Below are 1,153,433 nucleotides of genomic sequence, written 5' to 3'. Positions count from 1 at the left end.
GGAAATTCATTTTTGACCTGGTAAACTATACTCACTTATTAAAAGTAAAATAGTAAATGTTCTGAAATTATTGAGAGAGTAATTAGTTTGATTTACAGACTGGACTGATTTGGCAATCATGATTTTTATGTTTTGTTTTTTAGCAGCTCAAGCTAGTTTGGAGAAAATAGGGCATAATTTTGAAATTGTCACTGAGTAAAGCATAAAATATATTAAATAACTTGTTTTATTCCTTTTCTTAATTTAATGCTTGTGTACTGTATGGAAAAATTGAGTATTATGCATAATATAGATATACTTTTTTGCAGAATTATAATTATAAACATTTCTATCTGGAATATATTTGCAGGATAGCAAAATAGATAATATTTTTACCCAATTAATACACAGATAGTAAATCTGTGCTCTGCATTTCAGAAGAAATGCTTCCATTTGACAAGTATAATTATGTTTTTGACTTGCTGACTTTAAAAAGGTCTAGTGACAGGTGAGTGCCTGGCTATCTCAGTCGGTAGAACATGCAACTTTTGATCTCAGGCTTGTGAGTTCAAGTTCCACATTGGGCGTAAAGCTTACTTAAAAAAAAAAAGAAAAGAAAAAGAAAAAAAAGGTTAACATGGTCTAGTGAATCTTAGTAAACTACTTTCCCAATTCTAAATAGAAGCCATATTCCATACATTTATCTGGGTTATGTAAGTATTTGCAAAATTGCTTCTTTGTGTGTTCAAGGCCATAGTTAAATATTATCAACATTATTTCTAAATGCCATTATTCTAAATTAACTTTATCATTAATATTTGAGAAAATTGTTGGTAAGACATGAGTAATTTTTAACCGTATGATGTCATACTGTTAAGATTAGTTCTAACAAATATATCTCTAAAAACAAAGAAAATGTGAGCAATGAAGACATAAAAAATGAAAGTCTGAAAAAATATGTGGTAGTATATTATTTTCATTTAAAAAGTATATTTATTTTGAGAGAGAGAGAGCAAGCAGGGGGGAGCAGAGACACACACACACAGAGAGAGAGAGAGAGAGAGAGAGAGAGAGAGAGAGAGAATATCCCAAGCAGCTTTTGCAGTCCCAGCGTAGAGCCCAGCACAGGGCTTGAACTCACGAACTGTGACATCATTACCTGAGCCGAAATCAAGAATCAGACACTTAACCTACTGAGCCACCCAGGTGCCCCAGTAGCATATTATTTCCTACACATTAGTGAGTAAACTTTTGATACCTACCTACTGAATAGTCCAATATTCTAATATTCATTGATGTCTCCATAATTTCCAACTACAAAAATGTGTTAGTTTTTTGAAATGTGAAATTGACTCACACATTCTGGAAGATAGAGTGGATGTGTAAATTAGCCAGTAAACTGGCCTAGTGAGGGCCACCATCATCTTGATTTGAATATAAGGGAAAGTATAGAGCTCTGAGGAATATATATCCATTATGCAGATAAATACACAAAAATGATTCTCTGAGTGTGCCTGAGAACAGATCATGAAACTTACACAGTTTTAGAACAAGCCAGCTCATCTATTCAAACCCCATAATTATGCTAATGAAGAAACTAAAGTCCAAAAAGGGTTCACTTTTTAGTCTCTTCAGAAGAATCACATAGGTCTTTTAAGAAGCGGATGATTCACCTAAACTCTTTCATGTATCCTCACATTAAACCATAGATTCCTTTTTAATGTTTGCTTGTATATGCTGAGGATTCTCTGTAAAACTAGCTTTGGAGTCATCTTAGCAAAGTAAGTTTTGGTTTTAAAAGCAGGATATGGGATAATTACAAAAGAAATATGTTAACTTGGAAACCATGCTAATGAACTCTGCGTGACAAAAGTAAAGGTGAAACATCAGTCATATGGCATTTCAAGGAGAGATTGGAGGAGGGATATAAGAATGCCCTGAATACTAGATAGACAGTGTACAAAAAGAAGTTGAGAGATGCTCTGAAAGCAAAGCTTAAGACAGACATGTTTAAAGTGGTTTAGTTGTTGATTTACATGAGGGCATATGAGGACTTTTAGTATTACTATCTAGAATCCCTTTGATCAATGTGATTTTGGAGAAAGAACATGTATTAGCAAGCAATAAGAAAAGTCTTGTCATGATGCATGATTTTATATCAATCAAATGCTGAATAGGAGAAAAGCCTTATGAATGCTGTTATACATTTATAACCAAAATGACTGAATGCTGACTTAATATTTAAGTGACGGTAAATTTGAACAAAAATATTACTAGCAACATGCTAAGTGTTGCAGGAAATACATGTGGAGGAGTGAAACACAAGAAAGAGTTTTGTCATGGAGTCTGGGGGCGAGAAGAGTAACAGATGCAGAAATGAGCATGAACTAATACAGTACTAGATGGACGCTGGTCTGAAGTAATTATGTACTTTTAAGTGGGTCACTATTTCCGTAGGGATTTTCTTTTTAGAGCTAAGAAGAAATATGATAAAATCCAGGCTTTCATTTTTCCAAACACCCACTCGTAGAGACATTCTAGGAGGTACTAGTCTACCTACTTAGGCAAGGACTGTGCTGCCCCCTTCTGGAGAAAAGAAAATTCCACCGAGAAACTTAAGTCCTCCCTCCTCTGATACCCGATGTTATCATGATACTCAGTAGAATATATATATATATATATATATATATATATATATATATATATATATATATATTATTATATATAATATGTTTATATTGGAAGTATTAAATGATAAACAAACCAAATCAGGAATCAAGTTAAAATACTAGATCCCATGACCTGTTAACTGGCCATTAGAGTATAACTTCAATACTGTATTGCCATTACCAAGAATAGTATCTGCAATTAAGTGGAAACTCTAATCACATTTCAAAAATTTACATCACATTTTAGAATTTTTTGTGGCTTCATATTGTGACATAATTCCACCCCCTTGGTATGGCATTGAAATTCCTCATTAATTTGATCCTAACCTCTTTCAAGCCATAACATCTGATTATGCACATCATCTGTCTAGCGGCTAGTATGTTTCCAACCACATGCTTTTTGTTCTTACATCTTCTCCTGACTAGTTCTTATTCCCTAGAATGCATTCTCTCTCTTCTCTATGTCCACTAGTCAAAATCCTTCTCATCTTATAAAATCAAAACCACAACTAATTATTCTCTCAAATCTTTAAAAAAATTTTTTAATGTTTATTATTTTTGAGAGAGACAGAGACAGAGAGTGAGTGGGGGAGGGGCAGAGAACAAGAGGGAGACACAGAATCTGAAAAAGGTTCCAGGCCCTGAGCTGTCAGCACAGAGCCTGACACGGGGCTCGACCCATGAACTGCGAGATCATGACCTGAGCCAAAGGTGGACACATAACTGATTGAGCCACCCAGGCACCCCTATTCGGTCAGATCTTTACTAGTGTTCCATATCAAAATTTTTCTGTTCATACTGTTTTGATTCTTTTACATTATAGCAATTTACGTTACCACCCTTGTATTATATTTACATTATATTCCCCAAAGTTTCTTCTTGTTCACCTTTGACAGATTTTTCTTATTTATCTTTATATCTATATCTTCCACAAAATGCCTAATCCAAAATATGTCATTAAATGGAATAATGTTCAGTATATTATTTCACAAAATCATAATAGTACTATTTCGTATTCAAAGTGGGTTTTCTGAGTTGGGATTATTTAGAATGCAGGTGGATTATAGTATCAGATTGAATAAGGTCTAAAACACAGGGGGAAGCATTAACGATTTTCACTAATTACAATCCAGGCAGCTAATGATAGTCATTAATCATAAAATCATAAAATCAGTCTATAAAAATGTTAAGTTCTGAAGCATATGCTCTGGTGTGTGTGTGTGTGTGTGCGTGTGTTACACTGAATAATGACTCCCCAAATGTTCATGCCCTAATCTTTGGAACCTGTATATCTATTACCTTACATGTTAAAAAAAAGAAGATTTTGTAGGTGTGATTAAGAATTTTGAGAAAGGGGGAGATTATCCTGGATTATCCAAGTAAATCCCATGTAATTGTAAGGACTCTTGTATAAGAGAAGCAAGAAGATGAGTCGGAAAAAGGAAATGTGGCATTGGAAGCTGAAATTGGAAGCATTAATATATAGAGAAGTGGGGGAGGCGGCGCCTGGGTGGTTCAGTCTGGTGAGCATCAAACTCTTGATTTTGGTGCTTGCCTTGATCTCATAGTTTTGGGTTCAAGCCCCATGTTGGACTCTGCACTGACAGCATAGAGCCTGCTTGCGATTCTCTCTCCCAGTCTCTCTGCCCCTCCCCTGCTTGCGTGCTCTCTGTCTCAACATAAATAAATAAAGTTAAAAAAATAAAAATAGGGGCGTCTGGGTGGCTTAGTCAGTTTTGTCGGACTTCAGCTCAGGTCATGGTCTCACAGTCCGTGGGTTCTAGTCCCGCATCAGGCTCTGTGCTGACAGCTCAGAGCCTGGAGCCTGCTTCAGATTCTGTGTCTCCCTCTCTCTCTCTGACCCTCCCCTGCTCATGTTCTGTCTCTGTCTCTCTCAAAAATAAATAAACATTAAAAAACTTTAAAAAAATAAAATAAAAGGTGGAGAAAAGGGCCATGATCCAAGGAATACAAGCTGGCCTCTGAAAGCTGGAAAAAGCAAAGATGAATTCTTTCCTGGAACATTAGGAAGTTACATAGCCCTTTAAGGACACTAATTTTAGCTAAGTAAGACCTGTTTTAAGACTTTCAAACTCCAGAACTATAAAATAATAAATTCATGTTGTTTCAAGGCACAAAATTTGTGTTGATAGGCAATTGGAAACTATTATAGGGTGTTTCTCAAATGTGTTATGCATATCAAGCTTATTAATATAACTACAGTTGGATAAACATGTAGATTGTGACGCATACCTTAGGTTTTTCAGATTGAATGTTACCATGGAACTATTATATAAATGTTAGGTCAATAAAAATAATTAAAACTGATATGGAGTATTTCGCCCCTGGAGTTGTGATATTGACTTTTTTGGTAAAATATTGATTTTTAAAAAAGCTTGTAGAACAATTAAATTGTGTCTCTGTATTTACTCATAGCAAATAGCTGGTCTTCACTTATTTTATACATTATTAGGCAAATTATTAGAAATTTGCCTATAAATGCATAAAAAGATAGCCATTAACTTGACTTTAAAGTATTTGTTCATTTTCAGTCAGGTTACAACTTTTCCTACAGATCTCAGATATCTAATAGCCAGGTGGAATACTCACCTTCTGTTGCAAAAAGTAATAACTCAAATGATATTTTTGCAAGCTTACAGTTTTACTAGAGTACAGGATACATCTTAATGGGCCACCATATTTTATAGTTCTCTCTATATTTTTACTACTTACACTTCAGTTTGTGTGTGTGTGTGTGTGTGTGTGTGACATTTCATATGGTATCAGAAATTTGTAAAGATATTATTTTCTCTAAGTCTGTACTTTAAAATTTGAAATGCATTTTATGCTTTTATTGCTATGGGAGCAAAAGTTTTAACAAATAAAATATCTTTAAGTATATAATAAGAGTCAAGCAAAAATGGCATTGTATGTATAGACTTTAGATAGAAAAACACTTTGGGGAACTTCTCTTTAGATATTTTAGAACCATAACCTGGAACACTAAGTCATATGTGATATACCACTGGCAATACTGTACATATTTAATATGATCAAATTATCTACTCTTCACATTAGAGGTAGAGAATGAACCACTTCTAGCTACTGTCAAAGTACCTTTCTGTTAATAGACTGCCCCCTTCTTTCAAAGAGATGGGGCACCCTCTCTAGAGAGGAGTGAGGGCTGCTATACAGAAAATTTTGAGAAGAATGAAGGAAGGGAACCCAATAGAAAGTAAGTCAGGATCGTTTCTTAGAGGAAGAGTGGATCAAAGGATGACAGTGTAGAGGATGCAACCTTTACATAAATAACACTCAACTCTGCCCTTGTTAGAGTGCTTGATTTGTTTGAAATAAATTTAACACACTAGTTATATTTGATACTTCCAAAATAACGTTTACATATCTAACTATTTCACTAACAATTTTCTACCATTCTAATTTACCTATTCAAAAATCCTCATAGGAATTTTTTTTTTTTCACTTCACTGAAACTTTTGGTCAGTTTATTTCACCACCTTTTTGCTAATCAGCATATCTATTTTATGATTACTTCGCTTTTCATCTTAGGTTCCATAATTTCTATTCTTTGTCCATTTCACTCATTACTTGCCTGAAAAATATCCTGTGTGTGTGTATATGTACACACACATATCACCTTTGCTATTTCTGCATGTATAGAGCTAAGCACTGATTAGGAAAATTATGCAAGCAGGCAGACTAACATTTTTGTGTAATTATAATCCTGAAACTCAGTAATGCCCTACAGTCCTGTCATCTTTCTTGCACATGTCATTGGGAAAATTAAGATAATCATATGAGAAATCCCTCAATCTTTCTATGGCTAATTCCAAAAATGAACCTGTATCTGCACCCATCTACTCCTTTCTTCATGTGTCCATGGAGAAGATATGCCTTCTCTTACCTAAGTCCAATACTTGTACATTTATTTGTAGTTTTTCCCCTTATATTTTCAGGAGTTTTGTTCCTTTGCAATTATTTCTTCTCTATATTGCATTATAAGTTCTCCCTATCTTCTACTTCATCATTCATTTTAAAAAAATTCCCTAGTTCACCTGTTTTAAATGAACAAAATTGGATCCTGTGTAGGGAAACAAACAAAACTAAATCAATAATCAAAACCTTCTTATTGGCTCTCACTGTAGTTTGACTACAATCCCGATATTTTATCTTGACCTACAGGCACTAAATGTTCTTGGACTCTGTATCTCTAATCTTGACTAATGTTGTTCTGTTCCTTACTCACTACATGTTTGCCACACAGCTTTTATGTTCTTCAAATACTGACACACTTCTACTGATGAACATTTCTTAGAGTTCCACTTGCTACAGGCATCATGGTCCTTCTGGAGTAAACTGGACAACCAAGAATTCCTGCTTTAGAGTCTTTCCTCTTCTCCTTCTTTATTACTTCCCAAGGTGGGGTTCCTCTGGGTCAGGAGTTACTAGCAGTAGCTCTGTCATTCCAGATTTTGTCTTCAGGCAATAGTTTGGCAGGATGTTCCTCACATGATGCCTCACTAACTCAGGTCTGGTGGAAAAAAACAAAACAAAACAGGAAGATCAGATTATTTATCAGTGTTGTAATCCATGAGGCACTGGGTCTTCAGTGATGTCAATCAGACATTTGGTTATGGAAGCCAGGATTATTTATAATCTAATTGCTGATCTAATTAGTCATAAACAGAACATGGAATTTGGAGAGGGTAGCTGGGACTGTCCTGTGGTAAAAGAGGTGCAGAAAGGAAGGGATATAAGTGAAGTTAAGGTAAAGAAAGAGAAGTCCTGAACTTCCAGGGCGTAGAAAGATAGCTAGGGAATGCAGAAGTAGTAGCTTCAGGAGGTCAATCTGCACCATCTCTTCCACTCGAGCTGCTCTCTGTTGTGTTGTGAACATAATGAATACCAAGAGGGAGGAGCTTATCACTTCCAGATCCAGATGGATTTTAACATCAGTGCAACCAAAAGACAAAGTAGGTTGTGGATGAGGAAAAGACATTTAGTGGGTTTCTAAATTTTTTAATGTTTATTTTTGAGAGGTGGGGGGGGGGGCAGAGAGAGAGAGAGGGAGACACAGAATCCGAAGCAGGCTCCAGGCTCTGAGCTGTCATCACAGAGCCCTACCTGGGGCTTGAACTCACAAACCATGAGATCATGACCTTAGCTGAGGTCAGATGCTCAACTGACTGAGTCACTCAGGTTCCCCTTTAGTGGGTTTCAAAGTAGGACATCAGATGGCTCTCCAAAGTGACTTCTGTCTTTTTTGGAACCATTTCTCTACGAGTGCACAATTTAGGAAGTATCAAGCAATCAAAGGCCAATTACCAAGTACATGAGAAAGAGTGCTAGAGTAGTAATGTTTATTAGGAGAAACTCACTGAGAAAAAATAACATTAATAACATTAATTATGCTCACTACATTTTAGGAGAGCACACAGAGAACTAACAGGACTGGACATCAGACTTGGGGAAATAAGTTCAAGGAAATAAGATCCTTGAACTGTGGGCTACATGATTAGGTGAAGCACCAGCCACTCCCTTGTGAGGATCAGTTACTGGACTCCAACAGCAGTGATCATAGCAAACCCTTGGTGCCAGCCCGGCTGTACCTGTCAGCTTTAATGAATGGAGGAACACCAGTCTATGCCCTCATGTTATCACGAGGCTGGTGCAAAAGACTTAGCTATACCCAGTTTCTGTGGAGCTTTTCAGGAGACCAGTATTTTAGGGAGAGTCCAGCCCGCAGGGAAATTATTCCTGGACAGGTTAACCTTTACCTTTCCAGAGATTGTCTCATTCCATACACATAAAACCTAAAGGGACATGTAAAACCTAAAGGTCTAGCAGGAAGATACCAGATATCTTCAGATGGAAATACTGCAAAGGAGTAAAGATGTATGGTGAGAACATGGACCTCCTAAGAAATGGCAGAGGTGAGGCAGTGAGTTGCAGAGGGACTGATCCAGTGAAAGCTCTAACACTGAAAGGCTGAGTTAACAGTATCAACCTGTTATGTGAAGTGGCCAGTGAAAATGGAAATCATACCAGCAATATATAAGCGTATTTCTGAGCTGTTAAAATACACACAGCAGAGTAATTGCTGACCTAGAATACCTATAGGTCAATTATAAAGGGAATTCATTTATGAGAAGTTATAGCAAAACTTCAAGGAAATTATCAGTACTTTAAACTTGCAAGGTTAAATGTATATACACCAAAATAAGAACATCCAGTTAGCCTTCTGGACTTCTCAGGCAGACTTCCTTGCCAGTAAGTTGAGGTAGCTTCATGGCTTCAAATAACTATGAATATTTGAATTCATATATTCAAATATTGAATATTTGAATATATGATATGGAGGGCGGGACATCATGCTACCCTAGACATGATTCTAATATTGAAATACGGAATCTCCAACTAAAAAATGCTTAACAGGGGCTCCTGGGTGGCTCCCTTGGTTAAGCATCCAACTCTTGATTTCAGCACAAGTCATGATCTCAAGGTTCATGAGATAGAGCCCCACATCGGGCTGTGTTGACCGTGTGGAGCCTACTTAGGATTCTCTCTCTCTCCTCACTCTATGCCATTCCTCCTCCTCCTCCTCCTCCTCCTCCTCCTCCTCCTCCTCCTTCTCTCTCTCTCTCTCTCAAAATAAATAAACATTTAAACAATTTAAAAAGTGCTGAACAAATGAGGGATTATTGTTACTATTATTATTATCATCGCACAACATGAGCTCTGGAGATGGTGTTGCAATTAATTTAGTGGTTCAATGAGTTTTGGCAAAGTTCCAGTTTTTTCATCTTTCAGCTATTCTCAGGATGTTGGTTTTAAGCTTAAGCTTGTAGTCTCCTGTTACATAAATGCCTATAAAGTTTGCAGGCATCTTAGCGTCACACATTTTGCTATGCAGGTGTCTTTCCTGACTGTCAAATACTTTAATAGAATAGAGATTTTTTTAAAAAAAACAAGGGCAGGGACACGTGGGTGGCTCAGTTGGTTATGCCTCGGACTTTTGATTTCGGCTCAGGTCTCTCCCCCACCACCGCCTGCCCCCAAATAAATAAGTAAACTTTAAAAAAAATAGAAGAAGTCAGAGGAGTAAGACAAAGGGGAGATAGAAGGACTGGATTAAGGGATCACACGTTTCCACAGACTATTTCCATGGTAAATCAATAGTACTTTCTGCATTTTAAAAAGCATTTGTTTTGTTTTATTTTGTTTTAATATTTTGACTTTATAATATGATTATTTAATTTTTGTTCCTTTCCTAAAAAGTAATCATCTTTGCAGTGAGGCTGTCTTACCTACTTTGAAATGACCACAATATCTGACGTAACTATGCAGAGGGCAATTCCTCAAAAAGCTTGTACTTGGTATTTTTTTAAAGTGATATACAGGTGTGCCTCATTTTGTACAAAATAGAGTTCTTCAAAGTTGTGAGCAAATTAGTGCTTGTCAGTCAAATCTTTATTTCTCCCATATGTTTTATTTTAATTAATAAAGTTTGTTCCACAATACTATTCAGTTGGTAGTGTCTAATATTTTAAATGTAATCCCAATTTTCTTCAAGTATCTCTGAATTAATTAACGATGTGAAAATACTTGGATATATAAAGAAAATTCAGAAATTAATGGAACTTTGAACTTTTTGTAAAATAAAAATCATTTTGTATCATGAATTGTACTGAAAGCAGAGCTTTTTTTTTTAAGTTTCAAATTTGTTTTTATTTAAGTCAACGCACTTATATTAAAATATCAGATTATGTTTCCAAATACTCATATAACATTATTTTAATGTCAGGAATTATAAATAGAGACTTCAAATCAGGGAGATGGAATTACTATAATGTTTAAAATCCACAATGAAGGCAGGAAAATATAAAAAACAGTTTTTTTGTCTTCTTCTTGAATGTTGCTATACTCACACCATGTCAGTATTCTGTTAGGAGACTCAAATAATTTCAGAACTGAAATAGAGTTTAGCAAGCCTTTAGTCAAACCCAGTATGTCATTACAAACTTTAATGTCACATAAATAATAATATCATATAGGCATTATTATCACACATAATAGTATCACAGAGATGCTATATAATAGGAAAAAAATCAAAGTTAACATAGTAAAAAAAGTATAAAATCACAAATTGTACTGCTTTTATATTTTCTGTTATAATTGTTTTTGATTTATTTTTATTTTTTTTAAATATTGAAATATAGTTGACACACAATGTTACATTAGTTTCAGGGGTACAGCACTGTGGTTGGACACCTCTATACGTTATGCTATGCTCCCTGCAACTGTAGCTACTCTCTGTCACCACACAATGCTATTAGAGAACCACTGACTGGATTCCCTTTGCTGTACCTTTCATCCCCATGACATATTCATTCCATAAGTGGAAGCCTGTACCTCCCACTCATCTTCATCCATTTTGCTCATCCTCCACCCCCATGCACCCCTGGCAACCACCAGTTTGTTCTCTGAATTTATGGGTCTGTTTCTCACTTTTTTGTTTGTTTTTTAGATTCCACATGAAATCATATGGTATTTGTCTTTCTCTGATGTATTCCACTTAGCATTATACTCTGTAGGTCCATACCTGTTGTCACAAATGGCAAGATCTCATTCTTTTTATGGCTGAGTAATATTCCTCTGTATATGTATATATACCACATCCTTATCTATACATCTGTTTTTTTCCCATCTGCAAATCTTATTTATGTGACAATATTTTTACCATTTTTAAAATTCAAATATAATTAATAAGCAGTGTTGTATTAGTTTCAGGTGTACAATATAATGATTCAACAATTCCATGCATTACATAATACTCACCCCAGTAAATGTACCCTTAATCCCCTTTATCTGTTTCATCCATCCTCCCAACCACCTCCCTTTTTGTCCTCTATATTTGAGTCTGATTTCATTTTGTTGTGTTTTTTCTCTTTTTTCTGTTTTTGTTTCGTAAATTCCACATGAGTAAAATCATATTGTATCTGTCTTTCTCTGACTGACTTAATTTACTTAGCATTATATCCTCTCGTCTATCCACATGGTTGAAAATGTCAAGAGTTCATTCTTTTTTATGGCTGAGTAGTATTTCAGTGTGTGTGTGTGTGTGTGTGTGTGTGTGTGTGTGTGTGTACACAACATCTTCCTTAATCACTTATCTGCTGACAGGCTGCTTCCATAATTTGGCTATTGCAAATAATGCTGCAATAAACATGGAAGTCCATATATCTTTTCAAATTCGTGTTTTTGTTTTCTTTGCATAAATAGTAGTAGAATTACTGGATCATATGATATTTCTGTTTTTAATATTTTGAGGAATCTCCATACTGTTTTCAATACTGGCTGTACCAATTCACATTCTCACCAACAGTGCATGAATATTTCTTCTCCTCATCCTCACCAACGCTTGTTATGTCTTGTCTTTTTGATATTAGCCATTTTGACAAGTGTGAGGTGATATCTCATTGTGGTATTGATTTTCATTTCTCTGATGATTAGTGATGTTGAGCATCTTTTCATGTGTCTGTTGCCCATCAGTATGCGTTCTTTGGAAAAATGTCTATTCAGGTCATTTTCCCATTTTAAAAGTCAGTTTATTTATTTTTTTTGGTGCTGAGTTCTTTATAGATTTCGATATTAACCTTTTATCTGATATATCAACTGCAGACATCTTTTCCCATTCAGTAGGTTACCTCATCATTTTGTTGATAGTTTCTTTCATTGTGCAAAAGCATTTTTTTTTCTGCTGTAGTTCCAATAGTTTATTTTCTGCTTTTGTTTCCCTTGCCTCAGGAGACATATCTAGAAAAATGTTGCAAAGGCTGAGGTGAAATAGTTTACTCCCTATGTTTTCTTCTAGGATTTTTATGGTTTTAGGTGTCACATTCAAGTATTTAACCCATTTTGAGGGTTTTTTTTCTGTGTGTATATGGTGTAAGAAAGTGGTCCAGTTTCATTCTTTTGAATGTAGCTGTCCGATTTTTCCCATACCATTTATTGAAGAGACTGTCTTTTCCTACTTGCATATTCTTGCCCTCTTTGTTATAAACTGATTGACTATATAAGCATGGGTTTATTTCTGGGCTCTCTGTCCTATGCTATTGATCTATGTGTCTGTTTTTGTACCATTATCATATGATTTTGATCATTATAGCTTTGTAATATATGTTGAAATCTAGGATTGTGAAACCCCCACCTCTTTTTCTTCTGTCCCAAGGTTGCTTTTTGCAAACAGGGTCTTTTGTGGTTCCATACAAATTTGGGGATTATTCTAGTTCTGTGAAAAGTACTATTGGTATTTTGATAGTGTCACTATTTGTGGGTGATATGATAGTATATATAGAAAACCCTACAGACTCCACCAAAAAACTATTAGAAGTAATAAATTAATTCTGTAAAGTTGTAGGATACAAAATTAACACACAGATATTTGTCTCATTTCTATACAGAAATAATAAAGTAGCAGAAAGAGAAATAAAATAATTTCATTTTTAATTGTACCAAAAATGATAAGATACCTAGGAATAAACTTAAACAAGGAAATTCAAGACATGCACATTGAAAACTATAAAACATTGATTAAAGAAATTGAAGATGACAAATGGAAAGATATACCATGCTCATGGATTGAAAGAATTAATGTTGTTAAAATACTTATATTACCCAATGCAATTTACAGATTCAATGCTATCCTTAACAAGATATACTGACTTTATGTAAAAATAGCTTTTTTTCTCATAAATTACACAATTATAAATGTAGTGTTACCATTCTTGCAAGTTAAAGTTTCTCAACAGCAGCATGTTATATTTATGGGTATTAAATACTAATAAGAAAGTTTCTTAAAAACTATTCCCAGGATAGAAATATGTTATTTGTGCTTATGACTCAGGATGGAAAATTAAAAAAAAAAAAAGGAATGTAAATATTATGAAAACCATGTGTAAAAGTTAAGAAGAAAAAATGCATCGTTCTGAAAACCTTGGAACTGAGTTATCATGTTGAGACAGTTTTGGCTTTGTTCACTAAAATCCCTTACTGTCTTTTTCCTGTTTGCAAAAATAATTTTTAAAAATCACCTAAAAATGGCTGGTAGTGGCCAGTCAAGCTGTTCTATTTAAGGAGATTATTTAAGAATTTGCCGAGGGGGGGGGGACTTTTTATTTTTAATTTGTAGTCAATAGTTAAATAAAATACACATTACTTCCAAATCATATTTTATTACCCAGAGCTGACAAAATTTCTGTCCAAACAGATGTATCATTTTAAAATCCAGCCAAATGAGCATGTTACATTCCACCCTTCTATGGGGCTGAGGATTGGTGGGGGTGGAATTGGAAAGGTTTGCCAGTGGGAGAGCATGTAAGGACATGTTACATTTGAAAAAACAAATTTCCCACTTTGGGTGATGGGCATTGAGGAGGGCACTTGTTGCGATGAGCACTGGGTGTTGTATGGAAAACAATTTGTCAATAAATTATATTTAAAAAATTAAAAAAAGAAGAAAAGAAAAGAAAAAACAAATTTCCTACAATACCAAACTTCACCTTCCATGGAGAAAAGTCATACTGGCATTTTCAAAAAGTGTAGGAAGAATGCAAAGAGGTATCACCTTATTTCCTAGAGATAAGAAATAATTAGAGTCACCTAGGGAGTCGTTTGCATTAGAGTCACCTAGGGAGACCTAAAAGTGCCAATATCCATGACTTATCCTCAATATTCTGATCAGTTTTTCTGTGATGGGGTCTAGCCATGCATAATTTTAAAAAGCTGTGCCAATATTTATAATCTGCATTCAGGATTGTACAAAACAATCCATTTTATCCTCAACGTGATCGTTAATATTATCTATTAACTTGACTGAGCTGGTAAAACATTATGTCTGTGAGGATGTTTCTGGAAGAGAGTCACATTCAAATCCATAGACTGAGTGAAGAAGAACATCCTCACTAATGAAAGTAGGCACCATTCAATTCATTCAAAGCCTGAATAGACCAAAAATGTGGAAGAAGGGAATATCTGCTGTCTGTGCTTGAAACAGGACATCCACTATCTTCTGCCCTCTGGACATTGGCTCTCCTGGTTCTCAGGCTTCCAGACTCAAAGCAGGACTTACACCATAGTCACCTTAATTCTTAGGTCTTTAAAGTGGAACTGAATTACACCACTGGCTTCCTTCGTTCTCCAACTTGCATGTATATATGCTAATTTAAGTTTAATTTATCACTTCTGTTTCTCTAGAGAACCCAGACTATTATGCTTTCCCTAGAAAAAGAACTACTTTAGAGTTTCTTTGGTTTTATCTATATCTATATTATGTATTTGACATATCACATTTACTCCTACCATCTCCAGGTTTTCCAAACCACTCCTCAATGGCCACAGCAACTCAAATTAACAAAGTCAACTCTTAGCACACACATTCTTCACTTGGTTGTGCAGAATACAGAACATAAGTCGAAAGACACTAAAGTACTGGAGCAACAACCTTATCATGATGAAATGGTACAGGACTAGAAACATTACATGGGAATTCAGTAACACACAATGATTCCTCCATCCTGTTCCACTCTCTTAATTAATTAATTGGGTAATTAATTAATTGTGTCTACTCAAGTTCCAAAGTATCACCTGTATACATCACCATTTTGGTATTTCATGCTACCCACCTGAAACAGGCATCATCTCTCGTTACCTGAGGAGACAGCATCACTAGAGAGTGGCCTCCAATTTCAGATTGTCTTTCTTCAAATCTCACCTACAGGATTATGTATATTTCTAATCTTCTCCAAGAGATGTTACCCCAAGAAGAGGGAAAGCTGGAACTTGAGCATTTTACCTCCATGCTTTATCTCTGTCTTTTATTCCAATTCCACAGATTCTTGAAGCCACAAAGGATTTCCAACTTTCTCTCATACCATGTTTTGAGTTCTCTCTAATGTATGGGTTAAAGGTTAAATCTATTATGATTGGCTATTGATATTAAGAGGAGCTTAAGAAATTGCTTTCAAAAATTTCTTTTGCAACAATATCTTTCAAAATACTCCCTCACCACAGACTCACATGTATGTTTCTAGATGTCAGACATTAAATATTGACTCTGATTCTTTGTATGTGTGCTGTATCAAAGCAGTAATAATTTCATTCAAGCTCTAAAGTTACTAGGAGTGGATTAATCTCAAGGATTCAACTGCTAAAATTTTGTCATTGTGAGAGCCTCAATGTTTAATAAAAAGCCATTATTGGAACTTACTTCATCCTATATGGCCAAGACACAAGAGTGAAAAAAAGTGGGGAAGAGAAGGCTTATTTTTAACCTGAGAGAGAGAGAGAAAAAAAAAAAGAATCAAAGTTCTATTTCTAGCACAGCTGCTAATCATCTGGGCAATTTCCTAAGATCACTTTCTGTATGAAAATGATGACAATAATACCTCATAATTGAGACTTTTTTAGAGTGAAATTAGATACTGCATTCAATGTACTTGTGATGGTGGTTAGTACATTGTGAGTGTCCACTAACTGGTGAACAATAAGAACAATAACTATTATAATAATAATCAATATTAATGAATTCATTATTTTTAGGAGGGGAATGTAATCACCTACATGAAGGGAAAATGGGCTGTAATTTATATTTCCCACCTAATTTAGCATTTCCCACCTAATTTAGTGAACTGATGTTTCACTAAATCATTAGTTGCTCTTATGTTTAGAATATAGTACCTTCCATGTATTTATTTTTCTCTGTTAACTGTCAAAGCACGTTAAGAAACTTTTAAGTATACTTGATATTTTAATATGTTATAAATCTGGAAAATTGTTTACATCAGACATTATTTTTTCTTAGATCATCAAAGTCTTTGACAATCCAATGGAATCTATGGATATTATCTCCAGGACTAATCAAATATATATGAAAATATTATAAAAAATTTGCAGAATTTCTGAGATTTGTGTGTACACTAGCAGTATACAGTCCAGAAACCAAGGAATCCCACTTCATAAGTAGAGATATTTCACAAAAATTAAAAAAAATCATGTTTCAATTCTCAGTATTATATAATTATGCAACTAAGTTATGAACTTAATTGAGAAAAAGTCTGAAAGTCAGCCTAAGAGTCACAAAACTGTACCAGAGGTGTGTGTGTGTGTGTGTGTGTGTGTGTGTGTGTGTGTGTGTGAGAGAGAGAGAGAGAGAGAAACAGAGACAGAGACAGAGACACAGATAGAGAGATAGATGGGGAGATTTCATATAAAGTTGTTTTCTCCAAAGTGATATATGATTTTTAAATTATTGCATTTATTACAGTGATTTTTAATCTTATTTATTTATTTATTTACTTACTTATTGAGATAGCATGAGCATGGGAGGAACAGAGAGAGGGAGAGAGAGCATCCCAAGCAGGCTCCACACCCTGCAGGGAGCCCAAGGTGGCTGGATCCCATGACTGACCATGAAATCATGATCTGAGCTGAAATCAAGAGTAGGATGGTCAGTCGGCCAGGCCACCCAAGTGCCCTTTAGTCTACTTTAAAGAATAGTTATGCACTAATCATAAAGTTGTTAAAAATGGTAGAAAATGAGTTGACTCTCCAAACTGAACATTGTACTATAAAACTACAGAGGGGTACTCATTCAAGAATATACACATACATTCAACGAGGAAAAGATATTTTCATACAAACAGTTCTACCAATTTGGGAATTAAAAAAATGAGCCATTATAAGGCACTAGGAAAAATGGAGCTAATGAACAGCTTTATAGGAAAAATAAGTTGGATACCCACTACACATCAGGTGCTTAAATAAATAAGAAATGAGCTAAACACTATTAGTGTTCAGATTAAAGCAGAACTAAACATAGGCAAATATATAATCATCAATCAGGGGTTACTTTCAGAACAAAATCTTAAAGATATACACCAACAGTGCCACAAATCAGTGGCAGTCAAGACAGCATCAGTCTACAGGTCATTTTTGTTCACCATACCAAGATATTTTTAAGTATACAATATTTAAAAATGACAACATCTTGAATACAAATAAGTTAACTAGTTCTCTTGTAAAAAAAAAAAAAAACAGACTATCTGGCAAAACTGGACTAATATTTCCATAGAGCACCCATAAAGCAGAGCTGGTTCAAGTGTCCCTTCTAGAGAGAGGTAGATGTTATCCTGTAAGTTTTATCAGTCACCTGCTCTGCTTAACTCCTTTTCCTTCCAGCCTGAACTCTGTATGCTTTTAAAACTGAGGTCTTAGAAGAGATCATAGCTAAATAAAATATTATAAGTCAAACTAAAATGAAAGCAACAAAACAAAAAAAATGTGAAGATGTATGATAGTTTAACATTTTTAATATTAAAGACATATCTCAAATGAGTTAAAAATAAATATTTCGTTACAAGAGTAATTGAAGGCAGAGTTCTGCTCTAGTGCAATTTTAATTATGTTAAATTTAAGTTTTAGTTAAGTTATACATTCAAAAGAAAATTGATACAGTTTTTGAAAATGTGATTTTGCAGTGTAGCAGATGTTATGGGCTGATGACTTATAAAAGCATTATGATTAGCCTTCTAATGCTGTGTTAAAAAATGAAAGAAAAACATTTCTTACAGGTATGTTTACAGGATTGTACATGTTAGTGAAGAAATTGAGCATTTGACCTAACACTGACACTTCCCATATTTCTGCTGTAATTAAGAAAACTTTTACATTAATGTAAACTCTATAATTCGGTAAACTCTATAAATAATTTGTAGAGTAATAGTAAATAAACAGTATATAAATAGTAAATGAATAGTAAATACATAGTAATAAATAGTATTATTTACTACTATATAAATAGTAGTATTACTATTATATAAATAGTATATAAATAGTAAATAAATTCAGTAAACTCTATAAATTCAGTAAACTCTATAATTAGTTCCTTATGAATTAAAGTCATTCCTAAGTTTTTACTGTATATGTGCCATGAGCTGCCCCATTTCTGTATTTTTTGAGCCCAGTTCCTGAGTGTTCTCTTTCTTTATGTGAACTTTCCTATGTCCTTCCAATTGACTTCACTTTTGTTACTCAAAAAAAAGAGGTCCTATTGTGAATTATATCTTCCTTTGTATTAAATAATTTCACAAACAGTCTGACAGAAAGGAAACTGTTGTGTATGCTTTCCATTTTTTTAGCTTAACATGCATTTTTATCTTAAACTGTTTCACAGTGGATTTTATTTGCAAAGATTCTTTGGATCAGATTCTGCCTTGTGTAGCTAATGGTACCTTCCTTCCCTTTTTTTCTCAGATATGTAAAATATTTTTAACTGCTTGTTGGGAAGAACCATAAAAACAAGGAGAAATGCAGAAATTAATACCTTCATTTGATTCTTTCAGAGTTATAATGTAACAAAGTCAGTAATTTATAATTACAATGAATTAAGTGTAAATCAATATATACTATATTTATTTATGTTACAATTTCTTAAACTTAATAAAAAGTTAAAAGTACACTCAAATATAATTTTCTTTTATTTTTCATTTCTAGGACTTGGCTATAAACAGCAGCAAGTGTTTTCCCTAAATTTTAATCAATAGTTTTTCAAATTTTCAATAAAGACTCAGAAATATATGAACATTAAAATTCAAGAAAGTAATTTCAAGAAAATAATGTTTTAAAATTTTAGGTAAAATATTAAATATGTATATTTAATCATATATATTATATATTATATAAAATAATATATATTATATGTAATTATATATATTATATATAATTAGATATTTTGTGTGGTGTGTGTGTGTGTGTGTGTGTGTTTGTGTGTATGTGTATATAGTGTAACAAACTTTGCTTTCAAGTTTGGAATGCTGAACATGTATTAGCATGACAGCAAAGTTGAAATATATGCATACTATACTGATACACACATATTTAACTGAAGTCTAAGACTATGACTTTTCTGTAATATTTATTCTAACCCATAGCAATTAGCCATATTCAATTATTCTGATGTTAACTAAGTAAATAGATTCAAAATTTATCTGGCTTTATTCAAATAAACATTTAAAATGAACTTAGAATAAGATCTTTAAAAAGGAATATTGTGAAAGCTATTTGTGTTTTTACCTTTCTCTTTCCTGACAAGTGATTTTTTGGTAATACTATAGATCTCTATTGCAGTTCAACCCTTTCTGATCTTTTCAGCCTCAGAGAAAGATGGTTATTCACTAAATCAACATACATCTACTCATCATCTACTACATTCCAGGAACTGTTATGGGCGCCAGGTATACAACTATGGACAACATAGTCTTTCCCCTTACAATTATATTGAAGCTGTGGGAGGCACACAACAAACTAATCAGTGCGTATGTAGTTATTCAGATCACACTAAGAGTTATGGTGAAAACTGAAACTGTATGTATCTTAAATGAGGGGTGGCGAAAGGGGAGTGGGAGAGTAATACTGTGTACGGAATGGTCAGAGAAGATCTAAGTGATGGCATTTGAAGAAAGACCTACAGGAAATAAAAGAGAGAGGTTTGTGAATTTGGGGGGAAAGAGGGTTCTGTGTTGCCACCACTTTGGTCACAAGCATCATCATTAAGACTTGTCATTTTGACTATCCATAAAATCAGTGAGCAAAATTCCTGACTGGCTCTTACACTTCATACTACCCCTCTGATACCTCCCTCACATGAAAGGTCATCTATAGCTCAAAAGAAAATAATTTGAAGTATATAAAAGATAGAACATTGAAGAGGAAGTGAAGAAATAAGAGAATGAATTACTGCATTATATATGTATTCTCAGAAATAAAAGTAGAGAAATAATGGAAAATGCATTTTGGGGTTTTGTTTGTGTGTGTGTGTGTGTGTGTGTGTGTGTGTGTGTGTGTGTGTGTGTGTTTGCTTTGCCGTAAACCTCTTCTTGTATCCTACTAGGCTCAGTATATTCCAATAGTTTTAATCTTTACCAATCTGAAAAAAAGAGAGGATATTTAGCTAATAATAAGAAGAGGAAATATTGGAAAGTTCACCAACACCAAATTTGCTCCCATGTTGTGCCTGTAACTCTCTATCAAGAAAACAATCAAATGTGGAAATTAGTTATGTATTCATGTTTCATAATGCTGGGACATGGTAGAAAAAAAAGATGAATTGACAACATCTATCTGGGTAGATGAAAATATTATGTAACTTTGCTCTTAATGAAGTGCTTCTTGTTTTTCTTCAAAATAAACCCTGTTACTATCTTTGAACTACAGTTGATGTTTAAGATGAAGGAAACCAATATCTCTTCATAAGCTAACCACTTGTAAATCTGAGGCTCCAAGTTTTGATGATATTTGAATGCTTATTGATCTTAAAATAGCACAAACACTTCCAAATGTTTGCCAAAGATTACAGACTTTAATTAATACCCTAAAGAAAATATGCATTTTTCATAACCTTACTCCTCCTAGTTTATCTCTCATATAATCACATCATTTTACCTTTTATTTTGGGAGGGAGGTCACAGATTTGTTACATATCTTCATGTCTTTTTTATTTGAGTAGTCTCCAGTCTCTCTTCTTTCTTTTTGTTCTTATTTATTTGGTTATCTAATAAATAATTTCTCTGTGTTTACCATGTATCCACCTCCAAGACTGTGGTTGTGAATAGGGTGGACATGGTTCATGCTCTTACAGAGCTTACAGATTCATGAAGAAACTCCTCAAGTTAATAACATGATTGCTGTGGTGGAGCTAATGTAACTTATCATGGGAGCATCTATGTAAACATTTATCCATAGCTTACCCACGAGCAAGGAAGATTTGTTGGAAAAAGGAACATCCAGGCTATGACCTAAAGTATAGGTAGATGGTTGCCAAGAGAAGCAGCAGACACAGCATGTTCAAAAGAGATAAAGAGAGATAAAAGATAGCATAGTGCATTCAACAAAATGTAAATTGTAGAGAGGGGCTGGATAATACAGTGACTGAGAGGTGTGATGAGAAACAGAGCCAACTTCTGTGGAAGATCAGGAACCAAGTTAAAGATCTTAGGCTAAATCCTGACAGGGAAATCATTGAAATTGTTGGGGTAAGAGAGGAAAGTGGTAATTTTTAACTGCATTAAATAGATTGAAGGAAGACTAGATAATATATTCTTGTAATAATCCAGGGACAGATGCTGAATGACAGCTAAAAAGACTATTGGTGATGTTTAAAAGGTAAGACTGACATGTTATAAGTGATAGATTGAAATTTCAAGGGGCGCCTGGGTGGCTCAGTCAGTTAAGCGTCCGACTTCAGCTCAGGTCACGATCTCGGGGTCAGTGAGTTCGAGCCCCGCGTAGGGCTCTAGGCTGATGGCTCAGAGCCTGGAGCCTGCTTCCGATTCTGTGTCTCCCTCTCTCTCTGCCCCTCCCCCGTTCATGCTCTGTCTCTCTCTGTCTCAAAAATAAATAAACGTTAAAAAAAAAAAAAAAGAAATTTCAAGTAAAGAATAAATAGATTACAAGAATAGGCCCTAGGTTCCTAAATTAAGCAAATAGGTAAATTATGACATTTCTCTCCAAAGTAAGAAACACATTCATCTTGGGATATGTTGAATTTGAGGAGTATGTGAGATGAATTTGCCAACTTAAATTTTAGATAAGTAAGACCGATTCAGGAGAGATGCAGGCTAAAATATATTGATTTATGATAATTGAAAGAGTGAGATTGTCTCATGCAAGGTAGTATCTTGAGAAATTAAAGTTTTCTGTGCAAGAAGGAAAGATGGAGAGAACGAGAAAGAAAGAAGGGAAGAAAGACACTAAAGATAGAACAGAAAAGATAAACTCAGGAATTAAGTTCCTTGAGAAGGCTGAACAGGATGAAATACAGATAACAAGTGGAAGATGTAGCAGCCTTGGTGTTAGAATACTTCTTCCATTGTAATAGGTAGGAAGGGAAAAGGGATGATTATGGAGATGTTTGTGAGGTGATGTCAGGAAGTGTAGAAAACCTGTTTTCTCTGTTCTCTAGAAATATTTGAACATTTTAAGGAAAGGGAGGTAAATATTTGAAGAGAGTGGAGAAACTTTGATATGTTCAGTGAGGAAAATGGGGAAAAAAACTCACCGAGAAAACAGAAAAGAATTGCAAAAGAGTTGAAGGATATATTAAATTTGGGGAGATTATTTTATATATATATTTTTAATGTTTTTATTTATTTTTGAGACATAGAGAGACAGAGCACAAGCAGGGCAGGGTCAGAGAGAGAGAGACACAGAATCTGAAGCAGGGTCCAGGCCCTGAGCTGTCAGCACAGAGCCTGATGTGGGGCTCAAACTTACAGACTGTGAGATCATGACCTGAGCCGAACTCAGGTGCTTAACCGACTGAGCCACCCAGGCACCCCTGTATTTCTAAAAATGTACACATTCACTCAATTTTTCCCCAACATACATCATTTTGGGTGTGTGCATTCATACACACACACACACACACACACACACACACACACACACACACCACAGTTGCCAGATGGATGTAATCAAAAAAGAAATTGAGAGATTGAAAAAAAAAAATTGTCAGTGGAATCTGACAAATAAAGAAAGAAGAAATGAAGAGAGAAGCAGGCTGTGGAAAGTAAAGGGAATATGAGACTGGGGGGTTGATGAAGTAGAAGGACACACATCCTGGGAAAAAACCAGTGGTTGACAAGATAAGTAGTTATAGACAACATTCTCTGGGCTTAAATTATCAGCTGTGGTGGAGATCTGTCAAGGAATAAGAATTTCAGGTGTGTGACTGTGAGAACGAGTTTCTGGGGAGGCATGGAGTTGTAGGTTACTGGTGATGAACACATCCAAGTACTGACAACAATGGCATTGAAGGATTCATCCATGTGTTTTTATTATTTTTTTATTTTTTATTAAAAAAAATTTTTAAGTGTTTATTTATTTTTGAGAGAGACTGAGACAGAATGCGAGTGGGTTAGGGACAGAGAGAGAGGGAGACACAGAATCCGAAGCTGGCTCCAGGCTCTGAGCTGTCAGCACAGAGCCAGATGCGGGGCTCGAACTCACGAGTTGTGAGATCATGACCTGAGCCAAAGTCGGACGCTCAACCGACTGAGCCACCCAGGCGCCCCCATCCATGTGTTTTTAAATCCTCCATAAATGTGGTGGAATGAAGAGAATAAAAAGAGTACAAGTTAGGCATTTAGTTTGGAGGGAATAAAAAAGAATGTGATCAGAGGGCATTATAAAAATCAACAAAATGAAGAGAGAGAATGAGGCAGGTGTCAGTAAACCCTCAGAAATGAAGCTTTTAAAAGTATTTTTATACATTTTTTAAAATTTCTCACACTAGTGCTTTCTCAAAACATGTTTGCTTTTATTAGCCTAAGATGAAAAAAAAAACCCAATGACTCTACTTTAGCTTAAATGATTATCTTCCTCCCTCCCTCCCTCCCTCCCTCCCTCCTTCCTTCCTTCCTTCCTTCCTTCCTTCCTTCCTTCTCTCTCTGTCTTTCTGTCTCTCTGTCTCTCCCTCGTTATTCCTGCTCTGGAAGTAAGATGGGGTTCTTGATAAGGGTTTATTTCATACTGGACACTATTTTTTCCTAAGGTACAGCTGTGTCTGACATTGTTGCAGGTTGGGAATTCCTGTAGAGAAGACTCTGAGACAGTGTTTAGAGGACAAATATGATCATTTGGGAAGACCCGTGGGATAAACACCTGTGACAGAAAGGCAAAGGAACCTAGATATATAGCGAGAGAAACTTCAGTTGAAATAGAAGGAAAGGTGCCTGGGTGGCTCAGTAGATTAAGTGGCCGATTCTTGATACTGGCTCAGGTCATGATCTCATGGTTAGTGGGATTGAGCCCCATGTCAGACTATGCACTGACAGCATGGAGCCTGCTGGAGGTTCTCTCTCTCCACCTCACTCTCTGCTCCTCCCCCACATGTGCACACATTCTCTCTCTCTCTCCCTCTCCCTCTCTCTCAAAATAAATAAACATCGAAGGAAGGAAGGAAGGAAGGAAGGAAGGAAGGAAGGAAGGAAGGAAAGAAAAGAAAGAAAAGAAAAGAAAAGAAAAGAAAAGAAAAGAAAAGAAAAAAAAGAAAAGAAATGGGAAGTAGATGACAGCCTTGGCAGACTCCTTGGCGGAGCTCTGAAGATAAAATGGCCCATGAGAGTTGCTCTGGTTTGGGCCTGTTTGTTGCCTTTTTGGGCCTTTTTGTTGCTCACTTGATGTGAGCCATCCTTAAAGGGATGCAGCCTTGGGCCAAGCAGAGCTCTGCCTCTGAGGCAATCCTTGAAGAGGTTGGTAACTAACAGCTGTCTCCCCATAGACTTCCAGAAGATCAGGCGAAATGTTCCTCCTTGAACAGGGATCATTCAGTGCGGAAGAACCTATCATGTGTCATCACACCCATGTTTCACTGAATAGGAATCATCAAAATGAATGATCTAATGTTCTTTGTACATAAGCTGCTGACAGTTTAGTTATTGATATGCTCTACCATAAGTGGATAGAATCATTCATTTGCTAAGAAATGAATGCATTATGTTAATGGTTTGAAGTAAATGTTATGGTTTGAAGTAAAAATTTAAAAGGCTTATTTTTCATGCCTTACACCTGATGCGTTGAAACTGACTTGAGATTTATGATTTGTAGCAAACATACCTTGAAATATGAGTAAAGATGCAACATAGACTAAATAAGTACTATGAACTGAATGGACATGAGAGATTGATCTACACAGTCCTGTGGGGGTGATGATAAACTCCAAACAAGAGTCATAATTATGTTGGTTTTCATTTGTGTAACCAGAATTCCTGTGTTTAACTTTTTATATTCCCTACTTTTTCTAAATATAAGCCTTTTAATCTTCCAATTAAGGTATTCTAAGTGACTAAGCAAAGAATTAATTATTGGCAAGCAAAAAAATAATTAAGAAGCGGAGTATGTCTTTTAAATCGTCTTGAAGGTTTATTTTCAATATGTATTATTTCTTTTGTGAACATGTAACCAGATACTGAAGATGAAAAGTAATACTGATAATATTTATAATAATTTTGTTAGTAAAAATGCCAAAAAATACTTAACTTCCTTAAAAGCTTGAGTATTTAAAACATTTTATAGTAGATTATGCAAGAGAAGTTACTTTCTCACAGGAGTGAATGAATCATACTGTACATATACCAAATGTATTGAAAGTCTTTTTACTATGGAAAAGAAATTTTGAAATTATGATCTGAAGTTCTAATGCAATTTATTTATACAAACAGGCAAGACTGAACACTGATGCTGGCAAATGTAGAGAGACATACTTGTTCTTTGTTCCTGACCTGAAATCACCCTTAGAGTCATAATCTTGGATTGGTGCTTCTGAGCGCATTGTTAGTTTAACTTCATGTTTGTTTTCATCATTACTTCCACCTTAAGACTGATGTTTATGAGTAAGTGGAGGCGGTGCAGATGGATAGAAAGCCTGAAGATACTTTCTGACATATCTCCCTCCCTCTAGTTTTCCCGGTCTCCATTCTTTACTCAGATAGCTTACAGCCATTTCAGTTTATTAATTTATCCCCTGACTCATTCACTCATTTGTGTAACACTCTTTGTGTACCTGCACAGAGCACAGTGTCAGCTGTGCTCTAGAGCTACATTGCACAATTACAGTAGCCCTATATAGCTATTTAAATTTATATCAATCAGTCAATAAAAATAATTAAAAATTCAGTTCTGTGGCCACACTAGCCACATTTAAAGTGCTCAGTAAGTACATGTATCTAGGGGCTATTGTACTGGCAAGCACAGAAATGGAATATTTCTATTATCATATAAAGTTTTATTGGACAGCCCTACTCTGGTGCCTAGGAACGCAGAGATAAAAGTTGAAATCTTTGCCACAAATGAGTTCACAGACTATTAGAAGAAAATCCAATACAGAAAACTTAAAGAAATTCAGAAAACTTCCGAGTGATCTTGGATAACAAAGAACAAGCACCTAAATGGAACTGGATATGGCTATGGAATCAATAAAATGATACCTGAATTGAAGCCGAGGGTTCGAGGAAAGGCATTTCAGGCACAGGGAGTATATTTTGCAGTGCCCATGGGTGAGACCAAAAAAGTGTGATACTTCGGGGTCATGCAAATTATTTAAAATAGAGTGTAAAGTGATCTTGGATGAGGTTCCCCAAACAGATGTGTGTGTGTGTGTGTGTGTGTGTGTGTGTGTGTGTGTGTGTGTGTGTGTATTTCCTCTATAAGAGTGAATAGAAATACCTAACGCTAAAGGTTGACGTTAAAATTTATTTATTTTTAATGTGAAGCACTTAGCTTCTGGCACTAACAAGAATTTATCAATACTAACAATTAGTAGTAGTGGCATTATTATATTTTCATTAATATTTTAGAAAATTGGAAGTATGACTGAAGCTTATTACAGAATTAGAAGCAGAGGTATACGTCTGATTAGAACATCACACTTAGAGATATTTAGAAAAAAATATTAAAGTGAAATGTTCTGACCCTTCTTTTCCCTTTCTCAGGTGCAAGTGGTAGGAAAGTAGGGCACTAGAAATGCTGGTGGAGGGTGGAAAATCACAAGCGATAAAGGAGAAATGAAACAGTTTTAGAGTACATAAAGCCAAAGTATTTTGATTTTTGCATGTGTGTCTGTGATTTTATTTTTTACTTTTTATTTTCTAAGTAATTTCTATGTTCAACTTGAAGTTTGAATTTATAACCTCGAAATCAAGAGTGACTGAACCAGCCAGGCACTCCTATGCTTTCAACCTAAAATTCTTTTTTTTTTTAACTTGGTAAGAAAAAAGCATATCAGAATTATGAATTTAAAAGAAAACTGTGCTTATACTTGTACTTATTTTTTTTTACTGGCCTTACAGAATTGAGGTTAAAAAAACCGCCAAGAATATCCTAAGACAGACTGTTCTTAAAAGAATTCCAGTCGACTCTCTCAGACTTGAAAGGTTTGGGTGGTTTGGCTAAGAGTCAACCAAGAATCAAACATCTTAAATGTTTATGCAGGCTGAACTTTTGAACCATTTCATGTTGTTCTTTTAGTAAAACACACTAATGAGAGAAACCAATACTTTCTTTCTTTTTTTTAGCTAAGGTAAATATCAAGATATAGTTTAATTTTTAAAATGAATTTCCTTCTCCTACATTAATGATGAGAGTATTGTGATAATAAAATCATTCTGTACTAGTTTTAAAGTGACCAACTTAGTTCATTAAGCTATTTTTCCTGGTGATATAACTTTAACAACATGTAAGGTATTCTTTTCTCAGGAAGCATATATTATAAACATTTGTGAATTTTTTTAATTAATTGCAATGAAGTTTTTGTTTCTATTTGTTATTCATTGAAAATATGAAGGTTCTGATTTTATATACAAACTAATTTTAGGGAGTAAAAAAATAACTTTGAATTTTCCATTTGCCTAAGTTGTTGGTAATAATTTTATATATCATACTATAATTGAGGCTACCTAATCAATTATTTCAATCACAATCCCCCAGGCCACAGCCCAGAACTTATAAATCATAATCTGCAGGAGGTGGAAACTGGTCCTGGGAATTTTTTTTAAGTATCACAAATACTGTCATATAGAGCAATAGTTTTTAACCCCAAGAGACTAATATCACTCTGGATTGTAGAGGGAGCACTAAAAACTATTTTTATAAATATATAAGATAAAATGGAAAACAAAATATTTACATGTGTCCCAATCTTAATGCAATTTATATAATAAAAAGATATGTGTTTCAGAATACAAATCTTAGGTAGTAGCTCATGAGATGACCTATTACATTAGTAAAATGTCTTACACTTAACATAAATATATTTGGATTTGAGAAAAACAAGACAATATTCAACTGAAGAGTGTTGGCTTTTTAAAATTCTTAACATTTAAAATAAACAATAAATAAATATAAACAAAAGCAATTGTGAATTTAAAATTTTAAAGTACAGACTGACATAGGTTCATTGTTATATTGATTCTAATCATGCAGAGCAGCATTGATTTAATTTTCCAAAACAATGAAATTTAGTAGTTTTTGATACAATAAATAACAAACTCCTCTCAATTTCTAGAGGAATTGTATTTCTGGACGATTGAAAAATGTTAAAAACACTTTTTGTTTTCATCTAAAATTGAGTTACAGAATTATGTTCTCTGACTACTATGAACATATTTCATCCACATGAATGGGAGCATGTTGACATTTGAAAGTCCTGTAGAAACTGAGATGATAATTTTGTGGGAATATTTTGAGCATTGAAACTAACATCCTGGTACCACATCACTAAATGACAGGGTTGTTCCTTATATCATTTGCGTTACCTGAAAAGACACCACAAATTCTCAAAATGCCCCATGGAGCCAGTACCATCCACTTTGAGAACTCTACTTCTTTGAAGGTGATCTGGATTGCCATGTACGTTTTTTCCCCTCTAATCAGCACTAAAGAGTATTTTTTTAAATGGGATTCTTAAGAAGCTTCTGCTACTTTGGGAAGAATCAAACCAGATGGCTGACCTCTAGAGTACAAATTGCCCAGACCTGATGCAACTATTATAGTAGATACTGTGGGAGCCCCACTCATATGCATTTGGCACTCATGGTTTGTCAGTGATTTCCTTCTTTCTGCCTGAGAGCTTTCTCTAGACCCATACACGTTACAGGCTGAAAATGACCTAAATTAGGCCTTTAGTGATCTTTACTCATTCATTGACCAAAGTGAATTGAAAGATAAATGTCTTAGCTTTTTTCAATCTTGGATCAGATAACCAGCATAGAGCAGGGTTTTCTCTCAAAATTGAATCCTAGTTACTTTCAGTAGCAACCTAATTAAAGCACCTTTTATTATTTTATTTCCTTCCCTGTTTTACTTCCCACTCCTCTAATAATCCTTCCTGCAGTTAATTTTCAATCAAATATTTTTTCTTAGAGTAGATGCCTCTAGGGAACTCCTAAAACAGGTGGTGAAGGATGAGATTCTGGAGATGGATCACTTGCTATCTAGATGTCAGCAAGGATCTCCTCGCTGATGGTAACAGGGATGATAATAATCCACAGCATCCTGTACAATGCAGTTGTCAGTATGGATTAGCAGAGAACACAGATGGAATGTTAGCAGTGGTTTATGTAATAGCCCTAGTGCTTAAAAGAATGAGTGTAACACTTATTATACAGATTGTGTTGTTGGTGATTATTAATATTATAGGTGTCCCAAGAAAGTAACATATATAGATTAGCAGATAAAATAATTTAGAGTACAGAGTAAAATGCAGAAAGTGTCCTTGGCAGCACTTGAGAAAACCCTTTATCTTCTGTAGCTAGAGGTAAGAGAGTGTTGAAAACTAGGGTCTTACTTGTAAGAGGTGCTCACCACAAAAGACGCTTGATTTACAGCCGTGACACATCTCTCATGTTGAAGCTTGAGCCCTGATAAGGAAGGAGTGAGACGCTGAGGCTAGGATATTTGGGTAGAGATGTCAGAGATCTTTATACTCCTAGATGTTTCTGGACACTCTAAGCAGGATGGGAAGATGCCATCTTCCTTGCTAGAGAAGGATATCCCCATGCCACTTGTAGATTATTAAAAGGCCTGACTGAAGTTAATGTCTTAAAAAATTATTCTTTGCCTCTTTTGGTGTGTCTCTATTTTTACTCACTGCTCTCTAGATCAATAAATAGGGTCCAGTGTCACCAGAACTCAGGTGGAAAAGTATAGTTCTTGCTATGGAAAGAAGTTTCTGTGCCAAAGGACCTAACGTCCTGGTTCACATGTACCAGCAGGAATCTGAAGAACATGCTAGGGAATGGATTCAGAGGGTGCTAAACCAGGGAAGGTGATAACGGCTGATAGGAAATGTGTTTGTTCCTATAGGGACATCATTTTGAATTTAGTAATGCATTAACAATACTGGAGAGAGGCTTAGTGTGTTTCAAGAAATTTTTCTTTGAAGCATAGAAGCACCAAGTAAATGAGGCATAGATGTCAGAGTTGCTTAAACAGAATTGAGACAGCTGGCAGAGGCCCAGAAAAGTGAGTATGTTAAAATATATGTATTAAAGGGGCTCTTGGGTGGCTCAGTCAGTTGAGCGTCCGACTTCGGCTGAAGTCATGATCTCATGGTCCGTGAGTTTGAGCCCCGCGTCAGGCTCTAGGCTGACAGCTCGGAGCCTGGAGCCTGTTTCAGATTCTGTGTCTCCCCCTCTCTTTTCTCTGTCTCTCTCTCAAAAATAAACAAACAGTAAAAAAATAAAGTAAAACAGATGTATTAAAGAAAACCAGAAAAACCACCAGCTGACAGTGTACTGGGAAGGCACAGGAAACAGTCTCTTCCTGGGAGAAATTAGAATTAATAAAATGGTATCACCTTTATTGAGAAAGTCAATAGCAGCTACCTTCTGTACCCTCTTTATTTTAAAAAAAGTGTATTTATGGAAATAAAATCAGGAATTAATCTATTTGTTGAGGTTACAATGGAAATTAATGAACAGGATAGTTATTATTTAAGAACAAAGCATTAAAATGTCAGAAATGTTCTTGAAACATTTTAAAATCTGTATCAGTGAACAGTTATTTATTGATTCTAAATAATAAAACAGTGTTAGGGTGAACATTCAGATAGGTCAGACTTAATATTTTACATGATGTAAGTAATTATCTAAAAATATATGATGACTTAGGACATATTTTCAGAAAAAGTAAAAGCAGTGTAAGAAAAAAAAATAGGAGTTATAACTAAAAGACATTAGAGAGTGTTTTCTAAAATGTATGAACTGAAGATCATTTTTGCCAAATGGATCTCATAAATGTCCACATATCTATGGAACATTACACATTCAAAATATATATTTTTAAGGTTTCTAGATGAAATATAGCTATCAATAATATTTTATACAATATTTTACACAAGAAGATTTGGGGTTTTTTTCATTAATTTAATAAGAATCTATTAATTATCTATTGATTTGTTTTTTATTCAGTAATACCCAACTACATTTACTGAATATTTACTATGTGCCAAGCCCTTTGCCGAATTTTATATTGATTTCCTTATTTAATCCTGACTCTAGACCAATGATGTAAGCATTATTATTATGTTAAAAAGTTTAGAAACAGCAAATGAGGCTAAGAAAGATGAAGTAATCTGTCCAAGATCATATAAACTGGCTAGTGACTAAACTGAGAGTTTAGTTTATATAATCTGACTTCAGCATCAGCACATTTAACTATTATTATGATTATAAAAGGACATATTCGATATGATAATGCCCGTGTATATATTATAGTTCACAAGTCACTGGAGTGTAAAAAAATATTCAAACAATGATATCATATGGTTTATATGCTAGATTTTCCAACTTATGTTTCAAATCACATAAGTTTGACTTCCAGATTTTAACAAACAAATCAAACAACTCAACAGGGGCCCAGGGGATTGTTGGCACCACCACTTTGTCTTCTCTTTCCTAAAGGCTTATAACGGAAATGACGTAGACCCTTTCACTTCTCTTTTTGCTTTCCCACTTCTCAGTCCTCATCAAAATAACTACATTTTGGACATTATTATCTCCTCTATGGTTAGTTCAACAAACTCTTACCATGTTTCTTGCATCAACCGATCATAACCGTTAGGGCTGAAGTTGGAAAAGTACTACTATCCCATGACAATCCTATGCATGAAAACCCCTTGCACTTCTACAGCAAATGCCCACTTCTCAGGCTGCCACGTGGCCCTGAAGATCTCCCTCACCCCAATTCCCACCATGTCGAGGCTTTCTGCCAGAACACTGGATTTCTAATTCTGGCTTCTACCATGGGTTCACTTAAAGCATTTTTCCCACCTAGAATGTGCTGCCCTTCTCTAGATGTATTCAAATTTTACCTTTTCAAATCAGACCTTGACGTAATCTCTCCCCCAAAAGATTCATCATTTCATGTTAAGATACAGATTTTTCTTCTGTTAATTATGCTTAGAATAACATTTTATTTAGATTATTTTTTCAGTCAGTGATTACACATTCTTAAAAAGGGAAGAAACAAATTCTTAATTTCTACATATGTTCAAGATGAGAGAACTAAGGCGCTCAGTGTAGCAATACTTAGGTTTATATTTTAAAACATCGCTCTCATTTCCAGATACATGCCTTCTGTTTTTTTTTTTTTTTTTTCTTTTTACTTTTCTGGGCAAATAATAGTTACCAAATAGTTATTGATTGATCAGTGTTTGTACAACATAAACTTATATTCTTTCTTAGGCTAGTGTATATCAGAATCATATTAGAGAGCTTGTTAAATTTCTTTGCTATGTGCCATTCCTAGAATTTCTGTATGTTTGGGGTGGAGCTAGAGAATTTGTCTTTCAAATAAGTTCTCCGGTTTGGTTTGAAGCTGTTGATCCAGGGACCGTGCTTTGAGAACAACTGTTCTAGGCTATTAACTGATGAATATATCAACCTATCATAAAAAGCATAACACCTCTATCTAGGTATTTCTTTCACTTTTTATTTATCTTTAAATTTAATGTAATTGGTATACTATCAGGAGGAAAAACTACAACACATTTGCTCTTTGTTATTTTTTTTCTTTTCTTTATGTTTTTTCCACCATAAAAAGTGGAAAGCATAGTTTAGTTGACATACAATGTTGCATTGGTTTCAGGTGTACAACATAGAGATTCAACTTCTCTATCATGCTTTGCTCACCACAATTAATTGTAGCTACCATCTGTTACTATGCACTGATTATTACAGTATCATTCACTACATTCCCTCTACTGTGCCTGTTACTGCATGACTAACTCATTCCATAACTGAAATCCTGTATCTCCTGCTTCCCCCTTCCCTTATTTTGTCCATCCCTAACCCCCTTCACTCTGGCAACCATCAGTTTGTTCCCTGTATTTATATGTCTGATTTTGCTTTTCGCTTGCTTGTTTATCCATTTGGTTTTTTGTTTGTTTGTTTTTGTTTTTTAGATTTCACATATAAGTGATATCATATGGTATTTGGCTTTCTCAGTATGACTTATTCCACTTAGCTTAATATCCTTTAGGTCTATCCATGTTGTTGCAAATGGCACGAACTCATCCTTTTTTATGGCTGCATAATATTCCCGTGTGTGTGTGTGTGTGTGTGTGTGTGTGTGTGTGTACATTTTCCTAATCCATTCATCCGTCAGTAGACACTTAGGTTGATTCTATACATTTGCTGTTGTAAATAGTGCTGCAGTAAACATAGGGGTACATATATCTTTCTGAATTAGTGTTTTCATTTACTTTGGGTAAATATTCACTAGTGAAAATACTGGATCATGTAGTATTTCCATCTTTAATGTTTCGAGGAACTTCCAGACTATTTTCCACAGTGGCTGTACCAGTCTACATTCCCACCAACAGTGCAAAAGGGTCCTTTTTTTCTCCACATCCTCACCGAAACTTGCTATTTCTTATCTTTTTGACTTCAGCCATTCTAACAGGTGTAAGGTGATGTCTCATTGTGGCTTCAGTTTGCATTTCCTTGATGATTGGTGATGTTGAGCACCTTTTCATATGTCTGTTGGACATCAGTATCTTCTTTGAAGAAAATGTCTGTTCAGGTCCTCTGCCTATTTTTTAATTTGATTGTTAGTTTTTCTAGTGGTGAGTTGTATAAGTTCTTTATATTTTTTTAATATTAACCCGATGTCAGGGAAATTACTGCCCATATTCTCTTCTAGGATTTTTTTGGTTTCAGGTCATATATTTAGGTCTTTAATCCATTTTGAGTTTGTTTTTTTTTTTGTGTGTGTGTAAGGTGTTAGAAAGTGGTTCAGTTTGTCTTTCTTTCTTTCTTTCTTTCTTTCTTTCTTTTTCTTTCTTTTCTTCCTTCCTTCATGTGGCTGTGTTTTCCCAGCACCATTTATTGAAGAGACTATCTTTTCCCCATTGTATATTATTTGCTCTATGTTATTTTTATGTTAGATTACCTGACTCATTATATATAATATGTTGTATTCTTTTCTTTTTGTGAACTACTAGGTCAATGGATTTACATGAATTATTTTGACAGTTATGATCACTGAGGTGTTCTTTTCCTTACATTAGCAATGAAAAAAATGCTTTCTTCAATTTTAGTAAAATATTGCCCTTCCTATGTTAAAAAAATGATGTCGAGGTGAGTCATTTATCAGAACTGTTTACCAATTGGTTCTTTATTCCTCACCAGTGAGAGAAATCCGCCGGTAGAAAAGAATGGCACATATCTCTTAGGACTTTCTCAGAGTTACAAGTCCAGGTACAGCAATGCATAAATGAACCACCTTGCAGAAGTGACCTTAGATCATATGAAGAGAATGATCTGCCTCTGGAATTTTCCATGGCTAATGTACGAAACTCATAACAGTCTTTGTCATCTATTCTTATTAAAATTGATAAATAGAAATTGCCCCTGTAAATCTCTAAAGAAAATCACACATCTACAAACAGCAAAGCTATTAGGCAGGTGACAAATACATGTTTTCTAACACTATTTCTAGAAAAGTTGTATCTGACATCTGTTATTTATGTTTATTTTTATTTCATACATATGTTCAAGTTGCTTTAGATATGCCCCCATAAATATAACCAAAGGTTTTTATCTCAGTAGCAGCTCCTGGAGCAGAGTTTGCCAAGGAAGCTGGCAGAGGAAGAGCCTGCATCTATCAAACACTTGAGATCTGAGATTCACTTAGGTGTACATTTTGTGCCTGACCCGTGCTTCATCATAGAATAGGGAAAACATTTTCACAAAAATGTAATAGCTTTCTATATAGTGCATTCCTCAATTTAGTTATGAAGCATATTCAGAGCTTCTGTACAAAGATCTGAATGCCAGCTCCCCAAATATCAACAAAACAGCCTATTGAAGAGATAAAGCTGAGATTTTTGCTTATTGTGGTAAAGGAGAATACTATCTTAACATAATCTTAATATCATTTCAGAGAAAAGAATACAAATATTTGATATTGAGATTTTGAGGTGTCTTCTAAGGCAGGTCTTTCAATGTGGAGACTTGGTTAAGACTGAGTAAAGGTCATGATATACATGACCTGGAGTAATGTGAACATTAGGGCGCCTACCCTCTCACAGTTGAAAATTCATGGATGGAGGCCTGGGTGACTAAGTTGGTTGAGCATCCGACACTTGATTTTGGCTCAGGTCATGATCCCAGGGTCATGGGATCAAGCCCTGCATCAGGCTGCTCTGTAACATGTGTGGGGCCTGCTTAAAATTCTCTCTCTCTCCCTCTTTTCCTCTCACATGCTCTCTCTCTCTCTAAAATAAATAAAAATTAAAAAGTAATAATAACAAAAAAGAGAATCCATGTATAACTTATAATTCCCCAAAAACATGGCTACTGTTGACCAGAAGCCTCACCAATAACATAAATAGTTGATTAACATATATTTTTGATTTTGTGTATTATATACTATATATTTACAATAAAATATATGTATTTTATTGTATATATATAAATAATATATATATATTATATAATAATATAATTATATATATAAATATATATATTATATATTATTATATATTATATATTTATATATAATATAATATAATATATATTATATATAAATATTATATAATATTTATATATAATATAATATAAATATATATAAATAAATAAATGTAAATATATATATATATAATATATATATACTATATATTTACAATAAAATAAGTTGGAAGAAAGCATGTAAGAAAATCATAAGGAAAATACATTTACAGTACTGTGTTTATGGATATGATAAGTTTATGTCATCTGTTTACACGATGGATTATCAGTCAGTACTAACAGCAATATTATCTTTCATGAATCAAAACACTGTAGATGGTATCACTAACACTAGACCTCAAAAATGAAAAGGTAATGTAAAAAAAAGTTCATTAACATTTATGGGTGTACATCTCATACACTGATAATGAAGAAACATAAATACAGTTGCTTTATGGTATAGTGTAATCAATATGATTGCATCATAGTAGCCCAATGTATACACTAATGAAGAAGTTGCTATAACATTTTTATAGCATATAGTATTACAGTCATATTCATAATGCAGTATTAGATACATTGCTACTCTGTGATAATAAGCTGATATGCAGTTTCTCCATTTATTAGAGAGAGAGGCATACAGTATAGTAGTGTATTTCTTTGAAAGCAAAGTTATAAAATCATAAGAAAATGAACACATTATTAATTTTATATTAAATATCATTCACATTATGCCTATTTAGGGATACGCTGTTCACTTATTGCACAGGTGTTCTAAACGATGACAACTTAAGTGGTGATGATGACATAAAAAGGTTTTATGCAGTTCTTGCTCACAGTTATTAGAGTTTCCTTCAAAGACACATACATATACAGCATAAGTTTATGAACTGCATAATTATTCACTATTCATTAAGTGGAAGTGGATCATTATAAAGGTCTTCATGCTCATCATTTTCACATTGAGTAGGCTGAGGAGGAAGAGGAAGAGGAAGGGCTGGTCTCCCGGGACTAGCAGAGGCAGAAAAGATGGAGATGGAAGGGGAGGCAAGAGAGGTCGGCATACTTGGTGTAACTTTACAGAAATAGACTGTAATTTCTCTTTGAAATTTTTGCTTTTTCTTTTCTTTAAAAAATGTTTCTATATGTTGCTAATTCTTCTTCCACCATCTGCTTTAGTTTCAGTGCCCATATCATAGAAGGATCCATGTCATAGAAGTCAAACACAATTTTGAATAGTTGGAACCTTCTGCCAGATTGTCTAATGTCAATTTGTTTTATGACACTGGTGTGGAAGCACTCATCTCCATCAAACCATCTGTTAATTAGCTCTTGAATTTATCCAAGACCCATATCTTGAAACCCTTCACCGCCCCCCTCCTTTTAATGCCCTATCCACAGTCTCTTTTGTGATTTCTTTGATTGACTCTGTTGTAAATCCTGTGAGGTCATGCATAACATCTGGACGTGGTTTTCTCCAGTAAGAGTTTATTATTTCAAACTTGATGGCTTTTGTGGCTTCTTTCTATTATAATGATGACATCTTCAGTGGTGTAATCCTTCCAGACTCTCATCATGTTCCCTCTGTTGGGGTTTTCTTCCATACCATTGACAATCCTTTCTGTAGAGCACCATATATGATGAGCCTTAAAGGTCCCTATGACCCCCTAACCTAGAGACTGAAGTGGACACATTATGTTTGGGGGCAAGTAGACCACTCTGTTGCCTTCAGTATTGAACTCATGGGGTTCTGGGTGGCCAGGGGCATTGTCCAATATCAAAAGAACTTTAAAAGACAGCCCCTTACTGGCAGGGTACTTCTTGACTTCAGGGCCAAAGCATCAATAGAATCAATGCAGAATAAGAGTTCTTGTCCAGGCCTTCTTGTTGTACAACAAAAAGACTGATGTTTCTCTTCTCCCTTCAAAGCTCAGGAAGTAGCAGCTTTATAGATAAAGGCAGTCCTGATCATACACCCAACTGCATTTGCACAAAACAGTAGAGTTAGCCTATACTCCCTGTCTTAAATCCTGGTACTTGCTTTTCTTCCTTACTAGTAAATGTCCTTTGTGGCATTTTTTTCCCCAGAATAGTGCACTTTGTCTGTATTAAAAACCTGTTCAGACAGATATTCTTTCTCCTCCATGGTTTTCATAATAGCATCTGGGAACTTGTCTGCTGTCTCTTGGCAGAATGTGCTTCTCCTGTTATGTGGACATTTTTAAAGCCAAACCTCTTTCTAAATTTATCAAACTATCCTTTGCTGGCATCAAATTCTTCAGCTTTAGATCTTTCACCTTCCTTTTGCTTCAAGTTGTCATGTAATGACTTTGCTTTTCTTTGGATGATATTAAAGTCTATAGGTATGCCTTTCTTATAGCAGTCCTGCACCCACATAAAAGCTGCATTTTCAAAAGCTTGTATTTCACAAAAAGTGCAAGGATTTTTTGCCTGCTGGCATAGCTGCGGTGATGGCTTCATGAATTTTCTTTTCCTTTTTTGTAGTGTTCCTTTTTTTTTAACGTTTTTTTTTTTTTTTCTTTTTTTTTTTATTTTTATTTTTGGGACAGAGAGAGACAGAGCATGAACGGGGGAGGGGCAGAGAGAGAGGGAGACACAGAATCGGAAACAGGCTCCAGGCTCCGAGCCATCAGCCCAGAGCCTGACGCGGGGCTCAAACTCACGGACCGCGAGATCGTGACCTGGCTGAAGTCGGACGCTTAACCGACTGCGCCACCCAGGCGCCCCTGTAGTGTTCCTTATGCTAGATTCATTTATCTTGAAATGGTCGGCAACTACAGTATATATCAATCAATTCACCTTTTTCTTGTAATGTCATGACTTTCTTTGCTTCTTGGGAGTACTTCTAGTATCACTAGTGGCACTTCATATGGGTCCCATAGTGTTATTCAGGTTTTACAGTGTTGCACTAAAATGATGAAAAAATATGCAAAAATGGTGAAGGATCACTTTTTCTGCAATATGCAATTTACTAGGGAAATGAGAGATGGTTAGTGTCACAGGACATTTTAAGTGGATACTTAACAACATTTGAGCTCACTACAATAGCAATGGGAGATGGCTACAAAATTATTATGGTAGTGCAGTGTGTACTATAGTTAATTTTATGCAGTTATGACTCAATACTACATTTTTACATTTGTTTACATTTGTCTCAACTGAAAATGGCACCATGTACCCTCTGTGTTTGTGTGTGTAAGTTTCAATGAATTAAAAATTTTTATAACAGATTTGTATATATTTTATAGTAGTAAATGACAAAATAGACTAGCATCTACATATATTTTATGGATTCATGACATTCCTAATTTTTTCTTAATTTTTTTTCAATATTTCTAGGATACATGATTTGTCTGCAAGTTTTTTCATATGGCAAGTCTCCATAAAGTTTTCCAATATATTTATTAAAAAATCTGCATACAAATGGACCCACATTGTTCAAACCAGTGTTGATCAAAGGTCAACCTTAATAGTTCAACATCAGTGGACATAGCAGTGAAGATATTGAGGTAAGGAATCTAAAGAATCTTGGAGTATAAATTGTTGTTTGATGCTTTTCTATTGAAGGTTTGATGGATCTTCTAGGAAATTACTTGAATAAACAATAAAGTAATTCTCCATATGTATCTTCCTGGGCAAATGTTTTCTGGAATTGTAAAGTTAAATTGATGAACATAGAGGAATGCAGAAGTCATATTAATGTAGATTAAGCTGCATAGTTGCTTTGATTCTCAGATCACTGCTATATGAGGGATGACACTCCTTCCCCTGCAGAATATTGTCTCTGAGCTGACACTTTGGCTGTACTGAAATTCTGTGGGTCTGTCTGCCTCTGGTATAGAAGACAAGATGAATAGTGGATCCCATGGTCATGGACCCATTCATATAATTCATTTTTTGTGTGTGAAATAGGTCCTGTGGTAAAATGATATTTTGTGTGAACTTCCAATTTTATGGATCATGCATTTTGTAATCTATAGATAATCGTGCTAGCTGACATTTTTTTGGACAGGAGAGGCAAATCCATATTGGGGAGATTAACTGTTCATGTTAGGACAAACCACTGGCACTTCCCAGATGGAAGGAGACTAATGTAGTTGACTTGTGCTCAAGTGACCGAGCTGTAGTTAACTTGTATCCATGTGACCTCCTCAAGGAATGGTGCCATATTTGGGACTTAACGTTGGTTTCTGTTGCTGAAAGATTGGACCTTCAGAGGCCTCAGTAGCTAGATCATCTTTTGTATGTAAGATTCCATGCTGTTAGGCCCATGTGTAGCATCAGTCTTTGTCAATGTGATCAGTCTGTTCATGTGCCCATTGTCGCACTTCCATGGTGACCGATGGATGAGGCTGGCTAACATCAGCTGTCCAAACTATTTTGTTTATTTGGTTGTTCAATACCTCTGTCATGGTGAATATATTCTGGTAAGTGTTAATGTATGATGCGGATATCTTCATGTTCTCTGTCCACAACCAGACATCCATTCACATGTCTCTACCCCACATTTCCTTATTTCTAATTTTTCATTCCCTTTCCTTCCAGACCACTCACACAGTACCCAGGCCATTGATGACTGCCCAGAAATCTATATATATTCTCACCTCATGTCACTTCTCCTTGTATAATAAATGGATGACCAGATACACTGCAACTCTTTTCACTTCCCATCATGTCTCTCACGTGACTATAGTGCAGCTGTCATCCAATTTTTAGCTTGCATCCTTATATCCTGCTAACATATATGTAAAACCAGGTTTGGGCCTTTTTCCCTCCTGTAGCTGGTTGTACAGAACCCTCTTCTTACCACAGGTACTAGAAAAGGAAAGGATTCTGTGCAACTATTGTGAGTGATATGGGAATTCGGACACCTGTTCATGTAGTTTATTTGTGCCTTCTGGGCCTACGAGATTAGATCTTAGATGGACCATTTCCATCTTATAATACACTGCTGTTGGGCCTATCCAGTTTTTTGATTTGGAGGATAAAACAAAACACAGCTCACAAAAGGGCGTTCTGTGCACATGATGAAGTGTTTATCTCTACTACGGCCTAGTAACAGGCCGGGATCTGTTTCTCAGAAAGCATATAATTCCTGTTCTAAATCTGCAGGGCACTGCATTGTAATTCTTCCACTTAGGCTTTCCATCAAAAATACACAGCATCTTTTCCCACCACTGACATACCCAGTACCTCAGGTCTAGTATCTAATGGCCCTAGTAACAGGAATGCTTTCATGGAAGCCTTGACCTGCTACGGAGCCTTTTTCTACTCCAGGCTTAGTTAAAGGCTGGCAGCTTTGTATTTTATCCAGTAGTTTTAGGTGTGGAATGTGTTGCCTTCACAACAAAAAGAGACCTACCAAGTACTATGCTTTTCTTTTCTTTTGTTTCTTTTTTCTTTTCTTTTTTCTTTCTTTTCTTTTTTTCTTTTACTTTTTTTTGTAGTAGATGATACAACACAATTCTGAAAATTTGAACATTGCAAATGGCTAAACAACATCATCCATGGAATGAATAATTGTGAGTTTTTCAACTTTTGTAAAAACAGAGATCAGCAAGAAATGGAGGGAGTCCATCCTGTACATGAGTTCAGGACCAACAGTTCCAGAATTTCTGAAATCTTTCATTTGTAAGCACATTTGGTGCCACTTACCATGTCAAGTGTGTTGGGGGGTGGGGTCTGATATTAGATCCAGTTCCTTGGGTATAATATCAAGAGTGTGTGTGAGAGAGAGAAGCATACACAGAGACATGACAGAGACTTTTAGAGGAAAGTAGTGTGTATTTTATGAAGAAGATGATGGTTCTTTGGACATTAGAGACTAAATACAAAATCCCACTCAGAAAGAAAACGTGGTTTAGTCTTGTCTTTCGTTGCTCATGATTTTCTTTTTTAATCCCCTACTTCTCCCTAGCCACATTTTCCCCTAACATCTGGCCACTAAAATTCTCGAATAGAGCAAAAGCTCATACTATCACCTTTGACTTCCTAATCCTCTTGAGCATTGGAGCAGTAAATATGACATGGGAATAAGCCACTGCAGGAGAAGAAAAAAGCTTAACTCAGCTTCTCCCACAAGTAGCATGGAGAGGGGCACCTGGGTGGCTCAGTCGGTTAAGCTGCCGACTTCGGCTCGGGTCATGATCTTGCGGTCCATGAGTTCGAGCCCCGCGTCAGGCTCTGTGCTGACAGCTCAGAGCCTGGAGCCTGTTTCAGATTCTGTGTCTCCCTCTCTCTGACCCTCCCCCGTTCATGCTCTGTCTCTCTCTGCCTCAAAAATAAATAAACGTGGGGCGCCTGGGTGGCTCAGTCGGTTAAGCGGCCGACTTCGGTTCAGGTCATGATCTCGCGGTCCATGAGTTCAAGCCCCGCGTCGGGCTCTGTGCTGACAGCTCAGAGCCTGGAGCCTGTTTCAGATTTTGTGTCTCCCTCTCTCTGACCCTCCCCCATTCACGCTCTGTCTCTCTCTGTCTCAAAAATAAATAAACGTTAAAAAATTTTTTTTTTAAAATAAAAAATAAATAAATAAACGTTAAAAAAAAAAGTAGCATGGAGAGATATGGTTATATACCAGTGCATTAATTTCCTATTGCCACTTAACAAATTGCTACAAACTTAGTGGCTAAAAACAATACATATTTAATCTATTACTCTGGAAGCCAGAATCCAAAGTCCATCTCCTTGCTCTAAAGTCCAGGTATCAGCAGGGTGATTTGTCTTTGAGGCTCTAGAAGACAATTTCCTTGCCTTTTCCAGGCTGCCTATTTTCCTTGGGTTATGGCTCCTTCTTCTATCCTCAAAGGTGACCGCATAGCATCTTCAAACCTCCCTCCTTCTCTTCTAATGCTTCCATAATCACATTACCTTGTACTTTTCTGAAGCCACATCTTCTTTTGCCTTCTTTTTATAAGAGCACTGTGGTTATATTTAGGGCCAACCCAGAGAATCCAGGAAAATTTCTCATCTCAAATGTTCAATTTAATTACATCTATAAATTACATCTACATTCATATAAGGTAGCATTCACAGATTGCAAGAATCAATGTATGGATGTATTTGGTGCACATGATTCAGCCAACCCTAACCAGTTATGAGCAGAGCTGTCCAGTGGGCTCCTTCGCTTATCTCTACTCCAGTTCTGCTTATAAGATTTATTTGATTCTTCTGCAACCATCTCTTCAGATTGGAAGAAATACCCTCTATACAATCGCAGTGAACCAAAGAAAAGAAAACATATGCAAACTGTTGGATATGTATCTAATGTTAAATATGTATGGATGGAAGAATATTTCAAAGGTTTCATCCTTAGTATTCTTTGTAATTCATTGACTTTGAGAAGTTTGTATAAAGAAAGGAAATACAGTGAATAGTTAGAGGAGTTATTTTCCTTAAGCCATGAAATAAGTTCCATTTATTGCGAGCATCTAAATTAGTAACAAAGCTAAAATGCTAGATATTCTTTTCTGTTATTAGTAATCAGCTCTCCTGACTATAATTATAAGTTTATTTATCCTTCATAATGTTCCCTAATAGTATGTAGAAGCATTGTGTATTGTGCTAAGTACAGAAAGACTTTATACTAGTATAAAATACAGGTAAGACTGACAATCTAAGAAGATAACATTAGCATACTAAATTCTTTTAGGATTTGAAACAGCATTAAATTTATATTCAAAATATTACTGAAGTGATCTCTAATGAGAAGACATCTTTAAAAAGTTTCTGTAAATTATATACCAATAGAACATATGCTCATAAAGAGTTTCAAACTAAAGGCACCATCCATAAGTTATTAGTGGCTATTAACATTGACTACCTCTGTGTATTCTAAAGATAAAACTGAAATGAGTGGGAAAGTAAATATACAGAAAGAAAAATGTTTTCTTGCATAAAGAAATTTATTTTGTATTTTAAGCCTGCGGAACTATAATACTTTTTCATATATATCTTTAATGATTTCAAGATTGATAAGGCATGGTTTATTATTAGACACAATGGTGAAAATGAACATAAAAATGACAAAATATGAAAGCTGGTTATTATGGTATACTGAATGAATAAGTGAATGGATGGATATCAGTGCAAAAGAGTTTATTTTCTACTTTCATGTGAACAAAAGGCAAGGTAATATTTATTTACTTAGAAATGTAGCCTGCATAATTAAGAAGCATTGTTTCAAAATACTGGCAGACATTAATATTTTAAACTTCACAGAAGGCATCATTTGATTTCACAGTGGCCTAACACTAATCTGTAATATACTATGGTAGAGATTGCTAGCTGGGCACCAGATCTATTGCCTTTTGAATTTATAAACAAAGTTGAGCTGTTTTTCCTAACTTTTCCTTTTGTTCAATGTAGTCATATGACTCAGTTCTAGCCAATGAAATATGAGCAGAGGTATACCTCTTCTAAGATTTCTACATGGGGTTTTGGCTCTTTCATCTTTAGTTGGCTTACTGTAGGTGGGCAAAATGATCTTGCTTGGAAGCTATATGCTGATGATGGTAGGGCAGAAGAATGGGAGGTATATGCATCCTGTCTTAGAGGAGAGCCATCCACTGATCAGGAATTTATGAGAGTGGAAAATAAGTTACCATCTTGTTTGCTAAGCCATCATACACTTATTTGTCACTGCAGCTAGTATTATACTAAGCAGAATGATTTGCAGTTGTTTGATTGAAAAATACTATACAAATAAACATGTTTGCTATCTAAAGTAAATTAGGCTGAATCAGTTACTTATAAATTATGCATCTGTCTTGAAAGAAATATAAAAGAGTAGTAACTTTGTTTTTATAAACTTGGTTGAGGTAACAGAGGTTAATCACTTTCTGAGATCAAGAACGTTTAAAGTGATTTTGGGCAAAACAGAACAAAGAAAAAGAACAGGCTGAAGAGAAACAGAATATGAAAACTAAAGAGCTTACAAGCTGCCAGATGTTTCTAATTCTTTATTAAAACTATAAACCTGCCTCAGAACTCTTGCAGACTCTGTGCATACTAAGCCCTGATAGTGCTAACCTAGGGTTATTAATTTATAAAAGCCACCACTCTGAACTCTTGTCCTATCTCAGGTTAATATTCTCAGGGTACACTGGGCAGAGAAATATTCTTCTAATGTATAAGTAGAGGTGAACTGTTAGCAGCCTTAATTTTTATCAACCTGACGTTCTAACCAGTGAGATACAGGCTTTTTGGCTTAATCTCAAGTGTGTTTGAAAGGCTACAAAGTATTTATAAAAATATATTTTCAGGAAAACACCACAAGAAGTATGTTTTCTACATACTTGTATATTTGTATGCTACAAATAACTTTCAAAAATCACAACTGTGGTGGTGCCTGGGTGGCTCAGTCAGTTAGGCGTCTGACTCTTGATTTAGGCTCAGGTCATGATCTCACGGTTTGTGTGATTGAGCCCCATTTCGGGCTCTGCACTGACGTCATGAAACCTGCTTGGGATTTTCTCTCTCTCTCTCTGTCTCTTTGCTCCTCCCCTACTCGTGCTCTCTCTCTCAGAATAAATAAATAAACATTGAAAACAAACAACCAAAAATCACAGCTCTGAATCAATGGATATTGGTGAAAGTACCAGGTAATGCAAACACACAAGCCCAGAAAAGGCACATACAATGCATCCCTATTCTTCAAAATGCTTCAGTTCGTGTAAAGCTGTTGGTATTGCTGACCTACAGCAATTTGGGCTTTTTCTAAGAGGGCTTGGGCCCTCTTGGGCTATTTCTAAGAGGAAGAAACATAGTATGACCATTGCCTTCAGTTGCTCAAGTGGAAAAAAAAAAGTGTTAAGAGTGTAGTGGTGCCGCCATTTATCATCTCATACATGGTAAAACAAATGAATATAAATAAATAAGCAACAAGGAAAAAAGCTAACATAATATATACCTAAAGGAAGAAGTTAATACAGTCTTCACACATGATTTCCTAAAGATTTTACAAAGTACTGATTTAGTCTTGAAAGTTGCCATAACATCTTCACTAGGGATATGCTAATCCCACTGCCTAGCAGATGGAATGCTAATGCTTTGGCAACTGGCAGGGTAGGATCCTCAACAAATTGCTTGTTACTTCATTGTGATTTTGAAACATCCTCTGGAGAATAACTGTCATTATACTCCTTAATGTTACATTATAACTCATAGATTCTGACACTGTTATTTAGCTGAAGCAGGGTGTTATTAGCCAAACTGCTGTGAGTGTTTTATCTCTTGGAGAATTCCAAACAGCAAATTGATTAAGTAAGCTACAACAAGAGGACAGATACAATTCCTCTAGTGATGACTGACTCTTAGACAAACTATGTTTTGCTTGTGTGTTTTTGATCAAGATCAAGTCTTTGTGTTTACCTGTGTGTACATAATGAATTGTATATTTACCCAAATGGTGGCTTCAAGACATACCTTTTTAAACTATCTATTGGCAAACTATCAATGTCCAATGAGCTGGTTATTAAGGAGAAGCAGCTGTTTCAATCATCTAGCAGCTCTAATGGGTTGATATGTGTGACTGTGCTGTCTTCATACAATATTAGCACATCCTGGTTGCTCAATAATTATTAAAATCAATTATGAATAGTGGAAATGGCAAGATGAAGAGGGAATTATTGGAGCAGCTGACGATTTGAGGAGATATTTTAGGCAAATTCCAAACTAATGATAATGTGCATGTAGAAGGGAAGAAAGGAAGGAAAGGACAAGGGAACTTTTAATGGAGATAGTCAGTGGTATACTGGAGTCAGTTCCTACCAGCTTGTTAAATTGTTACATTTCTAGGACTTTTGTGAGTCAGTTTTTAAACACAATCATTATTTAAAAATACATTATATAAATTTACAATGAAATAAATTACACTAAAATTGTAATAATAGTTAAAAGCCATCATTTCCTAATTGTTTTGCTACATTTAACGATTTTTTATCCTCTTGGACTTATTTATACCTATCACATCTATAAAGTAGAAATACTGTACAATGATGTTCAACTGCATGTACAGCTCTTCCCAATTCTGCATTGAGTGATTCATGAATAGCTTGAAATTGGCCATAGTGAGTGGGCTTATGGCACCATGGAAATAAGCAAATGCTGCATTTTTGTATTTAGATATTTGAAGATATTTATCATTCTGTTGCAAATCTTCAAGTTGATTCCAGAGCTCTATAAGCAAACATGGAATCTCAATACTAAATTTTGAGTTGGCAAAAACATGGAAATTCTTAAATGTCACAAGAGTTAGAACAATCACCAGTTATATCACTGAATTTACTTCATAAATTATTTTGAAATACATTCAGGTAAGTACATTTGAATGCACATCTTAGATAATATTTTGTAATAAATAAATAAATAAATAAATAAATAAATAAATAAATAAATAAAATAGGTATATTGTAATAAATGAAAGCAAGTCTAATACAAGGTAAAAGTTGTACTTGGAAGACAGATAAAACCAAACTGAAATTCTCAAATCATAGTAACACCAACCTTGTTTTGTAATGACAAATGTTCATTAAAATGTAGCAGGCTAACTGAAATAGCTAAAACTGATAATATGGATGTATCATTTGTAGCAATACTTCTCTAATAAATAAAAATTATTCAAACTTTACTACTAAGTTCTTATTATTGGTATTTAAGGTTTTTTTTTTCCTTTTTCCAGTTTTAATTTAAATTCCAGTTAGCTAACATACAGTGTAATGTCAGCTTCAGGTGCAGGATCCAGTGATTCACCACCTACGTACAACACCCAGTGCTCATCACAAGTGCCTTCCTTAATGCCCATCACCCACATAACCCATCCCCTTAATCCACCCCCTCTCCAGCAACCCTACTTTGTTCTCTATAGCTAAGAGTCTGTTTCTTGGTTTGCCTCTTTTTTTTCCTCTTTGCCTGTTTGTTTTGTTTCTGAAATTCCACATATGAGTGAAACCATATGGTATTTGTCTTTGACTTTTTTCGCTCCGTGTAATACTCTCTAACTCCATCCACATCATTGCAAATGGCAAGATTTAATTATTTTTTATAGCTGAGTAATATTCCATTGTGTGTATGTATGTGTGTATATGTATATATATGTGTGTGTGTGTATATCTACATATCTATATCTCTATATTTCTATCTATATAGATGTATACATAGCTATGTATACATCTATATAGATATATATATAGATAGATATATAGATAGATATATACATACCTATGTATACATGAAAGAGGGTTCCCCTTTCTCTACACCCTCGCCAACACCTGTTGTTTCTTGTAGTGTTGATTTTAGCCATTCTGACAGGTGTGAGGTGATCTCTCATTGTAGTTTTGACTTGCATTTCCCTGATGATGAGTGGTGTTGAGCATCTTTTCATTTGTTGGTTGGACAACTGTATGCAATTATTGTTTGTCTTTTTAAGTAATCATAATAATGTTGGATATTAATAATAAATTAATTTATTCTAATTCAATCCATTGAGCATGGAATCCTACTATTTAATTCCCCTCCCCTCTTTTTGTTCCAAATTTACAAGTACAACAAAGTCTACCCTTTGCTGAAGACTACATTGTTTCAGTGCACTATTTTTGTTTTGTTTTGTTTTATTTTTTTTAAACCAAAGATAGGAATGCAAAACAAGTCTATTTAGGATGGATTGTCAAAACAACATCTGGTTTTGACAGATTTTACTTAAATTGCTGATTGTTCAGCATTTGAAAATACTTTCCTCTTAGTCTCTTTTTTTTAAACAAACATGAACTTTGCTGCTAAGACATCATAAATAAATAAAATGCATTCTGTTCTTTCCTTTTCAAATGTGAATTAAGCCAAAGACCCTTAAACAGAAAAAAAGAACTCTAAACCCTACATTTACTGCATAAGGAACTAAACTGTCTGGGTTGTGAATTTGGAAATCTGCTCTTTTTTCCAATGGATAAATCTAGTTAAGAAATCTGTGCATACATATGTATGTGTGTGTTCATTATGTGTAGATTAATTTTAATTGAAATAGAGATATTATCATGTTTGCATACTATACTTTTATCTTCAACATGCTAATAAAATATAGGTTGCTCACTGAAAATGTAGGTTGCTCATTTAGAGAGTGTAAATTGTATGTATTTAATTCTTTGAGCCCATTAATACATAGAGTAAATCAGTACTGTTTTAAAGTTTGTTCATCATAGACAGTAAAATGAATATAAATACAACAGTGATCTAATTTTTTTCTATATGGAATTAACTCATTCATGTAAGATTGAAAGTTAATAGAAGCTTCCCACACAGAAATGCAAAAAGAAAAAATAATTTTAGAAAATAACAGAGTATCTGAAAACTGTGAGACAATTTTAGAAAGTGTAATATATGTGTAATGTAATAAGAGGAGAAATGAGAGAGAATAGGAAAGAAATATTTGAAATAGTAATGGTCCAGAATGTTTTTAAATTAATGGTGGACACCAAACTACAGATGTAGAAAGCAGTATAAAGACCAAAACACTACACAGGTGAGCATCTCATATTTGAACTGCAGCAAATAAAAGAAAAAAATTCTTGCAAGAAGCCAAAGAAAAAGTATATCTTACCTAGAGAAGAATAAGGATAAGAATTACAATGTACTTCTATGGTATAATGAAAACATATATTTGATCTTTATCCTTAGTTTCTGGCACACAGCTCCTAAAACCTTTGAAATGTTCCCAGTGATAGAAGTGTCTTATTCATGCTAATACGGTGACATATATGTTATATACATGTAAATACATCTATGTGTATATGTTTTTACATGTATACATATGTGTGTGTGTGTGTGTGTGTGCGTGTGTGTGTATATATATATTAACAAACAAAAAGTTTGGGGTGTGTGTGTGTATATATATGCATATATATGTGTGTATATATATATATATATATATATACATACATATACATATTTGTTAATTAAGCACTATTTATTCACATTTACTGCTCGTGACCTTGAAGTTCATGCATATAATAAATGACAAATATTAGTGAGAGTGAAATATTAAGTTTGCTAAATAGGAATCCCTATATCTGAATAAATCAGATCCCTAAATCCCTTATATCATGGGAATTTTATCTGGTTCATAGAATTGTCCTTTTATTTATTTTTTAGGTTTATTTTATTTAGTTTGAGAGAGACAGAGACAGCACAAGTTGAGGAGGAGCAGAGAGAGAGAGAGAGAGAGAGAGAGAGGAAAGAGAATCCTAAGCAGGCTCCGTGCTGCCAGCGTAGGGTTAGAACCCACGAGGCCATGAGATCATGACCTGAGCTGAAACCAAGATTCCAACGCTTAATCAGCTGAGCCACCCAGGCGCCCCTAAACATTGTCCTTTTAAACCATGCACTTGGGAGTTTATACATTTCTTCATCACTCAAATGTTTTGAGACTCTTCTTTAGTAAATTTTGAGTAATTTGTAACAAACAGAAAATCAGACTGATTACATTTTAGTACAAACCATATAATAAATTATATAATAATTTTTTCAACTAAAGGCTACAAACCTAGTCAGATAGCCCAATGGATTCAAATGCAAGTTCAAATAAGATTAAATATGCTAAAAAGTGAATTTTACCCTGCATGATCTACCTGCATTGGACACTTTTAAAGTAATGGACCACGAGTGTTTTCTTTTTTAAGTTTATTTATTTTTGAGAGAGAGAGAGAGTAAGCAGGAGAGAGGTAGAGAGAGAGGGAAAAGGAGAATCCCAAGTAGTCTCTGCAGTGGTAGTGCAGAGCCCGACATGAGGCTTGATCTCACGAACCCTGAGATCATGACCTGAGCCAAAATCAAGAGTTGGTAGCTTAACCAACGGAGCCACCCAGGTGCCCCTGGACCACAAGTTCTTAAGACAAATTTCAAAAGTAATTTTTTTAATGTTTATTTATTTTTAAGAGAGAAAAAGAGAGTGTGTGTGCGAGTGGGGGAGGGGCAGAGAGAGAGGGAAACAGAAGCTCTGAAGCAGGCTCTGCGCTGACAGCAGAGAGCCTAATGCAGGGCTCAAACCCACGAACAGTGAGACCTGAGCCACAGTCAGACACTTAACCGACTGAGCCACCCACATGCTTCCCAAAAGTAATTTTTAAGAGGAATCATATTAAAATTTAAATAGGATACGCTTTGGTAGTGTCTGCCCACCTGTCTTCTCTGCTGCATGCCTCTTTTATCATCACTGGGGAGCCACCAACATGTTGGAGACACCAAACATGTTTGCAGTATATGATAGAGTTCATGTATAGGAAGTGGACATCATTGGGACAAATAGACACATATTCATGCTGGAAATCTTCAGGTGGTTACGTTGTACCATGTGAAAAAGAAGCTGGGAAAGTTAATCAGGAAAACAACAACAAAAGATAAGAGAGAGAGAAAAGAAATGTATTTCTGGTTTATAACATTTTCCAGCTCATTATTCCAGACCCTACCTGAGACCTGGCCATATCTCTATCCTTAGGTTCCATGACTGCTATAGACTATTTGTGACCTCCCCAAACTCATGTTAAACCCTAATGCCCAAAGTGATTTTATTTGGAGGTGGGCCTTTGGCAAGTGATTAGGTCATGAAGGTGGAAACTTCACAAATGAAATTAGTGGCCTTATAAAAGAGACCCCAGAGAACTCCCTTACCTTTTCTATCATATGAGGTTATGGTGAAAAGATGACCTTTTTGAACCAGGAAATGGATCTTCACCAGACAGTGAATCTGTCAACATGTTGACCTTGGACTTTCCAACTTCCAGAACTGTGACAAATAATTTTCTGTTGTTTATAAGCCTATTAGTCTGTGATATAGCAGCCCAAATGGACTATGACAATGATACATCCCAGCAAAACATAATAAATCCTTCCTTTATTGTTTTAAGTAGCTCACATTATCAAGTTGCTTCCAAAGTGTCTATATTAATCCTGTCTTCATACTGTAGATCATTGCTACTCAAAATGTGATCCAAGGACAGTTACCCATACATGAAATATTTGTTATTATCAATAATGACTTAAGAAACATGCACCAGATCGTAAACCAATTACTTCATTAAGTATACTGTTTAGTTTAGCCAACTTTGAAAAAAAATTTAAAGAAGGAAGCAATTAATTGATTTGTCTTCTGGCACAAGCTTCTGATCACTTTACAAGTCTGTAAATAAAGAAATCACATGAGAAATTGAATTAGTAATTTAAAACAGACCCACAAAGAAAAGAAAAGCCTGTGCCCAGATATTTCTCTGATGAAATCTGTCAAAAAATTTAAGAGGAAATAACACGGATACATCACAAATTCTTACAGAAAAGTGAGGAAGAGGGAATACTTCCCAGCTTATTCTAAGAGGCCAGCATTCCTCCAATACAAAAGGCAAACTAAGATGTTATGAAAAAATAAAACTAGAGATCATCCTTATTAGTATAGATCTAAAAAAATTCTCAATAAAATACTAGCAAACAAAATCCAGCAACACATAAAAAGAATTATACCATGACCAAGTTGGGTTTCTTCCAGGTATGCAAAGTTAGTTTAAAATTTGAAAATATCAATTTATATAATATTAATATTGACAGAATAAAGGATAAAAAACACAATTATTTCAACAGACACAGAAGTATTTCACATAAGCTAATATCCATATATGATAAACTCTCACAGAAAACTAGAAATAGAAAAGAACTTCCTCAACTTGATAAAGGGCATCTGTAAAAAAATGTAAGGTAATGTAATATTTAATGACAAAAGACTGCTTTTTCTGTAATACCAGGAACACAGGATATCCACTCACCACTTTAATCAACATTGCATGGGAGCTTTTAGTCATTACAATCAGGTGAGAAAAATTCATCTAGATTGGAAAGGAAGAAGTAAAACTACCTTTTTTTTTTTTTACTTTAAAAAAAATTTTTAATGTTTTCATTTATTTTTGAAGGAGAGAGAGAGAGAGACATGAGCGGGGGAGGAGCAGAGAGAGAGGGAGACACAGAATCAGAAGCAGGCTCCAGGCTCTAAGCTGTCAGCACAGAGCCCGATGCGGGGCTCAAACCCACAAACTGTGAGATCATGACCTGAGCTGAAGCCAGACGCTCAACCGACTGAGCCACCCAGGTGCCCAGAAGTAAAACTGTCTTTATTCACAAATGACATGATTTAAAAAAATAAATTAATTCCGGTATCATCAACATACAGTGTTTAATTAGTTTCAGATGTACAATATAGTGATTCAACAGTTCTGTACATTACTTAGTGCTCATTTTGCTGAGTGTACTCTTAATCCCCTTCACCTATTTCACCCATGTCTCCCATCTCCCCTCTGGTAGCCACAGTTTGTTCTCTATAGTTAAGAGTTGATTTCTTGGTTTATCTCTTTTTTAATTTGTTCATTTGTTTTCTTTCTTAAATTGCACATGAGTGAAATCATATGGTATTTGGCTTTCTCTGACTGATTTATGTCACTTTGCATTATACTCTCTAGATCATTCTATGTTGTTGCAAATGGCAAGATTTGATTGTTTTTATGGCTGAGTAATATTCTATTGTACCTATATACCACTTCTTTAACCATTCATCTATTGGTGGACACTTCGGCTGTTTCCATAATTTAGGTATTGTAAATAATGCTGAAGTAAACGTAGGGGTGATATAGCTTTTTGAATTAGTGTTTTTGTGTTCTTTGGGTAAATATGCAATAGTAAAATTTCTGGGTTATATGGGAGTTAAATTTTCAATTTTTTGAGGAACCTCCATATTGTTTTCCACAGTGGCTGCACCAGATTGCATTCCCACCAACAGTGCATGAGGGTTCCCATTTCTTCACATCCTCACCAACACTTGTTTCTTGTGTTTTTTGTTTTAGGAATTCTGACAGGTAAAAGATGATATCTCATGGTTTTGATTTGCATTTCCCTGATGAGTAGTGATAATGAGCATCTTATGCTGTTGACCATCTGTATGTCTTCTTTGGAAAAATGTCTGTTTAGGTCCTCTGCCCATTTTTTTTTCTTTGCCCATTTTTAATTGGATTGTGTATGTGTGTGTGTGTGTGTGTGTGTGTGTGTGCACGCGTGTGTGTGTGTTGTGTAAGTTTTTTTATATATTTTGAAGACTAACTCTTTATTTGACATGTCCTTTGCAAATACCTCCTTCAATTCAGTATGTTGTCTTTTAGTTTTGTTGATTGCTTCCTTTGCTGCACAGAACCTTTTTATTTTGATGTAGTCCCAATAATGTATTTTCTCTTTTGTTTTTCTTGCCTCAAGAGACATATCTAGAAATATGTTGTTGCTGTTCACATCAGAGAAATTACTGCCTGTGCTCTCTTCTAGGATTTTTATGGTTTCACGTCTCACATTTAGGTCTTTAATCCATTTTGAATTTATTTTTGTGTATGGCATAAGAAAGTGGTCCAGTTTCATTCTTCTGCTTGTAGCTGTTCAGTTTTTCCAACACCCTTTGTTGAAGAGACTGTCTTTTTTCCCATTGTGTATTCTTCCCTCATTTGTCTAAGATTAATAAAGCACATAATTATGGGTTTATTTCTGGGCTCTCTCTTATGTTCCATTGATCTATGTCTGTTTTTGTGCCCATACCATACTGTTTTAATTACTATGGATTTGTAGTATATCTTGAAATCTGGGATTGTGATACCTCCAGTTTTGTCCTTGCTTTCCAAGATTGCTTTTGCTATTCAATCTTTTGTGGTTCCATACAAATTTATTTTAATAAGGATTGCAATAATTTGTAGATTCCTTTGTGTAGTATGGACACATTAACAATATTTGTGCTTCCAATCCATCAGCATGGGGTAGCTTTCCATGTGTTTGTGTTATCTTCAATTCATTGCATCAGTGTTTTATGGTTTTCAGAGCACAGGTCTTTAACTTCCTTGGTTACATTTATTCTTAGGCATTTTATTATTTTTGGTACAATTGTAAATGAGAGTGTTTTCCAAACTTCTCTTTCTGCTACTTCATTATTAATGTATAGAAATGCAGTAGATTTCTGTATATTGATTTTGTTTCCTGTGACCTTACTGAATTTGTTTATCAATTCTAAAGGTTTTTTTGTGGAGTCATTAAGGTTTTTTTATATATAGTATCATGTCATCTGCAAACAGTGAGAGTTTTACTTCTTCCTCACCAATTTGGATGCCTTTTGTTTCTTTTTCTTGTCTGATTACTGTGGCTACTACTTCCAGTACTGTGTTGAATAAAAGTGGTGAGAGTAGACATCCCTCTGTTATTCCTGACCTTAAGGGAAAAGATCAGTTTTACCCTATTCAGTATGATGTTACCTGCAGGTTTTTCATGTATGGCCTTTCTTATGTTGTGGTATGTTCCCTATAAACATATTTTGTTGAGGGCTTTTGTCATGAGTGAATTTGTACTTTGTCAAATGCTTTTTCTAAATCTATTGAAATTATCGTATGATTTTTATTCCTCTCTGGCTGATGTGTTGTAGCATGTTGATTGATTTATGAATTTTGAACCACCATAACATCCCAGGGTTAAATCCTACTTGATTGTGGTAAATGATTTTTTTAATGTATTGTTGTATATGAAACAAAAAAACATTTTCATAGTCATCATAGTGGACCTTCCTCATGTTTTTCAAGTGGTTCCTACTCTGATACTCTTTTTTTACTTATTTGTGAACTCTTCATCCCATCTTTCCCCCGGCCAAAGTATTTAAATTATTATTAATTTTTTTACCATTTTCTGAGTCCTATTGGCTAAGAAAGTTGACTCCTCAGGCCCCAAACCCAGTATTTTTTTGGAACCCAGCAAAGCTTATATCAATACTCTGTGAGAAAAGTGATGGTAGAAGAAATAGGTGGGGGAGGGTGAGAGAACATTCAGGGAATTACAATCAAGGCAGTATATATTTGACTGGAAAAATGACCAAATGAAAGGATATACCAAGAGATGAAGCTGGTAAGGTAGTCTGAAACAAGACATCAAAAGTCATTTGGTTTATTAGTTGAGTTTGAAGTTAATTCTGAATGAAACATGGTTGGGTTAGAGAGAAAGAAAATACAGATGTCATGCTGAGGAATACGATATTTGGATGTGTGTTTCTGGAAGATCACAGTTGTATAATCATGAGAAATATTAAGGGAAGAAGAGTATATTGCTATAGATTAAGAACGATGACATAAAGAAGTAGACTAAAGAAATAGCACTGGGGTTTAGAAAAAGAAACTGAAATTTAATGTTGGTCTTATTTTCTGGAGAATTAGAATTGGAATTTATTTATTTTTTCTAATTTAGTATCATGTTTCCCATTTTTCTACCTTTTACTGTGCTTTGGTTCAAGGATGGCCTAACACTGGCCACATGGAAATATGAATTCCCGGCTAAAAAGTCTGCCTCTGGTTCTTACTTCATATATCATTCTGGTTGGATCTTGAGCTGGGCAATGAAGAATGCTTTTCACATTTCTCCCCTTAGGCTGGAGTAATCATTCTTATTATTGTCCACTAGTGTCTCATCCATAGCTCTGATCTACTCACATCCCTAGAATTTACTTTCCTGTACATCTCCCTTGGTTCCAGATTTCTAGGAATGGTAAACACTACTGATAATTTATTTTTTTGCTTTATTTTGTTTCTCTATTTGTCTCACTAAAACTTTGAGTTTTTCTTTGAGTAATTCTTTCAGGAAGAATATTTTGGAAACTAATTCCCTAGCTCCTTTTGTATAAAGAGATCTACATATTTTTTTACAGTGACTGAGAGCTTAACAGAATTTGGATTTTTAGCTTCAAAATTTTTTTCCTCAGAAATTAGAAGACATCTATTAATCTACATTTAACATATTCTAGTGTGTGGCTGTGACTGATGGCTATCTAAATTGTACTTTTTATAGAAATAATTTTCTTTCCTTTATGGATAATTTTAGGATTGTAAATTTTATTAGGTGGAAATCTTTAAAAGGATTAATCTTGACATTCTGTGTGGATTTTTAGCTCAAAGGTTCATGTATTTTATCAGCTTAAGACATTTCTGTTTTATATATTTTGTTTCTAACCTTTTTTTTCTGTTAATTTTGTCCCTTTGTGGTGTCCATTAAATGAATTTTAAAATCCATAGAATTATCCATGTTACCTTTTTCCCATACCTTTCATCTTGTACTTTTGTATATTTTTTAAAAGAATCCCTCTTCTTCTTAGGGATTCTTAGGTATCATTAAATAATTTTCATAATGATTAAGATTAACAATCTACGTTTAGAAATCATCAGTAAATATGAGGCCATCATCTTTAAAACAATCATTTTCATTGTAGTATTCTTTTTTTAACATTTACTTATTTATTATGAGAGAGAGAGAGAGTGCACATGCTTATGTGCAAGTGAGAGGGGTAGAGAAACAGAAAGAAAGAATCCCAAGCAGGCTCCATGCTGTCAGTTCAGAGCACAGTGCAGGGCCCGATCCCATGAACCCTTAAATCACGATGTGAGTGGAAATCAAGAGTTGGATGCTTAACTGACTGAGTCACCCAGGCACCCCCATTGTAGTTTTCTTGGTCACAGTCAACAAAATATACTTCCAGTGCCAAAAGGGATAGAGTATAGTGATATATCAATGAAGATGCACATACTTTATAAGAAAGTATGAATTTCTCACTAAATGTATAGATTTCCCTTTTCTCCTCCTCTAAACTAAGACCCAATTATTTTTAAAATCATCTTTATTTTTTAGAGTTATAAAATTCATCCTTGGATATTCTTTCAAAGCAAGAAAAATATCCAATGGAAAAAAGACAGTCTCTTTAACAAATGGTGCTGGGAGAACTGGACAGCAACATGCAGAAGAATGAAACTAGACCACTTTCTTACACCATTCACAAAAATAAACTCAAAATGGATAAAGGGCCTGAATGTGAGACAGGAAACCATCAAAACCCTAGAGGAGAAAGCAGGAAAAAACCTCTTTGACCTCAGCCACAGCAATTTCTTACTTGACACATCCCCAAAGGCAAGGGAATTAAAAGCAAAAATGAACTATTGGGACCTCATGATGATAAAAGGTTCTGCACTGCAAAGGAAACAATCAGCAAAACTAAAAGGCAACCAACAGAATGGGAAAAGATATTTGCAAATGACATATCAGACAAAGGGCTAGTATCCAAAATCTATAAAGAGGTCACCAAACTCCACACCCGAAAAACAAATAATCCAGTGAAGAAATGGGCAGAAAACATGAATAGACACTTCTCTAAAGAAGACCTCCAGATGGCCAACAGGCACATGAAAAGATGTTCAATGTCGCTCCTCATCAGGGAAATACGAATCAAAACCACACTCAGATACCACCTCACGCCAGTCAGAGTGGCTAAAATGAACAAATCAGGAGATTATAGATGCTGGCGAGGATGTGGAGAAACGGGAACCCTCTTGCACTGTTTGTGGGAATGCAAACTGGTGCAGCCGCTCTGGAAAACAGTGTGGAGGTTCTTCAAAAAATTAAAAATAGACCTATCCTATGACCCAGCAATAGCACTGCTAGGAATTTACCCAAGGGATACAGGAGTGCTGCTGCATAGGGGCACTTGTACCCCAATGTTTATAGCAGCACTTTCAACAATAGCCAAATTATGGAAAGAGCCTAAATGTCGATCAACTGATGAATGGATAAAGAAATTGTGGTTTATATACACAATGGAATACTACTTGGCAATGAGAAAGAATGAAATCTGGCCTTTTATGGCAATGTGGATGGAACTGGAGAGTGTGATGCTAAGTGAAATAAGCCATACAGAGAAAGACAGATACCATATGGTTTCACTCTTATGTGGATCCTGAGAAACTTAACAGAAGACCATGGGGGAGGGGAAGGAAAAAAAAAGATTAGAGAGGGAGGGAGCCAAAACATAAGAGACTCTTAAGAGGCGCCTGGGAGGCTCAGTCGGTTAAGCGGCCGACTTCGACTCAGGTCGTGATCTCACGGTTCGTGGGTTCAGGCCCTGCGTTGGGCTCTGTGCTGACAGCTCAGAGCCTGGAGCCTGCTTCGGATTCTGTGTCTCCCTCTCTCTCTGCCCTCCCCCATTCACACTCTGTGTCTGTCTCTCTCTCTCAAAAATAAATGAACATAAAAAAATTAAAAAAAAAAACAAAAACTGAGAACACACTGAGGGTTGATGGGGGGTGAGAGGGAGGGGAGGGTGGGGGATGGGTACTGAGGAGGGCACCTGTTGGGATGAGCACTGGGTGTTGTATGGAAACCAATTTGACAATAAATTTCATATTTTAAAAAAATCATTAGGAATATCACACATCTTTTTTCATGCTAAGGAATTTGATATGGGTTTTTATTTAACATTTCAAAAAATGTAGATATTTTCCTTTAAAATATTAAATATCTCTGTGGTAAAATATAGTGCTTTGGAAAACTTATGTTACCTAAAGCTAAGAAACCTCAAAGACCATGCAAAATCAATTAAATGTCTACATCCTATGAAATAAATACTTTATAAGAGCAAATGAGAAGTAACTTCCATTAGTGATAAGCACAATAAATACAACAATGAAAGTCATTAAACAATAATTATAAGACATTCCAGAATGGAACTTGTTTTAATGAAGTAGAAAGTCAGAGGGAAATTAAATCTTTACTTGAGAAATAAATTGTTTATTCCAGACCCAACATTTTTATGGTTCTAGGAAGTTCCAAGTGTCTGAATTAAGAGTGGAACCAATTAAAACATTTTCAGAACAGCGTGGCATTGTTGTGTGGGCTATGATACCTGCATGTTTTTCATAAATAGTCAGAAGGTATGTGTGTAAGCTTTTAACAGGTGAATCTTTGGAACCTTTAACAAAGCGTATTAAGTACTTCACCTCCCCGAAGCAGGATAGAATTATTTTAAAACACTATCAAGTAAAATTGCACTAAATAAGGAGAGTCCTATTCAGGTTCCAAGTACAAAGCCAATTTATTTGTTGTAGTCTACATCATATCTCACAAAGGTCTTCAATACTAGCATCCATTAAAGACACATGGTAGGAGTAACTATCAACATCCCAAAGTCTTTAACTCTATAAGGATATAAGATTAATCGATGCATTAGATATAGAGTATAAGAAAAAGACTTATAAAAATAAGTCTCCAAGATTTTTCTTTTTACCTGAGGATCTAGAAATATGGGTTTTCCATTTACTGAGATTAGATATTCTACAGAGGAGAAGGTTTCCTGGCAAGTTGGCCAGAGTTAGATTCAGGAATTATGCATATTAAGTAGCTGTATTATTCTTTACTGTAAACTCCTTGACATCAACTTCTGCCCAGCTGCTAGTTATGTAGCCTTAAAGGAGTCGTCTCTCTTGTAGGAGAGGTTTAATAGATTTTCCTAACAGAACTGGAAATGAAAGTAATCCAAAATGTCTGCCTGGGCAACTCTTCCCTATGAGTGGTTAGTTACCACTAACCTAAATGACAATTTCCTGTTTTCCATGATTAAGAGTTCTTAATTCATTTTTATACCAATTGCAATAATAGAGGTGCTAAGTTGTAATAAATTAGGTCTTCTCAATTTCTGTTAGGTATTTACTGCATAAGCATTTCACATTAATGTCATCATAATGGTGGGGAAAAGTTACTCTTCTGCAGCTTTCCCAAGCACATTTTACTTTCTCAGAGAAAAATTACTGTTTTACGTGTTAATAGAAGAAAAAACTGAATTTTCAATATATTTAATAAAAAGTCTATTATTTTATTGCTTTCTTTTATCATTTGAAGACCTTACCTATTTAATGCCACTCAATATACTATAGGTATTTAGACTAGAAAATAAGAAAAAAATCAACCTTTATTCATTTTATTCATTTATACTGATTCCACTCTGGGTTTTTTTTGTTTTTTGTTTGTTTGTTCGTTTGTTTATGAACATAACCATATAAATGAAAAGTGACCAGAAAATCCAATTAAAATGAATAAACCATTTGTTTAATAGTAGTGGAGGACTGCTGATGTAGTGAAAATTAAGGCTAAGGTTCCAAGGAATGAAAGATCTGAGAGGAAGATTTTGGATGTCAGGGTATAATATAATAGAAGGTCCACTTCCAAGTGCCCAAAGAAAAGAGAAGCCCCCTGAAAACTCTATACACAGTAAAATATCACTCCAAAGTGAAGGTAAATGAAAATGACTTCAGAAAAACAAAAAACTGAGGAAATTCCTCTCCAGAAAAACTCTTCTTAAAAAATGTCTGGGGCACCAGGGTGGCTCAGTTTGATTAAGCGACTGGCTTTGGCTCAGGTCATGATCTCGTGGTTTGTTAAATTTGGAGCCCCGCATTGGGGTCTGCTCTGTCATGATTCAGATCCTGTCCACCTCTCTCTGTCCCTCCTACCCCTCAAAAATAAATTTAAAAAGAGTTCTAAAGAGTTTTCAAGAAGAAGGAAAATGATCTCAACAGGAAACACTAAATGTAAGAAAAAGAAAGTTAAATGTGCGGGTAAATATAAAAGACTAATGACTGTACAAAATATGAAAATGATATGTTATCTGGTTTGAAATATATAAAAATTAACATATGACAAAAATGTAAAAGGTGAGGGAATAAATGGAGTTAAAGTTTTCTAAAGTATTCTAATATTAACAGTATATTGGCAAAACAATTTGTATTTTACTAAATTAAGAATGTTCTATGCTTTTAGCAATAATGGGAAGTTGGTTATAAAAATTAATTTTAAGAGGTTATAATAGGCAGAATAAATAAAAAGGAGCTGTATCAGTCAGAGACTAGTTAGGAAACAGAACCCACACCACTTATTTTAATGTATATGATTTAATTAAAAATTTAATAAAAGAACAGCTATATCTCAGTTTGTATTAATCAGAATTCCACAAACAGAACTAGTATTCATATATGTATCTTCTTCATATATATGTTCCTCATATATATGTTCTTATATATCTTCATATATATACATATGTATACATATAAGCGTATATGTATATATATAATTATAAATATGTGTGCACATATGTGTGTCTGAGAGAGAGAGAGAGAGATATCAGAGGAATTGCCTCACATGATTACGGAATGCTCAGAAGTCCCCTAAGATCTGCCTTCTGCAAGCCGAACACCCAGGATAGCTATTGTATTGTTCCAGTGCAAGTGTAAAGGCCTGAGATCCAGGAGAATTTTCTTTCACTAATTTAAGTTTCAGACAAGTACAGGGAAAGACCAATGTCCCAGCTTGAAAAAAGTCAGGCAGAAAGATTCTCCCCTTACCCTACCTTTTGTTTTATTTAGGGTGGTAATAGATTGCATGAAGCCTGCCCATACTGGGGCAGGTAGTCTTTACTTAGTCTACCAACTAAAGTTAATCTCATTCAGAAACACTCTGACGGACATACCCAGAATAATATCCAATGAAATATTATCTGAGTACCCATAGTCTGGTCAAGTAGGCACTAAAATTAACCATCACACAATGACTATTCTCATTCCTCTTTTGTAACTTCCATGAAAGATCAACTAATTGTAAATGCCAGACAGAATTCGATAGTCTCCATAAATTGATCTGCACATATGCTTATCAAACTAGTTTGATAAGTATTTTCAAATAACTTAATGACTAATATTTTGCTCTCAGATTTTATATGGAGAAGTTTTAACACAAAGACTTCTAAACCACTGAAAATAAATGACCTATAAAGCCTCTGTCATGTCTCCCAGAATTTGTGATCCTGTGGGAACCTTATCAATAGATGTTAACCTTGAATATTTGATCAATGACTTTTGGGGGCAGATTTTATAGAAAATAAAGAATTTAAATTTCATCAAAAGTTTAATTTCAACAAACCTATTTTTCAGTAAGACTATTTTTTCAACATTCTAAAACTTTCAGTTACAGTTGTATCTTTCTTATAACAGACATATTTTGTTTCTGTTTTATAACATCATTATCATCTTCACTACAAAATAAGTGGCTTCAACAAAGTATAAACTTAGAGAATTCTACAAGAATTTTTGAGGAAGATGCAGTAGCAAAGTATTAGAAGAAAGTGAATTGTAATGACCTTAGGCCTGTCACAGCTTACAGTGACTCACTTTTTCTGCCAGCTAAATAGGAGCTATTCACAATTGTTACCTGTAAATGGAATATTAAAATAAATCACATGGTATGAAAAGTGTCCACAAAATCATTTGAGTAGGATTGTTGTATGTGTTTTATTTAAAGTAATTTATTATAATTGAAAGAGTAAAATTATTCTGTTGTCCTTGAACACCTACAATAAATTATGCATGTTTTCGTAAACACTAACATCTCATTAGCTATTATTAAATGCACCAGATATCACACCAGTAAGCAAGTGTCAAGTATAATGGAATAGTTGGGTTTCCGCCAAAAAAATTATTTTGCCATTATTGTTAATAATACATATTTTGTTTAATAAATGGCCATTACTTTTGTGGGACAGTAAGCGTTTCAGATACATTTGTCAAGGAAGATGGAAAAAGAAGGCATGAAATAATAATTTCTATTACACTATTCAGGTGTGTTGAATAGCTGAGATGAGCAGAAACCGTTAGCAGAGGCTTTTTCCAACTCAGATAACAGTATTACCTTATTTGTTTCTTTGCCTTAATCATTCAGGGTTGGCATATTTCTCTTTCTTTTATATATTACTGTGTTGGGCTACATAGTATTTTCCATGACTTTAAGATTGAATAGACAGCATGCAAAGAATAAGCTTACCTTTTGCAGACATCTGAAAAAAGAGGTAGAGATTTAATTTGGAATCTAAAAAACTGATTTCTAGACAATGTCTACTAGACTGAGGAAAACCTATCATGGTCTGCAGCTAGAAATAACTTCCCAGTCACCTTACACGTGTTTAGTGTTCTAACTAAAATTCAATAACAAAGACTTCTGTGACATCCCATAGGTAAGAATGGTATATATTTACATGTCAAACTCTAAATTAACCATTTTATTGTAAAACAGAGTAGATCTGGAATGCAGGAAAGGATTTAGCTACTCTTTCTGGGGCTGAGCTAGCATGGAACATGCATAAGATGACCATATGCCCTATATTTCTTGGGGCATTTTAGGTTAATTCTGATACCACAATGTAAATATTAGTAGTGTCTTCTCTTACAAAAGTATACCAGCATGGGGGCACCCAGGTGGCTCAGTCTGTTGAGTGCATGAGCTCATGGTTTGTGAGTTCAAGCCTGGCTGCCTGCTCCAGTGCGGAGCCAGCTTCAGATCCTCTGTCCCCGTCTCTCTCCCTCTCCCCCCGCACCCTCCCCCCCCCGCCCCCCCCCCTTGCTAACACGCTCTCTCGCTCACTTGCTTTCTCTCTCTCAAAAGTAAATAAACATTTAAAAAAAAAGTATCCACAAGCATGGTAAAATACATTTCTGGATTGTGCTAAGGACACAGACCTATATATACCCCATTTCTCCTTTCTGTATGTCTCATGGCATTTTCAATAAGCAACACCCCTAGGAAATGTTCTTTTCAGATACATTAAAATAAATTCCTCTATAAAGATTTGAGACATCATGTGTGCTTGATGTCCCTCCTATATGCACCCATAGCAACCAGCATCCCCCCACCAATTACAGAAGATTGTAATTAACTATAATTGTATTACAGAAGATTGTAATAACCTGTTCACTTATTGCTGTCCTACAAAAAAAAAAAAAGAAAGAAAGAAAAGAAGAGAAAAAAAACTGAATCCCTTGATGGCATCAAGGATATTATTAAACATTATATCAAAAGCATGTGGCACAATGACTGGTGTAGAATAAGATCTCAGTGAATGAAGTAGATTGTATTTGGGGTTAAACATATAATTGTTTTTTACCTCATTGTTATACTCGTCACCAAGCCATTATCTTGTTGGCTAAATATTGATTCTCATAAGGTGAATCTTTGCCTCATGTTCAAAAAAGAGTCAACTGACTTTGAAGTATTTGTGCTGTTTGTTTATTTAGTATTTTTAGATAAAGCTGTTGAGGTCTCTCCCAAGTTTTGACTTTCAAAGCAGGTTTCTAAATAAGCACAAATATTTAACCAGGCATTCTCCATTTCTTCATTATATTCACCTAGCTTTTTAAATAACTTTTACCTTAGAATGAGGGAAATAAACTGCTTAGAAATATTCACTTGTTATGTCCAGTTGCCAAGGTGATTATTGTAATGTACATATGAAATTAGATTTATCTTATTTGCATTTAAAAGAAAGCTACACTTACTACTACTTGTCACACAATTACGAACTCTGTATATATCAGAGGAAAGAGTGACAAAGGCAGAATTTCACTCAGAAACTAATGATATTACTATGTAAATAACCAAAACTTTTATATGAAAAATAAGTCTTCAAAACAAATTGAAGGATAGGAGACTTTCCAGATTGAGAAAGCTGAAAACCATTTGTTACTCATATGTGAAATATTAAAAAATAAATGAATAAAAAACATACAACAAGCAGAATTAGAAATATAAAAACATAGAACAAACAGAGGTTGCCAGAGAGGAGGGGAGTGGGAGATACAGGCTTCCAATTTTGGAATGATTAAGTCACAGAATAAAAGGCGCAACGTAGGGAATATAGTCAGTGGTATTGTAATAGCAGCGTATGGTGACAGATGGTGGCTGCATTTGTGGTGGGCATAGCATAGTGTATAGAGATTTTGAATCACTATGTTGTACACTTGAAACTAATGTAACATTGTGTGTCAGTTATACTCAAAAAAAAATGTGAGACGTTAGTTTAATGCTATCATAAGACAAAATTGGGAACAGAAAATAGCATCTTATTGAATTAAAAAAAATCACGTGTGTATGATTTAGAAGGTAAGGTAAACTATTTTCATTTTTAGCTTTGTTTCATTAGCTTGAAAACCCTTCCAAATATTCTGGGACATTATGTGAACATCACAGTGCTATTGATTTCCTCTCGGTCTATAAAACAAGTACTAACCAATTTTGAAATAAAGCTTTGATGCTACATGATTCACTTTCAACTTCTCAAGTCAGTGAATCTTTTACATGCTATTTCATCATTCTAGTACACAGAGGCACTTGAGCTGTATTATGTTTTGCTTTTGTTTTGTTTTGTTATTCATGTTTTGTTTCATAATAGGGCTTTCTGAGCTCTCAACTCAGGTGAGGTTTCTGTTGCAGAACTGAAATCTGAAGCAGGTTAGAGAAAATCTTGAGTGTGTAATTCTATAATGAAGGTTAAAAACTTTGGACTGAGGGTCACTTGCTGGTTATTTATTTTCATTTTAGAAATTATTTTGATTTGCTGCTAGTATTTAAATATAAGGAGACTGCCCATAAAAAAAGTCTGGGTTTGCATTTTAGAGCAACACTAGGCCAGCATCACGGGCTATACCTGGCTAGAGCTTAATTTCAGCTGCCTCTGTTAAATGATTAATAATAGTTTCCCCTCTGGGCCTACTTTAGCCCTGTATGTTACAGTATGCAATCTGCAGGCATTTGAGATTGCCAAGCTTGGCCTTGGTTGAAAGTGTCAGTTCAGTACTACCGAAGGGAGTGTTTACCTTGAAGGAATAGGCAGACATAGAGAGAGGCAGAGTTTTCCCCCAAGCCCAGGAAGAAGTGTTCTTGATTTCTTGAGGGCCTTATACTACTCACTGATTATGTCTCAGGGGGTTGCTAGGCTTAGCAAATAAAAATACAGGACATTCAATTACATTTGAATTTCTGATAAATAATATATGTTTAATATAAGTGTATACTGGACAATATTTTCAACATAAGCCAAAAAAATGTGCTCTTTATCTGAAATTCACATTGAACTTGGCATCCTGTATTTTTCTCAGTAGCCTAGGCCCTAGGGGATTGCCAGGGTCTTAGAGGAAAACGGCTAAGTTATGGGCCAAATGGGCTTGATTTCAGTTACTAAAATTTTGTCCACAGTGACAAAAGTTCTTATCCCAGAGAGGACTGAACCACGTGTCTTCAAAGGATGACATAAACTTGGGAAATAACGTTCTTATTGGTGACTGTGATGGTTTGAATATAGAAGAAAGGAAACAATCCACATTTTCTAGGTGCTTCACTAGAAAAAGATCCTCTCTGCTGCCCTATTCAAGATAACAAGATTGAATTTCCTGCCCAGGAGGATGTGTCTTAATCAAATGTAATTTGATGGAAAAAATAAAGACATGTCTTGTATACTTCATTGTGTTTATCAGGAGATACATCTGAAACATGGAAATTGTACCTTTTCTGTGAAATTATCACAGCATTGCTACACTATCAATTTGCTCTTCTCCATAGAAACAGGTATTATTCAACATACTATTTCAAATTTGATTGTGACACTACCTAAGGCAAATACTCAAACCAGTGACTACTTTACATCATCTCCTATCAATGAGTCCCACAGGAACACTAACTCTGCCACTTAAATCTTACTGACAATAAGCCTGTATGCTTATTCAAAATCAGACTTACCAGGTTGGACAAATGAAATATAAAGCAAATGAAATATATAGCAAATATATAAAAAATAAAATGTAAATCAAATGGAAACATATAAAAAATACACAAATATATTGAAGTATAGAAAGACTTGTTATCAAGTCACACTGCATTGAAGCTTAAAGTAATGCCAAACTGACGATCTTTACTCTTTTGTCAGTGATAGAAAAAGAACATCTATACCACTGTCAGATGAGATGATAGTTACACGCACACTGTTCCTCCTCAGTATCTACACATATCCTCAGTGCAGGTAGTGTGTACCTATAAGGAATTATGCACACTCAAAACACATTTAAATATCCATATCTCTGGGAAAGGTTTTGCAAAATGGATAATGCATCTGAATTTAATCCCCTAGGACATAAATAGCTGGCAAATTTCAGCCTTGCTTTGTAGAGTAAGTACGTTCTTGGGGGCAAATAATGTAAGTGAATTTTATGTATCTAAAAATGGAGTGTTTTAAATTGAAATTAAAATATATATATATATATATATGTTATACATATATATATGAATACATATATATATGTATTACATATATATATACATATATACATATATATGTGTATATATATATACACACAAAAGGAACACGATATTTAAAGGGATCTATAAAGCATTTGATCAATCTTTTGAAAATAATTAGCCCTGATTTGTTGTATAATATTTTCTCAATTCTAAGTTGTACTTTTTCTTCACATTTAACATTTCTGTAATCAGGACAGTCTTATTTTTTTAGTGTGTATATTAAATTTAGTTTTTATTTTCACTTTAAGAAGCAATTAAATTGATGATAAATCTTTAGCAATAAATGATTATTATATTTAGAGGGTAGGAGATTTATGTTTACATAAACTACGTTGGCTTAAAAAAATCACAAAACTATTAAGCATTTGGTGAGGCTTATTGATCTTCAACGTCCTGAAAAACTTAAAGTCTTTTAAAAGTTTTCAATTTCAAAACAGGCCACATTTAATACATTTCTGTATCTGATCAGATTTTACTGTTATCTCCTAAAGAAATAGATCATTCACTGAGTCTCTGCCTCAGACTGATTTGACAGCCAAAATGCCAACATGGTCTCTGGCTCTCATGTAGAGAACACAAAATGTGAAGCCTAAAGTCTTGAGGGAAGTAGGAAAAAGTCTACACTCTGATTCAATTTTTGACATGTGCTCTTTTTTTCCTGTTCAAGGTTGCCACCTTTACATCGACTCACATATACCCTACCAAGAAATGACTAGCAAATTCAGCCCAATATGACCTATAAAATCCCTAAAATTAACTGGAGCTAGCATTTTTAAAAATTTGTTAATCTTATGAACTATGAGCTTCCATTATTCCATTACCAGCTGTAAATGTAGAATTTAAATAATCTTGAAATTATCCATGATAAATATTACCAGCGATAATATTTGTCCTGGTAATATTTCAGGAGCACAATGAGGTGCTGAAGCACTTCCACATGTTATAGGCAACACTGTCACAAGTTGTCACAAGTGATGTTGAAATTGTAATGAAAAAGAAGTCCTTATCTTCAATGCTCAGATGCCACCTCAATAACTTAAATAGAAAAAGCAAACTGGTAGTCAACAATAGTGTTAAGCACACTTACAAATTTTTGATTGATTAAAATAAAAGGGTAAGGAAATGGCATTTGAAGATAGTGCTGTTAATAAATGCTAAGAGAACTAGGCAGTTTTGAGAGATATTGTTACAGGTTTAATTAGGAGGCTTGAACCATAAGCAAACACTATCAGTGTGGTATTATGTATATGCTTTTTCTGAAAACAGAAGAGGAATTGAAGCTAGGCTGGAATCAGCATGAAGTAAAGAATTCTCCTTGCAGCTTGCACAGAGAGAGTTCACTTGTGTCCCTGTTTAATGTAATCAGTAGCCCCTTCTTTATAAATTAAAAATAAATCCCTTTTGCATACTAATGTTAAAAAGAAGAGAAAGAACACTCTATCTTTCTAAAATGTAATTAGTCTTTCAGTATGTTTCTTTCAACCTCTTGTCCCTAGAAACATGGAAATGAAGGGGGAAAGCTGTCATACTCCATTGGTCCAATTGGTAACAATTTGAAAGTAAGTTCTTAGCTAATTGAGTTGGCCCCCAGCACCATGTAAATTTACAACTGCAAAATTCCTCTACTAACTTCAAGTCATTTTAAATTTTACAGCTCCAGGGAAGTTTTAAAAAGTTAAAAAAAGGATGACAATTTTTGATGGATCATTCTTTCACATTGGGTTATATTTTAAAATTCAAATATTAATATAGAAGAGGTACTGAAATAGAAATTGGAAGAGTAGTTTCATAGACCCCAGATTTATGTTGTCAGAGACCTTAAGAAATGTGACTCTCAATGGGAATTTTCTTAAGACTATTTCTGGGAACAGTATTTCATCATAATACTCCTCAGTGGGGAAAATCACATGGTCAAAATAGTTTGTGTATATACTTTATCCACCTGACAGTAAGGAAACCTGTTAATAACCTGTTCAACATGAATTCTCCAAATATGTATAATCGATATGTTGATGATTTTATATATAATAATTCTAAGCATTAGTAGATTCAATCAGTCCCTTGGGGAAAAAATACTTTTTCTTGGTGTCCAGGACACAACTCTCTCGGTTTTCCTTCTCCCTCAGCATCAGACCCTTTTCAGTCTCATTAGCTGGATCATCCTCCATTTCATGAACTATAAAAAAGGGTCACGCCTCCTCACTTCCTCAGGTGATCTCAAAGAGTTCTACACATTAAATAGTATCTATTAAAGATACGACACCTGTATTTATACAGCCAGGGTGAAAAATCTCCCTGTGCTCCAGACTGGAATGTTTAGTAGACATCTCAGTTGTATTATAACTAAACTGAAATACCATCATTTCCAAAATCTGCTTTCCTTCCAAATTCCACAGTATTCTTAATCAGAGTTTCTTCCGTCAATTTCCATGAAAATATTAAGGTTAAAACAAAACATCTGAGTTCAGAAAAGCAATTTCAGCTCTACACTCAAAACACCTACTATATCTGTTGAGTTCTAAAGTTCTTTGCTATTACCTCATCCAATCACTACTTGCCTGATCTATTGCAGTTGACTCCCAGTTGGTCCTTTTGCTTTCACTTTTGCCCCTAGTGCAATTTAGGTAGAGACGGCATACATCTTTTAATATATAAAGTGCAGGTTACTGTCCTAACTCAACTATTTGAAGGCACTGTAGAGTGATCAAAGTAGACAGAACATCAGAAGTCAGTTCTTCATTGAAAGAAGGGAACTACATTATGTCAGTCACATGTATGTGGCTTTTTGCCTGAAGGCACTCCCTTTAGCAGAAGGTAGTTATAAATAAAAGCTATAGTGCCAAAAAGGAGATTTATACCTTTAATTACTTATATTAGAAAAAAAAGTTTTAAGTATAGGATCTAAGTTGCACACTAAGAAGTTTGAAAAAGATGACCAAATGAACCCAAAATAAGTAAAAGGAAGAAAATAATTTCACAAATCAGTTAAATAGGAAATGGAAAACAATAGGAAAAAAATAATAAAATTATTAGCTTAACCTCTAAAAAGATGAATAAAACTAACAAAACAGTAGCAAAACATGTTAAGAAAGGGAAATTAAAAAAAATTATCAATATCAGGAATGAAGAGGAAATAACACTATGGTTCCTGAAAACATCAAAAGAATCAAAATATTTTAAACAACTCTGATAACATATTCAGTGACTTAAATAAAATAGTTCATTTTTTTAAGTGTAGATTATCAAAAAATGTTCCCACAGTGGGGATCCTGGGTAAATCAGTCATTTGAGCATCTGACTCTTGATTTTGGCTGAGGTCACAATCCCAGGGTGGTGGGATTGAGCTTGGCATCGGGCTCTGCATTGAGCATGGAGCCAGCTTAAGATTCATTCTCTCTCTCCCTCTGCCCCTTTCCCCGACTTGTGCCAACTCTCTCTCTCTCAAAAAAAAAAATCCCCATACTAAATTCCAATATCAAAATATTTTACAGGTGAAATGTGTCAAGCATTTATTGAAGAAAAAGTGCCATTCTTACATAATCTTAATCTAGTTTCTGAAAATAAAGGGGTAAACACTTCCCTTATCATTTAATGAGAGCAGTATCTCTCAGACTCAAACCAGAGAAAAACATTCCCCAAAAAGAAAAATTATAGAAAAATATTCTTTATGACCATAGATATAAAAATCTTTAACACAACGTTGGCAAATTGAATCCAATAATATGGTAAAGGGAAATTCATTATGGCCATGTGTTTTTATTCCAAGATTACAAGGTTGGTTTAACATTTGAAAAATCTATGACTATAATTAACAGTATTAACAAATTAAAAGAGAAAAAAAATATGGTCATCTCTGTAAATGCAGAAAAAATATTTGACAAACTTTGATGCCTATTCAGGATAAAACATTTCAGAAAACTAGAAATAAAATGAAACTTCCCAGCCTAATTAAAAAGTAATGTGGTTGATACGTGTGAATGACAGAACACTTTCCCTCTCAGAATGAGAACAGGTCAGGGAATTCCATTTTCACCATTTCTATTCAGTATTTTTCTTGAGGTGCTAAACAGTGCAATAAGAAAATAAGATAAAATAATGAAGATTGTGAAGGAAAAAGTAAAATGTTATTTGAAAACACCATAATTATTTATGCAGAAAATCCTAAGGAATCTACAAAACAGTACAACAATAAAGGAAATTTACCAAGTTTGCAAGATATAAAGTCAATATGCAAAACTCAACTGTTTCTTTATTTTAGCAGCGTATATATGAAAAATAAAAATATTCATTTAAATAGGGTAGATACAAACATTTTTAAAAATATGATAGAAAATCATAAAGTACTCAGAAAAAGTTTAACAAAGTTGCTGACTTTCAGCCATAGCTAAATGAGATATAGGCCATATTCAAGAATTAGAGATTCAATATTGCCAAGAAAGTAATTTTCAAAAAACACAGAAATATAATGAAATTCTAGTTATGATCCCAGTGGACTTTTTCTTTTTCTTTCTTTTTTTTTTAATGTTTATTTAGAGAGAGAGACAGACACAGAGCGCGAGCAGGGGAGGGGCAGAGAGAGAGGGAGACACATAATCTGAAATAGGTTCCAGGCTCTGTGCTGTCAGCACAGAGCCCGACACAGGGCTGGAACTCACAAACTGTGAGATCATGACCTGAGCTAAAGTCGACGCTTAAACGAATGAGCATCCAGGTGCCCCACTTTTTTTTTTTAAAGGAAATTGGAATGATGTTTCAAAAATATATAAGGAAATGAAAAAACAAAAAAGGCTGAAATAGCCAAAACAATTATGGAAAGAAGAAATTGGACAAGTTATATAAGTAAATTTCAAAAATTACCATCAAGTTTCAGTAATCAAGACAGTGTGGTTTTGACATAAAGATAGAAAAATGGATCAATGAAATGGAAAATAGAAACAGGCTAGAAGCAAAGACAAATCACTGGCAAAGAACACAACCTAGAACAAAAATGAGTAATCAAAAGCCCCATAGGCCACGTTGAGGTCGCTGCCTGTTTTTATGCAGCATATGAACCATGTAAGGGTTTTACGTTTTAAAATGGTTGAAATATATGAAAAGGAGAATATTTTGTGACACAAGAAAATTATATGGAATTCAAATCTCATTATCCATTTTTTTTTTTTTTTTTTTTTTTTTTTTTTTTTTTGCTATATAGCCATTACTTACTCATTTACATATTGTCTTTCACTGTAGTGGTTAAGTTGAGAAATGTGTCAGAGACCATATGGCTGACAGAGCCTTAAGTATCTACTCTCTGATCCTTTACAGAAAAAGTTTGCCTACCCCTGACCAAGAGGCTGGATCATATCTTTTTTGTTCTAAGTAGTTATTTGTTTATTAATTTGTTAATTAATTAATTTATTTATTTTCAGAGGTTGAGAGAGTCAGGGGAGTAATGAGGGGCAGAGAGAGGGAGAGAGAGAGAATTCCAAGCAGGCTCTGCACTGTCAGCTTGGAGATGACACAGGACTCAAACTCACGAAATGTGAGATCACGACCTGAGAGGAAACCAAGAGTCAGACGCTTAACCAAATGAGCCACCCAGGCACCCCTAGATTGCACTTTTTAATAGTGTCCTTCACTAAGAGCAACTAATGAATCTTAGAGACAAGATTTATTCTAGGTCTGAGGCAGAAAAAAAGATGAGCTTGGGACATCTTGCTCTAGAAAGAAAGGAAGTTGCTTAAAGAAAAATGGAGATAGTATAAAAAAGATGTATGAGCCAGCTTGAAGTGGCTTGCAGTGGTCAAATGTGAGACATTTTGAATGTCAAATTAAATTATGATAGTCATTTATCATAAATTATTGAACAAAATAGGAATACACAATTTGATACTGATGCAAATGAATGAAGAAGCAAAATATCTTCCTTACATAGTAGAATTTGAATTAATGTAGAAAGTATGAGGGAGTTAGAAAATAATATATTGTTAAACTTAGTAGTAAAATTTTGAATAGGGATGGAGTATTTACATGGTCTCAAAGAATCTTTCCACAAGTGATTGGTTTTTAAGTGGAAAAATAGAAACTTTGCAGTCAGGAAAAGTGACAAACACCATCTAATGAATTAATCAAAGTTAACATAAAAAGTATTGGGACCAAACAAGATCATGTGTTTTTTGATAGGATGTACTGAGGAGGACATATCACATGTGTAAAGTATCCCTGTAAAGAATTTATAATTTGAATCTAATCATGAACTAATAACATCAGATAAATCCAAACTGAAGATGTTTTATAAAATGACTAACCTGTGCTCTTTAAAAAATGACAAGGTTGAGAAGAACAATAGAAAGCTGTAGAAATTTTCTAGATTAAAAGAGAATAAAGAGGCATAATAACTAAATGCAATACATTATCATGGATTGGATCTTAAATTGGGCAAAAATAGTTGCAAAGATTACTGTTGGACAATTGACTAAGTTAAAATATGTACCATGGATTGTTCAATGAACCTTCACAAAGCATTGCTCCTCAGACAAATACATTCTTTCTGCCTAGCTTGCTTTAGCTCATACAATGACCTCTGCTGTTAATGCCTTTCTTTTAATACTGTAGACCCAACTGAAGTGCCACTTTCTCTTTGAAGGCTTCCCTGACTCTTCTACGCAGTTAGATGATCTCTCCTCACATCTTTCCTGTTAACCAATGTCCATCTTTCTAATAGCACTAAGCATTTTATATGGTGAGTTTTGTTTACATTAATATTTCTAATTGGTATAAACTTCCAAGGGTTGGAACCATACCTGACCCAGCTTCATGGATGTCAATTTTAGCCCATTGATTGTCACAAACTGAGTACACGCTTAGGTTGTTGTTGTGTTTTTCTTTTTTTCTTTTTGAGAATACAGAATCAGTAAAAATGATATGTCAGATACTGCTTTACTTTTTTAGACATTTGAAAAATTTACATTCTCGTATTAGGAAAATCAACATTCTCAACAGAAGAGTCAGACAACTGGGACACCTGAGTGGCTCAGTCAGTTAAGTGCCCAACTTTGGTTCAGGTCAGGATCTCACAGCTTGTGACTTCCAGCCCCATGTCAGGCTCTGTGCTGACAGCTCAGAGCCTGGAGCCTGCCTTGGATTCTGTGTATACCTCTCTCACTGTCCTTCCTCTGCTCATGCTCTGACTCTCTCTCTTTTTCCAAAAATAAATAAACAAACATTTAAAAACAATAATAATAAAGAAGAGTCAGATAACTAATAGACAAAATCTACTTATGCAAAAATGTCCAGGACAGTCAATAAGATAAGCAAAACGACCTCTGAGCTGCTTTGCAATAGTTCCTCATTTTTTTTGATAAATATATATTCAATATATTAGTAGCAAAACCTCCTGGTATCCCCTATTTATCACTATTTTGGCTAAAAACCTGTCACATTTTTTTTTACCTATAATTCAAAAGAAGAAAAGTATTTAGAAAGTGTAGAGTAGTTCTATACCTAGAAGTAGGTATACTAGTTCAGATAGCTAGCATCCAGATGAAGAGGGGAAGGAAAGGAAACCAGGAAAATGCAAAAATGTATTATAAAGCACAGTGTAATTATTTAAAAGTTAATAATATAATTTGAACATATTTCTAGCAGAACCATAAAATAAAGCTTTTTTTGTGCTTAGAAATAAATGTAAACTTTTTTTTTTTAATTTAACCCATGCAGAATGGTTTGTCTACAGCATAAGTCTTTATGGTTAATATGATAAAATTAATTGGAACTATTGTTCCTGAAAAAAGAGATACACTGGTTAAATATGAGAAGATAACTATTTCCAGCAATGCAGACTGGCTTTTATTTTCATAAGGCAGGACATTTATTTTGAAAGCCTTTCAAAGAAAAACAGCACAGCAGAACTAATGATTTCTGGGAATACCACCTTATTTTAAAAGTATTCATATGAATCTCTAGACATTTCTTGGTTTTAGAGGCGACCATTTCAGGATAATGAGCTATGAAATGGCAAGCATTAATCTCTACCTAATCTTTCAGATAGAAAATTATTGCCCTTAAGCATTTGATACAGCTAGATTGCAATCGACTAGCCCTGAAGTAGGTAATGTTTTGGATTTTTTTTTTCAGGTAAAGCTTATAACTTAGTGATTTCAATGTAAAAATATGGCATAGAGCCATAAGACCAAAGAGGAAAGATCAAGTTCTTTTAAACTGCACAGTTTTCATGCTTGCATTTTATTTTTATCTCATTTATTTCTTAAGTTTGTTTATTTTTGAGAAAGAGAAACACAGTGTAAGCAGGGGAGGGGCAGCGAGGGGGAGATACAGAATCTGAAGCAGGTTCCAGGCTCTGAGCTATCAGCACAGAGCCTGATGAGGAGCTCGAACCCACCAACTGTGAGATCATGACCTCAGCTGAAATTGGATGCTCAACCAACTGAGCCACCCAAGGGCACCCACATTTGCATTCTGAATCCATAGAAAGCACACAAAACCTGGCAAAGCAAAAAAAAATCAACATCACCACCTTTATTTTTTAATTTAAATTTTTTATTTTGAGAGAGAGAGAGAGAGAGAGAACACAAGCAGGGGAGAGGGGCAGAAGTGGAGAAAGAGAATCTTACACAGCACAAAGCCCAACGAGGGCCTCAATCTCAAGACTCATGACCTGAGCTGAAATCAAGAGTTGGACACTCAACCCACTGAGCTACCCAGGCGTCCCAACGTCACGATCTTAAGCATCATACTTGATAAATGTTCTTACTAGGCTAAAATATTTTAATTAAACATTTATTCTTATGTATTTTTACTCATTTCTTATGAATGCAGTATTTAAATCTTTCTCAAAAGTAGCAAATAGAGACTACATTTACTGCCATTCCTTAGCTTCCATTTGCTGTTTAGGTGACCAAATTCACTAGCTTCAGATTACTTGATGTCATAGATGTCTACTGATATCAATAGATATTGGTGAGATCATTGTTTTGAGAAATGAGTACATGGGTCCACATTATAAATAGTAATAGTAATTCTTTAAACATATGTTAGACATGATGAAGAAATCTATTCTGTTGATCCCCAATTAGTTTGCAGTGGCTTGTTTGTCTATACTGATTCTCCTTCATCTCTACTGCACAGTTTTGTGTGCTTCCCTCCCAAGCCTGTAAATTTTGTTGTAAAAATAATAAAAATAATAAATTTAATTTTTTTAAAAAATATTTTTCTTTTCTCCTCCTTCTGTTTCTCCTCCTCTTTCTCTTCTTTAGGTTCACAGGGTTGAGTTAATTTCCTCACAATATTCTCATCAGTTGATTCAGGACTCTGATTGGCTTTCTGTTGTTTTGCCATCATTGTGGGTTCCCCTCTCTATCTCCATCCTCCCTTAAGTACACACTAACATATTTGGTAATAGCAAATAAGGATACATTGTGAACTCTGGAGCCAGATAGTCAAGGTTTGAACCTTGGCTTCAACATAAAGTAGCTATGTTAATGACCACTCACAAACATTTGATCTTTCATGTTACTTATAATCCATACCAGTTTCTTCTTCTGCAGCATGGATATATTAGTACCTTTTTCCTAGGTTGTTCTGAGGCTTCAGCTGTTTACATTTTGATACATTTTGATACATTTGGTACATTTTGATACAATACATACATGTATATATTATGTATATGTGTGTATATATGTAATATATACACACATATGGGCCCATATATATTTATATTTGTGACATATACTTTAGTGAAAACTGTGTTTTGAGCACTTTAATTATGATTCTTTTTTAAATTTATATTTAGATTTTAATTAGTTAATGTACAGTGCAATATTGGTTTAGAGAATAGAATGTAAATGTAATGATTCATCACTTACATACGACACCCAGTGTTCATCACCCATCTAGCCCGTGCCCCATGCACTTCCCTACATCAACCCTCAGTTTGTTTTGTTATTAAGAGTCTCTTGTGGTTTGTTTCCCTCTCTCCTCTCTTTTTCTTTTACCTTGCCATATATTCATCTATTTTGTTCCTTATATTCCACATAAGAGTGAAATCATATGGTATTTGTCTTTCTCTGATTGACTTATTTCGCTTAGCATAGTACACTCTAGTTCCATCTATATCATTGCAAATGACAAGATTTCATTCTTTTTTTGGCTGACTAATATTCCTTTGTGTATATATACCATATCTTCTTTAGCCATTCATCTATCCGTGGACATTTGTACTCTTTCCATAGTTCGGCTATTATTGATAATACTGCTATAAACATCAGGGTATACATACTCCTTTGAATCTGCATTTTGTATCCTTTGGATAAATACCTAATAGTGCAATAGCTGGATTATATGGTAATTCTATTTTTAATTTTTTGAGAAAACTCCATACTGTTCTCCAAAGTGGCTGTACCAGTTTGCATTCCCACCAACAGTACACAAGGGTTCTCCTTTCTCCACATCTTCACCAACACCTGTTGGTGCAATAGCTGGATTGTATGGTAATTCTATTTTTAATTTTTTGAGAAAACTCCATACTGTTCTCCAGAGTGGCTGTACCAGTTTGCATTCCCACCAACGGTACACAAGGGTTCCCCTTTCTCCACATCTTCACCAACACCTGTTGTTTCTTCCTGTTAATTTTAGCCACTCTGACAGGTGTGAGGTAGTATGTCATCATGATTTCAATTCCTATTTCCCTGATGATGAGTGATGTTGGGCATCTTTTCATGTGTCTGTTGGTCATTGGATATCTTCTTTGGAAAAATGTCTATTGATGTCTTCTGTCCATTTCTTAACTGGATTATTTATTTTTTGGTGTTGAATTGATAAGTTCTTCATTGATTTTGGATACTAATGCTTTATCAGATATGTCGCTTGCAAACATCTCCCATTCTGTAGGTTGACTTTTAGTTTTGTTGATTGTTTCCTTCGCTGTGCAGAAGTTATCTTGATGAGGTCCCAATGGTTCATGTTTGCTTTTGTTTTCCTTGCCTCAAGCAATGTGTCTTGTTAAAAGTTGCTATGGCCAAGGTCAAAGAGGTTGCTGCCATTGGGGTGCCTGGGTGGCTCAGTTGGTTAAGCCTCCAACTTCTGTTCAAGTCATGATCACACAGTTCGTGAATTTGAGCCCTGCATCAAGCTCTGTGCTGACAGCTCAGAGCCTGGAATCTGGTTCAGATTCTGTGACTCCCTCTCTGTGTGCCCCTCCCCCACTCATGCTTTGTCTCTCAAAAATAAATAAAAATGTTTTTAAAATTTTTTAAAAAAAGAGGTTGCTGCCTGTGTTCTCCTCTAGGATTTTGATGGTTTCCTGTCTCTCATTTAGGTCTTTCCTCCATTTTGAATTTATTTTTGTGAATGGTATATGAAAGTGGTCCAGTTTCATTCTTTTACATGTTGCTGTCCAGTTTTCCCAACACCATTTGTTGAAGAGATTGTCTTTTTTCCATTGGATATTCTTTCCTGCTTTGTCAAAGATGAGTTGACCATATACTTGTGGGTCCATTTCTGAGGTTTCTATTCTGTTCCATTGATCAATGTGTCTGTGTTTGTGCCAGTACCATACTGTCTTGATGACTACAGCTTTGTAATAAAGCTTGAAATCTGGAATCACGATGCCTCCAGTTTTGTTTTCCTTTTTCAGAACTTCTTTGGCTATTCAGGGTCTTTTCTGGTTCCATATAAATCCTCTGCTTCCATAGGATTGTTTGTTCTAGCTCTATGAAAAATGCTGGCGGTGTTTTTATAGGGATTGTATTAAATGTGTAGATTGTTTTGGATGTATAGACATTTTAACAATGTTTGTTCTTCTAATCCATTAGCATGGAATGTTTTTCCTTGTGTTCTCCTTGGTTTCTTTCATATGTTCTATAGTTTTCAGAGTACAGATCTTTTACCCCATTGGTAGGTTTATTCGTAGGTATCTTATTGTTTTTGGTGCAATTACAAATGGGATCGATTCCTTGATATTCTGCTTTGTAACTGTATAGAATTGTTATTGTAGGTATATAGAAATGTTATAGATTTCTACATCTTGATTTTATATTCTGGGACTTGCTGAATTCATGTATTAGTTCTAGCAGTTTTTTGGTGGAGTCTTTCAGGTTTTCTATATAGAGTATCATGTCATCTGAAAATTGTGAAAGTTTGACTTTTTCCTTGCCAATTTAGATTCCTTTTATTTCTATTTATCATCTGATTGCTGAGTCTAAGGCTACCAGTGCTATATTAAATAGTAATGGTGAGAGTGGTCATCCTTGTCTTGTTCCTGGTCATAGGTGAAAGGCTCTCAGTTTTTCCCCATTGAGGATATTATTAGTTTTGAGCCTTTTGCATATGGCTTTTAAGATACTGAGATATGTTAAACTCTATGTTCATACATGTGTATGTAGTTCCCTAAAATTATTTCCATGAACCAGTATTTTATGCAGTTTCTTACAATTTTCCCTCAACACTGTATTTTTGAGATACATCAGTGTTATTCTGTATAACAGTAGTCCATTGACTGCTTCTAAGTGCTGAATTCCAGTGTATGAGTCCCCTATATATTACATTTTTATTAAGATGGAGAGAGACAGAAACTGCTAAATTAGGCATGTATTCACCTGTGTTTCCATATTGACCTATATGAGAATACAGTATATACCCAAAAGTGTTTTTGATAAGTCATAAAGTACATTAACACTTTGTTTCATAGTGCAACTAGATTAGATTTTGGAATGAAGGTAGCAATTTACTCCTCCCAGAAGAATGAGGGGGTTGTTGCCCCCACAGCTTTGCCAAAACTGTATTATTAGATATTTTGCTACTCAGAGATGTGGTTACTAAAGCTGTCATTTAGAATGTGTTTATATAAGTGATTTCATGAAAGCCTTCAAGTTCTATTTCTCCATTAGATATACTCTTTCCCCTAACAATTTCCCCAATGATTTGTCCTTAACAGCTTTGTTAGATATTAAATTGCCATAGTGTTATGATTAGATTTTGGTGGGGTCTGGGTGGGGGAATGCAATGATTTTATAGATATATTGGAGAGAAACTGTGTAGCTTAAAAAGTTACATTATTCAGAAATATACTCTTTCCACTTATTCAGAGCTTTACTATATCTCAGTATAAATATAAAATTTCTATATAAATATCTCTTGCATCCTTTGCTAAGTAAAATCAAGATGCTTTATGGATTTTGTTGCCAAGCAAGGGATATCTTATTTTATTTTTTTAAATGACATATTTAAAACATACAGATAGAGAATATAGAATTAATACTCAGCTACCTACAACTTAGTTTTGCTAATTAAACATTTTATTATATTTACTTAACATATTATTTTAAGCAATAAAATTTTAGTTGGAATACTTCTGGGGTTCCTCTCAATCCTTCATTATTTTTCTTTCTTTCTCTAGAGTGAACAATCTGAATGAAGTGGTGGTCATTGCTATATATGCTTTTATAGTTTTACTATACATGTAGGTGATTGTTTTCAAAGTTTTTAAAACACAAAGTAAATAATTACTTCATCAAAACTTTATTGTTAAAACAAAAAGAAAAAGGAAAAGGGAAAAATAAACTAATGTGTTCACTCAGCATTTATTTACATCACAAGTGATTAATATCAGGCAAAGTTTATGACTCATTATTTACTCCTAAACTGGGCATATGTTTTGACTTCATGTAAATATTAAAAATATATTTCATAAACCTAAAGTCTACCTAGATACAGTGTTTGATATTTCTAATATTTAAAAGTGATGTAGACAACTTTTAGACAGGTGTGAGGAGGCTCTTATTTTCTTAGGTCATAGATATTCAGGAAACTTAGAAGAGGCGCAATCCATGGGGGAAAAAAGCATAGAAAAATGCCACCCAACCCATATTTGTACTTTCATCTACACTTAATATATTAGATGAGTATTATATATTATAAGCCGTTATAAATATTCTGGGGCAACAATTTAATGTACTGCACTGAGACTGAAAAAAAAAGTTTAAATAGGTTGCTTCTTAATTTTTATTTCATTGTAGCTGATAACTTTATAAAGAGAGACAGAATTTCTGATTTTTCATTTATTTTTTCAATATATGGCTTATAGTTTTCTGTTTGCCTACAATTTCCCTGGCTTTACTGGATTTTTTCCCCCACACCCTGAAAGTCATCAGGTATATTATCTTGCATTTGGTAGAGGTCCAAATGATGTTTTTGCATTTTTACTAAGTTAATTGTGAGATTTGATCCCCTTTAGAGAGCCAGAAAGCAAGGAAAGTTTGGTTTTCTTTCTTTTCTTTTCTTTTCTTTTCTTTTCTTTTCTTTTCTTTTTCTTTTATTCTTTTTTTTTAGTGTTTATTTATTTTTGAGAGAAAGAACACAAGCAGAGGAGGGGCAGAGAGAGAAAGGGACAGAAGATCCAAAATGGGCTGCGCTGACAGCAGTAAGCCTGATGTGGGGCTCAAACTCACGAACTGTGAGATCATGACCTGAGCTGAAGTTGGATGCTCAACCAACTGAGCCACCCAGGTGCCCTGAAAGTTTGGTTTTCTCAGTATATCTCAGTATTTCCTTTTTTTCCCTTTCTCTATAAAGATTTTGTCTTTCTGGGTTTTTTTTGTGTACTTCTCCCTACTCCCACCCCATGCTTTTAAGAAACTATTTTTTCTTTACTACATTTGCAAAGAAAATATAAACTCGTAGTTAAAGGTCTATATGTTGCATTTAGGCCACTGTCATTTTCAAATTAGTATTTGCAATTCCTATATCCTTATGAATGAGAAACATGACTTCGAATGAAAATATCTTGCTAGAAATGTGTGTGTGTGTGTGTGTGTGTGTGTGTGTGTGTGTTATTGCAACAAAAAAGGAGGATATTAACATGTGAAGAAGCCCTCGAAGAAGCTCCCTTTGGATCAGAAGTTATTCTTGCTTGCACTTGAATATTTCTATTAGAGATAGATTTGTTCCTCTCAGTAAGTAAGAAGGTGAGGATGATTATAATTAGAAATGACTATGTAATTGGACTCGAATGTTCTATCATTTGGTATAGGGAAATTCAGTCTCACTGGTATTAAAATAGTCATACTATAAAGTCTAGCCTGGAGAAATGAGCTGTCTCCTATTTGTTTTTACTAAAGCCTTTGTGAAGAAGAAAAAAAAGATATTTCCTTATATATTGAAAGTTTAATCCTAGGTTGCAAGAGATTTCGAGGTTACATGATCTGGTTCTCAGCGAAATCCAAGAAAGGACCTATGTCCAGTTGTGAATTTTTGATTACTGGAACTTTCTGTGATATAGCAGAATGTGAAGTAATTATTTTAACTATTTTTTCTTGTTAATTACTAAATTAATTTTAGTCTTGGGGACACATAATGTGGCTTTAAAGATTTCTAGCTGGAAAAATTTGGGACTTCCTTTACACTTCAAATGGAATCAATATTTAAAATATTTCACGACTATTTGAACAACAACAAGAACTTAAATTTTTGCTTCTGGGTAAGAATTTACATATATGATTATATGTATATGTACGTACACATTCACACACATGTAAAACACACACACAACATATGCGTCTATGTATGTGTGTACCCAGATAGAAAAATTATTCTCACACACCTCCCAAATCTTTGGATCCTTTTTTCCACTAATTTGATCTGCTTATTTTTAAGACAGGGATATTGAAGTCTCCACAGATGGTGATAGATTTGCCAGATTCTCTTTGGATATCTTACAGAATTCTCTCTCTGCTTCACAATGGTCCTGTTGGGTACCTAATGAATACTTTCTATTATGTCGTTTTGGATGATTAATTTTTATCAGTTGTTAATAGTCCTCTGTCCATTAATTTATAATTTGTCCTCTTTTTGATAGTAATATTGACTCATTTGCTTTCATTTTAATGGCATCTGCCAAGCGTATGTGTCTCTCCTTTTATTTGCAAACTTTTCTATAATTGTGTATCTTGCACTCCTTCCATAAATGTTTGGACTAGAGTCTGAAAGTCGTTTTAAATGGGATATTAATGTATGCAAAGTCTGTAATAATTACTAATTTCTACTATTCTGATTTCCTTTATTGTGTTCTTTTATTTTTTTATTCTTTTCCTTACTTTCATTGAATTGATCCAGTTTTTAAATTCAGTTAATTAGCAGCACTTTTCTCTTTCCCTACCCTCTACATTTCAAAATAAAAAGTCTAATTACTATTACCTTATTTATAAAATTGATTTAGAATTATGCCTAATTTTAATTGCTATTATCATAGACCAGTGATTCTTTTATCTCTTAGATTTGGTTTATATTATATTAATTTTGTTGCAATAAGCCACTTTTTAAAATTTTATTAAGCTTTTAATTTTGATTCCAGTATAGTTAATATACAGTGTTATACTAGTTTCAGGTGTACAATATAGTGATTCAACAAATCTATACATTACTTAGTGCTCATCATGACAAGTGTACTCTTAATCCCTATCACCTATTTCATCCATCCCCCACCCACCTCCTCTCTGGTTATCACTAGTTTTTTCTCTATAGTTGAGTATATTTCTTGGTTTGTCTCTCTCTCACTTTTTCCTTTTTTTCCTTTGTTCAGTAAGCATTCTCTTTTTCAAAAAAAGATCTGTCTCCAACAGACTTTGAGCTCTTGAATATCTAAAATTAAGTTTATTTTGCTTTCATATGTGAATGCACATTTAATTAGCTACAGAGGTCTAGATTTAACATTGCTTTTCTGTCATAACTTCGGAGCCTTTGCTTGATTGTATTTAAATATTTCTCTGATGAAGGTTTTTTTTTTTTTTTTTTTGAAGATTGTGGGTTTTTGTTTGTTTGTTTGTTTTTTCTTTCTGAAGACAGAGAGAGAGAGCAGAGGAGAGGGGAGTAGAAGGAGAGGGAGAGACTCTCAAGCAGGCTTCATATTTAGTGTGGAGCCTGACATGGGGCTAAATCCTATGACCCCAGAATCATGACCTGAGCCCAAATCAAGAGTTGGAAGCTCAACTGACCGAACCACCCAGGCATCCTAAAGCTGAAGTTTGACGTTCATTTGATTCTTTCCTATACATGTAACATTTCACTGTCTGAAAATATTAACAATTCTACCTTAACTTTGCAGTCCTTAAATATCACTAAGATATAACTGCTTTTTAGTCTATTTTTATTCATCTACTTTAGGTCTCAGCTGTTCATTTCAGACTTCGGACTTTTTCATTTGATTGGTTGATTATTATTTGACTTACCTCTCTCTGTTGTTTTGTTGGTTGGAACCCAGTGCCCCTACTAGATGTCTATTAGCATTTCTGGGTATAATATGTATTTGTATTATATTATATAAAATATATACACATTATCTGTATGTACATATATGTGTATTAGTAACTCTTTATATTCTCTCACTTTTGTTCATTATTTTCTCTGATTTCTGGGAAGTTTTTCTTTCTGAGTCTTCTAGCTTGCTACTCTCAACTGTGTCCATTCTGTTTGCAGCATAGATACACATATCTGTGTTTTCATACGTATCAAGAATTTTGAATGTTTATTTTTTTAATTCCTATATTTTCCAAAATGCACTACCTTTTCTTATTCTGTAAGTATAACAACTGTAATTATATTAAATTATATTGTTTCCCCCATTAACTCTATTTCTTCACCATTTCATTCTGTTTATTAACATCATTGCCTTCATTCCATGGTCTGGATTTAACACAAATACCTGGTAATTCATAGTTGTCTATTTTTCTTGTACAGGTCTTATATGAAGAGTATATTTTCTCAGGCCAAAAATTCTTCTTTGACTTGTGAAAACAAGTGTTAATTATGGAAGACTTGCTTCAGGCTTTTCAGAGAAAGGTTGACGTAGGTGGCCATATGGGTGTGATAAGCTTATGTTATGCGGGTTGCCATCTCCGTTCCTGTCTGGAACAATTCCTGTACCCACTTCAGGTATCTCTTTGATGCAGTCTTCCTCTGGACAAAGCTGTAAGTACAGCTTTATCCTTGATGCAGTTACAAAAACTGGTATTTTATTCCCCCCACCTCTTCATTTTCCTCTTTACTCTTTTTTTTTTTGTTGAGATATGGAGCTTCCATAATGTCTAATCTGCTTCTCATTCTTTTCCAATATCCAGGCTAAGCACTGTCTCTGGGCACATCAGTCACATTTTTTACAAAGTAGTGTTTGAGGATTAGTCAAGGACAAAATTCTTCTGATGCCATTCATTTAGTATAGGTAGATAGTGGGACAGGTCTCCTGATGTAATTATTCTAAAGACCACACTTAGATTATTCTGATGACTACCCTGCTCTTCACTTTGTTGACATTCTTTCCACCTGAAACTACTCCTTCCTTTGCTGGCCATTCTCTTTATTTGTTTTGAGCTGAGACTTTCCTCGTTTTCTAGTCTATTCCACAAGTCCAATTCTGTCTGCTTTCTGTCTTAAAGATTTCATAATTCCAATCTGGTGGGTGGCAGATATGCATTCCAGCCACCAACATGATTCAGATTCCCCCAGGGCAGAAGTCCTAGCATAACACTTATGTCTGTCATCTCTAGACTGTACTTTAAAAGATAGGCTCTTTCATTTTTGAAGAGCACCAATCATTAGAAATTACCATGAAAAAAATAATGATTCTAAGATACTGAAACACTGGGACAGGAGTCTACCGATAACTTTCATTTTATCCCTATACCTTTTCATTTAGAAGCATTGTCTTTGATCCTTAACAAGTATAGAAGCTTTGAAGACTCTTGCCTTTTCTTTTAGATCAGAGGAAAGCACTTCAACTTGAGAGAAGTTGCAATGAAAGGTTAACCCTTTTTTCCCTTATTTTTTTAATGTTATATTTAGAAGAGGCCACCTTGTATGAGAAAGTGTGCAATAAAAATTAAGTACCAACACAGAATGAAGAATAAAACTACTCTTTCAAGAGCTCATGCACATTTGAAACCAGATGGCTTCCCAAATTCATAATTTCTAGCAATCCACTTACATAGAAATCTATATGACTGGGAGGTCAATCCCAGAGTTTGCCTTCAAAGAACAAATAGCTTTCAGACATTTGCAAGTACAATACAATGACGGTTCCTTCTTAAAAGAGTAGATGTATATCATTCTTTGCAAATTTATACAGTGCCATAACTTGCTAAATAAGCAAGGACATGCAACACAGAACTCTCACAACCAGGTAAAGGTTGACTTAAAAAAAAAAAAGCTAGAAAGCACAGAAATCCTGTTTCCTAGTCTCTATCAGTCTTTCAGGGCATGTCAGTAGGCCTGGTAAGATACATAGTGATCATCTATCAAATAATCATAAGGAGGGGAGGCATAGGCATCTGTAGTTTTTGCAAAACTTTCTTGGTGATTCGCACTGTTTCTCCTACCTCCTGACCTAACCTGTAGACATGTGAACTGTGTCTGTTGTTCTCAATTCTAACTATTTTTTCCTATGTCTTTATTTCTGCAGAAAAAAATTCAGTGAATATTTCATTGAGGCTTTTTCTCACTCTAAATCTGGGCATGTTTACAGGACAGCCTTCTGCTATTATCTACGTTAAAGTAATAAATCCACGACTCATACATGTGTGCAATTACCGATTCACATTCACCCACTGACTTTTGGACAGTTTCATTTTTCAGCAATGCAGCTTGAGCATACTCATTTCAAAGCTTGTGAGTATGAAATAACTAAACCTTAACGTCTTTGAATAATTGCTGCTGGGGTTGGGCATGAAGCATTACAATGAAATGTCATAACTTCAGCACTTCCTTCCATCAGAGGGAGAAGAAAAGATGACTTTCAAGAGAACTACAAAGCTGGAAAAACAGCAAAGACACCTGCCAACAATTTATAGCTCATTCTTAGGCTAAAGAAATGTAGTAGAATGACAGTTCATTTTTTTAAGGATTTTTCTTATTGAACGTTAATTTTACATATTTCATTTAAGGAAACTGCAAGCCCAAAGTCTAAATAATTTGTTGTTTGACAATATTAACTAAATAATACTAGAACAAAGTTTAAGGATCATAATACAGAATTTTCCTTACAAAATAGCTACCAAACTAAAATTTAATGTAATAATCTTTTAGTATTTTTGTTTGTATTTTTAAATCTACTCTCTAAAAGACATAGGCTAATGATTATAAGCTAGTGAGATAGTATTGCTGTATTTTCTTGGATTCAGTTAAATAATACTTAACCATCTTTGACAGATGAGCATGCCACCCTGCTTTACAAAAGCAATTTAAAGAAAATTCATGAAAGGCTTTTATTATTCATTGTAATAGCTATTCAGCTTCTACCCCCACCCCTACAACCAATTGAAGACATAAAATTTTGAGTTATGCTGTGCTGATCAAAAGTCTGAAGTGGAGCATATTAGGAAAATCACCTATTACTATAGACTGTAGAAAGGGGGAAAACTACATGTTTAGCCAAAATAAATTTCATTGCATAAAGTATTTAAAAAGTATTTAAAAACATAAAGTATTTAACTGACCACATGTTCTGTAATTTCACTACAAGTATTCTGATCACTGTTTACATATAATTATATTCTACCTCAGTCATGTTTTTCAGTAAAACAACTCACTATGTTTAGAGATCATGTTTTCATAATAATCATTAATACATATGCATTAGGTCCCTGCTTTTTATGTAGTTCTACATATAACATAAAAAGCATACCGATCGTCTTTTATTTTTTATCAGATTGATTTTATATCATATTCTCAGCATTTAACATAACCCAGAGCATTAACTTCATAATAATTTTAAATATAATTATTGGGATTAATGAATATATTCTATATTTAAAGTCTCTTACTTGATATCTAGATATCCAGTTATAAGATTAATTAAACAGCAAAATAAAAGCAAACTAACAACAGAGGGTTGTGTGTACAAGCAGCACAATACATTGAATACTTCTAAATTTAAAAAAATTAATGTTTTTTATTTTTTTTTAATTTTTTAATGTTTATTTATTTTTGAGAGAGGGAGAAAGACAGAGCATCAGCTGGGGAAGGGCAGAGAGAGAGGGAGACACAGAATATGAAGCAGACTCCTGGCTCCAAGCTGTCAGCACAGAGCCCAATGCGGGGCTTGAACCTGCAAACCGTGAGACCATGACCTAAGCTGAAGTCCAACGCTTAACCGACAAGGTGCCCTGAATACTTTTAATAATATGTGCTTCCCAATTTGTTATTATAAATATAAGATATATATATATGTTTGTATACTTCAGAACTAAATTAAGCTTCTATAATTTATAGTCTTTGGAAACATAAAATAATTTAAACTGAAAAATAAAGTCACTTTAAGTCAAACAAATGTGAAATGAGAAATAAGTCAAAGTTTCATCAGTTATTTTTAAATACTTGTAGTATGCTGTCAAATGGCCAAAGGTGCTTTAGACAATTAATATAACTCTTAATTTAAATTTAAAACTAGCCTGTTAGTACAACACATTTCTAAAAAACAAACAAACAAAAAAAAAAACAAACAAAAACAAAACAAAACAAAATAAAACTTAATTAAATTTTAAATAAGTGCCATGTTCTTTGAGTGAACCAAAATTTGCTTTTGGAGTATTTGTCAAGTCATAGCTGAAATGAGAAACTGCTAGGCAACAACTGCTTCTCAACAAGGCCAAATACATCTCTTTAAAATGTTAATTGAGGTTGAAGTGTTTGGATTCCCCGTTAGGTACAGCAGTATTTTTAAAACGGTGAGCATGCTGGATGACCGTAGAAACATGATTTGGGGAACTGATTCTAAAAGAGTAGGAAATCTCCAATGGTCACAAATAAAGGGTATAGTATCTTACAATTCCTTTCAGAAACGGCAGCCCTAACCACTTTAGAAGCATATTTGCAATTTCTTAAATTCCTTACAAATATCAAATATTTGAATTGAATATATGAACTATCAAATGCAAATATAAATTCTTTATTAGCTGGTATCTGAATTAGTTAGCTGCCAACATGCAACAATAAAAGTAATTGGTATTAATATATCACTCGAGAAGAATTTGCTGAGCCTGTTATGTGCTCAGTGCTGAGGAAGAAAAACAAATACTGTCCATAACGTATATCATGGTTTCTGCCCTTAAGCAACTTGAAGTCAAGTAAGAAAATTAAAAAAAAAAAAATGAAAGAAAGAGAAGAAACTAACCATGAAACAGAGAATGAAATTCTTATTATCAGAAGATAGAAATACAACAATTACCAAAACAAAAAGGGAGGAAGGAAGGAAGGAAGGAAGGAAGGAAGGAAGGAAGGGAGGGAGGGAGGGAGACATTGATTCAAAGCTGGTGATTGTCCTGTAAAAGACACAAACTTATGTAAATTGTTTTAAACAAAATAGCAATATATTAAAAAAATTTTTTGTCCAGCAATTCCATTTCTGAGAATTTATTTCCAGGAAATTATCAGATGTGCAGTAAGTGACTTATGCCATAAGAGGTTTGCTACAGTTTTATGTCTAATAATGTAAACCTAAATGTCAAATAATAGCAGACTAGTTAAAAATAGGGCAATCTTAAGATGGAATATTATGCAAATATTAACACTGTTTGAAAATGAATCGTTATCCTTCCTAGAGCTCCCTTCTCTCTTCCCTTCACAGCCTCTTCACCAAAGATTGCTGCTAATTATACGATTCCCTTAGAAAATAACTATAGCTTCCAGAGCACACACTCCCACTAATCAATTCTTTACATTTGGCCTCAAAATAGATTTCCTCATATTTTCTACTTTTGGCTTCTTCTACCAAAATTGATACTAGTAACTCAGCAAAAGTCAGGCGAGGTCTCCCTAGTTTCTTCACACAGGCCATGGTAGTTATGGTATTTGGTTTGTTTGGGGTGAGATCTTTCCAGGTTGCAGCAGGCCTTTATGTTCCAAAACTTTAATTGCCTTCATATTTCTCAAACTGCCTTTCAGAGCCCATATCTTCTGAATCTACTTGTCTGTTCTGAGTACAATCTTTTGCTCTAAATTTCACAGCTTATGCAATATAATTGCAACTATGCAGTGTCCATTAATCGATATATGCTATTGGTTGTCTCTGGCTCAAGGCCTTAGATAGGACTGAGCACAGCAGGTCTGGCCCTGGTCTGCCACAGAAGAAAGATTAAAGGAGTGGATAATGAAGTTTATGAGTGTAGTCAACAGGTAGAAGGGGCATGTATCAGTCACCCGAATGAAGATCAAGACTTCTTGATTCTGGATCTTAGAAGATACAGAGTTTATGTCTACCCCGTGATTCTATTAGTAGAAAATACAGCATTAATGTGTTTAAAAAATTAAAATAAACATTTTCTTATGAATTCTGTACATATATGGAGGTGTGTGTGTGTGTGTGTGTGTGTGTGTGTGTGTGAGAGAGAGAGGGGGGGGGAAGAGAGATAGAAATAAAAAAAGGAGAGAGAGAGAGAAAGAGGGATTGAATTAAATGAACTGTAACATTTGGAGATACTGGATCATTTTACTCTTAAATGCTAGAGGAAAAAAAAAGATTTCCAAGAAGCCATCATGGTGTGGAAAAATTAATAGAGAGTTATACTGGAGAAATTGTAGCAGTGGTTAGGATTTGAAGAATCACATGGTCTATAGAATAAGTGTTTCAACACAGCTAATTGTGACATCTGACAAGGTAAGTCTTTTGTAACTTGCACCTCCCTGTGTGATGTAGCCCTCAGATCAGCAGCAGCCAATCCCACAGGCTACCGGCTCTGCATTGCCATCAGAAGAAGCAGGTGGGGACACCTGGGTGGCTCAGTAGGTTAAGCATCTGACTTCTGCTCAGGTCATGATCTCATGGTTCATGAGTCCGAGCCCCATGTCGGGCTCTGTGCTGACAGCTCAGAGCCTGGAGCCTCTCCCTCTGCTCCTCTCCTGCTTGTGCTGTCTCTCAAAAATAAATAAACATTAAAAAAACTGTTTAGAAGAAGCAGGCAGTTTCCTGCTTCTTAATTTCCTTAGAACTTTCCAAGGCTTTGGGCCTTGTTAGCCATAGTAATGAAGGAGAATGCTGCTTTTTAACACAACTGGGCACCTGAATAAGTTTCCTTTGAAGTTTTCCTCCATTTCACAACCCAGGACAGCACAGAAACAGCCACACCTCTTATTTAGGAATGATTGCTGCACTGGGCACAATAGCAATAGTTCAATCACTGACTTAGAGAGTGCTAACCTCAAGCTTTACTAAAAATAGCTGTGGCTGCAAAGTGCTCTTACTAGTGCTCATGGCAATGGGGATGGAATCCAGGACCAAAGGACTTCCCTATCATCCAGCAAAAGCCGAAAACTCCAAGAAGGTTTTGGAATACACATATGTGCACTTTGGAATTCTTGTGGATATGAATAATAGAGAACCATAGGAGAAGACCAAATAGCCTGCTGAAATCACAGATGGGGATCTGAAATTTGTAATCAGAGGTGACTGACTTTGTACCCTTAGGCATCTGATGCCTGCCCCGTGCTAATTGCATCCATAATTAATTATCTGTCCCACTAGTGATTCCTTGAAGAGGGTTAATAAGACTTATTCATATTTGTACTCTCAGTGTCTCATTGTATTTATAAACACATAATAGATATTCAGTGCTTCTTTCTTTAAAGAGTAGATTTTCAGTGAGTTAGAAGACAGGCCTAGAAATGAAATATGTTCAGGAGGCAGGTAGATAACACAATGTGTGAATCTGTGTTGTGTAATAAAAATGGCGAGACTAGTGTCAGCTTATAGTGGGCATGCCATATTATAACTCTATAATAGACCATCCCAAAACTTAGTGGGCTAAACAACTACTTTAATAGATCATGGTTCTGTAGTTTGTCAGTTTAGTCTGAGCTCATCTGGTTAGTTCTTCTGTTGCCGTGTCCTGTGTTCACACACATACTACTCCTGAAGGTACTTGGGAGCTGATTGTCCTCACTCGGCCTCAGACATGTATTGTGTTCACTGTCACAAACATGGGTTATACTTTTTTCCTAAATATTAAGCAGATCACTGCTTGTTCATGTGGGCTCCAAAAGCAGCCTCATGTTTGCTACTGTCCCATTGCCTAAAACAAGTAAATTATAAATCTTGATGGAAAGAACTTAAAATTTTGTGACCATTGTTTTCACCGTACCATGAAAGACATTCAGATTCTGAAATGTCACCCTTCTGCACATTGTGACCGTACTCAGCCTCTGGCCTCTGCTAGAAGAGCTTCACACCTCTGCTCTAAATTGTCATGATTTTTTAAAGAACCACTCAACTGAGAAATTTTTGTCTCAGTATAATTTGAATTTCTCTTGCTATGCACTGAATTGTCAATGCACCCTTTTTCATGGCCTTTTAATATTTCAGTCTCTAAGCCTCTTCTTTTTTTTTAATTTATTTTATTTTATGTTTTAATTTAATTTATTTTATTTTTTAAATATAATTTACTATCAAATCGGCTTACATACAACCTAAGCCTCTTCAAATGGCACCATGAGAAGTTGCTCATGACTTACTGTGAATTTCACTTCACAAGGGATGTCATTAGAGAAGTGTTCCCTTCACAGTGTCTTGTGCCAAAATATGTGACTTCTGTACTTCTACGTACAATTATTCTCCAATGCCATCTCTCTGCTTTATAAAAATGCACAAGTGAAATTTTTGTCAATCATTGTAATTACTGTTAATAACTTACTTTTTTGCCAACCAGGAAAAACACTTGTTCGGTCATGAAGAGCTGTACACCTGGTAAAATGAATGACAAATCAAATAATTGAGTATCATTCTATACTTACATATTTAAAAAACTACTGCGTTTAGGATACATTCCAAGTTTCGCTTGTTTTTAAAAATCTGTTTGCAATTCCAAGGAACTGTACCAAATATTCTAACATGATTTAACAGATCCTATGCACTTTCATTTTCATTGACTAGTCATCTCATTTCATACCTTCTTTATGAAACTATTATGGCATTTCAAAACCCTCATCAGGAGATAGGCCTACAAAATAAAACAATACATTCAATAATATATATATATATATATATATATATATATATATATATATAAAAGATAATCTGTTATTTTTCACTATTGAATACATTCCTGTGTAGCATACTGTTTCAATTCAAGACTTAATTAAAATTGACACAAGGCTATGTAATAGATTGTCAAATGTAAGTATGATCAAATTTTCAAATCTGTGGCATATATATTACAACCTATGTTTTTTAACATTCAAGACATGTAGACTCTAGAGAAAACACCTGTGAATTTCTTGCAGTCCATAAATTGCAGTTTTTGGAACACTGTAGTATATCGCTATCATAAATAACAAAGTACATGCAATAAATGAAAAATCCCACTGCACAATGAAGCATTAAATGAGGGTTCTCATTTTGAGAAAAAAAAAAAAAAAAAAAAAAAAAAAAAAAAAAAAAACAAAAGAATAATCTAAGGATTAAGAAAAAGCAGCATTAATATATTTAATTTAAGCCTCAGGGTAACTGAGTTAAGAGGGGCTACAAATTTTAAGGATGTTGTCTATTGTGTTAAATGGAGTTAAAGGCTAACTCAACTGAATAGAAGCAGTCCCTGAATGTGCCTGGCTCTCTAAGGAGCGCTGCCTTTGACACTGAAAATGCTGGGAACCAACATGGTGATTATAAAGTAAGCTATATCCTCCTATAGGTATTAACTTTTATAACTGTATAAAATTACTTCTCCTTAGCAAAACTCAAGGTGGGATTTCTAACTCAGAATTTTTTGTAAAATTATTGATAGGTGGAGAAAATTGTAAACTCGTTCTAAAGAATGATCTGTATACTTAATTGTAAAGAAATAAAGAAAGAAAATAAGTTATTAAAAAGACCAGTGTAGGGGCGCCTGGGTGGCTCAGTCAGTTAAGCGTCCGACCTCAGCTCAGGTCATGATCTCGCGGTTCGTGAGATCGAGCCCCGCATCAGGCTGTGCGCTGACTGCTCAGATCCTGGAGCCTGCTTTGGATACTGTCTCCCTCTCTCTCTGCCCCTCCCCTGCTCATGCGCTGTATCTCTCTGTCTCAAAAATAAATGAACATTAAAAAAAAGTTAAAAAAAAAAAAAAAGACCAGTGTAAATGTGGTATAATGCAAACTGGCTTTCATAAATCTCTGTCCTTGCACTAATTTTCATTTTCTTTTCTCCTCATGGTTCTGTTATTCCTCTGTATTATACGCATGCTCATCCACCTGTCCTTGTCTCTTTGTATTCGCCTTGATACCAGAAAGCACAGAATTCTCAGAATCATTGTCTTCAGTAATTCACAAATCAGCCTTAAAAAGTCAGAAACTTTCTAACTCAGATACAAAGAATTAACCGATGAGTGTTTAACTATGTGTGTGTTTTTCCATTTGTGCACACGGAGCACTGTGTACCCTATGCAGTGACAGAATTATTAGACATCCCATTTGGTTTACTCTTTGGCAAAACCAATGCACATGTCTGAAATGCTTACTACAAAATGTTGCTTATTGCTTCAGTTTGGGGAAAAGGGAATTTACAGACCTTTCTGGCTTTGATGGAGAAAAATAATACCTGTATCTGTCTGTTGCCCAGAAGGTTTTCCACATTACTCATTTGTCTTTGCTATCACCTTCCATTTTCAACTACCATCCATCTGAGCTATCATTCTCCAGCTAGGAAGGGTTTTCTGAGGTTTTGCTATATAATGGCTTTAGGTCCATTACATATTAATTACAGACACATCAAACACATAAACCCAAATTCTCAGAAGACTTCTAAAATATCTTTTCTTCTTATTTATTTATTTATTTATTTATTTATTTATTTATTTATCTCCTTTATTTTATCTCTTTTATTCTCCTTTATTTTCTGCTTTGAAAGAGATTTTGAGGTAGGGTTGCATGTACACTTGTAATGATTCTTTAAAAGATACACCGCTGGGTAGATAATAGCTAGAGGTTGAAAATGGCTTTTGAGCAAAGCAGATTTCCTGTCATAATGTGAGTGAATCTCACCCAATTAGCTGAAGGCCTAAATAGGAAGAGTAGAGTGACTGCCCTTGAAAGTAAGGGGAAACTTCTCTAAATGTCCATCGACTGATGAATGGATAAAGAAGATATGGTATGTGCATACAATGGAATATTACTTGGCAATCAAAAAGAATGAAATCTTGCCATTTGCAACAATGTGGATGGAACTAGAGTGTATCGTACTGAGCAAAATAAGTCGGAGAAAGACAAAAACATATGATTTCACTCATATGTGGAATTTAAGAAACAAAGCAGATGAACATAGGGGAAGGGAAGTGAAAGTAAGATGAAAACAGAAGAAGACAAACCATAAGAGACTCTTAAATACAAGGGAGGGGTTTTGGGTGGGGAATGGGGTAAATGGACGGTGGGCATTAAGGAGGTCATGTATTGGGATGAGCACTGGGTATTTTATGTAAATGATAAATCACTAAATTTTATTTTTGAAATCATTATTATACTACATGTTAACTAACTTGGAATTAAATTTTTAAAAAAAGTTTAACAACAACAACAAGAAAAAAATGGAAACTTCTCCTGCCTGACTTGCCTTGAGCTGGAACATCATCCTTTTCTTGCCTTCAGACTTGAACTGAAATGTCAGCTCTTCCTGGTTCTCAAGTCTGCTGGTTTTTGGACTAGAACTACACCATCAGCTCTCCTGGTTTCCAGTTGGCCTACTGCAGATTTGGGGACTTATTAGCCTCCAAAATTGCATGAGCCAATTCCTTATAATAAATCTCTTTCATGCTATTATGGAGGCTGACACATCCCAATCTGTATATCTTAATGTATATATTTATATATCTCAACCTATATACAGATACCCATCCTGTTGCTTCTATTTCTCTGGAGAACCCTAATACATGCTCCAATAAATTATTCACATAAAAATAATAGCTTGCCTTCTGATTGGTGGAGGCAAAATTTACTCCGTTTTACATTTACATTTTGCCCTGGTCACACCTCACTTTTCTTACACTAATATTTTAGTATCCTAGAGATTTTACTCTCAATAAAATTAATTATATGTGGAGAGTATTTGTTGGTAGTGAGTATTACAACTGAGAATAGTGGTTTTTGGGTCCAAATAGCAATAATATATGTGTACATATTATTATAGAGAGAGGGAGGGAGAGAGGAGAGAGAAGAGAGGAGAGAGGACTGAGGAGAGAGGAGAAAAGAGAGGAGAGAGAGAGAAGAGAAGAGAGTGGAAAGAGAGAATATACTTGAGTAGATACACATGCTGATCTGTGTATAAGCAGTATTTTCTTTAAATCATTAATGTTAATGTGTTCTAATGCTTTTTTGGTCGTTTAAAAAAAACATGCTAATGTGGTCTAAAACTTTTTTTGGTACCTAAACCTAACATGGTGTAACACTGTTTCTTTTTCATAAATACCTACCTCTTGACTCCTCTTAGATTGCTTCCTCTCTCTCTCTCTCTCCCTCTCTCTCTCTCTCTTTTCCCCCTGAATCAGTTACTTAATAGCCTTCCAGATTTCATCCAGTTAATTAATGATGAGTATCAGTTTCCCAAGTGATGTGATTCAAATAACCCTTATGTAAAGTTCCAAATGTGTCTCCTTTTACAATATGTATACTCCAGGGTGTCACAAACTTTGCCATGCAATCATCAATTTTTCCAGTGCCTCTTGAGAAATTCTGTTTGATGAGCAGCATGTTTGCATCATTATCATATTCTACCCAAGAGGAATTTATTTCATCAACTCTTTTGTGTGGAAAATGGGGCTAATATAAAAGTAATGGTACCATAACAGTAAGGAAAAAAATTATCAAGAACAAAATTAATTTTGAGTAGTAAATTAATTAGGTGCAAATCTCTTCTTTTTTTTTTTTTTTAACTCATCACCAGTCTGCAAATTAATCATTCTAATGGTCTAAGTTGAAATAAAAATGAGATTACTGATTTGCTGAACAAAAGGAGGACATGGAAAATCTGACAGCATGCTAACAGAAAAAAAAAAAAGCAGAATTATTACCTCTTAATATTGAGTTAAAGTAATTTTTAAATTGCATTTTATTTACTGTTTAGTATACTGACAGAGTGCTTTCCATAAAGCATCATATATTTTCTCTCATTTGATAGTAAAAATTACCATGAGGTAACTTTTGTTGTCTTCATTTTAAAATGAGGAAGCCGGCATTCTAAGAAGTTAAGTGATTTGAGGTCACGGATTAATGATCAGAGATACTTCATTTTTAAAGTCCTTTTAAGAATCTTCAGCTACTCAGATGCAAGACAAGCCACAGCCACAAAAGGAGAATGTCTGCTTAGATTAAATAGGAAGTAAGGTGGTACTTGGAAAAGGAATGGAGTGTAAATTTTGAACACCCTGTATGAGGCAGTGGGTTGAATATTTCATATTTGTATTTAATGATTGAAGAGGGAGTAAATAATATAACTTTGGTAAGAGTATTACCACTACTTTGGTAAGAGTATTACCACTTTTACTTCCTTTTTCCTTTCAGAAACATTAATTTTGAAAATAAAAGAAATGAAAATTAGCTATAATATCACTATTTCAAAGAAATAGAGCTATTGAATATTTTTTACCTTTTCCTAAATTCATTCTATCCAAATGCAGTGAGCCTACATAGAAATAAATATGTATGTGCATGTAACAAACTGGTGTTTTTTTCTTTTATTTTTCAAATGTCTCTAATTTCTTGGTATTTTAACATAAAGAAGGATTATTAAAAAGTCAGATTAAAAATGGATATCACCACGAAAATAAAGTTTTTACAGTGTTAGGCAATTTAATGAGTTAAGAGGAGAAAATACAAGATGGAGTTAAAACATTTTTATTCAGACAGTATGGTTGTTTGACTGCAAACTCATATGTACATTAAATGAAAACCTTAAAATATATGCAAAAAATAAGAAAATTGCCAGAGGGGAAGAGAGAAGGAGAAGGAGTGAATTAGGTGAAGGAGATAAGAGGGAAAACTTCCAGTAAATAAGTCATGAAGATATAAAGGACAGCATAGGGAATATAATCAATAATACCGTAATAATTATTTATGGTGACACGTGGTACTTAGACTTCTCATGGTGATCATTTCATAATGTATATAAATGTTCAAATCACTATATTGTATACCTGAAACTAATATAATATTGTATGTCAACCATACTTAAATGAAAAATTAAAAGACTAAAAAATAACAGGTGTTAGGGATTGAATTCTGTCTCCTTAAAATATGTTAAATTCCTAATCCTTAGTACCTATGGATATGACCTTTGGAAATAAGGTCTTTACAGACATAATTAGTATAAATGAGTTCATACGGGAGTAACATGGGCCTTTAATCAAATATGTCTGTGTCTTAATAAAAACAGGAGACATGATGCCCTGTGAAGACAGATACACAATGGGAGAAAGTCACGTGACAATGGAGACAGAGACGAAAGTGCTGTAGCTGCAGGGCAAGGAACACCAAGGGTGTCCGCAACCACCAGAAACTAGGAAGACACAAGGAGGGATTCTGTGTATATATTTACATTTACACATACACAAGTTGTGATAAGAAGTCAATATCCTTAACTTGATAATTATCTATAAAAACTTAAGGTGTAGGGTGCCTGGGTGGCTCAGTCAGTTAAGCCTCTGACTTTGGCTCAGGTCATGATCTCACCGTTTGTGAGTTCAAGCTCTATGTCAGGTTCTGTGCTAACAGCTCAGAGCCTGGACCCTGCTTTGGATTCTGACTCCCTCTCTCTCTGCCCCTCCCGCACTCGTGCTCTGTCTCTGTCTCTCACTCTCAAAAATAAACACTAAAAAATTTTTTGGAAAAAACACAATGAGGTATTACCTCACAGCTATGTGAATGGCTAAAATAAAAAAAGATGAGAGGCATGCCTGGGTGGCTGAGTTGGTTGAGCATCCAACTTTGGCTCAGGTCATGATCTCACCATTTGTGAGTTCGAGCCCCGTGTCAGGCTCTGTGCTGACTCCTCAGAGCCTGGAGCCTGCTTTGGATTCTGTGTGTCATTCTCTCTCTGTCCCTCTCCCACTGTGTTCTGTCTCTATCTGTCTCTCAAAAATAAATAAATGGAAAAAAAATCAACAAGAAACAAGTGTTGTGTATTTGTGGAGAAAAAGGAACTCTTATGCACTATTGGTAGGAATGCAAATAGTGCATCCACTGTAGAAATCAGTATAGAAGTTCCTCAAAAAATTGAAAATAGAACTACCATGTGATCCAGTAATTCCACTACTCAGTATTTACCCAAAAAATACAAAAACACTACTTTGAAGAGATATACACCCTTATGTTTATTGCAGCATTATTTACAATAGCCAAATTATGGAAGTTTGGCTATCCTGTGTTTGGAAACATTCTTTAGTCAGCTAGCTTAATGCTGACTTCATCTTATGCTTTTAATTACCAGTTGACATTGTCACAGTAAAATTTGTAGTGAAACTTGAAATAAATTTATTATTGAAATGTTTTTATAGTCTATGTAATTTGTTAACACAAATTTCTAAATATTCACTATCTAGTCTTAATACAAACAATGGATCCATTGAGAATTACATGGTATTTAAATGTTAAGAATTTTATTTATATCATGAGACTGAAGAGAGAACTTATTTGTACTGATTTAAAATTATCTTCCAAAATGTTTATTTAGGAATGAAATATTTTGGTCTCATGCCAGTTACCTCCAAGTACCAAGTACAAATTCCATGTAGCTTCAATCAACCTGAAGTCACTTTAAGGAATACCAGTCAGAAAGCGAACATATTTGAAAAGCAGTTAAATCTTTATAGAGAATTCTCAAAGAATGCCAAAAGGGGATATGAATGTCATAATTACTATAAATTTCTGTTCTAGCTAGCTATCTTTTTCTTACAAATTATCCTTAATTTTCTTATCCTTATATCATTCTCTTCTTTTTCTAAAAATTTGAAAAATCTTCTCCAGTCCAGTCTTTGTGGAGCTCCTGCGGTTTCAGCCCACCATTACTTTTATTTCATTGCTACTCTTTTTTTTTTAATGTTTATTTATTTTTGAGAGAGAGACAGAAAAAGCACAAGCAGGTGAGGGGCAGAGAGAGAGGAAGACAAAGAATCAGAAGTAAGCTCCAGGCTCGGAGCTGTCAGACAGAGCCCAATACAGGGCTCAGACTCACAAGCTGTGAGATCATGACGTGAGCTGAAGTTAGGTGCTCAACCAACTGAGCCACCCAGGCACCCCATTGCTACTCTTCCTTCCTTCCTTCCTTCCTTCCTTCCTTCCTTCCTTCCTTCCTTCCTTCCTTTCTTCTTCTCTTTATTTCTTGTTCTTTCTTTCTTTCTTTTTTAATTTACATCCAAATTAGCATATAGTGCAACAATGATTTCAGGAGTAGATTCCTTAGTGCCCCTTACCCATTTAGCCCATCCCCCCTCCCACACCTCCTCCAGTAACCCTCTGTTTGTTCCCCATATTTATGAGTCTCTTATGTTTTGTCCGCCTCCCTGTTTTTATATTATTTTTGTTTCCTTTCCCTTATGTTCATCTGTTTTGTCTCTTAAAGTCCTCATGTGAGTCAAGTCATATGATATTTGTCTTTCTCTGACTGACTAATTTCACCTAGCATAATACCCTCCAGTTCCATCCACGTAGTTGCAAACGGCGAGATTTCATTCTTTTTGATTGCCGAGGCTACTCTTTTATAAGTGAAGTAATTCTCCTTTGTTTTGCTTCTTACCCAGCAGCTAGGGTGAATGTCTAAACACAGAAATCAGATTATACCACTCCTCTCATACAAACCCACTATATAGTTTTGGCCCCCTGCCTTCTGAAATTCTTCTCTTCACTCAATCAGCTACTATATAAGAAATGTGTTGGGGCGCCTGGGGGGCCCAGTCAGTTAAATACCCAACTTCAGCTCAGGTCATTATCTTGTGCTTTGTGGGTTCGAGCCCCATGTTGGGCTCTGTGCTGACATCTCAGAACCTGGAGCCTGCTTCAGATTGTGTGTCTGCCTTTCTCTCTGCCCCTCCCCTGCTTACAGTCTGTCTCTCTCAAAAATAAATAAACATTTAATAAAAAGTGAGAACGGAAAAATCCATAGATACAACAAAAATGGGGTTAGTCTGATGATCAACAGCTCAAGTTTGATACATTACATAAAATGCCTTTACCAAAAAGTTATTGGTCAAAAATCCAAAATTTTTAGCTTATGCTACGATAATATTCTATTTTACTTTCAGTCTGATAAGAGTATTGTTTGGCCAAAATAAGAATTGCTATAAATATTGTATAAAACAAGTTTCCAGTAAATAAATAAAATAAGCCAATTGTACTGATCATATTGAAAATTCTAGTATGTTTCTTAATATATATTTACTCTATTTTTCTGTTTTATGTGTGTGTTTATATGAGTCAGTCATATAACTATATAATTTTTATTTGAATTAAGATGGATTTAATTAGGTTTGTAACCAATGTTTAATCTTTTAATAAAAATCAGATTTCTTAGTCTTTTTTTTTAGATTTTCGTATTTATTTTGAGAGAGAGAGAGCAAGTGGGAGAGGGGGGAGAGGGGGAGAGAGAGAGAGAGAGAGAGAGAGAGAGAGAGAGAATCCCAAGCAGGCTCCCTGCTGTCAGCATGGAGCCTGACTGGGGGTGGGGGGTGGGGGTGTCAATCTCACCAACCATGACATCATGTCCTGAGTGGAAATCCAGAGTTGAACACTTAATGAACTGAGTCACTCAGACACCCCAGATTTCCTAGTCTTGCTTACTAACTGTAGAAGTTTAGTAAGATACATAGGAAACAAAATACAAGTATCAGTGAGTACTATGCACCAAGTATCTGACACAAATTTTAATGCAAGTATTTTCACACTTTACATGAGCCATTAAACCTTTTCAACTTTGAAAGAAGTCTTGAAAAGAATAAGGCTGTCAAAGTAACTAATCCAAGCAAAGAATAACATGTTATGCCAAGACTATATAGATTCTTACTCATCTGTATGATTTATCACTGAATTTGTCCAGATAAAACTGTATCTATCTAAACTTTACTGGTGAACAAAGTTTAAACCTAAATGTAACAGATTTCTGTACGTTGATTTTATATCCTACAACTTTGCTGAATTCATATATTAATTCTAGCAATTTTTTGGTGGAGGTTTTTTTTTTTTGGTTTTCTACGTAGAGCATCCTGCTGTTTGCAAATAATGAAAGTATGACTTCTTCCTTGCCAAATTGTATGCCTTTTATTTCTTTTTGTTGTCAGATTGCTGAGGCTAAGACTTCTAGTACTATGTTAAATAGTAATGGTGAGAGTGGACACACCTGTCTTATTCCTGATCATAGAGGAAAAGCTCTCAGTTTTTCCCCATTGAGGATGTTATTAGCTGTGGGTCTTTCATATATGGATTTTATGATATTGAGGTATGTCCCATCCAGTCCTACTTTGTTCAGGGTTTTTAATCAAGAATGGGTGCTATATTTTGTCAAATGCTTTTTCTGCATCTATTGAAAGGATCATATGGTTCTTTTCTTTTTTCTTTTCTTTTCCTTTCTTTTCTTTTCCTTTCCTTTCCTTTCTTTTCTTTTCTTTTCTTTTCTTTCTTTATTTGATTTAATTTAATTTAATTTAATTTATTCTCAAGTTAGTTAACATACAGTGTAGTTTTGGCTTCAGTAGAATCCAGTGATTCATCACTTACATATAACACCCAGGGCTCATCCCAACAAGTGCCCTCCTTAATGCCCATCACCCATTTCTCCACCACCCCCCCCCCATCAACCCTCAATTTGTCTCTGTATTTAAGAGTCTCTTATGGTTTGCCTCCTTCTCTGTTTTTATTTATTCTTCCTTCCCTTCCTCTATGATCATCTGTTAAATTTCTCAAATTCCACATCTGAGTGAAATCTTGTGGTATCCGTCTTTCTCTGACTATTTCGCTTTGCATCATACCGTCCAATGCCATCCACGTTGCTGCAAATGGCAAGATTTCATTCTTTTCATCACTGAGTCGTATTCCATTATATGCATGTGTGTGTGTGTGTGTGTGTGTATATCTCACATTTTGTTTTTTTTAAATATGAAATTTATTGTCCAATTGGTTTCCATACAACACCCAGTGCTTGTCCCAAATAAGTCATACAGAGAAAGACAGATACCATATGTTTTCACTCTTATGTGGATCCTGAGAAACATCAGAATATTATCCAAAACTTATTTTATAAATAAAATTCTTAGTACTTTTTAAGACTTAAAAATAAGTATAAACAATAACAAAAAAAAAGCCAAAGAAAATAAGCCATTGTTTTATAAACACAATTCAGGCAATTACATAGAAATTTGAGATCATTAGAATGTCTGTATAATACAGTGCAAGACAAAGCAAGTGAGCCCAATATTCTCATCAGTTATAGTGAGGAGTTTTATTACTTAATGACTTCTGTAGTTTTGGCTCCACCTTTTTTATGTTCTTCAATAATAGAAGAAAAGAGAAAAAGATTAGTCCTCCTTTTTCTATTTGTTGGTTGATGTCAGTAGCTATTATGATAATTTTATACTTTATTATTATTTTTTAGAGAGAGCACATGCAGGGGAGAGGGGGCAGACAGAGAGGGGCAGAGGGAGAGAGAGAATCCTAAGCAGGCTCCACGCTCAGTGTGGAGCCCGATGCAGGGCTTGATTCCACGACCCTGGGATCATGACCCGAACCAAAATCAAGAGTCAGACCCTCAACTGACTGAGCCATACAGGTGCCTCAATAACTTTATACTTTAATCTAAAATCGTTACAGACTATTTTTGCATGTTCTTAGTCCAAACCATTAAAGTCTCTGTCAATTTAACATTTCTCTTACATATTGATAGCAAAAAGTGTTAGCTAACACCTTCAAGTAACAATCAAATTCCATTAAAAATTTTAAGCTATTTATTTGTTTTGATTCTCCCTCATACTTCCACAAACACTAGCCAAAGGGCATGTATTTTCCCTAATTTGACAATTTTGTTCTTACAATGCTATTTGTACTACTCTGTACTAAGGTATGTATTGGAGTTTTTGAAGCTCAAATGGATATTTGGGGAACATTCTAATTTTTTACTTTCTAGATAACCTAGAATCTTGTTGACCACCTTAATTTATTGAAATAGCTTTTTCATGACACCTCTAATGTTTTTTAGGACTTTAAAAATACCTCTAGGTATTTACAGTAAAGTCTTGACACTCCCTTCCATATCTCTTCTAATAGTGAGGCACTAGACCAGGAGTTTTTCTGTTTGCTATCCCACATACCTATAGTTCAAATTATCTCAAACAATATGTGGAAGGATGGTAATGTGCCTCAAGTGTGCCTCTTTTCACTGTTTTGCATCTGGAGAAGCAGTTCTTATAAAGACTCTTGGCTCCTTAATAACGAATATGATCATTATTTGGGTAGCCTTAGTTACCTTTTGTTACCCTTAGTACCCTTTTGTTACCTAAAGCATTAGGGAGATTCAACCTCCTCCCCGGGTTCTTCAAGAGCTATTCTTCCCCCAATTTTTACTGATTTCTCATTAGGAGATGGGGAACACATAAACCAATTAGATTTAACAACAATGACACAAAAAGGGTCACCACACTCATCCTAATTACATAGGGATACATACCAAGCTCGGTCCAAGTAAAACAAGCCCTGAAACTCACTGATCTAAGGCATTCCAGGGGTTGACATTTAAGAAAGTTACTTTCTCTGAACTAATCCACTGACCCAGTGATAAAGGTTTTTAATCAGCTTTAAGGGCTTTTGAACAGGGTAAAAAAAAAAATTAATTTCTGGTTAAAAGGAAAGGAAAGCATTTAAGAAATATCCAAACCTAGTCATTATGTCAACTTGGAAAAAAATTTTAATTTACAAAAAGTATCCCTAATAAGTTATGATATGTATCTAAATCAAAACAATATCTGTGAAGTTTAAATATACTTCATCAGATTTCTTTATTATCCTGTTTTGATTTTACTTAGGTATCTGCTTTTTACTAAAAAATAAGGCCTTTTAAGAAGTATCTGTCAAAATATTTACCAGCAAATGCTTTTTTATATATTGCCATTGTTTTAAGAGATAAAGAGCGTTAGAATTATCTATTGATAACATGGTTGCCAGAAATGAATAGAAACAATTTTTTAAGTTTATTTATTTATTTTTGAGAGAGAGGGGGGAGGGGCAGAGAGAAAGAGAGGAAGAGAAAGAATCCCAAGCAGTCTCCACACTCAGCGTGGAGCCGGTTCTGGGGCTCAATCCCATGGCCCTGGGATTACAACCTGAGCTGAAAGCAAGAGTCGAATGCTCAACAAACTGAGCCACTCAGGTGCCCCATCAATTTTGTTTTAAAACATAGATTTTGGGGGTGCCTGGGTGGCTCAGTTGGTTAAGCGTCCAACTTCGGCTCAGGTCATGATCTCGCGGTTCATGCGTTTGAGCCCTGCATTGGGTTCTGTGCTGACAGCTTAGAGCCTAGAGCCTGCTTAGGATTCTGTGTCTCCGTCTCTCTCTACCCCTTGCCCACTCACAGTGTGTCTCTCTCTGTCTCAAAATTAAATAAACATAAAAAAATTAAAACATAGATTTTGGTTCATTGCTTTGTTCATTTGGCTCTTAAGAGCCAAATTGGTATCTATTGGGGTTTTATGAAATGCAGTGCTTTCTTTTGAACCTTATTTTGATCATTAAATATAAAATCAGGGATTTCTGTTCTTCCTGAATGACTTTAGAAATAGCACCTTAAATATTGTGGGCAGACAATAGATACAAAGTAAAATTTATGATTTATACAAGAAAGTTTTTCAGAGTAATACCATTCCACATTGGTATGCTATTTTGTTGATAATTTTATTTAGGTAAAAAGGGGGGAAATCACTTTAAGTATGAGTATTAATCATAACATGCCTCTAACCCATCTTGAATTTATGTAATTGAGGATAGTTTGAAAAAATTTCAAATATCTGCAAAGTTTATGTATAAAGAAGCTGTGCCAAAGTTTCGAAAAGGATACATAATCCAATACAATGATTTCCAAATTCCTGATGTATCGTCCTGTTAGTCTACTGGCCTGGATCCCACAGAGTTCTATTATGTCTTCAAATACGACCTACTTCAAGTTTGTATGTCTGTCCACTTTAAAAACATTATTGAGTGTATTATAGGCTTCAAAAACTTCTCATGATATCTACAGTAAAACTCAAGGGTTCATATCAAAAGTTATTTCTAACTTGAAGGCAAATCTCCATTTCTAAGAAGATTTATTTCCTTCTAAAAGATAACTGGATCTGCCATTTAGCATTTCAGCAAGATTTTTCAGAGGCACTGCTATACCGTACTTCACTGAAATTTTATTTGAGCCTAAATAACTCACTCTATTTAATATTTAGTCCATACTGTTACATTATTTCACAGATAATTAAACAAAATGTTTCTGAATTATTCTTGCTCAGTTTAAGAATGAAACAAGATTTCTATTTTAGAAATGTTTGAATGGAGAGGTATAGAATACATTGCTAAATAAATTTATTATGGCTAATAAAATGTAGAATACATTTTATTTGATTAGAAGCTATAGCTCTTACATATTATATTTTGGAGAGAAGTGTGTGCTATTTCCATCCTTAGAAATCATGGAGAAGACAAGGAAGGGAAAAGAAAGTAAGAGTTTTCTACTAAAAATGATTTCAAAGATAGCAATTGTATTCAATTCCATATTCCAACTAAAACTTCCCAAAATATTACGTTGAAAAAAAATAAGGCCATAACTGGAGTCAATGGGAAAGAGAACACCATGACTTATTAGCAGTGTCTTTTCTGAAAAGAAGAGGGTGAAATGAAGCATAGAACTCTATTCCTTCAGACATTTAGTTGCTGAATGTTAAACAATTAGTCTCTTAATGCTCTGTTATACCTGATTCTGAGTTTTATGTGAATATTCCAACTAATCTGACTGAGACAATTATTAACGCAAATGCAAACAAAAACAGAAAAATTAAAAGGGAAAGGAAAGGAAAGGAAAGGAAAGGAAAGGAAAGGAAAACTAACACACAAACGATGTCTCAAATTTGACAAAGAGGGAATTTACAACCATGGTTAAAACATGTGAAAGAGCAGCAAAGAATGTGTGGAATTGTTTAAAACTTTGAAGTTACACTAATTTCCTCACAAGAATCATCATGTGTTTCTGGGCAAGTCAAACATCATGTACTTGCGTTATTAGCTCAGCTTAATAAAATACATACATTTACATATGTATTGTTTTATAATAGCACTTCTTAAGCATGTATGAAAAACATTGATTCTATAGAAGTTTAAAAATATGTGGAAAAATATGCTTCTTTTTCAAATATGTCTCAGGCACTGCTGCGTGTTCTCTTAGGTCCACTTTTTATCCCAGTCTTTGCGGTCTGACTACCTATGAACAGGCTTCAGCCAGTTTAATTCAGGTTTACTCAATGCTTTACTCAAATGGTACCTTGACCTGACCCCATATAGTGGACTGCTCGCTTCCCTGCATAAGACTTCACCAGTGCTGCAAGTACAGAAGAGTTAATGTCCACAGAACCATCATTGAACAACTGCAGATGGGAACCTCCAGGCAAATAGATATAAGATACATTTCATAAGGCTCCTCAGAATGTCCTGTTGTGATTGAGCACTACTCTCCTCTGATACCTTCGCATTTCTTTTTCCTTTTCCCCTGTTCCACTCCCTGTGTCTTCCAGTCTTCTTTTGTGTCAGGCTCTATCTTCTGAGGAATCTAAGTTAAACTAGTGAGATGGAGTGGGTTAAAAACTGAATCCCCAGGATGGGATTTTGGAGGTAGACCACTGATAGGTCATTAAGCCATAAGGATCCCATTTCTGATGTCGACCCAAAGTTTTAACCCCTGATGAGCAGTAGCATGACAATTACTAAGATTCTCACTGAAAGTGAGATGAAATGTCCATGCAACGTGAAGCTGTAGTGTATATACTACCTTTGAAATATAAATAATATAGAGACAATTGTAATTAAAACTTTTTAATTGCTTTAGAATTTTGAAAAAAGAAAGTGGCAGGGACAGATCAATCACTATCAACACAAGGAATATTGTGAATTAGAAAGTTTCGATAGTGATATTTAGGTAGACCCTTATGTCGTAGGTCAGACTTTGCTGAAAATCAGGCTTGGTTCTAAATCTAAGGGAGGAGGAGCTGCAAAGGATATGACATTTATTTCTTCAGTAGGTTGCCAATTTTCAAGTCAATGTCTTCATAGGAAAAGAGGAAGACCTTGAAATCTGGGGGGGAGACTTCAGGTGGGCAATCCTGAGAAACTTAGAACTGTATATTTCAGGGAACCCCAGACTTTTTGGGCTGTCAGAGCATTTTCTTACTCTACAATCAGAGAATAGTCTTCCTTGTTTGGAAGCACTGTGGATACTTCACCTGAAGCAGATTCCTCACAAATTGCCTCCTATGCTCCCCAATATCTGTCTCTTCACAACACATAATGTCTATAGAGCATTAAACAATCTGAGCAGAAAGATGTGTGTCCAAGTCTAGATGTAAATAGCAAACTCCCCAAAGGAACTGTAGGACCTAGCCAACGTGTACAGGTAAAAGCTAGAAAACATACATTTGTCTGGAAGAGGAAGAATATAAGACTGAAAAAGAACTATTTAATAAAAGAACCCTCATTCTTGATGCAAGGTTCAGTAAACTGGCAGGGACACCTGGAACCAATTATAATACTATGCTGGGATAATCCTCTTGATGTTTGTAAAAGATGATAGCCTACAGTGAATAAGGTAAAGATTCAAGAACTGCCTTGATAGCATATTGAGGAAGAAGACAGAAGGCTCAAAGAGGTGAAAAAGTTAAAATGGATTTATTATGAAAACCAGAAAACCCATCACCTCACTATCACTGTCACTACTTTTCTTCAGGATCATCCGTAGCATGTTCCCTTTTAAGTCAATACAGAGTGTTTTGGTGGTGTTGGGGAGGGTAGAGGAAATGCACAGACATCTTTGTGAAGCTTAGTAGTGAATTCCTGTGCAGGTTGGTGGGAGCAGAATGCCAATTCTGGGCATCCCTTTCACAGAATTCTGGAATGTCAGAGGCCAGGTGGCAGTACTTAACCATCAAAGGCAAGTTAGATGTAATTAGTATAATGGGCAGCAAGATCAGAGTAGCAGTGGGGGTGCCTTGGCCCTCAGGGATCTGTGGGATGATTGAGAGATCATGCTGTTCCAAGCACAGCTGGTAGAGTGTTATGTAACTTGCATAACAAGAAAAAAGTATGTTGGCAAGCAGAAGGCTGATGTCACCCACCAAAATGGAAAGTTACAGTTTTTGATCCAAGTTCCAGACATAAGTCACTGTCCAGATCCAATATCCATTGATTGAAGAGAATGCTGCGTCCCCTTGGGGAAGGACACAGCAATTCCACTATTAGAATATAAAATAAGCATCCCCCTAGTCTTTTCCCAAAGAGATACATGATCATTTTCCATTTACTGAAGAAAGGAGAATATCCTGGGGCACCTGGGTGGCTCAGTCAGTTGAGCTTCTGACTTCAGCTCGGGTCATGATCTCACGGTTCGTGGGTTCAAGCCCCACATGGGGCTCTGTGCTGACAGCTCAGAGCCTGGAGCCTGCTTCTGATTCTGTGTCTCACACTCTCTCTCTCTGCCCCTCCCCTGCTCACGCTGTCTCTCTCTGTCTCTCAAAAATAAATATTAAAAAAAATTTAAAAAAAAGAAAGGAGAATATCCATACTTTTTGATGACATGTTGGATAAAGAATCCAAGATGACACTAGTAACAGGGAATCCATATGCCACCTTGGAACCCTGTTTGAATGGGAGTGATAGAAGTCAGTTGATAAATGGTCTCCTGACCCAAGATCATCTCACACTAAAGTACAATAAGTCTTCAGCTTTACCTTGTTATCTCCATTATTATTATTATTATTATTATTATTATTATTATTTATCATTATTATTATTTATTTCCCTGGTCTCTTAATTCGTACATCATAGCAGCTAGTGCAGAAGCTTTCTCCACATTGTCACATTCTCTGAGTTGTGGAGTAAAAGCTGTTCAGGTAGAAAAGGCTAAGCAAAAGTATTTAAAACTACTCCACCTGCCCTATATACCAGTATCATTAAAATGAAACAATATTGTATACCAATGGAATGGGAGAAGTTTGTGCCACCCTCAAAGTTATAGTGAATGTGAGGGTCGATAGGTGTACCAATCATACCCCCGTTTGATTCCTGTTGACCTTTGGAACATCCAAATGGATTATGGTGGATAATTGTGGGTTTCTATAATTTAGTTTTGTGGTAACCTCAAACTTAGCTGCCAAGCCAGTTTTATACAATAAAAGTGATCAATCCAATCCTGGAAATTAGTATTCAGCTATTAATGTGAAGAGAACATTCATCAAAAACAGCTCAATTTCTATAGGAAGGACAGAAGTATACATTAAATGTCCCAAAGACAAGTTAAATCTGGTGCTCTGTCACAATATAGTGCACAGAAGACACAACCATTTTGATATTCTGCAGAATATCACACTATTCCTCCACTGGACACAGTGACTATTTTAGTATCAGATACAATAAATTTTATTTTTGTTTTTATTTTTATTTTGCATGTTTATTTATATTTGAGAGAGACAGAGCATGAGTGGGGGAGGGGCAGAGAGAGAAGGAGGTACAGAATCTGAAGCAGGCTCCAGGCTCTGAGCCATCAGTACAGAGCCCAATGTGGGGCTTGAATCCACAAATTGCAAGATCACAACCTAAGCCAAAGTTGGACATTCAACTGACTGAGCAACCTAGGTGCCCCATCACATACAATAAATTTTAAACACAGCCCATATAAAAGATAAGGAGGGGTATTTCATAATCATAATGGAATTAATACATTAAAAGACATAAGAATAAATACATGTATTCCTAAAAACAGTATTTAAAATACATACAGAAGCAGAATTAAAAGGTTAAAAAGACAGCCTCATAATCATAGCTGGAGATTTTATATAACTGTTTCAGCAATTGATAGAACAGTTATACTAAAAATAAGGGAATAGATAATATGAACAACACCATCAATAACCTTGATTTTACAGATATTTATAGACCACTATGTACCAAAATAGAAGAATATACATTCTTTCCCTGTGAACACCATATGTTCAACACCATGTTGAGCTATAAAATAAGTTTCAAAAAACTTCAGTTGATTGAAATCATACATTCTAAAACCACATTCATATTAAAGTAGAAAAATAACAATAAGACACTGGTAGATTCTCCAATATTTGGAAAATTAAACTGTCCATTTCTAAGTTCTAAATGAACTTGTCAAGAACTTATCATTATTTCTAAACAATCCATATATCAGAGAAGAAATCTCAGTGAAAATGACAAAATATTTCTAACAAATGATGATAAAAGACAACATAGCAAAAGTTGTTGGATCTGGGTTAAACAGTATTAGAGGGCAATGTACAGAGGGAAAAGTACACATAGAAAAATTCAAAAAAAAATTATAAAAATACATGTGTCCAAAATCAATGACCACCAAAAAAGCTGGAAAAAGTAGTAGTAGGAAGGAAAAATGAAGGTCGGATCAGATACAAATGAAATATGCAACAGATAAAAAATAAAGATAAAAAAGCAAATATTTGGTTCCTTAAAAATCAATAAAATTGATAAGACATCTGTTAGGCTAATGAAGAAATAAAATGGGAGAAACTCTAGAGTATCAAAATGAATGGAGAGATATATCTTGTTTATGTGTTGGAAGAATAATTTTTTCAAGCTTTATTTGTTTATTTACTGAGTGAGAGGGAGAGACAGCATGCACGAGCAGGGAAAAGTCAGAGAGAGAGAGGGAGAATCCCAAGCAGGCTCTGCACTGTCAGCACAGAACCCCACACAGAGAACCCTGAGATCATGTCCTGAGCCAATGGAAAAATGAAATTCTATTCAGCAAACTATGCTAGATATCATCAGCACAGAAAAAAAGTGAATCTTGACCCATATTTTACACAATACACAAAAAATAAATTAGGATGGATCACAGATTAAAATATCATTATTTAAAACATAAAGCTATTAGAAAAAAAACAACATAATAAACTTTTCACAATTTGGATCCCAGAAAGTAATAACCATTAAAGGAAAAAAGTGCATAGGGTTTTACCAAGATTAAAATAATCTGCTTCTCAAAAGACATCATTAAGAAAATGAATAGGTAAAACATAGATGGGAGAAAATATATGTAATGCATATATTTAAGAAAAAGCTGGTATTCGTGATACATAAAGAACTCCCACAATCAAAGATAAAAAGTCAAACACTTCACTAAAAATGGGTAAATGACATGAACTAACACTTCACAAAGAATATAAACATACTCACTATGTACATAACAAGTACTTCATTATTAGGCTTTGGGAACATGGATTTTTAGTCCAAAATGTGATACTATTACACAGCCACAAGATTTAATCAAGTGGTCAGTAGACTTCAGTAATGAGGAAAGGAGACAGGAATGAGGATGATCTTAGCCTGAAAGAACAAGGGGCTTTTTCCTCAAAAACGGGAAAAATAATGGTCTAGAAAGAACTGTGGGCAGCTGGAAGACATCAAGCACATTTCCAGATCCTGAGTTAGATGGGAAGTGAGTGATGAAATAGGTACAAGGTGAACATATGAAGGAATTTGCTGATCGCTGAACAGTGGTCTTAGGAAGAATTGGTAGATTTCAGAGTAAGAGATTGTTTCAGAATACAGAGCCCCATGGGTATAACATTACTGTGGTGAATAGATGACCAAAAGGGTCTTGGGTGAAAGACTTGGAAAAGTTAGGGTTAGCCCCAAGACCCTGTGCATGGTCTACTGATGTCATCACCCTGCAAGCTGGTAGGGTTGTGTAGAGGCCCATTCAAGGCAATGAACTTGTCAAGAATGAACAAAAATTACTTTTACATATACACTGTTGGGTCACAACATGATATACACTTGGTGCTAAATTAGGCTAATCATTGAACATTTAAAAAACAAAATTTAAAGAAAGGAAAAAATTTGGAAAATCAATGAATAAACATGGACCAAATTGGCAGTCATAAAATGCACCTAAGTTTGAAGATTAATTTTAGAAGTAATCATATTTTACTCTATATTTCAAGTACAGATTGCAGTGTTTGCACTATATGTATTATTAAACATTTTTCTACTTTTCCTTTAGTTGAATAAAATATTCTGGTCTCAACATAAATACATCAAGTAAAATGTGGTGGTATGTCAAAACATGGACTTTGTACTATAATTGAAAGAACTAACAAAATTGCTATAGTAGCTCACAGATTTTGACTTTAAAATAGTGACCCATAAAAATTACATTTAGCTTAATTTTACTTAAATCAAAATCAAGGAATACATCATAATTTTTTTCCTTAGTGCTTCAACATTATTTACTATTTCCCTAGGACACTAAATTTACTCAGATGCCTTTTGTATTATTATTAATAATGAGATGTATTGCTTTCTTGTAGGAAATTAAATAACTAAGATGATTTATTTTCTAGGAAGGCAAACTGATGTTATCACAAAATTCCTTTACCATTAATTATAATAGTCCCTTTGAGTTTGAGGGTTATTCCTTTATATGTTTTAATTGAATAATTTTGAAAAGCAAATGTAAAGTTAAAATTAGGGTGAACATATGTCATAGTTTGTTTAGACAGCCCTGGTTAATGCCTGTTGTCCCAGTGTTCCTTGTGGTTAGTACCTCCTTTCACCCTAAAAGTGTCCAAGTTGGTGTGATAAAGTGTTATCTTACGTAAAATACTAAGGAAATCTAAGCTTCTTAAGACATACCAAGAGATGTATATGAACTTTTGAAATAATAAGTGGGAAGCCTTTTCTAAGGATGCATCTGCTTTCTTTCCTCCCATGTTTTTGCCTCCAACATACACACATGTCCAAACTGCTTCATGGTCACGATCACAAAAGGCTCAGCTCACTGGGAGAAGAGACAGAAAAGCTCTTGGGAAAATGATATGAGGATAGGAAGTGAAGGCGTCTGAGTGGGATCCTAGGGAAGAGGGGCAAAGGTACTCAGCAGAAGAGAAATGGAAGCAAAAATGCTACATGCATCAGAGACGTGTGCAAAGTTAAGTGCCACCAAGTAGTGGGGTAGTAAACGCACCATATAACCCATTCTTTCCTCATCTAGAAAAGAACAGTAATCATTTTAACTCCTTGCAGTTGGAGTCCAATTTCTTATTAAAGTATTTGATTATTGCACTATAGAAAAGAAAAAGTTAGTTGCCTGCATAACAATCATTGTGTTCTGTTCAAATGATATTTTTACCTCAAGATTTCAGGCAAAGCCTCATTTCTAAAATTTAATTAATATACGTAATATCCTTAAATTGTATGTTTTAAGGACTATATTATATACATAATAACAGCATACAGATTATTAATTTACCTCAGACATAAAAATATTTTTATGCCACATGACTCTTTGAGTAGATTTCATAATCATTCTAGAGAAAAAAGAAATTATCTTTGAAAAGATTTTTGAGTTGTTCACATCTATAACCATAGTATTTTTTAATGTTTTACTTATTTTTGAGAGAGCGAGAGACAGAGTGCGAGTGGGGGAGGACAGAGAAAGAAGGAGACACAAAATTCAAAACAGCCTCCAGGCTCTGAGCTGTCCGCACGGAGTCCAACACAGGGCTCAAACTCCCAAACTGCGAAATTATGACCTAAGCCAAAGTCAGACACTTAACTGACTCATCCACCCAGGCATTCCATATAACCATATTTTTCAGTATGGATATATTACCATGAGTCTAAGAAGATCTCAAGCATTTTATTTATCATTATTTGAGGTAAAATAAGAATTTTATATAGATTATAAAATAAGACTTATACCCCCCCAATTACAAAGGTATCTCTATTTTCAAAATGAGCGAAATAGGCTTTATAAATAACATTCTGATGATTATATGTGTTTCTGTGAGGTGTCTCCAATCTATATCAGCTGAGAGCTGACACTATGCAGAGTGTATTGTTTTTTTTTTACTTTGTCCCACTATTAAGCTTAATTTTGGAAATTGCTTTTGCCCTTTTTTCTTCAAACTTGTCTCTTCATACATTTTGAAAAGACATCAGTATAATCAGAGCATTCTCTCAGAAATACATGAATATTAGCCATCCACCTTGCTCAGATATATTAGTATTAAGATCAAGAAATCTCATTTGTAAAATGACTGGTCAAAAATTGTCAATTCATATTATGATTTGTGTTCATAATTCTCCGCTAAAATCTATGGTATTGTATTACCTTTTGTTCTCCATAAAATGCGTGTCTGTGTGTTTTCTCATTTTTATAAAGTCAAATATATATATATATATATATATATATATATATATATATATATATGTAAACACACACACACATATGGCAGGATTCACACTAATGTCAAGCTGGTGTCATGTTAGCATCATCTCATTTAGTTCCTACCACAGTACTGGTTAGTGGGATGTTCTCCATGTTTTACAAATAAGAAAACGGAGGTTTGAAAAGACTAAATATCTAGGGGATGGCAAAACTGACATTCAAACTGGTACTTTTTTTTCTATCAGTATGTTTTTGTGTGTGTGTGGCATTTTAGGGGGTATGGGGTAATGGTGGGAAACTAGAAACAACGTCAATGACTATAAGGGACTTGTTAGGTAAATTACCATATGGTCTTAATAGAATGAAAGGCTATAGAGATGTTAAAATGAAAGATTGACAAAAAAGTATGACAGGAATGCAGTACCATAAGCTGATCACATCAGTTATTTCTAGGAAGAATTTTGGATCAATGTGGAAATGATAGGAAAAGAGGAACGTGTGTGTATATGTGTGTGTGCGTGTTTATATATCCATTATTCTTTAAATGTGCCATTATTTTTATTATGATACATATATTACTTTATAATACATGTCATTTTTATGTTGTAGTGTTAAAAAGGGGAAAGAAAAATCCTACACATTCAAAATTGCTGGCTCCACAACCTTTAAACCTTTAACCTCTTCCCATTAAAGTACAATGCATCTCAATGCTGTTCTTCTTGGGGAGCTATAAACAGTTCATCGAAGGGAAAGAAAAATGGTTCTGTTAATTTAGCCTGACAACTGGCTCTAAGTATGACGGCACTCAGGCTGGCCAACAGACTTTCCTGACATCACGTTAGCAAATGGAAATTGGTTCTTTTGCTGCACAGGTGACTCATTCTTTTAACTTAGTCCTATTGTCACTTGTGTTTGAACCACCCTAATAAAAGGAACTTAGGTTTTCTTCTCACTTGTTGTTAGTGACTCCAAATAATTAAAAGCTGTGAAATTAAAAATTCATCATTATGATTTCTATGATACTGTTGTCTATTTCTTGTTAATTGATATAGTTATGATAAATAGCCCGTTATCTCCAGTGAGAAAGATTTAAGCTGCATAGGCAATTCGTCTCACTTTAGACTCTGCACACAGTTGGATTACTGAAAGCCAACTGCATCGCATCCTGTTTTCAATTCCAAGTAAATGCTCAATGCTGTGACATAGTAATTGTGTCAGCAGTTCAACATGCTTTGAAGTTGATATGGTTATTTGGTTCAGGGAAAGTCAATTCAGGCACAAACTGAAGAAATCTTTCTAGGCACATAAGAGACTAACTTAAATTACATCAGAGAAGAAATTTAAGTCTAACGTGAATGGAAAAAATATGTATATATCATTCATATATATATACATACATATATACATATATGTATGTATGTATATATGTATGTATATATATATATATATACATACATATATATACATACATATATGTATGTATGTATTTCTTAGGTAATTGCATAGTATTACTGGTGATTTTCCAAAATGACCTTGTCCTAATTACAGAAAGGCAAAGGAATACATACAGGTATGATTTAGATCTACGGCATTAGTATTCAAAATAATATCTTGCAAACTGCATTGTGCTAGTTGTGATCACACTAGGGATTAGGCATCCTGCTGGTTTTCTACCCACATTAAATCCATAAGGCAACTTGCTTAAAAGTCCCTAGGAAGAGGGCAGGCACAGTGCCACAGAAACGCGCTTTTCCCTTATCTGCTCTGCCACTTCAAAATACTCTGTGCTGTATAGAAACATAAAGAGCTCCTTTGTTCACTAGATCTTTTGAGTGAAGTAGCTGCTACTACAAGAAGGTTTTCTCTTTCTTTCTCCTTACCCCCGTGCACACATATATACGTTGGGTGTATATCGCACCACCATAACCACTAGAGACGGAAAAAGAGAGTATGAGACAGAAAAACAGCTTTAACATGTTATTATTTCTCTAACAACTCCAGTTAGGAATATCAATCCATTTTGAGAGAAATATGCACATTTTGTTTTTATAGTAATTGCTACCAAATGTGTTCTGTTTAACCAGATACCTGGTTCTTTTGACAATTATGTCCAATTTTGAAATGTTATGGCCACTTTCTGTAGAAAACCAGTCTCTTTTCAGTTAAATATCCGTTCCCTCCATTTTAAAGTGAAATCTCATTTAATTGAAGTGTCTGCTACTACTCAGAGAAAGCTAGACTGGTGACTGGTCTTCGAAGGATAGGCAAGAGAGCTGGGGTGTGCTCTCTTATTTCCTACTTCTCTATACTTATCCTCTGGTGTTGGAGAAAGGAGGGGAGAGGGAAGATAGGTTTTGATGATAGTCATGGCCTGTGGCAGGTCGCAGTCCCTTTTCTTTTGGTTACCACTGCCATGATTTATTTTGTTTTCTGTAGGCTTAGTGTAGGCAGAAGCCCATAGGGACAGGCAAAGAAAAGAACTATGATCCTTACCTAGCCAGACTGAACTCCAGTGAGACTTATTTGTCTGGTGACTCTCAACTTGGAACCCAAGCCTTATTACTTGGATAGGTAGGGTTTTTTCCCCCAAAACTGTAAACACCTCTGGCTGGGTTTACATCCCTCAATATTATCTGCTATTTGGGTTCCCAGATCTGGGGACCGTAGGCACAAGAGAAGGATTCCTATTTTAGGTGGTTGTTGTTCCAGTGGAACCACACTGTCTTCTCCAAGGCTCTTTGGTCTTCTGGTAGAACTGGATCAAGTTAACAATTCCGTGTAAGCTGGCATTCCTGTCAATGATAAAGAACAGTATCTCCCTTCTTACCAACACATCCAAATTTTTTGAGTAATTCTTTTGTTATCAGCTTCTCTTGGCTTTGGGAGGGGAAACTAATAGAAATAATGCCTATTTTTATAAATAATGCATTCTCCAATAAAGCCAACCATCTTATCTCTCCAATTTCCCCCCATCTTTTTATGGGAAAGGCCATCAAAGGAGTCCTGCATATTTTTCTTGACTTTTATAAGTTTTGACAAAATCATTAGACACTGGCTTCTTTTGTTTAATTTTAAAATTAAACATCTGTTAGGAATTAATTTCTTTATGAGAAGATTTGGGAGTAGGAAAATAAAATGTAAAGCTTTTTGAGTCTAGAATTCTATGTCATATGTAAACCACAGAAATAACTTTTTGATAGTCAAGGGTTTGCTGCAAATTAAAGTTGGATTGTAAATGATTTATGTCCTTTCTCAACGAGCATGCAAGATGATAGATTCCCAAAACACTGTGGAACCCTGGTGGCCACTCGTTCGCTTAACATTTCATAAGCACAGGTTTACCTTGAGCATAATCAATATTTGGAGGATATAACAAAACCATTTTTAGACCTTGATATGTTTTAGGTGTTCAGTTTTAGACACCACCATAGTCAAATTTGTTCTATTTCATGGAAGTTGAAATATGGAAGTTGCTATTAATATTTAAGTCATGGTTGTAAAAGAAACTAAATAATATAAGAAATATAAACAATATAAGTACATCACAATCCCTTAATAAATCAATTCATTTTAGTCGATGCCTCAATTTCTCACTGCCTAAATGAGTGAATTTTAAGACTGCATTTATATTGTAAATTACTACAGTACTGTGAGGTCTGTATGAGGTCTAGATCTAGAATGATAGTCCCTCAAATGAGTACAATTCTTGGTACAAAACAGCCATGCAGTAAATAATCACTGCGTTTAAAATTTTGAATTGTAAACCCAGACACAATCAATGGTAATAAGTGCCTTGAGTGCAAGAAGAGGTGAATGATGCAAGAAAATATTCCCTCCTGGTATCAGATTTACACATTTTTGTGATTGTTAAATTTAAGTTAATTATAACTTAGGAAAATAGCAAAATCAACAATTTTATTTATTTATTTATTTATTTATTTATTTATTTATTATTGAGGTATAACTGACATATACTATTCTGTATTTAAAACAAATTTAAAAAAAATTTTTTTTAACGTTTATTTATTTTTGAGATAGAGAGAGACAGCATGAACGGGGGAGGGTCAGAAAAAGGAAGTAGTTCCTTTCTAACATTTGAAAAGAGTAACGAGCACAAGACTTCAAAGCTAAGACTGAGTGCTAGAGTTAGAAATTAAATCCAAGCATCTCTATCTATAAAATATCTATCTGCTTTTGACCGCTATAGTTCATGACCTGGATAAAGCTTAAACTATGATTAAATTATCTAAAAGAATCTCACAAGATGAAATATATAATTTGAAGATGCAATTATAAATCAGTTGCTTATTAGATCAATATTAGAATATTTAAGAAATAAAAATAATTGTTACTCCAGGATCACAGAGGTGTTAAAGAATAGGATAAGGAGACAATATTAGAATAATATTGTCATATTTTGTCTAGTGTGGATCATATTGTTAAAAATAAACATTTTAGTAGTATTGTTTGAAATGAACAAACATTTTCTTTTCATCTCACACAATACTCAGAACCTATATTCATTAGTTTCATAATAATTTTTAAAATTAACTTCAGAGATCAAAGTTGTCCATAATATATAACTATAAAAAGAATGTTTACCCTGTTAGGTCTTTTTCTTCTCATTAGCTACATAAACATTTCAATAATATATATTATAAATATGCATAGATACACATACACATGTTTCTTCTTTTAAAATGGGTGTAGGTTCAACAGAAGATACTTTAGTAGAGTAGACAAAGTGGTAAGAGGAAAGGCGTGACAGACAAAAGGCAAAGAGATATTAAATGGAAATATCAAACTAAAGAGTTCCAAAAATGTAACTAGGACATGAAACAACGTGTTCATTGCATTTAGTGACAAAAGTACTTAAATAATTCTATTTTAGCATAGTAGTCAAAGCAAAAACAAGGTGGTAATAGCATATTAAAAGAGTTGGACAAAAAATAAATATAGTTAAGATCCATAAGTCTTTCAAGAAGTCAACAACTTGATCTTAAAAGGAAGAATACAGACAGGTCCATATCTGGATAAAACTGGAAAGACCCAGAAGAAAAGTTAAGAATGAAGGGAAGGGAAGAGATGATTGAGAAACTGAAGCTCCTAAAGACAGAAGGGAAAGTGATCCAAAGAACAGATTATGGTTTCAAGTCCCTATGGTAACAAGAAAGAAAAATGGGTGAGTGCCTATGCAACCCTGTAAGTAGGGATGGTAAAAAGAAACTATCTTTTTGTTTTTCCCCCAATAAAAGTAAGAGTCAAGATTTTCTGCTGCCTGATGGGAAATGCAAGATCAAAGATTTGAAGATTATTGAAAATGCTTGAAATAGCCTTCATTGAAGACTAGGAAAGTCTTAAGGGGATGTTGTAAAATTCTGTTAGCATTGAGAACTCAGACCAGATTACTGACCATAAATCTTTGGTGGTGGCAATATCCGAGGTCATATTATGTGCTACATCTTTGCTTCATTTCTTGGAGGTGGGTCCTAGAGAGATGGAGAGTTGGATTCCTTAGAATGTGGTTGAATGATAACTCCCAGTTCTAACCTAGAATGAAAAGGGCAAAAACAGTGGGTGATTTAAAGCTAATGAAGTTTAAGCTGCAGGTCCCCTCCCTTGTACAGGTCGCTTCCAATGCCCTGCAAATAACCCTGGCAATTTTGTATTTGTGATTTATATTTTTATACTATTTTTAAAAAGGATCCAGCAAATAGTTCACAAGCATGAAACCCCCCAGATCAGAATGCAGCCCCAGAAAATGAAAACAATCTGAATGCCAATAGGTAGTAAAAAAAAAAAAGTAAGGGAGTCTATGAATTCGATTTTCTGATGAGAATAAAATGAAAATACAAAAGAGCTAGGGGAATAGAATTTTGTGTTGAGAAGTAGAATGAATGAAATCATGATTTCATGACAATACTTATGACAAACTGTAAATATGTGTTGTCTCTTCTATTGCCCTGGGATTTTTTAAAAGTTTAGTACAATAAATATATGGAATCTGCTTTTATGATTTCTTAAATAAATAAATGCTTAATGGAGAACACTCAGTGACCTGTATAAGAAAACTCAATTGAGAAATCCTTTTATAGATTTTTAACCTTTTTTTTTTTTTTTTTTTTTTTTTTTTAAAGAAAGCTCTATGCCCAGGGTGGAGCTTGAACTCATGACCTCGAGATAAAGAGTCACATGCTCCACCAACTGAGCCAGTCAGGCACCCCCGAAAAATCCCTTTATAGATTTACTTACAAGAAGGTATTTATATCTATTGAAGAACCAGGATGCTCACTCTTTTATAGTAATAAGAGGGATATAACTACTGTTTCCCTTTCTAGACCTAAGTTTAAAGCTAAACATAAAATCCAATCAAAGCAATAATCTTAAAACAACCACGCATTGTTCATACTTCCCCAATTCTTTATTTTCTAGTATTGCGAGAGGACTTACATCATTATTAGATCAAAAGAATAAGTTATAAATGAACATGTAAAGGAATGATTGCCAAGAAGAAATTATTACAGCCTTGTCTTTCATATAAATGAATTACGTTGTTTCTAAAATGTAAGTTGAATTTTACAAAGCTGAATAATTACTTCAGTAAGTGTCAATATTTTTGACAGCTAAAATGCTTTTACAGCATTTGAGGGAAAGGTACCCTAGTTAGGAACACTGCGTACTTGATACTAGTGCATATATAACATGTATTATCAGTGCTCCTACTGTTGTGATTTCTTGGCTGACAAAAGTAAGCTATTACTCTGAGCAAGCATATTTTAGTTAAGCCATTGTTGCAAAGATTAACTTTAACAAGAACGCCTTGCAGGATAAAGGAGACTGAAACATCATTAATTGAACCCATTGTTCACTTTCTATTTAACTTTCTTCTGAGAATCAATTTAAGTAACCAAGTTATCAATTAGTGACATATGTTTAATTTTTTACTAAAAACTTTAGTTCAGTCTTTCTTTCTTTCTCTCTCAACTTTGGAAATATAAAGAGAATGTTCAGTGATAATATTTTATGTCTATTTTATATGCCACATACTACAAAAATTTCGGAAGACTTGGATAAAATTCTGTCATATATCATTGAATTTGAATGTTGATTATGTAAAGTTTTATCTTGAAAACTGATTGGATTCAGTGTTTAAGAGTGAAAATTCATTCTTAATTTTTTCAGGATTATTTATATTAGACGTATCTTTTCCTATGAATCAATACTATGCAAACACAATATTTTCTACATTAAGTTTTGGCAGACTTACAGTAATTTTTGCCTACCAAGTGTTTGAGGAATGTCCTTTAATAGTCTGCCTATTGAATTCAAAGAAGTCTTTCTTAGAGTTTACTTAAAATTAGCAACTGTAAATATACAATCTGTTCTCATTATTCACAGATTCCATATTTGCGAATTCTTGCTAAAATTTATTCTTGCTGAAATTTATTTATAATCTCAAAATCGATTTTTGCAGTGCTTTTGCAGCCATTCTGGTACATGTGCAGAGCAGCAGTATACACATTTCCAACTAAGGTCAAACAAGGCAGAGCTCTGCATTCTTTTTTCAGCTCTCATATAATAAACAAGTGCAGTCTAAGTCATGCCATGCATTTTTTTTAATTTTTGTGCTTTTGTTAGTGGTTTTGCTGCTTAAATTTCCTTCAAGCATAGTACTGAAGTGCTGTCTAGTGTTCCTAAACACAAGAAAGCTCTGATGTGCCTTACAGAGACAATGTGTGTGTCAGATAAGCTTTGTTCAGACATGAGTTATAGTCAGTTGGCTGTGAGTTCAGTATTAATGAACCAACAATATATATTAAATAAGGTGTCTTCAAACAGAAACACATATACAACAAGGTAATGAATTGATTGGTTGATGTGACCAGAGGCTTCAGGAACGTAACGCTGTACTTTGCCTAGGAGCAGTGGTTCAGTGTCCACGGATTCCCTGTGCACAGCAACTTTTTAGAGCACAGTTACTGCAACTGATGAGAATCAACTGTATAACTAAATCCACCGAATCTTTCGAAATATGTAGATTTTCCACCTCATAATGTTCATATCATGTTTTGTCACTAAGGTATCTACAACTTGATTTTTATTCCTTGTAGGAAAGGTTTAAGGAATGTTCCAGGCATTGTGAAGGATTTAACTGGCATATACTTGCATGCTTATTTGGGAACTGCAAAGCAACTCATGTTTTCTTTCATCTAAAATGTCTCGGTAATGTTCCATGCCTTAAAAGGTGATGTGCAGATTCCTTGACATGGCAAAAAAAAAAAAAAAAAAAAAAAAAAGCCCAATCACAGCCTGATCCCTTTCTAACTCTCAAGCTCTTTACCTGTACATTTTCCCTTTTACAGCTTCCACACACTTTGAATTTCCTTTTTGAAGCTCACCAAGTAATGTCAAATTCCTCAGCCTCAGCACAAGCTGTTCTCACTGCCTGTAAATGACCTACCTGATGTTTGTCTATCTGTTGAACTGCTACAATTCATTAAAATTCTAACCCCAATGTCACTTCCTGTGGACAGCTTCTCTAATTTGCCAAAGCAGAGGTCATCACTTCTTTTGTGCTCCCATAGCATTTGTAGTTTTCTTTTCCATGTTTGTCTTCATTTGCATTTGGAGCTTCTGCCCTATGGTAGAGTCATGTGTCAGACATACGTAATTCTGGGATACTAAATGTGAATTCAAACCTACTTTCAAATTTAATCCTCACAAAACAACAGGAATCTATACATTAATATTAAGATTACAGAGATTTGACATTCAACAGAATGGAGTAAACTCTTGAGACGATATTAATCTGGTATTGGACACTAGGTATTTGACCCCATTTCCATGAACTCTATGGTATACTTATGAGGAATTATTCTCCCACTATATTTTGTGGGGCTTAGCAAGAGGGGCATTGCCACAGATATTAATTGGATATTAAATTTGAATTTCACGAAGTCTTAGAGTTAAGATGGCAGAGGAGCATTGAGACCCTGAGTTGTCTCATCCCTGAAATGCAGCTAGATCACACTAAACCATTTTGAACACCTAGAAAATTGATCCGAGGATTAACACAATCTGCATAACTTGAGCCACAGAACTAGGCAGGTACACAGTGCAGAGACGTGAAATGGGGGAGAGAAAAGCTGCAGAGGATAAGGAACCATTTTGCAGAGAGAAGACAGAGAAAGAGAAAGGGGAGAGTGTGGCTCATCTGGAGTGCAGGAAAAGCACTCTCCTGAAAGTGCTGGAGAGAAAGAGAAAGAGTGATAACACTCCCAGGGGACTGAACAAGAAATCTGTTCCCCAAAACCATTGATGGGAAGAAAGGAGAGGGTTTCAATACCACCAGGATTCTATAAACAGTGGAGCACAGAGTCTGAAGTTTCAGAGTTCAGTGCCTGGCAGTGCTCTGGTGAGGGAGTAGAACCAATACCCAAGAGCAGGCAGCAGGGTCTGAGGGGTCCGTGTGCCAAACAGGGAGAAGCAGTTATCCTGCTTGTGAAAAAATTATAGCAGACAATTCTCCTAACCTGGGGAAAGAGACATATATCAATATCCAAGAAGCACAGAGAACTCCCATTAGATTCAACAAAAACCGACCATCACCAAGGCATATCATAGTCAAATTCACAAAATACAGAGACAAGGAAAGAATTGTGAAAGCAGCAAGGGGAAAAAAGTCCTTAATCTATAAGGGAAGACAGGTCAGGTTCACAGCAGACTATCCACAGAAAGTGGGTAGACCAGAAAGGAGTGGCAGGATATATTCAACATGCTGAATCAGAAAAATATACAGCCAAGAATTCTTTAAACAGCAAGGATAAAATAAAAGAGATAAAGAGTTTCCCAGACAAACAAAAACTAAAGGAGTTCATAACCACTAAACCAGCCCTGCAAGAAATTTTAAGGGGGACTCTTTGAGTAGAGAAAAGACAAAACAAAACAAAACAAAAACAAAAGTAACAAAGACTAGAAAGGACCAGAAAACATCACCAAAAACGCCAACTCTACAGACAATGCAATTACACTAAATTAATATCTTTCAGTACTCACTCTAAATGTCAGTGGACTAAATGTTCCAATCAAAAGACCTAGGGTATCAAAATGGATAAGAAAACAAGACACATCTATATGCTGCTTACAAGAGACTCATTTTAGACCTAAAGGCACCTGCAGATTGAAAGTAAGGGGATGGAGAACCATATCTTGCTAATGGTCATCAAAGAAAGCTTGAGTAGCCATACTTAGATAAGATAAACTAGGCTTTAAAATAAAGAATGTAATAAGAGATGAAGAAGGACATTATATCAGAATTAAGGAGTCTATCCATAAAGATCTCACAATTGTAAATATTTGTGCCTCCAGCGTGAAAGAACCCAAATCTATAAATCAGTTAATCACAAACATAAACACGTTGATAACAATACCATAATAGTAGGGGACTTCAGCACCCCCCTTACAGCAATGGACAGATATTCTAAACAGAAAATCAACAAGGAAACAATGGCTTTGAATGACACACTGGACCAGATAGACTTAACAGATATATTCAGAACATTTCATCCTAGAGCAGCAGAATACATATTCTTCTTGAATTCACATAGAATGTTCTCCTGAATAGACCACATACTCGGTCATAAATCAGCTCTCAATGAGTACAAAAAGATCAAGATCATACTTTGGATATTTTCAGAACACAACACTATGAAACTTGAAATCATCCACAAGAACAATTTGGAAAGACCATGAATACTTGGAGATTAAAGAACATCCTACTAAAGAATTAATGGGTTAACCAAGAAATTAAAGAGGAAATTAAAAAGTACATGGAAGTCAAAATGAAAACACGACAGCCCCAAACCTCTGGGATGCAGTAAATAAAGGTCATCGGAGGGAAGTATATAGCAATCCAGGCCTTCCTAAAAAAGGAAGAAAGGTCTCAAATATACAACCTAACCTTTTACCCAAGAGATCTAGAAAAAGAACAGCAAATAAAGCCCCAAATCAGCAGAAGAAGGGAAATAATAAAGAGTAGAGCAGAAATCAATGCTATCAAACAAAACAAATAAAAAAACAGTAGAACAGGTGAATGAAACCAGGAACTTGTTCTTTGAAAGAATTAACAAAATTGATAAACCCTTAGCTATATTGATCAAAAATAAAAAGGAAAGGAACCAAATAAAATCATGAATGAAAGAAGAGAGATCACAACCAACACTGCAAAAATACGAACAATAATAAGAGAATATTATTTGCAATTATATGCCAACAAATTACACAATTTGGAAGAAATGGACAAATTCCTAGAAACATAAACTATCAAAACTGAAACAGGAAGAAATAGAAAATTTGAACAGACCCATATCCAGTAAAGAAATTGAATCAGTACTCAAAAATCTCCCAACAAACAAGAGTCCAGAACCGATGGATTTCCAGAATTCTACTAAACATTTAAAGAAGAGTTAACACGTATTCTTTTGAAGCTGTTCCGAAAAATAGAAATGGAAGGAAAACTTCCAAACTCATTTTACGAGGCCAACATTACTTTAGTTCCAAACCAAAGACCCCACTAAACAGGAGAGCTGTAGACCGATTTATCTGATGAATATGGTTGCAAAAATTCTTAACAAGATGCTAGCAAACTGTATCAAATAATACATTAAAAAAGTTATTCACGACAATCAAGTAGGGTTTATTCCTGGGATCCAGGGATGGTTCAGTATTCACAAATCAATCAATGTGATACATTAATAAAAGAAAGGGTAAGAACCACATGATACTCTCAACAAACACTGGAAAAGCATTTGACAAAATACATCATCCTTTCTTGATAAAAACCCTCAAGAAAGTAGAGATAGAAGTATCATACCTCAAGATCATAAAGGCCATATATGAAAAACCCACAGCTAATATCATGCTCAATGGGGAAAACTGAGAGCTTTACCCCTAAGATTAGGAACACAACAAGGATGTCTATTCTCACCACTGTTATCAAACATAGTGTTGGAAGTCCTAGCCTCAGCAATCAGACAACACAAAGAAATAAAACACATCCAAATTGTCAAGGAGGAAGTCAAACGTTCACTGTTTGCAGACGACATGATACTCTATGTGGAAAATCCAAAAGACTCCACCAAAAACATGCTAGAACTGATACATGAATCCAGCAAAGTCACTGGATATAAAATCAATGTACAGGAATCGGTTGCATTTCTATACACCAATAATGAAGCAGCAGAAGGAGAAATCAAAGAATTGATTCCATTTACAGTTGCACCAAAACTATAAAATACCTAGGAATAAACCTAAACAAAGAGATGAAAAGTCTGTACGCTAAAAACATAGAAAGCTTATTAAAGAAATTGAAGAACACACAAAAAAATGGAAAAACATTCCATGCTCATGGATTTGAAGAACAAATACTGTTAAAATGTCTACCCTACCCAAAGCAATCTACATATTCAATGCAATCCCTATAAAAATAACACCAGCATTCTTCACAGAGCTAGAACAAATGATCCTAAAATTTGTATGGGACAACAAAAGACCCTGAATAGCCAAAGCAATCCTGAAAAGAGAAAACCGAACCTGGAGGCATCACAATTCCAAACTTCAAGATGTACTACAAAGTTGTAATCATCAAGGCAGTTTGGTACTGGCACAAAAACAGAAACAGATCAATAGAACAAAATAGAGAACCCAGAAATGGGCCCACAAACATGTGGCCAACTAATCTTTGACAAAGCGGGAAAGAGTATCCAATGGAAAAAAGACAGTCTCTTCAGAAAATGGTGTTGGGAAAACTGGACAGTGACATGCAGAAGAATGAACCTAGACCACTCTCTTACACCATACACAAAAAATAAACTCAAAATGGACAAAAGACCTAAATATAAGACAGGCGGCCATCAAAATACTAAAGAAGAAAGAAGGCAACAATCTCTTTGACCTAGGCTGCAGCAACTTCTTACTTGACATGTCTCTGAAGGCAAGGGAAACAAAAGTAAAACTGAACTATTGGGACCTCATCAAGATGAAAATCTTCTGCACAGTGAGGAAAAAATCAACAATGGGAGAAGATATTTGCAAATGACATATCAGGTAAAGGTTTAGTATCCAAATATAAAGAATTTATCAAACTCAAGACCCAAAAAAACAAAAAATCCACTGAAGAAATGAATGACAAAATGAATGACAGCAAAAGACATGAATAGACACTTTTCCAAAGATGACATCCAGACGACTAACAGACACATGAAAAAATGCTCTATATCGGTCATCATCAGGAAAATACAAATAAAAACCACAATGAGATACCATCTCACACCTGTCAGAGTGGCTAAAATTAACAAGTGAGGCAACAACAGATGTTGGCAGGGATGCGGAGAAAAGAGAACCCTTTTGCACTGGTGGTGGGAATGCAAACTGGTGCAGCCACTCTGAAAAACAGTATGGAGGTTCTTCAATTAAAAATAGAACTATGCTATGACCCAGCAATTGCACTACTAAGTTTTTATCCAAAGGATACAAGGATATACATATATATACATAATATATATACACACATACATATAAAATATATATATGTATATATGTTATATATATGTATATGTATCTAAAACTCGGTGATCAAAAAGAATGAAATCTTGCAATTTGCAACAACGTAGATGGAACTGGAGGGTATTATGCTAAGCAAAATAAGTCAGTTAAAGACAAATATATGAATCATTGGTATGTGGAATTTAAGAAACAAAACAGATGAACATAAGGGAAGAGAAGCAAAAATAATATAAAAAGAGAGTGGGAGACAAGCCATAAGAGGCTCTTAAAATACAGAGAACAAACTGAGGGTTGCTGGTGGTGTGTTGGGTGGAGAGATGGGCTAAATGGGTGAGGGGCATTAAGGAGGACACTTGTTGGGATGAGCACTGGGTGTTTTATGTAAGTTGGGAATCACTAAATTCTATTCTTGAAATCATTATTACACTATATATTTACTAGTATTTAAACAAAACAAAACAAAACAAAACAAAACAAAAAGAGTCAAGAACATTAGGGTAGAATTGGATAACTGCAGAAACAACAGTATCAGTGTTGGGGTCGCATTAGCAGGAATAGTAGGAGTAGCCTCTATTGTGATGCTAGGCTTGGATGGTCAGGGTAATTCGACAACATTTGATATGAAATAATTGAGAAATTGGTACATATAAAGTGATTGTAATCTTGAGGATAGTTTAATGATAGAAATCTTTGTGGAATATATAATCTCAGCTATCTATAAATGATAAAAGATAAGGCTTAATAAAAAGAAAGCTGAAAGAGATAATAGGTATATGGTCCAATCCATTTTTGGGAATGATGTGAAACATGAATTCTAGGGAAATAATATAATTTGCCCAATATCTCATGGCCACTGGAAAAGCTAGGCTAAAAGCCAGGTTTTTGATATGTAATTTAGTACCATATTTTATGATGCCATGATGCTTTCCAAGTAATTTTTTACACATTTTTATTTTCAGCATGATTTGAAGGTCTTCAGTTATTTATTTTCCTACTTAAAAAGAATGTTTTATTATGTATCACCATTTTTTTGAATAAAGATTTAAGAGTTTCATAGATGTAATATATGAATATCATAGTTAAATATAATCAAACTCCAGTTTTAACATTTAAATGAAAAGCAAAGAATGTATAGGATAATATACACCCATATTGAAATTGGACTTCAATTATAACTCCAGTTTGAAAACTTTAATAATATATTGCCCTACATACTACTTCTGTTAATATTCATTCATTCTATGGACTATTCTTTTTTCAAATATCTCTATTCATTTCATGTACATTTGGTGTTTTTAAGAGAAACATTTGGTCAGTTTATAACAGTGGCATCAGATCAACTTGATAAAAAACAGCTCCAAGTAAAATTTAATTCATGACATTTATTTGGGGCCAAATTTTCAGGCAAGTTCTGAAAGTTCAAAATTCATGAGGCAGTGTAATTTACAGATCTTATTTTTTTAAAGCCCAGTCTGGATTTAGTGCCAACACTTTCCCTATCTCTATATATTATTTTATACTTTGGATCCATTAAGAGAATTTTGACAGAAATTTTTTTCAACCAAAACCATGGTCACAAAGGGAAATTAAAATTCCCTGACAGTGGAGTTATTGCAAACCTCCCTGCTTCCAAGTATGCACAGGCCCAATCCACCAGCTGCTTGGTTCTAACAGGCAGACATTGCATAACTTACCAAATTACCTTTTTATAAAATGTTTGTTTCTAAAGTTTGAGTAGATGGTTTGTTTTTTTAAAATAGTTGTTAGTTTGTTCTTGCTTACCATAAAGTTTGAAATATTTTACATCATAAGTAACAAATGTGTAAGTTGCAGTGTTAGCAAAATTATTGTTTAATATTTAAAAATATTATTTGAGTTGGTTTGATTGACTAAAGGCTAAAATCAAAACAGGACAGTTTGATTTTAGAGGTCATAAGTGTATGAATATGTAGTTCCTCAGCCAAATTCTTATTTAAATGTATAGATGCCCCTTTGTAGACCTCTGCTGAACACAAAGAACAGCTTAACCTATTATTTAATAATCAATTTCTATAGGAAAAATTAAACTTGACTAGGCAGTTATGAAATTAGTAAATGTGAAACCAAATGCAAACTGTTTTCAAAATAGAAGTATGAGAAAGGGGAATAGGTAGAGATAAAAATTTAAGATCACTGGAATCAAAGGATGTTCTTCCACAAAACCTACTTAGGGAAAACCAAACAATGTATGATACTAATGCATTTTACATGTGGTAGGATTGTTTCTGAAGTACATCTACCTCCCTCTAAAAAAAAATGATTTTTCTCGGGGCACCTGGGTGGCTCTGTCAGTTAAAAGTCCCAGTCTTGATTTCAGCTCAGGTCATGATCTCACGAACCGTGAGATCAAGCTCTGCATTAGACTCTGTACTGACAGTGCAGAACCTGCTTGGGTTTCTCTCTCTCTCCCCCCCTCCCCCGCTCTCTCTCTCTCACACACACACTCTCTTTCAAATAAATAAATATTTTTTAAAAAGACTTGTCTCCTAGGTAAGAGTACCAAAGAGGTATTGGGTTATACTGGAGTCAATGGTTGCCTAACTAGAGCTTTTCTCTTGGTTGATACTATGCCCATTTTTTCATTCACCCATGTTTCCCTCAGATCACTGCAGCTAAAGGAGTGTTCTCCTGTAGAAGCTAGGATACTCTGAGCTGTCAAAATAGAAGCTCCTTATCAACCTGTTTAAATAGTAAAATACATGGAGATAGAGATAGAGAGAGAGAGAGAGAGAGAGAGAGAGAGAGATCTCTTTTAACCAGAGATGGTTGTTTAGCATCTTAGGGATGTCATCACACAATCAGATGTCTGTCTACCTAAGGTAGACATTCCAGCAAACCTGGAATTGGCCTCAGTTGCTTTACTTACATAAGAATTGTACCTCCATGGGAGTGAATTCTAGTCAAGACATGAAACATACTGATTAAGAGTGTAGCTTTGTAATCATGATTTCAGATTATTTGTACAAGCTTGTCAGCATTGTTTATAGATAAAAGTGAGATTGATGATATGCACCTGGTCTTAAGACTTAAGACATTTCCGGGGCGCCTGGGTGGCTCAGTCGGTTGAGCTTCTGACTTCGGCTCAGGTCATGATCAGGTCTGTGAGTTTGAGCCCCGCATCCGGCTCTGTGCTGACGGCTCAGAGCCTGGAGCCTGCTTCAGATTCTGTGTCTCCCTCTCTCTGACCCTCCCCCGTTCATGCTCTGTCTCTCTCTGTCTCAAAAATAAAAATAAACATTTAAAAAAAAAGACTTAAGACATTTCCTGAGACTTCCGGAAGGTTTTCCCACTGAGTCAGTTATAGAGCAAGGCTATGCTTAGGTGATCAGCAGAGTATAAGAAACCCCAGCTGGAAGTACTTTGGGGATCCTTTTTCCGTCCATGTACATGTCAGGTGGTTCTCAATCCAAGAGAGAAAGCCTATCAGTAAGGCCCTTGGAGAGCAGAGAGTTTGAGTTTGAACTTGGTATCTCTTGACTCCTGGCCTTGAGGAAGCCTTTGGTTGTGATAAAGATTTGTAATAGTGTTTCTGTATTGTGTCTTTTTTCTGCAATTAAATGTAGATTTGCAAACATTGTCATTTGGGGTCCCAAGAGTCAAGGCCTGAACTAGGGTCGTGCAAGTATGAAGTATCTCCTTAAATTTTGTGCATGCGGAGCTTCACTTGCTTTACTCTTGTCCCATCCTTGTGAATCTTCTTGTCAGTCAACGCTTTCTGTCACCATCAGTGAACTCAACTTCATGCTCAGGCTAGTTAATTATTGTCACAAGTGCCTACCAGTGGTAGTGGTAGTGGAGGCTCCATGCTTTCTTGTTTGTATACAGCAGCAGAGAAAATTTCATTTCCAATAATGAACTAACATTCCTTCCCTTACTTCTTAATTTGAGGCTTAACACCCTGATCACAAGGAGAATGCAAGGCCTGAGGTGGTTTACTAATTAGGATGACTCTATAGCACTGATGGGAAGGCAGATATCTGGAAAGAAAACATAAAACAACAACAGAATTTTGTGAAGAGGAGGAAGTCCATTGTATCTTGGGCAACCAGAAGTATCCACTATAGCTTCTTACTGGCAGAAACATAAACTTAAAAGGAGATGGATAAGTGCAGCTTATGAGTCAAATACCAATTACTTATAACTGAAGTTAATATTCTCCCACTATTCATTTTCATCATTCAACTTACAGGCTTAATTAAATTAAGTTTTCCTAAGAAAACCTTCCTACAGTAATGCTTAATATATACTATTCACATAATAAAAGATTAATAGCAAGGTGTAGTAACTAATAACATAGTCTAAGGCAAAGAATTTTGGCTAATAATACCAGTGCTCACTAAAATGGCAAATGGAATTATTAGTTTTTCTACTGATTTACATAAAACAGTAAATCAGATAATTGAAGTTTACTAATTATTTCTTGTTTTAGATATGTTATTTTACATGACACAAAAATGTACTTAAAAATTAATCTAAAGGCTTATTAAAGATGAAATTGCCCCACATTCAGATCTTACTCATTTGAGTTCAAACCATTTAAAATCCAAATAAGGTATGATAAGGATACTGTTCAAATTGTTCATGATATACTTCACCAGAAACTACTCAGTTAATTATTATTCATTTTATATTGCACTGTATACCTGGAGGATTATGAAAAATAACATTTTTAGCCTATAGCAAATATCCAAAATAAATAAAATGACCATATTTTTGCTAACAGTTAATAGTATGGGGCAGAACGTTAATTGTATATAATACAGTAAGAAAGGTAAAAAGATATAGGAACAAACTGGATAGAGAATGACTACCAAAAATAATGGCTCCAGCAAAGAAATTATTTGTATATCTTAGAAATTCTTGTTAAAATCTTCAAATTCATACATACTTTTTTGCATTACATTCCCATGATTTATTTTATAATTGGAAGTTTGTACCTCTTGCCTAACCCTTTCATCTATTTTCCCTTCCCCCCCCCCGCCCCCAAACACCCTCCCCTCAAACAACAACTGTTCTGTTCTCTGTATCTATGAGGTTTGTTTTGTTTTGCTTGTTTATTTGTTTTGTTTCTGGAGTCCACATATAAGTAAAATGACATTGTATTTGTCTTCTGTCTGACTTATTTCCCTTAGCATAATACCTTTAAAGTCCATCTGTGTAGTTACAAATGGCAAGATTTTTTCCTTATTCACAGCTGAATTGTATTCCACTTCATATACGTACCACTTCTTTATCCATTCATTCATTGATAGTTATTTAGGTTGTTTCCTTACTTGGCTATTGTAAATAATGCTGCAGTGAACATAGGAGTACACATATCTCTCTGAATTGGTATTTTTGTTTCCTCAGATAAATACCCAAGAGTGAAATTGCTGGATCATATGGTAGTTCTATTTTTAATTTTTTGAGGAATCTCCATACTGTTTTCCACAGTGGCTGCACCAATTTAAATTCCCACCAACATTGTACAAGAGTCCCCTCTTCTCCATATCTTCACTAACACTTATTTCTTGTCTTTTTTATAATAACCATTCTAATAGATGTGAGGTGGTATCTCATTGTGATTTTGATTTGTGTTACCCTGATGATTAGTGATGTTGAGCATCTTTTCATGTGCCTGTTGGCCATCTGCATGTTTTCTTTGGAAAAGTGTTCAAATTCCGTGCCAATTTTTTTTAATTGGATTATTTGGGGGGATTTTGTTGTTGTTGTTTTGAGTTGTATTGAGTTCTTTATATACTTTCGATACCAGTTCCTTACCCAATAAATGATTTGCAAATATTTTCTCCCATTTCTCCCATTCCTTTGCTGTGCAGAATTTTTTTAGTTTGATGTAGTCCCAGTTGTTTGTTTTTGCTTTTATATTTATTTTTGGAGTCATATCCTAAAAATCTTTGTCAAGATTGATGTCAAGTTGTTTACCACCTATACTTTTTCTAGGAGTTTTATAGTTTCAGGTCTTACATTCCATTTTGAGTTAATTTGTATGTCTTTAACCCATTTTGAGTTAATTTGTATGTATGTGTAGGATAGTAGTCTAGTTTTTTTTTTTTTCTTTTGCATGTGATTGTCCAGTTTTCCCAACACCATTTATTGAAGAGATTGTCCTTTATTAATTGTATATTTTTCCTCCTTTGTCATAACTTAACTGACTATTAATTAACATTTTAATAATATTAATTATTCCAATCCATGACCATGGAATATCTTTTTGGTGTCTTCTTTAATTTTTTTCACCAATGTCTTATAGTTTTCAGTGTACAAATCTTTCACCTCCTTGGTTAAATTTGTTCGTAGGTATTTGATTTTTTTTGATGCAATTCTAAATGAGATAGTTTTCTTAATTTATCTCTCTGTTATTTCATGATTAGTTTATTATAAACAAAACAGATTTTTGGATATTGGTTTTGTATCCTCCACCTTTACTGAATTCACTTATTAGTACTAATAGTTTTTCAGTGGAGTTTTGAGATTTTCTATATACAAAATCATGTATTCCTTTGCGGCCATCTTGGACCACCCCAAATTAATACTTTTTGAATTTTTATTCTTAGAATAAAGTAACGAACACAATAACCAATCAAATAATCCACAAAGGGTCAGGATATAGAAAAATAAATCACCTCATTCCTTATCAGTCCTATTCCCACTTTGTAAAGACTTTTAGTCCTTTGTTAATATTTTTGGTGGTTATACCTAAAACTCTAAGTTATATACATAATTAGTCTACTTTGTTGGTTTCAGAAGACATGACTTTTGTCTTTTTATGAAGAACACTTGGGGTGCCTGGGTGGCTCAGTCGGTTGAGCGTCCAACTTCAGCTCAGGTCATGATCTCACAGTTCGTGAGTTCGAGCCCTGCGTCAGGCCCTGTGCTGACAGCTCGGAGCCTGGAGCCTGCTTCTGATTCTGTGTCTCCCTCTCTCTCTGCCCCTCCCCAGTTTATGCTGTGTCTCTCTCACTCTCAAAAATGAATAAATGTTTAAAAAAATTAAAAAAAAAAGAACACTTAACTCCCTTACATTAGACATCTACTATCACATATTCACAATTCGGTAGAGATTTGATAATTATTTTATATTTTATATTTATATTTATATTTATTATTTAAAAATTTTTATATTCTCCTCTCAAACCTCTAGTATTCCACTCATACTCAACCTCTCATATAATATCAGAATAGAATAATGTCTTCTTCTTTGCCCCTTCTGTCTGTATCCTATTACTCCTACATTCTGTTCCATTGTACCTATGCCTTCACAACAATTTATAAGTTGAAAACCAGTAGTTAATATACGTAATACATTATTATTTAATTATGTAAATATTCACCACCTGGCCAAATTTTACTCTAGGATTACATTTTTTCTCTGTCACACACAACTTGATGTCACCTAAACAATATTTCTTTTTTTTTTTAAGTTTATTTTTGAGAGAGAGAGAGAGAGAGAGAGCGCATAAGCACAAGTGGGGGAGGGTTGGGAGAGAGAGGGAGACAGAGGATCTGAAGTGGGCTCTGTGCTGACAGCAGAGAGCCCAATGCAGGGCTTGTTTGAATTGTGAGATAGTGAGATTGTGAGATAGAGCTGAAGTCAGATGCCTAACCGACTGAGCCACCTAGGCACCCCAACACCAAAGTTGAGTAGTCTTTTCTCTTTTAATAAGTCAGTTACTTGAAATCATGCCATACCTCACTGCTTTATATATGAACTAGAACTGTCTTATAAAGAGCTTTGTTTGATTTTTTTTTTTTTTTTGCTTTTTGTGGACGTTATGAAACCCCTTACTTTTCAGCTGTTTTTACTACATTATTTATTTTATAGATTTGCCCTTTTTTTTTTTCTCAGTGGCCTGCTGATCTGATCTAGATCTGGTCACTCCTGAGTTCTCAGCATAGCCTTTCCATTCCTTCCCTCTTTGAGCTACTGTTTCCTGGAGCCTATTAGCGTCATTATTCAAGAAAATCATAGCAACAGCATGTGGAAAGTTTATTTGCCAAATCTTAAATGTCTGAAATCATTTTCATATTGCTCTCACGCTTTATTGAGTGTTCTAAGTTTTAATTTAATTTTTCTGAGAAATATGAATTACATTTTGTTACTAAGAAAAAGACTTGGGGGGCCACCTGGGTGGCTCAGTCGGTTAAGCGTCCGACTTCAGCTCAGGTCACGATCTCATGGTCCGTGAGTTCGAGCCCCACGTCGGGCTCTGGGCCGATGGCTCAGAGCCTGGAGCCTGCTTCCGATTCTGTGTCTCCCTCTCTCTCTGTCCCTCCCCCGTTCATGCTCTGTCTCTCTCTGTCTCAAAAATAAATAAATGTTAAAAAAAATTTAAAAAAAAGAAAAAAGAAAAAGACTTGGGGCGCCTGGGTGGCTCAGTCGGTTGAGCGGCCGACTTCAGCTCAGGTCATGATCTCGCGGCTGTGAGTTCGAGCCCCGCGTCGGGCTCTGTGCTGACAGCTCAGAGCCTGGAGCTTGTTTCGGATTCTGTGTCTCCCTCTCTTTGACCCTTCCCTGTTCATGCTCTGTCTCTCTCTGTCTCAAAAATAAATTAAAAAAACATTTAAAAAAATTTAAAAGAATAAGACTTATAGTAAATAGTGAAGAGATTCTGTGGTCAAGGTGAGGCAGAAGGAAAATGGAGATAAACTTTAAATAATAATTGCTGATATTGTATAGCAAACAAATATTTAAATTATAATTCCCCAAAATGCCTTTGAGATGTTAAAGAAAAAAATTATTATGACACTTGTTAAAGACAGGAAGGCAGACTTTTGTCAAGAAGATTATTACAATGGGTTTTTGTAATATGGGAGAGGGATCGGGCTTAACTACAAATACAAGGACAGTGGAGATTTGTAACCAAGGAGAAGCGTGGGGGTCAGTGGCTAGAAAATTACTAAGAGGAAACATCAAGGCTAGGGGCATTCTTTGTAAACCAGCTCAATAAGATTCTTGTTGAAGATAGGATAGGGTGATAAGAACGTGAGGGTGGAGATAAGGAATATGATCAGATAGATATTAAAGATGGGTGCTTATCAATAAAGTGATCCAACAGGATTCCTACTAAAAATGGAGTAAAAGGGACAACAACAAAGCTCAAGGTCAGGGACTAGTCAGAAAGAGGACTTAGAGGAGCCTGACTCATATTTGGTTAAAAGAGGGTCTTTGTTAAATGGCAAAACAAACAAGTCATACTAGAGACCCTTGCAGTTAATTGTATTGATAGATCTTGATATTTATTGGATTTTCAGAAAACTTTAAATAAATCAATAGAAAATAATTAGGGAAACCCCATAAGATTAATTTTAAAAAGAGGTAAGTCTCAATAAGTAAAATGTGACATAGTTCCTGTTAAAAATCCAAATACTTACTAAAGTCTTTATAGAAAGAAGGCAGTTAATTTTATTGCCAAAAATACAGTAGGAAGGAGTTTGCAAGCTGCCTTAGAAACAATGTTCACATTGAAATTATCTTATGACTGACAGCCCAGAAATGATGCATGCATCTCAGCCAATTTGTTTTTCAAAAAAAAAGAATTAGTGTGAAATGATATAAATGTCAATAAAATGGTAAAAACTTGATATGATTCAGTATCTTAAAATAACTTGAAAAATGTTACCATTCCTGGATAAGACAAGTAGCAATTAGTAAATAATAGATCAAAGCAGTCATTAGTTTTCAGTTCTTTCCATCTTGTAAAATATAAAAGGTAAGAAATAATTATAAATTGAAAGACACCAAAAAAGAAAAAAAGTTCAAAATATTAAATAATGAGAACTTTACTAAAATAATTTGAAGATTCCTTATGTCCTAAAGGAGTGATTAAAATTATCTTCTTCCTTTAATCACAGTTTAAGGTATCTCTCTGAGGTCTTGGCACAAATTTTAGACACTATTAAACAGGAAGCCAGGATGAAATAGAGGCAGTCTGAAACTGAGCCCTGAGAAGTATATAGATCTTCGTAGACTTCTTTGTTTGATTAATTTCCAGTATCTTTCCACAACACCTGGCTCAAACAATTATCATTATTCATTTATTATCATAAATACTAAATACATTCCTTAAGAAGAAAGCCCATTTTCTGAAACTGGGGTGAACCTCAGAATAAAAAAATAAAATGTAAAATGTAAAACATTAAACAATGTAATCTGTAATTACTTGGAATTTTTATATACTGTCAGCATACCTATGTACTCATAATAATATTGAAAAATATTGAGGGGAGAATAGAATAATATTTTGGCATATGTAACTACCAAATGGGTCAGATAAGAGAATAAGCATTTAAATATATATATATATATATATATATATTTATACATATTTATAAACATATATATTTATTTATTTTTATTTATTTTATATATTATTTATTTATATTTATTTATATTTATTTATTTATATTTATTTATTTATTTATTTATATTTATACATATTTATAAACATATATATATATATATATATGTTTCTACTGTGTTTGGATAACCTACTCTCCATTGCTAGAGGATATCTACCAGGTGACATCTTTTAACTCAGTCTAATGTTCCCATTAGTAGACATATTTTTTACATTACCATAAAATAATTTTTATTTTTCCCACTCTGGGAAAATATTTCTAAATATTGTCGTGTTCTCACTGCCATTACTCAATATTGTGTTGTGTTACCATTTCTGAATTTTAAAGTCCTTTTCCCATGGCTGCTGGGAGATAATAAGCCATCTCTTTGTTTCCATTGTCCTTAAGTATACTCAAGCTAAGAATAGAGCTCTAAAAAGACACTTAAACCTGCTGTTTAAACACTTGTAAGTTATCACTCCAGTGTTTAAAACTTTACACTCTTATTGTAATGGATATCAAGAAACCATGTAGTTTTTCAAATTTCCCATTTGAAATGTACTTTTTTCTAGGAATCGCTCTATTTATCATTAGTTATGGGGCATGCTACCCTAAATGAGCATTCAGTATAATGTACTAGACTAAGAAGTTTCCTTGGTTTATTTTCATCTTTGTATATGTGCTCACTTCTGAGTCACCTGGACTGTTGCTCAAGGTATCAAAGTCCTTATAGTAATGGTCAAAGTAAAAAAAAAAAAAGTACTATAATCCCAATTACACATCCATAAAAATTATAGTCAAGTTTCCATCTTGCCTAATCTTTATACTATTCTTCACTTGTTGGTCTTGGAAAATCTAGGATGTCATCTTTATGACATAAAGAAGTTAACATGGTTAACTTCAGTTGCTCATTTGATCTACCAATAAAGAACTTGTGGCACTACAGTGTTCTTTCTGTACTGTTTACCACCAGTTCTTTCTTTTATTATCACTTTCTTTATCATAAGCGGTCTCAGTTTCCTCCATTAGAGAACAGCCCCACATTTTCCCTGTTAGACTCTGTCATTATCAAAGATCAGAGCAATGTTGAGGTTATCCCAAGTGACAGAGATTAACGCAAAGATGCAAGAGGAAGTAATAGACGAGAAACACTTGTGACAAATCTCAAAACTAGCACACACACAAACACACACATACATTCAGAAGAGGGATATAAGAAAGTTGAAGTCTGAGATCTGTGCAGTGAAATAAGCAATCATTTTTTCAACCATAATCAGAGTTATCACTTACTTTCAAGAACTCTCTTCCCTCAAATCCAGTACCTCAAAGGTATTGTGATCATTTTTGTCATTGTTAAATGTTCATGCCTTTTCTCTTTCTACTTTCAAGCCACTTAATTCCTATATTCTTTTCTTTGATCATTTCTCTATCTTTCCTCTTGTGATCTAAGGATGTTTGACCCATTCTAATGTAATTTTTTATACTTCTTTGATATATCCCCCGAGTAACTATTGAACACTTATCTTCTTCCTTATACAATATTTCTAATTCATTTGAAGCTTCTCTAAGTTTTTGACCTGCTAGCAGAGAATATTTACCTGCATCATTTGTTGTGCTGTGACTGTCTTCTTACTGTGACATTTTTCATTCTTTTTTACCACACTCCCTTTAGAAATATAGAACAACAGATAGATATGGAGATAGATCCCTGCAAATAATTCATCATAGGCAAAACAAAATTTTCTATTCCAGAATGACTGCTTCTGTTGTTTCATACTAGGTTTGTATTCTACCAATTGTGACACAATATCATATAAATTATCTATTGTTTAAAACATCTTAATTCAGTAGTGCCAATTCTTACTAAGAATATTTAAAAAAAATTTTTTTTAAGTTTATTTATTTTTGAGACGGAGAGAGACAGAGCATGAACGGGGGAGGGTCAGAGAGAGAGGGAGACACAGAATCGGAAGCAGGCTCCAGGCTCTGAGCCATCAGCCAAGAGCCCGACTCGAACTCACGGACCGTGAGATCATGACCTGAGCCGAAGTCGGACGCTTAACCAACTGAGCCACCCAGGCGCCCCAAGAATATTTTTTAATAACAAGTACTATCTCAGATTTTTCTTCATATATTTAAGCTGTAGAACTTAATGAAGCCCACAATTCTACAGTATCTACAACAGGATTTCTTGATAGCTCCTTTGTTGTTGTAAGACAGTATTTTTTTAGTTAGATATATTGGATTTTGGATTTTTTATTAGGATTATATCAGTAGAAATGACAACATGGATGCAATCTGACTTAAGCAAAATGAAATTTGTTGTTCATAATAGCATGTTATTTGAGACCTTCCTAAGTACTGGATACTGCCATAAGTGCTTTCTGTGCAGTAATAATCATTAATTTACTTATTCACTCAACAAATATCTATTGAAGTGATAACATTTATAGGGAGTGTTAATATTATGTGTTTGGAGTATAGCAGTGAACAAAACAGATAAATGTTTGCACATCCACTTTTGTCGAGTTTACATTCTATTCATTGAAACTGAGCAAAAGATAAAAACGATGGAACAAATATGTTAAAATGCTACAGAGAAAACTAGTGCTGTCAAAGAGAATAGGAAATTCTGAAGTGGGATGGACAGTGTAATTTTACATAAGACAGCAAGAAGTTGATATTTGAGCAAAGACCTGCAGGAGATGAGAGAGTGTGAGACATTGGATAATGAGGAATACCAGGCAAAGGTACCACATCTGGCATATTCAAGGAAGATTGCGTAACTGGAGCTGAGCAGAGGAAGTGAAGGAGGGAGAAGCAGAAATTGATGCTAAGGAGATACAAGGAATGAAGTTGGACAAGTTAAGATCATATAAGGCAGCTGTCCTCGACCCTGTTGTATTCAACACTCCTTTCTTTATAATAGCTATAGATGCAAACACATTTTTTTAGCAACTGAGATACTACAGTGATACAAGCTTCTAAAGTTGTGAACATTATTTCTTAAATTATCTAACAGAACTAAGTATAATCTTAGTCAATATCTTAAGTTATCTAACAGAACTAAGTATAATCTTAGTCCAATCATGGTGTTCTTGGAAAATTCAATGTAGGAAAACTATTAGAAAATACTTTGGCTATATGTAAAATAAAACCAACTTCTAAACTCAAAAACATAAACAAGTTTTTCATTTTCATGAAATTGTTATTCCATTTGAAAGCTATTGAGGGGGACAGGATTGTCCAGTTACACCCTACATATTGTAGAATTTCTAGGATCCTTAGATTTGGCTAAATAAATGTCACTGGAAGTACCCTACCCCTATTTCTTGTGATAATAAAAATTTCCCATACTTTTCCAGAACACCTCTTCAAGATCAGTGCCAAAGGTGTAGAGCCTTGAAGGACATTCATACTTTAGTCTGACCTGACATATCTTAAATGCACTGCTGTGGCTACTATGTTGAGAATAGTAAGACAAGACAGGAGACAGGAAGACCAGTTCTGAGTCTACTGCAGTGATCCAAGCAAAACACAATGATGGCTTGGATCAGGCTTGTAAAAGTAGAGGAGCTTGAAAGTAACCAGAGTTTAAATGTATAATAAACAGAGTTGGACAGATTTACTGTTGAATTGCATGTGAAGAATGAAAAAGTCAAATGTCAAATGTAAGTTTAAGTATTCCAATTCTTTGTGTTGCCCTATAACAACTAAAAGGATAGAATAATAATTTACTTAAATATATTTTTCAATTGGACAGCTTACAGGGAGTAAATCAGAATTTGATTTGTGCTAGGTTCTGTGATTGTCTCCAGATCCCAAAGAGGTAACTATTATTATTCCTATTTTACAGATGCTGAACTGAGACATAGTATTTTGTGAATGTTCTATAACCACTAAATGGTAGAGTCCAGGACACAAATGTAGGTTTTGGCACATAATCTTAAGCCCTAACTGAAAAAATGTTCAGTGTACAAAATGTCTTTAGACATGGTTGAATTGAATGGTTCAAATGATATCATAAATTATGGTCTCATTCTTTCGTTTTCTCAGCTCAGCTTTCTTTTATAGCGACTCCATTTACAGGTATGCCTCCTTTTATGGCACAAGATGGCTGCCAGAACTCTAGGCTTACATTTATTCCTTATGTCAACTCAACCCTCTTGACTGTGAGTCTAGGTTTGAGTGAAGTGCTCAACCTGTAGCCAAAGGAGATGTGATAGTTTAATGGTCAATATCTATCACCACCAAAACATACATCAGCTGATCATGTATAGTAAGAAATTCTCCGGAGAAAATAGGATGCTCTTTTCCAAAGGTAGAATGATGATGATAGATGATAGATAGATAGATAGATAGACAGACAGATAGATACAACAGATATCCACTGAGGACATGAATAAATAAGTGCATAGATATAAGTGTACATGATGTGTTGTCAAAATCCCTATTTAGTCGCATTCAGCCCTCTATCTCTCTAATAATAATTATATTTGTAATATAAACTACCAAGAATTAATATACTCAATATCAACACTTGTATTCGCATAAAATATAACCATCATTAAAAGTTATGAAATACACACACACACACATAGAAGTTTGTATCCCAGCAACTGACATAGCAGGGGTTCAAAAAAATGTTTATTGTATTAATAAATGGGTAAATAAACACTAAGTCTAAATTAAAGCTCTCCTTTTTTTTTTCTGAACACTTTAGGGAACTTGATTTCACAATATTCTTCTCAAAGAATCCAAGGTTTTAGACATTTGAGGCCCATATAGCACAATGAAGTTAATGCTGTATACCATTGATTTTGGGCAGAAGGTGCTCCTAAGAGACACTGAGAACCCAAATAGATTATATAGTCACAATCATGTAACTCCATAGAAAGGCAACAATAAAATTGGTGAAGCATGGAATTTCAGGGTCTGTGCATTTTTAACTTCTAAAAATGGGCATGGTTTTATTTTTTACTGTTTTTATTGATAATGTAATGTTTAATAATAATATTCTCATACAAGGACAGTTGCTTCTGGTAATTGTTTTAGGATTACATAAACTTAAACATGGTCTAAGTCTTTCATAGATTTGCATGTAAAACAGTTTACTTTTGTTTCAGTGATGAGGATAAAATAGAAGTTTTTTTTTTTTTTTAACTGCAGTGTAGGTATCTTATTTCTGATGCCCATAAGCAAAATTTAGCAGTTGTTTCCAAAAGATTTTGTTGGAGATATATTAGACCATCTGTTCTGTTTGCTCCCTGATACTTGGAGATAAGTAACCCCTGGCATCAGAGGCAGCTACAACAGCTGCGATTTTGCTTGAAGTAGGCTAGTTGTACTATCAAGATTCCAAAATCCTAGGGTATCATAAAGTCTTCCAAGGCCAAATCCATTTAAGCCAAGGTCAGTAGATTATTCTCTGAGGAGAGGGAAAAATAATAGTTTAGGTCCTGATCATCCGATTATGATGATCATCACAGATATTGAAATTTATTTTACAATTAAAGAAGGAAGTCCCAAACTAGTAATATAGGCACAAGTCAATTTAATAAAATAAAATGAAAATAAATCAGATGCTTTAAAAAAAAATCTCTCTATACCTTTGTGAGGGGTTATGTAGCACACATGAAAGTCATCTATTAACCTATTTATTTCTCTTGGGGCAGCTGGCTGATTTAGTTGGAGGAGCATGTGGCTATTGATCTTGGGGTTGGAAGATCAAGCCCCACGTTGGGTGTAGAGATTACTGAAAAAATAAACTTAAAAAAAACTTTTTATTTCTCTAAATCTCAACACCTACTCAATGCCACTGCCTATTTGACTGTTAGTAAACGCAGTCAAAATCATATTTCATAGGGTTGTGTCTTCTACCGGGTTTTCGGTAAGCTAGAATATGTGGTGTTGGGGTCACACTGAAGGGCACTCGTCATAGCCACATGACTTTTTCAAATCAGGTGTTTCTGTTGCTCTAATGCCAAGCTTGAAAACAGAGATGCTTTGCTGGGCTCTTAATGTTTTCAGTGTTCTGGCCTCCATACTCCCCTATTTTTTCCACTGCAGTCCCCATTCTCATGTCATCCATTCAGAGGGTGTGTTGTCTAAGACTTCACAGTGCAGGTACTTCTGCCACAAGTAGACAGTACATCCTTTACCTTCCACACTGTTTTCAAGCCAGTATGAACAGCCTTTGTCCCCTAACAACATGGATCTATTCTTTCCCGAAACAAAAGTCTGGTGAAAGTTCTTTTCTGGAAGTAGTACAACAGTTTTATTTCATAGTTTTCAAATTTCTAAATCAAAATAACTGTCTTCTGGGGATAGGAAAGTTTGTCACTTTTTTTTTCATTCCCCTGCAGCAAAGCAAGTATAAAATATAAACTACCTTTTCACTTGTAGACTCACAACACAGGGGAAAAATACAAAATACTTTATCAAACCTTTCATTTAAAAATATTTCTCGGGGCGCCTGAGTGGCTCAGTAGGTTAAAGCATCCAACTTTGGCTCAGGTCATGATCTTGTGGTTTGTGAGTTCAAGCCGCACATTGGGCTCTCTGCTGTCAGCATGGAGCCCTCTTCGGATCCTCTGTCCCACTCTCTCTCTCTCTACCCCTCCCCTGCTCGTTCTCTTTCTCTTTCTCAAAAATAAACATTAAAAATTTTTTTAAAGACATATGATATCAGAATACATATGCTCTCTCTCTCTAAAAAAATTAAAATTTTTTTAAAAATTAAAAGTTAAAAAATTAAAACAATAAAAATATTTCTCTTCTACTAAGAGGGATTTATATCCTAAATTCTCTTGAATGGGTTACTTATGAGTAGGGTTGGGTGATAAATTATATGGTCATCTTATCTCTGAGTCATTTAAATTCCCCTTTGTGCTGTGAATTCTTCAATTATAAGACCATTAACATTAAGAATAAAACCTATTTTTTATTCAAGTAAGAAATAGAGTTTGGGTATTGTTGGCCTTCCTTCATAGTTTACGTGACAGTGTGAATGGAGTCTTCTAGATCTTTATATTTCAGTACTGATGAACAAACTCAAAGAATCTCACTAAACACGGTTCATCATATTATAGGAATCTCTCACATCATAGATAAAAATATGACTAACACATTATAACTATTTTGCTTTACATACAAGCAAAAAAACTTACATATTTTCAGAATTTATTTCTACCCAGGGATTGGGCAGACTTTAAAATACAGTACTACTAGATAAGACATTCCTATAATTGCGGACAATCAAAACTTTGCCTGAAGAATAAGCTGTTGGCATGTTTTAATCCTACAAGGAGGGCTGAGTAGTAAAGCTTACCTCTTGTTCATTGTCTCTTTTGGGAAAGAGGACAAACAAGGAGTTTTGGCAAATAACTGATGAATATTACATTAGAAAGATAAGTATTAATTCAGTCTAATTATTTCAACATATGACCAATGGAGATAACAGTATACATACTAAAATATCTACTGATGATAGAAGCTTGATTTAGAGAGGGAGAAGTTTATTTAAAACGAATCTTCATGTGGACAAAGTGCATTTCAGAAAGCATTCTGGAAATTCACAGGCCTCAGTACCCTGTTGAAGATTATTTTTTTCATCAGCTTGTCACATAGATGTAACAGTTTTGAAGATTATATATAGATTTATAAATGAAGTACCATCCCATATTTAATTCTCCTATACCAAAATTCTATAAACTAAAATACCATTGAATACTTCACTAAGATTATTTTATTTAATTCTTCCTTTTTCATTACCCCATTTAATAAATAACATGTAATTTCTTTATATTATTTGTATTTTCACGGTATTTTTAACATGTAAATCCGCTAGAGCAGAAAAAAATAAGTTCCATTTCATTCTCATACCAGCAGACAGAGAAAATGGCTAAAGGCTACTTGTACAAAAATGTTCCTTATTTTTTTAGTCTCCCCAACAGCATCTTGCAGTTCTCTCTGGTGTCACTTGGATTTATTTTAGTTCACACCGTTCAAGGATAATAGTTGAAGCCTAACAGTGAATTCTGTTACAGTTACTTCTGTTGAAGTAAGAAGATGGTGTGACTTTCAAAAATACAGAAGCTTTTGTTTCTTCAACTAACAGGTCCTCCTTAGTTGCAGGGATTTTGGCATGTCTATATTTCTATGCTTTCATTCATTTGTCACACAAATTAGAATATATTTTTTTAATTTTTTTAATGTTTATTTATTTTTGGGACAGAGAGAGACAGAGCATGAACAGGGGAGGGTCAGAGAGAGAGGGAGACACAGAATCTGAAGCACGTTCCAAGCTCCGAGCTGTCAGTACAGAGCTTGACACGGGGCTCGAACTCACAGACGGTGAGAACATGACCTGAGCCGCAGTCGGACGCTTAACCAACTGAGCCACCCAGGTGCCCCAGAATATATTATTTAAGCAACAAGCAGAGTATGGGATGAAATACCAGCATGATATATGGCTCCAGGTTATAAGTGTCCTTATAAGCTAATTGGGGATATCAGACATTTATACAAATACTTAATTCAAGTTACTCTGTGTATGTGTGAGTGTGTGTACTGTAGAAACACATATAGGAGGAATTACAAAATTCTGCCTAGGAGATCAGACAAAGCATCTCAGTGAAAAAACATATTAGCGAGACCCTGAGATGTTGAACTTTGATTCTGAAAAATTGGTAGTCAAGTGCAAGGGCAACTAACTGTCCCAGTTTGCCTCAGGACTGAGGGATTTTTCAGGATGTGGGACTTTCGACACTAAAACCAGAGCAAACTGGGATGATTGTTTATCCTGGATTAAAATATAAGTTTCTTTCTAGCTTTCATCTTCTCTCCAATATGATTCTCATTTTTATGTCATGACTCTCTAAATTCAATCTGTTTGAAATATTAATCTAATAGTCCATTAAACTCAGTCCAAATCAATTGAACACTTTTTCCCAAACCTTCTGTGTAGTCTAGAAAGGCTTAATCTTCACTCTCTTCAAGGGGCGGGGTGGAAAGATACTACATTCAATCTGCCTAGTAAGGCAAGGAAAACACAAAAAGGTAATGACAACAATAATAGCAAACACAAATTGGGTATAATGAGGAAGCCAAGGCATTGAAATATTAAGTAACTAGCCCAAGTGCTGAAGCTGGAAGTAAAAACTAAAACAACATGGCTCCAGACTCAATATTCATCATTATGCTATTGGATTTCCATATTAAATACTAAAACTTCATATCCTTCTTTACTTGGAAGAAGATTCAAAGAGAGTTGTTTTGTTTTTTAACTTTGTATTCTTTCTTTTCCTTTTTTTCATTCCTTTCCTTTCCTTTTTTTTTTTTTTTTTTTTAAGATGGGAGAATTAAGGGCATTTAAGACTGTGAAAACAGTAGAAGTCCAGAAAAAAGGAGATGCTGAGAGAATTTATAAGACAGAATTAGCAAGGGGGAACATTGGCCTTGAAGATTCTTCTCTCAGTGGAGGGAGGGAGGTTTAATACAGTTATTTACCAGACTTCATAGGATAAAGAAATGGTTAATCACTAAACAGAGAATATATCAATAAGAATGACCTCAGTGTAAGTGAAATGCTATGATTTTCTGTATCTGTTTTCTTCAAAATTTCTTTTGTTATTTGTGAAAGACAGAATGAAAAGGATTGAATAAGTTAATACATAAGACTTTCTAGGGTAAAATGCTTTCAGCCAAGCAACTTGCTCCCTCTGGAACATTTTCAATTATCTTTTCAATTTCAATTGACAATATCTTTAATCCTCAATGAAACTCTTCCCTTAACATCCAGGACACAGCCTGTTTTTCCTTTTACTTCTGTGAACTTACTTCCCGAGTCTCTTTCTCAGATCCTTTTCTATCAAATTTCGGTGTGTCTTAAAGATGCGTCCTTGTAATTTTACCATTCATTCATGCACAGACTCCCCTCATCACTGTGGTAATGTCAACTCATAGTTTTGCTTCTCATGAAATATTTGTTTAGTTACATGAATAATCACAAAACTATAAGTCTCTGATTTTTCAAAATTTGATAAGACAGTTTTATAGCAGATTCTATTACCATAGTTTTTACATAGCAAAACAATTGGTGGTTTCTAAAAATTACTATTTTTCTCCTTCTTGGCAAAGTAAACAATCCATTGTTAGCTGGTTCTACAGCCATTATCTATATGATAATTAAGCATTTAAACATCTGAAATATCCTTTCTTAAAATGTATAGTGTTAGTAATCTTTTTTGTTGATTTAAAAATTTCAGTATTCTTACATTTGTAGTGGCAAGCACAGCTCAAATATTTTTCACTAGATTCAAAGCTACATTACCCACTTGAAAATGAATTTGAGTTGCCTGCACAAATACTAGAAAATAATTAATATTATGCTATTGAAGGAAAAAGAAATTTGTTTGAAAGGAATACATACTCAAGTGACTACAGAAGCGTTCTCTAATGATTTGCAAAAACAAGGTATAGATAACAGAGCTTGGCGCAGACTCTGGGGCCAAATAACCTGGGTTCCCATATCTTATTTTAAAAATAACTTTTAGAAGTTACTTAGCCTCTGTTCCTCATCTAAAACAGGGATAATATAAACATTTTATTATAAGCATTAAGATAAGAAGTATTAATATACTGACATATAAGCACCCAGCTAACTATCACTCCTACCTGAGCAGTCAACCAGCGATAACTCCTTTATAAATACATTTTTTATACTTTTCATAAATGAGTAAAAATAAAGCAAAATTTCAGTTTCCATGTGAACCTTCTAAAATGTAGTGTTTCTATACTCATGTATCTTTAGTTAAGAGGTGAATAAAATGTTGTACCTAATGTAATTCAGTTTATATTACAATATAAGGATATAGATATTTAATCAAATAGCAAAAATTGTTGTGAAAATGCTGTTTGACATACACACATTTAGTTCTATGAAACAGCTAATATCAGGAGCAGCAGTTATGGTACACTGCAAAGAACTGTATCTTTCCTAACTCCAAGGATTAAGCCTTTTTTTTTTTTCTGCCACTTACTCTTTGATCTTAGGTAGTTGAATTTCACAAAATCTCAACTGTCTAATCTTTAAAGTGGAGAAAGTAAGATCTGTATTGCAGTATTGTTAGAAATAAAATAACATGAAGTTTATTAGTTTGCTAGGGTTACCATAACAGACAACCTGGACGATGTGGCTAAAACAGAAAAGTATTTCCTCACAGCTGTGAAAGGCTGAAGTCCAATATAAGGTGTCAGCAGGATTGGTTTCACTCCAAAGCCTCTCTCTGACTCTTAGGTGGCTGTCTTCTCCTTTGTCTTCATGTGGTTGTCTGTCTAGGTGTGTGCACACATGTCTGGCGTCTCTCTTTCTCTGTGTCCAAATTTCCTTTCCTACAAGGATATCAATCGTTGGACTAGAGCCTGCCCTAAAGACCTCATATGAACTCAATCACATTTTTAAAGACCTTGTCTCCGAAAATACATTTGCATTTTGAGGTACTAGGGATTAAGGCTTCAACATATAAATTTGGAGGGAAACATTCAGCCCCTAGCACTCTACCCTCTGGATCCCCCAAATTCACGACCTTCTTACATGAAAAAAAAAAAACAAAACACTAATTACCACTTCAGCAGTCCAAGAGTCTTAACCCATTCCAGTTTTAGCTCTGAGTCCAACATCTCTGAATAATGTCTAAATCAAGTGTGGATGAGATGGAAATAAGATTCATCTGAAGGCACATTTTTCCTCTAGCTGTGAACCTATGAAACCAGATCATTTATCTGCTTCCAAAATATAATGGTGGTATAGATACGGAATAGATATTCTTATTCCAAAAGGGAGAAATAAGAAAGAAAAAAAGGGTTGCTAATCACAAGCAAGACTGAAAACTAGCAAGGCAGATTTTGTTACATATTAGGGCTCATTAAGACTAGTCTTCTTTTGCTTGATATGCTGTTCTCAAGGCCAACCAGGGCAGCACCCCCTGTCTCTGCAGCCCTGGTCTACAGCTCCATCTCAGAGGCCCTGGGCAGCAGCTCAGGTCAATGGACCAAGAAAACACTTCCAGCCCATAACATGCACTATTTCCTATGTAAAGTGCTATACAATTAATACAATTTAACACGTGAGCATCTTTACTATTTTAAACAGACAAAAAAATGAGACGAAGCAGTTAAATTAATAGTAGAGGATACACTGATTGTTAGAAGCACAGCCAGGCCTAGATTTCTTTTTTCCCTAGTTTTCTGGCCACCTTTCATAATGTACTTTTGCACATTTCTTTTCTCATGTGATTACCTTAATCCACACATCATACTTACCTTTCTAGTTCTCATATTCTCCTGGAATAATTCCCTTCACTCCCATGGCCTCAAATACGATAATTCTTGTACTCAAGATTCTGGTCTCCATGTCCATCCCGACTCTGTCACTGAGTTCCAAACCCACATACCCAACTGACCACTGGACATCTGCACTCGGATGGCCCCAGACTCCTCAAATCCAGTAACTTTAACTATCTTAACCATATCATCTTTTCGATTCCTATGTCCCCAAACTCCTTTGTTCAAACAAATCTCAGTAAACAGACTATATGTTACTTGCCTAAGCTAGAAGTCCTGATAGGATTCTTAACTCCATCCTGTCCTTTGCTCCTCAGATTTATCATGATGACTTATTTCTTCCAGCTTCTTAGAAATCTTAATTATATCCACTTCTTTTCATCAGCTCTTCTTTAGTTTTCAAAATTCTTGTGGTTTGCTTTCTGACTTTTGGCCATGATATTCTCCTGAATAGGAAAATATACAACCAAGTTTATATGTAACTAATTTAATATCACTGTGCTTTGATATACACTTAGAAATACCTCCTGGGAAAACTTTGATAATTATACTGGGTTAGTTTCCTCACCACACGCCCTATTCCCACCACACCTCCATCAATCATGGCACTTATTGCCCTGAATTGTCCAAGCTTGTTTCCTCATTGGATCTCCACCCATCCCATCAGATTTCATATTTCTGACTTGTTAACCAGTGTTTCTTAGCACTACTTTTGTGAGAGGCAATAATCACTTAAAGGCTACACATGTGAAGAATAAATCCTGGCCTACAAGATTTTAATGCAATTTTCATTATATTTTATTAGGTTGTCACATCTTGGGCTAAAATTATTGATGCCACAAGGAAGAAAAAATATATAAAAACAGATTTTATTTTTAGTAGTACACAAGCAGAGGGATAACAGGTAGGAAACAATGTTATTTTCAAACTAAGAAGTAGTATATAGTCTAGAGGTGTAACATTACTAATCTTGTGTCCTGTTTTTTTTTTTTTTCCTTTTGCCTGGAAAGCAAATTGAAAGGTATAACCTGTAAAAGTGTCTCAGTTCATTTTGTCTGCTTTGCCACTTTTACATTTATTTACGGTTTTGAAAAATTGATGCTTGAAACACATGTAGATATTTGACAACATTATTGTTCAGTTATTATATATATATGTAAATATATGTAAATATATATATATATATGAACAATAGGAATAGTAGCTCAAAGTAAATGTGAGAACCATAAAATATTTAAAAAATTTATATACAAAATAATGATGGAATGAAAATGACGTAACCAGACTGAAAAGTGATTTCCAGTGGGCAATATCTAAACATATTAGCACTTCTGTCAGGGCAAATGGGCAAAGAAGTTATGGATAAAGTTGTCTATTCCAGAGTAATTTAATTGCTGTTAGGCAGAGCTATAAGGAGACCTCAGAGAAAGCTCAGGTCCAACTGTTTCTGAGTTATCTTAGCAATGACAGTATTCAACTCTAAAAAGTATGCCTGGAATAAAATATATTATGTGTACATATATGTGTATATACACACCATCATCCTAGGGCTTATATTAAGGGCTTTATATTTTGATGTGAAATAATGGGATGCTCATTCTACTAGCTGAAGGCATCTTCAAAGAGCTGGGTGCAGATGTGAAGATGTCCGAATCTTAAAAAACGGTAGAAAATCAGTTGGGAATAAGCATCAATATTTAATTTTGTTCTTTATTTTATATTCTTCCCTGACCTTGTAAGGCAGCACTAAATGATGCTCAGATAGAGGTGATAGAGGCAGTGTCCAGACAGGAGTTTGTCATTGATTTTCATACCAAAGAAAAGACATGTTACTAGTATTAAAATGTATCTCAAATGCTTGAGGTAGGGGTGGTGCACTTTCTAGAAGTTAAAAAAAATTAACAATACATAAAAATCATAATAATAAGGGGCGCCTGGGTGGCTCAGTCGGTTAAGCGTCCGACTTCAGCTCAGGTCACGATCTCGCGGTCCGTGAGTTCGAGCCCCGCGTCAGGCTCTGGGCTGATGGCTGGGAGCCTGGAGCCTGCTTCCGATTCTGTGTCTCCCTCTCTCTCTGACCCTCCCCCGTTCATGCTCTGTCTCTCTCTGTCTCAAAAATAAATAAACGTTAAAAAAAATCATAATAATAATAAATCCTTAACTCAGTTTTTGCAACTTGCTTTTTAAATCTTTTAAATATGTCATTGTTTCATTGGTTCTGATTCCTACCAGAAATCTACCTGTTTCATTGGATGATTCTCATTACCAAGATGCTGTCTGGAGTGTAATAAAGGATGTCTTTTTTTTTCATTCATGTATAATTGACGTATAACATTATACTAGTTTCAGGTATGCAACAGAAGAACTCAATATTTGTATATATTATCACATTACCACCACAATAAGTCTAGTTAACATCTATCGCCCTGCATAATTACAATTTCTTTCTTGTGATGAGTACTTTTAAGATCTATTCTCTTAGCACCTTTCAAATATACAATATAGTATTATTAACTATAATCATCATACTATATATTACATCCCCATAACTTAATTAGTTTATAACTGGAAGTTTATATCTTTTAAAAGAAGTCTTACTGAATGAGAAAGTACATGTGCCATCTGTGACTTACTTCCTTTCTGAAGTATTAAATGTCTCCAATGCCACTTTTGGCTTCAAGTTGATCAGGATAATTCAGGAGACCACTAAATAATCTTCAGTATTAAACAACTTTACCTGCCAGTCCATCCTCATCTTGACAAAAGTTCTTTGGATGCTCATACCATGGATCCCTGTTTGTCCCATCCCAGTAACTTTGAAGCTGAACTCCTGATTGGGTGAGGTTTCTGGAGTGATGAAGAGGCGACCATTCTTACTAATTCCTCAATCACATATACTAAAAATAACTACCCTATGTGACAGTAATGAGACATCATGATTTGTGTGTTTGTTGGACTAGGGGGTGGGAGGTGAGATTCTGTATGAATTCTAGGAAAGTCATTACTCATAATCACAAGCTGAATTTGTATTTTCTTCACATCAGCAATTGAAAAGTCTATTACAAATTGATCAGCCTGAAGAATGTTATGTATAGGCTATATATAATTCATTTACAGATACTCAAACTTATATTATAAATAACATGTTGTTGCCCTTCTTATTTCCTAGGAGACTAATCTCTAGAAAGATATTTTTGTATTATTGTTTAACTTCTTTGTTTTTATTTTTTTTAATTTTTTTTAATGTTTTTTATTTATTTTTGAGACAGAGAGAGACAGAGCATGAACGGGGGAGGGGCAGAGAGAGAGGGAGACACAGAATCGGAAGCAGGCTCCAGGCTCTGAGCCATCAGCCCAGAGCCCGACGCGGGGCTCGAACTCACGGACCGCGAGATCGTGACCTGAGCTGAAGTTGGACGCTTAACCGACTGAGCCACCCAGGCGCCCCTATTTTTAAATGTTATTTATTTTTGAGAGAGGGAGAAAGTGTGAGAGCAGGTGAAGGGCAGAGAGAGGGAGACACAGAATCCAACAGGCTCCAGGCTCTGAGCTGTCAGCACAGAGCCTGACGCGGGGCTTGAATTCACCAACTGCGAGATCATGACCTGAGCCAAAGTCAGACACTTAACCAACTGAGCCACACAGGCGCCCCTTAAATTATTTTTTAGATTGCCATTCCTATCAGTGATCTTGTGTGTATGTGTTTATGTGTGTGTATATAGGTGTATATATATACCTACATATTTATGTAGTATAAACAGATATTCTATTAACAGATATATATATATGAAATGCAATACATCATATTAGAGGCCATATAAATAGTTTAAAATTTAGTGAAAATCCGTGAAGGTATTCATTAGGCCTTCTCTGGACCTTATGGTTTCTACATTCACTGCCATCAAGTGAATTGATACCTTTTCTGAAATTTCCAGGACCAGCATATTAACTTTTGCTTAGGTCGCTAAAAGCTGATTCAATCCCTAGGAATATTCTAAGAGCATAGTAAAATGATACAAGTCATTATTAATTTACTTTATTCATCAAGAATAGGCTAAAAAACAAGAAAGAAATCTAAATTCTGAACAAAGGCAAATTAAGAGGATAAAAATCATAAAAACAGTGCCCAGGACTCCAGTATTTTATTTACAAATAGCCTGTACAATAAGCCCATTCCCACCAGATTCCAGATTCCAGACAATATCCATGCTCACTCTCCCTGCTTACGTTCTCTGAGCCTCTGAGGAGGATGTGGGTAATTGAAGGAATATATATCCTTAGTTTGAGGAGAAAATAGCCTTCCTCTAATACAAAGGACTTTGAAATAAATATATCTAGGTTGTTGTTTGAAAGATAAATTATAAATCAATACATAGCTTCTAGATGTTCAAAGTATCAAGATTGCAAGTATTAATATAACTAAGGGGAAAAATATCAATCACAAGATAATAATGGAATCCGTGATAAAGGGGAGTTATCAAAGCCTTGCAAAGTCCGTCAACATTAATTAAATATCCTGTCTATGGCAGGTTTATCCCCATTATGGGAATAGATGCATTAGGATACTGGAACATAAAGCTATTACACATTAACATCCTGTAATTCGTTGTTCTTGCTCTCAATCCAAACCTACCAAGCACTTGTCTGATAACTTAGGTAGTTTCCTTAGATCAGGCTGATTAAGCTTCATAGACATTGAGTCTGTTGACAGTCACATTTCTCATTTTAATTCAGTCCATGAGTCCTGGTTGATATAGTTCACCATATTAGGGTTGGATCTCCCTGAGTCGTTCAATTTCAGTACACTGGCAAAATAACTTTTCTGGACTTGCCTAATTAAGGTCAGGTAACGGATCAGGTAGATACCATTACTCAGCCTCCTGAGTAAATTTTTTCAATTCAAACCCCTGAACTCACTGTCCACCTATCTTTAAAATGTCAAAAATGCCTACTTTGTCAGTTTGTAATGGGTATTAAATGAGATTATGTACAAAACAAGTTTGGCCACAAGCATTTTACATATGGCTTATATACCTTTACTTCTCTTTCTGTACTTGAGAACTCATTTTCAACAGCTACTTTACTATTGTATGTGTATGGTGCTATCACTTTCACAATTGGAACAAATTCAAAGCACTAAACTGAAGCTACATGGTATGCCAGTCTGTTGTAGTTCCAACAGAATATGGTTTTTATTATAAAAGTAAAATGCGTGTTTAATCTCGACACATAAAAAGGGAAATTAAAATCACTCATATCCAGTAGTGCACTGATAAATATTTAACAACCGACTCTGGGGGGGAAAAAATGTGTGTGTTGACACTCTTACATAAGTTTATATTAGGGATTTTGTTCTTTTGTCAGGAGCTGTTTTTCGTTGGAAAAATTTAAGATTTTTTGTGAACTTCTGATTTACAAAAATTTTATTATGAGAATGTGTTGTTAGTATGTTTCATTTTTATCTGAATGCATAAGCTCTGCTTTATTATTTTCTCTTGGCATTTCTCTTGGTTTTTTAATTTTGGAAAAATTATCTTCAAATATGTTTTTCATTGTTTTCCTATATCTATTCTTTCCTTCTGATATTCCTATTAAACACATTTTAGAGCTATTCAACCCACCCCCTCAGATGAACTATGAGTTGTACTTCTCCACTTTTAGTATTTCTGTTATTTGAGGATATAGGCTTTTTTTTTTTTTTTTTTTTTTTACACTTTCGAAGGAGTTTGGGATGAATTCTCCATAGTAGTTGAAAAAACAGATATGACAGAGAGGCCTTGGTCTCTGATATTCTCAAAGACTATGATTCTAGGTGTTCCTTGTTACCTAAATTCTCTGTTTTCCCTGGATCAGTTTTTAGACAGGCAATATCGTTGTTTCCTGTACTCAATTTGTGTTCTTAGATTGCTCCTTTATTGTAACATCATTATTGCAGTATTACTGATTCTACTATTGCACATAGCACCCTATTATTATTTCTCAGTGCAATATTTTCTCAATTATATATCTGAGAATATCAATTAAATGGTTTTAAAGTGATACTCAAATAAAAACTATTTACTTCTAGGCCAACTATTTCATTTTTCATCTTATTTTTGTCATTCTTACTTTATTCTTATTTTATTATTATTATCATTCTTATTCTTATTTTTGTATGTCCTTGATTTAGTAGCACTAGGCTATTTGTTCATATTTATAAATGAGGAGTCACGTTGATTAACACAGGTATGGAAACCTCTGCAGATATATATCTAGATATATCTAGATAGATAGGTAGATAGATAGATAGATAGATAGATAGGTATAGGTTTTGTTCATGCATGGCTTTGCTCTGCTGTCTCTGTGGATGTGATGACACATGCTCTTTGGTCAGCAAACTTTGTGTTAGATCGTATAGAAAACAAAAAGGCATGGGGCACCTGGGTGGATCCGTAGGTTAAGTGTTCAACTGTTAATGTCAGCTCAGGTCATGATCTCATGGTTTGTGGGTTTGAGCCCCTCATCAGGCTCTGTGCTGACAGCATGGAGCTTGCTTGGGATTCTCCCTCTTCCCTGTCTCTTTCCCCCTCCCACTCTCTCTCTCTCTCTCTCTCTCACTCCCTGTCTCTCTCTCAAAAATACGTAAATAAACATTAAAAAGGAAAGAAAGAAAAGAAAAGAAGCAACTACAAAAAAATATATAACTCCTTACTCTGAAAATGGAGCATTTAGTTTATTTCACTACAGCGTGGAACCAGTTTTCCTTTTTCTTGTTGTGAGAATCTGGACTTGTGCAGGATCTGCTGACGATATTTATATCTTCCATGTGGTAAAATTCTTCAGTCTTATGTCTATTAATTTGGGGCATTTATTCTACCTTTGACAGGCATTTCCTACCTCCAGAGTACTTCTAGTTCTTTTAGAGATATAGTTTTACATTTCCCCCATGTGCTCTATATGCATTTTTTTGGAGTAACAAACAAAGCATAGCTATATATTTTTTTCTCCAAGTGATTAGCCAGTTACTTTCATACCATATATTAAATGGGTCACTTTTTTCACTAATTTGAAATGCCGCTTTTATCATTTGCTTTGCCAGATGCTACTATTGAGGGAAACTGAGTAAAGGACATAAGGGTCTCCTCATATTATTTCTTACAATTGCATATAAATCTACAGTTATCTCAAAATAAAAGTTTAACTTAAAAAAAATGTTGACCTGAACGTTAAGTATTTAACTGCATGTTTACATTTGGGGAAAATTTTACTTCTTAATTTTTGTATTGCTTTAATTTTATGTCTAATTATATATTAGCTATAGACTCAGTATAATTTTTTTTTTTTTTTTTTTTTTTTTTTTTTTGCTTTTAGAAGAAAAGCAGTCATGGGGCGCCTGGGTGGCTCAGTTGGTTAAGTGTCTGACTTCAGCTCAGGTCATGATCTCATGGTCCGTGAGTTCGAGCCCTGCATCGGGTCTGTGCTGACAGCTCAGAGCCTGGAGCCTGCTTTGAATTCTGTGTCCCCCTCTCTCTCTGACCCTCCCCCGTTCATGCTCTGTCTCTCTCTGTCTCAAAAATAAATAAACAAAAATTTTTAATTAAAAAAAAGAAAAGCAGACAGCAATATGGAAAAATATATAGAGAACACATAAATTACCAAAAAGTTTTTGTGAATAAACTATAAATTTCAGATGGTAGTAGATAGGATAGTTTAATACAGATGTTTAAAAAGATACAGATATAAGGCAAGTATTGTAAACATGCTATGTATTATATACCTTTCAATGCCTTCCAGATTGTGGAGTATAATTAAATACCAAACACAGAAACCAATGTCCTAAGATTGGTCAGAGTTTTGAAGTCTTTTGGAAGCTTTCAAATGTCTCAAAAGTGTTTTATTTGGAAAACTCTTTTTTTTTTTTCTTGACTGGAAAAATAACTTTATCTTCTTTGGGGCATGTGGGCAGCTGTCTAGTCTCAGAACTTCTGGAATCACTTCTTAGTGTCAGCATCCTTCGTGACTTTGAGCACATTGAAGCACACAGTCTTACTCAAAGGCTGGCACTCGCCCACTGTGACAGTGTTGCCGATCTGGTCATCCCTGAAGCAGGGGGATAGGTGCACGGACATGTTTTTATAGTATTTTTCAAAGCAGTTGTACTTTCAGATGTAATGGAGGTAAGCTCAACGGATAACAGTGGTCCTCCACCACACCACAAAGTATCCACCCTCAGATGGAGACATTACCAGTAAAAGGGCATTTCTTGTCAGTGTAGTTCCCCTCAATGGCTTTCTTGGGCATCTTGAAGCCCAGACGAATATTTTTGTAGTATTGTGGGAACTTCTCCTTGCCAGTTTCTCCAAGCAAGACTGTCTTATTTCAAAGATGGTTGTCTGTTTTCGGTAGACACGCTCAGTCTAAATGTTTGTCATCTTCCCAGTGGCCGGCGAAGAGGCAGAAAAAACCACCATAAAGAGTTTCCTTTTTTAAGAATCACTATATTATTTATTCATTGTATGTCTTTAATTTAAAGAATTAACTTTGGTAAACTTTCAAATTTTGTCAGTGTCAATACACTTCAAGAAGAAATCTTTATATCCCTTGCTGTGGGCTACTGTGATTTTGGAATTAGTATCTGGAAACCTATTTTCACTTTTTTTAAAGGTGTTAAAAATAAATCTTCTAGTCAGAAAAAAAAAAAGCCTCATGGTTAAATGAATTAAACTGTCCTCTGTACCTAGCAGGCACCATAAATAATCCATTAAGAGTTTGGGGAACTTCATTTCCACATACCTTATATTATCTACCACATAGCAGATTTACTACATCACCCTGGGTCCTAAAAGACATGAAAGCTTCAAGGTCTGAGTCAATACAAATAGATACAGCAAAAGTTAGTTAATTCAGGCATGTATTAACTAGGAGTTAACAAGTGTTCTTCATCACATTCAATATGCTAATTTTTTGAGATTAAAAATATGTTTTCTGTTTGGAAAACTCAGAACTCATTTAAACTTAGTTTAAAATGTAAGAAGTCCATAGATAAAAATATTACTTAAAATAACAAGAGCAGAGAAAAACAAAACAAAAACAAACCAAACCTTGTAGCAAAATGAAATACCTACTGAAATCTTTTCTTCATGATTACATGAAAATCATGTAAGAAAGCTGAATTACAGTAAGTATTATTTTTAAAAAAATGATTCATCGAGGGTGTTATCAGTCTTTACTTTTAGAACAACAGTGCGATAACATTCTGAAGAGCAGGTAAAGATAAATTTTGGAAAGCCAAAACCAAAGTTCATCTAAGGAAAATGTAAGGAAATTCATAAACAGAAATGTTTTCAGCATTCCAAATACCCATGTCCTTTAGTACCCTGGAACGTTGTATTGTTTTTTAAGTACTTTTAAAATTTCCCTGACCTACATGTACCTTCCTCTTAATAGCCTTATGAGGTGATTAGATAGAATAGTCATTATCACACCCATTTTTTAATTTAATTTTGATATTGTTATTTTTTTTAATTAAGGTATAATTGACATAACATTGTATTAGTTTCAGGTGTACAATGTAATGATTCAATTTTGTATACGCTGCAAATTGACCACTACAATAAGTCCAGTTAACATCCATCACCATATATTTTTACACATTTTTCTCTCACGATGAGAACTTAAAAGATTTCTCCTAGCTACTTTCAAATATTCAGTATGGTATTATTAACTAAAGTCACCAAGCTGTACATTACATCCCCATGATTTATTCATTTCATAACTGGAAATTTGTGCCTTTGACTCCTTTACCCTTGTTGCCCACTCCCACCCCTACCTCAGGCAACCACCAATCTTTTTCTGTTCTCTGTATCTGTGAGCTCAGTTTTGTTTTATTGTTTGTTTGTTTAAGACTCCACATTTAAGTGAGATCTTGTGGTATTTATCTTCTTCTGTCTGCCTTATTTCAGTTAGCACAATGCCTTCTGGGTTTATCCATGTTGTCACAAATGGCAAGATTTCATTCTTTTTTATGGATGAGTAGTATCTGTGTGCGTGCACATGCCACATTCCACGTCTTTATCCATTCATCCATTGATGCACATTTAGATTGTTTCCATGGTTTTGGCTATTGTAAATAATGCTGCAATGAACATGTAATCTGTCTTGCTGAGTTAGTGTTTTTGTTTTCTTTGGTACATTTTATTTTCTTGGGGAATTGCTGGATCATATATGGTAGCTCTATTTTTAATTTTTTTGAGGAACCTCCATACTGGTTTCCACAGTGGATGCATCAGCTTACATTTTTACCACCAGTGCTCAAGAATTCCCTCTTCTTCACATCCTCACCAACACTTGTTGATTTTGCCTTTTTGACAGTAGCCATTCTGTCAGATGTGAGGTGATATTTCATTGTGGTTTTGACTTGCATTTCCCTGATGATTAGTGATGTTGAATATCTTTTCATGTACTTGTTGGCCATCTGGATGTCTTGTTTGGAAAAAACATCTGTTCAGATTCTCTGCTCATTTTTTAAATCAGATTATTTGGGTTTTGGCTGTTGAGTTGTGTGAATTATTTATATATTTTGGATATTAACTTCTTGTCAGATATATGATTTGAAAGTGTTTTCTCCCACTTAATAAGTTCCTTTTCATTTAGTTGATGGTTTCCTTTTGTGTGCAGAAGGTTTTCAGTTTAATGTAGTCCCACTTGCTTATTTTTGCTTTTATTGACTTTATGTTTGGTATCAACACACCCATCTTAAATGAGAGAAAACTAAGAAGTTTGTCACTGAAAGACTGAGCCTGGAACCCAAATATTTTTATTCTAAACCTAATATCCCTTACATCTCAAGGTGCTCTCAAAATTTTAGATACAGATAAAACAGTATGAGACAGCCTCAGGAACATGGAGGAAGCTTCAATTTCCTCAATATGTATTATGTGTTCCTCACAAAATTTTATCTGGCTCTTCTGAATAAACCCCAGAAGCATCCTCATTTATGAAACCTTTACTTGATAATAGGTGGCACATAAGTTTGTAAAACATAAAATATCATTAAAATGTTTTGAAATAATAGTTACTTCCTGGTTGATTTACTTCATGAATTTTTCTTTTGGGTATTAAGTACCATGTTGCTAAACGTCACGATCTTACTACTTAACCCCAAATTAAATCACACACAATTAAATTGACCCAGATCTTCAAAACATCGGGCACACCCAGATTCAGAAATGATATGCATTCATCAAATTTTAGAATTTCTTTAAAATATTGATTTCATACAAAGATAACAATCTTATCTAAGTAAAGAACAATAAATGGGGTTTTGTGTATTAGTGATTCTGAGATAGGACTTTCAGTTACATTCACACGTAGCACATATGTGTTAAAATAAGCGTAGGTCATACAAGGTGTGAGATTGTACTCCTAACAATGATATTTGCTCGATTCCATGTAATTTAATAGGGATTGAAAAGATGTGTATCAGTTCTTGCTTTAAGAATGCTTATTTAAAAAAAATGATTTAATACTAGCCTGTTGAGCCTTTTTGTTTGTTTTTTTATTCCCCTAGAACCCAAACATTGTATTTCATTTGCAAGAGAGACAGGGATAGTAGCATTTGTTGCTTACCTAAGTGCCCAACCACTTTATAAATTTTCTGCATTTTTTATTATATTTAAACATTCCAGTGATACCTGTCCCTTTTCCTTAAGAATGTTTCTTAACATATTATGGATCAATTTACCGAAAGAGTCAAGAGTCTATCTACTGGGAAAGCATTTCATTCTTTAGGTAGCTACAAAACATCACCACATTAACTAAACCTGTGGGTGGCCTCAAATCCTGAACAAAATTGCCACAGTGCTGTTTCTAAAAAGAGATAGATAGATCACCTTTCAGTATATGAGCAATGAGTATTGATGTGTATTATTCACTTTAATTGTTTGCCATCTAAGTGCCAGTTTCCACAGGTGGAGAGTTGGTGGGTAGGTACACAGGTACACAGGAAGGCTTGTGAAATGACAGCTGGCTGCTGCCAACTGCTCTGTGCCAGTTAACAGTTTCTGGAATTGATTGGAACGAATACACGGTGAATTTATCTTCTTAAGAAAATATGACATTCTGTTCTAGATAGATTTTAAAAACAAACAGGTGCTATCAGAAATATTTCCCAGGTGGAAACTATTTTGCCTAAAGGATAAAAAAATCTAAAATGAAATGTGGTAATTTTCGATGCACTAAAATGACTTCTGTTAGTCACAAATAGTTATTTTTTTATCCTGAATAATCCATATTAAATAAAAATTAAACAAGCAGTGCCTCATGTAGGAAGCATCCAAAAATGATACCCACTCATTTTATGACTTCTTTGAATGTACTCTTTTTTAAAAGAGGAGGCAGGGGTGCCTGGGTGGCTCAGTCAATTGAGCGTGCGGCTCTTGGTTTCAGCTCAGGTCCTGATCTCACCACAGTTTGTGGGTCTGAGCCCAGCATCAGGGTCTGCACTGACAGTGTGGAGCCTGCTTGAGATTCTCTTTCCTCCTCTCTCTCTGCCCCTCCCCCACTCACACGCACACACGCGTTCGCGCTCTCTCTCTCTTTTCTCTCTGTCAAGATAAATAAATAAAGTTAAAAATAAATAAATAAATAAATAAATAAGGGGGCCAAGACTGTTGTCCTTTTGGACAACAAAATTGAAAAATTGAAAGAGAAACTGAAATTTTTACAACCTAGACCTGGACAAGAATAAAGGAATATTTAAAAAGAAGAAGAGAAACTCTCATGTTTATTTCTTTATTCAATCAACTAATGTTTGCTGAGCACTACTAGAGTACTACTAGATATTAGACATGGCTTAAATACCAATATAAGCAAAATGATACGTCAAAACCCAACCCACAAGAATGTCACAATAAATGAACAAACAGCTCTAATACAATATGAACACATAAAGAATGTGCTCAGGAAGAATAAAGAATGATCAGTTAACTCTGTTAGTGTGGGTGTTGATGAATGTTTTACATTAGAAGTGACACAGAGCTGAGTCCTTTAGGACATTTGCCAGGATAAACAAGGAAGGAAGAGAATTGTGGGCAATGGTCATTGCATTTATAACATCGTGAAATAGAGCAAATGTCACTGAGAGAACTATTAGAAAAACTTAATTTCAGAATTGTGCATATGATGCACTGAGTCTGACATCCTCATCCTCTCTGATATTAAGGTCCATCTTTTTAAACAGTTTTATAGCAGCAGGGATGAAAAGGATACTCTCTGGGTGAGATTTCCTATAAAAGAATTGATGCTCCACTATAAGGGTCCAAACAATACTTCTGAGAGGCCTGCCCACTCAGTTGACATTAGACATCCATATCCATGCACTAAAATCCGGTATTAATTTCTTACAACTCTCAGGTTGCCCTTGACATACACTTCCTCTTTTGTATGCCAAACACATCCTTGTATACATACACCCAAATACACAGAATGAGGAAAAGAGAGATCCATATCTAGAACACTGCTTTCTTTAAAATGTCATCAGATCTGAGATGGTTTAGTGTGAAATCTTTTTCCATGGGACACCTAAATGGGTTTTCATAGGTCAAGCCCACAGAAACATCCAAATCAAAAGAAGTTTAGACTATCATTCTAATGAAGTTAGTTTCCTTCTTCTCACTTTACATTACTAATCACTCAAGATGTCAGGTCTCATTAACACATGGAATAACCAGTTTCACCTCTTTGTATCATCAGTATTTATTAACCCTTCGTGTGTGAAAAAGATACTTGTAGTTGAATATGTTTAGGGAACACTGGGTTAAACACCATTAAATAGGTTTCCTTATCACAGAAATCACAGGACTTTTACTATGCTAATATGTTAGTACAGATTATAAATCTTTATGAGGGGTGATATATAGTAGATGGTGGTTCCCCCTTTGGCAGAGAAAGTGAGTGGGCTAACGTTCCTTAGAAACAGACACTGGGAATGAGTTCACTGTTGACCTCTTAGCTTTCTTCCCATTAGCACATCCATTGACCACATAAATTAGCGCCAAATCTCATTGTGATTAATCATCTCCACACTGTACCTATTTGTCTTCAACTATGGATGGTAATAGTATATAAAATGGAAAACATTTGATAAGTTGTTTTCAAGTATACTGAATAACAGTAGAACAAAATTCATGTTCTTAGATTTTATAATAAATGGGTCCCTCCTAGTAAATGATCTCTGTCCTTACACTGTTAAAGTCACATTAGTTCAGCTGAGTGAAATTCCCTGAGGCAAAAAACAGTAAGTGGCCATTTTCTCATTCAATCTCATGAAGCCGACCTTCAATAAATATGATACCTGAGATTGATAGCTATTGCTGATAAAGGTAAAAAGTAGTGGTGACTTATTTTTTCCGAGGGGGCATGCATGTAAAATATTTTTGATTTATTAAAAATATACAGTTGAATAGAATAAAATGTTAGTATACATAATTCCTAGGAAAATATGCTTTGCAGAAAAATTGGCAGATATTCACTTTGTGCTCTAAAACTTATATTCTTCATAGATTAAAATTGTATCTAATTAAGAATTAAATTCTCATGAAATTCAAGTGCTTATTTATTCCATAAATTTATAACCTTATTCTTTATTTTTTTAATGGTTATTTATTTTTGAGAGAGAGGCAGAGAGAGTGTGTGCGGGGGATGTGCAGAGAGAGAGGTGGACAGAGGATCCAAAGCCGGCTCTGCCCTGACAGCAGAGAGCCCAATGTGGGGGTCGAACTCACAAACCATGATATCATGGCCTGAGCCGAAGTCGGATGCTCAACCAACTGAGCCACCTAGGCGCCCTAGAGCAACCTTATAACCATGGCGTTGTATATGTGTCATATCAATTTATCTCTAAATAAGTAATTTATATGTGTTTTAGCTTTGTCTGAAGTTTCTTAACCTCCTATAAAACTGCTTTGTCTTGACCAATATTCATATCTTACATCATTTTCTCTGGAAATTCGTGCAGAATAATTAATATCATTCTATTCTGCAATCTTCTTTGTGTATCAGCTAATAATAAACAAGAGAATTGGCATTTGGAAAAAAAGGAGCAGCATTGAATGAGGTCCCCTTTTGTGTATCTCTTCACCTGGACACAAACAGCAGTCGTTGACAACTGGGGTGGCTAAAATTCAGAGAGGGAATCCACAGTGCTTCTAGCAGGAAAAAACAGAGGACAGAGTTTTTAGGGTGACCACAGAAGTTGGAAAGAAAAGGAAGAAATAAAAGGAGAGAAACAGAGAAAGTCCCATGTTGTGGATATAAACTCTGCCCAAATCTCTGGCTGACCCCCTAAACTATGCATGTGTGGGCCAGTTTACCAGGATCCCAGCCAAGCCAAAAAAGCTGAACAGATTTCAGTGCTATTCATCAAAAGGAAGCAGGGTTGGGGATAAGGTTCAGCCAAGTTAACTGCTTGTTAGAAACAAAAGCAAGCAAATTAAAAAAAATCAATATCTTCTGAGAAATAGAATCTATTGTTTGTATCACATCCAATACCTAGGGGTTCAGGATACAATTGAAAATTATTGAACTTGCAAAGAAACAGGAAAATGTGGCCAATACTCAAGAGAAAAGGCAATGAAAAGATATCAGTCCTTAAGGGTTTCAGATGTAATAACAGGCAGAAATTTTAAAGCCATTAGTGTATGCTCAGGAAATATACTTGTGGTGAAGGAATAAATAACAATCTCAGCAGAGAGTTGAAAGCTATAAAAAAAGAACAAAATGGAAATTCTGTAATTAAAAATTACAATTACTGAAATATAAAAATTAATCAGAGGGCTTATAAGTAGATCAGAGATGACAAACTATGGGTCGCTAAGTCTGACAATAGAGCAATAATATCGATTCAATCTAAAAAACAGAGAGAAAAAAAATAGAAAACAATTACAAACATATCAGGGACATGTGTAAGAATATCAAGAGTTCTATCTGCATGTCCCAGGAGAGAAAAGAAAGAAACTGGAACAGAAAAAGTTATGGCCAAAATATTTCCAAATTTATTTTTTAAATTACAAATTGAAGAAGCTTAGCAAACCAAAGAAAGGTATAACTGAAGAGCCTTTCCAGTTCCATAGGTAAGGAGCTTGGAAGTCACCACTTCCTCCTAACAATAAGTAATAAGTTGGAAAGACTGAAAATCAACAATCCTTCTTGGATCTTTAAGCAAGGAAAGGACACAGTCCTTCCACTGCCCTAAGATTAGAAAGAAAGACAGGAAAATATAGGGAGTCATAGCTTACCAAAACAGACACTCATGACCTGAAACTACCCAAGAAATAGTGCCAGGGTAGGAAAATCTGAACTCTGATGAATTGCTGGAGGCCCAATGTTGACCACTCTGATAACTAAAAACGTCAAGAGGACCCAGTCAAAGGGAGGACCCCACAGTCCTATGAGACTCACCCTCAAGAGCTCAACCAATTCCCATAGTAAATATCAGAGAATAATCCTCTCTTGCTTTCAGCTGGGGCAGAGAAGAAGAATCATTCTGAAACACATCAGAACATTCTTGTTCTTAAGAATGCTTGCCCTCAAGGGAAACTGGTTAACTAGAGCTAACTTTTGGTGTATTATCAGAGCTTAACTGACCCAGGGAAAGAAAATGTGTTAATAAAAAGTGGCATGCTCTTCTATCATTAAAGTTAGTTAGCAGGTTAATAAAAATTCACATGGAAAAAATGATTTAAAAAAATAAGTTGAAAAGCAAGTTAAAATATGATTTCATTCTTATGAAAAAAGTACCAAATGAGTGTATATGTGAAATGTTTAGAAAATTATACAGTGCTTTCAATTGATTATCTCTAAACAGTAAGATTATGGGCTCATTTTGCTTTTATTTTTTTTTAAGATTTTATTTTTAAGTAATCTCTACACCCGATATGGGCTTAAACACAACCCCAAGATCAAGAGTCTCACACTCTACTAACTGAGCTAGCCAGGTGCCCTTCTTTTTGCGTTTAAAAAAAACATTTTTTTATTTCCTATTTTTATTTTTATTTTTTTTGAAAACATAGTGAGTTTTTATTTTGCTTTGTTTTTTTTAATATGAAATTTGTTGTCAAATTGGTTTCCATAGAACACCCAGTGCTCATCCCAACAGGTGCCCTCCTCAATACCCATTACTCACCCTCTCCCCCTCCCACCCGCCATCAACCCTCAGTTTGTTCTCAGTCTTCAAGAGTCTCTTATGTTTTGGCTCCCTCCCTCTCTAACCTTTATTTTTTCCCTTCCCCTCCCCCATGATCTTCTGTTAAGTTTCTCGGGATCCACACAAGAGTGAAAACATATGGTATCTGTCTTTCTCTGTATGACTTGATGCATAGGGGCACTTGTAACCCAATGTTTATAGCAGCACTCTCAACAATAGCCAAATTACGGAAAGAGCCTAAATATCCATCAACTAATGAATGGATAAAGAAATTGTGGCTTATATACACAATGGAATACTACGTGGCAATGAGAAAGAATGAAATATGGCCTTTTGTAGCAACATGGATGGAACTGGAGAGTGTTATGCTAAATGAAATAAGTCATACAGAGAAAGACAGATACCATATGTTTTCACTTTTATTTCCTATTTTTAATGAATAGTTATCAATGTGCTTATTTTATAAGAGAAATAAATGAAACAAAATCATTGTTCTTAAATCTTTTTTTAAAAAACAAACTCAGGGGCGCCTGGGTGGCTCAGTCGGTTGGGCGTCCGACTTCGGCTCAGGTCACGATCTCACGGTCCGTGAGTTCGAGCCCCACGTCGGGCTCTGGGCTGATGGCTCAGAGCCTGGAGCCTGCTTCTGGTTCTGTGTCTCCCTCTCTCTCTGCCCCTCCCCCGTTCATGCTCTGTCTCTCTCTGTCTCAAAAATAAATAAACGTTAAAAAAAAAAAATTAAAAAAAAAAAAAAAAACAAACTCATGTCCACAGAACCAGTTGTAAGACTGAGAAGATTTATTAGAGGTTACAGAATAATCTTGGGAAAAACTCTTAAAAAACTCACTTCAAACAATTAACATCTGATGGGCCCTGGCCCACATAATTAAAAGTATTTTTCCAATAATTAAGCTTAATTCCACCTAGGCTTTTAGATTATCCATTTGGAATCATGTATAATTGGGAATTGATTATATATATTATATGTCGCATATTACACATAAAATGACATATGACACATGATAAATGTATACTGTGAGTTATAAATTGTTTATATATACATCATAACGTATGAATGTACATACATATTTGTGTATATGCGTATATTTACCAAAAATTTCAATAAACAATGACATTTACATCTGCTTATGAAAATAAAACTGTAGGTCAGAAATTAGATTATTTCCTTATTTATAATTTCCTAACACTTCTGCCAGTCTTATGTAGAAGTAAGTAAACTTACTCTTGGTTCATTGATTTCCCTCGAAGTGAAACAACTACTATTGTTTCATGGCTCATAAGAGCAAGGTAACTCATGGGAAATTCCATGTAATCAGCTAGTAAGTAGCACTTACTCTGAATTGGATTCTAGGGAATTAATTAGTGACCAATCAAGTAAGTTTTACTGTACTCAAATTGCCAAGATTGATTTGTTCTGCTTTAGCACATGAGGTAAACATTAATACCTTCTCAGACAGAGCTCTAGTGCCAGCAGTTCATTATTAGGTATTATGTAGAATCATCACCAGCCCTCAAAAACAGTAAGCAATGGCCTCCTGAGAATGCTAACAGGATTCCCATAGTGTCTGCAAGACAGACTTGAGGGTTGCTCATTTCCATTCTGGTATCTCTATGAAAACAAAAACAACAGTGTACAAAAGAGTATCCTTTCTCCATTAGCAGGTTTAATATATAGTTATGAACAGTGTTGGTAGAATAAGAACTTTAAAGGGGCTTCTATTAAGGGTTCTGAAAGAAATTAGGAAAAATGTCATTTGAAACTGGAGGAAAGGTGCTTTGTTTTATAGTCACAGACAACCTGGCTGAATCGTGTCTTACAGTTGTGTAGAAAGCAGAACTTATAAGTGATGAACCTGGATAAAAACAGAATGACCCTACAACCCACAATTGCACTACTGGGTACATATCCAAGGGATACAGGTGTGCTATTTTGAAAGGCACATGCACCCCAATGTTTATAGCAGCACTGTCGACACTAACCAAAGTGTGGAAAGAGCCCAAATTTCCATCGACAGATACATATATAGATAGATAGATATAGATATAGATATAGATATGGATATGGATATGGATATGGATATGGATATAGATATAGATATAGATATAGATATAGATATAGATATAGATATAGATACACACACAATGGAGTATTACTTGCCAATCAAAAAGGATGAATCTGTCATTTGCAACTACATGAATGGAACTAGAGGGTATTATGCTAAGCAAAATAAGTCAGAGAAAGACAATTATCATATGACTTCACTCATGTGAGGAATTTAAGATGCAAAACAGATGGACATAAGGGAAGGGAAGCAAAAAGAATATAAAAACAGGGAGGGGACAAAACATAAGAGACTCTTAAATACAGAGAACAAACTGAGGGTTGCTGGAGGGGCTGTGGGTGAGAGGATAGGCTAAATGGGTAGGGGGCATTAAGGAAGACATTTGTTGGGATGAGCACTGGGTGTTATACATAGGGAATGAATCACTGAAATCTGCTCCTTAAATCACTATTACACTATAATGCTAACAAACTTGGATGTAAATTAGGAAGAAAGAAAAAACGAAAGAACGAAAGAACAAAAGGAAGGAAGGAAAGAAGGAAGGAAGGAAGGAAGGAAGGAAGGAAGGAAGGAAGAAAAAATAAGTGATGAACCTGGATATTTAGCTGAGGAGAATCTCAAGGAATGTGTTGCAGGTATGGCCTGGATTCTTCTTATTGCAATAGTAAAATATAAGAAGAACAAGATAAATTGAGGATGAAATGTTAAGCAAAAGGGAACCAGCTTTTGATAATTTGAAAAATTCTCAGCCCATCCAAATTATGGAAGACACTAATGTTAAATTCTCTGCTAGGAAAGTGTGCTCTGGATAGAATGCCAAGTGTGTGGCTGAAAAAGTATTTATTGAAGAAATTAGATGTGTGACTCATTCATCCACTCAACCATCTCAAAGAAGCTAGGAATAATGATGGGATAAGCCAAGAGGGATCTATGGAGAGTAGACATGGGATAATTTCAGAACGACCTGTGAAAGACTTTTTTTTTCTAATGCTATGAATCCCCATGACATATACAGAAGGCCCACAAGGTTTTAAAAACCGTTGTATCAGTAGAAATACTTCCAGCTTATACTGAAAGGGAAAGGAACAGGACAAAATGAAAGGAGACAATGTTGCCAGACTTCCAAAATTCTATAGTAGGAAATAGTCTGATATTGCTACTCAGATATAAACATGTACTATCCTTTAAGAAAAATGGAGAATGACAGGGGCATCTGGGTGACTCAGTCGATTGAGCATTCGACTTCGGCGTAGGTCATGACCTCACGGCTTGTGAGTTCAAGCCCCACATTGGGGTCTGCTGATAGCTCAGAGCCTGGAGCCTGCTTTGGATTCTGTGTCTCCCTCTCTCTCTTCCCCTCCCCTGCTTGCACTCTATCTCTGTCTCTCTCTCAAAAATAAATAAACATTAAAAATTTTCGAAAAGAAAAATGAAGAATGACATAGAGGAAAGAGCCATAGGCATAGATGCCCACAGAGGCATGAGCATGAACGCCTATAGAGCTACGATTCCAAAGCAAAGGACAGAAGCACGTGTGTAGATGCAGAAGTTGGAGGCACAGATACATAAGAAGTAGAGACCTACTGAAGGCTTATGGAGCAACTTCAGCGGACAGAGACTATGGAGATGTCTGAGTGTAAAGGCCTATGGAGCTGCAGTAGATCTAGACAACAGAGGGGTGGGTCCAGAGGACAGAACCACAGGACATTATTCCCAGGCCTTGAAATCTAATAGAATTTGGCTGCTGGGATTTGGATTTGCTTGGGACCAGCGTCTCCTTTATTCCTTCTGTTTTCCTCATTTTTGAATAAGAGTGTTTTTAACTGTTATCACATCCCTAACCCATCATTGTATCTTAGAAGTAGATAGCTTGTTTTCTAGTTTCACAGGTCCACAGATGGAGAGGAATTTTGCTCCAGGATGAATCATATTCAGTATATCACTCGTACCTGATCTGGATGATTTAGATGATGACATTTAGGACTTTTGAACTGATGCTCTTTAAATGAGATTTTGGACTTAGATCTAATGCTGTACTGTGTTGAAATTTTGGGGAATTTTGTGATAGAATTAATTTGTGGGGAGGAAGGTGTAAATTTGGGCAGGCTAGAGAGTGGACTATAGTAGGCTGAGTGGTGGCCCCACAAGATATTTTCACACCCTTATCCCAAGTCCCTATGAATGTTACTTCATTTGGAAAAGGGATCTTTGCAGATGTAATTAAATTAGGATCTTTTTTTAATGTTTATTTATTTATTTAGAGAGACAACATGAGCATGCGTGGGGGAGGGGCGGTGAGAGAGGGAGAGAGAGAATCTGAAGCAGGCTCCATGCTGCCAGCACAGAGCCAGACATGGGGCTCAATATCACAAACTGTGAGATCATGATCTAAGCTGAAATCAAGAGTCAGATGCTTAACTAACTGAGCCACCCAGGCACACCTAAATTAGGGATATTGATGTAAAAAGATCATGTAGATTATCTGAGTGAGGCTTAAATCCAATGACAGAAATCCACGTAATTGATGCACAGGAGACAAAACATTGTGACCACTGAAACTGAGATTGGAGAGATGTAGCCACAAGTCCAGGAGCACCTGCAGCCACCAGAAGGAAGAAGCAATGAATGGATTCCCCTCTTAGAGCATCTGAAGTTAGCGTAGCTTTGTTGACATCTTGATTTTGACTCCAGATTGATAGAATAAATTTCGGTTACTTTAAGCCACCAAGTTTGTGGTGATTTATTGCAGCAGCCCTAGGAAACGAATACAATACTGTAGTCCTTAACTGGGAACTAGGGGAAAGGAAGTCTCATTTCTTGGGTCACACACTCCTTGAGTGGAGCTTCTGTCATGCTGAGTGCAGGAGTTGATGGGGGTGCGGATCATACTCATGTCTGTAGTGGACACGAGTGCCACATACTCTTACTGTTCTTACTGGGTTTTGCAGATTCTCTTGAATAAATGCTTCTTTTTTGTTGTTGTTGTATGTCCTTAGGACAATTTCCAGATACTTTAAATGGTTGGTGCTTTTTTAAAATTTTTTTTGTAATTTTCACCAATTATGGTTGTTTTGCTGAGGAAGAGCTGCTCTGCAGAGCTCCTCACACTGTCGTTCCAGAAGTGGGTCTCCCCAAGCTTATTTATTTTTCCCTAACTCCAACTAAAACAACACAAGTAAGTGAAATAGGTTCAGTTAAAATAATCATATACTTTGTCAGTAAATGGTCTTATTTACTCGCATATTTTTGAAAAAAATTAAATGCCATGCTAGTCTGTTTAGTTGGAAATATGTAATTTTCTTTTACAGGCTCATCTGGCAAGAACATTAAAATGCAATTTGCTTAAAATGAAGTAATCTTCAGCAGTCTTATCAAGTATTTTTTTTATCCTCAATAGTGTATTCAAATAGTGTGATCTTGCTCTCACAGTCTTCCAAGCTAAAGCCCTCATGTTCTTTAAGTATAGGCAAAAAAAATTTTTTTTCAGAAAGAAAATAATCTTAGTTCTGCCTTTTTGTAGTTTTTATAAGCTTAGAATCTGAGTAATATTTCATCAGGGCTAAAATATGTCAGGCTTTAAAATTTTTATTATCCCAAACAAAAAGATTTTTAAAAATCTGCATTGCCATCGGCTTGGTTTTATCTAAATAATGCACATATTATTTCAATAGCCACCTAGAATTCTTGCATTTTAGAAACTCTTAGGAATGTTAATATTTTATTGTCTTGTTTCCAAGTCCTGCACAGAGTACTATAGAAATGATTGATATTCCAGGTAACTCTGCTAAGAGACATGCTGTTTATCTAGTTTCTCAAAAATCAGATCTCTGCTCTCAAATCAACTGAGATCCTGAAAAAATCACAAGCATAAAATATATATTACTTACAAGAATGTTAGATATATTCTCTCTATATTTACTAATGTCAATGACAAGAAACAAACACCTAATGAATGTCTTTACATTTTTGGAAATATGCATTCAAAGAAATTATATCATGCAATATCTCTTTTTCATTGGTCTAACACCTTTATCGTCATGTGATAGTAAATTTTTGTACATTCCCAGAAAGTAGATAGTTTATGAGCCTTCTTAATCACACTCCTTAATATTTAGTTACATCATAGACCTGTTAAGATTTATTAATAGGTGAAAATCATTTTGATTTTGAAGAGTGTCACAACAGTCTGATCCTTATTAATTTAAATGGAAAAATGTTAGATACCATACATGAAAATTGAACTCTTTCCAAGACCAGGTGCATTTAAAAAAATGTAAATACTTATGTGCAGATAAAGGCTATGTTATTCTAACCCATTAAAATTATATTTTTATAAAATTATGATTTACTAATAAAAGTAAATTAGAATAATTAGCAGGTATATATCTGTTCAATACAAGACTTAACGTATAAAGTTTGAGCATTCTTATATTTTGGTGATTTGCATACTTCGATGGTGGTTTGATACTTCTTGTGTAATAAATTCTAACAGTATTCTATATGGCAAACATAGGAGAGAAATATGTAAATGAGTAGTCATGTCATGCTATTCATTTTGATATTTCTTTTAGAAAATTGAGTTATTTTGTTTTTTGAAAGAAAACAACAACAAAAATAATATGTTAACACTGAATCAAAAATTTGAGATATAATTCATTCTGGCCTCTTAGAGTCCAATTTTGAATTAAATCTTCAGTTGAATGATGAAGGGCTTTGAGCTCATGACCAATAACTGAGAATTTTATAGAAATGTCAATATATAAAAAATCCAAGTTTATGCATAAAGTGTATCATACACAATCAGTGTTATATGTTTTCACCCATATATATGTGTGTGTACGTGTGTGTATTTTCTCTCCCTATTAATAAATAACCAAGTTCAAGATTATTTTTTCCTTCACTAGTCAAAAATTCTCAAATATATGCTGCTTAAAAGCTTGTATCGTAATCAAACAGTAATAAACTAATAGTAAAAAACATCTGGAGATTAACAAAAATTTGGTCAAAATTTCAATTAGTATTACAGTTATTAATACAAAAGTGAAGGTTTCATTTATGGAAAGAAAAGATAGTTATTAGGCATGTAATGCATAATATCAGATGTAAACTATTAGAAAATGCTATTGTACTATATCCTTATTTACAGAGATTTCATTTTATTAAACTCAACTGAAGGCTTAGCTAATTGTTCACTTCTAGCATATGCTTTTATATTTGTTTTGGAATTAATTCCAATGTACACTCTGATCAATATAAATGGATCTGAAATAATATTTTGATAATGTTTAGTCAGAGTACCAGCATAGTCACAAGAGCAGAATGGATGTTAAATAGAGGTAATTGGCATAATATCAACTATGAATTCTCTATACATGTAGAGTTGGTTCTAACAAAATTTGTCTCTGAACAATAGAAATTAGGAAGAGATATAAAAGTCATATTACTTAGGGGCAACTTTGATATCCAAGAGTGAGATGATAATTAATTCAACTTCTCGATCATTCCTGAGTAGCAATGTTCCATGAGTAAGTAGTAGATAACAAAATATACATGGTGAACTTCCAAATCCACACTATCTAGTAGGATGGTACATCTCTGGAGAACCATGAAAGGGGTTATTGACAATCCCCGATCATTCAGCAACTACTGCAGTTTACTAAATGTGAAGATATTGTAGAGATTCATAATGCCGCCACATCTCTCATTTAGGTGTATGTCACCGAAGGGTTCTCAGACTAGGCACATTGTGTTCCTGTCAAAAATCAATGTCTAGATTAAAGCAAAGCAAACAATGGCCAGAAAAAATTAAAGTATTTTCTATTTTACGTGTCCCTTTCTTCTCAGTCGCAATACTTCTATGGATCCATAGATGGAAATGTGTGAAATCCATACCTCCACTAGTTATCTAAAAGAAAAAAAACAACACAGAATTATTTTACTGGTCTAAGTTACTGTATCCATCTGTATACACACCACTGTGTAACCAACTGTTTTCCTATGGTCATGCACTAGACCATAAGCTCTTGGAAGTTAGAGATGCTCTTAGTATCCAGTGCAGTGGGTCATGTACACATGGTAGGTTCTCAGTAAATTATCTACTGGAAGAAATATCCACTGTGCTGGGGGTGAAGGGGTGCACACGGTTCATCACTGAAAACTAAAATTTAGATATAGGGCTCAGTAAAGTGGGACAGACTTCTTGACTACATTTCACACTGCAAAGTAACCATTCTAAGAAATACCAGTGACAGTGTCTGTGCCTCCTGATCAATACAAACTGTCCTTGTAGTCAAATTTGAATTGCCTGCAGAGACAGAAAAAGTAGTGTATCATTCCATTACATAGTATTACCAGGCTATTGTATTTTTGGTTATAGTAGCATTCAACAAAAGGGAAAATTACATGTGATCATCACGTTTGAAATTGGTGTAAACTGTTGTAAACAGTTGTAAAACCAACTAACCAATTATCACTTTTGCCTTTCCTTTTTTTGAACATTTAACTGTTACTTAATAAAGACATGACATTAAAGTCATGTTTATATTATTGGCATGCAAATAATTATAAGGATATGCCTTGCTTACCTAATTTGAATATGTATTTTAAAGTTTTCATAAGCAACAAATTTCTACACTATCTCAGAGTATATGGGTTCCTTTTCAATGAAATATAATTGTGTTGCAACTTATTTAGGAATAATATTCTAAAGACAGAATACATTCCAATAATTGCTTATTGCAAAAGTTATTTTGGGGAGTTGGGGGTATATTCACACAATGTCTTTCTAACTTAATTTTGTGTGCACAATTGTGTATAGTAATGCATATGCACATGAAAATTCGAGAATCACCAAACTACTAAAGCAAGAGAAAAAACAAAGTGAAAGTCTCTATGCAGGTACCAGAACCTCCAGATTGTCCTACCTTTAAGATAACTAATCCTAATGGATAGTAGAAAGAGGCTACTAGCTTGACTTTAACATCCAACCTCTATATCATGCAGCTGCCAGAGCTTAAATAGCTCTCATGTTTCTAGAGTAAGTATGGAATGGGTACTGGATTCTAAGAGTTTGAGCTTTCTCAAAGGCTTTACTCTGTTAAGATGTCTTAATAATTATTCCTCTTTCATCTTTGTAAATGTTAGTGCATTTTTTAGAGCCACCCACTCACATGTTCCTTGAACACACACAGCTTTTTCCATCTCATGGACTTGCCATTTCCTCCTCCTCCTGAAATCTACATGGTTCAGTAGATGGTAGAACCATCTACATGGTTCCTCCTCCTCCATTAATCTACATGGTTCAGTTTTTCTTCTTTAGCTCAAACATTACCATCAAAAGACCTCCCAATACCAGTCTATGTATAATAGCCCTCCCCTAGCACTACCTATTTATATTCTTCTTCTTATTTTCTCATAGCACTTGTTACTATCTGATGTTTACTTTTTTTTGTTTATAGTTTACATTGCATTCTATAATTTAAGCTCCATGTGTTCATGGATTGTCTGTTTGTTTGCTGCACATTTCCAGACAATAGTAGGTGCCCTGGTCATAGTAAGTTTTCCGTAAATAATTGCAGAATGAAAGAATAAATGAATGAATTAAAAATTGAATGTGAGTAAATGAGTGGTATAGTCTGCATGCATTAGCAACTCTACTCGCATGCATTCTCATGTATGTGTGCACACATATGATCTTTGCTGCATACTTCATTTGACAGCCTGAAAACATTTGACTCACACCCTGAAATTTTTGTGTATCAGTCTTTTTAGTGTCAAAAAACCATTACATTCCACTATATAAAGAAAGAAAGAATATGGGCCACCTGGGTGGCTCAGTTGGTTAAGCGTTCGACTCATGATTTCAGCTCAGGTCATTATCTCATGGTTCATGAGATTAGCCCTGTGTCGAGCTCTGTGCTGACAGCATGGAGCCTGCTTGGGATTCTCACTCCCTCTCTGCTCTTTCTCTCTCTCAAAATAAATAAGTAAACATAAAAAAAGAACAAAAGAATAGACGAAATCAGTGAATCTAAAAACTGTGTCTTTGAAAAGATAAAACTGATAAATTCTAGCCAGGCCAATTAAAAAAAAAGTTAAGAAAGTACAAATTACAATATCAAATAAGAAAGGGAGGTCATGACTTCCAAGTACACAGACATTAAAAACATGGAAAAGAAGTATTACAAGTAACTCTATGACTACAAATTTAGTAACTTAGATGAAAGGGGCCAAATCTTTAGACGATACAAGCCATTAAATATACATAAGTTCAACTAAAGATCATAACATTTTATTAAATCTGTATGTAATATGGACCTTCTAAGTTTCACAAATGATCATTAAAGTCTCACTCTGCAAGGGTGTGATGAATAAATCTTGGTACAAATTGGATCCAACCTTCAAGTATATGTTATATTTTCAAGCATGAAACTGACAGAAATAGGAAGCAAAAATTATTTCCTAATGCTTAAAACAATTTCTCATACAGACCTATGTAAGTGACTAAAATTTCACCCTTGGATGTATATTTTTGTGAATGTGCTAAAACATTGTCATTTCCAGAGGATAATACTATGCAGTAATTGGTACTTGGAGAGATAACACATTAACCATTTCCAGTCAATAATACTACAGTACAGATTTTGTTATCTAATTGTGGAAGAGGAATGAGACAGAGGATACAAATTTTAGTAAAGATGAATTAGGTAAAATAAAGACAAAAGCAAAAATATGTATAGTAATTCTTCAAGTAAATTCTTTCAATGGACATTATTGCCTTCAGTCCTCCATACTTAGGTCCTATAAACATCTCACTTTGGTATTTCCTCACACTTTTCAAATGTACTTTTCCCTTTAGCTCACTGAATGATTTACAGCCCTTAAAAGAAGCATGGCCTATCACACTGCCATGTGTTTGCACATGATGTCCTTAAATGATGTTTCCCTACTTGACCAACTAAATGGACTCCATTCAAGTATCTCCTGAAGCTTTCCAGGTTAATTTCTTCTTCTAAACATAGCAACCTGTGATTGCTTCTAGTACACTATCGTGTAGAATACAAATTAATTGGATTGAGAAAACTTTGTGATTAGGGACTATATTGTGTTTTGTTTTGTTTTCATCTTAAGACCTGATCACCAAACCCAGGATCTGAATAAAGGAGTTTAAAAATGTTTGTTGAAGAAAGAGTGAATGGTTTGAGAGGGCATGAGCTTTAGAAACATAAATGTAGATATTTTCTATTTCAGTGGAAAATGGTTTGTAATAGAAAAGACAGGTAGGTCTGTCATCAGAGCATGCTGACAACTAGTAAGACTAGTTTATGCTAATATGAAAAGGCATACAGCTTCATGGATAGCACAGCCCTAACCTTGAGGTTAACATTGATTAGAAATGGAAAATGTACACAAGAGTAAAATAAGTGAGAAGAAAGGGTAAATTTCCCAGAACTAAAGCCATGAATTCTTTCAGGAGGGCAAAGTAGATGATTTATAGGTCAGGGGAAATTTGAAGAGCTGAAACAGAGACTTAATTCTTCATCTGGAGACTGGCAAAGGCAGGATCTAACAGTTTAGAGGAATCCACAAGGTAGAAATTCATCAATTCCAGAGCCAAAAAAATAATGAATGAGGGGATACAAATGGTTGGGAAGGGATAAAGAATAATATCACAATGAAATCTAAGAAGCACATTCTGAAGAAGACTGAGGATCCCATAAATCTTGGCCTTTTATGACGAACCTTTTTTAGACTGAAGAACGATCAGTTTTACTCATCAGTCAAATCAGTTATTGATTGTGCTAAATTGATTGACAACATGAAAATAACTAGAGCATTCTTAAATATCATTTAGGAAAGGAGTGTAGAAAGAATCCTAAGCGAATTCACAATCGAGGAAAGTCCAGAAATATCAATGGTTGTCATTAGTTTCCTATATCTGATAATAATTTATATGTGTTTCAGAGAAATTAAAAATTAGAGTATTTTAGAAAATACTCCTCTTTCTATAGAACATCCAGAAGGAGTGAAATAACTACATGCAAGCCAAATACTTATTATGCTGGAGAAAAGAAGGGATGAAAAAAAAGAAAAAAGAAAAAAGCCAACCTGGGACTGACTTGGCTCTAGGGACTAAAACAACAGAAATGTGTCCTGAATAATGAATGACTAACTGAAAGAATGAAAAATGAACATGCATTAAATGTGACTTAGTCACCAGACTTCACATTAGACATTTTCACAATGTTACTCTTCTCAAAAATTGTATGGATTAAGAGTTATCATCTCCATTTTGTGGATAACATCGTTCAAGCTCAGAGAATCATCTAGTCAGGATCATCTACTTGCAAAAATCATCTAGTCAGGAAGTGGTACATCTGTGTCTGAAAGCCAGATCTTCTGATTACAAGGGTCATTCTGTTCCCTGCATTCCATTCTACCTCTTCTCTTCTGTTGTGCTCTACTGAAGGGCAAATGGGTATTTGAAATCTCTGAAATCTTAGACGGCTAAGAGAAAAGTAACAAAGATAATTTCACCTGCATCTTAATTTAGCTAGGAGCAAAATCTCAATCAAAAATTTCATCAGGGGGTGCCTGGGTGGCTCAGTCAGTTGGGCTTCCAACTCTTAATTTCCACTCAGGTTACAATCCCAGGGTCATGGGATCAAGCCCCATGTTGGGACAGCAGCACAGAGCTTGCTTGGGATTCTCTTTCTCCCCCTCTCTCTCTGCACGCCCCCTGTTCATGCTCTCTCACTCTCTCTCTTTCAAAATAAATAAATTAAAGTTAGAAAAAATCAGAACTTTTCTTGGAATTATTTCACTTCTGTATTTTTTAGAATAACTTGGTGATTGTTTCTCATTTGAAACCATTAATATTCAATTGTCAAATGATGACATCATTAACATTTGATGAAGCATTTAATTCAGTTTCCTTTCAAGTAATTGTTCTGAATACAGCTTTTCAAGAAACTCAATATAAATGCTTAAGAGAAATTAAATGAATTATATAATATTGAAATATAACTTTTATTTCTAATTTGTTAATTTGGGTACTCAGAAACCGATTAAATATTTACAATGTGAAAATGTAGTCATTTTGCATGTGAAGGGACATTCAGCAATGCTCTCTTACAGCTTTTTCTCTTTAGTACTTGGAAATAGACCTAGAAGCGAGTATATCACAGATAATCATAAAATAGATGACACAAATGAGTAAATCAAAAGCCACACACAGAATATAGATTACTAGCCTTAGAACATTAACTGCAAAAAAAATCGTTATCTTAAACCAAAACATTGAGATATTAAAACACTGAGTGAAAATAATGATCTCTGTAATATGAAAATAAAAACTGTAAGTTCAAAAGTTAGAAAATTAATAGACAAAATATTTCATATATGTTCTAAGGAAAAAAAATTATTTTCATATATACTGAAGTCTTTTATGTAATTTTAATGAGGCTATATTTACTGTGATCTTTGTACTTACAGATAATACTAATCAGAATCATGTATTCAGAAGCATAGAAATTCAGTATCTAAATATAATCTGCTCATTTTTCCAAGTGTTATTATCAATGATTTTTAATAGACTTCCATGAATTTTCAAAGTTCTAGAAGAATTTTGTATGAATCAAAACAAAATAATAGATTTTTACTTATTATTTACTGTTCCATTATATAAATACTATAACTTAAAACAGCAATAGAGCTAGTTAAAAATTGTAATTGGAAGTAAATAAAAAATTAATAAAGTCATTAAGAATAAATAAATATTTAAATAATTAAATATGTATGATGAAAATATAACAATATGTTTATAGTTTATAATTTTCTTCCTCTACTCTTATGTAGCAATTTATTTTACTCTTCTTTAAAGCTTTTATCAGATACTTAAGCTTTGAGGCTATATTTTTATGTGTTCTTTACAGACTGAAATGTAAGACATTTTACAAGAAGAAATAAATGCAGACTAAACAAGCATTACCTACATTTAATTTAAAAATAACTTTAGCATGTGTCTTTCTGTCCTGTTCCCTTTTCAAATAATACTTCTCTGAACTGCCTTCAGGATTTAGGATTTATACCTGTTCTTTTTTGTAATAGTAAACCTGAATACATAAACCTGAAACATAAAATTCTCTTTGACAACCAGCTTTGCTCTTTTCAAGCCCACATTACACTGATTCCTGATGTCGGTCAGATGTGATGACATTAAGGTAAATATCCTCTCCATGAAAGTTTTGAACATGGATTATTTAGGATTTTACTTACTAGCAACAGTAGGTTTTTGGACTTGCCGGATTAGTTTCCATCTCTCCTAAAATGTACCTCCTTGAATCTACAGGCTTGTTTTGATAGGCCAGCTGTGTGTCAGCCAAGTTCTTTACATCTATAAATTTATCTTATAGACTTTCCCTGTCTAAAATGTCATCATTTTAAACATTTCAAAGTACATTGGATATTATTATAAAGTAACTCTATCACTGTGTTTTAAAGCACAGAGATAATTTCAATTTATTAAATCAAAGTTGAATTCCAGCTAAGTTGCATTCTCAGTAAAGAAATAAGAAAAGTCATATTTAACTTCACCGACTTTTTTGTGGTAACATTTCACATCCTGAAGCAGTCTTATTTCTAAAAACAAGTCATTTTTTTTGTATGAGTTTTTGTAACAACCTACACATAACCTTGAGAAACTCAAGTGTAGTTAGTTCATCCTTTTCTAGGCACCTTAGGGACTCTTCAAATATTATCAAACATTTTAAGGAAATAGTTGTGAGATTCAATCTCTATGTGTGTTTTACCATCCCCCTCTCCACCAAGCCCAATCTCAGATTATTTTCTGCATATTGTGCAAATAATTTGTTTTGATTATTTATCTTCCTAATGCAGTTATATGTGTCCTGCCATAAAAATAACAAAGTTATTAAGCTTTTCATTCTTGGTGATATCTGGGTAATTCCAGTGTTAATATTATAGTTGTTCTTATTTTCATTAATTTGATTTCTCAGAAATTCTTGGAAAATATAGCCAGAAGATTCACAATATTAAAATCAAACTAGCATGAAAGTCTGACTATACGAATAGACAAGGGCCATCTGTACTCAACAATAGAACTATGACCCACAACTTTGGAGACAATCAGACCACAAGGCCAATCCCTAACCTCTGTAGCAGTCAGCCCAGAACAGCCAGGATTTGGTCAATAGTTATCAGTTCCTCTAATTTTTGCCCTTGCTTCCACCTAGGATGAACTAGAGAAAGCCATATATGCTTCCCAAGCCAATTCAATGAGGATGTTGTGTTGATACTTAACCCACTTTCAGCTTCCTCACACCAATCTAATTAGGGCAGATCTTTGTTTTTTTTCCACTATAAAACTTTTCAGTACATCTGCCTGCCTTTGAGTTTCTGCCAAATACAGGTGATGGTGGCTGATTCTCATGCTATAACAAGCTCTGAATAAATAGCCTCTGTTTGTTCTCATTGGGGTGATCTTCATTTATTTCCACAAGCAGTATCTCAACACAAAGCACAACAGTTAATCCACGGGCAAAGTCAAAGAAAGATTGTTAATGCTCATGATTACAATGCACTAAAGTTTCACCCTGAAATTATATCACTTGGAGTGATCCAACAAAGGATGATACATTTTTGTGAAATGCAGATCATAGTTTCAATGCCTTTTCAGTTTGACATTTTCTCCTAACTTCCTCACCTGAAAAATGAGATTTTTACATCCCAGGGAGGTATCTCTAGGATGAGGGGCTTTTATGCTAAATGAGATTTTTACTCTCAGGGAGGTATTTCCAGGATGAGGGACCATCAAGTTTGGAAAATTGGTTACCCTATTTTTTTCTTTGTTTATCATATCCACCTAGTATTATAAGCCAGAAAAATCTTTCAACCTTCCATGACTCCTATTTCTCACATCCTTCATATCCAACCAGTTTCCAGAGGTGGGTTCTATCCTCCAGAGGCAGGTTCTTCACAAATGTAAACTTTGAGGCCTCTTGCACACATGGACCCCTCCCCATACCCTGAGATGGGCTCTATCAATGTGCTCATACATTCATGTGTGTTAAGTTTTCCAAAGTAATCATCACCATCTGTTAAGATGGCTGTCTCCACAGTGATCTTCCCTCATCACACTTCCCTTTCTGTTGAGGAGTGTTAAGGTGACCACAAAGCATGCGTGGAATCCATCGAAGAGGCAATTCAGTTGGCAATATTTCGGTTTCATTTTATTGTAATACATCAGTGTGGTTTATAGTCACTTCTGTGAATGGTTACATAATTGCTAGAATTCCTGCTGTAGGAATGGCTTCCAGAAGGATTTCCACCCACTATGCTGACACACCCAACATCACAGCAGGAAGGTGAAAAGCCAGAAATTTATCACTGTGTGAAGATGTTCCCTGGCGTGTGGCACTACAACTATGTGAATTGAGGAGCAAAGTGGTTTAACGTGGATGGAACCAGAAGCTAATATATGGGAAATTCTAATCTTCAGACATAATTTTAAAAGAATATTCAGTTCCCACAAATGCCTTAATCAAAAGTTATTTGCATTTAAAAATAGGATTTATAAGGCAGCATGTACATTCATAAACCTGCCATACTTTTTTTCTTCCCTTTTTTTGATTAAAAAAAATGCTTGAAATAACATTTATCAAAATTACTGTGTTTTGGGGCATCTTGGTGGCTCAGTCGGTTAAGTGTCTGACTTCAGCTCAGGTCATGATCTCATGGTTCATGAGTTCGAGCCCCACATCGGGCTCTGTGCTGACAGCTCAGAGCCTGGAGCCTCCTTAGAATTCTGTGTCTCCCTCGCTCTCTGCACCTCCCCTGCTCATGCTTTGTCTCTCAAAAATAAATAAACATTGAAAAAAATTACTGTGTTTGTAGGGCACAGTCTGCAGCAGTACTGTCAACAGCAGATACAACTGTGTGTAAAGCCACATTTTTTTTGCATTTGAACTATCAATTTTAATTGATCAACTGTAACAGAAAAATTTCTTAATTTCTTCCAAATCTTTCCATAGAAACTACTGTTATAAAATTACTGTCATGGGGCTTTTGCTCTATCAGTTAAGCATCAGATTCTTGATTTGGGCCCAGGTGATGATGTCACAGTGGTGAGATAGAGCTTTGCATCAAGCCCCACCTTGGGCTCCGTGCCGAGTGTGGAGCCTGCTTGAGATCCTCTCCCTTCCTCTCCCTCTGCCCTCCCTGCTTGCACTCTCTCTATTTCTCTCTCTCTCAAAAAAAAAATTACTGAAATAGGAAGATATTAAAGAGTATGCATCCAAAAGTTTATATACTTATAGGTATATATAGAACTGTGTCAGGAAAGTAACTCATAGGAATATTATGTTAATTTTATGGATTTTATGAAATTTGTAATATTTGTCAGCCTTTGAAAGTTGCTAATATATTGTGATTCTTTTTCTCATTATAAACTAATGTGTGCTTTCATATCTAACTTTGTATTTGTAATTTTGAGCACTTTTTCTTAGAGCTCTCAAATTCGAACCCTCAAGCCTCACAAAACTAGGTCTAGCCCTCTCTAGAATTTGTCTCCTCCCCTTCACCCTCTGTGCCCTGGTTCAGGAATTCATTCTTTCACGTACAAGCCAGACAACAAACAAAGTGTCTAACTGGCAGCTCTCCTTACTTAAGTCAGTCCTCCCTGCTACTACCAGGGTTAATGTTCTAAAATACAAATTTATTTATCACCATGGAATGCAAACCCATGTCCTTTACAGGGTGCCAAGAACATTCCACAGTCACCACTTTCTAAACCAGGCTCCCCTGACCCATGTACTTGAACTACCTCCTCACATTGAGCTATTCGCATTCTCTCACATTCACTTTTTTTTATTTTTTATTTTTTAAAATTTACATCCATTCACATTCACTTTTGAGCATGAAGCTCCCTCTCTCTGAGAGGGAAGATCCAATTAGTCCTCAGGGTCAACCCCAAATACCACCTGCTCAGTGAAGTTTTGCTAAACTTATCCACTACTTAGATGCTTTCAAAACATCTTGTATATTTTTTATTTCACATCTTTCACTTCATATAGCATTTTCTTACTGATAAGTATGTATCTCCTACTAATTAGTAAACTTTTTGAAAGCAGGGTCTTTAACAATATCACCATATCATGAGCAGAGCATGATGCTTGCTTGACTTAGCACTCATTCATTCATATGTTCATTCATTAATCATATACATATCTCTTTTCTTACCTGTTATATGTGTCAGATGTGCTGGGTACTAGAGATAAAGCATGGAGTAGAATCATAATAGAATTAATAAATGAATGATTATCTTCAGATTTTGTCATAACGACAAATATATTGCATCTTTACTTCAAGTCTCTTTATGTCATTGGTATAGAACTAACAGAATATACAGAATATATCCTCTTGTGTTCAAAGGAGCAGCTGTGTCATAAAAGTAGGACTGAACTAGGGTAAAAAAGACCTGGATTTGAGTTTCTGGGCTATCCTTAATGACTAGAGATCATGAACAAGTCCTGTGAATATCTCTGGTGACAGTTTTCTTATTTTTAAAATGAAGAAAATATTTTATACCTCACTGGCACTGTAAGAATTAAATGATACAATAGAGGTGGAACTGCTTTGTTAACAATTGTCTTACGCAAATGTTAAGGTGCTCTTCTTTCAGATAATAGGTGTTACTGATCTTCTGCATCTGTTGATACCTTTCATTTGCACTTTCAACATCAAATCACTCTATTTATTATTTACTGCCTACCGAGGATGAAAACCACCAAATATCACTTACTCCATCAAACTGCAATATCACTCTGTTCTCAGAGATAATGAAGCTGAACTGAATCTAAATGGGAATATGTTTTGCTAAATCATAGTCAGAATCCTAAATGTGAATGTCAAAATGGAACTATAACTCTGGGTCGAGTGTGGTAACAAATATAGGATATTCTAACAGGCATATTCAAGTTCAGTATTTATCAGACAAAAGGTAGTATTTTACCTCACAATTGTAGTAAGTGTAAAATATGTTTAATATTTTTCTCTTTTTCCCTTTAGAACTGTTGGGGTCTCCTTTAGAGGAACAGGACCTGAGAAAATACAAATTCATTCTGCTTGATACCTCTGTTCACGCCAGGTAAGATTAAATGTGTTCCTATAATCGTTTTTAACACAGCTGTACTCTTTGTAGTTAACAACCTACAATCTGATTTAAGAGAGGAGAGGATTTCTCTAAGTCAGTCAGAGAAAGACAAATACCACATGATTTCACTTATATGTGGAATTTACAACAAAACACAAATTATCATGGGGGGGGGGGAAGAGAGGCAAACCAAGAAACAGATTCTTAACTATAGAGAACAAACTAATGGTTATCAGAGGTGAGGTTGTTGGTGGGGAGATGATTGAGTGGAGGATAGAGATTAAGGAGCACACTTGTGGTGATGAGCATCGGGTGTTGTATGTAAGTGTTGAATCACTTAGTTGTACCCCCGAAATTAACATTACATTATGTTACACTGGAATTTAAATTAAAAAAAAAAACTTTTAAAACAAGAGAGGAGAGGATTATCTCTTGAAATTTAAAATAATTTACGAACTGCTTAATTGACTTGCTGTTAACTGAGAGCTAATCCAAAACTTCAGAAAAGAATTTCAAGCCATACCACAAAAAGTTATGGTGTCACGTTTTTAAGCCTAGAATGGTAAATAAATAGAACCTTATATGGTAGAATAATATTTTTCATACTATCAGTACTTTTTTCCCTCTGCTGCTAAGAAATCCCCTACTTTTTTTTAGCAAAATGGTTGAACATTCACTCACATACATTTCACAGTGGAATTAATCTCACTGCTCATGTTTTCTGCAACTTAATTAACAAAGCCACAAAGAGAGGTTTAAGGCAACAAACACACAGAGACAAAATACTACAAAAGCTAGGAGATACAAGAAATCAAACTATCTTAACTAGACAGAGAACAAATTTCAGAATGAACCATAATCGGATACTAAAACTACAAGAAGAGAAGATCTGAGTAATAAGTCAATAGAAATAAGAGACTGAAGAGGCAAAGAGATTCATTTAAATAGTTGTTGGACCAGAAGATAGGCCCAAGGAAATAAAACATATTGTAGAAGATGTGGCAATTTAGTATATTCTTGTGATGCAAACTGCATTGAATATTCAAAGATACACTATATTTAACTCAGCTGTTCTTTTTTTTTTTTCCTTTTTTGTACTACGTGTATTTTTATATCTCAGTTTGGATTAGTCACATTTTTAAAATTTTTATTTACTTATTTTTTAATTTAAATTTTAGTTAGTTATTATACAGTGAAATATTAGTTTCAGATGTAGAATTTAGTGATTCTTCACTTACATACAACACCCAGTGCTCATCACAAGTGCCCTCCTTAATCCCCATCACCCATCTAGCCCATCTCCTACCCACCTCTCTCCATCAACCCTCACTTTATTCTCTATCACTAATTCTCTTGTGGTTTGTTTCCCTCTTTTCTCTCCCCCACCCTCCATATGTTCATCTGTTTTGTGTCTTAAATTCCATATATAACTCAGCTGTTCTTAAGATCAGTTCACACTGAATCAACCACGTGACAATATCATCTCCATCTCCAGTTGCATTCTATGCTTTGGTTCTATTCAAAAACAAGCAATTCGTAGTCTCTTCTCTCTGACAATGGATGCGGTGATTAAGGACACAACAGTCATTTTCAGACCGGAGGATAGCAAGAACATGCTAAATATGGTAGAGCAGGAAGATAGGAAATGGAGCCTTTGTTTCTCTCCTTGAGCAGTCATACCATCGCTAGATGATCCAGCTGTAGACATTTTGTTATGTAAGGTGAATAATCTCCTAAGCATTTAAGCCCCTACAAGTCTGGAGTCTGGTTGGCTATTGCTCACAGCCAAATGCAACTCCATTTATAACGAGGGTTTATTTCCCTGCCAGATTCATTGGGTCATATAGATCTCCCTCCTTTTTTCCACCCATAGCAGCTACAACAGTAGCAGATGCTCTATAAAAGCCCAGGACAAGTGCTCTGTTGTCCAAGGCCTACTGTCTTTCTCCTAACATTTTAGGTGGCTAGTGGAGGTAAGACAATTATGTCCGACTATAGTCAATCTTCCCTGCTTTGGAGTGGCAAGCTTGGCCTTTCTGAACAATGCGAATGTTCCTAATATGCCATCAGTTGGTGAGATATTAAGAAACCACTATATGATTTCAACGGACTTATTTGATTGCTGTTACATACTGAAGAGATTGTAAGCCATTTCATCACAGTATGGAGAAATTTAATTTTCCACATCTTTAATCTTAATACCTTGGCTTATTTAAAATCAGATAACTCACCTATTTCAAAATTTAATTTTATTATATAGGTCAGTGTAGTAAGAAAGTAATTCTTAAAAGTTGATTTTTGCCTTCTTTCTATTATAATGGATCTAGTATCAAATATGATTAGAGTCTAAAAATGGCATGTCATTTTCAAAAATAAATTATAATTTCTTTTTAAAGGGAAAGAGTTGCTAAGTCACTTAGAAGTTAAGGATTGTTTTGTTTTTAATTGTAATGTAATAAGAATTTTAATTATTATAAAGAATTATTACTATTACTATATTTCCTCTCTCTGGTCTTCAAAAAAAAATGGTCATATCACCTCAGAATCATTCTGTCAGAATGATTTTACCATTAATTAAGTGCCTTGGCTTTCTTTAACTTTGATTTCTCTTATTCATGTATACTAGTGAGCATTGCATTATATAGGTATTATACTGATGTTTAATTTTAGCAGCTCTTTTATATTGCAACAGACTAAATATTGTGTCCCTCCAAAATGTATATATTGAAATCCTAACTCTCTGTGTGATGGTATTAGGAAAGGAGAGTGGAGGGCTTTGGGAGATTAAATCATGAGGGTGGAACCCTTATGAATGGGATTAGTGCCCTTATAAAAAAGACCTCAGAGAGCACATTAATCCTTTTTCAAACTATGTGAGTATACAGTGAGAAGCCCACAGACTGCAACTCAGCAGGGGATGCTTCCCAGAGCTAATAACCATGCTGGCACTCATATCTCAATGGACTTTCAGACCCCAGAAATGTGAGAAATAAATTTCTGTTGTTTATAAGCTACTCAGTCTATGGCACCTTATTCTAGCAGTCTAAACTAAGACACCTATAAAATTAAAATGACTGATAATAAGGGATGCCTGGGTGGCTCAGTCGGTTAAAGCTTCCGTCTCTTGGTTTTGGCTCATGGCATGATCTCATGGCTCATGGGTTCAAGCCCTACATAGGACTCTGTGCTGGCAGTATGGAGCCTGTTTGGGATTCTCTCTGTCTCTCTCTCTCTGCCCCCCCCCCCCCCCGCTTTCACTGTGTCCGTCACTCTCAAAAACAAAGTAAATAAATTTTAGTTAATTTAATTAAGTGACTGATAATGAGCTCCTTAGGATCATTCCCGAAATAGAAACACATGACTATCACATAGTAAGAAATCATGTGGCTTTTCCCCACATTTCTGTCATGGCATGAATTCATATAGTTCATTTTCCTCTGTGTCTGATGTTCACAGCTAAAATACAGCTCCACAAAACCAAACCACAGTAAATTCTCCCCCACTTCTCTTGTTCCTTATCCTTTTCCTTTTCCTTTTCCCACATCTAATAGTTGTATCTCTATATAGGCTTTATATGACCATGACTATGTGAATTTGGAGATTCCTTATACGAAAATGTGTATTTTTAGTCTGTCTCATTTCCCCAAGAGTCTATCAAATTCCTGCCTAACTCCCAAAAACCATCTCAGTTGTCACAAGGTAGCATTAATGTACATATATAAAAAGAGAAATATTCATTTCTTCAGTAAGCTTTAAAACACTTCATAATATATTATTCACCTGTTTGTAATGGGATTATGTGTTTGAATGTCTGTTCCCCAACTAGGCTATGATATTTATCCCTAGCTCAGAAATGTCTTTGGCAAACATAAGGTTCTCATATATTTTGACTGAATTTGATTGCAATAGACTTGAGATCTGGGACTAAGTCTTCTACTTTCTTTATAATTCTCTAGGAGATTGAATAGCACTCAGAATATATTTAGCAAATGCTGAAAAAAAGAAAATGAGGTTAGACTGAATATCTGGCCTTAAAAGTACTAAGCATTGGTCCTTCCATTCTAGAAAAAGAGTTAGTACATTCTCCTTTATTCTTCCTAGTAATTACAACTAAAAATCCTGGACAAAATAAGGAAATATCAGAAAAACCTAAAAGCAGAGAAAAGGAGGCAAACTAACTAGGAATTTTATGACTTGAGGAATGACCTAGAAGTGAATTCTCTATTTTTTGTTTGTTTTACCTCTTGTATATCCTAGGTTGGTTAACAGAGAAACCCATAAACTAGAAATGCCAATGTAAAAATATTTTTTTAAAGCTGCAAGAAAGCATAGCTTCTTTATACAAAGACTGGGAAAAGGATGACTCTGTAGGACATAACTCTTTTGACTCTCCTCCAGATCTGGAATAATAAGATAAAAGTTGTGCCTCACTGTTTCCCCCACAGGGTACCATAGAGACTGTGGACAGAACTCTGTCTTCCCTCCCTGCCTTACACTAAGTAGGCAGAATCCCTACCCCTTCCCACCGTGCATTGTAGAGACCATATGTCAGAGCCCTAGCAACCATCCCCACACTGCACTACCATGAGCAAAGGTGCATTCCCCTCCCTCCACACTGAGCATTGTGGCTATGGAAACTGGAATTGAGCTATGTGGATAATCCCAATCCTGAATTAAGTGAACATCAGCTAAGAAGTAGCACGCCTTCATCTCTCTTTCATGTACTGTGGAGATTTTGAAATGGGAGTCCTGTTGACTCTCCCAAGCTTGCTCAAAATGAATGACAGCAGAGAGGAAGCACCAGCTTCTACCCAGTTAGAAATTGGAAGTCATGCACAGGGATGGACGGGAGCTGCAGAAAGGGATTCTGTGTATGAAATTCTAGGCAGATTTCAGAGTGACCTATGCATGAAACCAGTTAGAATCACAAAGCAAAATATTTGAAAACCAATCTGTGGTGCAGAATATTACCAAGGTTTCAAATTGGTCATTCATTGAAAAGCACATAAACAGAGCACACCAGATTAACACTGCAAGGTTTTGAAATCTCAATTAGCATTTAAACTACAGCTCACAAAAGTGGGCCGGGACATGCATTCTGAACGTTAGCAGGTGAATTACTTACTAACACAGAAGATAGAAATAGTCTTATAATATGACTTAAAATTTCCAGAATATATTCCAAAATTATCCATCATATTGAGAATCAGAAATACCAATTTGAATGAGAAAAGAATCAACAGACAACAAAACCAAAGTGTTGTAATTATCTGACAATGATTTTAAGTAGGTATCATAAAATACAAAATACTATGACAAGAAGTTAGGAATGCTGTGGAATCAAATAAAAATAGAAATCTTGGCAAAGAAATACAAGATATGAAGGGAAAAAAATAAAATTTTAGATTGAAAAATATTCTTTGGAGTGCCAGAACAGTTTTCAGTCTCAATTTTAGGTGGAGGTTATACAAATCTATATATGTGATAAAATTTTATAGAATTATTAAATAACAAAATTGCAAAAAAAAGAAGTGCCTGTAAAAACTAGTAAAATGATAATAAAGTCTGTAGCTTAGTAATTTTGCATGAATGTCAATTTCCTGATTTTGAAAATTGCACTATGGTTTTGTAAGATGCTATCATTAGGGAAACCTAGTTGAAAGGTACACAGGAACTCTCTGTACTATTCGCAACTTTTATTTGAATCTAAAGTTATTTCAAAATAGAAGTTTAAAACATTGACTCAATATAGAATTTGGAACCATATTTGGTGTGAATTCTTAACTCTAAAATCTTTTTTCCTGCTCCTGTCCTATGTCATCTGTTGCCTAACAACCTCCTTTCTCATTGAGAGGAATTATAAATGGAAAAATGCCACTGAATTCCTATCCACTGACTATAAAACAATCATATTATTGCTTGGCAACTAGCCCAGGGTGATGGGCAAGCAGTTACTGGGGAAAAAAAGCTCAAGTGGAGTCTTTATTTGAAATTTCCTCTGAAACAGAAGGATGTTCATTGATGCAGAATGCGAAGGTGCATAGTTTGATAGAATATAAGCATGGGTATAATTTTGCTGAACTCATATGGGAGATTTCTTGGCAAGCTTCCAAGAAAAGTGTTAAAACAATAATACTCTGAAATATTTGATTCATATGTAATCAATATCATGTAAACAGGTCAAATTTAAACAGGTACTATAAAATCATTCCCTAAGCAAGCTACTGTTCCATTTCAACAAGGAACTGATTTTGTGGCAGTATATTCTAATCATGTTTAGTAAAAATCTATGTTTTTGCAATATAAATAAAGCAAATGAAAGACATAAAATGACAAATTTACCAAAGTAAACATAAACATAAAGCAGATGGCCTCATATTCCTGCAAATTTGAGATAAAACTAAATGTATTCCCATGAAATTAACCTCTTTATTAACTTCTCTTTACTCAAAAATGTCCAAAATTCAAGTAGTGACCCAGTGTTGGGAAGCAGCACCTGGGAAGAAGTGATGAAATAAATTTATAGCAAGGATCTAGAATTCACATGTAAAAAATAACAATGCTAAACTTTACCTGAGCCCTATTTTCCCAGAAAGCAGTTACTTGTAAGAAATCCCTCTATACTTCTGTTTTTTGAAATCTTCCCTTACCAGCATTTTGTGTTCCAGGAAACAATTTCCCATAAAGAACCACACTTCTCCGTAAGACTTAGATAAGACTCACTGTTTACTCTTTTATTGACTCCCCTAAGACCTGGAGATAATTTCCTGGAATATAAATAATAAGACTAAATGTGGACCCTCTGAATTCTTATTCTTTGTCTCAGGAATGACTAGCTGAGATTAGAACTGTTTGTCACTCTGAAAAGAGCTAGACACAGAGATAAGCATTTCCCATTCAGCTAACTGACAGAGGCTTCCCTTGATCACACCTCTAAATCACCCACCTGTAAATTGTCTACTCCTTATTCAAATCTAAGCCAAAAACACCCTAACTCAACACTCTACTCTTCAGATCTGGCATACAGATCTATTGCAGTTAGACTGAAAAATGTCTCTTTAATTTTGTCTCTGACAACATAAAATGCAATAAGACGTTTTGATTTTTGTCTTGCGACATATTGTTTTGTAGCAAATGATTCTTGTGATAGTAAATTTTAATGTGTCAACCTAGCTGGGCCACAGGCTGTATAAATTAAATATTATTTCTTCATGTGTCTGTGAAGGTGTGTCTGATGATATTAGTATTTGAATCAGTGGACTCAACAAGTAAATTACCCTTCCCAATGTGAGTGGGCAATATCCAATCTATCAAGGGCCTGAATAAAACAAAAAACAAAGGAAGGGGATATTTGTTCCCTTATTGCTGGTCCACATGAGCTAGGATATCAGTCTTCTTCTGCCCTTGGCCTGGGATTTACTCCATCAGCTTCTCTGTTCTCAGGCCCTTGGACTCAGACTGGATTACACCACCAGCTTTCATAGGTCTCCAGCTTATAGACAGCATATTGTGGGTCTTCTCTGTCTCCCATAATTATGGGAGTCAATTCCTCAAAATAAATATAGAAGGTTTTATTCCCCCTTTGGAGAACGCTAATGCAATTCCAATGCAAGATTTAAATCTTAATAAATTCTAAGCTAAATCAGTTCTAAAGCCAGTGTAGACCTTAAGAAGCCATCCGCAGGCCATCAGAATATGTCATCAGAGAATATAGCATCGTAGGTCAGGCAAATGAGAAGGACATTTTCCTGCCAATTTAAGCCTATACCATTAATAAATAAGAGAGAGCTTTCTTATATAGAATTTATAGTTCTACAATAATTATTCCAACTATATTTGAAGGTAAAGAAAGTCCATCATTTCAAGAAAACAGAACTGGGAAAAGACAAACTCTTTTAGTCTCCCTCCTCTATGTGCCATGAAGATATGAAAGATTCTGATTCTGAAATCTATTTGTTTGAATTTTCCAAAGACAAAAACAAACAAAATGGAGTGGACATTGGGGTTACTGAAAAGAACCAAGTGCTGTTTTGTGCCTAATACAGAGAGGATGGGGTAGGGGTAGATTTCATTCATTTTTGAGAGGAAAATGTGCAAGTGGCAAAAGATACTTGTCATTAAAAAAGGGAGTCTATTGGATATATAAACCACATCTTCTTTATCCATTCATCAGTTGATGGACATTTGGTCACTTTCCATAATTTAGCTATTGTTGAAAGCACTGTTATAAACATTGGGGTACATGTGCCCCTATGAATCATATACAATAGAATACTACTCAGCAATGAGAAAAAATGAAATCTTGTCATTTGCAACAACATGGATGGAACTGGAGGGTATTATGCTAAGTGAAATAAGTCAGTCAGAGAAAGACAGATATCATTTGTTTTCACTCATATGTAGAATTTGAGAAACTTAACAGAGGAAAAGGGGGAAGGGAAGGAGAAAAATAGTTGCAAACAGAGAGGGAGGCAAACCATAAGAGACTCTTACATACAGAGAACAAACTGAGGGTTGATAGGAGGGGGAGAGGGAAAAATGGGCGGTGGGTACTGAGGAGGGCACTTGTTGGGATAAGCATTGGGTGTTGTATATAAGCAATGAATCATGAGAATCAACTCCCAAAGCCAAGAGCACACTATATACACTGTATGTTAGCTAACTAGACAATAACTTATATTATAAAAAAGGGGGGGAGTCTATTGAAAATGGGAAAAGGGAGGTGTTGATTGAATACAGTGGTTTTTCTTCATTCATCAAGGCTGAAAGATAATATTTTCATCAAAAACTGATGCTAATTTTGTGGACTCTTCCACTTCATTACTATGTAACAGTGGCTAAAACCTGTAGGTTACACGCTTCAATATCATTTAAATCTACCTCCTAGTCTTCATTTCAATTGTAATTCTCACAGTCCAACCCACCATTATTTCTCATTTCAATCACTGCCAGAACTCCAAATTGATCTCCTCAGATCCACTCTAGCTTCTACTCTCAGCCAACTCTCTCTCTCTCTCTCTCTCTCTCTCTCTCTCCATTATGGTTACAATTTTTTTTTAATTTCAAATGGGATTCTCCTTTTTTACATATTAAATATTTTATATATCTCATACTGTTCTTAGATTTAAAGTCTTACTTCATTAACATATTCTATCTGATGTTAAAATTCTTCCCACTTCTCCCAAGGTCATTTCTAACTTTTCCATCACAATACAAATTAGTCAATCTGTGCTTTCGTTTTTATAACTGCCATTCCATTGTTCCTCCTCAAGGTCATGATATATATTATTCGCTCTTCCCAGAATGTTTCTTTTTTCGCTTCCTTTTTTTCCACCCTAAATTATTCTTATCTTCACTTCTCCATAGAAGCTTTCTGTAGTTGAGTTCCCTCGGTGGCTCATTTGGTTAAGCATCTGACTCTTCTTTTTGGCTCTGGTCATGATCTCACAGTCTGTGGATTCAAGCCCCTTGTTGGGCTCTGCAATGATAACATGGAGCCTGCTTGAGATTCTTTCTCTCTCCCTCTCTCTGCATCTCCCCTGCTCGCTGGCACTCTCTCTCAAAATAAAGAAATAAACATTAAAGAAAGAAGAAGATTAAGAAACTTTCTTTGGTCATTCCTCATTTGAAAAGTTAGATACAGTTTATACTCATGTAGCAATATTTACACTCATGGTACTCATCAAATTATAAATAAATAACCATATTTTTGTTAAAGTATGATATCAAAGCAAACTGGCCAAAGTCTTGTTTGCATGACAGATTGTTTAGAACCCACCCATTAAATAGTGAAGACCTTGAGTGCTAAGATACTAAGATTAAGACCTTTCATTAAATTCATAGGAGATTGTCTAAAGACAGCTACTTCATGGAGGAATACTAAGACTGAAGGAAGTGTCTGAATGACCAGTCAAAAGTGCTTTGACTCAGCCCAGGAGAAATTGTTCCACATTATTAAGTGGATAAAAGAGGGTTATAGAAAAATAAAAGGACGAGTTACCCTTTGCAGAACAAAATGAAATAGTTGTAAATGTTGGCTGAATGAGACACATTCTTTGGCAGCATTAGAGACAAGATCAGCATTTCAGAAGAAAAAAAAACTGCAATTCAGAAAAACAGTAAATTTTAGAGCAAAACCAGCAACAGAAGTTAGAAAGATTTTACAACTATTTCTGGGAGCCATTTTATACCATTCCTGAGTGTTTTAGGAGATTTGAAAACAGTTCTGTGAGCCATTAAATTCTTTTGTTTTTCTCAAAAATTTAATTAGCTTGTGTTGCAATTCTGTGAAATGTAATATAAAATGTTACTAAATTAAAAAAATTACTCAGATAATTAAAGAAAATTGATTTTTGCTTCCAGTGCAGCATATATACCTAGGTTTTTATCAGTGTTGAAAAGTGGATAGACCTTGGATAACATGAATTTTATTGGAAAACTTAGTTGGGGGTATGGAAGTAAAGGAAACTCCTGGGATGGGAGGGGAAAAACCCTGACCTGAGCTTGAATTAATAAGTGTAGGAGAAGGTGTAAGAGAGGGATGCCTGGTTGACTCAGTTGGTTGAGCATCATACTCTTCATGATCCCAGGTTCATGGGATCTAGCCCCATGTGAGGCTTTGTGTGGACAGCATAGAGCCTGCTTAAGATTCTCTCTATCGCTTCCTCTGCCCCTCTCCCCCAGTCATGCTCTCTAAATAAATAAATAAATAAATAAATAAATAAAGTAGTCTTTCCCTAAGGAACGTTACAAATGTTATGATTGCCTAAAGAAAGAGGAAGGAGTGAACCAGAGAGTCTACTGTATTGAACCAAGGAATCTGAAAGAAGAAATAAGATTAGTATCTCAAATTGTTAATATTCTCTGGCCAAAAAAAAAAAAATCTTCTCTGGATGAAAGCATCTTCAATTCAGACCCCAGTGTTTATACGTGTTAAGGTCAACCAAATAAGTGGTTTTGTAAAAATAGTCAAATTTATAAGAAAATAATCTTTTTGAGAAAAAGTAATATTGCCAGTAATTTTATATATATAAAATATTTAAAGAAATAAAACAGAAGAAAGTGTCTTTGAAGTACTGAGAATAATTGACAACTTAAATTGAATACTAGCTAAAAATATCTTTCAAGAACAATGAAATAAATTCATTTTCAAAAAATTATAAGAATTTACTACCAACAGATGAATGCTAAATTTCTTTCTAAATGGCATACCTCAGAAAGATTGAAAAGTATCCATCTTGGGATGAAAGTCAGTGGTTACTGGCTGAGAGGGTCACTAAATAACCTATAACAGTGGCCCTCAGGAAAGATCTTGGGCAACCTGGTAGGCAATACCTGGAACTTTACAGAACATCGGCTTTTCTTTTCGGTTTTATTTAAGGCATTCCAACTCTGCATTTAAGAGTAGCATAATAAAGACCATCCATGAAAAATCCACAACTAATATCATCTTCAATGGTGAAAAACTGAGAGCTTTCCCTCTAAGGCCAGGAACAACACAAGGATGTCTCTTCTTGCCACTTTTATTCAACATGGTCGGAAGTCCTAGCCAGAGCAGTCAGACAAGAAAAAGAAATGAGGCATCCATATTGATAAAGAAGAATTTAAACTGTTACTTTTTGCAGATAATATGATAGTATACATAGAAAATCCTTAAGATTCCAACAAAAAACTACTAGTAGTAATAAAAAAATTCAGTAAAGTGTCAGGATACAAAATTAATACCCATAAATTGATAGCATGTCTATACACTAACAATGAAATCACAGAAAGAGAAATTAAAACAAACAAACAAAAAACAACAATAAACAAAAAACACCATTTACAATTGCACCAACAAGAATAAAATACCTGGAATAAACTTAACCAAAGAGGTGAAAGGCCTATACTCTGGAAAATATAGAACACTGATGAAAGAAATTGAAGATGACACAAACAAATGGTAAGATATCCCATGTTTATGAACTGAAAGAATGAATATTGTCAAAATGTCCATATTACCCAAAGCAATTTATAGATTCAATGTAATTTCTATCAAAATACAAACAGCATTTTTTTCAAAACTAGAATAAATAATACTAAAATTGTATGAAACCACAGAAGATGCTGAATAGCCAAAGAAATCCTGAGATAGAACAAAGCTGGAGGTATCACAATCCCAAATTTCAAGATATACTACAAAACTGTGGCAATCAAAACAGTATGGCACCGACACTAAAATAGGCAGATAGGTCAATAGAACAGGATAGAAACCCCAGAAGTATCAATCAATCTATGATAAAGGAGACAAGAATATAGATTCGGGAAAAGACAATCTTTTCAATAAGTGCTACTGGGAAAACTACAACTACATGTAAAAGCATGAAACTAAACTACTTTCTGACACCATGCACAAAAACTCAAAATGGATTAAAGGCGAAAACATGAGACCTGAAACCATAAAAATCCTAAAAGAGAACACAGGCAGTAATTTCTCTGATATCAGCCATAGCAACATTTTTCTAGATATGTCTCCTAAGGCAAAGGAAATAAAAGTACAAATAAACTCTTGAGAGTACATCAAAATAAAAAGCTTTAGCACAACAAAGAAAATAATCAAGAAAACAAAAACAGTCTACTGAATGGGAGAACATATTTGCAAATGATATTTCCAATAAGGGGTTAATATCCAAAATATATAAAGAATTCGTACAACTCAACACCAAAAACCAAACAATCCAATTTAGAAATGGGCAGAATACCAGGGAAAACATGTAGATTGCCAACAGACATATCAGGTGATGCTCAACATCACTAATCATCAGCGAAATGGAAATCAAAACTACAATGAGATGTTACCTCACATCTGTTAGAATGGCTAAAATCAAGAAGACAAGAAACAAGTATTGATTGGTGAAGATGAAAAAAGAAAGGAATCCTTGTGCACTGTTGGTAGGAATGTAAATTTGTATAGCCACTGTGAATAACTGTATGGAAGTTCCTCAAAAAATTAAAAATAAAAATACCATATGATCCAAAAATTCTGCTACTGGGTATTTACCCAGAGAAAACAAAAACACTAATTTGAGAAGATATATGTCCCTTTACATTGATTGCAGCATTATTTACAATAGCCAGCCTAAGTGTCCATCAATAGACCAATAGATAAGAAAAATGTGTGTGTACACACACACACACACACACACAGGAATATTGCACAGTCATAAAAAGGATGAGATCCTGCCATTTGAGACAACATAGATGGACCTAGAGGATATTATGATAAGCGAAATAAGTCAGACTGAGAAAGACAGATACAATATGATTCCACTCATAAATGGAATCTTAAAAAAATGAATAAACAAAAAGAATCAGAGCTATAAATACAGAAAACTGATGGATGCCAGGGGGGAAGGGGATGAGGGCTTAGGCAAAATAGATGAAAGAGAGAGGGAAATACAGGCTTCCAGTTATGGAATAAGTCACAAAAATAAAAAGCAAAGCATAAGGAATACAGTTAATGGTATTGTAATAGGAATGCAATCGAACAGACGGTAGCTATACTTGTGAACACAGCATAATGTATAAACTTGTCAAATCACTAAGTTGTACACCTGAAGCTAATGTAACATTATGTGTCAACTGTACTCAAATTTTTAGGTAGATACGTAGATAGATAGATGATAGCTAGATAGCTAGATAACAGATAAAAAGAAAAAAAAAGACTGGGCTCACGATGGGAAGCCTCATAGATATCCCACTGAGAATGGTAGAGAGTGAATTTGGAAGTGTTAAGAAAGACTTTAGAAATTAGGATTCCTCCAAATTCTTCAGTACCACCCAAAGAACTTATTTCAATTAAGCCAAATTCTATTTTTTGCCAGTTTTGTTTGATTGACTTAAACATGGCCCCAGAGTTTCTCCAGAAAAAAAGACATTCAGCTATTTTTTTCAAAATCTGGAGACCATTGAACTCCAAGTATAGGAATTAAACATGCATGGGGAAATTTCAATAATTGCATTATCTATACAAATAGTAGGTTGAAAAGAGTATCAAAATGAAGGATTAATATATTGTTGCATTACATGTTTAAAATTTCTTCACAATATATTAAATGTGGAATGCCACACTACAACATAAGAAAAACAATTGCATTTTATATTAGTTCCATGAAACAGGAGATGTGCTTGTTGAACCCTAGTGGTGCCCAATGTTCTGCTGGAAGAGAGGTAAAGGATCACTTCTAGAAATATGGCTTGCAAGATGTAGTAATCTTCTGAAGGTTGACAATAGAATATACTAAGATTAATTTCTTTAAACTAAACGATACACACACACATACACACACATAATGGTTATTTTCCTCCTGATTAGACATTTTCCTTTAGGAATGATGAAAACATTTATTTTTTTCCTTATTATCTTGCTTCTAAAACTGAGCACAACTTGATTTGGTCAAATGTGTTCAATACTGATTAGGGATTATTTTAGTTTTCCACCAAGTAAAACCAAGAGATACTGATGGATGGTTTCCTATAAGAAGTAAGGAAGTGACTGAGGCTGCTCAGATATTATAGACTCATAAACCACTTTCAAAGTGAATATCTCATTTTCTCTAAAACATAGTTGAAGCATCTGTGAAGACAGTGAGGTAAGGGAATTTTAAAAAAATCTTAAAATTATCTTCAGAGCAATCACCAATTTTCTTTAAATCAAATCACTTGAATGTTACTCAAGAAATGATTTTTGTTCAAAAAAATAAATTACACTGATAAGTTAGATTGCTTTAAAGTAGCTTGGTTCACTAAAATATGGTAACTAAAGTAAAAATAACCTACTTGCAATAGTTTAGATTTATTATTTCATAATGAACATGTGCTTAACTATGTGAAAAGCAGTGCAAGTTTGCAAACTATAAAGGTCGAGTAAAATTATTAAGATTTGTGGGAAAAAATATTTTTGAAGACCATGTTCAAAAAAGCACAGTTTTATTCAGCAAACATAATAATTGTCTGATATTTGAAGGGATAGAAAAAGATGAAGTATCAAGTCCTGGACTTTAGCAAGCAAGAAAAGACATGTTGACAGCATTCAAAAATAATAATAAAGCAAGTGGCATAAAGGAAGTACAAATGAGTCTGGATGAGTTTTGGGGATGTTGTGTTAGGACAGGCCTTTATCATAACTATCTCTTGAAAATAAAATTGAATAATTTGTGATAGCATATGACAAAAAACTTGAGTGAAGTCAAAGAGTAAGAAAAGAAAATGTATGAAGCTAGAAAAGCATATACTCTGTTCTACAATCATGCAATAGTCTACTTTGGTAGAAGTTTGTGTGATGAGACTTTGTAAATAATTGGGCTAGAAATGCAGGTTACAACCAGAGCATCCAATACAAAAGAGAAAACAAGAAGTACAATAGAGAAATAAGAAAAAAATGAATAAATATATAATATGAAGTTGGGTAGCAATAACTACTACAAAGGAAAATATAAGGAAGACTCTGAGGATAAAGAGAGAAGAGGGATGCTATTTTAGGTTGAACAATGAAGACCTATTTGAGCAGAGATCTAAATGAACTGAGGCAATGAACTATCTAGATCTAGGCTTAACAGATTTTCAGGCATAAAGAAGAGTAAGCAAAGAGGCAGGAAGAGACTTGATGAACTCAAATGATAGCAAGAATTCTAGAGTGGGGGAACAACAGGGAACAAAGGCCAAAGAGTCAAACACGAATTTGCAGAAATAGGCAGACAAGATTATGTATGCCATAGGAGGGACATTGGGTGAAGTGTGAAGGAAAACCACCTGAAGGTTTATAGCAGAATGACTTAATATGGTTGATGATTTAAAAGGATCTCCAACTACCATGAATACATTATAGCGTGTTAGGGACTGGAAGCAGAGTGACCCAGAGAAGGCTCCTGTGGCAGTCGAGGCACAAATGGTGAGAGGAGTGGGTGTGATGAGAAGTGATTGGTTCCAGGACACATTTTAAAGGTGAAGCCCTCAAAATTTGTTGTTGTAGAGTCTATGGATAAGAAGAGAAAAGATGATTCCAGGATTCTTTTCAAGGATTTTGACTTCTGCACTCAAGCGGATAGTAGTGCTACTCACTGAAATCTGAGAACATCATGGTAGGAACAAGTTTAGTAAGCGGGGTATGAGAGGTAGGAATCAAGAATCCAAATCTGAATGTGCTAAATTTGAGATGTTTGCTAGACATCTGGTGGAGAGGTTGAATACTCATATGAATATGTGTCTAGAGTTAAGGAGAAAATTTAGGGCTAGAAATAAAACCTGATGGTTATCAGCACATAGATGCAATTAGAAGTCATGGAACTAAATGTGTCATATAGGGCATGAAAGTAGAAGGAGAAAAGAAAAAGAAATCTGAGTCTAAGCTCTGGAGTACTCTGATATGTAAGATAAAAAAGAGAAGGATACAGAAAGTGAGACAGATAAGTGGTGGCCAGTGAAAAGTGCATATTTTTTTTTTTTTTAGTTTGAGGCCAAAGATAAAACAATAAAATAAATAAGCAAATCACATGAGAGGGACTGGTGTTAATGAATATCACCAGAATCAAAATAGATATTTTATTTAAAGTGACTTCAATTTTTAGCTTGACTTACCTTCACAGATACCAATTCAATTGTTAAATTCAGAGAGATACAGATGCTTTTACAAAACTCAAAATGAAGAATGACCCAAGTAATTTTATGAAAGAAAAAAAATGAAAATCTGTATTGCTGGGTAATATCGTTGTTCTTAAACAGGGAGATAAATTAATAGGAGCACTAATTTTTATAAAAGTACTTTTGGGGTGTCTGAGTGGCTCAATTGATTAAGTGTATGACTCTTGGTTTTGGCTCAGGTCACAATCTCACTGTTCATGAGATTGAGCCCCCATCTGGCTTTGTGCTGACAGTGTAGAGCCTACTTGGGATTCTCTTTCTCTCTCTCTCTGTGTCTCTCTCTGCCTCTCTCTCTCTCTCTTTCTCTCTCTCTCTCTGTCAAAATGAATAAATAAACTTAAAAAAAAATAATAATTTTGTATAAAAGTGCTTTTAAAACCAAGTCAAATCCCAAAATCTTAGAGATTCCCATTTTATATAACCACACATTGCAAACATTCATCAATTTAATTGCATTCCTGGAAAAAAGTGTTCAAAGTCCAGACTTAATCAGAACAGGTAAATGAAACTCAAACAATTTTCTTATAAGTTAATATACAGAGTTGGACTTACAGTGGGGGAAAAAAGAGTAAAGTAAAAAGATATATATTATGTGTTCCAAGTCAGAGCTTAAGTGACTAAGAACAAAAACAATGAAAGTATTTATATAAAAGAAATGTTTCTCTTATTGAAATAAATCAATTGTAGCTTCCTAAGCAAATCAAGGAGATAATCAGTAGTTCCTGAAAAGAAGTGCTCAGTATACTTAGCTGCTTTTAGTGTCCATTCACATGAGAATAAAAGAACAATTTAGGAAACATCTCCTTTTGGGCACTTAGGTGGCTCAGTCGGTTAAGCATCCAACCCTTGATTTCCGTTCAGGTCATGATGGCAGGGTTCATGGGATACAGCCCCAGGTCGGGCTCTGTGCTGACAGCACAGAGCCTGCTTGAGATGCTCTGTCTCCCTCTCTTTCTACCAGACCCCTGGTTTACGTGCTGTTTCGCTCTCTCTTAAAATAAATAAATAAACTTACAAAAAAGAAAGAAAGTATCTCCTTTTTGCCACTTCTATTGATCTACAGAAGAATTGCACAAATACTTCTACTTATTTATATTTCCCAACTAGACCCTAACAGTTCAGGCAAATGGATGTGGGGACCTCCTCAGCAGTTTCTAACAACACTCTTTCTCTAACCCAAACCAGGAAGTCTGGAAAATGTATTAGAGGTCCCTACCCTTCTATGACAGTCTATTACACGTGCCCATATGTCTTTATAAGCAATTATGGTTATCTAACACAGGCTAGGCACCAGCCTAACTTTTCAGAGCCTTACTACTTGGGCTACTCCCTGTGAAATGTGCAGCTCAAGAGAGGTAGGTTACCAAATGGCAGAGACCTGCAGATTCGAAGAATTTCCTACAACTGAAATAACATAGAATATGGCTTGCATTCTAGTACGTTAAAAACTAATCCCTAGGGGCGCCTGGTTATGAGGCAAGTCCCATGTTTGGTTAAATATTTTAAAACCAAAACCAAGGTTTTGATAGATGGTTGATTGAGTACAATTACACCTGGTTCCTAACAGCTAGAGGGATTCTTTAACTTGAACCCATACAGTGCAGTAGTGGTTAAGAGTGCTCAGCCTCTGGAGACAAACTACTTGGTTAAAATCAAGTTCTACTGCTTATAGGCTATGTGAGGAATGCCTAGATTATAGGGAACTTTCGATGGCTGAATAGATTGCTGTAGAGCTAAGAAAGCGTTGCTTATAAAATAACAATGATGTGACAAATATTGAGAACAAAACAAAATGGTAGTATAAGTTTCCTAAAAAAATAACTTTAGCACAGGCATAACACTTTTAATTTATACAAAGCCCATTTCATTTCCTCTTAAATCTCAACTCTTGATAACTCTGAGCTTGTTGTTGTTTAAGTCAGCCTCTCTGTTGATCCCATCCTTGCCTTCACATAGTAATTATCTATTTCTATATGTAGCTATTTCCCTACAGATATGGTGGCAACAGGGCATTCATACCTTCCCTGAATTCACTTGTCATGATTGAAAGAAAGGTTTAAGATTTTCTGTTTTATCCTCTGTATTTGATAAATTTCTGTTTCTGACAAGTTTTGTTTTGTTTTGCTTGTATCTGTATCTCCCTCTCTCCTTTTTTAAAATATATTTTAATATTCTACTTTTATATATCTGCCTATGAACTCTTGGGTTTTAAATTATGAAGAAAAGCTAGATGTTTTCATATGTGGCGATTGAGATGCCACTTTCATTGAGGACACGTTGTTCCTGGGTTTTATATATTTTTATTTTTAAAATTTTATTACCATTTTTTATATTTTCTGGAAAATATACTGGCCAACTGTCATACTGATCAGTTAAGAGTTATTGACAGTATTGCATATATTGTGTCTTTGAGTATTTTTTAAACCTTGAAACACAGAGTTTTCTGTTTTCTCTTAGCTTTCACAGCTATATTTTCTACCCAAATCTAATCATTTCCTTGTCTTGTCATTTTCTTTTTTTCACTCAGAAATATTATTATTTTCAAACTACTGCTCTCTCAGAAGTAAAACCAGTTTCAATACTTAAAATATTTTTTATTTTTTTCTGACCCACTACTTTAATGGGCGATAATATAGGCAACATAGGTTGTTTATAAAACAAAAAAAACTCATTACTGCCATTTTCCAAATGATCAATTCCATAAAGAAACAAATTATCCTTACCTTATTTTTTTTTAAAGTAGTGAAAATATGCCTGTGACAACAAACCCTGCCAGCATTTCCTAGTTTGATAATTAGAAATGAGATTGGACATTATATTTAATACTTTTTGAACTCTCAATCATTCAGTCATAAGTGTGAACCCATATATTAATAGAAAGGGTCCATGGATGATTTATACTTTCTTAAGGAATTTATATTTTCAGCAAATGGTTAGGCAAAAAATGAGAAGAAATGCAGTGCCTTTTTATTGCAATGAAGCCAACTGAAGTAAAGTTTCAGTGTAATCAACATTTTAATACTTTAAAAAAATTTAAGTTTATTTATTTATTTTGAGAAAGAAAGAGAATGTGACTGGGGTTGGGGCACAGAGAGGGAGAGAGAGAGAGTCCCAAGCAGGCTCTGTGCTGACATTTTCAAATTCTTAAAGTGTCTTCATTTTTGTGTTGGCTTTGGCTTTGGGGTTTACCTTTGTGTTGTTCCTCAGAGAAAGTCTACATCTTTCAGCTCTTTCCACTGTTCTACTGAAGGCATTTTAGAATGGTGATGACACGAGGGGGTGTTCTATAATCTTCTTTTTAAATCTCAATGTTTTAACAAACCTGTATCTCAAAGTAAGGTCTTTCTGAGAATTTTTGTTCCTACTCTAAGGATATAGCTGCCCTCTACCCACTTCTCCATACTTCTTTTCCTGTTGCAACATTGTCAATCTATTTCCTTGAAACCCTCTTCCCTAATGATTATTATTATTATTATTATTATTATTATTAATTTTCCCCTAGGTGGGACAGAAGGCTAGGGCAGGCTGGAATGCGTGGAATTTTGTTCAGCTAGCTGGGATGAGCTTTGGTAAAAACTTGTGGTAAGCCTCCTGGTAACAACCTTCCCTCCAGAAAGTAGGCCTTTGTTAAAGAGAAACACCTGGGTGGTTTTCACAATGGCTGTTCATACCGTCCCCTTTCCAGGGCCAGGAGATTTGTCCCAGTTCTTCACCATGAGAACCCATGGCACTTCCTGGACAGAAACATGAAAGTGTGGGGGATCTCTTAGAACTACAGCCTTTAAGATTTTCTCTTTCTCACAGTTTCCAGCAATTTGTTAAAATTACTAGTTAAGTAAGTGGTTCTACCAATGTATGATGTTGAGGATCTTCTGTCACGTGTAATAAAATCTTGGATAGTATATCTCTCTGAATTCATCTCTGTCTCTAGATTTCATAGTGATGGTTTTCTCTGCAACCTCTATTGTCTGATGGATGAGTCCAAGAAATGTTGATTTTTTTTTTCCCCAGCATATTCTTATAAGGTAGGGAGTGACAACTTTCAAGCTCTTTACCTATCAGAGCTAAAAATGGACATGGTATGACTGCTTTAGAAAACAGTTCAACAGCTTTTTAAAAAGTTAAATATAAATTTACCATATGATCCAGTCATCCCACTCTTAGGTATTTCTCCAAGAGAAATTATAACATATGTCCATACCAAGACTTACATACATAAATGTTCAGAGTACAATTATTGATAACATCCAAAAATATGGACTCAATACAAATGTTCATCAGTTGGTGAATGGATATACAAATGGTGGTATATCCAACCAATGGAATACTACTCAGCAATAAAAATGATCAACTATTGATACATGTATCGGCACAGATCAATCTCAAAATAGTTATGCTGAGTGAAACAAGTCAGACAAAACAAAACAAAACAAAAGCCACCTATTGCATAATTTCATTCTTATGAAGTTCTAGAAAATGCAAACTAATCCATATGACAGGAAGCAAATTAGTGTCTGCCTATAGATAGACAGGGTGAGGAAAGTTAGGTGGAAGGAATTACAAAGAACACAAGGAAACGTTCAGGGGTTATAGCTATGTTTTCATGCTGACTGTAGTGATGGTTTCATAGGTATACACTTGTGTTAAAACCTGTCAAATTATACTTTACCAAATTTATGAATAAAATTTTATTTATTTTATTCTTATAAGGAAGGAAGTGACAACTTTCAAGCTCTTTACCTATCAGAGCTAAAAATGGAAGTGGTATGGTAGTAAAAGTTCATAAATTCTTTGATACTTCTCCCATCAAAGAGTGGAATCTAAGTTTCCACCCATAGATTATCAGCTGACTTAAATTTGTTGCTTTCAACCAAAGGTATGTGGGAGATTTGTAACCACTGTGTCTTTCAAGGCTAGCTTAGAAAGGTGATACAGTTTATGCCTGTCCCACCCTTTTCATGATGCTCTTCCTTGGACCCCAGTCACCATTTTGTAAGCATGGAAAGCCACATCTATTTGCAGTTGTTTGAGGAAATAATACCCCCTATGACTCTGGTCCCCAGCCTTCAAGGTGCCTCAAGTGACACAGAATGGAGAAGCAATGGGCTCTTTCTACAGAATCCTGCTCAAATTGAAGATTCATGAATAAAATTTTTTTTTGTTTTATCCACTAGGTTTTGGGCAGATTTGTTACCCAGCAGTTGGTCAATGGAACAGTTATTTGTTGACTTTATTTGTCCTTTCTTTATTCCTTGTTAATATTACAGGTGATCAGTGACTTCTGTTAAGTTTAAGTGTGAGTATGTATGTGTGAGAAAGGATGTTGACTAAAATATAGTAAAAAGAAGATTACAAAATCTATCACCATATGCCCTTTTAATATGACAAATCCATGCAAGTAATCTTTCAGGCTTTTGTTTCAAACACCCAGGTCTTCTTTGGAGGAAATCCTATTGACTCCACTGAACTTAATGCAAATCAGGCCTTTCCTCTAAATCTTCTAGGGTTAAAATAAATTTAAGACACTCTTTTGGAATTCCATATATTATATACTTGTTTGTGAAGGATAAAAGATACTTATGTATACATACAAAATCCTGAAGGAAATTAATATATTTCCTACTTTCATTTTTGAGAAGCAGTATTTGTAATTCTTATGACAAAGTAATTATACTATTTGAGGTTGGTTTGCATTTTCAGGTCTTTATTTATTACAGATTTGTCAATCTAATCCATTTATCTAATAACTTAAGTTTAATCTGAAGTTACATCTCTCCATATCATCTAGAACATCTGAACAAAACTGTAATCACATGTTGTGGCACCCAATAGCATCACCTAAGCTCAGTCTGTCTGAACTCTTAGACTCTAAATTCCTGGGAAGCTTGGTACTTCCCACTGTTAAACAATGTTGTGTTTATATCAGGGTAATCAGAAGACATTTCATATACATTATGACATTGTGGATTTGAAGTGGGGATAAACTTTTAATAGGTACTTTATTGAATCATATAAAGCCATATAGCAATTTGTATATCAAAATGAATACATAATGTTAATTTTATACAATTCTACCTTATTACATAGAATGATAAAAGCCTCCCTAGGGACAGTGAAGTCTTAAGAAAAAGTGAGTAAAGAGTGAGGAAACACTTGTGTTTTAGAAATAAAAGAAACATATTATACTGTGCACTGTCATAGAAATGCTTTTGATTTAGTAAATAGAATTTTGAAAGATTATGTCAGAGTTGTTCCAAAAAAATCAAAGGGCACCCAGACAATTGAAACTATGAAAGTTACTACCATTTCCCAAATAATTAAATCCCATCATAAACAAATTCCAGAACCTGAACTTGAGTATAAACAACTAAACCATGACTCTTCAGAGATAAAACTCTGTATTGATACAATTAATACAGAAATGTAGATGTCCAGGGGAGCCTGGGTGGCTCAGTCCGTTGAGCATCTGACTCTTGATTTTGGCTTATGTCATGATCCCGGGTTCTGGGGTCAAGCCCTGCATAGGGCTCCATGCCAAGTGTGGAGCCTGCTTGGTATTTCTCTCCCTCTTTCTCTCTGCCCCTCTCCCATGCTCTGTCTCCCTAAATTTAATAAAAATAATAATAATAATAATAATAACAATAACAATAACAATAACAATAAAAAGAAAGTAGATGTCCATGTAATTATTTATGGAGCACTGATATGTATAAAGTTTAGCTACCCTATTTTTGCTTACACTTAAAACATTTGGTAACATTGGCGATGACTGCCTTTCAGTAGATAATTCAGGCTCTCCCAGGTACTTGAGACAGGTATACAAGATGATAGATATAGATAGATTCATAAGCAGTCATACAAATAGATAGAGGTAGGTAGGTAAGTAGGTAGGTAAATACATAAAATGTATTTTACACCCATACACAAACATAAGATATAACAGTTCTGAGTCACTACTATTCAAATATATGCAAATGTGAAGCTCACCTTATTCTGGTTGGCTCTAAATATATATCTATTCCTCTTTGGCAAAGAGGAAACTAAATTTAGTTCTATTAAACAGACATAGTCCAATGCAAACATTTTGTAGTCTAGAGAGTAGATTCGAATTTCAGTGATGATCCAGGTTCAGTCTTCAATTCAGATTTTACTTCTCTTATCATCCCTTAATCTTCCTCCTGGTCCTACATTTAATTTCACAGAATTTACCTGTGTTATTTTGGGAACAGTGTTATAAGGAAGAAGAGTTAATTAACATTGGTTCAAGACCTGTTTATGAAAATGCATAGTTTTGTGGCTGACTCAGGATGACAGCTCAGCCAGCTAAAGTGTGTTTCCAATGGTCTTATCACTGACTACTCCAAGGTATTGCCTCTATCATACAGTATATTCGAGATTTTTCAGGCAGGCTACTGAGCCTTGTTTGCACAACTTCAGATGTCAGAAACTTTCACTTGGGAATGGGCTAGGGGGTTCTTGGACTTCCTGAGCATGCTATTCAGTGGAGGGAAGGTTTCCTGTCAAAGATAACCCAGTGTCCACTGGGTGGCTCAGTCCGTTAAGCGTCCAACTTCAGTTCAGGACATGATTTCCCAGTTCATGGGTTCAAGTCCTGCATTGGGCTCTGTGCTGACAGCTCAGAGCCTGGGGCCTGCTTCAGATTCCGAGTCTCCCTCTCTTTCTGCCGCTCCACTGCTCCACTCTCTCTCAAAAATGAAGAAACATTAAAAAAATTTAAAAAGATAACCCAGGCTTCAGCCACAATCCAGGGTCTTATCTAAATTCACAAGAAACGTACCGATCCCTATAGGAATAAGAATCTAAAGCCACCACTTACTACTTGTCTGGCCACAGGCAGGTGACTTGTCCTTTCTGTGCCCCAGTTCTGGCTCTAAGTACAATTTAGAACTAAAGAGTGTTTCACTAGTATTTTCAACTTTGACCTTTCCTCAGAATAATCTAACACTTCCCTGCTAACCCTTAGCAGTGAGCACATCAGAAAGAAGGTATGAGTGTTTTACCTACACCCCTCCGACGTTAAAAATGGAATGCATTAGGAATAGCTTGGCAAAGTCAGCATAACAGGATTTTGAGTGTTTCTGAGAGAAATAAAGTATGTCAATCTCATCTGCACTAGTTTAAGATTAAGATCATTCTAGTCTGCACTACCAGAGTTTAGAGGTGAAAAGCATGGGTTCTGAGCATGCCTGGAATTGAATCCTGTTCCACTAGTTGCTATGTGTCCTTAGGCAAATAAGTTAACTTCTCCATGATTTAATTTCCCCATCTATGTGATGAGGTTATTAATGGTGCTTCCTCATAAGGTTGTTGTATTTATTTAATTTTAATTTATATAACATGCTTACAAGAATACCTGACACATAGGAAATATTAAAGGACTGCTTTTTTGACATTAAAAAAAACAAAAAGAACTTAGGCAGTTAAATATTTTCACTGATTACACTCAACATCCCAACAGCAATCTGATGGACAAATTGTAATCAAACAAAAAAAGTTCTATTTCTTAAGCCTAACTACTCATTTTTCCCAGTTAAATGTCCAAAAAGACTGTTAATATTGTAGGTTGAAAATATATTATAAAATATGAAGAGCTAAGCATATTACTAATTACATATTATTTCATAATATGTAACAATCATCACCCATTACTAATATTACTAATACTCAGTTTACTCTAAGCAGTTATTCCTTGGATTGCATATCAAATGTAACATATGATCTAAATATGCATTTGAATTTGAGAAAAATCAAACTCATATAAGATAAAAAGTTTAGCTTCTAACTAAGCGGATTTTGTTTTTTAAGAGTAGTGCATAAAATACTGCCTTAAGTGAACTATGAGAATTTTTAATTATAGAGAAACCTGATTTTCTATAAACGTTTTTTAAAAGAAAAAAAAGAATACTGAGAAACAGAACATTTTTCCTTAAACTCTATTTTTTAAATCTATAAGGCAGCGGTCGGATTACTTATTGACTCCAAGATATGACTATATTCAGTTACCTTATTTGTACCTATTAAACACTTATTAATCATTTCTGTGGAACTGGTATTTGGTTACCAATCTATTATTAGATTTAGCCCAGGTTGAACTCTCACTATTATTTGTTGTGCAGATTTAAAGGGACAAGCAAAAAATTCCACCAGAGTCTATTCATGAGACAAAGCTGATCAAATATAGACCAGTCCCTCCTCACAGTTTATTATCCTGGAAAGGATTGTGTCAAAATTTCTTACTGATCTCCTGATGCTAAAACATGAGAGAAATGGCAGTGTAATTTTTGTTGTTGTTTTTGGAGTGGGGAGCCAAAAGATTTAGGAATACATTAAACTCCTAATTATTTTTTTATTTTATATTTTTTTAAATTTTTTAATGTTTATTTTTGAGAGAGAGAGACAGAGCATGAGCCAGGGAGGGGCAGAGAGAGGGAGACACAGAATCCTAAGCAGGCTCCAGGCTCTGAGCTGTCAGCACAGAGCACAATGCAGGGCTCGAACCCAATGTGGGGCTCATGACCTGAGCAGAAGTTAAACGCTTAACCCGCTGAGCCACCCAGGTCTCCTCCCCTCCGACCCCCCCCCCCCAGGTTATCATTTTACATGATCCAAATTTGGGATTGTGAAAGCATAGCTTACCCATTATTTTCATATTAAACACATATTCAGTTAATCGATTGATAACATGCACTGTGCCCAGTTAAATATTATCTCCAATCTGAAGATAAAATCTTCAAATCTGGAATTGTTGACATCCGGAAAATATTTCTTGAATAGTGATATTGATACTGGTAGAGATAGCCCAACATAAACTAAAGTACAAATTTGATCACATCTGAATAAAATATCATTTTTAATCTCCCTACCAAAAAGATTGCAAGATACTTCTCTTTATGGGACAGATGTTCTTTTCAATAAATTTTACAAGTTTTAACACATTCTGATACAGAGACATCAAACAACTCCACACAACATTAACCTTATAATACTGGCTAGGGGAAACTAGCTCAAATACAGGAACAAAGCAAGGAACCTAAATAAATGATGAAGCCAGTTGTTTGGGAAAAGGAAGTTGATTCCTTCCCTTTGAGTAAAGCAGCAGCTTCTCAGCTCCCAATAATTGCTGTATGGGTCTGTTGGAATATTGGAATGTGGAATGTAGATCAATCTTCATTTTTTTTTTTTTTTTCACAAGAAACTGGAAGCCCATAATCTCCCTGCTTTTTAATGTTGGCAACAATTCTAAAGAATTTTAATTATGATACAGGACAAACAGAACATCTCTGCAGGCCAAATTAGGCCAGCTGCCCACCAGTTGGTGGGTCCATACCAGCACTCATATTTTCCCGTGTCTGCAGGCTTGCTTACAATGCTCCCTCAGCTGAGAATGCACTTTCCACTGCATGTAAACCTCCCAGCTAAATGTCTATGGTCCACATGAGCTCTATCTCCTATCTGTTTAAAGTTGGAGATAATGTCTTCTCCCTCAGTGTTTGTCAAACACTTACTCAGTACTTACCCAGCATTCATATCACATGTCTTGAAAATAATTGTCATGTACCTGTGCCAAATTCTAAAACCATAAAAGCATGAACGATTTCTTATGAAATTTAATATCTACATTCATTTAGTACAATACCTTTTACATAATAGAGTATAGGTACACAATGACTGAATAAATTCTAGCATTAGTATCTTTGAAATAGGCTAATCTAGAGCAGTGGTGGTTAAACGGAAACTTAAAAATTTTTAACATTTTAAAATAATAACTGCATGCTATGAAAGATTTATACTTTAACTGCATCTGAATTCATTGAGATGAGCGTTGAGGCAATGGGGAGTATGTGAGCATACACAAATGGACATTTAGGTTTAAACTATTTTAACAACTTATGGTAAGAATTCTTGAAATACAATCTTTTAAAGTAATACAATAAAATATGCTTAATTCCCAGAAGGATCAAAAAGCAATATTTTTCTAAAATTAATATTTGAAATAATAAAATTATCTTATGATTGAATACAAGTGATACAGCTTTATCAAACTAATTTGTATTTGAATAGCAGTCTAAAATGACTCATTACCTTCTCTTGGTAATTCTCTTGAATTATACCATATTGACCTTCAGTTAGACAATGACATTGATTCTATTCTTGACCTCTGAGTTGTGGGAAAACCTTTCCTGAACATACCTCCCACCTCTATCATTTCCTATCGTGCTATATTTCAAACCTAACAGAAAGAACAAAGCAATCAAGGTGCAAGAATAGGTACTAAAATCTCTCAGAAAAGAGGAGATATAGAGCATAGTTTTCAAGAGTACTTTAATAATTACAAATTTATGAAATAAGACTAATGGCAACATAATAAATTTAGTCACCTACATGTGAAGTTCATTTATGGAAGCAAATATCTCCAAGAACTTATGAGCAATAAAACTTTGACAAGCTCTAAATATTAATGCTACAAGCTCTTAAAAATATTAATTTCAGGCTAATTCTTAGACCAGAAATCTAATGTCTAGAACAATATTTCTTTGTTTTACATAACATTACCTACTTCACGAAATATTTCTCATGTATCATTTCTTTTGGTAAATACATCTCTGCTAAGGAGCAAAAGGTACAATCTGATATCCGTTTTAGAATAAGTAACCAATGATTAGAAAAATTAAGTGACTTGCAGAATTTTAACTGTTAACAAGCAATGGAGGCAAAGCTGGATTCCAGTTCTCCTGATAACATCTGTAGGGTTCGTTCCACTCCATGATTTAGCCTGTCACAGATTTGGAGTACAATCATGGAGCATATTAATATACTTTTGTGGCAAGGCGGAGGGATTCGTTTTTCTTTTTTAAATTTAATTTAGATGGATTTTGCTAAAATTACCAAAGATAAATTAAGGTTTATTTCTGCATAAAAAAGACCTGGATGGAGCATTTGTGAGTACTTTCCTGGCCTCTACTCAACACTTCCCCCATAGCTCCAGATTTTTATTTGACGCAGGTGTGCTTCTAGGGAAACTAAATCTTCTCAGCTCCATTTTTTAGAGCAAGTGCCCTGAGTTAAAGCAATCAGCACTTCTTTTCCAACGATTGGTTGAGTTGAGGCATCTGACCTAAGCTGTTTGAATCAGAGTGAAACCAAGAGATTTTCTGCGAAGGGTGGACAAATTCACTCTGTCTTCTATCCTGAATATACTGAAGAAAAATGTAGCCCTGGAAGTCTGGGTTCACCAGAGGAACACAATTTAAGGTAAGTCACAGAGGGAGAAACTGAGCCCTTAGTGATATTGAATCTTGCATGACCTACTTCAGTTATGTGAGCCAGTAAATTATTTAGGCAAATTCAAGTCAGATTTTTAGTTGTTGGCAACTGAAAACATTCTAATTATTCGTGAATTAATTAGTTCTGAACTGAAAAGTAGTTCCAGTCATTCTCAGTCATCTGTTCTTATGTTTAAAAGGAACCAGTCTCAGACATATGATCAAATTTCCCATACAACTGTCAGTGAGTATATTATGCTTTTTACTGACTTTTGTTGTATACAGATTCCTATACAAGACTTGACTTCTTGTTGAATCCTCAGTGAAATAACCTGATTATCAGCTCTGTAGGAGGAATCTTTGTTTAGTTCTTAGTACATACTCTAGTCTCCGTTCCTCCAACTAAATAATCTGAATTCCTTGCCTTTTTGAATAGGACTTCTTTTTAAGACTTTACTTATGGGTCTACTCTAGTATCTCCTTAATGTACCCACATAATTTTTAGTGAGCCCTAAAAATGGATGAACTCTATGAAATATTATGAGAGAAAATCTGTACATTTTTAAGAATATACACTTCTAGCTGTGAAATTTGCTTTTCTAAAATATATCTGAAATAAAACTTCTCTGTATTTATTTGACAGAATAATTCTAACAGGTTTTGTTTTCGATAATGATTGGTTCTTAAATTACGAGATATAATAAATTCCTTGAGTATTATTTCTTTTTCATTTTTTAAATATTCCCTCCCATATTTGGCACAATGCAATGCTTAATATAGATTGAGTAACCATTCTTAATTGGATGACCGAATGTTCTTAACGGACATCAATCTCATTATTATAGAATAAGCAAAGCAAATATTTTGAGAAATAATATGTGCTTGGAACATATTTTGTGATATTAATTCATGATACATCAATGAGTACCTATCATCTTCCCTGACATGTAAGGGTATTGGCATCAGTAATAAACATGATAGCCACAACTTATTAGGGACTTATGATGAGCCAGGCACCGTTCTAAGTGCTTTACCTATATTAACAGTCCTTTTAACACTGAAAATTGTGTTATGAAAGGCATTATTATTTGGCCCATTTCACAGTTGAGGAAACTAAGTATCTTGGGTTTCTGTGTAGAACTATTTAAAATTCTTCACAGGGGGTTACTAACCAGCGAGTGACCATGCCAGGATTCAAACCCTGGGCAGTCTAACAAATGGCATAAAATCCAGGAGCCTATACCATTGGTATCCTATGGAAAGTACAGAGTGTTCCCAAAAAAAGGGATGTGAAATTGAGGCTTAAATAAATGCCTGTAAAATTCATTCTATACTGTTCTGTCTGCCTCTGCATGTCTATTCTCCACTAATTCCCTTAATCCAACAACACTTGCCTCCATTGCTTCTGCTTCCCCCCCACCAAATGTGTCATTATCTGTAGTTTTGCATGTTTTTGGTTTATACTCTACCTTTTTGTGTCCTCACTTGTGGACTTTTTCCTCTTCCTGGGTCAGCATGGATTATTTTGTAACCTACTATACTTGCAGGACCTGGTAGTTGTGCTTTGTTACTCTGGCTCTTTCACAAGGAATTTTGTCAAAGTGACACCATCAGTCACCTAAGAGGCCTCCACTTTCCCAACTACAGGAATCTGGGGTAGCTCCAGTTTTCAGGGCTCTTGGTTGATAGAGTTTGAAATTTACCGTCTGGGTATTAACTATCTAGAAAAGTCCCAGAGGGTGATAATTTAAGATGGCTCTTCTTTCCCTTTCCAGGGCTAATCAGAGTCCTTTAAATAAAGAAAGTGGAGATAGAGATGGAAGCAATGCTGTGAAAAGCTTATTGCCTGAAATGAATTAGGTATTTTTCTCTTTGAAGTGCAGACTAGTAGACCATCTTGGGGTGATCTGGGACATCAGCAGGAGGAAGAGAGTTCATAGCTTTACCAAGTTTATCACAGGACTTTCTAGAGTTACCCCATGTGCTAATTGAGGACGTGGAATGCAGGGAGTTTGCAACCAAAGTATATCTCAAGTCTGGTCTCAACTAACTTCCAGATCCCGGCTATAAACCATGAGTACCAACCCCCTCCCAAGAAGATTGGTACTACAATGTGTTTGTCATGGAGGCAATTTGAAAGTGAATAGAAACCTTAAGTGTATAGTCTACCTATTTTAAAATTCAATATATTTATGCTTTGTTACAATTTCAACAAAAAAGAGATTTTTACTGACTTGTTATAGGAATGTCCTTACTATAATTGTATGGCTGTGTTGCCATATTATTCAGCTACTTGGCTTCGAATTCTGGAATGACTGAACAAGAAAACAAATGACCTAACTGAGTGCAGAATTTAGTTTGTTTGGGTGATAATCAGGGCCCTACATTTTTATGGCTGTTGGAATTCCCTTGTTAATATATTTATCTGATAGCTGTGCTTTTAGCATCTAGAAAGTATATGATCATGAGTTTGTCTTTAAAAGGACAAACTCTATTAAGATTCCCTTTAACATGACTATCAACTTTTAAAATGATTGATGTTTAGTTGATGCCTCAATGCTTTATCTCAGAACTTCTAAAAATATAAAATGACTAGACCCTTAATACTAGACTATAGTTTCACTGCTGTTGCCATGTGGAATGATAATCAGAATCAGTCAAAAAATGATCTATTATTGTACTACCTAAAATACATCCATGGAGCCAACTTGGCAAACTAACAAGCAAAAATAAATAAATGAATAAATAAATAACCAGGACAAACTTTGGGTTTAAAAACATCAGATAAGAAGTTCTATTTGCTCAAATGTTTCTCTTGAATTTATAATTGCTATTCTTAACACAATATTTTAAGTCAAGAAATTTTTTTTCTTCCTACATAATTTCACCCACACTTCTTTGATTATATGCTCTAAGATAATAATCATAGTTGCCAGTAGAGGCTTAGGAATTTTATAAACATCAATCAATGTCACAGCTAGAAGTACATGAACCAAAGAATACAGCCATAAATTCTGAAAATGCCTTCCCTATGACATTAGTCACATTGCATTAAGAATCATTTTACATTAAAAGTAAAATGTACTGCATCTTTATCAGGGCAGACAAGGGTTATATTATTACCTGGGGTAAAAGAAGAAGATGAGGAAAGGAAAGGAAAAGATCCTCTAATATCTCATTTGAAAAGAGATTTAGTCTTGACTGTTATTTTATTTCTTTACCTTCAGGCCAAACCAGTATAGCTCTTGGGCTCCAGAAATTCTAGTGAAGTGAGATAGACAACACAGGAAGAGCGAGGAGTCTTTGCACCTATAGATTAGAAGCAAGTGGAGTGATTTGCCATGTAATCTGCTAGTCTTAGGTTTCACCTTAATAGTCTAATGTGTGGGGTGAAGAGGAGGATAGGGGTTTCTGGGTTCTTCCTCTCTTGAAGAAGGATTATTTAGTGCAGGAGCCACAGGACATGGAAGAGTCGGCAAGCAAGTTGGAAGTAGCGTTTCAAAAGAGACAGGCCACAAGTTACGACGGCAGACCTTTAAATTAGTTGCCCCTCCCACTCCAAGTCAGAAACCCTAGAGACAATGCTAAGTTGTACCCTTGACTCACAACAGAAATGGAGTAAGAAATTGAGCTCTCCGTAGTGGTTAAAGTATGTCATTAAAGTTTCCTACATCTAGTGCTGAGGCACTGAGCCTAGAGAACATAGATGTCTCTTCTTCAAAATTACAAACGTACTGTGGTTTCTGGCAGTAAAATAGTATTTCTTGTGGAGTCTAGATTACCTTAAATGTCCCACACCAACTCTTATGTTTCTTGGAATCTATGCAGCTCAGGGTTACTCCTACTAACTTCCTTGAAAGGAAAACTCCTGAGGAAAACTGAGGTTATCTCTAAAATGCTCTATCAAAAGTATATTACTAGTTTTAAACCTTCAATAGTTGATTCAAGAAAGCAAGCCAGTGTGTCACTATAGGGCGTTGTGTACCTAGCTCACACAAATGACCGGTTTATAAACACATAGATCAGTGTAGGCTTTCATAATCAACCAGATCTCATATGAAATATTTTTAATATCACCTTTGCCTAAAACAGAGCTTGTGAAGACACCATCATTTTCTACTGACTGTAGTTGAAATATGTGAAGTCCTTGATAAAACTAACAGCTTCTTCTCATACATCCTATCTATCTAACAAGGTAAATTTACATCACACAGTTTCAGTCATCTAAGAGGAATCAACTCAGAGATTTGGAAAGTATACAGTCTATTTCTGTTACCTGAGTACTGATTCCTCTTTTACTCTGGAGGAGATAGCATCCTTTAGCAAGTGACCCGAAGAACCCGGATTTACCTTGGGTAGTGTTGTATTAGATACTACCATGTGACAAGATTAATTTGCAGATGTATCCATGTGTCGCTGTTCCATCCTGCTTAAACCTCTAGGAAATAAAGTTTAAATATCAGGAAGAAAAGGAATTTTATGACACTGAATATAGTGATTTAAAATTAATTGTTAGGGGCACCTGGGTGGCTCAATCGGTTAAGCATCCGACTCCAGCCCAGGTCATGCTCTCACAGTGTGTGAGTTCGAGCCCCACGTCAGGCTCTGTGTTGACAGCTCAGAGCCTGGAGCCTGCTTCAGATTCTGTGTCTCCCTCTCTCTGACCCTCCCCCATTCATGCTCTGTCTCTGTCTCAAAAATAAATAAACATTAAAAATTTAAAAAAAATAATAAAAATAAAATTAATTGTTAGAATTTTTGTAAGCAATTCAAAATAATTAAATTCTATCATAACAGATGTCAAAGAGAATCTTTGGCAGTCTCCAGCGCCAGTGTTCCATTTGGAAAGCCTCTAGCTCACAATGAAAACTGCTGTATTGGTGATTAGGTGAATTCATTCAAATTGATAGTCTCTGGAATATCTCTCTGAAATTGTTATATTTCTGGGATTCCTATCATTGCATCTACTATGAAATGCATAATCTCATTAAACTGAAAAATCCAAATCAGGCAACTCTTGCCATTATAATTTTTTTTATATTTTCCTGAAAGACAAATTCAGTTGTCCTAAACTATTGATTCTAGAAACTTTTAAGATAGTCTCAAAATGTAGTCTGATTTATTTTCATGAAAATATGACCTTCTCCCCTAGGTTATAAATACTTTTACATGTTGAATATCACCTTAATATTATAGTAAGCTTCTGTCTCAAAAAATGAATCACTCCATTAAATATTTTTCATAGGAAGCATGCAGAATTTAGACACAATTATGCCACTACTGTGTCTAACCTCTCTCTCATCAAGAAAATGGCTCAAAATAGAATAAGCTCTTCACTATGCTCATTGATCTTGCCTTGATTCCACAAATAGATTGTGTTCTAGCATGTACAGTCTTAGAATAGGTCCTGTGGTAGTGCATCAACAAAGCCTGTATCATAATTCTACTTTAAGACCCAAACTCAGAATCTTCTGGCAGATAAAATTCCCTATTATATGCAATAGTGCATGAATATAGCCCCACCCTTGTTTTTGTAATCTCTAAGTAATTTACAAACTATTTTAGACTAATACCCCTTATCAAGTAGACCTAAAGCAAGTGTCCACTTGTAAGTTGTTGGTTTGATGTATTATTAAAAAAAAAAAAAAGACTCAGTATAAAAAAAATTAAACTACCAGAAAGAATATTTTAGTATGAAATGAAAATTAAATCATGAGTTTTGAAAGATTTTATCAGGGGCACCTGGGTGGCTGGGTCAATTGAGCATCAGGCTTCAGCTCAGGTCATGATCTCATGGTCTGTGAGTTGGAGCCCTGCATCAGGTTCTGTGCTGACAGCTCAGAGCCTGGAGCCTGTTTTGGATTCTGTGTCTCCCTCTCTCCCTGCTCCTCCCCCATTCACACTCCATCTCTCTCTGTTTCTCAAAAATGAATAAATGTTAAAAAAAATGTTTTTAAAAAATAATTTTGTTCAAAAAATTAAAAAAAGAATTTATCAAAGTTTAAATTAATAGTAAATTAATTACTTCTTCCAACAGATTAATTCTACCATTTTGGGATATTTTGCTGGAATTCATCCTAAAATGTTCACTGAGATACACACCTACCAAAACACGCACGCGCGCGCGCGCACACACACACACACACACACACACACACACACACACAAAGGAAAAAAAAGGAGAGAGAGAGAGAAAGAGAGAAGCCGGAGGAGGGAGGAGTTCAAGTATTTGTGGATGTTTGTGAACAACAAGATGATAAAATAGTAATGGCATATCTTTAAACAAAGTATGTCAAAACCAGATCTTCCTTGTTTTATGTTGCAATACATTATAAATTTGCCCAAGGAAGTTGGCAGTGAAAATGCTCTCTTTTAAAAATAAAAATGGCCTTTCCCACAGATTCCACTATAACTCAATTCTCTTTGGAAATGAGATGGTCCCTTACCACTTACCTTTAATTCTTTATAATCACTTTTAGCTATTCTGTATTATCAATATATCCTTTTTTTTTGAAGAAATTCATTTTGCTTCTTTTAAATATTAGTAACCCTCCAGTTCTTGTGGTGCTGGATTATCAGTTTTTAATTTTTATTTTATTTTTTATGTATTTATAAGCACGTAAGTATGTATCTATTTATTCAGTCTCATGTTATTCACTGAAAGATTATAACTTGCCCGGGACTATGTTGTGGAGAGAAAAGAGCATACTGACAAAGCTTTCCCCAACCTATTTGTGAATTGCCTGACACCACGCTTCTTTCTGCCTGAGCTTCCAGACCAGACACCTTCTACATGCCAAGGGGTTTCCAGCAGTTTCGTGTTCCTCAGATGCAGATTATTTTTCCTCAGTGATGGGGCGGTCCAGGTTCGGTCTGATGAAAAAACCAACAGACCTGTTAGTTTGCCGTTTTTTCAGGCCCTGTCATTTATATAATTTAATATTGTGAGTCACTTTAAATCCATTTAATCATGGTCTAAATGTGTTTTCTCACAAATGACAAAAATTACATTTAATGTCTTTTTCCAGTTCCTTCATATTACACCATTTTTGGATCCCTATGGGTAAAATCAGCCACCATTTCCATTCTCCTGCCATCCATCCATACCTAAATAAGAGCAGCATCTCTTACTCTTTATCACATAAGCTGACTGTGTACTAAAAACAACTGCATTCCCCTTTATAATACCTGTCCCTTTTGCTTACAGTAAAATTCCTACTTAAGCTTCAGGTCAACTATAAGTCAAAGGTCCATGATGATAAAATTAAATTATGAATAAAAAAGATTCCTTTCCAGGCTAATACAAGGGGAAGGAGAAAAATTTTATTATCTATAAATCACAGCAATAATTAGAATTTCTCTTATTTAGATGTTTCCCTGGGTACTATCATAATATGAAAATGCCCCAATTATAGTAAAATTTTGAAATTTTAAAATCGTTTATATTGCATAATTAATAAGATTTAAGTTATCATGTTGGTTGAATTATGTTCTCAAAACTTGTCTCTTGGATTTGTATTTATAAACAGCAGCTGTTTAAACTGTGTGAATTCCTAATAAGCTCACTTATTAAGTGGAATTAAACTATTCCTCATTTGTTTATAGCTTGTAGTAAAAGATACACAGATTGTTGATATAACTTACAAAAAACGTATGTGATGAGATTGCTCTACAAATTATCTTTTAAAATTAATTATATTTATAGTAATCATCTTAAATTCCACCTAAAATAGTTTGTTGCACTTTTAAAATATGTGTACATTTCCAAGGACATTTAGAATACATTATATCTAAGAAAAGCACTAAAAAAGTAGAATCTTGTCATGCATAATGTTTTATCGGTGCATCCCAAGTTTCTGTATTTGTGTTTCTTTTTACCCACTGCAGTCTTCTGGTGGTAAATTATACACTCTGTACACGGAGAAATTTTCAATTTTAGTTATTGTTTTACTCTACAATTATATACTGAATTCGAACCATATGCTATGAACTATGCTAATCAAAAAGAACTGAGACAATTGGGAGAGAGGAAACACATTTTTTTTAAGTTTATTTACTTATTTTGAAAGGGAGAAGAGCGCATGCCTGCATGCACATGTGTTCAGAGGAGGGGCAGAGAGAGAGAGAGAGAGAGAGGGAGAGAGAGAATCCCAAGGGGCTTGATCTCACCAACCATGAGATCATGAACTGAGCCAAAATCAAGAGTTGGATGCTTAACTGACTGAGCCACCTAAGTGCCAAAGGAAACACATTTGAATATACATATAAAGTAGTGTTATGAAATTATTATAAATTATATTATAAACCTCTTTATTTATATAATCTAATATATAATCTAATACAATTTTTGTAATATCTAATTGTTAGATTAATTATATATTAGAAAGTACTGTTTTTATACCATATTTGTACACTATAGTACTAATTAGGGTGTTGTAAAATACTCCAAATGGGCAATATAATATGCAGAATGATGTAACAAATATCTATATAGCCACTGCTCATAATTTAATGCTTTCATTAAACATAATTTGATGTTTAATGAAACATGTTTCATTGTTCATGTTTCATTTAACGTAATTTAATGTTTTCATGTCTTTGCTTCATATTTTTTTGAAAAAATAAAGTATTACAGATAAAACTGAAGCTCTCTGCACAACTCTCTTGGGTTGTCTTTCCTCCTTCTTTCCCTAGAAGTATTCACTAACGTGAATTTCTGTTTTATTTATTGCAATTCATGATTTTATGCTTTTAATACATGGGAATTCTAAAACAATGCATAGCATTAATTTGCATATTTTTATACTTTTGTATATGGCATTCAACTTTATGTATCTTTACTTAATTATTTTCCCATATCAATAATATGCATTTTAGATTTATCCACATCAAATTAATTCTAATAATTTCCAAATAAAAGCATTGATTTTGTGACTACTTTTATGTTTCCCTATTAGTGTGTGGGAAGCATTTCTCTAGGATATATTGGAAATGGGATTTCTTGGTAGGGTATAAGATAAATTTAGTCTGCAACCTTTCCAGAGAGGTGTACCAATTTACTCTTCCAACAACCCTGTATAAAAGTTTATGTTTCTTTCCATGCTTGCCAATCGTTGTATTTGCAGACTTTATATTTCTTGCCAAACTGATGAGCATGAAGCAGTAAGTTGTTTTGATTAGTAGAGAAATGGGTTCCTTTCATAGTTTTATCAGTTTCTTGATTTTTCCTCTTGTGCATATATATTCTGTTTGTATTCATAGACCAGTTTTCTACAAGCTGTCAAGTTTTCTTTTCACATTTTAAATACTAAAGATCTAAAAACAAAGGTGCCCATGGATAGCCAGCTGAAGGACCATAATAATTTATAGTAGCTTTTAAAGTCTTTATGGTTGTCATGAGAAGCAGATCAACTAAAGTTGATAAAGCATTTATCAAGCCTGGCACATGATATGTACACAATAACATTCATCACCACATCATCATCAATCATTATCATCATCATCATTATACTTATTATTATTATTATTATGTATCAAATTTCTGTATATATGTGTATCTGTTTCCAAACTCTGTATTTAATCACCAATTTTCTTTGGGTTATTAGATAAGTGGTATTTATTTTCCATTCCTCTAATTTTATATTTTTGTACAATTTTGTTTACATGTGTGCTTTGTAAGAAGCATATAATAGGACTTTAGTTTGTTCAAATCCACTTATTTCTAACTTTATAGGTAAATGAAATACAGTTATAAGTTAAGTGATTACTAATATATGTAGGCTTAATTATCTTACCTTATTTTATAATTTGATTATCTGTCATCCTCTTCTTTTAATTATTTTTTTCTACTTTCTTGTCTACTATCGCACTGATGAAAGTTTTCTACATTTTCCTTTCCCTTGTGGTATTTGGAAGCCATTCTTACAGCAGTTGCTTTTATGTTTTTGACATACAGTCTTAACTATAGACTTTTCTGTCAAGGCTTAAAGTTTATGATTATTTTTATTCTCCTGAACACTACAAGTTCAGCATGCTTTAATTACTTTTGTGTCACTCTTCAGTCTCGATATGTCTATAATTTCATGTATATTTTGATTACCATATGAAAATGTAATTTGATTTTTCAGTGGAAATAAATCACATTTTTTTCTTTCCCACTTTCACTCTACATTTCTTTTTGCACAGTGGGTACTTTTTTCCTAACTGTCTCTAATGATCCCTGAGGCACTTTAGGTTACAACTAGGTCTAATGATTATACATTATGGGCTCCTCACCATGTGATACTGGAGATATTGTGGATTCAGCCTTCAGGGTGGCACTCAGCTCAGTTTATGGACCCAAGGCTGAATGTTGCCTTCCCAACCCTGTCCCACTAGCCAGCAGTATCCCAGGCAAAAGAGAAAATGACTAGCATGTTGGAGTTCTGTCCGGCTGGGTCAGTGGAGCATGTGACACTTGCTCTTGGGGTTGTGGGTTCGAGCCACATGTTGGGTGTAGAGATTAGTTAAAAATAAAATCTTTAAAAAGATGACTAGCATATATTTGCAGCCCTATTTCATAAGTGGAATACTGGAGGGTGTCTGGGTGGCTCAGTAGGTTAAGCATCTGGCTCTTGGTTTTGGCTCAGGTCATGATCTCACAGTCAGTTGTGAGAGGGAGCCCTGTGTTGGACTCCACACTGAGCATGGAGCCTGCTTAAGATTCTCCCTCCTAGAGAGCCAAAGTATATGAGACTCTTATTAAAAACTGAGAACAAACTGAGGGCTGATGGGGGGTGGGAGGGTGGGGAGGGTGGGTGATGGGTATTGAGGAGGGCACCTGTTGGGATGAGCACTGGGTGTTGTATGGAAACCAATTTGACAATAAATTTCATATATTGAAAAAAGAAAGATTCTCCCTCCTCTCTTCCCCTGCCCCCACTCATGCTCACTTGCTCTCTCTCTCCCTCAAAATAAATAAACATATTTATTTACTCCACTAATGAGTAGAATACTGCCAGCCACCTTGCCCCTAAACACTATGCCTGGTTATGAGGCAAGTCCCATGTTTGGTTAAATATTTTAAAACCCAGTATCCCAAAGGGGCCAAACCATGGATACTTCTGTTGGTTTCCAAACCCAGACCCTTCAGCCCTGTGACTTTAGCCTGACTAACTCCTCTGCATTTCTGGTTCTATTACTGGTTCACAGACATACCTATCTTATTTTTGAGGCTGGTATGTCTTTTGGATGTGTTCATGTTTTATTTATCTATCTTTGCTTTTGGGTGTACAACAGAGAATAAGCATCAAACCAAGAATGTACGGTGCCATTGTTAGCATAAGTTTTGAATTAATTCTTCTAAATCTAGGTATGCTTAAAATCCAAATTTCATATTGAGGAAAAGAACTATGACTTATACTTTATTTTACACAGTCATTCATGAAACTATGGGGTTACACAGTTAGTGATAAGGCTTATTTAAAATAAATTAACAACTATTGATTAGTTAACTGTATGGATATTATCAAGGTTGTTACTTTTTATGGGAAAGCAAGCTCTATCATATTACCTGAAATATATTAGTGAAATTTTATGATGGCTATGAGTATGCATTTATACAAAGGCAAAATAATTCATCTTTTTTTCTGTATCAAAATTTTTTAAATATCACACAGTTTGGAGAATAGAACACTTGCCTTGTATTAATTTATCACAAATATATAGTTGCTCAAGAATCCCAGTATTTTATAAGGCATAGCGATGGTTAGATGAAAAAGGGAAACAAGTCTCTGCTTTTCTACTTAAAATTATAATTGCTACTTTGATTATGTAACAAGTTTTAATTTTAGATAATATCACATATTTATGTTTATTTTTTCTTATTTCCAAAATCAGATACAAATGGTTATTCTTTTCTAAACTCCTCCCACAATATGCTGACCAATTTACATTTATCCAACATCCTTTAAAAGTATACTTACTTTCATTACTTGTTTGAGGCAACAAATCTGCTACTTGTTAATAATGAGCTGAATTCTAATACTTTTTGTATTTTTATGAAATTTCTATTATATTAACTATGCCTATTTCCCACTATTACATTACATACTTGGCAGCAATTATCTTGGCTGATATCATTATACACAGGTACTGCTGCTGAATTCAGAAGTTACTAAAATAATACTTTACGTAGTTCATACTTTGTTTAGAACACTTTAACATATATTAACTTACTGAATTCTCAAAACAACAATATGAGAAAAGCAGTATAAGCACTCTCCCTGCAATTTATAAATCAAATACAGTAACCTCAGGTAATTATCAGTCTACTCACCCACAACAGCAATGGAAAATAACATCCAGATCATTTGGTTCAAAACAGTTTTCCTTCAGACATTGCAAAAATATTGAAGTAGAAGACAAATGACAATAGTAGGATATGACTCTAAATTACAATGAAGACCACGAAATACTTAATTTTGTGAGTTTTTTTTTTTTTTTTTTACCAGACTTTAATTTTAATGAAACTTTTAGTACATAACCATTCTTTCCTTCCCCCTGTAATGGTTTCTGGCCCAGTCAGTTCTAGGCCAGAGGTGGTCCAAGAAATGTGTGCTTACCCAATGATACCTCTTGGTGGGAGTCTTCCAAGGATTCAGGCCTGAACCCTCTCAGCAAAGGTTCAGTAATTTAAAAAAAGTTCAGTTATGAAAAATTGTACATCTTAGAAAATTAGAAAAATAATTGTAGACAAAGAGTGGATTTATGTAGTTTTCTCTACTGAGAACACTGGAAATTACTTTAAGGTAAGAAAATAGGTTTTCCAAATGTTTGATAGGGAGAAGTTATATAGACAGAAACAGATTTATTTACTTGAGTTAGTTTAGCAGTAGTAAAGACGTTGGTCAAATTATATATTACATACGATCAGACACATACAGATATGTTTGTAGATATTATAGTATTAGACTTTGGATAAAGTAAAAATGGATACCTTTGAAATCTAGGATGAATGCATATGTGTATAAATATAGGTATTCTTCATCATAATGAAAAAAAAGGTATCACATATATGTCATACATACATTTTCAGAGTGGATAACACCTAAAAAACAAAAAATGGGAGACCAAACCAACTAGCCCTTGCCCAAGTTAGATGATTGTGTAAGAATGGCAAGGGGCAGGAAAAATTTGAAAATTTATCATACGATGAAACGGTTATCAGTTTGGGGGGTGGAAGGGAGGGGAGGGTGGGTGATGGGTATTGAGGAGGGCACCTTTTGGGATGAGCACTGGGTGTTGTATGGAAACCAATTTGACAATAAATTTCATATATTGAAAAAAAAAGGTTGTCAGTTTGTCTTTCATAATATTATTAATCAGTTCATATTAATTACATATATGTAATATAGATTTAAAAAAGTATTAGCTTTTCATGTAACTTGAGGCAACATGAGTTAAGTAAGTAACAGCCTGTGAATAATTTCTAGCTAAAATTATCCAAGATCGACCATATTTTCACACCCTCTCTTTCCTAATTTTCTTTATGGACTCACACTTAATGTTGAAGGTCATATATTTATCTTTTAGTCATTATTGTTTTCTATTTGCATTATTATGGCAATTAAATGAAAAAAAAGTGTCAGGCAATAAGATGTATTAAGTACAGTATGCCTGAGGACATAATATTAAACACAGATTCTGCTATTACTATCAAAATGAATATTAAAATAACAGTGCCACTTTGAGGATAACGCTACTTTAGAGAATATTTTCCAATAAGCTTACATATAATAGCAGATAATTATACTGACCTAATAAGGTTTCTGTGGAAGATAGCTAATAAACTATTGAAAGCTCTATTCAGATACAAAGTTCTTCAAGACTACATTATAATCAGGATTATTGACAAAAACCATCAAAAATGAATATGATTTCTTGATAAAATTAAATCTAGCAATGAGAAAAATAAACAATCTAACTACACATTATTTGGTTTTTCAAATAATAACTTCAGACCACATTCTGAGAATGCTCAGACCCCATTCCCTCTAAGAGGTTGGGCATACATAGATTTAATGTCAGAGGCTGGGTCAACAAAAACAACTGCAGTAATTATCATGATTTTACCATCATCAGAGTTGAAACACTTTGAAAACATAAGCATTAAAAATAGTAGACATTTAGAATACCAGAAAGTTCTGTGACTGAAAATGTTCCATTGGTCTTAAAACAGTGTAATCAGTATGTCTCATGCCTACCTCAAGAGCCTTGTCAACATCCTATTTTGTCCATTAAGCTGCAGAGTAAGAATGGGAAGATCATTAATCAAATTGGTGTCATGTATATGTATATGTAAATTGCAAATGGATGTGCAGGGGAATTCTGAATGGATATGCAGGCAAGATTTAGATGACAAATGTGTAGAAAGCCTTAAGGCAATACTAAAACTTTTAGACCTTTAAAAATTCAAAGGATGACCTTTAAAAAGATAACTCCCCATATGGTTTTTAGAGGCTATAAGTAAACATTAAAATTTAATCAGCTTAGTATTCATAAAACAAAACTATAGGTGTCAGACATGATATCTTAAATCAAAATACAGATAGAAAACTCAGCAATCTGTTAAATAAACAACACCGTAATGCCCTAAACTTGTGACATTTTCATTTTCATTTCATTTCAAAAATTTTATCTTGGATAATCAGGATTCTGAAATTAAAATATTTTTATTTCAATTCTTCAGAATATCTGCATCTTGTGAAATCTTTTATCCATGCCTTTTTACCACCCTTTTGACAGCCTGGGATAGCAACTGTGTCCCTTTGTCAACTATAGCCAAGCACACTATCAACGAAACAGAAGCAGCCGGTCATTAGCCGGCTCTAGAATTTTACCTGGTCTTCCTCTTGCTGAAATCTACCAGCAGTGATGTGTTATTTTTATTTGTTTTCACATTAGCCATTTGAATGTGCTTTTGGTTTGTGGAGCTTACTTTTTTGGGAAACCTTCACAGCTACAGTAAAATATATACTCACTACATTTTCATCATCATTCTCTGTATTGCTTCCAAAATGTGTGCTTCTCTGCTATCAACCACTTCCAAAAACTAGATTCTACATTTATTATTCAAAATAATGACTATACCTATACCTCAGACTAAATTTATCTTTAATCTTTTTTTGAAATTATAATGTATGCTTAAACGAATATACAAATATATAGTAGTGAGTGCATGTACGTGTGTGTATGTATGGAATGTGGTGATTAGGGAAGGTGGCAATGCGGGATGACTACTAAATTTAAAAGAATTAATCTATATTTAAATATAGTGAATAAACGAAATTATCATTGTCCCTATGAAAGTCATGAGTGAAGCAGTCAAACTCCAATATCACTGCTTTACAGGTTATCTTGGCTCTGAGAACAGTGGGGACCTCTTTCAAATTCTGAAAACTAAGTTTATTTTTGACCATATGGAGTAGCTACCTATGTGGTATAATTTGGGAAATACCACATGACTGCCAGTGACTATATCATGGTGGCACTGTAAGAAATGTCCATCACAGGGGTGCCTGGGTGGCTCAGTCGGTTGAGCTTCTGACTTCCGCACAGGTCATGATCTTGTAGTTCATGAGTTTGAGCCCTGTGTCAGGCTCTGTGCTAACAACTCAGAACCTGGAGCCTGCTTCAGATTCTGTGTCTCCCTCTCTGTCTCTCTCTGCCCCTCCCCTGCTCATGCTGTCTCTCTCACTCTCAAAAATAATTAAGCATTAAAAAAAAAAAAAAAGAAATGTCCATCACAGAGAAAATAATATTTATTCAGCCCAGATTTATTGAGCATGAAATACATATTTGGGAAAGTACATAATCCTTAGAAGATTCAGGATATCTTTAGAAACAATATATGTTTCTCTAGAATAGGGAAATGTCCTGGCAAATGTCTATAGTCTCTTCCATTACTGCAGTATTTTCCAAAGTCTTTTCTGCAATGTTAATGGGTTATATAAATAAGATTCATTATCAAATAATTTGGGGGAAATAAATTATTAAGTTTCTTTCCTCTGGGACTTTGTAGTGTTTTTCTGTGTTAATGTGCATAGAAAGGGGATATTGCAAAGTTATGTTAACATTTTCCAAACTCATTTAAAAATGATTACTTTTGAGATGCACACCATTCTTTGATACTAGAAAGGTAAGGCACTTTTGAGAGGTAAGAACTGTCATAGGGAAATAGGTAATGTTATTTTCTGCTGAGACAAGGTTCAGTCTTTATTAATCGTGGTTTCCATTTAACCAGTCTTTCCTCAAGGAATCAAAAACATCACATTATACTTTTCTTTGGTCCCCACTTTAATCCCTTTGGGCTCTCTTCCAACTTAAATGGTGAGATCAGATAGCCAGGGCTGTGGTCCTGCTTTGGAGGCTCCCTAGACTGAGAAGGGTTGGCACAAGAGGTTCTTGGTGTTGGAGAAAGTTATCTGACTTCTTGCTCCAGTCCTCACACTCATTTGCTTTTCTGCCAACTGAATTAGCTTTTTCTCACTAGGGGATAAGATTAATAGATATGAGGCCAAAATGGTCATTTACGTGCTTGAACTTAAGCTTACCTTTAGCAATGACATAGAGCCCTTCATCTGATCCTGTGTAGCTCATGTAGGTCTTCCAAAGGTGTTTTGATCTCAGCCTGATAATGTTTATTAACTAGGCCTCCAAATCTATGCATACATTTTCCTTGGGTGTCTCATAGGGCAATAGAAGACAAATTAAAGATAGATTATTAGTGGTCCAGGTCATTTGTTTCCCTCATCTCAACCAATTTCCCCATAGATTCTTAGAAAGCAGTTCTTGATGAATCAGTCTCCTATCTCCATATTTCTTGCTATCAGCACCACACTCACAGCCACCAAATTTCAACATCTTAGACCTTTCCTTCCGATTCCTTAACCTCTAATTCAATGTCATTTCTTTTAAAACGTTTCCCAGATTTTCTTAGTTTAGGTATGTTGGTCCTATGAATAATCTGTTATACACATCTTCACTAGATGATGAGTTTATTGAGGGAAAGGACTGAGTTCATCTTCGTGTTCCTAGAAACCAATATAGTAGTAAATATGTGTTGACAAAGAAATACAGAAACAAATGTATAAATGATTTAATAAATAAATTAACATATGAAAGAATTCAGGTTTTTCTTCTATAATTTTCTGATCCATTCTTAATAACATTATACTTTTACCTCAACCATAGCCATAGGCTTTTATAATGAATATCTTGTTCTTAGTCTCTCCCATTTCAATCTATTATATCCTCTACTGTCTTACTTATTGTATTGTATCATCCCCCTGATAATTTCACTCTTCTCCTGGAGAATTCTCAATGACTCCCAAATGATATAATCCATGATAAAACAGAAACAGAAACAGGCACACTCTCAACTTCTCTCTTGTATAATAATGGTACAGGTTAGCTGGAATAGGATAAACTCTTCTCTCTCTCCCTCTTTCATGATGTCACTGGCTCTCCCTTGGGTCTACTGTCTTCTCTTAACTTTCTCTGTCCATCAGATTCCTGAGCCCATTTTTATTTTCCAGCCATGGCCATCATGGCCCCTTCAGATTCTTCTCCAGATTATGACAGTTGAGCTTTAATCTCTACCACTTAACCAGCCTATTCTTAGTGCATTTCTTAACTTAAGCTCACTGCCTCAGCTTGATCATTTGCACAAAATATTTCAATATGTGCACAAAATATTTGCTCTCTAGAGAAGTGAGGCAGCATCTTATGATTAAGGAACATGTCTTTGTAAGACCCACCTTAGCAGGGCTGTGGGCAGGGCGGGTGATCTGAGGATAAAATGTGGAATGAAAAGTACTGGTGCTGGATCCCGTCTGTATGGCTAACTGTTCCAAGCTATCTGTCCTTGGGAACGTTTCTTAATCTTTTGTTACCTTAATTTCTTCATTTGCACACTGGTGATTCAAATAGGATCAACCTGGGATGTGAGGATGATGTGGCTGCAACATCTGCCACCCCATTGATTGCCAGGGTTGATTCCTCTGATCTGGCTGGCTAGGCAGATGTCCCCTTCCTCCCTTAGTGCTCCATGTGCATCCTTCTAGAAAATGTGTGCTCAGTAGGAGAGGATGACTTTCCCAGATAGAAGAGGATGGTTCTTGGGTCAAGGGTATATGAGAAGCTTCGCCCCTCTGCTAGAACCTCCAAACAAGTCCTTTACTAAGACAAACCTCATAGGACTGGTGTAAGTATTAAATGACTATACATGTAGCACATAGAATAATACTGACCCATGATATGTACTATAAAGTGCTAAAGGGTCAATTATTTTCTAATTCCATCAAGGCTTAGGTTAAATAAAACCTTTAAAACAAATTTATCTGTAGACCGCACTCACTACCATTCTTGGGACAACTAAAGTACAACTGTTATTTCTTCTCCCCTGGGATTGTCCTCCCTGTATTACATTACACAGTTCAGGCTTTCTCCCTCATCTGTGTTCTTATTTGACCCTCATGCCTGGAAATAACACATATCAAATAATTGCTTAATTTAACTCCAAATGGAAATCTTAGCTTTGAATTATGAATGTTTGACAAGTATAGTACTTTCTTTCACTATTTGCAGGATATATGTTTAATATTAAATAGGATTAGATCATTGCAATACCTTTTCCCCCCCCCACTTATAAATTGCTGATCTGAAAATGGAAACTCAGCACCTCATCTGGTCCTCAAGCTCTCTCTGCTAAGAGTCTTAAGTGTTGTCCCTTATTTATTAGACAAGAATAGAGTTAATGTGCACAACTAACACTGGCAAATTCTGAGATGCCAGCTGATCAGGCTCCTATTATGAATAATTACCTTAAGAAAGACTCGTGGTTGTTTAAATTAGATGAATAATTGAAATAAAATGCCCAACTTACTAGTTAAAAAGATCAATTACTTGAGCATAGTTAACAAGAGTCCTAACTCTAATGTAGTTGTTAAAGTTGTATAAATGCTCCTTAAACTTTGTACATAATAGTATTCAAGTGTCTTGTCTCAGGAAATATTTGTTTATAACAAATGCTTGGTTTCCAATGCCATTTATCTTTTTTTAGGTTTTTATTTAAATTTCAGTTAGTTAACATACGGTGTGATATAACTTCCAGGTGTAACCATCTATCTTTTAAAAGAAGGAAATAAAATGGTCAAAATATACTAAAAACAAAAATTGAAGGCTGCCCTAATGGTTAGAAAAACTCTTTATTGCATGACTAACCCTGTTTATGCCTAGTAGTAGTCAACATACAAATTCTGACCACCCTTTCTTTTATAATATAATATAATATAATATAATATAATATAATATAATATAATATATAAAATAATATAATATAAATAATTATTTTTGGTACTTCTTTAAAAACAATTAATCTCTTCTTTAAATAACCAAATATTTTGAAGGTATTTTATTGCCCATAGACCCACTAGAATTTTATCTCTCACAGATAGAGAATCCAAACTCATCTTCACATCTAATTAAAGACCCCATTGGTTGATTTTAAAAAGTGAATTCTTGCATGACAAAAATAAGAATGAATAAAATCTTGAATGACTGAATAATCATGGCCAACAGGAAAGAAAACTCCCATCTGATACAGGATATCAGTTATTTAAAAATCAAAATGCCATTATCAATTAATCTAAAACAAACCAACAACAAGCTCTGATTCCAGTTAGCCTAAACAGAAAAGTGAGAATGGCATAGGGAAACTCAGGCAATCAACAGTAAACCTGGAATATAGGGCCAATGAGGGGAGCCAATATACAGATTACACAGGATTTGACCATTCTCAGAGAGATGCCCACTGCTGCCACCAAGAACATCTGAACTTTACCAACACACAGCTAGGTAGACACTCGCTGTCTCCCCCACCATACTCTCCACCCAGCCAACTTTTCTCTGACTGGTCCCACTTCAAACAATTCTCAATTGAAATATATTCACCACAGATTTCTACATATTACAGATTGTGTTTCACTTGTTTCTAGACTCTTATGAATTTTTCAGTAATTGTTACAGTTACAAATACCATTCAGTGTGTGTATGTTTGTGTGTTTGCATTTGTAGTTTTGGTATGTATGTGGGGTTTTTTGTTGTTGTTGTTGTTGCTGTTGTTGTTGTTGTTTTTAAGATTTTCCCAACTTGGAGTGCCTGAGTGGCTCAGTTAGTTAAGCATTGGACTCTTGATCTCATCTCAGGTCTTGAGCTCAAGGTCATGAGTTCAAGGCCTGCATTGGGCAAACACAGTAATGATAATTCAGTAAAGAAGATAGTCAACAATCATATAAATAAAACATAACTCAGTAACAGTCAACAGAACTGGGAAAGAGATAACTTTTTAAATACGTAAATCATCTTTACATAAGTATATATATCTCCTGTGTGTTCAAGCGGAGACATGTTAGCCAACAGCTGAAGCTAGGAGGTCATCCCGTAACAGCAAAACAGACTGGACCACATAAATGTGGAACTGGCAGTCTTGCTCTCTATCACAGTGTCCAGGCCACTGAATTCAACTCTTAAATATGCAAGCAGTAGTTTGCTGCTAAAATATTTAACAACTGAGCTTTCTAAGTGCAGTTCCAATGTGAATGTTGGTTGATATTTTAATTTACATTACAAAGGAAGATATACATATAACAAAGGTGTATACCAAAATTTCAGCTGTTTGTCCATGATGTGAATGACTACTTTGCTTAATTAGGCAATAATGCTTGAATACTGAAGAATATTTCCTCCATTTTTTATTATTTTTGCATTGTGAAATCTGCAGAACCCACACTCTGTTGAGACTTCATTAGTAGCATTTTAATCCATTAAATGTAACTTGAGAATTTATTCAGATTTATAGCTTATCAAGATATTTCTAGTGGATTATATATCTAGTTTATACATGTGTTAAGATGGTGGTTCCATTTTTACTTCATCTTTTACCATCTAAATTTAAAGATGATTAATGAATACAGTGCTAGAGATAGTACTTCATATGTTTATATACAAAGATAAAATATTTTTCAATAACTCGTTGATACTTCATTAAAATTTCTTTTATTAAGTAGTAAGAAAGAAATATAAAGTAGTCACTAAAGTGTGCTTCCGGATCTCATTCTGGCCAGGGTCCCTTTGAGAATGTAATGGACATATAAATATGCACACAACATTAAATATCTGAGGATTCAGTAATCCAAATATTTTTAAAATGCACATACACATATATATGCACTCATTTTCTATCTGATGCAAGCATTCATTTATTTTGCTGAAGACAAAGACATGATAAGTTCCTTTTTCATAGCCCAAATTGATTTATACTTACAAATGAATAAAAAGCATAATGTAAATAACTAATACAATTTAAAACTTCCTATCTTTTCTCAGAAAATTAAGCCAAAGTATCTAATCAGTCCAATGTGTTTAAATAGACTAAACCTGATTTAATTATGTGGTTTCTTTCTTTTAAAGTGTGCCTTTGGTACTAGATGTGACTCATTAAAAGTTGTGATATGCCTTGCCAATAAAATCTAACAGATTGCACATTAAAACCAGGTAATTAAGTTAATATACAAGACACATAAACTCACACATTCCATTTTGAGCTTCTAATCAATCAGACACCAAAGGTAAGACAAACATTTGAAGCCAAATGCTTCAAATCAGCATATATACATGATATGTTTAAAAAGGCAAACTTACTTCATTATTTTAGCACATGTAACAGTGTTAAATGCTAAATCACAGAGGAAATTTTCCTCTTACCTTGTAAAAGGAGGCATTCATACTGAAACAAGAATCATGTTACTAGCATTGTTCAAAAACAAAAAAAATCTTACCTAGGAACCAGGATGATAGCAGATAAAAATAGTACAAATGTGTTTCCATTTCCCTAGGCTAAAATCTAAAATAGTGACAAAAATATAGAAAGCTACTGTAATGTATATATGTCTGGTTTTTAACCATCAATATTTGAACATTCTTCCAATTTGGGAGGAATCCTCTGTATCACTTGAATGTTCATAGAAGGCAATGTTCTGAATTCAAAAACAGAAAGCCTCTATTTACCCCCATGCAGCTGAAGTTATACTTAATTATGCATAACAGTATGCTCAAGTCATTGCTGCTTATACTAAGAGTCCTGGTGTTAGCATTAAGATTTGAGCAGAGTTTAGAAGCAGTTCAGTGGAGTCCGGGAGACTCCACTTGCCAGATCCTCCTGTACTATCCAGTTATTCTGACCAAGCTTATATTGGGTTATAAGGGTAGCTATGTCTTCTGCTGTCCTATCCCTTGGTATCTGACAGTACCCCAGGTCTGATTTTCCAGATGCATTGTTGTTTCCAAGTATGTCTCCATATCCATTAGAAATTTCAGGGGCGCCTGGGTGGCTTAGTCAGTTAAACGTCCAACTTCAGCTCGGGTCATGATCTCGCAGTCCGTGAGTTCGAGCCCCGCGTCGGGCTTTGTGCTGACAGCTCAGAACCTGGAGCCTGTTTCCGATTCTGTGTCTCCCTCTCTCTCTGACCCTCCCCCATTCATGCTCTGTCTCTCTTTGTCTCAAAAATAAATAAACCTTGAAAAAATATGTATATAAAAAAAGAAATTTCATTTGGGGCTTAATTTGGAAGTGTTTTCTGTTGCTTAAAACCAAACAGTCTTACTGATACATATTTATAGGGTAAGGAGAGTAAAAATATGTGGCCATCATATGAAAGAGAACAATAAAAGTACACTATATCAAAATAAAGTATAACACATTTCAGGAATAGATGATACATACAAATAAAAGGGAAAAGATGGAAGAAATAGCCTTATAAAATGTCTGGCCACAATAAACTAAGAAATATTATTATATATTCCTTTATAATCAATTCAGAAAGATTTTTTGAAATAAATGAAATAATGTTAGACACTATTTAAGGGGAAAGAGAAAAGGAGAAAGAAAGTCAGAGATTTTGGTAGTCTTTAAAGGAAAATTATTCTCTGAGAATAATAACTGCTTTGAGAGGAGGAAAAAAAAATAAATGATAGGAATAAAGAAAAATTGACATTAGGCTTCCTGGAAAGAAGTTCAGAAAATTGTTTGGATTTTTTAAAAAGAAAGAGGAGAGGAATGCTTATTTAGTAAAAGGATTTGATGTATAGAATAAGGACCTGGGATTGATCTATAGTGGAATAGGAATACAGAAATAAGCTTCCAGGAGGTTGGAGTGGGTGTGGTATGTTCAAAATAACCTCTACTGGAACAGCTTTGGCAGTGGAAAAAACCGTAGATTGCTAGGGCAGAGGCTCAGTGGATGAGAAAAAGAATACTGTAAGAATGTCTTGTGAAATGACAATTTCAGAAGTAGGTCTAGAAGAAATGACATCTAGGATAGTGCTGAGGATGACAGAGGAAGTAGGTCTGAGAGAACCATATGAAGAAGCAGCAGGGTTTTATAATCACATGTATATGACAATCAAAAGAGAGATGCAGTGAAAATCCTTTATGTCCTTACCTGAGCTGTCAGCAAAATGATACCTTTCTATCCAGTTAGTCAAATGTTACACAAGAAAAAGTCAGGAAAAAATATGAGGGGAATTTATCTTCGTCATGTGTAGTTGAGGTTGACAATAGATCACCCAATCAAATTTGAAGTGCAAACAGATGCTATAGAAAACTGGGCACAAAACATGGGTGTGAGGTAGAAAGAGTGGGATAAAGTTATCACCAAATCAGAAGACTTGAATTTTATGGATATGATAAGCTCTGGTTATACCCCATCCTCTGGCTGCTGCATTGGGTATAGTCTTTCTTCTCAGATAGAAGTAAGGGAGAAAACTATGATTTTAAAACTGAAATCAGAGGAATAAGACTCATTAGGCTGACACTGGAAGAATAAAGTTATTATTATTATTATTATTATTATTATTATTATTATTATTATTAAAATCTGTTAACTGTAGATCAGTCTGAAAGCTGAAGAAAGTAATGACTTCCTTTTGTTTTCAATGATGTAATTGTCAAGTCAAACAATAGGGTTTTTTTGTTTTTAATTTTTTTTTAATGTTTATTTTTAAAAGAGAGAGACAAAGCATGAGTGGGGAGGGGCAGAGAGAGAGGGAGACACAGAATCCGAAGCAGGCTCAGAGCCCAACGCAGGGCTTGAACTCACAAACTGTGAGATCATGACCTGAGCCAAAGTCGACGCTTAACCGACTGAGCCACCCAGCAGCCCTAAACAATACTCTGTTTTTAAGCTCTAAACTTAGTATACAAAACCCCTGACCAAAGTTCACTGTGTCTTCTGATTGAATATTTTATCTTAATATTTTAGAATACAAAGGCTGCCTTGGATAATACTCCTAGAACCATCTGCTATTTTCAGTGATCAAAATTTTAACCAAGCTATAACAAAAAAGGGAAAGAATTTCATTCTGTACTACTAAGAAGCTGTCACTCTTAGTTAAAATAGATAAGCTGATATAAGGTGAGAGCACCTTCTTCAAAATTTAAGTTGACAGTCTTTAAAAGAAAATGTACACCTTTTCATCTGCATTTTTGTGTGTGTGTGAAATGGAATGTGAAAATCCACATATGGAAGCGTAAGAAGAAAAGAACCAGGAAAATGCCAGAGTAATATGAATGGACCTAAAAGAGAGATGTTTGACATAGCTATATCAGGGAAGTTTTTTTCCAAAATATTGCAACAAGCTGTGTCCTGAAGAATAGTTAGAATCTGGCCAAGTAAACAACGGCCAAAAAAATATTCAAGATAAACCAAACTATATGCATAAAAGCTTCAGAGAAAAAAAAGAGCTGGAGGCCCACTGAAAATTTAGAGGGGACTAGAGTGTATGAGTAAAGAGAAAAATTGGCTTCAGACGAGTAGTTATGGGTAAAGCCTGAGAAACCATGTTAAGGATTTGAATTATATGCTGACTAAAATAAGAAGTCACTGAGAGGTATAAAGTTGAGGTTACATATGAAAAATAGTAGAGGAGAGTAACAATGGAAGCAAGGGAAGCAGTAAACATATTGCTATAGTCCAAGAGAGATGGTGGCAACTTGGATTGGGTAGTGGAAGTGAAGAATAAGAGAAGATGGTTCAAACCAAAAGGATTTACCGGGGGATTTCAAGTCAGAGTTCAGGAGAGGGACAAGTAATGGAGGACAATACCAAGACTTCTGGCCTGAGCAACTAAGTGGGGCAGAGGTGGCGGTAGTAAATGGATACAAAAAAATTCAGTAGTGAATATGGAAAATTTGAGATGTTTGTAGCTTATATGTGTGATAATGTAATTAAACAACTGCATACACAAGACTTAAAATAAAGAAATATCTTCACTAGAGAAATAAAGTTGGAAGCAGGCAAACAAAAGGCCTTGAGTGCTTGTCAGAATGGATAAAGGTGAAAAGTAAAATACAAAAAGAAAAGTATGCCCAGGATTGAGCCCCAGCATCATAGGAGATGATTAAGAAAGTTCATATAGGGATGAGGAAAACCAGGAGAATGTGCTACCTCTTTTCATAAATAAATAGAATGTTTCTAGAATAGATTCTTAGGCCACAAGGAAAATCTCAATATGTAATAAATTAAGAACATGGCTTTAGTAAACTGATGTAAAAATACAAATTTATATCAAAGCCTCAAAAACATCCAAACAGAAAAAATTGATAAGTTGGACTTTTATTCAAATTAAAAACTTCTGTATGTAAAAGACATTATTAAGAGAAGAAAAAAAAAACAGATTGGGGTTAGATATTCACAAAACATGTGTTAGGATGCAAAGCAACAGAAAGTCATTCATTCATCGCTGCTTGGAGTGCAAAATGGTACAGCCCCCTCCAGAGACCGTTTGGGTGTTTCTTACAAAACTAGATACAATTTTATCATACTATTCAGTAAGTGTGCTCCTAGGTATTTACTAAACTGATTTGAAACTTTATGTCTCCACAGAAATCTCCACATGAATGTTTATAGCAGCTTTATTCCTAATTGCCAAAAACAGGAAGCAAGCAAGATGTCCTCTGAAAGGTGAGTGGATAAATAAATTGTGGTACATTTATACAATAGAATGTTATTCAGTAGTAAAAAGAAATGAGCCATCAAGTTACAAAAAGGGTATGGATAAATTTTAAATGAATATTGCTAAGTAAAGAAGCCAGATTATAGACTAGCTTGATGGCCAAGTATGTGATGTTCTGGAAAAGGCAAAACATAGAGACAGTAAAGAGATCTACGGTTGTCAGGAGATCAGATGGCAAGAAGAAGGAACATGAATAGATGAAGTACAGGAGATATTTTAGGGCAGTAAAACTATTCTGTATGATACTTTCATTGTGGATACATATACTATACATTTTCAAAATCCATATAACTTTATAGCACAGAGTGAATCTTCGTGCAAATTTTTAAAAGTCTATGAGAGGTTAGGGGATCCTAGGATGGAATATAGAACATAACCATACAATTTAACCATATGAAAACTATATGAAACAGTCTCACTAAAGGGAATAGAGATAAAAAAGTACTAAATAATGAGTGGAATCTGTAAGACTAAAGGCAAAAGAAACAGTACATAAGAATTATAGTCTAGTTAAGGTTGATCCCCATGGGGGTATGGGTTAACAATCCTGATTCTACTATACATGTATACTAGATTTGAAAAATTAAGTAAATGGAGGGTAAATGTTGTGGACCAGCTTCCTTACTTTTAGAATGGGAGATGACAGATAAACAAGGGGAACAGGATAAAACGATCCATGTGGTAATGGATTAGAGTTGGAGACATTAGCACAAACTCATGTTTAGCTTAATATAGATAAAGATAATTACGTATAGAAATATGTACAGATATGTATATATACCGAAATAAATATAATATGCACATGTATTTCCTTGCTCTGTCATCGTCTTCTTTGCCTAGAAGCGATGAATGATACTCCAATAGCAATGAGCACACCTTAGTGCCTAGATCTTGGTTTCTAATACCATCCTTCAGCACAGGGAACCAGGATCTTCGGAGAAATGGCTCATTCTAGGAATGGGGCAGGAAATATAAAGATGAGCCTGTAATGTCTTGTAGTGTCAGAAAATAAGTGCTAAAAAAGAAAAAAAAATAAACCACAATTATGGAGTTTTGCCAAAGGGATTCAGGAGCCAGTTGAAAGAGCTACCAGTAGCCAACGCTGAAACAATTTGAGCAAGAAAATAAGTGAAGTGGTATTAGATTATAAGCCACTGCATCAAATAAATATCCTTGAGTCCCTATTAATATAAATACATGATTGAATACATTTTTAAGTTGAGAAAGAATAGAAATCTCCATTACAGAATAATTCCAAACAATTTCTATATATAATCTGCCCTCAAAGAAATGGAGTATAACTGTCACTTTTTAACAGTGGGTCATGTACAGTGACTTCTTTCCAAAGTGTACAGTATGCAAAAAGGGAAACAATGAATAACTTTACAGTAGAGAAACTTGGCAAACACTGTCTCACCAGGTGATCAAGGTAAATCACATTGATAGTATGTGCCTTTGCTATGATGTAATGAAAAATGGCATTTTGCCTCTGTGGTCTTCCTCCCCAAAACCCATAATCTCAGTCTAACCACAAGAAAAACACAGGATAAAACCAGTTGAGGACCATTCTATAAAATACCCATCACTACTCTTCGAAACTGTCACAGCCTTCAAAAACAAGGAAAGTATGAGAAATTGTCGCAGGCAAGTGATAGTTAAGGAGACATGACAATTAAATGTAATGTGGTATCCTGAATGGGGGTCTGGAACAGAAAAAGGGCATTACATTAAAAACTAAGGAAATATTAATAAAGTATGAACTTTAGTTAATAATGTATTGATATCATAAATTACAACAAACGTAGCATACTAATATGAAATGTTAATAAGCAGATAAATAGTATAGAGCATACCGGAAATCTCTGTACTAACATCACAGCTTTTCTGTAAATCAAATACTGTTCTACAATATAAAGTTTATTTGAAAAACAATACTTAAAAGAAGAAATTATATACTCTGAAGGCAAAATATTTTATCCTCAAAAATTTGGAAGAAAAATAATATATATATATTGGAAAGGATACTGTAATTGTGTACATGGTATTAAGGCTGGTGTGTGAAATTTAAGCACAGCCTAAAGCTAACTCCCCTGTTGAAAATTCTTTCCTGGGGCGCCTGGGTGGCTCAGTCGGTTAAGCGGCCGACTTCGGCTCAGGTTATGATCTCACAGTCCGTGGGTTCGAGCCCCGCGTCAGGCTCTGTGCTGACAGCTCAGAGCCTGGAGCCTGTTTCAGATTCTGTGTCTCCTTCTCTCTGACCCTCCCCCGTTCATGCTCTGTCTCTCTCTGTCTCAAAAATAAATAAATGTTAAAAAAAAAAAAAAAAAGAAAATTATTTCCTTCACCAAATATGTTAGGTATACATCCTTTTGAAGAGATGTGTCAGCAACTTCTGCTTCTTATGGATTATACCTAAATGCAATGAATATCTTTACACGTTTCCTCTACTGCTAGTTCTTTTTGCCTTTTTTAATGAAGATCTTGTGTGTTATTGCTTTTACCTATGCCCATTATTTTTGTTGAAACAATGTGCTTCTCTGTTACAGTTTCCAAGTAAGTAATCAGGAAAATATTCCCATTTCAGTAAGAAAATGCCACCACACAATGAATTCGCCTTATTTAATTTTTTCCCAAAGTATTTTTTTACCTGAAACCAAAATAATGTATTGCTTGCTTTAAAAAAAAATGTACAAATTTCACCTACTGCTGTATTTTCTTAAATATATATGAATGATAGATTATCTTATTCGTGAAAGCATAAGAAAACATATATGTTCTGAGGCTATAGTTTTAAGATGATGCCAATCATGAAAGCCAAAAGATTCCACCAAGAAAACAAAACAAAACAAAACACAAAAACAAACAAAACCAAACCAAAGAAACAAAAAAACTGTCTTCATGATTAAGTATCACTCTGTGTTTTGGATATACATAATTAAAAATCAAATAAGCTATAATATTTAAAACTGGATATCTGGGTAAGGGTAAGAATGTCTCACTAGTTGCTGATTATTTGAATTGCATTGGTCACATTTTTTCTCTTGTTCACCCTGTGAAGTTCTTTAACCAAAGAAACCAATATGGTGATTAAGTGAAGCCTAGTGAATATCAAGTCTCCAATATTTTATTAAGATAGTGCAAATTAAAGCATTTGGTAAGCTATGAAGTGGTGTGCAAATGGTACTGTTTAGTTATATTTTCATCCCTCTGAGAACATGAGTTACAGAGGTGGGAAACCAACAGATTGTTAAAACTGTGAAGGACGTTTCAGGTCAACTTTCACAAGACCAGAATTGAAATGAAAATAAAGTCCTCAAAAAAAGTGTCAGGACACTTGCCACCTTGTAGCTTCTACTTGTAGACTTTAGGGGATGTTCTAACGTCTTTTTCTTTCACAAAGTGACCTAGAAAGTCTCAAGAGAGCTTTTGTAAGTAACTTCTGCCTTAAACTTTTCACTCTACTACCTAAATCCTGGTGCACTCACCTCTAAAACTTTCCTCCCTCTTGATAAGGTGTAATCAAATTAGATTATCATATCTTCCATTTTACCATTGTGGATGTTTTCATGGAGGTTGTGATTATGGAAGTTTTCACAGTCAAGCATCATTTGCCCAGTAAAGCACATATAAACAGTTCCAATTTTCTTTAAAGACAGACATATAAAATTGCATGGAATGCAGAAGCAGGGCAAAAATAGAGCTAAAAGTAAAATCACACTTATTAGCATTTATGAATGCTTTAACTTTCTGTTTTAAAGTAAACCCTATTGAGGATTTCTGTTTCATTTTCAATTTGTTGTCCTCCCTTTAACTTTTTTCAAGGAACAATAATAATATTTATAGTAATAATAAAAATAACAGTAATATCTTGCAATATGTTATTTTATAACTCAGTTTAAAAATCATATGATGTTATCAGAAGTCCAAATTTCTTAACATGACTCGTATTTATTACTCTAGACCCATCACTTTTAGGGACCTCGTTGCACTCTGTACTTGAGCCTTTCCTGACTATTCATAATTCTGGGAGTGTACAATGTTGTTTTTAGCCTCTGGCCGTTTGTGTGTGTTTTTCTCTGTATCTTACCTTCCTATTAACTCATTCATTCTGCAAATTGTGGCTAGAAAACAGCTTTTTTTGACCTTCAAATTGGGATCAGATGACCTTCTTTAAACCCAGCACTTTGTTATCAGGGTACATATAGTGTTGCAAAATTGCCTTAGTATTTATCTGTATTTATTACTACATACAAAAAACCTTGAGTGATCCTTGAATCTACTCTGTCCATATTACCTGGTGCCAAGCCTGACACATAGGTGATGATCAGTAAATACCTATGAATCAATGAATGGATAGATAGATGGAGGGATGAAATAGGCATGGTGTTATTTTTCAGGACTAATTGACTTGCTTAGCCTTCATCATTTAATTATACAAGTGTTCTTGTGTATCTGTTATTGCCAGGAATGGTGCTGAGCAAATCATCCGTGAACATAGTGCTCAACTCCAAGGCTACATCAAGCCTTCTGAACCTTGTCACTACTGACATTTTGGGCTAGAAAGTTCTTTGTTGGTCGGGAAGGCTCTGTCCCCTGCATTAAAGGTTATTTTGCAGCATTCCTGGTCTCTACCTACTGCATGCCAATAGTTCTCAGTTACGACAAACAAGAATATCTCTAGACTTCACCAAATGTCCTCCAGGGGTCAATATTACTCTTGGCTGAGAACCATTGGGTTACACTGTATTGGTTTATACAGTTATTAACCTCGTATTTAAGATAAAGCATTGTGATAGAAAATGTATAAGATGATAAAGGCAGAGCAAAGAATACATGAACCAACCTAGGGAACTAAGGAGAAGAGCAACTCTTCAAAATTCTAGTGAGCAAATAAGACGTGGCTCCTGCCTACAAGAAGGACACAATACAGTAATTACAGGAAGTAGGCAAATAGGCCATTAAAATGTAATGTGGTAGAAGCAGCCACAGAAGCAGAGAATGATACAAACCCAGGAGGATTACTAATTACAATTTTATGCCGCTACCCCTGAAAAGTGACATGAATAAGGGAAGTGAGTTACAAGGGACAAAGATTATATTTATTAAGTATTTGCCACAGAGCAATCACTGTGAGTTTTGGAGTCCAGAGATGCTGTACATGACATAACAAAAAATATACACCTTGGTTTCTGCTGTCAAAAAAAATATTAAATAGGGTGCCTGGGTGGCTCAGTCAGTTAAGCATCTGACTCTTGATTTCAGCTCAGGTCATGATCCCAGGATCGTGGGATCAAGCCTCACATCAGGCTCTCTATTGAGCATGGAGCCTGCTTAAGATTCTCTCTCCCTGTCCCTCAGTCCCTCCCCTGCTGCTCACACATTTTCTCTCTCTCTCTCACAAATAATAAAATAAATAGTTTTTAAAAAATTAAATAATTGTTAAAAAAAGGGGGGGGGGGGCACCTGGGTGGCTCAGTCGGTTAAGCGGCCGACTTCGGCTCAGGTCATGATCTCGCGGTCCGTGAGTTCGAGCCCTGCGTCGGGCTCTGTGCTGACAGCCCGGAGCCTGGAGCCTGCTTCGGATTCTGTGTTTCCCTCTCTCTCTGCCCCTCCACCGCTCACACTCTCTCTCTCTCAAAAATGAACATTAAAAAATTAAAAAAAAATAATTGTTGAAGGATGTAATACTTAGAAAACTGTTAGAAAATAATGGAACTCTAATCTTCATAACACAGTATATAAAAAGAATTCAGAAAAGGGGACCATCAGTGTGAACTGCAGTAGTGCAGCTTAATGGACAATATGAGGTTTAGGAGAGGTCTTAGGCAAAGAAAAGCAAATGGGGACGATAGACCTGCCCAGGTAACCGGGAGATGAAAACACAAAAGAAAATCCTCTATGATGAGAATAAGCAGGTTGCCAGAGCTAAGAATATGATACTGGGGCAATAGTGGAATGGTTTTAGATAGGTAGATGATAGATAGATAGATAGATAGATAGATAGATAGACAGACAGATAGATACATAGATAGATACGTATATATAGCAGGGAAGCTGTTGCGGTAGACAGATTAGAATCAATGCTGGTGCTTCCTTAGTACCATGGTAGAATTAAAGGTGTACTTGAATATAGTCAAATAAGAATATGAAATACTGATTTATAACAGAAAGAAGTAGACAAAAGGATAGTTACAATAATCCAGGGTGAAGTGGCTATGGCCTGGGCAAGGCTAGTGACAGCAAGTCAGAATACCAGAGGTGCAATCAGGAATTGCAAATAATAAAGCTCAGTACTGTTCACTCCTTTGTTTTCTTGTCTAAAACTTCTGCAAAGTTTGTCTCTGAAGAAAATAATGTGACTACAGAACATGAAGCAATTGGAAAAGAGAGGTGATGGAGGTGAAGAAAAATTCAACTAAAATAAAGGATCCCTTACCTGGACCAGTGATTCTCAAATCCGACTGCCTGTGAATCTGAAGCCTAGGGAGATTTAAAAGATACCTATGCTCAAGGGCCAACCCAGAGAAGCTGATTTACTGGCCAACAACAGGCTGTCTACTGGATGGTTTTAATACATCTACATGTGATTCTTATGTGCATTTGGGGCTAAGAACAAATGGTCTGGACTTACCTGTAGCCGTTTTCACCTGCAGACCACTGAAAGTCAGCTTTCTGTTAGGTACACATTTCCACTTTCTACAGAAAGTGAATATATCCTTAAACCGCATAATGAATTAATTCAGCAGATTGGCAATATCCCACTATTAAGAATTCCTAGTTATTGGTTACATACAAAATGTTTAGCACTCACAAAATGTTTCAGAATAAGATTATGTTTTTTCAAAGGAACTGTGTTTTCCCTTTTCCTTCTCATTACAGAGGAAATAGACCATGAAGAGAAAATAAAAGAAAGAGCTATTCTTTTTTCATCTCACTCCATCGATACATTTTCAATGTTAAACAAGGACTTCTTTAAAGAAGAATAAGTTAGTGATTGTGTCATGGCATATTCATGTCCATCCTTGCCTCTCAGCCCCTCCAACATTACAACATATTTTCCTGATGAGGTAAAAGTTTCAGTGTTGGCATCACATGACTAGAAAAACACATGAGCACAAGATCCCAAACCAAGGCTCTGAAATTCATTATGGGGAGTGTGCAAAAGCATCCCACTCAGAAGTTTATTCACATCCACATTTATTCACATTCACATTGTTCTGGAATGTTAAAAATTAAGATTCACTTTGAACCCAGTAATGACAGAAATGATCAGTTTTAACCAATACCTCTTTTTTTCTTTAATATGACTGGGTTGTTTGAATCAAATCATTTTGGTCAAATTCTGTTTTCAGCTACCTGGTAGAAAAACACATTTTCAAGGATAAATAAATGATGGTTTTTAAAAAATGCAAATATTATCATATTGTTCCCCTTACTTAAAACCATGCTGTGTATACACATTGCATTTTGGTCTAACTAGCCTGTAAGGCTTCCTATTTCTCTCATTTTATTGTAGGCCATTTTTCCTTTTGTCTTCTAGATTTTAGCTATGATCCTCTTTCACTTCTTCAAGTATCAGTATCCCCACCAGCCTCAAAACATGAGCCTGCCATTTCTACCCTACACTGTCCCACAGTCTCAGTGAACTTATTCTAAATACTTTCTTTGTTTTAGGGAAGAGTTCACTGTCCTGACAGACTAGGGTGGGTATCAACTGTTTATTGTTCTTTCCTTTATAGTATGTGATAGTATGTAATTGTATATTGTGTGTTCTTATTTGATTGGAGAATTAGTATCCTGACAGCAGGGGTCTGATGTGCTTATTATATTCTGGGTATTAGCCCTGGGCCTGGCACATTGCAAGCACAGAAATATTTGCTGAGTAAACAAATGATTTAAGGGTTAAGCAGCCCAGGGGCAGCTAGATGGGAGGTCCTGGCCCATTTGCTCCAAATTTAGAACACAAAAAGCAACACTGATTACTGTTAACATTCGTCATAGTTTGTTGCCATCCAGACATTTATCGACATTCCGAGGGCCATGAAAGTAATGGGGACTCTCAAGCTCCATTATTTCAAAATCTTAAGGAGAATCATACTCTTATCCTGAAAAAGACTGCACAAAATTATTAAAATACCAAATCTTTTGAATTGTACCATATGACATCATATTAGTGCTCTAACTCATGCTTATCAGGGTCTCTGACCAGCTCTTGTATATGTCTCATTAATGCCAAATTGGAAGAGCATTATTTAAGGAAAGCCGTTTAGAAGATAAAATCCTTTACAACAAGATCCTGTAAGGAGAAAAAAATAGAGGTATCTCTGGAGATAATCTGGAGGTTTGGACAATAAGACTAGAGAGGTGAGGACATCAGCTCCCATATCTCAGCTGTGCCAATTCCAGTTATGTAAATTTGGACACGTTTCTAAAACCAACTGAGCCTCAGTTCCTAATCTGTAAAATGGAATAATAATCTTCACTGTATATGTGTAAAGTGCCTCACACAGTGCCATGCCAGAGAAAAGTTACTGTCCATAATGAGTGCTAATGTGGAAAATGACAACAGAATTAATAACTCCAGTGGACACAGTTAACCAAGAATCTAGAAACAGTACTTTTGCATTAGGATCTCTTTTCATAAGTTTAAAATAAGTAGATAGCAAATGTAGTTCAAGAAGGGAATTTTTTTTTATTAAATATAATTTATTGTCAAATTGGTTTCCATACTCAAGGAGGGAATTTTTACTATCTTAACTGACTAAATCTCATTTTAGTAAAAATTATATGAAACTATCTAAAATCTAATTCTTACCACTTTTTAACATTTAAATTACTTTTATCCTGTTAATTTCTGGCCATTCTAAAATAGATCTAATCCAGTTTATGCATTTCACATGCATTTGTATTGAACTATTTTAATTTGATAAGTTTGTAACTGCCAGTTTTCTACTTGTTGTCTGAATGATACATGGCAAAAATTTTAATCACTGCTAAAAATTACAAAACATTTCTCAGTTTGTATCATACTTAAACAATAATGTTTTCAAGTAGCTATATCTATAACATTTTGTAAATTCAGTTATATTTATTAGGCAAAAGGAAGGACAGAGATAAATTCTAATTTATTAGAAGAAAGTTTTATTGAGCCACCATAATAAAAAAAAAGGCTAATCCATTGGTTTTTGCATTCACATAAGGCAAAAATGATTCTCTTATCTCTATGTTATTGAAAAAAAGGATTTCCATGTCTCACAAATGCATTAATATTTATTTTTTACCCTGTATTTAGTTATAAGCCATTATAAAGATTTTATTCTCAGGTTTTCAAATGTGATGCCAGACCCTTAAGATATAGCAAAAGATATTCACTGAAATAGGAACCATATGTTTTTCTCTGTATACCAGTATGAACACTGAAGGGGTTTCAGAATATATATACATTCTCTGAAAGCTATATCCCAGTGGTTGTGCATGTTTGTATTTTTCTTAAAAGTACATCAGAAATTTAACGGAGTCTCTGTCCCTGATTCTTTGAAGTGAAGACCACTTTATAATAAGAGGCAGTGTTCTAGCTGAGAAGACATATTTTCTGTACTCACTACTCTGCCATCCTAGAGGAGACTAACCAAAAAAACTCAAAAAACTATAAATAAATACATGTATTAGTATGCCTCATTTATAGTGTAAAAAGCAGCATCTATTTTACATTCATTCATTCATTAAACATCTATTGAGAATACAAGATACCAGGTTCTTTTCCAGGCCCTGGAGATAAAGTTATGGGGTATAAAAAAAAAAGAACAAAAACTCTATTCTTGGGATGCCTGGATGGCTCAGTCGGTTGAGCATCCGACTTCAGCTCAGGTCATGATCTCATGGCTTATGAGTTCAAGCCCAAGTTGTGAGTTGGGCTCTGTTTTGACAGCTCAGAGCCTGGAGCCTGATTCGGATTCTATGTCCCTCTCTCGCTCTGCTCTTCCCCGCTCATTCTCTCTCTCTCTCTCTCTCAAGAATAAATAAAACATTTTTTTTTAAATTAAAACTCTACTCTCATTGGACTTATATTATAGAAGTGGAAACCGACAATAAACAAGATCAATAAAATATTTTCACATATTCAAAAGCAATTAGTTTTAAAGACACAAAGCAGAAAATCAATCTAGAAACTGTGGTGGCCCTGGAAGAGGTTGCAACTTCAGACACAATGGCCAGGGAAGGACTCAATGAAGGGACGATATTGGAAAATGAACTGAAGAAAGTATTTTGAAGCAAATTATTGCCTATTGGAAAGAAGAGCATTTAAGGCAGATGGAATAGCAAATATAAACTGAAATAAGAAATGCAAGGGTGGAAGCATACCTGGCTTATTAAAGAAGCAGCAGGAAGACCTATATACATGGAGTGAAGTAAGAAAGGGGCAAACTTGTAAAAGATCAGATCAAAGAGGTAAGTAGGCATTACTGGTCTTTATAAGAACCGTGTTTCTTATCTGACAGATTGGATGACTTTGGACGGTTTTGAAGAAAGGAGCAACATGAATTGACATTGTTAAAGTCTCACTCTGACTTCTGAGTTGAAAATATACTCTAGGAAGACAGGCATAAAATCTGAATGACAGGTTAGTTAATAGGATATTGCCATCATCAAGGTGAGATATGATCATTACTTGGACAAAGTAATAACAATGGAAATGGTAAGAAGTAGTAAACTTGGGATGGATTTTGAAGGCAGAGTTGACAAGATATAATAATACGTCAGATGTGGCATATCAAAGAAAGGAGTAAAATGACTACAGGATCTTTATCGCAAGCAAATTGAAGATAGAGCTGTCATTTACTACTATAAGGAAGCCTGGCTTACAGCAGGTTTGGGGAGTGTGTCATTCTAGAACCTTGGCCTTTTTACATATAGTGTTGGAGGTGCCTACTGAACATTTAAGTTCAGCTGTCTAATACACAGTTTGACATATAATTCTGGAGTCTGGGGGATAAGTCTTGGCTAGAGCTGTAAATTTGGGAGTCGTGGCAGTCATCAGTATATACCTTGTATTTAAAGCCATGGATTTACAAAAGTAGTGGATAAAAATTAGAGAAGAGTTTTAAGGACTAAGCTCTGAAGTAATCCAAAATTTTGAGATTAGGGAAACAAGAAGCAGCAGCAAATTTGACCAGTGAGCAAGAGAAGAAAGAAACAAAGTGCAACCCTGAAAGTCAAGTGCAAAATACATATTAACTCTGTTACATGCAGCAGAAAGTTCAAGTTATATGGGACTAAGAATCGACTGCGAGATTTAACAACCTGGGAGTCATTGGTAACCCTCCCTACAAGGGCTGTTTTATAGGAAGGCCCTCCTCCATATAGTTGGATATATTTATTTTGTTCTTCCTGCCCCCTAGAAATGAAACAAGTAGGTTTTTTTTTTTAATTTTTTTTTAAACATTTATTTATTTTTGAGACAGAGAGAGACAGAGACAGAGACAGAGACAGAGACAGAGTTTATTTATTTTTGAGACAGAGAGACAGAGATGGGGGAGGGTCAGAGAGAGGTAGACACAGAATCTGAAACAGGCTCCAGGCTCTGAGCTGTCAGCACAGAGCCCGACGCGGGGCTCGAACCCACAGACCGCGAGATCATGACCTGAGCCGAAGTCGGCCGCTCAACCGACTGAGCCACCCAGGCACCCCGAAACAAGTAGGTTTTAATTGAGCTTGAGTCAAAGCATGAGTGGCAAAAACCATTGGTAAAGATTTTTCTAAATATCAAGTGACCAATTGAAGGATTTTTGATTCTAGAAATAACATTCTGGTAAGCATTCTCTTAAAAACATAAAGCCAAAATACTAATATATTATTTTTCTTCTGTCCCCCTCAATTGTACTTTACATCCCATAATGACATTAATAAAGAAGTAAACACATTTTCTTTCAAGAAACCAGTGCCTATTCATGCATCATGTCATCTGTTCCTTTTTGCACAAGATAAACATCAAACACTGGTGATCTCATTCAATCTTAGCAATTGAACTATCTAGAGGGCAGAATTAGTACTAGGAATTTTATATAGTTCACTAATTCACTCCCAATTAGGATAAAGTAGGCCAATAAAAGTTTAGTGGAATTGTACAGTTTTTAATTTATGTGGAAGTCTGTTCTAAGTCACACTAAGTCAAATCTCCAAATGTTCTGTATACAGTTTACTATAATGAAGCCAAAGAGATAATTTGAACAAAAGCTAAGTAAATAATTTTTTTCCCTCTCATCTGACTTCACACTTATCTGTGATTATGACTGGATTTATTTTCATTTTAAAAAGGATTTGGGGAGCGCCTGGGAATCTCCGTAGGTTAAGCATCTGACTTTGGCTCAGGCCACGATCTCGTGGTGCCTGAGTTCAGGCCCCATGTCAGGCTCTGTGCTGACAGCTCAGAGCCTGGAGCCTGCTTTGGGTTCTGTGTTTCCCTCTCTCTCTGCACCTCCCCTGCTCTTGCTCTCTTTGTCTCTGTCTCTCTCTTAAAAAGAATAAAAAATTAAAAATGAAAAAAAAAAAAAAAGATTTGAAGATTCTGCTTCCAACAGTAGGAGTCTCTACTGAGCTATTTGTTCTGATTCAATTTTTAAAACAAATAGCTATCAATTCAATACCTATTGTCAATACTTAATAGTATATTAATTCATTTTTGTAATTTAGATAAAATATTTAGATTTCTTTTCTAATGTGGTATCAAGAGATAACAATAATGACCACATTTTGAATTTTCAATAAATATACACACAAGCTTCTCAAGGTTAAGAACTTACTGAATTTTCTAACACTAAGGCTTCGAACAGTATGTGGTTTTTCTGAAATGATTACTGAATATGCAGAAGAAAGGTGAAAGCTAAGAGAATTCTTGACATATGGGGACTAGGTTCAACCTTTCTTACATTTCCATCACTATTGGGGCTGTAGTGATAGAAATCTCTACCCACGAAATTATCCCAAAGACTCAAAACACTGACAAAAAGTCTTTTATTTTTACCTTCCTTATATCTATATTCAGACTGATCTTTGTGTCGTCCCCATTCCCCATGCCTTTAATGAAGTTTAGAGTTGTCCAGCTGTTATTTCTCTAAGTAATCTACTGATGCTTCTGCCCAGTATCTTATTATTTGCCCCATAGCATCAGGATACGATTTGTCATAGAATTTAGAATATATTTTTGCTACTGAAAGTTAGCTTTGAGACAATCTAGGCTCTTCTATTTTGTAGGTAAAAATACCAAAATCTAGAGAACTGTGGGGATTTGTTCAAGTTTAGACATTGCATAGAGGCAGAAACAAGAATTGGCCTAATGTCCACTTTAAAGCAATTTGGAAGTTATTATGTCACTCAAATAACACTTATTCTAATGGCTATTTTTTTAGTTGGCATGTAAGTTTTAAATTGTGCCAAAGAATAGCAGGAAAACACAAAATGTACTCTGACTCCAGCAGGGTCCACTGTGGCAGATATGCATGTGCAGACCACATGCATAGAATAAATATAAATAAAATGAGAACAATGTCAACATAACACATATGACTGTCATAAAACCTATGCACAGAATATAAGGCATTTCTAGATCTTTGATAACTTGAACACTGAAATCAAGAATAGCTACCAAATGTAATGAGCCATTGTGGAAATGATCCTCCCTAAAGTGCAGAGAGAAAAGAGGTAAAGAAAAAGCTTTCATCAGAGTGACTATGGCAGCCCCAGTTATCACCACTCTTTAGCCTAATCATAATAATAAATGATTCTGCAGCTTAATCAATTCTAGAAATGGATGGAATTTATCATAAATATAATCAGTTGTACTCAACCAGTCTGAAAAAAATGTGTGTGTGTATATATATATATATATATATATATACACACACACACACACACACACACACACACGTCAATGTAAGAAGATTTATCAGAATGGCAGTATTTATTTGTTTCTATATAACTCATTTATTTGGCTTTACTCTTTTCCAGGCAGACTTCTTTATTAACATACCTGTCAACTTCTTTGACTTTATCCCCTGGTGGATAAAGATATGGAGTCAGAGATTGTAGAATCTGTCAGTTTTTAACTGTGTACAAAAAAGCTCTAAATCTGAACCTCATAATCATTCTGGAATTAAAGGAAATTTTTCTATTCTGAGGCAGAAGCGATATATAAGATTTATTCGTTGCCTGGATAAAATATACCTTATGACTAGTCACCTTTCTGCTCTCTTTTCATATTTATTGTACTAATTCACATCATGGCCAATTTGGTCTCTAGATGCTCTATTATTGGAAGAACAGTGATTTGGAGGTGAGGGAGCACCTAGTTATCTGATGGCTGCAAAAAAAATCTTCCCATGGTGAGTTAACAGGCACTGTGTCTTAAATATTTTGAGCCTTTCAAGTGTTAGTAGCTCCCTCTCTCAGCCTTCTCAATATTCTCGACTTAACAATGCTGAGATACAGTTCACAAAATGTATTTATTCCGCTCTACATATCCCCACATGTGAAGCACTAGCTTCCTGTGTCCTTTCAACTCTTCATAAATGCTACCATAAAGCTAATGCAGATTGTTTTTCAAATCGGAGAGTTGTGAAATAAACATGAAATTTTAAAACATGAAAAGAAAACAGCATTAAAAAAAAGCTGGCTCTATTTATTTGTTTCTCCTAAATGCTCACAAAACAAGCTCTCTCCTTTGGGTTCATTCTCACTCATACAGACTTCTTTAACATACTCGCCACCTTCTTTGAGGGGGTAAACTCCCAGGAAATAAGGGTTCATTATTATTCTCTCATTTCCCTAGAATCTGGCACAATGCCTGCCATCCAATAGTCAGTAAATAAATGTATAATAATGAGAAAATGAATGAATGAATTTAATATCTGACAGAAATATATAATCCATTCTTGCTTACATAGCTCAGTATGCTGACAGGATCTCTGAGTAATCATTATCAATAGCAAAGAGCATGGACTGAGTGCCTATTTAGATAATATAATCTTATTTAAGTAATTAGCAAGCATGCTCTCTGTTTCTGAACTAGAAGACTCCTTCAGTAGAATGTACTGAAGATTGAAATAGTAGTCAAGGTAATTTCTTATGAATACATTAAAGGAGGAAGATAATTACACATAAATGAAGACTATATGGGAAAAAATAAAGAAAGAGAAAATCCAGATCAATTTCATATATTGGATTCCTCCAGAATTCTGACTCAAAACATGAAAGTCATAAGTTGAATGTTTGCCTTCTGTGCTAATCAGAGAAATCTTGAAGTTTTAAACAGCTTACTTTGTAATTCAACATTAGGAAATATTGACAGTCTTTGCTTCCATTACTCTTGGACATTAGACAGTATAAGTCAATGTTGATCATTTATTCCAACATCTGTGTAACTGTTTAAGAGAAAAGGCATCATTGTTTGACATGATGGTACTGCATTATGGTACCATTAAAATCAAAGACAATTGAAGGATAGCAGGTGTTTTCCCAGTGAATGTTTGTGATTAGCAAAAAATCACTTCTCTCATATTCAAGTAGGCCATTGCAATGATTAGGAAGATAGTAGCTCAGAAAATTATAAAACTTCCATTTAGCCAAAGTGTGTCCTTCATTATGAACTCTGTAAGCACTTTTTAATGGGCTCTGTTGAATGGCTGAGGGTATGTTATTTCTGGTTCTCATAGTGCTCATTGTCTGACTTTATTAGGACATTTCCATGCTACAGGCTGCTGCCTATCTTTCTTTTTCTTTTCTTTATATATATATTTAAAGGTATCATCATCACCAAACTATTAAATGTCACATCTCCAGACTCTTTTTATTTTTTAAAAAATTTTTTTAATGTTTATTCATTTCTGAGAGAAGAGAGAGACAGAGCATGAGCGAGGAAGGGGCAGAGAGAGGGAGACACAGAATCAGAAACAGGCTCTAGGCTCTGAGCTGTCAGCACAGAGCCTGACGCAGGGCTCGAACTCACAAACTGCGAGATCCTGACCTGAGCCAAAGTTGGATGCTCAGCTGACTGAGCCACCCAGGCGCCCCTCTCCAGACTCTTTTTAAATACTACAGGAAGTCTAAATGTTTTAAAAAGTAAAAATTAAAAATTCTGAAGAAAGCAATCACTTCACTTACATTTAAATGTTTTACTACTTTTAGGGCAAAATAGCCATTTGGAGGTATGACATATCAATCTTTGTAGTCACCTCAATATTCTTTTTAAGAATTTCAGCTCCAGATTTTAGGATCATTGAAGGAAATTAAACATAAGCTACAATTATTATTTCCTGCTGCTTCTAGTCCAGGAGCAATATTTTGACCATCACATTCCTGATACCACCTTCCAGGTTATTTTTAAAATGTAGAAAAACGTTTCAGTGACTTTTTGTTTTTGTTGTTGTTGTTGTTGTTGTTGTTGTTGTTAATGTAATGTCTGCAAAGCAGACATTCAAGATAGCTCACATTGATAAGAATGAAACCTGTCTGAATTTTTAAGGCAAGTTTCCATGTGGTCTAAATCTCTACAGTATCAGAAGGTTGATAATTATTTCCCCTACTTGTTTGGCTCAGTTGAAAAATCCAACATCAAACCCTCAGCTGAAACAGCAGGTAGAAAAGTGCAGTGTGGCATCTTCAGGGTTTGCCAACTACAAATGCCAAGGTGAACCCAAGACCACATTGCTGTGTTCAGGGACATACTACCTACCAAATTTTGAAAGTCACAATATATCTTGAACTCAGTAAACTAATAAAATAAGAAAATAGTAGCTTTAATTTCAAATCAAATGGGAATAGATCAATTTTAAATGTTTTTGGCAATTCTGTTTAACTCAGCAAACTTTTACTATACATACATTTTGTGCAAAATAGTATGGTAATTATAGGGGAGTTAGGGTGGTGTACAAGCAGGGATCAACACAAAGTAAAACACAGATTTTGGGTTCAAAGTGCTGACAGTACAGTGGTTAGAGGTAGCAATAAAATAAATTTTATAATTTGTATAATTTTATCATTTGGGTGTTTGTTGTTGCTGCCTTTTGCGTGCTGGAAAAACTCTGTTTCTCCTTTATTCACACAACACTTCTGAAACAGATGTGTGGGTTTTCCACACATCAAGCAATTGTGCAGTACCTGCTGGGTATCCTACAATTCAGTTCAGTTTTGACATGATCTACCTGAACTTCATATCAGAGCCCTCACGTTAAGGCCTCAGTTTCACAAGACCACCCCCTCGCCCCACTTCAGATACCAATCGCAAGATGAAAGAAATGCATAAGGCAAGGTATGGAGTTTCCCTAAATCTCTTTAGTCTCACTTTCCTAATGTTCACTAATCCAGATGCTCCCCAACCCATACTATGGGGATTTTTATGGAAGCTTTATCACTTAGGCCTAATCAATTAAGTCTATTTCCAGCCCCTCTCCCCTCTCCAGATAATGGAGGTTGGGACTAAAACTTCCAAGCTTCTAATCATGGCTTAGTCTTCTGATGACCAGCAGCCTCCCATCCAGAAGCACACCAAGAGTAACCCCATTAGAACAAAACACATTTCTATCATCCAGGAAACTCCAATGGATTGAGGAGCTCATTGTTAAACACTCTTATCACTCAGGAAATTAACAAAGATCTCAGGAGCTTTGTGTCAGGAGCCAGAAACAAAAAAATATATGTATTAAGTATATTATATATATTACATGTATAGATTAATATACATGTAATATTTAATATATAAAATATTTATTGTTATTTCCATTTGTTAAAAGCAGAATAGGCTAAATAAACTACAGTGGTGATTCAAGAAAGCAATGAGATCATAACTAATGTTTTGGCACATGGAAAGTCTGGTGAGGTGACATTTTAAAGAATGGTGGGGGCACCTGGGTGACTCAGTCAGTTCAGCATCTGACTCTTGGTTTTGACTCAGGTCACGATCTCACGGGTTTGTGGAATCAAGCCCCACACTGGAGCCTGCTTGAGATTCTCTCTCTACCCCTCCCCCATTCACAGTCTGTCTGTCTGTCTGTCTCTCTCTCAAAATAAATAACTAAAATAACATTTTTTTAAATACATAAAAATAAAAAGATTTAAAGAATGGTGGAAGTCAAGATATCATGAAAAAGTAAAACAAAAGTGTAAGGAAAGGTATAGAGGCAAGAACACATATAGTGTGTAAGGAAACACAGGTGTCCAGATGGACTATAGCTAGCACAGCATCCGTGAAGAATAACAAAAGCTGAATCTGGAGAAGCTGGGGGGAAGTCAGATCACTCAGTGCCTTAAAATGCAACCTGACAAGTTTGAACCGTAGGCAATGAGGAGTTATTGGCAGTTATTTCTGTTTTGTTCATTTTTAGCACGTGGGTGAGATTATTAGAGTTCTATTTTAGAAAGGCTAACCTTGCAGTCCTGTGCCGGAAAGAATAAATAGGAATGGAAGGAAAACAGGTGACCGTTACTCTATCTTGTGCAGAAACAAGCCCTGGAAAAAAATGATTATAGTAAAAACAGAAAGAAGGGAACTAATGTGGGTGAAATTATTTCCCTTTCTGTGATCTTGAAAGAAATCTTTCCACATTATATGTGCGGCTACTCTCTTGCCACATTTTACCAATGAAAGTGTGTCATTAACATTTTGTGCAATAATTTATCTTTCTAAATACTAAAATTGTTATCTTGCAATGTGAAATTTTATTTTCTATGCAGTCTTTGTGTATCTGAAATGTTCTGAAGGTTGGAAAAATATGGGAAATCAAAAAGACTTTTGCCGGTCAAACATACTCATATTCAGAGTTTTGCATTTGTAGTCTTTCAAGAGTATTTTTAAGGATCAGCTTTGGGTTCCAAACTAGTGGCTAAAAGAATATAATAGCCCCTGAAGTCTATATGTGTATAGTAGACAGTCTGTAAAGAAAAGAAACTCAATACATAGTGACAAGGCTAATTTAAATAATGAACCAGAATGCTGCAATAAACTTGTTGGGAAATTAAAGCATAAAAACAAAGGTTAGCCCTCTGAAAGTATAGAACTCAGTGAGATAAAAAGGAGTGCCTTTACTCATTTTATGTCTTATGACTTAGCCATGGCCTAGACAATGTATTTAGCAGGAAAGTGACTTTAATGAATTTCTAATCAGAGTTGTCAATTGTTTTGTATGAAAAACAATTTTGAAATGTTTTCTTAATATTAAAGTATTTGCAAAGCATAAAAAAAACACCAAGATTCAAAACAATTTTCCAAATTATTATTTAATAAATTCTGTACCATAAATAAAATGTATCAGCAATGGTGTTCCTTAGAGCACTCCTTAAAGTGGTGAAATTTTGTATACCATGTAAATTCTAATTATTTTGGTTATATACATGTTGCTATTTACATATTAATTGTACCTTTGAAAATAATTTTATAGTAGTCTATCAACATGAGAAAAATATTTAATAATATGAAACTTTTAAAGTAGGCTAATATTTGCATAATACAATTTTTCTCTCTAGAGAAAGAGAAAATATATATACACATATATATTATAAAATATAATAAAATTATATTATTAAACTTATTAAGATAACTTTTGAAATCTTAGTTATTTCTGAATGAGGGTATTAAGAGTGATTTTTATTTACTTATATTTTCATAACATAATTTTGTAATTGGAAAGGAAAATAAGTATTTTAATTTTGTCAATTAAAATTAAGTCAGTTTCTATATTAAGGGGTATTTGAAGATGTACAGATTTCAAATAAATAATATGGGGATTCTTTTTTTTTTTTTTTCAACTTTTTTTTATTTATTTTTGGGACAGAGAGAGACAGAGCATGAACGGGGGAGGGGCAGAGAGAGAGGGAGATACAGAATCCGAAGCAGGCTCCAGGCTCCGAGCCATCAGCCCAGAGCCTGACGCGGGGCTCGAACTCACGGACCGCGAGATCGTGACCTGGCTGAAGTCGGACGCTTAACCGACTGCGCCACCCAGGCGCCCCAATATGGGCATTCTTTTAAACCAATTTAAGTTGTGATAAAGAATAAAAGTAATCACACAAAACTTATTCTAACTCAGGCTTGGTCCACAGTGGTAGAAATATACATCGCATGAATAGAATATAAATGAAACGAGACCATCAATACATATAACTGTCACGAAACCCATTGCTGTCAAAGCATGTGGAGGAAAGTGAGGCACTCCCAGAACTTAAAACAATATGAAAAATGAAATCCAGTATGACAGCAATCAAATATAGTAAACTACCTATGGAGGTTACCTGCTTTAAGAAGCAGAAAATGAATGGATGAATAAAACACCTGGGTTTGGCCACATTTATCAGAGAGACTTGAGCAGACTAAAAAACAAAAACAAAAACAAAAACAAAAAAATAAGTCATGTCCAGCTATAGTCCAATCCTAATAATGGATAAGGATGTATCATAGCCTATTCTAGAAACAGATGAAGATTCCCATTCAGTAACAGAATTTGTCTTATACAAAATATTTTCCTAACATAATCTTCTCTTAAAGGACCCTTTAACTAAAATAATAAAGACAAAAAATAAACCCATACTTGACCTCATCTTTTACAAATGTATTCTGTTAACCATACCTTTATTACTTTTTTTAACTTTTTATTTTAAGATATTTGTAGACTTAATATTTAATTGTAAGAAATAACTCAGAGGATACCCACTGCTATTTACTCAGTTCCTGCCCCCCATTCCCATCCCCAACCTCATGGTAACTTCTTGCACAACTGCAGTTACTGTATCACAACCAGGCAATTAACATTGATGCAATCCATTGAACTTACTCAGATTTCAGTAGTTTATGTGCTATAATTTGTGTTTATGTGTATATTAATTCTATCTAATTTTGTCACCTGTGTAGACTTGTGTTATTACCACCGTCAGTCAAGACAGAATAGTTCCACCATAAGAATTCATTCAGCTATGCTTTTAATGCCACAGCCACCTTCTTCTTCCCCTTATCCTGACCCTTGCCAACCACTAATCTGTTCTCCATTTCTATAATTGACATTTCAAGATTACTGTATCAGTGAAATAACAGATAACGTTATCTTTTGAGATTGGCCTTTATCACTCAGCATAATTCTCTTGAAATCCATCTGAAGTGTTAACAAGGATCAATACTTCCTTTCTTTTTTGCTGAGTAGTATCCAGTGATAATGAGATAAAGTGATTTCTCACATTTTATTATCTTTTTTCAAAATTGTTTTTATCTGTTCTAGGTTGTTTGCCTTTCCATATCACATTTCAAATAATTTTATCTATACCTATGTTTAAAAAAAAGAAAACACTTTTTCTTCTCTTAGTAGCAGCTAATTTCTTAGAAACAAATCAGAATAAACAGATTTATACCTAGTAGTTGAATCTATTATGGTTTATAATCTTAGTTAAGAGGTTTTCATTTAATCAGTTCAAATAGAAATGAGTAATCTTATTACCACAAATTAATTAGAATCAAGTGTTTGAATCTCACATGAAATTAAAACTCTACAAATTCTTGTCTGTAAAGGTCCAAATGAGAGAAATAAAGTATTATTATAAACAATTTCATTTTCTCTTACAGAAATACTTCCAAAACTAAAATTTTATACAACCTTAGCTTTGCCTTTATACCAAGAACTCTTGCTTTGCCAAATAATGGGAATCAGAACATCATATGGTGCATTTATTATTAATAGGTGGAGGAGAGCATGTCCCAAAGTATGGTACATAAAATATTGGCTAAGAGAGATACTATAGAACAAAGGTTTTCATTGATTAGTTTGGAATAAAATATAAATCCCCTTTTGAGATTATTACCTATTAGTTTATTAAATTATCTATGAAGCCCTACAGTACTGAAACCTATTTGCCTTTGTTTACTTCATTGTTTTTCTAATTTATTCGACCATTAAAGACTACTCTGGGATAATAAACATAGTTTATTAGAACTCATGCTGGGAAATGCTAACTAACATAAATGCTGGCCTCACTCATTCAGTAAGTGCTTAGTTCTCAGGGGCTTGGAGGGAATTACTGCAGTTATCTTTGGGATTTCCTTCCTCTCCTCTCCCATCACTGCTCCTTCGGATAGAATCTCACCACCTTGTACCATATCATAGTCACTTAGATCCTGACTGGAAGACTACAAAACTATCTGAAAGCCATGTGTGTTAGTAAACTGCTGGACAAATTGTACTGTGTAAATGCTTCATGGCTAACATAGTCAACAACCATGAGCTCTGACATGCATAGAACAGTGTTCAACAAATGTTTGTTTTCCTCCACACTCACTTCCTCTGTCTCTAGTACTTAGGCTCAACCAAATTATAGCTGCAAACACCTCAGGAATTGTGACCGCTTTCAAAAGCTTTGGGACCCTGCAATCTTTCAACTTCCCAAATACCATACTGCTTGAATTCTTCACTCTATGAAGACTAAAGAATGTCTATTCAAACAAATGGCATTAAATTCTAACTGCTTTAGTCAGTTTCAAAATAATACTCAGAACAGGTTAGTTTGAAAATATCTCTTAATTTTGTTATACATATAGCAGCAATATAGCATCTTATAAACTTGCAAACTACAGCAGGCTGATACAATGAATTAATGTCATAATTTCATATCACTGAGAACTGTTGATTATATTTCTCTCAACTTATTTACCGAATATAGTATTTTAAAGTAAACCAAACATGAAGGAATTACTTTGAAATTACTTTATCAGCATCCTGTAATCATTCTAATCATTATTCTGCTGTGTGTCAGTCTTTCAAAAATCAAATTCCTCTTAGTGGGACCTTTACTGCATTTTGTTTTTCTCTGTTTATATCAATAAAAAATTAGTGAGTATATCTTTCTTCTAAACACTGTCACACCAAAACCCAAAATTTTGGGGTTTTGTTTTTTGTTTTTTTCATTTTTTGTTTGTTTTTGGAATAGTGTTGTATTTATATAGACATTTCTAGATTTCCTAACGCTAGATGACAGTTTTTCTGGTTCACCCTTTATAACTAGCCAAGCCAACATTTAACATTTTAAAATGTAACAAATAATAAAAGCAAAATGAATTTTTCTTCAATACATGTTTGACTCTTTGATTGTTTTTCCTAAAGTTAATAAAACTTCACCTTCTGCTTACATTACTCTCAAAAAAGGATTAATAGTTTCAAGCATTGAAGAGACATCTTGATCAGATAATGAAGTATGAAATACCACTAACATTATTATGAAGCAAAAATACATTTTGCCTAATCTTATGTTCTTCAGATACATAAAGAAAACTCCTTTAATCATGCTGGTACATTTCATGTTTTATTTTCAAATCACAGAAAATATTTTCCCTATTAGCTAAGGAAGTGTTTATGTTTGCATCTCAGAAAATATCTAGGCTTCCTTAGTGCATACAGACCTGGAACAGATCATTCCAATAAATATTTAAGAGCAAACTTGGTAGGATTTTCAAGAATGCAAGTATCGGGGCCTACTAATTAGAATGGGGATTTTGTGAGAATTTGCTAGGGAATTAAGGGTTATGAAATAGAAGATGATTAGAGCCATAAGGAAACTTGTAGATAATGCATTCTGTCATTCTGAAAAAAGAAGGTTGTGATATCTGCCTAATTGTACACTCTAACAAATGCCAAGTAACTCTTCCCATCCAAGTACTAACCAGACCCAACCCTGCTTAGCTTCTGAGATCAACAAGATCAGATGCATTCAGGGTGGTATGGCCATAGACTATGAAAGTAACTAACTATTTTCTTTTTTAGAGAGAGAGAAAGAGCACCAGCAGGGAAGAGAGGCAGAGGGAGAGTGAGAGACAAAGCTCAAGTCAATAGATAAATAGAGTAGAAAATGAGGAGCATGGTCTAGTTCTGGCCGTATTTCTTATGTAAAAGTATCTAGTTTCAAAAAAAAATTATTTGGTTACTTTTCAGCTGCACTGAAGATCCTCTAAGCTGAAGATGAACAAATCAAAGTCAAAACCCACATAAACGTCTCTTGTAATCCATACAAATAGAGAAACTTCTCAGCAGTCATATATTTATTGTTGGATGTTTGTTTTATTTTACTTGAGAAACACACTTAAAATGGAGAAATATCAAAGGGTATCATAAAACAAACAATAAACTAATCCGATTGTGAATTAATTAAATGTACACATTTTGTACAGATCACTTAATCCATTATTGCAGAAAGCAGAACTCCATCTACACACTTCTCGTAATGAATGTACCATTGGCCAAAATATGGAACTACTCCTTTTAAATTGTCTTATAGTGCAAATGAGTAACTCAGATGTCAGCAGCCTTGTCATGTTCCCTTACTTAGATCCCATTGTACAAACATACTAGTAAGCAGTGTGCAATTTAGTGATAATTTTGTATTGTAAATAAAATCTATCAAAAGTCCATAGCCAGATTCTTGAAATTCTTTGTAGAAATCCTTGTCCTCTGAATTTCTCTCTGTAACCTTACTACCAAAAAGAAGTCTATCTCTAGCTTACTTCACTTTTACTCATATAGGGTATAGCCTTGCTTTTTCCTGTTTTCTTCATTCTTGATTTTTTTTGAGAGTCCTTTATTATTAAAAGTTCTCTCCCATTTGTTACAAATAGTTGTTCTCTAACTCCTACCTGTTTCTTATATCCCCACACCCATCATGCTGCTGTGGAAAGTCTCTGTCATTCATAGCATCCATTCTTCTTAGAAAGCAAGAAGTTATGAATAGAATTTTCATTTGCTACACTAGAACATTTATTTTATAATTTCCCTGTAACAATTTTTCCTTTCTCTAACTCCTTATTTTCTCTTGTTATATCTTGGCTGTGTCACTTTCTATTTTGTCTTTCTTCATGAACACAAGTTAGGAGAACATGTAGACTGAAAATCATTACCAAATTTTCAGTGAGATAATGAAGAGATAAGAGAATACGAGCCAATATTATCAGGTAAATGCAAAAATAAAATGCATTTATCTTTGCAGAGAATATATTTAGAAATAGACTCAGTGATATCAGCTAATGTGTGTCCTAGAAATATTTTTGTACTAAATGAATATACAACTTATTAAAAGTTGTAGGATGCAGCAAAAGCAGGGCAATTTATAGCACTGAATGCATATATTAGAAAAGAAGAAATATCTGAAAATCAATAATCTGAGTTTCCACCTAGAAAACGTGAAAGAGAAGAACAAAGTAGTCCAAAAATAAGCAGAAGAAATAATAAAAATTAGAGCAGAAATCAGTGACATTGGAAACAGGAAGTTAATAGATAAATTAAACCAAAATCTGATTATTTGAAAAGATCAATAAAATTGATAAATCTCTAGCCAGAAAAGAAAAAAAGACAGATGGCACAATTACTAATATCAGAAACCCAAGAAGAACCATCACAACTGATCCCATGGACATTAAAGAATAATAATGAAATACTATTAACAACTCTGTGTCCACTTGGATGAAATGGACCAATTCCTTGAAAGACACAATCTATAAAACTCACACAAGGAGAAATAGACAACCTAAGTTGGCCTAAACTATTAAAGAAATCAAATTAATAATTAATAAACTTCTAAAACAGAAAGCACCAATACCAGATGGCTTCACTGGATAAATTCTAGCAAACATTTATGGAAGAAATTATGTCAGTTTTTACAATCTTATTCACTTTTTACATTTATTTAAATATATTCTATTACCAAAAAAAATGTTTTCAAAGAAAATGAGAATTGTGTTTTGTTCTTTATGTTATTTTTCTTCAATTTTGTTAATTTTCTACAGCTATTTGAAAATATATATAGTTTCCTTATTATATGTGAACTAAAGAAATACATCAATAAAAACTTGGATATATGGAAAAGAAAAAGTGAATTATATACATATATCTTAGAAATAAAATACATTTCCTCAAAATACCACTCTTTTCAAATTTGGGGACAGTAATACATATAATGCGTAAAAACAATGAGAGAAATTATGAGTAAATCAAACATTACTGACTTTTAAAACAAATTTTGAAAGATGTTTTGTAGGAGTTACAAAGAAAACTGAATACACTAATATCTTGCTAAGTCATAATAGAGGCTGAGAAACTTCTCTATGGCCAGATTTTCTTTTGAATTCTGTTATAATAAATACGGATTTTTATAACACTTTATATTCTATTTTTCCCAAAGCTAATAATTATGGTGGAAATAAATCAATGTACAACATTTCTTAACAGTAACAACGTGATGAAATTGCTTATATACAACTATACTCCCTGAAAGTTCTACAAAGTTCAAAGTAATTAACATTACTTTGATTTATTTTTTTTTAAATTTTTTTTTTCAACGTTTTTTTTTTTATTTATTTTTGGGACAGAGAGAGACAGAGCGTGAACGGGGGAGGGGCAGAGAGAGAGGGAGACACAGAATCGGAAGCAGGCTCCAGGCTCTGAGCCATCAGCCCAGAGCCTGACGCGGGGCTCGAACTCACGGACCGCGAGATCGTGACCTGGCTGAAGTCGGACGCCCAACCGACTGCGCCACCCAGGCGCCCCAACTTTGATTTATTTAAAATACTATATTTTGGGGCGCCTGGGTGGCGCAGTCGGTTGAGCGCCGACTTTAGGCTCAGGTCACGATCTCGCAGTCCATGAGTTCGAGCCCCGCATCGGGCTGTGTGCTGACAGCTCAGAGCCCGGAGCCTGTTTCAGATTCTGTGTCTCCCTCTCTCTGACCCTCCCCCATTCATGCTCTGTCTCTCTCTGTCTCAAAAATAAATAAACATTAAAAAAAAATTTTTTAATACTATATTTATTTAAAAAATATAATGAGAAGCTGAAACTCTTTCTAATTATTATTTTCTAGTAGAAGTTACTAAAACCCTGGGGTATGGTGCTTAGCCTTTTATATTATGCATCATTTTTCAAAGAGAAAATGACAAGAATTCTTAGAATGCCTTTGGTTCTTCCAAGAAGTGTTAAAAATAAACCAAAAATGTTTTCTCTTTCCTTATTACCTTATAATTTTCATTATAACATAGTGGAGAATGTTATAATTATTTCTGTAAGCGTTTAATTGCCATCAGAACATTTGTTTTTTATGCCTAATGTGGCTAGGAACTATAATTTATCGTGATTTGTTTAGTGAAATTCTGAAAACTGACTCTTAAAGTTTAGGACTTCAACATGCAATGCTTTCTTTGGGACTAGAAAAAAGTATAGTAGAGGGGTTAATTAAAAGTTAATTTCCTGGGGCACTAGGGTGGCTCAGTTGGTTAAGTGTATGACTTTCAGCTCGGGTCATGATCTCATAGTTCATGGGTTCATGCCTCAAGTCAGGCTGTGTGCTGTCAGCACAGAGCCTGCTTGGGATTCTCTCCCTCTCCCTCTCTCTCTGCCACTTGCATGTGGGCTCACTCTCTATCTCTCTCTCAAAATAAATTAATTAATTAAAACAAAAACTTAATTTCCTGGAGCGCCTGTGTGGCTCAGTTGGTTAAGCTTCCAATTCTTGATTTCCACTCAGGTCATGATCTCAGGATTTGTGGATTCAAGCCCTCCGTGGGGCTTCACACTGACAGTGCAGAGAGCCTCCTTGAGATTCTCTCTCTCTCCCTTTCTCTCTGCTCCTCCCTGCTTGTGCTCTCTCCCTTTCTCTGTATCTCTAAATAAATGGATAAGCTGTAAAAAAAATTAACTTCCTGATCAACCATGATCAGTAGTGAAACAAACTTCAAATCTTACAATAACAAAGATATTATTTCTTTGAATTACTTAACTGTGGTCAGGGTTTAATACCTGTGTCCTCATTCAACTATATTTTTATATTTGTTATAACTACATATAATGGTAGCTTTCGAAGTATTTTTCCCTACTATGTGAGACACAAGTTCCAAGTTCAAAGTAAAGATCCCTTCTATCCAAATTTTAGTTTTACTAACTATAACAACCTTTTTTTCCCTACTCATAAAGCATATCTTAGTATCCCTGAAAGTGACATTATTGAAGGAATAATTTCAGTCCACTTACATATTTGAGGTATAAATTATCTAGAATCTTTAATACTTTTTCTTTAGAGAATCACTGTCAACATGTTTCACAATTGATTGGACTACAACTTTAAGTAAGTAATTTGTAACAATATGGCATTATTTAAAGTGTTGCATCATGGGGACTCCTGGATGGCTCAGTCTGTTAAGCCTCTGACTCTTGGTTTCGGCTCAGGTCATGATCTCATATTTCATGAGATAGAGCCTCATGGCAGGCTTTAAGCTGACAGCATGGAAACTGCTTGGGAGTCTCTCTCTCTCTCTCTCTCTCTCTCTCTCTCTCTCTCTCTCCCTCTCTCTCCTCTCTCTCTGCCCCTCTCCCAATCTCTCTCTTTCTCAAAACAAATAAACTTAAAAAATAATAATGAATAAATAAGGTGTTGTATCATGAAAGAAAAGTGAATCCAAATAAAGCATACCATTTCTTAAGACCTGTATCAATTGTTCAGATAGGATAAATAAAAAACTACATGGACACCAACTCATACATTTTATCACTTACTTTTCATTATAATGACTCAAATTCCTATTTGATGTCCTCCCCAGATTTATTTCTACCATTCTCCTTATAAATTTCAAATCCGTATCAACTGTGGGACTTTGATATTTGATTACTGCTTCCTTAGAGACAAAGATAATGAAGGCATGCTTTAGTTAGAGATGAAGGGGGAGAAAAGGAGTATGTGGTTAACTCTATGTAAAATTCAATGGAGAAAGGTAGAAACACAAACATGTGAGTAACTGAAGATACCAGAGTACCAAAAAGCATTCTGTATTCTGTAACCAAATTTCTTTAAAAAAAAAAAATCAACATTATATCAGTTTCCTAGGGCTGCCGTGAAAAAAGTACCACAAAGTGGGTGGCTTCAAACAACAGATATTTATAGTCTAACTGTTCTGAAATTTCGAAATCCAAAATCGAGGTGTTGGTAAGGCCGTGCCTCACTCCCATATTTCTAAGGGAGGACCTTCCCTTGCCTCTTCCAGCCTCAGGCAGGCCCCAGCATTCCTTGGCTTGTGGCAGCTTAACTGCAGTCTCTGCTTCCATCTCTAAGCAGCTGTCGTTCCCTACCTGAGAACATAGAACACATCTTGGGTTGCCCACGGGAGAGAAAAAAATGCAAGGAGGGCTAGAAGAGCTTTCCCCGCCAGGCCTTCAACTACAGGAACTGTATGGACATTAATAACTAGCCTGCCATCTGTGGCTGAAGGGAAGGCAGAGTCCTGAATGAGGCAGATAAACATTAAAGAGAATTCAAGCCAGGGTGTGGCCTTGAAACTATTCAAATATACAAAAGGCGGGAGGGGAGCTGAAGACAGAGACAGAGAGCTGCATATGGCTTAAAAAAGACAGAAGAAAACAATTTATGAAACAGGGAAAAGTAGATGATAAAAAGGTAGATGATAGAGAAGTAAGTAAGCCAATGTCAGGAAGACATTGTCAAGCATGAATGAATATAGGAACTATAACAGCCACAAGCATTTCTTAAATAAAATAGCTAAAAGTCCAAGCAATTAACAAATCAAAATAGATTTTTTGAATTAGAGAATTTGTGGCATTTGTGGTAAATAGACTGACAATGAGACTGACTCTATTTAAATGTAAAATGAAAACTAAAATCTAAAATGACAATGAGCCATGATTATGAGCAATGGATGGTAGTTAAGAAAGAAAACTACCTTTGACCTTGATACTAGAAATATGCTATTTTATATACCAGCTGAATCATTGGGATGTAGAGAAGGAAGTGTAATCAACACAAAACTGGTGTTTGTGAGATCCATATATATGTAGATTTATGTTATTAATGTAGTTAATAGATTTCTCAACTTTTAGAAAACACCTATTTACAATATATTGGAAGGTTAATTCTCTTAGGGGATACAGTATAAATGTTGCAGCTTTGTGTATTGTCCATGCTGGCAAGAAGAATGAATGGGAAGGGAAGTGGAAGGACCAGAAGGGCTCCCAAACCACAAAAACAAGAAATACAAAAACACAAAAACAAGACGTACAGGCAAAAGTTGGTGGAAAAGAAATCATAGAATAAGCATTTTTAATTTCAAGTGTAGCCAATTGTTAAAAAGACTGATAACAGCTATCATATATGGGAGGGGAAAGAGGAGGTGAAAATGTAAATAGCTCAATCTTCATGTATTTTATTAGGAAATTACTAGATTGTAAATTATTAATGAATTGTAGAAAAGAGACTTAAGAATTGTACTGAGAGGGGCACCTGGGTGGCTCAGTCGGTTAAGCATCTGACTCTTGATTTCAACTCAGGTCATGATCTCACAGTTTGTGAGATTGAGCCCTGCATCAGGCTCTGCACTGATAGCATGGATCCTGCTTGGGATTCTCTCTCCCTCTTTCCCTCTCTCTCTCTCTCTCTCTCTCAAAATAAGTAAATAAACATTAAAAAAAAAAAAAAGAATTGTACTGAAATATATAGGCAACTAGGAAAGAACTAAAATAAAAAGAGTTTAGAAGTGTTTTCCTCTACAGCACAGTGGTGAAGTGGAGAAAGATGAAAGAGAAAGTCATTGATTTTTTTTTTTAATTTTTTGACCTCTTTTTAATGTTTATTTATTTTTGAGAGAGAGAAAGACACAGAGTGCGAGTTGGGAGAGGGCAGAGGGAGAGGGAAACACAGAACCTGAAACAGTCTCCAGGCTCTGAGGATGACACAGAGCTTGATGCAGCTCTAACCCACCAATCATGAGATCATGACCTGAGCCAAAGTCAGGCACTTAACTGAGTCACCCCGGCACCACTCTATTATAACCATTTAATCAGTGTTAATCATTTACACATATTACCTTGATAATTTTAAAAGAGAGTTTATCCACTTATGCCTCAGTAATCAATTACATGCCAAGAAATTTAAGAAGGGGCAAAAAATTTAAGCTAGCTCCTCTCTAAGCCCATGGACATATTTTGGCTTTACAGTAATATAACCCATTTCGACTGGGGCACAGGATTCTGAATTTCTGAAAATGTTCCCAAATGGTACTAATACTGTTGGCCCAGGAACCAAACTTTAAGGAACACTATGCTACAAAATGTAGGAGGCTGTGGGTCTAAGTGAACAGGAATAAATGTGTTCACCCTATGGAAAAGACATTCCAGTTTACACAGCTAGATGGATGAAGACAGAGAAACTTAAGGCAAAAAGGGGCACTAAACTATTCTTACTGGGCATTCCCAATTCTCTGATAAATAGGTGAAACATTAAATATTTTTTTTTAAAAAAAAGTAGAGACCAAAACTTGCACAAAGAGGAAATGCTTTGGACCAGGTGTCATGGAGGAGAGGGGGGAGAGGAAGGGAGGAGGGACCATAGGGCAGTGGTTTGCAACTTAGATTTCCCAGTAAAATCCCTTGGAATTTTTTTTTTTTTTAATTCCAGTGCTCAAACCACACAGATTTTGATACCCTGTCAGTGGGTACTTGTGCATTATTTTTGAGCAATCACATATCTTATACAATACTAATTTTACCAATGAAAATTTCTTTTTACCACTCCTTCTGTTAACTAACAAATTCTCTAGTGCAGATTTAGATAACACTAATTGGATGGCTTGCTAGACCTGTGGCTGAAGTGTGGGCCTTTGATTAAAATCTTTCAAATGCTAATTAACCACAGTTGAACTGAAAACCACTGATTCTGGTAATTAAAATTTAAACAGTACTTTCTAAAATACTAACACTTGTAAATGTTATCGTCCTGTTTCTACCTATGTGGAGGTGGGGACTATTTGGGATATTTTGGTTGTCATTACCACATAACTGACGGGTACTTAGTGATGGGTACTTACTGCTTTATATAAAAACGTAACATATTTCTATAACTCTTTAGGGAACACTTAATTTTCCAGAAATGCAAGCAACATGTGAGTCAGGGCAATACTTGCTTTGTTCAAATCTCTATCTAGAATTTCCTTTAATTACAAAAAATAATGTCACCAATGGCAACGTTACTTGTACTGAGTCATCAATCCGACACGCATGTATCAGTCTGCATTCATAGCTGTTGCAATCACAGTAATATTAAACATTGGTTCAACCATCTATTTCATTATGCCTTTTAGTATTAGTTGTCATGATCTTTTATAAAGCAAAATGCATTTAATTGTATAATAACTTTCCTTTTAATTTTCTTTTATGTTAGTCTTTTGATTTTTAAAACTTCTGAGTATAATAGGTCATATTATTTATGAATTTCATTTCATAAATCTAAAAGGACAGTTAAGCAGTCATTGTGCTACACTATAGATAATGTAAGTTTTTAAACAAAGCTATAGAATAAAGTTGTACACATAGTAGAGACTTGACAGAAAATAGAAATCATGCTTTCAAAGTGGATTTAATCACATTGTCTTGTGATTTTTTTTTTCCATCAATGCTCATTAGTTGTTCTATAAGCATAATAGTTCCTGACGATTATGGCAGGAAAAAGGAGATGAGAATCATTTTGTCTAAGCACTTAAACTCATCTTCTTCAAGATAAAAAGTGTGATAGATGTAATGGATGTATGGATAATCATAGAGAAAGAGCAGTTTTGTTCTCTGTCAAAGCAAAAATTGCACCAAACAGGTAAGGAAGAATTTATTCAAGGCTGTTGCAATAAAAGAGAGAATGGAATGCAGTATGAACTCAACTCCATTTAAACAGGAGACCAGGAGAGTTTTTGAAAAGCTGGGGTAGGGTATCTTCATGGGTCTTACCCAGAGGAAAAGCATACCTTCCCATATCTTCCTGACAGGAAGTAGTTTTATAACTTACAGCAAGATATCCACCTAAGTTAGCTCCTACTCTCCCACAGAAATTAAGAAATAGTTTGATGTTTACATTTCAAAGGGATAGCAACCATGTCCTTGAGAAAAATATCCCTGGGTTGTGAAACTTCTGGGGGAGAGAAACAATTTACTATTACAGGCCTTCTAAATAAAATACTCTAGGAAAGGAGAGGTCTGGGCCTAGAGTCAAGAAGCCCATCTAAAGTTTACTCAAGCTGAGGGAAACATTAAGACCATCTTGTCACCTCCAGATTAACCACCCAAGAACCATAAACCTATTCCAATGATACTGCAGTTAGCTACAAGGTATTTAGAATTCTTCTTTTGGATGAGGCCGTGGCTACATTTTGAATCATTGATACAGGTTTCTTGGTCTGATTCCTCTACTTACTAAAAGTGTGAGGGTAAGACAAAGACTGATTTCCACATAGGTTCTGCCAACCGTGAAGAAAATACTATGGCTGATAATAATGTACACATGGATAATAACTTCAGCTATGTCTATCTAAAATTGTTTTTGTGCTATATTTATAGCTTAATTCACAGGGTGAATATTACATTTTTTGGTATGTAAATGTTGCTCGAAATGCTCTAGTTTTATCATGATTTGCCCTGTTAACAATATAAATAATTATTTAGGTGACTGAACAATAACATCAATTTCCCTTTATAACATTAAGATTCAAGAGGCAGCATGAACATTTTATATACTCCTTAAAGCTGCTATATTTCTGCTATACTTTCATTTAAAATAGATTTTATAATATAATAGTCTATTGGTAGAGTACTGAGGATTTACTTCAGAAATGTGCACTGCATTTTTAAAGTACAAAAAGCAAACAAAACAAAAAAAACCTCTCTTTATTATCTCTGCTTGAAAATATCTGTTTATGAGAGGTTTGAAGTTGAACAAAATGTTTTCTTATGAAATCATTAGGCAAAGATTCATTTATCCCTAAGGATAGAAATAATTGTGTCTGTGAAGACCTGGCTTTATAATAGATCTAATATTTCTAAATTTGCTGATAAGTTCTACTTCTATTAGAGTTTTCCCCAGGTATATCCCCAGACACCAATAATAAGCATTTGAAAAGGGGACTGTTACGTTTTTCTTTCTCCCTCTTTCTTATTACCTATGCGCATCATCTTTGCTTCATATTTATTCCTACACAATTGGTGTAAGCACAGTTCTTATAATATGGCATTTGGGAGCCAGGGTATGTTTTCTGAGTAAAGGAACAAAAAAACTGTGCATTTTTCCCTTCGAAGTTCTTGTTGCTAATCTTATTTAGCCTCTTGAGTAGACGTAATTTTAGAGGTTGCAGTGCATTCTAAATCCCATTATACAAACTAAAAAATTATAAAGCACATAAATAAATGCTTATACTATAAAAGAATGTTAAGAAAAGCAGATCACTTGGTGCATTTGCAGTTGCATTTGATCATTCTTTAAAATTCAATTTATTTACCTTCAATTTCTCAGGAATAATAAAACAAAAATTGTTTAAAGTGAGGCTGATCACCTGTGTTGGAAATGGAGGTCTGAATAGCTGTGAGGGAATGAATGTGGCCTGTCAGTCTGAGGCAGCTTGTGGGTATGGCCAACAGGCAGACATGGATCTGAACTTCAGACGTATCATCCCTTGACATGTGTCTACTTCTTTGTTTCATATTGGAAACAAAGAATGACTTGTTAGTCTCTCGTCTATAGTCAAATATGTGGGTGTGATTATTTTTAAACTGCTCTTCACCTTAATGTTGTTTGCCTCAGGAATTTGCATTGCTTAACCACCTTCATCCTTTTACACTTATTTGATAAACTTTATCTCTCTATTTTTTTAAAGTGTTTTTTTTTTTTTAATTTATTTTGAGAGAGAGACAGAGAGAGCTCATGCATGTGCACACCTGGGGCGTTCGACTTCCACTCAGGTCATGATCTCATAGTTTGTGAGTTTGAGCCCCACATCAGGTTGGCTGCTGTCAGCACAGAGCCTGCCTCAGATCCTCTGTACCCCCCTCTGTGCCCCTCCCCCACTTGCACTCTGCCAAAAATAAATAAAGTATTAAAAAACAAATAAATAAACAAATGGTTTAGTAGCAACTACATGGTTCTGATGTCTCCCTTGATCTGAATCTATTTCTCCATAAAACTATCCAAAGATTCTACCTGCAGGAAAATAGGTGGCTTTTTCCTTCCCTCTATTTTTTGTCTATTTTCCAAACTTTCATATGTAATTATATCAAGTCAGCAGCTTTGTTGTGTTTAGATGACACCAACCTGGGCATAATAATATCATATTAACATTTAAAAATCTGTTTTTTCTTTGCTTCTCTGCAAGAATTCCAACTCCCCTCAAAATCCTCCCTGAGAGTTTTCATTATCTTTAGGATAATGTCTTTTATGTGTTTACCAAATATTCATCTTGGTTATCCCCTGCTGTATCTGGTGGTTTTGACGCTCCTGCTCCATTTCCACCTGCTGTCTACCGCCAAAGCCATAAAGACCTGCACCCAAAGCGGCACCATTCATGTTGAAGGCACCAACACCTGATGCCTAATCTCATCCTAAATGTAAGCCTGTTTGAGTAGACATTAGGCACCACACCTACAGTTCAAATGTTGCTCTTTGGCTTTAAAAGACACCAGTAGGGTTTGTGTGTCTCATGTAAAATATAAAGCCACTTCCACTAGAGCTTTTCTTTTTCTTTTCTTGCAGCTTTCTCTCCTTGGAGTGTAGACCTAAGTCCATGGATGTGGTACACACACTAATCTAATGAGAGCCTACAGCTTTACCTCAAATCAGTCTTCTGATACTGATGCAGTATCTTTAAACCAAACTCATACTTCTTTACTCTTTTATTTCAGGCTGTGTTTATTTTTCCTCAGGTAATTTCTTTGTCCTTGAGTAGACAGACCCCCCGGGAGATTAATTTTTCCCATGCCACTTACCCTGACACAGACCATTCCACATCATGTTGAATAAAGAGACAGGTCCAATATCTGTTCTGAGCTGCTTTGGGGCTATGTATAGCACCTTTCAGTTAAAGGACTTCTTAAGCTCCATATAGTACAGTTGTTTATTGTTGGTTGGCTGGTTTCATTTCGTTTTGTTTTCCCCCCAGGTAGACATAATAGCAGTTAACAGAAAAATAAGGAAATAAGTTAAATAGTACCTATTTCCTGATCACTGGGAGTTCTCAGTCTCAGGTAGACTAAAGGGGATTTCAGATCCCCTATGGTGCACTAGAAACAGAAAAGACTAAAAAACCCCACTCTCAGGGAAGCAAGGGACCCCTCTCCCACGGTGTCACAAACAAATAAACAATTTAACTTCAAAACTGCAAAGACCATTTGCGTTTGCACTGTAGTACTTTATTTCATATTTCAATTACACTTACAAGTGTGATAAATTCTATACTTAATTGCCATCTTTATCATCTTCCTATATTTTTAGACATGAACATAATGTACAAAGTAAGTATAAATAATGAAAATCAATAGATTTAGTTGGTTACCTAAGCTATTTTAATTTAGCAATATGAAGAAAGCTTTGCTTCATGGATAAATACATCATGGATCCAGTCAGATTACTTATGTGATATTGATATATTACTCTATTAAGTAGCAGATGAAGGCTATTCTGTGTACCAAAATTATGAAAATGGTCCTACCAATGATGAAAGGAAAAGTTAGCCTAATGGGTGATTTTGTAGAAGGAAAATTTACTTTTGGGTGAGGATATTCTATTTTGGCTTTCTCCAGTTACTCCATTTTAAAAGTAATCATTCATTAAAGGAAAAATTATTATTATATTATTATAATATGTAACATTATATATATTATTATATAATAATTACTATTATAAAATTCAATGTTATTAAATTATTACACCAAACTCATGGAAACAGATGGAAAGATAGTTACCAGGGACTGAAGGGTGAGGGAAATGGGGAGGTATTGGTCAAAGGGTATAAAATTCCAAGTATAAGATGAATAAGTTCTGAGGGTCTAATGTACAGTATGGTGACTATAGTCTTTATTGTATGCTTGAAAGTTGCCATGAGATTAGGGCTTCAATATTCTCATCAAAACAACAACAGCAATAAATGCTAATTATATGAGATGAAGAATGTGCTAACCAACCTTACTGTGGTAAACATTTTTCAACATATACATGTATCAAATCATAATATTGTACGCTTTAAACTTACACAGTGTTATAGGTCAATTGTATGTCAATGAAGCTGGAAAAAAAATATTTCCAAGTAAGGTAACATTCTGCTTTGCTAGGGGTTAGGACTTCAACATGTCTTTTTGATGTGGGGACACAATTCAACCCATAACATGTACATTGGGCAAAATAATGGTAACAAATGAAGTAAAATCTAACTCTGCAGACTTGCAATAAAAAATTAAATGCTACTTATAACTCATAATTTCTTATAAGGAACTTAATTCTGCCATTCCATAAGCTGGAACTTTTAATGCAATTGTTATTGGAATTCTATCATCTTATGGGATTAATTTGAAAGAACTGACATCTTTATGCTATTAAATATGCCATTCATGGGGACACAGTATTGTTTTTATACATGCAGGAATTAGGTTTATATTTTCAATTAAAATTATCTTTCACAATGGTCTTGGTCATTCTTGTTTGATTAATTTCTAAAAAATTTGTAGTTCTGTTATAATTGGTAATGAGGCCTATACATTTATACAAATGAATAACACATACCCCTAAACATCTCTTTCTCTCCCTCCACCCTCTCTCTCTCTCTCCACGTATATTTACACACATACACACACACACACACACACACACACACACCCATACACATCTACATATTTTGAAAACATTACAGAGTATATTATGACAGGGGTGGAAATTGGAGTAAGGATGGACATTAAGGAACAAATAGTAAAAGAAGAAAATGACTTGCATGTCTTTTAATGTTGGTTTGCTAGTAAATGGAGAGAGTCATTAATTGAGCCTTGTGCAATAAAGGGAAAATAATTTAATTGCTCAATCAGTTGTCTTTTTATGATTTTGGCAACTTTTAGATGTGAAGGAAAATTTTTACATCCAATACGGTAACAAATCTAGTGAAAGAATAAGTTTCCTCAGACTAATTAGACACATTGAGATCGTCCTTTAAGATGATACCATCAAAGAATAATAGCAGCTTTAAAACTGAAAAGAAAAATGTTCTTTGTTGAAGGAACAGGAGGAGAAAACAGAAAAAAAATATTTTCCCACGTTGGCTTTGCATTGCTCACCAGGGGGCTTCTTAGTCTCAGCTCACATTCAGACACCTCTGGTCACATTTAAAACGGTCTAGTCAGAATAGTTTACGTCAGAGACCATACCTTTCAGAAAGGCAGCATCAGCCATCTGTTTTCCATAGGAGTTGACATCACATCTGTGTCTGCAGCAGTCCATCCACAAGCTATCTCTTTTTGTCCCCAAGTGATAGGTCAGGTGGGAGGGAATGCGATTCACATGAATCAAGCTTTGGCTTGAATTCCTGAGGAGGCCATACCTCTTGTAATATCTCCAATGGCATAGCTTCCAAATTATTCCCAAACAATTTGCCCAGCTTCAGAAGTCATTGGAACTGGATCAATGTCCAATGACATAATCTTTCAGCAGATTGCCAAGGGAAGCAAAAATAGAGAATAAATTCTAACACAGGTAGAAGGAGGAAATAATTGACAAGCCTTCAATAGACAGTACAGAGTAAAAAATGAGCATAAAATGTTACATTTGGCCTGATGATAATATTTCTAATTTTCTCTGCTCTGCTTCTTCCTTCTTGGAACTTCTTTGTCTTATCAAGCCTTCACCTTTAAGTCTTAGGTCATATTTACCCAAATCAGGGTAGTCATCATGCTTCACTCAGTTTGGCAGCAATCACCTTAATGATAACTATGGGAAGTGATGCAATTAAGTCTCACTACATAAAGCAATCTAATAATTAACTCAAGGCATAAGAGGAATCTACTGGAAGTTCATTTGAATAACTATGCTGAAAAAGAAATACTAGGCAGTTTAGCTAAGCCCTGCTTTGTTCTTTCTTGAATCAAAACATTGCTCTTTCAATATTTTCCTATTTCCCTAAAGCCAGCTTTCTTCTCAGTTTCTACATTACTGTCACCCTTCTCTCACAGTCCCCTACTTCTGGTATTACCATTGATCGCTATCTTCCCTGGATTCTCTGCTTTTAATCAGTCACCAAATTTTTCATTCATACCTCATATTTTCTTCCATTTTCTCCCTTTGTTTTCCATTCTCTCATTTTTCATTAGCAAAGGCTAATGCACATATTGTTTTTGCAGTTCCAAGAAGAAATGTGATGTGAAGAAAACTTCTGGACAGTGGTGTGGGAATTTTAAAAGGGGAAGGAGAGAATCACTCCAGTTTTATCCTGTGGAAAAAAACCAAAATGGCAATTGCTGTCTTTCAATGAGGTGCTGAAGTTTTAGTCACTAAATCCTCTCTGTGCTGTCCTTCACCCTCAGGGTCAGCAAAACATGCACTCTGGGATTCACTGCAGAATCAAAAGGGTAAATTAACAATAAGTCATTGATACTGTTTCATATCTTACATTGTGACCCCTTTAGGAGGATATTGGTGTAGCTTAGGGATGTGACTCACTGGTTGAGACTCTGGCACTCAGAGTCATGACCACAATGGTATCAATAAGGCCTTTAAAAGAATGTAGTCTTCCTTCATAGGTCAGGAAAAATAATTAACTAAAGTTAGAGCAGTATCTTCCATCTTATGAGTCAGCTACATGCTATAATATTTCATCTGGGGGCTTGGATTATTCAGTGATGAATTAGGTACAAATTACAGTTGAAAATAAGAAAGAAAAAGCCCTTCTTGAAACTTAACACTGAAAACCCAGCCCGGATTACACAGAAACTCATGTGTGACCATGATTTTTAAACTTCTGAATTCTAGATCATAAAATATAGAATATGTTTATTCTTAGAAGATAAGTAAAATAAAATTGCAGAAATCAAATAGTTATTTATGATTTTTTTCTATTAAAAAAGTAAGATTTTGCCCCCAGAGATTATGTGCCATATTTTTTTTTAATTTTTATTTATTTTTTCACCATTTTATTTATTTTTGAGACAGAGAGAGACAGAGCATGAACAGGGGAGGGGCAGAGAGAGAGGGAGACACGAATCGGAAGCAGGCTCCAGGCTCCGAGCCATCAGCCCAGAGCCCGACGCGGGGCTCGAACTCACGGACTGCAAGATCGTGACCTGAGCTGAAGTCGGACGCTTAACCGACTGAGCCACCCAGGCGCCCCATATGTGCCATATTTTTAACTCTTCAGTGAGTTCTTCGGGTTATTTTGCTTAATTATTTTCTGTTACAGTTAAGCACTTAAGTTATTTCACTTCATTTACATTTTCTGTTAATATATTTGATTGACATCCTTTAAACTATAGAAATACAGTCCCGTTTGTTCAGTTATTTTCCTAATTTGCCATCTCCATTTCTCTGCGTTGGGTTATTTTTTTTCAGGAGCTGATAATTTTTCTTTTCTTATAAAATAACACTTTTATTTGATGATTTTTCTGTTTCTAGAGCAAGTAATTTTCTATTCATGAGGTCCCTCACTATGTTTTTTAGTAAACGTTTATGATTTCCATAAGTCTTAGAATCTGTTGCTTTGCTTTCTAAAAATCTTCTAAAAATAGTATAATGAAAATTGACAATCTCTATCTACAAACACTAAAAAATAAGCAGTTAAGAGATTTCACTTGGTTAGGAACTCAGACCATAAGCCCTTCCTTTTCATACTGAAGAGTGGCATATAGTAAATTCATTTTGTAAAATCATGACTTCATAGAAAATGCAATATATTTCCACATTTTCCAGTAACCATGGAAGCCTTTGACCCAGCAGAGATAGTAACAAGTTCTGCTTAGGCTCATTCTGGAAAACGATGAGGCAGAGACCACAACTCCACAGCAATCTTCTCTCTATATTTTTGAATGGCAGCAATTCATGCTGCTGCGCCAGATGTTAATGAACAGTGGTTGAGCATTTAAGTGCAGAGATCCCCAAGAATGCCTCTGGACTCGCCATTCTCTGTTTTCAACCCTGTGGCATTCAGAACACAGGCTGTAAGATTAGCCAGGGGAAAAGCCCCCTCTCAGCAACCAGGGAATGAATAGAGAAAACTGTTATTTTATGAAAATTGCCGTGATTATTTTAAAAAAATAAATGTAAACACAAACCTGATATTCTGGGCCCTCAAAAAACAATAAAGCTCCGTTTGCAGCATCAGGTTGGATTTGCTTGCCATTTATCCTTGAATTGAATTTTTAAAGCTTAGATATCATCTAGCAAACATCCCTTCATTTTAAAGGAAAACAAAAGAGAAACCCAGAGAGTTTAATTTATCAGTTCCAGGTTACCCAGCTAGTTGGAGCCAGAATAGAAATAGAAATAGAACAGACTTCCTGACTCTAAGCTCCTTTTGTACTCTCTAAAAATGGGAAAATTGGGTTAATTTTGCTCTAGACTGAATTACTATCTCTGTGAAGGGCAAATCCCTGACTACAACTTAAACTCAAGTTTGGATCTTCATTATGTTGACCAAGAGATGATAACTGACCTCATACTGGTCATAGTTATCCTCTTTCTCCTGTTCTGAACAGTCCATGGTGCCATTACCCCAATTATAATATCTGATTCTCTGTTTCTCTGTAACTTCATTTTAAAAAATCCTCCTCTCTGGGGTGCCTAGGTGGCTCAGTTGGTTGAGTGTCTGACTTTGGGTCAGGTCACGATCTCCTGATACTTGAGTTCAAGCCCTACATCAAGCTTGCTGCTGTCAGCTGAGAGCCCACTTCGGATCCTCTGTCCCTCTCTCTCTACCCCCCCTCCCCCCACCTCTCTCTCTCAAAAATGAACAAACATTAAAAAAAATTCTCCTCTCTGCCACTGCCACAAAACCTTACAGTTCCTTGAACACATCAGGCATGTTCACACCTCAGGTATCTTATTCCTCCAGATACTTGCATTGCTCATTTCCTTACCACTTTCAAGTTTTTGCACAAATGTCACTTTATCAATCAGGACTTTTTTCTTTGTAATGTTTATTTTATTTTGTAAGAGAGAGAGAGAGAGAGAGAGCGAGCAGCGGAGGGCAGAGAGAGGGAGACAGAGGATCTGAAGTAGGCTCTGTGTTGACAGCAGAGAGCACGATGAATGGCTCAGACTTACCAACCATGAGATCATGACCTGAGCTGAAGTTGGACCACTTAACCAACTGAGCCACCCAGGTGCTGCTCAATCAGGACTTTCTTAATCGTCCTAGGTAAAGGAGGCCTACCCTAGCCCTAAGACTTCTTGTCTCTCTTCTGTGCTTTATTTTTCTCCATAGCCCCTATCTTATTTGATATGCTATGTTTTATGTATTTGTTAATTGTCCAATTAACTAAAAATATAACTTCTTTGAAGGTAGATTTTTGCTCATTGTGTATATTGCTATATGCCCAGAACCTAGAATAGTGCCTGATATAGTATGTGCTCAATAAATATTTCTTGAATGAATGAATTAATACATAATGCTTGATTGGCTAAATCACTAAGGAGAAATTACATCAGCAAAAAGACAACAAAGCATTAGGTCTTTGTCGGATATGTATACATTATAGGAAATGAAACATCAATGTCAAATGTAGTTTCTCTCTACCTTGCTGTCAATGGTATAAAGTTAGATCTCTTCTCAGAACCCCCATAAATTAAATAAACATCCATCTTACCAGTTATTATACCATGCTTTATATGTTTTTAAATGTTGGTCTCTGCAACCTAAATATAAGTTTCCTAAGGTCAGTGATGGTGCTACATATTTGCTTCCCTCAGGATAGGGACTTATACATAGGAAATAATAGCAACTGTTTGCTTAGTTGATTGAGTTGAACATTACAGCAAATGTAGGACAGGAAGAACTCCATGAAGTCTTGTATCTCTAGAGTTTCAGTGCTTAGAAGAATGTCGGCAAATAGGAGGAAGCCAATAAATTTGGAATGAATGAATAAAATAATTAATAAGAAGACACTTTTGAAAAGGGGACAATATGGAGTAAAGGGAAGATTGTGATTCATGCCAAAAAATGAGGAATAAAAATTAAACCCTAAGATAAAGAAACAGAGAGGCTCATCCAGAAAGAGACTAAAAACAGTGATACATTACTATCTCTTCTTGTAATTCTTTTATAGACTTATTACATCATAACAATCAACTGCTCATCATTAATGGTCTTCCACTTGTCATTATTGGCCACTCAATTTTGCCCAAAAAGGTTTCACTCTTCATTCATAGAAAAAATATACCATGAACCAAAACATACTCCAAACCTTATTTCAACTATTTAATTTCCCTAAACGCTATCACTGAGATTTTACTTCACAAATACAATAAAACTTTGGTTTGCAAGCATAAGTAGTTCTGGAAACATTCTTGTAACCCAAAGCCCTTGTATATCAAGGCAAATTTCCCCATAAGAAATAATGGAAACTCAGATGATTCATTCCACAACCCAAAAATATTCATATAAAAATGATTTCAATATTGTAATATAATACAGAATAATAAAGAAAATATAAAATATAGAGAAAAATAAATTAACCTGTACTTTTTTTTTGAAAACCTTCATGGCTGATGTGAGAGACGAGAGAGGAGGGTTATTGTGTAGGATGACTTTCACTATCACTAACGGAATCACTGCTATTATTTAATCACGCACAATGGAATCTTTTTCTTTCCATGCAACTTTAACATGGAACCTATCCAATGACACTTGATTTTGCCTCCTTTTGAGGATTTCACGGAAATGTGACATTGCATTGTTGTTAAACAGATTCATCACTCCCACTGCTATAGCCTTATTTGGGTGGTGCTTTTCTACAACATTTTGCACTGTTTCCCACATTTTACACATCTCCTTAATCTCATTTGAAGTGAGAAAATGCCTTTTTCTCCCCATCTTCTGCAGACAAGATGCAGATGTAGACTTCTTATAAAATCTTGCAATTTTGGCCACTTGCATACCTTGTTCACACTTCTTGATGGTTTCCTTCTTAACCTCTACTATAATCATCTCCTTCTTCTTACTGCCTTTCTTCTCAACCTTTTTCTGCATGGGGGCCATTGTGTACACTTACACAGATGTTGACTACAGTACAGTATTAATAAACTCAGCATATACTGTACTTAATGTAACTGGCAATAAGGCAGCAGAGGAAAGGGTCTATATCTGCAGGCGGCCTGACCTAGAGTGAAGCAAAACATTCCTAAGTTTACTCTTGTATGGAAAAGCAAAGGACCTTGAAGTGATAAAAATACACTAGTGTCTGTTGCGGGCACCTTCCAATGTTCTGAAAAATCACTGATTCTGCCAAACACCGCAGCCTGAAACCAAGCATCTGAGCATGGGAAACAATCACCCACAATTCTGCAGAGAGAGAGAGAGAGAGAGAGAGAAGAATCATTGGCTCAGTTGTGATCATGTGATGTTCGGCATCATGTACGATTTGTATTGCAAGACATCACTCACTTGTCAAGTTAAAATGTATTAGAAATGTTTGCTCGTCTTGTGGAACACTCGCAGAGCAAGTTACTCGCAATCCAAGGTTTTACTATAGTTCCAAAGGGACCTAATTCCCTACATTATTATTAATATTTCAAGCAACAATATTCAATACTCTTGCTTCAAATAATATTCACCTAAAGGAATTTTCCATTAGATTTTTAAACTAAACACTTTTAATTGATTGAACATGTCATAATAATTAATTTTTATCAAATTTCCTATGAACAGAAGCTTCAAGTCCCAAAGATCTGTCGTTTAGAGACACAACAAATGTTTATAGAGTGACCCTTAGAAATCCATTATTCTATTAGGTGCTTACTAACCACTGCAAAAGAAGTGTGTATGGCACTGAAATAACTACTTATCCTGAGAATCCAAATCCTATAAACCCAGCTAAATTAACTTTACTCAAACTAATTTGATCAGAGAATCACCTGAAATCAGAGGCATTTGCTACTACTAGCAAAAATAGTGTCCTAGGCTGTTTTCAAGTTTAATCAAAGATACCAGTAGGATATAAGGCAAACTATTAACAATGAATGATTCTGGATCATTCCCTATGGTGCCTCTGAAGGGAAATATGCTGACTTTATTTGAGCCATTGTATATATAATTGTAAAAGAGCACTGACCAGTAAGAAAATCAATGGCAAACTCAAAATCTTTAATGAGTACAAATACAACTTGGGTGTTAGTTCTCTTGTTTTTTGTTTGTTTGCTTTGTTTTGTTTTGTTTTGTTTTGTTTTTGTATATACTATGTGTATCAATAGCAAATTACTATTATCTCCTAATAGAGCTAAAGATGGAAGCACAGCGTAGCTAAGGTAAAACTTATGCACATAAAACATTTACACTTAAAAAAAGGATTAATACGTTGATGCACTTAAGTTAGAAAAAATTTAAGCTTTGAGAAATTCATACATGTTTGATAGAGTCACAAAGGAAAAAAAAATATTTGAGGCAATGAGAACAACATAATCATAATTTAAAACTACTAGAATATATAGAGGGAAGTAGAAAACTTTCCAGAAATACCTTCATTATGTAAAACTTTTTTCTTCACTCTGTCACTTATTTCTTTATTTGTAAAAACGGTTGTGTAAAATATATGTCAGGTATTTTAAATCCCCAAGTCTTGTGTCTACATTCAAAGTACTTAATTACCCAGTTCTCCTTATGTGCATCTTTTGATTATAGTAACTTATACTCTTCTTTAGTCATGAGTTTATAATAAAATATATTTTTTCACTCAGTAAGCTAATTATATTTTTTAATGTTTATTAATTTGAGAGAGAGTGTGTGCATGCAAGCAGGGGAGAGGAGCAGAGAGAGAGGGAGAAAGAATCTTAAGCAGGCTCAATGCTCAGCACAGAGCCCAATATGAGGCTGAATCCCACAACCATGAGATCATGACCTGAGTTGAAATCAAGAGTCAGAAGCTTAACCAACTGAGCCACCCAGGCACCCCAACTCAGTAAACTAATTTTAAACTATGAGTCTTTGTTTGTTCTATAGTCTTTTCAGTATCACGAGTGTTGTAAAGAAATAAGCAAGTTTTAAAAACAGTTTTAAAACACATTTTTACACAGGGAAGAATATGTATAAACTTCTTTAAAGGAAAACATTTTCAGATGCTAAAAGATTCTCTCCACTGGACATATAGGTAAGATAACCAAAAAATGAAAATGAACTTTTGTTCAAGGATTGATAGTTGTTTGAAAAGCTTATTTTACCTCTTTGGTTATCTTAACTATTTCAAAAGAACATAATCTGCCCTTAAAAAAAAATGCTGTATGTTCCACACAGAGTCCAAAGCCTCAAATCCTGTGGGGTGGCTGATGCTTCTCCTTGAGAACTAAGTCTATTCTCCTGTACAATAAAATTACCGTCCCCTTAGGGAGCTTAATTATCCTGAGTTTGCCCATCTATTGAGGCTCCTGCTGTTTCTGCACTAAGAAGGGGTTCTAGAAACTAATTCAGTCCACTGCACAATTGACAAAGGATTTCTTTGGATTTTTCATAACAACCTCTTCATTAATTTCTCTTTGAAAACCTATTTGCTAGTCTTCTCATGCTCAAGACCAACAAAAGCTCTGCTTACACTGAAATGGCAGTGTCACGTAATATTTCAAAGTCAGCTGTTTATTCCATGGCTCACATCCCTTCAATCCTTGTTAGTGTCCCCCACTGATACTATTTCCTTCACTACATATATTTAGGAGTTTTCTGCCTTCTTTTCTCTGACTCATCCAAGTCCTATCTTTTCTGAAAACACTTTCCATTCTGCTTTCCGGAAACCACACTCACTGTTTACTCACAGTGGAATCCTTTCCAGGAGAAGCTATTCTTATGTCCCACATTCCATAAGCCATTTGGCAGTATGAATCACTACATCATTCCCCTGTGCTACCCTTAACCTACATCCTTATGAGGCTTGTAAGGTCACTAGAAACTTCTCTGTCTGAGAAAAAAAATTTCTGTAACCCTAAATTCCAGCATTATGTTGACTCTTTAAGAACTTAATTCCATTGAACTGAACTTTCATTCCCTTAGTCTATCTACATTTGCAGCCATCCCTTCTTTCTCATCAGTGCCCAGAACGACTTGAGTTCATCTTTATTCTTTTGTAACTTCCTGATAACATCCTTACTCTTCTCTGAACATGCCAAGTTTATTATCACCACTGTGTTTTTTGTACAAGCTACTTCCTTCCTTTATCTGGAATATATATGTCAAGATTATTTCAGCTGCAAGTGGCAGGAAAAAAGAAAGTGTATTAAACAATATAATGGTTTACATAGATGGAAGTCAGAGGGAGGACGGGTTTTAGGGCTGGTTAATCCAGAGGTAAACATTGTAATCAAGTTCATGAATTCTTTCCTCCTTTTTGTTCAATCATGCATCATGCTAGCTCTATTCTAAATCTAGTCCTTATATTCCAAGGATATTTGCCAGTTGGAATCATTATAAGTTGCTTTCTCATTAACATCTAGATTGAATTCTCATCACTTTCCAGGAGAGCTAAAAACTTCCTTTCTAGAGACTTTTATTAAGCTCTCTTTTTATTCATTCCATTGAAAAGAATTGTATACCCATTCCTAAATCAATAACTGTAGTGGAGCAGATGAGATTTCTTTGATCAGCAATAGTTGGGACCCAACCCTGAAACCAGAAACAAGCATTTGAAAAGACATTATCTATCTATCTATCTATCTATCTATCTATCTATCATCTATCTGTGCTAAAGTAATGTTCCTATGATATTCATCCACTGTGATTCAGTAATAGAATTTAACAAATCTGTAGAAAAAGATGACCCCTATGGTCCTCAAAACAGTGATTTACAAACCTCCTTTTTGCGAGGGAGAAACATGTCCTCCAAATCAATGCTTCTGCAGGAGCTAACTACTTGTAAGATATCAAAGCATACTTTCTTTTTTGCAGAAGGTAGGAATTAGTAGTCATTCCTCATCCACCTAGGAAGCCTCTTAAGGTTAACTTGAAAAGTCTGGAGAAACCCTGGTGCCCCATGGAGTACAATTTGAAAACCACTGTCTTAGAGTGTTTCTTGAATGATGTTTAATTATATCAGCCAGATTACTAAGAGTAGCTGATTATTAACTAATATGAGAATAATGTCTGAAGTTGAGCTAGTCACTGTTATTGATTGAAGAAAAGTCTATATATTCCAAATGCCAAGCATGTTATTATCGTAGTTGATATTTAATTATGAAAATTAAGAAATTCACTGTGAATCTACTGCAAATGCAGAACTTTCCTATCTCTGCATAAAGGTAAATATTAGGACTGCTCATAGATAGAGCCAGTACTTTCTCATGACTCATAAGATTTACTCTATCTGCATCAAAATCTAACTGGAGTTAATTTATCTGTCCTGACCAAAGGAATTCTCCACTGGGCCACATTTGGAACCATTGTCTGGCTCTCACTGGACCACATTTAGGACCAGCTCCCCCCCCTTTTTTTAATCGCTAGATACTTCACCATATTGAGCCTAAAAGACTCATTTACATTTGGAGGTATTTACATTTTGAGTCCTTGACATTTTGATTCAAAGTTTAAAGACCAAACCTGTAGCCACCTACATTTATCTGTCCCATACACTTCCACCATTCACTTATTGTTGAGATAGGAGTAAAGGAGATAATAGATGTGACATATCTTTAGTAATCAGTCCAGACTTCCTACAAGGACATTGTGTTTCTAGAATAGTCAGAGATCAGTCACATGGAGGAAGTATTAATGTATTAAACTCAGATATCTAAATTGTTTTTTTTAAGAGCTAGCAAATCTTGATACTGCCCTTCAACCTCTTATCAGAGACAACCACTGTGATATAAGAATAAAGTGAACAGTAGAATTAGCCACTTGAAAATTCCTGATTTCTACTTTTTAGACTCTAAAAGCTGTATTGAATTTCTGTCTGCTCAAGTCACCCCGGTGTCTATGGGTGGAAATGAAACCAGGATTACATTCTAGAGGACTGAGCCCTCACTTTAGTTGTTATTATACTTGCTCATTTGTTCAATTACAAGAAACAAAGTCAGGAAGGAAGATAATGAAATGCAGGGCATGTGTTCCACATGCCTCAAATTTTGGTTCAAAGCAGGCATAACTAATCAGAGGTGGTGCCTCCTAGCACTACCTATTTGCCATTTCTGATTTAATACATTAAACATAAACTAAAAAGTGAGATGTTTTACAAGATATAATACCTAAGACCAAGAAAAAAAAAAACCCAACTATAAGTCAAACGGAATGAAGGACGGTGACTTTCTATAAAGAAATGATCACTTAAAACTGCAGAAAGCTGACATAAGGAAAGAGCATGAGAAAAGTACAAAAGTTCACAAGTGTATCAAAATGTCATTTAAAAAAAACCTAAGACTTAAACAGTAAATATATAAAATAAAACAAAAAAAGGTGGCGAAAATGGAAAAACTTAAGAATGAGTATTAAAAGAAAAAGTAGAATAATCTGATTGGCATGTGTCATAGACATTGAAAATTTAAATCCAAAATTTAATTTTTTATATGCTTCTTTTATTTTTTTAATGTTTATGTATTTATTTTTTATTAAAGAAATTATTTTAAATGTTTATTTTTGAGAACGAGAGAGACAGAGCACGAATTGGGGAGGGGCAGAGAGAGAGGGAGACACAGAATCTAAAGCAAGCAAGCTCCAGGCTCTGAGCTGTCAGCACAGAGCCTGATGTGGGGCTTGAACCCACAAACCATGAGATCATGACCTGAACCCAAGTTGGATGCTTAACCAACTGAGCCACCCAAGCGCCCCTTTATTTATTTATTTTTGAGAGAGAGAGAGAGAGAGAGAGAGGCAGAGAGATAAAGAGACAGAGAATATCAAGCAGGCCTCATGCTATCAGCTCAGAGCCTGACTTGGGGCTCAAATTCATGAACCGTGAGACCACGACCTGAGCCGAAATCAAGAGTTGGAGGCTTAACCGACTGAGGCACCCAGGTGCCCCCAAGACTTAATTTTTGATCTTCATCTACAAACTTGACCTTTCTCTTGTTTCTAGTCACTGATACACCATCATCCACTAAGCTTGGGGTCATGTTGGACCCCTCTCAATTCCTTACATTCTTACTTTCTAGTCTGCATCCAGTCCCTTCCTGTTGATTGTGCCTTACAAATATATCAGCAGTCTATATCTCTCTGTTCTTACTGTGGCTAGCATAGTTTATCCTCTCTCACCTGTACTGTTCCAGCATCCTGAGCATCATCTACAAGGTCCTGAATAGTCAATGCTTTGTGCTTCTCAGTCTTCTAGCAAGGCCACTCTGTCCCTGTTTTCTCCATGCCGACTTTCCTGCCCTTCTCTCATTTTCTCACATCTGTTGGGTTGTTTGTCCTCTCAAAGCCTTTGCCTGCACTTCTTCCTGTTTATGACATTCTTCTTTGTCTAGACAAGTGCTGCTTTCTTTCATAACTTAGCATTACTTCCTAAGGGAAACACTTCCTGAACTCCCAGGCTAGGTGGACTTACCCTGCTATATGCTCCTGTGGTCAACTGAAAATCTAGTTTTAAATAATACAGTTATAATCACCAAATTTTTTGTTTACTTGAAGTAATTCCTTAGTCATTTTCCTACCTAGCATGGCAGGAACATGTCTGTTCTGTTCTTTCTAAACCAGTGCTTGGGATCAGGTATAGTTCCTTATAAAAACTTAGGTACTCAGTGAAAACTTTTGACTTCTGATTTTGAAAACAATGAACAATAGATGGTGAAGTTGAAAAATTTTTTTTTTCAATTTAGGTGTGTTTAACTGGGACTTAAGAGGCATGGTTAAACTGATATTCTGAACCTTACTCACTCCCCATTTTATTTAGTAAACTGAACCATCTGGGTTTATTCATTTGAGAATATGATACAACAAATTATTTTTAAATTTCTCTTCTTATAAAATAGCTAATGAGAACTTTGTTATCAGAAAGACAGCCCACGAGTAATGAATAAGGAGAAATAAAAAATACTAGAGGAGAAAGAATGCAATAAAGAGAAATCTAAGACCAGCAGTTGCTCTTTCAGTGAACTGATATTTTTCCTATAATCACTTAATTAGGCAAGACAAGTAAGCACAGCATGGTTTTTTTCTCATAGATTTCTCCAGAAATTTGTTTGCCTTTGCAAATAAGACAAATAGTTGTTTGGTGGTGGTGGTGGTGGTGGTGGTGATTGTTGTTTATCTCATCTACTTTAAACAACTAGATATCCAGGATTAATGCCAAACTCAGAATTATAAAATGACTGTTAGGTAGCTTAAATATTCAGCATTCTCTACCACACAACTTTTAGTATATTTATGTCATCTAATCAATACAAAAAAAAAAAAAAAACAACCACATTATATTCTTGTTGACCTCCTGCATCTCCTTATCTAATTGCTTTGTGATGAATAGTTCAGACTTGTTCTCATTTGACAATAATCCTTTTTGCCATTTTGTGTTAAGGGAATATCTGCTTAAATATTTGATAAGAATCCGTCAAACAGAGCATCACCACCATGGTCTCCAACAATTAAGATTATATGTGTGTGTATTGGAATATATTTAACTTAATTAATTTACCTTAAATAAGCAACGATTTCAAAAGTTACTAAAAATCACATTAAAACCTAAAATGTCATAGGAAAATTTCCTTTTAAATGAAGAAAGATGACTCTGAAGGGTAGCCAAGGTGATTTAATGTATTTATCTTCTCAGAAGCGAGCCTTGGCAGATCCCGCAACACAAGTTATATTTATTACATCTGATCAACATCTAAACATCATAGTTTATTCTGTAACTGAAAAGAAAGCCCAATGCTTCAGAGAAAGCAACACAAAACAAGTAGATACAACAAATCTGGAGGTGCCTGGGTGGCTCAGTGGGTTAAACATCCAACTCTTGGTTTTGGCTCAGGACACGATGCTGTGGTTCATGAGTTCGAGCTCCACATCCGGCTATGGGCTGACAGTGTGAAGCCTGCTTGGGATTTATCTTTCCCTCTCTCTCTCTGCTCCTCCCTGGCTTTCTCTCCCTCTCTCTCCCTTAAAAAAAATGAACAAATTTGTGACAGCTCATCCTTTGGGAATCACATAAATGATGGGCAGAGAATCGACAAGAGGGCTTGTCGAGAAACTATACACACTCATATGTATACACACACACACACACACACACACACACACTCAGAGATAGGATTATCCATAATTACCCAACAGCGCTATTACATAGATTGAAAGTTGAAGTGGGGGTAGTGCAGCAAAGAATTCTAAAACAATGTGCATGTTAATTGAGTTTGAAGAATAAATGTTCTTTCTCATTCTCTAATCCAGGTTTAGTCTTGAGAGGTGTAGAGAAAAGGAAACAAAGACAATTCAGTCATTTGACCTTCAGAACAATGTCTTCACTTTAAAAATTTACTACTTCTATGCACTGACTTTTCTATTTTAAACTATTTAGATTTGATTGATTTTTTTCAAATATTAAACGGTGTATTAGACAAACTCACAGGGAAGCAAAGCTTCTAAAATGTCTATTAGCAAAAAAATAACCATGCTCGTGTCAAAGTAACTGCAGGAAAGGTAACTGAGTGAAAGGTGATCAAATTTGCATTGCTGTCCCTTGAGGTTCACTCAGGAGCCTACTAGACCTGAGAAGACTGTATCTTCCAGCCAATCCAACCCTACCAATTAAAAAAATTCCTTATATACAGCTAATGATCCAAGATCATAAATGTCAGAGTCAGCTTAAATATATGAAACCCAAACTCATTTAGGAAAATAGCTTCATTTTTCTTCCTATCCATACATCTTCTTAACTGAGATGTCAACAAATATAAATTAACTTACATAAACTTCATGGCCTACAGCTTTCTCTAAGGACTATGGATTGAGTGATGTAAAGAAAATTTTCAGATTAAACTTCTGTCTGAACTCACCCAAATGTAAATGTATAAAAGAAAAATTAATTGACTTTAATAAGGCAAAAAGAAGAATTTGTGGGCTTCTTCTCTCCATCTAGGAAGTGGAACTGTTTACAACTGTTCCCTATGTAAGAAAATGAAGCTTGAAGGGCATCTGGCTGGCTGAGTCAGTAGAGCATGTGACTCTTGATTTCAGGGTTGTAAATTCAAGTCCCACATTGGGTGTAGAGATTTCTTAAAAGTAAAATCTTTTATTTTTTTAAATTTTTAATGTTTATTTATTCTTGAGAGAGACAGACAGAGCACAAGCTGGGGAGGGGCAGAGAGAAAGGGAGACAGAATTCGAAGCAGGCCCCAGGCTCTGAGCTGTCAGCACAGAGCCAGATGCGGGGCTCGAACTCACAAACCATGAGATCGTGACCTGAGCTGAAGTTGGATGCTTAACTGACTGAGTCACCCAGGTACCCCCAAAATTAAATCTTATAAAAAAATAATATAATGCAGCTCTATATATCAGAAGAAAAAAGATGAGTGCAGAAATCTTACAAGCATAAAGGGTAATACAAATGCTAAGTGATAGTATTGTTCTTCTGTTTCTTGACATCATCCAACTCTAAACAACATGCAAAATAGTAGGATAGAAAATTTGCTGTAATTTTTACCCATATGAACATTTCACCCAGCACAACCTCCTTTATCAAATTTCCTCACAGAAGTGATGGTTTTAATCATTTCAGTAAGAGTTCAATTTAATAGCTACAGCATTCATGATATTACCATACCTAATACATAATACAATTAACCCTTGCATAGCACAAGTTTGAAATGTGTGAGTCTGTCTATAAGATGGCTTTTTATGATAAATCCATTACAGTACAGTACTGTAAATGTATTTTCTCTTATGATTTTCTTAATAACCTTTTCTTCTCTCTAGCTTACTTTACTGTAAGAATATAATATATGAGGGGCATCTGGGTGGTTCAGTTGGTTAAGCACCTGACTTCAGCTCAGGTCATGATATCATGGTTCATGGGTTCAAGCCCCTCATCAGGTTCCAAAGCTGGCCACGCAGAGCCTGCTTGGGTCTCTTTCTCCCCTCCTCCCCAGAGCAGTTCGGCTGATCTGATGCATGGAAAACAAAAACTAAGAGATTCAAACATAACATGAAGAGATTTCTTTCAAGAGGAATGCCACCAAAATACAATTCTCATGGGTATGTGGCAACAATGGCAAATGTGATGTCACTATTCTGGATCAACAGCACCAAAGATAAAAGCTATTAAAACAAGTGTTCAATAGTGGTATCCTCAGAGTCCTCCTTGCCCTGTTCTGTCATGTTTTTTTTTAACTTTTTTAAATGTTTATTTATATATGAGAGAGAGAGATAGTGCACAAGCAGGGGAGGGGCAGAGACAGAGCCAGAGACAGAATATTAAGCAGACTCCAGGCTCTGAGCTGTCAGCACAGAGCCCGATGCGGGGCTCAAACTCACAAAGTGGAAGTTGGATGCTCAGCCTACTGAGCCACCCAGGTGCCCCTGTTCTGTCATGATTTTAACTGTGACCCTGGTTGTATAATTCCTATATCACTCTTCCTTTTTTTTTTTTTTTTTTTTGTTTTTAGGAAGCTCTACAGTCATTCTTCATTCTGTTAGCAACCTAATATTATTTTTAAAAATTTCTAAGTCAGCCAAAGTTAATTGGTATTGATGATATATTATTGATACACGGACAAAGAGAACCATATAATATATATTTATATATAATATATGTAACTAAACTATATATAATGTAATTCAATATGTAACTAACTTACATTTACATAAGTCAACATATTTTACCTAAATTTCAGAAAAATAAGATAAAGACCTATTTAGTAGAGTATATGGGGAAGAAAAGAAATAATTTAAAGAAAATGTGTAATGGTATAAAAATAACAAATCAGCAGTAACTAGCTAGCTAGAGAATAACATTGAGATAATAGTATTTATTTATACAAAATTATGGGTCAGATGTTATGCCAACACTGTACTAACGTCTAATCCTCAAAACAAACTATGAAGAAGTTATTAATATTGTAAATGTGGATGAGAACTGAGGCTCATGAAGCTCAGATAATTGTTTCATTCACACTGTGAATATAAAGAATATATGTGAGCCTGATTCCAAAAACAAGCCCTTAATCATCATAACATTCCCATTATGCTGTACTTACAGTTAATTTGTTCATCACTAAGATTGTATACTGAAACATCATTTTCACACTTATCAACAGTAATTATAAAGGCAAAGCAAATATTGGAAATGACAGATTTAATGCAAATTCTGCTTAGGATCCTGAATTTAAATTATGCCGTAGCAAGAAATCTTTTCCAATTCTCCAGTCAGTCATTTTGATTTGCCCGTCAGTAGCTCTTTGTAAAAGCAATACAGTATAGTATATTAAAAAAAACAGTAAGTTGTAAGTGTTCATTGAATAGATTTATGATGCAATAAAAAGCAATTGAGTAAATTATTTTTATCCTCTGGCTTAATACATATGTTTATTTGTTTTATGAAAATACATAAATTCTTAGTCAATCAAAAGAAAGTTTAAAAGTGGTCTATTTTCCCCCTGTCCATATGGCATTTTTCCTATATTGATATATATCCAGGCCCTGGCTCAGCAAAATGAAATACATAGAGCTACTTCCCCTGTCGTTTCTGGCACCACTCAGCCTGATTCCTGGAAGTGGTCAGAAATATCATATGTAAGACAAGCCCAGAGTTAGAATTGAATTTGCCTCTGCTCTCCCAGTGTCCATAACCGTTTCGTCAACCTTTGACATATGTAAATCATATATAGGCAGAATCATTCTTACCAACACTTAATAAGTTTTGTTAACAATGACCACAGGACAGAGTCATGCCTGCTTGGAAAATCACAGCCGTTAGGTAAGGAAGGCCCCTCACTCATAAGAGAACACATGTGCAAATATTCAAGGAACTCCTTCCAGTTAATCTTTATTACTATAAGCATTTTAAACTCTTTATGTTGGAGAGAGGCCAAGGGGAATGCAGCAGTGCATGACCCCCATGGGGCCACAACAGTGACTGAGGGTCAAGGATCAGGTTCCCTGGAGAGACCAGGATGGAAGGGGTTCAGAGCCAGCTAACCCCAGGTGACAAATGGACAGTAATCAGTGATCCTTGAAAGTCATATTTGGCTGCATACAAACATGGTAATACACTGCATACAAATCAGTATAGAAGTCAAAAAATTATTCTACAAGAGAAAGATGAATGAATGCTACCATACCAAATTGTGGAAGTTTCTCAAAATGTAGTTTTTTTAAATGTTTTTTTCTGAAGAAAATTTGTCACAGTTTCTCAGAATATTATTTTTTTAAATTCATATACCTAGTAGGACTTAATCAGTATTTGGATGTGGAAAGTAATTACCTTAATACTGACTCTTACCCTGAATGGCAAAAGTTCAGATTAGCCACATGAATGACCAAAAAAGTGTGTTTTTTTCTTCATTGTAATCAGATCTGTTTAATATTGCAATTTAATCATTAGACTTATTCAAACAGACATGAGTTTAATGACATAGGTTGTTTGAAAAATCAAATTTATTTATTTTTTTAAAGTTTATTTATTTTGAGAGAGACAGAGGCAGCATGGGTGGTGGAGGGGCAGAGAAAGAGGGAGAGAGGGAATCCCACGCCAGTGCCTGTGCAGAGCCTGACTTGGGGCTCAAACCCACAACACCATGAGATCATAACCTGAGCCAAAACCAAGTCAGGCACTTAACCAACTGAGCCACCCAGATGCCCCTCAAATTTATCTTTAAAGGACAAAGTTTTGCCACCACTAAGGCTATCTAATAAAAATTTTTCAGGGCACCTGAGTGGCTCAGTGAAGTGTCTGACTTCATTCAGCTCACGTCATGATCTCACAGTTCGTGAGTTCAAGCCCCACCTTGGGCTCTCTGCTAATAGCTCAGAGCCCAGAGCTTGCTTCCGATTCTGTGTCCCCCCCTCTCTCTCTCTCTGCCCCTCTGTGCTCATGCTCTGTCTGCCTTTCTGTCTTAACAGCAGAAAACAATCTTTGATCCACAGTTTTTGTTGAGCTGTATTTGAAAACTATTTCCTGTGCTGGAGTGGTGGGAGCTGAAAACACATGGATCTAGAAATTATGTTAAATAGTATTCATAAGAAATGTACCATGGAGATGAAAATAGAATGATCATTAATATTCGTGACTCCAAAGGAAAATCAGTGCCATCTATCATATTGTAATGAGTTTACCTAACCCAGGAGTCTTTCAAATAAGCCTTGGAATGAGAAGAATCTTCTAGGAGAGGACTTTGTTTTCCATATTCTCAGAAATCTGTTATCTCCACTTGGTAAACTTCACATTCATTGCTTAGTTGTTACAAATTAATTTGGCTTCTTGTCATTTCAGATTTTTTTTTCCTCACCTGCATTTGAAGTATCTAGTGTTGAATTTTCAGGTCAAATGGTAACTCATACAAACCTTGTTATTCTAAGTCTCAAATCCTTGTATTCTGTATTTAATATAAGTGTATATAAATGTGTGCATATGTATGTAATAGAGACACAGAGAAAGTGATTCACATTTTATGTGACAAGCTTCTAAAGGAAAAGTACTCTAATGCATGAAACTGATCCTAATACATAAAAAATATTCTAATGCATAAAATTTATCAGTACCCACATTTTATTTATTTTTATTATGCCTTTCTGAATCTATAAAACTATTCCTAAAACCTATTGAGTACTTTTTCAAAAGAATGTTACTTTTCTTTGTTGCAGAAATAACTTACCACTCCAAGCATGGTTTTCCTGTGATTCTGTTTCTTTAGGCCTGGGGCTTGGGTGGTGGTTCCTTGTATTGTGTATAATTTTCTAAGAGCAGAAGATAATTTTTTTTGTATAATTCTGTTAAACTGAAATCAAGAAATCTAAGGTGTGACTAGGCTTTGAAGGTGGTTCTAATACAATTCTTTATATGGTCAAATTCCAGGCTCAGGGGTCACATTACATTTGAATCGTCCATTTACTAGACAGTTTAAATTTCATATTGAGTTGAATCAATGTTGCATTGGTGATACAGAATTTTGACTTTCCTTTTTCCAAGATAAAAAAAAACACTCCTCAGTTTTTCTGCCATTCTTCATGTAAAATGACTATACGTACCTCTTCTTCACTCTGGTAATTTCTCTAGACACCTTCTTACTGAGGCCTCATTTAAGGAGTAATGCCCAGAAAGAAATCTAGCCTTCTAAGTGGAGTGAAATAATATCACTCTTTATTTGGAAGAATAAAATATAACAAAACAGAAACCCTGAAATACTATGTCCTTTTCATTCATGAGCAGGAATGGGTAGAGGTTAGGATGTTTGAAGACTACTGCTATCCCATCACTGCCTCCATTCAATTGGTCAGTAATGATCAACTAATTTTGATGGAGAAACATTTCTTACTCACTTCATTTCCCTCCCCACTTGTGCCACTGCTATTGATCAAGCCTCCAACACCTCAGATCTCCCTAACACTCAAATCTGATAACACCACGCACTACCGTGAATCAAACACTTGGCATGTGCTTTATCCTTGTTTCCCAAACTCTCCAAATCAAGGTGGCAGTTGTTATCTTATTCTACAGCTGATGATGGCAAGGTTTGGGGAGGATGGCGAAATGTCCCAGTATGTGGAGGAGCTGGAACTTGAACACAGGTCTGCCAGCATCCGGATGCCATATTCATCACACCACCAGGAAGTGTGAAGACGTTCCACTTTCCAGCCTCATAAGCTGCCACTTACCTCCACATAGAGTAAAATTCAGCAATTTGTGGTTTTCTTGGCTTAAATGATTCTTTCTCACACTTCTTTTCTTGCTGACTGCAGTGTCCTTTCCTCATTCTTGTCTAAAGTAATGATATTGAGGACAATAATGATAAAAATGGTCTGCTGGTTTCCTAGGGCTTCCGTCATATGCTATCACAAACTGGGTAGTTTAGAACAACAGATATTATTCTCCCTGAGTTCTAGAGGCAAGAAGTAAAAAATAATAGTGTCAGGAGGACCATGCTCTCTCTCTGCCGGCTGCTGGTAGTTGCCAGGAATCCTTGGCATCTCCTTGGTTCGCATCTGTATAATCTTAACCATTGCCTTTGTCTTCTTTTTGTGTGTCTGTGTCTTTACATGTTCTCCTCTGCGTGTGTGTATCTGTCTTTGTCTGTCTTGAGGATACCAGTCATATTGGGTCAAGGGCCAACCCTACTCTAACATAATCCCACCTTAAATTGCATCTTAATTATATCTGCAGGGACCCTATTTCTAAGTAAGTTCACACTTACAGGTACTAGGGGTTAGGATTTCAACATAAACTGTTGGGGGAAACAACTCAATTTACCAGAGATGGTAAAAGTGAATAATAATGAAATAATATAAATTATTGTTGCCATTGTAACTGACAACTCCACACCCACTGTCAGCTGTTAAAATTCAGTTGAAGTATTACCCTGAGCAACTTCCCTGCTGTCTCCTCTCCATCTCACATTTTAGATCAAGACAAAAGCTTCCCCCTGTATGCAGCTCTCAATCCCTATTCATATTTCCATCATAGTATTTAAGGATTTTATGATGATCTATTGCAGATGTCTTCCTTTCCAGACTGTGAAATCAGAGAACCTGTCTTATTCAGCATTTGCATCTTGCATCATGACTATCATGTAGCAGATATGCATTAAATAGTTGCTTGATTAAATTGATTATCAGCCACGTTGCCACATTGATAAATACCATAGGGCTGACAGGGAAGGATTTGTTGGGTACTCGGTATATGGCCAGGCACTGTCTAAGTATCAAGAACTACAAAACGTCTGAGATTGTTTTTCTACTTGGAAATTAACAAGTTAGCTCACCACAGTTTCAAAGATGATGGCAGAAAAGAATAGACCTCAGGGTCACAGACAAGGGACTTTATTACTCATGGCACAGTAGGCAACATAAGCTTTAGGTTTGCGTCTATTCTCCTTACGTCCCAAGACCCAGGGCAGCTATATGTAGGTGGACCATGAGGATACTGCCCACACAATGGGTATAAGTCATAACTGAGGAACCCCAAGTTTAAGAAACCCCTGTCTTTGAATGAGTGTTGCTAGCAAACCTGCCCAACCTTTGTCCTAGGGGGAGATATTATCTTTAGAAGATAATAATCCTGGACCTTGCCCTGATGGGAAACATCTCCATCTCTCAAGACTGTTACCTCTACAAACATCCTTGAAAAGATAGTCCAGAACAAAAGTTAATCCAAGATATGCAGAAGAGTTATGGAGAATTATTTCTTCACAAGGAGGGTTTTATATCCATTAACTCACTTATTCTTTACTTCAGCCTTATTTTATCCCCCTTTATAGATAACCACACTAACCCAATTGCTATGCCACAAGAAGGGAGAGCACTGACAGTGATTGGATGGGTTTCCTTTGCCTGCTGTTTGTTTTAGGGTTTCAGAAAACCTTTATACCTCATTTTGATTTAATGAGTGTTTATTATATGCCAGAAACTGTTTCACATGATTTTATTATCCTTAAAACAACTCAGGCGTATAGGTATTATAGGACTAAATTCTGTGCCTTCTACCTCACTAATATGGTATAAATAGCCCCTGAGTCAATATCTGAAAGCACTTTTCTTAGTACCTGGCACCTAAGTGCTCAGTATACCATACATACCATTTTGTAGGTTGTAAAATGAGGAATGGAAAGACCAAATGCTCTTGAAAAATTTTAAAATTGTAAGTAGCAAAGCTGACACTGGAAGAAAATGTCTGACTCAGGTCAGTTGTCCTGAACAGCACAATATAATGGTGTCACTCACACCTGCTTCTCTGCCTTTATATCTCACACCATCTCTTCTGTATGGCATTTTACTTTTCTTTTCTTTTTTTTAACATTGTTTTTAATGTTTATCTTTGAGATAGAGAGAGACAGACAGACAGACAGACAGTGTGAGTGGAGGAGGGGCAGAGAGAGAGGAGACACAGAATCCGAAGCAGGCTCCAGGCTCTGAGCTGTAAGCACAGAGCCGAGCCCAACGTGGGGCTCGAACTCACAGACAGAGATCATGACCTGAGCTGAAGTAGGACGCTTAATTGACTGAGTTACCCAGGTGCCCCAATTCTAATTCTAATATCCCTCCAATTCTACTTCTTATATATCTTTAAATTCTTGACACTTCACTACTGCCATGTGAATCCTAGCATAATGAATGATGCTTCCCCAGAAGTTAGATTCTCAGTACCCCTGACTCTCTGACGTCCTTTGGGCATCTCTCCAGATACAGCACACCATATACTGGGCATTAAAACACCTTTCCCAGTCCTCAAGTCCCTTAGAGAAGGCTCTCTAGTGCAATGATTCTCAAATTGCCGGATGCAGCCTCAGCCTGGTATGAAATAAATCTAATGTGTCTGGAACAGCATCTTCATGAAATAGAAACAGAACAGAAAAAAATAGAAATTGTTAGAGTACATCACACCTGAGAAAAGTAAAGAATGTGTGTGTGGCGCGTGCGCTCACGCATGTGCACGCACATGCACACACTGGGTCCTAGTGTAAACTGTCAAAGATTTGAAAGCCACTTTTTCACTAGAATTACATATGTAGAAATCCACCTACTGGTAAAACCTCTTCACTCTGGAATCTAAGAGTCTGGTCTTAATCCTGTTTTAAAAATTCTACTCCCTTTCAAAATTCAAAATTCAAACTCTTTTTAGGCAAAGATACCATACCCGGTTTTTTGTTTTTGTTGTTTTTTTCAGTATCATTTCCCAGTGGCAAATTTTCCAGTAAACAGAAGGCCTGTTTTATAGCATTTTGAAAGTCACTCACGTTTCCTTATCTCACTACAACATCAAAAAGCTTCTGTTCAGGCTCTAACACAACTAATCTGGCTTTGGCATTCTGACAAGGTCTTATTTAGACTGAGAAAGACCTTTGTATTAATAATAAGAAGAAACCTATTCTTTTCCTTTTACTAGATATAAAAACATAAAAATTTCATGCTAATAAAAAATTCTTCTCCTAGGGTACCATTATTCTTTATATTTTGCTCACACACAATATGCTTCTTAACTAATTACCTTGTATTTTCTTCACATATTGAGATCCATCCTTCAAGGAAATTATCTTAATTTTCATCAGCAATCAATTAGGAATCATTAGTCATTCTATCATTTACCTGATTCTTTCAATGCCAACGTTCCCTTTGATGGAATATCCATATCCTCCAAATGTATTGGAGAAATGGATGTTATTAATTTAAATATGAAGAAAAAGAAACTTAGGGACGTAAAATGATGCACAAAGCTTTCTTGGTTGAAAGTGTTGGTAGTCTTCTCTACTTCTTTGAAGTCCCATGTGTATTCGTTTCCTATGGCTGCTGTAACAATTACTACAAATGTAGTAATTTTTTAAAACAACACAAAATTATTATTTTACAGTTCTGGAGGTCGGAACTCTGAAATGGATCTCACTGGGCTAGTGAGAGATCAGTAGGGCTGTATTATTTCTGGAGGCCTACATTAGACTCTGTATCCTTGCATTTTTCAGCTTCCAGAGGCCACCACAATCTTTAACTCTTAACTCCACAACTCTGTTTTCAGAGCTAGCAATGCTGGCCCAAATCACTCCTGTGCTGCCATCAGTCTGTTTCTCTCTCTTCTGTACCTACTTCCATTTATAAAGATTATTGTGATTATATTGCGCCCATTAAGATAATCCAGAATAATCTCTCATGTCAAAGTCAATTGATTAGCAAACACAATCCTATTTTCAACCTTATTTCCTCATTGCCATGTAACCTACCATATTCATAGGTACTGGGTATTAATACATGGACATCTTTACATGGCCATTATTCTAACACGCCAGGCATAATAGAGTAACTGTTTTCTTTCTTTCTTTTTTTTTTTAATTTGAGAGAGAGAGAGTGTGAAAGCAGGGGAGAGGGACAGAGGAGAGAGAGGGAGAGACAATCTTAAGCTCAGCATGGAGCCTGATCCCAATCCTGGGATTGTGACCTGCAGTTGAAATCAAGAGTCAGCTACTCAACCAAGCCACCCAGGCACCCCTAAATAGAGCAACTATACTATATATACCATTATGTGTAGGATACTATGAAGAATGTAGATAGATAAAAAGAGCCATAAAGATAGAAAGAAAAAGATAATGAATAATGAGATAGAAATAAGGATAAGTATAGATGTAACACATGATTCCATTCACTCACCTTGGGTGCAAATAAAATCATTTTCCTTACTGAAAAATTCAGTCTCCTAAATACCAAAACTAATAAGAAGTTTCAAAACTCTTTTTTATTTTGCCTCTCTGCCTGCCCAGAATTATTCAAGAACTTTAAGGGTTTACTCAATTTGAAAGGAATATTCTTTCTTCCAAAATCCTAGTGGTAAAGGATTGGAAATAAAATCAGGGCAGGAGAAGCCCTCATTTTAGTCATCCTTGTTTTAATGATTGCCAACACAGTGGAAAGAAGGCACAAACTAAATAAGAAATATGAAAGCTAAATAGAAAGTTATCCACTGATGAAACTTAAGAAGTAATTAACACTCTACCTAGCACCAAAAATAAACAAAAATATCAGGTCTAGTGAGTGTTTCAGGCAAATCATATCCCAATCTGCACCTAAATGTTAAATAGTACAAAAAAAAAAAAGAAGGAATGGCCCACAATTCATTTTATGAGATGACAATGACCTTACTACCATAATTTGACTAAGAAAACATAAAAGGTGATTTATGTACAATCATAGCTTACATTTTTAATAAAAAATAAAATATTAGCAATCAAAATCAACCAACAGAAAAAAAATTAACTGATAAAGTTTTTTTATGATCAAGTTTTGTTTAATCTCCAGGATGCAAGAGGATAAGAATTTCAGAAAATATATTAATATACTTTGTTTTACTTAGAAATTAAAGGAGAAAAATCATGTTATGTGCCAGAATACATGAGTTAGATTAAAATTTTAATAAACTCAGGAAACATGTTTCTTTTCTAAAAGAACAAGTAAAAAATTTCCTAGCAGAAAGGGACTAGAACTTCTGTAACACTATAAAGGGACTTTACAAAAAGCTACAGCAAATGGCAAATTTCATGGAGTTTTTTTTTTTTTTTTTTAATTCTCTGTAACTCAAGAAAATGCATCCACTAGAACAATCACTTTTTGAAATTACACAAGGGACAAGGGGGGGAAAGGTACTAGGATTAGGTACAGAGAAAGTAAATTAATTCTCTTACAGAGATTTTTCTTTTAGTATGACTTTTTGTTTAAGGAAAGTTTAAGGTTCTCAGCAAAATTGAAGGGAACTTCAAGAGAAGGAACTTAAAGAGATTTGCTATCTATCCCCTTCCTCCACATTTGTTAAAATTGATGCATCTACATTGACACATCATAATCACCCAAAGTCCACAGTTTATGATATGATTCTTGTTCTGTACATTCTAGAGGTTTGGACAAATATATAATAACATGTATCCATTATTATGGTATCATACAGAGCATTTTCACTACTCTAAAAATGTTCTTCCTCCTCCTATTCATTCTTCCTCTGACTTTAATCCTTGGCAACCTCTGATCTTTTTATTTTTTTCTGTAGTTTTGCCTTTTCCAGAATGTCACACAGTTGGAATTATACAGTAGGTAGTGCTTTTAACCCTTTTCACTTAGTAATATGCATTTAGGGTTCCTCCATGTCTTTTCTTGCCTTGATGGCTCAATTAATTTTTAACACTAAAATATATTCTGGATGCACAACAGTCTATTTGTCCATTCACCTCTTAGAGGACATCTTAGTTGCCAGTTTGGGGAATTATGAATGAAGCTGCTATAAACATCCATGTGTGAGCACAAGCTTTAAACTCCTTTAGGTAAATGTCAAGAAACACTATTGCTGGATTGCTTTAGTAAGATATGTTTAGTTTTGTGAGAAACCACCAAATCGTCTTTGCATCCCAACAACAATGTATGAGAGGTGATGTTGCTACACATCGTCACCAGCATTTGATATTGGAAGTGTTCCAGATTTGGTCCATTCCAGATTTTGGTCCATTTTAATAGGTATGTAGTGGTATCTCATTATTGTTTTAATTTGCATTTCCCAATGACATTTGATGTGGAGCATCTTTTAATATGCTTATTTGCCATCTTTGTATCTTCTTTGGTGATGTGTCTGTTAGGATCTTTGGCCCATACTTTAATTGGGTTGTTTATCTTCTTATAATAAAGTTTTAAAAGTTCTTTGTATATTTTGGATAACAATCCTTTATCAGATGTGTCTTTGGCAAATATGTTTTCTCACTCTGTGGCATCTCATTTTCTTGACATTGTCTTTCACAAAGCAGAAGATTTAACTTTGATGAAGTCTAGCTTATCAATTAATTTTTTCATAGCTCATGCCTTCTAAAAATTCATCACCATACTTAAGACCATCTAAGGTTTTCTCTATATTACCTTCTAGTTTTGCGTTTTACACTAAGGTCTATAGTCAATTTGGGGTTAATGTTTGTGAAAACTCTAAGGTTTGTTTGTTTGTTTGTTTTGCAGACTGGATATCTGTCTGCAGATATCCACACACATTTGCTGCACACACACATTTGCTGAAGACACTGTCTTTGTTCCACTGTATTATCTTTGCCCCTTTGTCAAAGAACAGATAACTATATTTATGGGGGTCTATTTCTGGCCTCTCTATTTTGTACCATTGCTCTATTTTCCAATACCACACACTCTTGATTATTGTGACTTTACAGCGAGTCCTGAGATTGGATAGTGTTAGTCTTCTATCTTTGGTCTTCTCCTTCAATATTGTGTTGACTACGAATGTTAAGTATAAAGTTGGCTGTGCGTTATGAATAATGTTAGCTGTAGGTTTTTTGTAAATATGACTTATTAAGTTGAGGACATTCCTACCTTTTTCTAATTTACTGAGCTTTTATCTTGAATGCATGTTGGGTTTTGTCAAATACATTTTCTGCATGATTCTATGATTATATGATTCTTCATTTTTAGCCTACTGATGTGATGGATTACATTAATTGACCTTTGAATATTAAACCAGTCTTGCATAAATGGGATAAATCTCACTTAGTCATGGTGTATAATTCTTTTAAAAAGTGTTGGATTTTATTTGTTAATATTTTGTTGAGAGTTTTTGCATCAATATTCACGAGAAACATGCTCTATAGTTTTCTTTTCTTGTGCCTTCTGTATGGATTTGGTATTAGGGTAATGCCAGCCTCATAGAATGAGTTAAGAATGAGTCTTTGCTTCTAATTTCCAGTAAAAATTATAGAGAACTGGTATTATTTCCTGCTTAATGTTTTAAATTTCAGTCTGATAATTCCAAATCCTTCCCATGTCTGGGCCTGATGCTTGCTCTGTCTCTTCAGATTGAGTTTTTTGGCCTTTTGGTATACCTTGTAATTTTTTCTTGACAGCAGATAAAGGGAATTGCTGTAAACAAGTCTTTAGCAATATGGTAAGGTGTGGGAGGAGGAGCATCCCATAGTGCTGTGCTTAGGTCTTGGTTTTTAATAAGCCCATACTTCTGGACTGTGAACTTCACAAGAGTCTCTGTTTCCCCTCACCTCCACCTCCTTAGGTGGGACAAGGTGGCTAGATTGGGTTAGAGCTAGGCATTTCCCTTCCTCCAGGTCACTTAGATTCTGATAATAGCCCAGCAGTTTAAGCTCTGGTTAAGTAGTTTTCCTTGAGAACAGACTGTTAAGAAGGACAGAATGTTCCAGTTTATTTCAAAATGTTTCCCTTCCCCTTCCTCTGCTGTAACCAGGAGGGGATTTTTGTCTGGTGTTTACTGTGGAAACCTGGCTGAAATCCTGGTGGTAAATCTCACAATATTGTGATACCCCTCCTCGATGACTAGGTCTTCCTGGAGCTTTTCTGTCCCAAAGTTGTCCACACTGAGCCTCCAGAAATTTATCAGTTACTATTCAGGTTTTCCTCCCCCATCATTGGTAGTTTCTGCTGGTGGTCTGGTAAACTGGGATGGCCTGTCTGCCTCTCCAGTCCTGGGGTTTGTTCTGGATCCTCGCCTCTAATACAGATCTGAGAAGAACTATTGATTTTTCAATCTGTTCAGCTTTTTACTTGTTGTTGGGACAGAGTGGTACCTTCCAACCTCCTTATGTGCAGAACCAGAACAGAGACTTACTACAAAGAAAATTCAAGAAAAAATACAAAGCATTAAAATGACTATGGTAATAGAGTCTTAATAATAAAGCCTTCCTTGACCAATCCTGGACACACACACACACACACACACACACACTTCACGTCTTTTTTTTATCTTGCTCTATTTTGTTTCTCTTTAGCACTTATCACTACCTAATGTTCTATATGTTTTATTCATTTATTTTGTTTATTACAACCACTAGAATATTAAGTTCCATAAAGGGAATGGTTTTTCTCTGATTATTCCCCAGCTGTATTCCCAGTATCTGTAACATTGCCTGGCACAGAGTAGGTGTTCCATACGGATTTGTTGAGTGAACGAATAAATAAATATGAGAACTCATAGGACAGTTCAACATGGTTACTATAAAAATGAATTGTGTTTTATAGTTACTAACAAACATTTAGGAAGTGCAATTTTAAAAAATATAATATTTACATTAGTAACAAACATTGTAAGATACTTGGGAATATGTTGAACAAATAATAAGACCTAAATAAATGTCTTTTTATTTATACATTAATTAGAGACTGTTAAAAAGAAAACCACAGGCAAAAAAAACAAAACAAAACAAAACAAAACAAAACAAAAAACCATCATGTAGGATAAGGCCCCAAGTCAGTAAACAAAGACTGAATACCTAACCTAAGTGCAGTTTCAAGCGTCCAGGAATGTAATCTTTAATCCATCAACATGGAATTTCTGGTCAATACATGGGAATTTCCTAAAGGATCCCTTTTGCTCCCCTTAGGAGGGCAACCTTGCCTAAACAATGCATTTCTTGCTAATAAATTTCTCTCTCTTTTTTTTATCCCTTTTCTCTGCCTTTAAAAACCTTTCTTTTGTTTAGAAGAGAAACTCAGTGGAGCTTCCCAATTTATGAATCATTTAATAAAGCCAGTTAGTTCTTCGAATTTACTTGGTTGAATTTTGTTTTTTAACAAGACTAATCAATGTCCTATAGGTGTCCATTCAACTCAGATTAATCGATAAATTTAGTTTATTTCTTTTTTTAATGTTTATTTATTTATGAGAGAGAGAGAGTGGTAGAGGAGCAGAGAGAGAGAGGGAGACAGAGGATCTGAAGCGAGGTCAGCACTGACAGCAGAGAGCCCAATGTAGTGCTCAAACTCATGAACTACAAGATCATGACCTGAACCGAAGTGGCACGTTTAACTGACCGAGCCACTCAGGTGTCCCTGGTGTATCACTAATGAAAATCTCAACAGGGATTGAGATGTCTGGGTGGCTCAGTCGGTTGAGCGGCCAACTTCAGCTCAGGTCATGATCTCACAGTTCCTAAGTTCCTGCATCAGGCTCTATACTGATGCCTGGAGCCTGTTTTGGATTCTGTCTCCCTCTCTCTGCCCCTCCCCTGCTTGCTCTCTGTCTCTCTCTCTCTCTCAAAAATAAATGTGAATTTTTTTTAAATCTCAGTAGGGCTTTCAATAGAGACTGATATATGTTGAAGAGCAAAAAGCCATGAAAAGAAAAGAAAAAATTTGAGAACAAAAAATAGAAGAATTAACCGAACCAGAAAATAAGCTTATTTTAAACTTTAGTACTTGAGATTATATGTTTATTATTGCAGAATTAGACAAATAATGACACAAAATACAGATATTTGATAAATGGCATTTCAATAAAAGTAAAATGATGGATAACTTTATAAATAGCTCTAGAAAAATTGGTAATCTGTATGGACAAAACAATGCTATATTTCTATATCATCTCATATACTAAAACTCACTTAAATTTCAGGTGAGTAAATACCTTAAGATAAAGAACAACTTGTATCATGTCTAGAAGTGAGGGTAATAGCCTATATTTATGACCCCAGGTAAAATGAATTTATTAAACAATTTATTAAACAGGAAATATATAACTTCCCCAAAAGTGATACCTTTAACTACACTGAAATTTAAAATGTTAGTACTATAAATAATTGCATAAAATGTGGAAAGTCTAGCTATTATTAATATTCAGAAATATTAAGGTTACTTACAAATCAATAAGATAAAGAAAAGCACTCTAAATTAAAACTAAAGCAACAACAATAATGGCAAGAAACAGGCAAACCGCAAAAGGAGAAACCCAAATAGTCAATAAACAGATGAAAAGCTGTAGTAATTAGGGAAATGAAAAATAAGACCACAATAAAATGCCATTTCACATGCATCAATTGGGAGACATTTTTCAAATACCTAGTATTGGAGAGGTAGTGGAGATAAAGGAATGAGAATTGCTGAGGAAAGTATAAATTTGTAAAATTTCTTTTGGAAAGCAATTTTGCAGGAACGATCTTGTAAAGTTTGCAGTATATTCTAAAATGGGAGATGTATGTGATCTGAGACTCAGCATTTTCACTCCCAGGGATACATTCTAGAGAAACTTACACATTTATGTATAAGACACATGTATAGGAATGATTTTTAAGATCATTTTATAATAACAATAGGTAACAGTATTATGCAGTATTGTATTATACTAAATGTTTTATCTATATTAACCCTTTTTAGGTTTCACAAAAACCCCCTGAGGTAGATGATAATTGTATCCCCTTTTATATAGTTTATGAATTTGAGACACAGAAAGAATAAGGAATTTACCAAGTTCAGATACCTGATAAGTGACAGAACAAGGATTTTCAAAGAGTTAGTCTAGCCCCAGAGTCCATCATCCTGACTTACATGCTATACTCTCTCAAAAGCGTAAAGGGAAATATTTAGAAAAAACCTAATGTCCATCAACAAGAGAATAAAAAAGTATAGTCATAAAATAGAAAACTTTGCAGTAGCTTCGTCTATTAATATGGATTAAGTTAAATCATAATTATGAACAGAAAAGTTACAAATGAATGTGTTAATTTGATATAATTTATATGCCATTTTATAATATATAAAACATATTTTTATGAGTATGTATATATAATAAAGGTAATACATACAAGAATAATAAACATAAAGTTCTGGATAATAGTTTAAGAAGGAAATGGGATCAGGGGTGCCTGGGTGGCTCAATCGGTTAAGCATCTGACTCTTGGTTTCAGCTCAGGGCATGATCTCATGGTTTGTGAGTTCAAGCCCCACATCAGGTTTCACACTGACAGTGTGGAGCCTGCTTGGGATTCTCTCTGCCCATGTCTCTATGCCCCTCTCCTGCTGACTCTGTCTCTCTAAAATAAATAAATAAACTTAAAAATTTTTTTTTTAATTTTAAAAAATTTTTAAAAAAGGAAGGAAATCAGGTCGGGGGAAAACACAGATTTCAAATATATCTTAAGGTTGAAAAGAAAAACCTGAAGCAAGTCTGGCATAACATTAATATTTGTCAAAATTATGAGGTAGGTAATCAAATGTTTCATGTATTATTTTCTATATGTGAATATTTCATAATGATACTACTACTAATAAAAATAACAAAAGAAACCCATCTTGCCACAGTCTGTGCAACTCTTGTTTTTGTGGTTTTCTTGATATGTGAAGCATGTTGAAATGGTATTTTCAGGAAAGTAAAGCCATCTACCCCCAATCTATTATCTTATTCAAGGTTCAGGATACTTTACATGTGGTACTCCTAAAGTTTAATTTATCACATTGTGAGCTCCACTGTCCTTATCAGGGTTGCTAGATCAGAAGTGGAACCAATCTTGGTCACATGCAGTGTTGAACCAGCTCTCCCCACCCTCCATCACTCTTGGCCCCCATTCCTACTGCAGCCATCTTGGTGAGTTTCCCCAGGGAGCATTTAGTATCCATTGCCTTCAAAATACCTAGGTAAGGAATAGCTTCAACCATAAGACTGTTTATAGTAAAACTCTTCTGTAAAAAGAGAATGATTCTTATACTCTTTGTCCTAAAAACTTCCGCAGGTGTTATGCAAATTTTTCCTTATCCTTTTCAGAAGGCTTTGAACTTTTCCTACCAAAAATATGAAGGAAAAAAATCTTTAAAAAGAAGCAATGGCAACAGTAGCAACAACAAAGATTTCAATAACCCTAAATTCATATCATTAAGATGAGCCACTTAAATGCTTTGAGACAAATGCAATCTACTCCAAGATGACCCACTGTCTACCCCACCAATGAGAAGCTGTTGACAGCTTCTAAATAGCAGCATTGGTTGCTCAGTTTCTGGCTAATCAGGTTCCCACCAATATGTTCATCCATATTTAAATTTTCCCTTTAAGAAAATCTGAGTGTGGATATGATGATATTCTGTCTCTACCTTTCAAGTCATCTGCAATTTAAAAGAGGTGATTTTATTGTGGTAAAAAAAAAAGCATTTTAACAGGAATTTAAACTTTAAGTGGAATGAATTCTGCTTCTGCAGCTCAATTTCAGGCATCAGTGAACAGGTGGGAGATTTGCCCCCTTACTCTCCTCAAGGCTTTGACTTTGTGTATGTCTAAATCTAAAGACATTCTTTTACTAATGTATTTCATTTCACATAATTAATTCAAATTTCTTCACCTCAACTTCTATCATTTCTATCTAAATAATATTCATTTTTATATAGGAAATAAGTATCCAATATTTTTCTGTTGTAATAATTTTTAAAAATCTATTCATCTTGGAGGCTTAAGTGACTCAGTTACGCTGCTGGCTTCGGCTCAGGTCATGATCTCATGGTTCACTAGTTCTAGCTCCATATAGGGCTCTGTGCTGACAGCTCAGAGCCTGGAACCTGCTTCAGATTCTGTGTCTCCCTCTCTCTCTACCCCTCCCCCACTCACACTCTGTCTCTCAAAGATAAATAAACATTAAATTTTTTTTTTAATCTAGTCATCTCTTTTTACAATACTATTTAAAATGCAAAACAGTAATGATTTAATATGCACTTACACAATTTCATAGAAAACTATTCCTTTCTCCCTGTCTTTTTGTATTTAGATAGGATTTCAAGATATAAAATAATACTGTTTATTATTATGACCATATTTTCATGCAATATGTTTTAACCTAACAGCTAAAAAATATTTTTAATGTTTATATTTTATTTTTGACAGAGAGACAGAACAAGAGAGACAGAGTGCGATCAGGGGAGGGGCAGAGAGAGAGGGAGACACAGAATCTGAAGCAGGCTCCAGGCTCCGAGCTGTCAGCACAGGGCCCGACTCCCGGTGCTGGAACCCATGAACCTTGAGATCATGACCTTAGCCAAGTCTAACGCTTAACCGACCGAGCCACCCAGGTGTCCCTAACCTAACATTTTTAAAGCAAATATCATTTTGGGTATGCGCATCTTTATATCTATCTCTCATAAATGATACAGGCTTCCTCATAAGTCTATATAATTAGGTCTACAGTAATTAATCCTACAAGAAGCTAAAGTATACACATTTATTTCTGAGAAGGCAGAAGGGATCCTCATCGTCTTTTTTTAAAACATTTTTTAAAATTTATTTTTGAGACATAGAGACAGAGCACAAGTGGGGGAGGAGCAGACGGAGAGGGAGACACAGAATCCGAAGCAGGCTCCAGGCTCCGAGCTGTCAGCACAGAGCCTGGTGCGGGGCTCAAACCCTCAGACCATGAGATCATACCTGAGCCGAAGTCAGATGTCCGACCCCCTGAGCCACCCAGGCGCCCGGGATCTTCATCTTCTGAGGATGAATATAAATGATATGCCCTACACAGTGCAGTATCTTTCCACAAATACTTCACATTTCATTGACTATAACACACTTTATTTTACTGATGAAAGAGGGAAAGCAGACAAACTCCCTCCATCCATTTCTTTTAGATCTTAAGAATCATACACAGACATTTTGGCAGAAGTCAAAACTCTCTTATTCTCCAGACAAACTCTTTGGGAGCTTCTTTAATGATTCTGATTTGGTTCTGCCACATGCTTGACATGATAAAATGTGTCTGGCAGATACCAGAATATAATCCAAGGGCACAGCTATTCATGTTAGAAGTGTTGATACCTAAGAATCTTATGTTTTTATTATAGGAACATCAGTGTTTGGCAAGCTCTAGATATAACTATGATTTAATAATATTTATTTTTAATTCATTCAGCAAACAGTTGTGAAACGCCTACTATATGTGAGGCCCTAATTAGGTGTTGAGGAAACATTCTGATAAAATTAGTTTGACTGAAGGAATCTTGGTTTCGTGAAGGAGCAAATGTAAATAAACGAATATAAAAAATAAAAATGGGTGGAACGCCTGGGTGGCTCAGTCGGTTAAGCATTCGACTTTAGCTCAGGTCATGATCTCACCACTCATGAGTTCAAGCCTCTGTGCTGACAGCTCAGAGCCTGGAGCCTGCTTCCGATTCTGTGTCTCCCTCTCTCTCTGCCCCTCCCCCGTTCATGCTCTGTCTCTCTGTCTCAAAAATAAATAAAACGTAAAAAAAAAAAAATTAAAAAAACATAAAAATAAAAAAAATACACATTAAAAAAATAAAATAATGAAGTGGATAAAATTTTATTTGCCATAATACCTCTATGGTAGGGTTGTTATTATGCATACTCACTTTATGATCTAATCAGGGAATAGAAACTATAACTTCACTAACCAATTGATGTCATGTGTGGCCATATGACTTAATTGGCTAGTGGAATGTGAAGTTAAGTGATACGTATCACACAGAGGCAGAAAGTTTAAAAACAGTGTGTAGTTTATCATGTTCTTTTTCTCTGTCACTCTGCTGTTGATGTTTCTGCCAGAGGGTCAATATCATGGATCCTGAAGTAAAACTACTTAAGGAGAGTGATAGCTGACCTGGAATGGCCATGGAATGTGATGACGACTAAGCCTTTGTCAGTAAGCCACTGGGTCTTGGGAGACTGTTACTGCAGTATTAATTATCCTATCCAGATCAACACAGTCCTATGGAGTTGCACATTTATGTTAAGGAAAAGAGAGAAAGAGGAGCAGGGAATCAAAGATGAGCAGTACTACAGATAATTTTTATGTACACACAACTCTTCAAGATGGCTTAGAGGTTTAAGTGCTTTCAGATATTCTGAAAGAGCCGGGTAGAGAGTGGGAAGGTGTTAGGGAATCAAGCAGGTGATATATCTCAGTTTGAAGTTGGTAATTTGGAGTTTAAGCTTCAACTTTTCTTTTCCTACCCCTTGTAAGGTTTGCTAATCAAGGATAATTAGCAGAATATAGCTCTTTACTGGGAAGATGAATGAACAGAAGGGGGGCACAGCTGCAAAACCAGAGCGAGGAACACTTCCCAGAATTTGTGTGCACAAATCACCTGGGGATTTTGGTAAAATGCACTTTCTGAATCAGCAGGTCTGGGGCTAGCCTGAGATTCTGCATTTCTAACAACCCCTACCTGAAACGGTGCATCCAGTCCTTGCCTCACACTTCTGTGTAGCAAGACTGGAATTGGAATTGATATAGTTCTATTCAAGTGATGTTTTGCCTGTGACTTGCTTATTATCTTAGGTAATTGGCTATTCCCTATACTTTTTCCTGCACTAGCAGAATTTCTTTATAGGTGATAAAACAATGAAAATAATATAAATCCCCTTATTTATGTTACTTAATCTACCATTTCAGTTAAATGGAGTGAAAGCTAGAAAATGAAATGGAGTGGAAAAAGATATTTTCTCAAATAACCACTTGAGAAAAATTAGGCAAGCAGAAAGAAAAAGAACACCCCTTTATCCACATGGTAGTTTGTACTTTATTAGGCCACAAAATATTTTCATTTAAAATGTCTGTAATAATTTATGTAATAATAAATTAGTGTGTTCCTCACTAGCTAGTTGGTTTGGAATAATAGACTTAATTTTCATACCTCCAACTGTAAAATGAATACATTGGATAAAGTTAGTTGTATTGCCTCAAAATTCTGAAATTGTATAAGAATTTTCATACCCTTACCATTAACATGAAACAAATATTGGTCAATTGATTTAATAGAAGTTTAATTTCAAATACTAAATTATCAAAAACAAAGTAATATAGAAATCTGATATCTTAATGAGAGACAGTAATGGGATAGCAGGTTTGAATACTCACTCTGCTACTTCCTGGTTGAGGGATTCTGTTTGGCTTTAGTTTCTCATTTAATAAAAAGGGGAAAGTAAAAATTTACCTCTGAGGATTGTTTTTGAAGACTAGATATTTCAGTATAGGTAAGACATTTAAAACAATACCTACAATTTGACAAGCTACTATAAATCATCAAAATTAAAAAGTAGATGAAATCTTAGAGGGGTCTGAATAGAAACACTAACAAAAATAAGAATAGCAGTTTCCAGGGCACCTGGCTGGCTCAGTCAATGGAGCATGTGACTTTTGATCTCTGAGTTATGAGTTTGAACCCCACGTTGGGTGTAGAAATTACTTAGAAATAAAATCCAAAAGAAAGAAAGGAAGGAAGGAAGAAAGAAAGAAAGAAAGATGAATAGTGGTTTCCAACTCTAAACATTAAAATATCCTGCAAGTTTCATTCATTGTAAATGTGACTTTCGACTGATTAAATACTTTAAATTATTGATAATCTTACAAGGCTGAAAGTGAGAAGCATCACAGCACAGAAATTTTCTGCCTTTTTTTTTTTTAAATCTCTAACAGGAGAGTCAAAGTAAAAGCAAAAACTACAAAATCCAATGCCATTTGTAAATTAAGAACTGTTAGGATTTATATCACCAAAGGCAGCTAAAATGATCCCCTAAAAGAAAGGAGATGTTCTCAACAGAAGCATGAATTTTGAACTTTTTATGGGAATGTATGCTTTGTTTTGTGTTTTCTTTTTTTTTTTTAACGTTTATTTATTTTTGAGACAGAGAGAGACAGAGCATGAACGGAGGAGAGTCAGAGAGAGAGGGAGACACAGAATCTGAAACAGGCTCCAGGCTCTGAGCAGTCAGCACAGAGCCCGACGCGGGGCTCGAACTCACGGACCGCGAGATCGTGACCTGAGCCGAAGTCTGACGCTTAACCGACTGAGCCACCCAGGCGCCCCTGTTTTGTGTTTTCTTGAACAATTTAGTATGTTTGAAATTTACCTTTGGAATTAGAAGCATTCAATACAAATCAGATGCAGTAACTACACTTTAGCTTTTAGCTAAAATAAAGTGACATGAACAAAATGTACCCTCTTTGCTGAAAAGAAAGATTTAAAAATAATTTAAAAATGATAACGAGTTTTAAAACTTTGGAAATCCAGCAACTAATGACAATGATCCCTGACAGGACACAAATAAGATGAAGCTTACGATTGCCCCAGCTTACTACCTGGAAAGACGTACTGGGCCTCAGTGCTGGGAGTGGAAATTCTGGAAGGACTTAATGATCTCCTAATGTGAGCAGAACTGAGTTGGAAGTCCAAGGAGGAGAAGGTGGCTAAAGATCTTAGGGCTGGGAATGGGAGGTCCAATCTTCCCAGAGTGACAGGCTTCGGAGCTTTACAGAAGTAATTACCTGCTTCAGTGTCAGCTGATTGGCATTGCATGTGAGAAAACTATCTAAGGCCAATGAAACAATAGTCTAAAAAGATTAGAAGGAATAATCCCTGGGAGCCCACACAAAGCATGGAATAGTTCCTTTTTCCAAGAGCCACAATGGAAAAACCTCATAATCCATGGTCAAGCGGCTACAGCACTCAAAAGTGTCCTATCTCATTGGCAGAGCAAAATTAATCAGACTAAATGTTGCTTTGGTAAAGGCTAGCAATGCTTAAAAGCAAGACCCAAGTGATCAAATGGTTTCTAAATAATGTAATCGTTTCCCAGAACAAGGTTCAAGAATACTTATAAGGAACAAATAAATATCTACCACCCAAAAAGAGAACTTGTGTGTTGGACATCCAATCCTACACATGGAGAGACATGAAAGTCTAACCTATATGGATGCATGGGTGACTCACTCAGTTGAGTGTCTGGCTTTTGGTGTCAGCTCAGGCCATTATCCCAGAATTGTGAGATCAAGCCCTGCATAGGGCTCTGCACTGAGCGTGGAGCCTACTTGGGATTCTCTCTCTCTTCCTCTGCCCCTCTCCCCTGTTCTTGCTCTTTTCTCTCCCTCAAATAAAAGGAAGGAAGGAAAGAAGGTCGGAAGGAAGGAAGGGAGGGAGGGAGGGAGGAAGGAAGGAAGGAAGGAAGGAAGGAAGGAAGGGGAGAAAGAAGGAGAGAAAATCTAACCTATAATAAACAAAAATAAACCAATGGAAACTGATCCAGAAATGATAGATAATGAAAGTAGCAGTCAAGTACTTAAAAATAATTACTGTACCTACATTCCATATGTACAAGAAGCTAAGGTAAATAGTGAATATATTAAGTAGAGCTAGGAATATCAAAAAGACAAAAACCAGAACATGTAAAGGGTATTCAAAATTTAATAGTGAGAAAACAAACCACCTAATAAAATAATGAGCAAAATATTTGAACACTTTGCCAAAGAAGATATATGGATCAAAATTATGACCATGGAAAGGCACAATATATTTAGTCATTAGGAAGGTGCAAATTTAAACCTCAGTGATATGTAACTACAAACCAATTAGAAGCTGAAATTAGAGACTGAGCATACCAAGTGTTGACAAGAAAGTGGAACAACCAGAATGCTCATATGCTGCTGACAAGAATATAAAATGCCACAACCACTTTAGAAAACATTTGGCAGATTCTTAAAAAGTTAAATATTCACAAACCATATGGCCAAGCCATCCCATCCCTAGGTATTTACCCATGAAAAATGAAGGCATGTATACATACAAAAACTAGTGCATAGATGTTCATAACAGCTTTATTTGGTAGCCAAAGGCTGAAAAATAAATATTCCAATAGTTGAACAAATAATCAAATTGTGGTATATCTACATAATGGAATGCTAGGCTATTAAAAGAAATGGCCCATTGACATACATAACAACACAAACAGATCTCAAAATAAGTGAGCTGAGGGTCTCCTAAGTGGCTCAGTCGGTTAAGTGTTTGACTTAGTCTCAGGTCATGATCTCATGGTTTGTGAGTTCAAGCCCACATTGGGCTCTCTGCCATCGGTGCAGAGTTCAGTTCGGATCCTTCCCCCCCCCCCACTCCCCCTCCCCCCACTTTCTCTCAAAAATAAATAAACATTAAAAAAATAAGTTGGCTGATTGAAAGAACCCAGAAGAAAAAGGTAACATATGATTTCATTTATATTACATTCTAAAAAATGAAACTAATCTAGAGTGACAGAAAACAGCTCAGTGGTTCCTGAAAATGAGGGAAAAGTGAGAAATAGAAGGAAAGATTAAAAAGGCTTACAGACTTCTGCAGATGACAGATATGTTTATTATATTGATGATGATGATATGACAATTGTATACATGTGTCATAAGCTTATCAATTTGTATGCTTTATGCAGTTTATTTTATGTCAATTATGCCTCAATAAAACTTTTTTTTAAAGTACTAAAACAAAATCACATATAATTCCTGTAATATAAAAAATAACAAATATATAACAAAACGTAATTTATGGTGAAAAAGTTCTCTTTTGAAGGAATTGAAGACAATTTTTTTAAATTAAAGACAATGTTTTCACAAGTAACAAATGTTAACACATTTTGTTAATTGGTAAGTTGGCTGTACTTTCAGGCTGCTAGTGAAGTCTTTTATGAGACATATTAGTATTATTAATGATAAATTTTGCAAAAGCATCAGGATTCTGTTCTATACTGATTCTAGTGACTATGTAAAGAGAATGATGGAGAGAGACTCTCAAAGGGCAAAGGACTCAGAAGATTTCTTCCAATAATTCTTCTGCACACACATTTTTAAAGGGCAAGATAATGAATGTTTCCCAGCTGAGGAGGAGGGACAGGAATTAAAGACCTTAAAATATTATAAATAAAAGGAAAGTCCCTGTCTTCCTTACTCCAATTGTGGAATTAATCTTCAATAGGACAGGAACTCAACTGCTCACAGGAGAAACTATCTTTCTTAGAACTGTCCTGCCCAGGTTCAATATTTTCCAGACAGTGATTTTCCACTTAGAAGGGATGTTTATGGGAAAATAAAAATTAACAAACAAACAACATATAAGTTTGGAACCAGACAGACTTGGATTTGAATCTTGGATGTTCTACCCATTAGATGAGCCTTAGTTTTTTAATCTGTTTGTACCAGGATCATTGTGAAGAATAGAAAAAATTTACACAAAGTTTGAAAGATCAAAGACTCTATGAAGATAGCCTGAAAATATCTAAGCTTCTCTATATTCATTTATTGATTCATGCATTTATTCATAGGGGCCACTATTTATTTTAGCTAAACTATGAATCAGAAGTCAGACAATGCATGAGTGGCATTAGTGAAAAAATAAATCTTCCAACCATGTTAAATTATAGCATGCAAGGCTCACAATTAAAGTAATTATGGTAAAATAATAAAACAAGTTAAGGGAGATCAGTGGTCCAAGGGTGAGGCATTGCATCAGCTGGAGAAATTTGCCGAACAGAAAGTCATGCCTTTACTTGGGAGTAGCTTTCACCCAATTACTAATTAATGTAAAAGAACAAGAGATCCAGCTCCCTTACCCCCACTCAGAATGGGCTGTCTCAACTCCAGAGAGTCTGTCCTGAAACAGACGTCTTTGTTGGGACTGTAATTGTGGCTCAACTTTTCCTCCACCCAATTCTGCTTCCTTTCTCTTTTTTTGTTAAGTGTTGATTCAAAGAGCACTCCGTTCTGAGGGTCCTACACACAAATTTTCATTCCAGGGAAGCCCAACCTGTGACAGTACTCTGGCAACTGCAGCTGAAATAGAAGACCCAAGGCAACCACTGACCTATGGGATGCAGTACAAAGAAGGGCAGCCCAACATGTCATATACTTCTTTATTGAAATACACTCTCAGAAGAAGAAACTTAAAGGATGCATGTATATAAAAAGGATTTCTAGGGGCACCTGAGTGGCTTAGTTGGTTAAGCGTCTGACTTCAGCTGAGGTCATAATCTCACAGTTGGTGGGTTCGAGCTCTGTGTGGGACTCTGCTGACAGCTCAGAGCCTGGAGCCCGCTTCAAATTCTGTGTTTCCATCTCTCTCTGTCCCTCTTCCCCACTTGTGTTCTCCCTCTCTCTGTCTCTCTCTCAAAAATAAATAAACATTTAAAAAATTTTTAAAAATAAAAAAGATTTTTGGAAATAATGGATAACCTTACACTGAAAATATCTGCATATAAATTGGAATGTGGACACTGTTGAAACCTCAAATAGAAGATCTAGGGGAAGAGAGAGCTCACAAGGCACCACAAAAGCACTAACAAATGGAAATGTGAGTGAAGATAAGAGACTTTAAAGACAGATGGAGGCAACTTATATAACATTTGAAAAATAAGAGTTGCAGAAGGGAAAAAATACGTAGAGAAAAGGCAATGATTAAACAAATAGTAAAAGAAATTTTCTCCTCACAAAATCAACAGTTAAGCTTGTTGACTAAAATTCCTCATCAAATTCCAAGTAGTATTGAAAACAAAAGATTTATATCAAGGTACACCCTAGTAAAAATTGTTGAACTCAAAAAATTATGAGCTACAAGCTTCTAGATGAAAGGAACAAGTCACTTGCAAAGAACCATATGTATGCCACTTCTTATCTGCTAGAAAGCATTGGGTTAATACTCGGACTAAAAAGAAAAAAGGATGAATGCCTGAGAAGAGCAAGTATTATTCTCCTGGCGGAGAGAAAGATATGTGTGGATATCCAAGGATTCAGAGAGTTTATCATCTACATTCATCTTTTGAGAAAAATAATTAAGAAAAATGTTATAATTAAGGTATTGAATTCAAGATAAAATAAAAAGGAAGCAAGGGCTAGTAACAACCTTATATATGGATAAAGATAACTATCTAGAAATATGGAATATATGTTTTTAATTAAAAAAATCTTAGAAAGAATATGTTCCAAGAGAAATTGTACAACTTGTGAAGACTAAAATCTGTAACTGCCTTAATAAAATCTAGAAGTACAATTAGAAGTAGAGAAGGAAAAGGCAAAGTAATTCTGAATGTCACAACGGAATAGGGCAATGCGGTGGAAGAGAAGAGCGCAGACATTATATTATTAGACTGGAGAGTATAGGGGGAGGTGGGCAAAATAGGCTGTAGAAGAAATAGAAGAAATAAGGTTGTATCTAGTTGTTTGTTTGTTTTTCATATTATGTAGATTGCTACTTATCTATGAGAACCAGTTAAGGAATTTTAACCACTAAGATAATGGAAATCCAAAATAATGAGGTAGCAGGGAAAAATAAATAATAAATGAAATTACATTAGAAGGAATGAAATTTTAAAAATCAAACAACAAACCAAAACTTTATGTGTGCAAATGCATATCTAAGAAAGGAGAAAGATGTACAAAGACATATATGGTAGGAAAATGAAGTGTCTCACCCAAAAACCATTCAAATTATTGGTAGAAATCATAGTAGTAGTTGTAGTGAAATAAATGACAAATGGAGTGTTTTGTGACAGGATACAGAGATCTCTGATATATTAACTATAATATATAGCATAAAATATAGTAATATATAGTAAAATAGCTTTATGATTTATCAGCTTGGCTGGGCTACAATCCCCTATTATTCTATCTAACTGTAATCTGAATGTTGCTGTGAAGGGATTTTACAGACACAATTAAAGTTTTCAATCAATCCGTATAGGTAAGGGAGATTATCCTAGGTAGGCCTGGCTTAATCAGTTGGAAGGCCATGAAAGGCAGGCTGAGACTTACCCCAGGGAGAAGATATTCCTACCTGTGAACAAGAGCGTCAACTTGTGTCTGTGGGGTTCCAGCCTGCTCATGACCTTCTTTCCTGAAGGCCTGCCCTGCAGACTTTGTACTTGTTTCATTAGCCCCTGTAAATACATAAGCAATTTCTTATAATGAATCCATGTATATCCTACTGATTCTGATTTTCTGGTTGAATTCTAACATACAAAATAATATGTTATATACAATACAATATATTAACTCACAGGTATATAGAGAGATGATTGTGTATTTTGCTAAGTGATAGACATCTGTTACAATTTTATAAGTGGAAATATATGGTAATTCATTTTAAAGTCAGTCTATTTAAACTTCACAGATATGCATAGTCTAATATTTTCTAGAAGGGACCTATCATGACTTAGTAATGTGTTCCTAAAGTGATAAATATTACCACTAAGAAAGATAAACATTTCTTTTTGTCAAACTGCAAAAAAAAAAGAATCTTAATTATTAAACTTTATATTATTTATTTCTTGTTAAAGCCAAGTTCTCAAAAGTTTGAGTATAAATACACAACTCTGTTTTTTCAAAGATAGATTTTATATCTGAGTCAATTAACATCACAAAGATTATTAACATTTCTGCTTATATTATCATCAATTCAGTAAATAGGTATATTTATTATTACAATAAAGTACCAACTCTGAGTTTCTAAAATATTATATATCTGGTATTAGATTAAAATCATATGTCCATCAGTATGAAGTGGTAGTAACTAGCTTATTTGAGACCAGAGCCATGGTGTTCTCCCAAACTTTAATAGACCATATTATTTGGGGAAGTAATTTAACTGTCTGGCATTAGTTGCTCTAATTATGCAGCAAATATTCATTCAATAAATATAAACAGGATACAGTTTACAAGTCACATACTGTTCTGTGCCTTGGGAACACCGAACAAAATACACAAAGTTTCTTTCTCATGTACCTTAGATTTTAATTAAGGAACAAGATAATAAACAAGTAAATATGTATGAGTGAATGAATGAGTGAATGAATTAGTGAGTGAGAAGTCATCTTGGAATGACAAACCATTTGAAGAAAATGAATACAGAATGATGTGAAGGAAAATTATATGGATATAAATATAATCCAGGCACATGAGCCTTCACTAGGTGATTTCTTGAAATCTATCCTTAGAAATCTATATAAGAAGTATGATTAGTGGGGTACCAGAGTGGCTCAGTCGGTTAAGCATCCAACTCTTGATTTTGGCTCAGGTCATGATCTCACAGTGGTGAGATGGAGCCCCACATCGGGCTCCATGCTGGGCATGGAGCCTGCTTAAGAGTCTGTCTCTCCCTCTCCCTCAGCTTCCTGACACTCCCCCACTCACTCACGCACAGGCGTGCTCTCTCTCTCTCTCACCGTCTCTCAAAAAAAAAAAAAAAAAGCTATGATTAATGTCACAGTTTGCCAGAATATAAATGGCAGTTTTGATATGACCTTTGTCAATATTTAATATGATAATCACCAAATTCCATAAGAAAGAGAATAGAACTGACTCTAGAATCAAGGGGGAAAAAAATCCAACTACCTCCAAAAGAAAATGGGTGCAAACAGCTACAAAGTTACAAGTTGTTCTTTTCCATTCAGCTATAAAACATATTCCTCTCCACTTAAATCAAAATAAGTTTTCACCTTGAATCTCAACTCTCATTGATAAATTTTACTAAGTAATTAAGCAAATAAAAAGATTGAATGAATGAGCAGATGAATAATAAAATGCACATACTTAACTCCTAACTATAAATACCACAGAGAAGAAACAACGGCTTTTTTTAAAGAACTGATTTACTCTCGGAATCTTCATTTTAAGGTACTTCTTTTTCAGAATTTCTTTTGTCCTTTTCTCTTTACAAATGTTCGCTACATAAAATGAGTTCAGCTTTTTTTGTAGTCATTAATCAAGTACTAAAAAAGAAAATGTGAAATATATGCAAATTAAAGCATTTTTCCAGGGTTTTTCATTGTGCCATGTCTATGAATGGGAAAATGTATACATGCAAAATCACTGATTTAGCTTATAAAAAAAGTTTTACAAGCATTATCTACTATTCTAGAGTTTTTCTCTCTTCCTAAATATAGATAAAATAATATGTAAAAAGAAGGTTGTTTTTCTTTTTCCATTAAAACTTTTTAGCCAAAACCATAATGCAGGCTGGAGGGAGGAGATATTTGCAGAATGACCAACCAAAGATTAGAATCTAGATATATAAACTTCTATAAAGCAATACCAAAGCATATTACACACAATTTAAATGAAAAAATGAACAAGTTTTAAACATATCAAGATGGATGTATATCTAAATATATTAAGGAAAAAATGCAGGTACTAAAGGCTTACACTTGGTATAATTTGTGTAAATTTAAAATCAGAATAAACAATAGTGTAAATCCATGTGATGGAGTATGTGCTCCAGAAAGGGATGTACCGGGGGTAGGTGGGAAAATGGACCCTTAGTTGTATCTCTTTTTCTTTCTTTTTTTTAAAGGACAAATCTGAAACAAATGTGACAAAAAATGAATGTCTTTAAAATCTAGAAGATAGGTACTTCAGGTTAAAATATTCTCACTATATTTAAATATTAAATCATATGACTTTTGTGCCATGAAATACTGTCTTTGTTGCTTTGAGTTAGTCTAAACAGCAAGAAAAATAGATTATAATTGTTAAAAATGTAGTACCTGACACTGTTTTTTGTCTATCAAACACTTGGCTTATAATATCATCTTCAATAAAAAATATATCAGATCCAAAGAATTTGTTTTTTACATTTTATGAACATACTTAAATGAAATCAGAGAAAATATAACATCGGATTCTGTCTTTAAATGGAATATGTCAATATAAAGAATTAAATATGAGCACTATTCTCTTTAAAATCACAGTACATGACATTTGCATGTTCTCAGTTCCATTTTTTCTTTCCTCCTTCTGTTCTGTGTCAGAGGAAACTACATTTCCCAGAACCCCTTGCCCACTTGACTTCAGCTAGTGTGCTAGTATGTACAGCAAGAGGGTTGGAGAGGGGATGAAGTGAGAATTCAGGGACTTTTACCCCATGATCTCTTTCCATAAGTGTCTACCTGTACTGGCATGTCCAGCAGAGGCTGAGGTTTCACTGTGGCCATTACCCACCAAAAATCCCATCCAGCATGGATTGAGGTCTTACTGTACTTCCAACTTGTACTAGGTGGCACTGGCTTCTGGAATCCAGTAATGTAGCTTTCTTGCTTTGTCATTCCAGTCCACTGATGGTGACAGTTTCTTGTGTTCCAAATTTCTGGATTGTCTTATTTATTTATTTTTTTTAATTTTTTTTTTTTTTTTGGCTTCACACCTCTACTTTCACCTGTATAAATATAAATAAAAATTCTGTGTTAAGTTCTCTCTGTTTGAAATCCAAAAGTGGTTTCTGTTTTCTTGACTTGATTCTGTCTTCTCCATCAGAAAAACCCCACTTGCATTGCTATACAAACAGCCAGTATAAAATATATGTACAATGTGAGATAGAACTCTTTCTTTGGGAGTTCTTACTCAATTCAAGGGAAGGATGAACTTTCCCAGTTCATTATCTGCACTTACACATCATTGTGAAGTTCATTAATTTTTTCCTTCACTCATCCATTCACTCAGCAAGATATTTAATGGGCATTTACCTTGTCCATACATCATTATAGGTGCTGAGGATATAGCAGTGAACAAAACTAAGTTGCCACTTTCAGGGTAAATCTTCCTGAAGTGCTATGAAAAAAAAAGAAGTAATATAATTCCTGTTTGGTTGTAAAATTAATAAAATAAATTATCAATAGCTTTCTGTTATAGACTAAATGGTCATGTGCCTTCAAAATTCATATGTTGTAGCCCTATCCCCCAATGGGATTGTATTTGGAGACTTGGCCTTTGCAAGATAGTTAGGGTTAGATTAGATCACAAAGATGGTAATCTCATGATGGGATTAGTAGCCTTATAAAAAGATCTCTCTCTCTCTTTCTCTCCCTCTCTCTCTCTCTCTCCCTCTCCCTCACACTCTTTCTCTCTCTTTCTTTCTCCTATGTCTTTATATGCATGCAAGCACCAGAGGAGGGCTGTGAGTAAATAGCAAGAAGGTGGTCTACAAACCAGGAAAAGAGCTCTCACCAGAAACCAAGTGAGATGGCATCTTGATCTTGAACTTCCCAGCCATCAGAATTAGAAGAAATAAATTTCTGCTGTTTAAGCTATCCAATTCACAGTATTTTTTTAGAGCAGCCCAAACAGACTAATAATGCTATCCCATTGGAGGTTAGCAAAAAATATTTTTATTTTATGAGTATTTCAGTTCAATATACCCTTTCCTGTTTGGAGTAAAATAGCTAGAATTTTTCATTTTCCATTAAGAAATTCTCCTTTAATATAGCATATTACAGTAGATGACCAAAAAGTTGTTTCACAAAAAGTACAGTTTAAATTCTCATACTTGTTGGGGCATCTGGGTGGCTCAGTCAGTTAAGCCTCTGACTTCGGCTCAGGTCATGATCTCACAGTTTGTGGGTTCAAGCCCTGCATCAGGCTCTGTGCTGACAGCTCAGAGCCTGGAGCCTGCTTCAGAATCTGTGTCTCCCTCTCTCTCTGCCCCTCCCTTACTCACACTCAGTCTCTCTCAAAAATAAATAAACGTTTAAAAAATAATAATTAATTAATTAAAAAAAATTAATCTCCACACTTGTTGGCATAAGAGAAAGATCCAGATTACTCATATGGTTTCCAACCTTTTGATATCATGACCCAAGTATAACACATTCTTGTTCCTTTATGAGAATGACTCCTAGTCCATTCATTTAGTAGGTAACATGAGACCTCACAGCCAGATACTCTGGTCAATTTAAAGCTATTAAAGTTAGCAGATAATTACATACATTTACATATATTTATGTAAGATAATTACATATATTTACATATGTGTAAATACAAGATAATTACATATATTTATCCAAAAATTTGGATTTTGTATTTATTGTTTTTTGTTTATTTATTTGTTTGTTATTAGGATGTGTTCCTGTTGTTATACAATGTGGCATATTGATTATTATGGCCAGGCATGCAGACTACTTCACTCAGATTTTAAACAAAGTCACAGTTTTCAGCTTTGAATATAGTCTATTTGATTATTTGCTTATGACCTTGTTATTGTGTATTTTTCCCCACTGTATGTTCACTTTATTTTTTGATCCTCTTGTGTAAATTTCTAAGAAGAAATAATGTGATAGCTTAGAATAGATACTTGACAAAGCATGCATTTTGTTTTAATACCCTCATGAAATAAAGAAAATTTTTGATGTAGGAATGCTTTAAAGTGCCTCTAGATTTTCAGATTTCATTATATATAATCTGATGAGGGAAAACCCAAAACAATAAAAAAGAAATAGTCCCTCAACGTGCAGTTCTTTACTTGAGAAAATACTTTTGGAGTAGTTATGCCCAAATGCATTGCTGTGTTTAGTTTATTTTGTCTTCCTTTCTGATATTTTTATGCATTCAATATGTATTTTACTTTCACTTCACTTTTACCATTTTAGATACTGGTTGGTAACAAAAGTGAATAAGACAGAATTATAACCTCAAGAAGTCCTCAATCATGGGAGTGAGCAGATATTAAGAAATAATTGCAATGTAGTATTATATGTGCAAAGATGGCACTTAAAGGTAAAGTGTTGGTACAGAAAGAAATGATGAAATTTGCATGCAGGAAGTGAGGAGATGGAAATATATACCATCATTGAAACCTCCGGAGAAAATATAACTATGATCTCTGTGCTGGATCTTCACACAAAATTTTATCAGAAAGGTTATAATTATGTGAAGTACCCAAACTATGTATGTCTGGGCAATGCAAGTGATTTTCTATTGCTATACAAAAACAGAAAGATGTCAGGGCAGTTCAAGAAGGAAGGTCCTTGCACTGGCATACCATCATTACTGTCTTTGCATTAGGATTCTTTTGGTTTCAAGCAACAGAAGCTCGAAACACATCAGCTTAATATAAAAAGGAAATGTATTTTTTTATGTCTCAGAAATAGCCACGACTAGCATCGGAAAAAGAATCTAGATACTAGATCTGGGTGACATTTATTAAGGTCAGTATCTAACAATCATAAAATTGCTGGAGATTCAGGGTGATTTAAAAGGATTGGCCGGCTGCCTCCTGTGGCTTCCTGTGACCATGTAGGTAGAGACAAGGAGGATGCAATTGCCTTGGCAAGAGCGTAGTCACTGGTGAGGAAGCCAGAGAGACTTGTGAAGCCAAGCTCTGTGAATAGCCACGAGTTTGATTTCTTACATTATCTTTGCTGTGTTTATACTCTTTGAGCCCATAAGTGTAAAATCTAACTTCTCAGAAAGCTGGAGTATTAAGTAAAGTGCTCATGTTCACAATGTGTCAAAGCCAGTGCTCCATGAGATTAATTTATTTCTTAAGAAAATTTGGGGTGTCATTACCAGAAGGACAGCATGTTAGGTAGGCAAAAAAAGACAAATCCACTCAAAGGCTAACTATTTGCTGTGTATAGAAAGTTGTGAATGCCTTAAGCACAGGGAAGATGTCCAAAAATTTCTTAATTTCCTATATCACTCAGAAGAAAGCTGAATTTAGAATGCATAAAATTGGTAAGATTTTACTAAGACCAACCAACTAGTTTCTTCCTTTCCTACAGTATTTTTCCCTGAATCCCAAAGGACTTATTTTCTATTTTACACATTTTATCACTGTCATTTAGAACCTAAAAATATGCTAAACAATTTAATGTGCAAAAGTCTTTCATCTTAATTAGGTTATAACCACTTTGAAGATAGGCTGTTTTTTATTATCTTCTACCTCCAGCCTCTACTACAAAGTCATTAATTCATTCCATCATCTACATATCTATCAAATAGAGAATAATACTATTCATTAGATAATGTACTAACTGCTAGACATGCAAAGATGAATATGACAATATCCCTTACCACAGATTTCAAATGAATTGTTTTACACTATTGCTTACCACAAGTTTATCCTAAATGAAGAGTCAGATTATGACAAATTAATATACTGCAAACAAAGAAATACTTGTTAGTGTATGAAAAGATAGATCACAGAGAATGCAATAAATGTTATCCTGTGGTAAATGAAGAAATTCTCAGTGCAGCCTCACAGATGAGAAGACTGTTTAGACTAAATTCACAGATCCAAAGTTTATTAGACTAAATCATATAATGTAAACTGGGTTTACTTAAGAAAGGAGGGAAGACAACTTATTTCAGTATGTACGTATATTATGTGTGTGTGTGTGTGTGTATATATATATATACATATATATATATATGTATATATATATATATATATATATAGGGGTCTGCTGATGAAAATTTCTTTCATATATACATATATATATATATATATATATATATATATATATATAGGGGTCTGCTGATGAAAATTTCTTTTGGATTCTCTTTTTCTAGGAACAAAAAATTACTTTTCCTTAAATTTTGGGAGTTTTTTATTGGTATAGGATTCTAGGTTGGACTTTTTTTTTTCTTAGCACTAGTAAATGTTGCATTACGTGCTGGTTTTCATAATTTCTGCCACAGAGTTATCTGTATGTCTTTCTGTTGCTCTTTTAAAGATTATGTGCCTTTTATCCTAACTAGTCTTAAGATTTGTCTTGGAATTTGGTTTTCATTAATGTTAATATAAGGATCTAAATGTGCTTTATTTGCATCTATTCTGAATTACTTCTTTAGAAAAGTATCAGCCATTATTGCTTCAAACACTGCCTTCTCTCACCTCTCCTAAAGTCCCACTGCTGGTAAATCTCAGTAGAGTTAGAATTTGATAACCACCAAGAAAAGATGACTTTGTTTACTATGTTTTTTTTTTTTTTTTTAATTTTTTTTTTACGTTTATTTATTTTTGGGACAGAGAGAGACAGAGCATGAACGGGGGAGGGGCAGAGAGAGAGGGAGACACAGAATCGGAAGCAGGCTCCAGGCTCTGAGCCATCAGCCCAGAGCCCGACGCGGGGCTCGAACTCACGGACCGCGAGATCGTGACCTGAGCCGAAGTCGGACGCTCAACCGACTGAGCCACCCAGGCGCCCCTGTTTACTATGTTTTTAACCTCTATGCTCTAACATGTATTTTAGCTAAAAACATAAGATGACCTTTCCTATTTCCAACTTTGTTCAACGGAATCAATTTTGCAAGAATTTTCTCATATATCATTTTCTATAAATCTGTTTTGATATTTCTTCAAATGAACCAAAGACTTCAAAGACAAAGTCTAATTTGCTGAATTGTCATTTTATTATTATATTTAAAATGAGATTCTATTTTTTTCTGGAAACACAATTTACCCTACCACAAAACATCTGCTAAATGTGTGTGGGGAGGGGTGGAGGGGTGTGGGTGTGTGTGGGTGTTCTTAATTTCTCCACTGCTAGAGATTTCTTAGAACTGGAATTTCTTATTCAAGTAGTGTTTCCTAACTTTGATGTTAGCATCTTTTCATTTACACATGGAGATTTTACATACTGTTTTTGAAGCTGTTTTTACATTATTTCTGACAGCTTTTACAAATACTTTTCCTTTTCCTAAGAGGGCATTTCTAATAACATTATTTCCCATGGTTTGATTCAGGCTCATTTATGACAATGATTTTCAATATAATAACATTGCAGAAAGATTTCATTTACATCACAACTGAGGAAACATTATATAATAGTATTAATAAAAAGTAATTGTCCCAAGAAATATTAAGAACAAGAAGAAAATGAACAAATATTGTTAGAGTAGTATTTGAATTAATGAGGAATCTACTAATAGCCTCTTTATGTACTTGACACTAATATATCTACAGAAAATAAACTAATATCCAAAATATTTTCAACTTTACAGATATCTTCTAAGTAACAATACCATTTTTCACAAGAATTTTACACGTTTTTGTGTTTAGTCTCACATTTCTTAATTTAGCATTAATTAATCTAACATGAAAATTTATTGTCACGTTTTAAAAAAATGTGTTAAATTGAAGCCATAGGGAAACATACAGTTAAGAGGAATGAAAACATGACTTTCAATATTTTGATAATTGCACATATTTTGATATGTGTTTTCTTATCAAAAACAAAATTGCAATGTTTACTTTCATTTGGAAAAGAGTAAATTATCTTGTGGAATTACTGTAATTATCTGAATTCCCATAAGCAGTCTCTACTGTGGATATTTACTTGCCTATTTTATCATACATACATAATTAGTTTATGTAACGAAGATGTGTGGTATTTAACATATAGAGGGCAATTCAAGTAGTAAAATATTTCACAAATTATTCATGAAAATGGTTTGTAACTTTCATCAATTAAAATTGTGTCCTAAGTGGTATTTTTCTAACATTAATATATTTTGAAGACGTTGAGGTGTCATCATAACACTAGAGACCTTGATCTTGGCTTCAGTGCATCCTATAATCCCTATAGTGATTCCATCAGGAGAAGAGCTTAACCAAGGCTGAGATTGGAGAGGTTAAATGGGATCTTTTTCTGGCCTCTGTGGGTATAGTCTGAAATCCAAATAATTATATTCAAAGTATCACTAGAAAATTAATAAATATGTAAATACTTGTGTTTACTAATCTATTAGTCCAGGTACTGAAAATAAATGGAGAAATCAAATACAGTATGGAAAGTGACAGGTATCCCAGAAGGATCAGAAAAGTATGGAACCTCGATATAGACCCCAACCACTATGAGTTTTGGTTTCATTCCTGATAAGGAGTAAGAAGTATCTTAGTTCAGAGGACGCTAGCAAAATACAATTGGGATCTCTATGAAAGGGACATTTCATTCCATTAATGTAAAATAATAAAAGAAGAAATATAAAACGTAATGAAAGAACAAGAATTATTAACAGAAAAGAGCAGATTTGAAAAAAAGAAAAATTCTTAAGTGAAAAATACAGAAATTGCATTTTAAAATTCGATTTATTGTTAAGCAGTAAGCTTAGACACAGAGACAAGAACTAATTAGTTAATTAAAAGATAGATAATGCTGAATATATAAGAAAGTGTTTAAGTAGAGAAAGTCTAATATACAAGCAAAAATAAAAAGACTTCCAGAAAAAGAGAAAAGAAAGATAAAGAACAACAGGATTGATAAAACTGTTTTTCGTGTAATTAACAAAATTATTCTACTCCAGACAGGATGACTTTTTTTAAAAGCAGGGTAAATAAGAGGGAAAGAAAAAGTAAAAGGACAAATTTTTTAAAAGAAGAGTAAATAAGAGGGAAAGAAAAGATAAAAGAGATATAGAAGGAGAAAAAGGAGAAGAATAAAAAAAGGAAAAGAGATGAGTAAAAGAATGAGAAAAGAGCAGTTTCCCTTAAAGATATAAAGACTCAATATAGATCTATAGTAATTAATTAAAACAGTGTGGTATTGGGGTGCCTGACTGGCTCAGTCAGTAAAGCAGGCAACTCTTGCTCTCAGGGTTGTGAGTTCAAGCCCCATGTTAGGCATGGAGCCTACTTAAAATAAAAAAATGAAAAACAAAACCAAAAACCAGTGTGGTGTTGATGCTTGAATGGATAAACAACAGACCAGAATAAAGTACATAGAAACAGACCCATAAATATTACATGATAGTATATAAGTGATCTGGAATTATAAACCAGTGAAGAGGTGACTTAATGGTGCTAGAATAATTGGCTATTCACATGAATAAAAATAAAATTAGATCTTTGTTTCAGATCAAACACAAAAATTCAGCCCAGGTAAATCAAAGCATAGAATTTTAGGGCATTTCAAACTAAGGACTTGATATTTTTTTAATTCCTAAAAAATATAACAATAAAAATTTTGCTATATAGTATAATTTTCTTTCTTTTCTTCTTCTTCTTTTTTTTATTTAAAAAATTTTGTAATGTTTATTTATTTTTGACAGAGAGAGAATGAGAGACAGAGCATGAGTGGGGGAGGGGCAGAGAGAGAGGGAGACAGAATCGAAGCAGGCTCCAGGCTCTGAGCTGTCAGCACAGAGCCCGACACGGGGCTCAAACTCACAGACTGGGAGATCATGACCTGAGCCAAAGTCAGACACTCAACCAACTGAGCCACCCAGGCACCCCTTATTATTATTATTTTTTTTTTAATTTAAACTAGGCTCCATGCCCAATGTGGAGTTCCAACTCACAACTCTGAGATCAAGAGTTGCATCCTCTCCTAACTGAACCATCCAGGCACCCCTCTATAGCATCATTTAAAAAAAAATGTTTGGGGCATTCGGGTGGCTCAGTCAGTTAAGTGTCCAACTTCAGCTCAAGTCATGATCTCATGGTTTGTGAGTTCAGGCCCCACACCAGGCTCTGTGCTGACAGCTCAGAGCCTGGAGACTGCTTCGGATTCTGCGTCTCCTCTCTCTCTGCCCCTCCCCTGCTCACGCTCTGTCTCTCTCTAAAAATTTTTTTTTATGTTTATTTATTTTTGACAGAAAGACAGAGAGAGAGAGAGAACAGTGGAGAGGCAGAGAGAGAGGGAGACAGAGCATCCCAAGCAGGTTCCACGCTCAACGCAGAGCCTGACACAGGGCTCAATTTTAGGACTGCGATCATGACCTGAGCTGAAAACAAGAATCGGATGCTTAATTCACTGAGCCACCCAGGTGCCCCCAACATCATTTTTTTTTAAGTAGGCGTCGTGCCCAATGTGGAGTTCACAACCCAAGATCAAGACCCAAGCTAAGATCATGAGTCATAAGCTCAACCAACTGGGCCACCCAGGTACCCCTAGCATCATTTTAATCTATTCTAGAAAATTTGAATTCCTTTTCCATTGAAACATATTTTTATGTAAATACTTGCTTTTTTGTTTTTTATTGTGAGCTAGTTCTTTATTAAAATATACATTCTAAAACTGTCCAACTTTCAATTTTATCAAGTGGCATCTCATCCATTATTCAGTATTTAATATATCAACTAAGGAACATACATTGATTACAGTTATAAAATCTTTAAAATCTTTGTCAAATACTTCATTGCCTAATATCTTTGGTTGTAGAAATCCCTCTATTCCTTTAGCCACCTATCATTCTAAAACAAGCTATATGATTTGTGAGGTCAGTACAAAATGAAAATGTGAGGCTTTGTTCATAAATTATTAAATATTTCAAGTTGGTGACCGCTGGACAGTAAGCCAAGCACAAGGCCCTTCAAAGTATGGGGACCTTCAGTGTGATAGATCAGGTTGCATACCCTTAGAGCCTGCTAGAACATCCAAAATGGCTTAGTCACTCACATGTCCAGTATGTTAGCTTGAATAGTTTGAAAACCTGGGCTCTGCCTAGAATGGCTCAACTGGGGTTGTTAGTCTGGGGCCTTGGTCTCACTGTTGGCTGAGTTTCTTGGTTCTCCTCCATGTGGTTTCAGGACTTTTCCTTTTGTACATGGTCTCATCACAAGGGCTGTCAGCCTGGGGTAGGCTTCTCACAGCATGGAAGCTGGATTCCAAGGGAAGAGAGTGAAAACTGCCTTTCTTTCTCAACCTCAACTGAGAAGTCCACTGCCTTCTATGGGACACAACTAGTCATGAGGCCAGCTAAGGTGGAAGGAGACCGCAAGTAAACTGCACCCCTTACATGAGAAGCAGAATGTGATGTGAAGCAAAGGAAATTCAGGGATTCGTCATTCTGTTTAGTGCATAATGTTAAAAATGAGAAATACTATAAAAATGTTAGGCAAAAAACTTAGCATTTGAACCCAGGATTAAAAACGTTGTTAATTACAGATTTCTCTTCAAGCAATGGTATACAACCATACACACCCAAATTAATTAACATTCAATGAATTGAGGATTTAAATTAGAAGAATTTATTTATAATTTGACTATGAAGGAAATGGTGTTTCTCTACTAATTTCTGAACTAAAAGAAAAATGCCTTGCTCTCATGCTATTAAATGATTTCTGTAAAACTATAATGATATATACTATTTCTAATAATTTTACTTTGCTATTTAAGTATCATAACCTAAAAATTAGAAAATTATGGCTAATTTTAAAAGAAGGAAAATTGTATAAAATTTAGGAAATGCAGACAATTTAAAATTATTTAATTTTGTGGCTCTTGGGCATTTCAGTCGGTTAAGCATCCAACTCTTGGTTTTGGGTCAGGCCATGATCTCACAGTTGGTGAGTTTGAGCCCCACACAGGGCTCTGCAGGGACAGTGTTGAGCCTGCTTGGGATTCTCTCTTTCTTCCTCTCTCTCTACTCCTCCCCCTTGTGTGCACACGCCCTCTCTCTCTCTCAGAATTAATAAACTTTAAAAAATAAAATAAAATAGGGGCGCCTGGGTGGCGCAGTCGGTTAAGCGTCCGACTTCAGCCAGGTCACGATCTCGCGGTCCGTGAGTTCGAGCCCCGTGTCAGGCTCTGGGCTGATGGCTCGGAGCCTGGAGCCTGTTTCCGATTCTGTGTCTCCCTCTCTCTCTGCCCCTCCCCCGTTCATGCTCTGTCTCTCTCTGTCCCAAAAATAAATAAAAAATGTTGAAAAAAAAATTAAAAAAAAAATAATAATAAAATAAAATAAAATAATTTAATTTTTATTTCTATCATTCAGACTAACTTTAACATGTTATGCATATCTTTCATTAATTTTTCTATCACCATTGGACACATGGTGTAAAAAGTTTAGCTTAGAACATCTCTATTTTATTCATCAGCACTTACTCCCTACCTTAAATTATGCTCTTTTTCTATACCATTACCTTTGTTTGTAATTTCTTCTCACTTATTTATTATTTCTAAGTCTTGGCCAAATGTTACTTCCTTCAATATAGACATTATAGGAAAAGAACTCCTTTCCTGTATTGGAGTAAATTATAATTCTAAAGTCAAATTATTCAATGGTACATAGAATAAAGAATAATGAACAGTAAAGGAAGCAGCATCTAAGTTAAAGAAGAAAACTGAAAGAAATGTACTGTCCCATATTTCCAGAACAATCCTACTAGATTTTTTAAAGTTGTTATTTTTCAAATAATAACAACAACGTAACTTTCTTGTAAAGAGGAAAAATAAAGGCTTATCTATAATTTAAGTGTGAGTCTAAAGTAATTAATTGGTTCATTCAAACTTTTGAAATTAATACAAATAGTTGAAATTATAATATCTATTACATAGTTTTCTTGCCTTCAATAATATTTTCTTTCTTGTTTCATATTTTGGAATGTGATGTGTTAAAAGATAAACTGAGGCATATTAAAAATTTTAAGAGTTTATTTCAGCAAAAATCAATTTGAATCAGGCAGCATCCAATCTAACAGATAGAAATGAGCTCTGAGGAGCTGTTTAGAATGGGTGAAGGAGAATGGAAATTATGGAGTGAATAAGTCATGAGAATAAAAAGCATAGCACAGGGAATATAGCCAATGATACTGTAATAGTGATATATCAGGCCAAATGTAGCTATAGTTGTGGGGAGCATTGCATAATATATAAACTTGTCAAATCAATGTTGTACACCTGAAACTAAGCTTACATTGTATGTCAGCTATACTGGAAGGAAAGGAAGAAAGAAAGAAAGAAAGAAAGAAAGAAAGAAAGAAAGAAAGAAAGAAAGAAAGAAAGAAAGAAAAAGAAAAAAAGAAAGGAGGGAGAAAGAAGAGAAAGAGGGAAGGAAGGAAGGAAGGAAGGAAGGAAGGAAGGAACTTATAACCAGAAGATAGTGGGAACAAGGAAGTTATACTAAGTGAAAAAGTGGGTCAGTTATTGCAAGGTTATTTGGGAGTTTTGGGGGGTGGATAGCAGGGGTCTATCAGACAAATTACCCAGCTAGTGTTGGTAAGGTGATGGCTGATTGACTGCTTTAAGATTCCATTTCTGGGAGAGCTGAAATATAATTAATTCTTTGTTTGGTGACATGAGCTTAGGATAAGTGACTCCATTCTGGCCTTGTTGTCTTGTTTTTTAACAGAAGTATTTCCAAGTTGGAATTGGAATCTTTCTTTTGTTAGAACTCCTAACACAGTTTGAAGTTGTCTCTCTAGTTTAATTGCTCTTGACTATTTTCCACCACAACTCTTCTAATATTCATATAAACTATTCTTCTGATTAGGCTCTGTGAAAATAATGCCTAACATAACAGCTCTATTTATAAAAGAGGGAATTTGCAGATTTATCCTGAAGCAAATATAAATGAGATGTATAATTACATGACCATTATTTCTCAATTTTGACATCTAGGTCTTGTATTACAGATAGCGAATTTCATAAGCTTTTTATGTTGTATAAAATTTGTACACATCTGAATCCATGTGACAGAAAATTGCTGAATGTGTTCTTTTCACCTTTGGAAAGAAAACTCATTTTATCATTGCTGAAATGTCAATAAGCAAAATTATAAGTAATTTTTAATGTTCTCAACCCATCATTGCAATCTTTGCAAAATTATTGCTGAATAGTCTAAAAGCATATTTTAGGAGCACCTGGGTGGCTCATTCAGCTAAATGTCCAGCTTTGGCTCAGGTCATGATCTCGTGGTTCCCAAGTCAAGCCCCATGTGCTGTCAGCTCAGAGCCTGGAGCCTGCTTTGGGTTCTGTGTCTTCTTCTCTCTCTGCTCCTCCCCTGCTCATGTTGTCTCTTTCTCTCTCTCTCTCAAGAATAAACATTAAAAAATAAAATAAAATAAAATAAAATAAAATAAAATAAAATAAAATAAAATAAAATAAAATAAAATAAGAGCATATTATAAAAAATATAATTATTTCTAAATGATCTTAGTAAATTTTCATAACACAATATTGAACAAGAGTTTTTCTCCTGTCCTGTTGTGCTAGAAGCTCAAAGCTTGAGGTAAAGAGGAGTTAAATCCTGGTACATTCTAAACAAAGCCACCCACAACTAGACCAGTCACCCCTAATTCCAGAGCAGAAGAATCAGCCCCTACTCCTAGTCCAGGTAGAGAGAGGATAGGGAATGAGGAAAGCAGAGTTATAGTCCTCAACCTCCTGGGGAGTACAATGTCCATGGAGAGATTTTTTTTCCATTCCATGAAAGGCTGAGACACTCTTCCTCCTGTGAGTGGGTCTCTCTCCCTTCCAGGCTGTTACTCTTAACCATCCAGTAAACTGGTGGTTATAGAGCTTCATGGCTATCCATGGAATCAAGGCAGCTATATGGGCTTTTCTCAGAATCCTCCAGATTAGGCCTTTGTTTGTTTGTTTATTTGTTTGTTTTGAATAGGAAAGTTGATAATTGAATTATCATTCCTCTCTAGTCTAGTTCCTTCCATTAGTTCTACCAGCCTTGCTTTTAATATGCAAAACCTCAGCTTTGGAAATTCCAAGTAAAACCTTTTCTCTCTTAACAAAGCCTGTCACTTGGAAATCAAAAACATTTATGATTTCAAGCTATTGTTTGCAGGATGAGTTTCTAAAATGTTAACCAAGGGCTCAAAAGCCAGAATGTATGCAACTGTATGGGCATACGGACAGAGAACAGAAGGAGATACTGCTACCAGAACAATGCGTATAATGAAGCATGTACAATAATATCATATTTAATAACATAAAATGTTATCCTGGGGTAATACAATTGATTCACAGAATCAATTGTTCTGACTTCAATCCATGCATTTTTTTTTTTTCTTTTTCTAGGTCACTGCATTACTTCTTTCACATATGATCTCAAATTATTGTTTCAGACTGGTCAAGATTAACTGTATAATAATGAATTTTGGACTCATTTTTAGAACTAGAACAATTCTGTCAGTTTAACATTTAAATGTTTTGTCAGCAAAATAAAAATAATACTATCATATTACTAAAAAACAGTATACATTTGAAAGGTATAGAAATAATCTACCCAATCAATTTAAAAGTCTGAAGACTGAATAAACATGTAAAATCACTAGGTTAAAACCCTCCTCTGCCTTTTATTAGTGGTTTGGTCTGGAAAAATTACCTCTTCTCCATAAAAATGAAACTACTAGTACTTACCAGTTATAATTAACATTTGTAAGGAAATTTTGACCAGCACCTGGCTAATAGAAACAAATATTTTAAATTATACAAAATAAGGTACACTGAAAAAAAACGCATAAAATTTGTAAAAAATAATTTACTTTAAGACTTTAAGTGTGTTTAAATATTTTCTTGTTTAAAAAAATCTAAAATAAAATAAATTTTTTTCTTAGTAGTTGAAATAATGAATTCTAATACTCTTGACTTACTAAAATTATAACAAACTTTTAAACATTATTTGAAGTAGATGATGAGACAATATTGTTTCAATTATTCATGTGAAAATTCAAGTATTGTGCTAACAGACACACAAACAAAAAATAGATTCCCTCATGATCTACTTTGCTTGAAGAAGAAATTTTAAGTGTTAGTGTCATAAAAACACATTATGCTTTGCCTAAAGGCAATTTAAGTATTTTCTGATGTTTGGGCCTTATTATGTAAATGATTTTTCCAAATATCTTTTGTGGATTTTCATATTTATTTTAATGTCAAATTGGATTTCATGAGGCCCAGTAGGCAACTGAAGTTTTTAAGCTTATAAATTATACCCATTTTGTATTTTATTTCATTCTTCCATTATATAAATTTGACATGTACAAACACTTCCTCAAGTATATGTGTGATTTCTATATTTTTGCATGTTCCTTCTGTTTCCAATAACTATAAAATGTATTTGGAAATGATAAAGAATATTCCACATGCTAAGTTCTACACTTTCCTGAATTTAATAAATCCCAAATCAAAAATACTCATATTGATTAAATCTTTTCTATCATTAAAAAGAGTTACATTTAAATAAAGTCCAGTGTAAACAAAGATAGCTCTTTCTTGCATCTTATAAAATACTAGTTTAATGTCTTGAATATCGTCATTTTAACACTCCAGATTTCTCTCCATCTTTTTTCATCTTGCTCTGCTCCTTAGCTTTTCAGGGATACATCCTGTTGCTCCATCACCTTCCACTGGGCAATGGGAAGCACCTGCAAGAGATGATCTGGGGAGGAGAGTGATATTGGCACATCTGTTCCTCTGGTTCTCTTCCTGCCCAGTTTCCATCTGGCTGTGCCCCTTTACTGAAGGTCACAACTTCTATTAGGTATCTTCTCCACATAGTTATCCTCTCTAGTTTGTAGTAACCATTCCCTTTCCTTCCTCTTGCCTCTTTAGTTCTAGGGGTGGCAGTGTATTCCCAAATCATATGACAGTAACTGGCTTGTGTTTTTTTTAAAGATTTTATTTGTAAGTAATCTCTGCACCAACAGGGGAGCTGGGACTCACCACCCAGAGGTCAAGAGCTGCATGCTCCACCTACTAAGCCAGCCAGGTGCCCTGAGGGTAACTATTTCTTAAACCCTGACCACACCTTTACAAATAGTACCTTTATTAAGCTTTTCTCAAATTATCTGGTTTGAATGAGCTATTTGTTTCCTTCCAGGATTCTGACTAATGCATACAGTTTCTCACACAACTTCCTAAAATATTTATACAGGCTAAGATTTTTGATACTCTCTGAATCTTCAGTGTTTTTATATGTAAACTCAAAAGTCAACCCATTGCTAGTTTGTCTTAGAGCATGTAGTCTCAAATGCCATTAACTATGCATTCTCTTTAATATCTCATCACCCTCTATTGTATTATCTAGAGTCCATGTTGCTCAGTAATAACTAGAATGTTCCATACTGTACGTTCCCTCCTGAGCTTCTTAATCTTATCCTTTTCTGAAATTCCTTCAATTGGCTTTATTCCCATGACTTTAATTTTCTCAATAGCTGAGATCAAATATGAAATTAAAATAATCAAAATAGGGGCAGCTGGGTGGCTCAATCGGTAAAGCGTCCAACTTCAGCTCAGGTCATGATTTCGCGGTCCGTGAGTTCGAGTCCTGTGTTGGGCTCTGTGCTGACAGCTCAGAGCCTGGAGCCTGCTTCAGATTCTGTGTCTCCCTCGCTCTATGACCCTCCCCCATTCATGCCCTGTCTCTCTCTGTCTCAAAAATAAATACACATTTGAAAAAATTAAAAAAATAAAATAATAACTGAAATAATTAAAAAGTGGTGATCTCTGCATAAATGTAACTTTTGGAATGCAGATTAAATAGGTCCCTGGGATGAGAGGGTGATCTAGCTGTGACGTCTGTCACCACATTGATCACCAGGGTTGATTCCACTAATCTGGCCAGCTAGGGGGGTGTCCCCTTCCTCCCTCGCCTCTGCTCCATGCGCATGCCTCCCAAAGCTGCATGCTTAGTCCAGGATGATGATCTTCCAGATAGAGGCATAGCAGTAACTGCGCTCCCCTGCTAGAGCCTCCAAACAAGCTCTCGACGTCCATTTGTAGGAGATCACATGGTAGTCAAGCTTCCAAGACTCCAGACACATCCAAATGATGTGCTGCATGTGGCAGTTTGCCTTTCTATTAAATACATACATACATACATACATCCCTAGAGGTAACTACATCACTTTAATTTCCTGCATACTATCAAAGATTTACTGAGATAAATCAAAGCTTTAAGACCCAATGACTGGTACCTTTTCCCAATGCAATAAAGAATTGCATCACTCTAAAATGTGTCATTCTATAACCCTCTTGTATTTAGCAGCTCAGATACCCAATAATATTAAGCCAGATAAAAAGAAAACCCAAGTCCCTCAATTGGTCTTCCTACTTCCAATTTCACACAGCTTCAATATCTTCTCTAAATGGTCACCAGAATACATTTTCTAAAACAAAATCATCTTATTATAAGACTTTGATATCTCCCCTTACGAAGATTTACAAGGTAAGTAAGTTCAGAAACCTCACCAAGTACTCACCAACTCACTAAGCTATTTAAACTTCTCTGTATTTATCTATTTCAAGCTTCTCAGCCTTTGAACATGACATTCTCTGTGCCAGAAACGCCTTTCTCCATCTTGCCTGCCTGCTGCACACCCAACCACCCTCCAAAACTCAGCTCACATTGTGACAACACGTCTGGTTTCTAAATTATTAGCATATCCTGCCCCCAACACTAAGGACTATATTTCTATTTTAGTGCCTAACCTGCATTTATTTATTACCCTCTGCTGGACTGTGAGTTCCTTAGGGCAAAGACTGTACTTATTCATTGTCATTTCTCCTTCACCAGCTCAGTGACTGGCATTAGAGGTACTCTGAATGGTGTCTGAATGATGATAGAACTCCCAGAGCAACTCTGATCTCCATCATTCCTGCTCTCTAGCAGTACACTTACTCTGGTTCTTTGAGCAGACAGCATCTTAAGATTGGAACTAAACTCAGTTAAAACGTGATGCTAGATGAGGCGGAAGAAACATTCTTCCTTACAGAAGAATCCCAATTAATAATTGTAAAAATTGTGAGGGAAAGAGAAAAATCACTATTAGAACACCTAGGTAATAATTGCTTCAGGCAAGATTTATCAATGCATGTTAAAATTACCAGACAGAATGTTAGGGAGAAACAGAATATTTATATAGTCTCAAAGTATCTCTTCCCAAATTAATTGCAAAGAGAAAAATAGTAACTTTAAAGTGGGAAAACCTGGCAGATATCACCTTAATCAAATTAACATTACCCGTGTGAACTCATGTTAAGAGATAAAAATAAGTATATAACTGAAAGTTGGTACCTTTTTCCCACTGATTTAAACTTCTAGTTACAAAAACAATAAGTACTGGGGATATGATGTACAGTATTATTGACTACAGTTAAAAATACAGTATTATATATGTGAAAATTGCTAAGAGAGTAGACCTTAAAAGTTCTCATAAGTGAGAAAAATTATAACTATGTGTGATGGTGGATGTTAATGAGGCTTACTGCAGTGATCATTTTACAGTATATCACATCATATATCATATTAGTATATATCATTATGTTGTACACCTGAAACTAATATAATGTTATGTCTCAATTATATATAAGTAAAAACATTTAAAAATACATAAATAAAATCCTTTTTTAATTGACAAAGAATGCCAGAAATATATTTTACTTCTCCAAAGAAAATTCTACACTTACAGTTTGATTTTTAGCCAAAGCTATTGTTTTCCTTATATTTTGGCCCACATTGATTCAGTTTCAAGACAAACTCTCATTAACATATCAAAAGTTTTAATAGTTTTACCTCTTACTTGTACAACATTATTTGTTTTACAGTGGCTTGCCAGGCTATGCTAAATAACTAGCTTAGTAATTTTGACAACTCTGTTTCAGAAATCAGGAAACTGTTATGAAAGGAAAAGTTCCTCGTCCAGGATTCTACAACCGATCAGTGGCAGACTACGGATTTGAACCCATGATACTATGACTCCACGCCCATGTTTAAAAACTATGCTATGGTTCTCTCAAAAGTAAACAGTCCGAAGTTCACATTTATAAAAAATATCTGAAACTAAATTCAGTAAATAAAATTTAAGCCACGACAGTTTTCTCTAAACTTTAAGTACTCTCTATACAATCATTCATTTGCACTTCGTTAATTCTCCCCTAAACTCATGGCACAGAACAAAAAAAATTTATGAAAACAATTTAATTTTATTAATTAGATACTTCATTACATTCTTCATTTGTGCAATGTATAAATTTTCAAATAGAACATTGTATGGGTAGTGGTGTTCATTTAAGTGTCTCTAGCAATTTGTTTTTATGTGGAAAATGGATGAGCCTTACCTGCACTATCAATATATATGAAAGATTTGTGTAATTTTGAAATTGCTTCTAGAGGGTTTAATTTTTGAAACTGGACAGGGGGCTTATGCAGTCATACCCTTTAAAAACCAGCCAATTTCCACTGAACTGATAGCACTCTATCTGTGTATATTCTCAGGTTGTCAGGTTAGAGACTGTTGATGCAGAACCAACACGACAAGTCTCTGTTCTAGCAATTTCTTCCATAGATTGCCTTTTGCAGAAGGGCTCCTGTTAGAATGATTTTACCCATGTAATGAAACAGAAACTCAGGGAGAGAAAAGTCTTCTGTTGTTAGATTGTGATAGGAGCCAGTGTCCCCTTTGCATTTTAAAGCATGATGACATTTTTCCATATCACATTATGTCAGGCCCAAGGATATAGGTGCCTTGCTTTGCCTTGCTTTTCTGTCAGGCCCTGTCATCAGGTCTGGGTAAATTCTGATATAGGGTTTTGAAGGGAACTTAAGAAAATATTCTAGGAAAAGATAACAAATCATAATTTTCAAAATAAAGTTTCCTTTTCCAGAAAATATTTTTTAGACAGCCTAGAATGTATAATTTGTTTCCAACCTTATTGGGAAAAAAATATCATATTTCTATTTGCAATAAAATTCTGTTTGTTCTATTTTTGTATTTTTAAGTATGTGAGTCTTCAAATGGGCAAAATATCTTCTGAACTCAGCAGTTTTTCGTGCAAGTAAAACTGCTTTGATTTGGGCAAACTTTCCAGGCCTGCAAATGCTGGGGCAGGAGAGCACATCTCAGGAGACCACTCCTGGTCATTAGGCTAGACCTTTTCATGAAGCACGTCCAAGGTTTTCTCTCTTGGTCATGACTGGCTTCCACATAACGCTCATTTAGAGTCTAGAGTGCTTATGAGCTGGAACTAGAAGTGGAAACCTGCCCTGGATTGAAATCTGTGTTTTCCCTCATTTCTACTGTAAAGTAGGGCTGTTGCATTCTAAGTGTTATTTGTATTCTGTGGTTCTTGTGGAATAATGGTTCTTTCAGTCTTAGCAGTAAACGGCGAACTTAACAAGGGGCCATGTAATGGGTTGGAGGGTAAAGACTTCTGAATGGGTGCAGAAGTCTTTTCAAGTAGGAAGCACATCTTCTGTATCAGGATCGGAAGAGAAAAATGAATAAAGAAGTGATTCAAGTAAATTGGGATATAAATTTAAAATAATTCTAACAGAAAAGTGTTGGGGTCAAAAGTAGGGAAGAGAAAGATGTGATGAGGAAAATTAACAGAATGTTCCCAAAGTTCATGTGGAAAAATGAAGACTGATAAAAATTTTAAAGGGAAAATAATGAAAGAGAACTTACCTAACAGTTATCTTAAACAATTACAGGCTGAGGTAATTGACACTGTTTTATTGCAGGAATATACCAAAAATTAAAAGGAAAGGAAAAAAAGGGAAAGGGCTGCTGCTAGCCTACATGGTGCCTCTGTGAGAATTGGAGAAGCCCCTCCCCCCTTCCAAGGAAGGTCTGCAAGTGCTTGGTTGGAACGTGAAGATGTCTCTGAAGCATGGGCTGCACTTGCTTGGCTGGCAAAGGAACCTGGTTAGATTTCAGTCTGCACTATTCCTTTCTTGGTCTCTGACTGCATTGTGCATATTGTTTGACTATACCTGGAAGTTCTGCACAAATGGAAAAAGAATGAAATCATTCATTAAACAGTGTTAGACACCTAGGTAATTATCCTGGGAGGGGTAAAAAAATAAATAAAAGCCTTACCTTAGATTTCACACCAAACTAAAATTGGAAAAAAAAAAAAAAGCAAAAAGTAAACCTACAAAACACTAGAAGAAAATATAGGTGATTAGTTTGGGTGGAAGGTCTTCATAAGCAAAAAAACCCAAAACCCAGAAATCATACAAGATTACATTTTTAAAAATCCTACATATTCCAAAAGAATCAACAAAATAATTATTTAAATGATGTGTAAAGAAACACCTTATTTTTTTTTGCCAGAGATTAATACATACATTAAAAAAACTTTTAAAAATCAATGAGAAAAAGAAAAATATACAAATCCATTGGGAAAGGAGAAAAATTAATAAAATATACAAATAGCCAGTTCATAAAGAAAATACAAATGTTTACTAACTGTATGAAAACATTCTCAGCTTTATTAACAGTGAAAGTTAACCAATAATTGAGCTAATTTTTCACTTAACTTACTTGAAAATTAAAGGTGTTTGGAGAAAAAAGTAACAATGAAATGGAGTATTTTACCCAATAGCATTTACATACATTAGAAAGCATAAAAAATAAATATTTTGCAAGAGTACACACAAACTTTAAAAAAGATACATATTAGAGCACATTAGAATGAGTACTTGTGTTGGGTTAAGTGAATGGGGGAGAATGAAGGTAAAAGTGCATCATGAAATAAAATCAAGAAGGGTCTGTGGGAACTTGCAGGACGATGGTGTGCCAAACACACCGGGAAGCATGATTCACACAGGCATCTGTACCTGTTTCTTACTAACTGGGTAACATAGGTAAACAATAAAATAACAAGTGTTATGTGTTGAAGAAATGGCACTCACTAATATGCTGCTCATGGGAGGGTACGTTTTTGTTAACCTTCCAGAATTACTTTGGCAATATGAATGATATCTATTAGGAGTGGCAAAGTGAGGTAAACACCTCCGTTGGTCCCGGGATGGGAGGACTGTAGAGGCCCAGAGAGGGCTGAGGAAGCCCAAATGTGGGGAAGAGGGTGTTCTCCTGGAGGAGCAGCCTTGTGTAATGAGTTGGAGCCCAAGCAAGATGCAGAGGAAATCACACAGATGGCCGCCTGGCACAGTGTGCTGGAACCCTCCGTGGCTGAGGATACAGGAGTCCGTCTTGAGTTGTTGGCCCCTGAGCAGGATAATGAAGATATTCCTGCAGAGAAATGGCCTGGCCACCCAGAGGAGGGACTGCGACAGCCACGGGAGGTTGGTTATTGACAAGGACATGGACTAAATGAGAAAATATATTAAGGATAATGGTAGTACAGCTAGATTTTCACCGGAGGAGAAGGCAGTTACGAATACGAAAAGAGGTATTGGGCTGGAATTGGAGGTAAGTGTGTGAACTCAAGACTCTCAAGATGCAAGAGAGAGAGAGGGAATAAACGATATTAATATATACATGTATTCCCTGGTCTTGGCTACTGAAATAGACTAAATGAAGCAAAAATCCTGACAGCAATGACATAGCACCTGGAGCTCGGATTATAAATACCATCCTTTAGTAAAAGGGACTGGCTTCTTTTGGAGAAATGGCTGATTCCAGGGCTGGAGCTTGGGAAAATGTAAAATGAAACTTGAAATACCTTTTTGTGCCCTGAAGTGAGGAGATGCTTCTCAATGACGGAGACATGGCATTGGGATGCAGAAGTCATCTAGGAAGGGCTCACTCTGGCCAAATCTGGCACAATCTCAGTCTCAAAATAAATCATGATAGTAACAGATTATAACCATTTGAGCAAAATAGCAAACGATGTGTCTACACTAATATAAGTAAAGAAATGAATGAATTGAAAGTTTAACGAGGGATGAAATGTTCACATAGTTACAAAGTACCTCTTCAGAAAATACCTCCTAATTACAGGGGCGCCTGGGTGGCTCGGTCAGTTAAGCATCTGACTTTAGCTCAGGTCATGATCTCACGGTTCATGAATTTGAGCCCCACTTTGGGTTTTGTGCTGACAGTTCAGATTCTGCTTGGATTCTGATTCTCCCTCTCTCTCTGCCCCTCCCCTGCTCATGCTCTGTCTCGCTCCTTCAAAAAGAAAGAAACATTGAAAAATGAAAGAAAGAAAGAAAGAAAGAAAGAAAGAAAGAAAGAAAGAAAGAAAGAGAAAAAGAAAATACCCACCAATTACAAAGGGAAAAAGAGGAACATTACAGAGGAAATAACTGACAAGAACCATCAGCTTAATCAAATGAAGATGATCCATAGTGGGACATGGCAAAGTTGTATGCAATATGATAGAATTAAGAAAAAAAAAAAAAGAAAAGAATATAGTATTACACTTCCATGTTTTACCCAAATATTCATAACCTGAGTCTAACATAAATATAATGTCCGGATGGCCATAGTTTGCTTATAATAGAAAAAACATTATTAATAAACACCGGTAGGGGACAAGCCTATGATGTACTGTTATATTGTTACTCTTAGTAAGTATGTACAATTTACTCCTTGTGAGAAAAGGAAAATAAGTGGCTGTAGGTACTGGGTAATTAATGCCTGTTCTGGACTTCTGTATTCCCTGTTAAAATATTTTTTCTGGGTCTTTTCTCATTTGTTCTTGGAGAAGTATTACAACGTTATTTGATAAATACATTTAAGAATAAACTTGGGAAGAATTACTGGGCATTCAGGGTTCAGCTACACTCTTCTCTCTCTGTCTCTGTCTCTCTTTCTCATAGGTCTTAGGAAACAGAATTTAACTCCCTTTTCAAAGATGTTGTCTCTTCCTAGGTAGGGAGACCAGGAACCATGTGACTGCAACTGCTATTTTGATTGTTCATTTTCAAACCAGGTTTCTGTCAATTATACAGGCAATATTTTAGCTTCTGTTTTAAACTTTTGTTTTATTTCTCAATTTATTCCCAGTCCAGGCATGGAGAAGGGATGTTATTTATTGGAGAGTCTCTCAGGGACCTTAATAATCCCTGGAAGGTATAGAGCAAATGTTAGCAATGGGTACTCTTGGTGGTGGAAATGCAGGTGATATTTGTTCCTTTTTTGTATTGGCTCTGTTCATTCTTTTTTTTTTTTTTTTTCCAAGGGGTTTCATATTCTTAATTAGGAAGACAAAAACAGAAGGAATAAGGGATAAAATGATGGAAATTAGAAAGTAAATGTAACACATTAACTTTGGAACCCAGATCCCCTAGGAACTCAGTGTATAAAATTTGGCCACTGTTTCACATAACAAAAAGAAATATGCTTCCTTTTCAATTCACACAACTGAGATTTTAAATTCTGTCTTGGTTTTTATTTCCTTTTTCAAAAAATGTCAAATACTTTAAATGATGAGTTTGTAGTAAATAGAGCTAAATAACCAGCATGTTTTTGTGTATTTTTGTAATAACAATAAAATTGTTATTCTCAACATAAATAACAGGCAGTTTTTTGTCCTAGTCAAGGTTCTGTTTTCAAGAGAAACTTCAAACTGGCTTGAGCCAGAAAACTAATTTTAAAAATACTGGAAAGGTGCTGAGTCTCTATGCACAGTGATGAATGTGAAGAATGTTCAAATGGAAATCTGAGTGTTTGCAATGGGTAGAATTAGGCATATTGTAATGGTCGTGCCCTGCCAGGGCCTCTGCAGCCCTTACTGGCATTGCCCTTCTTTCGTTCCTGGGGCATGCTGTAGATCTCATTTAAAATCTTGTTCTGTTTGGTTGTAGTGGTTTTGAAAACTTGGTTCTGACAGTCTGGCAATTCTTATACCTCTAAGCCATTTCAAAGAACAGTTCATATCAAAAATCAGGTTACAAAAATTACAAAGCAATAGCAAGCTTGGAGAATTTAAACATTGGGAGAAAATATTAAAAAATATTAAAAATGAGTAATTTTAAGCACTGCATGCAATGGAAAAAGACCATTATGGGGATTCATGTATCCTCATTCATCCCTCCATGATGAATGCACTTTATAATTTTAATTTTCTCTCTCTCTTTTATTTATTTATTTATTTGGCAACTTCCAAGTCTTATGGAAAGGGAGCATAGAGAAGGCTACAGAATGTCTTCAAATTATTTTAGTGGCTAAATTATTTTAGTGGCTAATTCAGGGAGAAGCTGGAGTAGTAGAGAATCCCTCCTTAGAAGGAGAATAATAGTCTTTGAGAGCCTGGGAATTGTGTAAAACTCCACATGAGTTTCAACATTGAATAAAGTGAGAAAAGGTTTGGAAGAACCTCTCTTTAAAGCCATCAGAGGCAAATGATAAGTACATATGGGATTTTCCATTAATTCATAGGATGGCACTTACAATGTTTGATTTCTGCAGCCTGATTTGTTCTTATGCCCTGCACTTGTTCAAGTGAATCTCTAATGTATTGAAGGCTAATCTAGTGTTTCTCAATGTAGGGTTAGCAGATTCTAGTGGTTTGTTGATGTATTCTTGGGAATCTAGACTTTCCTAATTGGAGTTTTATAATAATGTGTTACCAGAAAAGATCTTATAATTACATGATATAAGCATGGATTTGGGTATTTCTAATTAATGGGCTAGGATTTGATTTATTTTCATAATTATTTTTTATAGTGGTTGTAAATTTAAGTGTTTACAATGATCTATAAACAATTTAAAGTCATTGTTTAAGGTTATTTACAGAAAAAGCAATTAGCATTGTCCTCAGATTAATGTGTTTAATATGCTTCTTTTACTCTGTGCTTGACTGTTGCGATAAAAGGGAAAACAGTTCCAAGCGGACCCTGACCCAAGTATGAAGAAGCATGATTTCTGGTCCCAGCTTTAGCACTTCCTAACCATGAGATTTGGGGTAAGTCACTTAAGATTCTTTGACTTTAGTTATCTTGTATTTAAAATAAGAGCATATGGCAAGAGCTAGGTGATCCCTAAATTTAGTTTACATTTCAAAAATGATGAGCTGTATCTTTTTTAATGGAAAAAGCATCAGGGAGAAGAAAGTTGACTCAGTTAACAAGGTCTTTGGGGGAAATTTCCAGTACCATATTTTCCTAATTATAGTCAAATATAGTGAGTGGGATGTAAGAACCAAATATTTATTGAGTGCCTTTCCTGTGCCTGACACTACTCTATTTTAACTCCTGTAAATGTGACCGTGACTCTTTGAGTTTGATTATATAATTCCTTTTGGCAGTTGTAATTGTGTTGAGTGTCCTAGGGCACAGAATGTGTAAGTATAGAGTCTGAAAAGGAATCTGGTTTGTCTGATTCTAAGCCCTGGATTCCACTGTAACACATTATATTTGCTAGCCTTACGAAACGATTTTCCCCCTTTATCTATTTTCACATTCAAATAAAAATCTAGTAAACTAAATTCTAAGCAGCGTCTCAAAAAATGTTTAAGTCCTCACATCCTTTAAGCATTGCTTATATGAGGATACTCCTCCTTATATCCTTCCTCCAGCACAGAGGTTTACCAGGGTCAGTAAGAATGGTTTGTCGTGTTTTCCCTCATACCCCATATGCTACTTCTGAATTCTTTGTGAACATAAGAATGGAGCAAATGAACATAATCTGGTGGGTAATGTTTTATAAGGCAAAAATAAAGTGCAGAGATTCAGTCTGAGTTAAAAAAAATTAGGAAAAATGAAAAATGTGCAGGCACCATCAGGACAGCACCAACAACTGTGTCAATGATTTGTTGATTAAGTGTTGTAAAGAAAGCATGTTCTACTCGCATTCGTGTGTGTGTGTGTATGTGTGTGTGTGTGTGTGTGTGTGACACTTTCTGTCTTATGAAGCCGCAGAGGTGTTTTTTAAAACACCTGGGTTAGGAAACACAGTCTCGCTCTAGTGCTTTAGGGAGGAGGTTCAAAAGGAAACTTGGGCGGGGGGGAGCGGAAGGGGGGCACGAGAATGGGGGAGGGGGGAGAGACCTGTGTTTTTGCTTCTGTCCCGGCTCCGCACAGGGTAAGGTGAGGCCTCTCCTGCCACAGTGGCGTTTCCCTCACATTTCATTCTCTTCCTTTGGTCCCGCCTGCAAACGCCAGACAGCCCAGTGGGCCCGGGGGAAACGACCATCAGAGACTGAAGCAAGTCTGAGAGCTCGAACACAGGCGTCCCGTTTGGAAGTGTCCAAGGAGACCGCCAGAAGTGCGCCAGCCGGAGTCTGAGAGTTTCCTTCTGGCCGAGAGGGGGAGCCCCGCGTTCCCAGCCGGGAGCGACCCGGAGTCCCGAGCCTCGAGCCCCAGCCGCCGCCAGTTTTAGCTTCAGCGGGTTGGGAAGAGGAGGGAGGGGGCAGAGAGCGCGAAGAGGGAGGGCACCGGGGCCGGAGGGTCCCGAGTCCAGCGCTGTCTCGACGTCGAGAAACTTTCCCTCTCGGCCGCAGAAACGGCGCCCCGGCCGTGTCGGAGCGGAGATCGCTCGGCGGCGAGGACGCGGCAGCGCTCCACGCCCCTGCCCGAAGCCTGATCCGACCGCATCAGTCCGTAAGGTATGGGGAGACAGCGATTTGTGTGGGGTCTTCCCCGCTGCAAGCCCAGCCTCCCGTCAGGTAGCGTGCAGTCTCTTCCACACTGACATCCCGGGGAGGAGGCGGGCGGTGGTCAGCGCCGGCCGCGGGTGCCTGGGGAGGAGGGCGCGGGGCTGTGCGTCGCCGCTGCCGCCGCCGGGCAGGTTGCAAAAATTAGGGCAGTGAAAGACGCAGGGAGTCTCCCAGCCCGAAAGGAGGCGAAGACCTGTTGACGACTGCCATTGCAGCGCTTGAGGGATGACGAGGAGCCTAAGGAGGTCGGGGACGCGGCGGGCTCGCGGCTCCTGGATCCTCCTCTAGCCCTTTGTGGTAACTTTGGGGTGGCCAGGGCCGGTGGGCGGGAGCTGGCGGCGGGCGGCGGGGCGCCGGTGGCTCAGCACGGCTGAGGGAGCACGGACCCGACGGGGCTGAGCCGGCAAGTCATCCCCGGGGCACAGCGAGGCGACCCAGGAGCGAAACTTCTTGCAGCGTGACGTCCCTTTTGTTGGCTCCTGGAGAGAGCGTGAGCATGGGGGCGGGGAGGCGCGAAGCTCCTAGGCCGGGCTCAGGATTCTTGAAAGCCAGGACTGGGAGGGCCCAAACTCAGGGGCGGCGCCCACACGGTTAACCTTTGGCTGGGTGGGTCAAGTGGTTCCTTGCGGCGGACGCTACGTTACGAGGGGAGCACGGAGCGGCGTGGTGATGAGACCCTGGGCTCAAGCTCGCTCGCCCGGGGCCACCTCCTCGTGGGCTGGCTCACTACGCGGATCAGTACCCGGCGCGATCGGATCTTCCCTGTGGCTCCTAGGGCACCGCGCCGATTTCCCTGTGTGCGGGAGGGAACTCTGGGCAGGCTGGTTTTCTTGGAATGTGTTTACGATGTTGAATGGGACTTGAACAGGAAGCCGGACGCTGCAGCTGGAACTAGCGTGCCAGGGTAGAGTAAGGAAAGCGTAGCTGGTGTTGGACTTGGCGAGTCCACTTAGGACGTTGGGCAAACCCTAGTTGGGTGCAGGACGTCAGTCTAGGTACCCCTTCCTGGATCCTAGCAGTTTTTCTCAGTTGAGCCCGCCTTACTTTCACGTGCAGGCAGACATTGACATGTTCTATTTCAGTCTTCAAGTTTGACGAAGTATAAGGCAATCAATTAGGAAGTGTTTAATTAAGTTCATTTTTGGACTTGCTTTAAAAAGAATGTTGCATCAACACAAGAGTAAAAGTTTCTGGCGAGTGTTCTAGTTATGGTTTCTCTTGTTCATTTCGAAGACTGGTAGGAGACCACAATATTGATGATTTTTGTGTCTGTGATACCAAATGGGTGATACAGTGCTAAAGGAGGGCAGTAAAGGAGACTGTACAGTAAAGGAGAGCGAGTGTTAGGAGGTAGGAAAGTCTGAGAGGAGTTGGAATATTTTCAGATGTGCAAATCGCCCCCTTTCTCTGCCAGTCTTTCCCTCCTTCCCCCACATAAACAAGTAGCCTTGCTAGAAAACCCACCAATTGGGAGAGTGCAGTCGCTGGCGACTCCAAGCCTTGCTGGAAGCAGCAGACAGGCTAAGGTACTGCCCCATTGCATAATTAAAAGGTCTCCTTGAGCTGTCCAGGAGTGTTTTCCAAGTTTTTACGACTGACAAGGAAAGAAGAGAGGACCCTGGCCAGCAGCCAAACCAGACTGGGCTCAGTAGCCAGGCATGAAAGAGACTGGGGAACTTGCAAGGGATAATTGGAAAGGAGCTGGTGGGTACTTGGGTTTAAACAAGGGGTTTCTTTTGCAATGAGATTTTTTAGGTGACTAAGATCAGTCTTCTTGGCAAAAAAAAATAAACTAAGCACAGTGCAGTCGGTTGTGTCAGAGGAGAGGGGTAGAAGTGCTGGAGGAGGGAAGTCTGACCCTTATCAGTGTTGCAGTGGAATTGCTGGGAGCCTGATGCTGCCTGTGCTGGTTATACTTTGTTAGTGTTCATATTTTGTTGCCATTTGTCTCCTCAACTTGGACTAGGCTTGCTGCAACTTCAGTCCCTTGACCTTGACTTTCTTTGTTTTCATGGAGAGTAAGAACCAAAGACTTGGGCTTTGAGCAGATGGCTTTCCACCTAAATTGAATAATTCAATTACATACTCTCAAAGGGCACAGATTTGGGTCATGGAGTTAAAGTGGAAAACATGTTTAACGTGTCTTCCTTGTGTTTGTCAACAGTAACCCCCATAAATAGATCTTGCCCTTTTTCCTGGAAGAGTAGAAGTTGGGGTGATCTCACTGTTTCACAAAGCATTTGCCCAATTCTCAAGGCCTTGCTGCTTCCAAGTTCCAGATTAGCCAGGAACTCAGAACCTTATCTACAATTCAGATGCTTTTTTTATGTGTAAAATTTGTTTCCTCTTCATTCCTCCCTCCCTCCTGCCTTCCCTTCCTCTTTCCCTCTTACCCTCCCTCCCTCCCTCCTTTCCTCCTTTCCTTCCTTCTTCCCTTCCTTCCTTCCTTCCTTCCTTCCCAGGGAATTTGGTTTACTGTTGTGTTTGGGGGTTAAATGGTATAAACACTAATATGTATTATATTTCCACTGGATTGGTGAGTTTGAGATTGTGAATATCGGCCTGCCTTTTGAGATTGACTTTATGAATCACACTTGGCAAAATGTTTTCCCTATGATTTCAGTTTTTCCACTTGCAAAGTAAAGAAACTTCTTTACATAATAACAAGTTTACTGTGAGCATTAAAGAGATGAAATTATGTTAATAGATTTTTAAAAATATAAAGGTCATAGAGTTTCTGACTCAGTTGATTCAATTGAGATTATAGGAGTATAAATTTACTAGATATAAATTGAGATTTATATCTAGTATACACATGTTATAGTGACATATCTGCATTTAATTTATAAAATTACTACTTTTGCATTTTAATTGTAGTTTTAGTTTAATCAGATTTTAATCTTTGAGAATAATGGGTGAGATTTTGTTATGGTTAAAGCTGAGTCATTCTCTCAGAAAAATATAATCAGCAAATTAATTTACTTTTCTCTTGGTTTATATTTATACTCAGGACCAGTTATTTTTTAAGCCCAGCTCAATTTTGCCTTTATGAGAAGTTACCAAATATATTTGCAGAATTTGGCTCCCTTCTCGGAAATAACACTTGAGGGACTAAAATTACATTTATGGTGTACAAATAAACTTTCTTTTCCCAAAGGCCACAACAGTTTCCTTTTGAGTTTAGAGGGTAGATTTAAGAGACTTTCATTAATTGATTCAACCAATACTTATTGCATATTTTTTTTATGTCCAGGGAAACAGAAGGCTTGGATTCAAATCCTAGCACTGAACATCATAGCACTGTGATTTTCTTTGTGTTATTTTACTTTTCACCAGAATTTTACCAAGATAAAATTTGTTGTCTATATTGATATCAATAATATAGGAACTTGTTCCACACATGGTAATTTTGAAATATTTCATTTTTAGACATGTCAATTAGCAAAAAAAAAAAAAAAAAAAAAAAAAGCTATTTTTAATAGCTTAATGTACTGTATTATATTCATGAATGTTTATTTTTCAGGTGAACAGGTCAATATATTAGAGAAAGAAAATAAGTCTGGATAAATTGCTGAAATAATAAAATCTTTGGTAAAATACTTAATAATAACTTATTTTTAGACCTTATTTTATTAATAATGAATATATAAAAAGTAGGAGTGTATGGATGATAATAGTTGAATTTATGGTTGTATTAACAAAATAGGCACCTTTTTTGAATAATCAAAGAACAAGTGAACATTCAAGGATATATCAGGGTTAATTTTAATATAAAATATCCAGTTTTGCTATTGATTTTAATACTTCAAAAAAAATTTTTTAACCTTTATTTATTTTTGAGAGAGAGAGAGACAGAGTGTAAGCAGGGGAGGGGCAGAGAGAGGGGGAGACACATAATCCAAAGCAGGCTCCAGGCTCTGAGTTGATAGCACAGAGCCCCAGGCGGGGCTGGAACCCATGAACCGTGAGATCATGACCTGAGCCAAAGTTGAACGCTTAACTGAGTGAGCCACCCAGGTGCCCTGATTTTAATACTTTTTTAAAAATTTATTTTTATTTATTTTGAGAGAGAGAGACAGAGAGCAAGTGGGGGAGGGAGAGAGAGAGGGAGGTTAGAGTCCCAAGCAGGCTCTGTGCTGTCCATGCAGAGCCCATGTGGGGCTCAAACTCAGGAACCATGAGATCATAACCTGAGCTGACACTAAGAATCGGATGCTTAACTGACTGAGCCACTCAGGCGCCCCTTGCTTTTGATTTTAAATTAAAAATCTTGAAAATCTTTAGTCTCCATTGCTCAATATTAGATAATTTTTATTTAAATTTCACTTTGCAGATAATTTTTTTGTGATTCATTCTGTAAAATTGCAACTTGTTTTCTAAAACCTCTAAGTGACAAAAAAAGCTATTTTATTTGAATATAATAATAAATTCAAAAGTAGTTACTACAGGAGTCAACCGCATGGTTGCCTGAGCCCTGGTGCATAAAACAGATCAGAGACTGGGGGATCTAATAGTGCTTGCCTTAACACATTTAGAGATCAAGAAACTTAAATTTGCTCCTGTGGGAGCTTAAATATATTCAAACTAGGAGAAGAAAAATGGTATAAATTTTGAGCAGAGAAATCTCTTTGCTTTCAAACAATGGAGATATGAAATTAAAATCAGGCCTTTATTTTAAAGATGATGGCTAAAAGTTATTGTTCCAGAGTTAGTCTTAGAAGACAGTGCTTATACTATTTTTAGGTTGCTATTTGCTAGTTCTGTGTTTGTTTTATACTTAGAAAATATTTTCAGCCACTCTAATGATAGTTATAGTGTGTGATTATTTTTCACCAGGAGACAGTTAATTGGCACAAATATTGTACAAGGGAATAAATGCCAATTTTCTGCTTTCATTGAAATGGCATAGTTATAAATTTGGAATTAGCTTCATCTTTCAATATTGTGTACTTAAGGATAGTGTTGAAAAAGCAGATCACATAGTATGAATAAGTGATTTAATTTATGTAACACTTGTGATTGTAATGAGTAATAGGACTTTTAAAAAAAGTTTTGAATAACACTGTGTATATTTTCCTGGATACATCAAAGGGAGATATCTAGATAGTAATAGCTGCTTTTATTTCATGTTTGCTATTGACATTATATAAATATATTTACATATTGTTCTGAAGAAGAGGTTCAGAATATATACTAGAAATTTCCAAGGCTTAGGTGACTAATGCCTCTCTCTCTCTTTCTCTGTGTATATATTAGATATATCTTTATAAATGTATTTATATGTACATGTAATTATGATATATATTTTTTGGTGTTTCTCTATTCGTGCTAGGTATATCTTTATAGGGAAAAATAACTTCAATTAATTGATATTTCTAGGCCAATTTTAACCATTAATTTAAGATCTTTTTTAGATAACTGTTGCTAGAGATTCTTGAATTTCTTTTTTTTTTTTTTTTTTTTTTAATTCTAAAGGAGTTTTCAGGCTTTTTTTTTATACCTGTAAAGGTAGAGAATAATAGTAGGAAAGATATGCTACCCACAGTCTTGGTTAATGGCTCTGTTGGTGACATAATCATGGAGGCCTTTTCTACTTTTCTTAAGTAGAGTGCAGGCAAATGTGTAGTTAACTAATAGAAGAAGGTAATTTCACTGCTTGAAAGGTAGCTTCTGCTGGTAAATTTGTAAGGTATTTTGAAGTGAGAATTGTGTGTACATGAAGTGTTTTCCAGGTATTGTATAGCTTTTCCTTAGGATTATCGGATGTTACAGTTAACTTGTTTCCTGAAAGTTCAACCACAAGTACTCTAAGAATTTCAGCGCACTTAATAAACTTTGCCAGAGCTACCAACAGAGAAGATTGAATGACTGGGTGCAGTTTTTAGCTCACTCTTCTGTAGAAAATGATGATAGTTATTTAAATGACCAAAACCAGCTTGTTTTGAGAGGTTTGATAGAAGAAACTACAGAGTATGATAATACTAATGGAATCATTACAGATTTGGCTGTGTAACATTGTCAAATAGTTACATAATATTTCATGAAAAGGTAACTAGCTTTCTTTCTCACCTGGTTTGTAAATGAGGTAATATTGATCTTAGACAGCATTTTAGCTAAAAAGCAAACAAATGTCTGTGCTGTAGTAGCAGATCTCCAAATTTGAAGTAACTAAAAGTTGATGTAAGAGGATGAACTTGATTTTTACCCTCTCGATTTCTCTCATAGCTGTTTACAGCCATCGAGAAAGTGCTATGTTTTAAAGTAAAAATTTAATAGCAAATAGGTTAATTTACTCAGATTTCCACCTGAGTTAAAACATAGTTTGGTAAGTACTGAAAAGAGTTTTATTTAAGAAGATGTGTTTTTAAAGGTCAACATGCATGTTATTCTCTGTAATCTATTTAGTTTTTTGTTTGCTTTTAAGGAATTCCCTAGTAAAAAGAGAATTTTGGTTGATGGTGGAACTTTCCTGATACCTCCTTGAGGATGTGCACTATTATAGTCATAAACATGCTTCCAACGTAAATGCTGATCATTGCTGGTAGCAATAAATACAAAATTTGGCTTATTGTGAAGACCAATTGTATAACTGAATTAATTTCAAAGTGATTTATCTCAATGCTGCATTTAGTAATTGATTGTAATTACTCAGAAGATGCTGCTTTTGCAGTGAAGTCTAGCAAAACACAGTTAGAGAGAATTGTTAAGGAGTCACATTTTAGTAAATGAATTGTATTTGAAATTATCTAATGACATCTGAAATGGTAAAAGTCTATTGATATTTCAAATCTACCAAGTAGCATTTCTTTATAAGAGTAGATACTGTTTTGAAATTTTGTCAATTGTTCTGTTTTAATGCATCATTGTGACTGGTGTGTAGGAAAAAGGCCTTTAAAATTCTTAATACCAAACTAGTAAGTACTATTGTATTGCCAATATTGTCTTTAATCCTTTTTAAAGGAAGAACCACTACTAAATTTATAACAGCTGAATTATCATAGGCTTCATTGAGTAAATTAAGTAGACTAGGAAATTTATGATCAATTTGGAAAAAGGAAATCTCCTAGAGTGGCACAGAGGAGGCTTTAAAGAACAGTGTTTTGTGACTTGATATAATAAATGTTTCTTTGGGACTTCCTTATTCAGTGAGATACTGATTTTCTTTTAAGTAAGCCATAAAAATTTGCAACATTTTTACCCACTGTCTTCTCATTCTGAAAAATGTAACTGTTTAAATTATGAGTTGACAAATAAAGGGATTCTGATCTGATCCAGCTGAATTTAATAAATATTTGTTGAACATCATTTTTAAAAACCGTTTGTAGTTCTGTCTTTTTTAGTAGTGATAGTGATGTATCTCAAATTAAATAGACCTATATAAAACTTGTTATTTCCATAAATTATGTGCTACAGTAGAAGTAGTAGGGATGGGGTTCTCCATCAGTATTAGGGGCAGCAGTGCCTGGAAACAGTGTGGAGCAGTTTGTTGGGCAAAGGATGAAGATGAGTTGGCAGGCAAAGAAGGGGGGACAGGCCATTCAAGACAGATCAGGTGGCAAAGGCAGGAGATATGGAACCATGTAAGTGGTTTAACAAAGCAACTTGTGGATTTTGGAACTGTAGAGATGCTTTTCCTTTCTGTCTTCATGTTGATGACCTTAATCATTGGTAATTATATATGGAAGGTTAAGAATTTTAGCTGGATGAATTATCTTAAAAAACTTGTATCTTTTTTAAACTTTTCCCCCATTTCTCCAGATCTAACTAATGTGTTATTAGTTGCAAGGAGTTGAGTGCACACTCCATTTCACACTCTGGGGTGTCCATGAACTTGGATAGGAAATAATAACATCATTACTCTCATGAACACCTAACGCACGCGCGCACGAGCGCACACACACACACACACACACACACACACACACAGTAGTTTTAATAGTACCTGTAGCTTTCCAGAAGTTGTAACTATTTATTGTCATGTCTAATTGCTGTGGCTGCATGTATTTTGAAATATATTCATGTTTATATCTAGTTTGAAGTTGCAGTAATAATTACATCTGCTTCTAGGGATTATTTTTTCATATGTGAGTATATATATAGACCTGTAGCTATGTCTTAAATTATATTTTAATAACTGTGCTTTAAGTCTGTTTCTTTTACGTAATTTATATTTTGTTTTATGTATTTAGAAACACTTTTTGAGAGGGATTCATAGACTTCATTAGACTGCCAAATGGATTTATGGCACAAAAAGGTGAAGAACCCCTGGAAATCTGTACTGATGTTTTTCAGAGGTGGCAATTGGTTTTATGGTCATTTAATGAGGTTAAAAGAAATTACAGTTATTTAACTCAGTTTTATGTGTTAAACAGAGATATCCTAAATACTTTTGAAAGTAAATTTCTAATAAATAATGCTTCTTTTCTAGATTGTTTGCTATATTGAAGAAGCATGTGTGCAGTTTTTGGTTATCTTGCTTAGTGACAGTCCAACAAAGAAGGATTTATATTTCATTTCAGAACATGTAAATTTAAAAAAACAGATTTCTCTTTTTCACATTATAGCATTAACTATATTTGGAATGGTTATGATTTAGCTGGGAATTTTGCCTTGTGGTGCTGGTTTATTTTTTATATATAAATGTTTTGTCTCCTCCACTACTCTTTGAGTTCTAAGAGAGAATAGGTATGTTTTACAAGAGAGAATATATATGTTGAACAGATCTTTGTATACTCTACTTTGTAACAGGTAACTACCCTAGTATTAGCAGTTTCACGTGAATGCTAAGGAAGAAATTAATAATTTATGTATATATGGAGATGACTGTTTTCTATGCACCACTGAGTTACTTAACATTATGTATTTGGTTATATGGTGTATGTTATTCATGTGAAAAATGTAAACGTGTGCCAGTAATTTTGGAAAATAAGAATGTAGAATATATACAAGTATAGCAAACTCCTGTGTCATGAACAGGACCTATAATTAAAGCATATATGGTGTAATTTATTGCACTATATTCCCTTTCTTTTTGCTTGGCTTGACAATTCTGTGAGATACCTCCATTTATAAAATCAGTTTCTTGCATTGATACTTATTGGAAATAGATGATTCAATTTTATTTTTTGAAATACATGACAAAAGTAGTCTCTTTAAACTTATTAATTAGACATAATTACCATAGAGTTTCACATTCATAAATCAGTCCAATTTTAGTAGGTTTGGACCACCTTAAAATTCCAAGGGATGGGTGCATTGTAATTATTGTGTATTTGTAAACCGACAGTAGCTTCAAGATCCCAATGAGAAAGGACTGTCTTTCAGTCTGTTTTTGGCTCTGCTTTGTGTCTTTGATGGTAAGCATCAAGTATCATTGACACTTCTTCATGTCCCTCCCCTATTGGATCTTCAGATTCCCCTGGAATGACACTGCTTAGTTCAAGCCTTGTGTGATCCTTTACCAGAAGTTAATTTTCCTTTCCGTTTCCTGTACATTAATTCATAAGGAGCGTATTTTTACTTCTGAGAGTCATATTCCCTTCCTTGTTGTGGCAGACACTATTGGTCGGCCACTCAAATAATTTCCTTATTCTGCTTTTCTCATAGAACTCTGGTGTTAATTCAGATGTCCACTCTACCTCACATGACTCAGGGGAAGGCAGTTCATTCCTAAAAAGATGAAATTTTAATTAGCCTAAGCTAATAATCGTAGTGTTCTGTTCACTTTGCTAGTGATTCATTAGTGAGAGGACCTTTTTACTTTGTCCCAGTCATAGTCAATTACATGAAATAACAGGACTGGAGGGAAAGGGGGTAGAAAAAATTTCTTTATGCTTAGCAAGGGGAATACTGGATGAGAAGGTATATGGCAGCTCATGATATTTCTTCTTTCTGAAATAGATGTTTGAAATTGCTACAGGGGATCATCTTTTGTCCACTAGGAGATCTAGTTTGAGGGCAAAGCAAATGCATTAATGATAGCAGGAAGAAAAAAAAAAGTAAAGAATATAGGTGCTTGATGGCATTGTTGGGTCCATAAATCAACCCACCATATTTCTGGGTTTACTATTGTATGAGATAGGAAGTTCTTTAATTTTTGAAATGAATTTGAACTAGAATTTTCAGTTACTTAAAAGAGAAAGTATCGTAATTAAGGCATTTGTTAAGTGTTATCTTAATTTGAAATAAACATTTGAGAAGCAATAATTTAGGTTATTAAAGAAAACATAGGGTACTTGAGTTTTGTAAACATTGGATATGATTAGTGCTATTAGTCTATAAAAATGTTTTATTATTTAAATCACCAAATGTTATTATGTTTTAATACAGTAAATAGATTGATCATCTTAAGTAAATTTATTCTGAGATGAGTAAATTCTACTTATATCTCAGAAACACATTACTTAACAAAATAAATTTGAAATATAAACTCATAACCTAGTCATTTTATAACATACCACTTTATTGGTTGTTTGGGGGTTTTAATGTATTAGAAATATTAAAAGTACATTAAAAAACTGAAGGAATCTCAATGCGTCTTCTAAATAATTTAAAGCTTGGAGTCGTGATAAAACTAACGTAACTATTTAAATGTAAAAAATAAAACTGATAGTAAAATTAAAGAAAATTGTGAAGTACAGATCCATTCACAGAGGTATAAAAAATGCAGGCATATAATAAACTTTCAAGTAGAAACTAGTTTTATAAAACTCTAGTTCACTGACACCATTAGCAATTTAATTACTTTCTGCCACCATGTTCTTGAATTAGTTTTTTTGATGATTTTTTTAACATTATGCATATTGGCTTTTATAATGTGCTGTATCAAAGTATGGAGATATATCTGAGTCTTTGCCTTTTTGTTTTAAAGATGGTAGGAATTAATTACCCAAAGCTGAGAAGACAAAAGCAGGAGTGAAGTATTAATGCTTAGTGGAAATGATTGTTAACCAGTGGTTTAAGCAGGAGGTGGAGGCAAGCAAAAGCAGGAATAATTGCATAGTCTCAGAGAATATTAAGCAAGTGTCACAACGGGCAGGTTAGTTGGAATTAGGAGGTGTGAGACACGGAGCTAAAGGTTGTGTATACAGCGCAGATGAAAAAGAGCAGTTGGTCAAACTGGAGGTGGAAATGTTTCATTTGTTGAAAGCTTTCAGTAAAGCAGAGTTTCAGGTAGGTCACTGGTTCCAGAAAGACTGAGGCTATTGTATTGGAGAGGAACATAGACAGGAGTTTGAATGCCAAAGGAAAACAAAAGAGTCCTCAGAATAGTAGTTACTGATGGAGATATCCAAAGTAACAAGACCTACATTACTGTGATTGAGATGCACATATTAGTTTTTTGCATAAAAATGCAGTAAACATGCTTGAGATGCTTCCTGTATGAGATCATGACCTTCATTCAAAGCTAGGTCAGAGAGACCAGATACTACAAAGTGCTGCAATTCTCAGAGGATTATTGTTCTTATAGAAGCCCTTGTTCAGGGATTGTCCTGTGGCATCCCTTTGCCCTTACAGAATAGGAGTGCCCTCTGACCTTTTCCTGGCTTAAAAGGGAACCACATTCTTGTGGCTTTTTGAATGTGAATAAATTATTCTTTGTATGGAAATGAATATAAAGAGACTCTACTTACTTACTTTGGGAATTTTGGTAGAAAATATAACTTGGTTCGCAACGGACATAACACAAAGAAGAAATTATGTATCCAGATCATTCAAATTCCAACTTCCACTTGTACAATAATCACATAAAATGAATAGTTTTTCCCGCCCTTAAATTGTCTCCCTTAAGTAGGGTCTTTGTGGAACCTGCACTCTTTTCTTATTATACCTGTGAGTTCACACCAAAAATAATTTTTTTGAATAAGTGAAATGATAACAAGAATATGACTGGGTTCAGGAAATGCTCCCTCAAAATATGGCATCTTGACATATTATTGAATATTTCAAGTGGAAGGAATTTGAGAAATAACATGTGAAGGAAGGACTTTCTGACCTTCTGAAGCAGGTCATAAAGTCCTCAAGTGAGGATTTTATCCTCTGTATCCCAGGAGGAAAGAACATCCTTATCTCTGAAGGCAAAGGGACAGAGAGAGGAATCTGAATGATCTTGCTAAGTTTCCCACAGTTTACTATTCTTAGCTCATAATCTTTCTTCTCTCTTTCCAAGACTGAAACTCTTCTTCAAACCTGGCATAAAAACAGTCAGGTGTAACCATTTATTCAAGTCTTTATTTTCTTACGAAGGCCCATGTCATGCAAAACTTATGTTTTTCTCTTGTAAATCTATCTTTTGTTACAAGGAGTCTCAGTCAAGAGCTTAGAAAGGTAGAGGAAAAAGATATTTTTCCTCCTTTACAAATGCATTTATAGACTGCTTACTGTGTCCTAAGCATTGCATTATATATTTTTTATAATTTAAAAATGATCAAGAAACTTGTCTAAGATTTCACAGCTGGCAAACAGTGGACCAGGGAAGATAGTAGGATGGGAAATAATGTATCTTAACTACCATACCGGTTGAGTGAGTGTGCAGTTGACTAGCAGTAGTCACCCTGGAGGATTAGGCCAGCCTGGTAGTTCTCTTTACTAGTGAAAGTGCATTGCCTTTAAATAACCTGACTGCCTAGACACCTGGCTAATGCTTGATTCCCCCTTGCTTTGTGGCTCAATGAGCTGCTCATCTCCTGCTCTCAGACATGCAACTTGGCACTCCTGTGTGACAAGATATTTGTTCATTTTTATCTCGGTTAGTTAGATAACTCATAAAAATTAAGCCATTGACTAACTTGTGTCTGTTGCTTTGGCTTTTGCTTGATTTTGGTTTGTCTGGAAGGTTAACATATTGATTGAGAAAATCTGACATTTTCTTAATCTCATTTTTCCCTAGTTTTGTCAAAATGATGAAGTTTGAGTAAATAAAGCCTAAGATGTAAAATCATTAATATTAATAGTTTCTGATAGCATGACAAATACTTTTCGCTCAGATATTTGACAACACTTTCCTTCACTGAGAGGAGAGACTAGATAACCTCAAAGAACATTTCAGCCCTTAAGATAGTCTAAGTTTTATTTTCAAATAAATTTGAATTTATTTAAATTTCTTAATATCATATTTAAAGTTGTCCTAATTTTAATATTTGATTTTATTATTTTGTATTTTTGTGTGTGAAATAAACTGTTAGACCTTTGATATCTTGTATTTTATATATAGCTTGGGTATTATCATAAGGTTCTCTTGAACACTTGGAGTCACACAGAGTAACTTTGTTAAGGGAAAGACATCTCTGTAGGAAGCAGTGACAGTAGAGAGGGTGTTTTAAGCATGTAGGAAGTCTTAGACAAAGAGTGAATATATGGTTCAACCATAGGACTAGAAGACTTAGAGAACTGAGTGGAAGAGAAGGAAGGACTGGAATTGCTGGAGACGAAGCTGGTGAGGCAGAGATCAGATCTGGTGGGGCTTTCTAATCCCCAGTTTGTGCTTCATTTGAAGAATAATTGGAAACCCTGAAAGATTGTAACAGTGTGGTGACAAGATGTCAGCTGCATTTTAGATTTGAAGAGAAGTTCTTCCAGTAAGCCTAGGCAAGTGAAGATGATAACCTAGTTTAAGGTGATGGCAATGAGAAATGAGTTTATGAGAGAGTTATTTAAGAGAAAGAAATCTGTGCATTTTGTCAATAATTGTGGGAGGTAGGCAAGAGGATTGTGTAAATGTTGATTCTGGAGGAGGGTAAAATAATTTTCCTCTATCTTTCTAGGTTCTTGTCCCAGACTCCTCCCCCCAACCACTGTAAAAAAAGAGTAACAAGAGAAAAACAAAAGTTTAACAACATGTATAACTCCTGTAGACATAGGAAACATCCAGAAAAACTGAGTAACTCCCCCAAATGGCCCAAGCCATCACCTTAAATACCATTTCTGATAAGATGTTGGGAGGGTAGGTATCCACTTATGGGAGGTTTCCAGGAAAGGCACAGTAAAGGGTATGGCTGTTACACAGATTTAATTCAGTGTCTTCTCCATTGATAAGAGTTTCTAGAGGTTTATCATCCTTCTCTTCCTGCTTTGAGAGGGAGACACCTTTTTATGCATGGAGAATTTCCTTATAAATGTAAATATCCCTTACAAAAGAGTAACTTTTGCTTGGTTTTTAGATCTCTCCCACATCTTTTTCTTGAAAGTAGTCAGCTCAAGGTAATCCTTATGCTAAATGCATATTTTGTTGCACAAATTCTGCTTCCCTTCAATTCTAGGATTTCTAGTTTGGGCACCCTGGGTATTTATCTTCTTCAGTAGAATAAATATAGGTAGAAGTAGAATTATTGATGGGAAATAATGATTTCTGTTTTGAATACATTTTGATGTGTCTGAATCATCTTGTTACAGATGTCCAGTAGTCTCTCTCTCTCCCTCTCCCTCTCTCTCTTTCTCTGTCTCTATCTCTCTCTCTCTCTCACACACACACACACACACACACACACACACACACACACACACCCCTGTAGTGAAGAAGTTTGCTGTGGGGTGGTGATATATGTGTATATGTGGTATATGTGTGTCTGTATTGTTGGGCCATCCCAAGATGGCCACTTTGGCATGGAGATGATTTGAAGCTAAAGGCATTTGAGACCCTATGGACTCAAGAGAAATGTTGTCCCTCTTTTAACTACATAGAAGAATCTAAATTGAGGATCTTTCCCAGAATATGGGTTGTTAGCAGAGGAAAATTTTGTCTGAATGACCCATCTGTATAGAAGGACAAGTATCTAATTATCAAACATCTGCATCTGCTCTTCTTCATCATCCTTCCTCTGAAATCCTGGATCCCTACCCTCCTCTCTCTCTCTCTCTCTCTCTCTCTCTCGACGATGAAGAAGAGCAGATGCAGATGTTTGATAATTAGATACTTGTCCTTGTCCTTCTATACAGATGGGTCATTCAGACAAATTTTCCTCTGCTAACAACCCATATTCTGGGAAAGATCCTATATATATATGTATATATAGATCCTATATATAAAGATCCTATATATGTGTGTGTGTGTGTGTGTGTGTGTGTGCGTGTGTGTATGTATACACACATGCACACACACACACATATATATATGTGTGTATATATATATATATATATATATAGAGAGAGAGAGAGAGAGAGAGAGAGAGAGGGAGGGAATATATATATATATAGTACATGTATAAATTTTCAGATTTCAGATTATAGATAGGAGTTTTTAGCTTAGAAAGGGTCATCAGAACAAGAGATTATGTAGTGGGAAGAAAATCGATCGCATGGCTCAGAGAAGCACTAATATTTTAACCAGGTTATAAAGAGCAAAGTTTATAAATAACTCTAAGGAGGAATTATGAGGAGGAAAAAACCCAGGAGACTATGATGTAAAAGCCAAGATTAAAAACAAAACAACAACAAAAAAGATGTGGGGAGAGGATGATCAACAGTGTTAAATAGTATAAAACATTTCAAAAATAAAAAAAAAGCACAGATTAAAAGTGTCTTTTGAGTGTCTACTGTACTCGACATAAAGTTCATTCGGGACTGTGGTGAGAACCATTTTGATGGAATTATGTGTATGGTGAGTTAGTTGTGAAGTAGAGTATTTAAAACAGCACCTAAAGACAATTCTTTCATGGAATGAGCCTGTGTGTGGTGTAGGAGAAGAAAATTTTTTTTACTCTACCCTTTTTCAGTTCTTTTGGCTGGTCTATTAATTAAATTGACACAAGACAAATTAACAGGAGAAAAACAAATTGAATTATGTAAGTATGGGAGCCCCATAAAAAATATGAGGCCCCTGAACAATTGAAGCTTAAATGCCATACTGAGGTAAAGAATGGGATGGTGGCCTGGGACTACAAAGGGGAGGAGAGTAATTCACAGGACATAAGAGGAACAGATGTTTGGCAATTAAATGCTCACTCTGCCATACAGATGAGTCTTTCAGATAAAAAGTTATCTCTGCTAATAGCTCTGTTTTGGGGTCAGATCCCCTATATAAATTCTTGTAGGTGGTCAGGGGAGAGGTAAAGTTTGTCTTGAATCTGCTGGGTCTTCATTGCCTTCAGCTAAAAATAATCCACATGCCAAAGTGCCATATTTTGGGATCACATATTTTGTTCCCTCTCAGCAGAATAGGAGACAGTACGGAAAATGAAAAGGGACTTGGGTTCCAATGCAGGAAGTGTTTCTTTAAGGTGGGAAGGACTTCATTATACTTATTAAAATTTTTTAATTTATTTAAACTAAAAAAGGCAAGAACAGTTTACCAATTTCTCCCATCCTCCCCCTCCCCCACCTCTGGCAATCACCAGTCTGTTCTCTGTATCTATAAGCTTGGTTATTTATTTATTTGTTTATTTAAAAAATTTTTTAACATTTATTTATTTTTGAGAGAGAGAGAGCGCGCGCGCGCGCGCGCACGCGCGCGCGCCTGAGTGGAGGAGGGGCAGAGAGAAAGAGACACAGAATGCAAAGCAGATTCCAGGCTCTGAGCTGTAAGCACAAAGCCTGACTTGGGGTTCAAACCCATGAACTATGAGATCATGACCTAAGCCAAAGTCAGATGCTTAATCGACTGAGACCCCTAGGCACCCCTTTATTTGTTTATTTTTATCTTTATTAAAAAATATTTTTTAACATTATTTATTTTTGAGAGAGAGAGGCAGAGTATGAGCAGGGGAGGGGCAGAGAGAGAGGGAGACACAGAATCCCAAGCACACTCCAGGCTCTGAGCGATCAGCACAGAGCCGGATGTGGGGCTCAACCCCACGAACCATGAGATCATAACCTGAGCTAAAGTCAGACGCTCAACCTACTGAGCCACCCACGTGCCCCTATTTGTTTATTTTTAGATTCCACATACAAGAGAGATCATACAGTATTTGTCTTTCTCCGTCTGACTTATTTCATTTAGCAAAATGCCCTCAAAGCCCATCCTTGTCACAAATGGCAAGATTCCATTCTTTTTATGGCTGGATAGTATTCCATGGAATATATATACATATATACATATATACATATATATATATATATATATATATACACACACACACACACACACACACACACACACACACACACACCACACTTATCTATCAATGGACACTTAGTTTTTTTCCATATCATGGCTATTGTAACTAATGGTGCAATGAATATGGGGGTGCCTATTATCTTTTCAAATTAGTGTTTTTGTTTTCTTTGATGAGTACCCAGAAGTACAATTCATGGATCCTATGGTATTTCTATTTTTAATTTTTTGAGGAACCTCCATACTGCCTTCCACAGTGGCTGCACCAATTTACATTCCCACTAACAGTGCACGAGGGTTTACTTTTCTCCATATCTTCACCAACACTTGTTATTTCTTATCTTTTAGATAATATCCATTCTGACAGGTGTGAGGTAATACCTCACTCTGGTTTTGATTTGCGTTTACCTGATGATTAGTGATGTAGGGCATCTTTTCACGTACCATCTGCTTGTCTTTAAAAAAAATGTCTATTCATGGCACGCCTTGGGTGGCTCAGTCGGTTAAGTGTCCGAGTCTAGGTTTTGGCTCAGATCATGATCTCACGGTTTCATGGGTTCCCCACATGAGGCTCTGCACTCAGTCCCCAGTGCAAAATAAAATAAAATAAAATAAGTAAAATTAAATTAAGAATAAATAAAATGTCTATTCATATTTTTCTGCCCATTTTTAACTGGATTGTTTTTTTTTCTGTGTTTTTTTCCCCCACAGAGTCTTATGAGTTTTTTAAATATATTTTTGTCATTAACCCCTTATCAGATCATTTGCAAGTATTTTCTCCAATTCAGTAGATTGACTTCATTTTGTTGATGATTTCCTTTGCTGTGCTAAAGTTCTCCCCATTGTATATTTTTGGCACCTGTGTCATATATTAATTGACCATATATGTGTGGGTTTATTTCTGGGCTCTCTGTTCTGTTCCATTGGTCTATGTACCTGTTTTTATACCAATATCGTACTGTTTTAATTACTACAGGTTTGTAACAGAGTTTGAAATCAGGGAGTGTGATGCCTCCAGCTTTGTTCTTTCTCAAGATTGCTTTGGCTGTTTAGATCTTTTATGGTTCCATACAAATTGTGGAATTGTCTGTTCTTTTTCTGTGGAAACCGTCACTGGTATTTTGATAGGGATCGCACTGAACCTATAAGTTGTCTTGGGTAGTATGGATATTTTAACAATATTAATTCTTCTAAGAGAGATTTCATTATACTTAAAGTAGTTTTGGCAAATAGTGTCTATAGAGACCAACAAGTATAAGTATAATTAAATCGTGCTGAGTAGTTGGTACTGTGTTGAACTAAAGAGTACATAGCCTCTGAAGTGAGTGGTCCCTCCTCAGCTCTTTCCAACTGTAGGTCTGTGAAAATCTGTCATTGTGGAAAATAAGAAGATGCAAACTAGGATAGCATATTGAATTCCAAGCAGTATTGAGGACCACTTAAGATTTGTTGTCGTATATATTAAAGCTTTGTGATTTTTTTTTTCTCTTTCTAGGACTCTTCTTAGATAAGTGTATGGAGGACAATTGATTTTTTCCTAAATGTACAGTGGAAGGTTAATGTAGTAACGAAGTTTTAAGTTATGTTCTAGAAGGTGGTTAAAAAACATGGACCAAGGACTGAACTATTATAAGAGAAGGCACCTGAAAGAGGGAGGGGACAGACTGATAGGGGAAGGTACCAAGAAATAGAAAAAGATCTATGTATTATTGGAGACAGTGGTCAGAATATTTAACATCAGTTGTAATAGTTCTAAGTGATAAGGACAGAGGAGTGCTTGCCTGAAAAAGTGAGAAGGGAGGAATTGGGTGTGAAGAATTAAGAAACTGAGAGGCCAATATGTTGGATGAGGGAAGTGGAGGGGGTGGAGGAGCACATGAGGGAGAGTGCTCGTGCCCTAGTGTCTACTCTTATGAGAGTACTAATCCCATCATGAGGGCTCACCCTCGTGACTTCATCTAAACTCATGTCCCAAAGGCCTCCTCTTCAAATAATATCACATTGGAAGTTAGGTCTTCAACATATGAATCTTGGGGGTAGAGATACAACTCAATTCATGGCACCCAGAAATATATTAAGTTTACTTTGAGAGGATGATGGGCCCTTATTGCTCAGGTGGGTTTATTGATAGCAGATATTTTTGTTCTAATTATGTTTTATAAGCCTACTTTTAAACACTAAATACTACTGAATTAGCACTTCACATTTTAGCGTATTTGATATTTTAAACACACATGCACCAATATTCGTTATAGTTTTGACGATCAGTGTAACACATTATAGAAATTTCTATATTGTAGAAAAAGTCTGAGCTTTGACTTCTTTGGAGATAGGGTTTGGTATTAACAGCCTGGATGCTCTTCGGCAGACTAATTGCACAAAGCTTCTCTTTCTTAACCTGTAAGATGGGTACATACAGTAATTTCACACAGGATTCTTAAGAGGATTAAACACGTAACTGTTTCAGGTAGCACAGTGGCTGTAGCTTTATAGGTGGTCAGTAAATGACAGTTAGCATTATTATGCAGAAAAAGTATAATTTTTGTGCTGCTGTATTTAACAATAGCAAAATATATGTGGTTTTCAGTCTGATTAACAAATATCCTGTTTTATGTAAATTAATCTATCCTAAACTATAAGTACCAATGGAATAACTTCAATGTAGTATGTCATTTGCAACTTAGAAAAAGTAAAAAACTAGAGCAGTGTAGGGGCACCTGGGTGGTTCAGTTAGTTGATTATCTGACTTTTGATCTCCTCTCAGGTCATGATCTCATGCTTTATGAGATTGAGCCCTGCATTGGACTCTGCACTGACAATGTGGAGCCTGCTTGGTATTCTTTCTCTCCCTCTCTCTCTGCCCCTCCCCCACTCACCTGCTCTCATTCTCTATCTCTCAAAATAAATAAATAAATAAATAAATAAATAAACATTTAGAAAAAAACTAGAGAGATGCAGAAAGAATGCCTGTTTTTTGCTACCTCTCTATCAAAAGCTATGTATTTTCTGTGAAAAGAAAAAAAAAAAAAAAGAAACCACCCTAGTTTAAAACATTGTGTAATTTGAACTGAGATACATTTTCTCTTTGTAGAGTACTTTTTGGTTCTTTTATTTATATACGAACAAAATGTCATGGAGTAAAATTTGTAATATAAAATATTAATGTGGGGCGCCTGGGTGGCGCAGTCGGTTAAGCGTCCGACTTCAGCCAGGTCACGATCTCGCGGTCCGTGAGTTCGAGCCCCGCATCAGGCTCTGGGCTGATGGCTCGGAGCCTGGAGCCTGTTTCCGATTCTGTGTCTCCCTCTCTCTCTGCCCCTCCCCCGTTCATGCTCTGTCTCTCTCTGTCCAAAAAAAAATAAATAAAAAACGTTGAGAAAAAAAAAAAAATTAAAAAAAAAAAAAATATTAATGTGAACCACATAAGAAATCCTTAACCCTAAAATTACATAGGGGAAAACTCTTGTTAATGTTTTTAGCATATATACATAAATATTTGGGCGCTATCAAAACAAGTTAAAGAATGCTGAAGAGTAAGAAGGAACAAAAATGATCCGGCCAGTTTAATTACATTTTTCTTAATATTTAAGATATAGTTGGGATCACATACAACACACTAGTCTGTAATTTGACTTTTTTCACATAATATACAGATGTACAGCAACTGATTTTAGGTGGTGTACTGGGATGGAGGCAGGAAGAGCTTGGGGAGGAGAATCCTGTAGATATAATTTCATAATTTCAAATCATGTTGCCATTAAGATAAATGTGGAATGCTGTGGATTGTTGACATCTGAACAGAAAATAAGTAGAGAAACCTAAATCATTTGGCAGTGGTTTCTGGCAGAGTCACAATTTTTCTGTAGGAGACAGACTGAGAAAGAATGAGTGCATTATAAACTGATCAGCACCCGTCTACGCCGTTTTGCTTTATCCTTCTTAGCACTTTCAAGATTTGGTTCATTTTGATTGAACGGCTGTGTCAATGATGACTGGATGCCTGCAGGTTGGATTATTTAGGTCATTATTTCCTGCCTTATTTTCTGGATACACGTTAGCACCCACGTGTGCCTGGCCTTAGCTTATTTTGCATCTGAGAAGAGGCTCTGTCTTTGAGTCTCTTCTTGATGTCTAGATAGACAATAAAGTCACTTGAATCTCAAGGATGGAATCTATTTTTCAGGTCTGATGTTTAAAATGCACCATTTCCATGAAAGGCTAAGAGCATGCTGCATTTTGTTTTGTAACTTGGCACATGAAAATGTTCGATACTGGGCTTGAACCCACGAGCACAGAGTTCGATACTGGGCTTGAACCCACGAGCTGTGGGATCATGACCTGAGCTGAAGTTGGACGCTCAACTGAGTGAGCGACCCAGGTGCCCCTCCCCAGTAATACTTTTTAAAGAAATGTCCCCTGGCTAAAATTTGAAAACAAAGAACTATAGAAGGAAAAAGAAAGAAAGAAAGAAAGAGAGAGAGAGAGAGAGAGAGAGAGAGAGAAAAGAAAAGAGAAGAGAAGAGAAAAGAAAAGAAAAGAGAAAAGAAAAAAGAAACCCTCAAAGCAGAAACATACTGGGGCTTTGTTTTGCTTTTGTTTATGAACTCTACCCCCCTCAGTACATCTTAAGTATTGAATGTTCGCAAGAAAAGATGAAGTACAGTGTGTAGCTTGTGGGATGTTACGAAGGAAGACCCCAGATGAGTTAGTGAAGACTTAACCAAGATACATATAAACCTGACCCCTTACTATATGTTTTCCTATGGTGTGTAGTCTTACCTGTGGATCCATCATTTCCTTGTTTAGGGATCTTGGGGGTATTATTTTCTTGAATGCAAAATGAAGACAATAATATCGGGGCACCTGGGTGGCTCAGTCGGTTAAGCGTCCAACTTGGGCTCAGGTCATGATCTCACAGTTTGTGAACTCGAGCCCCGCATCAGGCTCTGTGCTGATAGCTTGGAGCCTGGAGCCTGCTCCGGATTCTGTGTCTCCCCCTCTCTCTGCCCCTCCCCTACTCATGCTCTGTCTTTCTCTGTCTCTCAAAAATAAATAAATGTTAAAATTTTTTTTTTCAAAATGAAGATAATAATATGAAGCTTGTATGCATCACTGAGTAGTATAAAAGCAAAAATCTTTAGTGATACCAGCAGATTTTTATGTAGGTTTTCTCGTATGCCCCCTTTTCCCATGGCCCCAAGATTTTGAATTCACACTGCCTATTGGGTTTGGAGAGCAGGCCGCATTGGATTTCCTTAGTCTCCTTCTTAGCAGATCACCAGAAAGATTCTGAGAATCAATAAATAAAGTTGGTCTTGTTACATTGTTATTTTTGGAATTGGTCCTTTCCACAGTTTGAATCCAATGGCATTTTTTCTTTTTCAGTCTTGTATTTTGTGAGATATAACATCATGTATGGTTTCTGTATTAGGAAGAAATTAAGTTATGTTATCATCAGATTCCAACCCAGTGTAAGAAAGAAGCTTCTGAAAAAGAATCAAATTGATTACTCAATAGTGATGTTTTGTTGCTGAACCTATTTGGAGAGAGGCTGAGTAGCTATGGGTCAGGGCTACTATAGAAGAATGTATTGGATAAGAAGATTTCTATTTCCATGGATTTCCAACCATGATAATAATTGAAATTTCAATGGGGTGATCAGCTTCCATTGAATTTTTTTTCAATAGTTATAAAATAAGGGAAACCCAATAATTATTTGCTAAGTTCTTTAAAGCTAGAGATTTCTACGTTTAATCATGCAGACCATCATTTAAAACACTTTTCTAACTTTATTCTTATGTGCCAGCTACTGTGCTAGATTCCTTCAAAGTATCCTAATATCAGAGAAGCAATGATTCACAAGCTTAGCCTATCTGTTTCAAGTGGAATTTCTTTGAAGTCTCAAATTCACTTGAATCTGACCTTCTACTCCATAAACTTTGTTTTAAAGTAAAACTAATGTATTTTAATTACAGTGAGGCAATACCAGTCTTCCAGATTTATGGAATATTAATCTTGTGACTTTGTTTACTCCTTGGCTTGATGTTATACTTCCCTAAGTATACATGTGCCTCTGTTAGAGCACTGTCACGGTGGACTGTGGGGAGTCCCTCAAGGTTTTCAAACAGAATACAGTAAATTAAAAGGAGGTAAGGAACATGATAAACTTTACACTTACGAAACCTCACAGCTTTTGGGCAAGATGGAATGAAGAAGGGTGGAAATAGTGGTATGGAACTATCTTAGGAAATGTTAAAATAGTCTAGATGAAAGATGATGAGGACCCAAATGTAGGAGATATCAGTGAAATTGGAGAAGACCGAATTGGAGTGATGTTTCATGTATAGAATGTTGGCTGATTGGATGTGAACATTTCAGGAAGAAGGAATAATGAGGATCATGTGCAGACTTCAACAGATTGACTAGATGGTGCTACTTTTCACCAAGACAAGGACATTTGGGACAAATAGTGTGACTGGAGGAAAAGACTAAGAATTCCACTTTGGATTTTTGAGGTTGAGTTGTTTGGGGACGATTATAGGGGAAATACACTATGGCAAGTTGGATATGCCATTTGGAAATAAGGATAAATCCCAGGATATAGAAACGTACTTGGATGTTGTAAGAATGGATGATTGTTAGTGCCATTAGGTCAGACCTTTGAGAGCACTGATAGTTAAGTGGAATCAGAAAGTGAAAAGCCAACAAAAGAGACTGAGAAGAACCCAAATATGAACCTAAAGTCTCCATTCCAAAGGTAAGTCTTTTCTACCCAGGAGGTAGATAATAGAGATCTAAACTAGAATCATTATATGGGGGATGGAAAAGAAAGGACTGACTTGCCAAATATTTTAAAAGAATAGTTCTGTGTTGTTAAAGACCAAATTGCACCTAATATAAGGCAGGCATTTCTAGAATTGGCCAGTTTAGCTGACCAGAGTTTAAAGTTCATCTTGGGGTTACAGCTTCCACGGTTATAAGCTCCATCCCAGAAACAGATTAAGGATTTCATAGGTTTGGCAAAATGAACTTCAATCCTTGGCCAAATGACAAGATACTACAAGCCTCCCTAGGTTATCCCTAATTCTCCAAAGAATATCACTGCAATTTGTTTCCGCAAGGTCATTCTTTTTTTTTTAAACTTATTTATTTATTTTGAGGGAGAGAGAGAGAGAGAGAGAGAGAGAGCCAGCCAGCAAGAACAAGTGGGGAGGGGCAGAGAGAAGGAGAGACAGAATCCCAAGCAGGCTCCACACCATCAGCACAGAGCCCAATAGGGGTTTGAACTCATGAACCATGAGATCACGACTTGAGCCGAGATCAAGACTTGAAAGCTTTACCAACTGTGCCATCAAGGTGCCCCTCCATAAGGTCATTCTTAAATGTAACCACAATTGTATTGTAGAGTTAGTTACCTGTTATTTATGACTTCAATTTGGGCTTTTCTGATTTCATACCATCTTGAATTTGAAGTAGGGGTACCTAGAAGTAAATATCAACAGATACAATCAATTTTGACAAAATGAATTTTCCTACATTGATGAAAACTGGTACTAGGCAGTTATATTAGTATTACTAGAAAAGCATTTCATGACAAACATTATAAACCTACATTTGGGGGAGCCTGAGTGGCTCAGTGGATTAAGCGAGTGACTAGCTCAGGTCATGATCTCGCGGTTTGTGAGTCCGAGCCCTACATTGGGCTCTGTGCTGACAGCTCAGAGCCTGGAGCTGCTTCCAATTCTGTGTCTCCCTCTCTCTCTGCTCCTCCTCTGCTCACATTCTGTCTTTCTCTGTCACTCAATAACAAATAAACGTTAAAAAAAAAAATTTAAACCTACATCTGTATGTTGAATATAGTTATATTAGTAAACAATTCATTTTCTTTTTTTTTTTAATGTTCATTTTGAGAGAGAGAGCATGAGTAGGGGAGAGACAGAAAGAGAGGGAGACAGAATCCCCAGCAGGCTCCCTGCTGCCAGTGCAGAACCCTACAGGAGGCTCAAACGCACGCACCATGAGATCATGACCTGAGCCGAAATCAAGAGTTGGATGCTTAACTGACTGAGCCACCCAGGTGCCCCGAAACATTTTCTTTTCTTTTTTCTTTTCTTTTCTTTCTTTCTTTCTTTCTTTCTTTCTTTCTTTCTTTCATCTTTCTTTCTTTCTTTCTTTCTTTTCTTCTTTTTCTTTCTTCTTTCTTTCTTCCTTTCTCTTTCTTTCTTTCTTTCTTTCTTTCTTTCTTTCTTTCTTTCTTTCTTTCTTTTGTTTATTTATTTTGAGAGAGAGAGAGAGCATTTGCCTGAGCAGGGGAGGGATGGAGAGAGAAGGGAGAGAGAATCCCAAGCAGGCTCCACACTGTCAGTGCAGAGCCTGATGTGGGGCTTGATCTCACAAACTGGTGATATTACGACCTGAGCCAAAATTAAGAGTCGGATGCTCAACTGACTGAGCCATCCAGGCACCCATGAATATGTTTGTGATTTATTGGTTGGTGCCATATTAATGGATAATTCTTCTTGGAAAGTTGAGGATGCTGATTTTATTTATAATTTATAATAATATACCTAATCATATAAGCAAATGACTAAGGTATGTTTTTATAAAGACATATCTATATTTTAAAATATGCCATAAACTTAGCAAAAGTATTATTTTTTTATATTGTGATATGATATCACATGGAAGATGATATTAGATGGAACAAGAGATATTTATCTATAAATGAAATTATAGTTCCATAAGGAGATTGATTTTATGAATATAGTGTTTCCATTTCCAGTTTTTCATTGTTCGTTTTTGCACCTGGTAAGCTAACCTTCAGGCCTGGACAAAGTGTCATTTGTCTATTTATCGTAAATTACCTTGATTGCTGAATGAGAAAAATTTATGATATGTTCCCAATTTTAGGGGGTGAAATAACTGATTTCCTTTTAATTCATATTTTGTCCCTCAAATGGTATGTTAATAAATGAGAAAAATCAATCATAAAATACAAACTGCAGTTATTCCTGCTCAAAACTAAATAAAGCAGGATAGAGAAAATTTAAATTATTTCTTTAACTGTTCATTGATTATTGCTATATATACTATTTTACTGAATCAAAATAACCCTCATAAAAGTTGTAAAACATTTATGGAATCCATTTCAGAGGTGATAAACATTCCTTTTATAACTATTGGAAGAATTTCTAACTTCCTAAAAATACTCTAATGGTATCAGTTGGTTAATTTTCAGAGATGCAGCGACATAAAAATATCAATAAAATTCCGTAGTAAAAATGGATGGCATTCAATTGTTCTTTTCTTTTGGTAAACACCACAATTGGAAATTTAACTCAATACATCTCTTTATTTACGAGTGATATTTGTTTTCTAAACATTTTTTAAACCTATGAAATAAACTCTAAGATTTCTTTGCAGATTCCTTTTTAGGAATATGATTAAAGCTGTTACTGCAACTTTTAAACAATTTGTATCTCATATAAAGCAAGGCATTGTATTAAATATTTGCAGACTATAGAAGAATTTTTGCATTTTGCTTTGGGGTAAATTCATTATTTAAAAAAATGTTATTTTACATGAATGCATTCCCATTGTAAAAGATTCAGATACTCCTAAGTTCTAGAGATCAAAATATGACTGTTTACCTTCCCACCCTCACCCCCTTACATCCACTCCCCACTGAGGTAAAATCTTTTAGTAGGTTAGTATGAATCATTACAACATAAATTCTGTCTATTTACAAATGTACACACCTTGATGATAATAAAAAGGTGAGATTGTAATATATATTCTTTTAGTTGTATTGGAAGAGATTAGCATTGTTGGAATTAAAGTGTTTTGATTTGTACAGTTCAAGGTCACTATAATTTGGACAATCTATCCAAGTGGCACTGCTGCTTAATATGCATCTCCCCCTGTTAACTCTAGCATATTCTTGGCATAGCATCTATGAGGAATGGGAAACATGTCCACTAGACAGTAAAATAATTGTATGAAAGTCAGTTCATTCATCAACAAGCCAGAAATGTAGCTTAAAAAAAAATAGGCGTCCTTTTTCTTTTATAAATGCGTGTCAAATTTGCTTACATTCTTTCTGTATGTTTGTGATCATTACTAGTTTGGCCTCATATTTGCATTTCTCATATTAGCCATACAGTAAATGTTTGTTTAGAAAATACTTTATGTTTTTCTTTAATGGATTCTGATCTTTCTTTTATATCTTATCTTGGCTCTTCTTTGACCTTCTGTGCTTTTCCTATCTTCTGTCTTTGACCCTAACATGTAGAAATGTTTCATGGTGATGTGTTGAGTACAGAATTTCTCACCCTTGGCAGTTTTGACATGTAAGGCCAGATCATTCTTTGTTGTCCAGCAGGAGGAAGAGGCTGTTCTGTGCATCGTGGGATGGATGTTTAACAGCATCCCTGGAATCTACCTACTGGATGCCAGCACTATGCCTCCAATTGTGATAACTAAAAATATCTTCAGATGTTGCTCAATGTCCTCTGGTTGTGGGAGTTGGGAGGAAGCATCTTTGGTTGATACAAATGCCCCCTAGGAAGATAAAACCATCCCCAGTTGTTGCCAAATGTCCTGAGAGTGTAAAATCACCCTCCCGAGAACCATGGTTTAATAGCATTTCAAAACTCATGATATTTTTTCTGACATATATTTTGCAGGGATAGGTAGCTAACACTAAACCCATCCATAACATATTTTGAAGTCATTAAAATTGTGATAAAATACAACACTGTTAAACCTTCACTCCATATATGTATAATTGACTTTAACTTCCTTGATAGTAGATACATGTGTGACAGTTATATAGAAGGAAAAATGAAAATATTTGCTGATGTAAGGCCTCTCCAACTTGAAAGAAATGTCCTCACTTATCTATATGATTATCTGTGACCTGAAATCAGACCTTTCTTATGTCTTGACAAAAAAGTTCACTTACCACTTTACTTCTTTATACTTAAAAAAAAAAATGCATTTGGACTACTGCAGTGCATCATGTAAACACGTTTTTGGAGGTATTAAACTAAACAAAACAACCTTCCAGAATAGCTCTGGCATCATTAGGTCTAAATATATATGGATTTTTTCCATACAAAATCCCTCAACATTTATCTTCAAATATGTGAAAATAATATTCAGTTTAAATGGAAGTAATATAAACTTAGATTTTGTTTTATCTAAAATTTGCAGGGATGCCTGGGTGGCTCAGTTAGTTGAGTGTCTGGCTCTTGATTTTGGCTTAGGTCATGAGCTCACGGTTCCTGGGATTGAGCCCCACATTGAGCTTTGCGCTCCTGCCAGGAGCGTTTTTGGGTTCTCTCTCTCCCTCTCTCTCTCTGTCTCTGCCCTGTGTGCTTGCGTGCACTCTCTCTTGCTCAAAATAAATAAATAAACATAATAAAAAATTGTTCCCGTGTACTAATTAGGAGATGTTTTCAGATGCGTTTATCTTTGAAAGTTAACATTTTGGCACATCTCCCAAAAAAGGGCCAAGAACAAAAAGACTGACAATCACAATGAAATTTAGGCTACTTCAAACAGTGTTTCCTGTATTTTTTGACTTAATGGTCTTATTTCCACACTTGGTATATATTCTTGTTTAATTAATTTCCTGTTGATTTTAAAACAGATTTGTACTATAGGCTATTTTAAAAGAATTATTTAATTCAGGCTTTTCCCAACATGTGTTTAAGTCACTTCCTTTACAGAAACAATACTTAACATTTTTTGAAGTTAAAATTTGAATTTGAAATCCAAGATTTGTATTAATTTTAATGTATCAATTCATTTTGCTGTTTTCAATCCATCTGTTACAGAAATCTGTAATTTCTGATTCTGCTTTTATAATTTATGTTTTTCCTAATACAAGTTTAAAGATTAGAAATAGCAAATCCAATAGAAAGAGGAAGTATTTTCTTTGTTTTCAAACTAATATAAATCACATTCTAGTTATCAATATTACATTTAATACTAATTCTGATTTAAGTAAGAGACTTGATTCTCCATAAACTTGAGATCAAGTAAAAATTACTAAAAAGTAACACTCTGATAAAAATATCTATGCCACTTTGTTTAGTGGATATTAAAATCTAACTATGCAGTGTCCTGCTACAACAGTTTTTTATGTTTGTTTTTATTCTATCACTGGAAATATTTGAATATCACCTCTGTAACTTTTAATATATTTATTCAAATAAACCTTTTTTTAAAAACAAATATATTTAAAAGGAAAGTATCCTATTGTGGTCTATACTTTTTTAATACATGTATTTTAATAGTGAAATAAAAAGTGTTACAGGAAAGGTTACTCACGAATCACTTAAAGTCATCTATTATATCACTTACTACATTTTGGGAAAGACTGATTTGAGGGAGATAATTTGTGAATTATAAAACTTACCCTTTGATTTGCAGAGTCTTCAGATTATAAGTAGGAAATTTCCAGAACATGACCAAAAATTCTTCTACTTCATTATTTAAAACTTTTTTACATAGTGATCCCCATAAAATACTAGTCCTTGTAGAATATAATTGAGTTTAATACATTTATGTCTTAGAACTGTTCTTTGAGGTAGGGGAGGCTGTTGATCTTGGCTGTTAGGTGGAATTATAAAGGAAGTAACAATATGGCTTCATTGTGTTCTTTTTTTTCTTTTTAATTTTTTTAAATGTTTTATTTATTTCTGAGACAGAGCATGAGCAGGGGAGGGGCAGAGAGAGAGGGAGACACAGATTCCGAAGCAGGCTCCAGTCTCTGAGCTGTCAGCACAGAGCCTGATGCAGGGCTTGAACTCACAAACTGTGAGATCATGACCTGAGCTGAAGTTGGATGCTTAACCAACTGAGCCACCCAGGCTCCCCTGTTCTTTTTTTTAATTAAAGTTTATTTATTTTTATTTTTGAGAGAGAGAGAGAGAGAGAGAGAGCATGCATGAGTGGGGGAGGAGCAGAGAAAGAGGGAGAGAGAGAATCCTAAGCAGGCTCCATACTGTCAGCGCAGAGCCCTACATGGAACTTGAACTCATGAACCTGAGATCATGACCTGAGCCAATATAGAGTCAGAAGCTTAACAACGGAGCCATGCAGGCACCCCAGCTTCATTGTGTTCTTTTCATGACATAAACTTTAGTAATACCTTAGAGTAAAGGAGAGAGTTGAACTTGATTCTAGCTTGTTTAATTCTACATTTCCACAGAAATAACATTAAAAACAGTTTATAACATGTGGCTGGCTATAATATTCATGGTGGATTATGATGTCCCACATTTGTAGCTAACCTTTTACCCGGCTATTCTTTAGCTGTTTTGGTTTCTCACATACTGTGGATCTTCCCCTACCTTTGTTATTTCAGCTGTGTCATGGAGGTTTATTTTGGAAATGCATATTGACTACAAGTTTCTTATGCCACCTTCCCTTAGCTCTTTGTAGTAAAGGTCACATTATTTAAAATGTAGACTTTATGGCTGAGAGGTACATTGGAGCCTGCTAGTTTCCATTCCCACTACTTCTCTGACCCTGATTCTGGCCTTCACTACCTCTTGCTGCGCTGCTTGAAATTCCTTCTTAACTTTCCTCTTAGCCTTTGGTATTCTCCCACTCTACTTCATTGCAGCTCTGATCTAGTCTCTTCCTGGTCAGAAGGCTTCAGCATCTCACTCTTGCAAAGACCTCTTTATCTCTCCTTTGTGTTCCCAGCACCATGTGCCTCTGTCCTCAGACATTCTCGATGGCCCTTGTATTCTACACTGATTGGGCAATCATTGAACGCTTAAGAGATTTTACCTTTGCTATTGTCCTCTCTTCTTGTTCACATACTCTTTTTGAAAACTAGAATAAGTTCATTTGTCTGTTAATATCTATACCCCTTTCCAGGTTCAGCTCATGTTTTACCTCTCACCTAGGCTTTTCAGGTTCTCTTTTAACCTCACACAAACAAGGTGTAATATTCATCTTCTCTGTGAATTGCCATTGTACTACTTATTTTCTTTTCTTTTTTTTTCCCTTTTCTTTTCAAAGTTTATTTATTTTGAGACAGAGAGAGGGAGGGGCAGAGAGACAGGGAGGGAGAAAATTCCAAGCAGGCTCTGTACTGCACAGAGCCTGACATGGGGCTCGAACTCAAGAACCATGCGATCATGACCTGAGTAGAAATCAAGAGTCGGTCCCTTAACCGACTGAGCCAACCAGGCGCCTCTCTTTTTTTAATAGTTAGATGCAATCTCAGTGTAGAGGAAAGGCATGGATTTTATTTTATTTTATTAGTTAATTTATTTAATTTATTTATTTTTGGGAAATAATTTTAGAGTCCAAACACTGATCTGTTCCCTGTGTAACTGCCATGAGCAGGTCCGTGTTGTGATATTATTCTTTTATATTCTAGGGCCTCCATTCCTTGCACACAAAGTTGCAATTGGCAATAAATGTTTGAAGGATGAATAACCACTTGTTTATGAAGGAATATTATTTTAATATTTTTTCAAACAATATCAGGAAGAATCTCAATGCTTTTGCCACCCACAGAGAAATAATTTCCGTCTCCAGTAAAGTGCACAGTTAAGGAGTTTGTGTGTGGGAATCAAACGAAAATGCACCACTGAGGTGATGTTTGAAGATTGCTTGTGTGTGTGTTTGGGGGGGGGCATGCATGCACATATATGCACACCCACACACACAAAGTTAGGGGGAGAGGAGTTTTCTTTTTTTAATTAGTGCTTTCCTATTGTTTTCAAACCTGTATGTACCCATTAAGTGTAGTTCCTCCCACTGGCTTTTAGAGCCCTCTGTGGTCACTTAGGATTCCTAATGCTAGTTTTCCAGTTGTTAGGGGGGAAATGGCTATGGTATGTGTCCGGAGATGATAGAACATCTCAGTCTGTCACTCTTCTATGTTTTACCTTCTGTGCCGCAAGTTACCATCCAGGAAAAACATAGCATGTTTGCAAATAGATAGCAAGTGATTTATTAATTTGTTGATAATCTAATAATTGAATTATGTGGTTAGGCTCCTGATTGTAATAATATATAATAATTTGCTTTTATATTTTCTTATATCTTCAATGGAACCTTGTTATTGCAACATATATGACATACTCAAATTTAGTACCAGGTATATATGTCTTAAGCTTAGTCCAAAGGGCTAATGACAAAAATAGAAAAAGTGATATAATTATAAGACATCCTAATCTCTAAAGAAGTATGGAACCTCATGCTGCTGGTGCACACACAGAGGTGTTTGTAATTACTCTGAGCACTTTTTTTTTTGTATTTACACAGGACTAAATGAGCGATGACTGAATGTCAGTGCTATTAATTAAATTTGTTGAAGAAGTTCTGATGCCTCTGAATCATTTTCCAGGGAACATTCTGAAACTACACCTGTAACAATAATTGCTTAGTGAACATATAAAGTACCAACAAACTTTTCAATGCTGTCTTTTCAAGAAGAATAAGAGAGACAGTGTGTGTGTTCTGGGAGAGGGGGTCAAGGAGGGGCAAAGGGAGAGAGAGAATCCCAAGTAGGCTCCATGCCCAAAACGGAGCCTGATGCAGGGCTCAGTCCCATGACCCCAGGATCATGACCTGAGCTGAAATCAAGAGTTGGACACTCAGCCGACTGATCCTCCCAGGCACCCCCAAAGAGCCTCCTTTTAAATGATACCTGAAGATTTTTTTTCTCCCATAGATGCTTGTTTATTTCAACTAGAACTTTTAAGACACTGAATATAGCAACTTAGGATCCTTTAAGTTTGTACCTCAGCCTAATTACTTAACCAATTCAAAAATTGATTTCCTTTAGAAGCTTCATCTCATTTCTAATCTGAAATCAATGGCAAGTGTGTTGGTGCTAAATAATGTTATTTCACAATGAAACTTTTATTAATATACATTTTCTAAAACTCAGTGCAGTGACATCTGTATGTATATCCTTGAAGTGGATTATACCAAATCGTGTTGATATCCTCTAACTTGGGAGATTCTGGGGCACCCACGTTTGCCAGAAATATATGAGGTCATGACTATAATTGGTGGACTCCTTGGAGAAAGCAATTCCTGATTATAGTTCAGACTGGTAGCTATTAATATGATGAGATATTAAAAGGAAAACAAATAAAATGTTTAAGTCATGGCTGTTGTTACCTCATGCCTTGTACAGTCTCATGTCTGGTCAAACATAATTATTTTAGGTTTGATTTTCTTTGTCATTTTTGTCAGAGATTCGTATTTATACTCAGGAGAATTAGGTCAGAAAAAAAAATCCTATGGTTTTCTCTACTGAACTAGTATATTCCTCATTGACTGTAACTTTCCTAAGTTTTTGAATGCTCCTTTAGATAATGGTTAATGATATTATTAGAGTAGTTGTTCTTGAATTTTAAGAGGAAGAAATAAGCATTTTGACATTTAACTTTTACTTTGTTTTATGGTTAAATGTTTTTTAGCTAGCTTTCCTTTTGTAATTCTTTATTTGGAAATAATTTCAAACTTAGAATAAATTTGTAAGAATAGTGGAAGGGATTTCCTTTACCTATGTTAACCTTTTGTTAGTATCTTACCTCATTTATATTGTCATTCATTCTGGTTCAATGTTTGTGTGTGTATGTGTGTATGTATATGATGTATTTGAGTAGTATATACACATGTGTATATACATTTTTTCTCAACCATTTAAAGGTGAGGGGTTTTTTTTCAGTAAGCTTTCTTACCTCCTTTGTTTTTGAATATCCATGTTTGTGATTTAAGGAAGACATTTTAGTCTGATGTAGGTGGTAATAATACAGTATTCTAGTAAATTTGCATTTTCATTATTACTGATTTTTATTCTTGCTATGATTTTTAATGCTAAATTTATAGGGCTACTAGGGAAATTTATAGAACAATAGAGCCAGTATGTGCTTTTTCTCCTATTTACCTTTGAAGTGTTTTGGCTAATAGTCACATAGCAGGGGATAAAGGGAGGGGTGATACCCAGAGAGGGTGGTAATAACTCTCCATAGGGATAGTATTGACTATTTGGAATAGGACAGCTAACTCACCTTGTCACTTAGCATGTAGTCCTTACTTTCCTATTAAAGGTAGACTTTAGTTTGAAAATTGTATACTGAGTACAAATGTTTCTCAGCTCTTATTCTTCAGAGATCCTTGATTTCTGTGTGCGTCGACTAATGCTTTGTTTTGCCACTCATTTCATTAGTATTCTTGTATACATTGCTCTAAATGACAGAATAATGTATTACCTGTATATGTTCTGTATCCTTAAATACAGTTACAGGAGCATTGTGTTAAGACTTTCTCTGCAGTTTCTTACTATACTAGAGTAGGCTTTTAATACATGCTGACTAATTTGAATGATGATGTACTCACACAGCTGCTCTGTTTTGTTTTTGTTAGCTTATTCTTTAAATCTGCGGAATCAGCGAGGTGGTGTCCTACATCATCTGATGGGATGTTTGAAGTTTTCTGTACTTTATGTTATACACATTGAGTCTAGAGCTAATATTTTAGTGTGTGTGTGTGTGTGTGTGTGTGTGTGTAGTCTGCATAAACTTTAAGCATTTAATAATATTTTAATAACAGATTTTTTTATTTGTACATCTATTTGGGTGCTCATTATTTATCTATGTTATCTTTAATGTTTACTAAAATCTTGCAAAATAAGTGAAATTATCATTGTTTTACAGAATAGAAAAATGAAGTTTAGGGAGTTAAAGTAGTTTACCTTCTAAATAATAATACCTCTCTTCTTGGGGTAATGGAAAAATTAAGACACTATGTCTACAGCAGCTCACACAGAGTCTGACACATAGTAGTCTCTCAATAAATGAAGGTTTCATTACTCTTATCAATGCCAGTGTCTCAGCTAGTGTCATAGCCAAGATTCTGCCCCATCTGGATCTATATATTGATTGTATTTGCTATCTTTTGAAATATACATGGAATGAATACTTGGTACTAATAATATATTAATATTATATCTGTGTTCTCAATTATTGCAAAGAAGCCAGGTGTTAATGACCTGGAATATTTCCATTATTGGCTTTAACTTCCAAAGCAGCCCTTTAATGATTAGGGTTGACACTGTGTTTCATGCTGCTGACAATGTTCCTCGAAGCGCTGCAACAGATGGTGGCTGTTGTGTAGATTCAGCACAGTCCCCTGGACGCACTGCCGTCTCAGCAGAATCCTGGAGGTTAACGGTCTGCCTGTATAGTCTGCGGTTGAGAGACTTAACCGGTAAAATAGTACACGCATGCTACACACACACACACACACACACACACACACACACACACCAAGATTTTTGTTAAAATGGGTTGAGAGCTTCAGCTGAACTCTGTTCTCTGTGTGGCATTTTGTGTCAGATTGAAAAAGCATATGGCCAGAAAGCTATTTCATCAGAAGGCCAGTTAGCAAATAGCCTGGTGTCAGATTCCAGATAAACCACAAGTTTACATTTTGCATTGAGACTATTTTTATCAGAGGTGCTGTGTTTTACAAGTGTTCACATGAAGGCAAGGTGCCTGCTGTACAGAACATGCGTTTGATGAATGCCCCAGGGAATAATGATAGGGAGATGAGAGGCCTGTGCTAACAAAGGACTCTTGGTTTCACAGAAATTTTTATCATTCTGGACAGGATTATTTGAATCCAGTAATGGACATAGAAGGCCTGCTCAGCTTATGCCTATAAATTGGGAATCCTTTCTATGTGCCATGTGGGAACTATTTCCTTGAGAGAAAAGAGGTGTATTTGCTTTTCTGATGTGCCTCGTAGGTTACAGCTCCGCTGACAAAATTTTGGGTGGGAGAATTGGGATTGCAGAGGTGATTTACTGGGAAGTCAATGGACCTTAGGCTTCAGGGCCTCTTACTTCCCCAGGCTCTGTCTAAAACCCTGGGGCTTATTCACACGATCGCATCTAAAATGTGCAGCTGTTTTAAACTCATCAGGTAAGATTGTGGTCTTTTTGTACTTCTGTGCCCCTCTGTTGTATTTTCCCTAGCGCGAAGTGTGTTAGAGCGGTCACTGGCAATTTTGGACTCTGGCTAACAGGATGCTGAGTTGGAGATACATTTATTTTGGGCTTAGTGGGATATATTAGTGTGAGCCATATGAAATTGTCATTTTTGGAGGTCAAAGATGATTGAACATTGGCAATTTCATATGGTCATATGTGGTTCCAAGTTCCTCAGTGTATAATTAAGTTATTTCTACTGTCCTGGTAAAGGAATGTCTTCCAGGAATCTTTTCGACTGCTTACTGAGCCTACATACCCAGTGTGATGAGTGAAAGTACATGCCAAGGTCATTTTGTGATATGTGTGTGTCCTAGAGCACCTGGCCTGGAAAACATGGATAGGGGAGAAACAATGACAAAACTTTGATTAACCCTGATAGAGACAAGATGAACGTTTCTTTCTAGTCTCTTGGTAGAAAACATCATAAGATCTTTGAAATACAAAGAGGCAACCAAAATGTATGAGTCAAAGCAAAACGAAGTAAGTGTAAAAGTATACCAAAAAACGTATACCAAAGCATATCTAGGAATTATTTGAAACATAGGCAATTTTTCTGGATACTGTCATTTTTGTGATAACTATCAAGTTATTTATTTGCAGTATTTTAAAATTTATTGGGGCGCCTGGGTGGCGCAGTCGGTTAAGCGTCCGACTTCAGCCAGGTCACGATCTCGCGGTCCGTGAGTTCGAGCCCCGCGTCAGGCTCTGGGCTGATGGCTCGGAGCCTGGAGCCTGTTTCCGATTCTGTGTCTCCCTCTCTCTCTGCCCCTCCCCCGTTCATGCTCTGTCTCTCTCTGTCCCAAAAATAAATAAAAAATGTTGAAAAAAAAAAATTTTAAAATTTATTTTCTCAAGGGTTCCCCTGCCCCCATTGTATATATACGCTTTAAAGTTTATAATCCTTGGACCTGCCCCTGAATGAGCAGCATATGAAATGGGGGCTTTTCCCCAGGAACCCAAAGATCCTTTTCAGAAATTACTTTTTTAACTTCTTAAATTAAAGATCCATCATAGTAACATAATTGATTTCTTTTCAGGGGAAAAAAGTATTTAGTAGGATGAAAATAGGTTGTAAGAGTGACACTGGAGTATGGAAGGCTATGGTTTAGGGTTAGAGTACGTTTCAGAAACCATAGCAACTCAATCTATTGCTGTCTTCCATCAGCCTTGCTTAGCACCATCTTCCCTTTCAGGAGAATGAAGACAGAAAGGGGTCATCAGTGAATGAGATTCTTCTCTTAGTGAAGCTGGGAGCGGGTATGAGAGATCTCTTCTAAGGGTATTGTCTCTTATTTTTCTCTGTGTTTCTCCAAATGATATGTTACCCTGCTTGTTTATTTTTTTTTCCCTTTTCTTCGGGGGTGGCCTGGGTGCTACTAGAATCAGCAAATATATTACTTGTTAAATTCTCCACCAACATGAATTCTTCAGTTTTTAGATGTGAAACAGATGTGTGCTCTTTTGTCCCATTGCTTTATCTTATTCTGTAGTTGCACCATCTTTGAGGAGTCTGGGAAACTCCAATAAAAGAAGTTAAGCTTTTGTTATTGCTGCGCGCAAGTGCCCAGATGTCACAAATAATTTAGAAAACCAGGGAGTCAGAGCTTCTACTAATGTTTGTTCCTCAAAGACCTTTTCTTTAATGAACCCCTGCCACAGGGATGAAATGTCTCATGAGAAGCCTTGCTTGATTTATTCATGGTAGATACCAGTATGTAGGACAGATATTTAAACATTTAATATTCTCTTACCTTTCAGATTATAACATATGTATGACTTCGTGTTCCACTGTTTCCTTTATTAGAAACATCTGTTGTATGCATCAGACATCAGGAATCAACTCATCATAAATAAGCTGCAAGGCATTAGGATGTCGGGGAGGATACCGTCAATGCAATGCCCACTTAGGAACTTACCTTCTTTCTTTTATATTTCTGTATTTTGGTGAGTGTGATAAATAACCTTAAGCTCGATAAGGCAGAACCCGAGGCATCCAAGATGCCTCACAATTTATTTACCATATCAAGTTCATGAAAACCTCCTTAGTCTCTGCTTTGGATGACGTTGGTGTCTCCTGACTCCTTTTGACTTACAGTCACTTACAGTGAGCGGAGTTTTTGTTTTTGTTTTTTTGTTTTGTTTGTTTGTTTGTTTTTGGTTTGGGTTTTTTTGTATACACGTTTACAGCCTCATTCAATGCCGAATCACCATTGCATCATATTGATTCATTCAACAAATATTTGAGTGCTAGGGAGAAATGGAATGAAGTAGTTTGGGTATCTTTACATTGTCTCCTCCAGGCCTGTTCCCTGCCTTTCACCATCCTGCTTTCTGCCCTGGGAGGCAAATAGAGACTATATTAATAAGCCCCCTGGAAGAAGAGTTGAGGGAGGGAGAAGTGTGCGTTCCGCTTGTTTATTCTTTTAGCTCTTTTAGTGTGGCACACATTTCTTTCTGGGATCCTGGCTGATATAGATGCTCATCAAGAAATACCTCTATGATGCTTTGACATTGTCAGTGACATATGTAGGAGGTGAGGAAAATGCCATGAAGATGTTTATGGAAAGAACCTTCTGCATAGAACTCCTTTTTTCATAATGTTGAAAGTACAACAAGGTAGACTGGGTGGTTGGAATGAAGTAAGCAAGTGGGAGAGTCGTAGGAAATTAAGTCAGAGGGATGGTAGAATGAGGTGGGGAGACCACAGAGTGTTTTATAGGGCTTATTTTCAGTGTGAGATTGGAAGTCATTGGAGGTGATGACAGGCTTATAATGTGTCAGTCTGGCTGCTATTTGGAGAATAGACCAATGTAGCAAAGGTAGAAGCAAGAAGGCCAGATAGGAGACTGTTGAGAAAGGCAATGGTGATTGTAGTGGCAAAAGTAGTGAAAAATGCTGGGATTCCAGATGTATTTTGGAATACACGGACAGGATTTGGTGATGGATATAGGATGTTAAGAGAGGTACTGGATGGATGGACTTATCATTTCTTTTCTTTTTTTTTAATTAAAAAAATTTTAATTTATTTTTAAAGTAATTTCTACACCCAACGTGGGCCTTGAACTCACAACCCCAAGATTGAAAGTTGCATGTTCCACGTACTGAGCCACTCAGGTGCCCCCCACTTTTTATTATTTTTATGGACCTATCATTTCTGATATGAAGATAGCCATTAGAGGAAGAATTTAGGGAGGAAGATTAGGAATTTAATTTTGGACATGTTAAGTTTGAGATGCATCAAAGTAGGTGTATTGAGTGGGCAGTTCATGGGAAGTGTCTAGGCTAGAGATACAAACTTAAGAGCCATTGACATGTAGATGGTGTTTCGAGTTGAGACTTACTGAAATCACCTGGGCTGTTGATTCTCAAATTCCTTAGTTGGGTATTTGTAAATACAATTTTTATTGTAAATATTTGGTGCTTGGGTCAGTCTGGTTAACCTTTAAAAACAACATTATTAAGATTAGAAATTATATTTTATAAAAAATAAAGAGCTTATGTATTCTATAATTAATGTATATACAACATAAGTACTGTGCCTATAAATGTCCATAACCACAAAAATACCTATGTGTGTATGTACACTCATAGGTAGATATATAAAGTGTGTATAACACAAACACTATGTTTGAAAATATTATTTGTCTTTTTGGAAGGCATTTTTTTTAATGTCAGGAAGTGAGAGTAATCACTGATTTTCCTGCCAAGCAGGGAATTAAATTATAACTCTGAGAAGAGAGCATAAGGAGCATTATTGCAGCTATCCTTGAAATGTCAATCTACTTTTTTTTTTTTTAATGTTTGTTTATTTTTGAGACAGAGAGAGACAGAGCATGAGCAGGGGAGGGGCAGAGAGAAAGGGAGATACAGAATCTGAAACAGGCTCCAGGCTCCGAGCCGTCAGCACAGAGCCCGACGTGGGGCTCGAACTCACGAACTGTGAGATCATGACCTGAGCCGAAGTCGGACGCTTAACCGACTGAGCCACCCAGGCGCCCCGTCAATCTACTTTTAAAATGCAATGATTTTAAGCCATTTGTTTACACTATGGCATCTTTATATGGAAAAATTTCAAACACTTGGCCCTCTGTGATTTATATCTAACTATTTAGGATTGTGAATACAACGCAATTGTAAGAAATCTTTGATACCCAAAACACTAGAGTAGGAGTCAGAAGTGTGGCATTCTAAGGGTCATTATTTTGTCACCAACTAGCCATGTCAGTTTACAACTTAACACTCTCTAGGTTTAACTTCTGTAGACCTAACTTCTATGGGGCTTTTGCTTGAAAATGAAAAGGCTAAATTAGATTACTGGTAATAATACCAGTATTATTATTATCATTATACTATTATTAGATTATGATATTATTGCCATAATTCTAGAGACTCCTTCCAGACTGGTAGCAATGGGACAGGTATACCAAAGACATTTGGGTCCTTCACTGTTTCTTTTTCTTTTTTCTGTTTTAAAAGATTTTACTTACTTACTTATTTATTCATTCATTCATTCATTCATTCATTCATTATGTAATCTCTACCCCCAATGTGGGGCTTGAACTCACCACCCCAAGATCAAGAGTCACATGCTGTACCATGTGTGGCCAGCTGAGCTGGCCAGGTATCTCAGTCCTTCAGTGTTTAAACTAGGACCTTTAGATTTTACTTGCTTTGTGTTAGTGCTATCAAGGAAGACATTTTAAGCTACAGGAGCACCAGTTTAAAAGTCTTTAAAAAAGTTAGTTGTTAATCTTTTCTAGCAAAAAAAGTATTTTCAGTTAATGATGTGCAAAGTTTTGGTCAACTTTGAGAGCTGCCTTACCTCTAAACCACTGCCCCAAAATCATACCCAGCCAGTTCCATAACTGTCTTCCCAGGTAGCTGTTCTTTTTTGCCTCTAAAGTATAATTTAGCCTTAACATTCTTTAATTACAGTCTTAGGATCTTACAGTTGAGACAGACCTTGGAAACTATCTCTTTCAACCTCTTTGCTGATACAGAATGACCACCACATCCCTGAGACTAGCTATTCAGAATCTATTTGCAGAGTGCCATGGGCTCATCAGCTGGGATGGTAACCCATTTTCCATTTTGTAGCAGCTCGTATACTCTCTTATGTGCTGCCAAAATAAATACCTTTGGAACCTTCACTTTTCTGTCATTTTACTCTAGTGATTTAAAAACACTATCTGTGGTTGGTTGCTCTCAAAGTTTACTGTACATAAGAATCACTTAGAGGGTTAAGATGAATGTTCCAGGATTCTCTATTCTAAGGTTGTTTAAACAGATCAAGAGATGAAGCCCAGCAGTCTACATTTTTAATAACCATTTTAAGCGATTATAATTCTAGATTGTTATTATAATTCAACACAGAATATTGTGAAATGGAAAATTCACTTATAAAAATAGTTTGTATAAGGTGGTTCCATTTTTGCATGCAGTATAATCTTGGTATAAAAAATCAGTTTAGGAGGCTATCTCAAAAATGTTATCAATGGTTGATTATTTCTGCTTGGTGGGATTGTGGTCAACTTATACCTTTACTTTTCTTTACATTCTAATATTTCCACAATGGCTATATAGTACTTTTATCATTAAAAATGTTAATGAGTAATTATCACCTCCACTTCTTATCATAAAGGCGATTTTTATAGAGGATGGAGACTCGCAAGGATGAAAGAGACGTTCCTAGAGCGCAACATTCTTATATTCCTTTGTTCTTTCAGGGCATGTAGGAGTAAAGTCCTTTGTAAAAAATACTGACTCTTCTGATCTCTAAAGGGAAGATGGGTGGTCAGCATTGGTAGTCATTTCATTATTCAGTCCAAGGCCATTTCATCAGTCATTTGTTTGTTCTTTCAATAAACATTTATGTTCTGGGATCTGTGTCACTAACTAAGGTTGTAAAGAAAAACTTGTGTACCAAATTCCTACTATAGCAGAGGAAGCAAAGGGCCTATAGAAAAGAGCTGCCTCTCCTTGGGAAGTGGAAGAGAGCTGGCTTCACTTGAGTTGTTGAATGAAGTGAGTCTTGAAAAGTGAGGATCACTCTTATCTAACCAGATGGGAATGGGGGTGGAGATTTTTCTTTGAGAAGCATATGCAAAGCCAGAGAAATGTGAACTAGTGTTTTGTAAATGGGGAACTCTAAGGAATTTGATATGGCTAGAGGGCTAGGTGCCCTTGAGAGAACTGCACGAAGGAATTTGGACAGGTAAGCAGGAGTCTAATCTTGCAGCCATCTTATATGCCATTTCAAAGAATTTGGGAATTTAGGCAAGCTTTATCGTGTGGTAGCAGTGTGGCAGATAGATTGGAGGGGGTGGCTGGAGGTGGTGAGACCAGTAGATGGCTATTCTGGTACTAAGAAAAAGTGTTAGAGGCAAGAATTATTAAGGGATTGGAATTAACAGGACATCCTGACTGACCAGGTGTGGGGCATAACTAAGAGAGGGGAGTCTGGCATGACTCCTAGTGTTTCATGGAAGGTTGCTGGGTAGATTGGATTCTAGCACCATTTTTGTATGGCAGACGATAGGAGGATATCTGTCATATAGGTTCTTTTCAATTTAGAACATTACTGCTCTCGGTGTGCCTGCGTGATTCAGTCAATTGAGCATCTGACTTTGCTCAAGTCATGATCTCGAGGTTCTTGAGAGTTTGAGCCCCGTTCGCAGCTGTCAGTGTAGAGCTTGCTTAGATTCCTCTGTTCCCTCTTCCCCTGCCCCTCCCCCGCTCGTGCTCGCGCATGCGCTCGCGCGCGCTCTCTCTCTCTCTCTCTCTCAAAAATAAACACTTAAAAAATAGAGTATTGCTCTCTTATGGTATAGAAAGAGCAAAGAGTACATGGCATATATAGAAGATAATAAAATATCTGAATTCACCATCTGGACACCATTTTCCATGTGCCCATCTGTATATTTAATTTCAGCATTTTTAGGTCTTAGAAGATTGCTGTGCCCCCGAAAGTCTTTAGTATATGTAGTTTCATAATTTTTCATTTGGCTGCTACTTCTCCCTTTGTCTATGTAAATCTAGAGATAATTGCGAGGCAGATAATGCCGTTAGAAAAATCAGAAAGTCACACCAAGAATGAGCCATTTGGGAAGGGGAGGGGTGACAGAAAGCAAGGATAAGTTTCAAGAAATGTTGACTTTTCAGTGATGGCAGATAATTTAAATGGCAATGTCTAGTCAGCTGTTGAATTTGAATGGCTAGAATCCATGAATATTTACTAAACAAGAACAGGATATGCAGATGATCTCTATGGTACATTCTGCTACTCAAAATTTGATTTAAATAATTTTAAATTATGGAATAGACTCTAAATGAACTTAAATGATTTTTCCATGTGTTAGTAGCTGCTAATGCAAAGTATCTAAGAAACAGATTGCTGACAAACGCCCTATGTCTTTAAAGCAGATTTATTGTATATTTCTAAAGGTAAATATGCTTTATTAAAAAAATAAGGTATGGAAATTGAAGTAAAATATAAAAGTCTACTTACTTTCCTTTACTACAAGTGGATGAGTATCCTTTCATATGTATATGTGTCTGTTATATGTGTCTGTTATAAACACCCACTCATTGTTTCTTAAAGTGCAGTATTCAAAGGATACAAGATAAGATAATAGAAATAACAGCCATGGAAAATAGCATGTAATTTAAATCTTGATAGTCAGTAGTAGTCCAGCTGTTCAAGCAGGTGACAATATTTGGGGCAAAGATGCTTATCTGTTACTAAATAGTTAGTGACTGGTTTAGGTTAAGCCAGGATTAATTCTCTTTGTAATATTTCTTTTCCTAATTCAAAGGGAATAGTAATCATGTATGGCATCTCTTGATCTGTAAACTCTGTCTATAAATTATTTTCTAATCATCCCAAGAACATACTAACCTTAGTTTAGTCTGATAAAAACAATTGAGGGATATAAAGAAAACTCTTTAACCTTGAGCACCTGTTCATAGTAGAGTTACTTTTGAGTAGAGAAGGGGTTGTGTGTTAGGAGCCAGTGTATAGACTTCCAGTTTTCCAATGACAAACGTCCTCTTGCTTGAGTTTATGTGACCACACTGTCACTCTTTGAATTTCTTTAAGAGCTTTGCCCCCTAGCCTATGAACAGCAGTTTGAAACCAGATGATTCCCTGAGATTTCTCCTTCAGACCAGCTGCAATTTGGAATGACCACTCATTATTCTGGAATAAGCAGCTTAGACCCAACTAGCCACCCTGCAAACTATCCCTGTACAAAGATGTTTCTGTCCCACACAGGCAAGGACTCCCTGTTCTCCAGGCTCAGCTGTGGAGTCTGCTGAATTAATCAAAGCATACTTAGACCACATTCCCTCAAGACTCGCAGATTTCTATAGTGACTCCACCCTAACGCTGTGAACTCTTGCCCTTTTAAATGTTCTTCTGACAGCTGGGGATCTGAGAGCAGTCTAACCCCGGGAAGACAGTTTAGGAAGAATGTTCTCAAAGGTTTATTGATGAGAAATGCAGATTTACATGTCCTTTTGCCTGTCAGAATTGTAACTAACATTTTCAAACACCGAGAGTGTACTAAGCGCTGAATCTGGTGCTGTTTCATTTAGCCCCAATAACATCCTTATCAAGTACCCATAATTATTTCTGTTTCACAGGGAAGGAAATGGAGAGCCTGCTAGGATGAGAGTGTGATGGTCTAGGGAAGACAAGTGCTTTTCCACTCCAGCTGCACCTTGGAATCACTTGAAAAGCGTTTTTGAAATACAGATTCCTGGGTTTGTGCAGACGAATTAGATTCGAATGTCTAGGGGTGGGCCCTGGCATTGGCATTTTCAAACAAAAGTCTTTCCCAAGGGATTCCCATTTGAAACCATGATTGAGAATCTGTGTCCTAATTTGTCCGCCAGTCCTACCTTATCAAATCGCGGTCCCTGGACCAGCTGCAATGTCAGGAGGTAGTAGCTTGTTAGAAATCCAGAATATCAGGATTTTCCCAGACCTACTGTACAGAATGTGAATTTTAAAAAGGTCCCTAGGGAACTATTTGTACTGTCTTTGCAACTTTTCTGTAAAGCTAAAGCTCTTCTAAAAGGAAGCATGTTTATTAGAAAAAAAAAGAAAAAAAGAAAGATCATGTTTGGGATACAAAGATCAAAACCTTCCCTCCAGAAGCTCAGTCTTGGAAGAGAGAAACTTATTAAAAGGCAATTTGCTAAGAGCTATAATGGAAGTAATGTAGAAAGTGCTGTCACTTTATGGCAGGAAATGAAAAATGTTGCTTACAGGAATTAAGTGAAAATTGCCAAAGGAAGGTGACCGGAAGGCATTCCAGGCCTCAAAGGACAATACCTTGAAGAAAAGTTGCTAATAAAGGAAATTAAAAAAAAAAGAAAGAAAAAGAAACATGAAACTGAGCTCAGAAAATATACTCTTTAGTACACATATATTTTTAAAAATATGATAAATCCTAATGTAAAACTGAAGATTAGTTCCAGAGTAGGGAGATACTATAATAATGAATAGTTTGTTTCTCTTTTTTAAGAAAAGCAAAGAAATTAAGGGAAACTAATCATTTGTAGGATTGGCACTCTTGAAGGGGGTTGGGGACAGACTCTTTGTTGAAATTCTCTGTTCATTGGGCTGTTGTGACCCTACTCTACCTTGCCATGCTTAATTTCTTCATAGGGATTTTGAGGATGCTGTTTTCCCTGCTGGCCATGTCTGAACCGTCTACTCATGGTGAATTCCTCCTCATCCTTCAGCTAGGATTCTGTGTAGAATCACTTCTTCTAAAAAGCCTTTTCTTATTTACAGTCTAGGTTAGGTACCATTCTTCTGGGTTCCTACAGTATCCTGTGTTCACCGTTGTTACAAAGTTTCTTTATGTCTGTTTGTCTCATGAAACAGTACCTTAAAAGGGGGTGGTTATTTTTCAATGGTCTGTGTCTCTAGTAACCTGCATAATATTTGATTCAGTAAATGCTTTGAAATAAATGGAAGAAGTGGAAACAATAGCCTAGTTTTGTCCTTTTTTACAGTGACAAGATAATCTTTGGAGATGACAATTAGAGATTGAAATGCTCTTAGCACTAATAGCTAGGAAGAAATATAGAGACTTCAACCTGTGTGTAACACGTGCCTGGCTAATAACAGATTGCCAATAAATTTCAGTTGCTGGAAAGAATAAACATTATCATTTTATACACAAGGTCTCTCATTTAGATTATGTTAAGGGTAGCATAATATTATTAGCATATTATTAAGATAATGTGAATTCAGACATGGATTATTACTCATACGTTAACAATAATTGTTATAGTTTCTAATTATTAAATACCTGTACATGTCAGGTGTCACAGAAATGACATATATGTATAATATACATATGTGGTCACATTTAATTCTCTGAAAAACCTGTGAGGCTTATATTAGATTTGGGGCACAGATTTGGCCTCAGAAACATATGATTATAGAGTTCATGCTCTTTTCCTAATCAGTGTTCTTTCTGTTCTTCCTGCTGCCCTCCTTTCTTTAAGAAGCAGCTGAAGTTGCTTGCACCTTTCTCTTGGTAAAAATTGTAAGGCTGGTAATCCAGGACTTGCCCTTTGATTACTGATTGCATGGTCTATATAAATCACTGCACTTCTCTTCTTCAGTCTCCATGTTTATAAAATAAACTTATTGCATGATATCAAGGATTCATTCATTATGCAGCAAATACTTGGAAGGCTAATACGTGCCAGACACTGTTCTGGGTGCTGAAGATACAGCAGCAAAAAGAACAGACAAGATCCAGAGTCCCACAGAGCTTACATTATGGTGATTGAGGCTGAAAATAAATAAAACAAAATCAAATAGTGATCAGTGCCATGAAGCAGATAGAACAGGGTGATGAGGAAAAATGTGGCTGAGCAGGGTGTGAGGACATCTGTGGACAGGGTGATCTGAATAGTCTTTCCTCAGGAAATAACATTTAAATTACGAACTTGTTACAGTGGCCAGGAAGAGACAAGCCACATGCGCTTGGGGAATCAGGAAAAGAATCAGGTTTATTGCACACTGGTGCCGGCCCAGCGGAGTCACCTCCAAAGGCTAAGCCCCTAACCTTGGCCTCCTTTTATGGCTGGGATGGTAGCGGGTTGGGAGACAAAAAAAAAAGGGGGGGGGAGGGGACACTTACCAGTGGTGCTATCTGGGCAGTTGGTGGACACAGGAGGCAAGCAAGGTTACAGAAGCCAAAAATGTGCAAGGGAAGTATCCAGCCTCAGACATCTGGCTGGCCCCTTTTATCTTGCTTTTATTAGCTTTTCTTCTCAAACTGAGAGTAAAGCAGAGATCAGCCATGAAAAAATCTGGGGGTGTTGAGGGCTCGGCAGAGGGAGGCTGGTGCCAGGTCCTGGTTAGCAAAAGGGACGTTGGTGAAGATGGTAGTGTTAAGCACACAAACCAGCCCTGTGCTGTTAGTTTAGTGCTGTTTCTGACTGCATAGCTTCGTTCTCTGGCCATCGTGGAGTTTCTATAGGTCTCCAATATCCTTCTAGATATGTCTTTTAATTTAAATTGACTAGAGCGCATTTCTATTATTTGTAATTAAGAACCCTGTGTCAGCTCTCTGAACTTGAAAGCAAGGGTCACGGAGATTTACTACTTGTGTCTGAAAAGCATTAGATCAATGAAATTCATTCTAACTGTAAGTTCTTGGGCTAATTAGTAGCCAAAATTGACCTCAAGATGTAAACGCTGCTTATTTCAAAACCCTATTTTTCATATTTTTATTTGTAAAATTGGTATTTGTAAATGTGTCCCCTGTTATAGAACCTACTACTTTATTCTATGCACTTGTGGGAAGTCAGACTAATTATTCAATTGTATTCTTCTGGAAACCTCTTATTGGTTCCTCCTTAACCTAAACAGTAGGATCTACTACAAAGATAGTACCTCTTCACCTATACTTTAGAGCTCTCCAGGATCCCGGATACATCATCAATAAAGATTACATTGCCCTGGACCACTTCTCTCACACCAAAAGCCCCCTGTCAGTGAAGCTAAAGAAGTATTTAGTTATTAACCATAATCCTAAACATATACGTATTTGTAGTATTTGTATAGTAGACATTCTTTCAATAAAACATGTAGCCAGCTTCTTATGAGGTCTACTGTGCTGCATATGAGAAAGGACATCTAAATTTTAAGTGCTTCTTTTTTTTTCAAGTTTATTTATTTTTGAGAGACAGAGAGAACGAGCAAGGGAGGGGAAGAGAGAAAGAGGGAGGGAGAGAATCCCAAGCAGACTCCGTACCATCAGCATGGAGCCTGATGTGGAACGCAGACTCATGAACCACAAGAATGTGACTTTAGCCTAAATCGAGAGTTGGATGCTTAACCGACGGAGCCAACTAGGCGCCCCTTAAGTGGTTCTTAATTGCTGTACAAAAGTAAGGTGAAAATAGTTTACAATTATTACCACGCCCATCTGTCCTGTACACATGCCAGGCTGGTCTCAGAAGAGTTGTTAAAAATGTAGCTACTTCCCTGAAATAGCTTTCCATTTTCTGCCTCTCAGTCCATCTCTCTACTCTGAATTAAAGTCCTGAATCTTTACAGTTTTATTTGTTAGAACTTATTCTTGTATGTATAATGGGATTTGTTTTCTTTTTTTATTCACATGTCAATTGGATGCAATGCTCTTCATGCTGACTGCTAGCAAAGAAAGTCCCTCTAGCTAAAACCCTCTAGGTAAAAATGGTGATTGATTCCTGGAAATATTTCACTTGTTTACTTTAATGGAAATTGCTCATTGTTAGCAGAGGAGAGAATGAGGCACCATGTTTTTCTTATTTAAAGATCTTATCTCTTGGTGATATTAATACACACTTTTAAGAGTAGTCTACTTTGAACATCAATTGAAAAGTAGATTTTTTACTCAAAAGTGCCTTTCTATCAGATATAACCATTAGGCTTATGCATATTGAGGCTTCACTTTTGCCAGTGAATTTTCAGACTTTCTATTTAGTTCATGCTTTGTCAATAAAATTTTGGTAATACAGGGGCGCCTGGGTGGCTCAGTCGGTTAAGTGTCCGACTTCGGCTCAGGTCATGATCTCACAGTCCGTGAGTTCAAGCCCCGCGTCGGGCTCTGTGCTGATCGCTCAGAGCCTGGAGCCTGTTTCAGATTCTGTGTCTCCCTCTCTCTCTGATCCTCCCCTGTTCATGCTCTGTCTCTCTCTGTCTCAAAAATAAATAAACGTTAAAAAAAAAAATTAAAAAAAAATTTTGGTAATACATTTCTGATAACTTGAATGCTATCATTTAGGGATATTTTCTTTGTCTTTATGGTTTAGAGACAGAATGCTTTGAGTGGAAAATTCTCAATATGGTATATCTTTTCTGATTGTCACTTTTTCCTCTTCTGTCTTAAGACCTTATGCACATTTTAAGTTATGTATTATAGCTGGAGATGTCATGTGTTACCTCATTGGGCACATAATGAGATATTGAAAATAAATCTAAAGAAACACTTTAGCTAGGAAATGGTTACATCGTGGCTTATTGTATTATTCTGTTTATACATGTTTGATTTTTTTCATAATGAAAAGCTAAAAAAACCACATTTTATATTGGATTAATATAACTCTATGACTTAGGCAATTCACTAGGCTTCTCTGAACTTTAGTGTCCTTATTTTTAGAAGGAATACATAAATAAAAGAAATGATTCATTTATCAGATTAGGATTTGATCAGGAAATCAATGCTCCAGTGTTCCAGAGTGGACTCTACTCTGAAATACTGTTCACATGTTGTGTATTAATTATAGAAGGATTTTGTGCAAGTGTCACTCACTATTGATTAACCTAGAAACAACAGGACAGATTTGCATAAGTGCTTTTTGTATCAGCCTCATGTAGGACCATGTAGGCCAAGAGAGAAGATGGGTTGCCTTTAGAAGGTAGTCTCTTGGGAAATGATGGAACAAAATCAGAGTTTACTGTATGCCTGGAAATGTGTAAAATTTTTTTATCATAAATTATCATCTTTCTTCCCCACAATGACATCATAAAACAGTACTAGTGTCTTTTGTTATACAGATGAGGTAGGTCAGTTAGCTCTGAGGTTAAATTCTTGGCCAAGTTCATTTGACTAGACAATTAAGAATAGAAATTGTCATTCTAACTCTAGGACCTATGGTCTTTACTATACCATATTGGTTTTTTACAACAATTATTTCAATTCAGGCTTTAATTTTTTTTTTTTTTCAATGTTTATTTTATTTTTGGGACAGAGAGAGACAGAGCATGAACGGGGGAGGGACAGAGAGAGAGGGAGACACAGAATCGGAAACAGGCTCCAGGCTCCAAGCCATCAGCCCAGAGCCCGACGCGGGGCTCAAACTCACGGACCGTGAGATCGTGACCTGGCTGAAGTCGGACGCTTAACCGACTGCGCCACCCAGGCGCCCCATTTAATTTTTTTTTTTTTTAATTTTCATACTTCTTTCTCTATGCAGCTTCTATATTCAGCTATATGAGCAGAAATACGTGAGATTTTTATTACAATAGTCCAAAAGGTCCACCTTAAAGAAAAAACAAAACTATTTTATTTTAGAGAGACAGAGTCCAAGTGGGGGAGATGAGCACAAGGATAGAGAGAGGACCTTAAACAGGTTCCATGTGTGATGTGGGGCTTGATCACACATGATCCCTGGGATCATGACCTGAGCCAAAATCAAGAGTCAGGCGCTCAAGTAACTGAGCCACCCAGGTACCACCAAAACGTCCACTTTGGGAAGTGGAAAGGATTTAAATGAAAATGTATAAATGCATATAAATAATAATATATTGTGTTAGTTTCCCAGGATTGCCATAACAAATTCCACAAACTTGATGGCTTAAAACAAGAGAAATTTATTTTCTCATAGTCCTGTTGGCCAAGTCCAAAATCAGTGTGTTGGCAGGGTTGATTCCTTCTAGAAACTCTGAGGGGAAATAGATTCCATGATTCTTCCCTAGCTTCTGGTAGCAGGTGGCATTCCTTGGCTGGTAGTCTCTACCTTCACCTTCACATGGCTTTCTCAATGTGCCCCTCTGTGTATCAAATCTTCTGTCCTTTCTTTTGTAAGGACACTTGTCATTGACTTTAAGGCCCACCTTGAATCCAGGATGATATCATCTGAGATTTTTAACTTAATTAATTGCATCTACAAAGAGCCTATTAATAGGTCACGTTCATAGTTACTAGAGGTTAGGATTTGGACCTATCTTTTTGGGGGCCACTATTTGACCCACTAGATATTTTGAACATTTGTTTAAAAGAAACAGGTAAAAACTCACACACAAAAAACAAATAATCCAGTGAAGAAATGGGCAGAAGACCTGAATAGACACTTTTCCAAAGAAGACATCCAGATGACCAACAGACACATGAAAAGATGCTCAACATCATTCATCATCAGGGAAATACAAATCAAAGTCACACTGAGCTACCACCTCAGACTGGTCAAAGTGCCTAAAATTAACAACTCAGGAAACAAGAGATGTTGGCGAGGATGTGGAGAAACGGGAACCCTCTTGCACTGTTGGTGGGAATGCAAACTGGTGCAGCTGCTCTGGAAAATAGTGTGAATGTTCCCCCAAAAAATTAAAAATAGAACTACCCTATGACCCAGCAATAGCACTATTAGGAATTTATCCAAAAGATACAGGAGTGCTGATTCATCAGAGCACTTGTATCCCAATGTTTATAGTAGCACTTTCAACAACAGCCAAATCATGGAAAGAGCCCAAATGTCCATTAGCTGACAAATGGATAAAGAACATGTGGTTTATCTATATACAATGGAATACTACTTGGCAAGGAGAAAGAATGAAATCCTGCCATTTGCAGCAACGTGGATGGAACTGGAGGGTGTTATTCTAAGTGAAGTAAGTCAGTCAGAGAAAGACGGATACCATGTTTTCACTCATATGTAGATCCTGAGAAACTTAACAGAAGACCATGGGGGAAGGGAAGGGGAAAAATAGTTCCAAACAGAGAGGGAGGCAAATCCATAAGAGACTCTTAAATACAGAGAAGAAATTGAGGGTTGACCGGGGTGGAGGTGCGGGGGAGAGGGGAAAATGGGTGATGGGCTTTGAGGAGAGCATTTGTTGGGAGAAGCACTGGGTGTTGTATGCGAGCGATGAATCATGGGAATCTACTCCCGAAGCCAAAAGCAAACTGTATACACTGTATGTTAGCTAACTTGACAATAAATTATATTAAAAAAAACCCAGGTAAAATAGTTAAGAATAATACAAACTTTAGTCTCAGTACATTTTTAATTCACAGATTACTTAGTTTTAAGTGTATTTTGTATAAGAATATTATTTTATTTTATTTTAGTTTACTTTTTAAAGTTTACTTATTTTTTGAGAGAGAGATGGAGAGAGCATGAGCCAGGGAGGGGCAGAGAGAGAGAGGGTGAGAGAGGATCCCAAGGAGTCTCTGCACTGTCAGCACAGAGCCCGACACAGGGTTCAAACTCACAAAATGTGAGATCATGATGACTTGAGCCATAATCAAGAGTTGGACGCTTAACTGACTGAACCATTCAGGCACCCCAAGAATGTTATTTTATATATATTATCTGAAATCAAAGGTATCCTACAAAGATTTTAGACTTAAATTTAATTTTCTTTTTGCTGGTTCACTAGTAAAAATATATGCTGATCATTATCTTTCAGTTATATCCAGGATATACTATTGCATATGCATATTTAGTTACTTATTACTTGAAACTTTGGTATTTGAAATCACTTTTAAGAGATTCTACATGGTAAAAAGATATTTAATATTTCAATGAGATCTGATTCTCATCCCAAAGCACTTAACATCATGACCTAGAATGCTAGCACTAGATTCAATGAGGAGATCATTCAAACGATTGACCTGGCAAAGAAGGTAAGAGGATATTTGATGATTGACGAAAATTTTGTCCAAGAGAGAAAAGCCAAAGATATGCTAAACTGGCCATTAAGAAATCTGGATTCCATTCTCAGCATTTTGTAAGTTCTGTATCTCTGCAGAGTAGCATAGAAAAAGGAAAAATTCTAGAGAAATGGTTAGGGAGATGAGCACGGCATGCAGATTGCTAGGAGCCCTGGTGCAGGTGATTTGTGAAGGTATGTGGCCATCAAATTTTGAGCAAACTTTCAGAGATCAGAAAGGAGGGAATCAAAGATAGGCCATCTATACACTTTTAAAGCAATCGATATATACTTTTGACAGGAACTTAGAAATATTAGATCTGTTTTTAAGCAGTTTAGTGGCATATTAGGGAGGAGATGCTAACTGAGCAATAACTGAAAGCATTGTTGATGAGGTATCAGGAAAAGATGGTTGAAGCAGCATAATTATAAAAAACATGCATATCCACTTGAATTACTTTATTTTTTAATTTATTTTTAATTTAATTTAATTTTTTATTTTATTAATTAATTTTAATTATTTTTAATTGTTTTTTAAGTTTAGAGAGAGAGTGCATGAGCAGGGGAGAGGGTCAGAGGGAGAGAGAGAGAGAGAGAGAGAAAGAGAGAGAGAGAATCCCAAGCAGGCTTTATACTCAGCAGGAGCCTGACTCGGGCTTAATCCCAGGACCCTGGGATCATGACCTAAGCCAAAATCAAGAATCTGATGCTCAACTGACTCAGCCACCCAGATGCTCCTAAAACTATTTTATTTTACCTTAAAGCTTATACAAATGTATTTGTCAAACTTTTTTTAAGAGGTTTTTTTTTTAAAATGTTTATTTTGAAAGAGAGAAAGCATGCAAGCATGGGAAGGGCAGAGAGAGAGAGGGAGAGAGAAAATTCCAAGCAGGGTTTGCACTGTCAGCACAGAGCCTGATTCAGGGCTTGATCTCACAAACCCGTGAGATCACCACCTGAGCCAAAATCAAGAGTCAGATGCTTAACCAACTGAGCCACCCAGGTGCCCCTATTTTGTCAGACTTTTGATGTGAGGCCTTTCCTTTGCGTGTGAGTCTGCTAATTGGAGTTCTACAAAGACTTGCTTTTGTAAATAATACCCATTACAGGTCATCCTAATGATTCATTTATCAAATGGGAGGGAGAATGTAGGCATACCTATACACCACCTAAGTGCAAATTTCTTCTAAACGGTAATGATTTCATCTCCATCTTCTATAGCCTTGTTGCCAACATATAACGTGACAGTGGGGAGTGGATACGTGCCTAAACTGTATTTTTCTTAGGAAGGAAGCATGAGGAATGGGTCCTTGTTAGGTAGCCAACAGTTTTCATTACAATGAGCCCACAGAAGAATTGGTGGGAACAGAACTGCTTAAATATATGTGAGGCAGCATCTAGTAGCTGTGCGTGCCCAGTTAGCTTTGGACGCCAGTTGGTGTGGTTCACACTTTAATGGGACTGTCAGTTAATGTGGTGAGTGGTGAACTGGTTAAGTAGAATTCTATTTTGAAAACCTCCTATCTGTCTAATTGAGCTTTAAAAGTGCTGCAAAAGGCTCACATAAAATTCAAGGGAAAAGATAATTACAGAGAAAATTAGACTTGAGCCACCTCTGAAGGAAAAATAGTAGAAGAATTCATGATAAAGCGAGTGCCTCTTTGTTTTGTAGGGTTGAGAAATTGTTGATTCCTGGCATTTGTATCACAGACTGAGAGATAGGGGAAGGAAATTTCTAGCCTTGATTTCAGGTTGTGAGAAATCATTTCTGTGACTGGGTCATCTAATTGTGTATCTGTTCTTGGGTGGTCTATTCCTGGGTGGCCACTCACATCTCAGTTGAGCATGGTGAGTCAGAGGCGAAATGTAGATGTGACATTCTTGGATGGTTTAAAGCTGTGCTTACGGCATGGTATCATTTATATATGTATATATGCACACATTTAGTTTAAGGTCAGTTTCTTTGAAAAGATATGTCTTGCGAAATAAGGTTAGATACTTTAAAATATATATATATAACTTTATCATTATAAAGACAATTAGGTTCTTATTTTCATGAATAATAAGTTTTATGCCAAAACTCTGAGCAGTGCTTATAAATACCTGTTTTCTTAAAAATCTCAGATTATGTACTTTAGGCCCTGCCAAAAATACACTTTTGGCTTACTAAGTATGGTTTTGAAAAACTGTCTTTATTGTTTTCCTGACCTGTTTGTAGTGCTAGCTGTGAAGCAGATGTACCTCCTCCTTTCCATTCAGTTATGCAAGACGATTTTCCTAAATTGTTAGTATCACACCACTTTCCTAAGCAATCTGCACAATTTGCCAATTGCCCCTGCTGTCATAACAGAATGCTGTAAAATGGTTTTCAAGATCCCTTTTTATTTTACTGATGTTCTCAGATCCTTCCAAGGAATGTCACCACACCACAGCTAATGTGTTTGATCTCACAGGGGACAGTGAGAGGGAACGATCTCAAGAGGAAAAGAAGCAGGGTAGAACGGTGAAGGTAAACTGAGTTGATGTGGGTTCAACAGTTTGTGGGAAGTGAGGACGTGTAGATATTTGTATGTAGACCACTCTTTCAAGAAGGTTAGCTGTGAATGGAAAGGGATTGGATGGAGATAAGATTTTATTTAAGATGAAAGAGAAAGAAGCCAGTAAAGGAGGGTAGAAGTTACAGAAGAGAGAAAATTGATGTATCTTGGTCCTGTTACCTCTTCTGAAATAGCGTTCCTCCTTATTCTTTCAAACCCTTATTAATAGGAATACCCCTGATATTACTTGAATTATTGACTATGTCACTGTCTGATGTTATATGAAGACAACCATGAGGTCTTATTCTTGCTCTTGGAAATTTATAGTCTGAAGCCATAGCACATGATGTGAATAAGGATCATTCCTACTTAGAGCATACTTTTAAGCAGAGTTTTAATGGAATCTATTTTTTTAAGAGCCGTGATTTAATACACCTATCTGTGTGAATCACATAGAGCGGAACTTCTTTTTAACCTTGGCACTGAAAACCCTGTTTTATAGGCCCTAGTGCTAGTAGTGTTTTATCAGGCTTCTATTGTTTAAGATGATACAGCTTGATCTGGGGTAGAGTTAAATCCACGTAATGATCGGTTGTGTTAAAATGGGATGGTTGGCTTGAGCCCAAAAAGAACTTTCAAAGGCATTGCAGAAATCTCCGGCTTAAAGGGACTTCCTGATGAGTCAATTAATGCCTCCAAATGCTTATCAACTTAGTAATTTAGTGGCTGTTAGACTCAAGTATATACAAAATTCTAATAAGGGCAATTAATGGAATCTAAAAAAAAAAAAACAAAAAACAAGATCAGGTCTGTAGAGATTTTTGAAAACAATAGACTTCATATTCCATAAGGTTTGACAAATCATAGTATTAAAGACTTTTACATTTGTGGAGAACATGTTCTTTACAGTTTATAAAATCAGTAGGCATTATTGCTCTTGATTTACAGCATAGCTGATCCACAGGCAGAAGAGATATTATTGGGACGTTGGGATATAAATAAGGAAACTGAGGCTCAGAAAAGTTAATAATGATAGCTGACATATTGAGGGCTTATTATAAACCAGACACAGCATTAGGAAAGTTATCTCCACTATTACCCTATACTGTAAGGTTACTATTACACAGAGTTTGTGATTGATAAAACTGAAAAGAGGTTAGGTAATTTACCTAAGTGTAAGGGACTGGTAAGTGACACGGGTCATACCTCAAACACAGGTGACTGACACAAGGGCAGTCTGAGCCCTTGTAACATCCTATTGCCTTGTTAGACTCTTCACATATTGAGGGTTTTTTTTTCTTCTTTTCCTTCCGTGGCTCTTACAATCTCTAACTACAATAAATGATCATGTTAAAAGATGACAGATTGTCATGTTAAAGGGTAAACTGAGGCATATTTAAAAATTTTAAACTTTATTTGAGCAAAAATTGATTCTAATCAGGCAGCACCAAACCAGAAGTGATTAGGAGTATTCCATCAGGATCTGGGAAGACACTTTTGTAGAAGAAAGGTAGAAACAAAGTAAGGAAATTATTGATTGGCTATTGCCTAAAACCTTGTTGGCTGTTTCTGGTTGGTTGTCCTTAGCCTTTTGATTGCTCTGTGTTGAGGCATTTACAAGCCTGGGTTTAGGTTTGCTTAGGTAGGCTGCGACAACATTAGGGCTACTTCAGTTTAACAACCTTCTTTTCAAGTTGATTTCACAGTCAGAAACAGTGCATCACATAATATGGTTATCTAAATACCTTCACAAAAGTTAGGGGGCTAAGGTAATATATTCATGTTTTAAATTGGCACCATATAATTTCAGTGTTTGCTGAGTGACTGGTTCTTCTCACAGAGGTTATGTTGTTTGTTTAGTTGGAGAATTAAAACAGATATTATCTACTATTAGATATTAGCTAGTGAAGTGAATTTTAGAACTTCTGATCAATTGGAGCCAGTATATGTTTTTCCTTTGGAAATATTCTAGATGGAATATATATATATATATACATATATATATATATATGGAAGTAAAATTCAATGCAGAAGTGATTTATAATGAAATGTTTGAGTAATGCATGATGAATTTTTATAATAATTAACAAACTTGTTCTTCAGGACACTTACTTTAGTGAAACTGTTTAGTGATAGGAGATATATCAGTGTTATATAACTGTTTCTCCATTGGTCTATCTAAGAAAAGTGCTAACCACAATATGAGGCAGTAATCTACTATTAGTACTTTACATATTACACCCACAATGCCAGGAAATTAGCTGATTAGATGCATAACTCTTTTTTTTTTTAATATTTTTTAACGTTTATTTATTTTTGAGACAGAGAGAGACAGAGCATGAATGGGGGAGGGTCAGAGAGAGGGAGACACAGAATCCGAAACAGGCTCCAGGCTCTGAGCTGTCAGCACAGAGCCCGACGCGGGGCTCAAACTCACAGACCGTGAGATCATGACCTGAGCCGAAGTCGGCCGCTTAACCGACTGAGCCACCCAGGCGCCCCAAGATGCATAACTCTTGACTAGGGCAGGTACTAGCCTGAGTGCTGCCTCAACTAACAGCCCCCAATAAAACCTGTAATTTGTTCAGTGATTGCCCGAGTATGTTATGAATCTTGCTGCATGATCTGAGTGTAGTATGTTGCTGGTATTATTCAATGGTTAATGTAGGTTAAACGTTCATTTATGCATCAATTCTTGTTCCATGAAGGTGGGTAAAAGGAGGAACTTTTAGATAAAAGTGTCATCTTGAATTTGTTTTCCAGCCATATATGAAATAAGGAAACAGAACACCACAATACTTAATAGTGATAAAGAGGAATTATGATGTTTTTATTAGAGTCACAAGAGTGAAATCCCATGTACCCATCATCTACCTTCCCCAGTGGTAACATCTTATAATAGTAAATAATCTAAAGCAACAGTTACCTAAGTATGAACCAATTTTGCAACTAATAAAAATTAATACTTTTTTCTCAATAGTAGATGAAAATTACTAAAAATTTCTGATAAATAAAAAAGACCAATTTTAAAATCTATCTAAAAAAGAAAACTTATTTACATCTCATCTTAAAAAAATAGATTGATGCAGAATGCATACAAAATGTTGTTGTATTTTGAAACTTCCAAATTCTAAAGAAATGAAGTTTCTGCATATGCATCTTTTTCTTTTTAAATTTTTGATGTTTATTTATTTTTGAGAGAGAGAGACAGACAGACAGAGCATGAGCAGGGGAGGGGCAGAGAGAGAGGGAGACACAGAATCTGAAGCAGGCTCCAGGCTCTGAGCTGTCAGCACAGAGCCCGATGTGGGGCTCAAACCCATAAATGGTGAGGTAATGACCTGAGCTGAAGTCAGAAGCTTAACCAACTGAGCCACCAGGGCACCCCATGCATATGCATCTTTCTAATTCAATACAGTCCATTTGTACATTCGTCTATTGATGAGCATTTAGGTCGTTTACATTTTTTGTTTATTTTGAATAATGCTGCTGTGAGCATTTGTGTACAAGCTTTTTTGTGTACCTATGTCTTAAATTTTGGGGGGTTCATACTTCAGAGTAGAATATTTGGGTCATATGGTAACTGATGTTTAATATTTTCAAGGTTTGTCAAACTGTTTCCAAAAGAGTCTGCACCAATTTATAGGCACTTATGGGGTTCCAGTTTCTCCTCATGCTTGCCAACACTTCTTCATGTCTGTGTTGTTTATTTTAGCCATCTTTTTGTGGGTGTATAGAGGCATATCCTTGGGGATTTTATTTTCCTGTCTCTGATGGCTAATGATATTCAGCAGCCTTTCAAGTGTTTATTGATCATTTGTACATCTTCATTAGAGAAATGTCTGTTCAGATCCTTTGCCCAGTTTTTATTTGAGTTGGGTTTTTTATTGTTGATCTGTCCTCTTGTCAGATGTATTTTTTGCAAATATTTTCTGCCATTTTGTACATTGTCTTTTCACTTTCTTGATACTGTCCTTTGAATCCTAAGAATTTTAAATTTTGATGAGAACCAGTGTATAAATATATTTTTAACACTTTTGCTTCTGTGGTGTCATATCTAAGAATCCGTTGCCTAAAATAAGGTCACAAAAATTTACTCCTGTGTTTTTTTCTAATGCTTTTATAGTTTTAGATGTTACATTAAGATCCATAACCCATTCTTTTATCCATAACCCATTCTTTTATCTTTTATAGAGATAGCTGGTTTTACCAGCACTATTTGTTGCAAAGGCTGTTCTTTCCCTCATTTGTCTTGGCATTCTTGCAGAAAATGAATTAAGTGTTAATATAAGGATTTATATCTGGTTTCTCTGTTTTACCCCATTGGTCTGAATGTCTAGCTTTATGTGAGCACCACACTGTCTTAATTACTGTACCTTTGCAGAAAACTTCAAAATTGGAAAATGTGAGTCTTCTTAGCTTTTCTTCTTTTGCAAGGCTAGTTTGGCTATTCTGGGTTTCTTCTATTTCTGTATGAATTTTCGTATCAGCTTCTCAATTTCTACAAAAAGGGCAGCAGGGATTTTGATAGGAATTTCATTAAATATGTAGATCATTTTAGGAGGTTCTAATGTATAAGCATGGCATACTTTTCCATTAGTCAGATCTTTAATTTCTTTCAACAATATTTTGTCATTTTCAGTGTATGCATTGCTCATACTTTGTTAAATTTATCCTATTTTACTATTTTTGATGTTATTGTAAACAGAAATGTTTCCTTAATTTTATTTTCAAATTGTTCATTGTTAGTATATAGAAATAGAATTGATTTTTATATATTTACCTTACTGAAACTGCTTATTAGTTATCAAAAGTTTTTGGTTATTTCCATTGGGTTTTCTATACATAAGATCTTGCCTTCTGTTAATACATGTAGTCCTTTCTGTATTAGTCTGCTTAGGCCACTATATCAAAGTAGCACAGATTGAGTGGCTTAAACAACAGACATTTATTTTTCACAGTTCTGGAAGCTGGAAATCCCAGGATCAAGGTGTTGGCAGATTTGGTCTCTGGAAAGAGCCCTCTTCCTGGCTTGTATATGGCTGCCTATTTGCTGTATCTTCACCTAGTGGGGCAAGATCTGGTCCCTTCTTTTTATAAAGACATTAGTGTCCTCACGGGGCCCACCCTTATAACCTCATCTAAACCTAATTACCTCCCAAAGATCCCACCTCCTACTGCCATCACAGTGGGGGTAAGGACTTCAACCTATGAGTTTGCAGGGGGGGATGATGGTAGGGAACATAAACATTCAGTCCATAAACACTTTTAAATCTGGATGCCTTTGACTTCTTTTCCTTTCCTTTTGAAGATTTTATTTTTACAGTATAATATGTTTAATAATATTTCATTATAATTTTTTTAAATTTTTTTAACGTTTATTTATTTTTGAGACAGAGAGAGACAGAGCATGAACGGGGGAGGGTCAGAGATAGGGAGACACAGAATCTGAAACAGGCTCCAGGCTCTGAGCTGTCAGCACAGAGCCCGACGCGGGGCTCGAACTCACGGACCGTGAGATCATGACCTGAGCCGAAGTCGGCCGCTTAACCGACTGAGCCACCCAGGCGCCCTATAATGGGTTTTTAAAAATCACAGTTATGGGGCACCTGGGTGGCTCAGTTGATTAAGTGTCTGACTTCGGCTCAGGTCATGATCTTGCGGTTCATGAGTTTGAACACAGTGTCGGGCTTGCTGTTGTCATTGCAGAGCCTACTTAGGATTCTCTCCCCCCAACCCCCCGCCCTCCCCTGCTTGCTCTCTCTCTCTCTCTCTCTCTCTCTCTCTTTCAAAAATAAACATTTTAAAAATAATCACTGTTGGGACACCTCAGTGGCTTAATGGGTTAAGCGTTTGACTTCAGCTCAGGCCATGATTTTATGGTTTGTAAGTCTGAGCCCTGCATCTCTCTGCTGTCAGCACAGAGCCCACTTCCGATCCTCTGTCTCCCTCTGTCTCTCTGCCCCTCCCCCACTCATTCTCTCCCTCTCTCTCTCTCTCTCTCCCACTCTCCCTCTCCCTCTCTCTCTCGCTCTCTCTCCCTCCCTCTCTCAAAAATAAATAAACATTTTAAAAAAATTACAGTTATATTCATTTGGATATCTGCTTTAGTCATATTTTCAGTACAACAGTGAGTGAACCTGGAAAGCAAACTGTCCTCATTTTGTCCATACAGTTGTCAGCAAATATTTATTGAATGTAACATCCTTCCCAGGAATGCACTAGGCGTTATGCAGGTCATTAAAAAAAAAAAAAAAATGAGCTCTGTGTACAAACTTAGCTTCATGGAGAAGCCAAGTTTCAATATGCTTGAAATACCTCCAGAGGAAATACTTCATACTGGAAATGTAGTACTAAATATAAATTCATTGGGTCATAGTAAGTTGAAACTAGGCTAGTTGAAACATAGTAAGTTGAAACACTGAGGTAAGTAACACGGACTGTGGAAACGCCAGAGCACAGCCTCATTCTTTTAAACAATGGGCAGGATTTAACAATGACAGTGAATCAAGAGGAGGTGGTTTTATATAGAGACTGGTGTAGGTCAAGTCAAGAGTATAGAGATAGATTTTGAGAAAGTTGTATTTAACTCTAAAACACAAGTAATGTGGAGGATGAAGTATGGTTTGAGGAAGACTAAAAACAAAGAAGACTAAAAAGTTTGCAGTAAGACAGATACAAAGTGAAAAAGGTAATTGTAATGAAAACAGGAAAAGTGATGAGGACAGAACTTCCGTGGGACAAAAAATAAGACGTGGTAAAAGGTTGATTATGACAGGATGAAGGGGAGGGAATGGTAAAAATGACTGATATTTACAGCTAAAAATATCAGAAGAGGGTATAAACTGCCCAATGTCCCAAAACTATAGATGGCAGAGCCAGAATTTAAAACACAAACCTTCTGGGGCACCTGGGTGGCTCACTCGGTGAAGCGTCCGACTTCAGGTCAGGTCATGATCTCATAATTGGGGGATTCAAGCCCTGTGTTGGGCTCTGTGCTGGCGGTGTGGAGCCTGCTTGGGATTCTGTCCCTCTCTCTCTCTGCCCCTACTCCACTTGCACACTTTCTATTTTTATTTTAAAAATAAACTGAAACACACACACACACACACACACACACACACACACACACACACAAAACATCGACTCCCCAAACCCTGTGTTCTTTATAGCATGCTGCATTTTAAGAGTAACTGTGGAGGGTTGTAGACTATATTACATTCCCCAAATCTCCAATAGCATATCCTTTATCCAAGCCATGTTCCTAAATGGAAGGTTTTACATTTTTTTTTTAAATTTTTTTTTAACGTTTATTTATTTTTGAGACAGAGAGAGACAGAGCATGAACGGGGGAGGGGCAGAGAGAGAGGGAGACACAGAATCGGAAGCAGGCTCCAGGCTCTGAGCCATCAGCCCAGAGCCCGATACGGGGCTCGAACTCACGGACCGTGAGATCGTGACCTGAGCAGAAGTCGGGGGCTTAACCGACTGAGCCACCCAGGCGCCCCTGCATTTTTTTTTTAGTGAAGTGTACCTTATAACAGAAGAGCAGGATCTCTCACTTCACAAATTCCAAAGATGTTCATGACTAGTAGGAAGATAAAACATTTATATTAAAAATGTACATGAATGTGTTCTAATTCATATTAAGCAACCACTTACTGTTTTTGGTAGTATCATGTGACCCTGTCACACCAATTTCCACTCCCCAGGGTAATCATACTGTAGGAGGAAAGTGTAACTGATACAGGAACATGATGCTCTCTCAGTCATCTAATGTGAGAATTCCTGTACATACTTCATGTATTCGTGCATTCATTTCTTCAACAAATATTTACTTCATGTCTACTACATTCCAAGCTCCATGAGGGGAAAGTAAGGCTTTGGGAAAAGAAGAAGACTGCTGGCTTCTTCTACTAGCTAAATTTTTCTTTATTACCCCCACCCTTTCAGTTCAGATAACATTGTATCCCTACTGGCCATAGATGTCCCACTTCAATAGTAAATTACATGCTCACAGTACATGTAATACATTCAAATTCATGTTTCAGGAAAATTTCAATTTGAATGCATGTCTTCAATCTTAAGCTTCACTGTTGAGGAACTGAAACAGGAAAATGTTAAGTGCATGAGTGCCAAAACTCTATAGTAACTGCAGACTGAATTTCCAAGAAAACAGCCCAAAATAGAGGTGAAGAAGTTTGGTGATACACAATGTAGAACAACAATGATATAGTACTTATGGCATATAATATATTTCTACTTCAAATAAAATCAGTTAAATAAAACCTTTTCTCCCTCTTTCAGTTGATTGCTAAGGTTTTATCAGAAACATGAGACAAGTTACTTCTGTGTGCAAAGATTTATAAGAAGCTATTCACGTGGCAAAATCCATGAGGTGATAAATGAGGAGTACAGCATCAAACATTCCTTGTTTACTAGGTGGAAATGCTTTGCTAGGTATTTTACATGAAGTGATTTAGGAAAAGGCTTGGTAGGGATAAGAAAAACTACAGTTAGTTATAGCAAATACTGAATAAGAAAATGAAAGTTAACATTTAATTTATGAAGCACTCACTATACACCAGATAGTTTTCTAGGTGCTTTACTTGTACTAACTCATTTATCCATACAACAGGCCAGGTTTAACACGTTAAAGTTACTGCTTTAACTTTACAAATGAAAAAAAGAGAGAGAGAGAAGTTGAGAGAGAGGTTGAGAGAGAGAGAGAGAGAGAGAGATTAGTTAACTTGCAAGGCCACTCAACTGGCATTTAAACCAGACACTATAACTGTATAGTGCTACACTGTGAAACACTGCCATTTACAGCTAGTAGTTATGATAGTCACATTTCTGGAACACACTGTGGGTAAAAAAGTCCCTATCTACATATTGTGTCATGTCCTCTCTCTCTCTCTCTCTCTCTCTCTCTCTCTCTCCCCCTCTCCCCCCCCCCCTCACGCACACACATGTACACATGCTCACACAGACCCTGTGAAGGAGAGTACATGAGGAGCTCCTCATTCTACAGATGGGATATATTTATGTGGCTTGTCCAAAGTTGTTCATTTAGGAAACAGTGGAACTGAGGTCAGCTTCAGCTTAGATCTTTATAATCTATGAGCATCTCATTCTACAATGCAGAGATCACAAGTACACAATGCTGAAATCGTTATCACATTGGACCCTCGGAAGAATCCTTCTTGCCAATATAAAAGTGGAAACCAGAATGTTTATTAGCCTTTTATCTTCAAATATTTTCCCATACTAAGGTGACTCTTTCAACTTTTATGCTGATACAATGAACCCTTCAAAGTAGGCTGATAGTTCACTTTAATTTTCCATCTGTGAAATGGTGGTAATGCTTTCAGAAATAAAATAAATAATACATTTGTAAAGCACACAAAACAGTGTCTGGCACTCTTCTGTTCTGTCATGTTATTAATGAGAACTAGGTTTTGAAAAATGTGAGCAGGTTGTGTGAAATCATCCTCATTATTGGAAATAGCTCCCAATGTACAGGTGCCACTGATGCCCAGAAACCATGTAATGTTTTTGTTCTAATTATGAAGAGATATTATCAATGACCAACACATGTTTGAGGAAAGACTTGTATGTAATGAGTACTTTGAAGAAATACAAAATGTATTTTAGAAAGTTCATATTCTCAGTGAGGTCATACTTTCCCATCTATTGAAAATACGGTATTTTTGTGAAGCCCTGCAAAGTTGTAGGGGGGTTTACAATGGAGAGTTGATGTCCACTAGAGTATAGAGTTTCAGTTTTGCAAGATGAAAAGAGTTTAGGAGATTGGTTGCACAATAGTGTGTGTGGGTGCACTTACTACCAAACTGTGGACTTAAAAATGGTTGAGATGGTAAATTTTATGTTATATATATATTTTGCTACAATAAAAAACTTTAAAAAAGAAAAAAAATATGTTATTTTAGCCATAAGAAATCTTACTCTGATGGTTCATTCAAGCACAGATCTGTGGAAGTTAAAAATGATACACAGGAACGAATAGCACATGACTCAGGAAGTTATCAAATAAGGAAATTATGTCTGTGATAAAGTTGTCTTCACAGGCAGCCCTTCCTACCACCTCCTAACCCAAAAGACCAAACAAAAAGCTGATGAACAAAAATGTAAAAAGCAATGACTTCATTAAAAAGAATACAAATAGAACACAGTTTAAAACTGTGCTAGTGAAACTTCTACTCTGTAAACCTGAGAAAATGACAGACTTGTATTAAAAATAAGTGTTATTTTTATATTTTTATTTACACGGGTAAAAAAAGCTTCCTTTTCTCTTTTTCTTTCTTTCCCCTTCTTCCCTCCCTCCTTTCCTCCCTTCCTTTCTTCCTTTGTCAAAATACCCAGTCAAACTTGATTCTCTGAAAGATGCCCTATGCTTTGTTTTTGGCTTGGTTCTCTCAGGATTGTTAGCTAACTGATGTTAGGTAACTGATTGTTAGCTAACTGATGTTGCTAGCTGTGTGTATGTGTGCTTATAAATCTTTAATGCCAAAAAGTCAAACTACTGGGCTTACGGTTCATAGATGATTCCATGAGAAACTCAGCCTGCAGCTCTGGGGACTGAAACCAAGACATATTAAATAAACTTTGGATAGAACAAGCATTGGGGAAGAAAATTCATCTGGATACACTTTACTGTGTTTAAGCAATAACTTCATAGAGAGTAAGGAAAATAAAAAAGGTGTGTGTGTGTGTGTGTGTGTGTGTGTGTGTGTGTGTGCGCGCGCGCGCACGTTTGTGCCTGTATGTATATTTAGGCCACTCGCAAATTTACATCAGCTTGTGCACTGAAGAAGTGATAAATAAATGCTAAGTGGCAATTCTCAGCATATTGGGGACACAGGCCCTTTGGAGAATATCATCAAAGATACATATACACCTCTAATATTGTGTATAATTGTAGGCAACCTGGGGACTTCTAGGAGTGAATCTGTATAGCATGTGAACCACTTGGACACCAAAATCATGAAGCTGAAAACTAAACTATCCCCAAATTTGTCTGATTTCCTACTCATTTTCCACTGAAAACTAAATTTAGGGTTAATGAATGTTAGTATTTTTTGAGGTGATTGAAAAAAGGGCAGAAACAATATATTTATCTTCAACAATAATCATAGGATACTAAAAATATAGTGAGAAAAGCTATAAAATTGCAAATAATTAAAAATAATGTGTATATGTGTTCCATGGTTGTTTTTCCAGTATTTTCTTATTTCCTTAAAAATTGTGGTAAAAATAAAAGACTAGTTTTTAGGAGACAGACAAATTTTAATGATGCCAGAATAGAATTTGTACATTATGAAATTTAAGACTAATTCTTGCACAGTGTTTCATATGAAAAAATTAAAGAAAAATAAGCTTATTTCAAATACTAATTATGTTTGAGACCATCCTCTGTGATACTGATTAGTTTAATTAAAAGCACAAACATTGGCTATCCATTTCTTTTTTTTTTTTATGTTTATTTATTCTTGAGAGAGAGAGGTAGAGAGCAAGCAGGGGAGGGGCAGAGAGAGAGGGAAATAGAATCTCAAGCAGGCTCCACACCGTCAGCATGGAGCCCAATGCAGGGCTCAAGCTTGCAAACCATGAGATCATGACCTGAGCCAAAGTCAAGTCGGACGCTTATCCGACCGAGCCAACCAGGCGCCCCTAGCCAGCCATTTCTCATCAGAAAACGTCAAGTAATTGACACATTAAAAAATATGTAACAGTCCAGGATCTTCATTATATAGTGGGTAATGGAGTCAACTGTATTCTTTTAGCTTTTAGATTCTTTTTGAGAAGAAAACCAAAAATTCCTTTTGATATTTTTTAAAATGCCAAGATAATTATAAGACAGTTATATAGAAGTTTTGGAAGCTTTATCAATTACAATTTTCTTCATAGATAAATTTAGTATTTTAAATTGGATTTGGATGACAAAGAAATACACAAAATCGTCAGATACGTATCTCGAAGTATCTATAAACTGATATGCTACTATCCTACTCTCACTTCCTTATCTAGTTTTTCACATTAATTTATTCCTTTAACAGATAGTATTGAGTTACAGTTTTATGTCAGGCACTATACCAAATGTTGGAGATACAGCGGTGACCAAAACAGATATAGTCCTACTAATTAGTTAGGCTGTCGAGTGATACATGCTATGAAGGAGAAATGAATTGTATGATTGTGTTTAACCATCCTTAAAATGAGAATAAGAACACTGCAATAAGCTATTATCTGCTAACTCACAGTATCTATATAACTAAACCAAATGTTTGGAATCTTTTTTTTCTTCCAGTAGGTGATAATGCATAATCATGCATTTTCGTTTGTCATGTTTGCTTCATGCTTGTACAGCCTGCAAAGTCAAAGCCTTTAAATGGGTTGTGATCAAATTCATCTCATGGAAGAAGGTGTGTCATTGTATTTTTTTTCTTTAGTAAAAGTGGTTGCTTAATCAGTATCAATATAAGAGCAGGATGAATTAAAAAATGATGCTCATTTACCACTAACTTTAACTTTCCTGAAGAGAAGAAGGTGACAGACCTAAAATGGTCAACTGTTCTTTTTCCTTACAATTTTCAAAAGAAACAATTTTGGTTTTCCATATGACCTTAGCAATACCACGAGACTTAGAAAAGTGAATTCAGTTTGAGATGTTGCTTATACAATGGTAAACTTCAGGAACTGTGCAAGGTGATATATCAGAGTCATTATCCCAGAGAGGAAAAAATAAGTAACAAATAGATTAGGAAGAAAGTGGGAAGCTAGCTAACCATAGAGGCTTTCATTGTTTATTTTGTGATTGTTCCATTTTTTATGACCATAGTTACTTTAAAAACGTCGTGATTATCAAGACTTGTTGACATTTTGTAATGAGAATGTGAACACCTTGGTGCTGGGAATGTTATTTCCCCAAGGGGAAATTTCCCCCAGAGGACACTCTGCTGCCTCTTGATCTCCAATTCTCTTTGACCGACATCCTATGGTTAGTGCCTCACTAGTGCACTTTGATGATTTTACCCAGTTCATTCTCAGGTCCTCTGGTTATAATCTTATAGACAGTGTGACTCATGACTAAAACGAATGTATTCTGGCCCAAATACTCTGAACTGCTAATAATTTTCAAGCAGAAAGATCTTCAATCACAACCTAAAAGGTCTACATCTACTTAGCATAGCTTTTAAAGAGTCCCAGTTGAGCATCATAGACAACTTCATGCCTTCCTTTAACACTGATTTTCAAGCAGTGACAATCTCCACTACTAGCTGAAGAACTACTTGAAGCATTCCAAGGTTTTTATCACTTTCTGGCACCAAATCTTATATGTCTCAAGGAGTGGAAAGCCCTTTGGCAGAAGAGCTGCTTCTACCTGTGAAGCTTTGTTCTGATTTCTTGAGAGGAAGATTGATTTAATTATTAATATTGACTAAGTCAGTGGTGAGCCTTTTGGTTTTTGGTTAGGTCACAGTGTGCACAGTGTTTGGTCCCAGTACCCTTGACAGTGCTCTGATGGGATGCTAGAGGAAGACATTAAGTAGAAACATTTGGCTGTTGTTTTTGGAAGGATAGGAAGGCATGACATACTTTAGTGCAAGGCAATCAAACACAAACTACCTTCTAGAAATTTTATTGTGGAAGTTGATATTTCATTTTATTATTCAGTTATAAAAATTGAAAGGTAAGTAGCTGAAATAACAGTTTTGGATTTAATATATCATGAGTAGTTTACTTACCATACAACTGGAGGCTGTTATCATGCAACATAATCATAAAATACAGCTCCTCTTCTATGGTGGCATAAACCTGAAAACTTAATTATTTCCTCCCCAAAATTGGCAATTTAAAGCACCCTAAAATGCCACTGCACTGTGGAATATTAAGCAGATGACATTTACAGATATTGTGACAATTAGATATAAAGTACTAAATACTATATGCAGTACTCCATATATGTTCTGCTTTGTAAATGCATTTGATAGGAAGTAGGTGTGTACATCTATGTAAATCATTCACTCATCCATTCACCTATTCTGTCCCCGGCATCTTTCTGTCGAGTTATTTTTAAGAAACACTGGTGCCTATGCCTAGTCCCAGGCAATTTAAATTAGAAATGAATAACAAATGTATTTGTACATTTTAAAATCTCTTAGTGTGTTTCTAATATACAAGTGGATTTGAAAACCATGTTTTTTAATAGGAAGGAAGGTAAGACCTCATTTCTTACTTTAGTGAAGAAAACAATAACAAATGATGAAATTTTAAACTACTGATAAGCACTAGAAAGGAAAATAAAGCAGGATAAGAGGAGAGGGGATGGCAACATGGGGAATTATTATAGAACAGTAGTCAAGGAATGAACACCTCTTAGATGTGGTGACATTTGAACAGAAGCTCGAATGATGGAAAGGCGCATGAACTATGTGCAGGTGTAGGAAAACGGCTCAAGTAAAGACCCTAAGGTAGGAGTGATCATCTGTATGTCTTGTTTGAGGCAGAGCAGGAAGACTTATGTGGATGGAATGTAGGAGGAAGGAGGGAGGGGAAGATAGATGAGAGAGAGAGAGAGAGAGAGAGAGGGAGAGAGAGAGGGAGAGAGTGTGAGTGGGGCAGGGGCAGAGAGAGAGGGAGACACAGAATCCGAAGCAGGCTCCAGGTTGAGCTGTCAGCACAGAGCCTGATGCAGGGCTCAAACTCAGGAACCGTGAGATCATGACCTGAGCCGAAGTCAGACGCATAACCGACTGAGCCACCCAGGTGCCCCGAGGCACATTTCTTTTAGGAAGATGTACATGTCATTTATGTTCAATAAAATTTTTTCTTAATTCCAAGGGACCTTGAACAATACCTAGTTTCCATCATGATTGCCTACCTTTCCAAATTTAATTCTATTTCCTTCTTAATGACAAAATGTTTTTTATGAATAAAGATATATATATATATGTGTGTGTGTGTGTGTGTGTATATATATACATATATACATATATATAGAGAGAGTGTGTGTGAGTCAGCTCAACTTTAAAAAATAAAAATTACTTCATGGCTTCTTTATGAACCTACATTTATAAGCTCATAACTACTTGTATGTCAGATCCTTCTGCATTTCAGTCAAGAATTTAGTTGTAATAATTGACTCATTTTCTGGAAATAAAATTGGTATTTCCTTATTTTTCTGAGAATTAGGAATAAAACTCTGCAGATACTCTATGAGAAAGTGCTTTCTTGGTGAATGAAATAAGGAATCATGTTATGATATACTTTGGGAGCTTCCACGTACATAATAATAAATTAAAAACATGAGAAATACCACAGTAAAAACATTGTTTAAATCTATTTATCCAACTGTTTTCCAAACATATTTGACTTATTTGACTATAGAACCATTTTGTGTGTGTGTGTGTGTGTGTGTGTGTGTGTGTGTGTGTGTGAGAGAGAGAGAGAGAGAGAGAGAGAAACTTCATATTTCATAGAACTAGTGTTTCTCAGAATTCATTTTGAGAAACACTGTTCCACATAAGTAGCTGACTTTTATTTTTGCAAGTGTTATTATTGATGTTGCTTTACTCACCTGCCCATGTTTATAAACAAAACACAACAGAGGAAGACTTAAAATTCTTTTTGACACTGAACAGATGTGAAGTTTATTCCCTTATTAGTGCCCGCAGGACTTACAAATAAACCTGTTAATCGTTTGTTGCTTGTTCTTCTAAAGTCTTAAATTTAATTCATAGATAACTTCAGGCTTTTCACAAAAAGAGTAGCTGCAGTTCTCCTAGCCATGTGCCAAGATATTAAATGGTTGTATTTCTTTCATAAGCCCCTGAGCATTAAAGAGCATGGATTTCTTCTCTTTATTTCTTCCTCTATTTTCTGATTTAGAAGTCTGATAGGTAATACTGGCCAAGAGAGTAGAATATTCTTTGCAAAGCAGCTTTTCCCATCAAATATATAAAACTTGAAGCATGTGGAGAACTATTACCAGTTACTTCTAACCAGTTAAAGTGAATAGAATACAGAAAAGGAAACCCAGGCCTAATGGGAGGTGGGTTCTGTCTTATAATGATTTAAAAAACATGGACTGTAAAGACAGGTGACAATATAGCTGTCTAAATTATTGGAAAGCCCTTCTCACTCTTAATTTCCCAGGAGCTTTGGAAATATTACATTTTGAAAAATATCTGCTTCCTAATTCTCCATATCTTTTGTATTAGTTTCATTAAAATCGTTGTTTTCTTCTAGAAAACATTGCTTTTGTCAGTTTGTAAGAACTCAGAATTACATCATTTAATTGCCTTTGGTGTGTTCAAGTGTTCGTTTTATACCTTTGATATACCAATACTAGGGGAAGGGAAGTTGCCTCAGCTGTAGGTCAGATAGTTGAGTTCCACTGGGTAGACAGAAGCCTAGTGTCCAAGGTTACCTTAGACTACCCCTAGTACTGGTATATCCAATACCTTTGGTATACCAATTATACCTTTTATACCAATTATAGTATGTCTCCATGTGTGACATTTCTAGTCTGTAAAAGATACTCCGTGTGGATTTGTAGGCGCTGTGCAATAACTTTGTGGTCACTTGGGGAATGGAGTCCGGTGGACAGGAATTATCAAAGCAATGGATATACATCAAGGGATGGTTGACCTAGAGTTGAGTTTAGGATGTTGGCAGGGACTGAATTATGGAGGAGTATATCCTGAAAATTCCAAGGAAGGAAGCACTGAAGGATGGCTAATAGGCAGGTGACAGAATCAAGATTAGCATTTCTGAGCTACCGCTGCCAGAGGGTAGAACAAGGACTGGGAGAGACCGTGTAAGTAAGGAGAGTTAGTCTGCTTGCCCAGGGCAAGGGTAATTCGTGTCTGGCAGTAGACTAAAGAAGATGGAATAGGTTCTAGAGCTCTTTTAAAAGGAAAATGCACAAGATGTGTTGACAGGGGATAGAGAGTTGAGTAGAGGAAAGAAATGTGATGTAACTTGAAAAGTCGTTAGCATTTTCCTAGGTCAGAAATTTGGAAGTGGAGCGGCTTTGGCAGTCATGAAGATAAGGACTTACTTAGACATGTCTACTTTGTGACACTTTTGGGTGCTGACCAGTGGCAATGGTCTTGCCTGTCCTACCTCACGTGCTTATGTTATATTGAATTTTAGAGATTGTGTCCAATGACATATCAAATCTAATATTGCAATTTTTCCAAAGGTATATCAGAATCTTCAATTTACATGCAGTGGGCTTAGTGGTAGTATATGCTGTCACTACTGTATCATCTGTCCCATTTAGAACCAGCTGAGCTCTCTCTGTTGTTGCTGAGGAGAATCATTTACTATAGTTAAATAAGTAAATGCTTGCTTCCTATCCAATCACCCTGCTCACAGTGTTCAACTAATAGGAAGCTCTTTAATAATTCAATGCTTGCAAATCCCAGGGAAAGCCCTTGTTGATCTTCCGTGTGAGGGTTCAAGTTTCTGTTACATGGAGGGGGCCATGGTCACACTGAGACCATTTCCTGATCCCCAGGATTACCCAGGTTACTTACTGGGACAGAAATGTCTGTGGAGAGAATTCACAGTGGACAGTAAAGATTTTACATTCCAAGCAGCACGTTCAGAGTACCAGGCTCATTGTACTATGCCCTCAGCATTGGCATTTGTGTTCCAAAGAAGCCCAACTAATCTGAATGTTCTATCTCCAGGAAGTAGAAAAGAGAGATCACATATTTTTATTTGTTGTAGTAGCAAATGGACAATGATTTTACCTTTTTATGTCATGATAAATTTTCATTTGTATACGCAGCTAAATAGAGTACAGAATCCTTGAAGGTAGAGAATCTTGTTCATTGTGGTATCACTAGTGTCTAGACATATCCCTGACATTCGTTATATATTGGTTACATGAATGGATATTAGTTACTGGAACAATATTTCCAGTTATTCTCTTAGCATTTGTCCAAGTCTGTGTGGATTGGCTAGGATGGATAGGGCAGGTGCAGGGAAGTTGCCTCAGCTGTAGATCAGATAGTTGAGTTCCACTGGGTAGACAGAAGCCTAGTGTCCAAGGTTACCTTAGACTACCCCTAGGCGCTTCTGAGGAAATATATTAGCTCCAGGATTCAGGATGAAGCAACAGGAAGCTTTAGCTCGTGGGTATGGCATAGCATAGAGAGGCAGATGGCATTTAATATGTAGACACCTGGGACTTTCACAGGTGTTCTTTTGCAGTCCTGGTCTGCCCATGCCAGTGAGTGGGATTTATTGGTCAAGTTTTTGTTCTGGAGGGAAAGTATAACAAAAGTGAGATATTATCGTGGGAACTCAGAAACAGGCACCAAGATAGTAATGGCTAAAGCCCACAGGAGAGTTCCACAATTAGGAACGTGAGCATCTGCATCCTTCTATCAGAATAGGTGGCTTGAGGAGGGAGGAGGTTAACAGTTCTGGGTCATTTCAGCCAGCAAGGAGAGTGATAGAGATCGCTGAATGAAAAATGGAAAAGCCTAGGTGCCCTGGCTGTAGGATGGGTGGGTATGTGAAGCCTGAGAATAAGGATGTGGTGATGCTCCATGGGTGCGCTTGTAACTATGAGTCCTCTGCCTCCTTTCTCCTTCTCAGTGTCCCTTCCCTTCCCTTCCCTTCCCTTCCCTTCCCTTCCCTTCCCTATCCCTTCCCTATCCCTTCCCTATCCCTTCCCTTCCTCTCCCTTCCCTATCCTTTCCCTTACTCCTTTCTACAGCATATCCTTCCCTCTTTTCTCTTTCAGTGGTCCCTTTCCCTTCTTCCAGCTATAGGGTATGATTTTGTAAGTATGATAAAAATTCTGTACCTAATATTTTATAATCCAGGAAAAGAAAATCTAATATATAACTGAGAATAATCTAGGAAAAATGGCTGGACTTTCTTTGTGTTGAGGGATCCATAGAATTGAAAAGTGTCTTTTTTCTGCTCTATTGATAGAGTCTATGAATACATTTTTTAATTTAGCCTTGAGTTAAAAAAAAACACACAAAGTGTTTTAAGCACAAGAAAGAAAATAAAGAAGCTGTAGATAAATTATGTTTGCTTTATTGTTCTTGTGAAGAAAGAGAAACATCATAGCACAGGTTTGTTTGTTTGTTTGTTTTTGTTTTTGAATTAGCTGTAGGAGAACAGATGTCGACAAATGAAGACCATATTTTCTTTTTTGGAGATGTCTACAAATGAAGACCATATTTTCTTGTTTAGAGAGTATGCTTTTTTCAGTGACTTGAGATCCCTAACAAATTTGTGTGACCTTTTTTTTTTCTTTTTCCATTGGATTAGTATGATTTTTCAGAGTGTACTAATTTGATAAAGTAAAAATATTATTTTTACAATGTTGTATATGATGTTTTGTTCATTTGTGGTTTTAAAACTGGTGCCCTAGGTGGATATTGAGACCAGACAGAAGAGATGATGTTAGATTCTTTTGAGGCAAGGAAAAAGACTCACTCGGGTTACCTCAGTAAGGTTGAGTAATGAAGAAGACAGGAATCCTGTCTACATGTCTGAACCCAGGGACCCAGGGAACGCAGGGAAAATGGACTGCTATTCAGAAATAGGAAATAAACAGGGCAGCTCTGATCCATTCCTTCTTGCCCCCTACTTGACAGAGTTGATTCTCTGCCATTGGGAAGATGTAGCTCCCTTCTGTCTTTGCTTATCTGCTGCTACCAACATTCTCTCTTTCTACATACTATTTCTTTACCTTCTTCTGACTCAGTTTCTGGTCACCCATCATCATTATTCTTCATGACTGCTACTGCCTGTTATCATCTATAAAGCATCTTCTCCCTAGGTGTCTTGTTTTCTGCTCCAGTTACAAATAGTCTGATTGTCTTCCACGTCAGAATTCAGAATGTGGAGCATGTTCTTGGTCAGGGTAATCCACTGTTGCTTTGTTTAGGTGCAGCTTTGGCACGAGGTCCCCACTTTAGCCTTAGATGATCTAGTCCTAGCTCAGGTGCTGAGTCTAGTCTCCTCAAAGGGAAAGGGTTATGCTGAGTGCCTTGAGGTAGATTTTCCCTCCAGCAGGAGGCTGAGGGCAGGACTGTTATAGATGGGATTTATAGGCATGGCAGGCATTTGGAGAGCAATAGATGGTTAGTTTGAGTGTAGTGAGAAATTACTTTGGCACAAGGAGTGTAGCAATTGGAGGACACCCCCTGCTGCTCATAGTTGACTTCTGTGTATTTTTGCCTTGATAAAGCAATGGATGAATGAGAAATAATTGTTCCTCACTTAGTTTCCTTGGATCTCATTGTATATTTTATTTGTCACTTCCCTCATTTACTTCACAAATTTTCCTCTCAATTTAATTTTTGTTTACTACTTTTGGGGCTATTTTAAACTATAGGTGGGACTTGAAACTATATAAACAAGGAGTTAAACTTACTTTGATAAAGGTGACATCTATAAGTTTGTAAGGCTCTTTCAGTTTTAAAAAGTGATAAAGATTGCATCCCAGAGTATCCTTGTCTCGAGTATGTTAATTCTCTGCAAAATCCTCCTGAGTAGGTACTCAAAAGACTACACAGGTAACACTGGTAAAAAAGCAGAATTAGAGATTCTAAAATGTGAGACATGTTGTCTTTAAATTTATGTGCTTTTAAAAGTAGGTGCTGCTTCTATTTAACTGTGACTGTATGTATGTGTGTTTTATTATCGTTGTTTTTGCTCGTTTGTTTGATTTTAGCCAAGGTAGAGCTTGATGACCTAAGATTTTTCTCTCTTCCAGCCCTCCTTTGCCTTTTTTCCACCAACTCCTTCCCGAGTATCTATTGAGCATTTACTATGTACCAGGCACAAAGAAAGTGATGAATTTTTGTCTAATTCAGATATACAGTAGGCCTCTGATTGCTGTGCTTATAATTCAGCTGGCAAGATGTAAGTAGGTTGAATAGGACAGTTTCCTTGATTAGACAGCAATTTTCATTGGTGTACAAGCATCTGATATATTTTTCAGACTTCACACTGTGTCTGTTTTCTTCTGGAGTAGGTTTTCTTGGCAGGTACTAATAGAAAAAAATAAACTTCATTATTTCATTTGGCAGTGAGAAATCCATTGCTTAGAATAGTTTTCTCACATGAGCTTGCTTTAGCCATAATGGGTGAGAGTTTTTCTTAAACAGTGTTATCAATAGACACAGTTTGGAAAAAAAAAAGGTGAAAATAGTACACGGGATGATGTTGGCATGCAAACTAGAGGGTTATCCTCTAGGGGTGAAAAGGAAATATAAAGAGTCAGAATTCCTGCGTTGTGGTCTTGTCTCTGATGCTTCTAATTCCTCTCTCAATATTGATTTGCTTTTTGGTAAAAGAAGGGCCCTAGTATGGGATGGGGTTGTTTTGAAAATAAGATGCCGCTATAATAGTGGACACATTTTGCAAAGTTCAGAGAAAGTTACAGATTTATCGTCATCAGCACTGAACTAGTTTGACTAGATTACTTAGACACTATTATTATTATTATTATTATTATTATTATTATTATTATTTAGACATTAAGCTAAGATGCAAGTGCTTAATAATAGGATGACATCTATTTTAGCATTGATAACAGCAAGGTATAGTTTGTACACATGCCTGATTCCTCTGCTAGATTAGAAGCTTTGCTTTTGCGTCCCCAGTGTGCAGCACTGAGCAGGCATTTGGTAATGTTCATTAGATGAGTAAAGCTGGACAGAGAAGAGGAAGGAGCATATTCACAATACCACAATCTGTTTATTATAAACTAGCAAAGTAGTTTTCAGTTATATTTTAGAGAGAGAGGTAAGTCTATCACACAGGTAGCTAGGTCATTGTTTCCCTTTGCCTCATTGAGGTTGGAAGGTGTTTTTGTTCTTTTCATTTCACTTTTTTTTCCTTTTTTTCTTTTTTTTGCTGAAAATGGTTATAGCACAACAGAGAGGATGTGCTCTTGGTAATATGATCTTTAGTAACTCTATGGAATAAAGTCTCCATTGTCTGAAAATGTACTGTACTGATTCTAATGTTTCTATTTTAACTGTTTTCATGCATAGCAAAGACGTAAACTCTAGTTTGCCTAGTGTTACCCAGTCGTGAATTTTCCAGAGAAGAGACCTGCTATGGCTAACATTAGTACTTTCCACTTAATAGAGTCAGAGCATTTTGAAACCTGCTTTTTTGATCATTTACTTCTTTTAACTACTCAGAGCTTGGAAATTAGATCTACTTCGTATTACATGATCTTCTTTCTTCTATGGCTCAGTGTTGAATTCTTTCAAAAAAAATTTTTTTTAACATTTATTCATTTTTGAGAGACAGAGAGTGAGTGGGGAGGGGCAGAGAGAGAGGGAGACACAGAATCTGAAGCAGGCTTCAAGCTCTGAGCTGTCAGTACAGAGCCCAGCACAGAGCCCTACAAGTGGTTCCGACTCACGAACTGTGAGATCCAAAGTCAGATGCTTAACCCACTGAGCCACCCAGGCACCTGGGCTCAGTGTTGAGTTCTTATGAAACAACTTTGCAGAAACTTTATTTGCAAGTGTGGACTCTGACATCACTTATTGGAAAAGGGGAATTTGGTTGTAACATTTACCTTTTTTTTTTTTTTTTTTAGCACAAGTTATAACTTCTCCTGGAATGCATCTTTTTTGGCTAGTAACATGATCTCATATTTGTATAGTACTTTAAACTTTTGAAAGTACTTTTCTAGGTAACTCCTTTGAAAATACCCCCAGGAGAGAGGAAGCCTATGTATTATTAGCATCATGTTTCAAGTACTCTGTAGGTTACTTTGACCTGACTTAAATATAAAATATTTGTCAAAAGAAATTAGTGTTGACCTAATTATGATGGCATTTCTACACTTTTTATTATTCTGATAAATCTGTGAAGAAAGAAAAGGCTTGTTGTCTGTATGCTAAACCATATCATTGGGTTCTGGAACTTTGGGAGATTAGGCTCAAAGGAAGTGATTGCAATCTTCTTTGCTCACAGATCGGAAACTCTTCATTTATCACAGAGTAATTGAAGAATACATGAAAAATTAGAGATCTCTTTGATGTTTTGTCAAGATAGAAATAACTCCCTACTGATAAGGAAAATGTGTAAGACAGGAGGGTGAAGAGGTAGACGTTCATAGGTTGGGTAAATATAATGCTTGTTCATTTTAAGTACTTTATATATTCATTTTATAGCATAAACTGTATCCTGTAAGGTTGGGGAAAGGATGATTCAAATATATATTTATAATCTATGACCTCTTTCTTCAATGATTATTGAATTCTCTTTAGATGGGGCTGAAGTCTAAAAGAGTAGGGGAGAGGAGAATGGAGAAGAAAATTCTAGGGAAGATCCGGTACCTTTGAGGAATAATGATTATTCATATGGTATATTACGTTTGAACCTATTTAAGAAAAAAGGCAAGTGGTCGTGTTTTTTTTTGTTTTTTTTTTCTTTTTACAAAGGAACAGTGAAGAAAAATGAGCTTTAGTAAACTAAACTTTATAGCTGACATGTATTTCTTGGTGCCTTATGATATGTGCATTGAATCTTCAAACATAAATTGCAAAATTTTTTTAAATGTTTTTTTATTTTTGAGAGAGAGCAAGCCAGCACGAGGTGGGGAAGGGGTGGAGAGAGGGAGACACAGAATCAGAAGCAGACTCCAGGCTCTGAGCTGTCAGCACAGAGCCCGATGTGGCACTCAAACCTGTGAACCACAAAATCATGACCTGAGCCAAAGTTGGATGCTTAACTAACTGAGTCACCCAGGCACCCGGAAACATAAATTGTGAAATTTAAACCCAGGAATCTGATATAACCTTATTAAGTCTCTTATAAAATAAAGTTGGGTTTATTTTTCCAACTTTGTAAACACTGATAGCTCATCTTTATTTTTAATAGGCCATTCAGATATTACATAGTAGATATCAGATACTCATCAGAGAGTGAAAAGCTTATGTTAAAGGTCCAGGTGTCCATAAATAATTGCTCTAGAAACTTCTATGACCAGTTAGTAAGGCACAAGAGATTTACTTAGTTGTTGTCTTTGTGAGAAGCTCCAAAGAAATAAGAAAGTGCCTTATTAGAGTAGAATCAGGCAAGAATAATTCTGGTCAGCTGCTAATAAGGTCTTTATTTGCTTCGATGTAAAATGTAACATTGATTCATCAGGAATGAAGAAATATTATTTATCCTGTGTAATGTTTTAAATTAATAAATGCTCTACATCACCTATTGCATATCAGACTTATAAAGTTGTTCACATGTATCCTGAATCTGTTTGTTTACCAGTTGTATAAATCAATCACATATATGCTGTCTTCAGTAGAAGTTAAGATGTGATTAATATGATGCTCCAGTCAAAATTTAATGAAAGGTTATAGGATTTCATTTTTTAAGAAAACACAAACATTTTAAAGTATATGATTTCTGCCCTCCTAATTCTTAAAAATCATCTCAATCTACATGTTTTTTCAGCCTCTAACAATAGTAGATGTCTTCAAAATACCAAAAGAGTAGCTGAATAACAATTTTGTAGAAAATTTTATTTTTTTTCCAGTGTAGATTTCAGTTATCTGACCTATTATTATTTCATACTGTGAGCTTAATTTAGAGAAAGTCACATAAAAATTCAATAAAATGTATATTATACATTAGTAAATAGCATATATTCAAGAGTGATCATTTGGTTGAACTTGAGAGAAAATCAATAATAATTCAGTGAAAACAAAATATATACCTGTTATAATTTAAAGTTGTAGAGTGATGCTTCAGGCAAGGCTGAATCTAGGCACTCAGATATTTATTTCTCTCTCATAGTTGTTTTCCACTGAGTTGCATTCATTTTAAGGTATAAAAGCTGAGGACAAAATAGCAATCAGGCTTTCAATCCTCAAATTAAGTAACTCAAGTGGAAAGGGATTACTTCTTTCTAAATAGTTTTAGAAACAGGTGCTGACTTAATTTTCCTTGTTTTAACATAGTGCACATTTCCATTCCTGAATAATTAGACTCATAATTATGACTAGGGGCATGGAACTCTCAGTGGCCAGGCTTGGAACTAACTGTAGAGTCACCCTCAATCAAACATAACTACCAGGAAAAAAGTGAAGTGTAGGTCTGCAGAGAAGACCCAGGGTGCCATTAGGAGAATGTGTTTTATTTTGTTTTGTTTTGTTTTGTTTTGTTTTGTTTTGTTTTGTCTTGTTTTGTTTTTCAAGGGGAGGTGGTGGCAGGAAACCACAATGTATGTATATACTAAATTAAATGAAGAATGAAATGTATACTGTTATGTGAAAATACTGTTATGAGCAAATGAACAGCAGTTTAAAATGGCACACTAATATTTCATTGTAGAGCAAAATTCATTGTAGATCACTGCAAAATCTTGATACTGAAATGTTTGATTGCTGAAGAAAGGCCTTGAAACACAATCAACATATGAAAGACTTGTGATGATAGGATATCAAAGACAGTTTCCTCATCTGTAAAATAGTAATTGTTTAGTTAACAGTAAATACATGTATATACTTTTTAAATGCTGAATTATATTGAAACAGAAGGTTTTCCAGATTTTATTGAATAGTGTTTGTATAATTTAAGCTAATTACATCCAATTATGGTGATACTGCAATTAATTTAGAGTAGAGACAGGATGAATGAAACTCTCCTCCCCACCCCCCCACCTAAACTGTGGGAAATTGGAACACTGAATTACAGCTCACCAAAATTTGCCTTTAAATACAAGACATACTTCATAGATATTAACATGAAAAAATTAAACTCCACGGGACTGGAAAAATTAAACTAATGACTTTTTATGTAATCCAAGTTAATGAATGTTTTCTGCCCCAATTTTTCATTAAGGAAATCAACCACAGTTTCTTGGTATCCTTTATTTGAACAGCCTCTATTGTGTGGCTACTTACAAAAATGCTTAATAAGAGCTTTTATTGAATAGGTGCTCTATTTCCACCAACACTGAAATATAATTACATAGTTTTACAGCTTTTTTTTTTTTAGTAATAAAAGGTTTTTCAAAAATTAAGAATTGCTTTTAGCATAAGTGTTTTATAAATATTTTCTTCAGTTATTTGGATATGTTTTAATATATTAAAATACCACAGGAAAGAAGAGTGACTCATAATTTTGTTTTCTGAGATAAAAGAAGGAAGGAAGAAGAGTGCAGAGAAAGTAAGATGGAAGAAAGGAGGGAAGAAAGAAGGACAGAAGGAAGGAGCTTAAAATATAGAGAATAGGGGAGCCTGGGTGGCACAGCTAAGTGTCTGACTTGTTCTCAGCTCTGGTCATGATCTTGCGGCTTGTGAGTTCGAGCCCCACATCAGGCTCTGTGCTGATGGCACCGAGCCTGTTTGGGATCCTGTCTGTCCTTCTCTCTGCCTCTACCCCACTTGTGATCTCTCTTTCTCTCTGTCAAAATAAGAAAACTTTAAAAATTAAAAATAAATAAATAAAATATGGAGAATATTTGGAAAAAATTCCATTCTTAGAGAACTTGGTGCTGAAATTCATATTTGCAGTGTTTTAGAAATAATCCTAGTATTAGAACTAAATAAGATAATTAAAAATTTGAAATGAATTAAATCTGTAAAATGTATTAGACAAATATAACAATTAATTAAATAAAATTCTTTGATTCCTTTGATAATGATTACCTGCTTTGATGCTTTTGTATCAGTTCATAGCTAAGGTCTTAATGTAAGGAGCTAGCCATTTACCAGGTAAAATATATAGCTGACATTAAGTGAAGCTGAAAACCAACCTTTCCCTTTAAGGGAATAAAAAGTTGTGAGGTCCTGAGACATATATTGTTATAAAAATCTCAAAAAACCTCATCAAAATATAAAAATAAAAAAGCACACAAAAAAGAAGATACAAATTATAGAATAAATATTTAATAAGTTAAACACATAAAAGTTGTACTTCACTTATAGTTAAAGAACTATACATTTTAGAAAAAAAATTTTTGATAACCAAATTGTCAAAAGAGAAAGAAAAAATCATTGCTGGAAAAGATGGTTGAAATTAGCAATATCATCTGCTATTGGTGGAAGTCTATGTTGGTACATCTTTCTAGAAAACAACTAGGTGATATGTATGAAAATGCCTGAAAAGTCAAATACTTTTTGAACTAATAATTTCACTTTTAGGAAGTCATAATGAAGCAATAATTTGAGATGAACACACATATTTATGTACAAAGGTATGTATCGCAGTTTTATTTGTAATATCAAAGAACAGAATTTCTAAACAGTTCAGCAAAAGTAATAATAATTATTGTGAATTACTAAGTCCTATTTTTATGTGCCAGACATATGATTACTGCTGTGTATGCAATATCTCATTTATTTCTTTCTAAGTTCATGTGAAGTATAGTTTGTGTTTATTCATTAATTTACCCACCACTGTGTTTGTAATAGACCAGGTTTCCTTGGTGTAACTCACCTTCATCATGTGGAGTAGTCATGTGATTTAGGAGAATTGACCATATCTGTATCTTCAGGAATGCACTCTGGTTGGCCTAAGCTAATCAGTGATTCTACACCCCCTGTAATTGGTTACGGATGTACATGTCACTAATTGGCCCCAAACCTAGTAAATCCGAGAACTTTTGATTACTGATTGAGAGAGAGTAACTTTCTCTCTTGTTTTTGGTCCGGCTTCCTTGCTCTTCTTTTTTCCTCATTCATTCAAACATTGCTCAGATTTCTATCCCTTTCCCAAGTCAAGTTTATTTTATTCTTGGAATTCCATTGCATTAAAACAAAAAAAACCAAAACTTTCTCTCCTGATATGAATTTCACTCCATCTGTCATACATCATTCATTAACTCAAGTCATGATTTTTTATTTATTATTTTTTTTTAATTTTAGAGAGAGGGTGAGAGTACCAGCTGGGGAGGAGGCAGAGGGAGGAAGGGAGGGAGGGAGGGAAAGAGAGAGAGAGAGAGAGAGAGAGAGAGAGAGACAGAATCTTAAGCAGGCTCCAAGCTCAGTACAAAGTTCAACATGGGGCTCCATCCCAAAACCGTGGTGGGATCATGACCTGAGCCAAAATCAAGAGTTGGACACTTAACCCAGCTGAGTCACCCAGGCACCCCAAGTCATGAATTTTTAACCTGTGACCTGTTGTCACTGTTTTGGATCCATCTTGTTTCTTGGGCTGTGTTTTTTCCATAAAAGGTTCTTAATATTTGAGAGATCAGAGTTTGTGAAAAGTTAATGTTAAAAAGGAGCAAAGGTTCTACCTTAACTTATTTAGACTGAAAAATATAATAACCAAAAGTTTCATGGAAACTTGATGTGGGTGTTCCACTCATTTCACCAGAAAGGGTGAATGACTTGATAATTGTTCTCCTACTTCTTCTAATTAGGAAAATGTCCTGCTGATGACAGCTTCAAAGCACCTCTAAAAGTTTTATGTCAAATGCAAAGGAAAGAACTAGGTTGAATTTGTTTTTAAATTGGCAAATTTGAAATTGTTATTAATTCTGAAATAGTTTGTCATGTGTCATCTTCTGTCACTTTTTTCGTTCCATAATGAGAGCTGAGGATAGGGGAACTTAAAATGCACATGCAACAATAACAGGTGATGTGAATTCGTGGTCCAGACTGACATCTCTGAGAATAGGAAAGTCCAGGATCAGAGTTATCTTGGTCTTGCTGTTTCTACATAAATTAAACCTCAAGCACCATTCCAGTTTTACATCTTACAAATATGATTGCCTGGAGTCTGTTTCTGTTTTGCATTACCATTTAACAAATATATATAGAGTTCTTTTTTTTCTTAAATTTTTATTTTATTTATTTATTTATTTATTTATTTATTTTAATGTTTATTTATTTTTGATAGAGAGAGAGACAGAGCATGAACGGGGGAGGGGCAGAGAGAGAGGGAGACACAGAATCGGAAACAGGCTCCAGGCTCTGAGCTGTCGGCACAGAGCCCGACGTGGGGCTCGAACCCACGGACCGTGAGATCATGACCTGAGCCGAAGTTGGCCGCTTAACTGACTGAGCCACCCAGTCGCCCCATCTTTTTTTCTTACATTTTTAAAGAAATGTTTATTTATTTTTAAGAGAAGGAGAGAGAGCTCGAGCAGGGGAAGGGGGGGGGGATGGGAAGAGAGAGAGGGGGACTGAGGATTCAAAGTGGGCTCGTTGCTGACAGTAGAGAGCCTGATGTGGGGCTCAAACTCACAAACCCTGAGATCATGACCTGAGCTGAAGTCAGACATTTAACTGACTGAGCCACCCAGACGCGTCAATATACATAGATTTCTAAGAAGGAATTTCTTTGTCTCACCTTTTTCTCTTTCATGGTCTCCTGAGAGCCAGATTTTGTCATATGATCTTCCTAAAATACATATCTTCTTGCACCACTTCCCTGTTTTATCATAGTTCTACTATCATCTTTAGGGTAAAATCCAAATTTTACAACATGCCATTCAAAAGTCTTCCTGATATGGCCTTACTTTACTGCTAAAATTTCTCATAAAACAAGTCTATAAGCATTCTATTTTCAAGTCATATATACCTAACCACTTGCCTATCCTTGAAGGTGGCATGTTCTTTCTTATTCCTGTGGCTTTGCTTATGATGTTCCCTCTGCCAACTGTGGCTTTTCCACCTTCTTCACTGGACAGCTTCTAAACTGAAGGTTCACAGATTCCATCTTTTTTTAGGAGGACTTTCCCAAACATTCTCTATGTTTCTTTAGCACTTGACCTTGCCATTAACATAGTCCTTATCAATTGACAAATGCAAAGGAGGATGTGGACTTATTTTCTTCTCCCTAGTGATTGAGAGAATTGGGTATTCAGTAGGTGCTCAATGAATATTTGTTTAATGAACTAATTTTTCAGCTTTACATTCTTTGGAGCACAGGGGTATGGTTATGATTATATATATATATGTATGCCACTGCCTCAGTGAAAAGACTGGTATAAACAAGAAATGATTGCCTCAAGCCACTATGACAGTAATCCCAAGTTACCATGTTTGTACCCTTTGCCTGGGGCATTAGAGTGAAAACAGTTGTGAAGACATCATTAAGAAAAGATTCTAAGACATTCGGACTAAGATGCTAAGGCATGCTAAGTCCTTTGGACTTTCTCCAGAGGGTGATGTTGCCAGATTACTTGTTAGACTGATCATGGTTGACTGCTGGTGGGTTGGTGCGGATGTGCACTGGGCGAAGAAACAAAATGGAGTCTTTCATATTAAGTAGAATTGAAATTATTCTGATTTAGCTTCAAAATAAAGAAAATAATATAAGAGTGATTAAAGAAAATAAGAGTGATTAAAAATGCCAGATTTCTGGCTTGAACAATTAAAATAAAAGTTGTAGTATTTACTTAATTAAAAATCACAGGACAAAGAAAAAAGGAAGTCAGAGGCCAAGGACTCATTTTGTATATTTTAATTTAGATGCCCAAAGAAGATAAAGATGAATATCCAGGAAAACTCTTTTTTTTTTTTTTTGCAACATTTTGCAAATTATTTTGAGATATTGCTAAATTCTTGGGGCTAGCTGTAAAAAGAAAAATAAGTAACAAAATGATTTTGAAACAGTTTTAAGAGCATGATAATGCTGGTTTCTATTTCATTTGATGACAAGTAGAAATATGTGTTAGACTGACTTGTTTTATTGTGTAGGGAATATTTAAAGATACCATGTTGTATTAACAAATTGAAGCATCTAGTCATATTGCAAAGTTAGCAATGTTAGTTTCTTAAATTAATACTGTTGGGAAAAATGAAGGTTCTGGTGAAGAAATGGTTTGCTTCACTTAATTTCATATACATCCTCATATTTCATGACACTATGCAATAAATGGTAGCAAAACAATATAAAATTGAGTGTATTATGTTCATACTAAAATTTTAAGAATCATTCAAATTAGAAACAAGATTTTGTATTTTAAAATAAAAATATGTTCAAAAGAACAACTCGTAAGTACATCTCATTTTTTGCAAGGATATTTTTAAATGCTCTTTATCTGCACAAGTTTAATCACATCAGACATAGAACAATAGATCCACTTCAGAATATATGTCATTTTCTTGCAAGAAGACAGATAAAAGTAGACACAAGTTCATTCTTGTTTTTTGATGTGGATATTTTAGTGCTCTTTTTCATTCTGTCACATTGCATAAAATATTCTAGGCTGAAAACATTTCCGCAGTAAGACTAGATTTCAGTCAATCTTAGAAAGAAATACAAGCTGTGGGCTGTTAAATTGAATTAACCGTTTTAAGGAAAATGTTTACTTTGTATAATATTTTGGAATGAGATTTTTTTGAGCCATCTGGTTACTTATGTTATCTTGGGTGATTTCTTTCTTACTTATTTTCATAAGGCCAATATTTGCTCAAAATAAATACATTATGATTATACTCCAAAAGAACTAATTTTGTGTCCCCTTTTCTTCCTTCCCAAGACAAAAAAGAAAAATGATCTAGTCAGTCGCTTTGGAAATCATGACATAGTTTCATGGTTAACTTTTAGTTGTGTCATGTGTGAATTCTAAAGCTGGAGGTCGATAATGGATCCTTTACATTTTGAGGAAAGAGTAAATGAATTGTATCCTGCATATACCCTAAGATTCAGTAAATGCTTTGAGAATACCATATGGTTTAATAAATAATAGCATCATTGGATAGATACTTTTTTTCCACTAATACTATGGAATACGTATATATGGCCTTAAAATATACCATGCTCATATTTTAATTCAAATTGTACAATTGTTGTCTTTTGTGGTAGATGTTGACGATCTGTCTATAATCCCATTCCTTTAGCATCTCCCAAACAAACTTATTTACTTGAATTATTACCTCAGAGTTTGCCTCCAGGGCTACCTAAATTAAGATCCTTTCTTTGTTTCTAAAGTTATATTAGAAAATGAAAAGGAATGGAGTCAACAAATAGAATTCTAAATAAAATTGTAGTTAAGAGGAAAAAAGATAGTGTTGAGAATATTCACATGGCTTAGATACAGAGAGGCAGAAATAAAGTGTTTGAGATGTGTCTTTAGTCTATAATTTGAAAAAGTCAAAAATACAGATTTGGCTTTACATGGTCTGTATCAAAGTTACGGGGGGAAGCAGTACAAAAGAGTGAGATACGTTTTTGTATTTTTGCTAAAACAAAACAAAAAGTTGTTTTAGCAAGAAGAGATACTATATTGTGAATATTTTTGCTAGTATTTGAATTTATATCAGAGGTATATTTGTTGACCAAATTAAGGGAAGACATAATTTCTGTTGCATCTGGAGAGACTTTTCCTTTCATCTGTTGGAATAAAAATGTAAAAATCTTAATCAGCTGCTGTCTGTTCTAGTTGAGTATGAGAATGAATAGGATAAGTTCTCTAAAAGCTTCTCCATGGCAGTTGAAGTGGAATGAAAGTTAAAATAGATCAGTGCTTTCTAAAATTCTGTTTCAACTTCTTAATCAGGGACAGAGTGTGCTCTTGGTTAATCTAATTAGCTGATAAGTGAAGGCCATAGCTGGGGCTAGCTGTGCAGCCTAAGGGAGGAGGGGTGTATTGTCAACCTACCATCACTGTGCTTTGATAGTAACATATTCATGAATTAAAACACTCAACCTATTATCTAGCAATTTGGGCATTTGATCTTATCTAGCAATCTGTTACTCTACCTTTTAAAAAAAAAATGTCCACTTTACCATTGTTATTTTTTTTTAAGTTTATTAATATATTTTGAAAGAGAGAGTTAGAGAGAGAGAGTGTGCGCGCGCTCACGCGCGCACACACACATGAACAAGGGAAGGGCAGAGAGAGAGGGAAAGAGAGAATCCCAAGCAGGCTCTACACAGTCAGCTGGGAGCCCCATGTGGGGCTTGAACTCACAAACCATGAGATCAAGACCTTAGCCAAAATCAAGAATTGGTTGCCTAACTGACTGAGCCACCCAGGCAACCCCCATTTTTTTGTTTTTGTTTTTGTTTTTGTTTTTGTTTTTAGGTAACTTTCTTGAACTTCCACAAGAAACATACTTAGAATTTTAGAATATGTATTATAACATCTAAATTAAAACACATATAAATATAATTATTGATTAAATCTACTAAGTCCAGTTTTAATTTTATTTTTAGTCATATGTGATTCCATCTGATATACATAGGAGAGAAAGTGACTGAAGAACTCAGATGGCAACTATATGATTGAAACTATTCAAAGTCAAACAGCTGCATATTCTTTCAACTATATCCGAGCGTACTCAGGTAAGAATAAGTGATTGTTTATATACTTAACACCATGTCAAAAAAAGATTTGAAACTGTAACAAGTGTTTTTATTTTGTGCCTAAATTGAAAAAGATAGTTTTATTACAGAAAGTGGTAAAATACATAAGCAAAATAAAAGTAAAAACACAAATGAGCCTGTTTTTATAAAAGTAACTCCTGTTATCATTTTGTTCTAGATCATTTAATTCTTTGTGTCGGTTTTTCCCTTTAAACAAAGTGGGGATAATATATATATTCTTTGTTGAATTTCTTTATTATTTTTGTAACAAACCTATTTTGTTATGAAAATATGAATGTTCCACATTTTTTGTATCTGCTAATAAAAACAAATGATTTTAAAGTATTTTTTAGATTGTGTTTATTATCAGATGGTATCTTTATAGATAGATTGATATGTTTATCACTCATTTTGCATTAGTAGAGTTACAAAAATTAGCATCACTAGCTCAGTGACTCTAATATATATATTTTTAAATATATTTTTTAAAGTTTATTTATTTTGAGAGAAAGAGAGTAGGGGAGGGGCAGAGAGAGAGGGAGACAGAGGATCTCAAGCAGGCTCTGTGCTTGTCAGTGCAGGGCCCAATGCAGGGCTCGAGCTCATGAACTGTGAGATCATGACCTGAGCCGAAATCAAGTGTGGGATGCTTAGCCGACTGAGCCACCCAGGTGCCCAAAGGCTATAATATTTTAAAGGCTTTTTATTATTTCTGAACTTACCTCCAGAAGGTAGTAATGAGTTACAGTTTTCAATAGCAATTTTTGAAAATGTTTGTTGATCCATGACTTAAAATATTTTTATTCTAAGAAATTCCCTAACTAAACTTAGCTTGTGTTGGAGAAAAAATTCAAAATTAAGTCAATATTCTAAGTTTATCTTTTAAGCAGTAGTATCCTCTACTCACATATACTCAGCCAATATATCCTTTAGATAACTAATCCCAAAAGAAAATTGAATGTTATGTATGTATAATTTTTCTACACTGTCTAAAAATACAATCTTTAGAAATTATAACAAATATATTTTATTCAATTAGTTATTTATTGACAATTTATTATTGTACTAAGCACTGTGAATATTTTATTGTTATTGATGGCGGTGGTGATGGTAGCCATTCAGGACAGGAAGGTATAGAATATTTCTTGCCTCTTTTATATTTAATAAAATGTGGCAAGATAAGAAGCATATTTCAGTTCCTTAGGTACAAGTAGGATGTGCTAAGTGCCAAGAACACTTCACAAATGAGAGACCAGTTGAATTGTGCTTTTTAGAGTAGGTAGAACTTTGGTGGGTGAACATTTAAATGGAGGGCCAAGTTGGAGCCAAGATACGCAGCTGAGAAAGAATGGGGGATATTCAGGAAATAGGAAAGATAAGGTAGATATAGCAGAGTGATGGGAAATATGTTCTGTATTTTGATTTCTATACTTAGGAATTTATATGTCATCATTATATGATGAGGGAACAATTGCAGGGGAGTGAGATGGTCCATGTAGTCCTTTAAGAAGCTTAATCTAGAAAGGATATGTATGTCTGACTAATGAAGGGAGAACAAACCCAAAGGAAGGGAGAATGATTCGTAGACTTTTCCTTTCATTTTCATCAGCATTTGTTAAACACTTGCTATTTGCCAGGCACTTGAGGAACTTGAAGAACTGTAGAAAAAAAGATGAAGACATAATCTTCATTCCTGAGGAGCTAATCCTGTAGGGGATGAGACACGCATGACCAGCAAATGAATATAATACACCACGATAGTGTAACAGTTGAATCACATTTTAATTAATTAATTAGTTTTTATTTTAAGAGAGAATGAGAGCAAGAGTGGGGGAAGATGGGCAGAGAGAGAGAGAGGGAGAGACTCTTAAGGAGGCTCTACACTCAGCACAGAGCCTGACATGGGGCTTCATCTCAAGACCCTGGGATCATGATCTGAGCCGAAATTGAGTCAGACATTCAACCAACTGTATCACTTAGGATCCCCTGAATTACATTTTTAAACAGACTAGCTGGTAGCTAACTATGTTGAGATGCAGGTACTAGGTTATCAACTGGTAAGGTTTTCCCAAAGATATCAAGTCTGAGCAAGGTTACCCACGAAGAATCAATGTTTCTAAACGTTCCAAGGATTCAAACAAGAAGCAATGGAAATCTTATTTAGGGCGAGAGTAGTATATAAAATAAAAGGCAGTGGTATGAGTGCTGGGAGATTCAAGGGAGGGTCTTTTATGTTAGGCAAGTGGAGCATGTTATGGCATTAACAGAAATAAGGAAACTAGCAAAACTGAGATTTTTGTGTTGATAAAATTCTAAGTTTGGTTTTGATTTTGAATACCAAGGATTTTTCTGTCCTCCTGTCTCACTGTGTTTTGTTTATAGCTTTCATTGTAATTCCTTATATAATTGAGTATTCATGTTTTAATTATTAAAAGTAATTTGAGTTGGGGCGCCTGGGTGGCTCAGTCGGTTAAGCGTCCGACTTCAGCTCAGGTCACGATCTCGCGGTCCGCGAGTTCGAGCCCCGCGTCGGGCTCTGGGCTGATGGCTCAGAGCCTGGAGCTTGCTTCCGATTCTGTGTCTCCCTCTCTGTCTGCCCCTCCCCCGTTAATGCTGTGTCTCTATCTGTCTCAAAAATAAATAAACGTTAAAAAAAAAAATTTAAAAAAAAAAAGTAATTTGAGTTTCCTTAAAATGAAAGTACAAGGACAATAAGAATAAAAACCAGTTACACCAAGCAAAACATGAAATAGGAAATAAAGATTCATAACCACTGTGTATATAATTTAGGTTTAGCCTTTCCAGCAGCAGCAGAAGTGGATATATGTTCTTGCCCTAAAAGCTTAGATAAATTTATTATAGGAGTCTTAGTGTAATGGAAAGTGTCCTTACCACTTAGAGGTGCCTTAAATTTTGCATTGAAAATTTGAAAGTTGAAAGGAAGGGAACTCTGTTAATTTATACTTATAGGTAGGTCAGTTTGTGGAAGTTAAGAATTCAGTTTCTCCAGGAAGTCTGCTTGGACTTTTGGAACCTGGATGAGATCCTTCTTCTATGTGCTATGTCCTCTTAACCCAGTTTACATTCTTCTGTCATACCATGCATTGTGGTCTTGTCTGTCATTCCCTGAGACTATAAGATTCCTGAGGATTGGTTCGTCCTTTATCATTACAGATACAGACTTAGATCTAAATAAAACCCATCACAATGTTTGTTTTATAGAGGATACTTTATAAATATTTCTTAAATGCTAAAATGAATCATTTCCATGGCTTGTCTTAATTGTTGTTGACCCAGCTTAGACATTTTTGTGAGCTCCGTATTAGTTTTCTATTGCTGTATGATAGATCACATCAAAACTTAGCAGCTTAAAACAGTGCTTATGTGTTGTCTCAGAGTTTATGGACACGGTTTAGCTGGCACCTCTGGCTCCAGGTAGCTCATCATGTTGTAGTCGTGCTATCAAGCTGGAGCTACAGTCATTTCAGAGTTCATCTGGGGCTGAAGAGTCCACTTCCAGACTCAGCTGCCTCATCATATGGAAGCTAGTTTTTCCTGAGACAAGCAATACAAGAGAAAGCAAAAGTGAGCATGACTATGGAAACAACATTCCTTTACAACCAAAGGTAGGAAGTATCATCCCATGTGTAGTGAGTTGAATGATGGCCCCCAAAAACATGTGTTCAAGTCCTAACCTGTGGTACTTGTGAATGTGACATTATTTGGAAAGATTCTTTGAAGATGTAATTAAACTAAGGATCTTGAGTACAAACATCCTCGATTAACTAGATGAGCCCTAAATCTAAGGACATGTGTTCTTATGAGAGAAGTCTCTGTGAAGACAAAGGCAATGACTGGTATGATGCAACCACAAGTCAAGGACCACCTGGAGCTGCCAGAAACTGGAAGAGGCAAGGAACAGTATCTTCCCTATGGGCCTTTAGAGGAAGTGTAGCCTTTCTGACACCTTGATTTCAGTTCTGGCCTCCAAAACTCTGACAGAATCCATTTCTGTTGTTTCATGCCATCCAGTTTGTGGTAATTTGTCATGGCAGCCACAGGAAACTAATATACTACCACTTCTGCAGTTTTCTGTATTTTGGAAGTGAGTCATAGGTCCAGCCCGCATTCAGGGGCAGGGGATCACAAAAGGACATCAACACCAGGAGACAGAGATTATTGGAAGCCATCTTAGAAGTTGCCTATTCCATCAGATTTCTAGATACTTCCATTTGTTTGGTGTATCTATGTAGATGGACCCACCATAACAGGTTATAACAGATTATAATCGTCTCATATTCTTAACAAGAATCTGACTTTTTTTTCTTTTTGTAGTTTCTACCTCTCCAGTTAGAACTACTATTCATTTGGAGAGTCAAATTGGAAAACTTAGAGTCAATTTGAATTCCTTCTTTATTTGTTAATACCCAGGACTTGTCAATGATTAACCAGTCTTTTTCATTCTATTCCTTAAATTTTTCTCACTTGGGTCTTTCTTTGCAATTTCTCTTCTACTGATTACAGGCTTCTATTATTTCTTCGAAACCAGCAGAATAACTGCTAAGCAGTCAAACTGTTTCTGAGCTTTTCCCCTGCAAACCTTTCCCTGCAAAGAGGCTTTTGAAAACCCAAATAGGATTATGCCGTTCTCTTCCTTTATGTAACATTCTCAGGGAATAGGACACCCTTGTGATCTGGATCTTGATTTTATAAAATTCAAGCTTCACTTTAATCATTCCTTATGTAGATCTATAAAATTATATAGAAACTTCCAAATATATTATGTCCTTTCATTTTTGCTTGCCATTGTCTGGGATTCTCTTTCTCTGAGAACCAAATAGGTGTTTATTTGTTTGTTGTTTTTGCAACTAGCAGAATGGCTAATATCATGACCAGGACTGAATAGGTCTTCATCTTTTGTAAACTAATGTTACAGAAGAAAGAGTTGAAGAGAAAAGAGGTCTAACGTCAATAAAATGGCTAAACTGACAGATTAGCTTAAAATGGAAACAAATGAAAGAGAAAGGGAAATTATGGACTGATCGTGCAGCAGGACTGGAAAATTTAATGGTAGGGTGAAGGCAAATGCATGTTTGATGTAAATGTGCAGTAGAAAGTCAAGAAAGAATGACAGAAAGGGAAATTTTAGTTTTGAGATCATAAATGAAGTTTAGATTCAAATGTGAGTGTATTGTGGTTTTAAGTTTTTAGGAGTATTAAAATACACATCCTCGTGGACATTACAATCTATTAGGCAGAAAGTGTGAGGAACATAATGTAGACGTTCAAGATAGTGAGGGGTAGAATAAGGATGACAAATAGGTAATGCAATGTTAAGAAAGTAGCAGAAAGGAAATAGAAGTCGAATTTCTTCTGCCCCTTTCCGTTGTAATGAGTAAGATGAAAGCACTCTTAGCTGAAGAGTGTCTCTAGGGAGATCCTTCAGTGGAGAGCTAATTCAAATCCTATTCAGGAGATGTATTATGGGTTATCAGAATTTAAAAATACAAAAGAAAATAACCTTTAATCCATTGAAGAAATTGAAGAAAACCATTTTGCTGCCACTGATCTTTGGCTATACGTTTAAAATTGATGTTCAGTCTATCTATATATGTAAATGATACTTATGCGCCAATAATTAATGATTTCAAATTAATCTTTACCCATATAATAACATTAATTTTCATTTAATGAAGAAATTTGAAGAAAAAAAATGTTCTGTATATTTATGTAATTTGTAATTGTAATGAATGGCTTCTTTATAAATTAATAGCTATTTGAATAGAATAGTAAAACCTAGCAAAGTGGTTGTTTATCAAATATGTTGGTTCTCTGTGTTGCAGAGTGGTCAACTATGGGCCTTTTAATGTGAACTAATAATTGCAGTTTTAAGAGTATCATATATTATACCAAAGCTTTTACTTCTTTAGGGGTAACATTCTTTATAAAATGTTTTAATTTGCTTTTTAAGGCATGATTTACATTGAGAAAATCTAGTTCAGTGAACAATTTTAAAAAAGTGTTTAAAAGGATAATTTTTTATACATAAAGACAGAAATAAATGAAGGAGAAAAATAGGATTTACATTAATATGTGCAATGCATGAAGAAATGGAAATGGCTGCCTCAGAGAAGGAAACTGGCAAATCATGAATTTTAAATTATATGGTTCATCAGTTAGGTGGCCTGACAATCTAAGCTGGAAACATTTTGGTCAGGTGACCATCTGTGACAGAACACCTATTTATACAAGCGATCTGTACTTAGTAGTAATCACATCTACATTTGAAGAGTCTGTCAACTACTGTTCTTGGACTGCAAGTAACAGAAATGAGTTCTGGGTACTTAAAGCAAAAAAGGCAGTCTGCTGAAAGGATTGGAGTTAGTTCATAGAATCAGAAGGTAATCAGACAAAATCATTTTTAGGAGAGAGAGGAGCCAGAACCGTTCCAGGGGTCTAAAAAGCAGGAAGTGGAAGGAGACTGAAGCAGACTGCCAGGCAGCTGAATCTGGTCCAATCCTGCATTTCGGTGCTATTCTTCCCACATTCACAAAGGGCGTCTGCATGGCTGAGTTTGAATTATTTGCCCTCTGCCAGCAACCGTAGCACTTGATTAACAATTCTCGGGAGACTGTGTACTCATGGAAAGGATAGGCTCCAAAAGGAACCTCAAAGTTTTGAGACCAGGATGGGGAATAGATATAGGGCAGTAAAAGCCATAGATATTTGCTAAAACCCTTCTTCAGAGTCTAATGGGTCAAATAATAAAGATTTTGCAAGGAAAATGAACATAAATAATAGCGTTACTGAGGTTTCAGTAGATATCTACTATTATGAAAAATTTATTTATTCTTTTATGCATATGTTTATTAATTGCCTGTCATGTGTCAATTGCTATACTTAGCAATGAACATGAAACTGAAAGAATTAGTTATTGCTTTAAACAGAGTTTATAGTTTAGAGATAATTGAAATACTACAATTCAAGGGCACCTGAATGGTTCAGTTGGTTAAGCTTCCAACTCTTGATTTTTGGCTCACAGTTCATGAGAATGAGCCCCGCATCAGGCTCTGTGCTGACAGTGTGGAGCCTGCTTGGGATTCTCTCTCTTCCCCAACTCTCTCTCTCTCTCTCTCTCTCTCTCTCTCTCTCTCTCTCTCTCTCCCTCCCCCACTCTTAAAATAAATAAACATTTTAAAATGTAGAAATATGACAATTCATATATTGCAATTATTTTAAGGTAGAAAGTAGATGAGATTCCTAGGACTACTGTAACAAAGAACCACAAACTAGGCAGTTTAAAACAATAACAATTCTAGAGACTAGAAGTCTGAAATCAAGGTGTCAGTAGGGCCAAACTCCCTGCAAAGACTCTAGAAGAGGATTCTTCTTTGTTTCTAGCTTCTGGTGACTCCTGGTATTCCTGGACTTGTTGCAGCATAAATAAATTCTGGCTCCATCTTGTCTACATGGCCTCCCTCTCTGTGTGTCTCTGGGTGTGCTTCTCCTCTCCTCTTCTTATAAATATACCAGTCATTGGATTTAGGGTCCATCCTAAAATCCAGGATGATTTTATCTCTGATTACATCTGCAAGGACCCTAGTTCCAAAGAAGATCAATGTTGAAGTTCTGAGTGAACATGAATTTTGTGGAGATGCTATTTTACCACTGTAGGAGGGTATAGGATACTATTCCTGGCAGGGTCCCTGAGGCTATACTTGGGGTATACCAGAGAAGGCTACCGAAAGGAAATAATGTCTAAACTAAGGGTGAATGTTCAGTCAGAAGGCACCAGATATGTAGTGGACCCTGCAAGCATTTATGAAAAAGCATAGTTCATTAGAAGATCTGAAAGCAGTTCACTATAGCTGGAGCAAAAAATGCCCAGGGCTGGATAAGGTGCGAAGAGGAGAGATGATGGCAAGGAAGTTAATGGGACACGTGAAAAGGGAGCTTGTAAGGAATATGACATTATCATGAACGTAGTGGGGAACTACCAGAGGAACTAAGCAGGTGAACAACCACATCAGATTTCTATTTTACAGAAACCGTTTGGGGTGCAGTGTGGAGATGAGAAATGTTTGAGCAATGCTGGAGAAAGAAAAGCCAGCGAGGCAACTGTGCAGTAATCTGGGTTTGAAATAATGGGGGCTTGGTGAAGGAGATGCTGGTGGTGGAATGGAGGAAAGAAAATAACTGTAATTCTGCTGTAATTCTGATATGTTGAACACTAGGAATTGATTTTGTATGAATTATAGGCAAAGTATGATGGCCCGGCTCCTAGCTTCTAGGACTGTGGATGATGGTTATAGGTGCTGAGATTGGAAATGTGAGAGAGAGAGAGAGAGAGAGAGAGAGAGAGAGACAGGGACCTGGGAACAAACTAATGGATTCAGTTTGTGTATTTTCAGGTTTTTTTAAAAAAAATGTTTATTTATTTATTTTGAGAGAGAAAGAGAGAGAGCATGGGCGCACATGAGTGGGCAAGGGTCAGAGGGAGAGGGAGAGAACGAATCCCAAGCAGCCTCTGTGCTCATGAGTAAGATCATGACCTGAGCCAAAACCAATGCTTAACCTACTCAACTATCCAGGCACACCTGTATATTTTCAGTTTTGACTGCTGTAGTGCTTCTAAATGAGTATGTTCAAAAAACAGTTGTCTATATGGGACAGGTCCTGTTGAGGAAGGAAATCTGAGAACATAAATGATACCTGAAATTGCTGGGTGTATTTGAAAAACCTTTTTTTAAGCCTATTACTAGATCCAACAAAGGAGGATTATGCAGAGTGAAATACTGACATTTAGAAATAATATTTACTTACCATTTATGACAACATGGAAGGATCTAGAGGGTATTATGTAAAGTGAAATAAGTCAAACAGAGAAAGACAAATACCTTACTATGTCACTTATGTGTAAAATCTAAAAAACAAAACAAATGAACAAACAAACCAGAAACGGATGCATAAATACAGAGAACAAACTGGTGATTGCTAGAGGGGAGGAAGATACAGGACCTGGGCAAAATAGGTGAAGGAGGTTAAGTACAAACTTCCAGTTATAAAAAAATAAATCGCGTGGATATAAAGTACAGAATGGGGAATAGAACCGATAATATTGTAATAACTTTGTATGGTAATGGATGGTAACTACACTTATGGTGAGCATTTTGTAATGTATATAAATGTCAAATCACTATGTTGTACACCTGAAACTAATATAATATTCAGTTATGCTTCAATTAAAAAAGAGAAAGAATACTTAATGGCATATGGAAAAACCATTATAAAATGCAAACAGAACAAAAATGAGAAGAACAGACTGGGGACACTGCTGTATCTATAGTAAGATCTCAACACTATATATCTGGCTACCTTTAATACTAAATACTCAAACTAAATGGATTTCTGTGTTAGCAATGGCTATTTCTGTGTGACTTTCATTTTATTACTTAAAACTTACTTTTAAAGTTTAGAGCATCCAATGAGCATACACTACTTTTATAATCAGGAAAAAAAGAACAAAACAACGTGTTTTTTGGGTAAATTTTAGCACACAAGCTGTACCTGAAATAGAATTTTTGTAGGATAGTATTTCTAAAAATAAGTAATTGATTTCAAGAATTGGGTATCTTTGGAAAGATAGGAGAAAAAAGAGTTGTGAGTAAAGAATTATACCACATGAGCAGGTATTTCCTAAAATACCTCGAAATATATCTGGGGATATGGATTGTATATCCTCAGCTTGGTTAAGTAGCCATTTGATAAATCAGAAGAAAAATTACTACTTTTGAACAAAAAGTAGAAAAAATATGCACATTGCAAACATTTTTCACTTGGTTTTGAAAACCATATTGGTGAAGAGCATTTTAATAAAACATGGAACTAGATCCTTTTATGTAAGTTGTCATCAGTAATCCCAGGTCATTTTATATAAGGTGATTAGACAACATTTCTGTGGAGATTTTACTAATTTCTGTAAGACTGAAGTGGTATTTAGATTTCTGAAATGCAAAGTTAGAGCTTTAATATTAAATCTACTTTATTATATCCGAAGGTCGTGCTGTGAGAACAGAATATATTTGCATGTTCTTTTCTTTCCCACCCAGTTTCAGAATATTAAACAACTATTCCATTAACACATACTGGATGATATGAAATTGCAATTAAAACTCTCAAGCCATCTTTAGGCTATTATTTACTTTTTTTTAGAGTTACCAAGAGATAACACAGAGTAATTAATGCCTCATAATAATTTTAATAAAAGGCCAAAAGCTGGCTAGTACCTGCAGAAAGGAAAACTATTTGACATTTATGTGGGAAGTATTTTTTTCTTTCAAATTTTGATAATTGCTTAAATAGCATTGTTTGCCTTGACTCATCAGTATAATTATTTGCTCATTCAAACCTGGGATGAAATATAAAAATTTTACTGTTTAAGGATAGTTCAAAATTCAAACATGCTTCAATTTGTTAATGACTATAAATTAAACAGACCTTCTTTCTTTAAAAATAGTTTTTAACAGCCACCTGGGTGGCTCAGTCGGGTAAGCATCAAACTTTGGCTCAGGTCATGATCTTACAGTTCATGGATTTGAGCCCCGTATTGGGCTCTGAGCAGACAGCTCAGAGCCTGGAGCCTGCTTCAGATTCTGTGTCTCCCTCTTTCTGCCTCTTCCCCACTTGTGCTCTCTCTCTCTCTCTCTCTCTCTCAAAACTAAATAAACATTAAAAAATAGTTTTGATTGAATAGATATGCTAGAAATAAATTTCTTGGTTAAATATTTTATAAGAAAACAGAGATAACAATAATTATAGAAAAGGAACATAAACTTACATTTCATTCATTTCAATGGGGATTTTGACTGTTTCAAAGCAGGTTTATATCTCTTATATCATTTAGTTAGACTATCCTAAGAGTATTTTAGATGACTTGTCCTATAAAAAATTTGACTCAATACTATAAACCTGGGCAGCGCCTGGGTGGTTCAGTTAATGATTAAGTGTCCGACTTTGGCTCAGGTCATGATCTAGGGCTTGTGTGTTTGAGCCCCACATTGGGCTCCGTGCTGATGCCTCAGAGCCTGGAGCCTACTTCGGATTCTGTGTCTCCCTCTCTGCCCTCCCTTGCTTGCACCCTGCCTCAATCTCTCCCAAAAACAAATAAACATTAAAAAAAATTTTTTTTTAAAGAATAAAACCTTGGAATTCTACTAGATAATAGTAGAATTTCTGCTTGGAATAGTCTGAAAGTCTGCTTAGAATTTATTGGCCTTTTCCCCCCATTCTTAAGTGGAGTTTTCTAAACTCCTGAGTATCAAAAATCTGCCACAGGATCCTTAGCAACATTAATAATATTAACAATAGTGGCCAGCACTTAGATATTATATAGTTTCTGTCAGGCACTCTTCTAAGCTGTCTATACAACTGAACACATTTAATCCTCATATGGAAATTTTTAGGTAAAGAACTTGGTGTACAGATTAGAAAGTTTAGGCATAAAGAGATAAAGTAAACTTACCCAAGGTCAAATGGCAGAGATGAGATTAGAACCCAAGTAGAGTCCTTTTATCTACCACACTCTACTGCAAGAAAAAGATATGTATTAACATAAGAGAAAGTATTTTAATCCAAAAACATCAAACTACCTAATCAGCATTCCCTTGTCATCTTCTTGTGAGACAATCTGACATTCAGCTCTATGCTAGACACGCTACATATTTCATCTTCTCCCACAATTTTATGCCACCCACCCTCCTCATTTTTCATTCACTTTAAATCCTTTAACTCTACTCGTTTACCTGATATTCAGATTTATCCTTCTATTTACATGTTTTCTAGTATGTATCATTATAAAGAGATTCCAAAATAGACCTCTTATTTTGTTTAGTTAGAAAGTATGAAAATAGCATTTTGAGATAGTTCTGTGCCCTAAGTTAACACTAATGCAAATAGCAATTGTAAGTTTTCAGGGTAATGAGATTGTTAAAAGAGCTTTTGAGGGGTGCCTAGGTGGCTCAGTTAAGCCTCTGACTCTTGATTTCAGCTCAGGTCATGGTCTCATGGTTCATGGGTTCCAGTCCCGTATTGGGCTGTGCATTGACAGTGTGGAGCCTGCCTGGAATTCTCTCTTTTTCCACCCCCCCCCTCAAAAACAAACAAACAAACAAACAGGAATGTTTGCATGGCTCACTCGGTTAAGCATGACTCTTGGTTTCGGCTCAGGTCATGACCTCACAGTTTCTTAGATCAAGCTCTGTGTCAGGCTTTGCGCTGACAGAGTGGAACCTGCTTGGAATTCTCTCTCCTCTCTCTTCCCCTCCCCAACTCATACTCGCTCTCTCTCTCAAAATAAATAAACTTTAAAACTAAATAAGTAAGTAAATAAATAAATAGGAGTGTTAAAAAAGAGCTTTTGATACCCTTTTTATATTTTAAACTTATACTTGATATAAAATTATATTTTGAGAGGAAAATTCTAGATTTTGTATTCTTTATGATAAACTAAGCATACACAGTAACATCCCACTTACAATGACAAATTCCTGGATAGAACAGAAAATAAATATATATAATTCAGTTCAGAACTATGCTGGAAGATAGAAAACCCTCAGTAAGCCAAAAAGTGTGAGATCCAAAAAAGAATACACTATCAGATTTGATTTTTCAGGTTTGAAAACCACAACTCAAGACAGGCATAGTGGAGGACTGTTAACCACAGGTGGGTGTGACACCAATAAATGCTCCATACTCAGAAATAGCAGGTTCCAGATTCTTGTAGAAGCCCTGAGTCCAGGGATAAGTAACTAGTTGCTTAGTTGGGATATAGCAGAGGACTAATCAAGCATTCAAACCTGCAAACTCCCATGTATGTTCTGTCCCTCCAGACAATGAGGATGTGAGTGTGGATTAGAGAAAATCCGTGAAGTGGTCAGGTGATTAGCAGATAAGAAGCAGGGAACTCAACTATCGGAGCGTCCTTTGTTCAGTGCGTGGCTCCGTTCCCCCATTCTCATTGGAGACAGACTACAGTACAATAAGTAGAGTGCGGTTAATATAAAATAAAGGAGGAACTTAAGAGATATTATTTGAATAGAGGAGAGAGGAGCAGAAATCAAGTGAATGAAAAATTTGATCATATTCCTTTAACCCTTTCAGCTAGGCCAAAACATAAATCTTTCTACCTAAAGTTGCACTGTGTATTTAAAATATGAGAAATGGTGTTAACAATCAGGAATGAAGACAGAGAAGGAAGGTCATTATAGAAGTTTCAAAACAAAACAAGTTATCTTTTGAGAATACTCTGTTTTGTTATTTTATTTTTTGTATTTCTTTTCAAAATTATAATATAATATCTAATTTTTATAGTATGATGGGGCCAAGTATTTCAACACTGAAATTGTAGGAAAGATTTCAACCTCAAATGGTGTCATAACCAGAGTTTTAGTAAGTTATTTTCTGATAAGTATTAATAGCAGGGAGAAAACTTTTTTGCCTGCGTAGAATTTGAGGGTATTACTGTTCTCATTCCTGAAGAATAGTGTAAACAGTTTTGAAGAAAATAAACTCTTAAAAAATAAAGTGTTTGTGTACACCTTGAACTTATTTGTCAAGTATATCTCAAAAATGGATTAAAAAAACTAATTTGAATGCTAAGGAGTAAAGAAATGTACCTTTTTATTTCCACCCCACCCCTCATTTCAGAAATAAATAGAATCTACTTTAAAAAGTAGCCAATCGCACTCTAGTTTGTCAGCCTTTTACAATGGCTGGCTATGTATTCTGGGAATAGAGAGCTGGATGCATGTGTTTTTCTGTGTAGTAAGGCATAGAGACTGTTTTTCTATCTCCTGAGCTTTGAAAGTTCCTAAAGAGTAGCACTGTTATTATTCCAAGGTTGTATTGTAGATTCTTAGTTTTTTAATGCTGTCTTATTTCTTTCAATTGCCAGACCTGGATATAGTGCTATTTGGATATTTAACATGTTATTCCCAAGCTTAACAGGTTTCCAGTCATACTCTTAGTATTTCATTGCAAACAAACCCTTTACGTTTGTTTTGGGCAATTTTTTCCCCTCTATGATACTGAGGAAACTCAAAATCTTTTGGATTCCTTTATTCTTTCCAATTTGCAGAATTGCTAGTTCATCTGTATTTTTGGTAGTATGGAATTAAGCTGCTTCAGTGACAAGTAGGTATGATGGATTTGTATGATGCAGGAATAAAGACAATAATATATATTACTTAACGTGTATTTTAAAACTATACTTATCTAGTGCCTGGAGTCATTGGTGTTTTTCATATATTGAATAGAGTAACTTGTTTTCTTCTTAAAAATAACTCTGTGTAAGAAACTTTATTTTTTTTTTGAAGTTCATTTATTTTGAGAGAGAGTGTGTGTGTATGTGGGGGCGGCAGGGGCGGGGGAAGAAGGGGCAGGGGAAGGAGAGAGAGAATCCCAAGCAGGCTCCAAACTGTCAGCATGGAGCCCTACTCTGGGCTCGAACTCATGAACTGTGAGATCATGACCTGAGCCAAAGTTGGATGATTAACCAACCAAGCCACCCAGGTGCTGCAAAATGTATCATTGTTCTCATTGTGCATATGAGGAAACTAAAGTCCAGAAAAATTAAGTGACTTTCCCTCAAACGCCCAGCAAACATAGCACTGAAGACATGGTTCAACTCAGGTCCTTCTCACTGAATATTGGTAATTTTTGCCACGTATTCATTTTTTCACAATACTTTTTTTTTTCTAATTTTTATTTAATTTTGAGAGAGATAGAGAATGAGCGTTAGTGGGGAAGGAGCAGAGAGAAGGGGATAGAGGATCTGAAGCAGGCTTCTTGCTGACAACAGTGAGCTTGATGTGGGGCTTGAACTCTCAAACCACGAGATCATAATTTGAGCGGAAGTCAGAAGCTCAACCAACTGAGCCACCCAGGCGCCCCTCACAATACTTCCTAATAAACATTATTAATGATGCATATTGCTGATATTTTCAGAGATAATATGAGACTCATAAGAGTGCAGTTTATGATCTGGCTTCTTATACTTTGCATCGATTCTCCTGCTTCAAGCCCTCTAGTAGACTGTAGATGTTGGCATCTGAGGGCATTGTCCCAGCCTTCCGAGGCAGGCGCTATAAGTTGCTGGAATTGTTGGTTTCAGTGTGTACCTGTGCTGCCTAGTCTTGCTCTGAGATTATGCCCATTTGTTCGTTCACTCTTTCATTCTGCAAGATTGAGCAACTACCATGTGCCTGGCAATGTTTTAGGCACTGTGAGTTCAGTAGGAAACAAAGAAGACCCGCTACCTTCTGGGTTTTACTTTCCACTGTGAGGGCATTATTGAAGCCTCTTCCCTCTTCACTTTCCATGACCTAGAATTGAGGATCCTCTTTAAAATAGAAACTTCGATTTTAGTTTTTTGCATATTTTAAAAATAAGATAACAATGGAAAATGCAATGAAATCATTGAGTACCTGTGCAATTACTGTGTTACAGGCTAGTCTGACCAACCCATAGAAACTGTTGGCCTTCAGGAAGTGCCACCATTTTATAGCTTGGCATTCCCATTCAAGTACAGAAGAATATATTCAGAACAAGAAGACCCCATAAAGGTGTCCATGCGCAGAGTTTGGAAACATGGACCTCTAACTGTGTTGTGGATTTAACTATCAGTACCTTCTCACTTCTACCCATCGACACTCGCACTTAGGCCATTCTCTCTCTTTGGGTTGTGTCCAACTACATCCCTTCCTTCAGGTACTTGATCATCTTCCTGCCTGTCTCCAAGTTTCACACACGTCCATTCCTGCTCATTGTGGGTTGGCCATGTTATGTCGCCAGAATACTTCTATTAAGGACATCTGCTTAATTTGAGCAGATACCTGCTTTTCTAGTGCTTTTTAGAGTTTACCTTGATTATCATTTATCTTTCCCCTGCATTGATTCCACATTGTTGGACCAAGATTTATGGAAGGCAATTTTATAAGAAAATGATGATTTGGCAAAACCTAATTAAGTATTATATTATTCCTTTTCATCTTTAATAAATATTTACAACCGTTCCTTGTTTTTACTGATGATTAGCCCAATTCTGCATTTAAATGCAAAAGCATCACTTCTTTCACCCTTCACTTTGAAGTCTTTGGGTAGGTTTCCAGTCATCTTTCAGTTTTTACCAAAGGCTCGAACTCCTTAGTGAGTTTGATTTAACAATTAATCTAAAACTGTATCAAGTCAGGTAAAGAAACTTTTCTTTGCTAGAAGACCTGTATCTGTTTCCTAGAACTGTATCTATTCTTCCAGATCCATCTGGACATCACACTGCTGCTAAAATCCTGAACCTTAGGATTTTAGCAATTACTTTGCCTGCCTTCCCACCCCCTTCCTTTCAGACACCAAATCCTGTCCATTAAACCTTTTAACTATATTATATGTATTATAACATATAATATTATATATATAAATATATATATCTAATGATCTTTCGTTCTCAGAGATGAGCTTTGTCTTCCTATCGTTATCTTTTGACTGAGCTGTAGTAACAGCCTTTTAACTTTTTTTCTAGTATCTCCTTTAATACAATGCATATATTAATATGCAAATTTAGAGGCCAATTTAATGTGTCCCAGCCTATTTAATTTTAATTTTAATTTTAATTTTAATTTTTTAAAGTAGGCTTCATGCCCAGCACAGAGCCCAACACAGGGCTTGAAAACACAACCCTGGGATCAAGACCTGAGCTGAGATCAACGGTCCATTGCTTAACCGACGAGCTGAGCCACCCAGGTGCCCCCTCCTCCCACCAGCCAATTTTAGTTGCTTTTCACTGCAAGGCCTCCCTTGCCCCACAGGTTTCTTCAAGAGGCCTCATCTCTTCTTCAGTTGCATCTGTGGTCCCTTCTTCTGTTTCTCTCTACTTTTCATCCTTATTGGTCTCTTTTTCAGTTCTTTGAAAGTCATGTCTTCATACCTTTAAATCTTTGGACACCATGTTCTTTCTCACTAAACTTTACCTATAGCTTTCAAATTGTAGCTTAAATATTACTTCCTTAGACAAGGTCCCCTTGGTTTTTTATACTGGTTAAGGTTCTCTTGTAACACGCTACCATAGCATTCTTTTTAAAAGATCTCTCATTATATATGGCATTTTTCCCCCAATATCTGTCTTTCCCGATAGTGTGTAAGCTCCATCAGTGTACAGGTTAATTCTGTCTTGTTCACTCATATTATCATATCATCTGCAATATAAATTTTCAGTTAATATTGTTTAAGTAGGGGACCGAATTAAGAATGCCTTGTTATTACTTTTAAAGATGGGTAATTTTTTGAGAGAAACAACTTTATCCCTTCGATGTGTCTTTTGGCCTTTCAAATTCTCTGACATTGTCTCTGAATAGAAGAAATGCATAATTTAAAAATCTATATCTTCACCATGTGCACTAATTACGACTAAGTGTTAAAATAACTATTTTGGGGTAAATAGTATTGTGTAAATGAGTTATAATATTGGTTGAGAGATGTTTCCATTTCAACTTCCTTAAAAAACATGAAATTTATTTTAACGCATCAAATATACTAAGTAAACACTGTTAGTGTTGTTTTCTAAGAAAAATGTGGTTTTGATTGATTTTTTATATGCTTCTAGTTGGTGACTAGTGTTTGTTATGTCTACTCCAATCTTTGCCATTCTCTTTGCAAAGAAGCTATGTGAATATATATTTTTAATTGAAATACTGACTGCAGCTATGACCCATTAGACAAATCATTTTTATGACTTATTAATGTGACTCTAGCAAGTAGGCACTTATTCTAAATTATGACACTTCAGCAATCTTCATTGGAAAAATAATAATTTGTGTGTTTTTTTAGAGCTTAATTTAGCAAGAAGTCAGTGAAGGATTTGAGAGATAAGATGCTAGCCCTCCCAGCATGTTCAAAAGAATGAAGAAGTTGGAAAGGCTAAAGGTGTCGGTAGCTTGGCAATTCCTCTGAGAACTCAACACTATTAATCATTAAAAGGAGTTTTTATAATATGTCAGGGGCTTCTAATTTCGTTCTATTCTAAAATAATATTTGTGACAGGAAGATAATTTCAGTTTCTGTCTTACTGAATCTATGTAAATTTTTTAATCACACAATGACAGAAATAGTTCTGGTCTTTTCAAAAAAACAAACTTTATATAATTAGAGTCATTAACAGTTTCTTAAGTGGAATTAATTTGCATGACTGTTTTATTATTCTGAACAGGATTCTAACAGCGAATGGGTGGTGTCTGAGGGCCTCTTGCAACTCCTTTGTAACAAACTATACTTTTTGGTTTTATGGAATAATATTGTATCAAGAGTAAATATGTTACCATGTGGGCTAAGTCTTAAGATATTGGATTGCAGTGTTTAAGGATGACTTTTAAAAGTACTTAAGAACTTAGACAAAGTTCACGTGTTTCATTTTGCAGTACCAGAATTACTTTACAAATAACTAAAATTCCTTGCTATAGATTAATATGATCCTGAGAATTTTCTCCATGTAGTCCTTTGGAACCTCTCATAGAATAGACAGTAAATCTAAGGAAATTATGAGTAAAGGGCACATTTGGGGGACTTTCTTTCTTTCTTTCATTTTTTCTTTCTTTCTTTCTTTTAAGACTATAGCATGAAGGCTACTGGGCTTTCTATATCTCAGGGCTAGCTAGAATGATGTCTGATAAAATCTATTTCATCCGAGTAATAAAGCAACTTTATCTCAGAAGACTATAGAGCTATATATATATATCTGTCTGTGAAATGTGGCCCAGATACTGAGAAGTTTAATGATATTCTTGGGAATTGGCTTTTTTGAAGAGTCCCATGATAATTTGGAGAATGCATCACTTATTCTGCTGTCCTAGCAAATTTCAAAGGAAAGTAAGTTTGGATGAAGTGTCAACATCTGTCCAAATCCTTCGTCAGTCAGAACAAATCAGAAAGAAACGTGTGTACATTTGGAGAAGGAAAGAATAGAAGAATGTGGAATATGCCCTTAGAAAATAAGTGGATGCATATAGATGAATTAAAGCTGCTGCTAATGTCAATTTTCTGACTGCCAGTCTCTTTCACGAGAGTCCAAATCCTCTCAGTTAAAGGTGAATTCCATGGTTCTGCAGAGCGATAAAACTAAACCAAGATGCCCCAGTGCTGTTATAGGAACACTGTTGATTTACAGAGCCCTTTTCTTTTCTTTCTTCTTTTTTTTTTCATGTTTATTTATTTTTGAGAGAGACAGAAAGAGAGAGAGAGAGCACGTGGGGGGAAGGACAGACAGAAAGGGAGACATAGAATCTGAAGCAGGTTCCAGGCTCTGAGCTGTCAGCACAGAGCCTGACGCCGAGCTCAAAATCATGAACGGTGAGATCATGACCTGACCCGAAGTCAGAGGCTTAGCCAACTGAGCCACCCAGGCGCCCCTACAGAGCCCTTTTCTTAAGGAATCTTTTAACCATTCTGTGACTAGTTAATAATTGATAATAATTAATAATGAAAAAGGAAGGAAAGGTATAATCATTCAGAATAAACTGGGAAATGTACTTTAAAATTTGTATTGCATTTATCTTTCCAGCATGTTTTGTTTGGCAAGCACTGTTTTCCTCTTTAAGATGAAACTCCTTGCGTGCAGCTTTCCTGTCTTCATCCTTCCCTTCTCTCCCTTCCTCTTTCCCTCTCTTTCCCTTCTTTTCTTCTATTCTTCCTTTGCGTGGGGGTAAGAAGCCCCTTTGGGGGTGCTGAAAATATTTTACAATTAGGTTATGATAATGATTGCACAACTTTGTAAAATTCTAAAAAAAAAAAAAAAAAAACCATCGCATTGTATATGTTCATATGAGTAAATGTTGTGGTATTTAAATTGTGTATCAAGTAGGCTGTTTTTCAAAAATGAAATGCCAACCAGAGGTTAACTAAGGTGACTGGAGTAAGTAAAGCACAAGGACAGTAGCCTCATCTTATCTCAGATTGATTACAACAAATCACAAGGCTAGACACTCAGTGTCAGGACTCAATTGGTATGTCCTTTCTGTTCTTAACAATCTTGTGCTTTTGAGTCTTGTGATGGAAGAGATGGACTGACAATCAGGAAATTGGCATCAGTCACAGCTTTAATTCACCTACATCAATTTGTGGGCTTTGTGTCCTACATCCTGAGAAGGGAGACTGTCAGTGATAATTCAGAGACAGGAATTGTCCTTTCTAAAGATGAGCCACAGGACAACAAGCACTTGAATATACAGTATTCAGCTGAAAAGTGAATAAAAAGCACACAAAACACTTAACTGCATTTAATCAGAGATAGTTGGATAAATGTATTTGAACACTTGTTTTTAAAGTCTAGTAGGCTTTATTCATTCTTAAGTAAATGCTAGATCACAATGGCAAAGATTGGGTTTTTGAAAAAAAATACAATTTCTGTTTTCAAGAACGTTTTGGCTGCTTAGAAAATAGTCTTTGCTTCAGGAACCTTCAGGATCCTTAACAGTTAAACCACACTGTAAAACCAGGACAATGAGAATCCATGCAATCAGATTACATGTAGTGTTCCACAAATGCAAAGTTGTTTTCTGTTTTTCTTTCTTTTTTTTAAATAAGTGTTTATTTAAATTCCAGTTAGTTAACACACAGTATAATATTAGTTTCAGATCTACAATATGGTGATTTAACACATGCATACACGACTCTGGGCTCAGTGCTCATTGCAAGTGTGCTCCGTATTTAACCCATTCCCCCCACCGTGCCCCACCCCCACTCCGGCTCTGGTAACCATCAGTTTGTTCTCTTTAGTTAAGAGTCTGTTTCTTGGTATGTCTCTCTCTCTGTCTTTCTCTCTCTCTCTGTCTTTCTCTCTCTCTCTCTGTGTGTCTCTGTCTCTGTCTCTCTGTTGTTTGTTTGTTTTGTTTTCACCTTTGGAAGATTTTGTTTTTATTGTTCTGTCAAAGCATTGTCAACTTGGTTGTTTTAGCTGCCTCATCTCCCTCATGACAGGAAATTCTTTTCCCCATGTCTCTTATGGCATAAGGGTTGCTTTTTTTTTTTTTTTTCAACTTTTTTTATTTATTTTTGGGACAGAGAGAGACAGAGCATGAACGGGGGAGGGGCAGAGAGAGAGGGAGACACAGAATCGGAAACAGGCTCCAGGCTCCGAGCCATCAGCCCAGAGCCTGACGCGGGGCTCGAACTCACGGACCGTGAGATCGTGACCTGGCTGAAGTCGGACGCTTAACCGACTGCGCCACCCAGGCGCCCCTAAGGGTTGCTTTTTAATTGATTGTGAATGTTTCACAGGGAACCCTGGAAGTTTTAAAGCATGGATCAGTGGAATATGAAGAATTGTTCATCTTTGTTCAAACTAGTGCTATTTGCTAGACTTGCCCAATACATTCTTTGTCACTTCCTATGCCAGAAGTTTTCTACATGCTTTAGATTATTGGAATAGCTCAGGTGATCTTTGTTAGCAGGAAAGAAGATATATTTTTTACAGAAAAATTTTTAATGTTTATTTATTTTTGAGAGAGAGAGAGAGAGTGCAAGTGGGAAAGGTGCAGGCAGAGGGGAAGACACAGAATCTGAAGCAGACTCTGGACTCGCAGCTGTCAGCACAGAGCCTGACGTGGGTCTCGAACTCACGAACCGTTAGATCATGACCTGAGGCGGAGTTGGATGCTCAACCTTGGAGCCCCAGAAGATACATTTTTATAATGACTTTTTAATTTTTGAGAGAGAGAGAGAGAGGATGTAAGTGAGAGAGGGAGAGAGAGAAAGAGAGAGAATCCAAAGCAGTCTCTGCGATGACTTGAGGCTCAGTCTCCATCTCGCAAACTGTGAGATCATGACCTGAGCCAAAATCAAGAGTTGGACGCTTAACAAACCACACAGGTGCCCCAGAAAGAAGATACATTTTAACAGTTTTTCCACTGGTAACAACTATACACTGTAATTTATTCCAATTAGTTAAAAATAGCAAAAGAAATCACTATATACTGTCTAGAGAATTGGTTCATATTTATTCAATTCTGCTGTCGTTTTTTAAAAATTATTTTTGCTTCATTTAAAAATCCTATTCTCTTGTAAAAGATAAGCAAATGCAATCTTTTTTAAAAGTTTATTTATTTTTGAGAGAGAGAAAGAGAAAATTTGAACAGGGGAGGGGCAGAGAGAGAGGGGAACCGAGGATCCAAAGTGGGCTCTGTGCTGACAGCAGACAGCCCGATGTGGGGCTTGAACTCAGCATCGAGATCATGAGCTGAAGTCAAACACTTAACCAAATGAGCTACTCAGGTACCCCCAAGCATATCTAATCTTAATGAAAGTTTGGTTTAATGGAAGTTTGACTTTATGGAAACAGTTGTTTAAAATAACAATTAATTTGGGCTCTGTGCTGACAGCTCAGAGCCTGGAGCCTGTTTCGGATTCTGTGTCTCCCTCTCTCTCTGCCCCTAACCCACCCACATTCTGTCTCCGTCTCTCTCAAAAATAAATAAACATTAAAAAATTTTTTTAATAACAACTAAAAGGATCCTTACTATTTAGTCTCACCTTCTTATTGACAAAGAGATTTGTTCCTTTAAAGAAGAGCTTGTATTTCCCCGATTTTGTAGATTTTGAATTAGCCAATAATAAATTTAAATCAATCCTATCTATCCCTGTAAAAATTATGAAATTTTAAATATGTGGAGTCCAAACTAATGGGATTTATATTTTAACTTGGAATGTTTGTGTGTGTGTATGTGTGTGTGACCATGTGTGTGTGTTGTGGAAGGTTATAGGAATTATACAATGATAAAATATCAATATACCAAAATGGATTTTTTTGCTTTGAAACATTTTTTACTGAAATTTCTGATTAAAAAGATGAGAATGGTTATCACTGCCAATCCTTTGTCGTCAGTACTTCCGTCTACCCATTCAGTCATTCATCAGTCAGCTCAATGTTTTTTGAGTACCCAATATGTGTCACGTTTGGGATTAAAATTGCAGAGAAGGCACAGTTTTTTTCATTTGAAGAGCTTTGGTTTAGTAGGTGAAGGCATGTATAAATGAATAATTTAAGATAGTTTGATGGAGAACATATAGAGACTTATACATGAGGCACTGACCATTTTTGTGAGAGTGGAACACTCAAATGCCTGCTTAATATGGGAGAAAGCTTTCAGGGCAGAGGGACAAGCGATGCCAAAAAATGGAAGTGTGAAGAACTCAAAAGGAAGATAATGGAAGATGAGATCTTCGTTTTTAGAAATCTAACTCTGGGTGCTTTTTGCTTTCATGTGGAAAAGAGCCTTAAGTAGAGCTAAGTAGCTGTTCTGTATTTTTATTCAAAAGAAAAGTGTTGAACTTCCTTCTTTATATTTTCTTTATATACATATGCCTTTCAGTCTCATCCTATATTAAAATTGTCTTAGTCAATTTGATGTTTTGCTTCTTATTTGGCAAACATGTAATTTAATAATAGAAATTTATTTTAGACTTGCTTTTCACTTTATATTATTAAACTGATACATTTAGTAATTTAATTGAAATATGTGCACATCCAGTACAAAAATAACTGAGGCCTAAGAGCTGGTTTATTAAACAGATAAACAAAATTGACAAACCTTCAGCTGGACTTACCAAGAAGAAAACACAGAGGACTCAAATAAATATAATGAGAAATGTTACAATACATACTGCAGAAACACAAAGGATTTTAAGAGGCTACTATGAACAATTACATGCAACAAATTGGACAACCTAGAAGAAGTGGATACACTCCTAGAAACGTATGACCAACCAAGACTGAATCATGATGAAATAGGAAATCTGAACAAACTGATTTCTAGTAAGGACATTGAATCAATAATTAAAAGCCTCCTAAAAAACAAAAGTCCAGGGCCAGATGGCTTCACTGGTGAATTCTATCAAACATTCAAAGAAGAATTCAAATTCAATTGTTCTAAAACTCTTCAAAAAAAAAAAAAAAACAGAAAAGGGGGGAACTCTTCCAAATTTATTTCATGAGGCCAGCATTAATTACCCTGATAACCCAACCAGAAAAGGATACCACAAGAAAAGAATATTATAGGCCAATATTATAGTTGATCTCAAATGAACACTGATGCAAAAACTTCAACAAAATATTAGGAAGCCAAATTAAACAATACATTAACAGGATCATGCACCATGATCAAGTGGGACTTATTCGAGGGGTGCAGAGATGTTTCAACATTCACAAATTAGCCAATGTGATACACCACCTTAACAAAATGAATGATAAAAATCATATAATTATCTGGGGGTGCCTGGGTGGCTCAGTCGGTTGAGTGTCTGACTCTTGATTTCAGCTCAAGTCATGATCTTATTCAGCTGCCTGGAATTTTCCCTGCTCCTCCCCCATGTGCTTGTGCACATGAGTGCCCTTTCTCTTTTTCTATCTCAAAATAAATAAATAAACTTTAAAAACAAAACGGTTCTTTGTCTCCTTTGGCTCCTTTTCCCCCCACTTACTTTCTCTAAAATAATAATAATCAAATTCTTTTAAAAATTAGATGAGTGTCTCAATAGATGCAGAAAAAGCATTTGACAAAATTCAACATCTACTTATGATGAAAACTCAACAAAGCGGGTATAGGGGGAATGAACCTCAATATGATAAAGGCCATATATGACAAGCCCACAGCAAACATATTCTGGTAAAAGCTGAAAGCTCTTCCTCTGAGATCAGGAACAAGACAAAGATGCCGTCTCTTGTCATTTTTTTTTTTTTTTTTTCAGTATAGTATTGGGAATCCTAGACAGAGCAATTAGGAAAAAAAAAAAAAAAAAGGCATCCGTACTGGAAAGGAAGAAGTAAAACTGTCACTATTTGCTGATGACATGATAATATAGATAGAGAACCCTAAAGCCTTTACCAAAAAATTGTTAGAAATAATAAACTCAGGGCACATAGGTGGCTCAGTTGGTTAAGCACTGACTCTTGATCTCAGGGTCATGACTTCAAGCCTGAGTTGGGCTCTGTGCTGTGTGTGAAGCCTATTTAAAAAAGAAGAAGAAGAAAGAAATAATAAATTCAGTAAAGTTGTAGGATACAAAATCATACACAAAAATCTGTTGCATTTCTATATAACAATAACGAATTATCTGAAAGAAAAATCAAGGACATAATAGCATTTATATTTGCATCAAAAAGAATAAAATACCTAGAATTCAATTTAATGAAGGAGATGACAAACTTATATACTGAAAACTATAGGACATTAATGAAATAATTGAAATCAGAAATAATTAGAAAGGTATCCCATGCTCATGGATTGGAAGAATTAACATTGTCAAAATGTCCATGTTACCCAAAGCAACATAGATTCAATGCAATCCCTATCAAAATTCCAATGGCATACTTCACAGAAGTGAAACAAATAATTCTACAACTTCTAAGGAACTACTAAAGACCCTGAATAGCCAAAGCAATCTTGAGAGAGGAAACAAACCTGGAAGCATCATGCTCCCTGATTTCAAACTATATTACTAAGCTATAGTAATTAAAATAATATGGTATTGGCCTGAAATCAATGAAACAGAACAGAGAGCCCAGAAATAAACCCACACAAATATGATTAATTAATTTATGACAAAGGGCCAATAGCAACAATTGGGAAAGGACGGTCTTTTCAACTAATGGTGATGGGTGAACTGGACAGCAACATGCAAAAGAATGAAAATGAACCATAAACAAAAATTAACTCAAAATAGATTAAAGATTTGAACATTAGACCTGAAACCATAAAACTCTTAGAAGAAAACATAGGCAGTAAGCTCCTTGAAGTAGATCTTGGTGATGATTTTTTAATCTGACACCAAATGCAAAGGCAGCACAAGCAAAAATAAGCAAGTAGGACTATAGCAAACTGAAAAGCTTCTAAACAACAAAAGGAATTAACAAAATGAAATGCCAGCCTACTGAAAGGGAGAATAAATCAAGTCATATATCTGATATATGATCGTATATCTGTTAATATCCATAATATATAAATAACCTCTACAACTCAAGAGCAAAAAAAGCAATCTGATTAAAAATTGGGCAGAAGATCTGAATAGACATTTTTCAAAGAAGACATCCAAATGGCCAACAGGTACATGAAAAGGTAATCTACACCATTAATCATTAGGGAGATGCCAATCAAAACCACAGTGAAATATCACCTCACACCTGTTAGAATAGCAACTATCAAAAAGATAAGAAATAACAAATGTTGTCTAGAATGTGGAGTAAAGGGAACTCTTGTGCACTAATGATGGACTTGGAAGTGGGTACAGCCACTATGAAAAACAGTATGGATGTTCCTCAAAAAATTAAAAATAGAACTACCATGTGATCCAGCAATTCCACTTCTGGGTATTTGTCCAAAGAAAATGAAAACATGAACTTGAAAAGATATGTGCATTCCCATATTCATTGCAGCATTAGTTTTTTTGGAGAGAGAGAGACACACAGAGCATGAGTCAGGAGGGTAAAAGGGAGAGGGAGACACAGAATCCGAAGCAGGCTCCAGGCTCAGAGCTGTCATCACAAAGCCCGATGCGGGACTCGAAACCACAGACTGAGATCATGACCCCAGCCGAAGTTGGATGCTTAACCGACTGAGCCACCGAGGTGCCCCTAATTGCAGCATTACTTACAATAGCCAACATATGGAAACAACCTAAGTGTCCACTGATGGATGAATGGATAAAGAAGATACAGTGTAAATATACAATAGAATATTATTATTCAGCCATAAAAAACAATGAAATTTTGCCATTGTGACAACGTGGGTGGACCTTGAGAGCATTATGCTAAGTGAAATAAGTCAGAGAGAAAAATACCATATGATCTCTTTTATATGTGGAATGTTAAGTAAATTTTTTAAAAAGCCGAGCTCGGTGTGCCTGGGTGTCTCAGTCAGTTTAGCATCTGACTCTTGATTTCAGCTCAGGTCATGATTTCACAGTTTGTGGGGTCGAGACCTGCATCAGACTCTGTGCTGACAGTGTGCAGTCTGCTTGGGATTCTCTCTCTGCCCTTTCCCCTACTCTCTCTGTCTCTCTGTCTCTCCTCCCCGCCCCCCCCCCACTTCCCTCCCTCTCTCCCCCTCTTTCACTCTCTCTCAAAGACAAAACAAAACCAAAAGCCAAGCTCATAGATAGATCAGATTGGTAGTTGCCAGAGGGAGATGTTGGGATGTGGGAAAAATGGGTGAAGCAGGTCAAAAGGGAAAAAGAAAAAGAAATGTAAGTAAATATAATTCAAATTAAATAACTTTAATAAAATTATTAATCAACATTGAGCTTCAAGTAGAAATTTTGATTTAAAAAGAATTTATGCAGCATATTAAACAGAAATATTCTCAACTATTACTGAAAGTACCTTTATCTTTTCTAAGCGTTTTCTAGGACACACAGGTTACAGGACATAATAAAACTTTCTTTCTCACTTTGTGGCCATATATGAAAGCAGTGGAGATTCTTGGCCTGTGCTAATTGGAGGCACTGACCTTATGTGGCACATTTATTTCTCTGCTGCTTCAGTTTCCAGATTTCTGGCCTTCTCAAATATCTCTTTGACCTCCTTTCTGACAAATATTACCTAGAAGATGAGTTGGTCACAAATCAGGTATTCAGGTTAATCTTTAGAACTAAATAGCCTGCTTTTCAAAAGTCAACCAAGGATAGCTTATTTTCCTTGGCTATTTCTGGTTCATTCACTGCTCCTGAGGATGAAAGACAAGTCAGGTTCTACCAGCTGAGGGTGGATTTTTGAGAAACCGTCTTTGCTAATGTTTGTACCCAGCTTTTCTTTAGCAGTATACTCAAAGAGCCCAGTAAAGTATTGGTATTATAATCCCATCTTAGAGGTGAGGAAATATCTTTATTCATTTGGAACAATTGGAAGTGTTTATAGGAATATTTCATTTCTAATTTATGGTACTAATGAAAGAAAGTATGTTCCAGGCAATACATGATGTTCTCTAGGCCTCATAGATAATGTTATTGAGAATTAGAACCTGTTTTTATCTATTCCTAAGGTAGTATTTCTTCTGCTACACAATGCTGTCACATATATATGCCTTCTATATTACTTTCTTTTTTTAATGTTTATTTTTAAAAAAATTTTTTTTAACGTTTTATTTATTTTTGAGACAGGGAGAGACAGAGCATTAACAGGGGAGGGTCAGAGAGAGGGAGACACAGAATCTGAAACAGGCTCCAGGCTCTGAGCTGTCAGCACAGAGCCCGACGCGGGGCTCGAACTCACGGACCGAGAGCTCATGACCTGAGCCGAAGTCGGCCGCTCAACCGACTGAGCCACCCAGGCGCCCTTAGTGTTTATTTTTGAGAGACAGAGAGAGACATGGCATGAGTGGGGGAAGGGCAGAGAGAGAGGGAGACACAGATTCTGAAGCAGGCTCCAGGCTCTGAGCTGTCAGCACAGAACCCAACGTGGGGCTTGAACCCACGAGCTGTGAGATCATGACCTGAGCCGAAGTCGGATGCTCAGCCGACTGAGCCACCCATGCACCCCATGCCTTCTATATTATTTTTGAATAAAACAGTACATTCTTCCAAAGATTCAATGCTTATGACCTGATTGCTATCCTTTGAAACAGTCATTTAGAGATTCCAAGAAAGCATTACTTTAAATTTTTTAAATGTGATGAAAAATAAAGTTTCTATGCTAATCAGTATTTTCCAAGTTCTTAAAATTTTAGTAAGTTAAAAGGTAAAGATTTTATTGTGAAAAATTCAATACATCAAAATCATTTTCAGATGAATTAACAGAAATATGAATGTTCACAATTAGCATTTCAAAATGGATAGAGTTGAGTTGAAAATAGCACTTAAAATTTTTTATATCCTGTATTCAGACTTCTGTGTTTCTATTTTTAAAAATGTTTGTGTGTGTATATATGTGTAAATATGTGTGTGTGTGCTTGAGTTTCACTCCTAATATAAACCTTTTTTAAAATTAAATACCTTTGCCTCATTTCAGAGTATTATGGTATTTCATTTACTATAGATATTAAAAATAATTGTATCATAAATGTGCAACTATTGAGGAATCATTCTCAGGACCTGTGATAAAAATCATTCAGTTAAGTTAGAATGTCAATTGTAAAATTGAGTACCTAAGAATGTTATTTGAATTGATGACAAAGGAGACTACTGACTAGTAACACATAGAATATATCTATCCAGAACTGCGACTCTTTTATTCTTTTATTTTTACATCATATGTATAAAATTTTACAATACAAAAACACTTTCCAATTGCTAATATCAGCTAAATTGAGTTCGTTATAATAGTTGTAAATTGCTTTTAATTTTTATTATGAAAAATTTCAGACATGTGCAGAGGTTGACAGAGTAGTGTAATGAATCCTCATGTATACATCAACTACCTCAGCAGTTTTAATGCTGTTCATCCATATGCTCATTCCTCAGCTCCCTCCTAATGTTATTTTGATGCCCATTCCAACATCATATCATTTCATCTGTAAATACTTCTGTGTGAATCTCCAAAAGATAAAGCCATGTTAAATGCAATTACCATAACATTATCACATTCAAGTAATTAATAATAATTCTTTAGTAACATCAGTAGACAGCCATCTTCAAATTTCCAATTGTCTCTTAAACATCATATTTTCCATTTGCTTGTATTAAATAGAACCCATATTCCCCCAATGGCACTGTGATTTGCAATTTTCATATCTCTTTTCAGTCTCTTTTAGCCAATAATATTCTCTCTTATCCTTCTCTCTTTTTTCCTGTGTAACAATTCAGTGTTGAAGAAGCCTGATCCTTTGTGCTGTAGAGTTTCCCCACGGCCTGGATTTTAATGATAGCATCCCTGTGGGGTAGTTTAACATGTTCCTCATTTGTCTGAATTTCCTGTGACATATTAGTTGAATATAGAGGTTTAATCAGAATCAGGTATGGTTTCATTTCCTCTAGTCTATTTTACAGTGGTGTAGTGTTCTTACATCAGGAGCAAATGTTGCTTTCACTTGTTTCTCTTGTTTGATGCTGGTAGCCATTGATGCTCAGTGCCTCTACTAGTTTATAAGGGATTGAAATGAATATTCCTATTCTGGCATTACTTTTACATTAATTCGCGCAATACTTCTAAGGAAAAAATTGTGCTTCATCTACTATTGGGTTAACTAGTGAAACAACTTCTATGGGAAAGTCAAGGTATAAATGGTTGATTCTTACCCTTTATTTACTGGTTCTCAAAATAATGAATTTGTTTTCTAGCCTTTTCCAGTGTTGAGTGATGAGTTGTTGGTATCAGCTCATAGAATTAAACATATTTGATATGTTTCAATCCACAGCAGTTATTATTCTGATCCATGGTGAAGTTTTCCTACTTTAATCATCTAGGCCTCCTCAGCCTCTACTCAGCCTCATACATTTTCTACCCCAGATCTTCAATCAGCCATTCGTCCAAGCAACTTTATTTTCTTTAGTGGGAAATAGTATTTTCAGATCAAAACTTAGGATGCTCATTGTTCCTGGAGTTAGTTGTTTCAATAGACATTTTTTTTTTTTTTTTTTACGGGTAAGGCTATGTCACCAATTTGTACTCATTGTCCCAGTTCAGAATCAGATTGCAGATTTTTTATTTCATGATTTCTGTTTTACATATATATCTCCTTTCACCTACATTAAGAATCCCAGTTCTCAACACTGAAGATTATAGAATTAGAATACTTCGTTATTTATTGTTACACCAATTTACATACAAAAGAGACTCAGAATAGCAATTCCAGTACTACCCCACCTATATGATTACTGAAAAGAGTTTAAAATTTATTTGTACTTCCTTATGCCCTTATGATGTATCCCTTCAGAAATATTAGGTCAAGTTCTTCTCTTTTAGAATCACATGAAATAGCTCATGTCTTTGTGGTTGTAGTACAAACTGGATTCATATTTAGGATCCTTTTTTTTTTCAGAAATTATCCTTTTTATATTTAATTTTTCTTTATAATTTCAAAAAAAATTACCTGTTTTCAAGATTCAGTCTATAAAACAATTTCTACTTAAAGAAGACTGCTCTCAATCCTTGTCCTCTCCTGCCTGTGTCCTCTTCTCATTGTACATAATTAGTAGGGTCCAGAAATTATGGCATACTCTGCCCTTTTTAAAAAAAATATAGCAAATTTCTGTTGTATAGAAGTGTTTTAAGACTAGCATGAAGAACTCCATATAATCTTCATCTGGCTTTTCATTTGTTGAAATGTTACTACATTAGGCATATCATTTCTTCTGCCTCCCTCCCCCCTCTCTCTCTTCACACACACACATATGCATGTGTATGTGTATTTATGTATAATACGCATATGCACACATATACGTGCATATACATACATTTATACACACACTATGTAATACATAATAACTAACATATACATATATAATTTTTTTCTGAACCATTAGAGATTAAGTAGCAGACATGATGGTTTCACTACCCCTTATTATTTCAGTGACTTTCTCCTAAAAACAAGGACATTGGGGTGCCTGGGTGACTCAGTCGGTTGGGCATCCGACTTCAGGTCATAATTTCACAGTCCATGAGTTCAAGCCCCACACTGGGGTCTGTGATGACAGCTCAGAGCCTGGAGCATGCTTTGGATACTGTGTCTTCCTCTCTTTCTGCCCTTCCCCTGCTCATGCTCTGTCTCTGTCTCAGAAATAAACATTAAAATTATTATTAAAATTAAATAAAGTAAACATTAAAATTATTATTAAAATTAAATAAATAAATTAAAATAAACATTAATTAAAAAACAAAAACAAGGACATTATCCTTTAAAACTACAGAGTGTCCATCAAAATCACAGAATAACATTGAATTCCATCATCTAGCCCACAGGCTCTATAATGTTTTGCTGATTGTCCCAACAGCATGTTCATAGGTACAGGATACAATCAAGGATTGCATGTTACATTTAGTTGTCTGTTTAATCTCTCAGTTTGGAAAGTTTCCCAGTTTTCCCTTTTCTTTCATTATCTTGACATTTTTAAAGAATATGGCTACTGTGTATACTGTCTCTCAGTATGGGCTTGTCTGATGTTTCCTCCTGATTAAATTCAAGTTATGCTCTTTTTTTTTTTTTTGCTTGAATACCACAGAACTTATGCTGTGTTCTCAGTGTCTCAAGAGCTACATTATATGTCCCAGTACTGGTGATCATTTTCTTAACTTGGTTAAGTTTCATTTTTTTTTGAGGTGAAATTTACAACACAAAATTAACCATTTTAAAGTTTTCAATTCAGTGGTATTTAGTGCATTCACAGTGTTTTTCCACCACCATTTCTATTTCGTTCCAAAACATTTTCATCACCTTAAAAGAAAACTCCATCCCTATTAAGCAGTCAATCTTTATTCCCAACTCCCCGTACTACCTGGCAATCACCAATTCATTTTTTGTCTTTATAGACTTACTATTTCTAGATATTTTATATAAATTAAATGATATAATATCTAGCCTTTTGTGTCTTATTTATTTCACTTAGCACATTGTTTGCAATGTCCATCCATGTTTTAACTAGCATATATCAATACTGCATTCCTTTTAATGGCTAAATAATATTCCAATGTATATTTATACAATGGTTTGTTTAATTATTTATCCATCGATGGACATTGGGTTGTTTCTATCTTTTGGCTATTGTAAATAATACTGCTGGAAGCATTTGTGTCTAAATATTGAGTACCTGTTTTAAATTCTTTTGGTTCAGTTGTGGGGTGATGGGGTTAGTCTATGTTTAAATTTAGGAAATGTTTTCCACAGTGGTTGGACCATTTTACATTCTAACCAGCAGTTTATAAGGATTCTGGCTTCTCTGCCCACGCCAATACTTGTTATATATATATATTTAATTATTATTTTAGTGATTATATTGAGTGTGAGAAGTGGGTATCTCATTAGGGTTTTGATTTGCATTTCCCTGATGATTAATGATGGTGAGCATCTTTCCATGTGTTTACTGGCTATTTGTATATCTTTGGAGAAATGTCTATTCAAGTCGTTTGACCATTTCTTCTTTAGGTTGTTTGTCTTTTTGTTGTTGAGTCTTTGTATAGTGAGGATATATTTAATGTTCACTAGTAGCCTTCTGTTATTTTTTCTTTAGTTAATTTGGCTGCCTGAAAGTGACACTTAAAGAAGATCTGACTGGAGGGGAGCCTGGGTTGGCTCAGTGGGTTAAGCATCCAACTTCGGCTCAGGGCATGAACTCATGGTTCATGGGTTCAGGCCCTGTGTCAGGCTCTGTGCTGATAGCTCAGAGTCTGGATTCTGCTTCAGATTCTGTGTCTCCATATCTCTCTGCCCCTCCCCCCCTTGTGCTCACTCTCTCTTTCTCTCTCTCGCTCTCTCTGTGTGTCTCAAAAACAAATAAACATTAAAAAAAAAAAGAACTGACTGGAATGTTTCCTCAGTTCTCACATGTAGACACCAGTTGTTGGATGCAACTTAATATTTCAGAATTATTTGCTTGATTTTAAGTCATTAGTTACCATTTTCTTTGATTGTCTTCTGCCATAAAGCATTGTTGTCAAAACTTTTATTTCAGTCTGGTTTTTTTGTCCTTCATAAATGCTTTGGAATTTTTTGCCCAGATTCCTAGTGGGTTTTTTTTTTTCACTTTAAATTTTACTAGCATTTGATTAGAATATGTGTTCTTGTTGATCATTTTGGAGATTTTGCCCAAGTATTCAAAGTACTACTCATATGTACATATTTTTAAATCTTTTTTTTTCCATTTGAGTAAAGTTTTTATTTTTAATTTTTATTTTTTGTATTCATTGTGTCCTGTTGTTCTGGCTTTCTTCTTTGAGGACTTACTATAATATGTTGGATTATTTTTTTTTTTTGCATTCTGTATTTGAGACTTTCTCTCAAATCCTTTGTATCACTTTATTTTTTTTTAATTCTTTTTTTAAAGTTTATTTAGATATAGAGAGAGAGAGTGCAGAAGCAGGGGAGGAGTGGAGAGAGAGGGGGAGAGGGAGAATCCCAGGCAGGCTCCACACCATCAGTGCAGACCTGAATGCAGGGCTCGAATGCACAAACCATGAGATCATGTATGACCTGAGCCAAAACCAAGAGTTGGTTGCTTAACTAACTGAGTGAGGGGCCCCTCACTTTATTTTTTTTAACTTAAAAAATGCTTCCTATTTTTATTTTTTATTTCTTTATACCATTAGCCATTGTGTTTGCATTTTTTTCTGGTTTATTTTTCCCTTCTGAAATTGGTTATTTCATTTATTTCTAAATCTCCTGAGTTCTATCACCTAATCTCTGAGTTTTTCTAATTCTTATTGATGCTGTCTTTTCATATCTTCAGTTATGTTCTTGTTTTCTTTTGGTTCATTTTGAAAAATTAGGCTAGAGTTTGAATCTAATTTGTTGGCAAGGCTCTTTGGCATACTTTCATTGCTTCTAAGGGTGTTCTTCTCTCCTCATTTTCTTTTATTTTCTTATTACAACTTTACATGGCACTCATGTAAATACAGTTCCTTTCCCATTTTTAATTTTTAGCATGAGGTGAGGTTGGCTGAAATTTTGAACAAAAGTAATGGCTTACAATATCTTTTCTAGCTTCACATCTCTTAAACTCTGTTTGGTGGTTTTCCTGAAGAGACAAATTATAGCTTCATACTTTCAGATTTATCCTGGGCTTGTCTCCTCCCCCCAGTTTTTCTAGACTTTTTCTTTAGTCACTATTATTCCAGTTTACTTCAATTTGTTTCTATTCCCAGAATTTATCTTTAATGGGAGACTTCAATGTGTTGCTTTTAGAAAATCTTAGGGTCCAAATTGCCCTGACCCTTTTGAACCTTAACACCAACCTCTGCTCACTTTTAGTGAGTTGGAATGAAAAAATGCCCTCTCAGTTACTGTGGTTGTCGCTGAGAACCTGTTGACTATTTTGGTGTGTTAAATGGACTTTTGATTTCCTTTATTATCTCTGTCACCAATGCTGATACCATGACTGTCTCTGGCTGTCAATGGTTTATGCTCGCTCAAATGCATTGTGTAATTCTTGGAGATATTCTATTAGTTTTTTATTCTTTGTAGGAAATTCTATGCTGCATAAAACACTTAGCTTCTTAAAACTATAGCCAGTCATTACCTCTCAGTTTTTGTGTGTCAGAAATTCCACAGACCTCCTTAGCTATGTTCCCTGCTTAGGGTATCACAAGGCTGAAAGTAAGTGTTGGCCATGTTACCAGTGGGAGAATCTACATTGTCTTGTTCCTTGGATTCCCCAAGGGAAAATTTACATGGATAACCATGCTGGAATAAAGAAGGCCAAAAGGAAAGTGGCAAGCACAAAGCAGTTTGTTAAAGCTAGGGTGCACTCTCAAGGTGGGAGAAGGGGCGGGTTGTTTGAGGTGGAACCAGCCTTAGGTTGTTTTGGGATTGGATATTTGTTGTGTCTCTCTGGGCTGGGAGGAGCATTGTCATACCATGGGGTGGTCTCTAATGGAGGCTGCTCCCAATCATTTGGGGAACTCCTCCCACAGATTGGGAGGGGGAGTTTTTGACCCAGGAAAGTTTGTACCAGAACCAACATGGCAGCCTTCCTCCACTGGGTGGAGCTGAACCCACCCTGCAAATGCATTATAATGAGCCTAGGGGTAACCTTGGGACAGATGTAGAAGAGAACACAAGCTCTGCACTTGATCTGTCAGCCCAAGGACTTGGAAGCCACAAGGTCAGGATGCCATTCCCCTGGGTTTTTAATCTGTAGCTTATTTATCACTGTCCTTGCCTCTAGTTCCTGTTTCTCTTTCCCCTTCAAGAACTTGGAGCGTTCCTTCTATTGCTCATCCAGCTTCTGCCTAACAGCTGGACTACATTCTCATCCGTAGGTTCTCCTAGGAAACCATCTGCTTCCAAGACCCCTCAGGTTGTTGTCAGAATTCATTTCCTTGCAGTTGTACAATTCATAGCAAAGCCAACAAAGAAGAGACAAAGTCTGTTCTTCCTGGAATCTTTAATTTTAGGGAAAGCCTTGGCTCTCTTCATAGGCAGTGCATAACATGGCTCTTTGCTTCTTCAAAGCCCAAAGGAAAGACTCTCTCTTTTCAGAAAGGGCCCAGTCCCTTTTTAAAGGTCTCTCACTTGATTAACCAGGTCCACCCAAGATAATTTCCCTTTTGGTTAACTCAAAAGTAAACTATTGTGGGACCTTAATTGTCGCTGCAAATTCTTCCATCTTTGCCATAGGACTTAAGGTAATACTGAGAGTGATAACCTATTATGGTCACAGCTCCTGCACTCAGCGATTGTACAGAGTGTGTACCCTAGCAGGCAAGAATCTTGGGGCTATCTTAAAATTCAGCCCTGTCACCGAGTTTGTTGGTTTTCTTCCTGTATTTTTAACTTTGATATCTTTGTCTTTTTTTTTAATGGAAGAATTCATAAACTATGCAACCATTATCACCTTTACAAAAAATTTTGCAATGATTTTTTTTGTTTGTTTCTTAACAAAACTTAACAGGAGATACGATAATACCAAGACACTATAACATCATAGATGTGATCTTTCTATCAGAGTGTAGGCCTTTGAACCCTCATCATTTTATTTGGGGATTACCTTTCTTGCTGATTTAGATGCTTCTCTCAAACTCCCATTATAGAAACCTGTTCATGTCTCTGTCCCAGTAATTAGTACATTTTATTGTCTGTTTTCTTTTATCAGTGGTTTCCAAAGTAGGACACATGAATCCCTGTGGGGAATTTAAGGGGAAAAGAAATGCTGAGATTTTTATTAAGAATCAATTTTTTTTAATTTTTTATTAAAAAAATTTTTTTTTAACTTTTATTTATTATTGAGAGACAGAGACAGAGCATGAGCATGGGAGGGGCAGAGAGAGGAGGAGACACAGAATCTGGAGCAGGTTCCACGCTCTGAGCTGTCAGCACAGAGCCCGACACAAGGCTCTAACTCACAAACTGCAAGATCATTACCTGAGTCGAAGTCGGACCCTTAACTGACTGAGCCACCCAGGCACCCCCAGAATCATTTTTATCTCATACTTTTCAATTTGTATTTTTAGGCAAATTTAATAACATATATATACTTTATATTAAGAAGGTGGCATGTACATATATTTATAACTGAATATAATGTATTATACACAGGCATATATTAATTTGTATGTGTTTGGGCATATGCTCAAACATTTTCTATATATAGTCTTCATAAAGAAAAATATTTGAAACCACTTTTTTAATACTGAAGTACTTTAAGAGGGACTATGTATTTCTATTTCTATATCCTTAACACTTGGCATATAGGTAAGAATATAATCTGGCTGTTGTGCAACAAAGCTAACATGTCTTATTACTTACCTGAACCACAGCATTAGTCATCATGGTACCTTCTTTTTTTTTTTTTCCAGAGTTACCTTACCAGTTCTGCTAGCATGACTTTTCTAAGATACCCTTGTTTTTAGTATGTGAAAACCATCAAATTATGTTTTTTATATTATGCATTAATATCTGTTAGCTGACAGACTATTATGAGGCAATGCCCCTGAATCATTTATAGAAATATGCTTTCCAGGCTACATTTTTTTATCCAGGAATGAAGACCATTAAGAGCTAAATTTATTGATTCCTTTTGAGAATGTTCTTCAGACCTCTTTAAAATTCAGAGCCCACACCACACAGTCTAATCGGCCGTTGCACATATCAAGTTGAAGTAACAATTGATCATACATTGGTATCATCTGTTGCTTGTATTGAGAGGTGAAATAGCATTTATTTTTCCACTTTGGCTTCAATGTTTTTTTGGCAATCCAAGTGCTTGGAGTTGTAAGTTACACCCTCATAAAAGACTAAGGAGATTTTGTTTTTAATTGACTATTCAAAATCTCTAGCAGTTCTGAGATCAAATACCAGTTACTAGTGTGTTGTATCATATCATCCAAAATCAGATGTTAATTCCCCAGAAGTGCACACACTATGCCTATAGATCAGCTGTGAAACATACATAGTTTCTGGCTATCAAGAGTTTTTTGGTTGTGTTTTTGGCCCCACTGAGTGCAGGATTTAAAATTAAACATCAATTTATGTGGACATTTTTGATGGTTTTCATTAGCATTGTTTAGAACCATTACATTTAGTTCACCTTAAAGAAAAACATCTTACTAATGAAAGAAAATAAAGTAATTTTAATTAAAAGCAAAGGATTACAAACTGATGCTGTAAGCTAAGATTTACATATTAACATATCAACATATGAGTTGATGAATGTAAAAAAAATACATAAAGTAAGAAACTAAAATCTCAGCAATTTAAACATTGACTACTAAGAAGGACCCAACTATAGCTGCCTACCAGATAATCCAATCAATGGCATAATCTAACGTTAATATTCACTTGAATATTTTTAAACATTAAAACAATTGTACTGCATAGTGCTTCTCATAGACCAGGTCAGGAAGGGATCAAACCAACATGACAAGTAAGCACAATGCATTTTTAAGATGTCATACTCTCTGGTTTTGGTGGTTACAGAAAAATGGGACTTGAGCTGCATGGTTACCCAGGTTTTTCTTTTGTGGTAACTGGAACCAGCCTAAGGCATGAAGAAAAGGACAGATACAGGAATTTTTGCTTTAAGACTATTTTTAAAAAAGTGTTGTTTGCTTTTTTTGAATCAATAATAATATTAGTACAGAACTATAATATATAATTGCTTAGAAAGTGTCCAAAGGAGAAACTTTGACTCACAATTGATGCCCAAGTTTGCCTCTCATTCTTTGCCTTTACGAACCCACAGAACACTTATCTCTCACCTTCTCTCAAATCTCCTACCCCCCACAATTCATCCATAAGTAAGAATTTTTGGCTTCACCCTTAAAATACATGCACAGTCTGGCCAATTTTCACTTCTGTGGGGCCAACAGCTTAGAAAACCCTGCCTTCATGTATTGTTTCCCCCAGGCCTCTTGCTCAGCCTTCCTGCTTTCACTCTTACACCAACATTCCCTCCCTACAATGGTTTATTTATTGCCAGAGTGATACTTTTTAATAAAAAGTCAGATTAAATCACCTTTCTGCTAAATATTTCCATTGTCTTCCTTTTATACTTAAAACAGAACTTGTACCTTGTTACCATGTTTATGAAGCCCTCTAGAATCCAGGCCCTTCTGACCTCTGCTCCTCTACTTTCCTCCTGACTTGCAGCCACTGTATACTGGCTTCCTCACTATTTTTTTAAATGCCAGGCTTTCCCCTGCTCTTAGTCTTGTAGATATCTCCTTGACTTACTATTTCCCTGACTCAGGTCTCTACTTAAAAGTCATCTTACCTTCCCTATCCAAACCCTCATTCTAAAATTGTACTTCATCATCACTTTCTACCCCTTTACCCTGCCTCACTTTTTATAGTACTTTTCACTGCCTAAGATTGTTATATATTTTTATTTATTATTTGCTTCCCACCATCCTGCTCTCCCTGGAATATCATGAGGTCGGGCATTTGTCTTCTTCAGTTATGCCTTCCCAGCACTCAGATCAATGCTAGGAACCAGGAAAGTGCTCAGTAAATATCTGTGAAAAAGAAGAAGGAAGAAAAAGGAAAGAAAAGGAGGGAAGGAACCAAGGAAGAAGGAAAGGGTCATTTCTTCAGGGCCTCTTTTCAATGTCCTCCTAAAAGGAAAAAAGAAAAAAAAGCAAAACAGAACAAAACAACTATTTCCTTCTACTCACTACCCATCTGACAACTGATGTGTGAGATTTTCCACACTAAGCAGTTTTCCAGTTCTTGGTTGACACCAACTGGATGTCCTCCAATTTAACTAAGTTATGACAGTGTCTGCCCAGAGTTACCACAGACCTCATAGGTGAATGGCTTGGTCCCACAAGAATACCTCTACTTCAGACACCAATCACAAGTCCCAGGTTGTGTCACCTGTACTTCTGACTACCCCACTATAAATGAGGGGTTCCCATGCCCTCCTCTTCTCATTCAATAGCTTGCTGAAATGTCTCACAGAACCCAGTGAAACTGTTTACCTCCCATCACCAATTTATTACAACAGACATTTTAAAGACGCAAATGAATAGCCAGAAGAGGAGATCCATACAGTGAGGTCTGGAGGGAAGTCCCTGTGGAGTTTGGGGTGAGCCACCCTCCTAGCACATGGATGCATCTTGTCTGCCAGCCCAGAAGCTCTCTAACTAAACCCCTTCCTTTAAAGAGTTTTATGAGGCATGGTCAGTTAAATCATTAACCATTGGTGGTGAGTTCGTTCTCCAGCCCCTCTTTCTTCCCCAGAGGTCCAAGGGTAGGACTGAAAGTTCCTACCTTCTAACCTAATCCTGTGGCAACCAGAGCCCCCACCCCCATCTCCTGGAGCCACCTCATTAACATTAACTCTGGTACTGTTGCAAAGGGCTCATTTAAGTAACAAAAGTTTTAGGAGCTCTATGCCAGGAACCAAGACCAAGACCAAATATGTATTTCTTATTGTATCAAAATATCATTGCCTTTTAGCTGGAATGATCTTCTCTTCTCTCATATGCCTTTATCTCCTTGTCTCTTTTGATACTTTCACTCTCTATTATATTTATTATTTATATATATGCACATATTAAATCTTTACTTGTTAGACTGTCCTGTCCTTAAAGCCAAGTCCTGCTGTCTTTGATTCCCCAAAGTAGAATATCATAGGGCATTAATAAGTAATTGTTTAATGAATAGATGACACAACTCAGCCATGCTCAGGTGGGCTTTTTGTGTGAGAGGCATTCCAAAAGTGAGAATGAATTTTAATATTATTATCCTTCCTACCTTTTTGCTCAGTTTCTTCCAACGATTCTTTGTCACACCAAGTTCAAATAAGCTAATCAGGCACAGACTGTTTGAGTAACTTTGGGTAAATATCAAGCTAATCTAAGGGTGGACTGACCCTGCCTCTATTTCATATTGATAGAAATGTTTTGTAGATATCCAAAAAATGTTTAAGTGCATAGCCATATTCTAAAGAAGGAAACAGAAATGTAAAGCTGGGATAGAAGATACGGCCTCGGGCTTGCTTAAAACAGGGTAGCTGACATCCAGCTGCATACATAAAGCTTGAATGTTGCTCCCACTGTGACAGGGAGATTAAAAACAAAACAAAACAAAAGCAGAAACAAAAAACCTGTCAGTACCCAGGCAAGCAGTTTGGACACTTTTGTCTGTATGAAGTCTTTGATAGGAGAAAAATCATCATCAGGCTTAAAAATGAAATGAGGGGATTTCTAATATATACTACCAGTGTGTACAAGAAATTCAGTCTAACATTAATGTAAAATCTTATCCAGAACGAACCAGAGTTCAAAAACAACGGTGCAGGTACATTTCAGGTCCCTGATTACATCTCATCTTTAAGCATCTCATTGGTTAATGTGAGTCACATGCCCAAGCCCAAAGCCAGCCACCATGAGGTTGTGTATATATAATACTACGAGAGAGTGGAGAATTGCGAACAGTAATTCATTCAACTTCAGTAAGAATCCAATAGGAAATAAGAAAGGACAGAAAGAGGAAACAAACAAATGTGTACTAAGGAATAGGTAAACACAAAATAAATTTGCATGAACAAACCCAAATACATCAATAATCACAATAAATGCAAATAGATAAAATTGGTTAAGGACATGCTATTAGGGGCGCCTGGGTGGCTCAGTTGGTTTAGCATCCGACTTTGGCTCAGGTCATGATCTCACAGTTCATGGGTACAGGCCCTGTGTTGGGCTCTGTGCTGACAACTCAGAGCCTGGAGCCTGCTTCCAATTCTGTGTCTCCCTCTCTCTGTGCCCCTCCCCCACTCACACTTTGTCTCTCTCTCAAAAATAAATAAACATTAAAAAAATTAAAAAAAAAAAAGGACATGCTATTAGACTGGAATAAATATAAGTTAAGCTATATGCTATTTAGAGAAGACATACCTAAATGTTCACAGTGCTTAAAATTATGTTATTGCTTTCAGTGTTTTTATGCCATTACAATAAGTCTTGTTGCATATATATATATATATATATATATATATATATATGCATTTTTATATATATGTATATATATAGAATCTAATACAAAATTCCTCCATTTTTATGGTAGATATATTCCACAAATATTCAGTACTTAAAAAGTTTGGGGGAGATGCTTTTTGGAGGGGGGGAGAACTCTCTATAAATTATCTTCTCAAGTTAGGAATATCACTAAATTATCATTTTTAAAATCCTACTGTTCTTTAAAAACCATATCCCATTCGTTTTTATGTCCCTAGGGGATTAGAGTTCTCACCAAGTATTGGTGTTCAATAAATGCTTGGAAGTCATAGTGAGCTGAAAATCCCGACATTCCGGAGAATAAATAAATTTTAGAAAAAGTGAAACCCTCTGCTGTTGGGAGGGGATAGATTTCATGCATGAGAATCTAAAACTCATGGATTTTACTAGTGGAGAAATCCCTAGCCCTTCACTGAAAGCACATTTATAATTTTATATGGCATTCTGGTTAGCTTGATTCCCTAGGTTTCTGGTAGCAAATAGAACCATTAAAGTTAGAAAAGGGGAAAAAGAATTTATTCTAGAGAAATGCTTAAGCAAAGACATACATATAAACTTGTCTTCACAGCATTCTTTCTATATACCTAAACCAGAAAATATCTATTAATTGGAGTTGGGTTAAATAAATTTTAGTGAATCTATACTGTGGAATGGTAATCAATACCCCTTCTATCTTTACTGACTTATAATTGACAAATAAAAGTTACATGTTTCATGTGTACGTCTTGATGATTTAATACATGTAAGCATTGAAATGATGTGAAATGAAATGTGTCAAGTCAATTAACATATTCATCACCTCACCTTTTTTGTCTCGCGAGAACAAGCGCGAGAACAAGCGAGATTTACTCTCTTTTACAATACATTATTAACTATTTGCCGTACTGTGAATTCAATTCTCAGAACTTACTCATTTTATAACTGAAAATATGTATCCTTTGACCAGCATCTCCTCATTTCCCTCACGCCTGGCGCCTGGCAACCACTATTCTACTTTCTATTTCTATGAGTTTGACATTTTTATATTTCACATGTGAGATCATGTAGTATTTGTCTTTCTTTGTCTGACTTACTTCATTTAGCCTCGTGTACTCCAGTTTCATTCATGTTGTTATAAATGGCAATATTTCCCTCTTTTCATATGACTGAACAATATTCCATATACACACCATATTTTCTTTACCCATTCATTTGTTACCCATTCATTGTCATCTGATAACTCATTGAGATCCTGATTTCATTTTTTTGGACATACATTCAGAAATGGGTTTGCTGGATAATATGGTAGTTCTATTTTTTAATTTTTTGAGACACTCCCATACTTTATTTCATAATGGCTGTTCTAATTTACATTCCCACCAACAGTATGTTAGGTTCTTTTTTTTCACAACTTCCTTCAATACTTATCTCTTGCCTTTTTGATAATAGCCACCCTAATAGGTGTGAGGTGATATTTCATTGTGGTTTTGATTTGCATTTCCTTGATGATAAGTGACATGGAGCACCTTCTCATATACCTCTTGGCCATTTGTATGTCTTTGAAAAAATATCTATCTGGGTCCTTTGACCATTTTTTAATCGGTTGATTGATTGATTGCTATTGAGTTGTATGAGTTCTTTGTTTATTTTGGATATCAACCTCTTATCAGACATAAGTTTTGTAAATATTTTCTCCCAACCCATAAGCTGCCTTTGTATTTTGTTCATTATTTTCTTGTAAAGAAGCTTTTCACTTTGAGGTAGTACTGCTTTATTTTTGCCCTTGCTTTTGCTATCATATGCATATGTCTTAACCAATTTCAAGCATCATTTTCCCTATGTCCTACTTCTATGGTTTTGGGTTTTTGAGTTAATTTTTGTGAGTGGTATAAGATAAGCGTCTAATTTCATTTTTTTTTTCATGTGGATATCCAGTTTTCCCTGCATCATTTATTGAAGAGACTGTCTTTTCCAAATTTTTGTTTTTGGCACCCTTGTACAAAGATTAGATGATAGCGTATGGGTGGGTTTATTTCTGGGCACTCTATTCTGCTCCTTTGTGTCTGTTTTTATGTCAGAAACATACTGTTTTAATTAATATAGCCTTGTAATATAGTTTGAACTCAGGAAGTGTGATGCCTCCAACTTTGTTCTTCTTTCTTAAGATTGTTTTGGCTATTTGTGGTCTTTTTTGGTTCCATACAACTTTTAGGACTTTTTATTCTATTTCTGTCAAAAGTGCCATTGGAGTTTTCTTAAGGATTGTATTGAATCTATACATTGCTTTGGACAGTATGGACATTTTAACAATATTAATTCTCCCAATCTATGAACATGAGATAGCTTTCCATTTTGTTTGTGTCTTTTCAATACCATTTATCTTGTCTGTTTTTTACTTTAGTTTCATACTACTGTCTATTTATCCCTTCAGGTACAATAATATTTATCTTATAATTTAAAGGCTCCAGTGTTGAGTACATAAATATGTTACCATTCTCATATTTTTTTAATGAGTTGACCTCTTTGTCATTTTATGGTGACCTTCTTTGTCTCTTTTGACAGATTTTGACACAAAGTCTGTTTTGTGTCATCTGATATTTGGATAGCCCCTGACACTCTCTTTTGGTTTCCATTTCCATGGAATATATTTTTCTATCCCTTCACTTTCATTTTATTTGTGTCCTTAAAGCTAAGTGACTCTCTTATAGGCAGCATATTGTTGGGTTTTACTTTTTATAATTTTTTTTTTAACATTTATTATTCAGAGACAGAGACAGAGCCTGAGCATGGGAGGGGCAGAAAGAGGGGGAGACACAGAATCTGAAGCAGGCTCCAGGCTCTGAGCTGTCAGTACAAAGCCCGACACAGGACTCGAACTCACAAACCGCGAGATCATGACCTGAGCCAAAGTCAGACGCTTTACCGACTGAGCCACCCAGGCGCCCCTGGGTTTTACTTTTTAATCCATTCAATCATTCTGTAATGTTTGGAGAATTTAATTTTAATGTAATTAAATATAGGTAAGAACTTACTATTGCCATTTTGTGAATAGTTTTCTGACTCATATAGTTCATTTGTTCCTTTTTTCCTCTTTCTATCTTTCTTTGTGATTTGCCAATAGGGGCTGGAACCAAGTCACAGGGCTGGCTGCTCTAGGGGCAAAGATAGACATTCTTCCTGTCAGAAGTTCCCACAGATTGGGGCAGAGCTGGACTAGAGCCAGGTCATAGGGCTGCTTTAAGATCTGAGTTGGACCAAGGTCAGTGGGCCTTCCTTTGGGAATGTAGATGGACCTGTCTGCCACTAGTTTCCTGGGAAGGCAGAACCACTCCTATAATGTATCTGAAAGAGGTAAGAGCCAGGTTAAAGGGCTGCTTGAACATCCAGGACAGACTAAGGGTAATGGGGGTACACATGCGTGTGTCTTTTGATAGGTCCCTAGGTGGCTAGTACTGCCTCTGGCCCACAGCTGAGAGGAACAGAATTAGAGGGCCATTTCAGGCTCTGCAATAAGACTGAGGTTGGCTGGCTTGCCTCAGGGCACAGATGGGTGTGTCTCCTGCCCAGTTTCTGGGTAGCAGGTCCATTCCTGGACATGGCTGAAAGGGGCAAGACCCTAGTTATAGGGCCTTCACAGGACTTGTAGTAGGTTGGTTGATGGGCCAGTCTCTAGGGGTCAGGTAGGTATAACTCTGGGCGTTGCTTAGGAGAAGAGGACTGCTTCTGGCCTGTGACTGAATCCCAAACTCCTACAAAAGCACTTTTGTGCATGGATGGCCTACCAAATTATTATTGCTGAGGTGGACCATTCTGCCATCTTGTTGATGTCACTCAGCCAATAATTGACCTTTAAAGATGAGACCAGAAAGTACATAAATACACACATGCACATGTGCACACACACAGATACTCTGTGCATGTGTGTATTCTGTAACATTCTACACCAGATTGCTATCAGTGGTCAGTGTGATCTTGAAGGAATGGTTTCTGGGGGAAGGGACAACTGGAGGAAGGGTGGAATGGGGTAGTAGTTAACCTGAGGAGATGAGTCTTCATGTAGAATGTAAAATACTAAAAACAGGCTACACTGAGTACTGTTTATGGGTAAGGAGATGCAGGAAAACCATAGTGAAATAAGACTGCTTTGCACCAAGCAGTATTAGGTGATAAGAAAGGGGAGTCATTTCTATCTTATTCACTGATACATTTCCTGTATTTTTCTAACAATAAAAGGTACAACCATGACAGGTGAGACGATTCAAAAATGAAGAAATGGCATAGAAGGGCTAAACAAGTTTTAAAAAAATGAGTAAAATTAAGGTGAACTGGGGTGTGACGTGCATGGGTCCTAAGAGTCCTAAAAACCAGAACAGATTAAAAAACAACAACAATAACATAATTTATGTCTGTTGTTGGGAAGCTATAGAAGTCATTTTGCATTGAGTTAAAGACAGAGGGGATAACTGCTTCTTTCCACATCACACCGAGTTGCAATGTGTCTTTAGCCTCTTGCCACTCTGTGATAGTCCCCCATCTTTCATGACCTCCACTAGTCATGACCTCATGATAGTCATCTTTCATGACCTCCGCTAACACTTTTGAAGAGTTTGGGACAGATATTTTACAGTATGTCTCTCAATTTAGGTATGCTTGCTGTTTTGTCATAATTAGATTGAGATGGTAAAACAGAAATTAAGATAAAAGCTAGGTTGTCCAAATATAATGTAAACTATCTGAAAAATTACTGATATAATTACTGCAATACCTCAATCCTCCAGGGTAAATGAGGCTTTAATGTGTGTTGTGCAGAATCAAACAAACAAGAATTTATTTTGATATTATAGTATTTCAACTTTGTAATAACTCTTGCCTTCAATTTATTGCCTACGTTGTATGTTATGGCTACAAATTTTGATTTAATGGTAGCGTTCACTAGCCCTTTAGCATCATTTTTGCAAGAATTAGAAGGTATTCAAAACATCCAGACTTAATTGTTTGCTATCAACTTGAAAGTAGAACCATAAATTATCTTATACTTTGTTACTCAATACTTTGTCACAAAGATTATTTTTGGTAGAAAAAAAAAGATGAGATTCCACTTACACCATTATTGGGAATTTTCATTTCTATTAATGGCATAATGATAGAATAATTCCTATTAATCAGTCCCCAGATGTATGTCAGGACTTTATGCTCAGCATGGTGTTAAGAACTGTAGGAGGAAGGGGGTAGCTAGGTGGCTCAGCTGGTTAAGTGTCTGACTTCAGCTCAGGTTATGATCTCACAGCTCTTGAGTTTGAAACCTTTGTCAGGCTCTGTACTGACAACTAGGAGCCTGGAGCCTGCTTCTGATTCTGTCTCCCTCTCTCTCTGCCCCTCCCCACTCATTCTCTCTCTCTCTGTCTCTCGCTCTCTCTCTCAAAAATGAATAAAGATTAAAAAATATTTAAGAAAACAAGAACTGTAAGAGGAGAGATAGGGAAATAGAGGTGTTAGAAGTGGCCTATATCCTGGTTTGCCTACCCTGGTCTGCTTACATAGAGAGCAAATGCATTCAGCTAGCATCAAAAGCCTTATTGGGACAAGTGGAACACTGCATTGGCATTCCACACATCAGAATGTGGAGATGAATATAACTGACATCTGCATAGCACTTCAGTGTTTACAAATTCTTGCCCAAATCTTTGATCCTCCCACAATCACTGTATTTAGGACAAAGCACAAGATTTATCTTGAAGTTTTCTAGCACATATAATACATGGTAGCTATGTATCTTGTCCTCTACAAGCCCCTTTACATGCTCTTTCATTTAATCCTAATTATAAAGTCAGTGATTATTATGACCTTCAAAGTTTGAGAAGCTGAGGCTGAGGAGGGTTGATATTTAACTAAATCACTCTCAATTTTGTTGCGGGGAATGAAACCAAGGTTTGCTCTCCTCTAAACCCAGTGAGTGCCCTTGCCAATATTCCACAGCTCTAGGAATCCAATCTTCGGCGCTCTTGCTCAGACTTGGGTTTCATTACCTGGCATCTGGGAACCTCTGCAGTGGGTGTTTGCATTCAGGCTCAATGGTCCGCTCACATTGAATCTACTAGAAGCGTATCCGAAAGGGGAAACTGGAAAGGCCATATTATCTTAATTAAAGTTAACCCAAAGGACGGAAAAGAGAAAGGCCTGAAACTGCCTGGTTTACTTTGAGCCCAGGTGCAGTGCTGTCCACCAACGTGCTGCCCACCTGCTGTGGTTTGGTTGAATAAATCAATAAAGTTCCTCCCTTTCTTGTTTAAGCTAGAATCGATTTTTCTTTATTTGGAATTAAAAGAGCCCTGGCCGATAGAGCTCTGTAAGTTTAAAATAATGCAACAGATCTAAAATGGCTTCTGTTTACTGAACAAGCAAACATTTTGACTTAGACTTTACAATGATGGGTTGACAGTTTAAGATCATTGGTTTTCAAAAACATGAAAAATAGCCTTTTAAAAAAGTAGGTGGAGATGTCAAATGTCAGCTAATAACTTTATTTCTTTTAATTTTAGAATGCCAGTAAAATTATTCTTTCAATAATAATTACAGAGGTTAAATTCTTTGTGTGCAAAGTAAAATAATGGACACATTTGAAATTAAAACAATGGGTGGTAGCATTTAAAATTTATATGTAAATGTCAAAATTAATTTTCTTCCCTTTGATGTTTGTGAATAAAAAAATATAGAGACCTCATACACAAATACAATTTTCTTTCCATAACGTAATGTGGCTTTTCATTGTTATTTTCATCTTCGCTTATGATGTTTAGTCACATCTGGTCAATGGAGGTAAGGCACTTGAGTTTTTAGGTCATATAGAAAGTCACTAACATTAATTATTAGTTATATTCTGGGAATTTTATAAACTCAAGAGTGAAAGAATTAATAAAGTTGCAATAGTGTATGACCAATTTGCTTTGTAAATAAAATGATATGTAGATGTTATATTTGTAAAAATAATATGGAAAACACATCCTAAGAAAGTTTTGTTTTCAGTGAAAGTATGTAAAGTATCTGAAATCTTCTTTTTGTTTTGGTTTAGTATCTAGGAAAGTGCTGAGATGCTTTTGGGAAAATAAGATAGACCAGACAGCCTGAGTCTGAATCTCCCACTTAACTAAAAAAATGACTGCAGACAAGTTTCTCACTCTGTTTCCTCATGGGTAAAACAGGGTTATAATCGTACCTGCAGAATAGCATTGTTCTGAGGATTATTGAAGATATTTGTAAAGTGTAGTAAACAGTATTTGGCTTGTAATAAAATCTAATAGTTGATAACAAGTCTTATGATGCAACTAAATCAAAGAAGCTTTTATGTGCTTTGCTAATTAAATAATAGAACTATAAAATTCATTATTTCTGTTTAAGTTCCACATTTCATTTGAAAGATCAGATTTTTCTTTCTCTCCATGTCACTCTGAAAAACAGCCTGTTTTCAATTTTATATCAGAGGAGTTATCAAGGAAACAAAATCTGATGGGTAAACGGTCTTAGAAGAGCGAAAGTCTAGGTGCCCTGTAAAGAGAACAATAACAACAACAAAAAAAGTCAACTATTCATAGTTTTAACTATTAACATGTTTTAACATGTTCTGGATTTGTGTAATGGTCTCAGAGGGAAGACACACTAGGGAAATAAGAATTAGCAGGTATCCAGAGAGATGTGATGAAGAATTTGCTAAAGCTGGGGTGCCAGGGTGGCTCAGTAGGTTGAGCGTCCAACTCTTGATTTTGGCTTAGGTCATGATCTCACGGTTCATGAGATCCAGCCCTGAGTTGAGCTCTGCACTGACAGTGCTGAGCCTGCTTGGTATTCTCTCTCTCTCTCTCTCTCTCTCTCTCTCTCTCTCTCTCTCTCTCTTTCTCCCCCTCCCTTGTGCACGTGCATGCTTTCTCTCTCTCTCAAAATAAGTAAATAAACATTAAAAAAAAAAAAGTCCATCCTGTCTTGATTAACCTGTTGGGGCAGGGGTTGGCAAAATGTCTTTGCACTGGATGTGTGCTTCTGGGGTCTCCCAAGCCCTACAGCCCCTTATTGTTGCTGCCAGGATTGACATGTTTATTTTACCTCCTGATTCTTGAAGGCTTCTGAATGCTCACCATCCTATCTAAAACGAAGTAAGCCACATTGTAGAAGTTAAGTGGGAACTCCCCATGGTGTTTTAATTAATGTTAAAATCAATGGCCACCATTTTATCATAAGAAAAAAAGGATGGTGCAACTCTAGAACCTGAGGCATTAAGCAAATATAGAATGGGGCACCTGGGTGGCTCAATCAGTTAATTGTCCGACTTCAGCTCAGGTCATGATTTCACAGTTTGTGAGTTTGAGCCCAGCATTGGGTTCTGTGCTGAAGAGCCTGAAGCCTGCTTTGGATTCTGTGTCTCCCTCTCTCTTTGCCCCTCTCCTGCTTGCTCTCTCTCTCTCTTTTTCTCTCTCTCTCAAAAATAAATAAACATTAAAAAAATTAAATTAAAATGAAGTTTTTCTCACTGAGAGCAGTATTTTATCAGTTTATATTATTAGAAATTTAGATTACAAACCTGGATACAGTTCTTTGAAAGTCTTTTTTGTTAAAAAAATGATTTATAAAATAGCTTAAACTAAGAACAATAAGAATTTCTCATTCTAATTGTAGATGAGAATGAAATTCAAAGTATATCGCTAATCATTCTAATCATATTTACTTTTTTTCAGAAAGGAAAAGTCAATTGAATCTTTTCTTCTTTTCTAAAAGATAGTTCTAGAATGATTTTTAAAAATCAGCTGTGGCATTTCATTTTCTCTCCTGTCTACAGGCAGTTTCTGATATCTTCCCCCATTTTCTATTTCTACTTAGGCCTTTACTACCTTTGGCCCAGACTGTGAGAGTACACCCTTAGTTTGATCTCCCTGTTTTGTAATCTCTGTTTATTCAAATAGTCTGATTCTCTGCTGCCAGATTAATATTGGTAAAACACATTTCCTTGATCAATATTCATTATCAATATTTGTCAAATATTTCCACCCTAAATTTAATTGGGAGAGCTGATTGCTCCATAAAGCTAACCAAGAAGAACATTCTGCCTTCCTTGAACTTCTGGACCACACCTATCTCATAGGCACATGGCAATTATCCATAATCACATTGCATCACAGTAATTTGTGCATATGCCACATTCTTTTCAGTCATTACACTGAGCTAGTGTGCTGGAAAATGGCAAACTCTGTGCTTGTTTAATCATAAGCAGTCAATAAATTTTTATTTAAAATTTTAAGGTTGTGCATTCCAGGTTGGCAAATGTTGCCTGCTAGGATGTAGCCAGATTCTACAAAAAGATCCTGTATCTTTCTACCTAAAACTGACATTATTTTCAAGAATATTTAAGAATCTTGGCTATTGAATAGTGGATTTTGAATTACAGAATTGTAAGAATATAAAAGAATTGCAAAGCAGACTCCGACTGATGAAGTCACCTGCCAGTTTTCTAAAGTTTTCTAATGTCTCTTTGTTTTGTCTAATTTGTAAAAAAAATATAACTTTCTAATTGCCACATAGGGTAGGGTTTTCACTTCACGCAGAGTTATAACTTTGAGAATCTTAATATTCTTAGTTGATGGATCTCAGTGCCTATCTTGTTTTTTTTTTCCTTTGGCTGCTACACAAACCTTGAATTTCATTCTGCTCTGCATTCAATTCCACATTCCTTCCTCAGGTTCCTCCATCATGCCATCTATCTAGGTCTCTTGGTGGATAAAAATTAAAAACAAAAAACAACAATAACAAGAAAAGCTGAATTAAGAATTGTTAAAAAGACATTAAAAGCAGACAAGGGAGACCTAGGTGCAGAGCGTGTATTTCATTGTGAATAATTGGGAGAATGAGTCGGAGACGATAAACATGAGGAGACTCCAGAAAGGCTCATTTGTGAGTGGCTAAAGCAAGGGCTATGTTTCTCCACTCTACTAAAAATATGATTATGTACCAAATGCTCCAACAATCATTAGCCTTGATTTTTAAAAAATACTATTTTTGATTAGCAATTTAAAAAGGCATCTTTTAGGCCTCTTTTAATTTTTTTTAACTTCCTACCATAGACTTCTTTCCACGGCTCTGTTAGTACAACTACCATTTAATAGAAGTCTCTCAGTTTTAGGACATTTAGGTTGGTATGGTATGGCATTATTAGAGATATTTTCATTTTATTTATGTTCTATTCTTTTACTATTTTTTCCATTCTAAATCATAACTAATCCTAGAATTTGAAATGAGTCTTTTAACTTCCTGATGAATTTTATAAGTGGGTGGAGAAAGGCAGTAAAACAAAACTGAACATGTCAGTTGAATTTAAGATTTAATTTCAGCCGCTCCTGCAAGGAATGGTCATTGAAGATCTTCACCCTTGTTTATGATGACAAGTTTTCATGTAGTAAATCTGCAGATCCTTCAGCTATTTTCCCACCTTTCCTTATCAATGAGCCTCTTAACGAAGCTAAAATGTCTCATATTCACTTCCTATGTTCAGTTTCAATCATGGTCCAGCCATGAGACCCAATTCTCCTTCAGAGCTTCTGGAGAGTTTTGTGGGTTTTTTTTCCTGTGAAAAAATGAAATATGCTTTTAGCTACATTTCTATGTGTTTAGGTAAATGCAGGCAGTCATTTTTTGACTGTGAGAAACACCTCAAAGACAAAAACCACCATGGTAAGGATAGGAGAACAGAAGAAATGAAAGCACAAAGCACTGCAGCCTCTGAAGACAGTTATGTGTTGTATTTATCAACCTGGAAACTGTTTGCTCTCAGATTTCTTACTGTGAAATGATGAGCCACTTTGACTTAGTCTGTAGCATCCCAAGTCTGTAGCATCCCCAAAGCATCCCAAGTCAGAAAAGCTGTGTCCAAGTTTGGTCACTCTAAGATGGTAGCATCTATTTTCATAGGACATACCACTTGAACTTCCGAGATTTTGAGTTCAGCCTTGCTTACTGGATTTTTGTGTTTGGATTCTACTGTTCTGACTAGGTGTAGGTGACTTGTCTGTCTTCTGCCACAAGCAATGTGTCTGGTCTAAACGCTTCTGTTTTGTGCTTGTTAACATCCTCTAGGATCCTTTCATCCCACTACATGAAACCAGACAAGACTTTAAAACATTAAATTTCAATTTATATAAAAGAAAGCCTCTTTGTGAACTTATATACATGAAACGTGATTTTACTTAATGATGTGTTGATATTTCTTACCAGATGTTTAACAGATTTGAGAATAAGAGTTGCTGTAGAACTTACATTGTACCCAGTGGTATTTTAGAAAGAATTTCTTCATAATAATGAATCTGTGATGAGTTAGCCCAATATAGTAGGCAGTTCAAATGTCCAGTAGAATCACATCAACTTACAGTAAAATGTGATCTCTGCCACTTGATTGACACACAGAATTGGGTACATCATTTTGCTACATTAGTCCAGATGTGGTCATATTGAATTGCTACCACTCTGAGAATAGTATTTGGAGAAGTAAATAAGATGCTCTATTTAAAGGATTGATTTATTGCTAGGCACACGCTAGATGCCACATATATGGTATATCAACTCTTCAGAGCTCCCTGAAAATTAGATTGAGGTGAGGAATTCTAGGTACTGTTAACCTGTTGGTTTTATTTATTCCACACCCATAGACTGTATGATCCTTTAAATGTTTCTTGCTCTCTTACCATTGATCATAGAAGTCCTTTGGGAGAAAGAATTTTAAATTCATTTTTTCAGGGTAAAACATAATGTATCAGTAATTGATATTACTATAGGAATATAGAGTTCATACTGGTCAAAACAAAAATCAGATACCTAGATTGAACACATAATTTGAAATAAGAGAGCATGTAGTCTGTGTCAGATCCAAAAGTATGAAGTATAAAGTTGGAATGGTATATTTTGGACTCTGAAACAGTGAGTACTGGCCTTTTATAGTGGTCAAAGAAAAAATTATAAGCATCCCAGAAGCTCTGTGATACAAAGCTTATCTATCTAAAAGATGGACAAAGGACAGCATAGGTAAAAGTAACATTACCTGGTTTTAAGAAATATTTAAATACCTCTTTAACTATTACAATCCATCAGGACCCATATTATTTTCATTTTTTGCAACCTCAACTTTAGTTCTACTACATTATCCAAAAAACTGTTTCCCACATCACACACACACACACACACACACACACACACACACACTGAAATGCTTTACTTGGCAAATTCATCTTCCTTTAGAAACATATCATGAGATGTGTTTATATGATATTTGTAATATAGTGTAAAAGTCTCTTGAACTTGTCATTTAAAGACCTGGGGTTAGATATTTACTGTGTCTGTTACCAGCTGTGTGATCTTGGGGAATATTTATAACCTACACTATAACCTGGGCCACTGTATGCTCATCTATGAATTGAAGGTAATATTACCTGCTTCAGAGAATAGCTGTATTAAATGAGAAATATCTGAAAGCACCTAAGTAGATATACAGAGCCTGACACAAAAAAGGCACACAGTAGATGTTTGTGGAATCACACATTATTCTTAAATTGTCTCCTTCCACCCCATCTTCCCTGGCCTTGCAGAGAGTCAGAGTATTTGACTGGCAAAATATGTTAGTCCTATAGGAGCTCTGCTTTCATTTGTCTTGTTATGTAGTAAAGCTAACCTCAGGGGTAGGAAATCTGTTTCATTGTTTTTCCTTCTTCCTTTATCCATAATTTCTTAGTATTCCTCTCCTCCCCCAGTTGAATATCTCTCTATGATTCTCAGCTTTGGCTTGCCTCCCCAATACATATATGTATTTTTCTTACTGAAGGAATTGTATAAAATGAATGCTAATTGGATGGTAAATATACTTCTAATAACAATATTATGGAACTCAACAAATAATAGTATCAGAATACAGATAGCATGAGCATTGTGAGTTAGCATGGCTTCCATGGGTTGAGGACTGCAGAATAGGGTATGCAGCACAATGATAAAGCTGGAAAATTGAAGTAGATATTTCTGCTGTAGACTTTCCAAATGAGAATACATTTATGCTAATGCAAAGTTGAGAAAGCAATTCCCATTGCTTCTCTAGGATTTGGAGTCTTGGAATCATGCCTGGAAATAATGCATTGGAAGGGTTGTAGGAGAGTATGACCAAAAGTGAATTATTGCCACATTATTGGCAAATTCAGTGAGAAATTGGTTTTGCTTGAACTTTAAAGGAAGTAGAGGGTAGGAGTAATTTAAATGGCTTCTATAGAATTTATTCATTTTTTTTGCCCATTCAGATTTTAGTCCTTCTGATTGTTTTATGTTTCCTTCTCCTTTTCTAATAGTATACATTTGGACTTCAGCTAATTCAATTTCTATAAATCTAACCAATGTTGCAATATATGGCTTCTATATTAATACATATAACTTGATTGCCAAAAATAATATTATAATATATAAATAAATACATAGGTAATAATATAATGATAAAAGAAAATGCCAAAAGAATGTATTACATTATAATCATCAACACCATTTAGAATGACATTTTAGTGATTCTGCACCATATTTCTGGCATTATACCAGGTGATTTAGGATTTATAGAATTAGGACAAAAACAATTCTGCTTTAGTAGAGAAAGTAGGGAGCTTTCTCTCAGATTCACACTTATTTATTGTCTAATTACTGTTTTTCATCTTAAGATTTAAAATCTTGTTTATTGGTTCTTGATGAATAAAATTGAAACATTAAGTGTGTGTAATACAGTTAATTTATACACACACACACATATACATACACACACAGAGTTCTATTTTTGAAGCATTTCTAGTCCATATTTTGAATTAGAGAAGTAATAGTGACCTGGAATAACTAGATGGAGGAAAGTTGTTGGCTGCACAAATAGTGACCCCTTTATTTGTAAACAAGTAGTGTTTTTATGATTACTATAAATATATACATATTACATATGTGTGTGTATGTGCAATTACATATTTTCCTCAAGTGCTAAAATTTTAGTGCATCCTGTAGATCAAGATGAATTACTACCATTTTCTTTAATTCTCTTTGATTTAGAATGTTTTACTTAATATAAAAGAAATAGAAGAAATTAGGACATGAAATTTGTTTTGTAAGCCAAAGATGTTTTCTGTTTAGTAGGTATGATTGGATTTACTAAATTTTCAGAAGGAAGTGCTCTTCTGTAGCCCACAGGAGGGGACCCAGCAGAAGGGAAGGCAGCATCCCTCCATGTTTCAGGAGCTGCGACTTGACTGTTCAAAAGGTTTTCCATTTAGTCTGAAGCACCATCTGGCTCACAGCTGAAAATCATTAAGCTTCAGCAGCCTTACCCCCTCTCAGTTCCTGACTTTCCCCAAGCAAGTGAGAGGTTTTACCTTCACCAGGTGGGAAACTATTCAGTTAGTAAATGAGTGTATGAACTCATTTAAACTGCAAATCTTAGTGACTAGTTTTAGCTTAAAGCAGCGCTGGTGTCTAAACTATTAACACTGTATTTTGATTAATGTTTCCTCAATTTGAATTTTTTAAAGAGCTACTTCTCTACTGAATTTTTCTTAACCATTTATGATCTAAAAAACACAATGTATTTCATAGAAGGACACACTGTTGTTTTACTTTACCTGACCAACATTGGCATAGAAATGATCAAAGACATTCACAACAATTCCGTTATTTTTTTGGACTGCTGAGTGAGCACATTTGCGTAATGTTAAAGGAATGAGCTGGGCTGTGTATTGTCACATACGGTTTACATTATGAGAACAGAATGTTAATAGAAAAAAAAAGCACTGGGAAACATGAGAAAATTCCAAATTTGTTTCTCTTTAAAAGAAAGTTTTGATTTCACCTCCACCAAGACAGGACTTCTTTGTAATGGTGTGTGTACTGCATATATATTACTACATAATGATTATCTGCTTATGATTCTGTTAAATGAGTTAAGTGGATAGTTTCTAGCACTTAAAATGTGTGTACACTTTGCTAATATTCCCATAATTTTTAAAAAATGCTTTTTTTTTAACTTCAGCTTCTTGTCATTATTATTTTCAATATTAATACTATAACTGAAAACACAATGTTTGTAAAGTGTTCTTTGCTCTGCACTTCGTAAGAAGGTCATTAGGAAATTTCTCTCTGATCTCTGCTCAGTTTTATCTTCTCTTTGATATCCTTTCTAGGGTGTGCTAGGAGAAGGAGGAGTAAATTTTAAATTGCATCAATGCAGGGGCACCTGGGTAGCTCAGTGCATTGAGCTTCAGACTCTTGATTTCAGCTCAGGTTAGGGTCTTACGGTTAGGTTCATGGGATCAAGCCCTGTGCAGGGCTCTACTTTCGCAGCATGAAGCCTGCCTGGGATTCTCTCCTTCTCCCTCTCTCTCTCTCTGCCATTCCCTTGCTCACACTCTCCCTCTCTCTCTCTCTCTCTCAAAATAAATAAATAAACTTTAATAAATGAATAATTAAATAAATTGCATCAAAGCAATTCAAATACATTGAAGTGCTTGGTTTCTACACATATAGAAACGCATCTGTATACAATAAATTAAGTTTTAGAACTAAAAGCAAAGATAGATATACTTCAATTTATGATGGTATTATATTTAAAATACACTGTTTCTCTAATAGATGAGGCAAAAATTTTAAAATAAAGATGTGTAGAATTAGCATGGAGTGTTTTGTCGTTATTTGAGTATTTTGATAATTTGGGGTGGGGTCATTAAAAGTAAGTGTATACACTACAGTATTTAATATTTTCTATTAAACACAATTAGCTTTCTAAATAAAAGAAGACTAGGGACCAACCAGTTTTCTTATTCCAAGACAGACTTGATTTTTTTTCTCTGTCTGGTTGTCTCAAAATCTGAAGCTTATGCTTTTGTCATTCTTCTTTTTATAAGTTAAGGATAATGAAACGAAAACAAGCAACAGATCCAGAAGCAAGTGTGTATTTTGGCAGAGAAATTACAGAATGAGGAGGCTTTTCACCTGCAGACCACTGGCCCAAGAGCAGAACTAGCTTTTGAGGATTGTGTCTGATGGCAATTTTATAATATAAAAATACAAAATGAGATGGACACACATTACAAGGTCCAAATCCTCTTGTTAAATATTAAAAATGCCAAAGAATAGAAAGAGATTGTGTTTTACCTGAACATATTTATGAACTTTTCAAACCCACCTTACTTAAAAGTATTTTCCCATGTTATCTTCTGTGGTTCTTACCAACCAAGATTTTCTAGAGCTTCTTTCTTGAATTTTCTCCAATGAACATACTATACACTGTTAAATGTTTCAAAACAATATATGCTACACTTCCTGCCTCATCCCCACTGCTGACATTGTGATGTATGCCCTGCTTCTTGCGTGAAAGTTGCTCCCCATGTAAGAATCTCTAGTCCAAAGTAACCCATGTTGTTATTTTTCTTTGTTTTTTTATTTTGATTTTTAAAGATTTTATTTTAAAGTAATCTTTATACCCAATGTGTGGCTCAAACTCACAACCCTGAGATCAAGAGTCTCATGCTCTACCGATCAAGCCAGCCAGGTTCCCCCATACTGTTATTTTTTGTATTATTTTTGTTTCTATAGATAGAATGTTAATATTTTACTAATATATTAGTATGGTATATTTCAAAAGTAGTAAATAAATCTTTAAGAATATTAGAGATTACAGGGATGCCTAGGTGGCTCAGTTAAGCATCTGACTTTGGCTCAGGTCGTGATCTCATGGTTCACGGGTTCGGGCCCCCGTGCTCACATCGGGCTCAGTGCTGACAGCTTGGAGCCTGGAGCCTGCTTTAGATTCTGTGTCTCTCTCTGCCCCTCCCCTGCTCATATTCTCTCTCTCTCTCAAAAATAAATAAAACATAAAAAAAAGAATATTAGAGATTACGGAATTAAGTGGTAAGTAACACAATGGAAATATTAAATATTATATACTTCTGTGTGTGAGAACACATACATAAGACACTAATAAATGGTGGGAATTCAAGAATATTGATATAATTACAAATATAAATGCTTTTAAATATTAAAATTGCTATTACTCTAAAAATCATTTTATCCTAAAAAATGTTCTCTAGTTTTTGGCTATCTTTGGCCCTTCTAGGAAATGTTTACAAGAATTTTTTCATTCTATGCTGTTAGAAGAATCAGCATCTACATAGGTTTGAAAATATGACTCAAAATCCCTCTCTTAAGACTTTGGAAAAAACAGAACTGAGCAAAAATATGAGCATTCATCACAAATCATGGGGTACTGGGAGCTCTTAGTGTTCCTTTTGCTTTGCAATAAACAAAGGCTAATTATTAACAATTATTGGCATATTTGAAGACACAGAACAAGAGCTTCATGTGGTGTAGGTTATTTTCTTTTTTTCTGAATAATTTTTTTAAAAGAAGAGATCACTTTTAAACTGGTGTCATTTCATTTGGTGTCTAGGCCAAGGGGAAAAAGGAAACTACTCCATTAGTGGAGGCCAGAAATATGAAAAGAGATAGGTGTTGCAAGATTTCCAGTAAGAAAAGATCTTCTAGATTAGAAATATGAGGTTTTCTAGTTGTAGGTACAAATGCCTGAATGCTCTTAGCCTTCCTCTCGTTCCCCTCAGCTATGGATTCAACTGGACACTAGCTTCCTAGCCCAGACCTGTTCACTCTTGTAGATCAGAGTCAAAAAGATCTAATTGAAAATGAGCTAGAGGACTTAACCTGTGAAAAAAATGGGGAAGTACAAAACTTAAAACCCTTGGTACTAATGATAAAGATAGGAGTCATTTTAGTCACTGATCTGCCTTTGTGTTGAAATACACATTAAGCCCTGGGATACTAAAATTTATCTTTCCCTTCTGCTTCTTACCTGTGCTACCCTATAACAATATCTCTAAGAAAGACTTCTTAGGTGCTAATGTGTTAGTATGACAAATAATGTGTCAGAATATACATATGTGTATATTTTTCCCTTTTGATTACTAAATTGTAAACAAGTTTTTTTCACTATGGTAATTTAAAAATATTTCTAGAACAGTAAATTATAGTTAAATATTCATGTTAATTACAAGAAAGGGTTATGATAAGAAAAAACAATTGTTTGATGTAGTTTCTAAGGCTGGACTAATGTCAAAGGCAGTTCTTGTTTCACTAATTTACTAAGATGCTTTTGCCTCTCTTTTCTGTCTTACTTGCCTGGAAAAATCCTAACTCTTGTTTATCACGATGTATTCTTCCATACTTAAGTAGGTAATGTGGCTGGAATAAACATACACATATGCACACATGAACTCGTATGGCCATGTTCATTAGCCTTACTTTATGTTTAGATTGCAGTCCTCATCAGGGTATTAAAATTGTCCAGAAATTCAACAGCCTTGCCTCTTCCATTTGCTCTCTCTCTCCTTTTTTTTTTTTTTTTTCCCATTTGCTCTTCTATTCAAGATGGCTATTCTCAGTCCCCTGCTCTTCTCTTCCCTCTCCCGTCCTCCTCTCTTATTTTCTCTAATCCTTAGAGCTAATGACCTACTTCTTAAGTCATAAAATACATGCAATTAGTAGACAAATTCCATCTTTCCTCATCACTAAAACTACTGAACTACTACTACTATTTTTAAGTGTTTTGATGACTCAGCCTTCCCTTCTGTTATAGGAGCAAACTGCCTCTTTTTTATCTAAGGACAGTTGCTTAGCTTATGGATTTGACCATATCCCTTCATGCCTGTTCAGGGAATTTGTTCCTGCATTTATCCTGTCTCTTTTCTGTGTCATCAGTTTTTTCCTGTTGAAACATTTTCCCATCAGTATACATACACGTGCAATAGTACCCAACAAAATGTTTATTCCTTGAGTCTGTGTCACTCTTCAGTCCTGCCCTATTGCTTGCTTCCATTTATAGAAAAGTTCCTTGAGAATCTCTACTTCCTGTCTTTACTACCTTACTTCTTATTTTCGCATGGACCAACACCAGTCAGGCTGTCTTAGCCCCTTCACCCCTGAAACTACGATGCAAAAGTCACCAATAATCTCCATGTTGTGAAACCAGTAGGCATTTCTCAGGCTTTCCCTTAATAGACATTTCAATATTATTTAATCTTCTCTTAATGAAAATGTTCTTCATTTGGATGCCAAAACTACACACTTTAATCATTTTCACTTGACTTCAGTGGCTATTCTGTAACTATCTTGTAGTTGATCTTCTTATTCTGTGTAACTTATAAAATTGGGCATGCCTTTGGACTCAGTAATCATTTCTCTGTTTACACCCACTTCCTAGCTGACCTTATCATCAATAAACTGGCTACTTCACAAATTATATCTCTATTCCTATCCTACCTGCTAGTCCCAGATTCCATATCCAATCATTCACTATCTCTTCTTGGATGTCTGATAGGTATCTCAGAACTAGCATATCTAAAACAGAAGTCTTTTGGCTTTCCCCAAGTGTCCCCTTCTCAATAAATGGCACTATGATTTACTCAGTTAAAAAGAAAAGAAAAGAAAAGTAGTCATTGTCCTTGAGTTCTCTTTCTTACTCTCAAAATCCATCCATCAATTAGGCTGGTCAGCTCTCTCTTTGAAATATAAATCACATAATACCACAAAGAGTCTGAGGACATGACACAGTGGAAAAAGTGGGCAATTACCATTACCCAATTGACTAGTGGAGATAGAAAAAAAAAAAAGAGAGAGAGAGAGAGATGGGAAAGGGCTGACATTAATCATTTCAGGAACGTAGGAGGCAAGATTTTCTCCTTAGGATATGACTTGACAAGAGTAGAAAATATTTGAACAGCTGCTGTGAGGCATCAAAGAACAAGAAATGAAGGAACATAGTAGCCGTGAGGGTCCTCTAGATGTCTCACTTTTATAGAAAATGTGTTTCTTCCAATCTCAAATGAGCTTCTGCTTTCTCTTGGACTCAAGGACAGGGCTCTGACATCATCTCATAAATGCACCACAAGATTCCATGTACTAAATAGAGAAGAGTGGCAAGAGAGTGCCTGCCTTGTACCAAGATTTATATATTGATTGTGGGTACAGAGTACTGAAATAATCATAGTCTTCAGAGCTATTCAAAGCCACTGTCTTTCCTCGATTTTATTCCCTTTTATGCCATTCCTTACCCCCTTTCCCCTCTTCACGACAGTCAATTGTTTAATGTAGTTACTTTTTGTTTGTATTTCTAAAATTTTAATTCCAGCATAGTTAACATGCAGTGTTACATTAGTTTCGGGTGTACATTTTACTGATTCAGCATTTCTATACATTACTCAGTGCTCATCATGATAAATGTGCTCTTAATCCCCTTTACTTATTTCACCCATCCCCTACCCCCATGTTTGTTCTTTTAAAATCGGTTTTGGGGGCACCTGGGTGGGTCAGTCAGTTGAGTGTCAGAATTTTGATTTCAGCTCAGGTCATGATCCCAGGGTCATGGTATCCAGCCCGAGTTCAGGCTCTGCACTGAACCTGGAGCCTGCTTAAGATTATTTCTCTCTCTCCCTTTGCCTTTTTCCCCCATTCACTCTCTCTCTCTCTCAAAAAAAAAATAAATAAAATATATATAAATAAAACTTGTTGTTTTGCAGATAAGCGCTGTTCAGTTTGGGGGTTATCTGGCTCACCTTATTTGTTGCAGTTGACATTGTTGTTAAGGTCCATTCATGTTGTTACGTACCTATTTAATTATTATTCTCAATTGATCATTCTGTATAGTGTTCCGTGGCGTACTACCACATTTTGCCTTTCTCTTCTGCTAGTGATAGACAACAAGATTACCTCTAATTCCTTGCCACCACAAACAATAATGGGATTTCTCACAGAAGTCCTTTATGGATCTGTGAGAATTCCTTGGGATGAATACTCAGGAATGGAGTTTCTGAGTTACAGGGTATATGAACATTCAATTTGTTAAGCATTATTTCTTCAGATGAGTCTCGCTATTTATATGTTGTCATCAGTAGTGCATGTAAAGTAACTGTTTTCCTCAACTCTTTTTGCACATTAGAATTACCTGAAGGGTTCTTAAAAAATAATATAGCCAGGACCCTTTATTCTGATATAAATGGACTGAGTGAATCTTTGACATTGTATACTTTTTTTATTTCTTCCAGATGATTCCAATGAGTATGTAAATAGAACCATTGTTATAATCTCACATCATTACCAGCATTTGGCATTATATAATTTTCTGACTTTTCAGTCAAATTAGTATAACACAATATGGTTTAAATTTGTATTTTGATGATTACTCATGGGTTTGAGCATTTGTTTATATGCCTTTTGGACTGCCTGTTCTATACATTGGCAATTCTCATCATTTGTTCCTTTTCCTTCTGGGTTATGGACTTTTTCTTACTGTTTTTTAAGAAAGTCTTTGTGTATTTTAGATGCTACTTCTTTATCTGATTTATAGAGAGAAACAATTTTTTTCCTCAGATTTGTCAGTTGTCTATTATCTTTTCTATAGTGACCTTTTCTGAAATGAAATGTTTATGATGTAATAAAGTTGATTTTTATTTTTGTATATTTTTCAAAAAATTCTTCCCCTACTTTAAGTCAGAATAATATTCTTTTATATTTTCTTATATTTTATGGCTTTTATTTCTTCTAAAGTTATTAGTTAATATGGTTCCCAAAGCCAAATGTAAAATGTAGTAGACTTGTACTTTTCCATCTTATTGCATATTTTCTACTTAGCGTGCTTTGTTTTTTATTTTTCTTCATTTCCTACTGTCAACTAGATAAAGGTTTTTGACCGATTTAAAGTGCACATATTGTAGTTTTGCTCTTACTGGTAGTTGCCCTCAGGACACATTTCCATTCTTATGTTCTCACATTAATCCCTCAAATTTTAACATCTGTAACTTCTCAACAATGAGTACTAAACTACAATTCATGTCCCAGGTTTTTTTTTCTCTGTGCTCTACTATGTAGCAAATGTGTATTCAGATTTTCAGTTCTGGATTGTTATGGATATGTGTATGTGTATGTGTGTATGTGTCTAACTCTTTCTTTATATTTATATATCCATGTATCCTTCTATGCATCTGCTAATTTTCTTTCTTTCTTTTTTTTTGTTTCATTTTTTATTTTTACTCCTACATTAGCTATTATTGTTTTTAGGATAAAATACCTTGGTAAAATTTATGGTAAGACTATAGTGCTTTTATCTTTTACCAAAAAAGCTGGATTTGTTTCTCTTCTTATTTTAATACTACCAAGAGTATCTTCATTATTTTTTTTTACCTTTTCAGTAAAAAAAAAAAAAAAAAAGCAAAAGTACTTTATTTTTTCAGTGGTAAAAATTCTGAGGCATTGTATGTCTTCAAGATTTTATTTTTTTTTAAGTAACCTCCACACCTAATGTGAGGCTCGAACTTACAACCTTGAGAACAAGTGTCACAGGCTCTACTGACTAAGCCAGCCAGGTGCCACAAGCATTGTATATCTGTATTACTCCCACACATTATACTATAGTTACTCTATATAACATTCATGGTTCAAAGTTCTTCTCTTTTAAGGGTGCCTAGGTGGCTCAGTTGGTTAAGAGTCTGACTATGGCTCAGGCCATGATCTCACGGTTCCTGAGTTTGAGCCCCATGTCAGGCTCAAACTGACAGCTCAGAGCCTGGAGCCTGCTGCTTCAGGTTCTGTCTCCATCTTTCTCTCCCCCCCCCCCCCCCCCCGCCCCCCACCCCTTACGCTGTGTGTCTCTCTCTCTGTCCCTCAAATATAAACATTAAAAAAAAGTTAAAAAACAAAAAACAAAGTTCTTTTCTTTTAGAATAGCTTAGAATATTGCTTACTTATTGTTTTTGCATCCTGTGTTTACTATTGTGAATTTTATTGTTAATTTTGTTCTTGTTGTTATTTAGGCCATCTTTTTGTGCCTGGAAATGTTGTATATTTTCTTTTTGCATTTAATATTCTTAATTTTACTATACCATGCCTGGATCTGAAACTTTCATTTTGACATTGTTTTCATAGTCTATTTTAATTCTGTGAAAATTCTTTTCATAATTTTTTCTTAACTATTCCCTGCTCTCTGTTTTTATTTTTTCTCTCTTTTTGGTATTCCAGTATCTAGATTTTGGCATTTTATTTCTATCCTCTATATCTCTTAGTATTTCTTTGATATACGTATCTCTTTTCTGTAGCCACCTAAGAGAGTGTCTCCATTTAATCTTCAAACTCAATAATTCAGCTATGAGTTGTACCATTTTGTAATATAGTTCCATTTATTGTAGCTTTTTATAGTTTTAGCCATTATATTTTTGTACTCATCGATATGAATATTTTGTATTCATCGATCTATCAGAGCCACAGATTTAGAAAACAAAGCGTAATTCCTGGCTTGGTTTGCCAACCCTGTTGCTGGACAAATTTGGATAAACTCATCATAAGAGAAGCCAATAACTCAAGAAATGACAGTTTAAAAAAGAGAAAGGGAGAAACTTATTTTATAAGCTGGCAGCCAGGGGAGGTGGCAGGCTCAAACCTTAACGAACTGACCTCCTCGCCTGCAAGATGGACACCTAGAGTTTTACAGAGAGAGGGTCAAGGCAGGTATGTGCAAGAGACCATGCAGGGGGCATGTGACCATGGGTGAGGGGTGGTATGTGTTCAGCTTATGATCTTGGGAGGGAAGGGGATTTGTGGGGTGTTGTCCTCTAGGCATTCCCTTGCCATCAGGGCTTTTCTGGTTTGGCAGTTGGAATCTTCTGGTCTTGGCAAAACACCTTTGTCACTGCCTCAAGAAAGTGCAATACGAAATAAGCACAATGGGTTTTAGAGTAGGAGTTCAGTGGTCTTGTCTATTTCTGGTTTTAATTGTTGGGGTCTGTAGTTGAGCAAAAAGGCTCGCTGACCATACTAATATTTTCCTTTTGGCTCACTTATTAATGATTTCTTATTCTTTTCCCATTTACAAATATTTCTTCCTTTGTCTTTAGCTAAATACTGTCTTCATTCCCTTCTATTCTTAGAATTTTGTTTCTATGAAAAGTTTAACCTAGATAAAGAATATTGCCTATGTTTTATTGGAGTAAGTTTTTTCTTCTTTTTTGGCATTGAAACAGATACACTGTTTGCTTGACTTTAGTGGAACTTTTGTCTGAAAATATGCATGGTTTTATTAAATTGTTCATTAATTTATATTGTTTCAACACATATGTCATTTCAATAGATTTTTTCATGTCCAACAAAAGTTCTGTTTCTTATGTCAGAAAATGATCATGGTTGTTAATCATTTTTGGCTTGTTTCTAATGTTTTCTTTGATGAAAAGGTGTTCTGTCTTTATTTGTATAATTCATCATAATTGTGTGCAGTATGTGTAACAAGGTAATCAATTACTAAACAGCTTTGGAGAGTTTTTTAATTCTGAAAATATCTTCAAATTAAGATTTTTTATAGTTACACATTTTCAACAGATTTTGGAAGCTAAGATATATGTTTGTATTACAATAAAATATGTATTATTTTAGAAAACTTAATTTGTTAAATTGCTTTGTAATTTATGAGATATTTACTATACAAGGAACTAGATGCTAGGGATGCAAGGACAACAAATTTTAAAAAAAAATTTTTTTAATGTTTATTTATTTTTGAGAGAGAGAGAGAGAGAGAGAGAGAGAGCTGGGAAGGGGCAGAGAGAGGGAGACACAGAATCTGAAGCAAGCTCCAGGCTCTCAGCTCTCTGCACAGAGACCAACGTGGGGCTAGAACTCACAAGCCGTGAAATCAAGACCTGAGCTGAAGTCAGATGCTTAAACGACTGAGCCACCCAGGGGCCCCTAGGACAGCAAAATTTTTAAATCTCCGATTCACTTACTTTTCAAAGACATTCTTGCAATCATTTTATCCTGAAATGAAAGCATTCATGAGTGCAAGAGAATGAGAGGTATAGCTCCATTTGAGTAGATATATTGAAAGGAAAAATTTTCAAATTAGTTCAGTTAGTTCAGTGACTAGGTTATGGTTAGTTGCCAGAAATCTTTCTAATCTGATCAAATGGAGTGTCAAATAAAAAGCAAATCAGGACTTATGTAAGGAAACTTTGATTTTTTAAAAATTAAAAAAAAAAAATTGGTTTATTTTTGAGAGAGAGAGAGACAGGGAGAATGAATGGGGGAGGGCAGAGAGAGAGGGAGCACAGAATCTGAAGAAAACTCCAGACTCCTGAGCTGTCAGCACAGAGCCTGATACAGGGTCCAAACCCAGGAACTGGGAGATCATGACCTGAACCAAAGTCAGATGCTCAACAGACTGAGCCACCCAGGCACCCCAGGCCTTATTTGGAAGATTACTACAATAAATGGAGGTGGGGAAATTGTAAAAGGGAGAATTTGCCAACCACAGATCTATAGGCATCTCAAAGGCTAGGCAGAAAAGAACTTTTCTTTTATAAGGAAGAGTAAACAAGGCTAGAAAGAATGAGATGTGGGAAGGTGGGATGAATGATAGTGGCGTGATTAGGGCAGACCAGAGAGTGTATTACCCTGTACATCAGCCTATTTCTAGGAGAGATTATGAAGGGAAGGGTTGAGTTTGTTAAGGTGAGAGTAGGTCAAAGCTAAGGATTCTGGAGGAAAGAGAGAAGTTTAGCTAAAGTATAGTCAAGTAGCAGGTATTTTGTCCAGATTGGTCAGTGGTACATATAGCTCAGCTAATCATTTATGAAGCAAAGGATGGGAATTTGGAGGGTCTTTGTCTGGCCTTGTCTTGAGTAAACAAGGAGAGTGCCTTGAATCTTATCTAAATCATATGGGGAAGGGTGGTTCTTTTCATTTCCAAAACACAAAGGGGTGGGGGATTTCCTTAACCTTTGTTATTTTCTAGGATCACAGAGCTAGAGTAAGTTCAACATTGTCAGGATGGTGATAAAGAGATTTTTGACGATAAGTGTTTTGGCAGCTATATGTGAAAGACTGGTAAAAACCCACAGGAAGGAGAGAATTTAAGAATATTGTAGTCCCAGTAAAGTTAAAAATAGGATATGTATGATTGTAGTGACAGAGACAGAATGTATTTTTAGCTGTGGCCAAGCAGCATTGTGTGTGGGCAAGTGCAGTGGTAATATCCAGCCTGCCTCTAACAGTAAAGAAAGCATGATTTCCCAGTATAAATGTTTGAAAGTTCTGTTTTCAAGGATTAGGTAGATGTCTTGTCCGTCAATTCTCTCCCAATGAAACCATTGACATTGTGAGATACTCCGGGTATCAAGTGAAAAGATAAAGGATTTCTTTTGAGGGCTGCTTTAAAATCTTGTAAAAGAAAAATAATCTTTTTCTCTTACTTTCTTAAAACTCTCTTAAAATAAATCTATGAAATGATGAAAATGGTAAGTCTATACACATTCATAATTACTGTTTGTTAGAATTTAATGTAAATACAAAAAAATTGTGCTTTTGGTAAAGATACCAATCTAAAAACAATTGATGTTAAAGCAAAAGACTGAAATGAAAAAAAAAAAACAAACCCTTTCAAGTTAAAAAAAATTCTACTGGGGTAAATGTAAAGATCAAATTGGCTTTATTCAACAACTCATAAATTAGTCAGCATCCCATCTAGCAAGTAGAAGAGAGTTCTGAGAAGCTGTACAAAATGGAAGGATTTTATAGGCAGCAATGGGCAGGACAAGGAGGTTATTAGCAAAAGAAAAGAAGGAATTGTTTCTGGCAAGGTCACCTTCCCTGAGGGGGAAGAGCAGGGGGTCTTAACATGCAGATTACCTCATAAAGCTGATCAGGAAATTCCGGACTGATTAGTTTAAAATTCCACAACTGGGAGAGGCTGAAACTGCAATTAGTTTAGGTATTAAGTCTCAGGGCTTAGCAAAAGTGACTCCATTCAGGGCCTGTTTCTTTTCAACAAAGTGAAAGGCAGAAAATTTGAAACTGAAATAAAAATTTTTATATTGTTGCTTTTAGTTTGTAAAAATCAACAGAATCTTAAAACAGTATATATTTTACAAATCCTAGTCTTAAAATCCAAAAAGTCTTGAGTTTTAGACTCTGATAGCATTAATTGAGTAGTCAAGCTGTTTTATTCTAGTCTTTCAAAGGAATTCAGACAATTTTGCCAAAGATAATGTTACCTCAGTAATTGGATCCCACAAGTTCTCTCTCACAGTTAGAATATGGATATCAAAGTGTTTGGTGAAATGACCAAAACAGCAGGTGTGAAAGGATAGAGTTCTTATGTGTACAATCAAAATAAAAAGGAACAAAAGTATATTGTTATGATTTTTTTTTCTAAAATGGAGAAAATATTGAGTAGGACTTCCGCCAAATACTTCAAAATCTAATATTCAAAGGGAACCTAAACCCGGGACACTTAGTGTACATATAGCAGAGTCCTGTGTACTGTAAATAATGTTTGTTTCAATATGCAGGGTTTTATTTGTCTTAAAAAATATTTCTCTGAGCATAATTTACTTACTGTGGGATTATCTCATTTTTAGAGTAAGGTAGCTGAGCTCCCATTAAGGACAGAAGATAATGAAGAAAACCCAGTGAGACAAATAGTTAATTGATCATTGAATGAAGTTTTAATGAAAATTCTCAGTATCTAATTATTGAAACAGACTTTTAGGAGCCTGCCAAAGTGCAGCTCAGAATTGTACAGGCACTTATTGAAGTATATTGGGATACTCATCATGCCCATGCAAAAGGCATTGCTTAGGCAGTTTGAGAATTCCAATACCTCTCCTTCCCTGGAGGTTTCACTCTTTTGGTCCTAATGTTACAGCAAATACTCAGTGCCCAGAAAGAGGTAGACGACATGCACTCGGGGAATCAGAAAAGACTGTTTACTTCACACAGGTGCCAGCCCTGTGGAGTCACCTCTAATGGCTGAGCATCTGGCTCAGATTTTACTGATCTTTTATACATATGTGCTTCTGGGTTGGGCGGGACTAGTATAGTGAAGCTCCTGGTTCCTGGCTGCTGGCTGATGCAAGAGGCAAGCAAGATTGCAGAAGCCAAAATTGTGAAAAGGGTGTATCTGGCCTGGACATCTGGCTGGTCCTTTTTATCTGCGTTTACCAACTTTCCTTCTCACTAAGATCACAAAAAGACCCACGGATACCCTCATTCCAGAGGTGCTGAGTGGCAGCACCACCTCCAAATACAAGGGGTATCTCTGTAGTACCCAGTCCCTGTATGGAATTTTGTGGTATCGCAACATTGCCACAATTATTGCCCAGATACATTTTGCATGGTAGTTAGAGGTTTATAGCTGTGGAAGTGACTTTTGAATATACCTCATCCAAATCCTCTTAAAGCAGTAAGTGTTACTGTCAGAATAAAATGGATAAAATTTGGTAGCTTTCATTGTCAGAAAAGATAGGCTTTATATGCCCCTTTTTCTTTTTGATTCATTGTAGCCTTTATTTTGACTTCAGTCTTGGCGTTGAAGGAGATTCAAGCCCTTTTTATTCTGTTGCACAGAACTGTATTCTAGACCTTGCATATTAAGCTTTTCTTGCATATAAGCCATTCTAAAGAGTTGGCCGCATTACCAGGTAACCACGTGTTTCCTTTAGACCTCCCCTGCTCCCAGTAAAGGATGTTACAGAATAGCCTAGATGAGAGCCTCTGTGAGGCCAGTGGATGCTGTCTGAGGCTATTAGTGTGACGAAGAGCCCCATGCCCATAATCAACATGTGCTGTAGTCTACCCTCTGCCCAGGACATTCTTTCTTGTCTCACCTTTGACCTTTGCTCCTCTGGGCAATGATTAGTCACGTCTGCTCTGAAACTTTCACTTTGAACAGGACAGTCATTTGTACTTCATCCTCTAATTTTCAATGGTATCCCTCTCTAAAAGGGGTTGTCCCTATGTGCAGAGCCCCACACCCATTCTCCCCTATTTCTCAAAGATGATACATTCTTTGAGGGACATGCCATACTTATTTTTACTTCTCCATCCCTATAATGCTTGTCACATAATGTGGTCTCAAAACGTATCTGTTCAAAGAGCGAAGGATTTTTAATGAAGGTTATGACATATGGGTAAATATTGTAAAATATAGAAAAATAATGGTAAGCATTTATATCCCAAGTCAGAGAAATTCAGAAATCACTAATGCCAATATTTCTTAGCAAATTATAAATAAATATTCTCTTTAACACAGATCATGTAGCTTCTTCTAGTAATGTGAAATTTCTCAGTTTGTGTGCTGGTTAGTTTTCTTGGCTACACTTAGAAAGTATCTATCTACGAAAGCAAGACTTTTGCAATTTACAGTTATAAAATACAGTAAAGAAGAATATTATAAGATATCTTAAAATTTGGAGATTCAAGCAGAGAACCTTTACAATGGATACTAAGTAGATCCAGAAGAGTAAAAAATGAGCTGAATTCTCCAAAGAGGATTTTGGAAGCTACATGAACTATTAGAAGCAATGAAGTTCCATTCCAGTAGCTAGCCACTACAGAGGATTTAGCAACCTGGAGGGTTAATATTGGGTCTAAAACCGGCTGACATTCTCTCATGATTACCTTCCTGAATTACATATTCAAAAAAAGCACATAAGACATTTGAGAGTAAAAAATTCATTCACAGGAGAAACAACTGTGTTTTGTATTGTTTTTTAACTTTACCTAGTCTCTCTTCCTAGAACTAAACTTAATGATTAGGCTTCATTATTTTAGCATCATTTCTGATCTCAGGGTGAGCAATGAGATTTTAAAGTGATTTATGACTTATGTTTATGTAGATTATGTTTTAATCCATTTTCACGTTCTTTAAAACTTTAACCTTGAAAGAATTTCAGGAAAATATGGTGAGGATAAACTGGTAAGGAAAAAATGAAATTCAGAACTTGCTGTTTTATAGATTTTAGTATTACACCATATAAAGTTTCTTGTCATAACAATAGTTATTTGTTTATTTATTTATTTATTTATTTATTTATTTATTTAAGAGCCTAGGCAGCAGGTTTTTTAAAGCAGGAAACTGCCATTCTTTTAAAAAGCCACTCTAAATTTCTTCTGAACTAGTTTGTAAACATCAGTGGATTTCTTTCATAAAATCAGTTTTCAAACCTCGATATGCTGGATCTATTTAAAAAAAAAAAAGATTGTTGGCTCCAAACTTTTTTTAAAAATTAGGCTTACAAAAGTTTAAAGTTATAGAATGAATTAATACCAAGTTATTTTATAGTGTTTTGTTAATATAGTTCCTGATTTTGAAATAAAATTTGGGCACCTGGGTGGTGCAATAGGTTAAGTGTCTGACTCTCGATCTTGGTTCATGTCATGATCTCGTGGTTCCTGAGTTCGAGCCCTGTGTTGGGCTCTGTGCTGACAGCATGGAACCTGCCTGGGATTCCCCCTCTCTCCCTCTTTGTCTGTCCCTCCCCTGCTTGTGCTCTCTCTCTCTCTCTCTCTCAAAATAAATAAACTTTAAAAAATGGATATTAAAACAATTCATCTAGTGATGTCTATGTTTCTGGATCAGTTTTTCTGGATCAGTTTTAATTGATTTTCCTCCCACTGTGTATTGTATTCTTTTACTTCTTTGTATGCTTGATTTTTTTTTTTTTTAATTGGATGCCAGATATTATGCATTTCGCTATGTTTGGTGTTGAGTATTTTTATATTCCTTAAAGTGTTTTTGAACATAACTTTGAGATATAGTGAAGTTACTTGGAAATGGGTTAATTCTTTGGGGTCTTGTTTTTAAAAGTTGTTAAGTGGGTCCAAAGCAGCATTTATTCTAGCTTTATTTTCCCCCATTTACAAGGCTAGGCACTTCTTAGTAATGTAACTGATATCCTGTAAATTATGAGCTTTTTCTTCCTTGCTGTTGACTCTAGAGTGAGCTACAGGCACCAATCTCTTTGAACTTTGTGGATGACTATTTACTCAGTCTTAGGAAGTAGTCATTACCAAGTTAAATTGTAAGACTTTTTCTTTTTAAAGTTCATTTATTCATTTTGAGAGAGAGAGAGAGAGAGAGAGAGAGAGAGAGAGAGAGAGATAGCTCGAGCAGGGGAGGGACAGAGAGAGGAGGGGAAAGAGAGAGAGAGAATCCCAAGGAGGCTCTGCACTGACAGTGTGGAGCCTGATGCAAAGCTCAAACTCACCAACCATGAGATCATGACCTGAGCTGAAATTAAGAGTACAATGGTTAACCAACTGAGCCACCCAAGCACCCCAAATTATAAGGCTTTTTGCAGGTATCTTTAGTTATTTCTGTGGAGCCCTTGCCTCTCCAGTGCTCTGGTCTGCAACACTAGTCACCTTCGTTTTACCACATTGGCAATGATAATCTCCTCAATTTAGGGAGGTTGCTGGAATCTGACTGGGTTCCACCTCCCTGCACCATATCCTGGAAACTATCTCTGTGTATTAAACTGGGGAAATTGTATGGCTTACCTTAACTGTTTTTCATCCTTCATCGATCGCTTTCCTTTGCTGTCTGATGTTCATAGTCTTGAGAATTATTGTTTCATACATTTTGTCTCAATTTTTAGGTGTTGTAGATGGTAAGATAAATACAGCCTGTTACTCCATCTTGGTTAGAAGTAGAAGTGTGTAAATGAGTCTATAGAGCTTTCTTTAACATATGGGAAGGTGGCAACATACATTTCTGAGGAAGGTTTGGATTAGTCAGTGAATGGTAATGACTCTGTTTTGACATATACCATTAAAGAAATTAGTGTAAGTTCTCATATCATACCATGTAGTATTATTAATCCCAAAGGGTTTTCTGTATGTATAAAGAAAGGATTATAAAAAGTATATCCCCAAGAGACACATGCAGAGACACACGCTCTCCAGTATTCAGTCCTGGAGAGTATGAAAGTAAATGAGGATTCTCACACACAACTCATGGCCATGCACATTGTTCCAGCCTCTGTTTTTGTTTTTTAATCGAACAACTCTTTTATGTTTAATTAAGGGGCGCCTGGGTGGCTCAGTCGGTTAAGCGGCCGACTTCAGCTCGGGTCATGATCTTGCGGTCCGTGGGTTCAAGCCCCGCGTCGGGCACTGTGCTGACAGCTCAGAGCCTGGACCCTGTTTCAGATTCTGTGTCTCCCTCTCTCTGACCCTCCCCCGTTCATGCTCTGTCTCTCTCTGTCTCAAAAATAAATAAACGTTAAAAAAAAAATTTTTAAAAAAATAATAGAAAATCTAAATAGTAACACTTTAGACCTAGTATAACTTTTACTCTGGGATGCTATTTTTTTTGGAAAAAATTGTAAAAGTTATTTATGTCAGCTATTCTTTCTGTATATTGTTTAGCTAGAATTTAGAAATAATTATTTACTGAGAAGGCAATAGTGCATCCATGTATAAGTAGCCATTGAAGCAATGTTTATCAAAAGTTTGTCCAAAAAGAAAGATTTATATCATGCTGTAAACTGAAACAAAGTAGGTTTATACAAAACTTATATTTCTTAAACTTAAAATGGTAAATCGATAACAATGTATATCTTACTACTTCAGCTATAAAATACATTAAAACATGTTATTAATACATTGAACATGAATATGGTGTATTGAATGCCAACTTAGTTAGCATTATGCACTGTGCTCTACACATGGGCATAGTGAACAAACCCACCATACTTATTCTCTAGTGGGGAATAAAGAACTGCTTTACAAAGAAGAGTAGAGTGGCTAGGGTCAAATAAATATGCTAAAAAGTCATTGGAAAGTGGGGTGCCTGGATGGCTCAGTCAGTTAAGCATCCAACTTCGGCTCAGGTCATGATCTCACGGCCCGTGAGTTTGAGCCCCGCGTCAGGCTCTGTGCTGACAGCTCAGAGCCTGGAGCCTGTTTCAGTTTCTGTGTCTCCCTCTCTCTCTGACCCTCCCCCATTCACGCTCTGTCTCTCTTTGTCTCAAAAATAAATAAACGTTAAAAAAATTTAAAAAGTAGTTGGAAAATGAAATTATACTTTTTATTTACATGATAAGAACAGCCTATCTGATATTCACTGACATTTATATCTGTGTTTGGAAAACAGGTGAAAATCCTTCTGGTGTTCTGGAGTCATAGAATTGTAGTGTTATTTTATCCTCTATTTATTTGGCCTGTTGAACCTTATACAGTCATGTTAAGGTTTTTGTTGTTGTTATTGTTGTTGTTGTTTTTTCCTGTCTATATGTCTCCAGAGACTTTATATTATAATCTTAATTTAAAATACACACAGTTTGGGGTGCTTAGGTGGCTCAGTCAGTTGAGTGTTTGACTCTTAATTTCAGCTCAGGTCAATGATCCCAGGGTCGGGGATCAAGCTCTGTAGGGCTTCATGCTGAGCGTGGAGCCTGCTTAAGATTTTCTCCCTCCTTGTGCCCCTCTCCCCTATGCTCTCTCTGTCTTGAAAGAAAAATAAATAAATAAATAAATAAGCACGATTTTATGAAATTTAAAATTATATGGTATTAAACTCCATCTTTTTTTTTTTTTTTATTTTTTTGAGAGAGACATAAAGAGTGTAAGCCGGGAGGGGCAGGGAAAGAGGGAGACAGAGAATCCTGAATAGGCTTTGCGTGATCAGAGTAGAGCCCAAAGTGGGGCTTGAACTCATGAAACTGGGAGATCATGACCTGAGCCTAAATCCAAGAGTTGGACTCTTAACCTACAGAGCCACCCAGGCACCCCTTAACCTCCATCTTTATATTTCACAATCTGCTATTGTGAACAATGTCTACTTGAGACATACTGAATTTGCTCTACTGATTAATAGACTCCATGGTAATTTTGTGTATTTTTCCAGAGAAATCTAATCTTACATTCAGATACATTATGTATCTTTTCTGCTAGTTTTTGATTTTCATTTATTCCTGCAGGATACAATCGATCAATCAATAACCATGTCTGTTAGTTTCTAGATGAAAAGTAACTTTTGGTAGGATACAGAATATATTTTGTCCTAATGTATCCCCTTGTATACCTTGCTGAATGCCTGGCACTGGTGATTAATAAATGATTTCCAAATGAATAAATAAATTAATTGTAATAAATAAAGTCATTTAAATCATGACTTTTCCAATAATAGTATCTTTTATATTATACAAAAGAAACCATATTATATTGTTAGTATAAATGACGTAATCATTTTAGTGTTTTAGTTTATAAAATATATTCTCTACCTGTCTTGTATTAATGGCATATCATGAAAAAGTGAATGAAGTATGAGGTCAGTAAGAAAGTGATATTATAGTGTCATTATCTAAGTGTACAAAACAGTACCTAGTGATAATATTTTATAATTCTGTTAACTTTTAATTCTTTGGGAGCAGATAAGTCAGAACAGAGATAGTAGTAATTTCACTATAAAAATGACTTTTTATAAAGATTAATTTCTCTGTTGTGTTTTATTGCTTTGTAGGCTTAATGGTGAGAGTTATGGATGAAATGTTGGTATCCACCCCTCTCCCCCCAAATTCACATGTTGAAATACTAACCCCCAAAGTGGTATTTGGAGATGGGGACTTTGGGACCTAATTAGGTTTAGATGAGAGCATATGCATGAAGCCCCCATGATGGGATTAGTGTCTTCATAAAAAGAGAAGAAAACAAGAGCTCCCTCTCTCTCTGCCATGTGAGGACACAGCCAGAAGGTATCGGTCCGTATACAAGCCAGGAAGAGGGCCCTCACTAGAACCTCACCTTGCTGGCATCCTGATTTCCAACCTCCAGCCTCCAATATTGCGAGTTAAAAATGTCTGTAGTTTAAGTGTTGCAGTTCCGGAATTTTGTTATGGCAGTCCAAGCTGACTAAGAGAGAAGCTGATCCTGAGAAGTAGGAAGCTGTTACAACAAAAAACCAAAAATGTGGACGCAGCTTTGGAACTGGGTGATGGGTAAAAGCTGGAAGTGTTTTGAGGTGCATGCTGAAAGAAGTGGAGATTGCTGTGAAGGTACTGCTCGAGGCAGTTCTGGTGAGGGTTCAGAAAGAAAAGAGGAGACCAAAAGCCTCCATCTTCTTAGAGAATACATAAATAATCATGAACAGAATGTTGGTAGACGTATGGATGGTAAAGGACATTCTGTTGAGGTCTCAGATGGAAATATAGGACGTGTTATTGAACAATGGAGAAAAGGTAATTCTTGTTATAAAGTGGGCAAAGAACTTGCCTGAAGTGTATTTGTGTTTTAGTATTTTGTGGAGGCTAGAACTTGTAATTGATGAAATTGGATATTTGGCTGAGAAAATTTCTAAGCCAAGTGTTGAACAGTGGCTTGGTTCCTTCTAACTGATTATAGTAAAATGTGAGAAGAAAAAAATGAATTGAAAAAGGAATTGTTAAACTACAAAGAAACAGTACTTACAGATTTGGAACATTCTCAGCTTATCCATATAGCAGAGAATACTAAGGATGTGGCCAAACAACCCTCTGCCAGTTTCAACTAAAGGGATGGAGATGGGATGAAATGAAGGAAGGCTTTTGGACTTCTTAGTTCCCACAGGACTGGAACATAGTTATTTTGCTGTGTACGTGAAGTGTTCTTCAAGACTAGGTATCAATTATTCCAAAGGCAAAATCAGAGATCATCACGTGTGCTTCCTTGGTTTCAAAGTGGGATAGGGTGCCATCATCTTCGTTTGAATCAGACAGCAGTGCCCAGAGCATCATGGGGTGTAGGGCCACCTAGCAGAGCCTAGTTGGAGAGGGACATGACTGCCACTGTCATAATCAAAGACTTCTGTTTGTTCAGTACTGTTAATAACCCCAAACTGTATCACACTTCTTACCTATAAGCTAAGAGAAAAGTATTAATCTTCTTTCTCCTTAAATTTGCACATAAATATAATTAATGGTAGATGTATAATAGGCAAAAGACAAGAAGATTAGGGAACTTGGGAGGAAATTTATTTGAGATATTGTTCTTATCTGCTGTGCCACCCATAATATTGAGTACTTATGTTTATTCTTATTTATTCTTATGAATAAATTTATATTTATTCAGTGTCTCGTGGGGAATTCCAGAGTACTGTTTATAAATATTTAAAAAAAAATTTTAAAGACTTTGTGATTAAAATGCATTTCGGGGCGCCTGGGTGGCTCAGTCGGTTAAGCGTCCGACTTCGGCTCAGGTCATGATCTCACAGTCTGTGGGTTCGAGCCCCGTGTCGGGCACTATGCTGACAGCTCAGAGCCTGGAGCCTGCTTCCGATTCTGTGTCTCCCTCTCTCTCTGCCCCTCCCCTGCTCATGCTCTGTCTCTCTCTGTCTCAAAAATAAATAAAAACATTAAAAAAAATTTTTTAATGCATTTCCATAAAAGAGGTTCGTCAATGTTTCTTTTTGCTTGAATATTTTTTTTTTTTTAATAGGATATCAAGTGTGACTGAACTCAACGTCTGTTTGGCTGATCATCATGAATCGTGCTTTTAGCAGAAAGAAAGGTAAGTTGTTCACATTTAAAGGACCTGGGGGTCAATTCAATATTACTATGAAAATCATAGTAATGATTTTCTAGTAATAGTATTTACTATTAACTGATGTTAAGGAATCAGTTTTTCCTATTATCAAATCACATGGTTCAGGAATGTGGTTAGAATAGAGTAACACACATCTGCAAACATTGCTAATTAACCTTCTTGGGTTATCACCCTGATGAAAGAGTGGATTTGTTTAATACGTTTAATTCAAAATACACTTATGACAGTGTGTTCTCTGGCAATTTTATTCTCTGGTGTGAAATTGCAAAAAATAAAGTGATCTCAAACTAGTCTTACTAGATAGCATAGCCGTATAATACTAAATTCGCTGGACTTAATAAAAATTTACCATTATTTAATTTTTTAATGTTTATTTATTTTTGAGAAAGAGAGAGAGAGAGAGACAGAGTGGGAATGGTGGAGGGGCTGAGAGAGGGAGTCACAAAATCCGAAGCAGACTCCAGGCTCTGAGCTGTCAGTATAGAGCCTGATGCTGTGGGGCTCGAACTCACGATCTGTGAGACTGTGATCTGAGCCGAAGTTAGATGCTCCATTGACGGAGTCACCCAGGCACCCCAAATTTACCATGGTTTAAATTCATGCTTCTGCATGTCTGCACATGCTTCACTCACTCTTTATTGAATAACATGTGAGGCTTGATGGTAGGTAAATTGATAACAATGAGGCTAAAATAACTTTGTTATTAATTTGCAGGCAGGGATTTAAAATAAATATAAATGTAGTATATCATAATTATCAGCATAGGAATGAAAGAAGCAGCTAGTTAAATGCTGTTTTTTTAAGGGGCAGGAAAACATGGCATTTGACGAATGTTTCATGATGCACTCATAGGAAAAATTGCAAAATTTGATAGTTTTACATAGTTCAGTGAAGTTAAAATAATGTACCCTTGTCTTTTTGTGAGGAGCTGTCTGCTGCTGGACACAAGGCTCTGCCCTATTTAATATGCTATCAGTGAATTGAGAGAGAATAATTAGTCATACTCAAGTTCATAAGTGATTGAAAGCAGAAATACATGAACTGATGTGGTAGAATTACAGATATGTGGGGCTGAAATGACCAGTTGGGTCATATTCCACACTATAAACTTAATAAGATCATGTAAATTGCCGAACGTGGGTCCAGAAAATCGAACACTTACATTTTTACTTATATACTGTTATTATTTGGAAGATGCACCTTAAATTCTATGTGGGTAAAAAATGACTGAAGAATTAAGTCAACAGCGTGTATGAAAGGTTCTAGTTAATTTTCTAATGTATGAATAATGGACAGTCCAGAACCACGAAGTAGATTGTTCTCTTCCATTCCATGAAGTCTGGCATAGTGTGTTCTCTCTTTAAAGGACTGATTGACACATTGTGTCACACACAGATGAGAAAGGCTGGGGTGACTTCAGGGCTTTCAACCTAGAACAGAAAGTATGGCTGAGAACCCTTGGTGTGGTCTTTCAGTGTTTGGAGGACTGTCATGTGGTCATGGGACTAAGTTTAATACAGATCATATGAGTACAAATTACAAGGTCATTGATTTAATGCAGGAAAAAATTCCAACAAAGTTGTGCAAACATCATAGAATTGCTTGAAGTACAAACTTTTTTTTTTGTTTTGGAAGTGAGAAGTGTTCAAACATTTGGCTGTGGTACAGAGGATTGATGTATTCAGTAGGGATGTGAACTTTCAGGCACCTTTCAACCTTGGGAAACTGGGAATTTATAATTTTGATTATTTTTCTGAATAAGGGGAAGGCAAAATAATATTTATTGTGGTCTGCAGTTTGCATCAGATTTAAAACATACACTGGAAGTAAAATAATGTTTCATTTTTAATTCTTTTACTAGTAAAAAAAGAATCTGGAAATAATCCTATGATACATATAAGTATTTTTAATGAAGTAATAAAAATCTTACATCACAACTCGTCACTTTAATCATATTATCTTTTTTTATTTTTTAGATGTTTATTTATTTTGAGAGAGAGAGAGACAGAGACAGAGAGACAGAGAGAGAGACAGAGCATGAGTCAGGGTAGAGGCAGAGAGGGAGGAAGACACAGAATCTGAAGCAGGCTCCAGGCCCCAAGCTATCAGCACAGAGCCAGACGTGGGGCTCGAATCCACGAACTGCGAGATCATGACCCAAGCTGAAGTCGGACGCTTAACCGACTGAGCCACCCAGGCACCCCTTTATTGTCTTATTTTTAATGTTTATTTATTTTTGAGAGACAGAGTGCGAGTGAGGGAGGGGCAGGGAGAGAGGGAAACACAGAATCCAAAGCAACCTTCAGGCTCTGAGCTGTCAGCACAGTGGGCTTGAACCCACGAACCGCGAGATCGTGACCTGAGCCCAAGTCAGACGCTTAACTGACTGAGCGCCCAGGCACCCCCATATTATCTTATTTTTAAAAAACATTTCTAGGTGCGCCTGGGTGGCTCAGTCGGTTAAGCGGCCGACTTCGGCTCAGGTCACGATCTCATGGTCCGTGAGTTCGAGCCCTGCGCTGGGCTCTGTGCTGACAGCTCAGAGCCTGGAGCCTGCTTCGAATTTTGTGTCTCCCTCTCTCTGACCCTCCCCTGTTCATGCTCTGTCTCTCTCTCTGTCTCAAAAATAAATAAACGCTAAAAAAAAAAAAAAAAAAGCACTTCTAGACTCTTTTTATTTGCTTACATTTCCTTTTCCCATGGTTTTAAAGTTGAAACTCCCTATTTCTAATTTCTCTTTAGTTGAAGAGGATTTTGGAGTTTTTCACAGAGAAATCCCAAGTAACCAGCAATAGTATATTTGTTTCATTTGACAACAGTGGAAATATAGCCATGGGGAAAACTGGACTGATTTAGAGAATCAGGAAAGAGAAGCATTTGTTCTTTCCTGCTTTGCCTCATTCTCTTTAAAACGTTTCTTTTTTTTTCCTCCAAGTTTAATGACTAAATTTCCTTATCAGGAAATTACTGATCAATATTTTGCTCTAATTCCAAGTTAGAATTGATACCAGAAGTTCTACCCACTTACTAATCAATTCTGACTCTCACTTAGTGAGGTTGATAAAGGAAGAATTCTTAGAGCCTCTGCTGCTAGTTTCAACCAATAGCACTATTTGGTTGAATTTTAATTTGAGTTGGAAAAATTGAATTTTATGAGAGAAGTCCTACATCTTGACAATCGGGAGCTGTAATTGTACCCCTAGAGAATATATTAATAACTAACATCAGCACACACTGTATATTCTACTCTAAACAAAGTTTCAATCAGTAAAACCTCATCTCTTCTTTCATAATTGTCCAATTTACTTGGTTATCACATGCAACCTTACTAAATTGTCCTGTACTCAGAAGCCTATGGAAAAGAGATCATCTTAAATTCAAACATATATTTTTTTCTTGTTATCAGCCTTTCCAATTAGTATGTTGTCTGGTATTCTTTGGTTGAATTACCGGTGACTTCACTGATTTTCTTTATAAATGCTGTCTCTAACGCTACAGATTCTAAAAAAGAGTGAATGTATTAGATTTGCATCATTGTGGACTATTTTGAAGAGATCTATAAAAATTAGTCTAACCTTATAATCATTGATTATTTAATGAATGTATTTGTTCTATAGCTCCTTTCTTATTTTAGCTTTCTCTTTGAGTTTTTACAATCCTATAATAAATTCATTACATCAAAAATGAATAATTTAGTAAGAAAACATAAAGCATTGAATGTGAATGCATGTGATTAAATAATTCAACCAGATGCTCTTCATTTTCTTTATCAGTTGACAAACTGATGAGTAGATATAATCATAGCATCGCAGTTAAAATTTAATATTTAAGTATGATTTCCCTTTTTTAACCCATTCACATGCAGGCATTCACCCAACACCATTTTGTTTTAAATTTGATATACTAAGGGCACCTAGGTGCCTCAGTCAGTTAAGCTTCCAACTCTTGATTTCGGTTCAGGTCATGATCTGAGCTCAGGGTTCATGAGTTCGAGCCCTGCGTTGTTAGGCTCTGTGCTGACAACGTGGAGCCTGCTTTAGATTCTCTCTCTCCTTCTCTCTCTCTACCCCTCCTCTGCTTACATTCTCTCTCCCAAAATAAATAAATAAACTTAAAAAAATAAATTTGGTATACCCAAAGTAGATGCTTTCAATATACTAAGCTCTGTTGATACAGTAATAATGAACTTCCTGCATCATTCTTGATGAGCTCTTAATCTAAGTGCATTTTGAACACAGATTTATTGACCTAGCAGTCAGAGTGGTTTGATACTTGCCAAGTATTTTGAAATGTTGGCATTTTATTTATGTGACTGTTTACTCTTGAGTTAGTGATTACAGTTTAATTTCAAGGAAGGGGGCACATTCCGAAGTGTCTGTGTTCCTGTTTCTGTACCAGTTCCATATATCTAATTGCTCCTATCGGCATAGATAGATAGTGACCGGGAACCATCATCTGTACTCACTCTTCAAGGTCAGTCACATCTAAATGAATTAATATAAAGAGTTTTATTCTGTTAGTTTTTCCTTCTGCCAAAGTATAAATTAGGATGACAGTAAGGATGTGTTTTAGAAATCTTTCAGGTGTTATAAGTATACTGCCTGTACTAGAGGTATGTAATGAACAACCACTAAACCATCATCTCTTGACGATGTGGATGTAGATTTTTTGTCATTGTGACAACTGCGGCTTCTCCACTGGTAATTTAACATTGTGAATATTTTAGTCTGTCATCAGTAACAGCTGGATGTAACTACCCTTTTTCTAGGTCACTGCAATACAAGACTAGAATGGAAGTAGTATCATCAGTTTTCAAATAATAGTAGCTTATAGGAGAAAGCAATTATCCCTCTGCCTCAGGATTGGAATGGACCATTATATTCAGATTTAGACTTTATATACTTCTGAGCAGTGTCATGTATCTTAGAAAAGGAGACATGAGAATAATTGAGTTAAGGGGTTACAAAAAGAAATTAGATTTTTTTTTTTTAAGTTTCCTAAAGGCAGATCTTTGTTTTTATTATCTTGATGTTTTTAATGTTCTGGTGTATAGCATTGTGATTAATTTCTTTTAATATACAAGTGCAATATTGTATCCCAAATCTAAGTACAAATTATTCTTGAATTAATCAATTCACCATTTAGTAGCAGTCATAAAGAGAAAACTGTAATTAAAATGAAAATCCTTATAGGAAATAAAAATTTTCTACATTAATACAATGTCGATATGCTTTTTTGAAGCTTAGAATGTGTTGCTTCTCAACATACTTCACCCATGCACAACTATCACATATCTGCTTCAGTAGTCAGAAATAGCCCTAAGGTGCACCATGAGCTTGGGATTTTATTGATCCCTCATGTTTCGTCTCAGAAGTTCTTGTGAACATTGTACCCCATAAACATGTTTAATTTAAATATACTGCATTATTTTCCAAATGGTATAAAGTAATTGACATTCCGGAAAGATAGGCCTTTTTCTCTTTGTCCTCACAATCCCCCAGTTTGAGAAGAACATATTAAAGATACCAAACTAGTTTCTGTTAATATCATTTTCAAATGTTCTGAATTGAATGTTAAAAATACTTCGTTAGTAATCTATTTCTTTTCAGTACGTACTTATTTACTATTTTTCATGGTGAAATACGTCTTTCATTCTATTCTGTTCATAATATTGATTCTAAATGTTTTAATTCTGTGAGGAGTAGAATACAAAACTCTACTAAAGGAGACAATGGTTTTTGAAGATTGAGAAGTTTTACAACAAACAAATGCAATTTCGAAAATGTAGTCAAATATGATTAGTTTAACATTTTTTTGCTTTTTCTTCACTTATACAGTCCACAAAATATTTTGGAAGATATGTGGAATATGTAAATACAATCCAAAATTGAATGAAAAATATTTTTCTATTTCTAACAATAATACACAATACAAATTATTTTCAATATGTTTTATTCTTTTAGTCACTTTGTTTTTAATATTCTCTTAAACTAATCTAAGGGCTATTTGAAAGGTTGAAGATTTATTGATTAGGGAACTTTTTAAAAAAACTGTTAACCACGAGAGTATAAAAGGAAATGAGAAAGATATCACATAATCACATAATTGATGTAACTACTTGTAGTCCACTGAGTTGTTACTTTTTAAACCGTCTTTTAAATCAAGCCTATAGCTTATTATGGTCTTTTTATCCCATGTTCGTATACACTTTCCAGCTACATTGTTTTTATATCTGACTATTTATTCTTTCTCAATTTAGCAAAGGAATCATGATTTAGAATTGCTCCCACCCATATCACACTCCTTACATATGCTAATGAATGAATATGACACCCTTAGAACGTATAATTTAATTTAACACTGTGTGTTCTTCATTGCAGACAAAACATGGATGCATACGCCTGAAGCTTTATCAAAACATTACATTCCCTATAATGCAAAGGTAAAATAGTTTATATGATATTATTGAATTTATTTTTTGTTATATTATTATTATTAAATTCATGGTCAGTCTTAGGAAGATTGCTTATGCATTGGCATTTCCTAGTAGATGATCCCTGAAAAAAAATTGCATAAATAATTTTGTAATGGATAGTATGGGAAATGATTTTTCTCTCCAAATAAGTTAATTCTTTTTTTTCCCTGTCACTCCAAGTAAGGGATTATTATTATTTAAAAAAATTTTTTTAATGTTTATTTTTGAGAGAGAAAGAGAAAGAGAGAGAGACAGAGAGAGCACAAGGGGAAGGGCAGAGAGGGAGACAGAATCTGTAGCAGGCTCCAGGCTCTGAGCTGTCAGCACAGAGCCTGATGCGGGGATCGAACCCATGAACGGTGAGATCATGACCTGAGGCAAAGTTGGATGCTTAACTGACTGAGCCACCCAGGTACCCCCAAATATGTGATTATTTTATTTAATTATAAAGAATACTCTTTATAATTTCTGTCAGTCATGTATGTATTTTCTTCACATGATTTTGGCTATCATTGAAATTAATTTGTAGTATCATGGCCTATAGGAAATAAAACAACCAACAAATTAGCATCCTTTAAAAGCACTTTAATGTTGAATTACACAGCAGAATATAAAAAACTAACTTGATAATGAGAGAAATGAGCTACAATTTTAATGAATGCAATTATCATTCAAAACAAGAAAGACGAAACTTAAACTATTAAGAAAACAGAAAAAGAGCACATTATTTTACTCTTTTGTTTAGTTTTCTTCATTTTAATAGAGAAATAGAAACAATCTATGCCCCATATCTTCAAAGATTTGATTCATTGTCAATGTTGGAAAAGGGGACAAATAAAAGAATGCACTTTGCGAAAATATCCTTACAGATAGGTGTTATTTTAGAAATAGGGAGCACAAAACCTAAAATAAGATTTCAGAGAAATCTGAGTCTAAACTTGTAAGATACAGGAGAGAAAGTTGCATTGGGAACATGCAGTGGGTCTGACTTAAACAACTGACCTTTGGACACAGTGTGGGGAAAACAGAAAATGATAATGTTATTTTTATAAGGGAACTTAAGGATTTATGGATTAGTAAACTACATATGTATAATGAGAAGAGGTATGAGGAATTATTTTAGGAATAATTTTAGAAAAAACATTTATTGAACAGAAAGTCAATGCTATTTAATAGAGAACCTCTTGAGTGCTGGTCTGAGTCTGAATCACAGGAAGATGCATTACAAGGCCATCTAGAGGCCCGTCCAGAGCGGTTGCTCAGCAGTGAGATTTGTAGAGTACAGCAACTCAATTTTTTCTTGCTGACTTCATAGCAAAGAAATGCTCTAAAATATTTTTGGTGTAAAACTAATATACTTGAAATCATTGCAATGCTTAGGAATTTCTCTGTAATGTTACCCTGAAGATGAATAGCCATGATTTAGTATGAAAAGTTTAGTTAGCTGAATGAGAAAAATTGAGTTAATATTATCTCTCTTCCACAGACATTTCTCATATTAACTATTGAGAAACTATATGAAAAGTATAGAGAAAAAAATTAATCTTGAAGACCACTATTATTTTAAAATGCATGCTCAATATCTTGATCATACTAGAGTCATATCTTTAAAGTAAAATCACCACGTATTATTTTTTTTATATGTATCTCAGTTTGAAAGACTGGTTTATAAAGCGTTAAAAGATTCTAATTAGAACTACCCTTAACCTTAACTGCAGTATGAACAGTGGAGATCTGCTTGTCTACATGGAAAAATTGCATGTGCTAATTCATAGGTGCATAACAACTATAAGGCATTCCACATGCAGTAGAGGGAGGGGACAGGAACATTCTTCCAGACTGAGGTCAGTAAATTATAAGAGCAGGTCAATTTTCTCCATTCTAATATGGCCTCTTGAGTAATAATAAATGTCATGTATACCAAGTAGTGTTAAAACTATTTGAAGAACATTATTTTTTTCTACATTCCTTTTTTGTTTTTTTTGTGGGACATTTAAAATTCATCATTAGTATTTATTTTTGAAAATTTTCTGTATTTCTTTAGTATACATGCCATTTGAAAACCAAATCCATGTCCATAGGAAGTACCTTAGCACAACAACAACAACAACAAATGCAGACTCTTGGGGTGCCTGGCTGGCTGGGTTCATAGAGCATGAGACTCTTGATCTCAGGGTTGTGAGTTCAGGCCTCATGTTGGGTACAAAATCTGCTTAAACACACACACAACAAAAAATAGTAATAAAAAAAAGAAACAACAACAACAAAGTAAAATAAATACCAAAGGTTAATAAATATATGAAAAAGATTCTCAATTTCACTTACAATCAAATAAATACTTTAAAAAATACAGACTTTAGAACTAAAAAAAATACAGACTCTAGAATTAGATTGACTTAGTGTATATCCTGAGTCCGACACTTGTTAGCAATCAGTTTTTGGGCAAATAACCTAATCTGTCTGTGTCAACAGTTATTCATGTGGAATAGGGATAATAATAATTTCTCAGTTGAGTTATTATAGACATAAATTATTAGGTAAGTATTTAAAGGATAACTGGAATAAAAGAACTACTTAATAAATGTGGCAATCACTACCTTACCTTTCATTTTTCACAAGACTTAACCAAAATGCCTATTTTATAATAGGTGTTCAATGTAGATGTATTTGATGAATTAATGCATAATAACATTTCCAACATAGTTAATTTCAGTGAGCCCTAATACATGTGAGGTACATGATCTCATTTAGTATTTACCATGATTCAGTATGGTGATTATTAATCTCTACATCAGAGAAAACTTTATACATTATGTAAGAGAAAACTAAGGCTGAAAGATTAAGTAATTTGCCTATTGCCAGAAAGCTAGTAAGACAGAGCCAGAGTGGAAAACTGAAGTCGATATGACTTCAAAGATTTGCTGGGGCTTTTTTATTTTTAAAAATTTTTTTAATGTTTATTTGTTTTTGAGAGAGAAAGAGAGAGAGTGTGTGTGAGCAGGGGCAGGGAAGGGGCAGAGAGAGGGAGAGACACAGAACCTGAAGTGGGCTCCAGCTCTGTGCTGTCAGCACAGCCTGACGCGGGGCTTGAACTCAAGAATTGTGAGATCATGACCTGAGCTGAAGTTGGACGCTTAACCGACCGAGCCACCCAGGCGCCCAAAGATTTGCGTTTTTTATGTATATAATAACACTTTATTATTCACACATCTGTTACATTGCTGATGTGTATAAGGTGCCATTACTGAAGTCTCACTTGAATATTGGTGAAACTTCAGAGCTATATAACACATCTTATATTCTTATGGATCTTACAGTCATAAGGAAATATACAAAAATAACATAAAAGTCAGATCATGTTCTGTGTCATTCAAATGGCACCTAACAGAAAGTTATAGAGATTCAGAGAATGGTGTCATTCTTGTTTTATGAAAATGGGAGTGAGGTAGGATTCCCAAGGGTCTAAGCAAGGGTGGAATGACCATTTCACACGGAGATATCTGAAGGAAGATGAGTAGAGTCCATAAGGTCTAAGGCACAAACTAAATATGGCAAAAGTTGGGTTGTGGCATAAAGTACTAATGATGGTAAAATGTTTTATCAGTCAAGGTTCCATCTGAGAAACAGAACTACTAGCTTGTACACACACACACATGCACATGTGTGCGCACACACATTTCTCTCAAGGAATGGGTTATGCCGTTATGAGGCTGGATGGGCAATTTTGAAAAGCATATTGCAGGCCATCAAGAAGCACAGGCTGGAAGTTCTTGGGCAGGACCTGACCTCAGGTGGAATTTCTTTTTTAGGGACACAGCAGTTCTATTCTTAAGGCCTTTAAATTGATTGTATTAAACCCACTCAGATTATCTAAGATGTTCTTCTTTACATAAAGTCAACTGATTATAGATGTTAGTCATATCTACAAAATGACTTATGGCAAAACCTAGATTAGTATTTGACTGAAAACTGGATAATATAAGCTGGCCCAATTGGCATATAGCACTGACCATCACAAGTACTAATGATGGGCAAGGCTAAAAAGATGAAATTGAGAAGGCTTTGCATGGCAGGAGAAGCAGTTTGAGTAGTGAGCTAATCAAGTAGGATTTTAGGAAGATAAATCTGTAATGATCTAAAGTTGTTTTGGATCCAGAGCGATAGGAGGACTATCGACTTCTTAGGAAGTTATTTTAATGGTCTAAGTGTGTGATTCTAAATTTATATAGGGTAATAGATAAACATATAGTGGAAAATAAAGATGTGCTAAATATTCCAGGGAGAGAATTGATGCAACAGAGGAATAATTTATATGTGGGAAAAAGAAAATATATCTATTTTCATCATGGTTCAAAAGGAGAATGATCATACCATTAAAAGAATTCCATCACTACATTCACTTTTGGGATCCACTGGTTACAAATTAATCTGAATAAATTTACCAGAGCTGTTCAAGAATCATAATTCTCCTGGGGAAATAGTAACTTTTACATTTAGGTGTTTTCAGTTTTTTGTTTTTTTGTTTTTTTAATGTTTATTTTTGAGAGAGAGAGGAGACAGAGCATGAGCAGGGGCAGAGAGAGAAAGTGAGACACAGAATCCAAAGTAGGCTTCAGGCTCCAAGCTGTCAGCACAAAGCTCAATGTGGGGCTCAAACTCACAAACCATGAGATCATGACCTGAGCCAAAGTCAGATGCTTAACCGACTGAGCCACCCAGGTGCCCCTAGGTGTTTTCAGTTTTAAAGTAATAGTTTTCTCCTTTCGTGTTGTAATTTCTTTAATTTTTTAAGAACATATATCTGATCACATTCTTTTTCTTTATATAAAATTCTATTTCAAAAATTCGCATTTAATATTCAGAGTACACTTATTTTGGGTCATATGTGGATATAAAATAATAGTTATTTTCAAAAGTATTATTCTGTATAGGGTTCATTAATTTTTTTTTAATGAACAGCAACAGCATTAATAATAGTTCATTGGGAATTCTGCATATTATCCTGTGTACTCTCTAGTCATGTTTTTCAAACTACAGGTTATGCTTTTTTTTATGAAAAAAATTGGGTCGTGAGTTTAATGCATGGGATCATGGGTGGCATGTATTTATTTATTTTTTTAATTTTTTAATTTTTTAAAAATTTTTTAACGTTTATTTATTTTTGAGACCGAGAGAGACAGAGCATGAATGGGGGAGGGACAGAGAGAGGGAGACACAGAATCCGAAACAGGCTCCAGGCTCTGAGCTGCCAGCACAGAGCCCGATGTGGGACTCGAACTCACGGACCGCGAGACCATGACCTGAGCCGAAGTCGGCCGCTCAACCGACTGAGCCACCCAGGCACCCCAAGGGTGGCATGTATTTAAAAATGAAATAGAACAGAAGAGAAAAAAGATAAGACATTTCTAGAATGCATATGGTAAATATTAATTTGTTCCATAAAATTGTGGTTCATAGTCATAGGAGTATGAAAGCCACTGCCTTCAAACAGTAAGCTGCCTTTGAATGGTACCAAAGTCTTCACCAGATTTAACTCATTCAAATCATAAAATAATAATAGGGGGAACTGCTTAAAAGAGCTATTAAAGGGGCGCCTGGGTGGCTCGGTCGGTTAAGCATCTGACTTCGGCTCAGGTCATGATCTCACGGTCCGTGAGTTCGAGCCCCTCGTTGGGCTCTGTGCTGACCGCTCGGAGCCTGGAGCCTGTTTCGGATTCTGCGTCTCCCTCTCTCTCTGCCCCTCCCCTGTTCATGCTCTGTCTCTCTCTGTCTCAAAAATAAATAAACGTTAAAATTAAAAAAAAAAAAAAAGCCAAAGCATTAGAGACTGTTAAAAACTGAGAACAAACTGAGGGTTGATGGGGGGTGGGAGGGAGGGCAGGGTGGGAGGGAGGGCAGGGTGGGTGATGGGTATTGAGGAGGGCACCTTTTGGGATGAGCACTGGGTGTTGTATGGAAACCAATTTGACAGTAAATTTCATATATTAAAAAATAAAATAAAAAAAATAAAATAAAAAAAAATAAATAAAATAAAATAAAATTAAAAAAAAGAGCCATTAAATTTTTAATAAAGATGATACACATGTAAATTTAACCACATGTCCTCATTGAATATAGTATCTTAAAATTATTTCTGAATATGCATATACACATGGTAAAGTGATAGAGAAATAGAGTAAAATGTAATTACAAGTTCCCTGTGCACCCATTCATTCACAATGGCTTATCCATTTGAATGGAGTTCCTAATGCATGCAAGGTCCTGATCTAGAAAAATGGGATTGGATTAGTCAACCAAAGAGATAAAATCCTGATCTCCTGGGCTTTACATATAATAAGTAAAATAATATTACTTTTTCTGAGAAACACTTGATAACAAAATTATATCTTTATTTCTTAATACATTGATTATTGTATTGATTTGTATTATTTATGTTATTAATATAGAGTGTTAGTATTATTTATATATTATATGGTGTATATATTAATATATATACTATTTATTTATTTTGTTAGTTAATGTTTATTTTTGAGACAGAGCGTGAGTGGGGAGGGGCAGAGAGAGAGGGAGACACAGAATCTGAAGCAGGCTCCAGGCTCTGAGCTGTCAGCACACAGCCCATCGTGGGACTTGAACTCACAAGCCATGAGATCATTACCTGAGCTGAAGTCGGATGCTTAACTGACTGAGCCACCCAGGTGCCCCTATTAAAATATATATTATGAACACAACATGTTACTTATTCATACAGTATTCATACTAACTCATATAGTACTGCAATGCAGAAAAATAAAGCAGGATATTGGGGATTGGGAGAAGTGGGAAAGAGGGAGAGGTGGTGCTGTGTTACACAGAATGGTCAGGGACAATCTCTGAGGAGGGCAAATGCCTTAGGGAAATGACAAAGTGAGACATGTGGCCACATGCCAGAAGAGCAGTCCAGACATGGCCAACATTTGCAAGGTGGGAGCATGCTTGCCTAGTCAAAATCTTATCAGGGGTTGGGGTGGCTGGAATGCAGTAGAATGTGGTGGAAGGACGGGAAGCCCCAAAGGCACATGTGGAGTAGAGCAGGTGGGACAGTGGGTGCCTTGTAGTTCTTGCAGGGTCTTGGAGCCGTTGCCCAGGCAAGGAGAGTGATCGTGGCTTGAAGCTGAGTAGGACCTGAAGGAGAAAGGTGGTGGGCATTGGGGGATATTTTGAAGATAATGCTGATAGGGCCTATAAATGGATTGTGTAAGAGCTTTCTATGTCTGCTATAATTAGAACAGTAAGCAGAAATTTAAAAAATTTTTTTGATCACCCTTAAGGAAGGCCATAGGATTTTCCATTCCTTCCAAATTTTGATGAGACTGCTGAACTGTCTTTTCTATAAAGGTGAAATACTGGAAAACTTTTACTTTAACAAACTTAATATTCTGTTGATGTGGTCATTTTTCAAATGAAGAATTATGATGCTTCATAAAAGAACACTTATTTATTAAAAGTTTTATTCTAAAGAGTTAGCATACCAGTTTGCACTATTTTTGAGTAGAGAGCCAGTGTTCCTTCATTGTCTGTTTGCTGTGTTCCAAGTTTTAAAAGTGAGTGAATCCAGGGGCACCTGGTGGCTTAGTCGGTTAAGCGTCCGGCTTTGGCTCAGGTCACTGTCTCATGGTTCATGAGTTCGAGCCCTGCGTCGGGCTCTGTGCTGACAGCTCATAGCCTGGAGCCTGCTTCCCATTCTGTGTGTCCTTCTCTCGCTGCCCTCCCTCACTCACACTCGGTCTCTCTCTTTAAAAAAAAAAATAATTAGAAAACAAATTTAAGAGTGAGTGAATCCAAAACAAATGGGAACGGGACTTTGACCTTAAAAACCTATGACTTCCCATGGGGAGAAAGAACAGGCACCAGAAACAAACAAACAAACAAACAAAAAGTTGGAAGAAAACTAAATAGATTATGACCAACAAGATAAAATATGAACGTCAAAGAGAAGTTTGAAGTGAAAGACGATGTTATATATCAATGATTTCTAGAGGTATCAGAGTTTCATATGTGAAACATGCAGTTTGCCATTAGGTGTGTTTGGTAAGAGAGAAGGCTTCACTGAGCTGTGACCCCCAGTATCTTCCTGACAAAGTGAGTTGTTGGTTTTCTGCCAGTCTTTCTCAGTCTCACAACCTAATCTTCCTTAACATTTATAACCTGTAGGCTCTTATTTGGCTTCCAAAAACAAACAAAAAAAACCCCAGCAAAGAACAGCAACAATAACAACAAAACCCATGAAAAGCAGATGCAATCTCAGGATAGTAAGTGGTTAGAACTTGAGTATTCTAACCCTCAGTAGTTGAAATCCCCATCTTAGCCACTTACAGTTGGAACTTCTAACAAACCTCTTAATAGTAATTGATACAGACAAATCAGAACCTAGATTTGTGGCATGTTCATATGTCCCCAACAATAGCAAGGCTGTGCCCCAACAACTCCACTGATGTTATCAGAATTAAGATAAAAGTTTTTTAATGTTTATTTATTTTTGAGAGGGAGACAGAGAGAGAGAGAGAGAGAGAGAGAGAGAGAGAGAGAGAGACAGAGTGTGAGTGGGGTAGGGACAGAAAGACAGAGACAGAGACAGAGACAGAATCTGAAGCAGGCTTCAGGCTCTGAGCTGTCAGCACAAATCCTGACGCAGAGCTCGAACCCAGGAACCACGAGATCCTGACCTGAGCTGAAGTCAGATGTTAAACTGACTGGGCCACCCAGGCACCCCTGATGTTATCAGAATTTTATCAGAATAACTACATAATTGCTGCATCCTATTGCAGTGATTGGAGCAGCACTTCTCAAACTATCTGGGTTCAAATTTCAGCTCTCTCAGTTAATATCTGAATTATGTGACTTTTCTCAAGTTTTCCCGTTTGTAAAATAGGATTAATAATTGTACCTACTTCATTGGACTGTTAGAAGGTTTAAATGAGTTAATAAATTAAAAACCTCTTCAATCAGGGGCGCCTGGGTGGTTCAATTGGTTAAGCAAATGGCTACAGCCTAGGTCATGATCTTGCTGTTTCCGAGTTCAAACCCCGTGTCAGGCTCTGTGCTGACAGCTCAGAGCCTGGAGCCTGCTTCCCATTCTGTGTGTCCTTCTCTCTCTGCCCCTCCCCTGCTCATGCTCTCTCTCTCAAAAATAAACTCTAAAAACAAAAAAAATTTAAAAACCTCTTCAATCAAGGTCTCGTATATCAAAAGCTTATTATTAGTAGCATTATAGACAGTGTTCTGTGAAGTCTGGAGTTGCACTAGTTATTATCTCTTGAAAATTATTTAGTGTTTGCATTATTGCCTGAAAAACAGAACAAGGTTCTTAGAATACATGTCAGGTTATGTTTTCTGTTCACATCAGAATCAGAAACAATGAGATTAGCCCATGTACCTGCAGTGGCCAGCTTGAGAATTTCAGTGGGGAAGGAATAGCTTTTCCTGCAAGCATGACAGGAGACTGCTGACCTTGTAGGTTTATATACCAGAGAAGGTTTTGATTGTTAAAGAAAGATACCATTGTAATCATACTTTCCTATTACCTTGAGTTTTCAGCAACTGCATTCTGGAGCAAGATGTTAATGCAAAGATCATCTTGGTCTTAAAATCAAATACAGAAATATAAGGAAGTCCATGCATACCTTATAAAACTGTTGTGGAGTTTTGCAAGTAAAAAGTTAATGAAGAGAGACAATTGCAACATTATGTGGCCTAATGACTCATGGTACAGAAAGGCTTTAATGTAACTAAATCATTTTACTAATGACTTCTCAAATTATTTTTTGTGAATATATGATAAATTACCCTTCAGTGAAATGTTAATATCGGTTTATGACTTAATAGAAGAAAATCTGGGTCTCAGAAATAAGTACTGCAGTGTCAGAAACAATGGAAATAAGCAGAGAAAACATTCAAATTGAACCCTGTGGAATCATTGAAAGTTGGGTAAAAGATACATCCCTATAATTGATGAGATGCATTTCCAAAGCATCCAAAATGGTTTAGAATTCCAAATTCATGAGATTCCTTAGAGCAGCTTTATAGTAGCAGTAAACACAAGCATTTGCCAATTTTGCTGGTTGTAGATACCAGGGGGAATGTAAAAAAAAATATATATATCAAAGCCCGTAAGAGCTTAACTGCATTCCATGTAATTCATTTCATTTGTTCAAAAATGAATTTTAGTTAATCTCAAAGCATAGGAGCCATTTTTAAAAAAAGAAATTTTATATAGAGCCTTTCAAAAAAGTTTTCTTAGACATTAGAACTGTTTTTTCATAATGCTAGTATGTATAACATATTCATTCCAAACATTTTGAAACTGTAGTATAAGCATAAAAATTGAACATTAACCATAATTCTTTCCAATTAAAAAAGTGATATCTGCTATATCAAATATATTGGAAATAATTCTGCATCTGTACTATTTGGAAATGTCCCTTTATGTACCACAGCAACACTGACACATACTAAAAAAGGAAATTAGAGAGCTATAGTACGTTATTTTCCCATTGCTTGCTTCAGAATGGTAAGCTTAAAAGTTTTCATGCTAAACAATGTGAAAACAAATAAGAATATAGTAATGATGGGAAATTTGCTGAATTATGGCTTTATAGTTGGTGCGTGCTTATAGAATACAAGAATAAATGGAAAAAGAGAAATGGCAGTAAGCACCTATCATTACTTAATATCTCAATTCTTGAGATGAACTTATAAAATGAATTTAATTTCTGGAAAGCATATGTTTGTTTTAAAAGAGCATATGCTTAGTTGCGTGTGTGTGTGTGTGTGTGTGTGTGTGTGTGTGTGTGTTTCCTAAAGTTTTCCCGGGTAACTGAAATAGTTATTTTTTAAAAATTTTTATTTATTCATTACTACTTTTTTATTGATGTATATATTGACACCTACATTATGTCAGTTTCAGGTATACAACATACTGATTAGATGTATGGTATATGGTAAAATGGTTACCACAAAAAGTCTAGTAAACATAATTTTGAAGGTAATCATCATTGTATACTTTACATATGAGAATTCTCTTTAAAATGTTGTATAGCTTCTAGAAATTACTCAGTAGAAATTAAAAAATCCAGGGGCACCTGGGTGGCTCAGTTGATTAAGCATCTGACTTCGGCTCAGGTCATGATCTCACGGTTTGTGAGTTCGAGCCCCACATAGGACTCTGTGCTGTCAGGGCGGATCCTGTCTCCCTCCCTCTCTCCCCCTCTCCTGTGCATGTTCTCTCCCTTTCTCTCTGTCTCAAAAATAAATAAATCTTAAAAAAAATAATAATCCCTTCATCTTTATTCTCATTTCTCATAGGTCCTTCAAAAAATGCTCACCTCTTTACTAATTTTCCTATATTTAGCATATGCTTATTTTAGTTACCAAAACTGCTATTGAAATCAACTTGATAAAAGGATTATTTTTTTTTTTTTTACATTTTCAAACATTTTACCCCCAAATTACAAAATTCCCTATTGGCCCAGACCTTTAAATATTCCAAGCTTCAGAATGCTGCCACTTGATTCCTTTGAGACCAAGTGAGACTTTTCCTTCTTCACAAACATTCTTTGCCTATGAACAAACTTTGTTGTGATTTCATATAGTGCCAAACATATCCATGTAGAAATATGAAATAAATGATAAATGTATCGAGCATTCGGAAAATTTCCCATATATAACAAGGTGGTCTCCAGTTGAAGAAGTATTTAAAGATAAATAACATCTTAGGCAATATTTATCCAGGGACTATGTTAACAATAATATCATTAAGCAAAGCAGAATGAGAGAAATAAAATACTTTACAAAAACTTACACTTTGTGGCCTCTCTGTTATGGAGGTAAATACGTAGACTTTATTTAGTCTGCTTTAGCTCACATCTCTGCCAAATTGCTGACTGGTTTTAAATGATGTCCAAAGGGTCAATTAACACACAAAGCCACATAGACAAACCAATTTCGCAATGAACACATATAAAGGGAAGACATGTATACACATTCTATTTTGTCTTTGGAATCATTCATCTGCTTCCTAAGTAGGTTATCTCTTTCAAATTGGGAATCATATTTTGCAAAGGAAAGAAAAATGGACATAGACTAGTAGATTTGATTTCTAGACTGAATTTTCCTACTATCTTGCTGTGTAAGCTTGAGCCTCACATTATTTTATCAAGAAGTTGATGGAATTAGAAGACTCACGAAGTCCTTTTCAACACTAAAAGTCAATGAATCTGTTATACATAAAATGTCTTTTATTTTTTAAGAAAAAGATACTGTAGTCCATTGTGAAATGTAAGGAATAATTAATATGGAGTTTTTAGTTTCTTTTTTTTTTAATGTTTATTTAGAGAGAGAAAGAAAGCCAGGGAGGGGTAGAGAGAGAGTAGGGCAGAGGATCTGGATCAAGTTATTTATATTTAAACATCAAATCAGCATTATTAGCGGATATATGGTTGCATTTCAAATATTGATTGGAAAGATGTTAACTGGAAGCAAGTTGCCTCCAGAATTCTTTGTCATTTGTTTCTGGTATTGTGAGATAAGAAAAGTAGCCAATTCCCTTCAGAGACAAGAGTCTCTTCTGAAGACAAAGGCAAAATTCCAGCTGACAGTGTCCTTACATTTTAGGAGATGTTCGGAGGAAGTGTCCATCTTTCGTCTCTTAAGAAATAGGTACATACATATATTTAAAACAACCTGAAGTCATTTTTGTCTTTCTTCTAATCTTATGAACTATGGGAAATTTCATCTCCATAACAATTATGCCTATTTTTACATTTAAGAATGGTCTCCTGTTGTGTGCCTGTTTCTTCAGTTTCCAAGAAAGTGTTTGTTATCTTCTCTTTTCTCTTCCTGCTGGAATAAGCAGTTCCTTTTTCTGAACCTTTAAAATTCATATTCAAGAAAGTACAAGTGGAGTCCAGTCTCAGTCTTTGTGGTAGATAGTACTGGAGCATCTTCTTTCTCTGTAACTCGCATAGTTTGATTGCAAAGCAGTAAAAAGAAAGGCCATCGGGAGCTAAAGATCTGATGTAATTTATGCAACCATAGTCTTCCAAAAGATGTATCTCAGAATATAGAGAATACAGATAAAACTTGGAAGAAGCACTTGTTCACGCTATAGGTCTGCACTGTATTATTTGCCAAGAATAATAGCTTTATTATTTCGTCAACATGATAAATGCTGATTATTAAAAATTAAGCAGTGCAGAAAAGCACAGAAGTATAGAAATCAACCCAATGCTCAAAATCATCTCAGGCAGAAACAACCCAGTGTTTACCAGAAGTCCAGGTAATCTGGACTCTCTCTGAATAAATACAAATGCAGGAATAGATGTATGGATTTAAAAAATAACATTCAGCAGTATATAAACAACTCTATACTAGTAACTTTCTGTGCACTTCACATCTGTCATCTCATTTAATCTTCACAAATGCCCAATGAGATTAGGTCTATTAATATCCCCCATTTAACAGCAAAATTGTAACATTAAACTGGAAATAGTCAAATAGTTAAGGAGAATGAGTCTGGGAATGAGCCAGATAGTCCTATCCAAACAGATAGTTTGGAAGAATAAACTTTATAAGGAGGAAATTATAGGGGTTCCTGGGGGACTCCTTCAGTTAAGTATCTGACTTCGGCTCAGGTCATGATCATGGTTCATGAATTCAGCCCTGCGTCGGTTTCTGTGCTGACAGCTCGAAGCCTGCTTGGGATTCTCCCTCTCTTCTTGTCCCTCTCTCTCTGCCTTTCCCCCATTCTCTCTCTCTCTCTCTCTCTCTCTCTCTCTCTCTCTCAAAAATAAATAAATAAACTAAAAAAAATTAAAAAAGAAATATTGTAACATGCATGCTATTTTACAATAAAAAACATTGAACTTTACTTGAATTTAACAAACCAAAAAAATAAAATTTAAGTGAATTCAAGGAGTTACTAAATTTCAGAAACATGTATCTTAGCCAAAAGGGATATTAGTTCCTGAAAGATTGCTGTAAGGTTAAAGAAGACATTTATGAAAGTCATTAGCTGTTTGGCATCCTTATGTTTTTCCTTAATAGCACATTTCAGTTTTTGATAGCATGTAAGTATGAATGATGAAGTAGGTAGCCTACTAACATTCCTCCTTAGAGTGTGCTCCACTTCCCAGGTTTTGTTGCTTATTTCAATTCTACTTGCCAGGATTCGCAACATTTATATTTTGTTCTGAAACTATAATTCCCTTAGTAGTTTAGGTGTAATTATATATTGAAATGGATTCAGATCACCAACACTTCACCTACCATTTCTTCTCTGCTTCTCAGTTCTTTATTTGATTTTGGTTTTCCTCTTCAAAAAAATTTTTTTAAAAAAAGACTCAATAGGGCACCTGGGTGGCTCAGTCGGTTAGGCGTCTGACTTCAGCTCTGGTCATGATCTCACAGCTCTTGGGTTCGAGCCCCATGTCAGGATCTGTGCTGACAGCTCAGAGCCTGGAGCCTGCTTCAGATTCTGTGTCTCCCTCTCTCTCTGCCCCTCCCCAAATTGCGCCCTCTCTCAAAAATAAACAAACATTAAAAAAATTGTTTAAAAGACTCAATAACTTCAGTATTTTGTGTGCTGTTTCATATTTGAGAATGTCTGCTTATCATCTTAGATCTTCCTTTCCCTAAGAGCACTAGTCCTTGTCACACAGTCTTCCCTCATTCCCATGTAGAGAAAGGCTCTGAATCCACCTCACTTTCTCCCTTGAAGTTGTCTTACTTTTTTTGCATAGTTGCCTGAGACTTGATTCTTTATCATTACATTTTAATAACATAACATATGGGCCAAACTTAAGTCTCAGTGAATACCTCTAATGCCTTTCAGAAAATGAAGTCCTCAGTTCTGCTGTGAAGGTTGCCTGGGAGGAGAAGTGAACAGAAAATGAGGCCTCTGTTCCTCAAAATGTAACAACAAACTCAATTACTCAAAGAAATAGATACAGCGATTAAGGACTATTATTCATACAACAGAACCAACAGTTTGGGATCTGGGAGAGCTGTGTGCGGGAATCAAAAGAGCATTGGGCTTTGGAGTCTCAGAACTGAGTTGAAAGCAGGCTCTACAACTTAGTGGCAAGCCTAGTATTTCACTGTTTTCACAGCTACAAAATGCAAATGATAGGTTCCTTATAAAGTTTTTATGACAGTTAAACAAGATAGCATCGGTACAGTGCCTGGCACATGGTTAGCACTCACTGTTAGTGTTACCGTGTCTTTCAGTTATACCTAGGCTTAATAAAGATTTGCTGGGGCATCTGGGTGGCTCAGTAGATTAAGCCTTGGACTCAGTTTCAGCTCAAGTCATGCTCTCACCGTTCGGTTCGTGAGATTAAGCCCTGAATCCAGTTCTGTGCTGACAGCGTGGAGCCTCTCTCTCTCCCTCTCTCTCTGCCCCTCCCCTATGCTCTCTGTCGCTCAAAACAAATAAATAAACATTAAAAAATTGATATAACATTGTTTTTATGGAAAAAAGTTTCGAACAACCAACTTACAGATTGGTGTTTTTAGAATGCAGCACAGCCGTTAGTAGATTAGACCCTGATTCTTTCTTTGCATATGTGAATAACACAACTGTTCCAAGATTCATTGTTAGGAAATCATAGAATCAAGTTGCACAATCTTCCTCTCTACCTGTGCCTTGTCTCTCAGGCAGATTTTATCTGTGATAGAATAACTCACGAATGGTGAGAGACAAGGCAGCAATGGTTAATTACTTCCTAGGAGATTTAGAGTCAGAAGGCATAAATCACTCTATCCCAGACTCTGCAGGTTCAGATAAGAAATGGTACCTCGGGCAGCAAGCAAGCAATGAAGGGCCTTGATTTCCCTTCACTTGATCCCCAGTTATAATCCTAAATAATTAAAGACAGATCTCTAGCTCCATCAGGTTTTGCATTTATTTCTGAGGATTACCACACCACACCACTTACTTACTTACATGTCTGTTTTTATTGCTTATTAGAATGGTATTGCTCCAGACTTGTTCACACAAACATTTGCCGAGATGACGGAATAAAAACAAAGCAAGTCTTGCAAGCAGAGAACTATTTCCATTTGCAAATATTCAGACTAAATAATGTGCTACAGGAACTGCTGGGGAAAGTGAGTGAGATTGAATATACTCAAGCATTTTCAGGAGAAACATGTCAATAAATTTAAGTTTTAAAAAGTATGTAGAAAGAGTGAGGAAACAGCATCTAAATGATTTAAGAAATTAGAATTCTACAGATGATTTTGTATGTTTGCGTGTGAGCATGACAATAGTAGGTTAAAGTAGGAAATCGGTATTATAATCAGTGTATTATCTATTCTTTTTGGAAAAGTAAATAAGGCACAGAAAAATTTTATAGTAGAGATGTAGAGACCACAGATCTATAAGCATTGTGTAAACTCGCACAACTTTAGCTCAGACTTTTATAATGAATTAATGAATGAATGTTACTTTTTACATTTATTTAGTAAATTTCATGAATAATATCTTTCTATATGTTTTCCAGTGTAGTAAAACTTGCGAGTGATGGAAGCACACATGACATTATAGTAAATGATTCAAACGACAGGGCACTAATTAGCCAAGTGAGTACAGGAGCTCATTCAATAGTTACCAACGTAAAATGGAAATCTTTGTAGTTAAAAACAAAGTTAATGGACTATTACAAATTTAAATGATTTTGTTGTTAGTTTCAGCATCAATCACTATGGTGAGATGGTGTGTAGAACTGTATCCATAGTGAGTTTCACTGTAGGGCATAAATTAACAATCTTTTTTTAAATCTAATTCCAAGAGGCAAGTTTGTAATTCCAGAATAGCTGATCAACAAAAGACATGAATGCTTACTTTAGAGCTGTTTATAGACTGCTTCAGCCTCCTTCTTTTTAGCATGTACTAGGTGCCAGACTCCAGGTGTTTAAAATGCCTCCCCCACAGTTTTATAGAAGAGTCTCCAAGGATTATACAATGTTGAATGATTGGAGGAACACACAAGACCCCTTGGGTCTCATGAATGTCTTTACTCATCATGTAAGGCTCTAATAAAGGTAGTGAAAATGTTACAGCAAGAGAAAGAATACACACAAAAACATCAGGAGCCCAAGAAGCTTCCAGCACAGCCCACTAGGACCCTTTTTTAGCCACACAAAACTCATCTCCAGATTATGAACGACCAACATATATGGAAGGAATTTTGGCTTCAAAAGACCTTGTTCTTATATTGGCCAAAAATAAGTATGAGATTTCTACACATCCCAGAGACATGCATACAGGTGGCCCCCTATCTTACACACTGTGATACCTTGAGTTACACCGAGGATCATCCATGGGAAGGGTGACGATGGATTGTTTTAATGGAGACCAAGAACCAGTGGAAATGATTTTCGTGATTAAGGTGAGGTGGCCTTTAGTGTCATGCATGTACAGCATCCCAGAGACATCCTCGAAAAATGGCCCATTTTACAAAGTCCAAGGGTTCAGTATGGCTGGAGTGTAGACTATAAGTAGATAAAGAATCATGAGGATTGTATTCCTGGGTGACAGGTGTGACAGGTTGACGGACTTGAACTTGAACTAGGGGATAATGAGGTACCAGTTTAGGAACACTTAGGTTGGAGATATCCGAGAAATAATTAAAAGACCAGAATAGAGAGCACAGTGTTTTGAGACCACTCAGTACGCACTAAACAACTAAAAGACTAATACTGTGATCTTGCATTTTAAAAGTTCTAATAATTTCAGCAAGAAGCCTATTATAAATAGGACAACAAACAGACAAAAAAATTGTTTTGAAATCTGTCTCATGCTGTGAACTTATGTTAGAACAAACTACTGTTTTCAGGTTTCAACACCTTCAAAGGAAAGTGTTTCTCAGTTAACAAAGGCACTTTCAGAAGGCCAGGTGAAAGCTGGCTTCCTGTGGAGAAGTTGGCCTTCCCAGTTTCATTATGGCTTCTTTCCACCATATGGAGTCAGACATTCCCTTCTTTCTGTTCCATTTTCTCTTTTATCCAAGCGTTTTAACTGACTTCTAAAATAGCAATTAATTGAGGTTAAGTTTATGTGTGTGTACACAAATCTGCATAATTTACACACATGTATAAAACACACATTAAAGTATACACATATAGGAACTCTGCATGCACAACATCTAGCAGATCAAATGACAAATGGTGCCAGCGTATCAATCTGGCTCTCTTCATGTTGGCATAGTGTCTTTAAAAGAAGCTATTTCTTGAAACCTGAAAAAACACAAGACTACATTTTTTTTCTTTTGAGTGATGAGCCAGTTTCTTTCAAGTACTAAATAACAAGGATCATCAGTACTATATTGTGTATGTACCTCATCCTGCCCCATGATAAAATGTCTAAAAAGTAATCACAAACAGAAAGCTATTTCCTGTAAACTGCAAAATTACACACGTCATACAGAGGAGTGGCTTCTAGGCCTTTGCAAGCTGCCATACCCTGTGCCAAATATTATTACCTCATGTTTGTACTTTTACATCCCACTGAGGTAGTCACGACTGATACCGTATGTTACAAGTAGGAATAAGCATAACCTCAGGATGCTTAAGTGACTTGTTTAAGGTCACATCATGTAAAAAGTGAAACCTGGTCTTCTGTGCAGATGATGTTCTTTTAGGTTCTAACCGATTTGAAATGTATTGTTTTTCCTCCCTAGGCTGCCTTCTCTCTTTTCAGAAAGACACAGAGAGAGAAAGACACAGAGCAGAGCGTGAGTGGGAGAGGGGCAGAGAGAGAGGGAGACACAGAATGGAAGCAGGCTCCAGGTTCCGAGCTGTCAGCACAGAGCCAGACCCAGGGCTCAAACTCACGAGTGGTGAGATCATGAACTGAGCAGAAGTAGGACGCCCAACTGACTGAGCCACCCAGGCTCCCCATATACAATTTTATTTTGAATTTTACATTAAAGGAACCTTCTGCATAGAAGTTTATAAAAAAGACAAAGTTGCTTTTGAGAGTGGTAGATTCTTAATCCATGGAAATGAAGCTACTTGGTGCCTTCTTAGCCCAATCTTTTTTTTTTTTTTTTTTAATCTTTTCATTCCCTTTCTGCACTATCCTAATACAAATTGCCATTTTTGTAAATTGGACATGCATAATGTTGGTCAGATTAAGAGCTACCATAGTTATTTGAGGCACAAAGAAATATTCTCACTGACTATGCAGTTTTCATCTTACTTGGGCTTAATTAGAATGGATCAGTGTTTCTTAAACTGGTGTGTTTGTTAAAAATGCGGATTCCCTGTCCACTTATTCTGATTTAATCTAGAGTGAGCCCAGAAACCTGCATTTATACTGTAGTGTACTTAAGAAGCATGGGAAAGTTAAGGGTATTTTCTTTGTATTGGAGGGGACAAATAGCAAAACAAATGAAGCACACAGATAAAGCCTCTTTTAATCAATAGTGTTCATCATCCTCCCTACCAATTTTATAGGAAGCTAATAATAAGCAGCAAAATCGAGTGGCTTTAGTTTCAGTTCTCTGCTCTTGCACACCAGCTGTGACAGTGTTAATAAGCATCAAAATCATCCAAAGGTGATGATTTAGGAGACCAGAAAGAAAATTTCAGTATCTGAGTAATCTACTGTACTGGTGATACCTGGGTAAAGAAATCTTTGGGGAAGAAAGATCTTAAAATAAAATTGTGCTAACATAAGGAGTAACTTTCCAGTGCAGTGGAAATACTTCTCTTAAGCTGTTCTTGGACGTTTGCATAGTATAGACATATTACCATCAAGGTTTTCTGAATAGACATCTATGATTAGCAAAACTTATAAATTATATAGTAGTTTGCCTTAGCAATTCCTTGTTTTCCTCCTTTTTCTTTTCAACATTCCCTCATTGGGGACATCTGTCTTTCCCAGTTTCCTTTTTCTTATTTTTTAATTAGTTTATTTATTTTGAGAGAGAGAGAGAGAGCATGTGCAAGCAGGAGAAGGAGGGTGGGGGGGAGAGAGAGAGAATCTCAAGCAAGGTCTGTGTTGTCATCGTGGAGCTGGATGCAGGGCTCAAACTCACAAACCATGAGATCGTGACCTGCACCAAAACCAAGAGGCAGACGCTTAACCTATTGAGCCACCCAGACACCCCCAACTTCTCCTTTCTTAAGTTCACATCCTCTAAGTAAGTGTTAGTGATTGGTCCTTGGTATATGCTGACTGCTCAACTCATTATATTTATCAATAATAACCCTACTGGCATTGATGACTGTCAGGCACATATTCTGTCTTTATCCTCATGGCAATCCTCTGAGGTAGGTAATGTAGTTATAATAGCCTTTTATATACTTACCTACTTTGGTTATTATGATGGTCCCCATTTTACAAATGAGGAAACTGAGATTTAGAGAAATTTAATATCTTCCCGTGTTTGCACAGTTAATAGTTAGTAGAGTTTTCATGTTCAGACAACATGATTCTAGAGCATGAGCTTCTTATCACTACAGCATGCCCTCAGGTATTAGAACTTTAGGCTCTTTATCTTTATATAAGTAGAGAATGTCTTCTGTTAAAGACCTTTCTGTGCTTTATTTTGTTCTGTTAGACAAAAGATGGCCCTGTGTCTTTTCACTTAACAGTCTTCTGCTCTTCTCATAAGTAGCTTCTAGCAATTTATTTCTGGGAAATTGCCAGAACAGAAAAGGACAAATGTCCCTTTGTCACTGCCTTCTTCCAGAACATATCTACCAGTAGGCTGTTTCTACTCTTCTCCCAGGCTGCCATTTCCAAATTTGAACACTCTTTGTGTCCCCCGTGTGTGTACCATGTTTCCCAGAGCCATATTTTCTATTTTCTATCCCTCAACTTATAAACTTCATTTTGTTCAGAAAGTACATTTGTTACTCATTTCCATTGATTTCATAGGCAGCCTACTCATGGATTTTTTAGAATTCTAGTACTTAGGAAAACCCTGGCTTGGTAAGAAGCAATTGTGGGAGTCTTTGGTTGAAAAGGATCCTAGTGGTGAGGATGGATAGTTATACTGGGCCAGTTCCATTGAAAAGAGGGAGGGAGAGAGAGAGAGAGAGAGAGAGAGAGAGAGAGAGAGAGAGAGGAGAAAGCTGTATCTGATGGCCATGGAAGGAGGTGTTCAATTAGATATTTAATTTGTTATGATTGTCTCATAGCTGGCAAGACAATTTTTTTTTAACGTTTATGTTTGAGAAAAAGAATGGGAGAGAGAGAGCTGGGGAGGGGCAGAGAGAAGGAGACAGAAGATCTATCTGAAGCCTGAAGCAGGCTCTGTGCTGACAGCACAGATGTGGGGCAGGTGGGGCCTCAAACTCACATCTGTGGGATCATGACCTGAGCCGAAATCAAGCCAGCCACTTAACCAATTGAGCCACCCAGGTGCCCCTACAAACTTACAAAACATTTTCTGATATTTCTGTTACTCTTAAATGAGATATATTTGAAACAATTTCTATAGTGTGTGACACATAGTGGAAGGCTGATACATGTTAGAAATTGTCCCTTTCAGGGTGCCTGGGTGGCTCAGTTGGTTGAGCATCTAACTTTAGTTCAGGTCATGATCCTGCAGTTCATGAGTTCAAGCCCCATGTTGGGCTCTGTGCTGACAGCTCAGAGCCTGGAGCCTGCTTCAGATTCTGTGTCTCTGTCTCGCTCTGTCCCTTCCTCACTTGCACACTCTCTCTGAAAAATAAACAAACATTTTTTTTAAAATTGAAGAAAAAGAAAGTGCCCCTTTCTCTGAGCTTTCTAGCCAGCTGTAAGAATTTCATTTAATCTTTGAGTATTTCAAAATGCCAGTGGAGCATAGCTTGAAGTAGCTTTTAAAGGGTACTCTAATGGAGTTTTCCTGGAAAGTCTCCTTTTCATGTAAATATTACTAGGCATGAACACAACTGCCATGGGCTTTGAATATACTACTACTCACTGAATTCTTTCTACAAGCGACTGAGAGCACAGTTATCTATCTAATGCCTTATGAATCCCTGACTTAGTAATGCTATTATCATGTTTATTTTTACAATATGGTATAAAGTCTTAGTAATACATAAATACGTTTACATTGATTCTCAGAAATCTATATTTACCTATATCCTAACCTCTTTGGATTTAATTTTATGTTAACATAGGCTTATTAAAATAAAGCCTTAACAAGTCTTTGAAAAAGTTTATCATAATTTGCCCAACACATTTTTTTTTTCCTGGTAATTACCACTCTTGACTTGGTACTATGGAATGTCTCAAAAGTAATACTAACAAGATTCTTTTTTTTTTTTAATTTTTTTAATGTTTATTTATTTTTGAGACAGAGAGAGACAGAGCATGAACGGGGGAGGGTCAGAGAGAGGGAGACACAGAATCTGAAACAGGCTCCAGGCTCTGAGCTGTCAGCACAGAGCCCGACGTGGGGCTCGAACTCACGGACCGCGAGATCATGACCTGAGCCGAAGTCGGCCACTTAACCAACTGAGCCACCCAGGCACCCCAATACTAACAAGATTCTTAAGAGAGCTAAGTAGCGGAAATAATTCAGCTGTCACTACTCTGTACTATAGAAGGGAATGCCATGACTTCCAACTCCCAGCATTAACAATGTGGAGGTAAGGAAAGCTCTAAAAAGAATGCGTTGTCTGAAAAAGAAAACTGATAAGATGTCATGATTCGTATATTCCCAATTTGAAAAACTTGACTATAGAAACTCATTGGGACTTTTAAAAGTTCAGTGGGTCTAGTGGAGATAGGAACTATACTAAGGAGAATCATTTTTAAAGCAGGGTTTGAGTTGCCTATGTGATATATATGCCCTACAATGTCTCGAAGTGCATTTCACACCCAAGAATTATTTCATGGTTCAGTAAATTAAATGTTGACATAATAGTTATAAAGAAAGTTATTGAGACAGGCAGCTGTGTAGGACAGAATGTGAAGGCAAACCTGGCTAATGTTTGATCCCATTTTGATTGAGAGTGACAAGTATTTCTCCAAAGTACTTGAAAATAGCAGAGCATATGATGGGTTGAAATAAAGTCAATAATAACTGTGAAGCTGGTTTTCATATTTGTAGTTACTGTAAAAATAAAACAAATATCTAGTGGGCTATTTGAAATTTAACAAACTGTCAAACATTTTAGCCAATGAAATCACATATTAATTCACTTGCATGTCAAGGTCCTATCATGTTTATGAAGCACTTTATTTTACCTTGTCAGCTGTTAATCATATAGTTAAGGGGTTGTGTTTCTTTGTGCTGCTGCTGAAGAACTTGTAGCCTAGTTTATGACCTACCTCTAGCAAATTTATAGGATTCCATGGCTTTTGACTACAAACCTATTTCTGCTCTATATTCTTGCTTTTATTTTCCTTTTGCTTCATTTTTCTATTTTATTTTATCTTCCTCTCTTTTATGACTCTTCATAAGCCACTTTAAATACATTTGGGGACATACTGGAATGATTTTTAAATCAGTGAAAAGAAAACACTGTGGTTTTGTTTTGTTTTGAAGAAGGAACTATGTCCCTGGGAACCCAAGATCAATCGTCACCTTTGATCAATCACCGCTGTATCTTCCACCTCTCCTCTGAACTTTGCTGCTTCTTTCTCCAAGGAAAACCAGTTCTCTTCTGAAGACACTAAATCCAGTTGCCCTTCCCAGCCTTGAACACTTTCTGCAAGTGCTGAATGTTTTCTGCACACAGCTCTCCCCAGAACACCTGGCCTGGCAGGTCAATTGACTGGCCTTCTCTCTTCTTTCTCCCTAAAATCTCCTAGTTTTGAGTCTTATGTTATCAAACTGTGCCAGTTATCCTCTTCTGTTTGAAGTCATCTACAATCCCCAGGTCAGTCCTTCATTCTTTAAGTATTCTAGCTTCTGCTTCATTGTCATTGTCCTCAAAATAGCTCCATACGAAGAAGAATATTATAATATACAGAATGATCACTGTAGGAACAGATGCTCTTGTGAGATAGTTATCTTCCTGTCAATAAATATTCTCAAACAAATAGATGTAGCATGCCAAATCTTTGGATATGGCCTGTACCTGATTCACCCATTGGGTGCATATGTGCTATTCTAGGCTAACTGGAATTATCAGCATACAATTCTATTCAAATAGAAAATTATAATCAGTATGTTAAATATTTGGCCCCAAATCAATACATCTATATATTGAACTTAGAACATATAAAATGTAGACATCGATGTCATTTTTATGATATATGTCCTGAATGCTTGTGCCTTGGCCTTCATAAACTGGATCATTTAACGGAATTAAGTTTCAGACTTTAACCAATTTAGAGTCACTGAACCAGTGTTGCTTCTGAGGTGACTTCAGACTAACTTCTTTTGTACCGTATGATTGACCAACTGCATGACCTCATTAATGAGATCACCACACACTTACATGGTGCACATACAGTACTTAATTTAACAGCAGATATAATTATCCTAACTTATCAAATTGTTTACTTTATTAAATTTAGAAAAGAAGTTTCTGGGAAAAGATCACATGCAATATACTTAGCACCTAATGAAGTTTTAATGCAATGTTTCCTACAAATTTTAATCTCTAACATTTGATAAATAGTACCTTACTTATCCAATCCTTTCTTGTGGTTTTTATTTGAACTATAGTGTCATGGGCATAATTGCTAACATATGCATACATTTCATAGTCCCTTTTTAATTTCAGATCCCCACTTATTAAATCCCTGGAATCAAAATGGAACATTAAAATCATTGGGGGAATTAGTATGATGAATACCTTTTCCTTTTCACTTCTATTTATATAATTTCAAAGTAGAAGAAAAAGCCAGAAACTAATTGATCATTGGTATTTTTTATAATATACTTGGATCATATGGAAAAATTTAATTTCAAGGAGATTCTTTGGCTTTAATTATAAAAGAGAGTTTTAGTTCTCTTACTTGATTAAGTGAGACAAATCTATCAAATACTAAATTATTAAATAAGAAGTACTGTATTAAATGGTATTGTCTCATTATCTTAAGCAGTTCTCTGAATGACTTTATATAGAAATATCACCACCACTTTTTTTATAAAGACTAACAGACTTGGGGATGTAAAAATACGGTGACCAAAGCAACTTAGTAACAGTAGAGCTAAGATAAAATCTTAATCTCTATGAGTCTATAGATTCTTCTTAAGCACTTTGTCACTCTGCAGAATAAAGTTTGATCTTGTTCAGTAAACAGTCAATTTTTGAGGAATAAAGCTTCTCGACTTCGGTATGTATTTACATGAGGATTTGTATTTTATAAATGATGTATATGGTAAGTTGGGAAGTTCGCTATCCTAATAACAAACTGAACGTTCACTCCAAGTGGAGAAGAATCATCCACCACCTGAGCTTCTTCCCTCTTCCAGGAAGTGTTTTGATAGCAGCAAGCCAAAAGTACTGTCTGCAGAGAGGCTCACAAGACTGAGAGAATAAGAGTGAGTTCCTTGCCCTTCTCCTGGCATTTTCCCTATCATCCATCCACTTTGCATTCCTTCCTGCGGGCCGCTCACAGGATTTCTATAGGCAAAGCTTGACAGATGGGATTCTAGTGACTGAAGTTCCTCTAGCTCTGATGAGATGTCATCAAGGACTTAATAACGGCCCTCCTCAAGCTCTGTGCTGTATGAACTGTTGTCTACCTTCAGATAAAGAATTAACCATGTTAAAATGGCAGTAATTCTCAGAATCTTTAGTAAAATTCCATTATGATGTTTATAATGGTTTTACAGAGTGAAGCTCCCTGGGTTTATACACTTGTTTCAATTTGAATATTTGGTAACAGACTGTAAATTATGGAGCAAAGAGAGAATGCCATTGTGTCCTAATTCCTACTTGTAGCAGCATCCATATTTCTGTAGACATATATAATATTGACATTTATACTTAATTAGCCCTGAAATGAGAGACAGATGAGTACCCTGATTCTAACAGTTTCATGTCCTTGCCCATACTTAACTTATTTGTGCATTTTAATAGCATGTATCACATTTAAATGGAAACAACTTAATCATAGGACCGAGTCAGTGTATCTATTTTATATTAAGCCTGATGAGCGATGATTGAATTGGCATGTCACAAAATGCTTAAGAATCTGTTAAAAATAAGTAGGTTACTTTAAACTTTAGTCACATTAATAATAAAGTGCATATGAAGTTGAGGTTCATCTGAAATACCAGTTCAGCAGTCTAAAAATAGCAAGTTTAAGTATTTGATGTATTACTCAAATGTATCATGGGAAATAAGAATGTATAATTCTTTTTGATACAAGTAATATATTGCAATATGATTCTGTATGTATAAATGGAAGTTTTTTTATATATAATTTGGAATTATAGTCACTAATCAGGTCATTAAATTTTTAGAAGTAGTCCAATAAGGACATAAAGGTCTGTGTTAATACCAGGATTAGAACTTTCAAAGGGCAGCTGAAAAATGCTCTCAAAAGCTGCTCAAGAATATGGGATGATTGATTTTTTTTAAAAGGCCAAAGAAAATCAAATAAAATCCGCATATAGCAGAATTGAAACAAAGCCAATTAAGCATTACAGTGAAGACTAAGTGGTGCTAGTTAGTGATAATTGGTTTCAAGTATCAAGAAAAAAATCTAAATAAAGTTGTTTTTAAAAAGAAAAAAAAGCCATGGACTTAAAAAAAGTAAACAAAATTATCAAATTGAAGTCGGAAGTACACAGGATTGGCCTAACGGTACCAAGAGCGTGAAGAATAAGTTGTGGTAGCGGAAACAGAATAGCTGTTGATTTTTATAATCGGTAAGGAAAGAATTAGGTTGTTAGCAAGTGACGCGAAACAGCATCATGTCCTCATATCAGCATCTGATTGCAAGGCAGACTCCTTAATGTAGGTGGACTCCACTGATCACAGAAAAGCAGTGACCCACTTCCTCCTTTGCTCCACTGTAGGAATTTCCAGGACCCTGCCCTTGTTGGGTGCTTCCTGCCTCTGTGTTTCCTCCTCTTTCACTTAATTCGTCAGAGTCACCAGTTCCCAGAAGATTTGTCTAAGCCCTGTTCATAGACTTATGTTGAATCTATAAAAGTATAAAAAAACAAAAAAACAAAAAACAAAAAAAACCCAAAAAACAACCCTGAGCCTGTTGAAAAGAATCAGAGTCACAAATCCTGTTTTTCTAGCATTATTCTAGGGTCTAGAACCAAATAAACACCTGTGCATCACTTAGTAGCAGTTATCAAATGCAAGCAAATATTTCTTGAATGTCCACTATGTGTCAGGCACTTGAAGCATGCAAGTTTTGCACACAACCCGCTTATAAGTATAGGGATATTTATCTACATTTTACAAGAGAAGAAGCTGCTGTCCCGCAATGTTAAGATTCATAGACCTATCAAGCGGTAGGGTCAGAATTCAAACCTTATGTTCCCGACTCAAACCCCTTAGCATGATTCCACCAAACCACCTCCACAGAGATCTTTGAGTTTTCTGTTCATCACCGTATCCAGGTACCGGGCATATAGCAGATCTTCCATAAGCCGCTGTTGAATAGAAGAAGGTTTGCTCTCACTAGTGCTTCTGGGGGGACCTGATGAAAATGAGGAGAACAGTGCATTCATAATCACTGACATTAAGCTTGTTTCAGTCTGTTCCAGAGCTCAGGGTTTTGTTTGTTGTTTGGTTTGTTTTTTCTCTTTTGTTTGTTTGTTTTGTTTGGTCTTTCCTTGCATGTGTTTGACTCTTTACATCTAGGAGATAAAACCCCAGGGCGCAGGATCCAGTCTTTGCTTAGACAAGTATAGCACACTAATGAAAGTTCCGCACACAGAAGGGCCTCGCAAAATTAACCAGGCCATATTAATCATTGACAGAAAGTCTGCTAAAAGAAATAAATACATCTGCATTTCAGGAGTGCCGTTAGCACACACTCATTTTTCATGCAGAAGAACTATGCACAACCTATCAAGATCGGAAAAGTAGATTTTCTTCCCTTTCTAAAGAAATGAGGACAGCAATTTGAGTAGTAAGATCTCCTAATGTGATAAGTCATTTTCTGTGATATTCAAGTGTGAAGGAGAAGTTCTGCGCACAGCTTGGGATGAGGTCTTCTCCAAAATGGCTTAAGATTTTAAAGCAAACTGGTCACTCACAGCCAGAAAACTCCACTGGAACAGTTACCGTATATTTGGAAGATTTCTTGTTGCGGTCTATTTTGATTGCACTCAAATAATGGTGCTCTAGGGAGAGTGGAATGAAAGGACCTTTGGGAAAACCCAGGCACCCTCTCTGATCATTGCAAATAAGGGCATAGCCTTTACTAGGTCAGGGATAGTGGTCCGTTTTGTTCACTGCTGTGCTCCTGCTCTAGAACAGTACCTGACATATAGATGATACACAAGAAATATTTTTGAAATGGTTTAGGATATAGAAATGATAATGATAATAATAACAATACAGTTGTTTAGAGGGGAAGGATTGGGAACACTATTCCCCGAGATAGGAGGGGTACTACAGCTTTTAAAGCTTCCCCCCCCCCCAAAAGGGAGAGAAAGAGATAAATTTAGCTCAGGAAAGACATGAGGATTCTTGAAGTACTAGGGGCCTTTCCAGATAAATATATTCTTTCTGGAAAGAGTTCAGGGACACAAGCAGACCTGGGGCAATTACTTGGTCAAAGTTTAAACCTGAAGTAGAATAATAAGGAGTGTAATGTATTGCCAAAAGCTTAAGTAAGTTCCATGAAGATTAGGAATAAGAAATGAATACTTACTACCACTGTTATTCTATATTTTTTTATAAGCAAGGGAAAAGACATAATTGGTAACAATATTGAGAAAGAAAAGGAAATGTATTTCTCTTTATTGGTAATTATACTCCAGTACACTCAAATTAAAAAAATAAGTAAATAAAACTGTACTTAAGAAGACAATTTGGTAAACTGACTGGATATAGGGTATTTCCTATAGTAACAATAACTTGTTAAACATTCAATTTTAAAAACCTATTTTACCCAAAACTATAAAGCAACTAGGAATATATTTAGCAAGAAAAATACTTCGCCTTCCTGAAAACAGTGTAAACACTTACCGATAAAGCATCCACAAACAGGCATATCATGTATAGATACTATAAAAATCACACTTGTCTCAAGTTGTATATAATTGATTAAATTGCAATGAAAATTGCAATTAAGTTAAGTTACACTAAGAATGAAGAAGAACAAATGTTTGAAAATAACCCCAAATTTTTTTTTAGAAAAAAGATACACCTGTTTATGCTCTGCTAAGAATTGTATGTAGCAGCTTCAAGAACCAAACCGCAAATACAAGTGATTTAAAACAGGCTTTTGTTTTTTTTCTTGCTTCATAGCCCATTGTGAGTGGGTTGACTCTTTATATTTGCTTGTTGTGGCCATTTTGCTATTTTATTTTCATTTCTAAGCATAAATTCAGTGAATATTCACTCTGCGCCAGTCACTGGTTGCATTACCTCATTTAATTCTCACACAAACACTGAGTTTATCCCCATTTTATGAATGACCAAACTGAGGCTCTGAGCATCTCAGGAAATAAATGATATTGGAAATACAGGTTACCTCAAATATTCTTTTGACTCCTTTAGATTTGAAGCATATTTCACAGTAGAAAGAACATATAACATAAATTTTAATTAGCCAAATGGATGTGGCATAAACGAGTAATATATACCCAGTGTACTATATTGTCTTTCATTCTATTTCTGTCTTATTTAAGGTAGCAAAAGTAGAGAGTATGTGTCTGAAAATAGAATGGCTGGAATCCTAGCCCCATCTCTGCTACCTAACAAGCTTCCTGACCTTGAGACCTTCCTGCCCTGACCTTCAATTTCCTGGTCCTCAGTTTCACATCTATAAAATAATGGGAGTGAAATGATAATATCTCAACAGTCCACAACCACACACAGTCCAGTCCACATTAGAGTGGATCTCAATAAGAAAATAGATAGTGAAGTCTGTCTGGCTTCAAAGCCCATGCTTTTGGTTCTCTGTATAAATTGGTTTATTTTTGTAATACTTGCTTTTTGCTTGTTTGTTTATAATTTTTTACTGTTTATTTTTGAGAGAGAGAGAGAGAGCACGCGCACACACACACACATACACACACACACACACACACACACGCGCGCGCGCGCGCGCGCGGGCGCGCGAGTGGGGGAGGGGCAGAGAGAGGGAGACACAGAATCTGAAGCAGGCTCCAGGCTTCTGAGCTGTCAGCACAGAGCCCAACGCAGGACTTGAACCCTCAAGCCGTGAGATCATGACTTGAGCCAAAGTCAGACGCTTAACCCACTATGCCACCCAGGTGCACCTGTAATACTTCCGTTTATAACAAAGTACAAGTGAATGCCCTGTCCTTCACTTTCCCTGTCTCATTTCTTAGATATGAAGGAAGTTTGACAGGGGAGGAGCCTCTGGGACAGGACAAAAATTCAATGCTGCTTCTTGTGCCCATGCGATTCCAAGTTCAATTTGGGAAACCCTCGGACACTGATGATGAGCACAGTTTCTTGTTGTACCCAGTAGGTTTGTCTTGGCTTCAACCTAGAACTCTTATTTTAAAAGCAAGAGCCTATGAAAATAATACCCTCTATACCACATAAAAGAAGAACAGATGTAATTTAATAGAAAGTTGCTACAATAAAATGAGAAACCCAAGATCAAATCAGGTGTGTGTGTGTGTGTGTGTGTGTGTGTGTGTGTATGTGTGTGTGTGTGTAAATTTCCTGGCTCTCCTTTAAAGGACAAACTTCAGAGTATTTAGTTTAAAGGACAACCTTTCTTTTTGGTGGATCTATTTTAATTTTTTTTCAGGATTATGGTTTTGGTGATTAAGTAATAGGTTTAAATCTGATTGATTCTGACCTTTTGTTAGCAATTGACTGTTATGATGTGCTTTTAAAATTTTTTTTTCTTGCGTTACTTGGCACAGTGACATGGCAAGTCAGCCAAATAACGAATATAAAATTAAATTGGCTTACTCCTATGGCTTATCTCCTGGGTGCAGTTGAGTAGCTAGAAGGTTTAAATACTGTTTTTTGTTTGTTTGTTGGTTTGTTTGGCTTTTGGTATTTCTTTTACACATATCCAGTCACGTTAAGGCCAAGAAAATTAACCCTATCCCTTTGAAACTCTGCAACCTTGGTTATAGAGACATGCCCATTTATTTTTTCTACGTTTAGAATATCCATCGGTCATTATCCACCAATTATTTATTAACCTTAATGTTAGACAAATATTTCATGATGTAAGAAGTAGACATTATTTTCCCTTAATATTTTAAAATAGTTATATAGAGAACATATTATCTATATAAAATGGGCATGTTTTGAATTTGATATAAAACATGTATTTCATATATTTTTGTTATAAATTAGCTCTTTCATATGTTAAATAGTGTCAAATTTCATAGCAATTAGATTTATAACTCTTTAGTTAATTATTTCAATTGTTACTTATCTGACATTTTTAAAAAACCTGTATTATTCATAGAGTGATCTTAAAAACATTTGAGGAAGCAAGTAAAACATATTATAAATGAGTCTGTGGTGTGCAACACTGCTCTCTACTGGTAAAAAAAGCAAGTCATAAAACTGAAGTTTTCACATGAAAAAAAACAACTACAAATAATATTTGAAAATGAAGATGCAGTTCTCAAACTTTCACACGTTTTTGCAAAATGCTTATTGTAGGTATAATGGAATACAATGAATGAACTGGAAGAAATGAATACAGACATCACTTGAGATTAGTTTAAAAGAGAGGTCTATATCATTTTAATTAATTAAAAAATAGTTGTGAGACTTTTGGAAATTGAGCCAAATATGAAATATCTTAATAGCATTTTAATGTAAGAAGTCTATAAATATTTTTGTATATAATAGTTCGATGACATTTTTGTTTTTAATTTCAACAAAGTTGTTTTTAATTTTGTTTTTAAAATACTTTTTGTGAGTATATCTAAGTATCCAAATGTATTGAACAGAGAGATGTTATATGGGAAAGAACAATTAGCTTTATATTTTCAAAAATGTGCTTTGTATTTGTCAAAGTATTTATAGAAACATTTTTAAAGATATTTTATAGTTTGTGGAAGATACATGCCATGTAGCCATACCTTTCAATATATAGACTAAGAATACATAAAACATTTTTAGATCATCTGACTTCTCTACAGTCTGATATATTCTAAATGCCCCTTTTGTGTTTTATGTCTTTCTTATCTGTCCATATTACTTAGTAATATTTAATGTTTTAATCTCAACTCTTTTAGTAACTCAGCTTGTAGTCAAAATTTAAATGCACACGTACACAATAATGCCCAATAAATAAATAAACCAGTCATATATAGTAATTTAAAAAGTTTTTTTTGTTTTCTTTTTTTTTATTTTTTAAATGTTTATTTTTTGAGAGAGAGAGAGAGAGAGAGAGGGAGAGAGAGAGAGAAAGCAAGCAGGGGAGGGGCAGAGAGAGAGAGAGAGAGAGAGAGAGAGAGAAGACACAGAATCCGAAGCAGGCTCCAGGCTCCAAGCTGTCAGCACAGAGCCTGATGCAAGGCTCGAACTCACAAACCATGAGAACATGACCTGAACCGAAGTTGGACGTTTAACCGACTGAGCCACCCAGGTGCCCCGTTTTTTGTTTTCATGTTTGTCTAATCTGCTTACTACTGTCATTGTAACATGAATTTGAAAGATAACATACCATATTTTCAATAATATTACCTCTTGGTTATGAGATAAAAGTTGATGCTTATTGCATTGATGTATTTTTCTGTAGTTTCTAAATTCCCTGTAGAGAACATGCATTAGTATTAAAATATCAGTGTTTATTCATAATTAAATGGAAATATTTTGTTGTAGTTTCAAAGCACAAGCACACAATTGTGGAAGACAGGCACTTATGTAAGGTCTAATGCCTGATCTTTCCTAAAAAAAAATAATAATAATGTACTGAGATTAATGTTGTCTATTTGTGACTATGAAGAAAAATAAATAACAATTTAAATACTTAAAGAAAAAATGCCTCCAACCGTTACCACTTGGCACAGACTTGCCTCCAATCTCTGTCTTGCTCTTTGCCACACTGAAGAATGATACTTTGAATCTATATGTATAAAGCAAAATCAGTCTGATACTTATACTCTCATCATTTTTTTTTACCACATGGAGGAGCTAAAACATAAAGTTGCTAAAACAGAAAAGCAGTTATTTTTACTCAGAATGCTAAAAAAAAATTTGTGTTTTTCACTTAGGTAAATATCTAACTGGAAAACATTTTGAGATTGACTGTTTCATTCAGCATAATTCCCTTGAGGTCTATCCAAGTTGTTGTGTGTATCAGTAATTCATACATTTTTATTGCTGAGTGGTATTCCATGGTATAAATGTAACACAGTTTATTAACTCACTGAAGGACATTTGGGTTATTTCCAATGTTTGGCTGTTACAAATAGATCTACTTTAAGCATCAGTGCACAAAATATTTATTTATTTAATTTCTTAAATGTTTATTTTTGAGAGAGGGAGAGAGAGACAGAGCGCGAGCAGGGGCAGGACAGAGAGAGAGGGAGACACAGAATCTGAAGCAGGCTTCAGGCTCTGAGCTGTCAGCCCAGAGCCCAACATGAGCTCAAAGATCATAACCTGAGCCAAAGTCGGATACTTAACCGACTGAGCCACACAGGTGTTCCCGTGCACAAAATATTTACATGAATGTAAGTTTTCATTTCTTTGGAATAAGTACCCAAAAGTGCAGATGCTTTATCTATCCCATGGTAAGTACATGTTTAATTCTAAAAGAAACTACCAAACTATTGACTCGAGTGGCTGTACCATTTTATATTCCCAGCAACAGCAGTATCTATAATTGTATTTGCTAATTTGACAACCCTAATAGTAATATTAATGATACAAAAATTTCTGATTCCCTTTGGACTTTCCCTGAACACTTATCTTATTCCCAGTGGCAGCATTACACTCTTTCATCTGCCTCTGAACCACAGCAGCTGCCTGGGGACCCACGATTCTGGAACTTTACTCTCTCAGTTCCTGTGAGACCCCAATGCCAGAGTTCTGTAATCTATACCTACTACCCAGAATTCTGCTTCCCCAAGCTCCACTCTATATACCCAGCCACGAAGTGTGCTTCTGTACCTAACACATCAAAGGCATTTCAACCTCAGTGTGTTTGCATGTTTCATTTCATCCTTTCATTCATGTCTCTATCAAAATGTCACCATTTTAGAGAGGACTCTCCTGATCACACAATCTTAAATATTGTTCACACTACCCAGTCTGTCTGTGTTATTGTGTTGCCATCTAAAATATATTATAAATCTGTCTGTAATCTAGATATAAACACAGAAATTAGATAGACAGAAATCACACACACACACGCATTCATACATTTACGTGCACACATACATATTTACTAGGATGTAAACTCCATTAGAACAGGGATATTTTTCCCCTCTTCTCAACTTTTAGTAAACGCTAGACTAATAGTAAATAGTTAAATATATATTTCTAGAGGAATAAATGAATATGTGGAACATTAACATTTGGGTGCTTAGTTTAATTTTTATTTTATCAAAGTTATCTGTGTCCATTTTATACAGTTGAGTGTCTGTCTGATGCTTATAGTGAAAAAAGCAAAATGTTCCCCAGCTCTTCTCCCAGGTCTCACTCACTAAAGCAACCACTGTCAACTCTTCTGTGCATATTATATTCTTTATGTTTGGCTCTCTCCACTAGAGTTTGGGATTCGTAAGGGTGGGAAATTTGCTTTGCTGTCTACTGTATCCCCAAATAGTACTTGATAAATAGCAAGCACCCAACAATTAAATTGCCTGCATCACGTTTTTAATTTCCATGAGCTCTTTTTTGTTCTCTCAGTGTTGCTTTATATACTATCCTGTTTTTATCTTGGATGCAACATATTTATATGGGTTTCAGGTTTTTAGTCCTCTCTTTTTTGTCTCTGCTTTCTCTCCAAATCTTTTCTATGCTTTTTTGTTCCTGTTTCTTTATTTTTCTCCCAGTTTTCATGTGAGTGGTTTTCCTCAAATATATGCACATATTTGGTGTGTTTTGGGTTTGAAGGCTCAGGCACTCAAAGGCCGATTGGCAGTTCTGTGTATATGGGCAGGGCTTGTCAATTGGTGGTTGGTCAGGTAGCCCATCTGTTTCTTGTGGAAACCCCAATAGTCAGCAAAGATTGTCTCCCTCCCTCCCTTGGGCCACACTCCCTAGGGAAGAATCCTCCTACTTGAAGTTTATAAGTGAATGTCCTGGGAGACAGGATGGGAAAGGAGTCCAGCAGACTTTAAATTCCACATGTAGACTTTGGCTTAGACTTGTTCTTTCAGTGAGGTTTCTTTTACCCTTCAGGCACCAGGCAGAGTGGAAAAGATGAAAACCAAACCTACCTCTAATCCACATACAAGCTTTTTGATAACGCGTGTAACAAGAGCATTTGTTATTTGTGAGTTTGTGCACTAGATTGTATGTTCCTAACTGTAAGCATTTAAGTGTTGAATAGTGTCTTAGGTCAGTTTCTCCAAGAATTAGATCCTGAGACAAAGACTTATGTGCAAGTGATTTAGTAAGAGAGTGCTCCCAGGAGCAACCAGTAAGAGTGTGGGGAAGCAGGACAGACAAAGGGAAGAAGTCAAGGATGAGTACATCATCAAGGGAAGCCCCAGCCTCAGTCTGATTCTGAGGGAAGCTCCACATGATAATATTAACTCTTAGGGTTTACCCGACCTCCAAGCAAAGGAGCTGGGCCTTTGTATTTCCACAGCAGTCATTGGTTAAGCAATGTGGTGATATTGGAGGGGAAGCAAAAAACTCCCAGGCATTTCTAACTCAGCATTGGCAAAGTGGCTTCCTTGCCCAAAGGGAATCCTCTGAAGATCTGGACCGTGAACTTTACCAGCAAAGTGTGGGGAAGCTGGAGGATGGGTCCCAGCACTGATAAAATGAATCCATCAAAGGAGAGCTGAGCAGGTGCCAACAGTATCCACTAAATTTTAGTGTCTTCTCCATACAGTCATAAATAAAGAAACGGAAATCCCCCATAATTATAAAACACTTTGCAGTTTACAGAATTGTGTGTTTTTTTGTTTTGTTTTTTGTTTTTGAATCTCATTGCAACTGATCTTTAAAAACTTTTATAAGGAGAGAAGAACAATCACTATCCTGGTTTTTCAAAAGTCAAATTAATCAGAGATTAAGTGACTTTTCTTACATCTTCAGATCCCAACCTAGAGTTTATTATTCTGGCATGCTGCATCATATTTAGGAGTTATTTTTATAAATATTTTATATAGACATATGGAATGCATATAAATATGCTTTAATTAACCTGAGTATCATGATGACTTTTATAACTTAAAAAAATACAGGAAATATAATAAGGCATGATCTATTTTTCATTTTTATAATTATTTCCATTTAGGTTATCTAACATTACATAGAAAAATTAAGTGGTTAGCTCCATATTTGATGTCTGCACAGTTTCTACCATCATTCAAGGCTTCTCTCTGTTTCATTCCTCAATGATTTAATGAAAGCCAGTGTGGGGTGGGGGAAAACAAAATATGAAAAGGTTCCTGGAGCCCTGCAAGAGGTTAATTCATTTAGAATGTACTTGGAGTTCTTCCATAATTTTCCCATGTGGGCCTATTTACATATAATACTTATGACTCATGGCATTTCTGCTGAGGAATGAATATTCTTCCATAAATATTTCCAGTAACTCTTACAGTCTGTTATTGACACATCAGACATTTCCTTCTAGTTCAAGAATCACCAAGAAAGAGTCTACCTTTCCTTACTGCTTTTGCTAACTCTCCACCACTCACTAATGGAGAATTTCTCAGTGATTTGATAAATTCAGAGAGAATGAGGACAGGAATTTACCCCCGGTGGTGGATTAACTCGGAACTAAATAGCTCCTATTGTGTTAACTCTCCTCCTGTCACTTGAACCCTTTATCCCTTCTGGAGGATCTAAAACAGTGCTTTTCAAACCTGGTGACACATTAAAAACACCTGGGGAGCTTTAAAATGCACAGATGCCCTGGCTCTGCCCCAGACCAATTAAATCAGATTCTTTAGGCTCTGGTCTAAGTTTAAAACTCCCATGTGATTTTATCACGCAGCCAGGTTGAATACACTGATCTGGAACAGAAGAAATCTGACAGGTCCATTGGTGTCAAGAATAGATTTGCCTGTGTCTCGAATCTTAGAAGTAGCTTTCAATTCCTTTTAAGCTGAGAATTTCTTCATTTATTTTGGTCTTTTTTGAAAGACTGGTTGACCAACTTGAGGTCACAGCTGGGCAAGCCAAGTGCCTGATGCTACTGTATCTAGGCCATGGTAGCAGTTATTTGATACAGTTAGAGCATGTAAGGAAAAGGAACTGTTATACCTTATAGATTCTGAGAATTCAAACTTCTTTCCCCCTAATGTTTCTTCCTAATGCCTTAAAGATGCTGATTTATTAGACCAAGGATCTATGTTATTCTATTTTAACTTGCTCCCTGGGTAATTCTTATGCTGGTAATACGGAGAGCCCATTTTGAAAAACAAAACTCTGATTTTTTTGTTTTTTAGTTGTTATTGTTACTTTTGTAAGAATGAAGGAATGAATAAAAAGATACTCTGACATTATTATATTGCTCCTTTGCATTCTTTGATTTAACATATAAAAAGATTCTACTTACTCCTTTGATATACAGTGTGTACACACACACACATACACGTCGATTTATATAAGTGATGAATTCATAATTCACTCTAGTGTTTTAATTGGTACTATGTGACAAAAAGTCTGAGAAATTATATACACTTACTGAATTGAATGATTATTTGCTATTTACATAGAAATATTTTATGGAATAATAGCCATATTTCAATTCAAATTAGTCTTACATATTTCATGAGATTGGACTTCTGTTTAGGGGGTTTTATATCTCTCCAGCATAGAGATTTTATTACAGTGTGGTAATTATTATGAAACGTTTTCTTTTTGTGGGGGAATAGGTCAGGTATTCACTAAAAACCTTCAGGGATATTTTAAAATTCAGTAAAATTGTTGATAATACAAATTTTATTTTTTTAACGGAGTTTAGCTTGTAGCTCTGATGGATGAAGTAATGAGGTTAAAAAATTTGTATTTTTTTTCATGATATATGAGTGTCATAATTGGAAAACAAAGAAAATGTTAATGTAAAATTATGAACTGTATGAAATCCTATTAATATCTTAAAATATACCATTGACATTTAAATCAAGTAACAGGGGCACTTGGGTGGCTCAGTCTGTTGAGCTTTGGGTCAGGTCATGATCTCAGGGTTCATGGGTTCAAACCTCGTATTGGGCTCTCTGCTATAAGTTCAGAGCCTGCTTTGTCCCTCTGTCTCCCTCGCTCTCTGTCCCTCCCCACTTGCACACATGTGCGTTCTCTCTCTCTCTCAGAAATAAATAAACATTAAAAGGTCACATAACAAATAAAAAGCATTTATATGCTTTGGATTTACAGATAAGTCAATAATTTTTATTATTAATGTGTTTTAAGTTGTAAATATTGAAGCCAACTTTATTCTTTTCCTTCTAAAATGAAGTAGCTTTAGTTTTCTTTCCAGTAAATATCTTCAAATAAAATATTTAGGAGAATATGTTTTTAAAAAATCTTTGATGAATAGGAATTGGATATGGTTAAGTAAATATATTTACATTTTCATATAAAATAAATTAATAACTCCTCTGTGTAGTTAAGATTTGGGTTTGCATTTCTGCCATACCATATGTATACTGTTATGCCATGTTATAGTTCAAAATGATTTGATAATGTACGATGTCATAAAGCCTGTATTTGACAAATGGCCCTTTTCAGTTTCTTGGCAGTACAGAAGTGGAGCAGCCTAAAGGGACAGAAGTTGTAAGAGATGCTGTGAGGAAACTAAAGGTAGGGCAAGCCCTCCACATATGTGTCTAGTGTATTGATCCTGTCTTAAGTCACCAGTAGACTGATGGATATTCAAAGCGTGAATAGCTCTGTGGCAGGTATAGCTTTGTCCTTTTAAAAATGGGCTATTGTAAAAAAAAAAAAAGAAAAAAGAAAAAAGAAAAAAAAATGGGCTATTGAATAAATATCACCAGATCAGGGAAACATATTTAACAATAAATGTGAATACACAATATATTTTCTGAATGTGGCACATTCTTCCTATTTTTCCATAATTTCTCATACTCAACAACAACAAAGTGGCAGTATTCCCTATGTGTTGACCTTTGGTAGCTTGCCTTTATCTCGCTTGGACAATGTAGACTCATGCCCCTACTTGAAAACTAGTAATGGCATAACAACTGGGTCTCATAAGTAGGATATGACATCCACCAGTTGGAAGTGTAGAGTTGGGAGTTGATTTCATGGGGAACTGGTGAGACCAAGAGAGCAGAGGAGATATTTAATAAGCAACTCCATACTCACAATCACATTTCCTGAGAAAATTTTCTATTAAGATGTCTCATATCTTAGCATGTTTTTCTAAGTATACCCCATCCCAAAAGAATTATCCCCATGTTCTCATGGAGATAATAAGATGGGAAAAACCCCTTCAACAGAATTCTCATCTTTATCTCATTAAGAAAATCTAGCATACCACTACTTTTTTTTAACAAAATGTGTTGTTGTTCTCTGTAGTTACTCTCACAATTTTTTTGGGAAACAATCCTTCCCTAACTTTATTAGTTTAGAGATCATCCAGTTATTTGACAAGACAGCTAGGCCTTTGATTGTGCCTGGCAAAGTCATAGACGTATAGTGTCATTTTTCATTGAACATGTCCTCTCAGTTGGAATCTACTGAGTGTTCAAGTTGAGGAAAAGTTAAAGCGGAATGGCATGTATTCTGGGGGAAGAAAGTAAAATGGATAATACTTTCATCTACCCATTGTATATGTAAATAATTTACTAATGCTTTCAAGTAAATATGCTAAAAGGTTCCAAGATGATACGTGTCCCATTTGGTAAAAAAGTGGACTAGGCAAGCATTTCTTTCCACCACTCATTAGGTAATAATTCAGCTTGCCCTGTTTAGCCAGTACTTTTAAGCACTAATACAGGATTAACAAGGTTGCACAGTTTATGAACAACATTTAGGATAAGATTCTATTTAAATGTTCAAAATATTGCAAACTTGTCATGAATCCAGCTTCAATACAGTCAGAATTTTTTTATAGAAGAATAATAGAATTTACACTTGATGTGTCTTTGTATCTAGGACGTTCTTTATTCAGTCAGCGCAGGTCCCAAACCAAAAAGATTCAACTACATCATGATTAGATAAAATGTAGAGGCGTTTGAAATGAAGTGCTTTTAAACAGTGGCTAGTTTTTCTACATTTTTGTGAGAATTTATTTGCAGTTCTGTATCATTTCAAATTTGGAAATGTACTCTGTTAATAAAGGAATGTGATTTACAGTAAGTATGCAGTATAGTTTAAAAATGCATGTTCACGTGATAATTTTTGCCTTTCAAGTGTCTTCCAAAATAAATATTTAATGAGCAATTTTTACACTGCTGATTGCAAAAATTTTGTACATCAGGAAAGCGTGTTTAAGGGTAATGATTTTTAAATAAATTAAAATGAATAAAACAATGCTCTTTGTTTAATTTTATTTTATATATATATATATATATGTGTATATATATATATATATATATATATATATATACATATATATATATTTCTTGGTGTCAGAGGTCAGAGGCTACAATTCAAAGCCTTCAAGAGTATTTACATTTATTTTAGAAATGTAGACCCTGGCTAACCCTGGCTCTTTAATTCTGTTGTCATGTAGAAATGGCCAGAAGGTGGTGCTATGGTTCTACCAAAAACAACAGCAAAAAATTTGCTCATAAACTATATTTTGTGTACACATCCCTCATTTTAATTTCCTGCTTCTTTTTCTTAAATAGGTGTATTTCTGGCTGCCTTTTTATCTATTATAGTTCAGTATTTTGTTTTATTTGCCACATAAGTTAATATTTTATTTATATTCACTCAGTTTTCAAAACTGCAATATTTTATGTACGGGTTTCTGACAGGAACTTAAAATTTAGCATTAATATTAAATGGAATACTTAGAATATTTTCAATAATGTATTTTATCATGCTTTTATGTTTAATTATGCCTACTTATTTTTTGAGAAAAATTTAAAAATTTTGATTTTATTACATACTACTTTTCTATCATTTTGTAGAGAATTTGTATTTATACTTTAAACATTTTTCATAAATCAAATAATTTCTATAAGTGTTAAAGTTTTTACTTTCAGGTTTCATATTGGCCAAAATAACATATTTTCTATTTTTTAAACATGTTCAACTATTTCTATTTCTTAATCATGTTTTAGCCTAAGATTTAAGAAATTGCCAAATTTTCCAAAATGTCATCAAATGTAAAAAATGTAAAAAACCTTTCAACTTCTACATATTTAATAGTATTGTTATTGTAATGAATTTTATTTTTAATGGTGTTTTATTTATTTTTATCAATACAACTAGTACAAATGTCAAAGGACTCCATATATTTTTTAAACAGTCTGCTTATGATGTTTACATGTGGATGACAATTGATATATAGATCCAAAACTTCTTAGTTTCCCTGGGAAATAAGCAGGGAAGCAGCATTCCTGAACCCCAGTTTTACAGGAGAGATACCTTACCTCAATACAGCTGAATTAAAATTACATGAAGCTACCTCAAGGAAGGAGGACTTGGGAATTGCTGCTGAATTCTGTTAATCTTGGTCTTTTTCCATTCAACGTCACTCTTTCTATGTAGCTTAGCACTATTTTTGTCTTCATAACCAGTTATTTAATTAATAAAATGTTTAGGGCTTAGTTTAATTATATACATACATACATACCTGATTCCTCATAGAATCATTAGAACATGCTTAATTAAATTAATTTACAAGAGTTACAATGAGAAATAGTATCTCCGAATATTTGATACACAGTAATAAATTCATTGGTTTCCTTTCCTAATAATGTGTATTCCCTTAGCAGTACACTTAGATTCATTTTTTTAAAGTCCTCTGAGAAATACATAGAAATAGTGTGATTATATTGAAAGCCAGTAGAGCTCACTGTAAGAAATGTTCTACTTACTAGTGACATATACTTAACCAACTACTTTATGAACTTCAAGAAATGCTTTATTTTCCTCCATCATTTTATGATGTTTTTATTTATGTTTTGTTTTCATTTGTTTGTTTTCAGGATGCTTAGGGTTTACCCCCTTTAAATATTTTTTATTGGAATATTATAGGCAAATTTTGGTGGTAGATCACTATTAGTTGACCAAGAAATGAATCCACTGAAGCAAAAATGGAAAGGAATTTGCAAAAAGGCTTTTCAAACATTAATATTCACATAGTAAATAGGGAGACAAAAGAATGTAGTGTAAGCAAGAATGATGAGCATGTCTTCAACATGTAAAGTAGAAATATTTTGGAACACATTTACGACGTCTGTCAGCAAAACAGACTTCGAGTGAGAGGGGGCATGTAAGCCATAATACAGTAATCTTAGATTTCAGAAGGAAAAAAAAGGACGGGAATGAGACTATTTATATTCTGTTTAAAATATAAAATGATAGAGCAAATATAACCTTAGACATAATTGTTTACAACATCTGTGCAACCATTAAAGCTAATGACCATTATAAGCCTTAATATACATGAAAACAGAACTGGGAGGTTTTTCTTTTTGTTTTGTTTTGTTTTTTAAATACAGAAAATGGGTTGTGCTTTCTTTTTCCTGGCAGAAAAGAAGTCACTCAGTAGATAAGTTTAATATTAGTAGTTGCTCTGCGATAGACTTTGGGAAAAAGTAAAAGAGGTCACAGGAATGGTTGTGTCTAGATGTGGAAAAGGCCACAAAAGCCACTGCTCATTGTCTTGTTTCTGGAAAAGAGCTGCGCCTTGGAGGCCAGCTGAGCATCCTTCTGCAGCCCGAGATGGGAGTGGCTTTGTTCAGAGGCTTTCACAGAGATAGAAGCGGCTGACTTATTTTGTAAGCCTTCATATGTGAAAACCCTCAAATTGTTTTAATTATACCAATGCAGGAAGGAGATTATGAAGGGAAAATAAACAAAATTAATCTACTTTCTTTGGGAGAGAGCTGGAATAATTTTTAAAGATCTGAAACAAAACATGTTTCTTAAAGACATACAAAAAATGGTTTGGCACAAATTCGTCAAATTCATGTGCACAATGTAAGACTTCTGGATACAAAAAAAGAACTGCCTACATTCATAGAACAGGACAGATAGCAAGCTAAAAAATTATACCTCACAAAATGAAATAAAACAAATGGTACTCCCCCACCCCCACCTCCCATATTATTAGGCAGACACTTTAAGACATTCGTGTATGCATTAATTATAATACTCTGATGGCAGTGCAAAGCCATGAAAAGAGAAAAGGAGCTTTTAACCACTCTGTGCTCCAGGACTGAACTATACCATGTGTATTCACATCTGTCCTAAATTAGAGATGCACAATGCAAATAAATATGACATACAAAAGAGGACTGAAGCCCCACCCTGCCTTACATATAATCTATTTTGAGTCAAGTTAGGATGATCCATATGCTGAAAAAAATGTTATAATAGTAGGGAAAAAAAATTTTAAGCCCTAGAAGAGGAGTAAAAATCCTATTTTTTCAATGTTTCTTTCCAGTTTTGAAAAATAAAGTTAGGAGGAGAGTGGAAAGAAGGAGAGTAGTGAGAGAGTAGCATTCCCAACAGCATTGCCAAAATCAAGACATTCAGTAAACTTTGAACTTCAGATAAACAACAAACAATTGTTTAGTGTAAGTGTGTGTCCAAGAAAATGCATGGGACATACTTACACTAATTAGCATATATGAATTACATGTGTGTGTGTGTATACACACACATATATGTGGAGGGTAGATGTGTATTCTAAAATATAAGTTTTTTTTTTAATTAACCATTTAATATTTAAATTTAACTGGGCTCCTGTAATTTTTTCCATCATTAGATCTGGCAATGATGGGAGAGAGGTAGAAACACCACCTATAAAGTGCATGAATATTGGGATTTTTTTTTTTGATTTTATAACAAAACCTAATTAGCATTTGCATATACTTACCAATTCAACAAGAAGTTACAATAAATACTACCATGCAAGCATTAGGAAACTATTTAGGTTTTCAAGATACTCATAATTCTAGTCTGGATCTAGTTCTTAGTCTTTTAGCTGGGATAATTACCTCAATTCATAGCTTCAATTTAAATATGGTAATCTGTCTCTTTTCATTCATTGATTTGATTGGGTAGGATGGATACCAAATGAGGTATCTAGAAATGACAAGGGTGGCATATCCAGCTCTGGTGAACTGTAAGTTCTCTAAAGGTATTTTTTAAAAAAACAAGATCCACAGAAAAATAAATCGGTCTTTGCTCATCTTCCCACAGAGTTTTCATTGTCTTAACTAATTCGTATGAATATAACTGTTTAAACATAATGAAAGAAGTACATTAAAAAAGTTCTTAAAAATTATTCAATTATCAATCTGATTTTAGTGATAGTAATGGTAGATTATTATGATTACGAAATATTTTCAAGCTATATGGAGTTTATAAAATACTTCATAATGGGTAATAATTTATTTAATGAAAGTCCAACACTGAATACAAACTTTGTGTTTATTCTCCATAGAAACAGAATTACAGTTTTCTGAATAATTTTTCATTTGTAGTTTGCAAGACATATCAAGAAGTCTGAAGGCCAGAAAATTCCTAAAGTTGAGCTGCAAATATCAATATATGGAGTAAAAATTCTAGAACCTAAAACAAAGGTAAGGCTTCTTTCTGAATGTCAGAACCCTCCAATCTTTCCTTAATGGAAGTTATGTACCTATTTCAATAAATATTTAAAATTGCTTACCAACTGGAACTGGTTAGTCCTCAGTTAATGACACTTTAAAATTCTGTAGGATTTTTAAGGGGAAAAACAACTTTTGGGAGTGCTTCCAAAGTGGTCTGTTCTTCAGCCTGTGTTTGGGATGGAAGCGTATTTAACAGTGTTTGGTCTTGTTTTCAGTGTCTTTTCCTTTGTGTGCTGTGAAAGAGACGTGTGAAGTGTGGTTCACTGAGTATGAAAGGAAAACAAAAGCTGTGTGTTGTTTATTAAAATGTTTTGGACTGCCTTTTATTGCCCGTGGACATAATCAGTGTGTGTTAGTTTCCTAAGGCTGCCATGATAAAATACCACAGATGTGGTGGATCAGACAACAGAAACTTATTTTCTCACAGTTCTGGAGCCTGGAAATCCAAGACTAAGCTCACAGCGTTGGTTTCCTCTGAGGCCTCTCTCCTTGGCTTGCAGATCGCTGCTTTCCTCCTGCCTCTTCACGTGGTCACCTGTGCACACACACCCCTGGTATCTCTGTGTGTGTCCAGTTTCCTTTTCCTATTAGGATACCATTCAGATTGGATAAAGGACCATCCTAATGGGCTCACTTTAATGTAGTCGCCATTTTCAAACCTTCTCTTCAAATACAGGCACGTTGTGAGGTATGGGGAGCTAAGGCTGCAGCATATGAATTTGGGGGGAATAGAATTCAGCCCATAATACAGCATAAACTTAAAGTTCTTATATGTAGAGCCCTTTCCCCTGTGAATGCAATATAATCTATTCTGTCTTCACATTAATTAATGTGGATTTGTTAGGGACTGAATTGTTTTTAGACAAAATTTCTATGTTGAAGCCCTAAGCCCCAATGTGACTGTACTTGGAGATAGAATTAAAGAAAAAAAATTTTTTTAATGTTTATTCATTTTTTTGAGAGACAGAGAGGGTGAGAAAGACACACACACATAGACTCCGAAGCAGGCTCCAGGCTCTGAGCTGTCAGCACAGAGCCTGATGTGGGGCTGGAACTCACAAGCAGAGAGATCATGACCTGGGCTGAAGTCAGAGACCCAACGGACTGAGCCACCCAGGTGCCCCTAGAGATAGAATTTTTTTTAATGTGTATTTATTATTTTTGAGAGACAGAGAGGAGAGAGCATGAGCGGGGAGGAGCACAGAGAGACGGAGACATAGAGTCTGAAGCAGGCTACAGGTTCCAAGCTGTCAGCACAGAGCCCGATGCCAGGTTCGAACCTGCGGGTCTCAAACCCATGGACTGTGAGATTATGACCCGAGCCGAAGTTGGATGCTTAACTGACTGAGCCACCCAAGGCGCCCCTAGAGATAGAATTTTTTCAGGTAATTATGGTTACATGAGGTCTTAATGAGGCCTTAATCACACTAAGACTGGTGTCCTGGTAAGAGGAAAAAGAGACATCAGGGATATGCAAGCTCCAAGGAAAAGCCATGTGAGGACACAGTGAAAAGGCAGCCATCTGCAACCCATACTGAGAGAGGCTTCAGCAGAAACCAAACCTGCCAACACCTTGATCTTGGACTTCCAGCCTCCAGAACTGTGAGAAAATAAATCTCTGTTGATTAGGCCACGCGGTCTGCGATGTTTTGTTAGGGCAGCCCTAGAAAGCTAATACAGTATGTTATTCACCATGCTTCAGAATTATTGTTTAATAATTTTGATAAGACCATGAAAATAAGTTGGGAAAAGTCAATTAACATTCAACTTCAATTCATCTTACAAATATATGTTGTCAATGCTTTCCTCTGACACCGTGGCATACTTACTGACAAAATTAATTCGATCTGAAGGCCTAAGGAAACCCTGGCCTATAAACAGATTATGAAACCATTTTTCATGGGTCTGTAACTTGCCTTTGGTCGCTTCATCTATGTGCGATGTCTGACGATGTCTTGCTCTTCAAAGTGTGGTCTGCAGACCAACATGATCAGCTTCACCTGGACGCTTGTTAGAAATACAGACTCCCAGGCACATTGCAGACCTACTGAATTGGAATCTATACAATTTAGGAAGTCATGCAGGAATTCTCACGCACCTGAAGTTTGAGGTTCTGGCGTGGTGCATAGTCTGCTTGTAGTAGCTCTCCTTTTCAAACTGTGGTCCATGGAATACTTGCGTAAAAAATACCTGACATTTGCAAAAATAAGTTCTGAGGCCTTATCTTAGCATGCTGAATCAGAGTTTCCATGGAAGTTTTACATTTTTAATATATGTGAGGAGAACTGGACTGTGGCATGGATGTACCCACAGTTATTGTCCAAACTACAGAACAATGGCATTCCTTCATAGTTCTCAAGCCATGAATTTAAGGCCTCCCACAAATACCCTGTTTAATTTCCTCCCATGAGCCGCACTCAATATTAAATAAGAAACAAAGAAATAGAGACTTTGCTTGGGTGATGGCTCTTCCCCACTAACCGCTGCTGAGGTAGCTAAAAGAAAAGAAGTGGTGAGAGAATAGTCGAAGATCTATTTAAGACCATAATGGAATATATATAGTTTACTGGGAAACAGAGTAGTTGAAAATGAGGCCTAATTTACTGAACAGGTGGGTTGGCTCAGATTACTTCATGAGGCAAATGGTGGTTACGAAAGAATAGTGGGCTGAGGAATAAGTTACCGAGTGACAATGAAACCAGATGTGTAGTCTTATTTGCAATTAAAAAGAAAAGCAGCCTTAGTCCTGCATTTCCAGTTGTTTATTTATTTAGAGCGAGGGAAGGGCAGAGAGAGAGGGAGAAAGAGAATCCCAAGCAGGCTCCATGCTGTCAGTGCAGAGCCCGACACGAGGCTCAATCTCATGAACTGTGAGATCATGACCTGGCCAAAATCAAGAGTTGGATGCTTAACCGACTGAGCCACCCAGATGCCCCAGTCCTGCATTTCCTTTTTTAAAATTAACTGGCTATACAGTGGCAAATGATCAGTCAGAACAGGTCATTTGTGTTTAAAATGTCTCGTAAGCCATGTAGACCTCATAACAGTTTTAAAGTATATGTGTATATAATTAATAATTAATTCAATTTCTTACGTGAATGTTTAGGCCTTGTTAAGCACACCATGAGAGAAGAAGGGCTGATAATGCACTTTATGTATCATCAACATGTGCTCTTGTCCTTTTTTATTTGAGTCTGCCCATACTGTATCCTAGGCTATAAAAATTTCACCAACACTGGAATGTATAAATTATAATCTACTAAACCATTCTCCTATTACTAAACATTTAGAATGCTTCAGATTTTTCATCTGATATAAAATTTAAATATTTAGAAAAATACAAATATGATTAAATGCAGTGTACAGAGGAAACTTTATTGTTTAGAATTGACAGTTTAGGGGCGCCTGTGTGGCTCGGTCGGTTAAGCGTTGGACTTCGGCTCAGGTCATGATCTCATGGTTTGTGAGTTTGAGCCCCGCACCAGGCTCTGTGCTGTCAGCTCAAAGTCTGCAGCCTGCTTCAGATTCTGTGTCTCCTTCTCTCTCTGCCCCTCCCCAGCTTGCACTCTGTCTCTCTCTCTCTCTCTCAAAAAAATAAACATTAAAAAAAATTAGAATTGACAGTTTAATAATGGCAGATCCTCAGAAGAACACAAAATATAAAGACAAAAGTTCTACAAGATGACCTAACTAACATGCGGGGGTTGGGGTGTAAAAAGAGAGACAGATGGATTATGGAAATGCAAATATAGTTCAGTGTTATTAGTTGGTGATTCTAAAGTCCCCCATAGTGAGTCTTCCAGGACCGTGAGTTGCCCATTGACAGCCTGTCAACCTTATCACTCTGTTCTCTAAACTTTTGACTGTCAGATGCACAAGCCTCCCCTAACCTAAATCCCATTTACAAAACATCAGTGACGTGGGCTTCAACCAATGCGATTAGCCAATTGACTTTTGAGCATCATATTTTGCCTTACCCAATCAATAGCACCAAAGCTTTTCTTCCCTATCCCAAAGTCTCAGTTTCTATAATTAATAGCTAATTTTCAAAAGACCCAATTGAATTTTTCCCTAAAAGCATAGATTTTCCAAGATTTTAATAGGAAAGAACCATCTCTTTTTTCATTGCTAACAAATCAAAGGGCAATCTTGGGAGTCTTAAATCTTTGAAATGCCTTATAAATTCAATTGTATTACATTTGAATAGAGAACACCTGACTCTTCACATATATTATATAAGAACATAAGAGTATCTGACTCTTCACCAATATATTGCATAAGAACGTTAGAGTACCTGACTCTTTACCCATATATAGAATGTACCATTTTTTAAATCTTTTAAAAAAAGAAACAAACAAAAAAGGATTTACCAGCTTTGGTGAATATCAGTACCCCTAGGAGACTCCTGAGAATGCTGATTGCTGGAGTCCACTCAGGATTTTCAGATCCAGAATCTGCAGAACTAGACTGAGTATCTCTATCATAAGAAAAAAAAAAAAACACTAAAGACACCTGTTCATGTGACTCTGATACAGCTTGTGTGCAGACGTGTATTTAGGAGCTACTATTTGAGGAGACCTAAGTGAATCAGAACAAAATCTGTCATTCATTTTATTTTGGTATATTTATTTTATTTAGTCGTAATTAAAAAATATTATGTTCCTAAAATAAGTTTATTTATAGTAAAATATACATGTATGGGGCAGGATTTAAAAATTCATTGTTAATCTAACATGGACTTCATAGAAAATAGGCTCTTTTTCTATGCCATTTGGATGGATGAAAATAGAAGTGAAAAGCAATCTCAATTTGCTCCAATATCTTTCCGTCTGTATCTTTTCCCCTTTCTGCTTTTCTTACTTGTCCTTCAAATGAGGATTATGCAGTACTGAAACAGGTGGTATAGGTGAATTGGGGATTTACTTATTTTTTGTTCCAACTCCAATAAAATACTGTAGTGTTAAAGTTTAATTGTGTTCTCACTGTGACATTGTGTTCTTGAGTCTGTCCTGTCTCTTCAAAAATTAGTGCTACATTTAAAATTCATAAAGATCTATCACAACAAAAAATTCACTAAAATAATAAAATTGCAAGTTTTAGCTTTTCAGTCTTCTTTTGTAGGAAGATAACTCTGCTAATTTAAAGAAAAATTATGATGATTCTCAACTGTTATTGCCAAAGGCTATCTGTGACCATACTGGTTGGTGAGTGAACAAGGGACTGTGTTTTACCACCAGCTTATGTAAATGGTGTGTTTTCATGTTACTTGTGATTTCTCCTTCAAATGGAAAAAAAAATGAATTATCTGTCCATATTATAATGGTATTTCTTCTATATATCATTAACATGATTTTTTTAAAATGATTATTTTTGAGAGAGAGAGAGAGAGAGTGAGCATGAGCTGGGGAGGGGCAGAGAGAAAGGGAGAAGAAGAGAATCCTAAGCAAGCTCCCGGCTGTCAGCACAGAGCCCAACATGGGGCTCCATCTCAGGAACTGTGAGATCACGACCTGAGCCGAAATCAAGAGTTGGATGCTTAACCAACTGAGCCACCCAGGTGCCCCTATCATTAACGTGATTATACAATTAATAAACTGGTGTAGACCTGATGTCAGCATTTGGGAACTACAGTCTGCCTGGGTATTGTTTGATTGACTATGTTAACATTAAAACAAAAATAAAGTCTGTGAGAAAGAGACTGGTCAATCGGACAAAGTATACAAAGACAGTCTCATAAAATGTGGTCATTGTCCATCTTGGCACTAATCACAAGAAAGGAGAGATGTCATCAGAGGCCTCAGTAAGTTGAGCCCCTCTTTCTGACATTGTTCCTTCCTGCTGTTGAAATGGATTGATCAGGGGCACCTAGGTGGGTCAGTCGGTTAAGCATCCGACTTCGGCTCAGGTCCTGATCTCACAGTTGATGAGTTCGAGCCCCACGTCGGGCTCTGTGCTGACAGCTTGGAGCCTGGAGCCTGCTTCGGATTCTGTGTCTACCTCTCTGTCTGCCCCTCCCCTGCTCATGCTCTGTCTCTGTCTCTGTCTCTCTGTCAAAAATAAATAAACATTAAAAAAAAAAAAAAAGAAATGGATGGATCAGGCTATCTAGTAATGACAAAAACATTATAATCATATAGTAATAGTATACTTCCTCATTCTAATTTTCATGCTTCTTGATGACTGATCATTTGGTTTATACACAGGGAAAGAATACAGTGCTATAAACAAATCCTCCTAATATTTATGTGTATACCTTATGTACTCATTTTTAGTCTAATGAGCAGTAATGTGAATCAGAGTGATCAAATCTCATCAAGCTGACACATCAAACTCTGAACCTGGAAAGATGTAGTGACAGATGCTATAGTTACAAAATATATAATATATATAACTGTGACAGTATAAAAATGTATTTATTGTATTATTTATTTCTATATATTATTTATTATTATATTATGTATTATATAATATACATATTATATAATACATAATATATATTATTTATTTTATACTATTATATAATATATGTATCATATGATATATTATTTATTATATATATTATATGTGTATAGTTGCAGTGTTTATCTTTCTGATTAGGAGAGTTGATTCAGTAATTTAGATGCTGGATGTATACACCTTCCTGATGAAGACATGTAAAATACAATTTGATATGAAAACTAAGGATGAAATGATAGTATGTTTCATATGAAATTGTGTGCAGATGAAGTTATGTAATGCTAGTGAGTATCAGTAAGAAAAAATGAAAATGTTCTGGTTAAAAAGGGTCCTGCTAATTATATAACCTTCCAGAAGTATCTTAATTCTCTGGGCCTTAATGTCCTTCTAAATAAAATTTCAAGGTTCAAAGTAATTGTCTCTTAAGATCCCTTGTAGCTCAGAAAGTCCTGGCACCCCTGATTCTCTTGTATTTTGCTTCTTGTCTTCTAAGTCCTACTGAGATGACTGCCTTCGTTTAATCTGAGTTAGGAGGTCCATCTCCATTACGTATTTGTTTAAATTTGGGTGTATGTAATTATAAACCAAAGTTTGACAGATGATTGTTTCACCTTTAAAGTCAAGTATAACACAAGCTGGTATTTCAGAAAATGGACAAGAATCTCTTCAACTGTTTATTTCCATTTGTGTTCACAGGAAGTCCAACACAATTGCCAGCTTCATAGAATATCATTTTGTGCTGATGATAAAACTGACAAGAGGATATTCACTTTCATATGCAAAGATTCTGAGTCAAATAAACATTTGTGCTATGTATTTGACAGCGAAAAGTGTGTAAGTATGCCAGATGTTTTAGGGTGGTTTGCTCTGTTTTACAAGCCAGGAATTGTCTTGTTTCCGGCATTAGTAAAGTATTTGGAAATGAATAAGGTCTGCAAATACTTAGCTACACTAATAGGTTCATCCTGTCATGAGAATATGCTTCAGGATTTCATCCCTAACTGAATTCTCATGTTCATGGGCACAAGCTTGCATGCAGATTTCTTTCCTTAGAACGTCATGCCTGCTTATGTTATGCATTTATTTCTCTTATAATCATTTATTTCTAACTTTAATCTCAAATGTAGCTTGGTAATAGGCACATAATGCAAAGAGTAATGGTGAGCAGAGTATTTTTTTTCTAAAATGTGATGGATATGATAAAAGTAACTATTTTAAACTGCAGGAAATAAAATCTGTATGGCTCCGTTAAAAAAATCTCCAGTACTTTGAAAAGCTGGTTCTTGATTTTTGTTACTTAGAGAACTTAATATAATGAATAGAATTGTATATGCATGAGTATGTGTCTGCGTGCATGTGTGTTAGCTTGTGAATGTAATCTAATGTTCTCAGCAAGTAAAATCAATTAGGGAATTCTAAAGTTAAGTCCTACAATAGTTCTTTTAATCATCTGGAATCTTCAGAAAACCCCATGTGTTGATTACAAGCATAAGCCAATGCTAATCATAATCTGGTCTGACGTCCTGTTCTAAAACATAAGGTATGAATTCCAAACACACATTGCAGCTATTAATGGCTTTAATGAAGGAAGAACAGCTAACCTCAACAACATTGTTGACTTAGATGAAAAAAAGAACTTAATTCATTTATTGCTTATTTTTCATGCTGTTAAAAATAGCAAAGGATTAATAATATTATCACTCGTATGTAATTTATTTCTCTGGTTCGAGTAGTTGAGCATCTTAAATACCTTTTTATTTGTCCATATAACTCCTACATTAGGTGGACAATAGATGTTCAATAAATTTTTCCTTATAGAAGAAAAAAGGACCATATAGAAAATTTTACAAAAAGTAGAGCAAGTTATTATATGTATTTTTAAGCTCTAAAGCTCTAAAAATGCAAACTAATGTCCTAAGCTTCTTGGCATCATAGTACTTTTTGAGAATTTAATGAACATTATGGAACATCTCATCAGAAAAATATGTTCACCCATATGACAATATTATATGCACAATAAAGCATTTTATATAAAATAAAGTACAAGTTGTTTTTGAAATTTATCCTATTGAATGAATGCATTATATTTAATATTCCAAGTGTTTTTTAAGAGCATGATCATTTGCAGATGTTTTTCTCTATGTGATTGAGAAGATGAAAGTTGATATTTGTTGGATTTCAGCTTCTATGTGTAAGATATCATAACCATTTACCACATACACCAGGCAGTAAACTCAGTTGTCCTTCTTTCTTGCTTTATATGTAGAAATAAACAGCCTTGGGGCCTTTGAAATATTCATAATTATAATTAATTATAAATATTAGCCTTCCTATAGTTTTGTGTCACATGTTTTTATTTGATCCTCATCCAGACTTATTGGATAATTTAAAATATAAGCTTGCCAGAATCCCTGCATAGTTATATTGTTTCAAAAGTATAAACTGTATTTCACCCGAATTGTAATTGTTTGTCATTGATTTCAAGAATTTAAATTCCTTGACCAATTATTCTCTTTGGATATAGCATATTAGCTTCTTTTTTTCTTGAAGGTTGAAAATAATTTATTGAAACTTAATTCAGTGGCTTACAGTATTAATGGGTATAAAAGGAGGGCTCTTTGTTTTCCACTTAAAAAAACAAGTTCATTTTGATTGAGGCTTGAGCTCAGGAAATCTATGTTTAACAAGTTCACCAACTGATTCTGCTGCAGGTAGATGGAAGTTGGGACTCTGAAAAGAGGTGCAAGATATTTCTCCAATTATAAGTGCACATGACTTTCATGAACTCAAAGAGGCTATGTTTCATCAGAATTTTATTATATCATTTTCACCTCAAGGTTTTATTTGCTTTAATTGTAATAATGACTATATTTATAAAATTCATTTGATATGTATGTAGAATTTTGACATGCCATCCTCTTTAATTGTCATTTTAAATAACTAATCATGGAGGATTAAAACAGGAAAAGAAATTATGACCCACTTGGCAGAACTTTTTCTGCTTACTTTACGATACCAAGGCCAGAGAGTTGAGTGACTTTACCAGTTTACAAAGTTAGGTAGTAACAGAATCAGATTCAAATTTAAGACCTTAGATTGTCATTGTAGCATTCATCCCATCATGCTCTATTATTTCCATAACTGTGACCTGTTCCAGAGCCCATTGGCTCTTATTGGGGCTCTTGTCTTATCTACTCATTGTATCTTTTGAGTACTTCTGTGAAGTTGTTGAGTTTGAAAGACAGATAAAACCGATCATAGTATGTCACAAGACTGGAATTCAGTACTGTGGATCATTGTGGATCACATGGGGAACTAGAATACCCAACCCGGCCAAGCAATAAGGAAGAGAGTCCAAATGAGGAAGCTGAACTTCCTTCTTCACCAGGCAGTAATGAAGTAGTGCTCCCCATTCCCATTCCTCTACTGGAATTGTGTCAGAGTAAGCCACTAAAACACTAAGCTTAAATAATTTCTAGTCTTATAATATTGTTTTTTTTATTTTTTTTAACGTTTATTTATTTTTTGAGAAACAGAGAGAGCAGGAGCAGGGGAGAAGCAGAGAGAGAGGGGGAGTCAGAGAATCCAAAGCAGGCTGCAGGCTCTGAGCTGCCAGCACAGAGCCCAACACGGGACTCAAACTCGTGAACTGTGAGATCATGACCTGAGCTGAAGTTGGATGCTTAGCCAACTGAGCCACCCAGGCACCCTTATAATATTTTTTTTAAGTTTATTTATTTATTTTGAGAGAGAGAAAGAGAGGCAGTGCAAGCGGGGGAGGGGTAGAGAGAGAGGAAGAGAGAGAATCTAAAGCATTCTCCACAGAGCCTGCCATGGGGTTTGATCTCAACTGGTCACTTAACCAACTGAGCCACCCAGGCACCCCAGAGTATTATAATATAATATCCAAAATAGGCAAGATTCAGTTGAAAATCACTCATCATATCAAGAAGTAAGAAGATGTTGAACTAAATAGAAAATTTGAACAGCCCATAACCAGCAAAGAAATTGAATCAGTAATCAAAAATCTCCAAACAAATAAAAGTCCAGGGCCAGATGGCTTCCCCCAGGAATTCTACCAGACATTTAAAGAGTTAGTACCTATTGTTCTCAAATTACTCTGAAAAATAGAAATGGAAGGAAAACTTCCAAACTCCTTCTCCAAGGCCAGCATCACCTTGATTCCAAAACCAAAGACCCCACCAAAAAGGAGAATTACAGGCCTATATCCCTGATGCACACAGATGCAAAAACTCTCAACAAGATACTAGCAAATCAAATTCAATAGTACATTGAGAGAATTATTCACCACAATCAAGTGGAATTTATTTCTAGGCTGTAGGTGTGGTTCAATATTCACGTGATACGCCACATTAATAAAAGAAATGATAAGAAGCATACAATCCTCTCAATAGATGCAGAAAAAGCATTTGACAAAATACAGTATCCAATTTTGATAAAAACCCTCTACAAAGTAGGGGTAGATGGTACATACCTCAATGTCATAAAGGCCATGAACAAATTACCCATAGCCAATATTATCCTTAAAGGGGAAAATCTGACAGCTTTTCCTCTATGGTTAGGCATAAGACAGGGATGTCCACTCTCATTACTATTTAACACAGTACTGAAAGTCTTAGCCTCAGCAATCAGAAAACAAAAGGAAATAAAAGGCATGCCAATTGGTAAGGAAAATGTCAAATTTTCGCTATATGCAGATGATATGATCCTCTATGTAGAAAACTCAAAAGACTGCATCAAAAAATTGCTAGAACTAATACATGAATTCAGCAAAGTCACAGGATATGTAATCAATGTACAGTAATCTGCACTATACACCAACAATGAAGCAGCAGAAAAAGAAATCAAAGAATCTATCCCATTTACAGTTGCACCAAAAAACATAAGATACTTAGGAATAAACCTAACCAAAGAAGTAAAGTATCTGTACTCTGAAAACTATAGAACACTCAGGGGTACCTGAGTGGCTCAGTTGGTTGAGCGCCTGACTCTTGATTTCAGCTCAGGTCAAGATCCCAGGGTTGTGGGATCAAGCCCCACATCAGGCTCCACACTGAGCATGGAGTTTACTTATGATTCTTTATCTCTCTCCTTGTGCCCCTTGCCCCACTTGCACTCTCTTGCTTTCTGTCTAAAATAAAAATAATTTTTAAAAAACCTTTAGGACACTCATGAAAGAAATTGAAGAGGACACAAAGAAATGGAAAAACATTCCAAGTTCATGGATGGGAAGAATGTACATTGTTAAAATGTCTATACTACCCAAAGCAATCTACACATATTAATGCAATCCCTATCAAAATACCAACAGCATTTTTCATAAAGCTAGAACAAACAATCCTAAAATTTGTATGGAACCACAAAAGACCCTGAATAATCAAAGCAATCCTGAAAAAGCAAAGCAAAGCTGGAGGCATCACAATTCTGGACTCCAAGCTATATTACAAAGCACTAGTCATCAAGGCAGTATGGTACTGGCACAAAAACAGAACATAAACATCAATGGAACAGAATAGAAAACCCAGAAATGGACCCACAATCATATGGTCAACTAATCTTTGACAAAGCAGGAAAGAATATCCAATGGAAAAAAGACAGTTTCTTCAATAAATAGTGATGGGAAAACTGGACAGCATCATGCAGAAGAATGAAAATGGACCACTTTCTAACACAAAAATAAATTCAAAATGGATGAAAGACATAAATGTGAGACAGGAAACCATCAAAATCCTAGAGGATAACACAGGCAGCAACCTGTTTGATCTCATCTGTAGCAACTTTTTACTAGACCCATCTCTGGAGGCAATAAAAACAAAAGCAAAAATGAACTCTTGTGACTTTATCAAGATAAAAAGCTTCTTCACCGTGAAAGAAAAGAAACAATCAACAAAACAAAAAAGCAACCTACAGAATGGGAGAAGATATTTCAAATGACATATCTGACAAAGGGTTAGTATCCAGAATGTATAAAGAACTCATCACACTCAACATCCACAACCCAAATAATCCAGTTAAGACATGGGCAGAAGACATGAATAGACAATTTTCAAAAGAAGAACTATAGATGACTAACAGGCTCATGAAAAGATGCTTAACATTACTGATCATCAGGGAAATACAAATCAAAACTACCATGAGCGATTCCCTCACACCTGTCAAAATGGTTAAAATCAACAACATAAGAAGCAACAGGTGTTCCTGATGTGGCAAAAGGGGAACGCTCTTGCATTGTTGGTGGCAAAGCAAACTGGTACAGCCACTCTGGAGAACAGTATGGAGGTTCCTCAAAAGGTTAAAAATAGAAGTACCCTGGAACCCAGCAATTGCACTATTAGGTATTTACCCAAAGAACACAAAAAACTAATTCAAAGGGATACATGCACCTCAATGTATATAGCAGCATTATCCTCACTAACCAAATTATGGAAACAGCCCAAGTGTTGATCAACTGATGAATGGATAAAGATGAGGTATAAATATACAATGGAATAGTTGTCAGCCATAAAAAAAGAATAAAATCTTGCCATTTGCAATGACATGGATGGAGCTACAGAGTATTATGCTAAGCGAAATAAGTGAGTCAAAAAAGACAAACACCATATGATTTCACTTCTATGTGGAATTTAAGAAACAAAACAAATGAGCAAAGGGAAAAGGAGAGAGAGACAAATCAAGAAACAAACTCTTAACTATAGTGAACTGATGATTACCAGAGAGGGGGTGTGGGAGGTATGAGCTAAAAAAAGAAAGAAAATAGAAACAAAAATACTTTCTAATGTGATTCTAAATAGGCCTTTCATAAGGCAATTATATTATAACCTGGAAAGTTGAAGAGATGTAAAAAGAGGTAAGTTTTCTACATGTCACCTGACCTGAAAAATGATAACACTAGTAGACTGTGATTATACAAATATACAAATATATTTGTGATTATAAAAATATAATATGCATCCTAAAGCAATCATTAAAAATCTATATAATGAGATACTTTTAAAAGTACTATGGAAAAGTCAAATTTTTATTGTAAAAGTATTTCAAAAACTCACAACAATGCAGTGAAAAGAAAATAGAGAAAATAGGTGACAGAAAAGAAAAATTTAAATGGCACACTTAAGCTTTAATGTATCAAAAATCACATTCAGTGTAAATGATCTAAAAACACCAAATAAAAGAGATTGTTAGAGTAAAGAACCCAAATGTCCATCGATGGATGAATGGATAAAGAAGATGTGGTATATATACACAATGGAGTATTACTCGGCAATCAAAAAGAATGAAATCTTGCCATTTGCAAGTACGTGGGCGGAACTGGAGGGTATTATGCTAAATGAAATCAGTCAGTCAGAGAAAGACAAAAATCATGTGACTTCACTCATATGAGGGCTTTAAGAGACAAAACAGATGAACATAAGGAAAGGGAAACAACAATAATATAAAAACAGGAAGGGGGACAAAACATAAGAGACTCATATATATGGAGAACAAACAAAAGGTTACTGGAGGGGGTATGGGAGGGGGGTTGGGCTAAATGGGTAAGGGGCACTAAGGAATCTATTCCTGAAATCATTATTGCACTATATGCTAACTAATTTGGATATAAATTTTAAAAAATAAAAAATAAAACAAGTTAAAAAAAAACGAATCCAGGTATATATTTTCTACAAGAAACTTGTTGCAGATATAGTGATATGGGTGATGCAGGTAGATTGAAAATAAAAGAATATAAAAATTATATCATATAAACATTACTTAAAGCAAAAGTATACTAATATCAGATAAATTAGACTTCAAAATAAAGAAAATTATGAGACAGAGAAAGACTTTATATAAAGATAAAAGGGTCATACCACCAAGAAGGCCACCTAAATGTGTATAACCAAACAATAAACTTGCAAAGTAAGTGAAGCAAAAACTGATGGAACTCAAAGGAAACACAGGATAAATAGACTATGCACAATTATAGTTAAAGACTTCACTATTACCACTTTCCCCAAAATTAATAGAACAACTAGAAAGGAAATCATATAGAATATAGAATTACTCATCAACCTTATCAGCCAATGGGATCTGATTAATAGCTATAGGGATCTTCATTCAACAACAGCAGAATGCACATTGTCTTCTAGTGTCAAAGGAGCATGTACTAAAATAAACCATATTCTGGACTATAAAATAAATCTGAAATATCGTAAGGAATTGAAACAATAGGGTGCCTGGGTGGCTTAGTTAAGCATCTGCCTTCAGCTCAGGTCATGATCTCACAGTCTGTGAATTCCAGCCCTGAGTCGGGCTCTGTGCTGACAGCTCAGAGCCTGGAGTCTGCTTCAAATTCTGTGTCTCCCTCTCTCTCTGCCCCTCCCTCACTTGTGCTCTCTGTCTCTGTCTCTCTCTCAAAAATAATAAACACAAAAAAATTTTTTAAAAAAATTGAAACAACAAGGAAATCAATTTACAGATCAGTAACAAAATTCTTCAAAAATTGGAGATGAAACATCATACTTGCAAATATTCTGTATGTCAGAGAGGATTTCTCAAAGGAAACTTAAAATGCAGTGAAATGTATATAAGTGAAATAGAATGTTATCAGCATTTGTGTAATGCAGCTAAAACAGTGCCGAGAGAAATTTATGACAACTAAATTAATACATTAGAGAAAAGGAAGTCTCAAGTCAATGATCTAAGCTCCTATTTCAAGTCCTTAGAAACAAACCTAAAGGAAGAAAATAAGAATGATAAAAGGAGAAATTAATAAAATTGAAAACAAAAACAATAGAGAAACTAAAGAAACAGAGCTGGTTCTTTGAAAGATAATAAAAGTATCTAAATTTTAGTGAGATTAGCAAAGTAAAAATGAAAAAGAACAGACAGTAGTTACCAGTGTCAGGAATGAAACAGATTTAACTGCAGACCCTCAGATAGCAAAGGAACAATAAGAGAATACTATAAATAACTGTATGCACAAAAAATTGACAATATAGATGAATTGGATCAATTTCTTAAGAGATAAATACTACCATAAATCACCAAACATTAAATATAACTTGGATAGGCCTCTTACACCAAAGGTAATGGAATTTATAATTTAAAACTTATTAAAAGAAAACTCTTCATGCCTAGATAGTTTCACTGGAGGAATCTATTAAATGCTTATAGAGGAATTAACATCCTGCACAACCTATTTCAAAAAACAGAAGAGATGAGAGCACCCCTCAATTCATTTTATGAAACTAGTGTATTCCCTAATACCAAACGAGACAAAGACAGTGAAAAAGAAACAAACTAGAGACCAAGCTATATCCCCAAGGAATATATATGCAAGAATTTATAATGAATTATTAGCAAATATAATTCTGCAATATATAAAAGGAATTACACACCAAGACCAGGTAGAGTGTGTTCCAGGGATACAGTCTTGTCCAGCATTCAAAAATCCAACCATGTGATCAATCATGTTAATAGGCTTTAGAAGAAAAACCATATGATCATATCAGTCAATGCTTAAAAAAAATTGTAAAAATCAACACTCATTCAGGGCTAGAAACTCAGAAAAATAGCAATATAAGAAACTTTATTTGACAAAGAACATTTAAGACTATAGGTTACATTTTACTTAGTGGTGAAAAAGCTGAATGCCTTCCTCCCAAGACTGAGAACGAGGCAAGGATTTTCACTCTACTACTCTTACTAAACACAGTCCTGGAAGTTCTAGACTTCGCAATAAGGCAAAATAAGAAAATAAAAAGCAAAAGATTGTAAAAGAAGAAATATTACTTCAAAAGATTCCAACAAAAACACCTAGATCTAATAAACGAGTTCAACAAGGTGGCAGAATACATGATAAATATACAAAAATCAATTGTATTGCTGTATATGAGCAATGAACACATGGATACAAAAATTTACAATTGCTTAAAAAAATACATAGGTGTAAATCTAACCAGAGATGTAAAACTTGTACAGGACTTATATGCTGAAAATTACAAATTGCTTATGAAAGAAATAAAAATAGATATAAATACAAGGAGTGATATGCAATGTTCATAGATTGGAAGACTGAATCTAGTCTGTATGTCAGTTCTCTCCAAATTAATGTACAGGTTTAACACAATTTCTTTCAAAATCATAGCAAGATTTTTTATAGGTATAGGCAAGAGGATTCTAAAATTTATATAAAAAGGCAAATGAACTAGAATTGCTAAAACAGTTTTGAAAAAGACCAATAAAGTAGAAAAAAGTTTACCCTATTTCAAGACTTAATACATACAGTAATCAAGACTGTAGTTTTGGTGAAGGGGCAGAGCAATAGATTAACGAAACAGAGTGGAGAACACAATAGTCAATCCACACAAATATATACCACTGATTTTTGATAAAGGCACAAAAGTGATGCAACACATGCAAAATGCAAAAGATATCCTTTTCAATAAATGGTGCTTGTGAAGTTGGACCTCCATGGGTAAATAAAATGCACATTGACTAAAATCTCACACGTTATACAAAAATTAACTGAAAATGCATCATGGACTTAAATGTAAAATGCACAACTATAAACATTTAGAGAAAAACACAGGGAGAATCTTCAGTGTGTAGGGATAGGCAGAGTTCTCAGACTTGACACCCAAACCAGGACTCATAAATGGAAAAGGTGGCAAATTGGGCTTCATCAAAAATAACATTTGTGTGTATGCATGAAAGGCCTTATGAAGAAGATAAGAAGATTACCTAGAATGAGAAAAAATATTTACAAACTTACATCAGACAAAGAACTTTCAAAACTCAACAGCATGAAAACAATTTATCAAATTGGAAAGTGGGCATAAGATATGAAGGATCATTGCATTGAAGAAGATAGTCAGATGGCAAATACACGTGAAAAGATGTTAACATTGGTATCCATTAGGGAAAGGCAAATTAAAATCAAAATGAGGGATCACTATGCAACTATTAGAAAGACTATAATAAAAAATAGTGGGAATACCAGATGTTGGTGTGGAGATGGAAATATGGTCCACTTGTACATAGCTATGAGAATATAAATTGGTACAAACACTGGCATAAACAGTGGGCAATTTCATAAAACACTAAACATGCAACTATAACATTACCCATTTGGGCATTTATCCCAGAGAAATAAAAAATGTGCGTGTACACAAAAACCTACACATGAATGTTTATAGCAGCTTATTAGTAATAGTCCCAAAGTACAAATATCTCAGATAATGGGTGAATGGCTAAACAAATTCAAGTACAACAAATTCATGGGATACTACTCAGCAAGAAAAAGGAGTGAACTAGTAATGCATGCAACAACTTCCATGACTCTCCAGATAATTATGGAGTAAAGAAAGTCAATCCCAAAAGCTTACATACTATATGATTCCATTTCTATAATATTCTTGAAATGACAGAATTAAAGAAATGGAGAACAGAATAGTGATTTTCAGGGTGTAAGGAAATGGTAAGGGTAGACTGGAAGAGGGTGTGGCTGTAAAACAGCAAGATGAAGGAATTTTGTGGTGATGGAATTATTCTGTATCTTGATTATATTAATATCCATATTGGTTGGTGTGATTTGTAAGATAGTTTTTGCTTGTTTGTTTGTTTTTTGTATTCTGTTACCAATGGGAGAAAGTGCATGAAGGCTACCTAGGATCTCTCTGTATTATTTCCTATAACTGCTTATTAATCTTAAAAATCCTGGAAAATAATTTATGCCCTATTTGGTCCAACCCTTTCATCTTATTTTAGGGAAATCTAGGCCAGAGAGATTTAGTGCCTTCCTCAGAGTCACAAAGCTAGGTAGCAACAGAAGCAGAATTACAGTCCAAGAAACTAGATTCCCATTTCACATTCTTCCATCATGACATATTATTCCCATGACTGTGACCTCTCCAGCCAGAGTCGCTCTGCCCTTCCTGGGGCAAAGCTTCATTCTCTTAATTACATGTATTTTATATATTCAGTACTTCTGTGAATTTCTTTCTTTTTTTTTTTTTTAAACGTTTATTTATTTTTGACACAGAGACAGAGCATGAACGGGGGAGGGGCAGAGAGAGAGGGAGACAGAATCGGAAGCAGGCTCCAGGCTCTGAGCCATCAGCCCAGAGCCCGACGCGGGGCTCGAACTCACGGACTGTGAGATCGTGACCTGAGCTGAAGTCGCACGCTTAACCGACTGAGCCACCCAGGCGCCCCTAGTACTTCTGTGAATTTCTAAGAGCTTGCTTGAAATTTAGATGAAGGTCTACCCTACTATGCCGCAAAACTGGAACTTACTTTATTGGTATCATGTCGTGTTATTATGATTTAATATTTATACAACTACTGTAGTCATCTCATTAAGTTTAAGAAATGAAATTAGAATAAGGATATTCATTATGATATGACTTATTTGGTTTCTGTAATATAAGGTGAATATACAGTCACTATGAACTGTGCAGCCATCATGTTTTCACAGCTTTGTTTCCAAATGTTAATATGTATACTTTATTCACTGGATATTGCACTTGATAAAATTTAAGTAGCAGCCCCAATAAGCAGATGAAAGCTTCTTCCTACGTACACATTTTCTTTAATTATGTTGAGTGAGATGTAAATAAGACAAAGTTTAAAACTTCTCTCTTACTCTTTTACTAATTGTGAAAAAGGGTTCATGTGTCAAAAGAATTATACTTTATTAGTAATAGAATAATAAAGCTTTCACAAGCTTTATTTGTAAACTATTTATTATATATTCTTATTAATTTCATGTTTGCCTTGTAATAATTTTTTGAAATATATATATTTTTTTAATTTAAAACATTCTTGCTCTTTGTATTCATTAAATGATCGGGGAGAAAAATCTTCTTAGCTTAGTCATTCAGGAAACTGGGCTGTTGTAATTACTCAACAAGGAAATTCAAATTAAAAACACTTTGAGATAGCATCACTCATCCAGTAAGGTGACAAAATAAAAAGACTGTTCGTCAATGATGTCAGTGAGAATGAGGAGCAACGAGAACTCTCTTATTGCTGGTGGGAATGTAAAATGGTACAATTACTTTGCAAAACAGTTCAGCTGTTTCTTATAATGTCAAACATAGAGCTATTCTATGATTTAGCATTTCCATTGTAGATATTCAGATTTTGAAAACAGATGTCCACAAAATGATTTTAGAAGAATGTTTGTAGCTGTTTTATTTATAACTAAGATATAACAAATGATACATACAACATCTGAGAAACTCCAAAAGAAGCCAGACAAAAAAGAATATATACTATATGGCTCAGTTTTATGGATACAAGGACAGACAAAACTGATTTATGGTGATGAAATTATAGCAATGGTTACACATAAGAAATGTGATTTGACTGAAAGTAGACATTGGAGAACTTTCTGGGATGATAGAAATATTCTATATGTTTAGTGATATGGTGGATATATAGGTATATACATTTATCATAACACAATCTGATTGTGCAATATGATCTATACATTTTATTGCTTATAAAAAAATCTGAGGCTTGTAGAGCCAAATATTTTGGATATGAATTCAGATTCTCGCCTCACAAACTGAGACCTTCCAGAATTGCAGCCCCGAGGTGCCTGGTTGGTTCAGTCGGTTAACCATCTGACTTCGGCTCAGGTCATGATCTCATGGTTCGTGGGCTTGAGCCCTGCATAGGGCTCTCTACTGTCAGTGCAGAGCCTACTTTGGATGCTGTTTCCCTCTCTGTCTCTCTCAAAAATAAATAAACTTAAAAAAAAAAAAGAATTGCAGCCCCCATATGTATTATGGAGGTAATAATAATCCCCATCTCATAAATTAATTATGAGAATCAAGTGAGGTAATGTATGCAAAATATTTACTAGGGAACTAAGTTCTGTTTTAAGAAAAAGACATGTCTTATCATAAAAAGATCATAAAAAGATTATGATTTTTTAAAAGTTATTGTAAACAATTATAACGATATCAAATGTTATTAATGATGAAACAAACTTGTTACCACTGAAATGATTCTATGTAGTGTACATCTTAAGTATTTGAGGGTAATATATTGTCTTATTAAGAGGACAATATAATTTAAAAAGTAGAAAAAAATCATAGTTTACAAATATATCTTATTGTAAAACAAATACAATGAACACATCACCTAAAATTTTAAAATTAGAGATATAAAAAAATTGGTAATCCTACAATCTATTATAACCACATTTACTATGTTTTAATATTATATGTGATCCTAACAATCAATACAACTCATTTTTTTTATATGTAAACTTTTTTCATTAGTTTGAATCATTGAGTACATATGGTTTGGTATCTGGCATTTTCATTTCTTTAATATTCCTTAATGTAGCTTCCCCCCCCCCCTTTTTTCTACTTTTGTTGTAAGACCAATGGTATTTAATATAATTTTCAGCATATATTTTGTATTCTTTAGTTTCCTGAGTTAAACACTATAAATTTCTTTTTTGATGACTAAAAGCCCTCCTTAAACATTTAGTGAACTACAAAAATGACAATGTCTTAATTAAATCTGTGTTATTCATAAAAAAGACTCAACTATAGAGAACAAACTGTGGGTTGCTGGAAAGGAGGTAGGGGGATGGGCTAAATGTGATGGGGATTAAGGAGGGCACTTGTGTGATGAGCACTGAGTGTTATATGTAAGTGATAACTCACCAAATTCTACTCCTGAAACTAATATTACACCATATGTTAACTAACTAGAATTTAAGTAAACACTTGAAACATTAAAAAAAATGTGTTATTAAAAAAGCATATTTTCAATTTAGATTTTTAATAGCGTATCACAAAGTTTTAGGATTTGCAGCAAATTAAAGCGTGGCATTTTCAAGATTTAATATTACCACCAGTTTTTAATGTCATCTGGAAGTCTTATAATTCAATAGGACTTATTCATGATGTGTTAAATCAATTAATGCCTCTACCAATATTTTTAAATAAAATGTTAATAAACTAAATACATTTTTATTTAGTGTTTACGTTGTGCAAGACACTGATACCAGTCCAGGTATGAATGAGGAAGGAATGAACTGGTGGACCCAGGACATCTGTGGCAGTTTCTGCTTGATCAACCAGAAACTGAATTGTTTATAAGGCCAAATTCAAATGATAGATCTATGTTGTTTAACTGAACAACAAATAATATGGTTTACTATCACTTAATATTGGGAGTTTTCATATAAAAGTTCAGATTTCTGACCTCATCTCACATATTTAAAATCTGACAACTCTGAGTTGGAATTGCCCATTTCCACAAGCCAACAATGAATTGGAACTGAGTTCTCCACTTAGAGAGGGCATACCTCAAGTTTTCCGGGACACCACCCAGCCCGCCTCACTCAAGTTACCTGCCATGTTCAACATGCCCTCCTCATTAGCAAGAGCAAATAAGTAGCAAGAGAAAAGAGAGACTGCAGTTTGGGCACTGTGCTTTCTTTTAATAGGCGCCACATATTTGATGAAAGAAGAAAAACAAACTGGGAAAAAATACTATGATAAAATAGATGAGAGGGTGGATAGAACTCTTGCTTCCAACTTCAACAGCTTTCATTTAATGATCAAAACTTTTTTAATGTTGTGCATGGGTAGGCATTGAATTATCATGTTACCAAAGACTACTTGGTTCATTTACTACCTCTCTTACCTGCAGCCGTCTGCCTTTTGAAGTTCCTCATGTGAATGTTTTTCTTGATTCAAAGAACAGTCTAACATGACATAGTATTGTTAAAATGCAAATCTTCTTTGAATTTTACAAAGGCTGAAGAAATAACTTTAACAATTGGCCAAGCATTTGACCTGGCATACAGGAAATTTCTAGAATCTGGAGGGAAAGATGTCGAAACAAGAAAACAGATCGCAGGATTACAGAAAAGAGTGAGTAAACTAAACTTTTTGTTTCACATTTGTGTGATGTAAGTACAGGGAAACTTGCATATCATCAAACAAATTTAGAAGGCCTGCCATTAAATTTCCCCCACACTGATTGGAACTGCTTTCACTGTGTTCCTATAATTTTTCATTCCTGATCCCCTGCACAGTTTTTAACCATTTTATATTGAATTCCCACAAGAACTTAGTGTTCTCATGTGACTTTGCTTCACTTCCTGATGCTTCTCATGGGGATCAGAGCAGCAGAAGCAGCAGATGCTGGGTAAGTGGTTTCCCATGCAGATCAGATTCCTTTGTAATTAAATTACACCCTTTCTCCACTCTCTTCAAAATCATCATAAGCAAGTTTCACTGTCTTGCGGTTATACTCCAAGATTATGGGTAACAGATTGCATAGTGCAACACGAAAACACAAAGATGAGGTATTAGAAACATGGAATTTGCACACATGTAAAAACATTTTAAATTTAATAATATCTTTCCAGTGACCTAGAATTCCCTGATGTTTCCCAGCCTTTATCAAATAATTTTGTCCCCTGTGCAAAGAGTACGTTAAAATTTTAAATAATATGAAATCATATTCATTAATGTAGCCAATATAACAGCCAGTATCTTACAAGAACAAATTTCTGAAGGTTATTCAATAATCATTGCTTTTTAGATTCAAGACTTAGAAACCGAAAACATGGAACTTAAAAACAGAGTGCAAGATTTGGAAAGCCAATTAAGAATAACCCAAGTATCAACATCTCCAGTAAGTATATAGACTATGTGCATGTTATCCTTAGAAACAAGACTTCTGGGGATAAAACATCTCTGGATTATCAGCTCTGTGATGTTTCAAATAATACTCTGGGATCAGTAATTTAAAACTAAACATGGGTAGAGGTGAAAGGTGCTAATTAAAAAATTACACTTACCTAGGTAGTTCTGACCAGAGTTGTTTTTTCATGTTGCTCTTTTTGCTCATGTTTTGTAGAATAAGCCCTCCCTCAGTTTGTGGCATATTCTTTCTTTTATTTCTATTGATTACTATTGACTGAGGTTAGATTTAAGGACCTAAGCCAATCTACCCTTGGAGTGTTGAATTTCATTATAGAAATTGAATTGTCTACAAGACTGACTTTGGTTTCTTATATTGCATAGCAAGGGTTTCCACTGGGAGTGATACAGTTGTATTTCAGACACTAAAATGAATGGTAGTCTCTGTAGACAACTCTCAAATATTTATAGTTAAATTGTTTACTTTTGGCTTATCATAGATTTGAAATCCTTTCCCCAATACCATGTATGATGTCATTTTTTTTTTGCGATTTTGGCTAAGGGAATCTTTTGGAGGAGGAAGACGGAATTTAAAACAACATTTTTTTCTGGCAAAATATACTTAGAAAACTGTCTTTCTTCTTGAATCATCTGTGCTACCAATCTCTAGTAAAGTATGTTTTATTTTGCATTTTAAAAATAGGAATCTATAGCACAAACTAAAACACAATTATGGCATTTACAAACTTTTAAAAAGAATTTTTGTTTCTAATTTTTATTTGCAAGTCCATTTTGGTTCAGACTCTAGGCTAACTCAGTGAAAAGATCTATCTATCTATCTATCTATCTATCTATCTATCTATCTAGTATTTCACCAATTCTTCATCCTAAAAATGCTTGTATAAGAAATTTCATTCAGGTTTTCAAATTGGCGTGCCCTGGAAATGGTTCAAAAATTCTTCTTTCTTTTAAACTCACACTTTTCTATCTTTCTCACTGAAGCAGTTGTCATTTCCTTTGCTTGACATATACATATGGTAGTGGGGCTGATATGGCCAGAATGAGAGAGCTTGGGAGTGAGGAGGTTCCTACATTCCTATGTACCTTTGTTATGCACAATGAGACCGTCTTTATTATAATATTCCTTTCTGTTTTTTTTTTTCTTCTCTTCACCACTATCATTGTTTGCTTCTCATCAGGATTATGATTTTTTTTTCTTGCCTCGCTGGTCCCAAGGACTAGAGAATCAGCTCAAACTCCTTCCAACATTGGTCCCAAAATGAAGTAACACCATTTTGTGTTTTGTTGAAAGTCTTACTATAAGTTATCTTGTGAAACAAACTATGTTATGTGAAATAAACATAAATGAAAGGAAGTTACCTTCTTAAGCAGTCTTAATAAAGCGTTGTTCCTAGATCTCATTGCATATGAATAGTAGCTTTATTTTAGTCTTTATGTTTGCAAAGGAATAAAATAAGATCCATTACCATTTTGGATACAAACCCAAAGCTTGCTCACTTTTTACACTCTGTCTCTAGACACAGAACTAAGACCTCATTTTGAGGGGAAAGGTGGATCTGGGAGGAGCAGAGGAGTCTGGGGCATGTTGATGAATCATGAAATAGCACTCCGTTCTTTTATTTCCTAAAAGCAGGCACTGCCCTAGACTACCACTAAGACAACTGAGAAGAAGGTAGGTCAGGATGGGGGTTATGCATGTGCATTGGTGATCTGACATGGTCACCAAGTCAGCTTCAGAAATGGCAAGGGTCAGGAGGAATGAAGAGATGACACTTGTATCAGTTCCCTGTGATCCTCTGGCTGAGATAGCCATCACAAGCCGTGACTGTGACAGTTGATATGTAAATGAAACACACAGACTGTCTGTATGTTCATTTATTTAGCAATTCTATTTGGTAGAGTCAGTTATATAAAAAACAATAATGTGATTCAAATAGCCTGTTATTAAAAAGGATTAGCCAGGGGTGCCTGGATGGCTGTCAGTTGAGCATCCACCTCTTGATTTTGGCTCAAGTCATGATCTCACAGTCGTAAAACTGAGCACTGGGTTGGGCTTTGCATTGGGTGTGGAGCCTGCTTAAGATTCTCTCTCCCTCTCCTTCTGCCCCTCTCCTGCTTGCATGTGTGCGCGTGTGCACTTTGTGTGTGCTCTCTCTCTCTCAAAATAAATAAATAAACTTTAAAAGAAAAAAGGAGCACCTCTCCAGAAGTTGTCATTTAATAACTATTATAAGCATTGTGTTCATCTCAGTACTGAATGTGTCTCAGAATGCTTCAAAGACTATAACTAAAAGGTGGAATTTTAAAAATAGATATAATTTTCTCTAACCCATTTTTTGCATTTAATACACAAAATTATTGCTGCAATGATCATTATGTAAATAACTCAAATTATAAGTTTGCAATTATATTCATTTGTCATAGCAATATCCTTGTATTTTCTCTTTATTTTAACTTGAAAAAATTACTTGTCTTATAATTTTTCAGTTTCTAAAGGCTTATTATTGTTTTTGAAATTGCTGTTATACTGAAGGATGTACATCTTCTTTAAGATAAAAAAATAAAAATTATTTGATTTTTAAAGGAAGGAGACTCAACATTTTTGAATTGCTACAAGATATCTGATGCCTGAATATTTTTTGGAGAGATTATGAACAAATATGTTTGCCTTTCATTTTCAATTTTACTTAGGTAACTGTGAAATATATTAATATAACACCAAGTGCTATATTTATTTCACATTTCTTAAAATGATCTCCCAATTTTCTGATACTAAAAATGAGCTGAATTAGGGGCACCTGGGGGGCTCAGTTGGTTAAGCATCCAACTCTTGATCTCAGCTCAGGTCATGATCTCACAGTTCATGAATTTGAGCTCTGCTTTGGGCTCTGCGCTGACAGGACGGAGCCTGCTTGGAATTCTCTCTCCCTCTCTGGGGTGTTCTCTCTCTCTCTCTCTCTCTCTCTCTCTCTCTCTAAAAATAAATAAACTTAAAAAATGAACTGAATTAACTTATCTATAGTTATTTAGTATGAAATGCTGCCATGCTTATAAATATCCACTCTGTTAAGTTTTGTTAATGATTCAAATTATTAAAATTGAATTTCAAAAACAATGAAAATTGTAAATAAAATATAAATTTAAAGTATAGGTAACTCTTGTTTAATAGCTTGTAATGGGTCTATGGAAAAGCAATTTTCTAAATTGCAACTTTCTTATGAAATTTGGCCATCAGTTTTATAGGACACAGCCAGAACCCAAAGCACTTCATAGAGTGCCATCATGTGTAGCAAAGTTAATGCACAGTAAATGCCTATTGGGCTTGTAACTCTGGAAACAAACTTTATTTCCTTTGCTTTCAAAGGACTGAAGGATAGAATGCTCCAAAATGGCTAAAGTTCTCAGCAGTTTGTTTAAAGGATTAGAGGCAGTAATTAACACATGAATTGAAGAAGTGCTGAAATGAAGTATGAATCCAATTATGCACATCAAAATTATAATATAGATGGGTTTGGTATATAAAATTAATTTGGCATCAGATTCTCCATGAGCTTTCAGTGTGTTATGGTGAGAGGAATCCCCAAGACAGATGATTTTTCTCAAAAGACCAGCCCAAGACAGGTCTTGATCCCTACTGGGAGCCAAATTTTCTGAAGTCACACAGAAGTAACTCTTTTGCCATATAAAACACTAATTCAGAAATGGTTCTCTGTAAATGATTTGACACTATAATTTGGTTCATAAAAATAAGCATATAAAAAACAATTTCTTGAAATATCAGAATTTGCAAGTTAAACACAGTGTAGTCCACATCAAACAAGTATTAGTCAAAGTACAATAAAAGGTTTATCTCTAATCTTAGCTTTTAAATGGTCTCTTTGGGAAGAAGAAGAGAAGAGAACAAAAGTAGGAATGGAATTATGGGGGAGGGTGATATTAAAAGTAATGTAGAAAATGAAAATAATTCAAATCCCTAGTTTGGATGCTGTTCTTATCAGTGTGTGATCAAATAGCAGATAAAGGCAATGATGGGAACCATCAGAAAATTTAGAAACATTTTTGGTAAAATTTGATTAGATAACTGAAAGATCAAAAGCTATTTTTCCTAGGAAGAGGCCCAAAGTTATAGTTGAATTTCTGTAACACAGAACAATGGTTCAAATAAATCAGATCTTCTCATCAGAAAATTCAGTTTTAGAGGTATTGAATCTTCTATTCTGTGTTAAATCATAAATTAAAAATGTAAATTTTAAATTTTTTACAATTAAATTAAAAAAATTAATTTTTAATTTTTTACAAATTAAAAATGTAAAAAAGTAGAATGTTCCAGACTGAAAACCTTTGTACGTTAAGGAATTGCTGTGTGGGTCAGAACATAGATACACTTCCCTGCACTCCCCAAAGTCACCCTAAGGAAAGGTTGCTATTTCTTAGATGATGGCCAGCCAGCCATGTATTTGTTATATACATCATTGTGAATTGGTCATACTGATGTGTTTTGAAGATACAACTAAGTAATTTTAGGTTCAAACTTTTAATGAAAATCTTCAGGCATTCTAAAAAGTCCTTTCAAACTTTCATTGTGTAAATTGTAATCTCATTTTTATTTTCCCTAATCCCACCAAGTCATCACTCCTTTTATGAAATAGTATCTTAGTGAGATGTCTTATGTATGACAGTGTATATCATTTTGATTTTTGTTTTCTCACATTTGCTAATTACACACATTAGATACAGTTGTGATCTGTTATGGCAGCTTGTAAAATATTTATTGAATATCTAATATAGTCATATGATATTCTAGGCTGTTGGGTTTTAGCAGTATATGAATTTCAGCTGTTAAGAAATTTATATCCCATGGGGGAAAGAAAGAGGGGTGGGTAATCAACTCCTAGGTAAATGAATAAATAAATATAAAAATTCAAATCTGATATATGCTATGAATAAAATAAAATAGAGCAGAGTAGGAGAGAATGGGCGGGGACTGTTTTAGAGACAGTAATCATGGGAAACCCTTTCTGGGAAGGTAGCGTTCGAATTGAGACCTGAATGGTAAAAAGTTAGTGTAAAGGACTGGAAACAGTAACAAGACCTTTGTGCCTGGAACATACTGACCATAAGCCAAAATAGTTGGAGATGACATTGGAGAGAGAGTCAGGGGCTAGATTTTATAGGGCCGGTAGATTTCATTTTGTTATTTTTTTTTTTCTAATTGCACTGTGAAGTTACTTACAGGTTTTAAACAGGGGATTTGGGGATCGTCTGACTGACCTATACACCAGGGTCTGTAAAAAACGCCAAAATGAGGTCCCCTAAACTGTCTAGGAGGCTATTTCAGTATCCTAGGAGAGGGAGAAGAAATTAGTCTAGAATTCTATCATTTCAGATGGTGTATGTAACTTGATACATTTTGGAAGTAGAGCTTTCAGGACTTACTGATGGATTGGTTGGGGGCTGTAGAATAAAAGAGAGGTCAGAATTGTCCTGTAGGGTTTTATCCTGAGCATCTGGGTAGTGGTACCATTTTTCAAAATAGACATGACTTGGTGAAGGTGCATAACAAAGAATATTTCACTTTTCCTCATATTAGTTCTGCCTACTGGACAGCCACCTGGAGATGCTTATGGAACTAAAGAAGGAGATCTGGGCTCATGATTATAGTACTTGAATGAAAAAAGTTTATTTTTTTTTTCTGTCACCAGAAAAAGACTATTTTTTATTGGACTGTTGTTTATTGCTTTAGTTAATACACCAAGTATAAATTTACCCAGTATGAAGTTCTAGAGTAGTTCAGTTCTAGCTAAAAAAACAAAGTAGGAGACTTATTTTTTGCTCAATATTAAAATTAAAAGACATTTCTAACTACAAACCAATGTATATCTTCAATATATATCCATTTTTTGTTTTCTCATGTATAAATTGCCATCTTATTTTTTAACTTTTCTTGACAAATATGATGCTTACATGTCTCCTAAATACCACTCTGTTCAATAAGTTCCTTTCCTAAGGCAAATGAAATAGCCTTTGATAGTATCCATATTATATATCTCTGTATCACACTGAAATTGTGGAAATCTTTTCATTGGTTTTAGAAATTGGGTCCTTATTTTATACAGTCATTTAGATACACTGAGAAATTTCCGTTACTTGACTGTGCTGTTTGCTTTTTGCTGTGTTCTAGTGGTTTGGCAATAGATTAGAGGTTGGGTTTCCACCATTTGGTACTAATTATCTAGGAACAATCTGATTTCCATTTATTACATTCACATGGCAGTGCTGCCTGTATTTATATCAGAAAAAAAGGTTTATTCTGCCCTCCTAGCCTCGTGAATGCCCCCAGAAGATTGTTCCATTATAAGATGTGGGCATAGCAAGTTCAATCAAATTGTTCCTCTTGATTCTTGTGCCTGGATGCTTACATTTTACTTTTCTGGCTATGGATGCTTTTAACCAAATAGGACTCTTGCCAGGAAGTTAAATGAATAAAATTGTAGTCCTTAGAAGTACTGGACTTTCTATTGCTGAGTAAAATAAATGTCTCCCTTTCAATTAAACCAAGTGTTTGTTACTGGATAAAATTCTACCTTTACATAATCAACTGTGTGGCCACTGATTAGACTTGATAGGACAATTTTAACCTAAAATGTGTATTTCATTGTGGGTAAACAAAACTGCCTATTTATCTTCATCTAGTGTTTTCTCAACTATTATTGAAGTCAAGATGGGCAAGAGCAGATTTTGAAAACTCTCAGTTACACAACAAGCCAAATGTGAATCTTTAAACAAAAGCATAAATTTTAAACATGACATTGATTTAAGAACATTTGTTGCCCACAAAAAGTGATTACTGGTTCATGGCTTCATTTTCATAATTGTTACTTGCACAAAAAATGATTCTAAGGCAGTAAACTCTATCTAATGGGAAGAAAAATATATTCCCTTCCAGCTCTGACCATGAATGCCTGATCAAATCATTTAATTTCTTGTTGCAGTTTTCCTCTTTGGGATATGTAGACAATCATGTCCATTTAACTCGTGACCTTGTTGTAAGAACAAACAAGATAATAGGTCTTACAAGTAAGAGACCAATAAAACCAAATTGTGAATCTAGAAATCTGAAAAAAAAAAAAAAAAGTACATTCACGATGCCATAAATTCTAAACCCTAGAAGTTTTTATGTTTAAAACATGGGGTGCCTGGGTGGCTCAGTTAAGCGTCCGACTTTAGCTCAGGTCTTGATCTAGTGGTTCATGAGTTCGAGCACCACATCAGGCTCTGTGCTGACAACTCAGAGCCTGGAGCCTGCTTCAGATTCTGTGTCTCCCTCTCTCTCTGTCCCTCCCCCACTAGCACTCTCTCTCTCTCTCTCTCTCTCTCTCTCTCTCTCAAAAAATGAATAAACATTAAAAAAATTAAAACTTAAAGTCATATTAAAAATGTAACATAATAGTGAACTTTGAAAGTGTGAATCTGCATGGCAGCATAGAAAGATCTGCTAGAATATTTTGCATCACAATTGTATTTCCTCATCTTTAGTGTTATTTATAATCTACCAGTTTTTCAACTAGAAAAATTTAGACATCATCCCTTAAATATAAATTTAAATAATTACTTTGTAAATTTAATTCTAAGTAACATTTTGAAACTCTATTTTAATAGTAATGTTAAATCATATTTTAATCTTAAAGTTGTTTTACATTTTAAAAGGATATTTGGATATTTATATTACCAAAACATTAACAGCCTAAAGTAAAATTTTGATACCATTCTTTTTTTTTAATTTTTTATTTTAGAGAGAGAGAGAAAGAGGGAGAGCACAGATGGGGAGAGGCATAGAGGGAAAGAGAGAATCCCAAGGAGGCTCCATGTTCAGCATAGAGCCTGACATGGGGCTTGATCCCATGACCCTGGAATCATAATACAGTTTTTTTGTTGTTGTTTAAATGTTTTCAACCTTTACTGAAAATGCAAACCCTTCTATGACACTTCATCATTGCTGTCACATTTAGACAAGGCTAAGGTTGAAATATTCACCATGCCTAAATGCACCAAGCCACTGCTTCCTAGAGCAAGCTACAAAACTACAACAATGAATCTCAGATATGGGCCTTCATGATTAATAGACCTTAATAACCTAACAACGTCTGCATAATTAATATGTAATGATTGAACATAAAGCTCCTTGTTTCCTTAGTTTAATAATTCAGATCCTGTGTACCTTCATAAAGACCAAAGCACTTGGAATTATGAGCGTAAAGGACGAGTTAAACAGTGGTGCCAGAATTTCTGTAAGAGAGTGCAAAAATTTTGGTTTCTAGCCATCTGTCAAAATATTGACAGAAGACCCAAAATAAAAATATCAAGCTGTTTTCATCTAAACTATGTATTTAATTTCATAAATAAATATCCTTAATGAGTTAAAAATGGCAGCTTACAAAATGTCTAATTCCTGACCCCCTAAATTTAGAACCACCACTCAAAATGTTTTTTATTTAACTTTCTTTTTTTTTCATTTTATTTTTTTAATTTACATCCAAATGAGCGTATAGTGCAACAATGATTTCAAGAGTAGATTCCTTAATGCCCCTTACCCATTTAGCCCATCCCCCTCCCACAACCCCTCCAGTAACCCTCTGTTTATTCTCCATATTTAAGAGTCTCATATTTTGTCCCCCTCGCTGTTTTTATATTATTTTTGCTTCCCTTCCCTTATGTTCATCTGTTCTGTGTCTTAAAGTCCTCATATGAGCACCACTCAAAATATCTAACAGATGTAATATTTAATTCCTTGACTTGAATCATTTCAAAGTTAGGAATCACAAACACAAGACGTCAGTACAGCCCAGGCTGTGACATAAATGTGTAATGGGTACGTGGTGGTAGTAATGAATTAGGGAGCATATACCCAACTTAAATGGTACAGCAGTTACTGCCAGTCAATTATTTTCAGGCAAGTCTGTGGGCTCACTTTCTAGATTTTCAAACTTCTCAAGAAAAGCTCCAGATTTTAATGTTCAATCTCTTAATATTACCTGAAAGCAACTGATTCAGTGTTTTAAGAGATTTGTGTGACCGAGCAATAAATGCCGGTTGACCAAAACTTCATTACTGACCCAAAGGAAACCTGTGATAGTGGTAGAGTCTTAAACTTTAGATACCACAACTATTGATAGATATCCCAGCTTTACCATTTTGAAAGTGAAAAATACCTCTTAACTCGTGTATTTAACAACTTGATTATTTTCATGTTATATAAGTATATGTTCTCAGAGCAAGTAGAAGGCATAGTATTAACACTGTCATAAAACACTAGAGCACTTATAAGTTAGGTTATTTTGGCCTTCATTTGTTTTGAGGCATCTGGTTAAGATTTCTTGGCCAATATAAGTCATAAAATAATATAGAATACCCTCACTTATGTTATAAGCCAGATGATACCAAGGACAACTTCCACTTAATATCATATTATGTTTACTCAGTATAAATATTCTTAAAATTTTCCATTTTTAAATTTAAAAATTATCTAATATAGGGATACCCAGGTGACTCAGTCATTTAGGTGTTTGACTTTTGATCTCAGCTCAGGTCTTAATCTCAGGGTTGTTGGTTCAAGCCCTGCATTGGGCTTCATGCTGAGTGTGAAGTCTATTAAAAAAAAAAAGTGCTGTAGTATAAATTAGACAGTAGATATATGTTGACAGCTTATTATATGCCTACAACTCTGATGTGTTATATAGTCTTTTAGAAAATACTTCTTTTATTTATTTATTTATATTTACTTTTTAGAGAGAGAGAGAGAGCACATGCACATGTGTACATGTGTCAGGGGGGAGAGAGAGAGAGAGAGAGAGGGAGAGAGAGAGAGAATGAGAGAGAGAGAGAGAGAGAGAGAGAGAGAGAGAGAATCTTAAGCAGGCTCCATGCTCAGTGCAGAGCCCAATGTGGGGCTTGATCTCACGACCCTGAGATCATGACCGGAGCCAAAATTAAGAGTTAGATGCTTAATTGACTGAGCCACCCAGGTGCCCTGGAAATACTTCTTTTAGATAAAATTTGGAAAAATTTTGTCCACAAGGAGCTTACAAGTGTCACTTAAAGTATATGGTGACCACCAATCACAAAATTATACAGTAAACTATGTAGACTATAAAATAAATTTTAAAATTATATATACACACACACGCGCACACATACATGTATACATATCTACAGATAGATTGTTAGGGAGGTCAATAGGAAAAAAATGATTATGTAACTGTATATGCATATTAATAGTTATTAATTATATAACTCAGACCATCAGAGATTTGTTTCCACACTGAACCTTCCCTTCAGTTTAAATCTGTCACTTTACACTGCCTGGTTTTGTCCTCTGCTTTGAGAAACGAGTGAAGAAGTGACTCCCATCTTAAAAACTTCCTTCAAATTTGTGGGTTCTCCTAACTATAATTTTGGTTATAACCTTTCACTATGAGATTATCAAAAGCCATATTTGTGTTGGCTGCCTCAAAATCCGTGTTAAAAAAAAATCTCTGAAGTGTGACCTGTAGCTTAGAAGTCTGACTCCAGGGCCAATCCCGTCAGCCCAGTCATAGGCAGTTACAAAGTCTTCCCCTGGCGAGTCTCACTGGGGGGAAATCTGCCCTGCCTATGCCAGATTTAGTGCATAGAATGGAGGAGTTGCAGTCAAGGACTTAGTGCCCTCAACCTCTGGCAGCCATGCTCTTACACATATCTGCATTCCTAGCCCAGTTGCCTATATTCAGAGGTCTCCTTATTGGAGGCCCTTGGCCATGGCCTTCTCAAAAAGCCTTTGTCAAGACCATCTTATGAGGGCCTTGAAGACTCCTTTCTCCACTATGATTCAGTACTCAGTACTTTTCTACTCCTAACCCTTCCTCCATTTCCTTCTCTTGTCTTGACCCCTCCCTCAAAACAACAACAAAAATAACAAGGACACCAACAACAAACCAGCAAGACCTTTAGTTCAGGGCTCCCTCAATAGACAGTGCCTTGCTTTTGCACTGGTACTTCTGACCTTAGTCCAGTTCCATTTCCTGGAGAAGAAAATGGGACATTGATGAGGCCAGCATCTTCTTCCTGGCATCTTGCTTATACTACAGCAGTAAGTGAATAAAGGCTTAATTATTACTTTCATTTTGGCTTGTTGTTTTCATTGACCACTCTGACATCTGGCAGCCCAGTTGTTACTAGCTCAGCTTTTGACAGTAGCTTTCCACACTGTTATGGAAATAACTTATAAAAGTCAACCAAAAACTGATGTCCAGATCCAATCCACTTACTGATTATCTAACTATTTATTATCTCATTAATTCGTGATTGCCCTTTCCTGAGAAATCTTCTCATTTGGAACTCACTACCCATAGGAAGGTGGTGATAATTGCAGTCAGATTGTTTTGAATTTAACCTCTATAGGAATAAATCACAAAGAACATATGGGCCTTAATTTTCCCATATCTTTATTGTAACAAGGACATAAAATTACTAATACTTATATCACAAAAGAGTGTTTTGAGTGTTAAATTTAAAATGATTGTTGTAACCCTTTTTGAAAATTCTACAAAGTCATTACTTTTTACTAGACATTACTCCTACTTCAGTTATTGCTTTTTTTCTTGTTATTATACTTCCTTTTCCCATGTCATTACACAGAAGCTCTAATCGAAATAAATCATCAAGCTTCACTCTTTATTGTCTTCCTCTCAAGTCCTAGTAATGTAATATTTTAGTGAGAAATAGTCAAACATTCTCAAATCTGAGGACTGTTGCAATAAGAAAGTATACACAAACAATTTTTATTATTTTTTTAAATTTTTAGTAAAGTTATTTTGAAATTACTTACCTTTTTGCAAAATACCATTTTACAAATAAATTTTCATAATATACTTTTTCCTTTTTCCTCCATGTCTTCTTTCTTCTCCTTAGTGTATTTCTCTGTCATTCCTTTACAGCTGCTGCACCAAGTGTCTGATCATGAGCAACATGGGTTTCAGAGATGCTCATCCTCTTTCTGGCGTAGTAGTGATGATGATTCATCTTCCTGTCTAAATATTTCTTCCATTACTGTCACTCCTGTCAACTCGCCTGATTCCAGACTGTCATTGGGACTGTTAATACCACCACCTTCTAAATGTGGCCTTCCCAAGCCAATCAGTGAGAGCAGCATCCCAAGACCTCATGTAATTTGCTAAGCACAAAAGCCTTTTTTACTATCCCACATATGTTTTTTAAAGTCTACTAAAATGTGCCATTTATAGTGTAATGAAAAAAAATCAGGTATGTCCAGAATCAATGTGATATGACCTGGCAACTTTGTGTGCCATTCATTTTTACTTCCTTTTACCTGATATCAAAGTTTCAAGCAACAAGTGGTGATTGTGTACATATCCATAGAAAGACAAAATAGGACAGGTAACTTCAAAGGACCCACTGATATAGCAACTGGGAAGTCAGGTCATCAGTGATATTGGTAAAAGCAGTTTCAGCAGCATTTGGTACCAAAAAAAAAAAGTCTCAATTGATATGAGTATCTCTTCTGAGGAGCTTAACCTTGAGGGAAAGAGTAAGAGAGATGAGAGGCTAGAGTAGTAAAGAGAGACAGAGTAAAGACATTTGCTTTAAAAACAGTCAAGATTTGAGTATCTTTATATCCTGAGAAAGAGGAGAGAGCTGCCAGGGCAGCTAGAGGGATGGGTCGATTAGGAAAACTATTCCTGAGTAGGAGGAAAGGGCTGAGGGATAAAGTTGCCTTAAAGTCTTTGGACAGTATTTATGACTGATAAAGTGAGCAGGGTATTAAAGAAAAGGAGATGACAGCAATTTTCCTTCATGAAAAAAATGTGCTAATGGCCATATTGACTGAATAGCAAATCTGTCACTCTTTACACACAATCAGCCTTATTTTTCTTCCATTACCTTCATTATCTGTGATTTAGAAAAATAAGTGTATTCTGAAGAGTCTAATTTTACTATGAAACACTCTTAAGTAATTAATCTCTGTTCATGTTCTTTGAGGAAAAGCAAGTTTTTCCTTACTATTCTTCTCCAAAATCGGAATTCTCTTTCTTTTATAGATTGTGTGTACCCGTTTGTGTGTGTTTTTTCCCCCTGAATGGCAAAGTGATGATTGTTTCATTCTTATGTTACATCCTGGCCCAGACTGACCCAGATAGCTTAATGATTTTGGTGGTATTTTTAGTGATTATTAATTTATTTCACAAGGTAGCTATTTATCATAGAAAACTATGAAGTCTTACCCAAGAATAAAAGGCACTGCAGTGAGTATAATAGTTAGCTATCATTGTAGTTATTAATACAAATTAAAATATACTCTTTAAAAATTTTTAAAGTTGTTATCATTTGCATTTGAATGGTCATATAAGAAGATGCATTGTTTATGTCCAGTTATCTCTGTCTAAAACATAATCTTATGCAAAACTATTATTGAAATCATGTTTTTATATAGCTTCTAATATTTCCAATCCTCTGATACAAATGGCAATTATTTCTAGATATACAGAAAAATCCAATATCTTTTATATCTATATAGCATAGTTTCTCACCATTTTTGCCATCATCTTTGAGATCATTGTTGCAGAAATTTTCTTTTGCTTTCTTGCCAATAAGCATTTGGTGTGACTGATTAAATCACATGAAATTGCCAACATTTAACTATTTTTGATCTATAAAATGTCAAGTTCATATGATTCAGCTGAATTTATTGCTGTTTATATATGTTTTATATGCATATGAAATAACATTGCAATATATCTACCTGAAATACTGCCTTAATTCATATTATTTTCATTGCAGGCAGGCAGTGTGACACCTAAGTCACCCTCCACTGACATCTTCGATATGATACCATTTTCTCCAATATCACACCCATCTTCAACACCTACCCGCAATGGCACACAGCCACCTCCAATACCTAGTAGATCTACTGAGATTAGTAAGCTTTCTAAAGAAAACAATATTCTATGCTGTATTTGTGTACATTTTAAATGTTTAATTAACTTTATGGAAAATTATATATCTTAAGCTCACTAAAAGTGTTAATTACCAAAGAATTATGTTTATATGTGCCAAATAAGTTAATCATATTTTACTTTATAATTCAGGGTATACTACCAAAGACCTCAGTATTGCATTGGAAATAATTTTTTGAAAAATGAGATGGGGTTATTTATATCATAATGAAAAGCATTTAATTATATTTTTATTTTATTTGGGGTTAGACTTCTAATGTTTTAATTTAATGATTAAAAACAATGCTTGCGGTAATGGTTTTAATATTTTCAACATGTTTAATGGAGTTCAGTTTAAATTCTTTGTTAGAGTATATGAAATTCTTAGTTAAAGAAATATGTAAATATACGGATTGTGTGATTTGTTTATTACCCCTATATAAGGATATTTTACTTAATATCTAACATACTATACATATATTGCTTTTCTGACTTACTTTCTATACATTTGGAAGGTACATTAGAGTCTCTTATTGATGGATTAGAAAGCATATAACAGATGCTCATTTTCAATGTCTTGATTATATTTTGATCTGCACCATGTCACAGAAACTTAAAGAATACTCCCCAACGTCCATGATCAGTCATTACATGCAAAGGGAAATCGAAGAAAAGAGAGTTTTACATCTTATGCTTTATTGCATCCTCTCTAGTTCACATTAAGACATTTTTAATATAACTCTGAAGTTTTGGCTTAGGGCTTAACGTATGTCAGGGCCTTTAATTTATTTGTTTCCCCTTGTGGAACTTAACCCAAGTATACTACACACATTAAGTATTCAATAAATTTTAGAGAAAAGCATTGGAAACTTCAGAAATCAGTTTATAAAAATATGTCAAACTTGTACATAAATTGAAATATATATTTAAATTCATTTGAATATATTTTGTGCCAACACAAAATATTTTTTCAGAGAATAATCCATAATATACATGTCATAGTGTGTTTTTAGCAAATGTTGCCAATATCCTGATATCATGATGGGGTATTTTTTGTCCTTGTGAGTGTCCACATCTCTTCCTTTACTGTTTTTTACTTCCTTGGATTTCATCGCTGATTCATTCATTCATTTATTTAGTCCATTGGGCATTTGTTTAACACATATGATAGACTTGGGTTGCAATCTGGAATTTGAAATGCAAATTAGCCATAGATCTCCAAAAGAGGGTTTTAATACAGGTCAAAATATAAATTGAAAAGAGCAAATAGATTTGAAAATATTTAGAAGGAATAATATGTCAGGATGGTATTGAGAGTTCAAAATCAATGATGATTCAGGATTTTAGACCAAATGTTGTTAACAGGGAAAATTAGAAGTAGAGAAGGGGGAAAATGTGTTCCATTTTAGACATTTGATATGTCTAGATTTTTCAAAGGCATATCAAACAATAAAATGCCTGTAATAAAAATCTCTATTCTTTCTGGCCAACTCTACTTTGTTTTTATTAATTCATTTCTTTTCACAAATATCTTTCATGTGTAAAAGCATTGTTGGATGTACTCGTGGTATGGGGGTAACCAAGGCATTCCTACAAAGAAAAGTTCCTCTGTTCTCCAAGTTCTGGTGTATTGCCTAAGTAACACCAGACTGAGGAAAATAAATAACAACAACAATAATAACACCATATATATAAGGTGACTATATATATATATATACATATATATATATAATACCCATATATAATACCTATAGGTCACGTATAAGGTGACAATACATTTCCATTTGTTTAGGACAGTTCTGGTTTATCTCTTTTGTCCCGGTGTAACTGTCAGAAGCATTACTTTTATCTTAAAACTTAAATGTCTTTATTTGGATTATAAATTCTACGTCCCTCTTATTTATATAATACTTACCAGCACCAGGAACTTATAATTTTTTTTTACTTATTTAATACATGAATTTGAAAAAAAAAGTTGTAACTAGAAAAGCAAGAACCTTTAATAATGAGGGTTCATAATTTAGAGGATATGGTAGAAGAAAGAACATAAATATTATTTCTTACATAGCATTGAATTTTGAGAATATAATTTTTTTACAAATGAAAAGTTTAATACATTATAAATTCGCATGCACCTATATAATTTTTAAAAGTTGTGTCAGGGGCGCCTGGGTGGCGCAGTCGGTTAAGCGTCCGACTTCAGCCAGGTCACGATCTTGCGGTCCGTGAGTTCGAGCCCCGCGTCAGGCTCTGGGCTGATGGCTCGGAGCCTGGAGCCTGTTTCCGATTCTGTGTCTCCCTCTCTCTCTGCCCCTCCCCCGTTCATGCTCTGTCTCTCTCTGTCCCAAAAATAAATAAATAAAAAAAAAAAAAAAAAAAAAAGTTGTGTCAATTAAGGCTGCATTTGAATGATTCAGAGGAGAGAAGTTTCATAATTTTTAAATTTCTAAATCATATAATAGGCCATAATTTTATAAATTACAAACATCAATTTTAACTTTGTTGCTTCCTTAATGATTAAAAAATGCATACTTTAGAATTTATGTACAGAGAGCTATTTGATATTCTATTATTGGTATTTTTTTTTTAACGTTTATTTACTTTTGAGACAGAGAGAGACAGAGCATGAATGGGGGAGGGTCAGAGAGAGAGGGAGATACAGAATCTGGAGTAGGCTCCAGGCTCTGAGCTGTCAGCACAGAGCCCGACGCGGGGCTTGAACTCACGGACTGTGAGATCATGACCTGAGCCAAAGCTAGACACCCAACCAACCGAGCCACCCAGGTGCCTCTATTATTGGTATTTTTAAAAGGAAATCTGTTTCTAGGATAGAAGACATTTTTAAAGAACCTGTCCCATTGTGTTTATTTAGGAAGGTGATATGATTTCATAGTACATGAAACAACATGCCTTACATTTTTTTCTGAATAAATGTGAGATTAAGGTATCACGAGCTATGAGTAAACTACTTACCAATCTGCTCAGTCCCACATACTGCTTCACTGTTGTGTTACAAAGGCATCCGTAAGGAATAGAGGTCTTCAAAAAGCAATCTGTTATTGTAGTTAATTTAAATTGCTTCAGTAAAATGTAGGTATTGTAATATACTAATTATCAAGTATTTGAGAATTTGATATTGGGAAGTCTTAATTAAAGACACAGAAACCTCTCTGGGTAATAATTCTCTGTAACCAGTTTTTAATACTGTCATAAAATGGATCTTGGCTTCTTTGTTGGTGTTTAACTAGTCTAAGCTCAGGGAAACCCAGCATAAAGTGTGTGTGGATAGGAGCTCATTTGGTTATGTGAGTAGTTCTTTATGTAATCTTGCCTTTGAAATCTAACTCACTCAACTCACTTTCTGTCATTTCATTTACTAAATTATTTTTCCTCCTTTTAGAACGGGACCTGTTTGGAGCAGAACCTTTTGACCCATTTAACTGTGGAGCAGGGGATTTCCCTCCAGATATTCAATCAAAATTAGATGAGATGCAGGTGACTGTTTTAACAGATTGGCTTATAAATGGTTTATTTCTTTTTAATATGGAACACAGAGAATGTTATATACCAAAACTACCCTTTCCTTGAATTATTATCCCTATGAAAACTTACTTGAAACAATTACTTTAAAATAATCATATATATTTAGTCCTAAAAATGTTCCTACAGATGCTAAGGATAAGGTTTTATTGTGTTTTGTTTAGTTTTTAATAGTACAATTTACAGTGACAATCAGATGGTTCTTTTTTTATACAAAATTGCGTGGATTTAAATGGTTCATTACTTTGAAATCCAAAAATTGCAGGGTCATTGCACTAGACTTATAAGATTTCAACTCAGTTTTTAACAATTATAAATTTCAGATTGTACATGGATAGATGAAGGAAAATCTTTGTGAGAGTAAAATCAGTCTCTTTTAAAAGAAGCATTGTAGTTATGGCTCATAACTTCTGGGTTCTTATTGAAAAAGCAGGCACCCAGTGACAACTTCTTTAGGAACGTAGTCCAGTTGGGTTTCCATTTCTCTCTCCCTCTTTTATTTTTCAATTCTGAATTGTACTGAAAGTTTGAAGGTATTATGGGCTGTGATTAATAAATAATCTTAAAAGCACCAGGAAAAAGACTTCTCTTTATATTTGTCCTTTATATTTTGGTGGTTATTATATCCTATTTTTTTATTGAAAAGACTTTGTGTATGGTAGAATGTAGGCAAAGACCAATTATATGAAGCTGATTGGGAAGAGGCAGTGAGTGAAGAGAAGGAGTTGTTGCCACTTATAGGCAATGAATTCTCTATGCTTCATTTCCTGGACAAAACAAAATTAATGGTGGATTCTGATCATCTAACACTGGTGAAACACTCCTTTCTAGAAAGATAATATAAATATCCTTCCACTCATTTTGGACTACAGCTATGAAGCACTCTTCTTCTTTTCTAGGTATTATGTGAATTTCTTTATTGTTTTAGAGATAATAATGCCTGCATCTTAAAAGTTGCATTATTTAATATACACCTTGAGATTTTCAAAGCATATGTTAAAACAACATTTCTCAAGTTGGGTGATTCATAATTTCCTTTTACGTGAAAAAAAATTATTTTAAATCCTTTATATTGGCTTAAATTGTTATAACATTTCTTAAAAATTTACCAAAAAAGTTATACATAACTTATTCTTATAGCTCTGATACAACTATTAATTCAAAACTTATAAATTAAATAAAAGCAAAATTACAACACCTAATAAAATTGATTTAAATTAAGAACTTCAACAAGGTGGATGATGTTATCTGGCTGAAACTAAAACCACCAATATCAAACTTCTGTTGATTTCGGCATGTATCCTGTTTGATGGTACAATTTCTCTCCCTCTTTTCTATATTTCAAATACTATGAAACTTTCACTCAAATAGTGCATGGTTATTTACCAAGAATACTTTATTTCATGTGAAATCAATTCCTCTCCATTTTCAATAGTTTTACCAATTAGGTTTATGCTACTTGGGGCTAATGCTTTTATTAGAACAGACACAAACATGGGCACAGTGGTGTTTGTTCCCAAGCATTAAAATCATAAAGAGTACTTTTCTTTTAATGTTTTTTAATTTCCACAAAACTGAAGAATTTTCTATAGATTTTTTAAAATAAGCCTACATCTCCAGATTTTTGTAGGAACTAACTTTGAGAGACACTGTATTGGAATGATTTAGTGATGTGTTAGTTAAGTAATGTTAAGCTATGGTATTTTTGCTTTGGTTTTTGTTTTGCCATTTCTAATATTTTCTTAATGTCTTTTTTATTCTTTTCTGCTTTCATGGTGGGTAGCGCCAGAGATGGTTGGTATATCATTTTCATAATAATTTTAAACAACTTACAACTCCTTAAAGCTAAAACCTTAATATTTGCATGCTCTACTTAATAAATATTCAAACAGCAGTTTCATATGGATGTCTCTGATTATTAGTTGTGTTTAAAGAGGTTTTATAACTCATATTTTAAAGTTCTTTTTTCAATGATGTAGTCATTATTGCATTGTCTACCTCATTGCTTGTCTGTTTTTTTGTTTTGTTTTGTTTGTTTGTTTTTCCTTAGTTCAAGATTTATTGCAAGGTCACTTTAACTAAAGTAAAATAATATTTTCTCCATCTAAAGTCTATGACAACTTTTGCTATTAATCTTGTAAGCCTAATTAATCTAATGCACACATTTGGCTACTATTTTTATCTTTGCATATAATGTAAAAACATTAGAGAACAGTGGGTGTATAAATAATGAGTTAATAAGCCTAGTGAGATGTTTGGGTTTTCTCTTTAATTTACAGAGGAAATCACAAAAATATCTTGTGCATGTCAGAAGTTAACCTGAAATGTTAAGCCATGTTTCATTATAAATTGTTGGAAAATTAAATATTTGTTTGAAGTTAATAATGTTATTTAATGTGACATAGTTTAAACTTTCTGGTATGTGTCACTGACAGACAAATCAGTAAAATAGTAATGATAACCCAGATGTGTGACGTCTAAGTTATAATAATTTAATACATTAAAAAAGAAGCATGGCAAATCAGTGAAGGATAAAAGAATTTTGCATTAAGGGGTTGTTAAATCAACTGGTTACTAATTTGGTAGAAGATCAAGGTACAGCTGTAACTTACAACAAATATCCAAGTAAATTTCAGAAAGATTTGTCAGTTTAAAATGTTAAAATACAATTGAATATTTATCAGACTTTTGAGTTGGAAAGAAATTTTAATACAGAAAAGAAAAACTTGTACATTAGTTTTAAATGTACACATTTAAGGTAAATGTAAAATATGTATACAGAAGAATTTCTATAGTTCTTTGTAGTTTTTTCTTTTCTTTTAAAAAATCTATAAATATATCACATACACATAATTAAAGTAAAAAGACACATAATTAGAAAAATAAACAATCAGATAAATAAAAAAGCAGTAGTTCACAGACCACCAGGGGCTAACATGCATGTAGACATGTCTAATTTAATCAAAGAAAATATACAAATTAAACAAAGAACTAGAAATGCTATTTTAATTAAGCAAATTAAATATTTTATTTCCTTATTAATGATCAGTGCAAGTGAAAATATGATGGACAAGCACTCAGTCATTGATGGGCAAGGGTCCATCCATAGCATCCCTTTGGAGATTTGTTACTAATACTTATATTTCTTTTTGATATCAAAAACTTCAATGAAGTCTATTCTGAGAAGAAAATGACTCTAAATGAAGAAAATCTCTATGGACAAAAACATCTAGTTAACTTTAAGAATAATTATAAAATACTAGATACAATTAAATCATATTAAAAAGTTAATAGAGGGACACCTGGGTGACTCAGTCAGTTGAGCGTCTGACTTCAGCTCAGGTCATGATCTCACAGCTCGTGAGTTCGAGCCCCACGTCGGGCTCTGTGCTGACAGCTTGGAGCCTGGAGCCTGCTTCGGATTCTGTGTCTCCCTCTCTCTCTGCCCCTAACACACTTGCATTCTCTCTCTCTCAAAAATAAATAAACATTAAAAAAATTTTTTTTTTAAAGTTAATAGATTCATGGTTGCTGGAGGGAAAACTAGTGAAGAGACAGTAGGAATAAGGGGATTAAGAGGTACAAACTTCCAGTTATAAAATAAATAAATCACAGGGATGGAAATAAGGCATAGGAAATACAGTCAATAATATTATAACTTTTATGGTGACAGATGGTAACTGCATAATGAGCATTGCATAATGTACGTAAATAGTGAATCACCATGTTGTACACTTGAGACTAATGTAAAATGTATGTCATCTATACTTGTATTTTTTAAAAAATTAATAAAATATTATATAATCATTAGCTTTATGGGAACCCAATATAGAAACTTTGTTCTCCTAGATTTTAAAAAAATATAAAAAATTATATATATGTGATACATTAAAATAAATAAGAAAGTTGTATATAATATATAGTTTTTATACTGTTATTAAAATTGTTTTTAAAAAATCTATACATAGATGAAAAGGAGACTCAAAGGACACATACTTCAATATGTTCATAATTCTTATGTAAGAGTGGTTTTCCTTCCTTGATATGCTTTTCTCTCTATTTCAAAATAAAAACATGCAACTGGGCAAAATATTTCATATAAAAAGTGAATCATTAATAATATATTAGAAAAAATAATATATTAATAAAATTATTCTTTTGTGTGATACTAGTTTACGATAACTTCCATCACTACATAAATAAAATAAAGCCTCATTTTCATTCAAAGTTTTACAATTCAAGTGGATATGGAACCTGAGAAAGATTCAGTGGTCATTAAATCATGATTTACTAAATGAAACCTAGGAGGGAAGGTTAGAAACTGTGAGAAATTTTATCTGAAGAGTAAAGAAAACCAAAGAGCAATATAACAATGTGTCTGTTAATGGGGATGATTAAATTCATCTATGGGGATTCCGAAAGGATCCTTCTTAAATCACTATGGAGATATTCTTGTAAGAGATCTACATTTTTAAATTATTGAAATAGTGACCAATCCCTATTTTACTTTGATTGCTATTCTGCCTTTCAAACACTACTGACACACTGATAAGTAGTTGAAGTGATAGTGGTTTAATTTCAGAATGAACTGACAAAAATTTTAAAACACTGTATGGTATCAAATCTTTCCAAAGTTAATACATACCTACACTGTCTGCCTATCTATCTATCTATCTATCATCTATCTATCCTCTATCATCTATCTATCTATCATCTATCTATCATCTATCTCTCTATCATCTATCTATCATCTATCTATCTATCTATCTATCTATCTATCTATCATCTATCTCTCTATCATCTATCTATCTATCATCTATCTATCTATCTATCTATCTATCATCTATCTATCTCTCTATCATCTATCTATCTGTCATCTATCTGTCTATCTGTCATCTATCTATCTATCTATCTATCATCTATCTATCATCTATCTATCTATCTATCTATCTATCTATCTAATATACCAGAAGATGACCTAGGACACAGATCCTCACATATCCAAATAAAATATTTATAAAATTAGTTAATTTATACTATCTTCAACTTAAAGGTTGACTTTCCTAAGTACTTGGCAGCTGTTTAAAATATATGCATACATAAGGTAAAATATTTCTTCTTGTGATAAGAACAGACTTTTTAAAAATAACGGTAAGTACTCTGACTTTTACTCAACTAACTGTAATTTGTACTGTAAGTTCTGGGAAAAAGTTTTGAAACCCTTTGCAGTAGTGGCATTGCTCTGTGGCCTTTATAATGTAGGTATAATGAAGAGCATACTCCGTGTTAACAACAAATGAGGTGTGGCTTGCAGTTTTAAAATGATTTTCTTCTACTGTATGATAATGTTCACATTGAATTTGTAATAAGATAAGTATGTTAGACACCTGTTGTAAACAAAAGTAATTTGGGGCAATGCAAAGAGATACACAACTGGCCAACATACAAGTAGATACAGTCTAATGAAATAAAATACAAAGGAGAACAGAGGACAAAAGAATTCTTTCTGAGTGATGTTTTATTTTCCACAAGAATAGTCTGTTTACATTTTCACTCACCAATAATATGTCACATGGTCACCCCAAATTCCAAATTACCTGCCTGAACAAAATTTCAGTTCTGTTAGTAAGAGAGAAAGGTAAAGTATATATATATATATATATATGTATATATATATATATATATATATAAACTGCCACCGTGCTTCTACAAAAAAACCTAAAATGTATCCCCAGTTCCTTTCATTAATGTGAGTCCCTGCTTTTTCTCTCTTCTTTGGCAGGCCAGTGTGCATAGATTAAGAGCAAGGGTGGGGAGAGAGGAGATGGAAAACTGGAGATAGCCCATTACCTTATGCAAAAATGAAGAGAGCTTGGAGTAGAGGACAAACTCTTTTGCCACTTTTTTTAATGTTTATTTTTGAGAGAGAGAGATACAGAGAGAGAGAGAGAGAGTTTGAACAGGGGAGGGCAGAGAGAGAGGGAGATACAGAATCTGAAGCAAGCTCCAGGGGACTTGAGCTGTAAGATCATGACCTGAGCCGAAGTTGGACACTCAGCAGACATCCACGCAGGCTCCCCTTGCCACCAACTTTTAACACAAAATCTTAGGAGGAAGAAAACTTCTCACAGCAATTGTGCACTTGCTCTCAATAAGTCAGAGACAACTTCCAAAAACATCTAAAACGTGCTTAAGGGGAGTGAGACTCAAAGCTACAACTTGAAACTGTAAGAAATAGCAGGACGGTGCGCTTGGGTGGCTCAGTCGGTTAAGCATCTGACTTCAGCTCAGGTCATGATCTCACAGTCCGTGAGTTCGAGCCCTGCCTCAGGCACTGTGCTGACAGCTCAGAGCCTGGAGCCTGCTTCAGATTCTGTGTCTCCCTCTTTCTCTGCCCCTCCCCTGCTCATGCTCTCTCTGTCTCAAAAATAAATAAAAACATTAAAAAAATTTTTAAAAAGAAGAAATAGCAGGACTAGTAGAGGAAGCTTCCTCCGTTAGAAAGTGGTCTGCACATAGGATATGGCATTGTGTTTACTAAAAGTATTTTACCTAGCTCTGGACAGTGGCAACCAGGAAGAAAAGATGAAAACTATAAGGCTCTGTTGAACCTTTCATCAAACTTGAGGTCTAGCTATCTTACTTCTATTTAAATGAATATTGATCTTTAAAGCCAACAGAGGAAATTTAAACTAGAGTAGAATGGCATTACAGATTTTATTGAAATAAAACATGTAAGTCTTAAAACTACTTAACTCCATATATTTCTGTTTTCTTTTGTCTTTCATGCATGCTAACTTCACATATATTTAAAACATTTGAAATGCTAATGGGTGTACACAACTGTCTGGGATATACACCAATATAAAATTTTGACAAACCAGCATTTGACGTATTTTTTCTTAGCTGATCAAAGCATGAAGATTTCAACTTCTATTCAGAGACTCTTTATTTCCTGATTATCATTATTATCACTATTATTATTGTCATTATTGCCATAAGCATTTCCTATTTTAATTATTTTACTCTGTTTTACAGGAGGGGTTCAAAATGGGACTAACTCTTGAAGGCACAGTATTTTGTCTCGACCCATTAGACAGCAGGTGCTGATGTCAAGAACAAGAGATCCAGATTTGTGTTTAATTTGTTTTCTATACATATACATCATTCATTATTATTTTATGAAAGGTAGTATTCATGTGCCGATATATTTTTGAAAATCTTAACTTTTTGAAAATTATTTTAGTAAAATGTTCATTATCGATCTATAACATTTATTTCAAAAACAACTAATTGTAAAGTAAATCATACTTTTATGTTCCTTTCTGTTTCTCTTGTAGATGAATTTATAATCAAAAAACAGATTACCCAAATACCTGTCTTGTGTCTGAGTTCTAAATAATTAGCATCTTGAAATTTGTGTTCATTCTCCAGGCTGCTAGTTTATTATTGATTCCCAAAAGCCATACTTTAATGATACCTTTCAAAGTCTTGACAAGATATACCAATGCCAAGCTAAATATGTTCTATATTCAAACCAATAAACATGTTACCATCCATTAGACAGATGTTATTTTATGGATTAAATGTTGTTCATGTCATTGCAAAATGTAAACTTTGAATATAATGCCACGAGGTCATTTGTAGCAAGTAAAATAGCAAAAATATAATTTCCAATAATAATTAAAGCAAATAGAGTATTTGTTAGCAAAAACAAAGTAATAGTGTTATCTATTATTATCAGTTATACTCTAAGTCTTTTATTTATTTCATAAGTAAAGATTATGGGAAAAAATGAACATTTGCTCTTCGCAAAACACTTAATATTTAATTTCTAATGAGATAAGATAGACACCTATCTAATGAGATTAGGATTTACGTTGCTAAGCATCTCAATATCATCTGAGCTAATATTTCCTAAAAAATTTGGAATTTAGGCTGTCTATGGTTGCAATGTCTATTACCCATGTATACTTTACCAACTATATTTTTTCTCACTGAATAAAATTATTCTTCTCATATTTTCTCCTTTTCATAGATATTTTCTCACCAAATTTTATTTTGTGATGACCCATTAGTTTTGATATTTTGAAATCTATGACAACTATTCTTTATGAATCATCAATATTATTTAGCAAATTTAATTTGTATTTGTTTTTGTTGAAGTCAGAATCTCATTTTTCACAAAAACCAAGTGGCTTCTCAGTTTGGTTCAACATAAACAATAAAATTTTCTTGTACTTAATTCATAATGTGTTGATGAGCTCTGACCCTTAAAAATGTTTGTATGCCCATTATGTAACAACCTTTAATTTGTACTCAGTGAAAGAAAAATCTATGGTCAAAATTTAAAATTTGGTTCATCACATCATAAGAAAAATAGATTAAATTAATGAAAATATGAGCTTAGATTAGGGGTAGATCTTAAAAGTAGATTTTTATTTTACTCATGGGAATTTCTGTCAAGTGCTAAAGGTACATATTCAGTAGGAAAAGAAATCAAATATGCTTATGCAATATTATATTTGTATGTATCTTCATGATGTTCTATGGTATATATAAGCCTTGTTTTCTGTTATCTGCTAAGTTGTACCTTAATTAGAGGTTAGTATATGTTTCATAAAGAAGAATCTTTATAATTTTGTTTGTCATATAGTATTTTGGAATTTGTATAATGAGGATGTTTAGAAGCCATTTCAATGGCTTTTTTTTTAACAGATAGAATTTGTATTTTTATTGTACTTTAAAAAGCTTTATGTAATAGGTATATATTTAGCAGCCATTTATTATCAATGGTAACACAATAGAGTACTAAGATGGTATTTGCACACTTAAGACACGTTACTTTACCAATTTTTAATGGTAATCAGTTCTACTGGCATGACTAAATAGTACATAATTGCTCATTAATTATGAACATTTATTTCACCAGTGCATTTTTATGAAGATCCAGTTGAAAATTGTATTTCTATGTAAACTCAATGATATGTTTGATTTTGCTGAGAATAAATAATTTTAAATAAATAAATGGTGTAATTTACTCATTAAATAATCTCTAGTTAAGTTAGAAACATTCTGAAGCTACTTACATAACAAAGTTTCCTGCTCATAAAATGAAGCCTAAGAGAGGAAGGAACGAAGGAACAAAGGAATGAAGGAAGGGAGGCAGGGAAAAGAAAGGAAAGGGATTAATGAACTTTACTTTTAACTTCATTTCTTATAGCCCACACACATTTTAGCTGCATAAGCAAATACCATTCAGTTGTGGAAACAGTGGACTTGGTCCTGCTGGTGATATAGGTCATAATGTAGTTTGTGATTTCACTAGAAGCATCTGGTGCAATAACCGTATTATGTAAATACCTCTTTTCAAAATTCAGAGCCTTTTTAGCCTGGTAATAATGTAAAGGCTTTCTTGTCTGATAGGCTTTAAAAGGTGGAGTTGATAAAAGATCTGAGTTGTGGCTCACTGCAATATCATGACGTTTTGAGCCTTTCGAAAACATAGTAGTAAGTATTTTAAAGATTCACAGGACTCAAATGCACAGTGTTTGCACACCAATGAGCAATTCATCGGTCTATTCAATAACGTTCATTTTTTACTCACTTTATGTGATAATGTATATCATGTGGGTAAGAACACATCTCGTAAGTTTGCTTACTTAACATTGTTAAATTGAAGACCAGATTTCTGCCTTCAGTTAGTTTACTGTCATAAGGGACAAGTAAGGCAATGCATGAACGAATGAGTGAAAAACAATATGTACGAAAGTACCGTGTGAACCGAAATCTTCCCAGAGAATATATATATTTCACTATGTTTAAATGTGGGTACCTAGCACTGGCTAGTGTCTACAGTGTTAGATATCCAGTTCAATGGCAACAATTTTCTCTTCGTTTATTTTATTTTGGATTTGAATTTTTTAAAAAAGTTTTGGTCCCATTATGAGAATTTATGTTCAGATAGAATTTCTGATAGATTTGCATTGTCTCATTTCTAAGTTGTTTTTTTTTTCTCTTTTTGATGTTATTTAACATAACCATGAAAAAAAACTGGCTGCTAATATTTTTCTGTTCCAGTGTTTCCATATATAGTTCCAAATTCAATATTTGTTCATGATTTTGGATTTCAACCTCTGTTAAATTAGTTGGAGAGTCTTGGACTCAATTTTGACAACTAAATCTCAGACTCCACCTAAACTACACTGTTTATAGGTGGCAAACACATTGCTGAGATAATCATGGCTGGTATTGTCCTCAGATCCCATATCTCAGGCAGGAAGGACCTAACAAGTGTCCTCTCCTTCCTAGATAACCTCTGACAGATTCTCAAGAACTTCCTCCTTAAATGTCCATCTCATAAATGGAACAAAACCTTAATTCTTACACACTTGTTTCATGTCTTGATCATATATTGTTAATGTCCAAATGTAACCTACTTCTTCTAGAAATCCTGCATATAAAACCTATTTTGTCTGGATTCATCCAAAGTGGATTTCCTTACTCTAATAAGGAGACCACCAAAAATAATTTATGCTCTTCTCTGTCCTTGCTTTCAAGTAAATTTTTGCGAAATATGGAGATTACATTTCTCTGGAAGCATTTCTTTCCACTCCAGTTCATGGATTCTAAGATACACTACTTCCTAAATCATAGATAATATGCAAAATATGACATACTTAAGTTGAGTTTAACGGCCCATTTCAAACATTTTCTGACATTACATGATAAGTTGAAATAGTGAAATTTCTATGCCATTACATTGGGTTTTGTGTCACTTAAAGGTACCACCATAACTATAACTATGAATTTGGAAAAATTTACTTTATTTCCCTTAGCCACGTTTCTGGCGTTCATTCAGATGCATACTCAAAATTCACTGAGTCAGACTTTTACAGTTTGCATGCAGGTCTGTCTATAGGCACTTTGGAATATGCATTAAGGCATTTAAATGTTGCTTTCTTTCATTAAGAAAACCCGGCTAGAAGCTGTAAGAATTACCTTCTTAAAAGGGTTCTCCAGTACCCATTGAACATAATTAAGTTCTCTATTAGAGGACATTCTGATATCTGATGACATTTTCTTGGTAATTTGTACTTTATTGAATTATCATTCATATGTTTTGCAAAAATAAATGAAATACTGTCTTGGAAAATCTTTTAAAAACATTTTTTAAAGTTTTTTTTTAACATTTCTATTTATTCCCCAAAATCTTGAAGAAAAGATTGCCTTGACATTTTTATATCCTGTGGTGCCAAGCACAACACTTTTGTCCATAAGCATTCAGTAGAGGTTCGATTCTTTAACATACTTCTTGCTAATAATGTGAGCTAAAAGTTCATAAGCTCTCTGTGAAAGAAAAGAACAGCATGCCTTCCAAGTGAATGTTAGGAGAAGATAACCACTTTGTTTTCTCTGATTAAATCTTTGCTATTATTTTAACTTTAAACTCACTGCAGCAATAATTTGCTAAATAAAGATCTTGACGATTCTCTAAGCGCATCTAACAACCACCATAGAATCATAGACTAAGGAAATTTGGCCCAACTGAAGGAGGGAAAACAAATGATTACTGAGTTTCAAAGAGGTGGTGAAGATTTAAAGATTAATATTATGTAATTGAGAGACATTCCTTATACTGAAGGGGATGGAGACCAGTATTTGTTGAACATGTGTATTAAAGAATGATAGCTATAGATTCCTACTGTATCTTTCCTTGAAGCCCATATTGTGGTCACACAGTTTTCTTGGTTTTAAATATTTTTAAGCTCATTTATTTGTCCTTAATTTTTATTGTCCTCTTACTTCAAATGACATTTTACAAGAACATGTTGGGGCCCTTCCCAATTGACTACTCCCTCCTCTCTGTCTGGCCAGGCTGCTGTGTTCTAGTCTGTTCCAAAGGTCACTTGTTCCAGTTGAAATAGCTGTCTGGATGGCCTGGAAATAATCCAGAGACTGGTTCTTTCCTGCAAAGAAAGCAAAGAAAGATGTTTGTTTCTTGGCTACATTTTGAAAAGGAAAAATAAAAAATGTTATGGCTAAATCTACTAATAGTTGAAAAATTAATATAACCCTGGGACCAACTTGAAATTATTTTCCAACGTCTCATGTCATTTTGATTTTTTATATAATTTTAAAAATCAGTTGTTTACTATCAATCATTAAGTAATCAGTTTAGGTAGCTAAGTGTATATATAAGAAATGTATGCAGAGAAATTTTGGCAAAGATTCAGGATATACTGAGTTCTCTCACAGACACAAATACACACACTCACACTCTCGCTTTATTTAGCAGGTCGGGACTTCGTTTATTTTATTCTTGGTATCCGCTTTAATTAAGAAAAAATCTTAGGTTGTGCTAGACAGTACAGGGAATGGGAAGAGATAGGTAATGAAGGGATAGTCATAAATATTCAAAGATACCAAGTAATCCACACTTGGCAAAGTGGCTGTGCACAGATATTTGACCTGTTCAGTTTTCAGACAATTTGGACCATTTGTAGGCTAGAGAGTAATACCTATGATGCAATTATGTAAAAAGCTGTTTCTAAAGTGATTCCTCTTTAATTTCCCTTAGTTCTCTGGTAATGCTTGTGGTTTTCATCTTTTCTACATAAAAGGAATTAAACAGGAAAATACCTGAAAATAAGCTGGCCACTTGTTCCATTACTTTCTGCCGTCTATGGCAATTAGAAAAACAAATATTACTTAGAATAACTTGAGTTTGAAAATTTCTAAACCAGAGCTTACTTAAAATTTTAAGTAATTTTTAGTAAGATTACTTATATAAACTATTTGCTTTAGAATATCTCAGTCTGATCTATAGAGAATCAATGAACTAGGATTTAAAACTTCATACTTTGGTGGTACACTTGTGGGTATAGCTCTGATCTGAGCCATGACTTTGGAAAAGTCATGTAATGTGGGGTTCATGAAGTTCATGAACATTAGCTATTCTTGGCATAAAAAAGGGATGAAGTCCTCCAAACTAACCAAAGATTTAAAAAAGTCATGGAAACCACATATTTCATCTTTTATTTACATACTAGTTTAAATAAATATTGAATCAATGTCTCCTAGGTAAATAGTGCATCTAGCTGGCAACAGTCTCTTAAAAGGCAACAGCAGAGACCACAAAACTGTCCCAGCCTTTGTATCTGTTTATAATCTCAAAATGTGTGTATAGGATTCGATCCTTTTAATAAAAGTTGAATGCAAGGCAAAAGCATGATTCTAAGATTCTCTTTTTTCTCAACCTTTCCTACACCTAAGGATACATTGAAAGGTCTCCAAGCATAGTTACACTGGAGAAATGGGGCCTATGGTTCTCCTCAAAGTATTAATGGCTTGCCAAATTTTCAGGATAACTTCAAGATAAATAATGCATTCTCAAAGGAATTCAGAGACTCTCCTCTCCAAGCAAACATTAAACCATGAATATGCCAACAAAGAAATGCTGAGATTTCTAATACTATATTGAAATATCAAAACACAAGCATTCTTATATTTGCTTACATGAAGAGAGACATTTAAATTCACAGAGAATTTGTCATATTTCTATATTTTATAGGAACCTGCTTGTATGTACTTAGGTTTTATTATGAAAATGTATGTGCAAATGTCAATATTAGAATACTTTCTTGAAATATATTCAAGTAAAACTTGGCTTTAACATATGAGCTATGCTCTTTTATGTAGCTTGTTGGTGCAGTCTTTCTTACTGCTGTATGTGTTAAAAAAGAAAATGCAGAAAAGGTAAAAATCTCCAGCATGCCTGTTAAATCTTCCAAAGGTAGAAATTGTATTTCTCATCACTCTGTATCCTTCCCTAAGCCTTAATCATAGAGAAACAACTAGAGAAAACAGCTGTCCTTGAAAACCACAAGGGGCTTGAATATTTATTTCTGCTATGCAAATTGATCAAATTTGTACAAGCCTTTGCAAGATATTTTACCAAAAACTCTCAAGTAGTACCTCCTTCATAGCAAACCACTCATTTTTTGCAAAAAGAAGCAATCAAGAATGTCTATCTGATCAAATAAAATTAATTAGAAAGCTTGTAGACATTAAATAAAGTCAATGAGACTACGGAAAGCACATGAGTCATACGACCTAGTTGAGCTTATTTAGAACACACACACACTTACAAAACTTTGAGATTCCATCAAAACCAGATTGTTTCCCGCACTGTTCCCCAACTGAAAATTAGAAGGTCAAAGCAAAATTAGACAAAAATGTCCCCAAAAACAATGCATGAAAATCATCTAACAACTAACGAAATGAAATAAAGTAAAAGGAAGACCATGTTTTATCATTTAAAATTTTACATGTTCAAGGGTTTTTATCTCATATAATATTTAATATTAACTTTCATGTAGTACCACTTATCTTTTTCTTTAACAACTATCAGGAAATTTGCTATAGTTAGTTCATTTTTAGGATGTAAAAGGAAACAATGTAACTAGGATTTAAAGAACACAGAGAACTATTTTGGAATGTGCTTGCTCTCAAGAAAGGCCAAGCAAGATTAAAATAAATGCATTAATTGATTATTGTTCTACAACAGAATGAGCAATTTTAAGCAGAGAGAAACTTCAGCTCTGTTTCAAAAGGTCAGCTGTGATGGTATTTAAGAGGAAAACTGAAGTCACATTTTTAATACTTAAGACAGATGCTTTATGTTAAAAGACTTCTCTGATGAGGTCCTTTTGTGCTGACTAGAGTCTGTTCTTCTGGGTGGATATAGATTGGAAGAAAGAACAAATTATTGTCTTTCACTGATTCTTTTATGCCCCTTAACTGTACATATTCTGAGGAAACAATTGAAATTTCTGCACCCTGGTTTCATCTCCACTCTATGCCTCCATTCCCGAAAGGAAAGTCTTTGTGTGTGTGTGTGTGTGTGTGTGTGTGTATACGCACACACAATTGAAGTTTCTAGAAATGTGATTCTAAATTTGGTTTAAGCCAATTATTAAAGTAGTTTGGGTATTCAATGAAAATTTTGGAGATGTTTAAAACATTTTTCGGAGACGTTTTAGAGACATATTTCTTTTTCTTTCATTTCCTAAAGGTTACAACATCAAAAGAAAATGGTATAAATAATGAGTATATATTGGAAAGAGTAATGTATATTTATGACTGCCAAAGTTTCAAGATTACTGATACAAATTGTGGTATGTCTATGTGGCCAGAAAGATCATTCTGAGATGAACAATCTTTCCATCCAGCACTCATCATAGAATATTTTTTGGTATATGTGAAACCACAAGTACATCAGTGGGAACTTACTTGTATGGAAATACTGAAGGAAAACCACTAATCATGGCAGCCAGATTTCCCAGAATAAAGCAGTTACTTTAGAAATTATGCCAAACTACTTGGGTTAAAAATATGGTTTCAAAAATTGCAGATCAGCATAATATGGAAAAGTTATTAGCAAACTACAGAAATGTGGTTCTAAAGTAGACAGTATTGAGCAGCAATTTCATAATGACTTTTGTTTTTCTTAGATATAAGGTCTTAAACAAAGGGCGGTTGTGAACACCATCAGTTATACATTCAGACAAGCTGGGGTTTGTATCTAAATAGTTCTATTCTGCCAAAATGAGTTTATTCACAAAATATGCCTTTTTTTTCTACAGAATATAGGGCAGCATGTAAATATATTTTCTCATTTAAAGTGCACAATTATTCAGATGTTTTTATAAATTATTCTTGACTTTATTACCTGACACTTCATAATAGTTGTGAATATGAATTAGAGCCAAGGCAATTATGAATATAAAAGAATGTGATTTCCCTTTATTTATAGCAATATTCCATATAGACTCTAAACGAGAGGCAGACAAGCCTACTATGGTTAAGCTTTTGTAAGAACCTCAAATTTTAAAAACAAATACAAAAAAATACAATGAATATGTATGCATTCATAAAACATGTTTGTTTTCATACCAAGATTTTATAAAACAAATTTACAAAATGAGTTTCTATTTCTTAATTTTTATGTTCCTATATTAATGCTACATAGTGCCAGTTTTGTTCTACATGATATATTTTTAATTAGCTTACCCATATAATGATGCTGTGTTTTGATCCTCTATAGTTTTGCTCTACATATGATACTATTTATAGAAAACTTTATCCAATATATTCCATTGAGTTAATTCTGTAGAGCAGAAAACATCTCTCAGTTCTGTGATAAAAGGATCATTCACTATCAACTGTTCTAGTTTAGGGTTTTCACGATGTACATAAAGTAGTGTGGATAATTTCTCAGAAAATTCTGATTACTATGTCGTAACTCTTTATTCCTACAGATTGGAAAGTGTGGCACAGTATAAGTGGGTTTCTATATGAAAACTGTAAATTCCACAAGTTGTAGATATTTCCCTACTGAAATACACAGTTCAAATATCCATCATGTAATACACTTTGGATTGTGTAGTGTTATATTTTTAATTTTTTAACTTATTGAAACATGCGTTACAGCATATTCCCCTATTTGTTGATTGCAACTTTTGTTCTAGCATCTTTTTATAGAAAAAATACATTCACGCAGGCAAAAAGATAACTTAGTAATGATGTGTTGAGTTTCCCCAAATAACTAATGTTAAAGTATTCTGAAGTGGACTTTGAAACATCTTACTTGGGGGGCGCCTGGGTGGCGCAGTCGGTTGAGCGTCCGACTTCAGCCAGGTCACGATCTCGCGGTCCGTGAGTTCGAGCCCCGCGTCGGGCTCTGGGCTGATGGCTCGGAGCCTGGAGCCTGTTTCCGATTCTGTGTCTCCCTCTCTCTCTGCCCCTCCCCCGTTCATGCTCTGTCTCTCTCTGTCCCAAAAATAAATAAAAAACGTTGAAAAAAAAAAAGAAAAAAAAATTTGAAACATCTTACTTGGATTAATGATTCTCAGAATTGGCTATTCTTGATGCTGTCTGCCTCTTCCTAACTAGAACTTCCATATGAAATAACAGTATTTGGCTAAAATCCAAAATACTGAAAATACCAATTGCAGGCAAGGATGTAGCACAGCAGAATATAAATGCTGTGAGAATGTAAAATGGTACAGCAACTTTGGAAGACAGTTTGGCAGCTTCTTGCAAAACTAAACAGTCTTACCATTGAATTCAGCAACACTCTCATAGGGATTTATCTAATTGATTTGAAAATTTATGTCTACACAAAAACCTGCATGTGTACGTTTATTGCAACTTTATTCACTGTCGCTGAACACTAGAAGCAACCAAAATATCCTTCAATGGGCTCCTGAAACAGAAAAAAGGACACTAGGTAAAAGTTAAGAAAATCCAAATAATTTGTGGACTTCAGTTAATAATGCATCAATATTAATTCCTTACTTGTAACAAATCCAAAACATGTTAATAGTGGGGACATATGTGTAAAGTACGTGGAAATTCCCTGTTCTATCTTTATGATTTTTCTGTAAACCTAAAACTTTTCTGTATTTAAAAGTTTACTTAAAAATTATTAACAGCTTCTTGAAATATGTGGCAACCTATATGTTTACTGGCTAAATTTTTATTAATATAACACTCAAAGTGTTAAAAAAGCAAAATATAGATATAGGAAGAAGTTACTTGTAGAAGTGCTACTTTTCTGTAGACCTAAACACCAGAAGAAAGACCTGTTAAGTCTAAAAACAGTCTAGAACGCATCAGAAATATAGAAATGATACTCAAACCAGAATTGAGTGGGTATTAATTTTATAGGCCCTCAATAAAAACTAGATTTTTTTTAAGTTGTAGAAATGTTACAAATGATACTTTCCAATACCACTCCAAAGATCCTGTTTATTTCATTTTAAGGCCTAGTGTCTGCCAAAGGTAAATAAAGACCCTCTGGGGGATGAAAATGCAGTAATGTATTTAATATATTTAAGTTCATGCAGAAGGAGAGGACAATACAAGGTTGTCCTAAAATGCAAAAGACCCACAAAACAATGAAAATAAATTAACATAATCTCGTTCATTGACAGCAGATACCACATAAATATCTTGAGTATAAAAATTTTTTGGTGAAGAAAAATATGAAAGTATAAACATAACACATTATATTAGCCTTTAGAAAGATATTAATCAAGTTAGGGATATTAGATGTTCATGCTTGACCAACTCAAGAGGAATTAATATAATAGTCATAGAATGGGTGTTGAGTCAGGTCATAATGACTTTTTAAAAAATTTATTTATTTAAATTCAGGTTAGTTAACATAAGGTGTAGTGTTGGTTGCAGGAGTAGAACACAGTGATTCATCACTTACATATAACACCCAGTGCTTCTTTCAACAAGTGCCCACCTTAATGTCCATCACCCATTTAGCCCATCCCCCACCAACCTCCCCTCCATCAACCCTCAATTTGTTCTCTGTATTTAAGAATCTCTTATGGTTTGCCTCCCTCTCTGTTTCTATTTTATTTTTCCTTCCCTTCTTCTACGTTCATCTGTTTTGTTTTTTAAAATCCACATATGAGTGAAATCATACAATATTTGTCTTTCTCTGACTGACTTATTTCGCTTAGCATAATAACTGTAGTTCCATCCACATTGTTGCAAATGGTAAGATTTTTTTTTTTGAGCACCGAGTAATATTCCACTGTGTATATATACACCACATCTTCTTTATACATTCATCAGTTTATGGCCATTTGGGCTCTTTCTATTATCTGGCTATTGTTGAGAGCGTCGCTATAAACATTGAGGTGCATGTTCCCCTTCAAATCAGCATTTTTCTATCCTTTGGATTAATACATAGTAATGCAATTGCTGGGTCATAGGGTAGTTCTATTTTTAACTTTTTGAGGAACCTCCATACTGTTCTCCAGAGTGGCTGCACCAGTTTGCATTCTGATCAACAGTGCAAAAGTGCTCCCCTTTCTCCACATCTTTGCCAACATCTGTTGTTCCCTGACTTGTTTACATTTTAACCATTCTGACAGGCATAAGGTGGTATCTCATGGTGGTTTTGATTTGTAACACAATGACTTTCATTTGTAGTGGAACTGAGTAAAGCAACCCAGGTCAAGATCAAGATATATTGTGTCAACAAGTGACACCCCCCCCCCCCCCCCCCCCCCCCCGGCCAGTATCAATTGGTGAACAACAGTTTATTTCTCACTCACAGTGCATGTCATTACAAAATGTTGCAGTTCTATTCCAAGGAGATCTATTCTGGGCTAAAGAAGCTGTCCCTAAGTGTACTATCACTGATCTTGTAGTAAAGAGAAAAGAGGCACGACAAGCTGTTTGCTGACTCGACATTTCTGTCTGGCAGTGGCACACATCACTTATGCTCAGAAGTGAATACATGTATTACTCCACTGACCAAAGCAAGTACATGCCTACTCCCGAGTCCCTCAGGAAAGGAATAGAGCATGGGAAACTTCTAGGAGGGAAACAAAATTTTACAAGCATTAATATAATCCATGATACTTATTAAATGCCTCTATGCTGGGGCACCTGGGTGGCTCAGTAGGTTGGACATCCGACTTTGGCTCAGGTCATGATCTCACAGTCCGTAAGTTGGAGCCCCACATCGGGCTCTGTGCTAACTGGCTCAGAGCCTGGAATCTACTTCGGATTCTGTGTGTGTGTGTGTGTGTGTGTGTGTCTCTCTCTGCTCCTCCCCCACTCATGCTCTCTCCCTCTCTCTTTCTCTGTCTCTCTCTCTTGTCAAAAAAAAAAAAAAAAAGCATTAAAAAGTTAAAAGAAAATGCCTCTAATGCTTATTAATTTTGTGACCTTGGAAAAAAATACCTAATATCTTTAAGCCTCAGTCTTCTTACCTGTAAAATATGAATTGTATTTAGTCATGGAGTTAAGAATACAACGAAATGAATATGTGAAGCATCCACATTAGATAGGAACTTGATAAATGATAGCTGGTGTTTTAAATAAAAAATGAATGTAAAGGCACTATTACAGTAATGAGAGTCTTGTGCTTCCAATAGGCTTTAGGTAAAAAGAAAATAAAGCATTAGGGATATTAATATAAAAAGGCTTAACCTTATATTTCTTTTACTGTTTTCTATATCATCAAATGACTTAATAACAAAAATTGTTTTGATATATTGTTTCAGAATAATTTCTTTGAGTCTGCCTCATAAAATATTCTGCAATTTTGAGCTACTTATTTGCTCCATACGATATCTTTAGTGAAAGTGAGATTCAATCTTTCCAGGATTGGATGTCCGGAACTAAAGAAATCATAACAAGACCTACGTAATTGAAAACAGGAATGTTGGTCTTTTGGAGGGCTTACCCCTGCAATAGTGGCCATTGGCATGGCTTCTGCAGTGGGCCTGTGTCTGCCAGAAGCCTTTGTGCTGAGCATGGCTACAGAACCAGGAGTCCCACAAAGTATGATCCAGGTCGCTTTACTGGTAAGCCAAAAAACTATGTGCTTTCTCTATGGTTTGAAATTTATCCCAAGGAAAAATTCAAACCAAAACCAAAATTGGCTAAAATTCTTAGGAAATATGAGTACTTGGGCAACTCAGATATGCTGAACTGTAAATGGCTGCTGACAAAATGTCCAATTTTGCGTCATTGAACATGGTGGACATCGAGGAGAAAGTATATATTGCTTAAACGCACTGTCCTTATCTTTGTTCCTCTTAAAAAATTGAAGATGTGGGTTCCAGGACTCCAAACTCTTCCACTAGTCTTTTTTCGCAAGTACAAATTCTCACTCCTTCACTAATACATCCATCTCACATTTTTTTAGTTTCACTTCTACTTGGATGTTGTTAAAGCCTTACATTTAGTATTGTTTTACGTGATATCTTCCACCTTTCCATTTAGCTATTAACTGCTTTCTAACAGCTACCATAAAGTATATGGTTTATTTATTTTTGAGAGAGAGTGCTAGTGGGGGAGGGAGAGAGGATCTGAAGCGGGCTCTTCACTGACAGCAGAGAGCCCCCATGGGCCCTAACCAATGAACTATGACATCATGACCTAAGCCAAAGTTGGAAGCTTAACAAATAGAGACAGCCAGGTACCCCTAGAAAGTATATTTCAGTTTCTAGCACAGTGCTATGGTAAATAGAATGTGTTAAAAAAAAAAAAAAGCATGTGTTTTGTTTCAGAATTCTCTCAGCTGCTTTCTCATGACTTTTCTTGGTTTTATTGTTCTTATATCTAAAAAATTATATTTTTTTTCTCAAAGGATATTATGGTCTGAGAGTTGACTCAGAAATATTAGATCAATTATAATTGAGGAAACAAAACCATTTTAAAATATTTTAAAGTCAGTCGGTGTATGATCTTGCTAATAAAAACACAATTTAAATTGGTATTTGTCCTATATAAGTCTCTAAAAATGTGTGTTTGAGATATTCCTGGGGTTGAAACCACTGAGCTGCTCTCCTTGCATGAAGTTGGAATAGAGTCCAGACACTTTTAGCAAAAATGTGGAATTTGGGTAAAAGAGGAAACTTGAGAATTATTAAAGGATGGATTACCCAGAATGAAAGATCTGGAGTGAACCATCCCAAACTGGGCTTCAGATCAGAGAAATAAAAAAGGGTGAATACAGGAGAGGCTGCTGAACTTGGGCAGTTTTAGTTATAACTTCAGAGGGGTCTCTTGAGCATTTAAACCAGGAGCAAAGATAAGCAGTGTAACCGCTTTTTTACATGTGGATGAGACTAACAGAAAAATATCCCACTTCTCCAGAGTCCTAGGAAGAAATTCTATAGCCCAGGGCCTATGGCAATTCCAAGAATCAACACCCAGGGGAAGACCTACACTTTGGTGAGAGTCAGATTGACAAGGGAAGTTCTGCTTCCTGTTTTAAATATGTGCTAACCTAATTAACATGTAATAATGTCCTAAGATGTGTTGTCTAGGAAAAACACTCTGAGATGGGTATTGGGAGGCAGATGGCTCACTGGGGATTGCTCTTGATGATATCACCTATGCAGGAGGAGAGAAGCTGACTGGGCAGAGGGAGAAGTTGAACTGTGATGCAACATGGCTTCAGCTATTCAACAGGGAGCTCTAGGGCTAGAATGACTGTTCATAGATCTCTGAATTGAGGAAAAGGTGCTGTACTCTTTTATGAATTAATAATTATATACAGTTTACTTCAGAGAGTGTCAGTTACTTTGGGTGACACATCTCTACTCCGCCAAAAGTAATTCCTGGGAAAGGACTCAGCTATGAACCACTAAAAAGCAATGATTCTGGGCATCTGGGTGATTCAGTCAGTTAAGCATCTGACTCTCGATTTTGGCTCAGGTTATGATCTCATGGTTCGTGGGATCAAAGCCCCATTTCAGATTCTGCACTGACAATGCGAAGCCTGCTTGGGATTCTCTCTCTCCCTCTCTCTCTCTGCCCTTCTCCTGCTCTCATTTTTTTTTCTTTTTCCTCTCTCTCTCAAAGAAATAAATAAACTTAAAAAAAAAAAAAGCAAGCGATGATTCTGGCAACTGAGAACAATAATGCTTTGGGAATATCCTAATGGAAAGATGTGGGTATCTAAGTTTATCCCATTCGGGGAATAGTTCCTCCATGATTTTGGCTGATCGTTGTTTCATGAAAAAAATGTACAAGAGAAAGATTAGTGGAAAAAAACTAGACCTCTCACCACTGCAGCTGGTATTTAGGAAGCAAATGATACTCATCAATGTCTGCAACTATTACCCATTCTGAATTCTTGTCATAGCTGACAACTCTTTCCATGTAAATATTCACTCTAAGTGGGGAGAGCAAGACATTTATTATGGAGGAGACTAAGCCTCTGAGTACCCTATTTTTTTTTTTTTTTTAGTTTATGGCTTCTATTCTTGTTTGTTTATCATCAAAATTGAGCAAGGGAATTACCAAAGAGTGCTCCAGTAGATCACCTGGTCCCGTGGTGTAGCAGCAACCTTATCCCCAACTGATGGTGGAGGGTTAATTATTCCTGCCAGGATAGTGACTTCCTTCCATGCTTGAAGATCTCTTGTGCAAGGAGCATGAAATAAGTGATGGCATAGACAGCACAAAGTTTAGTGGAACTCTTGCTATTTTCCTGGTAAAAGTACTCTTGCAACAGGAACCAAGACTTCTGAAGCCACAGAGTCAAAAATTGCAGGAAATGGATGCACAAATTCCTCATGTGGGTCATTGGGAGTGATTATAAGCAGGATCACACTCCTTGGTTATGGTACTTCAGTTATAGTTTACCTATTAGTGACACATCACTGATGATGGCTGTTGACTAAAGGTATATATTGCATTATGAAGGATGACTCTCCCTGCTCACAGAGAATCATCTCCAAATTGGTATTTTAGGTGCATTGTCAAAAGGACATGCTATCAAGAGTTCAGCTTTTGGATTGTATGATATGTGATTGGAACAGTGGATCTCGTGGATATGTGCTCACCACTATATCTTTTGTACTTTAAAATAGGTACTTTGGTCTGATCTATGTTACTCAGGAATTCTTTGTCCACAGAAAGAACCTTTCTTAAGACCCAAAGTCTCATACGCAAGGAAAATAAAACCATACCCAGAATATATATCGATTTTAGTAAAGGTGAATTGCTAGGCCTTTGTTGTGAAGTGCTCCAATATAATCAACATGCCACCAAATGTCACTTTTTCTCCTCAGATAATGGTGCTTATTTAGGAAATTTGGAATGTGTTCTATTGTTGGAAGATTATTTGGCAATGCCAGTGGCTAGATCAGCCTCAGTGAATGAGAGCCTAGACTTTTGGACCTATGTATTGCCTCCATCACTGTTACCATGATACTTTGTTCTTGTACTCACTGTGTTGAAGGCAAAGCTAGCTATGTATAACAAGTCATTATGTAGATCAGAATGTTTACTGCCACTTCCATGCGGATGCTCTCTGGTAGTTGTTAACATGCAAGGCAAAAGTCTTCATATGCTCCAGACTACAGCACTACCCACATGTCATAAACTCAGATATCCTTGTTCTTGATCTTCCATTCTTTCACCGGATCTCTGCGCAACCAACCAATTCACTCACCACTGCCTCTGAACCTGTTTACATTGATCACTATGGGACACTTTCCCTTCATAGAGTGGATGACTAAGTGCATTATCAAAGAACTGCACATTTTGAGGATTTTCTATCATGACTGTCTCCGTGGGCAGTAGAATGGAAAAACATCTGTTCTCCAGATCAAAGCATCTTCTGAGACCCAGTTAATCTGTTCTAGCACAGCATCTCCAATTAAAACTATTTTTTGGTTCAATTTGTTGTAGGATACTGTCATCTCTCAGGATCTTTCTGGTAAGGGTCAGACTACTAAATCAAATGGGGATTTGATGGGACCTTCAATCCTACATCCATTGGGTCATTAAGAATAGAACCAATTGGGCATATGGGTTAGTTAATGTCTTCAGCTCATGTCATGATCTTGTGGTTTGTGAGTTTGAGTCCTGCATCAAGGCTCTACACTGACAGCATGGAGCCTACTTGCGATTCTCCCTCTCCTTCTCTCTCTCTTCCCATCCCCACTCGCTCTCTCTGTCTCTCTAAACATAAATAAATAAAACTTAAAAAAAAATATCAGAACTAATTATTGCCATTTGTACCATCTGTTCTCCTGGAATTTAATATTGTTTTTGATTTACTATTTTGCCTGGAGAAGGGAGGATATAGTTTAAATGGATTTCACTTCATTTACCCCACTGAAATATCTCTGGCTCTAAAGGCCAAGGAATAAATTGAGGAGTTTTGTCTAATAATAAGTACATTCATTCAAATTATAAATTTCTGTACCAGAGAAATGACCAAAAATGTAACTGACCCGTTGCAAGTTGAACTTTGGCCAGGAATTCATTTATAACCAAGCTCCAGACACTCTCACCCTAACAGAATGTCTATGATGATATCTTGTGTCCTACTGTCTTCAAAATATTTTCCTTCCTCAGGGTACAATTACTCAAACAATTGGCCATAGATCATTTGGGGGAAAGTCTAGGCATATCGTTACCATGTATAGTTGATGTGGTGTTTCAGTCAGTGGGTTCTGGCTTTGAAAACTTGCTCAATTCCCATATTTGACAAAGGTTTATGGAATTTTAGTGGGAAAGCTGGCCTCTGACTCCTGATTATCCGCTCTTGATTTTTTATTATTATGTAATTTGAGAAAGATTATATATGTAGAAATATACGCTGAGTAATATTTTTCTTAGCTGACCACAGACCTTATATCTATAGATTGAGTTACTCTTGTCTGAACATCTATATTGCCCATAAGGATGCCATATTCTGTTGGCCGTTTCCATAGTTTCTTAAAGTCCAAGGACCTCTGCTTGTCAGACCAAATTTGTTGCTTATTACGATAGTTGCTTATTCCAAACTTGAACTCTGTTTGGAATCTTTCCATCCCCATGGCTATTCATAAGACTAGTTGTATATCAACACCATCTATCATCAACCTAAAGAGGTCAGGCACTATTGATCTTCTCAACAAAGCTGGTGCTCCTCTCGCAAGCACATCCTATCACTTTGGTAAATGACGCATACTCTAGGTGATGTGGAGGGATGTGGCTGCTGGGTTTTCTAGCTTAATTAGATTATCTACTCTAGCAATACTTTTCTGAGTCTTTTTAAAAAAATTTTCACCATCTTCCACAGAAGTGTTGTCACTTTCATTTCAAAAACCACCTCATCATTATGTTAGCACTGTCTTTCCAGGCTATAAAATCCTGTAGCACAGAAGAATGCTCCCACATCAATAAATTATCCCTTATTCAAATTTATTATTTTTTTCCTTTGATTCCCAAATGGTCTAGTTCCTGCTGATATATAGTTTCTGAAGAATCTTTGGGTGTAGTTCCTTTCCTTCCATAGCAGGCTCAGAACTTTCTTTGTCAAATTATGTTGTGACTTTACTCTAGTTTGGAGTCTCGTGGCCCAGGGGATAGATGGGTGTAGATGCCAGAAGGCAATATATATTGTCTCGCTGATTTAAGACTCCTGTGGCTTTTAAAAACAAAGGAAGAGTGCAAACCTTTAACAGGGAAGATTGCGAATTTTCTGTAGGCTTGGAGGGTTCAAGGTGACCTAATCACTCAAGGTTTTGGATGCATTTATCCATGTGCCCCATTCCGTGTTTCAGATTCCCATTTCTTCCCAACCAGAGTCCTGAGTTTGGGTAATGGGTTTCCAGATTTGAGAATCTAACCTTTCCCGCGGCCAGCCTCTTCTTTGCATTCTAAATCTTATTATTATTATTTTTTTCCCTCCAGAATGAGATAAGTCTCTTCACACCGTACCAACACATTCAGGCTTTCTTCATACTTTGTCTTAAATTGTTGACTAATCACCTTTGGCAACTATCGTTTTCTTTTTTTTTTTTTTTTTTTCTTTTCCTAATCTATCCAATGCCCCACCAAAAGATAGTTATTACATTATCTAAACCCTTAAATATCTACATTATTGTGTCTAACAGTGCATACTTTCCCACAGGCATCTTTTCCATTTGATCACTTTTATCAATTGTACTGCTCCTGTGTTCAAGGTTAGGTCAGTATTCTACCCGTCATCAGTGATGGTCCTGACTGTCCTGACCAGTGTTGGTCCTGACTGTCAGTTTGCCAAAAGTGATCTTCAAATGATCATGTTAGAGTTTGCCTTCTAGGACCACACCCTGTACTAACTGTCATAGGTCACTTTCTTGGGGAAATAGACTCTGTGTTGGAAATTTGTAATAACAACATCTATTAAGGAATGAGGAAAGTAGGATTAGGCAGAGGGAAAATTGCAATGCAATGTAATTGCAAAAAAAGACCTCAGATAATCCCACAGGGAACTCTGTACCTGGAATAGCTTTTCAGAAATATTTAAATAAATTTGAGAGAATTTGTACTTCCTGTTTAGATTTACCACTGGCTATAGCTTTTCTTGAGGATAAAGTGTAACCTTAGGTGAGGCAGCTCCCATTGGCAGAAACCAATTCCTATGCTGTGACCCCTCTGGGAGCAACACTACCAACAATTGTGAGAATGTATGCTCCAAGTCCTAGGGAGGTATCTGAGGGGCAGAGGCATAGAATCCAGCATTAATCTCAAACACTATATGACAAAGATACCTCTCTATGCCACATAAACCTTTAATGATATCCTATCATAATATAATGTTTCCAATGTCCAGCTGTGGTAGGCAGATTTTTAAAATGGCCTCCACTATTTCCATCTTCCAGTGCACATGCCTGTATAATCCCTTCCCTTGATATGGGCAAGACCAGTGAATATAATGGGGTATTTCTCCCCTGATCATGTTATTAATTCATCGACTGTGAGTTAATCAGATTATCTTGGGTGGGTCTGGCATAGCCAGGTGAGCCATAACAGAAAGCAAAGCATCTGAGAGATACTCTCCTGCCGACCAGTAAGAAGCAACAAACTCCTATGTTGTCTGGGGGTCTGAGAATGGAAGGCTTTTCTTTGCTCAGAGAGAATCTGGACTGACAGTGAGCAAGAAACTGAGGACATTAATCACACAACCACAAGGTAATAAATTCTCCCAACAATCTGAATAAGGTTGAAAGAGGACCCTGAGTCTCAGATAAGATAACAGTTCCAGCTAACAGCTTGATTGTCAGCATTGTGGGACACTAAGCCATGCCTGGATTTCTGACCTGCAGACACTATGAGATAATAAGAGGGTGTCTTTTTGAGCCACCAGGGTTGTGGTACTTTCTTACTCAGCCCCTGATAACTAATAACTAACATTTAAGACATTCTACAACTCAACCTTGACTTATCTATCCAGTGGTATTTCTCAAGATCAGCCAAAATGAAAACATTATATCAGTATCTTCCAGCTTCCCTCATTTTGCCCCTGAACATATGGTTCTCATTTCTGCATCTGTATTTGTTCCCATGATGTGTCTTTCCTCAGTATGGAATTCCCTCCTCATTCACTCTGCTTATCTAATCCTATACATGCTTCAAGACCCAAGATCCACATCTTCTATATGACACTTAATCTGTGTTTTATCTTTTAAGGTTCCTATGGGTTCTAATTAATTATATGGCAAATATATTTGAGTATCAAAGTAAACCCAGTCTGCCTTCTAGGCCTATTTCAAAAGGTGACCAAAGTTGGGAGAGAGAAATATTCTGGGTCCTTCTTTCCCTACTACCCCAAAGTAGATCCCAGTTCAACTTTGCCACTTTAAGGACAGGGTGACTATGGAAATGGTGGATATACTCTCTATAATGGGGCTCAAAGGAAGAATTGGCTTTGGGGAGCCAGAGGGGACTTGTAGATGATTTTTTCTAAAACTCCATTATACAGACAATAGAAGTGAAGTGCAAAGAGTTTAGAGGCACAATGTCTCAGAGCTAAATTAGAATAGAGAACTAGTATCTCCTGGTTTCCAATTTAGTAAGTTTATAGCCAGAAAAAAAAAATAGAGCTTAAAAAAACTAGATCTGTGCTTGTCTAACTCATAAATAATTACAGCTTGATCTATCATGGGTGATGGTATAACATTATATTATAACAGGATATAATTATTGGGATGCTGTCACCAGCAGTGGGCTCTAAGAATCTGAATCCTGAGCTTGAAAACTCTCTGCCACTGGTCGGTTGTATGACATAGGGAATTTATTTAAACTCTGTGTGCCTCAGTTTTATATGTAATATAGTCATAGTGAAACTTACTACTTTCTGGGATATTTATCATGATAAAAATTGGTTCAATTACTTTCCATTATTTTTATCTTTATTACCTTCAAAAAACTAAATAAGTATTGTTGCACTAAAAATTGTCCTGAAAATATATTGGAAGTATTGTGCCACATTTTCACGTTGGAGGAAGAAGTTCCGTTCCTGATGTCTAAGTGACATATGACAGACTTCAGTCCTCTTGTGAAGTAAACAGTAAAACAGAGAGCCAGACATTCACAGAATGGGAACAAATTAGAATAAGTGATAAACATGCTGGAGAGAGTGAGTGCCAGTTATGCCGACAGTTTGATTTTTATTTGTAGTATTTTGGCAGGTGCTTCCCAATTGTCCCATGTAGTGCTTCAGAGTCACTTTTAGATTTTACCTTTCAAGCAGGCCTACACCTCTGAGTATTTTATCAAATTAAATGTGAATTTCAGATAAACATAATTTGAGAGTCCTTAGCTATAACCCACCGATCCTCAATGTTCTACCATTGGCAATTCATTTCTTTCTCTAGAATTCATTTGGGGCAACTGGGTGGCTCAGTAGGTTAAGGGACCAGCTCTTAATCTCAGCTCAGGTCATCTTCTCACGGTTGTGAGATTGAGTCCCTCATCAGACTCTGCACTGACAGCACAGAACTTGCTTAGGATTTCTCTCTCTTCCTCTCTCTCTGCCCCTCCCCTGATCTCTCTCTCTCTTTCAAAATAAATAAATAAACATTAAAAAAGAATTCATTTTTTAAAAGTAAAATAATTCTGTTCTATTAACAAAAATGCAATTCTCAGCACCAAATTTTAGTGAATTTACTTGATCACTCTCTCAGTGAAAGAAACAATATTAAATGAGACAGAAAGAGGGAAAGATTTGGAAAAAAGATATGATATATGAAGAAGAGAAAAGGGAATTTGTCGACAAACTCACCTAATATAATTTTGCAAATTTTGAACAGTGATTTTATTAGTCACTGTGCTGAAGGTTTATGGTATTAAAGTAGTCAAGTGCCGTCTATCTAAAAATATTTAACTGAGAGATCAGTATCATTGTAAACACATGGAATAAGATGAGCAGAAATTCTTTTGCTTCACTATTGATTTGTATGTTGTGCCCAACAGCTACAGAGGAACAGAGAATTTCTCACTGAAGCTTGTAAACATTTTCAATTTTGATTTGGATAGAAGTTATCGATGTGCTTCGTACAATTCAATAAAAATGCTCTAGACAGTTCTGGATAGTTTAATAGATCTGGCAACACCAGACCCACCATATTTACCTTGCAAAGAATATAGGTCACTAGTTTACAAAATTTCCTCAGTTTTCTGGATCTGGAAAAGGAGACAGGTTTCTGGTCCTAATTCCAATATTAGTTTGATGTGGCACCTTGGGAAAGTTACTTAATCTCTTCATACGTTGCTTTTTTCTTAAGAGAAGGATGGTTAATCTCTGCTTATTTAGTTGGGAAGATGATGATGAGTAGTGAGTAGAATCATAAATGTTAAAGCACTGAACGTGTAAAGAACCATAAAATACAAGGAATTGGCTTTAGTTATGACAAAATCAAGAGGTTTTAAATAGAACGTTTCATTAATAAACACAGATCTGAACTTAATGATTGCTAAGTATGTTTGTTTAGGTAAAATGAACATCTGTATGAAAATTTTAAAAATGAACAAAATAAGTGTCGTTCATTGGAAAAAGACAAGTGAATTTGCCTTTTTGGTTGGGAGAGATAAAATGTGCGTATTATCAAAACAGTTCTCTAGATTTTATACGGTTATCTGAAAGAACTAGAGAGTACCTTATTTTTCCTCCAGCAGACTTCACACATTTAATCACTACCAATACACCCTGGCTGCGGTGAAACTTGACACTCTCATGTCAAAAGAGGAGATTTGAGAAGGAAAGAGAAAAGAAAAACAAGTCTCTAAATAACTTGTTGCGTATAATATATTCAACAGCTGGGTTTTCTTATTCTGGTCGTTTGTCTCTGATCTTATGGATCATAATGTCATGGTAATTTTTTTTACAAAGAGAAATACAGTTTTTTCATCGGGACAATTTATTTTTTTCTCTCCTTTTCTTGCGTGACGTGACCACAGACTGAACCTGTCGCTGAATTGTGCTGTTTCTACTTTGGCGTATTCCCTGATGTGAAACGATACCATGCTTCCGTTGTTTCTGGATAAACTCAAGCACAAGCTAAACCTCTACATGTCTTGTGGCTTTGATCTAAGCCTCTGTCTATGGTTTATAAGCCTCAGAAAATGTTATTGTAAAATATCTGCAAACTATCTATTTCTTATAAAACTGTTACGTTTTATTGGAGTGAATCTGGTGATTTTTGTGCCTCAGTCAGTCCCTGCTTGTCCAGATGCCTCACATGTAAGGGATATAGGCTGCCTATCATACAAATGAAAAGCCCTTCATTAAGAAATAGATTTTGCCCTTGCAACCTCCCGTGGACCTGTCGTTTTTATTTTTGTCTGTTCCTTCCTATATCTCAACATATAGCTTGTATGTTCAAATAGCTTAATAGCCTGATTTTTAAACCTAATTGGTCAAAAATTAAACAACCAAAAAAAATACCTGTAGGTTCAAATTTCATCAAATAACTTGTATTATATTGTGCTTATTGATATTAAAGTTAATTAGGTTGAAACTAATTCCAAAAAGCAGAGTTAATCAATTGCATGTAGGGGAGGTTCAATTTTCTGAGAACAGATTTTGAAGGGAAAGAGTTAACGTTGAATGGCTGTTCAATTCCATTTCCTTTCTGCTCCTAGTCAATTCTTGGTGACATTATGGAGATGGAGTCAAATCCTGGTGCTACTAACACTTGGTAACTACTTCTTATGTATCATTTACATTGAAATACGTTTGCATTTTTCCCATCTTGTCTTCACCCCACTTAATATGCACATAAACACATGTAAGGCTATGTACTACTTGGGACAGGCTCTACCTTTTATTCTTGTATTTCAGGGATGAATAAACAGATACGTGAAGGGATTTTTGTTAACAGTACATGTAAGGGTCCTTTAAGCTTTCCGTAAAAGCTAAGATTGAGCAAAAGTTCTTAGCAATTTGGGGCACCTAGGGAGCTCAGTCGGTTAAGTGTCCGATTCTTGGTTTCAGCTCAGGTCATGATCTCACGGTGTCATGGGTTTGAGCCAGGGCTCTGTGCTGACAGTGCAGAACCTGCTTGGAATTATGTCTCTCTCTCTCTCTGCCCCTCCCTCACTCGGGCTCTCTCTGTCTCTCTCAAAATAAATAAATAAACTTAAATTAAAAAAAAATCCTATAATTGCTGAATAGTTAAAAACTTTCAAGGAGTAAATGAATTTACAGGGAAAAAAAGTTAGCTACTTGGCACAAATTTTGTAATTTTATAAATTCTAATTCTTTTTATTAACATGGGTTTACTGTCTCTTAGATAAAATTAGATTAGAATGGATTTTGGGTTAAAATGTATTCATAATGTCATGAATGTATTTATCCCCCAGGTGTTTCTTTTCTGTAGAGAAATTAGAAATTCTTTGTCTATAACCATATGTTAATTTTCCAGATTAGTCCCAATTTCAATAATACTTAGAGGTCATGTACTCTGATTTCAGTTTTTAATTATACTCTATTCTAAAGCTCGCCGTGAAGGCTGGGTTATTTTTGAAATAAAATACAATGTCTTTCAGGTTTTATTCCTTTTATTTTCACTCAATAAAACAAATAATTTTGAAGTTTTGTTCCTCTATGTTGTAAATTTTACTTTGAGGCTGCATATGAATTTTTCCTTTTGTCTGGAAACTTTGCCCTCCTCTCTTTCACAGAACTTACTCCCTTGCTGAGACCTTCCATACCCTCACCCACAATCTCTGTCTGGCACTTAATGCTTTCTAAAACACGGTCCCAAACCAACCTTCTCAATCATGTCTCTTCTTACATTCCTGTGCAAGACAAGGCTGGACCTTTAGGAAAGTTGATTGGATTATTTGTAATCGTTCATTTTTGAGGTGACTGAATCCATAATTTTCATGAAGCCCCTTAGTAACATACATCTTAAGGCCTATTAAGTATTTGTTTTAAAAAAAGTGAGAATCCTTTGGATTTATGTGATCAGGACAGAGATCTTCTGGTTTTATTGCCAGATTATGGAGCTAAGGTTCATGGACAGTAAGACACATCTCTAAGTTGTACCTACAGTTCTTGTGGAAATTTCACAAATCACCTAGAGCGGATTGGTCTCCAGTTTCTTTGGCTTAGTCCTCTAAACCTAACCTCAAGGTATCATCATACTGGTTATAGTCTTGATGCTTATGGATGTCATAGGGCTTTGTGGGAATATCTGTATTGAGTCTGAACAAAGTTTTGTGGCACAGACAAGTATCACTTTCACTAAGCTGTTGATGAGGAGTTAGGGATTCATTAGTGCTGGTAGGATGATCAGGTCTGATAGCCTCCAGAGGCATGTAGCTATGTCTTCCCTGCTGGAGTGGAGCAAAAGGCAGCAAAAGGAGACTCAAGCTCAATTAAGGGCAAGTATCACACCAATGATTCTTGAAGGAGTCTTACTTGGTCCCACATTTGCCATTTTTTCTTGGCTGTGATTTCTATACTTTCTCGGTACCACGACTAGGGGTGAGTACACAGACTTCTCTTTCCTCCTTTTCAGATTCTTGTTGATATACCTTTCTCTATCTTCTTCCCTCCAATGCAATCTACACACACACACTCTCTCTCTCCATATACATATACATATATATATGTATATATATATGCACTCATATATATATGTGTGTGAATTACATAGCTTAAATGAAGCAAAACAAAAATGATCACCTATTTTACATTTATAACATGATAATTCATTATATATATATATGTCATGCTCTTCTGTCATTTACAAAAATACTCTCCAGTTCCCCAAGGACACAAAGAAGCTCAATTGCATAAACTTCTCAGTCAATGCAGACCAATTATAGTCCAAATTCTGATTTTATAGATACATAGATATATACACATGTGTATCTATATATATAATAAATTACCATGTTATAAATGTAAAATAGGTGATGATTTTTGTTTTGCTTCATTTAAGCTATGTAATTCATGTTGCTTCTTAAAAACTATAACAGAAAAGAAAAGGTGTGGATGGAGTCATTTGTCTTAGGGACATTTAGAGACATCCATTTTGGACACTTGAAATTCCAGTGGAAAGAAGCCTGAAAATGTTCCTGATATAGGAAATCCCCAAGCTCTAGCCTACCGCTGCAGAATAAGAAGCCTGAGGAAATATGAGAAAAAAAAGAATGAATACTGCAGAGGCACACAATGTTTCTTTTGTGGTTGACATCACAGAACAACAGCAACAAGAGACATAGTACACAACCAAAAGCCCCAAACTGGGACATTTATCCCTCATCTGACTTTATGAAATTCAGGATTTAAATGTCTCTCATTCCCCAAGTTTCCACAGCGTAATCCTCATAATTGGAACTCATGATCTGGCAGTTGTTCCCCTTCTGTTTGCAGATGAATGATTCCATCCCTGGCCTCAAGGATATTAGATAGAACAATTCTGTAAGACAGAACACTGTGAGTGGTTCAAAGTCATTGCTGCCCAATGTTTCAATCAAGTGTTAGGTGCCCTCAGCCAAAGGTCGAGTAATGGAAGAAAGGGCCTCAAAATAAGTCCAGTCTGAGTAATCTAAGGGAACTGAGAATTCATGCCGCTGGGAAGGGATGCCTGGGATGTGGGTCCTTGAATGATGCCCTTTTATACCACTCTCCACAGGTTGTGACATCTGGGTATAAGAAAGCAGGGTGTGGATCACTCAGATATCACCTCACGCCAGTCAGAGTGGCCAAAATGAAGAAATCAGGAGACTACAGATGCTGGAGAGGATGTGGAGAAACAGGAACCCTCTTGCACTGTTGGTGGGAATGCAAATTGGTGCAGCCGCTCTGGAAAGCAGTGTGGAGGTTCCTCAGAAAATTAAAAATAGACCTACCCTATGACCCAGCAATAGCACTGCTAGGAATTTACCCAAGGGATACAGGAGTACTGATGCATAGGGGCACTTGTACCCCAATGTTTATAGCGGCACTCTCAACAATAGCCAAATTATGGAAAGAGCCTAAATGTCCATCAACTGATGAATGGATAAAGAAATTGTGGTTTATATACACAATGGAATACTACGTGGCAATGAGAAAAAATGAAATATGGCCTTTTGTAGCAACATGGATGGAACTGGAGAGTGTGATGCTAAGTGAAATAAGCCATACAGAGAAAGACAGATACCATATGGTTTCACTCTTAGGTGGATCCTGAGAAACATAACAGAAACCCATGGGGGAGGGGAAGGAAAAAAAAAAAAAAAAAAAAAAAAAAAAAGAGGCTAGAGTGGGAGAGAGCCAAAGCATAAGAGACTGTTAAAAACTGAGAACAAACTGAGGGTTAATGGGGGGTGGGAGGGAGGGCAGGGTGGGAGGGAGGGCAGGGTGGGTGATGGGTATTGAGGAGGGCACCTTTTGGGATGAGCACTGGGTGTTGTATGGAAACCAATTTGACAGTAAATTTCATATATTAAAAAATAAAAAAATAAAAATAAAAAAATTGAAAAAATAAATAAATAAATAAATAAAGCAGGGTGTGGATGAAAAATATTTGAGGAAATATAGCATGGTCTTTTTCTTTTGGATGTTTTAGATACTTTCCTTGAGAGTGCTGCACTGTGAAAGCCAAGCCAGGCCAGTGAACCGGAGGATAAACTTTGCTGTTTCTTTGTTGATTGTGTCTCATGAGGTGCAACTCTCTTGAAATCTGGCATGGACTCTGGCCTATAAGGCCTTGCTCTGATCAGAGGGATTTGCAATAAATGAAAAGTGGTGTAGAGAGTTGAGGGTTGAGCTCAGTGGGTTGATACTCCTTTCACAGTCCTTTGTGTAGCCTCTGGCCTGGAAAGCCCCTGGAGGAAAGGCAGGGATGTGAAGGGAATGGACTCTGCAGAGAACCAAATGCACCGCTATTCTTTTTGACTTTCTCTGGGCATTAAGGTTGGCAGCCAAACTCCTGGAGGCCTAGAAAGAGAAATGTTCTCATAAAGCTTTGTGTCTCCTGAATCTGTCTCAAAAAGCAAAAGAGAAAAGAAAGAAAAAAGAAAAAGAAAAGAAGAGAGAAAATCCAACATTTAGGCTGAAAACCTTTTCTCGGTCTCAAAGTGGAGAGAATGAAGAATGAAGGTTACATCCAAGTCTGCATTCGTTCCATTCCTGAATCTGAGAATGTCTTTATAATTCTGTTGAGACCAAGCACAAATGGATCTTAAAGGTCTCATACTTTAGCAGTCTGATGTTGACATAAAGGCAGCCAATTCTGATAGTTTTACAGATGGCTCTTGGCCAAGATTCCTACTCAAATTCCCTAGACGCTGTTCTAGACCTGGAGAGTCAATAGCAGACTGGGCAGGGGACTGTGGAATGAGAAGACAGGCAGGAAGCTCTAGGCTTCCAGACCCCAGTTCTGCTGTAGAACTTTGGGAGGGGCCAGCATAAGTCCTTCATAACAGTGTATTACATTATATTTAATTTCCATTAGCATTACTTTCAGTATATATAATGCTATGTGTAAGATTTCATCTATATAGTGTGGGCACATACCTTAATCAAAATATATAATTCAGGATTAGATAGTTGACATTTTAAAAACTCTAATATGAATCCATACACCAGCAAGAGTTAACAGAAAGGAACTTAAATAGTTATATTTTAATCTGCCTTCAACAGTTGATTATTTTTCTATAAGAGTTGGTAGAAATCCATTTGGATGGGCTAGCAATAACAGACAGGCAGCTCAGCCCTTGTATGAATAGAAACAAGAATCTGGTGGGTGATACCCCAGGCTGGGAATTTTGCTTGGTCTTATGCAAAGCCACATACAGATGATTCTGCCCTGACTCTGATTAGATTAGCAAAATCCTGTCCTGAAAAAATGTTGAATATTCCTCAAAGAACTTTTCCTGCAAGGCACTTACTGGAATGTCTAAACCTCAGAACTCACTGAGTTTATAGAGCAGATTATGACTGCTTTGTGCTTCTTTGCAAATAAATGTAGGCATGGCAGGATTTGGTCAAAGATCGTTTTCATGATATCTTATCATTTGTAATTTATGAGGCCAGAGCAGAGATATAAATGAAGGCCCACATACCATAAGTTTAAATATTTAAAATTATAAATCAAGTTGACAAATTTTTAAGTGAATTATTTTCTATGCTTCTATCTTGACAATGCTGTAACACTCTTGATTGATACAAGTTAAGAAGAATTTAATAAATTAACTAATTTGCACCTAACAAAGGTCTACTATTTGAATCCATAACACCTGACTTAATTTAGACATAGGAGAGTTTGTATAAATATTTTGATCTTAACCAAAATCTTACAGAAGGTTTTCAGTAGCCAAGTATAATATGCTTTTAGAAAATGGGATAGTGTAATGCCCATTATATTTTTAATGAAATTACACACATTTAGATTATTTAGAGACCAAATAGGCAATGTAACTAATAAGTAACAATGAATTTTTAATGTAAGTAATTAAATGTACATTTGTAGCTTATATTATACATAGCACAAGAGTTTGTTTTTTTTTTTTTGTTTTCTTTTTTTACTTAAATTGAAGTTTCCAGGAATTTAAAACATTTTTGTATTGGTGTTTATTTCACAATTGTTCAAATTGGCTAATTTATTTCTTAATTTTGTTTAAAATGTGCTTGGGATAATTTGCAAATTGACACAAAAATTCTTTCTAATATTGTTAAAAAACAAAGTTTCAGTTTTAAATCAAGCATATTGGTTTATTGTTGTCTTTTCCGAAATATTTGTGTTACTTGAATTTATTTCCTGTAATGTAAGCTTTCTTCATTCCAGAAGATAACCATGCAAGTGGCAAATGCAAATGCCAAAAAGTAAAATCTTCAGGAATAAACTTAATAATTACTTTCATTAGCCCCTAACACTCATTCTGAATATTGAACCTCAAAAACTGCAAAAGAATAAATGTATATTGCTTTAAGTTACTAAATTTGTTATAGTCACAGTAGGGAATTAATATAAGAATTAAGGAAAAAGGCTGAATTCTTCTAAAACCTGGACATAAAGGAGGGCTTTTTGGCTACGAATCACATGTTAATGTCTACCCTTGATCCCTGAAAATTTTGAATATGTTACCTCATATGGCAAAAGGGAATTTGCAGATGTGATTAGGGCAAGGACTTTCAAGTAGAGGGATTTTCCTGGATTATTTGGGTAGACTCATTATAATCACATAAATTCTTAAAAACAGAGAACCTTTCCCAATTAGATCAGAAAGAGATATGACAATGAAAGAAGGTATGACAGGAATTATACCTGACATTCTGGCTTTTCAGATGGAGGAAAGGACCATTGAAAAGGAATATGAGCAGCCTGTAGAGCTCGGAATGGAATAGAACCTACAGAAAGTAATGGTGTCTTGTTGACACCTTGATTTTAACCTATGTTCAGCCCCTGACTTACAGGACCATAATATAGTAAATTTGTGTTATGGCAATTTTTTACAATAGCAATAGAAAACATATGCAACTCATAATCCAGATGAAATAAAAGATTGACACATTTGCCTACATAAAGATTTTAAAAAACAAGTTCTCCTCATATAACCACCAAATTCAATAAACATTAAAAATTGGAAGAAAATCTGTTTTGTCTCTTAAAGTCCTCATATGAGTGAAGTCATATGATGAACATAAGGGAAGGAAAACAAAAATAATATAAAAACAGGGAGGGGGACAAAACAGAAGAAGCTCATAAATATGGAGAACAAATTGAGGGTTATGGGAGGGGTTGTGGGAGGGGGGATGGGCTAAATGGGTAAGGGGCACTAAGGAATCTAGTCCTGAAATCATTTTGCACTATATGCTAACTAATTTGGATTTAAATTTTAAAAAATAAAAAATTAAATTAAAAAATAAATTAAAAAATTTAAAAAAATTGGAAGAAAATATTTTAATATAGATCAGACACAAAGGGTCAAGATCCTTTATATGTAATGAATTCTTACAAGCTAAGGAAAACACTACAAAAGCCCAGTTATAAAAGTGGAGAAGAGACATGAATTCTCTTCTCCAAGTGTTATAATAAGACAAAATTCTGGTTATCAAAGTGAGCAAATTCACAAAAAAGATATAATAAAGACCCTTAAACATAATAAGAGAAAGGCAAATTAAAACTACATTGAGGGAAAAGTTTCTGCTTCCAGGAAGTTAGAATAGACATACTTTACCAAATTTGTCTCACTAAGTACAACTAAACACTCTGGATAGTATATATAAAACAAACATATAACTCAGAAAGCTTGAAAGAAGAAGGTTGTCCAGACCCAAGGAAGAACACAGTCGTGAATTCTTTTGGTTTTCTTTTTGACTAATGTATCCCAGACTTGGAGCTGAAGAAGCTGGCAAATAGGAAAAACAAATGCACATAGACCAAAAAAAAATTTAAAAAAGCCCCAATAAAAACCTTCTCTCTATATCCAAAGTACCAGGAAAGGTGTAGCCTGGTGAAATGGCTGCTCTACTCCAAAGAAACATCACAGGAAAACCTGAGGCATGGCTTTTTTAAAAAACAATAAATGTTGAAAGGGGAGCCTAAACTTTCACCCTCACCAGCTGAGCCTAAACCTTCTATCTTCCACCTGATGAAATGAAGCATCCCAACCCCACTGTTGGGATGGTATCAGAGGCCTAGTAGGGAGACAGGATGTCCATCATCACTGGATTTAAAGAGTCCCCAGATCTCACCATGGTGTTGGTGGGAACCAAATAATTTGGGAACCTGGACTTTGGCTTTCACCTTGCAGTAATGAGGACTCCCCCACCCCTCCCCACTAAGGTAATATCAGAGGAAGCCTCGTGGAGAGTCAGGACTTTCACCACTGTCCACTGGTAATGAGGCCACACTCCTCTCTGGTTTCAGAAGAGGCTATATGAAGAGCAATGATGAGGCACCGCTCTGTCTTATAGCCATTGGAATTATCAGCGGAGGCCTTGTTGGGACCTGGAGCCGCCACCCTTGCTCAGGAGTAATGAGGAGCATCCAACTCAGATATCAACAGAGATGGAGTGGAGAAGCTGGAGTACTATCTTTTCGTCTGCTAAAACCATGTCAGAGGAAGCTGGCTAGAACAGAAGGTCTAGAGTCTCATAACATAATACCCATCATCATTCAACCAAAACTCACTTGCCATACTAAGAATCAGGAAGATCTTAACCTGAGTAAAAGACAAACTGAGAGATAGTAAAATTATCGGACAGACATTCTAAAAAAGCCATCATAAGAATGCTTCAGTGAACAATTATAAACACACTTGAAACAACCAAAAAATAGAAAGTCTCAGCACACTAGCACACAAATACAGCCTTTACAGAACACTCCCTCCAGCAACAGCAGAAAACACATTGTTTTCCAGTGCCACGGAAGATATTCCAAGATAGACCACATCCATGGCCATAAAATAATCCTTAACAAATTCAAAAGAATTCCTATCACACAAGTTGTTCACCAGCTACAGTGGAATCAAAACAGAAAACAACAATAGATAAATAAGAGGAAAAGATCCAAACACTTGGAAACTGAACAACACACTTCTAAATAATCCTTTTGCTAAAGACAAAATGTAACAACACTGGAAAAAAACAACATACACTGGCTGAATGGAAATGAAAATACCATACATCAAAATTTGTGAGACACGGCAAAGCACTAACTATACACATTAGAAAAGAAGAAAAGTCTTAAATCAATAATCTAAGTCCCCACCTCAAGAACCCAGAAAATAGCAAAATGAACCCAAATGCAGGAAGAAAGAAGAAAATGATAAAGATAGAAGGAATATAATAAAAAACATACATATAAGAAAACAATAAATAAAGCTGACCATATTTGCATATGACAAGATAGTCTAAGTAAAAAATATGAAGGAATGTATAAAAATATATCTACAACTTGTAAGTTTGCTGTATTCACAAGATACAAGGTAAACATGCAAAACTTAATGGGATTTCTATGTGCTATCAATTGACAAGTGGACATCAAGATTAAAATTCCAATACCATTTGCAATTGCAAAAAAAAAAATGAAATACTGAGGTATACATCTAACAAAACATACGTAGGACATGTGTACTGAAAACTGGAAGTCTCTGATGAAAGAAAACAAAGAAAATCTAAATGAACGGAGAGACATATTTTGTTTACGGATTGGAAGATTCAACATAGTAAGGATATCAATTCTCCCCAAAATGGTAAGCAGGCTTAATTTAAACAAAATTCCAAAAAGAGTTTTTTGTAGATATAGATAAGAGTATTCTAAAATATGTTTGGAAACACAAAGGATTTGAATTGCTAAAACAACTATGAGAAGGAAGAATAAAGTAGGGGGAATGCTACTTTTAAGATTTAGAATATAATCTCAGGGCGCCTGGGTGGCTCAGTCGGTTAGGCGTCCGACTTCGACTCAGGCCATGTTCTCACGGTTCGTGGTTCAAGCCCCCGGGTCAGGCTTTGTGCTGACAGCTCAGAACCTGGAGCCTGCTTCTGATTCTGTGTCTCCCTGTCTCTGGCCCTCCCCCGCTCACGCTCTGTCTCACTCTCTCTCTCAAAAATAAACATTTAAAAAAAATTTAAAAAAAAAGATTTAGAATACAGTCTTGACTATAGTTGAAAACCATGTGGTGTTGGCAGAAGGAGAAATCAATGCGATAGAATACAGAGCCAAGAAAGAGACCCACACTAATATGCACATCTGATTTTGGACACACATGAAAAAGCGATTCAATGGAGAAAAGGGCCTTTTCACCAAACGTAGTTGGAGAATTTACACATCCATAGGCAAAAATAGAAAAAAGAAAAGAAATTCGATCATTATCTTCTAAGGTCAAAAATTAACACCTTCCATTCTTCATTTCTTCCCTTGCTCCCTCCTTTCCTTCTTTCCTTCCTTGTTTCATTTTTTTCTCCATCCTTTTCTTGCTCCATTCCTTATCCCCTCCCTTTTCTCTTCCCTTCCTCCTGTATCCCCTCTCCCTCTTTTTTTTTTATTGTTTATTTCTTCTTTCCTCTCTTATTTTCCTGATTACCTGCCAAACTATTTGGAGAAACTTATAAGGTTAAATATAATGCAAAATAAGAGTCTTAGGAATAGAAAACCGTGCAATTAACTTATATTTTCATTTCTTTAAGTGTTGATACCTACAATAGAATTTAAAAATATCTCAAATTTCTATGTATAAGAAGAAAAGCTATATCAAACAATATCTTTTTTATTATCAAAAAATTAAAACATATCTTAATGTGTGCAAAGACTTTTCCCCTGAAATTAAGCTTAGCAGAGTATTTTTGCATTAGTTTGGGTTTGAGAAATGTACAATTAAATAGATAGACTCTATTTATTTTGAAGAATTTTTGGACGGAGCTATTTTCTAGACAATGATGTGCTTTGTCACTAGTATTAATGCCCAGCATTTATCATTAGGATATTTTAGAATCATCCCTAGATTCTTCATTTCTTTAGCCTCAACTGTGTGGAATGCACTGTACTGAGAATACAGTCAATAGACTGCAGCTGCCTTGGCAATAACTTTGCAATTCCCAGTTATCAGTGAACTTTCCAAGTATTTTCTATTCACAGTGCTGTGAGAAGCTTATTGAAAATGACCTTCCAAATTCTTCACTTTTAGGGTCCTGCTATAGTCTTACTACTCAAAGGGTGGTCTGAGAACTAGCAGCAACTATCATACAAACTTGATAAAATTGCAGAGTCCCAGGTCCCACCTTAGACTGATTTCTTCACAATCTACATTTTCACAAGATGCCCAGGTGATTCATAGGCGCATTCAGGTTTTTTGCACATGTGTGAGGCTTATTATAATTAGGACCATCCTCACTTGTTACCAGTCTGGTACTAGGAGATTTCTACTTGCCTAGATTATTAGGACAAAACCAAGCATTGTCTTATGCAAACCTGTATCCAAGAATAAAGACAAATTTTCCGGTACAGACATCCTATATAACTTCGTAATGAATTAAAAGTTATTTTTGGAGAAAACAGACAACTTGGAATTGTAACTATTGTTATAGTTTAGTTATGCAAATCTACCTGTCAATTTTCTGCAATTAGAATGAAATTAGAGTCCCAGGAAATTATATGAAAAGGCCACATGCTACTCTTTTTTTTTTTTTTTTTGGTAGAGCTATACGCTAGGCAAGGAGAGTGTTTTATCACTAACATTGGTGCTGCCATTTATCACTGACATATATTTTAAAGTCTTTCCTGGATCATTCATCCCTTTTGCCTTTACTATGTGGAAATGCTTTGAAGTTTGACTTTCTTTGGCCAAATCAGAGAGCAAATTTAGCTTAGCATTCTAATCATTTTAGAGTATAGAATAGTAGACAAGTACTACATTTTTAGTGATGCTGAAGGCAGGCTAAAAATAACATTGCACAATGCTATGAAATCTATGGTCTTATCCAATATCTCTTCTCCAGTTTTTATATGATTCTTGGTACAAAGAGTAGAAAGAGGTCCTACTTTTAGATTGTACTTCTAGAGTAACAAGGTAGTACTTTTATTCACAATTATTTGCTGTGTAGTCTCAGAAGGTATTTAACCTCGATTTTGACCATTTATTTACGCATTTGAATAATGAGATAATTATGAACAATAAAATTAATGAATTAATTTTATAGAAACCATAAGTATTATATCATGTAAGTATTAGTGCTGCCTTCATTTTAATTGGAAATCCAACATTTTGTGATATATTTTTGCTTTTGTGGGATGGTATGTTAAGTGGAAAGGATTCATGATTATAAAAATCCACTAGTTAATTTAAAAGTCATGTATTGAACTTGTATATATTATATATATACATTATATGGGTTTAATATATATATATATATATATATATATTTCCTGATATTCAACCTTAGCATTGCAGTATATGCTGTAAGTTTTCAATTTTGCAGCTGTGTTTATTGAGTTAACTTTGGACTGTCTTGGCAAAAATAAATTGCTTCCAGGAAGTCCGTCAGTAAAGATTTTAAGTTTTAATAAAGCTGTTAGTACTGTTTTTGTTCAAATAGTCCGATTAAGTAATAATGAAAAATTTTTCATTACACCACAGTTTATAAAAAAAAATAACTGACAAACTTGATAAACGTTACAGTGAAAATAGTTCAATCTGGTGTTTGAACAGCAGTATGTCTTTTGGTTCAAATGGCTGAATTGGACAGACTCAGTAAAGGCTGAAGAGAGTTTCAGAGATCAGGTCTAAGAAACGTTGCCAAGTAAGCTGAAGCAGAGCAGATTGTTAGCATTATCTTGCGGACAGGAGCACACTGTAAGTGATATCAATATTCATTTCCTCTTTGCTCTTTACTCATCTCTGACTTCAAAAGATTGCTTTCTGAGACAACATAGCTGGTATAGGCACTAATCATAGAGTCTGAGGATGGAGACAGGAGTTTGGCGCCCAAGGGATGCATGGTACTATATTGGTAATAGACCAGGAGCTGCTAGTCACTGAGAAGGAATGGGAACTCTGGAGTTTTTAGAGCTATCAGAATCTTCATTTCTTCATGGAAAGATAACTATGTGGTCCGTTGATACAGAAGCACCAATACTTAACATCTTTCTGCAAAAGATCCAAAAGTCCATATGGCATCGAGAGGGAGAAGTTGTGGGTTCTTAAGAAGGACCTCTGGATTTGGGCTATCAGCATCTCAGTGATGATCAATATGATCCAAGGGGCAGGGTGTCCTCTTCCCAGGATGTCTTGTGGAGTCTTGTGACCAGTGTAGGCCCCATCCTTTTCAAATAGTAGACTGATACTGGATATCTCTACATCATAAGGAGTGGAGGAATAAACCAAGATGTAATGTGATAAAAAATAAATTAGTGTTCTATGGCAGGAAGCAAATACACTAGATTTTGATACTAGTATATTATGCAAAATTATATTACACATTTAAAATAATTTACTATGAAAACAAGAAATATGTATTAGAAAGATTAATTATCTCATCAAAAAATCCAATTTTACATTAATAGCTGTCCTTTGCTCTACTCATATGAATAAAGTTTTATTAAAATTATTTGTAAAGGGGCACCTGGGTGACTCAGTTGGTCAAGTGTCTGACTTCGGCTTGGGTCATGATCTCAGGGTTCGTGGTTCTAGCCCTGCATTGGGCTTCTGTGCTGAGAGCTCAGAGCCTGAAGCCTGCTTCACATTCTGTGTGTCCCTCTCTCTCTGCCCCTCCACCCTCTCAAAAAATAAATAAACATTAACATTTTTGTAAATAAAAAAATCATTTGTAAAGACTATTACAAATTGAGGCAAATGAAAATAGTTTGAAAATCCATACATACATCAAGAAGCAAATAACGTGTGCACTGTAATTAAGTTTTGGAAAGAGTGGCTGATAGGATATTTGAGGAATTTATAATGCTATGAGATTGTTTTTATGCTTTTAAAGTTTTTTTATTTACTTTGAGAGAGAGAGAGAGAGAGAGAGAGAGAGACAGAGGGAACCATGTGGGGGAGGGGCAGACGGAGACGGAGAGAGAAAGAATTCCAAGCAGGCTCCACACTGTCAGTGCAGAGCCTGATGTGGCGTTTGAACTCACAAACTGTGAGATCATGACCTGAGCTGAAGTTGGATGCTTAACTGACTGAGTCACCCAGGTGCTTCTGTAAGATTGTTTTTAAAATAAGGATTTATAAAAATGCTATCGGTATGTGACTTGTTTAAGCAAAGCAATGGAAAGAATTTGTTGCCAGCAAATTGTTGCCAGCAAATTTATGTGGTAAATAGACTTAACAAACAAATTAGAAAAATAAATTTGTTTGAAGGAGAAACACTGGGGCAGAGAAATAATCCATTTTGCATTAGAAATCCATTTGCAAGAGAAAACTTTCAGTGCATAAGAAAACAAAAAAACAGCCAAGAATGTTATAAAGTGGCTTTCTGGAAATACATAACAGGAGTAGTCAGTGCATCAACAAATCTGAATTTATAGGAAATAAACATATTTTAATGGGAAATGATTACCTCAAATTTAGCATAATTAATTATAAAATAAAAATTTTAAATAAACATGTTAGATTAAAATAGGTTTATGTCAGCAGAGAATCACAACGATCATTGTCACCATATTTAAGAGGGTGTTCTGATCAATTATAACAAACAGCATTGTAAAATAAGCATAGAATTGACCTTACAGAAGATAATTAGAAAATATTTAAATAATTAATTAATCAATTTTTGATTAATATTTAATGATTAAATAATTATATAAAATTTAAATGACTCAGTGTTAGCATAGGCACTAAAAACATGTACATAATCTGTGAGACTTAAACATTGCGAGTAATGAATTGAATAAATCCCAGGCTATTAATTTCCCATTTGTTAATTAAGAAGTAAATCTCCTTAAGCAATATCTCTTCTTGTCAGGTGCACCAGCAGATATATTGTTTTCTTAGGCAGAGGTTCTAAAAATGACAGTTTGTGCACTGAAGTGGCAAAGAAATGAATAAAATAACTCTGTTAGCATCATGAAAACTCAAATAAGCCAGTGAATATTGCTCAATAATAAATACAATTTTTATTATAAGGGTAGTGTGTTTGAACAGAATATGGGCAAGGGGACCTTCTGAAATTTTATGAATGATGAATCAATCTATGAAAGATGTGACAATTTGAAAATGATGCAAAGAGAATATTTGATAATGTGAAGGTGTCCTAAGAGTATTGAGTAAACTTGCTTGGTAGAAGTGGTAATAGTTGACATATTTGATTACTAAGAATTAGTGAATAAGGTAAATTGTGAACATCTGAAAACTAATTGAAGCCATTTCTTATATTGTTCTAAACTACCAAACTAAGTTAAGTTATTCTAGTCTGTACTGCTCAAGTCTTGGACCTCTCAGGTCAAGTGTATCACCTCACATATGAGCCATCTCATCTACCTTCCGATTGCATACCATAATCCATCAGCAATAGTCACAAGCAGTCTAATTTTATTTAAACTTTGGTTCACCCTAGTTTGTTTTGCCATTCTTTTCCCTGGAACATTCAATGACTCTCACTCTCTACTAAATTGAGGTCAAATTCCTTAGTCTGATGCTCCCAGTCCTCTACATCTGATTACAAATAACTACTCTGCAGCTTTATCTTCTGTTGCAGTGGAACACAGAGGCTCTATCTTAGTCATCCTAAGCTTCTTGTACTTTTCCTAAACATGCATTAGACTTTTCCTCATTTAATGACTACTGCCTGTGTTTGAAACATTTCTCCAAAATCTCTATCTAACAAATGTACTCATTTCAAGGCCCATTTCACATGTCAGTGATTTCTCAAGTAGACATAAATTCAGGTTTTCACCAAAGAGTGTATTTTATATCTGTTGTCATGTGGTAATTGTTAATAAGATCCCTTCAATTCTCAAAAATATTCTATTGATAGTCATGTATTTAGTCATCTCAGCAATTTCAGCTACTTCAGTAAAAGATAATCTTCTGAGGCATTAAGTCTTACTAATTATAGGAAGTCAAAAAATGTTTAAATGTGAGTGCAGGAGGAAAGGATAGAAGGCAAGGGATAATGCAGGAGGGAATGACTGACTAATATGAAGGTTAATCTAGGTGGAGAAAGATCATGTTCTGAAATAATTCTGGTATAACAGAAAAGAAAAAAAATAGGTAGGTTAACAAAAAAATAATGTATGCCAACATATTTATTACAAGTATTAAAGCTTGTAGTGATGCCATGTTTTCCTGCTCATATGATGTGGTTGTAAATGACTTAAATTGAAAAATACCATTTTTAAAAAATGTGAAACAAATACAAAAAGAAAACTACAGCAGGAATAGACAGTTGAGGGTAATGATTCAGAAGAGAGACTCTGAAGGCAGATGGCCAGAGTTGGAATCTTTCCTCTTCTCCTCATTAGCTGTATCATCTTGACAAGTTTCCTAATCTCTTAATACCTTGTTTTTCCCATTGTTTAAAGGGGATTATATATCAATAGCTTGGATATATCTCTCAATCTGAAAATTTCCCTATCTACCCACAGTATATTATTTAAAAATAATTTTAAAATGAATACCGTGTGTGTGTTTCAAACAGTTTAATCTTTTCCAGCTTTGCTATGTGGGTGATCCTGTGCCTAAGCATTTTTTAAGTGTAATATAGTTTGTGAATCTCCTAAGACCTCCTTAGGAGGGGAAGCTATCATATTTAGTACAACACAGTCTTTAGCTTCTGGCTTGCTCATGATGTTAATATTAGATTTTTGGCTCTTTTCCGAATAGAATATGCTGTGCTAGCATTTTCTTATAGAGCCTAAAGAAAATGGGAAAGAACTCTTTGTTTTCCCCTGAAATGACTGAAGAAGCCTCCCCAATCACTAAAGACATGGAAACAGGCTAAAAGACAGGAACTGTAGTGTTAGGAGTATTTGCTAAGGTTCCTTTTAAGGCCTGGTAACATCTCCTATCTTAAATCAATTTAATGTGTTGAAATCCAGGACGCTTGCAGTTCAGATCCTCTAAGATCTAAGCTATAATACTAAGCTATAAAAAGATAGGTGTATGCTCTGGTGGTATGAGTTTCATGTTGGCATCCCTTGATACACAAGGCATCTCCTCTGGTATATTTTTATTCCTTATTGGCCTTCACAGGAATACTTATCAATTCCCTGGTTACATATTTAGTCTGCATCTCTTTATCCAGACTCTAAAACTTCACTTTCCAGAGACCTCCACTTCCTTCTGCAGGGAAAGGGGAGAGCAGGGGAGATTTTAAGTGTCTTTCTGCACTACTTTTACTGTGAGGAGAGGAGGTTGGTCTGGTCTTTTTATGCCTGGAAATAGTGTGCTGCCATCTCTCTCTATAGCAATCATACTGTGTTGTTGCAGGATATTATTGAATGAGTCTTGACATCTTCCTACACCTTGTCTGAAAATGATCTACACAGGGCATTTTTCATCTTTGACCTATAAACTTAAGAGGATTCTCTTATTTACTATCCCTTTTCCATGGAATCAGCCCAGGGCAAGGCAATAAAAAGGCAGTAAACTTCCATTTATAGCCAACCCTTATTTTTTTTCCAACATGTATTCTCCAACATATTTTATTCTTTTGTCCAGTTTAGAGGTTCCTAATCTTCCAAGGACAGTAGATCATTTAGCTACTGCCAAAATCATGCATGTAACAAACCAACTATAACTCAGCAGCATACAACAATGTTGATTTCTTAAATACTTTATTTCAGTAATCTCTACACCCAACATGGGGCTAGAATTTATAATCCTGAGATCAAGAGTCACAAGCTCTACCAACTGAGCCAGCCAGGCACCCCACAATGACATGTTTACATGACTCTGGATTGGTGGAGCCTTAGTCTATCAATGATGAGGTCAGTCAGGCTTGACTCCAAATTGCAGATTGGCTCTACATCTCTTCCACCTTGGACCGGTGGCTACCCAAGGCATGTTCTCATAATAAAAAAGCAGAAATGAAAGACAGGCAACACATCCTAAGTCTCTGTTCACATCATGTCAATATAACATCTCATAAGCTAAAGTAAGTCACAGGCCAAGCCCAAATTCCACAGACTGGGAAATACATTCTATCCACCATGAGACCATTGCAAGAAGATGGATGTATACTACTACTACTACAGGGAAGTGAAGGGTTAGGACTAATAATTCAAACTACCAAAGACCAGAAAAAAATATCACTTTACTCAGCTACCCTAGTTTAATTAAAGTATCATATTGTCTTTCTGTTTGCATTTTTTTTCTGGTGCAATTGAGACTAAAGTCTAGTCTGAACAGTGAGAAGACTGATGGAATAAATGAAGACATTTTAGGGATAATGCAATTCAGCAAAACATACAAACATAATTATAGATTTCACCATATATTTGACTACTATTTGACTCCTCTAGAACTCTCTTTTTATTTTTCTCCTCTTGGATCAGTAATATTTGGAAATGGGTAGTATTTAAACTTTTCTCTCTCCCTCCAAAACAAATGGAGGTCCTGATGTTCTAACTCCTGGCCTGAAGACCTAGGAGGAGAGCAAGTTTTAAGATGGAGCTGTGTAAGGCCCAGTCCATGAGAAGAGTCTGGGAAGCAAGCCCAAGGCATTAAGTCCAAGAGGCAGATGGAGAACAAGAACTAGATAAGAGATAAAAAACCAATAAGGAAATATTGAACCAAAACTATACCCTAGACCAAATGGACCTAACAGACACATATAGAACATCCCATCCAGAAGCGACAGAGTACATATTCTTCTCAAGTACATATGGATTGTTCTCTAGGAAAGATCATATGGCAGGTCACAAAACAAGTCTTAGCAAATTTAAGAAGGTTAAAACCATACCAAGGATCCTTTATGGCTTCAATGGTATGAAACTACACATGAATAATAGAAAGGGAGTTGGAAAATTCACAAGTGGAAATTAATCAAGTCCTGAAGGACCAATAGGTCAAAGCTGTTTTGTTTTTTTTTTAAGATAAACATAATTGACAAATCTTTAGTTAGACTAAGGGAAAAAAAGGGGGAAACTCAGATAAATAAAACCAGAAATGGAAAAGTAGACATTATAACTGTTAGCACAGAAGTACAAAGGATTATAAGTGACTACTATGAATAATAAGCCAACAAATTGGATAATCTAAAAGAAATGGATAAATTCCTAGAAACATGCAACCTACCAAGACTGGCTCATGAAGACATAAAAAATCTGAACAGACCAATAACAAGTAAGACATTTAAATCAGTCATCAAAATCTCCTAACAAAGAAAAGCCCAGGACCAGATGGTTTCCCTGGTGAATTCTATTAAACATTGAAGAATTAAGGCCAATTCTTCTCAAACTCTTCAAAAATTTTAAAGAGGAGAGAATTGTCCCAAACTCTTTTTATAAGGCCAGTACTATTCTGATACTGAAGCCAGATAAGGACTTTGAAGAAAAGGACTTTATAAGAAAAAAATATATATTGGGGTGCCTGGGTGGCTCAGTCAGTTGAGCGTCTGACTTCAGCTCAGGGCATGATCTCTCAGTTTGTGAGTTTGAGTCCTGAGTCGGGCTCTGTGCTGATAGCTCAGAGCCTGGAGTCTGCTTCAGACTCTGTGTCTCTGGCTCTCTCTTCCCCTTCCCCACTCATGCTCTGTCTGTCTCTCAAAAATAAATAAACATTAAAAAAATATATATATATATATAGACCAAATCCCTAACGAATATAGATGCAAAAATTCTCAACAAAATATTAGCAAATGAATCCAACAGCATATGGTTCAACACATGCAGATCAATAAATGTGATACACCACATTAGTAGAATAAAAAATAAATACCATATGAATGTAGAGAAAAACATTGATGAAGTATGACATCCTTTCATGATAAAAAATTTCAACTTGTTGGATACAGAAGGAACATACCTCAACATAATAAAGGCCATATATGACAAGCCCGTAATTAACATTATCATCAATGGTGAAAGTTTAAAATTTTTCCTCGAAAATTAGGTATAAGACAGGGATGCCCATTCTCACCACTCCTATTCAACATAGTACTGCAAGTCCTAGCCAGAGCCATTAGGCAAGAAAAAATAAAAAATAAAAAAACATCCAAGTTGGAATGGAAGAAATAAAATTGTCTTTGTTTGCAGATGATATTATTTTCTATATTGAAAATCCTAAAGACTCCGCCAAAAACCTGTTAGAACTCAGCAACAAAATCAGTAAAGCTGCAGGACACAGAATCAGCATACACAAATTAGTTGTGTTTCTACAAACTAACAACAAAATATCTGAAAAAGGAATAAAGAAAATAATACCATTCACAATAACATAAAGAATAAAAAATACTTTGGAATGCATCTAAGGAGGTGGAAGATCTATACATAGAAAATGATAAGACTTTGATGAAAGGTATTAAAGATGTCATAACTAGAAAGATATCCTGAGGTAATGGACTAGAAGAGTTAATATGCTAAAAATGTCCATACAACCCAAAGCCATCTATAGATTCAATGGAATCTCTATCATAATTCCATTGATTTTTCACACCAATAGAAAAAAACAAACCTAACATTTGTATTAAACCACAAGAGACATCAAAACTCAATGCAATCTTGAGAAAGAAGAACAAAGCTGGAGGAGGCATCATGCTTCCTGATTTCAAACTATATTACAAAGCAATAGTAGGCAAAACAGTATGGTATTGGCATAAAAACAAACACATAAATCAATAGAAAAATATAGAGAACCCCAAAATAAACCCACACATGTATGGTCAGTTAATTTACGATGAAGGAGCCAAGAATATACAATGGAGAAAGGACAGTCTCTTTAACTGATAGTGTTGGGAAACTGGAGAGACACATGAAAAGAATGAAACTGGACCACCATCTCACACCAGCCACAAAAACTAACTCAAAAAATGGATTAAAGACTTGAATATAAGACCTGAAATCATAAAATTCCTAAAAGAAAATATAGGCGGCAATCTCCCTGACATATGTCTTGATGATGATGTTTTGGATTTGACACACCTGAAAGAAGACACACAAATGGCCAACAAGTACGTGAAAATGTGCTCAAAATCACTAACCGGCAGGTAAATGCAAATCAAAACCACAATGAGATATCACCTCACATATGTGAGAATGGTTTTCAACAAAACAAAACAAAGCAAAACAAAAACAAAAGCAAAAACAAAAAAATCCCCAAGAAATAACAAGTGTTTGCGAGGATGTGGAGAAAAGGCAACCTTTGTATATGGCTGGGTGGGAATGTAAGTTAGTACAACCACTATGAAAAACAGTATGTGGTTTCTTCAAGAAGTGAAAAATAGAACCAGCATATACTCTAGCAATCTGACTTCTAGGTACATATCCTAAGGAAACAAAATCAGAGTCTTGAAGAGGTATCTATACTCCCGTGTTTACCACAGCATTATTTACAGTAATTGAAATACAAAAAAACCTGAAAGGTCCATCTATGGATGAATGGATAAAGAAGTGATTCCATTGTATATATGTAATGGAATATTATTTAGCCATGAGAAAGAAGGAAATCCTGTCATTTGCTACTACATAGGTGGAACTTGAGGGCATTATGCTAAGTGAAATAAGGCAGACAGAAAAGGACAAATGCTGTAGGATATCACCTTTATGTGATACCAGCTCTAAAAGAGCTGACCTCTCAGAAACAGATAATAAAATGGCCATTTCCAGGGACTGAGGGGTAGGAGAAGTGGGAAAATGTTGGTCAAAATGTATAAACTTCCAGCTATAAGATAAATAAGGTTTGGGGATCTAATGTGCAGCATGATCATTGTAGATAACAATATTGTATTGTATACTTGAAAGATGTGAAGGGAGTAAGTAGATCTTAAATGTTTTTACCACAAATAAGAAATGGTAAGTGAAATGGTAGAGGTGCTAACTAAAGCTACCGTGGTAATTGTTTCACAGTATATGTGTATTAAATCAACACATTGTATACCTTAGCCTTACACAATATTATATGCCAGTTATATCTCAGTAAGGTGGGAAATAGTAAATAAACAAGACAGACGAAAAAGGCAAATGCTAGGAGAGTTATTCAATGCTACTTTAAAATTGGCTATCATAAATTTATGTATATATATACATATATATGTATATATATATATAAAAATTGCCATTTTGAAGAAAAGATAAACAAGGTTATGAATGCATTTGAATGACAAAGCTACTTTGTGTTGAACTAGGAGATGAACTTAGGTCTATGTGATTCTAGTCCTGATGCTTAACTAAGCTACTAAGGATACTGCTACACAGTATCCTCAGCTAGTAATCAGTTTTCCCATATGTTGAAGAAAATTATGCCTTTTTTGTTTTTTTTATAACTGACTGGACTCATTTTGTGGCTTTGATAAGACTCATTTGTTTTGTCAGGAACAAATAACAATTGAATACTTTCATGCCAGACTTAAATACATATTGATCTTAGAAAATAGTTTATTTGGAGCACATGGGTGGCTCAGTCAGTTAAGCATCTGACTTCAGCTCAGGTCATGATCTCACGGTTCATGGGTTTGAGCCCCGCGTCGGGCTCTCTGCTGACATCTGGGAGCCTAGAGCCTCTCTCTCTGCCCCTCCCCTGCTCATGTTCTGTCTCTCTCTCAAAAATAAAATAAAATAACATTAAAAAATTTAAAAACCTGCATTTGTTATTTGATGTGAATGGGGAATAAATTATCAATATGAAATTTAACTGTTTACCAAACTAAGTGGATAGATGCCTGTTTTTCAAACTTGGACAGTTATCTATATTGAACTATAGATACATGCTTTCTTTCTCAGTTAAGGCATTTCTGTCTTATACACTTGTGACTTGCCAAACTTTTCCAAATATTTCAATAGAAATTTAACATTACCAAAACAAATTTAATTTGTGTGAACAAATATGATGTGTTTTAATCAGACTGACTTTATTCTAAACAGATTTTCTTCTAAAAGTATGAGTGAGGGCCTAAAACTTGAATCATTAAGGAGTCAAAGCTGAAAAGATTTCAGACTCAATAAAAGCTTTAAAAAGTTCAATAGGTAAGTGAAAATAATACTTATAATATTTATAAGTATTATAAATAATTATAATAATAATTATTAATAATAATAAGAGTAGGCAAATATACATATAGGCTCCAGGCTCCAAGCTGTCAGCACACAGCCCCCTGCGGGGCTTCAACTCATGAACTCTGAGATCTTGACCTGAGCCGAAGTCAGACACTCACCGGACTGAGCCACCCAGGTGTCCCACAAATACATATTTTTGAATATTATAGATTTTTTTAACACCTGGTAAAACATAATTCTACCCCTTCATAAGATCTCTGTGTACATACTTGAAGATCATGGATTCTGCGAGAAAACAGCTATCAACTTTGTTTTATTAAGGAAAATGACTCCAGAAAAATTCAATTTTTCTTTATGCTTAGAGAATAAGGAGAGATAGAGTCACTTGATCTAAAGTATTTTTCTTTTTCTTTATGCAATTTAGTTTTGTTGTGCTTTATTCATTCAGGAGTTTTCTTCCAAAGTTGTTTATAGATTTTTGTTTATCATTTTACAGATTGCTTAAAATGAGTGCACACAGAATGTTCCCAGTTTTAAGTAATGGAAATGGGCTTTGTTTAGTCAGCTAAGTCTGAGTTTATGCTAAGAATACAAGGGGGAGCAAAGGAGAGCAGGAAACAATTTCCCAATCACTAATATAGATAAACTTTTTGACCAAGAATAAAAGAGAAAACACAAATTATCTAATAAGATATGAAAGAGAAGATACCCTTATTGGTCCCACAGACATTGAAAAGGATAATGATACTACCAACAACTCTATGTACATAAATTTGATAGCTTAGAAGAAATAGACCAAGTCTTTGAAGACACAAACTGTTAGATGATCTGAACAATCATGTTTTTAATAAACTGAATTTCTACTAAGAAAATCTTCCAAAAGAAAGAAAACTTTAGGCCCAGGTGGTTTCATGGACTAATTCTAACCAAGACTTAAGGAGAAATAGTACTGATTCTACACAATCTATCCCAGAAAATGGAGGAGGATAGACTACTTCCCAAACATTTTAGGGAGCTTGCAATACCCTGAAACCAAAATCAAACAGAAAAGAAAACAATAGACAAATACTCCTTAAGAGGAGTTTTAAATTTTTTTGTCTTTTTTTTCCCTCAAAGTGAGAATAAAGTTAAAAAGAAAAAAACATGTAAGTCCAAAAACGATAGTCCAAATGTTTATATTTTCTCTAAATGTAAATATCTTTACATATATTTTGTTTAAACAAAAGGTAGCAATTAATAATCTAAAACACGAAATTATAAAGAACTTTTAGGAGGCGATTTTTCATTTTGCTTATTTTTCCACGTGACACTAGAGTTTCCCACTCGTAGAGTACTAACCAATTAAAGTTGGAGACATTACTATAAGAGATTAGCTTTGACATTGTGATCCCAAATATTAACTCCTGTGTTTAAATCCTCAAAAAGTTTTCTTCCTTGAATGGAAGGCAAATTATGGGGATAAGATTAGAAAGCAGAGATCAGTTCCCAGCTGGATGAGGAAGGTGATATTAGCATGGCAGAGAATAGGAAATCCTGGTATCCTAGGTCCGTGTGCACTTCACTACAGTGCCCACTGCTCAGATTGTCCCATAGGATACACCCAGTGTTTCTGAAGTAGATGACTGAGTTAAAAGGAGTTTCGATCCACGTGAAAGTCTAACCCTGTGTCCCATTGTTCCCATATCGATATCACCACACCCTTGGGCTGCATCTTCAGGAGACTCTTCTGGAATTTGTCAAATTTCTTCAGATAGTATTTCCCATTCTGTGTCCCCATCTCCCCACGCCCCCTGTACCCAAATATCAGTCTATTGTGGCAAACTGGAACTTAACATTTTCTTAAATGTAAAAAATGGTAGTATGCCATGTATAAACTCTAAAAGTGCAGAGCTATTCTTGTGATTACACTTTACTAGATATATGCATGCTGAAGATAGTACAAGGTCTGCTCTTTGAAGAATTCAAACACATGCATATTTTAAATAGCAAAAGTGTTTACATTCCAGAATCCTTGTGCTTCTTTTCCTGAAACCCTTTGCTTGGTGTTACAAGTGTTTTAATGTTCCCAGGAAAAGGAACCTTCATTTAAAGTTGGCATAGATTCTTTGCTATTGTTTCCAAACCAGATTCTGGGTTTATTTCCAGAACTTAGACACTAGGTGACAGCATAATATTTAACTAAAACATGGAAGAACTTTGACGTATAAATAAAATTTGCTGTATAGCTTTCAGAACCAATACTTAGAATATATCCAAAGGAAAAGAAAACATAAACTCCAAAGGCCAACCACACCTCCATGTCCACAGCAGCATTATTTACAACAGTTAAGACAGGGAGACAACCTAAGTGTTCACTGATGGGTGAATGGATAAAGAAGATGTGGTTTATATACACAATGGAATATCATTCAGTTGTAAAAAATGGGAAATTCCTGCCATTTCTGACAACATGGATGGACCTTGAGAGTATTTCCTTGAGTAAAAGAAGTCAGATAGTGAAAGACAATTGCTGTGTTATGTCTCTTATATGTGTAATCTAAAGCAGGCAAGCAAGCAAGCAAACAAACAAAATACCCAAAACAAAGTCATAGAAAAGTAGATAAGATTTGTAGTTACCAGAGGTGAGGGGTAGGGAAAGGGAAATTGGAGGAAGGTGGTCAAAAGGCACACACCTCCAGTTATATGATAAATAAGTACTGGGGATAGGAATCATTTTACAATAGATGTAAATCAAACCTTTATGCTGAGTACCTGAGACTCAAACAGTGATGTATGTGTAATTATATCTCAATAAAACTGGAAGAAGTAAAATAAAACCACAATGATCTCAATATGACAACTCCCCAAAATGTGTGAGATGAATCTAAATTTCCAAACTTAGATATTAAGTACTTTTTCTCCTTTTCAGCCTGATAATGAAATGGACAGATGTAATTTTTAAAAAGACATTCTTGTCCTTATCTTTTATATTTTGGCAATGAGTTCTAATATTTGGAAAACTTAATGAAGAGTTTGCATTATTTTCCTGAGAGATGTAAAATTTATCTTGCTTAAGTGGGTATGCACGTACTCTTTTACCTATCGGAGAAAAGGACCAACACAAATACGTTAGTTCATATAATTGGATTATAAACAGTGTTAAGCAAATTGATGCTTCAAATTCGGGTTCTGTCTACCTTGAAAAAGAGAAATTAAAGAGTTGGTACACCTTCCTTCTTTAACTAGATAGCTTAAACTGCACATCCTGACATCAGTAGGTCCTAAGGAGCTTATCTTGAAAGGTCTGTATTGATGCATGTGGATAGTCTTTCGGTCTTTACTGTCAGTGTATTTCCTGTCCATGGAATCTTTTTAGTAAACAAAGTCTGTGGAATGAACAGCTGCACTGATAGTTTTAACAGTTTCAGAAAGAAGATACCTTCTATAATGCAAGGTCAAATTTTGCTCTGCCTGATAAATGAGGAAACAAGCATCAAATAGCCTTTTGAGAAATTTTTTATTTGACAACACATCTGGAGCCCATAAAGATAATTTTGCATTTATACCCTGGGAAAAAGATACCATTAAACGATGCTCTGAAACCTAGCCATTCAACATGAGATAGTTATAATCACTATCCTTTCTAGACTTTTTGTTTGTTTGCTTGATTACCACATGTGGAATTATAGGAAACCTAATAGAAACAAATTTTGACTTGTCCTCGATTTTATAAATAAATATTTCAAAAAAGAACATGAAAAAGGATAAAGGGATTAGTAATACAGTCCACAAAAGATAAGCAATTCAGAGTAAATAGCAAATGACAAACGAGACTTTGTTAAAATGGAAAAAACAAAAATAGGAGTGCACAAAAATGATAATAGATACCAATACAGATTGTTGATATCGCACAGATTAAAATATACTTTGAATATATAATATACTTATTTGCATATTTTGATGCTGATTGAGTTTTACTTTATGGAAAAATACAGCTGAGAAACGAGATGCCCCTTTGCCATCTATCCTTATCAATGACCTAGTGTGAGGCAAAAACGCCAGGTATCTTTTTTGTCCCCCAGAGTTAGTGACAGTATTTACATTAAGTCACTTTCCAAATAAAGGATTATAAAAAACCTAAACTCTTTGGGACACGAGGATCTCAAGAAGACACACTAGAGATTTCACAATGTATTGGAGAAAAATATTTAACAAGTTGCGCTGCTGTTTAGTTGTTATCCGTCAGGAGCTTACAGGAGGAAGGAGTCTGAGAAACTCATTACACATATGTTCACATATGTTCACCTTCAATCAACGCTTCCTGTGCATTCCTGATTTTACGCCTATAGAATGTATGGTGGTCATTTTACTTTTGTTTTTTTTTTTTTTTCCCAAAATGCACAGAGCTTGAACATTTCTTTTTATGATTTCAGTATTTAATTAGGTGTTGACTTGAGATGTGTGCATGTCTAGAGCACAGTAACTAAACGCAGCTGCTTCTTTGGGAACTATGACATATTCTTGTTGTTAGTCGCCAAGAGGAGTGTCTGCAAAATAACTGGGTGGCTTCAGGGAGCAAACGTAGAAGTCAGAGCCTTTCTTCTGAAGACAGAATAAAGAAATGTCCAAATTCTTGGTCAGGTTTCACTCTTCTCGGAGCCAATTTGCCACATCACAGGTCCCCGCTTCACAGAATGGAAGATTATGATAAAGGAAATCGTGTCTCTTAAGAAGTGGAATGAGTCTCCATATTTTCCCATATTGTTTATACAAGTTGGTAACATTGAAACACTTTCAAGTACAGTACAAACTACAAAGAATCAAGATATTCTTTCGCTGCAACTTATTATTACTGGAATGGAGTCTGTCCTTGGTTTTGTAGTGTCTTTGGAGAAGTGTGATGCTAAATGAAAGGATTTTCCAAGTAACCAAAATGTACTCTTTCAAGCACAAAACCTTTTCATCACTTTTAAATATCTTGGATCCTGGAAATCTTTCCAAAGTCATTGTTCCTTGTTGTATAAAACAGCGAACACAAAAAGATAATAGAGTAGGTTTTTTCAAATTGTGTTTTCAATCATACTTAACAATACTGTAATAATAATTAAAGCGATCACTGAATGAGGACTTTTTTATGCCAGGGGTTCTGCTAAGCCCTTTACATGCATTACATCTCTTAAATCTTAGAATATGTCTAAAGGGTGCAGGAGATCCCGCGGAAGGTTATATTATCAGAAGAGGACCCAGATGTGAATCCGGGACAGCTTGGGTGTGCCTATCCCAAGGCCTTCCTTGCTGACTGCTAAAGATTAATGGCTTTTTTTTTTTTTTTTTTTCCTGGTGTAGTTTTTCTTTCTCACTTTTCCCTGACATTTGCCTCTCACTTACCAGGTCTACAGCTCTGTCATCCTCTCATTCCTGCAGTTGTGTGCCCCTGATCCGCACAGAAGACAAACACCCTGAAGAGTTATTATGGGTATCATCTGAGTCTGAAATTTATTAATGAGTTTTAGGTGGCTAGTCCTTGTCAGAACTTTGTCATTTGATACTGTCTTCATTTTCCTTTTTTAACGTTTGTTTCACAAGACTGTTCAAAAGCCTAAAACTGAATAAGTTAAATATTATCGTATTGAAGATATTTCTTCATTTCTAAGTTACACAACACAGTAATTTTATGAGAAAGTTTTCTTTCTCTTTCAAGAAAATCGGAATTCAACAACGCATGACGTGTTTTCATCATATATATTCCATTTCTGTTATGAGCTTGCTGTTGAGTAAAAAAAGAAAGACATACCTCTGCTCGCATGGATCTCACTGTCTAGTCGGAAGAAAGACAAGAATGATGCTGCACCTACTTCCAGACCAGGAGCTCTAGTTAATCTGAGCAATTATTGTCACGCTTGCCTCACAGATGAGCGGTGGATGCATTGCTCCCTTGCCAGTAATTGCATTTGGTAGTAGATGTCTCCACTTCTGCTTCCTTTCTTTTCTCTCTTCCTTCCTGCCTTCCGTCCTGACTTTTTTGCCTTCCTTTCTTCCTTCATCTTTTGCTTTCTCCGGAATGAAAGATTAAAATGTGCAGTTTTTGATGATACATGCAAGAAACTGGTAACGACATCATCATCATGATACCAGTAAACATGGCTACTGTTTGTTAAGCTCTCGGTTTATTCCAGGCACTGTGGTAAGCACTTTGTATATTTTTTCTTATTTCATTCTCACGACTCTACAAGGTTTCCACTGCTATTGATGGTACCATTTTACTATGAGGAGGCCAACACCGAAAAACGTTAGGTAAACCACCCAAGGTTTGCCAGCTAGTAAAGAACAGCCATCACTTAGTTAAATCTACATCTTTCAGATGCCAACATATTGCTCTTAAGGTATATTTTCTTCTCTTGGTAACTCTTACGGTACTTAAAACCGATTTCTTTATGTTTGTCTTTGTGTTATCATTTAATAACAGATTTTTATAACAAATATTTAATATATAACTAATTGCATTTCTACATATTTATTACAATTCATAGACTCTAAGACTACATTGATTGCACTATGCAACATCATTTTAGGTAACAGAAAGAAAAAAAAAAGCTACCAAGTAAATAATGACCCATCATTGATATAAGACACATCCCAATGTATTAGGATGGGATAGGGGGCACTTGGGTAAACATAGGGGGCACTTGGGTGGCTCAGTCAGCTCAGCAACCGACTTAGGCTGAGGTCATGATCTCACTCTTTGTGAGTTCAAGCCCTGAATCCAGCTCTCTGTGGCCAGTGCAGAGCCTGCTTCAAATCCTTTGCCGGCCCCCCTACCTCTGCCCCTCTCCCACTTGCACTCTCTCTCTCTCTCTCTCTCTCTGTCTCTCTCTCTCTCTCTCAAAAATAAACAGAAACATTAAAAAATAAAATAAAAATTAAATATAAACATAGGCATCTTAGAATTCATGAAAAATAAATCAATATGTAAAAACAAAGAGGACAGTGTTGTGCACAATCAACAGTTTACAGGTGAAGGGGGAAGGGTGAAGGCAGGATTAGCTGGAACCGCTAAAGAGGTGATTTCAAAAACAAAAAACATCTTTAACTCAAGTTTGTTTAACTAAAACAGTAAAGAAAATTCCAATACATATTGCAAGTTTGAGATAATTTATTCACAACTAGTAAATTACACATAGCAAAAATGAATAAACTTGCTGGAGTTCTTTTCTAGCAAGTGGTTAGTAAACCTTCTGGAAAATGACCTTGACTCTGTTGCAAGCCTGGTTTTAGACTTTGTTGAGTTGATTTATTCCAGGTTTGCCCTTACCTGTCCTGTTGGGCATAGCCGTAACTTCTAGGGCATGGTCTTGAGAGTAAGGACGTGTCTTTTTTCCCTCAATTGAATGCCGAGAGTCTTTATCTAAGTCTCTTCGTTCTGGCCATGTCCAATTTCCAAGGTCTTCACTGCATCATGCAACCTCTGAAATTTCCGTTCAGCTCTCTGTTTCCCAGTAGCTATTCCAGGATGGTCTTCCAGAGTTGCACCTATGAGTGATTTTGCAGCTCAGGAGTTAGTCAAACACCAGAAGGGAATTTTCATGCAAATTTTATGGTTCCTTCTCTGTGCATCCCTCCTCTCTGCTGCTACCCCTAAATCCTAGCTGTGCTGGTAGCCTCAAGTATTTTTCTCAGTTTACTCCTCCTGGTAAGGGCTATCCTTCACTTGTGCTCCCTTTCTTTGGCCTATGGTTTAGAAAACTACCGTAAGGATATTGCATACAGGTATACAGGATGAGATTGGCATGAGATTTAATAATTTTGGCTGTTTATTACAGAAAATTTAACAGACTGGATTGGTCTATTATAAGCCTAGCCCGTTTGTCTATGATAAACTGAAGTAAGACATGTAGGTACAGGGAGCTGGGTGGCTCAATTGCTTAAGCATCTGACTTCGGCTCAGGTCATGATCTCACCATTTGTGAGTTCAAGCCCCACGTCAGGCCCTGTGCTGACAACTCAGAGCCTGGAGCCTGCTTCGGATTCTGTGTCACCCTCTCTCTCAGCCCTTACCCTGCTCATACTCTGTCTCTCTCTCTCTCAAAAATAAATAAATATTTTCTAAAAAGACGTGGGTATTAACATTTTTTAAAATACAAAGAAGCGGGAAAGGATATAAAATTGAAATGCTTGAATTCATGAATACTTCATCAGTTCTTAGGCTGAGAATATCTTCCTGAATATTTTTTCACGATGTTTGACACACAGGTCAGTTAAAGTGATTTGATTCCAGTCTGTTTCTTTCTAGTACGCAACTGTGACTAATGGTCTGAGCTCTAGTCTTGGTTTGGAGAATTAAACCTTAAAGTGTTTGACACCTGAAGTGTTTGGAGGATTTGAAAAAATATTAAAATGAAACAGATGCTATGCACTACTCCATATGCAGAATAACTTAGGAAGTAATGTTAACCTAGTACATTGGATGACTTCTGTTAATAGTACTCTTTTTTAAATTTTTTTTAAATTAATTAATTTATTTTTGAGAGACAGAGAGAGACTGAGCACAACTAGGGGAGGGGCAAAGAGAGAAGGAGACACAGAATCCGAAGCAGGCTCCAGGCTTTGAGCTGTCAGTACAGAGCCTGATGCGGGGCTCGAACTCACAGACTGTGAGATCGTGACCTGAGCCAAAGTTGGAGGCTCAACCGGCTGAGCCAACCGGGCGCCCCCGTTAATAGTACTCTGAATGAATACAAACAAAAGTGCTAGTTGATGTTTACAATTTATTTTCTATCTTTATGTAGTTTGCATGGCAGAGATAAGTTTGCCCTTAGCATTTTAACATCATTGAAAACATGGTTATAGTTATAACTTACTCACTATAAGTTGATAAGTTATAATTTATAAGTTGATTTTTAGTCTCAAAAAACTCTTAAGCTTTTATTTTGCTAAAGATAGATGCCATGAGATAGTAAGCATTAAAAGTACTCAGGAATATTTGTTTCTTTAGGTTTAGTATTAAATTTAACAGTTTTCATGGAAACAATTATAGTCACTTTGAACAAACTCTTATGATCATGGACAAGGCACTTTGTCTTTCTCTTCCTTATTTTCTTCATTTCAGAAACAGCATGGATTTTAATTTTTTAATTTTTTAAGTTTATTTATTTATTGAGAGAGAGTGAGAGTGTGTAAGCAGGGGAGGGGCAGAGAGAGAGGGGGAGAGAGAATCCCAAGTGTGCTCTGTACTGTCAGTATAGAGCCCGATGCAGGGCTCAAACCCAGTATTCCTGACATCATGATCTGAGCCTAAACTGAGAGTCAGATGCTTAACTGACTGAGAGACCCAGGAACCCCCAGAAACAGCACAAATTTTAAAGTTTAGGAAATGTGTCGCAAATTTCAGTTCTGGTTACAAATGTAGTAGAGAATCTGTATAATTGGGAAATGAGAAACAGAGATCATTTTCAACATATTTTATCACATACATTGTAATAAAATAGTTATTAGTTATTAGGTAGTTGACAAAAATGGAGACATTTGGTTCTTTCCATTTTTAATTTAAGAGTATATAGGTAAAATGCATTTGGGGCCTTTATTATGCACACATCTGTGTTATTATTTACAAGGTAATGAAATTTTAAGTAGGTTTAAGTAAACCAAAAGCAAATAGTTGTAAGATGCAAAACGTTGAAGCTAAGACTCAAAATGGAAACTATTAGAGCATAGTGAGCAGAACTAAGTTTCAAAGTTCTGGAGGTCTGCCAAGTTTCTTTTGAAAATGCTCAAGTCCCACATACCTCCAGCTCCCACTTGCAATGGACCCACAGGAAAAAAAGAAAAAGAGGCTCAGTGAGCACCTGGAGAAATGAGCTGTCTCACAAAGAACAAAACTGAAGAAAAGAGTGGGTCACAGCATTATTCTTCATTTTGGACGCAAGCAGTAAAGAGAAGACCAATGGTTTCTATTTTCTAAAAAAAAAATCTAAAATGTCATGAGCACTCTAGTTCATCTTGGTTAGAGCCACGTTAAGTAAACCTTTTGAAGTTTATATAGATTATTGTTGATTTTTGTCCCTGGAGAAAGTTAATCTTTGACTATACTCTGGACTATTCCAATAATCTGTTATTTGGACATAACAAATGTAAACCTTTGAGGGCAGGAGGCATGATTCTCTTGATAACTAGCGCAACTCAGAATTTAAGCTTGGTCTCTATGTATAGTGGGGGAGTCAGTAAATATTGTAAATATCTTTCCATCATGTAAGAATGATAAGTCATCTGTTTAATGCAATGAGAATTAGTACACAGTATATTCTTTCAATTAATTTGTGCTGTGTGGAAAACTATCTCACAACATAGTGACTTAAAACAATATTTATTTAGCTCAGATTCTGTAGGTCACCAATTATAGTGGGGCTGACCAGTTGTGTTGACTTGGGCCAGCCCTGCTGATCTTAGCTAAGATTTCTCGTATGTCTATAGTGAGTTGCCAGGTTAGCTAGTGGCTGGCCGGTCAAAAATGATTAGATACTACAAAGGATGGCTTGGAAGAACAATGATTCATGTCTTTCCTTGCTACCAACCAAAATACATTTTTGAAATTCATAAATCTAACTAATGATTTCCAATATTTTTTCACCAGACCTCCCTTCTAATACCAAGTTGATTGACTTTTGAAGACTTGTGGTGATGCCTATAGATACTTAACTTGGATAATCCTCTAATGCAAGAAGTGACATCTACAGCACACAGGTCAAATCTGACCCATCATCTGCTTTTATGAATAAAGTTTTATTGAAACATAAACTTTATTGAAAGCATTACTTTCATGCTATAATAGCAGAGTTGGTTAAGTGTGATAGAAAACAAGTTTTACAAAACTTAAACATTTACTATGTGGCTCATATTCTCTCTGAGTTCTCTCCTGAATAATGATAAATGCTGGTTCGTATTTTTAGGGCTTTCAATATTTTATTATTTTAAATAATAATAGCAATAAAAAAGATAATTGTTAATAATTTTAGAGCAATTCCTTTGCGTGCTATTTTAAGTTTACATATTCTAACTAATTTAACCCTTATAAAAACTTTATGACACTTTACAAATAAATAAACTGAGGTGCAGAAAAGTTATATTCACTCGCTGAATTTAGAATGTAATTAAATCTAGTTTCCATGGCCTAGAAAGCGTATGTTTTCCATATTATTGTTTCTACTCCATGTAATGCCAGTAACTTTTCTCAACAGTCTTAGCTATACTAAATTTCTTTGAATCCCTAAAATATGCTGCACTTACAACTTCTTTATGATCTTTACGTATGGAATTTGCTCTATTTCAAATACTTTTTGTGTTGTTATATCTCATCTCTCATTATCTATCAAAGCGCAAACATTAATTTCCCAAAGTAGTCTTCCCTAATAACTCAGGTAAAGAAAAAATTTTCACTCATCTTGTTATTCATATTATATTCAACAATATTCAAACATTATTTTTCATCATAGCACTTATCAAAACTTGCAGTTTTACATTTATTTATTTGTATACCTCCTTATTATCTGTATTTCTCAGTATAATCCCATGAGGGCAAAAACATGTCTACTTTATTCACCACTTCTAGCAAAGCCTGGCACATAGTAGGTGTTCAATTAATGTTCACTTAATAATGAAGAAATAAATTGCAACATGGGATTTCAAAAACTATTGCTTACATATTAATAAATTATGGGATTTTCTACTATTTAGGCATCTCACATTTACCAAGAGCTACCTTTAAGCATGTGTGTATATGTGTAACACATAATATATGTGAGGGGCGCCTGGGTGGCTCAGTCAGTTAAGCGTCCGACCTTGGCTCAGGTCATGATATCACGGTCGGTGAGTTCGAGCCCCGCGTCGAGCTCTGTGCTGACAGCTCAGAGCCTGGAGCTTGCTTCAGATTCTGTGTCTCCCTCTCTCTCTGACCCTTCCCCGTTCATGCTCTGCCTCTCTCTGTCTCAAAAATAAATAAACATTAAAAAAATTAATATATGTGAAATATTTATTTATTATATATATAGTATTTTATTGCTCCTTAAATATTCTTCTTTTTTTTTAATGTTTATTTTTGAAAGAGAGAGACAGAGCACAAGTGGGAGAGGGACAGAGAGAGGGAGACACAGAATCCAAAGCAGGCTCCAGCCTCTAAGCTGTCAGCACAGAGCCCCACGTGGGGCTTGAACTCACAAGCTGTGAGATCATGACCTGAGCCGAAGTCAGAGGCTTAACTGACTGAGCCACCCAGGCGCCCCTTCTCTTTTTCTTTCTGAGCATGAAATTACCTCTCTGAACATCAACCGTCTATCAATGATCCAAGCTCATCTATTAGTCCTTTCACTATTGTAATTGTCAAACCAACTATTTTCTAATTGAAAATCCAACCACTACAGGAAAATCTCCCAAATCTCTGATAATTTTAAAAGCTAGAATGGTTTCCCTGCATTCAAAATTAAGTCCAATATCTTTTGGCATGTCATTTTAGTTGAACCTAACTTCAGGCTCCATTGGATACCAAATTCTGTATGCATCTTGCTTTTAACCACATTATATTCATAAAACTTCTCAGCATGATTCCCACCATTAAATTAATATAATTTTACTATTAATAGTAATGCAATTAATATATCTTGTCACAAATGTCCATTGTAAACAATTCTACCCATATGTGTCCTAATGGGAATTATTTGTTAATTAATAACATCTGCTGCCAAACCTATGTTAAGAAGTCATTTATATGTATAATTAGTTAAGAAAAGGTATATTTCCTTAATATATCATAAAAATGACTTTTTTATTATGCATGACACATCTTATTACAGAACAGACTTGCCAGTCTTAAGTAGCTCTATGTGTTTTAATTTCTAATGTCAGTTTAGAAATAAATTGAAAACGTGCATAGATGTGTTTTTAGAAAAAAAATGTCTTCAGAGTATTTCAAGTATTTGATTTGTTTAGTGTCTCAATGCTAGCAATGCCCTTTTTGGAATAAGTGGGTGAAAATCTTGGAGAAGTTTCAATGGGTACCACACCATTCGTTCACATTCTTTTCATGTCATAAATCCAAGGGATTAACTCGATCCCTTGTGACTATTTTTAAACCCGTACATTTATGGTTAAAATTCTTGAAGGGTATGAATTAAAATCTCATAGTAATAGCAAAAATTCCTGAAATAAAATAACAATCACAATACGGGTAAAATAGAGGCAAATGTTTTAGCATAGAAAAATATGTGAGAAAATTTAGAATTCAGTGATTCATCACTTACATACAACACCCAGTGGTCATCACAACAAGTGCCCTCCTTAGTACCCATCACCCATCTACCACTCACCTCCTTCCATCACCCTTCAGTTTGTTCTCTATCATTAAGAATCTCTTGTGGTTTGTTTCCTTCTCTTCTCCCCCTCCCCCCCAGTTTCTCACATGTTCATACATTTTGTTTCTTAAATTCTACATTTAAGTCAAATTCTTTGGTATTTGTCTTTCTCTGATTGACTTATTTTGCTTAGCATAATACATTATAGCTCCAACCACGTTGTTGCAAATGGCAAGATTTCATTCTTTTTGATGGGTGAGTAATATTGCATTGCATATACATATACCACATCTTCTTTAGCCATTCATCAGTCAATGGACATTTGGGCTGTCTCCATAGTTTGGCTATTGTTGATAATGCTGCTGTAAACATTGCAGTGCATGTAACCCCTTTGAATCTGTATTTTTGTATCCTTTGGGTAAATACCTGGTAGTACAATTGCTGGATCATAGGGTAATTCTGTTTTTAGTCTTTTAAGGAACTGTCATACTGTTCTCCCCAGTGACTGAACCAGTTTGCATTCCCACCAACAGTGTAAAAGTGTTCCCCTTTCTCCGCATCCTTGCCAAGATCTGTTGTTTCTTGTGTTGTTAATTTTAGCCATTTGACAGGTGTAAGGTGGTATTTCATGATGATTTTGATTTGTATTTCCCTGATAATCAGTAATGTTGAACATCTTTTCATGTGTCTGTTAGCCATCTGGATGTCTTCTTTGGAAAAGTGTCTGTTCATGTCTTCTGCCCATTTCTGAACAGGGTTGTTTGTTTTTTGGGTGTTGAGTTTGCTATGTTCCTTATAGATTTTGGATACTAACCCTTTATCAGATATGTAATTTGCGATTATCTTCTTCCATTCTGTAGGCTGCCTTTTAGTTTTGTTGATTGTTTCCTTTGAGGTGTAGAAGCTTTTTATCTTGATGAAGTCCCAATAGTTCATCTTTGCTTTTATTTCCCTTGCCTTTGGCAGCATGTCAGGTAAGAGGTTGCTCCGGGTGAGGTCAAAATGGTTGCTGCCTATGTTCTCCTCTAGGATTTTGATGGTTTTCTGTCTCATATTTAGGTCTTTCATCCATTTTGAATTTATTTTTTGTGTATGGTGTAAAAAAGTGGTCCAGGTTCATTTTTCTGAATGTCACTGTCTAATTTTCCAAACACTATTTGTTGAAACAACTGTATTTTCAAAGTAATATAGTACTCTTGGGAATTCATGCCATTGAGCAACTAAAAACTTAATTGGAGGAGGAATGCAAAGCAAAGCACTGTTATCAATTGTTGATAATATTAAAAATATTTTTAATTACCTATGTTTATGTGTAGTTTATGAGTACCAATTAGGGTAAATTGAATAAAAATAATTTATAGCAAAATAATGTAATAATTAAGATTCCATGTACATAATGCCCTGGAAATCATAGAGAGTATAAAGAACTTCTTAGAAAAACAATATTATTTATTAAAATATTTTTGGCATCAAACCAATAGTGGAGTCTTTGGATATTGTTGCCAAATTTTTTAACACAAAAAATACTAGGAAAAAGAAAGGAAACTAACTTCTACTCTGGATCTCAACATCAGCCCATCCATGATCTTGGTCTTAGAAAGCCATATAATGGCCACTTCAGTATTCTGGATAGTATATAAATGAACTATGGCAACTGCTTAAAATTTTGCAACTGAAGTTGATTATGAGCAGAAAAAGAAAAATTATTATGTTCTTTTTTACAGTCTATGTTGAGTCATGGGACATCGTTATAAGACATATATAGTAGTAATTGACATCATACATTTCCATGCACTTTTGTGGTTCTTTAACTTTTGTGGTATTTTTAACTTTGCTATCACCAAAAGTAAAATTTACTAAAAACTATATAAATTCTAAAATATCACAGAAAAAATTCTCAAATTGAGTGAAGTAAAGCCCTGAAACAATCCTAAAGAATTGTATTTTCATTAAAGCAAAACATTTAACTCTTTTATAACAGATATTTCATTCTAGAGATTTTGAGTTGCAAAGTGTTATGATTAAATAGTATAATTTTCTATCGTTTTTATATTTTGATTTGTGTTATTTGTCTAGATATACACCAGATTGTTATTATGAGAATTAGCTAATATGTATCCTTAGGTAACCCTGCTGAGTAATGCCATTTTTTAAAAACTGCTTCATTGTGTCATTTGATAAAAATATATTGTAATTTATGTAACAATTCCATTCTGATTATCACCATCTTTTCTTGTTACAAATATTAGTGCCCTTAATTTTCATATCATGTATTTACACTTAAAAAATTTCTGAAGAATATATATTGAGAAATAATATCACAGTATACACAATTTAAAATGATAGAAATTGCCAAATTATTCTTTTTCTTTTTTTAAATTTTTTTTAACGTTTATTTATTTTTGAGACAGAGAGAGACAGAGCATGAACGGGGAGGGTCAGAGAGGGGGAGACACAGAATCTGAAACAGGCTCCAGGCTCTGAGCTGTCAGCACAGAGCCCGACACGGGGCTCGAACCCACGGACCGCGAGATCATGACCTGAGCTGAAGTCGGCCGCTTAACGACTGAGCCACCCAGGTGCCCCCAAAGTATTCTTTTAAAGGGTGCAAATTTTTACTCCCCTCAAAACTGAATGTGAAAATGCCTTTTCCTACAGTTCAAGAAAAACTAGGTGTTATAAAATTATTTTTTATGGGATTTCAACGTATTTATCTTGCTACTAAATGCTTGCGTTGCATACTTTTAATACATTTTTTGACAAGTGATCATTTTTCCTTTTGTGAATTGCCTGCTCTTTACCGAGCCTCCTTTTCTATTTAATTATTTTTTGGGGGGTATCAATTTGTAGCAGCAATTTATATAAAAATAAACGTTAATTTTTTGTCTTTTTTTACATGGTGAAAATGTTTCTCTCAGTCTGTCTTAGAGTTTTTAACTTAGTTTATAAACTTAATTACCAAAAGGAAATATACCTGTGGTAAAAGACGGCACTCATTTCTTTGATGACTTCTGCTAAGAAGGAGCTTATATATATGAATTGTGAGTATCCATATATAGATAGACACACATATACATTAATATGTGTGTGTATGTATATACATATACACACATATATATGATATTCTCTTCTTACATTTTAGAGTTATTTACTTATTAACATCTCAACTATACAAGGGCCCAAAGTTTTTTTACTTTCTGTCCCCCCCTTAAATTTTACTTGCCGTGAAGTCAATTCACTTCTGAGTTGTCTCTGTCTTGTAGAAGCTTGTTATATGCAGCCAGCGGCATCACAGCAGGCAACCAATACTGTTTCCCTGTGGGCTAAAGGCACAAGCTCAGGTCAGTATATGATCGTCTTTAAAAATGTATTACCATCATTATCAAACATCACAGTTCCTCTAATCTCAATAGTTTTCTGTCTATTGGCTCCTCATGAGGCCTGTGACATACATTTAAGGTTTTCTGCTCTGGTAATAATCCCTGTATCAATCAGGAAACACACAGTTATGCCTGCAGCAATAAAAGCCCACCAAATCCCTCACAACACAGTGCTGTGAAAATATTTATTTTCTCACATTGCATATGGCAGAAATGATGAGAAATCTGATACTGGATTCTGGAATATCAGTCAGTGGTACAATATTTTGTGAAGTAGTAAGTCCCTCTGGTTTTCATACCAAGACCTAGGCTAAGAAACAGCCCTTGTCTCCCTTATCTAGACCATTGCAGGTCTCATGCCAGATGGATGATAATAATAATAATAATAATAATAATAAAATAATTTAAAGCTTCTGTTCAAGTGGTATTCATTACTTGTACAAGCAGATAATTTTGTGTGTGTGTGTGTGTGTGTGTGTGTGTGTGTGTGTTTTATTTATTTATTTATTTATTTTTCAATATATGAAATTTATTGTCAAATTGGTTTCCATACAACACCCAGTGCTCATCCCAAAAGGTGCCCTCCTCAATACCCATCACCCACCCTCCTACAAGCAGATAATTCACTATAGTAAGTCACCTGCAAATCCTGTGTTTAAAAGGCGTAAATGTAGAGCGCTATGACAGGGAGAGAAGAAATACTCATGACATTATACAAGTGATCCTCTATAATTTCCTTAAAATTCACCCTTCTCCATTCTTTGTAGTCTCTCTCTGGAATTCTTCATTGGGCTTAAGTCATTTTGTCATATGCTCTAGGATATTTCTTTGAATTTATCTGTCATATGACTCATTTAGTCTGCAACAGTGTTTATTCTTCTATTCTTCTATCTAGCTTTAAGCAATGTGATTAATTTCAGAGTACAGTGCTCACTTTTGTAGTCTTCATTGTTCCAGTGTACAGCCGTCAAGTCTTGTTTTATCGATGTTACAGTCCTTTGATTCTATGATGGATATGGATTTATATTAAAATTTTTAAAAACTTCTTAAATTATCTTTATTTTTTAATCAACTTATTTTTCTTGCTTGATCTTGTCCTAAATATTTGGTGATATTTAAGTATTCACTTACATTTATCGATTAAGGACTATGTTGACCATACAGGTAAGCGGCATAGGCTTTCTCTGCAATCTGTCTCTTGATAAGACCTCTAACCAGAATTTGAGAAATCTGTGCCAATGTGGGAGGCATACTGATGGACAAGATCCATCAGTATGGATCTTTAAGTACAAAAAGAAGCATACAGGTTACTCTTTCTCAATTGTTACAATAAGGACACATTTACTCAGGAGAGGGAACATTCTCATGTTTGTTTGTTTGCTTGTTTTTATATTCATGGCATCTTCAGATAAGACATTTTCCAAAATTTTGTGGATTCCCCAATCTCTAATTAACAAAGGAATAGAAAAATTAAAACTTTTAAGGAATAAATAAGTCTGAGATATGAATGAATGTCTCTGTATTTTAGCTTGGAAAGGTCAACCCAACAATATTTGGATGATAATATTAAAACTCCCTGGCTCCTTCACTTATACTATACAATTAAATGGCTAGCAAAGATTGTTAGTCATTCTCCCAGAAAAACATGCTAATTTATGGGGCTACATGAAAAATCTGAGTCACTCTGTCATTGTTGGGGTAGATAATTCTACCAGGGCCTGAGCCTAGTAATTTAGATGTAGAGTGGTAAATAAATGATGGCTTCTTAACTCTTGTTGACCAAGAATCATTTATGTATTTATCTCTATCTTTATGTTTGGTATTTAAATATCAAATTCCTGTACTTACATCAATGGCCTTGCTGGTAAACAGTTATCAGTGAAGGGTTGTTTGAAAGGGTAGAAAGGAGAAGTAAGAATGCAATTTCTTACAGCAATTGGGATAGTGAAAAACTAATGTTCAGACATATAAATATATCTTTTGATGTGTGGCTATGGTTTTGTCTTAGATGGATTATTTCTGTAGCTCTGACTCAGACTCATGTGCTTCTCAAAATCCCTTTCAAAGGAAATTATCCCAGCCAGATTACTTTTTCTACCAATGGTTTGTTTCTGCAGTCACTGGCTCCATTCCACAGCTGGATTATGTTTCAGTGTTTCTTCAAAACATTCTACTCTTCCATGATGTTATGACAGTGTTCTGTTTTCTCCAGTGCTGCATATTCCTATGCCTGGAGCACAGTAAGCATTTAATACATTTCACTGAATGAATAAAAAGTGCACAAATCAGGCAGCTGGTTGCATATCTGGTGATAAGTATTTCCCTAAATGTGCATTGTGCAGAAGAGTTGAATCATAATTAATACCACCTCAGGATCTGTGGCCAAACTCTTTGATGATGAAGCCATTCTGTCATGCCATTAATTATAATTATTCTGATCAAACTGTCCTAGAAATATGATGCCAAGATTTTGATAGATTCATATCTTGCTGACAATTTGGGCATTGGATTTCATCTTTCTGGGGTTTTTTTACATCAGATTTGTTATCTTTTATTATCATATTTTTATATTTGAGTTGTTTGCATCCAATGTTTGTAATTATCACGTAAGCAGGTTTTAATTGTCATTGTGATTTTAAGATGGTTAGTGCCTTGAATGTTCATTAAAATTAACATTTTTGTGTCTGTGAAAATTGTCATTTATAAGGCATTTGACAGTTCAAATTAATCTTAGGCCCTTACTTTCTATCTAACTTGCAAGGATATCATTTGCTAAATCAATAATAAAATTAAAGCAGCTAAGATAAAGGCATAAATTAATTCTCATGTACTTTTCCAATTTCTGTTTAAATGACCCATGGCTTTCTTGGTTATGAAAACCATAAAAATCAAAAATTCTCTTGGTTATTTGCTTTATTAGACCACCAATAGAGAAAAATATGCAACCAGGTGTTAGACACAGGGGTGTGTTGCTGCAGCTCATAATATGCCATAATTTCCCAATAGAAATCATATTTTGCCGGAATCATAACCCAGTGTGATTCAAACTCAAGACTCTGTTAAAGTCATAAGTCAAGATATAATCAAATATTTCCTTTACTGACCTTCTTCCTCTGTTCAAATGCCCCATGTGTGCAGTACATGTATTCAGGAATGTATTGGATCACAGTTAAAAACTCTTGATGGGCAGAACCCAGGGAAAGAAGGGGAAAAGATGATCAAATTGAATTTTAAGGGCTAGGGATACAAAGTTGCATAATACACAATGGCAAAGATCATTGCTTCCTGAAGCCGGGCCACCTGGATTTAAATCCTGACTCAATTACTCCTAAGTATGAAATTGGGCGAGTCACTTAACTTCTCTATGCCCTATTTAACTCATCTGTGTTGGAGATGATAATAACACCTAATTAATAGGTGATTGTGGAGATTAAATGGGTTACTATGTGTTGCCCAGAAGAGTGATTCGCATAGGAAGCAGTGTTAGAAATTACTTGCATTACTACTGTCTGAGTGAATGTATTACGGGATTTATGAAGATATAGTGATAGGCAGGGTTCTGTTTAACGTCTCAGAAGTTGAATAGTAGGAATTACCTACTCCTTTCCATGACAAGAGGACTGTCTTCATTGGTTAGACTCCACGAGATGTCTAATTCAAAATTCTTTGAAATTTTAGGTAAAATCATAGATAAAAGAGTAATAGAAACACTGTAGTCAGCTCTGTTGATTACCTATTTATTTGCCCTTTCTAATGAAGACATGATTTACTTTCAGGTAATGAACTCTCAACTAGGTGGGCATCCATTGTGCTTGGAAGGAATCTGGCCCAGTTTCTTAATTGGTAGGTTGGATTTGGACAAAAGATGATTCCAATCTCCATCCTTATGTGCAAGCACTTGGCCACTGAGGTTTAAGTTAATCACCATGTGGCACTTCCCTTAATTTTTCCTTTGGGCCTATGAAAACACCTAAGGAAGTTAAAATTGGCTTATTTGAGGGATATTTGCTTGATATTAAGACAGAGTCAATGAAAGATTAGTCATGTTCTTCCAGTCATTATTGTGTGTGAATAAGACGTCTGAAATTTCCACACCCCCCTAGTTGCTATAAGTGACAATGAAGGTGACACATGGAGGAGGAAAAAGCCAAGAGAACAGAGCACTTACAGAGTGACAACAGATTACTGACTTAGCTGTAGACTTGTTCAGTTATGTAAGTTAACACATTAAAAAAATTAATATTCATTATTTATTTTGAGAGGTGAGAGACACAGAGAGAGAGAGAGAGAGACAGGAGGAGGCAGAGAGAGAAGGAGACACAGAATCCAAAGTAGCTCTAGGCTCTGAGCTGTCAGCACAGAGCCTGACAGGGGGCTCAAACTCACCAACTGTGAGATCATGACCTGAGCTGAAGTCGGACGCTTAACTGACTTAGCCACCCAGGTGCCCTGATAACACCTTTTTTTTTGTTGTTCAAAACTGTTTTCTATTTTCTGTTTCTTGCCAATACAAGCATCATAACAAGTATACACACACATTCACACATTCTGTACATTTATATTTCAGGAGAAAATCTTCAGTAGTTTTCCTGCGTTGGCAAATAATAGAGAACTGATGCTAAAAGAAGCTGATTATAATACAAAAATCAATCCGATCCTATATTTGGAAGTTGAGAGGTATGATGTGCTTGGGGGCTGGCTTATTCAATGGACTCAATTTCTCTCTGATTCTCTGGGGTCTGCTTCTCGGTGTGTGTTGTTCTTATCTTCAGGCTGGTAGTAATACAGCTGGCAGAGTTCCACAGCTTACATTCATTTACCATGATATCCAGGGTAGTAATGATACCTTTCTTTCAAATGAAGGAAAGCTTTTTTACTTAATGGAACTTAGTGAATTTCCATTTGTGTTTTATTAGTCTGAATGGGATCATAGTTTCACCTCTTAGAGGCTGGTAATTTACTTAAGCTTTAACCAGTTTTTGACAAGGAGAATGGATGGCCATGATTGGCTTACATTATAAACCAAAGTAAAACCCCAAGGCAAATACTAAAAAAGTCACAGGATTTTCTTAAGTACTTTCAATTTAAAAGTTAATAATAGCTAATATTTATTGAGTATGTTGCATTTTCAGACAGCATTGTAAGGATTTTACATTTATGATGTAATTTATTCCTCACAGCAAAGCTACAATGTAAGTGCGTTTATGTCTCCATTTTACAAAAGAGAAAAACAAGACCAAGTAGGGTCAAATAATTTGACCAGGTTACCCAGTTTGCAAGTGTCATGACACATATCCACATTCCTATCCAACTTCAAAGACCGTGCTTTTAATTACTATATTTTTTTCTATTTCTCATAATAGAAGGAAGATACGATGCAGAACATAATGAATGAGAGTTAATACTTGGATCTTGTCATTTACTGTGAATCCATTTGTTTGCAGTCAACAAATGTTAGCACAGTACAGGCACAACTGGAAGAATTCATGGAAAGCAGAGGATATATGTGTTGTTTGCAGAATAGAGCTGTGAGGACCTGACTATTGCCTATGGTGGAAACTATTCACTACAGAGAACACTCCAGAGCTTCTCTTTGATGGAGTTGTCTTCATTTAGAGAATTTTGCTTCCACTTTTATGAAGTATTAAGAGGATGGCTTATTTTTCTTTAAGTTTATTTATTTATTTTTGAGCAGGGGGGAAGTCAGAGAGAGAGGGAGAGAGAGAGAGAATCTTAAACAGGCTCAGGGCTGTCAGCACGGAACCCGACACGGAGCTCAATCTCACGAACTGTGAGATCATGACCTGAGCCAAAAATCAAATGTCTGATGTTTAACTGACTGAGTCACCCCGGCACCCGAGGATAGTTTATTTTTTAAAATAAATATGAACTGAATATTAGAGATCTTCATAGTATATAAAAATACAGAATAACCATGTAATGATATTGACAAAATATCTGTGAGAAAGCTTTTGTTTGATCAATAACTCATTTAATTATTATGTAATGATAAAAACATGTAAAATGATCATTTTGAGAAGGAAATAGAATACTAAAAGATAAAATTATTTCTTTGACTACTAAAAGTGCAATCCATCCATATATCAAAATTTGGGTGAAATCTCACTTTCTCCAAATAAACATACAATAAACACACAGTCGAAGCGGTGCTCTCTTTTCTATAGATATTGTGTGTGTGCCTGCATGTGTGGACGTGTCTCTGTCTATTATTAACTAGGATAAAGGGTGTCCCTCTTAAGAATACTGTATTGGCCCTAAACATAATTTTATCTATTCATTTCCCATGTTTTTATTTTAAACCACTATTACTTTATTTTTAAAAATTTTTAAGTTTATTTATTTTGAGAAGAGAGAGAGAGAGAGAGAGAGAGTAAAGGAAGGGCAGAGAGAGTGGGAGAGAGAGAATCCCAAGCAGGCTCTGCACTGTTGGCATGGAGCCTGATGCAGGGCTTGAACTCACAAATTGTGAGATCATGACCTGAGCCGAAAGGAAGAGTCTAGTGTTTAACCAAATGAGTCACTCAGGCGCTGCATAAACCACTATTACTTTATTTTTTTTAAAAAAAATTTAATAGTTTTTATTTATTTTTTGAGAGAGAGAATAAGCTGGGGAGGGTCAGAGAGAGGGGGGGACAGAGGTTCCGAAGTGGGCTCTGCACTGACAGGCTGACAACAATGAGCCCAATGTGGGACTCGAACTCACGAATCAGAGATCATGACCTGAGCCAAAGTTGGACGCTTAACCTTAGCCACCCAGATGCCCCAGACCACTATTACTTTAAATAAAACATTGGCTGACATGCACTCTATAAAACTGCAGCTTTCTCAGTTCTAAGGCTATTTGTTGGTTTCACGTATGGAAAATAAAGCTATGTAAACTGGGGTATAAACTTAAATAAAGTGAGTTGATATTTTAATGTAATGACAGGATTTCCTGTATATCAACATGGTCTCTAGTGTTAATGATTACTGAGCCCCTTTATTTCATAATTGTTCTTTTAAAAAAATGTTTATTTATTTTTGAGGGACAGCGCAAGCAGGGGAGGTTCAGAGAGAAAGAGGGAGACACAGAATCTGGAGCAGGCTCCAGGCTCTGAGCTGTCATTGCAGAGCCCGATGCACGGCTCGAATTCATGAACTGTGAGGTCCCAACTGAGCCACCCAGGCACCGTTATTTCACAGTTGTTCTATCTATTGCCTGAGAAAGGAGGATTACTTGTATAGGGTCTCTTTGCCTTTCATTTTCTCTTGACTTTTCAATGGTGTCTGTGGTAGATATTCACAAAGATGTATCACCCAGATCTCCCTTCAAGATAGAAATTGTCATGAGGAGTAGAGTTAGTTCAGGGTCTCCAGCTGTGAAGTCAATACTCTCATGACCTTGAGATTTCAAGCTCAAGTCATGTTTTTCCCAGAAAGTGCACAGACAATGCAAGTCAGAGTATGGTGGGAGTACTGGGGTCTGGCCATTTCTGCACAGTCTTTGCCCTGGAGTTCCCCATTTGGATGGCTGATGCTCTCACAGAGCTTCCCTGAAGTCTGAGCCTCTTACTCCCCAATCTTCCTTCCTTACTCCTCTCCTTTCACAGGTTTTAGACCCATATAATGGCCTGAAGGTCCTCCCACCTGCTCCTGTCCTTTCCCAAGCATGGCCCCTAATAAAGCTCTTGCACTTTTGCACCTGTCTCCACATCAGCTTCCTGAAGAATCCAACCGACACGTAGCAGATGTGAGATTCTTACCTTACTTTCTAGCCTCTTTTTGCAAGTGTTCTCACAAAAAAACCAGGCAAATCCTTAACAGTGAGTAGATTCACTACCAAACCAAAGTTATTTTTTGAGAGAAGATATTATTAATTAATTCACATATTTTTGAGATCTTACTATGCTCCACACTGTTCTATGCACTTGGACTATATCAGTGAAATAAGTGATGTGATTAATCATAAATTAATAGAGTAAAGGTATATTGTTCAGGTAAATTTTGGCTACATAACAAAAAATGTACTTTTAGATTATCAGCTCGCATTATATTCCAAAATAAGTACTAAATTTCTTAACCAATAAGTGTAAAATAAGAATAAAAATAACCCAGAAAAACATAAAACTGGAAATATAAAAGGGCTAGAAGAAAATAGGTGCAAATATGAATCTGTTCTCTATCTGGGAAAGGTCTTTTCTAAACCTAAAAACAATTCATCACAAAAATATACCATCATTAAGCTATAAAAATTTCTCTACTTTGGAAACATGACCATGATTTCTAACTCAAACGGTATCATGTTAACATCTTTAGATATGGAACCACCATTTTCTTCCCAATTGCATTAATGACATGGGAAAGACTGAAATCCACAAGAACAAAGGGGTTTTACAGAAAAATTAATAACTGAATCTATAGGAATTAAGAAAAGCCATAGTCTACCCAATTTTATATTTTGTGCAGATAGGAAGTTATAAAAAGTACTAAGCTGAGATGAATCTCAGCCTCCCTGGATACTCAGTTCATAACCATTGCTCTCTGCTACTTGGATCTCTATTTACCTTCTCTTTCTCTGTCAGGAAATCCTTACCTAACTTACCTTAGATTACCAAAGGCACCTTCTAAGGAAGACAATAGATGATGTCTCAGAATAATGGATTTTAAATTCATAGAATAATATATAATATGAAATTTTTAGTAGAAAGTTTATTGCCTACTATAGTTTCTAAATAGTGTTCAGAATACATTTTATTTTGAAATATGTACAACTGAAATATCATAGGAATATATCTCTAATTTCTATTGGTGGTAAGGTCATGGTTACACTATTACTGCTCTGTGTCTAAAGCCATGTTTATAACCAACGCAAGTGCCGCATTTTAGTTGGAGGCCAGCGAAAATAAATATGTAGTTTATTTGCATAGAAACCATAGCCCTTGAGAATTCTTTCTGGAAATAGAGCCCCAACCTCAGAAATGATCTGAAAAGAAGTAGGATTGCTCTGGCAATGGTGCGATGTTTTTTGGGATGCATAGTTTGCATGAAGAAAGCACTATGGACAAGATGGAATCAAGGCAAAATCTGATGGCAAACTGTGCTCGTGAATTATATATTTCCTGTACTCTCACAGCCTTAGTATCAGAAGTATCAGAAAACTGAGCAATGGGAGTAGTGGGAAAATGCCACTATAATATAAAAGAAATCACCTCAGCAAAAAATATGATGGCAAAGGAAACTAGTTTAGGAATAACACATATCAATATTTTTGAAATGCAAGGGCAAAAAGAATGTTCTTTCAGTATCAAAACAAAACAATACACACACACACACACACACACACACACACACCACACAACTGGCTGATTACTTGCAGAGACTAGGTAGACTTAGACTGTGTCACACAAATTAGGAAAACAGAATAGAGTACCATTTAACAGTGTGGAGGCAAAGTTGTCACTGAAGGCATGAATATCTTGACAGATTTTCTCTCATAAGTGAAAGCAACAGAAAGACAAAAAATCATTTGAATATATAATTAAAAAAATAAGAATAATGATAAAATTAATAAATAGTACAACAAAGGAAAAATATTAAAATTAAAAATTGAAGGATAGCACTAAATTGAGTTAAACAAGAGAAAAAATTATTTATAATCACTTACTATAATTTATATTTATATAATTATTGATAACATCATAATAATTATAGATATTTTAAATATGAACACATTAAAACTTTAATACTTAAATATTATTCTTTAAAATACCAATGTTAATCTAGGGGTGCCTGGGTGGCTTGGTCAGTTAAGCATCAGACTTTGGCTCAGGTCATGATCCCAGGGTTGGAACCCCCTGTTGAGCTTGGTGCTGACAGCTGAGAGCCTGGAGCCTGCTTGGAATTCTGTGTCTCCCTCTCTCTCTCTGCCCCTCCCCCACTCTCTTTCTCTCAAAAAGTGAATAAATGTTAAAAATTTTTTTTAATAAATAAGTAAAATACCAATGATAATCTAGATCTAAAATGCCTGATTAAATTAGCTAAACATATACCTTGAAGTATTTATACTGAGAATTGGGAAGGGAAAGAAGAGAGAAAGTAAGCATCTGCTCTACTCTCAGTATTAAAGAGGAGGTATCTAAAATGCTGCTTGACAGAAATCTGTGATTGATAAAATCAGAAACAAAGTAGAACAAAAAAGCATTAAGGAAGACATGAGTGACTTGTAAAAATAGGAGATTCAATAATAAAATGTCAGTAGATAAGCCAGTCAGAGAAAGACAAATCACATGTAATGTCACTCATATGTGGAACTTAAGAACCAAAACAGATGAACAGAGCAGAAGGGGAAAAAAAAAGAGAGGGAAGCAAACCGTAAGAGACTCAACTATAGAGAACAAACTGAGAGTTGGTGGAGGGGAGGTGGATGGGGGATGGGCTAATTGGGTGATGGGTATTAAGGAGGGCATTTGTGAGGAGCACTGGGTGTTGTATGCAAGTGATGAATCACTAAATTCTACTTCTAAAACAAATATTACCTTATTTGTTAACTAACTAGAATTTAAATAAAGCCTTGAAATAATAAAAGAAAAAAGTAGAGAAATCAAAGCAAGCCTCATTCAATAGGACACCACTAACAGAATATTGATTACAGGTCTGAGCATGATGAAAAAAAAATTGCTTAAATGTAGGTTACAATAGAACAAAGCATGTTAAAACTGAGAGGAAAAAGAAAACCTTACTTGCTTCTCCTACTTTAAAGCTCATCGAAAACAACAAAAAGTAATAATAAAAGAAAAGAGTGGGGGAATACCTCTTTAGTGATATAAAAAGACGGCCATAACCTCAAACCACAAAACATGGGGCATACTTGCCAAAGCTGTAAATCCTGGACTAAGACAAGGAACATGCTGCGAGTTGACATTCGTTGTCTTTAGACTTTAGCAAAGTGCATACTCTCCAAAAGTATCGCCTTCGTGAAAGGCATAAACCACCAGAGTTTAGTTCCAGTTCAGTGTTGATCACAGGTTTTATGTGGAATGTCCAGAAAGAAGCCCAGTTCAAATGACTAGGCAGGGATGCTAAGAATAATCAAGCTGATAAGTAATTTATTTTATTTAGGATTTGGTTTCCTAGCTCAAGAAAACTATAAGGAGTGAAATAGAGTAAAAGAAGGAGAAGAGCCAGACCACAAGACCCAGGACCTGAGCCTGAATAGCAATTGCTGTGAGGCCCATGAGTCTCTTGGACAAAACTTGAGCGTAGTTATGCCTCTAGAATAAAGAATGTGGTCAGATACAAAGAAAATAGAAGAGGGTGTGTGTTCCAGAAAATAAGTGCTCTCTGCTCCATATCCAACTGCATCTCCCTCTACTGTAGTTTGCTGAAAACCAATGCCTAACCAAAGGTGAGTTTTAATTGAAAATAAACCAATAAAGTTCCTATACATAAAAACTGTCAATACAAAGGAATAGGCACATAATAAAAAGATAAATATTGTGCTCTTCAAAAATAATCTTTCCATCAAAATATAGAAAGGTATTATAAATTTCTTTTAAATTCTCAAAATAATGAAAGATAATATTATCTTTCTAAAGAAGCAAAGGAATGAGAGATAGAAGTTTTAAGACCTCAGAAGAAGACCGTAGATCAGTACAAATGAAAATCTTGAGAAAAGACCATTGGGAAGAAGTGGAAGGAAATTAAAAATACCAAAGGTAATATAGAAGAAAAAAGAGTGAATAAAAATGACTGAAAAGAATGTCAGAAATATGTGGATAGATTTGAGCCAAAGCTCATAACAAAAGGAAAATGGCAGCTAATTAAAAAAGTTTATAAAAAATTAAAAGTATGGTAACAAAGGACATCTGGGCCACACATGACTAGTGGTTTTCAGAAGAGAATGTATCAAACACAAAATCTCTTTGAATATATAAGAGGAGAGCATTTTGAATTAAAAAAGACTGGAATCTGTAGACTTACAAAGCATACTATTTAGCAGGGAAGATTTACAGAGAACAATAAACATTAGACATTATCTTGAGGGTTTAATGTCACTAATAATTGGCATCAGACAGAAAAGGAACAGCTTTGTATACCAGAGGCAGTGCATTCCAACCAGTATATAATGTCCAAAAATTTTGAGAGAAAAATAATATAACCCTAGATTTTTTTCTTAAATTTCATTAAGTATAACAGCAACAGATAGATGACTACAAGGGTCAAAGAACTTCAGCAAATTTGATGCCAGACAAACAAACAAAATTATTCCATGACAACCAATATCAAGATGTGAAGACTATAGAAAGTACTTTGAAGGGGTGGAAAGAGAAGTTGTAGGGATTATTAATTCTAATAATCTATGTGAAGGGCATAGGGGGTCATCATTTTACTGTTCTTGGATCCTATATGTGAGTTTCAAATTTTTCAAAAGAACAAGTTGTAAAAAAGTATGAAAAATCATTTGTTGTTTAAATAAAACTCCAGAGATGCCTGGGTGGCTCTGTTGGTTAACTGTCCAACTCTTGATCTTAGCTCAGGTCTTGAACTCAGGGGCATGAGTTCAAGCCCTGCATTGGGCTTCCTGCTGGGTGTGAAGCCTACTTAAAAAAATAAACAAATAAAAATGAAAGAAAGAAAGAAGGAAAGAAAGAAAGGAAGGAAGGAAGGAAAGAAAGAAGGAAGGAAGGAAGGAAGGAAGGAAGGAAGGAAGGAAGAAATCTCCAATAACTTCATGTTTTCATTATCTTTTTTTAATCTTCAAAGGGATATAATAAGAAATAGTATCACTTTTTGTAAAGAAACTATTGCCTGAATTTTAGAAATTCTACCAGTTTTATAGCAATTTTGTGCTTATATTCAAAAAGCAAAATTTTTAACACTTGAATTTTATTAACCCTAGAGCACATCTCTAAACTAAATCTCTCTATTTTTTTTTCTTGCTAGAGAGTTATCTGAATAACGTTGCTCAAACATGAATGTTTCTAATCATTAGAATTTAGGTGATTAAAAAAAAACCTTACCCTTCTCACATTCTTGGAAATCAAGACTTTTTTAAATTAAATAATTAACAAGTAAAAGACTATATATAAATATTTTTCAGAAACATGCTAGTAGTGAGAGGATACATCTTTTAGACTTTGAAAAGTATACATATGATTCAGAAAGTAGCTTTATGGACACATCTTCAAACACTATAGAATATACCTTATTTTCAATTAGCCGAAAAGTTACTTGCAAAAAATATCTTTTGCCAAAAAGTAAAACTGAAATTATAAACATCAGATTTACTATGACCAAAAAAATTCAGGAAAAAATATCACAAACATGACAAGAAATGGGTTTTCTTAACATATCATAAAGAAAGTATATATTTGCTAATTAAGAACCTAGGACATGAATAGAAAGTGTTAGAATAATAAGAGAATAATCATTAAATAAGAGAATAATCATTAAACATTTTATAAACTTTATAGAACCTAAAGAAATTGAAGATAAAAATAATGACGCAACACCTTCGACTTTCAAGCTTGGGCTATTTTAAAGTGAGAATTCTTGTTTTAAGAGTGGGGTTAGAAAAACGATCCTCATTGCTTTCTTATAAGTTGGAACACTGGAACTATGTTATGGAAAAAATTTTTCCAGTATAATCAATTCTTTTAAAAAATGGTCTTTCTTAAAATGTGTTCCAAAAATTTGACTTCTAGGAATTTATCCTCAGGAAAAAGAGATTCTGGCAATAATACCAAAACTGTAGGCAGCATGCATGGTATGACACAGTGGTGAAGAGACAGACTCCAGAGAAAGACTGCCTGAGTGCGAATCTTATTACTGCCACTTACTGGGTATATGACCTTAACCTCTCTGTGCTCCAGTCGCTCATCTGCAAACTAAGGATAATTATAGCCACAGGGTTGTTACAAGGATTAAATGAGCCCATATAAAAATGTGACCAGGGGACACCTGGGTGGCTCAGTTGGTTAAGTACCCAATGACTTTGACTCAGGTCATGATCTCACGGTTTATGAGTTTGAGCCCCCATCAGGTTCCCTGCTGTCAGCACAGAGCCCACTTATGATCCTCTGTCTCCCTCTCTCTTTCTGTCCCTCCCTTGCTCACGCTCTCAAAAAGAAATAAACATTTAAAAAAGTATGATGTAAAGTATTTAAAAAAGTATAAATACATTTAAAACATAAACATTTAAAACATAAAAACATTTAAAAAAGTATGACTGTAAACTGTTACATGCAAATATCCCATAATAGTGGTATTCATAACAGCAAACACTATGACAATACAAACCCAAATATCTAAAAATAATAGAATGATGAAATAAATCATAATCTACACATAGAATTATGAAACCACTCTAAGATTTTTCTTGACATGAGTAAATGTCCATCTATAGATACTACTAAGGGATTAAGGCAGATTATAACAGTTACCAAAAGCAAGGCTTCAATTAGTCCTCAGATTAGGTAAATATTACAAAATGTTTATAGGAATCTAATGGATTATGCCTAATTTGTTCTCCATGTTAATTGCATTTTGGGAATTTACACCTGTACCAAATTTTTATGTTGAGAATATATTGATTTAATAATTGAAAATTAACAATGTAAAACCAAATCACTCTTGAAATACACAGTAGCTGCTTCCTAATCTAAAATGTATTTTTCTGGAATTTAATGACTCATGAATAATTAATTCTTGGCTACATTTTAATTTTAGAACTTAATCAGATAACAAATACCTTTTGGAATATTTATGCTAATGGATTTATTTTTCTTTTCAGTGTTGTGCAAATTTATTAGCAGAATGAATCTGGAAGGTTGATAGGATTATCAGGCAAAACTCTCTCTGGTTTCTTACAGGGTTGCTACCTTCTTTACCACCTGCTCTGAATATACTTATAAACATCAAAAATAAAAACTCTACTGAAAGAGATTTTCTAATTCTATACCTGAGAAGAAAGAATCAGCATGAGAGAGGATAGAAACAATATGCAATCTGTGGCCAGAACACAAACAAAAGTTAAGGCGAAATTTCAACTATTTCCCGTCTGTTTGTTATCTCAGGTGCAAAACAACAGGAGCCATCAATTTTAATTGAGAAATGAAAACTACTTACTTTCATGTTGAGAACATATCTAATATAATATGTCAAAACAACATTAAGAGAGGGAAAAAGAAAAAAAAGAGAAATAGGGAATATTTTCCTTCATGTACGATAATATAAATGTTAGATGAGAAAAATGTTAGCTAAATCAATATCAGAAAGTGCTATCTCCTTTTATTTTAAAATTTGTATTATAGCTGTAAAAGCCTAGCAAGAAGGATACTCTAGCTTGCTTTGAACAGACTTAGGGTAAAGAGTCTACATTTCTTTCTACTCACAGTCTAGGCCATAAACTTTACTTATAACGATTTCTTATTGTTTTAGAACTCTGATAAGCTGTTACAAATACAAATCTGTCCACGTATTGTGATAGAAGTCATAGAGCAATACTTCTCTTTCAAATGGCATATAGTGACCACCCCCTGAAAAAGCCGCACTTGAACTTTGCACTGAAATATCATAACGAGGTCACATCTTCAAGCTAATGACTTCCAGGCAAGCTAATTGCAGATTATGAGAGGAGATACCATTTAAAATATAAGGGGAGTTGTTTGGAATGGTTTTTAATGTCTGACTGGGCTTTACTTCATGGCAAATTAAAACCTTAAAAAGACATAAAAGGAGAGACAAAACATAGGTACAATTTTCTCCTCATTGACTCGAAACAAAGCTTTGTGGCCGTGAAAAAACTTGGTTGCTACTTCTCTACCATAAGTGAATTCCTCCTATGTATGGTGACAGTTCATAATCTCTTCACCTGAAGCAGTAAATAGGCAGAATGGTGATAGTACTATCTAATAAACATTTGGTAGTCTATGGAAAGAGAAGATAATTTTCTATAAATAATCTTATCTTTTAGATAAAAGTCTGTAAAATATAAATGTTATCTTTGTACTTTTGTTTATTTATTTAAGTTTATTTATTTATTTTGAGAGAGAGAGAGAGAGAGAGAGAAAGAGAGAATGAGTGGGATGAGAGGGGGAGGGGCAGAGATAGTGGAAGAGAGAGAATCCCAAGCAGGCTTCAGTATGGAGCCTGATGTGGGGCTCGATCTCATGACCATGAGTTCACGACCTGTGCTGAAATCAAGAATCATAGTTTCACTGACTGAACTATCCAAGTACCCCTTATCTTTGTATTTTTAGATAAAAATGATACATCTATAAAACAAGAACAAAATGCTCTCCAGCATGGTAATACGAAGAACAAAAAAGAAGTTCATGGATGTTACTAATAGAAAAATAACTCTGTAAGAAGGTTAGAAGATTAAACTGAGAACATCTCCTAGAAAGTAGAGGAAAATTATAAAATGATAAAAAATAAGAGGAAAAAACTAAGAACATGTTCACAGGTACAGGTTCACAGGTACAACATCTGAAAAACAGGAGTTTAGGTAAAAGAGAACAAAAGGAAGAACACCATTAACACATTCAACACCTCCATTCCTAGAGACATAAATTTGAAGAGGCCAGCATCATTCCATACACAATGAATGAAGAATAACCACAAAGCTACATTATTGTACAATCAGGACCAATGAAAAAGAGAAGATCTTGCAAACTTGCTGCTCTGATCTGAATGTTTGTGTCCTTCCAAAATCCATATGCTGAAAACCTAATGCCCTATGGTATTAGAAGGGGGGGTGGCTTTGGGAGGCAATTAGGTCATGAGGGTGGAACTCTCATGACTGGGATTCGTGCCATATGAAAAGGTCCCATCATGCTCCCTCATGCCTTCTGCATGTGAGGATACAACACAGAAGTTTGCAACCCAGAAGAGGGTCCTCATTTGACCCCGCTTTCACACTGATAGCAGACAGTCAGCCTCCAGAACTGTAAGAACTAAATTTCTGTTGTTTATAAGTTACCCAGTCTTGGTATTTTGTTATTGAAGCCCAAAGAGAACTGAGATACTTCTGGAAGGAGAGAAATTTTTATGGTAATAGAAGGTTTTTGTCATCTAAATCTTGGGGAACAGAAAGTTTTTCAACCTAGAACCTAAAATTAGGTGACTGACCAGTCATGTTAGAAAGTAAAGTATACATAACTGCTGACATAAGATAGTCTAAACATCACAGACTTGAATAAGCAGAACAAGAAAGAGGCTGACGTAAGATATAGGGTTGAGACACCCCCCCCCAACAGATGTGATAACATTGCTAATCTTATTTCACTCTAGCAAAATATTCATAATCGTTTCTATAATATACTCAGGGTGGAAATTGAGAAACAGCTGAAAATGGGTCTAGTTCTTTAGCAATGATTTTTAAACATAATTTCTTCTAATCACAAGCCTACTGTTTGATTTACCCAATACTTAATTATATGACTCCACATAGAAATCTTTGGAACAGTATGCAGCATTTTTACGTTTTAAGTTCTCTTGATGTTCAAATTAGATTTGCTTTTCAGGAGTCTGGCCCCTTTTGAAAAAAAAAATTTCTAAGCCATCTTGCACATTCTATAAACTGCTAAATTACTCACGAAAATTCTCATTTATAAAGTTTTGAGTCCAGCTGTTTTCCATTGTCATGTTTCATGTACAAACTTGCTTACAAGGCACTAAAATAGAACGATGTGACTCATAAGGAAATGGTTGGGTTTTTTGTTTGTTTGGTTTGTTTTGTTTTCTTTATTTTGTATTCTGAAGATTGTTCGAACATAATCATTGAACAGTACCACCCTATTTTCTTAGAGAAGGAAGACAAATTTATAAAGTTACACAGTTTGTGTGAATTTCTGATTGGGCACAGTTTTACTGACAAGACTCTAAAACATGTAAAACTTTCATACCCTTCAGCATCAACTTCTTTCCTGCAATCTACAATAGCAAATGTTTCTTGAGACGGTCTGTGTTAACCTGAATATTGATTGCTTGTCTGTTGCTCCATCGTTTCCAAGAACTGTTGAACTGTTACATAGCCCCATCCTTTACTTGTGAATAGAAGTTACTGTCACAGCACCCTCAAGAAAGACCTTGCCATCCAGTTGCAAGGAGGGCAGTTAGCTGACATCTGTACAGCTGTTAGCACCTTGAGGATTTGTCTCAACTTTTGAGCCAAAGCCAAGAGCGGCCCCAGCCAATGTCCAAGCACAATGAAGCTAGCAGGGTCTGGCAATTTCTGCAGTGAGATTTATCTGACACGCAATCTTTGCTCCAGAGCTCCCCCTTTGGGTTGGCTAAGTATTTGTCATAAATGCATGATGGTCTGAAACTCCCTGCCTAATCCTTCTCCCTCTGATCTCAGATGTTACCTTTCAAGAAATCTGTTATACTTCTCACTCCATTTCAGCATCTGACCAGAGATTATTATAGACTCCATATATCCAATACCAAAAATGTACTTCTGAAACTTATTTGCACAGTTGATGATGTGAGAAGAAAGAACTCTGGACTTGGAGCCAGAGGATATGGGTTTAAGTCTTGTTTCCTACGTTTTCCACGTGTGTAACTAGTGAAATTACTTAACGTCTCTAATGAGTAGCATCTTCATCAGTAAAACAAGCATCTCGATCCCTTCAATGTCAGATGATTGCTTGAGCCTAAAATGAAAACATGCCTGTGATGGGGTGTGAGAAATTCTGTAATTCAGGGACTTACTAAATTAAGTAAATGATCATCAAGCTATAACTTTGTGTTTAAAAATCTCACTATCATCCCATCCTCTGTCAATATTACTGTCCTTAAGGTGTCAGAGAAATGGTCAAATTCACATGAATGTACCTGAAAGAAACTCTGGTCTTTCAAAACATAATGGATATATTCTCATATCTCCATTTGTGCAAAACTGTTTAAGCAGAGTAGCTAAGTGCTGAGAAATCATATATGAATAACAAGTGATTTCTACCCTCACATTTTTCCAAGTCCAGTGAAGAAGTCTGCAATGTAAACAAATAGTCACAGCAAAAATGCAAGAAGCAAATATATATAAGCTACCACGATAGCACAGGGAAGGGTTGATAATTAACTGTCTTTCAGGGATCAGGGGTGATTATTTAGTGGAAGTGATAGTTAATCTTAATGTGAAAGCTAAATAGACATTCACCAGCCCAATAAAACTGGAGGAAAACTGGAAAGTGCATTCCAGGTAGATGAACTGGCATTTGTGGGGCCTGGGGGTACAAAAGAGCAAAGTTCTTTTAGTAATGCAATTGGTTATATTTGTAATGTTGATATATATGCTGTTTGTGTAGGACAGAGGAACAGGAGAACCTGGGAGAGATGGGAGTGAAACAAAGCAGTGAGGTCATGAGGGGTCTTGTATTTGACACTTAGAGCTTTGACTTTAGTGAAGTGGGAAGTAGAGAGCAGTATTTTTAGAAGTAAGAGATAAAATCAGCTTCTTTATACTGAAGAAATTTCATTCTGACAGTAGTCTATAGATTGGGTATAATTGGAGGATAAAGAGGGGTCGAGATTATAATAGTGGTTTAGGTGTAAAATTAAATACTGGCAGTGGTGATTGTTCCATGCACAAAAGATAAATGGCGACTGCAATGGCATGTATTGGTTACTAATTGGATGTAGGGTAGAGAGTGGTATACTGCAGAAAAGGATCCTGATTTCCAGCTTAGGGGAGTAGGTTGTGAAAATGCAGAACAGAGGAGATAGCTTTTACTTTTATTTTTAGAAGTATGGTTTAGAGTTCAGTTCTGGATATAATGAGTCTGAGTTGTCCCTAAGATATTCTGAGTTGTGCAGTGAGATTAATTTCTTTTTTTTTAAGTTTATTTATGTATTTTGAGAGAAAGAGAGAGAGAGGGTGGGACGGGCAGAGAGAGAGGGAGAGAGAGAATCCCAAGCAGGCCCTGCACTCTTAGTGAGGGGCTCAGATTCATGGACTGAAAGATCACGACCCAGTGGAAACCAAGAGTCAGAAGCTTAACTGACTGAGCCACCCAGGTGCCCCAGTAAGATTTCTTTCTACAGCTCAGGAGGTTTTCTGGGCACCAGCCTAGGTGGGAGCCTGGGAAAGATGCAGGGGGCAACAGTACGTACGGAAGAGCTAGTTAAAGCCATAGGAGCTACCAGTTTGTCTGGGGAAGGGGGAGGCAGATTGGGGGATAAACAGGAATTTGGATGTCTCCATGAAAGGAGAATTAAAAGAAAAGACCCATTTGTAACACAAATTGAAAGAAGTTCCATTTTTTCCACATAGCAAAACTAATTTGAGAGTTTATTTCTGCCCTTTTACTCAATGTGAAAATTCAATTATATGAGTAGGAAAAAAATCCTCGTATTTAATGATACATTTCATTGAGCTCACTGTTTTCTTCCACCATAAATTTTGACATAAAAAGAAATGTAAGTAATCTTATGTTCCCCAGTTTAAGGTTTAAAGGTAAACTTCTGGCGAGGATAGATAGCCTCTAGCTAAGCCCTAGAGCAAACTCCTAACAGATGATTGGCAGTGGCCTTCAGAATTCACTTCCAGCTTTGTCACTAACACTTCCTCCAGAGGAGCCATTCTCGAACCCAATGGAAGCAGAAGTGCTTTTGTCACCATGCTTTCCTCTTTGTTTTGCAATGAGAACAAAAAGAGAAAATACAGTATTACTCTTCTCTATTGAGAATAAGTGTCTATCTGGGAGAAAGTAAATCCACTTTGAAATAAAACAATTAAGACATAATTATCTGTACCTATATGACTTCCTTTGGGTCTTTCAGGTTCATACCACATGAGCACATGTAGCTTAACTGCCTTTACTTTGAACTTTGCTATGGTGAACATCAGACACTTAACTGTATTATGCCTTAAAACTCATTGAGTACATCACTAACGTACTCTTAATTTTTAGTTACTAGCATTTATAGTTACTTTGCATTTAAAGTCATCATTTAAATCGATTCAAAGTGAAGGTGTTATTACAATAATCTCTTTCAATATATGCTAGATGTCCATCTCCATTTAACTAATAGTAGGAAGCACTGAGTTACTCTGACCACAATCTATTTACTAGGGGCTTCTAAAACATAAAACTATACATTTTATATCTTTTGTTTCTGCCAAATTGCCAGCATTATTTTAAAATCTATTTGCTGTATTATCTACTCTTTTTTGTGCTTAATTTATGGACAAATTCAGTAATGTTCTGGGCCAATGGCAAGGTCTTTTGTCCCCAGTCTTGAGGTGTTCCACTGCTGGAAAGAAATTAAGATGAAATAAGATAAAAGTATTCTACTCAGATACAGAGAAATGTAATTTGTATTTAATTATCTTTTGCATTGACTTCTCAGGAACAGTGAAAGATGAGCAGACCTTAACATACCAGTCTAAAAAGATGCTGATTTAAAAAGAAGTATCCTATTAGTGTTGATATGTGACATTTCTGTCAATGTTTCTATGTTGTTTTGAAGTTCTTTTTTAATAAACATTCTGGAATAATGGGAAGAAAAATAAAGATACTTTGGGGAGTGGGAGGGATGCTTTGAACATCATCCCATTCCATATTCTCAATATCTCTTCAAGTATGACCTACATCATTTATGAATGAGATAATATGAAGAAGAAAAAAATCTCTTTGATCACTTAAGTCTGTCTTTCAAGTGTCTGTAGGAAGCATGGTGGCCTTGCCCTACACATCTTGTTCACAGTGAATAAACAAACAGGGACATATACCAGATAGTTTATCTTTTACAATTTCTTTCTTGGTTTCAACCTAATCAAAACACACATCACCATAAAAATGTCACAATAACCGTTTAGAAAGTTTGATTAATTTATTTTTCAGTAAGATTCCCAGATGTATGACTCATGAGGAAAAAAAACCTATTGCATGAGAACATTCAGGGAGTAGACATAATTGCTAGAGTTTTGTTTAAGTATCAAGTTAGTTGTAAAACACTTTGTAATCTAAAGGTCAGGTACTTAGGGAAAGTTTTTCAGGTGAAATATTAGTTTTAAGGGGACTTTGATGTAAATGTCCTGTAAGTATACATTTTTTAAAAGACCATCTGAACATTTAATAACCTGTTAATTATCAAGATATACTTTAAACTATACTTTAAAAGTCAGATCATGTTTGGTCATTGAAAAATGACTTACAATATAAATACATGTAAAAATAAAGCAAAATAACTAAAGCACTTAAATTATCCTTTTTTTAAATGTAATTTTTATGTTTCTGAACATTTAGGTAAACCAAACTATTTACCTCCCCCCTCCTTCAAAGAGTTGATGTCATATTAACTGGTGAGAAGAACTAAAACATCAAATATCAATGCAAGAGTATATATTTCTGTGCTAGAAGAAACAGAATCAACAAGAATGATGGCCAGACTGTATGGAATCAATTATACCTGGCAATAAAACTAAAAGGAGACTGTTTCTTTTGTGAAATATTTTCCACATTGGTTCCAGCCATTTCTGCATCATTAGTAACATCTGTGACAAAAAAAAAATTGGTTAAAGCAAGGAAGGAGAGAAAGAGGAGAGAGAGAGAGAGAGAGATAGAGAGAGAGAGAAGCTGTGACTAATACATTTTCTGACTTCATCTCCACTTTGCCCTGTGGTATTTTCCAGTAACATAAAATCATAAAGGAAGCTGGGGGAGTCTACATATATATAATTTTTTCTGCAGTATATATTCAATTTATCTGCAATAAATTATGCAATGAATCTACTAAATACAATTACATTTTCACTCGCTTTATAGGGTGGGGAGGGTTAACAGTCCCTTGGGTGATTTGTTTCCTTACAGGGGGCTAAGTGGACATGACCACTTAACTCCTCACTCCTGTTTGGCGCACTTTGTGTAGCAACTACTCCTGCTGAGAACCTGCACCATGGTCAGCAGATATAAATTGTATTTTACTGAAACATTTCTATCAAGATAATGTTTTCAATGCTCACCTTACTTACATAGGCAATTAGTTCTTCGTGGGAGTAAATGTTATGACTTGTCCTGCAAGTAAAAGATATTTTCTTTTCTTTTGAGGCAAGGCGAATCTTAGTTGGTCATCCACCCCGCGAGCCTGGATTTTGGTGTAGTCAAGTGGACAGAGAATTCCAGTGAGAGTCCCATCTGACTGACAAAGAGTATTTTGCCCCATGCTAAATGGCTGGATGTTTTCTTTAAAAATATTATTTCAACTGTAACCTTTCAAGGTACCTGCACTAATGTTTCAAGAAAGCATGGCTTTCTCCAAGGATTTCACAAAAGAACAGCACAAAGCATGTTCAGATTTAATTTATGTATCATGATTTTAGTTCCTACTATGTGCCAGGTAGACAGTTTAATGCAGAGGTTAAAAAAATAAAGAAACCATAAAATTTTAACGAAGAACTCAAAATGTAAAATAAGCTTCCATCTGGAACAAAATAAGAAATACCTGTGGGGTGCCTGGGTGGCTCAGTCAGTTAAACATCTGACTCTTGATTTCAGCTCCAGTCATGATCTCACAGTTTTGTGAGTTCAAGCCCCACATAGGGTTCTGTGCTGGCAGCAAGGAGCCTGCTTGGAATCCTCTGTCTCCCTCTCTCTCTCTCTGCCCCTCTGACACTTGCACTGCCTCTGTCTCTCTCAAAATAAATAAACTTTAAAAAATTGTTTTAAAAAGAGAAATACCTGAGAGTGTGCTTGGCTTTATATTTAGCGGCCTATACAATGTCATGCAAAACCTATTGCTAAAATTAATACCTTAATTTTGAGGTGAACAGTTCTTTGTTCTGGAACATTTCAAGCAGTTCAGAGTGAGCTAAGTGTTTTTTTTTTTTTAATTTCTTAAATTTTATTTATTTATTTTGAGAAAGAGAGAGAGAGAAAGAGGCAGAGAGAAAGGGAGAGAGAATATCAAGCAGGCTTCATGCTGTCATCAAGGAGCCTGATGCTGAGCTCCACCTCACTAAACATGAGATCATGACCTTCACCAATATCAAGAGTCTGAGCTTAACCAACTGAGCCACCCAGGCACCCCTAAAGTGGTTTATTAGATTAAAGATTTCATATCTTAAGCAGTCAATCTTTTCAAAGGTTAACTTGGATTCTACATCATGTATCTGGGCTACTTCCAGGCAATGGAAACTAGAAAGATTCTTCTTATTTGAAGACTTATTAATATGGGGGAGCAACTGTGGCAAAGAGATGGAACTGACAAATTAGGGCTGGTCTGCACTGGCCCCCAGTACATCGTGAGAAGATCCTCATCCTGTGTTCTCATGGGGGAAACATGGCAGTATTCATGAGAAACACATGTATAGACATAATATTTACTCAGTGACTTATCCTCATGGACTCTCAGGCTATATGTAGGGTATCTGACAAATTGTAGGAAAGTTACATTAAAAAAACTTTTAATTGTTGTGAGACGTAAATCTGTACTATTTAACAAATTCTGTCATTTGCCTCTAAGTAAGAATGATTGTAGATGGGTATGAGGCTAAGATGAAAAAGCAGTCATTGAAGAATTCCATTTTTGCAGGAATTCTTTGCTAACCACCTACTAGAACCTTCTTGAATTATTCGATAAAAACTGAAAACCTAATAAATATCTTAATTTCTTAAATGTCAGGCTATGAATGTTAATAGAATGTGCAGGTAATAAGTCTAAAGGACTTATTGATCAGGACTGCTATGGCTGAACTTGAATAATTTGGAATAAAGCATGTATGTACTGGCCTGAAGCATTACAATTTAAGAAATCTGCTAACACTGGGTTAGTTGAAAGATATCTTGAGGCTTTCCACTTATAGAAATAATCTCATATCCCTCTATGTAAACAATATTTTTCTTTGATCTGCACTCTGTACTTAAATGCGTTCCTCTGGTATTTCAAATATGCAAGCATGTTAATCTGCTGAATAGTATTAAAAAAACTCAGATAAATTCATCTGTTCTAACCAATACACATTAAAATTCATTCTCATTTTCTAATGCATAGAACACTGACTATTTTTCTCTTCTGTTAAAATTAAACATTTTAAAACATTGACTATTTTTCTCTTCTATTAAATTCAAGGAATAGTTTCTCCATCTCCCTCAACAGGCTAATAATGGTTGATCCATTCTTAAGAAATGAAAAGGAAATCCTAACTTCTCAGAGCCTAACATCTGCAGTAAACATTATAACAAATCTTCTCTATTCATTAGAATTTTTTCATTTTTTAATATCTATGTATTGGTATTTAAAAAAATATATCCCTCTGTTTTACCCAATCACAGTGATGTTTTGAAATATGGATATTGGGGCACCCGGGTGGCACAGTCGGTTAAGCATCTGACTCTTGATCTCAGCTCAGGTCATGATCTCTTGGCTTGTGAGTTCAAGCCCTGCATCAGGCTGTGTGCTGATGGCATGGACCCTGCTTAGATTCTGTCTCTCCTTCTCTCTGCTCCTCTCGCACTTGTGCTCACTCTCTCTCAAAATAAATAAATAAACTTAAAAATGTTAAAAACCCCAGAAATATAGATATTGAATATATATATTTTTGATATCCCAGGGTGATTTTAGAGTAAAAATTTCCAAGGCTTACTATACTTAAAACTTGAACTTGACTTTTAAAATCTTACTATAATATGTAACTTTTATTCTGAGTTTTTAATGGCAAAACACTAAAAACCTTCTGCATGTTAGTTCTAGATTTTGGAATACTGATACAACAGATCATAACATAATCATAACACACACAGAAGACAGACTTTCTATTTTTTTGTTCTAGGAATATGGGCTTTTCCTATGCACAGGCATGATAGGAATTTATGCCCTTCATTTTCCTAAAGGAATATGCCAGGGGACAGATAATAGAGGGAAAATGCCCGGGTCTTTCTTTCTTCTTTCTTTCTTTTTCCTTCTTTCCTTCCTTCTTTCTTTCTGTTACTAAGCAAAAGAAATGAAGACTTAGTTGCTAGAGGCTATTTCTTGGTCCTGGTATTTCATTGTCCTGGGACAACAGGACAGATACACTAGAGTCATCACTGGCTTGTCTAATGCCTGCATTAGTACCAGAACTCAGCCTAACTCACTCAATCTCTCATTCTGTGCCTTTTTATCCATCCAACCACTATTTATTGCACAAATAGTATGTATACCCTGTTGCTGGAAATATCAAGATGAAAAAGCACATGTGCTTAATCTAATTGGCTTACATTCAGGGGGATAGTTTACAAATAAACCAGTACAGTTGTAATGCCCACATGGAAAGCTGGTATTTTACCCACCACTACTTAGAGGCTGGGCTCAATACATTCTCATGTGTCAACATTTTCATCATCATCACCAAAGCAATTGCAACTTTGGAAGTACTTTGGTAGGTAATACATTTTCTTTTTCTATATCTGGAATCATTTCTTTAAAATCTGAGGGTTCTGTTTTATTTTCTGGGCTCATTATCTCTCTATTTTTGTCTACTCACTCCATTCTCTATCTTTCTCCTCTCTAATATCTTTTATGGACTCAGGCAATTTTGTATTAGACCTCCACCTGCATACTCCACTCAGTGAAAGTTAAAAAGTAGCTTGGTAAGTTCTTTATAGATTTTGGATACTAACTCCTTATCTGATATCAAACTCAACACCCAAAAAAACAAATAATCCAGTGAAGAAATGGGCAGACGACATGAATAGACACTCCTCCAAAGAAGACATCCAGATGGCTAAGAGACACATTAAAGATGCTCAACACCACTCATTATCAGAGAAAAACAAATCAAACCTACAATGAGATACCACCTCACACCTATCAAAATGGCTAAAATTAACAACTCAGGAAACAGCAGATGTTGGTGAGGATGCAGAGAAAAGGGAACATTTTTGCACTGCTGATGGGAATGCAAACTGGTGCAGCCACTCTGGGAAACAGTATGGAGGTTCTTCAAAAAATTAAAATTGGAACTACTGTACGACCTAGCAATTGCACGATAAGGTATTTATCCAAAGGATACAAAAATGCTGATTTGAAGGGACACATACACCCTAATGTTTATAGCTGCACTATCAACAATAGCCAAAGTATGGAAAGGGCCCAAACATCCATCAACTGATGAATGGATAAAGAAGATGTGATGTGCAATAGAGTATTAGTGATCAAAAAGAAAGAAATCTTGCCATTTGCAGTGATATGGATGGAACTAGAGGGTATTATGCTAAGCGAAATAATCAGAGAAAAGACAAATATCACATGATTTCACTCGTGTGGAATTTAAGAAACAAAACAGATGAACATAGGGGAAGGAAGGAAAAATAAGATAAAAATAGAGAGGGAGGCAAACCATAAGAGACTCTTAAATACAGAAAATAAACAGGGTTGCTGGAGGGGAGGTGGGTGGGGAGATGGGTTGAATGGGGGATGGGCATTAAGGATGGCACTTGGGAGGAGCACTGGGTGTTATATGTAAGTGATGAATCACTGGGTTCTATGCCTGAAACCATTGTATGTTAACTAACTTGAATTTAAATAAATAAAATTTTTGGAAAGTAGCCTGACTGCTGTCTTCCTTGAGAAATATTTCTCTTCAACTTAGGAGCATCCAGGCTAGAACTCCAGAAGCTTAAAAGAAAGCACTCTCTCTTTTAGGGGCAGGGCTGAATTCTCTTGCTAAGAAAATCATATTGTTAAAAAGAATTTTTTTTTAATGTTTATTTATTTTTGAGAGAGAGAGAGTCGGGGTGAGCAGGGGAGGGGCAGAGAGAGAAGGAGACACAGAATCTGAAGCAGGTTCCAGGCTCTGAGCTGTCAGCACAGAGGCCCGATGGGGGGCTCTAACTCATGAACCAGCTGAAGTCAGATGCTTAACTGACTGAACCACCCACGAGCCCCCAAAATCATATTTTTAATGCTAGTAACAAGATATTAGCTTTTTAGAAATTATTGTAAAATTAAATAGAGTAAATAGTGCTTAGTCACTCCTGAGACAATCGGGAGGACTTTGCAAAGGGTGGAGCAATTGTATTGAGATTTAAAGGACAAGTAAAAGGTTCACTGAGCAGAAAGGCAGAGGAAGCATTCTATAGACAGAGAGCTTCCAGTCCTCCATTTTCCTTCCTCTCATGTATGCCAGAAGACTAGTCCATTGTCCCTGTCCTTTGATCCTTCTTCTGTGCCACTTTCTATCACTGTACTGTCCTACGTCTGTCATCCCTCAGCTAGGGGATCATGCTGTCCCTTCCCAACCAGGTAACTTGTAGCCCAGACTTTTTTTCAAGGGTCAAAATAGAAAACAGAAAATAAAACTCAATATTTTCTCATGTGAGCATGGTCATACAGTGTCTGTGGCAGGTGTGGAGTGGTGTATATACATTTTGAAGAGCAGCAGGGCAGTAGTTGAAAATGACAAAAAGGAAGGACATTAAGGGACCTGGGACATTTTGAAGGGCCAGAGAGAGGAAAAGGCACAGAACGTGTGCAGTTAAATGAAAAATTTGTTTTTCTTAGGTGTCAGTGACTTATTTATAAAGATTTAGCAGGGATGCCTGGGTGGCTCAGTTGTTTGAGCATCCGACTCTTGGTTTCTACTCAGGTCATGGGTTTTATGGGTTTGAGCCCTCACAGCCCCACTTCACAGCCTGCTTGGGATTCTCTCTCTCCTTCTCTCTTCCCCTTCCCCTCTGTCATGGTCTCTATCTCTCTCAAATAGAAAAATAAAATAAAAAATTTAAAATTTTAAAAAGTTTTTAAAAAAGGAGATTTAGCAACAAACTAGGGAAAGTTGTCAACAAATCTAAATAACAAAAAAGGCGTGCCTGGGTAGGTTGGTCAGTTAAGCTTCCAACTCTTGATTTCAGCTCAGGTCAGGATCTCCCTTTTCATGAGTTCAAGCCCCGCATCAGGCTTTGTGCTGACAGTGCAGAGTCTGCTTGGGATTCTCTCTCTCTCCCTCCCTCTCTCTTTCTCTCTCCCTCTCTCTCTGTTCCTCCCCACTTGTGCTCTCTCTTTCTCAAAATAAATAAATAAAGTTTTAAAAATGCATTTAAATAAATAAATAATGAAAAAGATACATTAAAAATAATAATAATTCATCCTTTATGTAAACTTGTAATTTTTCATAGTTACTATGATGCTGTAATGCATACACAAAGTATGAAATGTCATAATAACTTTTACAAGTTTTCTTTAATTTTCAAAAGTGTGTTTTTAAGTTTCTCATCAAAACCTTCAGTAATACCACTCAATGTCAAATTGATTAATGTATAGGTAGGTGTGCCCATCTTAATTTCATTCGCTAATATTTGGGAATCTGGATTTCTAGAAAAGAATATCAGAAAACAATTATTCACCTCATCATGGAATCACTAAAGAATTCCATTCAATCAGAAGCTCCTCTAGGAATTTACAAAAGGATTTACTAGATACTTTTTTTTTTTAATTTTTTTTTAACGTTTATTTATTTTTGAGACAGAGAGAGACAGAGCATGAACGGGGGAGGGGCAGAGAGAGAAGGAAACACAGAATCGGAAGCAAGCTCCAGGCTCTGAGCCATCAGCCCAGAGCCCGACACGGGGCTCGAACTCACGGACTGTGAGATCGTGACCTGAGCTGAAGTCGGACGCTTAACCGACTGAGCCACCCAGGCGCCCCTACTAGATACTTTTTAAATATCTAGTTACTTGAATCATTTGAAGGGACACATTTGTAAAAAAAAAAAAAAAAAGAAATCATACGATTTTACAGACAATAAATATTTAAGTATCAGTCTTACATAATGTGCATTAGATGGTGACTCCTTGATGGAATTTTTTCAGTCCACCAGATTTGGCTTTGTTTTCTTCTTACCTCTCTCCACTGAACTTTGCTTTACCTCTTACAGCGTCTACCACTTTTGCCCTCGTATCCTTGCTGTTGGTAGCATACGTGTCTGCTTCTTCAGCCAGTTTTTTGAGGATAAACCTTGTGATGTTTATTTTTTCTTTCTCCAAAATCTGTAGCAATGTATATAACACAACTAAATATATAATAAATACTTGTTGGCACAAACATGGGAGTGATAAAAGTACATATTGGTATTTAGTCATACAAATTGAAGGAGACTAGTTAGGAAAAGAAGAATACATTATAACTGAGACTACTTTAACTGTTATTTCAGGAATGGGTTAAACTAGATCTTTGTCTTTTGGAGTTGATTTCTAAGCCAATTAGCATATATATTTCCAATGTTTCAATTTTGCTTTAGGAAGAAGAAAATCACAAGGATAACTATCAATATGCTATATTTTCCAGAACGACATTTTCATTGCCATCTAAATGGAATAAGGAAATAGGTTTTTTGAGTAATAATTCAGTCCAGAAGTGTGGGTAAATAATTGAATAAATGAGTTAATAATTCAATCCACTCTGTGTGTGTAAAAACAATACTAGCTGCAGATAATGGCCAAGAAATTTAAGAGCCAGACTCTCAAATCAAGCAATTTACATTGTAGGTAATTCATGTTTTCAACATATATTTTCAAAGCATTTTTTTATTTAAAAATATTTTTTAATGCTTATTTATTTTTGAGAGAGATAGAGACAGAGCATGAGCAGGGAAGGAGCAGAGACAGAGAATCCAAACACAGAAAAAGCAGGCTCCAGGCTCCGAGCCGTCAGCACAGAGCCAGACGCGGGCTCAAACTCACGAAGTGTGAGATCATGACCTGAGCCTAAGTCGGAGGTTTGACCTACTGTGCCACCCAGGCATCCCTTCAACATGTATTTTTTTAATCAAGTTTTTGTATTAAAAACCAGTCAATTTCTGTTCCTTCTAACATTATTGGAAAGAAGCCATTTTTTGGACATCTGTACTAACAGTTGACATTATCAGTCTTTTTCTTTAAATTTTGTCAATATGAATGAAAAATTGTAATTTTTTAATTTTTTTATTTTTATCTTCTAAATTGTTTCAACAAACATTTTCCTGATTATTAGGGAGATGGAGCATCTTCTAAATGATAATTAGTCATACTTTAATCACTACTTTATATTTTGTGATTTGTCTATTCATAATTTGGCTCCATTACATTGAGTTTTTTTATCTTTAAAAGTAAAATTTTAGATCTTTGAAAATGCATTCTACATTCTAGCCCTTTATTATATGTATTACAAATATTTACACAGCCTTTTCACTGATCTTTTAAATTGTTTTATAATATATATTTTTATGTAGGTATTTTTTAAAATTCAAGCTAATATATCTTTTTTCTTTTCTCCTTTTTTTTTGGAGAAAAATCCCAATCCCACAACCCTGTGATCGTGATCTGAGCCAAAATCAAGTACGATGCTCAGTGGACTGAGCTATGCAGGCACCCCACCTTATTTCTTAGAATTTGCATTTTGAATGTTATCTGATATTAACTCCAATCATATATCTCAAAATTATGATTATATCCCTCAGTTCTGCAGTTAATATTTTATGTATATACATATTTGTGTGTGTGTGTATGTGTGTGTGTGTGTACACATATATATAGTTTAGATCTTTAATTTTAACTTAATTGCAATTGATTTTTATTTTAGGGTAGGGATTTAACTCTACATTTTTTTAGATGAAAATCAGCCGTATATCTCAATACAGTTTAATGACTTCTCCATTTTTTTCTCTTAAAAATAATTCCATAACAGTTAAAGAGGACACATGGAACAGACCTACCTGAGAATAGGGAAATAATAATTATTGGATGAAGGAGACAAAACAGAATATTTTGGGGATAAGCGCATAGGAGATTAGGAGACGATGCTGGGTGTAGTCACCGACTGTTAGGTGAGGCTTGATTGGTTCAATAAGAACAACTCCTAAATGAGTTAGGATACTTTAGTCTCACAGTATTCAGGTAAAACCTAAAAGAAAATAATTCCTTTCTTCTTGCTCTCAGGAGTGGGTGCCTGAGATGACGGACAACTCTGATATTGCTTTCACAAGAGAACAAGCCAGAGTATTCTGGATCCTTGCACACAGCCATAGGCATTTGCTGGCAGCAGGTAACGGGCCACAAGCCTCTTGCTACCAAGCCCCGTGGTGGAGCGTGATGTTGACAAGCCACATATGGGCCTCAAGCATTTTTTGAGCTGAGTGGTCACGCTGTTTCCTTGCATGAGCCAGAAGGAAGACACTCAGCTGGACGTATTAAACAAGTTTATTCCATAAAATTTACAAGTATATATTTAGCAGAGATCTCTGAAAGGATGATAAGAGTAGATTGGCTTCAAAGAGTAAGCAAATAGGGGCGCCTGGGTGGCTCAGTCGGTTAAGTGTCCGACTTCGGCTCAGGTCATGATCTCACGGTCCGTGAGTTTGAGCCCCATGTAGGGCTCTGTGCTGACAGCTCAGAGCCTGGAGCCTGCTTCAGATTCTGTGTCTCCCTCTCTCTCTGACCCTCCCCCATTCATGCTCTGTCTCTCTCTGTCTCAAAAATAAATAAACATTAAAAAAAAATTTAAAAAAATGAGAGTAAGCAAATAAAGTGTATTCCATACCATAATAGCTTCTATTCATCTATGTGAATACTGCTTACACTCCCAACATTTCGAAAGTCTTATTTAGAGAATAAATTGTTTATAAATCAAAATAGAAAATATTTGTTGTTGTTGTTTCCAAATTACAGACCATAAGAAAATCTCTGATTCGTTTATGTAACTTGGTTTTGGTGAATTGCTAAAACTTAGTGTCATACTTTAACTTTCAGTATTGTTTAGTATTATGTGTAAAATATTACCTAGGAAATTTTTAACCTTTATCTACTGCATGATTTTAAAAACCCTATAGTTTAATATATTTAGAAATTTTCATTTCATAAAATTATAGCTCCCAAAAGATTTTTCCTACAAATAGGTCTTTTCACCACCCTGAAGCTTAGCACCTGGGTCGACTCAAATCCAAAATCCCAATTCTAAGTTAATATGTTTATATTTTTGTCTTCTTTGGTACAGTCTTCAATGATCCAGTTGTGTTCATTTCAGGTATCAAGAGTTAGGAGTCCAGTTAGTACAATGAGGGATGTTACACTTCATCCTTGTTGATGTAAATATTGCTGTGCCCAGGGAGTAGAGGAGACACTTGGTGGCAGAGTCAGATGCAAGGCAAAACAACCCATGATGCAGTTGGATGTTTGCAAGCATTGAGTAAGAGGAAGATGATTTTATGTGCATCTTGTCCAGCCTTCTTGATACACAAAGTAACAAACTGAGGCAGACAAAAGTGAAATGAGTTACCTGCAGAACATAGCTGATTTGTTCAGAGCTGAGGCAAGGGCCAGTCCCCTGGATTCCAATACTCCCGGATTCTTTTCTGATATTTACCGAACTGCTTAGATGTAATATATTCTAATCTTTGAATTTAAATAATGTTTATTAATACTCTTGATTATAGACAATATTTTATATTTTAGGGTTAAGAGTCTGAGTGCTAGAGATGGATGGTATAGGCCAATTTCTAACTATGGTTTCTTAATTGTGTGATTCTGGCATGTCATTTAATGTCTCTAAGTTTCTCTTTCTCACACTGGCAAACATGGAGACTGTAATTTACTTATCATAGAATGCCCTGTTGTGCTCAAATAAGGCAGTCTCCAAAGGACGTATATTAGTACCCAACATATGTTGATCAGTGAGTAAACATCAGTGATTATTATTGCACAACACCCTCATGCTCTGCTAGTCAGTATAACTGTTCTTAAGCACTTTTGTTTTTAACTGTATTCAGTTTATTCCATGCACTGTTCTGTGATAGATAATCTGACCTATTCCAAAAACTGACATATAGTCCAACTGAGAGTCCACAGGAAGGGTACAGGTATCTCTCTTCGAAAATTACAATTTTATACAGGTTGTTTTATACATGTTAAGAACAGATACATCAAACCACTTTAGTCATTCAGTGAATACTTATTAACTTGTCTTTCAGTAGAAGAGGATATCACTTGCATATATTCAGACTTGAAGTAAAATGATGGGCTGTATTGTGCACTATACCCAGGTTCTGAAGCATGGTATATATATAAAATAAATTGTATATCTTTGGAATCCCTTGATTTAATATATACGTGATTTCACATTTTATGTAATTCAGTGAATTTTTCCCAAAGTTTAAAGTTAATTGTGACTTTATTATGGTGTTAAGCCACTTTTACAACTGTGGAAACATCTAGTATATTTTTAAAATTTATACTCCGATAGTTTGGTTCAGAAAAATGTTTTTCTTTGCCAGGTGCTGTGGTTGATGCGAAGATAAAAGAAAGGGAAAATAGCTTCTCAAAATGCTTATAGGTATGATATTTTGTATATACTGTGTTAGTGACAAATGCTTAAAAGTACGCAGCAGGGGTGCCTGGGTGGCTGGGTGGGTTAAGTGTCTGACCTCCTCTCAGGTCACGATCTCGTGGTTAATGGATTTGCACTCCACATGTGGCTCTCTGCTGTCAGAGGGAGACTGCTTCATATCCTCTCTCCCTCTCTGTCTGCCCCTCCCCCTCTCGCTCTCTCTGCCTGTCTCAAAAATAAGTAAACATTAAAAAGAAATTTAAGGTACACAACATAAAAACATAAAAAATAAGTACACAGCATAGGAAAAGGTGATCAAAACTAATAATGTGCATGATTCTGATTCTGTGTTTCCTAATTGGTAAGGGTGACTTGACTCAGCTCTAAATTCTTATTTTTCTGCGTATGAAACTCAAGAGAGTTAGCAATGACAGGTGACATGATTAACAGTTCGGGTTCCCCAGACAGATCTGGGTGCAGTGAATCCTTATTCATCATTGGGTAAACTGTGCAAATTACCTAACTTCTTCAATACTCAGTGCCCACAGAGAGTACACCTTGTGTTGTTATGTGGCCTACATTGAAAGTGGTAAGGCATACAGAGGTCTTAGCACAGTATCTGGCACCTGGTAGGCACTCATTAAACATTAATTATAATTTTATGAATATGGAATGTTGACATATATATTTATCATTAATGAAAAATACAGTGTTTATTTTTATATCTTAATTTTTGTCCTTTTCCATACTTCTCTAATTCCTAGTAAATGAAACAGTCTTACAGAAATAAAAAAATCTTTTAAGTAGCTTCACAGAAAACATAATACATTCTTGACACATTCTTTATTTTCATGATTAACATAAATCCATGGAAATTATAAGCAGCTGGATAGCACAGGATTAAAAAAATGGTTACCCTTTTGAACTTAAATTCTTAATATTCTTAATTATAAAATATTCTTTTGTTTCTAAGAATATAATCAATGAAGTTATTGTTTTTTATGTGGTTGTTAATTTTATAACATATTTTCCGAATTCTCTTACAGTAAATAATAAAAAGGCCCTCTGTCTATTTGTGTAAGTTTGAAGTCAGATAGGGCTTCTTGCCAATGCAACAAAATAGAAATGTCATTATGTTAACATGCAGCCCATTATTCAAGGAAGAATATAAATGGATCTGAAACGTTACTGGATGAAAAATGCTAAATATCATCTTGTATAATAATGATTGTTCAAAATCTTATTTTAAAACTTGTATAATATAAGCTTGACAATGGTGAATTTGCTCAAGAATTAACTAAAAAAGGTGTCATCTGAGGCAAGTGATCTTCTCTCTGTCCAAATCACTTATTTTATAACTTGAGCAGAGCAATATAAACCTGCTGCCATGGAAGAAAAACAATTTTAATTATTATTTTTAAAATATTACTTGTTAATTTGATCTCAGTTGAATTGTCTAAACTGAAAACTCATTTTTTTTTTTTACTCTTGTCCTTTGCAATATTTCAGGACATATGGAAGCTTCTAAACTTCTGAATTACATTATGAGAAAATACTTTCCTTCTTAGCCAACACTATGTTCTTTGATTCAGAAACAGTGGATTCATAGGACTGCAGTAGGTGAAGTGGGTTGAGGCAGGGAAGGAGATGGAATGTAAACATATTGAACAACAAAAGAGGTAACATAACTTTTAAGAATAATTTTAATTCTTGATCTGGATTTATTTTTACTATATTTCAAAGGAATACTTAGCAGTATTATCAGGATATCCAAAGCATTCTTTTATATCAAAGTTAGGACTTTGTGATCATATCCTGAAGACTTAGACCTTAGGAATAATGATACATAAAGGTACAAATATTAATTTGGACATGGTTTTTGATTTTTAAAATATAACCCAAATAGGAATAACATTAATTCTATAATTTATTGTGATAGTAATGTTTATTCTACAATGCATCAAGGAAAGTTGAATTATATATTATATAAAATTCTTCAAATTTTAAATTAAAACATACAAGGTATATCTTCAAAAAGATATTTTCCAGTTTATTAGGAAATGCTGTTATAATAGTGAACATATTCAACAATATGAAAATATCAGTGCTAAAATTATGAATAGAGAAAAGACGTCTAATATTAAGTATCAAATTCTTCACATCAAAAAGCTAGAAAGAGAACAGAAAGTCAAATTTAAAGTACAAGAAAAGAAATTATAAAAAATAAGAAATGAAATTATAAAGATAAGAAATAGAAAAATAGCAAATAATAAGAAAAAATAATAAAAAAGTTAAATTATTGAAAACTTCAATAAAATTTATAAACCCATACCTAGACTGAAAAGAAAAATGGAAATATTCAATGTAAAAAATGAAAAATTAGAATACTTCCCAATTAGTTTTATGAACCTAATCCTGATGAAAAGCCTAAAAATATTATGAAAAAAATGAAATTGCAGAATAATATTTTCCATGAACAAAGATTTTAACTATTTTTATGTATGTACTTTAAAATAAAATTAAATAAAATCCCTCCAAATTGTAATCACATCAATCTTTATCTGTTGTATATATGGAATGCTAAGATTTAATTTTTTTAAAGTTCTTGCTTTAAAAATATTGGAACTTTGTTGGTATGATTAATCTCTTAAGTATCTCAAAGTCTGCAATTTATGTTGGAGATAGTAATCACTAAGTAGTTATACATGGACCCTCTGGGAAGAAACAAATCTGGCAAGAATCTATATGCCAATTTGATTGTGTATTATTTAAAAATATTTAATTATTTTTAACTTCTGTAACAATAAAGAAATCTCTCTTATTTCAAAATACAATATTTCTGAAATTTGTGTACATATTACCTGTCTCAAGTGGGATAATTTTTTTGTTTGTCTTTTGTTGTTGTTGTTGTTGTTTTACCAAATATAATGATGAATAAAATATGTATTCACCTGGTAGTCACCACATTTATTTACTTTGATAAACATTCTTCATTTACTCTAGTGGGAGGTACTGTTGTCACATGGCAAAATGTGCTTCTGTACAATTCCACAACAGGGAGCAGTTATGAGCAGAGAACAATAATCCAATCTATCATAAGATCCAGCTCCCAAAATGTACTTTCCTAAATAAACGAAGGGGTGCTACCTAAAAGCAACTTTTTCATATCAATCACTAACATAATAATTTGACACTTTTTTAAAGTTTGCTTATTTATTTTGAAAGAGCACACAAGCAAGGGAGGGGCAGAGAGAGAGAACTGTGCAGGATCTGCACAGTTGGCACAGAGTGCAATGAAGGGCCGGAAGTCACAAACCTCAAGATCATGATCCCAGCTGAAACCAAGAGTCCGACGCTTAACCGACTGAGCCACCCAGGTGCCCCAGTTTTGGCACTTTTTAACATAATGTAACATTTGAACTGCAAATACAAGACCTGGTTCTGATTGGTGAGACCTGGGGATCTGCATGGAAATAACGACAAAGAATGAGTGACATAAACCTTCCTGTTACATATTATTATATGAATCAAAATTCCAAAATATGTGAAGAAAACTAATGCTAAAATGGATAGCAAACGAAATCAACATTTTTAAAAGTTCACTCCAAATCAATTAATAATAAAACAATCTAAAACAGTTTTATAAGAAATATATTTATGATTCTTAAAAAGCTGAATAACAGCAATGTACAGAGAATGAAAATTATAAAAATAGGTAGAATTGACACAAGAAGCAATTGGGTGCCCTGAAAATGAAATATAGAACCACTGAAAGTCACCACACTACTGAATGACTGCAGAGTAGTCCTGAGGAACTCCCGGGGATGCAGGATTAAGAGATAAAGACGTTAAATATGTGACAACAGTCCAAGAAATGGAGGGTAGGTTTAGATGTGTCAATATAGCTCTGAGAGGAGTTCCAGAGGAAAATAGTAGGGGAAAAGGCGGAAAAGAAACGTTTGAAAAGAAAATGGTTGACACATTTTTGCAGAGTTGAAGACATGTAACTTCAGGCTGAAAGTGATCACTGAAAGCACAAAGCAAGGTATAGATGATAAAGAAATAAATATCAATGGGTAAATTCTTTGTGAAGCAAAACATGGGTGGTAAAGAGAGAAGAAAAACCCACAACAAAAAACAATTATCAACAAAAGAACCATCAACCCAGAATCTGACACTCAATTAACCTATCACCTAAAAAAGTAAGTAAAATGAAGACATTTTTCCCCCTAAGGTTTGCTGTGGAGTTTATTGATCCTCATATATGAGAAACCTATATTAAGCTCTATCCAAATACATAGTTTCACCACTGTACCTTTAAGAGCTTTAAGAGTGTATCAGAACATAAGGTGAAATAGCAAAAAAACTCCTAAAAGACATTTTCAGACACACAAAGATAAGGAGTGCTTTACAATCCACAGCCCGTACTACAAGGGCTATTGTAGAAACATGCTGTATAACCACAATTTCATATCATTTAAGAACTTACAAGTGACTCAGCATTCGCTATTTTATTCAAATTCTCAACAATCAGAACCAGTATTATTTATGTCATCTTCAGCAAATAATAAAATTTAAGGTACAGGAATGAAAACTAACAGGCTCGAATTCATACAATAGTACTAGCACTCTAACACAACATTTGTGAATTCAATTCTCATGTGATTTACAATATATTTTTTAAAAATGCCCGTCACACAGATGTGACCTACCAGATAAAAGGAAGGATTCTGGAATTGTTATCCATCGCTAAGAACAAGTCCTGCAAATATAAGTTACTGTATATCATCTACTGTCAGAGAGGAATGAGTTGCTAGGATTTTCCTAACCTATATGTCTAGAGAACCCGAGTAGAAATTTACAATTCCATAAGGACTATTTTCTAAGGATTTGACATGGCCATGTGTGTGTAACTATTTATTGTATTTCCTTATTATTTATTTTGTTGACTTCATTTGGTTCATTATTAATTGGACAGCTGCAATGACCTTTGGAGAGTTTTATTTGCCTTGCTGATAGAGTCACCATTCAGCTCACATCTTATTCTAGGTAACTGATAAAGGATTTACGTATCATTTAAAAAATGTAAAAATAGGGCGCCTGGGTGGCTCAGTTGGTTAAGCATTCGACTCTTGGTTTCACCTCAGGTCATGATCTCACGGTTCATGAGACTGAGCCCCACATCAGGCTCTGCGCTGAGAGTGTGGAACCTGCTTGGGATTCTCTGTCTCCCTCTTTCTCTCTGCCCCTCTCCTACATGCTCTCTCTTTCTCTCTCTCAAAAATACATAAATAAATATTAAAAAAATAAATATACAAAAATAGGATCCAGAGAATTCTTTATGGAGACCATAAGACTATAGGCTTTTACGTGTTTAAAGAAGATAACACAGAGATTAATTTTCACAGTTCTGCATAAACTCACACATTTTTTTTCTAGGTATTTATTTCTGGACAATAGGAAATTTACATAATTGGCCGCATGCTTTAAAATAATCAATTACTCAAAACATAAACATAGAATAAAATAAATTAAAATAATAATTCAGACCTCATGCTATGGATATGGAAAGTGACTAGTTGATGCCCATTATTGTTATTATAAAATATAAATCTATTTCCCCAAAACACAAGAGAATTTACCACTGGTTGTTTTAGGGTGTGGCATGAGCTAGTTAGTAATATTTTTGGCTTTGATACACCTCTGAGAGAAGTGTACTAAAAATTTGAACTGTTCCCATTGGTGGTACGTGTTACTCAGACTGCATGTAGTAAGTGAGGATTGTGTCATCATGGAGAGGAAAACTAATTATTTCCAGTGCCCTCACCCAAATTTAAGTGTGCTAAAATATACCTGCTGGATTTTAATAGGGCTGGTATTTACAAAGCTCTCTGTGGTTATGTGGTCATGTCTATAAAAGAATATAAAATTTATTGAAGTTAGTTAAGTTACTAACCTGCAAAATGAAAGAGAGCCAATGACCTCAACATTGGCAGTTTCCAACTAATGAAAATGGAATATGTGATTTCTAAATGTCAATACACATTTAAGAGGCAGGATAAATATAATTGGTAATAGCCTACAGGTTCCTGCAGGTCAAGACTGTGGAATCAGATATGCCTATAGTTAGGGGACAAAAACCAACAGAATTCAGGAGTGTAGAGAGTTAAGCCAGAGAAGTCTCTAAATTTCTAGCACGAAGCTAAGCAATCAGATAGTCAGAGAGAGACTGACAAGTAAAGAAGCCTGAGATGGACTCTGGACAATATTGGGAGAACACAATCTTGATCCTGGCAGAACTCTTATTTGTCCTTCATGGTATGACCCATGGGAAGACCTCAAGATGTAATAATAATCAAAAAAATAAAAGCAATAGTTAACAATTAATGACCTTTAGCAGGTACGAGACACATATATCATGTAATTCTCCTAACGTAATGAATAGGAGGCTATGATTAAACACTTTTTTATACTACCCTCTTTACTTCACCAGGCATTCACCCTATCTCTGTGTCTGATATCAGATCCTACTATATGTCCATTCTCCTCTGTTTCTATTAAGATTGACTTTTCTTTTGATTAGTGTCAGCATAGTAAATTTTCCTCCATCCATTTGCTTTTAATCTATATGTGTCTTTAAAATTAAAGTGGATTTCTTATAGACCACAGATAGCTGGGTCATGTTTTTTGATCCAGTCTGACAATCTCTGTCTTTTGACTGATGCATTTAGACCATCCATCTTCTAAGTGATTATTGACATGGTTGCAGTAATAGCTACCATATTTGTTACTGTTGTCTATTTGTTGCTCTTGATCTTTCTTCTTGTTTTTGTCTTCCAATCTTTTTCTACCTTTTGTGGTTTTAATTGAGCATTTTATATGATTCTATATTCTCTCCTTTCTTGGCATATTGATTTTATTCCTTTTTTTTTTTTTTTTTTTTACCTTTTTCCAGTGGTTGCTAGAGTTTGCCATATTCACTTACAGCTGATCCAAGTCCACTTTCAAATGACACTATATCATTTCATGGGTAATATGAATACTTTACAATAGCAAAAATAATCTTAATTCCTCCTTTCCATCACTTGGTTCATTACTTTAATTAATTTCATTTATATGTAATTGTATATATGTATATATAAAAGTATATACAGTACTTACATATATAGTATATATATATATATATATATATATATATATATATATATATATACACACATAAGCATAGCAATCAAATAAATTGTTGGTTATTATTATTTTGAACAAACTGTTATGTGTTAGATGAGAGTAAGAACAATTTTTTAATTTTTCTTTCACTTATTCCTTCTTTGATACTCTTCATTGGTTTACACAAATCTGAGTTTCTGGTGTATATTTTTGTTTCCTCTAAATAGCTTTTAACATTTTCTAGAAGACATATCTACTGGCAATAAATTCCTCCAATATTTGTTTGTCTGAGAAATTCTTTATTTCCCTTTCACTTTGCAGGATAGTTTTCTAGGTTACAGAATTCTAGGGTGGTGTTTTTTTTTTCCTCAAAACTTTAATTATTTGACCTCATTCCCATCTTGCTTGTATGGTTTCTGAGAAATTGAATGTAATTGTTATCTTTGTTCCTCTATAGGTGTGGTGTTTTTCCTCTGGTTTCTTTCAGGATTTTTTCCTTATCTTTGATTTTCTATAATTTGAAAATGATATGCCTGGGTGTAGGTTTTTTGGGTGGAGACATTTATTTTGCTTGGTGTTCTCAGAGCTTTCTGCATCAGTAGTTTGGTTTCTGACATTATTTTAGGGAAATTCCCAGTCATTATTTTTTTCAAATATTTCTCTTCTCTCTTTATTCTCCTTTGGTATTCTCATTATGTATATGTTACACCTTTTGCAATTGTCCCACAGTCCTTAGATATTTTGGTTTTCTTTCCCCAGTCTTTGTTCTCTTTGCTTTTTAATTTTCAGGGTTTCTACTGATATCTTCTCTAGCTTAAAGATTTTTTGTTTCCCTTCTCTTATGTTCATCTGTTTTGTCTCTTAAAGTCCTCATATGAGTGAATCCATGTGATTTTTGTCTTTCTCTGACTAATTTCACTTAGCATAATACCCTCCAGTTCCATACACGTAGTTGCAAATGGCAAGATTTCATTCTTTTTGATTGCCAAGTAATACTCCATTATATATATATATATATATACATACATATATATATATATATATATATATATATATATATATATATACACACACCACATTCTCTTTATCCATTCATCCATCGATGGACATTTGGGCTCTTTCCATACTTTGGCTATTGCTGATAGTGTGCATGTGTCCCTTTGAAACATCACACCTGTATCCTGTGGATAAATGCCTAGTAGTGCAATTTCTGGGTCATAGGGTAGTTCTATTTTTAGTTTTTTGAGGAACCTCCATACTGTTGCAGAGTAGCTGCACCAGCTTGCATTCCCACCAACAATGCAAAAGAGATCCTCTTTCTTTGCATCCTCGCCAACATCTGTTGTTGCCTGAGTTGTTAATGTTAGCCATTCTGACAGGCATAAGGTGGTATCTCATTGTGGTTTTGATTTGTATTTCCCTGATGATGAGTGATGTTGAGCATTTTTTCATGTGTTCTTTGCCCATCTGGATGTCTTCTTTAGAGAAGTGTCTATTCATGTCTTTTGCCCATTTCTTCACTGGATTATTCGTTTTTTTGGTGTTGAGTTTGATAAGTTCTTTATAGATTTTGGATACTAATCCTTTATCTGATATGTCATTTGCAAATATCTTCTCCCATTCTGTCGCTTGCCTTTTAGTTTTGCTGATTGTTTCCTTCGCTGTGCAGAAGATTTTTATTTTGATGACGTCCCAGTAGTTCAGTTTTGCTTTTGTTTCCCTTGCCTCTGGAGACGTGTTGAGTAAGAAGTTGCTGCAGCTGAGGTCAAAGAGGTTTTTGCCTGCTTTCTCCTCGAGGATTTTGATGGCATCCTGTCTTACATTTAGGTCTTTCATCCATTTTGAGTTTATTTTTGGGTATGGTGTAAGAAAGTGGTCCAGGTTCATTCTTCTGCATGTCACTGTCCAGTTTTCCCAGCACCACTTGCTGAAGAGACTGTCTTTATTCCATTGGATATTCTTTCCTGCTTTGTCAAAGATTAGTTGCCCCTACGTTTGTGGGTCCATTTCTGGGTTCTCTATTCTGTTCCATTGATCTGAGTGTCTGTTCTTGTGGCAGTACCATACTGTCTTGATGATTACAAATTTGTAGTACAGCTTGAAGTCTGGGATTGTGATGCCTCCTGCTTTGGTTTTCTTTTTCAAGATCGCTTTGGCTATTTGGGGTCTTTTCTGGTTCCATACAAATTTTAGGATTATTTGTTCTAGCTCTGTGAGGAATGCTGGTGTTATTTTGATAGGGATTGTATTGAATAGGCAGATTGCTTTGGGTAGTATCGACATTTTAACAATATTTGTTCTTCCTATCCAGGAGCATGGAATCTTTTTCCATTTTTTTGTGTCTTCTTCAATTTCTCTCATAAGCTTTCTATAGTTTTCAGTGTATAGATTTTTCACATCTTTGGTTAGATATATTCCTAGGCATTTTATGTTTTTTTGTGCAACTGTAAATGGGATCGGTTCCTTGATTTCTCTGTCGCTTCGTTGTTGGTGTATAGGAATGCAACCAATTTCTGTGCATTGATTTTATATCCTGCAACTTTGCTGAATTCATGAATCAATTCTAGCAGTTTTTTGGTGGAATCTTTAGGGTTTTCCATATAGATATCATGTCATCTGCAAAGACTGAAAGTTTGACTTCCTCCTGGCCGATTTGGATGCCTTTTATTTCTTTGTGTTGTCTGATTGCAGAGGCTAAGACTTCCAATACTATGTTGAATAACAGTGGTGAGAATGGACATCCCTGTCTTGTTTCTGACCTTAGGGGGGAAAGCTCTCAGTTTTTCCCCATTGAGGATGATATTAGCATTGGGTCATTTGTATATGGGTTATATGATCGCAAGGTATGCTCCTTCTATCCCTACTTTCTTGAGGGTTTTTATCAAGAAAGGCTGCTGTATTTTGTCAAATGCTTTCTCTGCATCTATTGAGAGGATCATATGGTTCTTGTCCTTTCTTTTATTGATGTGATGAATCATGTTAATTGTTTTGCAGATATTGAACCAGCCCTGCATCCCAGGTATAAATCCCGCTTGGTGGTAGTGAATAATTTTTTTAATGTATTGTTGGATCCGGTTGGCTAATATCTTGTTGAGGATTTTTGCATCCATGTTCATCAGGGAAATTGGTCTATAGTTCTCCTTTTTAGTGTGGTCTCTGCCTGGTTTTTGAATCAAGGTAATGCTGGCTTCAAAGAAAGAGTTTGGATGTTTTCCTTCCATTTCTATTTTTTTGGAACAGTTTCAAAAGAATACATGTTAACTCTTCCTTAAATGTTTGGTAGAATTCCCCTGAAAAGCCATCTGGCCCTGGACTCTTGTTTTTTGGGAGATTTTTGATTACTAATTCGATTTCCTTACTGGTTATGGGTCTGTTCAAATCTTCTATTTCTTCCTGTTTCAGTTTTGGTGGTGTATATGTTTCTAGGAATTTGTCCATTTCTTCCAGATTACCCATTTTATTGACATATAATTGCTCATAATATTCTCTTATTATTGTTTTTGTTTCTGTTGTGTTGGTTGTGATCTCTTCTCTTTCATTCTTGATTTTATTTATTTGGGTCCTTTCCTTTTTCTTTTTGATCAAACTTGCTAGTGATTTGTCAATTTTGTTAATTCTTTCAAAGAACCAGCTTCTGGTTTCCATGATCTGTTCTACTGTTTTTTTGGTTTCGATAGCATTAATTTCTTCTCTAATCTTTATTATTTCCTGTCTTCTGCAGTTTTATTTGCTGTTATTTTTCCAGCTCCTTAAGGCATAAAGTTAGGTTGTGTATCTGAGATCTTTCTTCCTTCTTTAGGAAGGCCTGGATTGCTATATACTTTCCTCTTATGACTGCCTTTGCTGTGTTTGATAAGTTCTTTATAGATTTTGGGTTTTGGGTTGTGGTGTTATAATTTTCATTGACTTCCACATACTTTTTAATTTGCTCTTTAACTGCTTGGTTAGCCCATTCATTCTTTAGTAGGATGTTCTTCAGTGTCCAAGTATTTGTTACCTTTCCAAATTTTTTCTTGTCGTTGATTTCAGCGTTGTGGTCTGAAAATATGCACGGTATGATCTCGGTCTTTTTGTACTTACTTAGGGCTGATTTGTGTCCCAGTATATGGTCTATACTGGAGAACGTTCCATGTGCACTGGAGAAGAATGTATATTCTGCTTTAGGATGAAATGTTTTGAATATATCTGTTAAGTCCGTCTGGTCCAGTGTGTCATTCAAAGCCATTGTTTCCTTGTTGATTTTTTTATTAGATGATCTGTCCATTGCTGTGAGTGGGGTGTTGAAGTCTCCTACTATTATGGTATTACTATCGATGAGTTTCTTTATATTGGTGATTAATTGATTTATATATTTGGGTGTTGTTCACATTTGGTGCATAAATGTTTACAATTGTTAGGTCTTCTTGATTATGATATAATTGATTATGATATAATGATATAATGCCCTTCTGCATCTCTTGATACAGTCTTTATTTTAAAGTCTAGATTGTCTCATATAAGTATGGCTACTCTGGCTTTCTTTTGTTGACCATTAGCACGATAGATGGTTCTCTATCCCCTTATTTTCAATCTGAAGGTGTCTTTAGGTCTAAAGTGGGTCTCTTTAAACAGCAAATAGATGGATCTTGTTTTCTTATCCATTCTCTTACCCTATGTCTTTTGATTGGAACATTGAGTCCATTGATGTTTAGAGTGAGTACTGAAAGAGATGAATTTATTGTCCTTATGATGCTTGTAGTGTTGGAGTTTCTGGTGGTATTCTCTGGTCCTTTCTAATCTTTGTTGCTTTTTAAAATATATTGAAATATATATATGTATATATATATGTATATATATTTTTTTCATCTTTTCTCCCCTCAGAGAGTCCCCCTTAAAATTTCTTGCAGGGCTGGGTTAGTAGTTACAAACTCCTTTAATTTTTGTTTGTCTGGGAAACTTTTTATCTCTCCTTCTATTTTGAATGACAGCCTTGATGGATGAAGAATTCTTGGCTGCATATTTTTCTGATTCAGCACACTGAATATATACTGCCACTCCTTTCTGGCCTGTCAAGTTTCTGTGGATAGGTCTGGGGCAAACCTGATCTCTCTTCCTTTGTAGGTTAGGGACTTTTTTTTCCCTTGCTGCTTTCATGATTCTCTCCTTGCCTGAGTATTTTGTGAATTTGACTATGATATGCCTTGTTGATGGTCGGTTTTTGTTGAATCTAATGGGGGTCCTTTGTGCTTTTTGGATTTTGATGTTTGTGTCTTTCCCCAAGGTAGGAAAGTTTTCTGCTATGATTTTCTCACATAACCTTTCTACGCCTATTTCTCTCTCTTCTTCTTGTGGGACCCCTATGATTCTGATGTTGTTCCTTTTTAATGAGTCACTGATTTCTCTCATCCTTAAATCGTGCTCTTTTGCCTTAATCTCCCTCTTTTTTTCTGCTTCATTATTCTCTATAAGTTTGTCCTGTATATCGCTGATTCTCTGTTCTGCCTCATCCATCCTTGCCGCCACAGCATACATCCATGATTGCAGCTCAGTCATAGCATTTTTAATTTCATTCTATTTTTTACTTCTTTTATCTTTGAAGAAAGGGATTCTAATCTATTTTCGACTCCAGCTAGTAGTCTTATTATCGTGATTGTAAATTCTGGTTCAGACATCTTGCTTGTATCTGTGTTGGTTAAATCCTGTGTTGGCTGTCCTTTCTTCATGCTCTCTCTTTTAGGGTGAATTCCTTCGTTTTGTCATATTGAAGGGAGAAAAGGAATTAATGAGGTAGAAAAATTGAAATAAAAAATTAAATTTAAAAAAATGTTAAAATTAAAAATTAAACACACACACACAAATCGAATAAATGATGCTAGATCCTAGGTGTGTTTGGTCTGGGTGTTGAAAGTGGTTTGACAGATTAGAGAAAAAAGGGGGGGAAAGAAAAAAAGGAAATTGTTTGAGAATTTGAAAAAATGAATACACTGAAGTAGACTAAAATGAGATGATGGGGGTAAAAAAGAATTTGAAAAATATACACAAAAGTAAAGAATATAGTAGAAAAATGAAAGAAAAATATTTTTAATAAAAATTAAAAATAAATATGATTTTTTTCTTTTTCTGTATTCAAGAAAAAAGAAAAGAAACAAAAAGAGAAAAAAGATAAAAAAGGAAAGAAAAAAAGGAAATCATTTGAAAATTTGAAAAAGTGAATACACTGTACTAGACTAAAAATGAAGTAAAATATAACTTGAAAAAATTTACATAAAAGCAAAAACTATAGTAAAAAAATTAAATAAAATATTTTTAATAGAAATTGAAAGTAAAAATGAAGTTTTTCTCTTTCTTCATTCAAGAAAAAGAAAAAAAGCAAAAGAAAAAAGAAAAAGAAAGAAAAATAAATAAAAAGGAAATTGTTTGAAAATTTGAAAAGGTGAATACACTGAAGTAGACTAAAATAAAATGATGGAAGTAAAATATATTTTGAAAAATTTACACAAATTAAAAAATATAGTAATAAAAATTAAAGGAAAATATTTTTAATAAAAATTGAAAATAAAAATGAATTTTTTCTCTTTCTGTATTCAAGAAAAAGAAAAGAAATGTAAAAGAGAAAAAGAAAAAAGAAAGAAAGAAGAAGAAAATTGAATAGATGAACCTGCTAACAGATTGAAGTAGGACTGAAATTACTTCGTTTTCCCCTAGAAGTCAGTCTATGTAGCACTTTATAGTCTATAAACTAAGCTGGCGGTGAGACTTGTGTTCTTGAAGAGCGAAGTTGGCCCAGTTGGGCGGGGCTCAGTGTAATAGTACTGCTTTCCACTAGATGGCGCTGCTAGCCTACTGGGGTGGATTGTTGCGGCGCTGGTAGGCGCGCATGCGTATGCGCGGGAGCGGTGAAAAATGGCGCCACCCGGCCACCCAGTCTGTTCTCCCAGATCAGCAATCGCGCACCCGTCCTTTGTCTTCAGCTTTCGTCCATTCCCTGCTTTTTCACTCTCCGTGACCAGGCCCCAGGCAGTACCTCTGTCCCAAGTTTTGCCTCAGATGGGACTATTTTCCCCAGCCCCTTACTTCTGAAGGGCTGTGGCTTTGACCCGTTCCGCCCCTCTGCGGGAGGGTCTCACCTAGCAATGGACGAATGAGCAATGGCCGAATGTTGGCTGCACCCAGGAACGCTTGCTGGACCCTGCTGCTGCCGGTGCCCCTAGACTGCGGCCAGGTGCCAGCCCGCCCCAGAAAAAGTTCGGGAGTTAGTGTAGCAGCAGCATTTCAGGGATTATGGAAAATCACAACACACATCTGGCACCAGGCTTCACCCTCAACGACCTTGTTCCAGCACCAGCGAATGTGGCCGTTTTCTGGGGTCTGCTGGGACTAGGTGGCTTCAACAGTCTCTACCGAATGTCCTTCCAGCAGTGGAACCGCTTTTTCCCATGTGGCCTGAGAACCTCCTGGACCCCACTCTGTTCCTGGGGATTCGCCCTTCCCACCAGAGCATCGCCAGGTATCAAGCTGCAGAGTTGCAGCCTTTGCGCTCCCCTTGTTTATAGTCGTAATGGAATTTAAACCCTCTCCTTTCTCCTTTCTCCCTTTCTAGTTTAGGCCCTGCGGCTATTTCCACTTTTCCACTTTCTCTCCAGCTGCTCTTGGGGAGGGGTGCTATTCCCGTATTCTCCCCCCCTCCCCAGTCTCCGTTCTCTCTCTGCCCGCAAAAGCGGTTCCCTACCCTCAGCGGCTTCTTGCTCCCCAAATTCACTTCTCCGCACCATGTACCTGCTGAATTCTGTGGTTCAGGTTGTGCCGATTGTTGTGTTAATCCTCCAATCAGTTTTCTAGGTGTGTAGGATGGTTTAGTGTTGGTCTGGCTGTATTTCATGGACACGAGAGGCAAAAAACTTCTGTGCTGTTCTGCCATCTTGGCTCCTCCCCAAATATATCTTATTAATACAAATTTGTGACATGTTCTGAAAACTGCCTTCCTAACATACGCTTCTGCAGGTTTTATTTGATGTGGAAAGGTATCCAGGCAAAGATACCAAATTCCCCACCTCTCTTGCTGCTAAAGACGGCCTTAATTCTTTCCCTAAAGGCAAAACAATGAGGGTTTCTGAGTAAGTTTTTGCTCTCCTGTTACAGGTGCTATATATTATTTGCTTCTTTTTCATACTGGAATGTGGTCATGAGATAGAGGTGAAGGAGTCGTATCTAGATCATAGTGATCAAAACCACGTGGAAGGGGTGGATGATTAGAAGATTTTGATCCTGATGACAACCTGGAATAGCGAGTGATACCAGTCTTGATGGGCCCAGTGTCAGATTCCTCTTTTCTTTATTTGTTTTCAATTAAAAAAATAGCTTTATTGAGATATAATTTACATGCCGTACAATTCACTCATTTACAATATACAATTCAAGGGTTTTTTTTTTTTTAGTATATTCACTGATATGTGTAATCATTACCACCACTATCAGTCAATTTCAGAACATTTTCCCGACTTCAGAAGAAACCTTGTACCCGTTAGCTGTTACTCCCTCATCCCCCAGCCCTAGGCAACCGGTATAGATTTCACTATTCTGGACTTTCCTATGAATAGAATCCTATGATATTTGGTCTTTTGCGATTGACCTCTTTCAGTTAACAACATGTGTTCAAGGTTGATCCATGTTTTATCATGTATCACTATTGTGTTCCTTTTTGTGGACAAATACTCCCACTGTACAGATATACTGCATTTTGTTTTTTTCATTTTTAGTTGATAGCGGTTGTGATGTTTCTACATTTTAGCTTTTATAAATGATGCTGCTATGAACACTGGTGAACAGGCTTTTTTGTGTGTGTGTGGACATGTGTTTTCATCTTTCTTGGGTATATAACTAGGAGTAGAATTACTGGTCATATGGTAATCCTATATTTAATGATTAAAGAACTGCCAGATTATGTCCTAAAATTAGCTAAATTCCTAAAAAGAAAGTTTCATAAATTTCAAAAAACATTTTGAAATACTTATTTTCCCTATGTTTAGGAAATTCTACCAACTCTTTGTTCACTGTAACTTATATAATAAGATGTTGCAGATTTACAACATTAGCCAATGAAAGAGATGAATAATTCACATCATGATACTTTGTCATACCCCATTCAGAAAGAATCCATTATGTAACAACTTAAAATTTTAGAAAGAAAAAAAAAAAACCCCTAGGCATTATAATTAAAAGATTTACCCCTGGCTTTCCTTAAAGAGCAAACTTTTTTTCAAACTTTAGTTTAGAAAATAAACTTGAAACTTTGTTATTAAACACTTTTTTTCAGAAAAATGTTAGTTGAATGAGAAAAAGATAGGGATGAGCCCTTTTATTTATATCTTCCTGGTTGGTAAAGCATGATACTGAAAAAGAGGGTGAGAAGAAAATGAAAGCACAGCTTTCTGTGGGTAATCCTTGCTCAGGTGAATCACAGTTGGCTCAGACCCACTGAAGGGACTGTTTTAGAAATGTACTCTGTCTGTAATTTTATGGCTAGTCCTTAAGGTATAGAATATGTTCCATATTACTTATTATCATAGTGTGCCAAACTAATGGATTAAAAATAGTTTATGTTGGAACTTAAAAAAAAAAAAAAAAAAGATCTTTGCCAAGTGGAAGAAGTGGAATCAGACAGACATGCCCGAGCGGTAAGGAATAGAAACATCTATCACTGGTTCTGTCACTATATTCTGTGCAGGATATATAGCAGATTGGATATAGGTCATAACTTATAACAGATGCTAATGTATAAGATACATATTCAATATTTATAAACCTTTTACCTATAAAAAATATTTTGCTGATTACAATATGTTAACAATAGATATCTTCTAATAATTTTATAAGGAGGAATATTTTAAAAAGTAATTAATTCATGAACTAAAGAAATTCTAATAGAGGTAAATAGATATATGCCCAGGAATCTGCACTGAGGACCCCCACTCTTGTTCACAGCCCAGACTGAGATCCACTAATGTACCTGAGATCTACCAACTACTAACATACCTGAAGAGGAGTGCCTGGTCCTGCTGTTCCCCTCTGGACCAATGGATAATGCCATTCACTGTCAGATGGGCACACAGGCTTCTCATTTATATTTGATTATTGTAAATATGATGCATTTCTCTAAGTGCAAATAAAGATAAACAAGTAAAGTCATGTATGTCAATGAAACTTTAGAAATGGGTAATGGATAAAAGTAAAATAAATATTTGCAAATGTGACAGAATTTGATAGACTTTGATCACGAGGCCAGGCAGATACTAAGCCAAAAACATATAGCATCTTAGATATATTTTTTTCTAACTACTCATATCCAAATGGCACCCATTGGTTTTGTTTCTTAACTGCATCTGAGTTTACTACCAAAACTACGGCACTCCTACCTATGTTACTGAAACATCTTTTGTTATAATTTTATGTATAACATGTATTTGATAAGGGAGACGGATTACATGAGGTAAAATAAAGTTTTTCTCAATATTTCCTCAAATCCCCAGATTCCTTCTGGAGATAACAATTAATTTAGTTTTGTTTTGGATCCTTCAAAAGTGTTTCATGCAAATACAAACATAAGTTATCTTAAACACATAAAAGCACACTGACATATATTTTTATTGTTATAAAGCTTGCAGCATATTCTCTATAATGTTCTACAATTTACATATCCCACTTAACAATATCTTAGAGATAATTCCATGATAGTTCCCATAAAAACAATATTTGCTTTCCTGGCAGCATAGTATTCTCCTATATGAGTGTACAATGACATATTTGATACATTAAGCAATGTATTCTTATTTTATTTTACATATACATAATGCAATAAATGTTCCTTACTAATGGATATTTGATACGTTTCCACATATCTTGGTTATTATCAGTAAACATGCTCTCCAGTATATATTCATATTCATATAACCCTGGACACTTGAAGAGTAAAATGAATTGTTGGAAGTAGTTATATATATTTTATTCTTTGATTGATATTGACAAAATGATATCCAAACACTTATATCAGTTTACTCTCCCAGCAAAAATATATCGAGGGGCTTGTTTTTTTCTTCCTCCTTTTAACAACTTTTTTTAATTTTACCACTGTGACAGGTGAAAAATAACAACTTATAGCTTAATTTTCAATTTCTCTTATTACAAGTGAGGTTACATATGTTTTTGCAAGTTTAACATGATTTTTTTTCCTTTTAGGTATAATATTTCTAGGTATAATATTTATGTCACGTTGCACATTTTTAATTACGTTGTTCAGCTTTTCTTGCTGATTTTTAGGGGCTTTTATTTTATTTATTTTTTATTTTTTATTTAAATTTTTTTAACGTTTATTTATTTTTGAGAGAGAGAGAGACAGAGCATGAACGGGGGAGGGTCAGAGAGAGGGAGACACAGAATCTGAAACAGGCTCCAGGCTCTGAGCTGTCAGCATAGAGCCCGATGCGGGGCTCGAACTCACGGACCGCTAGATCATGACCTGAGCTGAAGTCGGCCGCTTAACCGACTGAGCCACCCAGGCGCCCCTAGGGGCTTTTAAATATGAGTAAAGTAGACTTTGTTTTCTTTCATATGTGTCTGTTTAGCTTTTGGCTTTGTTTCTGGTGTTCGGCCAACCATCTTTGTTATGAATTCATACTTACACTTCTTAAATTTTTTTTTTTAACGTTTATTTATTTTTGAGACAGAGAGAGACAGAGCATGAATGGGGGAGGGTCAGAGAGAGAGGGAGACACAGAATCCGAAACAGGCTCCAGGCTCTGAGCAGTCAGCACAGAGCCCGACGCGGGGCTCGAACTCACATACCGTGAGATCGTGACCTGAGCCGAAGTCGGACGCTTAACCGACTGAGCCACCCAGGCGCCCCGTACACTTCTTGATCTCTAGGACTGTGTCGGTGTCCTTGACATTCGTCTCTGCCTGCGCCCAGCACGTTGTCTGGACATAGAAGACATTATATGAATATCTGTTGAAAAAACTGTCAAAGTGTAAAGATGTTTATACTTCTTAATCCAAAATCTGTTTCTACTCAGTTTCTATCACCTTGTAAACTTTTTAAAGAGAGAATCATTTCTTCCCAGTCTTATTTCCTGTTTTTCCAATATACTTTAGATTGAAATTACAATGAAACTGTGAAACAGTTTGTGCAAAGCTTACATGTTTAAATGCTGAAAATTACATTATATTGTAAATAATAATGTCAGGGTGTCTGGGTGGCTCACCCAGTTGAGTGCCCCACTCTTGATTTCAGCTCAAGTCATTATTCCAGGGTCATGCGATTGAGGTTGGCATTGGGTCCTGCACTGCGTATGGAATCTGCTTAGGATTCTCTCTCTCTCTCTCTCTCCCTCTGCCTTTCTCTCCAACTCACATGAGGGTGCTCTCTCTAAAATAAAATAAATGAATAATGTCTATATTTTGTAATCACAAGTTATTTGAATCATTTGTGGCTCAGCCAGAAAATAGTTGAAATTACTTTAGTATCTGACTAAAGAACTAACTTGTAATTTATTATAACAACTTATGAATTTAAAACAAACTATGTGATTCAAAATGGATTAAAATTGATTTAAAGCAAGTTTGTTGCTATTAGATAATTATTTCAAATCATTAGCATGCATTAAACACACCACTTTTTATTATAATCTCAAAAAAATTTAGGACCTTGAAAAGGCATTTATGTGTTTCTTCAACCTCAAATTTTGCCATTAAAAAAAAATCAAGCAATGATTTCATCATTCATATACTGAGTTAATGAGACAAAAAGTGAATGCCACATGTGAAATGGTCCAATTATTTGCTCAGTAATCCAATATTTTCTGCATCATTAATTTTTCCACTTTTTATTTAGCGACTCTAAGGATGTTCAAGATAAGGAAAATTTATGTTGATTAATAATGCGTCAAAGCAATTTTATATTTTAAGTTTATGGGTTACGATTAATAAATTGTCAGTGTAGCTCATATACTTTATTTAATCCTAGAAGCCATATATTCAAAATCAATCGAGAAGGGCTTTGGTTTTGTATTGGGATGTAGAAAGCTTAAAAGAGCATAGCTCCCATGCCAACAGTGACAAGTTGGATAATTTACCAATTCATAAATTTTCTTGAATCCATCAAAATACTGAGGTACAGGAAAATCAAGAAGTCTCAAGTCTAGGGAAATACAGGTGTCTCCAAAGAGACACAAGATGTAAGTACTGGTTAGAACACTGTTAAATATTTTAACAAACTTCTACATGGTGCTGTTGGATAGTATAACAATAGTATAGAATCCTTGGAGTTATAGACATAAGGGAAGATTGTACTTAATCTCAAACTTTTGTCCACTCCCATCTCTGGCTGCTTGGGAGAAAGACGTGGGTCAGGTGGGAAAATTAGAGATTGCCTTCTGTTTGATCAGGTGTTGGTGAAGAAAGTGGCAACAGTTATGCAAAAGACACAAAGCCCCACTTAGATTATTATGGCCTTCCTCCACTTGGACAGAAGTCTTATCCCACTGAGGGAGGGGCAGAAAACCCTGTAACTTTCAGGAACATGTGGAAATCTATTGCAGCTTAGAGAAAGAAAGACGGAAAAAAAGGCCTTTGAAACCAAGACAAAGTCAGAATTTTAGAGGTTCTCTGCAACTGGTGGAGTGGTAGGGTCACTAAGAAAACCCCAACATCCCAGAGCAGAGTGGTTGCCTAAAACTGACACTAAAGCAGGACAAGAAAGAACCCTTTCACCACCACCAACCCCATCACCAGGCTGTCAAAAGATGTGTGATAACCAGAATCAGTGTACTGTTGAGAGAAGGGCAAGAACATGGAGAGACCTCTGATGAGTCAATATATAGAAAGTCTAAACCTAAAGGTGGAACAGTGGTGAAATCGTAACAACAAAACCCCAAATCACCTCATCCTTTAACTAAATTAACTCACACTGCCACATTAAGAACCTAGCATAAAAAGAGACATGTCTATTTTCAGACATCAACAATACATACCTCATTTTGTACTGTCTTACACACAAAGGCCAGCATTCAACAAAAATTGCAGAGCAATAAAGAAGAAAAACAATATACTGTTAAGATACACTGGAAGCAACTAATGGACCTATGTTCATATAGGACCCAGATGTTGGAACTATCAAACAGAAAATTTAAATTAACTATGATTAATGTACTTAAAAACTCTTGTTAAAAAAGTGGAAAACATGCATGTATTGTATCACAGAGAAAAAAAATATGAGAACAGCTTTTAAATTTTATTAGGATGAACTCTATAAAAAAATCAAAGGGAGATGCTTGATATAAGAAACACAGTAACTGAGATAAGAAAAATGTTTTTGACAGGCTTATTAATAGACTTAAGAGAGCCAAAAACAGAAGAATGAGTAAACATGAAAATAGTTCAATAGGAATTAACCATGCTAAATTATAATGAATTTTAAAAAAGAATAAAAAACCTTGAAAGAACTTGGGACAATATCAGTTTAATATTGCTATAATAGGAATCACAAAAGAGAAAAAGCGTGGAAAGAAAGTATTGTAAGTTAACGAGTGAGAATTTTCCAAAAATACTGAAAGACGTGAAACTACAGATCAAAAAATTCACAGAACACCAAGTGGAATAAAACAAATAAAACACCTGGACAAACATATTCAAAGTTCTGAAAACCAGGGGCACCTGGGTGGCTCAGTCCATTAAGCATCCAATTGGTGATCTCAGCTCAGGTCTTGATCTCCGGGTTGTGGGTTCAAGCCCTGCATTGGGCTCAATATTGGGTGTGGAGCCTACTTAAAAAAGAAAAAAGAAAAGAAAAGAAAAGAAAAGAAAAGAAATGAAAAGAAAACCAAAGAAAAAAAGAAAATCTTAAAGAGAGTCAGAAGAAAAGAACATATCATATATATAAATATATGCGTATAAATTACAACAGACTTTTCAAGAATTTACATCAGGAGTTATTGAAGCCAGAAGATCATCAAGTGACTTCTTTTAAAATGTCTAAAGGGGGAAAGAACGTCAACCTAGAATACTCTAGCATAAATAACTTTTAAATATAAAAAAGAAATAGATTTTTTCAGATTAAAAAAAAAACCAAGAGTTTATAATAAACCTCCACAACAAAAATGTTAAAAGAAGTCCTTCGGGCAAAATGTATATGATAAAAACTTGAATCTACTATACAATGGAATGAGGAACACTGGAAATAGTATAAATAAAAGTAATATAAAATTAATTTTCTTTCATATTTTTAACTGCTTTATTGACTGACTAATCAGCTCATGGTTTAATTATGCCTCAAACCTGAAATCCAGATATTTTGTTTGCTGTGTTGTTATCCAAAGCTACATGCTGAAAATCAAGCATTTATTATTTCACACAGACTAATGTTGGAATGAACTCAGTCAACAAGTGAATTGAATGATAATTCTCATCCCCTGTCACTCATCATCAGTACTGTTAAAGTCAATTTACAATTATTAAAATAAAGTTATCGCTTTTCTACTGCTTATGAAAAGAATTATAAGGAAAATGCTAAGGTGGGGGAATGGAGATATAAGAAAATCCCTGTCTCCTTGAAGCATAAATTTTACCCCTCTCCAAACACATAGATTTGCTCATTAAAATTTTTTTAAAAATTTATTTTGATTATAGTTGACACTGTTACATTAGTTTCAGGTGTACAACACAGTGATTCAACTTCTCTATATGTTATGCTGTGCTCACAAGTGTAGCTACCATCTGCCACTATACAACGCTAATATGGTATCATTGACTATATTCCTTACACTGTGCTTTTTATTCCTGTGGCTTATTTATTGCATAACTGGAAGACTATATGGCCCACACCCCCCTTCACCCATTTTACCCATCTCTCCACCCTCTTCCCCTCTGGCAACCATCAGTTTCTTCTCTGTATTTATAGGTCTGATTCTGCTTTTATTTACTTTTTTAAAGGCTTATTTATTTTTGAGAGACAGAGAGAGAATGGAAGTAGGGGAGGGGCAGAGAGAGGGGGGGACAGAGGATCTAAAGCAGAGTCTGTGCTGACAGCAGAGAGCCGGATGCAGGGATTGAACTTACAAACTGTGAGATCATGATCTGAGCTGAAGTCAGACGCTTAACCAACTGAGCCACCCAGGCACCCCAATCTGCTTTTAAACACAGATAGATTTAATTAAATCACAGTGATGATCTCCCCTACCTCCCCAAAGCCTAATACAAAGTAAGCTATGCTTTTGATAACATAGAAGTTAACATTTAATAGCTAAAGTCCTTAATACTCATAGTTCACAATGCAGAAATAAACACTGCTTTCCAACAGTATCTGTCATTAAAATTCAGGTACAGGTTTGTTACTAAAATAAGGTTTCGTAAGCAAGGTGAAACTTCTATTTGATACTCTGCCTATATTTTTGCTAATAAAGTGCTGGGGGAAAGAGGGTTGAAAGCCAATAAATTTATGTTACCAAAATTTTAATGGAGTTTAATGACAACTATAATTCTGTCCCTTCTAGTTTTACTAAAGAGCTCCACAATTCTGCATCATTTAGAAGTCTGTGAATAATTCTGACCTCCAAGGTTATTGTAACCCTCAGAAAGAATTTTCTCAAGTGATAAAAATTTCTAACTTGTCAAACATTTAGTTTTATTTCTCAGGCAAGTTATACTGGCAAGTACATCTATGGGACACAATATTTATATGTTCTTCTTGATCATGTGGACAGGGAGTTTTCAACTAGGCAACAAAATATAAAACATATCACAAAATAGTATATTTTGCAAAAACATGGAACTTTCAAACATATCCTATCCAAGTACTCATGTTAAATCCTTTAAAAAACAGAATATCAGTAAAGCATGGAGGAAAATGGAACGTATGCTTCTTTACACACAATAAAGGAAAATAATGAGTCCTTAAGTATCATTAGGATGAGAAGCTTCTCAATCCCAAAGAGAAGCAACAGACGTGTTGGGGGGGGGGGGGGGAGGAATTGGCATAGAAAATAAATAGCAAATATCACACTGAGTAGGAAAAAAAGTAGCTAATTACATGCTTTCATCTCTGCTTACCAGAGGAGTAAAGCCTAATTTTAAAGAAATGGAAAAGCTTAATGAATGCCAAGAGTATTTTTTTCATGCACTATGGCTCTTTGGCATAGAATCTATATGCATTTATCCAGATGTTATGGGTGGAAATTGTGGGATTTAATGGTAACTGGAAGTGTGTTTGAAGTACAGAACAGTAATAAAATGAGAACGGATGAGTATGCTTGAAAAAAACAATTCTATTTTATTCTTAAAGGAATTTAGGATCATACTGTGTTATAAGTGCCAAAACATATTGGAGATAAAGACACAAACACAAAATTGCCTTTTTCTTAAAATTCCACACTTGAAATAAAGTTGAAATAAAGTTACAGTAGAGTGAAATTGCCTAAAAACAGTTTTGATGTGAACTATTTAATGGGTCTCTAAAAGATACATTTTAATAACATATGGAATATAAAACTTTTTTTCTGACTGTGCTCCAGTGAGTATCCCTTCTATGTGACATGAGAGTGAAATAAGTACCACATGGTGGTTAAGAGCATGAACTGTGGAACTTGCAGGCAGGGGATAAAACTCAGTTCTATCACATGTGAACTGTGTCACACTGGACATGTGACTAACCTTTCAGACCTCAGTTTCCTCCTCTGTAGAAGGTAAGAGCACCCCCCTTAAAGAATTGCTGTGAGGATTAAAGTCGATTAATGCAAATGATTGGGATTATTATTACCAACAGTTTCTGTGCAGAGTTTACTCGATTGAGTATGATTATACTGACCATCAATATGGACCACTTCTGATGCCACATGGGTATATTCTTCTTGTCTCATGAATGATTTAAGCTCAGATGATGCCTCGAGGCTGTGTTAACCCTGTTGAGTGACCACGAAGAGATCACTGTGGTTGCTGAGGAATGGAGAGGACACTGCACTAAAATTTATTTACCTTGTGTGGGGCAATAATAATTACCTGTGTATATTTGGATTAAAAACTAAAAGAAAAGGGGAAAATTTTGATTCCCTCAAAAATCCCATAGGAATTAAAATTTGAAATATTTTATAAAGAAACTTAAAGTACAAATTACCTAATTCATTTTTTGAGATTTAAACTTTATTCAGAAAATATATCTGAGGAGTTATTCAATTGAATGAACTAATACAAATGTAATGTTATTCAACTAGCTTTCAATTAGTTCATGCTTTATAGAACCAAGATTTTATTTGTTACTTATTTTTCTCCTTGTTTTATTCAACAGGTGAATGAGAAAAAAGGTCATTTAAAATTATATGAGGATCACATTAATCCTTGATATTTTTTGAACAGTTCTATCATTCTGAAACCTTGTGTTCAGACTAAATGCACCATTTATCAGGGAGTAATAAAAATAAAGTTACCATTTTGATCTCCATAGGAAGCTAAATAATTTATCTAAAGCAAAACTCATGGTATCATGCTCACCATTAACTCATGTAACCATACTTTCAAAGTGATTGACAGTTGGGTTCCAAAACTTCATTATAACTCCTTGAAATAAAGAATGGATGGGGCATTTACAGATGATCTGCTCCTTTGTTCACTGAAGCAGACACAGAAAAGGAAGAGTGGCTCTCACTTAAATAAAAAGAACCAGATTGAATGCGAAGTGACTTAGCATCTAGGCCCAGTTCTGTCATCATCTAATTTCCAAGAAAGAAGTGTGAAAAAAATGTTGTTGAGAAAATTTTAAAAAATAGTAATATGACAAATAACAGGAAAAATAAAAGTTTATTCCCTTGACATTATTAAAGAATAAATTTTAAAAATGGCATATAACTTTTGTTAAAAGGAAGTTCAATGGTACTGTTAACATTTCCAAAGAAACTTATTTTCTAGTTCTCATGAATATCCCCAATGGGGCCCATCATGGTTTTACTTATTTCACATAATATGACTCCCAAGTGTAATGGGAGGGAATATGCCAAGAAGAAAGTATGTGGTGGCCAAGGAAGGAGTTCCTTGGTACTCAGCAACAATGAAGGAAATGAAGAGGAAATAAAGCGCCTACTCTGCCCAATGCAAAAGATTGAAAGAAAATCTCTATCTATTTGGCTAGTAGTGTCATATGATGGTTACAAGTGGGAGAACAGCACAAGCAGAAATGAGAAGGAGAAAGCAGTGGGAAAAATAAAGACTACAAGAGAAAACGTCAGTGCCACCATCCAGCAAAATCAAGTTACTTAGTCCAATGCTCCACACTACACACAATGAAATCTCAAGCTATATGCACATAGCACAGCATAATGATTTAAGAAAACAGTAAAACACAGTATTTATTTGGAGGATAGTTCCACTGAGAAAGGTTTAAATGAAAAAATAATATTAACTTGTCTAACATCACTTATTTTTCAGAGTTTCTCTGTAGCTGAGGCTTTAACTTTCCCTTCCAGTGATATAATGTAAATTGTTGCATTTATTATCAATTTTTATTCAATTTTCAATTTTTATTCATTTATGAAAGCTTTGGTTTCTTAGAAACCAGTTTTAAAAACTAGATTGTTTCTTTACAGGTATATTATTTATCCTCAAAAAGTAGTATGAAGTAAGTCGTCAATAACAACTTGTTGATTTTATCTTCACTGATTCATGATGATGAAATTATTTACTCCTACTTACTCTAGACCTTTAACTCCTTCCCTCACATTCTAATTTAATTAAGTATTGATTTTTAAGGGCAATTTAAAAATACATTATTAAATGTGAAGTTCTTTTGCTAAACTACCATCTATTGAACTGTTAAAAATGATTATATCTGGGGTGCCTGAGTGGCCAGTCGGTTAAGCGTCTGACTTCGGCTCAGGTCATGATCTTGTGGTTTGTGAGTTCGAGCCCTGCGTCGGGCTCTGTGCCGACAGCTCAGAGCCTGGAGCCTGCTTCAGATTCTGTGTCTCCCTCTGTCTCTGCCCCTCCCCTGCTCATGCTCTGTCTCTGTCTCAAAAGTAAATAAAACATTAAAAAAAAAAATTTTAAAAAGATTACATCTAAGCCATTTGTGTAACATTATGCATGAATATATTTTACTTCCAAATATTATCACTAATTTAAAGTAGTGAAATTTACTGGTATATCCCCAATTTAAGCAAACTAGTACTAAAATGCATCGCCAGTGTAAAATTTTAGGAATATATTGTAGTACACTCAAAGAGTTCCTTCTTTCCTTCTTTCTTTTCCATTTCTGCTGCCAGTCCCATACTTCAGTTTCTGATTATTTCAAGATTATGCAGTAGTTTAAGATTATGAAGTGACCTTCATGCCTACATTTTTACCCAGTTTAACTGTTCCTGTGTGTTTCTGAGAAATTAATGGTTCTAAAGCATTTACTTCATGTGTCACTCTCCTATTAAGAAACTCCATTGGCTTTCCTACAGAATAAAACCCACACTTCTATCCTCACCGAGTGTCCCACAATCTGACCACGATCTACCTTTAGCACCGGCTGGGTTGTAGCCATACTGCCTCATGAACTATTGTGAAACTGCTCATGATCTGTGAATGTTTGACCCCATTCTCTCCATCTAGAATGCCTCTCCTTCCATTTGTATTTCCATATGTTTGAAATATTCAGCCTCAGCTATGAGCTAAATACCGTCCCTACTGAGAACTGGTATTTCTGTCACACACACACTGCTTTAATCACTTCATCATAGTTTTGTGAATATGTTTTATGACTGCTTTTTGGTAAACTATTTAGCAAGGGCTACTTTGTTTTCTTTACAACCCCCTCTCTGCTCAGCATTGTGCCTTTCTCACAACAGACTCATTAAATACTAAACTAACATCACTGAACTGATATGTCAGTGTGCCGTATTTTCCTCTTTCCTGATTTTCAGGGAAGAATATTCACCTCAGAACTGAATATTCAGTGCTCTGAAATTGAGATGATGTTTAAAATATCTGAATTGTTTTTATTGAGATATAACTGACACATAATATGAATTGCACATGTGCAACACAATGATTTGTCTACACTGCAAAATGGCCACCATAGTAAGTCTAGTGTCCTAGTATCACCATATAAACTTACATGATATGCAATGCAGTATTGTTGGCTCTATCACCGTGCTGTACTGTTACATCCCTGTGACTTATTTATTTTATGACTGGAAGTTTGTATCTCTTGACCCCATATCCCATTTAGCCCACTCTCAATCCCTTTCCTGCTGGCAACCACCAAATCTGTTCTCTGCATCGATGGGATTTTTTTTTTGTATGTTTGCTGTGTTTTTTTAGATTCAACATACAAGTGAAATTATAAGGTATTTGTCTTTCTCTGTCTGACTTCTTGCACCTAGCATGATACCTTCAGGTTTCATCCATGTTGTCACAAACAGCAAGAGTTCATTATTTTTCCATCTGGGTAGTGTTCCATTGTGTATATATACACCACATCTTCTTTAGCCATTCATTCATCAGTGGACACTTTGGTTGTTTCTATATATGGCTATTGTGAATAATGCTGCAATGAACATAGGGACACATACATCTTTTCAAATGAGTGGTCCTGTTTCCTTCAGATAAATACCCAAACTGGAATGATGAATCATATGGCAGCTCTATTTTTAGTTTCACGAGGAAATTCCATACTGTTTTCCATAGCAGGTATACGAGTCTACATTCCCAGCAACAGTGCACAGGGTTTCTCTTTTCTCCACAGCCCTGACAATACTTGTTATTTCCTATCTTTTTGATAATAACCATTGTGACTGGTGTGAGGTGGTATCTCATTGTGGTTCTGATTTGCATCTCCTAATGATTGGTGACATTGAACATGATCTTTTCACGTGCCTTTGGCCTGACCATGAGGGCAGGATCCTGGCAACAGGAGAGTGCAAGGGTGGAGCCAGTGGTGCTACAAAGGTACAGGGAAAGTGCAGAAATATTCCCTGCCAGTGCCTTCAGCCCTGGAGAGCATTCCGACAGACCCTTGTCTCCCTGGCAGGTGCTGTAAGTGTAATCAATGAAACTCCTTCACGTGTGGTGTAGACGCTTTTCAATTCGCTGCTTTTGGGCTGGATCTCAGGGTGAATAACCCTGAACAGTCTAGCCAGAATGAAATATAAAACCAGATATGATGCAATTTTCAGCATCTTTGAGTCAGAAGTTCATGAGGTGGTGAAAGGTGATGTTTGAAAAATTATGGTTTGATTTGCATAATTCGTTAAATCTCCATATATGACCTTTTTATATAGCCTATTAGCTGCTCAAACATTTGACATTTCTTATTTGCTAAGCTTAAATAACTCAAGCGATGAATTTTCCATCCAATGACAATTGTTTTTGTCTATCATTTTATTAGAACCAGAATTTACTCTGCTGTTGCTGTTTTACCCAGTGAACATTTGCATAATGCTAAACATTTGTTGTCCATGTCTTTTGTTCATACCCTTCAAACTCTTTTAGCCCTCTTCCCTCTTACTCATCGGTTGGCCTCACTGAAAAGATTTAGTTCTTTTCATCTGTTTGAATAAATCAATACCATATTTTTAACAGAACCTTTCTAATCTTCATGTATTATTCTTTGTATTTCCACCAACTTTTAGAAGACTTTCTGATATAAATGTACCCAGAATAGTACTCAGTGTGGTTTTACAAGAGAAATGTAGAAACAATAATTATCATAACATTAATTATTCGAGGGCAAAAATTGGCTTCAAACAAGGGTTCCTTTATCAAACCGCATAATTAAGACAAACCTGTTCTCTATTACTTGATAGGGTTTGGCAGAGGAAGACTTTGAACTGTGAACTGAAGAAGAGAAGGGAAAGAATCACGAACAGATAGTTTACAGATGTGCTTCCTAGATTTTTGCTAGTGGACGCTGAAGTCACAAAAATGACTTATAATTGTTCCTTGAATTTCATATGCTCTTTTCTGTCAGCATGCGAAAGTTTCCCTTGACATAATTAATTTAACATTAAATCCTGCCTTCTCCCTCTTGTTTGTGAATGGAACAACCACACATATTGATCAATATTTATCTTTGACCATCTAACATCCTTTTACACAATTGAGAGCAAGCACTAGGTACACAGAATTTCGTGGCGGCCTGTAGAACCTATGCATGAGTGGAGACTCAGACTTGGTGTGGTGGTTGCCTCTCAATTTCTCCTCCCAAATAAGTTTTCCATGTTTGCAAAAAAGAAAACGTCACATGCCAAGGTTGTGAATGCTCACTAGTATAAAATTTGTGAAGCTTAAAATATAAGAGAATTTTAGAAAATATTCACCATACATTATGTGAAAAATACCCTCAACATAAGCATATTAAGTCTTGTTTAACAATATTTTAAAATGATTTAAACAACAAAATATGGATTTTATTATTTATAAAGCCTTTTCTAGGTGAAAAGACCTAATGAGACACAAATAAGCAGCTGACCCTCACTTTATTTATTTATTTTAAAATGTTTATTTATTTGAGACAGAGAGAGAGAGACAGAGAGACAGAGAGAGAACAAGCAGGGGAAGGGCACAAACTGAGGGAGAGTATCCCAAGCAGGCATCACGCTGTCAGCATAGAGCCTGACGTGGGGCTCGATCCCATGAACCGTGATTTAATGACCTGAGCTAAAACCAGGAGTTAAACACTTAACCTACTGACCCTCCCAGGCACCCCAGCTGACCCTCAATTTAAAATGAATCAAAATCCACCCACTTGAGCATCTATGTCTACACAACTCTGCAAGACTGCTGGCTTTGTCTCTTGCTTTTAAGAACATTTTTGTCATTAGAATTAGTTCTCATAATTATACAACAAAGACAGATCTTTTTCTCCAGTGGTATAAATTTTGTAACTATTACTTTGGGGCAGAGGTCAAAGAGAGGCCTATTTTATTCTTTGTTAAACTTCAGCATGCTAGTGAACTAAGAGCTTTCCATCTTCACAGCCCAGAGAACATATTGCTAAAAATGAGACACAACTGCTATAAATTGCTTTACTCAACAATCATTTATTATAAATCTTCTTGATACTTGGCACTAAATTAAATGCTGAGAACACAGGGGAACATAAGCACATAAATGCGTGCACACATACACCCTCCGCACTCAGTTTCTGTCCTGTGAGACTCTCAGTTTAGTCAGGAATATAGGTGCACAACCATATTATTTCAATACATGCAGAGCCTGGTACACAACAGTAAGATTTTGGACAGTGTTTTTAAGAAATGCAGAGTTACAGAATGATTTTAAGTTGGGAAGTTAAATGATCATGGTAAAAGTGGGGAAGATGGCTTTGTAACTCTAAAGATGCATTGGAGTAAGAGAGAGAAGAGGCATTACTTTAATCATACTGTCTTTATTTTTTAATCTCAGTAGAGAAAAAAGAAAAGAAAAAGGAATGCAACAGAGAAAAGGGGGTGAAGCATCAAGGAGAGCTTTAGGGGTGGAAAGTAAGGTGGAATCATGTCATAGGAGAAAAAGCAGGAAAGAGGTAACAGGTAAAGGGGGGTGGAAGAGATGGGCATCATGTTCTTGCTGCTTTCTATGTGTCCATAGCCAGATTAAGGGGACAGAGAGCAGGGCACTCAGGCCACCCCTCTACTAGGGACTACCAAAACTTGACACGAACAGGGCCAAATTGTAGTGGCTGCTAGTTAACTAAAGTGTTTCCTTATAACTGCTAAAATATACATTGAAATGATATCTCCCAAAGAAGGCAAAATCTTGACAAGAAATTAAAACTAACTAAATAAAACCCTCTTTACATTCATCAATCCTGCATTCATCATTATGTTTTTAATAATAACAGTTTGGTGGGACAAAAAACTATTAGCTTGCTTGCTCTACCAAATGATCAACTTTGCTGGGGATGCTCCATGTCTCTGTCAATCCCTGAATATGCATTTAGATATTTTCTCCTTTCTATAGGAACAAAGAAGGGAAAGCAGAGGCTAAAGAGGAGGAAGCTGTTTGGTGAAAGAGAAACATTGGCTTTAGTCTAACCGCACATTAGTACAAAAGCATCCAATATAATTTTTAAAAAACTGACAATCTTTATATATTTTGGATGCTAACCCTCTACCAGATATGTCATTTGCAAATATCTTCTCCCATCCAGTAGGTCGTCTTTTAGTTTTGTTGACTGTTTCCTTTGCTGTGCAGAAGCTTTTTATTTTGATGTAGTCTCAATAGTTTATTTTGCTTTTGTTTCCCTAACCTCAGGAGATGTATCTAGAAATATGTTGTTACACTTGATGTCAGAGTAATTCTTGTCATGCTCTCTTCTAGGATTTTTATGGTTTCTGGTCTCACACTTAGACAGACCCTTAATCCATTTTGAGTTTACTTTTGCATATTATGGAAGAAAGTGGTCCAATTTCATTCTTTTGCATGTACCTGCGCTGTTTTTCCAAAATCATTTGTTGAAAAGACTTTTTCCCATTGCATATTCTTACCTCCTTTGGCGAAGATTAATTGGCCATATAATTGTGGGTTCATTTCTAGGCTTTCTATTCTGTTCCATTGACCTATATGAAGCTTCCTCAAAAAATTAAAAATAGGACTATCATATGATCCAGTAATCACACTACTGGGTATTTCCCCAAAGAATATGAGAATGCTAATTTAAAGGATACATGCATCCCTAAGTTTATTGCAGCATTATTTATAATAGCCAAATTATGAAAGCAGCCCAAGTGTCCATCAACAGATGAATAAATAAAGAAGATGTGGTGTATATATACAGTGGAATATTGTTCAGCCACAAAAAAGAATAAAATTTTGCCATTTGCAACAATATGGATGAATCTAGAGAGTATAATGCTAAGTGAAATAGGTCAGTCAGAGAAAGACAAATATCATATAATTTTTCTCATATGTGGTTTTTAAGAAACAAAACAAACAAATAAAGGGGGGAAAATACACAAACCAAAAACCGGACCCTTAAGTATAGAGAACAAACAGATGGTTACCAGAGGAGAGGTGGGTGTGGGGATGGATGAAATAGGTGAAGGGGATTTGTGTGCACTTTTCATGATGAGCACTGAGTAATATATGGAACTGTTGAATCACTGTATTGTACACCTGAAACTAACATAACATTGTTTGTTAACTAGAATTAAAATAAAAAACTTAATGATAAAAAAAGACAGAAGCAGTGTCATAGCACAACTCCCTGGGATTTTGGAGCAAAACAGTGCTTTCTCTTGCAAAGAACTATTTGATTGTTAAAAGTAAAATGTGATTAAGTACAATAAACTTTCCCACTTCTCTTGAGTTTTCTAAATTATATTCGACAGCAGAAACCAAAATTATAACACTGTCTAATGTGGGTCTAAATGTATGTAGAGGAAATGTTTAAGATAATCATATTATAAACAGAGGTGTGTAAAGTAACATAAGGTTTCTATTCTATTCTATTCTATTCTATTCTATTCTATTCTATTCTATTCTATTCTTTTTTATTCTAACTGCTAAAATGACAATACCAGTAAACTGTGATTTTATGGATACAAAATGTAATAAAGTAACCACTAAAAAGCTATGTGAAAAGACATGCTAAAAAAACAATATGAATCAAAATAGAGTTCTAAATAATTTCAAGTAGAACATAGGAAGGCAGGAAAAAGGGAAATAAATATCATAATATGCAGAAAACTAAAATAATAGGCTTAAACTCTTAAGTATTGTTATATTAAATATAAAGTATCTTATTGAACTAATTAAATGACAGAGATTGGCAGGGAAGATCAAAAGGAAATATGATCCAAATATATGTTTCCTACAAGATATTCATTTCAAATAAAACAATAAAGTCAGCTTGAAGAAAAACTCTGGAAAAGGGTCTATCAAGCAAACATAAAAGAAAATAAGAGTGACTATCCTAATAGTACATAAAGTAGAATTTAGAGTAAAGAAAACAGAGATAGAGGGACATTACATAATAAAAGGATCTTTTACACCCAAAAGATGTAATGATCCTATACAATAGAACAGCAAAAGAGTAAAGCAAAACTGAAAGAAGTGAAAGGAGAAATAGATAAACCCATAACTATTAGAGTTGGAGGCTTCAACATCCCTCTCACAATTGATGAAACAATTAGACAGAGAATCAACAAGGATATAGTTTAATGCAACATCATTAACAAACAGGCTCTAATCAAAATTTATAGAACACTTCATTCAACAACAGCAGAATACACATTTTTTTCAAGTACTTGTGGAACATATACCAAGATGAATCATATCCTGGGCTATGAAACAAACCTCAACACATTTTCTAAAAACAAAATTACATGGAGTATCCTCAACCACAATTAATCCAGATAGAATTCATTAATAAAAAGAGAATAGGAAAATCCTATAACACTTGGAAACTAAGCAATACACCATTGAATAATTCTTAGCTCAAAGAGGAAGTCTCCAGGGAAGTCAGGAAATACATCAAAAAGAATGAAAATGAAAATATGAGACACCAAAAATTTTGGGACACAGTTAAAGCAGTGCTGAGAGAAAAATTTATAACACTAAAAAGATAGTGGAAAAGAGGTAAAGTCACAATCATCCATGCTCAAGAATCCAGAAAAAGAAGAGCAATATAAGCCCAAAGAAAATAGAAAGGAAGAATTAATAAAAAATAAAAGTAGACATTGTGGCACCTGTCTGGGTCAGTTGGAAAAGTATGCAACTCTAGATCTCAGGGTCTTGGGTTCAAGCCCCACTTGGGCATAGAGATTACTTAAAAAGAAAAAGAGTAGATATCAATGCAATTAAAAACAAAAAAAGAAGGAAAAATCAGTGAAATTAAAGGCCTATTCTTCAAAAATATTAATAAAATTCAGCAAGGCTGAAAAGAAATGAGAAAAGACACAAATTAACCATATCAGGAATGAAACAGGAAATATCACTCAGACCCTGTAGAAATCAATAGGATAATAAGGGCATACTATAAAAATTTTGATTATACCTTGAGTGTATTAATGCCAAAATCCTGATCATGACTTGTACTATAGTTTTGTGTTATTAGTATTGAGGCACTCTATACACAGGATCACTCTGTATTACTTATTATAACAGCTTGTAAATCTAAAATTGTCTCAATAAAAGAATTCTATTTTCAAAAACAAGCAAATACCTGCAATGCCTTTAATAACTATAAGAAAATTAAATTTAAGGACTTAATAAAAATATTAAAAATATGTTTATCTTGTGGCACCTGGGTGCCTCAGTCAGTTAAGCGACCAATTCTTGGTTTCAGCTCAGGTTATGATTTCATGGTTTGTGGGACTGAGCCCCAAGTCAGGCTCTGTGCTGACAGTGCAGAGCCTGCTGGGGATTCTCTCTCCCTCTCTCTCTGCCCCTCCACCACTCTCTCTTTAAAAATAAATAAGTAACTTAGAAAATGTGTTAATCTTAATATAAGAAATAAAAAATTAAAAAATAAAAACATGTACTTACATACTACTGTACCCTCACGGAAACTTTACATTTCTGTGGGTTATCAGGTGACTCTGGTACTGTAATTGCTCTTCATTCCTTTTTAAACTAAGGAAAATAAGATATGTATATATACTTTTAGATGTCATTTTATTAGTTATTTATACACAAATATAATTTTTATTGATATACACAAATAATACACAGTTCATCTATTTAAACTGTACAAATCAGTGGCTTTTATATATTTGTATATTCAGAGTTGTGTAACTATCACTACAATCAATTTTAGAGTATTTTCATCACTCCAAAAAGAAACTTCTTACCCATTAGCAGTCACTCTTCCAATATCCCCTACTCCCGCTCCTCTACCTCCCACCCAGCTTAGGCAACTGTCCAAATATACTTTCTGTTTCTATAGAATTGTCTATTCTGAATATTTCATAGAAATGGAAACATACACTATATGATTCTTTGTGATTGGCTTCCTTCAATTATTATGATGTTTTCAAAGTACATTCCTTGGGTGACCATTATTCTGCCCCCAAAGATGTCCACATGCAAACCCTGACACCTGTAAATATGTCAGGTAACACAGCAAAGAGGAATTAAAGTTGCGGATGAAATTAAGGTTGCCAATGAGTTACCTTAAACAGAGAAATGATCCTGGATTGTGGAGTGAGCCTAATAAAACCACAAAAGTCCTTAAAAATGGAAGATGGGGGCAGAAGAGGAGGTCAGAGTGATGGGATGTGAAAAAGGCTAGATTCAGCTTGCTGGTTTTAAAGATGAAGAAAGAGGGTCATGAGCCATGGAATGTGGTTCCTTCTGTGGCTGGAAAAGAAAAAGAAATTCTCTCCTACAGAGAATTCAGAAAGGAACATAGTCCACAGACACCTTGATTTTAGCTTAATAAGACTTCCAACCTGCACAACTGTAAAATGATTTGTGTTGATTTAATCCACTAAATTTGCATTACTTTTTTACAGTAGCAATAGAACGCTGTATATACATTTAATATAGGGTTTCACAGCTATAAAATTCCCTCTAAGTAATGCAGAGCTCTGTTCCACAGTTTTAGTATGTTATGTCTTCATTTTCATTCATCTCAAAGTATGTTGTAATTTTCTCTCAATTTCTTCTTTGCCCTATTGTTCTTTTAGGATTGTGTTTTGTTTTTTGTTTTTACTTTTCACATATTTGTGAATTTTCAAAGTTTCCTTTTGGTATTGATTTCTAGTTTTATTCCATTGTGATTAGAGAACATATTTTGTATGATTTCAATCCTTTTAAATGCTTTTACTGAGGCTGTTTTATGGCTTATCATATGGTATGTCATGGAAAATGCCCAAGTACACTTGAAAAGAATGTGTATCTTCTTTTCTAAGATGGATGCTGTGCTCTTGAAATTCAGGGAAAGATCAGAGTGACCATCATTAGGCGAAGAGATGAAAAGTTATGAGATTTACATAAATATCAGAGGACGTTTACTTTTGACTCTACTTTTTAGGAGCAAGGTGACTGAGAGCGTAAGCTGTGGGTAGAGCATGGGGAAATCTTGAACGGGGTAAAGACTATGGAAATATTTTTTCTAAGTTTTAAAAAAGCAGTGGGCCATTTTTAAACTGTAGAACAAATGTTCATTTCCTTACCAAGATGAAAAACACCTGACAGCAATGTGGAAGAACTTAATTCCGAGCTATGGTAATAAGATTCACAATTGAAGTGTTCCTAAAAGAAAACGGATCACAATTGAAGTGTTCCTAAAAGAATTTTACCGTATGGACGGTAAAATTAAATTTAATTTATCAGTGTCAGAAAAATGTCCACTGCTGATTTCCATCTCTGGCTCCTACCTTTTGGCAGCTCATTCTGTGAAAGAATACATCTCACAGAATACATTTGATTTCTTTCACTCAACCTCCTAGAACTCAGTTTGGTTGAACAGAAATATGGAACATTTAGTTTGACAAATATGTTATAAAGAGTAGCATGTGAAGTCTACATATTTGTTACTAATCTATAATAGTGAATATTTTTATATTTCTTCTATAAGCTGAAAGTGTAGTTTTACAGCTAAGTTCTGAGATAACATTGGTATTCCAAAAAGTTAGTCTTCCTAAGAATTTTTATTTAGATGCTTTCTCCATATGTTATCATTTCCAAATAAATTTTCTAGCACAATATGATTTTCTTAAAAAAAACAGAAACATCAAAGTGGAAGAATAATTTAAATGTACATTAACAAAGTTTTGGGATTCATTTGAGATTTAGAAGATCTATTTAATGATCTTTTAAAGGTGAAATACTATTTCTGATATTTCTTTTTGGGTGTTATAACTCAGTAGCTGGAAGTTGAGGATTGAGTTATTAAAATAGCAATAGATGCACTGGTGTTCCAACTATAGCTGCACTCTGAATACAGATGAACTACAATCTGTGGAACAACTTTGCAACCCTGCCCTTAAATGTTGTTATGACTTGGGTTCTGTTCTTTTCATCTTTCAGATATTGCTTTGAATCCTTAGGAAATCATATTGATCTAGGAACACAGTTACATATGTAACCATCATTTTAACATCTATTTATGAATTTTCTAGCCTGACAAGAGCTTTGCCTGTAAGATGCCACTATATGCAAGAAAAATATTTTTTTATACTAAATTCTGATTTTAATTCAATAATCCACACTACCGGAACACAGAACCAAATGCAAGAAATGGAGGTTTATATGGTGTGCACCTCCGTGGAATCAGTAATATCAATCTTGAGAATTTGACTTTATTATCACAGAGGTCTGTAGATAGTAAATGCTGCTATGTCCAAGGAGAAATTAATCTGCCCATTTTAGTCAATCCACCTACAAAAATGAATAAAGGCCTAAGTCAAAGACAAAAAGCACCTCTATTAAGTCATAATTAGGTCAATCAGGATTAAACAAAGGAAAAAGACAAGTTTTCTTCATAGGTGGTCATAAAATCACAAAACAGAAAGAATATTTAGTTCAGCTTATAAGCATTATTCTTAACAGATTATGAAAATAATTTTAGAATTACCCCTTTGTAATTTTAAATGGCGATCGAATTTAGTTATTTTTGTAATTTAAATAGCATCACAGGGAAAAGAAAGAGAGCCAAAGTGGGTTTTTTTGTTTTTGTTTTTGTTTTTGTTTTTGTTTTGTTTTTTTCAGCTCTAAGCACTGAAAAGATTATGGTTTCCTGCTTTGGTTTAAAATCAAAAAGGAAAACAAGCCTAAATTATAAAGTAATTGTAAATTACAAAATGTTCTGATTTTTGCCCTGAAAGCTCCTTCACAATTTTTGAAATATCAAAAATCAAATTATTTCAAAAATATTGCCAATGCCCTACATTGCTGCATGCAGTTGGTCTCCCTGTGGGTAAGGCTAATGGTCATGCCAGGAGATGTTTTGCCAATTGGTCTGATGGTCTTTAAAGTCCCAATATAATATTTTTTATTTTGTTGGGAGAATGGGCACATGTGGTTATGAGAGTAGTAAAAATGGGGAGCTAGGAGAAAAATAACAACCTTATAACCCTCCCTTTGTTGCTGCTATTATACTTCTAATGAGAACCATTAGATGCTACTCATCCAGATGAAAACTAGCCACACATCAATTTAGTCACCCATTAAGTTGACACGTCTCATTTTACAGCTCTCCACATTGTAAATGCTAGAAATCTGTAAAAGATGTCAATTCTTTTTTTTTTTTTCAGAACTTTTTTTTCAAATATGCTTATAAGCATGGGTAATATAATTTAAAAACCTGTAGTCAGGGGCACCTGGGTGGCTCAGTGGTTTAAGCCTCTGATTCTTGATTTTGGCTCAGGTCATGATCTTACAGTCATGAGATGGAGTTCAGTGTCAGAGCTCTGTGCTCAGCTGGACCCGGCTGGGATTCTCTCCCTCCCTCTCTCTCTTGCCCTCCCCTGCTCCTTTCTCTCTTTCTCTCAAAATAAGTACATAAACATTTTCAAAAAACCTATGGCCATTGGATATTAAAATTCAAATTCATGTGTTCTCTACATGTATCAGGTCTAGAACATGTTTTATTATGAATAGATAATGTAGTAAGAGCCCTCTTAGACTGAATTTGGTCAGTATTGCATTTCTAATGCTCTTTCCTTACTAGTTTTTGGTCTTAAATTTCTTCTTTTCTGACAAATAATAACCCTATTCAAATTTACTAATGAACCTAATATTTTCCCATTGAATCAGAAAGATAGGTTCATTGCATTTTACAATTAAAAAAAAATTTCCATGGGAAAATGTGTGAGATTTTAAATCTCCACAGTGTATATTCATGTACTTTCAAAACCCAATTCCTTTTGGCTTGCAATGTGAAAATTGGCTATTTGCGTTACATAATTTATCTGGGCAGGAATGCACACTGAGTAATAACTATTATGTAGTTGATGACATCTAGGACCTGGGTCAGAGGATCTGAATTCCAGTCTTTTTCTGCCACATTTAGCTACATTAATTTGCATGATAACAGCCTCTTCACTCAATTTCCTTCTCTGTAAAAGATTAATAAATGCTAAAGTAACAGTAGCATGATAGTGATTTAAAAGGGCATATTACGATGATGTCATCCTGGAAATTTTAAGCACCCTAAACTCTAGCGGGAATTAAAGAAAAATAGATCTTTATGGTGGAACAATGGGGTAAAATTAAGAGATAATATTGCTGTATGTTGAACTCAGTTGCTACAGTAGAGAATACTGAGTCTTCAATTAGATGATTATATGAAAAATACTTGGGGTTTTAGTTGACAACTGCATGCCTATAAGTGAAAACCGTGATTTCATTGTTTAAAAAATCATGAAAGCTCATGTTGCATTGGTGGTCATATTGAAAACAACAGAAATCATTATCTGAAGACTGAGATGTTGCCAGAATCACTGCAGCAAACTTTTAAGTGATTAGATGTTTCCCTGCCTTTAATAGCACCCATTTTCCAATTTCTTTCACACCAGCACAAAAGGATATTTTGAAATTTTAACACGACACTTTCCATCTTAAAATCAGTCTGTGGCTCTCTATTGCTTTAGGCGAAAGTGTACAAATTCATCAGCATGACATACGTTCCCCTGGGGTAAGACTGCTGTTAATCTCCTGGCCTCATCTGTGCCCACTCTCTCTGTTCCTCTCACCCTGGAGACACAAACTGAAACAAACTATCTTGTCACACCAGGGTGTCTCAGTTCCTCACGTCCTTACCCACAGTGGATCCTCTGCCTGGATTTCTCCTCACCCTGTTCCAATCTTCACACTTGACTCAGTATCCTTGGAGTAATCCTTATTATCTTTCAAGATGCAATTTAATCATCAATGTGCTTTAAGAACTACTTTGGGTTAAGTGAGCTCTCTTATGTTTATTTTTTAAGGGGAAATTTTATTTATTTTTATTTTTCTGTGGTAAGAACACTTATCATGAGATTTACCCTCTTAACAAATTTTACAGTGCACAATACCATATTGTTAAGTATAGGCACTCTATTGTACAGTAGATCTCTGGAACTTATTCATTTAGAATGACTAAAACTTCACACCCACTGAACAGCAACTCCTCACTTCCCACACCCCCCCAAAGCCCTGGCAACTACTATTGTATCCTCTACTGTGAGTTTGACTATTTTAGATACCTCCTATATGTGGAATCATACGGTATTTGTCTTTCTGTTATACCCTGTCCTAGTGTTTATAATACTTACAGATGTTTTTCTGACTGCTATTTTGCAAGCCGTCATGTCTATCTCATTTCTTATAACCCTAGAATCCAGCTCATTCCCAAGCACACTCACAGTGCTAAATAAACGTGAATGTGTATGCGTTTTAAGATAAATGATGAATATATATCCGTATATGGATATGGATATACATGAATACATATGGAATGATATGGATATATATGGACAGGTATGAATATCCTTTGAGCAATAGTGGGCAGAATCAAAGAGTGTAAGTTGTATGGGTAAATTGTACTGTAAATTTTCAAAAATAAAAAATAAAAGGATTGGATAGTCATCTAGAAGTTAAGTTGTAGAGGAGATTGCTTAATTGGATGAAAGATTAGATCGAATAATATCCAAATAATAATTATAATAATGTAATAGCAGCGATAATTTTATTCATATGTTGCCTCCCACAACAACTGATGAGCCCTTGTTATGTGCCAGACTGTATGCTAAGTGTTTTATATAGCTTTTCTCATTTACCAGCCAAAATATAAAAGGAAGCTCAGACATATGAATTAATTTGCCCTTGTAACGTGATTAAATGAGTGAAAAGAAATTCAAACTCAGTTTGATCTGAGTTCTAAGCTTTTTCTTTCCTACCTAGTTTGTTCCACATACTTCTTTGCTTCCTGCATTCCTGCAGCAGCCGAGAGGCCAAAACCTGAGGCCACAGTATATTGCCTAATAACTGTGTAATACAAGAAACATGGGCCAAGACCTAGGCTAGCATCAAGGGAACAGGAAAATTGAAAAGGCACCATGAAAATAAGATAGATTCCTAGAACCCAGAAATCTTGGGGAAGAGGAACAGGAGTTGAGGTTCATCTCCTTTCACCCTCTTTAAAACAACAACAACAATAACAACAAAACCTGAAGCTGTTATCTTTATACATTTCAGCAACAAAAAGCTTTCCTTGGATTCTCTCATCCTTTTGGTACCACCCCCAACTCCACTCATTCTACCTATATTCTCCTAATTTTTTTTTTAACTAGCAACAAAGCTTTTCAGTTTACACTAACACATAAAAGTTGGAGAGTTACACCTTAGTCCCAGAATGACCCTTGAATTTATTAAATTGTTAATATCCAAAATATTTTTTCATTTTTTTTGTTTTTTTGTGGAAAGTAAAATGATGGCTGTACTGCACCTCATCATTTCCTGGATTTGTATATAATATATTTGTTTTCCTATCTCTACTTTTAGCCTGTAGCATAAATACAAGGAATTTGAGTTTGGGGCCAAACTTTGGAAATAGTAAGAAGGGAGTACATTAAAATCTTTGTTCTTAGATCAGTAGACATAATGAAAATGAATATTCCAGATGCTGTTATAGCCACTCTAACAGTGGCAAGGAATAATATGCCTTGTGGATTTCAGATAAAGTCTATATAATTCAGCAACACTCAGTCCTAGATCTGATTACACAAACTTCCTCCAGGAATTCTGTTCTTCCCTTCCCCATCAGACACTCTTTGTCATTCCCAACTCTCCTTCATTTCTTTAAATGTTTATTTCTTTATTTTGAGAGAGAGAGAAAGTGTGTGACCAGGGTAGAGGCAGAGAGAGGGAGAAAAAGAATCCCAAGCAGGCTCCATGCTGTCAGCACAGAGCCTGATGCCCAGCTTGATCCCACCAACTGTGAGATCATGACCTGAGCTGAAATCAAGAGTCAGACACTTAATGGGCTGAGCCACCCAGGCACCACCCCCATCTCTCCTTTAAATTACTCCCCAATGCTTGCCTCAATAATAAATTTGCTTTACCAAAGCAGGGTTTTGTTTTGTTCTGTTCTGTTTTAAAGATTTTATTTTTAAGCAATATTCACACCCAATGCAGAGCTAAACACAACTCTTCAGATCAAGAATTGCATGCTCTACTGACTGAGTCGGCCAAGCACCCCTATCAGAGCAAAGTTACATTATAGTGTGTTCTTATTATACTCCTCAATGTTTAAAAACTTTCTTCAGTTTTATACTCCAAATTATATTGACTTCAATTCAAACTAAATTCTGTCTCATTCTGAGATGAATGAAAAAAATACGTTTTCTACTACTCAATAATTTGTAAATCTTATCATGGGTAATATTTCATTTTCGGTCAAAAAACTTTTTCATTAACAAAATGTGACTCACCAAATATCAACATGATTTTCTTAAAGCATCTATAGCAGATTGCTTATAAGATTCTGTTTAATTTTTCCTTATCATGAGACACTGGTGTCAGAAGCATTATTTGGTTATTTTGGTGGTGTATGTGTTTATAAATATGTATGTTATATAAATGCATAATATGTAATTAAATTATATTTATTTAAGTATATAATACTATAATCCAGACCTATTTAAAATATTTTTCTCTATCCATTATACTTCATACTTCTCAAAATGATACTTCCCATCCACAGATCAATCTTCTGGTGAACATCATCTTTCTTATTCACTGACATAATATTTGAAAAAAATATGTATTTTATATACTATATATAAAATATATATGGTATGGTATATAATATATATGATATGATAGAAAAATTTTAAAATATATATGAATTACAGTTATGTTTTAGCAATTACGGATGAAATGCAACAACTGGTATAAAGAATTCCAATTTGGGGCACCTGGGTGGCTCAGTCGGTTGAACGGCCGACTTCGGCTCAGGTCATGATCTCGCGGTCTGTGAGTTCTAGCCCCACGTCGGGCTCTGTGCTGACAGCTCAGAGCCTGGAGCCTGTTTCAGATTCTGTGTCTCCCTCTCTCTGACCCTCCCCCGTTCATGCTCTGTCTCTCCCTGTCTCAAAAATAAATAAACGTTAAAAAAAAAATTAAAAAAAAAAAGAATTCCAATTTGATCTTACTACTGTCATTTAAAAAAAGTTTTTAAATGTTTATTTTTGAGAGAGAGCGCAAGAGATAGACAGAGAGCAAGCGGGGAAGGGGCAGAGAGAGAGGGAGACACAGAATCTGAAACAGACTCCAGCACAGAGTCCGACAAGTGGCTCGAACTCACGAGCCGTGAGAGCATGACCTGAGTTGAAGTCAGACGCTTAACCGATTGAGCCACCCAGGCACCCCACTATTACTGTGATCTTTGTGTCACATAATAATGTTCTGAATTCAGTCCAAAAGTCAGCATCTCACATGATTTTTTTAGTTTTTGTGGCCCACAGTTCTAGCTAAGAACATCCAAAGATCATCTATAGATGCAAATAGAGCTAAATGGGGAAACTGGGTTTTTAGGGAAATCTCTAACTGAAAGCAAAAGGTACTCTTTTTCCTAACAATGTAATATCTGTCTCAGTCAAACTTGCAATCTGACCAAGTAACTACAATAAAAGAGGACTGAAAGCCTCATTTTACCCATGAAGTATCCTGGTGTACAAAGAGTAGCCTTCAGGCATACACTGTTATGGACAATGAAATATATATTGCTGTGATATGATGTGCTCTCCTTCAGGTTCTGACCAAAAAAGCCAACATGAAAACGGGACCTCGTGAACTCAGGCTCTAATTCTGGAGAGCTTCACTTTTGTTGGGATTAAAATCATCAGAGAATAAAAGTCTGATGTAAAAATATTCTTTGACACCTTAGAATAACCCTAGAGGTTACTAAAGATAGTAATGTTGTATATACTTCAGAAGACTCATAATTCTGTCCCCCAAAGAATTTGGAACTTTTTTTTATATGGTAGATTTTAGTGCAGAATAAAGAAGAGAAAAATCTATTTTCTAATCTTTTAAAGATAGTTCTTAGGCGTATATGTTACTGAAACCTGTTATTTAATACATTAAATGTAAATACATACCTAAGAATTTATACTATCTGTACTAATTAAATTACAGTAATCCAAAGATATTTTTCTGAATATTTTATAATACTTTAAAGATTCTGAGTATTTAAAGTATTAACATTTCTTCTTGAATTATTTCACTTAATAAACTTGAGGGTCCATTAGACATAAGGCACTGTAGAATGCCAGGAAAATAAATATATGACCACCTTCAAGGAATGTGTAGCCTATTCAAATAACTTATATGAAATTGTATTAAAGTAATTACTCATTTAGGGGCACCTGGGTGACTCAGACGGTTAAGCATCTGACTTCAGCTCAGGTCATGATCTTGTGGTTTGTGAGTTTGAACCCTTGTCAGGCTCTGTGCTGACAGCTCAGAGCGTGGAGTCTGCCTCGGATTCTGTGTCTCCCTCTCCCCTGCTTGCGCTCTGTCTCTCTCTCAAAAATAAATAAATATTTAAAAAAATTACTCCGTTAAACTAGATATAGAGAGATAACATAATATTTTATTATTTGTTCTTAACAGATAAAACTTTGTAAAGTCTACTTGCTGATTGTTGCTCTTTCTTAAAGGTCAAAGATTCATATTTCCAATCTTTCCCCTGTCTCCAAGTATGTTTGTCCACTAACTGTGAAAAGATGTGGAAATGAATTTCAAAAATGTTTCATCCTGTAATTATGCTCTTGAGGACAGTACAGACCTTTCACCCTTAGATGACTACACACATGCCCAGAATAGAGGCTGACATAAACCAGACCTTCCACTTCCCTTGAGCAGCAGCAGGATCTGTACCAAGGCTACCCCAAGTGGGCAACAGCCTTTCTTCTCTTTTTCGGTCACCCTCTTTCTTTCATCCTCCAGATCCTCTCTGATTGCAATGAGTTGCTTTTTAAACCACTGGAAGAATGTTATTTATAGACATAATTTATAGATATTTGGAAGTTCTAATTTTAGTTTCTCAACATTCAGAAATAATTTGATAACAGGTGTTTTTTTTTTTTTTTTTTTTGGTAATCCAAAAGTCTCCAAATCCTTTTTCACCTAATGTAACTGTATTGAGTCCAGAGCCGTCTGCCATAATTCTGAAGATGATCAAAATGCATATCTTTTTTCTTGGTCACTCCTATCTCCCCTTCTGAACTCCTGGCTTGCTTTAATCACCACTACCTCATTGCTCACTGTTCATGGTGGGCACCATTCTTTCCCTGCACCAGCTAGTCCCAAGTGTGGACATAAATCACTCTGTAAGACTCCATTAACACACGGCTAGTGTGTGCATGAGACTATAAGGAAAACTTGAAGATGATGGAGGAGAATCACAACACAGAACATAGATATCATGTTTCTTAAGTTTTTCATCCATTTGCATAAAATAACTCTCTTTTGTGTCTGTCACTCTCCTTAAGCACCGACCTGTTTGTCTGAATTGAAAGAGGCTCACTGCTTACCATTTTTCCTTCCCATCCTACTAACCAACAACATACAGAATAAACCCACATGCAACAAATCAAACAAACAAACAAACAAACAAAACAAACAGACAGTCTTCTCTCTAAGATTAACACCAGTTACTTCACTACACGGGGAATTTATGTATTTTCTTAACTTCTCCCTATAGATGCTTCACTTCCTAGAACCGAAATGCCCACTTAAAAGCTTTCTCAGAAATGAGTTTTGTCACTACATAAGATGTAAGGAATTACACAGGCAATGCTGAGATTTCTTAAACATTTTTTCCTCCTCCTTTCACATGATGCTGCATTTCTCTATTGCAAAATCTCTGTCTCACTTTCTACCCAGGAGAAATATACCCTCCAAATAATATTTCTAAGGAATGGTAATCCTGTTCTCTGGGAAAGGACAGTAGCAAGCAAACCATCTGAAATAAAAGTGAGTCACTTGGAAGAGTCATTTCTCCCGATTGGAAGAAAGTGTTAAAACATGACACCAGGGAAACTGAAGCTTCATATTGGATTGAGAGTTTTGAGCACTTGTATTTTCTAAACTAAGCTAACAAATACACGAATTATCTACAGGCTCCTTAATCTTTTGCCTTTGAGCCAACGGTTGAAAATAAGTCCTTGGCAATGATCTATCTGCTCCAATCTCTGCATGCCAACTTCATCTCCCATCATTTCTAAGCCAAAATGATCTCCAGACCAAAAGGCAATACTTACCATCCAGGTCAAAGAGCTACAATCAATAGAAGCTACTCTGGGCTCCAAAATTCTTTCTCCTATCCCCGTATGTGCACACATTCTTCCAGTCTTCCTTCTTCCCATTTCTCCCATGAAAACTGTCCCTCCTCTGTTTCCTAATGCATACTCTTAAGTTGGGGGAGGAAACCTGTGGGTAAAGGAGAACAGGAGGGAAGGCAGCAATGCTCACTGTCCTTTTCTCCCTAAGATGGAGATTTTTACCATACTTTACAACATTTTCCTGGCTCTAATAGGTTTACTTGACAACTTTGTAAAATTGCATTTCTAAGGCAGCTTATCACTGTTTTCTTATTTTATGTTCTTGAAACTTTCCAGAACCCTTAACCAAGGAGGTTTCGGTAAATGGAGTTAGCATTTGGGCCCTGCAAAGAGTCAGAGACAAAAATAGCAGTAGTTACTCGGTCGACAATATTTATACAATACTTAACCGTCTGGGCCCACAAGATAAAGGACAGACTTTTAACTATTCATAACAGGATGAGGAGAACGGGGCTTGTAACAAGCTTTTTGGTTCTTGCCACTTGCAGAAATGCAGAGTTCTCAAAGAAGAACTCTATATTGAGTTTAACTTATTGACACACAAAGTATGCATCATGTAAATATTTAATTACATAACTACATACTCCCCAAAGTGTACCCATGCCCCCATTCTTCACATGGCCACATTATAAAAGGCAGAATTACAAGCTCCCTTTCCCCCTTTTTTTTAAAGGAAGAAGTTAATAAAGTAATAAAAGTGAACTGAATAAGCCTGACTTGTAGTTTGGAGATCATTGCAGAGATAACTCAATTTTTTTTAACTTTTAGAATGTGGGATTTAGGCCTTTTTTTTCCTGAAAGATATGAACTTTTTTTTTTCCTGAGAGCTACGTGGCATATCTTCATCCACGGATTCACTTTTGCCCTTGGACTCTTTCTCACCCTTCCCCTCCTTAGGGAGAGAAAGAGAGGGAGGAAAAAAAAGTACTGTTTTAGCCAACTGGCTTTATTAAAGCTTTCTCATCCATGAGGCATGAGAATATGTTTGTAAATCTGCTTCTTTTCTGATTGGCAGTGAGAAGTACAATTGCTCTTTAATTAGAACCTTGTGAGTCCCAGCATATGGTTTAACCCAGGTGTTTAACCCATCTCAATCCAAGTGCCAGTTGATGACATGGGTCAAATGACAGTTTCATTTAATTGTCAGAGACAATGTAGGGTTTAGTAAACACCATTGAGTTATTTTCTTTGTCGATATTAGAGCAGAGGACAGGCAAGTAATGGAAGGGGTATACTGGAAATCAGAGTAGACTTGGTCAGGAAATTAAATGCTAACCTTGATCCTGACAAAATTTGTCTGTATGAGTCTGAGTATATCCCTTAAGGTTACTGGAATTTGATTGTCTTACCTGTAAAAATAGGCAGTAATATTTCTCAAGTATTTCACTGCATAATTTATAACCTTCTCCCCAGGTCTCAAATACTGTGATTCTAATCAATTCATAAAAAGAGATTGAAGGACAGAAAGAGATATACTCTTATGTTACCAGTGGACTGGTTATTGCAAGATTTTATGGATTTGAAAAACCCAAATTTAGTTAACACCTTATCAGTAATGTTTTGATTTCATGACATTTTAATAAAAATGTTTGATACTATTGTCAAGGGACTTCCTAGCTAAAATATAATCAAGAGATCTCTCTGAAGACCATTTCTTTTCTTGTCCCAATTCCATCTCTTTGATCTTCTACAACTAACCAAAACTATCAATGTCATTGACAAATTGAAAAAAAACAGTTATAGTTAAACCTCATTGAAAATCACACGGTTGCCTTCCATCCCTAATATTTGGCTGTAAACAAAATCCAAAAGCAATAACTTTTATTTTTCTTTGCGTTAGTTCCTGTTCGTGTACAGAGAACATCAGGCAGTGATTCACATTACTGACACACAGCCAGCACAGCTGGATAGGCACAAAATGCGTTTCATAACAAGGACAAAGGAAAAAAGGGAGAAAAGTTTGTTTATTTAAAAAAACTATATAGCTTGCTACTATAAAAGCAAGATGCAAACTTTTCTAAGAAAACAACTTAAAGGAAACGCAAATTGTTTTGTGCTGATTAAAAATTACTTGAATAACTCTTAAATGTTTATTTATTTTTAAGAGAGAGACAGACACAGTGTGAACAGGGGAGGGACAGAGAGAGAGAGAGAGAGAGAGAGGGAGAGAGACTGAATCTGAAGCAGGCTCCAGGCTCTGAGCTGTCAGCACAGACACTGAAGTGGGGCTCAAACTCAAAAACGGTGAGATCATGACCTGAGCTGAAGTCAGACACTCAACCAACTGAGCCACCCAGGTGCCCTTACTTTAATAACTTTTAATATGTAATGTATTCCATCAAGGTAGGTATCACTTCTGGAAAACTCACCCTCTTTCACTAAGAAGAAGCAACAATTTATGAATATCATAAGTAAGGCTCTGGTGACAATTTAGAAATATAAACAATAAAATAAAAATACTCCATGATAATTTCAGAACTCTTTTGAAAGAAAAATAGGAGTAGGGACAGGTTTATATATGAGAAAAAAATAATATTGTGTCAACTCTTCAGAGATCTGATAAATGAACTCAGAAATATCTGCACTCCAGCTTTGAAAGGGTGAGTTAGTTGATACAGGACAGTGTCAAAGATGACACATTTTCACAGAATTGTCCATAGATAACATTTCCCAGGGCAAGTAAGTATAAATGACATTGTCACCCATGGTGTCTTCTGTCTATGCTGTATAGGAAGTTGAATTAAATTGTTGGCTGGACAGTTAAATTAAAAGTGATAGTTTACAACATGCCTATTACCACTAGTGATAGAAGTTCTCATAATTGTAAGAGGAAATATCACTTCTTCAGATTGTGCTTCAGATTTCTTGTGATTAAGAAATAAGTGCCGTGGCAAACCCACCATCTTGGCAGAGCTGGGGTGAGCTGGCAATGAGAAACCATGCTAGGGTGCCCAGTCTAGCCATATTCACCTTCATGTTTAGAAATTCAGTAAATAGTGATGCGGGTGTAGTGAGGGATAAGGTATATTATCTCAACAATTTTTGCAGAATTTCTATTAATTAGGATACTGTGTACAAATACCTTGGAGGTATTTGGAAGTGGAAAGTGAGACCTTGAGGGCAAGAGAAAGTCTACCATGATCAAAGGTAAAATGTACAATGGTTCTGTCTCCCTAATTACATCATTGGGCCAAAGAAGTTCAAACACTTGGTTTGCAATCCATTCTTTTCCTTTGCAGGAAGTGGAGTAATACTTTTGGGGGTAAAATGGAGACAGGTCACCCAGTGTGTTGCCTTGTACACTGGACCTCTGATAAGGTTGCTGCATTTGTTCATAGATTATTACATTATTTTTGAAGCCTAACTTCTGTCACTATCTCCTGTAAATTGGATATCCTCAACACTGATATTCTTTTTGTTTCCTAGCAGAAGGTTTTAGGCCACCTTGGACATGTATGCCACATTCATTCAATGGCACAACTTGATTGTCCTGAGACTTATTCTTATTTGGAACAATAGTTAGATAGGACTTTATCAGAGTGATTATGATTATACACACACACACACACACACACACACACACACACATATATATGTATATATATATATAATTATATCTGATTTTACATATCATTTCATACAAGATATATATGTATATGTATATATATAGAGAGATATAGATATATATGTATGTATGTGTGTGTGTATATATATATGTACACTTCATATATATATATATATATACACTTCAAAGCTCTTATATCATGATTAAAGCACAGTGGACTACCAATAGATAGACAGATACACATGTAGATGCATAGATGATAGAGAGATGGGGCTAGTTCAATGACCATCAGAATAATTATCTTGGCTTTATAAAAAGACTAAAAATTAATCTAATGTTCTGTCTTCTTTTACTTATTATTTATGATTTAATATAATTCAAGAATATCATATCTTTATATAATTTTCCTTTCTAGCTTATGTTAAGAAGAAATGAGAGGGGATACTAATAAATAAAAGGAGATATCTAGAAATAAAAAAAATCCATTTGCTTCATCTTCCCCAGAGTTCTCTACAATAATTAAATTAATTTTTAGTGTCTCTGAAGAAGTTATTATACACATGTTTAATGATAATTATCTTGATTATGCCATTTGATAAATGCTTATAGTCATGCATCTTTATTAAAATGTACCTGACATATTTTAAGACCAAAAACTTGCACTTCCTTACCATGTACTCTTTAGCTTTAACACCCTATTTGTTCTAAGTGAAAGTTAACTGATACTCCCAATTAATTTCTTTCAAAAGAAATGCAGGAACTTAGTGTTAACAGGATGTTAAAAAGTCATCCAGTAGCCTACTCCTTTTTCAATTTCCTCTACATCACTCACAATTTAGAAGTAAACATTGTTTCATTTTGGTATTCTAATCCTTTCCTGCCTTCTATGTAATTCTTGTCTGGCCCATTCACATTGTTTACTACTGTACAGCGTCCCTGAACATTTTGGAGAAATGTTTTTCACCAGGCAGTTATTGTGGTTTTAAGTTATAATAGCAGTGTATACTCTCCCATTAAGAAATTAACATAATTATATTGGTATTTTAATAAAAATTTATTAAGATTTTTATTTCTGTTGATTAAAAATCACTAAGAATCGACTTCCTTGAGTTTTATAAGAAATAATATTGAAATGTCACCTAAACATAATTTTTTAAAGATTATTTATTTATTTTGAGTGAGAAAGAAAAAGTGTGAATGGGGGAGGGACGGAGAGAGAGGAAGACAGAGAGAGAATCCCAAGCAGGCTCCAGGCGATCAGCACACAGCCCAACTCTGGGCTCAGTCCCACTACTGTGAGATCATCACCTGAGCCAAAGTCGGACACTTAACTAACTGAGCCACCCAAGCGCCCTAAACTTGATAATTTAAAAAGAAACTAACTAGAGTAATGTACTAGGGGCTGATAATAACAGAGTTTTTAATGAATGAGTCCCATTCCTTGATTCATCCATTCAACAAAGGTTTATTCAATATAAAGTAGGTAATTCATTATGTGGCCAGGGAATGCTGGCAGGTTTCCATTACCAGGGTGGCTGAAGAGTCATTCTAGATATCTTTCACTTAAAATATCATCCCACATCTACTACCCAAAGGGTAACATCACACTTACATCTCATCATAAGCACATACTAGATTGGAATTATTTCCTCACAGATGAAAACTTGTATGTATGTTTATTTTCATCAACTGAATGTAAAATCTGCAGCATTTCTATTAAAGGAAAAGTGAGCTCAAGCATTAGTCTGTTCAGGGGCGCTGGGTGGCTCAGTCAGTTAAGCATGACCCTTGATTTTGGCTTAGGTCGTGATCTCACAGTTTGCAGTGTCAAGTCCCGGGTCTGGGCTGGGCTGGCAGTGCAGAGCCTGCTTGGGATTCTCTGTCTCCCTCTGCCTTCCCCCTGCTCACCCTCTCTTTCTCTCTCAAAATGGATAAATAAACTCTAAAAAAACCAAAAAAACAAAAAAAACCCAAACCACCAATAATCTGTCCCTATGATTAATATATATGGATACTTAAAACCAGTGTATATTTTTAAAAACATGTGCTTCTGTAGATGAATGAGTACATGTGCTCTTGATAGTAGAGAGTGATGTCAGGATAATAGAAATTCATGTAGATCCCTATGAAATTTTTTCTAGCATATTAATTTGTATCCCATCACAGTATCACAGTTGAGTGCAAAGTGCAAGTAGAATAGCCAAATGGGGCGCCTGGGTGACTCAGTCCATTAAGTGTCCAACTTCGGCTTGGGTCAGGATCTCATAGTTTGTAGTTTGAGCCCCACGTCGGGCTCTGTGCTGACAGCTCAGAGCCTGGAGCCTGCTTCAAATTCTGTGTCTCCCTCTCTCTCTGACCCATCCCCTGTTCATAATCCGTGTGTGTGTGTGTGTGTGTGTGTGTCTCTCTCTCAAAAATAAATAAACGTTAAAAAAATTTAAAAAAAAAGAATAACTAAATGTGCCAGACCACAGAGCAGTATGGTACCGCCCAGGAAACCCATTCATTCCTCATTCTTTCTCTTGGCTCAGTTTCATCATGTGATCAGGTTGTGAAGTGCTTATTGTGCACCTCTTTCTAATCATTTGTATTTTACCATTATCTTCATATCTCAACCTTTCTTATACCATCTTCTATTCATCCACCATCATCTTTTTTAAAAAAGGTAAAACTTTATATTTGCATTAATTTTTGTTTCCTTATTATTAATTTAAATATCTTTAAAATTGGGATAGTATTTATTTTTAATTTTTAATGTTTATTTTTTGAGAGAGCTAGAGAGAAAATGAGAGAGTGGGGGAGGGGCAGAGAGAAACAGAGAATCTGAAGCAGGATCAGGCTCTGAGCTGTCAGCACAGAGCCTATTGAGGGGCTCAAACCCATGAACCATGAGATCATGACCTGAGCCAAAATCAGAAGCCTAATAGACTGAGCCACTCAGGTGCCTCTGGGCTAGTATTTTAGATAGAAAATCTCAATTTTGTTAATGATATGGATATAAATTTCAACAGGTTTGAAGTGCTTTGCACAACTTTCTTTGTTCTCATAAGCCCACTTATATATAGTGCTCAATACTGTACAATGCAAGATTTTTCAGAATTTCACACACTGTGTTAGATGGGATGTCAGTAATGACAGAAACATGAGTCAACTGATACTGTCTGTTTGGATGTTGCACAACTTTTGGCTGAACACTATTCCATGAAAGAAATGAAAAAATGGATGTGTTTGAAAAGAGATTTACATCAAAGTGAGGGAAAAATAATGGGAAACTTGATATATGCGTCTAGGTAAGTGAGAAATGGCTACTCCTATCATACAGTTTGGAATAAAATGATAATAAATGGGAATAAATTGGGAATAAAATGATAATTGTTAAATAAATGATAATAAAATGCTACCTTCACTATGGCTAAACCTGAGTATATTGAGACTTTAGAATGGTCTCAAACAGGATATATGCAAAATTATAAGGGTGCCAGGCATATAGTAGGTACTCAATCAATATTTGTTGAACAAACAAAAAGACCAACATATATCTCTCTAGTTGATTTCTTCTTTTGGAAAAATTTACTAGATTAAGAGCTCCAAGAGGACAAACCCAACATCTGTCTTACTCATAACCCTATCTCCCATACCAGCATATAGCAGATAATAAATGTATGCTGAATAAATGATTTGAGACATTCCCTACCAGATCGATCCTGAGAAAGATGATTTTTAACTCTTTAAATCATTTCTTGTCTCTCTCTATAAGATTCCTACACATCACCTCCATTCCTTGAGTAATAAGACATATACTATACATTACACACTACTTCAGCTATATACCATTTCTTCCTTGAAGTTTATCCAGCAAACTAATAGAACAGGTTGTGTCCTTATACATCTAAGAAATATCTCTCCAATTTCAATAATCTTTCATAGGTGCCCTTGAAGATAGCTCTAGCATAATGATTAATGATACTGGCTATGGAATCACTTTCTGGATTTGAATCCTGGCTCTATCTTTTACCAATTTGGCAAAACATTCCAGTCTCTGCAATTCAGTTCTCTTATTTATAAAGTTGAAATAAAGTCACACCTATCCCAGGGGATTTTATGTGATAAATGAGTTCACACACAAGAATTACTTAGCAGTAAGCCTAACACAGAGTAAGTAATCAACAAATATGAGATGTAACAGTTACCTTTCCTAGCAACACATCTATCTTTGTTACTGATGCCATTTCCCATTTCTTGCTATCCAGGGAATCTTCCTAGGTATCTCTCCCACATCAGCTTCTCACTCTCAGACACCTGTACACTTAATTCCTGCAAACTCTTGATGAAAAAGATATTAGCTAACAACTTAATATGTAATTGGTCTCAGAGTATTTTCAATTTAAAAGTTAACACCTGAAGATCTAACCCTCTAGTATTCCCATGTTCATTCACAATTAGGAATATATAAAGAAGATATTGGTATGCAGGGGCGCCTGGGTGGCTCCGTCGGTTAAGCGTCTGACTTCAGCTCAGGTGATGATCTCACCTTCTGTGAGGTTGGGCCCCACGCTGGGCTCCGTGCTGACAGCTCAGAGCCTGGAGACTACTTCGGATTCTGTGTCTCCCTCTTTCTCTGCCCCTCCCCCACTCATACCTTGTCTCTTAAAAATGAGTAAGTGTTAAAAAAATTTTTAAGTCAAAAAAGAAGATATTGGTATGCAATCTCCAAAACATTGCTAATTTTCTTCAACTTTTAAATCTAGACCACATACCACTTTTAATTATATTCAGAAATATTTCTCTTCTCCCACATGTTTTATTTAAATGATGAATCTCTCTCAAATTGTAATTGCTCTTCATGCAGGTGCTGATCCATATTTGGTACTGACAACAAATTTCTAATAAACAGTGAGTCAGATTATAAGCAATTTTTTGGTTAGTTTTTTCATCCATGTGTTTGCAGTGTGCTAGGTCATGTCATTTGCAGGATATTTGTATATTCACTGGGGAGCCATGAACTATGGAACTGCTGGAAATATCTGGCTTTATGTTGTACTATAGAAAATGGAAAATTCTGAGAACAGCTGTGTAATATAAACAGCAGCTGGAGCAACTATGTCCTAGAAAAATGAGAGCCTTGGGCATCTGTGTTATCAACCAACTAAAATAAATACAATGCCCTTTCCCAAGTTGTATATTTAAAGTATATTTTCATAAGATTCAGAGTAAATTTTACAGCACAGTTGACATACACACACAATATATATTTCTACTTATTTTATTATTTTTCCATACCCACCATACTTAATAATATTAATACAAAATAATACTAAAGGCTAATGTTAAAAGGAACACTTCTAGATAGTGCTTTTGAAATACTATTTTCTACTAAAACAAACCAGGCTTCTTTGGGGAAAAGGTTGACTATAATCCTGGGACAGGAAACATTGACTAATGTTTCAAGCCAAGTTGAGCATGGCATGTCTCTCTATTAAATACAAGAAAACAGTCAAATATTAGTGGAGTCATTAATGGCACCGAATAAAAAAGGTGCCAACTTGAAGGAACTCTTATTGTCCAAATATGGAGCAGTTTGATATTAGAAAGAATAGTGATTGAAATAATTACAGCAGGGGCGCCTGGGTGGCTCAGTTGGTTGAGCGTCTGACTTCGGCTCAGGTCATGATCTCGTGGTCTGTGAGTTCAAGCCCCACATTGGGCTCTGTGCCGACAGCTCAGAACCTGGAGCCTGCTTCGGATTCTGTCTCCCTCTCTCTCTCTGACCCTCCCCCCATTCATGCTCTGTCTCTCTTTGTCTCAAAAGTAAATAAAACATTAAAAAAAATTAAAAAAAAGAAATAATTACAGCATATCTAATACATAAAAATTATTAGTGTTTAAAAATTTTGAACATTTCTAGCGCTTGCCCCAACTATGGCCCCAACTCATTGTTTTGAATAATGACAAATAAAGGAAAAGACTCAAGTATCTATTCTATCTTTCTTTTTTGGACTATTATTTCAGGTGAACCAAATAGTTAATTGAGGAAATTTTTTTTATACAAGAATCACAACTAGTGAAAGTTGAAACAATTTCAGAATTAAAAAGTTATCATTTTAAGACACCAAAGGAAATGATGGATCTATACACCAATAATGAGTGGCTGCTAAAACCATTAGAGGACAAATTGATGGAAAATTCTATAAAGAGTTAGGTTGACTACATCTGAAACCACTGATAAATCTTAGCATCATTGAAAGTGAATATTTAGACAGTACTTCCCAATGTGAAACGACAGGAAATAAACAGTATTCCATGTGAAGTGTTCTTGTTAAAAATTTGTACCTGAATATAATCAAGCCTCTGATAACACTTTACAAAAACTTCAGGGGAGAGAAGCTTATGTCAAATGGTTCCATAAAGTTTCAATCATCCAAATTAGGAATCAGAGGCATTTTTAGAAATCAACATCCCAGTTTTGACACATAAATGGCACAAAAATTTAAGAGAGGGCTATTAAAAAATTTAAAAGACCTGAACTATCTCTAACTAATGTGTTTGTAATATGACTGTTATTTTAAATGATATATGTATGTATATGTACATACATGTATGCATACATACATACATACATACATATGCATATATGTATATAACAAAGAAAGTAAGTAGATTATGATAAAGTCTTTAGGAATAAAAATTTTCATAGTAAGAATAAAGAGATGGTAATATAAAATCAAAATAATTAGGTACTATTATGGTCTGAATATTTGTGTCCCCTCCCCAAATTCATTTGTTCAAGTCCTAACGCTCAATATGATGGTATTAGGAGGTGAATCATTTGGGGGGTGATTAGGTCATGAGGGTAGAGCAAGTAGAGAAGGAAATTAATGTCCTTATTAAAGAGATTTGAGAGAGTTCCTTTGTTTTACTACCATATGAAGACATTGTGAGAAGTTGGCAGTTTGTAGCCCAAAAAAGGACTTTCACCAGAACCCAACCATGCTGGCACCCTGATCTTGGGCTTCCAGTTTCCAGAACTGTGAGAAATAAATTTCTGTTGCTTATAACCACTCAGACTGTGGCATTTTGTTACAGCACCCATAACAGACTAAAACAGTGACCACCATTAATAAACATATATTTTTCTTTTTGAAAGAAATGTATTTCCTAACTCAGTCCACTAAAAAGGCCTAAAAGCAATCACCAACTCAGAAGCAGTGACTGCTACAAATACTCAGGTTGTGGACACACCCTAAAGGAAACCTCAATGAATCATGACCTTGTATAACTCCACCCTGAGTGCATGTAGAACCTGTAGAACAGGTTATATACATAATAAATATAATTTATAATTTTTTTTATATATTATATATTTTGATACATTATTTGTATATATGTAAGCAGATCATATATATATATATGTGTAAATATATATATATATATATATATATATATATATATATATAAAATGTGTATATATATGTATGCATATGTGTGTGTTTTAAGTTTTAATTACTGCTAGTTTGTGGTAATTTGTATACAAAAGTAGAAAACTAATATAGGCCCTAAATACTCTTTCTCAATAAAAAGAACCAAGAATTCTTGAAGGAATGATTGGCTTAAGTTCTGGGTAAAGAAATAAACTAGATCAGGAAAAAGTCCTCAAAGATTATGGTGACTTTCAAGCAGACCAAGATCCCCCCCACACACCCCAGTTGGGAGAGGGCTGTATTTTTTTAATGACACCCCAATTCCCCACCTATTCCTCCCTTTTCTTATGCTGCCAGCTTCTAACTGCAATAGTGCGTGTTTGTGTGTTTAGTTCTGTGTATAAATGGAATGTTGTGGAGATAACCCCTCCTTGAGCCTCCTGGTTCCCTTTCCTTTCCCCTGGTCACGGCCACTCATGGAAGCAAGACCAGTAAAGGGAACTTCAGTTAAAACATCACACACACAAGAACAACAACAAAAACAAAAATAACAACAACAACAACAATAATAAAGTACACAATAATCAACTTGGAGGAATTCCCACTGGCTAGATATGAGAAAATTTGATATAAAGAAACATAATTGCAGCAATTCATTGACATACATTAAATGTATTATATTCTAGGAGTTCAACATGATAACTAAAAAAGCCTTCTAGGTATATGTACAAGTTATTGTGGCAACATCTCATTTTCCCGAAAACTCTTAAAGAGAGAGAAATAAAGCATCTATATTATCTTTACCAAATGAACTTTTTTGCAAGCTAACCAAAGAGTAGATAAGTGGAAGCTCTTTGCAGGAGAATTCTAGCCTGGAAATGCAAAGGAGTGATGAGGTTTACAATATAAATATTTTGCAGTCCCTAATGAAAGAATGAATCTAGGCCATCATCATCAATAGTTGCTAAAAAAACAGGTGAGAAGCTGATGGCATCTTTCCAAAAACAGGATAAGGCTAACCATCTAAACCTACTTACCAGTCTTAACATCACTTTAAAAGAGAAACAACCATACATAATATCCTTGCCGATGTGATGCAGTAGGAAGTTACCTATAAAGTCTCTTGCCAAATTGTTGAAAATAAATTTAATCAAGTCCCAGCTCTATTATTTTTTTTCACCTTTATTTTGTTATAGTGGATAGACATTAGAAAAGTTGCAAGAATAGTACAAAAAAATTCCATAAACTTTTCATCCAGTTACCACACATATTAACATTTTGCCAGATGTTTTATCTTTTTTTTTTTTTTTTTTTTTTTTTTTGGTTTGGATTCTATTTTAACACACTAACTTTAAAATACATGTGTATAGCGGGGGGAGAAATTTGAAACTAAATATTAGATGATATGAAGAGTTAATGTTAATTTTTGGCTGTGCTAATGGCATCATTATACATATTTTTAAATGTAGTTCTTATCCCTAAGAGATGAATTTGAATTATTTATGGTTAAAATGATAACATGTCTGTTAGTTTTAAAAAAAATTCCAGTCAAGAATGAAAATGGTAGGCATAGACAAACAAGAATGTCTGTATGTTGATAATTATTGAATAGCTTGGGATGAGAGATATTTGGGGGTTTGTTATACCATTCTTTTACTTTTTATATATATTTGCAAGTTTCCAAAATGAAAAGTTAGAAACAAAATTCAGAATGTCTTACTATGAGACTATTAAGTGATGAAAACTCCTAGGGGCACCTGGGTGGCTCAGTCGGTTGAGCGTCCGACTCCAGCTCAGGTCATGATCTCACAGTTTGTGGGTTCAAGCCCCGCATCAGGCTCTGTGCTGACCACTTGCTCAGAGCCTGGAGCCTGCTTCAGATTCTGTGTCTCCTTCTCTCTCTGCCCCTCCACCGCTCACCCTTTGTCTCACTCTGTTTCTCAAAAATAAATAAATGTAAAAAAAAACTCCTCAAGCTCATGAAGTATATGTTATCTGATTCATCTACCCATAAAGTCTGGTATGCATATTAGTGGAAGAATAACAGATGGAAATTAGCCAAAGAAGTTCTGGGAGCACACATAATTTGGAAGAGCTGATGACTCACATTCCTAATGTGCCTATTCTTATTTCAATTCCATCACTCCCTCAATTTAAATCAATGTTATGAACAGTTTCTCAGAGAATTTCTTACAACCAACTGACTAAAGAGAAAAACACCTTAGTCTGCTTTAGGGTCCCATGCCATAAGGTTATACCAGCTGGCAGTGCAATTTTGTGGTATAAAACTCTTCCTAGGTAGAGTTGGCCATATCTTTTATTCTTTACCTGAGATGAGCTGAAGTTAAGGTTTGCATTCATTTGCTGACGGTTGTTAATGATATGTGTCAACAGTCAAGAACAAAATTAAAGAATGGATAACAAGATATTTATAAAAATGTATGGATCTTTCAAAATAGGCTTAGAATTTGAAAACACTTCCTTTGTGGTTGAGGTTCTTAATATCTGAACAGAAATGAAGAATTGCTATGTGGATGTTAACCCACCCTTTTCTCCTCACTTCAGCCCTAGAGAAATGGGCAAATGGTGGCAAGGATGGTTTGTTTTAACTATAAGAGCTTAACTAGATATTTGCCATTCTCTTCTCTTCTCTTCTCTTCTCTTCTCTTCTCTTCTCTTTCCTTTCCTTTCCTTTCTTTTCCTTTTTCTTTTCTTTTCTTTTCTTTCTTTTTTTTTTAACTTCTCAATATCCTAAACCCCCTTCAATTTATGTGGGAATTCCCAATATCATGAGTCTGGTTGACAAGTAGAATGTTCTTCTCATTGTAAAACCTGAGAATGCACTGCACTTGCTTTCCAAGTACCCTTGGAGGTAAGGTGCCAACACAAGAGGTCCGCTAATAAGATACGTCCTCCTCAGACTTTGAATTAAGAGCTAGTGATGCAAAGACTAGAACATACCACAGGAAGCCATGGTGGTAACAGCAAGATTTAGTCCTTTGATCAGTGATGGTAGAGGGTTTGATGGTAATACTCAGAGTCCAATATATTCAATGGGTCCAATGGGCCCATGTGGAAATTAAATATACTTTTATGTATGATTGTGTTGTACAATGTCCTGATTTATTGTGACCTTAACAAGTCATTCATGCCACTGAGATCTGGAAACTATATTAATAATAATTGTGGTTAATTTTTAGGTCACTCAAATCCTGTTCTGTTTCTCTCATTTCCTCCTATTACCTCACTTGATTTCTTTGGTTCTGCCTTTTTCTGATTGGTGATCTGGTTGGAAAGAATGTCTAGACTTGGTTTTTCCCCTGAATCACTTTTAATTCCATTCTTCATCATCTGAGTGCCAGTTTTTTTTTTTTTAGCCCGCTTTCAAAATATATTACTCCAACACAAATATAAATTCTGGGTTCCCAATTATCTATAAAAGGGGATCTAACATTGAAAGCAAAGTGTTATCAAAACAATACAGTAGATATATATTCTCCATCTTAATTTTCATGTGTTTACATTATCTCTTCCCAGGTTTTAAAATCCAAAAGACGTTTAAAGTTTGGTTCAGATAACATTCTATCTGTTACAGTTCAACTTCAACAATTTAAAAAGGTATATTCTACTTTTGGAAGAATTATTATATTTTGCTACCAGAAGAAAACTATAGCAGATACAAAGATAAATTCTATAATGTCAAAAGGCAAATTTTATTTATGGTATATTAAAAGACAACAAAATACCAATTGAACCAATGATTAATGTGATTTAATAAAACATAATGTATCCTTTCTTTTTCTTTTTCTTTTTCTTTTTCTTTTTCTCATTCATATTGAAATATAATCTATAATTATTCTAAATAACTGGTCTTAGATCCATTGCTATTAGATTGGGGTTGCAGACCAATCTAAGAAACAACCAGCACTTAGATGGAAAAAGGGACTATTACTGGGAATGAAAATAGTATAGCAAGAAAAGACAAATGATAGTATTGACACTGAAGACTATCCTTATAACTACCCATCTCCCATGCTATTTACCTTTACGTGGTCACAGGCAAAGGGAAGCACATCTAGACCATTGTGTGGCCTTGTACCTTGGCTCTGGCTAGCAGAGTGTCCTTGTTGAGCAGGGCAAAGCAGCTCAAGATGGATTATTGTTTTGTAAACTGGTGATTTAATAAAAAGACACACAGCAAAACAAAAACAAGCAAAAGGGTTTGCCTCACCTACTTTAACTGAAATGTTATTGTATTCTTCGCTTTCCAAACTCCTGAAATGCACATATGTTAAAAGGGATACTCAGGGAGTCCTTTGTACTGGGCCTGGTTTCTGCCAGATTCTTAAGGAATCCCTTTGCAGCCCTTACAGTGAAGTTGTAGGTAATTGTTCTCAAGAGAGAAGCAGTGCTAACCCAAAATAAAAGTGAAATTTTTCAGTTTTATCATTTCTTAACACAAACTGCAGTGAAGACCTGCTGAATTAGAGGATATTTAGTTACCAATAACTTTACTGTTGAGAGTCTTTGACTATGGAAAAGGGGGCTTCTGTTCCCTTTATATACATCAAATGCAATTATCCCAATGTTTTCCTCCTCACTGAGCACAGAAGGTGATCATGGGGAGCAAGTGGAGGGGAAGTACAATACTATTTATCTCTTTTTGCTCTACAGTAGGAAACTATATCAATAAGACTTTAAGTTGCTGTTTAATAAAGAAATGAGTGGTATGTATCTTTTTCTTTTCTTTTCTTTCTCTTTTCTTCTTTTCTCTTCTCTTTTCTTCTTTTCCTTTTCTTTCCTTTTCTTTCCTTTCCTTTTCTTTTCTTTTCTTCTTTTCTTTTTTCTTTTTTTAAGGCATTCTTCCTAGGAGAGTACTGAATTCTCCCTAGTGCTGGGTTGGCTATCTCTAATACTAAATTATATATCACTATGAATGAAGTAAGTTATAAGAATCTTCTCTTGTTGGTTTTCATAAAAAAATTGAAAATCATATGTACAAAGAAGTATAACTGTTAGTGAACAATTTTAAACCACATTGATCTGTCATAGGCAGGAAAATATTTTGATGACTAACTGTGGTTGTCTTGACTAAGCATCTCCTTATTCACTTTCTAACTAGTTTCTTTAAAGATATTAAATTAACTTTGAGATCCTCTTACCATGGCAAGTAAGGGGCTAACATGTGTTTTTCTAAAACTCTGTGGGGAGTTGTAATTTTCTGTGGAGGATTTTCCTAAATGTTGAAATGCCCTCCCTGGTTCCCAATGACTAAGTTCCAATTTGGCTTGGATGTTTATAGCAAGATTTTGAAAAACCATTTTTCCCAGAGAAACATTTTGTATTTAACTAACGTTTCTGCAGAAGTAGGTAAAACAAAAGTTGCTTGAAACTGAATGCTCCCAACATTTAGACGATATGTGTGGTTCAGGCCAAGACGACAGATAACTTATTTCTCACTCTTGGTGGTAAACTTTACGTCGATTGAACAAACCAGACACCTTCAGCTTTTCTAAGTCAGGGAATCAGGCTAGGAATGCATCGGTGAGACAAGGCTTAGCCCTGAGCAGAGTCTGGAAACAGTCAGTGCAACACTGTGAGCTTCTGGGGCTTGATCCAACATTGACTTAAGACAGGAAATGTGTGCTCCGATGGCGCTTTGTCAGACCTACTTGGGCCTAAGACGTGCAGAAATCACAAAACGTACTTGAGGCTTTATAGCTCCAACTGGTAAATTCAGCATTAAGCCTCTCTTTCCTGCTTTCTGACCTAATAGGAATTCTCCCCTTAGTTGTGTTTAAATACTACCTAGTGTATTTTGGCTTTTGGTAATTAGAAAAGCAGAAGTCTACAACCTGTGCCATGTCTGTGAATTTGAGACTGCAATGATATCATAACTGAAGGGAGCACCATTAATCACATGGGGCAGGCTAGAAAAGTCAGAGAAAGAAACTTTTTTCTCTGATAAAATCCAGACTAAAATTGAAATGGTGAGGGGAAAATGCTGAAAGAGAAAAAAAAAACTAGTATATTTTAAGACTTGAAAATATTTCAACTGAACTATTTTAAATTTACTTATGTACATATATAATATATACAAGAAAAATATATACATCTATATAATGCATATATATATATATGTAATATATAAAGAACAAAATTGCCATATTATTATGCCTTATTACAAGTTACTACTTAGCATATATATTTAAAGAAAAATGTGAATAAATATTAAGTTTAGAGAAATGTAGTTGTTTTTTTTTTTAATTTTAAGTAGTTACTTATTTTTAACAATCTGTTTACTATCAGGGGTACTATCTTTAAAATAGTCAACGCTACTCACTTTGTTGAGTTGCAGGTTGAACCACAGACCACATCAAAGAAATTATGCAGAGGCAGTTACACTGATAAAAGTTGAAAGTAAAAGTGCTTTGATGGCAAATCTGAGACACTTTTCTCCCACAGAAAATGTAATGTAAATCGTGATGATTTGTTTTCTCTGTAATCTAAGCGAATTATTTAGTAAGGACACAATGAAGTAGAAGAGTTTATTCGTAAACAAATACTTAACAGAAAAAAATTGTGTTTTGTGAATGATATAAAAAGCTTAACACAACATGGCCTTGTGAGAAGTAAGTCATGGTTTTCATATAGCAATTAAAACCTTTAACTGTTAAAAGGGTACAGGAGTGTAAGTCAGAACAGTAAAATGAATTGAAAGCTTAGATCACAGAGATAACCATCTCATTCTTCTAACAAAAAGGGGTAATACATTCAAATATGAAGCATTTGTTTTGTTTTCCATACAACTTTGTTTATAAAAAGATAACATGTCAGGCTTCCTTCAAATTTCAGGTCCCCATACAAATGATACATTATTACTCCTATGAGCATTTAAAATTTCTTGCAGACATCATTATTATTGTAATTTTACCTGATAAAGTTGATTCAGTATTTTCAATTGTCTCTCCAAATTCAGTAGTTAAGTCCAAAACATAGTCTAAAAGAGTCAACCATGCCATATTCCAATTTTTTCTATCATAAAAGCCCATTAAAGGAAGAGAGATCCATGGATCCAAATCTCACTTAAATGAGACTTACCTAGTCTTGTTAGAGTGGCCATAAAACACAAACATCCTAATTGAAAAAGCATCTGTCCACCTTTCCATTTATTGAGCAAAGCACTCTACTAGAGGTTTATGAGTAGTTTAGCTGAAATAAGCAAGACCATGTCCCATGAAATCACAGGTGTATCTTAAATGTCTAAAAGAAATCTAAAATTTACCTTGATAAATGACATAAATCATTACTATTTTACCCCATTCATTTCCTATAAGATGTAATATAGGGATGGAAATGGGAAGGATTTGGTAGAAGGGTGAAGGGAAGTGAGATGAAGGGAATGAAAAAGGTATAGCTAAAGGAACCCAGAGATGGGAGGCAACAAATGTCTGTATTTATTCACTTACACCTGCCCAGTATGATAAGTCTTTATTTAAAAATTTTTAATGTTTGTTTGTTTGTTTGTTTGTTTATAAGGGGGGGCAGAGAGAGAGAGAGAGAGAGAGAGAGAGAGGGAGAGAGAATCACAAGCAGGCACCACACATTCAGTGTGGAGCTGGATGTGGGACTTGAACTCATAAACCCTGAGAACATGACCTGAGCAGAGATCAAGAGTCCAGCGCTTAACTGACTGAACCACCCAGGTGCCCCAATAAGTCTTTGTTTTAATATTTCTTTTACTGTCTCAATTTTCATTTTAGATCCTTTGTAAGTCATTCAGGAATGTTTATATCATTTACCATAAAAGTAGTCCTTCTATATAACTCCCACCCCCATGTTGAACACTGGTTCTCAAACAAATACATATATACACATATTTATAGCAGCGCCATAAACAGCCAGAAGGTGAAAACAGTCCAATGTTCATTACTGGATAAATGAATAAACAAATTGTTGCATATACTCTCAAGGATATGGTATACATATACATAAAAGAGAATGAAATACTGATATATGCCTCAACATACATATACTTCAAAAATATACTGAGTGAAAGAAGCCAGATGCCAAAGGTAACATATTATATGATTTCATTTGTATGGAATATCCAAAATAGGTAAATCAATAGGGACAAAATGCAGATTGGGGGTGGCCAGAGATAGAGGTGGGGGAAATAGGGAAATAACTGTTTAATGAGTACAAGCCTTCCTTTTGAGGTGACTAAAATATTTTGGAAACAGAGGTGATGATTGCATACATTGTGAATGTACTAAATACCACTGGATTGTTCACTTTAAAAGTGATTAATTTTATACTATGTGAATTTTACTTCAGTTATAACTTTTTTTTTAAAAAGGAGCCCTTCAAGTCAGTAAGATACAAAGTAAATTGGCTATTCAAAAGGAAAAGAAACACTGCCACTCATAGAAAATAAGCAATTATAATAAAATTTAGAAAATTTATGGAGCGTTTGATACATGTTCCTATGAGTGTACTCATTTTCCATCTCCAGAAGTTACATCGTCAAGAAAGTTATTGTCAATAGGACTTGGGAATTTTAAGCCACCACCATATATTTCATAATTCTCAATAAAGTAATTAAATACCATTCTAATGCAATAACTCCATTATGCTGCAGCTTTTTTATATCAACACCTCTAAGATTGTCAGGTATCTAGCCTCTTTAGTACTCAACTCCTCAACTAAAATGGAAGAAATTAACTTGGTAGTTGATGTGAACCAGGGGCACACAACAGAAATACTTTTGGGTATACTCTACACCAAATCTTGTGAATCAGAAGTGAGGAGACAGTGTCTTGGCAGGCATGCTTTGAAAATTCTCCATCTTCTTACATTTTGATTAATAACCATGAGATCAAATAATCTCAACTGTCCCTTACTTTTCATATTTTATATAGAGTAATATAATTATGGCCAAATTATCAATCAGTAGTGGACTTTTATTAATTCAAAATATAATCATATCTTCTCAATAATATTTTAGATTACCTTGTTTACATGATTAGTTATACAAATTGCTTAAAAATTTTAATTCTGCATGTATAGATAAATTCTCATTTTTAATTGTTATATTTTATACATATACAATATTTACATACTGTTATACATATACAGGATATACATATATAATATGTACATATATACATTATATACACCTTATATATATACTTTTTTTCTGAATATTTGGAAAATGTATTCAGAATCTACTGCTTGCAATTTCGAAATTTCTATTTTCCCAGAGATTATTCACTGAAAAAATGTGGTTATTCATAAAATTACATGAAGAAGTCATATTTTTTGTGGGTAGCCACAAAAACAGGCAATCAGACAACTGTTTATTCCAATGAACAATTCTTGATGAGCTGCATCCTGAAGACTATAGACAAAAACTCAAAAATTACCCCAAACTTTAATATTGAAACCCTATGATAAACATACTATCTCTTCAACTTCAAAAAAATAGAACTGTCTGCCTAGCTAAGTTATCCCTCTGGATGTAGACATATCAGTTGACTTTGATTTCAGTAGCCATAAAATTCATACCTTCTTCACTTTTTAATACTAGTAAATTCTAGATCATAAGGGAAGAAAAGCATTGTCTAAATTCCAGAGGAGTAGCATATAATGGCTTTGATATTGTCAAATTGTGCTGAGAAGTTCACCTGAAAAATATTGAGACTATACCAAGAAAATAATATGATATACACTCACTTGCTTTCTGGTATTTACAGGACACAGGGGTGTAGCTTGAATTTTAGTATCAAAGTTTTAATTTGTGCAACAAATGGGTGGCAATTCAGTATAGATAGAGTAACTTAATTTTTTTTGTTTTATTTTGTTTTATTCTTTGCTACAGCTAATGTTAGATGGAGTTGGCTGGATTAATATTTTTAAGGTTATTTATTTTGAGGGAGAGAGAGCATGAGAGTGTGTGCAAGCAGGAGAGGGGCAGAGAGAGGAGAGAAAGGATCCCAAGCAGCATCTGCACCATCAGTGCAGAGCCCGAAGCAAGGCATGAACTCACAAATCATGAGATCATAACCTGAGCAGAAATCAAGAGTTGGACGCTTAACTGACTGAGCCACCCAGTCACCCTTGGATTAATTCTTAAGACTATATATAAATGCACAATGTGCTAAAAATTGTCAATTAGAGCTTTTAATTCTGGCTTATGGGATGATTCAAGAAGTCTTTGAGGAGAAAATGGTATTAAGCTTAGATCTTAAAAGTATGAATGGGTTGACCAGGTTAAGATGAAGAGAAAACATTCCAACAAAAATTAAAAACTTGAACAAAGAATATAGATATGAAAGTTGGTGTTTTGTTTGAATTACTGTGAGCATTCAGGTGTACATATACACCCTTCCCTTCCTGAGGGATCTCCCAAGGATGAAATTTGTCATAAAAGTGTTATATCTTCATCTTACAGAGGAAAAGCAGCAACTAATGTCTAAAACTTAAAAAAATTATCTTCTAGATTAGAAAAATAATAGATAATATGTAAAACTTAAAGGCCAACAAACAAGCATAGACTTGTGAGCTTAATTTTAAATTATGCCATGTACCCTCTCAAAAGGAATCATGTAATCATCCAGGAGGGAAAATAACACACACAACTCAAACATGAAGATACCTGGTATTTCTGATTTATGGTGTTTTCTCCTATTCCTAAAAGTTGGCTTGGTGCTGGGAAATAGTGGAATGTAGTGGGAGAGTTTTCTTCTGTTTAATGTTTGTTTTGTGGGGAAGGGAATTTTCCTGCCTTCAGAGAAGCTTCTTCCCCCTTTTACATAATTTCCTTGAAGAATAATTTTGGGGGCAGAGAGGGTGAATGCTTTCTTTCTCATTTGTTTTTTCCAGAGAACTAATTTTTCTTTCTCCATGTAGCCGTATTGCCAACCGGTATCAACACTGCTCCTTAATATCTGAGTCATCCAAAAGTAATACTTCTCCAAAGCTGCAACCCATGGTCCCACTTACTTTTTAACCCCTTTCCCTAAGCTTTCAAGTCCCAAACTGCTCTCGGTACACTGGCACTTAGTAATGAACTTTTTTATTCTGGGAAAAGTTTTGTATGTCCTTCTCCTAGATCCTCTGTAACTTTTGGCTCTTTTTCATTGTTTCTTCAGCCTTACCTTCCCCTATTTCTGCCCTCATAGGCTTGCAGCAGTAGTCAGTGGTAGGTCTTTTAGAATTTGGTTATTTATCTATTATCTTTCTACTCTGGTAGAGCATTTTTAAGTTTTAGACATCATCTATTGCTTTTCTTCTGTAAGAAGACAATATTACTTTTACAGGTAATTTGAGGGTTGTGGAATTTGGTGCCTCCTATTAATGCAGAGTTCATGAGCTGTGTGTATTGTTATAGAGGACAAGCGGGGAGATTCAAATCATAAAAAGAAAAAAGAAAAAAGGATTGGATCCTTGGATCTGTTACTGAGGGTACCATGGTTGAGCAGAGCCCAGATCACTAAGTCAACTCTACAATATTGACCTTAAGCTTCATTTATCTGCAACAAAATAACTTGGCAATTATTTAGAGATTTCCAACATTGTTAGCTAGCTGTGCTATTACAGAAATATTTGCTCTGAACTTACTTATGAACAAAAAGTTTTTCAACATTACTATTATAGAGAAGACAGATATATAAAGTGTTGGATGTTCTTTAGTCTTGGTAAATAAGATTGATTAAAAAGCAATTTAATATAATATCAAATATTATATTGAAATGACTTTCAAAACATAAAACTCAAGAAAGTGTAGGTACCATATTGTAATTTAATAATTAATTAATTATTAATTAACCAGAACCATGATAGTTCTATATCAGAGCTTCTTACTTACTTCTTACTCTGAGGGCACTGCTTTTCTCTTACAACACACTGGCATATTATAGAATATATATGAATATATAGAATATATATATAATATGTCAAAGACCATTATAGTAAGTCATTGATATCAAAACTATTATCACATGTTCGCCTTTGCTATGCATCCCTATTTTTGAAAGTTGAAAGGGAGGTTAGAGAAAGAATGGAAGAATCCCTCTCCTATTTATTTATAATAACCATGTATGGATCCATCAAGGAAGCTAATACCACATTGCCTTTGAAGCTTAACTCTGGATACTTACTGTTGGTGTGAGTTGGGCAGGCAACTTAATCCCACTAATCTTCAGTATTCTCATTTGCAAACTGAATGATTTTAAGGGTTAAATGAGATTAATGTAGAGCAATATATATAGAAGGCACTTAGTACCTTTTATTCCTTGATCCTCCCATCTGCCCACACCAATTTTTATATAACAAAACAGTTAAATATACAAAATATATTTTATTAAATTAATTTATATTTACATTTTGAGTGTCTATCATTTGTATAGTACTTTACTAAATGTATGAGAAGTTATATGACTTTTGATATTTGATACTTTCATGAAATAATTATGAAATCTAACGGAGAGACAAGATACACAAAGCATTTCATCATACAAATGAGTTCAAAATAGTAAAAGAAAACGGTATGAAACAATTTAAATTCAATATTTTATGTTATTATTTTATTTTTTAAGTTTATTTATTTATTTTGAGAGAGAGAGAGAGAGTGAGCAGGGGAGGGGCAGACAGAGAGGGAAAGAGAGAAAATCCCAAGCAGACTACACACTATCAGCACAGAACCTGATGTGGGGCTTGAACTCACAAACTGTGAGCTCACGACCTAGGCGGAAACCAAGAGCCAGACACTTAACTGAATGAGCCACCCAAGAACCCTCAATATTTTAAAACTTGTGCTTACAAGAATATATATATATATATATATATATATATATATATATATATATGGCAGCTTATAAGAACATCCTTTTTTAACAAGGACAAGCAAAGGGTATTATGACTAAAATTTAAATGAATGATAGAGACAATATTCTATATTTTCTGTCTTCTGCTTGGAAAGCTCTGTAATATAAAGATTTTTTTGTTCACTGATCTATCCCACGCACACTAGTCAGATCCAAGCAATGTAAATGTTATTTTAAAAGCAGTATTGAATGAATTTAGAAGATACTGATTCCCATGGCAAATTCAAAGTGCATGCTGTGAGTGGGCTAAAACCTAAGAATGACCTTGAAAGATGGGTAGATTTGGATAAGTAGTGGAATAAGAGGGTGATCTGAGTTGAGGGACTGGCTTAGGTCCTAGTGAGCACTATTTATTATTCAGATACTGATATATTATACAAACTAGCAGGGAAGACAGGCATTAACCATGACAGATGCTGCTAAGAGGTCAATTCAGGAAGAGGAATGGCCACCTGGATTTCACAATAGAATTCCTTTTTATTTTAAGAGTACTTTCAGTGGAGTGCTGGAGATGGGGGCCAGATTGCAGATCAGTTATGAAAGGGGGATAAAATGGAGGCACTGGGTCTTTCCAAAAGTTTGGTAGGGGAAAAATGATGTATATACAGTAGTTAAACTGTAGGAAATTTCTTTGTAATGTTGTCTTTAAAATAGGAGAAGCTTGAGCATGTTTAAATAGTAAGAAAAAAAAAAGAGAGAAGGTGAATGTGTAAGTAAATCAAAGGTAATTGCTAGTATAAGTTCCCTCAAACTGAAGGAAAGTATCTGCCACAGATCATATAAGGAAGGAATAAATGTGGACAGGGGTAAGATACTGTGATAAGCACTTTAGCTATGTATCTTTTCTTTTTTTCAAATTTTGATCATAAAAAGACTCAAATATGCAGAAAGGCTATAGGAATTGTACAACGAACACCCATATTCTCACTACTTTGACTCCATGATTATCTGACAATAGTAATCACATATCTATCCATATTTCTTTCCTATTCTTGCATAAATCCATCTTATTTTTTTCATGCAGTTCAAAGTAGGTTGTTAATATCACTGCTAAATCTTTCAATATGTATATCATTAACTATTGTTCGATATTTTTAACTTTTTGCTACAAAAAATATGAGGTGAAAAGCACAAATATTCATTGTTCCAATGATTGAATGAATTTGAAAAATGCATATACCTGTATGGCACAAGGCAAACCTCTATCAAGATATAAAAAAGGTTTTATCCTGATTCCCAGCAAATCCTTGACCCAATCCCACTGTTCTGATTCTTTTTCACCCTAGATCTGTTTTCTGTGTTCTAGAACCTCATATAAATGGAGTTATATAGGATATATTCATTTGTGTTTGAGTTTCATCCATGTTGTTGCAGGTGTTTGTAATTTGTTCTGTTTTATTGCTAAATAGTAATCCATTTTTAGTAATGTACCACAACTTTCTTATCCTTTTATTTTCAGTGGATACCTGGGCTTTAGACAGTTATTTGGCTGTTAATAAATGTGGTGTGGGGGCGCCTGGGTGGCTTGGTCGGTTAAGCGTCCGACTTCGGCTCAGGTCATGATCTCACGGTCTGTGAGTTCAAGCCCCGCGTCGGGCTCTGTGCTGACTGCTCAGAGCCTGGAGCCTGTTTCAGATTCTGTGTCTCCCTCTCTCTCTCTGCCCCTCCCCTGTTCATGCTCTGTCTCTCTCTGTCTCAAAAATAAATAAACGTTTAAAAAAAATAAATAAATAAATAAATGTGGTGTGCAAATTCTTAAAAAATCATTTAATGGAGATATGCTTTCTTTTTCTTGTGTAAATACCTAGGAATGGAATTTCTGGGCTTAAGGAAGATGCATGCTAAACTTTCAAATAACTGCCAGAACTTTTTTCAAATATGGCAATACTATTAAAGAAGTTTTGGCATAATTATATAAGATTTCTTGGTTATTTTATGTTTAATTTCAGTCATTCTGGTGGGTCTTTATCTTATTGCAATTTATTTGTATTCTTCTGATGACTTGTGAATTATCTGTTTAAATATTTTGCCCATTTTTAATGACTTGCTTGTTTTTTTTTTATTATTGAATCCTAGAAGTTGTTTATATATCCAGGAAACCAGTCATAAATATATATATATATATATATTTATATATATAATATATATATATAAATATATATATATTATATATATATATATATATTTGTATATTTTCTCACATCCTATATGTTGCCTATTGCTTTTCTTCAGAAAAAAAACCCCACTTTACTGAAATAAGATTGACATACAAAAAAACCCTGTGCATGTTAAATGTATACAACTTGATAAGTTTGGAGATAAGCATACCTCCATGAAATCAGCACCACAGTCTTTGCCATGAATACAACCATCACCTCCAAAAATTTTTTCCAATTTCTTTTGTGTGTGTATGTGTATGATAAGAACACTTTTGAGGGGCACCTGGGTGGCTCAGTTGGTTAAATGTCTGACTTTGGCTCAGGTCATGATCTCGTGGTTCATGAGTTCAAGCCCTGCATTGGGCTTTGTGCTGCCAGCTCGGAGCCTGGAGCCTGCTTCGGATTCCGTGTCTCCCTCTCTCTCTGCCCCCACCCCCAGCTTGCGCTCTGTCTCTCAAATATGAATCAACATTTAAAAAATTTAAAAAAAAAAAAAACACTTTTGAAAAGAATGAATCGGTGTTGACTTTTGTCAAATGTTTTGCTGCATCTACTGAAATATTTTTTCCTTCTTTACTGTTAAGATTATGAATATGCATTACCTTTTTAATGTATTCACTAATTTATCATGGGAGAAATTATATTATTCTTGTTTCCAATATAAAATCTGGGGCTCAAGTTAGCAAAATAAATATTTCATATAATTGTATATTGAACTGTAAAATAGGTTTGAATCCATAGCTCTCTCTGTTTACCTCTATACTACCCTTGCCTGGCTTCCCTTATAAAACATTGTAGGAGAACAGAAAAGGCAAAAGATGGTGATGAATGCAAGTTTACAATTTCTTGAGAGAAAAGTGAGGATGTTCTTTTCTGTTGTCTAAGTTCTTTATGTGATTAGTCAAATGACGTGCTGAGAACGTTGAAGAAGAAAGCAAGAGTGAAGAGTTGTTAGAAATACTTCCAAAGAGGAAAGTGAGAGATTAAAAATATACAGTAATCTTGATTACTGGTTAATATTGAAAGCATAGTTGAGGTTACAAATAATGGCTTTATATTGGCAGTGGTCTTGGGTCAGGCATAGAGAAGGCAAACTGTTGTTCTCATCTGTGACTGGAAATTGGCCGATGAGGTAATTGCTAATATAAGTATAAAATATTTAAGGGGGGCCAAGATATTCATATCTCAAGATATTCCAAGAGAACAATTACAGAGAAGGGCAAAAGAGTGAAATTGGGATAATGTAAAGATGCAAAGAGGTTAAGAGATGTTGAGCAGAGAGAGAGTTCAAAGGAATGAAATTCTTAGTGAGATTGATCAGCCAAGGTAATCAGAGGGCAGACCAGACAGGATTGTGAAATTGCAATGAGATCTATATATAATATTTTAGTTGATTTTAGTATTTCAGAGTCAAGTGGTTCTAAGGAATGACAAAATTCATCATACGGTTATGGGAACAGGTCACTGGAGGGGAGGAGTACTGAAATTCGAAATGTTCCACAACTGGGGTTGGGCACTTAGGTGGCTCAGTCAGCTGAGAGTCTGACTCTTGATTTCAGCTCAAGCCATGTTCTCACAGTTCATGGATTTGAGCCCTGCATTGGGCTCTGTGTTGGCAGTGCAGAGCCTGCTTGGGATTCTCTGTCTCCCTCTCTCTTCGCCCCTCTCCTGCTCATTCTCTTTTTCTCTCTCTCTCAAAATAAATAAATAAACTTAAAAAAAATGTTCCACAACTAGAGTGCTAGATGTGTGCATGTTGAAGTCACCTAAGATACTGGAGGAACTTGACGAGAAAAGGAAGAAGGTGAGCTCATTGCCAAAATTGTTAGTGAAGGTTGGGAGTATCCAAGTGGTCATAAGATACACACATGAGGAAAGGAAAGGTGTACTATTTCTAGATTTTCCGAGTCTTAAAAATAAAGGGTTTTGCACAAAAGTAGAGGATTTTTGATCTAGACACAGAATTGTTTCAAAAGTATATAGTGAAATTTTTACGTAAGATGTTCTTCTACATAGTATCCCTTTCCAAAAGTATTGTACATAATAATTTATTTCAGTGTTTGTAATAAAGAAATAGACATATATCATTTCCCCTGTTCCAATTAAGAATAGTGGCCATTTAAGGAGGGCACTTGGAATGAGCACTGGGTGTTGTATAGAAGTCCTGAAATCATTACACCACATGTTAACTAACTTGGGTTTAAATTTAAAAAAAAATATAAAGTGTAAAAAGAAAGAATAGTGGTCATATATTAAATTTACCAAATGCTTAAATGGACAAAACTCAGTCCTAGTTTTTATATCAAATCTTCAACAAAATGAGTTTATCACGGTTGTTATATGGATGCTTGAATTCATTTTTTTCCTCCCATGTACATGATTTGATATCACATAGACACAATTCAAGTCAAGAAAGTACTTAGCACAAAGCATGGCTGTTACAATAGTGAATTTTCAATTGGAGTATAAATCTTCTGTTCTGCTTCTCTAAGAACCCTTGGGAGTTTTCACAGTGTAAGTCATTAACAAGAATGAAATTGGTTGCAATTGGCATTTTATCTCTAAGGATCAATTGGCAGAATGAGTTTTATTGTTAAAGCTACATAGAAATTAAGACTGTGACGACAAGTCTGCTTGAATGAAATGCTTTTATGTCTTGCGTTTGTGTTAGCAAGACAATTACAGAAACTTTATGCCTAAAGCCGTTTATGCTTCCTTCAGCTGCCTGAGTTGAGTCATGACCTCTTGAGAGGATCCATTTGGTGGCAAGAAAGAGATTGGCTGTGTGCTTTGTGTGAAAGCCAAAGTATATTTTCCTTCTCCATGTAGCAGTCATGAAATCAATTTCTGCCGTATTTATACCATAGAACATATTTTCAGTATGTCTAGTGTTAGTAGACCATATCGGCCTCTAGGCTTCTATTTGTTTTCCTGAGAAATCAATAAAGTCAGGTAGTGATGGAAATCCCATCTGTACAAATCTTTCAACAAAAGTTTCAAAAGAGCATTAAAAGTTATACAGAGTGACTTGATTTTATCTCTAAATGTTATACAGTAACAAGTATTGGGGCATCAAAGGAAGGTCTAGGACAGTTAAACTTATGAAAAACCGTAAGAGATCATGGTTGAACATTGAATGACAATATCTGGAAAATTTTTTCCAGGGGATGACAGGAACGAAGCGTGGGAAGAAATCTGTGATATCTCAGATTGTACAATCCGTTAGAATTGAAAGAACACTCTCCTCTAGAACATACAAATATACAAACTCTAGAACTAACTTAGAAAAGAAAACAAAGCATTTTCAGTGAAATGTCTAGTGTTTATTCCTGGAATTATCAATAACTAAAATGTAATAAAATCTGATTTAATGCAGTCTGGTTTTAATAAGAATACAAACACGAATTTATTATTATCACTTACTTGAAATATGTTGGTACAATGCATGTGTGAACAAACATATCAACCACCGAATAGGACTTAGGAGTGTATTTATTTAAAAATCAGACAATCAAATTTCCTCCTCCCATAATTATTAGCTATTATTTTGCTAAAATCATCCCTTTACTGACAAAATTATATCTGAAATCCCCATTATAGAGTTACGTTTTGAATTAAGATGTAATCTTAAGGTGTTAGTATCAAAATACAGGATTTCAGGAAAGGCTGTAATGCTATCATTTCTTTCCTATTAGTTTCTGATATATATACACTAACATAGGATCATCTCATACCTCTTTGAAAAGAATCAGTTTATACATAAAATTTTGAGCAATACTGAATAAATTTGACTAATATAACAAGCATAGAAAGCTGCATTCAATAATTGCAAAATAATGAAAGGGATCAAGAGTACAATTATATTGATGAGCAATGAGTAAAATATGAAACTATTGAATTGCACACCTGAAACCAGGACTGTACACCTGGAACGAATATAACACTATATGTTATCTACACTGGATTAAAATTTTTAAAAATTTAAATTGCAAAATAAGCATTATTTACAAATGCATTTAAAACATTTACCAAAATGGCTATTATTTTATTCATAAAGCAAGTGTCAAAATTTAAAGGCCTAATATTGTATAGAGCATGTCTCTAGTCACTATAGATTAATGTAGATCTTAATGTTAGAAACTAACAGATCCATAAATGTTTAGAAATTAAACAATATCATTTAAAATAACTGATGGACCCAATTATAATAAAAATTAACAATATTCATAAACTGAGCATTTATGAAAATATTCTATAACTTGTAGGATGCAACTAATCACTTAAAGGAAAAAGTTTAGCCTCAAATGCATATACTAGAAAAGAACAAAAGCTGAGAAATAATTATCTGTGTTGGCTCCCCAAACATTATAAAATGAACACTAATTAAATTCCAGAAAAAATAGGAGAGAAGAAATAATACAGAGCATAAGTTAATGAACTTGAGGAGACATCCCGAAATGTGATAGAAAAAACAAGGCCAAAAGTCAATTGCTTGGAATAAAAAAAGCTCTAATGAAAATGATAAAATTAAATAAATAGGTGGTATCAATATTATAAAGAGATATTCTTAGATGCCAAGGACATTTAAAATGATAAAAATATATTATAAAAATATGTGTCATGGGGCACCTGGGTGGCTCAGTTTATTGAGCGTCCATTTAATTCTTGATTTTGACTTAGGTCATGATCCCAGGGTTGAAGGATTGAGCTCAGCACAGAGCCTGCTTGGTATTCCCTCTCTCTCTCCCTCTGCCCCTCTCCCCTGCTTGTGCTCTCTCTCTCTCTCTCTCAAAGAAAAAAAATTTTTTCAATTAAAAAATACATAATCTATGCCATGGACTTTGAACATTTAGAGTAGTGTTGTCCAATAGAAATTTCTGCAATGAATAATCTGCACTATTCAGTATAGTAGCCACTGGCTGTGGTTAATGAGCACTTGAAACCTGACTAGCATAACTAAAGAACAAAATTTTTAGATATATTTATTTTAATTAATTTAATTTTTGTTTGTTTTGAGAGAGACAGTGAGCAGAGGAGGGGGCAGAGGGGGAGGGAGGGAGAGAGAGAGAGAGAGAGAGAGAATGAATCTGAAATAGGCTCCATGCTCAGCCCAGAAACTGGTGTAGTGTTCCACCCTGACTCTGGAACCATGACCTGAGCTGAAATCAAGACTTAGATTCTCAAGGCCATGCAGGTGCCCTTCTCAGCCCTTTTTATAACACCAGCATAATTTTGGTATCAAAACTTACAGAAGCACTCCAAGAAAAGAAAATTAAGGTTAATTTCTTTTATGAGCAAACATGAAAAATCTAAACAAAATAAAAGCAAACAAAATACAGGGATATATTAAAAGGATAATACATTACAGCTAGGTGGCTTTTATTACAGAAATAAAACACTGACAACTTTTGATAATTATCATCATAATCCAACAGTTCATTTATTGATTTATTATTTATCTATTTAATTAATTTGAAAGAGAGAGAGAAAGACAGCATGTGAATGGGGGAGAAGGCAGAGGGAGGGGGAGAGAGAGAGAGAGAGAGAGAGAGAGAGAGTCTTAAGCAGGCTCCATGCTCAATGCTGAGCCCCACACAGGGCTCAATCGCATGACCTTGGGATCATGACCTGAGCCAAAATCAAAAGTTGGGCACTCGACTGACTGAGACACCCAGGTGCCCCTATAATTCATCAGTTTAATTTTTTAATGTTTATTACTTATTTTTGAGAGAGAGAGAGAGAGAGAGAGAGAGAATGCACAAGCAGGGGGAGGGGCAGAGAGAGAGGGAGGCACAGAATCTGAAGCAGGTTCCAGGCTCTGAGATGTCAGCACAGAGCCTGTCATGGGGCTCAAACTTACAAAACGCAAGATCATGACCTGAGCTGAAGTCAAATGCTCAACTGATTGAGCCACCCAGGTGCCCCAATTCAACAGTTTAAAAGAAAATTCATATAATCATCTATAGTTATAGGTAATTATCTACAACTATCCAAATATCCAGCAAAAATTTTTTTAAAAGTTGTATAAAATTTTTACAGAAAACCACAAACATCATTGAGACAAAGATGACCAAAATAAATGTATAAACTACCCTATATTCATAGATTAGAATACTTCATAATGTAAAGATGTGATGTCTTCTTAACTTTATTTATGGCTTCATTTCAATCCCATTTAAAATTCCAAAATTATTGAAAAAGTCTAGGCCAGGGTTCTACAGACAACAGCCTGTGACTGAACTTCCATGTTTTGTAAATAAATTGTTATTGGAACATAGCCACACTCAGCTTTTTACATACTATCTATAGTTGCTTCTGAGTGACAACAGCGGAGCTAAGTCATTATGAAAGTTACTATGTGGCCCACAAAATGAAAAATACTTACCTCTATCCCTTTATAGAAAAACTTGGTCAGCTCTTGGTCTAGACAAACTTAAAGAAGAACAAATTTATGAGACTTATTCTATTGAATATCAAGACATTATAAAGTAATTAAGTAGTTAAGTACCCTTATTACATGAGTTTAGCATCATGTGATAGACAGACACAGACAAATAAGCCAACATAGCAGATTACAGAGTTCAGAAACAGACCCACAGTTGTAGGGTCACTTGATTTAAGATCAGAACATTTGGAACAGCATTGTGTTTTCAGTGAAGGTGCCAAGCCTATGGAAAAAAATTAATCTTGATCTTATCTCATTCACAGGGGCATTATAGATCTAAATATGGAAAGTCAACCAATATAGCTTGTGGATGAGATCATGCAAGAATATCTTCATTACTTTTAGCAATATTAGACAAGGCACAAAACTACTACCAACAAAGGAAAGAGTAATTGTATGACATTAAAATTAGAAACTGCTTGGAACTCTCTCTCTCTCTCTCTCTCTCTCTCTCTCTCTCTCTCTCTCTTTCTCTCTCTCTCTCTTTCCCCACTTTCCCCAAATTCCCCCTCCCTCTCTTTCTCTCTCTCTCTCTCTCTCTTTCTCTCTCTCTCTCTCTTTCCCCACTTTCCCCAAATTCCCCCTCCCTCTCTTTCTCTCTCTCTCTCTCTCTCTCTCTCTCTCTCTTTCTCTCTCTCTCTCTCTTTCCCCACTTTCCCCAAATTCCCCCTCCCTCTCTTTCTCTCTCTCAAAATAAATAAACATGAAAAAATTAACAAAAAAGAAACTTCTTTTCATCATAAACACTATTTAAAAAATGGAATGCATACCCACAGTGAAAGAAAATACTGTAGTGTACAAAATAAGCAAAGAAAACATACTAGAATATATAAAGTATCCCCAAACACACATTGGACTTTGAATTTCAACTCTGACATGTAAAGAGCTTGTAAATTATCACTTTCATCCTTAAAAGGAAAAGCTGGAAATCTGACAATCAACAACTTTTCTCTGACCCATCAGAAAGCTGAGGTTTCAGGAAAAACCACCACCTCACAATCTGGAAAGACGGGCAAACCCAGAAAGTCTAGGTCAATATTTGATTACCTGGAATAGTAGCTCCAGGAGCCAGATATTGGTAAGAGTGTTTAAATCATAAATTTGGTGAATTGCTGGAGTCTGAGAGTGACTAGTCTGAAAGCTAAAAAGCCCTGTGTGCCTCCATCCTTTTGTAGGCTTACCTCCAGGAAGCCCACCAGGTTCTCATTGTGAACATCTGTGAAAAATCCCCTCTTGGTTCTAGAAGAGAGATGGGGAAAGTAATCATTATGAAATACTCAGAAGCTTCTCCACAACAGAAACCTATTCTATAGACTCTTTTTTTTTTAACGTTTATTTATTTTTTTGAGACAGAGAGAGACAGAGCATGAACAGGGGAGGGTCAGAGAGAGAGGGAGACACAGAATCCAAAACAGGCTCCAGGCTCTGAGCTGTCAGCACAGAGCCCGACGCGGGGCTCGAACTCACGGACTGCGAGATCATGACCTGAGCCGAAGTTGGCCGCCCAACCGACTGAGCCACCCAGGCACCCCAACAGAAGCCTATTCTAAAGGGAAAAGTACTCTTCTAAGCCTCACCCTAGCTAAGAGAAGAGAATTCTCCCAATCCTTCTCCCTCTAGCCCTTTTGCCTCTCCAAGCAGAGGTGAGACAACAAAACATAGTCATGGGTATTAGGGCTTCAAGGAAATAGATTGAGAATCCTGCAGTCAGAGAAGGGAATAGGGAATAGGCAGGAAAAAAATACATCACCAGAGAAAGAATTTGTGAGACTCACAGCGCTGAGACACAGACCCACAAAAAGATTTAATTGGAAGATTATAGAATGTCCCACTCACTCACACCCCACCATTTATAGACTACTCCAACACATTTATAGAATACTCTATCCAGCAACAGCAGAATATACATTCTTCTCAAGTTCCTATAGGACATTCACTCATATAGACCATAAAACACACCTCAACAAATTTGAAAGACTAGAAATCATACAAATTATGTTCTCGGACCACAATTGAATTAAACTAGAAATCAAGTAACAAAAAAAGATAGTTCAAAAAGTCTTAAATATTTGGAAATTAAACAAGATACTTTTAAATAACCCATGGATCAAAGGAGTCTCCAAAGAAGTTAAAGAATGTCCATAAAGAAATAAAAAGCAAAATCAAGTTGAATTTAATAAAGCAGAGGAAAAGCCTTGAACAGGCAGTTAGTTCATAAGGAAGGATTTCCAAATAGCTGATAAATATGTGAGAAATTGTTTAACAACGTTACCCAGGGAATGCAAATTAAAATGAGAAAATTAAAAAAAAATAATGTTTATTTTTGAGGGAAAGAGCATGAGCTGGGGAGGGTTAGAGAGAGAGGGAGACACAGAATCTGAAGCAGGCTCCAGGCTCTGAGCTGTCAGCACAGAGCCTGACGCAGGGCTTGAACTCACAAACCCTGAGATTATGACCTGAGCCAAAGTCAGGCGCTTAACCGACTGAGCCACCCAGGCACCCCAAATGAGAAAATTTTTTAAATGACAATTCCAGGTGGTGAGGACAGGAGTCCACTGCTGAGCACGCTGATTAGCATATAAATTGGTAAAATAACTTTGAAAAACTGACAGTATCTGACCATGTGCATATGCTGTGACCCAAGACATTCTCTGTGAGGCATATGCTGAGCAGTAATGTACCAAAACATTGTTTTAAGTGCAAGAGTCTTCACAGAATTATTCTTAATAGCCCCAAACATGATATAATCTAAATATTCTTCAACAGTAAAACAGCATAACTGAATAGCAGTACAATAACACAATGGATACAATTAGCGCTGAAAATGAACAAACATGCTATGTGCAACAATATGACTGAATCTCACAAAAACTTGAACTAAAGATTCGAACTCAAAATACTCCAAACTGTGTGATTCCTTTCATATAAAGTTCAAAAAGAGACAACTATAATTTTTGGCACCAGAAGGCAGAATAGTGGTTACCTGTGGGCAGGAAAAACAGAGTTATGAGGAGATAGTGCCTGAAGGTGTTTCTGAGATACTAGTGATATTTTATTCCTAGACTTTGTTGGTAGTTACCTGGATCTGTTCTTTTTGTGGCAATTCACCAACCTGTACACTTGGATTTTAAATTTTCCCATATCACGCTTCATTTCAATTTTAAAAAGTTTATTTTAAAAATTACACATAAAATACCAAATTTCATGGTGTAGAATATGGTCCTTATTGTTCAAGCATTTATGGCCCCAGACCATTCAATTACTCTTATTCTCTGCATCGAAGATATGAATATGGCCTTAAAATATTTAAAGAGCTGTTTTAGCAGACTCTTATGCTTTAGTAGGAAAAAATAAAGTTGTTCATTTTGAAAGTTTGACTTACATGCCAAGAAGTAACGTCATTTCCTGTGTGATAGAGGAATGTTTCCTGTTTCAATAATAAATGACCCTTCTGTGTCCTCTACAGTATTAGAAAAACATCCTTCTATAAAGTTCTTTTTAGGTTTTCAGTTTCTTTTCAGGGTTATTGATGTTCCATTCAGCATCTGAGAAAGGAGCTGGAACTCCTGTCCTTGGATTCCATGGTTGGTTGTAAGCTCAGGGTCAGAGTCCTCACAGTTTCTAGCTTACTGCCTTATGTTTCTCCTTACAGGTGTACCTCGTTCACCTCAATGCATTAGCAATTTGGCTATTCTCTATCTTTGATGTGACATTCCTTTTCATCTATAAAGCAATAAGAAAGTATAGAATTTTAAGTCAAATTACAATTTATTAAATATAGCTGATCTTTGACAGTGGGTAAACTATTAAAGAGGCAAGTGTACTAAGTTATTTTAGTCAAAGGATTTTTTTAGGTAGTCACACAAAAAAATTGCTTTCTTGCATTTATGTATAGTCACTTGAGTTCTAATTCAAATTGTGAATTCTAATAAGAATATTTTTCATTATTTGAGGGACAGAGTAATCCAGGCTTTTTGAAATTATTACATCTTATTTTAGTTAACTATCAACTGTCAAATCCTCTTTGAAATATTAAAATGAAATAATATGTATGTGCATTGAATGATTGATTTATCAAAATATTTTATTCTTACAGAAAAAAAGTTAATAAAAAATAAATGATATGACAAGCACCAGTCTTATATTTTGTATTTTGAAACTAAAATAAGTGGGAAGCCTATTTTATGATTAAGGAATGTGGAAGGCAGACTATTAGAAATATCTCATGCTAGTATGGTTTTGGGGCATTAGAATGAATGTGGACATTTTTAGCAAAAGATAAATTACTGCATTCTTTCAGGTTGCAAACTGTATACTGAAGTGTTAATTGTACCAGTCTATGCCAGCTTTCTTCCACTCAATCAGTCCTAAGCATTAGATAATTTACATACTGGTGAGCCAAGCACGACTTCATTATATAATGGTCTACACTAGCTTTTACTTTTCTTTTCTTTTTTTTCTTGCAATGTTAAAGCCACTTCTCAAATATTTATCTTCCCCTTTTCCTTTCAAATTAAAAATAAGACTGGATGACTCTTACTCCTGTAAGATGGGGAAAGAGGCAGTATTGAGTAATGGAAAAGTGAATAAACTTGGAATTTGGAAGCTTGGTTTCCAGTCCTGGCATTACCCCTCAGCATTGCTTTGGGCACACCAGTCTTTCTGAGTCTCAGTTTCCTCATTTGTAAAATGTGGATAATAACTCTTGTTCCACTTACCTCACTGGTTGTTGTGAATGACTGAGGTAAATGTGAAAGCTCTGTGGAAACCTATTACATAAATGTAAGGTGTTATTCTTACTACTACTGTTTTTACATATTTATTGGGACTGGATTTCTAAGGTAGTGACCTGACTCAGTCACTTGACTTACACTGAATTTATTTTTTGTTGGACCTGGAAACATCTAGAATCTATCCAATACTGTAATATGTAGAGAATATTTAAAACTTTAGAAACTAAGGAAAGAATCTGCCCTATTTGGGTGAAAGTGGTTTGTGAAAGCTACCCAATGTCCTGTTTTGGATAGTTGTAGAATCAAAGAGGGGGGGGGAAAAGGCAGGGGGAGCCTTCTCCTATGACATCTGAATCACTGGCAATCTCTGTGCATTTAAATGTATTAGGCTGGAGCAGAGGGGCTATCCCTTGCAAATCTGCTACCAGGGGCACCCAAGGCCATTTGCTGAGAAATTCTGGCTCTAGTTCAGTTACTTCTAAGTAAGGTCCAGCTCTTTTTCCCCATGACCTTACAATTTGGCTCCCTTTGCTAGTCAGCACCACTCTTCCAGGCTCTCCCTCTTCCAGACTGTAGCAGTGTTCCCCACCCTTCTTGGCTTGCCTGTAGATGCCAAAGCTTTGAGGTTTCCAAAAGGCAAACACAGCCTGATCCTTCCCCCAGTGGCTGCTTTTGAGTGTCTCAAACCATTTGTTCCATTTACTGGACTTGGAGACACAAGAATAAAGAAAACTTATGGGAAGGCTCCTGGAGTATTAAAGTGGGCTGACTCATGTGTCCTAGGTCACACTGACCTTTTGGAGTCTTCAACACTTTGTTGCTGTACCCTCAGATCTCTGTGACCAGTGGCCGGTAGCATTATCAGACAAGTAGCAACCCACAGTTTCCTGTAGACTGGTGCTGTCCCCATCCAGTTCAGGACTATAGCCTGAATGATGCTAGAAGCACCCTGAATCACAGGTGGCTTTGTGTGGCAGGACAATACTTTGGTCCAGTCACTCTGCTTAAGGATTTCCTAAATTAGTTAAGAGGATTTATATTGTGGAATAAAACACACTGCACTTTTTTTTTCAATTATTTACATGTGATGCATTTCTTATTATGCTAGATTTCATATACTTTTAACTTATGTTTTCAATGCTATCATCAGGTGATTCCTAACTGTGTTTCAGAGAACAGTGCTGAAGATAGCGTGTGGAATATTGGCAATAAGGAGAAAGGAGGGGTGTGGAACAGTTGCCCAGAACATCACTAGTAACACATTGGGCATGATTTTCCCTCTCCTCCTCAAGAGGGTGTGATAATCTACTCAGCCAATAGAGGAACACTCTGTTAGTACTGCGGCCAGGGATCTTTGAGAAATGCTTTCAATTCCCCACATCGGTCTTAGCAGCAACAATTTTGTGTGTGTGTGTGTGTGTGTGTGTGTGTGTGTGTGTGTGTGTGTGTTTATTTTTTGTGTTTATTTTATAAGGGAGAGGCAGAGAGAAAGGGAGACACAGAATCCGAAGCAGGCTCCAGGCTTGGAGCCTGGTACAGAGCCCAGTGCAGGGCTCGAACCCCCGAACCTTGAGATCATGACCTGGGCGGAAGTTGGCACTCAAATGACTGAGCCACCCCGCTGCCCCAGCAGCAACAATTCTAAATTAACATCAATTTCCCTTATTTCACACTGTTTACTGGTGGGAAAACCCAAAACACCTGTCAGGTTGCTAATATTAATAGTTTTATTTGGCTCCTGAATGTTTTATAATATGGTCCATTTTAAATTTTATAACCCTTCAAAATATTTTATATATACATTTCTTATTCCAACTTCAATATTTTCTGATTATTCTATAATATATTTCCTTTCTATATGTCTGTGCTACTACAAGTGGTAAGGACTCCTAAAATGCATTTGTGTTTTTTCTAAATCTTAGTTTGGCCTCCAAAATTTTTTGTTTAGAGGTGATAATCTGAGAAAGTAACTTCCCCTACTCCCAGAGTCAGTGCTTAAGCCAAACATTTCACTTTCCACTCTGACCCCTTCCTTGTCTGGATGATTTTTATTCATCTTTCAGACTTTATATGAAGTAAATGTCCCCTTTTTAGGGAAACTTCCCGTGAATCCTAGGTCTAGTTAGGTCCTGCGGTAATATACACATGTAGCTTCCAATACTATACGTTCACGTCAAGCTACACTATTCTTAATGAATACCAATTTGTATAATTGTCTGTCTAAGTTTGAAGGCTCTACTTCTGGACTTTAAACTCCAAGAGGGTAGATATCATGCTCATCTTGAACACTGCTGAATTTCCTTTGTCCAATAGAGTGCTTGGCACTTAGTACTACCTAAAAAAAAATTTCGTATGAGTAAAGAATGAAGAAAACATGTCTCTGGCACCTAATTCCTGTTGAACCTAAAACATATAATCCTGATGAAACCTGGAACAAGTTCAGGAATAATATATGCCCACTGGTTGACCAGGTGTAAAAACAAAGGAGATAGGAATGTCCACTCTCTGAGTCTCACTTGGTTCACAAAGTTTTTGTGATACATTAATCCTTGCAGTCTTTTCAAGCCAATTGCAGAGTCAGAGGCTGTGTAGAGAGGGTCTGTGTTTTGTACTTCTGGCATTCGTTGGTAAACCACCTGCCAGATTTAAGTCAAATGGTTTTAAAAATCTAGCCCTAAAATATGGTGTTATTCATAGCATTCATTCAATTCAACCACTATGTAGCCTGAATCACTGTTTCTTAACTACAGGATCCAGAAGCAGAGAATTACTACTCCTACCTATTGCTCTTAGAAGCTGTCATTAAGTGGCTGAAAATGTAAAAGATGGAACATTTTTTAAATTCTCTATTTCACCATTTAATTTAAAGAGATTACCAACAACTCTGCTTCTTTTAGGTCCCATTGTGCATGTGGAGAATCTGTCATTCTTTCTGATTATTCAGTTATGCTGAGGCAGCCATCAATTGAGTCTGCTTGCTCACCCCAAATTAGGAAATAACCATAAATCAAATTAAAAAAAAGAAAAGCAAGCCAAAGACAAGGATAGCAAAGACAGCAAATCCTTTGAACCATCTTATTAGACAGTAAGCCACTTTGATGACAATGTTCCTTTGCTTTAGTGGAAACAGACTAAAACCAAATTCTCTTTTGATTTCCCAGTGAAGAACCTACTTTTGTTGTATACCCACAAAGAAGTGTCCCTACACCTCCCCTTCCATAAAGCCATGATACAAGAGGCTTAAAGGCCCCAATGATTATCTTCCAATCTTTCAATTCTAGGTAACATTAAAACAAATTAAACAACTCAAGGTCAGTTTGTTTATTTCAAGTGTCATTGTTATTTGTTTTGAGTATGTTTTGGAAGGTTTGCTTTGAGTATCATATGGACATTCGACAAATGTGAACTAACAAATAACTGTAATCATCATAGTTTTTACGCTTACTTGATTTAAAAATGCAGAACTTGGATCTTGATTTAAAATGTTTGGTAACCTTTTGTTTCCCTTCCCCATAGTGCTTGTGCTGTCAAAATGAACCCGTGGCAGAACTTTAAGGATTAATGCCAAACATATGGTATCCACAACCAGTCAGCATAACCTTTGGAATGCTAATTGCAAAGAAGAGCCAAATGAAAATGCTTAATAGCACACATATGGCCAGTTGAGGATTTCCTAATAGACTAAGTTCTCTAAGGCCTGTAAATATCTTTGTCATGTAGAACAGACAAATTTTAATGTTGTAAGAAAGACCATGACTAAACAGTCTTTTAAGAGTTTTGTGTATTTTTGAAAATATGAAATAAAATATAATTTTCACATCTTTATTAAACCTATAGAGTGCCTTTTCCAAAACTATACACACTCTGGAAGTGCCTGCTAATTATGCTACTCATTTTTAGCCTGAGGCAAACCAAACTCAGGATGCAATAGTTTCCCTTGAACTAAATATATAATAATTCCATGAAAACAACTGCCACAGCAGCATAAATCTAATATCTAGTTAGTGCTGCATTCATTTTAAGCACTGATCATGAAATCAAAACTTTTCAGCTCAGAGGATGCTAGAGATCCCTGGCTTAAATGCTTCATTTGTTTGCTACATGAGGAAATTGTGATACATAGAACTTATATGACTGTGGAACACAGAGATTTTTTAGTACAGTGACAATACTCTGCATATTATGATGATGGAAACAGGTCTTTATACATTTGTCCAAACCCATAGCATGTACAAGACCGAGAGCGAACCTGGAGGTAAACTCTGGGCTATGAGTGATTGTGATGTGTCAGTTCAGACCAATGTACCACTCTGGTGGGAAATGTTGATAATGGGGAACCTCTATCTGTGTAGGACAAGGGGTTTATAGGAAATCTCTGTGTCCTCCTCTCAAGTGTGGTATGAACCTAAAAACTACTCTAAAAAATAAAGTCCTTAAAATACAGGAGATATATTTTGTGCAGCGAAACTAAACTTGGAGCAATTTTGCCTGTAATGAGAGTTAACAGGTCATCCTCAATCCTAAATTCCTTTATCAACTCCCTTTGTGTCTCTTTCTACTGTTCATGCACCCCCTACAGTGTATTTTTTCTTGCTGAGAATTTGCTCCTCTCTTGTTTCATGCTTCCTATTATATGACTCATTTTAGTTTATATACCAAGTACATTTAGTATTATACCAAATAGAGCCTTAACTACTCATTCAAATGAAGTATCAGGTATGTCTTCCCTGAAGAAAGAGATGAGCAAGGACATTCCAGGCTGAAGGAACAATGTGAATATATATATGAGTCAGGAAAGTGGTGGAGTGTTCAGGAAATGGTGAGTGATCCTGTATTACTAAAGCAGGATTAAATGTACAGCTGAAGATCAGATCTAGTTTACAACATGTTTGCTTAGGCAGGGTTGTATTTTTAAAATATTTGAATTATTTGTCAATATTTAATAACTGGGAGATTTCACATTACACTTCAGGTTCTTGGTTTGTCTTGAAACACTGAGATGGAAACTCTGAGCTTGTTTTTTCAGCATGGCAGTATGAATTAATCAGACTAGGCTGGATTCTGCAATAAACAACTGCAAATGTTCAGTAGCCCAGCACAATAAATATTTATTTATTCCCAAAGCAATGGTTCAACAAAGGTGTTCCTGATTGGGTGATTTTTCTGGATGCTCTCTACCACGTGATATACCAAAACCACAGACTCATTTTATTTTTTGATTGCACCCTCTTCTAGATCTTTGGAGTTCTTTCTTTTCAGCAGAGGAAGAAGAAAGAGAATAGGGAATTATGCGTGGTGGGGGTTGGTTTATGGGCCATGCCCAGATATGGTGTGTTTGTCAGCCTCATTTGTGTTTCATGGGCCAGAAGTCAGTAACATGCCTTGCCCAATAAACCCTGGGAAATATATTTTAGCTATGTGCTCAGAAGGAAAGGAAAATGACGTGAACAATTAGCCAATTTCTACTACATGACAACCGGTTGGAGGTGAGTAGTCTCCATTCCCTTTAACAAGGGCATGTGTCCACTTCTTCAATACAGTCTACAGCCAGCCTGCTGACCTCATCTGGTTGCTTCTCTGACCACATTGGGCATTTGAGTGTGTAAACTTCAGGATAGAAAATGGAAAAGTGCATATCTGGAAGTAGTGAAAAAGACCCTTCCTGGAAAGGGAAAGTACTTAGTAGACCTTGCATTAAACAGAAATTCTGTTCTTCATTTTTTTTTTTTTTACATGAGGGTATAATTATCTCTTTAGGTCAATGGGCCATATAAAGATGTACAAGGAAAAACAATTATAAGGTCTTTTGGTTAATCACTAAATATTTCATAGTTTTCAGCATTGCTTTCTGCTGTACTTCTAAATGAAATATTTGTGGCATTTTATGGTGCCAATACTTTCTCATAGAGAACTCTGAATTATCGACTGTGATTTTTAAAAAATTTTTATGTTTATTTTATTTTTGAGAAAGAGAGAGAGACAGAGAGAGAGAGAGAGAGAATTGGAGTGGGGGAGGGGCAGAGAGAGAGGGACACACAAAATCCAAAGCAGGCTCCAGACTCCAAGCTGACAGCACAGAGCCAGAAGCAGAGCTCGAACTCACAAACTGCAAGATCATGATCTGAGCCAAAGTGGGCCGCTTAGGTGCCCCTGGACTGTGATTTTTGATGACAAAGAAATATTTAATACATAAGTTAGTTGTTTGATACTTTTCTCTTTAAACCTGTGAATTCCTTGGTTGTTCAGACGTAGTTCAGACACATCAGGATAAAGGTGGCATTTTTTGAAAACCTTGCTTTTGCAGGCACAATCCTTTTTTTTTTTTTCCTTTTTTAAGAGAGACAGGGGGTGGAGGGGCAGAAGTAGAGGGAGAGAGACAATCCTAAGCAGGCTGTACACCCAGCATAGAGCCCTATGCAGGGCTTGACGCTGGGACTGGAACTCATGATCAATGAGATCATGATCTGGGCCAAAATCAAGAATTGGACAGTTAACCAAGTGAGCCATCCAGGCACCCCAGGCATAATTCTTTTTAAAGTTGACTCTCTCAAGCCTGGGGACATCTTAGGAGTTTCTGTTATGATATTTTTTTGTGCACATGCTAAATGGAAGTGAATGTATGGTAAATAGTCAGATGGAATATCAGTGATAGAAAAAACCTGGGCACCACTGAATCTAATCTCCTTCCGCAATGAAGTCATTGAGGCCACAGGAGGTAATCTGCTTTGTCCAAGTACTCAGAGCCATTATGTTTCAGAGAACTCCTACTTTTTCTGCAGCATAGTCCTTTCATTTACCTCCAAACTGCCACATATTTGAGTTGATGGTTTGGGTGACATCCTGGTGGTATCAGCAAAGAAAAGAGAGGCTTGAGATGGGGGCACAGACAGACACAGATCAGAAAGGGTAGCACAGAACTGAATCAGAGTGAATATTATGCTCTCCTCTTTCCCAAAATGCACTAGAGATAGATGGTCACCAAAGAGACTTTAAGATGTCAGAACCTCCAAATACACGGAGAACAAATAATACCGTCTTTTACCATCGTCCCTTCATTCACCACTAGTAAATCATTGTGCCTAGGCATATTGTTCTCACTGTTTGGTCTAACTTCAGCCATATTCTGCTATCATCCTGACCCATGGCAGAGAGAATACAGATGGGCACACTTTCAGTCCTGGATCAGAAACGGTTTTCCTTGTGCTATTTTTGCTATCTTTCTATGGGGAAAAAAGATACTTTTCCTGGATTCTGATTCCTGTTGTCCAGATTTGTTAGTCTAGTATCTGGACTCTTGATTGCCCACATCATTTTTGTTTCCCCACTTTCCTTCCCTGGGATAGCAGTCTGTCCTTCTACATCTATTTATTCTCCCTATTGTATGGCCCAACACCCAGATTTAAATGCTTTTATCTCACCTGTTCTGACCATCTTAAGCTCACAATGATTGACTTATTTGCTCCTTATATGTCTCCAAACTACTAAGCAGCCTAGCTTGCACCATAGATCTAAGATAAAAATTATTTGGCCATCAAATAAGTAACTGACAGTGACTTTGCATGTATGAATAAGGTTACCTGGTTCAGCTAATTCTTCCTAACTACATGTTCAATGAAGTTCCTCTATACACCTACTAAAAGCTTTCTGCCTTAAGTTAATTGCATTAACAAAAGGGGTCAGTACTGGGTTATGTAGAGGGCAGGGCAACATATCAATATAATGAAAGGTCTGGAATTAGTTAAATTGCCTCTGGGTTCTGTTTAACCTCCAAGGATACTTCAGAGCCTGGTATTCAGAATTGAACTGTATCTGTGCTTGAAGATCTCAACTCATTCTGACAAAAACAAAAAAACATTTTAGCAGGAGTTAGATAGTGTAAGGAAGTTTCAGAGATCTAAAATTTCACATAAAAATATCCGAATATCTAATCTAAGTTTTGCACAAACAAATATGCTTAGAAAAAATATACTTTCCCAAAAATAAAAACAATAAAGTTTTACTAATATTCATCATGAATCATACTCTGTCTCTTAGTATATCTCAAGATCTCTCTTTCAGTCATTAAATATGGTCTCCTTAATCTTTATTTATAAATTCATTATTACCTTAAAGTATCTGACTGATAATTTCAGTATCTAGGCATGTGTACATTCCTCTTAACACATAGTATTCGCCAATTGCTTTAATATCAATCAAGCCTATTTGGAAAATAAGTATGATTCCATGCTGCAAAGGAAATTTATCCTAAGGCAAATACTGGGTCAAACATATAATCACTACCAAAAACCAAAACACAAACACAAACAACAAAACACCCTCCCTTCCAAACTGCAGTGGATTACATCCTTACCAGAAAGATTTGGCAACACATTGACACAATGATAAGACACAATGAACCATGAGTATAATTGGATATAAGGCATTAGTCTAAGAAATTGCAGGAGGTTCATTTCTCCAAAATTTCTACTACTGTCTTATATTTCTGTGTTAAGTTTTATAAAGTCCAACTCTGAAGGTAGCATATTTTAAATCTATATCTCTTATAGAGTAGGGGATTAAATATGAACTAATTCATAATTAAGGTAGCATAATGCTAAAAAAAGTTACTTAAACTAACAATTAAGAATTCTTTATCATCTTCAAATGAATACTATGTGGTAGTTTCTAAATCTCTAATTCCATCCCCCCTCCTCTAATCAATTTTACACCTGGTTACCATATTAACCTTTTAAGAAAGTTAATACACAGAGACTTATTACGTATCATATTGAAATCACTCACACGTAGGTACTTTTTTACTAACTCCTTTCTCCTCTTATACTTTGCTGCCACCCCCCTTTTTTTTGGTCAACTCCTCTCAATTTTAGCTTTTCTCATATTACATTGAAATGGCATAGAACTTCTCCCATCCAGTCTCCATTTGCTCTCTCCATGGATTCATTTGTACTCCTCAGTCTCTCCATAAAAGTGGAGTGCTTATGGTGACTCTTACATTAGTATGTATTTATGCTAAGTAAAATCATAATCTAAAATACAGTTTTCATTTAAAAACTGAGTCCACAATAAATCTTTTTACTTAAAGGATATCCAATCATAAATTTGGCAAATCTCCCATGAGGCATTCAGTTACGTAAAGAAACACCATATAGTGGAAAGTCAGTGGCTTAACTCTATTCAACTAGCAGAAATTCATGAAGCATAACTAGATGGGGATGATTCTGCAAGCCAGTTTTTTCACGTACTCTTAATTGAATGAGACTTACTTTCCCCATTTGTTTTTCATGCCCCTTTTAAAACTATACAATAAACAATTATATATAATTCATATTAGTTTTTTCTGGCATTTCAAAAATGATGCTCTTGGTGCATCTGGCCTCAAGATGAGTATCACTAAGTGGAGACATTTACTTTTTAGAGGTACAAAGAATAGAATTCATCTTGGGAAAGAAACTGTCCCTAAATACTGCAGCTGTTTTCCAGAATTCTGTGTTCTTAGAAATGATTGACGTGCTGGATGGCATTTGAGCATCAGGATACTGCTGAACTTCTGCTGATATAAGCCTTTCAATACAAGGAATGATATATTTAAAAACATTAATTTTTTTTCTCTTCTTATTTTTGTGTACCTGATCTTATCCTTTGAAATATTTAAGATTTTTTCAGCAAGAATATAAAGATAATGTTATATATTCTTACATTAAAAGTAGAAGTTTTTAGAGCAAGAATATGAAGATAGTGTTAATATGTTCTTACATCCAAAGTAGCAACTTTGCAGCAAAAAATTGTTGGCAAAGAAAGGATTTTCTAAATTCTTTTTTCATCTATGCCCCCTCTGCCTTACACCTCACTCTGGAATATCAAGAGTAAAATTTGTTGATTAAATCAGATTTGTGCATAAAGAAGGTTCATGGAGGAAAAGAAATTCCTGCTCTAATGAATTGTGGGGAAAGATGGGGACAGGAAAAAAAAAGCAGAGGCAAAGGTCATATTTTGTGTCTGTGTCTCTCAAGTTGACCCCAGAATTGGTGGGTTTAGAAATATCAAGATGGGGCGCCTGGGTGGCTCAGTCAGTTAAGCATCTGACTCTTGATTTTGGCTCAGGTCATGATCTCACAGCTCGTGGGATGGATCCCCACATCAGACTCTGCTTGTGACAGTGCAGAGCCTGCCTGGGAGTCTCTGTCTCCTCTCTCTGCCCCTCTCATGCTCTCTCTCTCTCTCTCTCAAAATAAATAAATAAACATTGTTCAAAAAAAGAAATATCGAGATAAATTAGAGGAAACTGAGGAAAAACTGTTTTTGCTGTGTTCCATGCAAAGGACTCAGGAGTAAAATTGCTTCCTGGATGTCATGTCAAGATAAACTTGGTGGTGATATGTGTGTGGCTGGATAGGAAAGTCCATAATATGTAGCCTTCCTGACTGAAGTGGATGGGAGCAAGAAGCAGATGATTCTCTGGAAGGGCAAATTGCCAGAGGAAGCCTCTAGCAATGAAGGGAACAGAGGTCATGAGGGGATTCACCTGAACAAAGTCAAATAAATGTCGTAGCCAGGGTTCACAAATTTTGCAGTAGAGCTGAATCAGGAAGGGCTTTGTGTCTCAGGCTCAGACAAGAGACAAAAATGCAATTCACCCCAGATATTGCCTTGGTCAAATAAATGTCAGGCAGTTGAGAGCCATTCAGAAACCAGAAGATCCAAGAGGACTCTGCAGATCTGAGGACCCTGTCTCATCATTGGCAAAAAGTTCCATAAGTCTCTTGCTCCCATAACAAAATTCTATCTTAAAGAAGAGTAGTGATGGGGATAGAAGTATGGAAGAAACTATTTAAAATTACTAAAGGGACTGAGTTGCCAATGGGACTAAAAATCAGATACTCAGTTTTGTTTATTTGACTCTTGTCTACCAATAGGTATGTAGATACATGAGGATGATCATATAAATTAGAGGTTAAAGATTCTAAAACTCTTTTTGTATATCTGAATAATACTGTGTGTAAATTATCTTCTCAGTATACTAATTTGGGAATATGAATTAAATGAATTATACATATTTAAATTTTGGTCTACTGCTATGTTACATTTGTTAGTTCTTTGTCCTTATAAAATTAATAACAACATCAATAATAATAACAGCAAATAGCTAACATTACTTTGTGCTATGTATGTTCCCAAATTATTTACATGAGATCTCATTTATTCCTCACAAAAATCTGGTGAGGGTACTTTTATATTCCCATTTTTTTCAGATGGGAAAAAAAAATACCAGAGAATGTCTAAATCATTTGCCAAAGACGTTGAGCCGAGATTCCAAATGAGGCATTCAGACTACAAACCTTCCTTTTTAAATCACTATGAGACTCTGATTTCATTACACTGTTCACTTTGTATTGAAACTTTGTCAAGTAGGTTGCTTGGCACAAAGTGGGAAAAATGTCTGGATAAACCAAAGAATTTTTTACTGAGCTGAAATGTCTACATTTTAACATGGCAAATACATTTTGGATTGTTTCTAATGACCTTAAAAAATATTGCACTTGCTTAAACTGTGAGTTAAAAATAAAATCCTCTCTTGGGGTTTCAGTGCCTCTATTGGCCTGTTTATATTTCCATGTTTTGACTCAGAAGATGCATTCAAATCATGAACTGAAGACTCTACCATAATGAATAACTTCACGTAGCCTGTCTTTATTATTCCCCTTACCCTATGTAATTACTTCTGCATTTCCTTCTTTCCTCCCGTCCTTCATCTCATTCATTTTGATTTTTGTTCTGTCCATATTTACCTCATTCTTTCTACTCAATATTCTTTAGTCAGTTCCTTTTGGAAAGAACAATTTTAATTCGTTAATCCTTTGTCTTTGTCTATCAATATGATCAGCACAAACATGGCAGAAAGAATATGAAAATAACAGGAAGAGATTTTAAGTCATTTGATGTTGGGCAAGTCATTTAATTTTTCTAGGTCTCAGTTTCTTCATCTGTAAAATAAAGGGATTAAACTAGAAAGGTCCTAATTTATTCTAGTTGAATTCTTCATTGGGCTTGTTGAGTTTGCTATTTACACTTTACATACAAAATGATTATTTTAGGATGTGTTATACAATGTCAAGCATTAAATCAATTTAATAAAAATACTTAGCCAGTCAGATGTTTTGTCTTTATGACACCAAACATCTGGGAGAACTGGATTTTGAACTAATTTGACCTCACACTTAAGTACCATGGTGTAAGCCTGGCCAATCAATGTATTAGCTGAAGTGATAGTTTTATTTAGTTCCCAATTAATATTTCTATATGCAAATCAGGTTGTTCTGTTTAATATCTGTGTTTGAATTGCAATTATGTTAGAACTTCTCAAGAGCTGATTGACATTTGAATAAAACACCAGAAGCTTGGTGAAACTAGTTTACAAAAACATTTATTTCACTAAGTGATCCTATGAATATGCTAATTGATCTTGAGGATGAAATGACCAACCTGGATTCTTATAGAAGTTTTGATTTTGATTTTGGAGTGCTTGGAATAATCAATTCCAATCTTACCAACAATTATACCTGGAGTTTATTGATTCATAGGATGATCTTCCTCATACATTTTATTCCTTAGAGCCACAGCTTGGCTATTCCTCTTGATTATTCCTTAATGAGGATAAAAGACATTTGGCCACCATCCTCCCTATAAAAATAACTGAAGTACTTGAAGATGCTCTCCGCCAGGATTTGTGTAGAGAATCTGTTTTAGTTTTCCACTTAAAACTTATTTTGCCATTATCAAAGTGTGAAATACATTTGGCTGGATGCATAAGACAAAATGAATAATTATGGTTATGTAGTCACTTTATTTTAGTGTTATTGGAGGAAGCTTGCATGCAAATAATTAAATATTGGAGATTGGAAATAGAAAATTTAGCTACAGTGAGCCATAGTAATGAAAACTGCTATTTATTGATTATATATTTATATTACACGCATTAAAAAACACTACAACATCTTCATTTCCAAAATTAGAACACAGAGTTTCAAAAGGGCTAAAAGAACTGTCCAATCAAAAAGAAACTATCTGCACCAGAATTCAAATTCTGGTCTGTTTCTCTTCAAAATCCATGTGTTTTCAAATACACAATGTTGTCACTATACCAAAAAGTTCAAAGGGGACATTATCTCACATAAAACCCACAGATTTATTTGTACCATTTTGTAAAGGTTTAGAAGAAGAGTATTTTAAAATTGGGGTATTTCATGTAAGATCTAGATTTCCGATTTCTCTAGGAGAAATCGGAAGATATAGCAGCATTGACCCCATAATTAGCAAATTAAAAATAGTTTCTGCCTCCCTTTAAAATAGTCATATACTATCCAATTTGCCCCAGTCTTCACTATCCCCTATTACCACCCTGTCAATGTGTGTGACTGTCTATTTTTGAATGAAAATATAAAATATTATTCCATTAGATGACCAGAATAATACCCAGTCTAATTAACATGTATAGCCTCCTTGATATTAAAACACATATAGGAAAGGAAGTGAGATTTGAAAAAGAGACACATTTAAATGAAGTCACTTAACTATCATCAAGTTAATGAATGTGGTGAGAATCTTCCTTCAGTTCTTAGTAAAGATTTACCTATAATTTTAATCTGCTGAAGGTATAACTGCCCGAAGTCAAGTTCACATGACTGGTAAGAAAAATATATCAAAGACATTGCATTATTTGCACAATAAAATGTGACACAAAAGCAGAGTTGGTTTGCCATAATATCCAGATGGAACACATGATGCTATCTAACATATGAAAATCTTTCCACTCAAAATAATGTGATCACACAGCCAAATGCTCTTCTTCCCCTATAAGGCATGACACATATACATCTGTTGCCCAGCTGTGTAATCCAGATTTCCTAAAATAAGAGGTGCTATTTTCAAATAAAGAAGTCCTAACAACATTAATTTTCTGAATAAATGTTTTGAGCCAGACAAATTCCATATCAGATGCCAAATCATATCCTTTTAATCCATTGTGATTTGGCCATGAATCCAAAGAGTTAAATGGCATCATAAATTAAGAAATGTTGTTTTACGTAGTCTTTCTCTTAATAGGCCTCATAAAAAGATAACTTAGTCTCATAAGTACTTGGAAGAAGAGTCTAGCTAGTAGGAGGTAGTAGCACCATATAACTTTGAACTTGTAGAGTTTCAAGAAGTAAAGTTGTTGGCTGGAGAATCCACACAAAAGCAAGAAGGATAACAAATGTTTTTTGACATTTTATTTATTTGTTTGTCTGTTTGTTTAACAAGTTTTACTGTGTACCTACTATGTTCTAGACACTGGGCCAGACATGATAGATACCATGTTAAAAAACAAAACAGGGGCACCTGAGTGGCTCAGTCGGTTAAGTGCCCGACTGCGGCTTAGGTCATGATCTCACAGTTTGTGGGTTCAAGCCCCACGTCAGACTCTGTGCTGACAGCTCAGAGCCTGAAGCCTGCTTCAGATTCTGTTTCTCCCTCCCTCTCTCTCTGCTCCTCCCCAGCTCATGCTCTGTCTCACTCTCTCTCTCTCAAAAATTAATAAACATTAAGAAAAATAAAAAAAAAAAAAAAAACAGCAAATAGACATGGCCTTTGCTCTCATGCAACTTGCACTGTGGTGGAAAGGAAAGGCACTAATCACAGAATTACATGTACAAATGCTTTCTGGAAAATGTTATTTAAAAGGATATTTGATCTGCAGAGAGGTAGCCTCCTGAGGAAATGAGATTTTGCACTGAAATATGAAGGACAAGTCAGAGTTAACTATGTGAGAAAAAGTTTGATAAACATGTGGGGCAGAGGAAATTGCATATATAAATGGCCTGTAGTGGGATACAGCATAGTGAGTATAAAGAGACTGAAAGAATTTCATTATGACTGAGTAGAGAGCAGAGCTGAGTATGAAATGAGGACGGGGAGATGGAAAGGAGCCAGACTATGCAGGGCTATGTTTACCATGTTAAGCAGTTAGCTGAAATAAATGAAAAGCTATTGAAGAGTATCAATGAAAAGTAGATTGATTTATGTTAAGAAAAGATCGCTCTGACTACCACATGAAGAAGTGATTTGAAAGAAGCCCCACTGGATGCAGGCAGACAAGCTCGTAGACTGATACAGTTACTGGATATGTTAGTTATTTATGGTTGTGTACCAAATGCTCCCCAAACATGACTTAAAACAACAACCACCTATTATCTCACAGATTCCATAGATTCGGAATAAGGGCACAGCTTAGTCAGGTTCTCTGGCTGTAGCTCTTTCATTTGTGGCAACCATGGTGTCCAGAGCTGTTGTCATGTCAAGGCTCCACTGAAGAAGGATCCACTTCCAAGCCCGTTCATGTGATTGTTGGCAGAATTCAGTTTCTCATGGACTCTTTGATGAGAGTCTCAGCCATCTTCCTTAGCTCCTTGCCACTGTAGGCCAAGTCACAATATGACATCTGGCTTTCATCAGAGCAAGCAAGTAAGAGAGCAAGAGAATAAGACCTAGATGGGAGCCCAAGTAATTTTGTAACCTAATCTTAGAAGAGACATTCCATCACTCTTCTGCCATATTCTATTCATTAATCAATAGGTTCAGTCCAATTCAAGGGTAGGAGAATATACAAGCACATGAATACCTTGGGACCCTTGGGAGCCATCTCAGATGATGGCTCTGAGTCATAGACAATGGTAGCTTGGATTATAAAGGGATGGAGATGAATGTGTGTGTGTTCAAGATGTATTTATCCAGAGAAAAATGTCAATGAATTTGGTGATAGATTGTTATGGCCTGAATTGTGTCCCCACCAAAATTCATATGATGAAGCCCTTACCCTCTAGCACCTCGGAATGTAATATTCAGAGATATGGCCTTTAAAGGGGTTATTAGGTTAAAATGAAGCTATTATGGTGTGCCCTTATGTACTCTCATTGATGTCCTTATAAGAAGAGGAGATCTGAACACACAGAAACCAGGAATGCACACCCACAGAGGAAAGACCATGTGAGGATACAGTAGGGTGGCAGCTGTCTGTAAGCCAAGAAGAGTTGCCTCAGGAGAAAGAAAACCTACAGATATCTTGATCTTGATTTTGTACTTGTTGCTTCAGAACTGTGAGACAATATGTTGCTTAAGCCACCTTGTCTGTGGAATTTAAGGGAAATGGAAATGTCAACAATTTTTGCTAGGCTATTTAACTGGATTTATGATGGCACTTTACACCAACAGAAAATCCTAAAAGATGACCCAGTTTATACACTTTTTTTCCTTTCATGAAACAAATATTTATTTAATATATTCTGAGTACTATTCCATGCTCTGAAGATAGAGCAGAGACAAAGCAAGAGTCATTGCTTTCACTGAGTTTACATTCCATGTAATGTTTGAGTCTGCAATTCAAGAGATCTGAGGTAGAACCACACATCTATAAATCATTTGATTAAGCAAGTAATTAAAGCTATAGGCAAGCGTGAGATGCATAGGTGGAGAGTGGAAAGCAAACAACAACAACAACAACAAAAACCTAGAAGCCTAGAAACAAATCCTGATCCACTCCAACAATGAAGGCTAGGGACAAGGAAATGAACTTACATAGGAGATAGGGGGAAAAGGAGGAGAGTAGGCAAAAAGAAATTATTTACATAAGCCAAGGGAGGAATGTTTCAAAGAGGAAGAGGTAGTCAACAGAGTGTAATGTTGGTGAGAGCTCAAATAAAATGAGAGATGAAAAATGTGTGTCAGATTTAGTGCATGAAGGGCATTTGTAAGCTTGGTGAAACATGCTTGGGCAGAGGGTCAATACTGAAGAAGGTGCAGAGGGAAAAGTAAGTGGTGAGGAAATATAGATAAGAACAATCACCTCTTCTAAGAAATGTGTGTGTGTGGATGAGCAGATAGAAAGAAGGAGTTGAGGGAAGGAGAAAAGGGTGAAACCTACACACACACAAATCAGATGAGGTAGCAAGGAAGAAGAGCATAAGACCCAAAGCATGTGTGATGAGAAGGATTAGCTCCAGATAGGAAGAGGGGGAAACTTCAAATTAGAATGCTAACCAACTGAGAGAGAAACTAATTCTGCCACCTGCTAGTTGTGTGACTGTGGGAAAATGACCTAAACTCCATTTGCCTCAATTTTCTCATCTGTAAAATAGTGATAAAAATAATACCAAAAGTTGTTATAATTATTAAATTAGTTAATACATGTAAAGCTTTGAAGACTAGTTCCTGGAATATAGTAAGCTTTGGGCATGCATTTATCACCATTATTATCTCTCCAAACTGGAGGTAAGTCAGTCTGCTGAGGGTAAGGATGGAAGGAGAAGGTTGGGAGTTTGGGGACAGTATAAAGGAGTGGAAAGAGGCACTGCTGAGAGTGGGAAAGTAGGAGACCTAGTACTATTGTCTGGCAATGTTGAGAGCCCTTTAAGGTTGGGATTGTGAATTTGTCTTAGATTCAAGCTGTTCTACTATGTGAACTTTGGGCAGTTTTTAGCTATTTGGGAGCAGCAGCAGAGAAAGTAAATATCTGGATACAACCACACTGGATTTGCCCAACAGAATGGTCAGACAAAAAGGACAATAGGGCAAGGAGTTTGAGTTTATTGGCAGAAACTGTGTCTCATGGACATTAGGCTGGATAAAGAGGGACATAAAGTAATGAGATAGATGTTGGATTTGGACAAAATACAGAGGTCTCTTTTACAATAGCCACAGATAATAACAACAAGGGAACACCTTGCTTGTCAAGATAAATATCTTTTGACTCTGATTTACACCCACTTTGTATCAGTTAAAATAGGATATACTGTTATCTAAACATTAACTGTGTGAGGTGATATCACCAAAATGGTGGCATAGAAGACCCCAGCCTCTGCCTCTTCATAAAGATCAATAATTAGATGAGTGCCCAGCAACAAAAGCAGCTCTGGGATCCATTTAAGGAGCTTCAGCAACACACTGAAACAAAGAACCTGAGACTAAACACACAAAAAGAGAAGAAAGGCAGATTCATTTTGCCTGTATCATTCCATCTGCTCAGCTAGCACTGCTCAGTGCCATGAGGGAACTCCTCAACTGGAAAGAGTTCCCCTTACCAGGAAGAACAGAATGGGGTGAGCAACCAGCTTCCTCAACCTTTGAGGGCATGCACAAAGGTCCTGCTTTAGTTTCACCCTACCCAGACCACCAAAGCTATGACATATAAAAACAGCTAGGAATGAGAAAGAAAAGCAGGGGTTACCAATAGCAGCTATATAGCAGTAGCAATTAAGGTTTCCAGTGAGCTGATCGGTATCAATCCCAGCAACTTTTGTCACTAAAGAAAGGAATAAATAGCCAGCACAACTGCCACAGACTTTCTGCAGATTTTACCAGTTTTCACCCCATAGATCTTGCATTCGTGATGCCAGCTGCCTGGTCCCACCCTACTTTTTCCCTCTGCCCACCCTCATTGGAGCCAGGAACTGCACGAACAGACTGCTATGGCTGTGTGAGTGCAAGCTACCAGCTTAGGCTCCCCCAACTGACCCACAACACCATGTGCATGGTTGAGCTAGCACCTCCAACTATACACCCACATGCCCTCAGCTGTGAAGAAACCCAACATACAAAGTTGTGTACACCAGCAGCCAAGACCTCTGTAGCTGTCAACACCCTAGCCCTTGATGCTTACCCTGGCCCCACCACTACATGTGTGCTTATAACTGGCCCCTCCCACTACACAGGCACCTGCAGGTGGCCTCTGCAGCCAATTGCATTCTGCAGTAGTGTGCACACTACTGGCTACAGCCACCATCACTGACTGCCCTCGTCCCTAGCCACTGGATCTGGAGGTGCCACTAAAAACACCAACAGCCTTTGTGGGCATTGTGAAGTCCCACAGCACTCACCAAAAATCACACAGCTGTTGATGTTGTGAACCCCAGGGCCTGAGCGAAGGAGACATCACACTGCCTCGGACCTAGTGTCACCACACCTTTCTGCTCTTGGTGCCCGACACCACTAGATTCAGGGCCATAGCACACTCCAGCATTCCACCACCCACTGAAAGTCTTCCCTTGCTAAAATCAGTCCATAAACTCTAGAAGTGACTACTTTTTCAAAATGCTGATACCTATACAAAGCTACAGGGATCACGAAGAATCAGAGAAACATGACTCCACCAAAACAATATAGTAAACTCTAGTAATTAGTCCCAAAGAATGGAAATCCAGGAATTGTCCAGCAAAGAATTCAAAATAATTATTCTATTGATACTCAAATAATTATAATAAATACAGATAATAATTTAACAATATCAGGAAAACAATACAAGAAAAAAATGAGAAGTTCAACAAATAGAAAAGAACCAAACAGAAATTTTGGAGTTGAAGAATACAGTGATTGAACTGAAGAATGCAATAGGTTCAATAGAGAACTTCAATGACAGACTTGGCCAAGCAGAAGAAAAACTCAAAGAAATCAAAGATAGATCAATTGAAAATATCCAATGAGAGGAGAAAAAAAAAGAAAAGAAAAAAAAGGAATGAAAAAAATCCAATGAGATTTATGGACAGCAAAAGAGACATAGGTATGCATCATTGGAATCCCTGAAGAAAAAGAGGGAGAAAGTATAGACAGAAAATAATGGCTGAGAACTTCCCAAAACTGGGGGTCACTCCAAAATTTCAGTCTAAAACAATCTTCTCTGAGACACATAATAAAACTGTCTAAAAGCAAAGGCAAAGAGAATTTTTTTTAGTGTTTATTTATTTTTGAGAGACAGAGACAGAGCAGGGGAAGGGCAGAGAGAGAGGGAGACACAGAATCCGAAGCAGGCTCCAGGCTCTGAGCTGCCAGCACAGAGCCCAACACAGGCTCGAACCCACAAACTATGAGATCATGACCTGAGCCCAAGTTGGATGCTCAACTGACTGAGCCACCCAAGTGCCTCAAGACAAAAAGAATTTTTAAAAAGTTATCTTATAAAAGGGGATCCCCTAAGGCTATTAGTAAATTTCTCAGCAGAGAGCTTACAGGCTGGAAAAGAATGGGATAATATATTCAAAGTGGTGAAAGAATGACATTGCCAACCAAGAATACTTTGCCCAGAAAAATTGTCGTTCAGAAATGAAGGCAAGATGAAGACCTTCTCTACCAAACAAAAGCTAAGAAATATTATTATCAGTAGATCCGCCTTACAAGAAATTCTGAAAGGAGCAACTTCAAGCTAAAATGGCAGGATGTTTATTAGTAACATGGAATATATGAAAATATACAACACAATACTTAAAAGTAAGCATATAGTCAGACTTAGAATACTCTTAATGCTGTAATATGATGATGTGTTAGCCACTTAACTCTACTATAAATGTCAAGACAGTATTTAAAATAACCATAGCTACAATAATTTGTTAATGAATATACAACATAAAAAGATGTAAATTGTGACATCCAAAACATAAAAGAAGAGGAGTAAAAAGGTGGAATAACTTTAAAAGGTACCCATAAGAAATACCAGTACAGAAAATGATCAATGCACAAAGGAAAGACACAAGAGAGGAAGAAAGGAACAAGGGCACTACAAAACAGCCATGAAACAATTAATAAGAAGGCAGTAGTAAGTCTTTACCTATCAATAACTTCTATAAGCATAAATGGATTACATTATCAAAAGATATGTCAAAAGTCAGAGTGGTCCAATGAATAAAAAAAACCCCAAAAATCAAATATGTGCTGCCTATAAAGACTGAAAGAACACACAGTGGGAAGGGATTGAAAAAGATATTCTATGCAAATAGAAACCAAAAGAGCAGGGATTGATATGCATATATCAGACAGAATAGACTTTAAGTCAAAAATGGTAACCAGAGACAAAAAGACCATTATATATCATTACTTGACAATTTCAACTGAAAATATGGAGTAGAAAGAAGTGTATCTGCACAATTCAGCAAATGGATTTCTTGCGGGTGAAATATTTAGTGATATGTTCACTAGGAAGGTGATGGTTTATTGGAGTGGACCCTAGCTGAAAAAGCAAGTCACCAAGTTTCATTTCATTTCTAATGTTAACCATGGACAAAACTCAACTTCTCTGAGCCTCAGTTTCCTCATCTGCAAGTAGTACTTGATTTTAATTGATCTTTGTGACTATTTTCAGCTCTAAGATCTGTGACTGGGTCTTCTGGGGCTGCCACTTTCTAGGTCAGCTACAACAAACATTCCGTGGAGTGTTCTTAATAAGTTAGATGTATTCACAAGCAGAAGATCATCTGTTGCTTGCTGGAGATAGAATCCAAGAAGGACTTGATTTCATGATTTTAGAGAGGCCCATCGAAGTGTATTTCCTCCATGTGGTTTTGGTTATAGGAAAATGTAAAGTGTATCTCTGACTCAACTTGTGGGTGGTCAAATAGGGGGAAAGTAAACAAAGACTGGTTCTGTAATATGTTAGGTCACTGCAGTTCTGTGTTTGTAGAAGCTGCTTGAGAAAAGATAAACAAACAAATGCTCAAATCAAGTGAAGAAAAAAACTTTTTGTTATATGCGGCTAAAAACACATAGACTATACTGCTTTCCAAAACGGAGAAAGCTAAAGATGTCACTCTTTAATCCTTTTTTATTCTCTTCCATTCCCACACAAACGCAAATGCATGAACACCTCTTAAAATGATCTTTGCAGCTTTAGTAATCTTCAGGTTAACTTCAAGTCACCCAAAATTCCATTTTACAAGTTTTTTTGTCCTATTTTAATATTTTTATAATTAAAGATTTTAAACATATGGAGTCTTTATATGGCAGGATATAATAGAAACTGGTAGAGCCCCATATAGAACCTATATACTTTATTCAAAAGCAGTCACAGCATTATGGAATTGAGGTTTGTCTGAAAAAACATGTAATTTAAAATTTTCAAAATATATTGTGGAAATTTTCCTATCAACAAAATGTTCTGATGCATGGAACCAATTATTATAGAATACTCTATACCAACAAAAGATTCAGATAAGAATTCAATTCATATAGTTTCCATCTAAAATTGTACAAAATTTGTTTATTGAGTTTGTGACTATAAAACTAATTTAATGCTATTTTGCTGACAAAGAAAAATCAATCTGTGAAAAAGCAAATCTCTAAGAAAATGGTCTCATTTACATGGATCTGTGTTTTGCTCATGGATGGTCTATGTAGTAATTCTGTTTACAATTATTTAAATTAATTCAAGGAACGTTTGAATGGAAATTATCAGTACAACTTGGGATCATGCATCAAATCCCACACTTGGAAGTGTTGGAGGTATCTCTTTTATTATAAGGATAGTTTCTCTATCTTTAATAAGCACCTTCTTTTATTATCAGATGCTGTCTCAAGAAAATAAATTGCATATTGGAATCTTAAAAAAAGAAGACACACAAATATTTGAAACATTTTATTTGAGTCATTTTTCTTGGCTATTTGCTCTTTGTACATGTAGTATAACCATAATCATATGTGTGCATTGATGAGGGCTAAAGCTAAAAAAGGAATATAACAATATTCAAATCACAGCTATTAGCCCATATTCTTCTCTGTGCTGAGAAAATGTAACTGAACTTTTTAAATTTTTATTTCATAGCTGAGAAAATTAACAACCTGAATATTTACAAAAAACATAAATATGAACAGGGGGAAGATTCCATCAATTTTCAGTCTTTTAACTAATTTGTTTAACTAATAATGTTTTATTTAGTTGCCAAGCAAAAGGAGTATATGAAAGGAGAATATAATTTTGACTTTAAAATTTTAAAATCAATAGCTACTCAGTTCATTCCCTTGTCAAAGCACAGGAAGTAGTATCTAAGAAGTAGATTCCCAACATACACATTTCAAGATAACAATTTGAAAACATCTCTTGTAATTTGTTTTTAGTGCCATATTAGTGTTGGTTGTTTTATTAAATTTTACCCTTTTAATTTGAATATCTAAATACTTCTGAGCTTTAAGAAGCTCTGAAATTAAAAAAAATAAGAATTTTTAGCATTTGGTTTCTTGCTATTCTTTCTCCTTCAAGTCAGATGATAAAATGTGTAATGGATGGATTCATTTTTCTTGTATGACTTGGAACAATGTGTGGTCTATCTTTGTGTGGCTATGAATCATGCAGGTTTACAAATTGAAAAACAATGAGCCAAGTTCAAAATTCTATAGGGAGAAGTTTAATTTTTCATCTAAAACTCTTGTTATTATAAGGAAATTCTCTATCTTGGCAAAAAATTTTTCTATGATCACTATATATATGTGTAGATTTCATTTCATTTGCATTTAATTTTTATTCAGGGATTCCTTAGGTATGGCAGAACATGCACTCATTTCACTCACAATTATTTCTGAGAGCCCATCAATAGCCAGTAACTATATTAACAAAATAGGGATAGGAAAATAAAACATATCTTTATCTCAGGGAACCATAAGTCAGCATGTTCCCTTGAAGCCATGGAAGTGGTTGAGATCATCTAGGAAAAGATTAAAGATTGAAAATATAAAGGCACTAAAAACAAAAAGCAAGTAACACCAACATTAATGGACTGGTAGAAGATTATGTCTAAAATAGTTGAGGAGTTGTCATGAGAGAAAACTAGGAAATAGTGATGTCAGAAAAGAAGGGCAAGATGGATGTTGGCTAGATTTCATATTCCTGAAGGATATTGGCCACAATTCACCAAGATGTCTCTTATATTTTTTCTTCATGTAACAAGAATACTATTTAAAGGGGTGCCTGGGTGGCTCAGTTGGTTAAGTGTCCGACTTCTGCTCAGGTCATGATGTGGCAGTCTATCAGTTCAAGCCTCACGTCAGCTCTGTGCTGACAGCTCAGAGCCTAGAACCTGCTTCGAGTTTTGTGTCCCTCTCTCTCTGCCTCTCCCCAACTCACACTCTGTCTCTGTCTCTGTCTCTCTCTCTCTCAAAAATAAACATTAAAAAAAAGTTTTAGGGGCGCCTGGGTGGCTCAGTCGGTTAAGCGTCCGACTTCGGCTCAGGTCATGATCTCACAGTCCGTGGGTTCGAGCCCCGCGTCGGGCTCTGTGCTGACAGCTCAGAGCCTGGATCCTGTTTCAGATTCTGTGTCTCCCTCTCTCTGTGACCCTCCCCCATTCATGCTCTGTCTCTCTCGGTCTCAAAAATAATAAAAAAAAACGTTAAAAAAAAATAAATAAATAAAAATGTTTCTTAAAAAATAAATAAATAAATAAATAAAATAAAAAAAAGTTTTAACAGAATAGTATTTTAAAAAATAATCCCAGGGGCGCCTGGGTGGCTCAGTCGGTTAAGCATCCTACTTTGGCTCGGGTCATGATCTCGCAGTCTGTGAGTTCGAGCCCCGCGTCGGGCTCTGTGCTGACAGCTCAGAGCCTGGATCCTGTTTCAGATTCTGTGTCTCTCTCTCTCTCTGACCTTCCCCCGTTCATGCTGTCTCTCCCTGTCTCAAAAATAAATAAACGTTAAAAAAAAAAGTAAAAAATAATCCCAAATTTACATTACTTTGCTGAAAGCGAGTTTTTCTCTCCCCTTACCTCAACCAGTATTTCAGCTTCAGGGAAGTAGGTGGAGGAGATGTCAACTCAGGAATCAGAGAAAACCATGGAGTATAGCCAACCACTTCCCATCGAGGGACTGAGGCAAAACAAACAAGAGTGGAGGAATAGTTGGTGAGTGAGATATATGGATCCAAGCCTCCCCTCTCTGGAATTAGCCTGGAATGTGATGAATGTGTTAGGTAAATTGAGGGTGATGCCAAAGAAATGAGGTTTTTTTGAGAAGCAATTTTCAAGGTGATTTCATGCCAACAAAGGGTCCTTGCCAGACTATGAGGGAGGCATGGTGTAGTCAAGCAGGCAAAGAATCTAGTCCTCACTTTATGAAGATTATGGATGCAAAATTTAGAATCTACTTATCTATCATGAGGCCTGGCATGCTGTGGCAAAGTGAGAGATTAGAAAGCCAGAGGACACTGGAGGATGAGGCAAAGATTCAAAAAGTGTACAAAACTAGCAAGAGTCCAAGAGAAGGCAAGCCAGCAAAGAAGGAAACCCCAGGTCTGAGCAAACCAAGAATGAACAGGCTACAACTTAATGAGCAATCATCCATAGAATGACCTTGGGCAAGTCAGGTCATCCATTTTTCAAGAAAGATCCCCAGTATGTACCAGTTATTAGCATAAAGCTAGTGGGCTCTTTTTCTCTTGTCACCAAAGGTCATAAATGCCTTTCCCTCATATCTCAGGGGTGGAATCTGAAAGTTCTGAGTTATTATGCCAAATAATTGAATTAAGTCTGAAGAGACTCTCAAATTATCATATATTCTAAATTTTTAACTAAATCTACCTATTTAATTTCCTCTACCCACCAACCTGCAGTCACTCAGTGGATGAGGGTGATAGGAAGATAAAAATCAGTTTTAAAATAAAAGGAAATTGTATATTTTTTATGCACAAATAGCAAAAAAGTAAGTAATTTTTCAACCAAACTATTATGCATCATTTGATTTTGGTTCTCATCCCTCAACAGATTTTTTTTAATTGAAAAGAGACATGTTGGGTGAATAAATGAGCAGCTCAGATCTTTCCATTATCCCAGAACTCTCTGTTCTCAAGCAAACACATACTTTTTGGATTACTATGCATCTAAAAACCTTTGATTAATGACTGATGCCTTTTGTCAAAAGACTTAACAAGAGAGACACAATTGGTAGCTATTGGCCATTTAGTGTATATTGATTATTGGGTATATTGTAATTAATTCTAGACAAACTTGGAACACATATATAGTTTGTGCAAAAAATATTTTACACAAAATAGTATGTAAAAAAGGAGGCAGGGGGTCTGATGTATGGCCATTCCTAGGAAAAGAGAATAAAGATGGAGAATAGACCTAAAAGCGTGCAGTTGAAGCATAGGGGCACTAGGCTATTCAGATGGGAAGAAGATTCAAAGCATAGGAGAAGATATTTAAATTAAGGACAAGGGGGACTTAAGGGTAATACCATTAATATTTCTTTTAATTTAAAATATACAAATGTTTTGGGGCACCTGTGTGGCTCAGTCAGTTGAGCGTCCATCTCTTGGTTTTGGCTCAGGCCATGATCCCAGGGTGGGGGGATTGACTCTCATGTTGGGCTCCATGGTGAGCATGGAGCCTGCTTGTGATTCTCTTTCTCCCTCTGCCTCTGTCCCTTGCTTGTGCTCTCTCCCTTAAACACACACACACACATACACACACACATACACACACACACACACACACACACACACACACACACACATTTTAATCACATCCAATATTCTATTGCTCCTTCATACCAACCTCATGTCTTATGTTCTCTATTTTGTCAGTGAAAAGCCCAGGATTCCAAGTAATAAAGTGACTTATCCAAGGCCACATTACATTAAGTGGCAAAACCTGGCTGGAATTCATGTCTCCTTCCATGTCCATTTCTCTTATGATTATAGTCCCAGTAGCAATTTTTTAAGCTTCATAATTTTTTATATGTCCAAGACTATGTTTTTAAGCAACCCAGAACAAGTAAAATCTAAAAAAACAATGTCCCTCCAACATCTAAGAGTGTAAATATTTCAGCTCATGCAACCCAATCTAATCTCTTCAGCTCTGTTTTTCATTAATATTTAGACTTGCTAACATGTACCTAAAATCTAGGATTAGTGTCCTTGAAATGATTTTAGTAAAAATGATTTGTTTGTCTATGTAAGGGAAAAGATGGTATGGTATATGAGAGTTTCTTGAATTCCAGACTTGTCAAAATGAGAAAGACAAATGAAATATAATAAAGTATACCAATTGATAATGGGTCTTGAGAAACACTCAAATCTGCAAAGATTCACAATATATTGTAATATTCTAGTAGTAACTGCTATTGTTTAGTAGAGATGCTTGAGAAAGACAAAGATTTACTTTTCCAATTGTAAAATGAGATACTTTTGCCCTCATGCTTCAAGGAAAAGATTTTCATAACCATGAAATGAGCATTTAGTATATCTAGAAAATCACAGATAATTATTAAACACAGGGAAGATCTGCTCTTCAAGGAAGGAAAAGACATAGAATTAAGAAAGAAGATAATATATGAGAGCTGTTTTCACTTGGGTGATCAGTGTACTCATTACCATTTATGAAAATCTATCTTGAGAAAAGAGTTGCCAAGTTATAAAGATTTCTTTTACCTAGTGTTTTTTACAATACATTTTTAATCTTCCAAACATCAATTTTTCTGTATGTTTTGTTATAGATATATCTTTTTAACTAGTTTATAATTAGATTGTTTTTCATCTACTCGGACAATCTTTGTCTTTTAACATGAACACTTTTAGTCCACCTGTATTAAAAAATGATTACTGTTGTTGTTGCTAAAAGTGTTGAAAAGTCAACTAATTGTCACTACTTTGAAGACAGTACGTCTTCTGTAGTTATATTTAAATTTCTTTTGTTTTTGATCTTTGTTTATCTATTCATTCAATCATTTTCTAAGGCTAATTAAACTTCCTGAAATAGTGGATGTGTGTTAGTGACATGTTTTGTTATATTCTCACAATTCTTTCTTCCCTGCTTGAATATTCCTTGGTTTACAATGGGCAGAGTATATGTTCACATCTCATTGATAATGAGCATGTCTATATAATGTGCTTTGATCAGTAAAATGTATGAGGGCTAAGGCTGTATGAATACCTAGTGTTTCCATTTGCCCTTATTCTATTGCCAACCAGCATGAGAAATGCATGTTTAAATTAGCTGGTAGTCCCCAAGTGAGTCATATAGAACAGTATTAAACTTGATCCTCAACCAATTCGAAGAATTGTGAACAACAAAAATAAATTTGTTGTACTATAGGCCACTGGCATGTGGAGGTCATTTGTTAAACTATTATTGATTCAGGTTTCTGAGTAATGCAATATCTTCTATCAGGTCTTGAAAAGTCTGTTTTCTCTTTTATTTTCTTCCTTTGTCTCTCTTCCTAGCTTCCAATTATACATATGCTAAACCCTTTTACAACTTACTCTCTTTGAGTCACATATGAAAATTTCCATATTTTGGTCATTCCATGCTTTTCAGATAAGTTTTCTAACCTATATTACAGATCATAAGCTCCCGCTGTAACTGTTTAATCTGCTTTTAAAATATCTATGGAGGTTTTTTTTTTTAATTTCAGTGTGATTCTTTTTCTAATATGGTATGCCACTTTAAAAGATTCCTATTTGCTGTAGATATCTTTAATCTTGTATTTTATTATTTTTTTTCTTCATAATTAAGATAATAATTTCTTAGTCTGCATCTAATCATTTCATCATCTTAAAGTACTCCTTTTCTCTTGTTTTTTTCTGGTTCATAGTCATTTCCTTTGTGACCAAGTCTCTTTTATCACTGGTTATATTTTTAGAATTTTGAACCTATGGAAAATTTCCTTGTTGGGGCAAGATTTGTGTTCTCTTCTGACAGATGACTAGGTATTCCACCTGTCCATGTCCACCTTCAACCATGCCAGTTTCAAATTCCTAGGAGCACTGAAGGGGTAGAAACCCAGATTGTAACTCCATTCAAGAACCAGATCTCTTCTTGTTTACATTCATCTGGAGTCCAAGATAATAGGTGGGCCTCCTGTGAGACTCTCTACCTTATGTACACTCTCAGTTTGAAATTCATACCTCTTCATCATAGGCAGTTTTTTTGTTAATTTTTGTTAGTATTTTTTGAATTTATTTTTGAGAGAGAGCACAAGCAGGGGAGCTGGTAGAGAGAGAAGGAGACGGAGGACCTGAAGCGGGCTCTATGCTGTGATGTGGGGCTCGAACTCACAAACCCTGAGGTCATGGCCTGAGCTGAAGTCAGACAACAGACTGAGCCACCCAAGCACCCCATCATAGGAAGTTTTTAATTTTCTAGGTTAACAAATGTCAATAGGGCAGAAGTAGCATCTGTGCGTGTTTGTGTACTTGATTTCTAACATTCCCTTTATTTTGCCATTGGTACTTGTTGACAATCTTGTTCTTTTCTTCATGTTTTAAATAGGAGATTTATTTTTTTAACCTTTCATTGAAGTTTTAAATTGCTTTCAACAGTATGAGTGATCTGAATAACGTATTCCATCATTATAAGAAAAAGGAAGTGTCTCAGTTTTTCTAGGCCTTTTAATTATACTGCTATGTTTTTCTGTTTAATTCTCTTTTCTTCCATCTGTTCTTTCCACTATTTTACATGTCTGTGCTGGACTCAATCCTGTCCCAAATTAAAGTACATTTGTAAAATCTAGAACAGCATAAAGTCAGCATTGCCATTAGTTTGACTCTCATCTTTTGACTTTATGGAGTTGGGAACAAACCCTCAACTTGGGCCTCAATTTGGTAAAGTCATTTTTTTCCCCTTTCTGTGTAAGAGATCATGTCTAAAAAGTCTGGAAAATTTTCCAGCATAGTATCAATGCCTTATTTTCTAAATCTCCTTTTTGGTCCTGAAATCCTGTCTCTACCCTTCAAACCTCATGGCTAATGTCGTGTTTGTTTAGGAAAGACCATGTTGATGCAGACCTTGATCTCTCCATGTTATTTTCTACACAAATCCTTGCCATAGTGTTTTATTGGCTTTATGGAAATCTCAATGCCATTTTCTGAACCTCTTTGGTACTGTTAATAGAGTTACTTCTTTTCAACCTACTCTCTGAATGCCAAATTGTTCCCCTTGACTCACTTTTCCCCATCTCCTAGACTCAGATATATGATATGCCCACACATTGTACCCCTCGCATGGATGAAATGTCATCCTGCCTTTTGACCCCTCTTTGATGATGCTATCAGCTCCATGAACTATTTCATAAAGAGATATTTCCATATCTCTGGACATGACCCTTCACCACTTGCTTTTGAGTAGTAAAGAAAATAGATGAAAAATTAACCTGTTGATTTAATAATTTGTTTATACATTTTATCAAAGCTGTGATATTTAAAAATAAATTGACCACTGAGTCAGCACTATCCTTAAAAATAAAAATTTCTACTAATAATAGAAAGACCCCTACTTCAACCTTTGACAGTTAATTGCATTGGCAGATTCTCTCTCAGATTAAATGTACTTCTTCCAATATTTTGGCTTACTTTTGCAAGTTAACTCATGAAGAAAGGTATCAGACACAAAATCTGAATTACAGCTGTGTTGTTTCGAAATGAATAATGTCTACTGGGTGAGACACTGAGTCAAGGGTTTAGTTTGCAGCAAAGGAAAATATTTGTGAGTGCTGCTGGAAAAGCTGACAGCCTAACATATGCAGCCTCTCTTTTGATAGAGAAACATGGGAATGAGAGCAAATTGCTAATTTGGCTAGAAAAGCAAATGCAACTTTTGTAACCATGTCAGTAGTATCCCAGAGAATCTCTGATTACAAATAATCCTCATCTGCTTCCTTGTTTTAGAAAATAAAGTTATGAAAGTTTAAGACATTAAAATAAACCTCTGGTCTTAAATTCCATGAGAAAAGATTTCCTGGAAAAAGGCAGTGAAAGCATTCTTGTTGCTCAACACAGAATGTTATCTAAAAGAGATAATAGGCCTAAATTTGAGTTCACTAGCTATTGCTTCCATGAGTACAAGCAAGCAATGATTATTGTGTTGACCTAGACAAAATGCGTATTAGTTGAGGCTACATTTTCTAACTTTAATTCATTGATCAGATAACACTTAAAAATTTCTTTACTAAAAATATGGGTTTTTCATTTAAACTTTCCACCAGAAAGTTTCACCAGACAGTTAATGCTAAAAGTTAGAGGGGGCACCTGGATGGCTCAGTAGGTTAAGCATCTCATTCTTGATTTCTGCTCAGGTCATGATCTCATGGTTCATGGAACTGAATGTCCTGCACCAGGTTCTGTGCTGACAGTTCAAAGTCTGCTTGGGATTCTCTCTCTCTCTGCCCTTCCCCACCACCCCTCCCTCTTTCAAAGTAAATAAATTAATGTTTTTAAAAAACCACTTAAAGTTGGAGAAAGTAGTAAAGACTTTTCAGGAAAAATGAGTTTTATTATTTATTTATTTATTTTTATTAATGTTTATTTATTTTTGAAAGAGAGAGAGAGAGGGAGAAAGCACAAGCAGGGAAGGGGCAAAAAGAGGGAGACAGAGGATCTGAAACAGACTCCATGCTGTCAACCCAGAGCCCAATGCAGGGCTCAAACTCATGGCCCCATGAGATCATGACCTGAGTTGAAATCAACAGTTGGCTACTTAACTGACTGAGCCATCCAGGTGCCCCAAGAGGAATGAGTTTTAAAATACTAGGTTGTATGTCTTTTTTACTCAAATTTTAAACACTTGATCTAAATTAAATATACCTAAATTAAACCACCAGAACAAATTGATGGATTTTAAGTTGAATAAAAAGTTTGGTTCATTAAGTCTGAGGAGTGTTCATTTGCTCTCATTTTTTAAGCCAAATTTATCCTAATAAGTGAACGTATATGAATATGTAACTTGGCTGTTTACATACTTTGACGGGATTGAAAGACTACTGGAATAACAGACTAATGCATTTCTAGCATCATCATAAACTAGCTGGGTAACTCCAAATAAAGAGCAATCCCCCCCCCTTTTCATATGAAAGTTCTGGAAGTACTAAAAGTGTAATAGCACAATGAATAAGTCATCGAAGGGGCTGTCTAAACTTTTCCATAAATCCAAGTATTTTTCAGAGTTAATTAATAAGTATATATTGAGCTACAGACTTACAGGCCATGACCTTGCCTCAGGTAGTTCTTCATCTTCTGGAGACGATACTGATCAACAGGGAGAAGCATAAGGTAGATAATGTAAAAAGTCATCTGTAGTTTTTCTTTGACAGTTCAAGACCAACCTGGGTGTTCCGACTGCACATGCAGTAAGACTTCAGAATCAAGAAAGTTAGGACAGGGGTGCAGCGCACAAAGAGTTAACTGAAGGAAAATGAGCTAATGAACTCTAGGGAGATAACCATATTGCAGTATAAAACATTTTCTTGGCTTCCAAAGTAAGAATTGATTTAATAATGCAATAAATGAAGTAATATGAAAACAGAGAGCCAATATCAGTCAAAAACCTACTAGCAAGTTGATGGACATGACTTGTTTTTTAAAAAGCCATTTCTGTGGGCAAATAAGTACCATCATTACAAAGTAAATACAATACAGAGATATTTAAATTTAACCAGTAAATTTTAGGAACAAATTGCAATCATTATTAAGAATGACTGTGGTTTTTAGATAACTTGAAAAAAGTCTAAGGTCATGGTTGGTCTGTCATATGAAAAGCCTTAGTGGTGAATTTTGACAATTGCTGTTAACTAGATCCATTATCATACTGTCACTTGTTAATGAAGCTTAGTGAACATTGGAATCAGTTATGTACTTTAGAAGTGACTTGAAGAAGTTTTTAAGTCAATACATTTGGTACTATGTAAGAGACCAGAGCAAAGAAAGGGGGGTGAGGGTGAGGGGAACAGAGAAGGGAAAGGAAATACAGTCTCTGATGATTCAGCTGGAAATATTTAAATCCTCAGGGATTACCAACAAAATTCTTTAGTCTTACTTAAAATAGCTGCTTTTTGAATTCAGACATATGTGAATTAAATTAGAACAATGATGAAATCAGATAGTGTTGCCAGTAAACTTGCCCATTGTCTTTCCCCACCCCCAACTCCTCTAAGGAAAAATGAAATAATATTCTAGAGTTGAAAAACAACTCTTTATTGTACTGTACAAGTATAACAAATTGGCTAAGAAATTAGAAATACATACAATACATACATACATTCTTCTTCCTTTTCTCTACCTAAAGAAATGAGTAGAGTTTTATGATGTAAGACATCAACAATATAATTCCTTTGCAACATTGTAAATTCAAAATGCTAAATTCAGACTCCTTTGCTCACATATATCATTTTGTTAGCCATTTTTATCACAAAACATTCTCGATTAATTGTAAGTCATTAACGTTACTGTATAAAACAAAATGAGGTACAAAATAAAATTTCTAAGATAATTGAGAATTCTTGAAATTAGTTGTTGTATGTGGTTACTAATGACTGATCTTCTTCTACACTGGTTTATTTCAGAATTATTAAGTTGTCCAGTAAAGAAAAACCTCATGTATTTTTAAAAGAGAAGATTAGTGTTACCAATAGTTAAAACAAACTTGAAGTCATTATTTAATTCATCCATACACGAAACTGACAAGTCATTTTTAAGTAGAAAGACAATTATTTTCAATGTTTGCATATTAAAAAAAGAAAATATGAGTTCTTTACAAAGCAAAAGTTATTTTAACTTGAAACAAACACAGAACAACAACAACAACAAAACCCCTGCTCTAGTAGTAGATATCGTCCATGGTTTCTCTACCAAATAATACATGGGATGTAGTGTTTGTTGCAAAGAAAAATATTTGATAACGAGTGGATATTTACTAAATGATTGTTGTATATATCATATTGTATATAGTGGTTTGAGTTCTCTTGAACTAAAAAAAGTCTAGCTAGAATGTTTTTACTTCCTTTATGGGCCATAAGGAGTTATTTAAAAATAATTAAAGAAGAGGCAGAGAAGGAAAAAAAAAATTTCAAATCCTTCCTGTTTTTCAACAGAGATGTTATCTTTCACCTACCTACTCAATGGGTTTCCACCTTTAAATAATGTTATCTCTAAACAATATATACATGATACGGAAATTTAATAGAAAATAAAACTAATGTTCTTAGTCCAGTGATCTCACAATATTATTGAACTAATGAATTAGTTAAATAATTCTCATCTCTCATTACTACTTGCAATCTCCCAACTAACAATAAGGGAACCCATAAAGTGATTTCTTTTCCATCTTATGGATGCAGAATCAAAATTAATAAGCCATTAGTTCAAATAATAAGCTTTTTTGTAGTTCTTAATATGTGGGTCTCCACCGAACGCTGCCATTCTTGCTGGTATCATATCTTTATATGCTCTTGTTCTTTTATTCTGATATTGAGCATCTACTTCATAACACAATGGTCAAATTCATTATAAAGAACCAAGTAGTAAATCATAAAGTACCAAGTTCATATTCTTTCTATCTTTATGGAGCCAGTGATCAGATACTTTTGTTCAAGATTTTGAGCCAAGAGTCAGAGAAAATAGTCTGAGTTACATTGATGGTGGAACATTAGAAAGAATGTCTTTCAAATACCACTGCTCATGTTTCCTGACTGCAATCACTACCACTCATGTCTTTGACCCCACATGGTGCTCATGTCACCAGACTTCCCTGGCTTTCTTCCCTTCTTGGTTATTCAACTTTTGCTCAAACTATATAAAATGCCTCAATACATTTCCAATAGAACTTTTGTTTAGATTCTATAAAATGTCTGAGTACACTTCCAATAAATTCCATTGTATACTTAAACTAGATTAGGTAGGTTTCTGTTACTTGCACATTTGAAGAAAATTACAGTATGTAGCTTGTGTACTAATCCACATACAGTACATAATTACTAAAAACCACTTTTCTTGATTTGAAAGAAGGAACTTACACAAACATGAAGGAAACTGGAAAATACATTTCTGAAACATAAAAGAGATTCTCAGAAACTCTGACATACAGATCTTCACATTTTCTCAGCTTCATATTATAAACTGGGTTTGGCTATTTAGAACAATGCTAAGTGTCATTCATTGCATATATTTGGTGGGGAGAGTAAAAACCACTACATCTTTATGTAAGAATTTTTGAATGTTTAGTCTATATAAATATTGCCCAAATCTCACAAGTGAGACAAGTACTAGTTACTAATTAAAAGCACAACATTTGCGACATCTTTTACTCTGTATTCATTGTTTTTGAGAGTCAAACATATAGCACCACCAAAGAAAGTTCCGCATTGTTGTTCAAAGTACATTTATACTCCTTTCTCACTAATATGCTTGTTGAATCAAGAAGTGAAATATTAAATTTTGTGTTTACTAATAATTGATATAGATATAAATTTTCAAGTTGAATGATATAATGGAATTCTCCAGATTATAAAGCAAGATATGTAAATATACAGAAAACAAAAGAACTTATATTATTGCATTACAGAGTCATTTTCTGTGGGCTCTCTGTTTCACACAGCCTCTAACAATCAGGCAGGGTAAATGGTTTTAAAGTAGGATCATGCTTAAATAAATACATTCTCAGCCACCCAAGCGTTTTTGATTTTTGGAGGTCCAGAAACATTGGTGAATGTCTTGCATTTCTGGTTTCTGACCTGGGTTGAACTGGACACACTAAAATTATGTGAGAAAGATTGTTTTTTTGGCTAAAACTGGAAGTAAATCTGCCAGCATTCCCGTGAGCATGTCTTTTTTTTCTGTCCAGCTTTGACTGTTTGAGAAATCAAGTTATGTTAGGCACAGCCCTTAATCTGAACTATAGCTAGACCATGAAACTTTTTTGAGAATGATAGAAATGTCTAACCCAAATTTGTGACGGTGGAGCTTTTAGGAGGGCTGGCATTGTCAAATCAGAAACATGTCATAAGTAAAAGAAATGAATTGTCAAAACATGTTTTGCTAGATATTTTGTCTCATCCAGGTGAGGTGGCCTGAAAGTAGTTTCTCACCTAGAATGTGACCAACACCACTCCAGACAGAATTCCCTGGTAGAGGTTTTTGAGATATGCTAGTGGAAGTCTATCATCCACATTCAGTGGGAAGAGGAAGGCAATAGTTAAACCTCCAATTTAGTCTTAGCATATTAACTCAAATATTACAAATAGGATATTTGAGATGGCATAATTTTATAATTTATAAGTACTTGCAAACTTTATTAATCTTCAAACTGATCTCCCCCACTAAACATTATGTTTTACTTTCAAATTTATAAAATTTTTCAAAGAGGAACAAAGAGTAATGACTAATCTGAGGCTGTGTGTTATTAACATTCTGATGGGTTTTTTTTATTTATTCTTTTATCTTATTTAAACATAACTTGGTTCTCTTTTAGAATCATGGAACAGAGTTGAAAGCCTTCTTCAAAGGTCAAAACATCCTAGAATATCCTTTTGAAAAAAGGAGTGGCACATTATCCCCAAGTTATGCAAACATTACATTTTGCCTAGGCCTAGGTCGACAATATAATCACAAGTGAAGCCCATTTTTGCCTTTTCAGTCACCACTGAAGGAAAACAGCTGGATTTTCTCCTTTGTATATTCATCTTTTACATACTTAGAGATCAGGCTCATCTCTCAGTGTTTCATCAAGACTAAACAATAAAGGTCCTTTGGACTTTACTCATCACTTTTATTTTCAGTCCATCAATAATAATGTGGATGACCCCTAAAATTTTTCTCATTTTTCCCTCTCTAAAATTGTAGAATTAGAAGAGAGAATAGTAGTCTCAAAAGGATTAGCCAATCCTGAAGAACATATTTTTAAAACATTTCTTTACAGTTCTTAGAGTTTTTACACATTACCTTACTTTCTATAACAAGCATGGCACAAACTGTTTGTTATTTCACTCATTTCATTTGCTCTGCAAGTGTGCTGATGGTATATAGTTTCTTCCTGTGTGTGCTGCATGCAGCCCCAGCTCCATTCAAGAAGCTAAATATTTACATTTGATTTTGACTAATAACCAATCTGATGTCTACAACCTCCTGATGTCTGTGTGCCTGTCTATATCTGAGGAGTGTGAAAACATTGCCACCACCCATGGCAAAGATTCTAAAAGCGTGTAAATTCACTTTAATAATTAAATAGAAGAAAAAATTAATAGAAGAGCACATTTCGGAATCAAATACACAAAGGTGAATTACCCAGTGACCATTGCTCTAAATCAAACTGAAATTAGACTTTCTAATGGACTCTGCTATGGAATTATCTATACACAAGCAACCAGAACCAGAGGTGTCCAAAGCTGACTTTTGTCATCAATGATAAATTCAAAAGCACAGGAGTCCAAAACATAATAGCTAGATTTCCATGTTTATTGCTGTTGTTGGATATAGTCTGAAAACTAAAAATAGGGCACCGGAACACATTAATGAGGATTTTTTTTTCTTCATTTAAAATATCTACTGTGCCAATATTCTCATCAAATACTATTCTCTAACAGGGTATGTTTGTTAGGAAATATTTGAAAATAGATAATAGAATACCCGACAGTTTGACCATAAAAATGTTTATTATTTACTTAATAAAAATTCTCTGTGTTGGTCCAGCAGCTCAGAATGTTATCATGGGTCCAGGTTATTTCTCTCTTTCTGCTCTGCCATATATTTATATTTTTTCTATTTGTCTTCTGACTGATATATGTCTACCATAGCTCCATACATTATAATGTCCATCTTCAGAGTAGGAAGAAGAGGAAAGAGGAGGTTCATTTCACATTAGTCTTATATTTGGCTCTTTTATTTGGAAATTAATTGGTGTTCCAGAGAAAACATCCTTCAGGAGAATTTCTCTCTAAGCACCTGGTCACTTCCATCTGCAGGAAGTTTAGAAAAATGAATTTCTATCAAATGAGAATAAAGTTACATGATTGGAGTAAACTAAGCACAATTCATTTCCTGGTTTGGCAGATTGCCTCATTTCCTGGAGATTAAGATCTCTCAGTTCACCACTTAAACAAACTTGATTTCAGTTAGCAGAAAAGTAAGGTTTGGGAGTGGTTGTTAGTAGGCAGCCAAAATTGTCTACCATCGTAACCATCTCTCCTGAGTCAGTAAGTAGTTAAACAGGTACCATTTACAACCAAACATGTCTTGGATATGTTTCAGGAAATAACATCAGATAGTTTTATGTAAAGGTATGCAGGTATTTATCAGAAACAAAACTGTTCTGAGCCAAAGAAAGGCTGGAATGTAGAGATCAAAGGGCTCACTGTGTCTTCAGGCCCCACATCAATGTTTCACCTGAGCAGAGGGCTACTGGGTTCTCTGGGAGGCCGGGCTGTTTCTGAGAATGCCCCTGACATTCTTAACATTCCTTTCTCCACAGTGATCATGCTCTTCCCACTGTCAGGCTGGCTTCCCTCCCTCTGGAACTCTCCTCTTCTCAATCTGACAAATTTCCCATAAGAGCAAGATTCAATCCAATTCAGCCTCAAGAAGACTCAACCAGCCGGTGAAGGTATCAAGCACACAGTGCATTGTGTTGAGAGCTGTACCATGACATGGATCTCTCTATGTCTCACTTACCTCCCCTGTGAAATGGACATAATAAAACCAGCTGCTTCACTGGGTTGTTGTGAGGATTAAATAAGATAGTTACACACGATAAAAGCCCAATCAATGTAGTAGGACTACCATAAAAGATGTGGATTTATGTATGTAGTTATTGATAATGATGACTGCTTAGATATCACTGGTAAGATATTTGAGGTTCAAAGGTCAGTAATATCAGAGATTTCTATAAAAAGATACATGTTATCTACACTCACACAAAATGAAAATCATTTCATTTTTCTCCTCTACCACATTGAATGCTAGAAGACACTAGCATATCTACTGAATTTTCAAGTGGAAAGTTTAGGACCTGAGACATTTTTACTCATACAATACAAACAATAGAAAGATAGTTTCAAACACTCAAGGACTCAGAGTGTAATCCATGTAGTCTTCATGAAAAAAAAAAGTTATTCAAAACATACTTTGACTGAGAATAGCAGCCAGTGTCATCCTTTTAAAAAGTAGGTCAGATGAGATCATTATTTTGTTCAAAACCATCCAATCACTCCCTATTCACCTTAGGGTGAGTTGGCAATGGTCAAAAAGGACTGAGAAACTCTGGCCCCAGTTACTTCTCTTACCTCATATCCAACTACCCTCTGTGTTGGTTACTCAGCTCTAATTGCAGTGACTTCCTTGCTGTTCCTCAAATAAGTCAGGCTTTTTTTTTTTTTTTTTTTTGCATCTGGGTCTTCTCAGAGACAGTCCTCTCTGCCTGAAATGCTTATCCCACAGTTATCTGCAAGACTCTTTCATCATCTTACTCACATATCCCTTCTCCCTGTGACTCCTGACCAGTTGTTTATTTGATTATCCTTATCTTCATTCCATTTTCTCTGTGCCATCTGTAGTATGTTCTCTGCCTCTTCCATATCTATGAACTCTTTTCCTTCTTTTTTTCTCTTTCTGCTGAGGTCTGAGCATTTTGCTCAACTTTATTTCCAACTTTCTAGTTACTTTTTTTAAATTAGATCCATACTCTTAATTTAATTTTTCTACAGATTTTTATTTTTTTAAGAGTTGTCCTTGGTCTATGATTCCTCCTTTCCCTAGTATCTTGTTTGTGCTCTATGGCTGATATATTCATTCCCTAAAATATTTCTAAGGATACATATCCAAATTTTTTAATTATCTACTATTTCTTGCATTATTTCCATATCTGGGATCTGTTGTTCTGATTGCCCATCTTGGTCTTTCTTTTCCAGGCCATCAAATATTCCTCAGAGGTCTAAGAGTCCTTGGCTAATGATTCAAATTTGTAAACAGAGTTTGATCTGACTCTGCATAAATCATGATCAAGCTTTTCCTTTTCAGTAGCGTGTGTCTGTCAGTCTAAATAGGAACAGCTGACTGAGATCCCCATGTAAGTTGATGGATTCTGTTGAAAACCAAGCTTTTCTTTATGGTACACACCTGGGAGTAGAAAGGGCAGCTCAAGAACTCCACAAATCCCAAAGTAATGTATATGTTACTTTGAAAGTTGACTTTCCTACAATGTACTTTTTATAGGCACTGTCTCTTCCCATACAATTGTGCAAATATGCTGTCCTTTTGGCTCCTTCTTTACTTCCTTCACCTGACTACACAGGCTCTGACTGACTCCTCCTCAAATCTACTTCTCTGTATAGAAGGAAAGTCTTGGATTTCCATCTGTGCACAAATGTTCTAGAACGCTCCTCCAAAACTGCCCTGGAAGATGAGGAACCAACTTAGACCATACGCATTTCTGCAACTCTGCAGCTCCAAACATGGAATTTCTCTGGGGCTCAGCTAGGAAGAGCGTCTCCCTCATCTGTAGCATCTTACTCCTGCATCCCAAGTGTGACTTTTTTTCACCCATCTGCTTTATCTATTAGTATAACCCCTTCTACTTTAAGATTTCCAAAAGTTTGTAAAATCTCTGGTTTGCTAGAGGAATCCTCTCTTGTTTACAGTGTTCCCAGAGACTTACCATGTTTTATACTTTTAGTGCCATTCAGTGAGATCTATGGATGGAGGAGAGATGTAAGTACGTGTCCCGTTTGCAACTATGGAGTGAAAAACAGGGTGAAATGTTAACCGTACAGTGACAAGAGGCATATTTCAGATGAAGAAATTAAAATGATAGGAGTAGGAATGCATATCAGGGGTTTTCCTAAGACAAACCACCATGCTATCGCCTATTACTCACTTTTTAACCACCAGGAAAAGGAACTCCACTGTGTTTTCTTTTAATGTTTATATATTTTTGAGAGAGAGAGACAGAGCGTGAGTAGGAAAGGGTCAGAGAGAGACAGAGACACAGAATCTGAAGCAGGTTCCAGGATATGAGCTGTCAATACAGAGCCCGACATGGGGCTTGAGCTCACAAACTGCGAGATGACCTAAGCCGAAGTTGGCCACTTAACTGACTGAGCCACCCAGGTGTCCTTCACTGTGTTTTTATCTTTATGACTTGTCTCTCCTTGATTCTCAAGGCTTCTCATGAACTGTAATATAATATCCCACTGGAGCCAACACCTATCTTTGTAGTCTGTACCTGTCAGAAAAGTAAATGTAAAAACCAGCCAGAAGTCCAGGCTCTGGTCTTAAGTCTTATGCAAAGGTGACAATAAACTTCACTGAAGAAAACAATGACCCAAGTTCCATGCAAATTATTTGAATGTGACAATAATTTTATAGAAATAGTCTATACATTTCATCGAGAAAGCTTCTTTCAGACATACTTTATCATATCCTTATTCTGACTCTTCTGTCTTTGTTGATTTAAAAAAATTTTTTAATGTTTAATTCTGAGACAGAGACAGAGCATGAGTGGGGGAGGGGAGAAAGAGAGGGAGACACAGAATCAGAAGCAGGCTCCAGGCTCTGAGCTGTCAGCACGGAGCCCAACATTGTGCTTGAACTCACAGACCATGAGATCACGACCTCAGCCGAAGTCGGTCACTCAACCGGCTGAAGCCACCCAGGTGCCCCTTTGTTAATTTTTTTAAATTTGGTCCTTTGATTTGTGATTTATTCTTTCCATCTCTACCTCCTCTGCAAAATCTTGCAAGAAAATAATTCAAGATGATAGACAAGGCAACATCTTAACTTCATTATGTTTTTCCATCCCTTAACAATTATCATGACTAGAGAATGACAGATGCAATTGGCCCAGGAGCCCGATACTAAAATTGAGCTTTTGAGAACAAAAGTCAAGATATCAAAGCCATCAGCACAAATGAAGGAAGTACAAACCTCCTACATTCTCTAATTTTAAACAAAGCAATGAAAATCCTTTTCATTCTAAATTGATGACTCAAATAAATTAGGGCAAGAGAAAGTAAGATATAATAGGATTGTCTAGCGTGATGCAAATGCTAATTTAAATACCATTGTTTCCACATTTGCCTTTATAACTACTGAAATATACATATGTTGATGATGTCCTTCGCTTATAATCTGAAGTTTCATTAGACAGTGGAAAATCTCCTTGGGAGGCTCTATAATTAGCATAGACAATCATCATCTGTTTTGGATGATTTTGGAGACAGAATTTTTAGGCCTCTTCCAACTCTGATCCTGTGTCTGGGTCTAAACAAAATGAATCACTTCCAAACAATGTTCCCAAATGCACACATCAGCACTTTCTGGTACGGCCATGTCTCAACTACAAGTGTAAATTTGGGAATAACCACTCCCCACTTTTTATCTCAATACCACTCACCCCAAAACACACTTCTGGCTGTGGTCTTCCCAGGATGCTCCAGTCTCACCTTCTCGCACCTCATTCCCCTTTCTTTCCCTAGTCCACCCACACACCATACTCGAGTACATACACATGCTTACTCTTTCTAGCTCATCAACTAATCCTTCATTTCCCCTCCAAGTAAGGCTGCCCAGCTGCAAAGAACATCATTAAATCATAGTTTATATGTTCTCCTTCCTGCTTTGATGTGAAGTAAATAATTGTTTCTCTTGAAAATTCCTTTCTGTTTTCAAAGAGCCAAGTTTTCACACAAATAAGATAATTAGAAGTTTTGGCCTTGGTAGGTAAACAGGTGGTCACACCTGCATACAATGATCCACCATTGAGCAAAATTATTTGTCAAACTCAATATAATCCCTCTTTGATGTATAACATTAATCCATATCTGATATATATTATAATATATATTATTATAAAATTTCTAAATAAAATTAATATATCTGACAAAATTAGAGTTAAGTAGGTTTATGAATTCTATCTTTCCATTGACTTTCATTATAAAATAAGAGCAGGAAAAGATGGAAATAATAATAATATCTAATGTTTCTTGAGATCTAACCATTGTTCTCAACACTCCAAATGGAAAAATCCATTTAATCCTCACAACAACTCCAAAGAGTGGGTGTATTTCTATCCAGATTGTGTGTGTAAGGAAATGAGATATAGAAATTTTACATATCCCACCCAAGATCACTGCTACTAAGTGGCAAATTCAGGATTCAAACCATAAAATACTTGCAGGATTCCTGGTCTTAATCACCATGCTCAAGATATAATGGGGTAGTGCTAATAGTCCTTTAAAAAACATTTAAAGGAAAATAAAATTATAGAGTACCAATGATAGCATTGAACATTTTAATAATAATAATTATGTGCTGGACAATTTTATCAAAGCAGGTTAAAGTAAACAGCTGCTAACAAGGAAGAAGAAAAACAACCCAAAAGCCTTTCTCTGGTAAAATTATGCTATGCATATGCTGCATTTACATACTCTGCCAGAGCTACTGTGAAATGACAGACAGGTAAATATACAAAATGCAACATGACTAAAATTGAATTTATGCCTGTCTATGTCACATAATTATGATTTTCCTAGTGCCTATATAGCAAGTATCCTTTGCACAATAAATGTTTGTTGAATTGTATGAAATTTTATTCGTAGCCCCTTAAGGGAATTATAAGGCATAAAGTATTCAAGTGCCTTCTTTGAATTAAGTTGAATTTAATTCTTTATGATTTGTAAACTTTGGAGTAATCTTTCTTCAAAAACCTTCAACAACATACAAGGAAGTAAGTATTTTGTCCATAGGCTGTGAGAATGTTAAAGCAGAGCCATTAGAAACTTTCTGATCTAATCCTCTCATTTAGAGGTAAATGGGCCAAGAGTGGTTCACTGACTTGCCCAATCAGCTGTTTAATGGTAAAGTGACTAAAACCCAAGTTCCTTGATGCCTGGGTTGACTTGAGAGATGCACATGTGTACACAAACATGCACAAATTCCGTCTGCCCTAAACTCTCTTGCTCACTAGTATGCTACAGATGCCACAGTTCTGAAATCTTACCTTAAAAGGATAAAATTATATATATATTGGTCTTCTCTGCATCCAATACTTCTGCCAAAACTACCATCCATGAATTTGTAAAATGCCTTATCCACCATCATGGTATTCCACACAGCATTGCTTCTAATCAAGGAACTCACTTCACAGCAAAAGAACTATTGCTATGGGCCCATATTCATGGAATTCACTGTTTTTACCATATTCTTAATCATCTTGAAGCAGATGGCATGATATAATGGTGGAATGGCTTTTTGAAGACTTGGTCACAATACCAGTTTAACAATACCTTGCAGAGCAGGTGAAATGTTCCTCAGCAGGCTGTGCATGCTCTAAATCAGCATCCAACGTATGGTGCTTTTCTCCAATACCAGAATTCATGGGTCCAGGAATAAAGGGGGTAGAAATGAGAGTGGCATCATTCACTATTACTGTTAGTGATCCATTAGCAAAATTTTGTTTCCTTTTCTCATGACTTTATGCTCTTCTGCTTAATAGTGTTAGTTTCAGACCGAGGGATGCTTCCACCAGGAGACACAATAATGATCCACTGCAGTGGAAGTTAAAACTGCCACCCAGACATTCTGGGAGCAAAGAAGGGAGTTATGGTGTCATCTGGGGTGATTGTTTCTGACTGTCAAGGGGAAATGGGACTACTACTCCACAATGGAATTAAAGAACCACATGTCTGGAATATAGGAGCCCCTTCCAAGTGTCTCTTAGTATTAACATGTCCTACAATTAAGCTGAATAGAAAATTATAACAACCCAATCTAAGCAGAAATACTAATAACCTAGACTTTCCAGGAATGAAGGTTTGGGTCACCCAGTCAGGTGAAGGACCAGGACCAGCTGACATGCTTGCTGAAAGCAAAGGAAATACAGAATGGGTAATGGAATAAATTGATTATAAATGACAGCTGTGATTATGTGACCACTTATAGAAATGAGGGCAGTAATTGTCATGAGTATGTTCTTCTTATTTTGTTATGAACACATTTGTGTGTGTGCATATGTATGTTTTCATCCCTCTCTTATTCCCTTATCATGTAATATAAGGTGTATTGATTGATTTTATGTCATATTCTTTAAATATTATTAATTTTACTTCATAGTGTTTAAGTTACAGTACATCAAGAAGAGTAAACATTACTCAAGGACTTTATCTCCTCTTCTAGGGGAGATAGTGTGTTTTTGGTTGTATGCAGAATAGTTGTATCATATTAGGTGGAATTATGACCTTGTTATTGTCTTTATTTGGAGATTAAGCATGGTTTAAGGATATGTGTGTGGGTGCCAATTTAACAAGGGGTGAACTTGTGATGGTTAATTTTATGTGCCAACTTGAGTGGGCTACAATGTGTCCAGATAAAACATTATTTCTGGGCATGCCTATGACAGTGTTCCTGGATAAGATTAGTATTTGAGTCAGTAGACCAAATAAAGTAGTTTACCCTCTCCAATGTGGTTGGGCATCACTTTATCCATTGAAGGTGTGACTAGAACAAAAGGCAGATGTAGGAACAATTTAGCCCTATTTTTCTGCTTCACTGCTGGCGGTGGGGCGTCTCACGTCATCCTCTCTTGCCCTCAGACTGTGATTTACATTATTGGCTCTCCTAGTTCTCAGAACTTTGTACTCAGGCTCAATTACACAACCAACTTTCCTGGGTCCCCAGTTTGCAAATGGCAGATGGTGAGACTTCTCAGTCTTCACAACTGTATGAGTCAATGCCTTATAATAAATCTCATTTTATAGCCCATTGGTTCTGTTTCTCTGGAAAATTTTGACTAATGCAGATTTATTTTTAGCTATATAAATAAGTCAGTTGTTACCCAAGATTTTAAAAGAAAGCGAAAAAAACAATAACCTGACTCCTTATACTTTTCATGAGTTTATTTGTGTTTTAGTCACCAGGCAACTGCTAATTGAATGCTTTCTGCGGTTGCATTGGTAAGCAATACATCATGTATCTGGAGAATGAGCTCTGCACACATCTGAAACTTGCTCTTTTGTAGTATTTTTATTTCTCATCTTAACCTTCTTTATCCTAAAGTGATGTATCCACCTACCCAAGCCTAAGAGAGTGCTAAGTATATAGAGGAAAGCATACTCTGTCATCTCTTGGCTGTCTTACCCACTTAGCAGCTCTGAGATATAAAAAGAAAATTAGAGAATTGAACAGCTAGTACACTATGTAAAGAGAATCACCTTTTAACTCCTTAAGGCCATATTTATCCATGTATTTTTTGGTATAGATTAATTACAAATATAATTGTTCTAATGACTGAAATTGACTCCCCAACATCTAGTTCACCTAGCTGCAACAAGCACTATCAGTACAATTTTGTGACCAAGGTTGGACCCTGATTATTCTGAGATATTCATGATAATCTCATCCCCTTTGCCAGTGATTGGCTTAAAGAGTCCCGTAATCAACTTGGTCTGATGAGACATGTGAGAAAGTATTCAAAGGCTTCTGGAAAGTTTCTTCAGTCTCAAAAACAAGTGACAGAAAAAATTCAGTCCCCCTTTTTTTCCCATACTGGATACAGATAAAGAAACATGTACTCCTTATGCTACTGAAACAATTATTCAATGAAATATCAGGGTTACTCTGACCAGATAATTCTTTATTTTGAGGTATTACGTACAGGATGTTTAGCAGCATCCCTGGCCTCTATAAGCTAGGTACTAGTAGAAACCTTCCAGTTGTGACAATCAAAAATGTTCTGGACACTGTCAAATGTCCCCTTTGGGGTGAAATCTCTCCCAGTTGAGAAATACTGACTCAGATGAAGCTAAAAAATGGACAATAGTAGGAAGAGACCAAAATAAATTTGATTCGTGATTATGTCATTAAAACTCTAGGTCAACTAATTATGAGAACTTCTTCACATCTGACCTATTATATGAACTAATGGATTTCTTTACTTCTTAACCAGTGTGAGTTGATCCGTCACCTGCAGTGGATACTGGGCAAAACATGGAGTGAATTGGAGAGTGGTAGGCAGAGATAAAATGATACAATCTTAAAGCAAAAGCTTGTGAAAGAAAGTGAGAAATATGGGGTATTGGGCACATGATAGTTTTTAACTTGGGGAAGAAGTACACAAGTAGGTAGTTGAAAAGAAGGCAAGGAATGAGCCAAGGCACAAGACATATTTATTCTATTGGAAAGAATTTTAGACTAATTATATCTCCCATTCTATTGTTCTTCCATGAATTTTTTTCAGCAGCAAACATAATACATTTGTGTAGTACATTTGCTCTCCCACTTCCCTAAATGACTACTTTATATGTCTAATCTCCTCAGACTATCTTCTTACCATATTCACTGTTATCCAGTGACATTGCTCCCTACTACACTGAGAAGATAAAGCCGATGAAATCTATTTATATCCCACATCTAAATCTATTTACCAACCAGCATCTCTTTCCATACACTGTACCTTGTCACTATTACTATAGATGAATCTTTCCAATCTCTTCATTTATACAATAAATCTCATTATTTTTCTCCTAGTACAACTCACTACCCCACAAATTTTCTCCCTTTCTCTTTTCTGTCTGTATCATTCCAATCATTAGGCAATGCTACAATTTCTCCCACTTTGTATTAGTCTGAGTTCTCCAGAGAAGCAGAGCCAATAGGATATCTATATCTATACCATCTATATATCTCTATCTCTATCTATCATCTATCTATCTATCTATCTATCATCTATCTCTATCAATATATTATAAGAAATTGACTTACACAGTTAAGCAGGCGAAGAAGTCCCAAGATTGGCATTTGGCAAGCTAAAGACCTATGAGAACCAATGGTGTAAGTTCCAGTCTGAGTCTAAAGCTAGGACAAGACCAATGTTCCAGTTCAAAGACAGTTGAGAAGAGAAGTCACATTCTCCCTTGCTTAGCTTTTTTGGTCTATTCAAGCCTTCAGTATAGTGGATGAGGTCTGCCCACATTGGGGAAGGCAATCTGCTTTACTCAGTCTACTGATTCCAATGTTAATCTCATCCAGAAACATGCCTATTGATACATCCACAATAAAATTTAGTCAAATATCTGGGCACTCCATGGCCCAGTCAAACTGACACATAAAATTAACCATCACACACTTTAAATTTTAAAAATAGCATTTTTATGACCTCACTTTCCATGCCAGCAACAGACCCATTCATCTACTTTCCTTTACAGCAACCCCTCAAAAGAGTTACACTCATTAGAACTGCTTGTGCTCAATATCTCCAACTTTCTCCCCAACTATTCTCTCTTAATGTCACTATAATCAAACTTTCAGTCCCATTTCTCCATCAGAGCTGCCTTTATCAAGATTAGTAATGACCTTTACATTGCTATATCCAACTGTTAATTCACAGCCCTCATTTTAAATCACTGATCAGGAGCCTTTAATAAAACTAATCACCCTGTCTTCCTCTATATATTTTCTTCACTTGACTTCTTACCTCATTGCAAACCTCAGGTTATTATACTGAGTTCTCTTCATCTCATTCACTTCAATTCTGAGCTCTGTTTTCAGTTCTTGGTTCTATTCTTTTCTCTATGTAAATGTAACTCCTTTGGGGATTTTATTCAATCATGGTTATAAATCGATATGCTGAGGTCTGTCAAATTTATGTTTCCAACCCAGATCTGTCTTAAATCTGAAACATGTGTATGCAACTATCTACTTGATACATTGTCTTAGCAATCTAATAAATATCTCAAATATAAGTCCAAAACTCTATTCTTGACTCCCTCCCACCCAGACCCAATCCACCTGAATTCCACCCCTGCTAAGTTGAAGATGAAGCTATTCTTTTAGTTCTCAGAACAAAAACCTTAAAGTTGTTTATCATTTCTCTCTTTTCCTCACTTTCTAGATTCAAACTGTCTTGAAACCCAGTTGGATCTACCCTCAGAATATATCTGGAATCTTACTGCTTCTTATCAGCTCCAGTACTACATCCTACTGTATATCTTGCCTGAGTTACTGAAGTTACTTCTGTTTTTCCTTTTTCTTCTCTTCCCACAACCATAATACATTCTCAGAAGCCAGAGTAATACCTTTATAAAAGCAATATCATCCCTTTCTTCAAATCCTCTCAATGGTTCTCCACCTCAACTTTACGAGCCAAACTTCTATCAAAAATACTAAAAATCCTATGTGTGTGGCTTCTCTAACTTCTTCTACTGTATTCCTCTTTTTCTCATAGCTCTGGTTGTCCAGGCTTCCTCCATGTTCTACAAACATGCCAGGCATGCTTCTCCCTTAGGGCGTTTTGCACAGACCCTCTCTTCTGTCTGGAATGCTTTATCTCCAGATATCAATATAGCTTACTCCTCTAACTTATTATATAAATATAGATATAGATGATATAAGTATTGATATTGAAGAAATATGGCTAAAACATTACCAAAATGTTGTAAAAGACACACACAAATGCACAAATCCAAGAAACTCTATGAATCACATGCCATATAGATAGAAAGGAAACCACACTCAGGCATGTCTAACCAAACTGATGGTAAAGCAAAAAGAAAAAGAAAATTTTGAAAGTAGCTAGAAGAAAATTACACATTACATTCAGGGAAAAAATAAAAGTTGACTTCCTATTAAAAAAACGAAAACAAAAACAAAACTTGAGTTTTATCCCAATGGAATTGTATCCTTAAATTCTGAAACAAACAAACAAAACATACAGCAATTACAACAAAAACATCAATAACCACCAATACCCTATCCAGTAAAATACTCTTTAAATATGAAAGGAAAAATAAAGAAGTTTTCAGATTAAAATGGAGAAAGGGTATTTTCAGTAGTTCTGCAATAAAAGAAAAGCTAAAGAAAATTCTTCTGGCTGAGGAGAACAGAAACCAGATGAATACTTTGATCTATAGGAAAGAATATAGAAAACTAGAAATGGTAAATATAAGAGAATTAAAAATGACTATTTTAGTATGACTTCTTTAAAAGCCATATGATTGCATGAAAATAATAGCATTGTTGTGGCATTTATAGTATAAGTAGCTGGAATATATATAACAATATCAGTGACCAGATAAAGATAACTTTACTGTCACAAAGTTATTACCTTTTATATAAAGTACAATGTTAATTTTAAGATAAAGAATGCATACTGCAACCTTTAGGACAACCACTAAAAATAATGTAAATAGTTATAGCTGAAAAGTATTAAATGACTAAATTAAAAATCAATAACTATGATATATCTAGGAACTCTCCAAATATTTCAAAATTTGACACACTGCTAGGTAACTCACAGCTCAAAAACAAATTGCAAGGGAAATTAGAAAATATTTCAAAGAGAATGATAATGAAAATACATCACAACAAAATTTGCAGCGTAAGTTCAAAGCTATGTTTAGGAAAAATTTGTACCTTTAGGATGTGTATATTCAGTTTTTCCCTGAGGAGACTAGAAAGAAAGAACAGCATAGACTTGAATCATATAGAATAAAGGAAATAATGGTGATTAGAGCAAACGTCAGTAATACAGTGTGAGAAAAAAGATAAAATTAATGAAGTCAAAGTTTGGGTCCTTGAGAAGGTAAATAAAATTGATAAACACATGCAAGATTGATCAAGGAGAGAGAGAGAAAGAGAGAAGGGGGACACATTCAAAGAGAATTAATAAAGCAAATTAGGGTAAAACATAAAATAATTGCTGAGGGGTATGGAGAAACTCTTTGTAGTATTCTTGCAAATTTTCTTTATTTGAAAGAATATCAAAAATTGTGAAATAAAAAAAAATCCTATATATTACTTGAAATTAGAGTAATATCTGAAGAGTCTAAGATAAAACTCAAGTTGGCTCATACCAGATTTCACTGGCTGTTGTTGGGAGGATTTACCCTCTGGAAATCAGCAAACTTCATACATAAATCAAGGTTTGATTTATTTTTTTGTTGATTGGCTAGACTTAAGAAAATGATTGAGGAAATGTTAATAATGCAGATTAAAGTATACTTAAAAGTATGTCAGGTATGTATCCTTTATATTTTGAATAGCACAAAAACAATTAAAGAAATATTCTTCCAGTATTCAAAAGCTAGTATGAGATTCAATAAAAAAGAGTTGCTGAACACATTGACCAGTGAGTGAATTTCTGATAGGTGTCTTTATTATTTCACTTTCATCTTAGTCATTAATATAAATGAAAATGTAAAACAGTGTTCATGTCAGAATTTATCCATCATTTCCAATCACACATTGGCTACGGACAGAGTCCAACAAAAATCCAAGAGAGTTTTCTGTGAGACTTAATTGGTTATGTGGAATTGACATGGAGTATTTTATAGTTTATTGATATTTGTAAATTGTGTGCTACACCTCTTTTACATAAGTAAAAGTTACAATAAGGTTATGTATATACATGGGTTTATCTACAAATATAATTACATATGCGTGAATATATATGCATACGTTTATTTTTCAAAAGAGCTGGTGGTTAAACATTTAGCATCACATCACTGAACTCTAAGCACATCCCTAAACTCTGAAAATTTCCTAGAAACAGTTTTACATCTGAAAATTAATATGATTAAGAATTACCTCATCGGTTCAATGTGAGGCTATTGATATAACCTAAAAACTGCCCAGTCTAGTTCTTAATAGAAGATGACGATTACTATGACAAATATTATGATCATTGTTAGTATTCTTACTACTGCTAGATGGTCACAGCTGATCACTGCTGCTCTAATTCCCTCATACTATTCCCCACTTACTTTGTGTGTCTTAGAGAAGTTTATCTGAAATGTATCTGTCCCATCATCCTCTCAAGTATTGTTTCTTTCTTTTCTAGTTTGCTAACCTCAAAATCATAAGCAAAGTTTATATTTCTTTCTAGGTTTCAATTTTCTTATCAGTAAATGAGGGGGTGACATGTTGTCCTTCAGACAGTGGCATACACCTATTTTTGTGAATGACTAAATGTATCCACTGAGCACGACTTACAATTCCAACATTTATATTTGGAAATTGGAAACTCTTCCTCTTTATTTTTCTTCTAAAAGTACTGGAAAACACTATAAGGTAAAAATATCCTCTAAGTCTACCACTTAAAAAAATATATGAAGATGTGAAATTAGAAGTAAAAGCCTCCTTCACACTGCCTCTACCCATACCCAGTCCATCAAATCCTATCTCCTGAAGGCAACTACCTGCAATTTGGAGTATAGTTTTCCAGGCGTGGTCATGAGAAAACTTTTCAAGGAAAAATTTTATTGAGACATGAAAATAATAATTAACATTTATTAGTGCTATGTATTATTCTAAGTTCTTACACACTATTTGACTTGTCAAGATTTACACACCATATATGCACATGTATACACACATAGAGATATAATATTGAGGTTTTCCTTTTTTTCTTTTCTTTTTTTAATGTTTCTTTTTGAGAGGGAGAGAGGGAGCTTGCATAGCAGGGGAGGGGCAGAGAGAGAGAGAGAGAGAGAGAGAGAGGCACAGAATCTGAAGCAGGCTCTAGGCTCTGAGCTGTCAGCACAGAGCCCTATGCAGGGCTCCAGCTCACCAATGATGAGATCATGACCTGTGTTGAAGTCGGATGCTTAACCCACTGAGCCACCCAGGTGCCCCATTATCAAGGTTTTCGTATAAAATATACATACAAATATATGATATAAAAGCTGTATTTTTGACACAAATAAAAATGTATGTATTAGTCTTATTTTATCATGAACATATTTTCCAACTACATATACATCTATCATGTTTTGATAATTACATGTTAATATATTAAGAAAATTTACTATAATGAGGTAACCATTTTCTTATTGCTGACATTTCAGTTGTGTCCTGTGTTAGCCTGTAAACTCCATCCTATAAGCAATATCTTTTTTCTTCATTTTATGTATTGGTATTTTTTATTCTTCTTTTTGTGAATTAGATATTTTCTTTTTCATACCATAACTCATTTGCAGCATAAAGAAAAAATATAGTTTGCCTTATATTTAATCAGCTCATAGTATTTATCTTACTAAATTTAGTAGATTTTTAGTTGAATACTTCGCATTTTTATGACAGTATCTTTTCCTATGTGATATCTTATGTGATTAATTCTGCTTGATATATTGCATTTTGTAGAAATTCCAAAAATTACTTGAATAATAGTGATAATAGAAATAATCCCAATTTCTCCCCAAACTGATGGTGTAGAATATAAGCACTTAAAGATATATGAGGGGCACCTGGGGGCTCAGTCCATTAAGTGTCCGACTTTTGCTCAGGTCATGATCTCATGGTTCGTTGGTTGGAACTCCGGATTGGGCTCTGTGCTGATGGCTCAGAGCCTGGAGCCTGCTTCAGATTCTGTGCTTCCCTCTCTCTATGCCCCTCCCCAGCTCCTGCTCTGTCTCCCTCTCTCCCTCTCTCGAAAATAGATAAACATTAAAAAAAATTTTTTTAGAAATATGTGAAAAACTGATGCCAATAATTTTAATTAGGTTTAGGAGGTTTCCTTTTATTATTGTTTTTTATCAAGAATGGAGGATGCTTAATCAAATGCTTTTTTGCAAAGTAGCATTTCCTGATGTAATGGTTGGATTTGTCTCCTTTAATTTTTAATAAAACAAATTACTATGGTGAATTTCCTAATATTGCACACCTTTCATTCCTGAAATAGGCCTGTTTAGGCAATATTCATTTCACTTTGTTATACAATGATTTATTCACTTTGTTATACACTAGTTTTATTTAAGGACTAGAACAGGTATGGCATATGCTTATTTGATCAATGTGCATAATGGGATAAACATGAAATTTTGACTGCCGGTGACCGGGAATAAAAGCCTGCCCTCCTGATTTAGCAGCTATGTGATTTATGCAAATTAGAATCTTTGAGTTTCAATTTTCTCCTGACATGGGGCTCGATCCCACAACCCTGGGATCATGACATAAGCCAAAAACACGAGTCAGATACTCAGCAGACTGGGCCACCCAAACACCCTCAATTTTCTCATCTTTAGGCAGAACTGTTATGAGTTGCATAGAAATTTTAAAGGATAAAATGTGTGGAGATATATGAAATCCTAGCAAAGACCTCTGCTCTCAGTAAAGGTTAATTTACCTGTTCTGTGAGCTAATAACTAAGAATAGTAGCATAACACATATATATGCTTTCAAGTGGATGAGAGTGGCCTTTTTCCTGAGTTACATTGGAAAAGTCCAACTGTGTATCTATCCATAAATAGCAAGGTCGATATAAATATCACACCAAATCAAATAATTTTTGACTGTTACTACTTTAATAACAGCAGCCGCTGGTGAGTGAATCTCCTGGCTGGGGTACCTTTCCAGCAATCTGTCTTTTGCAGAACAGGACTGTTTGATCCAAGCATGTGTTCTTGTCAAACCTTTCCCAGGACTCCTTATTTATAACTACACCATGGCCAGTGTAGTTCTCCTTACATATAATCTCTAAAACATATTTGCAATTTAATAGTTATGCCATTTCCTTCTCTGAATTTCTTTCTAGGACACATGGAAAGGAGGAAGGCCCACTGTTTGCATAGCCAAACATCCTCTGTGTCCAGAAATTTCCTTTGGCAGTCAATGCGGTAGGTTTCTAAGTATGATGAGGATACATATTACACTGTGAACTGTGAAAGCGGCTACCAGCACTATGCCTGGCACAAACTGGGTTTGAAATAAATGAATGAATAAAGGAAAGAATAAGAATTCAATTAAAAATAAAAGAAGTTACTCTTTTGGAAAATATCTTAACACTTTAGAGAGCTGGGAAAATAGAAATATTTTAATAGTATTTATTTGATAATAATAGAAAATATAACTCATCCATCCATCCACTCATCCATTCATCAAATATTGACTGAGGTTTGCTATTTTCCAGACACCGTGCAAGTTACCATGAATATTGTGCTTCACTATGACATGCTGGTCCACATCGAGATTGCAGTCTGCTGAGGAGATAAATATTAAACACAATTTCAAAATTACTGACAGTTATCAGGAAGTCCACTTGCACAAGTATAACAGGGAATACAAATATAGAAATTTCATACTTTATCTATACCATTATAGGATTCAGTTCATCGAACCCTGCCTAATCTACATGTGTACAGTTAATGTTCAAGGACAACAATCAAATATATCATTATCAGGTTCCGAATGTTGGATTGATCTAAATTGTAGTTCAGGGTCTAATGCTAAATAAGTTTATTATAAATTCATCAACTATAAAATCAAGAGATAATATGTACTACCAGGACAACGTTGAGATTCAGTCCAAATTTATGAAATCAATATCTCTTATCTCTTATCATAGCAACATAGCATCAAAAAAATAATACTACTTGAAAACAGAGAGATAAATCTTCAAATGTTAATCTGGTATAACTCATAAAATCCTGATACTGATCAGACAAAAGTAACACAAAACAGATAGCAGAGTATGCTCAAAAAATTGAAATATAATCAAAACAACAAAATATACTATGATTCAGTGTAGGAAAAAAGGTAAAGAAAAATTACAGTTGAATTTCATAGAAGATTGAAGGCTCTAGATAGATAATAAGAAAAGAATACTTTTAGACTAGTCTGAATCTACAGGCTAAGCATGGGTAACTTTCATTTCTGGTGAGATAAAGCAAACCGATTAGCATGAGTATGCTCATCCATGGAAGTAATTATCAAACTCTTTTGCTGCCTTATTCCTATAATTTTCTGGCAACAGTCATTGGACCCTGAAGCTCTATTAGCTTCTATCCACACAAATCCCACTATAACTGAATGAGACCTTGATAAGATCCCTAAAAGCAACATGTATCAGCCACAGGAACCTCTTCCACCCTTCTACCACTTTGATTATAGTAGATAGAGCCCCTCCCATCACTTCCTACCCCTATAATGTAATCCTCTCACAGAGCACAGATACAGGAAAAACAAGATTCTGGAAGGCAGAATTAACCATCCCCTGAAGCAAGGGATTGCCAAGGTTTGACTCTCCTTAGAAAGGGAAATGGAAAAGTACAGCGACACAAAATACATACGAATATTCCAGTATACACATATGAATATTCCAATATACTCAGCACACTCTCTCTCACATGGATCCCTTGCATCAAAATTCTAAAATCCCAAAGTAACATCAACAACAACAAAAACACCAAGAATAAAAATAAAAATCTCACCACCAGAAACAGCTACATTGTCAAATTCAGCTCAGACTTTTTTATTCCCAAACTTCTTATTGACCTGATTTCACATAGGAATTAAACTTCGACAAAAATTAATTGCCAACCTAATTGCTCAGCTGTTTGCAACAGTTTGGTCAGCTCTTCCTTCTTCAAACATTCCTTTTTCTTTCCCTGCGTAACAACCTCTTGTTATACTCTTAACTCTGCTCAGTGCTCAGCCTTCTCAACCCAGTGCTGCAGTTCTTCAAGGTTATACTGTAAGCCTTCTTCTCATTCTATTCATTTAACTCGACAGTTTCAATTATCGATCTAGCCAACTGGTGACCTGACACTACTGTCTTCCAAATTTCCATTTTTAGCCCCCAGATCATTTCACTGGGTTCTAAGCCTCTGTATAGAAATACTACATAGGACTACACAGTTCCACTAGGGCATCTCAGCTACATCTCAAGCTTAACATGGCCGAAATAAAATTCCTGCTTTCTCCCCATCAAAACAAAATTACACAAATGAATGAACAAAACAAATCCTTCTTCGCAAAAACATCACGCGGTTCTCTTCCAGCGTTGCCCAGCTCAACACAATATTCTAGTTTAAATTAGTATAAATTCTACTAGAAACTTAAAATAACATTCTTCCTTATTCCCATATTCAATCAGTTCTTTAGACTTCAGTTCCTACATACCTCTTAAATGCATTTACTCTTCTTTATCTTGTCTTTCACAACTTTAGTATTGACCTCCGTTTTCTCAAAGCTTGATTTCTGAATTGCGTAATAATTGGTTTCTTTATGTCCACTCTTACTCCAATCCAATCCTTTCTTCATACTGTCTTCAAAGTAATATTTTGAAAGCTAACATTTCATCACTGCTTTCTTCCTTCCTTAGACACTCTTAATGGCTCTGCAGCCTACTGAGAATAAACACGCGTACCTTTATGTAGTATAAAGTGCCTTCCATGGTTTCACTCCTGCCTGCATCTCCGGCTTTGCCTGCCATCTATTCTTGCTCTTTGCTCCAGCTCCACCAACATTTTCTCAGTCCCTCAAAGTGTCTTGCTCTCTCCTATTGCAGGGCTTTTGCTAAAAGTCTTCCCTTAGTCTCTAATACTCTGCTTTTCCCCCAACTTTGAAGAATACTTATTCAGGTCAAATTTCATTTCCTGATGGAATAATTCCCAAACACCAGGGACCAGGTCAAAAACTTTTGTTCTGGACTCTGGTAGCACAATTTGTCAGTATTTCATAGCACTTGCCATTGTTATGTATCAGAGAACAATTTGTATAGCAATAGGATTAATGTTTCTCTTTCCCAGTCCCTCTCTGTAATACTAGGCACGATGACTACTTTTGTCACAATTACATACCTCGAGTCTAACACAGGACCTATAGCATTATATTGATGTTTAATAAATTTTTGTGGTATGAGAAACTAAATTAACCAATTCTGTACAGATGGAAATTAGTTAATTCAATTTAGGGAAATAATGAAAATTTTTTTGATAACTTTATAATAGAACATAATATGTTATTATGTTATAATATAACATAAAAATGAAATGCTTTTTTGATCTACATGGATATATTTGATCAAATAAATCTGACTCGAAAAAATGCTGATTTCTGGGGTCCTGGGTGGCTCAGTCAATTAAGCGACTAACTTGAGCTCAGGTCATAATCTCATGGTTGGTGGGTTTGGGCCCCTGTAGGGCTTTGCACTGAAAGCATGCTTCAGATTCTCTGTCTTTCTCTCTCTGTCCCTCCTCCTCCCTCTGTTTGTCTCTCTCAAAAATAAATGAATAAACATTAAAAAAATTCTCTAAAAAATGCTGATGTTCTTAACCATGTGCAACTAGTAATATTGGTTGATATTGGTTAGCAGCAGAGCAAGAGTGATCTACAACTTTGTACATTTTGCACCTCTCTATTTGCATGATGCAAAATTCTAGCTCTTATGTATCTATGACTTGAAACATGTAGTTGGCATATATATACACATACATAAACATATATACATATATAATGTGTATATATGTATATGTATTTTTTATCTTAATATATAATGATAAAATATTTAAGGGAGCTGGGCCCTCCCCATCTCCCACTGTGAAATTTAGATTGAGAGTAGTCTTTTTTAATTTAGGAAGAGATTCTTTTAACATCCTTTTTTTTTTAAATTTTATTTATTTTGGGGGAGAGAGAGAGAGAGGGAGAAAGAGCACAAGTGGGACGGGGTCAGAGAGAGAAGGAGAGAGAGAGAATCCTAAGCAGGCTCTGAGCTGTCAACATGGAGCCTGACCCAGGGCTTGATCTCACAAACCTTGAGATCATGACCTGAGCCGAAATCAAGTGTCAGACGCTTGACCGACTGAGCCACCCAGTAAATTCAAAAGTGATAGTACATTAACTTAAATATGACCTTAAAGAAGCAATGGGAATTCTCTGAGCAATGCTTGACTCTGCCTTTGAGAAAGCATCTGATTTTAATGTCAATTGAACATTGCTGGTGATTTACCAGTCACACGTTGGAGACACATGCCAAAAAAGGAGACACATCATTTAAGTGGTTTATATAATTTATGATAGTAATTTCCATCTTTGAGCTATTTGTAAATCCTAAAAAAAAATTACAGTTCACTGATAAAGAATCTATATTCACAAGGCTATATAGTCAATATTTTATCACAGCCAACTCTTTGGAAATCAATGTATAAATTCAATGCATATGTAACGTCTATGAAGGTATAAATGTTTTTTAATTATCACACAAGATATCAAAATCCATTCTATATTTTTATTTTAAAATGTTTTTTAGGTGTTCATTGATTCTAAGATTGTTTATCAGTTATAAAATTCTCAGCTAAATGTGTCCTATAACATAATAAAGTAATTATTATGTGTCACTTTACTGTTAGTATCATCAAATCAAAATTTGTATAAGACATTCTTTCTTTTTAAAAAAGCTATAAAGGGGCGCCTGGGTGGCGCAGTCGGTTAAGCGTCCGACTTCAGCCAGGTCACGATCTCGCGGTCCGTGAGTTCGAGCCCCGCGTCAGGCTCTGGGCTGATGGCTCGGAGCCTGGAGCCTGTTTCTGATTCTGTGTCTCCCTCTCTCTCTGCCCCTCCCCCGTTCATGCTCTGTCTCTCTCTCTGTCCCAAAAATAAATAAAAAAAAAAACGTTGAAAAAAAAAATTTAAAAAAAATAATAAAAAAATAATAAAAAAATTAAAAAGCTATAAAAACAACTACATGGGAAGAAACACTAAGACCAGACTCTGAATACTTTCGAATGAGAACGTGGCAAATGCACATTTAGCTTCTAAAGACCCCTCTTCATTCATTCAACAAATAAATCTCCCAGACACTCAGAATGTTCCTAATAGCTAAAATGGTCCTGTGTATTAGATCTCCAGGACTTATCTACGTACTAGTTCCAAGTATGTACCCTAAACAACATCTCTTATTCCCCAACTTCTTAGCTCTTGGTGACCACCACTTCACTATCTGTTTTTTGGAATTCATTTCTTTTTAGATTCCACATATCAGAGCTATCATAGAGGATTTGTTTTTCTTTGTCTGACTCATCTCACTTAGCATAATGTCCTCAAGGTCCAGCCATGTTATTGAAAATGGTAGGATTTCCTTTTTTCTCATAGCTGAGTAGTATATACACAACATCTTCTTTAAACATTCATCCAGTGACAGACACTATGTTATTTCCAGATCTTGGCTTTTGTGAATAATGCTGCACATTAAACTTTCTTGGAGACTGGATCTTAATTGTTCCCACCACTAAAAGAATTAATAATTATGTGGCATCAGGAGGTGTTAGCTAATGCTACAATGGCAATCATAATGTAATATAAATGTATCAAAGCAATATGTTGTACCCCTTAAACTTATATAATGTTTTCTATCATTCAATTATATCTCCATTAAAAAAAATTTATAAAAAAGAATTTTTAACAGTGAAAAAAATTACAACCTCAGAGAGCTTAATCTAGTTCTCTAAGAATTTTAATCTCAATTTTGGTAAATCCCATCATATAGAGATTTATTTTTTATTCTCGATCATTGAGCTTGTATTATGATCATCATTATACTCAAATAGTACCCAATAGTATTTGAGGTTGACATTCAATAGTTAGTTCATAGCATATACACCAAGTAGACAAAATACATGTTTTAATTTATTGATTGTTTCTTGTGTCTTTTTCCAAGTATTTTAAAAATTTATTTCATATGTGCATAAAATAAAACATAAAGTAGATATTGTACTTAGAAAGAAAATTGGTTTTTCAATTCCTTTCAGTAGCAGAGACTTCCTATTTTAAATTATTCTAGGTCATTTCTAAAGGCAAATTTTGTCATCTGTTCCTCATAACTATTTATATACCTTCTGGATCCTACCCCTCAGGTTGGCAATAATCTGCATGGTATGTTGTTGGAGAGAAGTATTCATACTCCTGAAGGGGAGCATGAATGAACAGGGTGTGTTCGGGGATCTGCAGAAGTGTTTTTCTTGAACTGCAATGACTGTTCTTTAATTCCAATTGACTCATGCAAAATCACACATACTTCCAGCACAACGAGGGAGTAGGATGGCTATTCTCCATCATGTTATTTGACTGAATTTGGAAAACCAGGTGTCCTCTCCAAGAACTGTTTTCCTTTATTTTTTTCATCAGAATGACATCTTGCATTCTGAGGAACTATATTTGGATGTAGATAGAAATGTCTCATGCACAACTATTATTATTGATGGATGATGTCATTAGGCAAAATCAGCCATGCATGCCTCATCTTAACATTCTTTTCATGTCTTATATTTGTCAATGACACAAATTCTTCATAATCTGACCCTACCATGACAGAGAACCTCAGGGACAGGGAATATATGTTATCTGCATTTATATTACCAGTGTTGACCAAATATTTGGACACTTAGAAGGCACTTTAAAAATGTTTGTAACAGTAGGAACAATATGTACCAACTCTCCATTTAATGTTCTAGTCAATTCATAAAAGAACTCACAAGGTACAGAAGAAAGACACCGGCATTATATCACCAATAGCTTAGATTATTGCTGCCAATCCTGCTTACTTTGTTGATCTTGCAGTGGTTCTCAACTCTGACTGCATGATGGAATCATCTAGGGATTTTTTTAGAAGACCCAACCCAGATCACATCTCAGATTAAACAAACCAAAATCTCTGGAAGTGAGATGCAAACGTCTGTATTTCTTAAAGCCTCCCTGTTGATTTCAATATGCAATTGAGTTTAAAAAGCACTTTTGTGTAGGAACCTGAAGAATACTGTTATTCCACTGATATATCTTAAAAAGAAAAAGCTAAGCTGACTTCAAAAACTGATTATAGTAAAGATAACTAATTTAAACAACCTCAAATTTCTTAGAGAAGAACAATTAATATTTCAGTTCCTCAATCTTGATAAACTGGAAGATATTTTTGGCTGAAAAGACGAAAATGTACTTGCTTGAAAAGTTGTACAAGTAATACAAAATACATTAAACCCAGAGAAGCTTCCTGGATTTTAGAGACCTTCATTCATACAGTAAGCTGTGCATCTCAGTTTCCTCCCCCGTCAAGTGACCAGGCTGAGCTGGATCATCTCTCATTTTCTCCAGCCCCACAATACTATAACTGATTTGAGAAGCATCCTGAATGATTATTTTAACCAGTTTCTAAACTGTACTTTGCATTTGAGGGAGTATCCTTGATAATTGTGATGAGATGTGCTTTTGATGGCCATCAAAACTTTTTGTTTTATATTTAAGAGCTCTATTATTCAAGAAAAATAAGTCTAGAGTCCTTGTATTTTGATGAAAGGTTTTCCTTGGCTCAAATTCTTTAAGGCTCAGTCCAGATACCAAAATTCCTGCCCGCAGTCCACATGAATGATTCCAACAGTGTTGGCTATTATATTCTGTAAATCAGAGTTCATGGAATAGGGTTGATTCTGATCAAGAAAGGGCTTTGCCAACTAAACAGAATCGTAAGAATTAATTCTAGCTGCCACAAATCTGTAGCAGAATGATATAATATAGAATATTTCACGGTTAAGAATCAGCACGATAATACACAATTAAATCTATTGTCGAAAATTTCACCATACCAATCCACCATTCTACTTTGTTTCTCAGTACTTTCACCTGTATCTCAAAGCAATTCTGTGAATCAGAAAACATTATTTTGACATTTTAAAATGAGAAAACTGAGGTTATAAGAAATTCAGTAACTTGTCTAAAGCCAGCCAGTGGCAGAGCCAAAGGCTTGTATCCTGTGTTCTTGATTCCAAGTCTAGGGTGTTTTTGTTATGCCTTGCTGTTTCATAAGCAGGCACATCGTTAGTCAAGTTGCTCTTTTTATTTACTCTTAAAAGCTGGACTCTTACTTTTTTATTTGGTTTACAGTGACTACTTCTTCAGTTCTTTTCAGGGTAGAGGAAGGGACTGAATAGAGTTGCAGACTCATACTTAGAAAACACTTGAGACAATGTCCTAACCAACTATGATGGGTGTCAGTGATGTCAGTTGTAGCAGAAGAAACAAAGCTCTGGAATTAGAGATGGGCACTCCAGTCTCAGTTTTGCCATCAAATAGCCATATCTTCTTGTGCAAGGCACAATCTCTCTGAATCACAGTTTCCTCTGCAGTAAAGTAAAGGGGTGTGAATTGAAAATCCCTTATCTTTCTTCTTCAATCTCAATGTGATTATCTTAGTACCATACAACAGATGATATTCAAATTGACTAGGTTGTCACTTTTAATTTTTTCCTTCTATCTACTACAGATATCAGCTAATCTTATTTGTCTATAGTGAATGCTGTATAGGTCACCAAATAATTTTTCTTTGACTAAATGTTTAATGAAATAATTAAATGTCTTATTGTGCCTTATCTCTACTTATCATTAGTAGGCAATTGAAATCTTTCTTTGTGGTCTTCATTAAATTACTAGAAATGACTACCATGTACCTGATTTTTCTACTTACATTTGTATTTCATTTACTTATTTCATTGTATGTTGGCTAAATTATAATTTCCCTTGACCTAATAATATTAAATATTGAACAACTTTAAAACTTTGTAGAAATCACATTTCAAATTTCCAATTACGTAGGTGTTAACAAGTCTAACTGTATCTAAATATGTATAAAAAAATCATTGTGGTAGACAGAACTCTAAGATGACTCCCAAAATATTCTGTCTTAATCTTTGAAACTGTGAATAAAATAGATATTACTCCCATGATTACATTCTGTTCTATGGAATGGGTAATTCTAAAGAAGACAGATTATTCAGTGATTATTCTACTCACTAGAATCCTTTAAAAGCCAAGAGTTTTCTGAGTCTTGTTACGGAAGAAGAAGTCAGAAATTCAAAATACAAATGTCACACACCATTGCTGATTTGAAGACATAAGGGTATAGCATAGAATGTGGGTGATCTCTAGGAGCTGGGAGTAGTTCTCTGCAGCAAGGAAATGAAGACCTCAGCCCTGCAACTGCAAGGAATAAGAATGAACTTGGAAGTAGTATCTTCTCTGAGCTTGCGGATGAGAACTCAACCAGGCAATGTGTTGATTTCAGCCTTGTGATACCCTGAGCAGAGAATACAAGTACACCATACCAAACTTCCAGTAAAAGTGAACTGATAAATGGACATTATTTTAAGTCATTACAATTGTGGTAATTGTTACACAGAAATAGAAAACTAATGGATACCACCTTGGCTTTAATTTTCTGTATATAAAGTTAATAGTTATAAAGGCATACTACACAGAAAACAATTATTTAAAAATAAATCCAATATATTTTTCAAGGGAGGGCTCTGGTATAGCATTTATTCAAATTTTCTCCGGGCAAACAGAAATCTAACTTATTCCACCAAATGATAAACTATTCTATTTCTAAGCCATTCCAGAGAGTCCCTGTCCAATCCATTCATGTGCTAAATAATTCATCATTAGGAAATTTGTTCTTAGTCCTCATTTCTTCCAAATAATAAAACTTAGCATAATTCATGCATACTATTTACTGCTCCTACCTAGGGATATTATCTCTTATATAAAAATTTGTACATGCTGCTGTTAAAAAAATAAAAATACATAACGAACTTCTTGAAGTTGTTACAAGTGTAAGGGAAAGGACAACAATGAGAACCAGAATGATGGTGTGTGCTCAGGGAGTCTTAGCATCCATCTTATTTCTCTAATTCGCCGCAGGGTTTTCCTCTTAATGTATTTCTCACAACAAATTTCCCTCGATGTCTCATAACTTTAGCTTCGTGTATATAAATGCTATATATTTGCTATAGTCACTCTGTATTGTAATTTTTCAGGTTACACCCTTTTTCCTAATTGGTAAATCATTTTCTGCATCTGATTCAGATTTTATGAAAGGAATCTGATTGGATTGGCTCACTTTACCCCACCATTTCATGGTTAAGGCCAGGAACCAGCCTAAGGATGTTGCCACTAGATTGCTGAAGCAAGAGAGCGATGAGGTCACAAATTCTATAACATGGCTGCCCATGCAGGCAGTAGAGATAGCGATCCCCCAGAACAGCTTTACCCGCTAATCATCAGCTCTAGTATAAACCTCATAACCTCTCTCTGTCTCTGATTTACAAACTAAAACAAAGGGTAAAAATTTGCCTTATCCCTTCCTATTGAGACAAGAGGAAACCATACTTATTTAATTGGCAAGAAGCATAGGTACAAAAGAACAGTCTCCATAATTGAGAAATAAAATTGCAACTGATCTTCCCATAAAATATTTTACTCAAAAATGTAATTGAACATTTCTATAGCTATACTATAACCAAACATTGTAAAAGTAAATGAAAAGGAAACAAAGGCAAAGTTAACTGGAAGCCATCAGATAATCAGAGCTGAGTTGGGAATAGTTATTAAATTATGTCCCTCAATCTTTCAAAAAATATCTGACAGCAGAAGTGAATTTTGATTTTGACATAGCTTATATTAATAGGGCCATTCTGGTCCTAATTGGCCAACAGGGACAGAGGCTTTAGGCCATTCTAAATTTTGAAAATATGCTAAATATCATAAAAACTCAAAGGGGATATCATCTCTTTCTAAACTAGCTTACAACAACCTGTAAAATTGATCTTGCCTTTGGATGACAGTAGTTCTTGGATACATGCAGAGGGATTGAGAAATGCACTGATAGAGGGGTTAATAGTTTAAGGATGACAATGATGAAAATGAACAATGTCCCCTGAGATAATGTCAAGGCCTGGAGAAAAGCATTCATAAAGTATCTTAGAAGTTGATTTGTACCAGATTAAGCTGTCAGTATGAAGGCAATCTGGATAGAATGATGTAAAAGAAACTGGTCATAACAATTTCATGAATATCAGATAGTGCATTTTATATAATGACTAAAACTGATCCAGCCTTTATTTAACTATATGCCAGGATTTGTGCTTTGTATGTATCAACTCATATAATACTTACGAAAACCCTTTGAGATAGTTGTTATTTTTTTTTTCCATTTTACAGTTAAAGGATCTAAGGCAAAATTGGCCTAATGACTTGCCCAAGGTCATGCAGATTAAAAAAAGAATTTGAGGGGCACCTGGGAGGCTCAGTAGGTTAAGCGTCCGACTTCGGCTCAGGTCATGATCTCGCAGTTTGTGGTTCTAGTCCTGTGTCTAGCTCTGTGCTGGAAGCTCAGAGCCTGGAGCCTGCTTCGGATTCTGTGTCTCCCTCTCTCTCTGCCCCTACCCTCCAAAAGTAAATAAACATGAAAGAAAGTTTTTTTAAATAAAAAAAAGAATTTGAAACCAAAAATGCTAGTATCTACTTTTTCTAGCCTGTGCTTTCTTTATTCGTGTGTGTATGTGTGTGTGTATTAAGAAAATTGTCTATAGTGTATAGAGAAACCCATTGTATGCATATGTATTTGTGAGATGTGGATGAGGTCATTTTTGTGTTATTGCTCTTGAGTTAATGGGAGAGGAAATGGCAACAATCAAATATGGATTGGGCAAGCACAAACTTGGTAAAATAGAAAGAATATTCATTTTTTTTGAAAATTCATTTGAAAGACTAATAAACAACAATTTCTTTGTGGGCAAATTTGCTTGTGAGCCTTTTTAAACCCTGAAATGTTTAAGGCAACATTCAATATGCCATTTATTTCAAAGAGCATATAGTTTATAACTCTGAGCTGTCATTTATCCCAGTTCCCACAATTTATCACTGAGACCACAGACTTGAATACTCTTTGCAGAAGTTAGCTGGGGTTGCTTTCATCTATTTTTTAAAACTGAGATCTATAAAAATTTCCTGTCAGTTTATTCTTTTCAGGCCATTTGTGATAGTACTAACCATGAAAAAATTTTTAAAGTTGATTATTGTAAAAAAAAAAAACAAACAAAAAACAAAAACAAAAAAAAAGAACCCACCACCACCAAAAAAAACCAAAAAACAAAAACAAAACACCATTTAATGTGGTGTTTGCCTACAATTCTTGGTTGTACTGAAGTGGAAAAAGAAACATCAAATTGATTAGTAATTAGTGATTTTTCCCCTAAATTTATGCCTAACTACTAATATTCATTGAACTTAAACTTCTTTCATCAGTCAAGTTCATGGAGCTGAGGAAACAAGCTTCCTGATCACTCCATTTATTGATTTTTTTTTTTAAATTCCAATGACAATTGCAATTACACTCTTTGTTGAAAGAAGTTTTTATTAATTAAATACTTCTGTACTGAATTTAACTGAAGGGTGAAAAAATTCCAAAGAAGTAAGACCACCAAAGCTTGCATAAAAATTTAGAGGGACCTATTTAAATGACAGTGGGTTGTGATAGTAACTTATTTTTTTTAATTTTAAAATATTTATGTAAGTGAGTAAAATTTGAATAATTCATTTGCAGGTCTCACATGGAAGTTCTTTCAACCTAAAAACTTCTACAACTTGGTTGAATGTAGTGGTTTTCCTTTGAGTCAGGAAACCCCTCATGTGGCCTTCTCATGTTTTTATTGTTTTTAAGTTCACTTTAGAGATCTAATTGAACCAAAGAATTCAGCAACTTTAGAAGAAACCACTGAGGTTTACATGGTTTTATTAAACATTCCTCTGAAGTTATTTTGTTTCTAACAATCTTGGCTGTATACAGTCACTTTCAAAAGGCATATTTGTTTTCTTTCATCTTTGTCTTCTCAAAGATCTTATGTTTTTTTTACTGTTCATTTATTTATTTTTATTTTGAGAGACAGAGAAAATTCAAAGGGGGGGAGAGGCAGTGAGGGAGAGAGAGAATCTCAAGCAGGCTCCACCCTCAACATGCAGTCTGAGGTAGAGCTCAATCCTACCTGAGCCAAAATCAAGAGTCAGACACTTAGTTGACTGAGCCACCCAGGCATCCCTCACGATTTTCTAAGATGGATATCTAATGATTAAATTACAATCCAATATCTAAAATAAAAGTTGAATATTTTAATGCTTCAGACTTTCAATCTCTTGTAAAGATGGGAAGTAACTAGGTTCCTATACCATGAAATCTCTAATTTTTATGTATGCAATGTCTTTTTTTAATATGCCACAATTTTTATTGCAATATAGTCATTTTTGTGAGGGTAGGGAGTTTGATCTATGTATGCAACTGTGGAGAGCAAAATGGAGTCTCTCATGTCAAGTGGGAGCCTGTGTCAAGCCGTGATGCAAGCAGTTAAATGTACCACAGCTACAAGATATTGCTGAGACCAGCATTAGCTGACACTCCAGAACTGAGAACAAGCAGAACCAGAGGAGGTCTGCAGGGACCCAAGACCAATCAAATCCCTTTAAAAAGGGGAAGACTTTTGCAACAAACTGTCAGACTCTTCAGGTATGACCTCTGTATGTCTGGCCACTTAAAATAGGCAACTACTGGGGCACCAGGGTGGCTTAGCCGGTTAAACGACTGACTCTTGATTTTGGATCAGGTCATGATCTCACAGTTTGTGAGACGGAGACCCACATTATGCTCTGCACTGTTAGTGCAGCGCCTGCTTGGGATTCTTTCTCTGTGTCTCTCTCTCCCTCTCTGCCCTTACTTTGTTCTTGCACACACACACTCTTTCTCTCTCAAAATAAATAAATAAACTTAAAAAAAAGGCAACTGCTGGGGCGCCTGGGTGGCTCGGTCTGTTAAGAGGCCGACTTCGGCTCAGGTCATGATCTCACGGCCCGTGAGTTCGAGCCCCGCGTCAGGCTCTGTGCTGACCGCTCAGAGCCTGCAGCCTGTTTCAGATTCTGTGTCTCCCTCTCTCTCTGCCCCTCCCCTATTCATGCTCTGTCTCTCTCTGTCTCAAAAATAAATAAACGTTGAAAAAAAATTAAAAAAAAAAAAGGCAACTGCTGCCAAAGGTTCTGCCCAATTGATCTCTGAACAGAACTGCGACCCTTCACTCCTTGAACCTAATATTCAGTAAGTGCAGGGAGCTGACCTGAATGGGACCCAGGCCTTATCTCAACTGCGCACCCACAGACTGGCTTTGAGTTTCGTTCCTTAACTTCTTATACCCTTCTGTTATCTTGTTTGTTATAGGGTCTATCTTATGTACTGCTCTGTGTGTTGTGTAAGAAGCTGAGTTTAATCACATGGTGAAATGTCATTCAGTTTGGAATCCTTAACCTGCTTTATAATTGTGATTATTTTGCTTATGATTGGATAAAGTTGACACCATGGAAAAGCTCAACTTGTGTGTGTGCCTTCATAGCGTGCTCCTGATAGCAATGTTGAATAATACCATCTAAATGGTCTCTCGTATGTTTGTGCACATATGAGTAACCTGATGCTCAATAAAATTTCCAGATTTTTCACTGGAAATTTTCTTCTGAGAGCACATCTTAGGTCTTATTATTTTCTTTAGCCCACAAAAGGTGATCAGAGGTGGCATGCCAGTTACTAACAAGAATAATTAATAGTTGTCTGATTCTCTATATTCTCTCCAGCTGACAAAGGTAACCCTAGAGCCTCCTGTTAATGTGACAGCAGATTTTCTATCAGCCTGATTCCCTGAGTCACCACGATGGGCAAAATCCCTACTGATCTTTAGCGACATGTAGCATAAGCACAAAATAAATCTGTATTGTTTTAAGAGTTCTTTGGGGGGTACCTGGGTGGCTCAGTTGGTTAAGTGTCTGTCTCTTGATTTCAGCTAAGGTCATGATCTCATGGTTTATGGGTTTGAGCTCCGCATCAGGTTCTGTGTTGACTGCACCATGGAGCCTGCTTTGGATTCTGTCTCTCCCTCTCTTTGCCCCTCCCCCTGCTCGCTCTCACACTCTCTCTCAAAATAAATAAATATACTTTAAAAAAAGTATTCTTTGTATATTCTGCATACAAGTCTTTTATCAAATATGTGAATTTCAAATATTTTCTCCAGTCTGTGGCTTGTCTATCCACTCTCTTAGTGTCTCTCACAGAGAAAAAGTTTTCAATTTTAATAAAGTACATTTGTTTTCCTTCCATGGATGATACTTTGGGTGTTGTATCTAAAAATTCATAACCAAACACAAGGTCATTTAGATTTCCTCCTATTTTTCTTACAGAAGTTTTATAGCTTTGCATTTTACATTTATATCTTTGGTCTATTTTGAGTTGATTTTGTGTACGATGTGAAATCTGTGTGTGAGTTTATGTTTTTGCATAAGGGCATCTAATTATTTCAACACCATCTGTTGAAAAGACTATCTTATCTTCATTGAATTTCCTTTGCATTTTTGTCAAATATCAGCTAACTATATCTGCGTGGATCTACTTTTTGGCTCTCTATTCTGTACTATTAATCTGGCTTCCATTTTCCTCAATACCAGACTGTTTTGATTCCAGTAGCTTCATAATAAATCTTGAAATGTAATAATGAGAACACCCTGAATTTATTCTTGTTTCTCAAAATTGTGTTCACTATTCTAGGCTCTTTACCTTTCCAATAATAGTTTTTTCATAGTTCCAAAAATGCTAGTGGGGATTTTGATTGAGATTATGTTTAATCTATGGATGAGCCTAGGAAAAACTGATAACAATATTGAATTTTTCAATCCATGAAAATATCTTTTCTTTATATTTATTTGGATATTGTTTGATTTATTTCATCAATAATTGATAATATTCCACAGATTCAGAACATATTTTGTAGATTTAAAGCTAATTATTTCAGCTTTCTTTTTGGTACTATTGTAAATGCTATCTTTTTTTTAAATTTCACATTCTAATTTTTTTAATGTTTATTTATTTTTGAGAGAGACAGAGACAGAATGAGAGTGGGTGAAGGGCAGAGAGAGAGAGACACACAGAATCCAAAGCAGGCTCCAGGCTCAGAGCTGTCAGCCCAGAGCCTGACGTGGGACTTGAACTCACAAGCTGTGAGATCATGACCTGAGCCGAAGTCAGATGCTCAACAGACTGAGCCACCCAGGTTTCCCTTCTAATTTCACATTCTAATCGCTAATTGATGGTATATAGGAAAGCAACAGCCTTGTGCCATTGTTATTTTAAACCATTAAAGCTTGGGAGTTATTTGTTACCAATTGACTGTCTTGATGAATATGAAAATTGTGGATTTCCTAACAAAAATTTAAAACATTTGTCATTATCATTGGAATCTAATAGCTGGTGGTAGGGCATCATACTGGAAACTGAAAAGTTGGAGACTTGTGCTTTACAGCATGGTGAAACATTTGTGAAGGCCTGTAATAACATGAAAGATACATCATGTTCCTAACGCACTTGTAGTTCTAAAGGAATACGTTGGAAAGCAAAATGTTGGTTATGTGTTTTGGTAACCACCAGATAGCTTGGCAATAAATTGCAAGAAACACATGAACCCAGGAAAGAACCAACCAGTTTCCAAAGCAGAAGGGAAAGGAAATAGAATGAGTCCAGAAATTACTTTTTCATCCCAAACAATGAAAGTCTTATCTTTCATTGAGATATACTTTGTGGAGCCAAAATCTACTAAAACCTTTGAACTGATTAAATTAAATTTGGGCAGAGAGCAAATTAGGAATGAAAACTCTTAAGTCCTTTCAATTAGGAAAAAAATTCATTATTAATAGATCCTAGAGTGTCAAAATACCTGACACTTAGGAGAAAGAGAGAGAAGGAGGCTGGGGTGGAGGGGTGGGGGCTAGAGAGAGAGAGAATGAGAGAGAATGTGGAAGAGAAAACATAGAAATGTAGTTCTGGGAACTATATCTCAAAAAAATAGTGTTGATCTGGTTACTAGTCCAAGAAGCTGACTAAAAGCACATAGATAATAATCTCACTGAGTTTCTGAGGAGTCTTCCAGACTTTAAATGATCTTTGGGCACTCCACCTTATAAAGGAAGAAAATGAGTTAAGAAAGCAAGTACATATTCCCCAGTGGCCACTTAAGATGTGGCCAAGAAATATATTGGAAAAGGAGTACTCTCCCAGAGGGTGTAGCTAGTGACTTGAAAAACAATGAACAAAGGAGTTCCTCCCACTGAATACAATCAGGGCATAACCAAGGAACATTCCATACCCCCAGGATAGGGAACCTCATAATATCTTCCCATTGGAATTTTAGAATTACCATGAATTAGAGTTTAAGGAAAGTTCCCCATTCTTTCCCTTTCTGAATGGGAGTGTTAATTGTTTTCCTTTCCCATCCTTGCTTGTTGTGTGTCTATCTGGTTGGGAGGGTAGCACATTTTAGCTGTTTTTAGCTCCCTATTCTCTAGATCAAGGGAAGTCACACTAAGACTTGATGAATAAACCAATGCACATTAGTCAGAGATCCTGGATTCAAAAATTCCAGACCATGACTGGAATGGATTTTTGCATCGCCTCTTTTGAGGTGGTGATGGGTGTGTTCTATACAAGAAAAGCGAACACAATATTTGATGATCAGAGAAGCAAACTGGTAGTTATTAATATTGTTCCCAGAGATTACTGATTCTCCTCTCCCTCCAGAAACATTCATTCTTTAAATTACCCTTGTCCATATGACTTGTTTTGGCCAAGGAAATATGAATGAAAGTGAAGTGTCACTCCTGGGCACTTCAGAAATTCAATTCTCCGTGTTCTTTCATCCTATGGTAGCTAACCTGAAACCTCATGCTTAGATAGCAACAGAGCTTCAGTCAAGGTGGTCTCCTGAGCAATTCCAGTGAGTGAGCTGCCCTTTGCCAACCTGGATTACACACATACCATAAAGAAGAAATCTATCTCTGTTATTTTAAGCCACTAAGAGGTGGTGATTCTTTGTTTTACAGCATAAGGTAATCTATCCTGATTATTTTAAAAGGTAAATTACATAACAACATTTGACACTTCGATGCATTAAAACTCAACAACTTTGCAGATAGATAAAAATGTCCAGATTCTGCATGAAATCCTTAGGGGAAAAAAATCATGATTTTAGTTCTCTCTATATCCTTCCAAAATGCGGTAGCCATAATAAGCATACAAAAAGAGCAAGATATACAAATCTAGATAAAGGCAATCTTATGAAGTTTGTTTTTTGAACTTCTCTACTTCCTTTTTCTGTGGCTATTCAGTCTCCAGAGAGCCTTAATCTCCACTCACCAACCCCAGACTCTAAATACATAATTGTACACAACTCAGAGCATGATCGTTTTGGAGAATATGTAAAAGTGGTGCCATTTGGAGTTAGTGCAAATTATCTCCATTATTTGGTTTGGAAAGCTTGGAGAAAATGATATGGGATGTGAAAAGTAATGAACAGGTTTATACACATCTACACTAGAAGCAGTGTTCAATCATACTTTCCCTCCTCTTCTCACTCTTACCCATTTTTTCCCCTTTTCTCTTTTTTTTCTATTCATCTTTTATTTTCTCCTGTTACTATGCCTCCTTTACAAGGGCAATTTTAAGATAAAATGCAACAATTTGATGTGATATCAGGAAAATATATGTGATGATGTGTTCATTTGAGCTTCTTTAAAATTTTTTTTAACGTTTATTCATTTTTTGAGAGACAGAGCATGGGGGGAGGGGGGTGGGGTGGAGAGCGGAGGAGACACAGAATCTGAATCAGGCTCCAGGCTCTGAACCAAGAGCACAGAGCCCAACGTGGGGGCTTGAACCCACAAACCGTGAGATCATGACCCGAGCTGAAGTCAGACGTTTAACCGACTGAGCCACCCAGGCGCCCCTATTTGAGCTTCTTTTAAATCCATGTTTTATGATGTCTTATTTACATATTATACAAGAATCATAATAAATTCCATTTTAAAACTTGAAACTTAGTGTTCAGAGAAGTTCATTTGTCTGAAGATTTATGATAACAGGGAAATTCAGGTACTGCAGTTGGAGAAAACAAATAGGACTAAATGGTAATAATGCAGGATCTCAAATAGTATAAACACTAGGTGTGTTGCTTATCATACCAACAATTTTCACTAAATGTTAAATGAAATAAATATAAGCACTTTATTCTAAAATAAAGGCAGATGTTTTATGAAGTACATCCTAGTTCTCCTATTTCCCAAGATGTTATTAAGCATGATCCGGTAAACTATTTTTTTTATGAGTTGTTTAACATCTAGATAAGGCCTAAACTTTCCAGTGTCCTTTAGGTGTAAGAAATTCAGTGTATAATACACTAATTTCCAGTGACAAGAAATCAACAAATGCCCAATTGTTAATAGTGTTTTTTCAATCTTATTTCAAAATTAAATGCAATGGATATTGATTTTGATAAAATATGACAGAAAAGTATGTATTTATAGGGCTGTAAAGCACTTAACACAAAATATACACAACAGTGTAAGCCCGTTAGGGTGGAAGCCATTTTGATTCTCTCAAGAATACGTTCCCAGGATCCGACCATTGACTGAGGGTTTTTTTCCATGACTGTGATGAGACTCAGCTGGGCCTCTAACAATCCCCTCCGGGGAGCTGGCAAGTCCAGAGGATATTGCTGCAACTGGCTTCCCTTCCCCCACCTTCACTCTGCTGCCCTCAGTGAGACTGACTGTCTGGGGAGACAAAAGTGTACAGACAGAGGATTGGACACCAAGTTTAAAGCATTGCCAAAACCCACTTTATTTAATGTAGGCTGTGACTTTCCACCCACAGCTTCCATCTCTCTAAACGTTCCAGTCCTGCCGGCTCATGAACAATCTTTCCCTGTGGACAACTGCCAGTTACTTGATTGTTATATTTTCCTTTCTAACTTTTAGCTGAATTATCTTCCATTGGTTGAAAAATCTTTCAGAAATATTCCCCAATAAAAATTAACTCTTTTTTTTAATCTTTCCCTTTACTTGTGGAAAACTTGTAGATATGTGGCTAGGTAGCATTAAAATGAAATTACAGTTACAAAATAAAAAAATCGAATATATTGATATGGGGAAGGAACTGATAGATGTAGGGAAAGTAGTTGATATCTGCTATTATATGTTATTTCTTTTCAACATAGATCTCAACTGCTGATAGCATACTTCCGCTGATACCATACTTTTTTTTTTTTAACTTTTTGGATAATTGCATTTAATTTATTCTCATATTCATTAGTATAGCCACAAAGAGTCTGCTTTTCTCTGGTCCAATTTTACCTTAGAATTCTTCATTATGGCTCAAAGAAGCTACAAGGTGTAGAAGGTACTAACTGTGACTTTATATATCATTCAATATGGCTATCTTGGTCAGAATAGAATGAGAAAGTTCTGGGCTGCCTGGGTGGTTCAGTCAGTTAAGCATCTGACTCTTGACTTTGGTTCAGGGCACCATCTCATAGTTCATAAGTTTGAGCCCTACACTGGGCTCTATGCTGACAGTGCAGAGCCTCCTTGAGATTCTCTCTTTCCTTCTCTCTCTCTCTCTCTGCCCCTCATGCTTCTCTCTCTCAAAATAAATAAACTTCAAAAAGAGAGAAAGTTTAACCAAACTCATTAAAATCTTGTTACACTGACATTTCTACCAAGTAAATTTGATAATAAAGGATAAGAGATGGTAATGAGAGACTTCAAACACTAGATATAATTATCAGATCAAGAGAAAATACATAAATGATCTTGAATTCTCATCCTCCTTGAAAAGGTGTAACAAAAATTAATCACCAGGTCTAGTTTTCCTAGACCAATTGTTTTCCTATACAGAGTAAATTCCAAATTTTTAAGCTAAATTTCATTAGGAAAGTAATTGAGGCTCAGATCTCATGAGGGATTGGTAAATTGTTGGTTTCTTTGGATATGTGTGTAAACATTGACCTATATATACAATATTCAACGAGTATTAAAGACAACATAAATGTGTCCTATTTTTTACATAAAGAATTTATTGAATATATATACTTTACACATAACATTGTGTAAATTTAAGGTGTACAACATGTTAATTTGATACATTTACAGATCGCTGCCATAATAGGATTGCCATTGTAGCACCTCTTTCATAGCACCATTTAGCACCTCTATCATATTACATAATTATCTTTTTTTTTAGTGTCGGTAAATTTTTTTAGCGGAAAAATGTCAAGAGACAATTCTAGAATAGTGAAGGGCATGCTTTTTGGAATAAACAACACTTAAAAAAAAACACCCTTTGGCTGTCATATTGTAATGACACACACCATTTCTAGTTCCTGTATAAATGCTTCCATTTCATTTGAGGACAGGTGTCATTTGAGGTCAAGAATAGGGTGGTCAGAACACGTATTACACATTGGCAGTGTTAGACATGACTTCTGGATAAAAGAATGAGAAGTTAATATATTTCCATTCAGAGTGTCAGTTAAAAACTCAGTCTTTGGTGTTGGTGACGAGTGGGTGGGGAGAGACTTGTATAGTTTTCTTCTTTTGCTGTGGCTTTTTAGAATGTCTCAAAAATACATACACTGTGCCAAAATAAACCACATAGTTTGTAATAAAATAATTGAAAAATTTTATGAATTTTAATGGTGCTCTTTACTTTGATGTAAATAGTATGGCTTTCTATAGGTAATTGAGGCACTAAAATATTAGTGGCAGTACTGGTAGTAGTAATGAAGATGATGATGATGATGATGGTGTTATGTTTGGCAAAGAGAAGCATGTATGGAAGTTCTAAACAAATTGCACTTGCCACAGTAGCAGATCTCTGTCCAGTTGGGAGGTGACAGCAAGATTTATTTTCATTAAAATCCAAGACTCCTTTCCACCTTCACCAGAGCACCTGTTGACAAAATCCATCAAAACTATTAAGGAAAAGCACAAGGTATAAAGCTACTGTTTTTTAAACAAATTAAAGGATTTTTGAAGTAATATTGGTTGTCACTTTTGCCCCCTTGTTTTCTTAGCTCATAAATTTTAATTGGGGTAGCTAGTTTGATCTCAACAGATACTACACAGAGAATATTTAATTTACTATGTGACTTGAGGAAAACTGTCTTTCCGGACATTCATTCATGTGACATAAAAGCCCAGGATGGTAATTTCCTGGCAGGCAGAGCCACAGTCTTTTATACTGATTGAAAGTATAAAGATTGTATTAGTTTTCTATTGCTGTAATGAAATGCCACACACTTAGTGGCTTCAAACAACACACATTTATTATCTTACAGTTCTGGAGATCAGGAGTCCCAAGTGGGTCTCACAAACTAAACTTAAGGGGTTGGTAGGGCTCTATGCCTTTCTGGATGCTCTGGAGGGGAGTTTTCTTTGCACTTTCCAGCTTCTAGAGGCCACCTCATGACTTGATTTGTGGCTTCCTTCCATCTTCAAAGTCAGCAATGGCTGGTTGAATCTTTTTTACATCATATTACTCTGCCTTACTGCCTTACTGTTCCACGTTTAAGAAACCTTGTGATTATTTTGAACCCATGCAGGTAATAGGGATAATCACTCTATTTTAAAACCCACTGATCACCTGAATTCCATCTACTTCTTTAATCCTTTTGCACTGGAATTTAACAAATTCACAGGTTCTAGGAATTAGAACATCTTTGGTGAGTCATTTTGCCACCTGCCACAGAGCTATTCTTTACACATTTGTGAAGTTGAGCATCTTAAGGAGGTGATTTTCTATATGAAACATGTGGCTACTAATATATTTCCATCTGCTTCTTTTCACAAGGCCATATTCTTGTTATATCTAGCATTTTATTTCTTTAAAGGAAAAAAAAACTTAAAAAAATTCATTTTCCTTAAGTGAGTCACTTGCCAGGAATATATTTAGGCATACAAATTGATTAAAAACTTTGTAGAAAAAGTAATGAAATTTCCATATTTTAATTTTTTTTAAGTATATTCATTTTTGAGAGAGAGGGACAGAGCATGAACAGGGGAGGGGCAGAGAGAGGGAGGGAGACACAGAATCCAAGGCAGGCTCCAGGCTCTGAGCTGTCAGCACAGAACCTGATGCAGGGCTCCAACTCATGAACCATAAGATCATGACCTGAGCTGAAGTCGGATGCCTAACCGATTGAGTCACCCAGGTGTCCCCAAATTTCCATATTTTAAAAATGGCATGTGGCTCAGCAATAGTTTCAAGAGAATGAGCAAGTCTTTAATAATGACTGATTTTCAAATCTATAGTTCTCTTCTTTAGAAGTTTGTCTTACTGAAATATTTTCTTTTATGCATTAAGAGGAGACTTCACTTAGTTAATTGCATGCATTCTTGGGTTTTTTTTCCTAATGTTTATTTAGTTATTTTGAGAGAGAGTGTGTGTGAATTGAGGAGGGGCAGAGAGGAAAGACAGAGAATTACATGCAGGCCCCACGTCATCAGTGCAGAGCCCAACGCGGGGCTTGATCATAGGAACCATGAGATCATGACCTGAGCCTAAATCAAGAGTTGGACACTTAACCGACCGAGCCACCCTGGCGCCCCAGCAACCTTGGTTTTTTTTTTTAATATTGGAAATATTAAAGCAATTGTGTGTTTATTGTTTTACATCTTTAAAGGTGTTATATATACTTTACCCACTCCCTCCATCCCAGACAACCATTTATTTGCTTTCTGTCTTTATAGGTGGATCTGCATTTTATAGAATTTCATAAAAGTAGAATCAAATACTACATACTTTTTTTAGTTTGGTTTCTTTCACTCAGCATAATTATTTTCATTTGTTTCAAGATTGGTGACTGAATCCATAGTTCATTGCTTTTAATAACTGAGTAGTATTCCATTGTATACCAAATTATACAATTTGTTATCCATTGACCTTTTGTTGGAGATAGGGATTGATTCCAGGTTAGGATTATTACAAATAACATTTGTGAACAAGCAAATGAAATATGCTTTCATTTTTATTGCGACAATAGCTAGAAATGAAATGACTGGGTCATATGGTAAAAGTGTATTTAACTTCCTAAGAAACTGAAAACTATTTTTCAAAGCAGTTGTTACATTTAGTGTTTATGCCAGCGGTGTGTGAGGGTTTCAGTTGTTATACATCTTAACCAACATTTTAACACCTCATCAGTATTTTAATTTTAGACTTTCTAATATTTCTAATAGGTGTGGGTGTTATCTAATTGTTCTAATTTATATTTCTCCAGTGATTAATGATGTTGACCATCTTTTCACGTACTTTTTACCATATATTTATATACGCACACAGACATATATATATATATATATATATATATATATATATATTCTTTGATAAAGTAGCTATTCAAATCATTTGTTTGCTTTTCTTTTTTTCAAACATGAAACCCTTCACAAATTTGTGTGTTATCCTTGCTCAAGAACCATGCTAATCTACTCTGTATCGTTCAAATTTTAGTATATGTGCTGTCAAAGCAAACACTCTTTCTTTTTAATTGGGTTGTTTTCTGTTTCAATATTGAGTTTTGAGAGTTCTCTATGTATTCTGAAAATAAGTTATTTGCTAGATGTGCGGTTTGCAAATATTTTCTACCCGTGTTTGGTTTCTGTTTTCACTTCCTTAACAGTGTTGTTCAAAGAGCCAAAGTTCTTAATTTTGATGATGTTCCATATATCAACTATTTCTTTGATATATTGTGAATTTGGTGTTACATCTAAGAAAACTTTACCCAAAATCAAAAAGATTTTCTCTCACGTTTTCTTCTAGTGGTTTGTGGTTTTTGGTGTTTCCTTTAATTTTATGAACTACCTTGAGTTTATTTTTGTATGGATTAAGATTTTTTTAAAAAATAAATGGATACTCAATTATTCTAGAACACTGTAAGAATTCTATTTCTTCCCTATGGAATTGACTTTGTACCTTTTTGGAATATCAATTGACCATGTATGTGTATGTCCACTTCTGTAATTTCTATTATATTCCATCAATCTATTTGTTTACCCTACACCATGATCACACTGTATTGACCACTATAATTTTTAATAAGTCTTAAAGTCAGATAGTGTTAATCATCCAACTTTAGTCTTCTTTTTCAAGTTGTTTTGTCTATTCTGGGTAATTTGTATTGCTATATGAACCTTAGAATGAGCTTGCCAATTTCTACCAATAGAAAAAATTCTGTTAAGATTTTGCCTGAGACTGCATTATTTATAGTCTAATTTTGGGAAAATTGACATCTTAACATTATTTTGTGCTCCTTTTCGTAAATGAGGTGTGTTTCTCCATTTAATTAAATTTTCTTTGAAATCTTTCATCAGAATTTTAAAATATTCAGCGTGTATAGGCCTTGTACATATTTTTCAGATTTGTTAAGTATTTTATCTTTTAACGCTATTGTAAATACTATTTATTTAAATCTAAATTTCCAATTTTATGTTGTTAGTATATATGATAAAATTAATTTTAGTATATACATCTGGTATTCCCCAATGTGCTAACCTCACTTAGTAATTCCAATTTTTTTATTTTCCAATCTGGATGGCTTTCATTTATTTTTCTTATGCTACTGCACTCTCTAGTGCATCCAATGTTGAATAGAAGTGATGAAAGCGAACATTCTTGCCTTCTCAAAGATCTTATGGGGAAAGTTATATGTATACACATAATCATGTGAGAATAAATTAAATAACCCTTTGCCTCTAAATATGAAAAATAAAGATATAATCACATATAATTATCAATTTCATAAATTGACATTGATATAATACTTATATCTAATTTACCATCAATACTCCAATTTTGTTAGTTGTTCTAGTAATTTCTTTTATACCATTCCCTCCCTCTTTCAGAGCATGCAGTCTAAGGCTAGATATAGTGCTATCTGCCATCTCTCTGTAGTTTCCTTTAATTTTGAACATCTCCATCAGTTTTCCTTTATTTTTTATGACATTGACAGTTTGTAGAATAAAGACCTATTTTTTCATTTTAAATTTTAGTTAACATACAGTGCAATATTGGTTTCAGGAGTAGAATTCAATGATTAATCACTAAACATACAACACCCAGTGCTCATCACATGTGCCCTCCTGAGTACCAATCACCCATCTAGCCAATCTCCACTCACCTCTCTGTCAAACCATAGTTTGTTCTCTATCACTGAGTCTCTTATAATTTGTTTCCCTCTGTTCTCTTTTTGCCCCCTCTTCCCAAATATTTATCTGTTTTGTTTCTCAAATTCCACAGTGAGTGAAATCATATAGTATTTGACTTTTTCGGATTGACATTTCACTTAGCATAATTCACTCTAGTTCCCTCCATGTCATTGCAAATGGCAAGATTTCATTCTTTTTGATGGCTGAGGAATATTCCATTATACACACACACACACACATACACATACACACACACACACACACACACACACCCCACATCTTCTTTATCCATTCATCAGTCGATGAACATTTGGGCTCTCTCCATTGTTTGGCTATTGTTGATAATAGTGCTATAAACATTGAGGTACATGTACTCCTTAGAATCTGTATTTTTGTATCCTTTGGGTAAATACCTAATAGTGCAATTGCTGGATTGTAGGATAGTTCTATTTTTAGTTTCTTGAGGAACCTCTATACCATTCTTTAGAGTGGCTGCACCAGTTTGCTTCCCACCAATAGTGCAAGAGGGTTTCCCTTTCTCTGAATCCTCACCAACACCTGTTGTTTCTTGTGTTGCTAATATTAGCTATTCTGACAGGTGTGAGATAGTAGCTCATTGTAGTTTTGGTTTGTATTTCCCTGATGATGAGTGATGTTGAGCATCTTTTCATGTATCTGTTAGACATCTGGATGTCTTCTTTGGAAAATTAAGACCATTTTTTAAAGTCTAATGTTCTTCTCCTATGTTTGTCTGATGTTTTCTTATGATTAGGTTGATGTTATGGACACTGCATAGTTGTGTTGTATGTTTCTAAGTTATCACACCTGGAGACATAACGTATCCATCTATCCTTTATCGGAGATGTCAATTTTGATCACGTCACCAAAATGGTACCTAAATCTCCACTGTATAATTACACGTTTTTCTCCCTTGAAATTAATAGTTAATCTGTGGGGAGATACTTTAGGAAAATGCAAATATTCTACTCCTAATTAAAAATTCGCTTTAGGGATGCCTTGATTGCTCAGTAGGTTGAGCGTCCAACTTCAGCTCAGGTCACAATCTCACAGTTCATGGGTCTGAGCCCTGCATCAGGCTCTGTGCTGACAGCCTGGAGCCTGGAGCCTGCTTCGGGTTCTGTGTCTCCCCCTTCTCTGCCTCTCCCCTGCTCATACTCTCTCTCTCTCTCTCCTTCTCTGAAAAATAAATATTAAAAAATTCTTTGTAAATTTGTCATACATTCATAATTTTGCCTAATTCAATGTATATAACATATTTATCAAACGATTATTTTCCATGTTTAACATTCCCTCCACATTGATCAGTTAGTCATCTGTATTTACTATAAGGAAGAGATCTCTTTTCTTCAATTATTCATTTCTCCATTTATTACCATTATAGACCCATTAATTCCCATTCATTTAATGGATTACAATTCATTAAGGTGTATAATTATTTTGGTGCTAAAATTGTCCCAGGTTTGGCCAGTAAGCATCTCTTCAGACTGGTGGTTGTATCCTTATAACAAGCTCCCATCACTCTTTTTTTTTTAGTGCTTCTTTACTTTCTGGCACAACAAGAAGTGCCAAAAGCAGCTTGTACTTACTGTGCCCAGCCATGGTATCAGATTCTTCAAAGTGCCCTCGTTTATCTTAGGGAAGAGTGGTAACAGAGAAGAAGTTATGGGCACTAGGTGGTTTCATTGCTACTGGGGTGTCATTTCTTCTTGATCCTTTTCTTGGACAGAGCTAAGAAAAAATGCGTATATATACATATATACATACACGCATATACATACACTTACCTAATTGTAGATACCCACTTACATATGTACATGTGTACATAAACATGCATATACATACATACTAATAAACATACATAAGAAATCATAAGTTCACACTAGTATATCCAATTCCAATCCATCCCTATTGGGTTTGTACTTGCCTTTCCCCCATTCAATATATATTGTTTTTCCAAAGTGAAACGTCAAAACATTTACCCATTTATTCGATTATTTAATGCATCAAAAACATAATGCTTTGCCTACAGTAGTACAATCAATAAGCCTATTAAAAATACTTCAGGATTTGTCTGTGATTCTTCACACCGTATTTTGCTCAAGATTGAGGGTATATAAATACTATGCTCATGAATTACTTTGATTAGTTTGTTATTTATTTTTCCTGCAGCATGTTTATGGCAGTCAATGGAATTACAATTAGGACATATATTTCAGTGTTCTTTCAGTTTTTGAGTTACCATTAATTTATATCTAAAAATAGGTAGAATGTTGCATGCTTCCAGATATCAAAATTACAAAGAAGAGTATATAGAAAGTGCCTCTCTCTCTTCCTTATGCCTTCTACTTCATTCTCCCCTCAAGGTTTCCTACCACGTTTGTCTTTTCAAACTACTGTGAAACTGTGATTTATAAATCAGGCCATGACAGCATTTGAACGTGGAGAAAATTCAACATTTATATATTAATAATTTGACTTCTGCTCTTCTTCACTGTTCTCAACTCAATTGCAATGGTTTTATTTGGCAACAAAAAGCTGCAAATACAAATATAAATACAGAGACTAATGTTTGGCACTACTTGGTTATAGAATTGTTGTTCATATTATCCAGAGTATACATATGTGTGTGGGGGGGTGTATGCTTCTCATCAAAATGAGAACACAATAATGTAAAATCTCACAGGGAACACACTGAAAATTCATCTGTTCCAAGGACAAGCAGGATGTGTTCTCTTCTAATTCTTTCTTTGTCAGGAATCACACTATAATTCAGAAAAAAAAAGGAAAGAATGGATGCCACCTTTAATAAGTCTATGCATAAGCCAGTTGTTTTTTGCTCTGCAATTGCATATGAGGTATATAAATAAGTTGTATTTTGAAGAGATAAGTAAATATATAGGTTATATTAAATACAATGTGTGTATGTTCTTCCTAATAGTGTGAATATGACTAATATAAGGCAAAACCTGAATTTAACTTACAACATTTTTTAAGGTTTATTTATTTTGCGAGAGAGAGAGAGAGAGAGAGAGAGAATCCCAGGCATGCTCTGCATTGTCAGCACAGAGCCGGACACACAGGGCTGCAACTCACAAACCACGAAATCTTGACCTGAGCCAAAGCTGGACATTTAACTGAGCCACTGAGGTGCCCCTTAGCTGACAACTTTTTTTTCACATTCTTCATGTGAGTTTTGGTGGGAAGTGTACTCATTATACAGGGTTTTTTTTTTTTTAATTCACTAAAGAATAAAAAGAGGTTCAGTGATAATAATCAAATTACAGGTGTAAAATAAAATAGAATTTATCCGACTACCCGTTTTCTTGTATCTCTTCCTCCTGTCTTGGCTTCCACTCATAAGCCAGTCAGCACTCTGGCTTCTACTTCACAGACTTCCTCAAATACTTTTTCCATCTCAAAATCTCACTCCATTCAATTCCCCTTCCAAGTTATGTCAGATGTTAATTTCACATTCTTTCCTCTCATTGCTCAGATCTCACTTTAACATATCAAGACTTATTGATCACATAATTCTAGAAAGTACATTGCCGTGAATTGATAATTTTGTAGTGAATCAATACCCAACACATTATCAGATAATTTTATTTTATTTTTTTCCGATCATTTTAATAATTGCAAAAATAACAAAAAAAGTTACAGAATTACAGTATAACAGTGACAGTATATGCCAGATATTTGGCTTTAAATAATAAAATTTGATAAAATCTTATTCTCTTGTATCAACGTTTCATGATTTAAGTCCCCATTTCCCACATTTTACTCTTTTATTCAGTTAAGAAATGATTACTATAGTCATAGGTCTCTTATGTAAGCAGACCCTGAGAAAAAGTAGTGCACAAAAATGTAAGTTGGGCATATTTTGACTGTAACCAAAAAAAAAAAAAAAAAAAAAAAATCAAGACACAATATAACAAGGAATTGCACATTCCTATATAATTTTTAGTTATTATTGTTTTATTTTGTTTTGTTAGTATAAATATAATTTTGCCAGTTTGGTATGAAAGAGACAGTTCTGTTTAATAATATATGGGAGCTCCTCATCTGCATTCTTGTCTTAAGCATAAAGATCGAGTTTAGTTCTCCAATGACACCAGATGCTGTACTATCCTGCAACATGAGCTCATGGTCTGCGGAGAATTGTAACATGTGGCAGACTCGGCAAAGAGATGGATTCCAGATCCTTAGCAGAGTTCTGAAAAACGGCAATAATATTTTGGCGAGGGAAAGTCAATACACATGGTCTTGGCAGCAGTCCCAAACTCAAGACAGCTTCCACCCTTTTTCCTCACCTACATTTCCAACTTTGTTTCAGGCTGGTTATTGTTGCAGATCTGAGAGAGGGACAAAAAGCCTCTAACTTGGGCTATACATTTGTGAGGGTCCACCCAGCCTTTTCTACGGCACGGTTTCCAGGTCCAGGCAGGTCGATATTTGGAATGCTTGCCTCTGTATCCTTGAAAGACAAGAGCAGATACAAAATTTGATCAAAGTTGGGGGAAGTAAGAGGGAAGCTGATCATATGGTGGCTTGGAGTTGTTCGAGACATCTGGACATTTTAGAAGTATTGTGGATCCTGGAGAGTTTTGAATAGGTCGTTTGACAACAATTGAGGACACGTATTTAACAACAATGACTAATAATTTGTGGAACTTGATTGCCCAGGAGTTGATGATTCCTGAAGATGTAACCATTTTAATAGCAATTTTGAAGAAGATATAAGTAATATATACATCTGATTTAGAATTACTTGATTAAAAATCCATTATATTAAGGATGTCTGGGTGGCTCAGTCAATTAAGCATCTGGCTCTTGATTTTGGCTCAGGTCAGAATCTTGCGGTTTGTGGGTTTGAACCCCACACTAACTCTCTGCTGTCCATGCAGAGCCTGCTTCAGATCCTCTGTCTCCCTCTCTCTCTGTCCCTTCCCCACTCTCATGCATGAGGGTGCACACTCTTTCTCACTTGTCTCAAAAATAAATAAACATTTTTTAAAACAACCCATCATATTGAGATGACATCTGAGGTTCTCTTATTTATTTCTATCTGTGGAGTCACCCTCAGTCTTACAGTGAACACTAAGTTGTGTGAACCATACCCTAGCCTGGAGGGCATCTTGAGTGATCTCACTGAAGTATAGTAAATTTATTGAGCAAACAATCTATATATATTCACAAAGATTACCTCTTATCTAGCTGTAAAGAAGAACAATCTTGTGAGTTATTTACCCGATATAAATTTGGCGTCTGTTAAGGCCTAAGGAGGCTGTTGGGTTATTAAAACAATATCGTAGCTTAAAAATAATTATTGAGGGGTGCCTGGGTGGCTCAGTCGGTTAAGCATCTGACTTCGGCTCAGGTCATGATCTCGCAGTTTGTGAGTTTGAGCCCCACGTCGGGCTCTGCTGGCAGCTGGGAGCCTGGAGCCTGCTTCAGAATCTGTGTCTCCCTCTCTCTCTGCCCCTCCCCCACTTGAGCTCTGTCTCTCTCTGTCTGTCAAAAATGAATAAATGTAAATAAAATAAAACAAAATAAAATAGATAATTATTGAAATGTTCTCTAAAATCCAGCAGACCTCAGGAAAGAAGTCAGAGGTGAAGTAAAGGTTTAGGGTTTATTTATTCACTCCCTAATTTTACATATATTTGTTAAGGATCTATCACATCTAACACTTGGCACTTGCATATTTGGTGTTGGTACTACAAGAAAGAATAAAACAGACAGAAGTCCTTGTCTTTGTGGAACTTAGAATCTAGCTGTAATGACAATAACAGAAAAATAAATAAGATATATAATATACCAGAGGATCATAAGTGGTTAGAAAAAAATAATGCAAGAAAAAGAAGGAAGAGGGCTGGTAAGTTGTGAGATTTTAAATGAGATAGTCAAAGAAGTACTTATTGGGGTGAAATTTGAGCAAAGGCCTGGAGAAGATACGCAGATACTGGGAAGGAGGGATCCAGGTGGAGGGACCAGCAAGTACAAAAACCGTAAAACAGGAGTATGTCCTGCGTCCATCAGTCTATGTTGGAGGTTATAGCCATAGAATACACAAGAAAGAAGGAGAAGGAGGAGGAGGGGAAAGGGGATGCCAAGATAAAAAGATATCTAGGTTACTCTAAAATACAGACACCTAAATAAAACTCTTTCTCAAATGTGTTACAAAATTACTCAACTCCTTTAATAGAATATAATGTATAACATATTTCTCTTACTGCTAAACATTATGGAGAGTACAATGGAATAAGATTTGTTCATGGCTAAGCTTTTGTAGATTTGTTTGCTCCTGCTCTGAATGTTTTGAGGCTAATGGGATTATCATCTGGAAAATAAGAAAGAAAAACAGATTTGCCTTTTAGATTTCTTCTATCTATCCTCTTTTTTACTTTATCTCATAAACAGGCTATTGGGGTGTACAACTTAAATGCAACTCTTTCTTACAAAGGAGAAGCAAGAAGGATTATGAAAGCTCTTTGGTTCTCGGAATCTATCATTGCCCAATTTCACATTCATAAGACTATTCTGGATGGTTGAGGAAGTTAGAAATGGTCCCATGTCAATCTTTTCCAGATAGTATAGGGGATGGAGAAGGGTTGCAAGATCATTATAGAACAGGCCAAGCTTGGGATCTAGATGTCACTGGATGAATCTCTTTGTGTGAGATTGGTGGAAAATAGGAGGTGTTATTTTCTACATCACCTTCTCTGGAAAACCCATCTTGAGCTCTATTGAGGAAATCATGTGCCCTTCGAATGTTTCAGTACCAACTTTATCATGACATTTGTCACTGTGAGCTGAAACTGAAGGCTTCTTGTCAGCCCTCCAGACCAGACCATAGACTTGCTAATGACATGGATCAGGTCTGTTTCATCACTAAGCCCTGTACTAGCATAATGCTAAACACATAATAGGCACTCAATCAATATATGTTTAATTCATGAATGAGGGCATGGGCTAATTCAGCAGTCATATCTCCATGGTAGGATCAACTAAAATACACCAACATTTTTTTTTCTACATCAACTACTACTAAAGCCATATTTCTCCTCACTATATTCTTGTGCAATCAGTTTTTAATGGATGTTTTTACAATTAATCTCTTACATAACTTGATTTAAGTTGGTTTCAGCCCACCAATACTCTGAGATTTTTATTTTAATTCTAATGCTATCATGCAATATGTAGCTTTGTATCACTTACAAATTTGATAAGAATTTCTGTGTCTGTCATTATTTTATAGGAATATTTAATTAAACTTATTTCATATCTCCCATTTTAATATTATCCCACGAAGATGTCCTCACTTACCTGGCAAAGTATAGTATGAGACACTTTGCCAAATTCACTAATAGGAACTCTGTAGTGTCAGGAAGACAGCTGGCATCTCTACTTAGCCACAAACATATAGAATTGTTTAATCATAAGGTATTAAGTGACTTATGTTCTGTCATTTTTAAGCATATTCACTCCTCTCTACACAAATAAGGGTTACATTATTGTCAGCACTTTCTCAAGCCAGAGTGAAGCATTTGATTAGAAATGCGTAAAGAATGCATGCATGCAAGAGCTTGAGTCTTCTATAGGACAAGATGAATCAGACTCAATTGCTTGGACTGAAAAATAAAATAATGTGACAGCCAGATGAAAAATATGCCTGCCATAACTCAACAGTGCAATCATGAATATACTAAACACCCCACCTCTGAATCATGGATAACGACAGCCCCAATATTTATTAAATAGTTGATACTATTTTTAAAAACCCTACTTCTTTTGATGTGAATTTCTTTGATCTCTTGGTATAAGAAACATTATATGTGGAATGAGAAGGTAAGCTTCTTTCTTTTCTTTTCCAGGCCTATTTCACTGAACTGTACACAATAGGAAAAAGTAGATGTCACCTACCATTAGTGAGAGATTCTAAGCCTGTTGCCACATTTTGAAGCATCCCATTCAAAATTAAAACATCAATTAATCAAGGTGCTCAAAACAAAAATGAAGTCAAGAATGATAAAAATAAATAATAACAGTATAGGTGATTTCAGAATTATGTGTAATTCTCTATTTTAAAGTACAAAAATTTCTAGCATGACCTTTAAGTGAAAAACATCCATATATCAGCTCCAGAGAGAGCTTAAATAGTTTAACATCACACACACACACACACACACACACACACACACACACAAATATGTTTGGATCTCTTTTTTTCTTTTTAAGTTTATTTATTTCTTGTAGTAATCTCTACACCCAGTGTGGGGCTTGAACTCATGACCCCAAGATCAAGAGTCATATGCTCTTCAACTGAGCCAGCTAGGTGCCCCCAAAACATGTTTGGTTTTCTTTACCTGTATTCCTCTGCTACAGGAAAAAGGACAATGTTCTGTTAAATCCAGAGAACAGTTGCGTCTAATTCTGCTGGAGCTATTTGGAAAACAGAAACTTGTCTATAAATACAAAATATATTTTGAGAGAAAGGAACAAATTTGAATAAATAATTATACCTCTTTTAAATTGGGGGAAAAAGTGTCCCATATGATTTTTTTTCTTTTAGAAAGTTGCTGAATGTTTAAATGAAAATAAATTTCAGTCAAATTATGTTTTAACCTTATCATTTCATAAATGAATTTGTGATGAGTGGCTGAATAAGTGGTTCAATATTAGATTATAATCTCTTTAAGTCTAAGGTTTATATATTACTTTTCTGTTTGTACCCTAACAAACTCAGTGTGTGCCTTGTACACATTAGGTATTTGAGCAGCATAATTAATTTAGCAAATGAAAACTATTGAAACCATCAGTTAGAAACCACTATTCACCTGGAGGCATGTGCATGAGTTGCTGGGAAGTAACTTGGAGGCAAAAATGCAGAAAGTGAACAATGTCCTTGAAAATCCAAATTTACAGAGTGAAAGGAAATGGCACATCTATCAAATGATAAAAGTATAAAAATGAAATAAAATTTATGGGGCACCTGGGTGGCTCAGTTGGTTAAGCGTCCGACTTCGGCTCAGGTCATGCTCTCACGGTCCGTGAGTTCGAGCCCCGCGTCGGGCTCTGTGCTGACAGCTCGGAGCCTGGAGCCTGTTTCAGATTCTGTGTCTCCCTCTCTCTGACCCTCCCCCATTCATGCTCTGTCTCTCTCTGTCTCAAAAATAAATAAACGTTAAAAAAACGTTAAAAAAAATGAAATAAAATTTAAAAATGAAATATAATAAAAATTGGAATTTGGTTAGCTGCTTTAATTTACTTAATTGTTAGTCCACCGTTGTCTCCCAGTTTGTTTTATGCATTCTTCACTTGCTTCTTGTCACCAATAAACATGTAAATCAAAATGAAAATTTCTCTGAAGAAAAAATTTTCTTTGAAGAAATTGAAAATTAATCAAGCTCTTTTTTGAAAAAATGATCAAGAAAGAAAGTGATAAAGAGAAGGTCAAGTTGAGAAATGCTGGAAAAGTCTAGGGAATTCTGTTGTAAAGAAAAACCTATGATCCTTTGGAAATATTTGTCTAAGTATGTCATTTCGGGACAGCTCCTGCCACATATGTAAGTTTGCTGGAAACTGTTCATTTCTGCACTGTCAGGATGGGATCATCTTGTACAGTTTACAACGTGGACGGGGGCCTGAGGGGAGGGAAGGCCTAATTTTTCACTTTCTGGTTTTGCTTGGCTAATCCTAGCTTAATATTGACTACAATAAACTTGGACTGTCCTAGCAGATTCGGAGAAAAACAGAAATAGGATTAAAAATATGTCATTTGGTAGAGGAGTGAGACTCTTCTCACAAACAGACCGCTCATTTTACAGACCTCCTCATTCCGATGTATATTCACACCATCTCAATACAAGACAGTAGGTTCAAAGAACTCTTATACTGACTTAAATTCCACAGAGCACTGAGATTTTTTTTATCCTTTCTCTCCTTTTCTTTTTACTAACACAACAGAACGGATACATCTTTGACTATGTCTTCACATTATTTTTTAGAAAAAGCACTTTTGGATCTACTCTATGGGATTATCTTTGGAATAATTTTAGGAGACATGCAAGAAAGTTGGAACTATTACCTTATATTCACATTAAAACAAATTTTTTAAGGTTTATTTATTTTTGAAAGAAAGAGAGAGAGAGAGCATGAGCAGGGTAAGGAGCAGAGAGAGAGGAAGACACAGAACTGAAGCAGGCTCCAGGCTCTGAACTGTCAGTACAGAGCCTGACACAGGGCTCGAATTCCTGAATCGTGAGATCATGACCCTAGCCGAAGTCAGATGCTTAACTGACTGAGCCACCAAGGCGCCCCTCACATTTTGTTTTTTGACACAGTTTCACTCAACTTGTTTACTCCCATTTACTCATCAGAAATTGCAGCAAATTGTTTTTGGTAGTCTAAAAAAAAGAAAAAAAAAATTAAGCCTGCCCTTAATGGATCCACCAATGGAAATATTCAAAATAATATATTTCTAACAAGTATGCAATTGAGAAAAAAAGCTGAACTAAATATAGTTACCCAAAATATTTCATTGAAGATGAAAACACTCATTTCAAGTTTCTGATCTCTTTCAAAGAAATTAATGCTACTCAATTCAATATAATATATGGGGATAAAAAGAATGCATTCCAGAACCAGACTTCACAGGTTTGAATCTTGCCTTTGCATTCACTAACCAGGTGATCTTTGGCAGGCTATTGTACTACTCATCTGTAAAACAGACATAAAAGTATATGCTCATAAGGTGGTAGTGAGGATTAAATGAAATATATATATAATATTTTTATATATTATATCTGAAATACTTTAAATATATATACAGTAAAACCTTAGATTGCAAGTACCTTGTTCTGCGAGCGTTCTGCAAGATGAGCAAACATTGCTAATAAATTTTAACTTGATAAACAAGTGATGTCCTACAAAATGAGTGGTACATGACGCCGGAAGGCAGATGACGACAACTGAGCCAATGGTTCTTGAAGTTTACTTTGATACACAAGTGCTTTGGATGACAAAAATGTTTCCATAATGAATATGCCTGCAAACCAAGGTTTTACTGTATAAGAATTGATATTATTATTTTTATTAAGGAAGGCTTTGTTTATTGTTTTAATTACAGACAACCATCCACAATTATTTTTCCCTGACAATACCCTTCTTCGTACTAATAAAATAAAAACGTGTAAACCTGCTTTATAAGTCATTCATTAAACAGATATTTACTGAGCACCTACATGCCAGGAACTGCATTAGGCATTAGATATTTAATATTTTTCAGATTTTATTATGAGATGTTTGGAGCTCTCTGCTTAGTACTTTCTGGGGCTAAGTGCTTAGACGACACTGTCAACAACAATTTCTGAGAATATTTTCATTGTGGGAGACTCTCTTCCTCTTCTTCACTCAACCCCATTCCTTGCCTTTATCTGTGCAAACCAGCACTAAAGGGCCAAGCTTTTTCTTATAAGGCTTTAGAAAAATTATCTCTTGGATACAGATCCAAAATAAACAGTTCAAATAAGATATGCTTTGGGAAAATGTTAATAAACTTGCCTCAGGCAAATTATTTGAGTTTCCTTCATTTCTTCCATTTGGCAGAGATTTTACTTGGGATTAAAAAAAGAAGAAGAAATGAAGAAAAACGTCACTAGATTTTATAGACGAACACTTTTATTCTAAAGTGATGACTTTCTTCTAAAACCACTATTCAAGGTTGAGAATTGGGATGTCTTTAATTTAAATTTAAATTTAAATTATATAAATTAGGCAGGAAAAACAGTGAAATCACCAAAAAGCTTAGAGTCATTGGCATTGGACTAGATTCTCAGCATCTCCTCAGTGTACAGGTTCTTAGGGAGAGCCTTCCCTGTGAGGCTGTGTGCTAGGTGCTAGAGAAATGGTGACCACAAGAACAGGCACAATCCTTTCCCCATGGAGCTTGGTTTTGCAGGAAATATAAAATAATAGCTATGAGTGATCAAGTAAATTACCATAATAAATAAACAAATACCAGAAAATAAATTAAGCAGTTTTGGAATGTGATCATTCAATATGGCACCTACTTTGGGATTCTTTCTCAATACCTCAAAATCCTGTGTCTTACAATTTCTTTACCCCAAACTTTTGATGCCGATTTTCCCCCAATTCTAAGTTGTTGAAAAGAGAAAACAAGAAGTGTTGCCCTTATCTTTTTTAGCTGAAGATGAGAAAATTTAACTGCACCAATGTAGTGCTAGGAAGAACAAGAAAGGGAACACCATGATGGGTACACAGAGACACTAGAGGTGGCAGACATGACTGTTGTTTCTTTCAGTTCACTTGTCACCCTCTCTTCTTGTGAACAGCAAGGAAGGATTTTGCTAACTAGTATTGGCCTCAATCATTAACAATTTGGTGAGGTTCCAAAATCCACAGCCCCTAGAAATTTTCCTGGATCCCCTACTTGGAGAAGCACTGCAAGCAACTTACAGCACACTAAATCAGAAAGGTTGGCCTGGAAAACCATTTATGTAATTTCTCTGCCTTTGTTTTGGGGAATCTTCCAAAAGAAGTGTCTAGAGAATCAGATATAATTTTGAGCAGGGTATGCTAACGTGGCTTCAGCAATGATTTTACTTTTCTTGTAATTTTGCACTCGACATCATTTTTTCCAGTGGTGTGTCCCAAATGCTGTCCCAATTGACTGGCCATATTTTGCTCCGTTGTTTGCTATAACAAAAAGTGCAGATATACAATTGCCTTCTTCAACCTGATGTTAATTTCAGTGAAATCTCCCAAGATGTATCCTCTCCCCTTTTCCCCTACTAAATTTACATGATTTCAAAGAGCCCATCCGTTTTTTATTATATTTTGAATAGGAAATAATAACTCTTTGCTATTTTAAAATAATCCAAGAGCCTTATTTTAGCTATGGATTTCTTCTTATTAACTAATCATCATAACTAGCAAACATATTTTTTTCTTTTTTCTTCCTTTCTCCAGCATAAATGTATGTTGCTTACACCACTTCAAGCCAGGAGATGGGGAGAGTCAGGGAATTGTCACACGATCCTACTCAGTTTAATCACATACTGCCTCCAGCTACTAACCATTAGCTGCTGGCTTCCCATTGCCAGTCACACCCTAAATGGAGTTTTAGGAGTGACTGCCTCAGTTCATACCACCAAGAGTGATACAACGCTGATGCGGAATCTAGGTCAAAGAAGGTGCCCACTTGTGAGTTAACCTTGCCCCTAACAACCAAGAACTGGATTCTAATTCCCACACACAAGGGACCTCTTGAGAATACCATTATCTGACTTCTATTTTTCGGCTTGCTCAACTAACCATACTGAAGTTTTCACACTGCTCCATGGAATTTAAACCAATAGAGCAAGCAATATAAAACAAAGAATTAAACAGTTGTGTTACATTTTGTGTGGGTGTTTGGATTTGTGGCAGGGAAGGGAAATTTCAGTATTTTGATTTGATATTTTACACTTTTTTTTCCTTTTTAAAATTTCAATTGCAAGGAAATTGAGTCAAGGGAAGTAAAACAGCTCAAACAAAAAAGTGTGAGAACTTCTTTTTCAAGTATTTTGTTCTTATGATACTCATTTATATGCCATTTTTTTTTGTTTTTACACTCCCCCCCCAAAAAAAACACGTTAAAATTGTGATGAATTTCTAGTTCAATTATTTAAATTCATTGTGAAATGACGTATGGGTTTTCTGTCATTTTCTGTTACAATCCTTGGTAAATTACCTGTGTTTCTTTCCATTGTACAAATTACTTTTTTTTTTAGTGGTCTCTTACTTGTAATACTTGTGGTAAACACAGAGTTTGACTGCTTTCCATTTGTTTGCTAACCACTTCTATTGTTTATTTTTTCTTATTCTAGAAATAAATTAATACCATCTGGAAGTTTTAAAAATCCATTACAAATCCAAAGACTTCCTTTGCTGGAAAGAGTGACCTTTCTTCTTTCAGAGTGATAGAAATACTGGGAGTTATTAGCTTTTTGAAAATTACATGAATTCTAAAGAATACAAAGGAAATAGAGTATTTCATATGTATTTTGTTGAATTAAGTGTTTCGTATTTTAAATCACATGTCACTTGATATTTATTAATCACCTACTGTATGCAAGATTCTATAACAACTGTTATGGGGTATAAAAAGGTGAACAAACCTAAATCTTACCCTAGAGTAGCTTTTCATTTAATAAGGAAGATAAAAAGCTGTAAATCAAAAGAAACTAATAGCCATGGGGAAGATCAGAGAAGTTAGGGGAAGAGGAAAATATTTCAACAGGGTATATCAGAGAGATTTCCTATATTAGGTGATCTGTGGGTTGAGTCTTAAAAATGTGGTAGAGGAAAGATCATACAGAGATGCATATACAGATATAGGAAAGATCATGTCAGACAGAAAGGCAACACAAGAAAAAGCATGGAAACAAATAAACATAGGTTGGATATTAGAGAAAGAGAGCTATTCGATTTAAGAAGGTAGTGCCTAAATCAAGATAAATTGCATATTGGAAACTATCTAAGAGAATTTGCCTCTTGTTGGGGTGGGGATGGGAAATGGAAAGGGTGGATGGACATGAAAGAATAGAAATAAAGTTAACAGTAATCTATTCAGTATCATCATCCAAAGATTAGCGCTTTGCATAATCATGATGGCATAATTTTTATGTGGAAACTTTTTACTTGGAGTGGTTATTTTCATTAGTCAGATGTTTTGATTTAATCACATCATGAAATGTATCTAACGTCTGTAAAATGGTGAAGGGTGGAAGCAAATTCTTAATATGATTCCTATAAATTTTAAGAAACACTTACATTATTAAACACCTAAAATCTTTCCACACTTTTATTTATTTACTTTTCAATAAGTTTAAATCCTTGAGGGGTGCACCATCATACAGATTCTGTGTCCAATGACCTTAGCAGGAAGATTGCTTCAGAATTTGGCAGGAACTATGCCTCTGTTTTCACTGGCACCTCTCCCCAGATTACTTTGATTTTGTTTGGTTGGCCACCAGGAGTCACTGTGTTGTCCTTCGTGTGCCTAAGAACATTTCTTGTCCAAATAGAATTCAGTTTTATCTCAGGGATAAGTGCCTTCAATTTAAGAAGAGCTATGTGCACCCTCTGGTTCTGGAGACTCCACTTAAGCCATCAAAAATGGTCTTGGACCATACTCTTGCAACCATACTTTCATTTTAGAAATCCTGTTCCCAGCAGGCTTCCATAGGCCCCAAAATGGCAGGAAGAGAATGCCTAATATTTTAAATACTCCATTCCAATCCCATAAATTTTTTTCACATTTCCCAATACCTATTATGTTCAAGGGACTGTGCTTGCTGTTGTGTACGATTTTAAAAAGAAGATGGGGTAATAAATAAGAATGACCTATATGTAGGAATAAAATAAATACATAAATAAATGTAAATATAAAGCAAAGCTATTAAAATAGTGTTGCCACATGAAAGCTAAGATTCCAGAGGGCTGAACTTGGATCCTTGAAAACAAAAGGAGCCCATTTGCCATAGCTCCCTCCCACCAAGAATTTAATGTTGGTATTATTTCATAGAACAATAACATACCTAAATACAGAACTTTTTAAAACTTGATTTAAGGCACAGTCAAAAATAAAGTCTTTAGACAATTAAAACAGGATATTTTTTACATGAACACTATAACCTGAAGACAGGTTAGCTGTATAAAGTAATAGTCACAAAGTTAAACAGAGAAAGGCCACATTTTCATTTATTTTGGGAGAGGGAGGTCAATGGCTTAAAATTTCTGTGTCCTAAAGAAGAATTATATGGATTAAAAGATCCTAAATCTGGGCCCCCTCTCCCCCAGTGAATATCTGAATATAAAAATATTGATAAGAATTAAAGTTAGTCTGCATTTGAAGCATGCAAATCCAACAAGTTCAGCTTTGGCCTATCTAATGCTTCTATCTGTAGATCGTGATTTGGGCCTCCTTTTTTTTATCTGTAGACGGAATTGGCTACGTTTAAAAAGCTATTGCAGCTGTGTTGGATATTGCTGAAAATTCCTAAGTATGACTCAAATGACAAATTATATTTGATATAGAGTCTAGTGGGATTTGCAGAGAAGAGCTTCAATCCTGAGAATGATTAAGTTAACTGAAGACCCAACAGGGAACTCCTAAACTACAAGATGTTGCATCCAAGCCTCTGTCACCTTTGTGGCAAAATTTATAAAGTAATCACACTGTTCTGGATGAGTCAGTGTGTTAGGTAATGAGATGAATTTCAGTTTTCTATGAATTTTCAAATATAGTTACCATAATAATTATGATGGCAAATGAGTCATCACTGAAACACAAGTATATAAAGACTTCATTCAAGAGGACATATTGACAATGCTTCAGAAACTTTCACATGAATTAAAATATGTATATTAAGGCAATTTCCAGGAAATTGCACTTGCTCAAATTTTTGTCAATCCTTAAAAGTGTGTATGCATATATATGTATATATATACACACATATACATATACATATATATACATATATACATATATATATATATAAACATACACACAGACACACATGTAAACACACTCAGACACACGTGTGAATTTCCTGCATGTCCTAAAATTGGACCCCATCATTCAGTGTAATGGGGTTATACTGAATATAGTATACAATATTTATTCAAAAACTTTTAAATTATAGCAATGCTGGAAATTACATAAAATTACATAAAAGTTAATAACAAGCCAGAAATCAGAAGAATAGCAATTTTTAGATTGGCTATTAACTCTCCAACTTCATTCTTTCTCTTCTTTCCAAACTTTTACAATCCTCCATTAGAAAACATACAAAGTTAAGTGCCAAATTTGTGTTCACCCAATTCTTAAATTGCATAAAAATATCTTTACCACAATCAGTGACTAATCCAAGTGGAAAACATTTGAAAAAAAAATTGGAAAGTGTGCTATTTAATTCCAATCCCAATGAGTAATTTTGAGAGTCGTGTAACCTCTTTGAACTTGGGATGGTTTTCAGTAGAAAAACATAAGGATAGAAATGCAGAACCTCAGTCAGACCAGCAAAGGATATAAAAAGAATAGATTTGAATAAAGCTATTTAGTGTTTCCAAAATGAGCGTGTGGTAGCACACTTCATTTTACTAAATGGCAAGGAAATCGGAGTCTTGTCCAAAAGTAAAACTTCAAGGCTAGAGAGAACAGGTTATCAATATAGTTCAATGGGAACAAGAATAAGAAGACAAATAATTCTACCTTGTGCACTAAGAAGAAATTAAAGAAAGGAATCTCAAAGAATTAGTCTTAGTAAATCACTCAAATATTTGTCATGTGCCCTACCAATGTCATTGCTTCAATCTTGGATTTATCTATGGTTAGATATGCTCAAGTTCTTTATCTACAACATGACATTTTTTTTTAACATTTATTTATTTTTGAGAGAGAGAGAGAGAGAGAGAGAGACACAGAGACAGCATGCGAGTGGGGGAGGGCAGAGAGAGAGGGAGACACAGAATCCAAAGCAGATTCCAGGCTCTGAGCTGTCATCACAGAGCCCAACACGGGGCTCAAACTCATGAACAGTGAGATCTTGACCTGAGACGAAGTTGGACGCCAACCGACTGAGCCACCCAGGCGCCCCATGACATGACATTTTTCAACCATATTTCTAGCTCAACTACACACATAGTGTGTATTTGTCCAAAATTTTTTTAAAGGGAACATAACTCTCCAAATGTGTTTTCACACATGTAAACTAAATGAACTGATCCATCTCTCCATAAATAGCAAATAAAATCTGCATTGTGTTTTACAATTGGATTACAAATTATCCTATCGTAGGGTGCAATTCTGCTATGGATTTGGTATGTTTTTAAGTCAATCCCATCATAGATACATTTTAAAGGACCTTACAGTGATTTGAAAGCACATAGAAAATGTCCATAAAAATCATGTATCTCCTTGGCTTAGAAAAGAAAATCACAGGGGCGCCTGGGTGGCGCAGTCGGTTAAGCGTCCGACTTCAGCCAGGTCACGATCTCGCGGTCCGTGAGTTCGAGCCCCGCGTCAGGCTCTGGGCTGATGGCTCGGAGCCTGGAGCCTGTTTCCGATTCTGTGTCTCCCTCTCTCTCTGCCCCTCCCCCGTTCATGCTCTGTCTCTCTCTGTCCCAAAAATAAATAAAAAACGTTGGGAAAAAATTAAAAAAAAAAAAAAGAAAAGAAAATCACACAATGAAGCAGTACAAGTAGGAGACAGAGTTCTCCTCCATGTGTTTCTCATGATGGAGATAATTGATTTTCTTATTGCAATTGTAGAGAGCACTGCTGACATTCACTGGTCTACTGAGTTCATCACAGCTGTGTTGATGCATCTCTCCCAGGCTGCCTTTTCCACTGAACTGGAAAAGATTTGAATTTTTGGTTGATAATTTGCCACACCCTCGTTTTGCCTCATCTTTCCAGTCTCTTTGTTAAAGGAGAGCCACATTAATCAGTGCTTTGAAGGGTACAGGTGTTTAGATTTGTGTTAAAGCTCCAAATGTAATCCAGAGAACAAAATGACATGTCTGTGTGAGCTGGTTAATATCAGTGGATCCCCCTGGATCCACTGTATGGAAAAGAATGATAAAATACAATAGAAAGGGTACATATAATACCTGAAATAAAGCATAAAAAGCATTATTTAAAAAAATAATATAATTTTTCACAATGATTTTAATGAAGAAATTAAACAAATTTCAACTTTTATTGACCAAAGCAATAAGATAATAAATATAGATACATGAATTTTTTTTCTGCAAGTGTCAGGGGCACCTAGAGAAAGATGAATCACATTTCTGGCTTAGTTTGAATGCAAGGTCTTTTTTGTTCTGTTTTGTTTTTATTTTTTAAGTATAGGGTGAAGGTTATTGGAAGACACGAAGATGTATGTAATAGTCTTTTCCCCAACATCTTCACAGTGATCCAGTAAAACAACTTATTTTTTTTTCCCTGTTTACTTTTTTTTTTCCCTCAAGTGGTGATTCTCCAATCTAAAATCAGAAGGCTCACAAGAGATTGGTCCAACCGGTTCTCTTTTCCTGTCATCAGATTATGTCATCTACACTGGGACATCTCTGTGCTTTTTGTAACTGGGCCTGGGATTCAAGCCTACCACTCTCCATCCTTACAGAATAGATATATACCTGGGAATATACATATAGCATGTAAATTGAATAAAAATTGGGCAACATGAATTGAGAGAAAGAAAGAGATGAAGGCAAGTTTAAAGAAGGACAGTTTTGAGCTGGGTCGTAGAGAAGTGACTTCCATGAATTGGTGTGAGATGGAGAGAATTTTCTGGGCACATGCACACATGGAAATGGCCACAGTTGAGTTAACATGGAAAAAATAAAATAAATACAGAGGACCGTGACTAGAGTTGAAGAACCAAGATAGAATATACAGGTGACTGGTGATTAAGGTGTAAATAAATGTCCTCCTTACTAAAAATATCTGGATACTGCAGACATGCATGTTTTTCTGGCAAAGATTTATCAAAGACTTGCAGATGGTATTTACACACCTCTTTCAAATATGACCCAGAAATTACTCTTTAGATCCAGAACTGCATTGACAAGCTATGTTAATGTGGCCTGGAAATTGTACGTATGAACATCTAAATTTAGAAACTTATGCCCATCTAGATAAAATGAGAACTTCTACTGGTACTCTTTTGATATTCCATGAGATAAGCCCTTTCCCTTCCTTTTTCTTACAAAGTCAAATCATGAAAAAGCTAAGTGTTTCTCTAGAAAACTCTGTTCTGGCTTTCACAAGCAGCATGAAAATTTGAAATCTCACCAGAAATCACTCTTTGGCTTGCCAGAGACATTTGTGAGAAATAGAAACAGCTATTGGTAAGTATCTAACTTTTAAGATGCCACGCAAACATAGCTCAGATACTTAGTCTTTTGACATTCGCCTGACACTGAACTTCTAGGACCCAGAGTGGGTGGATGAGAAGGGACAAACAGAGGCTTTTCTTCCAGTTAATCTCTTACAGTTCCCTATTTAAATTGAATGAGGGTGGATTCTGGCAAAACCCCACTATAAAAAACTTCTAGGAAGATAAGATTTGCAAATTAGCCATGCCCAAGAAAAGGGCATCAAGCAATTTCTCAAAATCAACCAGTTATTAATGTTGTCAGGGGAAATGAAAAATATATACATTTAATTCTTTCACCAAAACACAGGGCAGAGCATGTGGACATACATTCTTAAGTCATACAAACATATATGTATATGAATAAAATACGTAGCAAACTTGTACACAAACCGATGCACACAAACTCCAGATGTATTCTTTTTCTTACTTTGTGGGTTGTGTCTTCTATAAGGGGAAAAAGACATATTAATCACTTCTTTTACTGCTAAGGGGATGGGTGCTGCTCTCATATTTCAGAAAGGGGCTGGAAAGTGAGGGAAGCCAAACTTTTTCCTATTTAAGGCCAAAGCAAAGGAATCTCAGTGGCTGAGTTTTATGACGGGCCCGGTGCTGAAGGGCAGGGAACATCTGATGGTGCTACTTTGAACTGCTTTTCTTTTCTCCTTTTTGCACAAAGAGTCTCATGTCTGATATTTAGACATGACGAGCTTTGTGCAAAAGGGGACCTGGTTACTTCTTGCTCTGCTTCATCCCACTGTTATTTTGGCACAACAGCAGGAAGGTGAGTAGGTACTGCTTTCAAGAAACTTCATGCGGTTTTTGTCTTTACTTCTCCGTACAAACACGTATAAAGGGGAAATTAATCTCCGAGAAGTTAATTGCCTCCGTAAGCTCCCAATTGGGGAATGTAGAACGGACTGTGATGGTGCTTTTTTAGACTTGCTTAGAAAGAATGTTGTCATTTTTGTATTTAAAAGTTTTCTGGTTGTCTAAGATAAAGATGTTCTGGTACTAACTCATTTTCATGTCAGCGGCACTGGAAACTTTTTAAATGGCTTTAAAAAAAGTGCCCCTCCTGGATTGTTAACATCTTGGAATGCTTCCTTAGGCAGTCTGGAAGTTATTGGTCTCTTGTAACACTTTTACACTCTTTTGTATGCTGGATTCTTTGTAAGGATAGACTACTGAGCATTGTTTTCTCAATAAGATAATGCATTTTAAGGACAGCATGCATTCAGAATAATTTAAAGGAAAATAGGCACTATTAAAGTTATTGAATATATTTCTGTAAAATGGCAACAAGTGAGTATCTTCAGTGTTCTTTAAATGGACTCAAACGGCTAAAAATGTTTCATCATTCCTATATTTATTCTGTTTCAAGCACTTACACGGTCGATTAATACATGTTTTCTAATAATTTATTGCTAAGGGTCTGGTGTTTTCCACACGTCCTACATTTTAACTGCATTTGCATTAATGAAGAGAATATTTAAAAAAATGTTTTCAAAAAAATGTTTTCAACAGGAATGTTTGACTTTTCTGCAAACAAGGTAAAAAGATACTGGTACTGTTTGACTTCAAAAGTTGATTTGTTTTATTTTCTATCAACTGCAAACAATGGTTTTTCTGCTCTAATCCCCCCCAAATCACATTTGTTTTCATTATTTGTGTGAAAATATTTCTTTCAATTCATGTTTCTCATAGTCATGAAAATACTGGATGCATTGGGATACAAACTTCCACAGAAATAAATATTTAAATGCTAAATTTAAAGATGTTAGAAGAAATTATTACACATCAATTTCTGTTTGCACATAATCAAAAGGATTAGTATTTCAATCTAGTTTCTGCAAACATGTGTCTGAAAATAGTTTTTGTGTTTAATTTCAAATCTTTGATGTCCTTGAAAGTCATATATAAGTGGGGGAGGGGGCCGGGGTGGGGGTGGGGGGACACCCAATGACATCTCTTCAGTTACAATCAGCCTGTGGCCACGAAAGAAAAGAAAAATCCATATTGCTTGCTCCTCTCATTTCCTCTCCCCCTTATTCCTCTTTTCCCTTTCTGTCCCCTCCTTCTTCATCTCCCTACCCCTTTGGCTCTTTTTCACCTCCTCCCCCTTTTCATTCCTTCACTAGTCACCCTCCTTTCCTAGGCAAGCCCATGTTTCCTCATCTCTCCTCCCTCTCTTCCTCTAGCACTTCCTCCCTGGTCCCCATGTGTCCTCCCTGTGCCTCCATCTCTCCTGTTTCTTCTTTCCTCTTGCCCCCTCCCACCGTCTTTCCCTAGGACTCTAAGTCCTCCTTCCTTCCTCATTCCTCTCTCCTACTCCTTCCCCCTTTGTCCCTCCCAGAACCTGCTTCAGCTCCTAGTCCTTGGTGAGGGTACCAAATGCCTACTGCCATATCCCTAGCTCAATAAAGACATTTACCTCTTTTAAAGCTCTTAAGTTCTCCTGATTTGGGGGGGGGGGTAGGTAAAAATCACAGAGTTGCCATTTATTGGAAAGACTAACAAACCTTTGGTGTTTAGTTCAAAAGACTGACAAAATATTTGCAGTTGCCCGGTAATGACAATCTTATATCAGCACTATGGCTGTTTTTCTTCTCCATCCAACTTTAGAGGGAAAATAAGTGTTTAATACCTTTGTTATCTCTACATCACACAAGTTCTTTGCATTTTTCCTTTTCTCTTTAGCTACAGAAAACAACAAATTGTTATGAAATTTGCCATTACATTTGTGTGCTTTTAAGCTCAAAAGAAGTTGAGAGGGATTTTGGTCAGCTTACGATTTTTGTTTGTCATGAAAAAAAATTTAAGTATTTTAATATAGTAAGTACTTTTTGCATTCCCTATAAATTTAACAAGAAAATTCTGCTGGTAGATTAGCTTTGGGGACGGTACAGACGGTGGCTGAATATACAGCAGGCTGAGAACAGAAAAATACAGTTCTGGGTTATAGGTTTCTTATATCTGCTCTGAGAATTTCAGAGACAAGTAGCCCAACCCGAAAGAATACTAACTTCTAGTCCACTCACACACGTTTTCTGGAGCATAAAACATGTCCCTCCCAAAGAATTTTGGTCCCTTTACAAATTTATAAAGTTCTATTTAATTCATGTATTTTATTCCACCAATGGAGAAATGTGGTCTGTTTTATATTTCCTGTAGTTTATAAACATGCCAAATTTGTAGCACAAAGACTCGCCACCTAGTGGCTGACAGTGTTACCATTTACACAACCAATGCCAACATAAATGTTACACAGCTGGATTCCATATTTTAGAATGAGATTTAAAAATATTACATGTGCGAATTTTAAATATGAAACATTACTTTCCTAAGGAAATAGTGTATCACTGATAAAATATTGCCAAACACACATACACACAAACACATGGTAGCAATAGTCAAAGACTGGAAATGAGCTTGAATGTTATGGCCATTTTCAAAATTCCACATGTAACTATTCCACATATAACATATAACTATTTTTTAATATTTGTCAAGTTTTTTATGTAGTCCTTATTTTACATAAGTATTTTAGTCACTTATTAGATGGATAAATTAATAGATATTATTAAGTAATATTGCTTCTTTAGGGTAAGGAGATAAACTTTATTTTAATTAAAAATGTTCTAATGATTGAACTTATATTTTGCTACCCTGATAATTCCACTGTGATAATGAACTGTGGGACTTTAATTATTTTAGGATTACAAAATAAATGGACTTAAGAGAACCAGTTCCTCATTACAGGTTATGAGAGTCTATTTTCCATTATGCTTAAGGAGAGAATTTGTAACCCATAAAGTAGCAATCAAGTTTTCTGGTTGGTGCTGCTCCCCAAATTAAACCTATATAATAAATAAAATATGGCATAAAATCACAAGAAACACTTCTCCCTTTAAGAGAAGAGAAAGCATAACTGCTCATGCATTTCAGGGTCAGTAAATCTCACATGAATTTAGTGCTTTAGTTGAGATTATACAACTAGGAAATGACAGGGTTAAGACTAGGACCAAAACTCTGATAAATCTTAGGCAATTAGAGAACACAAAACATACATTAATTCTAGAGCATCTGACTTTGCTCATTCTTGTAACTGTTTGTCATTGAAAAGGAATACTAAAAAATTGTATATTATCCTAGAAAATATATGAGATAATGCATTTCTAAAGGGGAAAAACAGTAGATTTTTCTCTATTTAACACTCAACGTTGAATTGGTAACCCTATTTTTAAACAAGAGAAGCAAAATCTCAGTTATGATTTAACCAGAAATTATCTTCCGTTCTGTAATAATATAAATTTTAAGTAAATAAAGTATTGATACAAAATGTTGTGTTTTTCATTCATGATACCTTGCATATTTTACCATCCACAGAGTATTCAACATCAGATGATCTAAAGACCTATGGTTAATTAGATATTCTGATTAAATTCTGGAATTAAACAACTCAGTGTCATAAGCAGAAAGAGCAAAGCCACTGGAACAATTCTGGGAAAGAAGGAAATACTGTGATAATATGCCTAATTTAACTAATTTAGGTTCCTGGTTTGATGTCTTACCTACAGGCTTATATTAAAAGGTTAAGAACTGTTGGCTCCAGGAGTTTTCCAGGAGTAGAGTTGAGACAAAATAAAAGAAAAAGCCCCTGTTTTACACCTACAGAGTCACTTGCCAGACCTTGAGTAGTCACTCAGAGAAGAGTGCCATCTACTGAAACCTCATGGTTTTCATTGCCGGTGACTGGTGCAGAGCTCCAAAGGTTTTGTAGCCCAGTCTTTTATTTTGTAACATCAAATGATATCACCGCCTTGAAGTCATTAAAGTGGATTGCTTAAGAGTTAAAGTTTTAAAGATGAAAGATGTTATTGCCTTTGCTGGACATGGAGAACATTTGTAAGGTTTCCAGGTCTGCAATAACCTTCTGGAAACGTCTCAGTGGACTGTTTCTTGTAAAACAGTCTTCCCTGGAAAAAAGCTCAGTCCCATTGTTTTCCACACTCAAAAAAAAAAAAAAAAAAAAAAAAAAAAAAAGAAGAAGAAGAAGAAGAAGGAGAGGGAGGTGTAGTGTAAAAAAAAATCCAGAGTTTTCAAAGGGGAAACTGCCTGTTTCATATCAAAATGACAACGGAAAAAATGAGATAGCTACTCTTACACAAATCATTTGTTAACTGCAGTTTGAGGAGTTACATGAACCACTAGAATGTCTGTCTGTGTCTAATGAAAACACAGCAGAAGTGGATTCCTTTCAGATTAACTAATAAAACCCTTGTATTTTCCATGGCTGAGGTCAAGAACTGCCATTTAAAATGTAAATTAATGAACCAAATGAAAAGTTCAAAGAAGAAGGCAAAAGTTAAAATGCCCAAAAGATCTAAAAATCAAAGACAAAGGATCCAGAACCTATTAAAAGTTAAATTTGCTTTAAAAACTTGCATTGAGAAATTCCTGTTTCAGTGAAATGGCATTTATTTTTCTGAAACTATGCTTTCTATCGTATTTGGTGTGGAGGATAACAAACAGGGAATGTGTTTCTCAAAATTAATTAAAATCAGAGGAACATTCTTTGGAGCTGCAGAGTATGTTCATAATGTTTAAGCTTAGAAGGGAAGCTCTAATGAAGTTAGGAGTTCATCAATATGAAACATTTAGAAAAAATAGATTTTCAGAATCATTATCTTAGTGAGACACCCTAATTATGATTTTTTTTTTTTTTTTTTTTGCATTGGATACTTCAACCTTATCTGTTTGTGGCTTTTGCTGTGAGGATAAGGCTTCTCTGTATACAGTAAAACGTATGCTGGGTTTCCCAATCACACGTTAATCGTGTTGGTGGTCTGCATGTCATTAGGGTGGCCTTGGAGATATATCTCTTTTTCCTAAGGTCAGGAGAAAATAAACATCAGAATTGAACTCCAGATGCTATCTTCTTGTTTTGAGACCAGATAGAAAAATATTCTGCAGAAGAATGTTATCCCTTAAAAAAAAGAAAAACAAAAGCAAAACACTGTCTTGTTAGACTCTGCTTTTAAGCTTGCAGGGCTTAGAAACCATAATGGGATAGGGTTTGGAAGTTGCCCTTGAAATTGCAGGAAGAGCATACAATGCAAGAGTTAAGAGTATCAAATTTAGAGATAGCTTTTCCAGGTTCAACTCTTAGCTTTGCTTCTACCATGTAACCTGGGAAAATCACTCAGCTTCTCTGGGTCTCAGATCCCTTATCTGTAAAATGAAGATTATAACAGCACTCAGCCATAGGGTCTTGGGAAGATTAAGTAAAATAGATGTGCAAAGCACTCAAAACAGTGTCAGTGACATAGGCAATACTATACCCGCGCTGCCTAGTATTAGTTTTACTAGTAGTGCAAAATAAAATTACTGTAAGGAATTAAAGCACTTAGTGACTTAGTGATAAGTAAAGGAAGATATAAAATCTTGGTGATGAGATGCAAAATTTGAAGATGTTTGCCAACTGTAATAAAATAAGTAGAATATATTTTCTTCAGTATTGCTATAATTTGTTACTAATCAGTTTATATTATAATGAGATTGCTGATTGTTAGATACTTTTAATTCTAATTCTCTAATTATTTTTATTTTTCACAGGACAAAGTGTTAATCACCTTAAAGGAAATTTCTAATGGGAGACATAAAAACTCATTTATCTATAAAGAATAAAACAAGGAAACATCTAGAAATGATGATTCATAAAGCTTTTTGTTTTGTGGTTTTTCTGATGGGGACAAGAATAATCAGGATACGGGGCGCCTGGGTGGCTCAGTCGGTTAAGCGTCCGACTTCGGCTCAGGTCATGATCTCACGGTCCATGAGTTCGAGCCCTGCATCGGGCTCTGTGCTGACAGCTCAGAGCCTGGAGCCTGTTTCAGATTCTGTGTCTCCCTCTCTCTCTGCCCCTCCCCTGTTCATGCTCTGTCTTTCTCTGTCTCAAAAATAAAATAAACGTTAAAAAAAAAAATTAAAAAAAAAAAAAAAGGAATAATCAGGATCCACCTTGGCCATGTAAAACAACATTTTGAAATTGAAGTTACCCACCTATATAGGTGTATAGATATTTCCTTGAAGATCTTTTTGTTAACTCATCTAACATATTTTAAAATATTTTGGTAGATGTAAGCAGCAGAAACATATTTAATAAAAATGTGTGCTTTCCAAAAAGTATCATTTAATAACAAAACATATTTCAGTTGGAAACTATATAAACTTTATATATTCACACCATATTCAACTTTCTCAAGTAACAGGGAAATAATGTTATGATAATTTGCATATCACATCTGCTATTTTTAATTTTCAGATTAAAGAACACCTTTTCACAGAAAAGAATTCAGTAAGAAGAGAAGAGAAAAAAAAATGAAATCTATCATTCAGGCTAAATTAACAATTTGATTGGATGCTTTGGGACATATTACTTTTACTCCAAAAGTGGAATTAAGACAAACATAGTTTACATTATTTTTTTAGTTACAACAATAAAACTCTAGCAAATCATCATAAATTAATGTTTACAGAGTGGAAGCAAATACAATAAAAAGGAAAGTGTTACACATATCTAAAAATATTAGATTATGTTACTTGATTTTTTTTCCTCTGGAGTTTTGAAACAGAGAGCTAAGCAATAAAAGAAGCTAAGAGTGGATTATGTCATTTACTAACTTCATTTTGTTTTATAATTTTGATCCCAATAAGGAGATGGCTTAGTCTAATGCATTGCGTGTGTGGCCACAAATAAATTTATTTGAAGACTGTGCTTTGTAATAAGGAACAGAAACATCAAGTGACATGAGAGGTGGAGTTTAAAATTAATTACATATTGAAACAGGGAGACTTAGTTCAAGTAATAACAATAAAGGAAGTAACTGGAAAATCTATTACTTGTTCAGTAGAAAAATGAGATTATTTGTCTTTGATTTACCGCTTTAAATTTCTGAATCCCATTTTCTAAATGCTGCAAGTGACAAACTAGAATATTTTATTCCTCTTGAAAACAAAACATTCTTTTTCCTGACTCTCCCATACTTTTCCCACATACAATTAAACAAAGGTACTAACATTGAGGGCCTTGAGACATCTGTGTAAGAGGTTTAGCTTCTGGGAGAACATATTGCCAACCATATTTTGTCATGCACGGAACAAGAAATTAGGGGAAACTGCACAAAAGTCTCCATTCTTTCAACAAAGGTGATTGAGCTAGAGCAACAGAGAATGGTCTTTCAACCACGTTTCTATAGAAACTGACTTCAGGAGAGCCAAATTTCTTTTAAACAGATGTGAAATAAGTTATGGCAATAAACAAATTGCATTAATTCTTATTTTTCAAACATCCCAACTTTCTTCTTTTTCCTTAGAACAATATCACTTATAAAAAAAAAGAGATGTACAGTAAGGTAACTCAACCTTTATATTGAGACCTCTGTGTTTTAAAAAGCATAATAAGCATAGTTTCTAATAAAATTTGGAAAAAAGAGGCAAAGTAATAATTTTCATTTAGATAGCATTGGGTTTAACCCAATTCTATCAAATTCACATATAAAATTTTAAGAAGTCAATATTGTGCTTACTTGATAGTTTACAGAGCAAAAGGAAAACACTGTATTTTTAGTGATGTGATGATACTTTCTTTCAATGAGATATAAACATGGGAGGATGAATATACAGGGAAAATTTACGTTAATTTTAGGGCAGATTAAGAACATAAGAAAAGATATTCAAAATATGAGATGCTTGACTCTCACTTTAACTGTTATCATTTGTGTTTAATAAATCATTAGTATTCAAAATCTATGTTTTGTAACATAGGTCCTGTGTTACATGTAGAAAGATATTCCTCATCCAAAGACTTGAAAGAATCATTTGAATAAATTAGTAGTATTCTTTTTTTTCTCCCCCACAGTTTTATTGAAGTATTATTGACAAATAAAATTGTATGTATTTAAAGTGTACAACATGAAGATTTGATAAAAATATACACTGTGAAAAATTACCACAATCGAGTTAACTGATAGTCACCCACATAGTTACCTTTTTTTGTGTGTTGGGTGTAAACGCTTAAAATCTACTCTCTTAGGAAATTTCGAGTATACAATACACTATTATTACCTGTAGTCAACATAGTGTTGTACACTATGTGGCATTTTCAAGAAGGCTGGGGAGCCTGAAGTCCACATTATTAAAAGGGAAATCTTGAGCTAAAACTAATCTTTTGGGATGTGACATGTAATGTTAATTGAGAGAAAGTTTTAAAATGATTCATGTGAAGAATGAGAAGCCAATGCTAAAACCGAAGAATGCATTTCATGCAATTTTGCTAAACAATCTTCCATCTCATTAAAACATTCAGACTTTTTCTGAAAAATAGTGAACTTAGTCCCTAAATATAAAATGTCAGTTCCACTTAGAGAAAAATGAGTTTGATACCTCTATCCTTTAATATTATTATTGTTCACAATAATATGAAAAGGATTATGCTTTTCTGAAGCATATCTTTCATAACACCATTTAAATAGACCCACTTCATTTGCATTAGGTAAGCATTTTGGCATTCAGCTTTTATGCTCACTAAGTAGAAAAGAATGTTCCTCCAAAAGCTTAGACAATATTTCTTTCCAATATTCTCAAATATCTGCTTCAAACATGGAGGAAGAACTAGAATAACTTTTTAAAATAAACAGATTCTTGCCTTCTTAAAATTGCAATTAAACAAACGTGCTTTCTTTTATTAGCTGTAGACCACGTTGGGTAATTGTAACACATTGAGAACAGACTTCTACACTTCCTAAATTGAGCAAGGATATTGCATAAGATCATGAAAGTTGTATCTGCACACAAAAATGGAAAGGAGGAATGGAGGCAATTTCAGTATGCTATAGAATCTATAGGTTCTGCGAGTACCGTTTTTTGTGCGTGAACTTTTGCTAAATCAGCTAAGCCTCTGAGCCCAAAGTATTTAGCATGAACCTAAATCAATATTACTTCAGATATGAGAGGATGTAGAAGTGGGAACTTATCAAGGTGATCTTCATGGCTGTATGCAATATCCAGATGGAAAAACTTCAGCAGCCCCTCAAAGGTCTCTGGGCCACAAGGCAGCAAAAAATATGGTTGTTAAACCACTTGCTTCCTCCCAAGCGAGCCTCTTTCAGCAGACATTTTAAAGATCTTGGCTCTCAGAAAATAAAATTTCACTGTTTTACAAAAATATAAATCCTGAACAGTACATCATTTGTTGTTTGTAAAAATTTTTGCAGATGTTTAGAAACTTCTTATTTACTCAAGTACTGGCAAGCTATCACAGTAATCCTCAAGAACTAAAGTTGTATTTAACCACAATCCACAGCTAATGCTTTAAGAATTGAGAGCAGGTTTTGTTTTGGCAATCCCTGAGCTGATTCATTGTTAATGGCTGCTGAAATGTGAGTACCTTACATATAATTAGGAAACAAGTTTAAAACTTTGGTTGAAGCAAATTTTTGACCATGTTAAGCCACAAATACACATGGTCATGATTCATATGTTTCCCTATTATTCTTACTCATTCCTTGCCCATATTTATCTTTTAAAAACACTATTTATTTTTAGTGATTTGGAAATCTCTTTACATTCATATGGGATATACGATATATTATGTCAGATCATCTTGACCTACTAATGCCCAATGGAGTGGCAGTGATAGTCAATACATACAATAAGCTTTGCTAGAGCTTTCTCAGGAATCTGGAAGAGTGTTGTGCAGCCAGGAGTATCTGTTTTCCCATGAATTTCCTAATTAGCTTAATAAAATCCAGAAAGTTTTCAGAGTTAGTGACAAAATCATCATTATAGTTTAATACTCTTATCTACTGTTAAAGCAAAGGTAGTGATGGCTAGAAAGGCTTGTTTTCAATCACACAAGGAATAAATAAATGTTTAAGTGCTTGGTGTGATTTCCATTGGTATTAAATTCTTAACTCTAATTGAAATTGAAACACTTATTGGCCTTAAGGAAAATTTACTATGATGTACCATTTTGAAATTAATAAGCAGATTTGGTATTTTAAGCAATCTCTTACCAGTTAGCAAATTATGTAGAGAGAATGTGATGCTCTTGGCAATTTAATGTGTGGATTTTTGTGGGTTTTTTTGTTTTGTTTTTTTGTGTTTTTTTTTTTGCAAAGGCATGCTTATAAGAACATATAAGTTAGTTTACTAAAAGGAAGAAATCCTTTGTTTCAAACTCTCTCCACTTTGGTTATTGGAAAATCATGATAGCGTAACAAAAATCATATTTCAGCAAAACATAAGATAACAACACACCATCTAACTTATTTTCCAGCTGTTGATGGAGGATGCTCCCATCTTGGTCAGTCCTATGCGGATAGAGATGTCTGGAAGCCAGAACCTTGCCAAATATGCGTCTGTGACTCAGGATCTGTTCTCTGCGATGACATAATATGTGACGAACAAGAACTAGACTGTCCCAACCCAGAGATCCCTTTTGGAGAATGTTGTGCTGTTTGCCCACAGCCTCCAACAGCTGTGAGTTTACCAAAAATCTGTACATCTTCAAGATTCGTGTTTTAATACATGAATAGTTCCTATATCATAGGAACCTGAAAGGAAAAGAAAGTAATGTCTGCCAAATAATCATGTTGGTATTACAAGTAAAAGGTGAACATTCTGGCTTAAAACTAGGGACTGGATGTGATTGGGATAAGAAATAAATATGCAAATTGGGGCACACTTCGTGGGAAAGATGTTCTTATGTCTTATTTAATATGTATCTTTTCCATTTATTAGCCTCCTCGCCCTCCTAATGGTCATGGACCTCAAGGCCCTAAGGGAGATCCAGTAAGTAAACATTCTTCAGGGGATTGAAATGAGTTCCTTAAGTAGTTTGCTTTTTTTTCTTCTTCTTCTTCTAACAGCTTTTTCATATTTGAGCCTTCATCATTCAGATATTTCCTTTACTACCATATATTTAAATGACACAAAAGAGGCCAAACAGAGAATCCATAATTGTACATGTGAATATTTAAGTTTCCCAAACTTTAATAATGTCTTTATCCCCAATATCAGTTTGAAAAATAAAATATATGTCAATATACAAAGAAATAAATCATACTGAAATTATTCACATGATTTAGATAAAAGTGTATGAATCCGCAAGAAAATATGTATCACGTATATTGATTCCTCATCTTATAAAGTAGAGAAGCTACAATTCGATAATGATTCTGAATCACTAGAATTTTGCACTGTTTTATGAGTTTTTGTCTCTGATTCTTTTAGGGCCCTCCTGGTATTCCTGGGAGAAATGGTGATCCTGGTATTCCAGGACAGCCAGGTTCCCCTGGTTCTCCTGGCCCCCCTGGAATCTGTGAATCATGCCCTACTGGTCCTCAGGTAATAAATTCCAGGACAAAAAGATCCTCCCCTCTTTCCCCCTTTAAAACTACCTACTTCACTTTCTTTTCTTTAGCCTATGTTACATCTCACTTTTGTGGATTCCTTATATCTATTCTCTGACTTTATGTATTCAACAAATCCTTATTTAGTGTTTATGAGTGAGGAGCAGTATTTTAAGTGCTTCATAGATTTTACTTTTCCTCATAATGTCAATGCTGCTGCTATTATCTTTGCAAAATTTCCCAACTTCTCAGCAGGCATATAATATATCACTATGGTTGTGAAATGAGCCATTAACTCCCAAAATAATTAACCTAGAGTATTTAGGAATTGCTGCAACTGTGCCTTATTCTATTCATAACCTCAATGGTGAAGCCTCTGAAAGTTTGGACAAAAAGCAGTTGAAGAGCTGCAAACACTCCTTGTTGACTTCAACAGGATTATTCAAGCTTATGCAGCTACTCTTGCCAAGCCTTCAGAGCACATCCAGCTCCTCCTGAAAAACATGGCAACCAACTACCTCTGCATTTAAAACATCTAAAACAAATAAATAAGACAAGATTTCTGCTGCATGGGGTTAGGAGAAATAAGAAACCACATATGCACAAATCACTCTGAGTGCAAAAAAAAAAAAAAAACGCTGTACAAAAGTCAATTCAACAGAAAGCAAAGCATACCATCTAACTTATTCTTATCCTGGTACCAAACATAACCCATTTGTAGGCCTGGGATTCAAAACAAAATAATCTGCAAAGAAATCCAATAAGCACATGAGCTTTTCTATTATTCTTGTGCCTATTTTCTATGGGGATGTTTACTTGGGGAGTAAATTTGTTAGGCATACTAACCAGAAGCCAGGCAATGCAAATTTTACTTGCATCATTAAATGTTGGTAAAGCAATTTGACTTCTCCATTTTTTCTGCTCAAAATGAGAAGATCAGACTATATGATCTCAAGAATCTTTCAGCTTTCAAATAGTCTGTGATCCTATGTTTCTAATGCTGCAGATATCACTTAGAAATAATAATTTGAGTAAGACCAAATAGAAACAAGTTATTTGGAATTAACATTGCATAGAATTAGTTGAAAGATTTGTGCATTACATAAGCAAGTATTTCTGTAGGGTATCTACTATCTGAAGCTACAGACAGACAGGATAAGCAAGATAATTAAATAATGCATACCACATCCTCTGGCATGCAGAAACTTTTTATCAGTGAATAATAGATGTTACATGCACCTCTTCTAAATGCTTTTGGAAAGAACTATAATCTATATGTCAAAATGATCATATCTGTTCTCTTTGCTGCAGAACTACTCTCCCCAGTTTGAATCATACGATGTCAAGTCTGGAGTAGTAGGAGCAGGAATTGCAGGCTACCCCGGGCCAGCTGTATGTACAAATGTTTCTCAGCATTTTAGAGCATTATTTTGCTTCCAGTTTGTTAATTCTTGAATGGTTGTTTTTCTAGTAATACATTATTATTGCATACTTGTACAAAATAGCTCATTTTCCATTAAGGCTGGGAATGCACATGGTAGGATTATCACAATCCTTCCATCCTCGCTCATTTTTCCCTCACTCCCTTTCATCCCATGCCTGTTTTGCCACCCCTTCCTTCTTTACACAAGCACTCCTACCAGGGGCCCACCTGCCTTCATGATTAGGTCTCAGACTCATGTATTTCCTCATTTTAACCCAGTTTTGTTATTTTTCCCTTTCATTTTCCCTTTTGCTCCCTAAATTGTTCAGAATCTTCTTTTCATGAGCTTTCATCAGTTAAATGCTCCCTTCTAGATGACAATCCGAGTGATGAATTGTCCAAGATTACAATCTGCCTTACCTCAAACCCTAAAATCTAATACAAATATTTCCAGAATTTATTGAGCCTTAAGTTCTTCTATTACAAATGGTAGCTATTCACATTGAACCTGAATGGTTTCCCTGAATGTAAATGACCTAGAGTTTTAACAGAAGAAAATAGAAAAAATCACTGAAACCTGGGCACCTTGACATGATGCATAGTGTCCCGGGTAAATGACCCTTATCGTAGAACAGGCTGTCAGGAAAAGCAACGTGGGGAAGATTATGGTTTTACTGCCAGTAACAGGTATGTAAGTGTAAATGAAACATGACACTGGATTTTCAGGGATTATGGAAGATTGCCCCCCCGGATCATTAGACACCACGTTTGTGACTTCCCAAACTACAGAAGACAAAATTTTAACTAATAGATCCAAATGACCAGTTTGGAAAGACCCTTAAATTTGATATGTTATAAAAAGAGAATTTTACAAATCTCTGACGTTTTGAGGAATGTGAATTTTGTGTTTGGTTTTCAAAGCCAGAAGGAGACCTATTTTTTTTAAGTTTATTTACTTATTTATTATTGAGAGAGGGAGAGAGAGAGAGAGAGAACACAAGTGGGAGAGGGGCAGAAAGAGAAAGGGGGAGACACAGAATCCAAAGTAGGCTCCAGGCTCTGAGCTGACGGCAGAGAGCCCAATGCAGGGTTTGAACTCACAAATCTTGAGATCATGACCTGAGCTGAAGTTGGATTCTTAACCAACTGAGCCGCCCAGATGCCCCAAGATGGAGAACTATATTAACAATATAAATACCTGGTCTTACTCAGCTACATTGAAATTATGAATTCATTTTTCAACCCTATATACAGTTTTTACTAAAAAACAAAAACTAAAAAGAAAACACTACTTATTAACATTCCAGAAAAGCGGTTACAAGAGAAAGTTTAATTACAGCCTGTAGTTTTATATCTTTAGTGTCAGTGTTTAGATACAACATGCTACAAAACTGAAGGTTTTCTAGTTTAATCTGTATTCCTGAGCAATGATACATCGATTGGTTATAATTGTAATGTATCATTGTCCCATGTAAGATGATTCTCAAATACACATCTAGACCTTCATTTCAACATAATTCAGTGACGTAGTTAAGAACTTCTGGGTTGATTTACATCATTATTTTTAGAAACTTGGATTTACAGTATGCAGATAAATATTTTTCCACAGGGAGTTGGGCTGGCAGGCAAAAAAAATGCTTCTTTCACCAGTACCAGTTTAATCTTAATATTGCAGAGACTCTGTTAGCATTTTGCATGGATTTTTCCAGATTTTGAATCCCCTTTTGGAGGGATTAGCAATAATTTTAGCAATGATTTTTATTGATTCTGTGGAAATTCCATTTAGAGTGATGTTTTTAGTGATATCTTTACTGTATACCTAATAAAATTAATCATATCCTTGAATAGTTACCATATAACAAGGTATGCTATTCTCATTGTTTTAAATGTATCGTTTCTAAACAGAGGCATCTCTTTGATGCCTGAATAAAGTGTATTTCAGATGCATTTATTTTATATTTATCCCTCAAATTTACATTCCAGGGTCCCCCTGGCCCTCCTGGTCCCCCTGGTACATCCGGTCATCCTGGCTCTCCAGTAAGTATAGCCATTAGTGGTGCTTTCTATTTTCATGCATATTATATAAATCAAGGTAACATGGATCTTGCTGTAATTTCACCATTCCAGCATGCATAGTCACAATTAAGTACAGATATCACATCCAAAAAACTATCATTTCTTCAAAGATGTTGGAATTTCATATTTAATTCCTTTCTACCAATAACTACGAGCAATTAAAACCTTTGTAAAATTAAGCCATAGGCTTTTCAAAGCCAGAAGGAGAATTATATGTTTTTTTTAAGTTTGTTTGTTTGTTTGTTTGTTTATTTTTGAGAGAGAGAGAGAGAGAGAGATTGAGAGAGAGAGAGAGAAAGCGCACAAGTGGGAAAGGGACAGAGAGAGAGAGAGAGAGAGAGAGGGAAACACAGAATCCAAAGTCATAGGCTTAATGTGCATGTGTTATGTCTCCAAGTTCAAAACAATTCAATTTCAATGGAATGGAGTGGATAGAATGGAATAAATATGCTTTATTCTAATCTGAAAAATTTTGGTTTCAGTATTTATAAAATGGAATAAAATTCACTGACTGCCTACATGAATCCTGATTTCACACTGTCTTCAAGATATAAATGTCTGGTATGAATATTACATTACTTTTAAAATATTTACACATTATTCTACTCATTAGGGTTCTCCAGGATACCAAGGTCCCCCTGGTGAACCTGGGCAAGCTGGTCCTGCAGTAAGTAACAATTATATCTACATTTAAGAAATTGACAATTCTACATAGAAACCAGCTTCATTTTCTGAAACATAATCACTATAATGTCCTATAATGTATAGATTGAATTTAAGCTCAAATTTTAAAATAATAACTGATATTTTCTTATGAGAGTTGAACTGGTTTCAAAGATCTTTTGGACTCATTTAATGGTTTAGATTTCTTAAGGATACTTGCTATTTATCTAGGAATTCCCTGGCTAATTAGCCACCACAATAGTTCCCCTCCTAGTGTGGATGCAAATCCTCTATCTCTTAAATATAGATTTAACTGTAGCCACTCAGTTCACCTTAATATCTACTCTTCTGACATATAATTTTCAAAACTTAATTTAAAAGAAATAAACACAATCTAATAGAGCCCTGCGAAAAACCATGCTGTGTAAACAAGCAAGTGAGGTGAAGTTAGTTTAATATTTCAAAATATTTGGAAATACCTAGATATCAAAAATTCAATCTCTTACAAAATGTAAAAGTGCACATTGGTGTATAAATACTTACATGTGATGTAAAATACAGGTATGTGATATTTTTAATTCCTATTAAAAATAAGTTCATTAGAGAGTAAAAACTTGATATAATATAGGTGTAATATTAACTCAATGTGTCATTATCATAATGAAAACTGTTGAGAGAATTTCCTAAAAGGAGGTTCCTTTGAGGAAAACATATATAATCATAAATTGTAACAGAACAAGCTACAGATATATTTGTATTTTATTTCCTTATTTTCAGGGCCCCCCAGGACCCCCTGGTGCTATAGGCCCATCTGGTCCTGCTGGAAAAGATGTAAGTTTTTAAAGATTGAATGGGGATATGGCAAAATTCAAGTTGGCATATCGTAAGTGGCATATGGTGTGTACTAGGCTCAGAAAAACCTCACTCAAAATGTCGCTATCCTAGTGACATTTTAGCTCATATTAATCTTTGAAAATATAGTATTTGTATAGCTATATATACATCATATTTTGAATTCCAAACTAACAGAACCCCTACATGTGCTTCTTCACTGTCAAGAGGACCCATCCAGTGAATATATCACTCAACTGGAGGAGAAACAAGTGTCTTCTCTCTGCCTCTTGTAATGGAGAAACTGATATCAATACTTTATGAACTTGGAAACTTAAAAGCACCTTCAATATTGTGCCATTCTTCCTTTCCCATTTAATTTCCAATCGCAAATTTTTCTCAGTGGATTGAGAGAGAGTCATAATGTTTCAACGAAGAGTAATGCCTGCATTACTCACAAGTTCATATGGAGACGGGAGAAGCCCTCCCCGTTCCTTTTACCAGGAAAGCTGTCCTAACAACATATGCTTAGCTTCACTTTCATGAGTCTTTGGGGAGAAAAAAGCTAAGTAATTGGTTGGCTACTTGGCTACAATGTGTTTACTCTACACAAGCACCTATGTATTTTTTATTTCTCCACCTAGGGGGAATCAGGAAGACCTGGGCGACCTGGAGAGCGAGGGTTGCCCGGACCTCCAGTAAGTCTTCAGCATCTAAAGAAATAGTTGGAGAAATCACAATGATCTTAGCTTGAAAATTATGATATAATTAAATGGCATTAAACTTAAAAATAGAAGACATCTTACTACTTCATTGTGATTCTATTTGAAAATTCCTTAATAACTTTTCTATTCCTTATTTTTAGGGTATGAAGGGTCCAGCTGGCATGCCTGGATTCCCTGGTATGAAAGGACATAGAGTAAGTAGAGTTTCTAAATTGACTATAAACTGTTTCATTTCGCTGTGTTTACTTGCCTAACCAATTTTATTGGGCAATTGAGTATGTGTCAAATATATGTTTGACGACCAGTTGATTAGATTTTGTAAGCCCATCAACTTTGTTGACCAAACCAACTAATTATTTTACAGATAGTAATGGAACCGATTTTAAATGTGTGAAAAGGCTTGGGAAATAAATATTTAATTTTCTTATCATCACTGTCAGAAAAAAATGAAAATATATTATTGAGAACTGTATGTTATTCATGGACTTGGTAAATGTAATTTACACTTGAATCAAGCAACTTTATTCTATGCAAGCATTAGGTACATTCAACCAACCGACTCCCAAAAATAACAACTTAATAGAATTAAATCTATGAAGCTGATATTTGCTATAGTTAAGGCAACTTCCTAATTGAACTAAATTGTACTTGCTAATTAGTTCAGATTTTTTACTATAAAATCAATGTCAAATGTCTTCAATCAATTTAAAAGAGCTTTAAATTATTTATGTCAGTGTTGAAAATAGTGCTGAGTGGTAAAAACTAGTTATGAAAAATTCAATGGTTTTCAACCATTCTGGATAGTTAACAGATCTTAATATTTTTACTACTTTTATACATTTCCTAGGGCTTTGATGGACGAAATGGAGAAAAGGGTGAAACAGGTGCTCCTGGATTAAAGGTAAATCAAAACAAAATCACAGTTTCATAAGCAAATTCATTTAAATGTTATAGCTATAATTAAGATTTAGATTTTGGGGTAAACTTTTTCTGAAATTTACCTGAATTTTGTATTTTAGGAGCTGAATAACAGTGACTAGTTAGATGGTCTGTTCAAGCTTCCATTAAAGCAGATAACTTGAACTGTCTAGATTAGAAATGATTGTGCATCTCTGAGTAACTCACTGATTACTTCTGTCTCATCCTCAAGTTTTCAAAATGCTGACTGGGATTTATGATAAATAAAATGCTAACAAAAGTTTGATACTGCTAAAACATACATCTTTTTCTTAGGTTCTGTAATATTCTTCATAATACTTCATAAAACTATAAATTGCTCTCCCTGTTCTACAAAATGGTAACATATTTGTACATATTTCTAGGGGGAAAATGGCCTGCCTGGTGAAAACGGAGCTCCTGGACCCATGGTAATTGTATTTCTCATGTAATTTTCAGTTTTATTTTCTTAACCTCCATCTAAAACTAAACGCGCCTTACTCCTTCTCCAGCTGTTCTTACACAGGTCAGGTTTAAAGTACCACCATTGTTTCTGTCTTATTCTATAGGGTCCAAGAGGAGCTCCTGGTGAAAGAGGACGGCCAGGACTTCCCGGAGCCGCAGTGAGTATAGCCGCCCACATTGCACAGTTCCAGCCCAGAGTCACAGATAAGGGTCTCAGCCAAGTTTTCAGGCTGTGACAATCTTCAGGAAAATCTTCTCTAGAAAATAGCACTTAAAGACGCCTCCGTAAAATCTTAGCCTTAATGGTAGGGAAACAAACAAGGGTTTTATAGTTATTCTCTCTTTTGAAAAAAAAAATTTAAGGGTTATCTTTGCATATGTTGTTAGAACCGTTAATTCACATTCAGTTCTGGTAAATGCAGAATCCAGTTCTTCCACATCAGATCATCTCTGTATGCATCAGAATTTTAAAAATTTGACTCTAAACATATACAATTGGTAAGCAGATTTGAATACACTGGAGGAAAAGTCAACACAATGGAGTCAGCATTTTAGTCAGAACATTATCTGTGACTAGCTTTTCAGAATTAAGAAGATATTTGAGACAAACTTCTCTTTTTAGGGGGCTCGAGGTAATGATGGTGCTCGCGGAAGTGATGGACAACCAGTAAGTAACTTTTGATCTAACCCTGAGTTGCCTCAGGGTAATGACAGATTACATGGTATGGAATGTTGGAATAATATGAACTGTAGACTCAAAGCTCAACACCGTTTATAAACATTTCACTCAAACTGACACTAACTCCATAAACAAAATCTAGACACAATGTAAAGAGACTGAACCCATAAATAGAATTCTGATACTTTCTATTATACTTGGCCAATTACTAACATCTGTATAGTGCATACAGAGTCAGTTAATAGCCAGTACTGGACATGACAATTAAAAGGGCCCTGCAAAACAGATAATAATGTTACCTCTATTTTATAAACAAGAGGACGAGAGCCGAGGGCTAAGAAAATTGCACAAAGTCACAGAATTTGTGGCAGAAAGATTTTGCTCTCTAGTTTACCACATTGTTTCTCCACATCATATTCATCCAAGGTGACAAATACTATTTTGTCTGCATAATTGTCTTCTGTACTGTGTATGTGCTAACTTATTACGTACTACTTGCTATAGTGTTAGATTTTGTTTACTCAAGAGCTCTTGAAATTGTATTTAATTTTTTTCAGGGTCCCCCTGGTCCCCCTGGAACTGCAGGATTCCCTGGTTCCCCTGGTGCTAAGGTAAACATGCATTTCTATAATAGAATATAAAATAGATCTTGGAGAGGACAACAGAAAATCATTGGATTGCTTCTTGAAAATAATATTTTCTTTGTTACCCATCAAGTAGATATATTTTTACCGATTCAGCTTTTTTTTTTTTTTTTTTTTTTTTGGGACAGAGAGAGACAGAGCTTGAACGGGGGAGGGGCAGAGAGAGAGGGAGACACAGCTGATTCAGCTTTTTAAAGCCTTATGTTTTTATTCCAAAAAGGGTTATCCCTGGCATTCAACTATTCTGATATTTCTTTTCTCTTTCCCCGGCCTCTTTCTAGAAAGCAGATAACATAGTCACACACATAGTTACCATTTTTCTCCGCCTTTGTGATTCAGGATTCTTTGCTTGTGATAAAGTGTATTGTCCTGCTATCCCAGCCTTTGGGAGATGGGTTTGAACTAGCTTAGTGATTAGAAATGGCAAGAGAAAATGACTACTCAGGGTTTATCCCCTAGGGTGAAGTTGGACCTGCAGGATCTCCTGGTTCAAGTGGCTCCCCTGGACAAAGAGGAGAACCAGGACCTCAGGGACACGCTGGTGCTCCAGGTCCTCCTGTAAGTAACAAATACAGCCATTGTGAAGAGTTGCTACACTCATTTCATGGAACCATATGCTTTAATGTTGCTATCAATTAAAGTATTTTTTTGAGAAAAAATGTTGCTTCGTCCTCTGAAATGACTTTACTGTGATAAATACTGATTGGATTAGTGCTAAAAATCATGTCTTTTGAGGTTTAAGCTCTTCTAGAATTTATGAATTATCTGTTTATACGACTAAGTGAAGTTGAGGATGTCGAGTTATCAGATACTTCAAAGAATGTGCCCCAACTAATCACCAATTACAGAACTTCAGAGAAGAAACAGTATTAAAAACCGCTTCTATATATTATTTAGACCATATACATATGATCTTTATATTCTATAAATATAATATCTCTATATTCTATATATTATTTAGACCATATACATATGATCTTTAATTTATTCAGATTATGATAATTCTTTTGCCTACATTTTATGTGTTGTGCTGTAGTTGGAGGAATCATGAGGAATCACCGAGTCTCTATAAAGCACAACACCCACCAATATATTTACTTTACAAATGTATATTCACTATTTGCATTATTTTTAATATGCTCTTTTTCCCCTCCAGGGCCCTCCTGGGACCAATGGTAGTCCTGGCGGTAAAGGCGAAATGGTAAGGTGCCCTCACCCCTCACTCTCATTTCATCCACACACATTATTGGCCTCCCTTGCATTTTGCATGACAAGACATTTGCGATGTTTAAGTTGGCTATTCAGAAAAGAAAGTTCAAGTTTGACTAATATTAGTGTCCCTCGGCAATTTTTAGGGTCCTGCTGGCATCCCTGGAGCTCCTGGACTGATAGGAGCCCGGGGTCCTCCTGGACCATCTGGAACCAATGGTGCTCCTGGACAGCGAGGTGCTGCAGTAAGTTGCCTATTTTTCCTTCATTGCCTGACCGGTGTGGTTTAACTCCCCCAACAAAAATACAAACAGCAGACTTTTTGTACTTGTTCAGCTGAATTTATGTTGGTTTCACCCCGGTTTTATACTTGGATCAGCCGTTGCTGCTGCTGACTTTGTTGGTCTACTCTCCCTGTTTTTACACCAAGATTTTGTTTCACTAGGGTGAACCTGGTAAAAACGGTGCCAAAGGAGAGCCAGGGCCACGTGGTGAACGTGTAAGTATTCCCCCAACGGAACTGGTTATTTCTTACCTCGGATGAAAATCGAGCAACCAAATTATCCCTTTGGTGATATCCCTTCATAGGGTGAAGCTGGTTCTCCAGGTATCCCAGGGCCTAAAGGTGAAGACGGCAAAGATGGTTCGCCTGGAGAACCTGGTGCAAATGGACTTCCGGGAGCTGCAGGAGAAAGGGTATGTTTCCCAGGAACATCTAAAAGGAGAACAACATCACTATCATCCACATAGAATTTCACCTTCATGGTGAGACGACCGTGATGTTTCTTGAGTACTCTATCTCAAATACTGGTTTTGAAGCATTGTGTAATATGGGAAGATATCGCTACTCAAAAACTGTGAAAAATTGTTAATGCTTTGGGCTGAAACATTTGCCTGTCACTATTTCCAGGGTGCTCCTGGGTTCCGAGGACCTGCTGGAGCAAACGGCCTTCCAGGAGAAAAGGTAGATAATTTATTTTCTATCTTGTAAGGGCTGCTACTGCAAATAGTTACATTCTTCCGTACAGTTCCCCATTAACTGAAACCTAAATATCTGAAAGAAATATATTGGAGTTTAAAAATAATAAAAATTCCCAATATAAAACAATGATTCCAGCCCGGCTCAGCCATTCTCCTAGCTTTGTAACTAAAGCAAATCACTTAACTTCTATGAGAATTCTTGAGGTTATCTGAGAATCATTTATTTCAGTATGATTGCAAGAGTAAGATAAATTAAAATGCCTGAAAGTCCTTTGAAAACCCTAGAGTGCTATGCAAATATGACTTTACAACATCAAAGATATTTGACTTTATATGCACAGAAATATGTCGCTATGCCCACTGAATATTGCTGGCATGTGATGTGCATCAAAGTTGCCTCCAAATATTCCCAATATGATCATCCAAGCTAATAGATAACAGTGATTTTATACAGGACATGTAAGCAGCATACCAACTCTCTTTAAGAGACAAAAGGAAGTGTTCTAGTTATAACACCTGAATATGGTCAATGTCCAGGTCAATAAAAGTTCTTTTACATATTTGCTGATTTATCTCACCTCTTAGGGCCCCGCTGGGGAGCGTGGTGGTCCAGGCCCTGCAGGGCCCAGAGGAGCTCCTGGAGAACCTGGCCGAGATGGTGTCCCTGGAGGTCCAGGAATAAGGGTACAGAGAAACACTCATTTGATTGACACAGCCATTTAGTAAGAAGAAAGGCAAATAAAGGATTAAAGGCAAATCAAAGCAAACTATACTTTTATAGCCTCAAAACAAAGCAAAATACTCTTAAGATAACTTAAGGTTAGAATTGATGGAAGAAAAACGGAAAATAGAACACTTGACTGAGACACTTTATAGGCAGAAAAATGTGTGCGAATAAAAGGCTGCACATGAAATCTCAGAATTTTACAGATGGTTATATACATTTTTTAATTATCCTTTTTAAATCACCTGACTGACTGACTTCTTCAATTTAGGGCATGCCTGGAAGCCCAGGAGGACCAGGCAGTGATGGGAAACCAGGACCTCCCGTATGTACATTTTGACATCTCGTTTTATAAGCCCAGTGAATAATGGAATGCACAGTTTGGCCTAGCCTTGATGTATATTGTATAGCCTTTATATGTATATTGTATATTTTGATGAGATCTTTATCAAACCTCTATTAATGTAATTTTTTTCTCATTAGGGAAGTCAAGGAGAAAGTGGCCGCCCAGGTCCTCCAGGCCCATCTGGTCCCCGAGGTCAGCCTGGCGTCATGGGTTTCCCTGGTCCTAAAGGAAATGATGTGAGTTCCTTCCTTTATTTCTTCAATAAATATTTGACAGAAGGCTTTTACTTTCCATATGGGAGTGTGGAGATGGCCAAAATGTGATCTTCACTTCAAAGCACAGAAGAATATATGAAAATCAAAATACCATGTGAGACAGGGAGCTTTGTGGGGTTTTCTTTCTTTCTTTCTTTCTTTCTTTCTTTCTTTCTTTCGGGGGGGAGGGGGTTCTGGGGGAAGAGTGGCAAATTTATGGAAATCGAGTTCTGGAAAGTTGTTTTTGGTTATGGATGTATGTATGTGTGTGTGGAAGAGGCAGATCGAAAATAAAAGGGAACAAGACAATGAATGATTTCTTTTTGGGAATTAGTAACACCTGGCCACTTCTTTAGGGTGCACCAGGCAAGAATGGAGAACGAGGTGGTCCTGGAGGTCCTGGCCCTCAGGTATGTAGCTTTCATTAACTTCTTTCCAACTTTCTATCGATGCATTCATTTCCAACCTATGAGTTCTATTATCTCTGTGACCTCTTCCCTAACTGCTTGATTTTTTAGGGTCCTGCTGGGAAAAATGGTGAAACTGGACCTCAAGGCCCCCCAGGACCTACCGTAAGTTCACTCGCAGAAGGTGAAGGAAGTGAGTGGGAGTGGGGCAGGAAAAAGACCGCGGGAATTGTATAATCTTTGACACTAACTACATCACTCTAGTTCACCAGAGCAGTTATGAAGTTTGGTTACTTAACTAGCTGAATGCTGAGGGACTAGAAGTAAAGATTAGATTACCTGTCTCCTTTGCATCAGTTCCGCAGAGCAGACTCTGGCCTGCTTCCCTCCATTAAGTTTTAAATTAAGTAATGAGCCTGTTGAAAGGAAAACTGTGTCTGCTAAATATGAAAGGTTATTTTGTAATAGAGCTTCTCATTATATCTTTCTACATTAGGGGCCAGCTGGTGACAAAGGAGATGTAGGACCCCCTGGTCCACAAGGATTACAAGTAAGAACTTGTTATTTTAATATCACTCGGCTCCTGCTTTAACCAGACAATTCAGTACTTTCCCTTGAGAGCTATATCTTTGTTGAGCTAAGTGAATTATTTTTTTGTGACACTACTAGATTGTAATACATCTGAAGATGTGTGGGTCTGTTTTCCACCTTGAAATAAAATGACAGCCAATGTTAATAGACAGGCAAAACTTCCATGTCTATTCCAGAATTAATTTTTTTTAACTAAGAATGCATAATTCTTTTTTTAAATATTTTTTTAATGTTTACTTATTTTTGAGAGAGAGAGAGACAGAGTGTGACGGGAGAGGGGCAGAGAGAGAGGCAGACACAGAATCTGAAGCAGGCTCCAGGCTCTGAGCTGTCAGCACAGAGCCCGACGCAGGGCTCGAACTCACAAACCACGAGATCATGACCTGAGCCAAAGTCAGATGCTTAACCGACTGAGCCACCCAGGTGCCCCTAAGTATGCATAATTCTTTATGCTTATACTTAATTTTATCATAATTTAAGTTCACATAGCTAAATCTATTTCACCATACTCATTAATTCATTTTTATATGCAGGGAAAAATTAGAGGGAGATAAACATAAGTTTGGAAGATATGATTGTCACATCTCTGCCATTGAATTTTGAGAGCCACAAATATCCTAGCCTTAAAAAGATTGCTAAAACCATTTTGAATACCTTGCAGAAGCATACATATGAGAAGCTTTTCTGTAAGCAGTGTTTGAAGTGATTACACAATACAAATATGATCCCTTGTAGGGCTTACCCGGAACCAGTGGACCTCCAGGAGAAAATGGAAAACCTGGAGAACCAGTAAGTTGCATGCCTTTTTTTCAAAACTCAGAAACCAAAAGAATAAATCATAATCATTTATCAGTTATTAACTTCTGCGTTTTCTCATGCCACAGTTTCTGAGTTTTAACATTAAGCTTTTAAATATTCATTAACAAAACAAACAAAAATTACTTAATCATAGCTATCACATGGAAAGTTTCAATTTTACCATAAAATAAAAGAAAGACTACATAGCTCAAGATTTAACAAATTGTATAAAATGCAAACAAATCAAATGTGTACTTTACTTACATTCGTGTAACATGCATTCTGATATAGGCCTAATCATATAATGCCAATCTTCTAGGGTCCAAAGGGTGAAGCTGGTTCACCTGGAACTCCAGGAGGCAAGGTAAATATCTCTATTTACTTTCTAATTTCGTCAGCCTGTTATAGAGCAATTGATTAGTGATTCATTTTTAGTATATCAAACGAAATGGTCTTTTTTTTTAGAAGCACAACATTGCAAATATTTGGTGAATACATTCTGGGTAACTCAAGGCATTTCTAGTATATTAGATTTGCTTCATCTGGAAAATCAAATTTTCTGACATGAATAAATGCTATAGAAGCAACTAAGGGCCTGAAATTGCAAAAGAAAAATCTTTCCAGTGCATTGATTCTGCAGAGGAAAACTGTTTTGGTAGAAAAACTTTATTAAATATTCGCCCTTGTGAATAAAATAATAACATTTTCAGAGCAAGCTCATCAGATCAGGAATCAAAGTTACCTCATTGACACAGACTCTTTTTTGGTTTCCATTTCTCATTCAGTTGATCAAATGTCTTTTTGTAACTATAAAAATTTCCATATTGTTCAAAAATATACAGTAAGAAGCGAGTGGTGTGCATCAGAATAATACAATTCAGGGTGGTTTGGTTTTGTTTTTAGCATTGGGCTTTCTTTTTTTTTTTTTTTTTTTTTAATTTTTTTTTAACGTTTATTTATTTTTGAGACAGAGAGAGACAGAGCATGAACGGGGGAGGGTCACAGAGAGAGGGAGACACAGAATCTGAAACAGGCTCCAGGCTCCGAGCTGTCAGCACAGAGCCCGACTCGGGGCTCGAACTCACGGACCGTGAGATCATGACCTGAGCCGAAGTCAGATGCTTAACCAACCGAGCCACCCAGGCGCCCCAACATTGGGCTTTCTAACAGAGCTATTCCATTTTCCTCCCACAGGGTGATTCCGGTGCCCCCGGTGAACGTGGGCCCCCTGGAGCCTTGGGGCCCACTGGACCGAGAGGTGGAGCTGGCCCCCCTGGTCCCGAAGGAGGAAAGGTAACTCTACATCGTTCATTTTACCTAGATTTCACAAAATGCACTCGATCTCCTTCTTCTGGTTTACTATTTGTACCTTAATTTCAGGGGCCTGCCGGTCCCCCTGGGCCAGCTGGCGCTGCTGGGACTCCTGGTCTGCAAGGGATGCCTGGAGAAAGAGGAGGTCCTGGAGGCCCTGGTCCCAAGGGTGACAAGGTACCGACATATCTGCTGTTAATTATGTCATGAAACAGACTTCATAGTTTGAAGGAAAGAAACATTGTTGTAAAGTAACCTCTTTTCAAAACTAATGTTACCGTTTTAATAGTAAATGAAAATTGAGATGTATTGCCAGGGCAACTATTAATCGGAACACCTACTATACATCACAGCAGACCTTAAGGGTTGGTCTTCTTCTTGACAGATTTTCATTAAGGATGCTTCTAATGGGATGACATTGGCTTTTATTTGACAGGGTGAACCAGGCAGTTCAGGTGCTGATGGTGCTCCAGGGAAAGATGGTCCAAGGGTGAGTATTCGCACTGGGGAAAAATAAGACTTACCCGTATGTGACAAGGAATAGTTCTTCTCCTCAACCTATATTTGCTCTAAGAACTCATCATGATAACTTATATCATGTTTTGCCATTTTCTGGCCATTAGGAAGGCCCAAATGACTGTTAAAATTCCTGATTTATATCTATCATTAGCTGATAGTTCAATAGTGACCTGAGAATAGAAAAATCTCAAAATTGTGATAAAGGTTACTTACAGACTAAAGTCATAGTGACTCACTAAAATCCAAGATAATCAATACTGCTCATGATTTTATGAAAATTATAATTCTGTGGTATAGTCATACCATGGAATACTACTTAGCAATGAAAAGGAATGAACTAGTCATCCATGCAACAACTTATACAGACCTCAAGGACACCATGGTGAGTGAAAAAAAGTCAACCTCAAATGGATACACGCTGTGTGATTCCATCCATGTAACACTTATGAAATAACATAATTAGTGATTGCCAGCAGTTAAGAATAGGGGAGAGGAAGATGGGTGTGACTAAAAGAGGTGATGTGAGGGAGTTTTGCAGTGATGGTACGTTTGAGTATCTTGATTATGGTGGTAATCGTATAAGGCTGCACTTCATAAAGTTGTGTAGAGCTTAGGCACACCCACCCTCACAAGTGAGTGCATATAAAACTGCTGAAACCTGGAGGCGCCTGGGTGGCTCAGCCAGTTGAGCGTCCGACTTCAGCTCAGGTCATGATCTCACCACTTGTGGGTTCAAGCCCTGCATCAGGCTCTGTGCTGACAGCTCAGAGCCTGGAGCCTGCTTCAGATTCTGTGTCCCGCTCTCTCTCTGCCCCTCCCTCGCTCATGATCTGTCTCTCTCTCTCACACAAATAAATAAAACATTAAAAAAAAAACTGCTGAAACCTGAATAAGCTCTATAGATCATACCAACATCAGTTTCTTGGTTTTGATATTGTATGATGATTGTGTAAGATGTTAACATTGAGGGATGCTGGGAGACAGGTGCACAGGATTTTCCTGTAAATTCTTTTGCAACCTCCCAGGAATCTATAACTACTTCAAAATAGGGGTTAAAAACAAACAAAATGAAAAAAAGTCACCATCAATTATATTCACATTAGCAAACACATTGTAGAAGATTGCAGCAAATAAGCACAATAATTAAGTCATTACTTAGATGTTACATTTACTATGGTTGCCTTAAAGAAGTTCATAAAAATTTCACTTTTAATAGACTTGGGTAAACCATCATCCAATTAAGAAAAAACTAGTATCTCATTTATGTAACATGAGTAAAACTTCAATATTTGAAAATGTCAATCTGAAAACTTTAATATGTGTATTTATACTCTGAGTAGTTAAATTAAACATTTTGGATTATCAAGCAGTTGTATAAGGCCATGTACCTTAATTTTAAAAAGAGATTACTGTAAGATCTTACAGCACATCATTTATCTTCTGCAGTGGAAAGAAAAATGAATCAATAAATGGTCACTGAATCTTATAGTCTTTTAGAGGCATCTCCAGAGAATCTTATATTTATTAAGGTCTGCAGTATTTACACTCCAAGTGAAGCATATCATTGGAGTCATAAAAAAAGTCCTACTACCTAGTTCAGTAGATGAATGTTATGTCTATATTCTCTCTGTTTGATTAACAGGAAAAAGGATGCTTTTTCTCTTTAAAATTAAAAATGTATTTCTATTTTCTCCAGGGTCCTACTGGTCCCATTGGTCCTCCTGGCCCAGCTGGCCAGCCTGGAGATAAGGTAACACTTAATACTTCCTATAAACAAAAAGAAAATATCCTTGGCTTTTTGGATGCAAGGCAATATTTTTTTCCTCTTGTTTTCAGGGTGAAGGTGGTGCCCCTGGACTTCCGGGTATAGCTGGTCCTCGTGGTGGCCCTGTAAGTGTTAAAGACATCTTCAGTGTGCTTGTTAACCCCACACGGGCAGGCAGCTATGTGGGCTTGCTTCTTTGGCAATTCTGCCCCGGGCCCCTGAATCTCCACGGCAGGATACCGTTTTCTTAGGAATCATACGACATGCCAAGGAAGGCCAAAGTCCTTAAATCTAAAATTCACAAGAGACAGTTTTAAATCACACTTTCTCTCCGAAATAATTCTGGAAAAAATATAAAAAAACTCACAAGTAATATACATTTGTAAATAAGTATTTCTCAAGCCTACAGGATTGTTGCCTGAGGCACCTTCTAGATCTAAAATTCTCTACCTTCAGAGTTGGCAACTCAGGACAGATATATACTAAATGGTTTTAATTAATTAATCGATTTATCAATTAACTCTTTTACTACATTTTCAAATACTTCCATTGTTTAGAAGTTCTGTGATTACACTTCAAAATTCTCAAATTATTTTTCTTGCAAATAGTAGAACAATCAGAGGCGGAAAGAATCCAAGGTTTTGGTGTTGTCCACTCCTAATGTTGTTGAGAAATGGAAAAGTCTTCACAAGTTAAACCATATCAGCTAGCTTGGCATACTTTCTGCTTGAAGGAAAGATAAGATGATACAGAGGGTGATATATCATTGCCCCTTTGGAAAGATGTCTTCACTGTGACCAATGAGAATATTTTTCACTTCAGGGTGAGAGAGGTGAACATGGGCCTCCAGGACCTGCTGGCTTCCCTGGTGCTCCTGTAAGTATGAACACATATGAGTCACACAGCCCAGAATCACTCTCTTGCTGGAAAACACACGTTTGAATCTGGATTCTAGTCAAGCCTCAGCTGGTCCTTCCCTATAGCGTTATTTTGCCCACCTTTTTGTTTTTTACTTCATTTATACTCTTTAAAAGATGGAGATAAAAATACCTTCCGTCCCTTTATGCCCCATCAAGGAGGCTCCCAAGATACCCTAGATTTTAAAACACTCTGAAAATTTTTAAAGTTATTCTATTATAAAATGATACTAATTAAAATTCGCTCTAAACCTTATCTTTCTCAAATGAATTTATGGGTGCTTATTTATAAAGCATAATCCTTGGAAAGACTTTCTCCCTAGGACAAATAACATACACCTTAACATTTTCCTGATACTTTTATCATGGAAGTATTTTGATCGGCTTTGTTTTGCCATGTCTTCAAAAAACCTTCTCTTCCAATTCTATTTCACCATCTCTTCCAATTCTATTTTCTGACGAAAGAGTATGATAAGCCAAGTGTATTGTGAAGGGTGTCAGCTCACAAGTGCTTGTCATTTCTGAATGCAGGGACAGAATGGTGAGCCCGGTGCCAAAGGAGAAAGAGGTGCTCCTGGTGAGAAAGGTGAAGGAGGCCCCCCTGGAGTCGCAGGACCCCCCGGAGGTTCTGGGCCCGCTGTGAGTATTCTCCTTCAGTGAGCTTTTGAATAGAAAGCCCTCGGGTTCCTGGATAGTCTAATACTTCGTACTGAGGGAGATTCTCATGGTGACAAGCTTAGAGTCTTCCTTGGAATATAGTTCGGAGTTTGAAGCTTGGCTCCAACAGTCTCAATCAAGTTGCTTTAACCACCTCGTGGTTACTGTCTTGCTGATTTGCGTTTGTTTGTTCATTTGTAGGTCTGCTGTAGCTTTTTCCCCCAGTTTTATTTAGATATAATTGACAAATAGCAGTGGGCCAGTTTAAGGTGTACCACACAATGATTTGATACGGGTTCACACTGCAAAATGATTATCATTATAAGTAGAGTTAGTGTTTTTCAAAGACCTAATGCTTCTGTGAAATTTTGATTTTGGTGCTATTCTGATAAACCTTGTCTACCTCTATTCCATATAGGGTCCCCCTGGTCCCCAGGGTGTCAAAGGTGAACGTGGCAGTCCTGGTGGTCCCGTAAGTATTGATTCTCTTAAACTGGTATTCTCTAAACTCTTATTGAAAAGCAAGAATTAATATCAATCTGTATAAAAACTGCTTTGAAAGCACTAGATCCCTGTAGAGGGTGTAAAAACTATAATGCAGAACCTAGCACGTTTCTCACACTTGATATTTGTTTTTAGCAGTTTGTTAGTCATTCTCCTTAACTTCTGAAATTCACAAACATATTCTCATTTCCCAGGGTGCTGCTGGCTTCCCCGGCGGTCGTGGTCCTCCTGGTCCTCCTGGTAATAATGTAAGTATTTTTAAAAATATTTTTTCTTTATTCCATGAAGAACATTCATATATGCCCAAAATGAGAAACCTACCCCTTGCGACTTTTCTGTATTAAGTCCCATATAAAATGTGAGAGGGAAGACAAATCCACTTTTTCATTAGAAAATACTCAAGTTTCAAAATTTTCTTTGTAGGGGAACCCAGGCCCCTCAGGCCCCACCGGTGCTCCAGGCAAGGATGGGCCCCCTGGTCCACCTGGTAGCAATGGTGCTCCTGGAAGCCCTGGAGTGTCTGGACCCAAAGGTGATGCTGGCCAGCCTGGTGAGAAGGGATCTCCTGGCGCCCAGGGCCCCCCGGTGAGTGGTTTCGTTGCTTTCTTGATTGAAAATACCGTTTTCTTTGTAATGACGAATTCAGTAGAGGAAAACATAGTCACACAAAGAACTAAGGCTTTATTATTTGCTCAACAGGGAGCTCCAGGCCCACTTGGCATTGCCGGGATTACGGGAGCGAGGGGTCTTGCAGGACCACCAGGCATACCAGGTCCCAGGGGAAACCCAGGCCCGCAGGGCGTCAAGGTGAGTGTGGCCATCTCTCACGCGACTCTGGTTTCCTTTGGTAGCCTTTGGAGATCACTTAACCATAATAAGTATGTAATGAGCAAATTTTCCTCTCATAGAAGCAAATTCTTGATCTTTTCGTATTATTAAAAGGCTGCAGAACACAAAAACAACACACATCATAGGGCAGCCTTGAACATAAACACAAATAAGTTGATATCACAGAAAATATCTTGCCATCTTAAATACTTCTGGTAGATTTGTGAGCATTCTTTCATTAGCTGTCAGTTTTGAAGAGGGAAATAGTTTATAGATCTATGAAAGCCTTTAATTAATACCATTTTTCCATCAGCTCAATTTATTTTGCACTCCTAGTGCTTAGCATCTTAAGTACCCATTTAAAAAATGGGGTAATATAATTCAGTATTATTAGGGCTCACATTTTGACACTTTGAGTACCTCTTTAAGTAAAATGTCATATAATATTGTAATGAAGTTCAGATATAACATTTAAGCAATTCAATTTATAAGAACATATCTGATAAATGTATATTCTTTAGATAGAGCAAATGTCGAAAATAACCTAATTCTAATGGTTGTTATAAACCTATAATTTCATGATGGTTAATCATTATTTTTTCTTACAATGGTTATGTCTATTTATACATCTCATATTAGGATGTATTCTGAATAATATAACCATGTAATTACTTAGCTGTTTGGTATCCAGAGTCACTGGGCAATGTGGAAAATGCAGGAAACTTGCTTCCCCACGGCTTTTCCTCAATGGTGGGGATAGTTTTAGGTAAAAATTCAATAGAATTTTAATAACACAAAGTTTTTCCTTGAAAAATAAGGACATCTCATAACATTATATTGATTGATTGCTTAGGTAAAATAAGAAAACAAAATGTCTTTGATTTCTTTGTGCACAGGGTGAAAGTGGGAAACCAGGACCTCCTGGTCACAATGGAGAACGTGGTGCTCCTGGACCCCAGGGTCTTCCTGGTCTGGCTGGTACAGCTGGTGAACCTGGAAGGGATGTAAGTGCTAACTCTTAGTAAATATCCAATTATCCAGATAGTATTTGGCAATCTATTTAAGCAAGGGTTGAATTGTGCCTTAATGTCTAAGAGTGTAAATATTGCCAAATTCCAGAGTTCTCCTTTCCTTAATAACAATATAACCTTTCTATTACAATTTACAATAATCTTAAATGCTCATGTTCATTAATATTTACCTGATGAATGATCATTAATGTAGAAGCATATGAATGCTAGCTAAATAAAGAAACAAGCTGAGGATGGGGGGAAAGACCCCAATTTACAGCATCCCTCCTGTGTGAAAACGTGCTGCGTGTTATCCGTGATTAAGGTTTTTCTTAAATTGTAGATTTCCATTATCAGCTTAAATTACTATTTCTCAAGTTTTTTAAAAACAATTTATTTTGAGGGAAAGAGAGAGAGAGAGAGAATGTGAGTGAGGAGGGACAGAGAGAGAAAGTGAGAGAGAGAATCCCAAGCAAGCTCTGCACTTGTCAGCTCAGAGCCTGATGCAGGGCTTGAACTCACAAACCATGAGATCATGACCTGAGCTAAAATCAAAAGTCAGGTATTTAACCGACTGAGCCACACAGGCACATCAGCTTCTCAAGCTTTCTCTATTATCTCTTTCCTAGGGATCCCTTTTAGACAATTTTTTTCCCTAATCACTTCTCCCCTTCTCATCTGTGAAATTTTAGTGACATAGGTATACTGCTTATCTATTTACACATTGTGACCCTTTGAAGCGTCACAGCCATTGTAATATCTAAGATTTTTCAGTCCTAAGCAAGAACCAGGTTTAAAACAAAAATTTTTTTCATGTTTATTCAGTCTTGAGAGACAGAGAAAGAAAGAGGGTGAGCGGGGGAGTGGCAGAGAGAGAGGGAGACACAGAATCCGAAGCAAGGTCCAGGCTCTGAGCTGTCAGCACAGAAATCAGTGTGGGGCTGAACTCATGGACCTTGAGATCATGACCTGAGTCGAAGTGGACCACTTAACCCATTGAGCCACCCAAGCACCCTGCTGGGAACTAGTTTTTATGCTCTTTGGATGCTGTTGCTACCATTGAGAATACATGGCTTGGATAGTATTTGAATGGTTCCAAAGAGTTTGATTTCTTTTCTCCTTTTTTAATTTTTTTTTTAAATCAGGGAAACCCAGGATCAGATGGTCTGCCAGGCCGAGATGGAGCTCCTGGTGGCAAGGTATAATAAACCCATAACCCAGGTAATCCAAGTTTGTGTACTTAAAGCAATAACTACTGATCATATTTATTTGGGGTCTGTGAATTTGTCCTCAGGGTGACCGTGGAGAGAATGGCTCTCCTGGTCCTCCTGGTGCTCCTGGTCATCCAGGCCCACCTGGCCCCGTCGGTCCGGCTGGAAAGAATGGTGACAGAGGAGAAACCGTGAGTTCTAATGAGCACTCTCTTTCTTTGCTTACCTCCTTTCCTCCAGATCTGCCAACCAAACGACCTACTATCATTCATTTTAGTTTTTATCCTAGTTGTTCCTTAGGTAACTGTAGTAATAAAGGTGTCTGATAAGTTTCTGGCAGTAGTCAATGAGGAATTCATTAGTAAATTCAAAGCAGCTTTAATCAGACCAATTGTATATTCACTGGGTGAATGCAAGGCTGAATTAACAAGCCTTTCTTGGATTTCCTGTTTGGAGCCCTTGGTAAAGATATACATAGGGAAAGCTCTTTGAAGGAGAAAATGGCACTAACTTTCAATGCCAGTGTGCATACTATTCTTCCATCACTGTGAAACTATTCACTTTTAAAGGAAACAAACCTGTATCAATTAATAAACAATTCCCTGTGTGTTTGGTTTTATTTCAGGGCCCTGCTGGTCCTTCTGGGGCTCCAGGTCCTGCTGGCTCCCGAGGTGCTCCTGTGAGTTGTTTTTTTGTTTTTTTTTTTTAACTCATTCCACGGTATAAGAAGTGTTCTATTTTCCAGCCTGTTCAGAAAAGGAGATGACAAAACACTCCACTATGGGACAGAATTTTAAGTTTCCTTTCATGATACAGAAAGCAGTTCAGGATCTAAAAGTTTCTTGGGGCCAAGGACTTATATATCAGACACTGGAGTTTCATGCCATTATCCTTCCAGAAATGAAAGTTACGAGAACAATCTTTATTGTTGCATGCATGCAGTGTCGATGGGATCTGTACCTAATAGAATGTCATCAAATAGACTTAATTGCTATAAATTCTGTTTTGTTTTACTAATATGTATGTGTGTTTATGACCTTAATTTGAAATGTGTTTGTAAAGGGTCCCCAAGGCCCACGTGGTGACAAAGGTGAAACAGGTGAACGTGGTTCTATTGGCATCAAAGGACATCGAGGATTCCCTGGTAGTCCAGGAGCCCCAGGTGCTCCAGTAAGTGCATTCATTTTGTTAGAAAATCCCCTTCGGTGTGTGTTAACTGATGAGATAGGCAAATGGTAGAGACCAAAAGTAGAAAAATGCCCATCTTTAAGAGAAGATGCTAACAGAGAGGTGAGAAAGGGTTCAAGGGCTTATTTGAAATAGTAGTTGGCATGAGACAGTGGGGAGATTAAGGAAAGAGAAAATCATATTCCACCATGATCCCCATGTTTCTTGATTTGATCTTGAGTGTACAGTTTCATAAATCTTTCAGAAGTCTTCGTTTATATCCACACTTCTCTTCCTTGCAGGGTCCTGCTGGTCACCAGGGTGCAGTTGGTAGTCCAGGACCCGCAGGCCCCAGAGTAAGTGCCACAGAATGATATTGGAAAATCAGTGTTTTTTAAATGTTAGCACTGGAGAAAGATATTCTAGCACCGTGATATCATGACATTTTTTAGGGACCTGTTGGACCCAGTGGGCCCCCCGGCAAAGATGGAACAAGCGGACATCCAGGTCCCATTGGACCCCCAGGGCCTCGAGGTAACAGAGGTGAAAGAGGATCTGAGGTAAGACATCTCTTACAAATATGTGCATTTAATGTGCTGCAATCTTCATATTTTCAGAAACGCTTTGCAAGACTTTAAAACTGAGATAGTGAGTTAAACACAATGTAAGCATCCAGTTTAATTTAGAAAATGAGCAATGGCTTTAAGACATTCTCTACCGCATTAAGACTTTCTCTAGCACACGATAGCCACAAGAGAAAAAACCCTTTTGCAGTTTGATCGGAGAGCAGTTGTATCAGAATAAAGGCAAAAGCCCAAGTAACCAAATGAACTCTGCCAGTGTTGATTTCCCACTAGAGATCTCACAATCATGATAATCATAATAATTTGCAAGCATGTGGTACATCTCACTTCTCAAACAGCTGCCATGACTCCTGTTTTGCTACTGGTATCGTCATTCCTGCTGCCTTCCTATCCTACGTCTTTGGCATAAGTGGAATGAAACCCTTATCCCCCCAAGTTAACACATGTGGTAATTGAAACGCAAATAAGTCATCAGCCCAAAGACACAAAGTTAATGACAAATCCGGGGGCAGAATCTAGGTTTCTGGTCATATTTCCTCTGTCATGTCAGAATTAGAGTTGTTTACATCATTTATTCAGAAGGAAACATGATAGAGTAAAATTTGTGCTCTAACTCCACTGATTCGTATACAGGCGAGCACAATAAATTTCATGGTAACAAATTGAATGTATTATAATTCGGTTATCATTTGATTATAAAACAACTCAAATAAATCTTTCTTAAAATAATTTTGATGACATAACATGACTGTTTTTAATGCATTCTATTGGCCTAACAACATGTTCTTTCAGCAAAGACCAAGTACACCTCAATGATGCCTGTTCTTACCTGTCCTAGGGCTCCCCAGGTCACCCAGGACAACCGGGTCCTCCTGGACCTCCTGGTGCCCCTGGTCCATGCTGTGGTGCTGGTGGGGGTGTTGCCTTCGCTGGTATTGGAGGTGAAAAAGCTGGCGGATTTGCCCCATATTATGGAGATGAACCAATGGATTTCAAAATCAACACCGAGGAGATTATGACCTCACTCAAATCAGTCAATGGACAGATAGAGAGCCTCATTAGTCCTGATGGGTCCCGTAAACACCCTGCTCGGAACTGCCGAGACCTGAAGTTCTGCCATCCTGAACTCCAGAGTGGTATGTTGGGGAGTCTTTTGTATTCATGGCAACAGGACTCCAGAGAAAGCTGCTTATATTAGAATTGGGGGAAAAGAAAACTTTCACTGAAAATAGAAAAAATTTCATAGCCAAAACAGTACTTAAAGAATGTTAGTTGAATTGAAACTGCTTGATATTTTAAGAAAATAGAAACTGAAGGTGTACTTTAGCTGTAACATAAATGCCTTCAAAATATTCCAAACGTAGGAAAATTTAAAGACAGTTTTGCAGAAATTTTAATATAAGTCATAGTTTGGTATGTTTCTGCATATCATTCCAAAGTTATTTGAATGATAAAGCAACATATATCACAGTGTTTTCAGGATAAAATTTATATAACTTCATAACAGACATCATTTGCAATTTAATTTTTGCAGTATTTATTTAATGCAATTAATTTTTAATAAATCTAATTAGATTTTTAATATTAAGAAACAATGAAATGAAAAATCCCAGACTTATAAAATAAAATCAAATATTGTAATATTGTAAGGTTTTGCATATATTGGGTTAATTCTTTCTGAGAGGCAAAGATTATTTCAGGCTTTCAAGTATCTCGGCAATGGAACATTGTCTTTGTTAGGAGTCATTTCTGAAAATTACTTAAAATAGAGACTAACCATCAGTGGGTTAAACCTACTGGCATAGATCTAGATTAGACCAAAAGCTTACATTAGTTAGTAAACCCACATTAAATAATCATCTTAAAAGAGAGGGAGAGAGTTCAATAAATACAAAATACCAATCAAAATGTCTTGGCTTAGTATATCATTATTGTTCAATATCAAGACGCTATATTGTACATCAGTGCTTTTTAATTATCATAGCTAACTCTTTACCTCAAGAATTTTAATCTAAAAGTTTCTATATTATATTGTACTATAAAATACAAATACATTAGCAAGTAACATTTTGCATGCTTTACCAGGTAAACAAACAAAATCATTCTGACCCAAACTTCATTACTGGATTTTATAACCAATTCCCATTCTTGTATGTGTGTGTGTGACTATTCAGGAGAATATTGGATTGATCCTAACCAAGGCTGCAAGTTGGATGCTATTAAAGTATTCTGTAATATGGAAACTGGGGAAACATGCATAAATGCCAGTCCTGTGAATGTTCCACGTAAGAACTGGTGGATAGATTCTGGTGCTGAGAAGAAACATGTTTGGTTTGGAGAAACCATGGATGGTGGTTTTCAGGTAATAAAGGATATTTTTTTTAACTAAATCATTCCTACTTACCTGACTTTTCTGGTTCCATTTACTTGTTTATCACAAAGCTAAGTTAATTAATAAATAGAAGAGCCCAAATGATTTTATGTATTCAGGTGACTAATTTTATAATTTTATAACTTCTCTTCCAAAGCTAGGTTAGACTGAATTATTCTTTTTTTTATTTTAATTTTATTTTTTTAAAGTTACATCCAAATTAGCATATAGTGCAACAATGATTTCAGGAGTAGATTCCTTATTCTTGTATGCAACCCCCTTTCTTTCAATTCTTAACACCTTTTTTACTCTAGCGTTATATGTTATACATGCAATAAAGCATATTTGTATATAAAATATTCATTCATAAAATATACGAATAACCTACATTATAATGACCATATTATACTGCATGAATCCCTTAGGAAATACGGTTGCAACTGAGATATTCAAGCAGTTTTGTTTGTTCCCTTCCACAGTTCAGCTATGGCAATCCTGACCTTCCTGAAGATGTCCTCGATGTCCAGCTGGCATTCCTCCGACTTCTCTCCAGCCGGGCCTCCCAAAACATTACGTATCACTGCAAGAATAGCATTGCATACATGGATCAGGCCAGTGGGAATGTAAAGAAAGCCCTGAGGCTGATGGGTTCAAATGAAGGTGAATTCAAGGCTGAAGGGAATAGCAAATTCACATACACAGTTCTGGAGGATGGTTGCACTGTAAGTAATAACATTTTTATAAGCAAGGGTCACAATGATCTCAGCATTTTTAGTTCAATCATGCTATTTTGAAAAGCAGAAAGGAAAATAATGAGGGTGAACAAAAGATAACATTTGGTGCAAGTCACATAGAATCTACTGATTCGTTGCAGGGAATGTTCAATACTACACAAAAAAATATATCTTCCCAACCTCCAGGTGAAATCAGTTGAAATGAAAGCAGTTGAAATTTAAATCCATAATATAAACTTTATCAGATAATCTGGATGGTTACTATACATTCTGCATAATAGCCCTCATATGGACTCAAATCTAAAATCTCTGCTTTCTTCTCAGTTTTCAAGGTTAACTTTAAATCTATTCTTTGTTTTTACCATTTATGACCAAAGGGAGAAAACACTTCTAGAATTACAAATTCCATTATGAGAGACCTATCCACTTCTAGTAAACCTGTCATATACTTGGTAGCTGTGACCAGACAGAACCAGGCCTCCTGAGAATGCACTGGCCTGTAGCGATCTCTCTGCCGGGTTTACTTTGAAGCTCTATAAGGCTTTTGATGAACAATATGGTTTATTATCTCGTATGATTATAGCTTTAAAATGGAACAGGTCTCATATGCATTGAAGATAACATGGCAAGTTAGCAATTCCCTTAGAGCAAACTATTTTTTTTAACTTGGTCAGTCAGAGGAAGTGTCTGAGTAATTATAATGTCATAATCACTTACATTGTTTTGCTCTTTTTTACAGAAACACACTGGGGAATGGGGCAAAACAGTCTTCGAATATCGAACACGCAAGGCCGTGAGATTACCTATTGTAGATATTGCACCCTATGATGTTGGTGGTCCTGATCAAGAATTTGGTGTGGACATTGGCCCCGTTTGCTTTTTATAAACCAAACTCTATCTGAAACCCCAGCAAAAAAATTCACACCCCATATGTGTTCCTCTCGTTCTAACCTTGTCAACCAGTACAAGTGACCAACTCGATTCCAGTTATTTATTTCCAAAAGTTTTGGAAAAAGTATAATTTGGCAAAAAAGGATACTTTTTTTTTTGCTGTTACACCAAATACAGTTCAAATGCTTTTTGTTCTATTTTTTTACCAATTCCAATTTCAAAATGTCTCAATGGTGCTATAATAAATAAACTTCAACACTCTTAAAATAACACTGTGTTACATTCTTTGAATCCTAGCCCATTTGCAGAGCAATGACTAGGCTTACCATTAAAAGATAACCTTTCTCTCTGAAATAGTCAAACATGAAATTAGGAAAGACCTCCCTGTTTCAACTACCTCAACCTGGTCAGAAATACAGATGAATTCTAGAAGTCCCAGAAGATGAGAAAAATTATATAAATTGGCAAAACTTATGAATTTCATTCATTCACTTCCCAAAAAAGTGATAGCATAAGAAAAAAGTATAGCATAAGAATTGAAGGAAATATTTTAAAATCCACAATTATTTGAATCTTGGATACCAACTGCTTTTAAAGGTGCTTTTCTCTTTTCTTGTCATTGCTGAAACGATCAAGATTACTGATATTTGGGAAGACTTTGAAGACACATATTATGGTGCTAATGTACTTTCACTTTAAAAACTCTAGGTCAGAGTTGTTGCCTTGCCTTCAAAACATAAATGCACACCATCTGTACATGTCTCCTGTCAAAAAGATTTATTGGCGTGTCACTTCAGAGGACTCTCTCCCTTGATCCTGTAAAAGTCAACAACAAGAAACAAATGAGGCTGCTGTTGTCACAGTAACACAGAGAATGTGTTGAAACATAACTTTGTAAACTTGTATGTGGTTGTTGATCTTTTATTCTTACAGACACCCGTAATAAAATATCATAATAAAACACTCCTGGTTTTTGTCACTTTTCATAGCTACAAGAAATGCATGTGTACACTCATGAACTCTGGAGCATACTGAATTCTTTAAGCATACTTGAAAAAAGGCATATTGAATTCTAACTCTCTAGCTTAATAATGTAATGAGCTCAGGAATATGAGATAATAATCTCTGTTCAGAAGAGAGATAATGCTCAGTGGGAAATCTCGCAGATTTTTACATCAGATTTTTACATCAGTGAAACTCCTGGGACATATTGAAAACTGAGGATGTTCTATCTCAGTCATCCCTGGAAATGATAACATTGTAAATTCGATGGTCCCCAAAGTGGGAGTAATCAAGAAGGAAGATGCTGGTAATTTAGCGGAAGAAAGCAGGGTCTGGCAAAATAGACGTTAATATTAAGAATAATTGGAGGTTGAGGCTTCTCTATCACATTTTTACTGCACACTGCCTCATTGCCCTCTTGAGTCAGGTCCTTTTCTACCATCAAATTCTTATTCTTTTAGTTACTATAAGTATAGTCTTGCACATTTGACTTTATAGTTTGAAGTTTGCTTAGTCTATATGATTTATTTATTTAAAAATTTTTTTAATGTTTATTCATTTTGAGAGAGAGCAGGGGAGGGACAGAGAAAGAGGGTGACAGAATCCCAAGCAGGTTCTTCACTGTCAATGCAGAGCCAAATATGGGGCTCAAATCCACGAACCGTGCATATATATATATATATATATATATATATATATATATTTGTGACAAAGAGACAGAGACCGAGAGAGAGAGACAGAGAGAAAGCTGAGTTTGCATTATGCATTAAAATTAAATGATGTGGAGTTTTAAATTTAGGCATCTTCAAAGCCAGAAATATTTGGCCAAGTCTTCTTCACATTGCATCACTCTGGCATTGACTCTCCTCCCTCTTTTATTTATAAGGATTCTTATAATTACACTGGGTGCAACTTTGACAATTTCTGATAATCTCCCCATCTCAGGGTCAGTTGATTAGCAACCTTAATTCCATCTGCAGCCTTATGCCCAAAATAGCATCTAATGTGCAGTGCTATGATGGTTTCACCAGGCTGCTTTTGGGGTATGATTTTGAATATGGCACTGAATGTCAGCATTCTCTTCATTTCTGTTTATTTATGAGCCTGGCTTCTATAGCTTTCTCTGAATTTCCTTGAACTTTTGACAAAATCTATAAATTACATTTCTACTTAAAACAACCAAGTTGATTTAGGTTGTTTGTAACAAAGAACCCCAACTAGGTCAGCAATTGATAACAGCGGTGATGGTGGTGAACAGAAATTCAGGAAAATGGAAAAACTCTGGGATCAAATGTTTGAGCTGGTTAGGGGTAAATATAGGAAAATCCAATGTGAATGCAGAGATGAGAACTTGGCAGCCTAGGGAGATAAGACTCACATCTGTCATCACCCGGAATAATTTGCACTTTGAAGCTAAGGCTGAAGAGGATGAATGACCTCTGCTACACAGCAGGACATTTAAATTTCATGAGAAATTGCAGTCCTGCATGTGGGTGTGTCTGCTTTATTGGTGATGCACAGGAAGAGAATGACAAGTTCAAACCCCTAACTTCTTGGCTCAAGGTGCAGGAGGAAGTTTCGTCCTTTCTCTGTGCTGAAATAAGTATATAAATGTGAAAAAACACATTTTAAAACTCATCTATTTGCACAGGCTTTGAGATTACCAAAAAGCAAATATAAACCTTAATTTTGCAGATCAGCAAACTTCAACATAAATCTAAATAGATTTTCAAATTCCTTGTTTGACTGATACATAAGTGGAAAATAATAGGACCCAAAAATCCGCATGGGATTTTTGAAAGAACTCTCTTCAAATATTCCTGTTTCATATTAAATTACTCTAACCATGTAAAATAGGACCCTTTATTTTCTGCCTGGTAATATTTTTGCCTTTCTTGAGATGAAAAGATGTCTGTAAGAGAACAATTCTTCTCATACTTCACTCCCACCACCGCTTATTGTCTACAGATTTATAAATAAAGCCAGATCCCAGAATGCATTGAAGAGCAATTATAACAACTAAAAAGTCAATCTCAGGAGGAGGCTTACACATAAAAAGAAAGAAAAAATTTAATTAAACAATTTGTTCTAAAATCTGGACAATATGTGTGGAAGTGGGTTCTGAGGTACTAGACAAAGAAGAATTGTGCAATTCAGATTAGACAAAATGTACCAATATGTGAAAGTTAACAGAAAATTCTAGGTTATAATTATTAACATGGTTGGTTGACTGAACCAGGCCTCTAAGGCAGCCCAAATTAAATGAACAAAATGATTTGAGACATCGCAAAATTCCTACCAGATGGAGAATTAAAGAACTTAAGATAGAAATGTTGGAATGGCTTATCCTATGTGAGACACGATATACCTTCTAACTATAGTCTCAGGATGGACCACCAAGATCTCGAGAGATACACAGTGAAGTATTGCCAGCGCTTTTGAAAACCTCCACATAAGTGTGTCTTTAGTCTGGAGATGGAAGTGGAAAACAGACTAGCTGAAATAAACTCCTTGCTTCAGTGGAGATGACAGGAGTGAGCAAAGGCCAAAGAGCATCTCTAGATCTCACCAGATCACCAGAAACAAAGTGAGAATAACTGTTCAAAGCTGTTAAGAGACAACAGGGTTAGAACGGTTAAAAAAAAAAAAAAAAGCCTAACTGTGAAATATAATATCTTTGGTGATGAGTAATTGATAAAGGGCCTACTATTTGGGCCCTATTAGATGGGCTGACTGTGAGAGCTGGGCTTAGTTTTTTCTAAACAATAATGACAAAAAATTCCAATGCAGCCCAGGTAGAAAGACAGCTTGGTTGAACAATCATGTAAGACATGACTTTCCACCCAGTTTCCAGACCATGAGACACTTCATACAGCCAGAACCTTGAATGAAATAGAAGTTCAGAACTTTTCAGAAGTTCAGAGGAATTCTCCTACAATAACAACATAACTAATGAGCCAAGCATTGTGAATATGGCCAAACATTGTTCTAGTCACCTTAAACTTATCAATTAATGTACAATTCAATTCTATGAGTATTATTATCTTCATTTTACAAAAAAGAAAAAAAGAAAAAAGAAAAACATCATGAAAGATTAGGTAAATTGCCAAAGGTCACTTAGCTAGTAAGAGGTTAAGATTTGGGGTTAATTTAACACAAGCAATCTGAATTTAGAGCTAATTCTACAAATCATGACAGCAGTCTAAAAGTTACCATGCTAGTGGTACACTGGAGAAAGGGGAAATGCCTGTCTTGGGGGAAATTCCTTCTCCATCTCTATCCTCTTCCTCTCATCAGTCATTACACTGCCATTAGTCTTTCTAATATCTCCCCCGCACAATCTTATCTATGTCCAAAACTTCAGTCAGTACTTTCCCTGAAGATAACTCACAAGTTTACATCTGCATTTAGTAGAACAAATGAGCCATGTATTCTGTGGTCTAACTGAGATCCTCACTAAAGTTTCCAAATATCTGTCAGGAAGCAAGCAATATGGAGACCTTGAAGAAGATTGCTTCAGACAGAGGGAACAGTAATTGCAAAGGTCTTGAGAGTGGGATGTTCTTGGTGTGTTCAAGGGACAGCAAAGGTAGCATGGTAGGAGCAGTTAGCATGTGGGAGAGTAATATAAGAAAAGACCACAGAAATAGACAGGGAGGCAGATAGTATGGACTCTTAGAGGAAGGGTGACCATGGGTCCTTAGTCCAGCTTTGCCTGGGAAAGCACTAATTGTAAGTATTTTCTGGATGTCTCATGACATTCAGCATCTTAGCACTCTTGTAAGTATTCTGATTTGATGATACTATATGGCCACTCTACTTCTATTTGACCACTGCAAGGATCTTGGTCTTTGCCCTCAGTAAGATAAGAAGTCATTGAGCAAATGGACAGCATGATCTGACGAACAGTTTTAGCATGTTGCTGTAGTTGCTCTTTTGAGATAACAGTGTGTTGGAGCAGAATCTATGAGAATGATTAGGAGTCCATCACCATAATCTGGACCAAAGATCATGGTAGCTTCCACCAGAATGGTAATAGTGGAAGTGATGAAAAGTAGTTGAGTTCTAGATATATGTTGAATATGGAGGCAAAAGGAATTGCTAATAACTTGGATGTGTGATCTAAGAGAAAAGGAGATGTCAAGCATGAATCCAAAGCTTTTGGCCTGAGTAACTGGAGGAAGAGAGTCGCTAATAGCTGAGATGGAGGAGACTGTCAAGGTTAGAGATTTGAGGGGTTCAAGATTCTAGGCTGGACAGGCTACATTTGAATGCCTATCAATTATCTAAATAGACTTGCTGAGTTGATGGTTAGACAAATTCAGAGGTCAGAGGGGAGGTCCAGGTTAGAGAAACACACTTAGGAGTTTCAGCATATGTATGGCCTCTACATTCATGGAAGGAGATGCAATCATGAAGTAACTGAGTGTAGAAAGATAAGAGAAAGTGAATAAAAACTAAACTCTGGAGTATTCCAATATTTACAAGTGGGAAAAATGAAGAGGAAGCAGCACAGAAGATAGAGAAGTAATGAAAGTAAACCAGCCAAGTACCTAGGCAGCAAGATGAAAAAAAAGTTTGTTGTTTCAATTTTAAAATCACAGCATACTATGAGGATAAGTAAGCTTAGAATATGTATTCCAAGGTCACTAATCACAGATTTTAAAAAGTGAGATCAAGTGAGGTTCTATCAGTTTTCCAGTGTCTTATAGATTACAGTGATGTGATACAATCCCCTAATTCATATTATCATTTTAAAACCATATTATCACTTTATTATCTCTTACTCATTGAAGGATTGAACACAACTCTCTTTACCTTCACACTGGCATTTAACGACAACTTTATTATTTGAAGTCAAATTCATTTTATAAGTCTTGAGGATGAAATTTATATAGTCATTGTAACATATTGGGAACATGCAGACAAGTAAGAAGGAAAATGGATTATCCTTGTCCCATACCAGTGGATATTTCCTTAAAATATTTTATGTATATTCTAACATAACTGTGACAATACCACAGAGGCAATTTTGTATTCCACTTATTTCATTTAATGTGATACCACTTTTATATAAAAATATTTTTTTTTGATTTTGGGAATAATTAGGAAAAACACAAAGGTAATCATTTTTAATGAGTAATGGCTTCAAAGTTAGAAATCACACCAAAATGTCTTTACTTTTATCTAGTTTATGCTAAAATTTTACTTGTCTGGGTTCTATCTTAAAGGAATGTGCTTATTTTTAAGAGTGAGTCATAAACTGTGAAAAATGTTTTCCTTTCAGACACAATTCTCCATTGAGTCATAACTCACTGAGTTTGATATAATATTAAGGACACATTCTACATGATAGAACATAGACAAAAACATAGACAAAAACAACACCAAATCTTTGTGTTTCCCAGTCTGCCACACTATGGTTTTCACAGCCCTTATAAAGAATCACTTGTTGAATTCATGTCATAAAGAAAAAAATATATATCATCTATGGCCAACATTTTTTTAAACAAATTCTTCTCTGATGATAATTTTGCTTCTCTTTTTTCTTCTCATCTCTTTAAATACTGTCCTAAAACATACTTCCTTTTTTTTTTTTTTTAAATTTTTTTTTTCAACGTTTTTTATTTATTTTTGGGACAGAGAGAGACAGAGCATGAATGGGGGAGGGTCAGAGAGAGAGGGAGACACAGAATCAGAAACAGGCTCCAGGCTCTGAGCCATCAGCCCAGAGCCTGACGCGGGGCTCGAACTCACGGACCGCGAGATCGTGACCTGGCTGAAGTCGGACGCTTAACCGACTGCGCCACCCAGGCGCCCCTAAAACATACTTCCTTTTAAAACTCCTAAATGTTTTACTAAAATGTACAGAATTACTTGGTATCTTTTAATCATATCTGATATGATTCTTTTTTTTCAACATTTTTTTTTTTTTATTTATTTTTGGGACAGAGAGAGACAGAGCATGAACGGGGGAGGGGCAGAGAGAGAGGGAGACACAGAATCGGAAACAGGCTCCAGGCTCCGAGCCATCAGCCCAGAGCCTGACGCGGGGCTCGAACTCACGGACCGCGAGATCGTGACCTGGCTGAAGTCGGACGCTTAACCGACTGCGCCACCCAGGCGCCCCTGATATGATTCTTATTAACAGAAATCAGACTACCTTTTGTGGTCCATAAAACTTATTTCACATCAGTTTAATGATGATGTGAAAAAAATGATATGCTTGTTGCAATGTTGAAAATGAGATACTTCATAATTAAATAGGAAGAGGAAAAAAACCCCGGCCCCCCCCCCCCAAAAAAAAAAAAACTAAGCTCATTCTTAGATTGAGTTCTCTGGAAACAGACTCTAAACTGGCAAAGTGTGAGCAGAAGATTTATTAAGGAATCATTTCAAGAGATACAGAAAAGCAGGTTTGGACAGAAGAAGCTGACCCACATGCAATTGACACTGAGGTTTCAGACAACCCTGTAATAAATTCTGGAACCGAGATGTCCTTTCAGAGTTGTTATAATTCACAGTAAGAGGGATGGGTCTGTGCATCCTTGAGTTAGTCATTGACTAGACCTGGAGGGAATGGAATTTACCTTCAGTAAGACAGTCCTGGTGACTAAAAGCAATTCTCAATGAGGGGCATGGTTGTGAATTCTCAGTAACAGCTACAGGTATTCCCAGGTGCTGTTGATGCTTTGGCTTTGAAGAGAAAGTATGAGTGGAGCAATGTATTATCTACAATAAGCTCCTACTCTGTGCTCAGCACTCTGCTGAACACAATAGGGGGATATAACAAATAATTGCTTCTCCTTAGGAATATGTTGTCTAGAATTGGTAAATTGAACTCATATGAAATAATGCAAAAGCATTCATGGCGGTAAACAATTAAGTGCCAAATTGTGTGGGTTCAACTAAGGAGATACAGACATTACATGAGAAAAAGAAATGGTCAGTGATGATTATATTGTCAGTACAGTCTTCAAGAAGATAAAACTTGAGTTGTGCAATAAAAAAGGAGTATGATTTGGGCAAATGGTGGAGAAAAGGGAAGGAATTTCAGACTAAGAAACAAAAGAAGAAGAGAAATAGAGGCAGGAACAATTATTCTATGCCCATGGAATAGTGAAGAATCCATACTACCTAAATCCATTCATTTGAATTCAGAAACATTACTGAGCAATTATTTAATGCAAGGCCCAGAACCAAATGCTCAAGAAGGCTCAAGGAGAATAAGAGACCATGAAGTTTAGAAAACACAAGACTCAACATAATAAGTTGTGTTAGAGAGACATGAGGTACTAGAAAGGCACAAGGACGGAACAATCATGTCCACTTAGCAGAGCTCATGAGGGGTTATATACAGAGGGTGGCCTTTGAGGCAGACTTTAAGTAACAGAATGTTTTCAGGGAGAGAGAGAAAAGAAGTTCACAGGAAATACTGTAAAGAAACAGGTGCAGAGTTATGGGGTATATTTGTTGTTTAAATTCATCCAGTTTCAGATGGAGCATGGGTTTCTTGTGGTGCTGTAATAAGATAAGGCTGAAAGTATAGTCTGGACCAAAGAACTTAGAAAGGTAAGGTGACAGGTTTGTTTTTGTTTTTGTTTTTGCTTTTTATTTGATTCTTAATGCAGAGCCTTATAAAGGTTTTAATTATTGGAAGACTATTGCTTGAGGAGAGTACAAGACCGAGGGAGGTGTGGGGGGACAGGATCAGATTTACAGGCAATTAAGGTATATCTATTTTGAAGAAGGAAGAATGAATCACCATTTTCGAGAATAAGTGGATAAGACTAAAAAAATTTGACCAAAAAAATCAGAGTACTTTTTTTTTTCAAAGACTAGACAAACGAGTCACAGAGAGTAGACATACTTGATGGGAAAATTGGGTTAAGAGGAGAAAAAGGGGTCAGCAAAAGGAGGACATCAAAAGTCATGCATGAGATGTTTCTGTTTAATAAGGGAGGACTAAGTGGAAAGTTACACAACTTTCTACGTGGCAGTTCAACATAACAGTGATTCATCTGGAAGAGTGGTTGAACGTGATAAAATGTGTGACTGATTGGAGAATACTAGGTCAGGGGCGGCTAAGTAGATTTGGAAATTATCCTTCTACAGATGGTCGATGAAATCATCTGGCTCCAGATGAAATCATTAGGGAGCAAAACTTCCAAAGGAAAGGGGAAAAGGTCAGCATGGTGTATACGTGGTGGGAGGGAGGCTGTGGAGAGAGCACCAGCAAGAGTCTCATTTGGCATCCTGTAGCTTTTAATGGTTGAAGAAAAGGAGGATTGAATTTTAAGGGCTGAGATGGTGATGAATTCAAGGGCTATGAGCACAGAAAGGAAACTGAACAGAAGGCAGGTATTGTTAGCGCTGTTGATAAAAATGATTTGGGCCTGATTGCAAATTTTGTCTTGAATTTAAGCCACCTGGAGACTATTCTCTGTGGAGGCAGCAAGAGCACATATTTGAAGGAATTAAGGCATTCACTGCCTGGAGGAACCCACAGAGCACAGCATTATGTAGCGAAACACATCAGATGTCCCAGGGAGGAGCATGGACTGCATTGCACTTTCCTATCTGAATCTTTGGGGCTTACATTTTCATTACAGATGTCTTCCATTTCTGTTATTAGTGGCTAATAATTGTTATCATTCTGTATCTCCAGCTGCCTTCCCTTGTATGATCTATCTTAGAACAGCTTCAACTGTTGGAAAAATCGTTCACATTGACATTGCTGTTCTACCTTCCTCTGTTTATTACCATTGAATCTGTTATTTTTTATTTCACATACATGCAGACAGATCTCTTATGATACCTGTGGCATTTAAGCATAATTGCTTATATGCATAGGCTTTTGGTGTGCCGTCCTTGAATGGTGGTAAATCATATTCTTTGATTCAAAGAAATACAGTTTGGGTTTTTGGTTTTTTACCTTGTAAGATAGTCACGTGGTAAGGTATTAATATGAATTAAATATCATTTGAAATGCTTCTTGGTGGCATCAAAATAAAATTCATCAAAGACTTATAAGCATAATTTATATAGAATTATTGGGGCTCCTGGGTGGCTCAGTCTGTTGAGCATCTGACTTCAGCTCAGGTCATGATCCCAAGGTCAGTGAGTTCAAGCCCTGCATCGGGTTCTGTGCCGACAGCTCAGAGCCTGGAGCCTGCTTCAGATTCTGCGTCTCCCTCTGTCTCTGCTCCTCCCCTGCTCACACTCTGTCCCTCTCTGTCTCTCAAAAAAAAAATAAATAAATAATAAAACATTTAAAAATTTAAAAAATTATATAGAATTATGCTGACTTTCATCTTTAGGGCTTCATATTGTAACAGCCTCACTGGTATCTTTGCCTACATTGATTTTCAACCAGAATTTTCATCCACATATTTTCTTCTGTTGGGCCTTCATGGTTTTAGTCATGAAAGTGTAAAAATGAGAACAAGAACTGCATTACAGCATCAGAGGTGGCTTCAAGCTCTCTTTTCCAAAGTTTGTGGTTACTTTTAACAACTAAGTTTCAGGATGCTGTAATTAAAAAATAATACTGGTAGTAATAGGAATATAACTTTTCTCTTTCTCTTTTTTCCCCCTTAAACATCAATGTTCCCAGTGATCTGTCCTAGTTCACTGCTCTCCTTTTAATTCCTTCTTGAGTGATCCAAAGCTTTAACAGCTCGTTGATGGGAAGGCTCAAATATCTTTAAGTATAATACCAGCCTACGTCCAGCTGGATGTTCCGCAGGCACATTGCATGTGTCCTCGGCCTGTCCCCTTAACCACTCCCCATCTTAGTAAATGCCACCATCTTCCGTCCAGCTACCGAGCCCAGAAACTTGAGAATTATCTGAAATTGCTTGCTGCCTCACCCCCTTCTTTTTCATCATATTCTATTGATTCTATTTCTTAAATATCTCCCAAATCCATCCCTCTTTCTCCATCCTCAGTGGCCTTGACTTATTCCTTGTTTCTTTTTCTCCAACATTGTTCTAACTAATCTCTCTATTTTCAGTGTCACTCATTTTGAAATTTCTCCCTTAAGTATTGTTTCCAAGGTGATGTTTCTAATATGCAAATCACAATATGTGTCTTCATTTCATTCAGTACTTTTCAATAAGCATTCTATTTATATTTTGGATGGTTTCGATTTTGTTCAAAGGGATTGGCCTGCATGCAGGATATTCAGCCTCTTTGGCCTATCCACAAAACACCTAGAATATCTCCCAATTTTTATGCTAAGCACAAACACCCTCCTCACACATTTCCAAGGGCCCTCTAGAAGGTATGCTGACACTCTCCGCCGAAAACCAAAAATAGTTTCCTAAAAGAAACTCCTCCAGGATAATTTTCATTCTCTTTAGCTTGACACTCAAGCTTCTTCAGGATACCTCTTTCTGCTGCTTTTATTTATTTCCCAACAACTGCTCGCATGCAGCCTATGGCCATGCCAGCTCACTTGGGGCTCCCCACACAGGCCACATCTTTTAAGAACTCCGTGCCTTGATCTATGTTGTTCTCTATTTCTGGTCCCTTGCTCAAGACAGTGCTTATCCTTCAAGACTCAGGTATCCCTCTCTGCTTCCCCTTCTTTGCAAATCCCTGCCTAGTTTAGATGGCTCAGTTCTGTGGTTCCACTGTGAATACTTGCTTCATCAAGATCAGCTGTCACCACGTATCTATCCAATTCAGTTGCTGGGTTGTTCTGTTTCACCCACTTAACGGTAAATATAAAGCTTGAAGTGGCTTCCTGTAGCATCGGCTGGATAATCGTTTCACATTCCAAATTTAAAAAGTGCCAATATCCTTACATGAAATACACATGCAAATCATGCACCCACAACCAATTCCTAGGCTATAGCCTAAATCAGTCTGCCACCATTGTAAAATTGCTTTTGTCATGTGGATTTTAAGTTCCACTCTGTTCGTTATCTGTTCTTGTAATTTTTACAAATGATGCTTTAAGTTACTTGTCATCCTGTAAAATTGATGGTCCTGGAAGATACCCCATTGTACACCTGCTCTTTCTCTTCCCTGCAGATCACATCTGGCCACAGCAACTCTTCACATTAATAGGAATCCAGATAAACTAATTTGAGAAAATGACTTCCACATTCAGTTAAAAAAAAAACAGACAAAAAGTATATGTTTTCCTGCATCTTCTTTTATACTTACTACAATCAGACATTTTAAAATTTGTCAAATTCTGATAGAATTTAGTATCTTACTGTTTTCATTGCATCTTTATTTCTAATAATATGAAATATCTTCCACATATTTGTTGGCCTTTATATTATGGACTCTGTGAATTATCAAGATAGGATTTTGCATATTTTATTTGCTTTTTTCTTATTGATACCTAAGAACTTTCTGTAAGTAAATCTATTAAGCCCTTTCTGTCACGTTAATTACAAAAATTTTCTGGACTCCTGGGTGGCACAAGTGGTTAAGCATCCAACTAGATTTTGGCTCGGGTCATGATCTCACGGTTTGTGAGTCTGAGCCCTGCATCGGGCTCTGCCCTGACAGTGCGGAGCCTGCTTGAGATTTTTTTCTCTCCCTCCCTCATTCCCTCTCTCTCTGCCCCTCCCTTGTTTGTGTACTCTTCTTTCTCTCAAAATACATTGTTCTAATAAATGTTCTGTTAAATATATATATACATATTTATATATATAACATTAAATATAAATACATATAAGTATATATATATAATTATAAAACTTTTCCAGTTTGAACATGCATGTAAGGTTTTATAATCTAGATTTAAAATGTCTTTGAGAATCTGATCTTCCAATAGTTTATTATTTATATATTTGTTTTCACTCCCATTCCAAGATTATTAAGCTGCTCAAAATATTTTATTCTAATATATTTAGAGGTTTTTCTTTTCAAATGGAAATATGCAGTTCATTTGGGAAATTTCTTGGTATGAGGATTAGAGAAGGAAACATGCTTTAAAATTATAAATGTATATTGGGGTGCCTGGATGGCAATCATGATCCCAGGGTCATGACCCCAGGGTCAGCAGGTTGAGCCCTACGTTGTCCCCTGCACTGAATGCTGTGTAGCCTGCTTAAGATTCTCTCTCTTTCTACCTCTGTCACTTCTCCCCCACCTGAACTCTTTCTCTAAAATAAAAGAAAAATAAAATAAAATGATAAATGTCTATCAAGTGCCTGTAATATCTTTTACTAAATGAGAATTTAATTATATGTTAAATTCTAATATAGATACATAGATTCATTTCTGAATACTCTTCTTCCACTGTGGCCAGTAGCTTTTTTTCTATATTTTTCATCTAATTTTATCTAGTAGAGCCAGTTACCCATCTTTACTCATTTTTGTTTTGAGAGGGATTCCTCATCATTTTCTTGCATATTTTTTATTCCAATGAACTTTAGAATGATTTTGTCATGTTCCACGTTTTTAAGATTCTATAGGGATTTTGAGTGGGGTTGTAATTAATTTAGACATGAATTTAGGAAAAGCAATTACATTTCTCAAATACTGAGCTTCTCTATGTCAGAATAAGTCACATTGATTCCCATTTTAATCTTATTTTACATATCTTAGTCAAATGTTATAGTTTTTCTAGTCAGGTTCAACAAATTTATCATCAGGTTTAGTTTTTAGTGTTATATGCTGTTATTGCCATTGGAGATCGAATCATTTATTTTTTTGTGTGTTTCCTATCCAGTAATACTAATAGAAACAGTAACAATAATACATAGTAATAATTATATATACTTCACACTAGTAAATCAAGTATTAATACTCTCTAAATGTACTTTTCCAATTACACAGTATATAATTTATCATCATTCAATGAATATATTTTGGACAAACACAAATACCAGGGAGTATGTTAGATCCTTATAAACAGCCCCTGCCCTTGTAACAATGAATAGAGAAGACTGACACTAACTGAATAATCATACAACTGCATAAAGCATTGTAGTTGTGCTACAAGGAAAAGTACAGAGTGCCAAGAGAATTTATAACAGGGACTTTATTTAACCAGGGTGATAGTGAAGGGTGAGGATGTATCTAAACAGAATCTAAAAGATGAGTACAAGTAAACTGAGCAGAAGGAATACATATCCAATTAGATTTTGACAGGCTGGGGAATCCGCCTTTCAGGAAATGGACATAAATCCATTGTGTGTGGAGCAGAGAGTAAGGTTGATAGTGGCAACATGAAGCTTCAAAAGTCAGGTGTCAGGTCATGGAAGAGTCTCAGAGTTTAAGGATTTTTATCTTTATCCTAAAAGTTTCTACTAAAGTTTTTTTAAGGGGTGTGTGTGTATGTGTGTGCATGCACGCATGCACGTTGGAAGGACGAGGGAGAATGAAGTGACATATTCAGATCAGTATTTCAAATTGACCATTCTGGCTCTTTGGGAAGAATGGATCAGAAAAACACAACAATAAATACCTGAAAACCTATTGGAAGGCTACTGAAGGAGCCCAGGTGAGAGATAATGATAATGTGGACTAGCATAGTGGCAGGGGACACAAAGAGAAGAATATGGTTTTAAGAAACATTAGGCTGACTTAAAAAAATACAAAAGCACCAGTTATTTTACTCAAAATGAGTTTATTTGGAAATAGCAGAGGAATTGCAATTCGGAACCAGCAAACTACTGTGAACCCATAAGCCATAGCAAGTCTGGAGTCTTGTTTTTATAGCTGAAGGGAGGAAGCTGGGAGGGACTGTTTTACTGAATTCTCATTGGTTGTGCTGTTGCTAGGCAAAGAGAAATTCTTCCTTCCACCTGCTGGGGTACATAAATTATGCTTCTTTCCTGCTGGGAAATTCAAGATATACTTCTTACAACAAGTGGTAGTTTGTAAGAGCTCTCCCTTCAGGGCTTCCCAACTCTGTTATAAATTAAGTTTCCTTTATTTTCACAAGGCAAAATTGAAAATACTTAGCAATGCCAGAATTCTGGCTTGGTGAGGGAGGGAGGTGACAAGAACAACTCCCAGGTTTCTAGCCTGACTAAATGGATGGATGGTGAGGCTATTGTCTGAGATAGGGAACACAGAATATAAAACCAGCTTTGAGATAGAAATATCAAGAATTTTTTTTAAGATGCTGAGCTACAAGTACTTCTGAACACTGAATGAAGATGGTGAGTTAAACATTTATGTACGCATTTCTCGAACTCCGAGGGATTTGTGCTGTGTATATGCATTTTGGAGCTACTGACACATGGTAATTAAAACTGTGGGCATAGATAATGGCCAGTGATGACAGAATATTGTGTGTGAAGGTAAAGAGAAAAAGACTGATCCTTGGGGAATGCCAACAATTAAATTTGGATAAAATGATGCAAAATGGGAAGAAAAGCTGTTCTTGGGTAATCCAGCCATTTGATTAAAAAAAATCAGTTTATGGACATGACTTGTGCTCCACAGGCTTTTGGTTGTCATGTGGTATCATTGCCTTGGTTTACCATTGTTGGAACTCTGCCCCCAAAATTACCTTTTAAGAGATTATTCTTAGTCTTTCCTGAAATCTTCATAATTTCAAAGAAAAAATGTTATTTTAAGATGCTCTTTTCCATGGTGGGATAGGGACTCTGAGGTAGTTCTAATCAGTGTTCTTTTTCTCCTCCAGTATTTTCTTGCATCTGCTTTCTGCCATATAACACCACTCTATTGAGAAGGAATTTTGACTATAATTTCTCTGAATCTCTTTTCAATTGGGAATAAATTATTCAACTTGGCCATAATTTAACACATTTTATGAGTTTGGGCCTTTTTCAGCATTCTTTATGCTTTCTTTGCTATTCTTTTTTTTTCATTTCTGTTAATTAGGCAAATTTTCACTTGTATTTTTAATAAATTAATATTAAATTAATGTCACCATCCTCCCTAGCTATAGATTAGTTCACTTTTGATCATGTAGAGTTTGAAATATCATTTAGAAAGGTAAAGAGGTCCATGAGTCTAGTGGGACCTATCGATCTAGAACTCAGGCAAGTAATTTGAGGGCTTTTGGAATTGTCTGGGGCAAACTTTTATTCCTGAGCTCCAAATAAGAGCTGGTATTTCTATAGCTAGAGATTATTTAGTGTTTTTGACTTAAGAGAATCACCACATATTTCTGGTTTATCTATCTAAACTTGTACAACCTTTATAGGTTGGATTTGAAGGAAGTTTTAATACAAACAAAACTCACAAATGTCCTTAGGTATATAAATACTCAAATGTAAGATGTAGAGCTCAAATAATAACCAACTTGGGGAAAAATAAAGTTGTGAAATAATTACTGAAAATAAAACTCTAAAAACATTTAGGCTAAATTCATATGTGTTATACTTTGAAACAGACATTTTATTATCACAGTTTATTCAACCATGAAAAACCAGTTGCATTTCTCTTTTTATCAATAATACTACCGAGATTTTTAAAGGCAAAGACAGTGATAATTAGTGTCGTGTTGCCTTTGTGGGTGATTTTAAAATTGATTTTCATTTCTAAGCCAGTATGTACACAATGGGAGGTATTTGTTGTTTTATCCTTTAAATAAATGGCAAGTAAAGAATACCACAACACTTTACTTTTCACTATTGGAAATAAAATGGATCTAATATGTTCAAAGGAATTTCACAAAACGAAAACCATTGACATGACAAAAGCGTGCATTTAATTTGATGCTTTGCAGAGATACATGACTAAAGTTGCGTGCATGGCTTGTCCTTTGGGATGGTCCCAGCTGTTTATTTTTAAAGAAAAAATAAAAATGGAGCCAACAAATGCAATTAAGGGGGGAAAAAACCTTGAGACACAAGGGGACCTACATGTTCTGGTCTAAGAAACATGCAAGTATCACAAAACATTCCAGATACAGTATGACAGATGAACAATGAAAAGGCACTGGAACAATGCTCCTTCTTTCAGAAATGGGAAGTCTAACAGTTATTTTTTCACAAATGGTATTGGTGAAACCATCTTTATTTTTAAAAAAATTTATAAAAGGAATTTTAGCACCATCATTAGAGGAAAAATAATAATACATTTTAGCCCTGCCTATCTCCAGTCTTGGAATAATAACAGAAGCATAGCACCTTTTAGTATCTAAAATATAAACAAGAATAGTAAGTCCATCCCAGCTTCTAGAGATGAGGTAGCTCATGCTAAGAAATGTTGGGTCACTTTTCCTATGAGAGTTCAAAGGCCAAATGTTCTACTTCCAATCATCACATTTGATTAGAGTCAGCTCCACCACTTGAGTTTCTAAATCTTTTTCTTCATTATAGCCTTCAGGATGATGAGATTGTACATGTGGAAGACTCTCGACTTTGGGTCCTGGACATATGTTTATAAAGTTGTACATGTAAATTATTTTTCATTCAATGTCTTCTTAAACAAGAAAGTGCAAATGTATTCAATGGTATATTCATGGTAACTTCTATCTATATTGATAGACTGAGTCAAGAGGGAAAGGTACCTTTAAATTTGAATGAGAAAAAGTCTGAACTTACCACCCTTTACAAAAATTTCAGATCACTTTGTTTTCCAGAAATTCCAATCAATGTATAGTATTTAAAAATTCCATTTAATACAGTGAGAAATTGATGGGGTTTTTTTCAAGTTCTCTTTGAAGAGTCCCTACGGTAGTTACACAATCTCTAGACATGCATGTGGGTTTCAATCACAAGGGTAAACATTCTGATTTCATTTTTAATTGATAATTTGGGAATGAGAGGTCACAAAAGGGCACTACTTTGTATTTTTCAAACTACAGTCAAGTGAAACAAACATGTGTTGTGGTTTTACATACCCCACTCTTTAAGCTACCTGCCAGGAAGAAGAATTTTCTCATAAATACTAAGCAACTTTGTCATTACATTGAAATAAATTGAAGAAAACGGAGATTCATTTTATTCAATCAGTTTACTTTTTTAAAAGGTGGTCAATGTCATTGGTCGTCTTAAACCTAAACTGCTGTATTGAAAAATATTTTAAATCAATTAAAACTTGAGGATTGTAAGTAAAATAAATATTCTGAAGGATAAGGAGGCCAGGCACTTAAGACCATATATACAATGCTGATGCAGGATCAGCCATTACTTCAAGAGTCTCAGGATCAGCTTCAAACAGTCAAAATTCTTGTGAATGGTGGTGGTCATTGATGGTGGGGGTGGTGCTCATTGTCGATGTATCTTGGCTTGCTTTACACAAAACAAACTGGCCCAATTTCGATGCCAAATTCTTGGTCTGTGCTGCCAACATCCACAGGGGCAAGATCTATGATGGGCAAGCGTGCCACATTCTGTGTTCTATATTCAAAGATGGTCTTGCCCACATTTCCATTTCGTTTCTAGAATTAAATGGTGCAACAGGTTAATAGTATATACAAATTATTCCAAAGATGTTAGGCATAAACTTCCAAGCCAAACTTGATAACGTGAAAGCAATTTCTTTTAGTGCACTACTTGAAATTAAGAGCACTGTTAATATCAAGCTGTACTGGCATAGCTGGAGGCATTTCTTACATACTTTAAATTGAGAAAATGCCTTTTGTTCTTTTGCAGCTTCCCAAATGGTCACTAACGACAAACTGTGAAAGCCTTTTTTGCTTTTCACAAATGAAATAATTCACCATGAAATATTTTCCTTTTTTATATCTATATATACAAATGGGGAGACATACAAATCAGTGAAAAATACTCAATCAGTATTTTTCAGTATTTTTCAGTATTTTTCAGATTGATTATCTGTTTTAGAATCAAGGAATTTTAAGCATGTAACTGAGCTGAAATAAAGTGATTTGCAGGAGAACCAAAGTGCGTTTGCAGAAGAGCTGGGTTGAATCCCAAGGATCCAGTCCTTTGTTAATTATCGTATTAAAACTTCTACCATGCTTCATGTACTAATACACATTCACATTTATGCTAAAGAGTATAAGTGAAGCTATACTAAGCTTCACTAAGCTATACTATACTATTCACTATAGCTATACTAGCTATAAAAAGTATAAGTGAAGCTATTATACATAATCATATACTGGGTAAAATTGCCCCCACTTCTGCCAATGCAGCATTTTTAACAAAATACATTTTTACTCAACCAGATCAATATATAGATTAAAAGTACTTACAGAGCAAGTATCTTGAAGAACTATGTATCTGAATCTAACATTTCCCTCTGCTTTGATTTCCAAGTCATTTGACCCTTTGAGAACCACAGCTTTCTTGAGGTTTTTGGCTTGATCATCCATGTATCCTACACTGTTTTTACAGATGTAAGTAATGTTCTGGGAAGCTTCTTTTGATAAAAGGCGCAAGAAGGTCATTTGAGTAATGGCTGCATTAGGTGACCGATGGTCTCCATAAACAAACTAGAGAAACAAAGAGTCTTTGTTATAGGAAACACTGAAAGGTTTTAATAAGTGCTGTGTGTGTGTGTGTGTGTGCGTGTCTGTGTGCATGTGTGATTTCAGACATCAATTTTGAAGAGTATTACTTTTATTCTTTCGTATAACAACATACTCTACCTATATATAAAAATATTTTAAAACTTCTATGAATACTCACAAGGGAGAACCTCTGTCTTTATTACCCCCCCCCAAAAAAGGTAATGAAATCAATGACAATTATAACTCACTAGAGAAAATATAAGTATTTTAGAAATCTGCTTCTGTTTAAAAAAATCTTGCATATTGCTTTTTAGCACTTATACCTGAGCACTAGCTCAATCATGTATCAAAAATAACTCACTGTCCTTATTGCTAATTACAATAAGAATTGGAACTTAATTTTCTAAACCCACTGTTACATACTTACAGGAAATATGAATTACAAGCTTTCTATCAGCTAACAAAAACAGATAATCAAAAAAATTTGAAACATAAAGAACCTTCTTTTCTGCTCTTCTCTTTTAAGCTCTATTTTCAATGCTCCTATTTAAGCCTTTTACATAGTATACTGACTAAATTACATTTCAGTTGGGTGTATTTAAATGTTAAAATTTCCTACCTATTAAATAATTGTAGATTCTAGTATATCCTGTACACACCTATAATATCTCATTATGTTTACTAGTAACATGAATTCTGAGGAAAGGTCAGAAGCAGAGTTGAGAAGAAAGTTTCAGAGTTAGGCTGCCATAAAGAGATCCAGAATGAAATATTCTTATTATAATAGGAAATGGCAAGGCTGGTTGAGAATCTAAATACAGGACCATGAAAGAGACATAAAGGAAAAATATTAATAAATTCATATGCAGTTGACCATGAATAACATGGGTTTAAACTGCATGGGTCCACTTACACATAGAATTTTTTCAACATACACAGTACAGTGCTGTGAATGTATTTTCTCCTCCTCCTGAGTTACATTTTCTTTTCTCTAGCTTACTTTATTCTGAGAATAGAGTATATAATCCATATAACATACAAAATATGTGTTGATCAACTGTTTATGTTATTGGTAAGTCTTCCAGTCAACAGTAGGCAATTAGTTGTTAAGTTTTGGGGGACTCAGAAGTTGTATGCAGATTTCTGACTGCACAGATTTTTGACTGATTTTTGTCCCTAACCCCTGTGTTGTTCAAGGTTCAACTGTAATTACAAAGACACCTTAAGTTTAAATAATACTACAAACTTTACAAAGTGATTTAATTATTAAAAATACTATTACAGTGATTATCTAATATTTATTTATAGCTTATCATGTACCAGATATACACAGAGACTGCAATATATTATCACTTTCACTTTAAAATTGCAAAACTGGGGGCACCTGGGTGGCTCAGTCAGTTAAGTGGCTGACTTCAGCTCAGGTCATGATCTCACAGTTTATGAGTTTGAGCCCCAAGTTGGGCTCTGTGCTGACAGCTCAGAGCCTGGAGCCTGCTCCGGATTCTGTGTCTCCCTGTCTCTCCTCCGCTCCCCAGCTTGTGCTCTCTCTCTCTCTCTCTCTCTCTTTCTCTTTCAAAAATAAATAAACATATAAAAAAATAAAATAAAATAAAATAAAATGGCAAAACTGGGGCGCCTGGTGGCTCAGTAGGATGAGCAACCAAGTCTTAATTTCGGCTCAGGTTATGATCTTATGGTTCATAGGATCAAGCCCTGTGCTGCGCTGTGAGCATGGAGGGATTCTCTCTCTCTCTCTCTCTCTCTCTCTCTCTCTTCCCCTCCCCGTTCATCCTCTGTCTCTCTCACAAAATAAATAAATAAAACTTTTTTTAAAATGCCAGAACGAGGCTCCAAAAGGTTAAGTGACTTCCTGAGGTCACAATGTCAGCAAGAGATGCAGGTACTTGTCACCAAGGTCTCCTGACACTAAGGATAATCCCTGTCTTTCAACTCTGGCAAGATCCCTTTAGATATACTCCACAATCAGTGTCACACGCATTAAAGGAACTAGTATTAAAAATAGTTACTTTTCCACATTCCAAGCAAAATTTGTCATGCAAAATTTATGTTAATATAATTTATAGTAAAATTTGTTTATGCAATAATAAATGTGGTCAAAAATAATAGCATAATCCTAAATAAAGAAAGTACAATAAATAATGAAAAGCAAAGAATACAATTTTAAGTAAGCATATTAAATTACCTGAGATCCTCTATTCATATCAAGACCATACCAAACAGGCTTATGGTCAGAAGATTTGCTGGCCCACCAGGTTTTACGAGGCACACTGGATGGGTTTGCTGAAATACATGTTTCTCCTGTTTCCATGTTGCAGTAAACTTTGATTGCATCTTCAGCAGATCCCTGGTTAGGATCAATCCAGTACTCACCTATTTTCCAAAATAAAAATATTAGCCACATAAAGAGAATTTCAAGCATGATTATGAGTCTCTAGAAGAATTAACAGAGGGTTTGAAAATATGAATTCACTGATGAAGGACTTTTTTAAGAGAGAGTATCTCAGTTAAGAAAATACTCCGCAGTTAAGGAAAAAGTAACTGGTACACATTTGAGTCCTTTCTACACAGGAAGCACTGTTCTAAGCACTTTGCCAAATCATGTGCTTAAGGCTCAACGTATACACGGGAAGGAAATATCATAATCCTCATTTTATAAATGAGAAACCTCTACCAAAAAGAGATAATCCACCATAATTAAGTGGCTTTGCCAAAATGAATGTGTTCTCATGAAATTTATAAGGATAATATTTTTTTTTTTTTTTAAATTTTTTTTTCAACGTTTTTTATTTATTTTTGGGACAGAGAGAGACAGAGCATGAACAGGGGAGGGGCAGAGAGAGAGGGAGACACAGAATCGGAAACAGGCTCCAGGCTCCGAGCCATCAGCCCAGAGCCTGACGCGGGGCTCGAACTCACAGACCGCGAGATCGTGACCTGGCTGAAGTCGGACGCTTAACCGACTGCGCCACCCAGGCGCCCCTATAAGGATAATATTTTAAAGCAAACTATAATTGGAATGTAATAAAATAACATATTGTGAAAACTATGAATAAAATAAGTGAGTTGAAATACAATTAGAATGCTATAAATTATCTCTGTAACTACAGGAAAATGGATCAATAGAATATGTCCTCTTTTGTAATGCTTATCATCTTATCTTATAATTTTTCATGTCACTGACTATCCCCACCACTAAAGCATAAATTCTGTGATGTTTGCCACTTTGCCTTTTGTGTCTGTCTGTAAGTAGAGAGTCAATCAAATATTTTGGGATGCAGTCGAGAACACAATGGGAAACAATGGACTTTGCTCAAATGGGCACGTGTGTACTCACCGCTCTGCTTTGCAGAATGGCAAAGCTTTAAATCATCACAAGTCCGGGCTGGATGCTTTTTAGAGCCATCAGGGCTGCGCATAGTTTCAATCTGACTACTGAGTGACTTCAGGGTAGCATGGACCCCTGGGTCAGTTTTGTTTTTGTCATCAGGAGCCGCCTGATCTTCAGTAAACTCTGGAAGTGGATCTGGCATGCTCTCATCATAGTGACCCATGATATCCCCAAGAGCAGCAGTAAGGTGGCCGGGGGGACCCGGGGGACCAGGTGGACCAGGCTCACCAGGAGGACCCTAATTTTTAAAAAACATCAGAAATACAGTTAATATATTTTTTTGGTTTTTGTTTTTCAGCTGGACACAATGACACTGATGGGACTTGGTGCATAGGGAGTTACACGGCTATACTGCAGTCTGATGGCACTGACCGATCTATGACCTCATGACCTTTTAATAAAACTAGATGGCTCTGGCCTGCCAACCTCTAACTTCCTAAGGATGAGAAATGATGTGTAACTTTTATCAGACAACATTATCTGCAAGTCAGCATCTGAGATCAATAAAAATCAAAGTGCAAAACATTTGCTCTTAAAGATACAATATATTTTGTGTTAAGAATGTATAGATATGTATATTCGTTTCCACACTATTTGGGGCAAAGCACAACTAAAACGTTTTAAAAGGATTTATGGACACAAGCTGGAAAAGGAGATGTAAAAGAGTTGTGGGTGCTGGTTCTTTAAGACCTCACATCTCTATCAAGGACATACCCACAAGAAATACTCACAGAAGAATTCTCCCCATCTTCCAATTACAGGGAAAAGTATAGAAAGTCATTTTATGTGCATTAATTGGTGTGTAGATCAAAATTCTCTGTACTAAACAAAACTGGAGGAAGTTCTCCTTAGCCTTTTTATCAACAAAAGTAAACAGCTCTCTCTTTCTCTCTTTCTCTCTCTCTCTTTTTTTTTTTTTTTTTTTTTTTTTTTTTTTTTGCCAAACAAGAACTATTGGAATAGTAGGGAGATAAGCACAAAAAGTTTCAGGGGCTTGGAAGTGGATCCTCGCCATCAATCCTTTCTGCAATTTCCCAAGGAAGAGCTCAGTGACTTGAGAGAATCAGCTGACAACCGGAAGAGATGTGGCATCCATGTCTCCTGTGGGGAGCACAGTCCTGGCAGTCAGAGGGCTGGAGCTCTGAACTTGCCATGCCACTCGTCAAGTGGCTCTGGACAAGTTGCTTCACCCTTCAGTGCCAACCCTGCTTCATCCTCAACAGACTGTTAAACCGTTTTTTCTTTCTTTCTTTTTTTTTCCCCAGTAAGGTCATATCATGATTCTATGCATTCCTTTCTGATAATGAGGGGAAGAGTTTTTTGGTTTTTTGTTGTTTGTTGTTTTTTCTATTAAGGACTGCTGACCCACAGAATAAAGTCAAACAAGAGCCACATAAGTCAGAGGTATTCCAAATCTGTAGCTGTTCTTCATGCACAGAGAAATAAATAGGAAATATTCCTCTTGACCATAGAAAAAATAAGGCTATTCCATTCATATAATAAATAATAAATATTTAATTTAATGATAATACCAGTAAAAGGAAGAGACAGGATAAGGAGGGAAAGGTAAATAAGACCAGAGAGGAAGAAACACCAGAGAGGGATGCAAAACTCGTATACATACATGCACACACATACACATGTGCATGGCAGATATATGAGGATGTTTCCCGAATTCCTGCTGTTTCCCAACTTCATATTGTTGGAAATTTTTTCAAAAAAGTTTTAATTTAAATCCTTTCTAAATGTCATTTTCAATAGAGAAAAACTTTAATTTCATACTTTCCCCTTTCTAACATTTCCATGAATGACTATATTTATCAAATCTCACATTTAGCATATTGCCATTGAAAGCAAAGCAACATTTTCATAATTTTAATTATAATTGCTCTTTTCTCTCCTTGATGTCACATGAAGTCAAGTTACATTTGGTAGCTTGGACTCTAATTTTACATACTCTGAATAATCGGTATTAAAGTATCTGAGTTACTTAGACAAGCTCTTGTGTGACTTTTAGGTTTGTTTTCAGAGTTCCTTAAATCTCTCGTCCATCATGCTGCACAGATGTTCCCTGGATAGAATCTAAGCGATGGGAACCAATAGCATCACCTGCATGCAAACCCCTGTGATTACCTCAGGTCCTGCTTCTCCGACACTGCCCCGCACACCAGGAGGCCCTATAGGCCCCAGTGGCCCGGGGTTTCCTTCTTTACCTGAAGGACCAACTGGGCCTGGCGGACCCTGCCAGAAACAAAGACTGTATTTTAGATTCTATGAAGAAAACGTTTACAATGACCATCTAATCAAAGAATTATTTTCCTTATGGAGTTGTCACAAAGGTTTCTCATGCATATTCCTAATGACTAGTCAATAGAGTTCTGGCTCTCTAATGTTCCCTGTTTCATCACACATGAACTCTCCATCATACAAGCTGCTCAAGGCATTCAGCTTTGGTTTTAACCAGCATTCAGTTAAAAACTTTAATGGACTGGTTATCTACTTTTTTTGGAAGAAGGCTGTTTCATCAAATCTCATATATTGGAGAGTTAATTAAAAACTTAATTAACTTAGGACTAAGAAAATGACAGAAGTTATAGGGATTGATATAAGTTAAATTTGTGTGTATCCCCCAGGATCTCATCACATCTCAGTGTTATGCATGATTTGTTTACACTGTATTTAGACATAGCAGAAATTCTTTCCAATGGTTTTTAAAAATAATTATGTATCAATTGTCTTATGACATTAATTGGAGGCATATTGGAGGCCTATTGGAGGCAGGATTAACACTAATGTAGAATTTTTAAAAGCTTCAAATATTGGTTTCATTTTATGATTTGCTTCCAAATTAGGCTTATGCAAACTCATACTTTCTGGGAAAGTATCTCACTTACTTAAAGAAAAAAAAACATATCCAGCCTCAAAATCTGTTTCTACTTCATGGTAAGTCCTATTATATATTCTCAAAGAGTACAAATGTAATGGAAATTTCTATGAACACAGAGTAAGAAAATGAAGTAACAGATGAGTATATGCACACTAGGTACTTCATGGTTCCATGAAGTAATATGTCATATTTCAGAATATTTTTACACAAAGGTAATTGCTGAATGGTTTGTCTCATGTATTTGCTTCCAACTGCAGACAGCCTGGGCCTGACTCCCGCTTCAATGCCATGAAAATGATACTGAAGCCCAGGCATTTTGTTACCAACAGCATTATTATTTACATCAGCAACCTACTAGGTTTCGTTACTTACTCTAGGGCCAAATGGTCCAGGAATTCCAGCACTGCCTTGTTCACCATTTGGACCCTAAGTAGGAAAAAGTAAAAAATGTTGCCAAAATATTTACACCTACATTTTGCCATTCTCAGCTTTTAAATGTGCTCTCATTGACTTTAGCAGCATACGCTAATTTCTTAAAGTCTTCAATCTCTATGATGTATACATAAGTTGACTAATACTAAACTGTAGGAGTAAGGGAACATATATCCTGACATATATACATATTGGCAAATTATAATGGGCAACTGGTAATTAAATATTCATCAAGATATGCTTCAAAATGAAAATAAGATACAAAAAGTCCAACCATTTTATAGACAAATAAATATTCATGTCAAGATACCTGTGTGTTTTCATATAGCAGGCAAATAATACTTCAAGGAATAACTTACGGGAGGTCCAGGAAGACCCTGAAGACCAGTGAAACCTCTGTGACCCTTCTGACCTCGGTCACCTCGGTCTCCATGATCACCTTTGTCACCTCGAGGTCCTTGAGGTCCCTAGAAATAGGGTCATGGAATGGATATTGCTTGTTAAGATTACAATTTACTACGATTTTAATTTTTACAATTGTATTTAGTACAATCTTGCAGTAGTCCCCCCTTATCTATGGGGGATAAGTTCTATGATCCACAGTGGATACCTGAGCACTATATATACTATATTTGTTCCTATACATACATACCTATGATAAAATTTAATTTATAAATTAGGCACGAATTAAGAGATTAACGGTAACTAATAATAAAATAGAACAATTACAACAATATACTATAATAACAGTTATATGAATGTGGTCTTTCTGTCTCAAAATATCTTATTGTACTATATTCGCTGTTCTTCCTGTGATAATGTGAGATGATAAAATGCCTATGTGATGAGATGAGCCAGGTGAATGATGTAGGCATTGTGACGTAGTGTTAGGCTGCTATTGACCTTCCGATAATATGTTAGGAGGATTAATTGCTTCCTGACTGCAGTTAACTATGGGTAACTGAAAACCCACAGAGCAAAATAGGGGAGGAGGGACTACTGTATGAACTAACATAGTTACTTATAGAATTAGACCTAGAAGTTTTTGTCCTTTTTTCTCAAAAAATGAAGGTGATCACTAAAAACATAAGATATATAATACTGCTTTCCTAATGATGCAGTTTTTTCAATGTTTATCCTGCATTACACTAAAATGATGTATTTTTAAAAAATTTAATGTTTATTTTACTTTTTAGGGAGAGAGAGACAGAGTGCCAGCTAGGGAGGGGCAGCAAGAGAGGGAGACACAGAATCCAAAGCAGGCTCCAGGCTCTGAGCCGTCAGCACAGAGCCTGACACGGGGCTCGAACCCACAAGCCATGAGATCATGACTTGAGCCGAAGTCAGACGCTTAACCGACTGAGCCACCTAGGCATCCCATAAAAATGATGTATTTTTAAATTTGAGCTAACCTATCTGAAACATTTTCCAAATACTGTATTTCATATATTATGCTGATATCATTATGTAAAAATATTGCCACCATACATAGATTCTTTTATCAATGTTTATTTATTTTTAAAAGACAGAAAGAGACAGAGCATGAGCAGGGGAGGGGCAGAGAGAGAGAGAGGGAGACACAGAATCCGAAGAAAGCTCCAGGCTCTAAGCCGTCAGCACAGAGCCTGAAGCGGGGCTCAAACTCATGCACAGTGAGATCATGACCTGAGCCGAAGTCGGACACTTAACTGACTGAGCCACCCAGGCGCCCCCGTAGATTCTTTTAAATTAAAACATGAGCTCTTTTTCACTTATACTACCTCTAAGAAAGGAATGTTTATGATTAAATTTGCACATGTAGATACATTAACTGGATATGACAGCTGGGACTATATTAAGAAATTGGCCATATTTGAAAGTTGCTAAGAGAGTAGATCTTAAACATTCTCACCACAACAAAATAAAATTTGCAGCTATGTGAGGTGACAAGTCCTTGTTAAACTTACTGTGGTATTGTAGTGATCATTTCACAATGTATACCTACATCAGATCATTGCGCTATGCACTTTAATAATGCCAATTATATCTCAAACTTGGGGGAAAATACAAAATTGGCAGTCTTGTTCAAACAAGTGTCAGAAGAATATTATCATTAAGCCACTCTCCTCTAAAGAAAATACAGTGAAATACTTGTTATCCTTATATCTGCAATATCTGTACCCAAATCTATCAATCCCAATCCTGAGAAACTAAAGAAAAAGCAATAATAAGCATCTTATTGTGGGATAAAAGCTGTGCCTAGAGAAGAGGTGGGAATGAACAGATCAGTCTGATCAGTCTTGGGCCGCCCTTTTATTTGGTTGTTTTTGTTTGTTTGTTTGTTTGTTTGTTTTTTTAAGTCTTAGGAAATAGAAGCAGCTCCAGGGGTCCAGTGGTTCATGGTAAATGGCCAAGAAGCATAGGGTCACGTACTATATAGCAACAGCTTCTGCTCTCTTTAGTTTTCCTAAAGACCATTCAAACTGTCAGTCTGACTTCAGAGAATGAAAAATATCATCAAATAGACTGGCTCTCAGGTTAATTTTTCTCTGAATATTTCTTGTTCTTATTTTTTTTGGTTCTCTCCCCCCCCCCTTTTTAAATTTGTACATCCTAATTGTCAAACAGTATGTGAATCTTTTTATAATAAAATTAGTTCTCAGTTACTTTTACATATTCTATATAACAATACAAATTTAAATACTAAAATCAGCCTGAATGCTTTCATGTTAGAGAGGTTCTTTTATTTTGGGAATGCCCTAAAATTTTTAAAATGAAAATAAACTAAACCAGAAAATACCTACTTAAATTATTAGCTAAAATTCATTTAATCATGAAAAAGAAATCACGTTGTTTTTGTAACTAGTTAGAAAATCGTTCACTTGACATGCTATGTAACTATGAAATTTCCAGTCAGGCTCAAATCAAAGCTGAGAAATATGAGTTAATAACAGATCATGAATTTAGTCTATAATTTTTCTTCATCGATATAGAGATTAATTCATATAATGAGTGTCAAAGGAACATGGCCTATTAGACTGCCCATCAGACATGATTCATTCATTGTAAAACATTTATATAATAATCATTAACCTGGAGGCAACTGCAAATAGCAAAAAGATCAGAACATGGGCAGGGTAGTCTAGCTGAAATTAAAACATATTTGGCTAGCACATTTCAAGTTTACAAAGAGATTTCAAACCCATTTTCTATGTGATTCTCAGAAAATCTCTGAGAAAAGGGCACTATTATTCCTATTATTTTGGGAGAAAACTGTGACTCTAAAAGTCTTCATTGATCTCTGAAAGAATTAACAGTGAAACTCAGAGGACATGTGTTTGAATTATAGAAACAAATACAAATTCCTGAGTATTAAATTAATATTTTTGTCCAAAGTTTGAAGAACTCGTTGATTTTCATTGATGAATCTTAAATTGTGCTTCTTCGGCAGTGTATTTTGTGTGAGATGACTTTTATTTTTAAAGAAAAACAGAGAACTTACAAGTAAACCACGTTTTCCAGTTCGACCAGGTGGTCCTATAGGACCCCGAGAACCCTAGAAGAAATTTTCACAAAAATTGGTATGTAAAAAAATATGCATATACTATATAGATATAGGATTCACAAATATGTAAATTGTATATCTATGTGTATACTCTTATGGCTAATTGATTAAAATCAAGCTAATGTCCTTAGGTATACAATGACACTTACTTAGTCCATTTATTAATTGACTTCACGGAATGAAGATCACCTTAGTCGACTATGGTAGGACATTACTTGCTTAAATTTAACACAATGCATACTTACTACATTTCCTATACATCACAACATTTTTAGATGTTGAAACTCAAAACATCAGGATTTTTGAATATCTATTAGAAACCAAATGTTTTCCATTAAGATTTAAAAAATTAAATCATAATTGGCTGTCATTCTTTGTATAGAGTGCTTAATCAAGTGCACGTGTATGATTGTATGCAGGCATACCTGTCGCTCACAATATGGCCTCCTGATATTTATAACTGTCAGTATGAAATTGACTCTCCTTACCGGATCTCCTCTTTGTCCTGCATCTCCTGGAGCACCGACAGGACCAGGAGTTCCAGGGGCACCCTGAGAGCCTGGCAGACCTGCAGGCCCAGGGTCTCCACGATCACCCTGATGAGAAGATCCATGGCATTATTCTTTCGATATTTATTCTAAAATAATGGCATTCTATATGCTCATGCTATTCATGAAAATAAAATATATACCTCTTTTAAAACTCATTTTTATTATCCAACTTATACTTTACTTAAATATTTTACTTACATTGACTTGTTAACCCCAATTTCAGATGTCCTCCCCCCTCACTCTCACCCTACTCCTCCTATAGTCAGGATTGCTGGAGCATAGCAGCGTCAGCTCCCGAATTTACGTGTTTCTTACACCAGCAGTCTTCAAGTGTATCCATTAACTTGGGGTAAACAGAGACCTTCCAGAGTGTGAAAGCTGAGAAAATTTTAAGGAAACCACTTTCTAGATTTTCATCTCCATAAGTGATATCTCAGAAAACTGATCTGAAGCATCCTTCCCTACTTCCTCTTTAATAATCACTCCTCTCCCATTTTATAAAAGAAAAAACAGACATTAATATCTGTCTGCAATCTTTTTATGATGCAATGCCCCCAAGGAGTAAACACCTCAGGGCACAAAACTAAAGATTTTTCCAGAATTCATAGTTCTCTTGAGAATAAAGCAGAGATATTTGGAAAGAAAGAGGATGTTGCTTATTTTATCCAGGTGACCCAACTATGACAAGGCTCCAAATCTTATTGTCTCCTTAAGAAAGTCAGAGATGAGATTATTATTATTATATAAACAATGTTATATCATAATTATTTGACTTGAAAAATGGAGTCAGACCTATTTTGCTGACAGAAATTAAGTCTTATTGGACTGATTAGTTTGGCAACCAGGATAAACCTTGGCCATTAGGTTAGAGAATGGACATATAATACATTGAATAAGCTAAATCGGCAAATACAAGATTTTGAAAAAAATATACTGAAAGCACATACACATTTAGAATTTACCAGGAATTACTCCTTTTGCAACTATTTAAATTTAGAATTAAAATAAAATGTGATGACAACTTAAATTGTGCATAGGGTTTCACAGACTATCGAAATTAAACCAGGGAATGCATCAGAAAAATCTTTGAAGATTATTGCACTGCATAATGTGTACTGACCAAGGGAAAAACCCAGGTGCCAAGAGAATTTGCATTCCCTGGCTTTATGGTAGATGAGGGGAGGGGCTTACTCCAAGAGTCCTCAAAGCTCCATACTCTAAACATGTTATTTAAAGCACAAATGTCCAGTGGAATAGGCATTGATCATATTTAAAGCATTTGAAAACTGACGTTCCAAAGATTTATTCAAGACCTCATTGCCAGTAACTTAAGGAATTAAGATTCTACTTGAGGTCTGTCTGACTGCAGAGCCCATTCTGCTACACGATGAGCTCTCAGAATGAAAAGAGCCGTTGTGTCATAATAGACATTAGAGGAGGGATTGGAACTTCAAATAAAGTTGGTGATATTTTCAATTCAGCAGTCATGGGATTTCAAATACATCATGAGATATAAAAATATTTAGGTAGCCACATGGTTTATTTCCTCATGGGGCATTCACTTTAGGAGATGAGTAGAGAAATTTAGATGTCACACAACTCTATTTCTGCTTCCATACTTTTGTGAATGAGTTTGCAATTTAGACTACTTTATCTGTATCCTCATCCAGAACCTTCATGTTGCACCAACTATGAAAGCAATTTGCTTTCCCATAGTTAATAAGAAATGCCATCTCACTTTGCTGCATATTCAAATCTCATTTCATGTACAAGATCTATCTAAATTATGACATTAAAAAAAGTAGCTACTATCAGAAAAATCAGGGCTGCCCCGAAGCTATGAAAGAAAAGGCAGATTTTACTCTTTAGTATTACAAAAATTTTAAAAATACATGACTGCAGATTTTCTAATTAGTGAAAATGCCCTTACACGTTCTCCAACAGCACCATCCCGTCCCGGAGTGCCATCATTACCAGCTGGACCCTATAAAGAATCATATTTGAAAAATGAGTTAACTGAGTAATGCAAAAAAAAAAAAAAATAATAATAACCCACCTAATTCCAATTGCCAGAAAAATTACAGCATGTTTTCCACTTCTCTTCTATAAACTATAAATTAGCACTTATGGAAATTTTAGGCAAAGAAAGTCTTCTGACAGCTTTTCTATTACTTGGAATTGCTTGTAAAATTATTAACACATTCTTACTTTTTTGGGCCAACTTTAATACAGTTTTATTGAAGACATTGCATTTTCCACTTACAATACAGTGCTTATAAAGTGTAATGTTATGACCTTCCCTGTGCACATATTCCATATTGAAGCATGAAGAATGCCCAGTTATTTACCATGGCAGCTGAACTTTAAAACTACCATGGAATTTGCTACAAATTTGGGTCCTTCAGTGTCTTGTGTGGAACAACACTTAATCTATGCTCAGGTTGGCTTAATGATCTTCTTCAATAGTGGGGCTAGAGGGGGGAGTGCCAGATGGAGGGAGGAACTCTACCAGCAGGAACCACCCACCCCCTCCAGACACTCCTGGCATGCCTCCTGCACTTAATCTAAATTCTTGATTTCTATTTTTTATTTTAAAACAGGGCAAGGGGGATCCTCAAATCCTTTGAAATACATAGGCAACAATTACATTCTTGCCATTTTATGTTTTGTCTGTATTACCAGTGAATGGTTTTCCTTACGTTCATATCTTAAGTTTATCCAAACAATACCCTTAGAGTTTTAAAATAAAACAACTATGTTTAGACATTAAATAACTTGGTGAAATATATGTTCTTTATTATTTTTTTTCAGAACTCTGTTTTTATCATTTGACCAAAAACTGCTCTGAAAGGCATTGACTTTTTCAAGACAATGAGACACTGTCCAGGAATGGACTCATTAAAGCACTGTACAGAGGGGATTCCAACCTATAACTTCTCAAATCACCTTTCAAAAATTGATTTCCTCTCAAATGACACTTAGGGATCAGGACATGCATCATGTTACTTTAGAATGATAATTAAATAAAATTATCTTACTTCTCTGTTTTTGCAAGCTGCAATAGTTATATTAATCCTATCACCACAGAACTTGGCAATTTTGACAAATACGCCATTATAGAATGGAATAACAAGGAAAAAGATTAATGGACATGTCCTTTCCCCTTCAAAATAATTTGGCAACAGCCTAAATCAACTAAAATACTTGGCTCTAGACTAGATGAAGGGTCAGTGCAAAGTACCAGTCTTATTACCTTCTGTTTTTGTCATCATTTAGTCTACTTTCCTGGGAAATAAAGGACATCAAATAACAACACTAAGAAACTTCCTTCACATCACATGTGCAATGAATTTCTAAATTTCTAAAATGATTTCTAAAACAAACAAACAAACACACAAAAAACTGTCCCCATGACACCCAGATAAGGAGAGGAGAGTTATTTTCATTGCAGCACTCACTTCCGGTCCAGGTTCCCCTACGGGGCCATTTGAGCCTGGGGGTCCCACAGGTCCAGGTGGACCTTTATCTCCGGGTGCACCAGTAGGTCCTACTTTTCCCGGTGTGCCCTGAAATCAAAGTATAAACATGTCAATGGCTTCTGAATAAATGTAAAAATGCCAGTTCACAAAAAGGCTGTGTTTTTTTTCAAATGGCACTTCAGTCCCTCCTTCTCCACAATGATTGTCCATTATCCCACAACATCCACGTCATTGTAGTACCTCCTTAGAGGCATGCTCGTTTATTATCACAGTCATTCTGACATATCCCAGTGACTAAAAAGCATCCTTTGCCATCAGTTCAGGTGTGTGGTTTGGATTCAAATGTGTTATATAGTCAGTTCTGGCTGCTCTAAAGGAATCTGCATTGCTGGTGAGACATGCTCATCCACATTCACTTCCACTTTGTTTACTCACTTTATTTCTGTATCCTGGCACTTTGATCTCACTATGGGGAGATTTTACTTCTGGGTTTGGCTCACTTCTTCTTCTTCTTTTTTTTTTTTTTTTTTTTTGAGGGAGAGAGAGAGAGGGAACGAGCTGTGGAGGGGCATAGGGAGAGGGAGAGAGAGAATCTTAAGCAGGCTCCATGCACAGCATACAGCCTGACTCTGGGCTTGATCTCACAACCTGAGATCATGATCTGAGCCATAATCAAAAGTCAGACAACTTTTTTCTTTTTTCTTTTCTTTTTTCTTTCTTTCTTTCTTTCTTTTTTTTTTTTTTTTTAGAGAGAGAGAGCACATATGTGCATGAGTAGGGTGGCGGGCAGAGAGAGAGAGAGAGAGAGACAGAATCCCAAGCAGGCTCCATACTGTCAGCTCAGAGCCCAACACAGACTTGATCTCACCAACTGTGAGATCATGACCTGAGCCGAAATCAAGAGTCAGAAGCTTAACCAACTAAGCCACCCAGGCGCCCCTCCTTGGCTTACTTCTGAAACAATAAAATATCCCCTAACTCCTGGTTTGCTGGATTCAGACCTCTATCCACATTCCCCCAGTTCCAAGGTCCCAGCAGTACATCTCCCTGTCTACATTCCATATAAAAACATTATTTCTTTTCCACAAGCATGTAAACTTTCAGCAGTAAAATTTAATTTCTTCAAAGCTAACAGTGAGTCAAACTTCTATCCACATCCCAGGGAATATGAAGTTCTTAGCACCCTCCAGGGAAAAGGAGATTACTTTCAGAGTCCATCTTTATAGCTCACCCCACTTTCACCTCCAATATTACTTTAGCTTAACTACTCTTCCCTTTGATGATTTATGAAAACTTACCCTCTGAACTGTGAAGTATGAATGTTTTTGTCAGGCATGTTTATTTAAAAAGCAGCTACCTACTCACCAGAGGAGATTATCCCCCTTCTTTAGCTCCGTGGATATTTTTAATCTTTGAAGAAAGCTTTAGAGTCATCAAAAATCCAGATCCTTATTTGTCTACTTCTCTAGTCCCAGGGTTAAATAAATATATTTTTCAAAATTGTTGTAAGGTACTTAAGTAAAGAATTTGACATTCAAAGTCAAAGGTTTTTAAGATAGTCAGAATTTGTGTCTAAAAAAGACTTTGAATCTACTAAGCACACACTCACAATGATAAATTCTCTCTTCACAAATTATATAATCAGATAAAATATTGACCAACACGACCACTCACCGCTGGGCCTGGCAGGCCGGGCATGCCTCGCTCTCCACGCTGCCCTGGCATTCCGACAATTCCTCTTTGCCCAGTAGTTCCGGCTGGACCAGGGGGACCATCCGGACCCTAATTGTGAGGATAAACTATAATTAGAAATTCTCTGGGACTTCATAATAGATCACGGCTTTATAAATTTTTCAGTAGAAGAAAAAAATTCTCTGTTTCATAAAACCATATGATACATGAGTAGTCCTAATTTATACTTCACACAGAGCCTCTAACATTGTTTCAAGGTGAAAATGGCTCATTAGTTGCAAAGAAACATGAAGAGTGATGTGAATATTAATGGAATAAAAGAGATGCTATTCACGCAGATATTCTTCCTCTTTTTAAAAAGATAAAGAAAATTTTAAAAAATAAAATAAATAATGACCTATCTAAACACATTAGTGTTGAGACATATAGATATTTAAATAAAATAATGTACTTTTAAAAAGTTTATTTATTTATTTTTGAGAGAGAGAGAGAGACACAGAGAGACAGACAGAGTGAGTGCACAGCACGTGGGGGAGGGGCAGAGAGAGACAGAATCCCAGGCAGGCTCCACATTGCCAGCACAGAGCCCTATGCAGGGCTCGAACTCACAAACCATATCATGACCCGAGCAGAAACCAAGAGTTGGATGCTTAACCGACTGAGCCACCAAGGTACCCCTAAAATAATGTACTTTTTAAAAATTTACTTTATCCAGCTCAGATATTTAACAAAGAATGTTTTCTTGTTTGGTTTTTGAACACCACATCCATTACTGTTATATTTTATACTTACACTTTTTTTCTAGAGCTGAGAATTGTAAATTAAAAACATATAGGGCATAAGGATTTATGAAAGGACCCAGGTTAATGTATAAACAGCTTCCTTGTGGCAGTGTATATTATGGATTTCTATTGTAAATATCTCTATTCGAGGTGGCCTCGAACAAAGATGCGAAACTTACAGGTTGCCCATCTTCTCCTGGGTCCCCTTTGTCTCCTGGGCCACCAGGGGGACCTGCTGGTCCTCGATCTCCCACTCGCCCATGAGAGCCGGGGTCTCCACGAAGACCTGGGGGTCCCTCCTTCCCAGGTTCCCCTAAGGGCCCTGCAGGTCCTGGAGCTCCCTAGTATAAGACAGAAAGAAACCCGGGGTCGGGGGGGGGGGGGGGGCAAAGTGGAAGACACATTAGAGGACTTGATGCTTGATGCAAAGGCCTCTCGGGTCCATTTTTCCTGTTAGATAATCAGTCATCCACTGGATTTAAATAAAATTAAACCAAACACAGCTGCAGATTCATTTCCCAGGATGAAATCTAAATTATTTGCAGACAATTACCTTTGAGTCAATACCAAAAGTGTGCTGAAATTAACTTCACTTTTCAAACTTCTTAAGGTTCTGCTCCATTAATAAATATATAACATTTAATTCTATCTGGCCTAATCTTGTAATGAAAGAATATCATTTATTTAACTAAATTTCAGAGATGCCACCTAACTTAAGGAAATGATTATTAGCACACCATATTGTTAGTATTTAGTACCCAAATGGAATAATGGTAAAACATTGGGGCTAAAAAAGGACTTTTAAATGAGCTTTTCATTTAAAGATGATTAAGGATGAATTTACTTTGACAAGATACCAGTATGTATGAATTCTTAGGATAAGGGTTGTTTACATGGGTTAATCATTAAGAGATTAAATAAAAGAATGAAAAATAACTCAATATATATATATATATATATTTCTATATAATGCGTACATATATGTGTGTTATCGTGTGTGTGTGTGTGTGTGTGTGTGTGTGTGTGTGTGTGTGTGATGGCTTCACTACTAATGATCTGAATTACTGAAGTGACTTACAGGAGGGCCTGGAGGTCCAACTCTGCCGGCAGAACCAGGAAACCCTGTAGCACCCTAGAAATATAATATCATATAAGACATTTTAAAATAACTATTAATTACATATTCTTTCTGGGATCTAGTTTTTCACAGGGATACTTAGGCCTTTAGATTCCCTTTCTTGTTGTAAACAATAAATTTATTCTTGTATCCTATACAAGAATGGATCAGAATTAATCGGTTGGAAAGATGCTATTTTTCTCTTTCTACCTTTCATTTATCTTGAACGTATACAAATGTGCGCAAGACTAGAACTAGAATCACATTAATATTTTGCATAACAGAGTTCTGTAAAGCAATTCCCTGTTATTCATTACCTACGTCTTCAATAGGTAATATATTATTTATGTTACATATGAGGTGGCTGGGTCTTCAAGATCATAAAACTAACTGTAATCCCGATCTCCATTTAAGTGCCCTTTCCATTACAGTTTGTTATCCAAGTAAAAATTTGTTGTTACAGCTTCAGATGAACTTTTATATGGTCACAAAGTGCCACGTATCTGTGACTAGCTGCATGTAACTCCCAGAGCTTCAAAGCAACTTACAGGTGGACCCTGAGTTCCTCGACCACCTTTTAGTCCAGGAACACCATTAGGACCCTATATAGAAAGACAGAAACAAAAGATCATTATAGTAAAGCAAAATGGGCTAAACACAAAGTCTAAACATTGGGTACTTGACTCAACTTTTTGGTTTTTATTTTTCTTTTAACTTACATGAGGGCCTGGGGATCCTGCTAGACCTTGTGGTCCAGGTGAGCCAGCATCTCCCTTCTGCCCTGGCTCTCCAGGTTCACCTTTTACTCCAGGCTGCCCATCAGGACCCTATATTAGTTGTATAAATAAGCAACTGATTATAATACTTGTAGACAAGTTATTTCACAGTAATTATTACTAACATATCACTTAACCTTATATTGTAAAATGGTGCTTTGTGATCGGTATTAAAGCACAGAAGGAAAAATGTCCTCGTGGGATCTTTGAAGACAGTCTGAAAAAATAAGTTATCCCACCACATTTTTATTAAAACAAATAAGTATAGAATTTTAAATAGTGCGTTTTAGTGCCAGTCATGAAAAAAATGTATTGAAAATGAGAATATTGCCCAGAAACCTGTAAACTTCCCAGAATCTTTAATATATCTTCAGTACATATCACAATGATGATTAATTAAATCTATTGCTATAGCAAGAGGAGTGCCCACTGTAAATTAGAGATATTTGGAAATTATACCTGAGGTCCAGCAAAACCAACAGCCCCAGTTGGGCCATTTTCACCACGAGAACCCTAGGATAAGAGAAGTATTATTGTTGTTTTCACACGTTATTCTAAATGGGAACAGTATTTAAAAATATAATTATATAAACTTGTAGGATCTTGAAATGTACATGTAGATGAATTAGACTTATTTCTTAAGGAAGACTTTTAAGGGTGAGATAGAGATAAGGGCCATATAGCAAAATTTCCAATGTCTGAAGTCTCAAAAAAGCTTAATTATTTGGTAAATGAACTGCTTAGTTGGGTTTAACAGATTGCATAAAAATTACAGACTGTTAAGTTTTTGAGTCTCCTGTAAACACTGAAAACTAGGAAGTTCTAAGTAGCCTGACCCAACAAGCAAGGTTTTATATAAACATCAATACAAAATGATGAATTGTTTTTCTGCTTAACCCCATTCTAAAGAACATCAAAATACTGTCACTTACAGGATTGCCACGGGAGCCGGGAGGCCCAACTAAACCTCGAGGGCCAGGTTCACCCTAGAAAGCAGATGTCAGATGGTTATTGTCCAAAGCAGGAACAAAACATAATACACCTGGGGGAAGCTGAGCCCTGTGTGTAGGGCAGACAGTGGGGGAGAACTCTGAGATGATCTGGCCCAGCTACTACATATTAGGAAAGAGAAAACATTATGAGAAAGATCTATCATCCAGACTCCAGGATTCTGAGTCCACAAAATACCAATTTATGATACTACCTTTTCTCCAGTGGGACCTGCAGGACCTGGAGGGCCCAAGGGACCTGGAAGACCCTGTTAATGAATAGAACATAGGTATGTTGAGGAAAAGAATGAATGGAATTTCCCACGATTATACAAACATTCAAAGAAGGTATTATTTTGTGATTGCTTTAGTTGCCTTTGCAAAACATTGTCTATAACAAGTGATATAATCTGTATATTGTTAAGATTTTTCTAGTTACTCTAAAACAACTTCTGGAATTTTCTCCACAAAGTGTCTTAATCTCTTTCATCCATACATAATACAATACTGTGTTCAAACATTAGCTCTAAATTAATGTTATTTTTCCACAATATTTCTACGTTTCTTAGCCTATTTAATATTGAAATTTGCGAATAGATTGAAAACAAAACTTTTCTTCTTTTGTATAGGATACTGTATTCTTAAATTATACAAACAAAATATCACTCTATTTTATTTTTTTAAGTGAAATTCTGATAAAGCATTGAGTTTTCTACACTCTCCTAAGATCACAAGGAGTGTGACTACCCAGCCACACTGAGGCTGAGTCCTTTAGGCTCAGAGCTTAGGGCGCTATCACATGGGGGTTCAAACCACGTCTTCTTGGTATGTGGTCACAATCTTTAAACTGCTTGACTGTATTGGAGGCTTTTCTAAAATGGGTTTTCTATCTGATATTTGTGCATTGCCTCTACATATGCAGCCTAAATATTCTTTTGTCTTTTAATTTTTGTATGTATTATGGAAGAAATTTAAAAAACAAAAAATTACTTCATGTTTTTATGCTCTTATAAGGACATAAGAAAACTGTGATCACATGTTCTCTAGATCTATAATGGAGCAATAATCTTTCAATAATCTCCCTAATCTATTTCCTTAAAGAATTGGATTAAATATGAGGATCACTTCATTAAATTCACATTTTTTTTCATGCAGAGAAAGCATGTTATTAATTTTTCCCCTTTACTATGAGATTACAATAAATGGTCTGCTCTGCTTCCTCCCTAAAGCAATGTATTGTCATTACTAAAAATAAACCAGTCATTGCTTAAGTCCTGTTCCTATCACACTGCATTTTCAAAGTTAGTTCATAGAAACAATAGATATGTATTTCAGAATTCACCTTAAAATACAGTCAATGCAACATGCCTTCAAACAGTACTGCACTACTTTACTATGCACTATAGACCATCTATGACATAAAATACAAACAATATGCCAGATTTACCTAGACCATTTTTGAAATATGAAGTTAAACATTAGAGTTAACTAAAAGGGAAGAAATATCTCGTGTTCATAATTCCTAAATTAAGCGTGTCACACTTAAGTAGATATTTAGAAAAAGAAAAAAGGGTTAATTACCGCTAAGACTAAAACTTGTTTGTATTTTACTTTTTTTTATTAAAAGCTAATGTAAACAATGTATTAACAGTGGCTCAATGTGCAGCATCAATATGTTAATGATGGTTCGATGTGAGCTCTTTCTGTATGACACAACTGCTCTTGCCAGGGCACAGCATGACAACTAATAGCAAACCATGTCATCAAATATCAGGAATTACTCCAGGGACTGTTGAATGTCTGAGCTCTATCCTACATGAGAGAATCATGTCATTAATGTCTAAAAAATCATATTCAGTCTGTCCTGAGAATTGCAAATGCATTCTATTTTTGAGGACCTAAAGCTTATTAAAGGTCAATTTCTCACATGACATTAAACAATGCCTTGGTATCAACCATCTTTCTCTACATTTCACTTCTTCATCCTCTTTACTGATGAAAGAATTAATTCATTGGGCAGTAATTTTCTAATCCTTAAATATACAGTATATCAGGAAATATTTATCTCAACTTGGCTGCTCTGCAAAACTTTAAGTGCCTGCCCTGGAATGAGGTCTAGAACAGCTCACTAGATCAACACTTTAACAAAAATAAACATTGCATGAGAAATAAAAAGATGATAGAAAAAGATAAAGAGGGCCCCCCTGCTTAAAGCACTGGTCTCAGATGCACAGGAAAATGTGTTTTATTTCATTCCCTCAACAATGACTGCTTTTTGGCTTGCTCTAATTCAAAGTAAGCAAAATGAGTATCCATGATTTTTCAACATCAAATCTCAAAATTCATCATTTTCCAAATCCTGACTATTATAGAAACACAATGAACTTTATTTTGGAGAGTTCAGGCAAATTCACATAATAACGATAATACTGATTCCTTGCTTAGCTGGGAAAGGAGAGATTTCACTTACTCTTGCTCCGTCATTTCCAGCTGTGCCTTCAGCACCTTTCTCTCCTATGCCACCCTGGGAAAACACACAAAACACCATTATTCATTTAATTGTCTTTTTTCTCTCATTTGCATGGATGCTTCATGAGGGCAGGGGCTTATCCCTCCTGTTCATAGATAAATCCCCTTGAACCTAGAAAAGTGCCTGGCATTCTGCGTTCTGCATAAAGAAAGAAAGAAAGAAAGAAAGAAAGAAAGAAAGAAAGAAAGAAAGAAAAAGAAAGAAAAGGAAGGAACGAAGGAAGACTGATTGACTTGTGACTCAGGATGGTAGAAGTAAAAGCCTGCCCAGGAAATCATTTTCAGTAGAAATGTAGAAAGTCTAAATGAATGAACTAAAAAAAAAAGACTTACCCTGTCACCCTTGGGGCCAGGAGTTCCTGCGATTCCTCTTTCTCCTGGCATACCTTGAAGACCTGGTGGGCCTGTATCTCCAGGGGTCCCAGATGGTCCTGGACTGCCCTAAATAAACCAACAATAAGTGATCTCATCAATATAATATTAAAATTCAGCCACATTAAATTTCTCTTCTGGTAGGCCCAAAATAGTTGCATGTCAGCAATTTCATATGGTTCAACTTAGGCCTTACATTTTTCATTTGTGAAAATTGTCTCTGAAGTGATACTTTGAAATAAAAAAAAAAGATTTTGCTGTTTTGATTTTTGGTTTATATATTCAAGTTTTTTCTTTGGGGAAATTGAGCATCGATTCAAATAAAAATAATGGTTGCCTTTCTTTTTCTTTTTTTGACAACATCATGGGGATCCTAATAAAGAATGAAGACATTACATTTAGAGAGTATTTCACTCTCTCTCTAATGAACCCATGATATTAAACTTGCTTACAAGCTAATTCAGTGATTAAATTGAAGCAGATCCTATGTAATCACTCTGGACCTTGAAGATGATAAAGGATCTAATGTTATATGAACATGAAAAATTCTTCTTTAATTGTTTACACTGAAGTTGTCTTCTTGTCTTCTACCAATCTTAATATGGCACCCAAACCAAATAGTACTGATTTTTGCCTTATGATGTATTCTACTTTCATAATTAAAATACAACATCCTTGCATATGATTAGTAAGCAGAACTATGGAACCTGAGACAGAAAAACAATGGAACACATAATTAGGAATACCTCTTAATAAATTATGCAATTTTCTATTTATTGCTTCTGCTTATTAATGGAAGTCACTAGTTAAAGTTACACAAACAAATATTAGGAATGGATTTCTAGATGAGAATGTATTACCATGTGCACTAGACCATAATTCGCATCACAGAAAAGAGGCTTCTTTTCAACTGATTCTTTAGCGCCAAGGAAAAAGCCTAGTAGATGTTCACTCAATATTTGTTGAAGAGGAAAATCATATAATCAAATTATGTTGGAACCATAAGGGAAACACATTCTAGTTCTGTCATGTGTTTACAGAACAGTAATCTTGGGACATTTGGTCAGGGCCATACTTACTTTTGGGCCATCAGGGCCATGTCCTCCAGCCATTCCCTTCTCACCAGGGAGTCCGGTTATTCCTGGTTCTCCTCTTTCCCCTGGATTTCCGCGTTCTCCCTAGTGCAACATTGGGATGTCAGACAGTCTTAGCAACTGATCTGAAAGTAGGTTAAAAAGGTTTCTGGAAATCTGCAAAACTGCTTCTACTAGAGGAAAATTGAGAAATGAGCAACTATTGAGGCTCAATTTTCCTTTAAAAATTTTTTTAATGTGTATTTATTTTTGAGAGAGAGAGGCTGAACACAAGCAGAGAAGGGGCAGAGAGAGATGAAGACAGAATTCAAAGCAGGATCCAGGCACCGAGCTGTCAGCACAGAGCCTGATGGTGGGGCTCAAATTCACAAACCATAAGATCATGACTTTCGCCGAAGTCAGATGCTTAACTGACTGAGCCACACAGGAGTCCCGGGGCTCAATTTTCTAATTTAGTATTAAGAAATGAACCTGGAATAAGGATATGCTAGTTTCACAGCACAAGATTTTCTCATAAGATTGATTTTCATCAGGTTAAAGAAACTGCATGCTTAAAATAAAGCCCAGTTTATGATGAAAGATGCTTTTTAAAACTAAAGCCAATGGAAACAAAGTTAATGACGAAGGAGAAAATACTTACTCTAGGTCCTAATGGGCCAACTGCTCCAGGATCTCCAGGAACACCCTATAAGATATAATTTTAAAAACCGGAAGAATTGCTTTGAGCTAAATTTTAGGTATTTATTACAAATCTTTCCGTATCACATGTCTAGTTTCTTTTAATTTAATATTAGAAGTTTTGACTAAGCCCATACATTAGATGGAAATATTTTTCTAAAAAAAGTTTATTATACTTGAACATTTGATTTTGGGCAATGAAACATGCAAAATATTATCTCAGAAATATAATGCATTGGTTTTTTTAGAGACAACAAAATATACAGTAATTTTATTTCCTAACATGAACAAATTTTAACAGATGAAACTGAAATAAAAAGCAATAAAGAGACTGATCTTTTAAACAGAACCAATCAATTTAATAAATATTTTTTGACCATACACTATGGACAATGTACTGGGAACTGTGGGTTCAAACTAGTGCAGTCATGATATATTACAAGTTTCAGTTTGTTCTTAACTAAAGGAAATTTTGTCATGAAGTTCAAAACTTTTTTCTTTGATTGAAAATAGTAACTAATGACAAAGGAAAGATGTTGTGTAGAAAATCATGGTTGTCAAAGAGTGAGATGAAAAGTAATTTAGAAGTTGGGTTGGTTCTGAATGAAGTTTTAAGGATAATTTAATCAAATTATTTTTCTTTCATTTTCTTTTTTAGGTATGCTAATGAGTGATATATGGTTTAAAAGAAAATCTAAATATAAACAAATCTGAGGGTTCTTTCAATAATATTTTATCTCATAAGAAAAATATTTTATCTCATAGTTTAATCAGCTTTATGTGGTATTTTTTAGTGATATGTAGTTAATGGTACATCTTGCAATTACTAAATATAATATTGCTTACAATTTTGTGGTAGATAGTGCACTATTCATAGTGTCTTGATTTATACCATTACACCCTGCAATATTTTGAATAGAGTATTTTTTGTCAAAGTAGCATATTTCTGGCAGTTTGGATGGTGACAGATAACTATGGTCACTAAAACCTCTACCGTCTATGTTTACAAAATCACAAATGTTAATCTCAATATATTCAGTTATGCTTGCTTCCATCATAATCCTCCATCATGAGAAATTTTCATTTGTCTGCTAGAAGAATTCTCTTGGGCATATGGATATGTCTTAACTTTAGATAAGGCATCAGTGTCCACCTTCCATCCCCAGCCCAGGACCTTGCCAGGCAAAGTGAAACATGAAGAAGCATAAACTGTCCTTGGATGGTAACTTCACATCCTCTGAAATGGAGGGCTGGCATTTCCTGTGCATTTAGCACCAGCACATAGGCTGGTAGCAGCCACACTAGAACGTCACTGCTACTACTGACTTAGGGACCTGCCTCTTATGTCAATTCCTCAAACAAACTTTGCCTTTTTCTAAAAACATGAAACAAAACAAAAACTGTACCAGGTGGGCCGCCAATCTGAAGAACGCTATCATTCTTCATGTGGTGTGGTCTTCATAAAACCCAAATCTAGTCGTACTACTCCCTACTTAAAAGCCTTTCATCATCTTCCATTAGAAGAATAAGAGCAAATAATATTCAAATTCAGATTTTCTATAATCTGGCTCCTGTATCACCCACCAGCCTCATCTCTACCTCAAGTTATACTCTGCATTCCTGACTTACCAAATTTATTCAATGCCTTAATTTGATCAGCAAAACCTTTGCACCTGCTGTTCCCATTTCCCGGAGTATTTTATTACCTTCCCTTCTCCTCCCTTACCATCACTCATCCTTCAGATCTCATAAAATATATTACCTGGTCTGGGAGACTTTCCCTAAATCCCCAAGTCTGAATTAGGTACACCCATACACACAGTGCCTCCCCAGAAACTCTACCTCATGTCCATTTTGTTCAGCTGGTGGGGGCCAGGGATGATAAATATTTGTTGAAAGGTTAAGTGAATGAATGAATCACTCACAGAAAAATAGATTAAACTGATGTCTTAATAAAATAATAGAAATAAAATGGTTAGTATCTGTTCATAACCATTTATAAAGCCTCCGGTAAAACTCTGTAGATATGACAAGACATAGACTTAGGGATTAAGAACAGTCTTGGGAAGCACACTACCAGGATTCAAATAATATCAGCTGGGTCACTTTGGGAAAGTTACATAACATCTGTGTGCCTCATTTGCCTCATCTGAAAAATGGTTATAATAATAATATGGATACCTAGATATATAGGGTTGCTTTGAGGATTAAGAGAGATAAGGCAAACCAGAACAGAACCTCAAATATAATAAGTGATATTATGAACCTACAATTTTTAGTATTGTTATTGTTACTACTACCTTAAAACTTACCTGATCACCTGGCTTTCCACCTTCCCCAGGAGGCCCTGGAGGACCAGGAAGCCCCTAAAAAAAGAAAAAAAAATTGTAGATTTGTAAAAGTTTAATAGGCCACTAGCATTAACAGGTTACCTTTTATATATCATGGAGTCTCCATGACTATACTTTCAAGCAAAATATATTGTTTAAACACAATCAAAACAGAATGAGAAAACCATTATCTTCTGTGATAATGCAGCAGCCAGTCAGCTTCTAGGTTTAGATTTTCATTTGCACACCACTTAGCAAAAAAAAAAAAAGACCTAAGACTCTAACAGGAGATTCTTAACATTGGCCCAGTTTTTATGGGTCAGAAAGCAATATTTTAGGCTGCTAGAATAATAATAATGATAATAATAATAATAATAATATTAAAAGTCATTCCTAAAAGTTTTCTTTGCCAAATTATGATTATCCATGCTATTAAATAATGAACAATTTCCCACACCACATATATTTAAATAAATCATGAAAATTTGTTCAACGAAAATTTTAAGACATTTTGTCAATAAAACTAGATAAACCTTAAAATAGTTCAATAAAACTTCTTGAGGTATCAAGAACACCTAAAAATTTTAATTTGTTAATAATTTTGGATTTTGATCCATTTTTCAGGGGAAATCTGTTCCTTCCCTTTGAACAAAAATGTTGGGTTTTATCCAAATCTTTATTTACTAAAAGAGGGATGACTTTTTAAAAAATTGTGGAATTTCACATCATTTGACCATATCTTTTTATATTTAAAAAAATCAGTTTAATTAATGGTAGAATACATGGAAAACTGAATTATTACATACCTGAAAGCCAGTGGGTCCTGGGGGTCCCTGTTCTCCTCTCTCCCCAGCTAGACCCTAAGTCATAAAGGAAAGAAAATCATGAAGAGAGCCAGATCTTTACACCTGCTTCCTGTTTATGTGACCCACTGGAAGTATTGATATTTGCTTTTTTTCCAATCACATGCTTTTCACTTTAGCCAGATTATAAACTAGCATTACAAATAGTTTAATGAGATTCTTTGAGGTCCCTGCTGGTAAGAAAATGTCTTCTAAAGCCAGAAAAGAGACTGAGGACATATGTTTATTTTTTGATCCAAACAAAATTGTCTGGAACCAAACACAAACTTCTGAGGAAACTGGAGAAATTGAACATGGAAAAATTCATTACTTTCACACATTTAATAGAAAGGTAATACAAGTGTCCCCTGCTTTTCCAAAGTTGGCATTGTCACTTTGCTTTCATGAAAGACCTGTATTAGTAGCTCTTTGTGCTAACTGAAAGGACTCTGAAGAGAATTTTTGCTTTTATGAAAAAAAGGCAAAAGGCATTCAGAGTTTGTTTTGCAGTGAGCTGTTATAGAGGCAGTGCACACCCAACTCTTTCTGGGAAACTAGACTTAGCATCTCAGCGTCATTTGTGTCTGTGAGCATCTGTGCTTTATCTGGATTTATTTTGCGCATCTGTTAGAGCAAGATATAGCCTAAGATATGTCCTAAGATATGCCAGAAAAGCCTAAAAGACGTTATTTTGGGATTCTGGGAATCTTAAGAAATTTTTCACATAAATTAATAATTGCTTCTTTGCTTTACACCACTTTGGCTTACAAAAATTTTCACAGGGACGCTCTAATTTCTGTTCCAATTTAGTTCTCAGTGTTAGAAGAACCATTAATCAAGCCTTCAACACTAGAGCAGCTGAAGAAAGCAAAGCTAACATTTTAGAAAGATATTTAAATTGCCCCATCATAAACAAATAAATATGCCAAAATATTTCTGATAAATATTTAATTTTAGAATCCTAGGATGCAGATGCACCTCAAAGGACAAAATACTTTCTTTTTTAGTCCCTCTCAAGAAAAATCAGCTAGCTTAGACAAATTTATATGAGACATTATCAGAAGAAGGTAAGTATAGTTCAGTACTTATATTTTTCAATAAGAGACAGAACAAAGTATTTGTCAAACATGATTCTGTTCAGTTGATATGTTCCTTAACTGTGACACATAAGGACAATGAGGCTGCTTTTGCCATCAGCATTTTAAAGAAGTTTAAAATGAAAAGTCCAATCGCTCCATTTAAAAAGGCAGAAGGTGCTGGCACAGGGGTCAGAAGAAAAGATTAGAATTCTTCAATCTTGCACTTTCTCATTACTTGCCCTGAAACTTACTCATAAGTAAAGTCTTAAACATCATCGAAAAGTGCAATGTGAATGTAATTCTCGCTAAAAGATCACATACCGGGGGGCCCACAGGACCAGAAGGACCAACTTCACCATCTTTTCCAGGAGCTCCCTAATATCACACAGAGATAATATGTGAAGTAAGGCCGTGAGACATTTGGGTCATTTCATATATATTTATATATATTTCCTCCCTTTTGGCAGAAAATGTTTGTATAGTTACCCTCTGCCCAGGAACACCAGCATTTCCTGCTTCTCCAGGTTTTCCAGGGTCACCCTAAAAGAAAGAATAGAAAACTACCTTAAAATTCAATCAGTTTGCTCATAACATGCCTACTTCAGGTGAGGATGATGATGAGATAGCAAACATATGCACTGTACTCACACTGCTACCTTTGGGGCCTGGAAGACCCATACTCCCGGGCTGCCCTCTGATTCCTATGGAGCCTGGAGGACCTGGCCGGCCATCCTCCCCCGGAGCACCCTACAAAATTGACAGGTGCAATGTAAGTTTTACGTAAATTCTCTCTGAATATCAGGTCACCCAAATTGTCACTTGCCTTTCTTTGCTTACTTCTGAAAGTTATATAAGTTTTAAATTATCCTTCATCTTTTTCTCAGTGAATCAGAACAGTTGAGTGTTTTAAAAAAAAAAGTGCTGAAGGATGCTGAGTATTTAGAACAGAGATTTTACTCTGGTTCTACACATGACCCTCATCTTCACAGCTCCTTACGCTCTTCTATTCATAGGGGAAATTGTCCTTTTACTCTTTAATTTACTCTAGCTTGCGGTAATGAAAATTTGGGACTTCATTTCACATTTTTTGGTATAAAGGAAGGGCCTAGAATACATAAGTTACCAAAAGTCATACCTACTTATCTCTTAAACCGGTAAAGTTGGGAGGACATTTATGAAATGAGAATGTTTCCAGTAGACAAATTTCACCAATACTGGAAGAATACATAATTTCGGCTTTTTCCCCAGATGTTAGAGAAGCAACTTCAATCTCAAACATTTATATCAATTAAACTTGATCAATTTTTAGTGAATTTTAAAATATGAAGGTCCTATGAATTTGCTTTGACATTTTAAACATGTAAATATGATCAGCACTCACATGATTAAAAACATTAACCTCAAATAAACGTCTTACGTTATATGTCTATCATGGCTGTGGATTTCTGTTTACGTCACTTACCAAAGGCCCAAGCTTTCCTTCAGGACCTTGAACACCAGGATTTCCTGTCAGACCCTGAAAATTAAAAGTGATTGTCATTTTGTTGCTGACCTGCAACTGAGGTAAAGATTCTAGAGAGTAGGGGCACCTGGGTGGCTCAGTCCGTTAAACATAACAGTCCGTTAAACTCTCGATTTCGGCTCAGGTCATGATCTCAGAGTTTGTGAGTTTGAGCCCCATGTCAAGCTCTGCACTGACAGTGTGGAGCCTGCTTGGGATTTGCTCTCTCCCTCTCTCTCTCTGCCTCTCCCCTGCTCACTCTCTCTCTCTCAAAATAAATAAATAAGCTTTTTAAAAAAAGATTCTAGAGAGTAAAAATAGCACTTCATTAAAAGGATCCAGTTCCACTACGCAATGCCCATTCTCAGTGGCCTTAGGCTCCTCTAGACAAACTTCACAGGCTAATCATGGGCCTCCCCCAGCCTGGTTTTGGAAGGATACAGGGCAGAAAACACAGCATGCCAACAGGCAGCATCACGTGGGACTCTCCACTGGGGGGCAGCCCTCACAGCATGGCCTCCAAGGGCATCATCTAAGCCTTCTACAATGGACAGGCCAGATATGAGGAAATGAGTCTACATGGCAGGGACAGGAGCCACTCTGGCTTAGAAATCTCAGGTAACCAGTATTTGTAACAGCACCTCGAACACAGTATACTGATCTGGCAAGGTGAATGTGCAGGTACCAGTTTCTCCAAACTCAGGATGCCCAAAGCCATGCTCCCCTATAAGGTTTTTATAATTCATAGTCCTCCCAGGTCCAGATGTGGTCTACAGTCAGGCATCATTTTTACTATAAGCAATGCTGACTGCTCATTCACCTGGCATTCCAACTTTATTAGGTATCTAGGGAAGAAGTTCTAAGAAAGTTCCAGTTTCCTACATAGAAGGAGAAAGGGCTGTAGTAGACTTTTATTCATATATTTAAAAACACTGGGTACGGGGCACCTGGGTGGCTCAGACAGTTAAGGGTCTGACTTTGGCTCAGATCATAATCCCAGTTTGTGAGTTCGAGCCTTGCGTCGGGCTCTGTGCTGACAGCTCAGAGCCTGGAACCTGCTTCAGATTCTATGTCTCCCTCTCTCTTTGCCCCTCCCCTGCTCACACTGTCTCTCTCTGTCTCTCAAAAAATGAATAAATGTTAATAAATAAATAAATAAATAAAAGTGTTGGGTTCAAGATTATGCGGAGCCAAATGTATATTTCCATCCAACAACTTTTTGTATAATTCCTTTCTTTTTAAGGAGCATTGTGGACAACTGAATGTAACAACAGCAATTACACACTTCAAATGAATTTTCAAGTAACATTTGTTCAGGATGAAATTTATCAGGAATTCTCTCTGCCAAAAGCCAAACAGATTTTTGTTAGCAAGTAAAGAAAAATAAAAATTGGCAAACAGGATTTTTTTTTCCATATCAAGTGGCAAAACTATTAATGCATACTCCTTTGAGAAAGGGAGACTAGAAATTACCATGTTTTTCTATATGTCATGAAAATAACAAAGCAGTTTTTTTTAAAAAATAGTAAATCAGGTCAAAATCGTAAAAACAAAAGAAATGATCCAACTTGTCAAAACTAGCTTAATTAAAAAACACTTCACTGAGTACCGACGAGCTGTTCTGGGTCGATGTAGCAAACTGCTGTGTTCTTACCCGAGCACCTGGAAGGCCAGGTTCACCTGGACGTCCTGGGTCTCCCTGCCCTCCTTTAGGTCCTGAAGAACCTACAGGACCCCTCTCTCCTTGAGCCCCCTGTTCCAATGCAAAGCAGAATGTGTCAGAAAAAAGAAACAGTGCAGGAAGATAAAAGCAAGTGAATATCAAAATTGCCTGTTACAAATCAAAGCACTAGAATAACATACAAATACTTTGTCGAAGTGATTACAAAGTTACAAAAACTATCACTACATATTTTGTTCTAACTCCTAGTTCTTGTAGAATAATGGTTTTTCATTATTAATAAAAATTGTATTTAGATTATCACTCCAATAATCTAGATTTGGGTGAGGGGGAATACCAAAATTCTAGAGTCTAAATTTCTAGATAAAGGAAAGGTCTGTGACCTTTTCTTCTCAGCTGGGTCTCCAGGAAGTCTGAAAACAAACTCCTACATACTTGCAACCATTATCCTTCTCCCCTAGCCGTCTATAATACATAAATTGCACAAGAGGGATTTGGCATTAGGCTTGACATCTGTGTCTGACTCTTTTCTGGATCTGAAGCCATGTGGACCAAAGCTAGATCACCATTCTGGACAACGGCATCTTTCGGGGCACCACCCACATGAATGTCAACATGGATGGGATAACCTCACCTTTGGTCCAGGTAAACCATCAGAGCCTGGAAAACCACGATTACCAGGAGCACCCTATAAATGACCAAAATGAGATTCTTAATTGTTGTTGATGTTTTTGCAATGTATAATGAGTGGGTAATTTTTATTTTTGGCATTACAAGGTTTTAGGAGTTGTGATCAAGCCAACATGGCAAAAGATAAAGTGTAAGGGACAAAACCCTAACTACATAGAAATATTTAAAAATTTTAAATTTTTGAGAATATGTCAGTATCAAGTCAAAAATTATTCAAATTAAGAACTATCCTAACAATTAATTGTAAAATAAACATAGAGCAAAATGGATATCTAGATAAGCAGCAAAGGAATGGCACCATCTACCATGATCAAAACGTCAGTGATGACATACATTAGTATTGTCTTGTATGTGAAGTACTGTGCGTTCTTTGAACGTCTCTACAAATGTAAGGTGATATTATCATTGTCCCTTTCAGACCTGTTTCATTATACTCCAGTCACAGCAACCTCTTCTAATCTCTGAAATCACCAAGCCCCTGCTGGCTTTGCACTAGCCATTTCCTCTGCTGACAGTGTTCTTACTCCCAAGGTCTCTTGCTGGTTCGTCCTCATTTTCAGGTAATAGCTAAAATGCCATCTTCCCAAAGAATCCACTTCTTAACCACCTAATATCACACTACTATCACATACTCAAAGCTACTCTCTACCACATCACCCTGTAATTTCCTAAGTGTATATGGAGCTCATTAAAATGTATAATTATATTTTTGTTTGGCTGTTGACTTGTTTATTGCTTACCTCCCCACTAGAATAAACTGTTGCTTACTAGCCCCCACATGAAGGCTGGGACCATAGCCTTCTTGTTCACTGATGTATCCTAAGTACCAATATATCGAATTGGCACAGTGTCAGTGTTGGCTAAATGAATGAATGAATGAATGGGCAATAATTATTAGACAGTTGGTTCCTTTAATACACAGTTAACCATACTCAACTGTGCAATGCATTTGCAAGCAATTCTTTCAATGACTCTAGCTTTCCTTATTATCCCCAAACCTCCCCACATAATCCCCCCCCCACACACACACACACAACTCTAAGAATTTATCTTATTATTCAAATTTTACCCTTTCTCCCATTGGGCCTGGAGGACCAACTGTTCCTGGATCACCTCGGGGACCTCTTTTGCCTTCTTCACCAGGTGGACCTATTGGACCCTGAATACCATGTGGCCCCTATTAAAAACAGAAGGACAGTTACCAGCAACAGCCATTTGACAACTGAATTATAGTCAAAAGCTTCATTTAAATAAGTCAATTACAAATTTAAAACTATATTAAACTATTTCCATCCAAAGTAATGAAGTCAGTTACAAGTTTTAAACTAAAGTATTGCCACTCAAAGTTATATTTCTCATTGATATTATTTTAAACACTTGAGCATTTTGACCTGTGCACTGCTGGACAATATTCATGGTCTTCTTATCATTGAAACAAACAAACAAACAAAAAAATGAAGACTTACTGGTTCCCCTTTGGGGCCAGCTTCTCCTTTGAAACCTGGAACTCCTGGATCACCCTAAAATAAAAGTATCAATAGTTATAAAACCCAGGACTTTTAGCCAGTCCAACTTGCTTTAATTAATTATAGTTAACAGGCCCTAAAAACTTTCTGCAGCTGAGTCTGTATTAACATTTTTTCTAATTTTGCAAATCTTGTAGAATGTATGTGAAATTTTATAAAACCCAGTATAAGTAGTTTATAGAAGTCTGTCTATTTTACAGTGGTCTTCAAAGGACTTATTTTTAAAATCTTGTGTGTTTTATCATGCATACTAGGAAAATTAGAATTATTCAGTTATTCCAATTTGATAATTAAAATTAGAACTAACAGTGACAACTTTTACAGATAAATCTATTTAGGGTATATTTTAGGAAATAGAGTTATTTACCCAGAATCAAAATAACTTTATATTTATGTTCTATTTATTGAGAGTTTGACAAGTTCAAATTCAGCATTTCATCTTCGGAGTGTTCTAGGGTTTTGGTGTGTATGTGTCTTTAAATACCAGTTAAACCTGTGGGAACCAGGTGGCTAAGAGAACATGATAAAATCAAATGTGAAATATCAGCAACACTCATATTTTAATAAATCTGCCACCAGGATTTAAAGGGATTTGTTAGCATAACTAAGTTACTTGGAACAGAATCTAAAATATTTGTTTTAGGCAGTGTTAAGAAAGAAAGTTTTAATTTTTATACAGAAGCTAAAAATATATAAGCACAACTTCTCAATGTGTTTATTTCTTATGGGTTTAGCATAACATTTTTTCCAATAAATAATTTCACAAAGTACGGAAATTTCTTTCAATATGAATAATATGGTGGAATCACTCTTCAAGATAACTCTCAAGAAATAGCTGGTGAACCCATTTTTAACCAAATTGTCATTATAACCTCCACATTTCTTCACACTGGCTTGGAAAATATTTCTATAATGTGTACTATTCAACCACTCATAAATATCTATGAGATAGACTATAAAGTTATGACCTTATTATTTTAAATTTTAAAAAACCACTAAAATTTAACACAATGTAATAACGTTCCCTTTTGAATTTAAACACCTAAATTGTACATTAACGTGTGGCTTCCACTTTACAAAGATTCCTATCTTCACTTGCCTCACTCAGATATGTCCCATTATCCATGTTTCATTGGTTCTCATTGAATATTATTTTGCTTGGTGATCTTAGTTGGATTATACTAATGGATGATAGTTATTTGAAAGGACATTACCGGTTGGCCTCGAATTCCTGGAGGTCCTGTGCTACCCTGAGGTCCTGGAGATCCAGGGGGCCCTGCTAAGCCAGGAGGACCAGAGGTCCCCGGAGAGCCCTGTCAGAGTAGAAGAGTGACATGATGAGCAGAGAACCCAGTAGAAGTCTACTGTCAATGTCCAAAGGATTGTATCCATTTGAACTTCACGTGGCATTGATGCAGTTAGTTACTCACCGTTGGGCCTTTGGCACCAGGTGTACCATCAGTTCCTACTGCACCCTAAAAGATCCATGAAAAGTTTACAAAATATTAAGCCATATCTAGGATGCTATCCAGATGTCCACCCACATTCCAAAAGGAGGCAGAAAAATTATTGTAAAAACTTAACCACCGTGGGGAACCTGAGTTCGAGCACCATGCCAGGCTCTGTGCTGACAGCTCTAAGCCTGGAGTCTGCTTCAGATTTTGTCTCTGTCTCTCTCTGCCCCTCTCTAAGTCACACACACTCTCTCTCTCTCTTTCAAAAATAAACATTAAAAGAATCAACCACCATTATATCATAAAACTCGCTTTCTGACTAATTCCCTCTTCCATAAAATAGATAAAATTTTGCAGAGTTGACAAGAGAAATAGGTTTCTTTAATCAGTTGGAAACACTCATTCAGAATTCAAAGAGGATATATTAAAACTGTTCTGACGTTATAAAAGATGTCAAGCTTTCTGTCAAGAACACAATTCTTAAATGTACTGGGAACTTACGGGAAGACCTTGAGAGCCCACTGGACCAGGTGGCCCAGTTTCACCTCTTTGTCCCTGGGGACCTTCAGGGCCTCTTGCCCCAGTGGGACCCGCTTCTCCCTAAATGGGTACAAAAAGAAATGTTATAGGAAAAATATAAATGTGGTGTCATTCAAAGTTTATTGCTTATTTGGAGCCCTACATGCTATACTCAAGTATTTTTAAAGGGTGATGAGCGCTAATCAGTTTATAAGGGTTGTGTGTCTAACCTAGCTTAAGGAGTAGACTCATTTTCCAACCCATCAAGTATGATAATATCTTCAGTATTACCAGCAGAGTAAAGTGGTCAAGGTAACCTGATATCTACCCTTATTTCAACCCATGAAAGTAGTCCAGATAGTAAATAAAAATACAGATGCCTCGTTAAGTTTTAATTCAGATAAATAACAAATAATTTAAGTGTAAGTTTGTCCCAGGCAATATTTGGAACATATCTATACGAAAAATTTATTCTTTACTTATCTGAAGTTTAAACCTAAGTGGGTTTCTGTATTTTATCCAACATATTAGGTCCCAATGTAGATCTAATCCTAGAGAAACCTGGACCTAGAATTTCAGAACTAAAATTCTAAGCCTGAGGAGGTTCATTAGTGCTAATAAATATATAAAATCCCTACTGACTCTCTGAAATTCGAAGAACTGGATATGGAAGTTTATTTTTCATCCAGAGAAACAGAGACCATGGAAGTAGTTTATAGGTATAGCAGAATCGTGGCCAAAAATGAAGATCTGGAAACTTTATGCTTGGCAGGAGAGGATGGTAGGATAGGCAAACAATTTCTGAGAAAACCAGTTTTGCTAAGCGTTTGGCTTTATTAAACAGTCTTTAGTAGCCAAAAGCCAGTACTAGAAAAACCCAGGAGGAGAAGGAATTATGCAGAGTGAGCTGTTATATAAATTGCCATTGCTAATGAGGTCTTCACTAGATGCCATAGTAGGAGCAGAAACTACTTTCTGCCAAGTCTTAGTCCTGGGCATTGTGAGCATTCTTTCCTTAATTCTCTGGCCAAAGCTCAGTTTGAGGGTAGAGGGTCTCACAGGAAGGAGAGAAGGAGTTTTGTATATTTTGATGGGAACATGGGAGGTTGGGCCCTCCATGGCCAGAGTCAGTGGTGGTAGGATTAGCACTTCAGGGAGGTCAGAAACAGAGGGATCTCAAGAAAGTCTTATCTGCTTGAGTGCACAGTGAGCTCTCAGTGAAACAAGGGACTGGTTGATGAAATGACTTAGGGACAGCATCATTTTAAAGTAGCAGCATTCCTGTGGCACAGAGTTTAAAGACAGTGTTATAGAGAGCCCGAAGAATAATTTAACCCGATGACTCTCACATTTGAGAGTATTTGAAATGTTAGCTATGGACTTTTTGTTGTTTTTGTTTCACAGTTCAAAGTCCATTTGTGTAGCACTACCAACGAGAAGCAAGGACCTATATTGAGGGCATCCTCTGCATCAGGCAGTATTAGAGTTTGCATTGCTCTCTCATGTAATCTTCAACAAAATCCCATGAGAATACAAGACTTACAGAAGGGAAGTGACTGCCATGGCCACAATCATTTTTGTACAGCAGAATCTTGTGAGTAAATCCCTTCTTTGAGATGAAGAAAATTATGGCCAAGGGAAACTGGGCGTGAGGGGTAATCCAATGTACTGTGTTGTTTAAAGTGTGAAAACAGTGTTCTGAATGTATTCACTAATTTAGCTAATATAATCTTAATAACCTCTTACTGTAATCCTTGAATTTATCACCCAAAATACTGAAAGAACACATTGTGACTCACTACAGATGTAAATCATCCCAGCAGAATGCTTTAATCCAGTCCCCTGTGGAAAGCCAAATAGCCTCCCTGCCTATTCCTTTCATGGTTGTGTAAATGGTAGGGGGCCTGGGTTGGAGTGAAAGCCAGCATTGTGTGAAAGAACAGCCTTTTGACAACCTTTGATTTATTTTAACCTCCTATTGTTTAGAACATTCTGCTATTTATTACTGCCAGGCACTGTATCCAAGAGCAGAGTTCCAATTCAGATTAATCTCTTACTCTTTGCAGCTGTTACAATTGTCTAGTTTAGAGTTCTAACGCAGCGGATTCTTTGATATTACAATTGTATGATTAGCAGTAATTCTCCTTTAACTACATATTGCATAGTAATCTCATTTTTAAATTTATTTCTTTTCCTACGATTATACACACTGAGAATGCTCTAGGTTTTTTCCTTAGTTAAGAGTGACTTCCATACAATTAATGACATTCTCATATCATCAAGTAATTCTTATAATCAAGAGCTAAATATATTAACATTTTACCTTCATTCCAGGATTTCCTGGAAAACCGGAAGATCCAGGAATCCCAAGAGGACCCTATTAAATGAAACCAGAAAAGTGATCAGATTTTTAAATTAATATCTAATTAAGTCATCTTTTATTCTTTGACAACATTCTGTATTTTGACACATGAGAAAAATCCACTTAGTACTTCAACATCACAAAGATAATGTAATTTTATTATAGTATCTTCCAACATTGATATGAAACAGTGCTAAAAAACTTGTCCAGTGGTATTAAACACAATAGAATTTCTTAGTTGTACTATATAAGAGAGTAAGTCCATCAAAACACAAATTGTTTGAAATAACTGCTTCTTGAGAGATGTACTTTCTTTGTATTAACCAAGTAATACAGTTTTGAGAAAGTTATGTTTTATACCATAATCTAGGTCTCTTTAAAAAAAAATGATGCTTAAGAATCATGAGGATATTTCAAAGTGATTTTTGAAGGGCTAATATGTGGATATTTGTCACCATCCTACATTTGGGAAGACATGCATAGAGTTTAAGCCATTGACTTAAAGGTCAGATTTAAAGGAAATGAGTATAAGAGGAATTCCATTCTAGGTTATCCTGATTCTTCTTTGAGGATTTGTTTTAATTCCATCAGTTTTTCAGTAACAAACTCTCTTTTAAACTACAGTTATTCTTTTCCTCCCTTCTTTTGTTTCCTTTTTATGAATAACGAGGGAGAAAATATCCTAAGGGCAAATAATTCAAATCTGATTTACCCTCCTAGTATTCCCCTGAACTCATCATGTTTTTTTCATCTATCCATCCGATAAACCATGCTATATTCCTGTTCATTTTATACACTCATCTTTCAAATCTTAGCTTGAAAGTTACTCCTTTTAAAGTCTTCCTTGATATATTTATCTCACTATAAACGTAGGTGCAGGTACCCTATATCTTGTTGCACTCTATAGCATAGCAGTTAGCAACAGCATTATGATACATTATTAATCGATATATCTCTCTTCCTTGATAGACAAGGCAGTTCCCAAAGATAAATTCTGTGTGTTTATCATCTTTTTATTCCAAGTGTCTGAGATACAGTGGGTGCTCTGTAAATTTTAATGAATGTACAAATGGAACAATAAATAAATGAACAAATATGAAAGTCATACAACTCACCATTGGCCCAGGTTTTCCAGGCATACCATGTGTACCTCGTTGTCCCTAATTAGGAGAAAAGGGGACAAGATAAAATTATATTTTCTACAGTATTTGCTCATAATTAATTCGTTTTATGAAAATTTCCATGTTAAAAACTGAAGAATAAATACTTAAAGTTAACCAACAACAACCTTAACTAGGTCAAAAGCAATTAAAATACATTTTTGTACAACAATAAGGTAGGAATAAACACATCTACCCTTATAACAATAACAAAGAACAATCATGACTTAAAAAATGAAACTGATTAAAATGATTCTTCTTACTTGAATGTATGACTTTCCATCAAATGAGCTCAAAGACAATGAAATTTTGTATACCTCAGTCTTTTTAATAAGCAGATTAACTCAGAGGAGTTAAGACCCTCCCACAAACTGCCCTCAGCTAAGGTAACATTCCCAAAATTATGCCTCTTCCAAGGTCAATGAAGCAGTACAAAGGATTGGCCCTCATTCAAGACAAGTGTGAAAAGCCATCCCGGTCCCATAGTTCTCATGGAACAGAAGACTCATGGAGACTGGGGTCTTTGTTGTAATTATAGTACAGTTTATATTCTCCATGCAACAAAGCCTGTTTTTTATTCATTTCTTCACCAATGTAGTTTCTGAGAGCACTCCCCAATAAATTTCCTGCACACCAGTCTTTGCTTTGATGCTGTTTCCTGGGAAACCTGAACTGAGACCAATACCATTGGTACCAGAAGTAGTACAAAAAAGCAGACTCTAAAATGGAATTTTAAAGCTGGATTCCTCACTGACCAGCTGGTGATCAATGAAGTCTGATTCACTCTTGACATCTGGTGGTAATGCAGCAATAAATATTGCCTCCAATGGTAAACTAAGAGAGGGCACAAGTGTAAGAGAAAGGGCTATGGGTACAATAGCTCAGGCACTTGAAAAGGTTTAGAAGAAATAGCAATTATAAAGTTGATGGAATTGCATGAACTTGTTGAATGAATACACTGGAGAAAGACTTTGAAAGGCTAATCGTGATTAATCATCAATATAAGATTCCTTGGAAGCATTTTAAAATCTTGTGATCTTCTACAGTCTGAGGGAAGAAAATCCTGAAGGTTGGGCCCAGGGCTTGATAAAGGTTCAAGAGTTCTTGAGAAGGTTGAATTCTAAAACATGGAAAGGCTGTTATGCCATGGTCAGGGGCTTTGATTAGAAGGAATGTAATTTGACATTAGGATATCTTAAGAACTTTGAAATCTCAACCCTGAAGCCTATGGGCCTGTAGAAATTCTCACCATTCCCACCTTTAACAGCTTATACTTCTCCCTTCCTTAAAGATGTTGCAGAAGCCTCTACTTTATCGGACAACATATGCTATCACCACCACCACCACTTGCCCCTGCTCGTTGGCCACCAGACCAATAACTAGCATCAAGTCACAAAATAACTGAGTTGAGGAAAATCTTCTTCTGATAAAAGAGGGAAAATACACCCCAAAGGAGCTATGAGTCCTATACATCATGTACAGCCAGAATCCAAAAGAGAATGTGTGGGAGTAGGTCCTGAAGGTACTGGATCGTGAGGGAAAGGATATAAAGTGGAGAACTTTAGTGATATGGAAATACTCTCCCATGATACACATTTAACACTCTCATAAATATCCTGAAAGATGGTATTAACATGGAAGATGGTTCTTGGAAACTCAGAAAGAGCAATGCCCCACACTAAGTGAGGTAGAAATGCCAGAACTGTCTTGGCAGACAGTAGAAGAAAGCACAGAGAAGTGAACATACTAGATCGGATATATTATGTAAGGATGGATACATCAACAGTTGACTATATTCTACAATATTTTCTATGTTTCCAGAGGACAGTCTATCTTCAAGGGGACAAGGATTGGCCTAGTGAGAAGGTCTCACTTCTCCCAAACCAGGGCCCTGACTTTGACACCATTGAGAAACTCTAAAGTGGTTTTCTTCTGTAAGCTAAGGGTAACATCAGGGGATGCTGTAAACCTGAGTGAGATTCCTAATACTAATGGGGATGATAAATGTAAAAATAATAGAGGCAAGGTGGCAGTCCTTAATTGTCCAAATGAAAACAGGTAAAATATAATGAATTGCAAGGTTGAAATATTAGCTGCCTAACCTTCAGAGATCTATGAAGAGAATTAATAGAATATTCCCCTTTTCTAGCTAGGTTCAAGGTACACAGGCAGACAGTAAAAGTATTTCTCAATCTATGCATTTAAAATAAATCAAAGACAAGGGTGCCTGCATGGCGTAGTTGGTTGAGCTTCGGACTTCAACTCAGGTCATGATCTCACTGTTCGTGGGTTTGAGCCCCGCGTTGGACTCTGTGCTGACAGTTCAGAGTCTGAAGCCTGCTTCAGATTCTGTGTCTCCCTCTCTCCCTGGCCCTCCCCTACTCATGCACTGTCTCACTCTGTCTCTCAAAAATAAATAAATGTAAATTTTTTTAATAATAAATCAAAGACAGATGATAAAGAAACTCAGCTCTTGTAAGGGTACACTCAGTACTTACCTTTCAGGATTGTGATGGATATAAAATAAAGATAATGGAAGAATGCTTGGCATATAAAACCTGCTTGAAAAATGTAACCTATTATTATAATTTTACTACTATTCCCAATTTCATATTTTCCCATGGACTATATTCCATGTTGCTGTAGGTTTTTATAGTTTTCTTAACTTCAGCATTCAGATAAGTAAGCAACAAATATACTGTGGTTGCATAAGATGTTAATATTAACAAAAGGTAGGTGAAGCGTACACAGAAACTCTCCATAGTATCTTTGTAACTTTTCTGTAAACCTAAATTTATTTCAAAATAAAAAATAAAGATAAAAAAATAAATTTAAATGTAGGCAACCAGTACCATAGTCTCATTTAAAAGACATGTTCAGTTCATTTGAGAGAGTTGAAATATACATACTTACAGGAGCACCCTGTGGCCCAAGTCTCCCTCTTTCTCCTGGCATTCCCCTTGGACCCTACAGATGAGAGAGGGGGAAAAAAAAACACCTCTTAAAGCATCTTATTTGAATTCTAAGGTAGTTTGACTACATCACACAACTCAATCGAGACTCAATATTATTAGCTACCAAACAATATGACCAAACAAGGAGCAACTTCAGGTTTGAAACTCTCTACCTGTGGGGATACATAACCTACCACCTCTTACCTAAACAGATTTCACTTTATATAGCTTTAATGGGCTAAGTCTATAATAATCCTGTTTAAACACTAAGAAACAAGAAACTTTTTCTATTCAAAGGGTGCAATTCTCTGAGCGTGCTGGTCTGCCAGCTGGTAATCAAGATTACTTCATCAGCTATCATATTTCCTCCATGTTTTTTTTATTTTGCATTTAAACATTCACTTAATATAGTCTAAAAAGCAAAAAATGCTCAAAGTATTAAATTGATACATACCATAGGACCCATGGCACCCATTGGACCAGTAGGGCCAGCTTCACCCTAAAGCAAAAATGAGATTATAGTACAGTATAAGAAACCTACAATTGATATTCACATCACTTTTTCTACGTGTATGTCATTTTAAAAGTATATTTTCAAACTGGCTATTTGAAAGGCATACTTGAAATGACGGACCTCAAAATTCTGCTGTATTACTTTTTCTCAAAGAGCGATGGCAATTTAGTTTCTATGGAAATAAGTATAAAATAAATTGAGGATATAAACAAGATTGATGGAACTATCACATCCGCCCACATTAATTAGTATCAACAAAGTAATTATATGTTTATGTCTGATGATAACTTAAGCTCAAGTAAAACTTTATATAAAGTTAAAATTGATTAATATTCCTTTAAGATCTATTATAGGAAGCTCAAAAATTAAAAATTTAAAGCCAACACACACACACACATACATATATGTATGTACATATATCTCACATTTATGTATATTTCACATGATGCTTCCCACTAAAAAGTCCTCTGTCCTTCTTCTATGGTCTCTCTCTCTCTCTCTCTCTCTCTCTCTCTCAACATAAACACATCTTGGGAAGAAACAACAATGGCTAGAAGGCCCTGGAATCGAAAGGGTACTTTAAAAATTGAGCTAATCGGGGAGCCTGGGTGGCTCAGTCGGTTGAGCGTCCGACTTCAGCTCAGGTCACGATCTCGCGGTCCGTGAGTTCGAGCCCCGCGTCGGGTTCTGGGCTGATGGCTCGGAGCCTGGAGCCTGCTTCCGATTCTGTGTCTCCCTCTCTCTCTGCCCCTCCCCTGTTCATGCTCTGTCTCTCTCTGTCTCAAAAATAAATAAACGTAAAAAAAAAAAATTAAAAATTGAGCTAATAAACTACCTAAACCTCTCAGATATTTTTGAAGGAGAAAAAAGAGTGAATTCGCAGTACCATCTTCATCCACCCATCTACACCCATCCTACACTGGTATAAACCCAGTGCCATGGTGGCTACTCTCAGGGGCAAATTTATCCATGTCACGTATCCTGCTGAATCTGTTGCCACTCATCTATGAAAAATTATATTTATCTACTCAACTATCCCTTTTCTATACTCCTTGTTCCTCCAGAATTTAAGTTGGTTCTGAAAAAACTGGTAGGGACCTGACGCAACCCTGAAATGCAACTGTGGGATTAGATTAAGCTACTGTACAGTTACCTTGGAACCAGGTGCTCCAACTTCACCTTTAGGGCCTTCAAGACCTTTGTGTCCCTAAGAAGAAAAATATAAATTTGTGTTTTTCTGCTCTTTTTGGTTATTAGATGTGTAAAAGAAGAACCAAAAATAAGCTCACAGAAAGTGTCTTATAAAAACAGATATTTAAAGTCGTTACCCAAAATGTTTACAAATTCTCAACATTTTTTGAAAGCCTATTCAAAGAAAATTAAATTAAAGGTTTTTTGAAAGCCTATTCAAAGAAAATTAAAAAGGTTTCTCCCTTCAAATAACATTTTTAATTTATGATGTTCTCACCCTTTAAATTTTTGTGACTTCATAGAAATTTATTCTATAACTACAAATGAAAAACTTATGGTGGCTTTATAGAAGACAAGTAATTGCAGAGTTTATATACTTACAAGATATGGGTTATAACTGGGTTGATATTCAAAATAATTAATAACTAGTAGAGCACCAAGCATTCTAATCAGATACTCACTACTCAAAACAGAGACCAACCAGTATATACTTATTAAATATCAGCCATGCTTTGTGATAGATAGATGATAGAAAGATGATAGATGATAGAAGATAGATAGATGGATAGATAGATAGATAGATAGATAGATCTACCTGCAATTTTTGGAATTTTGAGATTTGCTTCATTTGAAGGTAAATATTAATGCTGTTACATTCACAAATATGCTAACTTAAATACCCAATTCTATTTATCTAAAACACACATTGCAAACATACAAATATCTATTCTCTCCATATGTCAGAGCGCATTCATTTCATGGTTTGGGAATGCAGAGAATAGACTCCCCTTAAAACTGCAAGTCAGGAGGTGTTTCTTTACAGTTAACTTTAACAAAATTCATACAAACTAGTAATTAACAATGATCTTCTTTACTTGTTAACTCACAAGGAAACACATTCAAAACTGCATTTTGTTAAAGTTTCTGTAGTAAAATGTAGAAAAACTGAACTATGCAAATATTGCAAAGTTAAAAATTCCTGAATTTTTTGTTCCTGGTACCACTACCACAATTTACTAGGCAATATACCTGATGTAATGAAAGACAAAGACAAAGACAAAGCCACAACAGATAAAAGACCTCAGGAACATACATCAATTTAACACCACGTTGCATTAGTCAATAATTGCACTGTTTGCAAACTGTGACTATGACAGACGTGAACAAAAAGGGTTTCCTGTTTAAGCTGAAATAACTTTTCTGACTATGGATCATCACTCCTCTCTGGCAGATTTTTACAGTTCCTCTCAGGTATTTGGGATGACTGCCTCAAAGTAACCTGCAGCTTTCCTGACAACTCCTCGCTCTCTCTCCTGCTAAGAACTGTAGCTTTTCCTTCTGAATTATTTTAGCAGCTTGTACCACCATATCCACCACTTCCACCACCAGATCCATAACGATTACTGTAGGGACAAGCCCATGTTTCTTCCACCAAAACTGCCCCCTTCATGAGTCTATAATTTGATTGCTATTGTCCTCTATAATTTCCAAAATCATTATGGTTCCCACCACCACCATAGTTGCCTCCAACATTTCCTCCTTCATGGTAAGCATTATATCCTCCACCACTAAAGCCAAATCTGCCTCCTTGGTTTCCATATCCTGGTCCACCACCACCATAGCCTCCTCTACTATTGCAACCAGGACTACCCCCATAGTTGCCACCATCACCTCCGAATACACTTTATCCACCATCACCTCCTCCAAAACTACCTCTGCTGCCATTGTCTCCACCACCATAGCCTTCTCTTCCACCAAAGTTTCCACCATGGTCAAAGCTACCGCCACCTCTAAAGTTTCCTCCACGACCCATAGAGTTGCCAGATCCAACTCCATGACCTCTTTGTGATCTAGCAGACTGCATTTCTTGTTGAGAAATGGCCTTTTCCACTTCACAATTATGCCCATTAGTAGTATGGTATTTCTGAACAACAATTTTATCAACCTTATCATGATCATCAAAAGTTACAAAAGCAGGGGTGCACTGAGTGGCTCAGTCGACTAAGTGTCCAACTCTTGATATTGGTTCAGGCAGGTCGTGATCTCACAGCTCTGTGCTGATAGTGCAGAGCCTGCTTGGGATTCTCTCTCTCCCTCTCTCTCTGCCCCTCTCCTGCTTGGGCACATGCGTGCACTCTTTCTCTCTCAAAATAAATATTTTTTATAAAAGTTATAAAGGCAACCCTCTCTTTTTTCCACTCTGCCTGTCCTCCATAACTTCTATGGTTTCAATCTTGCCATACTTTTCAAAGAAGTTTCTCAGGTTATACTCTTGTATATCTTCTGTCATACCACCAGTGAATACTTTCTTCATCATTAGATGGACAGAATCCTCTCTAGAAATATCTCTCTTTGGTTCCCCTTCACACCCATCAACCTTTTGTTGTCAAGCACACATTGCTGTTGCCTCCTCCTAACACAAGAGCAATTCACAAAACCCAAACCCCTGGGGTCTCTCATCACCACGAAATCTGTGAGTGTGCCATGTCTCAAAATGTCCTCTGAAGCCATCATCTGTAGTTTCAAAGCTCAGACCACCAATAAACAGTTTTCTCAACTGCTCTAGTTCCTTTGGATCTTCTTCCTCCTCCCCCTGCTGGTGGCAGCCACTGCTGAAGTCAGGCTGGGGGCTACTGGGCAGCAGTTTTACCTCCATTTTGAGTGATATGTAATTTCCATATATGTAGATAATATATAACAATGACATATTAATTATCATGAGTTATAAAGACAGAAGCATTCCATGCCTTCCACATCGGGGTTGACTGGGCCCATCCTATGTTTTAGTGCACTTTCTAGTATCATGTCACTTATTTCATTATGGAGCAGTTATTTTTTCTTAACTGTAAACCTTATTAGCCTGAAGCTGACAACCATGGGATTTTTCTCATTCACCACTATGTCTTCTTTTGTAGCACAGTAGCCAGCATGGGGGTAAGAACACAAAATATATTTGTTATAGAATCAGATAAAATTCAAAGGAAATAGAAAAAAGCATTGTGAAGTTGGTGACCAGAGATGAATACTGACACTACAGCCAGTTAAAGACAACCGACAAATAGAATTGTAAAGATGTTAAAGGTAATGCCCCACCCACCCCCCCGGACCCTACTGGTATAAGCCATGGTATCTGCAAGGATTATAAAGGATTGAACTTACTCGGTGACCCTTCAGGCCTGGAAGACCAGGAGCCCCAGGAAATCCTCGAGCTCCCTATGGGAAAAAATAGAGAAGGCATTTGAGAGTCATTAATAAGAACAGGAAACTGCTTAATACACTTTTTGTTCAAACTGAATATCTAATACATAGTTTTCCACTAACATACCAAAGAAGAGAAAGGGGCAGTGTACTTTTAATCTGTCGAAATACACCTAGATGATCAAAAATTAGCAAAGCAAACTCACTGTTAGGTATGGAAACATGACTTACACAAAGACATGGAATAATGCCAGGTATTGATTTGATGACATTTCCAAATTTTGAAATTATATCACTGCATTATAATTAGTAGCAAAAAAAAAAACCCCACAACATAGAAAAAACAAAGAAAAAACAAGAAAATAAGCCTGAATCAACATGTTCAATGTCTGAATCAACTAAGTCACTGTATATGGAAAAAAAACCAGAAAAGTAACTTAAGGAAAACTATGCTTTCTCTATATTGTGCTTTACTTGTGGCAGAAGAATCAATACACTTGTACACACCAATGTGTTTTATTTTCTCTGAACTACTAAATATTGGCAGCAGAATATGATTGGGGAGATTGCATTAAAATGTGATCAGAAATTGATTTCAAGTAAAATGTTCAGAAGCTTTAGGGATTTGTGATTGTTTAAAAGATTAATTGAAGAAATGAAATATCCAACAGAAGGGATGGTCAAGAATACGGAGAGAACAAGTTGGTTCCTTGACTCAATAACTCCTTAATTGATGCTAATTTTGTGCATCCTCCACCTAAGCATAGTGAATAAAAAACAATAGAAATCGAACAGAAAATTAAATCCAAATGGTATGACTACTTTGAAATGATGCTTCAAACTTTTTCCTCATACCCTCTTAAAATAGATAAGGACCCGGTGACTTAATTATTCAGTTATTCTCATTGCCTACATTAATTTGGTTTTGAACTGAATGCTATTACCACTGGTACCAGTCGATTGAGTACACTGATAGCATAGGTTGCTGTATCAATTATTAACAATTATTACTATTAATCTGCATATGCCTGGCACTAAGCCTTATGTGAGTGGGCATATCCCTGGCACTAAGCCTTACGTGAGTGGGCATTCAAGGAATAATCATTGTATAAACAACTGAAGAAATGGTTTAACATTTCTCTTAACACTCAAGCACTTTTCCTAAGCCTTCCTAAGGAACTTCTCTTATTCGAACACAATCTTACACAGATGGAAAAGTCTTCTGTTTTGTACATCATTGCCTTCATTCACTGTTTCCTAAATGAGTGAATACTCCTTAAATGAAATTCATATGATAAAAGCAAAGCAATCATTCCTCTGTGACCTCTTGTAGGGAAAATGTCTCAGTAGTGCTTTAAGGAAGGATTATAACAGTCAGGGCACATCAAACTACGTTCTCTGGACAAATAAAGTTCCACTAATTCTTCTGTTTACACAGCCCTGCTTAGGAATTCCTCACTTCAAGAACTTCCTTTAAGTTTTTCCACTGGAATTCTCCCCTTTACATAGATTTGCTCCCCTCTTTCCTGAGCAGAAAACACAGTACACTGAGCCTATAGGAGAATTACTGAACTATGTTATTTCAAGTAATTAGTTAACTTTGAGTTTTTGTGGTCTGCAAGGAAATTCTCAAGTGATTACATATCTCTAATGCAACAAGAAAATGAACCAGATGTACCAGTACTCATAAAATTTTCTCTTTCTGCTGACCCAAGACTGTCATCACACCCCAATCACATGTCATTGCACAGCGCTCGCAGAGTGCATCTGTGACATGCTGGCAGGGCCTGCTTCCTCCCCATGGAGGGCCCACACTGAGAGGATGTGCAAGAGTGCAGCAGGGTGGGAGTTCAAGCCTGGACCGGCTGACGTGGACATCTGTGCTAATGACTAAACCTCATGCCTTCGTCTGCACTGACTCTCCAGGCTGATGGGGGAGGAAAGGAAAGAGAGAGAGCAGGGAGCTGGGAAATTGGTTTTATATTTGAAACTAATCCTTACAGCCCTGTAAATTCCCTTAAAAGATGAGCACTCATTTATTTAAAAAAAATCCAAGCATTGAACCTCAATACTTTTCAGGAAGTAAATGGAGACTAATTCAGCACTATTGGTTGTATTGATTGCAAGAAACATTAGAAAATCATAGGAAATGTAGGGAGTAGAAGGTTAAATCCATTTAGAGGATGCCAGACAAGAAGAAACTTTAAGAGCAAGAATGTTAAGAGGGTTTCGCTTGGTGATCTCTAATTTTCCCCATTGGCTGCGTAGCATATCCTAGCAGAGGGCCTATAAAAGTAACATGAGTGAGGACAGAAAGGTGGGCTTAGAATATGGCCAAGGGGCTCAGATCCTGAATTCTTGGTGGAGTGCGTCACCAGGGACATGTCTCTGTAGTAAACCAAGGGGGGAAAAACAGCTCTGTTAGGAGTGCTGGCCATCAGTATATCTTGTCATAAGATTTTAGGGTCCAGAACACCAATTAAGGATTTCAGCCAACATTAGGGTTTGGAGAGCAGCCAAAGAGGCATAATTTATTGCCCCATCATATATAAAAAACAAATCAATAAATTTTCAAGCTGTTCTTTTTGATATGTGAACAACAAAAAATAAAATATTAAAAAGATAAATGGGATTAGGATGTTGGGAAATGTAAAGAGGTCAGGCTGGTGACTTTGCAAATTTGACAGTAAGTTTGGAGAGTATCCATATTAGGTTATAAAATGATTATCTGATGCCAATTGTTCATATGGGGCCAATGCAAAATAGGAAATTGGAATTAGCTATCACTCTGGCAAAATGTACTGCTTCACGATGACAGAAGGGAACATATGTTGGTGAGAGCAACTAGTCCACATGCATAGAATGAAGCACAAGGTAATTTTAATGTTCTTTGCCTTTCAAAGTTGGCCTTCATGGCATTGTACTGACAATTATAAACTTACTGGAGATCCTGCAAATCCCACTTCACCAGGGTTTCCATTTCTACCAGGTTCACCCTTTAAGGTAAAAAAAAAAAAAAAAAAGGCAAGGTGAGGGAGAAACAAAGAGGATTCAAATGTTCCCTTCTAAGACTAGATGACGAATCAATTGCAGACAAAAGACTTTTTAAGAAAGCTCATGCCCAAAGCTGTAAACAGTATAAAAGTACTGGCTCTACTCCTGATGGCAATCCATTAGAGCAAGTCAGTTTGTGAAGTTCTCATTAATTTATCCAGAAGAAGAAATTAATATAAATTATACTAGTCTGACCTAGCTTACCATTTCATAAACGTCAAAATTTACACACATGTACACACAGAGGCATATGCTATGAAATTCTATATCCTCATGTGGCACTGAATTAAAAGTTTTTAAGAGTACTACTTGTCATTTCTTGTGATAAACTAAGAACTACTAGACATATTTTCCTTATGACCAAATTCAATGTAATCTCCTTAAATAAATCTCACAACACACAAGGAGAAAGTATTTACTTGGTGTAGTATCACAGAGAAATTAATGATTTAACCATGGCTTTATCCTCAGCTTTGGTACAACTAACAAAAAAAATCCAGAGAAGCAAATCTGTTTTTGCACCCTGTTTTTAGATCACATGTTATTACTGTTAAAATCTGAAGTTGAGTCTCAACTTTAAAAATGAGGAAATGGCTTTTTCAGCATTGGAGAACAATATTGGCACTATACTATCAGCACGTTAAAAAACTCCATTCAATGAAGACCTCGTGATGATGGTTAGCCATCAGAGCAATGTATTTTTCTTTAAATTCATTTCAAAGGTTCCACCAGCAAAAGTCGGGGCTATCATGACAGCAATTCTAGTATCTTACAGAGAAATTATAATGGACAAAAAAAACCTGGGGAATACAAGGAAAAAGAGAATACCACCAAGATTAAGAATACTTTTAGATTTTGTAAAACCACACTCTGAGTTCTCCAGTTTTGTGTGCATTTAATGGAAGCTAAAAGTGGAGAAAATAAATTGGGAATTAATGAATAATATTCATGTAGCTCCTTCTTAATTTCTGCAAAATTTCAAAGCAAAATGAAGGATGGCAGCTTACATCTTCACCAGGTTTTCCAGGAGGGCCCTCTGGTCCACGCGCACCTATTGGGCCCTAATAACAAAATAAAACAAAAGGAAAAAAAGTAAATTTACTTATATTTACCTATACCTACCAATGAGATAATCTAAAATATTGTTGAGACAAATGAAAAATATCACAGAAAATAGCTTTATTAATATTCTGAATTTTATGTTGCATGCCTCGATTAGGTACTCAAAGGAAAGAATTTTAATTTTATGAATGCAAATATCTCAGCATGGTCTGCTAACCATATTCAAAGCCTCTGAACTTAAATACTCTACTACAGGGGCGTCTGGGTGGCTCAGTTGGTTAAGCATCCACTTCAGTTTGGGTCGTGATCTAGACATCTGTGAGTTCAAGCCCACGTCAGGCTCTGTGCTGACAGCTCAGAGCCTGGAGCCTGCTTCAGATTTTGTGTCTCCCTCTCTCTCTGCCCCTGCCCCACTCACACTCACATTCTCTCTGTCTCTCAAAAAATACATAAATATTAACAAAATTCGAATACCCTGCTATAAGAAACATATGTCTTAAGCACTGTCCATAATACAGGCCTCCTGAACTGGACTGTAATTTCTTGCTACTTTAGGAAAGAGCTGGTAAAATAAATAATTCACAATATTATTATAATGCTGGGCCCATATTTAACTGGGTCTACATGCTTACTTGACATTTACCATTGGTCCAGGTTCACCAGGTTCGCCAGGAGGTCCTGTAGGGCCAACACCACCCTAAAATTGAGAACAAATTATGTAAATAAATATAATTATATGTTTATTATATATACAAACCAAAGAAAAACAGAATAAATTAAATTGTTGGCTCTACCACTTTCCAACTTTGCGTGAGTCACTTAATCTCTCTATACCTCAATTTCCTAATCTTTGAAGTGAGAATAATCAAGCTACCTACTTCATTAGGCTATTGTAACTCTCTTAATAACAAATGCATGTTAAGAACCTAGAATAATGCTGGCACAGAGTGTTCCATCGATGGGATAGCTATCATCATGATCATGATTGTCATCTTCTTCATCATCACCAACAACTACATTTTCTATTCACCAATGGCAGTAATATAAAATGGCGCGAGGTAAAACTCCACACACATGATAATGACAATATGGTAAGAGCTAAGAATTCTTTCTTTCCCTTTCTCTTGAAAACTTATTTCCTACTGCTGGTTAAATCACCACAAAAATTAAAAGAGCACTACGTTACTATTTTATTGGTATTTGATATGCTATAGAAACAAAGTATAGTATTATATTCTTCTTAAAGATTCCATGGATTGATTACCTTGACTGTGATTTCTAACACCACATGGTGGTAGCTTCTGTGATCTGATTTCACAGCCTCAGAGTTAGCACATAACCAATTATGAGAATTTTCATTATGATGTGAGATAATGATCTGTTATTTCAGAAGCGAAGGTACAAAAATTCTTTTCATTGGAGGCCAGTCACATAAAGAATCCAGATGATGGAACTTCAGTCCCATGAAGAAACTTGAAAAACATATTGCATATATTTCTGAGCAGAAGTTAATTAAATACAGCCTGTTCAAAGTGAGCATTACAATATGAAATTGAAAGGCTGGGCAAAAAACACTCATGTCACAGAGACCTTATTTGTATTTGTTTCTTTTTTGCTATAGTATGTAGTTTAATCATAAAAAGACTTACTTGCTGCCCTTGTAGGCCTTGAGGTCCCCTTGGGCCAACAGGACCCTTAAAAACAAATGAGAAGAAGAGTTGGAGAGTGTTCATGACAATTAGGCCAAACATTTCAAAAATGTTGAATCAGGCTTAGAATCTGGAAAAGTGAAGCTCTGACAGCAGAAGATGATGACATTCTCCATTTGTACTCATCTGGAATGCAGCTAAATTCAAGAAGATTAAAGTCTGGACAACATTTGGGATGATTTTATACATACTTTCAGTCTCATAAAGGGAAAAAAGGATATGCCTGTGTACACCCAATGTCTTTGGAACAAGAGCATTTGCATGCATGAGGGTGGTTCTGTTAAGCCAGAACAGCCAACAAAAGAAAAATCTTGGCAGGCATTATCAAACTGTCTATATCAAACTGTTCTTCAGCTTCATGGCAGAAAACTCATAATTTAAGTGAGCACATCAAATTAAAGACTTATGAAGCCATCAACAATATTGACTAGTTTATATTAAGTGTTAATTTACAATTATCTATGGCACTGAGATTTCTGGATTCTTTCTGTCTTTCATAACATACATTTAAAGGATCCACACAGGCTTTCCCCTATTAAACATGAAATAATTATACCAAGGCATGACAAAGGGAAGAAAAGGAAAATGCAATTTGAAACATTTTATTAATAATATATCTACCTAATTTTACCTAATTTTGCAAATGTCAGGGAAAGTGAAATCAAATCAAAACCATTTGTTCTTATGGCAAAAAAATTAAACTTTTATTGTGAATTGATCAGATTTTTAGCTAGTAAGAAAGTAAAAGCCCCATTAAAAAAAATAAACATAGGGATGCCTGGATGCCTCAGTCGGTTAAGCCGACTTTTACTCAGGTAGGGATCTTGTGGTTCCTGAGTTCAAACCCAACATTGGGCTCTCTGCTGTCAACGCAGAGCCAGATTTGTATCCTCTGTCCCCTTCTCTCTCTGCCCCTCCCCTGCCCTCTCTCTCTCTCTCAAAAATAAATAAATATTTAAAAAAAATTAAAAAAAAAGATTCTCCCATAAAATAATAAAACAACAACAACAAAAAAGATTCTCCCTCTCACTCCGGCCTCCCCTGCTCATACTCTCTCAAAATAAATAAACATTTAAATAAATAAATAAACAAACAAACAAACAAATAAACAAACATATATGCAATTGAACTTCTAATGGATGAAAACTCATATATTTCAGAAAAATATCCCAAGATAATCATTGTATGAGCCCATACTGCTAGTGACTTAAAAAGTATACAAACAATATTTAAGTCACTCATAATGCTGGCCTTAAGGATGGGTAAAGGCGGTGGTTCTGTGGTCTAATTTTATACTTGTTATTGCCTTGAAACTCCATTAATCTGGGATGCCTTTGAATTATGTTATGAACAAGAAAAGCATGGGATTGTTGGTTTGATAAGTATTAATTCATTCAGTGAGCTTGTATTCTCCGAATACCCAGGTTAAAGTACTTGCCCAGAGAAAATGGGACTCTTTTTGGCAGTTGAAGAAATTCAAAAGAGGATCGGAACGGTTAGCAGGTCCAGTCAGGAAACTTCAGAGTTGTTGGCATAGGCATCCAGAGGATATTACGTAGGAAATAATGAAAATTAAAATGGCAAAATTTCCCATGTCAAAATTTTGCCAGATCACTTTTTCTAACACCATTAAAAGTACAGTTTTTGTTGTAGTAGGTTATATGTTTAAATTTTTTATTTTCTTCCAATTTTAAATAAAATATATAGGCAGCCCTTTATTAAAGTCAACAAATACTTCGCACAGTTATAAATGGAACACCCACTAGGCTTTTTTAATTGGTGCATGGCAGGATTTGATACATAAATTGAATGAATTAATGGGTGGATTTATTTAAGAAGACACATATTACTTCTTGGGGTGCCTGGGTGGCTTAGTCAATTAAGCATCCCACTTGATTTCAGCTAAGGTCATGATCTCATGTTCGTGAGATCGAGCCCCACAGTTGGCCTCCAGGCGAACAGCATAGAGCCTTCCTGGGATTTTCTCTTTCTACCTCTCTCTCTCTGCCCTTTCACCACCAACCCCCACCCCTGCCCCAATCTCAAAATAAACTTACAAAAAAATAAGACACATATTACTTCTTAATTAGCAAATTCAAACCTTGCTTTACAAAATGTTATTTTCCACAAGAACCTTGATTATCAGTAAAATTTTCACTTACCACAGATCCAGGCATCAGTCCTACTTGACTCCCAAGTCCAGATTTTTCATCCAATCCAGCCATCTGAGCTGAAAATGGCTATAAATGCAATATCTTCATGTTATTTCCAAAGTAAGACACATATATCAACAAACTTAAATTCAGAAATGCACATTCTCTGGGATTCTTATAGAATGGCTCTGTTGAGAATCATTTGATATTTTAGACTTTAAAGCACAGAAAAAGATTCAAATTGTTTTTCATTGTATGTGTTTGATTGAACAATCTTCCTTAGAATATTCATGACTATGTTGCTTCAGAATAACGACTTCAATGGGCCAAATGTCTCATACTTGGTAAAAGCATGTATCATTCTTCCAGTCTCATCGATTTCAGCTTTAAATCTCTTTATCTGATTTTCTCCCATGCCAAAAATCTGAACAGAGCCTAAGAGATGCTTTTAAACATTTTCCCTAAAGATTCCAGTTTCAATTTGAGACTATTTTACTTAGATGGTATTCTTGTTTCTTTGTTCATGACCAGTAAACTTTACACTGTATTTATATAAGTTGATAAAGATTTTACAATCCTTCTAATCTTTGACTATTCTAAGAATTGGCAACAGTTTTACCTATTTTCTTTCACATCACAGAAACTCTGGTAACCCAACTGACCAAAATTGTCCACATATATTCCGGGAGTTCTTTCCAGATTTTGGGGGGTAAATGTGTATATTATTAAAAAAATTAATTGGCAATTACTTCTACAATCAGTTGAGAAATAAATGTATAAATTGTTATAAAACAAAAATCATATTTCAGGGCTTCATATGTTCCTTTGTTTTGCTATGCAATCTACTCATAAATCACCTATGTCTGCCACTAAGAATTCAAAGAAGCAGGTATAGAAAGATATTTTGCTTTATTTTATTTCTCGCAGGAAACTAAAATTTGGGAAGTAATCAGATAACATTTTTAGTGTCAACTAGGTAGCCCTTTCTATATACATCATAATGGATCTGTCATCCTCCCTTCTTGTGGAGGAAATGACACAGATTTTGTGACCATTCTGAGCCTAAGAACAGCAGAAGATTAGAGATGTTTCCCTTTTCAATTCATATTGGGAACAATATTAGCAGTCCTTTAGAATCAGCAGAAAGAACCAAACCAGTTCCAGAACTGACACTGAGAAATAAGTCACTCAAAGCGGTACTTTACAAAATGCTCTTGTGAATTTTCTGACAATTCTCTGTGGGTTTCCGAGTTCACTGCATTCCCTTAGCTGCTGTTGCAGTCAAGGGCCAACTTCTGAACTAAGACAACTTAAACTCTTAATAATGTATCAAAATTTTGGGTGAGGATGGGCAAAATAGGTGAAGGGGATTAGGAGGTACAAACTTCTAGTTATAAAATAAATAAGTTACTGGAATGAAAAGTACAGCATAGGGGATACAACGAATAATATTGCAATAATATTGTATGGTGGCAGATAATAACTATACTTATCATGGTGAGCACTGAGTAATGTATAGAATTGTTGACTCAATAGGTTGCACACCTGAAACTAATATAACATTGTATGTCAACTATACTTCAAAAATTAAAAAAAAATTAAAAACTAATATATAATCTAAATATAACAGTCAACAATATATAGAACTTACCCTGCTCATGCCATCAGGTCCTGGGTGGGATGGATGTCCAGGAGGCCCAGGGGCACCAGGTTGACCAGGAACACCCGGTTCTCCATCAATTCCCTGAGGACCACGAGGACCCTGGAAAAACAAGCCCATGCTCATTAGAACCCATTGCCAAATATGTACTTAAGTAGAAATCTAAAAGACAGACTTCTTGATGGAGAGGAAGTGTTCATTATGTTTAAAATGAATAGCCATACTGTATGATTCCAACTCTATGACATTCCTGGAAAAGGCAAAATTAGGGAAACAGTGAAAAAGATCAGTGGTTCCCAGGGGTTGGGGTGGGAATGGGGAGATCAAAAGGCAAACCACAGGAGAATTTTAGGACAGTGAAAACACTATGAATGGTACTGTGATGATGATGTATGTATCAGTATACACTTGTCCAAACCCACAGAGTGTACACCACGAAGAGGAACTCTAATGTAAACTATGGACTCTGATGGGAGATGTCGATAATGGGGAAGGCTATGCATGTACGGGGACAGAGCATATATGAGAGCTCTTTGTGCCTGCTTTGATTTTTGATGTGAACCTCAAACTTCTCTAAGAAAAATAAAATCTTAAAAAAAATAGACTGCAATCCAGCCAACTACAGCAATTTCATCAGCTCTGCTGACACTGCTGACTTCAGCACGGATCACAGCCTCTGCTTAGGGGCATGGTATATTTTGGGTAAGAATTTTAGTCTTGATGTGTTAAATCCCCAGTAATGAGCTGTCTTGGAATAATTATAAAATTTTATTGAGTTCACCAGTATTCTAGAATAAGCTTCCTTATTTGGTTGGTTTTGTGGTATTTAACCAATAAGTTCTAAATTCACATGTCTGTCTTAGATTATGGTTAACTATATATGTGCTTGCTTAACCTCCTCCTACTGAAAATATATATATATATATATATATACACATATATACGTATGTATGTATGTGTATATGTGTGTGTATATATATACATACATATGTGTGTGTACATATATATAGAAGCTCCTTGACTGGTATTTGTGGCTTTTTTAATCTTTCTAATATTTTGATGTTTTGTATAGTTCTTGGCACATAGTAGACCCTCGATATATGCTTATTACATCTTCACATTTCAATCCTCTTTATTCTACTACTTAAGTTCTGGCATGCTTTGTTTTTCTTACCACCCCTAAAGGTGGATCAGACCAATGAGAAACAGAGGAAAAGGCACAGTGATCCAGCCAAGTCTAGTTCTCAGAGAAGTGAGCAATGATTTCTAGCTGCCAAATTCCACCCTCCTCCCAACCCACATTCTGAAGGCAGCTTGGTGAACAGCCACGTCCTCAGTTCTGGAAATGTTCTGTCCTCCAACCTCATCATTCCCACAAGTCTTGTGAAGTATTTTCTGTCTGTTTAACCCTGAAGAGTCTTAACAGTCTTCAAAAAGAAAGAAAGGACCAAAGAACTCAAAGTCAATATGATTTTTATAGTTAGAAGCAGGGATCAAGAAAAATATGATAAGTGAATTGGAGTTTAAAAAAAGAAGCTTCTCCTCTCTAAACATGAGAACACCTCCTGGCTTACAAAAGTAATTCAAATATGAGCTGATACAGCTGAAGGAGGACATATAAAACAAGATGAGGTGGGAAAGGGGGCAGCTGGCATATGATGGCTTTGGGGAGGGTGGCATAATTTAATTAATATATTCAAATATTTGTATAGATTCATATAGATATATGTATTTCTTAAAAGAGTAGAAGATAAGCAAACGCATCTATTCAAATAGAAGTAGATAGTCTGAAAAACACTTTGAAAACTGATTTCTCAGGAAATTATTCTCATCCTTTATCAAGTCAAATGCTTTCTGACTCTTAAACCACTGTAGAGTCACTTAACTCTTTTCATTAGACATAAGAGGCTGATGTAAATTGCTGTCTAGGATTCCTGATCATACACATGAGAGCAACATGAGCTGGAAATTCATACTGTCAATGGTGGCACAGACAAAGTTAGTAGTATGATCTACTCAGAGCCTTGTGTGGAAAACTTTTAATGTGTTTCTGAAATATGAAATTGCTAACTGATAACCAGGTATCATTGTATACAAAAAATGAACTAAAACATGTCTCCTCCCAAAAAGATTTCTAAAGACAAAACCAAAAACTGCATTTAGTTTCAATGAGAATAGAGAGAGGTTTGGGTGGTATTGATCCTCAAAAATCATATGCTTTCTCCATCCCTCTGTGATTAATTAATCTGTGATTACTGCATGGCCACCACCCTCCACCGTGATTAATTAATGTGAAACATTAATAATCATGTTTCAAAGTCTTATTCTGAAGACAGCCCACTTTTCTATTGACTTCATGATGCATTCAGTGTCTCCAAAGAATCTCCTCTAAATAGCCTACATGAGTTACACTTCTACAAATTGAGATTAAAATTAATAAAAATTTTTTAAGTTATCCAAAATTAAGTGAACATAATTATAAGTGAAAGTAAGAAAAAATATAATACATGAGCAGTTTTACTGATAAACATTGAAAACAAAAATATAATTTGGGAACACATTAAAATATATACTTTCATATTTCCAAGTGAGATGAATTACATACATTTTATATTAAGGTAAATATTCTATTTATCATCATTCTCTCCCATTCCTGAAGATACTCTAGTACTAATTTCAGGCAGCCATTTACAATACAAAGTACTTATAGATTACCACTAGGTGGCGACCTTTAAACATTCACAAATAGAAAGGACTAACTACCTCAGTCCTCAGGAACTTTATTCACTATACACACACACACACACACACACACACACACACACACACACACATTATGAAATGTTAGAGTTGGTAAAATATAGCATATTTCCCATTTTACATATGTAGAAACAGATCTACAGAGGTTGAGTGTCACATGCAATTAGAACTCAGCACACCCTATCTATCTCCTGACAGATGGCTAGTTTGTCACTATGAAGTTACTAGCATTACTTAGTTAAAACTAAGGACATATGATAAGAGACAGTCCTGGGGGTCACTGATGAGTCATGAAGACTTCCGGAGAGTATTTATATCACAGTAGTTCTCAATCCTGAGCACTTTTGCTCCCCTCCCCTGGAGACACTTGGTCACATCAAGAGACATTTTTGTTGTCGCAATTGTATGTGGGAGGAGGACAGGTGTTGCTACTTGGCATCTAGTGGGTAGAAATCAGGAATGCTGCCAACCATCCTACAATGCATAGCTATTATGTGGCCCCAAATACCAATAGTGTTGAGGCTGAGAAACCATGCATTACATAGTGAGCATTCTGTAGTGTCTGATGGTAACGGAAGCAGGAGGAGAAAACGGTATTTATGATTGCAGTACCACCCTACGTTGTGCAAGCCACAGCTTTAGTCTAGTTAAGCAGCTCCTGCAAGTCTTGGGACCTGAGGCAAAATGCTCTACCAATGGATATTTTGTAACATCATGCCAGTATCTTGCAATTGGCCATAGTGGAAGTATTTACACCAGGGAAATCAGCAAAAGTATAGGCACATTTTTTTAATGAGACAGTTGTTAAAAACTATCATCCCACTGCTTGCTAGGATTAACAGAGGAACAGACTGCCTATTTGGGCAACTGCCAGGATTGTTTTTGCTTAATTCCAAATAAATAACTACTCCTCACTCTTTTAAATACACACACACACACACACACACACACACGCACGCACACACACACCCCTAATTCCCATTGATTATCTCAGGGCTAACCAAGATAGGAAGGGCAGCATATCACACACTAAGTTAAGAAAAGAAGACAGGGTGACAGCAGACTCACTGAATCCTAACAAGGAATTCTGAAAACGCAATCACTATTTCTATAGTAACTTCCACCTAGACTTAGGACTAAGTGTTATCAATTATCCTGGGCACAAGTACATTGATGCACAATGTTACTGCATGGCCACCACCCTCCACCTAATTGAAATTATCTTCTACTTGTTTATGTCATTCTAGACCCTTGGACAGGCATCTAGAGAGCTACTAACAGTATTCAGGTCACCAATACTCATGAAGCAGCTCAGTAGAACAGCAGTGAAGAATGAATACCAGCATAAGATAATCAGAACATAGCATTACTGCACACATATAAGACTATGCCCCATTTCCCTGGGGTACTGTCATTTACCTGCATGCCTGCCAATACCATCCATTACTCCAGCCCCAATTTTGTAGTACTGTCATCATGCAATACTTGGTCAAACGTATTCAAAGATGAATCAAGAGGCAAGAGTTCCAAGCAACATGATCTAAAATACATTTTTCTTTATTTACATATTCAAGGTTGTCTGTTGCTCTCCTGCTCATCTATTTCTCCCATACAAATATGTATAAATACATATTTGGAAAGCTAAAAACCTAGAGAGTTAAATTTAGTAGACATTAGACAGAAAATTAAACAGCACAAGTTTTTCTGATTAAAACATAAGATAATGATAGCAATACAAAAATTAAGCAAGTTATTTAATACAGAAAGACATTAGTTTCTGAGGGTAAGATATAAAAAGAAACAGAATCGCTATCCTAGGACTTGCTAATAAGAAAAAACATCTGGCATGTGTTATATAATATCTTCATGTTTTATCTCCAGGGTATCAAGTTGATCATTTAAATTTAAAGGTGTTCCCTTTGTTCTGGTAATGGATTTGTTGATTTTTAAAATGACTCCTTTGATAGTTCTGCAGCAGCTGCACAGTGAAAATAGATAGAGTGTTATTTGGGAAATAAATTCATTGTACAACCACTTGAAATAAAATTTAGTCCTCTAATAATTTTTTTTCCTTTATCCAGTTTGGTTATCCCTGCAGCAACCACAGATCACAGAACTTTGGTGTTTTATCTCAACAGTACATTCCTGGCATTGTTCACTCATGATTTACAACTTCTGAAAATAACATGAGGTATTCATTATGTTTCCTTAGGTTTTCTACTTTATTTTACTTTGACCTCACGAGGGACAAAGAAATGTCATTTGTGTTACCTAAAAAGATAATAGGTAATTATTACCATGTGATACTTTCCTCTGAATCAGAAAAGACCCACAATCACTTCATGACCTGAATTCTGTCACATTTAATAGAGATGAGAGAGAAACAGTGCCACCAACTCTTTGTTGCATCCAGAGAACGTGGTATAGACGGGCTTACCCGGTACATGGTACACTTCACTGAAAAGGGAACTCTGCCATCAACTTACAGGTTTTCCTTTTGGGCCTCTCTCTCCTCTTGGTCCTTGTGATCCTGGAGGCCCCTGAAACGGAAAGTGATGATTAAGTCTGCAAAACACGTATACTTCAGATGTTTTTATTTTAAATGTTTGCTTGATCTAAGAAAATCGGAAAACAGAAATATCACTTTTTTTTAAATTCAGTTCAGTTGAAGACTGTAGAAAATAAAGCCATGTGCGTATAAAAGCTCTGTGTACACAGAAAGGCTATTTATATTAGCAATGAAGCTTAAAGGTCTGTAAAGAATTAAAGAATTAAGTGTTACATTATAGCATCATGGAGCTCAGTGAGCTAAATATATTGCTTGAATGATAATTACAAAGTTTATGAGGATCATTTTTGCTGTCTTGTCCTAAGCAAGCCTTTGTCACTACATTATGGCCATAAAAACCTACAGTTTGGATTTTTAGAACTACATAGTTGTGCAAACCCTAAATTATCAATGATCTGAGGGAATATATGTATGTGTTTTCTGTCTAGTTACCTAGAATGCTACTGCTAATCCAAACCTGAAATCAGTAGTCTTTTGTGCTAACCCAGTAATATGCTATTCTGCTGTATAATTTCTCAAATTCTATGGAAATACGATTTAATTTCATTAACAGATGAAATTAACAGTTTGTTTCATTAAACAGATAAACGTAGTCTATCTTTAATTATTGCCAAACAATAGGTAAGTGTGTCTTAATGAGTAAAGCTAATCTAAAATTAACAATGTAACAATAGATCATTTTGGCTTTCACATAGCCAATAAAAACACTAACATGGAGGAAAAATAGGGTTCATCAATTTCAGAATGAAATGATCTTTTATATATCATTCATTGCTGCAAAGGAATGCTTACACTTGAAGATGTTTCAAAACAAAACGTTTCAAGAAACCAAGCATCATGGTTTTCATTCTATTGTCTTTTGATGGATATAATATTCATAAAGATGTTCAGTAACTGTAAGAACTTAAGAGTACCATGAATGTTGGAGGAAACTACTTACTGCTGGTCCTGGACGACCACGTATGCCTGTTACCTAAATGATAAACAAGATAATCTGTAAGGATGAAGTTTCAATAGAGTTTAAGAAAAATCAATAGTCAAACAAATAAGAATAACAACAAAAGCCCTAGTGAATTTTTTCAGAGCAAACAGATGTTGTCAATTGATGCCCATGTCCTCCTTGCTTATGCCTTAAGATGTTATCTAATTTAAACTCTCATATACAGAGGCAGGACTGCTATAGGGATTAAGAGCACCACACTGGAGCCAAGAGGCCTGGGTTCAAATCCTAACTCTATCCCTTACCAGTTGTCTGACTTTGGACAAATTACTTATTACTTTATGTTTTCATGTTCCTCTTCTATAAAATGATGATGATGATTATGAAATTACCTCCTTCACAAAGTTGTCATGAAGACAAATATTTGTAAAGCACTTAAAATAGCATGTAAGACATAGTAAGTACACATAAGTGTTTTTAAATGAAAGACAACAATATGAATGGTTTACTTTTTAGGTAATCTTTGTTAAAAACAAGCCAATTTCAAGGCAAAGCAAAAAGTCAAACACTGCCAAATAAATCAACATGCATATACTTTTCTTCTGACAGAGTGATGATAACTCCTTTGAGATCTATGAAACTGATGGTTGAAGAATTTTCATCCCACTTAACAATATACTTTATGATCATGTACAAGTCTAAACAAGTCTTAAGAACTCTTATACAATATGAAATTTCAATCAGGAAAATGGCAAGATATATATCCAGAAGTGTGGAACATTAAGTCATGCCTTTTATTTGGATTACATGACTATTTATACCACAAAAAATAGGGGCACCTGGGTGGCTCAGTCGGGTAAGTGCCCACCCTTAGTTCTGGCTCAGGTCATGATCTCCCAGTTCGTAAGAACTGGAGCTGGGAACTGACAGTGTGGAGCCTGCTTGGGATTCTGTCTCTATCTCACTCTGCTCCTCCCCTGCTAGCACTGTCTCTCTTTCTCTCTCATAATAAATAAATAAACATGCAAAATATATAAATATACAAATATATAAATATATATATATATATATATATATATACATGTTAACTATCATTTTACATCCATATATAATATGCTTAACTTTAGAAAACCCTGATTTCCATTTTTAGTCATGGGACAATAAAAGTCAGGAATATTGTAATAAATAAACATTAAATAGTATATTAAAGAATTAACCTCTTTTGGTTTGTTTGTCTTATACTATAGCTTGGTTATAACATAACTAACATCCATTTTCACAAGAGTGTGTATATATGCAAAACTTTAAAACTATACTATAGCTAAGTTTTTTAAAGACACACGAAAACAATATATACATATACTTACAACAGGCACTAATCCTGGTTCTCCTTTTTGTCCCTATGAAGCAAAAATTGTTCAATTATCAAAATATAATAGCTTGGTGGGGATAGTCATATCATACTAGAATATTCCATGTAAACACTGAGAATTTCTATGTAAGAAATGTAAAAAACAAAAATGAGAAAAGAAGCAATATTTATAGTAGTCAGACATTATTGATGAAAAAAATTACTACTCATCTGAAAGACACAAAAATATCAATCCGATGTTTGAAATGCATAACTTCAGTCTTTATAGTGAATAAATCTAAAGAACTGACTAGACCAAGAAATACTTGTGATTAAAAAGATGTAAAGTCAAAGCACCATAGGAAAAACTACCCAAAGACTGAAAACTCAGAGAAAATACAAAACTTGGATATGCTGAATTTTCACACTCATATTCTATGCCACCTAGTTTTAGTAACTTATCAGATGCCATTCCTAAAACTCTTGCCACCTTTTTTAAAACTCATGGAAGAATCTGAGAAATAACAAGAGGTAAGTTTGCTCATCTTCAAAAGGAGGAAAGAAAGAAAGAAAGAAAGAAAGAAAGAAAGAACATACTTATATTGGTTAGGTAATTCTCAATATCTGAAGAAAATCAAGACAAAATATTAACTGAATAGGAAGATAAAAATAACACAAAAAACAATCATAACATAAAGGAAATAACATTGGACAATTTAATTGCCTTTTATAATAGATGTAGCAAGCATAACAGATGTAGTTGGGATTCTTAGAACTTCAGTCTCTCAAAAATTGTATTCTCAGAGCATGATTTCAAGTACATAGGTAAAATAATATTGGATGAATTCTACCTTCATATACCTCTATTTTACCATGTATCTACTTGTATTATTTATTTTTGAATTTGTCTTCCAACAGATTTTGGTCTCCTTAAGGTTATGATCAAGTCTACTTTACATCCTCGTTTTGTCTAACAGAAAACCTCAATAAATTCTTGACCATATTAATTTCCATTAATATAGTATGAAATAATGCTTTTTACTGGTTAATTGCAAAGTATGACTACATTAAGGATTATATCCAAAATGTAGAAGAAGCAAGAATAATGAGTTCTAGGGGCACCTGGGTGGCTCAGATGGTTAGGCGACCAACTTCGGCTCAGGTCATGATCTCACAGTTCATGAGTTCGAGCCCCTCATCGGGCTCTGTGCTGACAGCTCAGAGCCTGAAGCCTACCTCAGATTCTGTGTCTCCCCTCTCTCTACCCCTCCCTTGCTCACACTCTGTCTCTCAATAATAAATAAATGTTTAAAAAATGTTAAAAAAGAATAATGAGTTCTATTTTATTTAATTTTTATTTTCACATATATTGCTCTTTTATCTGATTATAAAAAGTATATTGGTTAACAGGGAATTTTGAAAATATTGTAAAGTTTTGAAACTTACAAAAGAAATTAAATATTATACCCAACACCCAGGAGATAACCACTTTTAACACTGTAGTATTCTTAGTTTTCCATTGTTTACCTGAACTTGGTTTACTTAATCAATGCCTCAGTATTTTACTCTTAGATTATACTTTCACTTTTACAATTAAAAATATCATTACAATGAATACCCTTGTTTATAAATATTTGTGTAGTACCTCTAACTAATACCTTATGGTGTATCTCTAGAAGTTGAAGTTGTAGGTTAAAGATCATACATATTTTTTGGGTGTTTGATCCAGATCTCCTAAGTGTACTCCTGATAGGTACAATTTAGTTATATCCTTCCAGTAGTATCCCACCTCTGACAAAATTTTGTAAAGTGATATTTAAAAATTATTTTACAATCATCATAGTCTTAATAATGGATTCAATAGCAGAACAATACCCTGATCATCACTGCTGATTCTACTGCCAAGATTAGGAAGTCAGGAATAAATTGATAATTCAGCCCTGGGAAATTTCTCTACAGAGGCAGGAGGGAGCTCTATATGAGTTAAGTTCAAGGTAGAACACAAGAGACTAAAAGACAACCTACAAAAAGACTAGAGAAGAAAGGGATGAACACATATGGTCAGTAAAACAGAGCAGGCTTATTTCTGCATTTCTAAGTCTCCTAACTTCTAGCTTGGGTCTTTCCATTTATAACATAATCTGAAAGTAATAAAAATTCATCTTTTAAGAGCTGTAAGGGCTTTCTTTGAGATGCTGAAAGAATTTGAATTATTTAGGAAGGGTAGGTAAATGTGTGCCGAACACCTAAAGGACTTTATGAGAATAATGCTCAAAAAAAAATCTTTATTTCTGGAATAAATTTAGAAAAAACAAGTAAAAAGTGAGGAGAAATTATTTCAACCAAAGAGAGAAAAATGAAATAGTCCACTAAGAATGACTGGGAAATCTCCATTTTATGAGACCAGCAATTACAATGCAGCCTTTGCTCTTACTTTGTGTTTAGGAGAATGGTATTTGCTTGTACCTTTCTCAACTAAATTGTAAGTTTTTTGATGTCTTATTACAAACTTTTTATTGCTCCACAATACTTGATATGGGATTCAGTGTTACATTATCAGGTTCCATGATAAATTTTTCTAATGATTCTGTGATAATTCTTATTTTGGAAATAAGCCACTAATGTAAGTATTTGTTGCTTTTTTTAAATATGGGCTTTCAAAAAATAAAAAATAAAAAATAATATGGGCTTTGAATAAGTTAATTTATATGCAATGAAGATTTATCTGAACTTTTGCTAAATGTGATTTTCATACTCACTGGGAAAGATAACATTCAAATACTCTGATTCAGATGTGAATTACAGTTTAATTTTACCTCTTGTCTGTTACTTATCACTTAAGGCCACATGGACATGCCTCGCCACTTTTCTAGGATGCCAATACCATGGAGACAGTCACAGTGTTTTGCCCACCATTGCATCATCTGTATCATTTGCCTCATACAGGGATATAACAAAGGCTCAGTAATTATTTGGGGGTTAACATGCATGAGAGAATAGATTATAAATAACAACAGTATTAATATAAGCCAAGCACAAAATAAATTTTTATAACATTACTCTGCTCTGATAGTTCTGATGGCACATGATAATAAATGACAGAGTCATGAATATAGCGGCACATAACTAGAATGTGGTAAATTGGCAGCTGGTTTGAGTGTGTCTTTCTCCCAGCTGTCCCATACTGCCTTTGGAAAACTTCAGATTTAATTTCAGATGTAAATAAATGTAAGCTGGTATTTTTAGACCTATTCATTTGACATATATTCAAATCTAAATAGCTTCACTGATATTTATTCCAAATAAGACAATTTTTGGTACTGCCTTTTTAATCCAAAAGTATAAAAGTAGCCAGGACCTCCCTTGATAGCATCACTTTCATTTACCATGAAGGTGTAGCATTGCTTTATCACCTTACTGAAGTTCTACTGTATGCAAAAGTAAAGGCAATTTAAAGTCGCTGGTAATCTGCCTAATATCTGCCATGAAATTTGGGATGACTTCCCATTTCCATTCCTGATCCCTGTGCCCATCCCATCTGGATAAGACTGAAGCAAATGACACAGTTTTTAAAGTACCTAGAAAACTGAGAACAATTCCAAGGGAATGTAACTCTCTTCACTCAGGGGGATTACCCATATCCAGATGACAAGTAGCTAAACTGGCCAACTGTATCTAGGCTCATAACAATGTCATACATTGTCCTCTTGAGTGTAAGGCTTGCCTCTGGGATTAGATTTTAGGCTCCTTGAAATGGCAGAAGGGGAGAGAAGAGAAGGTGATGTGTGTTTGGTAAAGTGTTCAATTAATTCTTTTAGACATATCTTTACTTCCCAACCAATAGAAGCAGGACCACAACCCCACTGAACAACAGCTATCACCCACTCACCTACCCTTCCCCCCTTCCTTCCTTCCTTCCTTGCTTCCTTCCTTGCTTCCTTCCTTCCTTCCTTCCTTCCTTCCTTCCACTAAGCAGTTACTGCACTTCTAATATGTGCAAGGTATATACTGAGTACAGTGATACATGTAAGTAATTCAAAGGCTCATGTGGCACAGTCTCAATCCCTAAGAGATTTACAACCTTCTAGAAGAAATATCTATAAACAAAAATTAACAAAGTGAATAAAATAGAGGCAGTTGTAATCTATAAGCAAAGTAGCTGAACTGTGTTTATATATTTTTATCTATATGGTATGTACTTACAAAAGAATTGTACTTTACAAAAGACTTTCAAATACACAAAGCACAGTCCTGTGTGAACAGTTATCATAGAATAAAAAAGAAATTTATGAAAATGGAACTATGCAAAGTAAAACTTACCTTTCTTCCTCTACCTATAAAAGGGAAAGAATAAATATGTTATTTTATGAAGAAACAGTAATTGAAAATCTCCTAAATATTTATTTTCAATAATAGGTTTTTTGGGGAGTCAGAATTTAACCTAAACAGGTTTCCCTATTACCAGTAAACAAAATTCAAAAGTTGTTTTTGATCAATATTTCCATTACAGGCAAAATATGCATCCCTTTGGAAAATTCCAACATTATTTGATTATCCTTCACACCATTCATATAGCATTTAAAGTTCACTAAATTATAAAATTAACTATTAAAATTGTAATGAATTTTCAATCAATATCCTATATTTTTTTATGCTTTTTTGAGTAAGCTATTCATTCATATGGCTGAAAAACGAAAATACATTAAAGGTATACAATTATAGAGTGAAAATATCTCCTTCCATCTTGCTCCCTTCCCCTAGTTCCCACATTTCACCCCCACCCCAGAGGGGGTCGCTATTACTGTTTTTTGTTTCTACTATTAGTCTTCCTAACCCAAAACATAATGGGACATTCCATTTATTCAAGTTGTTATTTGAGTTTGTGCTGTTTTATAGTTTTCTTTTTTTTAATTTTTTTAATGTTTATTTATTTTTGAGAGAGAATGAGAGTGTGAGTGGGGGAGGGACAGAGAGAGAGGGAGACACAAAATTGGAAGCAGGCTCCAGGCTCTGAGCTGTCAGCACAGAGCCTGACATGAGGCTCAGATCCACAAACCGTGAGATCATGACTTAAGCTGAAGTCAGAAGCTTAACCAACTGAGCCACCCAGACACCCCTGTCTTATAGTTTTCTTCAAATAGATCTTATACATCACATGTTTATTCTTAGCCATTTTATCCCATCTGTTGCTATTATAAATGAGGTATTTCTTATTCCTATTATTTATTCTATGGGGTGACTGTATATAGCAAACTTATTAATTTGTTTGTTAAATTTACACTGCACTTATTTTTTTAGTATTTTTTTACCTCATTCCCCTAAGTTTTATAAGTACACAATTATATTCTATGCAACTAATCATTTTACCTCCTCTCTTCTCATTTCTAAACCTCTATTTATTTTTCTTATCTAATTGTTTGTTCAGATATTAAATTGTAATGGTAATAATGGATATCCATGTTCCATCTCTGAGTCTGGAGAAAGCGATTCTAGTATTAAATATTATAAAGCTTCTATGCTGACATGTAAGTATTTTACCATGTTAATGAAATGCCATTTGGTACTAAGTTACCAAGCATCTTTATCAAGAATACTTATTCATCTTTGCCAAATATCTTATTTCAACTTTTCAACCAAAAGCCCTTTTTTCATAGCTCTGTTATCTATGTTATGGCAGTATTGATTCTTCCTGTGCTTCTTCCTATGTCATCTTCATTTCCCTATGATGGTTTTTGGTTTTGCTTCCACTTCCTTGCTTATCATTAATTTTTGCTGTATTTCTAATGTAGGCCTTTCTTAATAAATTACTTCACTAGGTTTTACTTAGTTTATGGTGAAATGGTCATAATTTTTATCCATTTTGTGGTATTTACCAGCGTGTTATTTGGTAAACTTAGCCAAACTCTCCCACCTTTTTTTCCTGAGAGTATTTTTGCATCAGTGCTCTTGCTAACTCTGTTTTTATTATTCATTTTGGAATAAACTGGACTTTTCAAACCCAGCTATTTGTAGAATGTCACATATTTTGCTGGTTTTTTTATTTTTTAAAGTTTTTATTTATTTATTTTGAGACAGAGATAGAGACAGTGCAAGTGGGAGAGGGGCAGAGAGAGAGAGAGGGAGGGAGGGAGAGAGAGAGAGAGAGAGAGAGAGAGAGAGAGAGAGAATCCCAAGCAGGCTCCACACTGTCAGCACAGGGCCTGGTGTGGGGATTGAATTCATGCAACTGTGAGATCATGACCTGAGCCAAAATCAAGAGTCAGACACTCAACCCACTGTGCCATCTAGGTGCCCCTATTTTTTTTTAATTTGTCATTATTGTCCCAAGATATTATTGACATATCTCTACAGGTTTAGTTTTACTTTGTTCCTGGAGCTTCGTTGCACATTGCATCAGCTTTGGATAGCCCTTAGGTGTCTTGTTTTTAATTCTTTCTCTTATACCTTCTTCATTATATTGCTAAACTTTGAGTTTGGTTATTTATTCAAGGCATATTGTTACTATTGAATGATATCCAAGAGGAGAGTTGGTAAACTACTCTCTAATTTTTCCATGAAAATATGGTTGAATACTTCATTAAATTTGTTGTGATTTGCAATGGAATTTTTGGCCGGGGGAAATAAAGCCTTGACACTATGTTGACAATGAGGTATGCATGTCACCATTCAGGACTCTGCTAAAACAAATAACCTAATAGTTTAATGCTAATCTTACCTGGTTCACAAAATATGAACTTATTTCTCTTATATGTAAGTGTCTTTAACACATGTATTCAAATACATAGTCTATATTAAACACAGGCATTTTTCTCCAAAATAAGTTTTAAAAACCAGTAATTTATATCATCCTTTTCTCCAGGAAATCTATCCCATTCTCTTGTCTTCCTGAGCCATCATTAAAAGCATTCTGCATTTGTGAGCCAATGTAAGAGAGGGTACTCTAGCATTAAATTACATTAGAAATAATCATTCCATTCTCAAGAGCAAATTTGGCACAAGAGAAGATAAGCATGTTTTCTAGATCTCCTCTTGGACATTAATGTACCTCATAGAATACCAACAAATATCTTGGAGGTACCCAGCATGGATAGGGTAACAAATGACCATCTTAAGTGGTATAAGAGATTCTCAAATTAGACATAACACCACCAAATTCAGCCAAAAATTCCCCTGGTTTTTAAGAAGACAGTGAATTATTTCCCCCCCTCTCACTAATGTTACATAAAGTGGGTGAGCAAAACCATTAACCCCAAACGCCTCTGACTAGTGGTTTAATTATTCTCTCTGGTTGCTGAATTCTGAGAGCAGAAACCACCGCAACTATAAAGGTGAGTCACTGGACCAGCTCTGAGTTGGCCTTGAGCATTCTTACCAAAATTGGTATTGCCACCTCCAGTTGTGTGTGGACAGACAGGACAGCATTCTCCAGGGGGAGTTACAGGGTCAGCACATTCAAGTACATCCTGGCACTGTATCTTGTCACAAAGGATGGCTCCATTGTCACACACACAGATTTGGCAAGGGGCAGGTTTCCAAATGTCCCTGTTTAAGTACATCTGACCATTCTGAGTGCAGGCTATTTCTTCACCATATCCTTCTAGAATAAGAAAAAAAAAGGGGGGGGGGGAAGGAGGTTAGTAATCTTCTGAAATTTTGGAATCTGGGAAATACTTAAAAAGGGGAGTCATCTTGTGGGTTCTAAAAATTCTGGGCTAAGCAGTAACCTACCAAGGAGGCAATATACAGATGAACTTACTTTATTTGGTATTTACATACAAAGCAAAATGCAATTCACAATGAAATGCTTATACTTCTAGCCCAGCATGATGGGGGAAGAAAAAAAAGTGATAGTGATCAAAGGAGATATATTTAATCAGATAATGCTTCCCAAAAGATTTCATTTGTGAAGGTATAGATAACCAAACATAGGAAAATCAGTAAGAAGAGATAAAAACAAACCATTTGAAAGGGGGAGGAAAAGAATAGTTCAAAAGGGAATATATAACTTCCGGGTTTGGTGAACTTTTATGTGATTTTCAATTCCCTAGAAATTTTAGATTAGTAAATCCCACAACAATAGATGACAATATATATTCTTGCACCGTGAAGAAAAACTTTAAAAAGAGTGTATGGGTTTTCAAAAATTAGTTTTAAACAGAACGTAGAAAACGAATAATAGTGTTCCATTTCATGGACTGTATTTGCTAAACTAAAGGTGTTTACTCAAGGAATAGCAAAGCTTAAAAAGGCAATGCAGTAATTATCTTCGCATAAAAATTAATTAAGGGGACTCCAGACCACAACAATATGGTAAGTTATTATATAATATTTGCCAAATACTTTTCTACACTTAGATAAAACCTTAATGCAGATTTAGAAAATATATACACACGTTTACACACATAATAACAATACAATTATAAGATAAATATAATTTATTTATTATAAGATAAATATATATATATTTAACTTTGTGACTTTTAAGAAACAAAACTATAGTATTTTAAAACACAATGTGGATCATATCATATCATATCATACCATCCTAGTTTAATTCCTGTAGACCGTTCCCAACTACTCAAAATCTAAAGCCCAGAGATTCCTCCCTCCCAGTCCTTACACAACTTTGCCCTCCCTCCTTGAAGGCACACAGATTTCACTATTACATTTTGCTTACTGTCACCTGCCCCCACAGTTCTCTGACTCCTCTATAGAAGTAGATCTCCCTCCCCCCACTCGTGCTCTCTCTCTCTCTCTCTCAGAAATAAATAAACATTAAACATTTTTTTAAAGAGACCGCCTTTATCCAACTAGTATGACTCTCAGTACTTTTTGAAGAACTCAGTCGTCCACCCATCCATTCATTAATTTTGTTTTATATGCCGGCTAATTAACCAGTTTCTAAAATGTGAACAGACAGGCAAAAATCACAGCCCTCATAAAACCTATCACAAGTAATATTAATTTACCATTTTTACTTTTTATTTTTTATCTCCTTCACTAGACCATAAATGCCATGAAAATAAGGACTAGTTTTTCTTTTTCATCATGGTATTTCTAAAGCTTGACTCCATACCTTGCAGGGAGCCAACATTCAACAAAATAGATATGAATGAATGAGTGAGTGAATCTGAATTATGGTTCACTAACTTAATTGCACCAGCATTAATGTATACTTTACAAAAATAAAACTGAAACTTAAAAAATGCATTAGTTTATAAGATAATTTATCATTTTTCTTTATTTTAATGAAGTATAGTTGATATACAATATTATATTTTCAGGTGTAAGACATAGTGATTTGACAATTACATATACTATAAAATGCTCACCAAGATAAATGTAACCATCTGTCACCAACCAAAATATTACAATGGAAAGAATTTATCATTTGCCATATAAATATATTCAAATGATAATGCAGACTACAGATAAAAATTTCAGCGTAGGATAAAGACATTGGCCCATATATCCATCTTCCTAACTTTAGAAAGCTTTCGTTGGATAACATTTTTTTCACTGCTCCATGGAATACTTGGCTTCACATATCTAGCCCTTCATCACAGCTATATGGCAAATGGAAAGTTGCTTTCAAAGCGTGACACCACATCCTGGTTTCTGTGTCATTCACAAGGAGATTCTAAGACACTAAGTTTCTAATCTGTTTCATTTTCATCAAAAGATGTTTATCACAGAACACACAGCTAATCAACAAAACAATATTGGCTCTGTGTACCTGGTGCTGTTTCACGAATTTTAAGCCAGGGAGAAAATAGAATTCCTGCCTTAACATGTAATACAGGACTATTCTGAAACAAAATAAGAAATTTGTACATCAAATAAGCCCTGTTACTTTTGTTTATTTTGTTTATTTGTTTCATGTCTTTATTGACAAAAAAAAAAAAGGTCACAGCACTTCAGACTTTATTCAGATACACAGTAACAAACCATACCCACAAGTGATAGGCATGGTCCCTAACCTCTGGGTCAAAGGCCATGCTGGAGGGTGTGGGTGTCCTCTTGGCCACCGCCCCAGCATCTCTGTCCCTTCCTCCCCTGCACCTCGCTGACACCCCTGAGATCAGTTAACACTGCAGAAACGAAGCCGCTCTAGAGGTTGGGCTGCACTCACTGCCAAGGAAAAAGCAGGTTCTGAGGAAAGACAGAAGCACACTATTACAGCATCTCCTAGGAGAGGCCAGGCTGCTTCCCCAGCTGGGCCTGTATTGCCCCCGGCCTCAGCCCCAGCACAGAACAAAGAACACATTCCCCACCTGGCAGCACAGGGCAGCTGGAGATTGTGGGTCACTGGTCATGTGACACCCCCAAACCGATGGCCAGACCTCCCTCCAAAGTCATCCACCGGACTCTCTCTCCCAAGGGGAGAAGGCTTTCAGTAAAATAGACTGCTCTGGTTCATAAAGGGCTGGGATGGATTCTTTTCCAAAAACCTTAAGAACTGAATCATCCATGGGGGCACCTGGGTGGCTCAGTCGGTTAAGCGTCCAACTTCGGCCTAGGTTATGATCTCAAGATTTGTGAGTTAGAGCCCCACGTTGGGCTCTGTGCTGACAGCTCTGAGCCTGGAGCCTGCTTCGGATTCTGTGTCTCCCTCTCTCTCTTGTTCGCACTCTCTCTCTCTCTCTCTCTCTCTCTCTCTCTCTCTCAAAAAATAAGCATTAAAAAATTTTAAAAAAGAAAAGAACTGAATCATCTTCAGATTCAGGAGCATTGAACAATCGTCACTGGGTTGCCTTGAGGAGGGAGACCTGGAGAAAACTAGCCCTCTAGGAGAGCAGAAACATCACTTGCAGTTTGTTTCTCAGAGCACCCAGCATGGGGCTCAGCAGCCTTTCTAAGGATCCACTGTGGACTCTGAAAAGAGACATGAATAACAATGCATTCCTGAGGGGCCTGCCCTCAGCTGCCCTCTGGCCACCTCACTTCACTCCTTCCTGCACGCTGGGGAGCACAGTCTGAGGACCAGGCATTCCCCAGGGGAAAAGCAGATCTGATTGGGCTCAAGGCCCCAAATGAAGCTGCTTTCCCTCGTTAGAGTCACATATGACTTTTTTGAATAGGCCAACGAGCATGTCTTCCAAAGTCCTCTGTCCTCCCCAGGTCAGAGCAGCTTTTCCCTGATACACTCAAATCTTGTGTTTTCTGAACGATCATAGGAGGATGCCTGTGACCTTTTTGGAAGGTGACTGTTTTTACTGTAGGGGGCAGTTCCTCTACCATTTTATAGCTGTAGAAATCGTGGGCACAGGCCAGAGTTCTGAGGTGCCCATGTCAACATGCACACTCACGCTGGTGTGTAGACACACACGTACCAGCAGACACCCCTGTACACACATTTCTATCCTGCTCTACACACAGAGAGATAAGGTCAAAGTGTGAACCCTGGAGAAGAGGGGCCGTCTACACATGGGCAGGTTACAGACTCAAAAGGCATTTGGCACTGTCTGTAAGTCAGTCCCAAAAGTTGCGGCCCCAGACCCACCTCTTGAGCACTGAGCTATGGAGCAGAGAGAACCTCACTGTGAAGGGAACCAGGAGTGAGTGGTGCAAAGTGGCTGTTACAGATGGAGCGTTCCCCAGAGGCACCTTCCCCTTCCCTGGGCCGTTTGCCACACTAGGAGAAGTCAGGATTCTCCAGCCCTTTGCGTTCAATGCCTGCTCACAAAGACTCAAGAGCTCAGGGAGAAGGTCAAGACACAAGCTCTGCAGCCCCAGCCCAAAGGAGGGCTTTCGGAATTCCCCTTCTTGGTCAAACAAGAGTTTCATTCTCCATGACATGGCACTCTGCAGACAGCAGTGATGGTAAGGGGTGGGCTCAGAGACGCGGGGAGTTCTCAGACTGCCCAGCAAACACATACACCCTACCGGGAATGGTGTGGGGTCACCGACACGGCTACGAGGCAAGTTTGCCAAGGTTAGAACCCAAGAAGAGACCGTCGAACAAACGTCGATCAAAAATTCAGTCAAGGCATTTCCCAGAGATAATCACAGAAATAGCAACACTTTTGGATACTACAACAGAACACATTTGGCAACTTTCAAAGAAATAGATGTCCCCACCCCAAGCCATCAGAGGGTACAAAGTCCCTTTATCTTTGGTCCAGTTTAAAAAGTCAGGGAAGGAAGATGGGCCAACAGAGGGTGAACAAAGGCTGCAGACCATTTGTACCAACTACCTGACGCTCCCATCTGTGTGTGACACAGTGTGGGATGCTGCCTGCCTCAAACGAAAGCAAGCTACTGGAAGGTCAGAAGTCTTGTAAGTTTTAGGTGAAAAATCACTTTGAAATAATGTAGTTTCATCAGGAAGCTACATTTCTATATGTAGCTATATAGAAATGGACTTATTTCTATAGTCTACTGAAAAGTTCAATTAGGTAAATACCTTAAGAATAATTTTGTTCGTTAAGTTTTTTTTAAGTTGTTTCTTTAAATTCTGGTTAGTTAGCATATAGTGTAATATTGGTTTCAGGAGTAGAATTTAATATTCATGAAGTTTTATGATTGACAATGAAATAATCCAATAACACTAAATGCCATTGGCTGAAAATGAGATTCACCATAAGATCAAGTAGCTTGTTTCTTCCTTTCTCCACCCTAAGGGGACAAAAGTGTTTGCACATATTTACAGAGAGAATTAAGTGGGTATGTGCTTCCTATTGCATGTGCAAAATACTGAAAGTATATATGTTCTGTTTTCAAAAGTTATATATTATTACTGTAAAGTAGACCTCAGTTGCACCTATGAAACAATTAGATATGTGGAAACAGAGAATATGAAAAACAAACAAAAATCAAAATGACATGCAATAAAGTTGCCAATTAAAGATCATTAAAATGTGTGAGAGACCTCTTCCGGGTGAGTTATCCTGTTCTCTATGGCTTCTTTGAGGTTGCAATAAAAAGATACATTCTCTCTTTTGTGTTAACTCATAGAAGATCACTTTCTTCCTGAAAGTTTAAAACAGCATGACCTCAACCCAAGGGACAAAGAAGTGAGCCACTATATTACTTTCTTTAAATGACAATGTTAAAAGTTAGTTATATACTCTGAGTCATCACTGGTCCTTTTCCCCAGAGAATTTATAATTAAATTTAAGATGATGTGGAAAGTTAGTTGGAATGCTTTTAAATGGCAAGGAGATGAAAAACCACATTTGCTGCTAAACCCTGTCTTCTCTTCCCCCGCACAAGAATCCATACACATTACAGAGGGCACAAAAACTCAGTGAACTCTCATTGTTCATGTCTGAATGAAAGACATGTACAAAGAAACACTGAGTAGAAAATACAGGGTGTCTTGCAGCTCTCGGGTTTGTACATGGTAGTTGTGCACCTTATGATTAGTTTGCCCCTCTGCTTTCTACATAGACGTTCACGTAAATGAAAAGAAAAGTAAAATGGAAAGCAAAATTGTAGACAATTTGCAGTGGAGTTGTCATGACACAATTATTTTATAAATGACAATATTATAAAAAAAAAACAAATAGGAATTTTCATATGACATTCCAAGACATTCAATACTATCTTGACTCCTTTACCCAAATCATAAAAATTTACCCATGCTAACATTAACCTTGATTTAAAGCCTAGAACTTAAACAATTATTGGTCTTAGAGTACGTGGGTAAACATTTTTTTTTTATAAAATCTGAAAAAAATTCCAAAACTGCAATATTGTGACTCTTGTATTTTGCTATTTATGTTTCTTTAACTTTCCTAAAATTGAAGAGGACTGGTGGATGTCTGATAATTTTGCCATTACTTTGTAATCTTCTGTGGTGTCGTAACTTCCAAAAATCTTGTCTCCAAGCTATGGGGTTCTTTTACCCTTACCAATTGTTCCAACAAATTGAACCAATCCACTGTGAAGTCATTACCACAAACGTCCTGGCACTGATATCTTAGAGAGAAGAGATGTACTTTATCTATCCACATTTTATTCAAGAGTAACTCAATTGTCCTCTGTTTCTCCTACATCCTCATAGATTTGTCTTCTCATAAAGCTTTTATGTGCTTTTAAATGTAGCTGTAAGAATTCAGTTCTTAATCACTAGATGGCAGACCAAACCCACCATCTTATTATAACAGATTATTAGAAATTCAGTTATCAGAGCTGTGGCTGACCTCTGTGCTATGCCCCAGGTCTATATCCCTTTATATAGTTGTACAAAAAAGCATGCATAGGAATGGCCATATTGAAACCTTTGACTGCTCAGGAAAGATGTGATTCTCTTTGTATATTAAATGATTGGGGTCTACCTAAAAACTCTGGAAAATATATGGAATAAAAATCCCTAAGCCTATGTGGAATATTCCTAGACATTAACTGAAGTTGTTCCTTGCAGAAATAATGTAGAGTTCTCACATGTCACAAAAAATTTGAATCTCTTTTCCAGACAAGTGTTCAGATAATTTCCCCCACCGGACTATGAGCTCCTTGGGAGCTAGAGCTACATTCATCTCAGTAACCTTCACACCCAATGTCATCTAATCCACCTTTCATAAATATGTTTGCTGCATGAATGAATGATGAGTGAATGAAGGAAAGAAGGAAGTGTCCAGTAATGTACTTATTAAAAAGATAGCACAGGAAGCTCTCCTTCATCCTTCCCTAAACTTCTCAGAGAGGATATGCACTTGGGACTTCTATTTGAATGAAAAGGAAACAGGTCACTTGATGCTTCCTGTCAGGTGTGTCCCTCATATCTAGACCTCTGTGTGACCAGAAAGGAAGAAGACTGTGTCAGTCAAAACAGCTCATATTTTGGAACAATTTTCAGAAAGTGAGAGCAGTCTTTTAGCTTTCCTAACCCAGCTGGCCACGGCCCCTTCTGGGGTTATGAAGGTCTGGGCTAACATTATTTAAAGTTTCTCTGACTGCGCAAGTCCTTAAAAACACTACAATCACAGCACTGTTGGCTGCTGCTCTCATTAAATGGGCAGAGAATGCCTTATGCAACAAATGAAGTAGCCGCAGGGCTGTCCCACGTGTCCCCCTGGACCAAAATGCAGATGCTGCCTTTTCCAGTGCACGGCACAGCCCCAGCTGCTGGCTTTGGTTCCAGAGAATCTTCCAAGGAACACTCCCCTCTTCCTTCTGCTCTTGGGCATTGTTTATCATGAGAGAGAGACAAAGAGGTTAGAGTATTCGAGACCTTCCTTCAGACTTTTCTAAGTAAATGCCAACAATCCCACATTCATCATTTTCCTTTCCTCATCTGATCCCCAACATTTAAAAAATTAGATACATATGAAGCCATCGGGGATAGTTGAGGGGTATTTGTCTCATATTTGGACAATATTTTTCTTTCTTTACTTTTTTAAATGTGTATTTATTTTTAAGAGAGAGAGAGTGCGAGTAGGGGAGGAGCGGGGGGGGGGGGGGGGGGGGAGGGGCGGACAGAGGACCCAAAGTAGGCTCTACGCTGTCAGCAGACAGCCCAATGCAGGGCTAGAACTCACGAACCGTGGGATCATGACCTGAGGTGAAGTTGAACATTTAACCGACTGAACCGCTCAGGCACCCCTAGACTATCTATATCTATATCTATATCTATATCTATATCTATATATATATATATATATTTTTTTTTTTTAATCTCAGCCTTGAAGTCAGTGAGAGGGTCAGGGGGTAGGTGAATATGGAGCAGGCCTATGGAGTTTTCATCTTTTGTTCTTCAATCCATTACAGACTTTCCAAAGAGCTCTCCAAATTTAAATCTCCTTTTAGGATGATTATCTAAATTTTTACTTTTGTTGTACCTACCTCCACTCTTTTATTGCACCAACTGAACAAGAATAGACATGCAATGATTATTTGAGCTGAGTTAAATTTCTATATTACAAAGAATAATCACATTTTACATTCTAAAGCAATAACCTTGAAAAACTACCTTGAAATCGGAGAAAGTAAAAAGAAGACAATTCATACACAGGATTTCAATGAAGCATACAGATAAAATGAAATTAGATAAACTGTTTAAAAGGTGATTAGTTTCTTCAGTGCAGCCAGTAAACATTCCTCAATCTCATATGTAAAGGCTTTTCAGTTAACTAGTAAAACTGCTGTTTTCACTTGAGTTAAAATGGAAAAAAATTTAAAAAAGGAAAATCTCTCATGTTAGGTACTACTTAAGTTTCTTTCCATGTATCATTGGGAAATCTAAATGATTGTGGCCAAAATGTGAAACTACAATTACGCATAATGCACATGCAATGCTCATCTACAGTTCTGTCTGGAAAACCAACTTAACAGTCTGCTAATGCATTTGACATGGATTTTTTTTTTTTCTCCACAAACATGGCTCAAACTATTGAATAGCTGTAAAGACACCACAAAGAAAATTAGGCCTGCCTTGTGTTGAATACACTAGAAATTTCGGTAGTAACTTCTATCACAAACCCTAGTCCTTTTCTCAAATGTTAATCCTCATGAACAAGCACAATTTGTGCTATGCCAAATGTGTCTGCTGACCTAAATGCATAAACAGCTTTGAATTGCTTTGAATCAATTTGGTCTACTTAATCTCTCCCCAGAATGATATTGCTTAAAATGAAGAGGGGAACCAAAAATCTGCTTAGCTATTTTTCTGTCAAATGAGTGGTATCGTGACTTTTATATATACAATCTGGAGATAAAGCAAGTAAATAAGCAGTAAATTCTGGCCAAGATATAATACTCGCATTCCAGCTTCCCATCATTTCCTTCAAGTCTTAGCTCAAATGTCACCTTTTCCATGAAGCCTAATCTGACCACATTACAAAAAATGTAAAAATTGCCACACACATGTCACTCTCAATCCACTAGTTCCTACTCCTTCTTTTTTCTTTTAATATAGTTCTTTCTTATCACTTTTAAGCCTACTATATTACTGTATTTATGGTTATTATTTGCCTCCCCATGATAGAATAATAGCTTTATTAGCACAGATATAATTTATTCTGGCTTGTTCATTGATATATCTCAATATCTTATAATAGTTTCAGGATCCAAGTAGATGCTTAATAAGTATTTGATGAATTAATTTGTTGAATATTCAATTGTAAGAATACCAAGGAAAAGATCTAAACATTTATTTGCTTTGATCCTGGGATTATTACATAATTTTTTAAAAAGCTTCATTTTTCACAACTATTCAGATGTGGGCCCTATCTACAGGGATTTAAAATAGCTGGCATTGTGGGAATATCATGTGTTAATGTTATTTATTCCAGATATGATGCCCTGAAAAGAACATATATTTTTATAACTAAAAAGAGTTATTTTTATATTTTGAGAGAATCTGGGAGACTCAGATGGGTGATGAATGGTAGCTATACTTGTAGTGAACATAGAATAACGTATAGAGTTGTTGAATCATGACCCTGTACACCTGCAACTAATGTAACGTTGTGTGTCCACTATACTAAAAAAAAAAAAAAGACTATAAAATTAAGTACTTTACATAATGAAACATTTTTAGAATGATTTCAACTCTTTATCTTAAGATTTCTTTGCAGCTGAATTTTGCTTTCTTTCCTTGTCTTCCCTAACACAGAAGAATAGTTAGGCCTCTAGAGAAACTCCAGACGTTGTAGCCAGGTTACGTCTTCTAATTTATTTTTTACTGACTTATTCTTTATTCACTGCCCTTGCCCTGACCAAACTGAAATTTCATTCACAATCAACCCAACATTCTCAATGGCTCTTTGATCGCATTCATTTGACTATCAAATATTGTAAAATATCTTGACGCACTCTTCTCTCGGGAGTTCATTTCTGGGGGAAGCCCCCCCCCCCCCCCCCCGCTTTCATCCTGAAGGCATAATTTCTAATTTTATCCACATGGGTATATTTAGGGACTTGAATTAATACCAATAATACCTACTTTTGTCCTGATCTACCTAGGTTTAATTTATGTCTATTTTGTGGCCATTACAAATTAGGTGATTTCACTGAAGAACATAAACGAAAATGGATTTTACCCTTATTTCTGGCATTCCTTACTCAAGTCACTTCCAGAGCAGGTAACAGATTCTTTAAAACAAGACTAAAACCATTATTTCCGAATCTAAATCCATCTCTTCGTCCTCATGTTCAACTGACCTTCTATAATGCACATTCATGGTTGTATGCTGGCCCTCTTATTTGCTGCAGTTTGAAGATAAAGCCCCAACATGCACCGAATCTCAATGCCAGACAAATACCACAGTAATATTCAGGAGGAGAAAGAGAGACTGCTGCTTTACTGAAAACTATATTAATAACTTTCTATATTCACTGGGAAATTTCTGTGTTTGTAGGGGGAACAATAGACAAGAAAAGCAAAGAAAGAAGAAGAGGAGGAAGAAGGAGAGGAGAAGGAGGCTGAGACCAAACAAGGCAATATTTTTCCCCCTATACACTTTTACTACATTGAGAAGGAAGATTTGCAAGTTTCTTTAGCAAAACATAGAACTCAGCTAGGAATATCTTGTCTTATGATTGAATAAGAAAAATTTTTAAAAAAATGGAATCCAATATTTTGATCTGTAGATGTATGTGCTTTTGAGAGGTTATGTCCCTGAATAAGTAAATGAATGGAGACCAAATGAAAACACTCTTTTGTAGAGGTAACATGAACATGACAAGCTTTATCAAATTTTAAAAGCTTTAAATTATTTATAATTGTTCAAAATTATTCCTTTTGGCTCTGTTAAAACTCTGAATTTTATCATTATTGTTTAATTCATATGTTAACTTCTTAAAACATGGTGGCTATGAATATATGTAAAAGAAAAGAACACTCATTACCTTCTTAAAATATCTGTAGTGAGATTTAGAGTTTTCAGAACTTTTAATTATTTATTCAATCCTAAATAGCCATGGAAAGGTTATTTTGTGCTAACAGTGACTAACAGGAGTTAAGATCAGAGAAAAATGTGGGACGTTTGCTAACCTATGGAATGTAAAATTTAGGTTGTACAAAAAGAGTAACTGGGTTATTTGCTTTAATAAATGGAAAAGGAGACTCGGTGTCTCTGTTTATCAATGTATAGGAAAAATAAAATATGAGCCTTCACTTTTAGGTGAAATGAAATATTCTGGGATATCACAAGTATGTTTGCCTTCAACTGTTGTTAAAAGTTAATCTAAATAAATTAGTCAATCTGGCACAAGGAATGGAGGCATTATTTAATCCATTTAGTCAATATTTATTTATACGGCAAATTTTACTGAATACTTGTCTAGTACAAGAGTACACTGTGGATCATGAAATGAGACATTTGGAGCCCAGCCTCCTTGCCAAAAACAATCAAAATATACAGAAGCTACAAAAGGTCATGAAACTTTCTTGTAGTAGAAAAATAAGTTTGTGTATATGTGTATTCCACCAGTACATTCTGGAAAATTTGCATACACATTGAAATTTTATAAACTCAATTCTGGATATTTTCCTCTGTGTTTTGCAAGGTCTTTGCCTAATGCTATTCATTTTCATTAACCAGAACTAATTCTCAGGAACATCAACTGAGGATTTTTTTGAATCTGAAGCAAAAATAACCTTCAATCATATGAGGGGGAAAGTTATGTTTATAAAAGCAGACTTCAAGTAAGCTAGGAGTAAAAAGAATACAGAATTCCAAATAGTATTATGTTATCTTAGGAATATACTGATCATTTATTTGACTGTCCTTCGGTGTCCTATTTGGTAATAAAGTGTATTTCATATTCTAGGGCAGTCTGAATACATATCAGTGAAAGAGTAGAAGCCCACACATGCATACCACCTAATGAGTTCTCATAATACAACAGTCTTATGCCAAGGCCAGTTATGAGATCTCCTGTGTGGGTTTCAGCCTTCTTTGTATGTTTTAGTTTCCAGAATCTTTGGCATTAAGAGTGATTTCAGGGGCACCTGGGTGGCTCAGTCGTTACGCGTCCGACTTCAGCTCAGGTCACGATCTCGCGGTTCGTGAGTTCGAGCCCCGCGTCGGGCTCTGGGCTGACGGCTCAGAGCCTGGAGCCTGCTTCCGATTCTGTGTCTCCCTCTCTCTCTGCCCCTCCCCCATTCATGCTCTGTCTCTCTCTGTCTCAAAAATAAATAAACGTTAAAAAAAAAAAGAGTGATTTCAAATGATAAAGTAAATGTACTTACTCTAGAAGCAAATATAAAAATAACACAATGAATACATTTTGATAACATAAATTTATTCATTCAACAAATACTCATTATCTATCTGTTACTTTGTCAAATATTGGGAATTCAGAAGTAATGAAACAAATTAACTACAAAGAAAATTTTCCAGAATGTACTGCTGAAATGCATACATATGCATTGTTTTTCTTTTCTCTTTTTCTTTGAGTGAGAAAACTAAGATCCAAAGTGGTTTCTTCCAAAAACTCACTTCCGAGCCATATAATATTGTCACTCCTGGCTCATTGCTGGTAACTGGCAACGGACTCCTTCTCTTTGCCAACTGGCCAGGATGGATCTGAAGGAGTACAGCACTTCCTCTCCCTCATTGCTTCCTATTTTCATTTATTTTTGCCACCTCTTCTCTTGCCTGAGGGTAAAACAACAGCACTCTTGTTTCTAAACCTCCTAGCACCTCCACAGCTAGGTGCTTTGGAGAGGACTGGAGGCACAGGTCATCAGTCGCAGAGCCAACCAGCTGTGCAGAAGCCAGGAACTGGCGCACAGCAACATGGGAGGATCCAGTTGCCCTAATGACTAAGCCTGGCAATGCTGAGATGAAGTAGAAATGCGTTTTTCCAGGTCCAATTCTACAACCATTTGGAAATTGGGCAAAGCCAAATTTAATACCACTTTTAAAATTTAGATACAGAATTCTGAATTATATGGCCTTGGCATTTTAGGAAGTCAAACATAGCTGTATTGTCTAACATTTAGTTTGAAAGACACTGAATTTCATCCATGGATGAATGCAAGTTTATAATTTAGAAAACAGTGAAAAATAAGGTATCAAATATCTATGCTAGAAGTTCTTTATGTTATTCCTGGCAAACCCATTCATATCCATTTTCACAGATTTACTTAAGGTAGCAAATAATTTATGTAAGATACTAGCTTCGAAAAATTATGTATAAGAAGTTTTAAAAGATGGGATCACTATGAGCTGATATTATCTGAGAAAGGATGAACAGAAATGGGTTTAAAGTAGGCCTTGAAAAATGCAAGGTGTTTGAGATGGTGAAGGTAAGGAAGACTGCCTGAGAAGGGAGAAGGGGCCACCTAAAAAAAAGCATGGAGAGGAGGGCAAACATGTCATATCAGAAAAGGATGGTTCCATCTAGAGTAATGTGAATTCTGGGAAGAGTAATGCTTCTACCTCTAGAAGGATTCCATGACTTGCCCCTTCCCTATATGTAATTTCTCTTCTCTGTGCTCTGATTTCACCTTGCCCATACATCTAACAAAATATCTGCAACAATCTATCAAACTTACTTGTTTGCTTACATGTAAACTTTACCAGAGTATACATTTGTCCCGGATAAACATTTCTTTTACCTCTGTATCATTAGTGTAGAACAATGCCTGATGCATAGAAGATCTCCAATAAATGCTTGATGGGTAAATAAGTGAATGAAGAGAAGAATATAGAAGTAACCTTCAGGAACATTAATCTATAAACAGAATTGAAGATGAGCTGGAAGCAGGTGAGACTAAAGGCACCTGGGTGGTTCAGTCGGTTAAGCGGCTGGATTCTTGATTTCAGCTCAGGATATGATCTCACAGTTTTGTGAGTTCAATCCCCACATCAGGCTCTATGCTGACGGTGTGGAGCCTGCTTGGTATTCTCTCTCTCTCCCTCTCTCTCTCTCTCTCTCTCTCTGCCTTTCCCCTGCTCTCACTGTCTCTGTCTCCAAATCAATAAATAAACTTAATTTTTTTTTAAGTAGAGGCTACTAGTTGAAAATGTTATACTGTAGTTAGGAGAAATAGTTATTCTGGGAATGAAGAAAGAGGGGTAAATCCATGAAACACCGGATATGAAATATGCAAGGTCTGATTGACTATAGGTGGGACAAGATATTAGAAAAAATTTAAAAATGACATTCAAGGTTCAAGAATGAATGGAGGAAGTAACACCTATTGGATATGGTTGTGAGTTGAATTATGTGCCCTAAAAAGATAGGTTGACCTTATTTGGAAATAAGTCCTTTGAAAATGTAATTACTTAAGATGAGGTCACATTAGAATAGGGTGGTCGCTTAATCCAATATGCCTGGTGTCCTTATAAGAAGAGAAGGCACAAAGAGACACAGACACATGTGATGGAGGCAGGGGCCGAAGTGCAGCTGCAAACCAAGGCAGTGAAGGACTGTGGGCGACCACCAGCAGCTAAGAAGAGGCAAGGAAGGATTCTCTGTCTACATGGCCCTGCCAGTATCTTGATTTTGAACTTCTGACCTTCCTAATTGAGACAATAGATTTCTGTTGTTTTAAGACACCCAGTTTGTCATACTTTGTTCTACAGCAGCCTAGAAAACTAATACAGATACCTACAGGAAGGAGAATGGTGTAGACATAGAATAAAATCAAAGTTTTTGGAAGATAAATTGGAAGCTTGATTGGAAAAGATTCTAAATCCGACTGAGGCATATTAGGATGAATATGTAAGAAAAAACAACCCAGTGTAAATACTAATAGCTATGAGGTATGGTGTTGTGAGAGCTATGCTAAATGTCATAGGGAGAGTTTATACTTAATCCTTACAACCACTTGGGGAGAGGCTTAGAGTCGATCATCACAAAGTCAGTGAGTGACAGAGCCAAGATTTGAACAACCACACACTCTTAATGACTACATTCTAAGTAAGACAGTTGCACTGCTACCATAGAGAGAAAATAAAGGGAACACAAGTTTTTATATATAAAACTTAAAATTCACACTCTGAATGTGGATTTTGCATAAGTAAGAGTAATAAACTGATAGTCCATATGAAGAATGAAGAGGAAGAGGAGTCTGGATTAACTTGAAAGGAGAAAAAGAGTAAAGCATGGTTTACCTTAGAGATAAGAAAAGAGAGACTACGATGTTTTGGGATTTTTTTTAGCTGAATTTTTTATCAAAGGGAAGCAAGTGAAACATACTAAGAATGTAACTCCATTCTTTCTATTCAGTTCCCAATTCTAAACAGTCAATATTTCATTTCCTGATGTTATGTCTGTGTAGCCACCAAATGTTACCATCCTAATATCCTGTGAAATTTCCCCTAGCTTTCCTGAGGCTTCACAGGATATTGATGGGGAAAAACTATCTCCATGACACAAATAAGCCTTCAGGCATCTTGATGAGTATGAATAGTAAATGACTGCATACCAATATTACTTAGTCCCTTTTAGACTCTTTTATAGGACACAGGAAATGAAATTTTCCCCCAGAAAATTCAGCTTACACTGTATAAATATGACTCCCCTAATAACAAACATTGTACTTCATTCTACCTACTTTATTTAAACTAAAGAGGTGATGCTGAAAAGGCCAAATGGGAAAAATTCAATAAAATTCAACACTGAAAAATACAATTTAAAACAAACCAATAACCACTAGCTATACCTTATTCAGGTTTTCCTTTCCTTTCATTTTTCTGAAGTCTAAAATAGTCTTTACAAAAGTTCTTAACTGTTTTCTTCTTTTTTTGAAATTTAATCTTCTGTTAATTGAGAGCTTTGAAAATAGAAACCTCTCTCCAAGGACCAAGGTACAATTCAATTTTGTCCTATTCAGTAATGATCAGTTCAGTCACAATTAATCTGAATGGCAGTAATGATTAGAAATAAAAGCAAACAATGGAATAAGTGTGATTGCTCATTTTGTTTTAAAATAGGGCATGTGATCTTAAAAAAAAAATTTTAACCTGATCATTTGCATGCTGATTTAATGGGAGGTAACTGGATGAAAAGATATTCTTATGATGTTAATGGAATAGCTGTGATTTAAGAGTTATTTAATGCAACTCTATAGGTTAAGTATCAACTATAAAAGCTAATGGAATTTATCATGAGCTCAGCTAAACTTTTCATGACTGGCCCACATGACCAAATGAGATGACAAGATGGGGAAGATACTTAATGAACTTTAAAAAGAAACTTAAAACACTGCTAACCAGAACAGTAAATTCAGAAGCATTATTTCATGCCTATCTATATTGACCAATTATCTGGGAGTTAGGAATTCTAGGAATAGACAAAATCATTCTCCATATGCATAACAAGCAGCTTGTACACCAGAATATTCAACATTATTCTACCTCATTCACAAAATGATGGACCTCCCCACCTTTGTATTCCTTTAACTATCTAAGAGTGAGTAAAGAGTTTATCAAGAGCTTATAGGAATATGAAGTATACAGTGATAATGCTCTTCCAGACAGGACTTTAGGCTAATTTGTGCCAGCCCATATATAATGAACTACAAACTCCACTATTTAACATGCTAAAAATGTCAGCATCTTTAAAAATTTATTTTTATACAGGACCTATATTATATTTAAAGTTATTTGGGATTAATTTAATCATTCAGTTTTTCCAGCTTAATAGTTAAATAATTTAAAATATCAGTAAAGGAAAAAAGCCAATGTGACAAAAAGGTAGCAACGTGTCTATAATCTAATAGTCAGTATAGGTAGATTCTTTATAAAGGTAGTATTTTGTATGATGGAAAGAGACCACGGCAAATTTTGCTCAGTTATCATTGCTGAATTAAATTAGTATTTCTTACTTTTATGAATATTAATACTTAAAAAGTATCTTATTATCAAAAGAAAGTACTTCTGTTTCCTAATATCGAAAAAAATTATAAAATTTTCTTTCTTTTCATGTTGCTATACAAGAGTGGATTTCAAGAAAAGTAATTTGACAGCAAGAGCACATTAAGTCGGACATTCTGCAGAATTTCTTAAGAGGAAAGAGGAAATCAGCTCTTTGGCAATTATAGCAAAAGGTCAAAGAAATCCTAAAACTCGGGAGGAATAACATGTTTTTTAGTAAAGCATGTATAAACAAAATAATGCAAATCAAATATCATTTCCCCTATTAAGTGACCATTTAATAAATGACCTATATAAAACCCAGTGTGCTGTGTAGGGGCCTGGAAAGGTCTTGGCAAGGTAAAGGGATGATTTAGAGTCTCCAAAGAAATAATCCACAGAAATACTCCAAGGAATCCTAGGGACATGAACAGGGAGAATATGATCTTTATCCATCCAATAGATGTTGAGTCCCTACTATGTGCCATTTCCCCACTGGGTACTAGAGTTGAACAAAATAAAGGACAGCATTCAATTTCCAAGTAGCTATAGCCCAAAGAAAGAAACAGATAATCAAGCAATTAAAGTCCATAGTAAGTACCTTGATGGAAATATAGGATTTCAAGAGAGCACACATAAGCCTTGTTTAAGGCATTTTGCAGGAGGGGTAGGTTAGTCTTGGGTAGGTGGAAGTGTTGGGTCAACTGAGAATTGAGAAAGAAGTAGAATGTATCCAGGACCTATATGGAATTCACTACTGTTAGAAGGAAGAGAGAGAGAGAACAGAAAGCAGGGGAGAGAGACTGAGTGGTGGGTAAAGGGACCGAGCTAGAAGAAATGGCAGATTGGAGGTTTGGAGCACAGATTTCTGATGCACTTCAGGCCTCTTACTTTGCCTTCACTTTCAGGGTAAGTAGCACTTGGCTCATTTACCTCGAGAATGAGAATTTACCTCGAGAATGAGAATGAGAGGGCAAACATGCAGCTCTAACTCAGACACCTTTCAGATGTACTTTGACTCTTAAGCTAGCTATGGGGAACTCCTAAAAGGCAAAGTGATGTAGGGGAAATGGAAATTAAGGAGTCAGGGAAACCTAAGCGTTTTGTTTTATTTTGCTTTTTTAACCCTGGCACTGAAAATCCCTTGTTATATAACATTTGGCAAATGGCAACTTTTTTGAACCTCAAATTTTTTCATCTAAAAATGGGAGTGATATACTCCCCCTTCAAGGTTGTTTTGAGAATCAAATAGATGTGAAAGTGCTTTGAAAAAATCACTTTTTGTGTGTTATTTAAACACAACCATTATTATTTAGCAAAGAGGTCCCAGACTTCTCTTGCCTGCCTCAACCCCACTTACACGTATATCAACAACAAATTCATGCTCACTTCTCTCCCCTCTATGGAGACCTATCAGAATCTGGAGTAGGGTGAAGGAGAGATAAATCATGCACTGCCTTATATTGGCAGAAATCCATTTGTATAGGGCTATGATGACAGTGGAGGAATCCTGTTTCTCCCACAAAACACCCTGAGGTCAAGTATTTAATCGTCAGGCTTTGGGTCTGTCCACATAAATAACATCCCAACATAGGAGTGTGCTCAGATTTCAAGAACAGCAGTGATAACACATAGGGAAGAGAGGAAATAGGGCAAAGGAATTTTTGTGAGTTAGCATATTAGACAAAGCCATTGTAGTAATTAGTATGACCTGTTAATGCCACAATACCTGAGCTACCTGCCCACAGCAATACACCTGTGTTTAATATAAACACAGATGGAAAGTTTTTGAGACTAAGTATATGGTATCCTTGACAGGAGGCTTTTTAAGCTGTCACAGAACATTTAGTGATTTCAGCCAATATATCCACACCTTGCAAGTTATGTTTTTATAAAGTAGGTGGCATTGAGCCTGCAGGGTTGGGAGGCAAACCCCAGTATCATCTTTCAGAGCCATTGAAAGCTTCAGGTTATTTTTATGATCATATTTTATGATCTTTCAGTTCTTCCTCCATTCAAAGATTTCACCCCAAATCAGTCCCATGAAAATTATATGTGTTTTGTGACTTTAAATGCTATGTATTCCTCAAATTGAAGAGTTTTTTTTAATTTAAAAAAATTTTTATTTTAATTTAATTTTACATTTCAGCCTTGATTCTGTTTTAAATTCATGCTTCTCAAATCTGGCTGTGCATCAAAATCTCTCAAAGAAATTATTTAAAAATATCATCTCCTAGACCCTACCTCTTGTGATTCTGATTTTGTTTTGCAACTGGAAATCTGTATTTTTTAAAAGCTTCTCTAGTATTTTGCTGCCAGATTTGAGTATATTACTTTAGTCATTAAGGGAAGCACCTGCAATGATGCACTGTTTTCTTTAAATGGAAGAAACAGCAAGAAAACTATTGTTTCTTAGAAAGATCATGCATATTTGGGGACTTGCCTTCCTTATGTCCTGTGGCTAGAAAAGAATATATCTTCTGCTCCTTAAGACAACACAGATAAAAGCTAAATGGCACCCCCCACCCCCAAAGGAAAATTTACCACTAAAAACTACCACAAATCTGAAATCTCAATAATTTTTTTTAAGGTGTAAAAACTCTAAATTAAAATCACTTTAAGAACAGCATGACTCCTTGGTGATTTCAGAAATCTATCTCCCTGGAAATAGATCTAGCCCAAATTAGATCAGTACAGTGAGATTCTGGTGCAAGAATCAGAAGTTACAAAGCTCCCCCAGAATCCATTTGTGCCTTCATGATCCACTAGTGAGTAGAATCACTGGGTAGAAGTCACAGACCAAAAAAAGAAATCTCAAGAAAAACATTTCACAGGGAGAATTTAACAAGAAAAAACAACAACTACCTTATAGGAAACAGATGGGTAGCGTTACCAAAGCTGGAGGCTGCTAGCTGCGCCTTCAGTCTGTTTTCTGTGCTTTTATAAATTGGCAGGAAAAAAATCCATTACATTTTACCAAAAGGGGCCCAGTCCATAAATAATTCACTAGAGAAATAAAAAAAATCCATATTTCAAATATGAAATATGTAAAATGATTGAAGAATGAACTTTTAGTTTCTTTTCTTTTGAGAGATGATCTTGAGACATTCCTTAAATATGCAAGAATCAAGAGAAAATGATGTGGACCAAATAATAGTTTATATGTTAAGTATCATTTTTGTTTTTATCTTTTAAAACCCTGTTCTCTGCAAAAACTACTAGGTGATGTTTACTTTCAGAAATCACCTATTTAATCTAAAAATGGACAAATTATAGTATGTGGCCTAGGAAATTATTTTCAAGTTAGGAATTGAAGGGTGATTTAACTGTATTATGTGCATCAACTCAAATTTCATTTGTGCTAAGATTTGGAGACAGTGGTTGGATTATAAGTTAGCCACTTATTAAATAAACACATTATACAGCTACAATATAGAAGATAGTGTGCTAGGAGGTTTATAGTGATATCAAGTTCATGGCCTCATGTGGCATGAACACCTTAGTTGTTTCAAATTGTGCTCTTTTAATGGCTCTGTCTATGGCAGTTATGAATTTTATGCCCAGAACTGACCCTGAAGCAAAGAGAGAGAGTCTTCTAAAGAAATGAACAGTTAACTGAAGTAAGATGCCTGTATTGTGATATTCTAAAGATCATTGTGACCACAGAATTAAAGTATTTTTCCCTCCTTATATTCCTTCAGTTCAATTTGACAAAATGCATTTTTTGTCTTCTTTGTGCCAGACACTTCCCTGGACACTGGTGGCAGAGTCATGGACAACACATTCCTGAACTTTTACTTCTGAAAGGAATTGTCTCACCTGATTTTGCATGAGAATTTTCCTTTCTCTGGTAATTCAGGGAAAGATGGCAGTATTTTATAGGTAGAATCTGTGTTGTATGTTTTTGGGCAATTTACCCCAAATCCTATTAATCACAGAGAAATTGTGAGATGAGAATCTATTGAAAAAAAAAAAGTTTGACTTTTCACTTACAGAAATAAATTAAATTTTGATTTAGAATTTCTTTAAAGTTTCATTTTATTCATTAATCTAACAATTATCGAGCACCTAATATGTGCTCAATTTCAAAAGGATGCTCACTGTATAAAAAACTGACCATATTCATCCCTAATTTTGTTCTACCACCTCCTAGACTGCACTCTCCACTCTGTCTTGGGTAGCATGGCAGGGTATCTTTGTCTTGTTCAAGGCTATATCACTGACACCGAGCAGGGAATCTGAGACATAGTGGATGTTCACTGTAGAGCTGCGTGAACTGTAAGGGAAGGAAGGAAATAAAATAAGAGGATTGCTTCCATACTTAAATAGCCACTTTGGCTTTGAGAATATTTTACACGTATCTATCACCTCTTCTACAGGGATAAGTGTCCATTTCATTTTATAGATTAATAAATACTCAGAAGATAAACCAATCTACAATCCTGCCTTTTGCACAAGTAACTATGAACTATGAGTCCAGTTTTTAAATCTCTAGTCACATCAAGAAGTTCAATATATTTCTTATTCATTCTTTCATTCTTATTCATTCATTCAATGTATTCAATGTACCTGCTATACATTAGGCACCATGTCAGTGTTAGGAATGTAAATGTGAACAGAACAGGAAAAGTTTAGTCTTTAAGGAGTTTACACACTAGTAGAGGGAGACAGAAAATAAGTAAATAAATACAGAATCATATATGTCTAATAGTGACAAATGTCACAAAGAAAACTGCAGAAAGGTAAAGGCAGAAAGTGCTAGGAGAGAAATGAATTGAGTGGGGAGGAGAGACTAGGGTTAATTTTAAATAATCAAGGGTAAACTCACAGATAAAGCAGACTGAGCAGAGATCTGATGGAAATAGCATATTTTTATTTATTTATGTATTTGAGAGAGAGGGGGAGAATGCAAGTAGGGGAGGGGCAGAAAGAGAGGGAGGGAGAGAATAGCATAATATTTTTAAATAGAAGAAATGTCATCTTTAAGTATTATCATCATGAACAGCAATTTCAAGTTCTTTCTTCAGTTATAGGAAATGATTTTGACAGTTACGTGCATTGTAAAGTTTATGTAATGAGATACTTTTCCAATGTAACTTAACAGCAAGTATAACACAAAGCATCAAAAAGTATTCCTTTTGCCCTTAAACCATTCATGCCATTTCAAAAATTTCATGAAAATATGGCAATCATTCAGTGAAAAAATTTAACTTTTGCTTAGAGTTCTCAGCTAAAAAAGAAAAAAATGTTTAATAAATTAGATGGTCTTAAGACACCAAGATAGTCTTAGGACACTTTATTGGGCAAAAGATTTGACTCAAAGGTTGGCTTCGAGCTGCCATTGGACATTGACAGCCGCTATAAACACTTTGCTTAATCCATAGAGAAAGGTATGCGTCATGACCAGTGGGTTTCTGTTGGGCAGAAACAGTGAGCAACTAGGTTCGGAACTCACGGATGAGACACTCAGCCTACCTGGACCTGGAGAAAGGAAAATATATGATGATTCTCCATGCAATTTGGCTTCAGGAAATCACAATGATGATACCCTCCTTAGCCCCAAAAGGTGAAAATTTAGCAACTCTAATGAAATATGAATTTAAGAACTGAATTGTTAGGGTGCCTGGCTGGCTCAGTCAGAAGAACATGTCGCTCTTGAACCAAGGGTCATGAGTTAGAGCCCCATGTTGGGTGTAAAGACTACTTAAATAAATGAAAAATAAAAACTTTAAAAAGTAACTGAATTATTGACAAAAATAAATATTCAACTATGCTTCAAATGTTCCTTCCAGAGTATTTCATCATATGTGTGTGTGTGTGTGTGTGTGTGTATAGCCTTTAGCTACACTCACTTCTTGTACTTAGTAAAACAAATTAGAGAAGAAAAGGAGAAATTCTATGTGTTAATAATCACATACTTCTCATGCTAAATTTTACTATTTTGAAAAAATAGTTCCATGTAATGTAATTGATAAAATTTAAAAAGGAATACTGACGTTTTGATTAATTCAGAGCATAACAGATTTTGATTGTGAAGCATCAGTTCATCCACTGAGGTTTATGTTTTGCTTGTCTTATATTAAAATGTCTGTTATTTGAAATATTAAGTCACTGAGATGTACAGACATGTGATTAAACATGCTCATGGCAAGGTTCTCTGACCTCAAGAGGCCAGAATAGCCACGTTTTACATCTATTTTTATGATATGTAATCATAGCCTACTTTTTAGAGACATAAGTAGAAGTTTCCTACCACATCAACATTCCAGAATAACAGTATCATTTTAGTACAAACAACTTCAGAAAATCTGAGAAAAAAAAGAGAACTTGTTTTAGAAAAGGTTACAAACCTGATTATATATTAAAAACTTTTGTAAAAAAAAAGCAGCTTTTGTTAATAACTAAAATTAATTTTGTGTGCTTAAAGGAGTTGTAGAAATTTATTAGCCCTTGCTTCAAATATTTAGTAAAAGCTATCGTAACTTTTCAATAATTTGACAGTACTTCTATGTAAAACGAAGTCAATTTTAGAAAAGCATAAAAGAATCGAAAAACAGTGAATGAAATTCAAATAACCAAATCAAAATGTATAGGGAAAAAAAGGTGTATAATTTTAACTATCCATCTAATTTATTGTCAGACTTCAATAAAACAAATTAGTTGAGCACTCACTGCCTGTGAATGTCTGGCTAGGAGCTTTGGCAATAACAACTGGGAAGATACTTAAGCAATTACTCAGAGATGGGGTGTGCTTGGGGAGCATACTCAGATTTGGTTTGTCTCATACTGAGTATTCCATCTAGGGAATAAGTGGAAGAAATGCCAGAAAGTGTCAGTTGCCTCCAATCACAGAAATCCTGAACACCAACTAACAGTGTTGTATTTAACTGGGTTGATGGTAATGTGATAGCATTGAAGTCTTTCCCTTCATTGAGCAGCAAAAGGAAAGAAGGAAGATTGAGTCTTCTGAGATTGTAGAGTAAGCGGGGAGAATCATAGAGGAGAAAAAGATTCCACGCAGCAAACCAGATAAGTAGTCATTATTCTCGTCCTAGTATGAATCAAGGAGGGTTCAGCCTAAGGACAGAAGGGGAAAAAAAAGAAAAAAAGTTAGAGAGGCAGGTGAAGCCTGATGTTGGTGACAAAGTCAGAGGAGTTCAGAAGTTCCATTTCTTGCAAAATGGAGATTTTCTGGAGCATTTGTCCTGCCTTGAAGAGTGGAAAGACAATTTCTTTCAGTTTTCTTTCAGGTGTCTATTTCCGAACAAGCAACTGGGGAGATATGCAGGAAATCACTGCCTTGCCCTCACAGACCTTACAGACCAGTAAGGACATAGCCATACAGAATTGGTTCACCATTCCAGAAAGCTCTTCTTTCGCCAATAAAAAAAGAAACAAATGTCAAAAATGGTACGCTGATCAATGTTCTTTTGTAGTGAGACAGATTCCTAGATCTAACATCTTCTCCGTGCCATTCTGAGGGTTATTTAGTACCTCTAGACCTCCATTCTGTTCCAATGTCAGTCACTGTAGCAACTTTTCCTGTCACCAGCAAGGAAGCTTTTACAGAGTTGATAGTAATCATAACCTGAGCCTGAAAATTATTCTATTAAGGTACCTGAAAATATAAACATAACAATCCCTTGGCAATTTGCTGGACTGCATTGGATTACATCATTTTCAACAGTCTCACATAAAACAAATTCAAATTTGATGAACTATAAAGTAAAAAAAAAACCACTTAAAAAAAGATTTTGGAATTTAGGAGTTACCAAACACCAAGAAATAAAGGGCAAATTGTATCATAAATGGCAATGCAAAAAGTTCTATTTATATCTCTTAAGCCTGGCCAAATGAGGGAGATGGGGTGGATAACCAGTTTTAAGATTTACAAAATGAAATCCCCCTAGTTCCAATTAATCCATCATTAGTGAAAACACTACCTCCTACATGCCTTATTAACCACATGAAATTAGTACAATCTGAGAAGTTATAAGAGGGATTACTTTCAAAGCCATCTTGCCCATATCTCCAGGTCCACAACCTAGGGTTAGCTGGAATATGTATAATGTATATAATAGATCTTCAATTTATTTCACAATTTTCCTTCCACTTCAATTTTTCATTTCAGCTTACGTTTATGGCTGAAGTCAAATAATAAAAGCACTAGCTTGATTTAAAAACAACTAACTTCTCATTCAAACCAACCAAACAGCAAAAACAAAACCTACCACAGACAAGTCATGGATTTCTAGATTATTATCTCAACCCCTTAGCAACTTTTTTCTTGGATAATAACATTGATAATAACATGTAATATGTAATTTATAGTGAAAATATTTTATGACCAAATATTGCCACACAGGTAACTGTGTGTTATTTATAGTAACACACACATTTTCAGTGCTCCATGAAACCACAGAGTACCTATCTGCTAAGAGAAACACTACCTAAGCTTGCAAATATAATATTGCAATGATTTCTAACAAATCCTACTCATTTGTGTCATAAATAGTGGTTACCAACAGTGATCTGAAAAGCTAAAGGCACTACTCCATGAGGCAGTTTATTGTTAATGATAATCTGCAGGGCTAAAGTGTTTCAATTGTTTCCATTGTTTCCATTTCAAACAGTTGCAAACATTATGACCATACCTACACACTTATGGAGGTTTCCAGACTGATGACAATGAACTAGTGACTCGGAAGTTGTATATTGGTCTTTTTTTTAATTTATTTTATAAGAGTTATTAAAATAGAAGACAATTCAGTCTAAAAGGACTTTCTTTACTCGATAGCTGTCATAGTAGTGGTAGCTGAAGTAGCCATCGAATATGGCTTTGAATTGAGTACTTTATGTGCTAATACTGCCCAGAAGTTTTATATACTTGATCTCATGTAATCTTCAACAGAGTGTCATTCCCATGAGGTGACAGTAGTGGCTCACAGCAATTAAACAGTTTGTGCTGGGTCAAGATTGCCACACTTTAGAAGTGAGAGGCCCAGATTTGAAACTAGACAGTATTTGTAGGTGTGACCTTTTCCATCAGGAATGAAGAGCAACAGAGAAGTAAGATTTTGTTAATCATCCATTCTTCATCAATCACATTCACTCCCTAGATGGGAAGTGGTCAGGTAGATATTATAATAAAATCACTGTTAGCATGGACTCTGCTGAGGCAGAGCCATGCTTCAATTTCTGATTTCTCAGCACTGAAAGTCTAGAATCTTAATGTTTCATCCAAGCTGTATTCATCAAATTTATTTTTTAATGTTAATTTATATGGCAAATATTCCTAAGAAATTATATGAAAAATCAACATATTCTGCATACCAGAAGTTTCCATTGAGTTTATTATCATAGTCTAATTGAAACATTACTGTTATATATGTAAACATATATAAGAAATATAGTTTTGTATGTACGTGTTGTGGTTATAGATATTTTCTTTTATAGAAATGGTTATATACCCTCATATTAGGCACTTGTAAATCTTTAAAATAAATACATATATAGACAAAAATATTACATATCTATAAACATCAAATTGTGTATTTATATATTCATACATACATGCATATAGACATGCATAAACATGATAAAACTTATGATGCCAACAATTACGCAATGATACTGGGGGGAGAGGGAGGTGGTCAAATTGTCAAGCTTGGTTTATTTTTTTATGCTCTTAAATTTTATTTTACACTATATTTATTTTTATACTTAAAATTCTACCTAAATTCACTTTTATTCCAATAAGTATAACCTTTTTTTCCTTCTTGCCATAAGTTCACTTTCTTGATAAATACATTTAATTTGGTACAACCAGTAAAACATGGCAAGCTTCAAGCTTCCAGCCACTTGTAACCTAGACTTTATTTTCATTTAGCCACTAATGGATCAGACATTTTATTTTCTCATAATGTCATCATTTTGAAAACAAGACAAATGTCAAATAAAATGCTTAGTCCATATTCCATCCACATCTTTAGCATACTAGAAATCTATATTCTACAGTTAATAACTTCTTTCTTTATTCATGTCCCTTCTGAATAAAACTAACTGAATAAAACCAACTGGACTGAATGAACAGACAAAATCACAAAGACAGTACTTCAACATAGCAGTAAAATGTCGTTTTTAGATCTTGGGTAAATTATTTTTTATTGGCCTTTTACACAAAATAATGTGGTTCAAGATTTATAAAAACTTTCATAGAAAATAAGAACATAGAGATGGCTTCTAAAGATTTAAAACTAGGTCACATAATAATGATATATATATCAAATCCACATCAAAATCCAAACTCTGTGTTGGATCATATTACTTTATGAAGTCACTTTGTGAAGTGGCAGGAAGTTTTATGTTCTGATCCTTAGTGGAGAACGAATTTACTGGTTAGGGTTCATTTTGCATTGGAATTTTAAGCAGTATTACTTTGATACAGTCACATTTTGCATATTAAGCAAATAGGGATGTTTCCTACTTGCATAGAAAAATATGTGTTCTCTCATTTTACTTAAAAATATATATCTGTATCTATATCTGTGTCTATATCTATGTATCTATATCTGTACCTATATCTATATATGTTACAGACTATAGATATATATATGTTATAGGCTATCTTTCATTTTCCCACTGTGTTATCCATGGATTCAAAAATCATTTTCCTCTCCTCCTCACCATGGGAAAAACAACAGTACATGTGGGACGGAATCTGAGCTGGCTTTTCCATATCCAGGAGAAAACACGGTGGGGGTGGACAGGAGCTTGTGCAGTCCTCACCAAGATTTGAGCCGCTGTTCAATGCAAGGCAATTGGTGAATGAATAATGAGGGTCTAGAGTTTCTCAGATATGATAAACTTTTAAAGAGAACCTAGAAATCAATATTTGGGTTTTTTTTTTTGTTTTTTTTGTTTTTGTTTTTTGACATCTCTCACTTTTTTTAATGTTATGTAATTCAAAACATTTTAAAAGCACTGTGTGCACAAAACAAAACATACGTGCAGGCCTTATTCAGCCTATGAACTCCAGGTAGGATTCTCTGGTTTAGGGTATACTTTTATGATATATTTCCAGACTTTGCTTAGTTCTACCTTTAATTATTCATTAATTTGTTCTAATCTGCATCTATTTTATATGATACCCCACACATGGGAAGTTTAGGAAGGAACGCTGTGAATGCTGTGAATGAATAGAAACATAATTCATTAAAATATTTATAGGTATATGTATATACACCTGTTTGTATAAACACACATATTTCCTTGCTCTGTCAATTGAGATGGTATAAACAAAAAATGACTCCCCAGTAGCAGTGAACATATCTAGGTCCCAGATTGTGGTTTCTAATACCATACTCCAATAAAAGAAGGCTCTTTGGAGAAAACACAGATTCTATGACCGAAACAGGAAATATACAATATATGCCTACAGTGTCTTATAATGCTAAAAAGTAAGCACTAACAAAAGAAAAAAGAAAAAAAAAACCCACAATGATGGGGGTATAACAAAGATATACCACAGCCACTTGGAAGAATTCCCAATGACCAAAGTGGGAACAATTTGACCAACAACAAAAAAAGAAAAGTAGCATTAAATTATTACCCAAAGTTTAAAATAAATACCCATGAGTACACACTGATATAAATAAACGAACAAATGAATGAATGGATGAGTGAATGGAATGTGCAGAATTCCAAATAATTTATGGAGATACTCCACCTCAAGGAGATGGAACATAACTCTCACTCCTTAGGTGTGGGCTGCACATAGTGACTCTTCCAAAACAACAGTAAATTTACAGTAGAGACAACTGACAGACACTACTTCAGCCGGGGAAGGAAGTTTAACATCAGTAGAACAAGTCATGTTGATGGTTGAGAATGGCACTTTACCTCTGAGGATGTCCTCCCCCAAATCCACAACCCCAGTCTAATCATTAAAAGAAAACTTAGACAAATCCCAATTAAGAAGCATTCTAAACTGTCAAGGTCCTGGAAAACAAGGTAAGTCTAGGAAACTCTCACAGCCAAGAGGAGCCTAAGAAGACATGACAACTAAATGTAATATGGTATCCTGGGTGGAATAGTCCTGGAACAGAAAGAGCTCATTAGGTAAACCTCAAGGAAACCTGAATAAATATGAAATTTAGTTAATAATAAAGTGTCAATATTGGTAATTTGTTGTTAATGTAAGATCGTAAGAAGAGGGGAAATTGAGTCGGGAGTGAATCTCTACAATTTTTCTGTAAATCTAAAACTTCTAAAATAAAAATGTATTTTAAAAAATACATTTAATACATAGTTAAATTATGCCAAAATAGAACCGTTTAGCATTTCTATAATTATCAAGTATAACAAGCAAGAATGAAAATAAGCATCAAAGTTAAGAAAATCATTTATACTAAGAAAGAGAATTCATTTTAACATATATACATACTCCATTCAACACTACATAGAGTAAAAACCAAAACAAAAGTTTCCCAGTATATTAAAACACAAAGAACATGCCCAAGGCTTCAAAGATAAACAGAGCCCCTGACTCCCACTCCAGAGCCCTTGCCTGGGGAACAAGTTGCCTTCTTTCCTTTACTCGGTCTTAGATTAGAGAACTATTGTGAACACCAGTACCTTTTAAGCCAGGAGGCACATTTAGCATTTGATCATGAAACAAAGATATGTTTATAGAATGGAAAGCTAAACATAGAGATACCACTGCATTTCAGCAAAACTAATGATAAGGATACAGAAAATGTATGGATATGTATGTATATACAGAGAGGAAGACAGAGAATGGGGAAGTTTATCTTTGCTCAGATTGTAAAATGCCATATTGTCAGAGCTTTAAATCTTCATAGTCCTTTCCTTTTAGGCTGTTATCTTTACCCTTTCTGATTTCTGTAGTAAGTCTTATTTTTCACTGTAGAAATTTAGTACATACTAGGAAAAACAGTGTCTTGTATCAAAAGAGCCAGGCTTAGTAATTACTAGCAGGGACACCTTGAGTAAGTTATTTATTTTCCTAAGGCTCAGTTTTTTCTAATTTAAAAACTAGGTTTACTAATTCTCACTTCAAATAAAATGAGATAATTTACATTAAAAAGAGTAAACTATTAAGTATGACTTATTTTAATATTTTGTTAGTTGATATAATTCAAATATTCTATCCTAAAATGTCCTAAAAAATCATACCTTGCCCATTTGAGATTTAAAAATATTTTTAATAATAAATAATTATTCTTTTATGAAAGGAACTTTTAAATAGCCAGGTGTATTCCTTTTAATAGAGATGTGCTGAAGTAAGGCATTTTGCGAATTAAAGCAGGATTGACAGGCAGAGAGATGGGAGTTGAGTAACATGAGCTAAGGAAATTAGCTGGAAATATAGTGTGAAACAGACCAATGAAGACACTGGTTAATTCATATGCATAAGGTCACAGTAATAATAAGAATCATTTATTAAGTGTTTACGTTATACAAGGCATTTTTCAGATGTTATCTGATAAGTGTTCAAATTTTTATTTGAGGTAGAAATTATTTTCCTATTTTCCCATATTATAGATAGAAGGACTGCAGCTCACAGAGGCATATGATTTCCCCAAAGTAGTAAAGAGTCACTTTTCAAAGCCTTATTTACGTGACTGCAGAAGGTGTGTTCTTCATATTACTTTAGCTAACAGCTATGTCGTTAATATACAGTAGAGTGCCCTTCTGAGTAGGATGATTTATTTGTGGCTCTGGTTAAAGATTTCCTCTTGCCCAATAAATGAAGTAAGTTTATACAGTCACATGGGTCACATGGTTAAAGCAACATTTAAAGTTAACAAATTTTCATCTCTCAACTTTCCCCTGAATTTTTGAAATCTACCAGTGCTGCAGAGAAAGACTGAAATACACTGCTAACTTTCTTCTGGATTCTTAGGGTATATTTTGACCTATAAATAAAGTTAACTGGCCAGTTAACTGGATCAAAGTGATTATAGGATTTAGTAGTAAAGCTATCTCTTTTAAAATCTTTTTTAAAGATCCAGTTGTCCAGTAATATTTTAGTTATTTAATTTCATAATGAAGTTTATGTCAAGAATCAAAGACCAAAAGTTAAGCTTCATGATACTAAGGAAATAAATTGAGATGTTTTATGGATAATCATTGTATAGATACTATCGAACTCTTTTCTGGAGTCTCTTAGGTCTTATGCTAAGTGACAATATAAATTTGATGTAATTTTTCCCTTATCTATGTAAATATTGAAAACATTGCATAGACTTGGCAAACTGCAGTTGGAATAGATGCAGACTAGTCTAAAAGATTTATCTTTTTAAGTTTATTTATTTATTTTGAGAGAGAGAGAGAGAGCAGGGGAAGGGCAGAGAGAGAGAGGGAGACAGAATCCCAAGCAGGCTCCACCTGTTAATGCAGAGCCCTACTTGGGACTTGAACTCATAAACTGTGAGATCATGACCTGAGACAAAATCAGAGTCAGATGCTCAATTGACTGAGCCACGCAGGCTCCCCATGGCTATTCTATAAGATTTAAATTAAAACTACATTTTGATAGTTGAAAATAACTTTAAACCAAAAATCTCTTCATAATAGTAAAGTTATTTCTACTACTTTCCAACTAAATATGTCTACTACTTTCTAACTAAATATGTCTAAATATGTCTAAACATTTATAATTCGCAAATTCCTTTTTTTCTCATTTTTGAGATAAATGCCTAAAATCCACAAGTAGACTGTAGACTAGGATTTTCCATATGGCAGTCAACAAGCTCACCATAATTTTAATTTTTCTAAATTAGTACATACCACATACCATTATTTCTATGTATTTTCCATTCAAATCTATTTTAGGGCACCTGGGTGGCTCAGTCGGTTAAGCGTCCAACTTTAGCTCAGGTCATGATCTCACAGTCCGTGAGTTCGAGCCCCGTGTCAGGCTCTGTGCTGACAGCTCAGAGCCTGGGGCCTGCTTCAGATTCTGTGTCTCCTTCTCTCTCTGCCCCTGCCCTGCTCATGCTCTGTCTCTTTCTGTCTCAAAAATAAATAAAAACATTAAAAAATTTTTTAAATAAAAAAAAATTTAAAAAAATCTATTTTAAGTTGACTCTTCCATTTTTAACCTTTAAAACTGTAAACTTAGTTCTAAAAAAACCTCAGATTTGACAAACTATATAGTTTTTCCTAATATACATGTAAACATAAAACTTGCAAAACATAAAATGTTATATGCTACCTAAAATTATCTTATGTACCATCAAGACTAATGTCTTATGTTAGATCATAGAACTTTAGACTGTAATTTTTAAAGTTAGCTTATAATCATAAATGGTTTATAAATTAAGGAAAATAAATCATCCTACAATTAAAAAAATACTTTTTAAGTTTATTTATTTATTTTTAGAGAGTGGGAGAGAGAGAGAGGTAGAGAGAGAATCCCAAGCAGGCTCCACACTGTCAGTGCAGAGCCCCATGCAAGGTTCGAACTCATGAACCATGAGATCATGACCTGAGCTGAAATCAAGAGTCAGATACTTTAACTGACTGAGCCACCCAGGTGCTCCTAAAAAAGAATACTTTAAACCCATGCTGAGGAGATCATACTTTTGAATGCCACCTAAGCACTATGTACTTGCTTTACTTCTAAGGATGCACTGTATGTAGGTTTAATAATTGAGTGCACATATTAAGAACTCAATAAACTGTAGTCTCAAAATAATAATAATTATTATTGTTATGTTCATGAATATCCATTAAGGAATAATAACTTAAATCATTATCCATTCCATTTCCTCAACTTTCAGAGCACTCATCCTCAGATTTTATACTCACATAGAGTCAACCAGAAATTTCTCTCCATACTTCACCTTGATCATTTCCCTTTCTTTCTACTTTCAAGATCACAGACATCTGGCAGATTTCTTTCTACTATTGCTACCCTGAAATCTATTTTAAATGCAGCTACTAAAACTGTCTTCTTAAGTGGCACTCCAACCATGTCACCTTTCTCAAACCTCAGCAGTTGCCCTCAGTTGTACTCTGTCCCAGTAACAAATTTGTCCACACCTTCAGAATTGAGTCATTTTCTACATTCTGATCATTGTTCACATCTTACAGACCTTATCTGCTGTCCCCTTACCTGTCTGTAAATTGGCCTATTCATTCTCTTAAATGTTATTTTGTATGCTAATTAAAAACCTAGATTCTTACATAAATCTTTCTCACATCTCTCTCCCAATTTGTGACCCATAATATTCCCTGGGTTCTTAGCCTCTAGTTTTGTGCCATGGAGTATGCCATACAGAGTAAGTACTTCCTAAACTACCAAGCTTTCTATACTTGCATGCGTCATCTGTACCACTATTTGGAGAGCTGCTGAATATTGTTTGCAGTTTGTACACTTCATAAAGTCTCCAACTGAGGGAGCCAGTGGGAGCTGACATTCATTCCAAGCTCCCCTTGTCACACTATAAGCCCTAGTTTGAAGTCCGCACCTACTGGAAGAAGGAAGCCCTTTTTGTTTGCACAAGGTGCAAGGTGTAGTACACAAGGTGTACTACTTGTACAACTTGTACTACTATCTACTTGCCTAGGGTCACCGAGAGGTGATGCCTTCTCTAATTCATACAAAACCTATGTAAAGGCTAGACTTGGCCCTGTAGTCGAGGTTAATATTTCACAATGTAGAATTTTTCCTAACTTAATTTCTTCCTAACATAGTCACTCCCACATTCTGTATTAGAGTGAGGCTTCTTTGATGGTATTAATGCAGTCTTTATTCAACAACTAGGGCCTGAATATCCATTATGTCCCTTATACTTTACAAAAAAAAAAAAAATCTTGTTATCAAACGACTTAAGCTCTTATTGGAGAACCAAAGCACACACATGAAACATTCAAACCAACATACATTTTGATTTCAGTGTGAACACCAGTGCTCTAGGCAATGAAAGAGAGATGCATGAATATTAGATTAACCCTCCAAAACTTCACAGGGGAAGCAAGTCTTAAACCAGCCTTTGAAAATAGAGTAAGATGTGGCTAGGCTATAGAAAAGAATGAAGACATTACAGCACCATGGAAAATGTCCTACAAATGGAATGTCACATATTGTGTGTTCAATCTTTAAAAACATATAGCTGAAGAAATTAATTCTTAAAAAATTTGACATGAGAATGAAGATTAATATTTTAGGGATCAACAGGGTAGAATTTTAGGTCCAATCTGTTTCCCAGATCTTTAGGGAGAGAAAAAAAGCCTAGTGTTTGTATTTATCATCTGCAAACCAGATGGTTATGGAAAGGGGTGCAGGCTCTCAAAGGCATTCTTCCTCTGTATGAAGCATGTTGCTGTGATGTAAGACTCTCGAGCCTCTAAAAACAGTAAACTCAAAAGCACTTGAGGGTTTTCTGAACAAATCAAATAATCAAAAGATAGATAAATAAAGAATATGCAATGTGATACAGATTAAAAATAGGAATCTCCGTTTCAGTAAGCAAGTACCTAGTTGGGAATTTGCTTACGTTCACCTCGTTAGGACAGCAAAAGCTTTGTTTTGAGTAAGAGTTTTCTTAATGGAGAGGAAGGAAAAACAAATAATCAGTGCTTGTTTATTATAAATGTTGAATTAGAAAACTGGACAGTGATTTTATAAATATATCCTTAGCTTCATAAGGACTGAGTAGGCTGCAATGTCCTTGTTGTAACTACACAGTGCTGAAAGATTGGGACCAAACGAAAATATATGACCAAACATAATATATATGATTATTTTTCAGATAATCTGACTGGATGAATTCCATGAGGCGTCTTGTTACATTTTAAAAATACACACATTTTTATCAGGTTTTTTTAACTGTAATGAACCTAAGAAATGAGAAAGTGCTTAAAATTCCAAGTAATGTGAAACGCTAGATACACTATCTAGTCTGTATGAGTAGAATATCCTGAGTGGTAAGTACAATTCGAGTACTGAGCAGCCCTGACTTGCTGATGTGAATGAAGAATTCTCCATTTGGTTCTGAGTAGGAACAGATGCCTCATCTTCTTTTAGAAAGGAAATTACATTCTACATAAGAGGAACTCTGTACTGCCAAAATAATAAAATAAGAGATTTCATCATCTCCTGGAGTACATTAGCACGCAATTTCCCTACTATTACTCTTACTGAACTAGCTCTTCTTTGAGTTTGGAACCTCATGGAATGCTGAACACATTGCTAGTGTTCAATGCTAGTTCAATGCTAGTCCACAAACAGCATTACCTTCAGAGCACTGTAGAACTGTTTTTAAATCTCTACACTATGGAACACTGGAAGCCATGTGCTTCCTTACCCCAGACTCTGAGTAAGTGGTGTATAAGGGGATATAAGGATTTTTGCATATAGAAAGCATTAGAAATACTACATGGGTACTATTGGAGCACCTGAGTGGCTCAGTCTGTTGGGTGTCAGACTCTTGATTTTGGCTCAGGTCATGATCTCACAGTTCGTGCGTTTGAGCTCTGCACTAACAGTATGGAGCCTGCTTGAGATTCTCTCCCTCTCTCTCTCTCTCTCTGCCCCTCCCCTGTTTGTGCTTTCTCTCTCTCTCAGAAAAAAAGAAAAGAAAAGAAAAAAGAAGAGAAGAGAAGAGAAGAGAAGAGAAGAGAAGAGAAGAGAAAAGGAAAAGGAAAGGAAAGGAAAGGAAAGGAAAGGAAAGGAAAGGAAAGGAAAGGAAAAAAAGAAATACTACAATACTATGCAGGTACCATACATCTAATAGATATCTTACTTAAATAAGTAAAATAATGTGAAAAAATCACTTACATCAGGAATTAAGAATAACTTATTCCTTGAGCATCTTTTTCTTGTTTAATATTTTTCCATAGGTTCATGGCAGTGTTCACTGAGTTTCCTATTTAATAGTAAAAATATGGTAATGCAGATATATTATAGCTCACTAAAATCATGCAACTAAGCTGAAAATACAAAAGATTCATTCATACAACCCCAAATATTTATTGAATACTTATATTGAATATTTATAGCATACTATGTAGGTGCTATACTGAACTCCAAGAAAATAAAGTGAATTAAGACATCATCCCTCCTTTGAGATTTACAGACTAATAGAGGAGATCAATTCACAAATAATCAGTTATAATAGTACATGGTTATATGTGAAATAGAAGTATGTACTAGATGCTGTGGTAGCCAGAGGAGTGGCATCCAAATCAAAATCAAACTGGGGATCAAAATCAAATAATTTGTAATTATGTACAGTTTCTTGGATAACATACTAAATTAGAAACTCTATGAAGGCAAAATGTTTATCTGCACTTACACTACTGTATAATCAGTGCCTACTACATTACCTAGATCATTGTAGGCATTTAAAAAATTAAATGAGCTAAAGAAGCTTTCATTCAGTAGAATTTCTATGGAAAAAGTACAATATTTTAAAGAAAAGAATATATTTTCTGGGGTGCCTGGGTGGCTCAATCTGTTAAGCAGCTGACTGTTGATTTCGGCTCAGGTCATGATCTCACGGTTTTTGAGTTCAAGCCCTGCATTGGGCTCTGCACTGACAGTGTGGAGCCTGCTTGGGATTCTCTGTCTCCCTCTCTCTGACTCTCTCTCTCTCTCTTCAAAAATAAGTAAAATTTTGTATATATAATATAAATATATGTAAATATATAATATATATTTGCTAAGTTGCCTATCAGAGAAATTCTGTAAGAAAGGTGAGTTCAAGCTACAAAAATATATAAGATAAGGAAAAGTTTTTTTTTTTCTGAGAACGAATATAAGGAAGAAAAAAGAGAGTAGAGATATAGAGGCAGAGAGAGAAAAAAGAGAGAGAGATGGGGAGAGAGAGAAGAGTGAGGAAGGATGGAGAAAGAAAATATTGAAATCTTATTCCTTAATAATGTGAATTTGTCTAGAACCCTAAATCTTCAATTCAATTATTAAATCTTCACAGGCTTGGCATGAATGCCCTTTATTGTGTATGAGTGAGGTGCTGACTCTCACATCTGGAATCAAATGTGTCAAGACAGTAGAATTACACAGAAGGCAAAGGATCATGGATTTAGGGAAGTTATATGCAATTTAACTGGAAAGTGGCCTACAGCTAACATTTTGATTATAGTGAAGACATCTTGATCTGATTTGAATATGTATGAGCAATAAAGAAGATGGGGAAAGGTATTCTAGGAAGGTCTTGGAGAAGATACAAAATTGTGAAATGATACCACTTAAGAACTATGCTGGGAAAGAAAAGAAAGCATTCATGTGGGTAGTAAGTGAAGATAGCATAATTAGGAACCAAATTATTAAAGGCCCTGGCTGTTAACTAAAGAAAATGAACCTTATTCAATGCCATAGGGAACCATTTTAAGAAAAATAATCAGAACAGTATACAACAATTAAGAAAGTGGAAATATCTAACACAGTAATAATAATGTGGATTTATATTGTCATTATCTCAAAGGCAGATGGTATGCACACTGGAATGCAAAAATACAGGCCATTACAGACATCTGCTTGCTAAAATTGAATTTTAAGCATCTAGACAGATTTGAACAGGAATTGATGCCGGCTGTATCATGGGTGCTTATTTCTGTCTACTAATTATTTACAACAATTCAACTTGGCATTTGGGTAAAAGAAGGAATGCTATATAAATCATTTAATTTTAGGAAAGGGAGCTTAGGAAAATGTGGTCATTATAAAAAAGTAAAAAGGAATAGTTTAAAACAAAATAAACCACAGAAAGTCTGGAGACTATTTTAAAGTACACCATTAGAAGCCCAAGATGAATTTTTTGTCATGAATCATAAAAACAAGCCAGACGCAAAAAAGTAAAAAAAAAAAGATGCTTTCACAGCAAAATGTTACAGTAAAAGCTGACTTCACAGAGAGTAATAGGCATAAATTGTAAAGATTTCCAAATCAAAGGGAAAAAGGGAAACTTCTTAAAGGTGACAGATCAGATACAATTAGAAATTAAGCCGACCAGAAAAATATTTGTAAAACTATCTTATAAGAAAATTCAAGGACAATAATGAAAAGAATCCTTAAAAATGTCAAAGAGAAGAAGGAATCCAAGTACAGAATACATAGGAATCCTAAATATAAAATCATACATTGGAGTAATACTCAAATAATGTTTAGTTATTTTCTATTTTGGTTTATTCATTTGAAGATTTCAAAACTTTACTGTATATTGAAGTAGGCATGCCACAGGTACTGAATTCAAATTGCCAAAAATGCATTGTTTTATTCCTTAGAAAATCTGGCCCAGGTAAACATCTATGAGGCAATAGCATCTACAAAAAAAAATTATGAAAGACTTAAAAGTGAATAGGGAATCAAGGCATGTTATCTGTCAATAACAAATTACACCAAGCCAGAAAAGGTAAATTGTCAACATGACCCCCATTCCAGAATCCATTGAAGACCTTGAAAATCTAAGACTCATTTCACCCAGTCAATTCAATGGACTCTGTTATAAAGTGGGGGATAACTATGTACTTAATACAACAGAACTCACTGGGAATGGTCCTAAAAGAGGAAAGGATGCTTGACTAACCTATTAGAGTTGTCAAGCAAAGTAAGCATTTGGACAGAAGACAATTGGTGAATATAATTTATTTATATTTTCAAAAGTTCTCTGACAAGGTTCAGACCAAAACCACTTGAATGTTGAGTCACCATGGGATTTAGGAAGATGTTTTGACATGCATAAGGAGTCAGCCTAGAGTCAGAAAACAAAAAATAGGGCCAATTAAGTACTTCTTCAAGTAGAGAAGTTCAAATGTTGGAACCTTCCAGGGAGTAGAGTGTTATAACTTCTCTAGAAAAAGCAGTGCCTACAAAATTCTCTGGACTTATAGATAACATCAGAGTGATTTTTACCTTTGAGTCTGACCATACGACTTCCCCAAAATTCCAGCACCCCAGCAATGTCTCATGAGTAAGGCAATGAGAGGAGAAGAGGAAGGAGTGGGGAGGAGAAGGAGAAGATTTATCTCCTCTCTGGTACTTTCTGCTCCTCTATCAAATGAGCTGCTAGGAAATTTCTTGAACATTTTATCACAAATCCCTAGAATCACTACTGGACAATCCTAAACTCTTCTAGGAATTAAAAAACCAAATTGTGAGTGATTATCATAAAAAAGTTCCATGATGCTCTTGGTAGATAGATAAAGGACTAATGAACTTCTTTGTGGAAAATATATTTGCACAAAAATAAATTTCTATTCATTTGGGGGCTGGGAGATCCAAATTTCCCTTAGATGACAAGCTACATTATGATGGGAAAGACTCAGAAAAATAATCTGAGTTCTGCATAGTTCATCCTTAAAATAGTCCAGCAAGAAGCTAGTTTAAAAAGCCAACATATTTGTGAAGAGAGAAAAGTGTACAAGTAAAGTAGTGCCTGATACTTTACAGTCATAAATAGCTGAGCGTAGAATATGTCATGGGACTTGGGTTGTCACATCTAAGGAAAGATCAATAAAGAAAGAATCCAGTGAAGGACAGGCACAGATCCAAGGCAGGTAAGCTATCTGAAGAAATCCACAGAGAAGATGTGGGGCTTCCAGGCTGAGAAGATGAGATCAAGAAGAGTGTGATAGGCCAGCAAAATATACTAAGTCTTGGAGGGTGTAAACAGAGAAAAGAACATATAGAGTTGGTATTAAACAAAATCCATACCACTCTCCAATATGATGCTAGAAAATTATAAAATACCGCAAAAACCAAGATTTAGCTAAACCTAGGAATAGTAGACAAGGTGTAAGATACTTAGGAGTACTTTTAAAAGTCTTTTACCCTTACATATTCTAGAATCACAGATTTAGATGAGTCTTCATTTTTTTGCAAAGAATCTTCACTGCACAAACTTGATCCTACATACAGATTACTAGTTCATACAGACCATGGCCTTAATCAAAGATGAAATACCAAAGATATGTGAATGCTAATTAAGCTAATTTTAATTGTGACATGGTTTTCTATAAGAAATACTGATTGCACTCTATAAACGTTGGAAATAATGGAAAATGTTATCCCTCCATCAAGGCAATTTCACTCTCTTTTTATCAAAAAGAAAACTTGATACTATATTTTTGTGAAGATTTTCTCACCGTTACATCTTCAGAAGCTAGTGATGAAAACAACTAGAACTAAATTTCTACAAACTTCAAACAAGACTGTTTTAGAAGTGAAATAAATGCAGTAATACTTGCTGATTAATAACCTTGTAACAATATTTGATTGATTAGTTTTTGGCTTTCCCTAATGTGAAATATTTACTAATATACTTAATATTGGATCTAAATTCCATTTATTTCTGAAAGTCTATGATACTTTTAATAGCCACATGAAATGCAATTTCATTGGCAGAAGTCTAACAGAATCAAAACAAATGTAATACTTTATGTTAAAAAAATAATAATCCACCACACTATTAACCAAAAAAAAAAAAAAAACCCCAAATTACACATGATAAAGGTTGATTACAAAATTAAATTAGACTTGGCTAAATATCAACATATTCTGAAAATGCAGAAAATGAAGAAACTATAAATGCTTAAAAATGACTGATTTTTTTAGTGAGTTAAGATCTACACTCTACATTTCCCCTTTGCTTCTTAAGTATTTAGTGGTTTCAAGATAGTTTGGAAGGTTAGCATTAGAAAATTCCATTATCAAATCATTAACCTCCAGAATAAAATGTGACCTTCTATACCAATATTCTTTTTCCATAAACAATTTTTCTAGAGAAAAAAACTCCATGGTAACACTTATTAAAATAGAACCTTTTATTCAGTGTTCTTTGTAAAGTCTTAGTAGAAACTTAAAACATACACTTTTCAAAAATGATATATGTCCTATATGGCTATGTAATTTCAAGCTTAGTGCAAAGCAAGGGCTTTAAAATCCCTCTGTGAAGTATATTTTATGTGTATCCTCAGTTGTTATGGTTTGCTTTAATTTATGTAATTATGTATGAGGTCAATATGGAAAACTAGCCCTCACTCATTACTGGCAAACATTCCTGAACAATCTGTGTGCCTCCAGGAATCAAACTAACAGACTCACAGAACACAGCAAGGTCAAATGAAAGCAACCAATTGTTTAGCCACTAAACGGTTGTGACTGTTTCCTATTTTACAATTGTACTTTGGAGATGGCTTAACAGGCAATAAATTACGTCCAAAATGCTCTCAGATGACAAGCAACAGCAAAGGAAGTGAACAGAGTTCATGCTAATTGTCACATATAAGGCCACAAACACAAATCTCATTCTGTTAGGTCAATATAAAAATCCTTGAGACACAGTGCACAGAAGGGGTGCCTATTTGAAATTTAGTAACTAGAATTCTTTGGGACAATATTTGAAGATGCAAATTTTAAAGACCCATAAAAGTTCTCAAAGATTAAGGGGTGCCTGGGTGGCTCAGTTGGCTAAGGATCCGACTTTGGCTCAGGTCATGATCTCACAGTTTGTGAGTTCAAGCCTCACATTGGGTTGTATGCTGACAGCTCAGAGCCCTGAGCCTGTTTCAGATTCTATGTCTCCCTCTCTCTCTGTCCCTCCCCCACTCATGCTCGTGCACTCTCTCTCTCTCTCTCTCAAAATAAATAAACATTAAAAAATAAATAAATAAAAGGTTTCAAAGAGTAAAATGTTAATTTGAAATGTAAGTTGTCTCTGTGGTTTACCATTATTTTTCATTTTAATCTAAACCAGGCTTGGGGGGCGCCTGGGTGGCTCAGTCGGTTAAGCGGCCTACTTCGGCTCAGGTCATGATCTTGCGGTTCGTGAGTTCGAGCCCCGTGTCGGGCTCTGTGCTGACAGCTCAGAGCCCGGAGCCTGTTTCGGATTCTGTGTCTCCCTCTCTCTGACCCTCCCCCGTTCATGCTCTGTCTCTCTCTGTCTCAAAAATAAAATAAACATTAAAAAAAATAAAAAAAAAAAAATAAACCAGGCTTGGATTTCATTACCTCCTTTAAAAAAATATCTTTAAAAGATAAAGAGTTTCATATATTTAATAAATGTTCCATGATTTTTGTTGAAAACTCTATTGTCCATTCTTTTTTCTGGAATGAACTTATGGAGCTTGTCTTTGGCTTCTTGAACATGAATTCATTTACACAAATCATCAGAAGAGAACAAGTTACTTAGTCCAATTTCTTAGGAATTCCTTCTGAGCATCCCTAAGCTACTATAAAGCCTCTGCTTGGTTGTGGTAAATTGGAAAATTTACCACCTTGATTGGAGCGCATTCTATTTTTAGTTAAGTCAACTCGTTACCAAGATCTTCCATAGGGAATTCCACACGTCATTTTAGAGAGGGTTTCTATATATAAATACTGAGCAGAGTCCTCTTTAATGTAATTTAATCGACATCGTATGCACTACCTGGCAGCCAAAATTGACCTACCTACACTTTCTACTACACGGAGCTACCTTGGTCTGTTAGAGTTATAAGAAATAAATCTAATTCATTTCTACACAGAAGATCCCTTCAAATATTTTATAAGATACACTAACAGGGACCCTACCTTGTTATCTTCCCTTCTTATCTTCTCTGATATGAACTCAATCACTTCACCCTTTGAATTACAAAAGAATTATCATATTCTTCCCTGGACATACTTCCAAAACATACTTTCTTTAAACTAAAATGAACTCTATGGAAAATGGTATTGTAGTCAGTCCCAAAATTATTTTATGTTTATATATAATAAAGGCATAATGACAAATGAAGCAATCTTCAGACTGAAGACACTTATAATCTAGATAACAGATCCTCTCAAGAAAAGCAATAATGAAAATAATTGTGTTTTGACTGTCTTATTTTCTATTATATCCATGACTAAAGACATGAATGCATGTCAAATGCTTAAAGAGAAGTGATGGTCTAGATAACCTGCAAATTAAATAAAAACCTGACATATAGCCATTGCTTTTATAAAATGCCGTATCACTTAGCTTACTCTCCTTCCACAATGGATTGCCAACATGTATTTAAATTAAAATCTTAAAATCAAGGTGTGTTTTAATTAAATTAAAAGACCATAAAAACATACATTCCTCTATAACTTTTTCTTACATTCTTTTTTTTAAGTTTATTTATCCATTTTGAGAAAGAGAAAGAGACAGAGACAGAGAGAGAGTGCTGAAGCCAGGGGAGGGGCAGAGAGAGAGAGAGAGAGAGAGAGAGAGAGAGAGAGAGAATTCCAAGCAGGCTCCACACTATCAGCACAGAGCCCCAATTCAGGGCTCGAACCCACCAACTCTGAGATCATGACTTGAGCCAAAACCAAGAGTCGGACACTTAACCGACTGAGCCACCCGGGTGTCCCTTTTTCATACATTCTTAACTTCAAAACCACTAGAGTACCTTCTCAAGTTTTATTCTCTATTATTATTTTCAAAGCTCTGCTATAACTGAGTTTTTCAACTGACTGCACACATCTTACATGCTTCTTAATAGCTTTGGTAAAACTATATCCTAGTAAGAAAGGATGTAAAAGCCATTTTTATTTTAAAAGCCATTTTGTTTTTTTAAAAAAAAACATCATGCAACTATGAAGTTCATCTGAAAACTGTATCCTTGGGTCTATGATCCTAGTATTTACATTAAAAAGAAAACAATGCCATTCAGTGTTTACTGAAGAGCCTTAAAAAGATAAAACCTTATAATTCAAGGCATAAAACTGTTTTCAAACTTCTAGGAGGAAAAAAATCATAATCATCTAGTATAGAAGAAAATTTGTATTAGGTTACAGAAAATCTCATTGGTCACATTTTTTTTAAGTATTGAGTACCTATAATAAAAATAAACCTGGGTGCCTGGGTGGCTCAGTTGGTTAAGTCCCTGACTCTTGATTTTGGCTCAAGTCATGATCTCATAGTCAAGAGATCAAGCCCTGTGTTGGGCTCCACATTGAGTGTGGAACCTGCTTAAGATTCTCTCTCTCCCTCTCTCTCTGCCCCTGCCCTGCTAATGCTCTCTCTCAACAAACAAGCAAACAAATAAACAAAAGCTAAGAAATTTTGTAAGTTTAATCCATACCATGAATTGGGTTAAATGCTTTAGGTGTTCTCTGATAAAGGAATTAGGTAAGCAGTGACCCTCATCCCATTTTACAGATGAAGGAATTAAGACTTAGTAAGGTTAATTGTCTTGCTCAAAATTACATACAAGGAGGTAGCCTGAGATGTGGATTTGTTGCAGCAAGACATCAGGGACCCCACTCATAAGAATGTTCCATATACCTCTCCTGGACCAAGCATATGCTAGGTATCGGGGTTGACACAAATACACAGAAAAAAAAATCATCTCTCCTTTAGTCACTGAGGAGAGAGAGTCAAGTAATTACAATGCAATGTGGACAGATTAATTCAAAACTTCACAGAACTGAGATGAGAGTCATCTACTCTGTTTTATGTACTTTGACGCACATGATTCATTCAATCGTCATACACTATAAAGTAGTCAGAACAAGTATTTTATATCCTCTATGTTTTATAGATGTGAGGTCCTGAGGTCAATGCGCATGATTCAAAATAGAAGATCATGCAACTAGTAGATGGAGGAGCTAGGATTTATGCTAAAAACTTCTAATTCCAAGTATAATAATAGGCAAGGTCAGCATTCTATGATGAAGTCATGATACCAAAAATTCTGAATTGTATCTCTGTGATGCTTCTTCAGAGAAATTAGGATGACAAAGGGCAGGGCAACTAATGTGCTAATTTGAAGTGGCAAGCAGATCAAAACACAATGTAGCTCAATTCAAAATTTAGACTTCAAAGCTTCCCCAGCAAATTCACAGTGGAACACGGCCAGATGTCCAGGTGTGGAATGAGCTAATTCCCCACAGGATGTCTTCCTGTTATCCTGGCTCCCGTTACTCCACCCCTTGGGAAAATAGTTGGAGTATGAATTAGGTTTTTAGGTTCCAACTCTTGCAGAGGCTGGCCTTTTGGAAGAATCTGGCCTTTTCTGGTCTGGGACCAGGTTTAGCACAGAGATTGGGGGAAAAAAATCTCTATTTCAGAAAAGATCTGGTGAAGAGAATGTGATAGAGGGAAGGGGAGAAATCAAAATGATTTAGAAATGAAAGTCCAAGATCTCACCAAGATATGGAGGCAGATGGGAAATTTCATTATCTTGAACTGCTTGGAACTGGTTGACTAGTTTGGGATGACAATTAACAGTCTACTTTTTAAAGTCAACACACAGGTTAAAAAAATATTGGAGTAAAAGAAGCACAATGGACATCTGGTGTGTAAAAGGAAATATTCCAATGAGGATGGATGTTTATTTTCCTATTTTCTTCACCTTTTAGGAAACAATCCCAAAGGAATGCCTGATATGTAGACAGAATACCTGGCTGCCTATGTGATTCTATTACAAGAGTTTAGAAAAAGCCAACCTGGCTAAAAATATCTGATCTATGAGTCTGCCAACATTATATTCAATTCTCAGATGTCTTCTGAAAATGTTTTTCCTAACTGGACAAAAACATGTGAATTCTGGAGGTTTGTTGCCGGCGGGGGCCGGGGGGGCGCAGATAGGAGGAGAAATTTATTTATGTGTGTACTTCACATAAATTATTTCATTTGATTCTCACAATAGGACTTTGGCAATGAAATTATAACCTCCCTTCTATAGATCAAAAAATTGGACTGTTTAGGGGTTAAGCAATTCATTCAAGGTCATCCTGGCAGTAAATAATGAACCCAGGATTTGAAGACAAACATGTTTAACTCCAGTCATGCATGTTTTACTAACCCCATAATATCTAACAAACAAATTAGCTGGGAAGAGTTTCCCTGATTAGAATATTAACATCAATTTTTACAGGAAAGATAATGAAGGTAGAGGAAGGGGTAAGTGGAGTGTATAGCAGTGATAAGCATGTGAGTGGATCCCACGACAGAGGCAAACATGCTTTCACTACATGCAATTAATTGGGGTTCCAGATCTTGTTTTCTTGGCTCAACTATCTTCCCTGTATCTACACTTTCTGGGTTCTGCTTGCTTTGCTTGCTGTGTGCCTGATCCCTCTTACATCAGTGCTTCACATCCCTTCTGGTTGTTCTGGCAAGACGTGCTTCAGTTTTCTGTAGCAGTTGCCAAAACAAGCATTTCAACATCTGGAAATCATCTTCCATCACTTTCACCGGTAAGATGCATTTGCCTTAAAAGGTAGTTCCCATATAGACCCCCTGAGATTCCATATTACCTTTGAGTAACAGCTTTCCAATATTCCCTGGTTATATTGGAACCCACTGACTGCAAACTCTGGCACTTTCTATCACGTTAATAATTACATATTTTATGAATCAGTGTTATAACATCCTGAAGTAAAAGAGTTTAAAAGGAAAAAATTAAAACAAATGATCAAACACTCAAAAAAGCACATGCACACGCACACACACAAATTCTCTGGATTCCTTAAAGGAGACAACCATCCCAGAAACTCTTTTCTTTTTTAGTACATAAGACATGATCATTGAAAGTCAGTACACTAATGTAAACTGCAAAAGAACAGTGAAATGAATATATAGCAACAACAAAAAACATGCACTATCAAGATAAAGTTCTAGTTCAAGACTTATTATTAGCAGGACTTAAAGTTTGCTAGAGATGAACCTCATTTGCTGGGTGAACCATAATTCATGACTCCTACTTTCGCTTCTTCCATTGATGTGAGTTGTGTTTTTGCCTGGGTTAATCAGTTCCACAAAATGACCAAGCACTTATGGCTTTGCGTTTTGCTCCTTCAGCCTGCAGTGCCCCTCCCATGGCTCTTCGCATGCCCAATTCCCTCTTATCATTCAGATCTTCACACAAACTGAATCTGCCTTATGCAAAGTAGTGCCACTCTCCAGAACAGCACTATCCAAGAGAACCTTCTGTGATGACGGAAATATTCTACCATCTACACTATCCCATACAGTAGTCACTAGCTACACTGATAGCCCTTAGTTTTTAATTAATTTTAGTTTAATTTAATTTAAATAGCTATAAGTGGTTAGTGTATATTATACTGGACCACAGAGCTCCAGAATCCTACACTGTTTTAACTCCTTTATGCCAATTATTATCAAAAATTATCTATTTTTTAAAGAAATATTTTGTTTATATATTGTCTTATCCTGTTGTCTTGATTTTCAATTGTTGCTTTTAACAAATATCACAGACTTAGTGGCTTAAAGACAACACCGATTTTTTATCTTAAAGTTCTGGAGGTTAAAAGTCCCAAATGAGTCTCACTGGCTAAAATCAAGGGGTTGGCATTCCTCCCATGGGCTTTAGTGGGGTAATTAATTGCATTGCTTTTGTCAGCTTCTAGAGGTGACCTACATTCCTTGGCTCCTTGTTGCATCCCAGCTTCAAAGCCAGTGACATTAGGCAGTCCATCTCGCACTGCTGTTTCTCTGGTTCTTCCAGCCAATTCCCTCTTCCTCTTTCATGTTGTATTAGTTTCTCACTGCGGTTGTGACAAACAACACAGATTTGTTATCTTACAGTTCTAGAGGTCAGAAGTCTGAAATGAGATACAATGGGCTAAAATCAAGGTGTCCTCATGGCTGCTCTCTCTCTAGACGTCCTAGAGGAGAATCCATTCACTTTGCCTTTTCCTGCTTCCAGAGGCTCCTTGCATTCCTTGACACGTGGACCCAGCTTTAATTTTCATAACCAGCAGAGTAGCATATTCAAATCTCTCTCTCTGACTCTGACCCCTGCTTTCATCGTCACATCTTTTGCAACTGCATCTTTTCCGCCTCCTTCTGATTGCATTGGGCCCACCCAGTTAACGCAGCTTAATCTCTCTCTCTTAAAGTCAGCTAATTAGTCTCCACAATGCCATCTGTAAACTTAATTATCCCTTGCTGTCTGAGGTAACACATCCATGGGTTACAGGGATTAGAACTCGGGCATCTTTGGACGGCTCTTATTTGCCAGCCATACCCTGCAGGAGAATTTCTGTTCCATGTGGTCAGAAGCCTATTCAGTGTTGTATCCCCGGAACTAAGGAATGTGTCTGTCACATTGCACTCAATAAATATTTGTTAAATAAATGAATTTTAACTTTCCTTTTTTAGGGAAACAATTTTTGGCTATGGATTTTGAAGACCATAGGACTTTAAAAGAATAAAAAACACCATAAAATTATAATTATATATTATATCTGGAAACAAGCCAACATATTGTGTCTTCTTTTCAACATATTTCCTTTTCACAAGGACTTGTCAAGACTTGGAACTTTCAAATATGCTCAGTTTTCTGAGATGTATTGATGGCCTCGCCCTCATATATTAATTTTGAAAGAGTCTGGTTATTTTGCTTTGTTAGAGACTTCCCCAGTGAGACATATGCATTAAATAAGCAGAATGTTATCACACATTGATGCATTAATAGAAAAAATAATGTAATTTTTGTATATCCCAAGATATATATTGATGTGTCACAACTATATTTTTGTACCAAATATTTCAATCTGTTATCTAAGAATAGATTCCATTAAACTGACAGTGTAAAATCACATTATCATCTGAAACTTCCAAAACAGCTAGAACAAAATCCAGTGTTAATTTACACCAAGGAATATAATAAGCATATGCTCTATTAAGTTACTCTAATAATTTGCAATAAAATAGTGAAAATATGATTGAGGATTAGTTGCCATGGTAGCTAAAATATAACATCTGGTAACAAAATGGAAATTCAGCCGAGGCAACTGTTAATATGACTATGTAATGGCTCTGACCACCTTGTATATTTTTCATCCATCTCCCCAGTGGACAGCACTCAGCACTCACGCTATAATGAAGCAAGCAGTTAAACATTCTGTACCGTTTAATGAAAATTATATATGAATATATACAGATCTCTCTCTCTCCCCCATATATATAAATATATATGTGTGTCTATAAAGATGTAAATACAAACAACTATTAGATCACATTAAAAGCAGTACTAATTTGGTAACTTAAAAAAAAATTGTTTCTTCTGTGTTTACCAAAGCATATGCAAATAATAACACATCTAGAGATTTAACCCAAAACAAAAGGAAAAAACCTGGAACAGTGGTACAGAAAAATTTAAAATATTCATTGACTAATTCGAGCATGTTAAAGACATTTGAAAAAAGGTCCAAAAAGAACAGAAATATAATTTTATCATTCATCCTGGACAATAATCACACAGGATTCTGTTATCTTCTCCCACTAGAAGTGACACTTGTACCACTTTGCCAACAATGACTGGGCAGAACAGGCAACATAGAACCCCAACCCAGACTATTGTCTACTTCATAGTGGATTTCACATGTACCAGTAACAGAAAATTTGGAATGTAATGTGCTTTTAATGACAAAAATAAAATGCGGGCTAATTCTTCAGTGAACTAAATGTTTTGTGGTATTCTTGTCTGAAATAAAACTTTGCCAAGACTTTGGTCAAAATGCCCTATTCTCCCTGGTATATCCTGGTTTGAAGAAACAACTTACCATTCTACCATCAATGAAATCACTGAAATAATAAACTTTTCATCTGATATTAACTATAATATGGGACTATTTCTTTATCTAAGAAAAAAAGTTTGTTTGTGACAACTTAATTTTTAAAACATTCACGTTCTATATGCTGGTTTTCCCTCTCTCTCTTGACTATGAATTCAATGAGAATAATGAATGTGTCTCAAACTGTGGTATTCCCATAGCCTTGCACAATACCTGAACACATATCCAACAAAATTCTTGTTGAATTTTAATTAGAAAGCCACAGTTTTTAGGTAATCGTGTCAGTAATTAATAGGAGGATCTCTGAGAATCTGCATGGTGATACTGCACTGACTTACTCCACAGTAATGACTTTATTGACGAACCTATGGAAATTTGTGTTAGTTTAAAACAAGTATTCTTATCACATATAGATTAAACATCATCAATCCAAGAAGGATTTTATGTAATTTTCAAGTATAACCCACTGATCACAGTCCTCTACTTTTGTACAGTACCTCATCAGCACTACAAATTATTTCTTAGCACTAAAAATATTAACATTATGGGAACACCAACAGATTGGACACTTCATTTCATTAATAATATCCAGTAAGTCCTTTAGAAAAAGTATAGAACTTAAAAAACAGAAAGAAAATGATAAAGAAATAAATTAGCTGATTAGAATTTTACTTCAAAATATGACTTAAATTACTATATGAAATTAGTTCAGAAATCAATATATTAGAATGTATAAGAAGTCTAACCTCTGCAAATTTTGCTTTGGTTCCTATTTGGACAACTATTCTCTCAAAGGTCATCAGAAAACTCCATACTGCCTGGTTCCCTACCTTTCTTCCATCACCCTTCCCTCGGGCCTCCGTGACACAATTACAGTTACTCTAAGAACCTTTCTGTTGGCTTTCACAACACCCTATTCTCCTGCCTGCCTCCTCTCTGAAACCTCTCATTTTGTAAAAGCTCTAGCCAACATTTCCCTTTCCTAAATTTACTCGAGGCTTATTTTCAAAAATTAATGTATTTGTGTTCAGTGCTTATGTATCCTATTTCTTAGCTTAATTATTTCAAATGTTTACTTTGAAACTACATTAGAAACTTCCTAAGGTTAGGAACCACAGCTTCGAGTTCTGAATTTACTACTAACTATATAAGTTGAGTACACCATATAGCACATGACTTGGTACACAGAAATCAAATATTTGTTACTATAGTTTGATTAATTATCAATGGGCAGCATTTACACTTCTAGTTCTGAATTTGTTACTAAATACATAGATTAAGTACACTATAGTACATGGCTTAGTACACATAAGTCAAATATTTGTTATTATAGATTATCAATGGGCAGCATTTACACAAATGTAAAACATTTCTGCAGGTGATTTAATTTTTAACTGATGTGTAACTACCTTCATGGAATGGTGAAAAAATATTATGATAAAAAATGTCACTACAGAAGGAAGAAAATATTTTCATTTTTTTAAAGGAGAAATCAAGTTTTTATTGCTAAATCTCTCATGAGTAACTTTATTTTTCAAATTCTTTCTTTTTTAATGTTTATTTATTTATTTTGAGAGAGAGACTGAGAGAGTGTGAGTGGGGAGTGGCAGAGAGAGAAGGAAAGAGAGAATCCACACTGTCAGCACAGAGCCAGACTGGGGAGTGGGGGTGGGAGGGTTGGGGGGTGGTGGGGGTGGGGGTGGGGGGGTGGTTAATCTCACAACCAGGAGATCATGACCTGAGCTGAAATCAAGAGTCAGACGCCACCCAGACACCACCCAGACGCCACCCAGGCAACCCAGAAGGAGGAAAACATTTTCTTAGCAAATAAACATTTTCACTGGAGATCCTTCTACCGAAAACGTTTGGTGCAAATTCTGCTTTGTTTTTATTTTGACAGAGAGAGAGAGAGCGAGCAGGGTAGGGGAAGAGAGAGAGAGAGACAAAAGATCCAAAGCAGGCTCTACACTGAGAGTGGAGAACCCAATGTAGTGCTCAAACTCACAAACAGTTAGATCAAGACCTGAGCCAAAGTCAGATGCTTAACTGACTGAGCCACCCAAGCTCCCCTAGCAGATGTCTGGTTTTTATAGATTTTAACTAATTTATAGACCAGCGTAAGCAGATATGCATGCATGCTGTTACCTATCTATCAGTTCTCTTTACAAAGTTTTACAGCTGGTTGTATCTCCCATATTGGGACTCTGTAAGTAAGAAGACCATTTCTTATTTTTCTTTCTACTTCTAGTGTCTGACCTGGTGCTTAGAATCCAGACACTGAAGGAGCGAGCACACAATAATATCTGGCCAGTGACTTTTTAAAATTAATTTTATAATAAATGGAGTATATAAAGCCAGGACAGAAAGCCTAATAATTAGAGGTGTCTCACTGAGTGCTAAACCCGCATATTTTTTTTCTTTCCAAAAGTCATTTTTGGCTCTTACCCGATAGCACATCTTGTGATTACATCTGTTTTCATCTCTATGCAGACTCCTGCTTACAAGGTTTCCTATTTCATCTCAAGTAACATTTTTAGTTGGGTAAATTAAAAGTCACTTGGTTATTTCCTCATTATAGGTCTCCATGAAAATCCCCGACTTCCATGTCTGAAAAAAATAAAATCTAAAAAAAAAAAAAAAAATCTAAACTTCTTCAAGATCGAATAATACTTCCCCTAATCATTGCCTGCCACAGGTTTGGTCTCACTGAGGTCTCTAAGAATCCAGCACTAAACAAAAATGATTTCCATATAGGGTGGGGTGCTTTTCTTGTTGACTAAAACTGTCTCACTCCCTTCCTTTTCTCCTTTCTATAAGATACAATTGAAAGAGCCATGGATCAGGAGTGAGAAAACCTAAGTTCTATAGCCCTGTCCAAAATCCACTGCATTATTTATCTGTTGTGAGTCTCAGTTTTCTCATCTGCAAGCGAAGGTACTTGGGTTTTATGTGTGCATCAAATGAGTAAATGTACTTTGTGAACTGTACAGTCCTACCTATAGTGTGATATTACTTATAGAGGCAGAAAACTCTACAAACAAATGTCAACTGAATATAGACCACTGGCCAGTACAGAAAACCCTAGCCTGACCTCTGAGAAAGTGAATCTCTTTTATCATTGGGATCTAGTAACATGCAGTGAGGGCAGGTAGGGGTAGTTAGGGACTGACAGAAAGTTGAAGCTGACTATCCAAAAGAACAGCATGTCATCCAGTTGGGAAAATAAACATTATGCATCATCATGCAGAAGCATTTTGAGCAACTCTCTGACATTTAACCAACATTCTCAAAACAAATAATTTACTGATAACTTAATATTCATCATGTTAGCACAAACAGAGCAACAGTTAGAATAGTCTCAAGGGACAGTCCAAGATATGTAATTTAATTAATTACATTACATTAAATTAATTTTGTATTGAATTACATTGATGCATTCAAGTAACTAAGCATTAAAATAATGTAGGCAATAGGGGTGCCTCAGCGGCTCAGTTGTTTGAGAGCCCTACTTGGGCTCAGGTCATGATCTTGTGGTTTGTGGGTTCGAGCCCTGCGTCAGGCTCTGTGCTGACAGCTCAGAGCCTGGAGCCTGTTTCAGATTCTGTCTCCCTCTCTCTCTGCCCCTCCCCCACTCATGCTTTGTCTCTCTCTTTCTCAAAAATAAATAAACATTTAAAAAATAAAATAATTGAGGCATTAAAAATAGTTTTTGTATCAAGCATGAACTATCTCAACCTTCCATTCCCAGCTCTGGGACCCCCAACAGACTGCTTTCACTTGAAGTTACATCTGTATCTTTGCATCCTTGCATCTAGTGTCAAAGATGTAATATCCCATCATCTCTTTGAGGCTAACCTCTCTACCTTTACACCAAAACTGTGCCTTTCTATATCCTGGTCAATCATCACTGCCCTTTCTTTCTGTATTTTCAAGATCTCTCTGTCCCTGGGACACTTTCTTTCAGGCTATAAACATCCCATTCTGTCATTTGAAAATAAAATAACACAAAAATCCTCACTTGACTCTACCTCCTATCTCAACGATGGTTCTATGTTTCTTCATCACTTCACAAGTCAGCTTTTTAATGGCTAAAAGAAAAAAATAATAATCTTTATCTGTTATCTCTACTATTAAATACAGAATTTATAAATAATCAATCAATAAATTGTCTAAAAAATCACATTTCTTTTTTTTTTAAGATTATTTATTTATTGAGAGAGAGGCAGGGAGAGAGAGAGAACGAGTGGGAAAGGGGTAGAGAGAGAGGGAGAAAGTGAGAATTCCAAGCAGGCTCCATGCTGTCAGCACAGGGGTTCGATCTCACAAACCATAAGATCATGACCTGAGCTGAAACCAAGAGTCAGATGCTTACCCGATTAAACCACCCAGGTGCCCCGCCTCAAAATCACATTTCTAATAATGAATGAGATGATTACGCCTTCCATTCTCTGCACCAAGACAGGAAAGTAGCTGCAGTTTTCTGCAGTTTTCCTGCAAAGAAATGCTGATTAATACTTCTGAGTATTTCTTCATGTCTTTTTTCCCCAACTAGATGCACCCTCTTGCTCCTCTCTTGTCTCCATTCTGCTGGTTAGCACACATCCATCATTTATGTTTGGGGTCTCTCTCCTCCAGGAAACCAACCCTTGCTATATTAGAGTAGATACCTCTATGCCATTCTTTTTCACCAAATTTATTACATTGTGTTTCACTTTTTTGTTCATATGTTGATTCTCCTCATCATGGATGTTCCTTAAATACCAGCTAGTGTGTTAAATCATCTTTGTGTCCCTAAAGCCTGACTAAAGTCACTATAAATAAAATAGATAAATTATAAAATTAACTTTTGTTTCTATTTTGTACCCAATATGTAGGCTTTGAAGTATGTATTTATATGAGGCTTCACACAAAAAGCCACCAAATATAGCTAACCTATACATAAAAGCTGATTCCACCTAAGTTTACTATTTATATAACAGCTTAGGCAAGATTGAGTAATATAACTAGAAAACAATCTGATAATTAACTGAGAGAAGCCACTTGATTTTGAACCATCAAAAAATATATTTTGCTTGAATTATTTTTTTAATTTTTTTTTAGAGAGAGAAAGAGAGAGTATGTGAGCTGGGGAGAGGGGCAGTGGGGAAGGGAGGGAGACAGAAAGAAAGAGAAAATCTTAAGCGGGCTCCACGTTCAATGTAGAGCCAGATCCCATAACTCTGGGATCATGACCTGAGCCAAAATCAAGAATTGAACACTCAACCGACTGAGCCACCAAGGTGCCCCTATTTTGCTTAACTTATTAATCATAAATATTTATTGAGTATCTACATTATGCATAGTACTGGAAATGTATTTAACTTTTAAAGAGGTTAGAGTGGGAGAGAGCCAAAGCGTAAGAGACTCTTAAAAACTGAGAACAAACTGAGGGTTGATGGGGGGTGGGAGGGAGGGGAGGGTAGGTGATGGGTATTGAAGAGGGCATCTTTTGGGATGAGCACTAGGTATTGTATGGAAACCAATGTGACAATAAATTTCATATATTGAAAAAATTAATTAATTAATTAAGAGTCAATAAATAAATAAATAAAACTTTAAAAAATAATAAAAAATGTATTTAACTTTCTGGGGTTTGAGAGATTGTCTTCTTTCTTTTTTTTGTTTTTTGTTTTGTTTTTAGTTTTTATTTAAATTCCAGTTAGTTAATGCACAGTGTAGTATCAGATTCAGGTGTACAATTTAGTGATTCAATATTTACATACAACACCTGCTGCTCATCAAAACAAGTGCCCTCCTTAATACCCATCTTTATTCTCAAGGAGCAGATAGTAAAACTAAAGATCAATAACATCTATTGATAAATGAAACTAAAACAATGGACAACACAGAAAAGTTTCTTTTGAATGCTAAAGGTGTCATAGAAAGGGGAAGTGCTGACTACTGTCATTTAGACAAAAAGAACAAAGATATCTAGGATAATCAAAAACGTTTTCAATGGGGCACCTGGGTGGCTCAGTTAGTTAAGCATCCGACTTCAGCTCAGGTCAGGATCTCAAGGTTTGTGAGTTCGAGCCCCGCGTCGGGCTCTGTGCTGACAGTTCAGAGCCTGGAGCCTGCTTCGGATTCTGTGTCTCCCTCTCTCTCCACCTTTCCCATGCTCATGCTCTGTCTCTCTCTGTCTCTCAAAAATAAACAAATATTAAAAAAAAAAAAAAGGTTTTTAAGAGAATGCACATCAGACCTGATTAGGATTTGAAGGATTTGTGTGTATGACAAACAGGATGGAATGCAGATGAAGGAGATAATGGAAGAAACACAGGGGAATGACTCTGCTCCGGTGTTCCCTCCTCTCAAATCTTCCCTGACCTCCCATCCCAGCCCTCCACCTCTGAGGTATTGAGTAGTAGGGGTGTCTTCCTGGTGCCCCTAGTATCCTCTATCTCTGTCTCAGCACAGACCACATGATATTGTCCTTTATTTCCCTTGTGCCCATTAGATGATTAGCTCCCTGGGGACAAAGATTAAATATTTGTTTCTGCATCATTCGGAAAAGTGTCTGGTAAACAACAGGTACTCAGTAAATGTTCACTGAATAATAAATAAATGAAGGAATGCAAGTAACTGCCTCATCGGTGTGTGGTGAGAATATCTTCTTCTGTAGAGAAAAGCAAGTCAAAACCACCAGCAGCATTATTTGTTTTTTAAAAAAAGTCAAAAATCTCAGAATCATCTGAATTAAATTCTAATGTCACTAACACACTTATAATGGCCTTTGAGGGGGATTTATATTCCCCCCAAAAGTAAATTTTGACAAGTGCTATAAGATGACCAAGTGGATCTCACTTATCGAAGAGTACATTCATCTAGAACCTGACAGTTCTTTCCCACTGGCCTCTGTGATTTGAACATGGAGGTGAGCATTTGTGAGTATTTTAATCTTTTCAGATTTTTAACCTAAATTTTTCATGCACCTGAATTAGACACATACTTCTTATAGAGACATTTTTAAAAGGGCTGTTTTCTACCCCTAGGATATCTGGGAGCAAAATTCTAGCAGGACTTGGGGACATAAATGTTTACAAGACTCAGTCGGTGTTGTTGAAGGAAGGAAACTGGGAAAAGAAGCACAGAAATGGAGTCTCATTTTCCCTGAAAAAAAAGGACATGCAGCATGTTCCAAAAGTCCTGTGTGTAAGAAATATCAATGGGACAAATCAAATCTTCTAGATATTCAGACTAAACATGTACATATCTCCCAACAAACATAATTGCAAAAAAATAATAAGGACTCCAGAATAAGTTTAAAATATGGACTCAAGAACAAGCATGACTACCCCATGATCTACTCCTCAGGTGAAATCCCATAGCCTCTTAATTCTTCTTCTCCTTTTTTTCCTTTTTTTTAAAGTCTGGAAAGAATAGCATTTTAGTAGGTTCAATTGTCAGGAAAAGTAGACAACGTTCCCGCTACAAAGACAAATCCATCAGTTATGAGATTGAGAGTATAGGATGCTGCTTAACTTTGACTGCCTATTCCGCCAAAAAAATATCTAAAGAACATGGAGTCTTAACGGTTGTAATGGTGTAATACAATGCATGACACATTTACACATTTTCTCTGTCGTTGGAAAGCTCAAAATTATATGAAACCTACAAAATTTGAGGCCATAGTACCATAATTTTTTTCCATAAGCTCCTTTTAGAAACTTTGCCTAGAAACTTTGCTTTTAGACACTTCTCTAGAAACTTTGTTGTAAAGCCATTCACTAAAAAGCATACCATTTTCCAAAGTTATAAATTGGAAGTTGTATTCCTGAGATGAACCCATAGTTAGGTAAATAACTAGAAACCTGGATAAGAACTATCAAATCTTAATTTAAAAGTACAGCAACACATCGTTTACAGAGACTATGCGTGATACCTCAATCTACCAAAAGTATGCACAAGAGTCCTCCTCACAGTATAGCACAAATCTGACCTATGTGAAGTAACTTTATGTAAACCTTCTACAGTCACAGATTTTCAGGGCAGGAAGTGTCTCTGGGTAATATATTGCAGGTTTTACAAAGAAGGAAACTGAGGCCCAGAGAATTTAGGTCACTTCCACAAAATCACCAAGTTAGTTCATGATAGAGCTGCAATTAGAATGAGATTTCCTGTCCTGCTCCAGTCTTAATCTAGAAGCTTTTCTTTAAAATTACTTCAACAATTTATTCATGAAAGAAAGTAACAGTCTATTTAGTTGAGGCCCTCATCTCTTTAACTGCATGTTTCTCTCTGTACAAGTAGAGAGTCTTAAAATATACCAGAAAGTAGACAGGCCTGAGGGCTGATGGAACCTTTGTCTAAACACTTGGCTCAGATTGTTGTGGATATTTGTCACCAGTTTAAACTTTTAGTTCAAAGTCACCTTCTGACCTAGGGAAAAGAGATACCATTTTACAAACAGGCCCTTAGAGCTTAACTTTGATTTTGAGACAGGCTTCCTGATGAGAGATGAATAGGGGAAAAGTAATGATAATAGTGGATTCAGCTTTCTGCCAGGAAGCTACATTTTTGCTTGTAGAGAGACTACAGTCCAATTATATTACAAGAATCATGGTGTGGTTTTTTTTTTCCACCTGATCTGTTTACCCTCACATCAAAGCCTCTGCTCTTATTTTCTCCTATTTTGGGGCTTTGGGAGGTTCCTAGATAGTTATATAAGCAGGTATTTCACTTTCCTCAATTCGAGATTTAAAAAAAGAAAAAACACTAACTTTGCTTTCTTTCATTTCTATGGAGAGTCTTATATTCCTTTGGAGCATTAACATGACCATTTGCTTAAAAGAAAACATTTAGTCTGCATTCAGCTAACTGTTCATCACAGCAAAGGCATGCTAAGATAATAACACTACCCTTATATTGGACTTTCTAGCTAACCATAGAATTTCCGCACATACTATGAATTCTTTATTTTGAACCTGAGAACTGATCAAATCAAAAATATTATTCCTGCTTTATAAATGAGGAAATTAAGGCTCCAAACAATGTATTTATAAGAAATTTATAAGCAAAGAGTCAGGATTTTATTCCAGTCATCCAGCTCAGGGCTAGAGCTCTCTAGGTCCCACTGCCACGTTGAGTTAGTAGAAGCTGAGTGACACACACACAGCGCCTTCCTTACCCTTCCGTGGCCACCCAGGTGGAGGCACCTGCTTTCCCTCACAAAAACATTGCCCAGGGTTCAAATAAGTATGCCTTGACATCAGTAAAATTTGAGGAAAGTAAACAGAATTGTTATATATTAAGGATAGTTTCACTTTTCTTGAACAACTCTACCTGAATCAAATCTGCAAACAGTTGCCAAAATCATTATATTAGAAAAAAAGAATAAAATTAAATGAGTATGTATACTGCCGAGTTTGTGAAATGCATCCTGATACCAAAGTATAACTTTCAGGGTTTTTGCTGCTTTGCTTTTCCTAACTTGCTTTATGAATAATCAAGAGTTGGGCACAGTCCTGTCTCAAGGGAAAAACACGAGATAAATAAAAATTCTTTATTGCCCTTGCAAGCCTCCCAATTATACCTCTGCCTCCTAACCACCTCTTCTGCCCCTGCACCCCCCAACCTTTTTCCTATCAAACCTAGTAACTGGGAACAGATTGATGGAAATTATTTCAGTTATGGAGAAAACAGTCTGCAATGGCCTAATCAGGGAATCTATCCAAAGTATTAATAATATCTGTTTTTCTTCAGTGCCTATAAAGTGCAATGAATTTTAACTCAATTCTTCAATATGCAAATGAAAAAACTGAATCTCAAAGATGAGCAACCTGCTAAAGTTCACAAGGTTACCAATGGCAAAGTCAGGACTCAAATGTCAGACTCCAAAGACCCATGCCCTATTAACCGCTTATTGAAAGTGAGTGGAAAAGGAGAAATTCGAAGCATAGAAATTGTTAACTGTTAAAAACCCTAAATATTGAAAGATGGCAATACGTGGGAATTGAGGGAATTTCACAGAATCAAAAAAAAAAAAAAAAATCTCACTATGAAACAATGACCTATTCCTTTTGTCCATAGGCTTGTTTGATAGTATATATGCTGTTGGCTAAAAAAAAAAAAAAAAAATAGATATAGTATTGTGGTAGTGTTTATTTATTTTATTCTAAAATGGCTACATTTGAGGAACATAGAGTAAAAAATTAGAGGAATTAAAGAACAGAAATTAAGAGATATCACAAACTTCCCCAACCTCTTCAAAATTCTAAATAAATCTCACAAGACATGATACAATCATGAAGTCTCATGTTAGCTTGGTGCCTGACACTTCAGTGTATTACAGTGAAGTTAATTGGCACCCTTACATACCCACAGAGAACTTATCCTTCCATGCTTTTATGCCTTCCATAGGATGCACTACCATAGGGTTCTATCCTGAAGAAACTCAAAGTTCCTCTTCAGAAACAATGGGAATCTGGTGGGCAAATTTCCATTTTGATTATACTAAGGCAACTTTTAGTTTCTATTAGAATGGATCTGAAGTGATTTTAATGTCTTGATTGTGGAACCTTCCATGGGCAAGTACAGAATGTCCAGAACAGCCATGTTTCATCCACCTAAAGCGTGAGTCTCAGAGTCCATCTGATGATACTGGAGTTTTCATCCACAGCCATGATGTCCACTGATTCTGATGGCCAGAGAATAGTGAAAAAAAGATTGCAAAAGGCAAATTACCATATAATTGGCTCTCGTTATAAGGGAGTAATATTACTAACACTATGCATTAGAATAGTAACTAGGGGAGCATGTGTTATATATTAGTTTCCTATGGAGTAGGAAAGAAAAGGACTACAAACAGTAAGTTCTGATAGGAGAACAGGCTCCAAGGAAAAGTCTGTAATTTAAGGCAAAATTTGGGAAGGTGACATCCAGGTGGAGTTGCAGTGAGACCCTGATTTTCATGCAGAATTCTGAATGCTTTCCCTTCAAACAGAAAGGAGGCTGAGAGCATATTTTCCTAAAACAAAACAAAGCAAAATAAAATAAAGGTCATCTATTTCCAAGTTGTTTTTCTAGAACTGAACCTGCTCTTTCCTCTAGGACTTTGCAACATTGCCTCCATAGAACAGATGTGGAAAGAAGACAAGGTAGCTCAGGTAAGTGTTCCTTTGGCAAGTTTATGGAACATACTTATCTATATGCTGCAAATGCCAAAATAACATTTAAAAGTACAAGTTTAATTATCAATATTTTATCATCCTCCGTGTACCAAACCATCACAAGCCTTGCCAATGGAACTTCAAATGCATTGACTGATTAATTCACTAATTCTGTTTCAGTTTTGTCTCTTTCTCTACATAAAGGAATTAACCCACTTTTTTAAAAAATAAAATAAGCAGATTGCAAGAAGACTGAATTCTTCTCAGGCTAATGAGAATTCCATTTGTTCGGGAATTTATTAGTTGTTTCTCAGCAAAATCCAGTTCAGTTTTACGATGCTTGAGGGAGAAAAATAAAAGCACAAACCCTTGCCTAATCTCATCAGTGGACACCACGACTTGAGGGGATATGGGAAATGGTTGTAGAAAGAAGTGACATTTTGTATGAATACTCAGAAAGACATAACACTTATAGCACCTGAAGGCCTGAACACAAGAACTCTGATGAAGTGTTCAGTTGTTCTTCCTTCAAGGGCCCAATGTCATTTTTTTTACCAGTATAAACTTGTGTAAATGAAAGTTCTTATATCAGAATCACTCATTTACCTTGGAATGACCAGTACCCTTCTGCCTTCTCAAAATAAAGTATAAGGCTTGTTTATAGAGCTTCAGAGATTTAGTGTTTATAGTCAAAGACCTGAAAACTAGGCAGGTTTTTTGCAGTTCATCTACTATGACAATCAATTAACTTCACTGTCCACCAGCCCATCCTACCAGAAATTCTAGTTCAAAAATTAGCACTAACATGAAAAACATGCTGTTCTGAATTAAACTGTAACTTAATCATTTCTTCAATATAAAGCTCTGCAAAGAGTGAGACAGAAATGGCTTAAAAGTAATTTCAAACTAGGGGCATCTGGGTGACTTAGTTAAGCGTCCGACTTTGGCTCATGATCTAGTGCTTCGTGAGTTCGAGCCCCGCATCTGGCTCTGTGCTGACACCTCAGAGCCTGAAGCCTGCTTCAGATTCTGTGTCTCCCTCTCTCTCTGCCCCTCCCCCACTCATGTTCTGTCTCTCTTTCTCTTTCAAAAATAGATAATCATTAAAAAAATAATTTCAAACTAGCATAAATGGATAATTTATGGATAACTTCAAACTACCATAAATAGGATAGGTTCCTCTACCTCAGGAGCAAGTAATAAGCATACAACTACTATTTAAGATAAATAAAAAGATTAAAGCTCTATAAATGAATTTATTTGCTATAGAAACCATCCATATTTTTAGAATTCCATAATGAAAAAAAAAAATCTAAATCTGATGGCCACAGAACAACCATACTGGATAATAAAGATTTAGTTAAAGAAATTCATAGCTACAAATTATCTGGTAAAATTCCATAAGCGTGCCTCCCTCTAAGTCAAAACCATCATTTTATTAAAGTGTGAAAAACTGGGAAGAATGAAAAGTGCAGCAAAGTAGGGAAAGCATGAGTGTGAATAATGTGCCTACTTCCTACACAGTTTCTGCTTTCTGGAGTAAACTTCACAAAAATCTCCTGGGAGTAGGAGTGAAGAAACCAGCAACCTTTGGAAAATGAAGAGACTTGCTGCGAAGTCTGGGAAAAGATGGGTCACCCCACTTCTGTATCCAAATAGTCCTGGGAGCTGCCTTGTAAATCCCTGTGCAGTGAAGCAATTCCTCTCATTCCAAATGCAACCCAGAGCAATGTGGTTTGGAAAAGAAGCTTCCAATTTTTAATAGAGATTTTTATGACTATCATATTTTCAGAGAATAAACTCTGAAATAGACATAGCTGGTAGACAGGCATGAGGTAGCACTGGGGCATGGAATGAATCGTGCTTGGCTTGCTCACACACTGGAAACCATTGCACAGAATGAAATGTGTGTGTGGGGGGGTGTGAAACAGGAAGTGGGGGGTGATGCTTCAGACCACATGGCCATGAGTCTCCAGTCTCCAGTGGAAAGATGTTTTTGTTTCTTTTGTTTTTTCCCATAGTAAACCTATATAAGGAGCCAATACAGTAAAACTCTACTGTTTGAAGAATAAAAATTTTAAATAGGTTTAAAATATAGCCCAATTAGAAATCAGGTAAATACATCGATGTATTATCAAAATGACCATAATACAATGGTAGGTAAAATTTGCATTTTAAGTTTTACACTAGACGTTCATCTCTTTGAGAGCAAAAGTTGTTTATTTTTCCATACTAACAGTTTCATCGTCATAATCACCCAATAAGCATTTATTATTATTTCTATGTTATTAAGTAGTAATGGAATAATAATATCAACTATCATTTAATGAGCTCCTGCTATTTGCTAGGAGCCATACTATATAGGTGGTTTATATGTGGGATAGTGTTCATAATAATTATTTGAGGTAAATATTATCATTCTAATTGTATACATAAAGAAACCAAGACAGAGAAATAAAAAAAATTGCTCAAGAATATGCAAATTTGCAAAACCTGAGTTTGAAATAAGTGCACTGATACTTGAATAAATGGCAGGGGGAAAAAAAAAGAAGGGCAACTGGATGGCTCAGTGGGTTCAGCACCGACTTTGGCTCAGGTGATAATCTCACAGTTGGTGAGTTCGAGCCCGCATCAGGCTCTATGCTGACAGTGTAGAGCCTGAAGCCTGCTTCGGATCCTATGTGTCCCTCTCTCCCTGCCCCTTCCCCTGCTCGTGCTCTGTCTCTCTCTCTCTCTTTCTCTCTCAAAAATAAAATAAACATAAAGTAAAATAAAATAAATAAATGGTGGGAAATTTTTTTAGATTTTAAAAATTAATATTCAACTGGGATATGAATGGAATAACTATTATGTACCTAATACATAAAATGAATTCATAACATGGAGTGGAATCTGAAAAGCAGAGGTAAAAAAAGGAAAAGTGCATGTGTGTATGTGCAGTGGGAGGTCAAAACTACAAGCAATTTCTTATTTTGAGACATGGAGTTACAGCTGATCTGACTCACATTCTAGAAACAGGCCAGGTCTTAGAAGGTCTTGTGTGCCATGCTTAGGAGCTTGAACATTATTCTTTCCCCAAATTATTGGAGTCAATGGAAGGTTATAGGGAAGGTAATGATGTGATCAGATTTTAGGTTTTTGGATTTAGATTTTTATATCACAGTGGCAACAGAAGAGGTCTATACACATGCAAGTGGGAAGTGGCCACACAGGAGGCAAGGCAGGGAATTTAAATGCTACTGCAATTATCCAGGGATATAATGTAGGCCTGAACTGAGGTGTTTGGAGAAGACAGGGAGAAGAGGTATATTGAGGAAATATTTAGTGGATAAAACGGAAGAATTTAGTAACTGATTGGAGTTTTGCTGGAGTGACCAGATAAGATGATGTTGCCATTAACTGATATAAGGAATACACAGGAAAAATTATCCTGTCTTAGGGGAAAGATAATGAGTTGAGTTTTAGATACACTGAACTTGAAGTGGTTATGGCCCATCAGTGGAGAATTCTGAAGTTCATGTAGAAGTTCAGGATTGGAAAGAGATTTGAGAATTATCGGCAGTTAGCTGTTAAGCAAAACCCTGAGAGTGATTGATTCCTAGATGGATCTAGGAAGAGAATATACAGGGAAGACCAGTGAACTAAATCCTCTGAGAAAACAAAGTGCTAAGGGAAAAAAGGAGAGAAGGAGCCCATGCTGAGAAGAAAAGGTAAGGTAGCTAGAGGAAGAACTTTCAGAGAGTAGTCTTTCAGGAAAGCTGGAGTGGTTAATTGTATCAAATAAAGGCGAAAGGCCTGATAAGACAGGTAGAAGGAGCCCACTGGAAACATCGCCATTTTCGTCTTCATCTTACTCCACTAGCTTAACTGGAATGGGAAAGGGAGCAGGCAAAAGTCAGAATGCATAGGGATGAGTGAGGGCATGGAAGGAGAGACAGAAAACTATATTACTCTTTTTAAAGCAGGCAGGGTAAGAATTAAGAAAGGGTGGGAGCCAGACAGGGGCCCTGGGAGAGAGCTGAGATTGTTTATAAGGTAGCGGGAAAAGCACCAAAGAAAGAGAGTGGTTGTAGTTATAGAAAAGAGAACATGATTGATGGAGCAAGTTCCTCTGGGAAATGGAGAATAAAGAAAGTACAGAAGAGGAACAAATCCAGAAGTTTTCTCAAAATAAATTCAAAGATTAGGTAAAGTAAAAAATATACCACTAAGGTTTGTATCGGTGATGACTGAAATCAGATTGAATATCACTCTCTGTGTCTCATTTAAGTGCTCTAAAATTACCTTCAGGTAATTTTCCCAAATGATCTGCCTAGGAGTCCCATCAGATTGACAGGGGTGTGTACGTTTTCCCTGATTTTAGATGAGGACTCAAAGGCTTGGTGAGACTAAAGGACTCTGCAGGTTGCAAAACAGCTAAATAGCAGAGATGGACCAGAACCCATGTGTTTTCCCAGTGATTGTTGGACTGGGCTTCCTTTCCTTACTACAGTATGCAGGCTGCAATAAGTCTATGATGCTTATGTTGCAAGCAACATTTCCACTGAAAATATATTTGTTGCCTCTTGAAACTGGGTTTATAACTCTGATTGCGCAGACACCCAAAAAAGAAAAAAAAAAAAGAAAAAAAAAGAAAAAAAAAAAGAGAGAGAGAGAGAGAACTGTGAGACTGTCTTTTCTCCTTCCCAGGAGAAACTTAAAAAAAAAAAAAGGATGCAAACATTTTTGAGTTTGAACATTATACCATAGAGCTACAGGGACAAGTTTCCATTAATTCATTAATCTTAATTTATTAATATTGTTAATATCACTACCTTCTCTGTAGAAGGCAACATGGGGATAAGAAAAATCTTGCATTATTGTGATTTATCTTATACACTGTTCCTTAGAGAATATATTATGTATAAGATGAAAACAACTTGATTCCTTTGGAAGGGCTTAGTTTTGAACATCAATAAAATATAATAAAAACATCAAAGCTGCCAATGTGGCCACAATTTTAAGGCAAAATATTCCATAAGACAGTCTGCTCCTCTCGTCAAGCAAATGCAAGAGTAGATTAAAAATATTGTTCTAAAAATATTGATTATAACAGCTCAACATCTTAAAGGAAATTTAGATGAAATACATGTAAAATTTACATGGAAAGAAATTGGGAGGAAAACTGAATTGTCAATATCTTCCCAACTCCATTGTTTTATACAAACTTGTACAACTTGCCCAAATTTATATAATAAAATCAATTAATAACAATTTTAGTCTTTTCCTCTATCATTACTACATCTTTCATATGTAAATCTAAATTTTTGAATGTTGTGATTCAAAACAAAACATAGTAGGTCAAAAAATGACTGATTTTTAAACATCTTATGAATGTGATAAAAGGCCACTGATGATGTATAGATTGTCCTTCAAGTGGGAGAACATTGTTTAAAAAAGATTTTTTTCTGTGGCCATAGATTAACATTATTCCAAACTTGTAAGTCCCAGCTACTCAAAACAAAGATTTCTCTTTGTGTTGTTACCTCACAGTCAGCATTATGCGCATTTCTAGACTGAACAATACAATGAATTTTAGACCTGTGGTGAAAAAGTGTTCTAAAAATGTGAAGACAGGAAGTAAGAGAGAAAATGAAAATTATATAACCACCTGGAAATATATTTTAATAAGATGTACTCATTGCATAGTAGAATGATTTACCTAACTGCTGTGAAGAAGATTTGGGCATTGAGTTATTTTTCCAGAAATGCCACAGTGGTGAATTTGCCACAGTTTCTCTACAAACGTTAATTAGGCAACTTTGTAAGTGAAAGGAATAAGTAGAATAGCAAGTTATTTCCACACCACAGTTGTGTAGTCTTGGAACAAGAAGCCAACTGGTCCACGTCAATATCAAAACGATGTTAGGCAGAGATGCAGTATAGTGGTTAACCAACAGGAATCAGAATCACCTAGACAGCTTCCCAAATCCCATCCAAACCATCTACATCAAGATATCTGGAAAAGAGGGAAGCCTAGAATCTATATCAGTAACAAGCTCTTCAGATGATTATTCAGCCAGCTCAATGTGGATCTGTGGATTGCTTACCCACTAACCTAAAGAGTCATGGTCAATGCACATGTTGTTCTGTCAATATAAAAAATTATCTGTATCTATCAATCTACCAGTCTACATCTATAGAGAGAGATATACTCTTCAAAATAAAGCCTCACTTTAGTTTGGATAAAAGTTATAGGTACTTCTAAATGTATTTTAAAAGAATTAGAAAGCAAAAAGCTGCAGTCTAATTTAAGTGCCATCCAATGTTCTTGGCTTCATGGACTACTTGGAAGTGACCAATAACAAGGGTATATCTGGTCACACAACTATATCCTGCCCAGTGAAACTAGATCTTTTCCAATGAAAGTGGGTGACAGTTACACTCATTGCGGTTGGGACTATATTTGCCTCCTAACAGCTATTCTCTCTTTTATTTCTTTCGTAACATAATTCTATTCAGTAGAGTATGCTGCTAGTGCTACTCACCTAAAAGACTGCATTTCCCAGCCACCCTTGTAGCTTTGTGTGACCATATGACTGAATTCTGGCCACAAGTAAGTTGAAGTGGGATGAAGACTTAATAGTCTCCATGAATAAAGAGAGAATCACAGCCTTCGTCTCTCATCCTGTATCCAGATGCCTGGAAAGTAAATGTAACGGCTGGAAATCCAGCAGCCATCTAAGACCATAACATCAAGGATTATACCCCAGGAATATGAGAGTAGAGAACTAGAAAGAGACGGAGTCTTTGATGACTTTGTACAGCTAATATACCAGCCTTTCACTACCTAACTAAAACTTTCTTTTATTAAAAAAAAAAAAAGCACTTTAAAAAAAATTTAAACAATTGCATTCTGGTATATGCAGCTGAATCTAGATTAAAACATCCACTATGAAAGAAAAGGTTGTATGTCCTACATAATCCAAAGTATCTATTTCAATAGTAATGAGTTTAAAACAATTTATGAATTTTCAAGTATCGTAAGCTATGTATTCATATTCTCTACTTCCTATAAAATGATCCAATCCAAGTACTACTTAGTAATGTACTAAGTACCATTTAAAACAATCTGGGCCAAGCAGTACTAAGTAATGAGCACTTGTGTCTTCAAGTTTGTATTATAATAATGAGATAAATGGTAGATGTGGCATAAAAATGGAAGAAACCATGATATAAAAAGGACTCTGAGCCCTTCATCTCTTAGTAATCAGAAGCTGGCTTGGGTCCAGGATATCAGTGTAGGGTTGCAACAAGAGGGTTGCAAATTTATGGTCCATGAGCCAGACTTGGCGCTCAGAGATATTGTATTTGGCTTATGCAATGCTTTCTGGAAAACACTGGTTTTGAATGCCTTAAAGTGGGCATATGCATCTTCAGTTCTCCACAGGCCCATCATCCCCTGTTGATATACAAACACTCACTTGCTTCACTTGTTTATGTCACCTACCTGGTCTCTGGAAATAAAATGGTACAATGCTGCACCTTTCCTTCTCCCCATTCTTTCTCTGTTGTTGAAATCAACGATTCATATCAAAGATTATATTCTCAGATTAAGTCTGTCCATTTCTAATAACAAAAATGTGCATAACTCAATAGGTGTTAGACCTTTGTTTAAGAGTATAAAAATTACTATAAATTCATAGTATTTTCTCCTAGAAAAAACAAATGGGGAACCTTTTTTTTTTATTTTTTTTTTTAGCGTTTATTTATTTTTGAGACAGAGAGAGACAGAGCATGAACGGGGGAGGGTCAGAGAGAGAGGGAGACACAGAATCTGAAACAGGCTCCAGCCTCTGAGCTGTCAGCACAGAGCCTGACGCGGGGCTCGAACCCACGAACCATGAGATCATGACCTGAGCCGAAGTCAGTGCTTAACCGACTGAGCCACCCAGACGCCCCTAAATGGGGAATCTTTTAAAGCATCCCACCACCACCATCACAGACACATATACCCCAAAACTCATGAAAAGCTGATTTTGTCTTCTTAACTCTGCTTCTTGTTACTGAATAGTGTCAACTAAAGTTAGCCCAACTTCCCTTCAGTTCTTAGGAATGTGAAAAATTAATTCAGTTCTTATATTTATTGATAGGTAGTAATTATCTGGGCCTATATGTCCTAAAACTTTATTTATTTACTCTTATCTCATCATTCATAAGTATTTCTATCAGGCAGACACTGTGCTTATGTTGACATTTCTGGTAAATAAACACAGTCAAACAGATAAAAAAATATACACTGAAGTCTTGAAAAGAAAACTATAAAAGCTTGTAAACATGTAGTTACCTGTGATAACATGTGTCTACATTTCAAAGGGGACATATTTTTACACAAAATCACTACCACATTATATCAATTAGTTATAGCCAAAATTTGAAAAATATACTTGTTTTGCCTGTGAACCTTAGCTATTTCTTTAGTTTAAAGCATTTACTTGAACTTACTCTTCCCCAAACTTAAAATCACATGGAGTTTCAAAATTCTGACACTTTTATTAAGCTTGTGTCAAGCCTGAACAGGGGGAATAAAGTATTGCCAAGTATCCATTCAATGTAACTGAAACCAAAATATGAACAGTAAGTAAGTACAATACAAGTTACAAAACTCTGAATATACTAGATTCTGGAATTCTTGTGTATATTACCTTTAATTTGGGCCATACAACTTTCTATTACTATTGAATTTTTATCACATATTTTCTCCTGGGTTGAGTAATAAAACAGAGGAATTTAAGTTTTACCATGTGTATGTACGGAATTATACTTTTTCTGTAAAATCTGATGTTTGGGATTCCGATTGCTGTGCTGTTTGGTTATATAGGGGGAAGAGGGGTTGGTATGGAGATGGAGACTGTTTTGCACCAAATATCAAATTTCTAAAATTTAGGTAAATTAATATTAGAAAACATTAAACTCTCCTTATTTTTCAATAACACCTACAGAGTAATTACAATTATTTGGAAAAGTCTTTTAACATATGGCTTATTCCATATACCTTATGAAACACTCTTTTCGTTTATTCACATGATCAATTATTTCCACACTTTATAAAAGTAAGTTGTTTATTTTAAAGTATACTGACATGGAAAATTGTGTTAATTAAGTTTTAAACTAAAGTTGTTGATTGTTTTGGTGGGGGAGGGGAGTGAACTGTTCCTTTTATAATTAAATTTGCTATTTCTATTGTAATTTTTCCATATTTTTTCCTCCCCTTTCCTGACTCCTAGTACCTATTCAATTATTTTCGCCTCCCCTCCAAACAACTAATGTTTTTCACACCATTTCAAAGAAACTCAACAGTTTTACCTTTTATGAATTGCCTCGTTTTTTAAAACATAAAAAGTAACGTAAAAAGTTACAAGATTTTAGAAAGTGCCCCCTCTATGGGACTCTGGACAGATTGTTGGGTATTCATTTCACATTCTTACTTTCACTCTTTAAATGATTTTTAGACCTTGTGGCCTGTAGATTAATTTTATGAACATCTTCAGAGCAAAAATACACAGAAGCAGGTATTAAAAAATATACACACACATATGCATATATCTGTATATATATATATATACACTCAAAATATATATAAAAGACAATAACAGAAAAGTTTAAATGTGCTAAGTTTTAAAAGCTTGAGTTTGATGTTAAATAGTTATGAAAATCTATATGGTCTATTATGAAAAAAAACATGTCTGGAGAATAAGGATTTAATAATCAGTGGAACCAATTTAAATGTTTTCTTATATTCTATAGCAGCCATGCATTTTTGCTTAACCATACCATGCCACCCAACTCTAACCATGAGCAAATTGCATAGGAAAAAAAAAATCGGTAACCAGGCAAGATTTGCCTTAAATCAGAAAAAAGAAATGAAACTTGTGTCTAAAGGATAATGCCCATGCAAATACTCCATGATAAATACATTATATATAAGGCATGCCGATTTGCAGCCTTCCGCCATCCAGCAGGGAGCCACCACTGTCCTGATAATCAAGTCAGTAGGGTGGGAAAATACCACTGTTTAAGAAATCTGGCTTCTATCAGCCTCTGTCACGGACAAGTAAACGAGACTGTCTCTCAGTAAGCAAAAGTGGTTTAAGATCACAAACGAAAATGGGAAAGAAGTAAAAGTCTGTAAAGAGAAAAGAATAAGGAGCCAAAGACAAAGAAAAATCAGTTATCAGAGTGGCTGCAGAGGTTTTTCTAAACAAAGAATTGTATGAAGCAGCTGAAGTTCCGTACAAAAAAGACTCCACCCTACCCAGCTCCTGCTGCGACTTTTCCTTGCTCTGAAAACTCCAGCCCACAGAACAGAACTCCTCTGACTAAAAGTGCTTTTAGTGCTCCGTTTTAAGCACTCTCCATTTCTTTTAAACTTCCCACTGTCCACATTCAGGCAAAAGGACTTCTAGGGTTTCCCAGAAACATGCAGCCCAACGGCAGATGGAGAAGCTCCGCATTTACAAATATCCTGATTGTCTTCCGAGAGAGAGCCGTTTCCCAGGTGCAAATCTGTCAGCCCCCTTCTCAACTTCAAACCAGAACTTCCTCTTCACGCTCTTCCTTCCCGAGGCTTAACATTCCACCTATTTCCCAAACCGTGCAGTAAACACCACAAGCAAAGCAAACAGCAAACTCACCATCCTCGCCTTCTTCCTGGGCTTTTATTGAGACAAACTGCCCTAATAAAACAGTAAGAATGAGGAGAGGTCTTGCTTCCACCCAGTTTGCCATCATGTCTAAATATTAGACATGTGGGTCCTCCTGGGAGTGAAAAGTAGATTCTAAGGTTATTGTAGCACCATGAAGTCAGCTGCGGGCTCTTTTAGCACCAGCCCCAGGGCAGCCTTTGCAAACCCCCTTTTTCAGCACCAGCTCCAGCACAGTCTGAGAAAACTTTTTTCAAGCGATGCAGCTTTAAATAGGAAGAATGCTGCCTCCACTTCTTTTCCTGCCCCTTTTCAGCTTGTTCAGGCTCATAACCATCCAGTGTCTGCCAAGCAACGGTCTGATTGATGGTAAACAACCAAATCAGAACACGCGCCTCTGTGCCTTGAACTGTCCCTACTTCATTTATGTTTTAAACACAAATGAGGGCTTAATCACAGGAACAAATGTTTATTTCTCTTTCTCTTTCTTTCTTTCTTTCTTTTGTTTTTTAACAGAAAGCCTGTTAGAAGGAAATAGTCCTAGTCTCCCCTCCCTAATCCTTCCCCCAGACACACACCCCTTCACTTTTTTCCCTATAAGCTACACAGCCTTTTTGCCTACTCTTTGGTGTCTAGATAATTCAGGACTCTTGTCCACCTTAAACTTTCAAAGGATCAAATTTTAACCCTTTCTTTTCACTGAAGAGGAAGTATTCTTGTCTCCTTGACAGACTGTGTTTCTTTTTCCAGATTCAGTTTCTTTTCCCAGATTCTGGAAGGGGACTATTAAAACTGTGCCCAGGTAAGCTTCAGGTGAAGGAAACTGCTTGAGATGAATGAATTTGTGATGCATCCTACTTTGAATTAAGATGATCTCCGCATTTCTCCACATCTCTTGTTTAGTGGAACACATCTGCAGATCCCTTTTGGCCCAGAAAGTTTTATTACGTAGAAAACTAGTCGACTATGTTAGTGTAGAGGAATGGGAAGTATACTGCATTTGGATCCAGCAAGTCTCATTTTCAACAACAGCTCTGCCACTTACCAATTTCGTAAACACAAAGTCCTTTATCTCTGGGCACTCCCATTTTCTCATTTGAGAAAAGGGCTCTGCCTTGACCAGTAAACAGTTTAAGGTTTAGGGACACTAAAATGAGTAGTGTATTATTAACTAAGTTCCAAATTGCAAAGAGCTACATAAGAGTCGATGGTGGAGTTATTATTCCTACACCAGTCTTTCAGGGACTGTGGTAGTCCCAGTTGCACATGCCCTTTAAGAGCAATATTCATGAATTTTTGTGCCACCCCTCTTGCTTGCCAAGATCTTAATGACCTCTGAGTGTTGTACATGATCTAATACATTCACTGCTTGAGTACACCTAGACCCAGAGTGGCTGTCCTATACAATACAGGTGAGCCAACTGCTTATAGTAACTACGCAGTGATCAGGTACCTTGCACCATACGAAGCACTGAGGGAGAAAACGACATGAAATAACTGAAGGCCTTGTCCCATTGTCATCAAGGAACACAAGTAGATGCTAAAAAAGATAAATTTACATGAAACAAAGAAACATAAGCCAGAGCATATAAATACATTGGGGAGTGCATTAAGGCCAGGAGAAATTCAGAGAAAGGACAGATTATAGAGTGCAATTAGCTAAGTAATACATGATCACTTTTAATAGAAGAAATCCAAGAACCTTTGAATTTTAGCTGGGAGCTAGAATCTCTGGAGAAATATTCCAGAGGGGCTCAACTTTCCAAGCACCTTGAACCCTGGATCTCTCAGTTTAATTTTTCACTTTTACAAGAAAGATTAAAAACGCAATTCAGCCTCTCACGGTTCCCTCCAGCTTCAGCCTCTTCTTCCTATCAAACCAAAAGCACATGGTATGATGGGGACACAGCAAATATTCTCAGGACAGCTGTGATAAATTAGCTCGTCTCTGGGAGCTTTGTGACTCAGGCTTTTCCTCTATCATCTATTAGGATCCTACATTACAATTTGCAAGAGTAAAACGTACACAGGTGTTCACCAGGTGTGTCTGTTTTATAGATGTGGTTGCATTCAGGATAGAGGACTCAACCATTTCTTAGTCCTTGAAGAACTGATTCTAGGCCTCAGTGCTTACGTGGGGAGCTCATAAATCCATCTCAATTTCAGTAAAGCCCTTCCCAAGTATACACATGATAATAATACACACCTCCTGAGTAAGCATTTACCAATTCAATTTCCACAGCAACCTTGAAAGTTATTATTTTTTCAAATCATATATAAGGAATTATGATTCAAAGAAATTTACCTGCTCCAGTTTGCTCAGCTACTAAGTGGTAGATTTAGGGTTTAGGGTTCTATACCAGAGATGTCTGACTCCCAAGTGAGTATGTTTATTTCTTCCTACGTCTTAGATCTGCCTGACACCAATATTTCCAGTCTCCAGAGAAAAGATGTCTCAGCACCCTCACAGTTGATCATTCCCTTGACACTCCTTTTTTTTTTAGTTTACTTATTTTGAGAGAGAGAGGGAGAGAGACAGCAAGAGAGAGCATGAGCAGGGGGAGGGACAGGAAGAGAAGAAAAGAGAGAGAATCCCAAGCAGGCTCCATGCCTTCAGTACAGTTCAGCTTGAACTCACAAATTGTGAGATCATGACCTGAGCCAAAACCAAGTGTCAGACACTTAACCAACTGAGCCACCCAGGCACCCCTCCCTTGGTCCTCTTTATCCCATCCCTTCACATCTCCTGCAGGACATTTTTCTGTGTCATCTCTATCCTCAAAAAAGAAACAAAAAAACCCAAAGATTTCCCTTAAGTACTCATCTTGTGTAGTCTCTTTTTTCCCCTTCTACTCCCTCACCCCTCAGTTATACTTCACCCTTTGCATTAGAATATCATCGCCAGCAGTACCAGAGACATCCATATCTCTTTATTGATAAACCCAAAGACTTTTCATCTTCCTTCCCTATAGTATTTGATACTCTGACTATTCTCTTCTTACTGAAACTCCTTCCTCTCAAGATTCCCTGGTCCTACATACTCCTCTTATATTCCTTGCTTTTCTGGTCAAACATCCTTTTCTAATTCCTTTCAGAGAGTTATTGTGTTTTTCCAACATTGTCCCATCAGCATGTTACCTATGCTGCCCATTCTCTTGGGCTATATTAATTATTAGATCCCTGGAGTTCATTTTCATTTACATGCTAACGACTTCCAGTCAAGGCTTTCTTCCTGAATTATAGATCTGCAGACTTGTATTTCTTTTTTTTTAATTTTTATTTTTTATTTTAAGATGGTGCTGCATACACAAGGGGCAGAGAGAGGGAGACAGAGGATCCGAAGGGGCTCATCACTGACAGCAGTGAGCCCTATGTGGGGCTTGAACTCATAAATAATGAGATCATGACCTGAGCCAAAGTCTGATGCTCAACCTACTGAGCCAACCAAGTGCTCTTGCAGACTTGTATTTCTAAGTGTCTGCATTGAACATCTTCCTCTGAACAAGTTCACCAAGCTCAAAGAGTCCAAAATGAAACCATTATCTCTCATTGTTCTTTGTACCCATTAACACTGCCACCATTATTATAGTCCCAAAGATCAGGAACATAGGAAGACACCCTTCCTTCTCCCTCAACATACATCCAATTGATTGCCAAGTCTTGTTGGCTTTATTACATGTTTCTTCACTCAATTATTTCCCCCTTCTAAAAAAAAAAAAAAAAAAAAAACCCTAAACTACATTAACTCCCAAGTACTTACAAGATATAGTGACATAATATTTTAAGAGGGAAGGAGGAGGAGGGGAGAAAGGAGGGCACAGGGAGGAGGAAAATGCCTACTTCTTGGTTCCCATCTCTTTCTGTTTTCCTCTTTTGGCTTCAGCCATTGGAAACATAAATTTTCCCAGGCACATAAGCAGTTTCACACCTCAGAATTTTGCTCAGGCTCTGACCTTTGCCTGAAATAACCATTTCCCTTGTCTAGTTCATTCCCTTATTCAACAAATATTTGTTGAATACCTATTATTTGCCAGGTTCTACTCCAGGAACTGAGGATATATCTGTGAACAACACAAACAAAGTCCCTGATGCTGGAGAGCTTACAACCTTGAGTGGAAAAACAATAATAAATAAGTGAGTAAATATGAAAACAGGTAATTCCAGACAATGATATGCCATGAAGGAAATAAAGAGTTGTTTTAGAGTTGTTCAGGAGGTGGTGGTGGGAAGAATGCTGAAGATTAGGGCCATCTGAAAGAAGTAACAGGGAATCTGAGACCTAAAATTTGAAAAAGGCTCTATCACTAGAGAACAGGGGGAAAAAATGGCATTCTAAACAGAGGTAACAGCAGGTGTATGTGGCTTGGAATTATATATTAATTTTCTATGGCTGCCATAAAAATTATCACAAACTTAGTGGCTTAAAACAATACAATGTACCATCTTATAGTTCTGTAGGTCAGAAGTCTGGGTGTCATTGGGCCAAAATCAAGGTGTCAGCAGGCCTGCATTCCTTTTTAGAGGTTCTGGCAGAGAATCCATTTCCTTGCCTTTTCAACCTTCTAGGGGTCACTCACGTTCCCACAGCCTCTTCCTCCATCTTCAAAGCCAGCAACATAGCATCACTCTGACACTATTTTTGTGACCACATCTTTCTCTGACCACAGGCAAGAAAGGTTCTTTGGCTCTAAGGACACATGTGACTATACTGTTTCCACCTATATCATCCAGGATAATTTCTCCCATCTCAAGATCCTTAATCACATCTGCAAAGTCCTTTTGACATGAAAGGTAACATATTCACAGCTTCTGGAGATTAGGACATGGACATCTTTGGAAGGCCATTATTGCTCCTATCAAACATAGGAATAAACTTTGAATATGCAAAAATAAAAAGAAAGCCTTTATGGCGATAGTCTGTTGGTAAAGTCTCACAGATCATGAAGAGGAGTTTAGATTTTTTTTCTAAATGCAATGAGAATCTATGAAAGAGTTTTTTTTAAAGTTTTTTTAATGTTTTTATTTATTTTTGAAGGAGAGAGAGAGAGACAGAGCATGAGCGGGGGAGGAGCAAAGAGAGAGGAGACACAGAATTTGAAGCAGGCTCCAGGCTCTAAGCTGTCAGCACAGAGCCCAATGCGGGGCTCAAACCCACAAACTGTGAGATCATGACCTGAGCCAAAGCCAGACAGTCAACCGACTGAGCCACCCAGGCACCCCTATTAAAGAGTTGTAAACAGAGGAATAATGTGCTCTAGTATTAGTACTGTTTTTTTTTTAATCTAAATGACTTATGAGAAATGTATTTTAGCAAGGCGAGAATGGAAGTGAGGACACAGGTTAGGAAGCACTTTTACACCAAATGAAACATGATGGTTTCTTGGACTAGGGAAATGCAGTGAAAATAGAAAGAAGCAGAGGGATTCAAGATGTATTTTGGAAATAAAATCACTGAGAAATTAGATAAAGAAAGTTGAAAGGACATCTCTGCCAACGAAGAGTATGATAGAGCCGGCAAAGCTCAAATTTTACCACCTCACCCTCCACGCGGACAAACCAGCCTGTTCCTTCATAGAACTGGCCACCATGTTCTGTACAAACTACTCTAACACCACATTATATTTACATGTCTGTTTCCCCTATCAAATTGGAAGCTCCCTGATATTATAGATATTGTTTGGTTATTTATATTTGCCCAATGGTTATTTGTTGAACCCATATTGTTTGGTAAACAATCAGTAGAACTTTGTTTGGTAAACAATCAGTAGAACCATATTTACCATATTGTTTGGTAAACAATCAGTAGAACACTGGGAGAATCCCTTGAAATGTATTTAGCACCACATTTTTCCAAGTAAACAAATATATGAACCAACATATTTAGTCACGAATGCTATCCGTATCCAAACTTTATAAATATAGCTTACCTCTAGCTGAGTATTTGTAATAAAAATACATCTTCCTACACCCAGGCATAATTAGAAATAATTTTTTGTATTGGAAATTGTTAACTTCTTATGTTATGAACTTTCATTTTAATGTAAATATGTTTCAGAGTAAGTCATATTTTGAGAAAAGTTTGCAATTTTACATTCCAAAATACAGTCTTATCTCCTGAGGCAATCAATAGTCACATTTAGAAGTTATGGAGCATTCTGTGTGCCAAAATTCTAAGTGACCTACCTGATAAATAATGTTGGCTTGTGTGGCATCCTACTCTTTACATACCATTTGAGTACACACATAGTCTTTGAGACTCACAATAACCCAGTAAAGTAATATGGTCAGGATAATCACGTTTTATACTGGGATTCAGAGAGATTAGTGACTTTTCAGAAGTTACACAATGCAAACAGTCTCAAACATAGGCTTCCGAATCCTAGCACTCTATCCATTGTACCTCATGATAATTAAACTATAATTCAGATTTTTACTAACTGGAAAGGCAGTATCAAAAAAGTCTGCAGAAATGAGATCTGATGTACAGCATAGTGACTATGTATACTTGAAATGTGCTAAAAGAGTAGGTCTTAAATGTTCTCACCACACACACAAAAAGATAATTATATGAGATGATGGATGTGTTAATTAACTTGATTATAGTTGTTATTTCACAATGTGTATATATATAAACATATATGTGTATATATATATAAAATCACTTTCTACACCTTAAAGATACATAATTTTATTTATCACTTATACTTCAATAAAGGTAAAAAATATATAATATATTTTGTTATATAAAATAATAACAATAGTAACAATAAATTCTGCAGAAGTGTAGTGGTTATGAGCACAGACTCTGAAGCTGGACTGACGGTGTCCAAATCCTGGCCCACTACTTACCGGCTAGGTGACCATGAAAACATTGCATATCTTCTCTGCATAGTTTCCTTGTCTGCATAATGAAAATATAATATTGCCTACCTCATTGGGTTGTTAGGAGGATTAAATAGTTGATATTTGTAAAGCTCTTAGATAAGGTCTGGCATAAAAGTAATATCTAAGTGCCAGTTAAATAAAAACACATAACCTCATTAGTGCTTCTTTAAAAAAAAAACACATAATTTATCATTCTATTCTCATTTAATTTCTCATTACAATAGTTTAAAATTTAACTATTGGGGAGCCTGGATGGCTCAGTCAGTTGAGCATCCTACTTCAGCTCAGGTCACGATCTCATGGTCCAGGGGTTTGAGCCCCGCCTCGGGCTCTGTGCTGACAGGTCAAAGCCTGGAGCCTGCTTCAGATTCTGTGTCTCCCTCTCTCTCTCTGCCCCTTCCCCACTCGTGCTCTGTCTGTGTCTATCTCTGTCTCAAAACTAAATAAATGTTAAAAAAAATTTTAATAAAATTTAACTGTTAATATATATATAATGGAATATTACTCAACCATAAAAAATGAAATCTTGTCATTTGGGACAGCATGGATAGAACTTGAAGATACTATGCTAAGTGAAATAAGTCAGAGAAAGACAAAGACCATATCATTTCACTTACATGTGGAATCTGAAAAAAAAAAACAAAACAGGGGCACCTGGGTGACTTAGTCAATTAAGCATCCAACTCTTGATTGAGCCCTGCATCAGGCTCTGTGCTGAGCACAGAGCCTACTTGGGATTTTCTCTCTCCTTCTTCTTTCTTTTTTTTTTTTTTTATTTTTTTTTATTTTTTATTTTTTTATTTTTTTTTAAATGTTTTCAACGTTTTTTATTTTTATTTTTGGGACAGAGAGAGACAGAGCATGAACGGGGGAGGGGCAGAGTCTCTCTCCTTCTTTATCTGCCCCTCCCTACTAGCTCTCTCTCTCTCTCTCTAAAAATAAATAAATAAACATTTTAAAAATTCTTGATAAAATAACACTTAATTGTTAACATTTATATAAAGATGAAAACCTAAGGTAAATAGAAGGAAGTTTAATTATCCACAACAGTATGCTCCACTAATTCAATCCTCATTCTTTTTTTTTCTTTTATATTGTGTTTATTAAGGCATGATTTATTTTTTAAAATTTTTAAAATTTTTGAAATATTTTTTTTATTTTTAAATATCTCTACACCCAACGTGGGGTTTGAACCCACAATCCCAAGATTAAGAGTCACATGCTCTATTGAGCCAGCCAGGTGCCCCAAGGCATGCTTTAAATAGAGCAAGATTCACCTTTTTAGGTGTACATTTCCTTGTGTTTTGACAAATGTATACAATCATGTAACCATCTTCACAATCTAGAGGATATTTTATTACCCCCAAAAGTTCTTCCATTTGGAGTCGATCTTTTCCCATCCGCATCTGGGAACCACTGATCTGATTTCCGTCCCTATAGCTTTGACTTTCCAGAATATTATATAAATGAAATTACACAGTGGGTAGCCTTTTTTGTCTGGTTCTGTGTTTTCATCCATGCTTAGCATGTATCAGCTGTTCATTCCTTTTCTTAAATTTCTATGTTTATATTTTTAAGTTTATTCCTTCATTCTTAACCATTAATCCATTGTTTACTAAGCCTAATAAATCCTAAAACATGGATAATTGTTTGTATTGGAATAGACAATTCTCTGTAGCTAAAATGAGAGTCCATGAGTCAGGGCTTCCCCTGAGGGAAACTTTTTAGATGGCAGGGCTAGGTACAGGCTACAAAGGAGAAATTGTCCAGAAACTCAATGACACCAAAGGCCATTTATACCAAATGAGCTTGTTATGTTCCATATACTCCTTTCAAAATATTAAAAGCCTCAGAGTCAAGTTGCTTCTCAACAAAATAAGGAGTCATTCAGTCCATCAGACTCAGTTCTTACATTGTTTAGTTGACAATTATCTGGCCGTCAGAGGTCTGGGAATTGTGTCCTTGGGATGGAGAGGGAAGTAGAGGGCAAGGAAATTAATGTAACATATTTTATCACCTTTCCCAAGTCCATCAGCACTTTGTTTAATATTTAAAATTTTCCTGTGTATTGGGGTAAACTACTGCTTCAGCCCCTTTAGTAAATTCAGTGCTATCTGCTGAGCTGTGGAGTTCTCTGCCTTTGAGAGAATATGCAAGAAGTTTTTGTAAATTGGCTCTTAGGAAAGAATAGCATTCTATATAAAATTGCCATTTGAAGTTCATTTATGCTGTAGTTTTGTTTTACATTTCATATTTGTGTTCAGTGTTTGAATAAAAAAAATATACCAGTTATCAATATGTCAGAAGCATTCCAACCAATATCTTTTAAGTATTTATTTTTGACAGAGCGAGCACAAGCTGGGGAGGGGCAGATTGTGAGGGAGACAGAAGATCTGAAGTGGGTTCTGTGCTGACAGCAGTGAGCCTGATGCAGGACTCAAACTAATGAAAAGTCGGATGCTCAACTGACTGAACCACCCAGGGGCCCCTCAAAATGATTTTTTAAATACTTCTTTAGATAATCTGTGAGTAATAAAAAGATTCATCCCATCTCTCTCTCCCCAATGTAGATATATCAAATGGGAAATGACCATCAGTAGTAAGTCTTAAATCAATGTTGAAAAGCAGGAATTTCACAATCCCTACTATCAAAATTATTTATAGTATGCAAGTACTTTAATAATCATTAATGAGATAAGATGACATTATTGAATAAAAAATATAGGGGCGCCTGGGTGGCTCAGTTCGGTGGGCGTCTGACTTCAGATCAGGTCATGATCTCACAGTCCGTTGTTCAAGCCCTGAATTGGGCTCTGTGCTGACAGCTCGGAGCCTGGAGCCTGCTTTGGGTTGTGTGTTTCCCTCTTTCTTTGCCCCTCCCCCACTCACGCTCTGTCTCTGTCTCTCAAAAATGAATAAATGTTAAAAAGAAATTTAAAAAAATATATATGATGCACTTGGATTATAATTTTTATTTAAATATCTTCAAGTAACAGTGAGCTCATTTTTGTGTAAATACAGTAAAACCTTGAATTGGGTTAACTTATTCTTGTGAGTGTTCTGCAAAACGAGCCAACATTTCTAATAAATTTTAACTTGATAAATAAGCGATGTGTTGCAATACATACAAGTAGTATGTGATGCTGAATGTCACATGATCACATTTGAGCCAATGGTTTCTCCCTCTCTCTCTCTCTCTCTCTCTCTTACTGCAGGATTGTGGGTGATCATCTCCCCTGCCCAAATACTCAGTCTCAGACCATGGTGTTTGGCAGAAATCAGTGATTTTTCTGAACCTTGGAAGGTGCCCACAACTGGCACTAGTGTATTTTTTGTCACTTCAAAAAATACAGTCCTTTGCTTTTCCATTCAAAAGTAAGTTTAGGAATGCTTTGTTTCATTCTAGGTCAGGCTGCCTACAGATATAGATCCTTTCCTCTGCTGCCTTATTGCCAGTTACATTAAATACGGTTTATGACAAGAGTTTACTAATACTGCACTGTAGTCAACATCTGTGCGAACATATACAATGGCCCCATGCAGGAAAAGATTCCATTGAGTCAATAGATAGCAGTGATTCTGTCAGTGATAGTGAAAACCAGGAAGGTTTTCAAAGGTAAGTGCAGGTTAATTTGTTTTTCTTTACATTTTGTATTTTCTTCGTTACTTTGTATTGTATTATAGTATTGTAATCATTTTCCTATAAATATTTTTGGGTTGTGGAAAGAATCATTTGAGTTTCCATTATTTCTTATGTGGAAATTAACTTTGCTATACAAGTGCTTTGGATTACAAGCATGTTTCCGGAATTAATTATGCTCACAAACCAATGTTTTACAGTATATAATTATGAATTCAGATAAGCTCTGACCACAGTAATTGAAGTCTTAATTAAATATTAAAAATGTGTCACTATGTATCCAAGTTTTTCAATGTTCTTTTATTTCCTGTTACAATTTTTTATTTAAACTTTAGTCAGTTAAAATTTAGTTAGTTAACATATAGTTTCAGGAGTAGAATTTAGTGATTCATCACTTACATATAACACCCAGTGCTCAATACAACAAGTGCCCTCCTTAATCCATCACCCATCTAGCCCATCTCCCCACCCACCTCCCCTCCAGCAATCCTCACTTTGTTCTCTATAGTGAAGAGTCTCTTATGGAATGTCTCCATCTCTTTTTTTTTTTTCCTTATATTCATGTTCCATTGCTTAAATTCCACATATCAGTGAAATCATATGGTATTTGTGTTTCTCTGACTGACTTATTTCACTTAGCATGATACACTCTAACAAATGGCAAGATTTCATTCTTTTAGATGGCTGAGTAATATTCCATTATATACCACATCTTCTTTATTCATTCATAAGTTGAAGGATATTTGGGCTCTTTCCAATGTTCTAAACACCACAAGTACCCCATGGCTCATTGATTATACTGCTTTGAAATCAGAAACATCCTGTACATTTAGATCATATTGCCATAATTACTATTTAAGTAAAATATGTACATATTCATACATAAAAATATACACCCATACAAAGAGAGTTGGTGAAAAGTCAACTTATAAATTTCATTTTGTGTATGATATGAAGTTACTACACTCATATAAATCTGGGTCCTCCTTGGCACCTAAAGATGAGAAAATCAAAGCCTCCTGTGAAAACTTACTACAAATATTGGGTCATTATTCCTAATGCATAGAAAATACTAACACAGGCTTCACTCACTAGTTGGAGAGTATATTATTTTAATTTTTTTTAAGTATGTGAATGATATCGTCTCCTGAGATTTGGAAGAACACATGGACCTCATTTCCTTTTTTTACACAGACTTACTTTTGTTTTTTCTGGAATAATTGCAATCATAAGATATTATTCGATGAGTGAGATTTTATAAATGTGCCTTGTCTTCCCTCTCAGCATCATCTCCACTTCCATGATTTTGGAATGAGAGGAATCTGGAGAATTATCCCTGGAACATCTGGAATCTCTTTTTCCACAAATATTATACCTAGCTAAAACAATCAAGGGACACTTAGAACTTTGGCAATTTCTCTCCCTGTTACCTTAACTACAATTAAATGTATATACATTTAATTATAAGAAGAGATTCTTTATTAATTTGCATCTTATAGTCGATCTCTAAGGCCCATTAGTTGGCTCCAGAAGCTACGGTGCACTTAATTTACTAAATTTGTTCTGGATTCTGTTCATTTTTTAATGAATCTATTAAACACTCTCCAAATTATTTCAATTACTTGGGACATGGAAATCATCTGTTAAAGAAAGAATTAAGAAGTTATTGTGCTCCTCAGGCACGAGCATTGGCCACCACACCCTTGTTTCAAATGTACTTGGCTCATCCTAATATATCCATCCTACCTACTTAAGGAAGTGAGGATTCTGGTTTCAAAAGTTATATGCAATTCAACACAATGCACATTTACTGAGATATTACTTCCAGGATGCAAACATATATAAGACATAGTCATTGCCCTCCAAGGGCTCACCTGATTTGGTGGTAATAGATACAAGCACTGATATCCACATCAGTGATATCCACATAATACCAGGATGAGTTCTATTATAGAAATGCACACAACAACAGATAAATAGGGTAGGGTAAAAGGACATAGAGTCATAAGGAATCTGAAAAGAGCTTATGGATGTGGTAGACTTTAAGCAGACCTTCAAAGAATAGATGGCACTCCAACAAAGATCAGCTGAAGGGAACTTAGCAAAGACAAAGACAGAGAGGAAAACATTCAAATGGCTTAAAGAAATTGTTAGTAGCCTAGCAGAGTTAAGTCATGGGTCACTCAATAGTACAAAGTGGGGGAATAAAACTTAATGTTTTAAAAAGCATATTTATATTTTATATTTTAATACTTAAAATCTTCTTAAGTAAAACACAATATTTTAAAAGCTTAAAGTATTTACAGTAAAGGAGGTGGGAAGAGGGGCCAGGAAATATTTAAAAGCCAATTACAATAAATCCTGACTTTAATAACATTTTCATCTTTTAATAGCCTAGTCAGTATTTCAAGACAGTATCTATGCTAATTATTCTATTTCAAGGTACTATGGTTTTTTTTTTAAATGATTTCACTAAACTAATATACTACTGGACTATATTCTCCAGAACCCTCTGTCAATAGAGAGGTGCATAAAGACATCAATAACATGCCTACATCTTTATTCTCGTAGAAAAAAAAATGTATTTCTAATATTCTGTGTGGTTTCCTTGTAGAACCACACCCATATCTCTGCTTCCAAAAGAAGACATAGCTCAAGAAAAAATGTGCATGAATCAGTAACCATACATAGATTTGAATTCTGTTTTTCACATAGCAACCTCATCTCCTTTCCTAGTTTCACTCCAAAGTGGTTTTTCAGCAGCCTGAGAGTCAACACAGAAAAGAGAAATGGAAAACATATCTTTAAGTCCCTCTCTGATGCAAGTCTATGAGTGTTACTAGCCTTTTAAAGTATTTAGAAAAATAAATACCATTCCAAATTCCAAATCCTGAAGAAAGGGAATGAATTGCAAGTATAATCAAACTAATTTTAGGTTCAAAAAAAAAAAAAAAGGAACCTAACAAAAACTCCTTTATTGTCATTAAGAACTTGAAGTGTGATTTCTCTGAAAGGACTGTTCTACCGAATATTCTCTCTGGCAATACTGGGCCATGGGAAATATGTGCTCTGGTCCTGGGGCAGCCTCTGACTAACCACTTGACCTAAGGAGAGCTCCATACATCAGCAAAGCTCAGTTCCTTGTTTGGAAAATGAGCAAGTGAAAGCCCCTTCATATTCCAAAGTATTACTACAGGAACCATTCATGAATGAGTTTTATAAATTCTAAAAATTAATGAAATATAAGCTATCACTATTCTTACAAGCAGACTGTTTGAGAAGAATCTTATTCAATTCTTTGCTTAATAATGGACAGTGTGGGATCCTGCAGTTATTTTTAGCCATTAAAAACATATTTTCAGTGGGTAAAAGGACAAGACAAGTGAGCAATCCCTAAGTTTGGCAGGGTTCCCTTCAGACTGCCTGAACTCAGAAAGAACTTCCAACTGAGCGCTGACCAAATAGAATGAACTAAAAGGAGAGTGCTTGTAGAGAAAAGATGGGAAAGAATAATGAAAGTGTCTGATATCCTCCTGGAAAAAAAAAACAGACTTTCCATTTGCCTAAAAGTAATGTACATAACTAAATATTATTCCTTTACTATCTATGACTATGAGAGTTTCAAACACAACTATCTATAAACGATTTTATTTGGTTACATAGAGAAAACACAAAAATGACCTGTGTGGATTCCCAGATCTTTGTTTTGATACTGCAAAGGACTTTCACAACTACACCCCATTGAATTTTCTCAAACATCTAGTGGGATAAGAATCTCATTTTATATGTAATTAATATTAAGTGCAGTAGGGTTAAATGACATGCAAAAGTTAAACAACTAGTAAGTAAAGCATGCAGGACTAAAACCCAGATCTGACTTCCAGTTCATCCCTACTTCAGAAGGTCTAAGCATTCCTGGGTGCTCATAAGATCTTTTTTTTTTGGGTGTTACAGGTGAGTCTGTGAAGTTTTCCCTTTTCCAAGTACATATATTAATGAGGCCAGATTTTTTCATATACTTTAACTATTACAACAAATGGCAACAGATTGAAATCAGATGCAAATATGAGAATCATGCTGTTTGCTTTTAAGCCTGAATATAAAGAGATTTGCAAAAATGTAAAATGGTGCCACTCTTTTCATTAGCTTGTTGTTCTGTTAAGTATAGCTATTTTCATAATAATACACTATTTGTGTTAACACAAAATGGGTATATTATTATTATTTTCAATTCATTGATAACAAAAAATTTCTTAGTTTTAATTTCTAAAATAGTGAATATCAATAAGTATAATCTACTAAACTTTACTTAGGGTCCTCAATAATTATAAAAGTACAAAGGGCTCCTAAGACCGAACCAAAAATTTGAGAAACACTTATTTATACCATAGTCCAAGCATGTCCATTTTTCTTCTACATGTTTATACAGTATTTAATGTTCAAGTTTACAAAGTAGGACATGTTTTCCCTCCCACACTAGAGAAGAGAAAATGCAGAAAATATTTTAAAAATCATTTCTGTATAAACCCACCACCCACCTTAATACAATCATTGGTTAACATTTACAACATTTATTTCTCTTCAAATACTTTTTATTCAAGAATACATTTTAATATGTAATCTCTTGCTTAATATACGGCTTTTTTCCCAGTTAACATAAGAATTTAATGCATGCTACTAAAAATTCTATGAACAGCTTTTAATGACTGTATAATACTCTATCACATCCATTCTATAACATATTGAGCTATTCCCTTATTATTAGTTACTTAAGCTGTTCCCAATCTAAAATATTACAAATAAAGGAAAGTAGAGAGAGTTCCTATCATCCAGAAGTTCTCCAGCTTCTGGATGATAAATGAAGGCACCTGGAGGCACACACATACTTTGTTGTGGATGTTGCAGCTGTTGAACTGGCTTTAAAATAATGTTTATTCAGGTTTATCTATTTAGTTTATTAGTGATATTTAAGCTGAACGTCAAATGACAAACATAGCTAGCCATGAGAATTTCCAGGGGAAGACAACTCCAGCAAAAGCTCATACAAGTGCATGAAGACTGTATTTCCTCAATATATTTAAGGAATGAGATAACCCATATGGGATTACTGCTTTTCTCTTATATGGGAAAAGTTTTCCATAGGCTCTTGTTGGTTTTTATTCTGCTACCTTAAACTTTAAAACCTTGGTATGATATATATTTAGATCTAGGACTTTATTACTCCTCCCTGGAAGAAGTATATATTACACTTTATCCTGCCAATTTTCCATATGGAGGCTGGGATGATGAATGTTATTTTTATATAATAAATATAACTATATATAGCTAAGATAATTAATGGATTTATAAGTATATAATCTAGTCTGGCAATCATTCATATTTTGTAGTACTGCTGGAATAAAGTGAGCTCTCTTACCACCACTCTGTGATTATTTGATTATGAGCAAAGGACCTTATGAATACGAAACTGTATGAAGTTCATTTTTTAACTTGGATGACATATGGATAGTAAAAGAGGAAATATGTGGTAGGAGATACCAATTTTGTAGAAATCTAGTGGTAAAGAAAAACAGGATAGAAGGCTTACTAGAAAGATGGGAGGGACAAGAAAAAGTTTTATTTATTGGTTTGTAGACCTATAGGCTAGAATCATTTATTTTCTTCAATGATATGTGTGAGAAGTCAATTTAATCGTTTGAAAATTGCTTTCATAATAAATGAAAAATAAATTACAGGCCTGAAAATCGAGTCCTTACCTGTCATTTCAGAACATATATAAGTCACAATTTTGAGGGGTATAGATAAGTAATAATAATAAGTAATCATTAGAAATGATGGCCAACACGAAGATGCGGAGAAAGAGATTTCTTTTGCACTGCTGGTGAGAATGCAAACTGGTACAGCCACTCTGGGAAGCAGTATGGAGATTCCTCAAAAAATTAAAAATAGAACTACCCTACGACCCAGCAATTTCACTACTAGGTATTTATCCAAGGGATACAAGTATGCTGTTTTGAAGGGGCATATGCACCCCAATGTTTATAGCAGCACTATCAACAATAGCCAAAGTATGGAAGGAGCCCAAATGTCCACTGATGGATGAATGGATAAAAAAGATGTGATATATACAATGGAGTATTACTCGACAATCAAAAAGAATGAAATCTTGCCATCTGCAACTACTTGGATGGAACTAGAGGGTATTATGCTAAGTGAAATTAGTCAGAGAAAGACAAATATCATATGACTTCACTCATATGAGGACTTTAAGATACAAAACAGATGAACATAAGGGAAGGGAAGCAAAAATAATATAAAAACAGGGAGGGGGACAAAAACATAAGAGACTCTTAAATATGAAGAACAGACAGAGGGTTACTGGAGTGGTTGTGGGAGGGCGGATGGGCTAAATGGGTAATAGGCACTAAGGAATCTACTCCTGAAATCATTGTTGCACTATATGCTAACTAACTTAGATGTAAATTAAATAAGAATTTTAAAAAAAGAAATGATGGCTAACATTAGGCCAATTTTACCCTAATATATAATTTATTCATCAACTATTTTATTTAATCATTCACTCATTTAACCAAGTTAATACTTTTCCTTCTCTAAAGTCCTATGCACCTATTAACCTGAATAGTTAATTCCCCACATGTAATATGGTGATGTATATTATTATGTATGCTTTCACATAATGTTTTATCTCTTTAGTAGACTATGGCTAGGAGAAAGAATCAAGATTAATTTTTTGTAACCTTCTGTGAGCTGGATTCCCATAAATATGAATTGTTGGGCAGGCCTATGATCAAAAAGGAAGATTGGGTACTTTTTTTTTTAAGTTTATGTATTTATTTTTGAGAGAGGGAGAGAGACAGCGCAAGCAGGGGAATGGCAGAGAGAGAGAGAGAGAGAGAGACAGAATCCAAGCAGGCTCTGCACTGTCAGTGTGGAGATCACAAACCATGAGATCATGACCTGAGCCGAAATCAAGAGTTGGACGCTCAACCGACCCAGCCACTCAGGCACCCCTATTGGGTACTTTATTAATTTTGTTCTTACTCAGCAAAGATTTATATAATCCACATATGAATGGTCATTAAACACTTAAATGTAAAAATATCTGATTAATGCTAGCAAAAAATATGAACCAGGGGACACTGCTACAAGTAACTACAGAGTAAGATTTATTAAGGTAACATTTAGTTTTTTCTCTTCTCTTTAAAATGTTAAACAACCTTCAAAATTGTTTTGAATTAATCAAATCACAAAGCTGTAGAGTAGCCAGTTAAGAAAATAGAACTCTAAAAATTCAGTTGATAAAGGTTGTTCAATTTAAAGTCTAAATTATGTACAAATACAGCTCTACAGAACTTTGTACAGTTAGAGTTTCTATCCCAATATAATAAATTCCCAAAGGAAGCAACAGATTACTTGGTTTTCTCCTTTTGCCCCTTCAGATTCACTTGCCATCCTTTTTGCACATCTCTTTGCCCCAAGAAGCTGACATTTATAGGTTGCATCAGCAGACAATCTTGTCCTCTGGCTACTTGTTATGGTTTGGCCATTGGGAAGCACAGTAGGGAACTGGAAAGCAGGAAGAGAATGAGGTCAGAGTATTTATTCTCCTGGCCCCCTCCTGCCAGGCTGTGGTTAGAGAATGGCTACATTCCTGTGGAGTAGCTTTTTCCTACAGCAGTATTTCTCCAGGTTCCAGTAACTTCTCTCCTCTTTTTCTCCTTTAGGATTAGAGGTGATAAAATCAGGCCCTGGGTGCTTTACCATTTGCTATTGGTCTTACTTTCCTTCCCACACCTTTGTTAAGAGTGCTTTCATTATCCTCCTTTATCCCTTTGGAGGATTTCATTTCTTGTTGGCCAGGATCCTGATAGATACAATCTATCAAAAACAGAATGCATCTAAGTGTTGGTTGGATACAGAAGAGTATTGGTGAGAGACATACAAAATGATAACAGAAAAAATGAACCAGGTGAGATCAAGGCAGATATTTGCTTTAGCAACTTGTGGATAAGGATTTCACCCATTTAAGAGTGCTTAAAAGCAAAACCGTATAATGAAAATACAGAAAAATTACATTTCTTGAACACTTTGTGCCAGGCATTCTACTAAGTGCTATCCAGGCATTATATCATTTAATGCAAACACTATCTTGAGATACGTTCAAAGATAAGAAAACCAAAACTTAGAATGGTTAAGTATAATCAGCCAAAGACAGTGGTTGGAATTGGGTTTCAAACCAGTATTTTTTATTCCAGAGTTCATTCCCTCAACTACAATGCACTATCACCAAATAGTAGTTATTCAGCCATATAGTTTCTACTTTTTTCAATAATTATATATATATATATATATATATATATATATATATATATATATATGAATGAGGAGGTAGCATAGCATCTTAATCAAATGACCTTTAATATTTACCAGATCAAAGCTCAAAAGTCTATGGGAAAGGATGGGTTGGCAGAAAGGAGAAGGAGAGCTTCACTACAAATGTCAGAGTCAGTCATGCCAATCATGGATCCTGAGAACTAAGTGAAGACGGACCTTGACAGAGTGTTCAAGAAAATAAATCCAGTCAAAGCTATAGACCTTTCTACCTTGTTTCTTTGCTAATGTTCTTTCTCTACTTTTCTACAATTTCCAGCCCTGATAATTGCCAACATGGAAACTAAAAAATAAAAGGAGAAAATAAATGCAAGCAGAAGGCAGAGGAAGAACAGGACAACACATAAGAAAACAAGGGACATAGTTTACACAAAGAGTTCTTCAGACTCTCAACAAAATTAGTATATGCTATTTCTATTAACAAATCACACAATAAATTATGAGACCAAAAGTTTATATATTAATAGGAGATATAAAGTAAGTTTATCAATATTCAAAAAAGAAATGGAAGATAAAATTAAAAATATTTAACACAAAAGTCATATGTGAACATAAAAGAAATGTAATAAATATTACTGAAAACAGAGAGATAGTGAACAAGTTAGAGGTCCTTACACAAAAATGAAGTGGAAGATAATACAATTATTCAAATATACAAAGGCAATGATAAATATTAGATGACTAGAGAAATCAGAAATTCCATATATACACAATTGGTGCTCTTGAATTATAAAACAGAACAAGTGGAGGGACACGAGGGTAGTATAATCATTTAAACATCTAGCTGTTGGTTTCGGCTCAGACATGACCTCATGGTTCATGTGTTCAAACCCTGCATCAGGCTCTGTGCTGACCGTGTGGAGCCTGCTTGGGATTCTCTCTCTCCCCCTCTCTCTCTCTGTCCTTCCCTTGCTCATGTGTGTTCCCTCTCTCTCCCTCTCTCTCTCTCTCAAAATAAATAAATAAACTTTAAAAAAATAGAACAATTGAAACAGAAAATATATACAAAGATATGAGAGAAAAGAACATTTTTAATTAAAAGAAAGAACATCTTAAGTATACATATAGAAAGAGTACATGTATCATAACAAAGTTGTTACTGGATGATCAACACCAGGTCATATCTTGTTGGATTTACTGAATTTTCATGATATATAAAAATTATATAAATATTGAGGCAGTTGAAAGCCCAATACAAAGGAGACAAATTAAATTGGCTTGGAAAATTTTTATAGTAAAATTCAGCACCAGAAAAAATATGGAGTGATGTCCACAAAATACTGAGGGAAATGAAAAGTGGCTCAATAATTAATCTTTAAAAAAAAATCTGCAGTGATCAAATTCAGCTAATCAAAAGATGGCTTTAAGTACAGTAAAATGGGGATTCCATGTGAAAAGATTATGCATGCTACAAACTGAAAAAATTATGACTGAAGGAAAAGAAAAACCATGTGTTTTTGATGGCCTGAATAACAACTAACCCAAATTAAGGAGCTGGAGAAGAGAAAGGAAAATAAAATGTACTAATTTTCACATCTTCCATCACTAAAAGTCATTACATACTATCTCAAAATGAATTTCAGAACAAAAGGGCATCTCACTTCTAGGTAGGAAGTAGAAAGCTAACAAGTGCATTGCTCCCATTCTAATAATAAATAAAAGCCAGATAACCTTCACAATCATATTTTTCTTTAACCCAACAGAAGCCTGAGGTTACAGGGCAGCCAAGCAGGCAGCATTCCAACAATATGAAAAGAAGATGGGGTTGTAACACAAATTGAAGAAGAAAGAGATAATGGGCAAAAGTAATGCTTGGGGAGAGAGTGGATGAGAGTTTCTCCAAAACAATAAAATATATTAAAAATATTGATTCAAGAAACTCAGAGAACACCAAGCAGGATAAATACCAAAGAGGAGAAACAAGACACCTAGCTATATTACATTCAAACTTCTGAAAACCAAAGGTAAAAGAGAAAATACTTAAGGCAACTAGACTAAAAACACAGAAGACAATAGAATATCATTTTTAAAGTAGTGAAAGAAATAAAAAATTCTTTACCTAGTATAAACATCTTTCAAAATAAAAAAGAAATAAAGATCTTTTTTTAGACAAACAACAACTGATAATTCATTACTGGAAGCCCATTACTGGAAGCCCTACACTATAAGAAAAGTTAAAAAGAATTATTCAAGCAAAGCAATAGAATAGAAATATTGTGTGGGTCCACACAAAGAAATAAATATCTCTGGAAAAGGTTAAAATAAAAGTAAATACAGAAGATATTTTAGTATTGTTTTTTACTCTAAAATACAACTGAATGTCTAAAGCAACAAAAATAGCAATTATAACATATGAAAAAGTAAACTATATGATAAAATAGTATAAAAATGGGAATGAGAGAGTGGAATTATAGTGTTGTAAAGTTTAACACTGCATGTGAAGGTTGACTTTGAATCAAAAATGTATATTATAAACCCTAGAGCAACCACTAGCAAAGTATTAAAAAGAGGTATTATTCATAAGTTCATAATGGAGATAAAATGGAATCATACAAAATATTATAATCCAAAAGCAAACTAGACATAGCTAAGGAGAGAATTTGTGAATTGGAAGACATAATTTAAGAAAATATCCAGAATGCAACATAAAAAAAACAATAAAATAAGAAAAATAAAAGGGACATTAAGAGGTATAGAGGTTAGGGGCACCTGGGTGGCTCACTTGGTTTAGCATCTGACTCTCTTTTATTTTAAATATTTATTTATTTTTGAGAGAGAGAGAGAGAGAGCACAAGTGGGAGAAGGCTGAGAGGGAGACACAGAATCCGAAGTAGGCTCCAGGCTCTGAGCTGTCTGCACAGAGCCCAGGATGGGGCTTAAACTCACAAACCATGTGATCATGATCTGAGCTGAAGTTGGATGCTTAACTGACTGAGCCACCCAGGCGCCCCAAGCATCGGACTCTTGATATAGTCTAAAGTCATGATCCCAGGGTATGGGATCAAGCCCCACCTAGAGCTCTGTGCTAAGCATGGAGCCTGCTTAAGATGCTCTCTGTCTCTCTGTCTGTCTCTCTCTCTCCCTCTGCCCCTCCCCCACTCATGCATGCTCTTTATCTCAAATTAAAAAAAAAAAGGATATACATGTTAGAGTAAGAAACTATAACATATATCTAATTAAAATTCCAAAAGAAGAAAATCAAGAAAATGGGAAAGGGGCAATAGTTTAAAAAGATAATGGCTAATAATTTTCAAAATTGAAAATTAACCTGATCCTTAAAGTTAGAAAATGTTAAATAAATAAATAAATAAATAGATAGATAAAGGAAAAGAAAAGAAAAACTGAAGCACATTATATTAAAACAGCAGCACACCAAAGACAAAATACTATAAAGGCAGCATTAGAAAAAGAAAGGCAAATAACTGTGAAAGGAACAATAAATAAACTAAAAGCTACTTTCTCTACAATATAAGGAACCAGAAGTCAGTGTAGTTACTTTAGGAATACACTTTAGGGAGAAAACAAAAGTTATCTCAGAAAAGAAGTCTGAATGCAAGCAAAGAAAATTTTATATGTATGGGAAAATCTAAACAATTATTCACCATATAAAACAATTTCTAAAAAGTCAGATGGGTTAATAAAATAAATCAAAACTAAAACTGTATATACCTGTTGGGATTGGGAAGTAAAGCATTTTAAGCTCCTGGTTTAGTTGGTAAGAAGTTAAAAATATTAATTTTAGATTATTAATTTTAATATGTGTGTGAAAATGTCTAGGATAATAATTAAAAGAAGAAATAAATTAATGTATAAAATACATTATAATTGGGGATGGAGGATTAAAATGTGAATTAAAAACTAAACTCTATTAACCTCTTCCCTGAAAAAGCAAGAATGGAAAAAACAGAAAAAGTAGGGTAATCAGAAGAATAAAATGCAATGTTAAAAATTAAGTTGTAGTAAATGTAAATAAACTGAATTATGCAGTTAAAAGCTATACGTTATCAGACTGGGTCATGAGGAAAGGTAGGGTTTGAATAAAGGGGAAAGAGGTGAGAAAAATAAGTGCAAGGAAAGTGTGGAGGATGGAATAACTTTGACTTAGTCAAGAGGCAATAAGTGAACTGGCCAGAACTAGGCAGAGGTTTCATATTCAGAAGCAGGAGAAGTTAATTTTTCCAGGTTTAGAATTCATGTGGTAGAAAAGAGAGCTGCTGAGCAAAATAAAGAAATGATACAAGTAGTATATAAGCATGTAGCATAAATGAAGGAGACAGATTAGAATATGAGATTCCACCATTCACTTTGAGGAATGATTCGCTTTAAGGAAGATTCACTGTGGGCATAATGAATTTGAGAATCATTAAAATCATTATCTTTGTTGGACGATTTGGCCAGAAAGTATGAATGAGAATGAGGATAAGGGAATTTGGGATCAGAGACATAATGGTCATTCATTAACCTTTCCTAGAGAACAATTTCAATAACTCATATTTCACTGCTTGTTATACTTAAATTTATCAATGTTTAAATGAAATCATTTACTCTTTAAAGAGTTTTAAGAGTTCAATTGAGAACCATATTATTACAGATACACTCTAAGCTTCTCATCTGCTAAATATTTTTTTCTCTAGTAGCATGGAAATATGTTAAAATGCTAAGAGAGAAATTTAAGCTCAGTAACTTTGCACTGGTACAGATAAAGTATAAGTCTGAAATGGAGTTTTTAAAGTATATTTTGGAAACAAGACAAAAGATGTCCTTCAAACATACATACAAGTCAAGGAAATAAAATGAGGATATATCATGACTATAATATAATTATTCTGCCTTATTTTTTTGCACCCTCCCAAATCTAAAAGTGGCATTGCTTTCAAGTTCTAACCAAAAGAGAAAAAAAAAAAAAAAAAAAATAGAATGAACTTAAGTACAACGTAGTCAAGAACCAAACACCAGAACTCTAACTTACAATCAACACACCCATCCCATAAATACAGGAGAAACTCTGGTGGCACAGTAGAATTACAGGGAGCAGACCAGTATTTGCTTTGGCAGATGTGGGGTCTGTGCAAATAGGAACACAGCTGTATGAGGAGTATTTTAGTGTTTCTAAAACTGCTGAATCAGACATAAAAGAATATCCAAAGTTGCAATGTATCAGCAAGTTTAGAGAACAGAGTGCCATTCTGAGTATTTTTTTTTAATTTTTGTAGATTAAGTGACCTACATTAAGCATTTTTGTCACCATGTCAGTCGTAACATAATACTTCCAGGTTCAATATTGAGGGCCACACCTTACATGACTATAGTTCTTGTTCCAAGTTAGATATGTTACTATTTGCCACAAATGTAGCACAGGCAAACTTCAGAAGAGCTGGTGATCTTTTAACCTAAGAGAGACTTAACTGAATGCATAATCAGTTACATATGTCTGAGAATTTCAATAAAAGTGAAATATCTCACGTTGAAATTCTGAAGAGCAATGCTGGAAAATTATTGCGAATAGAATTGGAGAACTTGGTCCACAGCTCTCCCTGTCAACCTTAATTCCACATAAATGTTATTTCTCCAATTTAATAATTTATGCTATTTTATGGAGAAGTTTAGGTCTTTAGCATTTCAAAATGGAAATAAAAAGAAGTACCTTTTCATTTACCAAGCAGGGCTTTGCCCAAAGACGTTTGCTGAGTGAATAATGACCAAATGGTCCCTTAGTGCTTTACTTGTCCCATTTTTGGAAATTTTTAGGACTTCTTTCTGGACTAATTAACCACAACCTATTACACCTTACCTTGTTTCTAAATTACATGTTCATGTGTGTCTGACTTCCCTACTGATTCAGTTTTAGACCTATTTGCGCTTCAGTAATTGTCGAATTGGCTTAAACTTACTTTCAAATTATCAAATCCATTTCATCTTTAAACCTGAATCTCAGCACCCTAGAATATTTCCCTACTTTATTTTTCCCTTTATATTTCTTGTCCCAATATTATTTTCTTTAATGAACATTTCACAAAGACTACAAATAGACTTCAAAAGACTTCATCCTGTGGGCTGACTCCTGATTGATTGATAGTGACCACCTGGAACATTTTACTAGGAAAAGCTTTAGGACAAATCTCTGCATTAAGCAGGAAATAATATTGTGCTGGGTTAATTATGTCTGCTAGGACTTGGAATGGTGGGGTGAAAGTGATAGAATACTTGCCATTCATTTTCTTTTTTTATGGAAATCAGTTTCCTTTTTATTGAATTATGTTTGACATAAAACATATAAATTTAAGGTATGCATGTTGACTTGATAAATTTACAAATTTTAATATGATTACCTTTGTAGTGATAGTTAGCACCTCCATCACAACACATAATTGCCATTTCTTTTTATGGTGGGAATAACCAAGATCTAGTCTCTTACCAAGTTTGATGACTACAATACAATATTGTTGTCCATATGCTGTATATACTATGTACTGGAGTTCCAGGACTTATCTGATTACTAGTTGCAAATTTGAACCTTTAAACAATATCTCTCCTTTTCCCTCACACCCTGGACCATGGTAACCATCATGTTACTTTAGGTTTTTGTGAGTTTAGCTCCTTTATACTCCATATATAAGTGATATCATGTAGTATTTGTCTTTCATTGCCTGACGTATCTCACTTTGCATAATGTCTTCAAGGTCTATCCATGTTGTCACAGATTGAAGAATTTCCTTCTATTTCATGTTTTCTTTTTAAAATTTATCTTGTTTTTATCTTGTACTTTAATTCCAGTATAGTTCACATATAGTGTTAGTTCCAGGTGTAAAATAATACCTATTCAACAATGCCATACATCACCCAGTGCTTATCATGACAAGTGCACTCCTTAATCCCCATCACCTATTTCACCCATCCTCCCACCCACCTCCCCTCTGATGACCATCAGTTTGTTTGTTCTCGATAGTTATGAGTCTGTTCTTGGCTTATCTCTCATTACATCTTTCTCTCTCTCTCTTTTTTCCTTTGCTCGTTTGTTTTGTTTCCTAAATTCCACATAGGAGTGAAATCATATGGTATTTGTCTTTCTCTGACTTACTTATTCACTTAGCATTATTCTCTCTAGCTCCATCCATGCCATTGCACATGCAAGATTTCATTCTTTTTTTTTTGGCTGAATAATATTCCATATATATATATATATATATGTGTGTGTATACATATATATATATGTATATACATATATATGTATATATATATGTATATACACATATATATATGTATATACATATATATATATATACACACATACACATATATATGTGTATATATATATATATATATATATACACACACACACATACATACCACATCTTCCAATATATATTCCAATATATATGGAATATATGTATATATATACCACAATCTTTATTCATTCATCTGTTGACAGACACTTGGGCTGATAGACCATAATTTGGCTATTATAGACAATGCTTCTATAAACACAGAGGTGCACGTATCCCTTTGAATTAGTGTTCTTGTATTTTTTGGGTAAATACCCAGAAGGGCAATTCCTGGATTATAGGGTAGTTTTATTTTTAACTTTTTGAGGAAACTCACAGGAAGGTTGAGATCCCTGCCTTGAACAAATAGCTTTTTCTATTTCCTATTTCTATTTTCTATTTTGTTAGCCAAAAGAGAAGAATGCTATTTTTAAGTCAAAATATCTGAATTAATAAAAGAACAACTCTTTTGTGTTTAGTTTATACCAGTCAGCACCATGCTTTCCATGGATCATCTCCTTTAGCACAAACAATTCTGGAAGGAAAACCTACTTCCATATTTACCATCATCATCTCTAATTTAGAAATGATGAAATTGAGTTTGGGGATGTTAAGTAATGTGCTCAGAGCCTCAGCACAGTGAATAACAGAGAAAAGTTATGAAACCCAGGAAATCTAATCCCAAATCCTATATTCTTAATTACTATGAGGGCTATGTCTCTAAATGAGAAAATAGGCCATCTCTAAGTCTTACTAAAATTATTGAACTGAATATTAATGTTTAGAAACAGCACAGTATTTGGCCTTGGGTTAGATTCCTATGTCCATGTTGTACTTATGACCTAACCCCATCTCTATGAGCCATTCTTGCCTGTGTGTAAAATGGATATAATGTTCCCTAAATGGTGAAGCAATTATAAAGATTAGTAAAATAATTGCATTATAAGATATTTGACCAATAGTAGATGTCAATAATTATTGGCTGTCTACACTCCTATTTTAATTTCCTATAATTCCTGTAAGTGATCAGATCATAAGGGTTTTTTTAAAAAAAGGATATGTAATTTACTAGAGAAGCAAAAGTAATGAACATTCTTAACTATGAATTTGTGTAACACGCCAGAATCAAGATATCACATAAAGAAAAACTGGTGGAGTTTTTAAGTAATTACAGGACCAAACTCATACTACCCTGTCAAAATCCTTATTTCCTAAAATGATCTGTTTCAAGTAGAAGAGCAATTACTCCCCTCCCCTGCTACAAACTACTCTTAGCCTCTCCTAAGTCTACAAAAAAACTTTAAAAATGATTATTAGGTGTGTATGTCACACCATGGCCTAGGAGTGGAAGAACTGAGTATGTAGTGGGAGAAGATAAGAGGAGATATGTGGAGATAATGGGCCCCTGACATCACTGATTAGGAATAGAGAAAGAGATGATTCAAGTGAGTTCAGGCTCATTGATGGGCTCCATAAGATGGACAAGTGGTTAGAAATATGTCAAAGTCAGGTTGTATGACTATAACCACACAAAAGATGGCAAGAGCAAGAATATCCTACCTCAACCCAAATGCTGAAAGGAGCCTCAGGGGAGTAAATTCAACAAAGGAGGACAAGTACAGCACTCAGAATCTTAAGGACATACAACACTCAGCTTGCACGGAGAACACAAGTGGATTCACAGTGGGTGTATATGCCCTCCAGGACAGCTACATTCAGAGGCAGAAATAGTAGTTGTCTGTACATTGTGATTTGAGGGGAAATAAGAAGTTTCTTCTCCAAAAATATATCTTGTGATGAATAAAAGTCCTTTGAGCTAAGGAGTAGTTCCCTGTTAACTGAAGTGTTAGAGCCAAGCCTGAATACCATTGAAAAGGAAGGAAAATCCACTAATCTTTGTCATTTACAACACACCTGAAACAGTATTTGCCCAGCATACTCACCGTGACAGCAATTTTGTGGAAGTTGTTAGAGATTAATAAAATGTGGGAGGTGGAGAGGGGAAGAGCTGCCACAGGGGACCACATAGCTTTGAAAGGTGACATTAGATGGCTTTGATAAGAATGTCACCTACTTGTAAAGTTTGTAGAATTATTTTCAACTATATTGTGAGTAGCAATTCACTAAGCATGTCTAGGTAATATGAAACTTGGAAGCCTAAATTAAGATTCCTTGATTGGAAATATTCAAGATAATTTTTATACATAGTTTAATTTATACTTTTAAAAGTAGCAAAGGTGATTTTGTAAACATAACATTGGATTTGTGCAATTAAGGACTGAAAAATTGGCCATGTGTGCTCCCACAAGATTGGAGTATATTTAAAAGAAACTAGCAACACCATTGCAGATCAAACAAAAACTTAAGTTTTCTTCTGTAGTAGATGTTAAAATGGAATCAAACAAGGGTACATGTATGACTTTTCAAACTTAAACAAGAGAATGCAGGGGTGCCTGGGTGGCTCAGTTGGTTAAGTGTCCGACTTTGGCTCCAGTCAGGAACTCACAGTCTGTGAGTTTGAGCCCCGCGTTGGGCTCTGTGCTGAAAGCCCGGAGCCTGAAGCCTGCTCCAGATTCTGTGTCTCCCTCTCTCTCTGCCCCTCCCCTGCTCACGTTCTGTCTTTCTCTGTCTCTCAAAAATAAATAAACATTAAAAATTAAAAAAAAAAGAATGTAGACTAGAGTTGTGAAGTTATATTTTGAAAAATTGGCTATATTTTCTAATTGGTTTCTGCAACCCCTATTGTTAACTTTAAGTATACAAAGTATTTTTGCATCATTGAAACACATTTTCAAAATTAGGCCAATAGTAACTCAGGGAAAAAAAATTAATAAGCATTTCAGCTTCCATTCTGTTGAACTTAAACCACAAAGAGCTTGCTCTGTGCTATGGGCTGAATGTCTGTATTCCCCCAAAATTCATATGTTAAAATCCTAATCCCTATTTATTTATTTATTTACCCTGAGCAATTTTATTTTATTTTATTTTTTTATGCTACTACTGGGTATTTTATTATTATTAGTCCCATTACAATACCCTTTGCATTGATACAACTATTTTCCCTCTCATAAATACATTGTGACATAAATCTAGGTCAGTTTCATTCTAGTGCCATAAATCAACAATGTATTTTAAAATATTAAGTAAAATGCATGACAAACTGAGACATAATAGAATTATCCCTATGTAAACACAAATTGATTATCAACAAACTTACAAAAGTTTAAGTAAGTCCAATAATAAGCAACTTATTGACTGTCAAATGATTTTTGTAATTACAAAACATTTGATTTCTCAAAAAATCATTTCATAATAACATTTTAATCTAATGATCAATCTGTTTTTAATTTTAAAATAATAAAGCCTCCCCACATATCAAAAATAATTTTAATATATTAACTTCATATTCATTTGACATGTAATTACTTTGATTAATACATTAAAACTAAAATAAATGTAGCACCTACACTAATTCAACTTATTTAGTTATTTTATTTTTTTAATTTACACCCAAATTAGTTAGCATATAGTGCAACAATGATTTCAGGAGTAGATTCCTTAATGCCCCTTACCCATTTAGCCCATCCCCTCTCCCCACCTCCTCCAGTAACCCTCTGTCTGTTCTCCATATTTATGAGTCTCTTATGCTTGTCCCCCTCCCTGTTTTTTATATTATTTTTGCTTCCTTTCCTTTATTTTCATGTTTTGTATCTTAAAGTCCTCATATGAGTGAAGTCATATGATACTTGTCTTTCTCTGACTGACTCATTTCACTTAGCATAATGCCCTCCAGTTCCATCCAAGTAGTTGCAAATGGCAAGATTTCATCCTTTTTGATTGCCGAGTAATACTCCATTGTATATATATATATACCACATCTTCTTTATCCATTCATCCAACGATGGACATTTGGGCTCTTTCCATACTTTGGCTATTGTTGATAGTGCTGCTATAAACATGGGGGTGCATGTGTCCCTTCAAAACAGCACACCTGTATCCCTTGGATAAATACCTAGTAGTGCAATTGCTGGGTCATAGGGTAGTTCTATTTTTAGTTTTTTGAGGAACCTCCATACTGTTTTCCAGAGTGGCTGCACCAGCTTGCATTCCCATTTTAATCCCTTTTTAAAAGGTATCACTAGGTGGAGCTTTGGGGAGGTGTTTAAATCATGAGGGTAGAACTCTCATGAATGGAACCTCCTTAGTAAAGAACCTCCAGGGGTGCCTGGGTGGCTCAGTCAGTCAAACACAGATTCTTGCTTTCTCTCAGGCCATGATTTCATGGTCCTGGGATCGAGCCCTGTATCAGGCTCAGCATGGAGCCTGCCTGGGATTTTTTTCTCTTTCCCTCTCTCTCTGCCCCTCCCCCGCTCATGTTGTCTGTCTGTCTGTCTGTCTCTTTTTCAAAATAAATAAATAAACTTAAAAAAAAAAGAGACAGAGAGAGCCTCTAGAGAGATCCTTAGTCCCTTCCATCATGTGAGGATACAATGAGAAGTCTGCAATGCAGAGGAGGGCTTTCCCCAGAACCTGACCATGCTAGCTCCCTGACCTTGGACTTCCATCTTCCAAGGCTGTGAGAAATAAAGGTCTGTTGTTTATAACCACCAAATTTGTGGTATTCTGTAATAGTAGCCCAAACAGACTGAGACATGCAGTTATTTTACAGTTTCACTGAATCTGCTTTACTGACCTTCATCAGTCATACAACTTCTTTTTTCAAGTTTCCAGTAGGTGCCAGTTTCTGGTCTAAGTGCTAAGATTAAAAAGATCAATAAGCTGCCCACAGGAAGTGCACATTCTAGCGGCTTAGAAAAGCTGATAAATAAGTATAATAGAAGGAAATAAGTGCCCTGGGTCACTGCTTTTTCTGGCCAAATTTCTTGAACAAGTTCTCTACATTAGCTGTCTTCACTTTCACTTCCTCATTCTTTGCTCTACTCTGTGCAGCAGGACCACCTTCCCACTGAAGAGGGTCCCCCTGTGATCACTAAGTCCCATGCAGAAGTCCACATGGTTACCTTATCAAACCCTGGGAGCATTCAACACTGTTGCTACTCCATATGTTTACAATTTTTCCTGTTTCTGTTTTTACTCCTGCTTCTCTGATCACTCTCTCCTTTTAATGTCATTTTCCCTCTCTCAATCTTTACTTGTTGCAGTTATTAAAAACTTAACTATCATCTTCTTTTCTTTACTCTCCTCTCTCTCCAAAATCTTAATTGGAATGTGTATGCTAGAGAGTCTCAATATACTTTTCTCTTACTTTTGAGCTACACACTCATTTATACAACAGTTCTCTTAATTCTCCTCTTGGTTGTTTTAAAGGAGTGTCAAACTCAGCTTATCTGAAACCAAATCCATTAGTGTTCTCCTCCAATCCACCCTTCTTTTCCTACTTATTTTCAATCCCAGTTCAAAAGCCACTTCCTCAGGAAATTCCATGCAGCAGAGACCAAGGGCATTTGGTTCACCATGTATGTACAATGCTTTGCATAATATCTGTAACATAATAAGGGATTAATGCATACTTGATTTGAATGAATGGACAATCTATGGGAGTACAGAGGAACCGGTCATTAATTTTATCTGGAAGTCAGTTTGATGGAACAGTTTACTCTTGAAGAATGAACAGGATTTTGTCAAAATATAAAGGACGCAGAAGAGGCAACAGAAGTAAAACAATGGAAGTATTAAATGTTTCAGGAGAATGAACTGAGGACTATAGAGCAAAGGGCATGGGAAGCAGGGACTAGAAATTAGGAGGTGGGGTGGGGGCAGTCAGTCATAAGGGAGGAGAGGGAAGATTAGAAAAAGTGATGAAAAAAGTAGATTGTGACCAGAGTATGAAGAGTCTGAACTTCATCCCACAGTCAATGAGGACCCACTGGGGATTTCCAAGCTGAGGAGGAGAGACGATCTGTGTTTAAGAAAGCATACTGTATTGGTTATTAAGCTATTGATACTCATCTCCAATCCATACATCTATACTTTGTTCTAGAATGCTAATGCTGAGACTGCAAATCACTGTCGTGCCAGCTGTTTCTGTTAGAATCTGCCAGTAGGGGACTGGAAAGGGACACTAGAAGATTCGTAAAAGGGAAAGTGGACTCTCTCCTTCCTGTTTGCTTCGTATTTCTGTCAGAGTCGCCCTGCCATGGTACTTGGGCTTCTTGTGGCCTTCCCAAAGCCAGTCTTTTCAGGCCCGCATGGAGGTACCAGTAACTTCCAGGCACTGCCCATTCCCCCAAGTCTGAGTTTCCATCCATAAAGCCATTCCTCTAATTTTCTAGTTTCTGAATAATACTCCAGCGTCATGTCTCTTTACGTCTTCTAATAACTTATTGTTCAATATGTCTCCAATTGTCCACATGTGGCTTCTGTTGTTCTTACTGGACCCTGATTGACATAAACACTTCCCTATTGGTTGCAAAATACAGTGATAAGAACCAAAGTTAGAAGACCAATTAAAAAACAATTTTAATATTCTAGATAAGAGATAAAGTAAATCAAAAAAGCTGGGAGAAGTGAAGATGATGATGAAAATAATAGTCAACATTTATGGAGCACTTACAATACACCAAGCACTGTGTATATACACAATCCCTATGATACAAGATACTATACTTATTTCCATTTTATAGACAAGAAAACTGTGAGGTTTTAAGTAACAGGCACCGGGGCACACAGATAGTAATGGTGGAGACAGGATTTAAACCCCAGTCTTCTGGTTCCAAAGTCTTTCCTTTTAACAACTAAAAAGGGATTGAATTCTTGAATTCAAGGAATCATAGAGAGGGAGAAGTGAAAAAAAATTAAATTCAAAGACATACTTTGGTGACTGGGTGGATGATAAAACTATTAATGATAATGGAAATTTTTTAAAAATATCAAGTTTGGGTACCTGGTATGAATAATTAATTCAGTTTTGAATATTTTGAATTAAAGGAGCCTGTGGGACATGTGAGGAGTGATGTCAGTTGAAAGCTGAATTTGAGTCAGATCATTTAAATGGTTGACATAAAGATACAAATTTCAGAGCTCTCAGAACAGAGTTCTTAGAACAAAGATAAAGTCATGAAAGCAGATGGTAATGCCTGCTCTGAAAGGGAGACTACAGAAAGAGAGTGAGCAGAGTTTTCGAGCTGTTAAGTATAAATCCTATGGCTCTTTTTTCTACATAAAGCATAGCAAACAGTCTTCAGAAGAAATATATATTAAGCAGTGAAATGGAGACACAGAGAATGAAAGGAAATATATGTGCTATGACACAGAAGAAAAGTATGAAACTATTCAAGAGGTTTTTTTTTTCTTTGAAAGGAAACATGAAGCAGAGGGAAAAGGGAGATAAAGACAGTTCAGAACAAAATGCTTTAGTTCCTACACTAAAATGCAGGATCCCCTAGATTGATCTTAAGCCTTAGAATGATTTGGCGGCAGAAACTAGGATGACATCAGCAAACCAATCCTCAGCCGAGTAGAATGAGTCACATTTTTGTCTGTTTCCACTTGATTAAAATATTTTACATTTGTTGAGCTTGAAAAAAAAAGGACAGAGGAAGCCATTGAAAGTGGAAAACTGAAAGTCCAAATATGGTTTGTTTCTGACTCACCAAAATTGCAGCATCATAGGAACTAACTTTGACTTAAACGGACTTTAACAAAAACAAAACAAGCCAAAAAAAAAAAAAAAAAACCCTCTATTCAAGAAATAATTCCCCAAATCACATAAAAGTGTTATATGGCTTTCTTTAACTTTTAACTTAATACCAAACAGAGAAAACCTTAAAAAGTATAATCTTCTGTAATTTTTTTAAATATAGATATCAACTGTAGAAAAAAGGGGTAATATTTAAATATCATCTGGTCTTTATAACTTATCTTGGTCAGTTCAGTATAAACACCTAGTTTGGAGGATTCAAATATACCTAAACATTTGCTTCTGTGGAACAGAGCAGGCAGGAAAAGCAGAGTAAAGAAGTGGGAACAGATTTGCTTCTCTACAGGGATTCATGCCAAATAATCTGCAAACAATCCATTTCCTGGCAAATGTCTGCTAACTGGTTTGTTCATGATTTTTTTTTTTTTTTACTGTAGTTGCTAATACTGACCTTCAGATCCTTTAACAACAAGAAAGATTTAGAATTAGTCAGAATTCACTTGGAAAGGAAATCATTGCTGCTGACTTCAGGCAGTTATTTTTCTATTGTAAGGCCCAAATTTTGTAAGTGAAAGAAGTCTTTAAATTATAAGGCACTGAATAAACCTTAGTTATTATTTATTTAATACACCAGAGCATGTAGAGATCATCTATGAATGGGAACAACACTTTGGTATCATTTCATATTAAGACAATAGGCTGTTTTCCAAGACTTCATTGTTCTTTGCCCTGTAGTGACATTAGTTAAATATTTTTCATCAGTAAAACTTATTAAATTCTTCAACAACCAGTAGGCAGGTCTCTCTAAATATAACCAAAAACCACAAAGAAAAAATACTGAGAAATTGATTCAGCTAAAGTTCAAAACTATATTATTTCAAAATAAATTTAGATGACAAGTGCCACACCATTACAAATTATTATTACTGTTGTTGTTGTTGTTGTTACCATAACTTGTGATAGACAAAGAATTAAGATTGATATTTTAAGAAGAGTTCTTACATATCATTAAGAAAAAGGCAGACTCCAGTAAAAAAAAAAAGGGGGGGGGGCAAAACTATGAATAGGCAAATTACAAAAAAAAGGCCAATAATAAATAAATACATATGAAAATAATTATCAGGCTTACTAAAAATCAAGTAATGAAAAGTTAAAAACAGTAAGCTACCATTCTCATGTCATACTGACAAAGATTAAAAATTAAAATACCCAGGGGGATTCTGGGAAAATGACAAAAGTAGAAACAGTACAGTTTTTAGGCCTTCCAGGAAACCTGACCAAAAATGGAAGGAAGAGTAAAACTAAAACCCATTGACTACATTTACAACAAAATTAGATGGCCAATATCCAAATGTATGGGGACAAACCACCAACAGCCTCAAACCTGCATGGAATAGAAAGTGGTGCACAAGAAAGCCAAGGGAAGCCAAGAGGCATCTGATTACTTGAGAAACAAGATAATCCTCAAATAGTTGCCAGCAAATATTCACTGAAAAATCCAGTACCCTGATTTGAGATCAATTGCTTGGAGGGGGAGGTGGCACAGTGAGAGTGATCCACCCAGGTGGATAGGATTATTTTGTTACTGACATTGTTTAGAATTGCCAGTGGAGGCTGATAACATAAAGCAGATCATCACTCAGTAGTTTAGTTTTTAAAAATTCTCTATAGACAATGTGACCCCTTTGAGTCAAGCCACTAATCTCTACTGGCTGTCGTTAGATTCATTCATCAGTTCACTAACTCACTTATTCATGCAGTATTCTTTTCTCTAGGTTATAGAAGATGAGAATTCAAAGATACAAAAACTATCTGCTGCCTTCAGATTTCAACATCTAGATGTAAACAAACAAAAAATATTATATTGTTACTAGTGCTAGAGATTGTATATTCACTAGGATGTATTAATAAGATTAAATAAGTCATATTACAGAGTAGCTAGTAGGATTCTAAAGAAAAAATAGCATAATAAAATGGTCAAGATCACAAACTGGGGTCAAGCAACTCTAAATTCTATTCTGGATATTTGTACTCACTAGCTGTGTGAAATTGGGCTTCTGGGCTTTCTCAGTCTCCATTCCTTCAAACAGAGAAAACAGAAATACCACCTCAGAATGTTATTAAGGAATAAATAAGCTCAGTAATACTCTGAGCCCTTAGCATTGTTTCTGACGTATTATGTATATTCAAAAAATGTACATATTTTTATTATTGAATAGATCTAATAAAATCTAAATTTGTTGGAGAAAAAGGTATGGACCAAGCCATGAATATTTAATTGATCAGTGAGGACCAACATGAAGAAATTGCAAAAGTTTACTTTGAAAGAACACTAAAAAGAAAGGGGAGGGGGGGAGGCAAGAGTAAATTTCCATGTGACAATATTGTAATGGGCCTGCCTCCTTTAATAAAAAAAAAATAATAATAATTCTTTTTTTTTTTAAACTATAAAGCTTCTTCTTTTTTTAAATGTTTATGTACTTATTTTGAGAGAGAGAGAGAGCACGTGCACATGAGTGGGGGAGGGATAGAGAGAGAAGGAGAGAGAATCCCAACCAGGCTCCATGCCATCAGCCCCTGCAGAGGGGCTCAATCCCAAGGTTCGTGGGATCATGATCTAAGCCAAAATCAGACATTTAACCAACTGAGCCACCCAGGTGCCCTGAATTTAATAAAATAATTATTAAAAAAATTAACACTGGTTCATTATTTAAGAATGAAGATTCATTAGTTACAAATAATATTGAATAGCTCCCTACAGTCTTTGCATTTATTTACTTCCTGAAAAAAGACGGGCATCAGCATCTTATTGTCATAGAAAAACATCAACTGTGGAGGTCAGAAATTCCTTAAAGAGGATCAGGTCTGTAATCAGTGTAAACAAGTTGAGTATATTTACTCTTCTGAATTCTTGCATGTGCCCTAACAATAGTGCACATAATCATATCTTTACAAAATCTGAAAAACATAAGATATTATAACTGTAATCAATTAAGGTCACTTTCCATGCTGACTTCTTTGTCACACTTTCCCTTATGATCCAGTAGTGTTGGAGCAGCCATAGGCATACTGAGAATTCAACAAAGGAGTTGAGTTGGGGATATATTTATTGTTGATTTAGTGGGATATATTTATTTTTTCACAGTCCCTTCCACATATAGTTAAGATATTGCTAGCAGACCCAGTATAGGAATGACTTCCAGAAATACTCTTGCCCATTGTGCTCACAGGCCCAGCAACTAACACAAAGGCTCAGGGCTAGAATGTATATGTTAACATGAACATGTCCTATGGTGCCTTGCAATGAAATAGTGGAGAAAATATAAGCTTTGAAATGCATGAAAGCAGAAACTAGTCTAGAAAATTCTTCCAATCATCAGCTGTGTTCAAGTGAGTTGAACTATTAGTTTAGTATATTTTTCACAATTATTAGTTATACCAAAATTCACATATAACAAGAAGGAAGTATCCTAGTAGAAGCCAAAAACATTAACTTAAAAAGATTGGTTAAAGCTCAGTCAGAAAACTTCTATATACATGGCATTTGTCTGGTTTTTAAATTCATATTTACTATTATTTCTTGTCTCATTTTAAGCAAATATTAATTTGCATACCAAATTTGTATTTGTAATTTCATACTCTTTTTCTTATAGAAGACTTCTCTCAAATTGAGTAAGAATCTGGAGGCACCTCTGCGTAAGGGCAAAAATGAACTGGATGAATAAAAGCATCATATTCATGATGACTTAGGTAGGAAGGCAGAGATTACACTGTAAAACATTAGGATATAACATATAAAACAGAATTATAGATACCAGAGTTGTTCATATCATGTTAGAGCTATAAGTGAACCAGCAAAAGTATAGTTTATATTTTTTAGGATAAGGTAATTGGTTGGTTACACAAGACTTGGCTTGGAATCCAGGTTGAACTGCAATGCAAGCCTCACAGCACCTTGGCCAAGCAATCAGGGATGCTGTGGAGCCAGGGTCAGCTTTACAAGCTGTGTAGGTGCAATAGAAGTGCCCTGTGCTTGTTCATTACTCCACTGTCATCTCCTTGAACTTTTTAGTAAGTTTTGAATAAAGTGGTCCACATTTTCATTTTGCATTGAGTCCTGAAAATTATGCAGCCAGTTGTCTGTAGAATACACATGGCCCATCACAACAGTCCATGTGGGGCTGAAATAGACTTTTAATGTCTGCCTGGCTGTCGTGAGTTGTGGCCTTCTATAAGAAGGACATGACATCAGGTAAGGAGACACTTTGCAATGGAGGCCCACCCTGAAGGAGTTGATAGCTGGGCAATAGTCTCCTGGAGGGGGACATAGGTAGCCTATTTTCATGTCCATTATTGGCCCAAAGCCCATTTACTCGATGTTGTATTCAGATCTTACTGCAAGCACTCTAAAGATAACTTAAGTTGCCCAATTTTCTCCTTCCTCATTCTGAGTCTAAGCCATTTTTCAAACTCTTAATGACTTAGAAAATTTTTCGCTGAAATTTCTTAGTGAGAAGAAAATTCTTTAGTGAGAGAACTCATTATTTTAAATGCATTTTAAATTTACAACTTTAACATAAATTCAGTGCACTAAAAAAAAAAAGACAAGTACTAATTTTCTACTGGGGTTTAATATGCCAGCTGGTCCCACTTTAACCAATAGAGACAATTTTAAGTGTCTGTCTTTTTAAATAAAACTTCACTTAGGGACACTTGGGTGGCTCAGTCAGTGAAGCATCTGACTTCGGTTCAGGTCATGATCTCTGGGTTCATGAGTTCAAGCCTTGTGTCGGGCTCTGTGCTGAGAGCTCAGAGCCTGGAGCCTGCTTTGGACTCTGTGTCTCCTCTCCTGGCCCCTCCCCTGTTGGTGCTCTGTCTATCTCAAAAATAAATAAGCATTAAAAAAATTTTTTTTTAACTTCACTTAGCTATACTTTCCAAGTAGACTATCCAGATAAGGCCATATTTTAGGAAAATTTTAAATTCAGGGGATTCTTGAAACACATCAGTAATCCCAGTTATAAATTAGAAAATAAAACACAGGTATCTACACTATATAAAGTAAAAGACCCAATGTAAATAATATTTAGCATCCCAATGTTAATTCTGATGCTCTGTGGTATGTAAGCAAGATCATAAGCATGGAGGTCATCACCAACCTTTCCCACCCCTCTTACCCCACTCTTTTTACCCCATAGCAATATTTTTTTAACTTATAGTTCATATTTGCTATTTTCATTGCCTATCTCCTCCCTCTACAAAAAGCTCTATGAGATCAGGGCTTTTTGCCAATTTTGTCCTCCGTTGTATCTCCAGTACAAAGAAGAGTGGCTGACCAACAATCAGTACTCTAAAATAAATTGTTGAAAGAATGAATAAGTGAGTACATAGTAATTTATAAAAACCTTCCTAAAATTGTAATTAAAAATATAAAGTCCATAAATCCACATTTACACAATTAACAAAGGCAAAGTGCTATTACATTATAGCTCAGCAGAAACCAAATGGAGATGATAAAGTAATACTCAAACTCTTAAACACTCCAAATTATAAAAAGTTACAGCATAAACCAGTTTGAAGTTCTCTAAAAGTTACCTTAAATAGCTGAGAGACGTTATTCTGATTCTTTTTTTAAAATAGAGAAAAATTTAGAGAATAGTATCTGGTACTAGTAATTAAGCTTGGTTTATATTTTGCCAATCAGGGTATAATTAAGATTTTACCATTCACAGAGACATGGAAAACTTAAATCCTCAGGGTAGGAAGTGACAGCAAGGAAAGAAATGTTAAAAAGGAAATAATACTGCTAAGATTAACACTGAAAGCACATGTTTGGTATAAAGCCAAATCCAAACATTATAACTTTTTTTTTTAATGTTTATTTATTTATTTTGAGACAGAGAGTATGTGAGTGCACGTGAGCAGGGCAGGGGCAGGGGCAGAGACAGAGGGAGAGCAAGGCTCCCTGCCAGCAGCACAAAGTCTGGCTGGCATGGGGCTTAATCCCACAAACTGTAATCATGACCTGAGCTGAAATCAAGATTCAGACGTTCAACCAACAGAGCCACTGAGGCACCCCTAAACTTCTTTATGAAAAGATACTGTTTTTGACAGTATTAGTATTATACTGTTATATATATATAGTTATATAATTACATATAGAAGTATATATAGAAGTATTATAACTTCTTTATGAAAAGATACTGTTTTTAAAAATCCTAATTACTTAACATATAGTGTAGTATTGGTTTCAGGAGTAGAATTTAGTGATTTATCACTTACATGTAAAACCTGGTATTCATCCCAACATGTGCCCTCCTTAACGCCCATCACCCATTTAGCCCATCCCCCCATCCACCTCCCTTCCATAACCCTCAGTTTGTTCTCTGTATTTAAGAGTTTCTTATAGCGGCTGCCTCCCTCTTTGTTTTTATCTTATTTTTTCCTTACTTCTTCTATGTTCATCTGTTTTGTTTCTTAAATACCACATATAAGTGAAATTATATGATGTATTTATCACTTATATTTATTTACTACTTATTATTTGTCTTTGTCTAATTTCACTTAGCATAATATACCCTAGTTCATTCAAATTGTTGCAAATGGCAAGGTTTCATTCTTTTTGATTGGCAGGTAATATTCCATTGTATATACATATATGTACCACATCTTCCTTATCCATTCAACAACAGCCAAATTATGGAAAGAGCCCGATGTCCATCAACTGATGAATGGGTACAAAAAGATAATTATTTAAGAAATGTAAACAGATAAGCTTACATATAGGTTACTAAAAAAAAAGAAGGTGCATGGAATTTAGACACGAGCTCCTCTTAACTCTTGTAGACCAGGTTTCCCATTTAATAGATTAAAAAAAATTCATTCACTTTTGTCTTTCTCTTCTCTCCTCATCTGCTCCTCTATGGCAACAAGAGTGAAGAACAGTTCATGGCAATGTTATAAAAGTTGAACCAAAATGTGACAAATTAATGACGCTAGACAAAAAAGTGCGTCCTGGAGAAGACCTCAGCAGCCTAGCTCCATGTACACCATGTGTCTACCATAACCTTACTGTCTACAGAATGGAATTGTCTATAATGCAGGTCTATTCAAGATCAAATTGAAAAGCATTTAGCTTCTGATAAATGAATGTGTTCATGAGACAGTTACACCACACAGAGTCCATTCTAAGTTATATCTCTGAAGCCTTAAAAAAAATTCTAGGGCATGACTAAAATTAAACAATTAAAATAATGCTTAACTATTTCAATTGATCCAGGTAAATTGGTATCATTTTGTTGTCACTTAAATTTCCTCCTATTCTCAAATAGATTTTAGCTAGTAGAGTAAATTCAGCTGAGTGTGCTTTGGAGTTTAAGCCATATGTCTTCATATGTTAGTGTACATCAAAATTACCTGAGATGACTGATAAAAATGGAAATTCTTAGGCCCCTTTCCCAAAGACTAGTCCCAAGGACTAGGGCTTTGGTCCACATATTAAGAAACATTGGAACAGATACCTGTAAATTTCAAGCTTTTGCTAGAGTTTTGTGGGAGTTTCTAACACTATTATGTGAAACAGACAAGGAACACTTGGATAAAAATATTATCGAGTATTATTTTTCATAATATATTCTCTAATACATCTAGGTCAATACAAAATATTTTATATCTCCTACCAGTTGTATCCTCCTCTCCAGGAAAAGTGCCAGTTCAAGTTTGTTCTCCTACAAAATCAAAAGAAACATCTGTGTACTGGTAAATGCCAGAACAGAAATGACTGGGTAATTTCCTTCTTGGGCTACCAAACAGACTGATCCTGGGCACTTGAAAAAGCACTTAAGGGCTTGACTCTGGGCCATTAGACTTTGGCCAAGGCAAACCTGTCTGCTTTCCTCCACAGAAGGGGCAGTTGTGTTTGCAGTTTAGGAAAGGAAATCACTGATGCCCAGTAGAAAGCCTCCCAGAATTAAGTGGTACGGCTCTGCCGCAGGCTGAATGCAGAACATCACTGAACATATGAAAAACAGATCTTAGGGCAAGAGTCAGTCACACTGGTCCTGAGAGCGACTTCACATGAGGTTGCTCTAGTCTCCTGTGCTGAGAAATTCTCATTCACTCAACACAAGTGTTCCCAGGTTGTATGTCACAATAACCCATGGATAACACTCAAGAACTATAAATAAATTAATTCTACAGTTCCATCAAAAAGGACAAATATCTGGGTTTTATCTAAGTGAAACCAGCTAAAAATGTACTCCTGTATGAATTAGTTTTATACTAAAATATCTTACTAGCTTATGTTCATTAGGAAATAAAGTTCCCCAAATGACTTAGTACATAAGAAACCTCGGCCAAAACAACTTCCAAATGAAGCCGTGTCAGAAAAGGCACCTCTCTCATCCAAATTTAAAGTTTTTTTCCTTATCCAGACTATTTCACACACAAGATTTAGTGCAAAAAACTATATGTTTGAACAGTATTATATGCATATAACCAGGCTGGCCTACATTTGCCTAATCCATAGTCCTGTTTTTCAAAATTCAAATTTGGGTCTTCAATCATTGGGTTTCTGGGAATAGTAGACCAATCTAGGCAGTCAGAAGGTCAAAAATAAGCCAGGAAATCTAAGAAAAGCTAATCAGGTTGTAATGATATGTACATGTTCCCCTAAAGACATGTATTGGAATATTCACAGCAAAATGATTATTTATAGCCAAAAATCAGTAACCACCCAAATGTGTACCAACAACAAAATGGATAAATTTGTGGTTATAATCACACAGCAATGAGAATGAATGATCTATAATTATGGAAAATTATGCAAAAATAAGCATAATGCTGAGCAAAAAACCAATATTATGTTGTTGGTACATACTGTATATTTCTATTTATATAACACTCAGAAAAAATTAATCTATGGTATATCAGAACAATGGTTAATTTGAGGGAAGAGTAAAGGTACTGATTGGGTGTTGGCAAAGGGGGGATTTCTGGGTTGTTCACAAGACTCTTTAATTATTTAATTACTACTACATGCGTTTTTTGAGAAAATACATGTACACTTTTATGCATATAATACTCCCATAAAAAGTTTATTAAAAATCCTATGAGATTGGGATACTTCTGAGGAAAATTACATAAAAGTGAATTATAAGTGAGAGTCAAGAGCAAGGAAAGGTGGTACCAAGGAGTGCTAAGAGAGAAAAGGAAGAAGGTGGAAGAACTATCTCATAAAGTAACTGCCAGTCTCCTGAAGGGGGAAGATATGGGGATTGAGAATAAAATGTAAACCAAAATGCTTACAGAACATCAAAGATCAAACCAAAAACCAGTTTTTCCCTTAATGAGAAAATACAAAAATCAAATATATTCAAGAAAAATAAATGGCACTGGGTTCTCCAACTCACAGTTAAAAATATAGAGTTCCCTAGCTCATACAATGTAATCTCCCCAGAAATCAGTTGTCCTCTTAATTTAGATGAGATAGATAAAATATACAATGGGAGATAGATAAAATATAACAGAAGGATCATTTTTATAAAACTAAGAAATATAAGCTTGAAGCATGAGCTACTTTAAGCATAATGTGAACTTGATAAATCAAAACCATCGATGCACCCAAAAACCATATCTGGAAGTGAGACAATTTTAGAGATGTGGGAAAATATTTACAAATTATTTGAAAAGCAGAGTTAATATACTCAAT

At 35.5% G+C, this 1,153,433-nt stretch overlaps 3 protein-coding genes, 1 non-coding gene and 2 pseudogenes across 14 annotated transcripts; 2 read left to right on the top strand and 4 right to left on the bottom strand.

Annotated features, from left to right (window-relative positions):
- Window positions 1-160,942: 160,942 nt before the first annotated feature.
- LOC132671486 (small ribosomal subunit protein uS17 pseudogene) lies at window positions 160,943-161,398 on the bottom strand (annotated as a pseudogene).
- Window positions 161,399-354,681: 193,283 nt separating this feature from the next.
- GULP1 (GULP PTB domain containing engulfment adaptor 1) lies at window positions 354,682-624,990 on the top strand. Of its 10 annotated transcripts, XM_078451103.2 has the most exons (14): window positions 355,730-356,341; window positions 393,672-393,757; window positions 445,117-445,245; window positions 523,706-523,777; window positions 530,194-530,255; window positions 569,244-569,315; window positions 575,147-575,245; window positions 582,428-582,565; window positions 597,520-597,636; window positions 597,833-597,913; window positions 598,313-598,405; window positions 612,268-612,406; window positions 615,823-615,917; window positions 623,001-624,990. In XM_078451103.2, the coding sequence occupies exons 4-14, from the start codon at window positions 523,750-523,752 to the stop codon at window positions 623,070-623,072; spliced, it is 996 nt and encodes a 331-aa protein (XP_078307229.1). In that variant the 5' UTR covers window positions 355,730-356,341; window positions 393,672-393,757; window positions 445,117-445,245; window positions 523,706-523,749; the 3' UTR covers window positions 623,073-624,990. The 10 variants fall into 10 exon arrangements, with proteins under 10 accessions (XP_078307231.1, XP_078307236.1, XP_078307229.1 ...); XM_078451105.2 differs by lacking the exons at window positions 355,730-356,341; window positions 393,672-393,757 and adding an exon at window positions 354,682-354,700; XM_078451109.2 differs by lacking the exon at window positions 393,672-393,757 and having other exon boundaries at window positions 445,146-445,245.
- On the top strand, window positions 592,140-947,734 carry COL3A1 (collagen type III alpha 1 chain). 2 transcript variants are annotated; one of them, XM_060622309.3, is made up of 51 exons: window positions 906,707-906,918; window positions 917,476-917,678; window positions 917,940-917,990; window positions 918,432-918,545; window positions 919,862-919,942; window positions 921,957-922,010; window positions 922,663-922,716; window positions 923,490-923,543; window positions 924,188-924,241; window positions 924,409-924,462; window positions 925,116-925,169; window positions 925,591-925,635; window positions 925,774-925,827; window positions 926,292-926,336; window positions 926,906-926,959; window positions 927,452-927,550; window positions 928,149-928,193; window positions 928,348-928,446; window positions 928,647-928,700; window positions 928,790-928,897; window positions 929,112-929,165; window positions 929,768-929,866; window positions 930,178-930,231; window positions 930,390-930,488; window positions 930,863-930,916; window positions 931,025-931,078; window positions 931,410-931,463; window positions 932,240-932,293; window positions 932,622-932,666; window positions 933,497-933,595; window positions 933,683-933,790; window positions 934,050-934,103; window positions 935,829-935,882; window positions 935,969-936,022; window positions 936,720-936,773; window positions 937,346-937,453; window positions 937,890-937,943; window positions 938,170-938,223; window positions 938,399-938,560; window positions 938,675-938,782; window positions 939,700-939,807; window positions 940,959-941,012; window positions 941,108-941,215; window positions 941,650-941,703; window positions 942,087-942,194; window positions 942,494-942,547; window positions 942,644-942,751; window positions 943,614-943,911; window positions 944,950-945,137; window positions 945,626-945,868; window positions 946,620-947,734. In XM_060622309.3, the coding sequence occupies exons 1-51, from the start codon at window positions 906,837-906,839 to the stop codon at window positions 946,764-946,766; spliced, it is 4,404 nt and encodes a 1,467-aa protein (XP_060478292.1). In that variant the 5' UTR covers window positions 906,707-906,836; the 3' UTR covers window positions 946,767-947,734. The 2 variants fall into 2 exon arrangements, with proteins under 2 accessions (XP_060478290.1, XP_060478292.1); XM_060622307.3 differs by lacking the exons at window positions 906,707-906,918; window positions 917,476-917,678; window positions 917,940-917,990; ... (4 more) ...; window positions 923,490-923,543; window positions 924,188-924,241 and adding an exon at window positions 592,140-592,205.
- LOC132673999 (U6 spliceosomal RNA) lies at window positions 884,391-884,497 on the bottom strand. The gene has a single exon (XR_009608327.1). It is a non-coding gene; the product is annotated as a U6 spliceosomal RNA (small nuclear RNA).
- Window positions 947,735-963,405: 15,671 nt separating the features above from the next.
- Window positions 963,406-1,110,166, bottom strand: COL5A2 (collagen type V alpha 2 chain). Its single transcript, XM_078451101.2, has 54 exons — window positions 1,109,857-1,110,166; window positions 1,038,109-1,038,333; window positions 1,035,057-1,035,070; window positions 1,030,753-1,030,785; window positions 1,029,386-1,029,418; window positions 1,028,363-1,028,416; window positions 1,023,108-1,023,218; window positions 1,021,466-1,021,543; window positions 1,019,244-1,019,288; window positions 1,018,238-1,018,291; window positions 1,017,540-1,017,593; window positions 1,016,421-1,016,474; window positions 1,013,440-1,013,493; window positions 1,010,243-1,010,296; window positions 1,009,030-1,009,074; window positions 1,008,535-1,008,588; window positions 1,005,577-1,005,621; window positions 1,004,423-1,004,476; window positions 1,002,082-1,002,180; window positions 1,001,557-1,001,601; window positions 1,001,341-1,001,439; window positions 1,000,067-1,000,120; window positions 999,670-999,777; window positions 998,545-998,598; window positions 997,884-997,982; window positions 996,191-996,244; window positions 995,377-995,475; window positions 995,215-995,268; window positions 995,050-995,103; window positions 993,614-993,667; window positions 992,790-992,843; window positions 990,440-990,484; window positions 989,785-989,883; window positions 988,667-988,774; window positions 988,275-988,328; window positions 986,020-986,073; window positions 985,748-985,801; window positions 985,275-985,328; window positions 984,759-984,866; window positions 984,588-984,641; window positions 984,001-984,054; window positions 983,102-983,263; window positions 982,123-982,230; window positions 980,428-980,535; window positions 978,900-978,953; window positions 976,907-977,014; window positions 976,356-976,409; window positions 973,234-973,341; window positions 972,815-972,868; window positions 971,689-971,796; window positions 969,502-969,793; window positions 968,350-968,537; window positions 965,886-966,125; window positions 963,406-965,105 (listed from the first exon to the last, which is right to left on the bottom strand). Exons 1-54 carry the CDS (start codon window positions 1,109,951-1,109,953, stop codon window positions 964,959-964,961), a joined length of 4,500 nt encoding a protein of 1,499 aa, XP_078307227.1. The 5' UTR covers window positions 1,109,954-1,110,166; the 3' UTR covers window positions 963,406-964,958.
- LOC144617280 (heterogeneous nuclear ribonucleoprotein A3 pseudogene) lies at window positions 1,011,629-1,012,936 on the bottom strand (annotated as a pseudogene).
- Window positions 1,110,167-1,153,433: the final 43,267 nt, after the last annotated feature.

Source organism: Panthera onca, chromosome C1 (genome assembly GCF_046562875.1).
Source record: "Panthera onca isolate mPanOnc1 chromosome C1, mPanOnc1 haplotype 2, whole genome shotgun sequence".
Taxonomy (NCBI): Eukaryota; Metazoa; Chordata; class Mammalia; order Carnivora; family Felidae; genus Panthera; species Panthera onca.
Note: the sequence above shows the minus strand (reverse complement) of the source record. Positions and strands in the feature narration are given on the sequence as shown.

Excerpts from the sequence above, each read along its gene's own strand:
- COL3A1 (XM_060622309.3), top strand. The coding sequence starts at position 906,837 with ATGACGAGCTTTGTGCAAAAGGGGACCTGGTTACTTCTTGCTCTGCTT. Across the intron at positions 926,960-927,451 it reads CTGGTTCCCCTGGTGCTAAG|GGTGAAGTTGGACCTGCAGG; the intron begins GTAAACATGCAT and ends TTTATCCCCTAG. Across the intron at positions 934,104-935,828 it reads CAGGGAAAGATGGTCCAAGG|GGTCCTACTGGTCCCATTGG; the intron begins GTGAGTATTCGC and ends TATTTTCTCCAG.
- GULP1 (XM_078451105.2), top strand. The coding sequence starts at position 523,750 with ATGAATCGTGCTTTTAGCAGAAAGAAAG. Across the intron at positions 569,316-575,146 it reads ATGCTGTGAGGAAACTAAAG|TTTGCAAGACATATCAAGAA; the intron begins GTAGGGCAAGCC and ends TTTCATTTGTAG. Across the intron at positions 612,407-615,822 it reads TAGTAGATCTACTGAGATTA|AACGGGACCTGTTTGGAGCA; the intron begins GTAAGCTTTCTA and ends TCCTCCTTTTAG.
- COL5A2 (XM_078451101.2), bottom strand. The coding sequence starts at position 1,109,953 with ATGATGGCAAACTGGGTGGAAGCAAGACCTCTCCTCATTCTTACTGTT. Across the intron at positions 1,004,477-1,005,576 it reads CTGGAAAACCTGGGCCAATG|GGTCCTCTTGGGATTCCTGG; the intron begins GTGAGTTGTATG and ends TTCATTTAATAG. Across the intron at positions 969,794-971,688 it reads TCGGAGAAGCAGGACCTGAG|GGTCCTCCTGGTGAGCCTGG; the intron begins GTAATCACAGGG and ends TTTAAAAATTAG.